This window comes from Aotus nancymaae, unplaced genomic scaffold, assembly GCF_030222135.1.
Source record: "Aotus nancymaae isolate 86718 unplaced genomic scaffold, 86718_ANA_hifiasm-v0.15.2.pri h1tg000010l, whole genome shotgun sequence".
NCBI classification, from domain to species: domain Eukaryota; kingdom Metazoa; phylum Chordata; class Mammalia; order Primates; family Aotidae; genus Aotus; species Aotus nancymaae.
In genome coordinates, this window is record NW_026988421.1 from 3,403,425 (window position 1) to 4,556,857 (window position 1,153,433).

Sequence of the window (1,153,433 nt, forward strand, 5' to 3'; positions counted from 1 at the left end):
TATTTTTTAGTAGAGATGGGGTTTCACCATGTTGGCCAGCCTGGGTTTGAGCTCCTGACCACAGGTAATCAGCGCACCTCAGCCTCCCAAAGTGCTGGGATTACAGGTGTGGGCCACCGCACCTAGCCAGAAGTCAGAGAAAGATTTGATGTGCCATTGCTGGCTTAAATATGGAGGCCACAGGAAGAATGTGGGCAGCCTACAGAAGCTGAGAGTGCTCCCAGCTAAGAGTCAGCGAGGAAACAGGGACTTCAATCCCACAATCACAAGGGAGTGGATTCTGTCAATCACAAGAATAACCTTGGTGGGAGACCCAAGCCCCAGATGATAACACAGTGGATGACACTTTGACTTCAGTCTGAGTGGAGAATCCAGACATATCCTGCTGGACTTCTGACCTACAGAATTGTGAATTAATAAATGAGTATTGCTTTAAGCCATTAATAGTATAGTAATTTGTCATAAAGCAATTGAAAACTAAAAAAAAATTTAAAAAGGGTAATGTACTCTCCAGTCCCGACGCTCCTGTTGTCTCAGAAGAATCCCACTTCTCAGTGTGACTGAGCCTTCCCAGGACACAGCCTTGCCCCTGTAGCCTGACTTCTTATCATCCCCAGTGTGGGATCCCAAGCAAGGTATGTCTGCTGAAATTTACAGCTAATGTGCAGGAATCAACTTGGTTGGAGGAGTCTACTTAGTTTTTTCAAACTTTCAAAATCTAGAGGGAGTTCAAGGGGCTTTTGTCTTAGAAAGGATCATTTGCAACATCCACAGATACCCTCCTTGACTTTTGCAGTTTTTTTTGTTTCAAATTATGTTGCAGGTTCCGAAGTTTTATGTAGACTTCCAGCTTCTCACATTACAAGGGAACAGGTCAGGGGCCCCTGTGGCCAAGACAGCCTAGGGATACAACCAAATCTTGGTTTGAAGCTGGGCTCCAGCAATGAGATCTTAGGTCAACCATTCCATCCCAGAGCCTCATTCTTTTCCCTGCCTGTGAGGTGCTTTGACATATTACGTTTCTCAGTTAGCACAGGCATTCATTGTTTTATTATGCTTCACAGATACTGTGTCTTTTACAAAATGAGTAATTGCAGCAACCCTGACTCAGAAAGTCTATCAGCACCATTATTGCAACAGCATGTGCTCACTTCATGACTTTGTGTCACATTTTGGCAATTACTGAGATATTTCAAATTTTTCACTATTAATCTGTATGGTAATCTGTGTTCAGTGGTCTCTAATGTTACTATTATTATTGTTTTGGGGAGCCATGAACCGTGTCCATATAAGATGACGAACTTAATAAATGTTGTGTGTGTTCTGACTGCTCTACCAACCAGTCATTCCCATCTCTCTCCCTCTCCTTGGGCCTCCCTATTCCCTGAGACAAAATAATATTGAAATTAAGCCAATTAGTAACCATACAACAGCTTCTAAGTTCAAGTGAAAGGAAGAGTTGCAAATCTCTCACTTTAAATCAAAAGCTAGAAATGATTAAGTTTAGTGAGGAAGACATGTTGGCCAAAAGGTAGGCCTATTGTGCCAAATAGTTAACCAACTTGTGAATGCAAAGGAAAAATCCTTGAAGAAAATGCAAAGTGCTACTTCAGTGAACCCATGAATGCTAACATGAAATAACCCTATTGCTGATATGGAGAAAGTTTTAGTGGTCTGGGCAGAAGATCAAACCAGCCCAGAACATTCCCTTAAACCAGAGCAATTCAGAGCAAGGCCCCAACTGTATTCCATTCATGAGGAAGCTGCAGAAGAAAAGTTTAAAACTAGCAGAAGGATCATGAAGTTTAAGGAAAGAACCTTTCTTTATAACGTTAAAGTACAAGGTGAAACAGCAAGTGCTGATGTAGAAGGTGGAGCAGGATATCCAGAAGATCTAGCTAACACCATTGGTGAAGGTGGCTACACTAAACAATAGATTTCCAATGTAGACAAAGAAGATGCCATCTAGGACTTTCATAGCTACAGAGGAGCAGTAGAGGCCTGGCTTCAAAACTTTAAAGGACAGGCTGACTGTCTTGTTAGGGGATAATGCATCTGGGAACTTTAAGTTGAAACCAATGCTCATTTACCATTCTGAAAATCCTAGGGCCCTTAAGAATTATGCTAAATCTCCTCTGCCTGAGCTCTATAAATGGAATAACAAAGCCTAGATCTGGCTTTGTTATGAATAGATCACAGCACATCTATTCACAGCATAGTTTGCTGAATTTTAAGCCCACTGTTGAGATCTACTGTTTAGAAAAGATTTCTTTCAAAATATTACTGCTCATTGACAAAACATCTGGTTACTGGAGAATTCTGATGGAGATGTACAACAAGGTTAATGTTTTTATGTCTGCTAGCACAGTGTTCATTCTGTAATTCATGGATCAAGGAGCATTTTCAAGTGTTATTATTTAAGAAATACATTTCATAAGGCAGTATCTGCCCTAGATCCAGTAGATATGCTTCATTGTTTTTTGATTCTTTTTTTCTTTTGTCCCTTCTGACTGTGTATTTTCAAATACCCTGTCTTCAAGCTCACTAATTTTTTATTCTTTTGATTAATTCTGCTACTAAAGGATGCTGATGCATTCTTCAGTATGCCAATTGTATTTTTCAGCTCCAGAATTTTTGCATGATTCTTTTAAATTATTTCAATCTCCTTGTTAAATTTATCTGATCGGATTATGAATTCCTTCTTTATGTTTTCCTGATTTTCTTCAAGTTTCCTCAACATGGCTATTTTGAATTCTCTGTCTGAAAGATCACATATCTCTATTTCTCCAGGATTAATTCCTAGAGCTTTATTTCCTTCATTTGGTGAGGTCATGTTTTCCTGGATGGCATTGATGCTAGTAGATATTCTTCGGTGTCTGGGCATTGAGGAGTTAGGCATTTATTGCAGTCTTCACTATCTGAGCTTATTTGTAGTCATCTGTCTTGGGAAGGCTTTCCAGATATTTGAAAGGACTTGGATGTTGTGATCTAAGCTGTATCTGCTTTAAGGAACATCCTAAGCTAAGTATTGCTGTAGTTCTTGCAGTCTCGTAGAGGTATCACCTTGATAATCTTGGACCAGACCTGGGAGCTTTCTCTGGATTACTACAGAGACTCTTGTTCTCTTCCCTTAATTTTTCTCAAACATACAGAGTCTCTCTCTCTCTCTGCCTCCCTCCCTCCCTCCGTTCCTCCCTTTCTCTCTCTTCTGAGCCACCAAAGCTGGGAGTGGAGTGACAGAAGAATCTCTGTGGCCACCATTACTATGACTGCACTGGGTCTTGTCCAAAGTCTGCTGTAACCACTCCCTGGCTACTGCCTATGTTCAGTCAAGGCCATGAGTCTCTACAATCAGCAGGTGGCAAAGCTAGCAAGGCCTGTGTCCTTCCCTTCAGGAAGGTAAGGTCCCCCAGGCACTGGGTGAGATCAAAAGTGCCACTGGGGAGTCAGGTGCCATTGTGGAGTCAGGGACTGGAGTCAAAAACTATAGAAGTCTACCTTGTTTCCTACTGTATTGCAGCTGAGCTGACAAACCACAAGACACAGTCCTTCCAACTCTTCCCTCCCGTTTCCAAAAGCAGAGGAGACTCACTCCTTAGCCTCTGCCACCCCAGTCCACAAGGAGTACCGCCAGACTACTGTTCATGTTCCCTGAAGGCCCAAGGTCTCTTAAGTCAGTTTGTCATGAATGGCGCCTGGCCCAGGACTCCCCCTTCAGGGCAGTGGACTCCCGTCTGGTCTGGGGCAGGTCTGGAAATGCCATCCAAGAGTCAAGCCCTGGAATCTGGGACCCCAAGAGCCTGCTTTGTGCTCTACCCACCTGCAGCTGTGCAGTTAACTAAGGTATAAGACAAAGTCTCTTTTACTTTTCCCTTTGCTTTTTCTAAGCAGAAGGAGTTTGCTCCGTAGCCACCACAGCTGGGAATGTGCTGAGTCTCACCTGAAGCCAGCCTCAGAAGCACAAGGCCCTGATGTAGTACCTGAGGATCGCTGCTGGTTAACAGGGCCCAAGGGCTCTTCAGTTAGTAAGTGATGAACGCTGGCAGGGCTGGGTCCTTCCTTTCAAGGCAGCAGGTTCCCTTCTGGCCCAGGGTGTGTCTAGAAATGTCATCTGGGAGCTAGGGCCTGGAATGGGGGCCTCATGACTGACCGGTGTCCTATTTTGCTGTGGCTGAGCTGGTATCCTAGATGTAAGACAAAGTCCTCCCCATTCTTCCCTCTCCTGTCCTGGAAGGAAGGGGTCTCTTTTGGAGCCTCCAGCTGTGCAGGCTGGGGTTAGGAGAGGGGTGATGCCAGCACTCCCTTGGCTGACCCGCTGGTGTCTCAGTGTGCTATGTGCCCCCTCAGTCCACTGTCTCTGGACCTAATTCAACACTACGTCTCACCTAAGAGTTGCAGTTCTCATGGCCTAGACTGGTGCCTGTCAAGTTTATTTGGAGACACAGAGCACTGTAGCCCTCAATGGCAGGGTTTTCAGGCATCAAATTTGGACCTCTGTGGTCAAAGCCACAGTGATTCCCCTCTGGCTAGATCTGGTTTAGATGCTCCCTCCATGGCCTGACATCTGCTGAGTTTGGTCCAGGTTTCCTTTCCACTGAGTTCGGTGCCTCATAATTGCTATGTTGTCTGCCTCCCAGCACCCAGAGGAGCTCTCAGCACCATGCTGCTGCTGCCAGGGAAGGATGGCATCAACAATTCAGGATTGTTTATTCTATCTTTTCAGTGTCTCTTTCAGTAATGTGAAGTTAAATCCATGGACTAAGTGCTCACCTGATTTTTGGTTCTTATGAAAGTGTTTCTTTCTGTGTAAATGGTTAACTTGATGTCCTTGCTGGGCCCAGGCTGGTGAGGGTGGGGTAGGCAGAAACAATCAGTGGAACTTTCTATTCCACATCTTGCCCCACCACTCTCTTAAACTTTTGTTTAAATGTATTAATTTTTCGAAAAAAGCAGCCCACTCAACTCATAGAAGATCCCACAGTCTGGGTTGGGCATGGTGGCTCATGCCTGTAATCCCAGCACTTTGGGAGGCCAAGGTGGATGGATCACTTGGGGTCAGGAGTTTGAGACCAGCCTGATCAACATGGTGAAACTCCTTCTCTACTAAAAATACAAAAACTGGCCAGGTGTGGTGGTGCATGCCTGTAATTTCAGCTACTCAGGAGGCTGAGGCAGGAGGATCACTTGAACCTAGGAGGCAGAGGTTGCAGTGAGCAGAGATTGTGCCACTGCACTCCAGCCTGGGCAACAGAATGAGTGAGACTCTGTCTCAAAAAGAAAAAAAAGTTTCATAATCTGAAATTGTCTGATTGTTTCCTTCCGGGGATGTTTAACTTATTACCCTGTCCTTTGCATTTTCTATACACTGAAAGTTTAGTCTATCAAAAATAAAATCAGATCAAGTAGGACAAGTGTAAAATTTTATTGTCATTTAAAACTATAGATCACAATCCAGGAGACTTCAAACCAAGTGGTAGAAAGTGCACTGTATAATTAGCAGTTTCCACAGAGTTTAAGGAGAAAGCATTTTGATATTTTTTGTGATTGGCTCTTATATTTATTTTTTGGAAGGCAAACAGAGTTGTTTTAGCCAATTTGCTCACAGTTGTTTGATTTAACTTTACTGAGTCATGCTGACAAGGCCATAAAACTTACATTTTGTATTTTATTTATGATTAGAACTAGCATTTTGGGGAAATCAGAATTACTTGAAGTTTTTATTTCACGGTTGTGGGCTTTAGTTTATCTCTAACCTACAGTCTCTATTTTTTCTTTTTCTTTTCTTTTTCTTTTTTGAGATAGAGTCTCACTCTGTAGCCCAGGCTGGAGTGCAGTGGCATGATCTTGGCTCACTGCAACCTCCGCCTTCTGGGTTCAAGCAATTCTCCTGCCTCAGCCTCCCTCCCTGGTAGCTGGGATTACAGGTTCTCAACACCACGCCCAGCTAACTTTTTGTATTTTTAGTAGAGACAGGATTTCATCATGTTGGCCAGGCTGGTCTTGAACTCCTGACCTCAGGTGATCCACTCACCTAGGCCTCCCAAAGTGCTGGGAGTACAGATGTGAGTCACTGCACTCGGCCTCCATTTTTATTTTTCTTTAATAGTTCTAAAGTTATGTTTAGATTCAGGTTAAATTATTCACCTCATCACAATAGGAGGCACATAATGTCAGGTGTGTCTATTATTCCTTACGTGGTGTTTGATCATTGGGTTACAGAGTGACAGCTGATCTCTTCGTTGCAAAGGTCATCAGTCTCTACTCCATGGGGCGATGCCCTGATACAATGTGAAAATCCAGTTCCGCAGGTAAAGATATTTCCAGATAAGAATTGCTATTACTTTTGTTTTCCATTAATGGTCTCTACTTGAATCAGTTGTTCTTTTGGGAGTTGCAAAATTGAAAATTTCTAGTTCTTTTATTTAACATCCACTAACTGGCGTTTTTCTGTAAAAACAAACTTTCTGTCATCTCAACTGAACTTATTTGGTTTCACTGAAATATAATTCCTATTAAAAAGGCAAAATAATTGCATAATTCTTTTCTTTTATTGACCAGTTTTTAGAGTAATGAATTGATGAAACAGTTCTCTTAATTGGTCACAGCTTTTTGTTTTGCTTTGAGGGATTTCTCTTCTTTTGAGTATCAGCATAAACTCAAACATTTTAATATGTTTAATATTTCAATAAATTATAATTATTTTTGTGACACTTATATCATCAAAAATTGGGTCATGTGGAGTCCCTGGGGACTGGCTTTCATGACCTTTCGACATGGCTTTACTTGTCTCTGGATGTTTCCTCCTTTTCTGACACAAGCTGGCCCAGTCTCACTTTGTACATTCCTTGACCCTGACATTAAATAGGTATTTCTCCAGTCGCCCTGGGTTCCCTTTCAGAAAGAGCAGTAATAAGAAACCAGATAATGGGACTGTGGGGCTAACTTTCTTGGGGAAGGGGTAACATTGCTTCAAGACCTTTCAGTGGACAGAACTAGGAAATATATTTTTAAGAATCATAAGATAATATGCTTCTTATTTAAATTAAACACTTGCAGGGCTTTTAAAAGCCTACACCTACCCTCTACTTGTATCTCATTTCTCTTATACTGAAAACCTCGGTTTCTAATAACTTCAAAACAATTATCTCCTGCATTATCTTACAGTATACCTGTACAGTTCCAAATGACCAGATGAGTGTTAGTTTTAACAAACTACTAAATGAGATGTAAGATTCCTTGACAGTTCTTTTTAGTCTGTTTCTTTTTTTCTTTCTTACTTTTTTGAGATGGAGTCACTCTGTCACCCAGGCTGGACTGCAGTGGCACAATCTCACCTCACTGCAACCTCTGCCTCCTGGGTTAAAGGGATTCGCCTGCAGGCAGACATGAGGCACCACATCTGGCTAACTTTTGTATTTTTAGTAGAGATGGGGTTTCACTATGTTGGTCAGCCTGGTCTCGAACTCCTGACCTCAAATGATCTTCCTCCCAAAGTGTTGGGATTATAGGCACGATTCACCGCACCCAGCCTATCTTTAAAATAGATCACAGTAATGACGTACAGTCAAAGGACTATGTTACAGAGTCACTTGAAATAGTTTTCTCAGTGGTTTCTTGTTTTGGCATATAGTTAGGCTCATTCCATTTCATGCCTTTAAGTTTAAAGCCTTAAATTTGCTAAGAAATAAGAAGTTGGAAAACACAGTTGTTAATTTGCCTACACAATATTTCTATTCTTCCCTGTATTTGTTAAATAATTATGTGTGACGGAATTTATATAGGTTGCTTGAATGTTAAAATGTATGGGAAGCGTTGGGATCATCTAAGGACTTTCAGGTTCACGATAACCTTTGTTCTGCTGTATCTCCGCAGACAAGCAGACTCGTTCAGAGACTGAGGGAAGATGCTAACGGTGCTTGACTTTGGCGACAAGGAAGTATTTGGGATGTCAGCCTGCAGAGTCATCAGGCATGAATCCTAGTCCTGCCAGTTACTACCTGTGTAATCCTGGATGACTTAACTTGGACCCTCAGATTTCGTATCTGTAACACAGTAATAGTAATCATCTCACCGGGCTTCCTCCCCCACCCAGGTTAAATGAAACAGTGCATACAAGGCAGTTTGCACGTTTCCCGGCACCATACGTGTAACTAATGTTACTAGGCTGGTAAACAAGAGTGCACTTTTTCTCTTCATTATTCTATTTCTTTTTTTTTTTAAAAGAGTTTTTGTAATTAGTGTGATTTGTCTTCATAACAGCAAACAAACAAACAGCAAACTCCAATAATCTGGGGGTGCGGGTGAGGAGAAGAATGAGTTCACTGTTATAATCACGTGGTAGCTTTGTGTATTGCTCCTTCCTCTGAGTTTTTCTGTCCTTAATTGTGTGACTTTAATGCCATCTAGTGGAAGGTGACAGAGTCTATTTCCTCAAGTAGCCTCACTTGAGGAAAAAAATCCCATGTTTATATGAAGTAATAGATGGCTCAAGTTCCATTCCTTCCCTATTAATGTTCAGAATCCATTGTCATCAATAAAGATGTTTTTGATGAAATTTATTTTAAGGACACAGCCGTCAGTATTTTGCGAGTGAGAAATTTCCTACAGGAAGGGTAGGTTTGTTTTATTCTAAAACTTTTCTCTTGCATTTTTGTATTTGTATCTAAGATTTTACATGCCAATTTTTATGATAAATCTACCGAATTTGTTTTAACATAATGCTAGCAAATACACAGGAGCTCGTAATAGGACTGTTCTTTTTAAGAGAAGGAGACCTGTTGTCGTTAAACATTTTTTATTTTGCCTTGATTTTTAAAAAATAATTAATGTAGAGTGAATATAAAGCCTCACTGATCATGAAGCTAAGCTCATCCACTTTCATGGCTGCAGCAGGGAGCGCCTGGGAGCCAGGGGGCCTGGTTCTGGGCAACAGAGTGAGACTCCATTTAAAAAACAAAAACAAAAACTAAAAAGAACTATCAAGAAATCTTAAATCTCATTTAGTAGTTTGTCAATACTAACACTCACAATACTCATATGGTTATTTGAAACTATGCAGGTATACTGTAAGACAATACATGGCATAATTGTATTGATGTTATTAGAAACCAAGGTTTTTCAGCATAAGAGAAACACGTAGAACATAAATGTAGCTTTTTAAAAGCCCTGTGTTTAATTTAAATAAGAAGCATATTAACTTACGATTACACCATCCGGTGTGACCTCGAGTGGAGCTCCACCCCAGCTTCATGTACACACGATCAGATTGGGTGAGAAGGTCTTTCACCTTTCATCTTGTGGCATCCTTCAATCCTTAGCTTCTGGTTTGTAGAGGAGAGTGAGACCTGCCCTTTACCACTGTAGCTTCCCAGCTATAGAAGAGTCTAAGTCCCAGTCGTACTTTGAAATATTTATGGTAATCGATTCATCCAGTTATGATGCTCTTGGCTGATGGGGCATTTCTACCCCTTCCTTGCTGCTACCCAGACACAACTCCAGCCACATCTTGTATTGACTAGACTTCAGAAAATTGTCTTATTTTTGAATTATTGTCATGGTATTGCTTTAATCAGTGTCTCCTGACTCTGCCACCTTGCTTTGGGTTTGGTGTTGAATTGGGCCAGTGTATGCAGAAGGGCCCAGGGGGTCGGGCTCCCAACTTCCTGCCAGAGATGCAGATGGAGATGACAGGACAAGCATTAAGGAGGGCACCATTTCTCCAGCGTTGGCACTTGCGCTGTTTAGGAGCCACAAAGAGAAAGTACAGCTCTCATGTCTGAAGGTTACTGACTCCAGAAATGAGGAAGGCCTGTGTGGTCTTCTCCATCTTGCTGCTGTACAAATTGCTGATACCCGTTCCCCTGTCCTTGCTCAGAGATGAGCTAACAATGCTTGTGGCAAGGATCAAAAAAAGCATGAGAGCCCAAATGTTGTCCTAAGTGGCAGTGAAATGAGTGTTTAAGTGTGGGCTCCGGAAAGTTGGGTGGTCCTGGCTCTGAATCTATTTCTTTGCTCTGTGCCCTTTCCTTGCAAGTGATAAGCCTCATTAGCCCCGTGCGTAACGCATGTGTAATAACAGCCCCTGCTTCCTCCAGCCACAGGAGGACTAAATGAGCCCATACATGCTCAGCGGTTAGCATATTGCCTGACATCTAGTTAGTGCTCAATACATTGCTATTAAAAGTTAACTGTTATGTGTTATGTATATGAAATGAATGATATATTCATATATTAATAGTGTTCATATTAGTTACATGTTATAGAATATCATTGCGTATAACTTAAAGAGTGTAATTTGATTGTTTATAACTCAAAGTACAAATGCTTGAGGAGTCGGATACCCCATTCTTCTTGACCTGCTTGTTTCACATTGCATGTCTGTATCAAAACCTATTCTGTATTATTTATTATATGCTATATTATTTAGTATGTTCCATTAGATTAAAATTTTAATTATATATTATAGTGTGACAGTAATAGGTTGAGATTTATTTATTGATTGGGTTTGCTGGTGTTCCTGACTGAAGGAAACCATGCTCCCATTTCTACAGAATGATTGCCTACAATTCGGTGTTTTAGCTTTCCCCATTCCCCACGTCGGTTAAATAGGTCTGGTTCTTCTTCCTCTTGTTGCGTTTCCCAGAACTGGAGGATTTTTGGGGGTTACCTCCCTGGAATTTGATAGCCCATAGCATTTTTTAAAACTCTGGATCTCTGCAATTTTGCCGATTTCGTATATAAAAGGTGGATATGCTTTCAGAACAGATCAGTACCCCAGCTGAACCCCTCCCACCTCCATGGATTTCATCTGAAGAGCCCCCATACCCACGTCAGCTCAAGCTGATCACTATTATCTATGATGACACAGAACTTACATAAAATGCACTGTGTCCAAAGAAGTTCCACTCTGAGGCTCTTTTGTATTTTTTATTTGATTTTTGTGGGTACATAGCAGGTGTGTATATTTATGAGGTACACGAGATATTTTGATACAGGCATGCAATGTGAAATAAGCTCGTCATAGAGAATGGGGTATCCATCCCCTCAAGTATTTATCCTTTGAGCTACAGATAATTCAATTACACTCTTTAAGGTATTTTAAAATGTACGATTAAGTTATCATTGACTATAGTCACCCTGTTGTACTATCAAATAGAAGGTCTTATTTTTTCTTTCTGTGTTTTTGATCCCCATTAACCATCTCTTCCTCCCCCACCTCCAGTCCCCACTACCCTTTGCAGCCTGTGGTAACCATCCTTCTACTCTGTATGTCCATGAGTTCAACGAGGCTCTTTCCCACGCCGAGCGCAGCTTTCTTCCCTGCCAATGACTTGACATTTGCTCTGTGTTTCCATCAGACTCTTGCAGGGATGGTGGGAAAGAAGTCGTTTTCTGTAATGTTTTAGACATATTCCTTTCATCTTTAATTACCTTTAGATAGCTACTAACAGAATGGCAGCTCTGGGGCCATAAAGCCAAATGCCCAGCATCTGTCTAGGTTTGTTACACATCTGTAGAGAAATGCATTAAGAAAATAAAACTTTGCCGAGCACAGTGGCTCACGCCTGCAATCCCAGCACTTTTCTGGGAGGCCAAGGCGGATGAATCACCTGAGGTTGGGAGTTTGAGACCAGCCTGGCCAACATGGTGAAAGCCCTTCTCTACTAAAAATACAAAAATTAGCCAGACATGGTGGTGCATGTCTGTAATCCCAGCTACTCAGGAGGCTGAGGCACAAGAATCACTTGAACCTGGGAGTCAGAAGTTTCAGTGAGCCAAGATTGTGCCACTGCACTCCAGCCTGGGTCACAGAGCAAGACTCCCTCTCAAAAAAAAAAAAGAAAGAAAGGAAAAGAAAAAAAGAAAAGAAAGAAAGAGAAAGAAAGGAAGGAAGGAAGGAAGGAAGGAAGGAAGGAAAAGAAAAGCAATCTAATTACAATATGGTAATCATCTGTGTATCTCTGTGGCATTCGAAGTGAGTGGGGCATTGGATACAAGGTTGACCATCACACTGGGCTGGTGGGTCTCACTCGCCCTTCTTAGTCTGTGAGGACCAGGTCTAGTAGCCATGGCCAGAGTCCTTCACACTGTGCAGTTATTCTGTTTCCTGAGAACTTTACCACCCTGGAGGCCCTAGAGAAACAACAGGAAGAGCTCTGACCAGGGAGCAGACAGGCGGCCTTCAGGTTCCTGCTCTACCAGTTACCATCCAGGCGCCCCCGGGCATGATCCTTAAACTCGCTTTAGCCTCCATTTCTCTGAACGGTGAAACATGTCATATCTCAGAAAGGCTTTATGAAGAATAAAAAGAGATGTGTCAAAATAATTTGTGATGTGCTACACAAGGATATTGGGTTTTTTCTTCCACAGGAGACACTGAAGAAATATGTACACCTCTTTAAAGGAAGTGATGTTCAATAAGCCTTTCACAAAAACTGAAAATTTTTTCAAGTTTACTCTTCTTACACTTATTTTTTTGAAATCCTCTTAAAATGAACTGCAGCCTACTTAGTCTCACTTTCTCCTTCGATTTGGATGTGGTTATAAAGATCAGGGCTGCATACATTTTTAAATAACAGGAATTCAAAACTGTGCCAGAGATATTATCTGTAGCACTCATTTCTCCATCTGCTCTTCCAGGCCTTTGTATCTGCTCTTTTGTTCTGCTGGGATAGAAAGCTACAGGAGCAGCTGGGGTTCCATTAGCTTCTGCCAATTTGAGACTCTTGCATTAGGCAGGAGAAGGTGGGAGCCATTCTCTTTCTGGGGGTACCTCTGGTGAAGCAGGACCATGGGTTCCTGCTAGGGGCAGCAGCAGGGGACTGTGGGAAGCTGCAGGTCGGGGCAGGAACACCTGTCACAGTGGCAGGTGCGTGGGGTTCTTCTGGCAAAGGCGGCAGCCAGCAGAAGACAGTTCCTGGAGCCCTCCACAGGCTGGCAATGGGCTCGAACTCAGGTGAGCTCCAGCTTCAGCAGAAAGGTGGCAGCTCTGCAATCCCTGATATCACTGTAAAGTGACCACAAACTTTACTATGTACTATTTTGTGTCTAGATCTTTCATTCAAGTTTTTCTTAAAGTCTTCCATATTGTTACAAGTATTGATATTATATTTTTTGTTTCTTTTGTTGTTGTTGGTTTTTTGCTGTCATCTATTCCATTTTGTGATTGTACCGTAACTCAATCATCCATCTCCCCCGTTGGCGGATATTTCCAGTGTTTTGACTATCAGATATAGCACTGCCAGGCATATCTTGTACAAATCTTTTGAGGAATATATGTATGGCTTTCGAGGACTATAATTACCTAGTCATAGGGTAAGTTTATGTTCAGATTTATTAGATATTGACAGCTTTCCAAAATGGTTGTACTAATTGCCACACACGCCATGTGTAAGATTTCTATTATAATAGTTGCTCTGATTCTTACCAACTCTTGATACTGTCTAACTTTTCATCTTACTGATTCAGGACACTTTGGGTGGGTAGTAAATGTAGGGTTTTATCTTCAGGATTTACAAAGGTCAATGTCCATAGACTGTATCTTGCCCTGAACCCTAGTAGTCAGATTGGCAGTGGGCTTTGTTTTGCAGGATCATATCACTGAATTTTAAATCGCCGACATTTTCTTCACTCAGAGCTCCTGTTTCTGAAAGGAGAGCTTTATATAGCCTAACACAGCAATGTACAGTACTCCAACACAGACCTGAAATCCAGGTTTAGGGGAAGATTTTTTTCAGCGTAAATGAAAGATGTGAACAAGGACCTGAGCGAAAGTGAAATAAAAGACTTGAAAATGTAGCCACAAATGTTCTTCAGAACATTACTCACAGCTGCTTCCATTTTGACACAGAGAACAGAAAGTCCGTGAGCATGTTTTTGCAAACTGCTGCCTGCCGTGGGGGTAACCTGGTAGAGTGGCTAAAAGCATGGGGTTTGTGTTTGGAATGATCTAGTCTGGAATCCTGCTCCACCATGACTTATTACTAATCAAGTTACTTTGCCTTGCTAAGCTTTAACTTCCTTATGTGTTAAATTGGGGATTAGTCAACAGTCACTACCACGCGGCATTGTAAAGACCAAATATGATTGTTGGAAATAGGTGATCGGTGCCACAAAGAAAAATTAGCACTGAGACAAAGGATTTTTCAGCAACACAATTTTTGCTTCCTGGACTGCAGGAAGGGTACTCCCGGTAGCCATGGTGCCACAAGAGTACCCTTCCTTGCCACTCCCATGGCAAGATGGCTAGTGAGAGTATCCTTCCTGCAGCCCAGGAAGTAAAAATTGCATTGCTGAAAGATCCTTTGTCTCAGTGCTAATTTTTCTTTGTGGCACTGAGCATCTATTTCCAACATCTATTTCCAACAATGATAATTCGTGGACAAGCATTTAGCTCAGTAACTGGCACTCAGAAAGCCCTCAATATTTGTTAGCTATCACATTTTTCTTTGGGTGGTTATTAGATATTGTGACATCTTTTAAAATTGCTATAATAAACTTCAATATGTTAATTTTTCATTCTATTTTTTTTGTTTTTCTTTGCTATTAAAGCAATATGTACATGATGCTAAACAGTTTAAAGTGAAACATTGAAATCTCCATCTTCCCTGTAACCAAACATTCCCTAGAGGTAACTCCCTTTAATTCTTTCTGTGATAGAATGTCTGAACTTTCCTCTATAACTGTAAATGATATGCTTATACCATTTTTTGGGGTTTTTTTTTTTTTTTTGGATTAGTTTCTATTTTGATCAAAGCAGTACCAAGAGCTTAGAACATGAACTCCTTGCCTTTCCTGTGCACCTGCCCCGTGCCGTTCCACAGAGGTGACTACTTTCAAACTCTTTTAACTGATTTTAAAAATACTTACTTCCACGTGTTATGACTTGATTCATTGACTTTAGCTTTCTCTATTGGCTGCATTTAAGAGGGATGAGATTCTGAATCATTTATCCTAACTCGCAAGCCATTCTTCTGGTATAGCATCTTTATTTTTATTTAAATCCACCTTCAGGGTTTTAAACTATTTTAATTGTGTAAATATTATTCACTGCTGGCCATGCAGAGCGGTATGATTACATTTTCTTTTCTGTAAACGTTTATTTTTCCAAGTTGCCAAGTGCCTCATGTTTTCAATTTATGTCATTTTTCTTGTCATTTGCCTAAGATATTCTGTATTCCTGTACTATTTGAAGATGTATTGATGACAATTCTTCACATAGTCTACTGTGTCAGGTAAGAAGTTAACTAGCTCTCTTCTATTTTGTGTGTGTGTGTGTGTGTGTGTTTGGGAAACTGTCTTTCTGGTCTTCTTTTAATTGCTTTCTTCAAGCCAGGGTGGCTGCTCTGAAGTTTTCTGGGGATTTCCCTCTGCCATTATCTAGGTAATTTGTTTTCTCCTCTTTCCTTATTGGATCTCCTGCTTTCTGGGTCTCTTATTTGTCTCATTCCTGGATTATTCACTTCTTTTAAAATAGAGCACTTGTTTCCCAAGAAAGGGAGGTATGTGGCTTCGAGAATTTTATAAATTGAAAATTCTACCCTTACTTTGATTAGTAGTATGTTTGGGTTTATAGGTTTGAATTGTTTTTACTCAGAATTTTGAAGGTTTTTTTTTTTTTTTTTCCATTGCACTCCAGTTTCAAAAGAAGCTGAGAAGTCTAATGCTATTTTTAATTCTTGAATCTTGGGTTTAGATATATATATTTTTTTCTCCTTGAATGTTTTTAGGTCTTCCTTGTGTTCTTGGTGTTCTGAAGATTCATGATTATAAAGCCTCTATTTCGTTATTTTGAGTACACAGAAGGCCTTTTCCTTCCAGAGACGCAGATCCTTTAAATATGGAAAGTAATCGTATTGCCGTTTTTAAAAAATCATCTTATGCCATTCTTCCCTGCTTTCTCTTCCTGTAATGCCTTTTGGTCAGATATTGGACATCCTAGATTGATCCACTCTTCCGTTTTCCTTTCTGTCCCATTCTTTTTCTTAATGTTATACTTTCTGGGAGAATTCCTTGACTTTGCGTTCTAGTCCTTCTATTGATTTTATTTTGTTTGCTTGTTTTCCCAGATATTTTTAACACTTAAAAAAATCAGCATAAGACTGGGCAACATGGCAAAACTCCATCACTACAAAAAGCAGAAACAGAAAAAATTAGCCAGTCATGGTGGCATGTGCCTGTAGTACCAGTTGTTGGGGAAGCTGAGGTGGGAGGATCACTTGAGCCCAGGCTGCTGAGGCTACAGTGAGCGGAGATCGTGCCACTGCACTCCAGCCTGGGTGACAGAGTGAGACCCTGTCTCAAACAACAACAACAACAAAAATCAGTGTTCTTTCATATTTTCTGTTTGTTTATTTAAAAAAAAAATTTAGAGACAAGGTCTTACTATGCTGGCAAGGCTAGCCTCAAACTCCTGGGCTCAAGGAATTCTCCTGCCTCAGCCTCCTAAGTACCTAGGAATACAGGCGTGAGTCCCCATGCCTGGCTTCCTGGTTTTTCCTTTTTGTAGCTTCCTGTTCTTGTTTCATGGCTGTAAAATTCTCTCTTACTTTTTTAATGATATTAACTATAATTATTTTGAAAAAATATTTTGCATCCTATGTTGCTTCTGTTTTAAGTTCCTGTTTTACTTTTTTATGTTTTAAGCATTTTGATCTTTATCTTTCATGGTGGAGCCTGTCATTAATGGCGAGCCTTGGCTGATCATTCATATTTAGGAGTTGGTTGGAAGCTGCATCAGTATGTGTGTGTTTATGTGTTTGTGTGTTTATGTATTTATGTGTGTGTACACACATGTGGAAAGCAGGTCACCTATTGAGTTGACCCCCAAATGTCAACTCAGAAAAAAAAATATGAAGGTAGATTTCTTTCTTTCTTTCTTTCTTTTTTTTTTTTTTTTTGATAGAGTCTTGTTCTGTTGCCCAGACTGGAGTGCAGTGGCACAATCTCAGCTCACTGCAACCCTGGTCTCCCAGGTTCAGGTGACTCTCCTGCCTCACCCTCCCAAGTAGCTGGGAATTACAGGAGCCCACCACCATGCCCAGCTAATTTTTGTATTTTTAGTAGAGATGGAGTTTCACTGTGTTGGCCAAGCAGGTATTGAACTCCTGATCTCAAGTGATCTGCCCACCTCTGCCTCCCAAAGTGCTGGGATTATGGGCATGAGTAATTTTCAAAGAAGGATGTCTCATTTTTCTGCCTGGGTGCAGAGACTGCTTGTAATGCTATGGAACTGGAGAAAGAAGAGGACTTGTACCTCACTGTTCATTTTGTAGACTTTCACTCAGTGCTTCTGGCTTGAGTCAGGCATTTGTCCCACCTTTCTCTGTCTCTCACACTCCTGAGTTTGTAACCCTCTGCTAATATTTTCTCTTTTATGGATATGAGATACAGATTTAAAAACATTGGTTGACAATGGAAACATGGGGACCCAACTGCTCTTTTATGTGGATTTTCAAGCCATTCCTTTGACTTTAGACCCCCACCTCATCCCCACTTTTCTTGATAATTGCTGTTTTCAATTCTTAAAGATGTTATTAGTGTCCTTCCAATGACATGCTGAACCTCAAATTTTCTAAAGATCAGCAAATTGTATTAATTCTATAAAATGACAAGTCCTTTAAGCATTTGGGGAGCCTATTCTCAGCATTTCCTGTAACCTCTGCAACCATCTTAATCATCAGCTCCTCTATCCCTGTGCATCTAAGCTTCAAATCCAAGGAGAAGGTACAGTATTTTTAAAGCAATCACCAAAACCAGATCTCCTGACCTAGTCTTGTGAAATGTGGGCCTAAGCATTAGACCCAGACCTCCTTGGGGTAAGACTCAAAGACTATTTTACAAGATAACAGCACAAATCATTTTGTGTGGAAACTAAAAAGTGTATGGAGTTGAGTGCATGTGTGTAAACTTCTGTGAGAGGGCAGGGTAATCCTCAGACACTTGAGTGGCACAGAGGAAGAAATGAGTAGAAAAGAATTCCTCTTGTACTTTGGGGGAAGGATTCTTGACCTGGTTCTTCTGCAGGGCACAGCAGTGGAGTGGGTAGTGGACACGCTGCCTCCAGGATGCAGCTAACGGCACCTCCTGAGCTCTCAATAGCCCAACTGAAAACTTTTGGGGAATCATTACAGCATTTGTCCCTAATGGGGAGGTCCCTCAGCCGAGCTGGGCCATCCACAGGTAAATTAATCATCAAGACACCTTAACTGATGCTCCACAAGCCCTGCAAATGGAAAGCTTGAAGACAGACACAGATGAATTGCTCACACAGAGAAACACACTTTTTAAGTGAACTGCCATGCCACATGGCAGGACTTCTAAGCAATTAGTCTTTTAAACAGTCACTCTTCTAAATAATCACTCATTTTATGCAAAATCAAGTCTCACATCAAGTCAAAGCATGATAAATACAAAAATTATTTCAAAAAGTTACCTGTGGTCCAGAACCTGCCTTGAAGGAGTTATGGTTTTACCTTCCAAGTACATTTCTTTAATACCAGGGGTTATCAAATTACTGATTACAAAGGACATTTGAGCAGGTTAGAATTAACAACGCCAGCTACTTTGAACCACAGCCATATTAGCTTCCAGTGACGTGCGTGATTGTAATGTTGCCCATAGCTACAGCAGTCTGAACCTCCCAAACTCCTGTAGCTACTGTGGTCTGGACCTCCAGCCTCTGAGATAAACATCAGTGATGCTTGAGTCGGTAACAGTGTTCTTCCTAAAAGAGAAGATCAGGAGCTTAACATTTGCTTAAGTAACGTGAATGTACATCGTTTTACTCTATAAAACTGCTGCTTTCTGGAAAAAGTCAATAGCCATATCATGTTTCCTACGTGGCTACTGATTAAATGCTGTCAAAAACCACACTGATCCTTTTGGTTCTGATGCTATCTGAGGCATCATTGAAAACCTGACATACACTGCCAGGTGTAGTGTAGCAGTGCAGAAGTGTGCAGGGCAGTTCAGCTCTGGCTCAGGGCAGTGTCCTGAGACAGCTCCCTGTAGACACTGTCCTGAGCCTATAAGACTGGGCGGGGGACGGACTGATTCTCCTCCCTGCTCCGGCGATCTTGTAGGAAGTATGCCAAAACAAAGTGATTTTTCTTTTCTTTTCTTTCTTTCTTTCTTTTTTTTTTTTTGAGATGGAGTTTTACTCTGTTACCCAGGCTGGAGTGCAATGAGGCGATCTCAGCTCACTGCAGCCTCTGCCTCCTGAGTTCAAGTGATTCTCCTGTCTCAGCCACCCAAGTAGCTAGAATTACAGGTGTGTGCCAGCTCACCTGGCCAATATTTGTATTTTTAGTAGAGACAGCTTTTCACCTTTCACCATGTTGACCTGGCTAGTCTTGAACTCTTGACATAAAGTGATCCACCCGCCTTGGCCTCCCAAAGTGCTGGGATTACAGGCATGAGCCACCATGCCTGACCCGAAACAAAGTGATTTTTAAAGACCCTTTTATTTATTGAAGCAGTATTATTTCCACACACTGTATTTCAAAGAGGGAGCCATAACTATTGTATATTTCCTCTAAATAGCAAATTACTTTTTTTAATACAGGCAAAAAAAGATTTTAAAAAATACATCTCATAGTAATTTTTCTGGTGGATAAATGTATATGAAATTGCTGTAAAGGATAAGGTAATCATAAAGTATTTTAAAGGTTTAAAGACACAGGTTAAAATACATTTTTCATAGGTTATTCATATTGAATAAAAGGACTTTTAAAAACCATCTATAACACTTCTTAGTGTAAGAAATTGTTGATTTTTTCTTTTGGACTGAAGCCATTGGAGGCAATTTAAATCAAGTTGGTAGAAATTTGCTCTTCTCTAAAATTGTGTTTTAAAAAGTGTCCTATCCTCTTTACTAAAGTGGAGTGGCATTTTATCACGGATTTATTTACATGTTGCTAATGTCTCCTTTTGAAATTTCTTTTAAGAAATAAAACGTCCCAATCTGTTGATGCGTTTCAGTCTCCTTTCCCTAAAGGCTCAGAGAAAACAGGAAGTAGCACATCTATATTAATGCGTACAGACAAAATGAACAGTCGGCTCTAATTTTAGGCCTATCAACCTTGACAGCTCCTTTTTAATCACTCAGATTTGAACAGATATGCAAATACAGGAATGAGGAGTAAAGAACTCACAATTTAGAAGTCACATCAGTGCTAAAATTGCTTGAGGAGTGCATAGATTTGTAATTTGTTCATTACGCTCTGATTCCAGAAATCTATGGCTTTATTAAAAACAGAAAGCAGAAACCATCTAGAATGTACCATTTCATATAAGCACTGTTGTTATTTGTAAATGTCACATCTGAGAAGCCACAGATGTGTCCTACACAGAGATGCCTAAACTTGCCTATGAATGGAGTGTCTGCCCACCCCTCGGCACTGAGACAATGGAGGCTGGTGGGTAAACGAAGCCTTCTAGCATCTTCCTCCGTAATTCTTCATTGGACGAGATGGGTCTTTTGGAAGCTCCATAGAGTTTTTAATACATGAACTTCACCAGTTCTTTACTCCCAGATCAGAGTTGGTCAAGCACTGTGTACCAGAAAAGTCATAATATAGTTTGACCTTTACACAAATGGAGGATGGGATGTAAGAGTCCAAAATATATACCTTCTGGAGCCAAAAGAAAGTCAGTATTCTACAGTCACGTGTAGCATTAACACAAAAATGACAGAATGTTTAGTCCGGTGAGCCCTATGTGCTATTTTCTAGATGAAGCAGGACAGTGAGTGGCTGGGCGCAGTCTCGCGGTGTTTCATCAAACACCTCTCTTTGAGCTCCTGATACCGACTTGGGTGCTGCAAGTCATCCATCTTCCAGGCTACTAAACCCGGTATGATCAATGCCTCTGCAAAGGATGGCCATAAAATTTTTCAGCGGTAACTGCAGAATTCTCATTTCATGAAACATCGTGAACTGATGCATTATGATCAATGTTTAATCAAAGACAAGAATAAAAATATACAGCAAAGGCATGTCATGGAGGGAGACACACTGCTGAAATGCGGGTGCTCACCAGACACAAAGCAGGTCCAGCTGGGTGGCTAATGGTCCCTGCCATGTTCATCCTGCAGCTTCTATGCAATGACTTCAGGCTTCGATGGACACATCCTCCGCCTCCCTCCCACCCCACTCCACCCAGCTGGCCCGCTTCCTATGAAAACTCCACATTAGCATGAATTTCTCTCTGCTGGAATTCTCTGACAACCAAGCTTGAACTCACCAGGCAGGGAGACCTGAACCACCCACTGGAGAGCCAGCGCAGCCCAGATGCTAGGTGTCACAGAGACAGTGGCCCATGGAGAATGCTCTGCGTTGGCCCCAAGTTCCAGGCCAGAGTAGTGGCATTATTCCCTCTGCAACCTTGGAAGACAGAAGTTTAGGAGTGGGACGGCAGCCACCCACTCTGGAAGGAGGTCCAGGACAGTTGATGCCTCATTAGTGCTCGGCTTAGTCATAGAAGAACCCTGGAGAGAACTGGAATGTGCCATTATTTACATGGCCCACAGAAGGGATACACGTCACTCGTTTGGTGTGGGTTCTTTTTCATGTTTTACGAATCATGCTGTAATGAGGGGAAAATGAAAACAATAGCAGGCCATGAAGCCCTCTGACTCAGGAGGGAATTCAGGAGGAAGGGAAGTCTCCCTTTAAAGGCTAAAACCTGAAAATATCCAGGCCACTGACAAATGTTGCCTATTTCAGAATTTCTCCCCATCTCTCCTGTGCTATATTTTTCTAAGCCCTGGATTCAGTCACCTGCTGCGCATTCTGTGTGGCTGTGATGGGTGTGCTCCTGCGGTACGAATCGGCTGTCTCCACTCCCATTTCCCAACCTGAGCCAATGGTAGTTACAGGTTCTCAATGGAGTTATTTTGGCAGCCGAGAGGCTGACAAGTCATTTTTTCCACTGTCATCTAACACTGGCTTTCTCTTTTCTTCTTTTCTGCTTTCCCCTTCCCGAGTACTCCTGCACACACACAGGTGTACTCCTGACACGGTCCTCTGGTGTGACATGTTCTTTTCAGCACACAATTCGATGGCTTCATCCAGTTCTTACTCAACAGGTAACTCCCTGCGTCTTCGGCATTGTATTTTATATGGGTGAAAGACTGCCATTGTTCCCCAATACCCTTCCCAGGTGTTGTAGCCTTTTTGTAAAGAACAAACATTTTACAGAGAATTGCCTAAACCAGTATTTATGGAAGACTTGTGGTCTATCATTATAGAAAATGGCTAGAAGTAATCTCTCTATATATTAGTATTTCAAAGTTAAGGAGCCAATCATTTAAATTCCATTCTGGAGGTAAGTGTTCTTTTGTTTGTTTGCTTGCTTGCTTTTAAAGAAAGAAATGTATATTTAAGCATTATCTACCACTATCAAATGTTCTCTGGGCCTTTAAGTTGCATCTCAGGGGCATTGGCATGTTGATAAGTTTACGGTAAAGAGTATTTTTAAATGCCAGGTAGTGTACTTTTGATATTAATGTTTACATTAATATCAAAATTTAAAAAATATATAAAGTACCATTTAAAATGCCATATTTGGTAAAACTTAAAATATATACACATCAGTTTATAAGAACATATGTATATAAACACATACCTATACATAGGCATACATTTGAAAATACAGAAATGTATATGTACACACTAGTCTTTTTTTAATTATGTCTTTTGCTTGGCATTTCCATTTTTTTATTTCATAGGGTCTCAGTCATCTATCCCTTTGCTGGAGTGGATTAGTTTCTTAGTGGGCTCCTAAGGGTTTATTACATTTTATTTGCTGGTGTTGAAGTTCTGACTTATTTTTTCTTGAGGCTAGGTTTGAATGTAAATTAAAAATATTAAATAGCAACAGGAAAAATGGCTCACATCCTCTGCAGATTTCAATGTGTACTTTCATTTATTTTGTTTGATCTCTGATTCTTTTAACTTACATGTTTTAATTCATCCTACCAATAATTAGATTTCATCTAAAAATAAGATTTCTATGAATGTTTATAGCTAATTGAGTCATGTCTTTCCCAGCAGCCAAGTTATACTCTGTAGTGTGAATGCTTTTGCATCTGAGTAAATGTCAGCAAACAAACATCTTGTGTTAAAATGAAATAAAGCCTCCTAAAAGCATACACTACTCAGTATCGTTTTTAGGTCTATAATCTTTCTAAAATGTTTTTTACTCTGTGCATCTAATTTCTAGTATATTTTAGTTTGATTTAGAGGTTTGTGGAAACTTTGTGATATTTATTTACTTAGCAAATTAATGTACTATTATAAACTAAATTGATATTGTATTGATTGTAATGTTTTAAAAATTAATATTGTATTAAATTATTTTCAATTGAGCTTAGATAATGATCGCTTACTATGATAACCAAAATATATTCCATAGGTTTTTTTATTTTATAATATTAAAGCTATTTTTGCTATACTTAAAATATGAACTGGGGAAATGTCATTGAGGTTATGTACAGGGGCAGGCGATTGCCTGGATACTCCAAAACAGTGCTCTTCTATCCAAAAATGGCATCACCTCTTACTGGGCAGGTAGCTCTGAGGAATATCTTTAGGTTGTGATGTGGGAAGCATGGGGACAGCTGGGGCTGACAGATGCACATTGTCAGCACCAAGCTACACGTGCTGCGGTCCAGTCATTTTCATGTCTATGATTAAAATTAAGAAATGGAGAAAAATTCCCACAGAAGTGAACTGTTCAAGTACGATACATTTAAAGCAATTACTCCTTGAGACTAGTGCTAATAGATATTAACATGTAGATGAAGCCCCAATAGTAAAGATAGGCTGGGTGCTGTGGCTCATGCATATAATCCCATCCAGTACTTTGGGAGGCCAAGGTGGGCAGATTGCCTGAGGTCAGAAGTTCGAGACCATCCTGGCCAACATAATGAAACCCCTTCTCTACTAAAAATACAAAAATTAGCCAGGCGTGGTGGTGCACGCCTGTAATCCCAGCTACTTGGGAGGCTGAGGCAGGAGAATCACTTGAACCTGGGAGGCAGAGGTTGCTGTGAGCAGAGATCATACCACTGCACTCTAGCCTGGGCAACAGAGTGATAGTTTGTCTTAAAATAATAATGAAAATCATTGGTTCTGAAAAAGCAATGAACAGCCAGTGGAACAGAACAGCAAGTTACTAAAAAAACAACTGAAAAGGTAATTTATAATATAATACAGAGATAACCTCTTCAAATAAATAAGAGAAAGAAGGATGATTTATGAAAATGCACCACAAAGTTATAGACTGGCCCTTCTTTCTTTCCAAAGGCCAGTCTAAGGGAGCATGAGGTAGGGGTGGGAGGAGAGAGCTGTTTACTTCCTACATCATAAGCAATTCTAGGTCAATTGAGGAGTAAAGCAAAACAAAATAAAAATAAAATGAAATAAAGCCCTAAGAGATCAAAAAGAAAAAAAGTTATACATGAATTTATTTAAAATCTTGCAATATGGAAAGGCTTTTAAGCAAGACACTAAACTCAAAAGCCATAAAAGAAAATTGAAACATTTTATTACTTATAAAATTAACATTTTAGCATGGTAAAAAACATCTTAACTAAGGTCAAATGACAAATGACAAACTGTGAAGCAGTACTTGTGACCTATATGGCAAATAAAATGAATTTTCTTAATCTACAGAAAGCTCATAAAATGAATAAAAGACAGACAAACAGCCCACTAGGAAATCAAGCAGTGACTAAACATGAATTTCATGGCAAAGAAAGTCTACTGACTAATTAACCTAAGAAAATCTTATGCATAGTTAAATAAATGCAAATAAATATAATGACATACCATGTTTTTTTCCATGTAACTGGTTGTTAAGAATTTGACAGCACCCACTGCTAGCCTGAATGTGAAATTTAAAACTACAGCTACTGTTGGTCAGAATACAACTTAGGACAACAATTTTTATAGGGCTATATTCTAATATTTTAAAATAAAAAATTATCAACCAAGAGCTCTGCTTTCAGCAATGAGAAAGGCCCTTGTTTTAGACTTAAGAGTTACAGTTAGGTATAGTCACATAACAGGTACAAGCATAGCAGATACAGTAAACATACATAACCATTATAAAACATTTCTAAAACAACTATTTGAATACACTAGAAAGTGGCCAAAAGAAGGCAGAAAGTGGAAAGGGTTGATCTTTGAGATAAAGGAAATGCATTGGGTGAAATTTGCCTTTACACACTTTTCCTTGAAGTTTTTGTGCTGTAGGGTACCTGGAGATAAAGCAGGAATCCACAGACTTAATTGCTGTGAGTATTCACAGGATGGAATTCAGGCTTGCCCCTGTGGCTGGAAGGTAAGGGTGGGAGGAAAGAGGGTATCTTGAGAAACAGGGAGCTGCAGAGGGAGGAGACCCAAAATCTGAATACGAACTTCACTCAAATTCTTGGTGAATATCTGAAATACCCATGCATAAGAAAGAGACCTGAGGGAAAGCAACAGATGGGAGATGGAAAAAAAATAAATGGAGATTTTTAGCTTCAACCCACCCCAGGGAAGTCAGAGTCTACAGTTTAATTCAGCCAAGTTTATTGAATGCTAGCAAAAATATCAACAATCTTCAAAGCAACAAAACATAATCCAGAGTCTCTACAATTATCATCCACTTATTTTTTCAGCATATAATGAAAAGTTGCTAAACATGGGAAGAAACAGGCAAACATGACCCATAGGGAAGAGGAAAGAAAGGCAATAGAAACTGACTCTCCCAAGTGACACAGATGTTGGATAACTTCTGGATTGACTTCCAAGATGACTTTTCTTGGTTGGAGTTAGCCAACATCTGGGTCACCTTTTTAACTTTTATAAAATTTTAAGCAGTTAATATAAAAATGTTCAAGGATATAAAGAAAAAATATAGTATTATTAATACATTGATAGAAATCTTGGGAGAGAGATGAAAACTTAAAAAAAGACAAAATACCTAGGAATACAACTAACAAGGAATGTAAAGGACCTCTTCAAGGAGAACTACAAACCACTGCTCAACGAAATCAGAGAGGACACAAACAGATGGAGAAACATTCCATGTTCATGGTTAGGAAGAATCAATATCATGAAAATGGCCATACTGCCCAAAGTGATTTACAGATTCAACGCCATCCCCATCAAGCTACCAATGACCTTCTTCACAAAACTGGAAAAAACCACCTTAAACTTCATATGGAACCAAAAGAGAGCCCGCATAGCCAAGTCAATTCTAAGCAAAAAGAACAAAGCGGGAGGCATCACACTACCGGACATCAAACTATACTACAAGGTTACAGTAATCAAAACAGCATGGTACTGGTACCAAAACAGAGATATAGACCAAAGGAACAGCACAGAGGCCTCGGAGGCAACACAACATATCTACAACCATCCAATCTTTGACAAACCTGACAAAAACAGGCAATGGGGAAAGGATTCCCTGTTTAATAAGTGGTGTTGGGAAAACTGGCTAGCTATATGCAGAAAGCAGAAACTGGACCCCTTCCTGACACCTTACACTAAAATTAACTCCAGATGGATTAAAGACTTAAACATAAGACCTAACACCATAAAAACCCTAGAAGAAAATCTAGGCAAAACCATTCAGGACATAGGCATAGGCAAGGACTTCATGACCAAAACACCAAAAGCATTGGCAACAAAAGCCAAAATAGACAAATGGGACCTAATCAAACTCCACAGCTTCTGCACGGTGAAAGAAACAGTCAATAAAGTGAATCGGCAACCAACAGAATGGGAAAAAATTTTTGCAGCCTACCCATCTGACAAAGGGCTGATATCCAGAATTTACAACGAACTAAAACAGATTTACAAGAAAAAAAAAACAAGCCCATTCAAAAATGGGCAAAGGATATGAACAGATACTTTACAAAAGAAGACATATATGAGGTCAACAAACATATGAAAAAATGCTCATCATCACTGGTCATTAGAGAAATGCAAATCAAAACTACATTGAGATACCATCTCAAGCCAGTTAGAATGGCAATCATTAAAAAATCTGGAGACAACAGATGCTGGAGAGGATGTGGAGAAATAGGAACACTTTTACACTGTTGATGGGAGTGTAAATTAGTTCAACCATTGTGGAAGACAGTGTGGCGATTCCTCAAGGACCTAGAAATAGAAATTCCATTTGATCCAGCAATCCCATTACTGGGTATATATCCAAAGGATTATAAATCATTCTACTATAAGGACACATGCACACGAATGTTCACTGCAGCACAGTTTACAATAGCAAAGACCTGGAACCAGCCCAAATGCCCATCGATGATAGACTGGACAGGAAAAATGTGGCACATATACACCATGGAATATTATGCAGCCATCAAAAATGATGAGTTCGCGTCCTTTGTAGGGACATGGATGAACCTGGAAACCATCATTCTCAGCAAACTGACATAAGAACACAAAATCAAACACCGCATGTTCTCAACTCATAGGCGGGTGTTGATCAATGAGAACACATGGACACAAGGAGGGGAGCACTACACACTGGGGTCTGTTGGGGGGAAATAGGGGAGGGACAGCGGGGGGTGGGGAGTTGGGGAGAGATAGCATGGAGAGAAACGCCACATATAGGTGAAGGGGAGGAAGGCAGCAAATCACACTACCGCATATGCACCTATGCAACAATCTTGCATGTTCTTCACATGTACACCCAAAACCTGAAATGCAATAAAAAAAAGACAAACTGATAATTCTAGAACTGAAAACAATATCTGAAATATATAATTCACAGGTTAGCAGATTGGCACCAGCAAGAAACATAAAAAAGAATCACTGAACTTGAAGATAAATACGAAAATTATCCAGCTTAATTTTTAAATTGAGTTATTTGCCTTCTTATTGAGTTGTCAAAGTTCTTTACATATTTTTACATGCTTAATGTCCTCCTAGAGAAATATTAACTAGGTAATAAGGAAAACTAATACTTTATGAATATTTTCCATCTATCTGAAAATATATGTCGCATTGTACACATGTATATCTTTACAAAAGAACAGAAACTTTTTTAAATTTTGAAGCTGGGGGTTACATTGTTTCTAAATGATTAAATGATTGTTTGGGAGTCCGGCAACAGTTAAGCTCTTGTCTTCCAGCCACACCCACTCCGCTTTCTCTGCTTTGTGATGCTGGGGCTGGGACCCAACAAAACCCATGTCTATTTTGCCAGCTGCTCCCTGGGGGAAACTGCCAATAGAGGGTGCTAGAGGGGGGATGCCAGGCAGAGAGATGGCGACAGGACTCTCTTTTCTGTTCCCATCAGCATCAGTTTGTTCCAGGAGAAGCAGTTGATTCGTTTTCAGTTCTTCCACCAACGTCCCTAGAATCATCCTCACTGTGTCACCTCTAGGGTTACCTGCCCTACCAGCCAAGCAGCCCCTCCTGCTTAAAAATCTGGGTCCCAGTCCCATGGAGACCTTCCTCCAAGCTTCTAAGCTTTGATAATTCTGCTTCCTTTTATTCTCCACGCTCTATACCTTCATGTTTACTTTTTGTCTTTTCAGTTCTATAATACCTGGTTAATAATTCTTTATATTAAATTCCCTTGTTCAAATTACTGGAGTGCCGTCTGCAGGTCCAGCTCCTGGCTGGCCCCTGACTGCTAGGCCATCTGGATCACAGGTGGATTCTTCCATTTGCACTTCCACCCTCGGTCTACTTACCATTTTAATAAGCACCAAAGAGCGAGGCATCTTTTGACTTCTCTTGGTTTAGTCTACAATTGGCAAAGGAATAAAGCAATGTGGTGCCGGGGGTGAGGAATCAAATGCTCATCCCCAGGGGATTCTGTGGCTGTCTCTGCCTTCACCAGGGTTTCAAATATGAGAATTCTCTCAATCTGGAACCAGTTTTCAGGGGCTATTCTGAACCTGGTTAGAATTAAATCTCTGACTCACCAGGGCATTATCATGCTATCTCTTCAATAGTTCCAGTAGGCTGGACAGAGGTTGGACTAAATAGCAAAAATAATAACTAATTATTTCTGGTTCTGCCCAGCCCCCTCTGTTACTCCCTCACCCCACCCCACCATTTGTTGTCCCACATCTTTGAATTAGCTTTCATAAAGCACTGGAGAGAGAGACAGAGAGAAAGAGAGATAGAGAGTGTGTGTGTCTGTGTGTGTGTGTGTGTGTGTGTGTGTGTGTGTTTTGAGACAAGTTCTCACTCCCATGCCCAGGCTGGAGTGCAGTGGTGCCATCATGGCTCACTGTAACCTTGACTTCCCAGGTTCAGGTGATCCTCCCACCTCAGCCACCCAAGGAGCTTGGGCTACAAGCGTGTAACACCATTCCTGGCTAATTTTTTGCAGTTTTTTTGTGGGTTTTTTTTTTTTTTTTTGAGAGTTGGGGTTTCGCTGCATTGCCCAGGCTGGCCTCAAACTCCTGGGCTCAAGCAATCCACCCAAATCGGCCTCCCAAAATGCTGGGATTACAAGAGTGGGCCACCATCCCCGCCCACTGGGGATCCTTTCAAACTGCAGTTCTGATCACTTTGTTCTCCTTCAGACTTTTAGGTTGTTTCTATTTAAACTTAAGACAAAACTACAGATCTATGCCATATCCAAAAGGCCCTACCTGGTTGGCTCCTGGGCCTGCTGCCGCCGTGTCACCTGTCAGCCACTCTTGTTCCCTTCCCAAGCCCCAGATATGCTGCTGACCTTCCAGCTCCTTAAACTACACCAGGTCCTCCACCCGTGAAACCCATCAGCCTTGAATGTTCTGCCGCCAGGATTTACGCCCACTCCTACTCATTCTTCAGGTCTCAACTTAAAAGTCAGTCCTCAGAGCAGGCATTCGTGACCCTCACCTTCTGAAACATCCCTCTGTGATCTCCATAGCACCTTGTCTTTCTGCTTGATAACCTGTATTGCAACTCGCAATGATGTATTTATTTGTGTGATAATTATTTGTGGAAGGTATCTGTCTCCTTCAGTTGACTATAAATTCCCCACCAGCACAGGGACCAGGTAAATTCTGTTCTTCACTGTATTCCCAATACTCAGTGTGGACCCTGGTGTGTGTTCAGAGGCCTAGTAAGTATTGAGTGAATGAATGAAAGAATGATTGAAGGCATGCATGAGGCAAATGTAGACCCCTTAGAAAAAATCTACAAGAGGCCCTTCTGCCCAGGACTTCCGGGTTTTAAGAACTGACCACGATTCAATGTCACAACAGGTTGTTCTGAGTGTGGACAGAAGTGGACATCGGGGCCTCGCTCTCCCCATTGACTCTACTCAGCCCTGTTCTCGAGGCTCTGGTCAGTTCCGTGGTTTCTGGAGTTGATTTCCCTGAGCAAGATGACGTCGTGGTTCATGCCACGGCCTTGATGTGCCCTTCCCGATGTTGCTAGCAATCAGTTTGCTTCCTGATTATCTTTATCCACCATGAATAATTATTAATGTTATTATTAGATCTAAAATGTGACGAATAAACATTCTTCTTAAAAGCCCTCTTACATGGTGTATGAAGATCCTCAAGGTGTTGTTGACATTAGGTTGACGAGGCTTGGAGCTCTCCAGGGACTGACTTCCAGGATCGGAAAGGGAGTAGGCTCTTTAAAGGCACCTTCTAAGACCTTGCCTCTGCAAGGTGAACAGTGATAAGTTCTGACATCTAATTTTATATGAGTGCTCATCACATGCTGATCAAGGGGCCGAGCAGTTTCTACATTAATACCTCATTTAATCTTTGTTTTAGCCCAACTGCAGTAAGTGATGCTGTTCTTGCCATTGTACAGGTGAGGAAGCAAGCTGAATGCAGCGACATCACTTGCTCCAGGACTCTCAGAAAATAAATGGCAGAGCTGGCCAGGGCACGCAGAGTCCAGAACCTCCCTCCCTAAAACAATTTTACATGTTGAATTTAAGAAAGAATTTTCTATTCCCTGAAACTATGGAAACTCATTACAACAAAATCCAGGCATGATTAGGAAGCCTCAGTAAGGTCATGGTTATGACTCTGTTAAGCATGTTTCAGAATGGGGCTGTTGGAAGCGTCCAGACCACACCTGTATCTCCAGTAGCAAAGACCTCCTCAGTTTCCCACGGAGAGAATTCCACAAACAGGACCCTTACTGGGCTCAGTAGGTAAAGCAATCATGTTCATCTATTTTACTCCTCAAAAGTGGTTAAATTACATAGCATTAAAAGTATAATTCTTCTTTTAGATTTTATGATCCACCCCTATAGGAGACCAGAAAACCTCAATTAAAATAGGTCATGGCTTAGAAGGGGTGAAATGCGAAAAGCAAGTAATTATAAATTTCTCCTTAAAGGTAAAATTTATTTATTTAAGGGAGCATGAATATCGATGATGGTACAATTAGTGAAATGCCCCAGGAGCTAATTTTAGTATCAGGGAAGGTAGATTAATTATTTTCAAATTGTGAGGATATTAGGGAAAAAAGGAGAGTAAGGAATCTCAGGGCTCAATGTGATGTTCATTTCCCACACACGCACCCAGGCACTCTTTACCACAGAGCTCTGCTGCCAAGAGGTGATTCTAATGTTTGTCAAGTAACAATGGGCTAAAAATGGCAGAACTGGAAAGACTGTCTGGGATTCAATTTTACTTAGCTCATGGCTTGTGTTCAATTCAACTTTCCCTTAAAGGGGAAGGATCCTGGAATAGTTGTTCTTTTATGATGTGACTGAAGTGTCAGGCTAGATTTTTACATTGTTTTTGGAAGCATTTTTCTAGAAGCAACCATGTACTCCTTATCCTGAAAATCCAGCAATTTGTTGAAAGCAGATATATAACAGAGAAGTTGAAGCCAGCAGATCCAAAGAGGCAAAAGAAAAATAAATCATTTTTAGCCCAAATGTTACTGATAACCTTAGTAGGTAAAATTTGTTCTATGAGCCTTTTTTATTTGCAGGAAACCCATGAGTAGTTTATGTATTTTAGTTGAAAAAAAGGTTGATCTAATTTATTACATAAATGGAAGTCAATATTTTAAAAACTATTTTCTGTACTTAAAAGCAATGGTCTCACCTACCATTATTCAGAGTGATTCTTGGGTACAGATAAATAAATTCAGTAGGTTTTTGTTTATTTGTTTGCTTTTACTGTAGATTATAATGATCAGTACTCTGAGTCCAAAACCAAATATATAAAAATTCCAAACTAGATATCTATGCTTCTCATTAGATTTTTTGGTGTGGAAAATAAATATGTTCTCATTTGAATCACATTTCATGTGATGCATTTTTCCCTTCGTTTTCAATTCTTGGTCGGAAATATGTATTACAGAGTCATTTAAAACAGACTTGAGCTGGGCAATGACCAGATAAATTCATTTTGAAGAGAGAAGATGTATTCTGCTGTGCATTTTGGAATTATAACTTTTAGTCATATCTTTCCACATGCTGCATAACCAGTAACAAGCCACAAGATGGATTGTACTCTTGGGCATTTTTGAAGGGAAAAAAGTCAAGGACATTACTTCCTAGAAAATGTTTTTACATGAGGCAGAATCTATTTGTGTTGTTTCATGGAAACTTCTTTCTCACTAGACCCTCTCCCACAAGAGGTACAGAAGCTGTGTCTTCCACCTTCTTCCCACCTTCCCCGGTGCCTGGAATGAGCTCCGGGGCTGTGGTGGTGCTTAATAGCTCCCGGTGGACCAACTCCTTTAGCAAAGAACCGAAGTGCTGGATGCAGGACCTCACACAAGAGGGCTTTCAGGCTCCGTCTCTCCTGGATTAAGCTGCCTCAGACCCGAGTGCAGCAAGTGAATTCCAACGGAGAGAAGGAAGCTTAATTTTCAGGCCCACTGAATCTCTGGCATCTTTATAAGACCCGCCAGTCCTCAGTAGAGCTTTTTGACAGGTTAGGAGAATTTTTTTGTGCATATGGCAGCCTCCTGTCTAGTGGATCGTGATGAGGTTTTGAGAGGGATCCTGGTTGTCTACACGGGCAGTGTTCTGCCACTGACAACTTGGGCTAACTTTAGTAATTAAGATTTCAACAAATGCCAAACGTAGAGGGAAGGAGGAAAATTCCAATTTTCAAGCATATGAATTTTAACAGGGTTGGTGTAGAGGAACAAGGGGAGCAGTGAGGTGGATTAACCCACAGAAGTTTGAAACTAGAAGGGCTTCAGAGGGCATCTACTGCTTTTGCCCCATTTCATGGGCAAGGAAATCCGGTTCCTGTGAGGAAGTAACTTCATGGTTACCTATCATGCGTAGCATATCATTCTTTTTGATTGTATACCTGCCTTGTTCAACACTGAATGTTAAAGCTTGAACTGCCTACAAGTTGTAGAGACTAAATGGGGATCTGGAGGCATGGCAACGGCGATCGCAAACTTCACTGCTGAACAAAATCTGCTGCATTAAGGAGTAAATTGAGCCAGGCATAAGTTCTCTTAATCTCAGTGTGGAAGAGACAATAGGGAGTGGTGAGGATTTGGTAAACTGGAGCACTCGTGTCCTCTCCAAAGGGGACAGCTGCCACTCAGTGCCAGCCATCATTACCCTATAGGAGGGCAGGCCCAGGGTGGCAGTTCTTTCTACTTTTCCGAGGAAGCCAGAAGTCATATATTTGTATGAAATTTCTTGCTTTTAAGATGTCAATAATTATAGTTGACTCTTTATATATATATATATATATATATATACACACACATATATGTATATATATATATATATATATATATATATATACAGAGTCTCACTCTATTGCCCAGACTGGAGTACAGTGGTGTGATCTTGGCTCGCTGCAATCTCTGCCTCCTGGGCTCAAGCAATTCTCCTGCCTCAGCCTCCTGAGTAGCTGGGATTACAGGCATGTGCTACCATGACCAGCTTATTTTTGTATTTTTTAGTAGAGATGGGGTTTCACCATGTTGGCCAGGCTGGTCTTGAACTCCTGACCTCAAGTGATTTGTCCAACTTGGCCTCCCAACGTGCTGGGATTATAGGGGTGAGCCACCATGCCCAGCCTATAGTTGATTCTTAAACAGCGTGGGTCCACTCATATTTGGATTTCCTTCTGCCTCTTGCCACCCTGAGACACCAAGACCAACCTCTCTTCTCCCTCCTCCTCCTCAGTCTATGCAATGTGAAAAACACGGAGATGAAGAGTTTTATGATGATCCACTTCAATGGAATGAATAGTAAATATATTTTCTCTTCCTTATGATTTTCGTAATATTTCTTTTCCCTAGCTTACTTTAAGAATATAGTATATAATACATATAACTTACAAAATATCTGTTAATTGTCTATGTTATTGATAAGGCTTCCAGTCAACAGTAAGCTATTAGTAGTTAAGCTTTTGGGGAGTCAAATGTAATATGCAAAGTTTCAACTGTGTGAGTAGGGGTAGGATGCAGTGTCCTGAATCCCTGTTATTCAAAAATCAATTGTGTTTTGAATTTAAAACATGGTCCCCATTGTGACAGTCAAACAAAACACCTCTGCAGGCCAAGTTAGCTTGTGAACTATAGTTGGAGACCTCTTGTTTACAGGGTGAGCTAGACTTGCATTCCGGAAACCCTGTCTCCTCCAGGCCTGCCAGGCTGTGGACTGACCAGCTCTTTAGGCACAGAGATCTTCATCTTAGCTCACTGGCTACCATGGGTCACATCTTGAGAGATGAGTCATAGCCTCTTGGCACTGAGAAGAAGCTTGCTCTGCGGTTCTTTCTTTAAGTCAAGGCTGTCCAAGCTATGCCACAGGCTCTGAGAAAATGTCCCTGTCATCTTGGCATGGCTTAGCCCAGAGAGGCTTCCATCCATTTGTGCTGTTGGACAAGGCAGAATTGGAGCCCCCGTCCTGGGCACAGAGCAGGGGTGCAAGAGAAGCTATTGCTAGGTGACCACGTGTTTCCTATGTCCCTGGGATCCTTATACTTTTAGATAAAAATATTTCCATATTATGTTGAGAAAAAATGTAGAATGCTACCCCGCCTCCAGGGAGAGAAGGAACATTTTGTACTTTTTAAAATGGCTCTCAAATAATGAAATGCCATAGGGTTTCTTAAATTATAAAATATGTTTGCACATTGTAGAGATTAACAATTATATTTCTACCCTCCAGACAAAAACAAACAAAACGATAAATACTAAAATAGTCACATCCAGTTGTCATCAATGCATGAAACTCAGTTTTTAAAATTCTCAACTCTTCCCTTGTTTTCTTCTTTTCCCTGTGTGTGTTTTTTCCTCTTCAGCTACTTCATATTCTAGCAATTCCACCTTCATAACTTGAACTGATGTTCAACAGACCTTGCAAGAGGACGTTTTCCTTATCCCTAACCTAAGAGCCCTCTTTACTGGATTAAGCCTTTGTTTACTTTTTCAAAGTGACTGAAAATATGTTGAGAGCCCTGGGCTTTAAATCCACATGTGCCATCATCGACCAACTGTGAGACTAGGAGATTCCCTAACCCTTCTGGGATCCATTTTCTCTGTGTGAAATGGATGGGCAGAAATACACTGCAGTGCAAGCTAATATGAGAATGTAGGTGGGGAGTATCACTGTGCAGGCAAAGAATTTGCTGCTATAGCCTCCACGGGAATAGCATCTGGAACATGTATTTGCTGATTATATGACTAAATTGGAAAAACAGTTCAATAGGTGCATATTGAACAGATCATCCGGAAGCACATTTATATAGGAAACGTAGAATATTACATTCAGGATTTTATTAACATAACTTTTAAACTAAATTACAGCCTCATTCCTCTGATTGATTCCCCAGGCCATTTTGTCCTCTTCATGACTTTCTTATGGAGCCTGCTAACAAATTCTTTATATTTTTCAAATTTTTTTCTAAAACAATTTTACTTCATCTTTAAATGAAACTTCAAAAAGACAAGAATTGCACTTACATAGTACAATTTACAAGCAATTACTTTATTTGTTTCTGTTTACAAATATTTATTAATGTCTAAAACAACTTATGTAATCATGATAAGCATTTTGTATTTTTACTTATTGAATCAATATTTAGCAAAAAAATACCTTTAAAGCTTTCTTTTCTCTTTCAGAAATTTTAATGTCAGCAGAATATCTCTCACAAGTTATCTCTTTAAGGTTAATACACCATAATTCCTAAAACACTGTCCTGTTAGTGGATATTTAGATAGTTCCTACATTTTAACCTTTTGGACCTGACTACAAATGCCAAGACGGAAAAATAATCTTACTTACCATGTGTAACTGTTAAGTTTCAGTGCAAACCAAAAGCAGCCTGGCTGTGGTGGCTCACGTGTGTAAACCGAGCACTCTGGGAGGCCGAGGTGGGTTGGTCACTTGAGGTCAACAGTTCGAGATCAGCCTGGTCAACATGGTGAAACCCCCGTCTCTACTAAAAATATAAAAATTAGCCAGGCATGGTGGCAGGTACCTGTAATCCCAGCTGCTCAGGAGGCTGAGGCAGGAGAATAGTTTGAACCAGGGAGGCAGAGGTTGCAGTGAGCCAAGATCATGCCACTGCACTCCAGCCTGGGTGACAGAGCAAGACTCTGTCTCAAAAAAATAAAAATAAAATAATAATAATAATAATTTTAAAAGCAAACCAAAAGCACTCTAGGTATTTTAAACAGAAAGGGGCTTAATTCAGGAATTTGGTGCTCGCAAAGTCGTCATAAAGACTAAAGGCTAAAGACAGAGGAATCAGAAGACTGTCAGGAATGACTATTTCCAAGAAGAGAACACTCCAGGAAGCTGGGTTAGAAAGCTGCTGCTGCTGCCACTGCTAACCCACCTCTCAACACCTGCGACTCTACAGCCTGGTCTAACAATGGAATGGCCCAAAAGCAAAACTAAGAATGGCCTCCACGTGCCTTCTGCTTTGCAGGTTTCATATACGTGCATCTAACTTTTGGGACCTAATTTGTACTAAGATTCCTAGCTGCCGGGGACTTTAAAAAATGTTAGTTCTTATGTTTCCAGCCTCTGTAGTAAAGAAAGGCACACTGGAAAGAGGTAGGCATGGATGCTGAAAGCCTACTCACTACATCCATCAATGACTGCATCTCTGGCACCAAGAACAGTGCTTGGCATATGTAAAATGAGCATTTTAACAGCTAGGTCTCTGCTGGGAAGGTGCATAGAGTCTATCTAGGAGATGGGTGTGAAACTATCTAAATGCAATCAGATCAGTGAAACAGTTTCTTGAGCAGTACAGCAGAAGTGACAATTATTTGACTAGGAAGACAGAAACACATTTTCTTCTAGGCTACTATTAATCATTTATAACACTGAAACATAATTAGAGGTTAATTCAGACAAGTTTTTGACTTATCTGTCTGCCTGCTTATGTGCCGTTAAGGCAGAAAGCTATCAGAAGGCCAACCATTTGTTGATGAATTTTTGTTAGCCCTGTTGCCCCAACCAATGTTTTTCAAAGACAACCTTATGTACCAACTTCCTCTAATAGGACTCAGTCCCAGTTATATGTACAATTTAGATAAAACGTTGTGTTGAATTTAGTGCTGCTGTTACACATACTGAACTCTCAAAGAGCAAGATGAGACCTCTAGATACTCCCCTTTCAGAAAAGCTTTTTTTTCTGTTCCTTTGTTACATGGGTACTGCCAAGGTGAAGGAGAGGAGAGTACTAAACATGGAGGAAATGTTTTAACATCCTAGTTTATGAAAGCTTTGTGAACACTTACCTAGCGTTGGCCTTGGGCAGGACTCTACTGAGCCAAGTGATTGGTAAATTGTGACATTCTTCATGAAATGGTCCTGGGTGTTACCCCAGCTGGTCATCAACACAGGAAGGAATATTTGCCTAAAGACTTGACGTATGGTGGGATTTTAGCAGCTGGGACAAGATGAGCAAATATCAAGGCAAGAAGGTTCATGGTCTATTCACGGATGGTGCTAAGTTCACTGAGGTTTTAAAATAAGGATTTTTTGAGAAGGTGTTATAAATTTATAAATTGAATTGCATTTCCCCCTAAAAGTCTTAACCCTCAGTGTCTCAGAATGCCACCTTATTTGGAGATAGGATCATTACAGATGTGATTAGTTAGAATGACACCATACTTCAGGAGGGAGGGTCCCTAATCCAATATGACTGGCGTCCATGTAAAGTGGGAGGAATTTGGGCACAGACACACACACACGGAGAATGTCATGTCAATGTGAAGCTGGCCCCCTACAAGCCAAGGAGAGAGGCCTGGAACAGATCCTTCCCTCTGAAGGATCAACCCTATTGAGCCTCTGATCTTGGACTCCTAGCATTCAGAACTGTCAGACAATAAATTACTATCATTTAAGCCATCCAGCTTGTGGCAGCCTTGGCAAAAGAATACAGGAAGAGCATAATAGGATGGTGGTTGAGAAAGGCAACTTGGGCCCACATCAAGAAATTTGGATATTTTGTATAGAAATGACATGTAGAGAGGAGAGAAGACAAGACTGGTCATTTAGGGGCAGAAAAGAGAGGGGTATACGACTTGTGTTCCAGGAAGATGGCATGGGCAGGAAGGGAGGCTGGGAGCCCTGTGGGCTTTCCTGTGGTCCAGGCAGGAGATGCAGGGGCTGGGCAGAGGCAGGTCAGTGGGACGGGAGACTTGGTTCCTGATGGACTTGAGTGTGCTGGCGGGGAGGTGGTGAACCAGGCTCAGGAGTTCCAGCCTTGCCAGAGCAAGAAGAGGTTGCTGGGGCTTCATTTGGAATTGAGACTTTTGCGAAAAAAAATCTCTCCATATGGGAAGTTCTCAGACGGTCATTAAGTTTGGAACAGACCCTCAAGGCAATGCTGGAGGTGTCTGTTCCAGAGCTGGCAGCTTTGGGGTGAAGCTGAAGCTGCCATTGTGGACAAAAGCGCCAGCTGGGTAACGCAGTGAGGGAGAAGAGTGCAGAGTCTGCCATAAAATGGGTCCCTCGGGAGAGATGCTCAGAAGTGAGATGAGTGGGCCAAGCCCATGCATATTTTTATGCTCTGACTATGTATTGCCAAAGGGGTTTCCACAGGACTGTACCAATTTATAATGCCACAAACTAGCACTGAACAAGTAGATCTTCTCCTATTGGATTTTAAAACCTGTTGTGTTCAGTACTTCAAGCCATCCTGATTTGCTGGGATAAAACTTATTTCATCAAGATAAATAAGTCTTTGAATGCATGACTTAATTTCCTGTATCAGAATGGGGCTGTGGCTCGTGTGCTTTGACGTTCTGTGCACCGTCAGCATCACCATCACTATCACCATCGACAGCACTGCTGTGTTAGCCAGAGAGCTGGGGTTCATCCAGTGTTCTGTGGCAGGTTGCCAGGGAAGCTGTCAGCCCATGGGAGTGATAAAAGTTTCTGTATCTGTCCCCTATTCTTCCCAGTGTCTGGTTTATTCAGGAACCCTATGTAATGAGGAACCTGGAGCCAGGCTGGTCGTGTGAGAAACTGAAGTGAAGTTGGTTGGGAGCTTCAAGGAAAGGGAGCAGAAGCTGAGGCAACACAGGAAAAGAAGTCCAGGCAGGAAGGACCCTGAGGCAGTGATAGTGCCCAGAGCACGGCTTCCCTGACACCACAGTTCTGTTCCACTGGAGTGTCCCTCGCAGACAAACAAGCATGAGAGGGTAATTCCATGGTTTCACACTCTTAGAATATTACCTGTGATTACCAACCTAAAGCACTATCCATCAGGTCAGTGGTCCTGGACTGTTTTCCTAAGAATGTAGCACACAGCTCAAGCATGATCCAGGGGGCCTGACACGGGTGCACTGGGAGGAAGAGGCTGAGGCTTGAGTGGGAAGTGACAGCACAGCCCAGCCTCACCGAGGGAGGCATTCTGAGAATGATTGGACTGGCATGCTGCTTGTTCTCTTATGCTGTGCCTCCTTCACAGCAGTCATAGGCCTAATTCATTGCCAGACACAGACAAATGCTCCCACTATCATAAACGCTGCCTAATGCACTCACCTCTACCACGATAGCAATTATGTCCACAGAGAACAATTTGTAGGGTGAACTTTTTTACTTGCTGTGAGGCTTCTATTCGTCTTCACCAAGGGCAGTTATTATGATGTAAATGCCATGTTTTAATTAGTTTTTGTGTATCTGCTTACCCAATTAGCACCATTTTTGCAGGAGCATGATTGGTGGAGTTCAGCTAATGACGTGCACATGCGCACATGGAGTGAGGAAGATGATTGATAGTCACACGCATGTGGCCAATAAAACATTTGATAAGCAATATTCTGTTTTTAATAACATGAAACGTTTTAAGGGAAGAGAAACAGGGAGGAAAATAAATCTGTTTTTATAGAGCAGGAGATACAACAAAACACCATACAAGAAGGCCAAGTATGTGCTCAATAAAATCATCATCATAGGTGATTTCGATTATTCCAAACTAATTGACAGTCTCTAAGGAATTCTGCACCACAGCCTTTAAGAAAGAGACACACAGACAGCGTGGCTATCTTCTGATTCAGAAACTCCTCAGAGCAAAATTCCATATTTCTCACTGCCAACCAAGATGGTGCCTGCAAATTAGAATTAGCCAAGACACCAAGGTCAAATAGGGCTGCAGACTTATTACAAAGATGACAGGAGATTTAATTTAAAACCAGTATTCCTCTCTGCTGCTGAGAAAGCGGCTTCCATTGAATAGTGCTTGCTGGCTGACTTTAGATTTGGTGGAAGCCTTCCAATCACTTCCAAAGGTACCCAGGCGCTTCCTGGAGCCTCACTTCCTTAAGTAGGGCTATCTTTTGATTAATACATCATCGGTGTGTCCTGTGCAGATTATTACACTAATATATCATTAGAGCAACAACTTGCCCTGGTGATGGATGGCTAGTAGAGGCTGGGAGGTGCCATTCACTCCGTGATGGACTGCTCCCTTATTCTGATATATACTCACCGTACTGCCCATGGGTCTTTCGCGAAGGGGAAGGAACAGGCTGCCAAGTGGGTTTTGTTTACAGAAGCACAAAGGAAGCTCTTTACAGTGGAGGTTACATGTAGATCATCTCAGATGAAATTATATAAATCCTCTAAAAAGCCAGGATCTTGGGTAAGCACTATTGAATGTTTGAAAGACAGTCCCCTCTGTAGGAGATGGATGCCTTGGCTATTGCAGCAATGATGGATTCTCTGTATTATTTTCGATGAATGTGTTACTCTTGGTATCCCACACAGCCATTTTCAAACTGGAGCTCTAGTATCTCTATTTTCTAATAGATGAGCACCACTCCTGTATAAGCAGGACGTTCTTCAGTCCAACTCCATCTGTCACAAGAAGGGCTTGAATTTCTGCCTTGCTTAGTTGTAGATTACAGGCAGATCCTGGGGTTCAGAAAGAGGGGTGCCATATTCATTTATGGGTGCCTTTTATACCCCATCAAGTCTCTTGCTATCAATAATCGTCCAGCATGTCATTTAGCAAATCAACCAATGTTTCCCTAGATCTTCATGCAATTCTTTTAAAGGGGGCTGGTAGTGCAAGGCCAAACTTGGGGCATCTTTCTCCCCACTTTGGATGTTGCTCTGTAGCTACAGTTTATGAATATTTCAAGGGGTATTTTAAGATGTTGGCTTGCACATTTTGAATACCTCTAAAACGGTTAAGAACAGTAACCTCCTTGGACAGAGTATTTTAAATTCTAAAAGCATAGTCACATCTTAATTCAGTTTGGATGGCTCTCCTCACATCCTCCTATCACGTAGATTGGGCAAGTGCTACAACCCCCATTACAGGGAAGGAACTGACACCATGCCCCTTTAGGCAGAGCCAGGGTTGGACATACTCCTCCGTGGCACCAAGCCCCGCCTCTTCCCGTTGTACCACCTGCCTGCCCCTTTCACCAATGAATCATTTCAGTATCCCTGAAACTTTTAACAATCCTTCAAAGCAAAATCCCTGGGAGAATCAGCCACAGCTTTGTGAAATAGAATCATGTGTAGGCTCATGTTGCCAGAGTCAATGGAGTTATTTTAGCTGAAACTAAAATTTCTACAGTGAAGTAACCAGGGAGCTCAAAGCACCTGAAGGACCTAAAAGCTGCTGAAACCACAATCGGACTGAAACACATGCGGATTTAAAATCCCTGTCATATCCAGCTAAAAATATATTCTTTTTTCACTTAGAAATATTCTTGAAACTCGACAGGCTGACATCATCCTGCTCTGCCCCTTATAAATAAATAATGCCCAAGTCTTGGACACCGCGGGCTCTGCTTCTGTTTAATTAAGGTATATTAAGGGTTGACTGATCCTTTCTCTGGCTGGCTTCCCTGGATGGGATCCTGCCTGGGGCCATTCTCCTCTGCTAGGAATCACCACCCAGGTATAGCTCATGGTACTCCAGGCTTACCATTAAACTGTTATAGGGTGCCTGGGAATTTCTACCTACTGGAAGTGAGGGCTCCTCCACCCTGATACATGACTGTTCAATGTCACTCCAGCTACCATCTGATCCGCAACTAGCTGAAAGAGAGCTGACTCACTGGGCTCAGCATCCATGTCTCTCTCCTCTCTCTCCTGACTCAGGCACAGTGGTTGCTTATGTAGAGTAGGCAAAAATATTTTTTCTTGTTTAGCCTTCATAGTTCTTAGCTGGGACCCCCCTAACAAAACCAGATTAACATAAGGAAAAACAAGGAGACATTTATTAATGTGTACACCTCATGTATGCATGGCAGACACCCAAAGAATAAACAGTAAATCTCAAAGAGGTGACCTAGATCTTTGGCTTATATAGCATCTTCAACTAAAACAAAAAGAGAAGGATGTAAGGGAGGCAAGTTATGGGAAACTAAATGCCACTTAGTAAAGTTTGCTACGTAGAGTCCTTGGGTGCTGCCGCCAGACTGATGAGGGTGTCAGGTTTCTGGTGAGTGATCAGCCTTTGTCCTTCTACAATAAGAGGGGAGGAGGGAAACCTTTAAAATTATGTCCCACCTTTTAGCAAATAGTGGGGAGGACAAAGAGCTTTTCTTGTGTCTGCTTTGCAGGTGCCTACAGCTCAAAATAATCCTGTCAAAGTGGCATATTTTGGGGATGTCGTATTCTGCTGCCATCACTTAGTCTAGGAGGACCCAGTGACCATGTCTTCAGAGGCAAACTTGCCATCCTGGAATGACTGTGAAATCAACATTTTGGTTTCGGCAGTCACGTAAATTTAACCAACAATTCAACTTCAATCCTCGGAACAAAGTTAATTTTACACCTTTTTTTTTTTTGAGACTGGGTCTCACTCTGTTGCCCAGGGGTGAAATCACAGCTCATTTCAGCCTCAAATTCCTGGGCTCAAGCGATCCTCCTGCCTCAGCCTCCTGAGTAACTGGAACTACAGATGTGTGCCACTATGCCTAGCCAATCTTTTAAGCTTTTTTTGTGTACAATGGGGTTTGACTATGTTGCCCAGGCTGGTTTTGAACTCCTGAGCTCAAATGATCCTCCTGCCTAGGCCTCCAAAAGTGCTGGGATTACAGGTGTAAGCCACCGCATCTGGCCTAATTTTACACTTTTTAACAAGTATTACATATACATAGTCCAAAGTTACATGGTAATAATGAACTTTAAAAAATGCAGCAATATCCTCATCTTCTCCCAGAGGCAAGCTCTTACAACGAGTTCTGTTTTAGTTATTTCTAAGGTTAGCTTCATAGCCCTCAATATTATGTACATACCTTCTTTTCTTGGAGTATCAACTTTAAATACCTTCTCCACTGTTAAGTTTTTAGTCAGAAATTCTTTTGTCATTGATAACATTTACAGTAGAGATCAAAATATGCACCATCCACTTATTACAATCCACCCTTAATATGCTTGGCTGTGCCCCCACCCAAACTTCATCTTGAATTGAACTCCCATAATTCCCATGTGCTGTGGGAGGAACCTGGTGGGAGATGATTTAAATCACGGGGGTGGTTCCCCTATACTGTTCTCATGATAGTGAATAAGTCTCACGAGATCTGATGGTTTTAACAGGGGTTTCCGCCTTTGCATCTTCCTCATTTTCTCCTGCCACCTCCATGTAAGAAGTGCCTTTTACCTCCACCATGATTCTGAGGCCTCTCCAGACATGGAAGTGTAAGTTCAATTAAATCTCTTTTTCTTCCCTGCCTTGGGTATGTCCTTATCAGCAGTGTGAACATGGACTACTACAAACTTTATTTGGTATTTTTAACACTTTTTGGATATTGCAGGGACCACACTGCTCCATCTCCCCCTGTCCCATCCCTTGTGTGTTTGTCATTGATTTTTCTTCTCTGTATGCCCTAAATGCCAGGAGACATTGTTTTGAATGTTGCCTTAAACAGGTCATATTAATCCATATTTACTCACATGTTCATCCTTTCCGAAGCTCTCCCTTCCTTCTTGCAGTTCTTTGCTTCCATCCAATGTGACTTTCCTTCAGCCTGGAGAAATTCCTTTGGTATGTTTTTAGTATGGTTCTGTTGGTAATAAAAATCTCTCAGTTTTTATTTGTCTGAAAATATCTTTATTTTGCCCTCATTTTTTTCTTTAATCCATAAGGCATCTCTTTTGATTTTTTTAAAAATTGAGTATTTCTTAGGTATAGTTATGTACATAAATCTTAAGTTCATAGCTTGATACATTTCTAATATGTCACCAAGATCCAGAATAAACATAGAGCATTTGTAGTGCCCCAAGACACTCCCTCAAGGCTCTAGCAGTTGTTAGTTCTTCAAAGGAAACTACCATTCAATTATCACCCTAGGCTAGTTTTGTCTGGTTTTGAACTTCATAGAAAGAAATTCAGAATATGCAGTCTTTTGTGTCTGGCGTCTCTCCCCCAACGTTATGTCTGTGAGATCCACCCATGCTGTGGCCTGAAACCATGTGCCATTATTTTTAATGGCTGTGCAGTATTCCATGGAGTAGCTATACCACAGTTTATGTATCTAGTTTACTCTGGATGGACACGGGTTCCTTCCAGTTTTAACTATTATGAATAATGCAGCTATAAACATACTTATACATGTCATTCGTTGAACATTTGCACTAATTTCTCTAGCAGTGAGATTGCTGGGTTACAGGGTTTACATATCTTTAGCTTTGGTGAATACTGCCAAAGAATTTAAGAACATGATTGTATCTCTTCAGGGACCCACCACCAATGTGAGTGTTCCAATTGATCTATTCTCTCTGAAGCCTGCTGCCTGTAGCCTTCATCTGCATTTTAAGAACTTCGGTCTCTACAACCTTTTATTTTAACCCAGACAACTCCTTTCTATTGATTCCAGGCCTTTAGATAATAAGTTAACTCCTTCAACCAATTGCAAATCAGAAAATCTTTGAGTCCACCTATGACCTGGAAGGTGCCCCTTGATGCCTCCCTCCCCCTCACCACTTCAAGCTGTCCCGTCTTTCCAGATGGAACCTATGTACATCTTACATGTATTGATGGATGTCTTCTGTCTTCCTACAGTGTATAAAACCAAGCTGTAGCCTGGCCACAACACATGTTGTCAGGATCTCTTGGGGCTGTGTCACAGGCCGTGGTCATTCACATTTGGCTCAGATTAAATGGCTTCAAATATTTTATGGAGTTTCACTCCTTTAGTCAGCACCAGTATAGATGGGGTGTAGTGGTAGCTCTTGTGATCTGACTCTTTTTCCCTGATGGCCAAAGATGCTGAGCTATTTTAGACTCCACTGGGGTGTCATCCTTTATGAAGTGCCTATATAAGTCTTCTCAATTTTTTATTAGGATACCCCTTTTTTTTCAATTTGTAGGAGCTCTTTACATAAAAGTTCTTTTAAAAAAGTAATTTTTATCTATCCAAGGTCATAACAATATTCCACTATGTGTTCTTCTAGAAGCTTGTCTTATTCCTCATATCAGGTCTCTGATACATCTTGAACTCATTTTATATATAGTATGAGATATAGCCCTTTTTTTTTCTACACAGCTGCTGTGGTTTGAATGTTTATGTCCTCTCCAAAATTCACATGTTGAAACTTAGTGGTCAATGTGATAATACGGTCATCCCTCAGTATTCATGGGTAATTGGTTCCAGGACCCCCATATTAAAATCCAAGGGCTCAAGTCCTTTATAGAAAATGGTGCAGTATTTGCCCATAAGCTATGCACATGCTCCCATGTATTAGATTATTATCTCGATTACTTACGATATTTGATAGACTGTGAATGATATGCAAATAGTTTTTATTAGGTTGGTGCAAAAGTAATTGTGGTTTTTGCTATCAAAAGTAATGGCAAAAACTGTAATTACTTTTGCATCAGCCAAATATACTGTATTTTTAAACTGGCTCTACTTTTTATTGTTTTTTTCTTTTTTTCACTTATAATATCTAATACAACATGAATGCTATGTAAATATTTTTTATACTGTATTTTTTAACTGGTCATTTCTTATTGTTGTAATGGTTATTTTTATTGGTTTCTCATTTTTTCAAATATTTTCTACTTGAGGTTGGTTGAATCTGTAGATATGAAACTTGTGGATGGGGAGGGCTGACTGTACTGAGGTGAGGCCTTTAGTAGGTAATTAAGTCATGAGGACAAGCCCTAGTGAATGGGAGTAAGGCCTTCATAAAAGAGGCTTCACACAGTGTTTGGCTCTCTTGCCATCCTGCCTTCTGCCACATGAGGAAGGAGCAACAGGACACCATCTTGTAAGCTGAGAACAACCCTCACCAGATACCAATGGCAGCTCCTTGACTGGGACTCCCCAGTCTCCAGAACAGTGATTTGTTAACTTTTTATATTATTTCCACAAATATTAATCTGATTAAGCATTTTTCTTTAATAGGATCAGTTTTGGCAAATTTTCAAGTAAGTTAGGGATTTCGTCTAGGTTTCCAACTCGTTTGTTTAGAAGTCAGTAAAGTACTGTCTTAATTTAAATTTTTTTTGAGTTCCAATGGTTTTCATTAGTTATTTCTTATTTTATAAAGTAATTTCTCCTTTTTTGATTATATTAGCTAGTGGCTTTGCAGTTTTGTTAATAAAAACAATATTTTGACTTACTAATTAGATATATTGTTTTTTCTTTTCTACCTCATCAATTTCTACTTTTATCCCTATTGTTTTTCTTCCCTATTCTTTCTATGGATTGCTTTAGTCTCACTTTTTAGTTTTTTTGGGTTAGAAATTTAATTTATTTATTTGTATCCTTTTATTTAAAAATATAAGTATTTGAGGCCATACATTCCCTTTAATAACTATCTTAAACGTGTTTCACACAAATAGATATGCAGCATTTTCACTAACATTATTTTTCAAAAATTTTGTGATTTCTGTATTTACAGTTTTACTCAGGAATTATTTAAAAGAAGGCTCCTTACTTTGCAGATGGTAAGGTCTTTTTAAATTCTATTATTATTTCTAGTCTTGTTGAATAAAACAGTATTGCTTATAATATTGCTATTTTTTAGAAAATTTACTGAATCTGTCTTTGTAAGTTAACATATGATTAATGTTTGTGAATTGCATTAGTGTGCTCATGCTGCCATAACTAAATACCACAGACTGAAGGGCTTACACACAATTCTGGAGACTGAAAGTCTGAGATCAGTGTGCCAGCATGGTGGGTTTCTGGTAAGGGCTCTCTTCCTGGCTTGTAGATGTGGGCCGTCATCTGCGTCCTCACATGGTCTTTCCTCTGTGTGTGCACACCGAGTTGGTGTTCCTTCCTATAAGGACACTAACTGTATGCTTCAGAGCTCTGCCCTTATATGACCTTATTTCTTGTAACTTTACTTCCATAATAATCCTGTCTTCAAATACAGTCGCACTGGGGGTTAGGGGTTCAACACATGAATTGGAGTGTGGCAGAGGAAGGTACAAACATTCAGTCCATAGCACAAGTATCCCCTTAGCACTTGAGAAGTACCCTACCCCACCCCCTGCATCCTCAGGAGTTACGGTCCAAGACTCCCAGTGGATGCCTGAAACCACAGATGGTAGTGAACCCTGTATCTTCTTTGTGTATAGTATGAGAGGCAATCTGTCCTTCCATGTTTCATGCCCTGGTGCCTCTTTTGCACTTTTAAAAGTGTTATTTCTATTGGGCATCTTCTTCCAGAGGTGATCATTTCAATAGCAGTTGACTTGCTTTAGATGGTATCCGTTCTCCTTGATCAACTTCAACTCTGCTGGAAGCGTGGCACCAGCTTCCTTATCAGCAGATGCAACCTCTCCAGTAATTTTTATATTTTTCAGTCCACACCTGAATCTGTGTAACTATTCCTTACTTGGAGTAAATGGCTTGATGTCACTCTTTTCAAGGGATTCCTTGCTGAAGTCTTCATGTGGGCTCAGTACTTTCTGGCACAACACATTGTCATCATCAGTCTGAATTTTCCTGTCTTCCACCCACAAATGTAATGCCTTTTCCTTCTTAATTAAGTTATCACACACTGTGGCTGGAACTTTTGTGATTTGAGGTGTGACAGAAAAACTGGCATAATCTTCTTTTTTTCTTCTTTACAATTTAAACAATAGAAGATTCATTCTTACTGAAGATCTTAGCAACTTCAGCATAGGATTTTTGTTTTGTTTTGTTTTCTTATTAAGTTGAGAACTTTCACCTTTTCTCCTGAAGGAAGCACATCACGGCTTCTCTTGGGCAAGTCTGAACTGCCAGCATCACTACTTTTGCATGTGAGGGCCATTATTAAGTAAAATGAGTTACTTGAACACAAACACTACCACCCCATCACAGCTGATCTGATAGTCCAGACGGCTATGAAGTGACCAATGGGCAGCTAGCGTAGGCATCAGGGATACTCCAACAAAATGATGATTCACACCCCAGGGGGGATGCAGCCGGACAGCATCTCACTACCCAGAACAGCATTCAATTTAAACATCTATATTATTTCTGGAATTTTCCATTTCATAAGTCAAGACCTCCGTTGGCCTTGGATAACTGAAATTGCAATGAATCCAATGCTGAGAGGGGCCTACTGAATTCTCTCTTTTATTGTATAAAGTTTGATATAGTGAGAGAGAAAAATAGAGAGGAAATAGCTCACCATATTATGTTTAAATATTATACATCCTTGCTAATTTTTTTTGTCCCCTTGATTTAACTTGTACTGAGAGTGATATTTTAAAGACTCCATGTATTGGAGTGTTTGTTTCTCTCTCCTAATACCACCTGTAAAATACGCTTCATAAAAGTGGAAGTGGTTGCTCTACTTTTTCATCCACAAGCATTCGTGGTTTTTGTCTTTATTATTAATTATGGTATTTTTTAACACTCAAAAGTATCCTTTGTCATATTTTATTTTCTTTTTAGCATGAATTCTACTTTTTTCTAAGATCAGGAATACAAGCCCTGATTTCTTATTTTTTCTATTTGACTCGTATTCTTTTGACTGCCCTTCATTTCAGACTTCCTAAATAGCATATGTTTCAAGACGTATCCTTTATATACATTATAAGATTGGGTCTTGCTTTGCCAGAAAAGTCAAGTATCTTTTTCTTTAACAGGTGGGTTAAATCCATTCACATTTACTGATACTACTGATATGTTTGGTCTCACCTTTGTCATACTCTATGTTATAATTGCTAAATGTATTATGTAATGTTTGCTGTGTTTTTGTCTCCACAGGATGTGTTTTAATTGCTTTTTTCTTTTGGTATTTAGGAGAGTCTGTTTTTGCTTGAATGCTTGCTTTAATGTACTTAGCTCCTTGGATTTTTACAATTTAATTGTTTGCTGTCTGGTTATTCTTCTTTAATGGTATCCTTGACTCCCACTTAGTACCTACACAATTAAAAATGAGCTTGTTCTTCTTTCTCTTGCCCTCTTCCTTGTGCCCTTATTTTTAGCTGCATTATTTCTGCCTCCTACTATCATGTAACATCAGGATATTACTTTTCCACCTACTTTTAACGTTACATCTATAATTAAATGCACATAGTCAATTATTTTACTGCTATTTTCTCTAGCATTCCTTGAGTTGTGCATGTTTAAAATTTTTCCTATGGCTTTGATATTCGAAATCATGCAAAACAGCATGACTGGAAATCACAATTTTGGCTCATAATTTATTTCCTTCAGTTACTTGACAATGCTGTTCAATTTTGCTTTTCTTTGCATATTACTATTTAGACTCCTGGTGCTAAATTCTTTTGCCCTTGTAAGTTATTTGATCCATTTGTTTGAAGAGCCTTTGAATATTTTTCTTTATCTTTGAAATCTAACAATTTTACTTAAATAGGTATTAGAATTCATCATTTTGGGTCAATTCTCCCAGGTACCCTGGGAGCTCTTTCCTATACAGGGCAAGGTCTTTTCTTACCAAAAAGTTTAACTGGAGTATAGTTTTCAGTATTAGTTCTCTTTCATTATTTGATTTCCAGATTCAGGGACCCCAATAGTATGTATGTTGGACTTCCTTTCCCTGTCTTCCATTTCAATCACTTTCCCTCTAAACGTTTCTCTTCCTCCTCCTTTTTCTCTTTTTTTAATCTCACTTTTTTTTCCTCTCAGCTTTCTAATATCCTTTTCCTGTATACTCCTCATTAAATTTTCATTCAAATATATTCTCTCTCAGGCACCATGAACTGGAGATAGTATTTTTGATATGATGTTTGTCTTTTAAAATATTTCTTTTCTAAGTTTAGCCAACCCTTGTTTTGCATCTTCTCTTTTTAAATCTTAGAAAATTTATTTTTCATGTTGTTTTTTACATCGCCAAATACTGGTTTAATGATACTTAATTCAGTTTATAACTTTTTCTTACATTTTTCCTCTGTTTTATGGTTATTTGGGGCAGAGAGGAGGAAACTTCCTATCAGGTGGCATACTTTGATTTTTGTTATTGTTTGATTCTTAGAGGAGCTTTAAACATGAAGATTTCTTATGTTTCCATCATACGTGTGCATGGTTGGTGGTTTGGGTTAATTTACAAGACCATTCTCTTTTTATGTGTAGTGCAGTTTTTTCAATGAATGGCTTCTTTTTGGAGAGAGGGTGTGCACACTTTGATTTTATTTTTATTTCATTTAGTCTTCCAGAGCCCTAAATTTCCTTTCTTGTTTATTTTTCCTTCATCATCCAGTCTCCAAATTTTCTTTCTTTTTATTTTTCTTCCTTCAGAAACATTATTTATTTATTTTTTGAACTGCCATAGAAGCCCAATGCCCACTTTTGAGTGTGTTTCCTCTGGTCAGCACTCTTATCTACAAGGATTCTTTTTCAGTATTATCATACTTTCAGTGAACTTTCTATTTCTGAGGGATTTAACTTAATTCACCTTTTTCATTCTTATGCAGGTTTTCCAGAGCCTCTACCAGTTCTTTTAGCTAAGGTTTGTGGTAGAAATTCAAGAAATAGTCTGCTGTTTATTTTTTTAATTTTGATGTTTATTTTTCATGTAATTAGAAGTATTCAGTGTTCTCTCTTTTTTTTTTTAATTTTGCAGAAAGCTTCAGATTTATGTGATTTTATTTGCTCTTTTTGTAATTTGGTCATGTTTCTGGGATATATGTGGAGAGATTCTTATTTAAATAGTCTCTATTACTTCGGCTACCAGGAAGTATCCTCAGTGAAATTTTAATTCACATGTATTCCCTCTTTAGCTTCTGCTTGTTCACACAAGACTGCTTAGAAGGGGAAAAGTTTATATAGATATAGAATAAGTGAAGATATATTTTTTCAAAATTTGATTTGTGTAACATAGTAAAAATATTTGATAGACACAAAATTTGTATAAACAAATGTCATTTAATTAATTTAATTAAGAGACAATATTGTGTATCTTTCTATTGAAAAAACTCATAATCAGATGCTTCATTCATATTTCTGCATTTTGTGACATTTCAAATTCTAGACTACATGTGAATTCTCTCTAAAGTAGTTACACTAGGTCTCAATATAAGATTTGTTAATATAATATTTAACATACTTTCTAGCGATAGGTAACAGCAGTGAAAGCAAAAAGGAATAAACAGGATTAGACTATACAATCTGTAGAATTTAACCTTGCCAAGATTTTTTTTCAGTGTTCCATGCTCGTAAATAATTTCTTAACAGTGACTAGAATTTTGTTTATATAATATAATTACATTGCATAATGAGTCTTCCCATTATGCAGTAATAAAGACAACTGGGAATGTACTTTGGAGAAAGTGCTGAAGTTTAATAAAGATTTAAATTATGGATTCAACAAATACAAAATAATAAGTTTGAACCATATTGTTTATGTACTCAAGTAATTATTCTCCCATTTTCTTCTAATATCCCATTGTTACTAGAAATTTTATGCCTTATTAATCTTCCTTGACATCTTCCCACAATGTAACATTACTATTAAACACACGCGTTTCCATATACACATTGACATTCACACACAAACAGGCGATTCATGAGAATTGTTACAAGCATTGATAGTGAGTAGTAGTTAAATTGATATACAATAAAGATAACAGACATGTTTCTAACCACATAATGGACTGTTTTCTAGCCTTATTCTAAATACATGAATTAGGAAAATTAAATGAGGAGGAAATCCTTGTACACGTAAAATATGTGAATAAAAGCTGAAGTGGTATTTTTTGCATGAATCTTTGAGTTTGGCAGTAATTCAGATTAAAATGATTTTAAACAACACCTGGCAGCCTGACAGTTTCTGTGGTGTTTCTTTCTAGCCACAGAGAAGTCTTGATTAAATGTGTCTTCCTTATGGACAATCATAATTCCTTGTGAGAGGTGTGATTAGTTTAATGTCACCCGTGGAAGGAGGTTAACCTTATTGACTGAAAGGCGCTATCTATATGTGACATTTATTCTCTAACCATGAATAATCAAGTGTTGACTAAAGAATCAATTCACCTGATATTAAATCATAGCTTTTCCTAAAATATTCAGAAAATGTATAGGCAGTGACGGGCAGAAAGGAAATGTTTAGCTGCACATCTTTTCTGTGATGCTTTGGATTTTTTTAAGTGCTTTTATGTACACTTTCAAATACTCTGTCTGGACTTAAGTAAAATGGGTATTATCATCCCCTATTTGATAGATGGAGAATCTGAAATGAAATGACTTGCGAAGATCACTTGGCAGCCTAAGATAACTGGGATTAGGGAAGTGGTCTTTTGTCCCATCAACCAGCATTCTCTCAACTATAACTCTCAGCTTCATTGCTTGAAAATTGATGTAGCACTCTCTATTTAGTATGTGTATAGGAAGCTAGGACTAAATAAAGTATTATAACCACGGCATCTTTATTCACTTAGCTTCTAAACTGTTTATACTTCATAGAGAGGTTGTGAAATAAAGTGTGGAAAACAGAGTGAAGGAATGGAACTAATTATTGATCATCCAACTATGGAAGAGACATTTAATCCTCACATAAACCCAGAATGGCAGGTGGAGTTACCCTCATTTTGTGATGGAGCTGCAATTTGGATGCTCCATCAAAGAAGCAAAAGTCCTTGAAACTCTGGGCTTCTAAAACCATAGCTAACCATTTTTCAGTCAATAGAGGAACAGCAATTTTCAATGAAGGCTTCAATGTCTAAAATCATTGAGTGCGTTTCCTTCCAAACTGCTTTCTGGACCAAATTTCACCTCTGCTCATAAGTCTTGATCAGATCAGTATGAACCCAATGCTCACACTTTCTGACACATTCATCTAAATCATTTTTTTTCCACCATGGAAAATCTATCTTTAAAACAGGGGCAAAGTATATTTTCCCAAGTCAAAACAGTGCACACAGAAAGTCCTATTTTTTTGTCATATGTAATAGACACTTACTATTTTTGCCCAAGGAAGAGTCAGATTTGATTTCTGCAAAAGAAAGGTCAGTAATAAGAAGTTGATGAGTTTCAAATCTGTAGTTAGACTTCTTTAAGCAAGGTCAGTGCATGAAGATCTGGTCCTCGGTCTGAAACCCAGTGCACACGAGCACACACACATGAATGCACACACATATCACATACACACACACTTGCACTCGCACAAGTGAAGGAGAATAAAAAGACTCATGACCAAAAAAAAAAATAGATGCATTGTTACAGCATTTTTACACTGACTTACACCATAATTTAGGCTTTAATATCAGTATTTCATAGAAAATATTCAGAGAGGTAAAGACATTTATTGCTATTTCTTTTACACTATTCCAGGACAAATGCACTGAAAGTTAAGGCCCAATTTCTGGATTCATAGCTTACGCATAGAAATACATTTCAGATAGATATTTGACACAGAGCATAACCCTTGATTTATCAGAATCAAATATATGCATTTTTCAGAGGCAGCAATTTGGCATTTGAAAATTCAAGGCCAAGTAGGTTAGACAAGTTACATTATTGCTGGCTGTGTTATAGTGGCAGCTATAATTAATATTTTTAAGTGGATCTCTCAAGGATGTTTTGGAATAATATTTTGATCTAAGTTTACAAGTATAAACATCCTGTTTTCTCTACTGGTCTAAAAGCAAAGGTAATTCAGGGGCAGAGACACATTTTCCTTTTGGATGCAGCATGCTCATCTCACAAAAGATACATACGCTTCTTGATATGCATTAAGTTTACTTTTCTGGAACAGTAGGGCCTTCAATTTATACATAGGTCATAAAATAGCTTTAACAGCGTTCTATGTAGTTGGGTTAAAACTGGACCACTAAAACTTTGGAATTGTGGCTAGAATTCTTTTAATCAAGAAAATTCTCTGTTAAAAACCTTAATTAAAAAAAAAAAGACAAAAAATTATTTCCTGGAGGTTGGACTTTGAAATTCTCATATATGTAATAAGCTGAAAATGGTAGGAAAAAAGTAAGTGGGTAGAAATATACCCTTGTGTTACAGCAGGTTGGGTAATTTAGACAGTTCATGGTGGGTTTTTCTTCAACAACTTGATGAAAACTGTGTGTGTGTGTGCATTTAATTTTGATAAAATATAATACTCTGTTATTTTAAATCTTTCTTAAATACAGGGTATAAATATATCTTTTTAAAGCCTTTGAATACTATTAGAATTCTGTTGGAATATTTCTAACTTTAAAATTTTATGTTCAATATAACTCAATTTATATCACTGCTCTTTCTAAGTTAGAAACTTTCATTTTTCTGGTATCATTTTTCGTCTGTCCTGAATTGATCCTCCAACTGCATTTAGAGAGCTGGACTCTGGCATAAATATTGTCTTCTCAAGTCTCAAAAACCTGTCTTTGGGTCTGAGTGCATTTTAAATCTCCCACCCTTATTCCCTAGTCTGCCATCCCTAGGGCTTCATTATTATTTTAGCAATCTGACTTCCACAGGCTGTGAACATTTGAGACTCTAAGCCGCTTGTCTCCAACTGATTTGGCTCATTTACCCACTGCCCGCACTGAAGTAGTTTTAATTCAACACCCAAATGCACTCATCATATATATAAAAGATGCAAATAGGTATAACTTCCAGAAGATTGCAAATTTTCCTGTTTTAAAATAAAATAATTTTATTATTCTTTTTAATGAACCTAATAGAATCTGACACCATAGCGATTTGCTATCCACCATGATACATTTAGGACGTATACAAGCTATATTTTAACATCTGGAAATTTTATTCTTTTTATTTTTTCTATCTCAACTTGCATTATCATTCTACTTCTGCTTAGAATTTTCTCTATCTAATTTAGTATGACCAAAAGCCTGTTATTGATCAATCTATAATTCCCTTTTTTACAAAAAAAGTATGTATATTTAAAATTTAAAAAAATTTATTGTGATTATAAGTCTGTGTTAAAATATTCTGGCTAAAGCTACTATTAAAAGTATTAGTAACATAAAATTGATCAACACAACATATATAACTTTTTTATTTTTTTGAGACAGAGTCTCATTTTGTCACCCAGGCTGGAGTGAAGTGACAGAAACATGGCTCCTGAGCTCAAGCATTCCCCTACCTCAGCCTCCCTATGTAGCTGGGACCACAGGTGTGTGCCATCATGCCCAGGTAATTTTTTATTTTTTTGTACCGATGGGGTCTCACCATGTTGCCCAAGCTGGTCTTGAACTTCTGGTCTCAAGCAATCCTCTGCCTCAGCCTCCCACAGTTCTGGGGTTACAGATGTGAGTCACTGCACCTGGCCCATATGTAACTTTTAAGTAATTATTAATTATATATAAAATTTTACTGGAAATATTACTCTTACTAAAATGGATGGGGATTTTCCCAGTTAGTTTATATATGCATGAGCGAATATGGATGAGAATGACATCATTAAAGCGCCGCAGAGTTAATCTTACACTTTAAAGTAGATGTAAGTGCTAAGAGCACCTGTTAACATAAATACATAGATAAAAGGAGTTCCATGATAGCAATTCTTTGAAATCCTTCTGGGTTGTATGCCAAAAAGTATACTAATTTAAAATTTTTTAAAAATGAATGATCTCTCAGCTGACAGCTCTGTTAATTTCTACTTCAGTTCTGTTAAAAGCAAAGTTTTGGGGCCATGTGCGGTGGCTCACACCTGTAATCCCAGCACTTTGGGAGGCCAAGGCGGTTGGATCACTTGAGGTCAGGAGTTCGAGAGCAGCCTGGCCAACACGGTGAAACCCCGTCTCTACTAAAAATACAAAAATTAGCCAGGCGTGGTAGTGTGCACCTGTAATCCCAGCTGCTCGCAAGGCTGAGATGGGAGAATCGCTTGAACCTGGGAGGGAAAGGTTGCATGCCACTGCACTCCAGCCTGGGGGACAAAGCAAGACTTCATCCAAAAAAAAAAAAAAAACTCACAAAGGTTTGGAAAACATCTGAATTGAAAAAGAAATTGGAACCCAATCCTTAAAGTCATTCACTTTCTCAACAGCAATATGGACTTTTCCATTCATCCCTCATGTGGGTCTGGCACATTGCAGAGTGACACACCAAAGCAAAACATGCATTTTTCTTTTTTCTGTTAAATGAAGAAGGGGGAAAGAAAGAAGAACCTACATTCTCAAGGCCAGTTTTAGGAAAGAGTAAATGTGGGACTGACATTTTCTTAAAACTGTAATTGGTTGTGTATCCCTTGAGAACCTCAGGGGTCTAATAACCCAGTCTGAAGATGGCTGTTGTATGGCAAGGTGGGGATGTTCTGAGATTCAAAAGCTTCGGCATGTAAACAAAAGGGCTGGATTTGGGCGGGGCAGAGCTGGTTGGATAAGTCTGTGGCCAAGTCCCCTCTTCCTTTTATCCCCTGTTCCTCATTAATATTCAGATTTGATTCATCTGGGAGGCAGCCCAGGAATCTGCAGTTTAGACAGATTCTGGTGATTTTGTTGCAAAGAAGTTACAGATAAGTCACCCTTTGAGGAACTCTGGACCATGGGAAAAGAGATGGACTTTAGAATTGCCTGGTCCCAGCCCAGGATCATCACTCTCTGTCTAGTAGCTGTGTGGATCTCAGGCCCACAGCTGGACCTTCCTAAGCCTCATCGTCTTCATGATTTATCATTGTGAGAATTTAGTGAAATAATGTAAGTCAGGCTGAAACAGTGTCTGAGCATTTAGCAAATTCTTGGTAAGTATTATTTTACTTCTCCTTTTCTTCCTTAGTTTTCCAATCTCTTTCATTTCCTTACTTGAGGCAGGGAATCTGTGACATATTTACCCTCTAGTTCTTAGCATTCAGTGACTTGAGAGAAATTTCTGAATAAAAGTTGATAAAAACAAAAATGATAAACAAAGTAGAGCTAAATATCAGCTTAGAAACTTCCTTCTATATTGATAGAGATCTTTCCATCACTAATGAGGAAAACAGCATTAAATGCATCCAGTTGTTCAAACAATTTACCTAATAAAACTAGTATCCTCATTATATTTCTCCACTTTGTCCCCAAGGATAGAAGGATATACCACATCTTTCAGGTTCTCAACTTTTCCCATCTTAAGAAAGCAGTAAGTGTCTTTCAACGGGCTCTTATGAACTCTCAGTGAATACCCATCATATTGTACACCATTGTCCAGGCACATGAGCTACCAAGGAGTACCAGGAACCCTTCCTGTCTTGGGAATAATATGGCTTACCCTACTCTAAGTCACTATATTCTGTCCCTTCTGGGCGATTCAAGTAGCAGACTGTAGCATCTCACTCAAGAATAATGTTGAGGTCACCTTTCTTCCACCATCTGAAAATCTGAAATTCACCATACTTGCTCAGAGATGAAGCAGTGGTGTCACAGTGGCGGGGAGCACAGGCTGTAGAGTTGAGCTACCGATGTTCAAATTCAATCGCTCCTCCTTTCCAGTTGAGTTCCTGTCTGAGTCTGAATTCTCCCAAAAGCAGGGCCTGAGATAAAGGCTTGCATCAAGGAGCTTATTTGGGAAGTAATCCCCGGAAGCAGAAGTAAGAGAACAAGGGAGTGAGGAGTATGGCTGCTTTATGGAGTTGGCCACTGGTGGGATAGTCAGTGTTCTCTATCATGCAGGGACTTTCGGAGGCGCCCTACGAACGATGTTTCCCAGTCACCCACCTGTGCTCAAAACTCAGGAGCACTCCCATGAATGCTAATTCCTCACACTTGCGGTGTGTGCAGGTGAGAGCACCAGGTGGGTTACGGACCGCAATCCACACCCTGGGGCTGGAGGAGTCCCACAAGCATCAGGAGGTAATATGAGTGCTCAGAAACCACACCTCCACCAAGATCCTGGTACCTAAATGGTCTCAGTCCAAGATTTCGTGTCTTTTAGAAGACCTCAGTGCTCTCTTTTAAAAAGTCTGTTCCCATCTTGACTTTCAGTTCCTCTGCCAGTCTTCACTCTACCCTTTCCCACCAGCAGATCCTCCCCTTTTGACAATGACAAGAGCAGTATGGGACTTACATGGTCACAACTGCATTGTCAGCACTGAGGGGCTAGTCATTTCGCTTCCTGCTCGCCTCTTCACTTTCTTTGTAACTCTAGAAGCTCTTAACATTGAGTAGGGGCCAGTGTTTCCTTCCATTCTTTATTGTTCCTTTTAGTCTTACCTCAGGAGTCACCTTCCTGTTGAGAACAACTCTGACTGTCATTAAAATTGCAACGCACACCTCTCACCACCCCTTCCTTTCTTCTATTTAAAAAAAAATGGTACTTAGCATCTTCTAACATACGTCAATTTACTTATTATATTTATAATTCATTTTAAGCTCCACAAGGTCAGAAACTTTGACTTTTGGGTTCACTAAGGTATCCCAAACAACTAAATAGATTCTGCCACTTAGTAGATGCTCAATAAATATTTGTTGAGTGAATGAACATATTGTGAATGGTTCAGGCATATCCTTGATAGATAAAAGCAGGGCTTGACTTTCAAGAAGAATGTTGGGATTTTTACAGACTGCAGCTCAATCAATGTAGTGACTCTAGTCGATGAAGAAAGCTTTACTTGAATTAATAGCTTATCTTGAGAATAAAAGCTTGAGGAGAGATTCAGCTAATATTATTTTATGACCATTCACCATTAGAAAAAGATAAGGGAGCTAGTGTGGGTTGCTGGCTCCCTTCCCCATCCAGAATTAAAGATGCTAAGAAAGGAAGACTAATCTCTATGGCTTTGGAGAAGGGGAAAAAAGCCCATGAGGATCCCCCGAAACCAGAAGGAGTTGTGACTTCTTGTGCGGAGAAAACAGCAATGAGGCTGAGGAGGAACAGGTGGTGGGCTGAAAGAGGAGGTAATTAAATGAGGCAAGAGTGTCCCTTTGCTGCACTGCCCTAGCTTGGTCATTGTCTTCCCTATCGCTGGTGTGGGACAGAAAAACAGCAGTAACAGCCCAGCACTAGAGGCTCAAGGGTGAGAGACTAATATTGGAATAGCAGGGGGCTTCCTGCAGCAGGCAGGGGCATTCTGGATGGTCCTTCACCCTTTGCACACTTGGTGATTAAAATGAAGAGGGAATTTCTCTCTAAAGAGAGTGGAAATGGGCTGGAGGCAAAGAGTGGTCATGAGTATTAAGTCCCCTAGAAAGGGACAGCAAATAGGGCATCAAGTTTGGGTTGTGTCTTCATGAGCTCTAGTCCCTGGGTAGACTAGGGACCAGTTTCCTCTCTTCTTTAAGTCACCAGCAGCAGGGCAAGCTATAACCTTGGCCTCATATTCCAGGATAAAAATTACCTCTGGAAAAAGCTGATATTCCCAAGGGGGAAATGATTCCAAAGGCAAAGTTAACCAGATGCCTGAGGATACCATCAAATTAAAAAGAAAAGAAAAACTAAACCACATGTACTGGGTGAACAAGAACAAGTGGGGCAGTGTGATCAAGACTTTAAAATAAATACAACAAGGATCGAAGGGGATATTGGTAACATGAAACAGGAGCAAGAAGAAATAAATGGAAATATTCTTTGCAGAAAATGTAATAGTTGAAATGAATCAGAAAACACAAGAATAAATGAAAGAGTGGGTGCAGTCAAATAATATATCAGTGATCTAGAAATTCAAATTGAGAAAATCCCCCAAGGCATTAGGAAAGAATAAAAAGATGAAAAACTACAATAGAAAAGTTGAGATGCAAAGAATAGTGTAGACATACATGTAAAGATGAGCATATATATATATATAATGTCCCAGAAAAAAGAGAAATATATATATGTGTGTGTGTGTATATATATATATATGTTATTGAAATGAGTAAAAATTTTGCAGAAGTAAAAATGTAAACATCTCAGATTGCAAAGGCTGATCGAATCCAGACTTTGTGAATAAGAACAAATCCCACACACTGCAATTTAAGACCATCAACGACAAATTCAAAAATCTAAGAGCTTCTGTGTAGAAAGAGCTCATGGCCCGCAGGCTAACAAGGTTCAGATTGACTCTAGATTTCCCAACAGCAGTCTTGGAAACAAGAACTTACTTCATAGGCAGCTAAGTTATAAGTTATATGACTGCGAGGGCACAGTAAATATTTCTAAGATATAGAAAGCTGAGAACACATATTTCTCAAAGATTTTCTTTAAAAACACTCTTGGAGGATGTCATACAGTAAGAAGATAAATAGATTCAAGAGCATGTCATGAACCTTGTGGGAAATAAGAGTGAATAAATAGCAAGGTAAAATAAATAACCAGATAAATATTATTGAGATCTAAATGTTAAGAGACAAAAAAAGAAGAAGAAGGAAGGGAGGAACAAAAAGAGAAAAGAAATCATATTCGATACCTTCAGAAATAAAAATCTAGAGGACACTAACCTTCAAAAATACTTTCATTGAATTGACCTTGGATTTAGAAATGATTTTTTTTATTGCATTTTAGGTTTTGGGGTACATGTGAAAAACATGCAAGATTGTTGCATAGGTGCACACGTGGCAGTGTGATTTGCTGCCTTCCTCCCCTTCACCTATATGTGGCATTTCTCCCCATGCTATCTCTCCCCAGCTCCCCACCCCCCACTGTCTCCCCCACTCCCCACCAACAGACCCCAGTGTATAGTGTTCCCCTCCCTGGGTCCATGTGTTCCCATTGTTCAACACCCGTCTATGAGTGAGAACATGCGATGTTTGATTTTGTGTTCTTGTGTCAGTTCGCTGAGAATGATGGTTTCCAGGTTCATCCATGTCCCTACAAAGGACGCGAACTCATCGTTTTTGATGGCTGCATAATATTCCATGGTGTATATGTGCCACATTTTTCCTGTCCAGTCTGTCATCGATGGGCATTTGGGTTGGTTCCAGGTCTTTGCTATTGTAAACTGTGCTGCAATGAACATTAGTGTGCATGTGTCCTTATAGTAGAACGATTTATAATCCTTTGGATATATACCCAGTAATGGGATTGCTGGGTCAAATGGAATTTCTATTTCTAGGTCCTTGAGGAATTGCCACACTGTCTTCCACAATGGTTGCACTAATTTACACTCCCACCAACAGTGTAAAAGTGTTCCTATTTCTCCATATCCTCTCCAGCATCTGTTGTCTCCAGATTTTTTAATGATTGCCGTTCTAACGGGCGTGAGATGGTATCTCAATGTAGTTTTGATTTGCATTTCTCTAATGACCAGTGATGATGAGCATATTTTCATATGCTTATTGGCCTCAAGTATTAAGTTAATTAGATTTTCTGATTTCTTTAACAGTGTATACAAAACACTCTTTCTTAGTGCTCTTGATGGAAGTTTGGCTTTTTAACCAGAACATTCAGGAAGAGCCTCCAGGAAGTTGGCCAAGGGTATTGATACTTGCTGTTACCTTTTAATACGTGAATTCTCTTCACATTTGTCCAGGCTGCAGTGCTGGGGAGAGGAGTGGTGGAGGGAAACAGGTGAGGTGATAAGTCTATCAGACTTCAGAGGCATCTATATAGCAATATGATGAGAAGGCTGGCTCTGCAGGGACTAGACTGATTGTCCATTTTCCCTTGTCTCATTTGATTTCTGGCCACACTGTGTTGACTGGAAAGCTGTGTATGGGTTCAGTCCCAGCACCTCCATGCAGAATGGGGCTCTTGGGAGTGCTTAGCAGGGAGGTGGCTTCTGGGACTAATTAACAGACTCTGTCAGAGTTAATGAAGGCACTCCAGCCACAGAGAATATGACTGGCAGATCAGCCTACCACAAAACGAGAACTTTGACATCATCAGTATGCAGTGCATGGTGCACTAGGCTGTGAGTCAGCCATCCGGGTCTTGATCTTGCCTGGCCTTGTATGAATGTTGGGTAAACTGTTGCAGCCAGCCCAGGTCTTAGTGTACACATTTGCTAAATGAAGGCATTGAACAGATCGAGCTCCACGATCTCTTCTAGCTTTAATGTCCTCAGGCTCCATAAAATTGAAGATGAGATTTGGGTTTAGACTACATTGAATACTAACAAAATGACTACACTAACTTTGGGCTGAGATGAGATTAAGATAATCTCCCATCTTTGATGTGTCCTATGAACTCAAATAATAAAAGCTACCATTCCCTGAGCTCCTACTATGCACTCTGTACTTGACATTCAGCATTCTGTTTAATGTTAGCATCAACTTTACAAAATAAACGGCAAGGCACAGTGGCGCGTGTCTAAAATCCCAGCACTTTGGGTGGCCAAGGTGGGAGGATCACTTGAGACCAGGAGTTCAAGACAAAAATAGATGACAATCTGCTCATTTTTCAAAGAGGAATTGTGAAGTTTGAAACGGGAATGAGTAAGGCAAGTGTCAGAAAAAGGACTTGAACTCTAGGCCCAGTCAATGACAATGGCCCTGATTTTCCCCCTGCAAGTAACTTGCACTTTCCCCTGCCTGATGTGGATTATGTGCTGCTGTGTAAAAAGTCACCTCAAAACACAATGGCTTATGACCTTCTACAAATGGGAAATACAGGAGTGGATCTATGGACTGTTTAGACTTGGGATCTTTCATGTGGTTCAGTTAGAGGTCGGCTGGGACTGCAGTCATCTGATGGCCTGACCGGGGCTGGAGGAGACGCACTCTAATGGCCAGAAAGCTGGTGCCTGCTGTTGGCGGGAGGCCTCCGTCCTTTCCCCATTGTCCTCTCCACAGGGCTACCAAATGCCTTCACAGCATGGCCTCTGTCTTCTCTCAGACCAAGGAATCTAAGACCAAGAAAGCCAGGCAGAAGGTATATTCTCAATGACCTATCCTTGAAAATGACATAGTATCACCTCCACCACATTCTTTTCAGTAAAGGTGAGGCACTAAGTTTGGCCCACATTTAAGGACAGAAAAAGTAGACTCCAGCATTTAAATTAGGGGGAATGTCAAAAGAAAAAATATGTATTTTTAAATTCAATATTTTCCCAGTATTTTTTAAGTTGTGTTAAAAAAACACATTACATAAAACTGGCCATCTTAATTGTTTTTGAGTGTATAATTCAGTAGTGTTAAGCATATTCACATTGTTGTACAACAGATTTCCAGATTTTTTTCATCTTACAAAACTGAAACTCTGCACTATGCGTATGTTTTAAAGTCAGCACAGGTAGACTCGATTAACAAAACCTAAGAATCAGAGGGTGGCACTGTTGTTTTACCCACCTTTAGGACTCTAATGTGACAACAGTGTGTGATCCATACAAGAGCTCAGAAAACATGTGCTAAGTGAAATGTAAGAATCAGACAGATAGGAGATGAGAGGCATTGAGTCCAGAAAGCCAAAACAGTGTCTGTCATCTCATTCACATCACACTCCAGTGTGCAGCAAAGGGGCCTGCATGGTCCTTTGTAAATATTCATAGTGGTGAACTAGATGACGTTAGCCATGACCATTTGAAACCTGTGGTTTTAAAGTCTTTGATATGGTTTGGCTATGTCCCCACCCAAATCTCGTCTTGAACTGTAGCTCCCATAATTCCTATGTGTTGTGGGAGGGACCCCTGTGGGAGATAATTGAATCATGGGGGCAGTTTCCCCGTAGTGTTCTCATGCTAGTGAATAAGTCTCATGAGATCTGATGGTTTTATAAGGGGTTCCCCCTTTCACTTGGCTCTCATTCTCTCTTGCCTGCCTCCATGTAAGACGTCCCTTGCTCTTCTGCCATGATTATGAGGCCTCCCCAGCCATGTGGAACTGTGAGTTCCTTAAACCTCTTTCCTTTATAAATTCCCCAGTTTATAAAAAAACGAAGTATGTGTTTATTAGCAATGTGAAAATGGACTAATACAATTTTTTTTAACTGTATGTAAACAACAACCAAAAAAGGTATGAAAAAAGGGCAGATTTAGTTTTAAGCATAAGATGCCAGAGTTTATGGCTTGGTGTGCAAGCTTAGTACCATTATAATATTATTTTGTCATGTTCTATGTATTTGCCCCTAAACAAAATTGAGATTCAAAGCTGCAGTTTTAAACAATAGCCATATATTCAGGTTATCAAAAGAAGAATCAGAGATCAGTATTTACAACTTGTGTAAAATGGATATTCCCTCATATGTGCATATTTCATGCAAAGGTTTTGTAAGTACTCTGTCTCTGTGATTCAGATTTATTTATTTCCAGGGTTTACATTTGAGAGTAACCTTTCTATCTAATGTAAGGTAGATTTATATCTAGAGAAGTATATTTTTTACACAGTTCATTTATTAGGCTGTAATGTATTATAATGCATACACACACAGAGAAAAAGAGAGACTGATTTTTGGTAAAAGCTTAAAAACAACCAAAAATATCCTTTTAAATTTCTCTCTCTATTTTTCTCAAATATTTTTGAGTTTATAATCTAGCTTTGAAAAATTCAGATAAACAGGAGACAGTTTATGTTACTTTAAACCTGGCAGCTGACCATAAAATAAATGGTATTTAGTAAATTTCAAACCTGCTTATTTTGTATATTTGTAAATGATACATTGTTTCAGTGAAAACAATCATTTTTTAACAAAATGAGCAGAGCAAACATTCTGTATGCACACATTTGATTAGATTGTTAGAACAAACTCCAAGATAGTCATACCTAGTCACGTACTTGGACATTCCCGTCATGAAGATAAAGCACATCCTCCAGGTCCTAAACCCTCAGTGGGCTGTACGTTTGAGAGCACTCCACACAGTAATGCTCAGTGTGCTAGCACCCCAAGGAAGAAAACAACAGGTTCTGAACTTAGGTATAACAGGAGCCTGCTAAGCACTGCTTCTGCTACTAGCATAAGAGCTTCTAAGTGTTATTATAATGATTTTGATGCGTAGACTCTCCAACCTCATATTTCAAACATTTTTTAAAGGCATTCAGTAAGGAAAGGGAATAAATATGGGGATTATTTAAAACTCTTTAAGTGGTACTAAAATATAGTCCCTCAGGCATTTAACACGGCAAGCAATTTAGCATGTAATGTATAGAACAGCCTGAACAAAACAGTGGGACATTTTTTTGACAAGGTGAGCATTCCTGCGTCCCAAAGAAAGGTTACGTAAAACAAAAGCTTCTAAAAATGTGAAGCGCAGACAATCCACTTGGGTCACACTTGTCTCACTTGACACTGTGTCCTATAAATTTCTAAAATATCAGAGGAAACGATAGGTTTGGGTTTGATATAGGTCAGTTTTCTATTCTCTCCATCTCTTTTCCTAAACACACTACATATTTTTAAATTAAAAGTAATATAAGCATATTTAATTAAAAATTGAAACTAGAGAAAACCACCCAAAGTCATACAACCCTAGCAAAAAACCTAACCCCACTTTGGAATATTTCTCTCACTTCTTTCCCTTGTTGCCTAGATTCACACACACACACACACACACATACACACACACCCCCCACACACACACACACCACACACACACACAAACTATAAGTTTTCAGGATTGCGCAAGAGTTTATTCAGGCCAGGTGCCGTGGCTCACACCTGTAATCCTGGCATTTTGGGAGGCTGAGGTGGGCGGATCACTTGAGATCAGGAGTTCGAGACCAGCCTGGCCAACATGGTGAAACCCTGTCTCTACTAAAAATACAAAAATTAGCCAGGTATGGTGGTCCACACCTCTGGTCCCAGCTACTCGGGGGGCTGAGATGGAAGAATCACTTGAACCCTGGAGGTGGATATTACAGTGAACCGAGATCACACCATTGCACTCCAGCCTGGGCAACAGAGTGAGACCCTGTCTCAAAAAAAAGTTTATTCAATTCTTCCCACACTGTTCAGCATATAAATTATCTTTAGTTTTTCTAAATTATTAATAATTCTGTATTGTGTATCTTTGTGGACACAGGTTCTCTTTCTCTCCCCCTCATCCATATTTAGAATTGTTACTTTGGACTAACTTTCAAGTCGAATTATAGAGTCAAGGAGTATGAACAATTAAAATTTTAACACATATCAGAAAATTGCTTTCCAAGGACTTGTACCATTTTACACTGTCACCAGTAATGCCTGAGTCTGTCCATGGCACCTCACCCTCACCAACAGAAGAAAATGTAAGTGTGCCCTTATTTTAATGGTGCTAAACGGAGCCAATTCATTTAGTACACTTGTATGAATTATCTGCTAGCAAACGTGGTTGCTGTCCTTGAGGGACTTACCATCTAATATGCTGGAGACAGGAAGCTTCCAGAAGTGGTGGCCACCTGGTAATTCATGTGTGAGTCTCCCTTCTCCCCTCCAAGGGAACCCTTCCCAAACCCGCTGGGCTGAGCAAGGAGCTCTGGCTTGTTTTCCTTCTCAAGGCTTACCCCTGCTGAAAGGTTGGCTTGTGGATTTTCTCACTATTCCCAGATCTACTGAGGAGGAGAAAGGGGAACAGAGCACCAACTCCTGTGGTTAGAAGAGGACACAGATTCTCCTGGCTGGATTCCTTTGTAATGTTCTAGCAGTCCAGCTGCCTGTGCAGCACTCAAACCCACCCATGAGCAGGTGCATCCCTCTCCAAACCAGTTCCTCACTTTAAGAATAATCCAGTGCAGATGCAGATTGAGAAGGAGCTGGCTTCCTTTCCTTGGCCCCACTGTTCTACAGAGCATTTGCTTCTTTCCTGACTCTCCCACCCCTGCCTGAGCAAAGAAGGTGAGGGGCGGTGCTGCACAGATACAGAAGGAGGATGAAGTTGGACCCACATTTATTGACGTGAGGTTACTGAACAGAGATTCTGCATTTCATGTTGCAGTTCAGGGAAGTAGAGAGGCCCTAACGGTTTGCTTGGTTGGCTGAAGCATGGACCAGAACTGGCCCACAGTGAGTGAGTTTGAAATGCAGGAGCTGTCTTGGGTTAGTGTGAAGGAAGAGATTCAAAGACTTAGACTGGATTATGAGCATGGACTTGTCACTTAAGATCTACTCATGCCCACTGGGAGGGTCCAGAAAACATACCTCTCACCACAACTATAAGAAATAAATTTGTGAGGGGAGCCCTGGCATGTTTGCAGAGCTCTGTAATCGCTCTTCTCTGCAGGCCAGACCTCACAGCAGGAACCGCAGTCACCATGTGGGGAAACTCATACAAGGGAGTAATTGGATCCTGGGTGGCAGGAGCCAGGTGGTGGCACTCAACCCCAAAAGGCAGATGGGCCTAGTGACCGTAGGGGATGGCAGCATTCCAGCAGCAGTCAGAATGCAGCAGTCAGAATGCAGCAGTCTGACTTGAGCAGACCTTTGGCATTGGCAAATTGATCGACCATGGTGATCCTAAATGTGAAATAGACGTGGAAAACCTACTAAATTCCCACCTGAACTGTATAAACAGAAAAGTTCTAGGTAAAGTGAATAAAAGTCTAATTCGAATCATAAAAACAGAGTTATGGCCCCTCAATGAATCCCCAGACTTGAGCCAGTTTACAGACACAAACTCCCTTGAATAAAAAGGAGGCTGAGTTCCCTTGAGGAAGGACCCAGATACACTGCCAAACACTGATACTGTTCAACTTTGTCTGGCCTTTTACCAGGGTAGCTGTGCATTGGAGAAGAAGAAATAAACAGGTTTATCGGGGGCTATCAGACATGGGCTCTGAACTGACATTGATTCCAGGAGACCCGAAAAGCCACTGTGGTCCACCAGTCAGAGTAGGGGCTTATGGAGGGCAGGTGCTTGATGGAGTTTTCACTCAGATTTGCCTCACAGGGGGCTTATTGTGTCCTCAAACCCAACCCATGGTTGTGTCTTCAGTATGAGAATGCATAATTGAGATGGAGACGCTAAACAATTGGCAGGATTCCCACCACGTGGGCTTGGGAATCACTGTGGGCTTTAGGTGACCTTGGGCAATTTCCCTAACTTCTCTGCTTGTCAGCTGTAAGATGAGTACACCAGTCTGGTCCACCTCACCAGTGTGCTGTGAGGAGAAAGTGCATTAAGACGTGGATAGCTTTCAGCTAAGCATTGTTTCAACCACCCACGTCCCCCATGGAGCCTTCTGAAATGAATCCTAGACATACATATCCTTGTATCCATAACAATTCCAGTATGTGTCACTAAAAGCTGAACTATCATTTAAAATATATTACCACAGTACCATTACCATCTTTTAAAAATTAATGATAATTCCTTAATCTTAAATACCCAAAGTTTGAATTTATTCATTGGTTCATAATTATTTTAAAGTATTTTATGTGAATCAAGATTTGTGGAGGATCTATGCTTAGCAGTTCATTGATAAATCTCTTAATTCATAAGTCTCCCTCTCTCTCTCCTCTGTGCAACTTATTTGCTCAAGAAACAGAATCATTTGCCCTCTAGAACTGCCCTCATTCTAGATTTTGATGACTGCATCCCCATTTCATAGTTCAATATTTCCTGTATTCGTTGTATTCCCTGAAAAGTTACAGTTAGGGCTAGACCCCTAGTCAGATTATGGTTCAGTTTTTAAAAATATATAGTCCTTGTTTAACCACCAACTGAATCATTTCTTATGCTCATATTATCCTCAATTTGGCCAATGGGAGTTCCTCGAAGCTGACTCCTGTGCCATTATTTTCTATCAGTTTTATTGAGGTGTAATACATGTATGATAAACCACACCCATTGTAAGTGCACAATGTGATGAGATTTAACAGATGTATATACCTATAAAGCCATTGCCATAATTAATATATAGAATATTTCCATCAGGATCAAATTCTTCCTTGTGTTCCCTTGAAATCCATTTCTACTCCCTCCTCTGCCCCCAGGCAACCACCGATCTAGTTTCTGTAGCATGGATTTGTTTGATTTTTCTTGAACTTTATATAAATTGAGCAATATAGTAATATTCTTTTGTGTCTGATTTCTTTGGCTGAGTGTAATGCTTTTGAGATTCACCATATTGTTCCATGTAGCAACAGTTTATTCCTTTTTATTGCTCTATACTATAGATATGTCACAGTTGGTTCATCCATTTATCTACTGATGGGCACGCGGGTGGTTTCCACTTTTTGCCTATTATGAATAAATCTGTTAGGAACACTTGTGTACAAGTTTTTATGTGGATATATGTTTTCACTTCTCTTGGGTAAATACCAATGTTTAAAATGGTTATGTTATAGAGTTTAACTTTTTAGGAAACTGCCCCACAGTTTTCCAAAGCGGCTATACCAATTTATATTCCCACCAGCAATATATGACATTCCAGTGGCTATACATCCTTTCCAGCACTTGGTTTTCAGCATTTTAAATTATAGCCATGCTACAGGTATGTACTGACATCTCATTTCTCTGATGACTATTGATACCAAGCTTTTTTTCAAACATGTGCTCAAAGCTTTTGCCTATTTTATTTGAGATTTATTTATGTCTTTTTATATTAAATTTCAAGAGTTCTGAATATATTTTAAATACAAGTCCCTTGACAGATATATGTGTATATATGTAATATGTGTAATGCTATATATACTGTATGTTTTATGATGTGTATATACATCTGTCAAAGGACTTGTATTCTCTTTTTCTTTCTTTATTGCTCTGTTTCTCTCTCTCTCTACACACACACACACACACACACATATAGTTTATATATATAGTATTCAGTATGTAATATTTTCTCCCATTATATGATTTGCCTTGTTGTTTTCTTAGAAGTGTCTTTTAGATATTAAAATTTTTTAAATTTGATAATGTCCAATTTGTAACATTTTTCTTTACAGGCTACATTTTGTGTCCCAGCTAAGAAATATTTTCCTAAACCAAGGCCACAAAACTCCCCCTGTTTTCTTCTAGAAGTTTTAGATTTTATATTTAGGTCTTTGACTCATTTAGAGTTCAGTTTCATAAGTGGTGTAAGTAAAGAGTCTTTTACTAACACCTTTATTTATTTATTTGGATACAGAAATCCCATAGTTCTAGCACCATTTGCTGAAAAGACTTCCTTTCCCCCCAGAATTACCTTGGTAACTGTCAGAAATCTGCAGACCACACAGGTGAGGGTTTGCTTCTGGCTTCTGTTGGGTTCCATTGATTTGTGTGTCTATCCCTGTGCCAATGTCAAACTGTTCTCACAACTGTAGCTTTATAGTAAGTACCCTCTTGTGTACTTTAACTTTCCAACTTTGTTATTCTTTTAAAAATTGTTTTCTCAATTCTATCTCATTTCCATATAAATTTTATAAACATCTTATTCTCAAAAAAAAAAAAAAAGGTCTGCTGGAATTTCAATAGGGATGATACTGACTCTACTATGTTCTAGAGAAATAATACCTTAATAATAGTAAATCTACCTACCTGAACTAGGTATATCTCTCTGTTTATTTAGTTCTTCCTTAATTTCTCTCAGCAATGTTTTGTGGTTTTCAGTGAAGAGGTTTTGCCCATCTTTTGCTAAATTTATTTCTAAGTATATTCTGCTTTTGATTCCTTCATAAATAGAATGATGCTTTAAATGCTCTTTTTAGTCGTTTTCTGCATCCTTTTAGCATGCTCCCTTACTGTTAATGTTTGATTGGTAGTTTTTCTGACAGAGTGAGATACAGTTTTCCTGTCCCAGGCCTGGAATAAAGTTATTTTCTGAGAGTAACTCTGGTTACTCTCAGAGTTTTGTCTCTAGAATATGTCCCACGAATGGTGTACAGTCCATGTGCTGAGTTCAAAAGTCTCCTGAAGTCCTATCTGTGTGGTTATTTTACTCTTTTAGTATAATGTTGGGTTTATTTGATTCCATTTATTTCCAATTTTAGGGTTGATCTTCTCTACTGATTTTATTTCAGCTTTTTAATATTAACAGCTCAAAAGCCCAAATTATATGGTCTTCAAGAAGTCTTGCTTCCCCATGACCTCCACTATCTCCCATGCAGGGATTAGTTTTATTAGCCTGTGCATTTTCCTTCTGAAAGTGTTTCTTTATACATTTATGGTTTCCCCTTTCCCTGCCTTTCTTTTACGACTTTAGCACCATACATACACTGCTCTGCATCTGCTTTTATCACTTAAAAATATACCCTGGTGATTATTAGCTATAAGTGTATAGTCATCCCTCAATATCTGTGGAGAATTGGTTCCAGGGCCTCCCATGGACACCGAAGTCTGTAGATACTCAAGTCCCTGATATAAAATGGCTTAGTATTTGCATATAACCTACACACATTCTTCCATGATTACTTACAATACCTGATATAATGTAAGTGCTATGTAAATAGTTGTTATGCTGTATTGTTTAGAGAATAATGTTAAGAAAAGATCTGTGCATGTTCAGTATGGATGCAATTAAATATATATATATATATATATATATATATATATATATATATATATATTCAATCCGCAGTTGGTTGAATCCATGGATACAGATCCAGATCAGAAGGCCAACTGTATAGATGACTTTCTCATTCATTTCCACAGCTCAATAATAGTTCTTTGAGTGGGTATACCAGGAGGTTTTCAACCAGCGTCTTGCTGAGGGACATATAGGTTGTCTTACATCTGTAGCTATTACAGAGAATGCCATGATGAATAGCTTTAGCTATAGGATGTTTTGCATTTGTGGACATACCTCTTCAAGGTAGATTCCTACAAGAAGGATTGTAGAGACACAGGTAAGTGCATGTGTAATTTTGTTCAAGATATTGCCTAATGTGCTTAATAGGCTTACCACAATTTTGTACTTCCATTAGCAATATGTAAAAACGTGTGTTTAGCAGTAGCCTCACAAACAAAAACAATGATTCTTTTAGATATACCTAGAAGATTTTCTGGGACCACCACATTTTTCAATGTACACAGAGTAAACCCTGAAGATATTAGTTGCGATTAAAATAAATTGGCGTGTATTATTCAGTGAGGGAGTGTCGTGTCTAGTCTGTTTGTGCTGCTATAACAAAATGCCTGTGGCTGGGTAATGTGTAAGCAGTAGAAATGTATGTCCCAGAGTTCTGGAGGATGGGAAGTCCAAGATCAAGGTGCTAATAGGATCGGTGTCTGGTGAGGGCTGCTCCCCGCTTCCAAGATGGCACATTGTTGCTGCAGTATTCTGAGAGGAGGAACAATGTGTCCTCATGTGGTGGAAGGAACAGAAGGGCAAGAGGATGTTCCCCTTAACTTCAAGTACTATTAGAAGGGTGCTAATCCTACTCGTGAGGGCATCACCTTCATCACTTAATCACCTCCCAAAGGCCACACTTCTTAATACTGTTGCATTGGGGGTTAAGTTTCAAAATAATTTTTGGAGGGGATACCATCATTTGAGCCATAACTGGTGGTTAAAACTGATCCTATTTAAATCATGTAGTTAAGTACTTGTTATTTTCACATAAATTATCACTATAACTCAAAAAATATTTAAAATTTTCAACCTCTTGGTAACAAAAAATAAAATAAGCCAGCTGCTGGGCAGATTAGGTCTGGGTAATATATCATTTTCACTTTAATTAAATACTTAAAAAAGTTTAATCATGAAGTATATTGAAGTTAGTGGCATTATTGCTTTTTATCTGATATTTATTTAATGATGCCCAAAAGCCAAATACCAGACTTTGACACATGAGCATATAGATGCATTTACCAAAGGATGCAATGCCTTTTTCTCTTCCTGCTGTAACTGACTTATAATTCTAGTTACACATCAGTTAATTATTATGCATAATTACTTATAATTTTAGTTACATATTATTGTATTAATATAAATTAAGTAATGAGATGTGGCATATTGACTTATCTTGTTTTAAAAATTAACACACAGGTTAATCCTTTTAGATGTACGCCACTTTAATCTTAACAGATTTTAGTTATCGGCTTTGTACGATGCATTCTGTAATTTATTTCTTGGTGATTTTGAAAATATCCTTAGCATGTTATTATGGGTTGAGTTTCATCCAACCCTCCCCCACCCTGCCCTGCCAAAAGGAAGAACTGTTGAAATCCTAACCCCCAATACTTCAGAATGTGCCTCTATTTGAAAATAGGGTTATTGCAGAAATAATTAGTTAAGACAAAGTTGTCCTGGAGTAGGATGGGCTCCTAATTAAATATGATGGGTGTCCTTGTAAGAAACAGGCCTGCAAAGACAGAGAGGCCCAGGGAAAATACTATATGGTGATGGTGACAGAGGTTGGAGTTATGCAGCTACAAGCCAAAGAAGTTCAAAGATCTCCAGCAAGCTACCAGTAGCTAGGAAGAAGCAGGTATTCTCGACAGAGTTCACAGGGAGCCTGGCCCCACCAACACCTCGACCTTGGATTTCCGGGCTCCAGAACTGTGACACAATAAATTTCTGTTGCTTCAAGCAACCTAGTTTGTGGTACTTTATCTCAGCAGCTCAAGGAAGCTCACACATATGTGAAATAACACATTTTTCATTAAAAACTGAGACACAAAGTTAGGTATTTGTGATAGAAAGCAAATCTCATTTGGCCACTGTATTTGATAGTGAATACTGACTTTGCTATTTAGGGTGTATAAAGGGCTTTATCCATAAAATTTAATGAGCTCAATCAACAGCTCAAGTTTTTGATTAAGGATATCTAAAGCACGTAGTAAAAAGTATTTTTATCAGAAATGTTATCTTGGCAAAAGCATATTGATATATTTTAATTTTCCCATCCCTTCTAAATGTATCTTGTTAAAGTAAAAGAGTAAGAGTATACTTAATAGTGACTTAATTTTTGTTATACATTTTTGCTGTATTTCCCAAAATTTGAGAAAGTTGTAAATCCTTTGCAGATCAAATGGTAGCAATGACTTTGCTCACAGCAAAACAGACAGAAGATCAAAAGTAGTTTGATAGCCAATTAATCATTAAATTCTGTTTTACAAGAGTTCACTATGATTTATGACACGTATCTAATTCGCATTATTCTCTTGAGTATCTGCTCATTATTAGTATCTACTCTTTTATGTGAAGATTTCTCAGTGCCTATGACTATGAAAATAAGACTCAGGAATAGACTTGGTGTGATTTCTGTCTCATTCTAGCAATAAGTCATGTTCATGAACAGCCATGTGAAGTAATTTGATAAAGCTGCATTTATCTCATTAAGACATACATTTCCAATAAAGTTGTCTTTGTCTTTAATAATTATTTATATTCAATTGAAAGTTAATTAGGAACATATTTACCTGTTTTTATTTTTATTTTTAGAGATAGAGTCTTGTTCTGTTGACCAGGCTGGAGGGCAGTGGTGCAATCACAGCTCACTGTCGACTTCAATCCTTGGGTTCAAGCAATTCTCTCACCTCAGCCTTTTGAGTAGCTGGGACTACAGATGTGCACCACTATGCCCTGACAATCATTTTTAATTTTTTTTTTTTTTTGGTCAAGATGAGGGCCTCACTATGTTGCCAAGGTTGATCTTGAACTTCTGAGTTCAAGCAACCCTCCTACCTAGGTCTCCCAAGTTGTTGGGTTTACAGGCAGGAGACACGGTGCCTGGCCAACGTGGTTTTTAAAATATATATATATATACACACAAACATTTGAAATTATACCTTAAGCTAGCAAAAATTTTAGAGCCCATGATTTTAGAAAATTTAAAAGTTTTAAACAATTCAATTTATATACATCTTTGTTATAAGAACTAATGATGAGGTAAACACTAAAGTCTTTAATTCATAAAAGCATATTTGGATAAAAGTAAAAAGACAATAATCCAAGGAGTAAAAGAAGTTATGAATGTTCTAATTTTAGAGGAGGGCTTACCCATGGGTCTTCTAAGTGAGTGATGGTGGGCAGTTACCGGGGAATTTTGATTCCTTTGGATACATTTAACTGCAGACACTTTTAATGTTAATATTTGCAATATGCTGGAAGTTATTTTCTTTTCAAGTATTTCAATATAATTAAAGATGTTAGAAAGCAGCTTAAAATGTACAAAGAGGGTACATGGTCTTTGAAATCATTTTAGGAGGTATGCCCTATCACTTGAAGCCATTTTTACCGAGCTCTTCAGACAGCCGAAGTGACACCGCAATCCTGTCATCATCTCTTTGGGATTGATTCGTTGATTTTTACCCCTAGCACAAAGTTACCGATTTATGAAATGTACTGATTTCCCCCAAATCTTTCTAAGTTACTAATTAGAGATTTTCCATTTTTTTTGTTGTTGTTGTTTGTTTCACATTCTCTGAATTGTCTCAGTTTCCTCTGGAGTAGATTTTCTGTTTATTTTCAGATTCCTCTTTCATGATGCGGATCTTCCTCCTACTCATGGAGCCCCCTCTTGCTCTTTGCTATTTAGGATGATAGGCTATTTATGATTATGTAATGACCTTCTTTGTCTGTTTTTACTGTTTTTACTTAAAGTCTGCTTTAAAAGATGATGGAGGCATTGCCGAGATGATGTTGGGGCTGCAGTGGGTTTCCTCTTCAGAATTGGCAGATGGCCAGGGTCACAGAGCTTGGGCACCTAACAAGCCATTTGGTGAGCAGTAGGAGAATAACCCTAATAAAAAGAGGGTTAAATGAAGAAACCAGAATGCTTGAAAGAGAATTGTGATTAAAGGTAAGCATTATTGAAGAATAGTTCCTCAGCTTAAAAAAAAAAAGAAAAGAAAGAGGCTGGTTATATGACAATTCAAAATGCCCATGATGTCCCAGATAAAATGAGTGAAAAAATAATCACAGTTTTGAATGAGATAATTAAAGGAAAAATCCTAAAAGCTCCTAGATGGATGTACTACTCTGTTTTCATATTGCTAATAGAGACATACCCAAGACTGGGTAATTATAAAGGGAAGAGATTTAATGGGGTCGCAGTTCCACATGGCTGGGAGGCCTCACAATAATGGCGGAAGGTAAAAGGCGTATCACACATGGCAGCAGGCAAGAGAGAATGAGAGACCAAGTGAAAGTGACTTCCCCTTTTAAAACCATCAGAACTCGTGAGACTTACTCACTACCACAAAAACAGTATGGGGGAAACTGCCCCCATGATTCAGTAATCTCCCACTGGGCCCCTCCCACAACACCTGAGAATTATGGGAGCTACAATTTAAGATGAGGTTTAGGTGGGGACACAGCCAAACTTTATCAATCAATAAGGCCATAAAGACAGAAAGCTCAATTGACCTCAGACTTCTTTGAAAAACTATGATCCAGGAAACAGAAGATCATCATCCTTAGATTCTCAGGGGAAAAGAATTGTAAGGCCAAATTTTATACCCAGCCAAATTCTGATCATGTGTAGAAATAAAACAATGATGTCCTCATCTGCTCATGGTCTAAGAAAAGGTCTTTACAAATCCACCTTGCTGTATGCTCTCCTATTAACAGAGAGATGTTGTTTCACTAAATGTTCCAGATTGGGGAAGAGATTAAAGGACATCCTGTAGGAAATAAGCCAATAGAGAGCTAACTGTGAATACTGTAAGTAACTGGTTTGAGGCAGACTGTAAATATAGATAAGCATTTTGAAAACCAGAAAGCTACATTATAAAATATGCATGATAATAATAATTAATGGTCTCAAACCAAGAATATGCTAAATTCTTCCTTTTACCTGGGACAAGGAGGAACAAGAAGAAACAAATTCATTCTTGACTTTATAATGAGAGAAACGCAGGTTTTAAAAGTTCCACAAATGCTGAGAGGCACACTCCAGTAGTATTAAAAAAATGATGGAAATGATCGAGGAAAACTAACCAAATACAAAGTTAGCCCACTGAAAAGGAAAGAAACTAAACAAGAAAAAAAAATCTGAAATCTTTAGTTAATGATAATTAACAGTGTTCCATGGGTTGCTGGATGTTTTAGAAAACTGGTTTTCACAATGGAAATGCAAGCACTGGGCCCCATGCTGCTAATGCTGAGGTAGGATCTACAAGAATGGAGACACAAATTTTTGATTAAACAGAAGTTCTGTTTTAGAACCTTGACTTATATATTCCTAAGCGTTTGGATGGGATATGAGAAAATCCAGCTGCATGCTGCCTGAAGACACAGACTGAAAATAAAGCTACAATAAAATGTTAAAAATCAAAGGATGAGTAAGAAATTTATTGGGCAAATATAATCGTGAAAGAAAGAAATGGTTGTATTGATCTCAAACAGCAGAATTTAAGACCCAAACTATTAAATATGACAAAGGGTAATTTGGTATCTATAAAAGGTGTTACTCACAAGGAAAAAAAAAGAATTAATAAACCATGTTAATGCAAATGAAAATATATTAAACAAAATATTGAGAAGCTATTATGAGAGTCCTTAATTTTTCTCTTTCTCTTTCTCTTTCTCTCCTTCTTTCCAGCACTTTTAGATCCTAAAACCAGAAAACATTTACAGAAGTTAGAAACACATAATATATAATAAAAATAAATAAATGAACAATTCAATAAATTCTAAAAAGCAAAAATTACAGTTCATACTAGCATGTGTCATTAAAAAATCAATTACTAGAATGTTTTTAGCTAACACCTATTGAAATCCTAAAATGTAGACAAGGATTAGCTTATCTCTGTGTGTGTGTGTGTGTGTGTGTGTGTGTAATTTCATCCATTTATATTATATATAAAATATTTTATTATATATTATATAATATACAATATTAAATCATATATATACACACACACACACACATATATATATATATATATACATATATATATATAATTGCCCTCTATTTACCAGGGAAAAGTATCATATTTAATTAATAGATTAAGAAACTGTGGGAGGGGCTTCACAATGGCTGACTAGAGGCATCTGGTTCTTGCCTCTTCCACAAAGAAGAGTCAAAATAGTGAGTAGACAATCACACTTCAAATAGACCATGAAAGAGAGACACTGGAATTCAGTGAAGTGACAGGAAACAGCTACAGGAAAGAAGGAGAGAAAAGCGAGGTAGCCTGCTTATCTGGGATCTTCTGGGGGCCTAGAGAAGGCTCCCCAGTGCAGGAAAGAGTAAGTGAGAGACCAGAAAAATATATCCCAAGCAAACAGAAAGCAAACACAAGCAGTAGCTTTACTAATATCAGATAAAGCAGACTTTAAGTAAAAGCAGTAAAAAGAGACAAAGCAGGTCATTACATCATCATAAAGTTATCAATTCAACCAGATGATATAATCATTTTAAACATATATGCACCCAATACCAGAGAACATAGATCTATAAGGCAAATATTATTAGATCCAAAGAGAAAGACTCCAATACAGTAATACAATGCAATAATAGCTGGGGACTTCAACATCACACTCTCCTCATTAGATGGATTATCCAGATAGAAAATTAACAAGAAAAAATTGAGTTTAAACTGCACTTTGGACCAAATGAATCTAGTAGATACCTACAGAACATTTTATGCCATAGCTACAGAATATACAGTCTTCTCATCAGTACATGAAACATTCTCCAAAATAGACCATATGGTAGGACACAAAACAAATTACAACAAACTTTTAAGAATCAAAGTCCTATGAAGTATCTTCACAAACCACACTGGAATAAAACTGGTGGTCAATAACAAGAGGAACTTTGGAACTACAATAAAATTACAAATACATAAAAATTAAGCTACTGACATGACCACTGAGCCAAAGAAAAAATTAAGAAGGAAACAAAAAAAATCTTAAAACAAATGAAAATTGAAAAACAGCATACCAAAACCTATGAGATACAGCAAAAGCAGTGCTAAGAGGGAATTTTATAGCAATAAATACCTACATTGAAATAGTAGAAATATTTTAAATAAACAATCTAATGATGTACTTCAGGAAACTAGAAAAGCAAGAACAAACCAAACCTGAAATTAGTAGAAGGAAAGAAAGAATAAAGATCAGAGCAGATCTAAAGAAAATAGAGACTTTAAAAATAATAGAAAGGATCAACAAATCAAAGAGTTGGTATTTTGAAATGATAAAACAAATCAATAAAATTTTAACTAGACTTATCAAAAAAAAAAAGAGAAGACCCTAATAACAAAACCGGAAATACAAAGGAGACATTACAACTGATGCCACAAAAATACAAAAGATCATTAGAGACCATTGTGAACAACTATAAACTAGCAAAATGGAAAACCTAGAGGAAATAGATAAATCTCTGGATACATATAACCTGCCAAGATTGAATCAGGAAGGAATAAAAAACATGAACAGATCAATAATAAAAAATGAGATTGAATTAGTAATAAAATGTCTCCCCACAAATAAAGGCTTCATGGCCAAATTCTATAAAACTTACAAAGAAAAACTAACACCAATTATTCTCAAACTATTCCAAAAAATTGAAGAGGAGGGAATTTCCTCTAACTCATTCTATGAGCCAACACTATCCTGATACCAAAACCAGATGAGGACACAACAACAAAAGAACACATGGGTCAATATTCCGAATGAATATTGCTAAAATGAATATTAATGCTAAAATCCTTAACAAAATACTAGCAAAGTAAATCTTAACAGCACATCAAGAAGATAATATGCCATGATAAAGTGGGATTTATCCCAGGAATGCAAAGATGGCTCAACATACACAAAGCAATAAACACGATACTTCACATCAACAAAATGAAGGACAAAAACCATTTCATCATCTCAATAGATGCAGAAAAAGCACTTGCTAAAATTTAGCATGCCTTCATGATAAAGTCTCTCAACAAACTAGGCATAGAAGAAACATACCTCCACATAATAAAGGCCATATATTAAAAAAACACAGCTAACATTATATTCAACATGGAGAAGTATACAGTTTTTTCTCTAAGAACTGGAACAACACAAGGATGCCCAATTTCATCATCCCTTATTAATATAATACTGAAAGTTTTAGCCAGAACAATCAGGTAAGAGAAAGAAATAAAAGGCATCTAATTAGGAAAAGATAAGGCCAAATTGTCCATATTTGCAGACAACATAATCATACATCTAGAACAACTAAAAGGCTTCACCAAAAAGCTTGTAGATCAGATAAATAAATTGAGTAAAGTTTCAGGATACAAATTCAACATACAAAATTCAATAGGTTCTCTATACACCAAGAATAAACTAGCTGGGAAAGAAATCAAGAAGGAAATTCATTTCCAATAACTACAAAAAATATATAATAAAATACCCAGGAATAAATTTAACCAGGGAGGTAAAAGACCCATACAAAGAAAACTACAAAACACGGATGGAGGAAATTAAAGAGGACACAAACAAACAGAAAGGCATCTCATGCTCATGGATCAGAAGAATTAATATTGTCAAAATGACCATACTGGCCAAAGCAATCTACAGATTCAGTGCAATCCCTATGAAAGTACCAATGTCATTTTTCACAAAAATAGAAAAAAAAATCCTAAAATTCATGTGAAACCAAAAGGAGTCCAAATAGCCAAAGCAATACTTAGTGAAAAGCATAAAGCTGGAGGCATCACACTGTGTGAATTCAAATATATTACAAGGCTATAATACTCAAAACAGCATGGTAGTGGTATAAAAACAGACACATAGACAAATGGAATCCAAAATAAATCTGCATATTTACAGTCAACTGATTTTCTTCAAAGACACCAAGAGCACTCAGCAGGGAAAGTACACACTCTTCAACAAATGATTCTGGGAAAACTGAATCCATATGCAGAAGAATGAAACTGGACTCCTATCGCTCAACACACACAAAAATAAACTCAAAATGAATTAAGGACTTAAACATATGACCCAAACATATATACTGCTAGAAGAAAATAAGAACTTTAGGGCATTGGTCCAGGCAAAGGTTTTATGGCTAAGACCTTTAAAAAATGAAAACAGAGAAATGAGACTGTATTAAACTAAAAAGCTTTTACACAGGGAAAAAAAACAAAAAACAACTGACAGAGTGAAGAGACAACTGGTTGGACGGGAGAAAATATTTGCAAATTATTTATCTGACAACGGACTAATATTCAGAATATACAAGGAACTCACACAACTCAATAGTAACAAAACACAGCAAAGCCAAAAATGAATAATCCCATTAAAAAGTGGGCAAAGAACATGAATAGACATTTCCCCAAATAGGACATACACAATATCAACACATACATGAAAAAATGGTCAACATCACTAATCATCAGGGAAATGCAACTCAAAACCACAATGAGATATCATCTCACTCGAGTTAGACTGGCTATTACAAAAAAGACAAGAAATAATAGATTCTGGTGAGGATGCAGTAAATTATATTGATTATACTGTTGGTGGAAATGTAAATTTGCATACCCACTATCAAAACAGTATAGAGATTTCTCAAAAAACTAAAAATAGAACTAACATATAATCCAGCAATGCCACTTCTAAGTATTTATCCAAAGGAAAATAAATCAATATATTAAAGGGATATCTGCACTCCCATGTTTATTGCAGCACTATTTACAATAACAAAGACATGGGGTCAACCTGTGTTCATCAATGGATAAATGGATAAAGAAAATGTGGTATATATACACAATGAAATACCATTCACCATAAAAAGAATGAAATCATATAATTTACAGCAACATGGATGGAACTGGAGGTCAATGTGTTAAATGAAATAAATCAGGCACAGAAAGACAAATATTGCATGTCCTCACTTATATGTGGGAGCTAAGAAGTTGTGATCTCATGGAGGTAGAAAGTGGAATAACAGATACCAGAGGCTGGGAAGGGTATATGGTGGGGAGGATGATGAGAGATTGGTAAATGGGTATATAAAAGGAGTAAGTTCTAATGTTCGATAACAGAGTGGGGTGACTATGGTAAACAACAATGTATTGTATATTTCAGAATAGTTAGAAGAGAGGACTTGAAATGTTCCCGACACATAGTAATTATAAATGCTTGAGTTGATTGATACCCCAAATACTCTGACTTGATCATTACACATTCTACGCATGTAGCAAAATATCAGATGCATCCCATAAATATACACAGATATTAAGTTTTAATTTTAAAAACAGAAACTTTGAGTCAGAGATGTTACATAATTTGCCCAAGGTCACTAAGAATAAGAGCAAGAACTCAGAGCCAGGTTGGCCTGAGCTTTTTCTCTTATCACTACAACTCATCCATCCATTCATTCTGTACATATTTCTTGAGCACATACAATGTGCCAGTTACAGTTCTAGATTCTGGGGTACTGTGGTAAACAAAAATCACATGGTTTTGCCTTAATGGCTCTTATAAGATAGTGAGAGGGACAAACAAAAAAAAATGTGTATAATTAAAATTTGTAATAGGCAAAAGGAAAAATAACTAGAAGAATGTATCTTTAGATCTGGTGAATGAGAAAGGTTTCCCTGGGATGGTAACTACAAAATGGAAACTTGATAGATGAGAGTTAGCCATACAAACAGCTAGGGCAAGAGCATTCTTACAAGGGGATTTGTATGTGGAAGGACTCTGATGTGAGAGACAGCTTGCTTTAGGAGCTAAAAGATCAGGACAGTAGGACCTAGTAATTAAGAGGAAAAGATATGGCAGCCAAGCTACGAGTGTGGCTAGGATCTCCATCTTGAGACAGCCCAAGGCTATGTTAGATTTTCTTAATTTTATTCCAAGCCATTAGAAGGACTTGGGAGAATCTTAAACAAGGGTATGATGTCAACCAATTTATATCACTGACTGCTGCTTGAAGTACTAATTGGAGGGCAAGTAGAAAGAATAGTTAGAAATCTATTAAGACAACAGCTGGGATGATGTTTAATTGTATAAGATGCTGGGAGTAGCAATGGAGGAAAATCAATACGTCCATGATGTATGTTGGGGAGACTCCACAAGAACAGGTGATGAATAGGTGAGGAAGAATGAAGAATGTGCTGGGATGGCTCTCAGTTTCCTGGCCTGGGCAATTAGATGAATAAAACTGACATTTTTTTAAAGATAAGAAGATATTCTTTGTTGTTTTCCAGACAAATATACATATCTCTGTTCCAGTCTCCAGAAACTAATAAATACCTTTTAAAAACACTACAGAGAAATAAAAAGAAATGAGTTAACAAGCCACAAAAAGACTTGGATAAATATTAAAATGCATTTTGCTTAGTGAAAGAAGTTGGTCTGGAAAGGCTATGTACTGTATGGTGCCAATTACCTGGCATTCTGGAAAAGACAAAACTGCAGCAATAATAGAAAGATCAGTTATTGCCAGGGGCTTAGTGGGCAGGGGGGAGGATTAAATAGGTGAAGTACAAGGGATTTTTTTAGGGCAATGAAACTATTCTTTATGATACCGTGAGGCGTTTGTCATGGCTGTGCCTTTGTCAAAATTCATAGAACTTTGTAGCATAACAAGTGAGAAGTGATGTATAAAATTTTAAAAATATAACTTAGGAGGTCAAGGGATCTAGGATGTTAATGCAAAATGTGACAAGAGAATCTAACTCTTAAAATATATGGCACAACCTCATTGAAGAGATTGGAGAGGAAAGGTGCTGACCTAAGTAACTTTGGACATGAGTGGATTCTATAAGATTAAAGACAAAAACAACTGTACATAATCATTGTACTCCAGTTGATAAAGTTTCTACCCATGGAGGCACAGGTAAACAAGAGGTATGACAATACCACAATACATGTATACTAAAACTGAGCAATTAAATAGATGGATTATGGATGTGGATGTCAAGTTTCTCAACTTATCTTCAAGTTTGCTTACTAATGTTTTCTTCAGTACAAAATTTGCTGACAATCTTGTTCAGTGTACTTTTTATTTTGTATATTGTTTTTTATCTCTTGAGTTTGACCTGAGTCTTTATATGTTTTCCATTTTTTTCATTATATGCATGGTTTCCTCTACCTTGTTGAATGAACAGAGGATGTTTATAACAGGTGTCTTAACATCTATGTTTGGTAATTCTATCATCTCTGTAATTTCAGTGTCTTTTACTATTTATTATTTTTCTGGTTATGAATTGCATTTTCTTGCTTGTTTGTATGCATAGTAACTTTTGCTTGAATGTCAGACATGAATTTTACATTGTAGGGTGCTGTTTTATTGTATTCCTCTTATTTTTGGATTTTGTTTGGGAATGCAGTTAAGTTACATGAAATCAATTTGACCCTTTTTAGGCTTGTTTTACATAGTGATATTTCATTATGTTAAAGGAACTAATTCATTAAGTAGACATAATAATTCTATGTGTGTATAAACCTCATAACAAACATTGAAAATACTAGAAATAAAAGTAGTAGAACCAAAAGAAGAAATAGGAAAATATACATTTATACCTGAGAACACAATGGCTTTCTGTCAATAATTGATAGAACAAGTAGATTAAAAAATTAGTAGAAAATCAAAACTTGAAAAACACTATGAAGCAGCTTGATCTAAGTGACAATTATAGGGCATACCACCCAAAATATCAGAAAAGAGAAAAGACTTAAAAGCAATTATGTAATAGTCCAACTTAAAACACTAGAAAAAAATGAAATTAACTCAAAGTAAGCAGCAGGAAAGAAACAATAATGAGCAGAAACCAATAATATAGGAGAAGAAAAGAGACAAAATAAGCTAGTTAGAAAAGATCAGTAAAATTGATAATCCTCTAGCCAGAGTGAGCATGGGGAAAAAAATCCAGAAGACATAATTACCAATATCAGGAATGGAAGGAGAACATCACAACAGACCTTACAGACATTAAAAACCTAATATGAGAATATTATCAACCACTTTAAATCAATAAACTTAATAACTTCGATGGAACAGAGAAATTCCTTGAGAAACAAAAATCACTAAAGCTCCCATAAGGAAAATTAGATTATCTGAATAGCCCTATATTTATTAAAGAGGTCAAATTTGTAGTTAAAAGAATGCACAAACACACACACACACACACACACACACCCCACTCCAGATCAAGATGACATCACTGGTAAATTTTACAAAGCATTTAAGGAAGAAATAGTATAAGTTCTCCACAAACTCTTCCAGAAAATAGTGTAAGAAAAAAGACTTTCTAACTAACTTTATGAGGCTAGCATCCTTCTTACGTCCAAATGAGACCACGTTGCACAGAAAACAAAACTACAAACCATAGTTCCTCATAAAAATAGATACACACACACACACACAAATGCACACACACACACACACCCTTAGCAAAATATTGTCAAATGGAATCTGCCAACATATTAAAAATATATATATCATGACCAAGTTGAGTTCATCTTAAGATTGCAAAATTGGTCTAACATTTAAATATTATTGAAATTTTCACATTCACAAACTAAAAGGAAAAATAATATGATAATTTCAATAAACACAGAAAAAAATGACAAAATTTAACATCAAGTTATGATTTTATAAAGTTACTATTTTACCAGAAATATAAGGAAACTTTCTCAATCTGATAAAGGACATCTATGAAAATCCCATAGCTAACATCGAACTTCAAACTGTTTTTTCCTGTAAAAGCAGCAATAAAGCAGATGTCTACTCTCATCGTTTCTATTTACTGTTGTGTCAGCCAGTTCAATAAGGCAAAAATAAACAACAAACGAGCAAGCAAACAGTTGTCTTACAGGTTGAAGGGAAAAAATAAAACTGTCTGTTCACAGAAATGTGATTTTCTTTTTAGAACATCCTAAAAAATCTACAAAAAACTATCAGAATTAATGAGATTATCAAATTGCAGGTTAATATACAAACTCAGCTATGTTTGTTTATGTTAGCATCGAACACTTAGAAATTTAAAATTACAATTAAATATCAATTACAACAGCGTAACTGTATAAAATGCTCAGTAATATATATAGCAAAATATGTAAAGAATCCATACATTGAAAACTGTAACACAGGGCTGACAGAAATTAAAGAAGATCTAATAAATGGAGAAATATACCATGTTAAGGACCAAGAGACTCAATATTGCTAAGATGCCAATTGTCCTCAAATTGATCTGGAGATACAATGCAAAACCAATTAAAATTCAAGCAAGGCTTCTTTTTTGAAAGGAATGAACATGTGAATTCTCAGAACATATAAAACAATGTTTATAAAGAAGAACAAAGTTGGAGGGCTTACTATACCTGATATCAAGACTTGTTATAAAGCTACAGTAATTTAGACAGTGTGGTATTCTCAGAAGACAGAGACAGATAGATCAGTAAAACAGAATAGAATTCAGAAAGAGGCACATAACACTTGGCAAGATAATTCAACTGTGGAAAAGATGACCTTTTTCAATATATTGTGCTAAAATACTGGATCTCGATATACAAAAATAAAGTTCTTATACCATATAACAAAAATGAACAAAAAAAAATAGATGTGAATGTACCTTAAATTATAAAACATTTTAAATAATTCTTACTGACTTTTGGTTAGGCAAAAAATTCTTAAATAGAGCACAGAAAGTGTGAATTTTTTAAAAATGAAATTTATCAACATTTAAAATGTTTGCTCTTCAAATAGCACATGTACCCCAGAACTTAAAGTATAATAAATAAATAAAATGGCCCAAAAAAAGAATACATAAAAGTTACATATAAAAGCAGCTGAATTGTTTGGCTGATCATTGTCAGAAAAAATAAATAAATAAATAAAAAGGAAAGACACAGATTAGAACAAAATATTTCCAAAATATATATCAGAATATATAAAGAATTTTTACAATACAATGATAGGAAGATAGACAATCCAAATTTTAAAATAGACAAAAGGTTTGAATACTTCACCACAAAAAATATTTGAATGACAACTTAGTACATAAAAAGATGCCCAACATCATTAGTTATTAGGGAACTTTAACTATTATGAAATATGACTACATACCTACAGAAATAACGAAAATTTTAAAAGCCTGAAATTACAAAATGTGTGTGAGGATGTGGGGTAAATGGAACTCTTACGCTTTGTTGGTAGGAACGCAAAATGGTACAATCACTTTGGAAAAGAGTTGATAGCTTTTTACAAGGAAAACCTACATCTACCATATGATAGAATCATTATTTACCAAGAGAAATGAAATTATATGCCCATGCAGTCTTCTATTTGAATATTCAGACCCAATTTGTCGATAATAGCCAAAAGCTGTGAATAATCCAAATGTCTATTAACTGATCAATAAAACTGAACTAAAAACAAAAAGAAAAGCACCGTGATACAAAATGGTTCAAAAAATAATAAAAACATTAAAGAGGAAATCTCAGAGGGATTTGAAAATCGATCCTAAATACTGAACGATGAGAAATACTTCACCAATTTACACTAGAGTCACTATCTCAGGAAAAATAAAATTTACTTATTTTCAATTAAACTTATTCTATCAGGCAATAAATATGTGCCATAAGTGGCTTTAATAATGAGAAGATATTTTAATTAGTCTATCAATTTTTTATGTAAATGAATGCAAGAAAACACTTTGTTTTCTTGAGTAGCTTAAACATTTCCTCTCTAATCTTATTTGCATTCTTAATTTGCTTTGCAAATTTTTTGTTACCCAGATAAAATTCAAGTGGCTACAAATTAAGAATAGAAATATCTAAATTGATGAGGTATTCCCATATATCATTTTTAGATTATGTTTTTCATGGCTTCTTAGAGAGAAGGATTTGGTTCCAAAGTTCCCCTGGAGCCTGGCAGATTTCATTGGTCTTAGCTCTATCCCATTCCATCCTTCCTGTAATCTTAGATTCTTTTCCAACCTTTCTGTTTCCCCCTCCACTCCTTGCACACAGTACAAGTGCAGTTGTCTCGTTGATCAAAGATACTTGAGCCCCTCAGGCCTGAAGTGCCAACCACTAACCCTGCCCTCCAGCAAGAGTCCCTTAAAATCCCTGGTCCTCCACTCCTAGGAGATTTCATTTCTCTGATCTTCCTTAATTCTGTCTTCCTTCATTTTACAATTTATTCACCTACTAGAGGCTACTTGAAAGCAGAGACTGTACTTAATAAAAGTTTAAATGTTGCCTCAATGAATGAAAGTTTACCCTGTGATTAACATGTTCATTCAACAACTTTTTATGGAGTTAATGGAATAAGCCCTGAAAAACAAAGCCCCGGCTTTCATGGAATGTTGGCTGTAGTTGGAGGCAGCAAATAAAAAATAAACAGCTGGGCATGGTGGCTCGCACTTAAAATCGTAGCACTTTGGGAGGCTGAGGCAGGAGGATCACTTAAGCCTAGGAGTTGGAGGCTGCAGTGAGCTGTGATAGGCTCCAGGGGATGGGCGGGGGCGATGGAGCAAGGCCCTGTCTCAAAGAAATAAAAGAATGAAATGTCTGGGAATTGTGAACAAGGTAGACAAAGCCCCTGATTGCCTAGAGCTCATATCCTAGTAGAGGGCACAAGACACGAAGCAAACCTTTAAACAAGGTGAGTTCAGCAGCAGGCACAGAAGCCCGCTTCAATCTCACAGAAGCTAAAAGAGAATTTCTTGGATCCTGTAACTGGAAAGTTCTAGGCCTAAATCCGTTTTGGGATTCAGGGAATAAAATGCCATGGGGCCTTTACCTTTTCCCTCTTTGACTTGACTATGCCCTGCTTGGCTCATTTCAAATTCTCCCTTCACGCCAGTAGCAAGATGTCTCTGGTCAAGCCTAAGTGTCCCCTTCAGATTCCCTTTCAGAGCAGGAGAAATGGCCCTTCCAAGTGGTCTCAGCAGATATCTTCAAGAAAGCTCACATTGAGCGGATCTAGTCACGGGGAACTGATTCCCAACCAATCACTGTGGTTCAGGGGACATGGGTTTTCCAGCTTGAGTTATACGTCCACTCCTGGGACTAAGGGAGCGAGTCCAGCTTTGACTCAAGCAAAAGCGCTGGATGAATTTACAATGAAATGGGGGGCTGGACTCTCCAGGATGGGGAAGCTGGTCAAGAGAACCCATTTAACACATGGCTTTATTTCCATAGCACTTACCTGCATCTTAATACTGATAATCGACTCTCCCATGTCCTCCCGTCACTCACTAAAAGAGGAAAACAACGAAGAGTGGAAAGAGGAAAATTAAGCAGGCGGGATCTAAATGCTCAATGAGTTTTTAATTACTGCTTTGGGAGTGTAATGTGTCTGTATGCTGAGAGTTCATCCATTGCTAAGTCTTGTAAGTGTCCTATTCAGAGGCTCCAGGGGGTCTCCCCCAGGGCACCTTTTGCCCAGGATCAGAGGATGAATGCCAAGGACATGCTGCAGTACCAAGGTGCTAGTTCTTCAGGTCGCGTATATTATTGACTCAAGGTCCTTCCTTACTAAGCCCTGTTAAAGAAGGAGCAGCAGATCATTTATCTCTTTCAAATACAAAGCCGCGGCTTACCAGCTGTACAGAATGGGGTCATCTCAGAGGGTTTTGCCAGGGAAAGCCAGCAGGCTGGCACAGCCTGACATTAACTTCCCCCACAGTTAGCCACCAAAAAGACTGTGTTCCCATGCACACTGACCTAAAACCCACATGATGCAGCTGCTCATCAAACAGCTGCCACATCACCATGCTGGGAAAAACATCCTTGATGCATCTACTAACAGCCTGTGCCAGGGCTCACAGAGCAGATTAGATGCTGCAAAGAGGGGACTGGATCCAAAGCTATAATTTCAGCCGGGATCTTGTTACTCTTACATGCAGCTGTTGCATTCAGAAATACAATATATTTCTTCCTCTCCTAAATAGGCTCTGTTCATCTCAACTGCTTCATTTACTGCCTTTTTTCTACAACTTTGGCAGTTGGGTATAATAACGTAACTGTTGAACTATCTGCTGTTAACAACCTTCTTTTTGTGGCATTCTTTTCATGTTACAGGCACTTTTGAAGAAAGAAATGTTTCCCCTTCCCGTCGTTTTGTCAATCATGACATTCTTTTTAGTGGCATTTCATTTTTCTTTGCGTAGTTTAAAATTCCCAACAAACAGAATGGAACTACCTGCTATGCTAAAAGGCCTCCATGACTTTATAACATGTCCCACTCTTTTCATTGTGATGGTATTTAAGGGAAATGATAGTACTTTAGTCTTTAAGTGCTATGACCGTCTGATGTACTGATACTATTCCCCGTGCTGTAGATACTTTGCATTTGTAACAGTGAATTAATTCAAATGATTATTTTTTTCTTGTAATGAAAAACATTTTCAGGATCTGAACTCTGGAGTGATTACAATGTGCCATTTATCTTCAGCAGGTAGAGTCGTCCAATTCAATGAGTGTTTATTAAGCACCTACTATGTGCAAGCCTCTATGTCTCATGCTGGGGAGTATTCAACAATGACTTGCTCCACCTCTGACCTTAAGGAAAGTGCTGCCCGATGAGAGAGTCAGATAGGAACAGAGCTACTCCTAAAGCAAAGCAGAACATTCTGAGGGTGATTGAGCGTAAAGACTAAGCGGCTCCCACAGACTTGGACATCTGGGAAGGCTCCACCGAGGAGCAGCAACTAAGCCTTAAAGAATGAGCAGATTCAGGCTGGGCATGGTGGCTTATTCCTGTAATCCCAGCATTTTGGGAGGCCGAGGCTGGTGGATCACCTGAGGTCAGGAGTTTGAGACTGGCCTGGCCAACATGGCGAAAACTCATCTCTGCTAAAAATCCAAAAATCAACCAGGCATGGTGGCGGATGCCCATAATCCCAGCTACCTGAGAGTGTGAGGTGGGAGATTCACCTGAACCCAGGAGGAAGAGGTTGCAGTGAGCCAAGATCACACCACTGCACTCCAGCCTGGGTGACAGAGCAAGACTCTGTCTCAGAAGAACAGAATGGGTGAGCAGAGGCTTCGCAGCAACGAGTTGCCTGTGTTTTTAAGGACTGGTGAGTTGGACGGGTGCAGCAAATAGGGATGGGGACAGGACATCATGACTGGGGCCAACTCTTGGGAGAACCTGAGGTGCCAGGTCAAGAGATTGAATTTTTTCCAAAAGGAGTGGGATTCCCCATGCTCATCTTAGGTTCAATTTCTACTTAAAAAAAAAAAAAAATGGGACCAGAATACCCTTGATTCAACATTCTGATTCTTAGGAGGTTCATGCTGAGGAGTTTAGAAGTAATATCACAGTAAGAATCAAGACATTTAACAAATGTCAAGGTTGGGGGAAGAACGTATGGATGCTCATTGTATTTTTTGAAACTTTTTGAAAGTTGAGAGTTCTCACAGTAAAGATCGTGACTTTAAAAAAATACCCTGTTCTACCATAGAGCATAGACAAGTTGGTAAATCTGCCTAGCATTTTAAGGATTCTGGGTCTAGGGATTTTGCTCAACTAGCAAACAGTCTGTTCTAACTAAGACTCCCAGCTCTGTCATCCCAGAGCTATGGGGCCTCAGACAGGATACTCAAGCCACCAGAGCACTGGTTCCCATATCTGTCCGATGGATGCAGTAATGAGACCTGCCAACCTCATAGGGCTCTTGGGAAGATGAATGACAGAATTCACATCATGCATGGCCTGACACACACTAGGGCTTAGGAAATAGTGCTATCATTAAGCTTTATGCTGAAATATTAATATTTCTGAGTCCCATTCTCTACCTTTCAGCCCAGCATCCATGAGCCATGCCACAGACTGAGGCCAGCATCCCAATGCTCTGCTTCAGTGAGGGCTGAGTCACGAGGCTCAGAAGCAGCCTGCATTGGTAAATGAACTCTGTCTATCCAACCTGATAGATTGCAAGGACTTCTCAGATGACACCGGTGAGCAGATTTTGAATATTTAGATCAGGTGTTGATGTCTTCAGTGGGGTAATCATTTGGTTTAAATTTTTTAAAATGCAGATAGGGTGTGAAAATGACACTATTCTTTCAACTGCATTAGCAGCACCACTATCCTTTTTATAATTTATTGTTTCTAAACAAGTGAAACTTATTTCGATGTGACAATAAATCATCATAAATGTGACATGATTGATTTGAAGATGGCCAGAAAAGCTCAAAAGTCATCTTTTTCCTGGCACATTCTGGTTTTCTCATGGACCCACTGTGCCTATAAAATGGCGTTATACTGAATTGGGAGGCATTCTGCACATAAAACAGAACATTTAAGACCACGTGCTCAAATAACAAAACATAAGCTTACATTTTCTGCATTGAAGCCACATGTCTTCGTTTTATGTATGAGAATGGGAATCCACATACATGTGTACATACAGCTAGAGCACTAAGTGAAGTGAAATGAGTGATTTAGTACATATGCATTTCTTGCTCACAAAATTATCAGTGTAATATTAATATCAAATATTAGCAAGTCTCTGGAAAAATAAGCATTCTAATAATCTTTTGGTTGGGGCGTCAATAAGAGAGTTTTGGTGGGCAATTTAAGAATTTGAATCAAAAAACACAAAAGCCTTTCATGCCGACAACATTGCTTCTAGGGCTAGAAACATTAATAAGCACAAATCTACAGTGACAATCTTCAAATCATTCTTTACAATAAGGAAAAATATGAAACTTTGAGAAAGCCCAAAACATTGAATTACAATACATCGTAAGGTGGAATATTACTTAACCATGAACATGATATTGTAGAAGATTCACGTATACATATATCCTAAGTACAAATGTACTCAAACAGCAAAACCATGAATGTTCAATGCAAATGTGTATGTACACCACAGTATAACCAAATATACTTATATGTATAAATATTGCTTCATTTCGTTGAAATATACCACAGGTGCACACATCACAATGATAACAGTGCACATACTAATAACAGTGCACTTTTATAAATGTGATGCTTCAGAGAAAACACAATTCAAGCAACAAGGGCAAAAACTAGCCAACTAAATCTACTTTGGTGCAGCTAGACATGGTTTCCAGGCCTCCACTAGTTTTGTACATTTCTGTTTTAAAATAGATTTTTAAGAAATAAAAGCTTTGGATTTGCAGAAAATTTGGGAGGATTGGACAGTTTCCACAGAGCTCACATCCACTTTCCCCTATTGTTAACATTTCACATTTTATGGAACGTTTGTTCCAGTTAATAAATCAGTATTGGTATATTTTTATTATCTGGAGTCCATACTTTATTCAGATTGCTTTAGTCATTACCTAATGTCCTTTTTCTGTTCCAGGACCCCATCAAAGACCCCACATCATATTTAGTTCTCCCAGCTCCTCAGGCTCCTCTCGGCAGTGGCAGTTTCTCAGACTTCCCATGTTTTTGATGACCCTGACAGTTTCGAGGCCTTCATGCTTGTTAATGGCCTCATTTGCCAGCCTTCCTATATCTAAGTACTTAATATTGGAGGTTTCCAACACTGTTGAAATGCTTTGAATAGTCTTTGCAAGAGACTTTTATTGTAATGTCAGAGCAATTGTGATTGACTAGTAGTTATACTTTTAAAATGTGTTTGTGTTGAATAATAGATTAGAGCATTTGTATACAAAATTGCTTTCTGGTAATTAGATATTTTGAGATGTGTTGTATGACCCCAATTTTCATTTTACTTAAAATTACAGTTCACTACAATTATAAACATAACCCATTTACATTGGATCAGTCTGGTAGCTATTAGGCATTATGTGCATAATTATAACTACCCCGTGCTCATGCCCTTCTCACTCTGAAAAAAAAATTGCCAGAAAACTAGACTGGAGGGAAATTTTCAGAGGGGAGAGCTGGTGAGATGGCATCACATCCTTCTGTCTCCTTGATTCCAAGTCACAGAATCCCAAACTCCAAAAGCTGGTGTCATGGGTCTTTTTCCCTAAACCAAGCTCTTAGGGTTTTGAGAGTCCATGGACCTGCTTCTTCCATTATTTAAAAATATATCCTGAGCTGGGTGCAGTTATTCACACATACAATCCCAGCACTTTGGGAAGCCAAAGCAGATGGATCACTTGAGGCCGAGTTCAAGACCAGCCTGGCCAACATGGCGAAACCCTATCTCTACTAAAAATACAAAAATTAGCCAGCCTTGGTGGTGCTCGCCTGTAGTCCCAGGTACTCAGGAGTCTGAGGCACGAGAATCACTGAACCCAGGAGGCAGAGCTTGCAGTGAGCCATGATTATGCCATTACACTCCCACCTGGGCAACAGAGTGAGACTCAGTCTCTAAAAAATAAAAATATATCCTGAGCAGCTTCTCTGTACCAAGTACTTGGCATGAACAGACCAAATTTTTGTCCCTGCCCTCATGGATCAATCTAGACATGGAGGCAGACTTAGAGTGAATAACCTGCTAAAGTCTCAGCCAGCACAATAAAAGAGTCCCATAGGTTGGGAGAGTCTCAAGCCTTCCTGTGATCTCACTTTTTGTCCCCACTCCCTAACCTGACTGTCACCTGCGTACCAGTCTATGCACTTGGTGCATCTCGGCATCCTGCATGTGACCCATCTCAGCCTGCCAGACTGACCCAATAAATGGATAATCTCAGCCTGCCCAGCCATGGCTCAGCCCCTCCATATCCTATTGCTGCGAGCTCTGACTTACCTGAGACTCCTCACCTCTGACAGTTTCCCATTTTGTTGACAGGGCCATGCTGTCTGGCTTGTGATGAGAACTGGATGGCATTAATGGCAGGTCAGACATCGCAGAAGAAAAGCAGTTGCAGACAGCTATCAAAACTATCCAAACTAAAGCACTGAGAAAAGACTGAAAAAAAATTAACAGAGGATCAATGAACTGCAGGGAAATATCACATGGCCTAATATATGCATAATAGGAGTCCTGGAGGAAGCACAGAAAGTGGAGGAGACAGAAAAAATACATGAAGAAATAATGGCCCTAATTTTTCTTACCTTCAGACAAAGTAGATTCCAGAGCAAAGAGTATTACCAGAGATAAAGAAGGTCATGTCATAACAAAAAAGAAGTCAATTCATCAAAAATACATAACAACGCTAAGCATTTGGTGCACATATGGAGCAAAACCTGATAGAACTGCATGGAGAAATAGAAAAATCCATGGTTGTTGTCAGAAATTTCAGCACCCCTTTTCAACAATTGCCAGAATATGTAGACAGGAAATTAGAAACTTATTTTTTATATTAATATAGTTAATTCAGCTTTCTTTTGATCAATGTAAATATATCTTTCACCATCCTATTACTTTTAACCTACTTGTATATTTATATTCAAAATGGATTTATTGTAGGCAGCATGTGGTTGAGTCTACTATCAACCAAATTGGCACAATTTACAATTTTAGAACACTCCACCCAACATTAGCAAAATATACGTTCTTTTCAAGTACACACTGACTACTTACCAAAATTAACCAAGTTCTGAGCTATAAAATATGTCCTAATACATTTAAAGAAATTCAATTTATATAAAGTATGTTGCCTGACAGTAATGGAATTAAATTAGAAATCTATTTTTAAAAAGACATCAAGCATATCTTCAAATATTTGGAAACTAAGTAACATACTTTAAAGTAACCCATGGGTTAAAGAAGAAACCCAAAGGGAAATTAGAAAGTATTTTTTAACAGACTAAAACCACACTAATACATTCTGAAAATTTATCGATAAAATTTGTGGGATGCAACTAATGCCATACTTAAAGGGAAATTTATAGTAATAAATTTCTATCCTAGAAAATAAAAAGAATTACACATCTATGACATCACCTTCCACTTTAAGAAAATTTTAAAAGTAGAGCAGCTCAAACTCAAAAGTATGCAGTAGAAAAGAAATAATAAAGATCAGAATGGAAACCAGTGAAATATAAAACAGAAAATCAGCAAACCCAAAAGGTGGTTCTTTGAGAAAAATCAGTAAAATTGATGAACTTTTAGCCAGGCTGATGAGAAAAAAAGAGAGCAGATACAAATAACCAATATCAGAATTAAAATAGATGATACCACAGCAGATTTTAGATTTTATAGATTTAAAAAAACATGAAAACCTTATGCCAGTAAACTCAACAGAGCAGGTGAAATTGACTCATTTCTTGAAAGACACAAAACTACCAAAGCTCATCCCGAAAGATATCAAATTTGTAGTCTCGTTGAGTATATAGACAGATGTCAAGACATATCAAATTGTATACATTAAATATGTGCAGTTTATTGCATCACAATTATGCATCAATAAAGTCCATTAAAAAATAGGTCACCTACATTTATACTCAGTAATCTCTTTCCTGGGAAACTATGCTTTAAAAATTAAACCACTTGTACATAAGAATAATGTAAAGGGATATTACTACAATGTTTATCCTAATGCTAATAAGTGAGTGGTTGAATGTTCTGGTACATACCTACCTTGGGACGTTATGCAGCTTTTTAAGAAGATCAAGCTCATGTCCAGCAACTGATGAGAATGGATCCGCTGGATGTGCTGTGAAGTGAGGAAGCTAAGACGCAGAGCAACGCATGTGTGAATGGAAGCTAAACCAGTGGTCATGGTGAGTGACACCAGGGCAGTCACCCCTCCTTTGTTACCAGAGAGGGAAGCTCCAGAGGAACGCTGTTTGATCCTGTGAGCTAAGATGGTTCCTGTAACCAGAACTGAGACTTGGTGTCCAGAAACAATCTCCCATCAGCCTCCAAAAAAGGGGCATCTAGCAGAGACTCTTGGTTTGCAGTTGGGAACTACTCAATCTGGACTCAGTTGTTTTCAACCAATTGGTTCATTTACACGGACAGACTTGGTTGAGGCTGGGGCAGAAGCTTTTCCTACTTAAACCAGACCCACACTTTGTTCTCTATAGTCCTGTCCGTTTACATGGGAAGCTGTGTCTCCCAATCTTCAGATTCTTTTTCTTTTGCTTTTTTTTTAAGAAAATAAAGTTATCCATTGTATTTCCTCTGCAGAATCCATGGTCTTTTTTAAACACAGGTGTATTCATCCATTTTCACGTGGCTATCAAGATGCTACCTGAGACTAGGTAATTTATAAAGAAAGGAGGTTTAATTGACTCTCAGTTCCATATGGCTGGGGAGGCCTCGGGAAACTTACCATCATGGGAAAGGTCAAAGTGGAAACAGGCACCTTCTCACCATCAGCTCTGGTGAGAACTCCCTCACTATTATGAGAACAGCATAGGGGAACCACTGCCTTGATTCAGTCACCTCCCACCAAGTCCCTCCCTCACACATGGGGATTACAATTCGAGATGAGATTTGGGTGGGCACACAGAGCCAAGCCATATCAACGTGTAGTCTATTTCCAGCTTCGTAAACTGATGACCAAATTTCTGTCACATGAATATACCATCTACACACACACACACACACACACACACACACACACCCTTCACAGATATTAACAATACCATATACGTATATACATATGTATATGTATATACATTTCCTCCTTCCTTCTCTCTTTCCCTGACTTTAAAACAATATTAACAATATCATCCTGGAAACCATCATTCTCAGCAAACTGACACAAGAACACAAAATCAAACACCGCATGTTCTCACTCATAGGCGGGTGTTGAACAATGGGAACACATGGACACAGGGAGGGGAGCATCACACACTGGGGTCTGTTGTGGGGAAATAGGGGAGGGGCAGTGGGGGGTGAGGAGGTGGGGAGAGATAGCATGGGGAGAAATGCCAGATATAGGTGAAGGGGAGGAAGGCAGCAAATCACACTGCCACGTATGCACCTATGCAACAATCTTGCATGTTCTTCACATGTACCCCAAAACCTAAAATGCAATAAAAAAATAAATAAAAATCATATATGTATATACACACATGCTATACAGTTATTAACAATACCTTCCTTCCTTCTCTCTTTCCCATATGGTATTGTTACTATCTGTATAGTATATATATATATATATGTACATATTTTTATATACAATATATGGTATTGTTAATATCTGTATAGTATATATATGTATATGATATTGTTATGTACTATACAGATATTAACAATACCATATATGTACATACATATGTATACATATGTATATATTCTCCTTCCTTCTCTCTTTCCCTGACTTTAAACCAATACAAGCAATACCATATACATATACACATATGTGCTATACAGATAGTAACAATACCATATGGGAAAGAGAGAAGGAAGGAGAATAGCAAAGGTAAGCAAAAATGAAGATTACAGTTTTAAAAAGAGGCTCAACTTAGTTTGGATGCTAATTCAAATAAATTAAAAAATATGTGAAGTAAGAAGGAGAATTTGAATGTTTGGATATTGGGGACTACTGGTGTTTCATAAACTGAAAACGGTATTACAGTTTTATTTTTCAACGTTCTTTATCTTTTAGAGAGGCATACTGAAATACATTTTTATGAGATGATCTAATTCTGGAATGCAGTATTGGGATTTGGAAAAAGTAGGAAGGAGTATAGATGAAGCAAGCTTGAGAATAAGTTGACAATAATTGGGTGTTGAGTTTAGGGGACATCTGTAATTATGTATTTTGAAATTTTTTCTCAGTAAAATTATTGAAAACTGTGGTTTCTGGTCTGGCACAAGGAGATTGGAAGTTGTCACTCCTGGCGTCACAACAAGAAAAAAGATGAACAAACTCTTGTTAAACCCATCAGAGAACTGATTGCCAGGGCAAACTGCTGTCCCCTAAATTGGAGGAACAGACAGGTGGATACAGAAAAGCACAGTTTACTGGAGCAGAAGCCCCCATGCGAACCCATTCTGGGGTAAGAAAACCTACACTGTACCTGGGGAATTGCAGGACAAGCTCAGAAACTCCAGGGAGGCCCAGTTGTAGGGGAACCTCGCACTTGCATAAATTTTACCCCAGGAACCCTACTAGATTCTCATAGTGTAGAGCGGAGAAAAATCACACTTCTGGAAGAGGTAAGAGGAAAATAACTATTTGGAAATATGCCCAGAGTTTTCTGTCCTCCTTAGCAAGACTGCCCCCAAGTAAAACTATTTTGCTAACCACTTTGGATTTTGCCACAGTGTAACCTCCCTGGGGTAGAGAAATACCCAACTCCAGCCCCCTCTACCCTTCCTGACCAAGGAGGAAAACAAAGTGAGAAGCTATGTGAGGCTCACAGCCCAGGGACACAGGCCCACTAGAGGACAGAGACCAAATCAGAGAACCAGAGAATGCTTCCCTTCCCCACACCTGACCACCTCCCCAACAGGCTCCTGTGTCGTAACAGGGGAATGCAATGGAAGGAATGGCACCTCTTTACCTGCTTTAAGGTGAAATCTCTAGGAAGTCCCAAAGACAACAGGGAACCAGGAGCTGGGACACCCACAGAAAGTAGCTCCTGACACCTTCCAGCAACAGCAGACACAGCCCAGCTCCTAGCCAGCTACACATACAACCTTTCATGAAAGGCCTCTGCACCCCTGTTCCTTTTACACATCACATCACATCACATCACATCACATCACATCACATCACATCACATCACATCACATCACATCACATCACATCACATCACATCACATCACATCATCACATCACATCACATCACATCACATCACATCATCACATCACCACATCACATCATCACATCACATCACATCACATCACATCACATCACATCACATCACATCACATCACATCATAGAGCTTCCAATCAAAATGTTGAAAACTAACTAAACAAAAGCAAAAAGGAGTGCATTAAAAAGCCATGCACACAGGTACAATCAGAACCTTCCCTCGGCTTATTGCTTCCACTGCTCCTACTCTGGTCCCAGTCACCCTCATCTCAGCTTGGTCATTTTCCAATTCTAATTTCAGCCCTCCTCAAAGGACATATCTTCTCCTCTTTCCCACCCTGGCCCTGTAGGTTAGGAAATTCAAACATGACTCTCCTTTCAACCTGGTACTCATTGGCTCCAAAGGTTTAGGTCACATTATTCCATCTTCTGGGGATACCCTTTAAATGTACTTTACCAAATCTAACCAACCCATGAGAACTCAGCTGCTTCAGCACAGACCTGCACATCCTCTCCTGATGTCTCCATTTGGAGTCAGAGCTGGGGAAGCCAGGACAGAGGTTACCCCTCCCTCTGTAAGTGGGATTCAGCTTGAAGGCAAGGCCGCGGGTGTCATGGGAAGGGGACAGAGGTGCAGATTCAGGCTCCTGGCTCTTCCACACACTCACCTGACGTGGCTTGGGCAAGCCACTTGTTCCCTTTGAGTCTCACTTACTTCAGAATGAAAGAAATATCTCCCCTGCCTCACAACTTCAGGCTGCTGTGCAAGATCTTCTGTGATGAAGTTATAAACTTGCAGGTAGCTTTATTCACATAGAGTGTGGTTATCAAGAAATCTTGTATTATTTCATTTTCCTTGTATTTGTCTTTTCTATCAACTAATTTGCAAGTTCTTTTTGGGCAGCGTCTCTGTCATAGCCCTCTTTATGTGTGCTGAGTGATTTGTCCAGTAACATGCATGTAGTAAGCACACAGGGAATAATTTTCTGAGCCAATCACTGTTTTTGTGTCTCATAAGGGTATATTTCCACAGGCTGAGACCATTGTATATTATTCCTTCACCATCTTCAGCAGAGATATCTGTTATTCAACATTACAGATGAAAATCCCTGCAAACAAAATACATATCTGTAATTGAGTTAACGTTTCATTATTTTACACTGTTTCATTTTACAAGCAAAGCAATAGTGGCTTTTTAAACTTTGTAAAGCGAAACATGAAATGAATAGTCTCTTCTGGTTAGTAATTGCATCACATTCTCCTTATTTATCATTTGATATCAGGAATATTACTGCTAAAATTGTGGTGATCATATAACGAATTTTGACAGCCTGAGCTCAGCAGATTTCCTAGAGACCATAGCAAGCAACTAATCCTAATTTCAAAAGGTACAGATAGCCATAGGAGTGAGAACCGAATCAGATTTTTCCAAAATGACTATTTGAAGATGGTAGACTGTAGATTTCATATTAACTCATCTCAAAGTATAAGAAACAGCCATGATTTTTTTCCAACCTTTGCCCTTATGACACATGTGTCATTTGGCCTTTCCAACCCAAATTTCAGCTGCAACTCCTCAGCTTACTCACATAAAATTGTCCTTTAAGATTCAAATCTTGAAGAGGACAAATTAATCATAGTATATTTACATAATGAAGTGCTACTCAGCAGTAAAAAGTAATGATCTTTTAATACATGGAATAATGTGGATGAATCTCAAAAATATTAAGTTGCTGAAAAGAAGCAAGGCACAAAACGGTACTTACTGTATGATTCTATTTGTATGAATTTCAAAAATAGGCGAAACTAAGCTATGGTAGGAAAAGCCAGAATTGTGGTTTCCTGAAAGGTGGGGAGAAAGGCAGTGACTTGATAAGAAAGAGCACAGGGACACTTTCTCAGGGATGGATTAGAGATATCTGAGATCTTGGGAGGATGAGCATAATGGGTGCATATGCATAAAACTATAACCAGTGCACACTTAAAATGTAGAAATGTTTCTGTACGTAAATTATACCCCAATAAGTACTATTTTAAAGGAAGTGAGGATTTCTGCTTCTGAGAAGATGAAGTAGACATATTTTCTCCTATTCCTTTCATGATCTACAACTAAATACCCAGAACATTACGCATACATAACAAAAATTTTAAAACTCTAAAATATGAAGCAAAGAGGGCGAAGCAGCTGGGAACCCTGAGACCAAGTGAGGTATGAGATCAGTGGGACTTGTTTTCCAAGCATCAGCCGTGACCTCAGCTGCGACCCTGTTGATGGGAGCAGCATCTGGTGGAAACAGGGTGCAGCAAGAAAGCTGGCAGAAACCAGCCAATGCTTACAAAAGTCACCTCTAGCTGCCCTCACTGCTCATTAACATAAAGACACTCCCACCGGCACCATGACAGTTTACAAATGCCATGGCAATGCCCTGAAAGTTACCTTATATGGTACCAGAAACTCTCTTTTCCAGAAAGATTTAAATAACCCTCCCATTAATTAGCATGTAATTAAAAGTGGACATAAATACAGCTGCCAACAGCCCATACACTGCTACTCTGGGTACAGAGTGCCTATGGGTTAGCCCTGTTTTGCTGTGCACTGTCCCTTCGATAAACTTGCTTTCTTTCACCACTGGTTCACTCCTGAATTATTTCCTGGGCAAAGCCAAGAACCCTCCCAGGCTAAGCCCCAGTTTGTGGGCTCACCTGCCTTGCATCACAAGGAACAACACAGTGGAGGGTTCTTGGGGTTTTCTTTTTGCCTCATATATCCAGACTTGGAGCTAAAGAAGTTGGCAACCTGAATTGCTCACACATTGCTGGTACGAATACAAAATGGTACAGGCACTCTAGAACACAGTTCAGTGGCTTCTTAAAATACAAACATGCAAATCCCACATGACCCAGCAGTGCACTTCTGGGCAATTATCTCAAAGAGGTGAGAATGTATATTCACACAAATACCTGTACACACGTTTCATAGCTGCTCCATTTGCAATAACCGAGTTGGGAAACAACTTAGATGCTCTTCCATGGTGAATGGTTAAACAGACTGGAGTGCATTTGTATTATGGAATACTGCTTGGCAAAATAAGAACTATCCATGCAGCAACTTGGGTTAATCTCCAGAGATTATGCTGAGTGAAAAAAAAAAAAGCCAACCCAAACAATTTACACGCTGTATGAATCCCTTTCTAAAACATTCTTGAAATTACACAATTATAGAAATGGAGAACAGCTTAGTGGCTGCTGGGGGTTAAGGATAAAGCAAGGGCGGGAGGGGGCTGGGTGTGGCTACAAAAGGCAGCAGGAGAGACCCTGGCAGAGACAGGCTTAAAATCATCATACTGTGTTGATGTCAGTATCCTGGCTGTAAGTGTTGTATTAATTAATTGTTAACAGTTTCAAAAGATGTTGCCATTGAAGGGATATAAAAGGCATAGGATTCTTCTGAATTATTTCTTATAATTGTATAGGAAGCTACAATTATCTCAAAACAAAAAGTTTAGATAAGATACCTTTAAAATTATAGCAGAGGAGGATCTGACTGGAAAGGGGCCTGAGGGAGCCTTCTGGGGTAATGGTAACCTTTTATACCTTGATAGGGACTTGGGTTACACAGGTGACTGCAGTTATCAAAAATCAGCAAACTGTCACTTAAGCTTTGTGCACGTTGTCTGTACATTTTACATGAAAAACTTAAGTAAAGGCCAGGTGCAGTGGCTCATGCCTGCAATCCCAGCACTTTGGGATGCCGAGATGGGGGGATCACCTGAGGTCAGGAGTTCGAGACCAGCCCGGTCAACATGGTGAAACCAGTCTCTACTAAAAATACAAAAATTAGCCAGGGTGGTGGCATACATCTGTAATCCCAGCCACTCAGGAGGCTGAGGCAGGAGAATTGCTGGAACCCAGGAAGCAGAGGTTGCAGTGAGTTGAGATCACACCACCGCACTCTAGCCTGGGAGACAGGGAGAGACTCCGTCTCAGAAAAAAAAAGATTAAGTGAAAGTATCCGGACCCCTCACCCCCATTCTAGGTATAATGGAAAAGACATTATTCATCTTGATCCTCTAGGGAGCTTCCGGAGAGGCAGGGGTTGTGCTTCCCCAGTTCTTCTAGTTCTAAAATGAACTTTTGCTGAATTTCTCACATGGTGCACCCTGTGTGGTGCCTTTTCCCCACTGCTCAGCTGGACTCTGTCCTTCCACATGGCTGTGTGTGACTGACATACAACCCATCAACTTAAAACTGGACACTGGATATCCCTGTCCTTAAACATCCCTCAGCCATTGTTGACCCCTGGGATCCTCCACTAGTGGCTTCTACCTGGGCTCTGATCTTTCATCAATTTTCTAGGCCACTTTAATTCCAACTTCCCTGCCCCACCTTTTAACATCCTCCCTGGCTCCCTGACCCTTTATGCCAACACAATTCTTACAACAATCTTTCTCTGTGTCTCTTCCCCAGCCTAGCCTGACTCGTTACCAGAGTTGCAAGACAAGACAGAACCTTGCCAAGAGGCTCCTTTCTGGAGCCTCTTGCTCATAGAAGAGCAAGAGACTCTTCTATGCTCTCAGCACCCCCCTTGCTCATAGAAGTCATCAAGGAAGCACTGCAATGGTCTCTCCTACTCACCCCCAACACCCCCAGCATATCAGGCCAGCCTTGAACTAGGATGTGTGTGTGCTAAGTGTTGCTCTAAGGATCATCTTGACGTTCTTTTCCCAGACTCTCACGCCTGTTGCTTTTGATAGAAGAAGCCTGCAGCAGGCCAGGGTGGAGTGGAAGTTATCTTTAAAAACAACAAAGATCACTCTCTGCAAAATTTCATGTGATGGTAGGTGGAATAATGGCCCATAAAACTATTCATACCCTAAGCACCAGACCCTGAGAATGTGCCATTAACTGGCAAGAAAGACTTAAAGCTGCAGAGGGAATTAAGCTTACAAATTGGTTGGCCCCCATGGCGGAGAGAATACCTTGAATTACCTGAGCAGGGCCAATGTAATCAGAAGGGTCCTTAAAAGTGAAAGAGGGAGCCAGAAAAGGAGAGTAAGGTAGAGAGGTGATATGGAATGAGAGAGGGGCAGAGAGAGACAATGATGCTAGCTTTGAAGGTGGAGGAAGGGGCCATGAGCCAAGCAATGTGGGCAGCCCCAAAAAACAGAAAGGGCAGGTGAAGAAATTATCCTGCAGAGCCTCCAGAATGGAACCCAGCCGTGCTCCCACCTTGATTTTAGCACAGGAGGTCAATGTTGAGCTTCTTTTTTTTTTCAGCTCTATTGAATTATAATTGACAAATAGAATTTATATAATTAAAGTGTAAAATGTGATGATCTGACATACATGTACATTGTGAAATGACTACCACAATCAAGTTCATTAACACAGCCATCACCTCGCATAGTTACCCCCTGAGGGGAGGAGTGAACCCTTGAGGTCTACTCTCTTAGCAAATTTCAAGTACACAATATAGTGTTGGTAACTACAGTCTCTAGACTGTGTGAGAACTCCCGAACTTATACCTGAAAATCTGCACCTTGAACCAACATCTTGCCACTTTTCCCATCCCACAGCCACCCTTCTAGGCTGTGTTTCTATAAATTTAACTCATTTTTTTTTTAGGTTTCACATATACATTATAAAAAGGATCTGTCTTTCTGTGTCTGGCTTATTTCACTTAGCATAACGCCTTCCAGGTCCGTGCATGTTACCACAAATAGCAGGATTTCCCAGTGTTGGAGTTCTATCCTATGGAACTGTAAAATAATAAATTTGTTTGTTTAAGTCACTAAGTTGTGTTAATTCATTACAGCAACAACGGAAAAGGAATACATGTATGAATACAGGTACTGTAATGAGTAAGTGGGAGGACCAAGGAGAATAAAAGATGCTCAAAGGCTTGGCAATAGATTGGTTTACCCTAAGGCTGTTGTAATAAAACTTAATAGCTGTCTCTGATGCAGATAAACCTTGCCAGGGTTTTAATGACTTTTTTTGTGGAAAGTAAGTACATTCCAGTGAAGTCAATTTTACCCTGACCAGGCATTTCTATATTGAAAGAAAAATAAAAAGTATGAAGAGAAGAAAAAAGAAAATCACCATTAGGGTGGTTGTTTTGTAGGTGATTTTGGTTTGGACTATTGACTTCTGAGATTTCTAAGCTGAGAGAGATAGTAGCTGGAAGAGAATTTGCAACTAAAATTCTACAAATTTATGTTTTTTCTTAAATTTTTACAGTGTTTCCCTGTACACTTCTTTTTTGACAGCAAGTTTTTGAATGACTTGTCTTTTCCAACTTGGTTTTCATAAAACCCACAACTAATTCTGCACTTATATTTCAACAGTTTGCAACATGATAATAAAAACTTCAAGGAGAACTGGTATAAACCGATTTGGGAGCAGACAGAACTGATCCTTGATGAGCTGGCAGCTCAGCTGGTGGAGTAGGAATCTCTGGAGCCTGTCGTTTATGGGGAGAAGGATTCAGGAAGCATGGCTGTCTGCATGTTACTATGAACTTATGTTGCCTGCAAGAGCCCCCTCAGGCCATAGGAAGAGTTTACAAATGTGTTCACCCCATGAAACTTGCCTGAGTCAAATATGCTCCAATCAGCTTAGACCACTGTCAATATCTACTGCAGTTTCTCCTTGCTTTGGGTGATGTGGAAAGGCTGACAGCAATTTTGGGGTTGGCTCAAGGAAGCTGAGTTGGGGGATATATTTAGCTTGGGTTTGCTGGGACATGTGATTTGCAATGGCTTTCATGTGTAGTAACGTTATTACAACCATAGTTTTAAGCCAGCAAAACACAGAGTTAGATCTGTACCCAGGTTTGAAGTTCTCACATGCTGAAGATCACACCACTACACTGTAAGGCCTTTCCTATGCTGCTAGTGTGTCAGGAACTGTGAGGAGTCGGAGACTTTACTTGTAAGCTCACAAGTGAGCCTCTCCATTTCATGGATGTTGGTAGAAGACATAAGACTCCTGGGTCAGAGACAAAGGACTTCAGTTTTCATGGCAGAGCAGGCAGCATGAACTCATGTTCCTGTCAGTTCCTTTTGTTCCCCAGGGTTCATAGGGGTGACACAGAGTGGCCCTAGCAGATGCTATGCACAGAGCAGGTCTGCATCACAGCTGAGGTTCACCAACTTTAGGAGATGCACCCCCTATAAGAGACTACTAGCAAACTTTCCCAACTTTTACCTAGAAGGAGACATTATTATGTTGGTCAGGAAACAAATCTACCCTCTGACCTGGAGGGAGACAAGATCTCTGTCTTCCAAGGTCATTTGTTGTGCTAACATTCTTGGAAAGATAGTCCGGGGGAAAAGCTGTCAGTTACTTTGCTGAGAAGGTGTGCAGAAATATTAGAGAGCTGTGGATAAATATCTCGAGTATAGTGCTACATCCACAGGCATTGATTCCTTAACCTAAAGGTGGGAGAACCTCTCCTTAGCCTCTCACTAGCAGTTAACAGCCTTTCTCACCTCCCTATCTGAGTCCACCACACTTTTCTAATCTTATCCTGTCTCCTTCTACCTGTCTACACACCATCCATGTAAATTCACGTGTCCAAGCACATCTACACAGGTTATTTTCAAATTCCCTGCAGATTTGTCATGGAATACTGACATCAAAGGTAAGACAAAATAAAAAACCACTACAATGTAAATACTGACAACAAACTGGTTAATGAAAGTCTTCAATTTAAAAAGAATTTAAGATTCATCCCTGCAGAAGATAACCTGAAGTGCCCTAAAATTTTACAACTCATATGTGAAAGACTTGATAGAAGTTTTTCCAAATATGACAATAATCCTAGACATTTCATGAGATCGATAAGCTAAAAGGAGCTTTCCTAAATTGTTGATAATAAAAAATAAGTTTTGGTCCACCATGGCGGAAGGAAGACTGGATTATGTGGCTAGTCTAAATAGAGTTGTTCAGTCCAATATGGTAGCCACTAGCCACTTGTGGCTACTGAGCATTAGAAATGTGGCCAGTGCACATTGAGAAGTGATATAAGTGTCAAAGGCACACCAGATTTCAAAGACTTCGTAAGAAAAAAAGAATGAAACATTCCACATTAATATATTTTATACTAATTATATGTTCATATTACAATATTTGGCTACATTGGGTTAATAAAGCACATAATTACAATTACTTGTGTATTTCTGTTTTATTTTTTAAAACGTGTTCTCTAGAAATTTTGAAATAATAAATGTGGCTCACATTTGGGGTTGGCATATTTCTCTTGGACAGCATAACTTTACAGAAAATGACAATGCAAAATTGTTTTAGTGTAAAAAATCATCAGCATGTGCCACCAAAGTACATCAGAAAGTATGTTATTTTCTCTAGATTTTGTAATGTTTACGGATTTTTCAACTTTTTAAAGTTTGGAATTTGTTGTGGCTTTTTTTTTTTTTCATTTTAAATAAACATTTACTCCCATACCTTTTTATGTGTTAACAATTCTGAATTCCTTTTCCTAAAGTAGTATCCCATATTATTGAAGCTCCATGCCTCCATGAAACTAGGATCTGTCCTGGGTGTAAGGCTTCAAGTTCTACAGAGGGACTGAGAACATTTGTTAACCCAAGAGAACAGTTCCTGCAAGTTGATTATAAGATCATTTAGTGTATTGTTCCCAGCCTGCTTCTTAGGAGGTTTCAAATGGCTGTAGGATGAGAGGAGAATTGGGTGAAGAGAGGGGCAGGGGACAGAGGGAGTGGGGACAGTAAGAAAAGAGGAGGAAGAGAACTGAGGAGGTCAGACAACTGTTGAGAGAGATGCTTGCTCTTTATTTTATGATCCATTCCACACAGTATAAAGTCCTTTGTCTTCATCAGCACTGATGTTAAAGAAGAGGGAAGAATGAGTTAACAAAATTCAGTCTGTGATTGAGGCAAAAACAGATCACCTCTTGAAAGAAAACAAAATGATATTATAAAAGAGGCTGAGCAAATTTGTGGGCAGGAGTAGTAATGAGGAAAGTCAGATACAGCTCATTTATCAGTTTAAGTTTGTACCGCAGAAAGACACAATTGGAAATTTTCAAGTAATTGAATTAAGGGCAACACAGCAGCAATTAAAAGAGAGGCAGGTGACACTGATTCAGAGATGTCCTCAGATGAGAGATTACACACCCTGGCGCTTGGGCTGTGCTCTGGTCCACAGTAGCAGTAAGAAGGAAGAAAATAGCAAAAATAGAGGCAAAGAGGGAGGTCAGGCATTCCTGCCATGTGAGTTAATCTGGTGCTAGCATGTACTGTGGTCTACGTCTAGCATAGTGTACAGTATGCTTTTAAAAGACTGAATGCAAGGGAGGAATGATGGATAACTCTATGACAGGTAAATAATTTCTCCAATTTGTAGAGGAGAGGGCTCAGATGATCAAAATTGATAATCAACTTTGTTATGCCGTTCAGTCACACAGAACACCTTAGCGGCACATCACTCAATTTCCCGAGGTGCAATCATTATACCTTACCCTGGTAATGATTCCTGAGGCACTGAGTGCTCTGGCTCCAAATGTGGGTTCTCCCCTGACTCCTTCCTCTCCTTCATCCTCCACACAGTCAGCGGTAGATTTCTAACTGTCCTTCCTTCTCAGCGCCCTCTTATTCACTTTCTCTCCACTGCCTTCGTCAGCACCCTGGACAGGGCCTTGTCCCCTGTTCAGTGGCAGACTGCAGTGAGGATTGAAGATGACCTGTCCTGCCCTCAGCCTGTAAGTGTGAAGTGCTGCCCACACGTGTGCACGGCAGCCTGCAGATCTCAGATACAGAGCAAAAGGGCTGCTCTGCCTTGTACAAGAGTTCCCCGCAAGATGATAGCCTGAGCCCTTGCTCAGCCTGCCATGGCCAGGGTAGGGGAGATCTGCTCTTCCTTGCATGCTACCTTCACTTGGAGTATATCATGGCAAGGATGCTCAGGGCTTGATATGGTGCACAGTTTGGTGCAGCCCCTTTCAGTGTTTACCTGTGGTCCCCTTTATTCTTATATCTGAACCCACATCAAGGTGCTGGTGCAGAGTGGAGAACGACCACCACCCTGCTGAGGACCCCCACAACTGTGACTGTCTTTGTAGCTAAGACCTGTTGATCAAATCTTCACCCTTCTTTACCCAGAATGAGATCTCTCAGAAAAGCCTCTTCAGTCCCTTTGCAGAGTCTTCCAGTTGCCCTTGTTTTTCCACCCACACTGAGACAGCCCTAGACCCTGGCAGACAGTGACGTGGACATAACATTGGGATGAGCCATCGTCATCAGTATCGCTTCACTTCCTGGATCAGGAACAACCAGGCATCTTCGCCTCCCACTGTCTGTTTACAGGATAATATCCAAATTCCTGCCCTCCCCACTCCCTATCTTCTCTGCAGCCTTAACTTCAATTATTTTCCCAGCACAAGAATCCTCTTGAGCCAGCACTCCTCCCTGGGCGGAGGATACCACTGGCTCGTCTTTGAGTCCAGATGCTTTGTTTCCTGCTCCTTTCTCCCACCTCCATGAGGATTCTTCTTCTTCCAGTCCATCTGTCCATCAGTTCACCAAAGCTAAGGCTCAGTTCTTCAGGCACCAGCTCCTGTCTTCTTCCTCCAATCAGCCACCACCAGTCCCTGTGCCCTGACTGGCTCCTGCCTCTGGACACTCCTTTACGTAGCTGCTCTTGTTGGAACCATTCATGTCAGAGCCACGTGACCTTCCTTGCTACTTCCCATCAGCGTCTCACTTTCCCAGCCTGTGATGACCTTGGCTTGCCCTTCCTTTGCCTTTCTGGCTGGGTGAGATGCACTCTTGGCTTCCTTTAAAAAACACAAATGAAATAGGTGCTGGTGTGCTTTCTAAATCACAAAAGAGGAATTCTGAAACATATTAAATTACTTAATGTTTCTTAATGTTTGTGTTTTCAGAAGTAGAAATCCCTGAGGGATATTTCATGTCATGTATATAGTCAGTTTTAGTGTTGAAAGGCAGTCCTGGAGGAGCCCTTTCTCCAGCCATCATTCCAATGGCTGCTCTTGGAGGTAAATGAAGGCCTTTGTTAATAATATGTAGAACCAGTGGTGAGACCTGGCAGAACTGAATAATTGAAAGGAGCAGAAATAGGCTGTACATATATGAGTATAACTATTAAAGTGACAATTTATAATGATGAGGAGTTCCAACTCAAATTAGCTTAAGCAAAAAGCAAAATTTATTGGCCAATATAATTGGGAAGGATGGACTGGAGAAGGTCTCAGGCACCACTGATCCAGCAGTCCAAACTGAGCCATCAAGATCCACTTTCTCTGTCCATCTCTCCTCGTCTCCACAGGGCCCCTGTCCCTGCATCGTTCTCACCTCTCATGCTCCTCCAGGTGGAGGGGACACAGAAGCCAGCAGCTGTGATCACATTCTTATAGCCAACCAACTTCTCCCTGCCCATTTCCTACAGCAGACCTCGGAGTGGCCTGCCTTGGCCATGTGCCCAAACCTGGGCAATCACTTTGCTTCCATTTGCAAACTAGGATTTACGAGGCCTGGGTCTAACATCCACTCCATGGCAAGGCAGAGAATCAGGCTGAGTGGGTGAGGGGTAGTTAGCATTGTTACCAGAAGAAGGGACATGCACAACCCACACCAAGCAAATAAAAACAACACGTCACCCCTACATTTAAACATGCAGTTGGCTCAATATCTTTGTGGGTCTGGTCATAAGCAAAGAAATGCCATATGGGGCAACATTAAAAGCTATGCTATTAGGATGTCTCTGCTACATCCTCTTGGATCTTCTCCAGATGCCACCTATTATCATTTAACACGACTTTGGTTTCCCCCATTCTGACCTATAGAAAAATCTTTAATTTCTTTTTTGTATACATCAGGTAGCCAAAAGCCAAGCAGTGAAGTCAGAAACCACAGCTGTGGGAATTGCTCCTTTTCTATGGCAGCAAGATCTTCCACCTGTTTGTCAAAACTACCTTCCCTGGGGCTGTCTCCCTAACACATCCAAAGACCTCAGGTCCTACAACTTTCTTTTCAGCTCAAACACAGAATGGAGAAATAGAGCAAGTGACCCCATCTAAAGAAGGATCCCTCACCCATTTCTTCCAAATGGGACAGTTACTGGATCAGCACCTTCCAAGGTGACAATCCCACCAGAGCTTCCTCCTTACTCAGCATCTGGATGCCCACTTTGCTAAGACCCCTTCCATATTTATCAGCTAAGCTTCTTAAAAGGAAACAATGTGTCTCTCCCCAACTCATCCACCCATCACCACACACTCCTGAATTGCTCGAAATGCACTTTGCATCCAGTAGTGGTTTTGAAGCCATGTTCACATAGTGGATTTTTTTCAACCACACAATTGAATGATTGACAAAACCGAATTTCCCAACTCCCATTCAAACTGAACAACACACTGTTGTAATCAGACTCTATCGCCCTTCTCTTTTGCCTTTTTCTTATATAAAAATGAATCTGACACACAGAATTTTAACCTTTTGTAGAGAGGGAAACTTCTGCCCAGCAGATTAAAAAAAAAGACACGGGCTGGTGTGAATCACTTAAATTTGTACCTAAGTCCATCCAAAGTTTATCCATGGAAAGCACATAACTTAGTATCCTCAAAGCCCACTTCTGGTCTTGGGATAGAAGTGGCTCAGGAATCCTCTTTACAACTTTGCTTCCTGTAACATGGACATGTTTTCATTGCTTGGGCAGTCTTATTAATACAATTGACTAACATCATCATGGCCAGACGCGGTGACTTATGCCTATAATCTCAGCACTCTGGGAAGCCAAGGCAAGAGGATCACTTGAGGCAAGAGGTTCAAGAATTAACTAGCATTATTGAGAACTTGCTGTGGAACTGCCTCTGTGCTAAGCAATTTTGTTTAAACATCATGACAGCCCCTAGGTTAGGTGTTAGCATCTTCATCTAATACACAAAGGCAGTGTGGGGTGCAGTCATGGAGCACTGTGCCCTGGGTGGGCCAGCTGGAGATGGAGCCCCAGTACCAGAACCTATGTGCCCCTGAGTACTACTTCATCCAGGGAATGGTGACTTGGATACAGACAGAGCCTTGTTTAGTGATGTTTTGTTTTTCATTCTCTTCCGTTCATTTAACAGTTACCTTTAGTATTCAAAATGTCTTCATTTTACTTTATTGATGATGCAGGCACTTCATTTAGAGGCAAAAAAAAAATGGTATCTAATACCACCTCATGCCAGTTAGAATCAGGGAACAACAGATGTTGGCGAGGCTGTGGAGAAATAGGAACGCTTTTACACTGTTGATGGGAGCATAAATTAGTTCAACCATTGTGGAAGACAGTGTGGTGATTCCTCAAGGATCTAGAAGTAGAAATACCATTTAACCCAGCAATCCCATTACTGGGTATATACCCAAAGGATTATAAATTATTCTACTATAAAGACACATGCACATGTTTGTTTATTGCAGCACTATTTACAATAGCAAAGACTTGGAACCAACTCAAATGCCCATCAATGATAAACTGGATAAAGACAATGTGGCACATATACACCGTGCATATACTATGCAGCCATAAAAAAATGAGTTCACGTCCTTTGCAGGGACATGGATGAAGCTGGAAACCATCATTCTCAGCAAACTAACACGGGAACAGAAAACCAAACACCACACATTTCACTCATAAGTGGGAGTTAACAATGAAAACACATGGATGGACACAGGGAGGGGAACATCACACACTGGGGCCTGTCAGGAGTGGGGGACTAGGGGAGGGAGAGCATAAGGGCAAACACCTAATGCATGTGGGGCCTAAAACCTAGATGATGAGTTGATAGGTGCAGCAAACCACCATGGCCCACGTATACGTATGTAACAAACCTTCAAATTCCGCGCTTGTATCCCGGAACTTAAAATGAAATGGTATCTAAGAAACACACACATAAGGATCTAACTCTGAAATAAAAATTGAGATGAAAGCTTAATTTTCTAATTCTCTTACTTAGCTTGGTCTTCAGGAATGCAGGTCAGCTTGCCTACTGTTCTAGAAGTTAACACAGATGCAGATTTTCCACAGGGGTGTGATGGATAAAGCACCATGTTATGGAGCCTTGAACCAAATAACCTCAGTGTTTCTAGTCTTGTGGCTAAAAATACACACACTTGCACACACACACACAGACAATAGATTTGTTTTAACTATTTTCTTATAACCGACAGTGTGATCAATTTTCATTTAGAAAATTCACTTTCCGTATGGCAGTGAGACAAAGGAAAATCTTTGGTATTTTAAGAATTGTCAGAGATGTGCAGTAAACAGATGCAGGGATGAAACTATTCCACACATTCAGCATGAACGCAGCTTTATTGACTTTGAGATGAAGAAAAATACATGAATGCCTTTGGAAATCATTCATCACTATTAAGGAGGTCTTACATTTTAAGCAATTATTAAGTTTAGAATATTTCCCCTCCTACAATTTGAAGTGCCACACAATAGTGGCGAATGCTCCTACTGAAGAGCTGTCCTGAAACACTAGCTACCATTTTTTCTCTGATGTGAAAGAGAAAATTTAGTACAAAAGGGGCTTATGACAAAGAACTGAAAGTGGGTTCACTCTGTAAGTAACTGAAGAGACTGATAACCAATATGCATTTTTTTTGGCCCACATTGAATAGCAAATATTTTATTTTTCCAAAAGTTATGTTTTCAAAGTGCATCTACGTTAGGAATGTCCTTGCTTATAATGTTTACAATTAATTAATAAATGATGCGTCTGCTTTTTGATGAACCAACCCCAGCCTCTGCCCTGTGAAGACCACAGTGGATGAGACGAACTGAGACAGGAATGGGGTGCAGTGTGGAGAGAAAGGGGTGATGTGGAATTGAGGCTTGGCCCAGACCAGACACGAGAAAATCCTCTCCTTGCCAGTTCCCTCTGGAATAAGATTTCCTGACAATCTTCACTCATTGAAGTCATTCTCAAAAATACATAGTCATATAAAACCACTGAAGGGTATAATCATTTAATTTTTTTATAAATATGTTACTTAAACATATTTTAAATTCTGAAACATTTTTGGCTTTGATTAGCATAATATTAATTGATAATTAAACTAGCAAATTAATTGTAATATAATCTTGAATGTTATTTATAATCTGTCTGGCTTCGTTTCAATTAGCAAAAGATGCATACATTTTAGTTTACTTTCAATTGATTTTATAAGAAAAAGCATAATGTGTCAAAGATAAATTGTTTATTTCAACGGCTTTAAGAGTTCAAGTGGTTTTGGTTACAGGGATGAATTGTATCATGGTGAAGTCCGGACTTTTAATGTCCTGGTTATGCAAATAGTATACATTCGTACCCAGTCAGTAATTTCTCATCCTTCACCCCCTGCTCACCCTTCCCTTCTGAGTTGCCAATGTTCATTATACCACTCTGTATGTCTCTGCATGCCGTAGCTTGGCTTCCACTTATAAGTGAGATATTTGATACTTGATTTTCCATTCCTGAGTTACTTCACTTAGGACAATGGCCTCCAGTTCCATCTAGGTTGCTGCAAAAGACATTATTGTGCTCGTTTCTATGGCTGAGTAGTATTCCGTGATATATCCACTCATCAATAGATAGGCACTTAGGTTGATTCCATACCTTTGCAACTGTAAACTGTGCTGTGATGAACTTGCACACAGAGCTTTCCCTTTGATACAGTGACTTCTTTTATTTTGGGTAGATGCCCAGTAGAGGATTGATGAATTGAATGATAGATCTACTTTTGGTTCTTGTCAAAGGTCAATTTTAAAATTACATGTGGGAAAATGTTTTGACCGGGGACCAAAAAATGTACATTAAAACACAGGGGATTGTTTCATACATATTATACTGCGCTCCTCTGAGGTGACCAGCTGTTCCGACCTTCCACCTGGAATGGAAAGATTGGAAGCACCCACACACACCTCCTCCTCCTCTCCATAGTCTGCCAGCTGAGGCTCTACCTTCTATCCCAAGCTTTCAACTCCAGTGAAACCTTTGTACCAAGCATTCTCCAGCTTGCATGCTTGGCATGATAGTCTGAATATTTCCCTAATTTGGAAAAGATAAAATTTAATTTCCATAACATATATAAAAACAAAGATGCTAAAATTTAGTTTTAAAAATTCTTTGTTTAAAAGGGATCCAAAAAATATTTTCAAGTCTAACAAATGTATGCTTACTTAACACCCATCTTTTGCAAAGCATTGACCTTGTCCATTTCCTCTCTCCATGTTCTTTTATCAAACAAACAATTTCCAAGGTCGGAGACAGCCTATGAGAAGAATATCTCATTTTGGCTTTAATACTTTGAGTTCTCCCTTGCAAGACCATTTATTTTGTAAAAGGAGGGAAGAAACCGAAGCTGCCTATTTATTTTCACTCGAGTTTCTTTTTATCTACACTAACATTGTAAAAAATTTGATTTTGCAAAGTTTGGGCAGACTTTGCTCCACAAATTTCTACTGAAGTTTCAGAGTTGTAAATCTCAGAAAAGTGCAACATATCTAGGAATTGCTCTCACATCCTTCATTTGTGCCCTGCGAATATCACCACAGGCGGTGAGAAAGGGCATGTGGTTAACGATGCAGGAAGCATTTTCAATCAACCCTTACGTTGAATTTGCCTCACACACAGGACACTAGATGCATCATCTAACTAATAAGGCCAAGAAAGAGTGTCGTTTGCTTCAAGATAACCTCCAAATTCAGTTTGTTTTCCTTTGTAAAATAATAAGAATTAAAACAGCCGTTGCCAGCATTTTTCTGAAAACAAGTTGCAAGTGTGAGAAGTCAAAACAAAACTTTTGGTTTTATCCAGTTATTTAAAAATAAGAAATGCCTTCATAATGAAATCTGCAAAATACAGGAAATACTGGCTCATAGAAACATTCTCAATGCAAAAACACTTTTAAGCTTGAGCTTTTTCAATTATGAAAAGGCTCTGGAAGGGTCCTCTTTTAATTGGTTACTTACCTGGGCCTTTTCTTTTTCCTAAGCATTGGTCCTTCAACACTTCTTTGGAGCCAGTTTTTCCTTGGGCTGTTTAAAACCAATTTTGCAGTGAAAAATTCATTTTGTCTCTCGATGATATCATCTGTCCATCCATCCATCTGCCTACTCATCTCTTTATTTATTAGAAATTAGTTGAGTGGCTTCTTTATGCCTCTGTGATTTCTACACCAGAAGCTATAATAAGTCTAGAGATCCAGGGATGACACAGAACTTTGAGTCTCACTGGGGGAACTCTGCCTGCACACCCTGGGCTTTATAAGACCACCAGGGCCATGTCCCTACTAGGTGAATTAGACACCATCTAATGAAGATGGTTTGTAGAGAACTGGACAATGTAGCATCTTTCCTGGTGCTACATGAGGAAGGGCTGCTGCTTCTTCACAACGATTAGACACCCACCTCCTCTCGACCTGTCAGCAGCAGAAGCAGCAGCAACAGACAGTGATTGCTTCCAGACCTAACCCCAAAACTTATTTGCTTCTGTGCCCGCTTGCCGAGCCCTCTTGACCAACTGTGGGAGGTTCGAGACTGTGCCATTTCTGGATTGTAATGGACAATATTACAATCCCCTCCAACCACAGAGTTTCTCTGATGAACCAATGGCTTATTTAATAGAACTGAATCTGGCAAAGGAAAGACAGGATTCACATTTATTTTTAGAATTTAACTTAGTGTTTTATCTGGCAGCAGGCTCCATCTGACTAACAGAGCAACTAATTGAAAGAAAATCTTCCTTCTTGCAAAGTTAGCTCACAGGAGTTTGGGAAAACCTGAAAATCAAAATTGCTGTGAAGACATTTTATCCCAGGTGATTTAGTAACACAAACTGGCTTCCAGAACATGTCCTAGATCTCTATCAATTAATATTTCCTTAAATAATCTGTGAAATTGCCTAGTTACCACATCCTCACCAGCATTTGATATTCTCTCTCTCTCTCCTCGTGCTTTTAAAATTTGGTCAATCAAATGGAAAGAGAAAGACATTAATGGCATGTCCATTAATGTCTTATAGAGAATTTCCTAATTATGAAGGGCCTTTTTTTCATTGGTTTATTTCATTGGTTATTCATTGGTTTATTATGAAAGGCAATTTTTCATTGGTTTATTTCCTCTTTATCTTTTTTAAATAAATGAGTTGTCTGTTAAATATTTATACCTATTTTTATATTGAGCTATTTGGCTTTCTTTTTTTTAATGTGGAGAATTTTTTGTTATATATTTTCTAAATTAAAAAAATCTAATTTAGTAAATAATTGACTGCATATTTCTCTTTCCTTTCTCTCTCTTTTCTTTTTGTAGTAGACTTTATTTTTTTAGAGCAGTTTTAAGTTCACAACAAAATTGAACAGCAGGAAGAGTTACCACTAATATGGTGAGACTTTGTGTCCCCACCAAAATGTCATCTTGAATTTTAATCCCCATAATCCTCCCAATCCCCACAAGTCAAGGGGGAGACCAGGTGGCAGTAAGTGAATTATGGTGGCCTCATGCTGTTCTCGTGATAGTGAGTTCTCATGAGATCTGATGGTTTTATAAGGGGCTCTTCTCCCTTCACTTGGCACTTCTCCTTCCTGACACCATGTGAAGAAGGTGCCTTGCTTCCCCTTCTCCTTCTGTTATGAGTGTAAGTTTCCTGAGGCCTCCCAAGCCCTGCCAAACTGTGAGTCAATTAAACCTCTTTCCTTCATAAATCACCCAGTCTCAGGCAATTCTTTACAGAGATATGAAAACAAGCTAATGCAACCACATACTCCCATCCCCTAACAAATGCACAGTTCTCCCCTTTGTCAACATCCTCCACCAGGTGTGTATTTGGTACAATGAATCAAGCTACGTCAGCACATCATTATGTGTCCACAGTTTACATTAGGGCTCACTCTTGATGGTGTACATTCATTCTATTGGTTTTGACAGATGTATAATGCCATGGATCCACCATTGTGGAATCATACAGAATGGTTTCACTGCCCTAAAAATTCCCTGGCCTCCATCTATTCATCCCCCACTCCCCCGGACCATGGCAACCACTTCTCATTTTACTGTCTCCATAGTTGTGCCTTTTCTAGAATGCTATATAAGTAGAATAATGTGATATGCAGCTTTTTCAGGTTGCCTTTTGACAAATTTTTCCACAGGCAAAATTCCTGGTCTTCTTCTCTTTCTTACTTGCTTTGCCCATGATCTTCCCCACCTTGAGAATGGCAATTCCATCCTTCCAACTGTTTATTGGAAAACATCCATATTTTATCCACCAATAATATTTCTAGTAGTTTCTGTAAATTTACTCTGAAGAAAACATTTACTTAACATAAATAAAAACCAAAAAACCAACACCAAGCTGTGCTCATGTTGCAAGGTCCCCACCATCTTCTACATCACCAAATTGGATACAGAGAAGTCTTTGCACCTCCTGAGAAAACTCAAGGCAGAAATCAGAATCAAACAAAATACTGCAGTTGGAGATCAGGAGGAAATGGAACGTCCTCCAAGACCACGCAAGACACAAACTTTGTGCCGCTGCTTAATTTCCACAGTTGCACACACCTTGTCAGGAGGACCATTCACGTCTCAATGGATGAACGCCTGTGCCTCATCTGAAGCCAGCCACCCACTGCTGCACTGCAGGCCTCCCTCACCACCTAGAAGGAGGTGCTTCACGCCATGCTTTCTCCCAGTTATCAGATCTCTCCATCCACTGGGTTTTTCCATAAACACACAATCACCAAACACACTCTACTTTCTCTCACTAACAAACAAAACAATGCAAACAAACAAGAAATCCTTCTTTTCTAACACCATCTGATGGCATTCCTTAGGTGACCTGGAGCCCCACTCGACTTCAGGATACTAACTGCCATAAAGGATCAAAGTGAGACCAGCCTCAGACCATCCTCAAACCAACCCCAGTGAGGGAGTTTAAGACACAGGTCATTTCCTTGGGAATTGAGCCAAAGGGAATATGTGCAACATAGTTTTTGTGTTGGTTTCATAGTTTTAACAATAGAAATTTTAAGTCTCTTTCACATACAAAGATGCCACTGGGAAGGTAGAGCTCCTTTTTCCCTCTGGATTTGTCCTGCAGTGCCAAGATTATCTCAGAGTCTGTCTGAAAACTGAGTGGATTGGGAGTTCAGTCTCAAGGGGAAGGGAAACACGTTGCCTGCTTTACACGGAGCTTTCAGTGGGGACCGAGAGCTCACTGAAGACTGTGGAACAGACCAGTGCACCGCAGTGTGATAAATTCAAACACAGGAAAATCAAAGTGGATTCCAACAGTGTAATCATCATCAGTGATAAGTTCCTGGTTAATCATTATTCATGTCATGGGATGTTTTAAGTTCCCCCAAAACAGATGGGCAGAACACAGACTTCTTTTATAGGAATCCTTCAGTTTTCTAAAGTGAGTCAAGTTTTCTGAGCTCTTTGCTGATTGGCATGGCCCAGTAACCCTTGATGCATATAAATTTGGAGAGAGAGCTTCTGGCTGGTTGGCAGTGGTTAAAAAGGTACCCAACAGATGGCTCAATTGGTTCATTAGAAATAGATTGTGTTTAGAGAAGCTCTTGCTGTATTTTAGTGGGTTACTGCTCTGAAATCGAGGGTGGGCGGTGGCTCATAGTTGCTAAATCTACTGTCCCTGCTCGGAGCCCTAGAGGGGCCCACAGAGGGTTGCACAGGATGAAGCCAGTGTAATAAGAATCAGCTTTTCTTATCCCCTGCACTTAGCACGTGCCTGACTCTAGTAGGTGGTCAGTTAGTTTAAAGCCAAGCTCCTTCCCTGCCGGTGATTCTTTTTGTTAGGGTAGGGAGTCTCAGTTTTGTGATTTGGAAGGTGGGGTGCAGCAGGGCTCATGGAGAAAGTGGGATCAACCCCATGCACAGATGGTCCTTCCCTATTCCCCATGCTTTTGAACTTAACCCCTGCCTCCAGCTTCTAATTGAGCTTGGAGCTGACTGCTGTGAAAACCACATTGGCCCTTGTTCTAGCTCCCTGAGTGTGATCTAAAGTAGGAGCCCTCTGGCTTAGATCCTCTAGAGGTTCATCAAAGTCTTTGACTCAGTGAATTGTCCCCATGAGTGTGTGACCTTTTCCTATCGATTTAGTGCGATCTATATTGGAGGGAGGCAAATGCATGGATCAGGGTCCCATGTTGAACCAAAAGTAGGGGTTTAGGAAGCCATGAGATTGTCACTTATGGGCTGCTGCTGAATTCAGAAAACGCCATTGGCTCTTGTCAATCAGTTCACTTTCTAGAAGAAGTTGTGTTCTGTCAGTGATTTGTTTACCAAAAAACATGACTTAGGGAAGGGTCAACCACAAGGAGTCTACTGACAACCTCAAAAAACTAAAAAGTGATGGGTTTTAGGAGTTCCTCATTCTTCATTTGTCATTTTACACTTGGTCTTAGCCAAAAGGCCATTAAGTGATATTATTTGCCATTTTAAGGTATAAATGTTTAAAACTTTATTCCTTTTTATGCATTTTTTAGAAGAAAACTGTCATTGGAAGTTTATTTTGAGAAAGTAAAAATATGGTCTCAGTGCAAAATCTTGAACCAGAAGCCATTTTTAAAGTGAATGTGTCACTTCCTGAGCCACTGTTTGATTATAGAAAATAAAACTGGCCCACACAAGTCAGTTTAGCTTCCTGCCATTGTGCGTTGGCTCAAAATTTTGTTTATCAAAATGCAACTTTGCCTGGTTCTGGCTCCAGTAAATTCTCATGACAAAAAGGACTGTAAATCAGGCTTTTGCTGAGCTAGTACAATTCTTCATTTTCCCAATTAAACCATTATAATTTTTTAAATTATATTTTCAATTGGGAACTTGAAACAGATTCCTTTCAAAAGGGAAGTTAGAAACCTGAGCTTGAAATAAGTAAAAATATACCAGGTAATGAAGACATTTGGAGCTTCTTGGAATTGCTGAGGATGAAGACAGACATGCCTTTGTCCGTGCAGCTCTGACACTGAAGCTGACATTGCAGAAGGCATTTCAAGCACAACCTAAAGCAGCAGCAGCCACAGATCTAGGATGCATAGGTGTTCTTAGAATGTTATTTCAGAGATGAATTTTGTCACTGCTTCAAGGCAAATAGGCTTAAATATTATTGTCACCTGTTCAAGAAAACTGAGAAATAAATTATACAAAACCAAGATCATGATGTAATGTTTGAAAATAAACCTGCTGGCTTTAAAGAAAATCTAAGAATTTTTTTGAGGTCAGAATTTTTAATTCTTGCGGGTACATAGTGGGTATATATATGTATGGGTAAGAATGTTTTTTTGAATCAGGACAAAGTGGTCTTTTGAAGAGAAACAATAAATGAAAAGTACAAGTAAATAAAATCTAAAATAAGAAGTTGCTTGATTCTTCCATCAAGCTCAGTTTCAGAAATGACTTACAGTGAAATTCACATTACGGGAGAGAAGTTGGTGACAACCTACCCTGTCAGTATGATTGATTCTAGTTTGGAGCAAATATAAATAGTCCCACTGGAAAACATATTCTTCTCAAATGGCATGGTAAGAATGCATTTTATTCAGATTAAAAGTTACCTTTTGCTTAAATAGTTAGGATATCAAGTTGAATTCAATGCTTTAAACTTGCAGTTGGTTGATCACAAACATGTTAACGATATGACCATCATATTGATCTGTGTTTACAATGTTTATAATGATGATGTCTATAAACAGTAATTATAATGCAAAGCACTTGATGGTTAGATAATGACACAGAAATTTTAAATAATGTGTGAGTGTTTTTTAGTAATGGCAGGATTGACTAAGGAAGACATTTACATTTGGATGCACTGATGGGCCTAAAATTATGACAGTTTGGGTTCCTGAGAAACATCCCATGAGATGGTGTTTGTGGAATTTGTTGATTAGGAAGTGATCCCAGGAAAAACTGGTAGAGGAACGGGGACGTGGTACCAGGAAGGGAAGGAGGCCAAACAAAGCAATGCCAGGCTGAGGATCAACCAGTGAAACTTTGGTTCAAACCCACATCCCCACCTCCACCCCAGGACACTGTAGAAATATGTAGCTCACATGTCAGAAATATTCCAGTTACTGTAAAGAGAACGGAGGCATTTAGACTGTTAGTTAAGGGTGATCCTGAGGGCATGTAAATTCCCAGACAGTTTTCTTCTCTCCTTTTTATAAACAAGGTGTGCAGTCCTTCAACAAAGAGGCATAGGTGCTTCCTTTCAGGAGTGAAAGCAGGTATGCATGAAAATAGTTAAGATCAGGAGGGGCTGTGAGGGATGCTGATGCAGCTGCTCCAGCCCATTGCACGCTAAGCATATCAAGCACACCTTACCTCCAAGATCTCTGTCCCTTAATTTCTGTGTGTTTATGGCAGAGTCTCTAGTTGCATAACCAACATGTCTTCCACCCATCTTTCTCACTAATAGAATCCTGATTGCACCTTAGGCACAGAGAGCCCAGATAAAATACCCACATTGCCAGGCTCCCTTGCAGCTAGAAATGGTTGATGTGATACGCCTTCAACTCTCTGCCTTCCCTTTTTCTCCCCCTGCTTGGTATGGAGGTCATGTTGTGACGAGATGGCAAGCTTGACAGTGAGGTCTTCCATGAACACAGTGGAAAGCAAAAACAGAAGAAATGAGACAGTCTAGCTCCTGGGGCCTCCGCGTCAGCCCTAGATTGTCAACTCCTTGTGCTGTGGGTTAAATACATCTTGAGTTAAGCTACCGTTAGTCAGTTTCTTTTATTCCTGGCTGAAAGTACTCCTTACCAATGCTACATTAAATGGAGGTGGTAAAAAATAATATTTAATAAAATAGATGGTAGGTTTTATTTATTTTTGGACAATTTTTAATAAAATGGGAAGTGGCCTTGAATGTTTGTCCTGCTCTGTGGATACTAGCTGACTTGGATTGGTCAGTGTTTTCTAATTCATGGTTGGACTGTTTTTTTCTTCAAGGAGGAAAAACAATAGACACGACTTGGATTAGGGAAATGAATTCATTGTTCATCCAAACAATAAAGAATGGCTCACAGATTTAGTTTGTATTAACAGATGTTGAACATTCTTAATCAACAATTGCAAGGCGAAATGGAATATGTTTATTGCAGATGACAAGATTGCTGAAATGAAGATGAGCTTGGGAACTGGATGAAGTCGATTTATCATGGGGATGATTGATCACTGGGGACTCCTGCTCATTTATATGTGATAAGATTTACTGCATTGGCAGCAACATAAAGTACATCATGAATCATCTTTCCTCACCAAGAAATAGCCTTGCTGTCAGTGTAAAGGACTGACCAGGGGTTCTCTCTCATGTCTCCTGAGGTCCCCAGATGCCCCTATTATGTGGTTTGTAGCAGGTGTGGTTGCCAGGCTTCCCCACCCCAGGCCCTGAGCTCCAGGAGAATGGGGTTGGTCTCTCTTATTTCCTGTTTTATCCCCTTCTTAGGCCATATCATGGGCTTGTAAATATTATGGAATGGATAAACACAGAGAGGGTGAGAGACCTCTTCAGTCTGCCATATGCACAAACAATGGGTCTCCACTCAGAAAGTGCAGTCATTCAGATTCCCACCCGTGGAAGATCAGATGCTTTGCACTGTGTAGCATCTTGGGCAGCACTGCAGTTCCCTCTCATGGGTAATCACTCTCACATTGGTGGTAGAGAAGTAAAAAATACTGATGCCAGCCTGGATTTCTGAAATACTGAGCTAAGAAGTCAGGGAAAATAAGGGGCCTAGATAATCTCATAGACAGCTTCTTCCAGTTCAGCCTAGGCTGGGTGCAGTGGCTCACACCTGTAATTCCAACACTTTGGGAGGCCAAGGTGGGCATACTTGAGCCCAGGAGTTCAAGATCAGCCTGGGCAACATGGCAAAATCCTGTCTTTACAAAAATCAATTGAGCCGAGGTTTTTTGAAATTAGTAGACTCGCTGCTACAGCATTTCATCTGCTAAACAATGAAGCATAAAGGAAACCTTTGGTTCCTATTTTTCTTTATGGTATATTTAAAGCATTATTTTTCATGTTAAAGGAAGCCTAAACACTGATTAGAATATAGAATTCACTGCTATTGAGTGGCAATAGGAAATTGGTGGGAGAAAACAAAACCACACAAACCAACCAAAAAACCTGGAAAATAATCAAAAGGAGTTAGAAATGTTTCCATCCAATTATCCCTTGTGGTGGAGGGAACGAACTGGTATTTCCTAGGGTGTCTGGTGAAATGCAAAGAGACCCTGCGAATGTAAAGTTTTCCTTGGAGTCTAACAGTTCTTCTGGAAGATGAGTACTTTCTATATATTAACTTTATTTTAATAAAAAACCAGAAGAGCAGCATAAATATTTTGGAAGGGTCAAGAAATACATAAAGGCTTATTAATTTGTGTTATATAACATTAAATTCTAGGTACTAAAGGACTGGCAATTAAATGCTCTTTTAATCCAAACACTCATCAAGCAAATGGACAGCTAAAAATAATGGATTATCTAGCTTTTTTAGTCTTGCATCTGTAGCCTTCATTAATTAGAATTGCACATTTTCAGTGGTTTCACATGTAAGGTATCATGAAATCAAATAATTTTGAATCTGCATCACTCCTTATACAATCTTTGTTTTTGTATTCTTTTGTTTATAAAGCAGAGTAATTCCATGGAGAAAGAATGCTCTTTTCAAAAAACAGTGCTAGAATAATTGGACGTATATATGTGAAACAATAAACATTGACTCATACCTTACACCACATACAAAAAGTAAGTCAAAATGGCTAGTCTTAAATATAAAAACTAAAATTATAAAACTGCCAGTAGAGAACATAGGAGAATATTTTGGTGATTTGGAATTAGGTGAAGATTTCTTGGATACAACTGAAAGTACAACCAGTAAAGAAAAACTGGGAATCAGAATTGGACCTCATCAAAATGAAAGCCTATTTATCATCACCAAAAACTGGAAACAACTCCAATGTCTGTCAACTGGCAATGGATGGACAAATTTTGTTACAGCATGAAATGCTACTCAGAAATAAAAAGGAACAAACCACTGAAACATGCAACAATATATGTAACTCTCAAAAGCATTATGCAAATTGAAAGAAGTCAAACTCAACAGTTAGACCCATCATCATACTGTACAATTATTTATATGACATTCTGGAAAAAGGAAAACTACAAATCGAAACGAGATCAATGGTTCCCAGGAGTGAGAAGGGGAAAGGGACATTATTGATTATGAAAGGGCTAGAGTGAACTTTTTGGTGTGATGAGAAAATTCTATACCTTGATACTACCACCAAGGTAGTTGAATCACTATGTAAGTTTGTCAAAATTCATGGAATTATACATCTAAAAAGACTGAATTTTATTCAGTGCAAATTCTACCTCAACAAATTAGCGGGAGTGGGCGTAACCAAGTGCAATGTAGGAGCAAAACAATTGGATCCCAAGCCAAACAAGTGCATAAAAAAACAACATTTCAAAACCCAACAGCTCTAAAGGACATTATTGGGACAGGCAGGAAAAAAAACAAAGTGAACTATATGTTGGTTAATATTGTGAACACATGTTAAATTTCTTGAGTGTGGTGAAGGTAGCATGGACATCTAAGAGAATGTCCTTTCTTTGGAGATGCAGATGAAGGTTCAAGAATTTAGGAATAAGTTAAATATTGTAGTATTTGCAAGCTATTTGCCAAAGTTTCAAGTCTTTCAGGGGAGAGAGAGAGAGGGGGGGGGGGGAGAGGAGAGAAACAGAGAGTAGAGGGAGAGAGAGAGAGAAAAGAGAGAGGGAGTGAGAAAATGTTCACATTTGGTGTATCTAAGTGAAATTTTCATTATATTATTTTTTCTACTTTTCTGTAGGTTTGAAACTTTTCAAATAAAAAGTTGGCAGAAAAATGAAGTTGTTTGGAGAAGTTTATCCTAATTAAATAGTCAAGGGTATACACAAAGATGTGGGAAAAATATACTCAACACTATAAAATTTATAAAGCTAACAATTTAGAAAGTACCAAGATGTCCAACAACATATGGCACCTAACCCAATCAATTTTTATTGAACAAATGAGCATTTGTATTAAAGGAAAATGGGTAAATAAATTATAGTATGGTAATAGAATGGAATATTATGCAGACATTAAATATAATGTGGTGATATAATAGAATATTATACAGATATTAAACATGCTTTGTTAAATATTTAATGGCATGGAGCATGCTTATGCTATGTTAAGTGAAAAAATCACTTAATACTTTCTAAAAACATATTTTTTAATACACAGAGAGAAAATCTAGGAGAAAGTTAACTAAAAAGCTAAAAGAGGTTGTCTCTAGTGATGGGATTTATTTTTTGTTTATACTTTGCTCTGTTTCCCAATTTTCTATGTGGAGTATATTCTTTTTATTTTATTTTATTATTTTATTTTTGCAACATCAACATCTGAAAATGCTTTTGAGTTTAGCAATGCAGTGCATTAGAAAGGAAACAGTGTATCTAGAGGAATTTCTTAAAACAAGTCCCTAAAAGTAAGATGACAAAGGAGTGAGACCGTAGGAACATTGTGTGAATTCAACGAATGCTTGATGGATCCACGGATTCACAGTTATTTCCCTTATTATTTCAAAACCTCTGGCGTATATTGAGTTGTTCTCTTTCTCTTCATTAAGAAAACATTTTAAAATATGCTTTAATCAAATGATAGCATTTTCTAATTGGCATTACCCTTAGAATTAAAAAAAATAGTAAAATTAAATCTTAAAAGCAGACAAAATAGAAAAAAATCCAGCTGCCCCATTTTCCAGCGGTTTTTTTTTTTTTTGGCGGCCCCCTTGCCTCCCCAGACAAGCTCTGCTCAGGGCGTGTGTGGCAGGGGACAGGGAGGAGGGCAGGGAGCTCCGGGCGAGCCCTTTTCTCATCTGCTTCCTCCCCACGGTTGTCTCTGTGCCAGGTAGGTGACGTTCAAATCCTAATCAGAACTTCTTTCTTGAAATCAAGTGGCTGGAGAGAGTGAGCACGAAACAGCAGACAGACCATGCAAAGGCCAAGTGGAAACCTTGTGAAAATGTGGAGCTGTTCATCAAAATCTCCCAGGGGGAGGCAGCCCTGGGTGCCTGGTTCTCTGTTTCTGCAGATCAAGGCTGGGTCATTGAGCGGAGCCCGGTAGGTGTCAGATTTCAGAAAAGGTCCTTTTCCATGGCTGAGGTCATTACATCGCCAGGAAGGGAGGACTGTGCAGGGGCCCTGGGCGCAGGACGCAAGGTGAGAGGCTGCTTCGGCCTTTCTCAGGCTTGGAGCCCGGAAGCTGAGGTCATGGGATGATGCAGCGAGGCCAAGAGCATCCAATCTGGGGAAACTGCTCTTCAGGGAAGTGTTTGGGTGTGTTTGCTTTGAGAAATTCCTCTTAATGGAGGATTTGATTACTCGAGCAGAGGAGAAGCTGCAGGAGCCAGGCTGATGCTGAGCAGCGTTAGGGAGGTCAAGGTCACCACCCTTCTACGTCTGGGAGAATCCACCACTACAGCCAGAGACCCGAAGGCCTGTAGGAAACTCTTACCAGTCCACACGTTTGTTTGGCACTTTATTTGAACATTAACTGCTGCAGAATTCCAGGGTTGCCAGGCATTTCCAATACCCTAAAATGGGCACTTGCCCTTAAATAATGTAATTGTGCTGCATAAATACTTTTATGCCTGTGAACTCAACTGAGTTAAATATTAACTGTAAAGAGTCCTACAAAACTGCGTAGTTAATAAATGATGTTACAGCTTAATGTCGGTGCTTAGGAACCTTTGAGAGCTTTTTATCTTCATATTTTGAATTCTTAATAATCCCTCCCCCTTTCTTATTAATGCCATTTTGAGAAATGAATCTTTTTATTCAGGGAATCCTTACCATTTTCCTCATTCGTTGGAAGAAATGGGAGTCTAGTGAATGCACGAATGCCACCTCTCCTTTCTCTCTCCACTCCCCTGCCACCTCTATCTGTGTTCCATTGAAACAACTGGAATTAAATTTTAGTGTGAAAGTTCAGTTGATATTACCATGCAGCTAGACGCTTCCCCGTACTAAGCTCTTACTGTAGTGAGCACTGTGTGTGTGGATGAGTGGGTACCACACAAGCACACACAGTCATGGCTGGGAGAACCTTGGAACGTGAGAACACCTAAGGTCCTCAAGAGATCATTTTAGCCCAAAGCCCTCATTTTCCATGTAAGAATGCTGAGGTCCAGAGAAGACAAGTGAGATGGCCAAGGTCTCCAGCAGGCCTGGGGTCACTACCCAGACTCCATGACCTTCTGTTGTACTGTGTGGTGTGGAAGGAGCAGGAACACATACATTTGAATATCAGCCTGTTTCCCAACCTTGCAGTGGGGCTGGGGTCACCTACCCCCAGGCTGGAGGTGAGCGGGGTAGCCTTCCTTACAAGGCTTTCGATGTGCCTCAGCGGAAGCAGATTCCTAGAACTACAGATTCCTGGCCTTCGGGGTCCATTCTACTGGTGCTGGGGTGAGGCGGAGGGGACCCCATGGGTGGGAGGCAGTAGGCACTGCCAGTCTCTTGGTGCCTGTTCCTCAGTACAAGTACTGACTCATGCTCTGTTAAAAGGAACTTTATAGTGGAGTAAGCGCTGGGGACCACACACCTTGTTCAGCTTTGTGTAATTCGGCAGATCTAGGAATGATGGAGCCCCACCCACCTGCTGAACAGGCATAGTCAGGAACAGCTCAGGAATTGTTATTCCAGCCACGGGTGACTAAAGATGAAACCAGACTTGAAGAAAACAAAGCCAAAACTACTCTGTGGCAAGATTCTCAAATGTGGGTCCCTTGGGTCACCCCTCCCCGTTCCACTGTCCTCGTGGTTGAGATGGGCTGCTGGCCCAGTACAGTTCACGTGCCTTCGACCCCAAGCCTGTAGTGATCCCCACCTGCCCGATCCCCAGATCTATTCTTGGTTCTTCTTTGAACCTGGCTTCACCTGGGCACCACATTCAGTGGGTCCCCCCTGGGGCGTTTCCCATGCCCAGCCCTGGAGACCACACTTGCTGACCTTGAAGGTTCAGGTCAGACCTCTCGAGGCAGGGCCTGGAATGGAGCCTGGCATAAACATCATGCCTGTGTGAGCTCCTCTCACAGCTCTCACCCTACTCGGTGAGGGACATTTTCCAGCAAAGTGACAGCCACAGGGTCTCAGCTCCTGGTGCTACACTTGACCTGGATGGATGCATGACAGCGTATAGACAATGGTTCAGATTTTACAACATCTGATCAGGTAGAAGCCGAGTTCATTTATGTTCATTGGATGTAGCTGTTTTGATTCTTCCCTTTTCTTTCTCTTTTTAACTTTTTTTTCTCTATGCCTTACCACTTCAAGATAGCTAAGGTCACTTAAAGTTCTAAAGTCAACGTAAGTTCTCTGGAGCATAGCCAGTACAAAAGCAGAGAGAGAGCCGGGCTCCTTTTCGATAAGGACCGAAGGATTCACCCACCCCATGTGGGGATATCTTGAGGCGGCTAAAACGTATTGTCTGTGGTCGTCGGCTCTGTAAGCTGGGCTCTTCCTACTTTTATAAAAGTAAGGACCACTGTCCCATTAACTTAATGAACCAGGCTGTGTGATTCACTAGACTAAAATTGTGAAATTCAGCAATTCCCCCTGGAAACCACCAGTGTGCCCTCTAACACGCTGCCCACCGTTGCTTGGGGAATGGAAAGCATATGCCTTTTTCAGGTCATTTTTACTCTGCAAACGACTGAAGAATGACAGGCAATTTTGAGGTGCTATTAATTTTTATGAAAAGAGAAAACAATAGCCTTTAGTAGAAATTGGGATCCCTTTTTAAATGAAGAAAAAATGACTTTGCTTATTCCAGTCAATAAAAAAGTAGACAAAACCATTTATTAACCAGTTGGTGGCAGTGTTTTCATTAAGAAAAGATAAAGTGACATTATTATGCACACTTTACTTTTGATTCATTTTATCAAATGTTTAAGAGGATGGACTTTAGGTACTTCTCACTAACATGCTTAAAATTCCAATGATATTTGAAACTTCCAACAGAATTTGGAATTCCAATGGGAAACAGAGTTTTTAAGAGTTCCTGAGTAAGTATCTCCCTCCAGGAAAATACATAAATTATATGATGCAAAATTGAAACCTTTGTTATATTTTCTATTGCTAGCCCCTTTGCTAAGGTTTATGCAAATGGTAAACAGCACTATTTGGCTGGGAACTCACTTCCACTGATGGGTTTACAAATTGACTTGAGCTATATGGATATGATGCGCTTTTACCAGGTTAACAGCTCCTCTTTCCTGTGTTCTGTCAAAGAGGAGAAAGGAAGTCATACTCAGCTTTCTTCTCTAAAATTATCCAACGAGTGCTTCTCTTACTCATTCCCTGCAGACAAGGAAGTCTGCCTGCAGGGAAGGGAGTTGTACGTCACAGGCAAGCAGAGCACCCCGAGTTTTATTTCTGTAACACAATCACGTGACAACATCCTTGCCAACATTTAAATTTCATTACGCCAAGAGAGATTGCCAATCAGGTGTGGGAATAACGTTGTCCTCCTACTGAAAGGCACCAAAAATATCCACAGCCTTGACCTCTCCATCTGGGAATATGATTTTACTCCTTCTCCAAGGGACTGAACCCTCCCACTCATATGTGCTACTGGCACCATCTGTACCGTCTCCATCTGGGAATTGGATCCTAAGCCCACACAGATGTACTCAAAGCCAATGTCTCTACTCAGCTGATACTCTGACCTCTTGGCTCCAGAGGAGACACGGAGCAGCACAAAGTAATTTGTCAGTCTATATCTTCCCCTCCTCATCCAGAACCTGTGCCTTCTTACTTTCCCTGGGATTCGAATTGGGTTATTGTGTGTTCAGAGTTTTATTTCCAAGGGTATATTATTCTAATTTGCATTGCATTCAGGATGATCTTTACTAATTAGTATGGCAAATCTCCCTCGCCCTTCCCTGCTGCCCCCAAGATGCCCTCCAGGCCCATACAGATGGAGGATTGGGGTCACCCACTGAGCACTGCACAGCAAATTTACAGGAAGATGAAACTGGCAGGTTGGATTTGTAGATTTCAGTTCATGAAAACTATTGTATGTGAGTGAAATGCACATTGTCGATTCAATCAAGTGGGAATGCAATGCCTGCCCTAAGAACAGGAGCAGGCTGGCCAAGGGAAATGGGCCTTGAACACTTTGTTACTAGGTGGTTACTCCAATCTTCACACTGGCCAGCCTCATAGAAGCTTGTAAGGATGACTAACTAAGCCTAATGCTTGTAAGAAAAGCTGTCACAAAGGGCTTTGCGGCAAGGCCTTCTGAGGGATCTAAGCCCCCAGTATCCTGCAGCATCCACACAAGTCTGCGTGAAGTTTCCAATGCCCTCAAATGGGACTTTTGCCAATGACCCAGGACATTCATGTCTTTATGGATGCTGGTGCCTGGAAGACACTTAGCATTTGACCTGCAAATGGGGTAATTGAGTCTTAGCTTCAAACCATTGGGCAGCAGTTCAGGGGGTCATTGCAGGGCAGAGTAGCTGTTTTTTCAAATGTTGGAAGATCATCACATCGAAGAAAGGAGTTAATGTCAATGAGTGGCCAATTCCCACTCAGTGTAAGGAACAATTCAAACTGTTCCTGATGATGCACAAGTGAGAACAATCCTAAATGTGGAATTAGAATGATTCAGGTTCAAATCTTCACTTTCCTACTCCCCAGCTGGATGACCTTGAAAAGGCTATTTAACCCCTCTGGTCATCTCTTTCACCTGCTCGTTCTGTTCCTCAGAATTGTTATGGTGGTCAAGTTCAAATGCGTGTGATGGGTCCCAATTTGAACTGTAAATGTTTTCACCTGAAGTGGTCATCATTTTTAAGAAGAAGAGCCAGTGGCTACCAAGGTCATAGGCAAAATAATTCATAGGTTAAAATAGTTTCATTCATTGTTCATTTAACTGTACTATTCATTTACATGATTTCAGATAACCCTCTCAAGAACCTTTGAAAGAGTGTTAGAATTCTCATCCTGTAGGCAAGGAAAGTGGAGTTTAGAGATGGGAAGTAAATCGCCCAGATGCCTGGCATCACTGAAACTGGAACCCACATCTGCGAGGGCTCTTATCTCATCTGGGTCTCCCTCACGCTCCTCTTAGTCAAGGAAAAAGGTTGTTCCCAGTGATTCCAACAGGGTCCACTGCAATGCAGAATAGAAAGAAAATGGAAGAGAAGTGTGCACATCTTACTACAAGTCTCCACCCACTGAAATCCAGTCACACCAGGAGCTCAGCAGTAGTTTAAAGGTTGTTTGCCACTCACTCTTTGACAGAGCTGCCCTGCTCCTCTCTGTACATAGCAGCTAAACCTGTACGTGTATACGGTTTGAGAAGATCACAGGTTGTCTTCTAAAATATGCTCTTAATAGCTCTGAAATTCCACTTTAATCTGAAGTATAAATTCTATAAACACAGCGGTGATCTCCCAAGTGTACCACGAATGTCTGACCAGTTGGGCAAAAGCTGCACTGGCGTAAATGGACTTGCCTCAGGCATGTCTGTTGCAGCCCAGCATGAACTCAAAAAATTTTCCTGTGATATTCCTTTGGTTTGTTAATAAATGATTACAGGCAGACTGAGAGTGAGCTAAACCCTACAATCAGTGTTGTGAAGACAGGAGGAGGAAACGTGCCCATGTATGCATTGCAGATCAAACTGTTTGCTCTGAAAGTCCTGCTGCCTCTTCAGACTCCTGTACAGGATCAAGACCACGTATCAATCAACCAAAATGTCACCTGCTCAGAAAAAAAGAATCTGTGCAGCCTCTTTTTCATTCTCTTATCTTTCATTCTTTCCCTTTCTCCCACTTCTCCCTTCCTTCCTTTCTTCCTCCCTTAGTCCCCTCGTCCCTTTTTCTCTGCTCATTAGTTACTTTTTAGTTTTATCAAACTTACACATGTATATAAGGCAAAGAGCCAGTTAATCACATGCGTTTCCTCACTCCCCTTTCCCCTTCCCAGAAGCAATCACTCTCAACAACTTCCACTGATTATTTTGTTGTTCACCTCCGTACCTCCAAAAATATGCTTGTATTCCTTCTTTATTTTTTGGTTGCAGACATTATGGAGTTAAGTCATCACTTTCATGAGATCAACAGTTGTTTACACATCGTGACTTTGTAACATCAGACACAGGGACACCATACAGTAAACTAAAAGTACTCATCGTTTCCGACACAACTTTTATTTTAATAAATTTCTCTCTCTAATTTGATGAATTGTCTACGTATTCATCCTTAACCCAAAAACAACAAAAACTTCATTAGTAGTCTAATCTCCTCTTAAGACATTCAGACACGTCTGGATCATTGTCTGTTCAGTCTTCTTGAAGAAGCCTCTCAGAGCCTCCTGACCCACTCCAGTCTGAATTAGTGATCCTGTAAGCTTGGAGCACAGCTGTCCCCTGGAATCACCCTTCAGCATCATTTGCAGGGTTCCTCTATTTATCTTTTGTCTTCATCACATGCTCTTTTATTCCTTTCTTGATCTTTTATTTCTTTCTTGACCTTTCATGTCACTTTCTTGATCTATACTCTATTTTGGAGTGAAGCACATCTATCTACAGACTCCTAAGAAAGGGTGCATGAGAAGTGCATCTTTGAGACAGTGCTTGCCTGAAAATATCTTCATTTCACTCCCACAATTTCCTTCAGAATTACAAAGATCTCATGTGATCAGCTCTCAGCTTTACATGAGTGTAATTGAGAAGACTGAAGCCTTTCTGATTCTGGATCTGTATATGACTTTTTTATTTTTTAACTTACAGATGCTTGTAGGATCTTCTTTCTTTGTCCTGAATGTTCCAAAATTTTATGATATGTGAATAGACTTGGTGAGGTCTATTTTCAACTATTGTGTTACATGTTGGGCAAGATCTTTTAAACTGGAAATGGATGTTCTTCCATTATTGGAAATTTTCTTGCATTATTTCTTTGGTTATTTTTTTCCATGGGTTCTCCCTTTTTGGAACTACTATTTCCATATTATTTAAATGTTGAACCTCCTAGACTTTTCCACTAATTATTTTCTTCTGTTTTACATTTTTAAAATATTTTGTTCTGCTCTCTGGGAGACTCTCTTGACTTATATTGCAAACTTTCTACTGACTTGTTATCTCTATTGTAATGTTTTTTATTCCCAATGATGTTTTGTTGTTGTTACTGTTCTTTGAATATTCCTTTTCTGTAGCATCCAGTTCTTATTTCATAGTTTCATTATATCCTCTTATCACTGTAAGGATATACTCATAGTTATTTGACATTGCTTTGGTCCACTTTGGTTTCGATGTTGTTGTATTCCTCTTCCTGTATAGTTCTATTTCCTCCAAGTTGCTTTTTTAAATTTATAAATGTTGGGTCTCTATCTTCCATGCTAGAGGCTTTCCTTAGATATCACTTAATATTTGGTTGTCTTCTCCTATTAAGTAGAATGCACTGCAGAGTTGGCCATGAGCTCTAAACACATCAGGTGGAGGTTTTCTTCTATGTGTCTCATTGCTAGGTGAGCTGGATGACTGCTCAGTTGGGGAACCTCCAAGGTTAGTATCTTTGTGTCTTTCCATTGGGTGGCCAAATAACCAAGGGTTGAATCTCCAACTCTTCTGACTGGAAGGTGAAGTGCCAGCCTTATAGGAACTGAGTGAGGGTAAAGGATTGAAAGAGATTCTTAGCACCCAGGATATCCATATTCACCTGACACCTAAGTTCTCAGTAGTGTATCTCTGCATTCAATTATGCCTAGTTCCTCTAATCCAGAAATCCTCTTTTTTATTATTGACAAAGAATAAATTTCCAGTCTTGTATCATGCAAGGGGCACAGGGGAGAGGTATAAATCTAGAATGAGAGAGGGAAGCTGGGGTCTGATTTCTTCCTAAACCAACTTCAAAAATACTTCTTATTTTAGTCATCCACTTTAACTCTACTTCCAGAGGTATCCAGTGCCACTAAATATTAAGTCTCTGGAGGTATAAATCATCTTTTTTGGGGGGTGAGGGGGAATGGAGTCTCACATTGTCACCCAGACTGGAGTGCAGTGGTGCAATCTAGGCTCACTACAACCTCTGCCTCCTGGGTTCAAGAAATTTTTGTGACTCAGCCTCCCGAATAACTAGGATTGCAGGCATGTGCCACCACACCCAGCTAATTTTTCTATTTTTAGTAGAGACGGGATTTTACTATGTTGGCCAGGCTGGTCTTGAACTCCTGGCCTCAAGTGATCCACCTGCCTTGGCCTCTCAAAGTACTGGGATTACAGGCATGAGCCACCACACCCGGCCGAATCATTTTAATTCTAAATTTTTTCCGTTGTCAGTTTAGGATTAAGTTTTCTAGGGTCTGATAAGGAATTTACCCCCTTTTTTATCTTCTTTGTCCCTTTCAAAATTTTATTGCTGTGGTTTCCTCCCTCATTCTCCTTATCCTTTGGATTTTTGCCTGTTTTAAACATCCTTTTGTTATGATTTTAGTGGAGCTTCTGGAGGCTATAAACATAGATGTATATGTTCTATCTTTCACCTTTAGCAGAAAGCCAGCCAAGATTTCCTTTTAACAGCTGATGTCATGAGAAATTACTTGTTTATATCTACCTCTAATAACACATATTAATGTTTAAACTCATTTTCTCTTGTCCCATTTTCCATGATGATGAAAGACAGCTAATCAATGTTTTCCTTGTGCACATTTTCAAGTACTCTATTAAGACACCATTAAACATAAATGGAAGTGACTCCTCTTTTTCATTAAGAATCATCTTAACTTTTAATTTCTGCTTAAGCGTAGTTTCTAATTCATTGTGATTCCTTAGATATTTTTTATTTCTGCTTATTCCTAGTCACTTCTTAAAAATAAAGCAAGCTTTAAGTAAGTAAATAATTTATTCATTTAATCAGTAAGTATTTATTATTTTCCAGTCACTGTGTTAAGTACAGAAATAGCAACAGGGAATTAGAGAAATATGTCATGTGCACAGGGACCTTATTTCCTGTTCTAGTGGAGCTTGAATTCTAGTAGTCATTCTCTAAACTGATTATTAAAATTTGGTATGGCTTGTGTTTTTCTGACTGGCTATTTCTTTAGTGCTTGCAGTCACTTTGAATTCTTTTTCGAAGTTCTCTTCTGCAGGGTAATGATCCCATTAACAGGTCAAAAAATTCTCACACAAAAAAGTAATTGTTTTGGATGCCATTATTTGGGGAAAAGATTAGGTTTTGGTTTCCATCAATTTGCTATGAGAACTTCACTTGTCTTCTTGGCACATGAGTTATATTTACATGTAATATGGAAATTCCACTTCACAAAGCTTATTTCCCAGGTTCTAATGGTTATACAATAGAAGAAAGAGGCATCTCCTTATATTATTTTACAATCTTTAATTACAGTTTTCAAACAAACATTTTATGTAATATATTTAAATTGGCTTGCCACTAAAACTATGTTAAGATATTTATGTATTTATAGGAACCATGTTTGGGACATGGTTATTGTAAGGACATATAATAAAAATTGAGAATATGAAAAAAATCCATTGCAAGTTCTATATTTTGCATTTTGCTATATTTTTGCAGGCTGGAAAACTGGCATAAAACTTGCACCTAGCAAGAAATATGTGAACCATATTGAAATTTAGAAACAAATGTATCCTTATGAGGGTTTGGTGGATATATTTAGCTATAAAATTGCCCAAGGAGTTCCTCATAACCCGGTTGAAGTGACTACTCATGCCTAATGTGCCTACTGTTGTGCATGGCCTGGAATCCACAGGCAGCCATATTCCTTGAAGCAAGCAGTGCTGGATGCTGCCTCTTCTCCCTGAAAACATGCTTTTTCTAAGGAAAGATGGAGGACCCAGGGGACATTGTGACACCGCCATCTCCTGTCACTCAGGTCACCTGTCCTATTCCAAAAAGCTGAGGGAAGGTGGTTAGACATCAAGAATGATCCATCCTGAAGACCCAGTCCAGTTCGTATGACATCACAGCAACTGGTGGACTTATGTATCTTTCGACCAATTCTTCTTGGTGTTTAAATGTTTTGTAGACACTCTGGAAGACACAGAGAAAGCCTGTCTTTGAAGAAAAGTCCAGTGGACATTTCACCTTCCGTGGACTTCCATGGGATTGTCTTCCACGAACGGCTCCCTCCTGAGGCTGATCCTCCACAACATGGTTTTGTGGTTGTCATTCATAAATAAGGTTCATATGTAATGAGACTCAACACGCCACGTACCGTGTTCACACAGATGGGTCTTTCTCCCAGCCACAGTTGATTGATCCAGGAAAGAGTGCCTGCCTGGAGCCTGGCCAGTCAGAATCCCTCCAGCAGAGTTTCCCAAACAGCAAGAACTCAAAGCACGAGTTTCCTTCTCAGGGAGTTTCCTTCTCCCTGAGCAGCTGAAGCTGTTAGATGAGCACAGGGTATCGCCAGGTCCAGCTATGCGAAGGAAGCTGTTCTGTCTAGTGGGAAAAGAGAGAAGCCAACAGAGAGAGAGTGGAGGAGAGCTTTCCAGACAGAGTCCAGCTGAAGCTGAGCCTGAGATCAGTGGCTTCTGAGGCCCGACCACACTCCTTCCTCCATGTCTGAGAACACGCTCTGTGTTTCAGAAGCTCCATTGAACTTGGCTCTCGCCACCTGCCATCGAAGGAGTCTTGACGAATAGCCCACCCCAGCCCAACACATGCTCTTTTGTTTTCCTTAGAACTAGATGTTGCTGATTTCCTGTGGTTCTTCCTCCAGCTCATTGAGCCAAAAGCTTCTCAAAAATTTTTCTGTTTCCACAGCTCACGTCAAGCAGTGTTTCAAATTAGAATAAAGAAGGAGAGACAAAAGAAAAAGAGAGCATCTGTTGGGATCAAAGTTGCTTTGAAATACACAGGAAACATCTCTTTGAGCCAGCAACAATGAGAGTCCAACTGGCATGTGTGGTCAAGCCACCCTCAGAAGGGATGCTTCTTCCTCTGCTTATAAGAGAGTCCCTTTTTGGAGCATGGAGCTAAATGAGGGTGATTTGTCACATTTCTTTCTTTGCTGGCTCACTTACTCAGCTCACACACTATTTTAATATGCCTCCTACTCAGAAGCAACTGCTTAGGGACAGGGGATGCATCTTTTCCTCCTCCAACTCCTCCTTCTTCTTTGAATCCTGTGATCTAGAGTAGAGGAGGTGCACCACAGATCCTTGTACGTGAGTAGATCAATTGTCTTCCTTCTCAAGGAACTGGTTACCATGCAACAAGCCAAATGTATCTCCTGATGCTCCCAAATGAAAAAACTTTATGCCTATATCTAAGGAACCAGAATTATTATGTCTTGATGTTTCTCCTGCATCAAATCCCCAAACCTACCATATTACAACCAAAACAATACCAACACACAGCTTGAGAGGGCTGAGGCTACAATTTCACAAGGGTTAGAATTATGGATTTTGTACTCACAAAGAAGGGTTATGAGTGTCAACAAGACTTGGGGTTAATAATAGTGCAATATGCTTAGTTTTTTATATGTAAATATTTTGTGCAACTTGAGCACCATTCTAAAATTAAACGTGGAAAAAGAAACTTATGCACATAACTTAAGCAAAGAAAATTTAGCTGAAAGTAAACAGACATCCCACACAACCACTCTACTATAAGAATTCTAAAACCTTATGATTTTTTAAAATATGTAGTTTAAATCTTACAATTGCTTTTCTTCTTTCCAGCAACTGAATATCTTACTATAGTGGAGAGGAGGGAAGTGGGAATGGCATAGATGTTTCTAATCCATTAACATTTTTTTTAGCATATCTTGCTCCAACATCTGTCTCAGGCCATTTCACCAAGTAGAAAGACTCTTTTCTTTCATTAAGCCAAATTATATTTTGAAAGTTTAAAAGCTTTTAGCAGCACCCATTAGCAGTATTTTCTTTGTGAAAATACACAGGTGGAGGAGGTCTCCTAATGGCAGGCGATTTTCCAAGCCAGGGCTATTTAAAATATATAATAATCACAAGGAGGTATTAATCAACAAGACTTCGACAAATAAAGGCATCAGATTTTCACCTGGGAGTAGCTGCTTCAAGTAAAATATGCCCCTTGACTGTCTGGGGTCCTAATGAGAAGTCATGGATTTTCTCTTGGGCTATGCATTATTAGAGCCCTGTGCGAAGCAGAATCAGAGAAAACAGAAAACACAGAGATGACTACAGTCAGCAAGTAAGGCCACTTTTCATCACTTAGGATTATAACTATAAAATTGTTAATATCCACATAAGCCCCTAATCTGTTAGTGGAGTGTTTATAGAGCTACTGAGTCATTCAACTGGAATTACATAAGACACTATGTTACCATTTAAGAATTATATTTCTTGTCATATTTTATGCTGACTCCCGTGTATGATGCCAGGGGTGTGAAACAGAGCACAAGCCAGGCACGGTGGCTCATGCCTGTAATCCTGGGACTTTGGGAGGCTGATGGGGGTGGATCTCTTGAGGCCAGGAGTTTGAGTACAGTCTGGCCAACATGATGAAACCCTGTATCCACAAAAAAATACAAAAAAAAAAAAAAATAAATAAAGCTTTGTATGGTGGTTCATGCTTGTAATCCCAGCTACTTGGGAGGCTGAGGCATGACAATTGCTGAAATTCAGCAGGCGAAGGTTACAGTGAGCCGAGATCATGCCACTGCACTCCAGCCTGGCTAACAGAGCAGGATCCTGTCTCCAAAGAAAAAATGAACAGAAAAGAAAAGAAAGGAAACACAAAGCACATCTCCTCTATATCAGAAGCAGACAAGCAAGGTCGTAGCCATGGCGTTAAGACACTAAACTATGTTGGATCTCAGGAAGGTCGATAACTAGAGTCCCCAAAGAGAGACATAACATGACTGTGATGGTGATGATGGTGATTCAGGGGATGAGGGGAGTACTATGCTATGAATAATGCTAAAAGTGGCAATTTTTTGAGTACTTACTATCAGGCTGTATACTGAGTACTGTATGTGTATTACCTCATTTAATCTTTGCAAAATCCTGTAAATCCATTATTGTTATTAAGTACGTTTCACAGAGTAAGATCATCATTCCCTGATAAGTAAGTAACTTGCCTAAGGCAGCCAGCTAGTGAATGGTGAGTTGGGAGTACCCCTAGGTCTATAATGCCAGAGTCTGTGACCCTCACAGGGATTGGATGGCATCCAACGCATTCTAGTCCCACCTGGTTTTGCTCATTGATCTGAGGCCAGGAGCCCAGGGAGATCTGTCTACCCACACTTGATTTGCAATGTAGCTGTGTCTGTTTCTTAAGTGCAGTTATATTTTAACTGGGATCTTGCAAATGTCTGTTCTTCCCGCCTGATACAATTTGCTGCTTCTGAAATGGCAAACTTAAGGAGACCTTAGAAATTGAATAATGATTTTACCTTCCAAACGTTCTTATAAAAAAAAATTGAACATAGACTTTAAAATTAATTAGCTTGAAGAGTTACTAGTGAAAGCATAATATCAATGGTAACACTGGTCCTTTGCAAACTTCTTACATAATTTGAAACTTCTGGGATAGTGGACAAGAGAGTTCATATTCTCAGTGGCAGGTTTATGCACAATCTTTTTGAAATATAACAATACATTTTTAAGTCAGAAAACAGAGAAGTGCTTATCCTGAGAACCCACAGAGCACAGATTAATAATTAGAAGTATGTTCCTGGTTTATTTCTGTGGAGCTCAGTTTCATCAAATGTAAAAACTGAAATTACAGCATCTTTTCTCTCCATGTCACGAATTATAAGGATCAATTCAGATATGGATGTGAAAGCTTTTTGAGATATAAAAAGGAAAAAGTCTTATCCAAATGGAAGTGATTTTTTTACAGTTATAGCCACAAGATAAAACAAAAGAATTTTAAAAGCCTCATTCAACGCCTCCTCCTGTCCTCTGTTATATTATCTTTTTTCGTGCTTATTGGCAGGAGTTTATAAGCAAAGATGCCGCTGACTTTATTCTCTCTCCCTGCTCCCAATTTGTGTGAGATAGCTAGTCAGTGCACATTTCAGATGGACAGCAATTCAGAGCCTTCTCATACCCACACAACCCGGAAGCTAAGGAAAGGAAGTCTCCCACCCAACAAGAGGGCATCTTTATGTTAATCGTGCTTGTTGAAAGTTTTATGTAATACTTCCAGGAAAACAATACCCCGAGGCAGGTGCGTTGGGCAACTGAAATGCTATGGTCAAATTATTAGAGAACATCAAAGTTGTTTAGTAAAAACCAAGACATTGGAGAAAGCGCTGACATCTGACTTCAATGAAAACAAAGAACAATAAGGCCCTTGCTCAAGCATCCAAGCAGCCTAGGGGAACAGTGTACTGTAGAAGCACTCCTCTGCAAGCTGCAGAAAACTCCCCTCAAAGCTGTTCAAATGAAAAGAGAATTTATTGGCTCACGTCAAGTGAAGGGCTAGGGTGGATATGGCTGCAGGCATGATGGACTCCAGAGCCCCAGCCCTTGTCTTCAGGAACTGTTGTCTCCCCGTATTCCTGTATCCCTCAACACTATTGAAAGTTTTCCCTTTCTGTGGAAAAATGGCTACCAACAACCCCCAGGCCATGGAAGAAAGTTTTCCTTCTAGGTAGGTTCAGCAACAATCTGGGCTCCACATCGTCACCCCTGCACCCATCCCTGTAGAAGGGCGCTCAGTAAGCTGACCAGTTGCACGTTGGTCACATGGCCACCCCTGCAACTGAGGCCAAGCCCAGAGGAGCCGTAGGGCCAAGCGTACAAGAATGTGCGTCCTCGACGTGAATGTGCATTCTCGACGTGCAGTGTTTTGTTACCAGAAGGGGGAATGGATCCTGGGTGGTGACAAGCAGCCAATCCACTGTGCAAACTTGGGGAAAGCAAAAGGACATCACGACCAACTCACTTCATGACACCGCCTTCTTAATTTCTACAAACGCAGTCCAAATCCTGGACTCTGTGATCAAATATCAGGCATGCTCCTGTCCCTAGTGGAGAACCCACCTCATCAGCTGAGTCCCCACCCATATCCCCAGCATCCTCCAATGTCTTGAAAACCAGAGCAAACTTCTAATTAAAGGAATTTCTGAAACTTTTTAAAAATCCACAGAGATGTACCCTCTCCCATGGGACAGTATTTTATGTTATTTAAAAAGGTGATTTCACTCACTATCCTGGCCTGAGGTGCTTGCCTTTGAATTTGTGTTCACACAATATCTGCAGCAATGCAGAGGATACAGAGTGACCACTTGGCCTACACGTGGTGGTCAAGAGGGCTTTCTCCGGTGATCCTTCCTGGAACCAAGAAAGAGTCACACCAAAGCTTTGTTCCTCTCTTGAGCTCTGAGAAGCAACATTCTAGCAGTTCTTTTCTGTGTCTGGTAATCACCATTGCACTGCATCCTGCTACCCAATCGAGAAGAATGCTGGAGGCAGGGAGGAAAGCCAGGCATTTTCATCTGGCTTTTAAACCTTTCTTTTGGCAGATGAGGAGCTGAGATTGCAGCCCCGTCATTTCAATCCTGGACAAGAAGCAGCCCATATTGAAAGTCTAGTTTGTGTCTCCAAAACAATACAGTGTGGGATAGGAAGAAAATAGGGCCAAGAAGCTCAAAGCTAGAGGAAGATTAATTCAAGTTTGGTGTTTCACAGATGAGGAACTCGAGCATAAGTAGTGCAATGACTTGGTCAAAGTTCTGCAGCTAATCAGATGAATAAACAAGGCTAAAAGGTCTATTTTGGAAGGCATAGTAAGTGCCTGTACATAGAAAGCCCTCAGTCCATGAAAACAGGGTTTGGAGCCAAGCACAGCTGGATTTAAGTCTCCTCTGTTTCAGCTGTGTAGCCTTGGGCAATTTAATGGATTTCCCTATGCTTAATTGAGATAATACTACCTATGTCATACTATTGTCGTAAGGATTCAGAATGCTTACCAAAATACTTGCCATTAGTAAGCACTCAAAAATGCATGATTATTCTGGAATTTTACTTCTAGAAAGGATGGAAAGAAGGAAAGAAGGGAGAAAGGAAGACACAAAGTGGTCACTTTTGAAAATCAACTGAATCAGAGAATTTCTTCACATACTTAGAAAGTAAAAATGAACAAAAGATAAAAACCTAAAGAAGACAATAGAATGGGATTAAAATAGACCTGGCAGGCCTAAGTAAAGATAACGAAGAGAAAAACAGTGCCATTGCAGAAATCCCAAATGTTTTAGAAGCTGCAGTTACCAGAATTGACACTGCAGAAACCAATTCAATAACATTCAGGACGGGACTGAAAAGTCACAGATAACATAGAGACAGAAGACAAAGAAACAAAAGAATGACAGAGAAAATTACTGTTCTGGGCTAGACATTTGAGCCTCCCAGATTGTCTAGGCTGGACACCTCTTTGCTCCCTGGGGAGCCTCAGCAGGGAGGCTGCCATACCCCCCAGTGAAGACAGCCTACATCAGAGGCTACAGCCACACACACAGTACAACGAACACATGCACCTGGCCCCAGGTCGGGGCCTCAGGCATTTCCCCTAATACCATGGGCTTAGGTTTACATCTGCAGGCAACCCCCTTCCCCTCCCATGACCTCCAGGCTCAGATGAAGCATCACCACTGGGACAAGGACTGTGACTCCTGGCAGCTGCCAGAGGGTCCAGGTAGCACAACCAGTATGAAGGAGTAGGTGGTGAACCCTGTGGCAAACCTGGATGGAAAGGAGCAAGCAGACACATGTGACCCAACACTCGGTGACAAATGATTGGTAACTCCACCTTCTGCCTGATGAACTGCTCCAGAACACCATGGTTCCTGAAGCTGCGGAACACCAGCTGTCTGCTGCGGCCTGTGAGACTGGCTCAGGAATGCACAGCCTTGCTGTTGCCGTGCCTCTGCCTTTGTTTCACTCACTGTCATTGTTCTTTCATCCTTGCTGTCCTGGGATTGCATTCCAAACAAAGGGTTGCCATGAAGTTTTGCTCATATTCTGCTTTGGGGGGAATTCAGACTTAGATAATGACCCAAACGTGATAGACAATGGAGATGATATTGGCTTCCATGGATTAGAGAATACAACAAGAGAATAGAGAACAGGCCAATGGAATTAACCATAAAAATGTAAAAGAAGAGGACTTTGTAGAAATGTACCATGACCTAGAATATTATTAGGGAATGATAAATATTGGGGTTTATCCTGGTAAGTTTACTAAACTTCAAAACAACTAAAAGAATCTTACACTATTCAATAAGAAGAAACAGGTGGCTTAGAAGCAAAAATAAAAAATAAAAGATAGGCTAGAATGCCTCCTCAACAACACAGGACTCCAGGATAAAATGGAGCAATCAAATGTCTACAATATTTTTACAGAAAAAAATGCAAGTCTGAAAATTGTATACTCAAGAAACTGTTATTTACGTGAAAAGTCTGCAGAAGGACACTCTAAATATGCAAAAAGAATTAAGACATGAAATGCACCTGACATAATCTCACCCAGTAAGTAATACTGTCCTGGAACAGAGATTTAAATAAAACCTTGAAACCTTTTGTTATCTTGAAATGGAAACATATTTTCTTTCCTATGACCAGAAGCCAGAAACTGTAAAGGAGAAAAAAGAGAGATACTTGCAAGGCAAACACAAACAATGCAAAATGTAATTACAAATATGACAAAAATGCTAACCTCCAATTACATAAGGAAGTTTTAACATCAGTAAGAAAAGATGCCCAATTGAAAAATGGACCAAGTACATAAAAAAACAACTTATACACAGGGAGGGGAGCACTACACACTGGGGCCTGTTGGGGGAAATAGGGGAGGGACACTGCGGGGTCGGGAGGTTGGGAGAGATAGCATGGGGAGAAATGCCAGATATAGGTGAAGGAGAGGAAGGCAGCAAATCACACTGCCATGTGTGTACCTATGCAACAATTTTGCATGTTCTTCACATGTACCCCAAAACCTAAAATACAATAATAAAAAAAACTTATAAGAGAATTCCAAGTGTGCGTGTGTGTAAAAATGTTTGTTCTTACTCATAATAAAAAAAAGTACAGATTCAAACAAGAATGTGACATTGCTTTTTACTTAATACATTGGCAAAATCGAAAAGGATAGACAATGTTCAGTGTTCCTATAGTGTTGTGACTGTTCTAGGGGGCAGGTTACAATAAGCGTTGTGATTGTAAACGTGTATATCTGTTGACCAGCTTTCTCACTTCCAGCATTTTATTATTGTAAAACAAGAGGACGGAGGTGTAGTAGAATACATTGTAGCAGTCTTCCCATTAGCACAGTGCTGTGAATGATCTAAATGTACATTAATAGAAGATAGCTTAACTAAGTATGATATAGCCATTCAATTGAATAGCATACAGATGTTCAACACAGTGGTATATTTCAGCATTCTTCTACCTGGAAAGATATCCATCAATATTGTGGAACTGAAAAAGTGGATTTCAGAATGAGAATTCTATAATCACGTTTATATTAAAAAGTATGTGTGTGTGCACACACACATTCTCCCACCAACGTCACACGGGTATCTGAATGCATGAGGGTGGTTCTGTATGGGGAGAGTGATAGGGGTTACATTTTTACTTCTTTGCCTTTCTTAGTGTAAATTTTCTAAATGTCTGATTTTTAAATTTACAGTAAGAGTCACATTAACACAACCGTCTTTACTTAAGAAAAAACCACTTAATCTTTTTATGCCAAGAGATTATAACTTTCATTGGAGAGTTCCTGTGAAGTTGGTCTTGCTGTTTGCCACTTTTACCATATTAGGATTCCAGAAATAAAGAGCTCCCAAGTTAGGACAAACAAAGGCTATGCATTCAGAACTTCTGTAGCAAGGGTCAGGCATCATCACTTGCATTTGGCAGGGACTTGAACGCAGGCAGGGGAGTGGGAAAATTTCATAGTGAAAGAAAGGATGGCTTCCGGTGTGATATGCTGGCAGCGTGTTGGTGTGGGGAAATTGGAGGTGGAGTAATGTGAAGTAAGACATCCTATTTGATTGATTGGAGAACATAGTTGGCTTTCTCTGCTGTTTCTCAGTTGGAAATGGTGGCAGGGGAATGGGAATTAGGAACGCTGGCAGTCATTGACCATGTCCTGGCTGTTCTGAGCCCGTTACTGCAGTGATTGGCTTCCTGGACTGGCTGCTGCAGCCTTGTAAGTGTGCATTGTTGTACATGGTCTGACCATTGCCCGTTTGTATATTCATCTCTCAATGCATCGCAATTAATTTACATTATTGGCCACATCGTTTCTAAAAAATATAGAATTCTTCCCTTGGGACTCAGCCATACCAGCATCTATATTAGCTTAGCAATATACTCAGAATAACATCTAATCCATATTTCCATTATCAGCAAGTATTATCTGCCTTTATTCTTTACTGATTTAATTTATAAGTATGAGTTATATAGCCAACTTTTGATTCAGCATTAAACTGGAATGTTCATAACACCCCTGCTGTGGCTGGCTACCATTTAGGGAGCACTCACATGAAATTAAGCACTGGGTTGAGTGCATAACATGTATTATTTCCCTTATCTCTCCCTACAGCCCCATTGGGATGTCACTGTGAGTTCCATCTTACAGATGAGGAAACTGAGGCTTGAAGAGGTCCAGGAACATGGCCACAGTCATGGACCTTGCTAAGTGGAATGCCCTTTGAGCTTGGGTATGTCTGACTGTAAAGCTGGTGCTTAGAAATCCCAGGAAATGTGAGACCCTGTAAAATGATTTGACCACATATAAAGCCTGGGATACCAAATCCCAGAGAAGCCTGAGAGAGAACGCAATGCACCAGCTCTGAGCTGCAGATCTTGCTTCTTAAAGACTATAAAGGAATCTTAACCCATAATTCTTTTTATGTACCTGGAGAGTTTCCATCATGGTTGCAGGAAGCAGGATTCTAGCTAGTGTCATCCTTTGGCAGTGACCATAATTCACTTTGATAATTACTAACCTGCTTCCCCAAGAATGCATGGAGTTCCATCGTGGACAGGGGAACAAGAGTTACAAACGCCCTGCAGGCTGTCTTCTCCGGTGAAACTTTTAGTGCATTTACTGTTGTAGATGGCAAGACACCACAGCTCCATTCTTTACAGAAGAGTTACTTTACATGTTATATCAGTGTTTACCAAGTGCATGGGCAGCTTCTTTATAATTTCATAATTTTCCATTTGAACTGGATCCAGTCATGTTCTAATTACTCCTTTGTTCTTTCCCGTGGGAATACATTTCACCGTGGGAAATATATCTTGAAAATTTCAAGACACCTTTGTTTCCCCTCACTGTGTCCTTTTTGCCATTTCCATTTACTTAACTCTCCACACTGTCTCTCTTGTAATCAAATGCAGCCAACTTTTCTTAACCAGCCCACACCATTCAAAAATGCTGGAACACTTAAGTAAGATAAAGACTTCAGACACTGGGCTGGAGACACGTTCATATACTGGAGTCAGACTGCCTGGGTTCCCAACTTGACTTTACTGCTTACAAGATACATGATCTTCAGGAGGGAACTTAACCTCTTTTCGCCTAATGGCGTATCTGTGAAATGGGGCTAATAAGAGTATCTACCTAACAGATATTTTGTTGTATTTTTAGGGTTGTTATGGAAATTGAGTGAAACCATATGTAAACATCCTGCAGATGGAACAATCCTGCAGGACCTGGTCTTGGTCTTTGTTATTCTGGAGAGGGATGTTTGTGCTGCATGGGCTGCATCTGTGGCTCCATCAAGGTTTGTGCTCCAGGAGAGGGATCTTGCCTGTCATCTCCCTTTGTGTGAGGCAAGCATGAGAATGACCTTGCAAGCTAGGAACAAACACTGAGCTGGCGGGTCAGCTGCTCAGAAAAGCTGCACACCTGGCTAGGGGGAAGGTGGCACTGGGGGAAGTTGAAAGTGTGCACAGCCCCCATGAAGAGGAGAAGCACAGGTGAGGGTCCATCCCAGACAGTCCTGCAAGAGCCATCAGGGTCAACCGAAAGACCATATTTACCCCATAAAGGAGAAGTCAAGCCACAATATTCCACCAACACAGAAGCCTGCCTCTGTCTTCATCGTATAAGTGTGTCTGAATACTAACAAAGAGGAATTCGGGAGGGAAAGAGCGGAGAGGAGGCTCCTGGGTGCTCACTGTTATTTTCTGATGGGACAAAAGGAGAAATGAGAATAGTGAGTGTAGGAACAGGCCTTTGATATCAAATTGCCATATTCTCAGCGTTACCACATGTGGGAGATGAAATCCAATTGTTTTCAGATTTCCCTTCCCTAAAATGTTGATCTCTTCCTGCAAGTACTCAAAGATGAATCTGAATGAATTTTTGGAGTAGAAATTTTGTAGCATACATCTTTGTTTTTTAAGGATTGAGCATTAGAAATAAATAGCCAACAGAAAAAAAATGAGAAGAGCACCCTAAAAAGTCAACTGCGAAAGTAGAAATCTTAATTATTTTATTTCTTTGCTTGAGCTTTAACCCACAGACTTTCCTCTCATACTTATGTGTGTAAGTCAGGGTTCTCTAGAGGGACAGAACTAATGTATTTATGGAATTTACTAAGTATTAACTCACAGGATAACAAGGTTCCACAATAGGCTGTCGGCAAGCTAAGGAGCAAAGAGAGCCAGTCCAAGTCCCAAAACTGAAGAACTTGGATTCTGATGTTCAAGGGCAGGAAGCATCCAGCACAGGGGACAGATGTAGGCTGGGAGGCCAGGCCAGTCTCTCCTTCACATTTTTCTGCCTACTTTATATTCTAGCCACTCTGGCATCTGATTAGACAGTGCCCACCCAGATTAGGGGTGGATCTGCCTTTCTCAGGCCACTGACTAAAATGTTAATTTCCTTTGGCAACACCCTCACAGACACACCCAGGATCAATACTTTGTATCCTTCCATCCAATCAACTTGACACTCAGTATTAACCATCACTTCATGCATCTCTCCAAAAAATAATGGGGGATATTTCTGTTATAATCTCAGTAGATATTTGTGAGAACAAAATGTTCCTCATTCACATATGAAAAGGAATTCAGAGCCATGGCATTCTAGCTTCAAGGCGAGTTTCAGAGGATGGGCCAGGAATCTGCTCTACTGTCCCAAATTCCCTCAGCACTTTGGAGAGCAACCGCGTTCCCATCCCAGCGTCCTGGCCCAATCAAGGGCTTCACATCACAGCTTAATTACTTCTCAGGGCAGAATCGCGAAGGAGGCAAGGAAGGAGGAGTCTGTGTTGCTGGATGTCATTCACACAACGAATTACTCCTACTTTTATTGAAACCTGCTATGTGTGTATTTCAGTTTCATTCTTAGGAATTTATGAAAACCAAAAATACACTGGATTTTTTTTTTTTTTTTTTTTTTTTTTGCTTAAAAACCCTCCAGTGGTTTCCTCTGTCACTCAGAGGAAAAACAAAAGTCCTGCAGGAGCCCTCCTACCTGTGTGATACCACCTCTCTCCATCCTCACCCTACTCACTCCAATCCAGGAAAGTGGAATTCTCACAATTCTCAGTGATGCCTTACCTGACCGCTGAATCAGAAATTGCACCCCATCCCTACCCTACAATACTCCAGCTCCCCTTCCTTGCTGTTTCTCCTTATTAACATCTGAAATACTATGTACACACACACACACATATATACACACATATATAGGATTATATATTAAATACATATTCTTGTTTTCTCTAACTCCGTCACCCCATCCAACCCCAGTAATTGTGCTCTATTTTCTTCGCTGCTGCATTCCCAGTACCTAAAACATAGAAGGTGCTAAATAAATGTTTGCCAAGAAAGTAAATTAATAAATGAACAATCTTCTAACATAAATAATACTGGCCCCATTTTATAGATAGATGATGAAGCTTGGGCTCAAAAGGATTCTAGAAGCTTGAGCAACATGGTACAATTCAGTGAAGGAGGACCCCAGGATTCAAGCACAGTTAGTGTGGCCTGGGTGTCTTTAGTATCTGGCCTCCTAAGTTTCCCTTTGCCCTCCTCTTCTCCACACCAGCATTCTCTGTCTCCAGGTACCTGTGGCCCTCATGAATTCTTTTCCTTCCCTTCTGATACAATCGCTCCAAATAGAACATGAAGCTCAATCACATTCAGGTAGAGTTGACAAAAATTGACTAAAAGGTAATTCATCCTTTGGAATGTTTGCATTCCAAGGGCTTACAAAGCTTTGCCTGATGCATCCAACTCTAAAGGTGAAATTCAGGCCTCCAGCAGCAGCATCCCTGGTGTTGGGGGATAGAGGGTCACTGGTGTTGGGGGATAGAGAACCAGGGTCCTCTCATCACTGCCCCCTGTCCCCGCAAGCCACTCTCCTACCTGCCAATGCAGCCTTGAGAGCAGGCCTTGCTCTTAAACATTTTATTCCTAAAACTTTAGCAAGAGGTACAATTTTTCTTCAAAAAGAAATTTTCCTGCCTACCAGCGTTTCATCTGCTATGATTTTTGGAGCGCAAATAGTTTTTCATAGGCCTTTTTCCCCCTGAGGTTAAAATGATATTTTAGATCTAGAAGTGGGAAGTAAATTTTTCCAATTATGTTTTTGGCTTTTTATTATTCCAACCAATCCATATAAATGCAAATAATAGAAAATTAGGAAGATTCTCCTGAAATAACAATATTTTCTCTTTTGTACATAAGATGCCCCATTGACACCACACTTACCATGAGCTTATTAATGCAGTAACTGTTTTCTACTTCGCAGGAGTAAATAACGCCTATCAGGCTATCTAATTAGCTTTCCTGCCAATAACGTTAGGCAGATAAGAAATGCCAATTTCCTTGACAAGCTTCTGTCAGATTTGCACATTTTATTGGAGGCACTTTGCATGTTATCCTTGAAACCTCACAGTGCTGCAGAGCCCCTTTGCCTCATTTGCAGATGCTCTCAGAGGACTTCAGTTTCAGGGCCAAGGGTAAGGAGAGTGGTGCTGCCACTGGCTGATGGCTTAGATTTTTAAAGCTGCCTCATAGGAACAAAGGCAGAGGCCATAGTGACAGAAGACAAAGAGACACAAGGGTTGCCTGAGGACCTCACTTCGTCTGTGTCCACGTACATAGGGAGAAGTGGGAAACGGAATGATTGTTTGGGGTTAAAAAAATTAAAGGTACATTCACTTCGAAGGTGTTTGTTTGTTTCTGATTTCAGATATTTCTTTAAAATCTCAATGACTTCAGCCATCTCTGTGGCCATGAAGCAGGAAGGCAACTGGATGCCATTGGCAGGTCAAGGGAATGGCTCCAGATCCTACGCCAACATCTGGAGCACTGCTGGGCTGATCTCTCATTTCAACACCTGCAGAGCAGTCTCCCACCTGCCCCACTCCACATACCCTGGGAACAGAGACAGGGGCCACGGTGCCACTGAAGGGCTGGTGGTGGGCTAGTATGACCTCTCATGTGACTGCTGGTGGGGGAAGGTGCTAGAAGCACTGCTAATGTGACCAGGACTGAGAAAGGACCAGACCCTGCACAGGCAGACGAGGGAGCAGCAGAGGACCTGGTGGAGGATGCCTGTCCTGAGCTAGTTCTTCCTCCCCCAGTGCCACCCGTACCCTGCATCCCCACCTGCTTGTCCTCGTGGATACCCACAAGCCATGTTTGCATCAAGACTCAAGGCCATGCCTTTGCATCTAGAAAATCGGCCCATAGCTGCCCACTCTGGTGTGTGTTCATGTGCACGTGTGTGTTTTGAGGGAGCACTGATGGGGAGGAGGTGATCCTAGAAAGAAAATATGGATTTGTTTAAGCAAATGTTGAAAAATTATTGAAGGGTACATCTGGCTTTCCTATACATGGAACAGCAGCTGAAAGAAGGACCAGACCAAAAGGCCACATGTGTCCTTCTGGATCCAGGGAACAGTGCTGGTGCAGTGGGTGACACAGCAGAATGAGCAATGTCCTCCTCCTCCTCCTCCTGCTCTCTCATACCCCTGCGTAGGGGTCTGCCCTGCCACAGCCCACATGTCCATCCCATTCGGGAAAAAGTTACTAATGGACCACGTAAATTGTTTTTTCTCTCACAAGTGGAGGTTTGAGACAGGTTTACTTTTTTTAAAAAAACTCAATTTACTCTGTACCAGTTAGGAGAGGAAAGATATTTGAGAATCGGGAGCATGCCAACACTCAGTGATAAGGAGACGATGTAGTCTGTGACTACAGGCACATGACCCTGCCTGCATCTCTGACTTCTGCGGAGAGAACCAGGCGTGGATCCCTGACCCCAAAGGGAAATTAAAGATGCTGACCTGGGGGAGGTGCTGTGCCTGATGCTGTGAGGCCCTGCAGAGCAACACAAAGCCCCAGGTGGATGGAAGTTATGGGAGAGCAGAAACAAAGGTCTTGCAGACCATCCGGTTTGCAGGGAAGAAAACACAGCTAGAAGCGGGCAAGGGACCCTGGAGGGCAGGGCTGCTGTCTGATGGCTTCCACTTCTACCAAGCTTCTCTGTACCTCCCAAAATGTTTCCCTGAGGTTCCCTGATCCTTAAAATAAATGCTCCTTCCTGTAACTCACATTTACATGATCTATGTTACTTCATCCCTTAATACTTAGGATGATTCTATGTAACAAGAGTGAAATAAGCACACACCACAAGCATGAAACCATTTGTTTTTGTAGAAGTCACCAAGAAAGCACAGAAGACCTCTAGGGGCCTCGGTTTCTTTCCGTGGGCACATGGCACATCACCAACAATACAGAATGTGTGAAGACTGCTTTGTGTAGAAATTGATTTGGTTGAGCAGACCTAGCTGGTTACAGTGAGACCAGCTCACCATGAGTACTGTTTTCTGAAGACTCTGTGTCTCTATCCAAAGCTGATGATTAAGGACAGGTCACCACAGGCAGTTTCCGCTGCCCCTAGTCTAGGAGCTGTGTGCGGCTTACAGCAAACACCCTTAGTGTGCTGCAGAATCCAATTTGCATGAACAGATTTATTAACTTTATGCATTTGAAATAACACGTCAACCAATGTCACATTATCCTTTAAAAAAGCGATGTCAGGAGTTTCAATGCAAAGAGTGGGGAGTCTTTCCTGGAAGGAAAGGGGAAAGGGAGGGCATTAATCAGCATGGTGTGTGGAACAGGTTTCCAAATGGCTGCCCCGACAACACAGGGCACTGTCAGTCTCTCTGCTGTTGTTACTGGCAGCATTTCTGTGTTTAAAGATTTTAAAAGGCAACGAATTTTCGAGACAAGACAAAAGAACACCCTGTAGCTAAGCATGTTTGGAATTGGAAAAGGGAGACAAGAATCACATCTAGAGGGCTATGGTGATGTTTGTTCTTGGTATCAACTAATTAATTAATCGATACAGCTGTACCACTCACCTTAACTTTAGTTAATTTCACAAGCCCCTTAGAAACAGAAATAGTACATCCCTAACCCCAAGAATTGGCCCTGTTAAGTCATTTGAGAAAACGATATTAAAAAGAAAAATAAACATCACAATATTTATGTTACGATATTATAGGCAGGAAAAAAAAAATCATACTATTGTGATGACTGTTAACATGCTTATGCATTCTGGCCAAGTTAAGAGGAAATGTGTCCATCCCATTTGGGAAAAAGTTACTAATGGACCACATAAATTGTTTTCTCTCCCACAAGTGGAAGTTTGAGACAGGTTTACTTCCTTTTTAAACTCAATTTATTCTGTACCAGTTAGGAGAGGAAAGATATTTGAGAATCGAGAGCATGCCAACACTCGGTGATAAGGAGACGATGGACTTTGAGCACGTCAGTCACACTCTACAATTTGAGACTAACTCCTGGAGTCCTTTGCACACTTAGTCATGATTTTGCTCTTCGAAAGGAAGTTTTTTTCATCCCTGTGCCAACTCCATTGCGAAAAGACCTTTTCATAAACATCTTCTCTGAAATTGGCTTTAGAAAAGCTAGTTCTTTGCTCCTGTCCAATCTAGCTGGGCAGCTGTTCAGCAGAATGAGAAAGTAATCAGATTTTCCAGACACCTGTCAATTCAGATGGGGGAGGAAAAAGAGAATACAGCCTTAGGGTTAAAAATGTATTTCAATAGTAACAATTTTCAAAATCTTATGGGGATAAATCTAATATATCAATCATCTTAAAGGCAGAAGTTTTGCTAAAACACAATATTTGTCTAGATACAAAGTATTATTCGGAGTGATCTACTCACTTGTCTAATTTTTGCACTGCTGTATACTTACTGCTATTCCATATTTATATCATGCACTATACATAAGTTATCTTGTTGCTGTTATTTTATAAAGAATATTTCAAGCAGCACTAATTAGCCCTGGGAATCGTTTTTGAAATTCACTTAGAAAAACAACCCATGAAGATCAGACTCTAGGTTGCAATCAGAACCACTTTTCTCCTGGGGCCTGTCCTGGGCCATTTGCCAAGTTTTCCCATATGAATGTCTTGCTACTTGAACAATGGCATCTTCAACTTCTGACTTTAGTTCAGGTCCGGATAGTGTAGGCTAGTGGAGGGTGCTTAATGGTGGAAGAAGTAGATCTGTAACCTCAGAGTTCAATCGGGCCTTCAGGAACCTGAAGTTCAACCCCATATTTTGCAGATGAAGAAACTAAGCAGAAGACCAAAGGTGCATGCCCCGTGTTACAGGGCTGGAGATTCCAAGAGGCGGCTCTCACCCAGGGCTTAGGTACGAATCATCAACACTTGTCACGTTTTCCCTCTTACGAGGTTTCAGGAGAATTATAACACACTGATAAGATGCTAATACAAGGTTCACCAATCATGCAAAGCACAGATTTATCCACGGTCTGTGTGCTGCTTGCTTTATGGGCATCATCTTGTCTTATTCCTCAGCAAAGCTCTGTGACGTAGGTGCTATTAGTTTCAAGGTATCTGACTCCAAGTTTAAGTTTCTCAACTATACTAGAACTACAAGAGGAAAAGGAAACTGAGTGCTTTTATTATAAATAAAGAGACATCATACAATGTAAAAACCAGACATTATTTCTATCGTGGTGCAGAAACAAGTTTAGTCTCAGGTTACTGTATCTGGAAGTTGAAATGGAGCCAGAGTGCATAAAGTATTCCCTATAATTCTTCACCCACGATGGGGTGGTTTACTGAAGATTCAGAGCATCCCAGACCAATCCTTCCCACTGTCCTCTGGGGAAAAAAATGGGCTTTTTTTTTTTTCCTTTTTGATCTCAGAGAGTTTGGTCAGAGAGTTTCAGAAGTATTGTTAATGAGAAAACCAATCAAACACTCTTAGTTGGACACCCACTACGTGTTTTTCTGTGTGTTAACAGAGGAAATCTAAACATGATAGATAGAATGCCTTCTATTTAAAATCCTCAGCAGGGAGGGGCCTCTGAGTCATTCCAGGAAGGGAAGAAAGCCAGTTCTTTCCAGAAATACTCATGATGCCACCTTTATACTGCAAAAGAAATATATCAGTTCTGGTTATGAGATTCCTGAAATATCCATAAAAAGATACTGATGTTCTTTGCTGATCGTTGAAGGAAGTCCTTGCCAGGGCAGACTCATTAACATAATAAGATTGTATATGTGCCTGGTTAATGGACTCAGTGAAGTTCACAACAAATATTATAAAAGCCTACGTGTCATCTGCCTGCATAACCATCCACCCTAAGCAATCAAATTGGCATGAATATCATCCACACTCTTACTACAGGACTAGGTAATAACAAGAACAAAACTGTCACATGCAAAAATAGAAACGGGGAAAATGCAGTGAAAGGAGAAACATTTCATTTATGGACAAGGAAGTCTCACGAGTATTTTAGAACAAAGTGCATTCTTAATTTTTTTAAAAAGAAGCTACAGAGAAGTGTCTCTTATTCAACAGAAATGTCATGAGTAAACCTTTGAGGAAAGAACAGAAAGTAATTAGGAAGACACTTGAGAAAATATGCCAATTTATGGACTGTGACTCATCAGCTTGATCAATGTGGTGTCTTATAGAATTGATGACTAAATTAGCATTGAATGCTCATAGGAGTAAAACCAAAAATAAATAAATAAATAAGAAGCTATATTAAGTAAACAAGAAATTTTAAAATGACAGATGCAAAGATTAGTGAGAAGGCCAATAATATAAATAACTAAATCATTATGTGTAGACATATATTTATCATTTGGGATTTATGTGACATCTCTTTATCCTAAAAGTAGTTTCATAAATCACATTGATTTCAGTAATTATAATGTGACAGGTTAAGTTTTAGTGAAAAAAAGTTAAAGTTCAAAATGCTATCAATGACAAAAGATATTTTAAAATTTTAAACAAAATACTGACATAAAAGCAACTGAAATGTTATGTAGAAATAGTATTAAATATTCCAGAGAAAGATGTTTATTTTTTGATTGTCTTGAACAGCTCAATGAACATAGGAGCTCAATCAGCATTCTTGAATAAATATATGAATTAATATTTTATTTAGATCTAACATTCTATCTATATTCTGCAGCTGAAAAAATTAAACTGCTTTTGAAAAATGACCGCTGTATTTTTAATATCATTTCCACGGTTAAGTGTGCACTTTGATTATGAATGAATGCATGTGGAATAAATAAATTACCATTGGCAAAAAATTATTTTACATTAAAATGAATATTTCCCTTTGTAGGAGCCAATCCTAAATGACTCAAAACAAATTTGAATATAGTCCAATATTACTTGTCACTCAAATATTTTCTTTTACTAATTTCATCAATGTGCTGAGTTTTTCCCATTGAGAACTCTAATAATAAAGGAAATAACTTTTCTGCACATATTCCTTGAGAGTATTTGGAATTTACATACCTTGCCATTTTAGTCATCTATTTAGGAATCTAAATTAGAGGCAAATCCTTACCTTGGAAGCTGGAACTGGATAACAGCGAAACACATGCATTGTCGACAGCAGCAGAAGTAGGATGAGATTGCGTTTCAGTGAGCTGTGAGGCAGAAAAAACACAATCAACATTTAGTCTCATCTAGGCAGGAATAAGTAAAACAGCTTATAAAAATTCAGCATTTTTCTTTGCAGAAAAACGTAGCCTTTTACCTAATCATTTTGGACTTCCCAAAATCTGTGCAGATTGGTGGTTTTATTGCCAAATTTCTCACACTTACTGTCAGATCCTCGTTGGGTGGCTCTTTTATACCAGAAAAGTTCAGAAGTAAAAATGTCATCTCATCCCTTCTATATGACTAATTGGTCTGGCTGTGGCCTTTTGTTCTTGTTAGGCAGGAAAAGGACATAACATATAGGTATTGTCATTGAGCTGCCCAAGATTGACTTCATTTAAAGTTTGCCATTAAGAATGTCCTTCCAAATTGTCTTCTAGACTGCGCCATTGTGGCCTGGGTGGCCAGAGGTCTCAAAAGGAAACAAAAGGTTTTTTTAGCTCCTAGTTTAAACCTTTAAGAAGGATGACATTCTTTCCTTGAATGTCCCAGACATCATGTTTCAGAAACTAATACAAAAGAAATACTTACAGAAATAAAGACCATCTACCTGGCTGGGTGCAGTGGCTCACACTTGTAATCCTAGCACTTTGGGAGGCCGAGGCAGGTGGATCACCTGAGGTCAGGAGTTTGAGACGGCATGGCCAACATGGTGAAACTCTGTCTCCACTAAAAGTACAAAAAGTAGCCGGGTGTGGTGGTGCACACCTGTAATCCCAGCTACTTGGGAGGCTGAGGCAGGAGGCAGGAGAATCGCTTGAACCCGGAAGGCAGAGGTGGCAGTGAGCCAAGATCACACCACACTGCACTCTAGCCTGGGTGACAGAGCCAGACTCGGACTCAAAAAGCAAAAAACATTTACCCAAACAACTCATGCAGATTATTTACATTTTCTACATTAGATTTCTTTCCTTTAGGACTTGAGCAGTTAAAACAGGAAAGTAAATGTCACACCTTTTCCGCTTGTCATCCAAATAAAGGAAGGACACTGTGTCTCTCCCCTGTCAATGCCATGTACACTCCCAAAGTCCCAGGCCCACAGAACCTGTTTGTCATGGCTTCCTTTTTCTCCCCAGGGTATGAGATTTCTCTAGGAAGGCTTTGCTGCCCTTGCACTTCAATGGGCATCTGCATTAATAAATGGATTCAGGAGTGCTAAGTGTGAACAGATGTTGCTGAGGCTTACAATGGAGAAAAACACCAAGGGAGGTGCTTTCTGCTTGGATAACTGGTGTTTCTGAGATGATGCCAACAGTTTTTGAATACAAAGCAACCGAGGATAATCCGTGCCTCCTTGAGATCAGCACCTTTTGGAGGACAAAGCTGCCCTGTGTCTGGGACAGTTGCTGCCAATTTGTTGGCACTGCATTTCTTTCTTTGGGGAACTGCCATTTGCATGATCTTCATGTATTTGTCAATCGTATAGTCACAGTTTGCCTATCACAAAGAAAAGCAGGTGACCCAGACTCTCAAGAGAACCAAGCTCACAGGATTAGAGCCAAGTTGAGAGGCTGAGGCAAAGGATCCAAACACCTTTGATCAGTGTTCTTATGGGATATTGTGTGGACATTAGGAAATGAAGGGCCTGAGAGCACCAAGGGACTGAACACACACATTTACTTTTGGCTGTTACAGCTAAAACACACACACATAGAGGAACCCATAAAGAATGTGGAAGGATTTTATTAAGTAATAAACAATTGATCAAGTAGATCTGAGAAAGGTGTTTACTGAACCCTCAACAGATTCAAATTATTTTTTCACGTAGTGAAGATGGCACCAAAATGTAGGGATAAGTGGAAATTTGCTTAAGAATCATCTCAGTCAATACCACATCCCCTCCCCACTTTCCATTGCCAGACACTGCCTACTCTCTAGCATTGGCAGGAGATGAGAGGTTTATTATTTTTATTTTTCATTTTTGAGACAGGGTTTCTCTCTGTTGCCAAGGCTGGAATGCAGTGGCACAATGATGGCCCACTACAGCCTTACCCTCCTGGGTTCAAGTGATTTTCCCACCTCAGCCTCCAAGTAGCTGGGACCACAGACATGCACCAGCATACTCAGCTAATTTTTAAATTTTTTATGGAGACAGAGTCTTTCAGTGTTGTCCAGGCTGGTCTCGAACTCAAACTCCTGGGCTCAAGTGATCTTCCTGCCTTGGCCTCCCAAAGTGTTGGGATTACAGGTGTGAGCCACTGCATCTGGCCAGAGAGGTTTATTCTAAGGAGAAGGTAAACAGAGGGAATCAGGTATAGTGAAATGAGAGGGTACCTTTCTAAAAACAAAGATTGAATAAGGATTACACTCAATGCTGAGACCCATGGATCTCTTCCTTGACACAACTCTCAGCACACTGCCAGACAGGTCTTAAACCTCAAGACAAGTCAATGGAAGATCCTCCTTTGAGGAGCCCAATAGGAATCTCTAGAGATACAGCTGTTAGGATTTCTTAATAAAAACATCTCAGCTAACTGCAGTCCACAGAAGTCCACAACTGACAATTCCCGATAACACACAAAATCCTGCCTTGGACTTTCTAGTGTCCACTATTAAACAGACAACCCAGAGACACACTAAAATGAATGAAGGATATTTATGAAGTCATAATCTAATAAAAACAAAGAAGATGAGAACTCTACAGCAATAGTAATTTATCAGGAAAAACTGAGACCAAAACATACAGAAAAAAATAACTCAAAGGAAACAAGAGAAAACACAGGAGAAGAAAACCTTAAAAAGAAACATCTTAATATTCTTCATGAAAAGGGTATATACTGAGATATTGTATCTACAAAATAAGAAAAGAAAGCTATAAAAGAAAAACATTGAAGACTCAAAAAAAAGCTCATGAAAAATTAAAATGATAAAAAACTTAGAAGAATTAAAAGATAAGGTTAAATAAATCTCCCAGATATCAGAGAAAAAAGACAAATGAGAGACAATTAAGATATTAAAAAAAAATAAGAATAGTTTAACAGGTCCAGCCATGCTTCAAATTAATTTCTTTTCTTTGATTCTCCATTTAATACACCAGTCCCCACATCCTAAACTAGTGATTGTAACTGAAAAAGTTCGACTCACATACCCCAGGCTGAATACAAAATAATAATGGGCCTCCCTTCAAGATAACAACTGTTGGTTTAGACATAAACCTATAACCAATCCAAATAGTCTCACCCCCAGACAGATAGAAGCCAGACAGATGGCAGCTCTTCCCACCTCCGCCATCGCCCTCACAGCACTCACGCATTTACTCATTCATCGGACGAGGCTCATAAAGGGAGCAAAGTGTACAAAGTCTAACCATGAATGAGGCTAATGGGATATTTCTGGCATGTATTTGGTCTGATAGATGAGATTCTTGTTCAGACATATTCACTCCCTCCTGTCTCCTCTCTCCACGACAGAGTATACTTTCCTACCCTTCAACTTTGAGGATGGCCAGTTTTGGTGCATGGATCTCAGTAGACATAATGCAATGAAAGGTGTGAAAGGCACTTGCTCTCTTGCACATCTGTTAGTGCCCTGAGAAGAATATGCCCATGTCAGGCTGCTGATCCCAGGAGGACAAGAAATCTCGTGGAGCAGAGCTGCCCAGATACCCAGCCTAGATCAGCCACCGCAGCTTGGAGACACAGGAGCCATGATAAATGGCTGTTATTAAGTCACTGAGTTTTGGGGAGTATTGGTAGCAGAAGACTGGTACAGGTGTTCAGTAAACAATTACTGAATGTCTTGAATGCAGCTCCTTCTCAAATGTAATCCTATTGCCCTTTGCTCACCAAACACAAACACCTCCTGGCAACATGAACAGGGGTAGGAACTTCCCTCCTAACATTGACTACTGACCACAGAGTGATCACCTCTCATACATGGTAATAAAGATTATGGAGTAAAAAGGATTTAAAATTAAGTCTTTGCTGGGATAACTGCAACTCACATGTAGAAAAATGAAACTAGATTCTTATCTCTCACCTTATATAAAAGTCAGCTCAAGATGGACCAAAGACTTAAATCTAAGACCTGAAACCATAAAAATTCTAGAAGATAACATTGGAAAAACCCTTCTAGACATTGGTTTAGGCAAAGTCTTCATGACCAAGAACCCAAAAGCAAATGCCCCAAACACAAAGATAAATAGATGGGACTCAATTAAACTAAAAAGCTTCTGTGCAGCAAAAGAAATAATCAACAGAGTAAACAGACAACCCACCAAGTGGCAGAAAATCTTTGCAATCTGTACATCTGACAAAGAAATAATATCCAAAATCTGCAAGGAACTCAAACAAATAAGCAAGAAAAAAACAAACAATCCCATCAAAAAGTGGGCTAAGGACCTGAGTAGACAGTTCTCAAAAGATGATACACAAATGGCCAACAAGCATGTAAAAAATTGCTGAACGTCACTAATCAAAACTACAACGCGGTATCACCTTCTCCTGCAAGAATGCCCAAACCAAAAAATGACAGATGTTGGCATGGGATGTGGTGAAAAGGGAACACTTTTATACTGTTGGCGGGAATGTAAAATAGTACAACCACTATGGAAAACAGTGCAGAGATTCCCTAAAGAACAAAAAGTGGAACTACCATTTGATCCAGCAATACCACTCCTGGCTATCTACTTAGAGGAAAGGAAGTCATTATATGAAAAAGATACTTACACGAGTATGTTTATAGCAGCACAATTTGCAATTGCAAGAATGTGGAACCAGCCCAAATGCCTGTCAATCAACAAGTGGATAAAGAAAATGTGAGATATATATAATTCATCTATATATAAAATATATTATGGATTATATTATATTATGGATTTTATATATATATGTGTGTGTGTATATATATAACTCATCCATGAAGAGTAAAGAAATAATGGCATTTACAGCAACCTGGATGGAATTGGAGACCATTATTCTAAGTGAAGTAACTCAGGAAAGGAAAACCAAACATCGTATTTTCTCACTCATGAGTGGGAGCTAAGCTATGAGGATGCAAAGGCATAAGAACGATACAATGGGCTTTCAGGATTCAAGGGAAAGGGTGGGATGGGGGTGAGGGATGCAAGACTACACACTGGGTACACACAGGAAGCAACTGTACACTGCTCAGATGACAGGTGCACCAAAATCTCAGAAATAAACACTAAAGAACCTATTAATGTAACCAAAGACCACCTGTTCCCCGAAAACCTATTGAAATAAAAATAAATAAATAAATAAATAAATAAATAAATAATAGAATTAAGTTTTCAAGGCCTGGGTCTGCCCACAGGAATACCTCCTGCCTTTGAAAGTAACCTCTGGCCAGGCGCGGTGGCTCAAGCCTGTAATCCCAGCACTTTGGGAGGCCAAGGCGGGTGGATCACGAGGTCAAGAGATCAAGACCATCCTGGTCAACATGGTGAAACCCCGTCTCTACTAATACAAAAAATTAGCTGGGCATGGCGGCGCGTGCCTGTAATCCCAGCTACTCAGGAGGCTGAGGCAGGAGAATTACCTGAACCCAGGAGGCGGAGGTTGCGGTGAGCCGAGATCGCGCCATTGCACTCCAGCCTGGGTAACGAGCGAAACTCCGTCTCAAAAAAAAAAAAAAAAGAAAGAAAGTAACCTCTGCCACGTGAATCAATCACAACATTTAGTTCAAGAGGTGTTCAGTCTATCATTTATTCATTGGATCCATATTGTTTGGTCATCACCCCCATACTGGGCTCTGTGCCAGATGCAGGGGACTATGAGTGAACAAGACACTCTTGACCCCCATCTCTTGTCTTCATGGAGCACTCAGTGAATGCTTAATATCAGAATTTGCTTTCTAATTCTGAGCTTATTAAAAGCAGCACCCAGGAAACAGCTGTGCAAACCCTTGGGAAAGAACAGGGCTAGGCCTTAGGTTGTGTAAATGGCCCTGACTTCTGAAGCAGGGCCAAGGCCTCAGCATCTCAGCTTCCTTCCCAAATCATTGATGGAGGCCTGACTTCCTTAATGAGAAGCAGAGCCTTTCACTACTTTAATTAGGGTCTAGGAGCAGAATGTCCCCACCCAGCAGCAGGATCACCCTCCCCTGCAAATGACTAATGTAATATCTTTCTTTCAATCAGGTTTTAATTGTGGGGAGGAGAAAAAGAAACCCGTGCTCCCGATGTTTAAAATCACAGGTGGCTGCCTGTCACACACGATAGAGGGCAGAAATGGGAACCTCAGAAGGATTCTGTCTGCTACAGGATCACGAGGGTTTGCCTGGCACTGGACCATCTCTTGGTGATGCTTCTGAAGTGTGATGTCTAAATGAGTATTTAGGGTGCAATAGAACATGCAAAGACAACTGTCCACACCGAAAGTGAAGGTCAGCACCCAGTCCCGTCCTGGAATTTGTCCGACTTCTCATGGAACATTGACCCTCCTCTTTGCCATGAGGTAACTTAGGGTCGCCCAAGCCCTCTTCACACATTTTCTCCTGACATCAGTGTGAAACCAAGAGAGAGTGAGCATTTTTTTTTTTTTTTACTTTTGCTTCTCATTTATCAATGCAAAGGTGTTTGCGACACTTTCTGAATCACCCCTCAGAAGTTCAATATGTCAAATCAGACATAGTTTGGACTGAAAAGATCAAAAGAGGACTTTTCTCATTCCCAGAGCTTCCTGTACCAAAAACTTCTTACAAGGGCCAGCTTTATGGCTACTGGGTTTAGCAGCTTGCCAAAAGCAGGACTTAGAAAGGTGTTAGGCTGATTTTGAGCTGGAAGAGGTTGGCAGTTCAGTACAATTTAGGATTCTAGTGACTTTGAAACAAAATCTACAATTGATTTCATTGTCCTAATTATAATGCACATTAAGCCTTGCATCTTTCTGCATGTATGGAAAAATCGATTTAATTTTACTGCTTCTTAATTCATACAACCGTTATATCCTCTGAAAGTATAATTAAAATGCAGAATGTGTCTAAGTGCATTTTCTGGTTTTATACTAGAATGGGAGAAATAAAGGCTTGCACAGGGCTTAGGTTAATTTATTGAAATAAATCATGGCGCCAATTCATGGATGCTTCTAAAACGCTTTGCTATAGTTTTCATATATGCATTCTGAATGTGCCCCGTGCTTAAGATCAATTCTCTATGGAAAAAAAAAAGGCAAAGAAAATCCAGAAGATGATGGTACTCACAGTAGCGGGATATAAAAAGTGCAAGCAATTCTCCTTGTTCGTTCTAGAGCACAGTTTCTCAACACTGGTGCTACTGACGTTTTGGGCTGATGGTTCTTGGTTTTGAGAGCTGCCCTGTGCATTGGAGGAGATTTAGCAGCAACCCTGAGCTCTACCCACTAGATACCAGTACCCCAGTTTTGACAAGTGAAAATGTCTCCAGACATTGCCCATAACCCCTGGGGCAAGGGAAAGCAAAAGCCCCCCACCCCGACTTGAGAACCCCTCTTCTAGAGATAAACTCTCAGACTTTCCTGGTGGAAGTGGACAGGCAGGGCGGGCATATGCTTTACAATCCGGGGTCACAGTTATTTGGCAGCATATTTTTATTGATTGATGGTGAATAAAATAAGGAAAGGGGTGCATGCTGATCTGAGGACCTGCAGATGACTCGGTCTCACTGCCGCAAGGTCCATGTGGGAGGACACGATGGGAGATCCCCATTGTGCAGGGCATGGGCGCCAGGCCACAGGGTCTGGGCTTAATTCTGAGGGCCCCAGGGGCCACCAGAGGACCACAAGCAGGAACTGGGCCTAATCAGATCTGTGTTTTGGAAGAATGATCTGGCTGCCAGACGCAGGCAGATAGCAGAGGGAGGGTGAATGAGCAGGGCAGTGCCGTGCATAAAAGAACAGCTCATCTTATGATTGATCGAGTCGTAGATTCAATGAAAGATGGTACTTATTTTTAGGTACTACGGAAGGCAACAGCATTTGGGACAAAAGGCTTATGTATTAGATATTGACTTAAGCAATTAGTAGTAAAATATGTTACTAGATTTTCTTTTCACTAACATATGTTCTTAGTTACAAACTTCTACATACGGTTTTATTTTTCTTGCACTTTGGTGTTTTTTTTTTTTTTTTAATGATACTCTGAATTTGTTTTTAAGAAGGCAGATATTACACTAGGCATGATTTCATCGTATCCTAAATGGCACTCTGTTTGGTAAATTCCATCAACTATTGATGTGATAACTGCGGTTTACTATGTAGGTTCCTGGATCTTTCTGAATAAGTAATGGCCTTTCTAAGGAACCACTGTAAGAAGGGAAAATCCTGTTATAAAGCACCTTGCTCTGCCAGGGACAGCACAGCCTCCTGAAAGCATTTTCAAGGAAGGCTCTTTGCCGGAGCCAACACTGCATTTATGCATTTCTCAAAGAACCAGTGAGGGTCCTCTACATGCCAGGGTTCTGGGGTGCAGTGATAAGCAGGCACCACAGAGGGATAAATGCAGGAGATATGGGAAGGCCAGGGTGAGGCTGGGGTGGGGCAGAGCCCAGGAGGGGGCAGGAGCAGCAAGTGCCACAGTCGGGGCAGGGACAGAGCCCACAGTGAGATCACCTGAGGATCTGAAAGTGGCTCAGTCTCACTGCCTCAAGGGCCCATTTGGGTGGGCACAGCAGGTCCCCATTGTGTGAGGCACATGTGCAAGGCCAGAGCATCTAGACTTGATTCTGAGGGCCAGAGAGGCCACAAAAGGGCTGTAAGCAGGGGCGGGGGCCTGAGCAGACCTGTTTTTTGGCAGAGTGCTCTGCCAGAAGCAGGCAGGCTGGGAGGGTCAGTGACTGAAGCAGAAGACCCACCCTACGGGCTGTGGTAGGAGCCCAGATGAGAATATGGCGCCATTGACCAGGGGGGTGGCAATGAGATGGGCACAGGAACAAAGTGACACTGTCACTAATTGGATGTGTGCATATGATGACGGGGCCTGTATCACCAGCTCACTGCAGCCACTCAAAAACGTGCCCCTCCAAATGTTAACTCCAGTCCCCTTCCACCTGAAATGCCCCGGTCACCCGCCCCTCACACTCTCCCACCTGGCAACCCTTCACTCTCACCACGGATACCTTTATTTCTTCTGTTTGATTATTTTTGGTGTCCTGCCCCATTCCAACCAGAAACAGGTAGTTTACCATCTTGTTCACTGCTTTATTCTGCAGGCAAGAGCAAAAGTGTCTCAATAGTCATTTGTTGAATGAATTAATTAACGAAATAAAGAGAAGACAATGAGTGCATTGTAAGCAGCAAAAGGATAATGGCAAAGTTTGTTTCATGAGGGAGATAATATGTTCAGTTTTACTCTAGAGAAAGCATGTGTTTATTTAACAAGTACTGTTAAGCTTCTCTTGGGGCCATGCCCTGTTCTCAGCAGCCACAGGGTGAACAAAGGGGAAGCCTGAACGATGAGAGCAATGGGGACTGCCTTCTCCCTCCTCCCTCCCCTTCCCTGCCTGATGTGCCACCAGTCATCCACCCCCATACTCTTCTGGCCATAGTGGGGCCAGGCTCAAAACGGGTGAGGAGGTCACACTGCTGGGAAAGTCTGGGGAGACCCATGCCACCTTTGTGGGACACAGCCCATGAGTGTGTTACATATTTTCTCCAGCAAAGGGAGCAGCACTGAAAACAGCAGGGAGACTGGTCCTGCCCCTAGGAATTGGCAATGAGTGTCCAAGAGTCTTCAGGGGTAATCTAGGGTAGCCATGAGGACATGCCCAGGATGGCTGACCAGACGTTCAGGTGAGTGTCATGGCCGAGTAGAGCTGGGGTTAGGGGGTAGGGCTGATTGATTAAGGGTGGCAATGGAGTTGAGGGAGAAGAGGGCACTGCAGTATGCAAGGGGAAGAAATGAGGAGGAAGAACGGGAGACAGGGTCAGAGGAAGAAACTGCAGCCCCTCGCCTGGTAGGCATCGCAACGCTGGAGATGCCAAGTGGATGTAAAGGTCCCACCATGGGGAAGGGGAAGCCAGGATCATGAACAGCATCTCCAGACAGCTGTGGGCCAGGCAGAGAGACAGAGCTGAGCCAGGTGCCACATCCTGCTGGAAGGTACAGAACCTTCCTTTTCCTTCTGTGCCTCTCAGAAATTAGACTAAGATGCCCAGGGAAGAGAACCATGTGTGCTGGGCGCCATGTAGCTGCTTCACACTCACTTCTGCACCGCATCTTCCCCACGCTGTGATAGGGAGCAGGGGCTGTTCTTAACCCTGTTTGGGAATGTGGACTCCCAGGCATCATCTGGGCTCTGGCTTAGACATCCAAGGTCACTCTCACGATGCCCCAGCCGGGGTATGACCCTATACAGCTGTACCCAAGGAAGAACCGGAGCCTGCAGAGCCACCAGCTCCAAGGACCCAGCCCTGCCTCCCCTTCCTGCTCCCCTCCCTTCTGCTCCAGAGGCAGCTTCCAAAATGATCTCCCTGAGCGTGGCAATGCAGAAAGCAGTGATGGGGCAGGGAACGACCTTGGCCTAGACAGGGAGGCCCAGCCAGCCCACATCATCCCTCACCTTCTCACATCCCAGACAGAATTTTGTCTGGGCTCCAGAGATGAAAGACTCAGAAACAACAAAACAGCAGTCTTCAGACCCCTGCTAGATTGAAGGCTCTTCCCTGGAGGCAGTGCTCCAGGCCTCAGTGATGCCGGTAAATTCCATCTCTCAGGACAAACCCACAGGGCATGTTCTGTTTTCTACCTCTGTCCTCGTCTCTCGCTCTCTCCTTTTCGTTTTTGCAAGGTTTTATTCCACTATTGAGTTTTTATGAGTACCATAGTTATCTTCCAACTATGTACCCCTTTAAACTTTACAGTCTTTTATTAGGGTTGTATTCATGGACAAATAAATACCAGACACTTGAAACTTTATCTACTGGGAGCTTCTGCTTTGGCCTACAGAATGATCCTGGTCCTTCAGCTGAAATAATTTGATGTCATTATTGAGCTCCTCTGAAAGACAGAGCTTTCTGAATCTCACTCCTAAGCAAGATAACAACAAATTTAACTCTTCACTCAAATTCCCTTCTGTTTTTTTGTTAATTTTTTAAAACATTTTTGAATTTTATAAATTTAGAATTCTGAAGTTATCTGTGAATATTAAATATATTTAATTTCCCTGCAGAAATGAACATTAAAGACTGATTATAAACATGGCATCGACACCACATGTAGTTTGGGCTTGGAGTGGACTTCCGTTGGTTGTCACCTTGCATTTTTAGACTGATTATGAATACAGTTGCCTGTGAAAATTGCAAGGGCATCCAACTAATATTTTAACCACACAATTAGTAACAGATACCACAACTGACTCCTGCACAAATGAGAGGCTGCTGAGCCCAATAAAGCAGCTCATTTCCTCTAAATATATATGTCCTTTATTCTTATCTTGTCAGATGCTTGAGTGGGAAGAATTTGAAGTACACATCTGACATTGGCCAGAAGGAAAAGTTAAATACCTGAGAAGAGCAGGTGTGACTGGGGGCAAAGATGAGCAAACAGGAAGGCTCGGGTATGGGGTGACTTTGACAGAAAATCTCACCAAGCTGGGAGCAAAGCCAGGACACAGGATCCCTCCACCAGGATAGGAGCAGCGGCTGGCTTTCTGGGAGGGAGAAGGTTTGTGATGACTGGTGTTGGGGCAGCTGTGTTTATTCCCTGCACCTTCCTTCTGCTAGCTGAGGATGTGTCACTGTGATCTACAGATTCTACCTAATCGCCCCCTTCCCTGAAAGAAGGAGGGACAGATCAGCCATGACTGTTGCCTGCTTTCTTCTTTGTGCTGTAAGAAAGGCGGGAAGATAGGTGAAGAATTTGCCTGTGGGGCTCCAACCCCAAAACCACTAACAATAGTGTGTGTCGAGCCTTGCATTTGGATAGCACACTCATTTTTTTTTTTCAAGCACTTTCAGGTATTTGGCCCTTAAAACAACTTTGTAAATTGGTCATACGGTTTAACTGTGTCCCCACCTAAATCTCATCTTGAATTCCCATGTGTTGTGGGAGGGACCCTGTGGGAGGTAATTGAATCATGGGGGCAGGTCATTCCCATGCTGTTCTAGTAATACTGAATAAGTCTCCCCAGATCTGATGGTTTTGAAAGACAAGAGTTTCCCTGCACAAGGTCTCTTTCTTTGCCTGCTGCCATCCGTGTAAGATGTGACTTGCTCTTCTTTGCCATCTGCCATGATTGTGAGGCATCCCCAGCCACATGGAACTGTAAGTCCAGTTGAACCTTTTTCCTTTGTAAATTGCCCAATCTCAGGTATGTCTTTATCAGCAGCATAAAAACAGACTAATACATTTGGGAATTTTTATTGTTATTTTACATGTGCAGTGCCTGAGACACAGAGAGGTGAATGAGAAATAACTATTGCCTCTCTATTTTCTCTATCTGTTTCCTCTTCACACTCACACCAAGATTCTTTGAGGGAGGAGGCATCCGGAATGTTTTAAACTTAGCATTGAAAGGTAATTCAGTTGCTAATAAGGGTCTCCTTGTACTTAAACAGCAGCATTAGGTCAATCATGTGTCAGTGGGTTTTTTTCCTTCCACCTCCTGCTCCTCTCCCAGAGGCACCTGGGTAAGGTAGGAACTGCTCTGCGGTAGCTGCAGGGAAGGGATTCCTGTTTCTGGGCTGCTTCTTCCTGGAGCAGGGCTGTCCCACAGGTGTCTGAGACTGGTGTGTTCTCCTGTCCCCACCCTGTCCTGACAGCTTCACCTGCCCTTAGCTTGGTCACCTGCAGCCTCACCAAGAGGCCCGGTCTTTCTTACTCTAGTTGCCTTCCACCGAGAGCAACAGAAACTCCTCTATTCCTTCCTCTCCACCTGATGGTTCATGGAGACTTGGGGAGTTATCTTTGGTCCTCTTTCTGGCTTAGAAAACCCTAAACTGTGGTTTATAGTCTCCTGTGGTCACCCATTCTGGTTCAGGAGTCAACAATGAAGTCCTTCCAGAGACTGAGAAGAGAGGTCGAACCCCTCTGCTTTTGCACCCTTTCTATTTATCTGAGGCTTGTCTATGGATCCCCTCTGCCACCAAGTTTCCACTGTGGACAGACCTGCAGGGGGAAGGGAAGACAGGAGGACGCTGACCTCTCACCACTGGCCTCCTTCCTTCCCTCTGGGAACCAGGAAGCCTTTGTGTGACTCTCACTTCTGGATTACAAGTAATCCCCTAAATCATAGCTCTTGCCTTTTTAAGGTAGCATTCGTGCTTCCCCTCCCCAGTAGAATCGCAAAAGACAAACATGGTTGATAAGTTACATAAGTTTTCTTACTTAACAGTCTCAGAAAACATACCGATTACACTAGGTCAGCTGACTAGGAAATGTTCTCTAACTGGTGACCTTTTAGAGTTTCCTGTGCCTGTCAAAACAACAGTGACCACTGCAGCGCATTGAAATTAGGTAGAATCGGCAAAGTTCTTCAAAACTTGCTTCCATTTCTGCAATATGTAACTTAGGTGGGGAAAAATATTGGGACTCCTTGTTGATAATCATAGCCTGGATCAAGTTGGCCCAAAAGACTGGAAGACGATGGAAAGACCCCTGAGGGTCAGAGCAGATATGGTTTAGGATTCTGGGGGGTAAACTCACTGGATTGTTACATGGGTATATGTAACAATCTTCTGCCTATGCCATGTTCTGTCCGAAGGTTCCTCACACCCCTTTCTGCAGCCCTGGCTGAGTTCTCTTGATTTCCCAGCGGGAGCCAGTGGGGGTTTTCCTGCAGATCAGTCCTCCAGCCTCCATTTGCTTTTCAACTTCCCTGAGAGGGAGGATGTTGGCTCCTCCTGCAGGAATCTCCCCCCAGGCTTAGTGCTAAACTCTGCACTTACTCAGGAATGCACAGGGGCAGGACCCCTTCCCACTGGACTGGATGCCCAACAGCATGGCCAACCGCCTCATCTCAGCAGCCTGAGCTCTGCCAGCCCACCCAAGTACTGCTGGCCCGAGAAATAGGCAGCAAAAACAGCCATGGTGGACATTGCAAAGGAGAGAGGCAAGATTCCAGCCTGGGGAAGAATCACATTAGGATGGCACTCACTGGCTAACCCATGCCAGGCCCACCCCTGATAACCGACCACACCCTCTCTATGCTGTGGTCATCCCTTACGAGACTTGCCTTGAGTTTTAGGAAGTTTTTACGGCTTCTTGGCACTGCTTCATCCTTCCTTGAGAGTCTGTGACTCCTAAGCAATGGTGTCCAATCTTTTGGCTTTCCTGGGCCACACTGGAAGAAGAATAATTGTCTTGGGCCTCACATAAAATACACAAAATATCATTAGAACACTAATGATAGCTGATGAGAATTTTTTAAATCGCAAAAAATCTCATGCCTTAAAAAGTTTATAATTTTGTGTTGGGCCGCATTCAAAGCCATCCTGGGCCGCATGTGGCCCCCAGGCAGTGGATTGGGCAAGCTTGCCTAAGAGATTTATCAGTCCCAAAGTCTGTCTGGTAGTTGCATATTTTTTCTTCTTCTAAATACAGATTTCTGGCGAATCCTCAGGAATAAACAAGGTGGAGGAAGGGTGTACCATATTTTTGAGATTTCTAACTACAAGATTGAGGCGATTCTAGAGGAAGGGGAGCAGAGAGGCAGGCAGGCCTGGTGCCAGCATGGACAAAGTGAAACCGCCGATATCTGCCCTCCTGTCTTCCCAGGGCTGCTCTGTGCCAAGACCGCCCTAGCTGGTAGCCAAGAGCTGGCAGGGCCTCCAACGGCCAACTTCAACTTCATGTCTGAATAGCACCAATAACCTGGTTTTGAAAGATTTGTGAGGACTTTTGAATTTTACTCCTTTTGGAATTATTTTACTTATTTTCCATGAACACCCATTAAAGACTTGACCAATTCAGTCTGAAGAATCAACACATCTATGTGGCAGATTATTCATTTCCTTTACATTCATATGTGAAGCTCTGGGAGGAAGGCGGTGGGGCTACAGGCAGAAAGTGGGACATTCTTTCTGTTTGGAATACAGCTTAGGAGGCTCAGAATGTGCTTCCTCTACTCGGCAGCAGCTAGAGAACCTGGGAAGCTGTTTAGACCCACCAACTGGGATGACAATTTCATATATATATATATATATATATATATATATATATATATATGATACTTTAATTTCTGGGGTACATGTGCAGATCTTGCAGGATTGTTGAATAGGTATACACTTGTTATGGTGGTTTGCTGCCTCCACCCCCCCATACCCTACATTAGGTATTTCTTCCAAAGCTATCCCTCCCCAATACCCCCACCCCCTGCTATTCCTCCTCTAGCCTCCCACCCCCCAACAGACCCCATGTGTTCTCATCATTTAACACCCACCTATGAGTGAAAACATGTAATGTTTGATTTTCTGTTCTTGCGTCAGTTTGCTGAGAATGATGGTATCCAGATTCATCCATGTCCCTTCAAAGGACACAAACTCATCCTTTTTAGTGGCTGCATAGTATTCCATTGTGTTTATGAGCCACATTTTCTTTATCCAGTTTATCATTGATGGGCATTTGGGTTGGTTCCAGGTCTTTGCTATTGTAAACAGTGCCACAGTGAACATACGGGTGCACGTGTCTTTATAATAGAACGATTTATAATCCTTTGGGTATATACTCAGTAATAGGATTGCTGGGTCAAATGATATTTCTACTTCTAGATCATTGAGGAATCACCACACTGTCTTCCACAATGGTTGAACTAATTTACCTGGAGAGGATGTGGAGAGACAGGAACGCTTTTACATGTAGGAGTGTAAATTAGTTCAACCATTGTGGGATGACGATTCCACAGGCAACTCAGAGAGTTTCTATGGGAAGCTGCTGCTTGAGAAAGATGTCAGCACTGCAGAAAAGACACCTGTCAAAGATGAAGCCTCATCATACTTTAGAATGAAGAGCTCCTTTGGCTTCTTAGCTGAGCATGTGATAAACATGGAATTTCTCTGAGCAGCCACAAGGATAAATTGCCAGTAAAGTTGCAGAAATGTGAAGAGCAGAGTCCTTGACTTTGAGCTCAAATAGCCACAGCCATATTTTTCTGAGCACCTACTGTGTGCTGGATCTGAGCAGGCATTATTCTGTTGCCATGATCCAGCATGGCAGGTATTGTCACCATGCTCCACAGACAAACACCCCAGGCCCTGTCCAGGGTGGAGCTTTCGATTGTATGACACAGAGAGAGATGGGATGGGCTCATTCAACCAGACCAGGGAAGTCTGTGGGAGGCTCACAGGAGGAAAGGAGTTGAGCCACGGGGCCTGGCACTGGCAGATCCAGGCAGACCCAGGGATCTTGGCAGCAGAAACGTGTGGATGCAGCAAGGTGACAGACCACTTAGCAACTCTGCCCCCAAGGAAAATTCTAGAGAGGAAAAACTCAGATTGGCCCATCTGGCTCATGAGACCTTGCTAGGGTGGGCTCAGGGCAAGCGTGAACTACTCCACTAGAGCATCTGGGAAGATGGCTGGGCCTCGCACAGAGGGCTGCTACCCAGGAATCCCAGGAATCCCAGGCAGGCAAAGGCACAGAGACAGATTAGGGAGATCAGATACTTGCCTCAGAAGCAGCAGCGTGTGGGACTGTGAGTATTAGACTCTCGAGCTTGAACTCCCACCTTCTAGCTTTGTGACCTCAGACAAGTGGCTTAACCTCTTTGTGCCTCAGTTTCCTCATCCGTAAAGTAGAGCTAATAATAAGTATCAACAACTACCTGATAGACTTGAAGCGAGATGCATGCAGACAGCGCAAGTACCTTGAATGGTGCCTGGCACAACTCAACGGGGTTGCTATCATTGTCACCATCTTGGCTGAAGGACCTGCTGCATATTTGCAGAGCCACCCGGTGAACAAAGAAAATATGGGGCTCCTTGTTCAAAAATTACTAAGAATTTCCAGGTAAGATCAGCAGAGCATCACACAAGTGAGGGGCCTTTCTGAGCATGGGCCCCACGGGACCTCATGGGTCACACACCCATGGAGCCGGCCGAGGCTGGAATCAAAACGCTGGACCATCTCTGCTCCCCAGCATCACCTCTCTATGGGGTTCCTCTTCCCATTCTAAAGAACTACATACAGGAAATAGCTGAGTTCTCTGAGGAGCTCAGGGACATGCAAACCTGGGAAGAGAAGCCAAGATGAAGCTGCCAGCTTTCTCCAGACGACCACAGAGAGACTGTGGCGCAGCTTAGTTACCAAAATCAGCCAGGACACTCCAGCAGCTCTGAGGCACAGCGTTCCAGGGAGAAAATGTTGCGGGTCCAGAGCTAGGTTTCTAGTGATAGGAAGAAGCCCATGTGGCAGAAAGGCCAGAGGCAGCTTGGCACCTGATCATCTCAAAGTGACAGGCTTTATTAAGAAGTGACTGGCGGGAGAAAGAGCCACACAACTGACAATGTCAGCAGGAGCCCAGGGGTTGATGCCTATTGTCTTCTGCGCAAAGATCCCCTTCAGAGAAAGCAGCTGGCGTCACGCCACATCATCCCAGCCCGAGTGACACCTTGTCTGGGTCTGAGCTCCTGGCCTGGTTTCCACTCAGGAGCAGACACTTGTTTAAGACTATCATACACCTTGGGCCAGGGAATGGTTTCCATTTCAGTCCCCTTTTCACCAAATCCCAGACTTCTACTTCTCAGCCATCTTTCTGGATGGCTGGGTCCCATTTTGTCTGTGTTAGTGATTTGAGACCATCTGTTGAAAGTCGGCCCTGGCAGCCCTCAAGCCCCTGTTTGCTGATTCTGTGCCCCAGATCCTCCCCCAGCCTCCCAGGGCCAGCACCTGCTGCTCTCCTTCAGAAGCTGCTCCCAGGAGATCCTGGAGCAGAGAGCCAAGTGCAGGGAGTTCACACATCTGGACAATTGCTAATCAGAGATGGTCCCTGCATGAGGGCAAAAGCCCAACTTTCTTGTCTCCACTAGGGACAACTCTGAGCTATCGCTTGGATGGTCAGCCTGAAGCAAAACCACATTGTGACTTTCACAGGTCAAAGCCAGTATTGTCCTCATAGTCCCCTTTCTTAAAAAACCCTGTTTTAAAGGAATATTAAAATTTATATATTATGACTGTGGTGGCATAAAGATAAATATAATCAGGCTGGCTTCTAGTCTTCTGATTCCAAAAACAATTAAAACATCTTCATGGGTTCTAAAATGCCATAGGTCCCAGGCAGAGGTCCCACTGTGCCTCCTGGATAAGCTGGTCCTGGGCAGAAGTCGGCTCTGGGGCTGTCACTGGAGCTCCCATCTGTGTAGGTCCCGGCGCTCCTTTCTCATTTGGTGCTGCTATTTCCCGGGCGCTCTTCCTGCCTGCATCCCCTTCACCAGCCTAGATGCCCTGATGTCTGTAGAAGCCACGTTCACCCATGTTTCCCCACACTCTTATCCATGTGTGAGTCTGCCCCCAACAGTCTAAGAGCCCCATAAGACCAAGACATACCTTGTCCAAGTGTGTGTCCCAATGACCCAGCACTGTATTAGACCCATAATAAAGGACACATATAAACACTGAACAAATGGTTGTTAAATTCATTCCTTTATTTGTTCATTCATGAATACTTCTTCTTGATAAAAAGCCTACAGACAACTTTTTAACCAGAAAACAATTATCTGAAAAAAACCTAAACCTTAATTCCAAGTTTGGGAAAATAAGAAACACGATGCCTTTGAATTTTCCTTGTGGCTTTCAACCATTTAGCCTTGGATGGTGCTGACTTTCAGACAGAGGAAAAGTCATTCAGAATCAAGGCTGTAAATTCAGTGGGAGATCAAACCGAGCAATACAGTATTATCAGGGTGAAAAATGAGGCATAGCTGGAAAGCCATGAGAATGATTTTCTGGAGTATCCAGAGTTTCAAATAATGGAGCTCTGAACACCAGATCAAACGACCGCTTCAGGGATCATAGAAGCCCTGGAAAACATGAGTAGACTCGAAAAGTCATGATTCTGAAACGGGATGGCACTTTCAAAAATGCGCCAGTTCAGGGTTATATTAAAAATCACATTCTCATCCCATTGTAATAAAATCTTGTTAAATCTCTGAGTTCCATCATGTGACGACAATCTGACAGTTCTTTGAAAATGTGATGTACTTTTCAAAGTCAACTAAATCCACAAAATTGCAGTTTATCCAAACATTCTGGCAATCCCTAATAAGGACCTAGGACCTCTCTAACTCCCTGTTTCCATAGTAAAGTGGAAATTTGATCACACACACATACACATACTTCACAATAATTCATTGTCAGAAGCATCAGAAACTAGGAGGAGGAAATTTCTCTGCTGCTGTAGGATGCAGGCCACTTTTGGTCCAGCAAGACACAGTCTTTATCCCAATTTGACAAATAAGTACAACCAAGAATTTCCAGTCTTTCCTCTATTGTAGCTATTTGACATTCTCAAGTCCTATTTTCACATCAGAGTGCTAATTCGTGATTTCAGATAACTGCTGTATTATGTTCTTCTTTTAGTAACACTTCACAGCTGACAATCAGGACCACATTTTCAGAGGTTCTTCAGGAGGTTTCGGTGCAGTCTGGTTTCCTGAAGTGTCTCCAGCATGGCAGTCCCGCCCACAGCTGGCTCTTCTCTCGGTAAAGCTTGGCTGGCTGTGAACATCCTGGCCTCACACCACAGCCCCTGACGATCACTTCCTCTCATTTAAACAATGAAAGCTTCAAACAGGAAGCGGCTTTCCCAAATATGACAAACAGATGCAAAGATACCTTCTCATACATTTTATTTGGCTTTCTATTGTGAACACGGATTCTCTTACAACCATTTCATCTGATGCAGGTGAATGAGGAGTAAATCTTAGGTTCATCATCTCAGTGGGACCTTTAGCTAGATTAGGAAGCCACCTGCCCCACTGCCTCTGAGAGCTTCCTTCTATCTTGTGTAAGGAAATAAGGAAAAGACGCTCTCTTCTACCCAGAGGAAACTTTGGCATCGGAAGTTCTGTTGCTCATTTGGTGGGACAGCTTTTCTCACTCCTAGAAGATTCTGGTTTTACGAGTTCAGCTTCGTTCCTCTCCTTGAGGAATTGCCAACCAGCTCTTGTAGGGTTTTGCATTGTGTTGCACAGCTGGAAGGTGGGCCAGGTACATGGAGAAGTCATGGGAGAGGCATGTGGGGAGGGGATGCTGGAGGACCGGAGCCCAGGAGAAAGGCAGACAGAGGAAGAAGAAGGCTTGGGAGAAATGCCACCCTGCATGACACATGCCATTCAACAAGAGTGAAAAAGACAAGGAGGGAATGGGGTTAATTTGTAATAGCTTTCTGGTGGCTAAGCTGTTATTAGGCCTTTGATAGCAGCTTTCATGATGTTCCACTCCAAACCTCAGTCCCCCTTCCCTCTTTCACTCTTAACCCCCCAGCTGTGTCTGTCCTCAAGTTCTGCCGAATCATTCTACCTGTTTTGGCCCCACTGTTTTATCTGACGCCATCCAATGTCCAGTGCCTCCTTCTTCTTCCACTTGAACAGGCATCCCCCTCCCCGGGGTGGCTACTCCACACCTCCGAGGGCATATTTCACAACACCTGGTCTGAACTGACCATTTCTATGTTTGAAGACTCTGCTGGCCCCTCGTTGCCTGTAGTCATAGGAAATGTCCTCTCATGGCCAGTGAGTGCCTCCTCCTTCCCTAGTCATGCCAATCATCCAGCCTCATCCCCACGGCCCACCTTCCCAGCTACCCCTTTCCCCAGCTATGATTGTGTGGATTCTTTCCACTCCTGTAAGAGGAACGAGCCATTTCCGACCAGAATCTGGAGGCTTCTCTTGATTTCTAAGACACCACGTTGTCTAAGCATCCCTCTTTCTATTTCCCAATCTCCTTGGCCGGCTTCTCATTCCTGCATGTCCTCACGTGACATGTGAAGTGAGTGCCCCAAGGCTGAGCCGCGGCCTTTCCTTACTCACCGCACCTTCTCCCTGGGAGACTATGCCCATTCCCATAGCCTGGCCTGCGATCCACACACTGATCATCTCCAAGGTGCATCTCAAGCCCAAGCTTCCCCTTGGAGTTCCCAATTCATATTTCATACTATGTGGCATGCACATGAAGATCTCCAGGAGATCTTAATTTAACATGTTCAAAACTGAACTTTGGCTTTCTCCACACTCCGCTGTCTCTCACTCTCTGTGTAAATAAAGTACCTGGTTGTTCATGCTGAAACTTGAATACGGATCACCCCCCACCTCCACAATGCAATGCTTCAACAAATTCTGGTCACTAAACTCCAAAACGTAGCTCACATTTGTCTCTGCTAGTAGCACTGGAGTCCAAGCCCTCTCATCTCTTGCCTGAATTACTAACACACACCCAACAGGGATACCTGCTTCTCCATGGCTTCTCTCAACCCATGTGCCCCCACACAGCTGCCAGAGTCGTTCTTAAAACTCAAAGATCAGACCTGGTCTTTCCCCATAGCTACCTCCTAACTCATTACCAAGCTTGTGTCCTGCCTGATGGAGTCTCCGCCTACTCTCCATTGCTCCACTCCTGCCTGCCTTCGAGCCTTTGCCCCTGTGGTCTCCTTTGTCAAAAACACTTTTCTCTCTCTCTCCATAGACCTGGCTCCTTCTCATCCTTTAGAGAGGTGTAAATACCACCTGTCCAGGAATGCCTTCCCCGAATACCTCATCTGAAGTACTTTTTAGGCCCCTTCCTCATTCCTACACAGCTCATATAGCACTTTGCAATTCATATTTTATATTTTTTTCATTAGCACCATTTTCATTGGACTATCCCTAGGTAATTCTTTCTTTCTTTCTTTTCTTTTCTTTTTTTCTTTTTTTTTTTTTTTGAGATGGAGTCTCGCTCTGTCACCAGGCTGGAGTGCAGTGGCACGATCCTGGCTCACTGCAACCTCTGCCTCCTGGGTTCAAGCCATTCTCCTGCCTCAGCCTCCTGAGTAGCTGGGATTACACGCACACACCACCGCACCCAGCATATTTTTGTATTTTTAGTAGAGGCAGAGTTTCACCATGTTGGCCAGGATGGTTTCAATCTCCTGACCTCATGATCCAGCTGCCTCGGCCTCTCAAAGTGCTGATATTACAGGCGTGAGCCACTGCACCCAGCTGGACTACTCCTAGGTAATTCTAAGAGCCACGATAGCAGAAATCATATTCTCCTGTGTCCTGGTATCCCCAGAGTCAATCAGAATAACAGCCAACCAATATTTATTGAGCAAATGCATTTAGATACTATTTGTCCTTTTAAAATATAGTGTGCATATCAATCAGCAGGCTAGGCTACAGCAACAAAGAGACCTAAATATGTACCACAAGTCCAACAGGACAGATTTCACATATGCAATCACCCACAAGATGTTTCCGGTCAGTGCGCAGCTCCTATTCATAGGTGCGTCTCCTCCATGTGGCAATTAAGGGGCCAAAGCTCCTTCCTTCTCAGGACTGCAAAATTACCTAGGAAATTGCCATTGTCTGCATTCAGCTGGCAGAAGAGGAAAAGAGCACAGAGGAAAGCCTTGAAAGTTTTGGTCCCCAAATGGCACTCACTGTGCATTAGCTAGAATTTAGTCAAGCGGTGGCAAGGGAGAGTGGGGAGGGAGCCCGCACTTTTTCCCTAGTGATTGAGCACATGGCTGTAACCTGACCTGTGATCTATATACTGGTCGTCTCAAAAGTGCATCTGAAGTGAAAGCTTCCCCTTTGAATTCCAGACTCATTTTAAACTGTTTGACATGTCCACGAGAATATTCCGAGGAGATCTGAATTCACATGTATGAAACTGAACTGTGGCTTTCTTGTTAATTCCCTGTCTCTCTCACCTTCCTGGGGAACAAGAGGAAATGGGTTTTGATGAAGAATGGCATGTTTGCTGCGGTATGAAGTGTGTGGCTCCCTAGGCTAGGAAAAGGATCTGAAGGCAACCTCTGCTCAGTCACTGCCCATCTGGAAGACCCAGAGCACTGTGCCTTGAGGACCTTAGACTATCAGTCATGTGCGAGGGCAGTGAGGCCATGCCTATGTGATAAGAAATCATGGTTGGTGACTGTTGCAATACAGAAACATCCAGATGGGGTTGGGGCACTGCTTCTTTAAGGCAGGCCTTTTAAATATACTGTCATGAGAGCCTTGTATCTGCATGTCCCATTTTTTAAAATCTGTAGTTGAAATTGTTATGAGTAGCATTAATTTTCAAGTTCTTCTTTGCTCCTATTTAAACTCTCACTTGATATCGCCTCCCCTTATTTTGTACCAATGTAACCATTCCCAATTGGAATTTTAAGTAAAGGTAATTGAAACCGTATCTTGTAGCTGGGTAATAAATGGAGAGTTTGTCCATCTGTTGGCAAAGAAGGTAAGTACTGTTTACCTCTTCACTGTACCTGCCTCTTGTAATTTGGGTTGCAGACAGCACCATCTGTTTCCAAAATCCACTTATCTGCAGTCAGGTAAGAGGGTAATAACCTTCCTGGCCTGGATTCAATCTGCCCCTCATTCTGACCATCCGCAAAACTCCCCATCCCGTCCGCCTGAAAGATTGGAAACTGAAGGCTGGAAGGCCAGGTCAGCTCGACCAGGATAGCCCCACCTCCCTCCTAACAAAGAGAATGTGTCCTACGCCCAATAAAACCCACAGGTCTAGGAAACAAAGAGCCAGAGAAAGGACCCTGAACCCGATGAAGACATTTCTGTTGCCTGGGAGATGACTTCCTTTGTATCTCGGGATCAGCACAGACATATTCTATAAATTTCCTCTCAATGATACTCTCATCTTGCTGATGTGCAGCATATTGAGAAAAACCTGACATTTGATAAAACTTGGATGGCAATCCACTAAACCGGATTAACCCTTTTTAGCATGAACTGTCACTTCCTGACATTCAAAGTAGTGCTAAAAGCTTTAAGCATGAGTACAATGCATTTCCAACAGTTAATACAATATCTTGGTTACAGGCCTGTCTCCCCAACTGGTATGGGGGGAAAGATGGGGCTTAAGCCATCTGGTGTATACTTAGCAAGTCAGAAAGAACTCTGCAAGGTAAAACAGCTGGTTCGTAGTCAGGCTAAAGAAAGGTTTTGAGAGAATTAAACTCCATCTATTCATTTAGCTGAGTCATCTGTGAATGACAGTTAAATATGGGAGGACAATTTAGAAGGAGAATGTCTTCATCGACACTGGTATGATAGGTGATTTATTCTTAACCATAACATGGTTAAGAATTTGAGATCATTATTTCTATTATTTCTGCTCAATCCAGCATCACAATTGCTACTTTATCGGCATCCTATTCCACATGCTCAGTTCAAAACTGTGTAATAAAGAACCTTATTCATGTGTACCTGGATTTTCAGTAGTTGTTGCTAACTACCAGGTTGCCACCCAGCTTAGAGACGTTGGCCTAGAGAATTAACCTGTGCACAACTACTTGAATGCCAGAACTAGAGCTCTGCTATTTGTGCATGTCTTAGACTCTAACAGGAAAGGCTTCTAACTCATGGAAGGCAGAATAAAAGGAATATAAGTGGAACTGGGGAAAATCAGCAGGACATTGTCAGCAGTGATCAAAGCTCGCTCATTTGTGCCTGGGCTTCTCTGCAGTGAACAGAGGATAGAAACCAGACAAGGCTGCTCTCCAAGGGGGTTAATAACATACAGTAAGAAACTCTGATTCTAAGATCATATTTTAATACTCAGAGAGTGATGAAACAATCATCTATAAAAACCCTACTGTGTGCCAGTCACTGTGTCATGGGTTGGGGACTCAAAGAAGTCTATGTCCTGGTTTCTGTACTCAGAAGCTTATAACACAGCTGGAGAAAGGCATGCACAAAGAAAATAGGTGATTCACAGCAGCATAAATGTGCCAACAGGGTGGCACGGAAATGGGAAATTCATTTCCCACCCCTCCTGCCCACAGCAGGCATCACTCATCGTGGCATGACTGGTTGAGCATGACTCAGGTCTGTAATCCCAGCACTTTGGGAGGCTGAGGCAGGTGGATCATGAGGTCAAGAGATGGAGACCATACTGGCCAACATGGTGAAACCCTGTCTCTACTAAAAATACAAAAATAAGCTGGGCGTGGTGGCACACACCTGTAGTCCAGCCACTCAGGAGGCTGAGGCATGCAGGAGAATGGCTTGAACCCAGGAGGCGGAGGTTGCAGTGAGCCAAGATCGTGCCGCTGCACTCTAGCCTGGTAACAGAGCAAGACTCTGTTAAAAAAAAAAAAAAAAAAAATTGTAACAAAATGCCTGAGTATGGAAGGATTGTTATGACTGCTGCAGGCAACCTCAGATTCCCTGAGCCTAGGCTATGAGTCCATCCCTGTGAGAGGTGAAGCCACTTGGACCAGCCCATTTACGAGGAGATGGGATGAGAGGGTCTTAGCTAAGTCCTCATAAATAATTCTAAAGATTGGCAGAGAGCGTAGTCTTGCCTGGAAGGGGCATTTTCATTGTCTTGGCAAGCATCCCTGTCCTACCATTTGGCTGAGATAAAGCATGTCGCCTTGGGACAGAAATGGGACCTGCAGGGAGTCATGAGATGGGGGTGTTTTGACTTTGGAAAGCAGATGACATAGTGGGAAGTAAGATACTCACATCTTGAAGAGACTACACGCCAGACACCATGAGAGTGAAAAGGAGATAGGTCCTTGAGATTGGCAGATGGTTATCATCAGAGCAAAAGTTATCTTTGAGAAAGGGAACAATTCACTCATGCCTTTTGTAAATACCTTCTGTTGGCCTACCCAGGTAGACTCAAGAGGAAGCAGAATAGACCTGGATTCTACCCTGTGATGTTGACAGTCCACTAGGGGAAAGCAGCGTTCTTCACCCAACCCCACCATTAGTGACGTGTCACCACGTACAATTTTGACTTATTACTACGCTAGTTTCCTATTGCTGCTGTAACAAATTCCCATAAACTTAGTGGCTTAAAAAACTCAAATTTATTATCTTACAACTCTGGAAGGCAGAAGCCCAAAATGAGTCTTATGAGGCTAACATCAGGGTGTCAGCAAGGCATTCCTTCCAGAAAATCCAGTAAAAAAAATCTGTTTCCTTGCCTTTTCTAGTTTCCAGAGGCTGCCTGAATTCCTGGACTTTGGTTCCTCCCTCCATCTCCAAAGTTCATCCCTTCAACCATTGCTTCTGTTGTCTCATCTCCTTTTTCTGATTCTGACCCTCCTGCCTCTCTCTTATAAGGCCCCATTGATTACATCAAGTCCACCCAGATAACCCAGGATAATCTCCCATCTCAAGCTACTTAATCACATCTGCAAAGTCCCTTTTGCCATATCGAGTAAATTCACTGGTTCCAGGGATTAGAATGTGGTCGTCTTTGGGGGAGCTATTGTTTAGCCTACGATAATTACCGTCTGTTTTTCTTTGAGTTCCTTTTACTTCTTCCCTCCCCTCCACCCCTCAAGCAGTATGAAGGGTTTTTTTAATGAATGCCTCCCTCGCCCTGGAGGAGCTCTAAGAAGATGAGAGGAGGCTGGGGCAAAGGATGGTTTTGAAAGCCACAGCACCGAATGGTGAAAGCCAGTCCCTTGAGAGAGAAAAGGCTGATCTGAATTCCAAAAACCTTGGTTGGGAAAATCAAAAGCTGAAGTCTGAAGGATGAAGGCATAAATTAATCCTGTGTAATAGATTAGAAAGAGAACTTGTTTGTTTCTGTCCAAAAGGAGATAAAGCTTTGCCCAGCTGGTTATGGGAAAGACCAGAGGGGACTGACATGAATTTAGAACTTGTAGGACCTTGAAGAGTCAGCAGCGCTGACCCGCTGCTGAGGTCAAAACTCCAAAAGAAGGATGAGCAATGGGAACCACCAGGTCACCATGAGACTGTGAAGCTGCCCAAGGACAGCCAGATGTGGGTGCCCCTCCAGCCTCTCATCCTGTGGGCTTTGGAGTTCTGTGAACCCCACAGCAGGGTAGAAATACACCTGAGATGCTCTCATTTCCCTCAAGACGGGAACAGAAGGACTGAAAATTAACCAAAGGGCCCAAAGTCTAAGGAAAAGAGACAAGTCAGCCTTCAGGAGCCACCAGTGGCGGACAAGGACAGCAGTTGGATAGATGAGCTACATCCAGAGGAGGCCAGCAGAGTGGACGCAGCTTGACCCAGACCATGCTCCCAGGGCCAGGTGACACAGAGCCCCTCACCACCCCACCCATCCCAGTGTGGTGTCTGGACTCCAACCCAAAGGAGTGGGAGACAAAGAGAGAAGAGGACCCTGAGTTGCTTAAGCTTAAGCCTCGTTTTGACCACATTTAAAGCAGGAAGCCATGGGGTCTCCTTTACAGAGATTGAAGGAAAACGGGAGCAAGTGATTTCTGTTTCAGAAAACACCTAAACTCTGACGGTGATGTAGAATTCTTTTGAAAGGATGTTCAGGGAAGATCCTGGTCTAGACAGGTACAGTGAGGGTCACCTACAGGAGGTGATGTTTGCCCTGAGACCTGCAGTCTTTTCTGTCATTTGGTAATCTCCAGTTCTTTAAGGCCCCTTCATGCTTTTTGAAAGCATCAGCCCAGCATTTCATGTGGATGTAGGGGTGAGTGATAATGAGGATGGCTAGCATCGATGGAAGAGCCACCATGGGACTTCACAAAGCACTTCACATGCATCATCTCAGTGACTCGCCACCTTAGGCCTATGAAATGGAATCTGTCATCGAGTCTGCTTTACAGATGAGGAAACTGAGGCTCCAAGGAGCTGTCACTGCCCCAGGTCACACAGTGAGGAATTCTCCATCTAACCAGTTTGTGTCTGGAGTTATTTTTTTTTTTAAAAGGCTTTGTCTTCACACAGTCCTGGAGGGGGCAGCTGGCCAGGGCTGACCTGGGGAGCTGGCCTTGGGCATGTCAGAGAGATGTTTATCTCCCACTTACAAGTGCGAACACGCAGTATTTGGTTTTCTGTTCCAGAGTTACTTTGCTAGGATAATGGCCTCCAGCTCCATCCATGTTGCTGCAAAGAACACAATCTTGTTTTTCTCATGGCTGCATAGTATGGCGTGGTGTATATATACCACATTTTCTTTATCCAGTCTACCACTGATGGGTATTTAAGTTGATTCTATGTCTTTGCTTTTGTCAATAGTGCTACAAGGAACATACTCGTGTATGTGTCTTTATGGTAGAACGATTTATATTCCTTTGCCCAATAATGGGATTGCTGCATCAAATAGTAGTTCCATTTTAAGTTCTCTGAGGAATCACCACACTGCTTTCCACAATGGCTGAACTAATTTACATTTCCACCAGCAATGTATAAGTGTTCCCTTTTCTCTGCAACCTAGCCAGCATCTCTTATTTTTGACGTTTTATTTATAGTCACTTTGACTGATGTAAGATGGTGTCTCATTGTGGTTTTGATTTGAATTTCTCTAATGATCAGTGATGTTGAGCTTTATATATATATATTATATATATTATTAATATATGTAAAATATATAATATATATATTATTGATATATATAAAATATATAATATATATATTACATATATATAATAAATATATGCTTGTTGATGTGTGTCTTCTTTTGAAAAGTGTTTGTTCATGTCTTTTGCCCACTTTTTAATGGGATTGTTTGTTTTTTGCTTGTAAATTTGTTTAAGTTCCATATAGATTCTGGATATTAGACCTTTGTTAGATGCATAGCTTGCAAATATTTTCTCCCATTCTGTAAGTTGTCTGTTTACTCTGTTGATAGTTTCTTTTGTTGTGCAGGAGCTCTTAAGTTTAATTAGGTCTCATTTGTCAATTTTTGCTTTGGTTGCCTTTGCTTTTGGTGTCTTTCTCATGAAATCGTTGCCCATCCCTATGTCCAGAATGGTATTTCCTAGGTTATCTTCCAGGGTTTTTATAGTTTTAGGTCTTACATTTAAGTCTTTAATTCACCTTGAGTCAATTTTTGCCTATGGTGTAAGGAAGGGGTTCAGTTTCAAACTTTTGCATATGGCTAGCCAGTTAACTCATCTCCATTTATTGAATGGGAGTCCTTTCCCCATTGCTTGGTTTTGTCAGCTTTGTTGAAGATCAGATGTTTGTAGGTGTCTGGGTGTATTTCTGGGCTCTCTATTCTGTTCCATGGGTTTATATGTCTGTTTTGGTACCAGTACCATGCTGTTTTGGTTACTGTACCCTTGTAGTATAGTTTGAAGTCAGGTAATGTGATGCTTCCTGCTTTGTTCTTTTTGCTTAGGATTGCCTTGACTCTTCAGGTTCTTTTTTGGTTCTATATAAATTTTAAAATAGTGTTTCTAATTCTGTGAAGAATGTCACTGGCAGTTTGATAGAAATAGCACTAAATCTGTAAAGTGTTTAGGGCAGTATGGCCATTGTAACAATATTGATTCTTTTGTCTATGACCATAAAATATTTTTCCATTTGTTTGTGTCATCTCTGATTTCTTTGAACAGTATTTCATAATTCTTGTTGAAGACATCTTTCACCTCCCTGGTTAGCTGTATTCCTACGTATTTTATTCTTTTTGTGGCAGTTGTGAATGGAGTTGCATTCCTTATTCAGCTGTCAGCTTGGATGTTGTTGGTGTATAGGAATGCTACTGATTTTTGTACATTGATTTTGTATGCTGAAGTTGTTTATCAGATTGAGGAACTTTTGGGCACAGACTATGTGGTTTTCTAGATATAGAATTATGTTGTCTGCAAATAGGGACAGTTTGACTTCCCCTCTTTTTATTTGGATGCCTTTATTTATTTCTCTTGCCTGATCGCTCTGACGAGGGCTTCCAATACTATGTTGAATAGGAATGGTGAGAGAAGGCATCCTTGTCTTGTCTGGTTTTCAAGGGAAATGCTTCCAGCTTTTGGCCATTCAGTATGATGTTGGCTGTGGATTTGTCATAGATGGCTGTTGTTATTTTAAAGTAGTATATACAGAGTTTAAGCATAGTCAACATACAGAGACATTGAAAGAAGAGGGCTATGTCCACCTGAATACCGACTATCCAAATCAACACTTGCAATAATTGTCTTACCAGCTCAGATAGATGTTGTTATTGCTGCTGAACCATTGAAAAGTAAGTTGCACACATCCTGATGCCTTACTACTACATATTTCAACTGGATCTCTTGAAAATATGAACATTAAAAATATGGATCATCATCACAGCTAAGAGTTGACATAGCTTCTTGTTTAATGTACAGGTCATGTTCATACTTAATCTATGGCAAATGCCTTTTATAGCTTATTTTATTTCTAACCAGAATCCCAGCAAGTTTCATGTACTACATTTCTTTGTTATAGCTCTAAATTGAAATTGTCCCTTTACTTGGTTTTAATGACTTTGATTCTTTGAAAATATAATTCCAGTTGTCTTGAAAAATATTCCATATTCCAGGTTTGTCTGATTATTTCTTTGAGGTTTTGCTTAATTTTTTTCTTTATCCATGGGCTGCCAAACTTTCATAAGTCATATTTTCATATGTAAATATTTTTATAATCTTTGCAATTTATTTACCATTATAATAAGAAGGTTAAAAATTTACTCTGATCCAGGTAATTGTGCAAAGTGTGTTGCATGCATTACCTGATGGAATCTGTACAGAAACTTACAAGGAACACATCCTGACACTTTTATCCATTTTGCAAATGAGGACACTGGTCTTTAAAGTATCCACTCATTTTGTTAACTACAGAGTAAATGGTTGGAGCAGGATTTTAACCTCTTTCTGTCTCTCAAGCCCAAGCACACTATAAGCCTCACGCTTGTGTCACTCTTTGAAGGTGAAGTCATATCTTAATCTCGCTAGCCTCCTAGCACAGGCCCCAGTGCTTCTGCCTCAGTACAGATTCAGAAACAGGAATGCTGAGTGAATATAGCCTTCTGCTAAATTCTACAATGTTCTGGATGCTTTCTTTATTTCCTGTGATGTCTATCTTCTCTCTCCACTAAATTTACTATGAAAGGGCAGTTAAGTCAAAGGGCTTTGTGAGATTCTGGTTAAACATTTTTGGCAAGAATGCTTCAAAGGCGATATCATGTGGGTCATGTTGCATCACATTGGAGATCCAGGATGTCAGCCTGTGTCCCTGTTAGTGATGCTAAGTCTGCCCGCTTGGTTAAAGGGCGGCCCTGGGATCTCTCCCTGTAAAGGCTGGATTCCCCACTGTGAGTAGTCAGCAATCCATAAGGGGATATTTTGACACTATGTAAATATTTTGTTCCCCAACATTTCAGAATAGCTTTAGCATCATGTGAATCTCCTTGTTTATATCAGTTATTTCCTTGAGGACTGCAGAATGGTGATTTGCAACTTTTATCATAATTTCTACATTCATTAGCCAGCATTCTTCTGAAAGAAGAGCTTGCTATTATAAACTGGGGATAAATGTCATTTTTCAAAAAATGCACAGTTCATGCTTTTTCACCTTCAATTACCAATTTTCAGAGTAAAGAGTTAATGTAAAGCCACTGGAAAACTTATCCCCCTCCACCAGCCCCCTCTCAGGATGTACCAGTTGGGAACTCACGTATTTTTATGTAGTCTATGAATTAGCCTTTTTTTTTTTTTTTTTTTTTTTGAAGTTCAGCTTGTCTTCTCCTACCCCATTTAACCAGTAGAGCCCCAATCATTTTAACAAGGCCCTTTTAACCTTTGAGTATTTCCAGGTTTTCTCGTTCAAAATGATGTTCCAGGCTCACCGTTCGTCTTTCTTATCTGAAATCATTATTTTCTGCCCCAAGAATCCTTATTTCCTTTTAGGAGAAAAGGATATTTAGAAACCAAGATCTGGGCATTATATAGGTTTGTTGATACTGAAGAGTCAGTCTCTAGTCTCTCTCAGGAGGCAAAGCTAGAATTTTATTTTTAAAAAGCATGAGTTAATATTGCTATTCCAATTCAAATTAAACATTGCAGGGTTTTGTTTTTAACCTTTTAGACTCTATAATTTTATTTTTTTTCTCATATTATGAATAGCTTAGTATCTGATAACATTAACATATTTACTATTAGCTTTATCCTACAAAATAGATTAAACTGTTTCAAAATTGCAATACCAATATATTTCTACCCATGAAATCACTAAGTAGCATTCAAAATTTCTTTGCTGTTCTTTTTGTTGAGGTGATAACTCTCACAGTGTGCTGACCATCTGGGGAGTATATCCAAATGTCACCAGGGATAGCTCACTGCTGCAGATTTTTTTAAATCAACTTGATACGTAGTTAGTTTTGTTGATTCTATATGAATTTTCTTTTTAGATTTTCTTTTTCTTTTTCTTTTTTTTTTTTTTTTTGCCTTTTAGGATTTAATTTTGCTTTTTGTATATATAAATCATTTTCAGAATTCAAAGCCACGGCTGTATAAAAGATATTTGAGAATTCACATTTCCTTCCCTACCAGCTCCACATCAGTCCACTTTCCTGCCTCTGTGGGCAGCCACTTTCATTCATTTCTAGCAATTCTTGAGGGGTTTCTTTTAATTTTCAAAAGCAGGCAAACACACACATCATTTTTGTTTCCTCTCCAAAGTAGCATTTTAGATACACTGTTCTGTGCCTTGCTTTTTTTCATGGAACAACATAGGCTTGACATCACTTCAAATCAGTACCAAGAGGTCTTCCTTCTATGTATCTTCGTGGCTGCAGAGTCCGTTACCGTTTATTCAATGAGTCTCTTGCTAATGGCATTGGGAATGACTCTGCAATTGCAAAAGATGGCACGATGAATAAACTTGACCCTATGTGCTTTTGTATTTCTGGAAGTTTGTTTTCAAAGTAGCTTTTTAGAATGGAGATAGTCTGGTCAAGGACAGTAGGTTTGCTAGCTAACATTATCTCATAGCGTTGAGATAATTGTGTGTTCCTACCAGAAATATATAAAAGCCTATCTGTCCACAGACTTTCCAACAGAGCGTGTTTTTCCATATCTTCTTTTTTTTAAAATGATAGGTTTAAAAGTGACATTTCAGGGTAGTTTTTATTTATCTTTCTCTTATAGGACTGAGGCAGAGTCTATTTTAATATATCAAGTGGCCATTTCCCTTTCTTTTAATCTAAACTCTGTGTTTGGCATCTATTTTTGAAACCAGGTTTATGACTCTTTTATTCTTGTTATTTTAGGGAACTTTTTATATGTTAAGATATTAACCATTTGCCTTGGGTTTAAGATGTAAGTGCTTTCTCCTAGAAAACACAGAAATAGAATGTAAAAGTCACATGAATTTTGAACATAAAATATGAAATGTAAAGAGCTTTCTTTCTTAGGATCCTTGGAGCCATGGCTCTGTCTCAGAATTGCAAAGAAAGCCCTGTACAAGCTTTCTTTGCAATACTTTTGAGGGCATTGGAGAGGTATGGCAGATTGTGCTTCCTAATTTGGACCTTGTTGTAATAAATGATAAAAATAGCTGCCATTTATTGAACACTTCTTATGAGCCTGGTGCTAGGCTAAGCACTTTATGTCAAATTCTCCCACCAACTCTGTGAAGTAGGCAATATGGGTGCCTTTTTACCCATGAGGGAGCTGAGGCACACAGAGAATTTAGGGCACACATCCAGCTAGCAGAGGATGGCAATGGGATTTGAACCCCAGTTATTTTAACCCCTAAACTGAAGCCCTTAACCTCTGGGCTATTTGCCTCCTACTTTTAAAGGGAAGTCATAGATCAGAATTACCATTTTCCAATAAAAGTACTTGGCAGAGTCCATCTGTGTTCACATAGCAGCAGCTTGTCCAAGCGTCATAGTGGAGAAGACAAAGGGAACCTCCCTCTGGGGAGTCAGAAACGTGGCCCTGGAGTTCAGGGGACAGCAAACCCTCCTGAGAACTGAGACATGGTTCTCAGGCAATCCGGTGCTGAGGAGGGTAAAGAGCTGTGGGGTCCATGGGTCCAGCTGTGGCTGCGATTCCCTGAGCAAGGTCCTCCCACAGAAGCATGTTTAGAGGTGGGGCACTGGAGGATCCAGGGAGAGGATGAGATTTTTGATGCTTTTCTTTTTCCTCTGCACATGGTTTACTGGGCCTCTTAGGGATGAAAAGCCAGGCTGTGGAGTCAACCAGCCTGGTCCGAATCCAGCTTCCTCGCTCTGTAGCTCTGGTCTTGAGCCTCTGACTTAATCCTCGGCATCTCAGTCTCCCCATTCACAACCGGTGGAAAGAATACTGCTGCTTCTGCTTCAATCCATATAAATCGCCTCACACTGCTACTTGAATCATAGCAACTAGTCAATAAAGGCTTCCCATTATGTTTTTTTTAAAATTTTGTTTTAATAAGTAAACTTTAAAATGCTGCTTAGACTAGAGCAGCCACTGAAACACAGTTACCCTTCCCACCTGCCATTAGGCACAATACCCCTCCCCAAGCCCTGGGGGGCAAGAATGATGGCTCTTTCTCTTGACCATTCATGGGGTGTCCACACCCGTTCTCACCCTCAGTTGTCACAGTCACCCAGGGCTGTGGGTGTAGTTATTTTCATTCCTATTTTAAAAGCGATTTTCCCTCATGATGAAGGGTATGACTGGCAGACCCAGTTCTCCTGTTCAAAGCAAAGCTGACTCTAGATGGTTAAGATCCATATTCATATCCCAAGATCATTTCCCAGGGTCTTATTTAGTGCTAGTCAGCGAGGCTCAGGGAAATGTACTTACGTTATCACATTTTATTCCACGTTGACAAAAATATGGAGGCAGGAAGCATTTTTGCCACTACACTGCTAGCTGGACTCCATTTTGATGAGAAAAACGCAGTCTCGGCAAAGCTTATACCCAAGCGAAATAGCTAACAAGGCCAGGAGGTGTGATTTTAATCCTAGGCGGTCTAATCCCAAGTCTAGCGTTCTTTCTTCTTTTTTGCCATTTATTCATTTATTGATCGAATAGTTTAGAGAATAATTTTTTTTTTTTTTTTTTTTTTTTTTAAGACAGAGTTTCACTATGTCGGCCAGGCTGGTCTTGAACTCCTGACCTCAGGTGATCCGCCTGCCTCGGCCTCCCAAAGTGCTGAGATTACAGGCGTGAGCCACCACGCCCAGCCTTTAGTGAATAATTTTAAGGCAAACAACGTTGCAGCCATCACTGCAGTCATGAACGTGGACGGTCACTCCTCCCAACCCTAGATTCTTGCTTGCTCTAAAAGTCATCACTCTCTGATGTTTAAAATAATCATATCCTTGGGATCCTTTATGTTTTTGTCACCTGCATTATCTTCAGATATTACCATTTAATCTTGCCCTTATTTTGACACTAGATTTTTTTTTAACTTTTAAGTAATCCATTTTCTTTTCCTTTTCCTACAATTTATATGGAGAAGAACCCAGGCTGTTTGAATTATAGTTTCCCATAGATTGGGCTTTGCTGGTTGCCTGGTTGCAAGATCCGGCAGTGGTTCAACGTGTTCCTGGGCCTCCATATTTCCTGGAATTCATCAGCTGGATCTCAAAGCTGGATCAGACTCAGGTTGGAACATTTTGGCAAGTCTATAGGTTGTGTTCAGAAAAGAGGGTCTGATTTATGCTCTTTTTAAATGTTAGCAGCCATGATTCTTAATGCCCATATCCATTAATTCCCTGGGTGTTACAGAACAGTGATGTTCTGATTCCATCATTTAATTTCATTCCATCATTTCATTTCACTATAATAATTTTATTTATTTATTTTTTATTTTAATTTTTTTTTTGAGATGGAGTCTTACTCTGTCACCTCTGTCACCCAGGCTGGAGTGCAGCAGCACAATCTCAGCTCACTGCAACCTCTGCCTCCTGGGTTAAAGCGACTCTCCTGCCTCAGCCTCCCAAGTAGTTGAGATTACAGGCACACACCACCATGCCTGGCTAATTTTTCATATTTTTAGTAGAGATGGGATTTCACCGTGTTAGCCGGGATGGTCTCAATCTCCTGACCTTGTGATCCACCCACCTAAACCTCCCAAAGTGCTAGGATTACAGGTGTCAGCCACTACGCCAGGCCTCACTGGAATAATTTTATAAGGAGATGCTTTCTTCTCCCACTGTTTGGTTATCAGTAGCATAGTTCTTAAAGAAAAGGCAAAGTAAATGCTTGATTCTTTTATCTATTTTTTCCCAGCTTCCAAGACAATGAATTGTTTCCTGTCATTCTCCAAAGGTGACAAGTTAGTTGTTTAAAAGTCATTGTAAATTTGTAGATGTAAACATATTTGTTGGAGTTCAATCCATTGCAATTCTTATTCATAATGAAGCTCACTTTTACTTGTTCCACATTTGGCCAGAGGAAGTAGTCTTATAAGCTTCCTTACTGCATTAGTCTGTTTTCACACTGCTGATAAAGACATATTGAAGACTTGGCAATTTACAAAAGAAAGAGGTTTAATTGAACTTACAGTTCCACGTGGCTGGGGAAGTCTCACAGTCATGGTGGAAGGCAAGGAGAAGCAAGTCACATCTTATATGGATGGCAGCAGGCAAAGAGAGATAATTTGTGCAAGGGAACTCCTTTTTTTTAAAACCATCAGATCTCACAATATTCATTCACTATTACGAGAACAGCACAGGAAAGACTTGCCCCCATGATTCAACTACCTAGCACAGGGGCCCTCCCACAATACATGGGAATTCAAGATAAGATTTGGGTGGGGACACAGCCAAACCCTATCACTTACTATCTAGTATTATATGATGTTCCAGATTCATCTTATCCATCTCTTGCTTCAGACCTGGAATCAATTACTTTTCTAAGCTCTTGTTTCTTTTATTGGAAAGTGATACTTCAAGAACACAATCTGGGTTCTTACAATTTTCATTGCTACTGGATGTTCACAGATACAGTGGACAGAATTGTGCTATATCTATAGTTGATAGATAGATAGATAGACAGATAGATAGATAGATTTCTCCCTCCCCCAAATAAAAATAAAACAATGTGTGAGTTCATACTGATATTTTAAAATTACATTCAAAGTTACAAGATTTTGAACTCTGTTACATTGAAATCCCTCCCCCCCACCTTTTTTTTCACACACTGAGTCTTGGTTCTAAAGGACACAGGAGATGGTAAAGTTAGAATACCCTATAGTTACTCATTTGTTTCATCCTATTTACACATACTAGAGTCAGATGGTAATTATTCTGCTGTCAAATGATCTACCCCTCAGCCATACCTCCTTGCTTAGATGGTAAGTATTCTAATACTGTCATCACCAGTTATCATCATTGAAAACATTTTAATTTTTTCATTTTGTTTATATTCTACCTATAGCCATTACACACTATGATATTTCCCTTTCAGCTTTTACTGAGTCTTCATTTTACAAGGAAATGCATATGTAATGCGCACTACCAGTCATTAGGCTGAGACTCTGGTCATTTTGATGGCCTGAAGCATGTTCTTTACCAGTTCCTTAGGAAGATCTCATTTGAACAAGATTCCTTGAATTTTTTACGTTGGTAACCATTTATGTGTGCTCTTTATACTTGAAGACAAACTTTATCAGATATAAAATCCTGACTCATATTTTCATTTCTTAAATATCTTAAATGTGCTATCTCATTTTCTTCTGGCACAAAATGTGCCGGAAAAAAATCATCTGTTAATAATCTATTTTTATTTTCCTTTTAAATTGCATTTTCTTTTTTGGCTGAATATCCAGAGAATTTATTTTTAAATAAGTCTAGTAATTTCACTAAAATATATCATTGGTTGTTCTGTGTTGATTTTCTCAGGCAAAGAGTGTGCTGCTTTGGCAAGTAGTTTTATATATTTTTCTTTATTTCAAGAACGTTTCCTTGCATTAAAGTTTGTATTATTTATTCTATATCTTTCCTTTACTTTTTTTTTTTTTTTTTTTTTGAGACGGAGTTTTGCTCTTGTTACCCAGGCTGGAGTGCAATGGTGCGATCTCGGCTCACCGCAACCTCCGCCTCCTGGGTTCAGGCAATTCTCCTGCCTCAGCCTCTTGAGTAGCTGGGATTACAGGCACGCGTCACCATGCCCAGCTAATTTTTTGTATTTTTAGTAGAGACGGGGTTTCACCATGTTGACCAGGATGGTCTCGATCTCTTGACCTCGTGATCCACTCGCCTCGGCCTCCCAAAGTGCTGGGATTACAGGCGTGAGCCACCGTGCCCGGCTCCTTTACTTTTCTTCTTTAGGGACTACTCTTATATGTTGGATCTTCTTTGTCTATCTTTAATCCCTTTGCATTATCTTCAATATTTAAAAAAAAAAAATTTATTCTTCTTTTTACTAATTCTTTATTTTTTTAAAATAAATGTATATTTTATTGCACTTTAGGTTCTGGGGTACATGTGCAGATCATGCAGGATTGTTGCATAGGTACATACGTGGCAATGTGGTTTGCTGCCTCCATCCCCCCGTCACCTATATCTGGCACTTCTCCCTATGTTATCCCTCCCCAAACTCCCTACCCGCCACTGTCCTACCCCAGTCTCCTCCAACAGACCCCAGTGTGTGATGCTCTTTTCCCTGTGCCCATGTGTTCTCATTGTTCAACACCCACCTGTGAGTGAAAACATGTGGTGCTTGATTTTCTGTTCTCGTATCAGTTTGCTTAGAATGATGGCTTCCAGATTCATCCACGTCCCTACAAAGGACACAAACGCATCATTTTTAATGGCTGCATAGTATTCCATGGTGTATATGTGCCACATTTTCCTAGTCCAGTCTATCATCGATGGATATTTGGATTGGTTCCAGGTCTTTGCTATTGTAAACAGTGCTGCAGTGAACATACATGTGCATGTGTCTTTATAATAGAACAATTTATAATCCTTTGGATATATACCCAGTAATGGGATTGCTGGGTCAAGTGGAATTTCTATTTCTAGGTCCTTGAGGAATCGCCCCACTGTCTTCCACAATGGTTGAACTAATTTACACTCCCACCAACAGTGTAAAAGTGTTCCTATTTCTCCACATCCTCTCCAGCATCTGTTGTCTCCAGATTTTTTAATAATCGCCATTCTAACTGGCATGACATGATATCTCAATGTGGTTTTGATTTGCATTTCTCTAATGACCAGTAATGATGAGCATTTTTTCATATGTTTGTTGGCCTCATATAGGTCTTCTTTTGAAAAGTATCTGTTCATATCCATTGCCCACTTTTGAATGGGTTTGTTTGTTTTTTTCTTGTAAATCTGTTTTAGTTCTTTGTAAATTCTGGATATTAGCCCTATATCAGATGGGTAGATTGCAAAAAGTTTTTCCCATTCTGTTGGTTGCTGGTTCACTCTAATGATTGTGTCTTTTGCAGTGCAGAAGCTGTGGAGTTTAATTAGATCTCATTTGTCTATTTTGGCTTTTGTGGTCATTGCTTTTGGTGTTTTCGTCATGAAGTCCTTGCCTATGCCTATGTTCCGAATGGTTTTGCCTAGGTTTTCTTCTAGGTTTTTTATGGTGTTAGGTCTTATGTTTAAGTCTTTAATCCATCTGGAGTTAATTTTAGTGTAAGGTGTCAGGAAGGGATCCAGTTTCTACTTTCTGCACTTGGCTGGCCAGTTTTCCCAACACCATTAATTAAATAGGGAATCTTATCCACATTGCTTGTTTTTGTCAGGTTTGTCAAAGATCAGATGGTTGTAGATGTGTGGCATTGCATCCGAGGCCTCTGTTCTGTTCCATTGATCTGTATCTCTGTTTTGGTACCAGTACCATGCTGTTTTGATTACTGTAGCCTTGTAGTATAGTTTGAAGTCAGGTAGCGTGATGTCTCCAGCTTTGTTCTTTTTACTTAGGATTATCTTGGCTATGCGGGCTCTCTTTTGGTTCCATGTGAAGTTTAAGGTGGTTTTTTTCCAGTTCTGTGAAGAGGGTCATAGATAGCTTGATGCGGATAATGTTGAATCTATAAATTAATTTGGGCAGTATGGCTATTTTCACAATATTGATTCTTCCAAACAATGAGCATAGAATGTTTTTCCATCTGTTTGTGCCCTCTCTTATTTCCTTGAGCAGTGGTTTGTAGTTCTCCTTGAAAAGGTCCTTTACTTCCTTTGTTAGTTGTATTCTTAGGTATTTTATTCTCTTTGTAGCAATTGTGAATGGCAGTTCGCTCTTGATTTGGCTCTCTTTTAATTTATTATTGGTGTATAGGAATGCTTGTCATTTCTACACATTGATTTTGTATCCTGAAACTTTGCTGAAGTTGCTTATCAGTTTAAGGAGATTTTGGGCTGAGACGATGGGGTCTTCTAAATATACAATCATGTCGTCTGCAAATAGAGACAATTTGACTTCCTCCTTTCCTAATTGAATACCCTTTATTTCTTTTTCTTGCCTGATTGTTCTGGCTAGAACTTCCAATACTATTTTGAATGGGAGTGGTGAAAGAGGGCATCCTTTTTTCATTTTTAAGACTGTATTTTTCACCTACTATTTACTTTTGTTTTTGTTGTTGTTGTTTTTTGAGATAGAGTCTCACTGTCACTCAGGCTGGAGTGCAGTGGCACAATCTTGGCTCACTGCAACTTCTGCCTCCAGAGTTTAAGTGATTCTCCTGCCTCAGGCTTCTGCATAGCTAGGACTACAGGCATGCACCAACATGCCCAGCTAATTTTTTTTGTATTTTTATTAGAGACAATGTTTCACCACATTGATCAGCCTGGTCTCGAACTCCCAACCTCAAATGATCCTCTGCCTCGGCCTCCCAAAGTGCTGGGATTACAGGTATGACCCACCATGCCCAGCCTTCACCTACTATTTTTAATAAGACATTATTTGTTTGCTTATTTACTCTTGCATTCCTTCTAGTTTAATCCTAATTTCTAATTACATTTTAAAATGTGTATTTCTAATTGTTTCTTGAGTTCTGTTACCTCATTCTGAGTTGTTCTAATTCTGATTTATGCTGTTCTTTTGTGTCATGTGTTGTTTTCTTAATGTCTTAGCACATTTTGAAATGGTTTTCTTTTTTCTTAGTATGACTTTTTGGAGTGCTTTCATTGTGGGGATATTATTCTGCTCCATAATCTATTTTTCCTTACTGTACTTTTGCATGGGATTTGATCTTGATAGTATTCTGTTGTTATTCTTTATATGAAGTTAGTTTTTCTGAACTTTTAGCTGGCTTGCTCTGATACAGCTTTTTTTAACTTCTGCTGTTTTCATATGGTGTTTAAATATGGCTGCTTACTCTCTGACCTTTCCTGGCTCTGTTTCTTCCACCTGTACAATTTTATCTCACTTTCTATTTCTATTATCCCTGGGCCCCTTTCCTGCTCAATTGTGATTGTACTCCTAATAGCATATTCTCAATGTGAAGCTCTGTCCTAGAGGTTCCTAAGAGTCAGTTTCAAGATTCACTGGGGCTAGATAGCCTCAGATTCTTCTTAATCCCTGTCCCTTGCCATTGCTCATTATTGGAACAGGCCAAATCTCTCCATGTTTCAACTACTGCTCTCAGATTGTCATGCTGTGCTTACCCATGAATACCTGCTGACCATTTTGGGGTCCTCCTGTTCTCAAGTCTTTCTTCCACTTTCTCCCATATTGACTCCAAAAGTCTGGTGCCTACTGGAGATTTTTCTCCATTTGCTTGCATTTTTGAAATTGCAGGAATACCTTGTTATCTAGTTTTCCTGTAAATTTTGCCCATAGGTTTTGATTTGATATGTAGTTTCTCTGTCTCTTTATGTGGAGATTCTGGAAAATTCAAAAACTATGTCCCCTGCCATCTTCTCTGAATTGTATTCTTCCTTTTGAAACAATAAAAGGAAATTATAAATTATTTAAAATGCATAAAAATAGAGAGAATAGGATCACAAATATTGTACAATCGCCATCCTGCTTAAGAAGTAAGGCATCACAAATGTAGTAGAGACCTGCTGGGGATACCTCTTCAGTCACGTTCCATGCTACACTGTACCAATCCTCACCGCTCCCCAGAGGCAGCCAGTAATTGATAAATAAGCCGTGGTCTAGTCACAGAATGGAATATACAGCCTTGAAAGGAATGACTTAAACCACAGGTATCCACCTAGATAGATCTCAAGAACTCCAGTGCTCTTTCCACAGTAAAATGCACATTTCTATCTTAATTGGGCACTTTGTAGCTGTTTTTATATCTCATTCACTGAAAGTTCTGTCTGTGTGGGAAGCTGATGACCTTATAAGGGACCAGAAATTTCCACCAGGGAGTCTTTCCAGTGCAAGCTAATTCTTCAGCAGGCATTTTTCCCATTTGAAACACAGACTTCTCTTACACTTCACGGCTTGTAATTTTCACAGGTTAATATGCTTTGCACCAAGAAAAAACATAATTACTTTGCACTAAGCTGTAAGGAGCTGTACCAACTCAAGAACATAATTATTGCTGTGTTGTGAGCACAGCAGAGTTGATTCTTATTTGTAATCCTGAGTTATTATGCTGCAAGTCTGCAAAATTATTTAGACAGAAATAATTATACCCAATGCAGTCAGATTCAGAGAATCACAGATTGCAGTAAACTAGGAAGCCTGATCCTAAATATATATATTATGTTATCTTGTTTTCGCTCTCTCTTTCCCTGAGTCATTTATCCCTTTCCTTGCAAATTTTTGATTCACTTAACTGCTTGTCTTTGAAGGTTTTTTTTCTCTTTTCCTAGCATCTTTTAATAAGATGCAAATGATGATCATCACAGGAAGCCAGTCCATCCTCGGCTGCCTGTCTTTTGTGAGCATATGTGATTGTGTGGCTCCTCAACCACGCCCTGGACACCTTCCCCCTACTAGGTCAAGCTTAGAGACTCACGTAAAAAGCAATTGTCAGACAACTTCTAACATGGGCAAGCTCAACTCAGCAGCAAACCTTTGAGTTTGCCGGCCCTTTGGGAGGCCGAGGCGGGTGGATCACGAGGTCAAGAGATCGAGACCATCCTGGTCAACATGGTGAAACCCCATCTCTACTAAAAATACAAAAAATTAGCTGGGCACAGTGGTGCGTGCCTGTAATCCCAGCTACTCAGGAGGCTGAGGCAGGAGAATTGCCTGAACCCAGGAGGCGGAGGTTGCGGTGAGCCGAGATCGCGCCATTGCACTCCAGCCTGGGTAACAAGAGCGAAACTCCGTTTCAAAAAAAAAAAAAAAAAAAATAGTTTGCAGGCCATGTGGTGCAATAGCGAGACCACCGAGCTTGGGCCGTTCCGAAAACCTGCATGCTGGTTCCATCAATTGCAGCTGGGCTAACTTGCACAAGTGCTTTTACTTTTCTGAATACCACCTTCTTTATCTGTAAAATGCAGTTGGTAAAATCAGCCTTACCTAATTCAGAGTGCACACTGTGTACTTTGTAACGTATTGAGCACGATTAAGGAAATTGACAAGCAAGACTTTTTTCTGGGATGACCTCAAAAGTCAGCAAAAGGCAACCAAATTGACATGCATTTGAACAGGGTTTCATTTAACTCTATTTTTCTCAATGCTGGCTGCTCTAGAATGTTCGGAGAAAACTCTAAGACATGAACAATGCCTTGGCTTCACCGCAGGGATTCTGACTTAAGTGGTTTGGAAAGAGGCAAAGTACTGTTTTCAAGAAGCTGCTGCAGGTGGTCCTAACGTGCCCTCAAGACTGAGATGCTTTGACTGCTTGGCTCAGCTCCGAGGTGATCTAACATTTTACCTTGCAGTGATTTAGTCCTCTTTAAAAGTATTTCTGACCCTGCTGCTGGCTTTAAATAATTATAAATTTGTGCTTTCCAAACACAGCTCTGCTCAGAATCATCCCAAAAGGTATTTAAAAGTGGAGATTTCTAGGAAAGCCTAGGTCTGCTGAATCAGAATCTCTAGGAGCAAAGACCAGAAATCTGAGTCTTTTTAATAAGCACCACAGCTATAAATGATTATCTGAATGCCAACAGGGCTCGCTTTGCTATTCACAGAGGGATTGTTTTTCAAGAAAAAAAAGAGCTCGGATCTAGTTTTCTCCTTTGAAAACCAAACAATGTAGATGAAATTGAGTGGGCTATTTGAGTTGATGCTAAGTCATTTTATATCTCATTTTCTTCCAAGAACCTTTGCTTATTCAATGTGGCTTTATTGAACACCTGAGTACCTACACTGTGCAGACACCCTGCAGGTCCTTGCTAGAAAACATCGGTAGATCAGGTATGACCTTTTCCTCACAGGAGCCTGTTGGAGAACTAGTGATCAAAGAACATTAGAAGTATTCTTGCATTTTTTTCTGTTTGCGGGATTTTCAGAAGAAATAAACACATAAAACATTTTTAATGTCTTGAAAATGCATATTGTTTTATGCTTCCATATAGCTCTAGTTCTGAGCAGTGTGGAGTCACTTTTCTAGCCATGACGAGCTTAAAGCAGCCACCTCACTGAATTCCAAAGAACGCCGCTTCCTGTCATCTAATCTGCACATCCAAAGGCGGAAGTGCATGATTACTGCGTGGGTGCCGTTTACCTCTGCTCTCCTGAGAGTTATGGAGGAAATGTTCTCATCAACACTCCCTTTGCAAATGCTCCAGCTGCACGAAGGGTTGACTTACGACCACCCTTTCAAGTCATCTTCTAAAGAGTCAAGATCGCAAGGAACAAGGGAAGGAAAATTTTATGTTAGAGAAAGTGTTTTAGTAAATGGGAATCTGTAACAAGGTTTTAAATATCAAATCTGATCTTCCCTTGCAATATATCATTGGAAAAACTTACGGTATTTGCAAAGGGGTTACAAGATTATGGCAAGGCCATTGCTGTCATGCATGAGATGCCCTAGTCCTTTTCAAGAACAAGCTTATGTGACTAGGTGTTAAAAGCAGTCCCGTTCACTGCTCTCTCCAAAATTTTGGATTTTAATGAATCTCAGCTATCTAAGACTGAGCTAATGGCCCAAAAGATAATCATTCATTCATTCATTCATTCAACATATGTGTGTACTGTATGTCAGTCCTCATTACAGGCTATAGCAGAGTGTTGTATTAACTCAGCATTTCTGCTTCTGAATGTGTACGGATGCGGAAATACTGGGCGCTGTGCTAGGAATCTCCATAAGTTAACTCATGAGTTCACCCTCCAAGGAAGACACAGGTATGAGGCTTATAGTGTGCTTGGGTTTGGCAGAAGAAAAGGATTAAAATCCTGGTATAGCCGTCTACTCTGTAGTCTTAAGAAACTGGCTGAAGGCCAGACACAGTGGCTCACATCTGTAATCCCAGCACTTTGGGAGCCCAAAGCGGGCAGATAACCTGAGGTCAGGATTTCAAGACCAGCCTGGCCAAGATGGTGAAACCCTGTCTCTACTAAAAATACAAAAATTAGCCAGACATGGTGGTGGGCACCTGTAGTCCCAGCTACTTGAGAGGCTGAGGCAGGAGAATTGCTTGAACCCAGGAGGCAGAGTTTGCAGTGAGCTGAGATCGCACCACCGTACTCCAGCCTGGGCAACAGAGAGAGACTTCATCTCAAAAGTAAAAATAAAATGAAAGTGACCGAACACTTTAAAGATCAGTGCCCTTATTTGCAAAATGGATACAATAAAAGTGTCAGGATGTCTTCCTCATAAGGTGTTGTGAGGATTCCATAAGGCCGTGCATGGAATTTGTGTAGCACAGCATCAGGCTCAAGGTGAATGTTTCATAAATTTAGCTTCCTCCTTCTGATCTTTTTATAGAAGGCTGAAAGCCACAGAGTCTCAGGAGAATGGTCAGTATCTCCAGGTGATCACAGTTCGGGTGACAAATAAATTTCATCACTCCTGCCAACTCCAACTGATTGACAGGAGATTCTAGGAGAACTGTTCAATGAAAAAGTAATTTTTGAATATGGTGTTGATACTGACATTTGATCTTTCAGAAAAGGAATTGCTTAAAACCTGAGTTTAGTGGACCAGAAAAGTTGTTTCCTGTGGTTTCTTTGGACTTTCTGGTTTTCCAAGTAGATTTGGGACAGAAGTACACAGCAAGCTCTAGAAACTTCAGCCATCTAGGAAAGCATCCTACTTCTTTTCCTCCCAATTGTCATTCTCCTTTTGTAGGTGCTTGATTTGATGGAGATAATGACAGGGGAATGGAATCAATTACAAGTTTCTCCTGTTGAGATTCCCTGTGAACAATGAGTTCTCATGTTGTTAGTACAGGAACCACAAGGTAGCAATAGACCCTGTCCTCACTGCCATCTTCTCTTGGAGTTTTTCTTGGTACACCTGTGGGGCAGGTGATAGGAGCAAGTAGGGAGGGGAGTTCAGCCTTCCAAGATTTTCCCATGGTTCTCTCTCTGAAGTTGCCCTTTACTGAAACCCATGGAGGAGGGCTCAGGGGATGTACCTCTGAGTATCAAGCAGCCCCTCCCAAGTATCCTCACGCCAAGCTTATGGGAAGACAGACTGACCTGTGACCAACATCTAACTATTTAACTCCTAACTAATCAGTTATGTTAGCTATGGCAGAGCATTACAAAGTCAGAGGATCCAAAGTTATGCATTTTAAATACATATTAAAAAATCTGAACAGTACAAAAGTACTCCATAAAGCATGTCTTCTTCTAGCCCAGACTCCAAGTTCCAGAGGATGCCATTGTTAGCTGTTAGTTTTGTAGATCTCCAATATTGTCTATGCAGATACAATAATTTATTTATACTGCTTGTCTCTTTTTTGAGACAGAATCTCACTCTATTACCCAGGCTGGAGTGCACTGGTGAGATCTTGGCTCACTGCAACCTCCACCTCCCAGGCTCAAGCAATCCTCCCACGTCAGCCTCTCAAGTAGCTGGCACTACAGGTGCACACTACCATGCCTGGCTTTTTTTTGTATTTTTGACAGGGTTTCACCATGTTGCCCAGGCTGGCCTCAAACTTCTGAGTTCAAGCAATCCTCCCGCCTCGGCCTCTCGAAGTGCTGGGATTACAGGCATGAACTACCACCGTGCCCAACCCATGCTCATCTACTTTTTACACAAATAGTAGCATATCACACATCTTGGAACTGTTGACCTTGCTTTAAAAATACTTTATATTGTGAAATACAACACACATATAGAAAAATACATAAAATATAAAATTACAGCCTAAAGAATTATAATAAAGCAAACATCCACATAAACACCACCTATATTAAGAAATAGCATATATTCAGGAGGTTGAGGTGGGAGGATTGCTTGAGCCTAAGAGTTTGAGACTAGCTTGGGCAACATAGCAAGATCCTGTAAAAGAAAGAAAAAGAAAAGAGAGAGAGGGAGGGAATGAAGGAAGGTGTAAGGTTTAAATGAAGCAAGCGAGGTTCGAATGAGGCAACTGAGGCCAGTTATTGAAATAAAGAAATTTAATTGGCTCCTGGGCGAGGTTCTGCAGTCCGACAGGAGGGGCCGGAGAAGTCGCGCCCGACTCCTTTCAGACGTTTTATAGGGAGTGGAGGCGTTTTGATTGGTTGTGGGGAAGTAGGGCGGGAACGGGGCCAGCTGCTATTGGCAGGTAGGCGGGATTTCCGGTGAGCGAGCTGCCCAGGGGGAGTGGGACCTGGATGGGGCAAAATGCTATTGGGCAGGTTTCGGCTGGGCTTCTTTTAAATTTTGGCGGGGTTTTTCAATGGTCAGCTAGGTGCTGAGTACAGAGGCCAGTGCTAAGTACAGATTTGCGTGCTAAGTGCAGAAGTGGGCGTGGAGTGGTGACGTGGTTCCTAGGTGGGGAGGAGGGTGGGCTTGTCTGAGCTCCCGGCGAGGCGACCGGCCTTACGGAAGGAAGGAAGGAAGGAAGGAAGGACGGAAGGAAGGAAGGAGGGAGGGAGGGAGGGAAGGAAGGAAGGCAGGCAGGCATCTCAGAAGCCCTCTTCCTAGGAAAGTTAGCATTATTATGATCATTTTTATGATAGTCACTCACTTGCTTTTCTTATGATTTTATGACGTAAGAATGCATTCCTGACACTAAGGTTTAGTTTTGATAGCTTTTGTACTTCTTATCTGTGGACAAATACAGTATCTAACATTTTGTATGTGGCTTCATTTTTCCACATGACATCTGTGAGGTTCATTCATGTTACTCTCTATAGCTGCAATGCATTCATTCACGTTGCTGTGCATCTCATTGTATGAGCATATAAAAGCCATTTATTCCTTCTATTAGGATAAGCATTTGGTTGACTTCACTTCCTGGAATTGTGAGTGTTGCTGCCACAAAATGCATCCTTGCTGGGCACCTACCCAGCAGTGGAACTGTGGGTTCATTGGCAGCAGATGATGTCAAGACATTTCCAAGTTGCCTGCACCAATTTCCCCTCCCACTGGCCATGCAGGAGAGGCCTCATTGCCCCCACATTCTTGCCAACATTTAATATTGTCAGTCTCCTTAATTGTAGCTACTCTGTTGGTATTAGGAGTTTTAATCTGCATTTCCATGATTAATAACAAAGCTGAGCTTTCTACACTTTACGTCATTGGTCATTCGACTTTCCATTCCTGCCAATGGCTTATTCGTGTTTCTTATCTATTATCTGCTGGGTTGTCTTTTTATTAGTGATTTACAGAGTTTTAAAAAATATTCTGATTATCTCCTCTTTGTCAGTTTTATGGGTTGCAAATATCTTTTCTCACTTTTTCACTTACTGTATTATATTGTAAGTAGGTCTTGTCAGGACACACAGAGCAGTCTTTTTTAAAGGATTCATATGTTGAAGGATTTGTGTTTTCTTCTAGTCATTTACTATTAAAAAATAACTTTATTGGGATATAAATTACATAACACACAATCCATCAACTTTAAGTGTATAATTTGATGTCTTCTAAGATATTCACAGTATTGTACAAACAGCCACAACATAATTTTAGAACACTTTTGTCCCCACAAAATAACTCCATGCTCATTAGTACTCAATTCCCCTGCTCTCTCGACTTCCCCCTTCCCATCCCTAAACAATCACTAACCTACTTTCTGTATTTATAGATGTGCCTATTCTGAAAATTTTATATAAATGGAATCAGACAATATATGGCCTTTTGTGACTGGTTTCTTCCCCTTAGCATGTTTTGAAGGGTCATCCATGTTGTAGCATATACCAGCACATTATTCCTTTTTATGGTTGACTAATTGTTTATTGTATAGGTAATCCACATTTTGTCTATCCATTCATCAAATGATAGACCTTTAGTCTAGCCAATTACTAGTCCAACAAAACTGCAGGGAACATAGCAGTCTGTACACAGGTGCCATTTTATCTTAAAAATCATAATATAGTGTTGGAGTGTCAAATTCAAAGGTAACATGCATTATGACTTTTAATAATGTGGCCAAATTATCATCTACTACTCTCCAGAGGAATGTAATATCATGGCAATAATAGTGAGTGTAACAGGCTGAACTTCGTCCCTCCAAATTCATTTGTTAAAGTCCTAATCCCCCGTAGCTAAGAATGGGATTGGATTTAGAGCCAATGTCTTTAAAGAGGTAATTAAGGTGCAATGAGGTCATATGGATGGGCCCTAATCCAATATGGCGGATGCCTTTATAGGAAGAGGGGATTGAGAGGCAGACAACACAGACTGAGGTATGACCGGGTGAGGACATGGCAAGAAAGCAGCCATCTGTAAATCAATGGGAGGGGCCTCAGAAGAAACCAAACCTGCCAGCACCTTGAACTTGGACTTCCAGCCTCCAGAACTGCAAGGAAACAGATTTCTGCTGTTTAAGCTCCTCAGCCTATGGCACTTTCTTATGGCTGCCCCAGCAAACTAATACAGGGGTGTCTTTATCATAACTTAACTGGAATCTTCTCGTATTTTCCCCAGTTGCTGGAAGCCAGCTTTTGGTTTTACACTGTAGAAATATTTCCATGATTTCTTACTTTTTTAAGAAGTATTTATATTGTAAAGTTTGATGTGAACTTTTTCATTTTGCCACCAATGGAGAAGGTCGTTTGATCATTCCTCTTTGATTAATTAATATCTTTGCATTATATTAGTGGATTTTCTATCTCATATTATCCATAAATTCTTGGGAAAAAAACACATTTGATAGTAGTAGATTTCAGTTTTTGTAATAAGTTGCTGGAATCTATTGCTAATATTTAACTTCAAGTTACTGTATCAATATTTATAAGTGAAATTGCCCTAGTCTTCTGTCATATCTTTGATATGTCATACTATCCAACATCCTTGGAAAAAACACATTTACAGTGGTAGATTTCAGTTTGTGTAATAAGTTACTGGCATCTGTGGCTAATATTTAATTTTAAATTACTGGAACAATATTTTTAAGTGAAATTGCCCTAGTCATCTGTATTGTTTGGTTTTGCTGTGTTCAACAAGTTTTGTTTTCCATGTTACTCTGGATTTAATAAAGAAGTTAGATTATGTGTATTTTGAAGTTTTGACAAAATTTGCCTCTGAGACTTCTTGATAATTGTTTCTTTCCTAGAAATGTATTGACTTTGATGTTCTGAATCTTTGTTTTCTATTGCTGGTGTAACAAATTATCATAATTTCACAGCTTAAAACAGAGCCCATTTATGATCACATAGTTCTGTAGGTCACATTTCCAGGTGGACTTAACTGGGCCGTCTTCTTAGGGTTATGCCAAGCAGAAATCCAGGTGTCAGCCAGCGGGGCACTTATCTGAAGGCTCTAGGAAATAATCCACTTGCAAACTCATTCAGGTTGATGGCAGAACTCAGTCCCTTGTGGCTGCAGGACTGATGGCCCCATGTTCTTGCTGCCTGTCAGGGCTCTCTACTGTCTGCTCCTAGAGGCCACCTCATCCCTTCTTGTTTGGCCCCTTCCATCTCCACACCCACATGGTACATTGAGTTCTTGTACTTCAAATCTTTCTGACTTTCTTCAACTACCAGCTGGAGAATGTGCTCTGTTTTTAAGGGTTAATATGATTAGATGACCCAAAAGTTCCCTATTTTAAGGTCAACTGTGCCATACAAGAGAACATCATGATGGAAATAACATTTCATCATATTTACAAATTCCAGGGATTAGAGTGGAATACCTTTGGTAGGAGTAGGTGAGTGTTTTAGACATGTTACCATAGTCTAAGGCTAATGTTGGTATATAGGCTTTCCAATTGGAAATCCATTCCATCCAGGTATTTAGGATTTATGTATAGTGTTGATGAAGTATATTTTCATAACAATTATTTTAATCACATTGTATTTTCTTTTAATTTTTCACTCCCATTTCTTTTTTTATATTTATGCTTTGTCCTTTTCTTTGTCCATTAACTATGCTAGCTAGGGTTTCTCTCCCCCACTGCAAAGAACCAGCTCTTAAAGTTAATTGATTAGCTTTCTGGTTCTATATTTCCAATATATTAATTCCTACTTTTAACTTTATTGTTTCATCTTGGTTTCATTTGTCTTTATTATCTTGTTTGCTTTTACACTGCATTATTTAAATGATACACTTATTTTCAGCTATTCTTTGTCTCTACATCTCAAACTCTCTAAGTTTCATTCTGTGCTAGTTTTCTTGTTGCTCTTCCCAAGTTCCTATTCAGTCATTCCCTGCTCACAGGAAAGTTTTCTTCTGCTGTATCCTTGAACATGTTTTCACTTTCATGTGGCCTTTTCTCTTCTCCAAGAACACCAGATTTGTGCAGTTGACAGTTCTTCCACCTGTCTTCCAGGTGTAACATTTCTCTGTAATCCTTCAAACTCTGCTCTTTCCCATCTTATGTCCTCGAATTTCTTCTTCAGGTCCCTGACTGCAATTTTAACATCAGTCTCCTTTTCACTGGTCCTAATTTGGCATTCCTGTCTGGAAATGACTTGCTTTTTCTCTTTCATTTTGTTCCCAAGCTTTTAATCACCTTCTGTTGTCTTATCATCTGCTTTTGAGTTTTTATAGCTCACTTATGTGTGCCTGTTTGAATGTGACCGCACTGTCTTTCATTTGTTTGCTCTCACAGAGAAGTGCTGGTCTACCAGTATGTGCTGTTTCAGGGCATAATTCTTTCATTTGTGTGTTTTGGTCCTACATTTGATTTTTATCAAATGTTCTTTTTATACTTTTGTTTTGCAGTTTTACTTCTGAGATCCATACAGATTCCTTTTTGGTATTTCTCATCTTTGAATGAGTGTTTTAAAGCCAGGCATTTGCCCAAGTACAGCACAGAGGGTGGGCCAGGAGACCGAATTTGGATGTGGACTGAATAATATTGATCATCCTATTGCTGAGCAATCTGCTGTAAAGACACATCTCTGCTTTGAGCAAGCAGGAGATTTGCTTGGCTCACAGAGAGGCCCAGTATGTACAGGTCCTTCTGGCACAAACTTAATGTTTCTATCTTTTCTGCTGCCTGAGATCGAGAGTGGCAGATCTGATCATCACCAATTATTTTTCTTTCACTCTGACACTCATACAAGAAGCCTCTTGCAAAGACACCGTGTCTGCCTGGGTCCTCATTCAGCACTGCGTCAGCTGAAACTCTGCAATGTCACCACATGATCAAGGATGTTCCACCAGAACCCATGACTCCAAGCAAGGTATTTCTGGCTTGGCCACTTGGTATCACGGAGCTCGGCTTACTGCTTAATATCTGCAGAGTCCAAGCCCTTTCTTGGCATCCACACTGCATTATGCTGCTGCTGAATTCGCGAGCACACAGGTGTGTAACCTCCCTAAGCAATGTTTGCATCCCGGCAAAGGGAACGGTCTCTCTCTGAAAAGCTATTTGTCTTACAATAAACCAGGACAACATGTCCCCAAATGTTGTTTGGAAGCCCAGAATTAACAGGGGAAGCTCTAAGTGCAGACACATAAAGTGGCATCTGGATGTTTGCCAATATTTGCCATTGATGAAAAATTGAGTAGGAGAATTAGCATTTTATGTTCTTCCTGAGAGTTTCTACCTCTTCTACCTTCTGTGAGACAGGAAAATCAGGCCATATCATTTAATAAAAATTCTGCCATCTGCGTGTCTTCCCATGCAGTTGCTTTGAAACAGGAGAGCCCTGATAGGAAAGCTCAGCTGTGATGAGAATATGTCTGATTTCAATCTTCCCAATGTTAATTGGGGAACCTTCCTGACACAGAGCATAATGAAGGTGGAAATGATGAATATGCTAAATGATTACCTGTCAGGGGCATTTTCGGGAATGCTTAATGTCTACATTTGTTTCCAACTAATGACCAAGATGGTATTAGGAAATTAACGAGAGCTAGACACTGGGGTCAGGCTACTCACTGTGATAAAGCTGATGTGATGTGGAAATCAAAATAGCTATTGGCAAGAATTTAGAAGTGTGACTCCAGTAGGCAGGAAGGATGCAGGCAGAACACACACAAGTCAGGGAGTTCAGATTCTGCCAGCCACTTTCACAGACAGAAACAGAACAGAGAAGCAGTGGTTTCTCCATGAGGCCGTGATTTGTTTACCCAAATAGCAAAACAAACACTGTCGTTTGAAAAATAAGGGCTGGTTATAGAGAAGACTGAGCAAGAAATCAAATAAATCCAAGCAGCAAAAAGCGGCCATGTTCACTACGAAATAGTATTGGGCTTCTGAAGTCAGAGGAAAACCACTTCCGTTTTGGAATGCAATGGAGATAGATTTGACCACTGATTCTGCTTCTTGGCTGTCTGGGATGGGATTCTGTGCCTCTCCACCCCTGTCGGCAGATGGTTCTTCTCCGGTTAGGTTGGCCTTGGCCATGTGACTTGCTTTGCTCAATAGAATGTTAGTGAATAGGACCTGAGGAGAGGCCTTACCGGCACAGCACACTTAGATCAGGCCCTTGTACTCTTGCCTCTTGCTATGAGAAAGCCATGCCCCAGGTAGCAGGGGTCTAAGAAGCAACAGGTGAAGAGGACAGGCGCCGAACCCTCAGCCTGCAGCCACAGTGCCAGCCTCCCACTGACAGAGCTGCCCACCCAAGCCTCAGTTCAAACGAAACTAAATAAACTGAAACTCAAGTATCTGACACCGAGTCTAAGGTGCTTTGCCTTTTTCAATGGTTTTCTTTTCATGAAAATTCAAAATCCCAATTTTACAAAAATTTAAGAATCATGCGTTCCATCTGTATTCTCAGCACTTTTTAAAAATTTTAGATTCAGGGACTGCATGCGCAGGCTTCTTACTGGCATGTATTTCATAACACTGAGGTCTGAGCTTCTAGTGCACCTGCAACACGAATGGTGAGCATGGTACCCAGTAGGTAAATTTTTGTAACCCTCAGGCCCCTCCCATCCTCCCTCCTTTTGGAGTCCCAAGTGTCACTTTTTAAATTGAGGTAAAATACATATAATTTTAAATGTATCATCTTAAACCTTTTTAAGTGTCCAGTTCAGTGGCATTAAGCACATTCACATTGCGGTGACTCCACCACCATCATCCACCCAGAACTCTTTAATCTTGCCAAATGAAAACTCTGGACCCATTCAACAACAATTCCCCTCTCTTCACCTCCCCAGCCCCTGGTGACCACCATTCCACTTTCTAGGTCTGTGGATTTGACTATGCCAGGTTCCTCATAGAAGTGGAATCATGCAGTATCTGCTTTTGGTGACCATTTTATTTCACTTAGCATAATGTCATTAAGGTTGATCCACGGTGTAGCGTATCAGAAATACTTTCCTTTTTGAAGGCTTCCTGCTATTCTCCTGTATGAATATTCCACATTTTGCTTGTCCATTCACTCGCTGACGGACACCTGGGTGACTTCCACACTTTGGCTGTTGGTTGCTTTTCGGCTACTATGAATCATGCTGCTATGAACACGGATGTACAGATGATGTTCAAGTCCCTGTTTAATTCTTTTGGGCATATACCCAAATGAAATCGCTGGATCACATGACAATTCTATTTTTAATTTTTTGAGGAACATCCATACTGTTTTGCATATTTCAAGGGATTTTTTTAAACTCTTCACTTCTGGAGAAAAAAAAAAAACATTCATACAAAACACAGGCCTGGCCCTGCATATTTTTAAATGAGGAAACTCAGGCTTTAGAGAGGATGGGGAACTCACACAAGCTTACACAGCAAAGATCTATGTTATGATAGATAACTTTGTTTATTCCAGTTTTGCTAGAAAGCTTTCAAAATTCAGCTCAGAAGTTGCTCCCTCTAAGAAGCCTCTCTGCATGCTCCAAAAAAGAACTGCCAGCCTCTGGCCTGTGGCCCCATCGACGCTGTGAGCTCATCTATTTTGTTCAGATGTCTGTCTCCCCTCCTAACTGAAAGCCCTTGGGAGGCATAATCCCTCAGTGCTTAATTGACATTAACTGGAGGACCCATGCAACGTGTCACCTCTAAATGGCTGCGCCCCCCTCGGCCCTCAGTCTATTAGTATTTGGACATGTTCCCAGCACATGCTGAAGCAGGTCTCTGCAGCCACCCCTGAGCTGGTTTTCTTGACCTCCCCGAAGCACAGGATGCGGTTGGTCACTCCCTCCGGGGAAGCCTCTGCTAGCTCTTGTCCTGCATCTCTGGTCATTGTTTCTCAGGATGGGCCACCATCCCCTTCACTGGGGCCTTTGAGATTTTGTGTTCTTAGCCATGAAGTTTTCCCGCAAACCTGTGGCCACTGAGGAAATCATGTGCCCGCCCCACAGTTTCCACCATGCGTCATCCCTCTGCTCACTCTCTGTCTGCCTATCCTGCACCTCCCTGGCTCTGAACTCGAGGGTCACTTTTTCCAGTGGCCTAACAGCAGTTCCCACTTAGCCCACCCATGCTTTCCCCTCTCTTGTCTGTGTCCTCACCCCACCGCTCATCCTGTGCTGCTTAGCTTTGGTAATGGCCTTGCCATCTTCCTCGTCACACCCAGAGGTCACTAACAGTGCTCTCTACAATATCTAACAGCTTGCTAGAAATGTCAGCCTGTCCCTCGGGGACTCTCCAGGCTGCCCATTTCTTCCTGTGGATGCCACAGCCACAGTTGTATAGGCCTTTGCCATCCATCTCACCACCTCCCATGTATCCCACACGTTATTACCCAGCCCCGTCCAAACACCCAAGTGGCTTTTTACTCTTACACAGGGCAGGCAGACGCCTGCGCGGCCTGGAGCCTGTCTTCATGACTCTCTTTGCCTTGTTAGCCTTAGCGAAGGAATGTGAAGAATATGAACCCGCATTTCAGCCTTCACTGGGTCGCTGTGGAGAGCATGTCCACATGTCAAACCACCTTCCCATCTTTCCAATGTGGTAATGGTTTCCAGTTTTTAAAAAGAGATCTCAGAAGGTCTCCCTCTCTGTCCAGACTTCTGTCCTCATTCCTTCACCTGCAAAGTTCTGCACCTCCCAAATCTTCCAGAAAGCCCAAATCTTTCCGACAAGTTTTGTGACAAAATTTCACCCCAGGCTTGATAAGATGGCAACTGCCCCCCGCCCACCATCTGGGTTCACCTTTTCATCGCTGCAGATGTTTCCACTTGCCTTCTTGCATTTGCAAACAGCAGCCAGGTTAGAGGTTTTTATTGTGGGCGCCTGTGCCCTTGACCGCTGCACCAGCTACCAAACGCCATGCAGCGGCTGCTCCAGCCCCACACGGTATGACGGCCGGATCAGAGGCCCCAGTTGCCTGTGGGTCATGCGCATTCACAAGCAGACAGATGGTCTCCCCTCTGGAAACCTTCACGATATGCTTGGGCTCAGCAAGCGTGGAGAGGTGAAGTCCTGGAGAGGTGAAGTCCTGGGCTTGGTTGGAACTGGTGTCTACCTGGGCCCAGATGCATGGGGCGCTACTAGCCTGGGCCCGCAGGAGATGCAAGGAGTGCTTGTTAAGCAGTTGTGATTACTGCAGTCTGCACGGTGAAACTGAGCAGCCCTCTGGACCTTTCCAATCTGTGGCTGCTGCTGGGGTCTAGAGGCTAACAAGCCTCTTCAATCAGACAAGATTAATTCTGGAGAGACAAAGACCACTAGGGAGAAAAAAGGGACTGTTAATCTCAAAAGAGCTGATTCCTTATGGAGCACAAATCCTAACAAATGCTGGGACCACTGCCAGGGTCTCAGATCTGGGTTTGGGACTCTTAGGCCCAGAGCCAGAGGCAGGGCGGATTTAAACTCTGACAGTTCAGGATTGGCTGGCTAAGAGGGGAACCACATCCAGGACCTGGCCTGAACGTGCACTTCAAGTATAAATGCAGGCCTAGCCACTTACTTCCCAGCATCATGGAAAAAAAAATAATAATAATAATTATACCCCCTCTGCAGAAAAGTGCAGGTGAGGGTGCCACGATCAGCGTGGGAGCTAAACTAATGTCCTTGAATCCAAGCGGGCTTCAAGCATGGCCAGTGATGGCACATACAGTATCAGCTATTTTGATTCTTCAGAAGAGACACTGATAGACAGCTCCTTGCGGCAGGTTCCCTCACAGGAAAAGAGCCCTGGGGATACAACCAGGAACTTGAGAATGAAGAAAGTGCCAGATCATTACATAAAACAATGTTACTTATCCATGGAGGTGCCGAACTGATGCTCTGCCAGGTCCACTGATGGAAGGACTGGCAAGGTACAAAGTACAAATCAAACTCCATCCAACCGGCTGTAGGACTCCCCGCCTAGAGCAGCTAGAGCAAGTGAGTCTCCCACCCAAGACTGAAGGGGAGCATGGAGACACGAGCGGAGGGCAAAAGGTAATCAAAGTAGTGCTGGAGAAGAAAAGCCAGGCTGTGAGGACTTTGGGAGCAGTACAGCATCGCACGACACGCAAGAGCCAGGAGAGGGACTGGGACGGAAGCACAGACACGAGGTCCTTCCAGGAACAAAGCTCCTGGGATGGACAATCACGAGGAGACCATGACAAAACAAATATGCATGCTTACCGCAGGGCTCCTACAAAGGGCAGCCCACGCAGGGCATTTTAGGGCAGTGATATGATCCTGTGTTGATGCTGTAATGCTGCATATGTGACATTACGCATTTGCCAAAACCTGTAGACCTGTAAGACACAAGCAGTACCCCTGATGTAAACCAACACCTTCAGTTAGTCATTGGTTCGTCAGCTGTAACAAATGCACCAGAACAACGCAAGAGGTTAATACCAGAGGAAACTGGGGAGCAGGAATGCGGGAACTCTATACTTTCTGCTCAACTTTCCTGTAAATTGAGAGCTGCTCTAAGAAACAAAATCTGTTAATTTTTTTAAAGGCAGCCCTATGGGAATGAAGAGGACCCAACTGATACCCTGCATCAAGCTCTTAACCCTGACGAGGCCATGTGAAATATAAGTTGAGGTCAAGAGATGGAGACCATCCTGGCCAACATGGTGAAACCCCGTCTCTACTAAGAATAAAAATTAGCTCTGCGTGGTGGTGCACACCTGTAGTCCCAGCTATTCAGGAAGCTGAGGCAGAAGAATTGCTTGAACCTGGGAGGCCGAGGTTGCAGTGAGCCAAGATTGCACCACTGCACTCCAGCCTGGCGACAGAGCAAGACTCTGTCTCAAAAAAAAAAAAAAAAAAAAGAAAAGAAAAGAAAGATGATACATTCTTATTTCTGAGTCACCACATAGATCAGAATATACCTTATTTCACTCTAATCTTATAGTACAACTATTCCGTATTTGAATACATGTACTTAATTTGGTTTTATCTTTTCCAGATTCCAGAATACTTGCATCAGGATTTGGCATTTGTATTTGTTTCCTTGCTTGATGAAAGACTTCATTTACTTAATGTTTTTGTCTTGAAGTTCGACAGATAATACACAAGCAGGAGAAGATTTTGCAAAATAATGCCATCCTTTTTCATCTGCCAGAAGAGTACAGAACTCGTCCTCAAACTCAGATGGAATTTCTCCTGCCAAATAGCTTGTTAAAACTACACCTTATCATTGAACTTTTCATTTGGAATAATAAGCCAGGCTAAATAGAAATTTAGCAAAATTCCTAAAACTTTCACAATGTCAGTTCTGTATTCAACTCACAAATGCACACACAAAAGACCTAGCGTAGCCCTAAATTGCAGAAAACAATTAAACAAAAATCCTTCCATGACGTGACAGTGTTCTAGTGTGTATCTCACAGTGCTTTTATTTTTGCTAAAGCACAGTTATGTTTAAATTCCCAGTTTTACTTTTCTGTTCCTGAGCTTAGATTTTGCGGAGCAATTTGCCTCTCTCATTCACTTCTGATCCATTGGGGGTCGCAGTGCCTGTGAGAGCACTCTGTAGCACAGGGAGCATCATAGAAGCTTGACAGTAAGATCCCCCTCATACCTCAAAGCTGGCGAAGAGATGAAACCTTTCAGTGAGATGCTAAAAATGAGTCTGCAGATGCCTAGGATCCCTGGGCAGCCTTACTGAAGCAATCCCACTCGACTGCGACATCCGAACACCGACGCACCTTTGCACAGGGTTTTTTATTTAATGAACAAAGCTATAACGAGAGCCTGTCTGCACCAACCTGCCCACTACTAATGGACGGCATTAGTAGTCACACTGTCTTTAAGACCTCCATTGGGCTGCTCCCTGGCTGGGTAAGCTCATGCTCAAGTTTGGGGGACACTATAATAATTTTAACTTCATTGTGTCTGACAAGCACCAAGCCAATCAGAATGTAAACAAATGCTGAGACTGTGAATGAGAAGGTGCTGTGGTCTGAATATTTGTGCCCCATTTCCCTCCAAATACCTATGTTGAAATCCTAACCCTCATTGTGACGGTATAATGAGCTAGGACCTTTGGAAGGTAATCAAGTCATGAGGGTGGAGACCCCATGAATCAGATTAGTGCCCTTGTAAAACAGACCCTTCAGAGCCCTCTCCCCTCTTTCAGCCACATGAGTATACAATAAGAAGAAGGCAGTCTGCAACCTGCAAGAGTCACTCAGCAGAATGCAACCATGCTGGCATCCTGATCTTGGACTTCCAGCATTCAGAACTATGAGAAGAAAGTATCTATTGTTTATAAGCCAACCAGCCTATGGTATTTTAATGTAGCAGCAGATGAAGACAGAAGTAAGTATGGTTATGCGAATAATTATAAAGATGATCTTTTTAATTGAAAAGGGGTGACAACAGAGTATGTTTACATGTTTATATGTGCATGTGGACACAGCCTTTGTATATGCAGATATGTATATGTGGCTTTAGGAACAGTCTTTTGAACCCGACCTGTCAGTATGAATACAGGTGTCTGTGTCTATGAATTCACTTCTGTTGATGTCTTAGGTAATTTTCTGTTGCTTGTAACAGAATACCTGAACCTGGGTACTTTATAAAGAAAAGGAATTTATTTCTTACAGTTACGGAGGCTAAGAAGTCCAAGGTCAAGGGTCAACATCTGGTGAGGGCCTTCATGTTGGTGAAGACTCTCTGCAGAGCCCAAGGTGGCACAGGACATCGCATGGCAAAGGGGCTCATTGTGCCAGCTCAGGTCTCCCTCATTCTTCTTATAAAGCCACCAGTCCCACTCCCGTGATAACTCATTCATTCATTCATCCTTTAGCGGATTAACCCATTCATGAGGACAGAGTCCCCATGACCCAATCACCTCTCAAAGGCCCCACCGCTCAATATGGTTACAATGGGGATTAAATTTCAACATGAGTTTTGGAGGAAGCAGATATTCAAACCATAGCAGTTGACTTTTGGGAACTGCAAAGATTTCGATTGAAATAAGGGAGAACCACGAGCCCCTCCCGAGAGGCTTGTTGAGAACACGGGCTGCTGGAATTAGGGCAAAGCAAAGTGAAGCACAAAGAAGAAACACGTGTGCGGCGAACACTTGGTGCAGGCACAGCAGGGACATGGGCTTGGAGCTTCCCTCTGACAGCCGGGGTGAGTGTGGCCTCGAGCCCCACATAAGAGGGCAGAGCTGAGGGAGCTTTATTCAGTTAACAAATAAGAACAAGTTCTTAAAAAGTACTTAGCAAAAGCTGGGCTCCAGCTTCCTGGGAGGGTTTTTTTTTGTGTAGTTCTTATAAAGTAGGAACCGTGATTCTCATCCCACTTTAAACATTGGACAATGGAGGCACAAAGAGACTAAGTAACTCACTCAAACTGTACTGCAGGTACATACAAGAGCTGCCATCACAACCCAGCCTGGCTGGCCCGAGTCTTGTTTCTCAGCTATACACTGTGAATCCAGCCACTTGCCAAGACTGAGTGCAATGTAATTCCTACCATATTTATTGCGCTAATTTTATTACTTTGTTTTAGCAATTATAAAAATAGTTATAAGAGGTGGTAGGAAGAAGAATGCTTACTTCCCCCAGCCCCACCCCCAAAACATGTCCATGTGCTAATCCCTGGAACCTATGGTATATTAGGTTATAAACAAGGGAAACTAAGGTTGCTGATGGAATTATGGTGGCTAATCAGCTGAATTTAAGATAGAGAAATTATCCTGAATTATTTGTGTAGACCCAATGTAATCACAAGGGTCCTTAAATGTGGAAGAAGGAGGCTGAAGAGGAGATCAGAGATATTCTTTTTGAGAACTTGACCCACTGTTGCTGGCTTTGAAGATGGAGGAAGGGGCCAAACACGGAAAAATATGGGAAGCCCAGAGAAGTTGAGACAGCAAGGAAACGACTTCTCCTCGGCAGCCTCCAGAAGGAAGGCAGCCCTGCCGATGCCCTGATTTTAACCCGGTAAGCCCCAGGTCAGACTTCTGACCTACACCACTACGAGATACCCTTGCATTGTTTCAAGCCACTGTGTTTTAATAATTTGTTGCAGCAGCAATAGAAAACTAATATATAATGAATACATATTAGTTGAGACAGTGAGTACTCAACAAGTACTTTTGAGCACTCGCTGTCAATCAGGCACTCACATGTCTCCTCATTCTATCCTTACGACAATCCTAGAAGAAGAGCACCATTAGTCACCCCTTTGTAGACGTGAAGAAACTGAGCCAGAGAGAGGTTATTGCCAACTGTGGGTTTGTGGAGCGCACCTGCTTCCACTGAGGGTTTGCAGTTAGAGAGGGGGCAGGAGGAGCAGGGACTTATGGACCATCCCAGAGGCTCTGAATCTTCTAGGCTGAGTTAGGAGACTCAGGAAAGAGAAGAAGCTGGGCCCTGCAGAGTGTGGCTGGGTGCCTTAAGCTGTCCTGGCTCCTGGTCCCAAGGGATCTCTCCTGAAATGTTTCTTCCTTTGCCTGATTCTCTCTCAGGCCCATGAGCTCACAGCTGATCCTCCTCCAAACCAGTGCTGACTCTCTACTGCCTGACTCAGCAGCTGTTCCCTGCATTGAGTCCAGCAGTGTGAAAATGTAAAATCAGGATGCTGGGGTTCTAGTCCCCACTCTGCCGCTCGAGCGCAATCTGCACGAACCTTCCTGGGGCTCCATCGTTACTCCAGGTCAAGGGCGTGTCTGTGCAGGCAGCTGAGGTGAACCAAGCCTGATACCTGCAAACCTTCAGACAGCTTTGCTTCGGCCTTTGCAGTGACTCATGGTGATGAAATCATATTCTGTTCTCCTAATGAAAGTACAACAGCGATTAACCTGCTAAAAATTATTTTTTTTAAAAAAAGAGAGTTTGAAATTGTATTACTTTTGCCCCCATTTTTTTCAGTGAAATTTTGAAAAAAGTAAAATCATAAGAGAAAAATAAAAACTTCGGAACCAAAATTCCCATTACGATCTCTCAGAGGCTACTTCTTTGTGAATTTTAGGCTACTCTGGAGAATTACTTATTTCCCAAAACTAGTTTTTTTTAAAAAAAGCAAATTCATCTTCAAGTGAGAGGGAGGGGCCATTATAAATGCAAATAATGCACTTTGCCCTTGGCTTTTTTTAAATAGACACCTCCCGTTGTTGAATAATGAAGAGAAGACATAGTGTGTTTGCAGAATGGGAAGGTGCTCCAGCAGGGAAAGGGGACTGGGGAGCGGGGGGAAGAAGGAAAACATTTTGGCTGCAAAGGTGGGCTGCTCATGGGATGTCTAGGAATAAACTGTGCTGAAAACTAGAAAAAAAAGTCACCTCCAGTGCTCCATCTGATTTAACTGGGGATAGATGGCCTTGAATTTAAATGATGATTGATATAACACATTTCAGCAGACATTAATTGTGAGTGTGCTGTGTGCCAGCCCCTGTACCAGGCAGGGAGGACACAGGGACAGCTACACCCTAATGAACTTGCCTAAGGGGGAGGGAAGATAAACTGTAATACAGGCGGAATCAGAACATCAGGGAAGCCATCGCTGCAATTCATTATGTTAAGAGGTTAAATGAGAAAACCATATGGTCATCTATACGGGTGCCAAGAAAACATTTAGTAGAGTCACAATCCACTTCCAATACGAGTTCTAAGTATTCAGAGAGTAGAAATAAATTTTCTAAAATTAAGAATATGTATTAGAAACATCCCACAAGCATCATACTTAATAACTGATCATTAGACTGTTCTAAGCCACTACGTTTTGGGGTGATTTATTAAATGGACTAGTCTGCTAGGGCTGCAGTATCAAAGTACCAGAAACTGGTGGCTTAAACAACAGTCACTCTGGGGAGCCACAGTTCTGGAAAAGCAGGCGGCCAGCACCAGGTGCTCGTGCTCTAGCCACATGGGCGGGAAGCAGTGGGGGCATCCTGTGCGTCTGCATTTAGTGCAATGCGCGATGATCCCCAGGCTTAGCGGCAGGTGAGAGGCAGTCACTGTCTCCTCCCTAGGTGAGTGCGAGATGAGGACAAGGATGAACGGGGCCAGTAATTCTCAAACCTTTGGATCTCAGACGTGCTTTACCTTCTCAAAAATGTTTGAAGACCCCCAAAGAACTTTTGTTTATGTCAGTTATATCTATTAATGTTTATCGTATTAGAAATTAAAACTGAAAATGTTTCTAAATTCTTAGTACAGTTTAAAATAATATTAATAAGGCCATGATGTATTAACATAAGCTGTTTTATTTTTTCCAAAACAAAATAACTATTTTGTTATTTTGTCAATAACTATTTTTTCCAAAACAAACAAACAAAATGGAATGCAAAGAGAGGCGTTGCCACATATCTCTTTAATGTCTGGCTTAGTCGACGGCACCTGGATCTTCAGAATTCATCTGTTGTGATCTGTGGTTTTGGTATAATAAGAAATTCAGGCCTCATTCAAACATGCATTTGAAAAAGGGAGGAGTATTTTAATAGCTTTTTCCAATAATTGTGGATATTCTTCTTACAGACTACATGAAATCTCAGTAAGTTATAGGTTCTTAAAGTCTTTTGCAACGTAGAATGAGAAACCCCACCGGGGAACATTTTCTACTCTGCTACAGGAAGCTCTTTGGTCCATCTTGTGCTTTGAAGGGCTCTTTTCTCCACGTCAACAGTGCACATTGGTCTCTGGAAAATGGCAGGTCACCGAGTTATGCAGATCTTCCAAATGTTGACGCATTTCATTGTACAAGATTAAAAAATCATCTTTGTTAAAATCACCACCTGTGTCATCAGTGAAGTATTTAAGTCAAGAGAGGCTGTCAAGCTCATGGTGGCTAATAGGAATGTTCCAAAATTCCAATTCTCACTTGAAAGCTTGAATTTTATCACTGGCGAAAAATAATGTCAGTTGCTTTCCTCGAAGTGACAGGCTTGCTTCGTTCATTTTAAAGAAAATGTCTAGCAAATACCCAAGTCTGAATAGCCGTGGTGTGTCTGTCAGTGTTTCTTCGAAGTGAAAATGACGGTCCAAGGAAGACGCAGTTCCCTCAGCTCAGAACAGAAACAATTGCACAAATGCTTTTCCTTGAGACAATGCACACACTGGATACACACACTTCCCACTTTACCACAGAGAACGTTAAGGATATGTACACAAGGGCCAAGGTTTAATAAAATTAATAGTTTATGCTGCTTCATCAAAGACATTCTTAAGTCAAACTGGTACTTTCTTTTTCTTTCTTTTGAGACAGAGTCTCGCTCTGTTGCTCAGGCTAGAGTGCAGTGGGGTGATCTTGGCTTGCCGTAACCTCTGCCTCCCGGGTTCAAGTAATTCTCATGCTTCAGTTCAGTCTCCTGGGTAACTGAGATTACAGGCATGTGCCACCACGCCCAGCTAATTTTTTGCATTTTTAGTAGAGATGGGGTTTCACTATGTTGGCTAGCTGGGTCTCAAACTCCTGGCCTCAAGTGATCTGCCCACTTCGGCCTCCCAAAGTGCTGGGATTACAGGCATGAGTCACTGCATGTGGCTGGTGCTTCTTAAAAAATAATAATGATAATAAATGTGAGTATGTAAAATGACCAGGAGTGTAGTTGGTTACCACTGTTTTGATTCCTGCTAAAGATCACTGTTTAACTCACCACTGCTTTTGTACCCTAAGTACAAATGTCTGCACAGTGAAAGAGAAAGGGCACCTAACATTATTGTGAAAAGAACCATGACCTCACAGACCTCCTGAAAGAGTCTCAGGGACTTTTAGAGTTCGCACTTCCAGAAGGACTCTGTTATGCTATTCCAAGGAAGTCATCAGAAGTCTGTTCAAAGATGTGTAGTCAAGATGTTAATTTCAACAATGTTTAAAATAGTCAAAGGTTGAAAATAACCTGAATGCACCAACGGAGGACACTGTTTAATGCCACGTTGCGTAGCCATGCAATGAAATATTACACGGCAGTTCGGGGATCAGGGGAATCGGATGAGAGGCTGAGCTTTTCTCAGAAGGCTTATTGGGGAGAACACTCAGGAGCAACACCTGGAAGGATGTGGAAGAAGGAGAATTGAACTGGTGCTGTTGCAAAAGAGGCCTCAGCTCATCATACTGAGAGCTGGCGGGCCTTTTAGAGGTACTAGCAGGGCAGGGGGACAAGACCTCTATACCTTTGCATCGGCCAGCCATTGGAGCTTGTGTGCCTGGGCAGAGGCTCAGGTGTGAGCTGTGAGCTGGAAGCTGTCCCAGCAGCAGCTCGAGGAATGAGTGTCTCATTGCTGAAGGGGAAAGTAGACGTCTGGATGCAACAAAACAGAGAGAAGTTTCTGGAAAGAAGCAGCTGTGCAGAGGAGGAAGGAACAGTGTGAGAAGGGCTGGAGAAGCAGCCTTGAGGAAACTGAGATCCTCAAAGACCTGTCCCAGAGGTTGGGACAAGCATCTAGGCAGTGGGGCATTAGAAGTTTTTGAGTGAGCAATTTGATGATTCTGGGATGGAAGTTGCACTCCTGAAAAATTAATCTGGCAGCTCAATTGTTCAAGGAGACATCAGGAAAGCAGAAACATCAGTAGAGAAAATAAATGGGAAATGTAGTGAATGGATTTCAAGGAAAAGAATGGAGCCCTTAGAAAGAATGTTGAAATTGTTGAAGTGATGCTGACATGCTGTGCTTAGCGCTGCTCAATTCTGTGTCCGGTTATGGCTACCGAAGGAAAGGTCACCAGGAGAAAGTATTCATTCGATCATCGACTAATTCACTCACTCAGCCTGCATCTGTTGAGCCCTCCTACGTGCCAAGCAGGTGTTTGATTGTGTACAAAGTTTGTCAAAGCTTCACATTCCAGGGGTAGCTAACCTGCCCATGGAGGCCATTTGGGAAAATTCAAGCCGCATGCTGAGAGACTGAAAAGCAGGGAGAATCTGGAGAAGCTTCCGTGATTGCATTATTTAATGCCAGGAACATAGAGCAGTTACCTCTGCAAAATTATTTTCCCAAGAGTTTCATGCCAGGAGGTTTAGGACCTATGTCTTATGACTCAGCATGAGCAAGAGCAGTGGGTTGATGGGGCCCTGCAGAGGCCACTGACTCAGTAACATGAACGGTGGGCTCAGCACCAAGGTCAGCAGCGCAGCTCCAGCAGGGAGGCTGAGCCAGGCTGGAGCCCAGATGCAGAGGCAGGAGGGCTGGGACAAAGGAGGTGCTGAGCTGCTCCCGGAGAAGCAGAGCACAGAGGAGGCAGGCTGCTGCCACTGGTCCCAGCCACAAGCTCTCTACCCAAGGAAGCACATCCTGTCACTCACTGAAGCCCACGCAAGTCCATAACCATCTGCAAGGCACTGACCTTGGGCTGGGGCAAGTCCCATTCTTGAAGAACTCAGAGATACCCATAGGTCCAAAACCCACACATTTAATGAACTCTAGCCCAAATCAGGTGCTGGCGGGTGTGTGACAGGGGGCAGAAAAGGTATTAAGGGAGACAGGGAATGACAATGAAGTCTCAGGGTGACCGGAGGCTTCACGGAAGCTTTGGCATTTTGGCAGAGCCCTTGACAGATGAGGGTGATTTTAAGTGAAGCCCCTCTCGTTGCAATGAGAGTTTCTGAAATGTGAGATGGTTTTCCATATTTTCAAGCATGAAATCATCTTAACACCACTCCCCTAAGAAAGTGTGATCTTGCATTTAGATCTCCCCTCTGCCTCCCTTTCTCTCCTAAACAATCCATCCTTGAATCCAGGGCTGAATGAATTCTCCTAACAGTGTTTTCTTCATATCGCCCCCAGATCAAAATCCTGCCGTGACTCTGCATGTAGAATTTTTTAAAAAATCAACAGAGCTAAGAAACATCTCAGAAAAAAAATGAGGTGGTGGGGAAAGCCCTGCTTTCAAAGCAGCAGCTCTGCTAAGAAAGGCCTGGAAATTGCCAAGACATTGGTCCTGGTAGAGCCCACAAGTGGCCCCATTTGAGCCCAGCCAGTGACTTCTTAGAGCCTGGGAGCACCTGCATTGCATAGAAGGTTGGACAGAGTTTAGACCACAGCATCCCAGGAGCCTGGAGAGCTCTGTTTCCCTCTGTAGAGAGTGGCATCTTAAAGGGACATCACCAGTCGGGAGCCTACAGAGGAGGAAGAGATGATGAGGACAGTCTGGACACTGTGGGGATGGGGACTGATGGGAGAGACTTAATCCGAGAAGGGCTGGCAGGAGGTGGAACCCCAAAGAAGGAATCTCCACAGCAGGGGAATCATACCTTCTGTCTGCAGCTCCCAAAAGCAGAGGAAGGACCAGGGGTAAGAGCCACATGGAGCAGACTTGGGCTCAGTAAAAGAGAGACTTTGTTAGGGACCTGGTGGCATACTGAGCAGAGAAGTCAGCTTGCTCGGCAGCTGCCAACACCTAGTTCTTCTTAATATTCATCCCACCCCAAATCTGTCCTTGGAGGCACTGGGAGGAAAATGGTATTAAAACACCATTATGTGCCGGTCCCCAGGCTGGGGACGCAGCATCCCTAACCTCCTGAGTCCGGTAGTCTAGTCTAGAGCAGGGCTCAACGACAGCCCCCAGCTCAAATCTGGCCTGCCACCTCAATGACTAAATAATTCCTTGGCACACAGCCAGGCTCATTTATTTATGCATGGTCCCAGGCTGCTTCCAGGGTGCATCGGCAGAGCTGAATAGTTGCAAGAGAAACCATGAGACCCACAAAGCTGAAAATACATTCAGGAAGTTTGCCAATCCATGCTCCAGATGAGAAAATGGGCTGCATCTAGTGTACAGCTGCCACACCAGCTCTTAGAGATGTTGTGATGATAAAAGGGTAACTCCCGCAGAGTGCTTAGTGCAACTCTTGTCACAGAGTGTCTGGGAAGTCACAGCTATTGATGATGAGGAGGAGGATGGAGCACGAGAATAGCAGCTATGGGGGCAGGAGGGAAGGCTTCCTGGAAGAGGTGATGTTATGATAACTATCTGAGGATCAGTGTTAGCCACGTGGACTGCAGTTCCACACAACTGCAATTACATGGAAACAGCTCGTGTAGGAGTCAGAGTGAGGCATGATATGTTGGAAGCCATTTCAGCACAGCTGGAGGGAGCACAGGGGAGATGGTGCTGGCAGGGGCCTCCGGGCCGGAGAAGGCACACAAGGGGTCTCTCCAGTGGGAATTCAATAGAGGTTTACTGGGCGCTGACACAATCAGGCTTGAATTCCAGAAAGATGTCCTGACGGCAGTGTGGAGAGTCATTCGAGGGGCCCAGAGGCAGGGGAGGGAAGGAGAACAGGTAACGTCCTGTTGGAAGATGACAATGTTCTAGACAGGGACCGTGGCCGTGAGCATGAAAAGCCCAAGAACAGGTCGGGAGCTCGAATGGGGTGAATCCAGGTGATGAGGGAGAGAGACGTCAAGGAAGAGTCCCAGTGCCCTGGCTGGGGCAACCGGGTGGTGAGCGGTCAGTCACTGAACTCAGAAACAGGGATAAGCAGGGGTGGACAAGGGGCAAGGTGGGCAAGAGCAGGGAGAGAGGCAGGGGGATCATCACACTGGCCACGGGAGCAGAGGACACCCCAGTCAGGGAACCCAGGGGAGGGCAGTGAAGGCACCAATGGGGCCAGCCTGGGCAGGGATGAAGGGGCAACCAGAGACGATGAAGCTGCTGGAAAATGAGGGTGGGAGGCCAGCACATCCCCCAGGCCTGCAGGTGAAGGGAGCAGCTTTGCAGAAGGGGACAAAAGTCAACCCCCAGCCCCACAGGGAGTGAGGGGGAGAGACCCCCAACTCTGCCTGGACTCTCCAAGTGTCCTGCGGAAGCCCGAGGGTGAGGGGCCCATGGCACAATCCACACTGGTCACGTCCCGGGCATGGAGCAGGGTGGAGACAGGGGGGAGCCAGGCAGAGAGCCGCCAGCACAGACACAGGGACACTGACGGCCCAGGGGACAGCCTCATGGCACCTTACCCAGGTAGTTGAATATATGAGCCTGAAACTCAGAATAAATGTCTGGGCCAGACATGGGGTGAGAGGAGCCATCAGCTGATATGTGAGACAGGCACAGGCCAATTCCTTGCAGGTACTAGGAGAAGCCATTGGTAAGGTGCGAGGGAAAACAGGAGAGTGCGGCTTCCCTGAGACAGGGAAGACGAGGTCCCTCAAAGGGAAGGTGAACCGCATGGAGTGCTGGGGAGAGGTGAAACCAAGGACTAAATATTGCCCATGGATATAATTAAAGATGGATCATCAGTGAGCTCAGCAACAGGGATCTTACTGAACGAGGGAAGGAAAAGCTCATCTGTCCTCAGATGAAGCAAAGTCATCAGGTGTGGTTGGTCGTGAAAGGGAGGACGTGGCAGATCTGATGGACGATGGAAGCTCTCCCTGCACACTGGAGGCTGTGGCCCCAGTGGTGAATGCGGAGTCAAGATCAAGGCTCCTGCCTCCCTGAGGGCTGAGCAGAGCAGAGATGTAGCCCCATAGAAGTTCTTGCTTCCTTGGGCTAATGAGCTCCACAGCTTCTATGGCTTTAGATCTGAGTAAACTCCCAGAACCTTCAGTAAAGGAGAGTTGAACGTCTCATATGTCCAATCCCTTGTTTCCATGCTGTGGGTACTGGGGATAACAAGGAAGGTGCCTTCATGGGGGACAGAGAGTGGAAGGGAAGGAGGATGTAGTGGGCACAGCCTTGCAGAAAGTGGGAGAACACTGTGAACATCCAAGATTTTCCAGGCTACATAGAAAACCCAGTGATGCCTTCCACTTAGGGGTGTTATGACCTTGAGAAAATTCATTAACTGAAGGTCATACCTCCAACTCTATAGTGTGGGGGTGACAATTAGGTGGATGATGATCACCAAGTGCCAGGAAGGAACTGACGCCTAGTAGGGGCACAATAAATACATGTTCATTGCTTCTCCAAACTTCCTGTGTGTTTCTGAAAATACTTGTCTTGCGTCTTCCATCAACAAAGAAGCTTTAAAAGCTGTAACCCACTAGAAATAACTTGGTCACCAAGATAGAGAAACAGTTTGAGAATAGTTCACCCTTCTTCTAAGACAATAACATAACCAAATGTGTCTTTTGAAGGGACAGTGTAATCTATAGTCTTCCTGACAATAGAAATCTTTAATGATGTAGAAGAAAAACAACAAAAAAAGGAAAATGCTTTAACACGTAGCCTTTCAGCTGCTATTTAAAATACAAATGGAATAAACCTTTTTGTCAGGCTATTCAATCCTTGTTTCCACATTTGTTTTAATTAGTTCAAGCTCAAGCTACCTAAATTATCAGAGGAAAAAATTAAAACAAACTTGCTAAAAAAAAAAATACTTAGCTACTAAAAAACAATTGAAGAGGGCATTCTATTTTTTCATTATCTCTTAACTGTTCTGGTCTGACAAGAATTATTTTATTGTCAACAGATTTGTTACAAATTTATGAACCATTTTAACCTCTTTCTGTCGCACTGGGAACATTTTCTGGTGAAGGAGTTTGAAGAAATTGTTCAAAGCAGCCTCTTAGGAGGAAGTTCCTCCATTTTCCCTGGAGAGCTTCTGGGAGAATGATGCACTCCACCAAATTTCATCAGAACCATCGCTCATGTCTGTGGATGGGAGCACCATATTTAGGACGTTTAGAAGTCATCTTCATAATATGATAAATAGGACGGAGCACTGTGAGATTGTTCGTGACTACTGACCTATGAAAGTGAAGGAAATGATACAACCACATTAAAAAAGAGACAGGAAATAAAGTTCCTTTTATGGAAACATTTTTAAAACACTTTACTTACCATCATTGGTCATAACACTCCAAAATTATTATTAGTTCATCTACTTTTCTTAATCAAAACTCACCTCTGACATTCTGTAGAGGGCATAGCTGTGTCCATTATAAACTGCCGGAAGAGAAAATAGGAGTGTCCAGCATGTTGATTACATTGTATTCTTTGGGCAGTAATCTTTGTCAGAGAGGGAGGATTATATGTCTCAGCATCACTTTTATTGCACAAGGAAGTAAACCGAAACATTTTCTTTCACCTATAAATGTCATTATCTCACATGTGAGCCTCGGAGAGGGACATGAGAATATGATCATTCAGCCAAAATGTTAGCCACTTCTCTTTTGCAGAACGAAACCGCTCAGGTCAGGGTTTCAAGCAATAATTAGACACTTTCTGTGTGCATTGCCTCCAATTGTGCCTTTCCATCCATAACAGAGATGACCCAGTGAGCATTCAGGGAAGTGGCAGGATGACAACAGCCTTGTTTTGATCCATGGACTTCTTGTAAATTAAAACAAACACAGAAAGAAACTGCATGTTAAAAACCCTGGAAAATGCCTTGTAGCATAAAGAAGAAAATGTTACAACCTCAGCCCCTGAATATTGATGTATGAAAAGAATTGTCCTCTTACAACATTGAGGAAAATGGTAAATCTTCTTTCTTAGAAAATATCTTGCCTATGGGTACTGGGGGTATATGGAAACTCTCTGTACCTTTTGCCCAATTTTGCTGTGAATCTAAAATTGCTTTAAAAATAAAAGCTATTTTAAAAAATGAAAATAACTTGAACATACCATATGGAACAGCATTAATGCTGCTCGGCAAGCATTGGGTAAATAATTCTGAACATTCTAAGGATTTTAAAGTCACTGTACACAGGACCTTCAAAGTCAGCAGCAATTTGCCTGGTCTGCTACCTGCATAACTGGGTAATTAAGGACAGGCAGGGAATGTCTTTCTAATCTCCAAATATCAGACTAGATTGTCAGGCTGGAATAATGAAGCTTGGCGAGACTAAAGTTGAAGAAGGGTTGATAACAATGAATCTGCTACAAGCTCTGAATTTTAACACAAGGGTAATATTATGCTTTAAATGAAAAGTTAGCTAATCTGCATGTTTTTAATAAAAATAACATTTCACAAAGAAAATATGTGCCCAATAGACACTAGAGTCGTTAACCTGGGAAATACATTATTCAACAAACATTTACCGAGTTCCTACTTGATGCCCAGTGCAGTGTTAATCCCTGAAAATGCAGAACAGAGGAAAACACAGCCTGCCCTCAAGGAGAAAGACAGACAGTGACTAGCATCAGATGGGATCACTCCAATCACAGCAAAATAACTAAGTATTCTGAGGATCCAGAGTTGATTTGAGAAAATGGTCTCCTGTGGCTAAGAATTAGAAAATGCTTTACAGAAGAGATGATGTTTGATTTTGTCTCTGAAGGAAGACTAGGAGTACGCCTGGCAGAGAGGGGATGTTTGAGGCGGAAAAGACAGGGTGACTATATATAACTTCTATAACTTTATATATTTATATTTATTCACATGCTTATGTATCTCTAAACACATGCAAATATATATAAATGTATAAATATATAAAACCTTGCACTATAGATAATATACATTATCTTGAAAGATCCCTGGGCCATGTACAAAAATCTAAATTTTTTTTTTTTTTTTTTTTTTGAGACAGAGTTTCACTCTTGTTACCCAGGCTGGAGTGCAATGGCGCGATCTCGGCTCACTGCAACCTCCGCCTCCTGGGTTCAGGCAATTCTCCTGCCTCCGCCTCCTGAGTAGCTGGGATTACAGGCACGCGCCACCATGCCCAGCTAATTTTTTGTATTTTTAGTAGAGACGGGGTTTCACCATGTTGACCAGGATGGTCTCGATCTCTTGACCTCGTGATCCACCGCCTCGGCCTCCCAAAGTGCTGGGATTACAGGCGTGAGTCACCGCGCCCGGCCCCTAAAATATTTTTAAAAGTTAAGAGTGTTTAGATCACTGTCTCAGACCACATAAAAATGGATGACGAAAATTCAGTCATTACGAAGTAAAATATTTCAATCTCGTAGACAACACTTGACACAAGAAAAAATCAAAATTGCAGTTACAAAAACACACAGTGGAGAAAGGACAGTCTTTTCAAGGAATGCTGTTGGGGCAAGTGAATATCCACCTGCAGAAAAATGAAATTATCTCACACCATATACAAAAATCAACTGAAAATGGATTAAAGAATTAAACATAAGACCTGAAACTGCAAAACAGCTAGAAAACACAGTGGAGAAGATCCGTGACATTAATCCGTGCAATGATTTTTTGGATGTGACCCCAAAAGCACAGACAACAAAAAATAGAGTCATCGTCCCATCCGTGGTTTTGCTTTCTGCAGTTTCAGTTACCGTTTCGGTGCAGTGTAAGAAGATATTTTGAGAGAGATAGAGAGAGAGGGAGAGAGAGAGTAACTACATTCACATAACTTTTATTATAGCATATTGTTATGATTGTTCTATTTTATTATTAGTTACTGTTGCTAATCTCTTACTGTGCACAATTCATAAATTAAACTTTACCACAGGTATGTAGGTATAGGAAAAAATGTAGCATTTATGAGTTCTGGTACTCTCTGAGGTTTCAGGCATCTACCTGGGATCTTAAGACGTATCCTCACGGATAAGCACGGACTATTGTAGACAAATGGGATTACATGAAACTAGAAAGTTTGTACACAGGCAAGGAAGCAATCACCAGAGTGAAGAGACAATCTATGGAATGGAAGATAATATTTGCAAATCCTGTGTCTGATGAGGGGCTAATACCAAAATACATAAGGAACTCAAACAACTCAACAGCAAGAAAACACACAACCTAATTTCAAAAAATGGCATACGGCCTGATAAACATTTCTCAAAAGAAGACATACAAATGGCCAACCAGTATATGAAAAAATGCCCAATATCACTCATCGTTAGAGAAATGCAAATTAAAAGCACAATGAAATAGCATCTCACATCTGTTGGAATGGCTATTATCAAACAGATGAAAGATATCAGGTGCTGGTGAGAATGTGGAGGAGAGGGAACTCATGCATTGTTCGTGGGAAAGTAAATTAGTACAATCGTGCAAAAATCAGTGTGCAGATTCCTCAAAAATTAAAAATAGGACACTATGTGATCCAGCAATCTTACTACTGGTTATATATCTAAAGAAAATTAAATCGGTATGTTGAAAAGAAATCTGCACTCCCACGTGACTTCCAGCCTGATTCACAATAGCCAAGAGATGGAATTAAACTAAGTGCCCATCAACAAATGAATAGATTGTGTGGTGATTCCTCAAGGATCTAGAACCAGAAATACCATTTGAACCAGCAATCCCATTACTGGGTATATATCCAAAGAATTATAAATCATTCTACTATAAAGACACATGCACATGTATGTTTATTGTAGCACTATTTACAATAGCAAAGACATGGAACCAACCCAAATGCCCATCAATGATAGACTGGATAAAGAAAATGTGGCATATATCATGGAATACTATGCAGTCATAAAAAGGAGGAGTTCATGTCCCTTGCAGGGACATGGATGACGTTGGAAACCACCATCCCTAGCAAACTAACACAGGAACAGAAAACCAAACACTGCATGTTCTCACTCACAAGTGAGAGTTAAATAATAACACATGGATGCAGGGAGGGAAACCACACACCAAGGCCTGTTGGGGGGGTGGGAGGGAAAGCGGAGGGATAGCATTAGGACAAATACCTAATACATGTAGGGCTTAAAACCTAGATGACAGGTTGATAGATGCAGCAAATCACCATGGCACATGCATACCTATGTAACAGACCTGCACGTTCAGCACATGTATCCCAGAACTTAAAGTAAAATTTAAAAAAGATGGTAAATTTCATGTTCTATGTATTTTAACACAATAAAAAGGTTGGAAGAAAAAAATCAAATGAATAGATAAAAGAAATGTCATTGCTATTGATACTTACTCAAAAAGGGAAATTGGAAGGCATGGGGGATTTGCCATACTAATTTTAAAATCCAGCCAGGCAAGCTGTAGATTTTTTTTTTTTTAATTAGGACTCAGTCCCATTCCTGCCTTGGATCTTGGCTCTATCCTCTGAACTCTTGATTCTGCCTCCTGAATCACACTTGCATTTTCGTAAACGGTAACCATGTTTGCAGCTGCAAAAATTTCTCAACCTGCTTCCCGTCAGAATTTGTGGGCTCAGTTTTCATTTTCTATTTTGTCTCTCCCTTGCAGTCCAAGCTGGTGGTATTCATGCTAATATACTTTTTCTTAAAAGTTTAGGGGTCTCCTGCAAATCTAATTGAACATTTATTCCATTAGACAAAAGCCACAGCCACAGACATCTTCAGGATAAATCCTTTTCTGCCTTGAGCTTCTGCTAAGGAACAATTCCCCTGACCTTCTTGGAAGCTCTACTACTGGATTGAACAGTTCTCTGAGGCATCACATTATATCTTTCTGGGGTCTAAACAGAAGACTTTACAGTAATACTCCTGAATTCATCTGTGGCAATACTCATCCCTGAGTGCCCCAAATGTGATTTTTGCAAGAGGCCATTTCTTTATTTTTGCATCGTTTGCCTTCAGGAGAAGCTAAGTTCCAAATACATGAATCCTAGCTCCTTTAATGTTTAATGGCCCTTCCTTTAGATTCTCTCTCTCCTCTCACATTTTACCGTAAACAGCAGTAAGAATCCATCTTTATCACTGGCTGCATCTTCATCACTTCACCGGGAAGTATCCTTAGCTACATTGTCTAGCCCGTTATTCTACCTCCCACATTATCACAGGTGACGGTGTTGCTAAACTTTCTGCCAACACATAACCAAAGATGGTCTTTCCTCCAGTTTTCAATAAGATTTTCCCACTTTTGGAGAACTCCAATTTATTTTCTGCATTTTTTTTGTTAATGTGACTTCGTGAAAGTGCATTATCATGACATTGACTTTGTGTGTAAGCGTTGTGTGTGTGTGTAAACATGTTGAAGCTGCCTCAATAAATGAAGAGACGTCCTTTTTGAAAAAAAAAATTTTCCTCACTTTCCTTTAACACCTATGTCAAAAGTCATCATGCTTCTAAAATTGGCTTCCTCAAGGCCTTTCAAGCTTTCTTCACTAACTCTCCTCAGAGTCCTTTTAGCTTCTGCCTACTGCCCAGTTCCAAAGCCGCTTCCACATTTTAAGCTTTAGTTATGACAGCACCCTTCTCTTGGTATCAAATGTTGTATCCATTACGGCTCAATTAGAGAAGCAGATTAGAGCCACTGGAACCCGTCTAAAGGGATCTGACCTTATCAGTTGGTTGTGAGAGCTGGCTGAGCTGTGTCTATATTACGGCTGTGTCTGGTGGTGGAGCTTCACGTCCACAGGGCAGGCAAGTTGGGAGGAGAACACGGATATCGAGTGGAGTAAAGCAAGCGTCAGCTGGAGTTCCTGGGCACAAGCCGGATCAAACCCACGAGGCCAGACGAGAGCCTGTGTCAGTCCCACTGCCTTTTCTCCTGGCAAAATGCATCGAGAGACTGAACACACAACTGGCGCTGGAGTGAGCGGACTCAAGGAAGGTTTGAGGGAGGGCGGAGCAGCTGCTGGTCCAGCTGCTGCCCTGTGCCAATGAGGTGAATCAACAGACAAGTGACAGCATGTGAGCGCCAAAAGCGCCTGCCCTGACCATCTGCATGTACAGACAAAAATGGCTGCGGCCTCATTATATCTCAACAAAAATGTCTGTGGCTCGGGCTAGCGCAAAACTACAGAATAGGGAATTTGAGGAATTGGTTCAGCCTGACCTTAGTTCAGCCACGTCAAATTGACATATTATAAAGTCACACAATGGTCCTAAAATTTTCACCAAAATGTGAAACCGACAGCCCACATTTCACCCAGAATAAAACTACAGACAAATCTCCTTCACAAAGATGAAATTAAAAATTCTAGTGATAATATTAGCAAGTGGAATCTGTAACTTTATTAAATGAATGTGAACACTACTTCATAATCAATGAAGGCATTTATAGGAATAAAATTACAGTTTGATGTTAGGAAATCAGTGAATGCCTTTTCCTTTCCAATAAATTGACAAAATTATCCTAAAATTCACTTGGAAAAATAAATTGGTGAAAATATACTTGGGAGGCTAAGTTGGTAATATTAGCCAAGAAAAGAGTCAAAAAAAAGAGTCGTGATTGATAGAACTGCAGTCTCTAGAAGCTCCCTCTGTATTCCAGAGATCTCTACAAAGAAGTATTTGATTGTTTTACTCTGAACATTCAGCAGCCATCAGGCGTGTCTTGAACAACCGTGAGGCTGCACTGGGAGCCATTATTCTCGAGCCAACATGGAGGGAGCAGCACATTTGGTGTTTTTTGGAACCTAAAGGAGTCCCTGAAGCCAACAAGCAGTAATACTATAAAGTAACCTCTCCATCACGTTTAATTTCATTACCATCTAACCACAGATGGCCCCCGCTTACCTGGTCTCACCTGCCCCTACATACCTGAAGAGGATGTCATCAGCGTGCCTCCACCTTGCCCTCCCTGCTCTCTCCCCACACGTCGTGTCCCCATCTCTCCTTTGTTCACCCTCCTTTCCCCATCCTCCCTCATCGTCTGCCATAACCAGCTCCCTCCTGTGGTCTCCAGCTCCTCAAACTCGTGCAAATGAGTGGCGCTGGAATATGTGCATCTTCTTTCTTATTTTGTAGAAATTTGTCTACATTTCCTCTTTTCTAGATTCTAATTCTTGGTTTACTCTGCAATGAATGATTCATTGTATTGAAACGAGCTAGGAAAATATACTCAGGCTCGTCTGTGAGTGTGAGAGATGGCCCCGTAACACTCCATTTGTCACTATTTCTCATGACACGATTTGGTTTGATTCACCCAGATTTGCTTTACATGTGGATTTCCAGAAATATATTTGCAGCCAAAAGATGATTTTATTTAAATCCAATTGTTCGTGAGGACTCACTATCCCCAAATCAAACTTTCTGTGCTCTGATAATCTCTTCCCTTCAGGTGGTTGAACAGGTGAGACTGGAAATGAACAGCTTTGCCGTGCACCTGGGAATGGAGTCCTGGGGTAAGTAGCTTCCTGGGACATTTGCCTGTGGAGGAAAGTTTTGAGTCCTGCTTGGATTAACTCCTAGCACAGAGAAGAGTAGCAGGAAGTGCTTTCAAAGCGGCGTGCCATGTAGTCCTTTGAATCAAGCCTGCATTTCTATTCTGTTCATTATTTCTATTTCCCAGGGTAGATTTCCTCCCATTCCAACATAGCCCACTTTGGAAGATGCTGTTCAGAGCCACTTATCATCCATCCATCCATCCATCTGCCCATCATTTTGACCAAGCACCCCTATGAACAAAGATCCAGGTGCTGAGGGCTGTAGGATAGACCAGCCCCTGGCCTGCCCTGATAGGAAGACCCTTCCCTCCTGAGGCTAAAATCAGGCAACCTCACACACTCCATCCTTGAAGTACTCAAGTGATACACACTCTGGAGTAACCAAACAGTTTTCTCACTGACAAATACGATCCCCATCTCAGCACCATGTATAGCTTCCCTGGAAATTAGGTCTATTAAGACCATCTGAGGACACAGCCTGCCATCTTCCTAAGAGATGCTTTCATGCTGGGCAGAGAGTGCACTTAATGATCAGGCAGGTCTCAGGAGGCTGCGAGGGAAGGAACAGTGCTTGAGATCAGAGACCAGGGAATGCGAGGGAACCCCGTCTACCTGTGGTGCGGCTCAGCTGAGAAATCGGTGCCAGCACATCTCAACTGCGGGATGAATTCTTTGTGCTGAGCCTATGTGGGGGTAGCTTTCCCTGTAGGATTCTGAACCACCCAAAAGAGCCTCCTGAAGGCCTTCCATGTGACCAGAGAGAGATGGGCCACCGAGGTCCCTGCAGAAGACCCTCGAAAGAAATGAGGAGTCAGAGGATGATGGCGGTGTGCATGGACCCTGGCTAGCCCTGACCGGAACAGCTGCTCTCTCCATGGCCAGGGATGGACCCAGTCATGGCTCTATCCAGCCTGTTCTTGGGTATCAAGCTGTCACCTTCTCAGGTCTTGAAGAAAGACCCCCTCACACAAGCAAACTCCAGGGTGGGCAGAGGAATAGGCTCCGAACCATGAATTTCAAAGTGTTTCCCTGGACACATGGATTTGTGTAAGATGTGAAATAAAAGACGTTGTCTAATATATATCCCTTGGTAAGGCTCACTTTATCTGTCAAGCAGGGCAGGGCTCAATACAGACGTATTTTAGATTCTGAAATTCATTACCGAGGAGACTAAAATTTTATTACAAGGAGTTGTTTCCAAAGTTGATATGCTCAGCAGAGAGCCGTATATTAAAGACGATATGTTTTAGAGGGCCTCTTTCTTACTGTTGTTGCCGATGACATTGGCTTCTGCTGACTTTTTTTCCCTTCATAATTTAGTGTGAAGGGTGGGTCATGCAGCAATTATGTGTTGAGTGCTTAACGTGTAAAAAGCCAGGGTGAGGAGCTAAGGAGAGCCCCCTCAAAGTTGAATTGAAATCCAGGCCTGAGGAACATTGAACAAATCTACATAGGAGTGGAATTGGGTTGAGTCGTCTGCCAAGGAGGCAGGTTGTGCCAGGGACCAGGCCTGGGTTTGAACTGAGTTTGGAAGGACATGCTAGGCATGCTGGGTCAGAGAGGCACAGCACAAACCCAGGTGTGGAAGCAGGGCTGGGGTCTCTGTAGACGTGAAGACCACCTCTGCAAGTATGGGGGGACCATGGCCGAGATCCTGATCCCTGAGCCAGGATTCCTTCCTCCCAACCTGAATATGGCAGCCGTGGTTTTCAGGGCCCTCTGCTACTCAGTGTGACCTGCAGGGAAGCCATATTGGTCAGGTTGTGTAGCTCCTTACTAGTTTCCAAAGGCAGGCTGGTTCCAGCCTTAAAAATTAAAGCCTCACTGCTAGCTGCTCCTCCTGTGGGCAGAGGAGCTCTGAAGTGTCAGATGAGCCAAGGTCACAGCTGATGAGCTGCCCTGTCACTTCCCAGGAGGGTCGCGGGTCTCTGAGTCCTCAGCTGTTGCTCAGAGCACCTGCCTCTCCCCTGTGGTCTTCACTTACAAAAGAAGAAGAGGAGAACCACTCTCCTCATTCTGGGCAGGGGTATGAACCCCCCTTGCCGTTCCCCAGGGTGACTGGAAGAGGGGCGGGGCAAGGGGCATTCTGGAGCTCAGAAACATTAACTCCTGCCCAAGTACTTCTGATCTTTCTGAGGCATCATGGGAGCATGCACGTCCTGAATAAAACATGACGCAGCACATGGGTGTGTTGATGAGACCTTGGCTCGATGAGACAGCCTGGGCCACGTTCTAAGTGAAAAAGATAATTGAGCACTAGGAAAGCCCCCAGTGGGTCCCCATTATTTTTTTAGTGTGCAAACACCAATAATATGGAGGTTACTTATCAGGATAATTTGGGAAATTCAGCAGCGTACTCAGAACTTTGAGGATGAATGGGGCTGGGCTCCATCAGACCCCAGAGGAGGCCTTTGTTTACCAGCCTGGGTTAAGCACAGGTGGCAGTGGCCCTATAAGGGTCTTGTCCTATCTCAGGCAATCTCCCAGCATCCACAAAGGGAAGAGTTCCCTGTATCCACGTGTCTTCCTCTATCAAGAAGCACCACCCCTACATGATTCCATGGTGAGTCACGTCTGATGATGCTGTCCTATCATTAATGCTCTTTGTCAGGAAGAAATAAGAGCAGTGGCGGCAAGGCAGTTCTAAGAGGAAAATTCTTTCTTTAGTGTAACTGTGACCTGAAGAACAAGCAACCGTTCCCAGAAAAGACACATAGTGATGGGTTAGCAAGCGCTGTCGGGAACTCCACAGCAGTGGGCATTGCCCATTAGCGATGCCGCCCTCCCGTCAGCCTCCCATCAGCTCCTATCTGCAGGGGAAGCTGTCATCCCACCCAGGGACACGCTTCCCCAGACAAAGGCAAGGGAGGTGGAGGACATAGTGCTATGCCAAGCTGTGGGCCTGCATAGTCTAGCTTAGGGAATCTATCCAGGTTTAAATCGCAGCTTTTCCCCCAGAGAGCTCTGGGAGCTTGGGGAACAGTCTTCTCAGACACAGTGAAATGGGCTTAATGGCAGTCCCTGCCCCTATAGGTTGTGGATGATGAGTTGGATGACAGTCATGACAGCTGCCATTCACTGTGCCCTGCACAGAGCTGAGTGCTCCATGTGTGTGGCATCACTTAGGGCTCTTGACTCCATCACAAGGTAAGTGACCAGTTAGGGTGCTCACAGCTGTAAACAACAAATGGCTCAAAGAAGCACAAACTGAAGCCAAAGTGAGCAGATGGAAGGAAAGCATGAAGATGAGGTCAGAAATGAATGAAATAGGAGAAAATCAACGAAACTGAGTTGGGTCTTCAAAGAGATCAATAAAATTGACAAACCTTTCGCCGGACAGACCAAGAACAAAAGAGAGAGGATTCAAAATACTAAAGTCAGGCAGGAAAGAGGGGACATGGCTACGCTGACCTTACAGAGAGAAACACCCAGCTCAAAGAAGAAGCAAAGTCACCGTTTCCCATACAGCTTAGCAGCGCCATCAGGGACATGGGCTCTCTCTACTTCACGACTCCATGCCCACCCAATTTCTATACAGTCTGCGTTCCCAGCACTTGCTAGCATTACACTACTTCTGGGAGGCTGCTTTACGAGTGAGGGTATGTTCACAGTGTGTTCTTTTCCCCTTTCTGGGATGATTGTGGAAGCTCCTTGTTGGAGGAAGCTTCTGTCTGCCTGGGCCACTGAGAGCCTGCAGTGAGTAGCTCCCCTTTCTTCTCCAGGAGGGCTGAATACAGTGGATCAGGTAGCAAGAGTGAGTGATGTGTGTTGTTTTAAGCCACTTAGATTTCAGGGTTGTTTATAACTGCATGTGACTGATAGACTATCCACAGGGCCAGTCTGGTGCTAAGGCGGCTCTCCTGATTACAAGAGAGCTATGCAATAGGGTCCATGCCTAGTCATCACTGGGAACAAAAGCTGTCATTTTCACCACCAAGAGCAAGAGAATCTCTTCCCCAAGGATTAAAAATAAATTTTCTCCCTTCAGTCTGATTGGGTCTATGTAGGTTTCAAGTCCATCTCTGGACCAATAAAAATTGCCAGGGGATATTCATGCTGATTTGCTGGGATAATGACCAGCTTGATGCATCAATCCCATTCTTCAGTACATAGATTCATATTTATTATTCATATGACTTATATCATGAGTTGATAATCATGATGAGACTTAGGTTGATTAACCTGCTCAAGGTGAGTAATTTGCACACATGGTAAGTGGCAGAGCTAGGATTTACACTGGGCCATCCGGTTCCAGAGATGGGCATGTTCCCATTGCCTTATGCTGGCACCTAGAAAAATGGACTTATGTGGAATAAATGAATATGTCAGGCTGCAGTCACCTGATGGTGTGTTGAGAAGATTAAGTGAGACATTACCTGTTCTAAGTCTCATGGGAGGCCTGGCTGGAAAATCTGGGGGCTTTGTTTTACCATAGCCACAGGGACTCAAACTTCTCAAGCTTTAGTACCTCCTCTGACAAATGGGAAGGAAATTTGTTACTTCTCTTATTTATTTACAAGATATTTATGAAAATTCAATGAGATAATACAGGTGAAGATATTTTAAAAAGTAGAACGATTACTGCTACAACAATAATACATATTATTGTATTTTATGTACAGTAATAATTCACCAACATTACAATTTTCTTGGGCTGTTTATATTTGCATGTGACTGAGGGGCTGTAGGAAGCTGATGACAGCGATTAAAGTTTTGTTAAGGTTTTTCTGTTTTTCACTTCCTCAGACTCAAGATGGCATTTCCTGTCCCCACCAAAGAAATCTATCAGGAAAGAAACAAGTGACAGGGAAGGGTGAGAATTAGCCTTGTCAGAAAGAGGCAAGCCTGGGCATTTGGTGGGCCCTGACTGGGATTTTCTTTCTTTGGCTGTGTGTTCTCTGAGTCAGTGAAATTGATGACAGGTCCCCAGAGTGTGTGAATTAGGTAGAGCTGCAGTTCCACAGCTGGGCCAGGTGTTTTTTTTTTTTTGTCCTTCCTCCTCTCCTCTTCTGTCTTCTCTCCTCCCTCCTTCTTTTCCTCTCTCCTCTTCCCTCCTTTCCCCTCTACCTCCCTTCTTCCTTCTTTCTTTTCTTAAATTGTTGTCAATCCCACTCTCCCTTGTGGACTGGTCTGTGGTAACAGGAGTTCTCAAAGGCACACATCGCCCTGCTGTTGCTGCTCTGGACTTGGAAGCCCAGTGCTCTCTGGGCCTGCACCTGCACCTGCACCTGCCCTCACCTTCTGGAAGCCCCTCCCCACCGCCTCTACGCCTCCCTTAACCTGAACCTGGATTGCTTTGCCGCCTGACTCCTGCAGACTCTGATTCCCTGCAACTGTCTTTAACAAACTCCATTTCCTCTCTTATCCCCTAAACCTCAGGGCTGGGGTGGTGGTGGTGAACAGGTACTTGTCCTCTTTGCTCCTGGGAGCCATCTCCCGACCACTCCTCCCCCATCCTCCTCCTGCTCCCATGGAGGAATGATGTCCACCACCACATACCTGGTCCTGAGCTATGTCTGGGACCAGATGCCTCATCCCACCAGGTTCCCCCATCTGCAAGCCCTTACATTTTTGTCTTCTGCTGACCTTTTGATCTTCTCTCTCAGTTGCTAGCAACTCCAGACCCTGGGGTCTGCTCTTTCTCGCCACCTCGATGCCTGTTCTTCTTCTCGGGGCTTCACAATCCCTGTCAACCTTCCCCTTCTTCACCTTGCATGTTCACAGCTGATGACTTTGTCTCCTGTGTCATTGCCAAGTACAGCAGGTACCCTCAGGATGCCTTGCCATGCTCTCTGGCTCAGCTATGACCTCAGCGCAGCTGAAAAAGTCACAGGACCCACCCTGACTGCCCCTTTGCTCTCAGCTTTGTGCCTCCAGGGCTTCTCTAAGCCTGGAGGGTTGAGGTACTTAACAGCCCCACAGGCAACTCCAAACCAATGGGAACTGGAGCCCGTATGCCCTGCAAACTTGCTCTCTAGCTGAGGGTGTTGCTAGGGCTGCAGGATAAGAATAAGGCCAACTGCTGCTCACAGGAGGAGAGGAGCACTGGTGGCTGCTGGTCTTACCCAGGGCAGGACAAGGACAAGGAGGGTTTCCTGGTCATCCATTGGGTGACCCTCTTCACTGGCTCAAGCTCCAGTGTATATGGGTGGAGGCTCCCTGCATCCCATCTTCCCCTTCCCCTGGGGAAGGACCAGATGGCTTCTGAGGATATGGTACTAGGGAAAAAGGCACACAATGAAATGGGGCTGGGTGGCCACTTGGCTTTCCCAGTTTCCAGTCGGAATGTGAGGATTTGCGGAGGGTCCTGTGGGTGCCGCTCCAGTGGAGGAGACGGATGCCCAGGGAGAGACGGGGGGCAGTTAGCTGAAGGGAGGGCACAGGGAGAGTAGGAACCCCTGATGCAGGAAGGAAGCGAAGGACACGGAGTCCTTCCTCCAACAGCATTGTCTCTTCTTCCCTGCTGCCGCACAGGGCATGATCTGTGTGGCAGGAAGCACGGTAATGGAGGCACAGCCCTCTGGGCTCTCCACACTCATCTGAGAAGGGGCTCTGGTCGCCTGATCCCTCTGCGGACTTCAGGCAGGTGGAGAGGACCTTGGGAACAAAGAGTTGAGCTCTTGAAGGAGGAGGAGAACTACCTTCAAAAGCGGGGAGAATGGCAAGTAGAAACACAAATGAAACGTCTAGAATAGGAAGGATGAGCGTTCCCAGAACATTTTGGCAGGAATTGGGAATGGAGCAGAGTCTGAGGGGCCCAGCTGCCATGTGCATTGATGAAGAGTGACCACAAAGGAGAAAGACTGTTTTTGTGGGTTTTTTTGGTTGGCTTTTTTTTTTTTTTTTTTTTTTTGAGATGGAGTCTCACTCTGTCGCCAGGCTGGAGTGCAGTGGCACAATCTTGGCTCACTGCAACCTCCGCCTCCCAGGTTCAAGTGATTCTCCTGCCTCTCAGCCTCCCAAATAGCTGGGACTACAGGCACACACCACCATGCCTAGCTAATTTTTGTATTTTTAGTAGAGATGGGGTTTCACCATGTTGGCAGGATGTGCTCGAACTCTTGACCTCATTATCTGCCCTCCTCAACCTCCCAAAGTGCTGGGATTACAAGGGTGAGCCACTGTGCCCAGCCAAAGGCTGTTTTTAAGCTGATTAGTAGGGCTTTTAAGAACTGTACCTGCCGCTCCTCCCCAGCCCTTAAGTTCAGTGGATTTCTGCAAGACTGTTGGTTTTAATTCTATTTTTTGTATTCAAATGTTGTTTATTTGAGCCCATTTTTCTCAAAGACTGGCTCCCCTTGGGCCCTGGGTTACATTTAGATTACTCCGAAGCAACCCGTTTGGGTTAAGAACTCTATTTGTCTTCCCCTGGACCCTGGACAAGCGGGTGTGCCCCTTTCACTCACAAAGGTGAGGAAGGAAAGAACTGGCTCTCTCTCTCTTTCAACACGGTTATCCCTGGAGGGCGATGTGAAAGGATGGCTCCTCCAATCACTGGCAGGATGATAGCTTTGAGTGATTAATATGTACACAATTTGGTGAGGCACTGCAGTGTGAACGATCATCTTTGGTAACTGTGGCTTTGGCTCATAATTCCACCATTGTTAGAAAAGTCACTGCAGCCCGGCCAGCTACGTTGTTACACTTGTAGAGAGAAGAACAAGGTGGCAGCCTCGTAGTTCAATCGGCTGCTGATTTTCAGCAGCGAGTTGTGCTTCACACCGGTGAAGCAGGCTTGGAGCCTTAAGAAAAATAAAAGACCCACTTTTCACCTGTCCATTTCTAATCCAAAGTGAGCTCTAAAAATGTCATTAAATAGCAAACCAGTTATATGACTTGGCGCATTGCATGACCATTCTGTACCTTGTCCCTCCCAGGCTCACGTGGAGTGTTATGATGAAAAAAGACGCTGAACATTGAGGGCGTTGAGCACTGTGAGGTCTCAGGGTCCTTCCTGAGACAAATCCTGGAATTCATTTTTGGCTTTTCTAAAACACGAGCCTGTTCCTGCTGTGGATCCCTCCTTTCCTTCTACTTCCGATGGCAAATTCAGCTGGAAGGACTAAGGTGGCGAATACATTTGAGTCTTTGCCCCATGACAGATTTTGAAAATTCCACGTTGCTTGGCAGAGAAGCAGGGCTCTGGAGGTCACGTCTGGTCTCTGCTGGGTCATCCCTTCCTAGGATGATTGCACACTCTCCACCACTCCATGCAAATCTCTTTTCTCAGCCAGGAGGACCAAGGTACTTGGAAGTGCACCGTTTTAGCTGTCAGCTTTTGCATCTAATCCCCGCAGTCCTCCTTTGGGGAGGGGGACCATTTATCTAAGGAACATTAAAAAAAAAAAAAAAGCTGTGATCCACAGGCCCCTTCTGTCCATTTCACCTCCAGGCTGCCAACTGAGGCTCCTCGGGAGGCTTCGGACAAGCAGCAGTGCCTCCTCACTCCAACACTGAAGTAATACGGTCTTCCTGTCAAAGAACACCCATTTCACTGACATTTCTGAAAAACGAAACATTTCTGAGGAATGATTCTGATGTTGCTTTTCCATGATAATTGCTTTGCCTTCCAAAGTTTGCTTTTCATGTGAAAAAGCTTTAGCAAGGCAGTGAAAGCCCACGATGTCATCTGTGTTCCGTGCAGAAAAACCAAAAAAATATGCAGGAGCTTAAAAATAACCCTCCATTTTGCAGGTAGCTCCTTGTTTGATATTAAGTGCCCTCCTCTCCAATGCAAGTGTACATAATGCTAAGTTAACTGTTAACAGGTATTTTAAAATAGTCTAATTTATGCTAATTCAAAAAGATTCCCATTCCCAAACTGATTGTTTTCACCTCACAAATTGCTGCACTTTTGCACTGAAGGCTGACGACTCTGGGTGCTGTGATCAAGCAAGTGCATGGCTTCTGGGTTCCTGGTCACTTCCATGGGTGGTGTCCACGGGAGGTGTCCAGGGGAGATGTCCACAGGAGGTGTCCATAGGAAGTGTCCATGGGTACACACGCACAGCTTGCCTCAGAACCCCGTGGACAACAGACTTGTGTGTTTAATGCTATGGATATGCTCTATCATGACTGTTGGAAGGATGGGGGACATTGCCAGCACCATGGGCCTCCTTGTCTCTCAGGCAGGGAAGCCATGGGAGAAACCATTGGTTCCCACTGAGAGTGCTCCTCTCTCCCCTCTCACCCACAGCAAGAACCTCAGGAACTCTCATGGTAGGGACAAAAATTCCAATGCCACCTGCTGCTTTGGGAACTTTTCCCTTCCACTGAGGTGTGGACCTCTGCTTTGCCCAGTGGTAGGTGAGGAGACCCTGTGGCCATACCTTCTACTTCCTCTAGCCCTCTGCAGGGGAGTGCTCCCTCCCACCTGGCCCTCACCTGGGGAAGGCTGGCCATCTCTTCCTCCTGTCTTTGCCATGAAACCCAAGCATTTCTAGCGGATGAGGCCATGGTCTGCCCTGGCTGAGCTCCCTGCCCGCAGCATCATCCATCGGCTCCTCCCCCTACCCTCCTTCACCTCCACTTCTGTTTTGCAGATACTCCCAGGTCAGTCCTAGCCCAAGCAAGGCCTGTGTGCCTGCTGACTCTTTCTCCACACTGTACCCTGGAGTCTCTGCTGAAGTCTCCCAGCCTCAGGGAGGACCCCTGGCAGGGGAGATGAGCCCCACCCTTCAGATGACTACCCTGTCTCACCCCTTCCAGTTCTAATGGCCATGTGGAATGGCCTTGTTTGGTTACTTGAATATTGCCTGTCCTGTCCTGGAGGAACTTTGGAGACTTTGTTTGTCCTGCCCACCTCAGTACCGAGTCTAAACGGGGCTGGGCCTGGCAGGGGCTCTGTAAATAGTTAGTATAGACAAGAAAACACTGCCCTTACTGGGCCTGCCCAGTGCTCCTCAGATAGGGACTCACTTTTCCCTCCTTTGGGTTCCATGTGGAGCCTTGATTGTTCCAGAAGCACAGAGGTGGCTGCCGGCTAGAGTCTTCATCTCCTGTTAGGGAGGCGTTGCACCTGTAAACTGTTTTTGCAAAATCCAGCATGTAGGCATGACCAAAAGACTTTCAGAGAAGTAGGTGAAAATGGTATGATTATTCCCGGGGAGTGTTTCTAGCCTGGAAATGGAAGGGCAATCTGCACAAGTCCAATATGGGTCATTCCCACTCTCTCCCCAAAGTAAGTTGTAAGTAAGTTACCCGCCTGGTACCGCACTATTCCCAATGGGTCAGAATTCCTTCTCTTTAAATGATGACATCTTCCTACATAGCCATAGTACAACCACCAAAGTAAAGAAACGAACACTGATATATCGCCGTTGTCCAATCCTCAGACTCCATTCAAGGTTTGCCAATTGTCCCAATACATCCAATGTGGAGAAAAACATCCAGTTCCAAATTACAAGTTGTGTTACTTGTCTCTTTCATCCCTGTAGTGAGGACTAGGTCATTCATGGCCTTGACCCTTTCCAAGATTATAGGCCATTAAAAAAAAAAAACAGCTTTATTAAGATATAATTAATTCAATAATCATAAACCTCACTTTAAGTGTACAATTCAAGGGTATTTAGTTTTGTCATATAGTTGGGCAACTATCACCATAATCTAATTTTAGACCATTCTGATCATCCTAAGAAGAAAACCTGTACCCATTAGCAGTCATTCCTCCCAGAACCTGACCACCACTAATCTACCTCCTGTCCCTGTGGGTTCGCCTCTTCTGGACATTTCATGTAAATGGAATCATGTGCGAAAGTTCAGTTGTTTCACAGAATGCCTCCCAACTGAAGTCTGGCTGATGTTTCCTTGTGACTCGATTCTGATTACGCATCTTCAGTAGGAATATTGCAGAGCCGATGTGTTCTTGGAGCATCAGTACTGTGGGGTGGGGGGGAGCACATAGTTTTAATTTGTCCCAATACTGATGACATTCTTTTTTATTTCTTGATTAAGGTGGTGTCTGGCAGCCTTTTCCACTATGAAATTATTGTTTTTCCCTTTGTAATTAATAAGCGTTTCGTGGGAAGACACTTTGAAACTATGTAGATATCCTGTTCTTCATTAAATTTTCAATTCATTCATTTATTGATGTATTTCAGCATGGACTTACAGAAAAGTCCCACTTCATTCAACGGCTTTAATATTTGTTATGATCATCATTTATTTTGATGTTCAAATTGTCCCAGATGTGGCCCATCCCATAGAAGCCAGTTCATGCGGTCTCGCATGTCTTTTTGATGTGTGGCTGTTATTTCTTGAACACTTCCTTGTATTCTGGTACAAAATGTTCTAGGCCATCTTGTATTCCCAGCCCAGAGTCAGCCATTTCTTTAAGAAGCCTTGGTTTGTTTGGTTGGAGAATGGTCTTTAGAAGCCAAAGAAGGGATGGGATTAAGCACTTCCCCAAAGTGAAAAGAAACATTAATTAGTAGCAGGCCGGGCGCGGTGGCTCAAGCCTGTAATCCCAGCACTTTGGGAGGCCGAGGCGGGTGGATCACAAGGTCAAGAGATCGAGACCATCCTGGTCAACATGGTGAAACCCCGTCTCTACTAACACAAAAAATTAGCTGGGCATGGTGGCACGTGCCTCTAATCCCAGCTACTCAGGAGGCTGAGGCAGGAGAATTGCCTGAACCCAGGAGGCGGAGGTTGCGGTGAGCCGAGATCGCGCCATTGCACTCCAGCCTGGGTAACGAGCGAAACTCCGTTGCCAAAAAAAAAAAAAATTAGTAGCAACAGCTAAAAGCCGGGTGCCAACAGCTGAACAAAGTGACAGGACAGGAAGGAGAAGAGGAAATAGTGCTCTGGGGCTAGACAAAGGCATGGTGCCCTTCCTAGTGGTGGGAGGGCAGCATGGTCACCGGAGTTTGCATGGCAAATTGGAGTCTCACATTGCAGACCAAACACGTCAAAAAAGGAAAGGCCGGCAGAGCTGCGTGGGCGGCCTGGTGAGGCTGGCTCAGGACCAGCTCCCAAGCTACCTGCCAAGGGTCGGGGAAATGAGGATAGGCTCACCCAAGAGCTCAGCATGAGAGGCTGCAGCATGGGGAAGCCGCAGAGCGTGACCAAGGCGGACTGAGATGAAGGGTAGGTCACAGTGACAACCTCACAATGGTTTAGCAGGAAAAGAAATTCTATTTGGAATTTAAACAGGGAAAGCCTGACCACGCCAAGTAGCTTCCTATAGATGAAACAACTCTGGAAAATGAAGGACAACCCAAGGCAGGTGGAAGGAGGAGGGGGAAAGAAGGGGGGTGGAGAGAGAGAGAGAAAGAGATCGAGAGAGGGAGGGAATGAGAGAGAGAATGCCCAGCCAGCTGCAGTGAAGCAGTGTGCCAGGCACATGCAGGAAGCCATCTTGGACGTTCCAGCCTCAAGACACCACGACAAGGTGGCAGCAGATATTATCTTGTGATCCATAGAGACACTCATGACTAGAAAGGCTAAGTGGCTTGCTTGGGGTCCCTAGATTCTTGGATTCTACTCCAAGTATCCCTAAAGTCACCTGTTTCTGCCACATACCACCTTATAAGAGGAGGTTTGCTATGGTCTACCCCTTGTCAGTGTGTGTGTGCCTGTGTGTGTGTTTGTATACAGAGAAAGAAAGAGATTTAAGGAATTGGCTCAGCCATTGTAGGGGCTGGCAAGTCCAAAATTTGCAGGACAGGCCAGCAAGCAAGAAAGTCAGGCAGGAGTCGATGCTGCGGTCTTGAGGCAGAATTCCTTCCTCTCCAGGAAACTGTGGTTTTTGCTCTTAAGGCCTTCTTCGACTTATTGGATGAGGCTAACCCACATTATCAAGGGTCACCTCCTTTATGTAAGGTCAGCTGATTGTAGATGTTAACTACATCACAGCAACACTTAAGAGTCACTTTGATTAACTGGCTCCCTCCGCCAGCCAGGAGGACACTTAAGACCACATCAGAACCCTTTTGTCCAGGGCTGAAACTAGCCCAGGGGTTTTGCCATTCATCAGACATCCAGGACGTCCTCCTGACTCTCCTCTCCAGCTAGTGACACTGCACTCAGACCACAGTGCAACAGGGAGGAGCCGTAGTTTCCTCGTGGGTGGGAGACAAATACAGCAGGACAATTCTAGCTTATTTGGGTACAAAGGCTTACTGGCCTAGAGGTTCCCTATTTTTCTGAGTTATCATCAATGAAACAGTAGATGTTTAAATAATTCTGAAAGGCAGATTGCCAAAAAGAGCGGTGGTAGAAGTTCCCAAACAGACTTTAAAAAGTAAGTAAAATATTAAAAAGTAATTAGAGATAGAACTGAAAAGCAAAAGCGAAAATCCATTAAACCAACAAAGAGTTCCGTGGACGGGAAACAAAGTCCAATATCATAAAAGAATCCAGAGCAGAAGATAATGAAATCTGTAAGGAATTTAAATGATCAAATCTTTGCATGAAAGAATAATCTTAAAATTGATTAAAAAATAATTTCTTTAAATACTAGGAAGCAATCTTCAAGCACCAAGGGTGGTTTTCAAGTAAGAAAAAGACTTTTCCATTTATAAAATACAGTTTATACGCCAACTACTTTGAATAAAGATTTGGGGAAAGCACGTATGAAACTAGGTAAGGTAAAGGTGGACTTTTAATGGTCCAGAAAGCTTTTGGAAGGCAGGAGAATAAAACCAAAACCTAACTGAATGTGTAAGAGTAAAATTTGGCTTCGAGCATCCTGGCAACAGAAGCACAAGTGGAACATGAGCAGCTCACCACTCCTGCTTTAGAGCACGCTTTTGCAAAAAGGCAGCATCACCTCCTGGAAACTAGTTATTGGGAAACAAACAAGAAATTTTACTTTTTAGTGTAAAAAGGCATAGGTATACAGAAAGTACATAATAGGTGTGTGATAGTCTAAGTGATACACAGTATGGCTGTACTATTACAATTTCATCATGAGGCTGGGTGCGGTGGCTCATGCCTGTAATCTCAGCACTTTGGGAGGCCGAGGTGGGCAGATCACAAGGTCAGGAGATCGAGACCATCCTGGCCATGGTGAAACACCATCTCTACTGAAATACAAAAAATTAGCCGGGCAGGATGGCACAGGCCTATAGTCCCAGCTGCTCAGGAGGCTGATGTGAAAAAAAAAAAAAGATTAAGAAATACTGTTTCTGCGCAGAAGGGACACGTCCCTGCATGTACAGAGGCAAACCGTCCCCTGGAACCTCATTCCAGAAGGAATGCATGCGGCAGGCACTGCTGCGCGGAGGCCAGTTTGTGTCTTATTATGGTGTTGCCACCCATCCATTGACTGACAAGGTGAGGAAACGCTGCATCTGCATGAAGTGTTTGGAAGTTTACTCACTGGTGAATACGTGAGCATATTTATAATTCACAATAATAATAGGAAATTTCTGCAACATTTTGACTGTCTTCACTTTTCTTTCTCTAACTCTGTTCTGTGTTCTCTGCAAACCTCCTAGCTCTAGAGGTCCCTGAGGGATATACGGGCCTCAGGGGGCTGTAGGGTGGGGATTCCAGCCAGAGCTGTGCAGTGCAAGGATTAACCCAGTAAATGCGGGAAGAGCAGGAGCCCACACACCATTCCACAAGAAAACCATCATTTCTCTTAGGGCCTGGCACTATTCTTTCCATTTTTTATAAATACAATTATATTTTATATACTTTTATAAATTTTATAATTTTGGCTGGGTGTGGTGGCTCACGCCTGTAATCCCAGCACTTTGGGAAGCTGAGGTGGGTGGATCATGAGATCAGGAGTTCAAGACCAGTCTGGCCAAGATGGTAAAATCCCATCTCTACTTAAAAAAAATACAAAAATTAGCTGGGTGTGGTGGCAAGCACCTGTAATCCCAGCTACTCGGTAGGTTGAGGCAGGGAATTGCTTGAACCCAGGAGGTGGAGGTTGCAGTAAGCCAAGATCACACCACTGCACTCCAGCCTGGGCGACAGAGCGAGACTCCGTCTCAAAAAAAAACATTAAATTTTTTAATTTTAATTTTTTAAATAAATTAAATTATGTATTTTATTTATAAAAATATTTTATTTTTATAGATGGAGACATAGATGGAGAGAGAGTTTTGCTCTTGTTGCCCAGGCTGGAGTGCAGTGGCGCAATCTCAGCTCACTGCAACCTCTGCCTCCTGGGTTCAAGCAATTCTCCTGCCTCAGCCTCCCAAGTAACTGGGATTGCAGGTGCCTGCCACCATGCCTAATTTTTGTATTTTTAGTAGAGACAGGGTTTCGCCATGTTGGCCAGGCTCGTCTCAAGCTCCCAACCTCAGGTGATCCGCCCGCCTCGGCCTCCCAAAGTGCTGGGATTACAGGTGTGAGCCACAGAGCCCAGGCTATTCTTTCCATTTCTGGTGGCCACTTACACAATGTGGAGCACGGACTGCCCAAAGACAATCCGTGCCCAGGCTGGGCTCTCCATGCTCTCCTACACGGGTGTGCCCAATGGATGATTTCTAGGGTTGTGGGTAATACTCAGTTTTTCGCACACTCCACAGAAGATGAACATTAATGTTGGTGAAACAGTAAGATTCATGAAGAAAATGTCCCACATTCACTCAGGCCCACAGTTTCTCGGGGGTGAACTGGATATTTACAAGCATGAATACGTGGGGGGGCAGCACCTGAGTGTCAGGAAGAGCCTCCCAGCTTCCTGGGCTCCACAGCAGCCTCCTCTGAGGCCAGGTTATGGGCCAGGCAGAGGGGTACATCCTTATGGCTTCCACACGCCTGGCAGGAGCAGAGGCGAGAGCCCTGTCCATTGAGAAGAGGACCCCCTGCCTTCCTTGTTTATTGCCACCCCAGATCCAGCCAAGTAGGCCCTGGAGAAAGCTCTCAATGTCCAGGCCTCTACAGTGAAATCACATACCCACTAACCAAAGCCCTCTCTCAAATTAGCAGCTGAAGAGAGGCCCAGGGCAGGTGCAGCCCCAGAGCCCTCAGGGTCTGGTGATGGGGAAGCGCTCAGCAGGGCTCTGCTCAGCTCCCGTCTATAAGGACATGCAGCCATGCACAGGGACGTGGGCACTTCCTATCTGGGCTCAAGATCAGACAGTTAACAGAGAGGATTTAAAACAATGTTTGAGGAAAAGGTGCATCTATAAATGTTTGTCACCAAGCTCTTTAACAAAGCAGAATACAAAAAGCAGGATTTGTATTTTACAATCAATGATAAAAACATAATATATCAGACACTGTGAGTCTTTTAAAATAACATTTTATTTTCATTGTCAATGATTAACTTCTGAGTCTATTAGAAGAGTATCATGATCATAGTGAATAAAAAAATATAGATGATAGAATACAAATATTAGGTTATACAAAGTTAGTTTTTTAAAAAATCATTGTCCACCAACATTTTCAGGACTTCAGGGTTCTGAAAAAAAATTTAATTTGTGTGTTTTTTAAAACACTTCCAGCTGTTAAACATTAGGAACACATAGGGAGACTCCTCTGTGGATGTCTATTATAATAAACAGAAGGACCACAAAAATGAAAACAAGTTCTAAGAACCATCATATATACAAACTTCTGTACAGAATGAGGACAAAAACCACTCACCCAATTAAAACCAGCTCTTGTGGTACACATACTGTTTCAAAAAAGAACAAAAATTCATCTTCCTATATTTACTTGTTTTTCCATTTGATTCAGTATTCTGAATGCTGTTTCTACACCATAAATTAGTAACTGTTCAGTAGCTGAGAAAGATCCTATTTTAAATGATGCCCGGGAAATCAGGAACTTCCCTGGAGGGGTTGAACTTCATTGTCTGATGTGAATTGGAGACACACCTCAACCAACGAAGTCACGCCACTGGCTGGAACAAGGTTTGTCCTACAGAGGGACAAGGAGGATTCTTCTCCATCACCACTACACAGCTTCCCAAGAGTGATGGTCTATCCTCTCTTACTTGGCTGAGCTCAGAGCAATTGAGCTCTTTGCAAATGCAAGTCATTTGGCACAAAAAGAAAGAATGTTTGGGCAAGACTCAGGCTCTCTCAGAGCCAGACACACTCAGAGGCCCCCAACTCTGCAACCCTGATGGCACATCCCAGACATACCCACCTCCCCGACCCACCTTGCTCCATGATGCTAAAGGCCACTCGCTCCATGGCAGGAACTGAACTCCTTTGAAGGAAAAGCAATTGCACGAAATGTTAACATCACAGGCCCATTGAGGTAAACAGCAGACTCAGGGTACACAGAGGGAGAGGACATGGAGACGGGGTGGGGCAGCGCACTCTTTCCGGGCAGGCTTGTGACTTCACTGCACAATCCCGGAGTCCACCGATGTCTGCTTGCGAGTTGTCTTTGGAGGGGGAGGAGGCGGAGTTTTGCTGGGCAGCGGAGGTGGCAGATGCTGGAAAACACAAGGATGGGGAAGACATCATATTACAGATGTTCCCGACAGAAAAGAAGCCGTCTCCAGGCAGGGTCTGACCTGGCACAGCCACTCAGCTGGAACCAGCCTCTCCACGTGAGTTGGGCTCCATCCTGTCTGACTCGGGGCTGGCAGGTCTGCTAGGCTCAAGAGCCTGCTATGGCCCTGGGCCTTTCTGACGCCTCTGAGCATTCTCCCACCATCTGCACAGCCCCCGAGAGGTACCATTGCTCTTTGCGCCACTTTTTAAAATCCAGATGCTATCGACCTAGTTATCTATCTATTGTCCAAGGGATAAAGAAGTCTTTAGAGACACTCCCCAGGGGTGAGACGAGAGACATTCCTTTGCTTTCTGAGCTTTGGGCAAAGGTTAGCAAGCTTTTCCTGGACAGGGCTACATAGTAAATATTTCCAGCTTTTCAGCAGGCCACATGGTCTCTGTTGCAGCCAGTCCATGCCGCTACTGCAGCCAAAAAGTGGGCATTGACAGTGTGTACAGAAAGGGGTGTGGCTGTGCTCCAAAAAAACTATTTATAACAACAGGTGGCTGGCTCCAGCCCATGGGCCATAGATTACCTTAGAGTCACAAAAAAGAATGCAAATTTCCAATGTAGAGATAATGGAAAACCTCCTACTGAATGGACCTGGCAGGAGTGTTATGACTGAGGACAGCTGTACCCTATGGCTTCTGGGACCCTCATGCCCATCACACACACCTGATGTGCAGGAGACGCTCCGTACATATGGGTTGATCAAATAGGAAAATGGATGAATGAGTGAATAAATTAATGAGTGAATAAATAAGTGAATGAATGAGTGGGTAAATGAAGAATTGAACAGGTGAGTAAACAAAGAAATGAAGGAAGAAATGAACAGACCAGGGTAAGTAGGAGCATGCTATAGCAGAGGAACTAGAATGAAATCACAGAACACTTTCATCTAACTTAAGGGTAAGAGTGGATTGTTAGCAGCCTCTCAGTGTGGGTTTGCATTTAGCTGAATGTGAGAAAAGAGGTTTTCAAGGATAGACACTCATTGCCCAGATTTCCTCCTGATTCATAGATGAGTAAATACAAAAAATGACCTAGTGCTTAACACAGACAGGAGAAGAAATGTGGGCAAGTAAAACTGACATAAAGATATTCTATGCGTAGATGACCTTATATAAAGGAAGGGAAAACAATAAGTAAGTCTTTTTAAGGTTGGTTAGAACTGTTAAAAGAGACACCTGTTTTGAGGTCTGGTGAAAGGTTTGCTTACATGTGAAAGCCACACTGATTGGCCAATGAGGAGCTGGTAAGGACCAGACTAACACGGCCTGATACCAACACAGCGCTTCAGATGACCTCTGTGCCAGATATGAGCATGTCCAAAATTTATCACCCTTAAGCAAAATGATAGCTCAGATTACTGACAGGAAGAGCCATTTGGAAAGAAATGACAGCTTAGTGGCAACAGCTAGAGACAGAGTTGCCTACAAGCCTGAGGCTGATCAATGAGAGTGACAGGAGGATATTGATCATACCCCCACCATGGCAGATGGATGATCATTATCCTAGAGCAGCTTTCAGGACCTGTGCAAAGGGAGGCACCCCAGGAAATGCAACCGCTTCCGCCTAATGATGACATACTAACCACCAGCATGTCACCTGAGCCTGCGCTCAGGCTGCAAGTAAATTAAACAAGAAACAAAGACTGAAGACACTTGGGTCATTAATCTAATTGAATTCACACCCCCTTTATAAATTGAGACAGAGCTAATCCATGTTATCCCTTACTTAATCAACCATATGTGCCATCAGTAAGCCACACTGGTGTATCCAAGACATGGAGACAATAAAATGTTACCTGGGAGTTGATTTGTAACAAGAAGTGGAATTGGTTGTAATTCTAAATTTAGAATTTTCAGATCACTAGTGTAGGGAGACTAGGGGGACACTCCTGCTTTTCCAATAAAATAAAGAGATGAAAATGTGACCAATGAACAAAGCTGTTAGGGAAACGATACTCCGAGCAACCCAATATTTTGCTAGACCCCTCAAATGTCCTTTTGCTCTAACAAGAAGTTAGAAATGCCCAGGGAAGGTCAGGCTTCCATTTCTGTGGTGCAACAAACCCTTCCAGCCTGCCAGAAAGTTATCTTCACAGGGGAACCTGGTTCCTCCTCCAGGACCTCATCGAGGCATCACTAGGGAGCGTCTCTAGGGAGCATCTCTAGGCAGCATCTCTAGGCATCTCTGGGGACCCTCCAGTTCCCCATCAAGGTGTCTCTAGGGAGAAGAAGCCTGTTTAAATGGCACTTGGGCCTCGGAAGAGCAATCCGCCTCTCTGATATTAAAGATGAAGTCCCCCGCTTGTTTAGTTTTCTGATACAAAGGCAATGATGAAATGCACATGCTGTAAACAAACACCCTCTCTCTTCCACTCCTCTCACAAGAGATGTAATAACCTTGCGGAACACTCCGTGAACAAGTCTCCATAAAAAAAAGAAAAAGAAATGGCATGTGGAATTTATATTGTTTATTAAAGCAAAAAACAAAACCATGTGTCTCACCATTACAAGAAAAACAGAGCCAGCTAGCAATCTCATGTTTTCAATGTTCTATAGGAGTCTTGTGGCCATATAATTACTTTACGGAGGATGGATAGCAAAAAAGTATGCCCAGCTGTCCAGATACGGAGAGGGTTATTTTACTTTTTAGACTGCACTGATTTAATTTTCAAATTTTATTCACAATCACATGGCGTGGGGAAGGCTGAGCCTGGAAGCAGAAGTTCCCTCGGTGGCTGAGTCAGTCACTCGCACGCCTCCACCCCACTCAAGCTACCCTCCGCACAGGCCTGGGCCTGACACAAGAGGATGGATGGGCTGGGACTCACAGGACTCACGACAGCATCCTTGAGAATGAGGAGAGGAACGGGATGGATCTGTAAAGAACGTTTCTAGAACTGTCAACTGGTAACTGAGGTGCTTATTTAAATGGCTTTTTATGACTTTGACTAATATTTGGATGGGTAGGCAGGCCCAGGAGCTGTTCAGCAAAAGGGACGTCAGGTGGGATGAGTGACTAAAACAGCTGCTGGGGGTACCAGCTTCAGGGACTCACACTGAAGAGGGGTTCCAGCGGGTTGCTTAGGTTTACAAAGGCTGGTACTGGTGGAGGAAGCCGGGCCAGCACCCCTGAACCAGCACTGGGGAGGGTGCTCTGTGGGTGGGCGCCAAACCTGGCTCTCCTCTGCAGTTTCTGAAGGCAAGTGCCTGTCACCACCCAGGAGCTCCCAGAGCCACAGTGAGGCTGCCTGGAGGAATGGCTGGAGATGAGCTTCTCTGGGGCCGCGCAGGGTGATACTGGCCAATCTCTTTAAAAAGTCAGACAGACCTCCTGATAGAAAAGCTACTTTTCAAAAATCAAAATTTCATAAGACTTGCATCTCCAGTGGAATGCTCTCCATGGTGCAAGCAATGACAAGCTTGGAATGTCCATCCTCTTCCTCGTTCTGAGGCACGATAGCAAAATGTGCCTTTTGATGCAGTTATTGATAATGACGCAGAGCCACAGATCTTACCTACCAGAGTTCTTACTGCTTTGATAGCTTTTTGCAAAAAATCAAACCTGAGCCCATCATATGTGGTTTTTCTCATGTGCTCACTAGCCCGAAGTAAACCCGTTAATATCTGGAATGAGGGACTCATCCTATTTTGCGGAGGGGAAATAATGAAAACCCATGTTTCGATTCCCAACTTACCCTCTGGTGCGGAGGAGGAGGTGGAGGTGTTGGCGAGCCCAGCAAGTCCTGGTTTTCCATCACATTCCCGTAATCTGCCACGCTGCCTTTGAGAGGCAGAGGGGGTGGGACATCGGCCACGTCCACCCCCGTCATGCCGTTCAGCTCCAAGCCTGGAAAACCGGGATCTATTAAAAATCAGCCCAACGTCCCCATGGAGCCTGACCACTCAGGAGATGGCTTCATGTTTCCTCCCAGAGAGGCAGGCACTGCAGAAACACTTTATCTGGCAGACACGTTTGTCAACAGAGCAGACGAGGGCAGGGAGGGAGCGAGCACAAAGGGCAGGACTCTCCTAATGGCACTGTTCTAGAAAGAGAATAGCAAGTATCACATGGCAACTAAAACCGGAGGGTAAAGCAAGGCATTGTGCCACTGTAGGAGGTGGCGTTCACCCTGGCTTCTCTGATCCCTCCTCGGACCCCCTGCCTTGGTGGAAGTGAAACAGCTGGGTGCCACAGGACCGTCTCTGCTGCTGCTACTGCCGCTTTCAAAGCCCAGCTGGGCCTCCGCAGTCACCCCTGCAGTTATCACCTGGAAAGATTCGCTAAGCAAAGTCTAACACTGCGACCAGTCACCCAACTTCAAATCTCTTTCCACGGGAAAATCCATCATTGTATGAAATGATTTTATTAGCCGTAGCAGTCACTGTGGCTGTTGCTTTAAATAAGCCAAGGGGATGTACAATTGATTTTTAAAGTAAACTGGAAAAAATAGCGGTTTTCAAACGGAGGGATAATCACTAAGGCAGGATATTTTCTCAACCCTTGTTGAGACTCTTAAAAATAATTTGTTTTCTTTTATATTAAAGAGAGAAAAATTGGCATTATTACTGATGAGTCTCTTTTGGAGTTTTCCCCAAGGATCCATCTGATGAAAAATCCTTTATTAGGAAAATGTGTCCTAGGAAGAACACTGTGTCGGTTTCTGAGGAAGCTCTGCCATGGGACCGAGGGGAGTAAGAAGAAGGCTTCAGTGAGTGACTGTCTTCATGATTGGTGCCAATTTGTTTGTTATTATTGTGGTAAGATAAACATGACATAAAATTTGCCACTTTAGCCATTTTTTAGGGGACAATTTGGTGGCCTTAATCACATCAACACAGTGGACAACCATCACCATGATGTATTTCTGAAACATTTCCATCGTCCCAAACAGGAAGTCTATACCCATTAAACAGTAACTCTCCGCTCCTCCCTCCCTCCAGACCCTGGTACCCACCCCCCTCTTTCTCTCTCTCTCTTCCTCCCTCCCTTCCTTCTTTCCACATGGAGGTTTGCTCTACTGTACTTTCTTTTTTTTTTTTTTTTGAGATGGAGTCTTGCTCTGTCGCCCAGGCTGGAGTGCAGTGGTGTGATCTCAGCTCACTGCAACCTCCGCCTCCCAGGTTCAAGTGATTCTCCTATCTCAGCCTCCTGAATAGCTGGGATTACAGGCGCATGCCACCATGCCCAGCTAATTTTTGTATTTTTAGTAGAGACGGGGTTTTACCATGTTGACTGGCTGGTCTGGAACTCCTGACCTCAGGTGATCTGCCCGCCTTGGCCTCCCAAAGTGCTGGGATTACAGGTGTGAGCTACAGCATCTGGCCTCCACTCTACTCTCTGTCTCTGTGAACTTGCCTTAGGTATTTCATTGAGGTGGAGTCACATAAGATTTGCCCCTCTGTGAATGATCTGTGTCACTCGGGATCATGGTTCTGAGGTTCGTCCATGCTGCAGCACGTGTCAGAACTTCACTCCTTTCTCCGGCTGAGTAATATTCTACTGCATGGACATTTCTCTGGATGTACGTTTTGTTAATCTGGCCGTTAGTCGATGGACATTTGGGTTGTGTTCGCTTATTGGCTCTTGTGAAAAATACTGCTATGAATACGAAGTATCTGTTTGAGTCCCTGTCTTTAATTCTCTGCAGTGCAGGTCTAGGAGCAGGACTGCCGGTTCATATTACCATATGGTTATTCTATGTGGAACTTTGGAGGAACCACCAAATTGTTTTCTGCAGCAGCAGTGATGGTGCCTTATGGTTTTAAATATTAAAATAGACTTTAAACACATTTTTAGAAAAATCATGTAGTAATAGTGCAAGGACGTGAGGATGCACCCTCCAGAGACAGACCCAGTGCCCAGAAAGCTCTCTGCCTACTCGATTAAACTCATGCATCCATGCTTGGAGCCAGACTCCCTACCACCTGACAGTCTCCAGAATCATGACTGATCCCCTTTAAGCAAGAGGAAAATCAGGTGCAGAGGACAATCACTCACTGCCTTGCACAACCCTTGTCACAGGGCACGGAGCTCTCCCGCCTTCGACCCCTTTCTGTGCCACAGGAAGGAGAGCAGGCTCCCTGGCTTTGCTGTCACCGTCACCCCCAGCACCTACTCCCTGCCAAGATTTCTCCTCTCTGCTGGCTCTGAATTTAGTGGTGAAAACCTAGTTACCACTTAGAGTAGGTTGAGCAGAGTCTCCAAAATGTGGACCTCTTAGGGCCACCCAGAACCTCAGAATGTAACCTTACTTGGACTTAGGGTCTTTGCAGATGTAATTAGCTAAGGATCTCAAGGTGAGATCATCCTGGATTTGCAGTGGACCCTATATCCAATGACTGCTGTCCTTATAAGAGGAGAGGACACAGAGAAGAAGGCCACGTAAAGACGGGCAGAGAGGGGAGTGATGTGGCCACAGCCAAGGAAGGCTAGGGACTGCTAGGAGCCACCAGAAGCTGGAGAGAGGCCTGGGACAGGCTCTCCCTTGGAGCCAACAGAGGTAACCAACTTGCTACCTCCTTGATATCAGAGTTCTGGCCTCCAAAACCTTCAGAAAACAAATTTCTGCTGTTTTGAGCCACCAGTTTTGTGGCAACTTCTTGGGTAATTTAAAAATTGGTCAAAACTAGAAAATTAAGCTGTGCTCCTTGACTGTTGCAAACCACCTGGAGTGCTTCTCCAGTGCACCATCCTAGACGCAGGCAGGCCCACGGCCTCCTGCAGCTGTGTCCTGGAATAGGAGGTGGACTGGTCCCACGTGTCCCAGTTTCCCTCCCCACAGATCCTGGGACAGACCCTGCACTTTCTGCCCCTCCAGCGCTGGAGACTGGGCTCTGGGCTTTGGCCTGATGTGCAGAAGTCCAGACTCTACAGTCTGTCCCAAGAGATATTCCCAGGGAGCCAGGAGCTTATCCAAACTCCCTCCCTCTGCTGCAAGGGGAGGGAGGAAATGTTTCTAACCTGAGAGCCTTCAGTCAAGGGACGTCATGAAGGAACAGCACGATACATATGTGGGGAGTGTTCCACTTACTCGACTGCATGCTGAAGCTGAGCTTGGCCCTTGGTGTAACCGGAGGGGGTGTTTGCTGAGAGGACGGTGATGAGGGGGACACCGAGAAGCGCCTTTCGCTTCCAATGACGTTGATCACCTGGCTCTTCGGTCTCTGGGGCCGCAGGGGACTTATCTACATTGAAAGGACAGAAAGAGCACAGTTAGGGTCGCTTATGGGCTGAGTGCGTTTCCACCTACATTCCTATATTGAAGTCCTGACCCCCATTACCTTAGAATATGACCTTATCTGGAAATAGGGTCTTTGCAAATGATCAAGCTAAGGTGTGGCCCTTAGGCTGGGCCCGTTAGAGTGGGCAGATAGAAAGGCATAAACAGGAAAGGGGGCCCAGGGGGAGCAAACTTTGGAAAATCTCATGCCCCAGAGACCTCCCCGAAACACACATGCTAGGTGTGAGCAGAGAGGAGGAGAATACCCAGGCAGGAGGCAGCACCCTGAAATGCCCCATAGACACCGGGTAAGTGCTTCCTCTGCAGCTAACCTGTTAGAATGTAGCTAGCTACATGCTGATCCGGAGGGAAACAGGGCAAGGGGTTAATTCCGAAGAGGGACGCACGCACAGTAAGTACAGATTTGACCACCACGCGACCTTCTCGGGGTGGCCGTGATGCACAACGCCGCCACAGGTAGGATCCCTCCTGATACCCGGGCCCTGTGCATGCACATCAACTGGCAGCAAGCGAACTAGGCAGGGAAAGCTTCTGCACAAACCTGGGCGGGAACTAGGCAGGGAAAGCTTCCCCACAAACCTGGGTGGGAACTAGGCAGGGACGAGGCGGACACTTTAGACACAGTGGGGAAAACAGAGAAAGACAAAGGGAGAGGCTTATGACAGAGATGGGAACTTCAAACAGGCCAATATAAAAGGGCAACACAGAACTTCCGGGGGCTGCTCTCCGGACCAGCCTGCTCCTCCTCTGGGCTCTGCTCTAATTTTACTTCCTTAATAAGCCTACTTTACCTATTTTACCAATTTGTCTATTTTACTAATTGGTCTCTTGGCTAAATTCTTTCTTCCAAGAATCAAGGACCCGCACACTTCCCAGTAACAGGTCCTAATCCAATAGGACAGGTGACCTTATAAAAAAGGAAAATTTGGACATGGACCTGTGTCCAAATTTGGGAGGGCATGACGTGAAGATGAAAGCAGAGGTCAGGGTGATGCTTCTATCAGCCAAGAAACGCCAGAGATGGCCAGCAAAGCCCCAGACAGGAGGAGAGAGGCACGTGGCAGTTTCTGAAGGAATCGGCCCTCCTGGGCCTCTAGAACTGGGAGACAATGAATTTCTGGGTTGGAGTTGCCCAGCTTGTGGTTACAGCAGACCTCCCACACACGAGGGGCTCACACTGCTGTCCTCACACAGCCTGGGCTGGCCAGCATCTGGATGCAGAGTGGTTGAGTATTGGTCCAAGCCACGCAGATGCCCAGCGAGAACACAGGGCAACCTCCATGCGGTCAAGAACAGAATAAATGGCCCGTTCAATGGCGGAATTCCCCAGGTGTGCTCATCACGCTTTGGTCTTCCTCAGCATGTACGTGAAAGTCTAGGAATTGGCTGAAGGGTTTTTGCTATTCCATTCCTTTGCTTGTTCTCACATCCTAGGTCATTACTGGCAGGGATTCTTCTCTCCTTTTCAATGCATTTTTTCCTGCCCATCTCTGGCTTTTGGAGGCACTTGACTTTCTCCACCTAAGCCCTTTCCCTGTCTGTTCCATCAGTAAGTTGTATTTATATATTTCTTACAGGTTGGTCTCAGATCATTAGGCTTTGGGGAACTGGAGCAGCTACAAAACACTCTGAGGCAGGAGTAATTAGAAAACGTATTAACCCAGCTGAAAAGGAGGGGTCGAGATTCTCCCCACAGGAAGGGCAGGCAGGTGAGTGGGCAGCTCCAGGCTTGGTGCTGCGGCTGGGTCTGGGGGCCTGGCGGATGGGCTGTGCTGGTTCGGGTGAGCAACAGAGCAGGTAGGCTGCAATGTCTGCCCCGGGAGGAATCAGCCGAGCCAGGGCCAGTCTAGAGGTTACTGAGGCTGGAAGGAGGAAATGGGAACCAGGCTTGGGAGGAAGGTTCAGGCCCTCTGCTAAATGAGTGACAGAGCCAGCCCAACAGGTCTATTTCCAGAACTATCCTGTGCTGACGGGGGAGCCCAGCACCCAGGAGCTGCACCTCCTCTGCAGAAATGGCCTTGTTCCAGGCAGCAGAACTGCCAGGGGAAGTCAGGAAAGGCTGGGTGATGTGCTGGGCCCGCTGAGGGTGAAAGCGCTGGCAGGAGAAATTTCAGGTCTGCTAAGGTGCTTCTCTGGCTTCTCTGCATCCCAGGGCAGGCACATTCTGATTCAGAGGGCGTCAAGATGCAAATTGCAGCCTGGAGGCTCTGGCTGGAGAGGCTCAGCTAAAGGTCAGAAAATTGTTGATGATGCAAATCAAGTAGGAAACTGAACTCAGCCCCAGAGGTGACGAGGGAAAACCTTTGCAGAAGCTGGGGTGCAGGGGAGGCCAGCATGGGGTAGGGGCGTGGTTGATGTCCCCAGGTAATGGGTTGCTGCTTCTGCTCCAGTGAACCTCCTCCCCACCTCCCCTGCTGTGCATGGCTGGTCACAGGCGTGTAGCCGCCTGCTAGGAAATTTTAGGTGTCTGACTGTCCTCAGAGACTTTGCCAACACCTGTCCCCTGGAGGAGGTGGCCTCTGTGTAGACAGACAGTTGCTGGGCTGGACCAAGAATAGTAAGTGTGTCCCTAGCGGGAGGTCCAGATTCCTCATCTCCTGGTGCTGGAAGGCTTCTGCTGACGCTGGGCCGGATGCTGAGAAGCACAGCCAGGGTTCTGTGCTCCGACCTTGGTGATTTGCTGAGTGTACTAGGGCCAACCATGGGGAGGTGGCCCTCGTGGTGCTCCCGCTAGCCCCACTGTTTGCAAGGATCCTAGAAGGATGCTTGGGCCCCTAGGGGCAGGGACTGTTGGCTCTGTGCCTGTCACGTGTGCACATGTGTCCTTGGACTTCTTTTTACACAAGTCAGCTGTGATCAATTCTGCCACTTGGCACAACATCTCCAAGCCCCTCCAATTTAGCATCTTAAAACGGAGCTTAAATTAAAATGCTTGAAAGGCTTGCACAGTGTCTGGCACTAAGTCATATTCAAAAATGCTTCTGTTAATTCCCCTACCCAGTTGTGACGTTTTGAGACTTGAGAAGTCTACCTGGGGCTTGAGAGAAGGAGACTTCAGCCAGCCCCTGGGGTGCTGGGCACCCCAACTTCCTAAAATAGCAGACAGAGCATGCTGTGTGGTCAGGAACCCCTCGATCTGCTGGAGGCTGAGTGTCTGGGTGCTTCAGGCCAGCCTCCAGCCAGTGCCTCCCTGGGCCTGACATGCTCAGTCACCCTCACAGGAATCCTCCAGCCCAGCTGCAGCCACAGCACATACCCAGAGGCCGCAGAGGAGCACTGGCCTGCTAGACATCAAGTCATGACTGGGGCGTCTGCCTTCCACCTCCGGATAGCCAAGTAGCATGTGACTGCTTTCTGAGTGGCACGCAGTCTAGATAAAACGTACCTTCTGTGTTTTAAGCTATAAACAAGCAGTGCAGTAAGTCGAACCCTCTAATCACAGCCCGCCGACTGCCCAGGGCTGAGACAAGCAAACACCCACCCATTTCCAGAGACGGCAGCTCCAATCCTGACTTAGCCTTTGACGCTGACAGCCCATGAGAACCCTTTATGTTTCCAGCTACAGATAGCACTTTCTGAATCAAGTTCTTCCTGGAAGTGGGCTGTGCCTCATCTTTGCACTCAGACTCTGATACAGCTCAGATTATCTGTCCCCTCCAAATCTCAAGTTGAAATGCTGGGGGTGTGGCCAGCGGGAGGTGTCTGGGTCATGGGAACAGGTCTCTCACCAAGGGCTTAGTGATGTCCTTGCAGTAATGGGGGTGATGGGTGGGTTCTCATTCTATCAGTTCATGTGAGATGGAGTTATTTAAAAGAGCCTGAAACCCCCCATCCTCCAGCGCACACTGCTTCACAGTAACATAAAGCAGACTAACACAGACTCCCAGTGCGGGGCACTTCTGGGAGGATCAGCCCTCAGGCCCAGCCCCAGGAAGAGAACCACCTCCTCGGGTTTCACGGCCCTCACACGTCCACAACTGAGGAATGAACTAGACTCACTGGGACCCGTGTTTAAGGTCAGCTCAGCAGCACATGCCCCGTGAAGACCCTGTTAGTGCTTCTGAAAGATGGCCAGGAGACTGAAACATGGAGCAGATGAGACAGAGCAGGATACCCCAAGACCAGGTTCAGCTGCTGGGGCCCAGAGCGAAGAGGTCTTTGGATTCTAGCTGAGCTGATTTTAATACTTGGGCCATGACTAGCTTGAGTTCCAGTCAGCGAAGGGCAAGGGGAAGCCATTAGCTGGCACGGAGGACTGTTTCCTGACAGCAAAAGCCCTCCTGCTCATCTTCCGGGATATCAGGACATGGGTGGGAAACAAGTCCAACAGAGCAGCGGAGCCTAGACACGCGTGGGCCCTGCTGGCCCCGCCCCAGGCCCAGGCCCAGGCCCAGGAAGGCGGATGAATGCTAAGCCCAGCCTCCTCCGGGCCTCTCTGTGGCTCCTGCCGTCCTACTGCCTGGGGTCATCTGAGGCTAGGGGAGGAGGATGCCAGGTTTTTGAGTTGCAATTTTACAACAAGTTCAATAAAAGCCCGCTGGCAGCCATGTTGGCTACAGGTGGGGCAAAGGTAGGTCCCTGAGGCTGCCGCAGAGCAAGGGAAGATACTCTGTCAGGTTACCGTTTCTGAAAGGATCACGGCCTCAGACTGCTGCAGGGAAATGTCGGTGGGTTTAAATTCTTTCTCAAAGATCTCTTGATGTTTGCTGTTCCTTTTTTCCTTCTTCTTGTCCTTCTTCTCCTTCTCCAGGTCGTCCTTGTCCAGCTTGTCCTGGGACCTGGAGTGCATTTTCTTTGGCAGCAGAGGCTCCAGAGCAAATCTAAAGGAAAGGTCAACGACGTCTTAATAGGACAGCGAGTGCTTTCCACCCGCAGACGCCCGTCAAGTCACTCACGACCCATCCAAGACAGTTACAGGGAAAGCAATGATTTAAAAGGGAGGCTGAGGGCGACTTCAGATACATAGTCACCAGATGCACGGACAAACTGGAAAAAGAGAACTCTTAGCATGATAGGGCAAATGTGAAGTCTGGCCAGATATCTGATGACGATATTAAGGAACTGTTCATTTACGATGGAAGGATGGTATTTAGGGTGTATTTCAAAAGGGGAACCCACATCTTTTAGAGATTTATATACAAATATGCTGTCTATTTTTTAATGGGGAAAGATAGATGCCAATGCAAAGAAATGTCTGCTAGCTTAATTCTGACCAAGTCTCTGTGATTACAGAGACTTGTTTCCAGGTGGAAGCACTTTGTATGGCTCGGTCAGAAGCAAGCCAGGCCCGGCTCACAGGTGCTGGGACTCAAAGGTGCTGGGACTCACAGGTGTTGGGACTCAATGCCTTGAGGTTTCCAGCCAGCAACTGAGTTGGAGTCAGAAGACCTGCATGCTAGCTCTGCCACCTGCAAGTGACTCCTCATGTCCTTGTAACCTCTGCCTCATTTATAAAAGGATATAAAGACACCACCACCCTTCTGCCTACCCCACAGTTGCTGTAAAAACACATTCGTGGCTACACCATGGAGTAAATGAATCTTGGGCTAGTTTCTAAGGCATGTACCAAAAGGTTAGTGTGTGCACGCATCCACACACGATTGCGATTTGTCACTCCAACACAAGATTGGCATGTCCATCCTGTTTCTGGTCCAAGGAAGTCCTATCACGAGGCAGAAGAAATGACTGGAGTCTCATCCCTAGCAGCTCCTGCTGTGAGGAGGAGTCAGGAGAGACAGCTGAATGAATGAAGGCATGCGCACACCTGAAAAATCTTACAGCGTAACTCACAAAGTTATGTGAGAAGGCAGTGCTGTTACTTTCTTACATTTGCAAAACACAGCCTGCTCTTTGGAGCTCTGAGCCCTCACGGCACCTTCTAAACCTGACTTCCTGAACTGCCTGGAGAAGAAATTGCCTTCTTTAAGGGGAGCATGGTTTCAAGAGAAGAAAATGTCGCCAGCCAGCCATATTTTCATCCTACCTCTGGTTTCTCTTACATGTATTTCTGAATGGGACACTTGGAAGAAAACCACTGTTCTCATGAAGAAGACCATTGCGGGGCTGGGCGCAGTGGCTCAGGCCTGTAATACCAGCACTTGGGGAGGCCTAGGCGGGTGGATCACTTGAGGTCAGGAGTTCGAGACCAGCCTGGCCAATGTAGCAAGGCCCTGTCTCTACAAAACACACAAAAATTAGCTGGGCATGGTGGTGCACACCTGTAGTCCCAGCTGCTCAGGAGGCTGAGGTGGCATGATGGCTTGAGCCTGGGAAGCGGAGATTGCAGTGAGCCGAGACTGTGCCACTGCACTCCAGCCTGGGTGATGGAGTCAGATCCTGTCTCAAAAAAAAAAAAAGAAAAAGAAAAGACGGCCATTGCAGCGATCTCGCTCCCCACTGATTTGCTCAGTGCTGACTTCCACGCTGCATGTCCCACAGTGGGGAGTAAGATAAACCAGGAAGGGAAGGATCATTCACAAAACTGCGCTTACACCCGCTGAAGATGCAGACTGACCAGAGCAAGAACCACCACCTACTTTTTGCTTCTCCCATCTAATGTGGCTATGCTGTAGGATCTGCTGCGAAGGTACGTGTACTACGTCAACAGCAATGGTGCTGAATCTAAGCACTGATTATCAATAGCTGTTAACATCTCCATAGGAGAGAGAACAGGATATGGTGTACCTCTGAGTGGAAGAACACACAAGTATCTATGAAGTCATCTTATCCCTCGACCAAATCTGAATCGATCAAATCACTAGATTCAACTGCCAGTACGTAGGGAATACGGAGAATCGAGACATGAATGAAACAGTGCGATGGGGCACGCTGTCAGCAAAGTCCTGATGGTGGGGCCATGGCAGGATACACAACCTAGGATTGTCCACAATTAAATTACAAGGGAAGAAAGGGGATTAAAAGAGACTTAGAGAATATCAACCAAGTGCAAGGTGCAAGGTGGGAACCTTATTTGGATTTTGCCTCAAACAAACTAAAGAAAGACATTCGTGATAATGGGAAATTAACACTAATATATTATTATAATACGGAATTCCTGTCAGTATTTTTGGTGTGAAATAAACTGTATTACTATAAAGTTTATATAATACAACCTAGTTCTGGTTTTAACAAAGAGTTCACACCTTTTAGAAATTTGTATTGAAATATCTATAGATAAAATGGTATGATATTTAAGATTTGCTGGAAAATGTGATTGATATAGATTGAAAAAAAAGGCTAGTTAAAAGGTGATAATTGTCAAGACTGGCTGATGGGGCTGAAATTTTTCTTTTTTTCTGAGACAGAGTCTCACTCTGTTGCCCAGGCTGGAGTGCAGTGGTGCCATCACGGCTCACTACAGCCTCAACCTCCCCAGGCTCAGGTGATCCTCCCACCTCAGCTTTCCAAGTAGAGACTACAGGCATGCAGCACCACACCCAGCTATTTTTTATATTTTTTTGTAGAGATGGGGTTTTGTTACGTTGTCCAGGCTTGTCTTGAACTCAAGAGCTCAAGCAATCCACCTGCCTCAGCCTCCCAATGTGCTGAGATTTTAGGCATGAGCCACTGTACTCAGCTTTGAAATTTTTCTATAATAAAATGCTTAAAAATTAAAAATGATTGATAAAATATACCAGTATTGACTTAGATCATTAAGGCATTTTGGGACATCTGGACTTTTCCCACTGGATAGACAATATATCCATACCCATTCGGTGTTAAATGTTTAATCTATTATAAGCAACAACCAAACATTTCATGATTTTATTCTAGTTTAGCAGAACTTGAGATAATTAATATAGGCAAGAAAAGGATCAGTAGATGCTCTTTAGCTCAGGAAGAAGAGCTAGGCTGTGAAATCCTGATGGGTATTCAAAGAACCCAGAGAAAGGCAGGTGGAGTTTTAAATTTCTACATCATGAGAAGCAACCGCCTACAGGATGAACTTTATTCTACACGTAATCTGTGCCATTTGAGACCAAAGCCTCATTTTCTCCACATTGGTTAGATAGCAAAGGGTGGTAACCCCAAGAATGAACACAACTCTGGACCGTAATAAAGATGCCTTCCAGTTAAAGGTTAAACAAATGCCTTCTGGGAAAGAGCCAGCAGCCCAAGCTCACATGTGCAATTCACCACTCTTCTATCTAAAACCTCTCCATCAATTTCCACCCTAACCCCTATGTTCCTAGAAATATAAAAACCTTTCCATAACCAGCCTGGGGGTTTTTCTCGGGGAGAAGTTGAATTAAATATCTTTAGCAATCTTGCTGTAAGTGACAAGCACACATGATTTAAATACCTTTAAATTGAGAATTTCCATATGGACTTGGCCTTATAAATATCAGACGCTGATAAAAATTACTGTTAAGAAAAAACGTGGGGATAGTTTGCAATTATCCACCGGGCACATCAGTCATTGGCAACAAAGGGCAGTCAGAGTTGAGCCATCCCTTGGGACCCTCTGGAAGTTTGTGTCTGTGTGTTGAAGGGGCCAGATCTCTGTGAGTGTCTTAGGGTGATGGATTGTAAACCAGATGGGATTGGACATACAAACAACTGCTCAAATCGGCAGTAAAACAATCAGAGGTTCTTCTATGTTGTTTAAATTGCAGCAACAGTTTTTTCGTTTTGTATAAGAACAAACTTCACATGCTTGCCACTCAAAAATACACACACACACACAAAAATACCAATACTGCGGTTCTCTTTGCAATACTTTGAGCTAATGCAAGAGCCACAGTGTGTGCTCAGTGAATGTTAAGTACTGGGTACTAGAGAGCAAAAATGCATCTCCAAAGAGGCCTTGTAAAAAGAAAGTGGCCCATGGGTACTTCAAATAGTCAAAATCACAGTGGTGGAAAGTGGACACTGGCTGGGCGCGGTGGCTCATGCCTGTAATCCCAGCACTTTGGGAGGCCAAGGTGGGCAGATCACAAGGTCAGGAGACTGAGACCATCCTGGCTGACATGGTGAAACCCCGTCTCTGCTAAAAATACAAAAAGTTAGCAGCGTGTGGTGGCATGCACCTGTAGTCCCAGCTACTCGGGAGGCTGAGGCAGAAGAATCGCTTGAACTTGGGAGGTGGAGGTTGCAGTGAGCCGAGATCATGCCACTGCACTCCAGTCCAGGTAACAGAGTGAGACTCTGTCTCAAAAAAAAAAAAAGTGGACATTGTGAGGGGCAGGGGGAGAGGAGAATGGGAAGTGAGTGTTTAATTAGTAAGGGGAGGTAGAGTGGGGAATTCTTGTTAAATGAGTATAGAGTTTCAGTTTGGCAAGTTTAAAGAGTTCCGGAGGTGGATGGTGGGATGACTGCACAGCAATGTGAACGTACTCAATGCCACCGAACTGTTCACTTAAAAATCATTACGATCACTTAAGCCTGGGAAGTGGAGGCTGCAGTGAGCTGTGATTGCACCACTGCACTCCAGCCTGGATGGCAGAGTGTCTGCCTCAAAAACAACAATGTTTTAAAAAAGGATAATATGCCTTATAGTTTCCCGAGTTGCCCTAAAAAGTAGGGACAGATAGTCATTCTCAGAAGCATTCACTTAAACACCATTTCCCTTTAAAAGGCAATAAACCTCACCAGAAACAAAAATAAACACCAAATTTGCTCTCCAAAAAAATGAGGAAGGGAGGAAAAGAAAAAAGAAGGTGGCCCAGTCGTCCATCATGAAAGCCTGACTCGGTGACAGCTGGCTTGGCAGAATGGTGTCACGGGTGGTCAGTGGAGGTTGTGTCATGCCCAGACCCACCAGCTCCTGCCCAGGCACGACACCCTGGAGGTGAACAGGAGGCGAAAAGTACAAAGCGCTTGGCCAGCAGAGAAGGCACCCTGCTTCTTCCCGAGGGTGTCCAATCTTTTGGCTTCCCTGAGCCACATTAGAAGAAGAAGTAGTAAGTCGGGCACGGTGGCTCATGCTTGCAATCCTAGCACTTTGGGAGGCCGAGGTGGGTGGATCACATGGTCAGGAGTTGGAGACCAGCCTGGCCAACACAGCGAAACCCCGTCTCTATGAAAAATACAAATATTAGCCAGGCACGGTGGTGCGTGCCTGTAATCCCAGCTACTCAGGAGGTTGAGGCAGGAGAATCGCTTCAACCCGGGAGGCAGAGGTTGCAGTGAGCCAAGATCATGCCACTGCACTCCAGCCTGGGTGACAAGAGCAAGATTCCATCTCAAAAAAAAGAACAAGAAGAAGAATTGTCTTGGCCACACATAAAGTACATTAACACTAACAATAGCTGATGAGCTATGTAAAAAAGAAATCACAAAAATAATCTCGGAATGTTTGATGGGAGTTTATGGCTTGGTGTTGGGCCACATTCAAAGCCATCCTGGGCTGCATGTGGCCTACAGGCCACAGGTTGGACAAGCTTGTTCTAAGCCATGATGAAGAGGACTGAACACTCACTGGAGGTTCTAAAATCGGACGAAAACCTTCCCCAAAGTGGTACCCAAAGAGAGGAGGTTTTTCTCAAAAACTAACACGACCTCAAAGTAATATTGGGCACTATGGTTAGAAAGTCTCTGAGGGTCTCAGTTTCAAAGATAATTCTGATGAACACAAAATCCTCAGTTGTAAGAAAATAAACCCAGGGCTCTGAGTGGCTTCTTCCAGAGCCCCGAAGACCTCGCTGCTCAGCCCCGCCCTGCTGTGTGCTTGACTCACCCATCGGAGCCTGGCCTGGAAGGGGTGCTGTCAGATGAGAGGGAAGAGACAGAGGCCACGGACAGAGGCCGGGATGAGGAAGGCATCGTGAAGGACCGCACCATGGACCGGGGGCGGCTGCCTCTTCTATCATCCAGACTTGAGGGCTGAGAGTGAGAAAGAGAGAGAGAGAAGGAGACTTGTTTGATGCCTGTGCCTGCCATGGGCAGTCTCCTGAGACAAAGCGGTCTTAGCAGCATGGAATCTGGACCACCATCCTCCAGACTTCTATAAACAGTGCATGTTCTTGTTCTGAGTGGAAGACAAAAACAATGATTATTTTGGAGTCTTTTAAAACCTTACCCAATATTGTGAAAGTATCAGAAAGAACCTTCTTCGCCTTTAAATACTTAATGCAGTTTCTTTACAAAGACCACAACGCATCAACACATTCCAAAGTCACAGCAGAAATGTGCAGACCAGAAAATGTGGAGTAACACCTGGAAAGTGATTGAAGAGTCTTTAGATATTTATATGAATTTTGTATGTCTCTGCATGTTGGCAGCCTATACAGATCCTCAAAATGCATGACTCTATACTGACTGACCTCCTCTAGATAAAAGTAAGATGCACCTGCTGCTTAATTAAAGGTACGTTTCTGCAAGTGACTGATGCAATGGAGTAGATGAAATCACAGCCGAAGTTGCTAAAGCTTCTCCCACTTGCTAGGTAGTGAAGCAGTGATGCCTTGTGCCCCAACACCAAAAATGAAGATCTCTAGATGGACTTTTCCATCTTCTTGACATATTACCGAAACAAGTGTCCTTGAAATACAGCATGTGTCAACATCTAGTTAGCTAGAACTCTAGTGTACCTGCACCCCGAGCCAGATGTTGGCACATCTGGGACTGCAGCTGCCACACCAGCACTTTCCTTTAGCCTGAGGATGTGGAAACTAAATTCCCGTAGGGCACTTCCTCCCTGTGTGGCACTGACCTCCCCACCGTGCAACCCCCCTGCCCATTCAGCCAATCAACTACAGACAACCCCTGTGGACCGTGGTTCTAGCCCTCCGGGGCAAGAAGCGGTAGATTACGGGTAATGTTACTGTAACGCCACTTCCTCATCTGAAAAGTAGGCCTTTTTCTTAAATATGTGATCCCAAATAAAACAACGTTTGATGTGCAAATGATCTCTTTAATAATACAAAGTTCAAAATTGTAAAAGGGCAGGAGTTGGTACACATTTTCTGTAAGGCAGTGGTCTGCAACCTTTTTGGCACCAGGGTTTCATGGAAGACAGTTTTTCCACAGACCGGCAGGGGATGGTTTCCGGATGAAACTGTTCCACCCCAGATCATCGGGCACTAGCTTCTCACAAGGAGCATGCCACCTAGATCCCTCACACGCACAGTTCACAATAGTGTTCGTGCTTTCATTAGAATCTAATGCCACTGCTGATCTGACAGGAGGTGGAGCTCCGATAGTAATGTTCTCACCTCCTGCTGCGGGGTCCAGTTCCTAACAGGCCACAGGCTGGTACCACTCCACTGCCTGGGGGCTGGGTCCCCCTGCTGCGAAGGACCAGGTAAGTATTTTAGGCTTGCAGGCCATATGGTCTCTGTGGAAACTATCGCGCTCTGCCATGATAGCACAAAAGCAGTCACAGACAATACAGAAATGAGTGAGCACAGTCGCCTGCCAATAAAACTTTATTTACACAACCAGGCTGGGGGCCACAGTTTGCTGAACACTGGCTCTGAGCAACATGCAGCTGGGATTTGCCAACAGAGAAGAGCTGGTCAGTCTTGGACTTGCACCAACGATGGTGCCAGGGGATAGCTCCATGGAGACGTCCATTATAATTACTCTGCCTTTAGATGAAACTAGAAGGAAAATGTGTGGGAAATAGAAAAGTTCCTAAGGTTTCCTTTCTTGTTAAAGAATAAATGTGCTAATAACTTTGTTAAGCCCTCCCTATCCTATATAGCTGTTAGACACGCCATGCTTACAGGCACGTAGTACATTCTATGTCCTTGTACTTTAACCAAGATATCTGTGCTGGACGTGCTCACAGGCATGTCTCGGCTCTCCATTGCTTTTACCTGTTTAGAAAAGTTTAAGTTATTAGCCAGTCAGGTTTTAGTTTAGATTGTGAGGTCTGGCTCCAGCCAACGGAGATCAGACACAGCAGTAAGGATGACCCCAGATGCGTAAGGAATATATTTATCTGTCTTCCTTTATTCATTGTACTCTTGTGGCAAGATGGCTAGCGAGAGTACCTTTCCTGCAGTCCAAGAAATAAAAATTGTGTTGCTGAAAGATCCTTTGTCTCAGTGCTTACTCTTCTTTGTGGCGCTGAGCATCTATTTCCATCTATTTCCAACAAAATGGTTGCTTATGGATTATCCCCAATTGTGAAAACCTTACCCTATACATAATCTAGAGACTCAAATCTACATAATATCCTCGTCTCAGCCTTCCTGAAACACAGCCAGAGGGCAAGCCAAGGCCTCACTCTCTGGAGTGCTTCTTCCGTACAGCCTCTCAGCTGGGTCCTGGGGCCCTGTTTTGTGTCCTCACTATTCCTGAAGATCCTGAGGAAGAATCCTGTTCGCTACTCTAGGTCCACCCTGGCTGCCTCACCTCCCACCCCCAGCACCATCCACCCACCTCGGCCACTGCATCTTCTCTCTGGCATCTAGGAGGGACTTGAAACCTCCTTACATTTTGAATCGGACGTGCTGGTGCTCTCTGTCTTTCAAAATCCACACCATCACTTGCCATTTCTTCCACAGCAGCAGCTTCTTGCAGACAAGCTCAGAGGTGGGGAAGCCAAGGCCATCATCGTGTTTCTGAACCCACCACTCAGGCCGTCCCACCCACTTATCCCACTGTGGCTCCCTTCCTGCCCCTCCCCTGGAACTGCCTCTGACTTGACTTCAACACGATCCTTTCTAGCTACAGGTGGAAGGAAGAAGGGAAGACAGCCAGCGTGCTCATACTCAGGGGATTTCCATGGCTTGGAGGATGCAGCCTGTGAGTACATTTCACAGTCTACCGGGCAGGTGGAGAAGCCGCACACATACGGTGGAAAAAACTTGACGTGTGACATTTGGGTGGGCCCCGAGCACTGGGAGCCCCATTTCAAGATGTCCAGTGTGTTGGCTTCCATGTCTCTGTGATAAAAGTCATGAGGACATGGGCACTGAGTGAGTGGTGCCCAGGAGGGAGCCTGTCAGGGACCAGGAGGTAGAGACCCAGTGAGGACAACCTTATGGCAGCTCCTGGAAGGCCCAGAAAGCAGTCCCTGGTCCCTGACTTCCCACCACCAAGGGCTGGGGATGTCCCTTGGAAGGTGACCTCGAGTCTTGGCCATCTTGGTTGAGATGTGTGAGTATGATTGAGATGAACAAAGGAAGGGGGGTGGCAGGAGGGTGGTTCCCACCACGAAGGGACAGAGGCCACTCTTGGGGGTCCCACATTTGCAGGGTGCTCCATGGGTGTGACTGTCCCTGGGTACGACCGTGGCTTCTACTGGGCAGCCTGCCTTATAATTCCTTCTTGATCGAGCAAAGTCGTTAGAGACCAAGACATCAGGGCTTTCCTTTTTTTTTTTTTCATTTGATTCAATTAGAGTCTCACCCAGTTCTGAGAGGTGTGACTCCAGGGCCAGACACTGTGAGTTAAAGCAGGACTGGTGGGTAGGAGTTGGGGATACTGGAACTAGGCTAGAATTGAGGCCCTGGCCCCAACGGTGTGACCCTCCATAAAACCCGGAGCCACTCGGAGCCTCAGCTTCCTCCTGAGCACAAAAGGAGTAGTCCTCCCTGCCCAGAGGGCCAGCGTTAGGATGAAATTAAATGATGCTGGGGACACCCACAGGGCTCATGACCCTGATGGCTGCTGCTGTCCTCACTGCTTGAGCAAACACTCATTCTAGTTCCCTTACCAAGAGCGACCCTCTGGCCCTGCCCAATGACCCTGAGTTTTACGTTGCTGTCTCCCAGCTAAGCTGTAACATCCCACCTTGAGCCAGCCACAGGCGCTTACTGCCCACGGTCTTGGATAGGAATGGGCTGGGATGGGGGGATTGGTTGAACTTAATCACAGGGACTGGTGCTGTACCAGGACAGGAGTGGAGAGAGTGAGAAGCAGGCACACTTCATCATGATCTGGAATGTCCCTTTCCAAATGCTACGCGAATGCCAACTACAGCCTGGAAACTCACAGAGAGTGACATATTGTCCCTTGCAGAGGGTAGGGAGGGGAGAAGGGGCTGGGTGGGGACAGGAGATGGGCAGGCCCAGCAGGGAGGGCGCGAGTGTGGCCTGGTAACCTTGGACACCCCTCAGAGGCCACAAGATTGAAGGACACAGCTGCACGATCAGCTCTGCATCCGAAACAGAGCCCTGGCCCCTGGCTGTTCCTGTAGGCCATGTCACACTGCTTCTCCTCCCCATGGAGTCCAGCACATGGAACAGGTGACGTTAAATGCTCCTGCTGAGGAGGGGCTATCAGCTCCACCTCCCCATCAACACCCCTCCCAGCAGCCTCTGAGGAACTCCAGGGTCCCATGGATCCCAGTTAAGAGAACCACTGGGATGGGTCCCCTTGGCAACTGTGGAGGCAGGGTGGGAGAGGAGAAATCCTGGAAGCTGGGGGAGCAGGTCAGGGGCTAATTGTGATGGCAAAGATGGTGGGGTGAATCCCAGCACCACCAGGGGGTACCATGGCTAGAACTAGCTTGAGGAGGAAGGGTGACTCCTGGGTCTCTCCCGGGTCTGGGTGGCCATCGGGTGATTATGACAGTAGCTGGGGAAGGGAGAGGGGGATGATGGCATGTTGGGCTTATGGCCCTCCATGGTGGCTGGAGTGATGAGGAGGACAGGAGTGGAGAGAATGCAGAACCAGGAACGGTTTCCCTGCTCCTCACTGGACTTGAAGAGGTAGATGAACGTTTGGTGAGAAACTTAAAGCTCTTTTTCACAAGCCTGAAGGCCAACACACACGCCTCCCGCACACTGTGGCCAGTGAAGGCACAGGGGCCAATGCTGACTGCGGCAGGTGCTCACGGGCTCATCCGCAGGGCCCTGGAGAAGCTGAGCTGCTAAGCTGTCATCCAGGGAATGGCAGCTCCTCGGAGCCCCGGGACTGGAAAGATGAAAGCCAAGGCGGAGTGGCAGAGGAGGCTGGGTATTCAGAAGTCAGAGGGCATCCACATCTTCTCTTTCTATGGCTTAAACTGGCTCAGAAAAATTGACAAAATGGTTTATGTCCTTTCTATGCGTTTTAAAAAAAATTTTTAAATCCATCTTTTTGCAAACCAGGTGACACTAGATTGCTTTTCAAAGTATTGTGAGATGCTTGTAAGTTTCCAAAGTAGATAAGACAGGAAAGGCACGTTCTAGATTGCTTTTTATTGCCACATTTCTCAGGGAAGGACAGGAGGACCTGCCAGTCCCCTTGCCTGCTCACACGATGCTTGCGGAGCCTGCTGCTGGGGTCAAAGGATGGAGCAGGACTCTGCAAGGCAGGTCCGGGGAACAAAGTATCCCAGGGTGGAAAATGCAACCTTCATTCTGTTTCTGGATCCCCCTCACACCCTAAGTCTCCCAGTGGGATGCCCGAGCTGCCACTACAGAGAAGGGTGGGGAGTTTGGTGGAGATGGTGCTGCCTCAGGATGTGCTGGAAATAAGCTCCAGCCAAAGACACACAGCATCCCAGTGCACACAGCACCCTACTTGCCTGCCCTTGCTGTCTCCACCCGTGCCCAAAGCAAGCACACCCAGAAATCATGAAACATGGCAGAGAAGGGATGTGCAGGATGTCTGGTGAGCTAGACAGCTTTCTGTGATTTTGAAATATACATTAAATGATTGAGAGCACAGAAAGCTTTTCACTTAGGAGAAAATGACAAGATTTCACAAGTGTTTGCTTCTTAGAATTAACACTGGCATCAACTTTGAAAGAGATGCCCTGTGACGTACTCTGAAATGCTTCTTGCCACTCAGCTCTGAATGTAATGAGTTGCGGGCTCTGAAGCGATCAAGCACTACTCCAGCATTCTGACTTGCACAAAGGGTCCTCCAGCACAGCTTGGAAGGACAGCACCCTGATTTCCAAGCCTGTTCACCTGCAGCAGCTCCCGCTAGGCTGTCAGCTCCAGACTCCCACCTGCTGAGTTTCCAACCTCAGAGCAGCAGCTGTGTTACGCTGGCTTTGTTGGGTTCAAGCCCTGCTGGGCCTGGGACCCCCTCATATGATGGACACCAGGCCGTGGGCTTGGAGGCACTGAGGTTCGGCCAGGCAGACTGGGAGAGCATGCAGTGTGATCAAAACCAAATTACCTTCTCTCAGCAGGTCTCATATGCATTTCCTACCATGTGGGCAAGAGGCAGAGAAGCTCTGTGGTGCCAAATGTGAGCTCCCGGAGTAGGGGCGGAAAGCACAGACTCTGGAGGTACAGGGATGGGGCCTGAACCATGGGTCTGCCACTTGCTAGGGTGTGACCTAGTTACCTTCCCGTGTCTGTTTCCTTCACTATAAAATGGGGTGACTGCAGTGCCTGCTTCACAGAGCGTGAGGTGGATTAAGCAACTGAGTATCTCTACAGCACTTAGAAAGGTCCCTTGCACATGGGAAGCACTAAATTAGTGTTTGCTTATTGAGATCAATGTGTGAAAGAAAAGAGGGTTCAACAGAGAGTAGCTGAGAACTTCAGGGACTGGTGGTCGGGCGGCCCTGGGACAAGAGAAAACTAGAATGGCACACCCTACTCGACAGCTGGTCTTCAAGGAGCAGAGAAAAGTGCCGTGTGTCATCGGGGAGAAGCAGCGTGACTTCCCACAGCTCGCTTCCTTTTGCAGGGCAGCTGAAGCCCTGTGCATAGCCCCTCAATGCCAGCAGGCACGGCATTCCAGTAGCCAGAAGAGGGCTCCCTGCTTCTCTTTGCCACATTGCCCTTCATCCCCGAACGGGGAGTGGGAACCCTTTGCTGGGCCTAATGTCTTCAGAGTCCACGAGCAGGCAGGGTAGGCCCAGCAAAGCTCCCAGAGACTGAGTAAGGATGGGAGCACCACTCAGAAATGCACAGCAGGGTGGCACTCTGACTCATGGTGCCTGGCTGTGCCCCCACATCTGCTAAGGCATGGCTCCTGGGGACGGTCCCAAGTGGGCTATAAGACTTGAACTGCAAGGCTTTTGCATCATTAGAACTCACAAGTTACTCTCCACCCTGCTCCTGATGCCAGTCGCTGTTCAGAAACCGTCCATAAACTCATTGCAAAAGCTCTGTTCTGCCCTTCGTCCCGAGTAGAGCCTCCTGCCCCAGCCAGGCAACCCTCGTTCTTGGAGGTTGGGTGCCTTTCCATCTCCACTCTGTGTTTTCTCTTCTGCCCAAAGCATCACTGGCCCCTGGCCTGTCATTCAAACTCCTGCGTCTCAGCCTTTGTTGAGGGAGTCCTTTCCCCAGGCAGTGTTTTCCTGATCTCCTCCCCTGACCATATCTGGCTTATCCTCCTTGGTTTAGATCAATTACCCCTTCCTACAATAGGTGAATCTTTGCTAATAAGTTCACACTCCAGATGTTCATCACTTCTCCCCTGACGGCCAAGAGCCTCCGATTTCAACCTTGGGTGGGGCCATCATGGGGGCTGTTGCCCTGTGGATGACCGAACCCTTTGTGTGTGTTATACGGCTGTAGGTGTGCACTGTCAACCAGCCAAGTCACCTGGGCCACTGTGAGATCTCTCCATTGCTCTGTAACAATAAGGCTGGACTGTGTTCACAGCAGGTAAGGGGGCATTTGGCAATCAATGAAATTCTTGAATGTTTATTCACCCTGGCATTTCCAATCTCCTTATTGAAAGGAAGTTGCTGGGTTGCTGGTAGACAGTCAGCCCAAGGGGGCTGAGCCCCCTCACATCCCACTTCCTAAGCAGGCGCCGTGTGCACACGTGAGTTCCTGGGCTCTGGGAGCCTGTCCCAGTTCGACAGTGGGATGCCCAGATACCCGCTCTTCGGCAACACGATCCCCTTACCATGATTCGGACGCCGTACTGTTTCTCCACTTTCTCCTTCAGCTGTTTGAAACAGGCCTCCATCCTCTCATGGAACGGCCTCAGTGCCTCCGTGACTTTGTCTCCATGAATTCTGATCCCTTCGGCCAAAAATGGAATCTGAAAAACATAGAGGTTGACATTCCTTATTTCTTGGATGATGGTCTAGGAAGAGCAACGGCACACTTGGGGAAAGTGGAACTGTGCAAAATGAGCCGCTTTTGTTTCCAAATCAAAGCAGCTGATTCAATTCACCAGCAGGCATATTACCCCAAAGACCAAAATGGTTACATGGAAACCATTTGTGTTCTGAACTGACTACGTCCAGTTCGGTGCACCCTAAACCATGGCTACGCAATTAATTCTCCAGAATAGACTTATCTGTGCTTTTCACTTGAGTTTGGGAAGAGCTGTACCTTGAATTTGTTTAGATCTAACTTCTTCTATTAGCAAAGGGTCATGGCAGAGTGCAAACATTTTTTAGCTAAGAATATTGCCTTTATAAGAACCCTATTCCAAAACCTAATTATATGTGATCTATAGTCCTGAAAAATATTCCTTTTTTGGAAGGGAAAACCAAATTCATTCTTCTTTAAAACTAAAAATAATCACTTCTCTGCCGACACTGCTGTCACAAAATATCCATGCCAACACTTCACTTCCGAGAGTGGAGATGCAGCTGACCTTTAAAAACGTTATAAGAGAGACATTTTCATTCTCCCAGCTGCAGAGACCCACCAGAGTTGCTGCTGCTGGGGGTGGGAAAAGGAAAAGTCTCCCCTTCTGTCCCTGGTCTCTGCTTCCCCCCAGGGGCTTGGACTCAGTTAGACATTCTTCCATGTAATCAAGCTAAGAGGCTTCCTCTCAATAATTTATAATTAAATCAAAATACTGATTAAAAACAGATTTTCCTAATAGGACAGAACACCAATCTAAATGAGCAGATTTATTGGTATGAACGATAATAAGTACACAATTGAATTTCATGTGAGCAAATTCAAGAAATCTTATCAAGATGAATCAACGCATCAAATGTATTTGGTTGCCATTTATAGCACGCAGCTGTTGCCTCTCTTGGTGCTCCAGGAAAGGAGGGAGTAGTGGTGCTCTCCCGCGTTCTCAGCCCTCCTAGCCTGCTTGGAGACTGCACCGACAAAAAAGTTTGTTTCGCTGACAGTTGGGCCCAAACCCAAGGCACGCGTCAGTTTACCCCTTTCTGGTCAGTCATCGCCGAAAGGACAGCATGCAGGTGAGATTTCAAAATACATGGGATATTTTAATATTCCCTGTGAATTACTTGTGCAGATGGCAGCTTCCCCAGGGCTAGCCACAGTTTACTCAGGGCTAGCGGTAGAAAATGCTCACTTGTCAGCCTTCTGCTTCCTGAGTTCCGCCTTGGGGAATGACGCACGCTGACTGGGACGAGTTTTGGCGGGATGTCGAAAGTGTTGTGTCTCTCTCTGGCTGCAAAGGGCAAGGATGTGTAGAGTCCCTGTCACAAGGTGAAAGCACAGCCGCCCTAGATACCAAAAGCATTTCTGATGTAGGATGGGCCTTTCTCAAACTACAAAATGTAATCTAGTTTCTGAGTTTTGTTGTTGGTGATGTTGATGGTGGTGTGATAAAACTCCTAATTGGTCAGATTCTTTCTATCAAAGAAGCTACTTGCCAGGTGAGAGTTAAGACCGTTTGGCTTAGGTCAATGGTGCTGCTTGAACTGCAATTTGAGATGTGAAATTTACAAGGTGTGAGAATTCATCACTCTCAACAGTTCCTGACATTGACTGGAAATAACCTTGTTATAGGATGGGATCTGGTCTCTTGTTATACGTCTATTTGGGGCTGAACTGCAGGTGTGACTCTAAATGAACGAAGATAAGAAGATGCCCTGAGTAAACACATTCCAACGTACAAGGCATTTAATACGCAAATAGACCGAGGCTCTGAATTGGTCTCTGGAGACCCTTTAGTTCAGTGGGTTCCACTCTAGTTAAGCATCAGAGTCTCTCAGGCAAATTCCTGAATCCCAACTCCAGAGCCCTGATTTGCTGCGGGCAGATCTCAGGAATCTGCATTCCTAGAGTTTCTCAGAGCCCAGAGACCGGAGAGGAGTATCCTTAAGTCACATCTCTAGTTGATCAAAGCAAGCCTGCAGCCTGCTCCATAAAGGTGCCCTCCTGATGGGTTGTATTTGAAGTTTGCTCCTGTCTGTCTCCTGCACAGATTCATGCCCTGAAAGCAGCACAGAACATTTGGAAGCCCTGCTCAGGGCTCCAGGAGCACCGCCTCTGGACACAACTGTCATGCTTGTCATCAGCTGGGGATGATGGTTGAGTTCAGCCTTTCATCTTCGTACATTTCAAAAGAGAAATATGTACACATCACAGTAGTTTAATATGAGACTGTATGGATTTATCTCTGGATACTCGGCAGGGATGCTCCACAATGACAGCTGTGTATGGGGAAAGATGCAGTGGTGCCTTTGAGAAAGTGACTCATGACCTGGTGCCAGCTGCAAACCTAGAAGAGGTGCCCTGACTGCAACCTCCCACCCAGTAAGGAGCAGATCAGCCCATCCTCTGCTTCCAAGTCAGCAAGCAGGGCTGAGGAGGAGCTGCCTGGGACTTATTAACCAACCTTCAGAAACCATTTTAGGCCTCGGAGATGTGCTTTTTGTACACTGGTGATGTAAACTCTGCACACGTGTCCTGGACTCCCAGGAGAAAAACCTCACTCTGCCCTGATAGAGTTTCAGGAAAAAACCAAACCAAATGAACTAATAAACAAAAAAAGAACAAAGCATTCTGATAAACTCAAACTTCTTATTTTTAATGAACATGTGACTTAGTTGCCAATACCGAGACACAGGTTTTCCAAACATTTGCAAATGAAAGCAAAATCACAGGTAATGTTTTGAATATGCATTTTCATCCTTTGATTTAAAAAAGTTACTAGAAAACTGATTCTTTCTTTTAACTTTCCTGTGACCTGCTTTAAAATTCATACTTTAATATAGTTATTAGAAATGATGACATAGTGCTGACATAAAGCTGCTCTCTGGGGAACAAATTATTTTCCTCTGTAGGACTTGAAACTCTTAAAATCCAATTTGCTGTAAAAGCTTACAGGAAAAAAAAAATCAATAGAACTTTTGCAGACCAAACTAGTTTTTGTATAGCAATGGTTTTATAGCCTGCAGAGGAATTTTGAATTTTGTACCCCTTAGTACAAAATCTACAACATCTACAATGGAATCATTCAAACTTTCAAACTCTCACCTTTTTAGTTACAGAAGGAGACTGTCTACATGAGGCCTACATTCCGTGCAAAGAAACCACAGTTGGCCAACAATGTCCCTTTCAGCCACACTCTGAGGACTTTTAAAAATCAAAATGCAGACAGATTTGTGACAAAGTCTGATTTCTTCCCTTTTAATATAGTTTTTGTTTATATATGCATATCAATAAAACTTATCACTCACTACAATTATTATTTAAAAGACAAAATAACAAGTCTTGTTGAGGGGGCAAAGAAGGTGGAATCATGCATTACTGCTGGTGGGAATGTAAAATGGTGCTGCGATCATACAAGAGTCTGGCAGTTTTGCAAAAATTAAACAGCTTACCACACGAGCCAGCAATTCTAAATTTGGGTATATACCCCAAACTATGGAAGTATTGAAAGCAGGGACTTGAGCAGGTATTTGTATACCCACGATCATAGCAGTATTACTCACACTAGCCAAAAGGTAGAAACGACCCACATGATCCTCCACAGATACATGGAGAAACAAATTGTGGTCTCTCCCTATGTTGGAATATGATTCAGCCTTAAAAAGGAATGAAGTTCTGACACATGCTACAACATGGATGAACCTGGAAGACATTGTGCTAAGAGAAACAAGCCAGACACAGAAGGACAAATAGTACATGATTCCACTCACATAAGGTATCTAGAGTCGGCAAATTCATAGAGACACAACGTAGAATTGTGGTTCCCAGGGGCTGAGTGGAGGGAGGAAGGGGGAAGCTGGTGGAGCGCTGCAAGATGACAAGGCTCTGGAGACGGGCGGTGGGTGGAGGTTGTACGACAGTGTGAATGTACTTAATGCCTCTGAAATGGGCACTTAAAAATGGCTGAGATGGGAAATTTTATATGCATTTTATCACAATTATTTATAATATATACATAGTATATATTATGTTTATATCGCAATATAAGTACTTAGAATTATAAAAATCCAACCTGTCCTATACATCTGAAAACAAATTTAAGAGGACTCATACCTTGGCTCACAACCAAAGCACAGCCTTGCTCCACTCTGAGATGTCTCATGGGCCAATGTGCTGATGACAGAGTGGCCACTAAGAAGAGGCCCCGCTGGGATGCCAGAATAAAAACGCTCACAGTGGCCTGCTGCAGTGGCTCATGTCTGTAATCCCAACAGTGTGGGAGGCCAAGGTAGGTGGATCACCTGAGGTCAGGAGTTCAAGACCAGCCTGGCCAATGTAGCAAAACCCCATCTGTAGTACAAATACAAAAACAATTAGCCGGGCGTGGTGGCAAACTGTAGTCCCAGCTACTGGAAAGGCTAAGGCAGGAGAATCACTTGAACCCCAGAGGAGGAGCGAGGCTTTATCTCAAAAACAAACAAAGTGCTCACAGTGATGTCTTGTAAGAGGAACAGCCTTGCCCTGTCTTTTTTTCTTTTGAGACGGAGTTTCGCTCTTGTTGGCCAGGCTGGAGTGTAATGGCACGACCTCAGCTCACTGCAACCTCCACCTCCTGGGTTCAAGCGATTCTTTTGCCTCAGCCTCCCAAGTAGCTGGGATTACAGGTGTGCGCCACCACGCCTGGCTAATTTTGTATCGTGCCCTGTTCTGGACTGGGGGCAGATCAACTGTACAGCATCTCCGGGCCTCGACTGGGAGCCCGGGACCCCAGCTTAGCAAAGTGGCCTGGGCTACGACACCTGGCTCAAGCCCAAGCAGGCCTTTGCCCTCACCTCCCTCAACTCTCTTTACACAGTGTGGTGAGAAGATCTTGGGACAGCACCCTCCTCACCTCCCACATGAGAAAAGGAGGCCTAAGAAGCAGTGGCATAAAGCAGCAGAGCAGGCAGGTGCCGGTCAAACTCTTGTGAGGACTGGCTCTTGACAACCCCAAACTTTCAGGCTCAGGAAGGCTCTGAGAGGCACAGACGCATCTGCTAGGTCCTGACACTGAATGCAAGGCACCCTCCAGAGTCTGGCTTTCAGGATGATGGCCCTTCAGGAAAAGCTCCAGAGGCCTCAGGAGCATGCGTGCCACAGTGAAATGGCATGCACAATTCCAGCTGGGAAAACATAAAGGAGGACGCGCACCGCCAGAGGTGCATGGAGAACTGGGAGAGGATGCACTGCAGCTTCTGACCTACAGGCATTTCACAGGGGCTGCACTGGCCCCAGCGCCTTTCCTGGCACAGGCTAGAGCTCAAAGCTTCATGGCTCTGAGCTCTCTTCGATGTTCTATCAATACAGACAGAGAGTCTTCCAGCAGCCTGTAGAATTGAACAAGGGGAGGAAAGAGACCTTGTTCATTTGCAAGAGACAATTTTCTGGGTGTTCAAATTCATGACTGTAGCCCAGGAGCTGAGTTGATCATGACAGCAGTGGGCGGGTTCACCCAGGGACAATCACAGTCACGTGCGCCCTGACTGCAGCCCAGAGGCCTCCATGCTGGCTGGTGTGTGTGTGCTCAGCCTAGACCCTCCTGGCTTTTCTTCCCTCCAGCCACACAGGGCTCTTGCTGGACACCTTACCTGCCAGGCAATCAGGTCCTTGAGCTTCTCGATCTTTTCACGGGCTTCAGGGTGCTCCTGCAGGTACCGGTCTGTAAAGAAGGCCTGATGGGGACAGGGAGAGTTGCTCAGTGCACCTGCTCAGCAACAGGGTTTTACACACTTCTGTGTCCCAGGCCCTGAGAATACAGCTGTGCATAAAACAGACCCACAGGGAACTCACTCCAGACCCGGGGTCACACGCTCCATAGCACCCAGGACAAAATGTCCCATAAGGTCAAACACGGTAAGTGGAGCTAACAGGCTATCCACAGCAGCAACCCTGGTTCTGGGGGTCCAGGAAGGCCACGGCTGAGCTGGTGGCTCAGTCCTGCTGGGTGGCAGCGAACACAGCCCTCCCAGTTACCCACATGCCCATGCCCCCCATCGCCCCTGGCCCCTGCACCTGCTAGGCCTGACCTACACCTGAAGGTAAAGGACTTCTTCTTTGTGCAAGCGCAGGTAACCACCCCGCTGCAGCCTTCTCTCAGGCAGGGTACGCCCTTTCTGTCTGTTTTCACTCTGTCTAGATCAGGGGTCAACAAGCTTTTTGTGTGAAAGGCCAGATGGTAAACATTTTAGGTTTTGCAGATCATACAGGTCTCTGTCACAACTACTCAGCGCTGCCACTACTCAAGGCCCCAGTTACAGTATCAGGAAAATAGCCTCAGGCGATAAGTGCACAGGCGTGGCCTTGTTCCAAAAGAACTGCATTTACAAACAGGCAGGGGCAGGCCCGTGGTCTAGACTACATCCAGGTCCTTCAACTTCTTCCCATTCCCACAGAGCTAGGATCCAGGGAGACTAGCTGGCCAGGGCCCCTCCACCATCAAAGTGTCAAAGCTCCCTAGTCCTGATACTCTGATGTTTTTGCCTAACTTTATCTTTTGGCCTTTACGATCCCAGACCTTGTAAAAGGCACTGGAGGCTTGGGTGCAGATAAGCCCAACCTGGATAGGTCAGTGGGGGTTTCCTGGCTGTCTGGGGATGCCCGGGAAGGCTGGCTGGGGCTCAGGACTTGACTTTGCTGCAGGCTTCAGGGGCTGCCACTGGCTGCTGCTGCCTGGCCTTGGCTGGGCCACTGCTGAGACTGCTCAGTTCCTGAGACCAGGGGCATTTCTGGGCTTTGGGGACTGTTTGGAATTTCCAGCCTGTCCCAGGGCAGGGCAAGCTGGTGGGTCCCGTGCCTTTTCGTAGTTTGTGAAGCCCCCCATGACAGCTGGGTCCACGATGCCGTTCAGGAGCATGGAGAGCGGGTTGATGGGCAGGCTGGGGTCGTCCAGGTGCTGCTGCACCATGCTGTTGATCTTGTCGTTTGTCAGCTGCATGGTCTCGATGGCGTTCTCCAGGGGGCTAATTTCCACCTGCAAGGAGAGAGGAGAGCCTGACATGAGCCCCGCGGCTGCCTCTGCTCCTGGGGTCTCACCAGTGCCACGTGTGCTCTGGGGCAGGCTTCCTGCTCCTCCATGCACCTTTCTTCCAAACAGAATGTTTGGGCAGCTGGGCATTTTATTGTTTGTTCCCATAGATGAAAATTCCAAAGGAACAAAGAAAGCGGCTGCGTGGCTCTGGGGACTGTGTGTGTGCACGTGGCTAGGCACTTATGGAGTCATCCCAGGAAGACACACGGCCTTGAGTGGCGCTTCAACATAACCTGCTTCAGATCAGACACTTCCTATCGTGCTTTTGTTCTCTGCTTGTTGTGCAGAGAGAGATGTCTGGGAATTTTGAGGACTCCAGGCCCGGGCAGCCTGCCCTACCTGTCTGGTTAGGGAGGTTGAGGGAGGTCAAGGGAGGGCCCTGCCATGGCACCACACACCAACGTGTGAAGGAAGAGTGATGACCAGGTGCGGTGGCTCATGCCTACAATCCTAGCACTTTGGGAGGCTGAGGTGGGCAGATCACCTGAGGTCAGGAGTTCAAGACCAGCCTGGCCAACATCTCTACTAAAAATACAAAAATTAGCCAGGCATGGTGGTGCATCCCTGTTATCCCACCTACTTGGGAGGCTGAGGCAGGAGAATTACGTGAACCCAGGAGGTAGAGGCTGCAGTGAGCCGAGATTGTGCCACTGCACTCCAGCCTGGGCAACAGAGTGGAGAAAAAAAAGGGGTGCTCACAGCCCCCTGAGGTTGGGAGGAAAAGGCTGCTTGGAGCACTCCAAGCTGTCCTCAAAGGCTCGTTTGCATTAGTGCAGGAGGTGGGGGACTGACCATCTGTCCTCCTGGCTTCCCCTGCACGCCTCTAAGGGACCTCCACCCTCTTTCTCAGAGGACCCCATAGGGCCTGGTCTAGCCGAATCCCAGCCCAGTGCTCTCCAGCTCAGCCTGAAGGTGCCAGGGCAACATGGCTGGGTCTCAGGCAGGGACCACAGCTGCCCTCAGGTCTTACGTGAACAGTCCAAACCTCCTCCCCATGCTGGGCCATGCGGACCATATCCCAGGGTGATCTTAGCAATAAATTTGCTCTTCCAAAGAAGGCATGATGGGCCCCACCCATGCCCAAGAGCCCCTGGTAACTTCATGTCCAGCTTTCTTCCTGCTGCAGCCTCCAGGGGACTGCCTGGGAGCTGGGGGTGGGGCAGAGCAGAGATGAACAGAGAATAGGTGACTCTGTCCATCAGCAACCCTAGACTGGCACTCCTAGGTGGCTGTGGAGATAACAGAGCCTCTCTGCTCGCCAATGTGACCGTCCTTACACCCACGGAGGGACAACCTCAGGGAGACTGTGATGCACTGGGCGTGGCCAGCCACTGCACCCTGCTGAGAGGGCCCCTTGTCCCTTGTGCTGGACTGCAGGCCTAGCCACACTGTCCCGACCCCACATCTTGCTTTGCCAGGCCCTACAACATTTCATCCCAGGCGCACAGCTTTGCAAATGCACACTCAAGGGCAGTGTTCCACCTGGACTGTTAACTCCCTGTTACTAATCTCATTTGCATTAAGGAAGAATCGTTTCCTATTTTTATCAACCAAAGTTAGCCGCTGTCCCCACAGATATCCCACAGGGGTTGGTCCCAGGTGGCGCAAGGAGGGCCGCAGGGTTTGGTAGCAGGACATAAGTCCTGCCATTCTGGGATTACCTGCCTTCCTGCCCTCTTAGTCAGGTCAAAATGGCCAGCACAGCTGGAGAAGGAGCTGCATCCTCACGAAAGGTCAGGGCTCCCCTCTCCACCTCCGTAAGCTTCTGCATCCGGCAACCCGCTGGCTCACAGGCCCCATGACAAAGGGCTCACGGGCAAAGGGTGGTTAAGAGGATCACTGCCTGTGTTATGTGGAAGGCCTGCTCTTCTGTGGTCTTTCACATGTACAATGCCTCACCAGCTACAAAGGACCCAGCAAAGGGGGTGCTTTTTTACCACCTGACACATAACGCCTACAGCCTTCTATCTGTCAGGGACTGCCTGGCTGTTAGGAGCACAGAAAGGGAACTCCAGAGCAGAAAGTGCCCCCAGGAGGGATAGGCCAAGAGCCCTGGGTGCCTGAGCATGAGGAGATGGCTCTGACTGTGGGCAACCTCTCAAAGAGAGCTGCTCATGCTCATACTGCTGCGGGCAAAGGAGAAGGCTGGGTGCTCGACACACAGCTGGGTAGAGTGGTGCTGGCCAAATCCTAGAGGCAAATAATCACGTGTTTCCGGGGGACTCATTGCAAATTAAACAGCAAGTGCCACCCCCCTCAGTGAGTTCTTGCCAGGTGCAAACAAAAGGCACTGAGACACATGAACAAAAACGTACATATTTCAATCAGATGTTTTTATATTGCCAGTTGCCTTGGCCCTGACATTTCAATATTGTCAATAAATCTGCTGCCCAACTCTGGTCCATGTAAATGAAATTGTCCAATAGCTCACTGCAAATGTGAGTTTCATGTAAATGAAACTGTCCCATCACAAAGCAAGGTTTAGCTTTGCTGAGAGCTGGGAAACATTATCTCTTTAAAAAAGGATCAGATAGGGGTATATTCTCAGGCTATTTTTACTTGAAATGAGCAAGGACTATTAATTAAGTTGTTTGTCATGTAAATGGCAATAAAACCATCAGGAAAAAAATATCTTTTACAAAATTTATGTAAATTGGAATTTGTCTTAAACTTTTCATTTGGTTAACAGAAAGCTCAGCTATGACTGAATTTAAATATGTTGTAGGAAGAAATGAAATCTTCATTGTGGTTTTTTGAGAAGCTAGAGTTGATCATGATTACACAGCATTTCCACTAAAACATGGGTGGGTGAGGAGATACCGATGCTCTTAAGAATAGGTAGGGTGGTGACATGAACTGTAGGGCCTACGGTGTGCACGCTGCCACAGGGACCATGGGGCAGAAGCAGGTGACGAAGCTGGGGCAGACTGTATCGAGGAAGGGAACGGACAATTCTTTCGGGGTGAAAGCATCCTTACCATGAAAACAGACTTGACCTCAAACCACCTTAAAATTCCAGGTAGTTTATATGCTGTTGTGTATATGGTTCTCTCGATCCACATGTTCTGCAAAGGAAACACACACAACACGGGTTAGGAGAAGGACGTCAGCAGGTGGACGGCTCTGCCCCGAGGGGGATTTACAGAAATAACTCCACAGAAGTCATGTCCTTCAGCAGGACAGGATTTGTATCTGTGATGCTCAGCGCAGGGCACATGTGCCTTTAGGCAGCACCTCACAAGCCATGCGCTGCCTAACAGTCACTCAGGATACATCAAAGTAGCCCCCGTCCCCTAGCCAACACTGCCCACCTCTCTGGTATTTGGCAGTGAAAGTATACTAGGTGAGTGAGAAAGATGTGTGTACTCCAGAATGAGGTATGGGGAGCCCCTCTGGAGCAAACAGAATTTTGAGAAAGGCTCCAAAGAAGTCTTAGGTTAGCCACAGGGTTCAAAAGAAACTCAAAGAGACATCTTTGGCAGACAGGATTTAATCAAAATGACCTCTGATGTTCTGATAAAATCAGCTGGTATTTTAAGCTTAAAATGTGTTGACGTAACTAATACATGTTTACATGAGAACATAAAGATATGGAAACAGCAGGAGGAAACACCACCCTCTCTCCTAAGCTGATAACCTACGTGCTTTAATATCTATTGTTCAAGACTTCTTACTAAGTATTAAAAAGTGTGTACATGCATATTTTAAATAAAAACATCATTTAACTATCTGTGTTCTTTGTAAAACAGTATATTACATATTACAGGAAACTGTTCTAAGCCAATGAATATAATTCTCCTACTCTTTAAGGATTGCACAAAAGGGGTCAACTGGAAATCCTGCCCTACCCCGTCTTTGTACCGTGTGGCTTATGACAATCTTCTGCCATTCTAATCTCACTGCACTGCAGGATCACTGAGCAGTCTGAGTCTATCAGTAGGAATCCAGACATAAGTAGATGGGATAATGGAATGCCAGTAATTCCAGAAAATTGGTCCAAGTGCGGGGGCTCAAGACTGTAATTCCAGCACTTTGGGAGGCTGAGGCAGGTGGACTGCCTGAGCTCAGGACTTTGAGACCAGCCTGGCTAATATGGCAAAACCCCATCTTTACTAAAAACACAAAAAATAGCTGGACATGGTGGCACATGCCTGTAGTCTCAGCTACTCAGGAGGGTATGGCACGAGAATCGCTTGAACCCGGGAGGTGGAGGTTGCAGTGAGCTGACATTACACCATTGTGCTCCAGCCTGGGCAACAGAGTGAGACTCTGTCTCAAAAAAGTAAAAAATGCAGAAAATTGGCTTGGATCTTGGAAAGCATTTATCCCAAACTTCTTAGGTTCCATAGGAGGAAAGGGAAGGACCTGGCTGCAGCTTTCGGAACACAGGCAAGGTCTCTGTCTCCTGCGCAGCGCTCCCTTTGTCCATGGGGACGGCTCCCTCGGGCTCTCGTCCTAGCAATGGAAGCAGGTCTGCCCTTCTCATATCCTCCTCTAGACCAGATCTCCAGTGCTTTCTCTCATGCCAGCATGCCCTGAGAGGGACCTCTGGGTTCCACCCTGGGCTTTATGGCCAACTCCCGCTGACGCAGGCCCTGCCTCGTCTCCCTCCTTGTCAGTGCCCTCACTCTGCAGCACGTCAGTCACCCATTGCCAGGTCTGCAGGTGCTGAGCCATGCCGCTCTACTCTCAGCCTGGTGGGCAGCTTCCCCAGCCCCTGCACTTGGAGCCGGGCTCCCTGCTGTAGGGACCGGAGCCTGGCTTCCCAGTACAGCAAAAGACTTTGCACTTATCTGGAAGCTTGAGGCTTTGTGAAGCATGTGAAGGCCCAAATCCTGCGGCTTCTGAACACTTTGTCCAAGTGCCCCGACCTAAATGGGGCTATTAGGGGATTTCAGGGCCATTTAGAAGCAGCATAGTCTCTGAGGCTCAGCACAGCTCAAAATGTCAAGAGCCTCCGTTATTCTTAGCTCTGCACCCAACTGGCTGCGCACCCTTCAGCGGTTCACTTGACCTCCTTGTGTCTATTTCTTTAGAGCCTAAGAATATATCTACTTGCCAGATGGGAGAGGTGTGAGGAAAATTCAAGAACTCCCTGTAAATCCCACAGTCAAGGGACTCCATATAAATACTAGCATTAGTGCTCGTGATGACAGACTGCTCAGAAAGCCACGGTCCTTAGTGAGGATGTGCAGGTTGGACGTGCCTGGGTGTCTGCCCTCAGTGTTCCAGACAACAGACACTGCAATGACAGTCCTGCAGGAGGCCCAGAGCACTGGCATTCACCAATAAATAGGGTTTTAACCTTGAAACAACCGGCCTGCTGGGGCTGTGCAATCCTGCAGATTTCACCCACTCCAAGATCCCTTGTGCTCCTCGGTGACACACAAGGAATCTGGCCTCAGGGCTGGAAGGACCTTCCCCATGGCTCTTAAGAGCTGAGAGAGGAGACTCACAGTCACTGCCCTGAGGATCCAATGACTGGGGGACACCTGAGGGACTGGCAGGGAGATTGGGTGGACGCCACTCTTTACTTGAGGCAACGCTGCTGGAAGCGTTCCAAGCTTCTCTCTGGTCAGGAGTAGGGTGGTAATTCACCTTTGACCTTTGAAGCCTTGATGCCTTCAGATGGCACACAAGAGAAGCCATTCTCAACAGAGGCGGTCCTCTTTGGCAGTCCCCAGGGCTCATGTCTCCTTGCAATATGGGCCTACATGGGGATTTCGGGAGGTTTCTCAGGCAAGATGGATAAACATTAACATTTTTTAAAACTATGGCTTATTTGATGCCTTTTCAACATGGATTCATTCACTAGAGCCCAGGAGTTCAAGACCAGCCTGGGCAACATAGTGACCCCACATCTATACAAAAAAAAAATAAAAATACAAATGAATCCATGAAAGCAGTTTGTATGTAGAATTTTTAAAAGGCTCTAAAGATGTTTGTTGTTATTTCTACAACTCTAATGCTGTGGTTTGCAACAGGGGGAAGATATTTTATTTTGTAATGTCTGGAAACCGTTTTGGTTTTTTTAGTTGGGGTTTCACTCTTGTTGCCCAAGCTGGAGCACAATGTTGCAATTTCAGCTCACTGCAACTTCTATCTCCTGGTTCAAGTGATTCTCCCGCCTCAGCCACCCGATAGCTGGGATTACAGGCATACACCACCACAAAAATACGCAGCTAATTTTGTATTTTTAGCAGAGATGGGGTTTTACCATGTTGGTCGGGCTGGTCTTGAACTCCTGACCTCATGTGATCCACCTGCCTCAGCCTCTCAAAGTGCTGAGATTACAGGTGCGAGCCACCATGCCTGTCCTGGAAATCTTTTATGATCGCTTGTTCCAATGGGGGTGGTGGCACTGGCACCTAGTGGGCAGAGTTCAGGGATGCTGCCAAACATCCTTCGACACACAGGATGGTCCCTACCACAGGGAATAGCCCGGTCCGTATCGCCAGTGGTGCTGGGGTCAAGCCTGCAGTTGTGTGTTGTGCTCTAGTGAAGCTGAGGTGCTGGCTACCGGATGAGGAGTGAGCACCTGGTCCAGACCCAGTTCATCCGCTGACTGCTGTGTCACCTGCAGAAGGCCACATCGGCACCCAGCACCTCAGCTCTCGGTGGGTCCATTTGTAACTAGAGATAATGGTCACCTGCTCTTGAACCTGGGGAAGACCACCTCAGATTCACGGAGGAGGAAAGGCAGTGCGCTGTTCATATGGGAGCAGCGGCATTCGGACAGCATAGTCACCTTATTAAAAACTCAGTGACCTTAGTCATATTGTTTGTGAAATGGCAATTCATTTTCCTGACTTTGGAGGGGGTAAAAGATTAGGATTTCTGCACATAATATACAAAGACATTTAATACTGTCCTGTAGCTGCCTTTGAGGCCATACTTCTCTCCTAGCAGTTCTATTGGTGGCAGAATGAGATTTTTTGTTTGTTTGTTTGTTTGTTTGTTTGTTTGTTTTTTTACCGCAAATTCATTGTCTGGGTTTTTCTCTCCTTTCCGGATCGGCCGAGAATATTCAAATCGCTGCACCTCGTTCACCCTGTAAAAACTGTACAAAGACAGATCATTAGACATTTAACCCGGCAAACAGCCAATTTGCTTTTGGACACGGGGTCTGGACTCAGAATATGTCACTGCATCCTACAAAATGCCCCTAACCTTGACCTGAAGTCATCACGGTGGCCTCCTCTCCCAGCCAGGGAGATGTTGGCAGATGGAAAAATTAACCTGAGTTTTTACCTCTTCCCTGTCCCCGCCAACCCTCGAGGGAGAAGAGAAGCTGAGTAAGAGTGAAATGAGCAAACAGAGGAAAGGTGAGGCGAAGGAGACAGCAAAAAGGCTTTTGTGTTCAATGTATGTGTTATTTTTTAAAAGTATTATAGACTTTAGTTTCAGATCTACAAAGTACAGATTTTGCAACCACCCCAAGAGTGACACGCATGAAATGTAAATAACCTGCCTCCCTGATGTGGGTAGGAGGCAGGCTTTCCACGTGCAGCTTGCACAGGGGCAGGTGTGGGGAGTCAGATTTCTCCCCTTCACTGAAATGCATGTAGGCTTCCACAGCAAGAGAAACTATTGCCTCTGAGAATGCTCTAGGCTTCACTATTTGCTTAATGCCTGTGGGAAAAAAAAATGTTGCAACCCTTAAAATGCATGCCTTGTGAAAGCAATCGTTTGTAAATAAACAGGGTCCCAGTTTATTTCCCATTATTGCTGATGAAAGGTCAAAGAAACGATGAAAGGTTAAAGCAACCACCAAAGTCCAGGAAGCAGAATGAAGCAGACCCTAAGGAATATGAGGTCATCAAAGAGATTAATATTTTCACCAGAACATGAATCACATAGAATGGAGAAGTCTTAATATGAGACACATCTGCTAAAGCAGGTCTTCCTATGCCATTGCCAAGTCAGGTGCAGTTCAATGGAGAGGCAGAAAATCTCACTCAAATCCGGACAGTTGACTCAGGAGGTTTAAAAGCCCCCTAAAAAACCTACATTATGTAATTGCTGTGAAGGCTTCTCCTGTGCGTCACCAGGAGTAAATGTGCAAATCCCATTTCCCGCCTTCTAAAATGCAAACATTCAGGCCAAACCCACAGGTATGGACTCGGCTTTGCTGGGAACGGGCAGGACTCGGGCACTGCTGTAAAGCTCCCTAGGGGATTGTACCCCGCAGGGCACGTCTGTAAAGGAGACCAGAGGGCCGCCACTGCCAGCTTAGGCTTTTCCCATCAGCTGACTTTGGGAAAGGAACAGGCTTTGCACGCTCCCAGCACATGGATTAACATCTCCTTTCACTTTTTTTGGTTGCTGAAAATAATTAGCTTCCCTTGCTCTTCAAAGAGGACAGAAAGAGCATTTGGGAAGTAAATCAAAGACTAAAATCCACCCTTTAAAAGGTGGAATTATTAGCAAGAGATCTGTACACAGCCTCTTACAACCCTCATTAGGGTAAGAAAAATGGGATGATTACCTCACAATCTGCTCTGACACAGGCCTGTGAAACTTAGGAGGCAGATCGAGTTTGGGCTTTACTGTGAAGCACTGAATATCTGCGGTGAGGGGTTAAGGATCACTGACAGCAGCCATGAGAAACCTCCCACACCACACCCAACCACCCCAATGAATGGCGTCACCATGGTTTCACAGTCCATACGGTTTCTTAAAGGATACACTGGCCAGGAGAGTTTTTAATATCGTCGCCTGGTGGAGATGTTGTCTTCATTTTCTCAGCATTTGGAAACTGAGTTAACAGCCGAGCCTCAAAATCTTCCCGGCGCTCATACTCTTTCCCTCGGTAAATGAAAACTTTTCCCTGAAAAGGGCGACATTCATTTAATAACAGCACAGAGAAAGGGCCAGGAAGAGTTCACATGCAATGCACCAGTCTTAAAATATGCTTGACGGGTTCTTACAAAATGTCATTGAATTTAAGAACAACTTGTAATTTTTTTTTTTAACTCGTATTGGCTTTGTTAATGAAGAACACATGGTCACAAGGCATGTGAGTTAATACTGTTTTTAACAGGCACTGAACACTGCATTACTAAAATCTGTGATACGTTTTAGTCTTGACAGTGACAACTGATTTAAAAACTAGATGAAAAACCAAATGAGCACTCAGAGCCCCGCGGTGGAGTGGGCATGAAATGGTTAGAAGGGGTTCAGGCAGCCAGGGCAAGAGGATAATGATGTCCGTGGTTTTCCTTGTTTCTGTTTTCTTTTCAGATAGGCCCTAATTAAGTTGTTTTCATTCTGCCATAAAACATTTAAGAGAGCATGAGCTAAGGTATGCCCTCAGTGCCTGAGCACGGCCACCCCGTGCTGACTCCTGTGAGGCACAGCCAAGAGGCGAGCAGAACCCGGGGGGCAGGGATGCAGACCAGAGCATCCCTGCTAAGTACTTAGAGTACAAGTCCCTGGCCTCCCCCGGGTGAGTGATGAGATGGACGGAGAGCAGGACTTTCCTTCCTGCGTTCAGTGTGGTTGTGCAGATCATTATTCATCAACACATGTCAAGGTAAAATATGCAGAGCTCTTCTTCGAAGGGCTGGGTTTGGTCCATCTCAAATGGCACTTTTGTCACCTCCATAAATTCCAAGTTGGAGAGTCAGTCCACTGGGGTTGTAATAGATGGCTAGGCTAGGCAGCTTGGGGCGGGGCGGGGAGTTAAGCAGGTAAGCATTCTTCCTTCCACAAGGCTGTCTTGTTGGGGTCATTTCTGCCTGAGTGTGGCACAGTCCTCTGTAAATATACCTGTAAGGAACGTTCTTCTTGCAAGACAGAACAGGTCTGCAGTTTGTCCCGAATTCAACACAGGTGTTCTGAATGTCAATGGAGTCGCACAAATGGGCCAATGAATGCCTAGTGTAATGCTGCTGCTGGTTCTGGAAGCCTCTGCCTTCCCCCACCCACCCTGTCCCATCTAGGGACTGAAATGAAACTGCCGCAAGAAGACCTCGAGCAGAAGCCACAGGGGCACAAGACACAGAAGTCTGGGGCCTAATGCTTTCCAGGATGGGACATGTTTGCAGCGGTGCCTCTGTTCTTCCATCAGGGGACACTGGGGAAGAACCTCCAGGCTGAGTGCTCCCAAGTCAGCTGCAGCCTTGCCCCATCTGCCGTCATTCCTGGACAGGTGCCAGAGAGGGAGTCCAGCAGAGACAGAGGCAGAGAGAGAGGACAGCATTTTGCTGCTTATTTTCACACTTACCTCCTACAGACTAAGATTGAAGTCAAATTACAATTTGTCTTACTCATGGAGTTTCAAAAGGTTTAAGAGAGATTCTGTGACACCCAATCAATTGATCCCTGCTATGGTCTGAATGTTTGTAACCCCCAAAATGCAGACGTTGAAACCTAATCACCAAGGTGATAGTATTAGAAGGCAGGGCCTTTGGAAGGAGATTAGGTTTTGTGGGCTCCACCCTTGTTAAAGTGATCAGTGCCTTAGAAAAAAGGCCCCAGAGAGCCGCCTGCCCTTTCCATCCTGTGAGAAGACATGGAAGGCGCCATCTATGAGGACTGGGCCTCCCCAGACTCCAAATCTGCTGGCACCTTGATCTTGGACTTCCCAGCCTCTGGAACTGTGAACAATATATTTCTGTTGTTTAGAAAATACACGTCTAAGGTATTTTGTTACAGCAGCCGCAGTGGACTAAGACAATCCCCTTCCCTCATCCCAGCTTATTCTGAGTTCTCATAAATTGCTAAAAAACAACCAGTTTAAGAATTGGATTCTTTTCCACTTTGTGCTTAGCTATGTCTTAATGCACCATTATGGAAGAAAAATGTTTTATTTCTCTCTAAAAAAAGTCAAGCAGAAACCAAATAATATGTAGTCTTAATTATAAATACACAGTTTGAGCATCTTCTAATGCTATATAAAGCCACACACTTCCAAAATTCAGTAAGATTTAACGTATAACAGACTACTATGAAACTAGCAAGCATTTTTTAATGCTTTACATGAGAAGAAAGACATAGTAATAGAAACGTATATAAAAACCTTAATAGAAAAACACTAGTAAGTTATAGATAAAAACACGAATAACATTTTCTGGAAATGTCAGTTACTTTGCATTCTGAAGTGATCCCTTCAAACACGAAAACAAGGGGAAAATGTACATATAGTCAAAGATATTTATTCCTTGTAAGGCCTATAAATATTAATATGAATGCAAAAAACAGTGAGATCAATTTTTAGAGAAACAGCGGAAGGGACAGCTAGTCAGTTCCTGGAGGCTCCTCTCCCGTGCGGGATCAGGCAACCACATGTTCCACCCACGTTTTGGCGACTGCCAATGTCATTGCCAGATTGACCCTTGCCAGGTGATCTGTGAAGCATGATAAATATATTGCTGCAGCCCCGCAGAATTATCCAGGTGTGGCGGGAAAGTCAGTTCAATATTAATCAAGCCTGTTAACCTCCATTCAGACTTTTCGTTCTGTCCTTTTGGCAGTGGAGATGACCCAGGACCGTCCCTGGAGCCTGCAGCGTGCGAGCTCCCAGAACAACCTGGCGTCCCTTGGCTCAGGGCTACAACGTGTCCTCCACACCCGCCACTGCCCTCATATAATATTCAACACAAGCTGCTGCCTTGATCTGGATTCTGGGACAACCACCCTGCATGGATCCATAGTTGGTGCCTACATACCCACAGGCAGACCTCCATCCACAGGGGCCACATGCACCATCTAACGCCAAGCACTGAGCAAGGCTGCCAGGGCTTAGGGTCCGTCTCTCTCCCCTTCTTAAAGATGTATGTTCCGGGGCACATACGCAGATATACATTCTAATTAAAGCCTTTAGTAACAGTAAGTGGCTTCAACTCCAAGCTGATTCCACCCTTCAGCTTTTTTATTGAGAATGAAGTTAATTGCAAATTTGTCTCTAATTTGGAGCTTACAACTAAGCCTCCTTTATTCATTCTTTGGAAGGGAAGATTTTCTTCAGCATCTGTGCTTCTGATCAACCACTGTCTTTGGTGCACAATGAAGGCAAGAAAAGGAGCTGACCAGCAGTGACCAGGCAGGACACTGAGGAGTGGGCAGCCAGCCTCACCTCCGGGAGCAGCCAGAATGGTGGGCTCTCCTGTCAACAGTGACAGGTCCTCCCCGAGGGGCAGGTTTGTGTCCTCTGGGTGCCGTGATGAAGATATGTCTCACACTATCAGTGACTCCCATGGAATTGGAAACACAGGACCCCAAATAAGCAACATTTGGAACCAGGAGAATCTCCCAACTGGTTTCAACTACTCCAGACAGCTGTGCTCAAGACACAGAGCTTCTGCTTCCTAAAGCCAGAGTAATGACACATGGTCTACCAGGATAAGAGAAAACCACGTCATAAATAAAGAAAGAAAGTTATAAGAAATATCAGGAAATCATGACCCCATTGGTCAATGGGATCCAAGAATATGTTTGGAGAAAATTTATAAATAATCCTATGGTAGGCCAGGCGGACCATTAATATTTATACAACTTCTCCTCTGGCTTCATGTGAATACTGGGAAATGGGCACCCAGCAGGTGCTCACAGTGACTACTTCAATCGCATGTCGAAAGCACATGGCTGTCGCAGGGACCAAGCCTGATTTGGATTTTCCAGTACCGTGGCCATACAGATCCATTTCCAATTTCTCACAGAAGTGAAAACACACATCTTCATAGCAGCACACTGGGTGGGAACAACCCAAATGCTCACCAACGGATCAATGAATAAACAAAATGTGACCTCCCCGTGCAGTGAGATACCCATCGGCCTTAAAAAGGATGAAGTTCTGACATATGCTACAACCTGGATAAACCTGGAAGACATTCTGCCGAGTGAAACAAGCCAAACACAGAAGGTCCCTAGAACAGTCAGATTCACAGAGACACAAAGCAGAATGGTGGCTGCTGGGGGCTAGCGGGAGGGAGAATGAGGAGCCAGTGTTTAATGGATGCAAAATTTCAGTTTTCCAAGAAGAGCAAGTTCTGAAGGTAGATGGTGATGACGGCTGCACAGCAATGTGAATGTATTAATGCCACTCAACGATACCCCAGAAAATGGTTAAGATGGCAAATAATGTGTTACATATATCACCCCTCAATTAAAACAATACGTGTCAATCTCTGAAGGAGGGTTTTTTTTTTTTTTTGAGATGGAGTCTTGCTCTGTTTCCCAGGCGGGAGTGCAGTGGTATGATCTTGGCTCACTGCAACCTCTGCCTCCCAGGTTCAAGTGATCCTCCTGCCTCAGCCCCCCAGTGGGATTACAGGCATGTACCACCATGCCCGGCTAATTTCTGTATTTTTAGTAGAGCCGGGGTTTCGCCATGTTGGCCAGGCTGGTCTCGAACTCCTGACCTCAAGTGATCCACCCGCCTCAGCCTCCCAAAGTGCTGGGATTACAGGCTTGAGCCACCGCGCCCGGCCAGGATGGTCCTTTTTTTTTTTTTTTTTGAGACGGAGTTTCGCTCTTGTTACCCAGGCTGGAGTGCAATGGCGCGATCTCGGCTCACCGCAACCTCCGCCAACTGGGTTCAAGCAATTCTCCTGCCTCAGCCTCCTGAGTAGCTGGGATTACAGGCACACGCCACCATGCCCAGCTAATTTCTTGTATTTTTAGTAGAGATGGGGTTTCACCATGTTGACCAGAATGGTCTTGATCTCTTGACCTCGTGATCCACCCACCTCGGCCTCCCAAAGTGCTGGGATTACAGGCGTGAAACACCGCGCCCGGCCAGGATGGTCTTTTTAAGGAAAAATCAGATAGAAAGGTTATATGCAAATAAAGAAAATCTTGTCAGCTCCTCTCTGCCCGCCCATGCTAACCAGCGAGCGCTATAGCAGTGTGGAGAATTGGACATTGCCACATGGATGGAAAGTCCCCATCCTTCCTCAGAACGGGAAGGGGCCTCTCTGCTGGGGGAATAATCATGGCAAAGGTTAAGCAGAATCAAACTTTACCCGTAGGAATGTGGGGAATCCTTGTCCATAGTAGCCAACAGCAAAATAGTCAGGCTTGGGTCTTATCACTTTGACGATATTTTCATAAAACTGAGCCTGTTTTTTCTGGAAGGAAAAAGTAAATGCATTTCAGGTTTGAGCATTCAAGCATGTGTGGCTCTGGATTCTTCTTGCGGGCTCCTTAAGCTCTAGAAACTTGTGTAGGGTGGGGGAGGGAGACTATGGGAGGACATGGTGGGAGAGGGTGCTGGGGCTTGCACCTGAATTTCATCTCACTCCATTATCTCGACGTTATTTTTCACTCATTCTCCATCATTCCACAAGGGAATCTGAACAAACAAGCCAAATTCATCAACCAGTTGTGACTTGTGGGTGTTTTCAATAACCAAAGAGGTACCATAGAAATGTGTTTTTTCTGATTAAATGGCTGGCCCTTCATATTTTTTAAATGGTATGAGTCAGACAGTGGGATACATTCAAGGAGAATTTCAAAGAGCAGAATTGTTCTATTCTAAATTCATGACAAACATTCCAACATCATTAAGGCGATCTGCTCAATACAAAAATGACGTGGCAGAGGAGGCAGCGATTAGAACCGTACAGCACTTCCATGGCAAAAGGAAGATCTGCTCACTATCCGTCCATCCCCCTCTTGTAAAAGGGGCCAGTTTTAAACTAGTACAAACCCTCAGAGACTCCTGCGCTGTCAAGAGCGCTACATACAGGGCCAGCAGTTGTTTATGCCCAGTTTGTTCCTAGAAGCCTTAAGAGTTTGGTTATAAGAGCTGACATGGGACTAAAAAGTGAATATTTATGAGCGAAGCATCAACCAGCAAATAAACTAAAACCATCTTCCTGGGAAAAATGGAGGGACATGGCCAAGGTCCCAGAGTGCTGAACCCCATCGTTGATATGGAAAGAGAAATTCCTGAAAAACCAGCTGAGATTGCCTGTGTTCATTTACATGAAAAGAAATAAAGACTCACCAGCAATTCGCTGAGTTGCTCGTAATCAAACATTTCGTTCTCATACTGCTCGGCTAGCTCCTTGCCCAAGGCAATGGCCTCCTCCCACATCTGCGAGTTAAAATAAAGAAAGAGAAACGGAGACCTGAATCATGCAAAGAGTAAAACACCAATGCGGTCATCTAAAATAAAACAATGTAGAAGTGTATTTGAAGAAATGAAACACCGTGAAAATAATACTGATAAAATACAAGTATTTTCTTGAAGCCTCTGTCTTCCAGCTTATGACCCGCGGCATCAGTTGGCCAAAGAGGTCAGTCACTGGCAGGTCAGTCATGCAGGCCTCCGGCCACGGCAACAGCAGCTGGTCAGTCCTCACTGTTCCTGTCCTTGCTCTCCTGCTGCCAGCTGTGGCCTGAAACCCAGCTGGCAGAGCAGCCTTGGAGCCAGGGAAAAGGAACTGGAAGGTGAAGAGAGGCTGTGGGGTGCAGTTATATAGAAATTGGGGGCCTGACTTGGCTCCTTTCCCAAACCGTCCACTTAATAGATGCTATGTTGAAAATCATCAATGGTCAGAAATATCAAGGCAGACTTCCACTCTAAACTAAAGCTTGCAGAAAGTCTGATGTATGTGTGTGACTATGCTATGGATATAAAGCCTGCCATCATTTTCAAAAAGGGTAACTTTGGGGCCGGATACAGAGGCTCATGCCTATAATCCCAGCACTGTGGAAGGCCAAGGCGGGTAGATCACCTGAGGTTGGGAGTTTGATAGCCTTGCCAACATGGAGAAACCCCGTCTCTACTAAAAATACAAAATTAGCCGGATGTCGTGGTGCATGCCTGTAATCCCAACTACTAGGGAGGCTGAGGCAGAAGAATCACTTGACCGAGGGAGGCAGAGGCTGCAGTGAGCCAAGATGGCACCATTGCACTGCAGCCTGGGGAAAAAAAAAAAAAAAGAAGAGAGAGAGATCCAAGATGGCCGATTACTAACAGCTCAGGATTGTAGCTCCCAGTGAAAGCGTAGAGAACGAGAGGACGCCACACTTTCAGATGCATATTTGCTGTTCACAGACCAGGGGATTCCCAGCAGAGGAGCCCCATGGGTCGCCAACGCGACTCTTGTGGCCAGCGCGGCAGTTCCCGGTGCAGAGTAAACGGGACTGGGTCCCCTTTTGGTTGACGTTTGGAGCTCCGGGAAGGCAGAGTCACCTATTCAGCTAATTGAAAAAGGGACTCAAGAAGGAAGCCAGACCGGAGATTCCTGGGCAGAAAAGCACCATGAATCTTAATGCCGCTGTTTTAGCCGGTGCAGTGGGTCGCTCAGATTCCGGCACTGGAAATCAACAAGTTGGACGTCCACTCAGAGACCTAATTTGAAAGTTGGTCATTACAAAGACGACAGGTGGATAAATTTACAATGATGGGAAGAAACCAGCGTAAAAAGGCTGAGAATACCCAAAATCAGAATGTCTCTCCCTCGACAGGGGATCACAGTTCCTCATCAACAAGGGAACAAGCCCTGATGGAGAACGAGTGCATTTCATTAACAGAATTAGGCTTCAGAAGGTGGATAATAAGAAACTTCAGTGAGTTAAAAGAACACGTTCTAGCCCAATGTAAAGAAACTAAGAACCTTGAAAAAAGGTTTGACGAAATCCTAATGAGAATAGACAATTTAGAGAAGAATATAAGTGAATTAATGGAACTGAAGAATACAATATGAGAACTCCGTGAAGTATGCACAGGTTTTAACAGTCGAATTGATCAAGCAGAAAAAAGGATATCAGAGGTCAAAGACCAACTTAATGAAATGAGAAGACAAGATTAGAGAAGAAAGAGTAAAAAGGAATGAGCAAAGTCTCCAAGAAATAAGGGATTATGTGAAAAGACCTAATTTACGTTTGATAGGTATACCTGAATGTCATGAAGAGAATGAACCCAAGCTGGAAAATATTCTTCAGGATATTATTCAGGAAAACTTTCTTAACCTAGTAAGGCAGGATAATACTCAACTCCAGGTAATACAGAGAACACCACAAAGATATTCCTCAAGTAGAGCAACCCTAAGACACATAATCGTTAGATTCATCAGAGTTGAAATACAGGAGAAAATTCTAAGGGCAGCTAGAGAGAAAGGTCAGGTTACCCATAAAGGGAAGCCTATCAGACTCACAGCAGATCTCTCAGCAGAAACTTTACAAACTAGAAGAGAGTGGGGGTCAATATTCAATATCCTCAAATAGAAGAATTTTCAACCCAGAATCTCATATCCAGCCAAACTAAGCTTCATAAATGAAGGAAAAATAAAATTTTTCATGAACAAGCAAGCACTCAGAGATTTCATCACCACCAGGCCTGCTTTATAAGAGCTTCTGAAAGAAGCATTACACACAGAAAGGAAAAACCAGTATCAGTCATCCCAAAAACTTACCAAAAGGTAAAGAGTATCTCCATAATGAAGAATCTATATCAACTAATGGGAAAAATAGCCAGCTAGCATTAAACGACAATATTAAACTCACAAATATCAATATTAATCCTAAATTTAAATGGATTAAATGCCCCAATCAAAGACACAGACAAGCAAATTGAATAAAAAGTCAAAACCCATCAGTACGCTGTATCCAGATCCATCTCATAAGCAAGGACATACTAAGACTTAAAACAAAGAGTTGGTAGAAGACTTACCAATCAAATGGAGAGAAAAAACAAACAAACAAACAAAAAAAACAGGATTTGTAACTTTCGTCTCTGACAAAATAAACTTTAATAGTAACAAAGACTAAAAGAAACAAAGAAGGACATTACATAATGGTAAAAGGATCAATGCAACCACAGGAGTCAATGATCACAAATATATATGCACCCAACATAGGAACACCCAGATACAATAGACAAGTTCTTAATGACTTATAAAGAGACTTGGACTCCCGCACAATAATAGCGGGAGACTTTGACACCACGTTGTTAATATTCAACGGATCAATGAGATAGAAAATTAACAGGAACATCTACGATTTGAACTCAGACCTGGAACAAGTAAACTCAGTGAATATTTATAGAATTCTTCACCCCAGGTCCACAGAACATATATTTTTCTCAGTATCACATTACACCTATTTTGAAAGCGACCACATAATTGGAAGTAAATCACTCTTCAGCATTTGCATAGCATTTCACAGACTTAAATGAAATATTGGTTGGCTGTTTGTTATTTTCTTCCCTTATTCCTTCCTGTCTTTGCTGTTAAGCACAATTATCGGCATAAAAGAGGTTTTTAATAGCTATTTTTAGATTGCATTCCAGCCTGGGCAATAGAGCAAGACTCCTGTTCTCTCTCCCCCTTTCTCTTTCTCTTTCTTTCTTCTCTTTTTCTCTTCCTCCCTCACTCCCTCTTTCCCTCCCTCTCTCCCTCTTTCCTTCCTTGATAATATGTACCTATTATATATAATATATATATAAATGAAAAGGGGGAACTTTGTAAGGTAAGTAACTTTCTAAATAATCAATTTATTAAAATGTTGATAAGCTTTTGACACATGTGGAATAATTTGTTGATAGATAATTGGCCTGAATTTCCCTTATTTTTCTTGAGAAAACAAAGTGTATTACTAGAGAAAAACCATGGAAAAGTCAGAAAAACCACCTCTTCCAGGAAGCCTTCCTAGCTGCTGCCTACTCTCTTCCTTCATGCTCCCGCCAAGACCCAGGATCCTGCTGCCTCAAAGCTTTTGGTAATATATTGAAACTAGCATGCCCCTTTGTCATTCCTCCTCTGAGAATATAAGCCCTTGAGGACAGGGGCTCAGCTTTATCAACCTGTAGAACCTCTGGACCTTAACCCAGGGCCTCCTTAACAAGGTTTAGTGAATGGAACTGCAGGATGTTGATTTACAATCAGGAAAGCTTCCTACCATCCCACATGCTGCATTCCCAGTCACGAATCACCACTTCTCAACCGCCGTCATTCCCACAAGAGGTCAGCACCAGTCCTCAGGGGAGCCACGCATTCCCCCAGTAACTTTCACTCCATTACTTGCTGGGATGCTGACTACAACTGGGTGCACTGCCATCCCCAGGTGGGCAGCAATGGCCACAACAGCAACAGAGGTGACAGCTTTGTAACCACCCAACAGGCCAGGCTTTCCAGCCCCCAAACCTGGACCACCCTTGGCACTGAGCCCCTACCTGCCTGCCACACAAAAAAAGACCACGGCATTGCAGTAAAGAAAGAGTTTGACAGAAGACCAGCCATGCTGTTATAGTAGGTAGCTAGTCAGGCATGAGCAGGGCGGAAGAGGGCTCTCCTGACATCCTATCAGGAAAGTCAGGTGACCATCAGGTGACAGTCAGGCAGTTGTTACACCGTCTCTCTAAAATAATAATTTGTCACAGACAGTGCCAGGGAAAGGCAGTCTCCCAGTAGCTAGAAACACCTTAAGTTGGTGATCAGTAACTTCTTAAGATCTCAGGAGTTGAATGAGTGGGCTCAAGCATGTGAATAGAGAGGCAAAATGGCAGAGTTTAACTGGTAACTTTCCAGGGGCATTCCACTGGAAAAGGGATACAAGACACTGGAAGTAGACCAGGATATAAACCCCAAGTCCAAGGTCAAATGGGGTACTCGACCTCCAAGATGTCTGCTTAGCCCTCTTCCAAGTGTACTGTCTTTTCATTACTGCTCTAAGACTTTTTAATAAACTTTTACTTCTGCTCTGAAACTTGCCTCAGTCTCTTCTTCTGCTTTATGCCCTCAATCAAATTCCTTCTTCTGAGGAGGTGAAAATTGAGGTTGCTGAAGCCCCGTATAGATTTGCCGCCAGTAATGGTCCGCCACGTGGGAGATGGAGTCATTATTCAAATCAATCTCCCCAAAGGCTCCTAGGTGAGGGTTTTTCAAAGGCAGATTGGGAGAAGGGGTGGTGGCGGCCAGGTAATGGGTGCTTGCTGCTGATGGGTTGGGTCAGAGGTGAAATCACAGGGTGTCAGAGCTGTCCTCTTGAACTGAGTTGCTTCTAGGTGGGCCATAGGAGTGGGGTCGGTGGTCTGGGTGGAGCCAGGTGTCAGACATGCAAAAACCCTGAAAAGATCTCAAAAGGCTAATCTATAATAGTGAAGTTGCATATCTTTTGACCAGTCTATACCTTAGCAGAATTTAGGTTCCTCTCCTCTTCTTAGCCTGATGGCCTTTCATTAGCTTTATAAAGGCGGCTGAGTTTTGGGAAAGGTCTATTATCATTTACACTATAAACCAGAGGTCTCCCAAAGTTGGCTTAGCCAAAGCCCAGGAATGGTTACAGGAGAGGTATGAGTGGGGTGGCAGGGGACGGCAGGATTTAGATCAGATCTCTTTTACTGCCATCATTTCCTCACTGTTGATTTTTTGCAAAGGTGCTTTTGGCTTTTCCCAGCTTACTCTATGTCCAGCCACCTGTGCGCTCTCATTTAAGGGCTCCAATCACCTTGTCAGGTGGGCATCTGCATTATACCCATTTTGCAGATAAGAAATCTAGAGATCAGACAGGTAACTATCTTTGCCAAGGATACACAGCAGTTAAGCGGTGGACTTGACCCACTGTGGGCTTCTTGAAAGTCCTTGTTCCTGACAGCCACATAGCAGCACTTCCAGCTGCTTCCCTACCTCCTGCCAGGATGGATTTGAAAAGAGTCCAGGGTGGTCTTGAACGCCAGGTTCCCACAAGGGAGACGGACTGCCAAGCCCCAAACTTGGCTCACTCTTGGCACCTTTGGCACCGAGCCCCCACCTGCCCGCTGGCCTTTGCCTTTTCTTTTTAGGATGACCCCACCGAAGGCCTCACTAACTTCAGAGCCACCCGATAAACTTAAGAACACTGTTTTACTTAAATGCTCCCAAAATACTCTTGTCATAGCTACGATGTAAAGAAACCATCTGCTATTTTTGATGAGAGTAAAAGTTATTCTAGAATCAGAGCTGCATTTTAATACTTTGAATAACAAAATAAAAATAAACCCAAAGAAGACAAAGATTTCAGAGCTGGGACCAGTGTCCAGGGAGGGTAGGAGGTGGCCGGAGACATCCTGCCTCCGGTCCCCACTCGGCCACCTGGGTCCCTTCCAGAGTCCCCGTCTGTCTCCCCCATCCTGCAGAAGGTTTCCAGTTGCCTCCTGTTCCTGGAATATCTCACTCTGCTGCTCTAAGTCTTTCTTCTGTCCTCAGCCAGAGCCCTAGCTCATGTTTTCTGGGAAGGGAGAACTTCTCTACTTTTAATGTTTTTTTAAGGCTCCAGTGACCACTTCCTCTCTAAGCATATTTCCATTTCAAAGAAAACATTACCTTTCCTTGTTGGTCTCTTTCATCGGATTTCTTTTTCGGTTTTCTGAAAGCGAATACAAACTCTCTAGCTGCCTAGAATTCCAGGGCTTCTGATTCATTCTTGAGTAAAAGCCTAATCTGTCTTTATCCTAAATGACAGAGGAGGCACTTTAGATACATAACAAAAGTAATTGTTTTAAAAAGAAATACAAGTCTTGAGTAAATATCTTCTCAGACTCACCCACAGGTTACATGGTTGTATTTTCTATCAGATTTCCTGTAAATATATATCTCTCATCCCTCCCCACTACCCCCGGCGTGTTTTAAAGGCCTCTGAATCAAGGAGATTTTCATCTACTTTTAATTGGATGGGGCTTTAAGGAGAGTGTGGGTAATTCATACTTCCAACGTGAATACCTTGGAAAACGTTTCTGTGCCAGACAGGAGGCAGATTCAATATGATCTAGATTCAGATTAACTCAGGGGAAGAATCACTTCAACCTCTGCGATTGAATGCCCTGGGTTGGCTCCATTCTCAGAAGTGCTGCAGGCTTATGAGGTTTGCCACAGCCCCAAATGAAAAAGCCCCATATCAGCAGACAACTTCATTTTCTGACGGGCAATCCTTAATCCAATTTATGGCATTCTCAAAACTGCCAGTTGACTTGCAGCACGGAGCACCAACTCCCCACCCCTGCTTTCCACCAGATGATACGAGGCGTGTTCTTTTGAGATGATAATCTTCTCCCTATCTTTCTGAACCTCCTGGTTTCAGGAAGTTCCATTCCTTCAAGTTCCATGAATAGAAACTTGAATACAAACTTTCTTTTATAATAAAATGCCTTCCTTCATTCCCAGACAGAAGCAGCTGTAGAGAACGTAGCAGGAATTGATTTCTTACCCATGAGGTGATGCTGACAATTCTGATAGGATGACAGCACTGATGTCACAGGACAAGGGAACAGCAGCAGATGAAAGGGAAGATGCCAGCCGGGACAGCCGTCCCTTTCTAATAATTCAGGCTGGCGATGACTCACCAGGATACTGGTGGGCGACTCTGGTTTCATTTGCTGACTAGCTGTAAGGAACTCACCAGTGGAGATACTTCATGGGATGCTTGAATTTCAGACATTTTTCTAAAATTCATCTGTTCTGTTTTCCATGGCAGTTATTGGGAAAAGAGTCATACTCAATTACCCTCTGAATTTCCAGAGTCCCATACAGGTCTCTGATATTGAAACGGATTAAAATCACTGGTGTGGAAGGATCCGGAGCTCTAGGGGAGGACCCTCAGCAGCAGCACAGGGGCCAGGGAGGCCCCGGCCAGCAGGAGGCTATGTTCAGTCAGTTCTCTGCTCACTGTGTACTGAGTGACGGCGTCCCTTCAGGTGCGGGGGCCGGAGGCCCTGGTGAGGTGGGCCCGGATGCTTCCAAGGGCCCAGCTAGTCTTGGTGTTGCCTGCAACTGCGCTGCCTGGAATGGAGACCCTTTGCAAGCATCTCCACTCTCTCCAGGCCGCTCACATTTTGCTTGAGCCAAGCCTCGTCCTTGGTACTCCTGGAGTTCTCAATTGGCACTGACTGATCTAGGTGCAGAACTGACTTTTTGCAAAGACCTTTGTGAGACAGACTCCGGCCTGACTCTCCTTGCCCCAGCAAAGATGGTCTGCAGGTCACAGCTGGCTGATCTTGCAATAACAATGCCAAAGTCACCCCAAGTGTGCACAAGATGTCACTGCCCATGTCATACAGCAGTCACTGCCCCGGTCATACAGGAGCCACTGCCCCGGTCATACAGCAGTCACTGCCCAGGTCATACAAGAGTCACTACCCATGTCATACAGCAGTCACTGCCCCGGTCATGCAGGAGACACTGCCCCGGTCATACGGGAGACAATGCCCAGGTCATACAAGAGTCACTACCCATGTCATACAGCAGTCACTGCCCCGGTCATGCAGGAGACACTGCCCCGGTCATACAGCAGTCACTGCCCAGGTCATACAAGAGTCACTACCCATGTCATACAGCAGTCACTGCCCCGGTCATGCAGGAGACACTGCCCCGGTCATACGGCAGTCACTGCCCGGGTCATACAGGAGACACTGCCCGGGTCATGTAGGAGACACTGCCCATGTCATACAGGAGACACTGCCCCGGTCATACAGGAGACACTGCCCCGGTCATACAGGAGTCACTGCCTGTGTCATACAGCAGTCACTGCCCGTGTCATACAGGAGCCACTGCCCTGGTCATAGAGCAGTCACTGCCCAGGTCATGCAGGAGACACTGCCCAGGTAATGCAGGAGACACTGCCCATGTCATACAGGAGACACTGCCCCGGTCATACAGGAGACACTGCCCGTGTCATACAGGAGTCACTGCCCGTGTCATACAGGAGCCACTGCCCCGGTTATACAGCAGTCACTGCCCCGGTCATACAGGAGTCACTGCCCGTGTCATACAGCAGTCACTGCCCGTGTCATATAGGAGCCACTGCCCCGGTCATACAGCAGTCACTGCCCAGGTCATACAGGAGCCACTGCCCCGGTCATACAGGAGACACTGCCCGTGTCATACAGGAGTCACTGCCCGTGTCATACAGGAGCCACTGCCCCGGTTATACAGCAGTCACTGCCCCGGTCATACAGGAGTCACTGCCCGTGTCATACAGCAGTCACTGCCCGTGTCATATAGGAGCCACTGCCCCGGTCATACAGCAGTCACTGCCCAGGTCATACAGGAGCCACTGCCCTGGTCATACAGCAGTCACTGCCCCGGTCATACAGGAGTCACTGCCCGTGTCATACAGCAGTCACTGCCCGTGTCATATAGGGGCCACTGCCCCGGTCATACAGCAGTCACTGCCCAGGTCATACAGGAGCCACTGCCCCGGTCATGCAGGAGACACTGCCCAGGTCATGCAGGAGACACTGCCCATGTCATACAGGAGACACTGCCCCGGTCATACAGGAGACACTGCCCGTGTCATACAGGAGCCACTGCCCGTGTCATACAGGAGCCACTGCCCCGGTCATACAGGAGCCACTGCCCTGGTCATACAGGAGACATGCCCCGGTCACACAGGAGACACTGCCCCGGTCATACAGGAGACATGCCCCGGTCACACAGGAGACACTCCCCCGGTCACATAGGAGTCACTGCCCATGTGATACAGGAGCCACTGCCCCAGTCATGCAGGAGACACTGCCCGTGTCATACAGCAGTCACTGCCCAGGCCATACAGGAGACATTGCCCCAGTCATACAGGAGACCCTTCCCATGTCATACAGGAGACACTGCCCAGGTCATGCAGGAGTCACTGCCCAGGTCATGCAGGAGACACTGCCCATGTCCTACAGGAGTCACTGCCCATGTCCTACAGGAGACATTGCCCATGTCATTCAGGAGACACTGCCCTGTTCATACAGGAGACATTGTCCCGGTCATACAGGAGACACTGCCCAGGTCATGCAGGAGCTACCACCTGGGTCATACAAGAGTCACTGTCCAGATCACATATGAGCCACTGTCCATCTAACTTACGCTCTTCAACATGGCTTCTTTATTCCACAGTAATTCCTTATTAGTTAAAACAGAAAACTATTCACTCAGCTTGTAATGCCCTGGATAAAAAATGAAGAAGGCTTTTTTTTGTTTCGTTTTGTTTTGTTTGTAACAGAGATGTGGTATATTTTCTTTAGGCCAAGACATCTGTAGTTCTGCAAAGAAAGACCTTGAAAAGCCTACACCGGGCAGCAAGAGATCTGGCTGCTTCTTGCTCGGTGCTTTAACTGGAGGGAAGGGGACCCTGTGCTGCTCACTCCTGCCTTCCACAGGCAATTCCTGGCCACTGGTGAGGGCGTGGGCTCCAGGGACAAGCGGAGGAGAGAAACAGCAAGTGCAGACCACCCTTTGTGAAGTGTTATAGAAAGAGGAGAAAAGGGCAGTGGCTGGACAGGCGAGTTGGAACAAGAAAGAATTCTTCTTAAAGATGAGAACAATAATGGCATGGTTACCAGGGGGAGGGGAAAAGCTGACAGAGAACAACACGTGGAGGCTGCATGGGGAGAGCGCAGATGTGCTGCTGAGATGTCCTGGGACGGGGGTGATGCAGGGCACAGGCTGAGGAGCCGCCAAGCATCACTGCAGCTGTGGCCTGGCCCAGGCCGCTATGCACCAGCATCACTGCAGCTGAGACCTAGCCCAGGGCTCTCTACACGTGTACCCAGCATCACTGCAGCTGAGACCTAGCCCAGGACTCTCTACACACCCAGCATGACTACAGCTGAGACCTGGCCCAGGACTCTCTATACACCCAGCATGACTGCAGCTGAGACCTGGCCCAGGACTCTCTACACACCCAGCATCACTGCAGCTGTGACCTAGCCCAGGACTCTCTACACACCCAGCATGACTATAGCTGAGACCTGGCCCAGGACTCTCTATACACCCAGCATGACTGCAGCTGAGACCTGGCCCAGGACTCTCTACACACCCAGCATCACTGCAGCTGTGACCTGGCCCAGGGCTCTCTACACACCCAGCATCACTGCAGCTGTGACCTGGCCCAGGGCTCTCTACACGTGTACCCAGCATCACTGCAGCTGAGACCTACCCCAGGACTCTCTACACACCCAGCATGACTACAGCTGAGACCTGGCCCAGGACTCTATACACCCAGCATGACTGCAGCTGAGACCTGGCCCAGGACTCTCTACACACCCAGCATCACTGCAGCTGTGACCTGGCCCAGGGCTCTCTACACACCCAGCATCACTGCAGCTGAGACCTAGCCCAGGACTCTCTACACACCCAGCATCACTGCAGCTGTGACCTGGCCCAGGGCTCTCTATACACCCAGCATGACTGCAGCTGTGACCTGGCCCAGGACTCTCTACACACCCAGCATCACTGCAGCTGTGACCAGGCCCAGGGCTCCCTACACACCCAGCATGATTGCAGCTGAGACCTGGCCCAGGACTCTCTACACACCCAGCATCACTGCAGCTGTGACCTGGCCCAGGACTCTCTACACACCCAGCATCACTGCAGCTGAGACCTGGCCCAGGACTCTATGCACCAGTATCACTGCAGCTATGACCTAGCCCAGGGCTCTCTACACACCCAGCATCACTGCAGCTGAGACCTGGCCCAGGACTCTCTACACACCCAGCATCACTGCAGCTGTGACCAGGCCCAGGGCTCCCAACACACCCAGCATGACTGCAGCTGAGACCTGGCCCAGGACTCTCTACACACCCAGCATCACTGCAGCTGTGACCTGGCCCAGGACTCTCTACATACCCAGCATCACTGCAGCTGTGACCAGGCCCAGGGCTTGCTACACACCCAGCATGACTGCAGCTGAGACCTGGCCCAGGACTCTCTACACACCCAGCATCACTGCAGCTATGACCTGGCCCAGGGCTCTCTACACACCCAGCATCACTGCAGCTGAGACCTAGCCCAGGACTCTCTATACACCCAGCATCACTGCAGCTGAGACCTGGCCCAGGGCTCCCTACACACCCAGCATGACTGCAGCTGAGACCTGGCCCAGGGCTCTCTACACACCCAGCAACACTGCAGCTGTGACCTGGCCCAGGACTCTCTACACACCCAGCATCACTGCAGCTGAGACCTGGCCCAGGACTCTCTACACACCCAGCATCACTGCAGCTGTGACCAGGCCCAGGGCTCCCTACACACCCAGCATGACTGCAGCTGAGACCTGGCCCAGGGCTCTCTACACACCCAGCAACACTGCAGCTGTGACCTAGCCCAGGGCTCTCTATGCACTCAGCATCACTGCAGCTGAGACCTAGCCCAGGACTCTCTACACACCCAGCATCACTGCAGCTGTGACCTGGCCCAGGGCTCTCTACACACCCAGCATCACTGCCGCTGTGACCTGGCCCAGGGCTCTCTACACACCCAGCATCACTGCCACTGTGACCTGGCCTTGGGCTCTCTATGCACCAGCATCACTGCAGCTGTGACCTGGCCCAGGGCTCTCTACACACCCAGCATCACTGCCGCTGTGACCTGGCCCAGGGCTCTCTACACACCCAGCATCACTGCCGCTGTGACCTGGCCCAGGGCTCTCTATGCACCAGCATCACTGCAGCTGTGACCTGGCCCAGGGCTCTCTACACACCCAGCATCACTGCCACTGTGACCTGGCCCAGGGCTCTCTATGCACCAGCATCACTGCAGCTGTGACCTGGCCCAGGGCTCTCTACGCACCCAGCATCACTGCAGCTGTGACCTGGCCCAGGGCTCTCTACGCACCCAGCATCACTGCAGCTGTGACCTGGCCCAGGGCTCTCTACGCACCCAGCATCACTGCAGCTGTGACCTGGCCCAGGGCTCTCTATGCACCCAGCATCACTGCAGCTGTGACCTGGCCCAGGGCTCTCTACGCACCCAGCATCACTGCCGCTGTGACCTGGCCCAGGGCTCTCTACACATCCAGCATCACTGCCGCTGTGACCTGGCCCAGGGCTCTCTACACACCCAGCATCACTGCCGCTGTGACCTGGCCCAGGGCTCTCTACACACCCAGCATCACTGCCGCTGTGACCTGGCCCAGGGCTCTCTACACACCCAGCATCACTGCCGCTGTGACCTGGCCCAGGGCTCTCTACACACCGAGCATCACTGCCGCTGTGACCTGGCTCAGGACTCTCTACACACCCAGCATCACTGCCGCTGTGACCTGGCCCAGGGCTCTCTACACACCGAGCATCACTGCCGCTGTGACCTGGCCTTGGGCTCTCTACTCACCCAGCATCACTGCCGCTGTGACCTGGCCCAGGGCTCTCTACACACCCAGCATCACTGCCTCTGTGACCTGGCCCAGGACTCTCTACCAGCCAGCCTCAATGCAGCTGTGACCTGGCCTTTGGCTCTCTACACACCCAGCATCACTGCCTCTGTGACCTGGCCCAGGACTCTCTACCAGCCAGCCTCAACGCAGCTGTGATCCTGCTCATTTCTCCCTTTCCTTGACCCCCTCCTTTAAATGCCCTGGCCAGGACTGCTCGGCACGCACCCTTGCTGCCTTGCTTAGTGCTGAAAGGATGAAAGGACCCCTGTCTGCTCTCTGCATCAAGTGAGTGTTCCCTCCCTAGATCTTTCTGCCAGCAAAAACTCTTGGCGTCCAGGCCAGTGGGTGCCCCAGCCATTCCTGGCACTTGCTTTTCTGACTTTGATCCTGTTCAAGGGTCTTTGACACTGTGGAATCAGCTAACTTGAAGTCTCATGATGTCACTTCCATCTGCCACTGCTTTGCGGGGCTCAAGCCTGGCCCACTTCCCTACCCCTCATCTGGTCTCTGGCCCCCACCCTCCCTCCTCTAAGTTTGCTGCCACCATGTTGCCAGAATTAACCCCTAAAAAGAGGAAAATGAAATCATTATTTTCTACTTTCATGAAATTGCCATTGGGTCCTTGTAAGCCAGATCTTCAGGGGACAATACAGGGCCACTGACAAACCAGCTCCAACGTCCCTGCTATGCTCCAAATATGTCTCCCCGAAATTCACAAGCTGAAGTCCTCACCTTCAAGATGTTGGTATTAGGAGAGGAGGCCTTTGAGGGTGATTAGGTCATGACTGTGGAGTCCTCATGAATGGGGTGAGTGGCCTCAAAACAGCGGCCCGGGAGAGAGCCCTCACACCTGCCAGCACATGAGGACACAGAGAAGGCACCATCTATGTGCAGCAGGCAAAGGGCCCTCTCCAGATACCAAATCTGCAGGTGACTTGATGTAGGAACCCAGGTCAGGAACTGTAAGAAATCAACTTGTGGTTTATAAACTACCTAGTCTGTGGCATTTTGCTACAGGAGAAAAAGAAGACAGTCCCCTCCATCGCTATCTGCCAAGATGGCTCCACTTCCCCAGAAAAGTGAGATGTCGTCTGGAGCTCTTCCCCTTCCGGCGCTATTCTCACACTCTGGAATTCCCGTTCCTCCCAGCCCTCATCTGGCAAACATAATTTCCTTCTTCAAGAAGCATTAAATGTGACCACCTCTGTGACGTCTTCTCTAGCTCTCCGAAAGAAGGCTTCACTCCTGCACCTGTGAGGTAGGGAGACCACCTGCGTGACAAGCGGAAGGGAAGTTGTGTGATTTATCTGCTCATATGAGAGCCCTTTTGCTAGAATTGCATGCCTCGAGGTAGGCCTGGCTTCATCTCGGGTTTTCATGGCACAGGACGGCACTGGGCACGCTGTGGGCTTTAGGGAAAAAGCTCGTTAGTGCTCCCACTTAAGGCAAGGGAGCAGTGCTGTTACTGACTCGAAAACGGACTTTCTCATGCTTGGATCATAAATTATAGGAGCAAATCATCATGAACATATGATCTCTTTGAATATTCAGGCCAAATTCTGGCTAAATAAGGTTCTGGCTAATATCACATTTTCAAAAATCCTAGAATGCCAACAAGAAACCCATATGAGGGCTTCATTATGTTGACCTGCAATCCCTCTAAATAACGACTGCGTTTCCAAAGGGAAACTTACAGGATATGAAAATTTCACCCCAAACACTTGGAAAAGAATTGCAACCATTTGACCAAAAATGGAAGCTTGCTCCAAACTCCTATTTTTAGTTTACACAATGATGCAAGATGCATTTTTTTTTTTTTTACTTTGGTGCAAGGCAAAGTGTGAACTTTGTAAAGAGAAGCTTATTTTAAGGGAAAATAAAACAGAGCTCCAGCTGAAAATCGTCACAGGGCTTCATATATCACTTGGCCTATAAATTATATATTGCATTTGTCAGCCTGCCAGGCTGTTTCTTGATTTCAGAGGTGGTTTGGTGTTGGCTAATACTGACTGCCTCACTCTGACTGCATCTTCCTTATAGGAGGACTTCTATTTTCGACTCTCATCCTCCACAGAGAAGCCTGGTAATTTTCAGTGAAGTACTTGGATTAAGGGCTTTATTGAAAATTACTAGGCCTCAACCAAACACAATAAGGCAGACAATTCAGAGCATCTTCAGAAAAGAACACTGGTCTGCCATGATAAAAACGAACAGAAGGCTTTTGGGGGATGCTCAGGCAGGCGGTAAGAATGGAACGGAAAAGGAGCAAGGAGTCATTATTAGCCCGGGAAGGAAGAAACGTAAAAGAATGAAAATGGAAACAGATGGAAATGACATTTTGCAGAGAGAAAGAAAAAGATTAAGAAACCAAGAGCTAGGCTGAAAGACATTCAAAACTTTAAAAATGGTGGGAAAGCAAGAATAGAAGAATGATTCCGTGGGGAAGAAATACAGAAAGATAACAGAACATCATTCAAAAGCCAGAGAGTCCAATATAAAACGGCAGCACATCCATTCTGCTTTGCTAGTTTCCAAGCACGAAGGCAGGGAAACTTTAGTGTCACACAAGTCCTGTCTCTCCTTGGCCCCCGGTGCGTACAGAGAGATACCATCACAGGGGGCCTGGATGGGACTCCTGCTCCTTTACCAGCCTGTTCAGCCTTGTCTGGAGACAAACTTGTCCTGGATTCTGTAAGTCCCTATTTCCCCTAGGGTGCCGTGGACATTTAAAACAGTGAATTAGCTCTAGGATGTCTATCCTTGCCACAGCATAAGTACGTAATGAAGATTTCCTTAATTGCATATGGAAATGGGTCACGGGGAGACAGGCTGGGTCAGTGGAGCTGTAGCTGAGTCATGGTTTTGCCAGACTGACGTCCCACTCGGCTTCCATCTTCTAATCTCACGAGCCCCAGTAATCACTGGTCTCCAAGCTTAACTGAGGTCTTCAGTCTGTTTACCCTAATATATTCTTAAAATTGGAATTACATTTCTTTCCCTGAAGTGAAATAAATGTAAGATCAAACCAAGGAAGTTCTTGTGATGTAAACACTCCACAGGCTGCAGGCACACGCTCAGGACGTGAGCCTGATGGACAAGGCGCCATCAGTCAGGTGGGTAAGTTCTGTGGATGCCGATGCCCCTGAATGCTTGTCTGTCTGTTCGCTCACTTAATAAACTGCTGTAATCATTCGGACGGAAGATTGTTATTTTCATTATGTTAACATACAGGATTCTAGACAGGAAAATTCAGCCCTGCTCTTGCAACAATTTGTCTCTGTCTGATCCATAACCTTTGCAGTGAACATGGTGCTAAAGTCAAGTTAGTGTCACCCTTGGGAAAGGAGCAGGCTGATAAAACCCAACTGCCACGCGGCACGTGGCAGAGCGGGGTGGGATCTGCCTCAGGCCCGGTGCTGGGGGCTGGGGAGGCGGGAGGTATGTCCTTTCACTCTTCCAGGGGTTCAGTCTGGGTCAGGAGGCAAGATCTGTAACAAACAAAATGTGCCCCAAACAAGGAACTTTGTGGAAAGTCTGGGTGACGGCCACCTTCTTGATTGCGTGATGCTTGCTCAAGCACTGGCCAGAATGTGCTCAGCTCACTAACAAATGACCACCTTGAACGCCCTGCGCCTGTGTAGGTGTGTGGGCAGGGCGTGATGGGAACTCGCTGTACTCCCTGTTCAATTTTGTGTGCGCCTAAAACCACTCTTCAAAAAGCTATTTAAAATAATGGAGTGGAGCCCAGGCCACAGCACAGCTCTCAGAGAGAGAGCCAGAGATGGCAGCCACAGACCCCGCCTGTGCTCTCAGGAGCTTTAGACAGCCCTGGGGGCTCATCACGTGGGAGCTTCTCAGAAATGCAGAGCCTCAGGCCCCACCCCAGACCAGCTGAATCAGAATCTGGATTTTAACAAGTTCCTCCAGTGAACTTGGGAAGCCAAGAAAGTTTGAGAGCAGCGAAATATGCACAGAAGGTGGGAAGGCAGCGGCCACACGAGCAGCAGCAAGAAGCGGCCAGTCCATGCCGGGGTGGGCCATGGGAAGCTGCAAGGGCTTGGGGATCAGAGGGCATGTTCAGAAGAAGGCCACATGCTATGGGTGATGAGCGGGTACATATGGAGGTTCGATCCCTAATCTAAGGGGCCTCGTGTCAGGTGAGAGGCCTGGATCGCCTGCAGAGGAGATGGTGGAATCCCTGAGCTTTGGGCATCTTTGAAGCAATTCACACTGTGATCCAGAGGCCACTTTATTAGAAACAAGACCAGTCTCTATCTGCAGGAGCGGAAGGGTGGGGACAGGCATGGGGCCTTGGGGAGGAGAGGGGGTAGGCATCTCAGACAGACCCAGGTGAGAGTGACTGAGAACTTACAAGGAGACACAAAGTGAACTGGTTTTAGCAGCAGGGCTACTGCCCAGAGGCCCAAATTATTCAGTAGTGCTCCAGGTAGAATCCGGCCAAGAAGGTGGCGATCTTAGAGCCAGTCTGTCAGCAAGGAAGGCTTGCATTCCCTAAGGCATGCGGATAGACAGATCCCAAGGAGCAAACGTGACTTACCCTTGCTAAGCCCAGGAAATGAAAAGGGAGATTATAATGGGATCTATCCAAAGCACAAACGAAAACAGTATCACCGAGGGGCATAATTCTAAATTTTAAATAATAAAATTGGCGTTGGAAAACCCTGTCTGACTCCAGCAAGAGGATGCTGCTTCTTGGTGATTTCTTACACTGTATCTTCGCGGCGGCCTCTTTCTACCTCTCCTATCTGCCTCATCTGTATTTCCTTCAGGGCCCTGTGAGTGTTCCCAAGTCACCCTTCCCTCCAGGTTCCCACCGGTAACTGCCACACTCCTGACCACTACAGAAATGACATTGAGTCACAGGAAGAAAAAACAGTGTATCTTGGTGTTTGTGATAATGCTTGATCATGCTTTTTTCCTTGCCATTTCGACATGGATTTTATTCTTTCTAGACTGGGTCCCCGTCTTCTAACCCTTAGAAATAGTTTAGTTTTTCAAGTATTCATGTAGTAAAAGGAGAAGATACCGACAGGCACGCAGGCCCTTCTGGCTGCCTGTGAGGCCCCACAGAACGGTGGGCAGCTTCCGCTTCCCAGACGCACATGGGCAGCAGTGCTGGTCAGATGAGGTTCGTGGCACTGGACAAGGGCAAAAAGTCTGACTCAGAGCAGCATCGCCCAACAGGAACCCAATAGAAGCCACATCTGTGAATGCTGCCATTTTCTAGCTGCTACCTTCTAAAGAGTCAAATTAATTTTAGTAATATTGAATATATCGAAACGATTACCATTTCAATGCCAAGTCTACACAAACAAATGAATGAGACTCCTGGTACTGGTATTCCTTTGCCAGCGCTGCCATAACGAAGCATCGACTGGGTGCTGGGGGTCTCAAGTCACATTCATTCACTTCCTCACTCTTCTGGAGGCCAGAGGTCTGCGGTCAAGGTGTCTGCAGGGCTGGTTTCAGCTGAGTCCTCTCTCCTGGGCTTGTAGACGGCTGCCATCTTGTTACAGCCTCAACATGGTCTTCCCTCCGTGTGTCTGTGTCCTAATCTCCCTTCTCATAAGGACAGTGGTCAGATTGGATTAGGGCTGACCCTAATGACCTCATTTTACCTTAATTTTCTCTTTAAAGACCCTAGCCCCAAATACAGTCACATTTTGAAATACTGAGGGTTAGGACTTCAACACAGGAATTCTGGGGGGATGCAATTTAGCCCATAAGAACATTTTTTTTTTGGTACTTCGTCTTAGAAACATGGTTCACACCGGCCACACTGCAAATGCCCAGTGGTTGCATGTAGCTCCAGACTCAGTACTAGACAGCAAGGGTTAGAGCTCTACCCATTGATTGAGAGCTGGTTTCTCTGGTATCCAACTGCTCAGAGGGCTCAAAGAAATATCTGAGATTGAGTAACCTTTATAAAGAAAAGACTGGCTCACAGTTCCATAGGTTGTACAGGAAGCATGGCAGCATCTGCTTCCAGGAAGACCTCAAGGAGCTTATACTCGTGGCAGAAGGCAAAGCTGGGGCAGGCATCTCACATGCAGGAGCAGGATTGAGAGTGGAAGCTAGGGAGGTCCCACACACTTCTTTGTTTTTTTGTTTTTGAGACGGAGTCTCAACTCTGTCACCAGGCTGGAGTGAATGGCTTGATCCCTGCTCACTGCAACCTCCGCCTCCTGGGTTCAAGTGATTCTCCTGCCTCAGTCTCCCAAGTAGCTGGGATTACAGGTGCACTCCACCGCACCTGGCTTATTTTTGTATTTTTAGAAGTGGGGTTTTGCCATATTGGCCAGGCTGGTCTCAAACTCCTGACCTCAGGCGATCTGTCCACCTCAGCCTCTCAAAGTGCTGGGATTACAGGCATCAGCCGCCAGGCCCAGCCGGTCCCACATACTTTTGAACAACAAGAACTCACCAGAACTCACTCACTCCCACAACACAGCACCAAGGAGAAAATCCACCCTTATGACCCAGTCGTCTCCCGCCAGGCCCCACCTCCAACACTGGAGATGACAACTTGACATGAGATTTGGGCACAGACCCAGATCTAAGCCGTATCAGTGCCCCACAGGGATCAAGGCCCTCCTTCAAGTTTCCATGGGCTGCGTCACCTGCTTACTAAGGCCTGTGATGACCTGTGGACCATTTACAAAATATTTTTCCCTCAAGAGAATTGCGATCTGGGAATGGAGTGTGAAAGGCGTGCCTTGGACCCTCACCACTTCAAGCTTCTCAATCTTCAGCCGTGGCCTTTGTCTTATTCCACTGCGTTTAGGAAAGGTGGGAGGATGTTATTTCTCAAATGGTGGCACATCCCCAAACCAGGCAGGGATACTCATGCCTTGGCCTTATTTCTTAAACAAAAGTGACTCTAAGTCTGGTGCAAAATGTCACAATTTGAGCTTCTTCTGTGACCCCCCTCCCTCCCGCACTGCCCACCTGGTGGGATTTTCCACATCGTAGTCACGGGGGTCAGGAAGCCATTCTCTCAGGCTGCTTCTCCTGCAGGGTCCAGCCTATCTAAGCCCCCTCTCTAATCGAAGAAAGAAACGCCACCATGGAGAAACTGGCATTGAGGCCCAACAAGTTTTTCATGCTGTTCTCACATCTCTAGATGTGGGAAAGCCCAGTTGTTTGGAAGACCAGTGTGGACGTTGTCTTTCTCAGAATACATGCATACTTTAGGGATTTCTAGATTAGTTTTTGTTAATCCAGACTGGATTGAGCTCTTGATTGGAACCCAGCTCACCTGTCTAATGAGCTGCGTGGTGCAGGTGGGTGCCGCTTACACTCCCCTGCCCCTAAGGGCACTGCTCTACCCCTTGTGATCTGCTTCAGCCAACGACAGGAACACTGTCATTTTGGGTCAGAAGCCTGAAGGGCTGGGGACTCCTTGCTGTCCTCTCCAGTTGTGTTCCTCTGTGGCGGAACCTTTGCTCACCTGGGTTTCGAGCGAGGAGGAGGACAGGGAGCATGCGTGACGAACACACCTGTGCTGTTTAGAGCCATGGAGATTTGGAGAGGTTCAAACTCTAGCATATTCCCGGCCATCCGGACTGTTACGGAAGATGACTTATTCCTACTGCGCTTTTTCCCAGAAAACTTAAAGCTTGTTGATGTTAAAATGAATTTCTTGCCTTGCAGCTAATCACTCAGATACTTCAAATTTCATTTAATCAAATCTTTTCCAGCATCTGTTCTTCGTCTCACTTTAGTTTTAGAGGGATAAGGAGGCTTTGTTCTTTTTTAACATTCTCATGGAAATGTTACGTATATTGAGAAGCGGCTTTTCCATCGGTTTTATCGATACAGCTACTATGAAGAAAATCCTCCTAAAACTCATCTGATTCAAGGCCAGCCAATGATCACTTTGCCATAGCCCTCGTTCTGTCTCCATCAAAACACAGGGCCATCTGAGGACATTCATTGAGTCAGTTTTCCTTTAGCTGCGCATACCGTTTTGTCACTTAATTCATTTTTCTAAGCCAGGCTTTCTCAGCCTGGACACGATGGGCATCCTGGGCTGTATATTTCTCTCTGGCATGGGGGCCGTGCGTGCACTGTTGGAGGTTAAGCAGCACCTTCTCTTCCCTCCCACCCAGGAAAACCTGCAATGCCTCCTGCAGATCTCAGTTGGGAGCCACTGTTCCGAACTGAACACATTCTTTCTGCCCTTCCATGTGATTTTTGGATGAACTTCACAACATAGAAAAAGATATTTGGCTACCATTGCTAAAAAAAAAAAAAAAAGTCTTTGTTTTTTGATTTATCACTTATTGAAGGTCACCTGTCCTGCCACACACGAGCATTTCTCATCTGTCAGGAAGCACCGTTAAATGCTGAGTTTTCATTGATCTGTTGATTCTTTCCACACATGTCCAGCGAGCACGTGCTGTGTGCCAGACACTGTTCCAAGCATTAGATGAGTGGCGGGGAATGGACACGTGAGGCTCTATCTTCACAGAGCTCAGAGCCTACTGGGGAACTCATTAAAAAAACACACAAGCAAATCTATCATGGCAAATGATCATAGGTGCCATAAAGGAGAAAAAAGGATGTTTCCGTGGCTGGAGAAGAGGTGACATTCAAGCTGAGATGGGAAGGAATGAGCCTGGGGCACAGCAGGAGGAGATTCCTTGAGTGCACCATGAATGCATAGGCCCCTACCAGACAGAAATTAGCCCAGAATGCCAATCGTGTTCATCTTGAGAAAGTCTAGCTTAGAAAAAGCTAATTCCAGTGACAAAATGGTATTGGCAGCAAAAGGAATACTGACTCAAGGAATGTCCACAGGGCAGAGCAGCAGAAACCCCTGGGCAGTGGCAGGGAGGTCTACTGCATTTCAGGATGCAGAAGGGCCAGTGTGGCTGGAATGCAGAGGGCAAGGGAGGGCATGAGGGTAGAGAGGTCACGGGAGTCAACGCTGGTCAGAAGATGTGCTGCCACAGAGAGCTGGCAACAGCCATCAACAAAGGCACATATTCCTTCAGGCCCATGACCTCTGACCCTCGGGCCTCCTGGCCTCCCTGGGGTCCCTGCCTCCTGCCTGCCCACTCTGTAGCACCACTCACCCTTCTCTAGAACGCCATGGAGCCACGAAGCCACTGTGGGAAGGGATGGCTGCTTTCGCTCCATTTCTTTACCAGTTTGCTGAGAAACAGGATTCTCCTGGCTAAGCTAATACAGTCTCAGTAATTGGCCCTAATCCTCAAAGCTTCTCATTCTGGAGGAAAAAATTTATGCTGTTCCACTACAGCAGCAGTCTCGCACCAGGGACTGGCTTCATGGAGGAAAATGTTTCCATGGACTGGGGTAGGGGATGGTTTCAGGGTGATTCAAGGGCATTACATTTATTGTGCAGTTTATTTCTATCATTATTACACTGTGATATATAACAAAATAATCCTACAACTCACCATCATGTGGAATCAGTGGAAGCCCTCAGCTTGTTTTTCTGCAACTAGATGGTCCCATCAGGGGAAGATGGGAGGCGGTGACAGGTCATCAGGCATTAGATTCTCATAAGGAGCACGTCGCCTAGATCCCTCGCATGCACAGTTCACAATAAGGATTGGGCCCTGGTGAGAATCGAATACTGCTGCTGATCTGGCAGGAGGCGGAGCTCAGGCAGGAGCATGAGCCATGGGGAGCAGCTGTAAACACAGATGAAACTCTGCTTGCTCACCCAACGCTCACCTGCTGCTGTGCTGCCCATTTCCTAACAGGCCACAAACTTGTACCGGGGCTGAGGACCTGGGGTGGGGACCCCTGAACTGCAGGACTGGGTGTAATTCACAGAACATTTCTGATCCTTATTTCTGAGTGGCCTTTGGGAGCTCATATACCTTTGTGAAAACTTCAGACTTTCTCCCTGTGTCAAGAATGGTAGGGACAAATAAAAGATGCAGCAACACTCACTCCAAGTGTGAGAAGAATCTCAAGCTTGTGACCACGGGCACTCTATTAAGTCATTGTATTCAATGGGGTTTGGCTTAGGTCAACAGCCACAAAAAGGGGCAGCCATCATCCCTTCTGGGCATTGGTGCAATTGTGGGTAGAACTGTGCTCCCCAGAAGTATCTGAAGTCCTAACCGCTGGTATTTCTGAATCTGACCTGGAAGCAGGGTATCTGGATGTAATCAAGGGAAGATGAGGTCCTGCTGCAGGAGAGTGGGCATCATCTAACTGATGGTGCCTCCTAAGGAGAGGGAGATTGAGACAGAGATTCGCATGGGGAGAAGGCCTGTATGACAGAAGCAGAGCTTAGAGCGATGTAGTTACAGCTGACCAGTGCCAGGGACCACCAGCAATACACGCAAAGGAAAAGGCACGGGGCAGATTCTTCTCTGCAGCTTCAGGGGGTGGCCACACCAACACCGTGACTTCAGGCTTGCAGCTCCCAGTACTAAGCTATGAGAATACATTCTCATTGTTGAAAGCCACCCAGTTTGTGCTACTTCATTTTTTTTAAAGGAAAAAAAAAAAACTTCTGAAATAACTGAGGAAGCTTGAGGAAGCCAAAGAAAGAGTTCTGATGTCACTTCAGTGGCAGGTTTTAAAAACTTCTGAAACTGAAGCAGCTTTTTTTTTTTAATAGTTACTGTATATCTGAATCACAAGAACTCCAGTGATCACATATAATACTGGCTGATTAAAATGACAGCAGGTTTCCTTTTAGTGGAAGTCAAGTGGAATCTATAATTTTGTTTAAGCCAATTAAACTAGAAGCCACCAAGATGGAGCAACATCCATCCTACCATGGGATTAATTTTTCCATGACAACAGAAAAATGCAAGATGTCAAAGGAACACATTAGCTCTGTGGGCCCAGAAACACCTCCAAATCAGTGTTCCAGACTTAGTTCTCTCGGGTAAGGGTTATAAAAATACCTGGTGTTTTTTTTAGAGCATCTATAAAAGGGCTATTGATTTATTTTTTTTAAAGATTTCTATTTTTAAGTGCAAGCTGAAGGAACATGCATAAAACATTTCAATATACAACTTGTAACAAATTTCTGGTTCTGCAAACATCACATGTTAAAAAAACGTGTTTATAACGCTGCAGGTAGGTGCACGGAAAGAGGAAAACAAGAAAAGCTGCTTTTTGAGTTTTACCTTGCCTTTGTCGAAGAAGCAGATGATTTCTTGGTAGAGCTGCTCCTTCAGCTGCCCCTGCGTGGTGGCCTGGTACCCATCCCGCTGGGTGAGGTGGGCCGCACACACATCCTCTGACCACTAAGGGAGAAACAGAGCATGAGCGGAGCCGAGGCAGACACATCTAGGGATGTCAGAATGGTGTAAGCTCCGCATCGGACACACGTGCGGGCCGTGGTTCTGGAGACATGCGTGGCTGCTGTCATCAGGCTGGGGACTGCCAGGGCAGAGCCTCTGGACATCCCGACGGGCATAAAAGATATGGGGGAGGGAGGCAGAGCTGTGGTGGGGTTCAGACAAAAGAAAAACCCAGCAGGTTCTGGAAATGACAGAACCGGCAGCGTGCTAATGACGCTTCATAACATCCTGGGACAAATCAGGAGCCAGGTGATCCCAGTCATCCCAAGGGTGGCTCCCCAGGGCTCTGGTCTCAGTGCTGCGTGGGTTGGCATTTTAATCAACAGCAAAGATGGTACATGGAATACATGAGTCACCCCGAAAAGGACTAGAAAGGCTGTTAAGCTCCTTAAAGATGGAGACATGTCTTTGTACCATCAGCCCTAGGCACAGTGCTGGGCACAGAGTCAGGGCTTGGCCAATGTTCCTGGAAGCATTGGCACAGTAGGTGTGTGAGCTGAAGACACAAGAGGAGACACGCCAGAGGGAAGGCAAGGCCACTTGACAGACAACTTGTCACCTCCTGAACTTGGACTCAACACATCACTTGATGCCACATCAGTGGTATTAAGTATAGGGTTCAATAAAATTCAGCAGATATTTGGTGAGGACCTGCTGTGTGCCACGAACTAGGTCAAAGAGGAGGTGGAAGATGCCCGACCCCTAGGATGGTGCGATTCTTTATCACAGAACAACACTGTGTGAGCTAGGACTGGGCCACTGCACTCCATCCTGGACAACAGAGCAAGACCCTTCTCCAAGAAGAAACAAGAAGAATAAGAAAGGGGGGGAGGAGGGGGAGGAGGAGGAGGAGGGGGAGGAGGAGGGAGGGGAGGGGGAGGAGAAGGAGGAGGGGGAGGGAGAGGAGGGGGAGGAGCGGGAGGAGGGAAGAGGGAGAGGAGGAGGAGGAGGAGGAGGAGGAGGAGGAGGAGGAGGAGGAGCAGCACCTAAAGGCAGGAGGCATGCGCTCCCACTGGGTGGCCTGGAGGCTCGAGGGAGGACACGATGAGCATGGCCTTGCTTATTTCATTTGCAAAAGTGATTTAAAAATGCAAGGAAGTCATTTGGATTCTGAACTTGCTTATTCTTAATTTATTTGATTGTAGTTACATTTCAGAATCATCCTGTTTTACTTTTTATTCTCCATCCTCCAGTAAAAGTAGACCAGAGAGTGAGCTTGACCCTGTTTTTAGCCAGGCCAAGGAGGATGCTACAAAGAAAGCAGAAAGTGGGAAGCCAGCGTCTGGGGCAACGGGGCAAGGTTCTGTCAGCTGCTTACTGTCTTTAGCACATGCCCCTCCCCGCTTTCCTGAAATCACAGGTCCGGGAGCACCTCCTGCTGGACATCAGGGCTCCCAGGCACAGGACACTGGGCACGGGCCTGAATGGCTCCCCCTTTCCAGGAAGGTCAGGCAGGAGTGAGAAGCTTTTAAGTGGTCTGCAAGATTTTTCACCTTAAAATTATACTTGCATAACCCCATCACAATTGGAAATGATAAATTCTTTAACTTTGAAGTTTGTACAACATAATTGGTCTACTTTTATTGGAGGGTGGAGAAAAAAGTAAAACTAGATGATTCTGAAATGTAACTACAATCAAATAAATTAAGAACAAGCAAGTTGAGAATCCAAATGACTTCCTTGCATTTTAAAATCACTTTTGCAAATGAAAACATTGACTAGGGAAGCAAAAATCCTCTCTACCTTCCACTTCAACATGGAGATATAATAATTTGATGGCTAGGCAAAAAACTAAAGGTTTTTTTGTTTGTTTATTTTTGTTTTTTATACGGAGTTTTGCTCTTGTTGCCCAAGCTAGAATGCAAGGGCGGGTTTTTGGCTCACTGCAACCTCTGACTCCCGGGTTCAAGCAATTCTCCTGTCTTAGCCTCCCAAGTAGCTGGGATTACAGGTGTGCACCACCATGCCTGCTAATTTTTTTGTATTTTAGTAGAAACGAGGTTTCACCATGTTAGCCAGGCTGGTCTAAAACTCCTGACCTCAGGTGATCCACACGCCTTGGCCTCCCAAAGTGCTGGGATTACAGGCACGAGCCGCTGAGCTCCGCCAAAACTAACGTTTTTATTGCTCTTGGTTTTGATGAAAGATATGCCCAACCAAAAAAGAAGATTCTATTTGAGGATTTTCAGTTAGCAAACAATAATATATCTGTCAGACTGAAGAATTATTATAAGAAAACAAATCATATCCTTTGGTGAGTTGATTAACTACTGTGAATTCACATTTACAGTAATATCAAAACATATTTAGAAAAAATTGCAAAATGTAATGAGGCAAAAGATATGGAGAGAGATTATGTAGCATTCATCATTAAACTGGAAAATTCAGAAGCCCAGGGGAAACAATAATGCAATTGGGCCTATTGATTTGAGTTGCGAAACAAACCACGCAGTTTGTGACAAACCCATCTGTCCTCAGTAAACCCAATGATTAAACAAATGATGTTTTTATGCACATATATATGTTTTACATTCACACATGCATCTAAAAGTTTACATTCCATGAGAGACAGAGTAAGGGTTAAGTGAGCAGTTTGTCAATCCCATTTTAATTTCCCTGGGGCAAAAGAAGTATCTTCACATTTGCAAAACCACCTTGTTACTGAAATGTGAGTTTCTAATAAATGAAGGACATCAGAATTCATAGTGTGATGGCTGGTGTCAGATGTACCAACTGAAATCTCCATCTTCATAAATTATGCTCCCTGGGAGAGCCTTACGTGGCATGGGGCCAAATGGGTTCTCAGGCAGCCAGCCTCGGGAAGACCACTGATGAGGCCTCCAGACTGAGCTGAGCTCTGTGTGTTTCATTTGTGACAGATGCTGCTGTTTCCAGGCAGAGGCAAATTTCCACGTCCAAATGCCTCTAGAGCAGCCTGTGTATATTTGTGTCACAGAAGCTATCAGAAGTTTCAGGACTGGGCCAAAGGTAGAAACAGTCTTACCAGAGTTTTACTCCAAAACACAGTGTTTTCCTTAACTCCTATTACCCAACTGACACTGCTTAATGCCTTTATAATGTAATTTTCTCTGTTTTTTTTTTTTTTTCTTTCCATTTTTGGTTTTTTGGGAGGCTCGCCTAGATTTAGGAACATGACTCCTTGAATGAGCAGTCTTTGTGGAATGCTACCAAACTAAATTCTAATTCTTGTAACTGTTTGTATTTATCCGGTCCATAATTTCTCAAATGTTTATAAGGATACCATGAGAAAAATAATCTAATAACTTGCTGAAATTGTAAAATATAAAACTATAGAGGCTGTATAGCAATGTACCCATCCATCCATCCATCCATCCTGTAAACAAAGAAAATCAAGTCTAAAGCTACCTGAGTAATAAAAGAACCGCTAAGAGTTGACAGTGGTCATGCCGGACCCGTGCTAGGAGCAACAATCTTTAGAAGAATCAGGCAGAGTGCATGAATGCAAGGTCTCAATGTGAACTAATAAAATGAAAGTCATGATCTAGTCCCCAACTCTTTACTAAGACAATTAGGGGTATGTCTCATCCTATCTCCTAGCTGTTCTACCAGGAAAATTCCCTCTTGATACTGTTCTCCACTGTCCCGAAGTCCTATTGTCCTGAATAAGAAACTGTAGAACCTCTAACTTGCTGTCAGCTCACAGCCAAGTGATGGGAGTTTACAATGCTTAGTGATCACCTGCTATGACATCTTACTAAATCTGCATTCAGTAGGGACAAATCTGTAATCAAAGTACTTCCTAAATATTTTTGTTCATGTCCTTGCATTTGTTTAGTCAATTTCATAAAAGCTTATGTTACAGGTTTACTAAAAGTTGCCATGGAAAAATAAAATTCTGAATACTCTTAGAATTTATAACAACAGAATGATCAAAGTGACCAGTAACTGACATTACCTTCAGAAGCTTTGCATGGAGAAGCAAGGTGTAAGCCGCTTCGGTGTAGTTATCACACTCCTTGTGCAGGTCGCAGAGCTTGTACAAATACCTGAGACGATAAAACAGAGGTATGTCCTTAAAATACCACTAATTAATTTGTGTTGAGGATTGCAAGAGCTAACTTCTACGTTCAATAGTAGATCACGGCTATACTTTCGTTTTACAATGTTCATAATTCCTAATGCCTTGAAAACTTTTGGTACAGAAAGCACTAAGACAAACTCAGGAAAAAAATAAAGATGATCCGCAAGGTTAGAATTTTCCTTCAAATTTCTCTTTCCTTTTTATTTTCCCTTAAACATTTTTAATGAGATACACAATGCTTGATTGTGATTTCCCAGATTTCTACTGAATCCAAATGCACAAAAAAATCCATAAAAATACAAATCCATAAAAATACAGAGCTCCGATGATCACAGTCAATGTGATCCAAAGAATTTCTTTGCCATTAAGAAATAGAGGTAACTGATTTATTAAATTCATATAGTATGTTTTTAAAAGTGAGAAGTAAAAAAAATCTTAGAAATAGAAAATGAGACAATCACACTCAATGTAATGCACACATCACTAAACATTCATGCTGCATGGGTTACGTCCTTCTCCTACTCTCCAGAGTGGTAATCTTGCTAATTATTTGACACTAAACTTTAGAAGCAAGCAAGAGAGAGAGGGGCTCAATCGCAGTCCCCCACTCTAGGGAGCAAGGCAAGCAGGGGAGCAAAATCCAGCAGGCAATGTAAAACATTTCTGTTCTTCATGGAAGAAAGACATAAAAAAACATGGGACTATGGCATCAGTTAACTAAGAACAGTCTGAAACATTATAACTCACCTATGTCTGGTAAAGTTAAAAATGGATTTCTCATTGGATTATACGACTTACTGTGAAACACTAAAATTTATGTGCTTATCTTTTTGCAGAAGGGCCACATGAGTTGTGAAATAATCATTTGCAGTTCTGCTTCTGAGTTGGCTAAATGTGATCACCAAGACTTTGCACCAGTCTGGACAAACTACACGAGGGCCGAGAATGTATCTGGGAGCTCCAACAAACTCCACCTTATACCTTTCACAATTTCTACAAAATAAACCTTTGTGGCTCTAACATTTCTCAGTATAGGTAAACATGCGGTATATACTATTATTTATAACAAACGCAGTGCAGACGGCGTGTATAGGTAAACATGCGGTATATACTATTATTTATAATAAACGCAGTGCAGACGGCGTGTATAGGTAAACATGCGGTATATACTATTATTTGTAACAAACGCAGTGCAGACGAGCGTGATGCATACATACCTTATATACATTTCTTCTCTTTCAATTTCTTTGTAGAAATTCTGAAAAGTGAAACCATAACACTGTTTTAAGAAATCTGTTCCACAAAAGGTGTCACATGCACATTAAAAATTCAAGCTACTTCACCTTGTGTCAAACACAGCCAAACGGATCCAGTTCTTTGGATCAGAACCATGTTCACATAAATTACAAAACCATCTTACACTGTTCTTCACATTTTTTTTTGCTAGTCAAACACAAGTACATTTCCTACACTGACCACTGTGAGGACTAAAGTCAACTTCTGTCATTTGAAAGTCACTTATCTTTAGTTAAAACAAGGTATTGCCTCAAAAGACATGAAGACATGATATCTTAGCCACGGTAATCTCATTAGAATAAATGAATATATAGATGAATATCCCAAATTTGGGAATAAGCAAATAAGCATCATCAATATGATTTAAAGCTTTCTGGGCCCAGTGTCAGCAAGAGCCGCAAAAAGATAATATAATAATATAGACCTGAGGTATCCAATACACTAGCCACTAGTCACACGTTTTAAAAGGTAAAGTAAATTTAATTAACATTGAATAAATAATTCACTTCCCCAGCTGCAACTGCCATGCTCGGAGTGCTCAACAGCCACATGGGGTAATGTGACTCTATCAAACAGTGTAGACACAAGACATTTCCATTATCCCAGAACTTTCTGGTAGATAGCACTGTTCCAGGCAGAGAGACCTTCCAAACCACAGTACAAAAATGGGCTGCCTCTGAAAAAGCCCCCTGCGTATAAACACTGATGGAGAAAGGTTAGTCAGTAGGTTCAAACCAATTGATTATTTCTACATATTTACTGGAAAATCTCAACTGGTGGAGCATTAACATTTCTATCAAAATTATATTTTTTAATGTGAACATCTCCATAAACACTTTAAAATCTTTATCACACAGGAGGCACCAGAAAGGCACAGAAGTCACCTAACAAGGCCTAAGATAAGGAAACATCATAGTCACTTTCAAGGTGAAATTTAGCACCTAAAAATGCTGTTAGTCCTCTAGAATTAGAGCCAGAAGTAACTAGGGAATATCACCATTATAGACACATACAATTGTCCAAGGAAATGGCATAGGCTTTTTAATTTCAGGAGCAAAAACCAGCATTGCTTCTACAATTGATATATCTGAAAAGAAATGATAACTAAGCCTAGAAAATAAGCGGGGGCACATTTAGAAAAACGCACCAAGATTTTCAAGTTTTGTTGCCTCTGACATTTTAATGTCCTCCAGTTCATACGACACAGCTCAGTAATGAGGATATTTTCAGCTGACAACTCAGCGTCGCAACAAAGAAAATCTGCATCAAAGGCAGAGGATAAGCCCTTCATTTCCAACTCAATCTAGCCAGTATTTACAAGCTACGGTTTCACACCATCCCCTTTTGTACTCATATTTTTAATCCTTTCTAAGGTTTTGATCATTTTTCTTTGCAATTTCACAACGGGAATATCATCCGACCTTCATTCCTCTCTTGGAGATACGAAAATGTCTTCTATTTTCTGCCTGTGCTGAGTCCTGTTCCCTTCCTAGGACTTCAAAACCTCTCCACAACCAAAGTACACTCATCTCCAATCCCAATTTATATATAAAACCTTTGTGTTTCTTACGTAAAGGTTCACGCAGTGCTCCCACTCCTGGGCTCCGCGGGCAGCCTGGCCTAAGTCCCCCCACACCAGCGCTGACTGACATCTGTGCCAAGCTCACAGCTCAGCTCCCAGAGGAACCCCATTGGGAGCGGCCCCCCAACTCCAATCCACTGCTAGCCACTGATCTTTCAGAATTCAGGCATCTGCATTGTATTTCAATTTTGGTCTAAAATAGATATCAAGATTTTAAAAATACTGCACCCTACTCTGCATTTAATTAGCCTTGTAAAGGGGCCATGAAGAGAGTAACTGGCATCTTCTAAGTCATGACGAGTCTACCAGTTTCAGAGATGGGATGTGTGGATGACTGTACAGGAGAACTAAGTGACACTCAGCAAAATTAGCAAACAATAATTAAAGACTGCTCAATTATGAGGTGTCAGTGAAATTCTAGTTAAAGAAGTAAAAATATACAGCCAAGATCCAATAGACATGCAGACGTCCTTGCGGGAGACGTCCCCGGGACTTATGTGGCCGAGCAGAGTGACTGCTCATGTCTCTTGTTTTTTCATTTTCATTATTATTATTATTATTTGGAAACAGAGTCTCACTCTGTCACCCAGGCTGGAGTGCAGTGGCCTGATCCAGGCTCACTGCAACCTCCACCTCCTGGGTTCAAGTGATTCTCTTGCCTCAGCCCCTGAGTAGCTAAGATTACACTGTTCACCCACCATCACGCCCAGTTAATTTTTGTATTTTTAATAAAGACGAGGTTTAACCATGTTGACCAGGTTGGTCTCGAACTCCTGACCTCAAGTGATCCTCCGTCCTCGGCCTCTCAAAGTACTGGGATTATAGGTGTGAGCCACCATGCCCGGTCCCGTTTTTGTTTTTTTAAGGGCAAGAAAGTAGGACATGAAGGAGCCCACACAACTTACAATGTTCTACTAACTGTGTTTTGTAAGAAACCATGAGGCAACTTGGCAACAGACTTAACTGATAAATTCTATGTTCTTTATTTTACTTATTTAACCGTAGGCTTCATTTCTGCTTAGTGACTAAGAGTAGATTTTGTACATCTCTAATATCTACACATCCATATTCATTTAGAGATGGTTATTCATCTCTATGAAACTGTTTTTGTAATAAAAGTAACAGGAGAAAAGGTTAAAAATTGACCAGGAAATTGAGCTGAGCAGTGAGTATTTATGGTTAGGATAATAAACCATATCTACCCATCTTTACAACTCTGGTTTCTTGTTTCTCTTTATTCCACAGATTTATTTTCTAAATGAAAAGATTGTTAAAGTTGGGATTCATTTTATCACCCCCAGGAAATGGGTAAGAATAGAATACTTGACTTTTCATGAAATGATTCATGACTTTCCTACTTGAAGAAAGTTAATAATGTCAGATAATCTTGAGAACCCTGGGTGTGTTTCTTAGTTAAAACTGAGTGAGTGCCAATCACAGTAACAGCACGTGGGCACTGAGTCAGGCTCTGAATGAAAGAGGAACATATGTTAATATTAGAAACTATAATTGTAGGTTCTATTACAAGAGTTTGTTTCCTGACCCTGGATTCAGGTGATAAGAGCCCATATTCAGAGCACACCATCATTTCTCCATCATTTCATGTCCTGATGAGCATAAGAGATCTTGCTTAAAACAAATGGAAGTCTCAATCATCAAAGTTGGAAAACTAATAAACTTATTGATAATTCCTCCCTCTGGGCACTTATCAGCCTCTTAGATTCCCTTAAGGATTAAAATGAACACTATAAAGTGATGTCCATAGTAGGGAAGGATTTTATAAAGGCCTCCACTTCTTTCCCATAGAAAAATACTGGTTCCTATTTTATGTCAACCACACTGGCACCATGACAGTAAATTACTTTGAACATTGGCTGGAATGCAAGAAGACAGTGAAGCCAGCGCCAGGTTCTTTCCTGTCTGTGCAGGTCAGATCAGCTGACCTGGGGCAGAGCTTGCTGCTGTACCACTTGGTTAGTCTCCAGGTGAATATAAACACAAACACAGCCATGGGCCAGACCTCAGGGGCAGACATCAGAAGCCAGTAATTTCTACAGTAGCATAAGACACTACGATAAGTCTGCAAACATTAACATTTTTAAAGCTCATGGATTCTTTCTGTGTCCAGCTCATTGATGAGACCATCAGCGGGATTCTTGACACTGTTACAGTGTTTCTGATTTGCAGAATTTCTTTTTGATGATTTCTTAGTGTTTCTGCATATTTTACCCATCTTCTTTTATGTTTTATCTGCTTTTCCCATGAGAGCCCTTAGGATATTAATCATAGTTGTTTTAAATTGCAGGTCTGATAATTTCAAACCTCTGCCATATCAGAGTCTGGTTCTAAGGCCTGCTCTGTCTCTTCACTGTGTTTTTGGCTTTAGTGTGCTTTATAATAATATGTTTAAAGTGAATATGATAGACTGGGCAAAAGGAATCTAGTACTGACTCCAGTGGTGGTTTCTGTTCCTGGGCTTCCACTCTATGGTTCTCTGTATCTCCTGTTTCTCTGAATTTGGGATCAGAAGTTTGTCTACGGATCTAAGAAGATAGAACTGAGAATTGTTGATTGTTTGCAATCTGTTCAGTTTTTTTCTTGTTGTGAGGACAGGAGTGACAATTTGCAAGCTCTTTACATCCTGGACCAAAAACTAGTCCCTCATATTTAGATTTTTAAGGAAAAGAAAACTTGTTAAAAAGTTGTTTATCATTAGCTTAAACCAGTTGTCCAGGCATGGGATGAAGAAGCTAAGACTGCTCATGAGCTTTTAGCTGCAAAGTTCCTCACGGCAAAGCACAGATCCGCACTGATACCACGATGGATGAAAATCGAAAATATTCCTTTATGTTTATCTTTTAATCCACACAACTCTGACTTTTTAAAGAAAGAATGATGTGTCATGTTTATCCTGGCAAGAAAGTCCATTTCCATGAGCAAAAAGCACCTACAAGTCCACACAAAGGGTGGATGTGGCAGTGAGGGCTACGTATCCACATGTTGTTGGTAACTCTGAAATCCAGAGGCTGGTGGCTGGGAAGAGAAGGGAGGCAAGCAGAGCAAAGTAGGAGTAGTGTTTTCTTGCATTCCTGCCATGGGACAGGCAAGGAAACTTCATGGCCAGGAGTTAGCCCTTCTGTCTCTTTATAAGAGAAGCAGTGAAGGGAGTAGCAGAGAGCTCTGGAGCCAGGTTGTGGGAGTCAAGAGAATGCTGAGAGCCAAGAGGCTGGCCAGGAACTCAGCTTGTTGTAAAGCTGCCCAAAGCTCATCAGTGCTAATGCATTTCCTGGATTAGGGACCACAAAGACATCAGGAAAGGGGTGTCCACAGAACCCAGCCATATCAGGGCAACAATGGGAATGCAAAAGGCAGACAGATGGCAGCGGCCAAAGTCACCCAGGCATCTGCTCTCCATGGTGCCCAGATACAGTTTCCTGTGGCTGCTGTAACAAATTACCATCAACCTAAAACAACAGGTATGTTTCTTCTCACAGTTCTGGAGGCTAGAATCTGAAATCAAGGTGTAATATTATATTCCCCTTGAATGTTCTAGGGGAGGATTCTTCCTGGCCTCCTCAGGCTTCTGGTGGCTCCAGGCATTCCCTGGCTTGAGGCTGCATCCCTCCAGTCTTCTGTCTCCATCTTCACAAGGTCTAGCCTCTGTTTCTGTGTCTTCTCCTCTTTTGTCTCTTATGAGGACACCAGTCATTAGAGTTAACACATCTTCCCTCCCTGTGCAGGTAATCCAGGATAATCCCGTTTGAGATACTTAATTTCACTATATTTGCAGAGCCTCATGTTTCCAAAGAAGGTCTCATTCACAGGTTCTAAGGACTGGGAGGTGGATCTACCTTTGAGGCCACCATTCAGCCTGCCTGCTATATAGGTCATGTTTATAGTCTCCTAATCACAAAGTCTAAGACTGTAATTAATGAGGCACTAAGCTGGCTGCAAAATACGACGACTCATCATTCTCAATGACAAGGAGAGCTATGTTCAAACGTCCAGAGATGGGACAATTCTACAGGCTTATTCAGAGTGGATGACTTCATGATTCTTTCTCTGCAACAGATGCGGAAACAAGCAAAGGAGATGATTGTTCTGCTGTGGAAAGCTCCATGGCTGACTGTCACAGATGAGGGCTTTGGCAGTCCGGCTTCAGTTTCTGGTGTGCTGTAAAAACTTAAAAAACCGTAATTAACCTTTACTCACCAGCACATTGACGGTGCAGCTCATGCGATTTTCCTTGTTCTCATCGTGCATGATGGTTCTGTAATCCAAAAGTCTTTCCATCAAGCGCACAACGAGTTTTACAAAAGTTTCCCCTGTTTTGGCAAGGTATTTATGCTTCCTGCAGTGCTCCAGAAGGCTGAAAAATAATTATACACACCTTGTTAATCACACTCAGAAAAAGAAACTCAATGGAGGTGCAATTTTAAATATTTTCCATTATTAACACATTTTAATTATTTCTGGGCTACAAAGTTCATTGTAGTCTAATTATGGTCTCCCTGTCTCTATATCTTTCCGACATAAATCCCACCGCTAATCAACACTTACATTTTATCAAATAACACTTTGTACTGTTCGTCTCCTCTGCCTCCTTCCACTTCATGATCCAGCTTGGTGATGATCTCATTTTCAAACTATAATTAAACAGACGAAGTGTACATAATCAGCATGGCAGGTATTTCATTTTAAGACTTGAGTGTCAATAGAACATAAATCGGCAAGAGAGATCATCATAGACGGCGACCCTCTGCCTTTGAAGCCTCATTTCATTTAAGAGTTACCAACCCAGAACCCCTGGAGGTTTCTCTTGATCCCCTGCCACAGGGGGACCTTTCATTTCCTTTTCTGGTTAACGGAGCCTGAACATGCATGTCCTGATAGCAGGAGCAAGAACAAGGGGAAGAAAGACAAGAAAACTGTTGGGGGGGCGGGAAATCAAACAGCAGCATGAAAAAGTCTCAAACTTCATCTCTACACACACGTAACATCTAAAATAGCTCGTTGGTTCCTGAAACTGAACAGATGGTGTTTCCCCTGCCAGCGAAGAGCTCTCGGCAATCTGAAAACATCCTAGGGGCCACTTAGCTGCTATTCCTTGATAGATCCTAGTGAAATACCTCACTCTGGCTGAAAAACATGTTCTAAAGAGCGAGAGGAGCAATGTCCCTAAAGATAAACCAGCAGGCACCATAAGAAGGTCCATCTCCAGCCTATCCTCCATCCCCAAAGCTTCTGATTACATTTCCTGGGAATCAGGGTGCAGAAGGGTCGCCAGTACCAGCTAATTGTTTCTCAGATCATACTTTTAGAAAAACTCTCAATTCTGGGGAGGTGCAAATCTCTAACATGTCTTCAAGTATCTGATCATTAACAATGGACATGTTTTCCCCATCCTCACTGTCCAGTTCCCCATCCCTGGCAGAGTTCACAGCCACCTCAGTACTGGGACTCCAGTCAGGTGACCAGTCATGTTGCAGGGGTCCCTGAGCTTACTCATCAATTTGTGCCAGTAGCAAGGAGGGGCTGAGAGAATGCGTGTTCTCCTAAAGACGAGACATCCAAACTCTGAACTGAAGGAAGATGGACAAGGGAAGAATTGAAGAAAGCTGAATTCAGGGTCCAGAAAGCAAGTATGCCATGGGCACGTATGCAAGGGTCCCCAGGATCTCTTTAAGGCCATGTTCAATCACCTCCTTTCTTAGGCAACATTCCTCAAGCTGCCCACTGTTATTAGGATCCCAATGGAAGCTAGGCTGAGTGAGAGGAAGAATTTTTCCTTGGTCATTGCTCTAGCCAGCCCTGAGACCTCGAACGGTGCCTCTGATGCTCTAATGGAATGAATATGCTGTGTGCACATTAACTATTGAACACAGTTGGTCTTAGACTGGATAACGGTGGAGAGGGCTTAATATGTCAGCAAAGGAGTGGTCCAGAGGGTTGAATGAATCACAACCTTCATTCTTAGCCAAGCCCAGCCCAGTGGTGAACACAGCTCATCCGGAGGGCCTGTGACAGACACTGTGGACACTGGGGACTTGGGGATCCCCAGCAGCTGACTGTGGATCCTGAGAAGCAATAAGCAAGGAGTGGTAAAACCCAAGGAGGAGCCTCAAAGTGGACACAGACGCCCTGCCTGTCCTCAATCACTAAACACTGCCCCGAGCCACAGCTGTATCACACTGTACAGATGAAACACAGGCTTTCAGGCCCGGAGAGAAGTATTGATTCTTGCCGGACATCAAGGACTCAGCAACATCCCCAGAACCTGGACCTTAGCAAATCTCTCAAATTTTCTTCTTGATCTTCTCCATGGACTCCTCCCCGAAATAGACACTTGTTTTTGATTCTGTCTGGCCTAAGAAGTTCAGGGATTTTAGCAACATATACAGATGGTTCCACTGAAGAAGGAAGAAGGAAGAATGACTTGCTTTTTTTTCACATGAAATCTCACATTAACGATTTTTTACTGTAAAATAACAACCTTTTGATACTAACCACTACTATCCTGGTCTTTACAGAAAAGAAGTCTGCAAAAGGCAGTTCTTTTTGGAATCAGATACAAGGGAGATCACTTGGTAGTGGCCCAAAAGTTGGCATTTCGAGGCAGTACCATCTCCCAGATGGTGTCATGATGCAGACAGTCTCCAAAGACTAAATGTTTGATGAGGGCTGATGCTTCAGGACAAATAATGAAGATAGAAAATAAAATTCAATTTAATCAAAACATGATTCAATTTCATGTATGTGTAATGAGTACAGACAATACGAAAGGTACAGAGAATGCGGAGAACCGTGCCTTCTCCTGACATGGGCAAACACAGGCATTTAAAATCACTCATCACTGGTCAGTTAGAAGGGATCTGGACGTGGAGTCTAGGTTACGAAAACTGCATGTTTTCTCTGCTTCCATGTAAATCTAGCTGTCACAAACACAGGCAATGAGGAGGTTACAGCTACTTAGGTATGCTGCTGATCGAATTTTGACTGATGAACTTAATGCTTTCCAAAAAGGGTGGATGAATGCTAAGTGAACCACACATAGCTGATTCTAATTTTACTAACCCTAGTCCAAACTAGGTAACTTACACAAACACCTGGCCCCCCTATTCTGTTTATTAGAAAGGATTCAATAAACGAGAATTCCAGGATTCTCATTAATTTTTACAGAATGCACTTGAATTGATTCACTAGTGTGCTGTGAACTGTTACCATAATCAGAATTAAATGATTCTGTCCCACTAAATTGGAGATAGTACATTTGCTGATAGAGCAGAGCTGGTTTTATAAAAATCATGCTTATTATCTTCCTTGTGAATGCACACTGGTGATTTGCAACAAGGTTCTCTATGGCTGGGATAAAATTAGCAAGGGTTTACTGTGTTGCTCAAAAGGTGGCAGAGGCTAACTCACGTGATAAGCAGAACCATTCCATTTTCTTCTCTTTTCTGAATCCCTAATATTGCTACAAAAATATCCACAGGGTGTCTAACTTAAAATACTGAACAGAGAGTCTCTAAGCATCTGATACCAGCAGCCCTCTGAGAACATGAAACGAGAACACTTAGGAATAGAAGGTCTTTTGGAAAGTTCTGTTAAATTGAACGTGACGGAGTCAGGGGGCTGTGCTCGAAGCGATATCGATGTCTCGTTAATTCAGTTAACTTAGAAAGGAACCACTGCTTTTGCCACTTCCTGCCACAGTTAACCATAGGCTATTGGCACCTATTCAAAAGATCGTGGAGAGAAGGATCCCAGTAGTGGCTAATCGAAAGGCCAGTTATATTTGGTTTGGAATGCCTAATTTTTGTTTTGGGTGAGATTTACTATTCTTACTCTAATGCATCTATAGTTTTACACGTCTATAATATATATAATCAGCCTGCACTTTTCAGACATCCAGGACCATGCTTTATATAATAGAAGAGATCTAGGGTTCTGTGGGAGCACAGCAGGAAGTTGGACCAGGGTGGAAACGTTTGCAAAAATCACTCATCACCTTGACGGAGGGCTCCGAGGTTATCAAGAGCTGGGTAACATCTGAAATCTATGGGCATGGCCTGCTAAGTACATTAGCAGAAGGGCTTATTTGACCCTTTACAAATAAACCTTAGTAGACTTAGTAACTCTTTGCCCAAAGTGCTCTAGTTTCTCCTGTATTTAAAGGAAAAAGGCTCCGAAGATACTGCAGGCAGGCGCATGGTGTTTGACCACTTCCTGGTTTCACAGGGCACCAAGGAATCAGACTCTCCCTGCCTTCTCTTCCTTTAGACGGAACTGGGCCAATCTGATGAAACTGCCCAGCCACACCTTTCCTCCTGAGCATTTGCAGGAGGAGGTAGGTGGGAGAAAGTTGCTGGGCTGTATCTCGGTGGAAAACATGCTAAGATGATGTAACTGGCAAGCTTCAGCAGAGAGAAGCGTGGCACCTCACAACACTTGGTGCTCCAGGCACCCATGCTGACATCCTAGAAGTGACTGCTCTCTCCCAGTCTGTCACTCAGCCTTGAGTCCCTGTGCTCAGACGCACTCATATTTTTCTATAGAGCATTCCTCTTGCCTAACCACTCTGTAAACTTAATTACACACTTAATTAATCGCTGGCACTTCATCCCACATTCAAAAGCCTCCATATTCTCCTACGTCTATCAAGCAGGGGGCTTGCTGACCTTGGAGCTCTTTGGAATACTCAAGAGCCTGGAGGACCCAGAGACAGTCACTTTGAACTGCCTGGCTGGGGAGATGCCCATCACCAGGCCATGACACCTTGCAGACAGACACCTGAGACGGGTGCAGCGGCTCCTTATGTCCCCATGACACAGATTACGGAGTGGCTTTTGGGCTGCATGCAATTCCAGTGGACTCCGGGAACATGGCCTCAAAGTGAGTCCTGTTTAATTTGGTTAAAGGGGGTTATGGAATTTTGAGAATCTCTTTGCTGGAGGGCTTTTAAGAATGGAAGTCAATATAAGCACAGCTCCTGGAGTCAAGGATATTGGTTTCTGTGGCCTGTCAGACCACCTTTGGGTCTAGATTCAATGAAACAGAAGCTTCTTGTGCCATATTTTCTCTTAAGAAAAGAATTATTTTGAAATTGAAAGCCAAAATAAACAAACCAACAAATAAAATCCCAATGAATTAAAGAATAAACAAGATAGAACTGCCACCAAACTTACTCACACTGCTGTTACAGTGGAAAATACACTGGCCTTTCTACCGAGTGGCAGAAGCCGCCGACATTCACCCGGGCTATTCAATTACTGGCTTCCGGTTACCTGGCCTGGGCGCATGAAGAGATTATTCAAACAGGAGCTCGGCAACACTGATGACACAAAGATTACTCATGTTCGAATACTGTTACAACTAAATGGGAATTTCCAGAAGTTGTGGAGCGTTTTACTGAGCCTCACAAAGATGACAGAAAATAGCTCCGTGATTGAAAATATTATTTTTGCTGGGCAGCCTTTTCCATTCCATTTTTATTAATGGTCTATGGCCCATATGGTCATTTGCTGCAATTCTCAGCTGTTAGTTCTGTATTTTCCAAAGCCATAACAAATGAAATTCTTTAAAAAGATGCCAGGAGGGAATTTAAAAGTATGCTTTTTATTATGAAGCAAAATCCGGTATGAGGGTGAGACTCGGAGCGCTGTCGTTGGAGGGCAGGGTTCTTGGTGAGGCAGGGAGAGTCACTTTAAGGCCAGGGGAGGGGTCATCTCCTGTGACCAAGGGCAGGCTGGTCCAGGTGGATAGGATAACGGGCATGAAGACCCCAATGCCTCCCCACAGCACCCATGCCAGTTCATCAGTCCTGAAATCTCCCCAAGTAGGATCTCTCCTTTCAAACGAATGGAGATTCCTAGAGTCCTGAGTTTAGGGGTAAACCTGCTACTGTGGATTGGGGTGGCGACAAGGCGAGGGAGTGGCCTGAACACAGTTGTGGTGGTGTCTTGAGGAGTTGGCCAGCTGTAAGGAAAGGGGGCAGAGAATGTGTCCTCAGGCACCAGCACAGGAAGCAGCAGCAGGGGGGTGATTTAGGAGAATGGGTGGGGCATTTGGATCATAAAAGATTCATAGAAAGCGCTGGGAGAGCCAGGATGACCACAGGCAGCTGGAGCACTCAAGAGATGAAAGAGGCAGAAGAGATAAGAAATGGGTTTTTGTTGAGGAGCTGCAGTGAGTGCCTTAGGTAAGCTTGACAGAGCTGCTCTGGGGAGGTGGCGACGAAGCTCTGCAATGGCCTCCAGATGGAAGGTCTCCGATGGAAATGGAAGTCCCCTGTGAAGGGCCACGCTCTGGCAGGAGCTTGGCCAGACAGACACCTAGGAGACAGGAGGCCCCCGGATGTCCACAGTGGCCTTGAGTATGGACAGGGCAGGGAAGTGGCACAAGAGTGCCCAGCAATGTAGGGGGGTGGCGGATGACAGTGGCCAAAGGGCTGGGGCCACCCTATAGGCATGGCTACAGTGGGCATCCACTGGAGCTTCCCACATGTGTCCCTGCCTCCCGGGACTTGGAGTATCTACACTGCAAACACTAGGAGGAAAAGAAACCCATCCGCAGGCAGCAGCATCCTGGCTGTACACAAACAGGGAAGAGATGGTTGGGAGGCAATGGATTGCAAGAGCGTCATGCAGCGTCCAGTCACCGGAACGCCTTCCTGTCAGTGCACCAGAGCTCTGCTATGGCTGTGGAAGCAGCCTCCTCGGAGGCCAGGGGAGCAGCCCACAGTGAAGCATATGACTTTGAAGGTAGGAGGGATTTCTAAAAAGAATTCAAGACCACTGTGCACATCCGGGGCCTCCTACCTCACAGGCTTCTGTCTGGCCCAGCTCCTCCAGGGCACAGCCCGTCACAGGGGACCTACACTGGCATCCGGGACCTTCAGCCTGGAGCCTTCTGCAGAGCTTCCTCACCACCTCCCCACAGTGAGTGCTGTCAAGCTGACCTAAGACACTCACTGCAGCCCTGGACAGAGCGTCACAGGCCACAAGGAGGACATGGCCCATAAAAGGATGACTCCACGCCACCCCATCCCACCACCAGGAGAGCCCATTCAACACATGGGCCCTGGAGAAGCAGGATGAGGGCAAGGCTGAGCCTACTCTGAGGAAAATTTGTGTTCTTTCTTGGACAAGTGGAGACAGGAAAGCAGTAGCCTCTTGGGGAGGTGTATGGGCAAGAATGTGCTAATGAAACGCCCTCTGCTGCGGCTGAAGAACACGAGAGCAGAAACTCTGCGCAACATTAGAAAAGCCAATTTGTAACACATGCTTTTAAAATTCCAGTAATGGTTTGGTGCAGTTTAATCTTGAGTAAAATAGCAGGTTTTTCTTCTGATTCCAGCAGGTCTCCTCTCGACTCCAATTGTAAGAGTAAAATACAACCTGGACATATATATTATTTCATATTTCACATAGAGTAGAGTATTAACAGCTCCACTCAGAAAGGCATAGCAACCTTTACAAAATAAGCCATATCACGGGTTCAAAATACTAACGTGTTGTAAAAATGAAACCCCCTAATGCCTTCCCCTCACTCCATTAGGTTTGCACATCTGCTGTAAAAGCGGTGGCAACTGAAGCCCTCGCTGATGTGACTACTAAGGTGAGATAACCAGGCTGGCGGCGGATGAGTTCAGCAGCAGCCAACCATCCCCAGCCCAGGAGCTCAAGGACGGAGAAGCAGATGGGGCCAGCCCTGCACCAACGTGCCCCCCACATGCCCACGTCCCCAACAAGAAATAGGGACCATTCCTCGTGCTTCAGGAAGATCAGCTGTGAGGGACGAGCGGAACTGGGGGCAGCAAGGACTTAGGAAACGTACATAGAGTGAGTCAAGAGACAAATACCGTGGCCCGGGAATAATCCTGGACTAGTGCAATGGTGATTGTGCAAAGAGGACTGATGCTTCAGGCAAGACAGAGGGAGCACTGATGAAGCTTCACAACCCACTGCAACGGAGGCCGGGGGAGCAGGCAAAGGCCAGGCCCATGTGACCTGCAGCCAGAAAACCCAGCGACAAGGAGACCGGAAGAAAAGGGGACGATGCTGCCGGCTTGGAGCATTCCAGCTCGGAAGCTGAGGTGGGCACATCAAACAGAAGAAAATGGATCTTTTCCCAATCACAGAAGCAGATTAACATACAAGAGAGATTTTTTTCTCAACAAATGTTAGCTTTTCTGCCTTTATTTTAAAGATCTTTAAGGTAGGCTATCCTTTGTCTGCAGAGGTTCAATCAGATGACACCACAGATAAACACGCGACTCTGAACCAACAGTCCAGGAGGCTGACCACGCTCAGCCTGACGGGGGGTCCTTCTTGCGGGTGAATCTGTGTCTTCGTGCTTATGCCTGTATTTACGTGGATCCAAGCAAGGCATGGTTCATGCTAGTGAAATAGTTTGTTGCTTATGAGATGGATCTCAATGTGCCAACTACTTCATGGTATTACTCAAAAACAGTCTGGTTTTCTGGAAAGATGTCTCCTGACACTGGGTCGATTTTGAAGCCCCAGTGGGGAGATAGTGTTTAAAATGGCTGCACAGCTTCTGCGGCTCTCATTAACTTCAGATCATTCCTAGCAAACCTGGGGCCCCTGCAAATTGGAGAAAATCAAGCGCTTCCTCAGAAGATTTTTGTAAGATTTTTTAAACCTACCACAAGGCAGCCATGAGACAAAAAGAGTGTGAGGAAGAAGGGGAACAGTTCAGAAACCGAACTCCTATTCATCTTTATTCTAACTGCCCTTGACCTTATTTTGACCCTAAGACTGCTTAAAAAATGACAAATGAAATAATGTTTTAAACACTTTCGATCTTAGTTTTCTGTGCTAGTGACATTTATCTATAAAAATACACTTTCCCCCTTAGCCTCATTCTTTAATAGCAATTTTTCACAAAGTCCTTCTTTGGGCTTGATTTATATAAAATTCAAAAAATCAGATGAATTTTCTGCCTAGGAAAAAGCATTTAAATCACAATTCGTAGTTCCAAGGAGTTGGCAGTGAAACTGGGGCTGTGATATGGTGCCAGTAGCAACGGAGATGGGTCAAACCTCATGGTATTAATGTCAAACAATTTGGCAATAATGTCAAAAGTTACAAAAATATTTGAAATCAGTAACTACATTTTTGAGAATGTATACTGGGAAAACTTTCAAAATAAATTCAAGCTATATGCATGAATGTGTTCACCGAACAGTTATTCATAGCAGTGAAAATCTGCAAACAACCTACATGTCTAGTTACAGGGGATGGATAAGAAAATGACAGTTAATTTTAAGGCATCACTAATATCATGGTTATTATGTTGTAATATTAAGGGAAAGTTCTTTGATATATTGTCAAGCAGAAAGAACCTTAATAAAAATATCTAGGTATAATATTTACAATGTTGTATTAGTGCAGTCTTTGTACAGAGATTTTGCACATACAAAGAGTGATAGTGAGCCAGAGGAAAAAAAACAGCTGTTCTTTTGAAAATGAATTGTCTTTACAAAAAGTAAACATAGGGAGATCTTCTGCTACCATGGAAAAAAAGAGAGAGGAAGGAAAGAAGGAAGGGAGGAAAGAAAGAAGAAAGGGAGGGAGGAAGGAAGAAGGGAGGGAGGTGCCAACACCGCTCATCTCAGCCCAACTGACATCACACTGGGAAGTTAAACTAAAGCCCTCTCTACCGTCCATGGTTGGGATAATATAAAAATAACAGTCACCAGTCACCTTATAAAAAACTGCCTAGTGGAGCAAAGTGCAAAAAACAAATAATGATCTCCTAGCCAGGTGTTAGGCTCCTCTGCATGGGGTTTCGAAGCACAATTGTGGGCACGTGGAGGGTAAAGGAAATGACTCCAGCAGTCGGACTCTTCATCTCCTGTGCGCAACTCCCGGCCTCGGGAGTAACCCTGATGAAACGGCCATGCGAAGGTTTGTACACAGCGCTGGGCCCCATGGTCCTGCAGACACTGGGGACTCATCCTGCAGGCTGCCCCCTGCACTCCACAAACACCCAGAACAAGGTGAGGTTCCAGCTTTGCGGGAAGAGCAGCATCCACAGCCGCCTTTTATGGTGCTGGGCATCATGCTAGGGGGTGTACAGGTCTGATTTTCTTTCATTCTCACAACACGCCTTTCTGGTAGATTCCATCTCATGCCAATGTTACAAGCTTGAATTGGAGACTTAAAAGATGGTGAAAAAAGATGGTGAGTGATTTGCTCAAGACCCAGATAACAGCTGGCTAAGCCCGTGACTCTCAGTCTCCCTGACCCCTGTATCTAAACTCAGCTTCTACTCCCGGTGTGGAGACGGTTTGGGTTTCGTATCCCTCTTTTCTGTTCTAGGAAACAGCAAAATCATTCTTCGTGGATACTGCCTTCATGTGATATGACGAAGACAACCAAGGAAAATCCATAAATTACTCAAAGCTCCCTTAAATGATAACCTTCAGAGATGGGTAAGGATGACATACCCTTTAAAATTAGATCTCACTAACGTCAAACTGTCTTGATTGATGAAGTTTTGATCTCCTCTCAATGTATGAATTTTTCTCAAATTTCCATGGAAAATGTTTACTAAATTGACTTATGTGAATTGCTATCATAATTTTCAATTTTTTTTTTTTTTTTGAGATGAAGTCTCGCTTTGTTACCCAGGCTAGAGTGCAGTGACAGGATCTCAGGTCGCTACAACCTCTGCCTCCCAGGTTCAAGTGATTCTCTGCCTCAGCCTCCCCAGTAGCTGGGATTATAGGCGCCCACAACCACACCCAGCTAATTTTTGTATTTTTAGTAGAGACCGGGTTTCACCATGTTGGTCAGGCTGGTCTTGAACTCCTAACCTCGTGATCTACCCGCCTCAGCCTCCCAAAGTGCTGGGATTACAGGTGTGAGCCTCCATGCCTGGCCTTTTAATTTTAATTAATTTATTTATTTAGAGACAGGGTCTGGCTCTGTGCCCCAGGCTGCAGGGCAGTGGCATGATCACAGCTCACTGCAGCCTTGACTTCCCTGACCACAGGCGTGCACCACCATGCCTGGCTAATTTTTGTATTTTTTGCAGAGACGGAGTTTCACCATGTTTCCCAGGCTGGTCTTGAACTCCTGAGCTCAAGTGATCTGCCTGCCTTGGCCTCTCAAAGTGCTGGGATTAAAGGCATGAGCTACCAAATCTGGTCCACTATAATAATTTTTAAAGGTATCTTTCAATTCAGAGGACTCCCTACCACTTGGGCTTCTCCCAGGTCTCTTGCAAAGCATCATGGCCAAACCATGAATACACTAAGGTGAAAGTCAGAGCATGTGGACATGTGTGTGTGTGTGTGTGTGCATATGTGTATATGTGTGGATGTACATATGTATGTGTGTGGGGGGGGACGTGCATGTGCATGTGTGGGTGTGGGTACCAACCAAGAATACACAAACAGTGTCCTTATTTTCTTGGGATTCAGAAGGGGAATTTGTTACTTCCCGAGCATAAGTTATTCAGCAGAGTTTGTCCTTCATAATGTTACAGTATGTTCTGAGCACTTTATACACATTTTCTTAGAGGAATTTTCTTCAGTTCCATTGCACAGGCAACAGACCAAGACACACACTTAAGAGAATAAAAGCAAAGACTTTAGCTTTCAAAATAACATAATTCTGCAATAAGTAGGCAATCAGAGAGAATATAATACACAGTATTTGATCAAACACTCTACAAGAGCATATCCCAAGAAGGGGGAGAAAGAGACTTTTATCCAGGGTTTAATGTGTAAGTAAACCCAGATTAAAAGAAGTAAGAACTAAAAACTGAGAATAATCCTCCCGAAAGTTGACTGCAAGGTATGATAAGCTTCTTCAATAAGGAAAATCATAGGCTTTTTCTCTCTCAAGATGCAGGAAAATGTGTGTTCCACTCTAGAACTGTCTACAAATTTCTCTCAAGGTTTTCAGGTTCGTCTCCTTCACGTCCCCAGGCCACTCACTACACATCTATGTCCTTACCATTTGGAAGCTTCGGGTTGAATGGAATTCACACTGCATCATATCAAAGAAGATGGGGATGGTGGCTTTGCGTAGTTCCGTCTCGGGAATTAATGTCATTTCTAATATTGGGCCCACCATTTCTGGAATAAACTTTATCTTGTGTTGACCTTGGAATAAAGAGATACAGTATTCAGAAAAAAATAAAAATAGAATTCTAAAATGCGGTTAAACGGATAAAACAACACAACACAGATCACGGTGACTTTGAGCAACAAGATCCTGAAAATGTGCATCTATTTCTTGTCTGCAGATGACGTGTTGAACTTTCCTAGCCATTAGTATAAGACATGGCCTGTATTCCACATGTTACAGGTGAAGGTATTCAAAGATTCATGCAATATAAGCCTCCAATCATGACTTTTCCGTCAGAGAAGATGAACACTGTTTTATAAGTAGCCAATTCTATCAGACGGATGAAGGACACAGGCAGCTAATTCCCAGTTCAGAATAGAACAGGGGCTGGGAGTGGGGAGTCTCAGCCTCTAACTCTGTGCCCAGTGACAGGAACAGGAGCTGACAAATGAGAGAGAGCAGATGGTCCCTTGGGTCCTTTTTATCTCCCGCATCTTCCGAAGAGGAGTTTACCATTTGACACCTCTGTAAATAATGCAGAGTGATTTCCGTAACATTCCAAATGACTCCAATCAAAGTAAATCAAGGCACTGGCATCTGAGTCTGAAACCCTGAAAACAGCAGTGATTCTACCTTTGCCAGCTGTTGTTGGATAGGAAAATGCTTATTTAAAGAACTACTTTATTAATCTCATTTCACCTATCTTGTTCCAGATATGATTTTTAAAGCATTCACAAAAATGTTTCTCAAAAGTTTTTCAGCCGGGCGTGGTGGCTCAAGCCTGTAATCCCAGCACTTTGGGAGGCCGAGGCGGTTGGATCACGAGGTCAAGAGATCGAGACCATTCCGGTCAACATGGTGAAACCCCGTCTCTACTAAAATAAAAAAAATTAGCTGGGCATGGTGGCGCGTGCCTGTAATCCCAGCTACTCAGGAGGCCAAGGCAGGAGAATTGCCTGAACCCAGGAGGCGGAGGTTGCGGTGAGCCGAGATCGCGCCATTGCACTCCAGCCTGGGTAACAAGAGCGAAACTCCGTCTCAAAAAAAAAAAAAAAGTTTTTCAAATGTGACTAATAATGAATATGATCATATTAGCTAGCATTTACAATCTGCATGACAAGCCCAGGAGAAAGCATCATGTCACTGAATTTTCACGGTAACCTTGTGAGATGGGTACCTTCTTAACCTGTTAGACAAGGAAAGTGAGCTGTTCTGGGAGCTGTTCAGAGAAATAGAGGAGCAGGACTTGAACCTGGGTCTGAGATTATGAAGGCTTAGCTATGACCCTCATTTAACAAATTCCCTCTCTGTTTGCTTATCTCAGGATCTTTGCATGGCACTCGGACCCCATCCATCTCTCTGAAAGAGAAATTGTTTGAGCTGTCCACTCCCATATTTATCCTCTTTAATCGCAAAATGAACAGAGAGGTCAGTGATCTGCCATTTTAATGACCACTGCTGAGACATTATAACTCTAAAATAAGCCCCCAGAAAGTAGAGACTGGCTTCTTGCAAGCACTCAGTTTATGTTTTTAATTTCAAGGGTTTTTGTTGGTATTTTCTTGGTATTGTACCTTTCTGGGCCTTTGTCTCTGACTCAGAAATATGCTAACTCAGGATCACCATCGAGAAATCTGGTGACCGGGTAGAGCAGCCGGCAGTTGGGTCTGACATGGTGGTCAGCCCCTCCCTCCTGCTGGTTGCAGGTTGGCTGCCATTGTGCCCACTCCAGCCGGGGACCCCAAACTCTGTTGGTGCATGGTTGCTGTACTCCTGAGGACCATGGTGAGCTCAACAAGAGCTTGAAGTGGACCAGGGAAGTCAGAGACACGGCAGAGGGGGGAAACCACAGCAACCGGCAAGCTTCCTTCACTGCCTGGACACTGCACCTTGGGAACGAAGCTCCTGGAAGACTCGCTTCTAAAAACTGGGCTGCAAACCTTAGTTACGGTGACATGATGAAACTCAGAGGCAGGTCCCAGCAAAAAGGTGGTCTTTTAAAAGCCTACCCTCTTGTCTTTCAGAAATCTTGATTTTGTTTTCATTTCATCCCACTGTAACTAAAACCGTTTCATTTCCAACACATATCGGAAGAATGCCCGAGAAATTAAATGTTTGAATAAAATATTTGCAACATCTTGTTGTTAACACCAGCAGTGTATCCCGAGTTAATCTTACTAATATTTCTACACAATCAGGAAACTAAATTCTTTAGTTTTCTTTGCAACTCAGCAAATAAAGATTTCTGTAAAAAGAATCATTAAACAAATGCAGCTACTATAACTATACCTAAGAGAATACATAATGCTCATAATTAGACTGAATTACTTTTTACTGGGTGGACATAGACACAAATTTAACCTTCAATAAGGGATCTAAATGTAATTAACACCTTATTTTTCACTTTTATTAAATAATTAATATTTTGACTAAGGCTATCAGTGTGTGATTCTCATCACTTTCCCAAATGCTTGATGTTTCTGAAAGGTCTGTAACTGTTGCAAAGCATTCTCTTGAAAATGCTATTATATTCCATCTCTCAGGTGACACTTTCCTTGTATTATGCTTAAAAAATGTCAGAGCCAATGTTTCAGAAAACAGATGATGGTGACAGCAAGTTGTTCATCAACCACAATTTCAGTGTCATAAAGTTCTGTCTGTCACCAACAGGTTTTATTGCTCCAAGCTGGGAAAAACATATAAACAGTAGCAAGTGGTTGTCGACGCAGGGACTGGGAAAAGCAGCTACCAAAACGACAGTGTCTTCACCTTTGACTATCACAGCAGGGTACTATTACTACAGAAGACACACTGGCCTGGAGCTGCTACCGGGTTCTGAGGAGAGTGACATCCCTGGGGACTGACTCTCCACAAACCAATGGTCCCCAAGGTGAGCAGGAGTGGGTGGGGATGTTCTCTGATAGACACCTTTTTTTTTGACATTTGCATTATGGATTTCCCTTGGAGCATATCTTGTTCAAATTTAACAACGAACTCAGATTTGGAATCAATGAGGACCAAGGTGACATCTGCAGTGTAGACTTAAAGAAAAAGAGGACGTGGCCGGGCGCGGTTGCTCACGCCTGTAATCCCCGCACTTCGCGAGGCCGAGGTGGGCAGATCACGAGGTCAAGAGATTGCGGTCAACTGACCAACATAATGAAATCCCGTCCCTACTAAAAATACAAAAATTAGCTGGGTGTCGTGGCACGTGCTTGTAGTCCCAGCTACTTGGGAGGCTGAGGCAGGAGAACTGCTTGAACCCGGGAGGCGGAGGTTGCAGTGAGCCGAGATCATGCCACTGCATTCCAGCCTGGGGGACAGAGTAAGACTCCGTCTCAAAAAAAAAAAAAAAGAAAGAAAAGAAAAAGAGGACACAGTCTTTGAGACAAAGGAAGGTGATGAGAACATTTGAGCTCCAGTCCTTGCTGGTCTCCTTGCCCACCTAGAATCTGCTCTAGGTACAGAGCACGGAGCTGTTTCCCCTGGGAGCAGCATCTTCTTTTCTCACCAAGCCAGGGCCTCCCAGTCAGTAGCCTCCCTGTGGGTGTTTAAATTACCTCTTCGCAATCACTGGTGTTCGAAAATCCGGGACATTAAACATAGACTTATCCCAGGAAAATCTCTGTATACATGAGGGCAGGCAGAGCAAAAAGTTCCACCACCCAGCCAAACCCATTAGGCCACTTGGTGTATGGGTTTTCATGAAAAGCACACAGTTTGCCCAGTCACCATAAAACACCCATGAAGGGAATCCCTGCATGAAAAATATCCCAAACCCGACAGAGTGGATAAAGATCTTGCTCCAAGCACATTGGTTCTGCCTGGCTCGGGTCTAGTGCTCGCTCCAGCGTGCTGGATGTAATGAACAAAATGTAAATTGAGGCGGCACAGGCGAGGAGATCAGGTGCTCCGGCGGGCTGCCGCACAGAGTGCGCTTTGATAAATAACTCAGGAGCTGGGTAAATAAGCACATTTTCTCCCCTTTTTTCTTTTGAGAGAGACTCTGCTTTTGATTTCCCCTTTCAGACTCAAAATATGACAGGTTCGGGAGGGGAAGAACCACATCCCTCTGTCCCACGGGGCAGTACTGTGTTTGCCCTTGCATTAAATTGAGCAAAACAGACCCCAGATCCTTGCTCGGAGGCTGGGCATGGAAGACGCAAGAGCTGAGATGCTCCTCTAAACGGGCCTCGTGTACTATTGGAAAGACTCAAGGAGGAGACTCGTGGAGCATTCAGCTGGAGGTCTGCTCAAGTGACAGTTTATTAATTGTAAGCTGATAAATAGATCTGATTTCTATTTCTATTTTCTTGGCAGAGTCGGTGCTATCATCCTGCCAATGTGTTCTGAAACCTGCACCCATTTAAAAAAAAAAAAACGATGTAGAAAGTAGGTTGTGTACATCCTGGGAAACTGAGATGTGCTGTCATAAATCTGGAGCGTGACAGTGACAGTCTCAGCAAAGACACTCAGGTCCCTGGGACCGTGGCAGGAAGGAGCTGTGCTCCTGAGACGACCCTGTGGGGCTACCCTTAACCACCCTGAGGGGCTGCTTGGGGAGGATCCCGTGGGCTGCAGGTGCTTTACGATCATCTCCCTCACTTTGAAAAATAACTTACTCAATTTACCAGTAAGGAACCCAACTCTGGTGGCTGTTATTTCTTGTTGTTTCCAAGTCCCTGACCCTAAATGGCCAAGGTCATGGCTTACTTTCCGCCTCTTGGTTGCTTCCCAGGCCAGAGTCAATGTTCTGGTCTAAAAAGCTGCAAAACACACATCTCATGCATTAAACACTATATTCAAATCAGCCACTGACAGGAAGAAAGGGGAAATTTGCTCTCTTCACAGCAACCTTTTCCAAATCAAAAGTCTCCTGTCGCTTGACTTGGCCTATCTGGAGCCAAGACGTTATCTTGATAACGTCAAATGAACCAAGTGTTTTGCATCAGACCAAAGTGTATCCTCGGAAGGCCGGGCCTGCCCAAGGACTTGGAGGGGGCACCCAGAGAAACTTGCCCTTTTCGAGGCCGCCTTTCCTTCCTGCGTTGTTATAATGGCACATGGCACAAATTGAAATGGAGCCACTGTCAATGGTGATCAATCTCCGGGCCTATGGAGGTGACATTAAATATATTAAAAAACAAAACCAAAAACAACCCCAAATCAGAACACTAGAAAGGCAGGCAGGAGCACCCATCAGTCAGGGTGACCTCTGGCCAGCTGTGGCTCGAGCTGAGTTTTGGAGGCTCCCTTGGTACCAGGTGATGATCTGGCATATGGAGAGCTGGGGAGGATCCTGGGGGTGCTCAGGGGCCAGGGAGAGTTGAGTGGTGGCCGCAGCTGTGTATGGGGAGAAGGAAGCATTTCAGTATGTAATGACTCATCCGAGCCTCCGCTAGGGTGGTGTCTCTAGTTATCATAAGTGATGTGAAATGTTATCCAGCCATTACAGAATGGGAACCTTCATTTGAAAGCATATGTGCAAGTGTCCTCTTGGGGAAAATAGCAACTTATCATCTATACTTTAGAGTTAAAGTGGAATGACACAGAAGAGGGTGGACTCATTCTTTTTGGAGGGGCTGGGGTAAAAAGATGGCCTCAGAGAGAGCCTGTGTCCAGAGGAGAGGTCTGGGGTCTTCCCTGAGAGCCTGACTGTGGCAGGTGGAGCTCATATCACCTCCTTTATGAACACTGCCTATAAAAGCCCTGGACAGGGCCGGGCGCAGTGGCTCATGCCTGTAATCCCAGCACTTTGGGAGGCCAAGGTGGGCAGATCACCTGAGGTGGGGAGTTCGAGACCAGCCTGAAGGACATGGAGAAACCTCCTCTACTAAAAAAAATCAGCTAGGTGTAATGATGTATGCCTGTAATCCCAGCTGCTCGGGAGGCTGAAGCAGGAGAATCGCTTGAATCTGGGATGCGGAGGTTGTGGAGAGCCAGGATAGTGCCACTGCACTCCAGCCTGGGCAATAACAGCAAAACTCCATCTTCAAAAATGAAATAATAAAAATAATAAAAATTTAAAAAGGCCCTGGACACCCTGAGTTCCAACAGAGAACAGCCTCCCTCCAAGCCACTGCTGTGAATGCCCTCCGCCCTCTCCTGCCCCTCTCATGGGACTACACTGGGTCCCTGCCTGGCGTGGGTCCTGCCGTCTGGCCTGCCAGAGCAAATGACACATGCGTCTGTCAGAGCATGATTTTAACAAAGAACACAGAGAGATCAGTTAGAATGAATCATGGATGGTCCTCCCCCCTGTTCTAAAAGGCTTAGCACTTTATTACTGAGATCATCGTATATATATATGTCATAGCATTATTAAGTTTTGGGATTGGAAGGCTCTTGAAAAATTCAGTCCAACCACTTTATCTAACAGCCCAGAAAGACCGGGCCATGTGACTTAGGCCACACGGGGAGGCAGGAGTCGGAGAGGATGAAAACTTCAAGGTGGGTCTTATCATCTCTCCTGACTCTGAGCCCAGAGCCCCTACCTTCCTCCTTGGGATGGCAGGAAGGCCAAGGAGAGGACGGTGCCCTGTAGGTACCATGTTGCAGAGGTCAGCAGGCCCTTTGACAGCTGAGAACCGGTACTCAGATTCTAGACATGTGAGCTACTGCAGCAAAGTCACAGGCAAAGAATTAGCAGAAGAGTTTCCTCAAGGGGCCCTCCACTGACTCCAGGACTGACACCCAGAAAGGATGCAATGGTACAGGTGCTCTGTGTACTGGGTGGGCACAGGCAGACAGGGCCACTCTCACCCGCTCTTCGTCCTCAGCCAGGAGCATCTCCATTCCTGAGAACCTAACTGGGCCTCCTGTTAAAGTAAAGAATGGCAAGAAAGATGCAAAAGCAAACAGGGAGCTAGAAATGAAGCATGGACCGCTGGGTTCTGCGTGTTTCTTGCCATGCCCTCCAGCCACTGCAGGGAGTCCCAGCTGCTCAGAAAGTAAGGAGGTCGGGGTGCAGCTAAGCTGACCCAACGCTGGAGCAACAAGTGAAACCCTAATGCAACGAGGCTAACAGAGTGATGCGGACAGACCCCTGCCTCCTTCTAGCAGAGGAAAGATTCTCTGGGGCAGAGAGGAAAGTGGAGGGTCTCTCACAACAAGCCAATGCAGGCTTCTTGTGTCCATCTGAAGGAAGGAAGCAGAGGCCTGGAGATCCTGAGGCAGAAAAGCAACTGAAGCCTTGCTCAGGACTGAGACAAGGCCACCAGCACCCCACGGCCTAGGATACCTCGGCACAAAGCAAGCCCGAGGGCTGAGGGCAGGAGCCACAGAGAGCTTCATCTCAACGAGGAGTGAGGCTGGATTCCTAGAGAGCACTCTAAAGATGCTGGGAGGATACCAAATTATTGTCAGTCACTGATTTCTTGAAGGGGCTTATCCAACAGAATGACATGTCACATTGGCTAAAATTTTAACAGAGAATTTCTTGTTATTGTTCATGATAAAAGTAGTCGGAAAAAAAATCACTTAATTTACAAATAAAGTTACTTGAATTTCATATACACACACTGACCCTTCACTGCTTTGACTGCAAGAGCTGTTAGGCTGCCCTCACCTGGTGGCAACATACCTAAAGACAGGATCTGGTTTTGAGGAGGTGAATTAACCCTTTAGAAGGCAGAGTCTGTAAAACTGAATATGGTAAGTGATGGCAAATGTCACAGCAGGATGAGCTTCCTGTTTGACCAGAAGGAACTGAGGCAACTGAGGGAGGGAGGCAATGCCAGGGAACGGGGAGCTCCAAGCCACGTGTTCACCCAACACAAGAGGGTGCTCTGCGGATTTTTCTTTTTGCCCCACCCATCAGATTTTCTTTCCATGCCTTTGGTCTTCTATCTCTTAATTCCTGAAAACAGTTACTACAAAGAATAGCAACTGCTCTCCAAGGAATAGAAGCCACTAAGATCTTAAGACATCCCCACACTGATGAACAGGGCCAGTGTCATGACCCAGCAGGGATACAGGTATATTCCCTGTGCCCCCACAGCCAGCCTACTCACCGAGGTTGTACCACATGTCTCTGATTTCAAAGCCAATCTGTCTCCTCATATCTCCGTACCTGGAAATCAGGGAAAGGAAAAACGCCGAATCACTCCAGAGAGCATTTGAAAATCACACTGGAATTATTTTTAAGTGCAATTAAAGCCTTCTAGCGCTGAGACAAATAAAGAGAGTGTCAAAGCTTCAACTTCTCTTGCCACCAAAAGGAATCAAAGGAGGAGGAACTAGCTGGGGGAAATCTCACTTTCTCATCACCGAGGATTATACAACATCTTCCCCCTGTGGGAACCGGGGGGAAGTTGTGGAGAGTCATGAAAGCCTTTCCGTTTTTTCAATCTCTTGGCTCCTGGGCCCCAGGGGGAGTTTGGGTCCATGCGTGCTGTTAGCGTCCAGGCACCACAGATACCAAGTAACACCCTACTGCACACCACGGGTTGCTTTCCGAAGTTAAAATAAAATCCGGAGTCAGGTCAGATGTCTTCCAAAGTTCTTGCATTCCTCTATGTCACTTTAAAATGTAAGGAAGGGCTTAACTCCAAAAGATGCCAACAAATCTTCCACTGTTTTTGTTTATCAGGGAAAATAAATGCTAATTTTCCTCCCAATGGGTGCATAGAGGAGGTGTGTGTTTCATGAGTAAACAGAATTTGATGCTCCAGAAGATAAACCTTTATTAGTTTGTGAGCAATTTAACCTTTTCTTTTATTGCCGAAGGAAAAAGCTGATTATATTAAAAATAATAATTGCAAAATTATCATACAGGATTACAGCTGAGCAGCTGTGTCATCGAGCCTGCTCTGCTCATCCTCGCGTCAGGAGATGTGAGAGGGAAAGCACTGATTACAGATGACCATGCTGTGGCTCTCGAGGCGAAGATCCTGGCCGGTAAGTCAACAACTGTGGCCTGCTGCCACCTTTTTAGAGAAGTCTCTGGTGCCCTAAGCACCTGTCTGTCACTCACAGCACGAGCGGGCTACAGCCAGAGTTATCGTCTCAGCCACAGAAGATCAATCTCACCTGGCACTTCTGCTGTGGCATGTGGGAGGCCATGCACCTTGGTCCACAGTGCAGGTGGAGAAAATGAACTGGAGCCTAGGCCACTCCCCACCAGGACACGCTAGCTCTAAGGACAGCCCTAACCAGGTGAGCACTGACGCAGGCAGACTCAATTAAGGAGAGGGTATCTCAGCTGGGGAGAGGGCCCAGCATTAAGCCACAATATGAGGCCTGTCCATGGTTGGGGAAAGCATGCAGGCAGCAAAGCTACTGGACCTGGGTGGGTGGGAGAGAGGAGAGTGCCCCGAAGTGTGTAACTCATGGCCCCAATTGCCCAGGACACACACGACCTGAACACTGCTTGGAGGCTTGGAGTGCTGGCTCCTACACTAATGACAAAGGGGTCATAGCATTTTGCTCCTGCACTAATGACAAAGGGGTCATAGCAGCTGCTGTGGCCAGGGCTGGGAAAGGATGCAGTTGGCTGCGGGTGACCTGGCAGGCTGGCGTCCTTGCAGCATTTCCCAGGGGTGGGGCACACAGAAAGCAAGGCTGTGCCCAAGCCCAGTTCTAATCTTCCTTGTGAGGTGGGTGAGGTTCTCGCTGTGTAGGTGGGTGAGTCACCTGCCAGCCAAGCAGATGTTGTGCAAACCCAGGAACGTGGCATCAGAAGGAGGTGGCCCCCAGAACACAAACACCGCCTGCCCCATGTCCCCCAGAGGAGGCAAAATGCTCACAGTGGGGCCGGCCTAGCATGTATTGACTCACTCAAGCTTTGCACAGGCTTCTCACATCCCAGCTACACAGAGTTCTCCTCATTCTGGGATGATTCCCGCAAAATGAAAAGGCCCAGGCTGGGCGCGGTGGCTCACACCTGTAATCGAAGAGCTTTGGGAGGCTGAGGCAAGTGGATCATCTGAGGCCAGGAGTTCAGGACCAGCCTGCCCAACATGGTGAAACCCTGTCTCTACTAAAAATACAAAAATTAGATGGGTGTGGTGGCACATGCCTGGATTACATTACAGGATTACATGCCTATAATCCCAGCCACTTGGGAGGCTGAGGCAGAATTGCTTGAACCTGGGAGGTGGAGGTTGTAGCGAGCCGAGATGGTGACACTGCATTCCAGCCTTGGCGACAGAGCGAGACTTTGTCTCAAAAAAAAAAAAAGGAAGGCCCAATGCTAGGCTGATCTTCATCAGTGTCTGTGCCTCGCTGGCCCCTGACTCACTCATTTCTCTCAGGTCCCAGGATGAGTAGAATGATAATGATCCAAGGGAAATCCGTAAGTTCAGAAATCCTAAAGTACAGGAGACTTAGTCGCAGCGGATTTACCACTTGTGGTTTGGGTAATTCAGGAGTGACCTGCCGTATTTCCAGAGCTGGCACCACAACCTGGATCTGGGAGGCCAGGGGCATCCTGCTCCTCCCCGATCCGCCTCCTCCCTTCCCAAGCCCTCCCCGATGCTCCCCACCCCTCCCTGCCTCTCTGCACAGCCTGCCTCTCCCTCAGGTGCTGAAGGAGGCTGAGGGGTGAGGGATTTCCATCCTCAGGCAGACTTTACTGCCCTGTAGGTGGAAGATGACATTCCCTGGCAGTATTTGAGAACTGGGGGATTAGCAAGGACACGAGAGCACACCCCTCAGGAGAGTCGGGCCTGCGGCATCGAGGTGCTAAAGACACATTTTTAATCGTCAAACAGGACAAGGGCGCTCTAGCCTGGAGCAGAAGCAGTGAGGAAGAGTGGGGAGCTGTGAGGGGAAGGGCCGACTGCATGTCCCTGGCAGTGAGAGGGATCTTTTCCTTGCTTTTAATAAGAAGCCAGCTTTGATGAATCTACACATGCCTCAGAGTAATCCCCAAATAAAGTCATAGCTGTCACCAGACCTCAAGAGGGCTTCCCGAGCCATTCCTTCGTTCTTCCCACGGAGAAAAAAAGGATAATTGAGAGTGTAGGGCTAATAAAGCTCACTGCCTGGAAGCTGAACCCCGGGCTGGTGGCAGCCCTGGAGACCATAACCACGCTCCTCTCTAGCAATAAACAGCCGAGGGACTGCACTAATTGTAGAGGGGAGAAGCAAAAGGACGTGGCCATCATCACCGGGAAGGAGAGTAGAGAATCCAAGTCCTCAGACTCCCAAACCCATGGCATGTACCTCTAGGACCACGGACCTCCCATGACTTCAGAGCAAGACAGAGCGTCCTATCTTTCAAAGTGCCTTCCTTTCACCTGATTTTGGAGGAAGGCTATGAGGTGAGCAAGCTGACATTTCTGTGCGCATTTTCTCAATAAGGGAGCTGAGATTCACAAGGGGGAACGCACATGCCTGACTCCACTCCACATCCTGAGCCAGGATGGCCTAGAGCTGGGGTCACCATGCTCTGCTTGGAGCTTCTGACCTGGGCCAACCCATGGCATGAGTGAGCAGGAGAACTTATGCTTAGGAGACACGCTTCCTACTGCCCAGGGGGATCTGGGATCCCACATCCAGGCTGGAACTCTGACATAAAATCGTGTGAATCTGGTCCCAGTGGTCTAACCTTAGCACCTGGTCTCCTGCATCTTCACTCCAAGAAGCAGGAAACTCACACTTCCCCCACCCCCAGCAATAGCCCAGGCTTGGGGGTAAGGCCAACCTGAGCCTGAATTTAAGCACACCGGAGAATTTACTTGACCACTCTGACCCTCAGTCTCCTTATCTGTAGTACTGGGAGAATGATGATGCTGCCCATCTCCTAGGCTTTTGCAAAGGACAAGAGAGGGATGACGTCCCTGTCCATCTGGTAAGCACTGGAGCCAGGCTAGGTCCTGCCTTTAAAAATCTCAGGCTGGGGATAATATTCCCCTCATGGTTACAACGGTCATTTAGATCGATTCATTTAGTGAACATTTACGGAGCACATGGGCCAGACATAAAGCTAATGTGGAAATATGAATATTCATATTAGAATATTCATATCACCATAATACGGAGGACAAGACCCACAAACCACAGTGGGCCATGAGCATGGTAGGAGAGATGAACATTAACAAAATCATCACACAAGTTAAACACGCACAGGTATACAGATGGAGGAACTGTGTTGGTGAAGGCCATGTTCATGGCTTTGCAGTAAAAACCTGGGAATTGTGAGAAAATGTAACAGTGGCTCAGCTTGGCTCTGGCAGGAGTTCTTTAGGACCGTAATATTTGCTCTGAGATTTGAAGGAGAGGTGAAATCCAGACGAAGATGGTAGAGAAGAGCCTTCCAGGCAGGAGGACCAGCAGGTGCCAAGGCCCCTTGGCAGGGAAGGAGTAGTTGAGTGCCTGGTGGGTGGGGCTGCAGAACACCAAGCTGGCTCCTTCTCTTTAAGAGACCAGGGGGTAAGGGGAATGCAGTGTGAGCAGAAGCTGCAGGAGGCAGGTTTTGTTTTGTTTTTGGTTTTATTTTTGAGACGGAGTCTCAGTCTGTCCAGGCTGGAGCGCGGTGGCGCGATCTCGACTCACTGCAACCTCTGATTCCCTGGTTCAAGCGATTCTCCTGCCTCAGCTTCTGGAGTAGCTGGGATTACAGGCATGCGAGGAGGCAGGTTTTTTTTTTAAAGCCCTGCCCCCTTTTTTAAGTTTCAAAAACTTCTGACATAAGAAATATATGTATTAGCTGGCACATATATTAATATTCATGTGTAAAATTTTATGAAATTAACCTTACTGCCTGCAATGAACTCTGATATTTTTTCCTAGATTCTATTTCACTGAAGAAGAAAAAAAAGTCTATTGGTCATGACTGGTGTGGGTTGGAGTGTGTCCTCTTTAAAGCTATGTTGAAGTCCTAAGTCCTGGTATCCAGGACTGTGACCTTATTTGGAAATAGTCTTTGCAGATGGACTCAAGGTAAGACGAAGTCATACTGGAGAAAGGTAACCTCCAAATCCAGTGACCTGTGTCCTTATAAGGAGAGGGAGATTGAGAGACACAGACACATAGGAAGACACAAGGAAGAAGGCCACGGGAAGATGGGGCAGGGACTAGAGTGACACAGCCATAAGCCACGGAACGCCAAAGACCAGGGCAGCCACCAGAAGCCAGGACAGAGGCAGGGAATAGCTTCTCCCTCGGAACCTCCAGAAGGAACCGACCCCACCCACACCTTGATTTTGGACTTCCGGCCTCCATAACTGTGAGGTAGTAAATTCAAGCCACCCAGTTTGTGTTCACTGTTAATGGCAGATTAGTCTAGGAAACTGGTATCATGGCTCTTTAAGTGAATATTCTGACCCAATACAAGGTTGAGACCTGAAGTTTGAAAAATGTTTTCCTAAACAAAGAGAACAGAATGCGAAGGCCAAAGACCAAGGTGTCAGGCGCCCCCACCACTTGAAGCTGGGGTGCAGGAGAAGGAATCTGACAACAGAGAGCAGACACCAAAAAGCGTGGAGAACAACTCAGAGGAGAGAGCAGAGAGCGAAGAAAAGCGTGTTCTGAGATGAAGGGAAAGCAGAAGCATGCTGAGGGATGTGGGGAGAGCATCTGGGGGCTGAACACCCTCCACCTGCTTGGGGGCAGCCCGGACCTGGCTGAGGTTCTGGGGAAATGCAGTGCCCAGAGCCAGCATCGGAGTGGGTAGGAGGTAGGGAACGGGGACAAGGAGAGGGCTGAGATGGACCTAAGGAAGCTGATGGCTGGGGTGAGGCATTTTTAACTTCATGGGAAAGACTGGTGGGTTCCTAAAGAGGTGAGGGGGTGGGACCTCAAATGGGACCATGAATGCGAGTAAACCTTCCAGACACAGATCTGATGCAACAGCGCCTACCTGCGTGAGGCAGGGCACACCACCACCCACCGGTGCACGTGGGATACTATAAGCTTTTCTGACTTGAAGTCAGCACAGGTCCCCACTTGTTAAGTCTAACTCCCTGAGTCTCCTTCTAATTTGTGAATTTATTTGGAATAATTTCAGTATCTTGAAAAAAATTAGCACAGACACAAATTAAATTGATCCTATCACCTGTTATAATCAGGAATCTACAATCGCAGTTTCTGATTAGGTCATGCTGCAAAATGGGGCTGGGATGGCATGTTTATTGCATTTTGGTTTCCTTAAAGGCAGGATCCAGCGTTTGACTTCATCTTCTGGAGGGGCAGAACCAATGTGCGGTCAGATGGAGGCATTTTGGTCCCATTGTGAAACTTGTCCTCTTAGAACACTGCAGACTTCTATAGTTACAAAAATAAAAAACAAAAACAAAATCCCCCAAAACCAAAAACAGCCTAGGGACCAGGTGGGGAGAAGGTCTTTGTGGATGGTCTCTCTGCACTAGACTTTCGATGACCCCTGGCAAACCTCTCAGCTGCCTTCACCGCCCAGCCTGGAAGCCCACGCTGCCAGGAGGCCTTCTGACTGCCAAGGCTGAGCCCCACAGGCCATCTCCGGGCTGCCGAGGCCCTCCGTCACCACTCCGCGTGTGCCCCACTCCACTCATTATTTTTGCTTCTCCATCTGCCCCACTAGACCATGGCTTTCTTCATCATGAGATCTGTGTCTCTGTCCTCAGCACCAGGACCATGGCCCGACTGAGCACAGAGTGGGCACTTAGTGCCTTTTAACCAGACAATTTTAAACAAATCATAACATTTCTAGGCACTGCATGTGCCTGAGAAAACCTCTTATGCTGAAATTTTAAGTGAGCATTTTATGTTTAGCTATGCGGGAGGCCCAGTTCATCAGCCCTTTTCCTCGTCTGGCCCGGAGCATAGATGCTCCTTTGCAGTCATTCAGCACTCTGTCCCGCCCCAGGATGCACGTGTCTTGCATACCAAAATTGTCAAGCTGGCTGCTAATCAAAAGTCAATCCTTTTACATTTTAGTCATAGCCCCAATAATGTAAAAAACTAGGGGGCTGGGACGACGGGAGGAAGAGCTGCCGGTCAGGCTTAGAATTCTGTTGACATCTCTGTCCTTCCTTGGGAGTCACTAGCACCAGGGATGTCTGAAGGTCAAGCCAGTTAAATTTTCATATTATGGGCTTGGATTCCTAGGGGTTATTTGTTGGTACACTGGCGAACCTCGTACTCAATTTGAATCTGACATAATCAGTTCTCTGTGTGGTATGGCCCATTCTTTCATTTACTCCCATGCACTTTGGGGAATGTCTTTAGAATGAAAATCTGAATTATCTCCCCAAGCTCATTCATTAGGAGGATGCAGCAGGTAGGTGTTCTCATGCTGGAATTTTTATTGTTTTGAGCCACAAAGCTGTGGACCAGGTAGAGGTGAGGAGCTGCAGGGCTTAGCAAGGAGGAAGGCAGGGCAGGCTGAGCGGCTGGGGACGCTCCCTCAGATGCTTTAGGTTGGATTCTCAAGCCCTAGAGTGAGAGACAGACCCCAAATGGAGGCAGTGCTGAGCTCCTAGGTGGGTGTGTCATGGCTCCACCCTCAGACCACACGCCTTTCCCCCTAGAAACAGACAGATGCATGCATCATGCTCCACAGGGCCCCACGTTGGTGCCTGCCATTTGCTCAGAGCGTGGAGTTGACTCCCACACCACGAGTCCCCATGCCCTGCCGCAAGCTCCAAGCCACCCAGGCCCTGTTGCTCCCTTACACTTCAACAACCCACATCATGCCTCTGCTTGTATGTGGATGGGGCCATGCTCTTTGGCACTCGATGTCCCCTGGCAAACCTCTCAGCTGCCTTTACTACCCAGCCCTGAAGCCCACACTGCCAGGAGGCCTTCTGTCTGCCAAGGCTGAGCCCCACTCTCTGGGCTGCCGAGGCCCTCTCACCACTCCGTGTGTGCCCCACTCCACTCATTAATTTTGCTTCTCCATTTGCCCCACTAGACCACGACCTTCATCATGAGATCTGTCTTTTTCCCTAGCACCAGGACCATCGCCCGACTGGGCACAGAGTGGGCACTCAATCCCTTTTAACCACACAATTTTAAACAAATCACATTTCTAGGCACTGTAGGTGCCTGAGAAAACTTAAGCATCATGATAGGACATCTTAACATATTTCTTATGCAGGTTTTGCTATTCAGAAATAAAATTTGCAAATGGACTCTCAAGGGGGCGGAAGGCTTATCAAGTGGCATGAAGACTACAACACACAGGGCTGAGCCTCCCACGTGTGTGCTGCGCGGCCTCAAGGTCAAGGCAGCCTGTCTCAGGCTCCCGGGGGCTTTGTCCTGGATCTCCTGTCATTTCCCAAGCGGAGCAGAACTCATGCCCCTGAGAGGCCCCTCAGACCGCACAGAGCCCTGAGGCTCTCCTGCCGGGGTCCTGCAATGACAACTTCTGAAATGCTTGGGGGTTTTTCCTGGGGAAATCCAGAGTCTCTTGCTGCTACTGTTGTGACAAAGAGAAGCCCTAGGTAGAGGTCCCGGCTGGCTCCTGAGGGGAGACACCAGCTGGCTGTGTTTAATTTTCCTTGGCTTTGAAGTTTCTGAATCCACACCACCATGTGGGAAGCAAACGTTTTCTTTAGCAGCCAAGGCCCTTTGAGATTAATGCTTTTTTTTTTTTTTTTTTTGGAGACAGAGGGTCTCACTCTGTCAGCCAGGAGTGCAGTGGTGTGATCGTGGCTCACTGCAGCCGCGACCTCCCCTGCTCCAGATCCTCTCACTTCAGCCTCTGGAGTAGCTGGCACCACAGGTGCACGCCACCACGCCTGGCTAATTTCTGTATTTTTGGTGGAGAAGGGGGTGTCATCATGTTGCCCAGGCTGTTCTCAAACTCCTGGACTCAAGCTACCCTCCCAATCCTGGCTTTCCAAAGTGCTGGGATTACAGGTATGAGCCACTGCGCCAGTGGTAACGCATGTCTTGACGTTGCCTTAGGCCGGCAGCACTCATACCAATGAGAGGAAGGGCTGGGCACAGAGCTCAGAGTTGCCCTCCTGGGGCCTGGTGGCGGCTCAGCCCTAAATTGTTCTATTCTAGAAACCACAAAGGAGGTGCCAGCTCTTTCGAGGCGGATTTCCAGTTTACATTCACCTCTCTTCTGCAGGCATCTCCCATGCTAGGAGCTGTGGTGTGCTCGGGAAAGAGTGGGCTTGGAAGACGGCTGGGGCCGGATTTGGGTCTCAGCTTCACCCCACAGCGGGCCCTGCGCACGCAGGCAGGCGGCTCCACCTGCTGTGGCCGAGCTGTCCTTTTGCTGGACGGGACAACAAGGGGCATGTGCTGCAAGGAAGTGTGTCCACACCAAGGGCACTGCTGCGTTGCACTTAGTGTGTGCTGCTCATTACCGTCTCCACTACGATTCCAGCACAAAGGCAAATCAACAAGGACAGCAACAGCCACAAGGCGCCGTCCCTCCCTTCACTTGGGCCCCGAGGGAGCGTGCATTCCACGAAGCAGGAGCCCACGTCCCTGCTGAGCCAGAAGATGCAGCCTGGAGAAGTCTGCTCTGGATGCTGGAAGCCAGGGCAAGCGACAGACATCTGTGCGGCCCTGAGGTGGTGGGCTGCAGCTGCTGCAGGCTGCTTAGGCCGTCACAGGCGAGCACCCACTCTGCCTTCACCATTCTCAGTGCTGGGCTCAGCAAGTGCATTCTTGTTTCTGAATGATGATCTCTGATTGCATGGATGGCTGTCAGACAGGAATCACTCAGCTGAGGAAGCCCAAAGGAAAGAAGGCCAGGTGAAAGGTGATCTTTAGTTAGTCAGTCCAAAGGCCTGAAGGTTCTAAAAGCAACCCAGGTGAAAATCGTGGGCTCCGAAGCAGAATCTAAACTCTGCTTAGATTAGAATGCTGCTTTGCCACGTTCTAGGTGTGGGATTGGCCAAGTGGCTCGGTCACTGTGTGTGACCTTCCTCATCTGCAAACTAGGGCAGATATGAGGGCCTAAGGAGTAGTTTTGCTTTTTAATGATTATAGATAAAAAATGCACATGAAATACTTAGAAAGTCACTGCCATAAAGTACATGCTGCGCAAATGATTTGCTGAAATACATTCATGCTTTGCTTAATGGCAGGGTATGTTCTGAGAAACATGTCACTGGGTGATTCTGTCATTGTGTGAATATTGTAGAGTGAACGTACACAAACCTAGATAGGACAGCCTACTACACAGCTAGGCCAGACAGTGTAGCCTATTGTTACTAGGCTACAAATCCATACAACATGTGACTACAATAAATACCACAGGCAAATGTCACACAATGGCGAGCATTTGTGTAACTAAACAAAGGAAAGCTATGGTAAAAATATGGTGTGTAGTCTGTGGTTATGCAGTGCACGACTGTAATTCTTTTATTTTGAAAGTGGATCTTGCCATGTTGCCAGGCTGGAGTGCATGGCAATAAACAGGTATGATCACAGTGCACTACAGCCCCGACCTCCTGGGCTCAAGCGATCCTCCTGCCTCCATCTCCCAAGTAGCTGGCATTACCACTACGGACTGAGCACCAGAGCCCAGCCCATGACTACAACTCTTACTCTCCAGAGATAATGTGGTTTAGATTTGCCCTGAAAGTGAGATACAGACTCACAGAGTATGAGAAAGAGCAGCTGCCACCTTCTGAAACTCTTTCTGGAATCCCTAACCTCAGCTAGAAGCATGGAGTTGGTCAAGCCTTAGAATAGTCAAGATATTGCAGAGGTATTATAAAATGACAAACAGGAATTGATGACTCGGCAACACCAAAGCAATCTCAGAACTCTTCTCAAAAGGAGTAATGAAAGGAACACCGAGAGCAGTGAGAAATTAGTGAAACTGATGCAGAAAGAGATGAAGCAAGACCTCCGGGTGCCCGAACATGGGCAGAAAACCCACGCCACAATTGCACTTCTTGATACTGAATCATGAGCAGTGCATGATGCAAAGTGGGGTTACAGAGCTGAAGGAGCCGGGGAGGAGCTTCTGGGAGGTTTATTTACAATGATAGAAGGCGCCACTTGAGTCCATTCAAAGCTCCTGCCTGGAAGAAGGCAGGGGTGATCTGTGGCCAAGAAGGAGCCGCCGATAGCTCTAACTCTCCAAGGAGTTGTTCAACAATCCCAGCAGAGCCAAGAGCTTTCATCAGAAGCTCCTTTTGAATTGAAGAATTAAGCAATAAACCATATGTGAAATGACATCAGAACAGTGCACAGCAAAAGGAATTATCTCCAGAAACTGAAATTCTGCGTTGCACTAATAGTCTTGAATTACACTGACTTGGAACCTTCCAGGATGAGTCCTGCAATTTTAGCTCTTGATTCATGAGTTAGAAAAGGCAATGCCCGATTCATGATTTAAAACCACCCTTTCATTACACCATGATTACATCTCAATTTGTACCAAGTTGGCTTAGAAACGACATGAAAATCATGCCATTAGAGTTGGAGGCTCCTGCCCGCGGTTTCAGAGCTGGACAAGAACTTACTTGTTAAGGATTTTGGCTCTCTTAGCACTTGAAAAATTCTCCAGTTGCAGGGACTCTTGAGTAAGGAAAGCAACAGCCAGGTGAAAGTAGTTGTTCCACAGCTGAAAACCAAAAATCAGGAGACGCTAAGTTGTTGAAGAGCTTGACATAGGAGCTCAGCAAAGCTCCCAGACATTTATCATTTGCTCAGCACACACTTCTGAAATGTTAAAAACAACAACAACAACAAAAACCCACACTCACTTTATATGTGTTGCTAACCAGCCACCCACGGTGTAGTTTAGGCCTGAGCGTGTGGGCTGAGGTCACAGTGCACATATTGAAATCCCAGATCTGCCATTTACTCAGATAACAAACCTCTCTCTGCCTCAATTTCCTCACCATAAAATGGGAATTTCAAGAGTATCTACTTTGTACGATTGCTGAGAAGATCAAAGTAAATATATGCAGACTTTAAGGTGGTGCAGAGCATCTATAAGCACTTCATCAATGTTAGCTCTTTTTTTTTTTTTTTTTAAAGAGATGGAGTCTGTCTCTGTTGTCCAGGCTGGAGTGCAGTGGCATGATTTTGGCTCACTGCAACCTCTGCCTCCTGGGTTCAAGCAATTCTCCTGCCTCAGCCTCCTGAGTAGCTGGGACTATAGGTGTGTACCACCAAGCCTGGATAATTCCTGTATTTTTAGTAGAGATGGGGTTTCACTATGTTGGTCAGGCTGGTCTTGAACTCCTGACCTCAAGTGATCAACCTGCCTCAGCCTGCCAAAGTGCTGGGATTAGAGGTGTGAGCCACTGTGCCCAGCCAATGTTAGCTCTTATTAATGTAATTATGGACCTCCTCACTTAAGAATAGTATAGATTTCCACAATTTAGGACCCCTTCCCGTAAACCCCAAATCATATATACATTAGACAAGGAAAACACATGTAAAAACATCAAACATTTCATTTTTCAATAAACCCATATTTCAAGGGTTTATGGACTACATATATGTGGTTTAAAAGACATGTGGCCAGGCATGGTAGCTCACACTTGTAATCCCAGCACTTTGGGAGGCAGAGGCGGGTGGATCGCGAAGTCAGGAGATCGAGACTATCCTGGCTAACACGATGAAACCCCATCTCTACTAAAAACGTAAAAGACAATGGTCTTTAGAAGAAAGCTGTGGTTACGGTTTTCTCATTTACAAGCCAGGGATAATATTTATTATACCAAAGGAGATAGCTACAAAGAGTTCTATAAAATCAAAATGTGAACATTATAGTGGCTGTATTTTTAATTACCTGAGAAGTAAGTGGAAATCGAAGAGCATTTGCAGGATATGAGAAAAGTCTGTTGCGCTTTCATTTATCCAACACTTCCCACGAACGATACACTTTCTATAGTAATACGCCAGCACATTTGATTTCCACAGAATAACCAAGCAGGTGCTGTTAACCCCATTGCAGAGCTGAGATTTAGAGACCAGCCCAAAGCTACAGGCAACACATGAAGCAAAATGGGGGTCTGAGCCCAGCACCCCCAACCTCAGAGCCCACAATGGGGCCTTTTTTGAGACCCCTCCATAAAGAAAGAGGAGCTCCAGTCAATAAAATACAAATTGTTCCTTTTGTTTTGGGGACTGACACCTCCTATTTCAGCCTTGCCCCAGCACTGACAGGAGTCACTGGCTACAGTCACCTGTATTCTGAGAGTCCTGGTCAGGGGCTCAGGCAGAACAGGACCATTGCCTGCAAGGACCCAGAACAGATCTTAGTTTCTACCTGCTGGCTTTAACAACGACAACAGCAACAAAACACAAATGTTTCTTTTCTTTTTCTTTTTTTTTGAGACGGAGTCTCACTGTGTTGCCAAGGCTGGAGTGCAGTGGGGCGATCTTGGCTCATTGCATCCTCCGCCTCCCAGGTTCAAGTGATTCCCCTGCTGCAATCTCCCAAGCAGCTGGGGTTACAGGCATGCACCACCTCATCTGGCTAATTTTTATATTTTCAGTAGAGACAAGTTTCACCATGTTGGTCAGGCTGGTCTCAAACTCCTGATCTCATGATCCACCCACACTGGCCTCCCAAAGTGCTGGGATTACAGGCGTGAGCCACCACGCCCAGCCTACCAATGCTTCTTTTTAAATGACACCTTCACCAACTCCTAATTCTTTCTTTTCCTGTACAGGATCAGGACTGCCTTTGAGCCAGAGCACTCATGGTAGCAGTGATGGTGTTTAAATTAAGATCTGTTCTGGGTACGTGCAGACATGGGTTCTGTTCTAGGTGGGCCGCTCACTGTGACTCTCAGAATGCAGCCGACAGCAAGCAGGCAGCGATTCCTGCTAAACCCTCCTCAAACAACGATAAATGCGTGTGCCACACCTGCCAAGAGGCAAAGCTCTATGTGGGCCCTGAAGCACATGGCTTTTAAGGTGTTTGGGCTCATCCTCATAAAACAGGGAGAAAGCTGAGGAGAACCAACATGTTGAGAAACAGCCTCTCCCACCAGAGGAGGAAGACACAGGAATCTACCCAGCAAGTCATGCATGAGACTGACCCAGAAAACACTAGAAACTTAATGAATGGCACAACAAAGACCTAAATAGTCCAGTATGAGATGGGAAAAAAAATACTGCAAAGTATTCCCTCAATAACATAAACTTACCCTAAATTTATTTATCAATTCAATGGAATTCCAGCTAAAATCCTATGTTTTTAAAAGAGAAACTCAGCTATCTGACTTTAAACTGGAGTTTCCATTTGGAAATGGAAGAGGAAATGCACAAAAATAGCTAAGATAATTCTGCAGTAGAAAACGAATGGAAAAGCAATGACTCTGCTAGCTGGGTACAAAGGCATAAGGATGAAGCCACTATGATAATAACACAGAAAATGGAATTTATACACCCACACATTTGAGATGATGTTAATTGTAGCATTTCAAATCATTGAGGAAAGAGTCATCTATTCATGAAATGATGTGGGAAAAAGTGAAGTTAGATCCTTACCCCTATACTAACTACAGAAATCCCAAAGGGATTAAACACCTGAAAGGTAAAACAAAAACAAAACCACAAAACCACAAAGGTATTAGCAGGTTCTAACTCATACAAAACAGTAAAATTTAGAAATATATAATATTAAGGCAAGGAGAGATTTGCCAAGTAAAACATAAAACCAGATAGCTATAAAAGAAATAACAGATTTCACTGCAGAAAAATGAAATATTTCTATATGATAAGCCTAAACCCATGCCTAGCCTAGATCAAGAATTCCAACTCATAAAAAAGGAAGACAAACAGCCAAATACAAACATGAGCAGAAGACACGATCAGGGTTCACAGCAGAAACCCACACGCTGCTAAGTATTCGTAGCCTAAATAATCATCAGAAAAATGCCAATAAAAACAAAAATCAATCATTTTAAGGAAATCAGTGTTGAAGATTCTAGATAGAAAGGAGCTGCTCTCAAACAAGGTTGGTGGGACAGCAAATTCCTAAAATCATTTCATGAAGGAAACTTATCATTTTCCATAAAACTTAAAACGTCGTATCATTCGGCCTAGAGATCAACCTATTCCATAGCGATGTGTGCACTAAGAGGCATGCATGTCACATTCTTCACGGTAGCACAGCTTGGGACTATAAACAACTAGAAACAGCCTCTACGTTATCGGGACTGAAATGGCTGAACACATGTTGGCACATTCACATCGTGGAATATGACAGAGCTGAAAAACACAGAGTATGTCCAGTTCACATTAAAGGCCAAAAGAAAACATGCAGAAGCCCATATAAATGCTGAAAGTGTGACAGAGTTCAGAACAATCAGTTAAAAGTTATCCCTGCAGATAGGCAGTAAGAGGCAGCAAAGGGGTAGGAGGGAACATTTCCTGTTTTACCTGCTAAACTGATTTTCAGTGCATATATATTTTATAAGGAGAAAGTATGTTATGACATATGAAAACAGGCATTCGGTAGAGAAAAATGATAAATGATTACCTAATTATATCCTATAATGCCAATACAATAGAAATTTAAAGTTAAGAGATTATAAAAATAAAGGCAATGCAAATGGAAAGGCAGATGGCTAATTTTTGTTAACTGGTGACTTATTTTTTGGTTGGATCACCCAACGGGTGAACAAAAATTCTTTGGGTTCCTTCTGAGTGAACCATCTTGCCCAGGAAATAAACATGTCATTTGTATCTGCATGCTTTTCAAAAATTTGCATACTTTACTAAAATAAACTAAGTAATAATGATGACAGATAAAATCATTATTAGCAGAAACACATCCAGAGTACAGTGGAACCGAGAGCCACACATCTCGGATGCACAGTAAGAAATCAGGCCAGGCAAAATCAATCCTTACAGCAGGCATGCACACACACAACACGCACACTCTCTCTCTCATTGCATTCACCAAAGGAGTATTCCTGATGGACCATGGGGTCTGGGGGGCAGGGTCTCTGGCCTGGTAAAAGTCACTGCTAGTAGCACAAGGCCAGGAGAGGATATGGGGGGAACACGGAGTTCTAACAGCTAGCTGAGCTCGTGGTGCAGACCGGCTTCTCCTCCTCTGCTGATCCTCCTTCCACATTCAGATGGTCTGAGACAATCTTGGCAGCTACACACACTGGGACTTGGTGGCTTCCCTGCTTGGAGAGTCCCTCCTTGTCACTCTAATTCAGTAGCTTCTCTCTGAAACAACTCTATCTCCTTCCTTGCTAAACTAAGCAAATACTCCAAAGGTGTAATTTTCACTCCTCAGGTTCCAACGGTACATACTGTAAATTCCACTTCCGCATCTCGGATGGGAGAGCAATTAAGTTCAAGGATTAGAAATACTATAAGATATTGGCTCAGACCAGCAATTTGCTTTAACATGATTTCTCCACAAAGGTCGTGTCTTCTTTCCTTACCTGTAGCTCAAAGTTGGCTTGATCCAGAAATTTTTTGTTCAGCATATCTGCATACTGATTAATTGCTCGCAGGAAGACTCTGAAAGATCAAGAGAAAATTACATAATTACACACTTATGCTCTGGCACATTGGTAGGTTTGGCATTTCAATTAGATACAATCCCAGACTGTCTGGAATGTGAACTCTCTAAGTCTTGTGCAAAGCTGTGAGGTTTTGCCAATGAAAAGGCCAATGGAATTATATGCAGATGTTCTCCAAATTAATTAAGGAAATCAGCACACGCAGAATGAAGGAAACAGACCAAAATAACAGTTTCTGAAAGCAACATTTAAAAAGATCTAAAAAAAAGAAAAAAAGGTGCAAATTAAATCTTTTTCTCAAGTTGCAATGTCTTAACATTATATGATTCCATTGATCTTTGCTTAGCTGGCTTTTCCAAGTCACCCAGTTGAAAGCATTCTTCACTCGGAGCTGTCGGGCTCGGAATAGCTTGCTGCAACATCTCCAGTCTCGGAAGCATGGCTTACGACTTCAGTATCACTGGCCTACTTTCCACATGCTAATTTTGATCACTATTTTACTAGAGAAAAATTTAAAAGCTTTAGTAGACATGAAAGTGATCTGACAAGAGTTTTAGGAATTTTAATTTCTTGATTCAGTGATAATGTATAATTGTAACATTCTATAATACCTCAACTTTATATACTTTTTGTAATGAAATATACAATTTGGGCAATCACACATGACTCTAGAATACTGTCTCTCACATGCTTGTTTCTTCAACAGATTTGTGTTATAACCCTCGAAAGTGTTTACAATACTAAAGCTTCGTCCACTACTTTTTAAATTGCCCTGCTCCCTTTGCACAAAGGCAGGATGTAAGAGGAATTAGCATTAGGTCACAGATAATAAACTTAATTCCACTTTCTCTATTTAGACAGCAGGGAGCAGCCAGAGTGGAAGGGAAATGTAGGTTACTTACTAGTAACTGCTGTCCTCTGACAGCGTTATCTCTTTAGCTAAGCGCACCCGGAGAAGCTCCCCATGCCCTGCCCATGTCACAGCCGCTAAAAGGCAGTGAGCCAGGGAGGAGGGAAGAAGAAATTCGCCACCCGGGGTTTTAAGGAGGTCTCTGTCACCACCTGCCACCACCACCTCCCCCCGCCACGGGCTGTCACTGCAGATTCTCTCACGATCACACCACGTGCCTGCCGCTCTGAGAAAGGGATTTACAGACATTATTTCATCAAGAAACCTATCAGCTGGATCTGGGACCAAAACAGCTGTGACAAAGAGCCTGTGACAGAGTTTGCGCTTTTGGTCACTAAAGAAAACAGCAGGTGGAGTTATCTGACTTCTTCCCTGGGGACATTAATATATAGTCAGAAAGGAGGAATTGGTGTTTTTAAGTGACTATTAACGGAGGGACGTGGGGATCGCTGCCTTGTCCATTAACCTAGCGCACAGGCTGGGCATCAGCATTCATCAGCCGCAGGGTGGCCAGACTTTGCAAATATAGGACGCCCAGTTAAATCTGAATAATAGCTCTTATTGCTGGATTCTGTAATTGATTGAAAAACAAAAAGCTGAATACAGGACATTTAGGGCATCCTGACAAATTAATACAGGATCCAGGACAAAAGTTGCAAAATTCAGGACGTGCTTTGTATCTACTGAATGTCTGGCAATTCTAATCAGGTCCCAGTCTTGGGCTAGGGTCGGTCATGTCACCTTCAGCCCCTGGAAGTACAGGGTATGAGCTAGAGAGATGATCTAAGTAATCCACCTGACCTTTGGCAACTGTGTTTAGAAAGCTTCTGGGGATGTGCACTGCAGCAACCCCAGGGGTCACAGAAGAGCCCCCAAGTGTCAGCAGAATACAACACCTTCCTGTCACTAGAGGGGTGGGCTGTGCCGCGATGCATACAGACACAGGGCTTCTGATCATTAACACAAATCTTTTTCTTTAATTTTTTTCTTCAGCTTTAGAACTCTGCTATTCACAGAGTACCCTAGGATCCTTGTGAGCTTTAAGAAGACATTCTTTCCAGCCCTCTCTGACAATAATGACAAGTTTACTAAAACACACATTATTATTACAGGGTAATTATTTTGCCTCAAGATAGCACCCAAACAGTTGTGATATGCTGCTTCTAATTAAGCTCTGGGACAATTGCAGCTAGCTAGTTAAATAAAGACAGTTCTCAAAATGACTTAAAAAATATGTCACGTAGGCTGGGCATGGTGGCTCATGCCTGTAATCCCAGCACTTTGGGAGTCCGAGGTGGGCAGATCACGAGGTCAAGAGATCGAGACCAACCTGGCCAACATGGTGAAACCCCATCTCTACTAAAATTACAAAAATTAGCTGGGCATGGTGATGTGTGCCTGTAGTTCCAGCTACTCAGGAGGTTGAGAAAGGAGAATCACTTGAACTGGGAGGCAGAAGTTGCAGTGAGCTGAGATTGAGCCACTGCACTCCAGCCTGGTGACAGAGTAAGACTCTGTCTCAAAAAAAAAAAAAAAAAAAAAAAAGTCATGCTAAAATAATGTGAAGGCTGAACAAAACTTTTTAAGAAACTGACAACTGAGAAAGTGCAGGGCTGAGAGGCAGATTCTGTAATTTAGATTACCTATAAATTTTTTAAAATGCCAGGACAAAAAACAACGTGGAAATTCAAGTAGCATGAGGAAAATGAAGGAAAGATCAAATAAAATCATAATCAGTGCAGTAAACAAAGATCAGATGATGCCTGGGCTCAATGCATCAAGGCCTGCGCCACTTGCACAGAAACGTCCAGGCCATGCATAAACGATATCCTCCAGCCCACACCTGATGGGACTGAAAACAGAGCTACGCTCCGGGTCTATCGCCTAACTAGGCAAGAAGAAATGTAACCAGAGACTAACTTTTAGGTAAGAAAATCTATTAGTTGGCCGGGCACAGTGGCTCACGCCTATAAATCCTAGCACTTTGGTGGGCGGATCACCTGAGGTCAGGAGTTCAAGACTAGCCTAGCCAACATGGTAAAACCCTGTTTCTACTAAAAAAAAAAAAAAAAAAAAAAATTACAAAAATTAGCCAGGTGTGGTGGCGTGTGCCTGTAGTACCAGCTATCTTCAGGAGGCTGGGGCAGGAGATTCACTGGAACCTGGGAGGCAGAGGCTACAGTGAGCCGAGATTGCAACACTGCATATTAGAAGCTTTTCCATAACAATCTGCTTTCTGTTACAGAGGAATATGAGAAGGATCACAAGCTAAGCCAAGTGTTTGGATGGCAGGATGCCTTCCCAGACTAAATGAAGGGCTCCACATAGCTCAGGATGATAGTCCTTTCTCCAACAGGCAATCCTAGGTGTGTGGGGTATGAATGTGCCTGACTCTGCATTCCTGATGACTCTATCTGTGCTGGAGACTGCTGGAGTTGGGTTTAGGGTAAGAGAAGGCCCCCAGATTGTGAGCAGAGCATAGGTATCTTGAAGGCAGTGGCCACATCTGCTTGTTCACCCAAGTGCCCTCAGTGCCAAGTCAGCATTTGGTACAGAGTATATGCTCTCTAGGTAACTGACATAAGAAAGAATGAATAAATGGATGGAAGAATAAGTGAATGAATGAGTGGATGAAGGAGCTGGCTCAGAAGGTCAGGCTCTGGTCCAAACTGGAGGCCAAAGGGAGGCTAGAGTATTTGGTTGCCTCTGGCTCTCCTGGAGTCCTTGCATTCTGTGCAGGTTTTCTGGGGTGGGATTCAGCTCTTTTCAGGTTCTTCTTTTCTTTCTTTCTTTCTTTTTTTTTTTTTAATTTGAGACAGAGTCTTGCTGTGTCACCCAGGCTGGAGTGCAGTGGTGTGATCTCAGTTAACTGCAACCTCTGCCTCCTGGGTTCAAGCAATTCTCCTGCCTCAGCCTCCCCAGTAGCTGGGATTACAGGCGTACACCACTATGCCTGGCTAATTTTTTGTATTTTTTAGTAGAGACAGGGTTTTATAATGTTGGCCAGGCTGGTCTTGAACTCCTGACTCCATGATCTGCCCACCTTGGCCTCCCAAAGTGCTGGGATTACAGGCGTGAGCCACCTCAGGTTCTTCTTATGCAAACTTGTCATCTATGGCCGGGCATTATTCATGATTCCTTCACTCTCCTCTCCGCCCCCAGAGCTCCTTCTCTCATTCTCCTCTTCCCCTCTGGAGCTGGTTACCTGATGGCAGGAATCTTGTCTTTCAGCTATCAGGATCCTGGCAGCAGGAAGAATGGACCTCTTGCCACTGCACATTTCCTAAACTGCTCTCATCTTAGGAACCATTAGTTTATTACCTAACAGAGCTCTCTGAGCCAAGATGTGTCCAGAGCCTCTCACCAGTCAAAAAAAGGCCTCTGTCCAGCAGGCAATCCTAGGGCCTGTGGAGTATGAACGTGCCTGACTCTGCATCCCTGTGCTGGACACCTGGAGTTCCGTTTAGGGTAAGAGAAGCCCTCCAAACAAAACACAAACAAACAAAAACACCCTTAGCTTGCCCCTGTGAAGAGTTAGAATCCACCCTGGGGCAATTAAAGTTCCTTGTATTCTCCATATTCAGCATTCATCAAGACTCAATGAATGGAAGTCAGGCATAACGTAGGGAGCATAAGAAAGATCCTTGCAAGGGATGAGCAGCTGGTAAGGTGGGAACAGGACAGACAGGCACTGCTTCTCTTCTACCAGAAAAGCCAGGGACTGGGGGAAGGAAGGGATCAACCACCCTGGGAACCAAACAAGTCATGTCTTATTCTGAGCCAGGAGAATAATTTCTAAAAAAATGTAACAAATGTGGTGAGAATTAAATGCTTTCAGGAATGCTGTCCTAAAAGTGGTCAAAATTTATAGAAGGATTATTTATAATCTAAAATTCAGGAGATAAAACCAAACATACAAATAAATAATCCAGAAATAATCACATGCAAATTATGTCAACCTAAAAAGATTCAAAAAGCCACAAGGTCTAGAAGCTTGTGAATTTTATTTTTAATGGCTTGATGGAGAGAAATACCTCTTCTTGGTAACCGATTCCTGTCTCCAGGAAGTCAGAAGCATCATCTCTATCAAACTTGTCATGACATTATCCACTTAAAAAAATGTGAGGCCAATAGGAAATAGAGGTGGGTTCACTCCCAATACAATTCAAACAACAAACCAGGAAGCCTTTCTGACTTCTTTCTCTGCTATCCTGGACATTTAACCCCATTAGAAACAAAAACTGTTCATTCCTGACAGTGTCAAATATGAGTTTAATTGTAGCCTACACATACACACATTTGTACAATTAAAGTTGAATTCAAGTATATCCATCTATTGATGGCTTCATGTCCATTTAAACATGGAGCTACCTGACCTTCAGAAAGTTACTCAACACCACGAGGAAATGAGACGTATGTGAGGGAACAGGCATGTTAATTCATTTGATTTAATCATTCCACAGTGTATGCATGTATCATAATGTCCCACTCCATGCCATAAACGTGCACAATTATTATCTGTCAATTTAAAGTAGAATTTAAGAAATGTTAAAACAAAAAATGTTGCTCAACTTTTCGAGATCCTCATATTTTCCACCGACAAATGAAAACTCTCAACCACATTCAACCACAGTGCCTCTAAGCCCCCTGGAACTTAGAATCTATGGGTTTTGTTTTTTACTTTTGAGATTAAAGGTAAGGAAGAGGCATCACCACATGATACAAAGTTATTTGAACACTGATATGATCTTCACTGACACCTTATAAAATGTTAAGTTGTATTTGGTAAAAGAGAAAGACAAACCCGAGGGCCAAGCCTCTCGGCAGCATGAAGGTTCTGGAGGAGGTCCCACCAGTCTGGCTTTTCTGTTCTTGGATGAAAAGGGCGGATGGATGCAGCGCCTGGGCTCCCACGGGAGACTATCCCCCAAGCTGCCTATTTGGAAAGCCAAGTGCCAGCAATAAAAGTAGCACAGTCCTAAATAATTACGTGTTAATTGAGTAGAGGGAAACTTAGCAAGTGAAAAGTAATCAGGAACCAATTTAACTATTCCAGGCTCCTGGCACAATTACAGGCCCTTGATGACAGAGTCTCAGGCCCTCCCAGCACCCCTGTTGCCCAGTGTTTGCTGCCAATAAAGCAGGAAGATGAGGAGCCTCATCACTACAGAGGGAGGATGTGGAGAAAGGCAGGGAACTTCCAGTGGCTTTCAAAGCCCCATTTCTCACATTGGGAAGCTGCAGGGGTTTTTGAATTCCTTCCCTCAACTTGCTTTAAGTTACATAATTAGCTTGTACACTTCAATATGAGGGCATTTAAATATCTCCAGCATGAAAACAGGCTGCTTTAGGGGAGAGGATGTATCTTTTAACACAATGTTTTACCCAAAATGGGTGGGAAAAAAGGAAACAAATTAAAAGTGACACATTCCATCCCTGCAGAAAAATGAGTCTAGCAATAGTAGCTGGGAATTTGCCGTCAAATGATTTCTGCATGATTCAGGGATGCTGGGAAGAGGCAAATTATGGTGAAGTGATAAGAGAGACGCAGAGAATTGACTCAGTCCGATGGGAAGGAGAGAGAATGAACGCTTCATCTCAGCCATCTGTCTCCTGGCACATCCCCTTGGCAGGGGGGCTCTTTTGTTCAGGTGGTGACTCAACATGGTCATCGACTTCCTACCTTGGGATCTTGATGGGGAAATTAAAACCACATGTGCACAAAGAAGTGACTTCTAAGAAAGACCCCCAGGATAACAAGGGCAAAGTCACTCAAAGCTGGGGACCTGGGTGGGACCTGCCTCGTGTCTTCTGGATTTGGGAAATGGTGGGAAGACCAATGCCACTAGAAAGTTTTGGGAATGAGGGAAGAGGGATCAACTGGGCCAGACTACGAGAGACGGGGATGCCAGGCTCTGGGGTCTGCATATTTGCTAGTGGGCAGCAGGGGTGGAGGTGGGGGGGCTGAAGATTTTAATGCAAGGAAGGGACCTCTGGGGTCTTACTTGTGTGCCTCTACCTCCTCCCAATCCTGCCTGGTCCACCTATTTCAAATTCACAAAATAAGTGTTGACTTGTCGGATTTAGCAGCAGCTTGGGTAACGGAAAAAACGTCTCCAAGACAAACACATCAGAAATGCCCCCCAGCAAACACTAGGAAGTGAGAGGTCTCTACAGCTGGGGGAGCAGCGAAGGAGGCAGAGCCTGACTCTAAGACTCCATCCTGGAGAATAAAGGAGGGTCCTGGCTCACCCCAGAGTCCCCGCCCCAGCACCCCAGTGTCCACTCACCTCAGAGACTCCACCCCAGCACCCCAATGTCTGCTCACCCCAGAGTCTCCGCCCCAGCACCCCAATGTCTGCTAACCCCAGAGACCCCCACCCTGAGACTCCCACCTCAACACCCCAGGGTCCACTCACCTCAGAGACTCCACCCCAGCACCCCAATGTCTGCTCGCCCCAGAGTCTCCACCCCAGCACCCCAATGTCTGCTAACCCCAGAGACCCCCACCCTGAGACTCCCACCTCAACACCCCAGGGTCCGCTCACCTCAGAGATCCCCCACCCCAGCACCCCAGTGTCTGCCCACCCCAGAGACCCTCAACCCAGCACCCCAGTGTCTGCTCACCCCAGAGACCCCACCCCAGCGCCCCAGTGTCTGCTCACCCCAGAGACCCCACCCCAGCACCCCAATGTCCATCCCTCAGGCCTCCTCCCTCCTCTCCCAGGCTCCTCCTGCTGTTCTGTGATCACCAATTGTAGGAGTGAAGCACAGCCATGAATGGGCAGAGGAAGCAGGGGAGGTTGGGGTGACCGTGCCCCATCCCTCAGGCACAGGACAGCTGCCCTGGACGCTCTGCTTGCCTGGGTGTAGGCGTGTGCATCATCAGCTGCCACCAGTCTTTTCCTAGTTCCTTATACATGGGGGATGGGAACAGGGAGTTGAGAGTTCCTGCTTGGGGTGAACAAACATTGTGGAAATCAACAGTAGTGATAACTGAACAACACTGTGGGTGTAATTATACCACTGACTGATACACTTACAAACGGTTATATGGCGAATTTTATAATACGTATAGTTTTTCTTCTTTATTGGTTCTATGTATATATTCTAAAACCACAATAAAAAAGAAAAAACATGAGAAGGAAAGAGGGCATTTTTCAGAAACTGCAGGCGTGGGAGTCATAATTTTTCTGTCTTTATCTGTACCATTGGTGTGACTCAGTTCCGTGATTAAAAAACAGAACAACCCGGGAATAAGACTCTCTAACCTTCTCTCCCCAGAGAACCAGCTCCCTCTGGGAGTAAGTAGGTGGAGCATTAATAAACAAGCATCAACAAAGACACACCCGGAAGCCCAATCATGACAACCAGAGACCTGGAGTCCTTGCCGCTCTGGCATGGCTCTGCTCACTGAACGCCACCTGGGACAGCAGGCGGTCACCTGCAGGGCACGGCCCCTGGTCTATGGCAATTCACCAAGGTCCATCTGTGCGGAATCTTTACTCCCCATAGCATCCAGAAACACATCCTTACAAAAGTAAGGTAAATTAATCCTAGTGAGCCCAGAAAAAAAGGAAGCAGTCAGAGGCCTTGAGCAAGCTGTATGGATCAAGGCAGAAAGGCTTAAGAGAAAATAGAATCCTTACAAAAGAGAATGCTGCTTGCAAGGTATTTCGTGCTCAGCATACACCAGCGATGGTTAAAATTTATCCGGGTTCATTTTCAAGACCTGTTGTGGACACTGTAATCATTTAGCATACTTATGTCATTTGCTCAAGACTCATTTGCCATAGGCTAAAAACCGAGACAATCTTTTTTTTCTTTTTTGGTCCATTTATCGGAGCCTAAGTGCTGGCTACCTGGTAGGGGGTGATGCTGTCCACATTTCTCCCTTCTCACGGGTGCTGGGCCACTTCTACTCACTACTCACTCAGTTTCACTCTTGCCAGGCCTGCTGGGTCTTTCTAAGTGGGGAGTTTTGTATTTTTAGTAGAGACAAGGTTTCACCATGTTGCTCAGCCTGGTCTCGAGCTCCTGAGTTCAGGTGATCTGCCCTCCTCGGCTTCCCAAATTGTTGCGATGACAGACATGAGCCACTGCATCCAGCCTGATGTCACTCTTGCAACTGTTCTGGGGTGCTAGGAACTGCAGCCATCTATGACAGAGAGCTTAATGGATAAATGTTGTGTGTGTTCTGACTGCTTCACCGACTGCCCTTGTCCCTGCTTTCTTCCTCTCCTCAGGCCTCCCTATCCCCTGAGACATAACAATATTGAAATCAGGTTAATTAATAATCCTACAATGGCCCTTGAGTGTTCAGTGAAAGGAAGAGCCACAGGATCCTCACCTGAAATCGAAAGCTAGAAATGACTAGGCTGAGTGATGAAGGTGTGTAGAAAGTAGAGACAGGATGAACGCTAGTCCTCCTGTGCCAGTTGGCCATGCCGTGAATGCAAAGGAGAAGTACCTGAAGGAAATTAAAAGTGCTACTCCACTGAACACACAAATAAGAAAGTGAAACAGCCTTACTGCTGATCTGGAGAAAGTTGTAGTGGTGTGAATAGAAGATTCAACCAGCCACAACATTTCCTCAAGCAAAAGCCTAATCCAGAGCAAGACCCTAACCTCTCTTCAATTCTGCAAAGGCTGAGAGAGGTAAGGAAGCTGCAGCAGAAAGATTTCAAGCTACCAGAGGTTGATTCTTTTTTTTTTTTCTTATTGTACTTTAGGTTCTGGGTTACATGTGCAGATCATGCAGGACTGTTGCATAGTTACCTACATGGCAAGGTGGTTTGCTGCCTCCATCCCCACCGTCACCTACATCTGGCATTGCTCCTCATGTCATTCCTCCCCAACCTCCCCACCCCCTGCTGTCCCTCCTCTAATCCCCTCCCCAACAGACCCCAGTGTGTGATGCTCCCTTCTCTGTGTCCATGTGTTCTCATTGTTCAACACCCGCCTATGAGTGAGAACATGCGGTGTCAGGGGTTGGTTCTTAAGGAAAGAAGCCATCTCCATAACATAAAAGTGCAAGATAAACAGCAAGTACTGATGGAGAAGCTGCAGCCAGTTCTCCGGAAGACCTAGCTAAGAGCACTGATGAGGGTGGCTACACTAAGAAGCAGATTTTCAATGTCAATGAAACACCTTATATTGGAAGATGTCATCTAGGACTTCCATATTTTAGGTTGGAGAAATCAATTCCTGGCTTCAACACTTCAAAGGACAGGCTGACTCTAATAAGGCAGTTGTTGACTTGAAGGTAAAACCAATGCTCATTTGTTATTCTGAAAATCCTAGGGCCCTTAAGAATTATGCCAAATCTACTCTGCCTGTGCTCTAGAAATGCAACAACAGAGCCTGGATGACAGCACATCTGTTTGGAGCATGGTTTACTGAATGTTTTAAGCCCACTGTTAAGACCTAATACTAAGAAACAAGATGCCTTTCAAAATATTACTTCTCATTGACAATGCACCTGGTCACCCAAGAGCTCTGATGGAAATGCACAAGGAGACAAATGTTGTTTTCATGTCTGCTAATACAACATCCATTCCGTGGTCCATGAATCATGAAGCAATTTTCACTGTCAAGTCTTATTATCTAAGAAATATATTTCATAAGAGTATGGCTGCCATAGATTGTGATTCCTCTAATAGATCTGACCAAAGTAAATTGAAAACTTTCTGGAAAAAAAATTCAGGATCTTAAAAGCCATTAAGAATATTCATGATTCATGGGAGGAGGTCAAAATATCAACATTAACTGGAGTTTGGAAGAAGTTGATTCTAATCTTCATGGATGACTTTTTCTGGTTCAAGACTTCAGAGGAAGAAGTAAATTCAGATGTAGTGGAAATAGCGGAGAACTAGAATTACAAGTGGACTCTGAAGATGTGATTGAATTGCTGCAATCTCATGATACAACTTGAATGGAAAAAGAGTTCCTACTCATGCTTATGAGTAAAGAAAGTGGTTTCTTGAGATGAATCTCCTCCTGGTGAAGATTCTGATGACATTGTTGAAATGACAACAAAGGATTTAGATTATTACATAAAGGTAGTTGCCAAAGCAGTGTCAGAGTTTGAGAAGATTGACTCCAATGTGAAAAGAAGTTTTAGTGTGTGTAAAATGCTATCAAACAGCATCACAGAGAAATCTGGGTGGCTACAGAGAAATCTTGTGTGAAAAGAAGCATCAAATGATGTGGCAAACTTCATTGTTGCCTTACTTTAAGAAATAGTCATAGCCACCTCAGCCCTCAGCAACCACCACCCTGATCAGTCAGAAGCCATCAACATTGAGGCAAGACTCTCTATCAGCAGAAAGATTAAGATTTGGTGAAGCCTCAGATAACTGTTAGCATTTTTTAGCAATAAAGTATTTCTATTAAGGTATATACATTGTTTTTTTTAAGATCTACTTTTCACACTTAAGAAAATATATTATAAACCAAAAAATCTGTGTGACTTGCTTTATTGTAAAATTCACTTTATCATGGTGGTCTGGAAGGGAACCCACAATATCTTGAATGTAGAGCTTTGACTGTATCTTCAAAGAGATAAGATAGAATCACCTACCCTAAGCCTAAGAACAGTTTTCACTACTTTGTGCTTGTAAACAAATTACTCCTTTTCCATTTTGTAGTTAAAGTCTGCTACCTTTTCATATCAAGACCATCTGGTCTTTATTCTTTCCTGGACATACAGGAGGAGTTCAGCTATCAAATAACCCTGAGCATCCTCCCTAGGAAAAGCCCAGACTTGAGATCTGGAAGACTAGATTCAAGTTTTGGTTGGTGTTGAGAAGCAGGTTAACACGGTGGTGAGAGCAGGGACTCCAGGAATAAACACCCAGAGATGAAATCCAGGCTCCACCACTTACCAGTTGGCTGTGTAAACCTTGGGCAGATTTCCTCAGCTTCTGCATCCATGAAATGGGACTGTCAAGAGCACATCAACCGCCTACGTGGTAACCATTAAATAAGCTCAAATTGCATAGAGTGCCTAGAACAGTTCCTGACGCACAGAGAGCAAAATGAAAGACTTAGGAAGTCTGCAAATTACTCTCAAGTACTCAAACAGTGAGTGCCAGCTTAAAGGATGTGCTACAAGTTGTCAGTTGCCAACCTTTAAGCAGAAAACCCCATTCCATGAGAGGGACCTGGGTGGGTGCTTCGGCTATCCTTATCTTGATCACAAGCAGAAACCAAAAACAATAATAGTTAGAAATTATTTTCTTTTGTGAGCGTGTTTTCTTAATGAGTGTAATGATTAAAAGAAATGGTTCTCCTTGGTGAAATCCACACCATGCAAGGTATGTGGATGAGCTACGATGTTTCAGGGACTCTCCCGGGCTGTGTGTGGATTCAATGTGTGTGTGTAAGAAGCCCAGTATGGAAGGACAGTGCCCAACGCTGGACCCTATGTTCTGGAGCAAGCTATGGGTCTGGAGGATGCTGGTTCCCTAAGATGACGATCTGTGCAGATGAATCTCGCCTCCAGAATACTTTCTCATTTGCTTCTAATGAATAATTTATCAAGACTCAGACAGAGCACCTCAAATGATAGGGAAGAGGGTTTTATGAAGCCTAAGAACAGACTGTATGCACTGACTGTGCAGAAGTGTTTTTCATAAATGTCTCTGTGTGTGGCTGACTTTGATCTAAGACTTTCTTTGATTATAACCTGGTAGCAAAGTGGTGAGACAACAGTTAACTTACATCCATGTCTAGTGATAACTAACTCACAGTATCTTTGAAAAACACAACCAAAATATTGCCTTTGCTCAGCTCCCAATGGTAGGGCTCTCCCCCGAGAGAGGTGTGACTGGATGCTGGATAAGACTTTAGCTGCCACATCTGCAAAGTGGGTTTAGAAAGAAAGCTGGCCTGAGATGACATGTATGTGGGTCCCCAGTCGTGTCCAGAAGTCTCAGTGCGAGCCAAACAGAGGCTGTCTTCTCCACGTGCCCTGCAGGAAATCCGCTTTCCAGGAATTTCTGATTTCTATTATTGACAGAATTCTTTAATAAATGCCTGATTAATGGCAAAATATGAGATGACAGGCAGATGACAGTTAAGGCCACTTCATGTTTCCCAGGAGATGTGCCTGGTGCTTGCTTGTCAACTGAATTTGAGATGGGTGATGTTTGCTCAGCCCATCTCTTGCTGTTTGACACTTGAGGTCCGCGGTCGAAGGCATCAGAATCGGATTTCTCCCCCACCACCGGGGACTTCTGTGCCAGCATCTACATCACACTTCTTCTCCATGGCCTTGAGAGTATCTTTGTTTTCCTGCTGTTCCTTGATCCTGTGACCACTCACAGCTAAGCTGAGGGACAGCCACTGCTCTCTCTCCTCAAGAACCAAGAACCAGCTCTGCATGCAGCATCTTACTCTGCTGCCCGTTCTCCCTGGAGGATGGAGCAGCACAGGGGCTTATTCCACAGGAGGTGTTGGCACCACACAGCAGCGACGGAAGTGCTGAACAACAGCTCGGATGCCAAATGCACCGCAGGGGAGGAGCAGGCTTCCTCTTCTTCCCACGAAGGAGAAGGGAGCTCGCATTGATCAAGCAGTTCTAATATGCTACCTGCTGGGCCAGGAGCTCACAAATACCCTCTCAATGATTCTCCCCAATTTACTGCTGGCAATGAAGGATCAACGAGGTTCACCACTCGCCCAGGTTACCCAGTTCGTAGGTGGCAAAACTCAAAGCAGCAGCCACGTGACTGCCCTTCCTTCTGTGCACCCCATGGATCAGTGGCCATGTGGTCTGGAGAATGGAGACGCTAAAACCCAGACTGATCACCCACAGAGGATGATCTCACAGATCTACCTGAGTGCCTGGGGTTACACAAAAACACCCTTTGTGGATACTGATGTTTGGCTTTTAGAAGATACATCAGAGAAACTGCAATTTAAGTGGCTTGCCTTTGCTTCAGGACAATTGGCTGAAAGGAACCACAAGCACTTTGCTCAGCCACCAGAAATATCCACAGTAGAGACATCCCCACCAGAGGGGACATCTCGGAGAGGACAGACAAAGGAAAGGAGGGAGGGAGGGAGGAGAGGAGAGGGAAGGGAGAGAAAGAAAGCAAGAGGTAGAAAAAGAATGACAATGCCAGAGGGAAACAGGGCAGATGCAGGGCCATGGAAGCTACTGGACAAGAGCACTTAAAAGCCAGGGCGCCATCAACAGTGTCTGAGACTGGAGAGGGAGGTAATGTGGGCTTATTGATGAGGGCACCATTGGTAACTGCAGTAGAACAGATTTTGTTAGCCTCATGGGGAGATAAAGGAGTGAAGGCTGCGGACCTAGGGACCACGCTGTGTGATCTGGCTGTGAAGGACAAAACAGGGGTGTCCACAGTGGGGGTGAGGGTGAGGTCAAGGAGTTTCCATGCAGTAGAAGAATCTACTTCATGGAAAGAAAAGGTAAAGGGACAATCGACAGGGAAGACTCCAGAAGACACGGATGGACGACTCAGAGCCCAGATCCTGTGTTTCCCAGAGGCAGATCCATTCCACACCTGCCAGACCTAGTGCTTAATAAATATTTCTAGAACAAGCAAATGCCTAAATGAACGGCATCGTGGCCAGATTTTAAACTGAGGATCCACCACCTTACCAACATTGTTATTCTTGTCCCTGTCTCTTCTCTCTTCATGTCCAGTTTTGGGATCCCCACTGTCCCTGGGACACCTCTGTTTAACCCATTTTCCTGAGCGCATTCCTCACCCTGCTGTTGCGTTTATAGCCCCCGCCTCCCTACCCCGGCTCTGACCTCTTTCCGGGCTCTCCATCCCGGTACACGGTGTCTGATTTGATGCTATAAAACCTGACAGGTTCCCAGCCACGTGGCCGCGCTTGCGGGAGCCCTGGGCATCTCGTTACTACTTACGCAAGGACTTACGCAACTGCTCCTTGGCTGCACCGGCCCCTGTGTGTTGGCAGCCCCTGCCTACCCAGCCAGCCGCTGGAAAGACTCGAAATAGATTTTCAAACCAGCTCCACATCTGCCTCTGCTTTTCCTGCCAGATTCCTTTTTCTTTTCTTTCTTTTTTTAATGACCCCTTTATTTCCTCCATGATCTTGTCTTAATTATAAAGAGGTGAGTCAAAGGCCAGTGTCTGCAAGGCAAGGCCCCAGAAGCTTCTGCTCCTAGATGGCTACTGGGACTGGGAGGAAGAAAGAGGAAAGACCGAATGAGTTATTGTGAGCACCAACGAGTGCACAAGGGCTCTGGGTTCTACCCACAACAGCCCACGAGGCAGATTCCATGCCTATGCATATGATGATCATGGCTCCTCCATCTTATGGGTTGATTGAAGATGAAATGAGATCCCAGACAAGTGGACCACTGGAAGAGGCCAGCTAGCATCTTGCCCTCACCCTCTACCCATCACTAGCAAGCAACTCCTACGTCATGCCAGAAGCACGCACAGAGCAAAGACCAAAGTCTGTCTGCAGCAGAGCTCGGGTTAAACACGGTTAGTAAGGCAGAGCTGATCAGACACATGGCCACATTATGCTCTGCTTCCAGGCAGGGCACAGGTGGCCCCAAAGCCACTTTTATACCTGACCACGAATATGAGCATTCCACGGACCATGGGGGATGGAATTCAGGATTTCCTCTAGTAAATTGTAGTCACTAATACAACTGTTCCATTTTCCATATAACTTCATGTTTATATGAAGTTATATGGAAGTTATATGCACCCCAGTGATGGGGTGCATTGACTTTGTTATTAAAAAGTACGCATCGAGCAAAGACCAAAGTCTGTCTATAACAGAGCTTGGGTTAAACACGGTTAGTAAGGCAGAGCTGATCAGACACATGGCCACATTATGCTCTGCTTCCAGGCAGGGACAGGTGGCCCAAAAGCCACTTTCATACCTGACCATGAATATGGGCATTCCATGGGTCATAGGGAATGGAATTCAGGATTTCCTTATTCCCTTGAGTAAATTGTATTCACTAATATAACAGTTGCACTTTCCACATGACTCCGCATTTTACCACTTGAATATGGCCACAGCGACGGGGTGCATTGACTTTGCTGTTAACGGGAGGCAACTGGGTGATCATGCGCTAACGATCGCCTCCCTTCTTAATGGCAAGTGACTTATTACCCGTAAATGCACGCGGGACGTGCTCTGGGAAGCTCCCGCCCGCCGAACACATGCAAGTTAAGCTTCTTAATTGAAAATATAATCTGTATTGCAGAGATTAAAATATATTGGATTCATTTTGGCTCAATTCTTCCCCATTGTCCCACATACATTTTCTTTATGCTACACAATCAAATTAGTTCCCCTGCCACGGAAATCATTTCAACACAATAAATCAATTTTATAGAGAAGCTATGACTGAATGTTCTATTGAAAGGAAAAGCAAATCAGGGATGGAAACAATCTTCTTACTGATGTGATCGGTATTTGCACCACACGCCTTTGGTGATCTCTGTTGGTTTCATCCTTTCTGATTTATTCGTTTTCTTTTCTTCCCCTTTGTTGTCCTTGGGGAAGGCATCCGCTTTGTGTGGTAGAGAGGAGGAAGCGAGGCAGACCCCTGCCGTCAGAGTGCCAGAGCAAGTCACAGAGGGGACTCTTTGGCAAGGCTGGCTTTACCTTTTCAGTCTCTGGTCAAGGGACAGCCCCAGCACCCACACTCCAAAGCCTTTCCCAGACCTCCCTGCCCACAGCAATGCAGCCTTCCAGGCCCCTCTGACCCCTTGCTACACTGTATCTATTTCTATTCATAACATTCAATAGTCTCTGACATCGCACTGCCCAGTTCTAGGTTTGTTACATTCTTATCTGAGCCCCTGGCCATGTAGAAGGCAAACTCCGCAAAGGCAGAGGCTTGGTCAGGCTCATTCAGCATTACATCCCCACCAATTAAAATAGGTCCTGGCGCAAAAGTCCATACATAATAAAAACACCTTATACAATGAGATCACACTGCCACGCCAAGCCCAAATCATTCCCGAGCTTCACTCTCACTGAAGGAGGCTCAGGGAGGGAAAGCAGTCATCAGAGGTGGCCTTGAGGCCCTGATACATGAGCTTGCAGGATGAACCCAGTGCTGGGGCCCCAACCTGCCTCTGTCCTTCCCCCGCACTGGGTCCTTGCACTTACCGCTGCCTCCTGCACACATGGTTACCTCCTTCCGACGTCACAGCTCCCGGCCGTCCCAGATCTACCAGTCTCCTCACAAGCTCTCAGAGAACCATGTGACTCTCCTTCCGTGTGCCTGGATCACATCTATCATCTCATTTGGTTGCTCAAGCAATGTCCAGTTCAGTGTGCCTCCTCACCAACCCAGCCTCTCGCTCCCTGAGAACAGGCTCCACACCAGTGTGGGCTCACACAGTTCCCATCATCTAGCACTCTGCCCAGCCCTTAGCAGGCACTCGATGCACACCGAATAGGGAAAGAATGAACACATTTTGCAATGAAAATGATCCAGAATTGCATGTATCATTTTCACTTTGAATGTCACTGAACTTAGCAAATCGGCTTCTAGTTGTGTCCTTATGCACATTTCTACTTAAAGGCGGGGAAAAAAAGAAGGAAAACAATTCCTGAGCAAGGACCATGCTCCCGACAGGCTGCCAGCTGTACCTTCAGTAGAATGGCTTGATCCCTCCCCTAAGGCTACTGCCTTCCTTACCCTTCAACAGAGCGAAGTCAGAGACTCTAGGTACAAATTGTATTGTTGTCAACAAATGCAAACCACACACCTTGGGGAGTTAAAGCAAGAGCTCAGGTGTCTTCCAAGAACACTAAGAACAGGCAGGGCACAGCTAGCAGCATGGGAGTGACACAGAACGTGCAGGCTCATTCGTAGGTTTCAAAGACTTCCTGTTGTAAGATTGTCAAAGCTGGCCAAATTCATTATCTCAACTAACCCAACTCTATGAGGCGGCTTCAGGACATGTGCCGAGTTGCTCGTCCAGAGCCTGCAGCACAACGTGGCTTTCATCAATTGCCTGCTCAGTGTTATCGATGAGTGAATGTGCACTTGAATCCAGAGCTCCTGACTCCAGACAGGAGTCTTCTCCCCACCTCGTTGTGAGTTCTGTAATATAAACTGTGCTAGGTGAACAGAGGAATGAACAGCGCTCGTAGGAAGAGCAAGATAGCTGGATTCAAGGCTGCACATTTGCAAATCACCTGCATGAACATGACAAGCAAACGAACGTATAAAAATCTGTATGATTTCAGCAAATCAAAGAATTCTGGGTTATACCAGATTTTAGAAAAAAACATTGCTTCAATTTTTTTTGGTAAAAGATTGTAGTGGACTAAGCCTTTCTCTCCTGGTCCAAACTGAGATGTATGGACATTACTCTAAAAGGTCAGGGTTGTTTTTAACTTGAGATTTTTAAATAAGAATATAACATGTGTCCTTGCACCGATACCCACAAGCTCATACAAAAATACGCATTTAATGAGGTCACAGAGTTATTATTGAAATGTCTGAAATACATCATGTGGGTCCAGAAAAACTGTCAGCAAAGTCTCAAAATAGCTTTCCTAAGGTCTGTCAAGTTTTGGGAAAGAATCCAGGAAAATGATACGAAGTGTATACAGAAAAGTTAGCTCTCTTTTGCCAATGATGGCACAGCAGTCAGTTTGGGTTGATGTATTTGATTATTTGAGGGGAATGTCTATGTTTCATGCTTATATTTTTCTTGGTGTTGGGGAGGGGTCTTTGTTCTTGGTGAAGGAGAGGCAAGGTTCAAGCTCACCCACACACATGGCCACAAGTGCACCTGGGAGCCAGTGGGGCAGAGCAGGTGTTGGCAGCAAGGGGAGGCTGATAGGTTGCAGTTTCAGGCCCCACTCTGTGGTCCGCCCTATCTGTACAGTTCTGCGTTCCTGTAGATTGATGCTGCTCATAAACCCACCCTCAGCCTGTAAACCCCATCCTTTTGAGTTAAGGGTCATACATCTTTGCCAAAACCACCCGCAGTCCCAGAAAAGAAAGTAAAGGCATCACAAAAACGACAACCCAAACAGTGCTTTCAAATATAAACAAGAAAGAAGACATGAAGCAAGGCCTTTTGTTTTTAGTAGTCGATTCTGAATGAATCCAATACAAAGCCAAACAGAACGCAGATGGCTTTTTCCAACTTTGTCTAATACGATTTCTGATTCCCAGACATAAAAAAATAATGCTACCCTCCTCCCTTCTAACTAACATTATGGAGTTTTATCATCAGATAGATAGAGTGCATCAGTCTCTGTTTCCCCCAGATTCTAAATAAAGGTGGATTGAGTGGGGAAAACGGGGAGATAGGAGTCAAAGGTTAGAAAGCTGCCCTTCTCTCCCTGAACAAGTCTAGAGCTCTTAGGCTCAGGACGGAACCAGAGTTAATAATATTGTAGCTTATACTGGAAATTTGCTACAGGAGTAGATTTTAGGTACCCTGACCACAAAAAATAAAAACTGAAAGGTAACTACATGAGATGATGGATATGTTAATTTACTTGAAGGTAGTCATCGCTTCACTACGTGTATCAACACATTGCAATGTAGGCCTTAAATATACACCTTTCTGGCCGGGCGCAGTGGCTCACTCCTGTAATCTTGGCACTTTGGGAGGCCAAGGCGGGCGGATCACTGTCAGGAGATGGAGACCATCCTGGCCAACATGGTGAAACCCTGTCTCTACTAAAAATAAAAAAATTAGCCGGGCATGGTGGCACATACCTGTAATCCCAGCTACTCAGGAGGCTGAGGCTAAAAGAATCGCTTGAACTTGGGAGGTGGAGGTTGCAGTGAGTCAAGATTGTGCCACTGCACTCCAGCCTGGGCGACAGAGTAAGGCTCCGTCTCAAAAAATAAAAAATAAAAAAATCACCTTTTTTTGTTTTTGTTTTTTTAAACAGTCAGCATTCAAAAGCCTGTCCCCAGCTGGGCATGGCAGCTCATGCCTATAATCCCAGTACTTTGGGAGGCCGAGGTGGGCAGATCACTTGAGGTCAGGAGTTTGAGACCAACCTGGACAACATGGTGAAACCCTATCTCCACTAAAAATACAGAAATTAGCCAGGCATAGTGGCGGGCGCCTGTAATCCCAGCTACTCGGGAGGCTGAGGCAGGAGAATCGCTTGAACCCAGGAGGTAGAGGTTGTAATGAGCCAACATTGTGCCACTGCATTCCAGCTGGGCAACAGAAAGAGACCCCATCCCAGCTATCTGAAGAGGACATTTGGAATCCTGAAATTCAATTGATGTGACTTTAGGGGCAGCAATCATAACAAAGATTGGTAACAGGAGTCTGTATTAGTTCGGTGGGGCTGCCCTAATAAAAGGCCACGGCGGGTGGGGCTTAAACAACAGAAACTTCTTTTCCCACAATTCTTGAGGCTGAAGTCCAAGATCAAGGTGTGAGATGTGTTGGTTTCATTTGGAGGGCTCTCTGCTTGGCTGGTAGAGGGTTATCTTCCCACTTTGTCCTCAAATGGCCTTTCCTCTGTGTATGTGTGTGTGTCTGTGTTCACATCCTAAGGTGCTGAGAGGTAGGACCGCAACATTGTGGGAAGTAGAAAAATTCCTTTTTAAAGTTTCCTTTCTCGTTAAATCATAAGTGTGCTAATAACTTTGTTAAGCCCTATCCGATGTAGCTGTTAGACATGCCGTGCTTACAGGCACGTAGTACACTCTGTGTCCTTGTACTTTAACTAAGATCTCTGCGCTGGACGTGCTCACAGGTATGCCCCAGCTCTCCATTGCTTTTACCTGTTTAGAAAAGTTTTAAGTTGTTAGCCAGTCGAGTTTTGGTTTAGACTGTGAGGTCTGGCTCCAGTCAATGGAGATCAGACACAGCAGTAAGGACGACCCCAAATGCGTAAGGAATAAATTTGTCTGTTCTCCTTTGTTCATCGTACTCTCGTGGCAAGATGGCTAGTGAGGGTACCCTTCCTGCAGTCCAGGAAGTAAAAACTGCATTGCAGAAAGATCCTTTGTCTCAGTGCTAATTTTTATCTTTGGCACCGAGCATCTATTTCCAACAAACATGAATCATGGATTTTTAATAGTCCACAGAACAGGTTCCCGTGGATGGAGCTCTGTGTACATTTGGTGTTGTTTTTCCTTGTTAACACCCCCACCCCCATCTTCTAATCCACTCGCACGGAGGAGGGGCATGCCAAGGGCATAACCCCACTGACATTAGAAAGAAAGAGCTGTGCCAAGGGCATAACCATGCCAACGGCATGACCCCACTGACATTAGAAAGAAAGAGCTGGCTTAACCCACTCTAAGACCAGGAGCCTCCCAGGGCTCAGGCTCTGGGCCAGGAGGAGGAGATTTGCTTTTCCTGAGGGCTGCTCCTTCCCCTGTGGGCACTCCCCTGCTCCGTGGTGACCAGATGCTGTTATTACCCTCATGTTATTTCTAGATGTCTGTCTGACCATGTGAGTGGCAGGCACCTTGATCTTGGAGTCTGAGTGCTTTCTGAACACACCCCTGTTACTGTGTGTTACTCACAGTGCTGATGGCTGGCCTCAGATGGTGGGTCTTAGCCCCCTGCCTGCCCTAGGAGGGTGCCAGGTCAGCACACACATGGCAATGAGCTTCCAGACCCTGACAGACAGGGTTCTTTCCAACAGCCACTTTCTGGAGAAATCTGGGAAGACTTTGAAAACTGGCCACCCATGAATGTGCTTCTGGACCTGGGTTGCTCTTCTTACTTTAAGAACACAGGGATTTTGTCACATTGTGACTTGTAATTTTCAACAAAAACCTGGCACAGGAGACAGGCTCTGTGAGGCTTTGCCTCTATGTACATGCATACATTACCATCTGCAATTCCCCAGAGGGCCAGGAGGACATTCAAAATAACTCACAATGAACGAAGCCCATTCACATTGGAAGTTGCTCAATCTGTCTTGGCTTCTCCCCAGCATGGACTGGAGGCTCCTCTGGAGGCCGCAGGCACTGCACAGACATAGCACGCCCAGAACCCACTGCTGGAGCCATCGCTGGTCTCCGGGTAGTCCCTTATGATTCCTTTCCCCCTTCTTTAGTGGGTAGTTGAGAAAAACAGTCTATCAAATCATACTTACACAAACACCCCTCCACCCCCCCCACACATACACACACACACACACACTCCACCCAGTGCTAAACTCGATGCTAAGTACTCCCACAAAGCAAACATTTCCATGGCCTGCCCTTTCCTGTTTTCAGGATGCGCTAAAAATAGGCATTATTCCAATCCCCAGGTCTTTGGAGGAAAGTCACGCCATAAGCAGGCTCATCAGCCCAAGTGTGAAAACAGGTGCATGCAGATGCTTCTGAGTTAAGAGAAATATTTCCAGTCTCTATATTCATAGGCAAGAAAGGTCATTTTCCCTAAAGGGTACAAAACTCCAAAAACCACCACATAAAATATGTTCCACACAAAGCATCTGAACAGAACAAATCAATGTGTACATCGAAGGGAGATCCTATAAAAATGTAACACACACAGGCCTGGATCAAACAAATATGAGCAAGCTCAGAGCCAGATGGGAGCCAGAGAGCCAAGAGTCCCTGGAGTCCACTTGAGGGGCTGTAGTTCTAGATGAAATCCCTCTGCCTTTAGGCGAACCTGTCTAACAGGAATCAGCATTTGGCAGCATCCCCTGAAAGTACCTCCAAAGGGAAACCAGGGAGGCTGGGAAAAGAGGAACCCTGGAGGTGTCTGCTTCAGAGCGAGAAGTGGAGGATGGGTGTGGCCTCTCTCAGGACTCCATCCTTCTGAAAATGTCAACCTGCAGTAAGTCCCCTGAAGGTACAGTTAGGTCTAAAGCAAGCCCACAACAAAATCAGAAAATAAGAAATCAGCTTATTAACTGACCTAAGAAGGAAACGTTTCATTGTGGATTTCAGAAATCCTATTAGCCATTTTCTCGCTATGGCTTAAATGCTGTTCCCTGAAAGTCCCGTGCTTGTAATGGAAGGTACCAAGCAGTGAGATCTATCATCCATTCACCCAGTCTTCCATTCCGTCATTGCATGCCTACTCATGAGTTTGTCCTGGGATGTAAAGATGCTCAGGACATTGCCCCTGCTTGTGTGCGTCACGGCTATTGAGAGTGATTGCTTCACATACAGGTGATGCTCTGAGGGGAGGAGAGGGGTGGAAATGGAGGAAGACGAGGGTCTAGGGCTTTCATCCGGGTCGGAAGACTTCATAAAGTAGCTGGCATTTACAGTGAGTCACACAGCTGAGGTCTGGCTGAGTCATGATGTCTAGCAGAGAGGATGGCATGGGCAATGGCTGAGGGTCAAGGGAGCCCAGAGCTTCAGTTTGTTTGCAGCCCAGAGCTGGAGGAGGGGAGGGGGCCAAGGCCTCAATGGCCAGGCTAGGGGAGTGAACTTAGGTCTCTCCCAAACAGTAATCCTTGAAAGGTTTCGAGCAGGAGAGAGAAGTGGTCTTTGTGTGGGAAATGGTGGGTGGCAGGAGGTCCACAGACCAGGAGGGGAGTTGGTCTGTAGAAGGGAGGGAGGGAGGGATGGCTGTGAGGGGGAAGGTCATCTGGCTGCCAGGAGGACGGGGGTGGAGGCACAGGGACAATGGGAAACCCTAGATAGTGAAGAGAGAAAACAAACATTGCTTTTGGTAAATAGAGGAGGGACAGGCATTGTAGACCCAGCAGCCCACTAAGCAAGCCCACTGGGATGAGCCCTCAAGAAATTTGGCAGGGGCCAGTCCTCAAGCTCCAGGGGTAAGGACAGAGACAGAGTGGACCTTGCTCAATGCATACCAGTCACCAACCTAAAATGCTGCATGAGTAAAGGAACTGCGAAGCCCTCATTGGAGACCATCCCAATTCATTGGACTTTCCTACCCACGGGGACTTAAGGATGCAAGAAGCAGCCTGTGCCCTGCAGAAGTGCATAGGGCCTGGGAGCCCAGATCTCTTGTGTTTGCAGCCCCCAGAGAGCAGTGACAGCCCCCACTACCAGCCAGTGCACACGGGAGTGCATGGCTCTGCTGCCCCGTCCTAGGAATCCATATTGGAGAGCTTGGTGATCACCACTGCTGTGTCAATGGACACTGGCTCTCAAGAGTGCCGGCTGGGATACCTGTAAACCTACAAGTTTAACAGCCCAAATTCTCTTCTTCTTAGGCAGCAATGGTCCCATCAGAAGCACTGGGTAGGAGAGACTGCCATGAAAACCAAAGTTATCATTTGAGCCACAAGAATATATGTTGACAGCCTGGTCAACATGGTGAAACCCCGTCTCTACAAAAAATACAAAAATTAGCTGGGTGTGGTGGCATGGGCCTGTAATCTCAGCTACTCAGGAGGCTGAGGCAGGAGCATTATTTGAACCTGGGAAGTGGAGGTTGCAGTGAGCTGAGATGGCATCACTGCAGTCCAACATGGGTGACAGAGTGAGCCTCTGCCTCAAAAAAAAAAAAAAAAAAAAATATATATATATATACACACACACACACACACACACACACACACACACATACATATATGTTGAGCATGTAGGAGTCAATTTAAACAGCCCAGAGCAAGCTTCTCTAGCCTCATTGAGGATGACGCAAGAGGGGAAGGGGTTAGAGGGTGTGGGGAGTTCAAATCCCATCACTCAGGATCAGTTGCACACAGACAGGGACGACAGTTGTGTAAAGGATGAAAGGATGACTGTGAAATAAAGAACAACAGGCTGAGTATCCCTGATCTGAAATGCGTAAAACCAGAAGTGTTTCAGATTTCATTCTTTTTGGGGGATTTTGGAAGGCATATAGGCTGAGTATCCTAACCCAAACATCCCAAATTCCAAAATACTCCAAAATCGAAGCTTTTTGAGCACTGACATGGCATTCACAGGAAATGCTCACTGGAGCATTTTGGATTTCAGATGCTGGGATCAGGGATGCCCTAAGTGTGTTTCATAAAGGAAGGCAATGACTGCTTTTGGTTCTGCCTGGCAGCTGCAGGATGAATGAGAACTTCACTCCTCAAAGCGTGGCCCCAGGAACAGCTGCCTTGGAAGCACAGAGGAGCCTGGTAGAAATGCAGAGTTCCAGGCCCATTCCCAGACCTTCTGGATTGGAATCTACATTTAAAAAGAGCCCCAGGGGATTCGTGTGCTCAGTCAAGCCTGGGAAGCACTGGTGCAGACAGCCTTTTGGCCAATTCTTATGCCCAATCTGTCATCTTCAAATATCTCTGTACTAACAAATAAAATCCGCTGAAAATGCGTTGCATTCAAGCCTGGGTTCTCAAACTTAAGAACGATACAAGCCTGCCTGCATCACACTCACTTCAGGGTAATGTTCTGCCATCAGCTTTGGTGGTCCCTTTTTTCTTTTCTTCTTCTGAATGTCATTTAATAAGACATAACAGGAGATAAATCAGACTCCTAGTTTGGGGCATTAAGAGATTGTAGTAATGTGTTCTAGCAGCCCACTGGAGTTTATTTTCTTCTGTTTCACAACAACTGGGGCATTAAATGGTCTTAAATCATCGGGCTGTCCGTTGCCTGCTCTGTGGCCACTCCTGTGGCTTTGAAAATCCAATATGAGAAATCATTCTTTATGGCAACCTCCGCAGCTGCGAGCAAAGCAATTTAGAGAACACTTTTACGAGAACAGTTTCTACATATTCTGCTTCTGTTACAAATTACTCCCTCGCTTTGACAACACTTACAAAATGCACAGATTAAGTAATACAAATGGCTTACCACATTTCCATAATGTAAACAGTCAAAAAAGTTGTTTCCTATCAAATCCATAATAAGGCAGCGACAAGGCCTGGCCATGCCCTTGGCAACCTGTGATTAACACTAATTTAGCACTCAGCCACTAGGGGAGAGCCTTCATCCCATTTCGTTCATTTTCAGAGGTGATCTGCTTAATGATGGCTCAGCAGCTTCATTTCTTCCTTATGTTAGGAAGGCTGTAGGGGTGAGGGTATGACATACAACAGGTGCTCGTTCATAGAAAAATCCCACGTCCTAATTCCCAGCTCCAATTCTCACCAGGATCTATATAAAAAGTGTAGAACAGGCCAGGCACAGTGGCTCACGCCTATAATCCCAGCATGTTGGAAGGCTGAGGCAGGAGGATCACTTGAGGCTGGAAGTTCGAGACCAACCTGACTAACATGGTGAGACCCTGTCTCTACTAAAAGTACAAAAATTAGCTGGGTGTGGTGACATATGCCTTTAGTCCCAGCTACTTGGGAGGCTGAGGCACAAGAATTGCTTGAACCCACGAGGTGAAGGCTGCAGTGAGCAGACATTATGCCACTGCATTCCAGCCTGGGTGAAAGAATGAGACTCAGTCTCAAAAAAAAAAGAAACCCACCACCAACAACAAAAAAAACGGTAATCCCATATTCCCTTAACCTAACACATAAGATCTATGGGAAATTGTTTAGTGTTGCGATTCATTTCATTGATTAAAAACATTGACGTTGAAAATTAAGGAAGTTCTCCACATGGCTGGTCCCAATCAGTGGGGAAAGGATTCCCTATTTAATAAATGGTGTTAGGAAAACTGGCTAGTCATATGCAGACAACTGAAATTGGATCCCTTCCTTACAACTTATACAAAAATTAACTCAAAATGGATTTAAGACTTATATGTAAAACCCAAAATGATGAAACCCCTAGAAGAAAACCCAGGCAATACCTTTCAGGACATAGGCATGGGCAAAGTCTTCATGATGAAAATGCCAAAAGCAATTGCAACAAAAGCAAACATTGATAATTGGGATCTAATTAAACTAAAGAGCTTCTGCACATCAAAAGAAACTATCATCAGAGTGAACAGGCATCGTAGCAGAATAGGAGATAATTTTTGCAATTTACCCATCTGACAAAGGTCTGATATTCAGAATCTATAAGGAGGTTAGACAAATTTACAAGAAAAAAAAAACAAGTAACCCCATCAAAAAGCGGGCAAAGGACATGAACAGACACTTCTCAAAAGAAGACATTTATGCAGCCAACAAACATGAAAAAAGCTCAACATCACTGATCATTAGAGAAATGCAAATCAAAACCACAATGCGATACCATCTCAAGCCAGTCAGAAAGGTGATTATTAAAAAGTCAAGAAACAACAGATGCTATTGAGGCTGTGAAAAAATAGGAATGCCTTCACACTGTTGATGGGAATATAAATTAGTTCATCCACCATAGAAGACAGTGTGGTGACTCCTCAAGGATGGATCTAGAACCAGAAATACCATTCAACTCGGCAATCCCATTACTGGGTATATACCCAAAGGAATATAAATGATTCTACTATAAAGATACATGCACAATATGTTTATTGCAGCACTATTTACAATAGCAAAGACATGGAACCAACCCAAATGCCCATCAATGATTGAATAAAGAAAATGTGGTACATATACACCATGGAATATTATGCAACCATAAAAAGGAATGAGATCATGTCCTTTACAGGGACGTGGATGAAGCTGGAAGCCATCATCCTCAGCAAACTAACACAGGAACATAAGACCAAACAGTGCATGTTCTCACTCATTAGTGGGAGTTGAACAATGAGAACACATGGACACAGAGAGGGGAGCAACACACACCAGGGCCTTTCAGGGGCTGGGGGCAAGGGGAGGGACAGCATTAGGACAAATACCTAACGCATTTAATTAGAGGCTTAAAACCTAGATGACAGGTTGACAGATGCAGCAATCCTCCATGGCACATGTATACCTATGTAACAAACCTACATGTTCTGCACTGGTATCCTGGAACTTAAAATGTAAAAAAAAAAGAGAGAGAAAAAAAAGAAAGATCAGAGGAATAAAGAAGTTTGGTCCCAGCTGTTTAACTGGGGGAAAGATGTAGACAGTCCTACAGTGAGTCCAAACAGAGAGTGGGTCCAGCATCCCAGGTCACCTCCGCCAAGGAGGTGGAAAGGAGGAGGCCGGGCCCCATCCTGGAGGGGCTGGTTAGCCACCTGACACATGGCATGATGCCACCACTGGCATGAAGATACTCCAGAGGATTGACAGGAGGATGGAAGCCCACAGTGCTGTCATGCCAAGAGAGAAAGGCACAGGCACGTGGTTTCTGAATTTCCTCAAACTGAGATGTCAGCATAACAGAAAGAAGAAAGACAATCTGAGATGCACCCAATGGTGCTGCCAGAAACAGCAACATCATCTACCAGAAAGAAGCCTGACAGCTCCAGTCCCTTCCCAGGAGTCCCCATGCTTCAAAGCAGTCTCAAATGGAGCTAGATCACCAGCTGATGGGCCACCAGCCCATGGGGCTACTGGCTGGGACAGCCAGAAGGCCACATGCCCCACCCTCTCCACAGAGCTCACTCTCTGCATTGTGAGTGAAATTTCAATTCCAGGAAAACTCATCGGCAGGAGAGATGGGGAGCCTCCTGAGGGGTGGGGCTCCCATGAGAAAGGATGTAGGTAGCAAGAGACCAAGGAGACAGAGAGAAGCCTTGCAGCAGGACGTCCCAGAGATGGTGGCATTCACATCGGGATATGTGCCAAACTCAGAGAGGGTTTGGGGCAGGGACCCAGCTGTGGCAGGGAGTCAAAGAGTACCCAGGGTCTCAAGGGGTGAAGCCAGGCCCACCCAGGGAAGGACTCGAGACCTAGGGGCTGCAGAGGTGTTTGGGGTCCCGTTCTGCCCCAGGGAGGCCTGGGAAGAATCACAGCCATGAGACACCTCCTTGGATCCGGGAGGGAAGAGGCAGCCTGCAGCCAGCAGAGCACATCTGTTTCTTGAAATGGGCACTGTTTGCCACGACAGTGCACTGAACAGCAGAACTCCATTGAGGATTTTTGTGTCCAGTGTTAGAGACTGGGTTAAGATCTGAAACACCCCAGGGAGAGGAGGGCAGGCAGAGAGGAGGGCAGGCAGGGAGGAGGGGATGGTCCCACAGAGAAAGTGCAGAACCTGAAAAGGTAAAATGACAAAACATGGCAGCATGATATTTTACTTGATGATGCCGGCCCAGGACAGGGACAACACTGCCCAAATGGGGGCCAAAGCAGGAGGGAGGTGCACTGTCTCTCATAAAACGACAGGCTGTCAACACAGAAGACTTGAACACACACACAAAGTGATGAAAGGCCAGGAAAATAAGAGGGACCATAAATCTGATTAGCATAGTTCCAACAGACTCTGGAAAACTCTTTTTACCTGTTCTCGAAGTAATATAATGAAGTTATCAAATTAACATTACTAAAATGAAAACATTTTCTTACAAATGGATCTCACTTTTAATCCTAAAACAATTCCCAATCTATTGACAGTGCATCGCATCTTTTCAATTACGGTGAATTTAACGGGTCCACTTTGCACATAATACATGTAAGTATTTTTCTTAATTCTTATCCAGAGAGAGATTATAGTAAAATTCCTTTTAAGAAATCAAGACTTTCAGATTCTCAGACTTCCTTTCTAATGGCCCCCACTGCCTTCGTTTGGTTTAGTTTCATAATAGCTGAAAAACTAGCACGGAGAGATAAATTTAAAAGTCCCCAGTTATCCAAGCTTCCCATAATGTAGTCAGTATAAACAGACCATATTTCCCTGATAAATTCCTAACACCATGCCAAAGTCACAGGAAGTTGACGTAACGCTGAATAGAGGACAGACTCCTGTGTGGAAGAAGAAAGCTCCCATAATCCTCAATCCCCTAGGTGACCCGGAGAGCTCCTGTACTAAATGTTGTGCTTCTAACGTGTGAAGCTGAGCCAGGTCTGCAGATGGACACTGCATTCACTGCTCCTGAATGCAAGAGCCCAGGTCACAGCCACAGCACCAAGCATCTAGTCCATCCAGATGAAATCGGTGAACACGGAAACATATCCCTAAAAAGCAATGTTCTGACAGACAGCCCACTTTGGAGGTTTTCGAGTTGATTCACCAACTGAAAATCAAATACGCATAAAATGGGCCGGAAGTGGTGGCTCACGCCTGTAATTCCAGCGCTTTGGGAGGCCGAGGCAGGTGGATCACCTGAGGTCAAGAGTTCGAGACCAGCCTGACAAACATGGCGAAACCCCATCTCTACTAAAAATACAAATATTCGCTGGGCATGGTGGTGGGCCACCTGTAATCCCAGCTACTCAGCAGGCTGAGGCAAGAGAATCGCTTGAACCCAGAAGGCGGAGGTTGCAGTGAGCCAAGATCATGCTACTGCACTCCAGCCTGGGAGACAGAGCGAGACTCCATCTCAAAATAAAGAAGGAAGGACGAAGGAAGGAAGGAAGGAAGAAAGGGAGGGAGGGAGGGAAGGAGGGAAAGAAAAGAAAGAAAAGAAAGAAAGAAAGAAAAAGGAAGGAAGGAAGAAAAAAAGCAAGCAAGCACGCACGCACGCACAAAACAGGCTTGAGCTAACCACATAAAATCTTTAGCCTCTAATCATATTTAAATACATAGATGCCACAGTGCTTGGTGCCAGCCATCTGGTTAACGCAACAGAGTAAGGGCATGGGGGAGCAGGGGCTGCTGGTCTAGGACATGAACAGAAACTGAAAAAAACAAAACAAAAAACTACTTCCGAAATCAGAGGATACAAATCAATAAACTTCTATCTGTGCACAGAGATGCCACAGCAAAGTGCTGTCTTCATTCTCTTAGCTGCGTTTCCTCTGGATTCTTTGCTGGCCACACACAGACTGCCAATGAACCCAACACGATGTTCCTGAGGATCTGTCCTGAGGGCTGATCATGGTCACTGCTACTCCCTGCTGGTCTCCAGCAGCTCCTCGTCTGGTCTCCCTGAGGGCACATCTCATGTCTCCACTGTTCCCAGAATGGCCTCCTGTCTCCTACACTGTGTTCCCTTACGGCTGGACCAGGTCACGTCTATCCAAATGTCCTCTAAAGGCCCAGCAATGTGTCTTGGGCACTCGAGGAATGCAGAAATCCTCGGACATGATTTCCAGGGAAGCAAGTCCTTGAGGTAAGTGAGGCTTTGCAATGCCTCGGGACAGTGCGCTGACCAGTGTCCATGGCACACTGACCACCCATGGCCACGGCTCCTCTAGAACACCAGGGTTCTTCTGTCCCACTCACCACAGTGCACAATCCCAAAGTCATTGGGTTTCACCCAAAACTTGCTTAATACCCATTCTCCTTGCTACTATAATTATGTAATTCCATTAAATGTGACATGAGAAAATAAATTGTTAGTGCCATGAAGAAGAACTAGTTTTGGAAAACTAAATGGAATGTTTTAGAAAGGCTATGATAAAGGTAAGCAGCTAAAAAAATTATGCAAAATTAGGCATGGGTGAGACAACCGGAAAAACTGAAAAATGTGACTAACTCCACTTCAAAAAATTGTAGGTAGAACTGTTGACGAGGCATTCTAGAAGCTCATCAGTGGAACCATGTTCAAAAAGAAGCGTTGGAGTTACACAAAAGGTAAGCAAAACAAACAAACAAAAAACAAAAAAAAGCCTAAGGTGCACTTATGTGAGTTTTTTGCCGTTGTTGTGGAGACAAGGCTCACTCTGTCACCCGGGTTGGAGAGTTGGAGGCAGTGGTATGATCATGGCTCCCTACAACCTTGAACTCTTGGGTTCAAATGATCCTCCCATTTCAGCCTCCTGCGTAGCTTGGACCACAGGCATGTGCCACCACACCAAGCTAATTTTATTTTTAGTAGAGATGAGGTCTCCCTGTGTTGCCCAGTCTGGTCTCAAATTCCTGGGCTCAAGCAATCTTCTCACCTCGGCCTCCCAAAGTGCTAGGATTATAGGCATGAGCCAACACACCTGACTTCACTCATGTGTTTCAAGTAAAAATAAAACAAGGTATGTAGTAATCATAAAAATAGCTTCCACTTTTTCAATTAATCAGCTAACTTCTGGTCTCTGTGGGGGATTCCTTCTATTCTGGAGGTTTTAAAATTTAATTGAAAGTCACAAGTGGATATAAGAAACTTCAGAAAAAGGGCTGATGTTTTTCTCTTTGGTAAGGTTAGTGAAAATGCAAATACATATTAGAATTCTGCTCACCATAAAAAAAGGAATTTATTTTCTAAAGTGCATGGAAGACCCCTCAGATCATCCCAAGTAACAGAGGGCTTCAGAACAAGTGCCTAGGGTAACACCTAGAACAGTGCTGTTTTGGCTCATTTGTCAATGCTGGAAGAGGTTTTCCTCACTGCTCCGGAAGAGGTTCCCCTGATTGCTCTGGAAGAGGTTCCCCTCACTGCTCCGGAAGAGGTTTTCCTCACTGCTCTGGAAGAGGTTCCCCTGACTGCTCCGGAAGAGGTTCCCCTCACTGCTCGGGAAGAGGGTCTCCTCACTGCTCCAGAAGAGGTTCCCCTCACTTCTCGGGAAGAGGTTCCCTTCACTGCTCTGCAGTCTCAGCTCCTGCCCCCACTCCCACCCATTGTGCCATGTAGGCCTGGGTGGAGCTCTGTCCCCTGAGCAGCCACAGAATCCAGCTCTTGTGTTCCCCATTGCTTTGCATGTGCTGTTCCCTCAGCACAGTGCCCTTTCCACTCTCAAATACTCTCATCCCAGCACACTGCTAAAAATCTCAGAACAAGCCCCAAGGTAGCTTCTTCGTTGAATTTTCCCTGGGCCTGCACTGGGTTTTGTGCACAATTCCATTCTTGCATTTTTACACGTCATGATTGCATGATACTCACTCTCTCACCCACCACTATTTTTTTTTCTTTTTTTTTTCTGAGACAGGGTCTCACTCTGTTGCCCAGGCTGGAGTTCAGTGGTGGTGAGGTCACAGCTCACTGCAGCCTCAATCTCCCAAGCTCAAGCTATCCTCCCACCTCAACCTCCCAGGTAGCTGGGACTATGGGCACACACCATGATCTGGCTCATTTTAAAATTTTTTTGCAGAGACAGGGTCTCACTGTGCTGCCCAAGCTGGTCCTGCACTTCAGAGCTCAAACGATGCTCTGACCTTGGCCTCCCAAAGTGTTGAGATTACAGGTGTGAGCCACCTGTGCCTGGCCAACCTTTATTTTTAAGTGCTTAACCCAGTGCCTAGCTCAGAAGATAGCAGTAACTGTTGAGTAATAAAACTAAATCGAGCACTGACAGAGACACTTTTTGACTAATGTTAGCCAGGCTCCTCTGAGCTCTCTTCTCGACTAGTCATTGACTTTGGCTCTATCCTGCTGAGACTTGAGAGTGAATCCCCACCCTTGACATCCGATCAAATCACTCATCCTCCACCTTTGCTGTCTAAGTCCTTGGCCTGTTTTCAGCAAGAATCCTATTAGGTTCATTTAGCAAGAAACCTCCTATCCTTGAGGCTTGAGGTGTCCTCTTAGTAATTTCCCATCCACTGACCGTCGCCTGCCCCATGCAGGTTGTTGGCTATAAATCCCAAGTTCTGTACTATATTCAGAGTTGAGACTCATATCTCCTCTTCTGTGGAATCTTGACACCTATTGTAATATTCTCGAGTAAAGTCTTTACCCTTTTCACTGTCGTCCGAATAACTCTTTCCTTAACAGTGCATGATGTTTTTGTTTCTGATTACAAACTTAAACGCCAGACGTAATAATGATACATTTCAGTAAGAAATTCAATGTCACACTGGTGTTTCAAAGAGCCAGAAATTCAAAGAATAAAGCAGCTTTTCTAGTGACCACACACCTGCATTTTAATTGCACACAGAGCTGTCTGCTGTCCATATTTCATGCTCTTCTCTGTTCTTATCTATTTTGAAATGTTTCTCTTCCATTGGTTTTTGACAATACACACACACACACACACACATGCATGCACACACACACACACACTCCCTCTCTTTCACAGTTAGCAAAAGCTGCCCCTATGCATAGAATGGTGAGTGTGCCTACAAACTACCAACATTACCTCCTACAAAGACTTCAACTGAAGCAATACATTGAAGAAACAAAATTGTTTGAATTGTTCCTCTCAGCACTCCATTTCCTAAGCCATAATTTCTATGCTATGGTTTGAACTGCGGACCCATCACCAGACAATGATGGATTCCGTGGGGGAAAATATGTTTTCTGTCCTCAAATTGCCTTTACCTATCTACGGAGAGCAACCGTAGCTTCCACTGGGAGACAGGTAGCTGTGACACAGAATCACAAACCAGCCTCAGAATTCCCTCAGGAATTCTGAGCAGCTCCTGGCCCCCAGAACGGCCCCTCAGGGTCCTCCTGTAGTTCCACACTCACCTGGTCTGCACATACCTCTGCTCTCCTCAGTACCTCCCTCCCAGCCCTTCTTATCTCCCCCACAGGTCGCTAGAGTTAGGGACAGACACCCTTGGGACTCAGGGGCATGGCAGGCTCAGGTTGGCCAAGCCAGGCCAAGCCTGACTCGAATTTCTCTAGAGCCGACCAGAAACAAAAACAAGCTATGGAAAAGCTCTGGGCCACAGAGAAACTGGATCAGCATTCAAAGCTTGTGCTGCACGCAGAGAGGACCCTGGATTCTGGGGCTGGCCAGAGCCATGCACACCCACAGGGCCACTGCAAGAAAAAGGGAAGACACACATGAAGCAGACAGGCAGGCTTTGTCAAAAACTTGCATTTTTTTTTTTTTTTTTTTTTTTTTTGAGATGGAGTCTTGTTTTATTACCCAGGCTGGAGTGCAGTGGTACAATCTCAGCTTACTGCAACCTCCACCTCCTGGGTTCAAGTGATTCTCCTGCCTCAGCCTCCTGAGTAGCTGGGATTATAGGTTCCTGCCACCATGCCTGGCTAATTTTTGTATTTTTAGTAGAGATGGGGTTTCACGCTGTTGGTCAGGCTGGTCTTGAACTCCTGACCTCAAGTGATCTGCCCTTGTTGGTCTCCTAAAGTGCTGGGATTACAGGCATGTGCCACAGCGCCCAGTCAGAAGCTTGCATTTTATGTCCAAGGATCTTTAAATGGCTGGTTCATTATAAACCCTTGACCACAATACATTTGATTTTCAAATAAATGCTGAAACCTAGATGCACATATTCACCAGTGACCACAAAGCCTTGTGAAATTCCTGTCCTACTCATGGCAATAGCAAAGTGAAGCAGTTTTGCAAACACTCTTCTCTCCTCCCCCCACCAAAAGAAGTGGCTAGCACAGTATTCACTGAAGTGTGTTCCACACATTCATTTATTATATTCACCAAACACTGGGGTTATTTAGCTATGCTCCATACACAGGGTTAGCAGTTCAAACAAAGGAAGCAGCACTGACCTGTACAAGCACCTACTGCACAGCACTGGTGTGAAAAGCAGCCCTTGAGAAACCTAGTCATCAGCCCTCCGATCCAGGCCTAGCCTACGCTTGCGCCTGGCATTCAAGTGGCGCTGAAACCCTGCATTCAAGTGGCATTGAAACTGAGACCCAATGCCTGCCCGGTTCTCACCATAACTGGAAAAAGCTGGAAAAATCCTCCCCTTGGTGGATCCTGGCTTCTTTTATAGAGCTCTGATTGCGCTGATGCGTGTTGTCTCTGCTAAGATGGAAACATTGACTCCTTTTCCTCAGAGAGTTATGATTTTGACATCTCTCAAGTAGTTCCAGTGTTAGAACAGGCCAGGGGGTTAGGAAAAGCTGGTATCTGTTCTAGAGATTGTAGTGAGGGGATGTGCCCAGTCCTCCTGGCCTCCAGCCTTGTGGTGGGGTCGCAAGTGCTGACAGGGTTCTTCAGCCCCACCATCGCCTTCAAAATGGCAAGGAAGGATGGATGCGACATGCTCAGCCACAGATGCAAAGCAAAGAAAGTCAGGTGGGCCCTCGGGAGGACAAGCAGGCCAGGCTCCAGAATTAGGGAGAGAAAAAGGCTGGGGACACCATTCCAAGGCCATTTCCCTAAGGGGAAAAAAGGCACCCCCAAAATTAGCTACCTGAAAGTATTCAAAGATGGATCTATTAGGCATCTCACACCCGAAAGGGAAGAAGAAAGCAAACTGGAATATAATTCTTGGTACCAGCATGACTGGTAAAGTTTGTGCTATAAAGGGGAGGGTGATACCTCTTTTCTATTTTTGAGGCCTGACACCATCTTCCTGAAGGGTGATCCCCAATGGACCTGTCTTTGTCCTTTGATAGGTCCTGGAAGGGGCAGCTGTCTCCTCTGCCGTCCCTCATGCTAAAACAGAATCTTTCCCACTGTGGCCATCAGTGTCTAAGCCCACTCTTTTGGTGGCTCACTTCCTGTTTGGCTTTCTGCAGAAAGCTTTAAAAGAGACACAGAAGTATCCAGAAGGCACAAGAGAGGAGACAGATGATGGAGAGAAGCCACAAAGGAGAGGCAGTGTGAACGAAGCCTTCCAATCTGTCTTCAATGTCCTGCTTTGCATGGCAGTCTCTATACAGCAATTCCCAAGAGTTCAGGTGAGGACTCCAGGAAATGTTATCGGGGAAGATGCTAGCTGGCCTGCAGAACTTTCCAGAAAGGAAAAGCCAGGTCAGTGTTTTTCTGAGCAGGTAGAGTCAACCGGTCTCCTTCCCTTTGCTAGGTCTGCCTAGCTTCCACTCCCAGATCACATCTCAGGACAGAACTCACACAGGAAGGTTGAATTGAGAGAAACAGAGTCAGCTCTCAATGGCTGGATGCCCTGAGAAATGCCATGGAGGAGAGAGATCCAAGATGGCTGATCACTAGCAGCTCGGGCTCGTAGTTTCCAGTGAAAGCACAGAGAACGAGAGGACGCCACACTTTCAGACGAATATTTGTTGCTCACGGACCAGGAGATTCCCAGCAGAGCCCCACGTGTCGCCAGGGCGACTCTTGTGGCCGGTGCGGCGGTTTTGCTGGTGCCTTAGCGCGCCAGTTTTTGGTGCAGAGTCCGGAGATTCCCGGGCAGAAAAGCACCATCAATCTTAACACCGCTATTTTGGCCGGCGCGGTGGATTGCTCAGATTTCGGCGCTGGGAATCAACAAGTTGGACGTCTGCTCAGAGACCTAGTTAGAAAGTCGGTAATTACAAAGACAACAGACAGATAAATATATAATGAAGGGAAGAAATCAGTGTAAAAAGGCAGAGAATACTCAAAATCAGAATGCCTCTCCCTCTACAGGGGATCGCAATTCCTCATCAGTAACGGAACAAGGCTTAATAGATTACGAGTGTGTTCCAATAACAGAAGCAGGTTTCAAAACGTGTGTGATAAGAAACTTCTGTGAATTAAAAGAACTTGTTCTAACCCAATGCAAAGAAACTAAGAACCTTGAAAAAAGGTTTGACGAAATGTTAACAAGAATGGACAATTTAGAGGGGAATATAAGTGAATTGATGGAGCTGAAAAACACAACACGAGAACTTCGCGAAGCATGCACAAGTTTAAACAGTCGAATTAATCAAGTAGAAGAAAGGATATCAGAAGTTGAGAACCAGCTCAGTGAAATGAAACGAGAAGACAAGATTGGAGAAAAAAGGATGAAAAGGAATGAGCAAAGATTCCGGGAAATATGGGACTATGTGAAAAGACCTAATTTACGTTTGATAGGTGTACCTGAATGTGATGAAGAGAATGAATCCAAGTTGGAAAATACTCTTCAGGATATCATTCAGGAAAACTTTCCCAACCTGGCAAGGCAGGGTAATATTCAACTCCAGGTAATACAGAGAACACCACAAAGATATTCTTCAAGAAGACCAACCCCAAGGTATATAATCGCCGGATTTATTAGGGTTGAAATGAAGGAGAAAATACTAAGGGCAGCCAGAGAGAAAGGTCAGGTTACCCATAAAGGGAAACCTATCAGACTTACAGTAGATCTCTCAGCAGAAACCCTACAAGCCAGAAAAGAGTGGGGACCAATATTTAACATCCTTAAAGAAAAGAACTTTCAACCCAGAATTTCCTATCCAGCCAAACTAAGCTTTATAATCGAAGGAAAAATTAAATCCTTTGCGGACAAACAAGTACTTAGAGACTTCACCACCACCAGGCCTGCTTTACAAGAGCTTCTGAAAGAAGCACTATACATATAAAGGAACAACCAATATCAGCCTTTCCAAAAATATATCAAAAAGAAAAGAACATTAAGACAACGAAAAATTTACACTAACTAATGGGCAAAACAGCCAGCTAGCATCAAATGCTAGTATTAAAGTTATATATATTCTAATCGGATAAAAAGCCAAAACCCATTGGTATGCTGCATCGAGACCCATCTCACATGCAACGATACACAAAGACTCAAAACAAAGAGAAGGAGGAAGATTTATCAACCAATCAGAGAGTAAAAATAAACAAATAAATAAAAAGCAGGAGATGCAATTCTCGCCTCTGATAAAATAGACTTTAAAGCAACAAAGGCAAAAGAGGCAAAGAAGGACATTACATAATGGCAAAAGGATCAATGCAACAGGAAGAGCTAACGATTTTATAGATCAATGAGACAGAAAATTAACAAGGACATCCAGGACTTGAACTCAGACCCAGAACAAGTAAACTTAATAAACATTTATAGAACTCTCCACTTCAAATACATAAAACATACATTACCACCTCACACCTACTCCAAAAGTGACTACATAATTGGAAGTAAATCACTCCTCAGTAATCGCATAGCACTTCATAGGTTTAAATGAAATATTGGTTGGCTGCTCGTTTGTTATTTTCTTCCCTTATTCCTTCCTGTTTACATCAAGTATAATTATTGGTATAAAAGAGGTTTTCAATACCCATTACTAAACTGCATTCTAGCCAGGGCAAGAAAGCAATACTCCCATTCTCTCTCTCTCTTTCTCTTCTTTTTTCCTCCTCTTCTTTATTCTTTTTCTTTCTTTCAAAAAAAAAAATAGAGAAATGCCATGGAGTCTGAGATAAGTAACTTTAAGGGAATACTTTCCTTTTTAAAAAATCCACATCTTCAGAAAGGCAGGAGAAAAGGATGCAAGGTTTGATTTTACTGGGTTGAGGCAAGTGTGGGCTCCAACAGCTTGGTCGAACTAACCAAGTCCTATGCCTTTTGCTGATCATACCTTGGCTACCTCCAAAGTAGCCAGGGATGAGTCTAGGAGGTCATATCAGGACTTAACCAGTCACACGGAGAGATGACATGTCAGTTTCCTAGGGTTGGCATGATAAGTGACCATAAGCTGGGAGGCTTAAATCAATATAAAGTTAATCTCGAAGCTCAAGAAGCCCAAAGTGCCAAATCCAGATGCCGGCAGGTCCATGCTCCCTCTGAAGCCCACTGGGAAGAGTCTGTCCCATGCCTCCCTCTTAGTTTCTAGTGTTGCGGGCAATCTCCTTGACTTCCAGATGTTTCACTACAGTCCACCTCCATGTCACACAGCATTCTTCCTGTGTGTCTGTGTTTTCTCTTCTTATAAGGACACCAGCCATTGGATTAGGAGCCCACCCTTCTGAGCCAAATGTGGTGGTTCATACCTGTAATCCCAGCACTTTGGGAGGCTGAAGCGGGTGGATCACCCGAGGACAGGAGTTTAAAACCAGCCTGGCCACATGGTGAAACTCTGTATCTACTAAAATACACACAAAAAAATTAGCCAGGTATGGCAGCATGCACTTGTAATCCCAGCTACTCGGGAGGCTGAGGCATGAGAATTGCTTGAACCTGGGAGGCGGAAGTTGCAGTGAGCTGAGATCATGCCACTGTACTCCAGCCTGAGTGACAGAACAAGACACCATCTGAAACAAAAAATAAAGAGCCTACCCTTCTCCAACGTGCCCCCACCTTAACCTGATTACATCTTCAGAGATCCTATTTCCCAATAAGGTTACAATCACAGGTGATGGGAGTCAGGACTTCAGCCTATCTCTGAGGCGTACACAATCTGTCCTACAATAGACATCTTGGTTGACTCTATCCCATCTCCCCGGAGCACCTCGAGGCCATCTGAATTACTTTATGAATAAAACAATCCCCAGGACACCCTGGTGAGTTCTCGCCTCTCGCTCACAACCACGGCTCTCAGGTACCTTCCCACATCAAAATACAGAAAAGTTCTGACAAAGGTACCCGGATGATTTTCAAAAAAGATGTTCTGCTAACTGCAGGCCCAGGGCTTTGTGATACAAACCTCGACAAGTTTGCTAGGTGTTTCCTTCGAAATCAACTGCTGACAATTTTTATGTGTCTTCCTAAGATTTAATAAGGCCCAGCTCTGGGCAGATCATTGCTTCCAGCTTGCCCAGGAGCAGACAGCAACCTCAGTCACGAGACGATTTATGGCCCAGTTGGGAAAGAGAGAAATGCGGTGGGAAAATGCTTTCTGGTTGACAATGGTCAAAGCGATTGCTTCTCACTCAAGGAGAACTGAAGGATACTCCAGCACATTTAAAAAAGAAGGGAAAACTCCCAATTAACTGAACCAGGAGCAGTAATTTTACAAAAAGACTTCATTTAGTCAATGGATGATTTACTGAAAATGTGAATAAATTCAACACTATGCTACAATTATCACTAGCATTTCAAAATAGGGGACTCACTTTCTAATTAATCACAGATTCAAGCTAACCCCCAACATAGGAGCTCATCTGTGAAACACCTGATTGGCCGACCTGTGATTTTTGACACTAATTAGCATACAGATATTATTTGTTTGGCTTTTAAGGATTTAAGGTTACAGAACATGGTATAACACAGTATGCATGAGCAAATACTAAAATTATGGTGCTCATAATGAGGAACCAATCTGATCTTAATAATAGTTTTAAAATTCACATAGATTCACACTTAATGGATTATTTTCCCTACAGATGGCTTATTACATGTGGTGGGAATAATTGCTTTTCCAATAATATGTTTGGTGGGATTAATTAGGTAGGGTTTGTTTCCCCTCAAGATAATATAAACAAAACCTTGAAATGAGTAATATTCAGATTGGCAAGCAGAGAAGAAGGCATCCCAATAGGTAATGGGTGGTGAAATCAGGCACACTCGCTCCGGCATGTCTGAATAATGCATAGCTCTGGGATGCTGCAAGCTGTCATCACTTTCTGCTAAAAATGCTTCCCTCATTTCCCCTCTCATTGAGCTGATTTTCATCACAAGGGCTTCCCAAGCTAGTGCCATGAGGGTTTGGTTTATGCTTTCAATATTCCAAGGTGCTAAAACATAACTAAAGAGTGAAAAAAAAAAAGGATTACTGTAAAGTTGGAAAGGGGATATAGCATGATTGAGAGGTGCTTTTTATTTCTGAGGAATATTATTCTGTTGGCTAATTATAAAAGCGTGATGAGAACACATCACAGCGAACCTTCCTTGGTGTCACTGGCATAGCTCCTGCCTGGTTCTCCTCTCCTCGTCCTCTGCTCACTGCCCATCTCTCCTCTCTTTTCTCCCTTCCCCATGAAGATGGTACCCATGGCGATGGGTCCCCACTTTCTTATCTCACATCCTACTCTCTACAATTTGGGCTCATTCTTCTTATGACTCATTGACCCCCTATGATCCAACAGTATAATCCATTCCTCAAGATGTCACTTGCTTCTCAGCTACGGACTGGTCCCTCCACATTCCCACAGGTTAGCTTATCCTGCTGCCCTGGAGGCACCTCATACTAAGCATGTCCAAGACCAAGTTGATGATCACGTTCCTCCGTTCCAATGCCCCCTTCCATCTCCAGTAATGGTGTCCATCCACATCTCCTCTTGGCCTGTGCTGTCTTCCACAACTAGCTAGCGGGCAAATCAACAGGTTCTCCCTCTCAACTGTCCCTCACTTCGACCCCTCCTCTGCACACCGACGCTGATGCTGATGAACTGGGAATGGCTGCCCCACCCTCTGTGCTGGCCTCCCTGACTCCACAGCCGTGCTCACATGAGGCCACAGCAACTTGTCCAGAACACTGGACCCAGGCTCTATCTCAGGGAGAAACTCGAATGAATGGTCCCACCTCCAGCCACTGATGGGCCACAGCTCACAGCTGCCGCAGCTGAGCAGCAATTTAGGAGGCGTTTCTAGGCTGCTCTCCTCCTTCAGCTGCACCCTGAGATTCAGGCTAAGCCCCCCACACTGTGGAGAGCGCTCCCTACCCCTTTCCCATGCATGCCACATAGAGGTCACCTCTGCCAGCCTCTCTTTTCCCCTTCCCTTATCCAGGGAAGGAATCGGCTGTGCAACCCACCAGACCAGGGGTGTTGAGAAGCTCAGCACTGAGGTGGACAGAGAAGCAAACACACTCTGCAGAAACTACTTTCACCTGAGTTAGAGAGCAGGAATGTGGAAGACTCTTTGCCTGGTGTGGACAGAGTCTCGATGGCATCTTGCAAGGTTTTCCGACCTTCACTCCAATGGCCGGTTTCTTGTTGGCTTGCTTTGGCAGCCATGTAAAAAGAGAAAAGCAAACCCCACTGCTGGGTAATCTTCTCTTATGCGAAACAGACCATAGCTAGGCTTGCAAAGAACAGGCCTGCATGCTGGGGCACTGAAAGGGGCTCGAAGGACTTTCTGGGAGATGGGCAGGCCTAGCTTGCCAAGTGAGGATGGGTCTGGCTTCCCACAACACATTCCCCCTCCTCCCCTGCATTCCCTTATGAGTCACTGTGATGCTTCGTTGCATTGTAAGAATCTATGTGAAACACAACGGGCTGACCTTATTCGATAACAAAATCGAATGCCATATGGCACACAGTCAGGTATAGAGAGGTAATGCTCCATCTTCTAAATACCGTCAGGATTTCTGAGTAACAAGAGGCCTCAGAAATTATACAGCAAGTACAGCAACTGCTCATTTTAGAGAAGAGGAAAGGAAATCCAAGAGAGGTGAAGAAACTTGACCCAAACCGTGCCGCATGCTGTATGAAAGCCAGAGCCTGTCTTCCCCAAATAGGCCCCTGCGGTATTTATTTTTACTTAAGAGCGTAATTATCCATACCCAACAGAGGATATTTAAATATTTATCTCAAACCTGTTTTTAGGTTTTTCATGTTGTCAACACCTTAGTTACACCTATAACCTTTTCTTAAGAGGAAAAGGAATTTCATGTATCATTGCTACTTTATTGGGTAGCTGGGGCTGAGGCAGGAACCCCAAACCTCAGTTGGCACAGAGCTGTGGGCTGTGCTCGTTCAAGCAACCTTGGCCCCAGACCCTCCCAATCACAGTACTTTGTTTGTTTTTTTTTTGGCGGGGAGTGGCGGGGTGGTGGTGACAGGGTCTCACTGGACTGCAGTGGTGCAATCAGCCCTCCTCGGTCTCCCAAAGTGTTGGGATTACAGGCGTGAGCCACTGCACCTGGCCAAGTTGTCCTATTCTTAAATAAGGATAGCACATATAGAATTATTATGGGGATCTGTGTATAACCCCAGAGCTTTGGGAAGCCAAGGAGGGAGGATTGCTTCATGCCAGGTGCTGAAGTTTTCAGCCGGGGCACAGGGGCACACAGCCACACCCAGATATTTCTAAATTTTTTTTGTAAGGGATGATATGGTTTGGATGTTTTGTCCCCTCCAAATCTCATGCTGAGTGTTGAAATGTGACCCCCAGTGCTGGAGACGGCCACTGTGGGAGGTGTCTGGGTCATGGGAGTGGATCCCTTATGAATAACTTGGTGCCCTCCCCATGGTAATGAGTGAGGTCTGGTTCCTTATTTCACACCAGAGCTGGTTGTTCAAAGGAGCCTGGCCCCTCCTTCTCCCCTTTCTCTCTTGCTCCCACTCTTGCCATGTGACATGCCTGCTCCCCCTCTGCCTTCTGCCAGGAGTGAAAGTTTCCTAAGGCCTCTCTGAGCCAAGCAGATGCTGGTGGCATGCTTGTACAGCCTGCAGAACAATGAACCAAATAAGCCTCTTATTTATAAATTATCCAGCCTCAAGTGTTCCTTTAGAGCAACATAGAGTGGACTCACATAAAAGCTGTCACTTTGTGTCCCCGGCTGAACGATCCTCCCTCCTTGGCCTCCCAAAGCCCTGTGGTTACACCCCAATCCCCATAATAATTCTATATGTGCTATCCTTATTTAAGAATAGGACAACCTGGCCGGGTGCAGTGGCTCACACCTGTAATCCCAACACTTTGGGAGACAGAGGCGGGAGGATCACCTGAGGTCAAGAGTTCAAAACCAGCCTGGCCAATGTGGCGAAACCCTGTCTCTAGTAAATAATACAAAAATCAGCCAGGCATGGTGGCGTGCGCCTGTGGTCCTAACTACTTGGGAGGCTGAGGCAGGAGAATCACTTGAACCAGGGAGGCAGAGGTTGCAGTGAGCTGAGATCATGCCATTGCACTCTAGCCTGGGTGACAGAGCGAGATTCTGTCTTAAAAATACTACATTTAGTGCAAATAATGGTCTCCGGAGGAAAAGGAAGTTCAACTTGTAAATAAAATTTGTTCTACTGCACTACAAGTATATCTGAGACGGGCCTTAAACTGGACACCCCAAGGACCGTGAGGATGGAAGACAGAGGGTCAGTAGCGCAAATTGAGCTGAGGGGCCAGGTGGGCTGAGAGAGGTGGCCACCCACACCTACCCTGGAGAGTAATGTGGCTGAGCACACAGTGGCTTTCACAAGCTGCATACCCGTGGTGTGCTCCTGGGGGCTTCACCCGGGAATGAAGGAGCTGAGTGTGCCTGCATGATGGAGGCAAACCAGGTGATGAGGTGGGTCTTGGGGCATCCTGGAGGCAGAGAGGTGGTTTCGGCAGAAGCCACGTCCTGTCTGTTCTCATCAGGCTTTGAACACTGAAGAGTCTTTTCTTTTGTGCTGGTTTCTTTTTTATTTCTTCAAGCATCCCACAAACACATAGTGGAGACCACCAACATGCTGGGCCCTAAGGATGATCTGGCCGCAGAATCTGCTGCCTGACTTCAAAGGGACTGATCTTCTGGTTCACAGGGCAGGCAAGTTTCCCTTATCCCATGTCCCCAGACTCATCCCTTTCACAGCAGGTGGAAGAGAATGAGCTGCCAAAGTGGGGGTGGAATGGGGTGGGAGAGAAGCATGCTTAGGTCAGGGAGACCCATCCACGCCAATGGCAAAGCCATCACAGTACTCCTGGAGAAGGGACCAGGAAACCAGTCTGGGCTGCGCGCACCAAGGGAGAATCCAAGTGACACACAAAACCCGGTGCTGGCCCCACGGTTTCCAGACAATGACAGCAGCGCCCCTTCACGGTGCCAGCCACAAGTGAGGAGAGGCAGCTGCTCTCAGTCCACTTGGGTTCTTTCCACGGGCAGGCAATTTTTTCCTTTTCCACTTGTGCTAAGGTCTCCTTTGGGATAACAGATTTGACATCAGTTGCGGTATCCCATGCCTCTAGGAAAAGGCCATTCTTGCCACTTCTGTGCTTCTTCAGATGACACAAGGCCACAGGAGCACGCACAGGAGCTCCAGCATCCCTGACGCTTTGCGGCTCTGGGCTAGCAGCAGCCCTCTTCACAGGACTATGTATGAGTCCTCCAGGGACCCTCTAAGAGTCCTCTCCTCTCCACTCATGCTACTAGCAGATAGATCCCCTCTCTCTTTGCCTTGCTGAGTGTGGGGCCAGCAGGCCTGGCAGGAAGCTGCCTGGGTCCTTGCTTTGTTTCTCAGCACCTTTCACATTACAAATTGAACCTGTCAAGTGGGGACTCCTCATCCCTGTTTTTAATATCCCTAACAACTCGGAGGCAGCAAACTGGTGACCAGGAGACAGGACATGAAATGTGTCTGCCAGCATCAGCTCTCAGCAGGTTGAATGTCACTTCACATCATCGGCAGGTTTTCCTCGGGAAGCGCAAAACACAAAGCCCATCACTGCAGGTGGAGCTGCGGGAGTGACTTGACTTCCTCTTAACTAATGTGATCAACAGCATACCTGACAAGCCGGCATGTTGCACCTTGAATCAATCAGCAGGAGTGCAAAAGCATACAAAGATGTAAGCAACAATGCATCTGAGAAACAATCACAGAGAATAATTATCCCACCTGTAATTTGTCAGTTACCAATTGTCTTTTCTTCATCTTTCCAGAATGCCTCCATAGCCCCAAAGCCCCTGTTTGCTCTTCTCCTAGGCATGCTACCCTGAAGTTCTGGTGACAAACACTGGTGGCCCATCTCCCTTGTAAACACCCAGAAAGGCCCCCTTGTACTGTTTTACACTACCACTTCTTATGAAGCAAGTGAAGAGAGCTTTGCAGCCAGGTGTGGAGGCTCATGCCTGTAATCCCAGTACTTTGGGAGGCCGAGGAGGGTGGATCACCTGAGGTTGAGAGTTTGAGACGAACCTGGCCAACATGGAGAAGCCTTGTCTCTACTAAAAATACAAAAATTGGCCGGGTGTGGTGGTGCATGCCTGTAATCCCAGCTACTCGGGAGGCTGAGTCAGGAGAATTGCTTGAACCTGGGAGGTGGAGGCTGCGGTGAGCTGAGATTGCGCCACTGCACTCCAGCCTGGGCGACAAGAATGAGACTCCATCTCAAAAAAAGAAAAAAAAGAAGAAAAGAAAAGAGCTTTGCAGCAGAGGTGGCCAGTGGATATCCAACCAGTAGCAGGGCTGCCTGAGTCACTAAGGTCCTAGGGCCCAGGGCAGAACCCTGAGCTTCCTTTCCTGGCATTGGCACAGAACTCACAGTGTCTGGATGGGTATTTCCAGATAGACATGGAGCCCCCTAGCAAACATTAAAACAGAGGATTTAAAAAGAAAAACTAATGCAGAGACCTGGAGTGGTCATATTGGAAATGCAAATGGTGAAAACTGTCAACAACAGAGTGGCCTATTGGAAATGTTGTCAGAGGCGAACAGTGACTCAGCTCAGGTAGGTCCATGAGATATATCCAGAGGCACTTTGGACATACAGACTTTCCAAGGATCGGCTGCTCCGTACATCACTGTCAAGCCACAGATATCTGCTCTGGAGTGGTGTCTGACACAGAGCCTGGCTTGCGACTCTGGGTCAGGAGGCACTCTGTGAAGGAGGGAGGGAGCCCAGAGACGGGCTATTTCCTCACACAAGCCTTCCGACCGCAAACCCACCCTTGTTTAAAAGTCAATTTGTGGCTGCATTTCACTGGATGTGCCCTGTCACCGGAAATGCTGTCTGTCCCTCTCTGTTCTCTCTATCTAGGCTATAATAAACAGTGCACATCTGGTCCAACAGTAGAGGGAGAGGCTGAGCTCTGTCTCCCCACGAGGAAGAGAAATCAGCAAAATCAAAGGAAGGAAGCAAACGCCTGGGGATGCAGGCTCAGCTGCTGAGCTCCTGTCTGGCCTTGGGCAATTCTCCCTCCCTCTCAGGTTCTCACACAGAACTGACCTGACAGGGCACTGCCACCTGTGACAATTGCCCCAACTTTGGCACTCCCAACACATGGGGCTGTGCTGTAAGACCCTGGCACTGGCCACCATGGACAGAACTAGACGTATGACTCACAGGGACATCCAGAGTTCTGCCTTAGGACATCTGGAACTCAAATTAAGGGGCTATGGGGCCTGAGTCTGAGAATGCCAAGTGGCCATATTCTCTGCCTGCTTTGAGGATAAAGGGGACAGGGCATACTGGAAGGAAGTTGGCACCTGCTACAAGGTAAAACCCGATACCGCTAGCCTTACATGTGCGCAAATCGTCCTTCCAGTAAATCCACGTGATGCTCAAGCACTGTGAGGCTGTGTGCTGACCTTTGTAAGCGAAAGTGTTGACTGAACTGAGAGGGCTGGATGTAGGAACAAATGATGTTTTTCCAATCTCAGTCTAAGTCAGAGCACACAGACTCTAGATGGGATCATCAAACAAGATTGACTTCTTCCCCCAAAACTGAACAGAATCAGATCCACAGAAGCAGAACCATCAAGAGTATTTAAGGGACCAAAAGACTGCATAGGGAATTTTAGTTTCTAATTACCAAAAATAACCAAATGAAAATTCCATAACAGAAACTGAGAACAAAAAATGCATGCATTTACCAGCAGATTATAAAACAGAAGAAATACAAAAGTAAAAAAGTATCAGAAACACATAGCTAGAATAAAATACAGAGAGAAAATGAATAAAAAATAAACTTAAAAAAAAGCATAAGACATGTATGCGATGTGATGAAAAGGTCTAAAAAACCTGTAATTGAGTTCCAGAAGAAGAGAAAGAGAATGAGGTAGAAGTAATGAAAACAGAGATCGTGGCTGAGAATTTTCCAAAATATCATAAACTCTAAGCAGTATACAAACAAAACAAAAACACACACTGAGACTTATAAAACTGCTCTCAGATACAGTTTCTTACCTGATAAATTTTCAAAATATAAAACTTTGGCAACATGATATGTTGGAAAGGTTGTGGAGAAATAAGCATGCTCATTTATTTCTGGTGAGACGTTACAATTCAATAACCCTATGGCATTCAATTCAGTATTATTGACCAAAATTGTCATATGCATTTGCCTTCCAATTACTTCAACCCACTGCAAAGAATCTATCATGAAGACACATTGGCAAAGCCATGTAAAGATGTGTGTATGAGGCTACAGATGAAGCACCACGTGTAGCAGCAAAAGATGAAAAACAATCAAATGTCCATTATTAGAGGACTGGTGCAAGAAAATATGAATATGCATGCAACAAAATATGCACAGTGGTAAAAAGTGATGAGAAATATCTCTATATACTACAACACACCAATCTCCAGAATACAAAGTTAGATGAAAAAAGCAGTATCTATAATGTGTTACCATTTAATAAGAAAGGGATGGGAATACAAGCGTGTGTGTGTGTGTACTTGTGTGAGCGTTTATGTGTGGTGTGTACTTATTGATATTAAAAATTAAGTTACAATGTATATATAAATAACAAATGAATAAAAATGGTTTCCTGTAGGGAAAGGTAGGGGCAGAAGTGAAAATACTATGAAAACACTTGCTTAGTACATTTGAGACACATTATTCTAAATAAAAAAAGCGCAATCACTAAAAATCAAAAACAAAATAAAATTATCCTAAATATCAAATTGATGAGTTTAGCTACATGCAAGGATTCAACTCAAGTACCTGAGAAACATAATGATTTGATCATATGTATATCTCTGCAAGATATATCCTGAGAAAACAAACTTTTTAAGTAACAATTTATATTGTTATTCTGAAACTATTTTATATGTATGTGTTGTGTGTGTGTGAAATATAAATTGGATATTATATGCCATGTATTCTATATTATGCTGTATATTTCAAATTATTATATATTTTATATATACAGACAAAGCAACAAGACATCATGTTGGTGTCATTAGGGACTCAAATTTTCAATGTAAGAAACAAATTACACATATAAAATCAAAGAAGATAACTAAAATCTCTGTATCCTAAATTGGAAATATAAATATCAGTATGAATTCATGTTGATTTTTTTTTCCTACTAAAAATGTATTTCCTTACTTTACATGCTGGTGTGGGGAAAAGAGAATAAAAAAAGAAGAGAGAGAAAATGTATTTCCTACCTCTGCCCACTAAGAAGCTTGGAAAGAATGACTAAATTGCAAAGAGCACCCTTTCTGTCCAGATTATGATCTCTACATACCATTTCCCACTAGAAACAACTACATTTTCTTGGCATATTCCAGTTTGGGATGGAAAATGTAAAAGATCAGCCTGAGATATTTTGTCACATCAAAAAGCAAAGCCATTATCAGAGACTGCTTGAGCAGGGTGGTAAGGACCCAGGAATACACCTGAAAAGACTAAAGACTCTCAGCGGACCAAGATGGAATAATTTACTCAACAAAAAGAATCATAACCACGATGGACTGAGATACATGATAATTCATGAAGATATTAAAAAATATTTACTGGTCATCCTTGGAAGACACCAGGGAACCAATTCACTATTTAGCAAATAGGTAATTAAAATGAAAGAGGCAAGCTCTCAGGGTACCATCTATATTATGAAAAAAGTTTCTATGAATTCTTTTGATAGAATTCTGGCTAATGAAAGAAGACAGAATAACATAAGTAGAGTAATAATTTTTTTAACTCCAAAGGAAATAATGGGTCTAGTCAATGATCATCATTGGCTACCATAACAATTAGGCAAAAAACTACTGTATATTGAAGGAATCTGGATAAATGCTGGCAGCACCTGATGCCACTAATTTTCATATAAGATAGATAGAAAAACATGATGTGCTTGGTGGTGTGATGTAAAGGGAAGAATAGCACACCACCTATCAGGTATTCTTGCTAAAAAACAACAAACAAACAAACAAACAAACAAAAGCTGAATCTCACTGAGTCTGCAGATCTAACTATCAGTTTACATACACATAGCAGACAGAGGAACATGTTAAATAACACCATGTGAATCCAATCTGCAAAATCCAGAATGTGGAAATTCCTACAGAACTTGAAGAAACATTGAGATATAAATTATAAGGCAGAAAAATGGGGAGCCTGGTGCCGTGGCTCATGCCTGTAATCCTAGTACCTTGGGAGGCCAAGGTGGGAGGCTCACTTGAAGCCAGGAGTTCGAGAGCAGCCTGGCCAACATGGTGAGACTGCATCTATACAAAAAATCTAAAAATTAGCTGGTTATGCTGGTGCGCAACTATAGTCCTAGCTACTCAAGAGGCTGAGGCAGGAGGAGGATTGCTTGAGCCCAAGAGTTTGAGCCTGCAGTGAGTTATGATCACATCACTGCACTCTAGCCTAAACAACAGAGTGAGACCTTGTGCTTTTTTAAAAAAGAAAAAGAAAATTAAAGAAAAAAGTAGGAGTGTCAACCTAAAGATTATCAGAAACTTACTAGATATAACAACCTAAGGTAATGTTGTTACCTTGTTTAGATACTAAATTGGGCAAACTATAGGAACTATATATAAAAGGATATTTTCAAAGGGATAATAATATAGAGGTGTTAAAAAAATTCTTATTTTTAAGAGATACAACTGAAATATTTATGAATGACATGATATAATGCCTAAGATTCGCTTCAAAATAATGGTGAGAAAGACAAAGCTGGGTTAATAAATCTAAGAACTTATCAACTATGGTTGATGGTAGTAAAGGCAAACGATGGTTATGACAGGGTTGCAGTATATACTATACACTACAATAGTAATAGTATAACTACTATTCTACTTCTGTATATGTATAAAAGCTTTGATAATAAAAAGTTTAAAAACAAAAATGAAAAGGCACTGATATGAACTCTCCACTGGAGAAAAAGATATGTTATCTTCAACAGTGAAAGCCAAAAGATGGTGGAATAATTATCTTTGAGTGCTGAAAGAAATTAACTGTTAGCCTTGAATTCTACATCTGAAATATTCTTCAATATTGAAGTTTTGAAATAAACGAATTTCTTTTTCAGACAAACAAAAAAAGAATTCAAAACCAGCAGACCCAGGTGTTTCTGAAGCAGAACAAAAATGACCACAGATGGAAAGTAAGATATGCATCATTTACTTTTCCTGGAAATGAATAGGATTCAGGCCTACACATGGAGTTATCCAAGGGCAACACAGGAAAGGGGGATTGCAGCAGGTATGCCAGGCTGAGCCCAGTGGGAAGCCAGCTGGAAAAGGGGCACGCTAGGACACCATCACCAACCAGAGGAAAACACTTGCCCTGCCTTCTGAGGATGATTTGAAAGTGGGGAGCCAGCCCCAGGCTCATGAGAGACCAGTGATATCAGATCAGTTCACTGAAAGACTGAACTGCTTAGGTAGCTTCACAGAGCCCAGAGAGAGGTCTTTCAGATTCCTGTGACAAAGCCACCATCTCATAGGTAACAGGTCATCAAGCATGAGAGTGGGCTGTGGAAGAACATTCTGAAGAGCATCCTCAAATCCCCCAAGTCTTTCTGCTGGCCAGCAGCAGCTCCACAGGGAGCACCAGTGCCCAGAGGATGCATGACCTTGGTGGTGTGACTGCACCTTCCATGTGACCACTCCCTGCATGCCTCACTGTCTGGACCTGGCTCCCTACAAATGGGACTGATGTGCATCTGGGGTCCTCAGCATGGAGTCCCGCTCCCACCGCCACAGTGAAGGTGCAGTGGGGCTGGAAAAACCTGTGAAGTATGAGCCCCACTGCCAAAGCCTGGAAATAGAAGATATGGGCACAGACTAGACGTTCTACATGAAACTGTCAGCAACGATCATTTGTGAAGGATGAGCCATTCACTTCTCATCTTTCACTGTTTTCCATGATAAACATAATTTTCTTTGCATAAAAGGAACAAACTATAGTGAGTATAAAATCTGGCACCTAAAGGTGTACCTGTTTTAACACCGAGCTCTAATGCAAATCTAATCAAAATTATAAAAAATCTATTTTTGCTGGATTTCATGAAATAATTTTAAATTACGTTTGGCAGAACAATAGGCTAAACTACAGAAGAAAAATCAGAAAATGAACAGTAAGGGAGACATGGGCTGCCAGATAGTCATTTATTATTTATTTTGAGACAGGGTCTCACTCTGTTGCCCAGGCTGGAGTGCAATGGCACGATCACAACTCACTGCAGCCTCAACCTCCTGGGCTCAAGCAATCCTCCTGCCTCACCCTCTAGAGTAGCTGGTATTACAGGGGCATACCACCACACCCAGCTAATTTTTATTTTTTTTATTGTAGAGACAAGGTTTCACTATATTGTCCAGGCTGGTCTTGAACTCTTGGGCTCAAGCAATCCGCAAAGTGCTGGCATTATAAGCATGAGCCACCACACCTGGCCGATGCCAAATATCTAAAACACATCATAAAGAAATAGTCATTAAAACAATATGGTACTAACCCAAGAATAAAAAGGTGAGGAGGATGATTGATGATGATGATGATGATTGCTATTTAGAGGCAGGGTGTCACTTGGTCACCCCAGCTTGAGTACAGTGACATGATAATAGCTCATAGTAACTTTGAAATCCTGCCCTCAAGGGATCCTCCCACTTTTGGATTCCCAAAGTGTTGAGATTACAGGCATGAGCCTCGGTGTTTGGCCAAACATGTTATTATTGAAGCAACAAATTGCCCAGAAATTATCCCAGCATTATATTAAAACCTTAATTGAAAGAATCACTTTTAAACCATAAATAATTATTTAATAAGTGGTGCTATAATAACCAGTTACAATTTTAAAAAATCAACTTACAGATATTTAATACAAAGCATCAAATTCCAGATAAACCAAAAGTTTAATATAAAATAATAAAATAAAATAATAAAATCTAAAATTGGGTATCAAATTTCTAGAGGGAGGATGCTATTATGGAGAAGTCATTTAAAAAGACGGAAAGATATAAAGTAAATATTTGTATGTAAAGTAATAAAAATAGATTTTAAAAAAACTTAACTAAATGAAAGGGGCAAACACTACCACAGAAAAAATATCTGTGGAAATATGAAACAGGTTAATATGAACACAGTATAACAATGTTAATAAAATTCTTAAGAAAAAACACTAAAACCAAATAGATTAATGAGCAAAGGATAAGAATAGTTTACAAAACAGAAACTACAGTGGAAAAGAAAATGGATGGGGACTGTTTTGTCTTGCAAATAACTGAAGAAATGAAAATTTAGTAAAAATAAAACAACATTTTGCTATTACATTAACAATTTTTTTTAAAGATAACATTGAATTCTGGCGAGAGTGCAATAAAATCAGTAAAATCCTTTTGGAAAGCAATTTGACGATGTGTATCGAGCCCCAGTAATCCGACTTCTGGGAATGTGTCCTAGGAAATAATCCAAAACACCGAAACCATATGCATGAAGACACTCACTACAATGTTATCTATAACACATACAACTTGAGAGCAACCTAAATGTAAAAACACGATAGAATGTGCTGACAGGTTAGGGTATACCCACTGGATAAACTCTTATGCAGCCAGTAAGAAAGTTGGCAATGAAAATTCTGGAGTAACATGGGAAAATGTTTGTGATAGAATGGCAAGTTTAAAAATGCAGTACACAGATGATATTACGCTCTGATTGCGAACGAGTAAAAGATGCATGTAAATAGATATGCAGAAAACCAAACTTGGAAGAGTTGCAACCGTAATAGGATTACATGTGCTTTTCACTCCTTCATTTTTCAGAGGAGGTACAGGATGGTTTTATTCCTTCTATAACTAATGAATGTAATGCATCGAAAAGAAACTACTCAGTGTTCCTCTGGCCTGTGCGTTGGATCAGGCAGTGTGCCTTCTGGAGGCTTCGGTAACCTCCATGGTGGGAAATCAGGTCAAGACTGCAAAGGTGGGCCCAGCCCTGTTCAAGGCTTTGCTCCAACCTCACTGGCTTCCTGGCTATGCAGTCCAGGCCTCCTCTCCCAATTCTGATCTGCTACTTCCAACAATTGCCACCTGTACCAGACAAGGAACCCAGCAGTCCCATCCAAGAGTGAGGGTGTGGAAGCACAGCTGGGAGACAGAATTAATGGCTCATCATTCCAGGCAGCCAAGCAGAACTTCCAACTGGTGTTCAAGGCCTCCTTCCAGAGCAAAGCAGGAGGTGCAGCAGCTGGACACAGTCCATGTAATGCTCCCCGTCGAAGCCAAAAAGGCACCAAAGAATGCCCCACTCTCCCAGCACATTCTAAACTCTCAGGATAGACAGTCCTGGCCAGGAGACCTTTCCCTGTGAGTTCTACGTTTATTTGTTCTTCTGTGGTGGGAGAAAAGAGGATGGAAACATAGCTGAAGAATCCACGTGTGACCCTGCTGCCCCTCCGACAGCTCCCCACTATCACTGTGCAGAGATTGCCTTTCCTCCTTCATTTCTTAAAAAATAAAGGCTGCCACTAAGAAATGACAACTGGATGTCACCAAAGCAGAGCTTGCTCTCAGGTTTCAGGGAGATGATGGAAGAAACTGAGGGAGGAGAACATGCAGTCAACTGAATGCTTGTTACCAAACAGAGGCAAAGCAGGTAAGAGCATGCAGAGCGCCTGGACAAGTGTGCACTAAACGGAGAGACAGGTGTGTGCCGTGGCTCTGCCCTGGTGACCCCCTTGTGGGTGTTCATTGGCCTTTTAAAATTAATCTTTTCGACAGAATTCTAACCACTATTCAGTCCTGCAGATCACCCTGATGGGCGGAAGTGTCAATGTATCTGAGAACAATTCTGCTCCAAGCAGGCTGCCAGACTTCTAAAGCAATAGGAAATCCTGCCTATGTCTCTCAGGTGAGCCGCAGGCTGCCTGCCCACGTCATAGGACCTCAGAGATGCAAGTCAATGAGTCTGTGCCTTTGTCCTCCTTTCCACTCAGCACAGGTTTCTCCCCCAGGCCAATGGTTTAGCCTTTGAGACTTCCCCAACAAGACTTCTTTCAGAGTGAGAGATCAGAGAGAGAGAGAGACAGAGAGAGAGAATGAACACAAGAGCATACCCTTACCCAAGCAACCACCCAAGCTGAAAGCTGCAACTTCCTCTGTCTTCTAATCTAAGCTTGTCCAACCCGCAACCAACAGGCCACATGGGACCCAAAACAGCTTTGAATGCAGCCCAACACAAATTCGTAAACTTTCTTAAAACATGAGATTTATGCACAGATCTGTTTATTAGCTTATCAGTTATTGTTATTATTAGTGTATTTATTTATCATGTGGCCCAAAACAGTTCTTCCAACATGAAGCCAAAAGATTGGACACCCCAGAACAATCCCAGTAGTGATGCAACATCACTGACCTACAGGGAGGCCAGCATTCATTCTCCTAATCCCTGCACTCCCGTACCATGGGTGGTGCCAGGGAGCTGTACAGAGCTAAGTCAGCATCTACTCATCTGAACAGATATTTGCCCTGCTCCCTCCATTTCTCAAACCATCCTGGTAAAAAGGCACCTGGCTCTTGATGTGAGATCAGAGTCCATGAGCACGGATCAACCCTGCGTGTATTCTGCTGACCTCTGACTTGCTCAAGCCCCTGGGGTCCCCTGCAGCGATGCCAGTGAGGCACAGGGTCCTGGGACAAGGAAGAACCCTGTCTCTAATGTGTGGTGGGGGATTCTTCAGAGACACCAAGTGTCTGTGCAGCACCTGTGACCCACTCCCAGGATCAACACTGATTCCTAGAACACAGGGAAAGACTTCCCTCCTGAAGCCTCCTGGAACGAAACGTCTGTCTGAGTTCTTCCAGAAAGGTCAAGAATGGTCCCATTCCAAATTCTCCCAGCAAAGGCTATCTTGGTGGGGCTCTCCCGTGTCACTGCCATGTCCTTATGCTTCCTAAACTCTATATCATTTTCTCAACAAGCCACAAAAGGACTTGAGCCTATTACGATTTGCTATGCCACGGCTCAATGAGCTAATCCTTCTTTCTTGCTAACTTTCTACCAATTATGACTTTGGCAATGCATTTCAGGAAAGCCACAGCTTTATGAGTTTGCTTCTTGGAGGATGTTAAACAAATCCACTTTTCAATTTAAAAATAAAACTGTATGGGTGAGGCAAAGCCCTGGAGCCTCCACTTCCAGCCCTGTTAGAAACACAGAAGCAGTCTCCCTCACAAACCAAACAAGGAAGCCAAGGCTGTGATTTAAAACAAATACTTGCTAAATGGAAATATATTAAATATGGCTTTACTGTAAATTCCAAAGGAGTAACTCGCTAAACTAAATAGTGTTGTTGATTTGCTAACTCAAGGAATAAAATATGGACCATAGGCTGAATTCGTACTATTTTACCAATGGTAATGTTGAAAATATTCTGATGTTCCTCAGCTTGGAGTAAAAAATGAAAAGGAAAAAAAAAGAAAGAGATCTGCAATTCTAAACCAGCATAGCTGTTGACAGCAGCATGAAACCTTTCAGAACACGGTGAAGAATGATAGAACTTTGCATTTCTATTGTAAGCCCTTAACTTACCTGCACATAACTTGCCTCTCTGCAGCCACTGATTTCTGATCTATGCCCAGAATTCTCTGATGTTGAAGTGCTTGGTGAGAGGCTAAGTGCTTGCAAGAACAATGAACAAATTGCCAACTTTGTCCCCAGCAGCTGTCAAGAATGAGTGAAATCCCTTCATTCTGGCCTTCAATTTTCCAAGCGCCTGAGAGCTCTCTAAATGCAAGGTGATGTGAATGGCTAAGCATGATGGTGTGTGAAATGTGTGGTATTTTTGTCTAAGTTAAAAAAAAAAAAAATCTTAAAAAGTGTTCACTACCAGGGCATTTTACTCAAAGAACAAAGGGTTCCCCTTTTTACAACATAAAAATATATGAAATAAAATTTTAAAACCACAAAAATGTCTTTAAAAAATGAATGCATTCTCAAAGCAGGACACGGTACAATTTTAAGGTCACTTGTCTCCAACTCTATTATGTGAAGATATTAGGAAAAAGCCACTGCTTTGAATGAATGAGAGATGATGGAATAAAACAAATATTGCCTTTGTATGTGATAATCCTTTATAAATTCCCAGGCTGTCCCATTCTTGCCGAGGGCACAAGCCTAAGGAACAGAACTGCCATCTTTTCCCAACAGAGCTGCTGCCCAGGAAAAGCACTGAGGTCTGAATACACCAGGCTGGGAGGGGCCTTTGTTCCGCGCTGGTTTTCCAAAGTGCACTGTGAAAAGGTGAGGACAGGCCCTGCAGAGAACAGTAACATGTTTCTTTATTTGAATTTCAGCTCTATATTTATCCCCAAATATTTACTCAACTGGCAGAGGGTTGTAATTGGTATAGAAGTTCTACATCAAAACAACTGGGGGAAAATGTTTGTCCAGGTAATTACCTTGCTGGATGATCTCATGCCTTTGTCTTTTCTCCTAATCGCCCAAAAAAGGTCAAAGAAAATACAATGGAGGTAAAAAATATTAATAACTGGAGATTTAACATACAGAACACGGGACTCTGGAGTCAAGCAAAGCTGGCTCTACTCTGACTTGCTAACCATGCGACCTGGCGTAGACTACTAAATTAGTATTGCCTTCAGCTTTCTCACCTGAAAAATAAGGATCATATGACCTGCCCTTTTATGGCTATTGAGAGGATTTCTTAAAATGATACTTGTAAAGTATGGCCTGCACTAAAGATATGATAATACAGGAAGTGCTTTGATTTTTATTTTCATTATCTTTAACAATACTTTGTGAGAAATCCACCTACAAGTCTAATAATTTGGGGCATTTAAAGCTCTTTTAAAGCACCATGAATGCTATTTTATTGTGAAAAAGCCATGTGTGTGGATTCATACCCCATTATAGGAAATGCCACATTGGAAAATTATTAATTAACTATAAAGCAGGAACAACAGAATTTGCCAATTCACCAAATCAAACATTTCCTGAAAACCCAGACTGTTCGTGGCACTGCGTGTCTCTCATGGGATGTGTCAGGCACATTAGGGGCTGGACATCACGCTGGCATTTCTGGGGGTGAAGACTTCAGGAGTCAGCTGTGCAGGTACTAATTTTTGCCCCCATCATCTTGTAAGCAACAGATCTAAACACTGTCACTCTGATCACCCTGCTTGTCATACAGAAGGAAGCTTTCTATTTGATAAACATTACTGAGAGCATCTCATGGGTTTGCTAACAATGGTGATTACATTTTGCCAAGAAAGAACACATCTTTTTGAAGAAAAACAGTTAAGTTCCTGCCTCCTCCTCTCTTCGCCTCCCTGTGCCTGGCCAGCCTCACAGCCTGAGTGGTGCTTCCCCGGGTGATCAGGTGCTCTGGCTCAATAGCCTGGGCTTTGGGAAGAATATATGTCTTTCGAGTTAAATCAACCTTCTTTGGTAACTTCCTGAATTCAGCTACCTGCAACTCCCTAATGCTTAATTCTCCCTCAGATTGGATGAGAGAGGTTAGCTGGAGAAGGGAGAACAAACCTTTCTGGCATAGTGAATTCTAGTTCTGCTTGCTTTATTCTTTTTCCCTCAAGATGACCTTAATAAAACTTAGTCTCATTTTCTGAGGACCTGGGAGCTCGCCAACCTGCTCTCTTTGCCAGGTAAATAATCAGTTAATGAGTTGAAGCCGTACTGTAGCTCAGGCTAATGTCTCTTTCCTGGGGAAGTTTCAGTCTCTCTTTTCTTTTCTTGCTTTCCTTTCTTTCTTTTTCTTTCCCTGCCTTCCTTCCTTTCTTCTCTCCCTCCTCCCTTCCTTCCTTCCTTCCTTCCTCCCTTCTCCCTTCCTTCCTTCCTTCCTCCCTTCCTTCCCTCTCTCCCTCCCTTCCTTCCCTCCTTCCTGAGATGGAATCTCGCTGTCACCAGGCTGCAGTACAGTGGCGCAATCTCAGCTCACTGAAACCTCCACCTCCTGGGTTCAAGCGATTCTCCTGCCTCAGCCTCTCGAGTAGTTGGGACTACAGGTGTCCGCCACCACACCTGGGTAATTTTTTGTATTTTTGGTAGAAACGGGGTTTCACTGTGTTGGCCAGGATGGTCTCAATCTCTTGACCTCGTGATCCATCCACCTTGGCCTCCCAAAGTTCTGGGATTACAGGTGTGCACCACCATGCCCGGTACTTTCTTTTTAAAAGGTAACTTCAGGGACTCAAGGGACGCCCATGTGCAAAACCGCTTGCACTGGACACTGGCCAATGAGACTCTACTTTTTTACTTTAACAGAGTTTAAAAAAAATCTGCCTAAGAAGGACACCACGGGGTTCCACTGAACAGCTCCCCCAGTGATGTGGTCATGTAGTTTCTGCAGCTAAGAGGAGAGCATGTTCACATGGATGAGTACGTGCACACAGCTGTGTGCGTGTCCCATACCTCCTTTATACCAAGTCAATCTGTTAGTACGACTGCATTATTTAATGAAATATTATATAAAATGCTAAAACAAGACTATGAAATGAAAGTTGACTTTTACATGAAATCGAATCCTAAAGATTTGAAAACACTAAAAAGATGACTCACTTGAAAAAGTGCTGTCAGGTCATATGGGCAAGAGACAACTTAAAGAATCATTAAATCCAAAAAGCGTTCAAATTGTTTTATCTATTGTCTTCAGTACTTATTCAACTTTTTATTTACTTATTTTGAGACAGAGTCTCGCTCTGTAACCCAGGTTGGAGTACAGTGGCGCAATCTTGGCTCACTGCAATTTCCGCCTCCCAGGTTCAAGAGATTCTCCTGCTTCAGACTCCTGAGTAGCTGGGATTACAGATGTCCACCACCAAGCCCAGCTAATTTTTTTGTATTTTTTAGTAGAGACGGGGTTTCGCCATATTGGTCAGGCTGGTCTTGAACTCCTGACCTTGGCCTCCCAAAGTGTTGGGATTACAGGCGTGTGCCACCCTTTGTTTCTGGCTCACAGAAAACAAAGGGAAACACTCATCCATAGACCCATGTTAAGTCAAATAAAAAAACAAACAGGAAAAAGCAACTTGACAAATACCCATGCTTTGTGAAATGGACGTACATTTATCTACTAGAAGTCAAAATGAATTGTGCAAGGTATATATGTATTTTTTTAATGATCTACTACCTTATCAAAAATTTTTTATTAGCAACCGATAATGTTTATAATTGTATAGGATGAAATGCTTCTACATGTTTTAATGGAGAATTTTTTTAGAGTCAAAAGGCCATTTGAATCACTGGTTTTCTTAATAGTAACACTCTTTTCTGAAAGGGAAACTGAGCATGTACTAATCAAGCCCAGTTCTCCATATAGAGGCAGCTGAGATAGGAATCCCTTAGTCATGGCCACACCAGCCAGCAACAACATTTCCAGCTGGACCAGAGAGTTGAGGCTCTTCCACGTGAACATGATCGGTAAGATGCATCTAGTCCATTAGCTTTTCCAGCTCTGTGCACACTGACCGGCTGCTCACTGGCACCAGGGACATTCATCTCACATCTCTGAGGATCTAGCAAGGTAAAGTCAGCAATAGGAAATGGCCCATGACATTTGCCATGCGATTTCTAAATTCCCTTCATGATTCTGCAATAGAGGAATTAATTAGAAAAACAATGGCCTCATGGAGACCAAAGAATAACTGGGATAATATAGGAAAAATTTGATTTTCAAAATTTTTGCTGCATCCATGATTTCTAGTGCTTGAAAAAGGAGCTCGGAGCAGAGGTGTATAATCTATACCTCTAAACAAAACGGAAAAAGGATCAGGCTGCCTGAAGCGTCCCACAACTGGAACCTGAAATGTCCATGACACCAGTGTCCTGAGTCCCTGCTTTGTGGTCTTAAAGAACCAGAGGGTGAGAAAGACAAAAAGCATGGGAGGCGAGAGAAGGAACAGGAACCCTGGTCTTCCAGGAATTTCCACAATGAAACAGCAGATGGTTCTGGAAGATGCCTGAGCATCACAGAACTGTACCCTCCCATCCACCCTGCCCCTCCCAAATATCCCTAAGCCAAGTCAAACAGAGAAGATGCATACAGCCACTGACAAGCCACGCTTCGGGAAGCTTTAGAGTGGTGCTGGGACACAAGTCACCTCTCCAGGGGCTCCGGTCCCTAGGTGCACAGCCAGCATCCCCGCCCAGCCTCTCCAGTGGCCACCCAGCCATGACGTTTGATGAGGGCTATTTTGAGAGACCGGAGGATTTTGATGGCTAATAGGGTTTGTTGAAGCTTAAAAGACAAGATCCATCGAGAAATGTTCACAGGAGGATGATTTAGCATGAGTTATTTAAAGCAATCTATCGTTTTCGACTCTTCTACTTGTGAGGCCTCTCCAGGGCATTACGTAATAAGGCAGCATGAGCCGCAGGGATCTCCAACTCGGCCTGTACGCCACGCATGGGCATTAGTGGGGAAATTGGTAAGAGGTGAAATATTAATACGGCCATCCTAGAGATATAGAGAGATCATAATATTTGACTATTCCCTGCACCCCTTCTCACCAATTACCTGACTTCATACTGCAGTAAGAAGGCAGAAACCACATGGGGTTTTTTCCATCATCCAGCCTCCACCTACATCCACACACAGGTTGACACCTGTACCTCCCTCTGTCCTTTCCTCCTACAACAAATCACCTGACCTTGCTCCTCTCCAGGCCAGCTCTTCCTCTGCCATCCCTTTCCCTTAGAACTCACTGCCCCCATGAACCTCCTCCACCCTAGTGTTCCCACCTTCACCCATCATCCGCTCCTCTCCAGAGTATTCCCAATGTGCCCTAAATCAACAGCAAATACCTATAAACTCTCCAGGTATCACAGCTCCTGACACACCATCTGTCTGACCCTGAGCGCCATGAAAACCCAATGAGTGCCCCCCAGCCAGGGTGCCTACCTCCTTCCAGACCTTCCTCTGTGCCCCACAGCAGGCTGAGCTCCTCCACTGAGGCAGCTCTGGTCCACGTGAGCAGTGACCTCTATTTGGCCAAATCCTCTGGTTACTTCTCTGTTAACCAGAGGAATCTCTCTCAGGAATCCAACACTGTCTTCTCTCTCCTGTATTTTTTTCCCTCTATTACTGACTCCTGCTCTTGGTCTCCTTTGCTGACTTATCTTCTACTGCTAACCCCTGGATATCAAAGTGCCCTGGGGCATTAGACTGGGTTGGCTTCTCTTCCCTAGCGACGCTCCTCCCCAGGTGGCCTGAATATCATCATCTAAATGCTAATGGCATCCCAAATTCTACCTTCCATCCTTACCGTTCTTCTGAACATCAGTATTGAATTTCCAGTTGCTAGCTAAGCTTCTCTATCCGGCCACCTCCTGGGCACCTCAGAATGAACCAGGCCACACATTCACAATGGGGGAAACATCTCCACTAAGCGTGTGAAATTTATTCTTGGGAGGGGGACAGATAACATTTTAGATCTTACTCTGTTTGTGGTTCTCCAAAGCACACCCTACCCCACAAATTCTTATTTCTTAGCATTTACTTTCCCTTGTTAATTAAATTTAAATTTAATTTACTCCTCTCCTTAGGAGGGTCATAATGGGAAAAAAATAAAAAAATAAAAAAGGTTGAGAAACACGGCACTAGGCCAAAACAGAGATCAGGAACACTCCCACCTCGTAAGCCTGCTTTTTTATCATTAAACATTCCACAAATCACTTTTGGCTCAAACTAAAAATATTAAGACTTTTTCTTGATTGTTCATTTTTCTTCACTTCTTTTTTTTTTTTTTGAGATAGAATCTTGCTCTCTAACCAGGCTGGAGTGCAGTGGAACGACCTTAGTATACTGCAACCTCTGTGTCCCGGGTTCAAGTGATTCTCCTGCCTCAGCCTCCAGAGTAGCTGGGACTACAGGCGTGTGCCACCACGCATAGCTAGCTTTTGTATTTTAGTAGAAATGGGGTTTCACCATGTTGGCCAGGATGGTCTTGATCTCTTGACCTCGCAATCCACCCACTTTGGCCTCCCAAAGTGCTGGGATTATAGGCGTGAGCCATGGTGCCCGGCCTTTCTTCATTTCTTACATCTAGTTTGCATAGCTTCACGTGGCCTCCAAAACGCACCCACATCTCTCATTGTTTTCCTCTTCCCAGTGACTACCTTAGCCGAAGACATGGCCGTCACTTGTCTAGTTTATCCCCAGGGTTCCTCACTGGGCCTCCAGTTTGCACACAAATCTCCTACTCCCTGAGCTCTGCACAGTGGCCCAAACAGCCTCTGAGAAACATCAGGCAGTGACAGCACTGCTCTGTTTTAAAGTTTCCAGCAACTTTCGATCGCTAAATGAATGCAGGCTATTACAGCAAGCCCAGCCTTTTTTCTGTTCCATGGGTTCCCTCCAGTCCCTCTTCACCCAAAAGTTCCTCTCTCACTGGAGGTATATATGACAGCTTTAAGCTAAAACACCACTCCAAATCCAAGCTCCAAGCAGAGTATGAATGGTAACCAGGACCAGGACATGCCCTTTCTCTATTGTTTCTGTCAGTATTCGAAACTCACTTTATCAAGCACTGTATGTGGGAGCTCACAATTCACAGCAGACATGCAATTATTTGAATACTGCTCTGAAATGCCAGGCCCTGTGAATTACATGTAAAGTATGTTTACCCTCAACCATATTTCATAAGAAAGAAACACTTTATTCTAAATCCAGCTTCTTAGGCTGAGTATCATAAATAAATACATCTATCGATTAATCAGCTTGCTTTTTAGGTACCATTTCCAAATCATCTGCAGGCTAATAGCTTTTTTTTTTTCTTTTTGAGATGGTCTTGCTCTGTCACCCAGGCTGGAGTGCAGTGGCATGATCTCAGCTCACTGCAACCTCCCAGACCCAGGTTTAAGCAGTTCTCCTGCCTCAGCCTCCCAAGTAGCTGGGACTACAGGTACGTGCTATCACATCCGTCTGATTTTTTGTATGTTTAGTAGAGATGGGGTTGCATCATGTTGCCCAGGGTTGACTCGAACTTCTGAGCTCAGGCAATCTGCCCACCTCAGCCTCCCGAAGTGCTGGGATTACAGGTGTGAGCCACACACCCAGGTGCTAATAGCTAATTAAAAATACCTTCTGCACAATATGGTGCGGCAACAGATGGCAATGAGATGCGCACTTACCTTCGTGCGGCAGTAACATTCAGTTTGAAGAATCCAATAAGGTTCCTCATCCCATATTCTGAGGGACACTGGGGACAGCTGCAAGGAGCCAGCTTCGGGTTAGCAGGGAGTAGGGGACTGCCAGGGTCAGAGCTGAAGCTGCCACCTATCAAATCCCACACAGCTGCCTAGACTTCCTCAGCTAACGCAAAGGAAGGCACACAGCAAAAGGGTGAAGGGTGAATGCTGGGAAACTCCTCAAAGCAATACCAAAGTGGGAGGTATTTATGGTTCAGCCTCAGTCCAAGGAGCCCAGCCCTACAACTCACCCACCTTTCTAAGACATGCATCCCACCCATTGCCTCTCAGTTGCAGAATTCAATTGTTAACTTCTGATCTTTCAGCTCTTGGAGGAAACTTCATTTTAGTGTTTTACCCTGATACAAAGAATAAGAAGAGAAGGTGAGGTCATCCAGCATGATCACAGAACGGAAGAGGAAAAGGGGCTGATATGGTGTGGCTGTGTCCCCATCCAAATCTCATCTTGAATTCCCATGTGTTGTGGGAGGGATCTGGTAGGAAGTAACTGAATCATGGGGGCAGGTCTTTCCTCTGCTGTTCTGTTCTCATGATAGTGAATAAGTCTCACAAGATTTAATGGTTTTAAAAAGAAGAGTTTTCCTGCACAAGCTCTCTTCTCTTGTCTGCCGCCATATGAGACATGCCTTTCACTTTCTGCCATGATGCTGATGCCTCCCCAGCCACATGGAACCACTGTAAGTCCAATAAACTCTTTCTTTTGTAATTTCCCAGTTGTGAGCATGTCTTTATCAGCATTGTGAAAACAGACTAACGCAGGGGTGGTCCTCCAACCTTTTCTGCCAAGCAACATCACTGAAGCAACAGCAGCAAACCAGAAAAACTAAAAAAAGAAATCTTTTCTGTCTCTAAAAAATAGATTGCATAATGAGAAAAGTGGCAAGTGCTAAAAGCTACCCATCCGGTCAGACAGCAAAAGAACTCCTTCCCTTTCTTGGGATGGTTAATATTTATATTTACAAATATTAGCCTTTAGCACAATCTATGTCTTCCTAGGACTCTGTGTGTCCATGACATGGAGCCAGTGGCCGCCGAGATTTGAGTCTAAAGAACAGCTCACAGTGGAGTCTCTGCCAGAGCATGGAGGAAAGAGGCTTCAGTGTGGGGCTTTTGTTTTGAATCATTAGAATCCACTGAACTGAAAAGATCAAGCTGTCAGAGTTCATTTTCTTCCTAAATCAACCAAACTGCAGAAGAACACAAAATATTTCACTTTACAACATAATTTGTATCTTCAATTTACTTGCAGCTCTGGGAATCTGACAGGTACAGTATTAAGTAAAAACCCTTTTCTGAAGTCTTATTGGAAAAGTTGACCACAAAACAGCAAGTCTTCCTGCACAGCAGCCTCCCTGCCGCTGGAAGACCTGCAGCTGTGATGTTGGCTGGAACGTACAAACATAGATTGCCATCATGCATTTTGGTGGTAAATTTAGAACAACATTCAATTAAGGAATTAGCCCTGGCTAATAGATCTTCAAGAGAATAAGAGGTATTTGTTCACCACATATTTATAGCTGCAATTATTTCTTTGTGGACACAAAAATATAGAAAAGGGTAACTGCATTTTATTCTCCAAAAGGAACTGCTATGAAAGTACTTTATGTATTTTATTGATTCACTTTGTGATAAAGAACATTTCCTAGGGACACGCCTTCTTTCAGCCTGGCAGTTACATGGTCACTGCCTGTTGAGCACCTACTGTGTGCTGGGTAATGGGACAGCCCACGGTGCAGCCACTGAGATGTTCAGAAGAGATTCTCCCCCACCATGTGTCAAAGACCCATGCACAGAGGCACAAAATCAGAAGGGTCTTGCATGCAAAATGTCACAGTGCTGTTAACACTTCGATTCCATGGAGAAAATATAATTAAACATTATCATTTCTTTATAGACCTGAAGATGTATTACACATGTGAATATTTAAAAATTTAAGTATATCACGGACAGGCTTTCTTGAAGATGGAGACAGTGTATTCAACTTTATTTCCTATTTTGTGTAGAAAAATAGCAGGAGCTTGATAAAGAATGGTGGAACTGCATGTTTGATTTTCAAGATAATTTCATTTTTTAAACGGCATTTCATGAAGCTTCCACACAGCAAAGATGCTGAGCCTTGCTACCCAGATAGTCGCCAGCAGGTGGGTCCATTCAGTTTCTTTCTACAAGCATCTTCAAAAGAAATTTTAAATGTCATCCAACAAAAAACACTATTAACAGACAAAAAGAAAACCCGCAGTCATGGGGCAGAGAAAGATATCTACAGCACACATACCTGACCCAAGGATCTTATCCAGAACACACACACACACACACACACACACACACACACACAGACATATAAATATATATATTATATATATACTAAATATATTATTATATATAATATATATATTATATATCTCTCCATATATTATATATATATATTATATATCTTTGTATGTATGTATATATATGTGTATACACACACACACGCACACACACGTAACTCTTGTAAGCATGAAAAAAAGGGACAAGAGGTTTGAATATAAGAGAAAATAATAATGATGATAATTTCTCATAAAAAAATGTGCTCAACCCAATCAGATATCAAGGAAAGGTGAGTTTAACATAATCTCACTACATGCCATCAGACTGGATAAGGAAAAATCAGTCTGATGGTATAAAGTATGACTGAGACTGCACAGCAACGTGAACACTGCTTGGGGGGCGGGGATGTGTAAAAAGGCAGAATGAACAACTCCGGACAACAGTGAAGCCTTCTCTGAAGTCGTGTTGGAAAGGAAGCTGGCAGCTCCTACAGAAGGTGAAGACACGCAGCTCCCCTGCCTACACACCACTGTACACCCACGAGAATGGCTAAAATGAAAAATAATCACCACGGCACACGCAGGCAAGGACACTGGGAAAGTGGAATGGAGGAAGGGAGGAAGGAAGGAATGGAGGGAGGAAGGGAGAGAGGTCAGCCATGCAGCATTATGTGCTCTGGGTGGCACAGGCTGGCATCAGCTGTGATTCATTCAGTGGAGCATGAAATCAATAGAATGGGTAGAATGCAAAATCGTATTTATTTATTTATTAAGTGAAAAGGAATAGAATGGATGAGATGGAACAGAACAGAACAGAATAAAACCATGGAAGGGCTCTACATAGTAAGGAATTCACTCAGTTACACCTTGATGGGAGTGGGAAGTGCACCGAGTAGTGATCGGAAATGTTTTTCTTCCTTGGAGTTTTGTTCAAAAACGTTTGGAAGTCCCTGCTTAGCTTTTCTTGCAAGAACAACTGAGCCTGTGGAGGTGTGGTCAGGGTTGAGAGGCACACTGATTTGAGAGGAAGACGCCCCTGCCACAGGAGCGAAGGACAGCAGCTCACAGGGAGCTCCGGAGAGCTGGCTTCAGAATTCCATCCTATCCAGTGGGTCCTGCAGATGATTGGCAGGAGGGTGGGAGAAGGAGAGGAGGCAGGTGGAGTCCCCAGTTCCTGTGAGGCTCTGTAGACAGTGCCACTTACTGTTACCAAAACCGAGCATGGTCAGGAGCCGGCCTTCATTCATTGAGGACCCCCTTGTCAATCTCACTACTCTCGTTGTGCCAATGGGGCTTCCCAAGGAGCTGCATGGGTGGTGGGGGTCACTGTCCACATTTTACGTGCCTGGCCTTGGATGGGGCTTAAGAGCAACCAGTTCTGCAGTGTGCCCCGCTACTCACACAGGGGGCCTGGAGCCCCTCATTCAACTCCCTGACCTCAGAACTTCATCTGCACATGAGGGATGTAGGATCCTCTCTGGGGACTGCCTGGGGAAGGCAGACAGGAGCACCATTTTGGTGACCAGCTTATGAACAGAGACAACTGCACAAGACCTATGCTTGACAGTGTGTCAGCCATGTCACGTAAAGCAATTCACAAATGCCGCTTCCAGGAAAACAGCAAGCCAAATGGTTGACTTAATCACCTATAAATCAAGGAAAACCGTAATTTGAATATATACAAATATCCTCACAAGAGGAGAGTGAATCTATGAAAGTAAAGAATTGTATTTCTTTATAATATAATTTCTCAATACATGTACCAAGTGCTCTGAATCTCCAAGGCAATGTCTATGCTTCAAACCCTTACCTGTGGCCTCAATTCTCAGATTCAGAGGGACAATGACATACTATCATATTACCGTTATCTTCATGAAAATGGAGGCGGCTACAAACACCACTTGTTGCAAGGTCACTGCAGGTCAGGCTCTGAACAAGGCACCCCACGTGCACTTTCTCATTTATTCCCCAAAACACTCCAGCAAGCCTTGACTTTTGTCTCTAATTTATGGGCGAAGAAACTATGGCACAGGCTAAATCTGCCAAACACTAAATTTACAAAGCTAACAAGTGGTGGCGCGTGGATCTGACCCGACAAGCTGACTCCAGAGCCTAGCTCCCAACCCTTGTACTGAAGGTGGCCTCTGGCTGGGAGAGGCAGAGAGGAAAGGCCTGTGGCCACTCCTTCACTCCGGGCTCGGCAGAATGGGGTGTAGAGGCTGGCAGCCCAAGCGCCCCGAGAACAGGCACTTGCTAATATTTTCAATGCATGCCCCACATGCCAGGCAGGACTGGAGGCAGCCCTGGTGTATAAATTCATGTTACTGTGATTCCAATGGCATCTTACTCTCGACCACTCCAAACCAAAGCCCACAGAATCTCCTGCAAAGACACTGGAGCACCTGGCAGGGCGACCTGGGGGAAACTATCTCCAATTCTCAGACACCCCTGTAATAAGTGAAGACCAGTCCTCCTATCTTCAGCAAGTGGCTATTATTTGTTCTAGAGGGCACTGGTTTCGCTGAGGTCTTATGGCAGAAAAGGGTGGCTGGGAAATGGGGAAACAGGGAGAAGAGAGTCACTACAATAAATCACACGTATTTCTTTCTTTCTTTTTTTTTTCTGAGATGACGTCTTGCTCTGTTGCCCAGGCTGGGGTGCATGGCGCAATCTCGGTGCACTGCAACCTCCACCTCCTGGGTTCAAGCAATTCTCCTGTCTCAGCCTCCCGTGTAGCTGGGACTACAGGCACACGCCACCATACCTGGCTAATTTTTTTTGTATTTTTAGCACAGACAGGGTTTTGCCATATTGGTCAGGCCAGTCTTGAATTCCTGACCTCAAGTGATCCACCAGCCTCGGACACTCAAAGTGCTGGGATTATAGGCATGAGCCACCGCACCCAGCCATAAATCATATATATTTCCAACAGTTACTTAGCATCACTGAGGCTCTGCTTTTTTTCATCTATAACATGGAGACACTAGTGACATTTTGGATGAAATGATTCTTTGTGGCAGTGGGCTGTCTCCTGCATGAAAAGATGTTTACTAGCATCCCTGGTTTATACCCACTAAATGCCAGCAGCCCTCTCCCCCACAGTTGGGACAACAACGTGTCTTGTCGATTGTCCACGACAATGGACATTGTCGATTTTCCTCTAGAGGAAACAACAGTCCTTGATTGACAGCTACCAAAAAGACATAGAAGACACTGACTGGCAAGCCAGCAAGGACTCAGTCGACTTGGTCCTCCTCTTCCGTTCTAGACTTAAAAGCATCACACCGGAGGGTCTTATACTGCACAGACTTTCTTCCAAGACCCAGTAGCACAGGAGGTTAAAACTTAGCATGAGAGGACCTGGAGGAGGACATTAAGAAAGTGTGTTTCCTCCATTCTGCTTCGTGCAGAGAGATGTTTCATGCATAAAATAGAGAGGGCACTTGGCTTCGGTCCTCATAACGTGAAGTGCCTCCTCCGGCATTAAGTGCCAGCGGGATGTGGCATCAGTACCAGCCAGGCACTCCTGACGACGTGTGCATGGTCTCTGAGAATTCTTAAACAGATTTTGCCCTTTTCAAACTTTCCTCTAAAGCCAGCTTCCCTAAATAAGAGTCCTGCTGAGAGCTCTTCATCACTGCCACTCCTTTGAGAGCAGGTTGATTTTTCATCTCTGAATTAAAAATTTAAAAGAGGCAATCTGAATAAAACCACACAGTTTAAGATATTTAGACTACGTGCAATACGTTGGTTATAAACAACCAGGTAAAACTCAGGAAATTATTCGTTTTAGTTATTAAGCAAAGAGCAAAAGCACACATGCCACAGAATAAATGTTACAGGAAGTATCTGACGTAATTTACGAACACGCCTTAAGAACGAACAGAAGTCCAACAGGTCGCATTTGGGTGTAGGTCAGTTTCCAGCCCAAGGTGTGGCAGACTCTCACACACCATCTGCAACCGTATCTAGGCCCAAAAGTTGCCGAGAGAGAACTGCCAATGTCCCTATCCACTCTAAAAGCAACCTCTGGAGATAAAACTAAAAGGAGTGACATAGCAACGTAGCCCCAGTGGGGTCCTTTTCCTGCTGCTGGGTCCAGAGCATTATTACTGGATCCAAGTCAGTATCTGTCTTGAAATCCTGATGCATCACAACGGCCAACACAGCCCCAAAGAAACGTCTCATGTGTTTCTCTGGGTACCTTCCCAGAAACGCACTCAGGTACAGCCCAGGTTAGCCCACCTAGGAAGCAGACCTATAGCCCTGGTGCCTGCCAACCGGGGACTCTGGGCTGTGAAATGTCTCAGGTTAGGCCAGTTTTCTTGGAGAGGAAGAAGGCTCAAAGAGCAATTTAAGTGTATGAGCTGGAGTAAAATGCAGGTATGAAGAATTCTAGGGAAGTTTTCATTCCAGAATGTTTTCACTATCCTGACTTCGAATTCCTATTTTTTTACCCCAAACCTACAGGTATATATAATTCTCAGAGACCATGCACATCTTATCGTGAGCACCTGGCTGGTGTTAATGTCGCATCCCACTGGCACTTAATGCCAGAGGAGGCATTTCATGTTATGAGGATCGAAGCCAAGTGCCCTCTCTATTTTATTCATGAAACATCTCTCTGCGCAAAGCAAAATGTAGAGTCAGTACATACACACACACACACACACACACACACACACACACAGAGAAGTTTTGGTCCTTAGCTAGTTGTGCTGTGACTGTGTTTCTGTCAACAACTGCTGTATACTGTTTCAAAGGAAAAAAAAAATCCTAAAGTGTGCCTAAAATCATCAAGCCACTGGACGTGCAAAGCCTCAATAGTAAGCCAATCAATTTTAAAAATAAATTAAATGAGAAGTCACAACATCAACTAAAATCCAGGCTTCAAAGAAAGGGAAAAAAGATGCTAAGAAGCAATAATCCAAGAGTTTCTCAAGCCCCAAATGCTTTATAACCATGATTTCAACCTGCACAAAGAATTTTTAACTATGCACCCTTAATTGGGAAGCAGAGATGCTTCTCTGGATGGAGGTAGAACAGGAAGGAAAACAAGCAGTCCTCCTGACTAAGCCATCCCCAGGCTGCCACTGGTGCCATGGTCCTGGGGGCAGGTCCCCTGCATGTGGCCATGAACTCTTGCCTCTCTCCCATCCTAAGGCAAGTGGTGCATTTTCTCTGATCCAAGCCCTCAGCTCAGTGCAGTCAAGGACTAAAATTCCATCACGACAATGAAATCAAATGGCAAAGATCCTGCAAACAGCCTGCCCTGCAAATCTGCCTTCTGAGCACGAACACGGCTTATCCTTAAGGAACTGGCATCTTCAAGGCGGAATCCCTTTCTAGAGCTCAAGGCCTTTTCCTGTCCTGACTAGAAGCCAAATTAATTTTGGCAGAAATATCGGGGAGCTTGCCATCCTGGACTCTGATACATCTCGTAGATACTAATCATAAGTGAGGAAATGTATTATATTTAAAAGGGGAGAAATTGTTAAGTTACACAAATAAGCATGGAAGATTTTCCTCATGAAAGGAGCTGCATGTGATATGAGTGTGTCCATATACATCACGTGCGTCAGGCTGGTGAAAATGTAACGTGCTGCGCCAATGGATTGAGGAAAACACCTCCTGGTTGAAAGAAGGATGAATCATGGGGAGAAGAGCAGAGGCCACAGAGAAATGAGCCAAGGTGATCGTCAAAATGTGGTCAAGACATTAAAATCCTCCACCCTTTGCAGACTGCAAGCATCATCCTGATCTGTTCTGGGACAGTCTCCATATGCCATGCTTTTTCTTTCTTTTTTTTTTTTTTTAAATGAGTAACACATAGACACTGGAAATAAATAGCAACATGACATCACAAACCCCAAATAGGGGTGAAACTTCGAAGTTTGAAAGGACAAGTATAAGATTAACTGATTGCAGATAGAATAAAACCAAACAATAGTTTTTGACTGACAATCTCTAATGTTCAAACGTTCGATGACTAGACATGACTAAAGGGGGCAGCTCAGTGAAATCCCCTTCATTTGATGAGCTAGGCTTTCAAACAGGTCCGACGACAACCAGCCAGTATTACAATCAACAGGCTGACTGGTAACATCTTATGCACTTCCTAACTGAAATAATAATCTCTTCTGTTTTCTTTTTTTTTTTTTTTGAGACAGAGTTTCGCTGTTGTTACCCAGGCTGGAGTGCAATGGCGCGATCTCGGCTCACCGCAACCTCCGCCTCCTGGGTTCTGGCAATTCTCCTGCCTCAGCCTCCTGAGTAGCTGGGATTACAGGCACGCACCACCGTGCCCAGCTAATTTTTTGTATTTTTAGTAGAGACGGGGTTTCACCATGTTGACCGGGATGGTCTCGATCTCTTGACCTCGTGATCCACCCGCCTCGGCCTCCCAAAGTGCTGGGATTACAGGCGTGAGCCACCGCATCTCTTCTGTTTTCTATGGGTAGAATTTTGACTTCTCAAGTGATGCCTTCCCTATGATCTTCTCTTGATCAATATCTTCTATATAAAGATCTACATCATGGTCAGGTGTGGTGGCTCATGCCTGTAATCCCAGCACTTTGGGAGGACAAGGTGGGTGGATTGCTTGAGCCCAGCAGTTTGAGACCAGCCTGGGCAATATGGCAAAACCCCATCTCTCAAAAAAAAAAAAACCCACAAAAAATTAGCTGGGTGCGGTGGTATGTGGCTGTAGTCCCAGTTACCCAGAAAGCTCAGCTGGGAGGATTGCTTGAATCCAGTAGATAAAGGCAGCAGTGAGCCATGATCGTTCCACTGTACTCCAGCCTGGACAACAGAGTGAAACCTTGTCTCAAGAAAAAAAAAAAGGAAAAAACTACATTGTAAATTGCCAGTTTCCCCTGATAAATGGCAAGGATCATTTTCCCCATCCAGTGAGAACCCGGCAACCATCTTATTTGCCTTTATGTTTTGTCTTGCGGTCAGCTCTGAGTGTTTTGACTTCTAGAAAGCATCATTTTCTCTACAATTTTACATATTCTGTATTTATGTTCTAAGAACGTTTACTTGCAAGACATACCAAGTCCTCTACGAAAGTGTGTGGGCTACAAATCTCTAATCATTATTTCCAGTAGGTCCCAGCCTACCTTGGAGGAGAACAGGAAGTGTAAAATGCAAAACCTACGCCCACAGACGAACACCTGAAAGCAACGGATATCACAGTTGCAAACTACACTCGCTCTGAGGAAATGCAAGTGCTGGTTTCACTGCTTTCTTATCCTGAGAGCAGAGGGGACAGTAGGCAGGGAGGACTAGGGAAGAGATGAACCGAGTAGCTGAATTCCTAAAAATTCTGTTCGAAGTCTGAGTAGTTGACAACTGTGGATAAGGTTTTGTTACATGCTATGTAGTCAATATAAACAAGAAAGTCCAATTCCCAAAACAGGAAAACTTACAGTCAGTACCGTCCTCTCTCCCACCCACTGCATGTTGTAGAAATGTCTTTCTCAGTCAAAAGGAAAGCAGTTAATAAGAAATGGTTTCTTCGGCCAGGCGTAGTGGCTCACGCCTGTAATCCCAGCACTTTAGGAGGCTGAGGCGGGTGGATCACGAGGTCAGGAGTTTGAGACCACCCTGACCAACATGGTGAAACGCTGTCTCTACTAAAAATACAAAAATTAGCCGGGTGTGGTGATGCGTGCCTGTAGTCCCAGTTACTCTGGAGGCTGAGGCAGGAGAATCGCTCGAACCCGGGAGGCAGAGGTTGCAGTGAGCTGAGATCGCGCCATTGCATTCCAGCCTGGGCGACAGAGTGAGACTCCATCTCAAAAGAAAAAAAAAATGGTTTCTTCGAGGTGAAAAAGGGATTCGGTTTACCTGACAGATTCACTTCCTACCAGGTCACTCCTATCACTTAAAATTCTAGTAGGGGTTATTAGTATAGAAACTTAAGCACCCCACTGGAACCCTACATCAAACCCTAGGACTAGAAGAGATACCAATATTCAAGCAATCGGTCACATTCTCATTACCAACCAAGGAGAACTCTATGCTAGCCACGCTATGACTGCTGGCCATCAGACTATGCTGCACACACAGAGCGTGAATCTCAGAAAGTCAGCTAACAAGAGTTCCAGGATGGATACCAGCACGTAGGTGCCAACAAGGAAAGGTCTATGCTTCCAGCAGAACCCGAGAGCTTCAAAGAAAACTTAGCAGCTGCTCCCCTCTGGGAAGATTATAAAGCACTTCTGGGTGCTAGCACACGAACGCACTTCTACTCTTTCTGTACTGTGCTTATCTTAAATGTCATCTTGCCATCTGGCACTCTCATATCCTAGAGCAGAGCTATAATGTCAGGCCATTGCCAATCAGTTCCTATCTTGAACATAACAACCAAGTGAACACCATCCTTTGGGATATTCATTAAATCCTCTAACTTTGATTCCTGATTTACAAGTTGTATCACAAAAACTAATAGACATTGCCTTGAATTACATTTTACGAGCCCCATGTATCGAGGAAAGGTATGTTCACAGAGACAAAGATAAACAAGCACACAAATATATAAGAGACCACAGAGGCTGATTTTGTCAATTTCTAAGCTGTAGGTGGTAAAACCGCACGTCCAACTGTGCCATTAAAACCGAAATACAGACTCCAGAAGCTTCAGGAACCACTGCTCACCCAGCCGAGGCAAGGAAGTCTCTGGTACTCATTAAGAGGTGGAGGGAGCAGGAAGTCTGGCAACATATAAAATATTAATCTATGAAGTAAGAGGCAGTATATATACATATACATAGCAAGTAGATAAAGACACAGAATATGGTATCTGTAATTTCCATAAGGAGATTACTTTATGACAATACTAGGGGGACATTATTTTTCTAGACTGCACAGCAAGATTTGCTCATATGAAGCACATTAATAAATGGTGCATACACTTCTAAAGGTGAAGAAAGATAAGTAGCAATGTAATGACTTCCATGCTCAAAATACACTCACGTAAGCAGTAAGCCTTGTGGAAAAGCTGTGTCATGTTTTAAGGACACTCAAATAAAAACAAAACAAAAACTCATAACATTCTCTTGGGAAACAGAAGACCTACTTAAGACCACGAAGCAGGGTAGCTGGGCGGCTCAGGCATGGCTCTGGGGTGGATGCTCTGGATTTAAATTTTGGCACTAACCCTGCCCAGCTTTGTGTCTTTTGGCAAGTGACTCAACTTCCATGTCTCAATTTTCCCATGTGTAAAGTGGGCATAAACACAGCGGCTGTCCCAGAGGGGCTGCTGAGGCTATTAAGGATGTGATGGCATGTGATGTCCCTGCAGCAGTGCCTGGCGCTGTGAGGCATGCCCAGTGTTAGCTCATCCTCAGCTCCAGGATGTGAACGTGCAACGCCTCACAAAGAATGGGTGCCTACAGGGAAAGTGATGCGAACCTTCATTTTGAAGCTGGCACTGAAGCAAAGGTGTCACAGAATACCTAAGGCCCTGGGTGAGCACTGCTCCAACTGCTCTTATTCACGGTGCTCCTGCTCCAAGAGTCTCCCGCTTAGGAAGGCAGCATCAAAATCTACTTATTTTATGATTTTTTTTTTAAATAATTGAGAGTCTGTTTTCAGCTGGAACATCAGGCCGCATCATTCTGTCTTCCTGCGTCACTGTCTTCCTCCTACAGCCAACCCTGCACTACGTGACGGGGGTCGCCACGCTGGCTGCGATGCAAAGCCACACCGTCATTAAGTGCATGGTGTGGAGCTCAACCCTGGGAGTGCAATGGTTCTGGTTTGCTTCTCTAGAGACCCTGTCCAGCTGTCTCCAGACAGTTTCAAGTATCTGACCACATGGAGGCAACAACCTTCTTCAAACGCCCACCTGATCCAGCTTCCAAACGTTCATGTTGTTTATTTCACATAAGAGACAGATGGGGGCAGAAGGATGCGGGAATAAAAGTTACAGTTATCAGTGACCGACTCTGATCAGGACCTAAAAAGCCTCCACCATGGCTGATTCTTGTGCTGTGTGGGCTAGGGAATCAACTTGGATAGGAATATTGATTTATTTGAGCTTCTAAGAGTCAGAATCTCTGTAAATGAAAGTGCGTTTACTTGAAACCAACACCTCAATGCACAGGTACACACACCCACACCCACATGCACACACACACAGATGAGCACGGGTACACACACATGCACACACACATGCACACGCAGGCAAGCACACACACAGATGAGCATGGGTACACACGCGCACACACATGCACACACATGCAAGCACACACAGATAAGCATGGGTACACACACATGCACATGCATGCACACACATGCAAGCACACACACAGATGAGCACAGGCACACATCATTTCTCAGCAGGAAGCTCCCATGGAGGAAACACTGTTTACTGAGCGACTTGGCCTCAGAGTGCTAGAATTCTTGATTAGACAGTTTGGGATAACATATTATATAAAACAGAAAATAAAGTGTAGGGTTTTACATTCAGGCTGCTTCCCTTATCAAGACGTCTTTCCAGCTGCAGCCTGTGTACACGATGGACAGGAGAACAAGGTGGACTTTACTACCACCAAGGTGAACTTCATCCTCAGAATTCTCATCGAATCAACTGCTGAGGATGCTGAGCGCTGGTGGCTTCTCCCCACAGTTTCCCTGTCCTCAAAACAATAGACTCTCTTCCCTGTTTCTAAGATGCAAAGGCTTTGGTCCAAAATGCCACTGCACCAACCTGCTGCTGCAGGGCGGGTTCCTCTGTCAGGCGCCGTGCCCTGCAGAGGGGCACCAGTGAGTAAGGACACTGGCCGGGGCAGGTTGCCCTTGGTTTGCAGCGAATTATTCATGATTCCAAGGAGCGTGGATCAAGCCACCTGCTCACCCCAGAAACAACAGAATATCCCAGGAGAAGCTGGACAGGGTCTCTGGAGAAGCAAACCAGAAGCACTGCACTCCCAGGGTTGAGCTCCACACCACTGACTTAATGATGGTGTGGCTTTGCATCATGGCCAGCGTGGCGGCCACCCTCATGTAGTGCAGGGTTGGCGATAAGAGGAAGACAGTGAAGCAGGAAGAGAGAATGATGTGGCCATGATATTTCGACTGAAAACAGGCTCTCAATTATTTTTTTTTTAAAATCATAAAATAAGTAGATTTTGATGATGCCTTCCTAAGCAGGAGACCCTCAGAGTAGAAGCACCATGAATGCAGCTTCGGGGAGTGCATCACACCTGACCTTTGTTGGAGCAGTGCTCACCCAGGGCCATGGAATCCACAGCCTGAGAGCAAGGACGTGGCGCTGTGCTGGGAGACCCAGAGAAGGTCGGGTCCACATGTGGAGGAGTCAGGAGGCAGAGAACCGGCATCCACACAGGCCCTGACCCGCCTGCCTCGGCCTCCCAAAGTGCTGGGATTACAGGCATGCACCACTGTGCCCGGCCCAAGTCCATCATTTTCTAGATGAGGACTCAGAACCGGAGAGATGGCCACAGGAATAATTTAAAGACACCCAGTAGGTGGAAAGGTGAGGAGGAGCAGAGGCCAGGACCCCCACTCTGCTCCCTGGGCCAGGCCTAAGGGTACAGCCACGCCAGGCTCCCCAGGGCTTCCTCGCCTTCTATTCTCCAATGCTGTCTTTGATGTGTGGAAAGAGACCTTTACCTCAGTAACATCTGATGCGGGTGGACAACGCTCCCTCCCTCGTGCTCACCCCTCAGGGAGGTCTGCAGGAATCCTGCAGCTGCGGCACACAAGGCCAAGCTGTCCCTGCTGCCCTAGAAAGCAGCAAAACCCAGGGAGGTCAAAGGAGAGGTTGTGCTGCTGTGGATTTGTCCAAGGGAAGGACCACAGGCATTAAAAAGAGGCAAAGCCATCAAAGAAAATGCAAATTCACATCCTAGGGAGTTACACTATGCACCTACGAGCACGGCTAAAATAAAAACAGTGTCAACAGCAAATGCTGGATGCAGACACACCGAATCACTCACACTGCTGGTGGGAATGTAAAATGGTACAGACACAGATTGGCAGGTTCTTATGAAACGAAATGTGCAATTACCCGACAACCCAGCATTTGTCCAGCAAGGCATTTATGCCACTGAAATGAAGACCTATGTTCACCCAGAAACTGATGCATGAAGGCTGGTGGCAGCTTCACTCATAAGAGCCACAGACTGGGGATAGCCCAGACGTCCTGCCACAGGAAAACGGTTCATCATGCTTGGTCCGGGCATACCACGGAATACTACCCAGCAATAAAAAGGAATAAGCTATTGATAAAAGCAAGAACCTAAATGGATCTCCAGTGAATTAAGCAAAGTGCAAACAGCCAGTGCTGAAAGGTTACATACTGTATGATTGCATTTATATAACATTTTTGAAATGAAGCAATTATACAAATGAAGAACGAATGAGTGGTTGTGAGAGCTTAGGGACGGTGGGGTGGTGGAGGGGAGAGGTATATGTGACTATAATCGGACAACCAGAGGAACATTTGTGCTGATGGAAATGCTCAGTAGCTTCACTGCGGTGGAGTCCACAGCATATGCATGTGATGAAATGGTATACGACTCCATACAAACACTAACGAATACAAATTAAACTGAGGGACTCTAAGTAAGATCAGTGAATGGCATCATCGACTCCCTTACAGACAAGATCTCTATGACTTCCTACAACTGCAAATGAACCCACAATGATCTCCATACAAACTGTGATGAGAAAGAAAGACAGAGATGAACAGAAAGTTCTTTTTAAAAATCCCATGTGATTGAGAATTCTACAGTTATTGTTAGTGCTTACAGAAATGATAAAACCCAATGTGCTAGAAAATTAACAAACAGCTCTCACTGCAGATGATAAACAAGGCACAAGCTCACCATTTAATAAGTATGAAGAAAATGCTCAAGAGTAAAAAACACTGAAATATGTGAAATGTAAACACCTTCTGAAAGCCTCGCCTGGAGCCAACAGTGGGTATGGCCGATAAAAACATGGTTAACACGGGCAGGCAAAGCCATGCCAAGCAGAACCCCTCTGCCCATGACGACAGCTACAGGAGATTCAGGTTCAGGTTGTTTTTCTCCAGGGGATGGAGCCCAAATTCTCAGAGCCAGAGCCTCGTGTTGTCCTAAGGAAGTCACCACAAACTCAGTCCATTTCTCCCTAGAACTGTGAGCATCACAGAATTAGGAACATGTTTGCAGAACATGTTATGGAAGGCAGCTTGGTCTCCAGGCAACACCACTGTTCCCAGCAGACACGAACTGGGTGCCACAGAAAAGCTGAGGGCCGCTCGCCCCGCACTTACTTATTTTGCACCATATTCATGATCACCCAGTCGAAAGGGTAGACGTTCTTCCCAATGAGGTTCTTAAACATGATGAATGTTTCCATTAGGAAATCCTGAAATAAAAAACAAAACAAAACACTGAAATGGCCCACCAAGAAAAAGGTAAAAATGACACCCCCCATCAATAATTAAATTCTAAAAGACCCCACTTTTAAAGGCCAAATGAGAACATCCTAAAAAGTAATGAACATATATTTCACAGGAGCTGTGGATTAGTCCTGTCTTTCTGTTTACCGGCACACCTCCTGTCTGAGAAGGCTTTTTCAAGAATATATTCTGAAATAGTCCCTGGGCATGTCTCTTTAATAGTTAGAGAGTAAATCCCCAAAGGTTAGGAATAGGCATTTAAACCCTTTCTGCTTCAAGGAAAACATGATTTTTACAAACAAGGCTTGCAGGTTACAGCTTTTTTTTATGTTTGCTCTAAATCCATTTTTCATGATGAACAGGACACATCAGGTTGAATATGGGATACTATTGTCTGTTCCTTTCTCTTATGGAATTTCAAAATGAAAGGCTCCCTCACTTGCACAGATTCGGCATGCAGTGAACCATCTGAGCGTGCGACCGTGTTGCCAAAGTCTCCTAGACGGTGGCTACATCCCCAAAAGCTACCGAGTGATGCTTCTGGTGTCTCAGATGATGCTCTGTACTTCACAGGCAACTGAAAAGCAGCAGGGGTCGGGACACACCCAGCTGCTCTACCCTGCTTTTCCATGCCACTAAGAATGTGTCTGACATCAGGAAGGAGGAGCCTATTCCTAGGGGTTCCACTGTGTGTCTATCAGAATTAGGACATTTCCTACTTTCAAGAGTTTGACACGTGCTCTGAGCTAATCTGAACAAAACAAGTGGTCATCCCTAAAAGCACACCTCCCTGGTAGCCCCAAGCTCACTCAACACCCACGGTGGGAAGGGAAAAGGCAACAGAGAACTGACTTAGAAAAATGAGGCCATGGTCAGGGACTGCCAAATGAGTGGATATTTCTCATTTATTTAATCTCCTGGATCATAATTAGGTGCAATGGCTGTGAAGGCCAAGGTGGTGAACAGAATTGAATCAGCCAAGAAAGCAATTCCCAGTACGAAGTTCTAAATAAGCAGCTCCTGCAGGAGGCACAAGTTAAATGTGATGACAATAACAAGCTGATGTTCAATGTTAAGATACTTTCTCTCCAGCTTTAATGGCAATGGCAGGTTCTGGCAGGTGAAGTCCATGGTGTGAGGAGTTTGGTGTGCCCCACCATAAATAAAATGAGTGATCCTGATCACTCTATTAGCAGATGCCTCCAGTCTAGGAGATATTCATGACCTGGATAAAATTAAGTTGGAAAAGTCTGTCCAGATGTTCTTCAAACTCTGCACGTGGGCACTGCCTCCATCTGATCTCAGCAGCAGGAGCATCCCAGTCCTCTCGCCCGACACAGCAAATGGCTTCTTTTCCCAGTTTAATTATTGAAACTCATATTTCACTACAGAGTTTCCCCACTTTGTCAAGAGTTTCCCATTTTAATGACCAGGCTGCATATTTTGTAGGCTGGGTACTGTAATTCAGTCCCATCTCTATTTGCATGAAATTGCTGGCTTTCTTGATGATCACTTCTCAAAGCCTAATAATTGAGATACAGGCTCTCATTTTTATTATTCTGGAAGAGAAGCATATTTTCCCAATTCTCTTTCTTTTCTGAGACACAGTCCCATACTTCATTAGTATGGCTCAGCTGTTAAATTTTGGTACTTTGCTGATCAAACAAAATGCTGCATCTAGTGGGGGATGAGGTTTTGCAAGGCTTCCTTGTCTTCTGCATAATTCACTAGCCATGGCAGTGGCCCCTAACAACTGTGTTTGCCTTGAGCAGCGGATGAGGCTTTCCAGACTGTTCCACTAGGGTCTCCAAATCAACAGGGGATATTTTGTGAACATTTCATCATTCAATGCTAATTTATTCCTGTTGCATCTTTTAGTTTTAGTTTCTATTTACTTATTTACTTACTTCCCTCTCTCGCCCAGGCTGGAGTACAGTGATGCGATCTTAGTTCACTACGGCTTCAACCTCCTGGACCCAAGTGACCCTCCCACTTCAGTATTCTGAGTAGCCTGGGACCACAGGCGTGCACCACCATGCCTGGCTAGTTTTTTATTTTTAGTAGAGATGGCATCTTGTATATTACCCAGGCTGGTCTTGAACTCCTGGGCTCATGGAATCGTCCTGCCTCGGCCTCCCAAAGTGTTCAGATTACAGATGTGAGCCACGGTGCCCAACAGCGTGTTTTCATTCGACTATTCACAGGACGTCTTATACAATAAGCAGGCTGCTCTAACAATGGCCAGCCATCTATTTCAGAGGCAAAATTGTGTCATAACTCCATGCACACCATTCCATCCCTGTCTCCACCCACTTGAATAAACAGCCATCCTCTCACACCTCGACTGCCACAGGGGACTCCAAACCCATCTACCGAGGTCTGTCCTTGTCCTCTGTTGTCCCCATGCTTCACCCAGAGTGACCTTTTCAAATGATAAATCTGGTCAAGGAACCAGCACTTTCCAAACATCACAATGAACCCATTTCCCCAATGGCTTCCCAATACTCTTAGGCTAAAGACAGAGCAAATTGACTCTTAGACTTAGGAAATTTCCATTCTGCTCAGCCAAAGAAGTAACCATCATGGACAAAGAGCAACCGTAGATTTTCAACCCACCTGATGAAAGACCGATAGGGAAACAGGACATGTCCAAATTTTTGTGGATTCAAAGTTTTATCCAGAGATTATTTGATAATTGCAAAGGCAGGAAGAAGTACATATTTTCACATGGAGAGATCTGGAAATTACCAGCTTTTAAACCAGCGGTCAAATCTAGCAACACCAGTAGTGGGTCAGCATGACACGCCCAGCCTCCTAAAGTAACACAACAGAAAGCTTTCAATACCAACACTGAAACACTCTTGCCAAAGAGTTGAGCTTGACTCTCAGAACAAGCTCTGGTTTGCAGAACATACGGGGGGATAGAGAAAGCAGTCGAAAGGTATATTACAAGGCAGCACTAAAAAACCCAGAATGGGAGATAGTCTATAAAAGCTAGTGGATTGGTATCTTCAAAAAAATCAAAAAGCAATGCTATGAAAAGAAAACAATGTGATAATGATGGATTTATTTTAGAAAAAGAAAGATTAAAGAGACACAATCACCAAATGTAATGGGTGAAAAGGACATAAAGGTTTGGGAAGAATGGAGGAAATCTGAATATAAAAGGCACGAGGGGTGGTTGCTACATTCTCATGGAGCAAGAAGATCACTAGCGGATGTCTTTACTCCCCGGAGTATGTTTGCAGAACAACATAGGGCAGGAGCATCCCCCTGTCTCTCACTGACTGAAAGGGGTTGGCTGGATAGATAGAGGCACATGGAGATGCGTGACGGGAGCAAATACGCCAACGTGCTTGCAACTGATGAATTCAGGTGGTAGTAATCATGGTTTCCATTGCACTTTTTTTTTTTTTTTTTTAGATAGGGTCTCACACTATCACCCAGGCTGTAGTGCAGTGGCATACTCTTAGCTCACTACAGCCTCAAACTCCTAGGCTCCAGTGATCCTCCTGCCTCAGCCTCCCAAGTATCTGAGACTATCGGCATGAGCTATCATGCCTGGCTAATTTTTTTATTTTTGGTAGAAATGGGGTCTCACTATGTGGCCCAGGCTGGTCTTGAATTTCTGGGCTCAACAGACCCTTTCGCCTCGGCCTCCCAAAGTGCTGGGATTACAGGTGTGAACCACTGAGCCTGGCTCCATTGTATTATTCTTTCAGTTTTTCTGGATTTGTAAAATTATTTTTTGTGATCCACAGGGGAAAGAGAGTAAGTAAAACACTGGTGACATCTGAGTAAGGTCAGATAAGCTCTTTTCCTTGCAGGATCTGAAGCTAACCCCAGGTAGATAGTGTCAGAAATGAATTGAATTGTAGGACATCCAGCTGGTGTTGGGAAATGGATTGCAGTGGGAGAGACCCACACACTTCTGGTCACAGAAATGTGACAGTGTAGGAAAATGTAGTGTGTGTTTTTTAAAGCCACACAGCGGGAATTTGTGACAAGTGGCAAGACAACACTCTCCTCTAGAAGTCCCCCAGCCCTCCTCGTTCCCTTCTAGCTGACTTCAGAGACTCTGGGCACATTCTCTGCTTCTGTTACTGAAATGTGGACACGTGGCAGCCAGCAGCCATTTGGGCAGATCAGTATCTCCAATGTGGAAGATTCTACAGATTCTCTGTGGTTCAAATCCTGAAGGGTTGGGATGGCCTCCATCCTGAGAGAGATCAGAGCTGAACGTGTCTATCGTTATTCTCCTCCGGATCAGGCTTTCCACTTGTGCTCTATATGCTCACTGTCAGTGGTCTTGATAGTAAGTGTGATTTTGTATGAAAATGACTCACCCAACCAAAAAGGGCTAAATTTGAGAACCTCAATTAGTATTTGTTAGACGGAAATAGTCTCAAGAAAATGATTTTGGCTACTTTCATACTGAATTACTAAATAACTTCCAATGATTTCATACAAAATGATCTTTTATGTAATAGTTGTCAGAATAGAAAAATAGTCATATACTCCTAGGCATAGTTAATAGATAGAAACACATTTTACAAAAGTTCTGACAGATTAACAATGGTTATCTCTCTAGTCTAAACTTGTGGTATCCAAACCATAAACGTCATTTCTTTTCTTTTTCTTTCTTTTTTTTTTTTTTTGAGATGGAGTCTCACTCTGTCACCCAAGCTGGAGTACGGTGGCGCAATCTCAGCTCACTGAAACCTCCACCTCCCGGGTTCAAGCAATTCTCCTGCCTCAGCTCTCTAGTAGCTGGGATTGCAGGCGCCCACCACCACACCCAGCTAAATTTTTACATTTTTAGTAGATAAAGGATTTTGCCATGTTGGCCAGGCTGGTCTCAAACTCCTGACCTCATGTGATTTACCCGCCTTGGCCTCCCAAAGTTCTGGGATTTTAGGTGTGATCCACCATGCCCAGTCAACATCATGTCTTATTGGAAATCAAACTCTCTGCAAATAATAGATTTTCTGAACTGTTATGTCTATGGAAAAACATCCCCTGGAAAACTGGGACCACAACATCTGATCCTAGGATCTGAGCAAAGACAGGGGGCACACACTTGGAATTCAGCAAGCCACAGTAATTGCTTTATTTTATTTTGTTTTATTTATTTGAGATGGAATCTGGAGTATTGCTCTGTCACCCAGGCTGGAGTACAGTGGCGCAATCTCAGCTCACTGCAACCTCCACCTTCAGGGTTCAAGCAATTCTCCTGCCTCAGAGTCCCAAGTAGCTGGGATCACAGGCGTGCACCACCATGCCTAGGTAATTTTTGTATTTTAAGAAAGACCGAGTTTCACCATGTTGGCCAGGCTGGTTTCGAACTCCTGACCTCAGGTGATCCATCGCCTCTGTCTCCCAAAGTGCTGGGTTTATAGGCATAAGCCATTGCGCTCAGCCCACCACAGTAATTTTTAAATGCCATTCGGCATCATCACTTTTCACTTACCTTGAAGATTCCTTACCAATCACAGCACTTAATAGTTCAGATTAAATGATTTCAAACAGTTTGCATGTGTGCATTTTTATGAAGTGATTGTCCTAAAAAAGGGCAAAGTACTAATTGGAGTCCTAACTTCTCCAGATGGGTAATTCTTCTATTTCTGAAGACTTTAGTATTCAGCCTGGAACGTTATCTAAGAAACTGTTCCTCTAGCTCTAAGCTATGACTGTTTTTTACACTGACCAAAGGAGGGTGTAGGGTGTAGTTTAGATTCAGTTATGAGATAAAATGTTACACATGTAAAATTTGATTTTGCTATGCCATGATTTCCAAAGAATCATGGCATATAAACAGGATAGAGGTTACATATTTGAGTATACGCCTACTGTAAACTACTCATTAATATTCAGAGAAAACCCAACACAGACATACAAATGTATACATATTCTTGTTCTCTTACTTTTGCTTAAAGGAAGCTGCTAGGATGTTAAGGCCTAGATCCATTCTTGTTCTCCTTAGAAACGTTGAAGTGCAGTCACATGCTGCATAATAACATTTTGGTCAATGACAGACTGCATATATGTCCGTGGTCCAAAAATTATAATGGATCATGGACATAATTCTTACCACCTAGTGACATCACAGCCTTTGTATTCTAACTGCCTATAGTATTCAGTGTGGTCACATGCTGTACAGGTGTGTAGCGTAGGAGCAGTAGGCTAGACCATCTAGCCTCAGCGTATAGCAGGCTCCAGCATCTAGGTTTAAGTAAAAGTACACACCATGAGGATCGCACAGTGATGAAATCAGCTGACGATGCATTTGGCAGAATTAAGCGACATATGACTGTGTGTGTGTGTGTGTGTGTGTGTGTGTGTGTGTATAAATATAAAAATATCCATTATTTCTAATACATAATTTTCTTATTATTGCCACTACAGATATATAAGAAAATTATGTATTTTATACATAGTGGCAACAGTAAGAAAATCACGTGTTAGAAATAATCCTTTGAAAGCAATCATAAAGATCATTCTCTTCTTCTCAGTTCTTAACAAGACACATGTCAAGTGCAACAACCCATGTTCTGGAAACACGAGTGCACGGCTGTATTCTGCAGGTATCTCTGGGTACTCTATTACAGCGGTCCCCAACCTTTCTGGCACCAGGAACCAGTTGCATGGAAGACAATTTTGCCATGGACCATGGGGTGTTGGGCAGGTTTCAGGACGAAACTGTTCCATCTCAGATCATCAGGCATTAGATTCTCATAAGGAGCAGGCAACCTAGATCCCTCTCATGCACAGTTCACAAAATGGTTCGTGCTTTCATTAGAATCTAATGCTGCAGCTGATCTGACAGGAGGCGGAGCTCAGGCAGTGATGCTCGCTTGCCCACTACTCAGCTCCTGCTGTGTGGCCCAGGGGTTGGGGACTGTGTTCTACAGAAACTTACAGATCCTCAGAAATGGAATCTAACAGTTCAAGTCAACACGCAATCATAAAGTCTGCCAACAAGTTTGGTTGCAGCTTTGCAGAGGATATCTGCCATATGGCAATGTAATTTCAGGTCATTAGGGAGGTAGCTCATAAGCAATAAATTCCCCTCTATTATACTTATTCTAATTAAGTTGTATCATAGTTTTACTGAAGATGACTAGAGAATTATTTGGAGAAACGCTGATGAGCTTCCATGATTAGAGCTAATTAATAACGGAGTACAACTTCAAGCTGAAAAGTCACTCTGGCTTCTGCTATTCAAAAGTCAACCAATAAATGAATAGGAGTTAATAGGAGACTATCCATGGACAACATCTCCAAATTTTCAATTATCCCAAAGCACAGGAGAGGAGACTGTCACCAAGAAAGACAAGGGAGTTCCTTAGTCGTGGCCCCTGCATCATTCTCCATTCTGTCCTAGAAGCAAGTCTGCACGTGTGGACCCTTGTCTTGTTAGAAACAAGGCTTCACTCAGACCTTCCCAGGAGGCTTTTGAAATCAATCAGAGACAAGTTCTCATGCAAAATCCTATTTTAAATGAACATATTGACATCAGGCTTTTGTCTAAAGTGCTGGTCCTAAAACATGGTTATGTGAACAGGGTGAAAGGGACACTTACTACTACATCAGTCCTCATTTTCCCAAAAGTCTTGATTAAGTGGGCATAATGGTAATCTTCCATCTGTCGTAAAATAGCTGTCATGCAAGCCACGAAGTTTCCCTGTAAACGAATCAAAAGATAGAATTAGATGAGACAGAACAACACTCACAGGAAAGGCCGATATCATCCAAGATTCTGGGACTTAAAACTGTCAGGGAGAAGCAACGGGACATGGGCAGGGAGCTCCGAGTTCTGCTGCCCCTTGCTCAGGGCTGATCAGCATAAGGTATGGGTCACTTCCAACCTCAGGAATATTTTTTGTGGTAGGGGGTCCTTAGAATATCAAGTTGCAAGTAGAAAGAAAAGCAAAACCCTTGAAAGGGTATGACAATGCTGAGGACATGAGCAAAAAGTCACATGAATGAGAAACACCAGTGCACTGAAACTCAGGGCTGTATTTTGTTCTCTCTAACTATTAATACCTCAAATGTTTCCTGATACAGGGTTGTCCGACTGTAAAAACAAGCTTTAAATATTTCTGCATTACATACAAGAAAATTAAAGACAGGATGGAAGTCATAGGCACTTCTGTTTTGTGCTCTCTTGGAAACATGTTGCCCTTATTATTAGGCAAAATGTGTGTGCAGCCTCTCCTCTTGGGCGACGTCAAAGAAAGGCCTCTAATTTCTCAAAATCAGCCTGTATCCCCCCGTGCCCGATGCGGAGGCGATCACCACAACTCCACAATGAGTTATGGCCCAATTCTCCCTGAGAAGAAGGAGAGGAGGAATGCGGGCTCATCAGAATGTCAAGTGGGAGAGACGGGAGTTTCTCAGACCAGACGGAGCTGGGTGGAAAGGAAAGGAGGAAAAAAGAAAGCAACCCAGAAAATCAAGAAAGGGAAAGGTGAAAGGCCAAAGCTGGAAAGTCTCTCTGGCTTCTGCACATGGAGGCAGCCGTGGATGTGGGTGTGCACACATCTGCTGGCGTGTCCTGAAGGGCGTCTGATTTGGCGGTGGGTTGTGAGCGAGGTAGTCCTGTTGCCATTCACTGCAATTGTTCACTGGTAGGGTTTGTAGCTAACAACACTGTAAAGCCTTCTTTGATTTTAAATATTTCCCCCTACGTTAACGACATTTTAAGGAACATCGGATATATATGTTTTTCCACTAAACCAGTACAAGTTTGGTAAAATTATAGCATGAAACATACTTTGAGACATGTCCCTATTTTTCCCCTATTTAATGAGCTATCAAATTGCATTCTTTTACTAACTCTCCTTTTACCAGCAATATATCGGAATGCCTAAATATCTCTTGTATTAATTTGGAATACAGGCTTTACAGTGAAATGTTAGAGTTCAATATTTTCTCCAATCCACTTTCTACCTATAGTATACATATATGCTTCCAAATGCGTCCTCCAAGGATACATTACACAAATTGAACAAATACAATAATGATGATAAAATATCTTCCATTTGCCCAGAAATAAAAATTATTTGTGAATGATGATAATTGCTGAGATTTAGATTCCAAGTTGGTGTTCAGGGAAACAGCTAAATAATGTTTGTTTTCCATCGAGGCAACGATTAGTAAAATGGCAAAATGGTCTATTTATGAACTTTTGAAACACATAAATATTTGGCATACCATTCAGCCCAAGAGAGGCTGCCTTTGTATCTTGCCTGCTCCTCATGACAGAGATGCATCCCGTGGATAATCATCGTAATAATATTACACACTGATCAAGCGCTGTGCTAAGGCTGTTAGAACTATAGCTCTTTCAACACTCTCACTTTAACAGAATACGGCCTCTTTCAATCACACAAAACATTCTCTTCCTGTCCCACTTTTCCGGCAGTGAAACTGAGGCTTAGAGGTTTCACCCTCTGAAGGAGTGAATGGCAAAGCGGGGTGCGTAGGCTGCACTACACGGCAGGTACTTACTGGCTAACCTTATTTCTTTACCCCTCGTCCAGATGCACATGAATTCTTTCTCTAAGGAATCTGAAGCCGCTACTGATGACCAACACAAGGCAGAGATTCACTTTCCCCTACTCTTGTAGTTGTCAGAGAAAGTTGGAAGAGGGTGAGGAAGAAGAGCCTTCGAAGTACTCTGCCCACAATGGATCCTGATGCAGTCGCTGTGACCCAGACTCTTCTCTTCCCCATGAGATGAGGAGCTTTTCTTGCTCAAGAAGAGGCCTGTATCAGCCTCGGTGAACCTAGTAGGTGCTGAAATCAATTTTCTGCAGTCAAACCAGTTGCACAATGGAGACTTACACGTGAGAATAAGTAAAATCACCCGGTCAGCTATTTATCACCAGAAGCAATGTATCAATGTGCTTAACTTAAACTATCAGGCTGAAAGTAGAAGGAAAAGCATCACCCTTGAGGGGGTCTCAAACTGCTGAGGGCATAAGCAGAGAGTAACACTAATGAGAAACGCCAGTGCAGCCAGACTCCGGCCAGATGCGGGAACAGGTGACGTGGACATTCTGAACTCAGGGAGCAGACTGCCACATAATGCCGAAAAATTCATGCAAGGCAACGCATGCCAGAGCCGTTGTGACACAGAAAATGGAAAACCGAAGAGAACACAGCAATTTCCATAAAGCAAGTCCTGGGAGGATGTAAATGCCCTGTTGGGAAGTCTCCGCTGACAAGAATGTCACAGAAAAGACAACCAAATGGCCCCTAGTTAAACCACGAAGGGGATTAATTACAGGAGGCCCAGAAAGGCCAGAAGGACGGGCTATCGCCACAAGTTAGTGGCAGTGCTGCCGGGCATCACGTGTTCCCTTTTTACTAAACCGAAGGAAATGTTCCAGAAGTCATTTACACTGTTCAGTCTTTCCTTTCTTAACAAACGTTAAGTCTTGCTATTTCAGTTATTTTCTAAGTTGAAGCATGAGCTCCACTAGGAAAGAGATGACCTGCATATTAAAATTCACTGAAATGCCCCTCCCTGTCCTCCCTGCCCTTTGGGAATGGAGTCCCATCCTTGCGGTATCAGCATTTTCACTGGGCAAGTGCTGTAGGTACCATGAAGCCTTATGGTTTCCATGAACACAGCAGAACCCTGCAGCATATCTGTGGGCTTAGAAGGGTGGATGAAATGGGTATTCACGGAAGCCCTTTGAAACCATTTATAAGGAACAAAAATAAGGGAGCTCTGTGAAAACAAAACTATAATTCTGTGGGCTCAGAAGAAAATGACTATTCTGTGCTTTAATTGATTTATTTCGAATGCATTTGGGAGACAACTGCTAAATGAAGCTTTTAGTTTTTAAACAATGGGTAGCCTAGCAGGTAGGCTGGAGCAAGCCACTGTGCAGAACTCATCCCAGGGCCTGACCACAGGGACTCGGCTCCAGCACCAGCAGCTGAGCAAGAATCAGTCAGTAGGTAAAAATAAGCCATATTCCTTTTAACCTCAAAGCAATGCAAAATAGGGCCACAGAAGTCAGGATATACTCACAGAAAATGTAAAAACCAGGACACTAAATGCCTGATAAATAACAACAACAAAATGTGAACCTCATTAGTAATCAAAGATGAAAATGATACATCATTATTTGCCTGCCAAAATAGCAAAGAAGTATTTAAATAATGATAATGTGAGCAAGGATACCGGGGATGAGGACTCTTACATGCTGTTGGTGGGAACATAAATTGCTATAACCTTTTTAAAAAGTGATTTGGAGACAGGTTTGAAAAGTCTTGAAAATAAATACCATCTCCTCAGTAATTCTCCTTTTAATAATCCACCAAAGGAAGCAATTCAAAATAGAAAATTTCATACCCAAAGATGTCCATAGCATTCCGGAAAATTCTAAACATCCAGCACAAGAAACTGTAAATGATATGATATTTTGTAGGATTGCAAGATAAAATATAGGATGCCTAGCTCTATTTGAATCTCAGATAAACAAAGAAAAATAAATATGTCCCTCATGTTGCAATGAAATATTATATGAGACACACATATACTAAAAAATAATACCGTTGTTTACCTAAAGTTGAAGTGGAACTGGGTGTCCTATATTTTTATTTGGAAAATCAAGCAATCATAACTTGTGTTAAGATGAAATACTGTGCAACCATTAAATCATTAAACGTTAGCTATGAAAATAAGGAGCATTTTAATAGCATAGGAAAATAACTGAAGAGGAAAACTGGAGGAATTATGTAGACACATTTGAGCAATATAAAGAACATATAGTAAAAGAAAAACAAACAAAAAATGACTAGAAAAAACAGATGCCAGACAGTCATGAGGGGAAGGAGACTAAGCCCAGATTGTTTTCATAAAGTGAAAATACATTAATATTTTTAAAGGTGGTCCAGAAAGAAAAGGATCTCATCTGGCAGGAAGGACAAACTCTCCCTGCCTGCCCCTGATCTAATTCCATGTCTTAGTCCCTGGTCTTCAAAACTCTCTCTTGCAGGGCTCCCCCTGTCGGTGTGGCCCTGGCTACTGCCTGGCACTGCTCCCGGAGACAGCCCTGGACAGAACCCGCCCCAGCACACCCCCAGCCCTCCTGCAAGTATCTTAATGCCCCAGTTTTAAATCTGTTTGGGCCCCCATTTCAATAGGTAGGTTGACAGGCAAAATGGAGAACAGGTGGAACTGACCACAGGGAGAAGGAAAGACAGAACTGAGTACAGGTAGAATGGACCATAGATGGAACCGAGGCTGGGGAGACGGAAAGGCGGGTAGAATTGGGCACGGGTAGAACTGGGCACGGGTAGAACTGGATACGGGTAGAATTGGGCACGGGTAGAATTGGGCACAGGTAGAATTAGGCAAGGGTAGAACTGGGCACAGGTAGAATTGGGAACGGGTAGAATTGGGCACAGGTAGAACTCAGGCTAGGTAGAAGAAAAGACAGAATGAATCACAGATAGGATGGACAATGGGTAGAATTGAGGCTGGGTAGAAGAAGGGCAGGTAGAATTGGGCACAGGTAGAATTGGGCAAGGGTAGAACTGGGCACGGGTAGAACTCAGGCTAGGTATAAGGAAAGACAGAATGAATCACAGATAGGATGGACAATAGGTAGAATTGAGGCTGGGTAGAAGGAAAGGCAGGTAGAATTGGGCACGGGTAGAAGTGAGTCTGGGTAGAAGGAAAACAGCAAAGGTAGAATGGGGCACTGGTGGTGGAGCAAGGGGGCATTTGGTGACAGGCAAGTCAAATGTATGATGTCATTGAAGGATATAAAAACAAAAAGCTAATAAACACAGACTGGAGAATGGAAACTCAGGATGAAAAATACCTTTAAAACAGTGCCTCTGTCCACTGTTTACAATAGCAAAGACCTGGAACCAACTCAAATGTCCATCAACGACAGACTGGACAAGGAAAATGTGGCACATATATACCATGGAATACTATGTAGCCATAAAAAATTATGAGTTTGTATCCTTCGTAGGGACATGGCTGAATCTGGAAACTATCATTCTCAGCAAACTGACACAAGAACAGAAAATCAAACACCGCATGTTCTCACTCATAGGCAGGTGTTGAACAATGAGAACACATGGACACAGGGAGGGGAGTATCACACACTGGGGTCTGTCGGGGGGAACGGGGGGGCAGCGGGGGGTAGGGAGGTTGGGGAGGGATAACACGGGGAGAAATGCCAGATATAGGTGACGGGGGGATGGAGGCAGCAAACCACATTGCCATGTATGTACCTATGCAACAATCCTGCATGATCTGCACATGTACCCCAGAACCTAAAGTACAATAAAAAAGATAAAAACAGTGCCTTTGTCAACTGTGCCTAGTAAAAGGTCTAAGTATGAGTGTATGAATTGGAAGAAAAAATCCAAAAGGTTTTAATTCATATTCTTGAGAAGTTGTGAAGGTGCAATAAAAATGGCCTTAGCCATGTGACTTGGATAGCAGGGTATAAAATTGCTCTTGGTAATTTCATCAACCAGACAAAAGCTGTCTCAATCGACCCTGAGGGAGGGGCTCTCCAACTCACTCCTGGGCAGAGGACCACATGTTTATTCTCTGGACAAGGGACGTGCCTGAGAAGCATAAGACAATGACAAGAACCACCTGGAAGAAACACCTGTTTGGTTTGATGTCAGACCAAACAGTAAGCTCTCCTCTCTCTTTTCTGCTCAGCTCCCAGCATATTAGCAAAAAGGCTTAAACTCACTCCCGCCAACGTTAGTCCCACACCAAACCTAGAAAGAAGACCGGAAGAATCCTCTTTGGTGAAAACGACCAGCCAAAGGGAACATAAGCACTAACACTGAGCATGGAGGTTCCAAAAGTATCAGAGCTCAGCCCATCCAGGCTCGCCACGCAGGAAAGCCCATGCACCTCCAGGCCGTGTGCACACGCTTGGAGACAGAGGGTCTGAGCAAGAGCACTGGGCCTTGTGAAAAAAGTTCATCCAGCATTAATAAAGAAGAACAAAACAAACACAAACAGAACCCAAATGAAAGGAAGAAAATTTAGAAAATGTAAGAGAAGTAAAAAAAAAACTATAATAATAATAACATTATCATTATTTTTGAGATGGAGTGTTGCTCTGTCTCCCAGGCTGGAGTCAGTGGTAACAATCTCAGCTCACTGCAATCTCTGCTTCTCCAGCTCAAGCGATTCTCCTGCCTCAGCCTCCAGAGTGGCTACGACTTCAGGTGTGCCATACCTGGCTAATTTTCTGTATTTTTAGTACAGACCTGGTTTCGCCATGTTGGTCAGGCTGGTCTCGAACTCCTGACCTCAGGTGATCCACCCACCTTGGCCTTCAAAGTGTTGGGATTACAGGTGTGAGTCACCGCGCCCAGCCAAAGAACGATATTATTATTCTCAAGTAGATAGGCGATTATATCCATGATTATCATATCTTTCTTATATTCCTGCCCCCACTTAGTAATTTTCAGACAAGTCAAATGATTTGCCCTTGTAACTATGATATTTCTCAGATTTAAAATAATAACATACTTGGAAAAATCTTTCAAGATTCTATAATCCTTTTGAAGTTATGTTTTCACTTAATATTTGTTGAAATAAAAATGAGACAGCTTCTCCTCTTTGCTTTGATTTTCTCACATATGTGTTTTCATATTATTTAGAATTTCTTTAAAGCTACCTCAAAATCCTTTTAGGATTATGGGGTTAGGGGAGTATAAGAAAGAAATGATAATTAAAAATATAGAAAGAACAATGTAAAATGAGGACAGAGGATAGTGTGTGGTGCTACATACACTGAACATCAGGAGTCATCGCGCTGCCCTCAAAAAGTATGTCATGTTTTCTTAATTAAATACTTGATTAAGTATAAGATAAAAAGGCTGATTCAGGTATTATTGTTAAAACTAAAGTTCTCGGAAAAATGGGTGTCCACTCTCATCATTGAACTTATAAAAACCTTTCTCATATAAACGACCCACAGTGAAATTGTCCCTTTTTTCATTTAAAGAAAAATTTATTCCCATGATGTCTTTATTCAACATATAATTAATTTTTACACATTTAGTTTCCCAAATATTATAATTTCCTTATTTTATAAAGAAGCTTAGAGTGAGGAATGTTTGTAAAAATAAATAAATAAATAAAAGCCAAAACTACACAAAACAGAAAATGACTTACAGTGACGTCATCTGTTAGCTATTTAGAACTACTAACAACAAAATTAAACCTGTATCTCCAATTTAAATTGAGTGCTTAGTTGAATTCATAGAGTACTAGTATCTCATGTCATTCCAGGCATTAAAAGGAAATAAATATAATTTAAAAACAAAATCAATTTCATTTTTATTGTGGCAGTAATTGCAGGAAGATGTTTATTGGACAAATATACCAAAAGGGAATATTTGGATCTTAAATTACCCAGAACAATTATTTGCTACTTATATAGTATAATAATTTAAACACATATTCACATTTGCTATGAAGAATAAAAATAAATTATAATCAAATATTACATATAAAATTATAGTTTATGGTGTCATAAGGAATATATACTTTGTTTGCAACTTTGTAATATAATTCATTTGATACTAAAGCAAGACAGCAAAGCAGAAAATTTTATATTTTATTTTTATAAATTCAATTCATCAGGTAATATTAGAGCCTTCGAGAGTTTAGAATTTTGAAGTCTTATCGCCTGATACAGAGAATCTGGAAACACACTGTAATAGAAACAAAAGTAATTCAGTCTTAAAAAAACTCTCATTATTGAAGAGAAGATCAATATGTTCATACACATTTTTACATTGACTTTCATAAAGGACATTACTACTAACATTGTTATAAATGAAAGTTGAAACTCTTAGGTAAATGGGATGCGTTATATAAATCATAAAAGGATACTGTCCTCAACATTATTAACATTGGCTGGATGATGTAATAAGGAGGAATGATGTCACATACATCATTAAATATTAAGTATGAAATATTTATAATAATACTTAGGTATTAATATAACACCCAAGTATTCAGTATCATGAATATTATGTATTAAAACATTAAATAAATGAATTATAAAGAGAATAAGAGACTTTGAAATATGAGATTATAGTATAATGAAAACATAGATAACCTTTTATGTTATTTCTTATAAATATATATGTGTATATAATATAAACACACATTTGTATGTGGTTGTATGATCAAACACTGTACATTGCAAGTGATCACCCAATAGCTTATCTACTTACAACTACATAAGCTACCAAAGTGATTGTAGCCCTAAATGCCTAATGTTTATTTTCAAAATTGTATACTGTGGTGGACTGAGCCTCAATTTGTGGGAAGTCACAAGGAATTCTGCAGTAGCCCTGTACCCATCTAGCAGGGGTGTGCGGGAAAGCTTAAATGCAGGAAGCACATCCCAGAGAGAGTCTGCTTCCACCCCTGCTTCACTTTCCCCACATCCCACAGGAAACTGAAGCTTCCCCAAATGGGTACTCCTAGAATGTGCCATGAGAAATGGAGGTGACAAGCCTAAAGTGACAAGAAGATTCAAAACCATAAAGAGCACTGCCAAGTGCAACACTCAACATCCAACGAGTGTGCACTGTGTTGACAGCATTGAGTTCCCAGGGGCAGGCCAGCAGGAGATAAACACAGCCCCTGACCAGGATGACCTCAGTGGGAGGTTAGGTCATGACTATCTTCTAGACTAGTGGGGCCAAATCAAAAGGACACAGGAGGTGGCATGGCGAGGCTCCCCTGGCCACGTGTGGGATGCTTGAGACAATCTAAGTATCAAAATGAACAATGACAACAACCAAATGTAACACACTGAATGAGGAAAAAACCATGTGTCTATATAGACATACACGCGAGGTGGGAGGGTTGAGAGGTTAAAGTAAAGCTGTGCCCTGCAGAAGACTACAAGCAAAAAACATGGAATGAAGAAGAGAATTTGATTATCCTTCAGTTTACCCTACCATTCCTATCCAACAATTCCTAACTCCTAAGGGAATGGATGGTCCAGGGGAGGCTCCTCAATGGGCACTGAAACCACGAGGTAAAAGTTCTTTGGGGACCAAGACACTCAATCTGAAAGCAAGACTCCATAGATTCTTCCTAATTACAGTCTGGGCCTTTGGGTAGAATACTAAAGCACACATGATCACTTAGGTAGTATTTTCTGCCAAAAATGTTGCATCATGAGGAAATGAATAGATGGATTTGGAATATACAGCATTTGACAAAACAAAGGGCAGGGACCTTAAAGTCAATAGGAAAACTTCACGGGGAATAGATATTACATATACTCGGGAATCACTGTTCATTTTCATAGGCATTATGATATTCCAGTCACTGCAGAGCAGAGTTATTCATAGGAGTTGCATAAAACAAGGAATGATATGCCCTCGTGTCGGTGACCAACTTTTTGGTCTGTCAAAAAAGAAAGTTTAAACATGTAGGAATAATGCAGACAGGGCAAAATTTTAATATGCAGTGAATTTAGGTGGGTATGCTGTTTAACACTAATATTGATTCAACATTTCTGTACATATGAAACATCTCAAAATAAAATGCTAAAGAAAAACAACTTCTACCCACAGTCTAGTGAAGACCTACATGACAACAATTAATTAAGACACATTGTTACAAATATTAGAAAAGGGAGTTCTTGCAGACTGCCAGGGAATTCTAAAAAGGAGGTATTTCTTTTTCAATCAAAGAAACTATTACTCAATGTAATAACAGAACTACAAGCAATGATTTAGGTATTCGAACTTGGGCAAAGGGAAGTGGTACAGAGAGTTAAGCATTAGGAATAATCACTTGGAAAAATGTCTGAGGACCTAAAATATAATTAGAGGACTTTGCTGCTTTTGCACATAAAGCTCCACCATATGCATTCTCCTTCTTAGGCACAGGAATGGTTTATTTATTTGGATTATTCACTCTAGAGGTGTATTCTGGTTTTAACAAAATACAGTGGAAGTGGTAAGAAAGAGTACAAACGTCTTGCTTCCCTACCAAATATGGATCCCAACATCACTCTTGTGCCTTTCATTATTTAATACTTTTTGTCTTATGGCAAAAGTTACATAGATAAATGATACAAAATTAGTTTAGGAATCAAGAGTAAAGGTTTCAAAGGCAGACAATTTGGAATAATCACTTGACCCAGGGTGCAATTGCTGTATAATTATAACAGGCTATTTAACCTTTCTGAGTCTCACTTTCCTCATCTGTAAAACTGGGATCATGATTCTAAAATCTGAAATTCTTGAAAAGTTTAATTAGATATGTATTTAAGGGTATTTGCAGAGTGGCTGGCTACATAAATGAATAGTGGCTATGATGATGGTGGTGGTGATGACGGTGATGAAGAATAAAACACAAAATCACACACAGAAGAATATTTTAACATAACAAAACATACAAAACAATGTATATTGAAACATACAAAATACAAGAGAATCAAATAAGACCTAAAAAGTCGAGGAATATACCATAGTCATGGAATGGAAGACTCAATATGATCAAGACTTATTATAAAACTACAGATATCAAGACGCTGTGGTACTGGAAAGGACAGAGAGACAAACAAGACAAACTGCCTACACACACAGGGTTAAGTGATTTCTTTTTTTAAGTACCACGAAAGATCAATATGCAAACAGTCATTTTTCCACAAATGGTGCTGAAACAGTTGGATACCCAAATGTGAAAGGAAGGAAGGAAGGAAGGAAGGAAGGGAGGGAGGGAGGGAGGGGAGTGGAGGGGGGAGGGGGGAGGGGGGAAGTGGAGGGGGATGGGGAAGGGGAGGGAAAGGGAGGGAAAAGGAGGGGAAGGAGGGAGGGAGAGGAAAAGAAACGACCCATACCTTACACCATATAGAAAAATTAACTCAAAATGTATCATTGATTTAAATGCAAAACTTAAAACTTCTTAAAGAAAACAAAGGAAATTTTTGTGCCCTAGGCATAGGAATATATTTCTTGGAATACAAAAAGCATGAAACATAAAATTTTAACATTGATAAATTGAACTTTATCAAAATTAAAAATTTTTGATCTTTGAAAGACACTATACAGAAAGTAAAAAGACAGACTGCAGAATTAGAAAAAGTATTTTTAAAAACACCTATCTGACAAAGGGATACATCCAGAATATATAAAGAACTCTCAAAAATCAATAAGAAGAAAACAACCCACCAAAAATTTGCAAAAAGGATTGTGAGCAGATATTTCACCAAAAAAAGGTACACAAATAGCTGAGATGCACATGAAAACATACATGTTTTATCTCACTAGTCACTAGGAACATACAAATTAAAACCACAATGAAATATAACTATATACCTATTAGAATGGCTAAAATTTAAAACAACAAAGATGCAGAGCAATGGAAACTCACCTGCTGGTCTGAAGGCAAAAGTATAAAGCCATTTTTGGAAATAGTTTGTTAGCTTCATATACAGTTGATGATACACTTGCCACATGATCCAACCATGCTGCTTCTAAGTATTTACTGAAGAGAAATGGAAAGATATGCCCACAACACAGAGACTTCTATACAAATATGTATAGAGTTCTCTTCATAATTGCCACCCATAGGAGACACTCAGAACACCTACTACCTACTAAATAGACAAATTATGGCACATCTATGTGATGAAATAGTACTCAGCAATAAAGAGGAACAAACTACTGATAAATAAACATGAGTGAATCTCCAACATATCATGCTAAGCAAAAGAAGCCAGACACAAAAGGCTACATACTGTATGAATCCATTCTCACGTCATTCTAGAAAAGGCAGTACTAGAGGGACAAAGAGAGAACTGACTACAGAGGGGCATGAGGGATATTTTTATGGAAATGGAAATATTCTAAATCTTGTATTTGGTAGTGGCTACACAACTGTATTGTCTGTCAAAATTTAGAATGAGAAAGAATGAATTTTACTATATAAAATATATATAAAGTATATACTTTATAAGTATAAATATATATACAAATCATACTTTATGAAGTATATAAAGTATACTTTATATATTTATATAGGTTTATATGCTTTATACAGTATATATACTTATATATAATTATATATGTATAAAATACACATATGTTATACTTTTATGTATAAAATTCATGTTTTATATGTATAAAATACAACTATATATTTTATATATTTTAAAATATATAAAGATGAAAATAAGAAAATCACCATGTCCTATAAGCCATATGTAATTTATATTATATTTCAAAGGATTCCTTCTTGCTCTTACCCTTATATAGAAACAGAGCAGGTTCAATTTAATTAATACTTTATTGTAGCTTTCAAATGGTTTTGCTATTCAGTATTGTAAAGCCTACTTCATTACCCTTGTTTTTCACATTTTTCTTGAGTATTCCTGCCAATTTATTCTTTGCATGTACTTTAGAATCACATTATTGAGTTTGAAACAAGTCCTATTGGGATTCAAATTGGAATTCCATTGAATTTTTAAATTAATTGAAGAGGCTTACAATATTAGCCTTCCCATTTAGACATGCAAACTGTTTCTCCATTTGTTCAAGTCTATTTTTATGCCATTTCAGGAGTTTTGTGGTTTTCATCATATGGATCTTAAACAGCTCTTTTTATTTTTGTTTCTATTGAAGAGAGTAGTTTTTTCAATAACCCTTTGAATATTTTGTGTATTTTTATTCGTATACTAGGTAAACTATTGAATTTGATGTGTATATTCTGCAATTGAACCTACAGAATTCTCCTATTACTTCCAAACAATTTTTCCCCCACTCTGGAGAGGGTTTCTGAATATCAAACCAACATCTGTCAATATGTTTGTGTTGTCTTTTCTAATCACTGTAAGTCTTAAGTCTGCTTCTGGACTGATTAAGAATGCATTATCAGGGTAATGTCAAATTATAATGACAGCAAGTGCCTGTTTTCTTAAGTGATTTTAATGGGCATGCTTTTAGTGTCTAATTTGTAACTATTATTTTCAATGTTGGTTTAAGATACTGTATGTATCATGTCAAGGAAGAATTCCTAACCTCAGTACAGCTATAACAAAATGCCTCAAGTTATGGTTAGGGACATTATTAACAAATATGGTTATGGAAATTATTATAAAACAAGAGTTCTATTATTGAAGAACAAGTAGATTAACAACAAAATGAACCATCTGAAAACACATCGTATGGATGCTTAAATTCTTACTAATAGGGGAAGAATGGTACCCTCCAAAACATAATTTATATGTAAGGTCAAACTATAATAAAAAGAAACTTAGATGATCAACATTTTTTATAATCCTTATTTCCTATCAAGGGAATGTACCAACATTATTTATCAATTTGCTTAAACTTTTGTGAAGGCACACTGTGTTTCAGACACTGTTCTCGAAGCCCGCATGAAGCTCACATTCTATTGAGAGTGCTCTGACAGAGAACTTACTGGCAGCTGAATTTCAACATTAGCTTCACTTGTCAGAGTTGACATTAATTAGTATCTTAATAAGACCATCTGGTACCTGGAGTAAGTTAATAGTTATGCACTTGGCAAGCATACATTGTAGATGTTTCGCATCACATTTTCTGGGAGGAAAACGTCTCTTGAATGTCTGCTCATTGAGAAAAATAATCAAGGGGATATCAATGTAAACATAGAGTTTTGTTTGTAGTTATATATTTGTTTGTAGCATGTCCACTGTTATGTAGACAAAATTCATATTTCCAACTTCCAAGTTATTTTTTTACAGACATAATGAAAATATAAGAAGAGGCCATTTCACTCATCTTATCAAAATTTAGAGCCTGCACTTAGTAATTACCAAATAAACACTTAGCATTGATCATACTGGTGACTATCATAATTCTAATTAGGGAATACAAAACATTGGTTTACAGAGATTAATCTCCTTGAATAAAATTCATATATATTAATGATACTTTGTCACTTATGACAATCATGGACATTTCAGTTATTTGTCTCATACATAAAATTAGAAAGGGACCATCCCAAATAAAACCAAATTCCCTTAACCTAAACCAAAAACTCTAATCACGTCACATAGTGAAGATGCAAATTGAAAGTCACTTTGCAACAGATGTTCAGTCAAGATTTTTTATTTTTTATTAATCTTGCTTAGAGGCGATCTTAACAGCATGCAGTGCAAGGTAAATCCACAAAGTAGTACTATAATGACTAATTTTAATTACTTTCCAGAATCACTACTTGTTTGTAAAACTGAGTATGTTTTTCACAAGCTAATTATCTGGTTACACAGTTAAAATTTGTGAAATGCAGTGCTCCTATTTCCTGTCTAAACAAGAAGCACAAGAGATCATCAAATGAAGCCCACTTGTTTTGAATTTCAACCTGCTGTATTGGTGTCCCGAAGGGGCAAAAAGCAGAAATCTAGGTTGACTGGTTAAATAGAAACAGGGTCAATAGGAGGCATTTATTTGAAAGGATCAGAAACTTCAGACACTGCTGCATTGTAAATACGGTAGGAATATCACCATTATTTAGTATAAAATCATTATCATAAATAAAAACAATAACAGCAGTATGAATGCGGACCAAGGCACAGACCTACAAGGCCATGATGAGTGCCCCAGCCTCACATCACCTCCCGGACTCTGCCTCTGCTGCTCGCATTGTTCCAGCCACAGTATCCAGAAAAAGATCCTGGAATTTGCTGTTTGCACCCTTCTGGATTATAGTCTACCTGTGCCCTCTACAGAATGCTTCTCTGCCGGCTGACCACCTGGTTCACTTCTTTCCCTCCTTTTTTGCCTTCTCCATGCACCAGTCAGGTTGATACAAATTGCATACCTTGTTTATGGTCTCTCCTCACTAGAATATGCACTCCATGTGCACAGGGACCTTGGTTTTGTTTGCTGAAGGACCCCTAGCAGACAGCCTTTACCTAGAGGACCCACAAACCGTCTCTCCATTTGTTCCAGTCTATCTGAACAAATGGAGAAGTTTATTTGAACAAATGAAGCTGCCTGAGCAAATGCACTCAGTCTTCCATTTGTTTTAAAGAACATCTAACGGCAAAGAAAAGAAGGAGCTTAACACAAACAAGAAGAAAGGAAAAACATTTATTCCAACAAAAATAAAAGCCTTGAGTCTAAACAAGGGGGAAATGATTCTATCAATTAATGAGGTAATGTACTTCTGACAAAGTTATAGATTTCATTTCTAGTATTCTTAAAGATCCCCAAGCCTCTAGCTAAATGGCACTATTCTAAAGAAACGTGTTTAGCCAGGCATGGTGGCATGTGCCTGTAGTCCCAGCTGCTCAGGAGACTGAGGAAGGAGAACTGTATGAGCCTGGGAAGTGGAGGCTGCAGTGATCCCCGACTGTGCCACTGCATTCCAAGCTGGGCAACAGAGAGAGACCTCATCTCAAATAAATAAATAAATAAAATAAAATGTACATTCTAAGACACTAAATAGACCAAAATTTTCTTGTATTGAATAGCACTGAATTCATATTTTCAAAATAACTTTGTGGTGGGGGCTTGTGGAGAGAGCATTTAAATTGTTAAATAAACAAACAAACAAACAAACAAACCCTTGGATTCAGTCTAACATTCTCTAAAGAGAGTTTGCTCTCCATGTGATCATTTTCAAAGCAAACTTTAACCCTGCTCTGATAGAAAAGAATTATCTGGTGAGTCTCAAAACAAAAATTTCTGGTTGTTTAATAAAAGTTGTATTAATACAAGTAAGCAAATGTATGATAAAATATGCTTCAAAAATAAAAGACTTAGGAATAATTAAAGCAAGAAAGAGAAATATCTGTATATTGAAAACTATAAAACATTGATGAAATGGAAGATGACACAAATTAATGGAAAGATATCTTATGTTCATGGATTAGAAGAATTAACATTGCTAAAATACCCATACTACTCAAAGTTATCTACAGATTGAATATAAGTCCTATTCAAAATTCCAGTGGCATTTTTCACTAAAATTAAAAGAATAATCCTAAGATGTGTTTGGAACCCCACCCCCCCACACACACACAGAGAGAGAGAGAGAGAGAAAGAGAGAAAGAGAGAAAGAGAGAGAGAGAAAAAAAAGAAAAAAAAACAGAATGGCTAAAGCAATTTTGGGCAAAAATAACAAAGCTGGAGGCATCAGACAACCAGATTTTAAGATCTAATACAAAGCTACAGTAATCAAAACAATATAGTGCTGGCCATAAAAACAGGCGCATTGACCAATGAAACAGTATGGAGGGCCTGGAAATAAATCCATGCACTTACAGCCAATTGATTTTCAACAAAGATGCCAGGAACACACAACGAGGAAAGGACAGTCTTCAATAAAGATGCTGGAAGAACTGGATATCCACATGCAAAAGAATGAAATTATAACCTTATCTCATACCATAGACAATAATTAACTCAAAATGTATTAAAAACCTAAGGCCCAAAACTGTAAAACTACTAGAAGAAAACATAAAGAAAATAAAACCTCTTGAAATTGGTCTGGGCAATGACTTTTTGAATACAACCTTAAAAAGCACAATGAAAAATAAAGCTAAAATTAGATGAATGATGTTAAATCAAACTAGAAAGTTGCTGTACAGCAAAGGGCACAATCAGCAGAGCGAAGAGACCACCTACAAAATGGGAGGAAATATTTGCAATTCATACATCTGACAGGGGATTAATATCCAAAATATATAAGAAACTCAAATCACTTAGCAGCAAGAAAATAAATGACTTGATTTAGAAATGGGCAGAGGAAATAAAAAGACATATTTAGTACATGCGCTGCTGAAGTGATCACTGGATAGATATGAAAAAATAAAGTGGCCAAGAGATATATGAAAAAATGCTCAACATCACTAATCCCCAGTGAAATGCAAGTTAAAACCAGAATAAAACATCACCTCACACCTGTTAGAATGGCTACTATCAACAAAAGGAATGAGAACAAGTGTTAGGATGTGGAGAACAGGGAGTCCCTGTGTGTTGTGGGTGGGAATGTAAATTTGTTAACAGCCATTATGGAAAGCACAATAGAGGGTCCTCGAAAAATTAAAAATAAAATTAACAAATGATCCTGCAATCCCACTTCTGAGAATATACTCAAAGGCAATGAAATCAATATGCTGAAGACATATTTGCACTCCCATGTACACTGTAGCGTTATTCACAGCGGCCAAAGTAGAGAATCAACCTAAGTGTTCATCAATGGACGAACAGATACAGAAAATGTGATGCAAAAACAAAGTGGAGTACTGTTCAGCCTTAAGAAAGGAGAATACAGCATCATTTGGAACCACATGGACGGACCTGGAGGCCATTATTTTAAGTGAAATTAGCAAGGCACAGAAAGACAAACACAGCATGACCTTACTTCTAAGTGGACTCTACAAGTTGAACTCATAGAAGCAGAGAGTGGAGTTGTGGTTACTTAGGACTCAGGAGTCGGGGGCCTGGGGAGACACTGGTCAAAGAACAAAAAATTTTGTTTAGGCAGGTGGAGTAAGTTCAAGAAGTCTATATCATGGTGACTTTCATTAATAGCAATATACTGTACACTTGAAAACTGCAAAGACAGTTAAGTGTTCTCACCACACGCAATAAATAAGTATGTGAGATAATGCACATTAGTTAGCTCGAATTAGCTGGTCTACAATGTGCATACATCAAAACGTCATGTTGTACATCATAAATACACATAATTAATCAATTTAAAAAATAAAATGTATAAACTTTGACATAATGAAAATCTAACATGCTAGAGAATTTGTGTGATTTTCCACACGGAACAAGAACACGTGGCTTTGTGTTTGACAAAAGGGGATCTGTGAGTCTATTCAATCAGCAGTAACAAGGTTCTGCTCCAGCCTGCAAGCACAGCCTCGTGGCTGTTCACCACCTGCAGAGCTTCACCATGTGTCCCAGGCATGCCACATCATCAAAAGACATGGTAAAGGCTATCACCAAGACACAGACTGTGCCTGGTACCCACCCAGCAAGCGTAATTCCAGACGTGGAATTCAGCCCCTGGAAGCAGAAATCCTCATTTTGTGAACAGGCTTTTTATAGCATTTGAAGGAACAGTCCGCTCAGTGCTCTCTGCTGGTCACCACACAGCAGATGAGAAACAAAGTGAGTCTTCCAGCCACCTAGGGGCCGGGCAGCGCTGGGGTGACGTAAATACACACTCTGGAGAATTTAGCAGGAGCACATTCATCTAAATTCCATGAGGAAGGAGGGAAGTTGTGTCCCCAGTGATTCAACCCTTCTCACTCTACCACATCACAGCATAATTCCCTCATAAGAAAAACAGGCAGGAGGCAAATAAGGCTTGTTTTTGAAATATTAAAGACAGATATTCACTGTCCGCAAATTGCTGGTATTTTTATCTTTTTACCAGGATGGAAAATCTTTTTGATTTTTAACAAATAGCAATTATAAGGCAGCCAGTAAAATTCAAGCTAGGGTTTAGAGGTAATGGGGAAGAAAGAGTCAAAGCTGAGAAAACTCCAACATATCAGGTTTCTGGAAGGTTCAAAGGTCCTACCTTAGTATACTGGGAGGAAGATGAATGGGATCACTGGGAATCCATTCTCAGCCTAGCCCTAAAGCCATGCTAAGATTTAGCTTCTAGATTTGACTGTCAGAGCCAGTGTCAAACCCCAATGTCAATGTCCCAGCAGAAGAGTCAAAAGTTAAAGAATATTTTATTTTGATTTCAGCCAGCATGGAAAGACGCACCAAGTTATTACTGCCTGGAACCTCAAGGCCGTGGGGAAAAGCTGCATATCCCTGTGGCTTCCCCACTAACTATGCACAAGCTTTCCTGTGTAACAGAACTTGAAGCAAACCTTTTCGAATCAGAGGGAAACCTTTCAGATTCAGTGGGGTAGGGTTGTTTTTGTGTGGACCAGCATCTGTGTAGAATGCCCAGTCCATTTAGTGTGGCTAGATGTTTCAGTGAAAGTGCTACTGGAAGGTGGCTTGGAATGCAGGTGGCAGGAGGCTAGAGGTCCCCCCATATGCCTTTCATGCCTACTTCTTGCCAGGTCAGATGGTTGCTCAGGACACACTGAGGATACAGCAAAGAGGCACTGGGAATACCTCGTGCCAAAGTGCCAAGGCAGGCCCATGCTGCCAGGGTCTTACCAGCCTATCCACCATCTCCCTACTCCCCACAGGCATCCTTCATGGTGGCAGGTGTCCTCAAGGCCTAGCCTACCAAGTAGATTTGTATTGCAGAAGGGGCCAGGATGAAAAGTTTTGGAGCAACAAGGCCAAAGGCCACAGGCAGACATCAGGTGAGGAACAGGGCTGGCCAGGGTGTCCATCCCAGGTGAGCTGGGGGAGTCAACAATGGCCACGTGGAGAACTTGTCTTCAATGAGATTCTTGGAAGCATGTACTCATTCCTTAATAAAAACAAGCACTGTCACTTGCTATAGGCCAAGTCCCGTGCTGGGGCTTGGGGCATGGAAGAAAATATGCAACATGACCTCTGCTCCTGTGTCTAATGAGAAATGACCCTTTAAAGAAGCAATGGATATGCAGCGTGACAGGACCACGACGGGGTGACTTGGGTGCTGTGGGGACTGCAACACGTATGCCTTACCCGGTGAAGGTGGGGATGGGAGAGGGAGAAAGGCAGTCCAGGTACAAGTGTTGTGTAATTGCAACGGTGAAAGCATCAGGAACCCCAGCCACCCATTTTTTGTTTTCTTTTTGAGACCAAGTCTCCGCCTGTCACCCAGGCTAGAGTGTAATGGCAAGATCTTGGCTCACTGCAGCCTCTGCCTCCTGGGTTCAAGCGATTCTCCTGCCTCAGTCTCTCAAGTACTTGAGATTACAGACATACACCACCATGCCTGGCTAATTTTTCTATTTTTTAGTAAAGAGGGGGTTTCACCATTTTGGCCACGCTGGTCTCAAACTTCTGACTTCAAGTGATCAGCCTGCGTTGGCCTCCCAAAGTGCTGGGATGACAGGTGTGAACCACTGTACCCAGCCTCCCACGTACTCTTTATGGGGGCTGAGCAGAGTGGCAGAAAGAAGCAGAGACAGGAGGCCATGAGCGCCTGGCATGGGACGCAGTGGGCCAGGCTGACAGCATTAGCCAACCCTGTTCTCGTTTGATCCGTCATTGACTGCCAAGAAATACCTGTGGACAGGGTAGGGGGGAGGGAAGGAGTATAACTCAATTTTATCTGCCTTCAAGTTTTTCCTGAGTCTCATGCATAATCATTCAACTTGCAAATTCAACCCTGCTCCAGGAAGCTCAAAATGACAGAGAAAAAATTTGACGATTAGGGAAAACTCCAACAAGTTGGGTGGTCACTTAAAGACGAGTGTATTCTATTAACTACTCCTTATGGGTACACCAGGTTTTATTTTGTTTTCTACTTTTACACTTTTGTACATAATTTGTATTCCTGCCCATTTCAGAGTGAAAAGGTAAAAAGGGGACTTGTAACTTTCTAAGCTAGGGATCCAACAGTTAAAAGACTAACTTCTCGCAATTATTCCAAAGCAACCCCAAACTCCTTGGCTAGAAGTCCTTTAGTCTGGTGTGCAGTTAATTAGCTGTAACTAATGAAGCCCTTCATTTGGTTGCCGGCATATGAGATGGCTGAGAGTACAAACAAGGAAAAGGAGGGTTCCCTGACTACCTATGTTGTGTCATTTGCCTAGGATCTCAAAGGAATAAATGACACCCAAACATCAAGACTCACAAACCAGAGGGCATGTCATGGGTTACCTGCTCTCCTCTCTGCTTTGCTCAGGGAAGTTACCGCAGACCTCCTACTGTGCCCTTGGCATTGATGGGGTAAGTCGGGAACATATTTGACTAAGATGTATTTGTTTTCCATCTTTACAAATAAAAACATACAAATATATCAAAAACACCTGTCAGTCTGGTACTTAGAAAATTACATGGGCCTTAGTAACATATCACAATTCTTGTCCTTCTCATAAATTACTTTCTGTATTTCTGGCACGTAACAACATAAGACCTCCAAACCTCTCCAATTCAGCTTTCCTGGTAGAAAGAGAATAATTTAATGGTGGAAAATATGAATTCAGGATATATTTTGAAAAATAATGTATGCATATTTGGGTAGCAACTTACCCAACAGTAGATTCTTCTATGGTTTGCAGTTTAACAACTAAGTATGACTTTTTCATTCTATTCCGACAGCCCAGGTAACATTCACATTCATTACAATGTACTCAATGGCTCCATCATCTGAGTCTAAAGGAATGTTTATTGCATGCACTCCTTGCCCTCCCCCTAAAACTCCTACTTCAAATTTCTACTGAAATAATTTAAATTATAATTTTAAAAAATATATAGATAATATACAGATACATATGAATGTTAGTTTTCTTTCTTTCTCTCTTTCTTTTTTTTTTTTTTTTGAGACAGGGTCTTGCTGTCTCACCCAGGCTGAAGTACAGGGGTGTGATCATAGCTCACTACAGCTCTGACCTTCTGGGCACAAGTGATCCTCCCAAGCAGCTGCGACCACAGGCATGCACTACCACACCCAGCTAAGGTTTTGTTTTACGCTTTTTTTTCCTGAGACAGAGTCTCATTCTGTTACCCAGGCTGGAGTACAGTGGTATGATCTCACTGCAACCTCTTCCTCCTGGATTCAAGCGATTCTCCTCCCTCAGCCTCCCAAGTAGCTGGGATTACAGGCATGTGCCAGCATGCCTGGCTATCTTCTGTATTTTTGGTAGAGAGAGATGGGGTTTGACCATGTTGGACAAGCTGGTCTTGAACTCCTGATGTCAAGTGATCTGTCTGCCTCAGCCCCCCAAAACGCTGGGATTACAGGTGTGAGCCATTGCACCTAGAGAAACATCAGTATTTCTAAATAGTCATTCTCCATCTTAAATAACATGATCCAAAGCTGTCTCTGGATATAATGAAATCAGAATTTTTTCTTATTAAATAATTAATGACTCATAAAAAAACTGGTTTTTCATGGATGAAAAGTGAATAAATAAATTTTAAGAAGGAGCATGTCTGTGTAAGTTCAAAATGTATTATAAACACAAACCAAAATATCAGTATCTGCTTTTTGCTGTGAGTAACTAACTTTGATAGCCTAAATAGCACAAAACAAACACCAGAGTTATCATGGCAGAAAGAGCTTAATTAACTCATTTCTCACCCAAAAGCACAGCTCAGCATCCTTCCCCTTGATCTGTCCCTTGATGCTGAGACAGGTAACTAAGCTCCACCTTGATCCTCACTGTCACCTCAGATTGCCTGGGTCCCCTCTAGAGACAAGGAGACAGTGATCAGCTTAAAAAGGTGCCAGGAGAAAGAACCAAAGTTACTAAAAAGGCCACTTCTTAAAAAGACCCACTTCTTTATACAGACAAACAGCACTCCCAAAAAAGACAGGTGCTCATCTGTAGCTTTTATTTGATGCTTGATATCTTCTCTGATGGTTTCTTGGTGAATAAGAATAAAAGTGGAGTATCCCTTATTCAAAATGCTTGTGACAAGAAATGTTTCAGATTTTGCAGATTATTTCAGATTTTGGAATACTTGCATTACACTTACCGGTTCAGTATCCCTCATCTGAAATCCAGAGTGCTCCAATAAGCACTTCCTTTGAGCATCATGCTAGCACTCAAAAATTTTTGGGTTTTGGAGCATTTCCGATTTTGAATTTTCCAATCAGGGATGCTCAATTTGTAATATTAACATTCTACTAAGTAAGCAGAAATTGAAGGTACATTAGCAAGATAGAATTACTAACTCAAGAAAATCCTGAGCTAACCTAATATGATGTTATTAACTTAAAAGGCATTACGAGATAATTTTGATAGGAAAAAGTGATTTTTAACTTTCTAAATGATAAATACACACACTTTGAGTTACTTTGTTTTTGTATACATTTCTAAGCTACTTTCTTTCAGAAAAAAACTTGAAGATGCTGATTTATGCTGTTCCAAATTTTTACAGATTAATCAAACTAAATAATCAGACATTGTTATGAATTGGAAGAGATTTTCAGTATTGATTTATTAGTTGTGGCCACTGGGACATGGTAACACAATGTCAATAATGATGGCAGAGGCTGAATGAAGGATACATGGGAACAGTTCTACAATTTTTTAAAACTATTTTGCAAATCTAAAGTTAATCTTTCAAAACCTAGAAGAAATTGGCTGGGCACGGTGGCTCATGCCTATAATCTCAGAACTTGGGGACGCTAAGGTGGAAGGATCGCTTGAGCCCTGGAGTTTGAGGCCAGCCTGCGCAACATATTGAGATCTAATCTCCACAAAAAATTTTTAAAATAGATTAGCCAGGCGTGGTGGCAAGTGCTTGTAGTCCTAGCTACTTAGGAGGCTAAGGTGAGAGATTCACTTCAGCCCGGGAGGTCAAGGCTGTAGTGAGCCATGATCACACCACTTCACTCCAGCCCAGGTGACAGAGCAAGACCCTGTCTGAAAACAAAACAAAACAAAACATAGGAGAAATGAAATGTCAACCCCACCCCCCACAAATAAAGTGGTATCTATGTATGGAAACCATAAAATTTATCTCCCAAGGAAACTTGTTTATGATGTTAATGTGACAATCTGACATACTCTGGTTCAAGCATTTTTTAAAAACTTGGCTACAATTTCAAAAACTAATGTTCGAAAAGAGATCTTTAACCCAGTATTTGTGGGTATGCTGAAACTTTTGTAGTTCTACAACAGTGAGAGAGCGAGTAAACCACAGTGATGTGGGGGCTGTTTTTCAGAGCTGTGGAGAGACTGAGGAAGAAACGGTGAGTTAGTGAGCGAATTACACAATTCCTTTTTGACAGGCCATTGGTAAGCACAGATCCTGATGAAAAATAAATGCTGGAATGACTGAAATTTAACATCTGAACTCCTGCACTGCTCCTGGCAGCTCAGATGCAGCCACTTTCCTCCCCACGTGCAAGCCTTTAAAGACGACAAGGACAAAAAGCAATGAACTATGCTATTAAAACTGAATCTCCCTGATAGAATTTCATTAAGTTAAAGAGTCTCTGTCAAACACCCTGCCATAATATTACTTTGTTATGCAGCAAGCAAGTTTACACATTGAACATAATTTTACTCTCATTTGAGTGAGGCTAATGCCTCTATTGCTTTGGAGAGCAGAAAATCTTGAGCATCAAAGGATGCAGAATGTCCTCCCAAACATTTAGCATCAATATTTTTTAATTGAAATAGCACTAAGGCTCTCCATTAAATTAAGGAAATAAACGGAGAAAACCCACTTAAAGGAAAGATAAGCCATAATTTGCAGGTTTCACACAAGAGCTCATTTCAAGCCACATTCTGACTTGGTTCTCACCAGGACACCACTTCCCCTGAGATGTACCGGAGAGCTCTGCCCAGAGTGACACCTCAAAGCAAAGGACACGTGACCATGAGCGTTGACACATTTTTTGGACATCTACGTTTCCAAGCATTTATATCATGTATTCAGAGCCCCGGAGCAGAGGATCAAGGATAAAGTAGCCGACACTGAAGGGATGTCACAAGGACGATGCATGAGCACATGGAGGCCCAGGACTCCCCGAGCACTGGAGCCAAGCATGAGTGGAGGCACAGCCACCCTCTCACCTGGAGAGGCCGTCCGCACGAGACATGCATGCCTTTTATATTAACATACATAAGGACCAGTATCTTGAGATAAGAGCTTGATATTAGCTTGTTAGGGTTGCCATAACAACATACCATGCACTGTACTCTTCTTTACCCCATCAATCACACCCATAATGCACTTTCTGCAATTCCCAGTTTTGGTTCCTTTAAAGAACTTGAAGACAAAGGAAAAACAACATGAATATAAAATTCTCCTCCATTTTTACGATTTCTTCCAACCTTTGATAACGGTTCCACCCACACTCAATTCAACAGAAATTGCATAGCAACTTGATTTTCTTAGACTTTCCATAGCTAATTGAAAAATAAAATAACACAGCTTTCAGTTAACACTTTTTTGTTTATGTATATTAAACAAAGCTAAACATGGACCAGTGGTACCAACAGGTTTGCAAACAAATACCATGACTCTCAGCAACCACGCATCTAAACTGGTGAGTGCACAGTTATCCCCATAAAACCTACTGCCTTCCAGCTGCTATTCTGAGGATGCTGAAAACATCGGCACAGAGAGAGGAGAGCTCTGCTTCTCCATGGTGCCTGTTAAAAAGAGGCCATTTAACAGCACTTGTTTGGGAAATAAATCTATAAACACAGTATTCAAAAGAGAACAACTTAAAAACAGAGGGAAAAATCATTGAAGAGGAGAAAAAGGGCAAATTCTTTAAAGGTGGAAGATGGAATTCTATGGCCCCCATCCTCGTTTGTAATTTCTTGTAATCTGCCCCATCCCCACTCCGTATTACTGAACTGGACTGAGGACCCCAATTGTTCTGCCATCCATGCCTTTGTCCAACTCACAAAGCGCCTTCTTCCCTTTACAGCTAGGGTTGCCAGACAAAATGCAGGCCATTCAGTAAAACTGGAATTTCAGATAAGCAATACTTTTTCTAGTGTAAGTATATCCTAAATATTGCATGGGATAAACTTATATCAAAAGTTACATATTTTTTAAACCTGAAATTAAAATTTGACTGCACATTCTATATTTTTCATGGTTAAATGTGGCAGTCCCACAGGCATCTCATTCTTGCCCATTCACACTCAAAGCTGCCGCAAAACACACGTCCCTGGGCCTCCTGATTCTCTTCCTTCTCCTGTATCCTCAGTCTAGGGGTTCACCTTCCTTCTTCCCCCTGCCCCCTGCATTCTCCTCCTTCTCCTGTATCCTCAGTCTAGGGTCTCACCAAGGTCCCTCACTTAGCTTCTCTGCACTCTTTCTCCTCAAACTCCAAACTCTGGTATATTTAAATATCAAATCAACTGAGACAGACAACTGCCCATTTATCCAGGAAGTACGACACAGGTCAATCTAGGATGCAAAAGTGGAAGGAATAAATGTTTAACTATATGAAATCTTTGAACATTTTTTTTTTCTGTAATTTTCTAATGCTCCCAGCATTGATTTTGAACTCATGCTCTATGTGGAAGACTCTGTGAAGGGTAGAGAATGCAGAAATGTAAAGATTAGATTCTCAATTCGTAAGACGATCCTGTGAACAGTGCACAGGACTGCCAGGGTGTAAGTCAACACTTAGAGACATTCTGCACTGGCTGAAGGTGTGGGCTGGGGCCGTGGTGGTGGGTGTCACCGAGAGGGGTGGGCTGAAGACGGGGATGGGATAGAACATAGGGTAGAGCTCCATGGATGGGGTCATGGTTGGCACTGGACACAAGTATGCTGGGAAGAGGATTCCACCTCAAGAAAGGCTGTCAAAATTGGCCCAAGAACCTAGAGTAACCAAACTCGTAGAGACAGGAAGCAGAATGGTGGCTCTACAGGGGCTGAGAGGAGGAGGAAATGGGCTCTTGTCATTTTTTTTTTTTTTTTGAGACAGAGTCTCGCTCTGTCGTCAGGCTGGGGTGCAGTGGCGCGATCCCTTCTCACTGCAACTTCCGTTTTCCAGTTTCAATCAATTCTCCTGCCTCAGCCTCCCGAGTAGCTGGGACAACAGGCACGCATCACCATGCCCGGCTAATTTTTTGTACTTTTTAGTAGAGATGGGGTTTTGCCATGTTGGCCAGGATGGTCTCGATCTCTTGACCTCGTGATTTGCCCACCTCAGCCTCTCAAAGTGCTGGGATTACAGGCGTGAGCCACCACCGCTCCCGGCCAGCTCTTATTATTTAACAGGTAGAGAGTTTTAGTCTTAAAACAAAAAAAGAGTTTTGGAAGTCAGTCATGCACAAATGTGAATATTCTTAACAATATTGAACTGTACACTTAAAAATGGCAAAGATGATGAATTTTATGTGATATTTTACCACAATAAAAAAACAATCAGACCTAACATGACCTAGCATGCCCACATAGGCAAACTGGCCAAGGGCTATTGGCCTAAGCAAGTCAGTCAACGGGTGATGAGGAAGTTAATATACAGCTAAGTAACTCAGAAATAACCGTATGTTCAACCAAAGGCTTTCCTTCTATAACATAATGCTGCTTCGATAGGATGGCAAAATGGCACGTTCACTATTGTTGGGATGTGTAGAATATTTTCTGAAAATAATCTCTGAAAAGAAACTCCACTTTCACCCAAGATGAATTTATGGTTTCTTCTTTACCCTTTTTTTCTACTTTCTCCTGAAAGGAAAACTTCAGAACTAGTCTGCAGACCCTACTATTTAATTTGGTGAATTAAATAAACAATATGCTACAAGTTATCCCTTGCTACAATTTGAATGTGGCCCCTTCAAAATTGCCGGTGTGATAGTATTAAGAAGTGTATCCTTTAAGAGCTGGGATTAAGGCGCTTATAAAAGAGGTTTCACTTAGCCTTAGGTTGGCTTGCCTTTCCCTCCCACCAGGAGGGGACACAGCTTTCTCCCATCCAGAGGATGCAGCAACAAGGTGCCATCTTGGCAGCCGAGAGCAGCCCTCACCAGACAACCAAACTTGCTGGTGCCTTGATTTTGGACTTCCCAGCCACCAGAACCACAAGAAATAAATTTCTGTTCTTTACAAATCACCAGTCTCAGGTAATTTTGTTATAACATCTCAAAGTGAGCTAAGACAGAACCTAACACTGGTTTACTTTGATTGGGAAATAATAACAGAAAGTGGAGGGAAAAAAAAGGTATGAGACATTGAATTTCAAAATGGTACCAACTGTTCAGAGTCTATATGGTCATGTGTGAGCTTTGAAAAAACACTGCTTCATTTTAGCACAAACTATAGGGAGTCATTCCAAGGGAATATTTTTGGTTGGTAGAGTGAAAAAAGTTTAATAATCATAGGTATGATGGGGAAAACACTGAACAGATTGGGAGTCAGAAAACTTCTGTTCTAGTCTTGACTTTGGCCAAGAAGTAATGCAAGTCATTAACTTTTGTCATTGAAGAAGATTTCCCTTTCACCACCTCCAACTAAGAAACGAGAAAGATTCCTTGCAGTTCAAAAGGTTTATGATTTGATGATTTCATTGTGAACCAAAGTGTCTCTGGCTCTACTATTACTGGTATAAAAAGGAAATCTGCAGATTCTGTTTAGACAAAACAATATTTTCAGTTGTAAAGTCTCACATATACTACTGCATATTAAGTCAAATTATAGTTGTACTTACATACAGATGTAAACATCTGTATGTTAACAAGGATTCTCTTAGATTAATGAGACTAATTATTTTCCACAATTTTTAAATTTCATAAAGATACTTTTTTAAAAAATGTCAATTTTTATTTTATCAGACACATAGACCAATGGAATAGAATAAAAAACTCAGAAATAAAGTCACATTCCTACAACCATCTGATCCTCAATAAGGCCAAGAAAAAGAAAAAACTAATGAGAAAAGGACTCCTTTTCAATAAATGGGGCTGGGATAACTGGCTAGCCATATAAATAAAAATAAAACTGGCAGTTTGACTTCCACAATATGCAAAAATTAACTCAAGTTGGATTAAAGATTTAAATGTTAACACCTCAAACTATTAAAATCCTAAAAGAAAACCTAGTTAATATCCTCTTGACATCAGCTTTGGCAAAGAATTTATGGCTAAGTCCCCAAAAAGGTATTTCCATGTGGCATGTTTTTCAGATAAATGGTACTAGCATACAAGACAACCTTATTCTTCGAGATGCAAAAGCATATTTGAGTACGCTCAGATTGTCAGTATGTTGGCATCATATATCTGAAACAAGACTTTGTCATTACTTCCACGTGGTTCTGAAAACAGATAAGAAACTAAGTGAACTCCAAATTTAATAACTGCAAATAAAGATATATTTTTGCTATTTTTTAAGAGAAGGATGAAAAGAATCTTAGGAGCTCAGGGTCTCCTGGCCAAGGCCAGCAAGCTGAACCGACTGCCAATACACATGACAGGCTTCCTGTCACTTTGGTTTCTAGTAAATCAGCATATTACCAGTTTATGAGAATTATAATCCATACACAGTATCACTAATGCAATAAAACCCAGTGTGAAACTACTTAAACTGCTTACGTTCTGCAGTTTCACGGAGGTAATGTGCAGAATTCAATTAAAAAAACAATTTTCATCTGTTAAAACTGGAAATTAAGGACAAACTCCAGGTAAAGTGAAAGAAGAGGGTGTTGTTAGCAAGTGTCCCATTAGCACAGACGCTGGTTCTAATGTCCTGAGACATGGCTTTGGAGTATCCTTAATCTTTTCCTGTTTGTTCCCCTTCTCTTCTTTTCTCTTTCTTTGTCTTCCTTTCCTTCCGTCTTCCTCTCTTCCTCTCTGTCATAATATAGCCTCCATGAAGCTAAAACGCAAGAGTTCTGCCCTGATCTCAAGGTGGGATGCAGAGGCTGGGATTTCAACCAAATGGAGATGATGCCAGTTCTGACAGGCTCCATGCACTGCCCGGGACACGGACTCACCACAAAAAGAAAAAGTCACTCCCATTGTGAAGCTACTTTCTACTTGGTCTGACTCTTTTATTAAGTCAGCACTTCGGCGTTTTTTGTTGTTGCTCTTGTTGCTTTGATACTTCAGAACTTCACCAAGCTTGAAAAGTGATGACACAAGGCACTGATTTTGAGAATTAAGGCGAAGGGTACTTTGATAGATGCCTATGTTTCTTGAACAGCAAAGCCCTGGGGCAGCTGGGATGGGTGTGTTACTATTATTATTGAGATGGGGAAATCATGACTTTACCAAAAGGAAACTTTTGCCCACATATGAGTGGGCTTTATCCTCTTCATCTCCAGTCCATGAAGAGGCGAGGTTGCCCAGCCCAACGGCTGCAAGGCACGATCATCAAGAACACTCTTGGGTGCGCCATTGCACTCTAGCCTGGGTGACAGAGTGAGACTCCATCTCAAAAAACAAAACAAAACAAAACAAAACAAGAATACTCTTGGGGCAGAGCCTTCCAGGACAAGCTAGCCCTCCAAGCAGGAGTGGTCTTCCCAGCAACAGCTGGCAATGCTTCTAAAGAGAGGCAACAGTCTCTCTCTGCCCATAAGTATCTGTATCCTGCACTTTCAGGTTGGTTTTGAGGGCTTGCTTCTTTTTTTACTAAATTATGACTTCGGCATGAAGACTGGTAGAAAAGCTCACAGATAGCTACTTCCTAACTTGGGTACTTAAATATACATATAATGAAAGAAACATTCACAAACAGGCCTCCAGTAGCTCACAAGTCATGCCAAAGGGCAGTTTTTGTTTTTTGCTCTCCCTAAAGCAGCTCAAGGACATGGCAGACTACATCCTCTTTAGAAAACACTTTCCTTCATGCATTTCATTGTCAGCCCCTTCCCTAACTCCTGGGGATCAGGGATTCTATTACACTCAAGGAAGACCCTGTCTGGTCAAAGCTAAGATAATTTACTGGGGAGCAACATCTCTGTGGGCTTCGTTTCAGATGGAAAGCAGCAGTTAGACAATTCAGCAAAACAAACACAAACGAATACTCAGAGCCAGATTTAAACAGAAGTGGTGCAGTTCCTTTTGGCTGAAGGTACTGAGTAATAAAGGGGAAATCTTGTTTCACTGCAGGGATTATTTTGATGTTTTTGCTTTTGTTGTTTTCTGGGTGGGGGTTGTTTGCTTGTTTCTGCTATGGTAAAATTGGGTTTTGACTATTTTGAAAATGTCCATGCATCATCTCATGTGTAGGTAGGACTTTTTTTCCTACTTATTTTTCGTTAGGTCAATTTAATACATCTTGAAATCAACCTTGGGAGGCATATTTTAAGCCTTTGAATGGGATTTAGTTACAAAAAGTGCCCATCAGTCAAAAAGCATTATCAAAGCCAACCTATTTCAGGGTCTGAAAAAACAAGGCAGAGCTATTTGTTCACAATCCATCATTATTCGTACCTGCTAGCAGGAACTCAAGATAAACAGGTACAGAATTCAGCTACAGCTTCTGCTCTAAATTATCTTGGTTAGATGCATTGGCTGCCTGTGGGAGATGGACCTGGAAGGCTCAGGGCTATGTAACAGACACCCTCCTCCCAGCAGCAGCATCGGGCAGACCACGGAGGGTCACCTGGAGCTGTGTAGGAATCCCGCAGGGAATTCAGGGGAAGGAAGACAAGGCAGGGCAGGAAGACAAGGAAACCTTCCTGAGATTTACAAACAGCCCCTCCCAAATCCCAGGACTCCTGGGGATGTGGGTGAACAGCATTACAGGAGCTGTCCTTTGGGTGTGGAATGTGGCTGGGGGTGTATTCTAAAGAAGGTTGACAGTGAGGCAGGAAGGGAGGGAAGAGTCCTTCAAGAGACAAAGAACGAAATTAGAAACACAGGGAGACCCTGGGTTAAACAGATGCAGGGCTCAGGGTGCCCGGAGGGAAACTATACATGATGATCAGATGAAGGCAACTCATCCCCTCGTGAGGCGGAAAGGAGCGAGTGACCAGGCTGGATACTGACATTCTCCCTACTGTGTCCCCATCACGCATAGAAATTACACGCATATGTTTAAAATGACAACATCATAAATATAATTCTGGATTAGGAAAAGAGGAGGTGCGGTCTGAGAAGGAATCATGGTGGCTGAGCCTTTGTGTCACTATTGCTGTGTAGACAGACCACACTTCTGAAGCCTAAGAAAAACTGGGGGCCTCTGCTTCCCTAAGGGAAGCATCTGACGTCAGGACCTGCTGGCCTGGCAGTCCCACCCGGGGTATGTTTCCTGGTGGAGCTCCCCTCAGGTGTGCCTGGAGATGGTTAAATGGATGATCTAACACGCTGGTGTCCTAACAGCAAACACCAGCACCATCCATGAAGAGGGGTTAGGCCTGCTGCCATTTACTCCTACAACAGGAGTATTATTCAGCTAAGAAAATGAACGGCCCACAGCTACACCGACAACCTAGAGAGACTGCAAAACCACAGTGCTGAAAGCTAAAAGCATGTCATGGCAAAACAGATACTGTTTGACTGTGCTTCTATAAAGGGCAAATGCAGGCAAGGCTTAAAAACATATTGTTTAGGGGGACGTGAATATGCGACAAAACTAAAAAGAAAAGAGAGGGAAAGAATCCCCGATCCATGTAGAGACACATCACAAAGAGGAAGAGGTGCACAGCTGAGCCGGGAGCTCCTCAGGGACCGGAGCAGGAAGCAGTACAGAGGCCCATTTCATGATTTCTCACCTCTGCATATGTATTTCTTCTCTTATATGAATGATCTGTTTTGATTTAAAAATGAAAAAGAAAATGAAATGATGCTGATGAACATGACTGATCAGTTGGAAGAAGGCAGAAGCTTCTACTGGGGAAGCTCACAGTCCCATGTGCACTACAAGCCAAAGGGGCATCACTTCCCAAAGTGTGTTCCCCGGGATGCTGGCCACGGCAGCCTGACAAAAGACAAATAAGGAGCCCCTGGGTAAGGAAAGTCAGGAAAACACTGTAATGCTGAGGTCTAATCCCTCTTCTACAAATTCTCGGTGTACATTAATGTATTCACGTTTCTGAAAGCATTGCCACAGGGAAACGTTTTTCATTCTGTTCATCTTGGTGTTATTACCCAATCTCACATGATCAATCTCTTTAAGGAGAACTTATCACTACTCCAAGAAAACATCTGAAAAACACCCCCAAAAATGATTCCAAATCTATAAATTCTACCCTAGCTCGGAAGGACACAAAAGTACTTTATGAAGAATAAATCAGATCTTTCTTGGGAACGTTCTAGGCGTAGAACCTTTCCAAAGCATTAGAACATGTCATGGATTGCTTTGAATAAAAACTACTCATCTTGTTCTTCCTGTTTCCTGCTTGTTACTTACATTGATGCCCAAAACACTTAACTTCCAAGTGGTGTCTTAAAAATCAAAGAAAACACCTCTTTCTTTCTCTTCCCCTCCCATCAATATTCTGAGCTTCTTGAAATGCAGTTGTAAAAGAAATATCTATGCATATAAAAGCTTGAATGGGTACACACAAACAAGAAGAAAGGCGTGTAAAGACATACAGCATGCTGCCAATATTGCCCAGTAATCTAAAGGGAATAGATAGGGGGTGGGGGAGAGGATTGATAAGCTTTGACTTTATACAACCATATTGTATTATTTTCACTCATTACAAATAGCAGGTATTACTGTTAATTTTTTTAAAATAGGGAGGTTTTTATTTAAATGAAACCATTTTTCCAAACGTGAATTTAAGAAGCAAGAAATCATCACAGAAGTGAGATGCAGGATAAGCAACGCCGAAGCAAGAATGAAATTCTCCATTCTTTTTTTTTGGCAAGGGGTGGAAAGAGTGGGAATGAAAAAATGTTGACAAAATAAGTCAAATAATTAGCAAGGTACTTCCCAAGCCCTTAACAGAGAAGCTGCCATCATGGGCAGGTGTAATTATGGATTTAGAAAATTCATCCTTCACTGAGGAAAAAAAAACACTCCTAAAAGAAATGAGAGCTTCACCTTGCTGGGCATCGCAAAATCACCCCAGGGAGAGGCTTAACTCACGTAGCCCCCCTGAAAGCACAGAGGGAGGTGAAGAAAAATGAATCGAGGTGCCTGCAAGGAAGAAGCATGGTCCTCCACCGTTCACACCTGCCCGCTAAATCAAAGGCTTTGAATATCAGAGGCTCTTTACCTTCTAATGGAAACACCTTCTCAACTTGTGTATGGATTAGATCTCAGGCTTCCACATTCCTTCAAGCATACATGCGTATAAAACAATGTGTAAAAATAAAGTCTCACTTTTCTTGACACGCAGTGTTGTCACATGGTGGCCTGGTAGAAGTTTGCTTCTAAAAACACTTTTACATGAGAGCAAAGACCACAGTGATTCTTGAAATAATTTAATACCTTACTCAGGCAGACACATCACTGAAGGCCACCTTGTAAACAAATCCGAGAAATCAGTGAATTAGGGTTAAATGACGCTACTTCCATGAGGATATCATCCTCGGAGTCATTGAAAGAACTCACACAGCCACAATGACACAACCACTTGTGATGGGTGATGAATATGCTTATTCTCCAAAGCATCGAGTCCTTCAAGGAGGAAAGCACACTGTATTCTCAAATGCAAATTCAATTTTACTTGCAGGTTTCAATCTTTTCAAAGGGCACTACTTTAAAACTCTGGAATATTGGCACACTGTGCAGAGCTTTCAGAACATGCAGCAGGCTGACCGACGCTGACAGGAACCGAATTGCAAGAGTCCAAAGATGGGGAAAGGCAGGTGTGTGCAGGGACCTCCTTGCATCTCGGCACACATCCGATCAGGATTCAGGGCTCCCATCCCAGGGGTGGCCTACACAGCAGGGCTGGACCCTCTGCCATGACCTCATCCCTTTTCACCAGGTATATGCATTACTTTAAGTATGTGTAGAAAAACAATGGTGTCTGAATTTTTCTTATTTGGCCAATTATCTGATCTATAATTTTTGCTATGAAGAAAAAAATCAATTCAAAATTCAATAAATGAAAGCTGTGAAATGTCAGCAGCAAATATGACAACAATAAAAAGCGCACAGACAGCTACATTTCCTCTACGCAACAGCAGGCCCTCATCAGATCACAACTCAAGACCCCAAATTCACTAACAGGGGCTGGCAATGTCTATAAAGACAGCAAATCGGAGACACAGATGGCAGCTTGGTGAAGGCCAGCAGATGAATTAGGAGCATGCTTACTAGGGGTATCAGGAGCATGGCTAAGAGGAGGGTCTCTCCTTTTACGACATCTGACAGCATCAGCCCAGAGTCTAGGAGTCTGCTGAATACACTGAGACAATGCCCTGCCCGATAGATGAGACGTGAAAATCCCGTTTGTCAGGCAAGTTGCCCTTGGCTTTCCTTAGCTGCCCTTCCTACAGTTAGAGTGAGGGACTCAGCAGCCCAGCTGAGGCTTTAAAAAGGATCCTAGACACGGCTGTAGAGTTTCACTTCTGCAAGATGAGTAAGTTCCAGAGATCTGCCACACAATGTTGTAGCCATAGTCAACAGTACCGTAATGTACACATAAAACTCTGCAAATGGGGTGCGTGTAAAGTGTCCTCATAAAACAAAGACAATAAAACAATAAACTAAAACAAAATACTAAACAAAATACAATAAAATATCATGGATCCTATACCACGAGCTGCTGGCTCTAATACATTTAAGTCATTAAGCCACTTGTCACATTCAGAAATCAGCCACAGGAATATTCTGAGTTTTTATTTTTCTCTTTGAAGAAATTCAGTAACACCTAGAACAATGCTACAGAGGGATAGGATTTGCATTAGGCTTTAGACTTCGTGAGGCTGAGGAATCCTCAAAGTAGGAAAACAAAAAGAGGAGGGGCAGGGGGAGGGGGGAGCAGAGACCATCCTGCACCAGCCTCCACCTGCCAGAGAGGCAGAGCCAAGAGCTACGTGCCTGGCACCCATGTAGTCCATGGCTGGAGCCACCCAGGGAACAGGCAGTGGCTCAGAGGCAGGACTCAGGGACAGAGTGAAGAACTAAGGTTCAACAAGACAGAGCAAGAGGGAAAAAGAAACAGCCCTGCCTTGGGTCCTGGGAGATGCGCATTTCCTGGTTTACGGGCTCAGCCTGAGAGTTATTCCACAGTAATCACAGATAGCCCTCCTCTGATTGCATTATCATCCAAATGCACAGGGTCTTACATTCTTCAGAAGAAATTCTCAGTCATCGGTCCCTTTACAGCCTCTCTAATGCCACCTGTCAGCTCCTTGGCTCTCTACAGCTTCCATGGGAGTACTTTGCCGAGACAAGCAGGAGACATTCTTCCCAGGATGAGCACTGGGGTCACCTGATGTGGCTCTGTGGAAGCCCACAGCTCCTGTTGATGGCAGCACAGTGGGGTCTTTACAGTGGTTTCCATAGGTAATGGGCCAATAACCACCAAATGTAAGGCTTCATAAAAAATCCCATTCTCACTGTGAGGGAACCAAGAAACGGAGAGAAATCTTTTCTTATTTCTTGATTGGGGTTGGGGGGAAGTGTGGCATTGCATTGTAATGTATCTGAGTGGCGATAAAGAGAGAAAGATGATTTGTACCAGCAGCATGGCAGTCAAGCTTGGAATTTCCTCAACCCAAGTCTCCAGGTCCTTGGAAAATTGGACATACAGGACTTACCAAACCCTGCAGACTTACTAAATTGAATCAAATTAAAATGAGATTTATTAAGTAGGCTCTTGATGGAATTTCTCTGCTGAGAGATTCTGCGTATTTAGGTGTGTGTGCTAACAGGAAGAGGTGAGCACATGCATTTATAACCACCTTTGCAATCCCTGGGACACTCTGAAATTCTTTCCATAAATTCTATGCGTAATATTTAATTGCCCCAGTTGTGGGACGTGTTTATTTTTACACCATCTGCTGGAGCACCTACTGATGTGAATCATCTTCCTGCACTTTCACTACTTGTCCGTTTTTCAAATCCATCATTTTAAAATGAAAGGCGGCTCCACTCAAGGAAAGAAAAATGGGTTTGATGATGCCCTTTAAGCACCCAGCTCTAGTGGTATAATGTGAAATACACCCCAGGTCTGTACTGTTACTTCTGACAGTGAGGATGAGATGGGCCCTCACTCCTGCGTCTATGATGTCCTGAAAGTCACCAGGTCCTCAAAGGACACACAGGCACCACCCAATCCTTAGCTCTGCTCTTCCGGCGGCTGCTTCTGGCCCTTGCTCCTATTTCTGATCTCCAACTCAAATGAGGTTTTCCCACACAGGATGACCTCAGATTTTGCTTTATTTTATGAAAATCCAACTCGGGCCCTAAAACGTGCATATACACTTACATTTTCATTCTTAAACCTCAAAAGCAAGCTCAATTTTCTCCTAACTTCTGGGATTTAAACAGTCAGACTCATCCAGTGGAATCTCAGTGTAAAGAACATTACTATTCCCAGTTGTTTGTATGGAACTGTTTCTTACTCAAATACTAACAGATGAATGGCCCCTTCACCATATCTCTTGCCAGAAGTAACCCTTGATAGGATATACTTCTCAAAGCTGCCACTTGTAGGTGGAAATAAAGTTAAAAAGCAAGGAACTGATTCTGGATCACCAGAGAAATTTCAGTGTTTCTAGTTATGCAGTGAGAGGATAAATTCAAAGATGTTTCCTTTGGTTAAACACACATTAAAAAAAATGCAATGTAGGTTAAGCTTCTCATTGCTAGGTAAACAAGAGAGACTGTATTAACTACCACTTGGTAAGTGGTAGCATTATACACAGTGAACTAAATTTAATTAATAAAGAAGCTTCACAGTCTTAATCATAGACAACACGAAAATACTGCAATAGGAAATTAAATTACAAGTTTACCCTATGTCTTTAGAGAATATTTCAAAGTACTCATAGATGATATCGTGCTGACAAATTTGAAAGTGGGGTGCTAATCCACAATGAAGCTCGGTGATCTCAATGTTCACTACGTCACATTCTGTCATGGTTTTAAAAAAATGAAACGGGGTCATGAAATCTTGGTTTCCTGATAATATTCAAATCTGAGGCATTAAATATAATATTCAAAAGGATAACTGATTACTGATTCTTATTTTAGTGAAACAACTCATGTTAAGCTAATACATAATCTTTTTCATATGGTTACAGAGAATAATTATGGAAACTATTTCAATATAGAAACCATCAATATAGAAACCATCAATATAGAAAACTAAATTACATCAGTCATCATAATAGCTGCAGTATTAAAAACCTACAGCAAAGATACTCCATTGGGTTGCATGAAGTACTTAAATCAGCTGGATATGAAAATCCAATCCTGACTGTCCAGGATCGTCTCGTCAAGTCTTTTCTCAGGGGAACGTGGGAGGACAAGGGTGCCAAATGTATATGACCGTCCATTTAATGCAATGACTACATTTTGGTACCCACAACTGGAGTATTCCCATAACTAAGAAAGCAAAATTCTTCCACTTCACAATGACAAAGGTGTTACTATTCCCAGTTGTTTGTACGGAACTGTTTCTTACTCAGATACTAACAGATGGATGGCCCCTTCACCAAATCCCTCGCCAGAAGTAACCCTTGATAGAACATACTGCTCTAACTCTGCCCAAATCACAGATGAGGTCGGGTGAGCCTACAATCTAGTGTATGTAAGAAGCAAAGGGGAAAAACACTGAATTCTCTTGTGATCAATCAAATGCATCAATTCATTCTTAAAATTTGGGTCTAAATACAGTACCAAAATTCTGCCCAACAACTTAGGCTGTAAGTCAGGTTCAGAACGCTGGCCTGTGGACCAAATCAGGCCCAGCTCCTGGTTTTGTAAATAAAGTTCAGTAGCTGCCCTTTGTTATTACCGACAGCTGCTTTCCTGCTTCACCAGCAGAGTTGGGTGCTCATGACCTTTGAAATGTCATGATGTTATGGCCTTCAAAGTCTAAAATATCTATAATGTAACTCTTTAAGAAAAACTTTTAACACCTGCTATAAACTACTCTTTCAATCAACATAATAAAGTCAGTTGCCTATTAAGGCAATCCCTAAATGTCCATGTTCGCAGCATGTACAAGAATGAATACTCCTATTTTCCTGGGAAAAGAGGAAGAGAATGTCCCAGTCTTCCAGAAGTGTTATTGGTGCATTCAGGTACAAGTTAAACAAGGCCAAAATAGGCCTATCTTTTGCTTCACTGAAAGTTCAACTCTTCATCTGGCATTTCCGGAGACAATTCCTAATCACCCTCAACTTCCGGGTAAAGCATCATTCTACCTTAGATTCCTCACTTCCTCACATTTAGGGACCGCCCTGTGCTTGTAGCCTTATTTCACAATGGTGCTGATAACAGTGCTCAGTTTCACAGGGATTTTAGGAGGACTAAGGTGAGATCAGGATTTAATTCTCATAAAGCTCTAGAACTATGACCAGCAAGAACTGGTTGGCATAAATTGAGTTAGCTCAATTAAGACTAGAGAACGAGGGAAGGCTGGTCCTAGTCTCGGTGAAGTGAAGGCAGGTTTTGGGAGAGATTTCACCCAAAACCTGCCTTCACTTCACAGGGAATAGGACCTCCACTGCCAAGAAGAAAGTGAAAGGCAAGAGAAGTAAAATACTTAGTAGACCACTAAGTGTGTTTATATTACGGGGAGTGGGGTGTTAGATATGGTAAAAACAGAAATAAAAAGATTCAAATTGGAAAAGACCTGCAGATGTACTGAACAGCAACACATTGTTAAGTTTCAACATAGCAAAACTTTGAAAACTGGAGCAGGGAAGGACTCTTGCACTCTTCTGTATGACCAGCTCTTGAGTTTTCATACCCTATCAACATTTCATAGCTCATAACGTGGTCAAAAATGAAAATAGGAGAGGAATGTATAAAGCAGCGAACATGGTATCTGGCTATGTGGGAAGTATATGAGGTTGTTTATTTATTGAGCTCTGGATTCCACTGAATAAATGCCAGCCAGGGGGTGAAGGGGGACTTGAGAGAACTTAGAGCGCCTATGTTCTGCTCTCATAGCGCTAATCACATCAAGACTATCTTATCCAAAGAACATGGGTAAGAAATCCACAACAAACAATTTGGTACATTGACAGCATATAAGTAAATAGCGCATTCTTATCTACATGTATGTATAAGAATATATGGTAGGCTGGGCACGGAGGCTCACACCTGTAATCCCAGCACTTTGGAAGGCCGAGGTGGGCAGATTACTTGAGGTCAGGAGTTTGAGACCAGCCTAGCCAACATGGTGAAACCCCATCTCTACTAAAAATACAAAAATTAGCTGGGCGTGGTGGCAGGCACCTGTAATCCCAGCTACTCGGAAGGCTGAGGCATGAGAATTGCTTGAGCTTGGGAGGCGGAGGTTGCAGTGAGCTGAGATTGCACCATTGCACTCAAGCCTGGGCAAAAGGGTGAGACTCTAACTCAAAAAAAAAAAAAAAAAAAAAAAAGACTATACAGTAGATGACAATGTAATAGATGGTGTTCTAAAAAGTCATGTTTTAAATTATTCTGGCAAATTGAATCCCTCTAAGTGCATGATAAACAGTGGATATTTGAAGGCAGCCTTAATCAATATGAGCATTTATTCGGTCAGGTTTACTTGCAGGTAAGTCATACCTGCATGTAAAGAATTTGCTTAAAGTGCATTATACCCGTAGACTATGACTCCTTTAAAATAACTGATTCTACTCTGCATTCAAACAGAGAGATTACACATGCTTGTCAAGAAATAAAGAATAGGGGAAGTCTATGGGAGACTGCTGCATTTTACATGGTATATAGACATTTCTGCTTTAATGGAGCTTACTTAAATTTCATGGCAAACATCACCCTGTTTCAACACTTGTCATAGGAATCACAATTTAAGCTGATTTCACTTCAGCAATGTTTAAAAATGTCCTTTAAGTACTAACAAAATATGTATTGCCATCAAAGAAGCAAAAGTCCAACGAGGAAGTTTACACATGCCTAATGTATGAAAGGGAAACATTTCTTCAGAAAGCCACATGCCGTTTGCTGTGGGGACCTGCCTCCATCCACTTACGCCACCAGGAGTGGGTGGTTGCCAAACACGTGTCTTAGTTCAGCTTTAATCCGCTTACCCTATTTTCTCAGTAGAGGTTAGTCAAATATCAAATCGAATGCATCATGCAACTCACCCACCACAACAGAGATGGAACGTGGAAATCCCAGGGCTGAGAGACCCAGAGGATGAACCAGGCAGCCAGAAGCTACACTCCTTCATCCACGCTGGAGTCGGAAGCAGAGAAAGCTCCAGAAGTGAAAATGTTCATTAGCACCCAGGGACCAAAAAGGAAAGAGCCAATAACATATGAATCTGAAGGTGAAGATGCTGGTTCTCTAACATTTTCATGGTGTGAATGAATCACAAGTCTTATTTTAAGGGACTCAGAAGTATCATCAGCAATTCCATGTGACAATATTTACTCTGCTGGGAAGGAAAAAATCAGTACCATAAAATGAATTTCCTCATTGTCATATTTGGGTTCAGATAAGAAAAAAAAATTCAATAAATGTTATCTTCTATTAGAACTTAGGACCATCCAGTTCAGATACCCCAAGGACTGGTAATGAAAGGGTAACCTTAGGTTTGCTCATGGTCATCAAACAGAGCCAGGCCACCCACAGTCAAACGGGGAGGGGGACTGATCTGGGGGCGGGTCATAGGACAGCAAGTCATGTGCAAGGACGGCTTGTCCAGCTGGCCAGGAGCTGCTATTGAGGGTATCGGCTATCACGGCCTCTCAAACCTGCATTTACTTCTTACCTACTCAACCCTAGGTGATCTCTTTCAATATTTAACAAATTCTGAAACAGATGTCTGGGATGAACACTGAAAACACATATAAAATGAATTTAGGTTTCCTTTCAACTTAATACTGAGTAACAGACCTCTTGACAAATCTACTTCATCTTTTGGGTGACTCAATTTTCAAACACCCATCTCAACTTATTTTTTTAAAAAGATGGCCAGGCACAGTGGCTCATGCCTATGATCTCAGCACTTTGGTTGGCCAAGGCGGGTGGGTTGCTTGACATCAGGAGTTCAAGACCAGCCTGGCCAACATGGTGAAATCCTGTCTCCACTAAAAATACAAAGATTAGCTGGGTGTGGTGGCACGTGCCTATAATCCCAGCTATTCAGGAGGCTGAGGCAGGAGAATTGCTTGAACCTGGGAGGCGGAGGTTGCAGTGAGCTGAGATCACATCACTGCACTCCAGTCTGGGCGACAGAGTGAGACTCTATCTCAAAACAAAACAAAATAAAACAAAACAAAACAAATTTTCAAGTTTTTTTCTTGAATCCATGGGAGCAGCCAATAAATGAACACAAATGGGAAAAAGTTCTGTAGGATTTCCTCCCTTGCTTAAATGAAAAGAATGTTCTGGAATCTTAAGTCCCTCTCTTTCCCCTCTCAACCTAGGAAGGCCTAGAAGACCACTAAGAGGCCTCCATCCAGGCAAGAAGGAGAACGTTCCAGGAGTGGTGATTGCGGAGATACAGGGATTTGGATGAAGCCATGAGCATTTGTATAACATTCTAGCCACACTGACTTTAAGCTATGGACACCGGATTTTCTAAAAAAAGAAAAAAACAAGCAACATTTACAAACAAAATGCCCTGCCTTTCTTTGAATCTAAAAGAAAAAAAGAAAGAAAATGAAAATTGTATTAAAAATGTATTAAAGTAAGTTTTTGACTTTTACTTTAACTTTGGATAATGGACTAACATATAGGAAGCCAGAAGTGAGGGTTGCACACATTTAGAGTATGGCACAGCTACAGAATGTGCCAAAACACAAATTAGGTGAATTGGACATGGGGAGAGCTGCGGCGCTACAATGCAGTGCAACTAAAGTGAGGACTGTTGAATTCTCCAAAGACTCAATGATACGAAAAAGAAACTTTATGGAAAACATGGAACTGACAGTCTGTGTGCCCTCAGAGGTCATGAAACATAACTAGAGATTTTTTAAAAAATTCTGTACTTTTCTCATTTGGAACTTGGTGTTTAAAAGCAAAATGCTTGCTTTCCAGTGTTCAGTAGCTTGCTATCATGTCACCCATGAGCCACGCTACTAAGTAAATACATCTGAAGTCAGGTCGTCAATTCTTAGACCAAATTAGCAAAAATAATTTATTGTGTGGACAGCATAAAATGTCAAGGGTAGGTGATTAGAATTATACGCACAGGGTGTTAGTCATCTTAAAAAAAAAAATCAAAGTACATATCCTGTCCACTATGACTGAATCTCACCAAATGACAGTGTCAAAGGAGTGTTCAGGATAATTAAAAGGCCTTGGCAATACGATGCCATTATAGCTGGAACCGGAAGGGTGTGACGTTGCCTTTTGTGGTATAGATGGGATACGTACAGTGTGATGAATCATTTTAATAGCTGTTATCCAAAGAAGAAAACGTGGTAATATCACTGAAATTATATTGGAGAAGCTTAGAGTGCTATCTAAATGCAAAATGATTTGGGTATATTCCTGTTCCAGTGCCTGTTTTTATTTCAAAGTGTAACTAATACAGTGAGATGATGAGGTACAGCTAATGGCAACAAAAGCAAGCCCAGTCAAAGCCACTCTCTAGCCTGGCTGGACGTATCATCCACTTCCTGGGAGCCTGGTATGAGCAGTTAACGTTGTTGGTCAGAATCTGTCCTCTGGTTGCATCGATCAGGAGTGGATTTGAATCCAGGCTCCAGCCCTTCCTAGCTGTGTGACCTTGGAGAGATCACTTACATTCTCTGATCTACATCTGTGAAGAGAGTTTATCAGTAACGGGCTCACGGTTACCTGGTAAGAACCAAAGTACATAACCCACAATGGATCAAGTACCTGGCACCCTGGAGGCACACAACCGAAGTGGAGCATCATTCTCATCAAAATCTCATATTCAGCCAGGGGTTGGGGAAAGAAAAAGGTGGAACAAGGAGGCTTCCATTTTCCTCACCTTTCCCTTTACCCCATCCCTCTTCCATGCCTGTGGAAACTAAGGTAGGGATGGAGGCCAAACAAGGAAGTTCCTACACCACCCAGCTGGGAGAAGACTCCAGGCCTCCCTGCAGCAGCCGCTTGTAGAAGTCTTCTGTGGGCTGGAGGCGGTGGCTCACGCCTGTAATCCCAGCACTTTGGGAGGCCGAGGCGGGTGGATCACGAGGTCGAGATCGAGACCATCCTGGTCAACATGGTGAAACCCCGTCTCTACTAATACAAAAAATTAGCTGGGCATGGTGGCGCGTGCCTGTAATCCCAGCTACTCAGGAGGCTGAGGCAGAAGAATTGCCTGAACCCAGGAGGCGGAGGTTGCGGTGAGCCGAGATCGCACCATTGCACTCCAGCCTGGGTAAAGAGCGAAAATCCGTCTCAAAAAAAAAAAAAAGAGTTCAAGACCAGCCTGACCAACATGGTGAAACCCTGTCTCTACTACAAATACAAAAATTAGCTGGTGTAGTGGTACACACCTGTAATTCCAGCTACTCAGGAGACTAAGGCAGGAGAATTGCTTGAACCCGGGAGGCGGAGGTTGCAGTGAGCCAAGATTGCACCACTGCATTCCAGCCTGGGTGACAGAGCGAGACTCCGTCTCTACAAAAAAAAAAAAAAAAAAAAAAAGAAAGAAGGAAAAGTAAAGAAAAAAGAAAAGGAAAGAAAACAAAAAAGAAAAGAAAAAAAAAAAAAGAAAAGGAAGGTAAAGAAAAGAAATGGGAAAAATAAGCCTTGGGCATCAGGGCAGAAGGCCTGGGAGGGGCAGTCATAAGTCCCAGTACCAGCGCAGAGCGCTGACCGGCAGGAAGCCCAATTGTGAAACCCATTCTAACCCTTTCCTGTCCTAGTTCTGTTTTGGTTTTGTTTTTGAGTTGGAGTCTCACTCTGTCGCCCAGCCTGGAGTGCAGTGGTGTGATCTTGGTTCAATGCAAACTTCACCTCCCTGGTTCAAGTGATTCTCCTGCCTCAGCCTCCTGAGTAGGTAGGATTACAGGCGTGCACCACCATGCCTGGCTAATAGCAGAGATGAGGTTTCACCATGTTGGCCAGGCTGGTGTCGAACTCCTGAGCTCAAGTAATCTGCCTGCCTTAGCTTCCCAAAGTGCTGGGATTACAAGCACAAGCCACCATGCCCGGCCACCTCCTGCCCTAGTTCTGATCAGAAGTGTTACTCTCTGCCGTGGGCATGTTAGCCACTTTATAAGAAGCTGGCTTCAGCAGGCTCAATGAGACTGCTGGCCTCACGAGCAAGGATTAAGACAAGCCCATGAGCCGTAAACCTGTGCTGAAGAGGCTGGCTCCCCAGTAATGAGAACAGGATAGTAAGAAACCCTACAGAAACTAGCACCCAAGACTGACCAAATAAAGGTCCACAAAATAAAGGGTTTCTGTTTAATTCCTCAGGAGTCCAACTGAAGGAAAGGAGAGGCTGCAGTTGGGAGGAGAAAGCCTTGGTGTTTGCTGAGAGCTCTGAAAATGAGACTGTGAGAGGAGAGTCAGAGTGCACAACTGCTCCTTCGCATTCCCATACGTCTCTGCCTCCGTTGTAGGAAGCATTAAAAAAGAAAACCTAGAGCCACTTCATTCTCTTTCAAAAGGAAAACCTTCCATTCCTGTGGATGAATTAGATTCACAATAATGCATCACAGAAAGCCAGGGATCTCAACTAGTCCTCATGACGCTCAGGTTTTCCAAAACAAATTTGTATTTCAGAACAATAAACCATTTCTAGTTTCTTATCATGAAAGGAAAAGAAGTCCAGAGGAGTGGCGTGTCCCTGGGGCATGGACAAGCACCTCAGAAACAGCTCTGGTTCCCACCAGAAGGAAACACGGCTCAGCTGCCAGGAAAGCGGAATAGCCACGGGCAACAGGCTTTACACGAGGCTTAGCCGGAAACAAGCCCAGAAAGAGGAGAGTAAAGGCTCGAGTGGAATATAACAAGGGGAATGATGCAGAAAGCCTTCCTGCAGGGCTTCTCGGCACAAAAGGAGGCCACACTGGGGCAACCTTGAGCACTGTGTCAGTCTTGTTCTTGAAAGACAAGGCTAAAGTGTCCCCAAGCGACTGATCTCAACCCTAAGGTCTAAGGCAATGTGAGCTACTTTTCCCTCGCAGGCATTGAGCACTGGCTGATCTGCTACCACAGTTTCTGAACTGTCGGGTGCAACCTGCCCATCACAGACTTAGGCTCGGCTCATCTAAGACTGCCTTTGGAATTTGAAGATGCCAAAGACCTTAGGACCACAGCAACTCCATTTTGAGTGAGGGCTTGGAAAATGAGGATGGGATTTGCTGGGCCGCATTCTCAGAAAGTCAGGCATTCCTCACTCTAGATGTTTAAGGTTAAGGAAACAAATTGATGATGTTTACTAAACAGACTCAGGCTTGGGAGTGCCCTAATATCCCAATGTCTTGAGAACAAAGGCATTTCTAATTTTGCCTTAAAGATAGTAATACTGGGCCAGGCATAGTGGCTCACACCTATAATCCTAGCACTTGGGGAGGCCGAGATGGGTGGATTGCCTGAGCTCAGGAGTTCAAGACCAGCCTGGGCAACATGGTGAAACCCCATATCTACTAAAATACAAAAAATCAGCCGAGCATGGTTGCGGGCACCTGTAATTCCAGCTACTCAGGAAGCTGAGGCACGAGAATTGCTTGCATGCAAGAGGCGGAAGTTGCAGTGAGCTGACATCGTGCCGCTGCACTCCAGCCTGGGCAACAAAGCGAAACCCTGTCTCTAAAAATAAATAAATAAATAATATCGATTCTTGCAAAATATAATAATGAAGAAAATTAATCCTTTATCACAAACCCTCGTAGCAGAGCTCCCCGTACACATGAGTATTGTACCTCGGGAAGATGGGTTCCTCCTCTTACTTTTGGGAATGTCCCACTCTGTCTATGAGTCATTGTTCTTTCACTACTTTACTCTCTTAATAAACTTGCTTTTACTTTGTACTGTGGATTTGCCCTGAATTCTTTTTTGCGTGAGATCCAAGAACCCTCTCTTGGGATCTGGATCAGGACCCCTTTCCTGTAACGAAGACACGGGACAGGAAAAATCATGTCTGTGTGAGCTCTGTCACAGCTGCATCGGAGAGCTGGGAAGGCAGGTGTATCATCGGCAGCCTCCCAAAGGAAGTTCTGCTGTGCAGCTAACCTGGACGGCTCCTTTTCAGCAGTTGCTAGTTTGGAGACACTTCTCTCTTCTCCTGCCTTGCATATTGGATAGGATAGGATACAGGTTAATCACACTGACAGATATGCTGGTTCACTGAGGGATGAGGATTATTGGGAGCATGTGTCTGGACACTGCAATGACACAGTGATGACGCGCAGACAAATGGGGTCACACTGAGACAGAAAACCTCTCCATGAACTTCTATATATGTAGAAAACTGCATAAGCAACTAGTGCAAGAGACAGAACAATCCAGCACCAATGAAGGTGCTGTGGGCCTGGGCAATGAGGGCCTCAAAGGTAACTCCCATTCTGATATTTTCCACCATTGATAACTTTGTCGCATTCTTGGACTTCATCTAAATGGAATCACGTGATAAACATGTAGTGCCTGGCTTTCTCTGTTCTGTACCTTTGTATACGTCCTCCATGCTAATGCCTGCATCAGCAGTTAGTGCTTTTTCACTGCTGTCTAGTATTCTATTATATGAAGAACCGAGAAATCTTTATCTACTGTTGAATGGCATTTGGATTATTTCTCGTTTGGAACAAATATAGATAAACCTGTTATGCACATTCTCGAACATCTCTGACTTGCATATTCTTGACTTTTTAATGTGGAAATTGGGACCTCCACTATACCATAGGGTTGGAATTCCAGCAATTCTTTGTATAACCCCTGCACAATTCCAAGAAGCAGGCAATAGAAGAGTCACTTGGATATTTTGCTTAGTTAGTTGTCCTGAACTTTCCTTTATTTTTATTCCTCTGCTTTTAGGAAATCCCACTTGAAAAGTAGCTATTTTCTCCTTTTGCAAGTCTATCTTTTTCAATGCAAATCTTAAGCAAAATATGAAAAGCCAATACCAATTGATTCCTAAAATGAATCTATCAAGTTTCACTTCTTTTTTTCCCTGAGGAAGCTGAGCATATTGACTCATTTTAGACCCTAAAAATATGTATCCATTCCACCTATTAAAAAAAAAATGCAACAGGGATCCGTGGGCAGGAAGATGGCTAAAACTCCCTTCTCCCAGCCAGCCCCAGCATGGTGCTTGCTTTAAAGACTGGAGCATGATGACACACATCTCACCCATGTGGAATATCTCTCCAGAGCCAAAGGCACGGCGAGGCAAGCTTCATCAATATTTTGATTTGTAAGACTGAAGACATGGACTTATAACGATAACATAAATAGTTTCTTACTTCAAAAAAAAAGACAGGATGCCAATGATTTCAATAGACTCAGCAAAAAAACTTAAGTCTGCTAGACAATTGAACAACTCTAAGCAGTCTTGATGACGCTACAAAGTTCTGTTAAACTCTACCCTTCATATAAGCGGATTTTCTAACCTGCCAACTACGGCTTTCCATTTTCTTCCTGGAGTTACACATCATGCGAATCTCAGCTAGCACTGTCCTTGGAGCTGTTTTCTTGCCAGCTCACAGTGCCACCTGTGGCTGAGCTCTGCCTTGCTGTGATGCATTTATGTTGACCCGTTTTCACTCTTGGCCCCGGAAAACTTCAGCCTTCTGATACTACCAGCCCAATGTCCATGTTTCCTGGCAGCTTTATTTACAGTCACATGTTTAAAAGACAGAAGGCAGATTTCAATTTTATGGGTTGCTAATAGAGTAAGATTTACAGAAGTTGCCCAGACCACTGGGAAAATTACTAGAGCTCACAGCTGCAACAGTACATCCCCAAGGGAGCACGCTGGAGGGTGGCACCTTCTCCTAGCTGGTTCTAAACGTCCCCAACTCCTATTCCCTTCCCAGGCCCCTTCCAGGCAGAAGAGGAGACTGCAGGTTCCAGGCTGCTCACACATAACTAAGCATCTCTTTCCAGCCAGCTCCCAACAGCCTCCTTGGTCAGCTAGAAAATCAGGCTTGGGGGATCTGAGTTAAGAGGGACAATAACAAGGGTGAGGTGGACAAAGTTTGGATCCACGGGCTCAGGACTCCCGGTCTGGGAATATCTGGATCCCCAAGGCTGGCAAAATTGTATCCCAAAGGATGCTACGGGGTAAGAGGGAAACAGATGACATTTTAGGTTTTTTTCTTTTGGAACGTCTGGACACACTGCCCAAAGCATCCACATACAAATAAGGTATTTCGTATAAAGCCATTTACAAAAAAACAGACACTCTGTAAGGCAGTGCTAGGCTCAGTTCAGCTCAGTGAACAAGCAATGGCTTGGCCACGGGCACAGGGCTGGCGCTGGGTGCAGGGACTCAGGGATGTACAGCGAGAGAGGTCTCGCTGTCCACCGATGTGTCTGGAGAGGTGGGTGGGTGAAAGGACTTTCCATTTGTCTTCCCAATGCACTCTCCAAAGCCTGTCTCTTCCCTGGGATCCACCACTTCTCTGTCCTTTCCTGGGAAACAGACTAATAAATGTGCCTCCTTACATTTTATATTACGGCCTAGGAACAAATCCAGGGGGCCAAGAGCCCTGCACTCGGCTGGCTACTTAGTCGCTGGCTCAGGCCCCAGAGGGGACCCTGGTTCTGCAGCTCTGAGCTCAGAACATCCAATACTCTTTGCTGGGTGGGAAGTTAAGGGCGGGAATAATTACCTGTGCAACCTAGGTCTTTTCCTCCCGAAGAGAATTCTACTCTGCCCCAAACGAACTCAGCTGTGCGCCCTGTGGCTTATGCTGGTGGGTGGTCTGTGCTCTGGAGGAGGGTAGGGTTCCTGACTAAGAGTGGCAGTGGCGCAGGCTCTGGAGTGTCCCTAATGTCAACATGCAACATTACTAGGCAGGCCCACCCACTTCAGTCCTCAGGCCACTCACAGGACTTCCTGGCCCCATGTAGAGGGGCTGACACCAGGTTGGAGCCGGCACTGAAAGGATCCCCAACCCCTGCTTCTACAAGGCAGCATCCGCAGGTGAGGGGCCAGGCGCCTGGACGACCCCCACCTGTCGCTCCTGGCTTCCCAAAGCCCCGCCAGAGCAGGCAGCCATGCAGCAGGGTCCCCAGCGACCCCCGCATCCCTGAGAGAACACACCGGAGTCCCCCGCCCGCCAGCTGCTCCGGAGGCGGCTCCAGGGCAGACTCAACAAGTTCCCGGGGCCGCGCAGCGCCGCCTGCAGCCCAGAAACCCGGAGGACGCGCCGCGGTGAAGCCCCGCGCGCAGGCAGCAGCCGGCGGCAGCTCTTTCCATCACCACCACCACCTCCACCACCTCCTCCTCCTCCTCCTCCTCCTCCTCCTCCTCCTCCCGCTCCAGCGGAGGCGGCGGGAGGGGGCTCCTCCACTCCGTCCGGATCCCCCACCCCACGCACCACGCGGCCCGGCCCCGCGCCGCCCCCGCCCCACCCCCGCCCCGCGGGGCCCGGGGCTCCGCCCGCCTCGGTGCCAGCCGGGCGCACAGGCAGCAGGCACGCGGCTCGGGGCGCCCTCGCCTCTGGCGGCCGGGCTCCGCGGAGTCGCTGGGACCTGGAGCGGCGGCAAGGACTTCCCTCCTGCCCCCTCCCCCGCTCCGCCCCCGCCTCCTGGCCCTGGCTCTGAGATCTCGCCGAAGACAATTGCAGTAAATGAGGACATCGGAGGAGCGCGAAGCCGGGTGGCTGTGGCTGGCTCCGCCGCGCCGCGAGCGAGCGAGCGCGCGGGCGTCCCCGGAGCCGGCCGAACCGCTGCCTCCCCGCGCGCGTCGCTGAGCGGGGCCAGAGGGACGCGAGCTGCGGCGCGGGGGGCGGCCGGGCCAGGAGGGCCGGGCCGGCGGCGGTGGAGGGGGCGGGCAGCGGGCGCGCAGCGGGCCAAGTCCCCGGAGCCGAGCCTTCCTCCGCGCGAGCCCGGCGAGTCCGGCCGCGGATGCCCTGCCCAGAGTGCTCCGTGCCGCGCCAGGCTTGCCAGGGTCCTCGGCGAGACATGCCCGAGCCAGGCGCTGCCCCGACCTCGACTTATCTGTAAGCAGCGGAAGGTAAGCGAAGCCCCGCGCGCCCTCCTCCCGCGCCCCGGAGCCCGCCGCACTTGGCCGCGGGCGGAGCACCGCTCGGACAGGCGCCGACCCCGGCTTGGGCGCACTCACTCGCCCCCAAACCCGCTTGGTGGGGACACTTGGCGGCTCCTGGGGCCGGGACACCCCGGTGCAGCCGGGAGCGGACCCGGCGCGGGCGTGGGCGTGGGCGGGGGGCGAGGTTACGCAACTGCATCTGGCTCGGCCGGGTCGCCGAGGGGCGTCTGGCAACTTTGGCGACGTCAGGGAGGAGCGGGGCTGCGCCTCTGCGATGTCGGTTCCAGACAAACGCCACAGCTTCGTGAGCGCCCAACAGCCCCAGGCAGGCAGAACTGGGGGATCCGGGGGCGGCCGTCTCCCCGGAACGTTTCGAGGCTTTAAGTATTTTCCAAACTAAAGCGCCCTGGAAAGTACGGCTGATTAACTTCGGGGGTGGGGATGAGTTGGAGCAGAGGGGCCCTGACGCCGGCCGCTCAGGAGAGGCGCGAGCAGCAGCGAAGGCAGATGCCCACGTGAAATACCAGCCTCCTCCACTCACTGGGGTTGGCACCTTTCCGGGGCTGCGGGCTGGGGTCGGCGCCCGCGGGACTTCCGGGTGCCTGGCATCCCGTGTCAGGCCGGGACAGGCGTGGGAAACCAACCAACGCTGCAGACCTAAGGAGAGGGCGAGCTGGCGGACGAGGGCAGGAGGGAGAAGGGAGCCCGCGGGCAGCCCGGGGCCAGGGCAGAGCCTGGAGCCCAAAGTCAAGAGCGAGAGCCTGCCTCTTGCTGGTTCACGCTCTGGGCTCCAGACTGACGTCCCCACTGCTTGGATAAAGAGCCGCTCCCTGTGACCTCAGCATTCTACTACCCAAAAATAAGCCACAGGGAGAGGGAGCCAGTGATAAGCAGATGCCAGGAGTGGGGGAGGAGAGGTGCCTCTAGAGTAAATAGGAGAGAAAATGGGTGCGTTTTGCTTATCTACAACCCAGGGGTCCCGCTGGGACCCCTCTCCTGCTGTTGGTCTGTGCTTGAGGGGCTGGACGCCCTCTGGGCCCCTGCGCCAGAAGCAGCAGTGAATCGGTTTACTTTGACCTTGTCTGCTTAGGCGCTGAAATTCTGCGGAAGCATCCCGAGGTGAAACTGCAAGAGTGGGAAGGAACTTTGGGGGAGCCCTGCCTTGGCTGGGAAGCCAAGCGATCATTTCGGAAGACTACGGCTCAGGCTAGCACAGGGTAGGGGTCTGTGCGCTTGAAGGCTTTTCCCTGAACGAGGACTTGCTAGAGGGTTACCTTTACGTACCCAAGTGCCGGGACTGTCAGGGTGACTGAGCTGGCTGTAGACTTGATTAAAAAATACCACCCGCAAGACCCAGGCCATTTCCCAAAGTAGTACTATACGTGAAAATGATAGCCCTTATTAAGCTTGCGCTACAGCAAGTTATACCGGCATTTCACTATGCAGAGGCTGGAAGTGCTGGTTTTTACTATTCACATTGTGCTATTTCATACACTCATATCCTGTTGAATGTTACTTTCGAAAGTTCATATTTATCTCTGCAATTTTTTTGCAAGAATGATTAGCAAGCATGCACAAGGACCTCAAAGGAAAAATGGAAGTCCTGCCATCTGCATGCCTCACCAGATATTAATAATTTACTATCCATGTTTACTACTTACATTAGATGGCACTGCTCCTCACGATGGTTTTATTAGAGGCGCATTTGGTGAAGAAAAAAAGAAGTCTAGCACGGTTATCACTAATTGCATGATTTTGCATAAATTACCTTAGCCATGGAGAGTTTTGTTTTCTTCACTGAATTCATTTTGTTTAAAAGATTGAAGAATTCAATTTCTTTAGCTAAATGAAAGACTTTTTCTTAAAGTCAAGATGCCCTTGAAAAGCTCAATATGCCTTTAAACTTACTGCATTTGCCATGACTTTCTATTTTATCATTGTGATGAAGACTTTGAGCTTTTACGTAAATCAGGCCCTTTATCCAATTAAGAAACAGAACTACTGGTTAAGAAATAGGCTAAGAAGGCAAAAGCTGGGAAGCTCCAGGGCTGCACAAGGAGCTTTCTGCAAGCTCTCTGGGAAGCTGGGTACTCGATTACTCAGTTGACTTTGGGGGCTTCTCTGTTTTGCCAAGGTTGTTTTCCCCTGTGGCAGGAAAGGGAATTTTTGTCTTTTGTTCCTCCCTCTGTAGGGAATACTTTAAAATAAATCAATAAATAAGAGAAAGACTTGTACGTGAAAGGCATTCATCTACAAGGAAGACTCCTACACGTTGAAATAAGCAGTCCAAAAATCAAAATGATTTTTAGAAATAACAATGAATCACAGCTGAGCAGCAGGACAGACCCGCTCATGTAGACATTTGTATTCTCTTGTTCGCACTCACCTATGGCTATCTCATTTAGAGACACAACTACTGAACTCCGGAATATGAGAAGCAGGTAACTTACGCTTCTCAGAGGCTCATGATACAGAAATGATCACAGCTACATCCCAAAACAGCAGTTCTGTGGTCATTCACATAGGAAGGCACTGACAGATTCACCAGGGATTTTTATGCACGTCAAGGATGCTGTTTAACCCTTTCATAGCACCCAAGAAGCACAGTCAGGAAGGCAGGCAAATTCTACATACTTGAGGCAAACCCCCATCATTCTGGGAATGTGAGGTCATAAAAACTCCCCAGAGAAAACCCAGTGTCACTGTCATTTTAAATAGTCCTTCATAAATGTGAAGAACTACCTCCCCTCCCCACCATAATTCCACTGAGAGATACATTCCCCAACAGAAATTAGCTGGCATGATTTATGAAGCAGATCCTTTTCTGTCTCCTCACATATTTGATTTTAATATTTCATAACATTATGGAGTGACTTCAATATTTTAAAGCAAAATTTAATATGATTGATATTACATAACGACACTTTCATTACCATGAAATTCTCAGACAAACATTTAGAGAAGTCTTTATCCAATATTGGAGCTAACCTATGATACGTATGTAGTGAAACTTCATGACTTTTCATCAGTTTATTTAAAATATACATTGTTCTTATACATGAAGGACAGAATACAGACTTGCAGGAAGTAAACTACAGAGCCCCTGACGGGACTGCTGGAAAGTTGTTTGGTCAGTGTCTTATTTAACACTAAGACATAAAGGTATAGGTTTGAACCTTTGGACCATGTGTGATAACGTGTCTGTTTTAGATCCTGAAGGCGATAACTAAGGTATCTCCAGGCCACCAAGGATCTGGCCTTTCACATTAGAAAAACTAACTTCAGAGACATTTCCTGATTCCAAATTCAAGTCCTTTCAGACACCCCTCTACTGTAAGTCACAGGATTTTCAGGGTGCATTTGAGTCATATGTACTTTAGACATTATTCAAACCATAATGAATGAGTTGAGGGACTTTGAGGTATACACAGATGTTATCAGAGGACAAACTGCTATCTGAATTTTGTTAGAATGTTTTGTTTTTATAAAACATTCTAACCTGATAACTTCATGTCTTTCTGCTTGAGTATATATTCCCAGCTCTAATTGGGACTGAAAGAAAATTAGCTTGAATGTAGAATAGCAGTTATTAGGGACGAGCAGGAATTATGTTTCTAAATTACTCTATAAACCTTTTGGCTAACAACATATTTCAAAGGGATTTGGAAATAACTCTATCCAAAGTCACTATTTGTGAATATTGATTTTATAGAGCATGGAACTGTTTATTCAAAGCATTGCACATCCATAGACATGTGCTCTTTACCAAACCATCCTGCTGTTAGAAGTTTGAGCAAGAAAAGAAAGAGATGCTTGCACAGCATATATTCATATGAATTATGCTATTCTAACCAATAGAATGGTGATGAAACAAAAAATCATAACAGCAGATCAAAATGCTTATTGAAGTTTATATTCCCACTTAATATGGAAAATTACAATTCAGTCCATAATAATCTAGCCTTGGGCATTAAATGAAATGCAGTAAACCACAACATAGGAGACACATGGGAAGGAGGCTACAGAATGCTGAAAATATTACAGGCAGCCTTGCAAATAAAAGTTGCTCTCACTCCATCTCAGTAGAGATGATCACAGCTATATCCCAAAGCAGCAGTTCTATGGACAGGCACATCCCAGACAGAAAGAGGAAAAAGGGCAGACTGGTGGGATGAGGGCCTTTATACAGCTGTTCAGTTGAGGAAGCAACATGGGGGGTATGGCATACTCACTGCCAACCTTAAGGAAGTTGAGCAATCTTTGTGTTTCTAGGTCATCCCACTGGTCATGTAGGTTCTCTCACCCTTGTTCTCGTCTAGGAAGGATACTGTATTTCTCAATTGCCCTTCTTCATGTTTTTAAAAAATCTTTTAAAAGATTTTATGTGTATTTAGTTAGATTCTAGATACCTCTTATTACCTGTATTTTGTACAATGAAATCTGCTTATTTTTGTAGTAAGTGATTTTAGCATCCTTAAAAACACAGCGAAGATATGAAACCTGGGATTTTTAAATAAGGCAAACATAAAGAAGGTAGATGGATATGCAGATGGCTTTCTTCGGAAAGGACTTCTGATTTGTGGATATGTACTGAGCTGTTGCAGCAGTGGCCAAGGCAATGTGTAAGGTATTACAAGACCAAGTGAGAGGTCTCCAAGAAGGTCAAGTCCAGGAGGAAGGGAGGAAGTGGCAAGGAAGTAGCAGGAGCCTAAAGACTCCCCCAGGAAGAATCAGGATAGGAGGTTATAGGGAGAGAGGGATGCCCTGGGTGACTTCATGGGTGATGCTTGAAGTTGGACTCCTGAGCCCAGCAGACAGAAGTCCTAGAGCTGAAGCCAAGTGATAGGATGCTCAGGGCTACGGACTGGTATGGGAAGAGTGAGAAGTGACATTTGGCAAAGGTTGAGGTGCTGGGATCAGACAGTGGAGGCACAGTTTGAAGTCAGTTTGAGGTCCTCTGTTGATGTTTTAAACAAGAACATATATTCTCAGGAGTTTAAGGAGGTAGAACTAGAGGCGAACCAGAGGAGTTGGAAGCCAGCTGAGAAGGTGTCATAGGTGAGAATGAGCTGGTCCCAGTGGCACTGGGATGTAAATTAGGGGGCAGCTATGAGAAAAACCTTCTGGCAGGCAAGTCTTTGTAATGTGGCATGATAGAAAGTAGGGCCAGCAAGGCGGTGCGGGGTTTTAATGGAAACAGAAGTCTGGGGGCCAGCAGGAACAGGGGAAAAGATAGGATTTCTATTAAATATTTGAGTATGAATTTTCAACTGGAAGTATTATTTTAAAAAACAAGTTTTTCCTTATTTCCTACCTCCTAGAATGTCTATGAGGAATTCATTCAAATAGGAGAAAAATGGACGAAGAAAGCCACAAATCAAATCCTTACATGACTAAGCACAGTACTGTCTATAACGGGTGCTTAATATGTATCTAATGAGGCTACTGACACAAACCTAGTCAGCGATTTTGCTACAGACTCAGGGAATCCTGACTGGGAAACAACTGTCTTCTTCCATTTCCAGTTGTACTTCTTTGTGTAGTGGGAATTAAAGGAAACACCGTGAGAGGCAGTAAAGAGGAAGACGGCTTCCAGGGACGAAGAGTCCTGATGTCTAGCCGTGCAGTGTTTAGAAAAGAAAGAAGCACCAAATGGCTGGGTTCTTTCCCACCAAACTCGGCCGCAGCAATTCCTTTGGTAAAAATTCAGTTGGGTAGAAGTTGAATTTTCAGAGAAAGAATGTCTTTGAAATTAGTGACCTAGTATTGGGGTAAAAGAAGCAAACGAGGAGAATTGAGAAAATATATCTCACTGCAGTCAGATAGATTAATGTTCTTGTAACCTAAATGCTGACATTTTGGGTTAAAAGGAGTTTTCACCAGATCTTCACCAAAAAAAAAAAAAAAAAAAAACCACGAAAAACCTGGAGAGTTCATTGGGAAAGCATGAGAGAACTAGACGTCTGTCTCTTAGCCTTAACCTCACATCTCAATTTGACATCGTGACATCAGCTTCATTGATCTCTGTGCCAGACCCATCAATTTATCATTTTAAAAATCAATGACAGAACTGCATAAAGACTTTTTTCTTTTTTCCTTGCGTAAATCACATTGCACAAATAATGTCCACTTAATTGTGCACTTGAGACTCCCATAGCTTAATGTGTCATGTGCAAATGTGGTGTGTGAAATTAAAATGCTGAAAATATGTTTTTCACTTTCAAACCATATTTTTCATTTGACTTCTTGCCCAGTGATAACTACATTTCTCAATTATTTATTCTTTTTGTTTTGATGGTAGTTGTTAGTTCAGTGGCTTCACTGAAGTCATTCACATCCTCATTTAATTTGTTTTGAGCTTGCAATTTGTATTTGTCTTGCTATATAATATTTATTCTGAGTATACCTCTACTTTATTGTGTCTATCAGATTTGCCCGTGTGGTAAAGACACCCAGGGCGAGGCTGAATGACAGAGGTTAGCAGGTGGCTGGACACTGGACCCGTGGACAAAGAGCCCAGTCTCATTGGCAGGGTTGGCCCCACACTGCACGGGGCAGGATCCACTACTGAGTGAGTGGCAGAGACTGGACCCCAGCTCATTCCTAGTTATCATGTAAATTACACATGGAAGCATCAGTTTTAACTCTGCATCTGAAGAGTCAGTGACAGTGACCACTGGCAAATGTAGCTTTAAAGTATAAGTCTAAGACAACCACACAGTTTTTAATCAGCCATTCACGGTTGGAACATTCTGGTGGTGATTCTTATCTTGCGTCTCTTAGGTTGTGCATCTATCCAGTGTCATCCACATGAACAACACATCCCTAAGGGTGTCGTCCTTGTCCACGTCCACTTCATCACCAGGGCCATGTACCGAGAGTCTCCTAGGAGCCGACCTCCTGAGCCCTAACCCAGCTCTCAGGAGTGCAGCCTAATGGTGAGAGAACAGGCTCCAGGCCAGGCTGTCCTCTTTCGCCCTCCTAGCTCTGCCAGTAACTATCTGTGTGACCGTGGGCATGCGACTCCACTATCTGTGCCTCAGTTTCCCCACCTTTACTAAAAAATGGTAATTTCTCCTTCAGAAGGTGTGTGGAGAATGAAAAGTTCAGACATACACAAAGCACAGAATAGTACCTAGCCTGTGGTGAATGTTATACAAGTGCTGCCTCTTCTAATCTTTGCTCTCCCAGGTTCAATCACTTGCCCAGAATTCTGGGATATTGAGTGGAAAGGAAGGGTCAGAACTCAAAACCAAGCGGTTGGTCTCAAAGACCCAGTTCTTAGGGACTACAGCCAGAAATTAACCATGTTAGCAAACCATGGCAGAATGTGAAGACGTTGAGCACCGCCCCCTCCGCCGCCGCCAATGTATAAAATTCAAAGTTAGTGACTGTGCAAAGACTGTCAATGTACTAATGACTGGTCTCAAACTCCAGATCCGTGGTTGAAAAGAGCTGCCCCAAGCCATGGAACTCCTAGTAGGGGACAGCATTCTAAATGTTTTGTACCTCCAACTGGAAATATATATATTTTAAAAAGTGTTACTATGCCCTGTTCCTATGTGGGGTCTGCTCAGTGACAATTTACTTGGCGTTTGCCATCCCACAATTAATGGATGTTGTGTAAGACCTATATTTTAGACCATGACAATGACTGGTCACTAGCTGTCTCCTCTGTGGATCATGAGTCCACCCCATCTACTGGGGCACAGCAGCCCAGGCAGGCCAGGGCACAGACATTGTGTGGGCCTGTGTGGGATCTGCTGGTGATCATCCCCAAACCTGGCTGATGTCCAGGTTCATTCTAGAAAACAATGGAAGGGGCCTGTCCTCCTTGCTCCCCCATGACATTCATTCATTCATTCATTCATTCATTCCTTCATTCGATAAATATTTCTGGGTACTTTTTATATGCCACGGGCTTCTCTAAGCTTTGGGGATACAGCAGGAAGTAGAAGACAACAAGGGGTGAAAAAAATAAAGTAAGAAGGCCAGTAGTTCTTTATCGTGGATGCATTATTAAAATTATCTTAGGTGTTTAAAACAAAATGTGTTTTAAACAGTCTCCATCCCCCAGAAGTTCTGACTGACCTGGACTGGGGTGGAGACCAATATGGTTTTTCTTTCTTTCTTCTCCTTGTTTTTTAATGGATTGACTTCCTGGTCTCCAAGTGTGGCATTCGAGGGAACCAGGTTGAGGGACAGAGCCCTTAAGGAAAAATAAATGTTTTCCTCCTTTCTGTGGGAGGACAGCCACCCCCTGGATTTTCTTCTACGTGGCAGGAAATGCTCTCTTTAAAAACCCACACAAAAAAACAAAAACAACTTGTAAAAGGTTCCATTTCATCCACACCTATGCTCTCCTCCAAAGCTTCAAGAAGGCCAGTGCATACAGGGGTCATGTGAGGTTTCGGAAAGATTTATGTTTTCCTTTTAAAGATCTTTTTAGCATGCTGAAGTCCGCAGAGAATCATTTCATAGATCATCAGTACTGCTTACTCACTACGATGCTAACTTCTATTCATGAACTACACAGGCTTTTGCTACTGTTCCCTTTCTCTTTTCCATAATCCTTATGAAGTAGCAGGGCATCTGTTCCAAGGAGGTGCTGGAGAGATAAAAAAAATAGAGGCAAATGCAGGAATATACGCTGAAATTGGGACTCTTCATTGAGTTTAACAGGTATGTGTTATGTGTTGGGAACTGGAAATTGTATGATGTCCTCCTTCAGGTGCCTGCCTGAGCCTGGACTCTTGTTCTGCCCCAGGGTGAATTGTCATGTTCCCTGCTGCAACTGGCCCTTTAAGAGCAGCCAAAATGCTGGGAGTAGTGGCTGAAGGCCATCAAAATTCTATGTGCCTGATTCAAGGGAACAGCCCACAGATGTCCCACAGCTGACCTGGATTGATGCTCCAGCACATAGCCCCTTCGCCTCCTGTGTCTGTCGTCTGTCTGTGCATCTCTCCACTCACCATTCCCCTAACATCTCTCCCTTTTCCCTTTTCCCTTTTCCTTCCTGTCCACATTCATCTCAATGGATAACAGCAGTGTGGCATGAGATTTCTAAGTACTGCTTTTCCTTATTTAGTCTAATTTTATATTCACTGTTCTCAATTCAAAGAACAGAAAAATGAAAGCTATTTCATTCATATGCTTGTGCCCCTCTGATACGGTTTGGCTGTCTGTCCGCACTCAGATCTCACCTGGAATTGTATCTCCATAATCCCCATGTGTCAAGGGCAGAACTGGGTGGAGGTATTTGGATCAGGGGGCAGTTTCTCCCATGCTGTTCTCGTGATAGTGAGCAGAATCTCAGGAGATCTGATGGTTTTATAAGTGTCTGGCATTTCCCCTGCTTGCACTCATTCAGTCCGGCCACCTTGTGAAGAAGGTGCCTGCTTCTCCTTTGCCTTCCACCACCATTTTAAGTTTCTTGAGGCCTCCCCAGCAATGCAGATCTGTAAGTCAATTAAACGCCTGTTCTTTATAAAGTACCCTGTCTCAGGTATTTCTTCATAGCAGTGTGAGAATGGACTAATAAACCCCTGGAAGTGACTAGACCCATGGGCATGCCCCAGACCCTCTGTCGTGTTTTCCCCTCTGAAAGCCAGTGATTCATCCTCCAGAGCAGATTAGACAACTGAATTTAGGAAAGGTGCCATGCTCTAAAACGTTGTTATTCCAAGCTATTGAGATTTTTGAATTAAACTCTTAATTTATTTTGCCATATCTTGGGAGCACCCAAGAAGAAAGTTGAGTAATATAAGAACAAACCTACTGATAATTCCTAGCAAGTCACATTTTCTACAACAGTATGGGGCCCCAATGTACTGCATGATTAAATATAGAACATGTACCATTTCTGTGCCATCTACTCATTTTTGTGAGTGTGCTGCCATCTCCCTCTCTCCCATCAGCACAGGAAACGTTTGTACAACAGCCACTCAAATAGTTATGCCAAAGTTCAGAAGATAAAAATCTCTGGATATGGTTTTACCTCAACTAATGAGACTATCCCTTCTTCTTTCCACTTCTCTAATTCCTCTTCATGTTTCAGACACAGCCATGTTCTACCTTATCTGAGGATCCACATGACGCAGAAAGACTCCTTGGAAACCACTAATAGTGTACACTCATCCGAAGTCTTCTTGCCATATCTCAGCCAAGACCCCAGCTCTAAGGATACTATGATGTGTAGGGTTAGATTCTTAAACCACTAAGTAAAGAAGGGTGACTGAGCACAGGAGAGAGAGAGGGTGCTTAGAGGGACCTAGTCCACAGAACACTTATATTTGTGTTAAGGAGAGAAAACTGACAGACAGCAAAGTAAAGTGAGCATCCTTCAGGCCTGCTCTTGCACGTCTCCCAGGTGGAGCCTCCCCTGACTCCCCACGGAGCACCCTCAGCACTTCCTTTCTCTTACCGCCACCATGGTCCTGGGCCAATGGACTGGTGTCAGCCATCGACAAGTCTCTGCCCTGCTGGACCAGACACTGCCAAGAAGTATGCCTTGTTTTTTCCTGTGTGCCCAGCATCAGTATGGTGCCTGGGTCACCCTGAGCATGCGGGCACTGTTCAGTGAGTAAATGAAGGTGACAGATAAGAACTGGAGAGGGCATAGATGGTAAGACCAGATCTAGACCACCAACCACAGACTATCCATGAGGGAGGAGGACCAGGGCACGGTCCTGGAAAGTGAACCAGCCGAAGTGAAGACACAAAGTAGAGACTGACCATGGTGTGTTCAGGAGACACTGCAGGAAATGGCTTAGTGGAATCAGCAAATGGAGCATTTTTGAGCAGCCATGAGAAATCTACAAAGATAAGCAGGGTAGGAAAAAGTTCGGATGATCTTATAATAAAAGACTCTTTGGAAGTGCTACCAACTGGGATGTACGCATGCAGGTATATGCAGAGAGAAGAGATGTGTGCGCTTGAAGCCAAGACTAGCAGGACCTGCAGGAGGGAGATGGCGGTGGGGCATGGAGAGCTGAGGGCAGGAGGGTTAAGAAGGCCAACATCAGGGTGGGAACAGTGTGAACTAAAGGGAAGAAATCAATAGGAAAAGCAACAGGAAGGAAAAAAAAATAACAATGAATAGGGCATGGTGACGACTAGATATGGGGGGATTAGATTAGGGAATGAATTAAGCAAGCCACTGGCAGCACCTGCTGGAGGCCCTCAGCACAAAAACACTGAAAGACTCTACACTTTACTAAGTTGGATATGGGTCTCGTGACCCCAGTGCCTACCAAGTCCAGGCCTGCCTTTAACATGGGGTGTCTTTTGCTCCAGGCTCAGCTGGGCTAAGCACAGTAGCTGTGTTGCTGGGTTGAGTTCTGGCCACCTTTGGGTCTCAGGCCATTACGCCTCCCAAAAAAGACCACTGAGTCCTCCTCCTCCAGGCTACCAGAGACACTGCTAAGCTTTCCATGCACGAAGGGATAAACCTTTGAAGACATTAGATGAAACTTTGTGAGACTGGACCCCAGCTCATTCCTAGTAATCATGTAAATTCCACATGGAAGCATCAGTTCTAACTCTGTATCTGAAGAATCAGTGAGAGTGACCACTGGCAAATGTAGCTTTAAAGTATAAGTCCAAGACAACTTTACTGAGGTATATGTTTTTAAAAAATAGCTATTTATTATACACAGAGAGGACAGAGGTTCATAACAGCTGCTAGTCAAGGAAAAAATTAAACCACTAACTAACCTGGCAGAATAACACTAGGATTGATGAGAGGTAGATTTTATTTTAAGGAATAAAATATAGAGTGTAAAGTACAGAACATACAGGCCTTTTGTTTATTTTCTCTTCACCACCTCCCACAACAAAAATGACATTTTGTATTATGATTGCTAAAACTTTGCTCTGTGCACACTTGCAGTGAATAGCTCATTCAAACCATCAGTCAAACCAAGACTATGCCATGGACTGCAAACTGTATGAGGGCTGAGGAGATTACAAGCACTAACTCTTTCTGCAGGCTTTGGTTAGGATTGTGTACAGGGATCCCAAGGGCACGTTATTTTCTCTACGTTGGGCTGTCAGCTTAGGAATAGAAGCTAATTACAAGGAATGCTCAAGTCTCCTTTTCCTCCTGGCATAGCTACCTCTGCAGTGAACCCAAGACCATGCAAAGTTTAGAATCTGGCCAAACCAAGGAAACACCGTGGTATTTTCATACTATGATGAAAATACAAGGGGGACCCTGATGGCTGAGTTGTGGGCATTCCCATGGCCTTGCCAGAAAGGCAGATAGCATCTTCAACTCTCAATGACTTCAGTTGTAGTGAATGGTTACCTCCAAGCAGATATCCTGCCCATATGGTATCCTGAAATAAGACTGGGAAAAGGCAGGGAAAACAGACTCCTTGGATATAAGTCATTTTGAGCGGGGAGGGGGGAACCAATGTCCTAGTTTTAGTTTCAGATACATTATGAGTCAAAACATGCCATTTAGTAAAAAAAAATATGGATTCAGCATGGTTAATCAGGAAGGCCAAGTACATTCTAGTACTCGGGGTCTTGTATCTTTGTGTTCATGGAAGTGAGATTCCCATTAAGTATAAAAAATGGAGCCCACCTCTTCTGTGTCCTACCAACTCCCACCTCTGATGAGCCCCAAACTACCAGGTGATTGTTGCTGAATCACCAGGAAGCCTCCAGGGTCAGTGGGACACTGGCTATTGTAACTAAATGTGCTCGTGAGCTGTATGCAAAGCACAGCCCTCCTGTCTCACACTCTGTCACTGTCATGATGATGGGATGGGGGAGGCAAGGGAATTAGTTCCTTTTACTAATCTCACAGGTGATTTTGGTGAGTTGTCACCAACTGCACTGAACTCCTTGTGGTCATTATTAGCTAGCACAGCTAATTGCTGCAAATAAAATTATTTTCTTACATTGATACAATATCTCATTTTGAGGAGGAATATTTTTCCTGTTGATTTTTACCAACATCATAAAATTTGGGTAATTCATTTCTACTAATTTAGATTTCATTTAGACAGGATGAGCAAAGGTTAACATCAGTATAAGCTGAAAATCAAAGAACTGGGTAGTGAAACATAAATGAAAAGTTTGGACTATTTAAGAGGGCCATTCTCTGGTTCCTCTAGAACATGAACACTAAACCCCAAGCATCCATGCTTCACCTCCTTTGTTCTCACTCTCGAAGCAGCCCAGCGTGAGTCTGTGTGGTTTACATTATGTACCTGAAGCAACTGACCATAGGTTTTTTGTTGGTTAAGTGCATTTTCTAAAATCACAGATATGCGTGAGTGGGGGCTACACTTAAGATATGTTTTCTTCTGTCTTAATGCCTACATTTAAGCTCCATGAGTGCCCCTCTTCCCTGCTTCAGTCTGGGTGGTCATCATTAAGAAATGACAGAGGTTTCACCACAGTATTCTACACATTGAGGGAATGACGTCTGTGTGTTTCCTCCAAGGAGCCATAGTTCTAGAGGAAAACAGTTCCTCACTCAATGCTCAATGACACAAGGGTGTCTGAATTCCTCTAGTCCCCTCTTCGTGGTCCTCCTAATCAGTGGCTTCTGAAGAAGACAGCAAATGTAGGGAAAAAAAGTAACATTTCACTACGTAAAGAAAATTAAAACAGATAATGAATCTAAGACTTCCATTTTTGAAGACCCAATTGGCACCTATGAAATGGGTCTCTAAGTTAGCTATTTCACAGCACAAGTGACTTCATTTAGGAGTGAGGTTCTGTTTTACCTCCCTTTCCCGCTGGGAAGCCAGTGGTGAAGAATGGGATGTTCATTTTCACCACTCTCTCATTCTGAGTAGCCTCATGCTCAGGCGCCCCCCTCGGCATATGGAAGAAAATGCTGACCCAGTTCATCTTGAATTCCAGCCAGCATCTTTGACTCCTAGGTGTCTGAACAGTGGGAAAGCCACTAGAAAAACCAATAATTTCATACAATCCCTTGCCGCACTCATCAGACTGCTTGCCTAGCTATTTTGCTATGTGCGGGGACTGCTGAGCCCTGGGAGGTGTCTTGGTCAGACTGGCAGCTGACTGCATCCTGCCCCCACAAATCCCATCACAGCACCAAACCGCAAACCTCCAAATAAGCACATTCATTAGAATCCAGTGCAGAGTTTCTCTTGTCAGCTGATGGAACCCCACAAAGTTGCTTTCTGACTATTGAATCCATTTTATTTCTAATTAAAACAGATGCTAATTTCTTTCCTCATAGTACATTTGCTCAAATATTGACATATCTTCTGCTAAACACTTAACTATACATATCTAAATACATAGCAGGCACGTATATACCTATGCGTATGTACATACATACACACACCTGGCAAAATTCATTTTTGTTCTTTATGAGAGCTCCCCAAAAACAATAAAAGATGACCTTTGGCAAACTGCTTCTACCCACATCTCATCCTTGCTGGGTTTTTCTTATGCTGATACAAGTGGTTATGCCTTCCTGAGGCCTGCTTCACGTGTGGACTGGATTTTACCTTGTGTTATTTTCGTTGGCAAAACAAGAACAACACTATACCTCCCTCCACTCTCCCCAAATTGGAAAACAGAAGGAAAAATAAATCTCTCCGAATGCACTACCTTAATGCCACAGTGATGACCGTTTTTGTTCACGTCTTCCGGTATAATTTGTAGACTGCTTTGTATCACTTAACATTATTTCGTAAGTGTTTTCTATGATACTAAATAATCTCTATAATTATCCTTTTAATGGCCACCCAGAGTGAATGTAAACCATAATTTACTTAACTGTTTACCTATTGTTAGGCATTTACTTGCTTCCATTTTTCACTCCTTTAAGTTGGAATGCACATTTTCATATCAGCCATTAATTTAAAGCAGCATGCCGAGATTGGATCTCCATCAGTAATCTAAAACTACAGGGTTTATATATTTACAACTCACATTTGACTATGAAATTTAATTTGAGGGTAATTAAGACATTTATATTCCAAACAGCTCCTTGACATCTAGCTCTCTCCAGCCAAACAGGCACAACCATGACTAGCCATTTTCACTTCAAGACAGCACAGTCCAGTGAATTCTAAAACACAATTTTCTTATGAAAAATAAACTTTATGAACATACTCCTGCTGCTTTAGAGCCAAGAGTTTAACTCCACGAACCAGAGTCCATGGTTCTCTTAGGTGACCCCGTCAAGGCAAGCCATTGTGGAGAATGCCATTGTGGCTTCGTGCTCAGTCCAGAACTCAAGGCAACTCTCACTCAGTGCTCCAACACCAACCGTGTTATTAGAACTACCTGGAGGTCTGTGCCTGCCCAACACCCAGATATGCTGTGGGAGCAAGACAAGGACATTGCTCAGCTGAGTTTCAGTTGTTTAATGCTTTTAAAGTTTATCATGAATCATTTCAAGTTACAGAGTTCCTTGAGCAGGGGTAGTGGTTTAGGGCATGTGATTCATATGGATTGAGCTGTTTCAATAGGTGTGGCCCACTAGCCATGTGACTCTGAGCAAGTTGCCAAAACCATGTGCCTCAGTTTCTCAATCTGCAATATGAGGATATCAATAGTGGCTGCCCTATAAGGATATGCTGAGGATCAAATCTGGCCATGAAAATGCAATTGCTGTGCATAGGGGAATGCTGACATTTGATTGGCACGTAGGAGTCCTTAACTACATGCTTACTGAATGTTAATATTACATGGTCCTATGTACTTTCACTTGCCAAATAAATGCAGGAAGGAAGGATGAATGAAGTAGTGTGGAAGAAGGTTACACTTGTCTCAAGGACAGCCCTCTGTAGAATGCCCCGTTTCCTTTCATAAGGAAATCATTTTCTTAATGGTCATCACTATAACCCTTACCGTCCACCCCTAAAAAAGAGCAAATGAACACCCCAAAAAGATGCGTCCACCTTAGTAATTCTTAATGTCCAGAAATTCAATTTTAAAGCTTGAGAAAATGTCATCCAGCCATCAGAAAGAACTCATAACCTCACGTGAAGCCAAAATCAACCAACCGCAAAAATTCCTCCGTGTTTTCCCTATCAGGCAGTAAGAACAACTCAATTACTGTTACTGTTGTTTTTTCAGTCAGCAACGACAAACTAAACAGATTAAACATCCTAAGTATTACCATCATTTTTTACTAATAAGGAAATGATTTTCACGTACTAGCAACTCTCTATGAAACACAGAAGGGCTAGGAATTTTTTATTATTATTTGGCCACTGGCAATTAATTCTGATTTGTTGTATTAGTTTGATGGTTGGGTCCAAGACCTAGAATATTTCTTACCCCAGCCAACTGATGTAAGAAAATTATTTCAGTGCAGTCCCTAGCAAACGGTGATGATGAATAGCATGGCGGGACAAACTTATTCAGACACACATTTTTCAGAGGTAGCAGGGAAAAGGCTGAAAAATTACTAGTAAATTGCTTTTTGTAAAAATGCTCTTTCAAATTTCCTCTACTATGAAGGTCTTCTGCAGAACGATGGCACAATACTTTCTGACATACCTGGACAACAAAGGCAGTTTAAGGATGAATAGGAGATCAGAGTGAAGGTTAAGATTTAATTTTCTTATTCCACCCCACTGCCACCCATACTGCCCCCCATACCAAGCTGTCCTGGGTGCATCTGTTTAACCTGCTGGGATAAGAATCTCTAAAAGCCACCGAAGTTTTCTCATGAGCAGGCACACCTTGTCCCCCCTTCCACCTAAAATCTAGCCAACTCAAATGGAGCAAAGATACTGGTGCATTTCCAGTCTATTTCTTTCCTTTTCTCTCCTTTCTAAAACTGCCCAGTTTTTCAAGTTTCAAATTGTAGCAATCTCCAAATTTCCCCAGCACCTCGTAAAGCACCAAGGACTTCCTTTGCTGTCCACGCAAGCCTCGCCTTTCAGGACACACTATAGGATAATGGAACAGGAGCCTGAGGCATCCAGAGGCTCAAGAGCTAATGCAGTGGTTCTCTGCCAGGCAAAACTCTGCTCCCAGGCTCATTTGGTAATGGCTGGATATATTTCTAGTTGTCATACTGGGAGGGAGCCATGCTACTTCTATTCAGAGGAGAGAAGCCAGAAGCCAGCGATGCCGGTGACCACCCTGCAGTGCACAGGACAGCCCATCCAACAGCAAATGATCCGTCCTGAAATACCAGTCGTGCCATGATTGCAAAACTGGTTCCATCTAAATCAAATGCTGCAGAGATTATTTTGTTGTTGTTCTTACACATGGTTACCTGTTAGTTGTTCATGGCATGATGTATGAAGAATTTGATTCCTTCATTCTTTCATTCAGTGAACAGCAGTGGAAGCCGGCAAGGTGGCAGGACCAGGCTGGCCTGAGATGTAGAGGTCAGTTTAACAAAGGGCCAGTCATGTAACTTGCTTTTGGATGGGGGCTGTGAAGTTGTCTCTTCTTCCCCTTCACAGAACCACCGTGCACCTCGGCCTATCTAACTCAGTAAGGGCTAAGGATGTGGGGAGGGGTCATGTCTCTGCCTGTTGGACACCTGGGTCTATGAGAAACAGCCTGGATTCAGAGGTCCACTAAAGCAGGGCCCTGCTCCTGCCTGTGCTTATTTGCTGTGTGACACAGAAAAGTGACCCAACATCTCTGAACCCTATATCCTCCTTGAAATGGAAAGTGTAGCCTTGACCTTCAGGAACATTTCTAAGTCAGGTATTCTGCATGTGGACCAGCAGAGCATCTGGCACTCAAACCACGCCACTCCAGATGCAGTAGCCATGCCGCGAGTGTCACCGTTCTCATGGCATTTTCCAATGAGTGCTGCCACAGGCCTCGGGGGGCTGGTTTTTCAGACTCCGCCAGGACAGGGCACAAGGTGTGTCTGCAGCCGGGCGGGGGTCAAGGTGGACCAAGCCTGTGTGCCTGCAGCTGTCACGGGCCCATGTCCTCCATGACCTTGCCTCTCTGGGCACTTGGCTCCTGTCCACCTCGGTACCTCCCATTTGACTGTTTTCTTCTCAAACATAAGGTGAAAAAAGGCAAAGTCTCACAAACAACATACTTAACTCTATTTTCTTGCTTTAAGTGCAACTATCAAATACGTTCTTCCATGTGCAATAAACAGCTGTGAATCTGCCTAATAAAGTGAAGGCATTTTACCCCACTGGTATTCCCCGAGAGGAGTCACTGGCCACCTGCATCTTTTTAGCTGCATTTAATAATTCAGCCCAGGATGAATTTGCATGATTAACATAAAGCCTCATGGTTTTATTTTCTTTCAGAATGTAAGTACTGAAACCACCACCACCATTGTTTTCATTTTTGGACGTTGTGATCAAAACACAAAACTTGATTCTAGAATGAACAATTTCCTTTATTTTTTTTTTAAGAATTATTTCCAGTGCCACTCTCCATGGAATCAAAAGAGTTGCTAACACAGCCTTGGTAGATGCAGGGAAACCCATGTTCCTTTTAGGGCTGGTGTTAACGTGTTAACCCATGAGAAGCAAACCGCCCCTCGACGACTTCTCCTTATGGTTCCCATCCAGGAGCACGGCCAACTCTCCCACGGAATCCATAACGGCTCACGCAAATAGATTTCTTTCAGTTCCTCCTCGGAGGGCTCTCCACATTTATCTGCTCAAGACGTAGCATCTCCAGTAAGTCTTTAAAACGGCAGCTCTCCCAGATTCCAGCAATAGATTAATGACGTCATCCTCAAAAAATAGTCAAAACGCAAACCAAATTAAGTAGCACTTGGTAAACCATCTGCCTGAGAAGGGGAGTCACGCGTGTGAAAAATAATTTGCGAAGCAAAAGAGGCAGCATCATTGGGTTTCTTGATGAATGTAGTAAAACAGGTTTGTCTAATGGGGAAACATGCGTTACCATCAAAAGAAAACGCAAGTGTATCCCACCTGGAAAAGCAAGCAGGCTTTCATATCGGAGAAGCATTTCAAGCCGTGCTGCCAGCAACTCTCAGCCCATGTGATTTTCCTTAACACAAAGGCCGACCTCACCTGCTTAAATAAAATTAGGAAGCAGTCGGTCGTCGTAGTGGCTAAAACTTTGTGCGGCCGGAGCTTGCATGTGTATTTCTGTTCCACTGACACCTCTGTTGCTGTTTCTGAATGCAGGAACCATGGTCAGTAAGGACACCGGCAAATGCATACTCACAACGTCGGAGAGTGAAGTGGAACCTGCCGCCTGTCTGGCCCTGGAGATGAAATACGCCCTGGACCCCAACCGGCAGATTAAAAAACGCAACAAAGCACTGCAGGTGCGGTTTAAGGATATCTGTGAGGCACAGAATGAGCAGAGGGACACACAGCTGTCCTCGGGCCAGCTGGGGGAGAAGCGGGAGGCCAAGCCCGTGTCCTGCAGAACAGCCTACCGCAAATACATGACAGTGCCCGCACGCAGGTCCATCCCCAATGTCACCAAGAGTACAGGTGTGCAGACCTCGCCGGACCTTAAGAAGTGTTACCAGACCTTCCCTCTGGACCGCAAAAAGGGGAACCTTAAAAGCCTCCCTGCTGCAGATCCCTTTAAAAGCCAAAACAATGGGTTTCTAACAGATGCTAAAGAGAAGAACGAGGCTGGACCCATGGAGGAGGCCCGGCCATGTGGCGCAGGGCGGGTGCACAAGACCACAGCCTTGGTTTTCCATTCTAACGAACACATGAACGCAGTGGACCGGCCTCTGGGGGTCAACTGCACAGAGCCCTGTAAAAGCCCGGAGCTGCTCAGCTATGGAGAAGCTGAGCTCCAGAACTCCACTCGGCCCCCCTCCAAAGAGCCCAATTACCAGCTGCTCGGGAGGGCCAAGCACGACCGGGGGAGGCCGAGCTCCGAGGAGCCTGCTCCACCTGCCCTTGGGAGGGTGTTTAAAACAGAGGTTGCCACCATTTACGCACCCACCCTCAGTGCCAGGGCCCCTGAGCCTGGTTTGTCAAACTCTGCAGCTGCCAGCCAGTGGTCACTCTGCCCAGCAGATGAGGAGCGGAGGAGAGCCCCACATCTCAATGGGCTCCAGCCACCCTCGGGCACTGCCCTGGCCTGCTCACCCCCCGTGCAGTGCCTGTCCCCCGAATGTAGTGAGCAGCCCTTGCAGACTCAAACCCCGCCGGGGCTGGGGAACCAGCCTAGTCCCACAGCGGTTGCTGCAGGTGAAGAATGCCAACAAATCGTGCCTCATACGGAAGTGGTCGACCTCAAAGCACAACTTCAGATGATGGAGAACTTGATCAGTTCAAGCCAAGAAACCATCAAAGTGCTCTTGGGGGTCATTCAGGAGTTGGAAAAAGGAGAGGCCCATCGGGAAGGGTATGTATGTTCACCCATGTCTTAGGAAACTATGCAGGCTCATCACCAGAGGGTCCATGTGTAGCCCCAAACCCAAGTCCAGAATGAGATTATTTTATGATACCAGACCTCACTGCATCTGCACGATACACTTTCTGGTTAATGTTCCTCTTTCTGGCCTTGAATTCAAACCATACCTATGCTTAGAATGAATGGATAGACATTTCCTTTTATTCTGCTAGGGTAAAGGTTTATGATATTGATCATATGTAATAATTTATGCCAGTCCAAAATATCTATTCTAAATAGGAAGCTATTTGCCTCTTAGGAATCAGGTTAGGAAGAGAAAGGAAATTTCATGTGACATTTGGAAAAGTAGATGCTGACTTGCTTATAATACTACATAATGGAAATAATATTGGTATTCAGGACGGTACAAGGCTTTACATAATAGACAGCGTGTTTTTCATTCTGTACCTGGAACTCAAGCAATGCCCATCGTGAGACAGGTCCCGGCTGTGTATGGTTAGGAGACAGATGCCCTTCCACAGGCTTCACTGTGTGTCCAGTGGGCTGCAGAATGCTACCAACTTCACGGCCAATACTTTGTTGGGTTGATAAGACTTTGTTGCACTTCACGTTTTGAAGTTGAAACTGTGCAGCAGTTTCAACTTTAAAACAAATGACCTAAAGGCGGGGCTTTAGTTCTTGAGCTCCCCTGCAGGCTGGCATGTGCTCAGCTGATACAAAGCAGCCTGTGCTACTCTGGGTCCGTGGGTTATCAGACTTCAGCTGGATTGCCAAGACCTCTCTTGCCCATTGCCCCTCGAAAGTGTCTGTGTTCCTGCCAGCCTATGTTCTGGAGGTTATATCTGAGGCAGTACCCTGTTGCCTCATGTGATGTGCACCCTTCACTCTGTGAGCCCCGAGCCTCAGGTTTAACAAGCTAGAAGCCAGCCAGAAATAAGCCAAGTAATGTGTTTTCAGGGCAGAAAACCACCTGGGCACAAAGTTTCCTTAAGAGGACTGCTGTGGCTGAGTTAGACAGTTGTTTGCCAACTGCAAAGAACTGGGAGGAAACACCTCCTGCCCTAAGGTGGCGGCCGAGGCGGAAGGACTGGCTCCAGCAGCAGAGACGCTGGGGCAGGTCCTGCCCTTGGCTCTGTTGCTCCAGCTTGGTGCAGGAGGCCTGTCTACAAGGAGGTGGTTCTCAACACCACCTTCCACCTTCTATTTACGTGGCAGTATTTGCACTTGACGCTCTTAAGCAGAAAGAGTTGCCAGTCAAATGTACAAAAATCTTAACAGTAGATTCATAGGTAATCTAACAGCATAGAGTACTTCCAAAAGGCCTTGTTCAGTCTTGGGTTTATAGCTCCATTTTCATCCCATTTTGATCAGTACAGATCTGAAAGCAACACTCATCGGGGGGGATGGGGGAGATCAGTGATTTATTGATCAGTAGTCCACATTCCCGCAAAAAAATTAAAAGCCCATACAGTGACCCAGTCACTGACGTTGATGTAGTTGGTAGTTTATTAAACCAGACAGCACGAGAGAGAGATGCCAACATCACCATTTGGGAAATAACGGTCACCAAATGGTGTAAAATGAAATGTGTACACTAATGTGCATACTCACAGGGGTTATGTGCCCAGATAAGAACCTGAGAAGGCTGAACACCCACGAACACCACTGGAAGGGAAAACCTTATGATATACCTAAGGTCCTTCTTACACTACTCTTAGAACAAGTATGGAAGATGGCCTTAAATAAGATCCTCAGGGTTCTCTGAGATGGCATCCGTCTAGCAGTGTGGTTCTGAGTTTACTAAGACATGTCTGGGTAGGAATTCTGGCACTGAGGGCTTGGGCAAGGGCTGTACGTCTCTGTGCCCTCCTTCTTCACCTGTAAGTTGAGATTATTGCCGTCCTGCAGATAGGGGGTGGAATGACACGTGTTCAGCCTAGTGGCAGGTGTGTCTGAATGGGTAAATGTCTGCTAGTGGCAGGAGTCTTGGTCTTGCTGGTCAGCAATGCTGGAGCAGGGGTCTGGGGAGGACTCAGTGGTCTTGTGGGCGTCCACTGTGGTGAATGCATCCCCTACATGCCTGGCACACAGGCTGCCACACAAGGCTGTCCCTGAAACCCTGGGGCTGCTCTGTCCAATACAGTGGCCACTAGCTGCATGTGGCTACTGAAATTCAAACTCAAATCAATTACCATTGAAAATTCCACTCCACAGTCATAGCAGTCACATTTCAAAGGCTCAGTAGCCACATACATGAGAGAGTGCAGATATGGAACATTTCCATCATCACGAAATGTCCTTCACTCTGGCATCCCAGAACGTGGCACAGTGCCTGGTTCTTAAGCATTTGAGGACTTGGGCACCTTAAATCAAGACAAAGGATGGTTTTACTTTCAAATCAATCCCTAGTTCAGTTGTTGCCCGCACAGGACAAGCTCAGGGTGGAAGGTAGAAAGGCAGGTCTCTGTAGTGTTCCTGGGAACATGCACTTCCTCCTCCCTCTTGGAGCCCTCTGGACTCAGATAACAGAATCAAGTGGTTCCAAAATCCAAGGCACCTTATGGGGCCTCCTCTTGCTCAATGCTCAGGGTCATTAATTTGGCTGAAATACAGATTTCCCACCCATCTTCTCCATGTCGGAACATAGGAGAGGATTACAACCTCAGAGATGAGCAGATTAGATACAATCTCATTCCCCATCCCTGTCCCAGACCCTGGGTACAGCACAGAGTCCCAGGAGTGACAGCCATGAGCAGTGGCAGCCAGCACTGAGCTGAGACATGTGGAACAACAGGCTCTGGAGGGAAGGGAAGTAGCATCTGCTGATTTCCATGGTGTAAATACTGCTACTGTAGCCGATTTCAATCTGCTCACAAAATCCTAAAAGTGTGACGCTCTGCTCCCCTGAGCCACCCAACCAATCCCTTGAAGGGCAAGCTCTAGGACTTTAAAATGAGGGGTCCACAGGGCTTACTTTGTGTACCAGATCTGAGCTGGGAAGTAGATATTTTGGTTGCATCTCGTAAAAAAAAAAAAAAAAAGAACTGAAAAATGCACTCTGCTTCGTGTACATTGATATATAGTTATTATATGATAGGACAAATAACTGAATGACCAAGTTAAATTATCAATGGAGGCTGGGCATGGTGGATCACGCCTATAATCCCAGCACTGTGGGAGGCCGAGACGGGTGGATCACTTGAGGTCAGCAGTTTGAGACCAGTCTGGCCAACATGGTGAAACCCCATCTCTACTAAAGAATACAAACATTAGCCGGGCGTTGTGGTGGGCACCTGTAATTCCAGCTACTCAGGAGGCCGAGGCAAGAGAACTGCTTGAGCCCAGGAGGCGGAGGTTGCAGTGGGCCAAGATCATACCACTGCACTCCAGCCTGGGCAACAGAGTGAGACTCCATCTCAAAAAAATAAAAATCAATGGAGTTTTTCTTGGAAAATATTCTAAAGCCTACAAATAAGGAACTGGAGAACACTCTGAAGCTGGGGAAAAGTCAGTTCCTCTCCCCACTTGCCACCCCAATAAAGCATACAGGGGTTTCGAATAGAATTTCATCTGCATTCAGAAGAGTCCTGGTGAGGGCAAGCAACTTGGAGCCCATGACTTTGAATGCAAGTGATAAATCTTGCCCCCACATTTCCACACTGTCCTCCAGGTTTGATCTGCCCCAAGGGGCCATGGGCCTGCTCGTGAAGCCAGCACTCTTTGAATCTCGCTGATGGCCCTGGGCAATGTATGTTTCTTAGAACATGTTTAATGTGCAATCTCTTTAATAGGACTTCTTTTCACTATCGAGTTTGTCAGGCAGGTGCTTCCCTGTAGTTCTTAACCTGTGCAGGAACTTCTGTGTCACCGGCTACAACCACTTTCAGTAGCTTCCAAATTATTTTTCATAAGAGACTCTCCTTTATTATTTTCATTTGCTTATGTAGATTTCCAAAAGGCTTCAGCAGAGAACATTTGTGGCTGAGACAGGCTAACCTCTGTGAGCTTCCATTTTGTCTGAAATCAACGAGGGGTGGTGGACGCTCCCACCTATAACCAGCGCACAGTTGGCGCTGAATCAAGGACACATCCTTTTAGGTGCATTTCAGCAGGATGAATTCTGCAAGTAGGTTAGATGTGCAAAAAGTTTGCAAAATCATGCCTTTTAGTCCCTTGTAAAACACTGGGACAATTCACTAAAATCACTCTGCTTTATGCAGTGTGGGCTGGCATGAATGCCAAGAATTATCCTGCTTATTTCAGAGCTCTCAGTATTATGCTTGTGTCTTCTGGGGAAGTTCAGGGTCACACAGACTACCTAAGTAAGTCACTAATGGGAGTTGCTGAAGGCTGAGAACAAGGCAAATGGGGCAGTGAATTAAAAAAAAAAAAAAAATCATTTCTTAGAACAGTGGTAATTCCCTGTAGGAGCTATGGGATTCCTGGGCAGGAGAGCCTCAGACCAATGGGGTGTAGGTCTTGGCGGCTTGCTGTGCAAACTTATCAGCAACTACGGCGTGGCAACCCCAACAGCACTTTCCCGGTAAGATTTCCTACCCCAAACATTTAGTGTCTTGATGTGTCAAGGCTGGCACTGGTGACAGCCTAATGATACTCTGCTGTTTGGAGAAGACCAGAAATGAACGTGAGAAGCTTATTTGAGGCTAACAAGCACATGATCAGGATCTGTCACTGCCCAGAGTGAAGCAGATTCTTCTACTGGCCAGGCCTCCCTCAGCATTTGCTGGGTGTTACCTGCAGGCTTGGGGTAGAGGGGAGACAGCAGGAGGACCCAGGCCCTTAAACATGACCAGCAGGTTGTGATGAGACCCTGAAGCGTCAGGGCTTTGTGGCTTTACTAATTCAGAGCAAAGGCGAGGGTATGACTAAAAAAAGAAAATCCTAAGTAACACACCAACACACAGAGTCTAGTACCTTGCAGGAAGGGTGGTAAACCCAGTAATTTAGCACCTCCCATTATCCCTGCTGCCCCGTCACGGGGGTAGCTCCCTGTCAGTAGGGGTCCTGTTCATCCTTATCCTGAAAGGGTGGTTTCTTAGTGGTGTGAGGCCCAGTTCTCCCGAGTCTAGGGCAACAGTGTTAAAAAAAAAAAGAAGCTAAAGGAATCCCCGTGAGTTCAGGGGCTCTGTGAGGGTGGCATTCACAGTGGTGTTTAAGACAAGGGAGAGAGGAAGAAAGATCCGAGGGATGGAACAAGTTAATACAGACCAAGTGTGGTATCCTCTATCAAGGTTCGTGCAACTTTACCAATAAATAAATAGCCAAAAAATAATGTAAGGTCATGTGCACATACACATACTTAAGAGGTAAGGACTTGTTCTCGTGGACATCTGTGTTTATTGCAGGGTCTCAGGGTCAGTTCCTATATGACAGAAGTCAGCAAATTTTTCTGCAAAGGGCCAAATAGTAAATACGTATTGAGAGTGACTCTATTTCACAGTGATAAAACTCTGCCATTGTTTCCTGAAAGCACCCACAGACAATCTGTATGAATGGGCGTACTTGTGTTGCAATAAAACTTTATTTACAAACAGGTGGTAACCAGATTTGGGCCACAGGCCCTAGTTGGTGGACTCCTATTACATGGTTTGTAAATACAGTGACCACATTCATACAGCTAAAAATGTTCAGGCTGGAATATGTGTGCAGGCAATCCACGGTGTGTGACTGCCAAGCACACATGCCTATCATTCACTGACACATGTAGAAGGTTTCTGCCAAGCATCAGCAAAGGGATGGACACTGCCAGGCAATGAGGGGATGTGGGAGTCAAAGGAATTTGGGCCCAGCCTTTGAAGGGTTCACAGTTCATTGGCATTCAGGCTGTTCAAATATATACTTAATTGTCATCAGCCCATACAACCTTGGGGTCCTGCTTTGGAACTTTGTGTGTGTATGATACACATATACTTAATTTGTATGTATAATGTATAGACAGTATCTCTTGGAAACATGAAAAAGGTCTCATTCTCCCAGCAGCAGGAATAAAAAGTCATCACAGAACATGTTTGTGTGATGGGACTTGTGTTAACCTAGATATTGATGCTAGATGGGCAGAAATGATATACCTGCTATATCTTATGTCCTCATATTGACAAATTACTGAGAATCAGGCATTCTTCAGAGAGACCTGTCAGGGGATAAGAAATCTCTGAATTTGCTCTAATTACCAGTGCCCAAATAGAATAAATACTGCATCACAATTATAGAGGAAGCAAAAGGAGACTACTTAATTTGTTTAAGTCACAGAGCAGAAAGAACCCACCTGGAAAACTGTACCACTGCAGCAGCTGTGCATGAATGCTGAAGAATCAGGAAGGTGTGGGCCTAGATTCTGATCTCCTAACTTCCCAGGTTCCCTGTCTAAGAGCTGCGGGGCGGGGGAAGCTGGGCAGAGTTAGGCAATCCCATCCCAATTTGGCTGCGCACTCTCTAGAAGGATGATTAGGTTGTTCTTGCCAAAACCTACCCACTTAATAGAGATCAAAGTCTTCCACCTGGTTAGCTGGGAATGGTCCAATTTTGAGGAGAGGAGGTGAGTGGCATCAGACAGTCTCTCAACAGCCTCTGCAGTCCTGAAAACAGTCTTGTGGCTCTTCTCTGGAATGTTGAGTGCTGTCTTGCCTGGCTCTGGCCAGATGCATCACAGAAAAGCAGGGCATTGTGAGCAGCAGAGAGAAAGCAGCACTGAGCCGAGATCAGAAGCAAAAAGGTTGTTGCTGCCAAATGCTCTCCCGTGCCTTAGCACTCCCTATTTGAAAGGCATGGAGCTGTCAGCACTTCATCTTCTAATGATTTTGATAAATCAGTTTCGATGTCTCCCTCCACATTTATCATAACCCAGAACATTTTAAACCATTCCACCCAGCCGGCTGAGGTCAGCCTCCCATGCACTTGGTTATTCCTTTTCCCAGAGTGAGATTCAGGAGAGGAGTAGAGTGGGGTTACCAGGCTCTCCAGTCTGCAGGTCCAGAGAGGGGAGTTAGATGCTGACTTTCCCTCTCCTGACCTGTATGCATAGGCTTATTAGACCCTCTGGACCTCAGCTTTTCTCTGTAACAGACAGCTGAGAAAACCTGCCCCCTGGGCTTCTCTTGGAGATGAAATGAGCTATGGAGAAAGAGGATCTCAATCCTCAGACTGTTTGCACTCAGTAGGTTACTCCCTTCAAGTTTATTTTGCTACTGAGATGCAACCTTCCAAGTGCTAAGATTCAGGGAGGTGAAGCCAGGGCATAAGCTTGAGCACGGAGAGAGATTTTCTTGCTTTCTTTTACAGTGGGTTTTATTTTGGGGAAGGGTGGTGGTGGTAAGGATCACTGAATGGAGACATCAAGCTTCATCTTGGTGGTTTCCAGGGCCAAGTTCATTTGGTGTCACGGGGAGGGGAGCTGATGTAGTCAGGAGACCTGGATTTTGTTCTAGTTCATCCTGGCCTAGCCTCTGAGCTACATTTTTTTATATGAAAGGAAGATGGTCCAAATGAGAGGAGAGGCCCCAGAGACTCCTTTCTGCTCCAAGAACGTATTCTATAGAGATGTCAGAAATCACCATTTGGCCACTGCATTATAATACTCGTAAAAGTTAAGATGGGGGAAAAACAAAAACCTCTCTGCAGATCTCTGTCAATAAAGGTGTGAATGATCCCACTGTTCTGTTTTCTTTTCTCCTCTTGACACTTCATCAATTCCTTCTCTCTCCCAGGACTACCAATGCTACATACAGTTGGTCTCTGTCCTTCAAGGTTGCATTTGGATTGTCTTCAGGGATGCCATTTTCTTTTCTTTTTCTGTTGCAACTAATGGCTTTTATTTATTTGCAATAGAATATTCAGGTCCAAAACTCCAAGTATAAGTTTTCGGGTTTTTTTGTGATTTTGAAATGGGAAGCACATTTCCTATACTATCATTTTCTTCATTTAATTCACAGGGTCACAGCGAGCCTTTTTTATAGCTTATATTTATATAACTTTGTAAACACTACTTTTAAGTTCTTAAAAAATAATAAGGCTTTCCATCTCTAATATGAAAAATAAAGCAAAATAATTTGTAAGAATATAAAACACATTTCGAATTCTTGCTTTGGGCTTCATGTAGGTATCACACATACTTGAAAATGTAATTTAAATAATCTTCCTGTGCAGAATGCCAAAACAGATTTCAAATACCTCCTCAGCCTTTTAAGTTGGGAGGTGAATGTAAGCCTCGCCTCCGAGGCAACAGGCAATCCAGACGCCCATTTGCAGATAAAATGAGCAATTCAAGGCATGGCATGAACGTTTATGGAATTTATGGATTTGTGTTTCAGAATCAGGATTTTCGAAAAGTGAAATGCAAGTTCTAATTTTCAAATAATTTTGAAAACTCCATGCAATTCCTGCTAAGCTATGCAAAAATGGTTTGAGCTCTATTTCCCACTGGAGCTGAGGGAGCGTTCGAGTGAAATGAGAATCCCCATACAGAGTACCTACAAAGCTCACCTATTCTGAGCCCCTACAATGTGCCAGCCACTCAGTATTATCTTCTTTAATCCTTAAAATAACAATTCAAGGTGGGAATGCCCTCCATGAGGAAACTAGAGCTTGGATATGCTCCGTACCTTCTCCTAGGTCAAAAAGCTGGTGAGAAACGTTAATGCCAGAATTCACATCTGGGATGTCAGACCGGCCCACTCATCTTCTCTCTCCCCTGAAAATGAGGAACCTAACATGTCCCATATAGTGAAAATACAGGCATTATTTTTTATTTTTTTTGCAAATGCAAGTCTGGATTTTCCCTTTTACTTGAAAAGGCTACAGAAGCTCCTATCCCCCAGGCCTGGTAGGGTTCATGTTAATTCATCTTCTGGAGAAAGCATCTTTCTGGTGCTGGAGGACAGCAGAGATCCCTGCCCCCCCACCATTGAGAGGGTCCCATGAACAAAGTGTATTGGGAAGGATCTGTAATCATTAACAGGAATCCCCTCTGTGAGATAATTTCAGACAAATCAAGGCCATATTGATCTTTAAGTCCAGGTACCTGGGTGCCAGGATGCAACGTCTCTCCTTGAGGAACCTGCCTGGGAACCCAGTTCATCAGGGCAATTGTAATATGAGAGGCCCTTCAGAGGACCACCACGTGCCTGTCTGGCTCTTACTTCCTCATACTGATATCCACATCCATGTGAACAACATACATTTTATATTGCATTGTTTTCAATGTAATATACAAATAAACCTTAAAGACAGTATGGAGGAAAGAACATTCACGAAAATTGAGATCCTGGGGGAAAAATCATCTAAAAACGGGTATCTTTTAACCAAAAAGGTAATAAAGTTTTCTCTATCAGTACCACATTAGTTACAGCACTAGGCTATCCCCCAAGAAAAGTCTCATAACTGGACATCAAGAATTTTATAAATGATCACAGCAAAATTTAAAGATTTTAGTCTTCAGCAACAAGAGCTCTGAAACACCTGTTTAAAAAGCAAATGCAAGGTCAGGCTTTTGAAACAAAGCAATAAAGCTCCAAGACGTATAAGTTCTCATTAAAAATTGTTAACTAAGCTTGATCTAAAAACACACATCAAAAGAAATTAAAGATAAAAGGCTCTGTGGATATTTACCATCAGAACCACTGGCAAGCAGACAACATGAATACTTTCAAATTCGAACCTTGTTGACAGTACAAGAGATGGAGAAATATGGGAGTCCAGAAGGAAAGTCTGGTTTAATACGGTACACTGACATTCTTATTTTCATTCCAGTTTGGTAGCCAGTGCCACCAAAATTCATTTTCATTAATTTTCAATAAATTATAGCTTAAGCTTTATCTCTCCTCCAGGAAAACAAGTTAATCAACTCGGCCTCAGCTGGAAAAAGCTGTTTTCCTTATTAATAGCTGTTCCTGGTGCCTTCTGGGCCAAGTGACTTGTTTGTATCATTGTCATCATTTTGCAACTTAGTATCTCCCTGACTGACTGACTGACTGAATGAATGAATGAATAGAAGAAAATGTAAGCTTTGCCCTGTGTATAATATAGCCAGGCAGTCCACACGTGAAATAATAATTACTAGCTTTCCTGGTTTTTATGTTACGATTATATATTATGAAAATATGATTAAAAGGCACTAAAACTAAAAAAAGTCCTGCCTTAATAATAGTGTTCATCTCTGTATTTGTCCCTGTCCAAATCTGCATGTATTTCTGACAATAATAATGTCTATAAAGAACAATGCATTCCATTTTCTTCATCACGCATGATGTCTCTGTGAGAAAGGAAGCATATAAGTTGCTAAGACAGGGCCACAGAGAGGAGCAACAGAAAGAAGGAGGCAAGGCCAGGTGCGGTGGCCCATGCCCGTCATCCCGACACTCTGGGAGGCTGAGGAGGTGGATCACTTGAGGTCAGCAGTACAAGACCAGCCTGGCCAACAGGGTGAAACCCCGTGTCTACTAAAAATACAAAAATTAGTGGGGGTGCAATGGTGCGCACCTGCAGTCCCAGCTACTGGGGAGGCTGAGGGAGGAGAATCAGTTGAACCTGGGAGGTTCAGTTTGCAGTGAGCCCAGATGGTGCCACTGCACTCCAGCCTGGGTGACAGAGCAGGACTTTGTCTCCAAAAACAAACAAAAATCAAGGAGGCAAATGACAGGGGAGCCAAAGGGCTGAGGGAAAAAGAGAGGAGAGGGACCACTGGCCCCTGCTTCCTCTAGGATGCAATGCCACGCAGGTTGGAATCTCCCTGCTAACTGTGATGCTTTGCCACTACCCACCAGTATCATTACCCTTTAATTCTTACAAGCATGAAAAGCTTCCCTAACAGCCAGAGCCTCCCCAGAATTACAGTGTCACCACATCTGGGGAGCTGCGAGGCCAATAAAAGTTAATTTGTCCACACAGTCAAAAGAAGCCACTGAGTTCATTAAGAGTGTTTCTTCCTGGAACACATCCACCAGGATTGCTTCAGGGCAAAAAGAAAATGAAATAACCTTTATCCGGACACAGAAGTGGGCCTGGGTCAGGTGCAAGACCAAGCTATTTCTCTTCAAAACTGAGTGTCAGAAGCAGAAGATGACTGACCTTTTTTCTACTTGTTTGAGGAAATGTAAAATGGGATAATATGAATACTATTTAGACAGATGCATCACAAAATTGTGAGAGTCCTGTTTTCTTTTTCAGAAGCAAATGAGTATGTTATCAGTTCACCAGAAAGAAACTCACACAGATTCTTCATTCGTTCACTCATTCATTCACTCAAGCATTATTCAAAAAATATTTCTTGGTCATCTACCATACTTCTGGCCCCGAGGGGGGCGCTGAAAGTTCACCAGGGAACAGACAAAACCTCTACCCACATCGTGCTGACCTTCTGATGGAGGTAGACAGAGAAAGCGAAATAGCCACAGTTCGTGGTGTGCTCTGTGGCAAGAAGGGTGGTGGAGAAGCCTCAAGCAGGGAAGCAGGTAGGGGAGGGAAGGAAACTGACTTTCACTGGGCATGAAATGACCAGGCATTGCTGATGCACCTCAAGCCCCAATCTGCAGAAGTCACCAAGCTATCAGGATTGTGACGAGGAACAAAGACACGTTCCCAGCCAGCAAAACGCCCAGTCCCACAAGACAGAGAAAACACATCCGATCATCAGAATCCGTGGTGGCCAGTCTGCAAGAGAGCCACAAACAAGGTGCTGGGAGTGTGCCAGAGGATGTGCTGCACTGCCAGGGAGGGAAGAGAGAAGCCAGGCCAGGACCAAGGATGTGGGTTTGCATGACACTCAGAACAGTCCCACGGAAGGATGCTACTGTTCAGAGTGATATAGATTCTGCTTCCTGAAGCCATCAACAATTCCTTCATTTTGGAAACAAAGATCTTCTGGATTTTAAGTGTCTGGGGGCAAGACTGTGTTTTATTCTTCCAAGCGACTGGTCCCCAGCACAGGCCATACGCAGAGCTGACGCACGGCAAGCACCTGATGAGCTGTCACTGGCAGGCCTGGGGAGGCCAGTTCGTCATGTCGGCTCATCTGTAGCAAAGTCTGTTAAGGTCTATGATTAGAATGCTAAGTAGAAATAACTAGGCTTGTTGGAAATTATCCTGACATGTTAAATGAGACCTCATGGAGTTTACATGTACAGCAGATCCTTCAAGGGTTTAACATCTTGATTTCTGGCTTTAGGGGAATGGGACGTGTGTGATTCTGACAACTTTCCCCTACCATGGAAAAAAAGTAAGGTAAAGAGAAATGGGATGAAGACAGACCCACCTCAACTTCTGAATGAGCTATGCTGCAAACATCTTTTCTAAGTAATTTATGTTGAGGTTGCCAGGGTAGCCCTCAAAATCCTTTAATCTATATGGAGATTCAGCATTAGCATGCTGTAAGATCTAACCTTCATGTTCTTAGAGATATATTACTTCCAAGTTCTCACATGGGAGGACAAAAGTAGACCTCCCTTAATCAACCGGGACACAACTCTGCTTTACACAAGGAACACTATGGAACACGCATTTCATATTCAAGGAGATTACATGGGTGTCTCAAAAAGAAGTATTTGCCCTTCCCTAGAAAGACATTCTAGAGAAATGGAGAATATTGAGAGTTAATGAGATCAGCTTTACCAACTGACATCCGTCTACAAGCAAAAGGGCTGGAGAAAACAGAAAGCAGTCATACAATATCAGATCATATTAACGTTCTCGAAACCCAAGAGTGGTGGTTATATTAAAGTAACTATACCACAGACACTGCTGTCCCATCATCAAGGTCCTGAGCAGAAAACATGGGAGAGGGTTTTCTTGAGTTTTATTTAACTGGCAGGAAAAAGCTGCTAGGTTTCTCTGGAACAGGGATCAATCCAACCCCACAGATCTGAGACAAAGACAACTTCTCAATTACATTTTTCATTTACTCCTTCATTCATCATTCCAAGTATCCAGAAACCTTTATTGCCATCTCCTCTGTGACTGGTATGGCAGGTCTTCATTTGCTGGGCGAACAAAGAAAGATAAGCCTGCCACAACAACATTGCAAGACAGGTGTTCTGGCAGAGGAAATCGAGCAGAGGCAAGGAGAGTGGAGGAGAGCCAGCCAAAAGGCTCCCTGAAGAGCAGCTGACAGAGCTGCTCCTCCAGAGCACTCAAAAGGTGGCAGCTGGATGGCTGGATAGGCATCAACATTCACCCCTCATTCGCCCTCCCCTCCCAAAGGCTGGGGAGAACAGGAGTAGCACTCCAGACAGCCTGGCCAGTATGGAGGGTCACTGTGACTTTGTGCTCTTCAAAGTGCAATTTCAGTTTTTACCACTAACAACTTACTTTGTCTGCTTGGAGATCCAGTGCCTGCAAGGATCTCAGAACTGCTCAGCCTAACTTTAGCAAGTCAGGAGCTGGCTGACAGACAGCTCCTATAAGCTACTGGGAAAAAGGGAACAGACAAACCATCACTAATGAAAGCCAGTACCGCCTTTGACTGATGAAGGGGTGATCTGGGAACTGGTCACGAAAATCGATTTGACATTTTTTAAGCAACCATATATTGGCTGTTCCTCCAAATTCTAGCATTTAACAGCTAGTTGAGTTTCCACGAGTATAGGGTGAGGTCTAAATTCACTTTAGCTATAAACAGCTGATATCTGAAATAAGTACACGTCCAGGGCATAATCTGGCAAACTCCTGGTGAGAACTTAGATCCAGAAACAAGCCAAATCTACTGCTCAGAGGGGCTCTAAAACATAGGATAGGGAATCACTGGAAATGGCGGCTTCGACTATTTTGAAACTTAATTTTTCCCAGCAATAGTAGTGGCATCATTTTATACCTCTAATTAATGTCACTTTGAGACTATTAAGTGAAAAAGCCCTTTAAGATGCTGACGTAAATGATAGTTATCAAGAAGAGAGAGCTAGTGCACAAACCTGGGTAAGAATGCAGAAGAAAAAAAATGGTCGTTGCACGCAGTAAGAAAACTGAAGGAATGAGATCAAACTGAAGAGAAGAAATAAATGGCAAAAAAAAAATTATTGAGAGCAGAGACGGTGCCTTTTTTATTTCTGACACAACGACCATCTCTAGCTAAGGTCCATACAGATAAACCTAGAATACAGCTTTTGAGTTAATTCAGTATGACAACTGCAGTACCCCACATAATGAACGCTTTGAAGATCACACTTAGAAGGTCATGCCTTGATTGTAGCATTATCCAACATGGTGTTCCCTGATGTGCTAGAAGCTCTGAACTTGCTGAAAATTAACAAGCCATTTAAAAGAGCAGCAAATCAGCAACTGGGTCACTTGCCCTCCCTTGCACCCTGTACGGAACAGTTCTTCCAGGGAGGGGCCCACAGCACACTGCATACCCATGCTCTTGGAACGTTGAGCAGAAAATGCTTTTCTGAACTCTGCAACCAGACCGGGCACACACTAATGCCCCATCCAGTCACCCAGGAATGTGAGAACAGAACTTTCCATGGAGAATTTAAGATTTCATGAAGGAAATAGTGCTGTGGGACTATGGCAGTAAAAAACAGCACATTTAAATCAATCCAATAACCCAACACTAGTACTGTAATTACTATTAAGTACTGTAAAATTAGTTTCTACTTGCTAGCCATTCTTCTTGTCACTTTCTCGGGCTTTGCTTCTGATGATGGCACAGGGAGAGACACTTTTTTTCTTTTTTTCCTTTCCTGACCTTTGAACAAAACAATTAATGCTTTGTTATGATTGCCTCAGAATTGTTAGTCCTGGCTCTCGGGCCCCATCTTCAAGGTCTCGCAAACCCTGATCAGCTTGGATATGTGGCTGGGAAGAAAGCTTGCAGTGACCTTTCTCTGACATTTCTCAGCACCCTATCCTAACACCCAGGGCCCTGCTGACTTACATCTCCCAGTGGTGCCGGCATGAAAGAGTAGGTGTCGTCCATCCCTCCCGTGCCCTGCTCCTCAGGGTCCCTGCCGCCCCAAACGTGGCCATGGTGTGGCTCTCAGGCCGAAGCCGGCAGCCACCACTCCTCCTTTATCATTCCTGTGGCTGTGTCAGCAAAACTGCAGCACCAGCTCTGCCATGGGCCTGCCCTCCTTTGTTTCTTTTCAGATGTCCACACGTGATCCCCTCTTTTGCTGATGGTCTGTAAAAGGAGTAACTGAAAACATACATACCCCAAATTGTCACCAGTTTTTAAAATAAATATGCAAAAGTGTGTATATTCCCTAAAATAAATACATAAAGGTGTGTATAGTCCCTAAAATATATATACAAAGGTGTGTATATTCCCTCTTATGTAAAGGGTTCAAAAAGGAATAACTGAAGACTTGAATACCCCAAATTGTCACTTTTTAAAATAAATATACAAAGATATTTCTGTGTGTATGTATAAATACACACACAAAAATATAGGCATGTTATGTACTTTTAAGTATACAAGTGTGTGTGTGTGTGTGTGTGTGTGTATGTATACATATATATGTACATTTAGGATTTGCTGATAATGACAAGTGAAGAATTAAAGCTGATTACCGTAAAGGTATAAGGTAGCTAGAGAAACTGGGGAACTGCATGCTGAGCTAAACTTGAGAGATCCAGGCCACTACAGAGAGGGAGCCCTGACTACAGCTCCACACTGTGTTTTGTAAGCCAAGCTTATTTTACTTTATTTAAAGCGAGCAACGTCTTGTGAAGAAATCTGATTCACTACAAAATAGAAGTGTAAACACTGGGCTCCACCAAAACTACCTTGTAAAATTGGCTTGTCCAGATCCCTTCTGGTTTTAACAGAGCATCATCTTCTCTTTCATGCACGGTTGCAGAGTCCATGTTCTTCGCTTCCCTATTAGTAATTCAAGTCCAAGCTCCTCTAACAGGCAAGCCCACCCTAATCAAAGAGTGTTCAAAAGGCATCAAGCAAGGAGAGGTCCAGGGTCCCTAAATTGGTACTGGAATAAAACCGATTTCTATAAGGATGGCAGGCTGGAGGGTCAACAGAACAGAAAACAAAAGCACCAAAGAGCACCTTGGACTTGTGGCACTGTCCTTGGTGCTGAATGAGATGTTTTTCAAGCTATATGCATTAAGAGAGTATTTACAACTAACTACAATGGGACAATAAATAGTGAATGCCACAAAAGCCATATTTACAATGAACATGCTTATCATTAGCACCCAAAGGACTTCATATTCGGAGAAAAATGAAGACCAGAACTTTTTATAATTTATACTTCTCAGGGGTTTTTCCCCCACATTCAGTTGGAATTCTTTAAATAGATAAATGTGTTATTCTGAATTTCAATATGAAAATACAAAGATGGACTCTATGACTTGACTACATTAACCTTAACTGAACACTCAGAAGGTACCAGGTATTGTATCAGGCACAGAGTTACAAGCCTATGCATAGCACAGGCTCCTCAGAGCGAAGAGGAAGAGTGCTTTACAAAGGTAGCAATTAATCTGCAAGACAGAAAATTTATGATCCAAATGTTCTTCCTCTGCAGCTTTTACATCAATAACCTAAGCTTTCTCTTCTCTAAACTTCTAATTCACAAAAGATCTCCAGCCCTACTGTCACTGGAGAAGTATCTGCTCTAGCAGTTTGAAATTTTTAGATTGTTCTTCTTTATGGTAATGACAATATAGAAAGAGAATCATTCAAAGCATTGGTTTTATGATGTGTTTCCAAGATGAGAAGGAAAAAAACAGGGAAATTCCATAACAGCACTTTGTGTTCCCTGTCCTGTAGAAATAACTTATCTGTTTCATCTCTATTTGGAGAACATATTCATTCAGATGCTGCAACCCAATTATTAATGTGACCATAAAATTATCAGTGAAGCCAAACCCTACAGCTTGGAAGCTTCAAGGACAATTAGATGGATTATCAAAGCAATAAGCACAATGGATTACATAGTTTTAAGCCCTCTATTGAGAACACTCTTGTGCTTAATAAAATTTTAGCAGGCATACCCTGATTGACATCAGCTGCTGGCAGCCGCCTGTGAATTAACCACATGACAAGGTCAACACTTTAAATTTTATTCACAAATTAATCTCCTGCTGACATTCATGGACTCCAAACAGTTGATTCCTTTAAACAAAATGAAAATCCTAAACAAAACCTCACCTTATGGTAATGAAATCCTGAAAATAATTCTCACACGTGGGAGAAACATACATACATTTAAAAATCGACAGACCACCCATTATGTTTTCAACTAGCTGAAAAAAGAATGACCACAGATACGTCTCATTACAAAGAAAACATGACTCCTTTCCTTCTTAACCAACAGACATCAGCCAAACCATGCCATTTTCTCTGGAATTGGTGAACTGGGTTGGGTTGTAAATAAAAGAAGCAAGAGAAAGGAAATTGAGTGAACGTGATGTTATAGAAGGAGAAGATTAAGAGTAAAAGTCAAGAAATGTTTCCATGTCATTCAACCAGCTGTAGGAAAAACTCTACAGTGGCTTCCCCTTCAATTTAAAATAATGCCCAAAGGGCCTTTCATTTTACACACTTCTTCATCTCTCCCCCTCTCACCTGCTGCTTCTATTCCAGGAGCACTGGCCTTTTTTTCTGACTTGCACACAGAGGAGCAACATTCCCACTGCAGAATGTTAACACATGATGGTCTTTGTGCTTGCAGTGCCCAACCCTGCATCAACAGATGACTGACTGCTGTTTTATTACCATCAAGGTGTCAATAAAAATGTCACCTCCGGCCGGGCGCGGTGGCTCACGCCTGTAATCCCAGCACTTAGGGAGGTCGAGGCGGGTGGATCACGAGGTCAAGAGATCGAGACCATCCTGGTCAACGTGGTGAAACCCCGTCTCTACTAAAAATACAAAAAATTAGCTGAGCATGGTGGTGCGTGCCTGTAATCCCAGCTACTCAGGAGGCTGAGGCAGGAGAATTGCCTGAATCCAGGAGGCGGAGGTTGCGGTGAGCCGAGATCGCGCCATTGCACTCCAGCCTGGGTAACAAGAGCGTAACTCCGTCTCAAAAAAAAAAAAAAAGTCACCTCCTCAGAGTTAATTCTAAGCCAAACTGCTGTTTCACAACACTTCCTTGACACTCAGCTGTATCAAAAATTATCTAACCGTTCACTTATTTATGCATTTATGTTGCCCTTCTGCTGCTCCCTCTCCACTGTGAGCTTCATGAGGACAAGGTCTCTATCTTATTCGCAGATGTCTCTTGTAGAGCCTGAAAAATGTTTGACACTTAGTAGGTGCTTAATAACTATTTGCTTACTGACTGTAACGAGGAAATATGTGCTTTCTACAAAGTGATTGGAGTAAAATATTTTCAGGAAGGGCTTTAGAAAAGCAATTTCTTACTGAAGAACTCCAAGGTCCTAGAAGATTCCTCTTGTGCATTTCAGGTACCTGAAGCCTTTGTCCTGTCATTGCCAGGTTCACTGCCTATCCCAGGCTGCCAATTACGTGTGGTGCAGAACACAGGCCCCAGAGTACAAGCAAGGTGATGGGGAGCATCAAAAGCCTGGGGTCTAAGAATAATGAGATCCTGGACCTGAAGAGTGACTGTATTATCTCTGTAAAGTGAGGCTAGCATAATTAGAAGGCTCAGGGCTCTAATGCAAGTGAGGCACTGAGAAACTTGGACACTGGGCAAGGAAGGAGTATTGATGTTGATGAAGCTTGATACATATTTGCCCTCAGGTTTAGGGCAGGAAGGTTCCATGAGCTTGGAATTCACACTTTCCTGTGAGCACAAAAAGAATGCTTTTAGAAAACTGTTGGGAAATATCCCTGGTTTTGCCCACTATAAGAACGTAAAATTTGGATATGACTAGCACATATAAACAAGTATTAGGTACTCTTTCTCCTGACTGCTGGCTTACACCCACTAGCACAACACAGTAGTGGAGCAGTGCCTCATCTACAACCCCAGCCAACGGTTTAACAACACATTCAGCATGGACCATGCCACTGCTCGCACCTGAGCTCAAGGATGGCACTTATTTCACTGTGCAAAATGACCTTGGTCAGTGCTGAGCTTAGAGCCAAGCTCCAGTAGAATCAGCTGATGGAGAAAGGCTGTAAGTCTATATAGGGCAAGAGAGAAGGGAGAAGGGTGATGTCACGATGTGGAAGAGCCTTGGCATGGGGTGCACAAATCTGGAACCAGGTGGGAAGGTGCAGGAAGAATGCATTCTTGGGGCTTGTCATCAGGAAGAAAGGGGTAAGGACTGAAAAATCACCGTGTCTGATGAGAAACAAGGGGTGGGAATAAGGCGCAGGCTATTCATCCCCCTCTCCTGACAAAGCCAACAGGAGAATGGAAAGGCCAGATGTGAGGATCTGAAGATGCCCAATGTGGGAGGTGATAATGGAAAGACGACAGAGGCAGCCATAGTGCAATTCCAACTCTAGTTCAAATATAATGAATCACAGGCAGTGCGTGGGAGCACTTTGGAGCAGAATATGGTCACCTGATCAACAAACTGCACAGAACTGAGAGGTCATGTCTGGGTTTCGCAAGCCCACTGAGACAACCACAGTATATCATCACAGACAATCCTTTTGTCAAATGTTTATGTAACACAAAACATAATCAGGAAAACAAAACTTATTTTCAATTTAAAACCCATGATGCAGAGAAGTTTACATAGCGAAGGGGATAAAAAAATACTGACTAGCGATGTTGACAGAAGACCTTCTGTGCATACTGTTACTCTGGTGAGTGACTCTATACATGCAAATTTGCCCCCAAAGTGTTTAAAAGCCAATTCAGATGGAAGCTCTTCTCCTGCCACAAATTTAACATTCTGGTTCTCATGCCTATGCCCGAACACAAAATAATATTCAGAAAATACACATCTGCATGTTAAAAATGTCAGGGGAAAGGCCAGCTGAAACAGGAGGAACTGTGAAAGCATAAAACACCTCCTTCCTGTTCCTGGGACCCTCCTGACCAAGAGACGGTCAAACCAACTCCAGACTGGTCCAGAAAATTCTCATCATCAAACCTTTCGGTTACAACCTTCAACAATATACTACAGAAAGACTCCAAGGTTATTTTTTTTTTGACTGGGGGAGAATTAGCAACCTCTCCAACAAAGGCCAAAATCTGCCTGGCCTCGGGAGGCTGACAGAACTCACCAGAGAATAAAGCCGGGGAAAGTAACTCAGAAGTTATGACAATGGCAGTCAGACAGTCCAACATAAGGCTTGGCAATTTTTTTTCTCTAAAGAGCCAGAGAGTAAATGTTCTGGGATTTGCAGACCAAGAGGCAGAATTGAGGATATTAGAAATAGGTATTTTCATTAAAAAGTTTCACCATTTTTATCATCAAAAGTAAAAGCTTTATTAATGGACACTGAAATTTGAATTTCAGATAATTTTCATGTGTCACAAATATTATATGTTTTCAATTTTTTTTTTCAAGCGCTTCAAAACAAAAAATCCATTCTTAGTTTGCTGGACAAAAACAGGCAGTGGCAGGATCCGACCTTCAGGCCGCACTTTGCCAGCCCCCGTTCTAGCAGGACAAGCGGAGGGAGAGCAAACACAAGCCTTGGAGTCAGCATATGCGTCTGTGGTTGTTTTTTCCTCAAAGTTTTTTTAAAACACCATAAAGCTGCACTGAAACATCCCAAATTCCCTGTGCTTATAACAAAATCATATTATTTACTTCATCCAGGAGCTGATGTTCACTTCTAATTTAATTTAAATATCATCTTGGCTGTAGGTGTTGCACTGGTTTTGTACAATGAAAGCAGAGACAGGAGCAAACTGGGAAACACGCATTAATCAATTTCCATGACCATGATGAGCTTGGCATTGGGAAGGCATCTGATTTGAGGCATCTGCTCTATGAAGCCAGTGACCCCCAGCCACCACTTGTAATGCTCTCCTGTTCTTATCTTGTAGGCTTTCATATCGGACGGGGCAAGACACAGCTAATTGTGACACATGCAGGAACAGTGCATGTATTATCTATAGGTATGTTAACATTCTCCTCTTCCCACTTTCTTATTATGAGTGACAAATGATGTTTACCCACAAATGCAAGAACAATCTGGGGCCATGCTGGGATGATTCTATCAGACAAGAAGTGAAGGACCTTACTTAATTGTAATTCTAAGCTACCTCTAAATACTTCACCCCAACTACAGAATCATGGGATATGGGAGCGCTTGAACCCATTTATCTTGCAAATGTATCTTAGTGGTTTCAAGAATTGGTTTGGTTTGATGGCTTGCTCCCTTGGAATCAATAGCCATGAGCTCTGGGCTGTGTGTTCTGGAAAGGCTGTAAAATATATGCCCTTCAGAGGGTATAGATCAAAGGCTAGAAACCACACCGTATGCGCTAGGAATACCCTGGAAAGACCTGGGCTGCTCACACCAAATGTGCAATTTTATTTCCTGGGAACTCTCAAAGATTGTGCCACTGGCCTGACTCGGGGCAGAATCCCCTCTCCAGAGCTCCTAAAGTTGTTCCTTGCATTTTTTAAATTTGCTCATATAACTGACATCAACAAGAATACAGCATAAACTACCAACAGGAAGCAGCTTTGTTTGTTCATATAACTGAGCTCCTAAAGTTGTTCCTTGCGTTTTTTAAATTTGTTCATATAACTGACATCAACAAGAATACAGCATAAACTGCCAACAGGAAGCAGCTTTGTTAGGCTTTCATCATCAGTAATTTTGGATTTTAAGATATAGTCAAAACCTTAAGAAGGATTATGATCTTTTTTTTTCTTTTTGGAAATGTAATTTTTTCACAAACAAAATATAAAAGCAGTGAGAAATGTTATGAGTAAGTTCATTTTTTAAAGTTTAGACTAATTTTAGTGATCGGCCAGCCAAAGTATACAATGATCAAACCACAACACCCTCTAAAAAGTTATTCAGTTACTGTCCTCTGCATTAAGAACACAGACATGGGGAGAGCAAAAAGGCTTGAGGCTACACAGTCTTGGACCCATCAGGGTTCCTTCCCAAGGGAGATCCTATATTTGACCGTCCACACCTCCGATCCAGACAGAGCATCCCAGACAGGGCCCAGGTTCCTTAAAAGGAAGGCTGGGTCACCTGGAGACTTGATCTGGGAGCAGGTAGAAGAAACCACAAGGTGGAGATGTACCAAAGGCCACATGAGCACATTCCTTACCCCAGAGGTTCTCAACCAATGGCCCATTTGCAAAGTCTGGAGAAAGACGTTTTCAGTTGCCACAACTGAGTAGCTGCCACTGGTATCTAGCAGGGAGAGGCCAGGAATGTTGCTGACATCCTGTGCCGCCTGCACAAGGCAGCCCCCACAAGAGCTATCTATTCCCACATGTCAACAGTGCTGAAGTTGAAAAAGCCTACCTTACTGAAACCACCCCAGCCTTAAAGTCTTGTAAGAGGCACACACAGACTGGTCAGGCCTCCTGGCAGCAGGCAGGGAAGAGGGGCCCCTGCAGCAGCCTAGCATGGTGCACCAAGCTGCTGACTGTTCTTGGCAATAGCCAGTGAGGAGGTTAAAATGAGGCATCCATGTAGGTCTTTTTTCAACAATTCCTCCAAATTAGAAACTCAGAGATGGCAACAGATCTGAGAAGTTTGCTTCATGGGAAACTTTTCACTCCATTCATATCGCAAAGGGGAATTTTGAATCAACAGTGAAGGATTAGAAGGCTGACATAAAATTACTCTTCACTAACATCAGTATGTTAGGAAGTGTGGAATGTAGATAGCCCGGCATATACTCAGAGTTCAGCTTCTGTTACTTTGGAAGCTAAAGCTCATACAGTCTTTAACACAACCAAGCAACAGTGAGTCAGGACATCCAGGGTAGGTTCAGAGAATGAGCTGTTCAGCCTAAACCTACATAACATTCTGTGGGTGATCAAAAACAAAAACAAAAACAAAAAACAAAACTATTAGAGCACTGTCTAGCATCACTGAAATAATTTAAATGAATTTAGCTGTAAATGCAGAACTCCTATAAAAAGTGACATTAAAAGTGACTGAACAAGTCTATGAAGGACACAAATCTGTCTTTTCAGGAATTACTCGAGTGGTCACTGTTTTGAATTGGCTCAACCATTACTCTAAATGAATCCCAACACATCAGCCACTGGTCCACGTGCTAAAAGAACTGAGCGACCAAGCACCACAGGAATTTGCCAAGATTTAGGAGGACTCACTAGGTAGCAGGGGAGGCACTGTGATCACTCTGGTTATCTCATACGAACAGGGACAATGCATGATGACTCACAGAGAACTTTTACTGCAGATGCAGTGATTTTACAGACGGGTGATTTTGGTGGCATCTTCAGAAACTGAATAGAGATGTGGCCCTCTGTAGCCTGCAGACCTGACTGTCACCCCTGTATAAATGGGAGATGCATCCTGGAAGAGGTGGTATTTGAGGAAAAGTGGAGTTTTAGATCTCTTTTTCCTGATTTGTAAAGTCACTCCCTTTGAGAAAGTGGTCACAATGGCAAAACATCCCTACAACAGCCAAACTTTTGCTGCAAACAGAAGTTACCCAGGAAGGCTTAGCAAGGAGGTCCCAGGGCAGTCTGCAGAGTAGCATTTCGGCTGGACTCCCAATGCCTCCCAAAGCCTTTATTTCATTGAGTCCTGTCAATGAAATAAACTAGTGTGAAACTCAAGAAATGAACTATTCAAATAAAGATTGCAGTATGACTACCAAGTTGAACATACAGAGCTCATCAAATACTGTTTCCTAAATTCCCTATCACGTTATAATGGAAATAATTAAAGCTTAACATTACTCTTATGGTGGTTATTATGTTGGATAAGAGCTTTGTGAGGTTGTAGGAAGAGATGATAAAGGGAGTGAAAGCTCACTTCTGGTCCATTAATTGAAAAAAATCAATGGGGAAATCATAAAAAGTGACAGGTACCTAACTCAAACATGTTATTTTTAATTTGAATCACATGAATTGAAATCTTACATTTATATGATTTCAAGTTATGGCAGCCTTCTGAGGGGAGGCCCAGATGTTCTCTTTGAATGTGGCCACCCCTGCTATGATTCCGAGTTATCTTCCATGAGCCATACCAATTTTCCTGTCTTTAGAGTGGAGCAAAGTCCTGTGGCAGACTCTGAGATCAGAATCCTCTGGATCCATACTTGGCCTGTCCCTACCTTTTTCACTCAAGATTTTGCGGCACCCCACTCTTTCCAAAGCATTGAACTCACAGTAATGACTATCCTCTCATGCCTCATTGGTTTGCACACCATTCAATAAGTACATCATTTCAATCATGAGTACTAACTGTATAAACAGGTCCAGGAACAAATCTAGCATCCTCTTGGTAAGCATGAAGCTTGAGAAGTAAGAACAGAGGGTCACAGGCCAACGACAGAGAAGTCAGTTAGTTAAGGGTCCCAGCGTCATGATTGTACCACTTATATCATGGAAGGACATGGCCATGTGGTTAATCTGTCGTTCATCTGTTAGGTAAGAGGGTTTCTGTAATCCTATCTGACTACCAAAGATTGGATTACTAGGAGGAGCATATACTTGGACTGGCTCTGAGAAGCCTCGGGTCTGTCTGATCCTGCCCTGGTGGCTGAGAGTTGCTGATACACAGGGACAGGTAACTCCCCTCAGGGTCCCACTGAGCAAAGAGAAAGGAGAGCATGAGCAATGGGGATTGAGCTGGATGACTTCTCAGCTTGCAGTCAGCCCTGTGAGTCAACCCCCAAATGCCAAAACCTTCTTTAAGAATAGAAGTTTCTTTGGTAGAAAAGTGTTCAGAACCCAGTGAGTCCTTGGTAGGAAAAATCACTTATTCAGGTGACCCTGTAGCAGTGTACATGGGTGGCCACAGCACCTCAGCAGTCTAGACTCAAAGGGAGCCAGAGGGTGTCTCCAACACTTAAAGGCTTTACGAATCTAAGTCCATGTCTTGTCCTTGCCATGAAAACTTGCAGGCAAGTCCTCCTTGAATTCCTGCATACGAATCTGTAGAGAGATAGTCCCAGCAGCAGGGGAAAGTGTAGCTCAGGTCAGAGTCCTTGCGGTCTGATCAAAGCCTGGCTCTTAGGTGCAAGGGCCTGAATCCAGGAGTTCAGGAACTTTCCTGTGAGTCCCTACACCACCATTACCCACCACCTTCTCCATACACACCATGGAATGCCTGGAACATCCTGGGATTGGGTAGCTTAAAGGAATTTCAAAATAAAGAAATCTTAGAATGCCACATGACTGTGGTTGTCCCAGAGGCTTGAGAACACGTGGGGCCATCATTGCTGCCAGCGTCCACACGTTGCAATTTGTCATACCCTGCTTTCTGGAAGGCCAAATGCCCTGGAGGGCAATGAATTTGACCCTGCCTGTCTTGCATTTAAACACTGCTTTTCACTCGAAACCCAATTACCCTCTCCTAGCAGCATAGCTATGCACCGTGTTCCAGTAATGCCTGGCGCAGGGAGATGAAAACAGTCCTGTGTTCAAGGCCCGGCTGCCTGAGGCTTTAACACGGCCCTGTAATAAATGTGTGCCTTGGCCACGGGAGGTGGGACATATTTCTCTATGAAAAATAATTCTGTCATGGAAATACAGAGGACTAGAAAAAAGCATCCAAAGGACAAAAGGTCTCGATGCAATTTCAGGGGGAAGAAACCACCAGTACGAGAAGCGACAGGTTAGAAAATGAGCCCGTGAGAGCCTGCCGCGTGCCTGCAATGCTGGGGCTGAGCTTCTGCCCTCTCTCTTGGGCAGGCGTCTGTTCAGTCTCCAGGTCCTCTGGCGTTGCACTAAGGGATCATCAAGGTCCCTTCCAGATCTAAAATCGCAGGAACTGCTTTTTACAATTATGCAAGGGATGGAACGATGGGCTTCAAGAGAGAGTGCGAAGAAGGGTAAAAGTGTGGAGAGTCACAAGGCATTTCTCAACTGAAAACACCCTCTCCTTTACTGGCAAATCTATTTAGTCAGAGCTGAGCAACACTTCTTCAGCAGAGGATCGGTGGGCCTTCTCCTAGACCACTGAAACCCCAAGTGCCAAAACTGATATTTTTGAAGGATTTTGAGATGGTTGACACATTTTTTCCTACGATGACAGACATCACTTCAGTTGTGATCTAGACCAATTGTGATACTCTAATTAAAACCATCTCAGCATGAAAGAAGATTAAAAGAGCTTCAAGTTTCAGTTTTCTTGAGTAAAACTTTTCAGGCTTATCTTCCATATTTCTTGTCAAAATGTGCTGTAATTATTTCAGAAAATGTTTTATGGATAAATTACTAATATAATCTTTGCTCATAAGCAGTTGAGATTTTTTTCTATCCAGCCCTATTTTGGTAATTCTTTTGTCAGACTAATCTGATGAGTCACACCACTGATGAGTCACCTTTTGTTCAGATGTGGTTTCAGAAAGGAACACATCCGGCAAACCAGCCATTCTCTCCTTTACTGAAATGGTTAATTTGTAAAATAATACCGCAACAAAATGGCCTGCATTCCAATTTGTACATTTTCATGAAAATAACATGTGCCAACTGCAATCCAAAGGCTTTTGGAGATGCAAGCAAGATTTAAAAGATAACAGGAATTCTGACTCAGATTAATTAAATAGCATCTTTCCCAGAATTTAGAATCTTCTTGTAAAGTGGTAGAATTCTTACCATTAATTCCAAGCCCTGAGTGACCACAGCCTCCCGGAGCATGCTGTGCCTGCTTCATTTCTGGACCATCACAGCCACCACACAAAGTGGCCTCAAGTGACACTCTTTCTGCAGTGGATCAATGAGTGGGCTCAGAACCTGACTGGACGGGGATGCCACAGGGCTCCGTGCCACTTGTCTGCCACCACAGAGAGGGGGAGCTTGTGAAATGCCTTGCTGCGTATGCCATGCTTTCACCGTTTGATATGATCCGTGACAGTCAAGGACAGCTGGAGTTTTAAACAACCACTTTGATAGAAATGCCAGAGCCCCTTCCATTTAGGGAGCTGATGGGCATTGATTGAACAGGTATTTTTCAAGGGAACTCCTAAGAGACAAGCTCTGCACCAGGCACTGGGAGACTGGGAGGAGTGCGAAGCTGGTGAAGACAACTCCATGCATGTCCCTCACCCTGAGACCCTGGGATGAGAGTCAGGACAGAGCTGCAGCGAGAGGGAGCCTTCTGTACTGAAGGTGGGAGCCACAGGTGCAGGGACGTAAAAGACAGGTGAGGAAGAGGTGAAGGAAGCCAGGGTGCCCGACCCAGCAAAGCAGACGCCAAAGAAAACAAGACAATTGTGGAGGGGGGCCACGTTAGGGAGGATTTCGATGGGCTCTCTAGGGCCCTCCAGGCTAGAGAGTTAGGAACAACTGGAAGAAACTGGGGGGGAAACAGCCAAAGCATCCCCAAGGATAGAAGGGAAACCTCGAGACCTGTGAGCACTCCCCCTTAGAGCAGCTGGAGAACTTCCCAGTCAAGCAGAATCTTAGACTGCTTCTCAAGTAGGAAGCTCCAAAAGAGTGCAAGGTCTTTCTCCAAATGACTGGAGGATTTCAGGAAAGATGAGGAAAATAGCTAATATTATGAGACTGAATGAAGAACTCACAAAAGCAATGGGATGCATTTTCTCAAACCATCCTTGGTAATATATTGCATCACCAATGAGACCACAAAACAGAGGGTGCAAAGAGTTCTAGGTAAAGTCACGCATGCTGGCACTTCACTGATTCTGTGTGTACTGAAAAAAGAAAGATGGTCAGGGTAGTCCGCAACCAAGACAGCCGGCAGAACCCGGCGCCTCCTGACTGACGGAGTCCTATTGAGAAGAGTGGTAACTGCATTTGTATGCAGAATCTGTGCCAATTCCAGCCTGTCCAGAGCCCACTTGGAGTGGAGTCTCTGTAGCCTTTGTCGTTCAGCGGTTATCTCTTCATGGAAATAGCCTTTCCAGTCCTGCTTCAGTGACCACCACTTGTGCATATTAAGTTCTTTAGCAGCCTGAACTGAGGTGGGGGAAATTCACCTTTTGCCTAACTGTTTAGTGCCCTGTTCCTAGTATTTCTGATGAGTGGCAGGGTGGGAAGATGACAGAAAGGAATCCCTGGATAACATCTTACACAGCGTTATTCTGGGTTAAGGAAATATTTTTGTTTAATGCAGTCAGGAAAAAAAGAATGATTTTGACAGACCTCAAAATTCTTCTTGAAAACTCCCAAAGCTAATAATCCAAGTTTATTCTTTTCTATTTGAAATCTAAAACTATATTATTTATGTTCCCTGAATATAGTATGTACGGATGTAGGTTTTAGTCATTTTTACTAATGTTTAGTAACACCTTAATTCTCCTATTTAGATGCTATAAAACTGATTACAGCCATAAAACTGAAAACTGATTACCCATCTCTACATATTGTTTGTAAAACATCAGTTAAAATTTATTCAGCAGAGAAAGGCTAATCATACCAATATTCCCAGCCATGGGTTATAACCCAAGGTTAAAGTTAAGGAGGCATTTACCAATGTCCAAAACAGCATGAGGGGGCTGTGCTGTCAGTTTCATGGGAAGATAAATATAATTCATTTTAGATGAATATGGAGACTTTTCTAGGGCTAAATACGGAATGCAGTCCTTGCCATGTTGTCCAGAGCTGGGTCGTATGAAATTCCATGGGGAATAGCACGACTAGGGAATTCAGTGGTGCAGGGTCCCTGGGGCAGGCTCTTCCTCACAGAAAGGCATCTTGAAAGAACCTGTTAAGAGAAGTGACCTCCTGCAGGAATGTGCAGACTGGCGTTTAGACCAGTCACTGGTGACACCAGACCACACACACAAGGAGCTAATGGTTTTCGTGTGTGACAAGAACTATCGTTGCTGCATTTAGTGGAGATGACGCTCTCAGTGGGTATCAGGATGGAGCGGGAGCCTCTGACCACATATAGAAACCAGAGCTCCAGGCTGGTGGCCCCGGGGGGCAGGGCAGCTTTGTAGCCTTCACTCCAACACTGGGAGCCCAAGATGTCACCTGGCTCTCTAGACATAAGGACTTCCATCTTCAAAAGGAGAAGGGCAGACAAGAAGATGGCCCCAGTCATGGGAGCCCACTCAGGGTTGGGTTGGCCACGAGGGACTCACAGCAACCAGCTTAGAACAGGACAGCCCTCATCGTCTCCTTTTCAATGCAGTTATGACACAGTTTCTGCCAAAAGTTGGAAAACTGGCTGCTCTTCGCTGAGGTCAGGAACAGCAGTGTACTGCAGGCTATCTCTCAGAAAGGACTGACCCCTCCGTGATCATGTCCCTTCTTCCTGGCTTCCTAGGGGGATGGCATAACGTATGTTTAATAGACATGTGGCACCCCTGTTACTCACGTGATGTCTTTCGTCATGGAGGACTTAGGATGGGCAGAGGTTATCCAAGTGACGTGGGTCTGCCTCTGCTCCTCAGTGGCACCATTTTATGGGAGGCCAGGTTCTCTGATCCCTGTGCATCTGCCCTGCCCTCAGACCCAGGCACCTAGATGAGGCTTAGGCCCCAGAGCAGCGTGTGCACTCCAGAGAGTGTTCAGATAAGACGTGCACCCAGGATGCAGCTTCAGTCAGGCAAGGGCTCCAGTATGGCCAGGGAAGACATCCAAGACGCATTCAGAAAGCTCAGCTCATCGTCTGACTACAACTTAGGATCCTTTGTCATAAAATATGCAGCTAGGATATCTGGCGAATACTTTTTAAAAATACCATAATCATAATTTCCTTGTCATAGTATACCAGGAAAAGGGGACAGATCTCATAGTTTGAGTATTAACATGACTGATTAGCCATTTATTCTGATATTTTATGCCTGACAGTGATACCATAAACATTGATTAATGTACCTACTATGTAAAATAGTGGTAAAGGAAAGATACAAAGTTATGGTAAATCATTTCTATGTTTAAAGTGTTGAAAAGCTAGTAACTACAAATTACTGATATTTTAAACTATTAGGCTGAAATCCATATATAATATAGGCAATATAGGTCTACAATATAGGAATAGTATATAACAAATTATATAGACAGAATTGTACAAATGTATAAATTTAAAATGAAAACAGAAAATAGGGTGGCAGCGTTTTGTTGAAATTAGAAGTGAGAGGATTTGGTTCAGTTCATGAGTTTATTGCAATTCAACAAATAGAGCACGTTCGGAGCCGGCGCTGTGCTAAATGCACCGCAGACAAAGATGAATCAAATACAGTCCGTCCCTCAATTAGTTCACAGACCTGGGGAAAACAGCTACGATCCCACAGTAGAGAGGCTCTCGTAGAAACCTAGAGAGAATGCTGCCAGAGCAGCAACTCATCCCAGAGGTGTGCGGATGAGGCAGGAGGGAGGGTGGACTTCGTTATTCTAGAAAATCCACAGAAAGAAGGGCTGACGTGTGACCTAGGTTTTGAAGGACATGCAGGAATCTGAGAAGGAGTTTGCCAGTTTTCCTAAGGTGACTCTGGTAACTGGTGTGGGAGAGAATGCAGAGTGAGGGAGACTTCGCTGTTTCAATGGCCAAGCAGAAAACTGCTGGAGTTCTGGCCTACAGCAGTGGAAGGTGGGCAGAGAGGAAGGACACTGGGTGTTGTTAAGGGTAAATCCACTCAACCCAGCGATGCAGAGGCAGGAGCAGCAAGTCGAGCTTGACTCCAGGGTCTGCAGTCATCCAGGGGATGAACGGGGGCTGCAGGCTGAGTGTGGAAGGACAGAGGTGCAGGCTCAGGGAAAGATCTGGTTTGGGACATGCTGGATTTCCAGTACCCCTTGGATACGCACACGGAGATGTGTTCAGAAGAGAACAACAAATATTTGGGATCCTGGTTTTTCTACTGCCTGGAGAGGTGGCCAGGGTCAAATACATAAACCAGGGCCCAGAAAGGACATCCCTTAATTCACCTCCCATGCCAGAGGGAGAATCAGACCTGGGATCTGGACCCTACCTTTCAGCTTCCTCTGGACAATGTTGGGGTCACCCATGGCGCTCACATAAAGCCGGACAAGTTGGCACCAACTTCGGTTGACATAAATTGTGCTTTGGTGACATGACTGGTCCTATCCAAAGTTACACAATAAAAGCCAGCCCACATCCTGGTGTGCCTGCCTTCCTGGGCTTAGGCCTTGTTCCAAGAGACCCCCTTGTGAAGCGGGAGCGCATCTCAGCTGTCATTTCACAGCCAGGGAAGCTCAGGTCCCCAAGGTGAGGTGATTTATCCACGGTGGCAAAGCGTGAGTCAGCGCAGAGCCACGGTTAGCACTGGGGAGACTATGAGATCTAATTCAAAGAGGATTCAAGGCAGAGGCCTCTGACCTGCTGGCCACCAAGCCACGTGGCCCTGTCAAGGCTGGAGACCCCAAAGACTAAGGATTTTCTTCCCTTCCAGAATGCAAGCAAGCTCCAGGGCACCAGACTGTCCTGCTTTTAACTCTTAACTGATACACACGGGTGACTGAAGAAGGCGACTTTTAAAAATGTGTTCCTCTTAAATTATCTTGAGGATTCGGTGACAGCTTGCTAAAGAAACTGTGGCAGGGCCTGAGTATTTATAGGAGCATGAGACAAACAGAGAATAAGCTGGAGAAGCAAGAACGACGGTGCTCTGCAAATCACATGCGGCGGCGGGGAGAAGTGTTACTACAAAGCCCCGCACAGTCTCTGGGAAGAAAATAAAGCTTGGGTGCAGGCGGGGGAGAGCAGCCTGGGATGTAGGGCAGATTCTTCTTTCTTTGGAAATGTACAGAATAATCATGTTGTAAGAAAGTCCCCACACTTAAAACTTTCATTTTAAAAAGGAAAAGACCAACCACTAAATTAAATCTACTCTCAGTTGCTTTAATCATGCATCACAGGGAGTTACCAAGAGCACAGCAAGGGCGCCCCAGCCCCAGGGCACAGTGTTAGGGTGGATGGTTCCCTTATCAGGAGGGAGAATGGGGATGCAGGCAGGGAGAGGGCTACAAAGGTAAATCCCCACAGTTCCAGGGATTCGCGTCTTGTTAACATCCCCAGCCATCCAGGGATCTTCCCTTCTCACCCAGCAAAATCTGCAGCCTGTATTTGACTCAGGTGTTTACAGGACAGAACACCTGGCACAGGTAAGGCTGGCCTGGCTCCAGCCGCTTCAGACTCACACTTTGAATCTTAAGAATTAGGACTTTTTCCAGGCTGCTGCTCCTCCCAAGGAGTAAGAATTCCTCAGGACATGGACACTCCCCTGCCCATGCATTACAAATACCAGATCCCTCCAGCAGGAGGCAGCAGCACTACCCACGGCCTCCTGCCCGCTGAGCTGCTGGACAGTGAGCACAGGGTCACAGGGTGGCTGTGCAAAGCCCCAGTCGAGTCCTGAGAAACCACAAGGTTTGGAGCCCTGACTTCCCGTCTGCCTGTGTGGCTGTAGGATGAGCCCCTGCGCTGGCGCCGTTCTGGGAAAGCAGGGCCACACAGCACGTCTCGAGGCCTGGTACCTTGACGGTGCTGAGAATAAACATCACCCAGAAAACATCAGGCTAGACATCCACCTTCTGTCCACAGGAAAGTGAAGAGGGCATAAAGTAACACTCACGCTCTCCCTTAGCACAGCGACAGTGGCAGCTGGCCACTCACAGGCAGACCCTGCTGGCCCCACCCACCCTATCCAAGATCTTACTGCAGAATCCTAGAAGACAGGAAGGAAGGGACCGAGGCATGGGAGCCAGGCTCCAAAAAGATCCTGGGGTGTGTTTTGCAGAAAATGCTTCAGGATCTTTGATCAGTTCAGATAGAATGGAACCAGGCGACAGTTCCATTCAACAGTACCCGAGTAGCTGGGATTACAAAAGTGCACCATCACGCCTGGCTAAATTTTGTATTTTTAGTAGAGATGGGGTTTCACCATATTGGCCAGGCTGGTCTCAAACTCCTGATCTCAAGTCATCCGCTCGTCTTGGCCTCCCAAAGTGCCAAGATTACAGGTGTGAGCCACCACAACTGGCCAGAATTTGCCTTTTAAGTCTCTGCTCTCTTTCATTAATTCTAACAATATTACTTAGGCGACTGCCATGACCCAGGCCCTGCTGTAGTTGCTGGGAACAGAAAGAGGATGACGGTATGCCATCCCCGGTTATGGTGCCTGCCTTCGGGAAGAGGCATTTGGGAAGATGCTGGCAAATAATATGGAAACCAGTAATTATTTGTGGTTAGTCTGAAACCAAAATAAATAAGAAACGATGGACTGGGCAACCTTGTGGGAGGTGGTCAGACAACAGGGAGGTTATGTGGACCTGAGAAGCAGTGGGCCAAGGAGTGCCAGCCATGCCATGAGCCCAGAAAAGTGCTTTGGGTGGGGAGAATGTGGCATCCATGAAGCAGGAAGCAGCAGACAAAGATGTGGCCCCAGGCAGGGCAAGCACCTCTCCTACCACAGGTCTGCCAGGCAGCAGGAAGGGGAAGCTGAAGCTAGAGCCATCCTCCACCAGGCAGGCCCCCAGGCACTATCTGGACAAACCACTGTCTCCCACACAGAGGGAGGTCGCCGTGCCCTGGAACACCCCCTGGCAGCTTTTCTCCAAGTCCAATACTCTAACCAGAAGAGCAGGTGTTACTGTCTTCTGACCATTAACTGTTAAGACCAAAGGGACCTTTGTTCAGTGTCAGCCAGAGTTGGCCAGACTGTTAACTTTCTGATGCTGCCCGCTCTGGTCACGTTTCTGCTTCAGACTCAACATAGAGACTTGGTGTGTCAGACTCAACACAGAGACCTGGTGTATCAGACTCAACCTAGAGGCTTGGTGTGCTCCTTCAGCAGGAAGCAGTATCCAGCACGGTGCACATTATTCCTCCACATCTCTGCACACTCTGCCTGGCTGGTGCACAAGCATCATCCCACAGGCGTGACAGACAGATAGGGAGATGGGCTGGGGGATGGACCTCGAGGTCACCTTGCCAGCCACCACTGCAGGCGTTTCCAAGTGGGCACTCACAGACTCACAAGTGCCTTCCACCAAGGAACCTCCCTCTGGTTGCAGATTCCCAGGGCAGCGTAATGGGGAGTGCAAACAGGAATCAACTCGACAGATAAAGTCAAGTCATTTTGTTAACAAGAACCCAGATTAGATTACTCTGTGATTACATGGTTCCTTGGTGTGATAAATTGGCTAATAACAGGATTCCCAATGTAGTTGCTTAATGGGAATTCAATAATTATAGGTAGCCAGAATTGTACTGTTAGCCTAGGAGATGCTAGCACCTTCTGTTCTAATCTGGGGCTGTCGAAATGGTTACAATCTGGAGAACACACCTCCAATAGTACCGAAGTACCTTGGTAAAATTACGCTTCTGTAGCTGACATACCATATATTCACATACTTGACTGACAGCCTCTTGTTTTCCTTGTTAACTGTCCAAGTTGAAGAGATCCCTAATAGGTATCTTTATTGCTTAGCTCTTGTTTCCATATAAAAATTAGTGATCAACAGATAATAATGACACAATAATATTTAAATTGCATCTGAGAGTTTAGGAGGCTCTTTCATGGGCATTTTTTGGTGGGGAGAGATCTTTACCACAATTCAGTAAGAGCCAAGGAAGGAACTATTATCTCGCCTTGAAGTGAAAGAATTAAAGTTTAACGAGCCCGACTCCCAAACCAGCATCAGGCAGAAGAGGCGGGGCGGAAATCCCATATTCCTTCCAGTGCACCACATCACAGAACTGAGCGCCGAATTTCACTAATGCAGCATAGCCTTAGACTGCGCTTTTCACAATTGTCCTTAGGAGGAACTACGCCTCCACTACCACACAGTCTGAATTAGTAAGACTTAAATTCATGAGATTTTATTCTACCTCCTATAAATTAGAGTATAACTCAAAGAGGCCCTTTGAAAGAAGGGAAAAGGATAACTTGTTTTGGGAGCAGGAGGTCACTAGTCATAAACTTCCCTGACAATTTTTTTAAATTTTTTTTAGTAATATTAGAGTCTTTGACAATGAGAAAAATGGAACAGTGGATTTAAAACATGAAATGGCCCATTAGATAGGTCTTGAACTTGTTTTAAAACTCCACATAATACAGCTTGGCTGTTTTGTCTTTCCAAAATGTCAAAATTTGTCTAGGATTAATGGTTCTCTAAATCAATAGGATTTCATGTTTATAAATGGTTTACGGTTCCACTGGTTATAAAATGTTATGAGCTCATGCATTATCATCAACGCTGAGCCTTTACTGAAATCTACTGACATTTAGTCTGGCATCCAGACCAGACATGGAAGGAGGACAGAGTGGAATCCTCCCAAGGCCTGGCCCAGACCACCGACGTTCCTAGGACGGGCAGCAGGGATCACCACAGAAAAATGATGCGTGGACCGGGGGTCCTATCCCAATTGCCAAGGGTACCTCTTGGGACTAAAAGTTAGAAAATTAAATATGGTCCTTTTCAAAGACACAGAGAAAAGAGAGGGCTCTAGACAAGCAGTTTTCAGAGAAATGTTATAAGAAATAACATCCTTCAAAAATCCTCTTTAACACCATCTTCTAACTGCTGGCAGATGTGCTTCCACACTGGCTGTGTGCTTGCACCATGGCTTGAGTGATGTGATTCTGCTTCTGCGCTGTCTTTACTGAACACTCCTCACGCTTCCCCCAAAGAAACTGTGGTTAGTAATGACTGAGGACCGTTCAATGGCGTTGACTCATGAACACACTGTTGTTTTCCCCAGTGTTGGGCACTGTGGCCCTTATCAGATTTTCAGACAGATAAGCCTTTGCAAGAAGAATGTCAGCCAAGGTCATTTCCTTTCACAAGTGTTTTAGGTGGGAGGATCAGAGAAATCTCTTTCTCTGCTCTTGTGACACACTGCACAGGAACAGATCTCTATGCACTTGGAATGCACATACAAAGGTGACCCCTGCCCGCTCATACTTCTAGTTTTCTGTTTTATCCCACGAAGCCCATGTGAACAGACTGTGGACAATGAGGCTATTAATATTTCACATTTTTCACTCCACAAATACATACACCAACTGTGCACATTAACACAATGTTAAAGATTCACCTACAGAAGCAAGTAAGTTATTTTCCGAAGAAAGTGAGCCTGTTTGAAATATTTCATGGTGACGTAGAGCTGAAACACAGTATATCCAATTGCTATTGTTAGACCATAAAATTACATTATAAACAAACACTGATCATGAACATGGCAGGATATCGCTGGCTTTTGCTGTCATTAAGTATGCAAAAGATGAAATGCTAAATTCTTCACTCTCTCCCTTTTCTAGTGTGGAGCTGGATTTTAAGCAGCAAGAAGACAAACTCCAGCCAGTTCTGAGAAAACTCCACCCTATTGAGGAAACTCAGGTCATACCTTCGCCTTACTCTCAGGAGACTTACTCCTCAACTCCCAAGCAAAAATCCAAAACTGAATCTAAAAAGCACGGAAGATGGAAACTCTGGTTCCTTTAACACTCACGGTGTCTGGAGTCTCAAGGCCGTCTTTAGAACCAACTGGAGTTTAAGTCAATACTTTTCCAAAACGAATAGGATCAAGGGAACTATGGTGCCAACTCAGGCATCTCCCACTTCTCGCCCTGCGTACCAAAAAGGCCTTTGTACCAACAGATAAGTAACAGAAGCAAGGTATTCTGTGTCACTCCTTGCCAGCTGTTCTTTGCAGTTCACTGATGTGGGATGTAAAATCTGAAATGAAACTTACATAGTCAAAGATGATAAGTAAAAATTTCCCCCCACCCCCGATCTGCAAGTAATACATTATGAACCTGCAAGATGGCAGGCTGTCACCCTGTACACAGCTATAACTCATAATTATTTTCAAGCCTTGATTTTTTTCTTAATAATGAGAAGAAAAAGCAAGCCTTATGTTTGCAAAGGACTTCATTTTTATGTTTCATTTTGCAAATAAGCAGGGGGCGAGTGCAATTTTCAGCACATCAAATTCCGGAGAAAGCACAATTTTTTCAAGTGGTCGGAGACCATGAATAATCTCTAAAATGTGACTATATGTATATTTGCCTTCATGTGCTATAGCGCTAAGCCAAGTGACCACATCTCAGTGTCACACTGACACCTCAAATTTAGCATCCTCTTCATCTCCAGACTTAACGACATGTTTACTGCTCATTTTCCAAATGGCCAGCAGCCAGGAGTCCCCCAAAGTCAGGATATGCCTTTAATCACTGCAAGTAGACAGGGTCAGAGCTACTGGACACTAAGCTTTCTTAGATCTCGTTTTTAATCTTTTGGTACCCAAAGGCCAAATGATATATTCTGGCAAGAATCTGAGAACACACGTAGAGATACATGATGGATAACACAACCACCAATAAATCACGGGCGTTCTGTGCCATGGCAGACAGTGTTTTTGTGGATCAATCCTCTGAGACACTGTTCGCCATGGTAAGCGCAGCCAGACATTGTATACAATTCGTTATGCTTTGTAACAACGGTGGAAGACCTGACCGTCTCAAAGAGAAACAGCGTGTTTAGCTTAGCTGCTACCAAGGGACAATGTCGCCCACGTTTAACCTATTAGTAAGTTGTACTAAACAACATACTTAGGGGAAAGCTGTGAATCAAATGTTTTTAGGTATTTTTTAAATCAACCGTAACACTTAGAGTTCTCTCTTGATTACACATTGCAATGTAAATCTTAGTTCCTTTATTTTTTCACTCATTTCTTTGCACCTTTGCAAGTATCTTTTTATAGAAATCAAATCCCCTAGTCTATTAATGACTTTTGTCTATCAATTTTTTGATTTTCACAGTAGGAAATAGGGGTCTTACTTTGCCTTTTTTTGGTACAACTTCAATTTTGAATAGTTTGTGAAGATACAGGAAAACCTAGTCTTGAAGTTTCTGTCCAGCAGTTTCACATCTAGCAGAGTGCTGACATGCACACCTCATTGATCGGATGCCAAACACACAGTGGCTAACCTTGGTAAAAGGATCTCACCTGCTTTTATCAGATTGGAGCTACTTCTTACCATGCATTTTCCTCCTGACTCAACAGCAAATCTGTTTTAGTTCTAAGTGTTTCGATTCTACAAGGACCTAGTGATCAGTTATTAGATCGGACCTTGAAAAAAAATGAAGAATGTATTGTGTGAACATTCTTTGGGGGCTACTCAATGCCGCAGTTGTATGCTTTAATTTAAAACACACACATGCACACACGTTTTGCAGAAACACTATATGAGGTTCAAATCCCTGGATATCAGTAAACGGAACTGAGAAATATTTTTGTTCAAGAACAGTGAGGAAGTTGATCCTGTAACATGAAGGAAGTGCAATTGTTTCATGTAGACCAAACATTTAAAAATGGGTTTCACATTTTTTATACTGTTTTTAACTGAAGTTATAAAAATGTTTCCAACAAGTTATCTTTCCTTATGTTTTAAGAATCCCAGCTATCTCAGTAAATTGAAACAAGGGTGTTAGCAGTTTTCTAATTACTATTACAAATCTGTCTAAACAAGAGATGGCATCCTAGTACACAAAGTAATGTCACTGTTTCAAACCAGTCTAGACCAAAACAAAAAAAAAAAACAGATTAAAATTGTCAGAGCCAAAAAGGAAATTCTGAAGATAAACTAATTCCTCCTCAAAACTTAAAGTGTGTTCAAAACAGAAAAAATATTGTCAAAATCATGTCATAATTTAATTGCAACACATCACTAACAGATGGAGATTCTTCTCTTGGAAAGATTCAAGGAAAACCTTTGATACAAACCCAAGGTAAAACGTACGGTGTTCCCTCATGTAGACATACACATGGCGTTACATATAGAGATTAAATTATTATACTTGTCATTAAGTTCTTTATTAGTTTTTAAATAAAAAAATCAAAGATGATGTTTTATGTGGCTATTAAACTTATTTCATGGCCTCAAAAATTGGGGAAAATAAAAGGAATCTAAGAAAATAAGAATCAAGGAAGAATGTTGGAGCTGACAGGCATTTCATCAGGTCTGCAGAAAACACGAGCATCATAAGGCTCGGGCCTGACCCACCAGCCGGAGCTGGCCTGGCTTGGGGAGGAGAGGGGTTGACGTTCACCCACCCAGGCACCCTAGCAAGAACTCTGGCCACCAGAAGGTATAGTGGCATTTTAGGATACACACAGGCTCGCATCAGGAGGTGTCTGAGGTTTAATTTTTAAATAACCTCAGAAGAGATGACTAAATACATTGAGTGCTGCCAGAGCAAACTATGGCATGCAAATCTTGCCTCCATGGCCCAGGGGAGGTAGCTTCTTTCCAGATCTTCCAAGCACATCTCCAGCTTCAAGGGATCGGCCGCCTCCTTCCTTTCTTCTTCCCCTCCCCAGTGGGAGATGGGCTGAGCGCCTGCCTCTCCAGCTGACTCTAGCCTAATACTAACCCGTCCCCACAGGTGGGCTGGCGCTTGCCTCACCTGGACGGCCTAGGAGAGGAGAGGCCACTACCTTTTTTCCCAGTATCTGCAACCACAGAGTCCATGTGCAAGCAAGAGGGCACCGTGGACTAGACTTGAGGCTCCTGCTACTGTCACATGTTCTTCAGCGAGAAGAGGGGGATTCCGTTTCTGACACATGCAGAAAGGGAAGGGAGGCCCACTGCACAGCCCAGAGCAGGCAGAGGGAGGGTTCTGTCTCATCGTATAATCATGTATGAGCCGACTACTGGTGCTGCCTCAAAGTTCCTGCTCTACAATGAAGGGCATCCCACCACTTGGGTGCCTGCCAGTCACTCGACAAGTGTGCGACTCACTTCCAAGAAGCAGAAGTCCTGTAGTCCTGCATCTGCTCCTTGAATCTCAGACCCCGCAGCAGAAGACACATGGGGAGGGACTCAAAGCATGGGAAAACCTTGCTACCTTGGAAACAACTTAGGCAGTTGGTAGATGCTTCCCACACACCCTGAGAGAGGCAGTTAGTTATCTCCTGCTGCGGAGGTCTGAGATGTGGCTCAGTAATTGGTGTGAATGGGGTCACGGTCATGGCCCAGCATCAGGCAGACCAACTCCAACCTATAAACAGTCACAAGCAGGATGCACTGCAACGCTGTTTTCCTTGGCAGACCACATGGGCCTATAAGAACCAAGATACACAACTGTTAATTAAAACTGTGAAGACAGACCATCAAATCATGGCCTTTCCTAGAAGACAGCAAGAACAGGAAACAAGAAAGAGGCATGGACTCTTCTGTGTCATGATGTTAGTAACACCATAGCCTGTTAAAAAAACCTATCACTGGTGGACCCATTCTTTGGAAACATTTTTATCAGCAAGTGAAAGTCGATTTAATTACGAATCAGGGCAGTTCTGCTGGAGCAGGGTCACCTAAAGATCAGAGCAGCTGCTTCACACACCACCACATCTTCTTTGATCTATAGAAACTCTATCACTAGCATATGTGCATGGGCTGTGTGCAGCCAATTTACTTACTGAAAGTAAACAACTCTGTGGTGCAAAGATCAGAAAGAACATGCATTTCATGAACTGGCATAAAGTCATCACGCTGCAATGGGTCCTATATATTTTGGTCAATGACAAGGTCCTTTTAAGTTGCTCAATAGTTAACTTAAGGCAGTCTGGCTTTGCAAATCCCTTTGCAGTTTGGTATGAACATGCAAGGATTGCAGAGCATAATTTTCCCATTCAATAATGTGGTTTTTACTTCTTCTGCAGTAAACCCATAGCTAGTAACCAACCTTAAAAAAATACCAGGGTCACAAGAATATAAAAAGAAACCAAACATTGCTGTAGCAGCCCCAAAGAAAAATGAACTTATAAAACCATTGCTGCACACACACACATGCATGTTAGGAAGACTTTCTGAAAGCAGGTAGGTTTATTAGCAAACAGTACAATTATAGACATTTTTTATGATGCTTATGTACAAAAGCCAGACACGGTCCATTTGAAACACAACATACTTTTTTTTGGCAAATGATTTTAAAATCATTTTTTAAACACATTCATACTTAAACTCTATTACAATGAACATCTCAAAATGAATGCTCATGCATGGGGATATAACATCTTTGTGAAAATACTTGGTTATGAGTCTTGGGGAAAAAGGCACTATTCCCTGGGAAACTGATTCTATTACACCATTTTCCAAATGAAGGAGCATGTCAGGCCCTTGTCAATCACCCAAGCTCAAAGAAAGCACTGGGTTTTCACCAACAGCAAAGATGCTTTTGTCACAATGAAACACACCCTGCACCACCGCAGTGTCCCCCTGAGATCGTGTTTAGAGGGGAAACAAAGTCACTTCCATCACTTGTGTCTAGTGAGTCAGGATGCTCCAGTGGTCACAAGACTTAGTGGAGAATCCAGACTAGATCTTCCCCTTCCCTAAGCCCACTCTGCGAATGTTCAAATGAAGTGTTTCCTTACAAGAAGCCCCCATTTTCATTTTAGTAAATTAGTAATTTCCAATCCCCTGGTGAGTATCCAGGCCACAGAAAAATCTTTAGAAGTCCTTCTCACTCAGTTACATTTTTAAAGGACCCATTAACAGAATGTAAATCTGATCATTTGAAAGAAGCAACAGCAGTTCATATCACAGGAGATGGAAATGTTACCCATTTCACCAGCTCTCATCTCGGCCTGGAGTGCTTACTCTAAGAAAAACACACCAAATGGCTGGCCAGCCCACCTACACACAACACAAGAGGACCTACCCCAGCCATGGTCACCTGCTCACATCCATGTGTGACAAGGAAAAATGCTGCTTAATGCTGAGGGCTTAGAAAGATTTTCAAAAAGGAAGGCAAAAATAAATCCTGCAGTCTGGCGTAATATAAAAATAAGTATTTTACTCCATGTTTCTACAGCAGCCGACTACATCAGAGTAGAGATAAAATGACCTTTTCATTCTGTGGCAAGGTTATTGCAACGCTTCTGTTTCCAGGCATGTGTTAGGTGTTCACAGGGTCTACAATACTACAATTCCCAAATGGAGTTGTTTTGGTTTTTTCTTAAGGATGTAATACTTAGGATCATGGCACATTATTATCCTAGGCATGAGATGCATTCCAATCACCCATTTCAAATATAATCAACTAAAGCGAACAATATTCAACTAACCGCAAAGTGGAGTTTTGTAAAATACCAGATACAGAGAAAAGAAAAGCCTGATATTATGTATCCCAACCTATCTAAATAAGGGTGAAGTTCCCCGGTTTTCTATTTTGTACATAAATAGGAGGAAGCTGTCAGGGCAGAATCACATTCCTAATTAATACCTTATTCCGATGGAAAGACGTCACATTTCTAGTATTATTGCTGAAAACCTCATGGAATGAATCATTAAGTAAACTATATCAATTCCAGAGTTCTTTTAATCACTTTAATTTTTAAAACTCATTTTCAGTGATTACTTATAATCTTTAAGCTGATTCATAGTTATATAATTTCCACTATATTTATGCAAAAAATGAATAACACATAAAGACTGAAATCTCTAAGGTATAATGGAATGGTACAGCCTACCCAAAAGAGATCTATAAACTATTTTCTGTTCTTTTTCCACTCTGGAAGGTCCACTGATTAAGTTTTTTGTCCACCTAGTCAGGGATACTTTTTGCCTCAATCCTCCTCTAATCTAAATTCACAGAGCAACAACAATGACTTTAAAAAGTTAATGCATAAATCTACCTTTGATGCAAATTGGAAGAGCAAGTGTAGGCATCCTAAACAGGGTAGCATTTCACTCTCACTGCTCCCTTGACTCCAGAGACGGGGCTCGTGGCTGGTTGGAGATAACAAGGTCCCGCTAAACAACTCGAATTTTCAATGGTGACGGGACTTTTTGAAAACATCTTGATGTTGTCATCACTCATTAAATGATTATAGCTTATTCAGAATCTTTTTGAGAGTCCTTCCAAGACAGCTGCATTTTACAAAAGAAATTCAAAGGCATTTTTTTTTACTTCTTTACAGATCTAAGAGATGCTGGAATTGGGAGGAGTCCGTTTAAGACCTCTATCCCCTTCCCACTCTGAGGCTTCTGTGTGAGAAGGTCAGGGCTGTGGAGGATGGTTGTGTGTGAGAAGGTCAGGGCTGTGGAGGATGGTTCTGTGTAAGAAGGTTAGGGCTGTGGAGGATGGTTGTCTGTGAGGTCAGAGCTGTGGAGGATGGTTGTGTGTGAGGTCTGGGCTGTGGAGGATGGTTGTGTATGAGAAGGTTAGGGCTGTGGAGGATGGTTGTGTGTGAGAAGGTCAGGGCTGTGGAGGATGGTTGTGTGTGAGAAGGTTAGGGCTGTGGAGGATGGTTGTGTGTGAGAAGGTCAGGGCTGTGGAGGATGGTTGTGTGTGAGGTCTGGGCTGTGGAGGATGGTTGTGTGTGAGAAGGTTAGGGCTGTGGAGGATGGTTGTGTGTGAGAAGGTCAGGGCTGTGGAGGATGGTTGTGTGTGAGGTCAGGGCTGTGGAGGATGGTTCTGTGTGAGAAGGTTAGGGCTGTGGAGGATGGTTCTGTGTGAGAAGGTCAGGGCTGTGGAGGATGGTTCTGTGTGAGAAGGTCAGGGCTGTGGAGGATGGTCGTGTATGAGAAGATCAGGGCTGTGGAGGATGGTTGTGTGTAAGAAGGTCAGGGCTGTGGAGGATGGTTGTGTGTGAGAAGGTCAGGGCTGTGGAGGATGGTTGTGTGTGAGAAGGTCAGGGCTGTGGAGGATGGTTGTGTGTGAGGTCAGGGCTGTGGAGGATGGTTCTGTGTGAGAAGGTTAGGGCTGTGGAGGATGGTTCTGTGTGAGAAGGTCAGGGCTGTGGAGGATGGTTCTGTGTGAGAAGGTCAGGGCTGTGGAGGATGGTCGTGTATGAGAAGATCAGGGCTGTGGAGGATGGTTGTGTGTAAGAAGGTCAGGGCTGTGGAGGATGGTTGTGTGTGAGAAGGTCAGGGCTGTGGAGGATGGTTGTGTGTGAGAAGGTTAGGGCTGTGGAGGATGGTTGTGTGTGAGAAGGTCAGGGCTGTGGAGGATGGTTGTGTGTGAGAAGGTCAGGGCTGTGGAGGATGGTTGTGTGTAAGAAGGTTAGGGCTGTGGAGGATGGTTGTCTGTGAGGTCAGGGCTGTGGAGGATGGTTCTGTGTGAGAAGGTCAGGGCTGTGGAGGATGGTTGTCTGTGAGGTCAGGGCTGTGGAGGATGGTTCTGTGTGAGAAGGTCAGGGCTGTGGAGGATGGTTGTGTGTGAGAAGGTCAGGGCTGTGGAGGATGGTTGCGTGCGAGGTCAGGGCTGTGGGGGATGGTTCTGTGTGAGGTCAGGGCTGTGGAGGATGGTTGTGTGTGAGGTCAGAGCTGTGGAGGATGGTCATGTATGAGAAGGTCAGGGCTGTGGAGGATGGTTGTGTGTAAGAAGGTCAGGGCTGTGGAGGATGGTTGTGTGTGAGAAGGTCAGGGCTGTGGAGGATGGTTGTGTGTAAGAAGGTTAGGGCTGTGGAGGATGGTTGTCTGTGAGGTCAGGGCTATGGAGGATGGTTGTGTGTGAGAAGGTCAGGGCTGTGGAGGATGGTTGTGTGTAAGAAGGTCAGGGCTGTGGAGGATGGTTGCGTGCGAGGTCAGGGCTGTGGGGGATGGTTCTGTGTGAGGTCAGGGCTGTGGAGGATGGTTGTGTGTGAGGTCAGAGCTGTGGAGGATGGTCATGTATGAGAAGGTCAGGGCTGTGGAGGATGGTTCTGGGTGAGAACGTCAGGGCTGTGGAGGATGGTTCTGGGTGAGAAGGTCAGGGCTGTGGAGGATGGTTCTGGGTGAGAACGTCAGGGCTGTGGAGGATGGTTCTGGGTGAGAACGTCAGAGCTGTGGAGGATGGTTGTGTGCGAGAAGGTCAGGGCTGTGGAGGATGGTTCTGGGTGAGAAGGTCAGGGCTGTGGAGGATGGTTTTGGATGAGAAGGTCAGGGCTGTGGAGGATGGTTCTGGGTGAGAAGGTCAGGGCTGTGGAGGATGGTTTTGGATGAGAACGTCAGGGCTGTGGAGGATGGTTCTGGGTGAGAAGGTCAGGGCTGTAGAGGATGGTTTTGGATGAGAAGGTCAGGGCTGTGGAGGATGGTTCTGGGTGAGAAGGTCAGGGCTGTGGAGGATGGTTTTGGATGAGAAGGTCAGGGCTGTGGAGGATGGTTCTGAGTGAGAACGTCAGGGCTGTGGAGGATGGTTCTGGGTGAGAAGGTCAGAGCTGTGGAGGATGGTTCTGAAGACGGCCAGTCTGTTCTACCCCTTTCATTCCCGGACAGTGCTTACACTCCCCCGGGCCAAATGCTTGATATCAATGTGACTCTGGAGAAGACCAAGCACAGGTCCTCGCTGCCATGCCCCCTCGTAGAACATGCAAGCCTTCTTCCTAAGGAACTCCTTAGGGTTCCTTAGAACACACGGGTTCTTCCAAGCTGGAGCATCCCAAGCCCTTCCGGAAATGGGCACCTAGCTTGTGGTCTGGCTCTTCCACCAAGGAGATCCTAGAGTGTGACGGTGGATACGACACGGTAGAAAATAGAAAGGTGTGTGTTTCCCTGAACAGACGTCTCCCTAAGCAGGACAGGGATCTAGGAGGAGCTCAGTCCTCTCCATGACTTCTGACATGGACCACGGCCATCAGCATCGCGTGCCTCTGTCCCACAGCAGAGACTGACAGCACACACGGGCCCCAAATCCAGGCTCAAAACAAGTGTTGCCATGCTAGCTGTGGGATCTAGAACCATTTCTTATCTGTCTGCAGCGCACTGTGAGAATTAAATGAGAATCTTCCCATTCATTATATGGTGCCTAGCACGTAAATGCATGCTCAATGAAGAATTGCTATTATTATTACCACTCTTATCCTTATGCCTGAGATAAGGGAAATTTCCCAAGGACTTCCTGGACCACATGGTCCGAGATGCCACGCCCTGCAGAGTCTATTCTATCCCTTGATTAAGCTGCAAGCACATCTTATAATCTCTCCACATTCCCAGGTTACCACCCAAACTTTATGACCTTTCTCTGTGCCCTCTTCCTTCCAGTTTAACTGTTGGCCAGTGAGCTACAAAGCAAGTGAACACATACCTCGCATAAAGAACCTAAAGAAGGCTGGGCATGGTGGCTCACACCTGTAATCCCAGCACTTTAAGAGGCTGAGGCAAATGGATAACTTGAGGTCAGGCATTCAAGACCAGCCTTGCCAATATGGTGGAACCCCGTCTCTACTAAAAAATACAGAAATTATCTAAGTGTGGTGGTGCACGCCTGTAATCCCAGCTACTCGGGAGTCTGAGGCATGAGAACTGCTTGAACCTAGGAGGGAGAGGTTGCAGTGAGCCAAGATTGTACCACTGCACTCCAGCCTGGGCGACAGAACGAGACTCTATCTCAGGAAAAAAAAAAAAAAAAAAAAGACCCTAACTAGAGGCAGGATTGTGCCCCAACTAGAGACAGGCAGGACAACACCCCCTAACCAGAGACTGGACTGTGCCCCCCTGACCAGAGACAGGACCATGCCTCCTAATCAGAGAGAGGATCATGACCCTCTAACCAGAGATAGGACCATGTTTCCCTAAGCACAGGCAGAACCGTGCTCCCTAAACAGAGACAAAACAGTCTCATGAGATCACTGGCCTCCACACCCACCCTCTCCATCATCTGCCACTGCCCCTGTGTGCCATCATGTCATCCCCAGCCTCTATAAGCCCACCCATCCCAAGAGGGGTCTCGGCAGAACCACACTTGGTTCAATTTCAAGCCACACGCTGTTTGCCCTACATAAGGCCCTTTCCAGTTCCACTCCTGAGACTGTGCAGAGTGCACCTGTGGCACGACCCCAAAAAGACAGGAACACCAGACCTCAGGGGTCAACACCAAACCTCAGGGGTCAATGCCAGACCTCAGGGGTCAACGCCAGACCTCAGGCGTGCTCCTGGAGTCACTGGAAATCCTTCTTCATGGCTCAGCACCCATCCCATATTAATGTGTTCTCAATGCGTTTCAAGACTATGAATAAGAATAGTTACGGTGGAGAATAAGAAAAGGCAGGTAAATTTATGTTTATGTAATAATGGAAAAGTCCACTGTAAATAAAGCCAATTTACATGGAAACATTTTATTTCCTAATTCACACATGTGGTAATCCAAACTTAAAAGAGATACACTTTAAAAAGGAAAACCTGAGCCTCGCATGTGCTGAAGCTCTAAGACATGAACTATTTCACTGGATGGAAACACAGTAAGGCAGCATTTGTCTGTCTCTGCGACATGTCTGTGACACACACAAAACAGAGTCCTCTTGGTGACACCAGACACAGAAATGCACAGGAGCTGAGTGCTCCATTCTGACTGTGCTGTCCAAGAGCACACACTTCGCCTCCCTGTTCACACCCTAGATGTGCAGAAAGAACCCTGGTCACGTACCAGGAAAGACCAGTGTGCCTCCTCTGATTTCAAGCGAAAACTCCAAAGGGATGTTATCACCTTTCATTTCGAGTTATTTTTTGTACAGGTCATCCACCAAGGTGAGTTAAATGGTAACGTGCACTAAATTTTTTAAAAAGTATCCAGTCTATCATTGATGGGCATTCGGGTTGTTCCAAGTCTTTGCTATTGTAAATAGTGCTGCAATAAACATACATGTGGATGTGTCTGAATAAAGAAACTGTGGCACGTACACATCATGGAATACTGTGCAGTCATAAAAAAGAATAAGTTCATGTCCTTTCCAGGGACATGGATGAAGCTGGAAGCCATCTTTCTCAGCAAACTGACACAGGCCCAGAAAACCAACCACCACATGTTTTCACTCATAAGTGGAAGCTGAACAATGAGAACACGAGCACACAGGGAGGGGAACATCACACACCAGGGCCTGTTGGGGACTGGGAGGCAAGGGAGGGAGAACATTAGGACAAATACCTAACGCATGCGGGACTTAAAACTTAGATGACGGGTTGACAGGTGCAGCAAACCACCATGACACATGCATACCTATGTAACAAACCTGCACGTTCTGCACGTGTATCCCCGAACTTAAAGTTAAAAAAGAAAAAAGAAAAGAAATTATAACCTCTTGAACCTCAAAAAAAAAAAATTAAACAAGACCTACTCTTGCATCTTTTGCTGAAGGAAACAAACTTCAGGGGGGTGGCGGGGAGAGCAGTAAACCCTGGGAAAAGGGACCATGATCCAAAACTTGACGGACTGTCTAAATTATTAAAATATCCTTGAAAAAAATGAACAGGTTCTTGCCTAATTACTCTGTTTCAGAGGAACACCTACACTACATTAGAGTAGACAGTAAAATAACTAAGGCAGAGTATCTCAATTACTTTTTAGGATCCTTCATGAAATTTTATCAATGGCACCTTAAACTGTAAACACTACGGAGAAACTGCCAGAAGAATGAGGACTTAGCAGAAAATACTTGTCTTTTGCTACAAGTAAGTAATGAGAAAACAAGAGCCAAATGTTTCTGTCTTTAAAGTTGGTTTGCTTACCCTCCAACTTTGACATTCATTTGGAAAATGAGGACATTTGATATACCAGGCTGCATCTTGACGGCTCACTACATTGCAGTATAATAAGCTTATGTTCCAACAGCAGCTGGAGAAGGATGCTGTCACCCCAGTTAAACATCCAAGCATATGTCACCAAGCACTTACAATGAGCTCGGAATCTCGTCCCATGGAAATGACGGTTCGGTTCACGGTCCGGAGAAGCTTCTCCATGATAATCTGGACGTGCCTCTGAGTTGGCCCCTGAGGAAGGACCCACCAGTGAAAATCAACACCAAAGAGAAACATTAACATGCAAGCCCCAGTGGTTGTCATTGATTCCATTTACCCTGTAAAGAGTAAATCAATTATAACCCTTAATGAGATGAAAAATGGCCCTTGTCAAAGGCAAAAGCTCTCACAAAGAAAACTCAGGGGATTTATTAATTATAGTCCATTAATGATAATTTATTATATATATAATCATAGTAATTTAATTTAAGCAAACCTTAAAAATAAAAGAAAAATCTGTTTAAACAATATAATGTTTATGATCCCTGATTAGCCCGCCAATTAGTTTTCTAAAGATATTTGGCCACCTGAAAATGGAAGGTAGGCAGATAACAGTCCTAGACGGTTCTGCATATCAAATGCAAATAACTTAAACAGTCATATAGGACAGAATGTTTAAACAGCATCTAGCAAACTAACATTCATGCTGCTGTGGCATTTTCTATCAGTAAAAATTGACTATTTTATTAGTGTGGGATGCGATTGTTGATTCTTCTTTGTGAACTTTGAATCTGATTAAACACGTGGCTCTAGGCCTTTTCCAGCATCACCACCTCCTCTGTGTGGTCTGGCCAAACAAGCTCTTATCCCAAGCTTTTCTCCAATAAGAATAGGGAAGAGCCAGAAATGGGACCACTGGAGGTTGACCTTTGGGTGAAGGCTTCCAAAACCTCTCCAAAAGTAACACCCTTGAAAGAGCTGAAGTTTCCAGCATCACCAAGAACAGATTTAATCCAATCTTTTCCTTCAAGATCATTAATCAGGCTCTGAGAGAATAAGCCAGTGCTGCAGGGCAGTGGGTGACCTGGTATGTGGGCATGGTGACTAGGAGGGACTTCCAAAGTTTTGCAGGAAAGAGCCAGGGACAAGGCTCATCTACTTAAAAACCCTGGCCACTCTGTCAAGGGCTGGGGCAAAGACGGACAAAGCCCTGCTTTCACCTTTCCAGGCACAACATGAGTGCTCAAACAGGTATGGTACATTGGGAGTGAAAGGCACAGGGTCAGACTTTTCCATTCGTGCTGGCACCAACTTCCTCTTTGTTTTTTTTTTATTTTCTAGAGATGGGGGTCTCACTATGTTACCCAGGCTAATCTCAAACTTTTAGGCTCAAGTGATCCGCCCACCTTGGCCTCACAAGTGCTGGGATTACAGGCATGAGCAACGGCGCTGGGAAGGCACTAACTTCTGATTTTTAAAAATGTCCCTGAAACAAGCATACAATTTAGAAAAGCACAGACCTAGTGGAAGAGAGCCTGGGGGAAGAACAGAGCTGCTCTTCTCCTTATAAGTCTCACAGCACACCTGGCTTTTTTTTTTTTAAACTTTGTGCATGTATTACAGTAATAAAAATAAGAAGAAAGAATGCAGGTAGTTAGCCAACTTTAAGCATCAAAGCCTTTTTGTCTGACTTTAGGATGAAAATCTAAGTCCTGAGAGGCATTTAACTGAGAAAACACAGGAAATAAAAAACGATTTTCAATGCAGAAGGCTAAACGTTGTAATGTAATAATCACCAAAAGTACATAAATAAAAATAATTTAAGGGTGCAACTCTACCAAGACAAAAAGAGAGGCTAGACCTTAAAATTAAGGCCATTGTTTTTTTTACATGAATAAAGTTGCACTGTGAGGCAAACGGCAGGTTCAAGCAAATGCCAGGACGTCATGCACAGAGCCATCACTCACCACGTCCTTCCTGTACAGCACCTCCAGGATGTGGCTGAGCAGCTGACAGCAGGCCTCCAGGTCCTCCTGTCTCTCCAGATGGTACTTGAGCTGATCGGTCATCATGGGAAGCAGGATCTCTCTGCAGTCTACACAGGACACAGGGTTGCCCATCAGTGGGAGACCCATCAAGATGCAACTCGCGTTTGCTATAAGCTTGTCTGCTCTTTCAAGCATTTTGCATTTCCCTTGTACAACACATGAAACTGACATCTGGAGGGGTCAATGACTTGACTGTGAGAACATCACATCTACTGTTAATGTGAATGATTCACACATAAACACACTTTCGTGCATCTGTGTCTGTATCCCAGTAAATAGATGATAATTTGCAAACATACATAATAGACATAAACACACACACACTTATATCCTATTGTGTACACATAAGTGCAGGCACAAACACACTTGGGTTTTTTAATGAATTTTCTCTAACTATGAATTCACTAATTTGCAACATTAAAATATTTCCTACAACAAAAATTATTTGAATTGCAGCTTCTTTCATCTATGCCAAGGTGAGCCAAAGTATGGTGTCCTTCTCCAAGGTAGAAGATGCCAACCTTGGAATGTGGCAGTTTAAGGCACATAGAGTCCTTCTCAAGGCAGCTTCCTGGAGTGGGCTGAGGAGGAACCAGAAATGAAAACCAGGAGCAGAGGCCCCAGTCTGGGAAGCAAGGCTATACGATGAAGGAACGCCACGGTGAAAGGATCAGAGTCAAAGCAGGTGTGGATTTCCACTTGTTCTTATGATAGGAGCACAGGAAGAATGTTCAGAAAATAAAAGAGCAACAGGGAAACAGATACAAGTAAGATGAAAGGTGAAATGCCAGACTTCATTGTCTCTTCCAGTTGGGAAATCCAGTTTATCTGGGGCAACATCCACTCTCCAACACGGGCTACCTATGTCTAATACCAGTTCTGTGTTTTGACACTAGCCCAGCAATTCTTGTTTCCATTAAATGCAGAGCACGAGAGGAGACAGCGCTGCTCTAAACCCTTAAATAGACTTAGCCAGTTTTCAGGATTTTATACTTTAAGACTTACAACATTAATGATACACAAAAAAACATGCTTTGCATTAATGTTTCTTTTACATAAGAAAACTATAAGCATGCAATATTGGAATGGGTTCCTTTAAGTACGCAGAGCACATTTGGAACTTTCCCAAGAACTACACTATAATGAAGGACTGGGGTGCAGGCAGAGAGAAACAAAGATTGAGAAGAAACACAAACCCTTCTACTCCACTGTCTCCAGCGGGTCACGTGTGGGCAGCTCATGTCAAGGCCTTTCCTAATTCCATTTTTTATTGATTTCTCAGGAAAGGACTGATAGCACCTCCATTTTTCCAAAAAGTTTTGTCCAGTTAATACGGGTAAATATGAAATTACCTGTTGATTTCTCAATGCCAGTAGTCGATACTTAGGCAGAAGTAACGCATGACGTGCTAAGTGCTGTACATCTTCTGGAAAGAGGCCAGGTCAGCCTCAAAGGCTGTGGTGTCTGGAATTTCACAGGAGGTCAGTGAGGGAGAGCACGGTGCCAAGATGGGCTGCCCCTGTAGGAGCCTCTGCCCTGGCGTTAGAGCCACCCAAGAACAAAGCAAAATGAACAAGAAAATGACTTCATGGGAGGTCTCATTCTTGTTCATTTCTCACCAAGAGAAATGACCTCATGGGATCGAATCCAGCCTGGAAGCGCTAACACACGGGACACACGATTTCCACAAATATCCCTAAATCTCGATTCCTTCCCTGTAGCATCTCGATGTTTATGAACTACATCCAACCTTAATAACTCGAGCTGCTGACTTGAACCACAATGCAGCACCCAACGTAGGGTTTAACTCCAGATGCTCTAGCCCAGCTGGCTGGAACGCTTCCTCAGCAAACCCTTATCCAAGCCCAGCCCTGCCAGGACTCGTGGTGCCCCACCATGTTATCTCCCAAATGAGTCCTCCCTCCCTTAGGCAGGAAACACATCACACACTGTGCGCACCTCAACATGGGGAGAGCCCTGAGCCAACCCTGTCACCTGGTCATCCCTATCCCTGCCACCATTCTGGAGAACAAGCTGAATTTCCAAGAAACCTCAGAGGTAATAGTCAGAACCACTAAGATCTGAGCAGGTGATGATAGCCCCTGAAAATGTGACTAAGGTGAAAAAAAGACTATATAAGCTTAGTAAGGCCATCTTCCGAAGCAAGCTTAGGATGGACCCGAGAGAGGGAGAAGGTCTAATGCACCAGCAAGTACAGGCTGGGAGAAGGGTGTGCCCATAAGTGATTCCAGAAAATCAGAGGAACATAGCTCTGGGCTCAGAGACATCAGAGCTGACCCTGTAGGCGCTGGTACCCAGATTTCCTAGCCTAAATCCATCCGTTCCATCCCTCACCGCACCATTTATCCATCATGGTAGGCAGGCAGTTGTGGTCTGTGCTGCTCTCAGAGCTAACTGAGTGTGCTGGTCTCATTTGTTAGAATTACTCTGGGGAGAAGGAAGGGATGTCTGCCTGTTCATCTCTGGCTGGGAGATGCTCTCGACCATCTTTGTCTACCTGGTAGGAACATCCAGCATCCACCCCACCTGGAGGGCTGCGCTACCTTCACCTGTTTGCTATCCAGCCTTTCTTGACGAGAAACAACAAAACTTTTGGAAATGTCCCTGTCATTTTGTACCACATAAAGATAATTCATTCACTAAGCCCCTGAGAAAATTTTTTAAAAAATTGTTATAATCACCCTGATAGATCAGAATCCAACTGCACCTCAGCCTTCATGACCCAGCCACCCATAGCTGGGGAGGTGGGGCTATGTCTACTTTAACTGGGACAAAATGAGATGATGCCTGAGGTAGGACTTTGCAAAAAGCCGCCCAACATGCCTCAGTGAGAAGTCTTCCCCAGCACCATCAGCATCAGGAAACTCCACACCTGACCCCAAAACAGAACCAGGTCACTGAGGAGGAATGGCTGGCAACCAGGCTTTCCCTAAAGGCCAAAGGTCACTCTGCCCATGCCAGGCATTTCGACCAGGCAGAGGTCACACAGGCTGTGGCACTTTACAGTACCGTTCATCACCTGGTCCACCGCAACCCATTCCAGGTCCCCAGAGAAAGACTGGTAACTCCCCAGAGTCACTCGGAGAGGATGGGAGGACCAAAGCTGAAGGGAGCAAAGCCAAGGAGTGGACCTCACTGATGACCTGTGATCTGCAGGCCTCACCACAGCCCGAGGTGGACCCAGGTACAGCTCCATTCTCAAAACACCTGAAATGCTGATTGCATTAATTATCTGTTCCTCTTTATTGGGATGCAATCTCCATAAGAGCAGAAGCCTTCTTATTTTCCTTAAATGGCATATCCAAGCACATAAAGCAAGGCCTGATGATAGTGCTGGTATGAGTGTGTGTATGCTGGATTAACTTGCAATTACATGCATGTGGTAGCAAATTAAAGTCTGCAGTTAAAAGCAGGTCTGCCAGTCCCAGCCCTCAATAAATGGTAGCTGTTGATAACAATAATACAAATATCATTATACAAAGTCAGCCTTTTCAACTAAAAGTATACAAAGAAAACTAAAGCCTTGCAGCTGCGCTATCCAGCACAGTAGCCACTCAGCTGCCCTCCCCAAAAGCGAAAACCTAAGTTTCTTAAGACCTCACTTTTTAAGGGGTTTCTCTTATTCTGTATTTTTGTCTAAAGATAGTAGGTTTTTTCAAGAAGTGGTGGGAGTACACGTTTTAAGTAACAGTAAGTCTTGAATTTTATCTTAAGATAGCGTATCAAGAGCTCTGAGAAATGTACACTACTAAGACAGACAGATGAACAGATAGATGAATAGACAGACAGATGGACATCCACACACACCCTATCATGACCTATTTTAAAGCATGAACAGCTGTCTCTGGCAGCCAAGAAGAGGAACCTCCTGTCTTCCTCAGAACATCGCACCTAAATGTCCTGAATACTTTTCCCATGGACAAAATGTCATTTCTAAGGGTTTGGCATTGATAGTCCCATTAGTTTCAAAACAGATGGCCTGGGAACCAAACAAATAATCCACCAGGAGGATTAAAAAAGGGAGGGGGCCTTATATTTTAAAGAAAAACACATCATCTTTTGAAAACTCTGGAACAAATACTTACCAGAAGTCCAGAAACCTGGATCACTTTATAGGATATGGGAAAAGCCTTTTAATCAGTTTACCCACACATATGAAGAAATAATGCAATCCCCCTGCTGGCTCTTTGCTTTGTAACTTGGGCAAGTTATTAAAATTACTTAAACTCTCTAGGTCTTACTTTTTCTTATGTCAAAATGGGGATGCTGTAGGTCGTCTCTCAGGTTGACTGTGAGAACTAAATGATAGGGAGTGTGTATTTGGCAAATATGAGCCTACAACAAATGCTGCTAACAGAAGGAACAGTATTATACAAAGCCAGCCTGTTCAACTAAAAGGACACAAAAGAAAACTAACACCTCAGAGCTGTGCTATCCAACATGGTAACCTCTGAGCATGTGAAATCTAATTAGTGCCAGAGAGGAATGGAATTTTTAACTTAATTTCATTTTAATTAATATAAACCTACATGTAAAAAGTGCTACTTGATTTACTTACTAGAAACCAATGTTTGGAACAATTGGGCTATGTGAATCTCATTTTTCAAAGGTAAATTACATTCAATGATGAAAATAAAGATCAAGTGTCTGGTGAAAATTTCACATCCGAACTGAGATGTGCTGTAAGTGTGAAACACTGGATTTCTGAGACTTCACATAAAAAAGAGAATAAAAAATATATATCATTAGCAATGTTTAGAGTAAATTCATGTTGCAGTGATGTTTTAGATAAAATACACTGCTAAAATTAATTTCACCAATTGCCTCCTTTTTTTTTTTTCTTTTTTTTGAGACAAAGTCTTACTCTGTTGCCCAGGCTGAAGTGCAATGATGCAATCTCGGATCACTGCAACTTCCACCTCCCAGATTCAAGTGATTCTCCTGACTCAACCTCCCAAGTAGCTGGGATTACAGGCATCTGCCAACACACTCAGCTAATTTTTGTATTTTTATTAGAGATGGGGTTTCACCATGTTGTCCAGGCTGGCCTCAAACTCCTGATCTAAGGTGATCCACCCGCTTGGCCTCCCAAAGTGCTGGCATTACAGGTTTGAGGCACTGTACCCAACTGCCTCATTTTTTAAAATGTGGAAACTAGAATATTTTTAATTACATACTTGGCTCACATTCTATTTCTGCTGGGCAGCACAGTCTCAGAGTACACTAGAAAGCAGATGTTAGAGACTTTGTGTGTAACTTCTCATTTTCATGAACTCCCATTTACTGTAAGCAGAGTCAAGGCCACAACTCTCTCCTATCAGACAGACCATCACATGTACGTGACTCCAGGACCACCAGTGCCTGTCAGTGCTGACTCAGGCTACGGTGACCTATGAGGAAGTTAGAATCAGCTAGGACAGCTGTCCTGGTTTCCTCTGCCAGGCACAAAACAATAAAAGTGACCAGGCGGGCCCAGGCTCCATGAAAATCGGCTGTGAGGATCACACCAGTCACCCTTTCACGGCCCCTTCCCTATTGTGATCCACAATGGTTACAGACGGCAATAATTCAACATCTGTTCATCCTCAGCTGCAAGGGCCGAAGCCAGGATGATTAATGCTCTGGTAATGGGGACAGAGTAAAAAATATTAATCTTTATAAAAGGTATTCAACAAGCATTATCAGCTTATAAATGTCCAAGCAGAATATCCAACCATAACCCCATTACAGCTCTACATTAAAGCTAGATGCAAACACAAGAATGAATTTGTCCATTCAAAACATTCATTTTTATGAACACTGAGTAATGTACTTCTTAATTTTTAGCTTGGTCATGTTAAACAAATGATCCATAAAGTACATTTAATAACCCTGTGAGTGTTACATAGAACTGAGATCCAGAATAACACTTTTCATGAGAATTAAACATTAAGAACGATATACATTGGGGGTGTTTGCTATTCATCTTGTAGAGTCAATCATCTTATTTTCCAAACATCTAAGAATCCTGGACCCACATGTTTCAACACATTTAAGTGCTTTTCTCCCTCCATTCAAGTCTTCAAACAACAGAAAATACAGAAGACGGTGTCCACACTGGAAGGAATCACAGAGTCATCTACTTAGCTCCGCACTTCACAGTCGTGGGAACTGGGAGCTGAGTCAAGGGACCCTCAGGATTGCACCCTTACGTAGCATCGGAGCCAGAATTATTAGATGTCTGATTCCTCAGCTGGAGCTCTGCAGGGTAAATGATCCATGCAGGTGCACATGTGTGTAAACCTGTATGATTCAGGCGTATTTACATATCAGATGCAAAGCAAATTATTCAAGAATTATTTTAACCTAACAAGTAATGAAAGTTAGCAGTACCAGAGAATAAATCAACATCAAGTCACCCTTGGTATGTCACTTATCCTTTCTGCATGTTAGTTTCCTAGTCTGTAGTGTTCAGATTGGAACAGGGCTACTCGGCAGAGGGCTGAAATTGTCAGAAATGTGGGAATCTGCAATTTACCCTTGAGGTATTCAATATCATGGAATTTGAAAAGGTGACAGAGCAAGCAAAAGGGTATTGGAAATTGGAAGGAGGGGGTACAGTAGCGCGTGGACTATTGTACAACAGGAAAAAGAAGTTTGTCAAAGATCTGTTTTCTGGACACCAGCATAAGACTTTGTAAAAAAAAAACTGAGCCATCCTTTAAAGGAAGGCAGAGGAGGAGCAGATATTTTGTATCTTTTGCTTTGGAAAACTAAGGATTAAACTTTCATGACTCTGTAACAATTTGTCAGAAGAAAGAAATGAAAGAAGAACCAATGGAGAAAAATCACAGTTGAGTCCCTTTTATTAGTGGATGAAAAAATATGCAAGATGCAAGTAAAATACCAGAAAACATTGTGTGGGAAGAACTGGTCAGGCAGGAAGTCTATTCTTTAGGTGGAAGGAGGTACGTCAAGGATATGGCTTGTGTTAAGCTCAGAAAGAATTTGCAGGGCTGTCAGTCTGCAGGCAGAGTCTCACCATGTGGAGGATGAGAAAACCAAGCGAGAGAATCCACAGGGCTGTGGAATGGTGGGTATTTTTTCAACTAGGAGAATCAAGGTATCAAAAAACAGAGGTCTTGGTCAATGTGGTCCTGCACACACTCCCCTCCAGGTTGCTCTGATAATAGAATACGTATGTTAAAACTCTGTGTTGTGTTGCAGTTTATCTTAGGGAAAGGACTGTGCCCCCAGGGAGGAGTTTATGTCCAGGAAAAGACAGAGGTCCTGAAGCAGAACCTAGGAGCTGATCTGGGGCTCTTCCCACTGTCCCAGGCAAGTTACTGTATGCAACATATCATGCAGTCACAGAGCTCAGCTCCCAGGAGCTAGAGGAAATCATGGATTAGGGACAGTCAGAGACTTGCTTTCCTAGTGCCCAATGTGCAAATGACTAAATACAGGACAACCGACACAGCCTCTTCTCAGATTATTCTTCTTGCATTCACCCAGCAACAGCAACAGAAGCCCAGAAGTGACAGCAGAACTCAACGTATGATGATAAAGTTTACACCAACTACACCATAAAGAACTGTTGGCACCACCAATTTGATCACAGATAAGAGTCCCCACATAAAAAGAAGAGGGAAACTATTAAAACTCCATGAACATATGTGCACAATACTGTATACTTTATATATTTATTTGTACGTTTATTTATTCACTTATTTGTATTTTGTTTTGTTCCATATGGCATTGGAAGCCGTTTTCAGAATGCGTTACTCATGTGGTGGGTGTGAAACAGTTTAAGAAAAAAGTGGGCTGATGGATTTGTAAGAAACCACCTCCTCAATCAGCACCACGGCGGTGGACAGCTCCCTGCCAGGCATTCAGCTTGCAGACTAGGGCTTCTTGCTGAACTCTGGTGTCTTTCTCTGAGCATTGAGATTATCACTCTTTTCCAATTCTACATTTTAAAGTAGATGACTCTAAAGACTCTCAGAGGAAGCAAACTCTCTAACCAATGTTCCTGAGCACACGGTAGATACTCAATGAATTATGATGGAATTGAAATGGATACAATTAAAAGCCTGAAATTGAGTTCACCCTCCTACATTCAATAAATCATTTCTAAAATCCTGCAATGTTTTAACAAATGGTCTTTTCAAAAACATATATAATGAAAGACAGAGAATGACATACCGAATGAGGGATGAAAAAGGTGCAATATTACAAATAAAAAGTTTTCTCGAGGCATGAAAAAAATAGAAGAGAAAATGATGTTTACATTCCACCATTATTTAAAAGAATCAGTCTTCAGGGTTCACAGCTGGTACCGTTCATTAGAAGTCATCAGCATAACTATCTAATTAAAGTACTCCAGAATACTACATGAGTGGTACATTAAGTGACTGTGGCAAAATTGGCCCCAACCCCAATTTTTCCTTGTGTACAACATCTATCAAGTTAGCAAAACTACTGCAGAGTAGCTCTGGGTTTAAAATCTCTTTCAACACAGCAAAATATCTTTCTATTTTCCATAATAGCAAAGCTCAAGAGATTTTATTTTGGTTTATGAATTAAAACATTAAGAAGGTATATTATGGGTTTGTTTTAAACATGCAGGTTTTCTATAATTTCAGGCATAATAAGTTGATTAATAGGGTAATTTGGGGGATACAAATTTCCTATCATGGATCAAATCACAATGATAATAGTGTAGAAATCTGGCTTAAATATTTCCTAATAGCTAGTCCCAATAGGTGTCTGGGACTTTGCCCTCAGATTTCAAAGGGCTGCTGTAACTAATGTTTCCACCATTAAAAAGGAGAGTTTTACTCTGCTTGCTAACTAGAAGAATCATTCACCTTGAAAAAAATAAGAATAAGGAAAATAATTTAAACTCTGCAGGCCTACATTTTCAAGAAGCTCTGTATTGCTCAAAAATGGAAGCAAATGAAGTTTGAAAAGACTCATGAACACTGTCTACAAGGAGCCTGTTTGCTGTAGTGAAGGGAGGAGCCCCAGGAGGGCCAGGGTATGAGGGAATGGCCTCTTTCCCATTCCTACTCACTGCCAGAGCCCAACCACCAACAAACAGACAAACAGAAAACTACACAGCGTGCCAAAGAATAGCAGGCTTACAGAAAAGCAATCTAGTGAGTATTAAACTATTTGCAAGATCAAAAAGGGATAGTCTTGCCACTAAACTTTACTCTCAAAATCCCATACTCCCCTCCAAAACAACCTAAGTGAGGACAAAATGATAAATACACAGTAAACTCCAAAGAAAATCTGTCCACTGCTTTGGCCACTATCGAAATGGGAATATGGAAAAATTACATCTTGAAAGGCAAAGAAGTGACCCACTGTTCATTGAAATGAGCTTCCCAAAGGTGTCAGATTCAGAAGGGGCCAGTGGGTGAGAGATCATATTCCAAGAGGACTCACTTCCACTCAAAGGCCTCTTACAAGTATGGCCAATGTTCTTTACTAACTTAAAAGTCAGTACTAGCTCGGGTTGATTCATTTTATTCCAATTTCTTTAACGTTAATGTTACACATTTTTGTGAGCACAAATCCTAAACGTCAGTGTTCTAGTGTTTTACACTAAAACTTCTCATTTCTATAAGATTTAAGCTTTAATTTTCACAGCTTTTGTCAGTTAAGTGGGCAACAATACAATCACACAGAAACAAAGCTGCAAAGGCACAATGATGAAGCTTTGACCTTTCCATCTCTTTGTATCTATCTGGCTTTGAAAATCTCCTCACTCCACATTACAGATCATATGCAAGAGTCATCTTTTGGTGAAGCACATAATCTATTAACCAGCTTTCAAGTAGTCAAGTCACACCGCAAGACAAAGCTTAAAGCCATCACAGCTCATTGACTCATGCACACAGCTCATTCACTAACCCTCATGCACAGCATGCTAACGCGTTATAAGCCCTCCATCTTGGCAAAGGGGCAAGGGTGGGAACATCCAAGGTAGATGTCTCACCATCATGGGGACCAGCTCCTCTGGATATCCTCTTCTTAGAAACACTGCTGTCCCCTCTGTATCACCACCATACATTTAAAACAACACAAATGGAATGCTGTGATGGCAGAGATTTACTTCAAAATATCTGGAGGAGGGGCATGTAGATAAAATAGATGGATAATAAGTTGATAATTTGTGGAGCCGAGTGATGAGTACACTGGCGTACATTACGCTCTTCTCTCTGCTCTTCTGTAAGTTTGACATTTTCCATAGTTTTAGCAAAAAGATATCTTGAATGAATCGATCTGAATTGCACCCCCCTCCTCATCATATTTCCAGAAAACAGAGGGATCATTAGACCAGATGCAAATAGAAGATCATCTTGATTTTATAAAACTGCTCAGAGAAGACTCTCCACACCTCAAGTCTCTCACTCATCTCCCTCTCCCTTTTCTCCTGATGTTACTCCTCCAGTAAGACCTCTCCTTTCTCCCCTTATGATCAATTCATTCAAGGCCAAGACCAGGAAAGACTGCCAGTTTCCCCAAGTGAACCCAAACCTTCACCTTCCTTCAATCAAGTCAACCACTTGTGTGTAGCTGGTCATGCTTCTTCCTCTGTACTGCCTCCTGGTTAGGAATACCCATATGCATTTCATTCATTCAGTAAATATGCACTACAGGCATGCTGAGGCCACGCATGCGCTATGTAGAACAGCAAAATCTAGATGAACAAGGCCCGGCTTGGAAAGCTCTCATCCTATGGAAGGCCCACAAGTAAGCAAGTAAGAAATATAATGATTCCACATGGGGAGTGTGCCATGAGGAGCCATGAGGTGGCATGTAGTGGGTATTTTAGGCAGGGTAATCAGAGTTCTCTTGGAGGAAATACTCTGTGATGGTTAATTTTAAATGTCAAATGACTGCACCATGGATAACTAGAGAGCTGGCTGAACATTATTTCTGAGTGTGTCTGCAAGGATGTTTCCAGCACAGATGCGTGTTGGAATTGGTAGACCAAGTGAAGCACGTCCACCCTGCAGAGTGTGGGTGGCCATCAACTGATCCTTAAGGGCCTGGATAGAACAGAAGGGCGGAGGAAGGTTGAAATGCTCTGTGAGCAAATGGCAGCAGTGACACAGCCCTGGTGTCCTCATTCAGGCCAGTCCCACACGGACTAGACCGCCCACAGCTGTCTTGCTTTGACAAGCCCAAAGACATGCCTCCTATGAAGCCCAACAAAATCAGCTGGATGCATCTAGAGTGTGTGTTCTCAAAGACAGAGAAATGGGGAAAACAAGGCCAGAAACAACCAAGGCACTGTAAGGCCTGGCTTACTGGGACCCAGACCTGGCAGTGAAAGGCTTTTCTGCAGAGGAATAATACCACTTTCAGAATTCACTGCCAGCCTCTTACAAACAGATCCACTTGTCATTGTATCAGGGGGAGATAAAAAGAAATGTTTTAATGCAAAGCAACCAGTGGGTCTCTTTTAGTGAGTAAGGCAACACACACATAAGAAGCGAAGACTTGGGAATCCTACTTCACCCAGGGAGCCCCCACGAAGGAACCTGGAAGACACATACAGCGATGCATTCTTCCACATCCCCCAGAGGATGTTCACTGAGGGCGAGTGCATTCAACAGCACATGCAGCTAAATCCAGCTATACCAATTTCTAGAAATAGAGAGTTCATTTGACTGATTCCACTGGGATCAGGAAACAGGACAAAAACAACCACATTTGTACAAATTAACGAGAAATAGAAACGGCATGAAAATCAGATTCAACATGTCTCATCAGAAAATGGTTTGGCTTTAATTCTTATACCAAAGGTGGCACAGAATATTTTGCAAAACTAATGACATCTTTTGTAAGAATGGACCAAATGGAAGATTTGTGGTGATAAATCTTTCCTGACTAGGAGGTAAGACGTCTGTTGGCTGCTTTGAACAAGCAGAGTTTGCAGATGAGAAAAACTGAGGTTGTTTTAAGAAAGATGCTTGAAACTCAAAGCCAATAAATGGGACCATTTTCACATTGGCCAAAGCATTCTGAAATGCTTTTAGGCAACCACTAAGCATTTAGAAGTACATTTGAGCTGCAAATTATGGCTTGGACAACTTCTACTGATGGGGCAATTCTGGAGCTGCTTGTAAGACATGAAGCTTCAGGCTAATTCTGGTTCATTGAGCCCACAATAATTTGAGATTCACATATTTCATACAATCTCATTTACTATGTTGGGTACCACTTGCTTATACTAAGATCAAAATCCTAACTCCATACTTGAAAAGATGATAGTAGTTTAATTATTTCAAAATATTATATTACCTGGTAATTCCATATTAAACAAAGCTAAGTATTTATTCACATGCTGCATACTTCTAAAACAGGACTTCCGGCTGTCTAATATAAAAGGCTTAGAGAATAAGAATAAAAACAGAAATGGGGCATAGGAAAGAGGGAGAGAAACACAATTACAAACACCTAAGCTAACATAATCATTGAATATAAACAGTAAGTTTCCTTTGAGCTTTCTACAAGCTAGAAAAATGAGTAAGTTTTAATAGAAAAAAATCTGTTTTAAATATGTTTAATTGAATCGTTTGTGGCTTATGTCCTTATTCAAAGAAACTAAGTGAGACATACAGAACAAAGTTTAGCAACAGAAATTTTGAAATATATGTAAATGTATCCTGGAGAAGGCCTTCATTAAATCAACACTCAAGAAAAATCAAGCACAATTCACTGACAATTTACTGACAATTGTTATTCATAAACAGCTGACACTTATTGACAGTTGTTAATTTGATGACAGTAATGCTGGCGATGGAGTATTTGTGTGTCTTGGCATTGAATGGTTAGGAGATGGGCCATCAGTAATCCACCTAATAAGACCCAGATATAAAACTTTCGGAGGATTTTACCTTCCGTGGTATAAAGCTTAGTCAATGTAGGAAGAAACCCTGAAGCAGGGTCCCTAGCCATCACCTCTATCATCAGCCTTTCCTTAAGACCCCTAGAGTCCCCAAATTTGGGAAGACACCTAGTGAGTGGGCAATTCAGTCTCCAGTGAGAAACTGAAATATGGACAGTCAGGAATAACGGCTCAATGGAGAGTCATGTGCTTTAAGTCCCAGACAATGGTACGAGCTGACTTTTTTTTATGAAAGTAAGAAATGGCTTCTGACTCAGAGAGAGGTCTACATGGAAGGGCTGCAGAAAGTCACCCACTTCTTGGTTTGATTTGTTTTTTTTCTAGAGAAGAACACTCCCACATAAATGAAATCAACATTTTCTTTCAATATCAGCCTTAGCAATAAGTGTACACTCTGGTGCATTTTATAAGGTTAACTCAAGAAAGATTAAAATTTGCATCCCAGAAGGCACAAAGGACCAAGCCAAGCACCGAGTGCATTCTGAATCCAGCCGGTAACTGAACGGGGACATCCCAAGTCTGGGATGGCCCATCGATTAAAGCACAGGGGAACTGCAAACAACACCAAGAATGAGGACAGCAGAAAATGAATGCAGCAGCCAAACATCCAGGCACAAGTGGAATCAAATAAATCCATGCCTCTCAGTCAGAATGTCAATCAACAGACTTCACATTTGCCTCCAATAAATGAGGAAGTTTGTGGAATTATGCAGAGGTTTTAAGCTTTCAATAAAACTGCTTGACAAGTGTAAAATATTAATTCAATCTGTCCTAATAGAAAGGAAATGATTAATAAAAAGGGCAGGGAGATAACATGGGGAAATATAAGGTGTTCTGCAGGATAAATGAGTTGAAGAATCATTAAAATTCTTATTACTTTGAGTAAGATTCGAAGAAATGCTGTAAAAGAATGCAAAGTTCAGAATAAGACAGAACCATTACTTCCAGATTTAAAGAAAACTTGAATTCTTTTCCTTGCAATCATCACAATGGAGGCAAGTGATTGCCTCCCCAGGACAGACAATCACAAATCTTAAAGGCTACAATGTATGCTGATTACCCTAGGACTTTGGTGTACACCTAAATTACAAACTCTGAGCTTCCGCCTTCATTTCTCAATGATCTATTACCTGCACTACATGTCAATTACCCTTCTCTTGTAAGGGCTAAATCTTCCTGTCTTGTAATACAGCAGTTTTAATTGGTTGTAACCTTCACTCCTTTTGTCAAGAGGAGGCAATTCAGAAAATAAATAACGAGACAAGTGAATAATTCTTAGGTTTCCACTCACCATGCTGTGTGAAGAGGTCACTGTGGACAATTTCGATCAAGCAGTAGAGTTTCTGGATGGTCAGCAAGCCCACAGGAACATTGAGGATGAACTCAGTAAACATTTTGCTATGAGGAAAAACACAAGGGATATAATTTAAAGACACACAGCAAAAGGATCCAATGTCGTTACAGTACTGAGATGCCAGGTCATCACATGGTCATTAGTGTCACCATTATGTTCAACACGGTCCCTCAGGCACTATGGGTCAATAACTCATTCCGAGAAATGATGTTATAAAAGTGTTCGTTTTCACTTCACAACCACTAACATGCCTATCATCCAAAAGACAGACAATAACAAGTGTTGGCGAGGATATAATGAAATGAGAACAGTCATACCAAGCTGATAGGAAGGTGACATAGGGCAGCCACTTTGGAAAACAGTTTGGCATTTCCTCAAAATGCTAAACATAGTCACCATATGTCTCAGCAATTCCACTTCCAGGTATATACCGCCCCCCACCACAAAAAAATGAAAACATATATCTACACAATTTGCCCATGAATACAAGTCGTATTCTTTATCATACCCAAAAAGTAAAAACAATCCAGAAGTCCATCAACTGATGAATGGATGAACAGAATGCAGTATATCCATACAATTCTTCTCCAAAAAGGAAGAAGTACTGATGCTAACCGTGGAGAAACCTTGAAAACGTTATGCTAAGTAAAAGAAGCCAGTACAGAGGCCACACGTTGTATGATTCCAGTCCTATAAAATGCCCAGAAAAGACAAATGTGTAGAGAAAATAGATTAGTGTTACCCAGGACTGGCTAGGAAGGAAAAGTGACTGGGAATGGACACTGGGATATTGCCGGGTTATAAAAAGGTTCTAAAACTGGACTCTGGTGATTGTTGCACAGCTTCTAAAAACTGCTGAATTGAACCATCTAAAACAGGTGACTTTATCGTTTGTAAATAATATCTCAATAAAGCAATTAAACAAATACTTTCACAAAAGGATAACAGACCTATAAAGAAATAGTAGAAGAGGAGTTTTTGTTAGTAACTATATAAACATAAATTAAAATGGTGAGATATGGTTCCACCAGTCACACTGACAAGGTTCTATAAAATGGTAATTCCCAGTATTGGCAATTTTTGGGAAAACAGACACCAACACATACTGGTAGAATGTTGGTTTTACCTTCTGGAGGGAGGCAACTAGATAAAATCTACTGAAAATCCTTTGAGAAAATGCAATACCAAGTAATACCATCTCTCTTTTTATCCTAATGATAAAAAATAAGAGTAGATACTACAATTAAGCTACAGGAAATTTTATCCTAGCATTTTATAATATTAAAAAAAACAACCCGAATACAACTCAACAACCGTCAGGTAGCATAGTAGCTAGGGGCCTGTTCTTTGTAATCAAAAACCCCAGGTTGGCCTTGAACCACTGCCATTCACCAGCTGAGTTATCATGGACAAGTTATTGAGGGTAAAATTAGGTGAACAATAGAACCTATGTCATACCATTGTTATAAAGATGAATGGGCTAATACAAGTGCTTTGTGTAAAGCCTATTTTACATGGTGAAGGCACATAACAGATGCCGGGTCTACTGTTGCTGCTTAAAGATAGGCCAGCATGGGACGGAATTGGCATGAAAGTTATTAACAATCATGATGCAGAAGACGCCCTTATGGCATGGGAAAGAAAGATGTCTTAAGTGCAAGAGCTGATACCAAAGAATAGTGACTTTTTAAATTTTGAGATGGAGTCTTGCCCTGTTGCCTAGGCTGGAATGCAATGGCGTGATCTTAGCAGTGCAATGGCACAATCTCAGTTCACTGTGACCTCCACCTCCTGGGTTCAAGCAATTCTCCTGCCTCAGCCTACCAAGTAGCTGGGATTACAGGCATGCGCTACCACAGCCAGTTAATTTTTTGCATCTTTAGTAGAGACAGGATCTCATCATGGTGGCCAGGCTGACCTCGAACTCCTGATCTCATGATCCACCAACCTTGGCCTCCTAAAGTGCTGGGATTACAGGTGTGAGCCACCTTGCCCAGCCAAGAATGGTGACTTTTTCGTGTGTGTGTGTGTGTGTGTGTGTGTGTGTGTGTGTGTGTGTGTGTATGTATGTATATATGTATGGGATCCAGCGCTTTCTGATCTTTTGGGTAATGGACTTAAGTTTGAGTGATCCTCTTCTGTCATCTCTTCTGTTTATTGAAAGATTAACCAATGTTCTAAATAGGGAAAAATAAGTTGTGATTTTCAATGTCATTTTCTAAATCAGTGTAACAGGCATTGAGGAGGAACACAGGGATGCACAAATCGCAGAGTGGCCAGCAGCAGCCTGCACCGGCCCTGGCCAAGAAGGTCTCCCTGGGATCTCCAAGCACATGGCTCAACCACAAACTGTGAGCGTCGATGATACCCCTCCATCGGTGAGGGGCTAATTTGTGTGTACAATGAGGACAGGCCCGGCTCACGCACAAACTGTGCGCACTGACGATACCCCTCCATGGGTGAGGAGCCGATCTGTGTGTACCATGAGACAAGCCTAGAGTATGGCCACAGCCCACACCAGCCTCAGCTTTCTCCACTTCCTCTCAGTTTTTCAAGACCTGAGCCGCTCACATATGAGTGCCGTGGAAGAAACTGGGGTGAGGGGTTTGTAAAAAACAAATGACTAGGCCCCACCGTGAAGTTTCTAATTCAGAAGGTCTGGGGAGGAAACCAAAGTTTGGCTTTCTCTAACAAGTTCTCCAGGGCTACCGAAGCTGCCACATCGGGGCCCACTCGGAGAAGCATGTGCGAAGGAGAGGACTCTGCAGCACGCCAGGTGGGCAGACACCACCCTTGAGCCTGTGTGTTTCTCCTTTTCTCATTTAGGGCCTGCAAAGCTTAGGACCAGCACTGTTAGTGCCCCAGGAGCAGAAGATAAATGTTTCCCTGCAGGACACTAAATCCTAGGGAACATCAGATTCACGATGATTCGTGGGGGACAGCGCCTCCCAGAGAGCCTCTCGCCCTTCAATTCCAGGGCACGAGTGACCTATGGTAGACATAAAGTACAGGAAGGATGATCATCTTTTATTCAGTTTCACTGCTCAGCAGACAGATGGCCCTTTACTAATATTTAGGAGGGCTTCATTGGCCAGTAAAAAATGGTGTCTTCACTCACAGGTAGATTATTGTGTCAAATCAAAACCAAAACAAAAAGTAGTCAAGGACTCTGCTATTAAAAGTCTGGGGTTGAAAAGACAGTGCATCCCTTGGATGGGAGCAGTGGTGCACGTCTGTAACCCTAGTGCTTTGAAGGCAGAGGTGAGAGGGGCACTTGAGGCCAGGAGTTTGAAGCTGCAGTGAGCTATGATCACGCCACTGCACTACAGCCTGGGCAACAGAGACCCCTATCTCTTACAAAATAAATTAAAAAGGTTGTGTATCCCATTTGCTCACAATGGCACTTTTCAGAATGCAGTGATACCAACAGATAGGGAACACACAGTGCACCTGGCCACTGAGAGGCAGCCAGGGAGGGAGGGAAAAGGAAGGGTTAGGTCTCCAACCTCACTCCTTGGTCTGAAAGCCAAATGACCAGCTTCCTCAAAGTTTGTGGGGTTTTCTAAAAATTATTTTCTTAGCAACTTCTGAGTCTTCTGCTTGAGGCTCATGGTCCCTCCCAAAGAGAAGTTGCCTCTATTATAGAAGCAGGAGCTGGCACATGCATATTAAAGCTACTATAAGGATTTTTAGGTGCTGAAAACAAGAGCAAAACCAACAACTACACATAGAAATTCGAACCTCAAAGTATGCAAAATGCCAAATGGGCATTATATACCAATTAGATTGTAAACAATCTTCTTAAAAAATATTGTGATGTGGTGAAACCCTGTCTCTACTAAAAATGCAAAAAATTAGCTGGGTGTGGTGGCGCAGGCCTGTAGTCCAGCTACTCAGGAGGCTGAGGCAGGAGAATCGCTAAACCTGGGAGGCAGAGGTTGCAGTGAGCCGAGATTGCACCACTGCACTCCAGCCTGGGCAACAGAGTGAGACTCTGTCTCAAAAATAATAATAATAATGATAATATTGTGATGGCTGACTGGTGATGCTTTTTCCATATGTCATAATTATCAAAGAATCACAGACACCAACAGCAGCACATGTTCCAGAATGATCCAGGGCACTGACATATGGAGACATGAGGCAGAACCTGAGCATCCCATAAACTGAGTGAGAGGATGTCATGCACAGCAGGTGACAAGCATTCGCCTGGGCTATATACTTACCTGAGCTCTTTGGGATCAAACACCAATTTCACATCATTGACGATTGTTGGTAAGTATTTCAGTGCTGCCCCCTGCAAACCAAAAAACAAGCAAGCTAAGCAGAATGTAGGTTAGGGAATGTGCGGACCAATTTATAATCCTTACGAGAAGAATCGCAGAAATACCGAGAAGAGAAAGATCACTTCCAGATGAGGGGCTGATGGCTAACACAATGAAAACAGAGCAAAGAAAAAAAGTCATCAGGCACACTGGCTCACGCCTGTAATCTCAACACTTTAGGAGGCTGAGGCAGGCAGATCGCTTCAACTCAGGAGTTCGAGACCAGCCTAGGCAACATGGTAAAACCCCACCTATTTGAAAAAATACAAAAAAAAAAAATAGTTGGGTATTGGTGGCTTGCACCTGTAGTCCCAGCTACTCAGGAGGCTGAGGCAGGAGGATCACTTGAGCCCAGGAAGCAGAGGTTGCAGGGAGCCATGATCACACCACTGCACTCCAGCCTGGGCAACAGAGCAAGACCCTGTCTCAAAAAAGAAAACGAATCTCTGATCTACAAAGAATGCTCAAAGAATACTAACTTCTGACAGGTTGTCTTGACACATAATAAAATGATTTTTAACAGATGACAACACTTACCCCTGCAGACTAAGTGCCTATACTGTATGCTAAGCATGCACGTGATTTTCTCCTTTAATCCTTGCAGCGCTCTGGGAGGTTAAAGCAAAATGAAGACCTGTTCCCCTCCGAATAATCCTCTCCCATCAAACTCACTTCAACTCTTCTACATTCAATGATTAAAGTCAACTGTGTTTGTTCTATTCCAAAAATGTTTTCCTGTATACCTGCATATACTTTAATTATGAATCATTCTGTTCCTTAGTTATGTATCTTCTAGAAATCAAACACCCACAAAAAACAGTAATGATATGAATGATAGATCCTATGTCATGCTAAACACTGTGCTAGGACCTTCGTATATTTGATCTTTAATTCTAACAGAACTCCTGTATTAGTCCATTTTCATCCTACAATGAAGAAATACCCGAGACTGGGTAATTTATAAAGAAAGAAGTTTAATGGACTCAGAATTCCACACGGCTGGGAAGGCCTCACAATCATAGTGGAAGGTGAAGGAGGAGCAAAATCATGTCTTACATGGAGGAAGGCAAGAGAGTGTGTGCAGGGGAACTGCACCTTACAAAACCATCAGATCTCATGAGGCTTATTCGCCATCATGAACACAGCATAGGAAAAACCCACCCTTGTGATTCAATTACCTCCCACGGGGCCCCTCCCACAACACAAGGGGATTATGGGAGCCGCAATTCAAGATGAGATGTGGGTGGGGACACAGCTAAACCATACCTCCTCCTATTAGAAGGGAGCTGAGTAGGAAAACCAACAATGGAGACGTTAATTACTTTGTCCCTGTTTACGAAGCTACTACTGAACTAAGCCACAATTAAATTCAGTTGGGAGAAGCCAGAGACTGAGTCCCTTTGCTCTCTCCTGTTGGGAAAAGTTCCTAGATTTTAAGTGATCTGACTCTGGCTCTGCCACCTTCTACCTGTGTTTTTTTGTTTTTTTTTTTTTTTTTTTGAGACGGAGTCTCGCTCTTGTTACCCAGGCTGGAGTGCAATGGCGCGATCTCGGCTCACCGCAACCTCCGCCTCCTGGGTTCAGGCAATTCTCCTGCCTCAGCCTCCTGAGTAGCTGGGATTACAGGCACGCGCCACCGTGCCCAGCTGATTTTTTGTATTTTTAGTAGAGACGGGGTTTCACCATGTTGACCAGGATGGTCTCGATCTCCTGACCTCGTGATCCACCCGCCTCGGCCTCCCAAAGTACCTGTGTTTTTAAGTAACAGGGAAAAATGACATTCATGCCAGATAACTTCAATGGATTGCATTAAAGCTCAAAATCAAATTGGAAAATGAATAGGGTAACACTTTGAACACTGGAAAATACTACACAATTACAGAAACAATTTTTACAATTGTTCTCCAAAAGCAAGTAGGCAGAAATCCACTTTAAAAGCATTCCCCTGAACATATACAGACGGTTGATGGATTTGTAACAAAGGTACACAGTACCGCCCGCAAATACATAAACTTCATGCCCTACCCTCTCACACCGTACAAAATTCAACTTTAAATGGATCACAGATCTTAAATATAGAACTTCAAAAACTATAAAACTTTCAGAAGAAAATACGTGTGAGTTTGGGCTAAGTAAAGATTTCTTAGATACGATACCAACAGCACAATATGTAAAAGAAAAAATTGATAAATTGGACTTCATCAAAATAAAGAAATTTCTGCTCTTTGAAAGGTACTACTGAGACAACAAAAGGGGAACTACGTGGGGATAAAATGACTGGAAATCATATGTCTGCTACAGATTAGTACCAGGAATACACAAAGAACGCTTAAAACACAATAATGAGAAAGCAAACAATCTTCCCCTCCCCTCAAAATGGGCAAAAGATATGAAGAGACAGTTCTCCAAGGAAGATATATGGATGGCAAGTTAAGTACTTGAAAAGCCGCTCAGCACCATTACTCATCAGGGAAATGCAAATTAAAATGGCAATAAGATACAAGTAACATCTATTAGAATCACAAAAACAAAACGAAACAAAATCCCTAACAAGTGCTGTTTGTATACCCTGCCAGTCGGAATGCAAAAATACTTCAGCAACTTTAGAAGCAAGTTCAGCAGTTTCTCGTAGGTAAACATTCATAATCCGTAGCACCCAGCCATTGTACTCCTGGCTACATCCTTAAACGAAGTGAAAACCTACATTCACAAAAACGGAAGGCATCCTCATAAGGCTAACAAGGATTCTGGACAGCAATGCGGTGATAATTAAGCACCCAACAGGCTGCGCTTCCGCCCACTTCCTCATAATCCAAAGTCACGCAGCACTAGATACTCATCATCTGCATCCCCAACGTTCTTGCAGATAGGACTTCTGACATTAGAATCGTAAGTCTTCTCTTTAAGAACTGCATAAGGTGTTCCTCAGATCCTGAATTCCAGGGAAAGTGCTGATGCCAGCTGGTTTGAAGACCCCCCCAAAGAGAAAAGGAATCAGCACTGGAATGAAGTTTCTTCATCTCCCTGTCCCTTCACCCTACGCTCTTCACTTAGGGCTGCTCCAAAACCCTTAATAATACCTAGCCCCAAACTCCTCCTGCAGACAATCTGAGTTTCCTGCTTCTCCTCTTTTGGTTGTCCTACGATTAAAATTCATTCTCTGCTGCAACCCTGAGTCACAGCACATTGACTTGGCATACACATGGGTCAGCAAACCTATTACGGTTACAAAACCCTTATGTGGATGTCACTAGCAGCTTTATTTGTAATCCCCGAACAGGAGAAACAACCCTAACGTCCCCTCAAGAGGAGAATCCATACAATGGAACACAATGCATAACAGAGAAGCACCAACCACTGCTACCTACAACACAGATGCACCTGAACAACACGATGATAAATAAAACAAGGCAAATGCAAGAGACGGCATCCCATATGACTCAATTTTCATAACATTCTGGAAACGGCAAAACTACAGAAATGGAGAACATGTCAGTGGCTGGCGGGGAACGGTGCAGGGGAATGCTAGGGGCTCAGGGACCCTCCCATGGAATGACTACATTATGGCTTTGTCTAAGCTGGCAAAGTGGTCCAGTAAAAAAGAGTGAATTTTATTGTATGTAAATTATACCTTTTTTTTTTTTTTGAGAATGAGTTTTGCTCTTTTGCCCAGGCTGGAGTGCAGTGGTGTGATCTTGGCTCACTGCAACCTCCACCCGCCAGGTTCAACTGATTCTTCTGCCTCAGCCTCCCAAGTAGCTGGGAGTACAGGTGCCCATCACCACATCCAGCTAATTTTTTTATTTTTACTTTTAGTAGAGACAGGTTTTCGCCATGTTAGCCAGCCTGGTCTCGAACTCCTGCCCTCAGGTGATCCATTGGTCTGGCCTCCCAAAATGCTGGGATTACAGACATGAGTCACTGTGCCCTGCAGATACCTTAATTTTTTAAGTGACTAAGAATATATTACCTGGATATATTTCCACAGCTATCTAGGATGGAAAATACCCAAAAGAATGCTGGGCTGGTGTCTCAACTCCAGTATGCAGGAGGTAAGTACCCAGGGTCAAGTCATTTCAAGTGAGTTCAAGTTGCCTCATGTGTAACATGAACATTCTGCACCTGCCAGATGAGTTTCTAGGTCCCGGACTCTACATCCCTGTGACAACCTGATGAAGAAGGCCTACCATTATCCCCTTTCACGGAGGAGACAGGAGAGACACACAAAAGTGAAGTCTTTGGCCCAGTCTGGGACTGCTGGGATTGGGGTTGGTCTGTGCAGCCCCAAAGCTGATTTTGCAAAACCACCTCACTTCAACTTCACCAGAAATACAGTCGAGAGCATAAAGCAACTTTTGCTTTAATAAATCTCCACTCTAGAACGATGGAAGCTGTTGTTCGCCTCAGCGTTCACCCTGTCCTTCGATGCCAACCAGATTCCAACCGTCTGCTTTGGGATGCAACTTTTCAAGACAGCATTAAATAGTCATAGTTTCAAATGCTCTGCTTCCACTACCTCAGAGTTGCTTTGAAAAAAACAGAAAACATTTATTGTGACATTTAATAGCCAGCGCCTCCACAGGCTGATTGCTCAGTCTCCCGGTCTCTCCTTTCACTTGCAAACGCCCAGAGGGTGAGGCAGGAGTTGGCTTCATGCATTTTATACTGTGCCTAGCAAAGCATCAACTGCCTGTAGCAACTCTGTAAATACCATTTCACCAGGGTGAATCAGCCACAAACAAGACAGGCCTTTATGGCCCACCTGCCACTGGCTCCCCTCAGGCTGCCGGACTGTGTGAATCAGGACCCGCAGAGCGCCAAGTGGGGCGAGAGCTCCCAAAGCCTTCCCTGCTGGAGTCTTCCTGAGCTCCTAGCATCAAGGATGTCATGGTGACACCCCCAGAGAAGTGATCGTGCCCACTGAGGCGGGGACCGGGAATGCTAGTGAGCCCAAAATGCTGGTTTAACCCAGAATTCTGCTTAACCGACCAAGATGACTTTGAGTCTTATGGTAAATGAGGTTTAGCGAGAACCAGGAGGAATCCACATCTGCTATCAGTCCTGGGTGACCGAGCAAAAGACAGGACAGAGAGAACGAAATATAGAAGAAACACGGGGAGAGACGCGTCTTACACTGTGGGTCCACCTGCTCTCCCAAAGGGCTGGCTTCCTCTTCTTCTCCACTCCCTCCCGTGGCTGACTCAGTCTTTCTTTGCTCTCCTCAACCCTGGGCCCCACCCCTCTTGTCTCATGTCACCACCTCCTTCAGAGAAAAGCAAAAGTCACCACGAGAAAGGAACTCACTAAGCTTCTAGCCACCCAAACCAAACACAAGACTTCAGCTCCCAGCCTCTGCCTCTGCCTCTGCCTTGGGTTTTAGGGACACCCACCTGCCCCGTGGGGCTCCAATCTCTTCCCCCGCTGTCTGCTGAAGCCCCTCCTACCCTTTGTCCTTCTGTCCCTCTGCCCAGAAGCTTCCGTTCTCACCCATCTGGCTTCTGCTTTCTATAATGAAGCCCACACCAGCCTCTCACCTGGAAAAGCAGCCCCGGGACCCATGTGCCTCCCCTCCATCAGACAATCCCCCATCCTGTGGGCCGGGCCCAGCGCCCACTTCCATCCACTTCCCGCACTATCCCTCCTCACGCCCGCTGCAGCCTGACTCTGTCCCACTCCACATCTCTGTTCCTGCCAAGACCACGATGACCTCAGGCTGTTCTCAAGTGGCCTTTCTGATGACACTGTTGCCAACTCACCTCTGGGGCACTCGGCTCTCGCTCCCATGGTGGCCGCCTTCCTGTCCACCCTCCTTCCAGCTCCCTGCATGGGGCCCTGCTCCCCAGACCCTGCCTGTGGGTTCCTCAGGTCCCTCCACATATACCACCAGGGACCTCACCTCCTGCCATGCCACTGACTCCCAATCCTGATCCATCTCCAGGGCTCCCCTTCCTCCTGAGCTTGACGCCCACACCCTACACCCACCAGGCTCCATCCTGGCTGACTCCAGACATCACACACTCACCCTGCCTTGGTGGAAGCCACTGTGGCCTTGCCTTCCCTAGGGGTTCCGGGCCTGGGCATCACACTGGGTGTTCTCTCTTCCTCACAGCCCTTTCCAGACAACCACAGAGCTCGTCAGTTCAGGCTGACTGTTAACTCCCCCAGGGACAAACAGTACCTGGGCCGTGCTGCTGCTGCCTAGCACTGGTTTTGCTGCCACAGCCTCCCACCTGCCTTCCCCCCCTCCACACTGACCCCTCATGGGCACTCCTCACTGGGCAGCCAGGGCAGCCTGCTGAAAACGCCAATGGAATTTAGATACTGTGGCAACGCCCCCTACTCACGGGACACAGGAACCTACCCCACACCCGTGGAAGGCCTTGGCTCTGGCCCCACCACCCCAGTACCAACCCTTGGTACCCGCAGGACTCTCTCCCACCAAGCCGAGCCCCTTCCAACTTCCCAGGTGGGCAAGGCCCCTCTGCCAGCTCAGAGGCCTGAGCACACACTATTTCCTCTTCTGGAGTCACTGCTCTGCCACCCCACCTGAGTCCACTGCAAACACACAAGTAGACTTGGGTACCCCTCAGTCCTTAGCTTAGACACACAGATGCCAGGTTAGGAACACGATAGGGTTTGGATGTGTGTCCTTTACAACTCTCATGTTGAAATGTGATCCCCAGTGTTGGAGGTGGGGCCAGTGGGAGGTATTTGGGTCACGGGGGAGGATTTCTGATGAATGGCTTGGCACCTTCCCCACAGTAACGAGTGACTTCCCGCTCTATTAGCTCCCATGAGAGCTGTTTAAGACAGTGGCACCTCCCCATTCTCTCGTTTCCTCTCTTGCCGTGTGACATGCCTGCTCCCCCTTCACCTTTTGTCATGAATGGAAGCTTCTGGAAGCCCTCACCAGGAGCAGATGCTGGCACCATGCTCCTTGTGTACTTGCAGAACCAGGGGCCAAAATAAACCTCTTTTCTCCTTAAGTTACCTAGGTTTGGGTATTCTTTACAGCAATGCAAACCAGAAGAATACAGCATCTGGAGACATTCCTATTTGGGCTGCAATGGAAGGTCAACTTGTCTGCATGCCCCATAGACAGTGAGCTCCTCACAGGTAAGGACAGGGCCTATTTCATTCTGCCTGTCTCCTTCTGTCCTCAGTCGACCCTCCATGACTCCTAGACTGATTGCAAGCTTCATATATAGTCATGATCTCTTTATTTTCAAGAAGCATTCTTCTCCCTGCATTCAGCCACAGAAGTCGCCATCCTCAACTAAGAAAAAAAATTGTCTTCCCCATCCAGTTTGATAGCCAACCAAGGACAAGATGCAAACGGGGCTTGGAATCCATCCTACCACAGGCTCTAGCTTTCCTCGGCAGGAGGGTTCCATTACCCACTATCAGTAAGAGCCACACCTAGCTTAATTCACTTCTAATATTGGTTATTTGTCAAGAGTTTCAAGTGTGTGGGATTCTGCTTGTACTTGCAGGAAAAACCTCCAGTTTCCTCTGTGGAGTTTGGCTGCCTCACCAAATTCAGGTCTCTTTCGAGTAGAAAGAGCTGCTGCTTCAATAGCTTGCCAAGACACAGAGCACCCGACAGACGAAGCAGGGGACACCTGCCCTGTGGAGGGATGGTGCTGGGTGGAATCTTATCTACAGAAAGACACCTCCCAAAGTAAAAATCTATGAACGCATGTGGGAGACCTAACCAGCACCATCAAAGGAAGGCAGCGCCATGGTGGACGAGGGCAGGGCTCTGGGGCACTGTCCCGGCTCCTCCACCCCTCGCTGTGCAAATTTGGGAAGATAGCGTTTCCTATCACAGCTTCTCATAGGCAAAACAGTGGTGATCAACAGGGCCTGCCCCAAAGGGCTGTGGGAGAAGGGAACAATGTGTTGTGCATGTGATAGCTCGACTCATTGCTCCTGCTCAACAGACCTTGGCCGTGGCAACCACCGGCAGTGGCAGGAGGACAGCGTGTGGGCCCATGAACGTGCTGACACAGAAAACCTCCTTAGCGGGCACATCTCTCAGACCTGAATCTTCATTCGGTGCAGACTTCCATTTGTAAAGTGCCATCTACACTGTGGCAAATACTGAGTAAAATCAGTTCCCAAATAACAGAAAAGATCAGGATAGAAATTGAGGACATTGAAGATTTTTTCTGTTTTCGTTTGCCTGTTGTTATTTTTGTAAATCAGGGAAGATCTTTACTTACTTAAATAAAACTGTGCTCGGAATGTGCAAGGCTGTTTTGAATTGTGGGTGAGCGGCTGGGATGCCAGTCCCTCAGAAGGTATCCACTCCACGGTGCCTCCCAGGCACTGGCAAGGTTCCCAGCAGCAGAGTGGGATCCTCACTCATCAATTCATTGGGGGTGAGGGACAAAAGTGGGAAGGAGGACAAAGTCTGTGGGATGTCCTCAGAAGACAGAGCTGAGTTTGGAGTGAGGGCCACTCACACTCCCCACCCCAGAGGTATGAACCATGGACCATAGAACTGAATGAATGCACCTTACGGCCTGGCCTAGCCAAGAACAGAGAAGAGTCCTCTGCAGCATTTAGATGAAATCACTGATTTTAGCTTTCTTTATTCTTCACATGTTCATTAACTTATAAGTGAACTTACCAAATTAATGTTTGCTATTTAAGCAAGTGATTTCTTCAGATTTGATTTTAAAGTTAGGTAAATGGCAGTTTAAGTCCTGGCTTATGTTATTCTATGAACTTGGTAAAGCTTTCATGTGTCCACCTGAGGGGAACAGGTCTGATTCTACCTGCATTTAGGTCTCAGATCAATCAACACATGTGCACGACCCACTGACATAACAAGAACACATACCTGGGTCCCACACACACAGGAACGAGAGAGGCTTAGGGAGAAACTGAAATTACCACCAAATGCATTGGGGCTCTTCACCACTGAGCACTGATGGAAAGCCAGCAAGCCACAAAAAGACAACACAAACAAAATTACAGAGTATCACGGCCAGTGGTAAAGCTATTTCTATTTATATTAAGACAGACAGGCTGCTTAGTGCCCCTCTTAAGATTCGGTTCACCTCTTAATATGCAGGCAATCAGGAACTCATCATATTCAGCAATCACAACTCTTGGGAGGGAAAGTGAGGTCAAAACTGAACCAAACAGACAAGAACACACTGAAACCAAAGCTTTAGAGGAAAAAGAAGAAACAGGAAAGAGCCGAAGATGCTAAAAGTTTTCTAATTGCTGAAATAGTTCAGGTTAAAGAAATTATATATCTATACACATCTATATATAGATAGATAGATATTTTTTTTTTTCCTGAGACAGAGTCTGTCGCCCAGGATGGAGGATGGATGGAGTGCAATGGCGCGACCTCAGCTCACTGCAAGCTCCGCCTTCCAGATTCAAGCAATTCTCCTACCTCAATCTCCTGAGTAGCTAGGATTACAGGCGTGCACCCCCAAGCCCGGCTAATTTTTGTATTTTTAGTAAAGACAGGGTTTCACCATGTTGGTGAGGCTGGTCTCGAACTCCTGACCTCATGATCCACCCACTTCAGCCTCCCAAAGTGCTGGTATTACAGGTGTGAGCCACTGTGTCCAGTCCAGAAATAAAATAAATTTTGTAATCATCTCTAAGCAAATGTAATTGTCACAGATCTCATGAGAATGCCAACTTAATCCAAACTGAAAAACAAAATAAAAAGTGTACTTTCCATCTAGAATCAGCTTAAGGTTGTAAGTGTCTCTCTAGCTAAAAATATTACTGATGATGATGATTAATAGATACTATTTTAGAGTAAAGTTCAGGTTACATTATTCAGTATAATTATTTTAATTAAATCCATTAGCATATCTTTATATAAGATTAGAAGAGCTATGGGTGATACAAAATAAGTTTTTCTTGAATAATGTATGAAGCAATTATTAATTTACATATTTCTCAAGAAAACGCATATTAAAATGATTCCACTTGGAGGTTTTCAGCTAAAATATATAGGATCCACAAATCCTCCTTTTACACTTAAGTGTTCTGTCTTTGGAAGATTTGGGGAAGAGCCAAACAGCCTCTGGAAGACCAGATAAACTTGATAGGGGAAAATGCACCAAGACCAGCTCTGCCAGCTGGTGCCCCTGGACCCACTCTGATGGAGGCCTGATGGAACAGGATGGACGGCTGGACGTGATGGATTGAGGGAGCTGAAGAAAGGAAATACACAGCACTTTGAAGACATTCAAGGATGCAGCACACTATGGTGTAGTGACAGCAGTCCAGAACAAAAAGAAAGGCAATGGCAACAACCGATTCAATTCCTTACATCTTAGTAAATACGGACTGCCTACATCTTATGTATTTTCAATCTAAAACTACTCTTTGTAATTAATTGTCTTTGTAATCAACTTCCTTGAAGCTGATTCTGCTTTTTCAAATAGCATTCCCCGTCTCCACCACAAATGCTTTAGTTCACTCAATCCCAAATGCTAATTTAGCTCCTGGGGGACGGTGTTCCTACAAGTATCTGCCTGTTTCTCTACCACAAAGCCCAAACTGAAAAAAGTACAAACTTACTGAGATTCTTCAATGAATCCAGTTCAAGTTCCTACACAAATCGATGTGTTATGCCTTCCTTGAAACCTATCGACAATGAGTAAAGGGTCTCCGGGGTTTCTCAGGGAGAAGAATACTGTCTTCACTGTGCAGGACTGCTCTCAGCAACCTCAGATCCTGTTCATTAATTCGTCCTACACACACGCGCGCGCAGACACACACACACACACACACACACACACACACCCCAGATCCTGTCCATTAATTGCGTGCACGCACACACACACACACACACATAAAATTGCTTAACTGCTTCCTGGCCCATGTGGTTGTGTCATAAATGGGTGCCTGGCACACAGAATTCCTCAGCCCTTGGGTCAGCCTGGCAAGACCTGGGCCATGGCTCCTCTCTGGCCACAGGGAGCTGTGCCATGCAACAATGACCGTCTTCTCTGCCTTCAGCCCTGGCTAAGTAAAGCCCCTGCACTACTGTCCCCTACTCCTTCTCTAACAGTAGTCAGAATCACTGTTCAAATGAGCAACTGAAGCCTGCACCTGACTCATCCTTATTTCCCCGAAGCTAGGCACACCGGAGACCAGAAAAAATATGGTCAAGGACGGAATGACCTATAAAAGAACAGGAAGGGTCACCACAGAAGCCGCCAGAACTCAGGGCGTCAGGATAGGGCTGCAATGATGCCTTAGAGATGACCGGCTAAGCAGCAAAAGCCATGTAACAAAAAGCACAATGCAAGAGGAGAAAGACTAAGTCAACCATAGCACAGACAGGAAGAACACCCTCTTTGGCCATCTGCTCTAAAGTCAGGGTGCTCTCCTTAACCTCCCACAATCCATTTGCCAGGAATTAAGTCATACTAAATAGGAGCATTATTGTAATCTAGGCAAGAACAGATCTGAATTAAATTACTGAACTATTCTTTTTTTTTTTCACTTGATACAAGCACAGTCACATAGCTAAAGAGGCTCATGGAGAGGGCAGCGACTCTTGGAAGAGGCCTCCGTAGCCTCCAAATTGGTGAAAATTGTATACCTGTCTAGACAGCTTCCAGGAGGCAAAGCGTGACTTCCAAATGATGGAGACTTTCTGAAAAGCACTTAAAATTCAGAAGTCGACAAACAGGAAAATGGTCCAGTTCCACAGCATCTTAAGGGTCTGAACTGCAGCAAAAGAGTTTTGCAAACAAAGAATGAAGAATGTAACACATCACACTTGTGTTTTATTCATAGTCTGAATAATCTGACAAAATGGAGCCTTTTGGGAACAGAAGTGGGTGGAAGACGAGTTGTGTGCAGGACAAGAGAGGAAGAAAGATGCAGGAACGAGGCAAAATCATGCAGGCTATTCTGTCTGTCTGGTGTGCGCCCTTCCACCCTCGGCCACCCTCCAGGACCTCACTGTCCCCAGGTTCTAGCCCATCCTACCAAAACACAGACTCACTGCCATAGAGGATGGCCGGTGCAGAGACAATCACAGGCAGAAGTAGCTCACAGGGGAAGGGAAGGCTTTAGGGTAGAGCAGACAGTAAATGCAGAGTGGAGCTCAACCCCCTGTCCCTCCACCCCCAGGCAAATCCCTTCCACTCCCATATGTTGTGCATGGAACTGTGCCACCGCCAAAAAAAGGTCAAAACCTAACCCCTGTGCTATCATTTAAATGTCTGTCCCCTCCAAAACTCAAGCTGAAATTTAATTAACATTGACATTGCAACAGTATTAAGACGTGGGATTTATTAATTTATTTAGGAGACAGGTTCTCACTCTGTCGCCCAGGCTGGAGCGAAGCGGAATGATCACAGCTTACTACAGCCTCTACCTCCTGGGCTCAAATGATCCTCCCACTTCAGCCTCCCATGTAGCTGGGACTACAGGGAAGCAAAGAGGTGGGAACTTTAGGAGTAACGTGATTAGGCCATGAGGGCTCAGCCACAAAGGTAGGATTGGGTCATTGTAAAAGGGAGAGCTTGGCATCCTCTCAACCTCTCACTTTCTGCCATGGGATGTCCAGGCAAGAAGGCCCTTAATGCCAGCACCTTGACCTTGGACTTGCCACAATCCAAAACTGTAAGCCGGTAAATTGCTGTTCATTATAAATTACTCAGGTATTTTACCGAGTCTCCGGTATTTGGTTACAGCAGCACAAAATGGACTAGGACATCCTGCTGCCTGTGAATCCAAATGAATATAGAAACAGAATCTTTGCAGATAAATTCTAATTAGATTTACAGTAGGCTCATCTAGAGTTAATTTTTGTATAAGGTGTAGGGAAGAGATCCAGTTTCAGCTTTCTACATACAGCTAACCAGCTTTCCCAACACCATTTATTGAAAAGGGAATCCTTTCTCCATTGCTTGTTCTTGTCAGGTCTGTCAAGTATCAGATGGTTGTAATTGTTTGGTGTTCCTTCTGAGGCCTCTGTTCTGTTCCACTGGTCTATATCTCTGTTTTGGTACCAGTACCATGATGTTTTGATTATAGTAGCCTTGTAATATAGTTTGAAGTCAGGTGATGCCTCCATGCTTCAAAGCGTGATGCCTCCAGCTTTTTTTTTTTTTTTTTTTGCTTAGGATTGTCTGGGCTATGTGGGCTCTTTTTTGGTTCCATATGAAGTTCAAGGTGGTTTTTTTCCAATTCTGTGAAGAACGTCATTGGTAGTTTGATGGGGATAGCATTCAATCTATAAATTACTTTGCACAGTATGGCCAATTTCATGATATTGATTCTTCCTAACCATGAGCATGGAATGTTTTTCCATCTGTTTGTGTCCTCTCTTATTTTCTTGAGCAGTGATTTGTAGTCCTCCTTGAAGAGGTCCTTCACATCCCTTGTTAGTTGTATTCCTAGGTATTTTATTCCTTTATAGCAACTGTGAATGGGAGTTTACTCATGATTTGGCTCTCTGCTTGTCTATTATTGGTGTATAGGAATGCTTGCAATTTTTGCACATTGATTTTGTATCCTGAGACTCTGCTGAAGTTGCTTATCAGCTTAAGAAGATTTTGGGCTGAGATGATGAGGTTTTCTAAATATACAATCATGTCACCTGCAAACAGGGACAATTTGATGTCCTCTCTTCCTATTCAAACACGCTTTCTTTCTTTCTCTTGCCTGATTGCCCTAGTCAGAACTTCCAATACTATGTTGAATAGGAGTGGTGAGAGAGGGCATCCATGTCTTGTGCCAGTTTTCAAAGAGAATGCTTCCAGCTTTTGCCCATTCAGTATGATATTGGCTGTGGGTTTGTCATAAATAGCTTTTATTATTTTGAGATATGATCCATCGATACCTAGTTTATTGAGAATTTGTTGAATGATTTAAACATGAGGCCTAACACCATAAAAACTCTAGGAAAAAACCTAGGCAATACCATCCAGCACATAGGCATGGACAAGGACTTCCTGACTAAAACACCAAAAGCAATGGCAGCAAAAGCCAAAATAGACAAGTGGGATCTAATTAAACTTAAGAGCCTCTGCACGGCAAAAGAAACTATCAATAGGGTGAACGGCAATCAACCAAATAGGAAAAACAATTCGCAATCTACCCATCAGGCAAAGGGTTAATATCCAAAATCTATGGAGAACTTAAACAAACTTAGAAGAAAAAAACAAACAACCTCATCAAAGGATGGGAGCAGACACTTTTCAAAAGAAGATATTTATGCAGCCAACAAACATGAAAAAAAGCTCATCATCACTGGTCATTAGAGAAATGCACATCAAAACCACATTGCAGTGAGCAAAGATCACGCCACTGTACTCTAGCCTGGATGACAGAGTGAGACCCTGTCTCAAAAAGAAAAAGATGAGGGAGATTTGGATGCAGAGCCACACACACCACAGGAAGGCAGAGGCAGACATTAGTGGGATGCAGCCACAAACCACAGCACACCGAGGACCACCAGCAGCCCCTGAAGCTGGAATGGACCAGGACGAACTCTGCCCTACAGCCTTCTGGCGCCTTCGGAGAGAGCACGGCCCTAGTGATGCCTTGCGCTTGGACTTCTGGCCTCCAGAACGGTGAGAGAACACGCTGATGTTGTTTTAGGCCCGTCGTTTGTATTATTTGTGACAGCGGCCCTGAGAGACGAATAAATCCCCACACCCCAAGAGACACTTAAAGCAAGGATTTTCCCATGACCTGGGGAAAGACTAGGATTTGCTTCCATTTTCATTCTGTTACTGACCAATACCTTTGTAAATTGTAATAAAAATGAATGTCTGCCAGGCACAGGGCTCACACCTATAATCCCGGCACTTGGGAGACTGAGGGAGCTGGACCACTTGAAGTCAGGAGTTTGAGACTAGCCAGGCCAACATGGTGAAACCCTGTCTCTATTAAAAATATAAAAAAAATTAGCCAGGCATGGTGGAGGGCGCCTGTGGTCCCAGCTACTTGGGAGGCTAAGACAGGGGAACTGCTCGAGCCTCAGCCTTAAAAAAAAAAAAAAAGGCTAGAAAACCAAAAGGCCACTTGGATGACAGAGCAGCATCTATTTTCAGTCAAGGTTCCTCAACAGCTCCTCCCACGTCTGTCCTCTTCTCACCACGGAGAAGCAATCAGGACCCATGCACGGCACAGCCCTCACTCTCCTGCCTTGAGTGACACAGAGGGCAGCCGGTACCAGGCCCGTAGTGGGCACACAGGGAGGCTGGGGCCCTGGGGCAGGAGAACCATCTTGCTGTGGGATGACAGAGCTTGGACTACAACAAATCCTGACCTCTCCTCCGCCATCCAGCACATCCTCCTCCAGGCACTGGGCACCTTCTCAGCTCCCAGCGCTACTGCTGTGGCCACTCCTGTGTCTACAGTCCAGCCAGCCCTGACCAGCAGAACTCTCCGCAATGATGGAACTACTCTACAGCAGTTCTGGCCAGTACAGTCGCCACTGGGCACAGGTGTCCATCGGGCACCTGAAATACAGGTAGGGTAACAGAGGAATGTAACATTTAGCTGTATTTTATTTGAATTTAAATAGGGCAGTGCAAATCTAGATGATGTACCATGGCACTATCCCTCAGTCTGCTTTTTTTATCCTGAAATTCGTCCCGGCCCTCAGGTTCCCTGGTACCGCCTTGTCATACTTCTTCCCAGAGGATGTACCTTAGAAGCATTAATGGAACCCCACAGGGAAGGGGTCTGGCACTCAGTCAGTGCTCAGGAGCCTCCCAGAGAGCAGGGTTCGTGTGTTTTTGGTCACTCTGAGACTCTTTCCCATCCTAGGTCTTACGACTGAGACAGCTGATTTGCTTTCCTCAATTAAAAATGCTGCATTTTGACATGTTGTTCTTGGGCAAGAGGCACAGATCTATGGTAATTTCTGAAATCTCAAGACTGATTTGCTGTCCTGTGATTCCGACCTCAAGTATTCCCCTTCCCCCTCCCTCTAAACAATGCTCTCTTCAGCTCAGGAGCAAACATGGCATGAGCTTTGACTCCTTGGACCTTGACCCCCAGTGAAGACCTTAGGGATCTGAAACCATGAAAGACAGCCCGTGTTCAACCTACAGATAAAGGTACGATTCAAAAAGAAAGAGGGAAAGCGACCCAGACCAACCTTAACAACTCACTGAAGTAATGCAGGAGGGGTCCATACAGATAGAGCAATAAAAAGAACATCCCTTCTTCAATCAATTCAACAGAAACAGACCCAGCGGTTTCACTCCTCGATGTATACCCAAAAGAATTAAAAATAGAGGTCCAAGCAGAAGCCCATATAGGAATGCTCAGAGCAGCTCTATCCGCTATAGCCAAAGGTGAAGTAAGCCAGGTGTGCATCAGAAGATAAATGGATAAACGCCTGTGGTCTGTCCATACAACAGGATACTACTGAGCCATGAACGGGAACAGGGTGCCAATGCACGGATGAACCCAGAGAATATGCTAAGTAAAAGAAGCCATATGCCAAAAAAAGCCACACATTGTATAACATCATTTATATGAATCTTGCAGAAGCTAATCGCAGAGACAGAAAACAGATTCGTGGTTGCCAGGGTGTGTGAAAGGGGAAACAGAGAGTGACTGTAAGGGCTGTGGCATTTCCTTTTGGGGTGATGTACTATAAATGTACCCAAAGCCACTGAATTGTTCACGCTAAGATGGTTAAAAGGATTAACTTTATGTTACATGTGTTAAGAAATAAGTTATTAACAAAAAAAAGTCCCATTCTCCAGTGCAAATGGCACTTCTCGGGATAGTCACCAGGGAGCCTTTGCGTACTGACAGCGAGTCACACCGTCTGTCGCTCACGCTGAGCAGACCATGTGACTGATCTACACAATGGTATCCAGCAGCGACCAGCAAAGCAGCTGGGAAACATGAGGTGCCTCGGTCCATGTTAACATGGCCCCGAAATGAGTCACCTTCTTAATGAGTTCCAGTGTCACTGCCTGGTGCCCAGGTACAGCCGTGTCTTGCCTAATGCAAGCCACTGTCAATGCCAGTGTCTTCATTAGGCAAGGTTTCATTGAATCTGCCCAGGAAAAAAGCCCAGGAAGCCAGAAAGGAGAACCACCCCAATGTCCTGAGCGCCAGTCACCGCCCAGAACTGCCACCCACACCTCCCACCCCCGAAACACGCTCCCGCTTCTCTACGGTGGTTTTCAACAATCCTCCAGCTGTGTCTCAACAAACATTTTACATGATGGGATTTAAACGTGAACATCTAAACTAACAAATGTTTTAAAAATGTAGTCAGATAGGCAGGACAGGGAATTTTTATAAATGCCACCGAACAAGGAGAAAGCAAAGCGTACGGTTAGGAAATTAAAAGTACAGTGACAGGTCAGACAATCTTTTCTCCTCCAAAGGAAAAGCTGGGTGGGGAGACCAAATGGCAGGGTCTCCACACACCTCCACTGGGAGCGTCTCTGCTGGAGACAGGAGCGTCGACCACTGGGAACTCCAGGGCTCACTCCACCTCCACTCCCTGCCCAGGACCTCATTCATAGATCACCCATGGCCTAGAAAGGCAGAGCCAGCCTGAAGCCTGGACTTGGGCAGGGGCAGTGGGCAGGGGCAGCCCCCTCTCCAGGGGGAGGGAGGTTCTTTCCTATTATCTTACATGTGGGGGTCAGAATCCTCAGTTTTCCTGAGGTCCCCAGGAGAAGCAAGCACTGAGTCACTGGGAGTGGAGATTGGGGCTGCAGTGAACAGCGGAACAGAAGGAAACAAAGTGGGTTCACAGGAGAAGCCAAGGATAAAAAGGAGGAAGGGGCCAGCTGGAAGAGGCACAAGAGCCCCGAGGGGTAGGGGCCTGACTCCAGGACGTGGGGGCTTCTCGGGAGCAGCCATGGGAAAGGGCATCAAGAAACACACAGAGAACAAGAGCAAGAAGCAAAGAGAGACCGAAAGAGGCTGACCAGAGACGAGAAAGCCAACAGGAGCAGAGCTGAATCACGGGAGGATCCCAGGGCCAAGGGACTCCATCAGGGGCAGTGCTGGCCACCGTGTCCAGGGCTCCGTGTGTGAGGTCAGGGGACAGGATGGCAGAGCTGAAGTGAGACAGGGGAGCCACCTGGATTCCTCGGGAGTCTAGAGGTAAATGCTGGTGGCTGCAGCATGGCTAGGGGTGACGTCTGTGGGGGGCGACCTAGCTAGGGATGGTCTTGTGTGTTAGGGAGAGAGGGTTCCAGACCCCTGATCGCTAAGTAGGGAAGCTGGGAGCATTTCTCTGCCATGGTGGGGCCGTATCACCAGGAAGCCCTTAGATTCTGAGGGGTGTTGAACTCCTCTGGATATAACCTTTCAAATATCCAAATACAGGCCTTTCCCTTTCTCTTTTTAGTATCAGCTTTGACCACTGAGGGAGGTACAGTCATAGGCCAATGGGCAGCCATGGGATTCTAAGTCCCTTTCAAGCTGGGTGACTCTGAAAGTGCAACACAATTAAATGTGAGAATCAGGAAAAGGTCAGCATAAATGCATTTACATGGACTCCTCCCAATATCCGGCTTCCAGTTCAATTTTTTGCGTAACATTAAAATAAATACAACATATCGTTCACATTATCTTTCCCACATACAGTTTAAACAAATTGTGAGTTATTTAAAAAGCACCATAATCACTGTTATTTTAAGAGACAATAATGGAAACAAGAGATTAATTTCAATAAAAACAGAGTTCAAAGACATATATCCAGGACGAATGAAGCAAATACAACTGTACGGTGCACATAACGGCTAATCAGCTGAATAGCTTTTAATAATTTCTAATGGGTATTTTTAACAAAAGCACAGGAATGACATCTCTGTTTACAATCAAGAAGAAAAATGGTGTTTTGCTGCAGAAGAAGAATGTCCTTGCTTCCAAAATTGACTGAAGGCAAGAGAAAATGTCATAGAAGACGATGGTAAACAGCACAATAATAAGTGAGAAGGACAAAACCATGCACATCCACTTTATAAAAGGTTTGGTATTTGATGATTTCACAGTGTGCGCAAACATGATAAACAAAAGTATGAGGCCCGTGGTGGCAGCTAACTGGTTATCAAGTTAAGTAAGATTACATTTATAATGTAATCTCTTCCACCATCAGAAGAGAAAATCTGCTGCCTTTCACTTTGCATTTGTAAAAGATGATTCAGAGCAAATCAGAGAAAACTTCCCAATTAAATACGAAAGCGATGGCAAGAAAATAATTACATTTATTGGAAAATTAATTGAGATGATCATCAGAGAAAATTAAATAATTCAGCAGTGGAGCTTGGAAGGTCTAGAATTTGATCAACACAATTGTGTATAAAAATACAGCTACGTAGAAGGAAGCTCGAGGTGAGAGTCCCCATGTATTTCCAAGATGTGTATTTGTAGCCAAAGCTTCATTATCTATTTAATGACTGATTAATACCAAAATTATTTTGGTTCTCCTTTAGGTAAATAGGCCTAAACGATGCCAATTTCTAGTTCTGCAATGCTACTTAAACATTTCATTAGAGTAACCTCACCAAGGCTTGGCTACCACCCCAAGCCCCAAGGGACACCTGAGCAAAAGTGGGGGATGTTTCTTGGGAATGGGGTCTGTGGTCTAACTTTAAGGAGTCCCCCTTGCCTACCCCAGGTTAGCCACTGATTGTTTTCTGGAAAGGCTCACAGGACCACAATCTACCCTAAAGGTTCCAGGGACCAACACTCTATTCAATATTCTCCCCAAAATAGCATGGCTCCACTCCACTCCCCTGCCCATTAGCATCACGGTCTGAGCCCAGCATAAATTTCTGTGATTTGGTCAACACTAGGCTCAATGTCATAAAACAATCATCTATCTAACTGGATACTCTAAGCATCACAGAACTTCTCAGCACCCACTTGAGAAGCTGATGTTTCCTCAGCTACTTGAAAAATGTTAAGCCCATCTCCTGAAAACTCACATTATTTTGCCAAGTATAGTTTAAACCTAGCGCACACATATCATGAAGAAAGTCACTCGTTTAGGAAAATGTCCATTTAGATATTTAATGAACATGGTGCTCTAAGCACAAGCTGCAGAGGGCTTTTCCTTCCACCAGCCTGACCACACCCCCTGGCCTTCCAGAGGCTTCTGTAGCCCATGAATCCCTCTTCTACCAACTCAGCTCTATAGAAATGCTTTTCGTCCCTATAAGTGAGGTGACTCTGGATGAAATAAGAATTTTGCATCACTATGAGAAAATGTCAAGTTTTGGCCATCTGAAGTATTTATACTTCTACAGATACAGATAAAAGCCAGGTGCCTACTTACAACCCGTTATTAATTTAACAATGCATTCCTATCTAGTATTCATGTATAGGAATATTAAAAGTAGCTTTGCCCACTCTCCATTTCACTATATAAACTTTTTACATGCCCCTTGGACATGAGTGTCTTCATCATCACCAAAACCCATTTTTGTCATCATTTCTTGTCAATCTGAAGTGCTTAAGATATGGCATTTTTTATGAACCACAAGAAAATTTTTCCCAAGCCACAAGCACCCATTTAAATAATGCTAGCAATTGTTTTTTAAATTATATATTATGTACATACTCATGATCTTTCATGATCTCTGCAATGTAGCCAATTATTCTATTTTTAAAGTGACCTTTAAAAGGTTCATTTATAATGACATCCAACAATTGTGTTCATGCCAACAAGAAAATGCCAAGTACATGTTAAATTTCTTTGTTTCTGTTGTATTCATTCTGCCAGGTAACTTCTAAAATCATTCAAAGCTAGCATGGAAGTTTCAAGGAAATGTGTTTTTGCATTTCGGATAAAAATGTTACAAGGACTCAAAGAGAAGGTTACTCAACTCCTGAGGACTAATTTGGGGGGAAATGTGGGGAGTCTACATAAGTGGGTGGTTACATTATGAAGATCAAGTTCCCTTCCTGCACCAGGGGCTGGGGGATGGGAGGTGGGGTTTCCAGGGCTGGCTCATAAGACCTGCAGAGCAGTTTCATCCAACTGCAGCACAGCCCAGGACTGCAAGGGGTGGGGGGGCTGTGTCTCCCTCACTGAGTCCCTCTTGCATCCCTGCACCAAGTCATGAACTCCTGAAGAGCTGGGGCTCTAATACTTTTCCAGCACCTCCCATAGCATCTGGCCTTCAGTTGGTGCAGGAAAACACTGGTTGAATGGAAGCAAGTATGAATAAAATCACCAAACGCTTTAAAAAGGCATAGTCTCCAAAAAGAAGTCATGTATCCCAAATGCCTGTGTGCAGCCTGCAACGATCCACAATGTCCCACAACTGGACTGTGATAAAACAAGAAAAATGGAGAAACAACAATTTTATAACAGACCAAATAATGGCTTCTATAATTTAGATCTGTTCTCTGTGAAGAGCTCAGGTCCCTCCTGCCCTAAGAAGGCAAAGAGTTCCTTTCTTAAATAAGATGATAGGGATAATAAACAGCAGTGGGTATTTGTTATTTTATCACGAACTGATGGATAATACAATTCTCTACTGTCTCTTTGCCCTGGTGAGAACATGAGGTCAGCTGTATGTTACCGCCACCTGCACCCCCTGCCCACTGATAGAGCTCCACGACTAGAATAGTGCCTAGCACATACCAGTGGGCTCAAAAGTATCTGGTGGATACAATTTGTTTAGTTGGCATCGATGTGGTTTTTAATATCTACTAGTTCACAAAAGTCTGCTTACCCTTGTAAGAAAAGATCGTGGAAGTCACATAATAAAGAAAGCAAAAGAATAAGGATTCTTAACCTCCCTTTCTTCCCCTCCAAATTCCAGGCCCAAGGCTTCTGCATTATTACAGAGGCCAGGGGTTGAGAGGAAGAGGTGAGAATCTAGCTTTGGGAAGACAATGGGCTAAAATGCAGAGATTCAATCAAGGACAACAAAGACAGGAATGAAAAGGCAAGACTTCCCATCTTCCATCCCAACCCTGGCTAAGGTGGTCTTGATTTCACAGCAGCTGCCCCAGGCTCCAGAAACGTCTCCCTCCCACCACCAAATCTTCAGGAGGTATGATGCCTCCGATCAACCCCCTTTCACAGAGGCAGCTCAGCCCATCAACCAATCTCCACCCTCTTCCTCGCATTTGCTGGGGTTTCTGTGCCCTTGTGGGTGGTGGACAGGTGGAGTGGGGGCACCGGGAGCATCCCTAGGGGAGGGCCTACTCTGCAAAGAACATCCTGTGAAGTTTGAGCTCCATCCCCCGAACACAGTTCCTCATGGAAACCTGTTAGAAAAGTAGAGCAAACTACATTTTGTGCAGACATTAACTTGTGTTGTGTTCCCGTTGACAAGTTACACAAGAAACTATCAATGGCATCTCGGCCTATTCCCAGGAAGGCAGTCGTGCTTTGTTGGACAGAATACTGCACCTAAATGGAGCATTACCAGCATTGGTATTTTTCTCTGCAGGCTACCAAAGAAGCACTTGGACACCCTGAGGACAGCCTCAATCCCGGTATTGCTGCCAGACCCATTCTAGGGAAACAGCCTTTTCAACATGATTAGCTTGAATGAGAGCGGCTTGCTGGTGAGAGAGGGTCTTTGAACCAGATGTCTTTGCTTAACAAAAATAAGGTCAGAGATTATTATAATGCGGTAACTGCAGACCTCTTGAACCCAAGCCCGGTAAAGAACATACACATATTTAACTAGAAATGGCTTTATGTATGATCTTCCTAATTGCAATGTGTAAGAATCACTTACCAACAAAGAATTGACTAATTATGAGTCATTAGACACCCACAATTATAAACAGGAGATTACAGGCGAAGGATTTAAAGATAAAGGAAGTAAAAAATAACAATTCTTTAATCATCAAATTGCAGAACAATATTAAATAATGGGATTGAGAAGGATTTAGACCCATTAAAAAATATTATTTTTTTAGGGATAATATAACAAGAGATGAAAAATAATAAATATTCTTACACCCAGAATCTCATCACTATTTTTATGACAAGTATCAGCAGCACAATAAAGTGATCAGATGATATCAAGCAATCCTAACCCCTAGGCTAAAGCGAGCTGGAGGGCTTGTCTGTGATTTGTTTCTTCTCCTGTGCCATAAAATACCAAGGGGACAGAAAGATTACTCAGTTCTGAAGCTTTAAATGGCTTCTTAAAGATTTTAAGCAAATTTTAATGGGTTTTTGTTTTTCTTCCCTGTATTGTAGGAATTTGTTGGGAAGATTAAAAAATCACCTTAGGAAAAACAAGAAAATAGAACTCACTAATCATCTTCCATTTAGCCTTTTATATGAGTAAATGGGGAAATCATTTATAATCACATCCATTATAAAGAATTCAAATTATTCCACTCAGTTTTATTATCTATCAACAGGAAGCATACTTCCTCACTATGAAGTTCAGTTAGTGAGTTTCTTAGATGATTAACTCATATTTTAATAGCCGAAGGGTTTCTCAAATCAAAGCAGTAGGCCAGGAGCAAAAACTAACAAAGCAAGGGGTGGGGAGAATGCTAGCACCCAAGCACACCCTCAAGGCTCACCAGATAAGGCCCCGGCAAGGAGCCAGGACTGCTCGTCCAGCTCAGAGGGGTTCCGGAAAGTGCGGGCACCAGGTATTTTACATCTCCTCAAATGCCACAGCAGGTGCATTTTCAAAACTACTTTCTGATCTCCTGTTGATTTATTCGTGTGTCCAGAAAGCGTTGGTGCCTGTGGCATGCCAGGCAAAGTACTCAATGTCCAAGAGCTTTGCCCTGCTAGGGAAACAGATCTACAAACGACATTTGCCAGCACGCCTCCTCTATGTGTCTGATGAAAACATGGTGTCCTTTGCAGAGGACTCTGGGAGTTCAATGGCACAGAGGACAGGCCACCAGGGCAAACCTGCAGAAACCTGCCTCTGCACGGGGTACGGAAGGCTGACTGCTGACAGGCAGGTGTCCTGGGAGAGGAAGAGAACAGGCCTTCCAGGAAGATCCGTCCTCGCAAAGACACAGAAACAGCGAAGCAGAGCACAGCCAGGAAAATGAGCAGTTGTTTCATGCTTGGGGTTGTGTACAGATACTAGAAGGGAGCCAAGGGAGTGCAAGGAGGGAATCCGGCTGCCCAGGGCTAGGAGTTGGGCACAGCGAAAGGAGATGAAGTCCCTGGGGCAGATTCTGTCTCCTTCCCCTCCAGCCAGAGAGTTGCTGTCACTCTTGATTCTCCCACATAAGCCTCTGCAAACTTGATATGGTTTGGCTGTTTCCCCATCCAAATCTCATCTTGAAATGTAGGTCTCATAATCCCCACATATACTGGGAGGGACTTGGTGGGAGGTAACTGAATCATGGGAGTGGGTTTTTCCCATGCTGCTCTCGCAACATCATGATAGTGAGTAAGTCTCATGAGATCTGATGGTTTTATAAAGGGCAGTTCCCCTGTACACGCTCTCTTGCCTGACGCCACGTAACACATGCCTTTGCTCCTCCTTCGCCTTCCACCATGATTGTGAGGCCTCCCCAGCCATGTGGAACTGTGAGTCCATTAAACTAAACCTCTTTTTCTTTATACATGACCCAGTCTCAGATATGTCTTTATTAGCAGCATGAGAACAGACTATCAAACCCAGACCTGAGCAGACACCAATTCTCAGGACCTAAACAGACTAAGTATGGCTTAATATTTCTACTTACAGAAGCAGGAGATGATTACGAGAAAGGAAAGCATTTGTTTGTTTCCTGAGTAAGGAAATGGCTCCTGCTGGCAAAACCTCCTCTTTGTTACTACAAGTAACCTTCCCCAGCCTGCAGTGTCAGCAGTCACTCATGGTAATAGAGAACTAAAAAGAACAAAATCCTGTAGTTTAGGGATGGATTGCAGAGGACTCCAAAGAGGAAAGGAAAGCAGGGCTCATCTTTACCCTCTTTGAGGTCAGCTGCTTTCCCGTGAAGAACCAGCACTTGTATAAGCGTCACCGGGGACCAGCAAAGGGAGGTCACTGGGGTGACGAAACGTTCCAGCTTCTGATTATGGTGGTGATGAGAGGACACTTGGGACATTTTCAAAATGATCCAAAATCAGATACTTCAAATGGTTCTATTTTTTTCATGTAAATTATACTTCAATAAAGGTAATTGTTTTAGAAAGAACTCATAAGGGGCCATGACTCTGTCCATGGCAAGATAGAAGAAATAAAGAGACTGCCTGTTCGGAACCAGGACACAGGCATTTTCCCCTAGCCCCGAAATCAGGCCAGGAAATCCACAGCAATTGAAGCCACTGTCACTGGGGAGGAAACAAACAAGGTTATTTGCTTATGACAGTGCAGAGACTCACCAGCAAAGAGATGAAAGCAGACAGAAGAGCGAAGACAGAAACACACAAGAAACATGCTGACCCTTTGGATTGGATTTCATGTAAGGAGGGGCTCAGGGGACACATCACATTCTCAAACCTGAGAACAACAGAAGCATTAAACCTATGAAAGGTCATTGTCTACTCCTAAAGGCAGGAAGTCTCAAACAGGCAAAAAAGCCCCGCGCACGGGGTCAGAAATTAATAAGCAAGAATTACTACATGTCCTTTGCAGAGGGCTCTGGAGTTCAATGGCACAGAGGAGAGGCCACGAGGACAAACCCACAGAAACAAGTAGCCTCTATACTGGGTATGGAATGTTCCAAATCATAGACTTCAGATGATTGCATTTGAAGCAAAACTGCCAGCAGCCCTTCCTCCAAGAAGGGGAACATGAGCTGATAACTGCTCACCTAATACAATCATTCTATCTCCCAATAAAAGGAAATATAAAGGGATGGGTCTTACAGTCTCTGAAATAGTATTTATTTTGCCAAAATACAGCACCATGGGTTCAGGAACATTTCAAATAGATATGACATATTTAATTCACAGAGAAAGCAAAACCTCATTTAACTACCTTGCAAGGTCAAGAAGGGTTGAGAGCAAGATCACACCAGGCTCTGAGGAGGTTAAGAAAACAATTATGAGCTAATGACTACACACTTGGGGGTGGAGAGCACAGAGGCAAATTGCAGGCTGGCTAACTCGACCCTCGCTTATGACAAATAAAAGACCAAGGGTGTCATTTTAAAATATTAAATTATTGAACAGGAAAGTCCAAATTCAAACACAAAATAAATAAAGCTGATTTATAATAGCCTGGCATTCAAGACAGGCTGAGAGGCAGACTCCGTGTCCACAGTGATAATTTTAAGTACACAGGCAGGGTTTCCTTCCTTCTCCTAGAGCCTGTTCAGCTTTGCAGGATGTCATGAGCCAGGTGTGCCATAAAATACCCAAAGGACCACAACCACACTCCCCAAACAGCTCCAGGCAATGTGACATTTTCTGCTTGCAATATGATGTGGCCGCAGTGAAGCAAACCTCAGGAGAGCTGGATATTAAATAGTAATTACAATACAAAAGCAAATATCAATCAAACCCTGGAGTAAAGGAGGGGGTCACCTACAGGGCGGAGGAGATTAGTGAAAACTCTGAAGAATGATAAATTTCCAAAAGACGAAATGCTATTCATTTTCAAAGGAAATTATCAACCCAGCTTAGCATGATACTGGCAAGAACTCAGAATGTCTCATCCAGAGGGAGACTTGGAGTTCACCGGTTCTAAACTCCCTGGAGGAAATCTGGCGGAAATAAGAGTTAAGAAGGACATACATACTGTGGTACCTGAAAAGACTTAATTCTCCTAGGAAGTATGAGCATGCCATCAATGACTTAATCCTGTTTATAATATGTATTTTTCTGGCAAAACCTCATTTTCCTAGCTTTAAGAGGTAAATGGCAGCCCAACCACTATATTAATTACCCGGAATTATGAATAAGGAGGGTGTAAATGAGGCCTTGCTACACTGAACTTAACATAGTCAAAAAAAAAAAGGAGCTAGGGAAAATATTTTTGAATATCACATAACTGGCATGCTAATTCTGAGAACTACGATTAAAATACAAAGAAAGGTACATCACTTCTAAAGGCTGACTGCCACATTACACACTCAACAGATTTTTTATAAGTCTGTCTCTACGCACACTTAAATTACTTCCCAATGGGAGCAAATGACAGCACTTTGTCCTTTTCAGCCTATGCACGGTTTTCTTTGATGTTCGCTGTCTATTTTAAAGAGGTGACCATTTTGTTTGGAAAGAGAGGAGGATTACAGAGAGTAAATGCAGACAGAACTGCAGAACATAGTTTAAATCCTTTCCTTTGTTGACAGAAACAAGAAAATACAGTGGGATAAAAAGTTTCAGTCTGAAGGAACCAGAGTTGCCGAGGCAAATGGGATTGAGAGGTTCAGTTCCAGATGGGAGTATGGAAGAAACACACGCAACGCCACTGGTAAAGGCACTCAATGTCCAGAGACTGGTGATGGAGATTTTCTTTATTCTGGGGTAAGTATGCCAGTGTGTGGGTTACATGAGTGTCAGCATTTGTCAAAACTGATGAAGCTGCAAACTTCAGATGTGTGCCTTTCAACATCTATACGTTTACACAACAATTTGAAATTCAGCTGTTTTATAAAGAGCTTATTAAACAAACAAAAAGCAAGGGACTAAATACTCCAAATAAAAGACATAGGTAACCAGATTGGAGAATACAAAAACAACAGCAATACGCCGCTCCCAACGTGCTGTCTTTAAGTATGGGAGCAAGGAAAGGCAGATAGAAAAAATGGTGAAGAAGGGAGTCCATGTTTGGTTTTCCATTCCTGAGTTACTTCACTTTGATTAACGGTCTCCGACTCCAGCCAGGCTGGTGTAAATGCCATTAATTCATTCCTTTATATGGCTGAGTAGCACCCCATCATGTTCTTTACTTACTGACTGATGAGGACTTAGGCTGGTTCCACAATTTTTGTCATTGTGAATTGTGCTGCTATAAAGAAGCATGTACAAGTATCTTTTTCATATATGACTCCTTTTCTTCTGGGTAGATGCCCAGTAATGGGAATGCTGAATGGAAAGATCAGTATTTTCTACAAATACACTGCACATACACAGAATGTGATGTTCTCACACTGTCTCCTCTTCAGCTGATGGAGACAGCCTGAGTGAAGAGGAGGTGCCAGGCCCAGAATCTCCCAGGCAGGTTCCTGGGATGCAATGTTGGCAGTCTTGGCGGATGGGAACCTGTTGGTCCTGTACCCCTAAAGGGGTTACCAGTGAGAGCCACAAAAATCTGAAAGCAGACATACAAGTTTCCAGGAAAGCTTCTAAAGTTTTCCCGTGACAAAAATAAAATAATCAATTAAAAATTCCATAAGATAAAACTCTCAAGAACTCAGGTTATTTACGTAATAAGAGACCCCTGGAAAAATAATGCCCATTTCTCCGCCTGTGTCTTCTCTGGAAGATCTTAACCTTAATTTAAAACAACAATAACAAGAACAAAATCCATATGTCAATTTCCAGTGTGTCAGCTGAGGGGTCTTGTCTTCTGATTAGCAGAGCAAGTCCTCGTCCACATTCCTCTTCTTGGCACTGAATGCCAGGGGTGGAATGAGGCTGCCTCGCTCCCTCCCCTCCAGCCCCTGGGCTCCCAAGAGAACAACGCTTTCCTACCACCTCCTTCCACTCTCCATCTCCCTCCATCCACGCCCTCCTACCCCTCCCTGGAATGCTCCCCCATCTCAACTCACATTCACCCCTCAAAGCTCAGGGCAGTCCAATCTGCTCCAAGGAGGCCTTATCTGGTGGTTTCATTGTACTTTCCACTTTCTTTAGGTCTCTGTCTTGCCTGTAATCTCTTGTCTGGACACCCAATGATGCAGTGATGCACCAGGCAATCTGTCATCTATCTGGGGGGTCGAATACCTGGTTTCCTCTCCTGCAGAATCTGACATCTTCCACTGTACATTCCTCATGGCCTTTGCCCATTACGAGTCCATAACTGGCACCAAATAAGCACTCAATATACTATAAAGTCGAGTAATCCCACCCATGTGATCCTTGAATCCATGTGAAAAATAATGAAGAGGCCCATGTCTGGAGAAGCAGACTGACATGAAGCAGCACTGGAGAAGTACTTAGATTGGAGAAGTACTTAATATTGCTTTCTTGATTTAAAAAAAACCTTTTTTTTTTTTTTTTTAATTTTTATTTTGAGACAGAGTCTCGTTCTGTCGCCCAGGTTGGAGAGCAGTGGCGCAATCTTGGCTCACTGTAACCTCTGCCTCCTGGTTTCAAGGGATTCTCCCACCTCAGTCTTCTGAGTAGCTGGGATTACAGGAGCCCACCACCAAACCCAGCTAGTTTTTGTATATTTAGTAGATATAGAGTGTCACCATGTTGGCCAGGATGGTCTCAAACTCCTGACCTCAAATGATCTGCCCACCTCGCCCTCCCAAAGTGCTGGGATTACAGGTGTGAGCCACCACGCTCCACCCCCGCGTGGTAAGAATTTAATTAACAACAAGCAAGCTGATCTCAGAGAAGTTTAAGTTACCGCAACATTTTCTTTCAAGAATCATCCTCCTTGCCATTCGCACAGAACATCCAACCCCTAATCACTACGCTCTCAAGGGCTTCCGGCAGCTCCTTGCCTCTGTTCTCAAAGGCCTGCAGACAGCAGTGAAACTCCAGGCAAGAAGGCAGAAGCAAAGTGCCAGAGGTGCTGCAGAATTCCTGTACCCCACCATGGAAATGCCACCAGGAGGAAGAGGAGGCACAGGCCCTGGGGTACATGAGGGAGCCGCCCTGTCAGCAGCAGGCAGAGATGGAGCTGAGGCCAGGCCTGGAATGGAGTCTCAGGTTGTGATGGAGCAGCTCCTCCAATTAGATGGAAAGGCAAGGATCCTGGAGGAGCTGAGAGTAGTGAGGAGAAACCAGGATGCCGAAGCAGGGGATCCAACTGCACACCCTGCAGGGACCCTCACCGCTCCCTGGAAACGCTCTGCCTTTGACCTTGAATTCCAAGGTCCTCACCGAGGTTTGCACCATGACCCCCGTTTTCTGGTTCTTGATATTTTCTTAATGGATCTTTGCTGATCATTTTAGTTGAGGTTTTGGGGTCACTTGCTGTCAGGAAGTTCTCAATTCATCAGCATCTCCTTGAACACTGATTTGACTAAACCTTTGCATCCCTCTGTGTCAAGAAGGGTGTGTTACCTGTGCACATGGCAAGATGTCCACACACTGGGTGGAGAAACACAGCAGAGAACAGTGCTGGCCAGGAGCGTATCATCAGCTCACCCAAAACACACACAGCACCCACGCAGGAACAGAAAGATTGTGAAGCATTGCAAGCCTCTCAAACACTGGTGAGTAGTTAAAGTATAAAGTGCCCGAAAATAACACACAAGAATCCAGCACTCAGCCTGGGCAACACGGCGTGGCATGGTTTGGCTCTGCATCTCCACCCAAATCTCAGCTTAAATTGTAATCCCCATGCGACGGGTGAAGGGCCTGGTGGGAAGTGACTGAAGCACGGGAGCGGACTTCCCCCTGTTCTCATGACAGTGAGTTCTCAAGAGATCTGATGGTTTAAAAGTGTGTGGCACTTCCCCCTTTGCTCTCTCCTGCCACCATGTGAAGAAGGTCCTTGCTTCCCCTTCACCTTCCTCTATGATTGTAAGTTTCCTGAGGTCTTCCAGTCATCCTTTCTGTTAAACCTGTGGAACTGTGAATCGAGTAAATCTCTTTTCTTCATAAATTACCCAGTCTCAGTAGTCCTTCATAGCAGTATGAAAACAGACTAATATATGACAAAACCACATCTCTACAAAAATTAACCAGTTGTAGTGATGTTGGCCTATAATCCCAGCTACTTGAAAGGCTGGGGTGGAAGGATCACTTCAGCCTGGGAGGTCGCAGTCACAGTGAGCCAAGATTGTGCCATTGCACTCCAGCCTGTGTGACAATAGACTCTGTCTCAGTAAATCAATCAATAAAAGAAAATGAAAAAACTTCATGGCCACCTAATTTCTCAGACATAACACCTCTGCTTTTAATCTTCAGTGGTGACCATATAAAAATGTTTAATGTCAGAATGCGTATTTCTTGGAATTACATGAAAATGTCCTTTTCAAAAATCAACTAGACTTTTGCTATATTTAACATAATCAGATGAGGACTACCGTTCTTTCTTAATCATTTCACTAGATAGAAGATAATTTATGCTTTAAAAAACGGTGACTCTATGAATCACTATCTAAAGGTGACACAGGCAAGAAGAAAACCTACTTTGTTTTAATAAGATACGCTTTTTATAGCCCCTTTTTTCTTCCACCTCTTCTCTAATTCAATGTACCATATTGAATGTATAGGATTTCCCAAGGGAAATATAATTCTACTTGAATTATAAAAGTGTCACATTCACAGTTCACGGAGAATAATACTGCTCAGCTTCTAATCAAAACTATCCGCCTGGCACAGGATTCTAAATAAAGCCAGTGTAATATACAAATTTAAAATCTTATTTGAGTGATGTCATGCAAAAAGCAATGGGCTGAAGAACAAGGAACTGGGGTCTGGTCATCCCACCTAGAACCCTCTGTTCCTGGGAGAAATTCCTAAAAAACTAAAAATGTGACTTTCTAACCTTCTAATTCCGTAATTCTTGATGTGACTATTTGGGTATTTGAGAAATCCAACCTCATATAACTCCATGATTTCATCAATACGTACACAAAAATAATGTATTCTATCATAAAATTCTGTAAAAACAGCTTTAATGAAATGTTGTAAGCATTCAATATAACAGAGCTGATGATTTTTTAAGCTCACATATGAAATATATCTCTTTCCCTCTTGCTAATGCTATAGTGCTACTTGACATGTTTCTCAATAAAATGCTTCCTGGGACCTATTTAGGGTCTGGTCTCCTCCCAAGCCTTGGTTCTGGCTACTTGGCATGCCAGCAGAACACCAATCCTAAATGAAGCTTTTAACTACCCTTTCCATCAGGTCAATAGACAGCTCCAAAGAATAGCTACAAAACCTATTTCACAAAGTCACCAATTTGCACTGGCTTCAGCTGCATTTACAAATGTCCCTTCAGCCTCCCTGAGAGTCCTCTCATCCCTCTTTCTCCACTTTCTGCATTAGGAAGCTTTACTTCTATTTCCACTTCACAGTCTTTTCCTTTCAGGGATAGCTTCCTGCTTAAAAGAAGGTTAGCAAGGGTTCTGTCTGAAGATTAACATTGCCTGAAAGAGAGAGACAGTCACTCTGTGTCCTCGAAGACTATTAAACAAAAAAGAAAACTGCAAGCCTCTGGCTACTGGCTGCCCCTTTTCCCTCAAATAGAGAGAAATAAATACTAAGCCAAGAGGAGGATAGCTTCTAAATCCAAAACACACTCATGCCTAACACTTGGACTCCCGAGCTACATGAATCAATTAATTTCCTTCTTTCTGATGTGAACTGGAGTGGGTTTGTGTAATTAGATTACTGTAGCCTTCCAGCAAGACTTGAAGTCAGGTAGTGCCAGTCCTCTGACTTTGTTCTCAATAAATACTGTGTTGACTATTCTAGGTCTTTTGCCTTTCCACATGAATTTCTAAATCAGTTGCTCAACAGCCACAAAGTAACTTGCTGGGATTTTGATTGGGACTGCAGCGAATCTGTAGATCAAGTTGGGAAGAACTGACATCTTAAACTGGAGTCACCTACAAGCATGGAATATCTTTCCTCTGATTTAGATCTGATTGAGGTTTATGCAATTTGCAATCAAAATAGGCCTCAATGCTGCAAACTTAAAACATAAGAAGAATCTACAAATACCTACAGTAAATGCATTTACAAATGCCACGTCGTAAGTAAGGTGTAGGTGCACCTTTGTAGACCTAGTATCTTCAGTTCACTTGAGATGACCTTGTTTAGACTGATCTGTTCTAAACGCTGGCATCTCTGGGAAGGGCTCCTAGGGACAGATGCATTTGAAGATGCCAGACAAGAGCCAGTGGATGTGGGATATAAATGTTTCCATCAATGAGTCAGCTATTAAGACGCACAGACTTTGCATGATTATGTTCTCTGCCCGTCCTTTTAGAAAGCTTTTTCATTATTTTTAACAAACATCACTGCAGTACTGGGAGGATCCTAAGAGAGAACATGCATCAAAGGCTTTGGTGCCTGACAGTCCTGCACAAATGGAAGGGATTAGGATTACTTCATGCTCCACAACCCATCTGGACAAAAGAGGCAGAACAGTTCTCTCCAAACCATACAGGAGTCTGGGTTTGGCATTTTCTTCTGCTGTATTCTGTACTCAAGCAGGTAATGGTGACTACCTCTGTATCGGCACAAATTCCAACGGCCGGCCAGCCAACAGCCCCTGACTACTAAGTGAATAACAGACAAGGGGCGGAAGCAGGACACTGTCCACAAACTAAAGGAAAATGAAAACCCCGTCCTAAAAACCAGGAATGTTGTTGGAAATGGCTAGTAGATACACAGAAAGAGGAGAGCCAAAATGTGCGGCAAGAGGTAAGTACCTATCAGCACGATGCAGCTGGCTGACACAGGTTTCCCATAACGCAGTGAGGCAGGATTTCATGGGCCTAGCCATTCCCAAAAGGAGATGATTTTCAAAAAGGATCTGGGGTGCAGAAGCCCACCCCTGATCTCTACACATTCTATAGGCTTCACGGCTGTTTTTTAACAGTGTCCCACAGCTGCCTGAGGCAAAGATCTGGGAGAAAACCACAATGCCTCCCTAACTCTTCCTCACCTTCCATAACAGACCCACCACCACCAAGCTGCAAACGTGTCCACCCCTTCACTAAAGTCTACCAATAGTGCAGCCCAGTGTTCTCAACTTGGAGCAACCTCCCCGCACCTGCTCTATCCCCTGCCTCGGGGGACATTTGGCAGTGCCTGGAGACGTTTTTAGTTATCATGGCCAGGGAGTGCTACTGGGATCGGCCAGCAATGCTGCTAAACATCCTCTGATGATGCATAAGATATAGAGAATCCAGCTCCAAACATCAAGAGGGCTGCAGTGGAGAACATGCTCTACCCCCAGGTCCTAGTCTGGGTGACATCACAGCTTTTCACTTCCATTCCTCTCTCAACCCCTCTAATCAAAATGTCTGAAATGACCCTTGGAAAAGCCAACTCTGACCTGACCAGCCTTCTCCAGTGGCCTTCTCAGATCCGGCACAGCTCTGCCTCTGCCTGGCTCTGCCCTTCCATCCTCTCAGGATCCCTGCCTTCTCAGGGCTTACTCTGTCCAGCCACAGATGCTGATCTCGGAATTTCTTCAATGCAGCAAACACCTTCCTGTCCACTGCCTCTGCCTGGAGTTCCCCCACAACCCACACTACTTCTTTCTCTACCTCACTCCCTTCTGAAACCTTCGTTGAACCCCTAAACTATTTCCAATGCCCAGATATACCTTCTCACCCTGACCTTTATTTTTTCTTAAAATGACTGATTACAATCCACAATGATAATTTTATATCCGTGATTTGCTTAAAATCACATACTGCAATTGTGCAGGGATGTACATGGGGGATGGTTATTGAGTTCATGCCTGCCCTGCTCACTCCAATGGAACCACCATGAGAATACAAGGCACATCTGTGCGGTCGGTGTTGTAACCTCTCACTGCCTAGCACAGTGCTTGGCACACAGGAGAATGAACATATGATTGAAGGAATTTTTAAAATAGAGGAACACATAACTCAATGATGAGGTACTAGGCATAAATTACTTTGAGACCTGCTCACATTCAGAGAAACGCTGAATAAATCCTGAATCATGATGGAGGAAGGAGAACGGGGCTGGCTGGCACTTTGCATGTTGGCAGAAGGCAGAATCCAAGACTGAGGGCACAGATGTGGGAGGAAAACTTGTCAAGAGAGATCTCTGAACAAGGTCAGGAATGGGAGAAGAAAATAATTTCAGGTTTCTGAGCACTGAAGCCACCATGCCAACGGAGAGATTTTCCACCAGTGAGCCTCATTACAGGGGGCAAGGCAGGATGGATGGCAAGGAAGTGCCTAGAATTCTGCAATCTCCAATTAAAGCCTTGTCCTCTAACAGGGAGCAATGTGAAGGAGTTAACATGGAAAAATGGATCATAAAAAGATAAATGCACAATACTTATCAATGAAATAATTTGTTGCAGGCTTAAAATGCTAAAAGTAAAATCACAGTATTCAACAATAGAAACATTAATTTAATGAAATATCATTTAATTAAGCAAATGAATACACATCAATTCAGTTACATGTTCTGAACTGGCATGCAGCTACTACAATTATGACTACACATTAATAATGGAAAGGTGTTACGATGATAAAAAATCAGTAAACTAAAAACTACCCAGGTTGTAAGTGTCAACATTTTCATGTGCATGCACTAGAACTGGTAGAAACCAATAGAAATGCTTGGCTTGCTGAAGAAGAGTGGTGGAAGAGAGACGATTTTCATTTCAGCTACTGCTGCATCTCTGCTACTGTTGCAATGTCCTGTGCACAGGATAAACCTGGGGTGGAAAGGTGGTGAAGGAAACAAGTATATTTATCCAGACCTCTCCTAATTAATTCTTGCCTATGTGAGTGGTATTGCTCCCTCCAGAGAGGGCAGGAAGAATCCTAGGAAGCAACAAAGAAGACTGGAATGCCGTAGCACCTGGTGAATTCACATCTCAGCCAGGCTACCCAACCCTCTGCAGGGCCACAGACCAGCAAGAAGTGTAATGAAATTGAGAGCATTTGGGTCCACAGGTTCTCTAAGCACAAGCCATAAAATATTTTCTTCATTTTCCTTGCTCCTTCTTCTGCTGAGTCTTTCTTGACATGAGTCATGCCACACTTGCAAGTGTAGGGCAAACTTATCAAATCAAAATGGTCCAGAATGTCAGACAGTTGAGGGCAGGCAGCCCGAATGAAGCCAGCCATGGAGGCTGCAAGAACTGAGAGTGGGTGCCCTATCCATCCGCTACTGCTCACCCAGCAGCTCTTCCTGCAAGGCTAGGATCGGCCACTTCCAATCCAATATATGGCCAGGGACCCAGAACCTTAGCATCACCCCGGAGCTGCTTAAAATGAAACATCTTGAGGCCCTGTCCCTACAGAGTCCCAGTCACATTTTAACAAGACCTCCAGGTGACTCATGTGGACACTTGAGTCTAAGAAGTTTCCAGTCCTGCAGCCCCCATGTCAAGCTGTCTATGGGTGCCTGGCTAAGGGCCTACTTCCTCTCCAGTCCTTTGTTCACCACTGACCTGACAGCCAGTGGCCTCTGCGCTGACGTCCACAGTGACTTCTATGTGGGTGAAGTTGTGTCCCTCAAAAGGCTACGTTCAAGTCCTAAACCCTGGGACCTGTGAATGTTTTGGAAACAGTCTTTTTTCAGATATTATCAAGTTGACCTGAGGCCACACCACAGTAGAGTGGGCCCTGAATTTAACATAACCGATGTCCTTATAAGAAGAGACGAGACACAAAGACAGACACACAGGGAGAACGCCACGTGAAGACAGAGGCAGAGACTGGAGCAAGGCGTCTACAAGTCAGGAAATGCCAAGGACCGCCAGAAACCCAGAGAAAAGCATAGAACAGATCATCTCTTAGAGTAGCCAAAAGGAACCTGGCCTGCTGGTACCTTGATTTCAAGCTTCTAATCTTCAGGGCTATGAGAGAAAAAAATAAAACCCGCTGTTTTAAGCTACCAAGTATGCACTATTTTGTTACAGCAACTTCCGAGCTTTGCCCACTCACCTCCTTGAATCTGGGACCTCCCTTTCTTCTCTATGTTGCAGGAGAACTCTCCAGAAGGCCTGGCCTGTTGCTGACTCTCAGCAAAAGTCATCATTCCTGTCATGGTTGGCTTTGTCTGAGTTGCCAGCCTCAGCTGCCCAATATTTTAATTCAACAAGTCTGTCTCCATATGGACTATGTGACCTGGATGGTCCTCATCCAAACCACCGCATCTGTGTCCCCATGGAAGATGACAGACTTTCAAATACACTCCCGACTCATGCCTATGACATCTTTAGACCAATTAGCACCACCAACGCACCCCCACTTCAACCTCAAAATCAAGAAGGTGAAAACATTTTATTACTTTTTCTTAGTAAACCCTTCTGGCTCAAAACGCTCCCCAATTTCTTTAAGTTGCTTGCTGGATTACATCGGTTCCGACATCTCGTTGGCCAGTTTGCTCCAGGCCCTGATTGGTCAGGGTAGAGGAAGCGGAACTCACCGGAGTTCTCCTTACCTAACTTACCTAACTTGGCCCACAATCCTGTGCCGAGAAACACAAAGGTCACAGAAGCAGGTGGCATCTAAGAGATGGAAGTGGCTCCCAACTCATCCACCATGGCAGCTGCATGGCTCAATCCCAGGAAGCACAGAAGGCAGTGGAAAAGACAGACAGACGGGAGCTCTAATGGAAACCATGTCAGGGCAGACACACTGCACACACGCAGCCGGGATGAAAGAGGCACAGTGTCGTCACCCAGGAAGCGAGTCCTAACAGCCTTGATCATGACTTTCATAGGACTTCAGAGCATTTGAAAATCTGGATGCCTCAGAGCAAACCAGATGGAGCATGGCCTTTGCCATAGACAGAGAGGTGAGCCAAGCACTGTTCATGAAAATTGAAAAGTGGAAACCAGCTAAGTGCCCTCAAATAGAAAATTGGTTAAGTAAGTTATCATACAACCATGAGGCAACGTGTAACCTTTGAAAAATGTGTGCTTGAAAAATACTGAAGGACATAGGCAGTAGATGTAGAAAAATGAAACATTGTAAAAGAGTGTGTGTGTGTATGTGTATGTGTATATACATGGGAATTTATACTATACATATGCAACATTTATATGTGTATATATAGGTATGGATGTATATATATATGTGTGTGTATATACAGGATAATGCTAAACGAGCAAAAAAAAGCTCGCCATTATAAAAACAGAAATGCTAACAGTGTAACGGAAAGTAAAGTGATAAATGATTCTTATTTTTCATAATTAACTTTTTGGCATTTTCTAGCCAGATCACATATTACTTTTAAACTGAGGGCAAGGACACAATAAACGGCTGCTTTGTTTAATGCAACTAACAGGACTTGACATCTTTATGGAAATCTGGAACACGCATATGAAGAGGAAGGGTCGACGTCAGAAGCTGCTGTAAGAGAGGTGCCAGACAGGCCCAGAGTTACTCAGTGAAACCTGACTTGACTTCTCACCTGCAAGCAAAACCTCTTCCATCTGATCTTGAATTATCATCTCTAAAACATGCAGATCATTTGTTCTGAGGACATTAAAGTTCTATGTGTACAAATCTGTGAGTAGCAGTGTGGATCCCAGATGCTAGCCTGGAAATAAATAGACAAAAAGCAGCAAAAACTTCCCATAAGGAAGAATTCTGGGTAAGATATAAGTCAAGAATGTACAGTTCATTTCAAGTCAGGAAATTATTTTTAAGGGAATCAAAACACGTGCCTCTTGGAAGGCAGAACTCACCCATCAGCTGTATTTACTGAGATTACAGAATAGCTTATTTCAACACAGCTCCTCTCTAAGAAGGCCAGATGGAAATGGCACTATATGATGGTTAGAATGGAAAGAGACAGGGAAGCCTCTCCCTGGGGATAGTGCCCCAGAAGGAAGACAAACCCTCATGCATCTGTGTGCCAACCTCCGTTTAGGGGGCCTCAAATTCAATTAATCTTCACCCTAGTCCAATCCGCACGCCAGTCGGGAAAGTTGCCTGAGCGCCAGAGGCCTGGCGCTGTACACCACAATGGAAGAAAAGCAGAACGCTAACAATAATATTTCCATAATAAACTAAGCAGGAGACACAGGGACAGAGTCCTGAGACATATAAAGAGTGGTGTTTTTCCAGTGCAGGTTGAGACCCATTAGAGCTCATGAAATAAATTTAGTGCCTGTCAACCAGCAATTTTTTGTTTAACTGAAATACATTAGTCTAGAATAGACTAAAGGAGACTAGAATAGAAAATGCCAGAATACATCATAGGGAATCAGTGTAGAACTTCTTCATGAGCATTTTCCAGCTTCATACGCACAACACACACACACACACACATACATACAATGCACACACACACATACAATGCACACACACACACACACACACACATACATACAATGCACACACACACATACAATGCACACACACACACACACACACACACACGAACCAAGTAAGCATCAATTTCCTACTGTGGATCATGGTCAAAGTTGGCTTCTATAGAAAATTCTGGATTTCTCAGCCCCAGATGGAACAGACTATGCCAAGGTCCTGCATGGAGTTGTCTTTTCCCAGGACATGCCAAGGAAGGTAGTAATATTTGTGGACTTGAAAAGATGTCAATACCTGTGAGAACCGACTGCAAAGCCCCAAATGCCCCAATCCAGCACTGCGATCCATGAGCGGCCAAGAAACAGCCACCTGCTGCTGACACAGTGGGGCCATCGCCAAGGTCTCCTCCCACAAGCCTTTGTGACCATCCCCTTCTAACTCTCCCTCCTCCCTTCCCCTTCAGACTCACCCAACTCTTGCAGCATTTCACCAAATTTTCTAAGTTGCTTTATGCAAGCCCACGTAGATGGAAAGCTCCACCAGGGATGCTGTCTGTATCTTTCCAGCCCAAAGCCTCCAGGCTGTTCTCCATTGATGTGGATGGCAGGCATGGGCCCTGCTTCCAAACACCATGGATAGCCAGGACTTAGCAACACTGTCTCTGGGAGTCAAATGGGAAAGAGAGTGGTTCTGGAACTGGCCAACCAGGGTTTAAACCAGTGCACTACTCTCTCCTAGCTCCGTGGCCTTGGGTAGATTAATGACGGTCTCTAGGCCTCAGTGTCTTCATCAGAAAGTAATCAAAGTATCTATTTAATACGGCTATTGTAAAGCCCAAATCAGTTGAGAATCAGGTGATCAATCAGTATCAACTCCAGTTATTCCGGCACTAGGCACTCATGCTATTTCTATCAACCACTGACTGGGAGAGCTGACCTTCAGGAGGTTCCCAACAGGCAGATGTTTGGTGTTTCCTGGGGAAGACACCAGCTCTACTTGGGTCTCCAAGAGTGAAAGAGGCTTGTAGAGCCAGGTGGGTGGCCTGTGAAGCTGTCTGGATGTCACACACTGGAATCTGACCCATTTCTCCTGGCAGCTGAAGAACAGCACACTTTCTGAGAAACGGCAAGTCATCACCAGATGGGAGTTTTAGGAAAACACCAAAAGAGATGCCGAGTACAAAAAGGGCAGGTCCAGCACCAGGGTGCAGGAAATGGTTCTGAGACTTCTGCCCTAATTTCAGGAAGTAGAACTGGGGACTTAGCAAGCCCAGTGGTTCATGAAATCGCCGCCGCGGGAGCACAGGGAAGAAAAGACAGGAGAAGGGAATTCCGAGGCTGTCTGGAGACACCACAGCTGGCAGCTGCGGGCTGCTGGGGCAACCAGGAGGAGCAGCAGCCACAATTGCTAGGGGCACAACAGAGAACAGGACCCGGGGCAGCAGCAACGGGGGCCAAGGATCCTCTTGTCAGGTGGGAGAGACGCTGAGGGCAAAGAAGGATCTGGAAGGCACGTGTTGAATTTCCAGAACATCTGGTCCTGGTGAAAGGGCAGTCCAAGGTGGAGACAGAAGGTCTGAGATGGCGAGGAAACAGCAAGGTGGAGCGGGACTCAAGGAGGGGGAAGGTCGGCACTGTGCAGCACAGTGGGCTTCTCCTCTTCAGAGGGAAATAGACAGGGAGAGGTGATGCCGGAAGACCCCAAGTCTTTTCAGTGCGGCAGATGGAGCAGCATCACTCACTCAGGGTAGGCAGGTGGGGTGCAGCAGGGGATATGCTTGGGGCTTGAGGAGCTAAGGAAAGAGCTGCTAAGGGAAAGTCAACATGGAATTTCAAATGGGATTTCAGTAGAATGGTGGGGTGCTGGGGAAAAAGGGGTTATCCTTTGAAAAATCCAAGCACAACTGCCACAGGATACAGCAATTCTGCTTCTGGAGCACTGACAATAGGGTCTTCAAGAGGCATCTGTACAATCAAGTTCACAGCAGCCAAGAGCCACAACTACCACGAGGTAGGGGCAACCTGAGCCTCCATCCACGGATGAGATGGGAGGCAAAACATGCAACAGACACACAGGAAAAGGACAGCCTTACAAAGGAAGATTATGACACATGCTATGACCTGGTGGAACCCTGCAGACATGATGCCATGTAAAAGAAGTCAGACATGGCCCGGTGCGGTGGCTCACACCTGTAATCCCAGCACTTTGGGAGGCCCAAGGCAGGAAGATCAAGCGGTCAGGAAATAGAGACCATCTTGGCCAACATGGTGAAAACCCATCTCTACTAAAATACAAAATTTATCCAGGCATGGTGGCATGCGCCTGTAGTCCCAGCTACTTGGGAGGCTGAGGCAGGGGAATCGCTTAAACCTAGGAGGTGGATGTTGCAGTGAGCTGAGATCACGTCACTGCACTCCAGCCTGGTGACAGAGAAAGACCCGTCTCAAAAAAAAAATAAAGAAGCCAGACACAAAAGGACAAATGCTGTACATGTTCACTTCCATGAGGTTCCAAGAGCTGTTAAATTTTTAGACACAGAAAGTAGAACATGGCTGCCAGGGGCTGCAGGAATTTGGTGTTTGATGGGGCTGGGGTTTCATCAAGTTTGGAAAGACGAACAACATTCTAAAGAGGGGTGCTGATGGTGGTTGCACAACAGTGCAATTGTACTTACTGCTGCCGAATGGTACACTTAGAAATGGGAAATCTCATGTTATTTTACAACAATAGAATGTTTTCAAAAAGCATTTGGCTGCAGCCCCGAGGCTGAGGGTCATTAACTGAGGGATGGTGAAGTGGCATTGAAACAGCTGGACACCGTGGGCACCTGGGGGGTGGGGTGATGGGAGGCGGCCACCAGGCAGGGCAGTGAAGACAGGCAGTGTCCACACACTCACTGGAGTTACCTGGACCTTTGACTTAACACAAAAACTGGCCCAAGCGTCCTCCATGTGTGTCTTCTCATTTAAATGACCTAGGAAAAATCTTGTCACTAAATCAATGAAAACAGACTATTGAAAATTCTAGTTGGAGACCATACTTATCCTGCAATAAATGATTTCAGAAGCTCCTCTTGCTCTCCCCTTTCATTGAAGTGAAAACCCCGTGGTTGACTCTAATCTGCAAAGTGGATGCACGTGGCGGGTTTGGTACCAAGAGGTGACAACGGGGTGGGGGCTCTTGACAGAGAACTTCTCAGCCATCGCGTCACCAAGAATCATGCCACAAAGATGCAACGGCACACAGACAATCCCAAAATCAAAACTGCCACTGCCAGCGAGGGCCACGCTTTAGGAAACAATGTTTAACCTTTAAATGTCACAGTCTGAAAACATACTTCGTCTACGCAAGATGGTTCACAATGGTATTTCCATTTCGACACAGCAAAATTGAAAGGGTTAAAACAACACAAAAACCAGGCTCCCATGAGGGGAAGCTTTAAATTTCCAACGTCAAGGAAGTACCTATTATGAAATAATATTATTCCAAATTAGCAGAAGGGAGGGGCATGTCCAATAAAACGCCGTGCGTCTGTCTTGCAGATGTAAGGTTTGCATCAATGCACAAACGTCACCGAATTCGCTTGTGTCTTATAATAAAACACCCACTAAAGCAAGGCCTTCCCAGCCCCTCGTCACTAAGTAATCTGACTTCAGGGGAGGTAGAAAGACGCAAATCAAGCCCAATCAAATTTAATAATCTAAGAATATATTTAGCAATCTAAAATTACTTCTGGGCTCAAAACTTCCTGTAATTTTTATCTATTCTTACACTACACACGTCTGTTTTTCTAAAATGCCACTGCATTCAGTAGTAAATGTACCAAACACATTGCTGATTTTACCCTGGAGACAATAAGGCAGCTTTTGGCAATGTCAAGTTGCCAAAATAACCTGAAATTTTAATCTATGCAGCACATATATTTCTTTCTGTATAAACCACCTATTTTTATAGTAAACTCATGTAAAAAATTAAGAAATTACAGTAAAGAGTCCAAACGGCTGCACCACCTCTGAGCTGACAGGTGGGCTCTGACTTGGTTCATGTCTAGTTATGCCGGTTACCATGATCTCAGCAACCAGGAGCCACATCTCAGCACACATTCATCTTTGTTCCAGGGCATATGGCAAAGCTTTAAGGCTGGGAACAACTTGACCAACGTATTTTTAAGACACCAGCTGTAAGAATGCTTTCTGAAATTATACATTAAGGGAACGTTAAAAGAGTAAGAACAGAGGGATCTGCCATGATCAATCGAGTGAAAGACATAAGTTAATCATTTGGAAGATTCTTGCTCTTTGAAGGGATTAGTGCAGGCAGCAAATTGCAAGTTGTACAGCTCTTTCTGCAATAAATCAGCCCAGTGAAAACCACCATAACTGGGACAGCCAAGAGTGTAGGGATCCTCCTGCCGCTCCTTGGCTCGCAGGCACTTCCACACCAGTGAGCATCCTAAAGAACAGTCAGGCCTTCGGTGAGTGGAAGGCATCTTTCTTCCCAAGGACAAGAGATTGAGACCAGGTCATCAAAAGGGGGAAGAACAGAAGGACAGGAGCACTGGACGGCTCGCTCTTGTTCACAGGCAAAGATCCGCTGAAGCATGAAGATTCAGCACCATTTCCGGGGCATGGACAGCTGGAGAAATTAGGTGTAAAACATGATTGTCATCAACTCCCCCAAATTTAAATAAAGTGAATTAAGAATCTCTCCTTGCCAAAGAGCAAAGAGAAGCAATGAACATATTTCTGAGCACCTAGGGAGCAGGAAGAAAAGGATTTCACTGCACACAGAGCATGATTATGTTCACTACAAAAGAGGCTCCAGGGCCTTTCCCTCAAGTTCAGGCTTTGCAGGACCCACAGCCCCCTGCTCAGCCACCGCAGAAGCCCTTCATCTTCAAGTCCACTTTGATACAAAACTACAGCTAGATAAGAAGAATAAAGTCCACTGTTCTGTAGCAATGTAGAGTGAAGACAGTCAACAATAATTTGGTGTATATGTTCAAAAAGCTAGCAGAAAGGATTCTGAATATTCATGGCACAAAGAAATGAAAAATGTTCAAGGCGATACTATACTAATTACCCTGATTTGATCACACCGTGTACCTGTATTGAAATACCAGCACGTATCCCATAAATATGTATAATTACTGTGTGTCAACTAAAAAGAAAAGAAAAAAAAAAGGCTGGGTGCAGTGGCTGAAACCTGTAATCCCAGCAGTTTGAGAGGCTGAGGCAGGTGGATCACCCGAGGTCAGGAGTGGGAGATCAGCCCGACCAATATGGTGAAACTCCGTCTCCACTAAGATACAAAAAAATTAGCCAGGTGTGGTGGCATGCACTTGTAGTTCCAGCAACTCAGGAGGCTGAGACAGGAGAGTTACTTGATCCCAGGAGGCAGAGGTTGCAGTGAGCTGAGATCGCACCACTGCACTCCAGCCTGGGCCACAGACTAAGACTCAAAAAAAAAGCACAGCTCTTGAAATCAAATTGAGATCTCTGACATTAACAACTATAGTACCTGAGGCAAGTTAGTTAACTGTAATCCAAACACCTACCTCCAGAAAAGGTAATGAAGAAAAGAAAGTCCTCCTTAGCAGAAGGCAGCACTCACCTTCACCCGGACGGTCTGGTCTGACATGCTGCTCACCATGTCGTTGATGGACCTGAAGAGCTGCAGCAAAGATTCCACGAAGTCAGCCTCGCCTTTGTTTTCATAAAGTCTGCAAAGAAACACACAGAACTGTGGGGGCCTGGCAGAAACGCCTCAACATCTTTTGAATCTATGTCTATAGCCCATAAAAGGAGTCACTTGGATGACAAGTTAGAATGAGAGACCACATCCTCAATATCCATGAAGCAAAGAAGGTAACCTCACAGTGAGATTGATGCAGACCGCTCAGCCAAGGCGGCCTGCCTCCACATACAGAGGCTGACTCTTAATGCTACCACTCACTGCGTTTCTCATTGTAACATAATACATCTTATAAATCTAAAAAACACAGACAATATACAGAAAGGGAGGGAGGAAGGAGCAGAGGAAGAGAAGGAGGGAAAGAGGATGGGGAAATTCAGATTTATTTCTACCCCCAAAACATTACACTATTAAGATTCTGTTGTATGTTCTACCAGTGTTTTGATTTTTATTATTTTTTATTTATTTATTTTTGTGACAGAGTCTCACTTGTCACCCAGGCTGGAGTGCAGTGGCATGATCTTGGCTCACTGCAACCTCTGCCTACTGGGTTCAAGCAATTCTCCTGCCTCAACCTCCCAAGCAGCTGAGATTACAGGTGCCCACCATCATGCCTGGCTAATTTTTGTATTTTAGTAGAGACAAAGTTTGACCATATTAGCCAGGCTGGTCTCGAACTCCTGACGACCTCAGGCGATCCGCCTGCCTCGGCCTCCCAAATTGCTGGGATTACAGGTGTGAGCCGCCAGGCTACTGCTATCGGTGTTTGTAAACCCGTTATGTCACAAATTGAAAATCATCAAGACACTCAATTGCCTAAATTTACCATGATCTTCTAATCCCTTAAAATGATATTATAAGAGTAATTTTACTTTTTATTTCAAAGTAATGGTGCTATACAAATGCCTTCATTTCAGCATCAGCAGTAACTGAAAAGTACTCAAGAGGTGGGGCATACTCAATAAATAGGTAATAAGGAATATGTTACTAACTGAAAATAAGTCTCGTCTATAAATTATTTATTAGCAGTTCCTTCAGGTCGCTGTTAGTAAAAAGCAACACATTTGCATTTTTAAATCTTGTGACTCAGATGTTTTATTAATACAGAGTTTATTAATATTAGTTTGCTGCCTAACTAAAAATATACTATACCTGAAAACTTGTGTACAATGGAAAATTTTGTAAGCTAAGCGATAATTAATTACCCTAGAGGCAGTCTGATATTTAAATGAGTTCCACTGTAAAGCAACAAATTCTGTGTAAAATGGGAAATTGCAACCTAGTGGACTTGTTTTGTAAATAAGGGTTTTCAAATGGGGTTTGCTTAAATGATGTACCAAATAATTAAAATTATGGAGTTACAAACTTCTGCTTGCAGGTGACTTGAAGAACATTTGGTAGACTGGTGCAACCCTTGGGGAGGCGTCAAGCATGCAATCATTTTTCCCCTCAGGACATTTGTAATTCCTAGAGCTGTATGGGGTAGAAGACTAAAAACCAAAATGAAAACCTCTAGAAAGCAAAGTGGAATTTGTATCAGTCATTAAAGAAAATGACTGGAGTTTAGAAAACGCCAGGGAGAGAGTCCCCAAGTAACAGAGTCAACTCTTGGATAAAAGTCCTAGAAAGCCAGAGGCACATTAAATGTAGACTGAGGCATACTAAGGGTACAATGTAGCCTTGACTGAGCACAGTCTCTGATTAAAATAAGGTGGTCAGCCCCACTTTATCTGTCTAGGAGAAGGCAGGATGAATTATCTCTGGAAGAAGATCAAATCATCTGAAGCTTCTACAGTTTTACATACAAACAGTCTTGACTTCAAACAAAAATTACTAAACTCAGCAGAAAACCAGACCACAGTCCAAGTGAAAGAGGAAGAAGAGAGTAGAAACAGCCCCACAGATAATCTAGATATTACAGTTTCCTAGAACATCAAAACAACTATAATCATCATATTTAAGAACAGAGAAAATAAGATAAAAATATGAAAAATAAGAGAAAAATTTCAGTGGTGAAATGAATCTATGAAAAAACGAAATTGAAACTTTACAAAATATACTCTCTAAAATTAAAAATTTATTATATGGATTAACAAAATAGAGAGTAGACACAGCTTGAGACAGAATTAGTAAAATGGAAGACAATCCACAGAAAAATAACTAAACAGAAGTACCAAGGAAGAGAATAGAGAAAAGAGGGCCAGGGATGTGCAGGCATATTGAGGAGATCTAATATACATGCAATTGAAGTGCCAGGAGAAAGGAGGAAGATAATGGGCCATTAGAACAGACAATGGCCACAAATCTTCCAAAACTGATCAAAGAGATCAATCCAAAAATTCAATACAGGATAAATAAAAAGCAGAAACAATCCTATGCAACCCATAGTAAGACTGTCAATAACCACAGAAAAGGAGACACACTAAGAGCAGCAAGAGAGACAAAGATACCATTTACATTCAAAGATGTAACAGTAAGTCTGAAAGCTAATGCCTTACTATAAATGAAGAAAACCAAAAGAGAATGGAGGAAGAAAATAACTGCCAATCTAGAATGCTATAGTGAGTGAAAATATCTGTCAAACACAAAAATGAAATAAATCATTTTCATACAAACAGAGCCCCATAACTGGCCAAGACTGAAAAAAATAATACAGGGAGTTCTCTGGACAGAAAGAAAATGATCTCAAAGGAAAAGTGAAATTGAAAGATGAAAACCAGTCACAAATATAAAACCCATCAAATGAATACTAACTGTATAAAATAACAGCAATGTCTTAGGGAGTATAAAACATGTAGAATTGAAATACAGACAATAATAACATAAAATAGGGGAGGAGAAAATGGCAGTTTCAATGTGCTATCTTTTTAACCATGTCTAGCATTATCAGTGGATTGGTGAGAGTAACCATTTGAAATACTCTATAAATAAAGTGCAACTTGCATATTACCATCTCGAGGATAATTGTTAAAAATAACAGTAAAAGAATATTCAACGAATATGTTAAGAAATCAGAAAATGGGATTATTTTTAAAAGTGTAACTGGTATAAAAGAAGGCAAGAGGCCGAGGCAGGTGGATCACGAGGTCAAGAGATCAAGACCATCCTGGTCAACATGGTGAAACCCCGTCTCTACTAATACAAAAAATTAGCTGGGCATGGCGGCGCGTGCCTGTAATCCCAGCTACCCAGGAGGCTGAGGCAGGCGAATTGCCTGAGCCCAGGAGGCGGAGGTTGCAGTGAGCCGAGATTGCGCCATTGCACTCCAGCCTGGGTAACGAGAGCGAAACTCCGTCTCAAAAAAAAAAAAAAGAAGGCAAAAGAGGAGGAAAGTGGGGAATGTAATACAGATGGGGAAGGGAAAATTAATGCAAAAATAGTAGATATAAATCTAACATATTACTTAACTACATTATATATACATGGATAAAATGCTCAATTAGGAAGACTGTCAGACTGGATGAAAGAAAAATACAACTCTATGTTGCTAATAAGAGGCAGCACATCTTAAGTATAAAGACACAGAAAGTATGAAAATGAAAGAATGGAAATAGGTATTCCATGCAAACACTAGCTAAAAGATTAAGAGAAACTTTTCATATTGATTAAGGAATAAATCCACAAGAAAGACATCATGATTATAAAGCTATATGCCCCCAATAACACAGCTTCAAAATCTATAAATCATAATTAGTGAATCTTTAACATTTTTTAAACTCTACCGGAACCTCTCATGAATAAAAATGTAAAACATTACTCTTGTGCCAACCGACATGTTTATAACATATAAATGGTTGTTAGCATTTTGCAGTGATCCTTTTGAAGCATCTTTCTGTAGCAAAAGATCACTGTGGAAGTCTCTAGAATCTTCCCTTTTTGTTTTCTCATACAAACCAAGAAGAGTCACTTTTTCGATGCACCCTGAGGTGGATTAAAATAACTGAGAAAGAAACAACTCACAAACATACCGATAAATAAACAGATGAATAAGACCTGCTCGTTCCTTGCTTTGCTTAAATAAGCATTCATTAATTAACAAGGAATGACAGGATCTTTGTCTATTAACTACATTCTATTTTGTGACCCAGGGAATGATAGCAAGAAGGTCTCTACAACTTATTCATGATCAATAACTAATTATTTACAAAGCTAACACCAGATGACAGGCAAAACTCTACAAAGCACAGGAAACCCAGAAAAAGAGGCAGGCAATAACCAGATTTAGTAATTTGATTCTGAAGGTCTGATGCAGGATATCTGTTTTCTGGCTTTCTAGTTAATGTGATCCGCCCACACAGAAAACAGACAAACAAAAACCAGTGGAGAAGTGCTCCTGGCTGTCAGGAATCTTTCAGCGGGTTCCCCAGGAACCAAACGTCTTGGGCCACAGCTTTTAAACTGCTGTTCTCATTTCAAAACAAAATGAGCTTTCTAAACAAAACAAAAAATATGAGATTGCATAGCAAGCAAGATAGTAAGTTAACAATATAAGCTTCAATATCTTCATCTCCAAAGTTTCACCTCCTTGCTCTTTGGAAGAATAATTACTGTCAATTATCCTGGAATTTAACAAAGCTATTGCATTATAGGAAAACACAGCAGACCATTTTGAAAGCAAAAAAAAAAATAAGATCTCAAAAGTTTATCCCAACTGCAAAAAGGAAAGCACGCTTATGAATTCCAGTTGTAAGCACAACTGTTTTTCTCTCAAGGTAACAAAGTGCTGCAGGTAAGAAGATGAGAGTCCCAGTCTGTTTGATTCCCCACCTCTGACAGCACCACACAGGAGACACGCCTGGAGCTTGTCACGAATCAAACGTCCTAGACATCTGCGTGGGACGTGGGGCTCTTTTTCCTTTAAGTAGACTATATAAACTAGGAAAATGATTTCATCTACAATTCAGACGTGTGGTAGCACAGATGAGGTAGCGACTGACACGTTGTGGTGGGATGATGGGGAGCTGGGGTGAGGAGGACAGAAGGGGAGGGGTTACTAGAAGACGTCTGCCGAGACTGTCCAAGATTCTAAGGGCATGGGTTTTTTCCTCTCACAGAATCTATGAAATAGCTTCCCAGTCATTTCAGAATACAGATTTGAATTGACAAAGTATTTGTTGTCTCTGCACAATGTGGCTAGGTGTTCCACATCGTGAAGAATGTTATGTCCTTCTATCCCCTCAGGAATCAGGGTAGGCAGCCAGGATCCACATTCAGGAAACATTCAGAGAAAAAAATAAAGTCAAACTATGAAAATCTGGGGATACACGTGGGGCTCAAATGCTCATTAAGTATTTATGGAAGGAAGGAAGGGACAAAGGATAGAAAAAAGGAGGGAAGGAGAGAGGAAAGAAGGAAGCAAGGAGAAAAGGAAGAAGCTAGGGAAGAAGGGAGGAAAAGAGGGAGGGAGAGAAGGAACATGAGTATCAACATCCCAAGAATCAGTGGGGTACAGGGGCTCACGCCTGGAATCCCAGAACTTTGGGAGACCACAGCAGAAGGATCGCTTCAGGCCATGAGTTTGAGACCACCCCGGGCAACACAGCGAGACCATGTCTCTACAATTAGTCAGGCATGCTGGCGCCTGCTCATAGTCCTAGCTACTTGGGAGACTAAGGCAGGAGGCTGGCTTGAGCCCAGGGGTTTGAGGCTGCAGTGACCTATGCTGCATCACAGCACTCTAGCCTGAGTGACAGAGGGAGGTCCTGTCTCAAATAATCATCATCATCATTATTATCAGGAACAGCAGCAGCAGCAGCGTCAGTATCTCCAGAATCACTGCAGTGCTTGGTTAGCTAAAGTCAGGAATGCTCAGACAATGGCCTTAGAGGCTTAGGGAGCCTCACTGAGTTGTAGCAATGGCTACGACTTGTCTTGTGACCACATTGTGTCCTCGACAGTCTCAACTCTTCTGACAAACAAGTTATCCCAGCAAAGAAACTCAGTTTGTGACCATGCCTGGCTCCTGCTGGTCCACACCAGGATAAAGGCAGCAGAGGGATCATGGTCTGTGCCATGTTGCTGAGCACCAGAATGCAAGCATTCAGAGGACTTTAGCACAGACACTTCCTGTCTCAAACACGAGGGTCAGCTGAGTATTTCAGTCCATTTCTAGGTAAGCCGGTAGGACTAACCCATGTCAGTGGATCACTTAGGGCCTAAAGAGATACTTAAAGCCAAAGAGATACTGGTGACAGAAGACTCAGAGATTGACTCCCAAACTAATGGGGAAGAAAGGCTCTGCAAAGCCTAGTTAAGTAGGATCTAGTATCTCAGAATGAGTTAGGAAAGCTCTCAGGGAACAGGCCTTTTGGGTTGAAGGTACGAGGAGGAGAATGTTAATTGCCCATCCATTATCTATTTCTCACTAACTCCTTTATTAAAATCACTCTGGTTTTGTAAAAAGCATCAATAAGCCCATCTAAAAATCCTTTCTAGCCTCCTTGCAGGTAGGGTGGTGGTGTGACATGGTTCTGGCAAAGACGACGACAGCATACAACACTTTCTAGGGAAGGGGGAAAGCTGTTCCCCTTTGTCTTCCCCTGTCCTCCACCTGGAAAGCAGAGCTGATGCTGGGAGGGGCAGGAGCCATCTTAGGATTAGGAGGTAAAGAGACCCCACTAAGGATGGTGCTGTGGAGAGATAAAAGGAGCCAAGGACATCAAGACACTGAGTCCTCATGCAACGCATGAACTTGGAACTCTTCCTCCGGTCCCCACACTATGTAATTTAAAAACAAAGTGACCTTCACATGGTTAAGTCACGTAAATGGGGTTTTTCTATGACATACAGCCAATCATATTCCCAGCACTATTAGATTGATCAAACTAAAAAAAAAAAATATGGACCATAGATCTAAGATTTTGTGCCATTTGTATTTTGAAATTGAAAGAGATTAAAGAAAGAGGCAGAGAAATAATTTTCTACTGGTCTACCTGGGTAACTCAACCTTTTCTAAAGCGGCATTATTGTGTAAAAGACTACAGCATCACATTGGGAGGCCGAAGCGGGTGGATCACGAGGTCAAGAGATCGAGACCATCCTGGTCAACACGGTGAAACCCCGTCTCTACTAATACAAAAAAACATTAGCTGGGCACGGTGGCGCGTGTCTGTAATCCCAGCTACTCAGGAGGCTGAGGCAGGAGAATTGCCTGAACCCAGGAGGCAGAGGTTGCGGTGAGCCGAGATCGCGCCATTGCACTCCAGCCTGGGTAACAAGAGCGAAACTCCGTCTCAAAAAAAAAAAAAGACTACAGCATTTACTATGGTAGTAGAAACACCGTGACTATCAATGCACGATCCTTTTAATTACAAACCTCTGAATGAAGGGGAAAGTCAGCAGTGTATCTGGAGAGAACATGCAGATCATCAAACACCTGAGTCAATGTCATATTGATCACAAACCGCACAAGATTAACATTTTTCAAATAAAACACGACAAACTCTGTAACACCTTTCAAGTTCATCCTCCCACCCTAGTACTTTAGTTTAGTGTAATCAGAGATTTAAAAATCAGTGGGGGAAAACAGAAAAGCAAGGCAGAGGGTGCCAGGAAGTTCATTTTCATACTAAAATAGAATTAAAATACAAGAACACATAACCTAGCTTACCATGCTGTGTTTCACTCTAACGACGAGAAAATAACTGACAACTTAGACCCTTGAGAGAAAACTTCAATCCACACCAAAGGTCATGCATATCCATAATAAGCAAGATAAAAGGGTGTGCCTTTAATATCTAAGCCAAGGATAAAACCATGATGCCCTGAAACATGCTGTCTTTGTATGAAAATGGCAGCACAAGGACTGTGATTGTAATCATGGGCACCCAGAGTGAACACAAGCACACTCCTGTCTCTGACCAGTAACACATCACTGGTGGCTACCATCCTGCTTATGACTTTAATAGGTCAACACACAGTCAATAGCGTGTTGCTTTGTCCTTATTTCTATTATGGTACACATGTGGTTAGATTCTGAATTCTTCCCCCTTCTGCTGGGTCCTTCTGGACAGGACTGCTTCAGACAAATGGAAATACAGTGAAGAAGAAACAGGAAGGCACTGATGTGGGCCCACATTTACAATTCCTGATTGTCGCTAACAGTTTACAAGAGCACCATGCTTTTCAAAGGCAAATGTATTCTCTACTTCAGAGGGACACAGGTTCATAAATCCCATCTGTGTGTGGAACTGACTACAAGAACAATGACAACGTAGAACCAGCAACATCGGTCAGCATCACTCATGGCAGGTCACCCACAAAGTAGCCACTCCCCAAAAAAGCAGGCAGAGTGAGTGAAATTCCACACCCCACCCTCAATACGCTTGCTTTTCACATCCTTTGAGTCATACGGTGAAGAGACGTGGGCCAACTTAGAAAGCCCTTTCATTTTAGCACAGCTCTCAACCTGCATGTGTCTATACAATATTAAAGCTCTGTATAAATTAAGCCATAAATATCCCAATTTACCTTTTATTTTATTGAGGTAAAATATACATATGTAATTCACCATCTTTGCCATTTTTAAATATACAGTTCAATGGTAATAAATACATTTATATTCTTTTTGTTCCCCTTTAGCCCCTCGATTTACTGTAAAGCTAAAAAACAATTCATAAACTTATCCACATAGTATGTGAAAAATGTCACTAGGCTAAATCACCTGAGTATCCTTTCTCACGGAAATATCCTACATAGTAAGACTTCTCCGGAAATGAAGCATCACTCTACCAAGGAAAAGAGGAGGAGTAAATCCCAGAGTCTTCCCAGGTGAGGCAATTTCACTTGGTTTTGCCTTTTCATTGTTGTTTACTTTTATTTGTTCTTTTGGGGCTTTTTGCCAAATACAGATATCCTGTATATAAAGATATAAAGACACCCAGGAATGCACCCGAGCCATCACGAATGCTTCCAGAAGCCAAGGCTTGACGCACAGGCACACATCTTAGACCAGCAACGGGGCTCCCGCTCAGCACCTGCGTGGACCTGTGCAGGTAAGGAAAGAGTGGGCAGCCCAACCCAGCATCGCTATCAACTAGTGCTCTCTCAGCCTAGAAAGCAAGGGGGAAAAGTGGAAAGAAGAAAGGAAGGAATAAGGGGACGAGAGAAGGGGAAGGGAAGAAGTGAAGGATTTCCTGCCAGTCCTCTGAGAGCCAGCACAGCGGGTAGGTACGTACTGATTGAACAGGATCCTGGAGCGCACGATGAACTTGAAGATGGACTCCAGTGCTTTCATGGCTTTGTACAGCTGCTCGTTGACTCCCGGCTTCTCAGCATTGTCCACGTAGTTCTTCAACACTTTCGTCAGCTTCCTATTCACAATGCAAGTACGCACAAGTAAGGTCAGGGAATTACAATATCTCAAATCGTAACTGCTAAGGAAATACAGAGGTAAGTTACTTTTATTTGATTTCCATCTATCAGTATATAAATATCTGTAAAACGTTTTTTTCTTTTTGAGATGGAGTCTCACTCTGTCACCCATGTTGGAGTACAATGGCTCAATCTTGGCTCACTGAAACCTCCGCCTTTCAGGTTTAAGCGATTCTCCTGTCTCGGCCTCCCAAGTAGGTGGGATTATAGGTGCACACTGCCTCGTCTGGCTAATTTCTTGTATTTTAGTAGAGACAGGGTTTCACTGTCTGCCCAGGCTGGTCTTGAACTCCTGAACTCAGGCAATCCACCCCATTCAGCCTCCCAAAGGATTACAGGTGTGAGCCACCTCGCCAGGCCTGTAAAACATTTACGAATCAGTAAATGTGCTGACAAAATATCCCTCTGAGAGTCAAGGCGGAGCACTTTAAGAAGCACTTTCAAAGTGCAGACGTTGTTCTAAGCAGGTGAAATGCATTATCTAATATAGCCTTCACGGCAACACTATGAGGCAGTATTATCCTATTTAATGGAGGAGGAAACCAGGACTTAGACGAAACACTAGCTTCCCCAACGTTAAACAATAAAATTGAAGAGATTTTCATTACAGCACAACAGAGACACAAAAAAGATTTTCAAAAAGGCATGACACCAAAAACATCCTCTGATGGATAGTGGCGATGATTTTCTCAGCACTGCACTTTAAACACTGCACTTAGGTAGGGCCAGGTGTGGTTGCTCACACCTGGAATCCCAGCACTTTGGGAGGCCAAGGTGGGAGGATCACTTCAGCTCAGGAGTTTGAGACCGGCCTGGACAACAAGGTAAAATCCCGCCTCTACAAAAAAATACAAAAATTAGCCAGGTAGGATGGCATATGCCTGTAGTCCTAACTACTCGGGAGGCTGAGGCAGGAGAATCACTCGAGTGCAGGAAGCAAGGTTGCAGTGAACCGAGATCGTGTTACTGCACTCGAGCCTGGGCGACAAGAGTGAAATCTTGTCTCAAAGAATAAAATAAGATGATTAGGTAAATATTATGTTATGTGTATTTTACAACAATTTTTGTAAAAGGCGTGAAACAGTATTTGTTACTGAAAAGCATCTCAGACACTTTTATTCATTTCAGTTGATTTTCTAAAACTAGAGTTCTTACACTGAAAATCAAAATTTTACAAATAGTTTTTCAAATAGGAAGCAGTCTTAAATTTTCAATAAATATTGTAAAAATCCTTATAGAAAAAGAGTATAAACAATATATAAGAATAGTATCAATGGACACATGATTTTAAAATATTTTTTAACATTTCCTAATAAGATTCCCCCAAAACATTTAGTTTTAAAAGCATAATGACTACTACACTTAGTTTATTTATTTATAAATTGGGATCTAAAACAAAGTAACATCCTAATATAAAAACATTTAAAAGCTTTTCCATGATAAAAAAAGTTTACACAATTTAGAATGCACAGAAATTGATTAAAATTATTTTTAAATTTTTCATCCGACTACAGAAATAATTATAGACAGTTGGTATAAATAAACAATATATTGGAAGCTTAATTTTAATTCATGGCTTCATAAATAGTTTCAGTGTTTAATTCATAGATAGGTTTTATTAATTCCTTGGTAAAGATGAAGGGAAAAGCATTAAACTATTTTTACTTTACTGTAATTCAAATAGCCAGAAAGTTCAAATGATAATAGACCTACTCAAAGTTTTAGAGAATGTGAAAAGGTTAGAAGGTTAATTTTTAGAAATCTAGAAACATGAAATGAATTGACTTCATTAATAATACATGAAAATTAACATAAATAAAATTTCTTACTAGTACATACAAACTTTAGGGTATCCTAACACTGCTGTTGGATAAATGGACCGAAAACTTTTTTTTCTTTTTAAATGGAGTCTTGCTCTGTTGCCCAAGCTGGAGTGCAGTGGTGCAATCTCAGCTCACTGCAACCTCCGCCTCTCAGGTTCAAACGATTCTCCTGCCTAAGCCTTCTGAGCAGCTGGGACTAGCCACCACACCCAGCTGATTTTTGTATTTTTAGTAGAGATGAGGTTTCACTCATTGGCCAGGCTGGTCTTGAACTCCTGACCTCATGGTCCACCCACCTCACCCTCCCAAAGTGCTGGGATTACAGGCGTGAGTCACCGCACCCTGTTGAGCATAAAACTTTTTTAGAGGGTAAAGTGGCAATACGTATTACAATATCTATTGGGCATATCTATTACAATTAAGGATATTCAAATCCTCTGACACCAGGAATTCCAACTCTAGTAATCTGTCCTACAGAAACAATTACAAATGAATCAAATGATGTTCACTGCCGCATGATCTGCCTAGAAAAATACATAACAATGCAAATGTCCAACCTTTGAGAGCTGGCTCAATAAATGGTGATATGCCTCTACAATGAAATACTGCACAGCAGTTCAGTACAAAAGGTGGACACCAGAGAGGGAGACTCCCTATTCATTGTAAAAAAAAAAAAGGCCAGTTTTGTCATTACACTGTTAAAAGAAAACAGCAGTTATAAAACAGAAGGTTTATTGTGAATCTGTTCTGTATTTCATATTCTCTGCCTCTGATCTTTTTGTCTGTCCTTATGCCAATACCATCCTATCTTGGTTACTGATGTTTAATAATAAGTCTTGAAATCTTGATCGTCTAAAATATTATTTTGGTATTTTAGACATTTTCAAAGTATAAATTTTCAAATCAGCTAGTCAATTTTTTTTTCACAAAAGCATATAGGATTTTTATTGAAACTGTGTTCAAACTATAATTTGAAATAAACATTCAAGCAATATTTTATTTTTCAATACATGAACATGGTATATATATCAAATTATTTACTTCTTTTTACATTTCTCTTAGCAAATGTTGCAATTTTCAATCATCTATCAGCAAATTTATTCCTCATTATTTGATTTATTATAATTTTTTGAGACAGAGTCTCGCTCTGTCACTCAGGCTGGTGTACAGTGGCATGATCTCAGCTCACTGCAACCTCTGCCTCCCAGGTTCAAGCGATTCTCTTGCCTCCGCCTCCCAAGTGGCTGAGATTACAGGTGCCTGCTGCCACACCTGGGTAATTTTTGTATTTTTAGTAGAGACGGAGTTTCACCATGTTGGTCAGGCTGATCTCCAACTCCTGACCTCAAGTGATCCACCTGCTTCAGCCTCCCAAAGTGCTGAGATTACAGGCATAAGCCACTGTCTTCAACCTATCTATGACTTTTTCATAATACAGTAAAGTGTACTGTACTGTACCATACTATAATTCTACTATACTTTTAATTCCCTCTCTCAATTATGTGTATATATACAATTGAAGTTTCCTTTTATGTTTCATTTTATTTTGAAATAAATTATAAAATAGATTCAGGAGGGTTTTTAATATACAAAATCACACTGTGTGAAAATACAGTTTTTCTTTCCAACTGTTATACCCTCAATTATTTCTTCTTGCTTTACTACTTCCGGCGGAATAATAGATATGGTGAGAAGAGACATCCACATCTGTCTGAACTTACAGGAAAAGCTTCCCGTGTTTCAGCATTATGTATAAGGTTAGCTATGACTTTTCTTAGATGAGCTTTATCAGATCAAGGGACTTCCCATCTATTCCTAGTTTGCCAAGAGGTTTTATCATAAACAGATGTTGAATTCTGTCAAAAGCATAAAGCTTCAGAAACAGTGGTGCCCAACAGAATTTTCTGCAGTGATGGAAACCAATGTCTGAGCTGTCCAACATGGCTCAGCACATGTGGTAACTGGGCACTTGAAACACACCTAGCGCAACTGTAGCAGTCAATGTTTAGTTTAATTTCATTTAAATAGCCACACGAGACATGTGCTGTGACATCAGACAGTGCAGGCATTGTTAAGACCTTTGACTAGGCAAAGATTATTTAGCCACAAAATTAAAATCTCTGTTTTTTTTAAATGACAGTTTAGGCTTCAAGAAAACTAAAACTTTCTGCTCATCAAAAGACTTCATTAAAAAAAAGGGATAAACAGAAGCAGGAAGAAAATGTTCAAAAATCATGTTTGACAAAAAATAAACACACATGTATGTGTATAAACACACATACAGAGACATACCATACATATCAATAACAAAGAGACAACAAAATATAAGTAAAAAAGATATCCGAACAGACATTTCACAAATGGCTAATAAAAAAATAAACAGGTGCTCAGTATCATCGGTCATCTAGTAACTGCAAATTAAAATCACCAAGAGATACAATTTTGCCCCCAATACTATAGCTAAAAAGTCAGACAATATTAAATGTTGATGGGGATACAGAGCAAAAGGAACATTCACAGATTGCTGATGGGAATGCGAAATGGTACAGTCCTTTTGGAGAACTGTCTGGCAATTTCTCACAAAGAAAACTCTACATGTATCCTTTAGCCCGGCAATTCTACCCCTCGGTGTTTATCCAAGGGAAACGAAAACAAACTTCACCAAAGACTTGGACAAGAATACTCACAGCCTTGCTCAGAACAGCCAAAAACTAGAAACACGTCATGTATCCATCAACAAGAGAATGGCTAAACAAATCATGAAATATTCCTACAATAAAATACGGCATGATACACAAAGCAACATGGGTGAATCTCAAAAGAATTACGTGGAAGGGAAGAAGCCGGACACAAAAGAGTGCATGATCCCACTGGGGTAAAGTTTAAGAACAGGCAAAACATATTCATCACAGAAAGCACAGAGTGGCTGCTTGTCTGGGGGTGGGACGGGCTCAGACAGGGCGAGGAGGATGTTTCTGGGGAATGGCAATGTTTTGTATCTTGTTTTGGGCAGTGGTTCCAGGGTGTACAAAACAGTCCGAATAAAATGAAATTGTTGTATGCAAATTTTAACAATTTTAAAAGGTTTTTAAATTTTAAGTAAGCAAAAATAACAATGCCATTTTGTAAAATACGCAGATATACTAGTCATCATCTTAATAATAATGTTAACATAAACAGAGAAAATAAATGCTGGCACAGTAGTTATCTCCAATACATAGCATTACATACAGGGAACTTTTATCTTCTGCACTATAACATTTTGGTGGTGTGAAATTAATTATTTTTCCACTGAGCATGTGCTATTTTTAAATGATAGAGGCAGTAGTGAGGATATGTCGTTTTTAATTCCATCCACACTTCTACACTTTCAACCACTACTGATTCATAAACTAAGAGTCCTTGCTGGTAAGGATGACCCTCAAGCAACAGCTTACACATAATGAAAGAACAACTACATGAACAACAACACGCTTTCATGTTTTAATGTATTGAGCTACACTACAGCTCTCCAAAAACTGGCACCATGCGTGCAGTCAGCAAGACAACCAGGAAGGATACCCACCAACCAAACTTCTCCAGTCACCAACATCTTATGCACGCGAGAAGATTCACTGTGGCTTTTTAAAAGCCACACGAAAGACTTTTATATTCATAAAAGCAATCTGCTGGGGTACTGACAGCATGTCTGGTTAAGTTGTGAGCCAGTAAAGGCCAGACTGTTCGCTGAGGTTATGGAATAGGGCACTCAGAAGAGCAACCTTTGCTGCAACTACAGATGAGCTAAAAGTAACTATTTTACCAATACATCACAATAAAAAGCTTTTCTTTTTTTTTTTGAGATGGAGTCTCATTCTGCCCAGGCTGGAATGTAGTGGCACGATCTCAGCTCACTGCAACCTCTGACTCCCAGGTTCAAGCGATTCTCCTGCCTCAGCCTCCCAAGTAGCTAGGATTACAGGTGCACGCCACCATACCCAGTTAATTTTTGTAATTTTAGTAGAGACCAGGTTTTGCCATGTTGACCAGGCTGGTCTCGAACTCCTGGCCTCAAGGGATCCACCTGCCTCAGCCTCCCACGCCCAGCTGAAAGGATGCTATTCTTATCTCAGTCCCATCACAGCATGAAAATAAAAACGGTACTTTTTGTTTGTTTCACTAGGAAACTCTTAAAATCTCCCATTTTTCCTTCTCCACCTATGACAATGGCTGCATCACCCTTTCCCCAACAGCACAGCATGAAATGGCTGGCGCCAATGAAGAGATGTGGCTGTGGTGTGGTAAGCTGATTCACGGTCTCCTCTTCTGAAATTAAAGCAAAAAGCCTAATCTGAGAAGAGCTGTTTGATCACATTTCAATCAAGAGGCAGAATTATGAAAATGCACACACACGGAGGCCACGCTACGTTTGCTGCCGTCCGCAGGCCCCTTTCCCACACACTCATGTTTTGGTCACGAGAGCCAGGAAGTGCCCTGCAATGCACCCTCCCCATGGTCTGTAAGGAGCTAGTTGACACGCCCACATACCGGGCACCTCCACTCAGCGCACGACATGTTTTAAACAAACGTTTATTAGCAAGCATAGCAAGCAAGTGCAAAGAACTTGTCACAGCTTGCTCCGCTGGCTAGGGGACCTCACAGCTCTTAGCCTTCCTGGAGCTCCACCCACCGCCTCACAGTAAACACGCACTCGAGGCAGACATGAAAGAATCCAGGCGCAGGAAGGGTGTATTAACAGCTGGCTTCAGGAGGCCAGAGTCCTCCGACCTGAGTTCCTCAGGGAGGAAAAGCAGTCTGTTGAAGACACAGAAGGGCATTTTCACTAAATTGCCTCACACTAAAGAGAATCCTTTCTAATGATTCTAAGTGGGATGTTCTTAAAGAAATTATGTAAATCTTTATGTTTTACTGTAACTTACACAATAAAAAGTTTGAATAAATGTCAATAAATCCTACCATGAAAGAGCTGGTAACTCACCACAATAAATCTAATAATAATGAAACCCAATAATTGCTCAGTGTTTTCTAAGTGCCAGGGATTAGTCCAAGTACTCTACATGCAATAACTTATTAAAATTCTCACACAAGCCTACAGTCATGCTCTAATTAGAGACAAGATGGCTGAAGCTCAGAGAGGTTAAGCAACTAGCCCAAGATCACAGAGCCTTGAGGGACAGAGCTGCACAGCAAGCCCAGGCACCCTGACTCCAGACTCCAGGGCTCTGCTCTGCATTTACCAGGCATGCTGTTCAGCTGGCCCAGGCACCATGCACAGCCTCTGGAGTCTTCCTAGACCTCTGGGGCACAGACAGGCAGGGGGGTGGGCAGAAGGAATCCAAGACAGAGGCAGCTGCAGCTTGTAAAAGACAAGGGAAGGTGTTCTTTAAAGAGCAAGGAGATACACCACAAAGTACAAAACTGCATCTAATTCACACTAAACAACCAATCTCCTCAACACAGGAACACATGCATGTATCCATTCATCAAGGCTCGTGGGGAAGCCACGGTGTCAGACACTCCGCATCTATATTTCAGTTTCATCAAACATAAACTGAAGATCTCAAAGATAAATGGAAGGTGTGCGGGAGAACAAGAATTTATTCCAGAATATTATGATGATTTATCACGTATCTCTTTCAACAAGGTTTTTAGGTATGTTAAGAGGAAAACAATACTAAAAATTATCCCAGGAAACTCAGAGTTTTGAGTAGGGGTAAATACACAGTCATAGATAAAAGTACATGAAAAAGACTCTAAATAATACAAATACAAAAAAAAAGAAGTATTGGTTTTAAAACAAAGTAGAAACTTACGTGTAGGCTAATGTTGCGCTGAAGTGTTTCTTAATGTATGTTTCCAAAACAGGATTAAAATGCTGAAATTTTCTATCAGCAATCAGTCCAATGATAAATACCTGTCAAATTAATCAGTAACATTTTCATTAGCAACATAATGCAAGCCATTTTATAATCTTCATCAGAACCATTTGCACCCCCGTGTTAGGAAATGAACCACAACATTTTCAGATAGAAGTTGGTGGCCAGTTTACCTCTTCTCGTCCTAGAAATGACATTTGCCTAACTACAGTTTTACATTTAAAAACTAAAAAAACTGCCACCCCAATTGATTGGATTTACAACCGAAAATGTGTTCAAGGTCACTGTGACGAAACCTCTCCCCCAGTGTCAAAGGCTGCAGCATGAAAAGAACACTGTGTCATCCAAACACATGAGAAGTAAAGCTCTCTTACCAGAGCATCGAAGACTAACGTATCAAAAGTCTCACTCTCCGAGTTCTCCATCATGATGTTGAAGAGGGCATCCAACGTGTCCTGAAGGAACTGCATAGACACAGAAGGTCGGGTGACAATGTGAGCCCTCCAGATTCCTCACACACGCTGGAATAACTGTCATCTCTGCAGTGCTCCACACACCTGCCTTGCCCCAACACTACCTATAAAGCCATTCTGGGATCTTTTTCAGCCACTAGATGCACAAGACAGAAATTCTGGATGAGTGAATTGAGAATGAAGAAATGCCACCAGCGTTAAATGGAGAGGGTCGAAGCAAGGAGATGGCCTACTGCTCCCCCCAGGGGGCCTTTCCAACCTTCTGCCTGGCTTTCATCAGGTGGGTGACAAAGGGCTGAATGGCAACTCTGGGAAGATGCATCTGACTCATTCTGCACACTGGGTACAGGACTTCACCTAGTGAATGGGCAGAAGCCACACAGGACAGGACCCAGCTGAGTGGAAGAAAGGACCTTATACCAAATGGGATGCCCAGGCATGGAAGAGGATGGTGATTCTGAAACTGGAGGACACAGCAGCACCCCAGTTTTGAGACCAGAAGGTACTTACTTTATTCAATAGCAATACCAACATTACAGTTATAGTTGACTAAAACATACCAAATAAATACTATTGCAAAGAAGGACAAAGCATCATACATGTGATTACGAAAAAAGTTAAGAGACTTCAAAGGCATGTCACACAAAAAAGTTGGCTTCAGGTCCCACCCCATCCTCCCCTGAAAGAAACGTAGGATGGACTGACGATGGCTGTGTTGGAAGCGATGATCCATATTAGTAGAGAAGGTCAAGAAGAGGTAGAATGCCACACAACAGAACACTGGCCATAGGATGATGAAGTACTGATCTAGCATCATTACTCATTAGGGAGATGCAAAGGGAAACCACCATGAGACAGCCCTTCACACCCACCGTGAGGGCTACATTTAAAAGATGAATAACAATAACTGTGAGCAAGAACGCAGGGAAACTGTAGCCCTTGTACATTGCTGGTAGAAATGCACAATTGTGCAATGGCTCTGGAAAACAGCTTGATGATTCCTCAAAAAGTTAAACACAGATTTACCATATGACTCAATAGTTTCATTCCTAGCCATATCTCCAAACGAAAGGAAACATATGTTCACAAAATAACTTTTATACAAATATTATTCATCATCTCCAGAAAAGTAGAACCAATACAAATGTGAGTGAAGTAATGACCGGAAAGACAAGCTGTGGTCTCTCCATGCGATGGAATGTTATTCGGCCGTAAAAAGGCGAGAAGCGCTGACACTCGCTACAACGTGGATAAACCTCGAAGACACGCTGAGAGAAGCCAGATACAGAAGGCCACATAGCGTATGATCCAATGTACGTAAAATATCCAGAACAGGTAAATCCATAGAGACAGGAAGCAGATTAGTGGTTATAGGGGGAGTAAGAAGTGACTATTAACAGCTATGGGATTTCTTTTGGGGTGATCAAAGTGTTCTGAAATTCAGACAGTGGTAATAGTTGTGTAACTCTGTGAAGACACTACAGTCTTTGGAGTAAAAGGATGAATTTTATGGTATGTGAATCATATCTCAATGAAACCGTAATTTAAAGAAAAAAAAGGAAATGGGTGAGGTGACTGCACAGCAAGAAAGGCTGAGTCTGGTGTTTTGTTCAGATTGCTCCTGGACTGTGCAGCCTATTCCCCACACCCAAGGGGCCTTCCAGACCGCATGGCGGATATCAAACGACTATAGACCCAAGACGAAGGAACCAAACCACAGACCCCTGCTCGCAAAGGAGTGCCATGGAACCGCAGCAGCAGCAAGAGCCTGACCCGTCTCCTTCGGGAGAGAGGATGTCCTCCCATGCCCAGCATGAGATCTGAAACCCTTTAGGGAGTAAAATCCTCTCTGTACATGGCTGTGCCAGCCAATCCCTACTTTATACCAGAAAATGTCACATGCAAACAGTGGCAAACAAAACTAGCCTGACCAAAACGAATGCTGGATATCAAGGGCTTAATCAAGTCCTATTTGGATCTGTACCACTTTGTTACTTTCGTATCATTTTCCATCATTTTCAGGTTGTAGATTCTGTGCAAAGGTCAAAACTTGATGCCATCTGCTAACAGCCTAATGTTCCCCTGCCAACAGGCTCCCAAGTGCCAGGACCTGGCTTGTCACGGTTCAGGTAAAGTCCCTGAAGTAGACCACCTGGTCCCACCCAGACACAGGACATGGTCAGTGGCACAGAAACAGAACCACAGGGAGACGGAGCTGCAAGTATTGGGCTGCGGAGCGTCAGTGAAGCAGGGGCGGGCACCTGAAGGAGGGCCCTCACAGAGAGTCGTGAAAGGGCTTCACTTGGCACCCCACCCTTTCTCTAAGACCACGTTCAAGGGGACCAAAGTCACCATTTCCAATTTCCATCCAATTGGACAGCATATCTTTTGCTAAATACACAAATACCTTCCTCAATCTATCAAGCAATGCCATCTCTCTACTATCAGTCATCAATATGCAGAAGGGAGGTCTTGATTAAATGGAACTAAACCCATAATCTATCAGCATCCCTAAACAGCACAAAAGGACAGCCGGGCGCGGTGGTGCACGCCTGTAATCTCAACATATTGGGAGGTGGAGGCGGGCAGATCACCTGTGGTCAGGAGTTCAAGATCAGCCTGGCCAACATGGTGAAACCCCGTCTCTACTAAAAATACAAAAATTAGCCAGGTGTGGTGGTGGACACCTGTAATCCCAGCTACTCGGAAGGCTGAGACAGGAGAATTGCTTCAACCTAGGAGGCAGAGGTTGCAGTCTGCCAAGTCCAGCCTGGGCAACAAAGAGCAAAACTCCTTCTCAAAAAAAAACAAAAACAAAAACAAAAAAAACAGTGCAAAAGGAGCCCCATGCAGCCAGGAATTCCTGAAGTCCTGGCTGGCCATTAACAGCCCCGTGGCCTCAAACAAGTCAATTCAGCTCTCTAGGTTCACGGTGCATGTCAGACACACCGGCAGAGAAAAAGCACAAAATTACACGAGGTAGATAAGGGCTAGACAGTAGACAGGTCACCCAGGCTTGGGTGGTTCCAGCACATGCAGGAAGAAGGGAGAGGTGTAAAGGCCATGTCCAGGGTTGAATAATCAAATGTGAGAATATATGAGATGAGGGGAATGACGGGACAAGATAATTCTACATAACCGTGGCAACTGGTGAACAGAAATACAACTAATTCCTAATATGATACAGGGACTTGAAAATGAAAGACGACAAAATTTCATTAACTGTGTTCTTCTCAACTACGTTCACTTATTCACCTAGTTTCCATCTGAATTAGGGAATTTATAGAACGCAGGGAAGTTTAAAATGCAATTAACATTGTCCAAGCCATTGGGAGAAACCAGGACTGAGAAGATGATTAAAATTTTAAGATTAGCGAGGATATGTCTGAATGGTTATACGACGCATTCAGGAAAGTGGTGCAACTAAATTAATTTATACTGAAGTGAAGCACACTGCTGGTTAATTAAGGCCATTTTAAGCAATTAATTTTTACAGAGATAAGATCATTTCTTTCGGCAATCACCTCTCCTGGAGGGTGAGGAACTGAGGCAGCAACACACAGACCTGGCTGGAGAGTCCAGCCTATAGAACACCACATACCGGTGACCCTCTTAGCGTCCCAAGGCCAAAAACAGAACCGACTAAAAATGTAAATTCGCTTCCTCTCATACAAGGAAAAGTTGTGCCAGCTAATTATGTCGTATCTGAGAGCAGAGAAGAGTCCAATACTACAGAAAATATCAGAACCACAATCACAGAATAAAGAATTCCAGAAGCTGAATGCTCCCAGGGACCTCAGGCCATGGAATCTGACCGCCCTGCCTCATAGATAAAGATGCTGAGGCCAGGAGGGCCTGAATAAATAATTATACCCGACACTGCTGCAGAGCAGAAAACAGCCCAGACAAGCCTCTCAGTGTCGTGACCTTTCTACCACACCACAGACTTCTCCTGGTCACTTAAAGAGGATCTCAGGGAGTCCTAAGCCAGGGCCAGTAAGAATGCTGATGGCAGTAAAAAGGATCATGAGGACAGTAAAAAGACCTGAGGCTCCGCGACGGCCCTGCAGAAGGCACTGCTGTTATCCCCTGCTCAGGGAAGAGGAAGGAGGCCTAGAGTCCCCTGAACTGTAGTGAGTCCTGCAGTGAGGGCCTGTGGGAAGAGGACACAGAACCCACGATGAGGTTGATTGCAAAGCCAGTCCCCTTCAGGGTTAACCCAGACAGTCCCCCAAACCAGAAGCCAAGAAGCACTCTGTGCGCTTAGAGGTGTACGTCACTATTTTTAAAAGGGAGTATAACTAGGATCCTACACTGCCTACTTCTGTTAATATACATTAAAACAAGAAAAAAAGACCCAAAAAGTCCCTTTGGGCTCCACATTACCTTCACGACTTCACCGCCATCGACTTTCATCAGCTGCCTCAAGTTCTGCTGCAGCAGGCTGGTGTTGGAGCGCCACTTCAGCAGCCCCAGAAGGTCCACTGGAAACAGAAAACGCAAATCAGCTCTTCAGAGCAACAACTCTGCTCTGTCTCTCCTAATCATACATTACGTGAGGTTCTCTAGAAAATCTTGTGAACAGGCAAATCAACCCTATTTTAACAGATTCACCTGCTAAATATTCCATTCCTTTGTAGCAACATACTTACCACCTAGTACGGCTGAATTCATTACTCCCAACTACATTTACCATGAAATGATTTCCATGTAGCAGCTTTAAAAACGCATTTGGGAAACTAAAAAAGAACCTGTCTTGCCATTCTACAAGAAAGCGGTTTCAGAGCACGAGGCCCGAAGAGGCCTGCGCACCCCGAAATCACACCAGGCACTGGATACCAAGTGATTTGTTTTTCCTGCTCAAGAACAAGCCTCTATGTTTTTATAGATAAAATAAATGAAATAACTAACACAAATTAAAGTACTGAGTCTGCAAGGTTCGAGTTCCTGCAGCCACCGTGGCCCCGCACAGCTGAGACGTTTCACGCCTGCACTGAGTTTCCAGCCCTGACCAGACCTGGGCTTCCACAGAAGCTTGTGGTTCTTATGATTGTGTTTTGTTGCATTTTTTATAGAAAAAAAAACAAGGAATGAATATACTGGCTTTTAAAGACTCGATGTGGAAGAAGATAGTGTCCAGAAATGTTTATGTTTAAGGCATCAAGATATATATATATATATACACACACACATATATACATATAATTTTTTCTTTTTTGAGATGGAGTTTCACTCTTGCTGCCTAGGCTGGAGTGCAACAGCATGATCTCAGCTCACTGCAACCTCCCCATCCCAGGTTCAAGCAATAATCCTGTGTGAGCTTCCTGAGTAGCTAAGATTACAGTCACCTGCCACCATGCCCAGCTAATTTTTGTTTGTATTTAGTAGAGACGAAGTTTCACCATGTTGGCCAGGCTGGTCTTCAACTCCTGACCTCGGGTGATCCACCTGCCTTGGCCTCCCAAAGTGTGGGGATTACAGGCATGAGCCACCGCACCTGACCCAAGATATTCTTTAAGGTAAGAAGACAGAATCCCAAACTCCTCTAGGAAAGTATATATGCCTACCTAATTTTCACTTGAAGTTATATTAACATCCTATTACTTGAAAAAATACTATTAACGAAGTACATCTAGTTTACCATTTATGCTCATCGAGAACCAACTTCAGCTATAGAAACTGTCGTCATAAAAGAGAAAATCAAAAAACAAAACCCTAGTTAAAACATACCGAAAAAAAAAAAAAAAACTCTTATTATGACTAGAGGTAGAAATTCAGGAAATACAGATATTATAATTTCAGCATCAAACTGTATAAAAGGCATGCACACAATTAGCTCCAAAACATACATTTTTATTTATTTGACCTTCTATCCCCAAGTACAGCTGACAGTGGGAATAGTTAAAAACAGAGACAGAAAAGGAGCAGCACCTAGAGGGTGCTATGGGCGATGCCAGGGGTGGGCTTCAACACCAGCTGGGTCACTCAGCAACCACTTGGCTTTGAGCGAGTAACTTCACCTCAGTGTTCTCATCCGAAGCATGGGTACAATGTTGGCTGGTTCACAAGGTGTCTATAAGAATTAACTGACATGACATGTAGAAAGCACTTAGCAGAATGCCTAGTCCAAAGCACGCATGGAAGCGGTCATCCCAGGAGATGATGGGGAACTGAGCAATTTACTCTTTTTTTCTCTGAGACAGTCTCTCACACTGTCACCCAGGCTGGAGTGCAGGAGCACAATCATGGCTCAATGTGGCCTCTATATTCCATGCTCAAGCAATCTTCCCACCACAGCCTTCCATGTTGCTGGGACTACAGGTGCATGCCACCATTTACAGCTTATGTTTAATTTTTTGTAGAGATGGGGACTTGCCATGTTGCCCAGGCTGGTCTTAAACTCCTGGGCTCATGTGATCCTCACGCGTTGGCCTCCCAAAGTGCTGGGATTAAGGTGTGAGCCACTGCACCTGGCCAAGATGTTTTCATTTCTAATCAAAAGTCAAGTAATGGAAAAGGCTCCATCCTGCCCAGACACCTCCTGGTCCTAGGGTTAAGGGAGATTTCCATCTCACAAGAAATACCAGCATTTCCTTAACAGACACTAATAATCTGGATCTCATTCACTCAAAGTTGGTGGCACATTGTATTTTAAGTTTGAGACAAAGTCCGATTGGGCTAATGAGTAGTAAAACACTTAAGAGCAAAGGGAGTGTTGGAGGAAAACAGAGCTTGTCCAGCCCCCATGAGGCTGCCCAAGGCAGATGAGTCCCACCCCAGGCCCTCATTACTGGGACTCATGGCCCACATTCATGATTCCTTTCTCTCTAACTATACAGTCAGTTAATTGAGAAGAGGAATCACATCTTATACTTTTTCATAGCCCCCACAGCATCTAGCATAATGCTGAGGACAGAGAAGTTTAATACAAACCTCAATGAATAATTCAGCCACTGCATTTCTCTAAGTAATGGAACTTCGAGGGAACAAATCATGGTTTCAGAAAAATGATTCTCTCAAATGAGAATGTGGGAGTCGATGCTTAGATGCCATTTGGGGCAGCTCCATCTTGTACACACCTGACATGTCAGTCCCGCGAAGGGGAACAGTGGCTGGTGTGAAATGAAAGACAGATTTCCCGTCAGTCCTGGTGAGCAGCATCACACTGGAATTTCCTTGTTGCCCAGCAACAGCTGCTGCTGAGAGCAGGGTGCCCTCTCCCTCGGTCAGGGGAGGGGATTACTCTGCAGCTGGTGAGACCCAAGGAGCTTGAAGGTGAATGGAGGGATTGCCACTGCCCTCCACCTCCGGGAGATGTCCTGGTCCACAGTCCCCTTCTCCGGGGGCATGTGAGTTAAGAAGGATTCTGTGGATGGGCCTCATTACCTAACTGCAGCTCAGAGCACTGCTTTGAATGAGGAAAGATGAGCATTTCCAATAATGACTTCCAAGCATGCTTTTGGAACGTGACCCACGTATGAGATGATGGCTTCCTGCACCGTGAGCGCTGCAACACATGGCACCTACTGAAATGCTGAAGTGTGGCCCACTTGGAGATGTCACTTTTGGGTTAAATGAGGCTCTGGATGCTGTCATCTGTCAGGCAAGTGGAGCTATCAGGGCCACAGCCAGAGACTAACATGTCACAGCAGGGCATCCTTTCCACAACCAAGTCCCAAGTTGGGGCCCACACTGCTGACCACGCGATATGGTTTGGCTGTGTCCCCACTCAAGTTTTATCTTAAATTTATACATGTTGTAGGAGGGACCTGGTGGGAGGTAATTGAATGGGGGGGGGCAAGTCTTCCCCGTGCTGTTCTCATGATAGTGAATAAGTCTCATGAGATCTGATGGTTTTAGAAAGAGGCGTTCCCCTGCACGAGCTCGCTCGCTCTGTTTGCCTGCTGCCATCCATGTAAGACGTGACTTGATCCTCCTTGCCTTCCGCCACAACTGTGAGGTTTCTCCAGCCACGTGGATCTTAAATCCATTAAACCTCTTTCTTTAAATTGCCCAGTCTCAGGTATGTCTTTATCAGCAGCGTCAACATAGACTAATAAGTCACACGTTCCCCAGGCACGCCACTAGCAGGCTCCTTCTGCATTCTCTCCCTTCCCCACCACATGGCTGCATAGATCCCACCCCCAGGTAAGGCTTTTCATTTGCTCACAGAGACCACTACACAACCACAAGCTAGGACACTTCATAAATGGTTCAAGAAATGTATGCAAATGGAATACAAAAGTATCCCAATAGGCTTAAGGCACCTTTGAGAGACGTATTGCTCCCACATCAAGCAGTTTACTCATCAGACCAGCACGGGGAAAGTGTAGCCCAGAACAACAGAGTGCAAAGTGCAGAAACGGAAAGATCTAAACGCATCTGACCCAGGGCCGGCATGCTCAAACACGCAGGACACTCGGTGCACACTCCACTACAACGTCCTGCCTTCCAAAGGATGGCTTTACTTTTGTCCTCTGTTTATCCTGGTAAAGTCCAAACGATGATTGTGCCTTGGGCAAATCCAAAACTATGCCATGATTTAGGGACAACCCCCCCAGAGACACAAATCATGACAGCAACAGACATTAATAATCAAAATCCATATCGGACAGTTTAGAGGAAAAAATTGGATTTTCAAGCTCCGTTTCAAGAGAGCATAAAGTCACTCTGCACAGCTGTGATACGGCTGCATTTGGAGGATGCAATTTTTAAATGTAGGATTTCTGCTTCTTCCAGACAGAGTGAAAGCAACAACATCAGTGTGCTCTGAATAAGAAGTACCCCTGGCTGGACGGCAGTGTCGCTGGAGAAGCTGCAAGTGGTGGTGGTGCAGGCGCTCAAAGCAGACAGCTGACCGCCGCACGAGGGCATGACACCAGCTGCGGGATGAGTGATCTGCCACATTACGGCTGAGTGCTGGGGTGTGGGAGTCAGGAGGGTGTGCCTTATCCCATGCCACGAGCAGGGCTAGAAAGTGTCATTCGAACCAACTTTTAGAAATAAAGATAACTGGTAATTATCTCAGAGAGTAGCTGAGAATGGGGAAGACATAAAGAGGGAGGTGAGCTCCCATCCCTCTGCTCATGTAACCCTCACTAAGCCCTTTGAGGCAGGCACTATTCCCGTATCAACAGACAAGGAAGATAAGACTCAGAAACATGCAGAAGATCCTTGTTCAAGGGCATTCCCAGGGTTGCCACAGGGCTATGGTCATATTCCAGGTCTTCGGTCTGACTCCAAATCTCATGCATTTTTCCTTGTGCCACGCTACTTTCCTTTGGCCAAAAATCATTTTAAGAAGTAAATCCATTGCTTTATCTCCCTTTCAGAATAACACAGCTGGGCACAGTGGCTCATGCCTATAATCCCAGCACTTTGGAAGACTGAGGCAGGAGGACTGCTTGAGCCCAGGAGTTTGGGGCCAGTCTGGGCAATGAAGTGAGACCTCATCTCTACAAAAATAAAAATAGGCCAGGAGCAGTGGCTCACACCTGTAAGCCCAGCACTCTGGGAGAGCAAGGTGGGGGCACTGCTTGAACACAGGAGACTGGGACCAGCCTGGGCAATAAAGTGAGACCTCATCTCTATAAAAAATAAAAATAAAATTAGCCAAGCATGATGGTGCACACCTGTGATCCCAGCTACATGGGAAGCTGAGGTGGGAGGATTGCCTGAGCCCAGGAGATCAAGGCTACAGTGAGCTGAGATCACACCACTGCACTCCAGCCTGGGCAACAGAGCAAAATGAGACCTTTTCGGGGGGAAAAAAAAAAAAAAAGAATAACCCTTAGACCAGGTAGAAGTGTGAATTTTAGATTACGGCGAATGCCACCTTCTATGCCTTGATAGATCATCACAGCCCGATGCAATGAATGCCTCACAGGTAACATTCCTGCACCTACAGAGGATGGAGCATGGAAAAGATGGGACTGAGGCAGAACTCCCGGCAGAACTCTTTGAATGAAGTGAGAGAATGAGCCCCGCATGCTCACTCTCTCACTTCATTCAAGGTGTTTCTCGTCTCGAACGCACCGTTCTGGGTGAGTTTGGTGGAGCACACGAGCGTGGAGATCTGGAAGGAGTCCTTGCTGATGGTGCAGCTCCCGAGGCTCTGCATGCTCTTGCCCGTGGCCGAGTGGCCCTTTTCTTCCAACTCCGCCTTCGTGGAGGGCAGACTTAAGTAGGTGGCTGCGTCTTCCAGCTTCTTCGCTTCGGCCTGTGGGTTTAGTCATGCCAGAGGTCAGAGGCAAGTCACAAACAGCAGCACGCCATTCCTGCTATCCTTTGTTATCCCTAGTCCCCGTAACCACCATGATAATTGCTTTTTATATCGTGTCAAATACACATTTTAATAGTTTCCCTTATTCCTGCAGCGTAATTCATGTTCATGGCCTTTTTATATGGCAACTATTGTTACCGTGTATGTCATCTTTTCCCGTTAGGAACAACCAAAGGGCTGGTCATCGGAAATGTTCATTTACATAATTAAATGTAGCTAGATAGCAGCTTTCCCACAATGATGGGAAATGTCAGTTCCGGTCAGGAAGTCCAGAAAGGACTGGAACTGTCTATATCAGCAATACTGCACCAGTGCAACCAGTTACCTTGTAGACGATGAGGTCATGCTCTCCATCTCGCAGGGTGGTGCCATCGTATCTCATCAGCTTGACAAACGCTAGTGCAAATATTTTCTCAGATTTATCCTTCGCTGTAAAACAAAACAAAACAAAATTGATGATTGCCTTCAACTGTCGTGATAAAATAACATTATAAGATGCTATAAAGGCTACCTTTATGAAAACAATTACAAAATTGTACAAACAGGTATTAAAGTCAATCTAATAAATATATGGAGAAATGGACCACATTTACAAGTGAAAAGATTCCTATCATAAAGGGAACAGCTGTTCTCAACAAATCTGTAAATTCAAAGCCATTGTCATCAAAATCTCATAGAAGAGATTTTTCCTGGAACTTGAAATCTGATTCCAGGATAAAGGGCCAAGAAGAGCAGTATGGTCTGGAGGAATGCAGAGGAAAGCCCGACACGAGAAAGCCAGAGTAACTGCAGTGACAGTAAGAAAGGCCGTGTGCTTTTAGCCTGGGATGCCCAGACCAGCGGAAATGAACGGGGCCTGGAAACAAGGGGCCACGGCAAATGACAGAGGCCAGGAAGCGGCCATTCCACTAAGGAAACTGCGTGTCAAAACAGAAAACTAACATCGATGTCTGCCTGGCAATCTCTTCCACGTGAATCACCATTACCCACGGACTAAAGACTTCAACGTGAAATTGTGTTGCCTTTGGTGAGGAAGTTCAGCCCCCAGATAACTGTATGCGGGGCTCACTCACTTCATTCAAGTTTCTGCCAAAATGTCACCTCCTCCAAAGTGACCATGTCTTGTCCAAAAGAGCCCATTAGTCACTCAATTACCCTCTTTCCTCTCACCTGATTTAGTTTTCTTCATAATCCTTATCACTACCAGACGTGTGTGATTGTGTGTATGTATGTGTGTGTGAGAGAGAGAGAGAGACAGAGAAAGAGAGAGACAAAGACAGAGACAGAGAATCTTGTTGCTGTTTACTGTTGCTTTCATCCACTGGACCACGGAATATAAGTGACCTTTTGCTTTATTGCCATACCCCAGGACATGAGATAGTGCCTGATGCCAAACAGGTACTCAATCCATATTTGTGCCACTTCGGGAGACAGTCGACAAACAAATGAGCTCTCAGATGATATAAAAAACAAAACGCAGTGGTTTCTTAAGGGGTCTCAGTGACAATGCAGACAATCCAATTTGTCAGAAGACATCTCTCTGAGAAGCTGGACAGCACATGAGCCAAGATGTCACTGCTGCAGGAAGAAAGGGACCTGGCGCAGAGACCCTCATGTGGAAAGGTGTGGCACATACGGGGACAGAAGACCAGTGTGGCCGGCGAGCAGTAGACGGCAAGAGTCAAAGGTGGAAAAGGACTCATGAGCCGGACACATAAGGAACACGGACTGAAGAAATGGATCTGCCAGGAATTCCTCAAGTTGCAATCTGAGTGGAGCACAGAAACAGAGGCCCAGAGCTGGAGACTACCTCTACAATTACAGATTCAGGGCTTTCTTTTTACTGATGAAAGGACAGAGGTCAAAGAGGAAGAATCACACATTTACCCACACAGAGTCAGCACCTCAAAATATTTACCCTCAGATCCCACTACCCAAGATAACCTGGCTTATCATCTTTGCCTTCCTGGTGTCCAGCAGTATTTTGCACACAGCAGGTGCTCAATAAATGCTGGAAAATTAGATGGTTCCATATATGATCAACCAGCCAAAAAACACAGTAAGAAATACAAGTAAAATATATGTACCCTAGGATTCTAAAAAAAATAACTCCATAAAAGGGCACCAAAGCACATACAATATTTCAATGTTCAAATGGCAAAGAACAGAACAGTTCCTCCTAAGCTTGAGTGGACTTGGAAACAACAAAAAAGGCATGCTTCCATAAAAGTAGCCAGGGTTCAGAAGGACAGGTGACAATCACAGTCAGCAGATGGCTTCTATGGATCCCACCAGTAAGTAGCATAAATAGGGGCACCTTTTATTAACATTCTACACCTTCACATCTGAGGAATGGACGGCTTTTTATTGCATGCTCATTAGCAGCGATAATGAGGTGAATGGTTTATATGACAAGTTTACAGAACCTTAGGAACCAGAGCAGGGGTCATGTGTTCTGGAGCATGGATAGAGCTGCTCATTCTCCAGGCCATGCCACCCAACAAGCCCACTACAATCAAGGGAAACTTAACTTCTGGCCAGCCATACTTGAGAGCTGAAAGTCTGCTGGGACCTGTGGACCACGTGGTCTGGTGCACCTGGAGTTGCTAACAGGTTGCTGGAAAGGTATTACGTCAACCCACCGATATCAAACTTTCCAATCCCAAGGACAGATCCCAGGTGAGAAATCGCATCACTTGTTCCCTTTGCTAGCCTCTGTAGGGTAGCAGGTGGGGACCAGTGTGCCCTCAGCCTTTCTATCTGTTTATGCCCAAGGTATCTGCATGCAGGGCTGGCTGGGGAGGCCCCAAAGGCCACGGTCAGCGGCCGACATCCAGGCCTTCATCAGCATCCCACTTGGGATGCTCAATGTGTTTCCAAAATCCCACAAGCTGTGGCCACGGAGACTTCATTTATTATGCAAATGTGTCCTGGTATGTCGGGTGATACCATCTTGTCTATAATGAGTACTTAAAACTGACAAGAAAAACAAGGATTTTGAAATTAAAATGCTACAGGAGCTATCACTCTGCCCTAGTATAATTTATTAATTAGAGAGAACGAGCTTGTTAAAAGACGGGAGCTTGATTTTGAGACGAGTCCTCTGTGGACTCCAGAACCCTGTCCTCGCCCTGCTTCCTCTGGGGGTCTCAGGGTGATAGATGCACGGAGCCCTAGAGGGTCTGAGGCACACTGTAGCCCAACAGGCTGGCCCGCCATGCCCTCCATGTCTTGGCTGAGGACACACCTGCATACCTGTGCGTACAGCCACCCCCATTCCACCAGCACCCTCCACCTAATTCACGTGATACTCACAGGCTGCCACATTCTAGTTGGTTCTTACAAACTCATCTCAAACCTCACCTCAAACCTAAGCTCTGCAAGAGGAGAAACTCCAGCAGCTTATTGTGTATACAGTAGGAACTCAATAAAAAACAAAGGACAGAAGTGGCCTCACCATTCCCCCAAGGCATTGGAGCATAAGGCTCAGGCACAAGGACCTGGGATTGAACCAAAGCTCATCCACTGACTACTTGGGTGCCTTTCAGCCCCTGACCTGAGGGTCCCAAGCCCCAGTTTCCTCATCTGTAATGTGGGAACTGATAATATGGATACCACATGGGAATTTTGCAAGGACGAATCTAAACAGCACAGTAAACTTCTTGTGTCAGGCACATGGTAAGAGCACAGTGAACGATGGCCCACATCTGTTGACGGTTTTCGATAGTTAACATCCTGCAGCTTTGGCCACCAAGGATGTCGTGTACCATTAGCAGACCCGACATGGTCTGGGGCCTGGTGGCCTGGATCTCGCCCTGGGGCAAGGATGAGATGGCAGGGAACTGCCTTCCAAGCTGGCGGCCTTCCTGCCCCTGCTTCTCCCATTAGACATGAACCCGATGCCCTTGTAACTGAACCCCTGACCTGCGTGCACTGTTGGGACACAACAGGCGTACAGTGATGCTTTCAGCAGCTGTCAGTCCCTCTCGCCCCCTAGCCCAACAAACTACCCACCACTAGGCACCCCATGCTGCTTGAGACCCCTCTGGTCAGCCACGTCCCAGGCCATGCCCCACTGCACACACATCTGCCGTTGACAGTCATGGGCCCACAACCCAGCTCTGCAGACCTCACACACCAGGCCTCCGCAACTCCCCTGAACAGCAGCAGGCCTAAGCTTCTCGATGGTCCCACAAGGCAGTCTACACACTGTAACATCATGACCTCGCTTGTGCATTTGCTCTCCTGCAGACCCCCTATCCAGGTACACCCATCTCACATTGAAGACCCAGGACAGGCCAGACCCCAGAAACAGTCCGATGAATCAATACACCCCAGCAGCAGCAGATACAATGGAGCCCCTATCCACAGCAGGCACCATGCCAGGAGGTGGTCAGACTCCAACATGCCTGACCTTCAAGAATACCCGAGGAAGAAGGTTTTGCTTTTGTTTTTTTGAGATAGGGTCTCACTCTATTGCCCAGGCTTGAGTGCAGTGGTGCAATCATGGCTCGCTGCAACCTCTGCCTCCCGGGTTCAAGTGATTCTCCTTTCTCAGCCTCCTGAGTAGCTGAGACTACAGTACACACCACCACACCAGGATAATTGTTTTGATTTTCAGGAAAGATGGAGTCTCACTGTGTTGTTCAGGCTGGTCTCAAACTTCAGGGCTCAAGCAATCCTCCACCTTGGCCTCCTAATGTGAGCCAGTGGACCGGCCAGGAAGGTATTCTTATCCTCAAATGAAGATACAGAAGAGGCTCGTGCTTAAGCTCCTTCCAGAGCACACAGAGCCTGAAACTGCCCCTACAGTATGTTGAGACCCCCACAGGATCATCAGTCACAAAGGGTGGTCTGCCCTCCGCACCACTCTTTTCCTTTAACTGCCTGCAGCACACGAGCCTCCAGCCAACTCTCTTCGTCACTTATTGTCCCAAATATTAATATGTCTCAGTCCCCAAAGCCAAAGAAACACACACCTCAAAAGACAGAAATCATGTTTTCTTTCTGTGATACCTTAATGTCTAGCACAGGGCTCCACCTTTAGTTGACAATTAATTTAACAAAATGTGATGGAACAAACTTTGGTCATCGATAATAAATTCTTTTTGAAGGAGAGTGATTCAAATAGCAGTTTCTTTCCTCCTAAAGTCTTGGCATCATGGTCAGTATCACAGAAACGTCGATGAGAAAAGCCATCCCTGAGCTCCAGACACCAAGGGCCACCAAGAAAGACAAAAAGCATTCAAGATTTCCAATTTCAAGACAGGGGCCTTCAGAGCCCATTTGTGGGATGTATTTGTTACAGCTCGGTCACTTTTCTGATGGATGGCATGGATGGAGGACAAGTCAACATGGAAGACAGGCAAGCGAAAGAAAGAAGGGGAGCAGGAATACTGGGTAGGAGGAACTAGAGAAGGAAATTCAGATCTCCTGACATCTGCTCAAGGAGAAACAGACAAGAACGTTTCCAGGGAATAGGTTCCGGTGGGAAATGAGCCTTATTGGGTTATGATAGTAAGTTCCAGAACAACTGAGAGTGGCCTCTTGTGCTTTCCCCCAGTTCTCCCTTAAAAATCCTTGGGGTGAGAAAGTGCTTGACTACTCACAGTCCTGCGATGACCGGTGGCGGAAGGTGAACCGAAGGTGACTGCGGTTAACGTCCTCGATGGGAATGGCCACCTTCAAGAATTGAAAAAGAAGTTTCAGCACCGTTATCAGTATCGTCCAGCATTAACAGCTTTATTCAACTGGAGATATCGGGTACAACTTAAACATTTCTACACTGCAGTGGTGAAAATCCTGTACATCTAGTCCCCTATATGATTTCTCCAAACGCAAAATGCCTTTGCAAAATTTAAATAAGATCATATTGTAACAGCTGCCAAGCCAACTCTGTCACACAGCTGGATTTTTTTTCTGAATGCTCCGATCATTACTGTTAAGAGTCTGTTTTTTTTTGTTGTTGTTTGTTTGAGATGGAGTTCACTCTTGTTGCCCAGGCTGGAGTGCAATAGCGCAATCTCAGCTCATTGCAAACTCTGCCTCCTGGGTTCAAGCGATTCTCCTGCCTCAGCCTCTCTGGTAGCTGGGATTACTAACATGTGCAACCAAGCCTGGCTAATTTTGTATTTTTAGTAGAGATGGGGTTTTTCTATGTTGGTCAGGCTGGTCTCGAACTTCCAACCTCAGGTGATCTGCCCACCTCGGCCTCCCACAGTGCTGGGATTGCAGGTGTGAGGCACCACACCAAGCAAACATTCTATTTTTAAAGGTTGTTGTTTTTCTGCTGGGCATGGTGGCTCACGCCTGTAATCCCAGCACTTTGGAAGGCCGAGGAGGGCAGATCCCCTGAGGTCGGGAGTTCGAGACCAGCCTGGCCAACATGGTGAAACCCCATCTCTACTAAAAATACAAAAAAAAAAAAAAAAAATTAGCCAGGCATCATGGTGCATGCCTATATAATCCCAGCTACTTGGGAGACTGAGGCAAGAGAATTGTTTGAACCCAGGAAGCGGAGGTTGCAGTGAGCCAAGATCGCACCACTGGGCTCCAGCCTGGGTGACACAGTGAGACTCCATCTCGAAAAAAAAAAAAAGTTGCCATTTATCTTCTTAGCCCCAACCTGTAAGGGTCTCCACTCCTTCCACAGCTGTGGTGACCTGCCCACAGCTGCAGCAAGAAAGCTTTCCTGTTGTCACATTACACTCAAAGAAAACAGACCTAATACATGGTGCCTCTAAGCAAAAATTGTCACTAATTCTCACATCGAACATCTGTATTCCAGAGCCAGCCCCTAGCCTGGTTTTCAAATATTCAAGCTCTTGGCGGTGGGACGGTGTTTACTCCGTCATGGAGACGTGAGCACGCTGCATTATGAAAATGCACCAGGTCTGTGCTATAAAACAGGGTCTGACTCCCCAGCAATGACCTCCACAGGCTGGCAGCTCCATTTTTTTGTTTGGTGTAAAGACAGCATGCCACACATAAAACAGTGCTGGGAAAAGAAAGACAATAGCTATCTTGAAAAGACTCTGTCATTTATCTCCATGAAAGTCCGATTTTTATGTCCAAAAGGAGATGAGAGTAAATGTATTCTAAGAAATGCCAGTGTGGTTCCTTAGCAACCTTGAATGACTTTGTTGGGAGACACTGAGCCGGCCTAGAGCAGCTCCTGGGCTGAGGGGGATGCTAGGATGTTTCCGTGGGTTACAAATGAGCATTTCATAATCAGCGCCGTGTGATAAAATGACCATGTAAATAATACCTTAACAGTCTCAAACCAGCGCGGCTGCTTCACTTGGTAGTAAATCACAGATTTGTATTCTGAAATCGCTTCATCACCAGCACCAGGGAAAATCACATGCTTTAAAAGAAGGCATAGAGAGCTCACGTAAGACCTCACAGAGCTTGACACCATATACATTCCCCACTATATATGCGAGAGGACAGCTCCAGGAACACCAACACACCCCACCACAAAAGGAACACATTCCCAGCAAGGGAAGCACAGGTCCACCTGAAGCCAGCAGCCAGCTCTAACCCCTGTTCTCACACATTTAAGATCTTGATGGTTATGACACGTGGGGATAATGCTGACCTCCATCTCCCCAGACCCTCCGCCCCAATAACTTTAACATTAGGAAGCTAGCTGATCCATCCCATAGGTCTAGGGTAAAGGGCTATAGACTAAAAGGTGGGAACCCTGTCCTCCCGTTCTTCCAGCCATGAATACTGTTTGCTTCACTCCAACTGGAAAACCCAGCAGCAAGGGCAGCACCTATGCTTCCAGGGAGATGGGGCAGGCAGCGATGCTGGACGGGGTTCATCCAGAAAGAAAAATGTCATGCTTCTCTCAGCAACGCTGAGCCTTAGGCACAATCCCATGGGCCCAGAAAAGGCCAGTCCTCCAGCCCTGGTGTAAAGAGGCACCTCACAGGGATAGTAGCCCTGATTTGACCTCGGGTCATCGGAGGAGACAACAGCTTCTAAGTACCTCCCAGGTGGACCCTGCCAGCTGCAGTGGCCACGGAAGCAGATCTTCATGACCACCGGCAGAGTTCAGAGCTCTGGCTGTCATGGGCAGGTGCCCAGTCCCACCTCTCAGGAGCTATCTGACCCTGAGCAGTTTAATTGGTTTCTTAGGGCCTTGATTCCTTTATCTCTCAAATGGTAACAAGGGTATCTGTACTTCTAGTGTGACTGCTAGACCTTTGGGCCTTGGGTTTATGGCAGCAAATGAGACTCCATGATAAGGTTGGGCAAAGGTGGTCAAGACCACAGGGACCTGGCCGGGCGCAGTAGCTCACACCTGTAATCCCAGCACCTTGGGAGGCCAAGGCAGGCAGATCACTTGAGGTCAACATGGTGAAGCCCCATGTCTAGTAAAAAATATAAAAATTAGCCGGGCATGGTGGCACACACCTGTAGTGCTCCAACCTGGCCAAAAGAGCAAGACTCCATCCCCCCAAAAAAAAAAAAAAAAAAAGACCACAGGGACCTCCTAAGCCAGCTGCCAAGACCAGAGGACGCTAGCCCCCTGCACGCAAGCTGGAGGAAGGGAAGCAAGCCAATGCCAGCCCCAAGAAACGAAATTCCAAAGCCCCACCTGTGATGATTTCTATGCTGTGGCAGAGCCAAGGTGAGCACTTGGCAAGTGAAACCGAAACCTACAGACGAGCCCTCGCCACAGTAAATACCTCTAACCGCTTCCCATCTTCATCGTACACAGACACCGTGACCTCCACGTTCTTCGCTGTTGTTTTGCTTCCTTTATCAAAATCTCCTTGAACTAATGTTACATAGATATCATTTCGAACATCACCTGAGAAGGGAGAAATCATACATTTAAAACCAATCCATTATTCATAGCATAATTGTGAATTTTGCAAGACTGTCTAATAAGCTGCCTGTCCTCATAGACTATTACAAATATGTATTAAGTGATTATGAAGTATTTTCTACAAAACAGTCTTATCATTTAAATACATGACAAGAGCAAGTTTCATCATCATAAAACTTGCTGGAAAGAAGAAACATCTCTAAGCTTCTAATGGTCTGCTTGGTTCTCATCTGGGCAGAGAAGACTCTACTCCTTTGGGGGCAGCCAACAACCAGAGGGGCTCCAATGGTGTGGATGGCATCTGCTGCCCACGGCAGCCCACGGCAGCCCACGTCGTTGTCCCTTGTTAGACAGCTGGCTACAGCTGTGTGAGTCCTCAGTAGCCAAGGAATATCGTAGTATCCACTGGCTCTCCCAGACAACTGGCAAGGTTTACCTCCTGTGCATTCTTCTTAAAAACATGACTCGAAAAACTGAACTAAAAGCTGATTAAGAATGAGGATCGGCCGGGTGTGGCTCACACCTGCGATTCCAGCAATTTGGGAGGCTGAGGTGGGTGGATCACGTGAGGTTAGGAGTTTGAAACCTGCCTGGCCGACATGGTTAGCCCTCATCTCTGCTAAAAATACAAAAATTGGCTACCAGGCGTGGTGGCGCATGCCCGTAATCCCAGCTACTTGGGAGGCTAAGGCAGGAAAATCGCCTGAACCTAGGAGGTGGAGGTGCATTCCAGCCTGGGCAACAAAGTAAGACTCTGTCTCAGAAAAAAAAAAAAAAAAAAAAAAGAGAATGAGGACCACCAGCCTAAGATCAGGGAGGAAAACTGTGTCTAGGGAGAAACTTCCTGCATGGCTCTTCTCTTCTGGCAGGTAGCTGTCAGGATCCCGAATGGGGACCACAGAGAAAAGAACAAAATAGACCTGTCTATTTTAAAGTGAGATGGGCTTTTAATTGTAGGAGGGAAAAAACACAAGAAATGAGCTCAAGACTCTTCTTCCTACTGAGAACACAGGAAGCCCTTGGTAATGGCCCGACTGGGAGAACTTCACAAGCTTCATTAGCAACATGATTTAGAGGAAGCCTCGTTCCCAGCGACTGCTCCTCTGCTGCCTGCCTGGCCACCTCCCACGCCCTGGCCACCTGCTCTCCCAAGGAGCCAAGGAACGGCTCCGTCAAGAGCAGCAAATGCCCACTCTGGCTGAAGACCAAGGCTCCCTGAAGGAAAGTAACTCCTTTGGCCACTTGCTTTCTTGTTTTTGCTTTTGCTTTTTTTCCTTCCTTTTAAACTGCTCTGTTTTGGCTTTTAATGTATCCAACTATCAAATTAAGCTTTCATTTAAAAGTCATTATCATAATAATCCCAGTGGGTTGCTACCACAGCCACAGTAGACGTGCGGAAGGAGGTGCAGCTGCCGCCCACTGATACTGACCACAAGAGAAGTTAAGAAGCAGGGAGCACAGGGCAAGGGGCCGGAGCAAGGCCACCCAGCCAAGACTTGTTGCTCATTAGCTGTGGGGCCCTTAGCTAAGTGACAAGTCACTTAGCCTCCAAAGCCAGCACCACTAACCAGCCTCATTGTTAAGGAAGGCATAAACCATATGATCTCTCAGCCTAAAAATTCTATCAAGGCACAAACACCATCATCGAAAAAGAACTTCAAGGCCTGGTGCAGTGGCTCACACCTGTAATCCCAGCAGTTTGGGAGGCTGAGGTGGGTGGATTGCCTGAGGTCAGGAGTTCGAGACCAGCCTGGGCAACACAGTAAAGTCCTATCTCTACTAAACACAAAAAATTAGCCAGGCGTGGTAGTGCACACCTGCAATCCCAGCTACTCTGGAGGCTGAGGCAGGAGAATTGCTTGAAAGCAGGAGGCAGAGGTTGCAGTGAGCCGAGATTGCGCTGCTGCTCTCCAGCGTAGGTGACAGAGCAAAATCCCCACAGCCTTGGTCCCAAGTACACCTTGACTGCACTACTCCAGGACCAGCTCAGAAGACAGCCCTCATTTACAGCTGGCAAACCCCACAGATGGCATTCACCATAGACATCAGCAAATGCCTCCGCAGGTTACAGAACATTCTGGGGAAGAAGGAACTAGAAGTAGACATAGTGGATTCCTGACACATTCCCAGGTCGAAGGAAAAGTTGGCATCTCCTGCCTGGGTCCTTTAGAAGGACTCCAGGAGTCCAGTGAGCCACCAGAAAGTAGCAGAGCAGGTCGCTGGGTGACAGGACAGGCTCTTCACTATCCAAAGATGCTCATCTCTGCAAACAGCAGCAAAACCGGGCGATACACAGGTTCTGCACGCTAAAGGCAGGGAGAAGACTGATAACCGCCCACACTCTCTCACTGGTGCCCATAGCCTGGTCAGTGATTACTTGGCCAACAGAGAACAAAGATGACCCACCCAAGCTAGAATCCCTTCCTATGAGATGCATACCCAGGACTTAGCACATGGAACCTGCCAGAACAATGGTCAGCTGTATCATTTCCCTATAACTGTATCATGAGATGATCTTCTGGAGTTTAGACTCACTTTTCTTTATTTTTGAGACAGGGTCTGTCACTTAGGCTGCAGTGCAATGGTTGTGATCATGGCTCACTGTGGCTTTGACCTCCCATGCTCCAGGGATCCTCCTACCTCAGCCTCCCTGGTACCAGGTACTACAGGCATTCACCACCACGCCAGGCCTAGACTTAGTTTTTAAGTCTATCCATCATAAGGGAGACACTGCTGGCATGAACTGGAAGGTTCTGGGTTTCCCTTTAAACATGAGGACAGCCTAAGGACGCCAAGATAAATGCATATTGCCAATTACCTCATCCTGATTTATAAATCTGCATCCCAAATGCAAATACAAATAAGAACACAAATTAGTCCACTCCCATTAATAAACCTAAATTAATTTGCTGCATATAGACTTGACACACACAAACAATAGCTTCAGAACTGACTAAACGTCATGCTTTTCTTCCTGTACAGGTAAGCCTAGCTATTATTTAGCCTAACCAATTTAGATGTCTTTCATATGGATTTACCAGACAGAGCATTCAATGGCCCACAACAGCCCTGGAAGACGGAAGGAGTAGAAAGAACATGTCTTGAAGTTGCACTAAGGTAAGCAAAGCACCCACTGGGACGGCGTGCACACTGAGTAGCCACCACTCTCCTGGTGAGACAACAGAGGCCTATAAAAGAAAGCCACGTTGAACGGGGGTAGTTTGTCCCCATTTCCACGGCTCATTAGCTGAGCGAATTTTGGCTATAGTTTAATTTTGATGGGAATTAATTCAACACTAATTTGTAAGCTTCCAAGAGCTTGACATGGCTCAAGTTAGTTTTTTGTTTGTTTTGGGTTTTGTTTTGTTTTTGTTGTTTTTTTGAGACAGGGTCTCACTCTGTCACCCAGGCTGGAGTGCAGTAGCACGATCTATGCTCACTGCAACCTTTCTGCCACCCAGGTTCAAGTGATTCTCTCACCTCAGCCCCGCAAGTATCTGGGATGACAGGAGCATACCAGATAATTTTTAAAATTTTTTGTAGAGATGGGTTTCACCATGTTGCCCAGGCTGGCCTTGAGCTCCTGAGCTCAAGTGATTCCCCAACTCGGCCTCCCAAAGTTCTAGAATTACAGGCATGAACCACCACGCTCAGCCAAGCCACATAAGCATTACTTGCAAACCAAAAAGTTTCACATGGATATAAAGGATACATATGAACATGCTTCCCAAGATCTCTTGAAGATCAAATCAGATTATTATGAACGGTATTTGGATACTGAAAAGTATTATGTAAATACGAGATTAATGTTAACACGGAAATCCTGTTACTGGTTTGGTCACTTTGGAATTCATGACTAGAATTCATGGAGCAATACCACCATGATAACTCGCACTAGCTGAGCGGGCACAGGTCCAGGCATTTCCATGAAGCGACTATCAACCCTGCCATTCCCCCTAAGGTGGGCTTCCCTGGGCAGCTCCCTTTCTGATCTCGTTCCCTCTTTCTACCTGATGCCTACCCAGACATTTGCTGGGTGCCCATGCCCCCCTCACACAACCCTTGCAACTGGGGAGAGCTGATCCGTCCAGGGGTACAGTGGGTCGGGGGTACATTCCACCACTCCGGTCACAGCCTCATGATCCATAATCATGCTGGTGCTGACACCTACCAGGAGCTGAGCCCCTTCCTTGCCAGAGCTCATACATGACGCTGCCCACACGTCCTTCTCTATGGCCCGCTACCCCCACGGCATGCTCAGAAGCCCTAAATGAGCCAGTTCTTACCTGGCATGATGATCTCTGGAAACCCTGTTTTGCGAGCCACAGCTGTGGTCCTGTCCACTAAATGCGGAAACTCTTTTCGGATCTGATGGATATCTCCAGGAAGTAATTTCAATGTTACCCACAAACCTGGAAAAACAACGGATGCCATTCAGTCACATTTTATCCTCTGCGTTTTTAAAAATTTTCACAAAACTGACTTCAATGAATAAGAGACTTTCAATTCACAATTCAAATATCTCAAGAGAAAGGTGAGTACATGAGAAAGAGAGGGGCAAGGCAAAAGGTGCCTGTCGGGACTGCGTGCATCCGCCGAGCTGGGATGCCGGCCCTGCCCTAGGGTGACTCGCAGGCAGCTGAACGCACATCTGCAGCCGCTGTGCACTTGCTGCTCCGCTGAGGGCTGCAAAGGGCCAATGTCTCTTTTCAGTGGGTAGACATTTAAGATAAACCAGCCAGGCCACCTTTTTCTGGGAGGGGGCTGAGAAGTCTGTCATTTTCTAGTCTCCCAGGAAAAACAAAGGCAGGGGAGGATTCTGGAGTTGAATTCACAGCTTTGAGAACCCACCAAAGTCTCAAGTGGCCAACCCAGGGGAGCAGCAGAGCACCAGGTTGCAGGGTCACCAGCAGGACAGCCCTCCCAGCCATGCAGGTGCAGTCGTGAGCCCAGGCCCTCTGTGCCGCAGCACCACAGCTAAAGAGAACAAATACTCTGGCTGCTCTCAGCTCTTTTGGCCAAGGGAGAAATGAAGACTTTCAAAGCCTCTAAGCCTAGATACCAGGGGTGTCCTGGCAAGAGCGCGGTGAACCTGGTGGGGTCTATGTGTAAGAGCATGTGCCTGGGCTCTTCCTCCCTGCAAGGCTGACGGAGAACTGTGGTTTGTATAAATACTGAGTAGCAATCATATGGGAGGCAACAGTACATGGGAGCAAAGAAGACACTTCCAACAAGTCAAAGGTGGGGATAGGCAGGGGCTCGGCCTGAGCTGTCTTCTGTGATGGTATCTGTCTCCCCTGATGGAAAGGGGCTGGCACTATCAGTCAGCACATGGGAGTGCTCTGTCCCTGAGGCCTCAGGAGGCTGCCTGCTGGCTTCCCCCCACTCAGCTCAGTGGGGCTTCATCTGCCCCTCAGAACATCAAAGCCTCTGCCCTCACTTCTGCTACTAGCATGGGTATGCACACGTGCCTGTGGCTGTGCATGTGTCTGTGTGTGTGTCTGTGTCCATGTGGGTCTCTGTGTGTCTATGTGTCTCTGTGTTTTTGTGCATGTGTCTATGTGTGTGTGTGTCTGTGTGTCCATGTGTCTGCACCCATGTGTGTCTCTGTATGTGTGTGTGTCTGTGTGTGTCATGTCTATGTGCATCTGTATGTGTGTGGCTCTGCGTCTGTGTTTCTGTATCTGCATATATTGTCTGTGTCTGTATCTGTGTCTACGTGTGTATCTGTATCTGTGTGTGAGTGAATGATGTCTGTGTGCGTGTCTGTATCTATATCCATATCTGTATCTGTGTGTGTGTGTCTATAGGTATCTCTGTGTGTGTGTGTGTGTGTGTCTGTGTTTGTAGTGTCCGTATCTGTGTGTGTGTGTCTGTATGTGTGTTTGTGGTGTCTGTATCTGTGTGTGTGTCTGATGTGTTTGTGGTGTCTGTATCTGTGTGTGTGTGCATGTGTCTGTGTTTGTGGTGTCTGTATCTCTGCGTATGTCTGTGTGTCTGTTTGTGGTGTCTGTATCTCTGTGTGTGTCTGTGTGTCTGTGTTTGTGGTGTCTGTATCTCTGTGTGTCTGTGTGTCTGTTTGTGGTGTCTGCATCTCTGTGTGTCTGTGTGTCTGTTTGTGGTGTCTGTATCTCTGTGTGTGTCTGTGTGTCTGTTTGTGGTGTCTGTATCTCTGTGTGTCTGTGTGTGTCTGTGGTGTCTGCATCTCTGTGTGTGTCTGTGTGTCTGTGTTTGTGGTGTCTGTATCTCTGTGTATCTGTGTTTGTGGTGTCTGTATCTGTGTGTGTGTGTGTATGTGTGTGCAGCTATCCCCTCTCCAGATGCCTCCAGAGCAGGACCCACCCTCCATCACCCTCAGCTCAGAGCCCTGCCCTGGGTGGAAGGAGCTGAGACAGTCACAGGCCTGTCCTCCAGCAGCCTGCCTTCTGAGCAGCACTGGAAGATCACTGGCGGCCAGTCAGCGGTGCCGGCACCTTAGGCTGCTCCTGACGGGAGCCGCTCTGCTTGACTCAAACCCACACCTCACGCCCCGTCCTCCGGCTGCCCACTCCTGTATCCACTATCCTAGAAAGGCATTCTCCTTTGCACAGATTTGCATGAGTTGGAGCTGAGAAGTCAAAAGTCACTGATGATGCTTTGTTCTTTGCCAGCTGGTGAAACTCCCTTTCCTTTTGCTATCTGGTGAATTCCTCTAATTTATTCAAAAGTAGCAACTGAGCACCTACTATGTGCCAGGCAAATACTGGGCACTGCATCTACTGCAGTCACAGGGCAGGGCAGACCCTCAAGACCTCCCCTGCCAGGGGTTTAGCTTCCATTGCCAATAGTCAAACACTAACTCCACAGTCTCTTAGAGAAATACACAAATGCAAAGTTCTCATAGGAAAAGTCCTGAGCACACTGTAAGGCATCCCTGAGACGACAATCTCAAGGGTCATGGAGGAAGGGACATTGGGATTGAGACCTGCAGGAAGCAAGGGAATTGCAGGCCTGTATCTGTGCATGTGTTTGTGTGTGTGTATGTGTCTGTGCATGTCTGTGTGTCTGTATGGGTCTGTGTGTGTGTCTCTGTGTGTGTGTGCACGTGTCTACATGTCTGTGTGTGTGTGTCTATACATGTGTCTGTGTGGGTCTCTGTGTGTCTGTGTGGGTCTGTGTGTGTATGTGCACGTGTCTATGTGTCTGTGTGTGTCTGTGCATGTGTCAGTGTCCATGTGGGTCTCTGTGTGTCTGTGTGTGTGTCTCTGTGTGTGTGTGCATGTGTCTGTGTCTGTGTGTGTGTGTCTGTGCATATGTCTGTGTCCGTGTGGGTCTTTGTGTCTGTGTGTGTGTCTCTGCGTGTGTGTGGGGGGTGTCTCTGTGTCTCTGTGTGTGTGTGTGGGGGGGTGTCTCTGTGTCTCTGTGTGTGTGTGCACGTGTCTGTGTGTGTCTGTGCATGGGTCTGTCCATGTGGGTCCCTGTGTGTCTGTGTGTGGGTCCATGTATCTGTGTGTGTGTGTGTGTCTGTGTCTGTGTCCATGTGGGTCTCTGTGTGTCTGTGTCTATGTGTATCTGTATCCCTGGGGGGTTGGAGCCCCCAGATACTGTGGGAAGACAGTCAGGAGGCTGGGGTGGCAGGTACTGTAGTCTATCTGAAGGACGGGGGGCAGCCAGAGGGGGGATCAGGAACAAGTGTCAGGCTCTGAGCTGATACTGTGGCTCCAGGGAACAGGTAGGCAGGAGTACAGAGCATAGTGGGGATGGAATCGCAGCAGGGAGGCCACCGCATGAACCCAGCTGGCTGGCGGAACATAAACTCCACTGTGGAGGGTAGGGAAAGGGGACCAGCGTGGAGGTCACATCAGCAGAACCACGGGGAGTTGGGGTAGGAGGAGGCGCGGCTTGCAGAGACGGAGCCCCTTGCAGTCACAATCACTAGCAAGTGCCAGGGGTGCCATTCCCTGGAACAGGAGACCCCGCTGCAGGCGCTCAGAGTGGGGAGGGAAAGAAGAGTCCCAAAGAGGGCAAGGAAGGCCCCACTTTGAGAACTCACACGGGGACAGAGACGTCCGAGATAACAGGGGAAACGGGAAACTGGGAAGGGATGGTGCCCGTGCCACCACAGGGCTCCTGGTGAGAGACAGGGAAGTGGGGAGGCAGGAAAGGGAAAGGGCCGATGCTGGGAGGGAGAAGGGCAAAGACGAATGGGAGACGAAGACCAGAGAGAGCCCACAGATACAGATAGATGTATTACTCCAGGTAGGACTGCTTCTTGGTGTTTCTTTTCTTCCCTTTTTTAAAATTTTTTTTTCTTTTTCCTTTAAGATATGAAATTCCAGATGATGGGAGGGAGAGTTTGAGGGAGGGAAGAACCACCAATGGAAGGCAGCCCCCACAGAGGTATCAGGGATGGCACCCAGACAGGAGCACATGCACCGCTGCCCAGAATGTGCATTTCCCCAACAAAAGGCAAGTGGAAGCTGAACCCTGCCGACACTTGCTCACCCGGCCACAGGCCCTGGCACTGCCTGTAGCTCCCTACTCACCCAGCTGACCAGGCCCCTTTCTCTAATTCACACAAAAGCACCCTGAGCTAACAGCAGCTCCAGACCTACAGAACAGGTAGGGAGACAGGGCTGAAAAGCACCAGGCACCTCCTCACCCTAACGCCTGGCTCTGGCCTCCCACAGAGCAAACCAAGCCAAGACCCTGACGGAAGTGCCTGAGGAACCAGCGCCACGGATGACATGGAGCTGGCCTTCACTGGCACACCAGGACGCAGCTCAGAGGACCCTCACATCTTAGGAGTCTGAGTCCAAAACCCTCCCTGGAGAATAAAGGTCCACAGGCTAAATCTAAGAGAAAGACGCTCTTTGAAGGATTGCAGGATGTGGTGAGGTCATTATTTACAGAGGTCGAAGGTGAAGAGATAAAGATAGAACACTGAATAACACTTAATATTAGAGATGCTGCGCTTCAAACACCTTTCTCAGAAACACCAGCCTGCTCAAATATCTTCATACATAAACTAATATATTAGTGACACAATTACATTTATTACCACGTACTTTACAAATGGAAATTAAATGTTCCTGATTACTCTGTGTTTTGAATGCTTTTCTCACAGGAGAAAATGAGGCCAATTTTCACCAAAGAAAAAAGTGCATTTCGGGTTGACATTTGCTTAACCAGAATAACTAAAAACAAAGAGAATTAGCATACATTCTATCTCAAACAATAGAACCAGATGTCTAGTGTGCTCATGAATTCACTGTCCACAGAAAATGGCCCACACCTCTGGGTTCAGGGATCAGAATAATTTGGATTAAATATTCAGGATTTTGTCTATTGTGATGAGGAAACACGTTGGCACAAACCAAAACCAGGCCAAGGCCAAAGGCCGAGCTCAAGAGACAGGAGGCACCTGCAGAAAGACAGGGCAAACAGACCCAGCAGTGCTCTCTGGAGATGCGTATCTCCTCCATGTCCCTCCCACTCCTGGGACCGCTAGCAGTCACCTGACAGACAAGCAAGCATCAGGTGAAGCCTGGGCTGCTGGTGATAAAGTGAGCTCTCGGGGGCAGCGCCCTGCAGTCCTGATCTGCGTGACTGCACTTGCTGGCAGCACCGCTCACCTCTGACCTGAATTCCACCCCACAGTGGGCCCTGGAGAAACATTCAGTTTGAATGTAAACGTGCAGTCCTCATGTTGCCTAAGGGCATTCTGATTCAGGAAGTCATCAGTGATCCTTGACAAAACTATCCCTGTTCTCCTCCCTCGGATCTCACTGTGACTTGAAAAGGCCCACTTTTCCCAGCAGTTCAAGGAACCGGGCCCCTGATCAGCCCCAGGAGCTTCAAAGATCTTGGCCACACACCAGTGAGCCTTGCAAGGCAGGCTTCGGGTCCTCTTTCCCAATGATTTCCTGCTGGCCTGACACCAAACTCCACTTTCCCTGAATGACTCTAATGAAAGTTTGTCAAAACTCTGATGACTGCAAAAGAAACTGGAGATCCGAGGGCAGCCCCAGCTCGAAGCGCTGCAGGATCAGCCGGCAACCTTCGCACTGGTGCTCACAGCCTGAGTGTGACTCCAATCTAAAGAGCCCTAATTGGACCTCCCTGTGATTTTCAATTAAAGTGTAAATTGGGAGAGCTGTTAATTTATGAAAAGATGGGTCCTGGGTCAGCTGAAATTGCTCTGTCTGCAGAGGCCACGTCTCAATTATGTTCTGGGTTGGGGTTTTTGTTCCCCTACTGTTTGCCAGAGACAGGGGCAGTTCACACCAGAAGAAAGCTGGAGGTCCCTGCAGAGCCCTAGGAAGGCTCAATCTCTCTACCATTCTTCAGGCTCAATTCACATTCACCTTTAGAACAGGAGGAAATGAATCAAGATGATTGTTTTTTAAAAGCCTAGTGACATAAGGTAGCTAAACAATGAAGCGGGCCCAGTCACCTAAGCTCTACCGTGTGTACAGGCAGTCTGCATGGATCAGGGACAGAGACGGTCAAGTTCTGAAGGTGACTTCCCCTTGGGCTGGAGGCGGAGCGTCAGTCACAGTTGTTCCTGGCAGCCCTCCTGGCCAGCCAAGTGCCAACTGTCACCAGCCTGAGGTGATTGATTCATTCCTTCTGCCAGCAGCAGGTCAGCTGCTCAGAAACGTGTCAGTGTGGGATTAAAAACGTGAGTGTGAGGCGGGGTGTTGGGGAGGAGACATCACTTATATGACAGAACCCGGGGGAGCAAGTCTGCACAAAGGAAGTCACCTTCTTAGGGGGATCATCAGGGGAGCCCCAGAACAGGCAGTGATTAGCACACAGCATGGGCAGAGGGGAGTTACGCCTACTGCCTCCACGTTTCTCTAAACATCGAATCCCACCTCACTCTCCACCCAGGAGGTGTCTCTCAGCAACGTTCACAAAGGTGATCGATCGGCAAGAAAGCCATCATGCACTGTACACGGGAGCAACGATCACACACATTCTCCAACACGGTCACTGTCATCGCCGTCATCATCACCAACATCATGATCAAGTTCAAACCAAAACGCAACCCAGACAGCACCGTCCCAAATGCATGCAAACGGACACGGACAGAAACGAAACGGGAAAATACGTACCCTGCCCCTTGTGGTTGACTTCTTTGGCAGCGATGACTTTGTTTATAACAGTCTGAAGGAAGTCATTCTCCCCTGCCACCCTGGGTGAAAAACGGGATGACATGTTCAGCGGCTTGTGTCGAATGGCGTCGTCCAACGCGAGCCTGGAGGGCACGGGACGACCAAGACCACAGGAGACAAAGGGGCACAGAGACCCGTGGGTCACGGTAACAAGGGAACATAAGAGATCATCGTCACCGAGTGCGAGAGAGAGGCATCATGAGTCAACGCACGACAAAGGATGGGAGAGGTGACAAGAGAAACAGGGAAAAGCATTGATCAGGAAAATGCTGAACCACGAGAGGGAAGTCGAGCAAATGAGGGCAACCCTCTCCCCAGGAAATAAACGTGCATCGGGCCTCCACTGCGTCTCCATCAGACAACTGTCTTTTAAAAAAGAAGCTTGTCTGAAAGCCACATGGTTGAAAGGCATTTACTCCCAAAGAATGTTTATGGCCATTCGTCCAGTTTCAATAATTCTGAACACAGCATAGGTCAAGGGGCAGGTGGTCTAAAGGGAAAAACAAAATCGAGATTAAAAAAAAAAAATTCCTAAAACCTAATTGCTTGCAGAAGCTTGCTACTCTGCTCTCTTGGACTATGTATACAATCGACCCTAAAATGACTAAATGTGAGAAGAATGGCAGTCTTTGGAGAACACCACTGCCGATTCCCATGTGTGGCACCGTTATGAGTGCAGACCAACCAGAAGCCCGTGAACCAGAAGGCTGTCACAGATGCTGTGCTGTATGAGAGACTGGCTGCAAACAGGTAGCATACCCAAACAGAAATACCAAGTAGCATAGCGAAGGGCACTATGAAATGAACGAGAAAATATACAGCATGGCCATCATGTTTAAAATCAATCCTGGGAACAAGGACAGTGCTATCCATCACTTGAGCCACATGACTCGAGGGGACTGAAGACTGTTGTCATTTACCTCACCACGTTAAAAAGCCAGAGAGGGAGGGAGACGTGCAGTGTGCCTCCTTCCCTGAAACCAACCCTGTGAGACAATAAATCAGTTTTAATGGAGCAAAAAACAGTTTCATTAGCATGACATTTCCCAAAGAACTGGTTTCATTGCTTCTTTTGCTATTAAAAATCATGCTGTTCTTTTGTTTCTAACACTGCAAATATTCATCTGTCTAGCAGTCTTCCTTTAATGGAGCACGGGGTCACAAACTACGTAAGAGTTACACACGGAATAATATACTTTTCAAGTGGACATTCCACTACAAGATAGAAAAAGATGGCAGCAAAGCACAACTCATACACAATTCATAACATATTCTGTGAAAATCCATGAATCTAAGACTAACAACCTCCCTAACTTTTCAAACAATCCCTCAAGTTGTTTTGTTTTGTTTTGACTTTTCACAGAGGACACCAGCAGGCAATTTCAACTTAGTGGTACATCTGGGCATCAAGAAGCTCTGAGGTCTAATATATAATATAGCATTCAAAACAGCAGGGGCTGCATTATTTCTCATGAGAGAATGAGGCAATTTAATATTACAATTTTACAAAGGTGTATTTTATTTATTACCTCAATATCTGCCCATGTTCCACAATAATATTACCTTTGTTTTCTAAGGAAACTTCCAGATTCTGCAGTACTGTGTTCGCTTTATAAGCTCTCCTCACTGGTGGGACTGCAAAACAACTTTCTCCAGCAGAGCTTTCTGGAAATGTATAGTGTATGTGCTGCCCGGGACGGTAGCCACGGGCCTCGCCTGCTGCCACACTTGAAATAGGACTAATGTGACTGAAGACTAAGTGTTTAATGCTACTTCATTTTAATTTTTATTAATTTTTTGAGACGGAACCTCCCTCTATTGCCCAGGCTGGAGTGCAGTGGAGTGATTTCGGCTCACTGCAACCTCTTCCTCCCGGCTTCAAGCAATTCTCCTGCCTCGACCTCCTGAGTAGTTGGGATTACAGGCGCCTGCCACTACACCTGGCTAATTTTTCTATTTTTAGTAGAGACAGGGTTTTGCCACGTTGGCCAGGCTGGTCTCGAACTCCTGACCTCAGGTGATCCGCCCACCTTGGCCTCCCAAAGTGCTGGGATTACAGGCGTGAGCCACTGCACCTGGCTCATTTTAAGTATTTTAAATAGTCACATGGAGCTAATGGTTAACATACTGGACAGGAGAGTAAACCTAAAGCAGTTAAGCCACAGGTGACCTTTGCCTTTTGTTGTGCATGGTGAGATACATATAACTTAACCCTGACTCCAAGCTCAATAATGCAGAGTTTGCTGTTATTTCTATGTCAAGAAGATAGCAAAATCTCCCACTGAGCTGTACAAAAAGCCTTAGGATGCTATCTGACCAGATTGTCTGCCTGCTAAGAAAGCCATACTCTTCCTGTCTTAGCCAGTGGCACTCAAGTCCCAGATGAGTCCAGTGGGGCTGAGTGTGTTGCTTCATCACCAAGGAAGCGTGGGGCAGAGGGAAGCCAACCTCACATCTCCTGGCCCGCAAGGACAGGCTCCTTCAGCCACCCAATTACTACCTGCCTCCTAAACCCTTCAGCCAACAGCTGAAAACAGGAAAATTTCTAAAATCTGAAAATGGGTTTCAAGTCTGAAATCAATTAAGAATAAAAATGAGGGAAAAGTAAAAATGCAGAACACTATGGCAGGCGGATTCCACTTCCCTTACCGTGGATTCTTCCCTAACACCACCCCCAACCCCACACCCAGGAGGAAGCTGTCTCTTACAATTAACCTCAACATTTAGATTCCTTTCTCTCTCCCCCTCTGTCTGAGGAGCAGGAGTGCCAGGAAGCGGCCAGTGACCATCGTCTAGGCACACCTTGCTTCCATCACCAGGGAAATAAAGGCCAATTCTTTCAACCAGTGTCACGGGCTCTACCCACAAATCAGATAATCGATTTAATGACACTCCTCCAAGAGCTTTTTCTCAGCTTTTGTGCCTGTTTAACGACTTCAGGTCAGAACTCAAGAAAGACTAAAAACCAGCACAGATATGTCTATAAGCAAAAACCAAGACAGAAAAATCAGGAGCGAGATTATATGCTTTAAAGCATTATTTCTCGCTTTACCAAAGAATTCATCATAATTTTGTTTGGTTTTCTATTTTAAAAACAGCAGCCTCCTATGATGAATCTGAAAGTACTGTGTTTTAAAAATACAAATAGCTACTAGAATAAATCAATTACGTAAAGAAACGTTCAGGCTCAAAGCAGAGTTGTAATTCTGTGCCTTCTATATGATAAGGCAATTCAGTGATCACAAGTAAAATCTTCTACTTCTAGGACTATAAACAAAATTTGACCCAAGCTTCCTATGGCTACAAAAAATTCCATGTGCTACAGCAGTGACTAGAGGTTTTTTATAATTATAAAATAATCAATCCTTACTTATGTTTATCGACTGAATTATAAAGATAATTATTACAAGCCTCTGTTTCCCGCATTGTATCTGGCTAAGTACGTGAATTGCTCCATACTTACGGCTGAAAGGGAATGAAATGCTGCTTATCTTCATCGTCTACTTTTCCATTTATTATATCTGTTACATCCATCACTAGGGACAAAAAGAGAACAGAGATTGTTTTGGCTTAAATGCCATAATCACAGAACACAAACAAACAAACAAAGGAACATCAGAATATCTTCTGGCAAACAACAGCAAAAGCTGTTTCCTCATAGTTAAGTCTAAATTATTTCCATGCCTGAAAGACAAATTAAGTTATCAGAAAATGCTGGCCCAAATGGGGTTGGGACGCAAATGGCAGAGTTTCATTTAATAATTTCCTTTGCCTATTATCCAACTGTCACCCTAGAGCTGCCTTGTCCAATAGAACTTTCTGTAACGATGGAAAATGTTCCATGACAATAAGCCAAGAAAATGTGAAAGCATAGGCCGGGCGCAGTGGCTCATGCCTAATCCCAGAACTTCGGGAAACCAAGGTGGGCGGATTGTTTGAGCCCAGGAGTTCGAGACCAGCCTGGGCAACATGACAAAACCCCATCTCTATAAAAACTACAAAAATTATCCAGGTATGGTGGCGCGGATGTGGTGGCGCACGCCTGTAGTCCCAGCGACTCAGGAAGCTGAGATGGGAGGCTTGCTTGGGCCCAGGAAGCGGAGGCTACAATAAGCCCAGATCATGCCACTGCCCTCCAGCCTGGGTGACAGAGTGAGACCCTGCCACACAAAAAAGAAAATGTAGAAAGCGTGATGGAGGAACAAAAATTGTACTTTTATTTCATTCATTTCATTTAAATTTAACCAGTCACATGTGATGAGTAGTTACCATGCTGGCCAGCCCTGTTCTGAGGCCTCATGTTTTTTGCATTACCCCAAACAATTAAGCGAACAGGTAGGTACCATTTCCCAATCACCCACCATGTGCTGGTATCTGTCAATGCTCTTTCAAGAGGACATTTCAAGGCAAATCCTCAGAGCCACCTACCATCCTGCTGAGAAACTGAGGCTCGAAGACAGGCATGAACAAACATGCTGAAAGTCGACGGCTAGAAAGTCTCCAAGACCCAAGCTCTTTCAATCTTATTAAACCGCCTTCACAAACACATCCCCCGGGAGGTCTGGGCTGGCTAGCATCACAACAAAGGCTAATATCCTTTGCAATGTTCCTGTGTTAAAAGACCTCTCCTGATTGCATTCAAGGGTTAACCCAGAGACACTGTCTACCTTTCAAACAAAATTCCTTTTGTGCTCAGTCATGACAGAGCAAGAAAATCCGAGAATAACCCCAGACAGCCCCGGACACTTTCCCTGCCTCTGCTGTTGCTCAATCACCACACTGGACTTAAGAGAGGAACATGCCTTGTTTATTTTCTTCACACAAGACTCGTCCCCAGGAGGGTCTCTTGGTGGCCCGGGGTCTCTATGTTCACGTAAGAGGATCAGTCTAAATATACTTTGTCCAATATCCAAGTAATCCTATATTGAAAATTTTCCTTTCTACCACTACCACCACCACTACCACCCTCCATAAAGGGGAGGGGTGTGTAGAACCAGAAAAGCAGCATTCTCATCCCTTGCTTGGTCTGGTGGAACCCAAGGAGCTCAGCAGTGCGTTCTAAGGGACGACATCCACACTTACTCCACTGAACCAAGGGGACTCAAGGAGCCAACAGCCTGAGGCTGTGTTTGCAGATACACGTCAAAGAATCCCAAATAACTTGGAACATCAAATGATGGCTGCTCGAAAGATGCATGGCCCAGAAACGGGCCCTCACTTGACCTGGGGGAAGCCTTTTCCAGGTTCCTACACTCTTGGGGATGACTGAACTGCACATGACTGACTGCAGCATGCACCTTTTTACCTTTTTCCAAGATGCCTGAGACCACCAGTTCAGCATCCTTCAATAAATGCATCTGGGCAGCCGCCCACTATGGGCCAGAACCAAGGTCGCCTGACCTGAGCAGGCCAGCCCTCACATGCCAGTGGGTGCTGGGTGGCCTTCCTGGGTGCCTGCAGAGCTCCTCTCTGCCATGGGACTCATCTCACCAGTTGACCTTGGGACTCCCTTGCCACATCCCCAGTGCCTAGCCCTGGAACACAGCAGGACCATGTGCAGGAAGGCAGTAAACAAGCAGGAAACGCAAGCAGAGTCTGAGCACCCGTACATGGAAAACAGCCTGAGTCCTGCACCCATCCTGAGCTTCAAGGAGAAGGCCTTGACGTCACCGGTCATCCCATGCTTCCCAGGGACGTTCCTGACTGCTATTCTGCACACGGCCCCAGAACGAGGAAGTTCTCCCTGCAGTTTGGACAAGACGTCCCTGACACCAAAGGAGGAAATAAAGGACTTTGGGGGAATACTCCCCCAAACAGCCACCCCAGAGTCTCTATATTCAGGTAAGAGGATGGTGAAGAGATGGCATCCAGCTGAAACCAGCGCAGCTGTGTGAGGGAGAGGCCAGGTAGACAGACAGCACTGTGTGATGCTGGAATACCAGGGCAGGAGAAGGAGGGAGGCAGTGGCGTCAGGACAAGATGGAGGCCCAGGACCAGCACAGGCAGGAGAGCAGAAGACAGGAGGTGACAAACGTCTCGCGGGGAGACGGGCTGACAGCTCTGTCCTGCTAGTGAGGCTGCATCAGGACGACTTGCTCACAGCAACTGGACCCACACACCCTGTGAGTCAGCAACTCCACCACAGGGGCTGTCGGCAAACAGGCACAGGTGGGAGGCTTCAAGCCCCAGGATGCTCCTGTGCAGCTACTACACCGCAAGGCTGAGACGCCCTCAGAGCCCAAAGCAAAGGACTGCTAGAATCACCGGGCTCCAGACCGCAGCCCGTGAGAAGCCTAATTTTTGAATAATACTTAATACAATAACATGTTCATAATGCTAGGTTTGTTAGAAAGATAAAAGTATACGCAATGCAAACATACTTACTACTGACCTGCATACCTAAAAATGGTTAACATGGCAAAAAAGGGACTGAAACAACTCTGAAAAATCAATCAGTAAATAAACAAATACATTGTAGAATGTGATACTGTATTTAAAAACTATACGCCACACACAGAAAAAAAAATTTAGAAACAAACGTATTAGAATAAACATGAGCTACTACCCCGGCTATGTAAAACTATGGAGGATTTATCTAATTACAGTTTTCTTTTCCATAAAACTTCCATTATTTTTACAATTTTCTATATTTTCTAGCTTTTAGAAAAAGAATCGACCCACTTTTTCTAGAAAAAGATAGAAAAGGTTACATTATAAAAAGGTTAAAAAACAGAAATGTGACACATTATTTTCAACCAAAGACTAAGAACTGTAGACATGAAGACATGAAGGTCCATGAACATTTTTCCCATTTTAAGGAACTGAACTCTGTTGACACAGACATGCAGAAGTCATTCTGAAGAAAGCCTCAAAATTAAATTTGCATGTGGAAACCGAAGCTGCGTACGAATAGGCAGAATACGATGACCGAAATGTTGATCAATCTTCTCAGATGCGGGAAGTTTCCCTTCTATCCCTTCTTTCTATTTTTTTTTTTTTTTTTTGGAGACAGTGTCTCACTCTGTCACTCAGGCTGGAGTGCAGTGGTACGATCATGGTTCACAGCAAACTCAACCTCCCAAGCTCAGGCGATCCTCCTACCTTGGCTACCCCAAGCATGCACCACACCATCACGCCCAGTTAATTTCTTTTTTTTTGGCGGGGGGAGGAAACAAAAAGAGTTCTTTATTTGAATTCCTTTTTTTTTTTAAATATATTTTTTATTGTGTTTTAGGTTTTGGGGTACATGTGAGTTACATACAAGATTGTTGCATAGGTACATGCATGGCAATGTGGTTTGCTGCCTTCCTCCCCATCACCTATATCTGGCATTTCTCCCCATGCTATACTTCCCCAACTCCCCACCCCCTGCTCTCCCTCCTCTAGTTTCCCCCAACAGACCCCAGTGTGTGATGCTCCCCTCCCTGTGTCCATGTGTTCTCATTGTTCAACACTCGCCTATGAGTGAGAACATGAGGTGTTTGATTTTCTGTTCTTGTGTCAGTTTGCTGAGAATGATGGTTTCCAGGTTCATCCATGTCCCTAGAAAGGACACGAACTCATCATTTTTGATGGCTGCATAATATTCCATGGTGTATATGTGCCACATTTTCCCTGTCCAGTCTATCATCAATGGGTACTTAGGTTGGTTCCAAGTCTTTGCTATTGTAAACTGTGCTGCAATGAACATTTGTGTGCATGTGTCCTTATAAAAGAATGATTTATAATCCTTTGGATATATACCCAGTAATGGGATTGCTGGGTCTAATGGAATTTCTATTTCTAGATCCTTGAGGAATTGCCACACTGTCTTCCACAATGGTTGAACTAATTTACACTCCCACCAACAGTGTAAAACTGTTCCTATTTCTCGACATCCTTTCCAGCATCTGTTGTCTCCAGATTTTTTAATGATAATTTTTATTATTATTATTTTTTAGCAGATGTGGTTTCACCATACTGCCAGGCTGGTCTTGTGGGTGGATTGCTGCTGGACTCAAGCAATCCACCCACTTTGGCTTCACAAAGTGCTGGGATTACAGGTGTGAGCCACTGCACCCGGCCAACTGTCCTTTCTTAGTAACAAAGAAATCATCTGGTTGGACGACACACTGAGTAAGTCAGAAGCGAGTCCTACTAAACAAAATTTCGCCACATGTGCTGAATGCCACCATGTGATGGGAGGGGAGGTGGTCTGGTGGCAGCAAACTGCCAGTCACTGAGAGGCCCATAGGGACAAGTAAGTGGTTCAGGTTAAAGCAGAGATTCTGGTTTAACTGGACAGGAGTGGGGCCTGTACAATAATTTTCGGGGGGTGGGGCTCAGAATCTGATTCTGTAGCCCAGGCTGGAGTACAATGGCGAAATCATGGCTCATTTGCAGCCTCGACCTCCTTGGGCTTAGATGATCCTCCCACCTCAGCCTCTTGAGTAGCTGGGACCACAGGTGCATGCCACCAAGCACCCAGCTAACTTTTGCATTTTTTAGTAGAGATGAGGTTTCACCATGTTGCCAGGCTGTTCTCGAACTCCTGGGCTCAAGCTATCTGCCTGCCTCAGCCTCCCAAAGTGCTGGTATTAGAGGCATGAGCCACAGCACCTGACCAAGAATTTTATTGATAGCTTGCAAATTTTTTCTCATATTCAGTTAGGGGTGAGAACCACCATATTAAGATACTTACTTTTTGTGCCAAAAATTTACATAGCCAGATCAGATAATGAAATGTCTCAGAGAAGAGTTTCTAAGAGGAAATTGGAAACTCCACAAGCAGAATGACCAGGTCTTTCTTTCTTTCTTTTTTTTTTTCGAGACAGTCTTGCCCTGTTGCCCAGGCTGGAGTGCAATGGTGTGATCTCGGCTCACTGCAACCTCTGCCTCCCAGGTTCAAGCGATTCTCCTGCCTCAGCCTCCCGAGTAGCTGGGATTACAGGGGTGCGCCACTACACCCAGCTAATTTTTTGTATATTTGACAGAGACTGAGTTTCACCATGTTGGCCAGCCTGGTCTTAAACTCCTAACCTCATGTGATCTGCCTACCTCGACCTCCCACAGTGCTGGGATTATAGGCGTGAGCCACTGTGCCCAGCCAGGTTCTTTCTTATTATGCATAGACGCACACCAGCTGAGCAGGTCTAGGAAGGCTGGCCCCTCTGGGGTAAACACAGAGGCCGCAAAGGCTCAGTGCTCAGTGCTTGGGACTGAGGGATGAACAGGACATCCCCACCCAGGGTGTGCAGTGGAGCCAGGCAAAACAACAACTGTTGGGCAACTGTGACACCAGAAGGGACAGAGAACTCAGAGGACCTGCAAACCCAACATTAACAGCTGCAGGCCTGAAATCTTCCCACAAAAGAAAACAAATGCCTGTGGGTGTCTCTGAAGCACTTCACACATTATCTTTGCAACCCCAAAGAGAGCGGGGGATGCTCCATGTGCCAGTCAGAGCAGAGCAGCAGGGAGAGGCCACACTCTGGAGAATTCACGGGCAGAAGGCAAGATGGCAAGGCTAGAACTTGGCCCCAGGTTGGTTTTCAGAAGCCCCAATATCAATGGGTACCAGGGACATGAGACAAGAAAGGAAGGAACCAGACACCAGTCCAGACAGGAGGAACCAGGGACCACCGGGAGTGTCCATGTGGTCAGCAGATATCAGGGGACAAGGCAGAAGTCCCCGGTGGCCGCACAGCCAGGGATCCAAATTCCAGGGACGACAGTCAGATGTCTCCGCCAACACTACCCAGATAGGGGCTCCAGAAACAAGGAACTGTGTCAAGGCTGCTCGCCCTGCCCCAATGAATAACCTGGGCTTCTGCTGGGAGGCCCAACCTAACTCTAGACCCCACCAAGCAAGGGTATGTGCGATGTAAGAAACAGTAAAAGGCCACAGGGGTGTCAGGTGTGCCCGTGCCCATCACCCTCTCCATCCATCAGTACCTACACCTTCGTGGAACATCAACCCAATGAAAGCTGAAAAATGTTCCACATTTTTTAAATTCCAAAAATTTTAATCAAAAGAAGGTAAAAACTGTCAGCCTGTGGTCTATATTTCATCTTTGTTTTAAGAAATATAAGTACACATTCGTAGGAACTTATGACATAATCCATCTTGTAATCGAATAACCAGAGCATCTGTAGCTCTGGTGTTGTAAAGAAGAGTGACTTCCATGTGTTGTCCAAGATTCCTCTGATTGCTCAAGTGAAGCCAATTATGCCTGAGACAAAGACTAAATATTTTCTTGAAACTACCATAAAGGTGGAAAAGAAAAAAAATTCCTGGAAAATTATAGGTTCTTTAAATATAACACTGGATTACACGTAAAACATGCTGCAGGCTCTGACAAATAGAGGGGCAATTTTCAAGTATGGATTCAAGTCATAGGAGATGAAAATGGGGGCATGATGGTACGCGCCTGTGATCCCAGTTACTCCAGAGGCTGAAACAGGAGGATCACTTGAGTCCAGGAGCTTAGGGCAGCAGTGAGCTGTGATCACACAGCCTGGATGACAGAGTTAAACACTGTCTCTTAAAAACAAAAAGCCAGAGATAAAAATGCAAAAGGATTTCCTCAGCCCAAGGCCATGGGGACTTCAGAAAGGAAACCCTACCCTTACCATTTCACTCACAAATGGTATAATCACTGGAACACCCCGTTAGTTAGCTCTACTGGTATACTGAATTCAAGTAAATTGAATTAATATGCTGTTCTCATTATGTCTATATCACTGGTATTGCTTACTCCTTATGAAGTAGTAAATCATTTATTTAAATAATTTGAAATATTTTTCAAAAAATTCCAGGCAGAGCACAGAGGACTTTTAGGATGGTGAAGCTACCCAGTGAGAGACTGCAATGGTGGATATACAGTATTATTCAGTTGTCGAAACTCTCAGAAGGCACAACACCAACAATGAACACTAATGTACACTATGGACTTCACAGGATGGTGACGTGTCAGTGTGGTTCACCAGTCTATAGGGGATATTGATAATAGGGAGGCAGGGGAAAGGAAGGAGGAATATATAGGAACTGTCTGTATTTTCTGTTCAATTTTACTTGAACCTAAAACTTTTCTAAAAGTAATGTTTATTTAAAAGGCAGGGGAAAATGGACTAAGTTCAGAGGTTCCTGGTAGCCAAGGCAAAGAATGTCTTCCACAGCTGTTCAAAAAAAAAAAATTCAGCTGTGTGTCAAGAATCAGGAACTTTTCACCGGGCGCTGTGGCTCACGCCTGTAATCCCAGCTCTTAGGGAGGCAGAGGTGGGAGGATAGCTTGAGCCCAGGAGTTCGAGACCTGCCTGGGCAATATAGTGAGACCCCATTCTCTATTTCAAAAAAAAAAAAAAAAAAGAATCAGGAACTTTTCCCACATAAATATTCATATGAATCCCAAAAATCATAAAAACAAAATAAAATAAATATCAGAGTGCTAGGTAATGAACTTGCACTGCAACCATAAAAGAGAGAAAACCATTTCCCAAAACTATGCAAAATCAGAGTGACACTGAAATAGATCAACCAATTAAAACTTCCTGGGTACACCTTTATCTTTCATCAACAGAAATAACTAGTCTTTCACAATTCCTCGTGCTGCCACCAAAAATCACAGAGCACAAGCCCAGTGGATGAAGAGCAGCAGCATGAAGCTAACTGCGTCTGATACACGGCTTGCTCTGCTTCCTCCTCTTCATCGCTCTGACCATCCTGCACAAATCTATTCTTATGTCCATCACCAAAACGTGAAAATGTCCAGCGACTGGCTTCCCTACAGATGAGAATATGGGTCAGGGTCTCTCCCAGAAAAAGATGGGATCCACTTTAAAACCAAATACATGATTTACATCCGAAACGTGTGGACTAGAACATCCTGAGCCTGGCAGGTCAACTTGAAGCCACAACGAAAATAACTAATAAATATATCTTTTCTCTCCAGCAGAAAAGATTATAAATCAAAGCTGCCCACTGTCCAATCAACATTCAACAGTGGTTCTTTTGAAAGTAACTGTGATGATCTGACCCTCTCAAGGAGACACAGAGAAATGGATTACCAGCCACTCCAAAAGGTCGCCGCAACCCCGAGGTCAGCTTCCTGGTGTTGTTGTCCCTCAGCTCCATGCGACCCACTCGAACAATCTGACAGACAAAACTGATTTTCTCCCTTTTCAGGTCTTTGCTTCCGAGGTCCTAGAAATATAAGTTTCCATAAATTATTTTGGAGAACCATTATTCAATGCAAGTTCCACTGAAAAGGACAGTTAAAAAAAAAATAGATTGAGACTCTTTTCTCAGACCAGTTTTTATCACTTGAATCAGTTATTCCTATGACAAAAAGGAATTTAGTAACAACAGTCAATTACTGACTGTCAAGCAAACTTAAGATACAGGTTTAAGAGGAACATTCCATGGTAATGGGGTAAATCTTTGTCCCAGTGATTCTAAGGGTGGCTAGAGACTCTGAAGATTTCTGGAAAGGCACCCTACTTAGTAATATTAAATTAACCTGTATTGCAGGCATCCCAGGGACCCATGTTCTAGTGCAGAAGGAAGGCAGAGAGAAATCACTAAAAGTAGTCATTAGAATGGTGGCCAATTCAACTGAACATCTTTGGGTGCACTTACAGTAAACACGGCTCGCAAATTATGTAATCTGTCTATGTCTTTAGGTAATCCTGAACTGGACCAGCGAACCAGGTAGTTTTCACTTGAAAAAGGGAGAAATAAAAGCAAGTTAATTTTCCAAATAACAGGGTACCAAATGTACATCCACATTGCTTCGTAATTAATGCCATGTAGGTGCACTATACAGACAACTATGAGTTTATAACTGTCAAAAATATCACATACAGCTGCTCATCAATTAACATCCACAGCATAAAAACCTTGGCAAGTTTTAATGAGGGATGTGTTGGGTTGTCACTGTAATGGAACTACTTCCAAATGGCATTTCTAAGTTTTTTTTTTTTAAGAACCTATTTGTTCATTTAGAATGACAATACTATAAAATCCAGCACAATGCATGTTTATTTCAAAGCCTATGGCAGACCAAATACATTGTAAAATAAAAACTGCATCCTATGTCAAGAGGAAACAAAGTCTTCATCAGAAGTGAGAATAAAATCCACTCATATTTTTCTGTATCATGCATACACTAACTTTTCAAATTTTGAATACTACAAGTGAAGATACTACAGTTTTAACATATACCCAGACACACACACACAATTCACACGTAGTTGAATCACAATTTTTCCATCTGGGCAAAGAAAAAGTTACACTGAAGGCTAAGCAGGAATAATAGATTTACAGTATTTTTATTCAACCAGTATTAACTGACTGTATGTGGCAGGCACCATTCTAAATAATGAATTCTAGCCAACCATCTTGCAGAAAAAATAACAGGACCAAATTCATAGAAATGGCATTCATAGACACCAAATTCTGAAAAAGGAAATAGTGATATTTGAGGGACCAGGATATGTAAAATCTTATGAAGACAACTTAGGAAACAAAGTATTACTTCAATCTTCAGCTACACTCTTAAGATACGACATGAGTGTACCTGCAATTGCTATAACTCTACAAGCAAATAGCAATCTACACGTGAGAAGGTTCACCCTAACCCAGAGTCCACACTGGCTGCCATCATGCTGTCCAAGCCAGTTTTTGGCTCAGCTGCTTGCTGGTGTCCAGCAGCCATGCAACCAAGGCCTCTTGGCATGAGTGGAAAGCTTCGGTGATTCTGATGCAATTTTCCTAATACTAACCAAAGAGGAAAGACAGCAGCCAAGAAACGTCACCTACCTGATGAATTTGGACTCCACAGGGTCATATAGAGACATGAGGACTTCAGCATCTTCTCCTATTTTACAAACCACGTTTTTGAGGTTCACAAACAAGGCCAGAGAAGGGGTTGCAGCAAACTTGGCTTGTCTATTAATATCTATGTTCTGCTTTTGAGACTGTGAATGGAAGGAAATAGAAAGTCAATCCCAGCAACACTCATCACTAATGCTTGCTTTCTTTATTCCCTACAGAATGGAAAAGCTACAAAACTAATTGGCGTAACTCAGCAAAGCCATGGGCGCAGTCACTTTCTTCTCTCCCCTGCACATTCCTAAATCATGCATTTATACAACAGACAAAAAAACTCATGTCCTGTGCAACTGTTGTGCTGAGAACTTTCAGAGATACAAAACTTTCCAGTGTCCAACCAACAAATCAAAATAATGATTATATGTGTAGTTACTTATTTAATTTTTGCTTCCCTCATTAGACTAAGCCCTCCAAGGACATCTGTCTCATTTATCATTATGTCTTCAATATTTGCTACATAATAGATGCTCAGTAAATACTTGTTGAATTAACAGATAATTCAATTAGTCAATCAATTTCTGAGTATCTCTAGATACATGAACATGGCTCCCCACCCAAATCTTATGTTCTATTGTAAATAATCCTCAATGTTGGAGGTGGGTGGATCGTTCATGAACGGTTTAGCACCCTTCCCTCAGTGCTGTTCTCATGGCGGTGAGTGCGTTCTCATAAGATCTGGTTGTTTAAAAGTGTAGTGTGTAGCACTCCCGAACACCCCCTCTCTTCTTCCTGCTCCAGCTGTGTGAACTGTTGGCTCCCGCTTCACCTTCCGCCATGATTGTAAGTTTCCTGAGGTTTCCCCAGAAGCAGAAGCCACTATGCTTCCTGTACAGCCTGTAGAACCATGAGACAATTAAACCCCTTTTCTTTATAAATTACCAGTCTCAGGTATTTCCTAATAGCAATGCGAGAATAGACTAATGCATACATGATACCATTAAAGATCACAGAAGATGAAAACACCAATAAGACATGTGCTCTCTGTCCTCTATCAGCTTGGAATACATCACCTGCCTACCATTGTCAGAGAGGAAATGCAGAATCAAGTCTTGTTTCCCATTTGACAGAAGAGAACACAAATGTCTTGTTTCCCATTTGACAGAAGAGAACACAAATGTCGTTTCCCATTTAACAGATGAGAACACAAATGTCTTGTTTTCCATTTGACAGATGATCCACGTCATCAGGATCCTGTCTCCTAAGATGAAACACAATGCTGTCCAACCCCCGTTCATGTCACGGGTGACATGCTGTGCCACCAGGCTCCCTTCCACTCGTGACTGTAGGACACACACTCCATAGCTGCTCCTTTTCAGGTTCTTTTTTAATAAATATTCTGGGCTTCACTGATATTTTACTAAGGTTGAAAACTATTGCTGAGAAAACGTGTTCCAAATGTGAATGGCATATTACAGAGAGTCAAACTTACTTTTTCCTCTTGTAACCTTTCCTCCACTTGTTTAGAAGCTATTTCATGAGCTCTGAAGAGACTAATCGTACTAGTTAATTCTGGATCCAAAATATTCCCGTCTTCATCTCTAACCACCAGGTCCAAATCTAGAATTCTAGAACAACGAGAATTTAGAAGTTCATGGACACAAGACAAGAGGGTTGAATTTTCTAGCACAACTTCCACCACAGCAACTGAGCATGTGAAAACATCCTAGAGGGCTGGACACGGTGGCTCACGCCTATAATCCTAGCACTTTGGGAGGCCAAGGCAGGTGGATCACGAGGTCAGGAGTTTGAGACTAGCCTGGCCAACATGGTGAAACCCCATCTCTACTAAAAATACAAAAATTAGCCAGGCATGTTGGCGGTTGCCTGTAATCCCAGCTACTCAGGAGGTTGGGGCAGGAGAATTGCTTGAACCCCCGAGGTGGAGGTTGTGGTGAGCCGAGATCGTGCCATTGCACTCCAACCTGGGCAACAAGAGCAAGGATCTGTCAAAAAAAAAAAATCCTAGAAAGTTGGGTTTGCCCACAAATATTAGGAACTTACAATTTTTGGAGGTTGCTTTAACTCAAAATGTGTCATATTGGCAGAAGTAAAAAAACAAATTCCTCAATTTTTACTTACATTGCAATCAATAGTGACTTTGGCTTCTAATGAGAAGTTTTACAGATCTACAAGGCCCAGGTAAAATATGTATTACTAATTATTATATAAAATAAGAAAAGTTTTAAGGCACACTATTTGTATGTGTGTGAGACAGAGTCTCATTCTTGTTGCCCAGGCTAGAGGGCAGTGGCACGATCTCTGCTCACCGCAACTTTCGTCTCCCAGGTTCAAGCGATTCTGCTGCCTCAGCCTCCTGAGTAGCTGGAATTACAGGCGTGTGCCACCACACCCAGCTAATTTTTGTATTTTTAGTAGACATGAGGTTTTGCCATGTTAGCCAGGCTGGTCTCAACTCCTGACCTCAGGTGATCCACCCACCTCAGCCTCCCAAAGTGCTGGGATTACAGGCGTGAGCCGCCGCACCGGGACTAAGGCACACTACATATGCGCACACACACACACACACACACACACTCACCTATATATGCAATTTCATATACATCCATCAACCCAAACACAAAGTTGGCAGTTGTGACATCATCACTAAGTTGAGGGAGAGGGAAGAAAACTCTACCCACCACCTTATTTACTCCCCACTGACCCTGGCAGGGTCCCCTGCACATCTCCCCTCCTACTTCGAGTCCGTTCTAGTCTTTACATTAGGCCACAGGAAGATTTTCAATACAGAAGTTCTATTGTGTGTGGATACCAAACATATGAATATTATCTACAATAAGGTTAAGCAACTTCCTGGCCAGATAGCTAAATGTAGTCACCAACTAAAAACACAAGCAACATCCAGCTAACAAATCTGTCCAGTCTATACCGGTGCATACTTTAGGGAACATGCTCTCTGATTCCTCATATCCAACAAAGTTGTCGGGTGTTTTTTACCATAAAAAATAGTTTTTATTTAAGGAACACAGACAACTGTGTAACCAAAGAGATCAAGAGCTGTGATCTGGCAGTATGTTCTGGCTTTCCTGTTAATAAAACATGCAGGTCTTAGGGCAGAAAATGAACTACAGATGCCTCTTACCCGACCGTTGGGATTATATTCCTGTAATTAACAAGCCAATGGAAGCAGGCTTTTTTAACAATATGAAAAAGAGAGTCATTTGAAACAATGATAAATTTCAATTAGAGAACATCTTTATAGTTACAAATTAAAGAGGAAAGTTGAATTGCCCATAAATGCTTCATCTAGAAAAACTACCCGGAGACTTCGAGTCTCCAGGTCACACACCCTAAAGCTAGATATGCGCCTGCAAGCAGCTCAAACATAGTCTTTGGAGTTTTGCTCAACCACTGTACCACTGGGAAGGTAAATACAGAAACCTCACTTTTTCCTTTTAATATCTATTGAGCAAATTCCACTGATGGTGAAGCAGGAGGACCAACTGAGCCTGTCAACAGCATCAGGGTAAACAGACTTTAAACAAATAGAGGCTTTTTGCACTGCATGAAAACAGCTTCAGTGGCTGCAATGTAAGCGGGGTGCCTCAAGACCAACAGAAAGACATCTGGAGAAAATTTAAAAAGCATTTTAAGGTCTCATTACTTATCTTTGCAACAGGTCTCACTAACAAGGCAAGCTCCTCCCTCCCAGATATTACTCCTTATCCTACCCCTGAACCAGCCCCTAGGAGTGTGCTGGTATGGGTGGGGTCAGTGAGAGTGTGGGCGGAGTCAATACTGGTATGGGCGGGGTCAGTGAAGGTATCTGCCTGGTTTGTGCTGGTGTGGGCAAGGTCAATACTGGTATGGACAGGGGTCAGTAATGCATGGATACAGTCAGTACTACTATGGGTAGAGCCAATGTTTATGGGGGTGTGGCCACTTCTGGTATAGGTATGATCAGTTCTGGTGTGGGCAGGTAAATGCTGGTGCCAGGGTAGCTACAAAGCACCAGCTTAGGAGGTCCAGCCAGTAGGTCCTGCAGGCCACGCTGAATTGGGCTCCGTCAGGGAATACACAAGGGGACAGCCCTGTGCCAGCCTGCTGTTCACTTCCTGCCACGTCATAACCTCACACCTGCCAGGGCAGACAGTCAGACCCATTGCACAGAGGAGGAAACCTAAGCTGAGAGAAGTTATATATTCCAAACAAACATTCAGAAGAGCCCAGAGCCTGGGTGCTGTGTCAGAACTCTCCCGTGGCAGGGTCATGTTGCTTCCAGAATGCCACACGCAAACCATCATACGAAGTGGCCTGTCCAGCCAACCCTTCTACGCGTTGTTCTCAGCAACCAGTGTGCAGCTGGTTCTGAATCGAAGTGAGTTTCCATTACAAAGGTGCGAGTTACCACAGCAAGGCAATGGAGAGAGGAAGTCCATGGAGGCCTAATGCACCTATGAGCACAAGCTGGGAACCCCCACAACAACCTGAAATCATGTGCAGAACTGTGTGTGTGTGTCTGTCTGTCTGTCTGTGTTGGGGGGTCTGTGTGCCTGCATGTGTGTATTGTGTATAAGCATTTTTCTAGAGATATGGTCCAAGACCTTCATAACATTCTCAAATAGTTCCCCAAACCCTCCACCCAGGTTCAAAATAAGTAAATTAAAAAGGCAAGAATGCCTAAGTGATGAATGAAAAAGAAGACACAAAAGACCTTTTCCTTATTAAATCCACCTACCTTAAAATCAAACATTCAACAGTGTGATATCATTTAGGTTTTCTGAAGGAAGGACTAGGAAGATATATGCAGAGTGCTGGGCTTTGGAGAAATTATGAAGGAGCCTGGAGATCCTTGGGTAAAAAAGCCATCTTATTAAGGACTGTATTTCCTATCAAAGTAGTAAATTGCATTTGTAAACACTTCCTTCCTTAACTAGATTGTTCCATGTTACAATGTACTTTGCTAGCTTCCTGTGGCCAAATGAAGCAGGTGGTCTCTGAACATAAGTTTCAACTATGATACTCCAATAGAAAATCAAATCAAAGCTCCAAAAGTTTGCTTTTTTAAGCAGGTGGTCTTGAAATGGGTTTTACTGCAACAATAGTGAATATCTCAGGCTTTCTGGAAAAAAAAAAAAACCTCTCCTACAGCATTTCGAATTCAAACCCTACATCTTGCTCATAACGTTGCTTTAAGAAATTTTTCACACTTCAAAATATAAATTATCAGATAATTAGGTGATAATTCTGATTTTACAGAAAGGTTCTTTGATTTACCCGGACTCCTTTCTGTGGAATGGCTGAAGCAAACCCCTTCCCTTTTCTGACTTCCACATTCCAATGTGTAAAATAAGGGGGTTGAATTAAACCACAAGTTTTCCAAATTTGCTGTCCAGCACAACCCAACTCTATTTTAAGACCTGAGGTTTCCAGCCGGGCACGGTGGCTCACGCCTGTAATCCCAGCACTTTGGGAGGCCGAGGCAGGCAAATCACCTGAGGTCAGGAGTTCAAGACAGCATTTATCAACATGGAGAAACCCTGTCTCTACTAAAAATACAAAATTAGCCAGGCATGGTGGTGCATGCCTGTAATCCCAGCTACTCAGGAAGCTGAGGCAGGAGAATCGCTTGAACCCAGGAGGCAGAGGTTACAGTGAGCCGAGATCGCACCATTGCACTCCAGTCGGGGCAACAAGAGTGAAACTCTGTCTCAGAAAAAAAAACCAACCTGAGATTTCCAGTCAGCATCCCAGATATCACAAATCAGAGCCTTAAGGGGTAAGTCTCGGGATTCTGTATTTCAACAGCTATCCAAGTGATTCTGATACAGAAGAGCATTTGGGAACCATGTGACCAGATACTTTTTAAGGCTTCTTGCAGCTCTGCTAGTCTATGAAAAACCAAATATGATCAGGTGGAAAAGGGCATGGCCTCATTCTGGTTACAGAACCCAGGAGAATTAGGATCAGAGCAGCTTGTTTCCTTTCAGCATCAAAAAACACATGCTAACAGTAGAAAGTACAGCTGTAGGCAGGGGTGAGCACTAAAGGCATTCATGCAGAGCTGGGGGATGCCTGCTCTGGATGGGAACTTTGGTAAGAGACATAATTGCACAAAGCAACTATTTGTTGTTTATCTGCAGTGAAATTTAACTGGGTTGTATTTCCGTATTTCTGTTTGTGAAATCTGGCAAACCTACACAGGTGACAAACTTTCCATGGTCTAATGTCCACTCCAACTCTCAGAACTTGGGATTCTGTGGAAAGAAACCTGTTGCTTGTCACTATACAAGGCACCCCCAGATCTGGACTCAAAGTCAAAAACTGTGATCAGAAAGTAAAAGTTCCTTGCTAGGGGAGTAATGATGGGGTCCCCTCCAGAACAGTGAAAACGACAGGCTCCCTGGCTTCTTGACTCTGTCACTTGAAGAATGACAAGGTTTCAAGAATGGCTCACAAGATTCCCCAGTTCAGAATTCAATGGAAAATACCTCATCCTTTTCAAAATGAAAAACATGCCATTACTTTGACGGTAGAAATTTTGTTTTACGATCAAATGTGATCTTGGTCTCCTGAAGGCTTATAGTGATGTTATTACATTGGATAATTTAAGCGTGAAATCATCTTTCAAATAAACAAACCTGTTTCCATAATCAATTTTGGCTGTGACCTTCTTCTTCAGTTCTTTGAGCTCATCCTGCGGCAGAGTTCCAGAGAGAATTTGCGATCGCCATTCAATAAGGTCATAGATCATGTGCCGCACACTTCGAAACATCTCCCTGTTATCTTGCTATATGGGGGAGAAAACCCAATCATAAAGATTTTGTTATAAAACAGCATTGTGGAGATGGTAGAGAATGGATATCTCTTCAAATACACATGAGGTGTAAGCACCATATCGTGAGATTTAGTTCATGTTGAATTAAAAGTGCTATCAGCATAAACTGGAACATATTATATGGAATTTAGTTTCCATGAGATATTAAAAAAGAATAAAAAGTAATGCCTAATCCCCAAGATTTCACCCAACATTCTATGTCCCACTGAAGCAAAAAGGTGATCGATCCGACCAGAGGCTAGACCTTGAGGTTCCACACCTGCTTATGAGCTTTCTGCATCTGGATCAGAGACAGGGAGCTCTTAAAGCTCCTCCAGAATTCGTCTGAGCCTAAAGATCTGAATCCTACAACCTGCATACAGTCTTCAGAACACCCTGCACCTGGACCCTTCTCAGCACACTGAGGACCTGAACTCATCAGCCTTGCTCCCAGCTGAGCTACAGGGAAGAAGAGGGATCCCACACACTGTGGTGTGTCCAACCCACAAGAGACACTTCCGCAAGAGGCCAAATCTCCATCTACAAACTCTTGGTGCTTTTGTGACAAGAGGAAAATGCAAATAAGATGCAAAACTCACACTTCTTACCACTTACTAAGAATTTTGATGGGATTGATGGTTCAAAGAAAAGCAACAGTTTACAGCTAGCAATTAAAAGCGTACAGCAATCAAGGAGATTAGTGATTATCTGAAGGAAAATAACACGGTGGTTCTTTCCATGAAAAGAAATCTAGGTGGAACCTAATGTGATAAAATTGTAAGCATTGCTGGGCTCGGTAGCTCAGAACTGTAATCCCAGCACTTTGGGAGGCAGAGGCAGGAGGATTGCTTTGAGCCCAGGAGTTGGAGACCAGCCTGAGCAACATAAGGAGACCTCATCTCTTCAAAAATTAAAAAATTGGCTGAGCGTGGTAGCTCGCAGGTGTAGTCCCAGCTACTCAGGAGGCTGAGGTGGGAGCATTGCTTGAGCCCGGGAGGTCAAGGCTGCAGAGAGCTGTGATTGTGCCACTGCACTCCAGCCTGGGCAACAGAGCAGTCCATGTCTCAAAAAATGAATAAATAAAAAGATACCTAAATGACATTGTCCCTTTAAAACATTAAATGTCTTCACTGCTACATTTTTAGAAAACTCTCCTCCTACGTATCTGAACCACATACCTCACTCTGGCATTCAACCTTCTTTCTAGGAGTTTCTGATATCCACACCGCCTTCTCTTATCCATTGCTCTAAGGCCGTATCAACTATATAAAATCCTTAATATTTTGCTAATATCTACAATGACAGAGCAAAGCAAAAAATGTACATATATATATATATATTTTTTTTTTTTTTTTTTGAGAAGGGGGTCTCTGTTACACAGGCTGGAGTACAGTGGCGCAATCTAAGCTCATTTCATTGCAACCTCTGCCTTCACAAGAGATTCTCCTGCCTCAGCTTCCCGAGTAGCTGGGACTACAGGGGTGCACCACCACACCTAGCTAATTTTTCTATTTTTAGTAGAGATGGGGTTTCGCCATGTTGGCCAGGCTGGTCTCAAACTCCTGACCTCAGGTGATCCATCCCCTTCAGCCTCCCAAAGTGCTGGGATTATAGGCATGAGTCACCACACACAGCCCATGTAAAAATATTATAACCATTTTTTTGGCTTGGATTTCTTTGCACAAATCCAACAATGTAAGTCCATCAAAGGCAAATTCAAGTTTTGTAAAAGGAAACCAAGGTGGTCATCATTACGAATACCTACTCTAGGGTAATAGACCCAAGTAGGTCCACTGACTATTAGCATCAACTCCTGTTTGTTTTGTTGCCATATTTTTGTTTAAAAATTGCTAAGTTGAAGATGAAACACTGACTACAAAATTGCTCAGATTTACACAAAACATTCATGGCTAACTTTATGCTTTTAGGTTTTTGAGTACATTTGATGACAATTACTGCAACTGCTTATTACTGTGCATTACAGGAAACCACTGTATAATCAAAAACAGCAAGCCTGCCCAACGAGCAGCTGTGGGACTTTAGGAAGTTTTCTATGTTCTCGAGAAATTAACGTACCGACTTCCTTCCAGAGCCCTTGCTTGGTGATAATAACATTAGCATATGAGAAATCAACACTCTGAATAGAAATACAAGTTTAACAAAAGGTAATCTTCTGCAAATATGAATTTATGTGCAATGAAATACCCTGAGGGAATATGAAATGGAAGATGTCAGAGCTTCAACGTCTCTGCATTAATGACTTCTGTGATCAGGAGAACTGGACAATTGCACACAAAGCTGGAATGTAAAATATTTCCCTATCCCTGTCACAAACACCGGTAAATCCAGAAGACTCTGTCGTTGTTCTTAAATGATAAGAGGCATTACCTACTGTCAGACAACAGCAAAAAAAAAAAAAAGTAGTAATTACCCTCTACTGGATCCTTAAATAAACACCTATTACTGTTTTAAAGGTGACATCAACACACACTGCCTGATCCCATGCTCCAGGGGCCTGAAAACAACCATATTTCCCCTTTCAGTGCAAAGAAAGACACATCCTACGGTCCCCTCCCTTACAGCTCACTGTAATACACTCAAATACACTGCAGGTCCAAGGGCACAGGGCCCCCAACAGTGGCTAAACTCTCAGCCATGTCCTTGGCCCTTTCTGAGTAAAACCCTGTCTCAGAAGCTCTGCTTTTAAGGTTCCCTGAGAAAGAAAAACATCCCATTGGTATATCAGGGTCAAAAAGCCCACTCTCTATTTCTAAGCTTTGAATGAATATCTCATTTTCTCACCACGTAGAGCTGCCTCCAGATGGTGGACCACTCTCGGAGAGTCGTGGTGACTTCCTGGATGAGGGGGAGGTCACCCGGGATGACCGTTTCATGTTGCCTGGGAGGAAAGAAGGAAAGAGCAGCTGAGTCCACGGTTTCACTGCCTGCTGTGAGTTGTGCCTGGTAAATTTCACATCTAGGCCATAGAGTTCAGTATTTAAGCAAATGGGAAGAAAATCTACAAATAAGACGGCGTTCACACATATACATACATACGTCTCTTGGGATGACAAGTTATATTTGTACAGAGCTTGGGAAGGTTCACACATTACCCTGTACGTAAGCCATCCACCTCATATGTCAAGGTAAGATGAAGGAGGCAAATAATATTCCATTAAGTCTACATACAGAACGTCAAGGTCTGGCAAAAGTAAGGTATATTCATAATATGTGTACCCATCTATCTTAAAGATGCCATAAATTAGAGCAAGTCCATGTGGCATTAAATTGCAGTTTGGGTTAAGATGATTTTTACATTTTCCATCACGTATAAAACTCATTACATGATAATACATGAAGTGGTTATCCTTGGCGAAATATGAGAGAGGTTACAGCTTCCAAATGTCCGTGGTTACTCTATCTGATCCCAACTCTCATTAAACTTTTTTTTTTTTTTTTTTGAGATGGTGTCTTGCTTTGTCACTCAGGCTGGAGTGCAGTGGCACAATCACGGCTCACTGAAATCTCCGCCTCCCAGGTTCAAGCGATTCTTCTGCCTCAGCCTCCCTAGTAGCTGGGATTACAGGTGCATACCACCACATGCAGCTAATTTTTGTATTCTTAGTAGAGATGGGGTTTTACCATGTTGGCCAGGCTGATCTTGAATTCCTGACTTCAGGTGATCCGCCCGCCTCAGCCTCCCAAAGTGCTGCGATTACAGGCATGAGCCACCATGCCCAGCCCCTTGACTTATTCTTACTCACTACCTATCTATGTGCTGGTGTTCATCATATCAACCATTGCTTTCTGGGCATGTGCTCTGGGCCAGGGACTATGCTGAGTAAGACTCAGCCTACTGAGGGCTGGGGAAGAGAATGAATTTGTGGCTAGTGCAGTTAGGCTAGCTGGCCCTAGAGGTTCTCTGTGTGTCCTCAATAGGCAAGAATGTGGTTGGCATGGAATGCCGAGGGATGCTACAATAGGTCCCACCTACATCCCCTGATGTGCACAGAGCCCAGGACTGTGGAAGGATCCCTGACTGTGGCTCACAGTTGGGGATCAGGCCTGCAATTACTTATTGATAGCGGAGGGGAGGATCCCAAAGCAAGAGACAATGGCGATCCTGAAAGGACGGTGATCTCATGGATAGGTCCAGAACCAGACGTCAGAGGAAAGGGTGCAGGAGACCATCCCCTAGAAAACTGTTATTAAGAATGCCCCTGGCTGGGTGTGGTGGCTCAAGCCTATAATCCCAGCTCTCTGAGAGACCAAGGCGGGTGGATCACAAGGTCAGGAATTTGATACCAGCCTGGCCAATATGGAGAAACCTCGTCTCTACTAAAACTACAAAAATTAGCCAGGCTTGATGGTGGACACCTGTATTCCCAGCTACTCGGGAGGCTGAGGCAGGAGAATCACTCGAACCCAGGAGGCGGAGGTGGCAGTGAGCCAAGATGGTGCCATTGTACTCCAGCCTGGACAACAAGAGCAAGACTCCGTCTCAAAATAAATAAATAAATAAAATTTAAAAAAGAATGATCCTTTGGGCTGAGCACAATGGCTCATGCCTATAATCCCAGTGCTTTGGGAGGCCAAGGCAGGTAGATCACCTGAGGTCAGGAGTTCAAGACCATCCTGGTCAACATGGTAAAACCCCATCTCTACTAAAAAAAAAAAAAAAAAAAAATACAAAAAATTATCTGGGCATGGTGGTGCAGGCCTGTAATTCCAGATACTCAGAAGGCTGAGGCAGGAGAATCACTTGAACCCAGGAGGCAGAAGTTGCAGTGAACTGAGATTATACCATTGTACTCCAGCCTGGGCAACAGAGCAAGACCCCATCTCTACTGTAATCCCAGCACTTTGGGAGGCCAAGGCAGGTAGACCACCTGAGGTCACGAGTTCGTGACTGGCCAATATGGCAAAACCCCATCTCTACTAACAATACAAAAATTAGCCAGGTATGTTGGCATACGCCTGTAATCCCAGCTACTTGGAAAGCTGAGATAGGAGAATCATTTGAACCCAGGAGGAGGAGGTTGCAGTGAGCAGAGATCATGCCACTGCACTCCAGACTGGGTGACAGAGCGAGACTCCATCTCAAAAAAAAGAAAGAATGAATGGATGAATGGGATATAGGGGAGTGGGGAGACGCTGAGTCAAAGGGATACCAAGTTTCTGTCAGATAGGAAAACTAAGTTCAACAGATCTATCTTACACCAAGGTGACTACAGTCAACAGCAATGCACTGTATATTCGAAATTGCTGAGAGTAGAATTTAAGTGTTCTCACTACAAATAAATGATAAGTATGTAAGGTAATGCACACGTAATTAGTTTTAGCCATTCCACAAGGAATACATACTTCAAAACATCATGTTGTACACCATAAATACATACAATTTTTATTTGTCAAATCTAAAATAATAATTTTTTGGTGATCCCATAACTTTGGGAGGCCAAGGCAGGCAGATCACTTAAGGTCAGGAATTCAAGACCAGCCTAGCCAACATGGTGAAACCCCAACTCTACTGAAAAAAAAAAAAAAAATTAACTGGACATGGTGGTGCAAGCCGATAGTCCCAACTACTAGGGAGGCTAAGGAAGGAGAATCGCTTGAACCTGGGAGGCCGAGGTTACAGTGAGCCAAGATCTCACCACTGCACTCCAACCTGGATGACAGAGTGAGACTTCGTCTAAAAAAGAAAATACGAAATTCAAAATAATCATTTTTTTTGAAAAGCGAATGAATGGCACATAGCAGATGCTCACCCAACAGTGGGAATGATTCTCATTAGTTACTTGGCTGCCCAATTGAATGAGAGGTCAAGAGACAAGTCATGGCTGGAGGTCCCGATGTGAGCATCACCCATAGAGACAGACCAGCTGAAGAGGCGAATGCAACACAGGCCATGTCAATCAGGGAGGGGCAACAAGGAAGCAGGAGAAGGCCAGAACAGCACCCTCAGAGGTGGACAGGGGACAGAGAAGATGGTGACATGCCTGAGCAGCAGGTCAGCAGAACAAGAAAAAGAGGGCATCGGAGTTAAGGGGAGCTTTCAGTGAAGCAGGGACCAACAGTGTACAACGCTGCAGTAGAGCTCCGGGGGCGGAAGATGAGAAGACACTGTGAAGTCTGGACACGAGGAGGCACTGCTAACCATGGCAGTACCGGGGAAAGGGTGCGGGACAAAATGGAAATTGCTTTGGTTATGGGAGAATAGGTACAGAATCAATGGTAAATGGCATATAGTAGTCATTTGGGATGTCTGACAGTGAATGAAGGCTAGCGTCCAGAGAGAAGAGAGACGAAGCAAGAGAGACATTGGGGGAGAGACCACATGAGAGAGAGCCTTGCAAGAGAGGGTCTTCAAGAGAAAGACAGAGCCTGCAAGAGACAGGTCACGCAAGAGAGAGACCATGCAAAAAAGAGAGCCGTACAAGGGAGCCTGCGAGACAGAGACCATATGAGAACAAAATGTAAGAGACCAGCAAGAGACAGATCCTGAAAGAGAGAAAGAGAGACACTCTCCAAGAGAGACAGGACAACAAATGTGGAGAGCAGGAAGGCGAGCAGAGGCGAGAGGACAGCGTGGCCCACCCTGGCACTGGAAAGAGAAAGGACCAGGAGAAGAAGGAAAGGGAGAAGTCCACAACAACCTAGAGGAAAACAAGAGGGATGAGATTACCTGCCAAGCCTGAAGGCCGGCTTTCTTCAGGGAGGGAGCTGTTGGGAAGACAGGCTTGAGTGGCCGCAGCAAGGGAGACAGACAGAGCCAGGTAATGAGTGTGGGGAACAATCCCAGGCAACCCAAAGCAGTGGCAAGGAAATTGTTTCTAAACTGCTCATTTCACCGTAGCTCTATGCATTTGCCCACAGAGGGGCACCTTGGAACAGAAGGCCCAGGAAGAGGAGCCGAATGTGTCTCTGTCTGCCTGCCTGGTTAGTGTGACTCTAATTATGGACACTCAGAATAACCTGTTCTTCATTCTATCATGTTGCATAATTACATTTTACCTATATTCTTTTGTATACATCAAAGTGCTTTTTAAATAATCATATACAGTCTGTGCTGGTAAGGATTCTAACACAGATATAAAGCACAGTTTATTCAGTTACTTCCACAGAGGGAAAGTTTCAACTTTTTCTTCCCTTTAAGACTTTGCATACAAAACACTTTATCTGTCTGAAAAGTACCATACTGCAGGTCATCACCATTCATGCCTCTAAATTATGTTCTTCGTTTTAATTATGCATCATGGAACTATGGAACCCAAATGGTCCTTTTCATACGTTAAAAGTACAGTGCTTGGAAAGGCAATTTTTTAATCAGCCAAAGAGATGTCATTATGCAGTAATCATATGATTAGTAATTTTATAATTTACATATTTAACTGAGTGTGAAGATGTAGCAGAGACAAAAAAAGAAAACATTTTAATGTTCCTTCTTCCAAGTTCACACCTGGTTATTCATTTGCCATTCCTGCCTAATGGGTTCCTGTTCTCGAAATGTCCTTTTAATGATCTTATACATCAGTTTTATAACCTCTAGGAAACATACATCACAATTAGACAAAATGTAAATTCAGCCATGTCCCAATTTAACAACTGTTGCTTTACCCTAAACTCCATTTGAATCACAGCCTGCAATGTCTTTCCAAAAAAATGGGACTCAGAGCTGGGGGGCTTTGAAGTCTCTGTCAAACGGAGTCTGTAGCTCGTGGAGGAAGGACAGAGCACCAGGGCAAGTGCTTCCCAATAGTGACCCCAGGTTTAAGGACAGTGACTGCAAGTATGGTGTTGACTTCAGACTCTATAAAGGATCAAAGCTGTTAAACACAACTCTGGGCCTGGCGTGGTGGCTCACGCCTATAATCCCAGCACTTTGGGAGGCTGAGGCGGGTAGATCACAAGGTCAAGAGATCGAGACAATCCTGGTCAACAAAGTGAAACCCTGTCTCTACTAAAAATACAAAAATTAGCTGGGCGTGGTGGCACGCGCCTATAGTCCCAGCTACTCGAGAGGCTGAGGCAGGAGAATTGCTTGAACCCAGGAGGCGGAGGTTGCGGTGAGCCGAGATCGCGCCATTGCACTCCAGCCTGGGTAACAAGAGCGAAACTCTGTCTCAAAAAAAAGAAAGAAAAAAAAGAAAACTAAACACAACTCTGAATCACAAGACCCCTTTGTCTCCCCAAAATTCCTGTCCCACTGGAGTCAATCACACCAATTGTCTTGACCCTCTCCTATTACCCCAGCATACAAAAGAGCAGAAAGGCCAAATATAGTAATTGCAATTCTTCATTTAAACATCAGGACCAGACTCACCCTTTTCCTTCAACAATCGCTTCTTTAAGATGAATATATGAAGCAGGAAATATGCCCTTTGGGAGAAACAAAAAACAGTGGCTTTTATTATCAATAGGATTGCTGATTACAAATCAAACAATAGTCCCCAAAAAGGTGGGGTGGGGGTGGCTAGATCGCTATTAATTTTTTAAGCCTTATGCTAAGCCCCATATATAACATATCAAAGAAAACACAAAGTAGAAAAGACAGCAACTCAATCAACTTACACTGCAGAGTCTGCAGATGTCTTAGAAGAAAACAGACAACAGACTTGCAAAGGAAAAAGTTCACAAAGATGCAGGCAATTCGCAGGCTGCTCCATAGATCACACCCTTTTAGCCTCAACACAGGCAGATCAAAGGCCAACTGATGCTTCACAACAATTTGGGATGATGGTCTCCTCGTTCAAAATGATGAAAGTTGGTATATACCACCAATTGTCCCTTGTGCACTGACCATGTACCCAGACCCACAGGGACTTTCTCAGAGACCTCCCAAACATGTAAAATACAGGAAGGCAGGCTGAATTTCGCCCAATCTGCGCAATACCTGGGGACACACCCTAGCTTCCACTGATAAGGTGGCCTGCATCTCTCAAGTGCCATGCACATGCGAACCCAAGAGAAGGAAGCCTGGGGCGGAGTTTCTCAACAGGACACTCAGCATCAGGCACAGTCTGTGAAGTGCCAGGAGGAGCTTTATCAAGAGTTTGGGTCCTAGGCCAGGCGCAGTGGCTCACGCCTATAATCTCAGCACTTTGGGAGGCCGAGGTGTGTGGATCACTTGAGGTCAGGAGTTCAAGACCAGATGAAACTCCATCTCTACTAAATATATAAAAATCAGCCGGGTGTGGTGATGCACGCCTGTAATCCCAGCTACTCGGAAGGCTGAGGCAGGAGAATCGCTTGAACCCAGGAGGTAGAGGTTGCAGCGAGCAGAGATCCTGCCACTGCATTCCAACCTGGGTGACAGAGCAAGACTCTGTCTTGGAATTAAAAAAAAAAAAAAAGTTAGGGTCCTGCTTCCTGAGCAAGCAAAATAACTCCCTTACTGGAGTAAAGCAGAGGCTAGGAAAGGAAGGCAAGAAATGGGGCAAGAGGGCTTGGGTCTTGGGCAGTGCAACACAAGCCGACTACCACTTCCTGCATGAGATTTAGTGCGTGCGGCAGAAATCAACTCAGTGGCACCCCTGTGGCCTTAAGGCACCTGTTGTGGGAAGGGGAGCATCTGCCTGGGTTTCCCTGGCATCCAGCCCTGAAGAATGCAGAAACCAAACTACTAATCAAGCTTGGAAAGGGCAGGGGGCATGCAGGGGGCTGAACGGTCCAGCAGGCACAATGATTCATGTTGCTTCTGCCAACCAGGAAAGTGGCCAAATTCCATATAAAGAAGAATTACCACAGAGAGGGAAGGCGTCAGGCAGAGAGTCAGAGGCTGAGCAACAAAGAAGGCTGGGCCGTGTGGAGAGGCTCACACCTGCAACCAGCACTTCAGGAGGATCGCTTGAGCCTAGGAGCCTAGGAGCTCACCATCAGTCAGGGCAAGATGGTGAGACCCTGTCTTTGCAAAGATTTTTTACAAATTAGCTAGGCATGGTGGTGCGCACCTGTAGTCCCAGCTCTTTGGGAGGTTGAGGGAGGAGAATCCACTGACTCCAGGAAGTTGAGGTGGCAGTGACCTATGATCACACCACTGCACTCCAGTCTGAGCCACAAAGCAAGACCTCAACTCCAAAAAAATAAAACATTAATTAAAAAAAAATAAAAACGAAGTCTGAAGGGACGCAATGCTGCGTTGCTGCGTTCAGGTCCTGATTATCTGGGACACCTCCAAATCCCAGGGACACCCTGGGTGTCTTTCCATGATGGCCACAGGTATCTACCAAGATGGGGGGAGAAAACAAAAAACCAATCCCAGCCCTGTCCATGTCCACAGGCGGAGACAACCCTCAATCTCAGCAAACTCACCGGAGACTCAAGAAGCCACAGGAAGGACAATGACTGTGTGAGGCTGGACACACTTGCAGGTTTGAAATGAGCCGCTTCCGCTGGGCCTGTTTGGCAACCCTCTGATCAACTGCACACTTAGAACTACCGGAAAGTTGTTTACAGGCACGTGGTGTCAGGATTCCTCGGGCCCACATTCCTTTTCTGCTACTGCCTGGGAGGCCCCTTACAAATTTACATCTCTGTAAGGCTTGGATTTCCTCATCTACCAATGGACATCTTAGATGGAAAAATAGCTACGCACTACCCAGCTCTACTGTGTCAATGAGTTACGAATGAGTTATGATGTCATGGCGTGCAGGTGTAGTGCAAAAGTACTATGATTCAGGGAGGCGCTGGGGGAATGGAAGAGATCTCAAATTGGAGAAGGTGATAACAAATACCAAGTAAGATTCAAAGAAAAAGGAACAGCTTGCCTGGGGCACGTCCAACTCAGGACACGTCCAACCCAGGATGCATCTAGCCCAGGACGCAACAGCCACGTTCTATGTAGGAGTGGGATGGGGGAGGGGCATATTAGTCCGTGATCCTAATCTCTTATTACTAAAGTTTTCAACTGCAGCTTTCCCAAATTCAGAGTTTCATCTGCAGGAATACACTATTTTTTTAAGAGACAGATCTCACTCATTATGTCTAGCTGAGGCTGGTCTCAATCTCCTGAGCTCAAGCAATCCTCCCACTTCAGTCTTTCAAGTAGCTGGGACTACAGGTACACACCATTGTGCCTGGCTGGAACTCACTCTTGACTGTAGAAGGGAAAATCAGTGTGAAAATAGAACTTTCCTTGGAGAAATCTATTCCACCATCCACTTGGTTGAAATCAATGTTGTCCAGACTTCAAGGCTGTAGGTCACTGGATGTGTAGAGACCTGTAGCCCAGTCTGAGGTTGGCAAGGTGGAGGTGAGGGGTCCTGGTCCCAATTTGCAGATCTGGCTCACTGATTTCCTAATGGTGTCTCTCACGTTAGACATGACTATGCCATAGGAGAGCTGCCACGGGGACCACCCTGTACCCTTCCCAAGTGCTGGTTCTGTGAGAGGATGACCCACTCTGACCTGCTCAGCAAAGCCTGGGTTAGGGGCTCTGGGGAGGGCAGAGTGGGAAGGCCCTGGCACTTGGCCCACTTGACTTTGGAGGCCTTATTACAGGCTCACATCACAATCGAGAGTCCAGCCCAATGAGGAGATAATGAGAGGCAAATTTAGGACACAAAATGAAAATGAACCATCAGTCAAGCATAATTAGATATTAAAACCTATCTGTTAACATGGACAGCCCAACCACAGCTTAGAATAGAGGTTACTTCAAAATCATAATGTCATAGAATAAAACAGAAGAGCCATAATTAGGTTCTGCGAAGCTAAGAATGTTAAAGCCACAACAGAATTGTGTATGGGAGTGCCCACCACAATGACCCAAGGGGTAATTACATGTCTGAGTTTCAGAAATTCAAACAACCACTTATGCAAACTGCTCTAGGAGAGCACAACTCCTATCTTCACAGCTCGACTTAGGCAGTGTAAAATAGTTATATGCGAGAGGGAAAGAGCATGCGTGAGCTTTGCAAATTTGCTAATCTATTATTAAGGACAACATAAGATTGACAACTATCAGCAATAATTTTTTTCTTGATGTCACTTTACTCAGATCATTCTCTGACACACACAGGCCTAAAAAGGACACAAAATTCTATCAGGAACAGAAGACAACAGGCCAACACTATATCACAACCCAGCAATTCACTCACAGAGATGAAGCTACAATTTTTTTTTTTTTTGAGTCAGAGTCTCGCTCTGTCACCCAGGCTGGAGTGCAATGGTGTGATCTCAGGTCCCTGCAACCTCCACCTCCCAGGTTCAAGCAATTCTCCTGCCTCAGCCTCCCGAGTAGCTGGGACTACAGGCGCCCACCACTACACCCAGCTAATTTTTGTATTTTTAGTAGAGACGAGGTTTCACCATATTAGCCAGGTTAGTCTCTTGACCAAGCTGGTCTCAAACTCCTGACCTCTCATGATCTGCCCGCCTCAGCCTTCCAAAGTGCTGGGATTACAGGTATGAGCCACCATGCCCAGCGAAGCTAGAATTCTATGTACACATATTGTTCAGAAGAAAACAATCCAAGGTCATTCACACCCCTACCCATATATTTTTTTAAATTCAGAGAAAGAGATATAGAAGTAAAACTCTCAGACACAAATGAGATGGAATTGATTTCCTCTCAAGGTTTGATTTACGAAGAGACATGCACTGTGTTTAAGAAGAACGACTTACCTTCTTAGACTTTTTTCTTAAGGTGTAACCTCGGTACCACCCTAAACAAACACAAAGTGGAAACAGTTAGAACAAAGAGACGTATTAGGGTCCTCACAACACATTCATGATGTGTACAACGCACTGTCTGGCAGAACCAGTGAGGTCAGTTTGTCACCAGCATTTTCAATGAGCCTAAGGCTTTGGAGATACACTACATAGTTTTCCAGAGAGCATTTCAACAGCGCACCCGCAGCCCGGCTGGCAATCTTAATATGCGGGCCTGCACGCCTTCCCCTCCGTTGTCTCACATGGCTCAGAAGCAGCATTTGAAGTTCAGATACACAGTTCCAAGGGGAAGACTCGTCCTTTCAACCACTGGCCCTGAGTAGGCTCCTTGTGTATACATTTTCTTAGCTCTCCCTCTGCCTGATTTAGACCAAGATCTCTCCAAGGGCACATACCAGCATCTCACTGGCCCGAAAGAGAAAACCCGTTGAGAGATGACTTCCTCCTGCTTCAAGACAGGGCACTTTCTCCTGGAGCAGCCACAACCTCACAAAGTACTTCTGTAGCAACGACACAGCCTTCAACCCACAGGAAGCTCCAGGGCCAAGCACAGGGCCTTCTTTGGGTTTGGCCCAGGCTCCACCTCTCCCTCCTTCCAAGTGGTGAGAGAAAGAGAAGAATAAGAGCAGAAAGAAAGACTTACTCCAACCATCCGCATGCCATGGATGCCAAAGAGAAGAGTCCCTTCAACAAGGGACCAGACCCAGCCACACGCCTGGCACCCCTCACGCTGAGGACAGAAACTGCCCTGCAAAGACCCCGGGGTCTACAGTCAGTATCCAGTCTCCAAGCACCCCACTATTTGTGAGGTCAGATGGATGGTTTTTTAATCCCAAACATTCTGAATTCGCTCCAGGCCATCTAGCTTCTGGAAAGCAAAAGCTCAAAGAGGCCAGGTGCAGTGGCTCACGCCTGTTATCCTAGCACTTTGGAAGGCCAAGGTAGGTGGATCACTTGAGGTCAGGAGTTTGAGACCAGCCTGGCCGACATGGTGAAACTCCATCTGTACTAAAAAAATATAAAAATTAGCTGAGCATGGTGGCGAACGCCTGTAGTCCCAGCTACTCAGGAGGCTGAGGCAAGAGAATTGCTTGACCCCGAGAGGCAGAGGTTGCAGTGAGCTGAGGTCATGCCACTGCACTGCAGCCTGGGTGACAGAGCAAGACTCTATCTGTAAATAAATAAATAAATAAAATAAAATAAAAGCTTAAAGACAAATCCCAACTCTGTCCCACAGGAACAAAAAGCCCCTGTCACAGAGTGACAGGGTGCACTTGGAAAATGTAAGCTGGGTAAATTCCCAGAGAATAACCAAATATTGGGTTTCTTTACACTATCAATAAGCCAAACCTCAGAAACCAAAGATGTATGAGTTACACAGCAAGTTCAGACAGATGAAAGCAGGCCACCGTTGCAGCCACTGGCCTCCACCACTCTGAAAAGGTGAAAATTTTAACAACCAGGGATGAAGAGGATGATTATGAATCATAATCAATATCATAAGATGGTGATGGTGTTAAGATGAGCAGAATCCCCAAGGGATCACTAAACAGCTGTCTTCTGCGTAACCAGAAAAGAGAACAGAAACTGCGGGGACTCTTGCAAAGGTTCTGCTAAGACTCAGTTATGACGAATTGAACTCATTTCACTGCCTTGACATGGAGAGTCAACAGAGATTAGAGTGAACCTCAGATTCAAAAATGCCTAGATTTCAGCTATGCATTTGAAGGATTATCTCCCGATAGCCATATTGTCGAGTTCAGTGGTTTCGATAGGCAGGCCCAGTATCAGCGCCCATCTAAGACACAGTGTTCACATAGCAGAAAGGAAAAGGAAAGGTCAGTGGAATGCGTTATTCAAAGCTGTGTACTCAATTTCAACAACTGTCCTTTATCCTGTTATAGTCGTCCTGCATTTTCAACATTAACATGTCCTTTCTTTTCTGAAACTAAGATTAATGTCTTAGAATATACAAGGAAATAATGCAGAAACAAAAAAAAAGATAGTAACTAAGTATAGTAAGAAAATGAGGCCGGGAGCGGTGGCTCACTCCTGTAATGCTGGCATTCTGGGCGGCCGAGGCAGGCAGATCACCTGAGGTCCAGAGTTCCAAGACCAGCCTGGCCGACACAGCAAAACCCCGTCTCTACTAAAAATACAAAAATTGGCCAGCCGTAGTGGCGGGCACCTGTAATCCCAGCTACTTGGGAGGCTGAGGCAGGAGAATCACTTGAACCAGGGAGGCAGAGGTTGCACTGAGCCAAGATCACGCCATGCAGTCCAGCCTGGGTGACAGAGCGACACTCTGTTTCCAAAAAAAAAAAAAAATGAGAAAAGTTTACAAACTATGTACACAAGAAACCCATAAGACCTCCACACGTATGAAGAGATCCTTCAGTTTCATAATAATCCGAGAAATGGAAAGTGCACAGTTAAGAGTGGCAGAAGCAGAACACCGCAGGATCCAAGACGCCCCTGGTCACTGTGGGCAGCACTGCGGACTGCAGCAGCCAGCCTGGGAGCAGCAGGCCCTGCTTATCCAAAGTCTACATCTCCACACCTGAGACCCAGCAACCCCCTCCTGGGAACGCAGCCCAAAGACATCTGTGCCCTGCAGAGTGAGACAGACATGGGATGCTCAGGGCAGCTTGATCTCGGGTGGTGGGAAGTGGGGACATCCTGAGTACTCATTACTGGTGGGGTAGGCAGTTACTAAAACGAGATGCGTACACCATGCAGTTAGAGCCACGGACTAAAGGGACACAGAGAGCACAGTGCATCTTAAATGGGGCACCGGGGAAAATAAGAAACAGAACAAGACTATAACCACACACTTACATCCATTAAACATAGATGCATACCAAACAGCATACCAACACAGGCAAACAAGAGTCCACTTCAAACATGGTAGAAAGGTTCTCTATGCGAGTGGGGAGAAGAAGGGCCAAGCAGTAGGCATAAAAGGCAAGGAGTTTTGTGTTTTTACTTAAATGTTCATAGATGGTCGATTCCTCTTCCAATGGCCTTACTAAGCAAAATGAAAACCTATGGTTTTTCTCTCCAGGATTTTTGGCATGCACTATTTCTTCAACTAAGTGAGCACACACATCATGTGCCAGAGACCACACTGGGCAGCACAAATATAGAAACAGATTAGATCCAATCTCTGCCCTCCATGAGCTCAGAAACTGGAAGGGCCCTAAGATGAGCAGGGGTCACCCCACAAACTGCTGCATGACAGAGTTCAGCCTGAAGGAGAGAGGATGTCCTGGCAGAGGTTTTGTACAGGAGAGTGAGAGAACAGAACAAAATGATTACCTGGCTGCTCTGGGGAACAGCAAAGAGGGGATGAGGTTGGGAGTAGAAAGACTCACAGCTATCATAGCAGAATTAACTTCTCCCTGGCAGGGCTTGCAAGTGGCCTCCAGGTAGTGAACCAACCTGCTCAAAAAAAGAGACATCCACCCAGGGAACAGGCAAATACAGGCAAATACAGGCAAGACACAAGTCCCAAACTCGGGGAAAGCACAGTTCGGCACAGGAAAATGGCGGTCTAGTTATTTTAGAAGAAAATGTATCATTATTCCTTTTAAAGATTTGAACAAGGCCGGGAGCGGTGGTTCAAGCCTGTAATCCCAGCACTTTGGGAGGCTAAGGCAGGCGGATCACCTGAGGTCAGGAGTTAGAGACCAGCCTGGTCAATATGGGGAAACCCTGTCTCTATTAAAAATACAAAAATTAGCTGGGTGTGGTGGAGGGCGCCTGTAATCCCAGCTTCTCGAGAGGCTGACACAGGGAGAACTGCTTGAACTCAGGAGGTGGAAGTTGCAGTGAGCCAAGATTGTGCCACTACACTCCAGCCTGGACACCAGAGCGAGACTCCATCTCAAAAATAAATAAATTTAAAAAAAGAATTGAATAAATTAAATTTGAATGTGGCTGAATCAAAAGGACAATTTGCTAATCTTTGGTCAATGCCTACAGCTTCCCTCTGGTACAGCATCTCGCCCTGGGGACGCTATGGAAAGGAGCCGACAGCAGGATTGGCACACCCTTGACCACACAAGAGTCACTCAATCAACATTGGGGACCTGGCCTCACCTCTCTGGTTGATCCAGGACACTGTTTAAAAGGAGGCCTGCACGAATGACCTCTCAAAGCTCTTCCCACTTCCACCATGAGCTAGAAAGTTCATTTTCTTTGTTCTATGCTGTGAGCCTTCATGTGCCCAAGAAAGAGAAATTAACCATAACCTGAAGGTAAATTTAGTCTTTGAACCTTAAAATAAAGAGTGATCATACAGAAATTATATCCTCTGGAGCAAGCTCTGTAATATCCTGGAAAGGATCATAGAGAAAAAGAAGATCAAACTTGCTAAACAGAAAAATTGTCTTAGATGAAAAGGAGAGCCAAGGAAAGAAAAAGAAAATCCCAGACTCTAACACAAGTCATGAAATTTAGAGAAAACAAGAGGAAGAAATCAGAAAACAAATAAAAGTACAATATTCCCTTTCTATTTAATGACAAAAAGTCACCACACTTCTCAAAGTCAAAACTATTAATAGTTCTCCAAATGCGTTTCTCTGATTAGATTCAGATTAAAACCAAAAAGTTAGTTGTCAAGGAATGGAAATTCATTTTATGCTCAAGAGTCTTTACAAAGACTGAAATATTTTAATCAGAATCTAGAAAGATTGACTAGCTCAGAAAATTAACGTTCACTGTGGATCCTTTATCATCATGTCAAAAAGTCAAATGCTGGCAATCAGATATTTTTGAAGTTACATGTATTACAAGGACCATGACATGCCTGAGGATTCCACTGTTTAAAAAACACATTCCTTAGCCGGGTGTGGTGGCAGGTGCCTGCGGTCCCAGCCACTCGGGAGACTGAGGCAGGAGAATCCCTTGAACCTGGGAGGCAGAGGTTGCAGTGAGCTGAGATCGCGCCACAGTACTCCAGCCTGGGCGACAGAGGAAGACTCGGGTTCAAAAAAAGAAAAAACAACAAAAAACAAAGGACCATGACATGCCTGAGGATCTCACTGTTTAAAAAACACATTCCTCAGCCGGGCGTGGTGGCAGGCACCTGTAGTCCCAGCTACCTGGGAGGCTGAGGCAGGAGAATTCCTTGAACTCGGGAGGTGGAAGTTGCAGTGAGCTGAGATCACGCCACCGCACTCCAGCCTGGACGACATAGCAAGACTCAGTCTCAAAAAAAAAAAACAACCAAAAACAAAACACCACACACACATTCCGATTATGAAGGAAAAAACAAGAATTGCAGTCCCCACATGCCCAGGGGCTACAGGAAATCATTAACTATTCAGGAATGACATCACTGCCCAGTGTTTATTAACCAAGATTTCAACTTCAACTGAGCGGCAGCAAAAGTTAAAAAAGATACAAAAGCCATTCCCTTCAGATCCAAAAAGTGGCTGAGATGAGCTGTTCGATCCCTAACCTCTACTTAATTTCTGTCTGTCTCCTCTCAGGCACTAGCAATGCATACTGAGGAGCTAAGGGAACACATCTGTCAGCTGTAAACACAGAAAACAAGCAGAAGACCCATCACAACTTTTCATCCACTGAAGGACTCGGGCTGGTTTTGCAGAGCTGCACTGGCTTCCAGGCAGAGGCCACTAAAGTCGATTTTCTTTTCAGATAGGACTTTTTTAGCGAAGGTACGGCGTGCATCAGATGGGGGGACAAGGGCCATGAACACGGGTATGTTAATAGGTCTGTGTTTCTCAGAGGAGTCTACCAGGAGCTGGCCACAGTTTACCTCCAGCAGGAAAGCTCAGCACTACTTCATTCCTTGCAAAGTGGATTTCAAGGGTCAAGTCAGAAGTGCAATTGGTTGATTACTACGGGATGTCTTAGATTTCCCCTCTCACCCCCACCACCCATGTGGAAGGGTTTTCTTAAACCTGGTGAAAAGGCAATTTTGCTACTGAAATTGTCCTTTTTATTCATACACTATATGGGAACCACCCTTTCAAGCAGGAAATTAAGCCAACAAAATAAGAAAACACAGTCTTACAAAACACAATCTTACAAAACCTCCAGATCAGAACAGTCTTTAAAAAAATCAAGCCCATCATTTCTTCCCTTCTATGCAACAATAACTGCAGCATAGAATGAATTATGGCCTGCTCAAATTATTTGCAAGACATGAAATGTGAAAACAAATTTTCTGAAAAGCCAAGGACACTGGAAAACCACTGTTACCAACAGTTTATTTATTGAATAATTATGACAATTGCTTCAGGTTGGGTGAGGTGGCTCACGCCTGTAATCCCAGCACTTTGGGAGGCTGAGGCAGGCAGATCACCTGAGATTGGGAGTTCAAGATCAGCCTGACCAACACTGAGAAACCCCATCTCTACTAAAAATACAGAATTAGCTGGGCGTGATGGTATATGCCTATAATTCCAGCTACTCGGGAGGCTAAAACAGGAGAATTACTTGAACCCAGGAGGAGGAGGTTGTGAGCTGAGATCACACCATTGCACTCCAGCCTGGGCAACAAGAATTAAACTCTGTCTCAAAAAAAAAAAAAAATTGCTTCATTGGACAGCATCCCATGTAACTGTCATAAATCTCTGTTCATCCCAAGAAAATGGGGATTACAGGTTTAAAAAAAAAAAGGAAAGGAAATAAGAGATGAAAATTGTAGTTTCTCTGAGACATGCTGCTAACAAATCTAAGTGAAAGCATTAAAAGAAGAAATCTCAGTTCCCATCAAACACATCAAAACAATGAAGCAGGCTGGGCACCGTGGCTTACACCTGTAATTCCAGCACTCTGAGAGGCTGAGGCAGGCAAATCACTTGAGCTCAGGAGGTCAGGACCAGCCTGGGCAACATGGTGAAACCCTGTCTCTACAAAAAATATAAAAATTAGCTGAGGGTGGTAGCAGGCACCTGTAGCCCCAGCTACTTGGGAGGCTGAAGCAGGAGGACTGCTTGAGTCTAAGAGGTGGAGGCTGCCTGCAGTGAGCTGTGATTGTGCCACTGCACTTCAACCTACATGACAGAGCAAGACTCTGTCTCAAAAACAAAACAAAACAATGAAGTAAACTAAAATATCTTAAACACACTTTTTATCAAGTGGTCAATTGTTAACAAACAAGATTTACACACTTAGCCGGGCAGAGTGGACCATGCCTGTAACCCCAGCACTTTGGGAGGCTGAGGCGGACAGATCAGTTGAGGTCAGGAGTTCGAGACCAGCTTGACCAACATGGTGAAAAGCCGTCTCTACTAAAAATACAAAAAAATTAACCAGGCACGGTGTGAGGCACCTGTAATCCCATCTACTCAGGAGGCTAAGGCACGAGAATCACTTGTACCCGGGAGGTGGAGGTTGCAGTGAGCTGAGATACGGCCACCACATTCCACCCTGGGTGACAGAGTGAGACTTGTCTCAAACAAACAAAAAGCTTTATAAGGAGCCAACAAGTTTAAAAATGGGAATTTTAGGACGGCACAGTGGCTCATGCCTGTAATCCCAGCAATTTGACAGGCCGAGGCAGGCAGATCATGAGGTCAGGAGTTTGAGACTAGCCTGGCCAATAGTCTCTTTAGTAGAGACTAGCCCGTCTCTACTAAAAATACAAAAATTAGCTGGACGTGGTGATGCACACATATAGTTCCAGCTACTCGGCAGGCTGAGGCAAAAGAATTGCTTGAATCCAGGAGGTAGAGGTTACAGTGAGCCAAGACTGCACCACTGCACTCCAGCCTGGTCGACAGAGCGAGTCTCTGTCTCAAAAAAAAAAAAAGGAGGGGAAGGAATTTTAGTTTTAAGTTCACTTTAATAAAGCATTATTTAAACAACAGACAGCCTCACTAGTACCCTTACCTGAAACAGTATCCATCTGCAAGAAAGTGGGCCTGAGAAGGGTGCATGACTGTCTATGCATCTGTAACAGAGGAGTGCTTTGCCCAGCAGGCACTGGGAAGATGGGCCATCTGCCCGAACATATAAAAGATACCAAGATGCATACACACCTTCATATGTCTCTAAGATGTGCACAGTGTCTCCAATCTGTAAAGACAGTTCATCTGCACCTCTGGCATCATAGTTATAAAAAGCTGTAATGAAGAAAAAGGGAAACATATTAGTAATAGTCAAGACAGAAGTGACTGTGCTGAGTCGTGTCGGCTTGTTTTAATGCTGTTGTTTTTAACATTGAAATACATTCAGTCACTGCTTGGATCATCCTCTCTGATACCCACAGAAGTCGCCTTTTCTTTCAGACAAATATAAAGGGTCACTAGTTTAAGGAGGAGAAATTCACAACTACCCACGACACCAGATGATCTTAAGTGACATAAGAAGAAATCATTAACAGCATTTTGATTGCCACTTCAATATTATCTTTTATTTACACTAGTAGATTCTTTTTATCTTCCTATGAATCAATTGTACATGGACCGCATATTCTTTGGAAATTAACAAAAAAATTATCATGCAGAAATGTTGATATTAAGCCAATAGAAGATATCACAATCCCAGTAGACAAAAAATATGTCCTATGTTAGAAGAAATCCTTAAAACTGACAATGATCAGCAAGAAACTTTTGAAATCCCATGTTTATCCTGACATAAAGCTGTTACTATTTTGCAAAAGGATCAAACTGCTCCTACATAAGCCCCTAAAAAGCCATACCATTAAATTCAAACCACACTTTTGGTCATGCATTATGGAATAAAGGCAACAGTCACTGGTGTGAAAAGGATGTTACAAAGTGTTTGAGGCTCAAAAAGTATTCAACTAGCCCACTCTTAGTTTAAATATACATATATTAATGTTCCTCCTCCCCACTGGCCTCTACATGTAAGGATATAGCATTCAATATAAAACTTATCTTCAAAATCCCCGATCAAAGCTCTCACCCATCCATCCTGCACAGCCCAGCCAGGCGAGACTATACACAAAGGGCACCTTCCTTGTGGCACACCTCTGAAATTCTCTAAAATGAAACCATGTCATGTGCAAACTCCTCTGGAAAGCGTGGGCCACTGCACCCTCCCACCACACACTCCCTTCCCTGGGCCCTTGCTTCCACCGAAGGAAAGAAGCCAATCCATCCACACTTTTGAGTACCAACTTCTCATCCTCCACCAGCTGGGTCTTCCCACCGGGGCACCTCATCACAAAAGCCAGACCCAAGTCCGTGTTTGATCACTTAATTCCAATACTCCAAACATCCCTGACACCAGGCAAAGCTTCCCCTGTCTCTTGTTCTGCATGAGCCCATCTTCTTTCAGATGTGAGTGTTAAGAAGTCCCCTAAAGGGGGACATGTTTTCCTAAAGGAAAAGCCACCGGTGAGCAGAGCCATCCCCTTCCAACGTCTCCTGCTCACACCTCCGAGAACAGGATGGTATTTAGCTGTGCAAGGAACGGGCTCCATAAACCTGAGTTGCCTCAGCTGCACCTCAGGCTGTAAAGTCCAGAATTTCGGGCACATGTAACCCCTGTGGTGTTCATGTTCACGGTCTCTACAGACAGTTGAAGTGGGAAGGGCAGCACCTCTCCCCGAGCACCTGGGTGCCTGTCCTCCGGCAAACAACCTGCTCTATCTTCAGGTTTTCAATGGCCAAAATAAGGATAGTATTGTGTGTGTTTTGCGTCTTATCTATGGGATTATTTAATCACGAATCTTCAAATGAACAAATGGCTAGGGGCTGGACAGCCGGGTGGTGGTCTTGACTGGGCTGCTTGATTTGGAGCCAGGGGTATAACCCCTGAGGCTCTTTTTCTCCTTACCTACAAAACCATGGGTTGTAGATGCCCATGAGAAAATGATGCCCCTGTTGAATCTGGCCTAATAGGGTCCATGGTGAACACTCAGGCAACGGTGAAGGCCTTTATTTTGGTCATATTTTCTCACTGCTATCAAAACATCTACTGCTACCTGAATTGTTTTTAGAAAGCCAAAGCAAGCACATTGTGATATGTGCACAAAAATTCTACAATATCAAAAGCCATACGTATGATATTGAAAATTCTATTCCTCAGGTATTTTCCTGTATTTTCCCCAAAATTCATAAAATTTAAGTGTCCTTAACTGACAAAAATGATTATTAGTAGTTATTAAGTTTATTTAGCATTTTACAGCGACTCTTTAACAAGAAATAACTGTGTCAGGTGACGGAAGCCCAGGGCACATGCTGGAGTTCCTCAGCTCAGCATGACAGTATTCTTAAACCTTCAGGAACCATAAATGCATTTATTGCAGTTTTTTTTTTTTTTTTTTTTTTTTTTTTTTTTTTCAGAGGGAGGGTTTCACAGTGTTAGCCAGGATGGTCTTGATCTCTTGACCTCGTGATCTGCCCACCTCGGCCTCCCAAAGTGCTGGGATTACAGGTGTGAGCCACCGTGCTCCGGCCCATTTATCACAGTTCTTAACAGCATCCCTGCCCCGCAGGCATGCCTATTCTGTTCCAGATGTGGGAAAAAATAAACACGTCAAAAATCATAAAAATGAAATAAAATGAGCACATCAAGAGTAAATACATTCAGGCACATGTGAATTTGTAAAGCACATACACATAATTCCTTCCTTCCTGTTTCACCTCTAAATACCCTATTCCCCAATCCCTAAAGCAGACGGTGGAAAGCAGTGATCAAAATCTCATACATCAATATGGAAACTTCAAATTTACCTAAGAAACGAGCCAGACAACCCATGGTTTTGTAGGTAAGGAGAAAAAGAGCCTCAGGGGTTATACATCTGGCTCCAAATCAAGCAGCCCAGTCAAGACCACCACCCGGCTGTCCAGCCCCTAGCCATTTGTTCATTTGAAGATTCATGATTAAATAATCCCATAGATAAGACAAATTAAAAGACAGCTTGGTAAGGGTGCTTGACAAGGGAGGAGGAGAGAAGAGCAGAAGGATGCAGAGTAACAGCCCTCCAAAGATGACTACAAAAGGCCCCCAAGGCCTATCCGTCACCTTCCACAGCCACAGGGGCACTGCAAGGGTGATTACACTCAGGATCTTGGCCAGGAGAGGTGGCTCATGCCTGTAATCCCAGAACTTTGTGGGGATTACTTTTTGGGAGGCCGACATGGGCAGATCACTTGAGGCCAGAAGTTCGAGACTAGTCTGGCCATCCTGGAGAAACTCAGTCTCTATTAAAAATACAAAAAAGATAGCCAGGCCTGGTGGTGCACACCTGTAATCCCTGCTACTTGAGAGGGTTAGGCAGGAGAATCGCCTGAACCTGGGAGGCGGAGGTTGCAGTGAGCCGTGATCACGCCACTGCTCTCCAGCCTGGGCAACAGAGCGAGACCCTGTCTCAAAAAAAAAAAAAGTTTAGAATCTTGAGATGAGGGTTAATCCTGGATCATCCAGGTGGGCCCAATGTAATCATTAGGAAGACAGGAGGGTGAGAGTCAGAGAGGAGGAGAAGAGGTCGAAGAGATACAAGAAAGAGGCAAAACGAGCGGAGGAACACAGTGGCCTCTGGAAGCTGGAAGGGGTGAGGAAGCGCAGTCTCCCCCACAGCCCCGTGGAGCACAGCCCGGCTGACACCTGCATTTTAGGACTCTGAATCTCATTTTTTAGCCCCCAAGTTTGTGGTAATTTATCAAGAGCAGGAATAGGAAATCAGTACAAGGAGATGTGTGAAAAGCAACCTGAAGGTGGTATTTTGTGGTTCATTGATTCAGTCTTTAAGGCAGCTGGAACAGGCGCTTCTGCTGCAGGCATCTAAACATGGACAAGTCCCAAGTTCTCAATTCTTGAGTGATATGAGAAAAATAAGAACCATGCAGGTAATCTTTTCAATTGAATCCAAAAGTATGCAATGTGAGAGGCTATTCTTTATTCTGATTGTTTGACCTTTCACAGTTGCCCCTTCGTAGGGGGTGAGGGCAAGGACTTTCTGTCTCCTTTAAGAAGGACAAAGATGACAAATGGCAGCTGGATTTAAGACGTCTTCGCCTGACATACTACAAAGATGGCAGCCTTTCTGCTGATCACTCAGTTTTGCTTCTTCATTTTACTGATCTGTCAGGGTCTGGGAACAACTCCATAGAGAACAGGGTCATGGCGTCCCATTCATATGCTGGCAAGGGTGGCACCAGCCTCCCTCTGGGTGGTGAGCTGAATGCCTACTACCTTTCCCCTGGTGGAGTCCATCTTCCTTTCACAATGGCCTGGCTGCAGACGGGCATCTTCAGGTCCACGTGAATTTCTCAAACCTGGACAGCAGACTCTAGTGTAGAAGCTGGACGCGCTGTGTGAGATGTGAAGTGGGCAACGAGGCAGAGACAAACCATGAGCCAAGTTCTTTCCTTGGATGGTGTTTTAGTTTTTTTCTTTTTTTTTTTTTCTAGGAGAGTCAGTAGCAGCCCAGAGGGAGTGGACCTTTTCCCTAAAATAAAAAACTAACACCCTATACTGTGCCTCATGAAGCTGTGCCTTATCAGAGACCTAAAAAGGTAAAGCCATAGCCTCTGTTCAATTTCCTGATCGTCTATAAAAAAGCTGCCCAGGAAAATGCAAACCAAACCACAATGAGGTATTACCTTACCCCAGTTAGGATAGTTAGCATCAAGAGATAAAAAAATAACGAATGCTGGTGAAGTGCAGAGATAAGGGAATTCTTAGACACTTGGTGGGAATGCTATTATAGACAACAATATGGAGGTTCCTAAAATAAACACAAATAAAACCACCGCTTTTTTATTTGTGAAATCCAGCAATCCCACCACTGGGCATTTATCCAAAGAAAAGGATATCAGTACATCAGAGACATCTGCGACCCCAAGTTTCTTGCAGCACTATTTATAAGGCCCAAGATATGCAGTCATCCAACACAGATGAATAAAGAAAATCAACATAGATGCCCAACAGCAAATAAATGGATGCAAAGAAATGTGGTATACATACATAATGGAATACAATTCAGCCATGAAAAATTGTACCTTGTCATTCCCAACAACATAGACGGAATCAGAGGACATTAAGTGAAATACAACAGGAACAGAGTTAAAGACATGTTCTCCCTCATAGGCAAAAGCTAAAAAAAATTGAGCTTATAGAAGTAAAAAGTAGAACAGAGGATACTAGAGCCTAAGAAGGGTAGGGGGGAAGTGGGTCTAGGGAGAAATTTGCTGAAAGATAGAAAATTAGAGCTAGACAGAAGAATTAAGTTCTAGTGTCCCATAGCACCTTAGGATGACTACAGTTAACCATAATATATCATATAGTTTTAAATAGCTGGAAGGAAGATACTGAAATGAGAAATGTTTGAGATGAGAGATATGATAATTACACTAATCTGATCACCATACTTCATATGTACCACATCATCAACATGTACCCCATAAATACATACAATTATTATGTGCCAAAATTAAAAATTAAAAAAAAAAACAGCTGCACAGTCATGTAAGGAAAGAAGCATGGCTCATAAGTCCATGAGGATGAGAGGAGGGCTTCCATCTGCACCAATATGATTAATAATACTGACAAATGCCACTGTGGTTGATGCTGATGCTGATGATAGATTATTGGGATACCACAGATGCAGGTGCTGCTGCTAATGGTGGCGATGATGATGATGGTGACGGTGATGGTGGCAGTGATAACAATGATGATGGTAGTAGTAATGATGATGGTGATGATGGTGATGGTGATGATGATGGAGAATGATAATGGTGGTGATGATGATGAATGATCATGGTGATGATGATATGATCATGGTGGTGATGATGATGGTGATGGTGATGGTGGCAGTGATAACAATGATGATGGTAGTAGTAATGATGATGGTGATGATGGTGATGGTGATGATGATGGAAAATTATAATGGTGGTGATGATGGTGAATGATCATGGTGATGATGATAATGATCATGGTGGTGATGATGATGATGGTGACGGTGATGGTGGCAGTGATAACAATGATGATGGTAGTAGTAATGATGATGCTGATGATGGTGATGGTGATGATGATGGAGAATGATGATAAGGGTGGTGATGATGGCGAATGATCATGGTGATGATGATGATCATGGTGGTGATGATGATGATGGTGACGGTGATGGTGGCAGTGATAACAATGATGATGGTAGTAGTAATGATGATGCTGATGATGGTGATGATGATGGAGAATGATGATAATGGTGGTGATGATGGTGAATGATCATGGTGATGATGATAATGATCATGGTGGTGATGATGATGATGATGGTGACAGTGATGGTGGCGGTGATAACGATGATGGTAGTAGTAATGATGATGGTGATGGTGATGATGATGGAGAATGATGATAATGGTGGTGATGATGGTGAATGAGTGGTGAATGATGATGGTTGTAGTAATAATGATGCTTATGATGATGATGGTGATGACAATGACGATGGGAATGATAATGACGGTGGTGATGATAATGACGATGGGAATGATAATGACGGTGGTGATGATAATGATCATGGTGGCGGTGATGATGATGGTGATCATGGTGATGATGATGATGATGATAATGATCATGGTGGTAATGATGATGATGATGATGGTGATAATGATGGGAATGGTAATGGTGGTGATGATGGTGAATGATGATAATGGTGGTGATGATGATGAATGAGTGGTGAATGATGATGGTTGTGGTAATAATGATGCTGATGATGATGACGGTGATGACAATGATGATGGGAATGATAATGACGATGGTGATGGTGGTGATGATGATGATGGTGGTGATGATGATGATGATGATCACGGTGGTGATGATGATGATCATGGTGGTGATGATGATAATGATGATGATGGTGATGATGATAATGGTGGTGATGATAGTGAATGATGATGATGTTGCTGTATTGGCTGACATGTACTGAATATATTCCATAGGCCTGGATGTGGGCTAAGGGCTTCGCATGTTCAGACTAACCCTCACCACAGTCCTATGGGGTGGATATATTACAGAATTATTCCCATTTCCCTCAATCAGGGTTTATAGAAGCTCAGAGCCTTCTTAGATACAGGCAGCTGGTGAAGGAGCATCCAGGGCCAGCCTGGATGAGAGGTCAGAGTGCTAAAGCCATCAGTGCTACAGACCATCCCTGCCTCAACCCTTGGCCACAGACAGACATAGCCTTCCCAGGGCCTCAGACTGTGCTCCTGATGGCTTCTGTGAAAACCACAACACCAACTTAGTTCTCTGACAAACAAATATGCCTGTGCATTCACTTTCCATTCCAAGGGCCATCTTGTTAATGAATTTCTCATTCTCTACACAGAAGAACCGAAGTTGGGGTAATTTCAAAAACAAAAGGTTTGCTTAGCATTCGAAAAGCAATCCATGTAATTCACCACATAAACAGAGTAAAAGATTTTAAAAAATCAAATGATCTCAACTGATGCAGAAAAAGCATTTAAGGAAATGTAATACCCATTCAGGGAAAAACAAAAAACCCAACTTGAATACTCTCAATTGAGAAAAAACACATTACAGTCCATCAACCCACTTCACAGATGAAAACGCAGAGGCCTACACGGTAGTTGTGACTGGCTCAAGGGGCACAGTGAGCTGATAGCAGCCCTGGGATGCTGGGGCTTCCCTCCCAGGCTATCTCACCACCCCACACTGCCTGGTCCAAAACTTCATCACCCCTCAATGAGATGTACTGACTCTCTGCTCTTCTCTACACCACCAGTTACCTTCCTGAACTCTGACTCCAAAGCAGTGGACCATTTCACCTGGGATTCTGAATGATGGCTCATTTCTCCAGCACACAACCCACCTTTCCATCTCATCTCAGCCCCCTCACCCTCCTCGGTTCCACCTGCCCTGCCAGGCTTGCCACAGGCTGATCTGCAGATGAAAATCCTTCCTCCCTCCGCCTCTGACTGCCCCACTTGTCTACAAGGCCTGCCTTTAATTCCACAGCCTTTTCCAGGTCCTAACAGAATTATTTCTCCCCTTACCAAGAAGTTACCCGCAGACCTAAATGAACGGCTTGCTTCTGAACTCCCTGTATGCTCCGTGCCACCGCACGACCTCGTAGAGTTGCTTATCTATATGTCTGTCTCTCTCATCAGACCACAAACTCCTTGAGAAAGGTAAATATTTATTAATCATTGGATTTCCCACAGTAGCTAACACCATGCCTTGCAGGCACTCAATAAAAATTCACTGAATTTAACCAGATCCCAAAGTACTCTTCCTCATGCAGTCTGCAGGAGTGAAAGCAAAAGCTGTAGCATTTGGTCCTCTTCAAAATGTTCCTGCCCTCTGCAAAAAGATCCAAAGGCTGAGGCTTAATCAATAAGAAAGAGAAACACAATATTAGCTTTGCCAGCTCTGCTTTGAGTCTTTTTGATCTAAGGAAATAACCCACCCACCATCAGTGCTCAGGTCCAAAGCCTCCCCACAGCATCAAAGGCCAGGGGTGGCCATACATTACTTCTTGAAATCAACTCAGCTCAGTCTCTCTCTGTCTCACACACCACTGAAACATGATTTCAAGACTTCTGGTAGCAACTTAAAAGTTAATTAATTCTTTTAAAAAGTCAATTTGTGAAAATTAATTGCTCTATCTGTGATCTCATTTCCTTTCTCTTGCCTTCAATTGGAAAAGCTTTTCAATGGTATACATCTTCTCAGGGCTGGGGAAAATGCAAGTCATGTCCTCAAATGGCCCCAGGCCAGGGCTCTCCCTGTCCATGCTGTACAGGACTTCACCCTAGGGCCATCCGCCAGGTCTCAAACTTCACACGCCCTACACCGTTGCCTGGTCCATGCAGGAACCTTGCATCTCCTAAGCTACTCCACCGTCCCCTGCACTGGTCCACACTGAGCTGGGCTTGGAGAGAGGAGATAAACCAGATGTGACCCTAGAAGGAAATCAACCTAACCCAGGTCTCCAAGGAACAATCTTTCACTGAGCCATTCAGGAAACACCAGTAGAGAGAATCAGAACATTATATACACCCTTTGAACTGGACCCTGGGGCAGAGAGCAGCCACTGATAGCAACTTGGTGAAGCTGGAGAACAAGTCAACTATGTTGTTGCAAACGGCTCAGCACCCAACATTACCAACAATATTACTAGTGAGAATGTGATCCCAGTAGCCACAAATAAATGCATAAATTCATCAGGCAGCTTTAGATGGCACCCATTTGGAGCTGGAGGCTAGGTTTCCTAAACTCTATCTTCAAAATCAAACTGGCAGCCATGCCATCATCACCAAGCTTCTATGACCTGTAGCAAAATCCTTCCACTGCTTTCATTTGGGGGCAAATGCCTTAGGCAGGATTAGAGCCTCCCAGAGGGATGCTGAATCCAAGCACTTACTGTATCACATTGCCTCCATTTAATCACCTGTGTCTCTTCCACTTGACTGTGAGCTTCTCAAGGACAAAATCTGCATCTTATTTTTAGCAATCACCTAAAAACACCAGGCACATAGTAGGCCTTGTAATAATAGAAGGGAGGAAGGGAGGAAGGGAGGAAGGGAGGAAGGGAGGAAGGGAGGGAGGAAGGGAGGGAGGGAGGGGAAGGGAGAAGGAAAGGGGGGAAGGAAAGGGAGGAAGGAGGGGAGAAAAAGGAGGAAAAGGAGGGAAGAAGGAGGGGAGGGAAAGGAGGGAAACAAGTTTCTTAGAGCCTGCTATAATGGTGCTATTAAAAGTATTGTCTCTAATATTTTTTACAGATGAATCTAATAAAAGTAATAAAATACTTGCAAATAAACTTAAGGAGGTACAGACTTGTACACTAAAAACTAACGAAATGTTGCTGAGATAAATAAAAGACAAGAACAAATGAGACAATATTTGTGTTTTTGGAGTGGAAGACTTAATACTCTTAAGATGTCAATGCTGATCCAAAACCATCTATAGATTCAATGCAATTCCCATCAAAATCCCAATGACATTTTCCACAGAAATAGAAAAACCCATCTCAAAAGTCCCAAAGTCCCAGATTAGCCAAAACAATCTTGAAAAACAAAAACAAAATTGGAGGCCTGATTTCAATACCTACTACAAAGCTACAGTAATCAAAACAGCATGGTACTGTGATAAAGACAAAGATATAGGCAAATGGGATAGAATACAGAACCTGAAAGTAAACCCTCACATATAAATCAAATGATTTCAACAAGGATGCCAAGACCATTCAACGGGGAGAGGACAGTCTTTCCAACAAATGGTCCTGGGAAAACTGGATATCCACTTACAAAAATAAATAAAGTTCAATTATTATATCAGTCACAAAAATTAAAATGGATGAAAGACCTAAACATAAGAGCTAAAACTATAAAATTATTAGAAGAAAACACAAAGGAACAACTTCACGACACCATATTTGGCAAGGATTTACTAGATGTTATACAAAAGTGCAGGCAACAAAAGAAAAGAGTTGGACATCATCAACATTAAAAACTCTTGTGCATGAAAGGATATCATTAACAGAGTGAAAAGGCAACCCACAGAAGGGGAGAAATTATTTACAAATCCCACATCTGATAAGGGAATGGAATCCAGAACAGATAAAGGATTCCTGGGGGCTGGGCGCGGTGGCTCCTGCCCGTAATCCCAGCACTTTGGGAGGCTGAGGCGGGTGGATCATTTGAGATCAGGAGTTGGAGACCAGTCTGGCCAACATGGTGAAATGCCAACTCTACTAAAAAATACAAAAATTGGCCAGGTGCAGTGGCTCACACCTGTAATTTGAGCACTTTGGGAGGTCGAGGTGGGTGGATCACCTGAGGTCAGGAGTTCGAGACCAACCTGACCAACATGGAGAAACCTCGTCTCTACTAAAAATACAAAATTAGCTGGGCATGGCAGCACGTGCCTGAAGTCCTGGCTACTCGGGAGGCTGAGGCAGGAGAATCGCCCGACCCAGGAGGTGGAGGTTGCAATTAGCTGACATTACACCACTACACTCCAGCCTGGGAAACAAGAACAGAAGAACTCTGTCTAAAAAAAATAATAATAATAATACAGAAATTAGTCAGGCATGGTGGCCCACACCTGTAGTCCCAGCTACTTGGGAGACAGGCAGGGGAATTGATTGAACCCGGAGGCAGAGGTTGCAGTGAGCCGAGATCATATCACTGCACTCCAGCCTGGGTGACAGAGTAAGAGACCCTGTCTCGAAAAAAAAAAAAAAAAAAGCAAAAACCGAAATAGAAAATAACAAGCCTTTGAAGAAGACGTGAAGAAATTGGAACTCTGCAAGTTACTGGTGGGCATCTAAAACGGTGCAGCTGCTGTGGAAAGCAGCAACTTACCATGAGATCCAGCAATTCCACTTCTGTATACCCACCCAAGAGAACCAAAAAGCAAGGTCTGGAATAGATATCTGTACATCCATGTTCACAGCAGCGTTATTCACAACAGCCAAACAGTGGAAATAACCCAAGAATCCATCAACGGGTAGATTACTAAGCAAAATGTTACATATACATACAGCGGAGTATCATTCAGCCTTAAAAGAAAGGACATGTCGACACATTACAATGCGGGTGAACCTTGAAGACACTGAACACATTAAGCTGCATGAAATAAGCCAGTCACAAACAAATACTGTCTGATTCCACTTACATGAGGTTCCTCGAGTAGTCAAACTCCGACACAGAAAGTAAGAAACGAAGTAAGAGAGGTGGTTGCCAGGGGCTGCGGGGACGCAGGAGGAGTGAGTGAGTTAGTGGGTGCTGAGTTTCACTGGGGTAGATAAAGGGTTCTGGAGATGGATGGTGATGATGGAGTCCCCACAATGTACATGCGCTTAGTATGACAGAACCACACACTTTCAGATGGTTAAAATGGTAAGCTTCATGTTATGTATATTTTATCATAATGAAAACAACAAAACAAGATACAACGATCAAAAGGAAAAAATGAGGAAAGCTCCTAATGGATTTAGCACCTCTTGTTACTGTGAACTGGGAAACACTCAGTGGCTCCTTGCACAACTGCCAGTGGGTCTGGCAGCCTCCCTTACAGGGTTTAACACATCAGGTTCAGACAAGACACAACAAGAAAGTAGTAGAGGTGACCTCAAGGCCAAAGAACACCTCCAAATGCATTTCCGTGTGTGCGTGCATGCGTGCATCTGCAATTTTTTTTTTTTTTTTTTGAGATGAAGTCTCACTCTCTTGCCCAGGCTGGAATGCAGTGGCATGATCCCAGCTCACTGCAACCTCTGCCTCCCAGGTTCAAGTGATTCTCCTGCCTCAGCCTTCTGAGTAGCTAGGATTACAGATGTGTACCACCACGCCCAGCTAATTTTTGCATTTTTAGGAGAGAAGGGGTTTCTCTATGTTGGCCAGGCTTGTCTAGAACTCCTGATCTCAAGTGATCAGCCTGTTTCTACCTCTCAAAGTGCTGGGATTACAGGTGTGAGCCACCACGCCTGGCCCCACCCATTTCTAAAAAGGACACCACATTCAAAGTCACCAAGTTATTCCTTTTGGGTTCATATCTTTCTCAGGAACAGAAAGACTGTTGTCTCTGACAATAAAGTCCCCTGAGGCAGTATTTCATGCAATATTTGGATAATAGAATCAAGGAGTCATCTACATACTTAAAGAAACAGAGCTAGCTGGGCCTGGTCAGACAGAAGAACCATCATTTGTTATTCAATATTTCTTTTTGGCATTTGGTTGAAAACAGGTGGGAGGGATGGTGAAGATAAGAATGTGAAAAGAAATATACAAAAGAGCCTTTTCTCACATTCTAATTGAACTGACAGACACAATTCAAAGACATTTTAATATCTGTCTTCAAAATAAAATATCACAGTCTGCGTTATCCAAAACTAGCAGCAACCATTTTTTTTTTTTTTTTTGAGACAAAAGAGTCTCTCTCGTCACCCAGGCTGGAGTGCAGTGGTGCAATCTCGGCTCATTGCAACCTCTGCCTCCCAGGTTTAAGCAATTCTCCTGTCTCAGCCTCCTGAGTAGCTGGGATTACAGGCACCCACCACCACACCCAGCTGTACTTTTAGTAGAGACAGGGTTTCGCCACGTTGGTCAGGTTGGTCTCGAACTCCTGACCTCAGGTGATCCACCCACCTTGGCCTCCCAAAGTGCTGGGATTACAAGTGAGAGCCTCAGCACCTGGCCCAACTATCTTATTTCTATCTAGTCTGAAACGTCATGGTGCCGAAACACGCAGGCTTCTTGGGAAGTAGAATTCTGGGCTGTGAGTAAGTGCTGGCTTTATTGCTTTTCCAAGACAGAACAGGAAGATTCTACTTTTCTCCATTTTCATCTCCCATAAAGTCAGTTCTTATATAGAAAACCACTGGCCTCCTGCTTGCAAATCTACCCACAAATAAGAAAAGACTCAGCTGACCTGAAAATTAGCTATTTTTGCACTGAATTTTGCTTGGCAACAAAGAGGCAAGATAGGGAACAAGATTTAATCTCTTAAATCACTCTTCTTGAAGTTTATTGCAACTTGGAAAAGTATCTGCTAATGAAATAGTCCAGTACTGACCCCTTGGGAGATGGGGACCTGAGAGTGACCTCACCGGGCAAAGCCCATCACTGGCCAGCCTAATGGGGCTAACTGCAGAGTGGCACCAAGACCATGTGGAATGGGACCCCAGCAGACTCCAGGATCAGGGGCTGGTCCCAGTCAGCTTCCCGACAGGGACCAGCAGGCAGCCAAGGCCTCACCAATGGCTGAGCTGAGTGAGGAACATCTTACTTTCTCTGCTCTCAACCTGGCCTGGACTTGCCAAACAGGTTCTACCTAAAGGATTCTGTGAAAACAGGCACAGCCTGGGGACCTCACGGGGCAAACGAGAGGAGACGGGTCTCCACTTAGGAGGATCCAACAGAGAAAAGGAGAGGATTGAAAACTTGGGCTTAGAGCCATCCATTTGTGATACTAATTGATAACGTTATTTTGTCACAGCCCCCAACTCCTTCCTCTTCCTGGGGCTTCAGAGAAGTCTCCAATCACTTGTTCTGCAAAATATGAAGCCACCCCTTCCCTTCTCCATCCTCATCTGTGTGTCGAATCTTTAAATCTAATATCAACAGTGGCCAACAGGGAAAGGGAAGGACAAAGGGAACGTTTCAGAATGCTAATTTATTTTTTAATGGCAAAGACTCTACCTGTAGTACATATATATATTTGAGGGTAGGTCTGTTTATAATTCACAAATAAAGCCAGCAATCACCCATCATCCTGGAGGAGGCTTTATCATTATGCAAATATAGACACAGGAGTTCCTGCCAAACATGCATCCTCCCACTTCAGGCCTCCGTCCACAGCCCTACCTCTGCCTGGCGTGGCTCTCCAGGTCCCATCACCTCAGGATGAAATCCTTCCCCGCCACTCACTCCTCCACGACAGTCAGTACCCTCATGTGTGCGTTCAACAACACCCTTGCACACCCCGACAATATACTGCCAGGTGACTGCTCACTGCTGCTGCGCCTGTCACGTAGCAGGTGCCCAATAAAGGTTTCTCAAATGCAGCCACCACTGAGGACCCCTCCTCTAGCCTCCGGTTCCCTGCCTCCACTACAACATCACAGGGCTGGTGACCCGCTGACCTCTCTGCACCTCACACCTGCATCTTCTCCATCTCAGCATCCACGCCTCACAGTGCCTGGCACCTGGAGTGCCACCAATGCTCACTGGGTCAATCACTTAATAAATAAATACAGGAAGTCAAGGTGGTAACATTATTACCTGAATGTTAAGCCACTGGAAACCACTGTGGCTTTGCATGCATTTATTCACATTAGAAACTAAAGAGCAGCCAGATACAGTGGCTCACATCTGTAATACCAACACTTTGAGAGGCCGAGGCAGGCAGATCACCTGAGGTCAGCAGTTGGAGACCTGTCTGACCAACATGGTGAAACTCCATCTCTAATAAAAATACAAAATTAGCCAAGCATGCTGGTGCATCCCTATAATCCCAGCTACTTGGGAGGCTGAGGCAGGAGAATCGCCTGAACCCCAGAGGCGGAGGTTGCGGTGAGCCGAAATTGGGCCACTGCATTCCAGCCTGGGCAACAAGAGCAAAACTCTGTCTCAAAAAAAAAAAGAAAAGAAAAAAAAACTAAAGAACAGAGACAACTTCCAACAGTCTAACCAGGCATGTCCTGGAGATCCAACCCTATGTTCAGAAACAAAGCACACTATATTTCACTTGAACAAATGGTGCTAACGATCCTCCCCAGGGCACCTGGACACACCCTCAGGGAGCTCTGAGCAGCAGCAAAGACTGAGGAAGTCACAAGGGGTCTGATCCAGGCCCACCTGGGGAAGATGCAGCCTGGCAGTGCCAGAGGGTCTCCCTTCCCACATGTGGACTAAACTCTGACTTTTTTTGTCTTATACAAATTCCAATCTAAGGGGTTTGGGGAGTCATGCCCTACAAATCATAAATTCTCATCAGATATGTTTTATTTAATCCTATATATCGTGATTTACTTTCCAGTCTGACTCTGGCATAACATTATGAGACAAATAAGAAAATCAAAATATTTTACCCAAAAATGTGTTTCTTTGCCATATTTTGAAATGGCCCTGCAAAGCTGTTCTCTGTGGGGGAAAATCTGTGTCTGTAAAGAATCTCTATTAACATAGCTAGATCTTTTTCTTCCAGACCCTCCCAATCCTAAAGAGATTACCTAAGATCTGAATAGGAAACATTTCTCACCCATTGTCTCTAAGGGCAGCCACTATAAGACTTCAAAAGAACTCGGGTCTGTACATTCTTTGTCTTACCTTGAACCTTCCCTTTCTATGGGTCCCAGTTCTTTAGACAAACTCAACCGTCAACCAGAAAATGCTGAAATTCACCTACAGCCTGGAAGCCTTTCTGGACCAAACCAATGATATTTCTCACATGTATTTGACTGATGCCTCCTGCCTCTCTAAAATGTATAAAACCAAGCTGCACCCTGACCACCCTGGGCACATGTTCTCAAGACCTCAGGCGGGCTGCGTCATGGGCCACGGTCACTCATATTTGGCTCAGAATAAATCTCTTCAAATATTTTACAGAGTTCGACGGCTTTTGTTGACATGTGAATACTCAGCAGTGCCCCTCCCCAGAAATCATGAACTTTTCTGTGAATGTGTTTTCAGCCCATGGGAACTTCAGCTTTAATGGGAGGCATCTGCGCTTTTGGAGAAGTCACACATGGCAAAGGCATCTCCAGGTGAGCCTGCAGCCCAGTGCCGTCCCCAAGCCTGAAGAGTGACACCTCCGTCCACACTGCAACGAGGAGGGAGAAGGCAGGGAACTGCAGACATGCCGGGGACTCGCCAAAGAACATTTGGTTTCTTTGTAGTTCCTTGAAATTCCTCCTCTGTACTTGTTATATTATTTAGCTTTGATAAAAAAAAATTGAAGATTAAAAACCAATCAAGCCCTCTGTGAGAAAAATAATAAAGCCTAGCGCCTGTCGGGTGTTAATGACGGAGCCAGGCACAGGCTGCTGGAAGGGACCCCCGGCAGAGACCCCTTCCCTGCGGCCCCCTGTCAGGTGCAGCGTGTGCCCAGCGAGAGCCCGCCTTCCCTCCAGTGTAGGGACTTCCCAGGTGACAAAGCGCTTTGCCTCCTGTGGCACCCTGGGGAGAACGCCCAGTCTGGGCGCTTGCCCACTGTGCAGAGACAGAAAAGCAAGACAGGTGCCCCGAGGGTCATGCCTGATAAGAAGGGGCCCCTCAACACCTCCTGACCCCTCCCCGAGGAAGCCTCACTTCCACTGTCTCACCACAGAGTCCCATTGGGAAGGCTGGTGCCACCCCACTGCGCAGGGCACAATCCTTGGACCTCTGCAAATCAGCCTGGCCACTCTGAGACAAGCACTCAGCCTCTGGAATAGAGACACCGACTCAGCCCCAAACCCCTGCTCTGTGTACCCTGGGCAGGCAACACGAGCTGTGTGAAGTTCAGTTTCTCCCTCCATGAAACAGGAGGGCACGGGGAATGACAGCAAAGGGAGTCCCTGGTGGGGTGTGTCTCAGCTCATGCATATGAAGGCTCACCCAGACAGGGGCTACCCTAGCATATGCACAATAAACATTAGCTTACATTTTAGGAGGGCCAGAGGGCAAGCGGAGGAGCTGTTTTTCTCTCCCAGAAAGGCACGTGGGTAGGGAGCAAGGACCTGTGGGTCTTGCCATCTTCCTACCGGCCCCGCCCAGTTCCTGTTCCTGCCCTCCCCTCCTAAGCCCCTCTCCTCCCACTCACTCAGCTGCACCAGGACCTGGTACAGTCACTTCTAGCTTGGCAGAGGGTAGATACTTGTAGCCCTTAGCACAAGAAGGTTTGAAGCCACTCTCAGATCCTAGGGGTCAGGACACGCAGGACCTTCTGCTGGGGAAATCCCGGGCTTCCAGAAGTCCCGATGGGACAGTGCTCTTGAGGGAGAAGTCTGTTGAGATGTGTTTGCACGCCTCGGATGCTGACTGCTGATGAGCTCTTCCAAGACACAGGCGGCCCAGACACAGCCCTCTTGTTCCCGGGCAGGAGATCTACAACTGCGCAGTGGCAGCTTGGGCCTGTCCCGATGCACTGGCTGCAGAGAGGCGGCCATTTCCATATGGGGAGACGGAACTGAGCCTGGCAGAGAGTCCATCCCAGCACAGCCTTGGAGGAGCGAGCCAAGGCTTCCGACCTGACCAGACCTGGGCTGCCTGCCTTTGTCCTCTGTTTCGTTTTTTTCTTGAGATGGAGTCTCGCTGTCGCCCAGGCTGGAGTCAGTGGCAGAATCGCAGCTCACTGCAACCCCTGCCTCTCGGGTTCAAGCAGTTATCTGCCTCAGCCCCCGCAGTAGCTGGGATCATAGGCATCCACCACCATGCCTGGCTAATTTTTGTATTTTTAGTAGAGATGGGGTTTCACCATCTTGGCCAGGCTGGTCTTGAACTCCTGACCTCATGATCCACGCGCCTTGGCCTCCTAAAGTGCTGGGATCACAGGCATGAGCCACCACGCCTGGCCTGTCATCTGTTTCAACAGGCATATGGACAGGTCTCACCTAAGGCTACCCTCAACACCACTATTCGAGCCAGCTAGTGTGCAGTGTAAGTTCCTGGAGGACACAAATCTCTTCTTAGTTAACTTCTTGATAAATTTTCCTTCCCTAGATAGCACCCAAAATGTGTGTGGGCGAGCTGCCCTTCACAGAGTGGACCACTGATCTGCTCACAACCCCTATGCAACCTGACCACTCAACAGGAATTCAGATTCTAGGTAAAGCACTAAATAACTCTGAAAGCTAAGAAAGCCATGCCCCCCTGCCTGCCAGCTCACTGCTCAAAGAGCTCCTCTGCCCCAGATTTGGGCCTTCTGGGGACCGCCTTTAACCCTAGACAGCACCAGCCTCTGTCTTCCCTAGCAGCTTAGTAAACTGACACCTGGCCAAACCCTTGTACCCTTGAACATGGGTGGGGCCCCACAGAGCACCCAGGAGCAAGGCTGCATCAGTTCCCAGCAGGACTGGCTACAAAATGTTCAGGGTCCAATGCAAAATGAAAATGAAAAGGCCTTTGTTGAAATATTATGATAAATCTGGGCCAGGCAGGGTGGCTCATGCCTGTAATCCCAGAACTTTGGAGGCCAAGGTGAGCAGATCACTTGAGGCCAGGAGTTCAAGACCAGCCTGGACAACGTGGTGAAACCCCGTCTCTACAAAAAGGACAAAAATTAGCCAAGCATGATGGTGCATGCCTGTAATCCCAGCTACTCGGAAGGCTGAGGCATGAGAATCACCTAAACCCAGGAGACAGAGGCTTTAGTGAGCCAAGATCATGCCACTGACTCCAGCCTGGGAGACAGAGCAAGACTCCATCTCAAAAAAAAAAAAAAAAAAAACACACACACACACAAAAAGAGCCGGGCGCGGTGGCTCACGCCTGCAATCCCAGCACTTTGGGAGGCTGAGGTGGGCAGATCATCTGAGGTCAAGAGTTCGAGACCAGCCCAACCAATATGGTGAAACCCCATCTTTTTAAAAAAAAAAGAAACGAAAAACAAAAATTATGATAAATTTGGAGATGATTAGGATGGCTATTTAAATAAATAACAAATGTTGGTAAGGATTTGAAGAAATGGAAACCCTTGTGCACCAGGAAAGCAGTTTGCCAGTTCCTCAGAAGTTAAATATACAATTACTACATGATCAGGCAATACCAAACTAACTGAAAGCAAGGACTTGAACAGATGCTTGTACCAGTGTTCACAGCAGCATTATCCACCATAGCCAAACTGCAGAAACAACCCAAACATCTATTAACAGATGAATGGATAAAATGTGGTGTGTACATACAATGAAATATTACTCATACCTAAGAAAGGAAATTCTGACACATGCTACAACATGGATAAACCTTGAGGACATGATACGAAGTGAAATAAGCCACTGTGTGATTCTACTTACACGAAGTTCTTAGTGTGCTCAAACGCACAGAGACAGAAAATAGCACAGTGACTGCCGGGGCAGTGGGGAGGAGGGAATGGGGAGTCGGTGTTTAAGAGGAACAGAGTCTGTCTTCAGGAAGAAGAAAAGAGTTCTGGCAATGGACGGCGGTGATGGCTGCCCAACAACGGGAATGTGTTTAGTGCCACTGAACTGTACACCTAAAAATGGTTAAAAGGAGAAATTTTAGGTTACATATAGCTCACTACAATAAAGAAAATAGAAAAAACAGTACAAGATTGCTGGGCATGGTGGCTCATGCCTGTAATCCCAGCAATTTGGGAGGCCAAGGCAGGCAGATCACGAGGTCAAAAGTTCGAGACCTGCCTGACCAACATGGTGAAACCCCATCTCTACTAAAAATACAAAAATTAGTCAGGTGTGGTGGCGCACACCTGTAATCCCAGTTACTCAGGAATTTCACTTGATCCCAGAAGGCAGAGGTTGCAGTGAGCCAAGATCACACACTGCACTCCAGCCTGGGTGACAGAACAAGACTCCATCTCAATAAAAAAAAAAAGTACAAGATGCAACAACAGAGCCCAGGGTCCTTCTGAAGGGGCAACGGGGGGTCCTACGTAGCAGCCCAGACCTCAGGCCCCTGGCATCGGCTGTGAGTCCCAAGAAGGCCTCTCTTCCAGGACTCAGCTGCCTCATCTGCAAGGGCAGGCCTCTCCAGCAGTGCTGCTCTGGGCCTGATGAGCAATGTTGTATTTTAATAGTCACTTCAATTGACTATAAAAATACAGCAACACATAATAAGATTGCTTTTGCACCATAGTAGAAATACTTAGCAAGAGATGAGAAATACTCAGCAAGAGGCTATAAAAGCCTGTTTGCTTGCTTATGGCGGTACTGCTGAGCAGGACAAAAGCAGACGAGGATAAAGGGCAGGCAGGAGAGACTTTGCCCAGAAAGCACCCACAACAGTGTGTCTACCATGACGCTCAACACACGAGATTACTCGGAAGTTTCAAAAATATACTGTACAGGCCGGGCGCGGTGGCTCAAGCCTGTAATCCCAGCACTTTGGGAGGCCGAGGCGGGTGGATCACGAGGTCAAGAGATCGAGACCATCCTGGTCGACATGGTGAAACCCCGTCTCTACTAATACAAAAAAATTAGCTGGGCACGGTGGCGCGTGCCTGTAATCCCAGCTACTCAGGAGGCTGAGGCAGGAGAATTGCCTGAACCCAGGAGGCGGAGGTTGCGGTGAGCCGAGATCGCGCCATTGCACTCCAGCCTGGGCATCAAGAGCGAAACTCCGTCTCAAAAAAAAAAAAAAAAAAAAAAAAAAAAAAATATATATATATACTGTACAAAGTACTAAACATCTTTCCACATTTTCCGTTCCTTTCATTTTTAGCTTTTAAAGCACCATCAGATCTGACATCAGAAAACACTCATTTCCCTGCAGTTCCCCGTTGCTCCACCTGACTCACCTGTCACATATTTCAGGTAACATCAAAGTTGACCACTGAGCAGCCACAACACCCTCCAACCCCAACACACATGGAGCAAGGCTTCCTCCACCAACACAGCTCCTGGGAAAAATCTCAACCACAAATGAGGGATACTCCACTCATACTCATTCCCAGGAGGCCTACGCCACAGACATTCAGCTGAAAAATGGGAGCTCCGCTGATGACAGTGCACTGACATCACCATCACAAATACTACCACCAATAGTACCAAAAATATTTCCAATGCTACCACCGCCACCATCACCAACAATACTGCCACCACCAATACTACCAAAACTACTATCAATACTACTACCACCACCACTGCCAACAATACTACCACCACTACCACCTCCACTGCCGTCACCACCAATAACACTACCACCACCACCACCATTACCAACAATACTACCACCACCAATACTTCCAAAAATACTATGAACAATACTACCACCACTACCACCTCCACTGCCATCACCACCAATAACACTACCATCACCACCATCACCAACACTACCACCAACACTACCAAAACTACTACCAATACTACCACCACCACTGCCAACAATACTACCACTACTACCACCTCCACTGCCGTCACCACCAATAACACTACCACCACCACCATCACCAACAATACTACCACCACCATTACCAACAATACTACCACCACCAACACTACCAAAACTACCAATACCACCACCACCACTGCCAACAATACTACCACTACTAACACTTCCACTGCCATCACCACCAATAACACTACCACCACCACCATCACCAACACTACCACCAACAACACTACCAAAACTACTACCAATACTACTACCACCACCACTGCCAACAATACTACCACTACTACCACCTCCACTGCCGTCACCACCAATAACACTACCACCACCACCATTACCAACAATACTACCACCACCACCACTACCAAAACTACCAATACCACCACCACTGCCAACAATACTACCTCTCCTACCACCTCCACTGCCATCACCACCAATAACACTACCACCACCACCATTACCAACAATACTACCACCAACACTACCAAAACTACTACCAATACTACCACCACTGCCACCTCCACTGCCATCACCACCTCCACTGCCATCACCACCAATAACACTACCACCACCAGCAATACCAATACTACCACAAACACTACCAAAAATACTACCGACAACACTACCACCACTACCACCTCCACTGCCATCACCACTGATAACACCACCACCACTATCACCAATACTACCACCAATACTACCAAAACTACTATACTACCATCACTACCACCTCCACTGCCATCACCTCCAATACTACTACCACTACCACCATCACCAATACTACTACCACCAACACTACCAAAACTACTACCAACAATACTATCACCACTACCACCCCCACTGCCATCACTACCAATAACAATACTACCACCACCACCATCACTAACAATACTCCCACCAACACTACCAAAAATACTACCAATACTACCACCACCACCATCACCAATACTCCCAGCAAAACTATCAAAAATACTACCAATACTATCACTACCACCATCACCAACAATACTCCCACCAACACTACCAAAAGTATTACCAATACTACCACCACCACCATCACCAACAATACTCCCAGCAAAACTATCAAAAAGACTACCAATACTATCACTACCACCATCACCAACAGTACTCCCACCAACACTACCAAAAATACTACCAATACTACCACCACCACCATCACCAACAATACTCCCAGCAAAACTACCAAAAATACTAGCAATACTATCACCACCACCATCACCCACAATACTCCCACCAACACTACCAAAAAATACTACCAATACTACCACCACCAATACCAATAATACTACCAACAATACAGCCAACAAGAACAATACTACCACCACCATTACCAACAATACTACCAACAATAACAATACCACCACCATCACCAATACCACCACCAAACACTACCAAAAATACTACCAACAATACTGACACCACCACCATCACCAACAATACTTCATCACCAACATCACCAAAATACAACCACCACCACTACCAAAAATACTACCACCACCACCATCACCAGTACCAACAATATCACCAACAAAAATACTACCACCACCATCACCAACATTACCAGCAACAAAAACAATACTATCACTACCATCACCAACAATAACAATTATACCACCAACACAGCAACAATACTACCAACCATCACCATCACCAATGATACTTTACCACCACCATCATGAACAATACTACCACCAAAATAATACTACCAACAATAACAACACTACCACCATCACCAATACCACCATTACTAGCAACACTACCAACAATACTACCACCATCATCACATCACCAACAATACTATCAATAAAAACAATGCTACCACCACCAATAATACCACCAACAATAACAATACTACCACCACCACCATCATCACCACCACCAACACTAACAATACTACCACCACCATCAATACTACCAACAATACTATCACCACCACCATCACCAATATTACCAACAGTACCAACATCACCATCACCAACAATACCACCACCACCACCAGCACTACCAAAAACATTACCAACAACAATACTACTACCATCACCATCACCATCACCAACAATACTGTTACCAATGGAAGATGTCCAGGTTCTTGGCAGTTTGAATGAAGAATTGAACAAAATGCACAAACAAAGCAAGGAAAGAATGAAGCAAGAAAAGCAGAGATTTGCTGAAAATGAAAGCACACTCCACAGTGTGAGAGCAGGCCCAAGCAAGCAGCTCAAGTGCCCCGGTTACGGAATTTTCTGGTGTTTCAATATCATCTAGAGGTTTTCCACTGGTTACTTGGTATACATCCTATATAAATGAAGAGGCTGAAGTAAAGTTACAAGTCATTTATTCAGTGTACACTCTATGTAAATGAAGAGGATATTTCCTGTCATAGCGTAAGTGTTTCCATTTGATTTAGTAGTAGTAGCAGTAGTAGTATTTCTACCAACAACAATACTACCACCACCATCACTAAACACTTGTTTCTTTTGATTTAGTTCTAGGAAGTCCTTAGGTTCCCTGCCTCCAGGCCCTATTCTCCTGCCTCAATACCATTAATACTAACAACAATACTATCACTACTATCATTGTCACCAATACTACAAACAACAATACTACCACCATCACCATCACCAACAATACTACCACCAGCAATACTATCAACAAAAATGCTACCACCATCACCACTATCACCAACAATACTACCAACAATACTACCACTACTACCAACACTACCAATACTACCAATACTACCACCACCATCACTACCAATACTACCAACAATACTACCACTATCACCAACACTACCAACACAATATTACCACCATCAACAATACTACCATCACTACCAATGCTACAAACAATACTAGCACCATCACCACTATCACCAATACTACCACCAATAGTATCACCACCACTATCACCAACAATACTAACACTACCAACAATACTACCAACAATACTACCACTATCACCACCAATACTAAAAACACTACCAACAGTACTACCACCACCACCACCAATACTAAAAACACTACCAACAATACTACCACCACTACCAATACTACTACCAATACTAACACCTTCACCACCCCTACCAACATCAATACTACCAACACAATCACCACCAGCAATATTACCGCCACCACCATCACTGCCAACAGCAATACTGCCAACCACCATCATCAACAAAAACATCACCAGCATCACCTGCACCACTGCTATCACCAGCACCATCATCATCGTAGTAGAGTTAAACTTCATTCTGTCCTCCAGTGAACACTTTATGCACTTTCTCACATCACCCCTTATCAACCCTGTGAAGTGGAGCTAACAGCAACCCCATTTCTGCACACAAACACTCTGAGGCAAAAAGCAGGAAGAAGAGGGCACGCCACCGCCCAGCCTCCAGGCATCATGTGGTCTTGCTCTGAGAACAGCACTGCCAGCACATCCCAAACAAAGGGTAACTGTCCTGCTGCACCCACAACAAAAGCTGCAGAGTCCCTCTCTCTGCAACCAATTCCCCTTTGCTTCAAAGGGACAATGACAATTCTGGGCAGTGTCAATGGCCCCACTGCCCTTTTTCCAGAAAGCCCTTGAGACAGGATGAAATAACAATTCCATTAATCCCATGAATGGAACCCCAGTCTAGAGGAGAGAGCCTTTCCATGTCACGGCTAGGCTAAGCTAGGTGAGCACAGACCAGACCTCCAATCATCCAGTCAATCCAGACCCACAAGCAAATATTTACCACCCAAGATCCCAGGTAACCACTGCCACCTAAAGAGGAGGCAAGACTGATACAGATAAGCTGTGGCAAACTCGAATTAGGAACCAGCTCTCCAAATAATAACACAACTTTTTTTTTTTTTTTGGAGACAGAGTCTTGCTCTGTCACCCAGGCTGGGGTGCAGTGGTGCGATCTCGGCTTACTGCAACCTCAGCCTTCCAGCTTGAAGCGATTCTCCTGCCTCAGCCTCCCGAGAAGCTAGCACTATGGGTGTGCGCCCCTACAGGCATGCGCCACCACACCAAGCTAATTTTTTTTATTTTTGGTAGAGACGGGGTTTCACCATGTTGACCAGAATGGTCTCGATCTCTTGACCTTGTGATCCACCCGTCTCGGCCTCCCAAAGTGCTAGGATTACAGGCGTGAGCCACCGCGCCTGGCCAATAATAACACAACTAAGAAAAGCTGTAATGAGAGCTATTAGCCCCTTACCATGGAACAGCCACTGACTGCTTCTCATAGACTATGTAATTTAGCTAATTTCATTATCACAAAACCTTTACAAGAGAGGGATTACTATTCATTCCCATTTCACAAAAGAAAAAAAAATGAGGCTTAGCGAAGACGTTCGATGGTTGCTTAAAGCCACAGATCTGGAAGGTGGGAGAAACCAGCTTTGGGAGGCTGATTTTTCTGACCCAGCTTCTGTCCCTAGCCACAAAACTGCATGCTGCATAACAGCCAGCTCCACACTTTAAAAAAGCACAACCCTCCCACCGACAGCCAGACTCGGCTTTGCCTCTCTGGCCACTCTCTTTGGTGCTCCCTGAATAGCCCTTATAAAACCAGCCAGAGACATGTCAAAACAAAAGTCACACAAAATATCACCCAATATCATACAAGGACTGTCACAAGCAAACCTTGTCGCAAAGTCCTTTTTAGGTGAAATATCCTTGAGTAATGCTTTTCCCCTCCAGATCCTTCCTGCATCAGTCAAACGCCTACATTTTGCTGTCTAACATGAATTTATAGTTATAGCACAGAAAGGACATTCAACACCCGATGCTCTCATCACAGAGAGATCCATCCGTGTCCGAGCTCTGCCCTTGCTGCTCTGAAATTAAACAGGGGATGTATTGATGCCCTGGGCAAAGGGGTTTCACAAGAATGGGTCTCATCATAGGACCAACCCTCATGCACCTACCCACTTAGGACTGCCATGTACAGCTGGTAGGTTTGTTCACTGCCAAAGGCTCAGGGCTGAAGGGACATGTGGAAGCCGAAATCCTGCCCGGGTTGCACTTGCCAAGGGGTATGTCCACCCAAGGGGTGCCTTCTTAGAATCCCCAAAGGCACTAGACAGCGTAGGGAACATCCGGCTGCTCCCCACTCCCCACCGAGACAGGGCTGCAGGAGAGCAGGACCTGGTGTGTTAACCCCATGTCCTCAGGGCCGAGGTCACCTTCAGTAAACACCTTCGGAGATCAATGGAGATGGATCAGCAAAGTGCAGAGGGGAACCTAAGGTGCCAGGCAGGGAGCAAGGGCAGGGTGCACCTCCCCCCAGCAGGACCTGCACCACTCCCACAAAGGGGAGGCCAGGGGTCTGGAAGGGTGGTCAGGGACCCGGAGCAAAGGCAAAAGCTCAGTTATAAAGGGAACAGGGCCAGGGGTGGACCCAGGTGGACAACCAGCTCCAGACCTGCCTTCCCACGCAACCCCAGCACTGACCTGGGCCAGGCCCAGCACACTGCCCTCCAACCTCAGGACAGGCAGAGGGGTCAAGGTTCCCTTTGAGGGAGGAGATGGAAAATCGAGCCCAAAGGGCCAGAGCAGCTCAGAATGATTCCAGGGAGGGAAAGCCTGGGATCCAGGCGTGACGGCCGCTGCACAGCTGGGTACCCGCATCACAGGCTCCGAGAGGTAAGAATTCTTGGGAAGCTGTGCCTCTAGTTCAGCATACCTCACCCTGCAACTCCACATGGGGAACCATCCCTCTCCATCTGTGGCCTGAGGCATTCTGAGGGCCCTGCTCCAGTGCAACGACCCCGACCCCACCCCAAGTAAGAAAGAGGTTCAGCCAGATGCCCTCAAAAGGCCTGGCTGGACAGTACTACCACCTTCACCACTCTCGCCAGCAACATCGATGCTACCAACACAATCATCACCAGCAATTTTACCACCACCACCATCATCACCAGCAGTAATACCACCAACCACCACCATCGTCAACCACAACATCACCAGCGCCACCATCATCATGGTAGAGTGAAATTCATTCTGCCCCGGGAAAGACCAGAAACACCATGAACCTGTTATTTCCTCACATCGTCCCGTATCAACCCTGTGAAGTGGGGCTAACGACAACCCCATTTCTGCACACATAGACTGAGGCAAAGAACAGCAGGAAGGAGGGCACAGGGCACGCTGCCGCCCAGCCTCCAGGTACCAGTCCTTTGTCTCAGCTCTGGCCAAGCCAAGAAGGCTGCATCTGTCCCCAGTCATGGGCCAGGGATGAGGGACAGGATCGGACCTACATTCTTGCCACATTGATCTGCTTCACAATGAGCATCTGACCCAAGAAGTGAGCTGTGACCACGAGGTGAGTGCTAATGCACTTCCTCCAGCAAAGAGAGGACACGTTATTCACAATGGTCAAACGCTGGGAAGAAACCAAGTCCCAAGTGTCCATCGAGAGATGAAGAGATTAAACAAAATGTAGGATATGCATACAGTGGAACAGTCTTCAGAGCAAGGAAGTGCTGACATGTGCTGAAGACACTATGCTCTGTGAAATAAGCCAGGCACTCAAGGACAAACACCGTGCAATTCCGTTCGTACGTGGCTGCTAGGGTGTCAAATTCAGAGATAAAAATTCTAATAGATTAGAAATTAATGGAGGCTGAGGGGACAAGAAATGGAAAGTTAGCTTTTTTTTTAGATGGAGTCTCGCTCTGTCGCCCAGACTGGAGTGCAGTGGTGCAATCCCAGCTCACTGAAACCTCTGCCTTCTGGGTTCAAGCGATTCTCCTGCCTCATCCTCCAGAGTAGCTGGGATTACAGGTGCCTGCCACCACACCCAGCTAATTTTTGTATTTTTAGTGGAGATGGGGTTTCACCATATTGGCCAGGCTGGTCTCGAACTCCTGACCTCAAGTGATCTACCCGCCTCGGTCTCCCAAAGTGCTAGGATGACAGGCATGAGCCACTACGCCCAGCAGAGAGTTAGCTTTTAATGGGTACAACGTTTCTGTCTGGGATGGTGAAAGTCTTGGAAACAGAGAATGAGTAGCACAACACTGAAGATGTACTTAATACCAATGAAAGGTGCATTTTAAGAGCGTTAAAAGGAAAAATTCTACGTTTTATATATATATATATATATATATATATATATATATATATATATATTTTACCCATAAATTTACAAAATTAATGTAATACGTCAAAAACCATTGAATTATACACTGTAAATGGGATACATTGCATGGTGTGTAATTGCTCAATAAAGCTATTTAAAATAAGAGTCCACGGTGTCTCTGCCTATCAGATCAACATTCACCAGCAAGCGAACGCCACAAGCCACACCTGAGCACTCCAACTTGTTATGCTCAATAAAGCACTGCGGTGATCATGAGATTCATGGAAGAGATGTGCCCAAGCCCCTACTCTTGCCCACTCCAACACTGAGCTGTCTGCGTCAGCAAAGCGCCAGAAACTTGGGAGAAACTGCTCTCAGCCAACAAAAAACAAACCGCCAGCCATAGAGTCCGTGCATCTGCATTCAAGTGGATTTGTGAACACGTGTTTCCCAGGACTGGAAAAGAGGCAGCAGACCCAGATGCACAGCAAGCATGTCCAGATTAAAGTAAAGAGTGTTTGACTCACTCTGTTCATTTCCTAAAGAAAATCCATTAAAAGATCCCATTGAGTAGGGGCTGGACCTAGTGACTCACTTCTAGCCAATAAAATACCGCCAGTGACGGGATGTCATTTCCATGATCAGGTCACAAAAGGACTCTGACTTCTGCCTTATATATACTCTCGCTTCTCTCTCTCTCTCTCTCTCTCTCTCTCCTCTCTCTCTCTCTCTCTCTCTCTCTCTCTCCACACCTCACCCCTGCCTCTCACTCACCTACTGTGACAAAACCAGCCCTAAGTGAGCTGCCCCCTATGGAGAGGCCTATGTGGCAAGGAAATGCAGGTGCCCTCTGCCAACAGCCACCAAGAAACTGAATCCTGCCAACACCACCCTGTGAGCTTAGAAGCCGATTCTCCTCCAGTGAGACCCTGAAATGACTCTGTCCTCGGCGGACACCTTAAATGCAGCACTTCAGAGGGCCTGAGCTGCGGGCCCAGCTAAGCCACACAAGAACTAGGATAAAAAATGTTTTCAGCTCCTAGGTGTGAGTGTGACTTGTGACATAGCTGTTGATCACTAACACCCTCTCCAGCTTCTTACTGAGAGCTCTCTCGTCTTTTTACAGCCAAGTCTCTGGGCCGACACTGCCCACACAAGCCCCAATCCACCTCACCACTGACACGTGCCCCACAGAGCCGAGGGCATCCTGGCACTGACACTCTTCCTTCTTTTCCTTCCCAGCCACCCCCTCCTCGGGCTCAGTGTCCTCCCTGGACCTCCGCTCCCCAGGTCTCCTCCGTTTCAGTCCTTGGTGCAGCTGTTCCTCAGGGCTCCAGCTCCTCAGCTTCTCTTCACTTTCTAAATCCTCCCACCCAGGTCATCTCTGGAGGCTTCTTCTTCCCTCCCAATGAGGGAGTACCCATCATTGAGCATGAGTACCCATCTTCATGCTCACTCCCAACAGCATAAACTGTGTTCCAGCCACCTGACAGCTGTCTTGGCAGGTCCACTTGCAAGGTTCAGAGACCACCCATGGCCCTGCCTGTTGAGGGCTTCCTGCAGCAAGCATTTCCTACCAACTACCACAGGCACGGTGCTGCACCCTGTCCCCAGTGCTGGGGAACAACTGTACCCCGAGTTCATCCTTCTCCAAGACCACTGGAGACCAGCAGCCCCTGCATCCAGCCCTGGACACCTCCCTCCCCTCCCCTATAACCAATCAGTCAGGACATGACCCTCCTTATCCTCCCAATATTCTCAAACCCACCAGCTCCTCCCCACCACCACCCTCACCACCACCAACCCCATTCAGGCCCCAACACCTCCCCTGCATGGCTGCCATGCCTCCCCATCATCTGCCTCCTCTCCTTCCTCCTTCCCATTCTTCAAACCAGTGCCCACGAACTCTTCCTGCAACAAAATCTGATGTAGCTCTGAACCCTTCAATAACCATCCACTCTGAAACTTCCAATCACTACCAACTGCTCTGAGCATTATGTCCAAATTCCTCCAGACAGCTTGGGATGACCCAGCTCAGCTCCCAGCCTCACCTCCACTCATCCAGACTGAACTTCAGTGGCTGTGCACTCTTGCACCTCAGGGCCCTCAGATAGACTGATGCTACTCTCCTGCCTACCCCCTCTTCATCTCATTAACTCATACCTATTCTCTTCAAAGCACCTATTTTAAAAAGCTGCTTCTTCCAGGAAGCCTCCCTTGGTAGTCCTTTCTCCCTTCTACCATTCCCAGCTCTGTCTTGTGGGTGCCTACTTATTCGCCATTCCTCCATATCTACTTCGTACCATATTGTACCCACAGCCAAGCACATGGCAAGTATTTTGCAGGCACATGGTAAATATTTACTGAATGCATGATTTAGCCAAAATCCACTGAATGACTGCAAACTTAAATAGCATTCAGTAGTACTTGCATAAACTTAGTCATTTAACCTCAGTCTTATGCCACAACCACAATTATTACCCCCACTTAACCAAGAAAGGCACCACACAGAGGAGGCCTTGCCTCAGGTCAGCCAGTGCCAGAGCTAGGATCTGATCCCAAGCAGTCTGCTTCCAGCACCATTCTTTTGACCTCAGAAAAATTAGCTCTCCAAAGAAAGGAAGGCAGTCAGGTTCAAAGAAGGTCTTAAACCTTTCATTTGTTTTTTGTTTGTTTGTTTTTGAGATGGAGTCTCACTCTACTGCCCAGGCTGGAGTGCAGTGGCATGATTTTGGCTCACTGCCACCTCCATCTCCCAGATTCAAGTGATTCTCCTGCCTCAGCCTCCCAAGTAGCTGGGATTACAGGCACACGCCACCATACCTGGCTTTTTTTTTCTTTTTCTTGTGAGAGATGAAGTTTCACCATGTTGGCAAGGCTGGTCTCAAACTGACATCAAGTAATCCACCCACCTGGGTCTCTCAAAGCGCTGGGATTATAGGCGTGAGCCACCATGCCCAGACTGTTTGTTTTTAACGATCATTTCTAGATGAACAAGAAAAGGAAATCAGTATATTTTAAGATAGTAATTAAAATCACAAAGGTCAGGAAAACTAGAAGAATTTATATTGAGTCCATGAACTATGTAATCTAGTTAAGTATTTTCTGGAAAGCAACATCTTGCAAACAAACGCCCATCCAGAGGAATCATCAGCTATCCCCTACTTTCCATTAGAAGCTTCCCAACAGGACAGATCATGCTTATCTTTTAATGAATTTGTGTAATGTTGAGTGTATTTATAGCAAAAATAAACAGGATAATGGAACTCTGCTGCATCGCAGATCCCAGGGCCCCAGATGACTGCTCCCTCAGTGGCGCTGGCTCATTCCAGTAAAGAAACTTCCTGCAAATCAGAAGGTAGGAGTGGCTCCATCCATTACTCTCCCATTCTAATGCTTGTAGGTCTTCAAGATTTATTTCTACTGTTCTACCTGCCAACCTGCTCCCAAATGAATCCAGTGCACAGCTTCCAACTGAAACTAAAAGTGAGCTTCACCTCACTTGAAAACAAAGCTAGAAGAAGGAGTGAACCCATCTCCTCCCTGAGCTCATTCCTCAGGACTCACAAAATACTTGGAAAATGAGCAAATATCAACGTGACAACACACATCCAACACTCTCTTGGTTCTCCCCTCCTCATGATACGACTTCAGAATCCTTTATGCAAAGCAGCTTAAAAGGGAATAATTGGCAAAATTATCTTCCCATGGGACTTTTGAGTCTGAGCACCTCACCTGCAAAGGCAGGCTGAGAAAGGAAAGGTTTTCTACAACAGGTGATCATACACTCCTCAGACAGGTACAACCCACAAATGCTGATTAACCGTGGCTTTGAAGATATTTTTGTTGTTGGATTGGTTTAAAAGGTTAGAGTCAAAACTAGCACCATGAAATGAAATATTGCATCAGAATTTAGGTAATGCAATCTATCCACAATACAATCTTTTTAAACTGGTTTTCAGGGGCTTCTTTATACAGTATAAAATCTCCCTCAGAACCACAGAACACATTCCATCAAACTTTCTCTTGTCCCCTCTGTCCACAGATACCAATAAAAACAAGGAAGCTACCAATTTATTCTGGGAGTTTAAACAGCTAAAATGCCCTCTGGTAAGAGTGCAGGGCAGATAAACCAATCAGGCACACTTTATGAAGAATGTCATCCTCCCAGACAATGAATGACCAAACAGATGACTCTGGACCAGCAGGTCCCTGAAATATTGTTATGGAAAAATGAAAATGTACAGCTGATAATTACTTTTGTTGTTTATCCATCTGTTTGCTTTCTCATATATATGGATTCATGATTACATTTAATCACTCTCCAAAGAATCATCTTGGTGAGGTTACAGGGCAATATAATAGAGTCACTGTAATTCAGTAGACACTTTTTAATTTCCCTGATAAGATAGAGTTAGCAATTACTTTTTGCTATCCCAACTCCAGTGCTTGTCAATACAAGTCAAATTTTACCTGATAAACTAATTACACAAACCCTGGCCAACTATAAAAAGAGGCACTCTGACTTATTTGGACTGAGAGTTTGTTTACTAAAATGGGTACTTTAGGCCAGGCGCAGTGGCTCGCGCCTGTAATCCCAGCACTTTGGGAGGCTGAGGTGGGTGGATCACTTGAGGTCAGGAGTTCAAGACTCTCCTGGCCAACATGGTGAAACCTCATCTCTACTAAAAATACAAAAACTAGCCAGGCATGGTGGCAGGCGACTGTAATCCTAGGTACTTGGGAGGCTGAGGCAGGAGAATCACTTGAACCCAGAAGGTGGAGGTAGCAATCAGCAAAAATCACACCACTGTACTCCAGCCTGGGTAACAGAGACCCTGTCTTTAAAAACTAAATAAATAAAATAAAATAGGTACTCTGAATATTGAGTATGAAGTGCTCTAGACTCCTGTTATCTAATCTGGAAAACCAACTAGTTTGAAAGAATAAGCAGAATGGTTTGCATGGATGTCTTCCTTCTAGAACAGTTTTATTCCAAATTATTCTCAATCAACTCCCAAATGCAAATTAAACCAAAATTATAAAGCAAGGCAAATCACTGAATCCCCAGGTACCCTGAGTCTGCTGTCATCCTTGTAAAGCATGCTTAACTCACAAGGCAAATTTCTTATCCATTACTGAGACCACAGAAAAATGACAAGATCACAGGCAAAAACATCATTTGTGAAAAACACCTCTCAAAGTTTAGAAAGGCTTTAGGGAGGAAGCATCAGCTGCACGCTTCTCCTTCTTGCCTCTCCTCCAAATCTGTCTTACCCTAGACTCACTCCCAAGGCCAGCCCCAACTCAGGGCTAAATCTAGCCACCAACTCATGGAGGCTCCTGCTCAGGCAACGAGGTAGGCGTGGCCTTCAAAGGACAAAGGAGGCAGTCTCCTCCACTGGGGACATGCGTCACACTTACAGCTGCCAAGAGAGGGACCCAAATACGGAAAGGCTTAATAATCTGACTTCTGGGATTAACAAACACCACACCAAAGCATCCAGAGGAATGAAAGCAGCAACACTATTCCACTTCCATGAACTAAAGCCCATCACACAACGCTGGTTTCATTATGCAAACCCTGGCCGACTACAAAAAGAGGCACTCTGACTTATCTGGACTGAGGAGTTTGTTTTCTCAAATAGGTACTTTGGTCAGGCGCCGTAGCTCAAGTCTGAAATACCAGCACTTTGGGAGGCCGAGGCCTGAGGATCACCTGAGGTGAGCAATTACTAAATCAAGCTATTACAAATTAGAGAAAAATTAAAAGATAAATGTAAATTGACAGAAAAACATTGATGTCCTTTAACCTAGAAGCCTAAGAAATATGGCAAAAATAAACAGGTACGTGCAGAAATAAAAAAATTCATCCTAAAATTTATATGAAATCTCAAAGGACCCTGAATAGCCAAAACAATCTTGAAAAAGAACAAAGCTAGAGGACTTGCACTTCCTGATTTCAAAATTTAGTACAAAGCTACCACTATGGTCCAAATGTCTCCCAAAATTCATGTATTGAAACTCAATAGCCAATGTCATTGTTTTAAATGGTGTGACCTTGGAGAGATGATTAAACCAAGAGGGTGAAACCTTCATGGACGAGATCAGGCCCCTTATAAAAGAGCTTAAGGAAGGGGGTTCATTCCCTCGCATCCCTTCTGCCATGTGAGGACACCGTGTTCATTCCCTCTGGAGAATGTAGCAAAAAGGTGCCATTTTGGAAGCAGGGAGCAGCCATCATTAGACACAGTAGTTGCCAGTGCCTTGATCTTGGACTTCCCAGCCTCCAGAACTATGAGAATAAATTGCTATTATTTATCAAATATTCTGTCTCAGGTATGTTGTCCTAGCAGCACAAATGGACTAAGACAGAAATTGGTGTCAATCAAAACAGCTGCCATAAAGATACATCTATAGAGACCAACAGAATAGAATAGAAAGCCCAGAAATAAATCCTCAGATATACGGTCAAATGGTTCCAACAGGGTGCCAAGACCTCGCAATGGGAAAGACAATAAATGGTTTCAACAAATGGGTGAAGACTGGATATTCACACGCAGAAAAATGAAGCTGGACTCTTCTATTATTCACGAAAGTTAACTCAAAATGGACAGAAGGCCGAAGCATAAGAGCTAAAACTGTGAAACTCTTAGCAGGAAATGGGGGAAAAACTTCAAGGCACTGGATTTGGCAATCTGTTCTTGGATAAGACCTCAAATGCACAGACAACAACAATAACAAGTTAGAGAAGTTGAACTTCATCGAAATTAAAAACTTTTGTGTATCAAAGGTGACGATCAACAGAGCAGAAAGGCCAACACCACAGAATGGGAGAAAATATTTGCAAATCCTATATCCAGTAAGGGCTTAATATCCAGAATAAAGAATTCCTACAACTCAATACAAACAAAGAAACAGATTGAATAAACATTTCCCCAAGGAAGAGATACAGATGGTCAATAAGCTCATGAAAAAATGCTCAATATCACTAATCCTTAAGAAAATCCAAGTCAAAAAGACAATGAGATATCACTTTACACCCATAAGGATGGCCGTTACTAAAAAGAAGATCCCCCTCCAACAACAACAGCAACAACAAAAAAAAAACAGAAAATAACAAGTGTTGGAGAAAAGCAAGCGTGGAGAAACTCATACTGTCAGTGGGAATGTAAGACAGAGCCACTATGGAAAACAGTAGAGCAGTCCCTCAAAAAATTAAAAATTAAAAATGGAATTACCATATAACCTGCCAATTCCACTTCTGGGTACACACTCAAAATAAGTGAAATCAGGGTCTTAAATAGGTATTGTACACCCACGTTCACAGCGGCATTATTCACAAAAGCTAAAACATGGAAACAATCCAAGTATCCACGGGCAATGAATGGGTAAGAATAATTGGCACATACAAACAACGGAATATTATTCAGCCTTACAATGGAAGGAAATGATGACATATGCTAAAATGAAATGAACCTTTAGGGCTTTAAACTAAATGAAATAAGCTACTCACAAAATCACAAATGCTACATGATTATGAGGTTCCTAGAGTCATCCAATTTGTAGATAAAAAGCAGAATGGTGCCTGCCAGGGGCTGGGAAGAGGGGAAGGGAGAATTCGTGTCTAATGGGTATAAGAATTTCACTGGGGAAGATGAAAAGAGCCCCGGTGATGAATGGGGCTGCTGATTGCACAACAACACTAATGTCCTTGATACCACTAAACTGTACCCTTAAAAATGGGTAAGACAGTAAATTTCACGTTATGTCTATTTTGCCACAATTCTATAAAATAAAAGAAAAAGAAGTAAACAAACGTGTTCACCAGGGAACAGTTTAGGAATCTACTTCTCCCAATAAGTTTGATCATTTTTCTCTGATTTTTACACTCATGTTTTGTGTCCTTTATAAATGGGAGTCTTTGTCAATACCAGAGGTGGGCAAACTATAGGTTAGAAGCCAAATCTCACGGTCACCAGTTTTTGTACTCCTGTGAGCTAAGAACAGTTTTTATATTTGTAAATACTTTGGAAAAATATCAAAATAAGAATATTTCATGGAAAAACTATAGAGTATACACAAATTTCACTGTCTATAAATAAAGTTTTATTGGAACACAGCCATGCTTACAAGCCTGTGCACTGTCTGTGGCTGCTTTTGTGTTACAATGGCAGAGCTGAGTAGCTGCAGCAGAGACCATACTAGCCCACAAAGTCTAAAATATTTACTTTCTGGCCTTTAACAGAAAAAGTTTACAGCCAAGCACAGTGGCTCACGCTTGTAATCCCAACACTTTTGGAGGCTGAGACACAAGGATCACCTGAGCTGAGGCCAGGAATTTGAGACCAGCCTGGGCAACATAGAAAACTCCATCTCTACAAAATATTTAAAAAGTAGCCAAGTATGGTGTTATGTACCTATAGTCCCAGTTACCGGGGAGGCTGAGGTGGGAAGGTCACTTGAGCCTAGGAGTTTAAGGCTGCAGTGAGCTATGACTGTGCCACTGCACTCCAGCCTGGATCAGAGTAAGACCTTGTCTATGAAAAAAGTTTCCAACTGGTTTCCAGATGAGCCCCAATTTCAAACATTTTGCAACAGTGCTCACACAAATCTTTAAAAAGTTTCTGCAATTTACACATTTCAGCCTCATTCATTCAACAAATATTTACTAAGCACCAGCCCCGTGTCAAGGATGGCAGTAGATGCCAGCAGGGCAGATGCTGCCCTTGTCCTCATGGAGTTAGATGGTGGAGATGGACCAATAACCAGGCGATCCCAAAGCAGTATTCAAAGCTGCCCCCTACCCACAGGATACTGGGTCAGCTCAGAGGAGGGGCACCTTAACCATAAGAAGGCAAGGATCCAAGGGATAGAGAGAAGTTAGGCAAAGAGCAGGAATACACAGGAAGGAAAAGAGAGAGGAGGAAGGAAGGAAGAGGTGCTGAGTGGGGAAGGTGCACTCCAGGTTGAGAGAAGAGGATATTTTCACCTCTCTGACAGCTCAAGGATGTGGCTCAGCCTGGCTGGACTTCCCAGCAGCAGCACAGAGGGCAGGGCAGCCCAGGCACCCACAGGCCCTTTAAAGAACAGCCCTCCAATCTGCATCTCCCAGGCCCTCTTACATGGAGGCAAACCAGAACTCCTCCAGAACTCCTCAGGGGCTACCAGCTTAGACGATAGAGCAATTATAATCTCCACCTTCCTGCCCTACTGCAGGGAGCTGTGCAAACCCAGCACCCATGAACACATTGTAGATTAAAGCCACACAATCACTAAGCAAAGTATGTTAATATTTACAGCTGCTCTCCAAACTTAATGGAATTCTTCATAGACAATTTCTAGATGAAAATCAGCAACATCCCAATTGAGGCTGTTTATGTGCTTGTAATAGTCTACATTCCAAAAAAAAGTTTTATGTTTTCCATAATCCTTATTGTTACCCTATGTGCACAAGGCTTTATCAAGAAGACCAAAAAATAAAAATAAAAAAAAACTCACAAATTCCAAGTAGGCTGTGACTAGCTGTGCTAGTGAGTCATGCACAGCGTTAGACTCACAGCAGGTAGGAAAGTAGGTGAAATTGACACCCATCTTTTAAATAGGAAATTAAAAAAAAAAACAAAAACCAAAAACCTGCAATGTGGATTTAAAGACATCGCTCAGTCTTGCTCCAAATGTGTGGCTCCATGTCAGGTATCAGTGATTTTTAAAGATAATGTTAAAATTTCTCTTTGGGTATTTGCAGAATTTATCAGCTTTGGATTCTAAACGACCAAGTGTTAGGATTATGAATAAGTGAGTCAGATGATGCGTGGCTTCTCTCAGAAGGTGGGAGCCTTCAACAGAGCCCCGGCGGTGTCAAGGTGAGTCCCACAGCATGTGAGTCACACTCAAGGCTACCACTGAGCGTAGCATTTGTCGCACAGGTGCTGACTCAACGTCAACAGTGCCCCTTACTCAGAAGCACAAATGACAAGGCAGGTACCAGGCTGTTATGTTTTGGTAATAAAAATCTAGATCCTGTTTAGACTAAAACACAATGGAAATACTATAGATAAAAATCTGAGTTTTCAGCCTGGGCAACAAGAGTGAAATTCTGTCTCAAAAAAAAAAAAAAAAATTTTGAGTTTTAAGGGTAAGTAAAGTAGTTCGGGTGCAGTCGCTCACGCCTGTAATCCCAGCACTTGTGGGAGTCCGAAGCAGACGGATCACGAGATCAGGAGTTCAGGACTAGCCTGGCCAACATGGCAAAACGCCGTCTCTACTGAAAAATTACAAAAATTAGCCAGGCATGGTGGCGGGCACCTGTGATCCCAGCTACTTGGGAGGCTGAGGCAGGAGAATCACTTGAACACAGGAGGAGGAGGTTGCAGTGAGCCAAGATCGTGCCATTGCACTCCAGCCTGGGTGACAAGAGGGAAACTGTCTCAAAAAAAAAAAAAAGTTCAAGTAAAATACCTTCAAATTCACTATTATAAGATCGCTGGAGAATTCATGTTGGAGAGGTTCAAACTGCCTCTCAGTAAATGTCTCTCACCTCCCACAAAACACTGATGCCTCAAAGAGAAGCAGAAGGAATATGCACCTCTTCATTTCCAGGGGGATGAACCTCCCATTCACCCTGCATGTATGTCCTCCTGCTCACCGGGGCTGACCCCAAGAGCAAAATCCTGCTTCCTCCATCTTTTTACCCCCTCCCTAAGCCAGCAGGCAGGACAGGGAGCCCTCAGCAAATGCCACGTGCAAAACCCAGGAAGTACCAGGGGCTCTACAGAATCCTTGTGCATTCTTACGTTGTTTAACTTTTACAGGCAGGACTTATTTTTTTTAACTTTTACCCGGCTCTAGAGGACACCGAAGGGCCCAGGATGGCTTCTTCCTTATCCCTCTGACAGTGGCAAAAGTTAAATCCTTAAGGACAGACAGTATTATTTCTGCATCTCGGCACTTAAAGGAACAGCTTCACCCAACAGAAGGGTGTCCGCTGGGAGAGGCTGCAGCTGTAGGCATCTACTACACAGCACAAACTCCTGGAAAGTCGGCCACCCCATTCAACAGATGAGGCCCCTGCTTCCACCCCAGTGGGGGCATCTCCCTTTGGCTTCTGTGCATGCCTCTCCAAGTCTCAGCCCATGAGAGGCTTCCACTGAACACACACTGTTGTCTTCACTGTGCTTGGCTCAGCTTGGGCTCCTGAGCCTGCACCACTGGGCCTCACTTCCCCCAGCGCCACCAGACCAGGACCCACCCACTGCTCTAGGACAGACTTCCACACAGAGAAGGATCAGCCATGCATCCTGGTATCTTCGCGCCTCCAAACCTCACAGCTGCACAGTGTGCAAATGTTCCTCCAGGACAGCCTGAAATGGTGTTCATTTTAATTTTCTAGAAAGTGAAAGTATCCCATGTGGGCTTCTCCCTCTGGCTTCTATCCATGTCTCTCCAAGGCTGAGCTCATGACAGGCTGCCGGTGAAAACGCGCTGTTGTCTTTCTCCACCCCCCCACCAGCCTCTAGGATTATACTGCCCAGATCTTACGCCTGAGATGCTCCAATCCCTCCTGGGTCAGTGACCTGGCTCAGTGGGCATGCGGCAACCAGCCCAAGAGAACTCCCGACTCCAAAATAAACCGGCTTGTTGTGGTGCCTGTCCTCGATGCAGGGACTCTGACACTGGCACTGCCCATCGGCAGGGGAGACGGCGCCATGCAGGATCCGGTGATGAGACAGGGAGCCAGTCCCTGTCAGCTCCCCTGTCATGTCCTCAGGTCAAGCATCTCAAAAACTGTCAGAAACCACCTGATGTCCAAATAGCCAAGAACAGGTTACAGAGAACTAGGTAGGGGGTACTCAGCTAGAGAAAAGCAGGGTCTGGGCCCTGGGTCCTCGTCCTGATGCCCACACTTCTCTGTCATGGCTAATGCAATTGGGGCAGCCCAGGCAGCTTTGTCTCCACATCTTAGATGCCAACCTTGGCAAAACCCTGCCTTGGCCTGGACTCCTGTACACGAAGCCAGTGACCGTGGGCCAGGCCTTGCCCATGCAAGGCCTTTAACCACAGAATCAGAATCTCCAGTCTCCCAAGGCTAGAGAGGGCCAGCCCTGGAAATGCAGGGAGGTGCTGCACCTGCCCTAGGGAGGTAGAACAGAGAAGGGGCCAAGAGGACCATGGGTGCTCATGCCACCCACCCAGGGAAGGGCACCTGTTCCCCACCTCGATGGCCACAGGGAAGGCTCCGGGAGGCAAGGGGTGAAGCACGTGCTGCGGGCCTGGGCCAGAGGAAGCTCAGCAAGCCTTTGCTGCTGTGTCCAAGAATCGTGCAACTCAGTGAAACACAGACGCGCCACCTGACCCCGCAATTCCACTCCCAGGCCCATACCCAAGAGAACTGAGCACCTGCTCACACACACACGGACATGAATGTTCCCAGCAGCACCAGTCACAAGAGATTATAGGGTGAGCCATCTGCACCCATCCATATGGTGATTATGTGAGTATGTATAAGTGTATGAATTAATGACTGTAGCCTCCCACCAAAAGGTGGAAAGAGCCCACGAGGCCATCATCAGGGGAATGGACAAACAAATCGTGGTGTACTCATACAGCAGAATGCCATTCCACCACGGAAAGGAACGGGGCACCAATCCGCGTTATAGTGCGGCTGAACGTGCGAAACGGACGAAGGCAGACAAGGGCCACGCGCTGTAGGAGCTGCATTTTTATGAACTGTCCAGGACAGATAAATCCAGAGACACAGAACACGGTTTGGTGGCAGCCAGGAACTGGAGGAAGAGAAAAAAGAAGAACCTGCTAAACGGGTACGTGGCTTTACTTTGGAGTGACAGAAATGTTTTGAACTACACAGTGGCGGTGGCTGCACAACACTGTGACTTTCTAAACGCTACTGAATTGTTCACTTGATCATGGTTAGCTACATGCTATGTGACTCTCACCTCAATTATTCTGTTTTTAAATCACGCAACTGATTCACGAACTTACAACAGTGCCATGCAGTGTCCTCCCGCTGGCTTCCCTGCCCCTCCTCGCAAGGGTCCCTCCATCCTGAGGTTCTCAGGACAAAGGTCCTACCTGTTAACTCCCCGCCCTGGCCCAACCTCTCTCCCATGCAGCTGAGGCTGGAGCCCAGGCAGCGCCTCCCTCAGGCTCCTTCCAATCTGCCACTCTCCCTCCACATCCTCCACGTCCTCCAAGGCTCACCAAGGCCCTTCTTGGTGAAGCTTCCCAAAGACTCCACCACGCATACTGAGCCCCAGGCCCCTTCACTGGTCAATGGCAAACACTTTGCAGCTCTGTCACCCTGTGGTCCATTTCTCTACTAGATTAGGGAGAAAGTCCAACAAATGATAACATCTCCTGGGTGTCAACATTGAATCCTCATGAGAACACCAAGGGGTAGCAATTGCTATTCTCCCCAGTTTACAGGTGAGTACACCAAAGCATAGAGGGTGAGGTAAATTCCAAAAATTACCGCTAGCGAAGTGTTCATCCCCACATCAGTCCAGTTGCAAACCATCTATTCACCCTCTGGAATTCCAGGTCAGTGGAATGTAACCCATAAGAGGACCGGATACGGGATTGCAGAATCAATTACAATGCAAATAAACTTCCATGGAATTTCCTCTGTACCTGATGGATCTAAATATGTCTGGAAGCTCTGGCTCCACCCTACAGTCTTTCTGGACAGAGAAGCCCTCCTCAAATGAGACGTGAAAATGCTCAAGAGATTAAAGGCCTCCACCAAGCCTCTGAACGTGACCTGATTAAATACTTAACTGTAATACCAGTCTAACTCAACAGATCAACCCTCCTGGCTCAGGCCAGCAGTGGCTACAGGGCGACTGTGCAAAATAATGCTTAGAAATAGAGGAAAGGAGGAAAGGAAGTCCATTTCTCTTTAGTTTCTGGTAAATTGGGAGCTGGAGACAACTTAAGAATACTTGGAGAAAAAAAATAATTTAAAAAAGAAAAAAGGAGAAAGAAAAAGAAAAAATAATAAAAAAGAATACTGGGCGAATTTACAAGTCAGGCAGCAGGCTCCACGGAGGCCCCTGGGGGCAGGGCCCGGGACACACGGACTCCTGCCGGGGACTCAGCTCTCAGCAGTTCATCAGGCTGAGGTAGAAGGCTCACTTGAGCCTGGGAGATTGAGGCTACAGTCATTAATTCATACACTTATACATACTCACATAATCACCATATGGATGGGTGCAGATGGTTCACCCTATAATCTCAACACTGTGGGAGGCTGCGGCAGAAGAATCACTTGTGACCAGGAGTTCAAGACCAGCTCTGGCAACATAGTGAAACTCTATCTCCACAAAACAACATTAAAATTAAAAAATTAGCCAGGCATGGTGGCCCGTGCCTGTAGTCCTAGCTACTCACGAGGCTGAGGCAGGAGGATCGCCTAAGCCTGGGAGTTGGAGGCTGCAGTAAGCTATGACCACTCCGGCCTGGGCGACAGAGAGACTCTGTCTCAAAAAAAAAAAAAAAGATAAAATAAAAATAATAAAATCATCACAGTATTTTATTCCAAGTCACAGAGCTCCCTGCGGACGCCATCAGAAGGCCTCCCTCTGACGTAGTCAACACTAGGGAAAGGTCAGCCACTTGTCCCACAGTCAGCTTCATATTCATTAGCTTCTCATTCACTTTCTCCAGCCAAGATCATGTTCATTTCACTCACCAAAAGTGACAGTTGAGAAAATTTTATTTCATAGTTAAGAATTACCTCTAGATAACATCCTAGGTTCTCCCTCTACCTCTCATCCTTCAAAACAGGAGAAAATCAGGCAGGGCACAGGGTCTCATGCCTGTAATCCCAGCACTTTGAGAGGCTGAGGCAGGCCAAGCACTTGAGGTCAGGGATTTAGACCAGCCTGGTCAAGATGGTGAAACCCTGTCTCAACTAAAAATATGAAAATTAGCCGGGCGTGATAGCGCATGTCTGTAATCCCAGGTACTCGAGAGGCTGAGGCAGGGAAATCACTTGAACACGGGAGGCAGAGGGTATAGTGAGCTGAGATCGCGCCACTGCACTCCAGCCTGGCAACAGAGCAAGACTCCATCTCAAATTAAAAAAAAAAAAAAAAAACCCAGAAATGGAAGAAATCCGACATTGCCAAGCTTTAGAAGTCCGACATTGCCAAGCTTTAGAAGTGTCTCAAGAAGGCTGAATGTGAGTTCATTTGGGCCTCTGCAATATGTGTATGCATGTGTGTGTGTTTAGAAGTATACCATGAGTACCCTGAGTGGTAAGAGGAGGCATCAAGAGATCTGAGGGATAAAATGAAGAAACAGGCCTGGCTACTGCCAGGATTTCACCCAGCTCTGACTACGTGTGTACGTGTGTGTGCGCATAAATAAAACTATTTTACAATAGAAGCCTATGGTATGTTAGGCCTATTGCCCAGAAAGGTGAGCTGTATGAAACAGAGAATATTAATAAAAACTGAAAACAAGACTCAACACCACCGTTCAGTTTCTCCAGGCTAGTGATGCTTTCTCAACCATAAGATGAATCATGACCAGGTCAGTGATAGAGGCGGGAAGCCCAGTGAGAATTTTATAAACCAGTTTTTAAAAACGTGGGCTGACAGATTTAAAGAGAATCCGCAAAGCTGGTGCACATACGTGCAGGTAAGCAGTAGACTTTGGCAGGTAAGTAAAATACTGACTTTTTTTTTACAATGGAAGTATTAATGCTACAGTATGTATGCCACGATTATTAAAACTTTGTCCTTAAGAAACACTTTCATGCAATCCTTCATTTCCAGGGACTTAGATCCTTCACTCTGAAGGGTCTTTCCACGTTAATCCCTCCTTTAAGTGCCTGTCTATAAATCACAGAGATCAAAAAGGGAAACTGCATAGACAATGTTTTAGAGCCCTTGACCACATGTGGCCCTCCGTGGTAACTGCTGGTCAGAAGAAAACTGCAAAATGGAGATTTTATTTTCTGTTCATCTGGTGGCAACACAGTGGAAGCAAGAATCCTGAAGAATTGGATTTCTGTTAAATTGCTTTTTAACCTTTTGTTCAACTCTCCCCACTGTGCCGTTTCAAGAGTCGTCTGCCATTTTTAAGACTCCGGACAGGGCTCCCCAGAGGCGGTCCCAGCTCAGCTCCAGCACCCACAGCCTCCATTTCTTCAACTAGAAATCAAGGAGTACGGGGTATCCTTCAACTCTAAAGTCCATGGTTCTCCTGTTTTTCCACCTACTTCACTCTACACATGGTATCTTCCTCTGTTTGGGGCCGCCAAATCAAAATATTATAAACCAGGTAGCTTACAAACAATGGAAATTCATTTTCCACCATTCTGAAGGCTGGGAAAGTCCAAGACTGAGGGATGGGTGGATTTGGTGTCTAGCAAGGGCCTGTTTCCTGACTTACAGAAGGCACCTTCTCACTGTGTCCTCACAGGGTGAAAGGAACAAGGAGCTCTCTGGGGCCTCTTTTAGAAGGACACTCATATCTCATGACCTAATCACCTCCCAAAGGCTCCACATCCTAATCCCATTTCCTTGGTAATTCTGTGTATGAATCGGGGAGGGGGAGGTATGGACCATCACACGCGGAGAGAGATGCTGAGAATGGCAGTCCTTTCTCAATGGTAGATTACCTAGAGAATGCCTAGGTTTGTTTTTTTGTTTTTTTTGAGCCAGAGTCTCACTCTGTCACCCAGCCTGGAATGCAGTGTCGCCATCTCGGCTCACTGCAACCTCCACCTATTAGATTCAAGCGATTCTCCTGCCTCAGCCTCCCGAGTAGCTGAGACTACAGGCGCCCACCACCAAGCCTGTCTAATTTTTGTCTTTTTAGTAGAGACAGGTTTTCACCATGTTGGCCAGGCTGGTCTCCAACTCTTGACCTCAGGTGATCCGGCCCCCCTTGGCCTCCTAAAATGCTGGGACTACAGGCGTGAGCCACCGTGCCCAGCCATGCCTAGGTTTTTTACATCCTTTTAACTTTCATACTGTTTGCAATCTTCTGATCCTCAAAGCAACAATCCCCAAGAATAATCTGAAGAAATCTGACCACTTGATCATGATGTCTGGAGGAACAAGACCATTCCTGCCTTTGAAAAATGGGCAGGAAAACACACATATAATGTTAGGAGGACTTGAAAATAAATCTTGTGAACCTAATAGAAGCACAGCAATTTGAAAGACAAATAATCACATTTCCCTCCTGCTAAATTGGTATTTGCCCCTGGTAAAGTCAATTATGTCAAAGAAAGTAAGTTATTATTTTCAAAAAATAAAAGAGGTTGATAAGTGCCTCTATTAGAGCAAACACAATTCCATGCAGCAAATGCTTGAGTTCCTGCATTTAGGAAGGTCTCTAAGCAGTCTGCAGGGGGCTTCTTAGAGGAAAGGCTGGGATGACTCACACAATTCCCCTGTTAATCTGCATATCGCTCCTGGGATCTGACCTCAGGTGAAACTGATGTTTGTCTCTCAAAGAGGAAAAGAAAGACAGCCAGCTCCTAATGATCTTTAGACAGCCCAGCAGCTTGGCCTAAGGGCCCCCAAGCTCCATCTTGGCTTTCTCTTCCTCCTCTGAATCTTCTGTGCCCACCTGCACACCCTGCCAGGACCGAGTCATTGGGGTTTCTAGCTTTTCCCCCCCAAATATACAAAAGTGACTTTGCTGGCTTTGCTGCTAATAGCACAGTAACATTAATAACAGTAAGCAGCTGTTAAGTGTTTACTGTGAGTTAGGCCATCCTGCCCCACTTACCCCCCGGGACAGTTGGCAATGTCTGAGACAACCTGGCTTATCACAGCTGGAGGGGGTCCTGCTACCGGGATCTACTGGGCAGACCCTGCTAACTGTCCAGCGAGGTACAGGACAGCTCCCTGGGAACGAAAAATCATCCTGCCCAGAATGTCAACAGTGCAGGGGCTGAGCAACTGTGCTGACATGAACCAGCTCATTCAACTCTCCAACAACTCTGTGCAATAGAAAGTACTGTCATCATCTCGGACAAGCACACCAGCTGGGCACAGGGGGCCACGGCCATGCGCTAGTAAGCAGCAGCAGCAGGATGCAGTGCTGGGCATCAGCGGAGCCCCTGCTGCACACTGGCAATCCCGGGCATCAGCGGAGCTCCAGCTGCACACTGGCAATCCTGGGCATCAGCAGAGCCCGCGCTGCACACTGGTAATCCTGGGCATCAGCAGAGCTCCAGCTGCACACTGGTAATCCTGGGCATCAGCAGAGCTCCAGCTGCACACTGGTAATCCTGGGCATCAGTGGAGCCCCCACTGCACACTGGCAATCCCGGGCATCAGCGGAGCCCCAGATGCACATTGGCAATCCCGGGCATCAGGGGGGGTCCTCGCTGCACAGTGACTATCCCGGGCATCAGCGGAGCCCCCACTCCACACTGGCCATTCCGGGCATCAGTGAGGCCCTCGCTGCACAGTGGCGATCCTGGGCATCAGTGAGGCCCTCACTGCACATTGGCGATCCCAGGCATCAGTGGGGCCCCAGCTGCACACTGGTGATCCCGGATATCAGTGGGGCCCCCACTGTACAGTGACCATCCCGGGCATCAGTGGGACCCCCACTCCACACTGCCGATCCCGGGCATCAGTGGGGCCCCCGCTGCACACTTGCCATCCCAGGCATCAGTGGGGCCCCCACTGCACACTGGCAACCCTGGAAGCCCCTTCTTTGTGTTGATGCCATTGAATACTCAAAGGGACCAGGCACTGAGCCTCAGGTAGGTCACTTTGCAGGCAGCACAAGCTCTCACTGAGCAAAGCTGAGTCTCTCTCGTGCAGATGAGGGGCTACCTGCTGCAGGCCCAAGCTCCTAACAACTATGCATGGCTAACGAGAGCTCACACCCACAGAGTTCCATCACCCCAGAATCTGCTTTAGGGAGTACTGAAGAAGGAAAACTCACAGCTCTACACGCTCTAGGGGAGACAGGCCTCTAATGTCCTCAACCCTTACTTCTTAAACCTGGCCCTGGGTGCACTTTGTCCTCACTTCTCCTGTCCACTCTCCTCCTCCTCCTTCCCACTTCCCCCTAGGGCTCCCAGGCCATAACGACTCAGGACCATTCTCGCTGGGCTCTCAGCTCTCGCACAAGCCTGTCCCCACAGCCCAGGGTGGAACAAAGGGATAAGTCTCTTCCAGAAGGAGTCCGGAGGAATGGTGATGAGACCAGCAATGCCCGTGGCCTGAGCCAGATCAGGCACAGACCCTGTCAGGCTGAGGGAGGGGAGCAGGAAATTGCAGACTGTGACCTGGGACCAGCCAGGCACCCGTCTGGACTGGAGCGGATCTGGAAATGAGGCCAGGATGGCCACGAAGGGCATTTTACAGGGCTTCCAGGCGGGCTGCAGGCACCCACAGTCTGAGGACATCTGATCAGAGAACCGGAGAGCCCAGAATGAGTGACAGGCCCTGAGAAGACAAAACCTGAATGTGCTGGCTTAGCTGTGGAAAAAAATACAACATCTACAATTCATTACCCACAAGCCTGAAATACCTACAAAGTTCCCAAACCCAAAGAGATTTTTCTAATTCATTTAACAGCCAAAGTCTAGCCTGAGTGGAGAGGAGCTAATTACAGATGCTTCCCTCACACTGTGAATGTTCACACACTCCTGGCAGCGGAATCCATGTGCTCGACTGCAGGGTTTGGCCCAGAGCCGCTCAGGGGTGTCAGCACAGGGCCACATGCACAGCTCTCATCTGTCTCTCTGCACTGTGACAAACTGGGATTCTGAAAGACCACTGGCCTCAAGAGTTTTAGATATGGAAGAGTTGGCTGCACCAGACTATAAACCCCATGAGGGCAGCTCTGGATACCAATGTCTAAGCACAGGGACAGCAAGCAAACAGGAAGGAAAGAAAGAAGGGAAGGAAGGAAAGGAGGGAGAAAATAAAGGATGAAACGAAGGAGGAAAGAAGGAAGGAGGGAAGGAAGAAAGGACAGAAGGAATGAGGGAAGACAGGAAAAGGGAGGGAAGAAATGAGTTATTTTGAGGCAGAGTCTTCTTTAACTTATCTGTGGCTTAAGACAGAAGGTTTCCTAACCAAACATACGGGCTTCCTCACCATTCATCTCCATACATAGGTTACACCACAGCCCAGGCTGGCTGCTCATGCAAGATGCTCATTTACTCACAACACAATCAATTACTAGACAACTTGTCTACTAATAAGTAAAATAAAAATCACAAAACTTTGAGGAAAGTGAAACTCACAATGCCATACTGTCCTTTTCCAATTTAAAACAATCACCAGAAATCGCGTATTTTCTCTGTAAGTCAATACTGACTGTGTAATAGTTTAACATGAACAACCTGACGCTAAGTAGCACTTTCTCTTCTCAAAGCTCTTCCACACACACTGTCCTGCTCGCTCCCCTGGGTGGAGCTGAGACTCACAGATGTGCTAGGATATGCCCTAACCCCAGGTAAGGGGCACCAGGCTCAGGGAGGGCAGACAAGGGAGCAGTAACTGCTGTACGCAGGAATACCAGACTCCATTATTCAGGCTCCCAATCCAGCGCTCTTAACTCCATGCCACAGCGCCCCAATGCCTAACTTCTAAGTCACTGTTGCTCTCATTGATTTAAATTTCCTTTTTCATTGCATACATACTCGTCGACAAATGTTATTTCAGAATATAAAGATTCCATTCTGACCGGGCACGGTGACTCATGTCTGTAATCCCAACACTTCGGGAGACCAAGGCAGGAAGATCATGAGGTCAAAAGATCAAGACCGTCCTCACGAACATGGTGAAACCCCACCTAAACTAAAAATACAAAAATTAGCTGGGCATGGTGGTGCGTGCCTGTAGTCCCAGCTACTTGGGAAGCTGAGGCAGGAGAATTGCTTGAACCCTGGAAGCGGAGGTTACAGTGAGCCGAGATAGTGCCACTGCACTCCAGCCTGACGACAGAGTGAGACTCCATCTCAAAAAAAAAAAAAAAAAAAAAGATTCCATTCTATAAAGACAACAAACACTTAAAAACAGAGACACAGATCTCATTAGCAAGCTTTAGTACGCAGTCTCCTGAGGTCAAAAGAATTAAACAGCACAGGAAAGGGGCCTGGAGTACACATGTGTTTTTGGACTAGGATGTGCCAGACAGATATGAAAAAGATACACTAAGGCCAGGAGTGGTGGTTCACACCTGTAATCCCAGCACTTTGGGGTGCCTAGGGAGGCAGATCACCTGAGGTCAGGAGTTTGAGACCAGCATGGCCCACATGGTGAAACCCTGTCTCTGGGAAAAATACAAAAATTAGCTAGGTGTGGAGGTACGCACCTGTAGTCCCAGCTACTTAGGAGGCTGAGAAAAGAGAATCACTTGAACCCGGGAAGTGGAGGCTGCAGTGAGCTGAGATCGTGCCACTGCATCCAGCCTGGGCGACAAGAGTGAAACTCTATCTCAAAAAAAAAAAGACACATTGAGAAAGCAGCATTGCTCTTGGGTTTCGCACACCCTGAAGAATATCCTGAAATCTATAGGACATAAGTAGCAAAATACACCCCAAGGAAAAAGGCAGTGTCTGTCCTTGGCATCACTTCCCGAGCCTTTATAGGGACATGAACATCTGTTCTGCCAAGTGACTTCCAGGGTGAAAGTCCTGAGGATGTACAACCTCTGAGCTCAACACCAGTAAAGCTGAAACGTCCAGACTAACACTCTTCCTGGTAATGGAAGATAAGCATGAATAGGAACATGTGGAGGAGACCACTAAATCCACATTCTCTTCTTCCTGCAAGGCACATAGTCAGTCTGCATTTCCCACCCCACTTGCTGTAGGTCTTACCAGAGAGACTCAGGTCAGGACAAGAAGATGTGAGAAGGGATGCGCACCACCTCCAGCTGGGTCAGGAAGAACATCTATGCGACATCTTCATCTCTCTCTTTCCCCATCCACAGGTTGAATGGCAGGGAGCCCAGAAGGCTCATGGAGGGCAGAGTGGCAGGGTAGAAGGAGCCAGAGTCCCTGAATGGCTGGGCGGAGCAGAGTCCCTGCTCACCCTCCACACCGCCCATGTGGACACAAATGAAAGACAAACTTGTACTGTATGAAGCCAGTAAAATGTTGGGGCTGTTTGTTACAGCGGCTAGCTAACACTAGTCAGAAAGGAAATCATGACTGTTACATTTATATAACATAAGTTTACCTAGTGTAACCAATTAAATCATTCCCCTGGGTGTGGTATCTCACGCCTCTAATCCCTGCACTTTGGTCAAGAGTTTGAGACCAGGGCAACATAGTAAGACCCTCCCAAATCTCTAAAAACAATTTTTTTTAATTAGCTAGGTCTGTAGTCCCAGCTACTCAGAAGGCCAGGGTGGGAGGAACACTGGAGCCTGGGAGTTCAAGGTTGCAGTGAGCTATGATCACATCACTGCACTCCAGTCTGGCCAGTAGAGCAAAATCCTGTCTATAAAAATAAATAAATTAAATAAAATAGCAGGGCACGGTGGTTCATGCCAAGAATCCCAGCACTTTGGGAGGCCGAGGCGGGTGGATCACCTGAGGTCAGGCATTCGAGACCAGCCTGGCCAACATGGTGAAACCTCATGTTCACTAAAAATACAAAAATTAGCCAGGCGTGGTGGCGCACGCCTGTAGGTCCCCGCTACTCAGCAGGAATCATTTGAACTGAGGAGGCAGAGATTTCAGTGAGCCAAGATCACACCATTGCACTCCAGCCTGGGCAAGAAGAGCAAAATTCCATCTCAAAATAAATAAATAAAATAAAATTTAAAAATAAAACAAATCACTCAGGATAGCATATAAGTTTTGAGTCACACTCCTCTGGAGATGCAGCAGCAAATCCTAACTCTATACAGCAACTGTAACTAGATAAAGAGTCAAGGTTACATTTTTCTGATGAGAAATTTAGATATCTGCCTTCATCCTGTCCCTTCAGGAACCCCCCAGCAATCAATAAGAACTACAGTCCCTGGTCTAACCTCAGACTTAACATTAAAATTCCAAATGGTACCTTGCAACAGGCAGGGGCTCCAGAAGCAATGGGGCCCATGTGGCAGGGCTGGGAAGAGCCTGCATTAGGCTAGAGATTCAGTCCCAGGCAACACAGACTTCTACTTACAAAGCAATCAATAAAGGATGAAAGAAACTAACATTATCAAGCACAGACCAGGGGCCTGGTTTGTGCTAGGTTATCTCTCTCTCCTCAGAACTGCCCAAAGAGGTTGGTGTTATCACCAGTTTTACAAAGAAGAGACTCTGACTTAAGGTAAATAACCCCCAAGGTCACACGCCTAATAACACACAAGGCTGATACTCAGAGACAGATCTCTATGACCCCTAACCTGAGCTGTTTTGATAGCACACACTATATGCCAAGAGAAAGCACCTGTTTCTCCTCAAGGCACCCAAATGAAAATTTAACAAGCTGACAGACATCTGTCTGGGGTGAAACCATCTGCCTTTTGAAGACAGGGAGTACCTGTGTGGATTCTCATTTTTCCACGTGCTAACTGCAGAGTGCCAGGCCAAAACTGAGTCTGTCAGTGATCATGAAGAAGCCCAGTGTCATTTACTTGTCACAAGCCAAGCCCCCTCCCCTTGCCCCATTAGCTCCTGATATTAAAACGCTTTTCTGACTGCCCAGGGCCACTGAGGGCTGTGCATGGTATGACTGGGGGAGGGAAGCCAGCCTGGTGGGCTGCAGAGAAGAACAGTGCCCCTGGAGTTGTGTGGGGCAGTCCTGGGACAGAGCCAGTGTGAGGCAGGCCACCCTACTCACCCGACAAAAACATAAATGGTAAGAAACTGGAAATAAACCCAAGCAGGATGTGTGAATATCCTAATGCTAAATGCAGCTGATGCCCAGGCAGTTTGAGCTCGAAGATTCTGAGCCGTGCTCACAGGAGAATGATCATACTTAAAGGGCTTCTCTGAAGTTCCTGTTTGGGTCCCAAACTACCTGACTGCATTGTTCTGTCACTAATTTGATTGCAAGGAATTTCCAGATCTGTATACAGAAACAAATCAGAGTCCATCAGAAAGCTCTGACCCTCACCTCCCTGGAGTTCAGTAGCACCAGGGACCCACAGCCTTGCAGAGAAAAAAAAAAAATTCAAAGGCCAATAAAGATAGAGGGAAACTGTAGATGAAAAGTCTTATGTTATCAAAATCACACCGTTATGGGCCACATTGTGTCCCTCTAAATCCGTATGTCAGCGTTCTAACCTCAGAAAGTTAGCATCCTGGAAATGTGACTGTATCTGGAGCCAGGGTATTTAAAGAGGTGACCAAGTTAAAGTGCGGTCTTCAGGATGGGCCCTAATCCAATATGACTAGTGTCCTTTCTTTTTTTTTTTTTCCTTTTGAGCTCGAGTTTCACTCTTGTTGCTCAGGCTTGAGTGTAATGGCGCAATCTCGGCTCACAGCAACCTCTGCCTTCCGGGTTCAAGTGATTCTCCTGCCTCAGCCTCCCAAGTAGCTGGGATTACAGGCATGCGCCACCATGCCCAACTAATTTTTTGTATTTTTAGTAGAGACAGGTTTCACCATATTAGCCAGGGTAGTCTTGAACTCCTGACCTCAGGTTTTCCACCCACCTTGGCTTCCCAAAGTGCTGGAGTTACAGGCATGAGCCACTGCGTCCCCGGCCCTAGTGTCCTTACAAAAGGAAATGAGAACACTGACACACAGAGAAGGAAGACTGTAAGAAGACAGGGTGAAGATAGCTGTCTGTAACCCAAGGAGAGAGGGCTCAGAAAACCAACCGCCAAAACACCTTGATTCCAGCATTGCAGAATTGTGAAAACACAGGTCCTGTTGTTTAAGCCACCGCCCTTGCGGTCCTATGTTAGGGTAGCTCCAGCCAACTAATACACAAATTCCACGCTGTGATTTCACTGTCAGCCCCAAAGCACTTCCATCATACCAATGAAAGCAAATTTAAGAACAGTGGCTGATGGCAAATGCACCACTTGCAGAACAATGTTTCCAAACTGCCTTAAGGTACATTAGTTCTGGTGAACTTCCATCAGCCCAAACTCAGTGAGATAAAGTCCATGAACATTGCTGCTTAAAAATGGGAAACCAGGCTGCAAGAGGTCCAAACACTCACCCTGGGTCACATGCATGAAAAGTGGCTTTGTCGGCCGGGCGTGGTGGCTCACGCCTGTAATCCAAGCACTTTGGAGGCCAAGGTGGGTGGATCACCTGAGGTCAGGAGTTCATGACCAGCCTGACCAATATGGTGAAACCCCCTCTTTAAAAAAAAAGAAGAAAGAAAGAAAAAGAAAAGTGGCCTTGTCAGGGCTAAAACTCAAACTCTGACCCCTCCTTGGGTTGCCTGCTCATTTCCTCCCTGAAGGCCTTCTGGATACACTGAGGGTTTGAAAACTGACCATCTTGACAAGTGACCGCCTGGGCTGTGGTCTCCACCCTGCTGGATGTGGCCGGTCAGGTCAGCCTTCCACTCCATGTCTCTTCAAACTGGATCAAAGTCCTTGCCTGAACACACTCAACAATTTCACAGCTCAGTGGACCCCCTCAGACCATGCCCCCACCAGCACTCCCTGGCTCAGCTGCCTTCTCCTGTACTGTGGCAGCACAGAATCTGCATGCTGGCTCCCAAATGAAACCAAGGCTAATGCAAACTCCAATCACCATGAGAGACAACTACACACCTACACAAGCAACATAGACAGCGACAAATGATGGCAAGGATCCCGAGAAATCTACAATCACATATACGCTGCTGGTGGGAATGTGAACCAGCACAGCTACTCCAGAAAAGTTTGGCAGTTTCTTAAGAAGCTAAACATCCAACAATCAGACAACTCATCCTCTGCACTCCTGGGCATTTAGCTGGGAAAATGAAGACTTAGGTTCACACTAAAACCTGTACATGAATGTTGACAGCGGCTATATTCATCACAGCCAAACCCAGATGTCCTTCAACAGGTGAACAGTTAATCTGGGCATATCCAGACCATGAAAGGATACTCACAATGAAAAGGAAGAACCCAGAAAGAAGCAACAGCCTGGTAAATATCCAGAGAGAGATACTAAGCAAAAGAAGCCAATCCCGAAAGCTTACCTCCTGTGCAATTTCATTAATGGAACACTCTTTAAATGACAACATTAGAGAAACATGGGACAGGTGAATGGTGGCCAGAATCTGAGGGGAGAAAGGCGTGGAGGAAGGGAGGCATGGCTACACAAGAACAACTGAGGGGTGCTTGTGGTACCGGAAATGTTCTGTGCCTTCACTGACGATGTCAATATCCCAGCTGTGATGCTGCGCTGCCCCTTTACAAGACGTAACATTAGGGGAAACTAGTAATGGCTATTCATGATCTCCCTGAATTATATTTTACAACTGCATGTAGCTAGAATTTCTGAAACTACAAAGTTTAATGCAATCATCTGAAAATACAAAGTACAGATTGAAAAGAAAGAAAGAAAAAAGGGAAAAGGAGGGAGGGAAGAGAGGGGACAGTGTACAAGTATGCACTCGCCACAGTGCAGGCCCTCGGGCATCAGTGCCGCACCCAGCAAAGGACACCACGTGGCCTATTTCTTGCTCCCCATTCCACTAGCTGCATCCACAGAGGTGATAAAAGAACGAGACAGAACTACTGACATACACTAAGACAATCGTGATTAGATGTCTGGTATCCCAGGCAAACAATGGCACAGAAACATATTGACATTTTTTATGTTTCCAAAGTAAAATCAGGTTTGTAGAAATATAATATGCCCTGATTTGGTTTTGCCGCAACTCCAATGAATGAAAATGTCTGCATTTCTATTTACTTAAGATCAAATCTAATTTTTCTTCCCCAAAGTAGCAGCTTGCTTGCTACTCTGGATAACGAAAAAGATCTCTCTTCAACTCCCACAATCCCAAATTTATTTGGCGATTACACAATTCCTAGCAATTATCATTGCTCAGAGCTAATGTGAGCGCATACAAGCCAGGCTCCCCACACTGAGCAAATGTGACTTCTACCACTATTAGAAACTAAAACATCATCAAGAAATCAACTTTTGAAGAAAAGCATTTTTCTGGCAACCTGTTAAATGCACACAGGAAGTCACTTATCACTACGTTTCTAAACCTTGTGCTTTATTAAATAAAAAAGTTAATAAAAGCAATGCTTCATTGAGTGCTTGGCATATCTTGAACACAGTGCTAAATTTTCTGCCAACATCGTCTCGGCGAGTCCTCACAACTCGGCGGCAAGCAGGCTTAGTTCCACTTCATAGATATAAAAACCAAGGCTGAGAAAGTCCGAGTAATTTGCTCAAGGGTCCCATTACGAATAAGAGCCAGGTTACACTTGTCTGTAGCACCAATGCCCCATCCCATTTGAGAGCTGCACCTTGAAGTAGCCAAAGTGAGGAGCCACTTGGGTTCACTACCTTCAATGATCTTAGTAACCAATCTCAAGAGTGCAGAGAGCCTCACCTGCAAGCTTCTCTCCCATCATCTGTACTGGGTTTCCACTGCTGCCGTAACAAATTACCACAACCTAAGCAGCTTAAAACCACACAAATTTATTATCTTGGTTCCACAGGCCAGATGCCCAGCAGCTCAGGACCTCAAAATCAAGGTGTTGGCTGGCTGAGCTCTTAGCAGGAGGCCCTAGGAGGAAATCTGTTTCCAAGCTCACTCATGGTGTTGGCAGAATCCAATTCTTTGTGATTGCAGGACTGAGGTTCCCCTGCTGGTCATCAGCTAGGGGACTCCCATAGCTCCCTGAGGCCTCTCTCTGGTCCTTGCAAGTGAGCCCCTGCATCACAGGGCCAGCAACTGTGCCTCCAAAAACAGGCTTGGAATCTCTCTTATGAATGCCTGTTTCATAACCAGCCAAAGTTCCCTGTGCCCATGTGGATGGCCCAGAATAATCATCTCCTGTCTCCCAACTCCAGGTAACCTTAATCACATCTGCAAAGTCCCTTTTGCCATGTAACGTATCAAATTCACAGAGTCTGAGGATTAGGGCATGGACCTTTGTTGGGACCATTATTCTGCTTTCAACACCATCGTTGAGATGTGAGTGAGCACTTGATCCTCATGTGTGATTCTAGAACATGCTGCATCTTTCACCTAATCTTAGGAACAGGATCCATAGGAACATAATTTTATTGACACTGGGACATAAGACTGCCCACTAGGCTGTGTGGGAAAAGATCATCTGGACAGTGTCACAGCTAAGTCAAGGTTTATGTCAGTGTTAATAAGCCAGGCCCTTAAACATGACCTACCAACTCAAGGCCAAGAGGGAAACATGGGCTGGTAAATTTCACAGGCAGCCCCCCAGTGGAATGAGTCAGGAGGAAACAGCATTTCCTGCCTTTGCAGAAGGGGCCTCAGATCAGCTGTTTACTTCTTTCCCAATTTTACAAAATAAATATACAACTGAAGTGTCTCGTTTACAAACAATGCTTCAAACAGATTCCAAGTACTTGCAAACAATGAGCTGTGATTCATGTTTCCAAATGAGATGGAGTTTTATCATTTTCTTTCCCCTCGTGATTCATTCATGGGCCAAGTGGCCGAAGTGGAAGTGTGGTCCACCCACAGAGCCACGAGAGCGCCTCTGGGGAAACACGGCCCTGTTGTTAGGCTCTGGAAAAAATGCTGGGGTTGGTATGGGGGTGGGGTTCTCCAGTAATTTTCCCTTAGATGAAAACAGCCAATCACCTACTGGAAATAAATCCCTACATCCCAGCACCTACATCCTTCCCACTCAGCACCCTCCGTGAGAACCACTAAAATCTCACTGCACACTTCCAGACAAGTGGGAAGCCTGGGAATGCACTCATGCTCAGCTCCCCTCCCGCCCTCCCTGATGGGGGACTCTGGTTGAAGTGCCTCTGGATGCTGCCGGAGTGATGCTGTCCTCACTAAGGTCTACCCAGCGAGCTGTCATCTCCACCCAGCGAGGGGAAGCAGAGCAGTCTCTCTCCCCTCTATCTTCAACCCTTCACATCTGTCCTAGAATTTCCTGGCAAAACCATCCCAGATACTTTTTGTCTTTCAAAATTTCCCAACACGAAGTTTTCTTTTTTTAAGTTTTTAAAATTTACTTTTTCTTAATCAAACATAGAGTTTTCTTAAAACCAAAGTATTAGCAAAAGATGTGATGTCAGAAGTCACTACCATGAGTGCTGGTGAAGCTTCTGGAAGGTATGAGACTCAAGAGCTCACAGCCCCCTCCTCAAGGAGACCCTGCTCTCCCGTTCTTTTTGGTCTTCTCCAGACCATCCGGCTACACTATAGGATCCTCACTGACACCATCCAGGTCACCCTGGGAGCAGACGAAGGGGAAAAAGGTCTCCTTTAAAATGTGGTGTCCCAAAGAGAAGCCATCCCCATCTGCAGGCAAGGATAGGACACCGTGGCAGCTGAACCCAGGGTGGCCACGCTTCACATTCAGGAGGCACCACTTACTAGTGATGTGAGCTCAGGCAAGCAATCCACCTCTTCCTTGCCTTTGTAGAATGGGAGCAGTGATGGTCCCCACTGCACCCCTGATGGCCCCCACTGCACCCTCATAGCCCCCACTGCACCCCAATGGCCCTCACTGTACCCTCATAGACCCCACTGCACCCCGATGGCCCCCACTGCACCCTCATAGCCCCTACTGCACCCCGATGTCCCCCACTGCACCCTGATGGCCCCCACTGCACCCCAATGGCCCTCACAGACCCCACTGCACCCTAATGGCCCCCACTGCACCCTCATAGCCCCTACTGCACCCCGATGGCCCCACTGCACCCCGATGCCTTCACTGCATGCCAATGGCCACCACTGCACCCTGGCCATGGGCACTTCAGTTGCTTCCCCAGCAGGCCAGGGCCATAGGATGCCTGCTCCTCCACCAGCCTCCTGCCTCTCCCACCTGTCTAGCTCCTCCTCCCTGTCTGAGTGCTGGTGCTAGGTTCCCTGGGAGTCAGTCCTCAGCTCTCCCCTCTACACACTCCCCCAGGAGGCTCTCCACCGCAGGGACCCCCACTGTTGCCACATCCCAAGTATTCTCAGCTGGAATCTCCATCCCAAACCTCCCTCCTCTGATGCAGACTGAAGGCACGTGCCAAGTGCCCCAGAATGAATCCATTCAGTGGTGCACAGGGTGCCGGTTACACCCTGAGTCTGCAGTCAGACAGACGAGCTCTCCTGCACGTCTGTGAATGTGTCTGAGCCTCCATTATCTCATCTGCAAAATGGGGCGATGGGGAGGAAGCTCAGCCATAATGGTCCTGAAGCAAGGAGGCCCCCTATGCCTCCCTGCACGTGGAACAAGACAAGCGCAGGCCCGGTGGGACCCAGGGCTGTCCCAGGACTGTCCCCATGGCCACTGTCCAGCCGGCTCCTCGGTCAGGGCCCATTTTAAGTCACTGACAGCCGTGAGAAGTGACTGTTCACAGAAAGGAGAGCTCCCCGGGGACAAGAGCTACCAGGACGCTTCCCAAAAGTCAAGAGGGCCAGGATTCGAACCACATCAACAGAGGGGCGGGCAAGTCACTGTCACTGCCAGTGCAGGCCCAGCAGGGGCCAGGCACAGAATGGGCGCATGGTGCTGCTGAGACGGTGTCCTCGGAGGACTCAGCCTGGGCTGTGGGAGGTAAGACCACCAAAGATTTTCCCAGTCTGGCCGAGTGGCCTGGAGGAGGCAGGAGATCAAGGACGCTTGTGGATTGTGGGACGGGGAAAGCAAGCCTGAACCAGCTGGAAAGATCAGGGACCCCGGAGAGCAGGACAGCAGCCACCGCCGGGCCAGAGACCAGGCACGCAGGTCCGGAGGAGGTGGGCGTCCACAGGCCTCGGCGGCGGGTCCCCGGGGGGCGGGATGCGGGTCCCCGGAGGAAGGGTCCGTCTGTTCCACCACAAGGGAAAATCTCCCTCTCTGGAATGCACAGTTGGGTCCGAAATGTAAACTTGCAACCCGACTCCCTCCATCCCTCTCGGAAGCGACAAAGAGCCACGGAGCGAAAAACAAGGCCCCCACTCTCCTGGACGGGTCTCCGGCTCGGCCGCTCGCCTTCTCTGCGAGGTCCCACACGGTCCCCGCAAGACCGCCGAGGGGCTCGGGGCGCCGGCCGCCCGGGTCGCGCGCGCTCCTCCCCGCCGGGAAAGGGCGGAATTCTCCGCTTGGACCGCGCCGACCTGAGCCCGCCCACCCAGTGCCCGGACGCGGGACGCAAGTTCATCCAAGAAGCAGAAGCCACCGCGGGACAGTGACCCCCGGGCTTCCCTGCCGGGCCCAGACGCGCCGCTAACAGCGGCCGGAGTCGGGGAGTCGGGGCCGCCTGGGGGGCTCCGCCGCGGGGGTCCTAAGGAGACGGCGTCGGAGGGGATGCCCTGGGGAGGGACGCGCTCGCCCCAATTCCCACCCCACCCCCGCGTGTCCCGGGCCCGGATCCCCAGGCCTGGAGCGGGCGCGGCCGGGGGCTCGAATCGGGGCGGCCGGGGGCGCCGGGCACTGCGCGCGGGGCGGCGGCAGCGCGGGCGCGGGCGCGGGCGGAAGAGCCTCTCCCCGGCCCGGCCGCCGCTCGGGGCGGCGGCAACAGGCGCCCGGCGCTCCCGCCCCCCCTTCCGGAGCCCGGGCTTGGGGCGAGAGGCGCGGCGGCGGCGCTGCTCACCCACGCCGTACTTCTCCTCGCGCTTGGTGGGCACCCAGCGCGTCATGGCGCCACCGGAGCCGCCGCGGGTCGGGCAGGAAACTCCGCGTCTAGGCCGCCATTTTCCATTCCTTTCGAGCCGCGACAGGATGGGGAGGAAAAAGTTTGCGGCGGAGGCGGCGTCATGTGGGACGGGGCGGGCGGAGCGTCGCGGGCCGGATGGGAAAGGCCGGGAGCGCTGGCGGGAGGCGGGACGGCCGCGGACTCTGCTCCCGCCCTCGACTTGGACCCTCCGCCCGGACCCCGCGGCCGCCGGGGCGCCTCTTCCTCGGCCCCCGCGCGCCCAGCCCCGCGCCCCGGCACACCCGCGGGGTTCTCCTGGGTCCCCGGAGCTCCCGGGACTGGCGGTCACGCCGTGAGAGAGGTGCGCCCTGGGGAGCGGGACGGGCCGGGGCTTCTACGCGGTGTAGGAAACGGGCAGCTTGCCCGGCGCGGGTTTAGGCCGGAGCCTGGTGGTGCGAGGTCCCCACCTCGGATTTCTCCCTGGTAGAGAGTCCCGGAGCAGAACCAACCGGCCGAGGCCCTGGGAAGGGCCCTCCTGAGCACGTGGCTCATTCATTCATTCGACAAACATTACCTGAGCACCTGCTCACCCATTGCCCGAGTGTGCTGGGCGTGCCGCATCGGCCGGCTGGCAGGTGGGAAAAGGGACGAGTCTGGTTAACAGCACAGGTAAGTGCCAGACACGCAAGTGGGGTGGAAAAGAGGTGGCACAGCGCTGCCAGGGAGTGCGTTCTGGACAGGTGACCTCTTGCTCGGGTGCTGAATAAGTGGAGTTTTCCAGAGACGCCAGGAGGAAGGAGCCGCCGAAACCTCAGCCCAGCTGGGCTTGCAGAAGCTAGTACTAGAGTAGTTGTGGGACTCAGATCAGCTGAAGCACGGGGGAGAGGGAAGCAGGGAAGGAAAGCCCAGGCCACGCGTGGGGCTCAGGAACGGCATCCTCGCCCCAGGTGGGAGTTCTTCTCAGGCTCTGGTGTTTCCCATGCCAGTAAAAGGTAGGGGCTTCAGATTTCTCCAAGGAAAAAGTTAAAGCAACACACACCTATTTATTTTTACAGCAATTTCCGAAAAGCAGAGAGGCTAAAACCAAGAAATGGGCAAAGCCTCCGAATGAAGGCGGCCCTTTAAATGGAATAAATTTGGTTTCGTGGCACATTAAGGGGATATATTCTCTCATGGTACATTAATGGGGTATGTTCTCTCCCAAGACACAGAGACAACTGCAGTAGGTCTCGGGCCTCCTTCGATTGGAGGAACGAAGGTAAGAAAAAGAAGGCGGCTCTGTGGGGTAGGGACAGTGCTGAATAGCAGGACTGGGACACCGCAGGGTGTGTGGGAAGGGCCAGGACTGGGACACCGCAGGCTCTGTGGGAAGGGCCAGGTGGGCCACCATCTTTCGGTAGAGAATGCCTGTCACCTGCCCTAGGGAACACCCAGAATGCAGATGAAATAAGCATTTGGGATGGCAGAGGAGCTTTTCAATTTTTGTGAGTTAGGGGGAACCTGCCGCGTTGTTGAGACCTGAGCATTCTGATAAGTTAACCCCACTTTCATGGAAAGCCACGGGCACTGTTTTACTGATAAGGAACTGAAATCCCACAGGGGAAGTGGCCAGGCTCACACACACAGCATGCACTTGAAGCTTTCTGTGGAAACCAGAAACCTCAGGGCCTCAGGCGCTATAGTGGCAGCCTGGTGACTCTGACCCCTTGAAGGAGAAGCGTCTGTGAAGGTGCTGTCCAGGAGAAGTAGGATGCTGTATGATAAAAGACATGGTGGCCTGACCTGCTCCAGAGCAGGGAGGATTCCCTTGAGGAAATAAGATAAACCCAGATGGCCGAGTGTGGTGGCTCGCGCCTATAATCCCATCACTTTGGGAGGCCGAGGCAGGCGAATCACGAGGTCAAGAGGTCTGAGATCATCTGGCCAACATGGTGAAACCCCATCTCTACTAAAATACAAAAATTAGCCAGGTGTGGTGGCACGTGCCTGTAATCCCAGCTACTCAGGAGGCTGAGGCAGGAGAATCACTTGAATCTGGGAGAGGGGGTTGTGGTGAGCCAACATGTCGCACCACTGCACTCCAGCCTGGTGACAGAGCTAGACTGTGTCTCAAAAAAAAGAAAAAAGATAAACCCAGACTTTAAGGATATGCAGAAACCAGCTAGGTGAAGTGGAATAGGAACAGCATGTGCAGAGGCCCTGGGGTAGGACGGAACACCACTCCTTCAAAGCACTGAGAGGCCAGATGGCTGAAGCATAGGGAACAACAGCAAAGTGACATAAATTGAGGCTGCTGAGGTAGAAGAAGGGCCTTAGTGATCTTGCTAGGAATTTGGAATTCTGCAAAGAAGCCTGGGAAACAGCTTTTGGTGACACTCGCCTTCTCTTTAATGTCCAGTTTCAATTCTGTTTGTGTGATTCTGCATTGGAGATGGTGTGCTGTAATGAATGGCCAGGAGCTTAACAGTCATGTAGACGTGGGAGGCCGGCCTTGCCGTGGCCGGCTGCGTGGCCATCCTCCTGCTTCTGGCCGTTCTGTTTCTAAACCTTGGGGTTCTGATATTCCTACATATAAACTAAGGGTTGTAATATGAACCTCACAGGTCAGTATTGGGATTATAGGAGGAGATGTGACTGCATGTGTAAAACATCGTAACGATGGTCAGATGTGCTTCCTCATCTGACCCTATCTCCAGGTTCTTTGATAACCTCATGGTTCACATTTGCTAGAACAGTTACCACTTTCACTCAGATAAAGGTGACTCACTGAATGCATAAATAAGTGTAGTGCAGGATTTGCATACTTTTGGAAGACTATTATATAATAAATTTATAAATCAGGATTTTAAAACTCCAGGTGGGGCTAGGCACGGTGTCTCACGCCTGTAATCCTAGCGTTTTGGGAGGCTGAGGCAGGCGGATTGCTTGAGGTCAGGAGCTCGAGGCCAGCCTGTCCAAACAGAGTTTTAATAGAAACGCTGTCTCCACTAAAAATACAAAAATTAGCTGGGTGTGATGGCACACGCCTTTAATCTTAGCTTCTCAGAAGGCTGAGGCAGGAGAATTGCTTGAAACCAGGAGGCAAAGGTTGCAGTGAACCGAGATTGCGCCGCTGCACTCCAGCCTGGGCAACAGAGTGAGACTCCATCTCAAAGAACAAACAAACAAAACTAACTCCAGGTGGACCACGGGCCGGGTTTTTGTCATTGTGGCTTCAGTCTCTTGATTGCAACATGTGCACAACTTTGGCTGAGGTGTACCTGTGGCCATAGTCCTTGAAGCTCTGAGAAGATTCATCAGCATCCCCAGGCTGCTCGGGTGGTGGTCTCATCTTGTGGCTCTAAATCAAGCCCATGGCCCTGGCTCACTGTTCCCTGGTTGCATAAGCTCAGGGCTGGCTTCGTCTTCGATTCCAGGAGCCCTGGAGGCTGTGGCCCTTTGGTGTTTTTACCTCCTAAGTCAGTGTGGCTGGGCCACAGGTCTCAGTTGCCCTCCCAGACATCACGCAGGACTTGGGTCTGTGTCATGCGTATGGGTGTGGCCAGCCCAGGAATGCTGAGGCTCTCAATGGCCCAGTGCTGCCCATCACTGGGATTTCAGAGCAGTGACCCCTCTCCTCCAAGATACCACAGAATCTTGCTTTGGAGCCATGAAGAATATCATCAGTATTATTACAGTTTTAAAGTTTTAAATCTTGAAAATTACAGTCTTAATTTTTTTAATTCAAAAAAATTTCACACATTTGCACTGCAAATTCAGGAGGTAAACTCACCAAAATCTTGCCTGGTGGAGATACCAGGAAGCACAGTGAGTCAGTAGGGCATGTTTCTCGGTTGAGAGGGACAGATGAGAACGGAGCAGGGATGTGGAGATTTTATGCAGGAAAAGGGGCCTGACCACAGATTGCTTGCCCTTTGAAAGGGGAGGAACATCATCTTGCAGCAAGGCCTAGGCCCACTGCGTCTCGGTTCCAGTGGCAGATCTGGGCATGATATTGGATGACCAGGCATGTGGTCACAATGCACAGTGCCACACAGCCCAAAAGTGTGTATTCAAGACTTTAGACCCAACTTCCAGTTTATAGGAAATAGAAGAGATTGAGGAACAAGTTACAGGAAATAGAAGAGGTTGAGGAACATCATTAAGAAATACAGTGAAACAGGCCAGGCACGGTGGCTCATGCCTGTAATCCCAGCACTTTGCGAGGCCGAGACAGGCAGATCACCTGAAGTCAGAAGTTCGAGACTAGTCTTGCCAACATGGTGAAACCCCCCTCTCTACTGAAAATACAAAAGTTATCTGGGCATGGTGGCAGGCAACTGTAATCCCAGCAACTCAGGAGGCTGAGGCAGGAGACATGCTTGAACCTGGGAGGCAGAGGTTACAGAGAGCATGCCATTGCGTTCCAGCCTGGGCAGCAAGAGTGAAACTCCATCTCAAAAAAAAAGAAAGAGTGAAACAAAGTCAGAAGGTGGGATATTCTTTCAGGTAGTAGTCTGGTCTCTTCAATAATCAATATTATAGAGCAAGAAGGGGCCAGTGGAGAGGAACTGTTCTAGATTTTAAAAGATGTAAGAAATATAACATTTAAATGTGTTGTGTTATCCTTGATTGGAAACTGCTTTTAATTATCCAACACTAAAAAAATGTCAAGGGTAAGAGGTGGTTTCAACTGTGGCCTGGTATTAGATGATATTTTTAAAGATTTTTTATTTTGTTAAGTGTAATCATAGTTCTTATCATGGTTAGGTGGGGAAAGATCCGTAAATTTTAGAGATGCGTGCTGGAGTATTTAGAAGTGAACCATCATTGTGTTTGTTATTTACTTTAAAATACTATAGGAATAAATAAGATGAAGAAAAATTGCTCTTTCTAGGTATGGGTCATGAGTGTTTCATCTTTCTACATTTTTCTCCATGTTTGACATGTTTTGTAAAATAAAGTTAAAGTGGGGGAAGGAGGAGCTTGTGATAGAAAAATCAGTTGAGAAGCAGTCACCTTGACTGGCTTCACTCTAATCACCTGGACGCTGCCTCCACACTCCAGGTGCACTGCTCACCATTCTCCAAGAAGATCATTAAGGTGGACCTTAGGTGTTAAATTTCAATCAGTTTCATCGAGCAAATATGCTATTAAATAGAGAATGCTGTGTGCTGCATCAGTGTGCCTTATGAGCAAATGTGGTGGTGACGCTAAATGCAGACCAAGCAGTCCTTCCCATACTGTGAACACGAAGAAATGAGCTTTGGGACTGGGGGCCAGGACGTCTGCAAGAGAATTCCGAAGTGGGAGGAGGCCTGGATATTGGTTGCCAGGCCTTGTCCCTGGAGCCTGGATGCTCTCAGACCTCCCACCTCTGGGCCTCAGGGTCCAGGACAGTGCCAGGGAGAGTTCATACAAACAGATGTGATCAAGACCTTGGCAGCTGTCTGACTCTGAGACAGTTACCTAGCCACTCTACATTTTTTTTTCTCTTTATTTTTGTTTTTATCTTACTTTAAGTTCCAGTATACAGGTGCTGCATGTGCAGGTTTGTTACATTAGTATGCATGTGCCATGGTGGTTTGCTGCATCTGTCAACTCGTCATCTAGATTTTAAGCTCCACGTGCATTAGGTATTTGTTTTAATGCTCTCCCTCCCCTTGGCCCACACCCCCTAACAGTCCCTGGTGTGTTTTCTTTCCCTCCGGCCCCCCATGTCCATGTGTTCCCACTTATGAGTGAGAATGTGGTGTTTGGTTTTCTCTTCTTGTGTTAGTTTGTTGAGGATGATGGCTTCCAGTTTCACTCATGTCCCTGCAAAGGACATGATCTCATTCTTTTTTATGGCTGCATAGTATTCCATGGCGTATATGCACCACATTTTCTTTATCCAGTCTTTCATTGATAAGCATTTGGGTTGGTTCCATGTCTTTGCTATTGTAAATAGTGCTGCAATAAACATATGTGTACATTTGTCTTTATAGTAAAATGATTTATATTCTTTTGAGTATATACCCAGTAAGGGATTACTGGGTCAAATCGTATTTTTTGGTTCTAGATCCTTGAGGAATCACCACACTGTCTTCCACAATGGGTGAACTAATTTACACTCCCACCAACAGTGTAAAAGTTCCTATTTCTCCACAGCTACACCAGCATCTGTTGTTTCTTGACTTTTTAATAATTTCCATTCTGACTGGCGAAGCTTCTTCATTTTTAAGATAGTCTGACTTCTAGGGTGTTGTGAAGACTTAATGAAATTATGGTAGCAGAGCTTAACCCAGGTAAGGACTATGGATGAAACAATGGTTTTCTGATGCTGGACATCAGGCAGTGCAGGACTGTGATCTCTGAAAGGAAGGAAACAAATGAGGAGCACCCTGCAGTTGCCTAGCTTCCTTCCTGGAGGCAGGTTTTGGCTGTGCATACAGGAAGGCAAACTCAACTGAACTCAGAAGTGGGAGCAGATAATGGAGTTCAGAGAACCCAAGTCACTAAGATTTGCCAGTCAGAGTACCCAGGATGAGGGAGCTGCCCATCCAAAAGAGAACAGCAGAGTTCTGCAGAAGGGCCACCCTGAGTCTCTGTCTGAATGCTGATCTCTGCATCTGTGGAGGCTGTAAAGCTCCATGAGGCTGGCAGCAGAAAGAACACCAGAGTACACCAGGCCTGGAATAATTCAGAAAGCTTACGGAGTACTTAATATTCCCTCCAGCCCATGTGGAAACATCTCACAATATATCAGGCAAAGTCCTCCAAAAGATCACAGCTTTAAACCAAAGGCTATTCTGATAAGTAATAAAACTTAAAAGCCAGCTCAAGAAAATGAAACTGAGCTCAAGTTACTTGCTGCATTCTGGAACAAAGTCCAGCACTGTTTAAAAGAATGCATTGGAATCCAGCACTCAACAATGTAAAATCACAATGTCTAGCATCCAGTCAAAAATTACTAGCCATGCAAAGATGCCAGAAGATATGGCCCCCATCCAGGGGAAGAAGTCAGTAGAAACAAATACAGAAATGACAAGGATGATGGAATTAGCAGACAGACACCTGAAAACTGTTACAAATACACTCTATGTGACCAGAGACATAAAGGAAATCAGGAACATAATGAGGAAAAATACAGAGGCCAGAGACCATGAAAACCAGAGCCAGTGCTTTCATGGGAGCTGTGATTGTCATGTGGGATTGGCGTAGATGATCTCTAAGGTCTCTTATTCTAGCCAGCAAATTGTGGTATTCTCGGTTCCTTTTAAACTTAGGCAGAAGTGCTCCTTCCTATCTCTGGTTGGGAGCACTCACCGTTGCTACTGTTCTGAGCTCTGTGAATTACAGTGACTGTCTGCTGGGACTGTGTGTCCCCACTCACTCCTCTTTTGGGTGACATCATCCTGATTGTTCTTTGGGGATCCACTGTTATGAGCTCAACGATGTCCCCGCAAAATTCATATGTTAAAGTCCTAATGCCCAGTACCTGAGAGTGTGACTGTATGTTGGAGATAGGGCCTTGAAAGAGGTCATTAAGGAAAAATGAAGTCATTTTATGAGGCCTAATCCAGTCTGACTGATGTCCTTACAAAGCAGAGGAAATTTAGGGCCGGGCGTGGTGGCTCACAATTGTAATCCAAGCACTTCGGGAGGCCAAGGTGGGAGGATCACTTGAAGCCAGGTGAGACCCTGTCTCTACAAATGAAAAGGAAGAGGAAATTTGTAATCTCATAGAGACACCAGGCCTGCATGCACATACAGACCATGTGAGGAGAAGATGGCCATCTACAAGCCAAGGGGAGAGGCCTCAGAGGAAACCAGACCTGCCCACAACTTGATCTCAGACCTCCAGCCTCCAGAACTGTGAGAAAATAATTTATGTTGTTTAAGCCTCCTAGTCTGTGGTATTCTATTCTAGAAGCTCCAAGAAGCTAATACATCCACCCTCCCCTACTCCCAGTACATGAAGTTCAGGAAGGACAGACCCTCCCCACTGCTCATTGGGGCTTGTCTCATGACCCAGATCCCGGCAATCAGTGAACGCCATTGTTCCTGGCCCAGCGCTTAATTCAGGGACCCATCCATTGACTCAAGTTTAGAGTTTCTGATGAACCTGAAGGAATGAGATACTCTCTTCTCTGGATTTTTCAGTTATACTAGCCATGCATGACCTTTTTAAAAAAAAAAAATTTTGAACCGAGTTTATGCACTAACAGTAGAAAAAAGCCACGACTATGTAAGACTGCAGGGCTTGGGTCAAACAGATGTCAGCAGGCTCCAGGTTCAGCCACCTCCTAATCATAACACCTTAAATGAGTGGGTTAACCTATCTCAGCCTGAATTTCCAATTCTGAACTAATCCTTGCCTTGTAGGATGGTTGGAAAGATTCAACAAAAAAGAATGCATTGGTGCATCATAAGTGCTCCGTAAACATGGCTGGCATTTCTCCTTGCTGACTTTTTGCAGTCTCCTGCACAGGAGCTGCGAGGCGTCTGTCATACATCCTCACCCAGAGCCATCCCAAAGGCTAAGGACAAGATGGGGGCTGCAGAGCTGGAAACTGGCCATACTCCGGGGTCTGGCTGTCACTATCTGAAGGTTCAAACCACGGTTGCGGCAGCTTCCTCTTTGGAGCCTGATTCCTTTACCCAGGAGGGTCCTTGTGAACATGCCAAGCGTCCCAGTTGCCACCAAAGAGTCTGGATGAGTGCCTACTGTGAGCCAGACCTTCCATGCATCCCAAGGCTCTGCTGATGCCTCAGAAGGCACACTGGGGACCGGCTCTGGAGATGTCATTCAAGGGGCTTCAACACACAAACCCACACCTTTCCCCCTCAGACGTAACTGCAGGCTTAAGGCTGTCCAGAAGAAAGAGAAACTCCTCCCAGCTGGAGGAAGTGGGGAAAGTGGACCAAGAGGTGACCTCTGGGGCAAGAGTGGATGTGATGGAAACACATCATTCCAGGCAGAAGGAACAGTCCATGATGGCATAGTGCTCAGTGCCTGGGACTGGAGAATGGGGTGGGTGGATGGTGAGTGGCAGGATATGGGGCCAGAGGGTTGGGGGCTGAGGTTGCCAAGCCCAAGGAGTAGCACAATCTGAAATGATGCCTTAGGAAGCTCAGCTGGTGGCAGTGGGAAAGACAGACTGGAGGAAAGAAACTGGAATCTAGGAAATGAGTTAATATGTTTGTTGAATGAATGATTCCTTTACCCTAAAGAAAGGAAGGAAGGAGTGAATTAATTGGAGTCTTGAGCAACTCAGCCTCCCTTCTGGGTGCTGCAGGAGCTGTGTATGGCACAGAGAGATACAAGCCCAAGTCCCCTGCCCTGGGGACTGGCTGATCTGGCCCATGTAAGGGAGCTGCTGAATGACAGTGGAGAATACATAGCAATCCCAATTAACCTTTTTTTGAACCTGGACAAGCCACCTGAAAGTAAGCATCACAGGGCACCCTCTCCCAGACCGTTTCCCAGAAGAGAACATGCCAGGGACTTTCAGGTACATTCATAAGCCTGTGAGTGGGCTCTGTCTTCCAGGTTCCATGACTGGGCCCTGAATCAGGAACCGCAGAGCCACCCAGGAGAGCCAAGGACAGCGGTGGAGTCCTGAGAATGTGAGGCAGGACCACAGCCAGATGCAGGCAGGTAAACACACTGTTCCCTGGTTGGCTGTCATCCAGGGGCCAGGACCAGACCACAGGCAATGAGGAAGTCACTTTTAGGCCAGGCCAGATGCACACCCCAGCCCAGCAGGAGGCTGAGGAGCACACCAGGCCCAGCTCAGGCAGGAACTGAGTGTACAGTGCACTGAATGCTGGGCATCGCAGGCCTTGGGGACAGAGTGATGGCCAAGAGATGTTTCTGCTACCCGGGAGCCCCTGGTCCAGAGGAAAAGCTACGTGGAAAGGTTTACATGCAAGATGGAGTAGATACCACTGGGGCCGTGTGTCTGAAAACCAGCCTCTCTTTCACCACCTGAAGGACTTTAGGCACATCCAATATCACTTGCACTATTTTTCTTAAAATGAAAAAAATAAGTTGTTTTTAGAAAGAAGAACCAGTATAACTTGCCACAAATTGAAGATAACAAAAACTAAATGCCTGACTACCCGAAGAAAGAAGTGCTCATTCATGCGCACCCTTCAGATCCTCTCCTGTCCCATACTGCGGACACTATGCTGTCTGCAGGGCTCTTGCCCCAAAGATAGGCAGGGCTGCAGAGCAGAGAAGGTGTTGGGGTTCAAGGGACCCCTCAGCTCCCCTGAGAGGATGTTTCTCCAGGTTCTTGGTCTATCACTGTCTCAAGAATGGGAGAGGAGACCACAGCACAGTGTGCTTGTAAAGTAAAAGTTTGGAGCAAGTGATTTATTTAGGTAGAGAGAGAAAAAGGAGAAGGAGAGAGAGACAGCTAGCTCTCACACTGATTAAGAGAAAGAAAAGCCGCTTTCACACTGAGTGAGAAGGGTTCCCAGAGAGGGAAAACCAGGGGGGGAAAGAGAGCTCCCACTATGTGGGAGAGGATTCCAGAGAGCTGGAAATCCGGTGTGGGTGAAGGAGCAGGGGAATTTATCCTGGGAGAAATTCCCACCTCCCCAAGTTCCTCTGGCCAATGAAAGGAGTTCCTAAGAACTTCCGCTGGAGTGATTGACTTTTGATTCTTCCCGCGCCCACGAAAATTAAAACAGAGACCATTAAATCTCCCAGATGGAGAAAGATGGGAAGGGGCCATGGTGCTGGGAAGTTCTTGCCCTTGGAACTACGCCCCCTCGTGGACCCAGAAAGAGAACACATTCCCTCAAGGGGACATGGGAGGAGTCTGCAGGGGAGGGGTCTATAGAGGCCCAGCCCTGCAGCAGTAATGGGGTTGCAGAAATAATGAATGAATGAAAGAGCAGAGAAGAAAAAGCACCTGTAGGGAGGAGGAAACACAGCAAGGAACAGCACAGGCACAGACTGGCAGTAGGAAGCTGTGCGTGTGTGCATTCATAAGCGTGTGTACACGTGCGTGCATACACGTGTATGTTCACAACATGTACCTGCAGTCTCTAGAGAGGACCATTCACAGGGTCAGCGTGGCAGCATCCACCCTGAAGGGTCTGGCAGCCAGGCTAACATATCTGGATTCTGTCTTAGGAGCAGGCAGAGCCAGGAGAGAGTTTTTTTTTGTTTTTTTTTGTTTTTTTCCTCTTTTTTTTTTTTTTTTCTCTGTGGACTCTTGCTGCTTCTCAGTGGAAAGGTCTGGAAAGACTGGTCAGGAGAGAGTTTTAAGCAGAAAGTGGCACACTTGACAAAGCCATGTGCTAGAAAGTGTGTTCTGCTGGATTGGAGGGGCAAGACCATGAAGAGAGGGGTTCCAATCAGATAAGGAGCACCTGGCCAAGGCAGCAGGGCTGGGGGCTGCCTGCATCTAGGGGTTTGGCCATGGCAGGGACCAAGAGAGGGCCAGGCACATGCTGGACCCCAGTGCAGTCTCAGAGCTCTGGATACAGGGAGATAAACCTTGAACAAAACAGTGCCTGGGCCCTCCTGGCTGCCTCTCTGACATGGCTGCAGGTAAGAGGTCAGGCCCTCTCATTGGGTTAGACTCCCTCTGGGGCAGGCTTTGGAAGGAATTCTTGCATCATCTGCCACACTCCACTTGAACTCTCCATGTTATGAGGACCCCCGCCCCACCCCTAGGTGGACCCATGAATGTCTTCCGTGGTTGACCTGTGACACATACCAGATTGTGATAATGTTATAAAAATTAGAATTTCAAACTATTTAAGTTATCTAATAATTGCATGATGTGTAGAATTCCTATTCAGGATGAATCCAGATTTAAAAAGGGTTCTTCATTTCATTTTTTTTTAATCAGTGGAATAAAACAGGTTTATGAAACAGGTGCTCTTGGTGTATTTTAGGCATGCTTGATTTTCTTTCCAGAAGTAAAAATAGTAATGAAGAAATGCTGTGAGAACAGCACCACTTGAATGGAACTTCCTAAGGCTATAAAATCTATAGCTCCAGGCTCTCCTGCTGCTTGTAAAAGAGTCTGTTGCAGAGCAGAGGCACTGCAGGGAAAAGGGGTCCATCCTGTTCTCTGGACTGAGCACCCCATGGGTAGCTGAACGAACAAGGCTGCCAAGCCCGCAGGGTTGGCTTTGGGGTGGGAGAGCAGGTGGGGAGCCCAGGCCTCTTCATTCCCTGCTGTAGCGTGCACGCCTGTAGCTAGGAACTAATACTTATTGAACACTGGCTTCTAATGCGTGAAATTTGAGATACTGATTTGGGCGGCAGATTTCTCTGGGACTTCACTGGGGCAGGGCTGCCCCCTCAGTATTTCCTCCCCGCTAGGGGCTTTCTCAGCAGGAAGCAGAGGATGCTTGATGTCCACAGGCCTTTGGGCATTTGTATGAACCTGAAAACGTACAGGTGGAAGCCCGTGTAGCCTGCCCAGGTAACTCCCTACCAGGGCAGCATCCCCAGCCACAGTGAGCATTGGCTGTCCCCTTGGCAGATCTTGCCCTGGCTGGATGGGAGCTTGGCTCCACCCACCCCAGGCTGAGGCCATTGACTGATGGGCACAGAGGCACTAAATGCCAACTTCTTTTTTTTTTTTTTTTTTGAGACGGAGTTTCGCTCTTGATACCCAGGGTGGAGCGCAATGGCGCGATCTCGGCTCACCGCAATCTCCGCTTCCTGGGTTCAGGCAATTCTCCTGCCTCAGCCTCCTGAGTAGCTGGGATTACAGGCACGCGCCACTGTGCCCAGCTAATTTTTTGTATTAGTAGAGACGGGGTTTCACCATGTTGACCAGGATGGTCTCGATCTCTTGACCTAGTGATCCACCCGCCTCGGCCTCCCAAATGCCAACTTCTTGCCTGGAGGTGGGACAGCTCGGTGGGGCTTTTCCTGCTCCAGGGGTCTCCAGGATCAGGGGAGGCTGCTCTGTCTCCAGGGACACCACTTCTTGCCCTGGCGTCCTGGCCTCCTGCTTCCTCCCTGCCCTTTTCTCCAGCACATGCTCTCAAAGCACCTGTCAACAAGGTTTCCCATCTCATGTGGAGACACTAAGCTATGACGTTGGGAAAGACAGAGGCCAGTGTCCGGTAGGAGGTACAAAGAGAGGGTGTTTGCTGAATCAGGGAGGGGAAGAGAGGTCCCCCAGACTGATGAGAACTGGGCAAAAGGAATCCCATCCCTGAGTTTTGCTGCTCAGCACAAGCCCCCGGTTCTGGGGTTTGTAAAGGGAGGTGGTGAGGACTTGAGGATGGGAGTGGGATGGTGACCGCGAAGGTCAGGGGCCACCCTGCAACTTCTGGTTCCCTAAACGCCTCTTGGAATCTGGTGGTATTCCAGAGGTTCAGGATATGGCAGTGGAGGGATGCCTGCTCTGAGGATGCTTGTCCTCCAATGGGGGACAGGAAATAAACCAGTGAACAAATAGATCAGCCAGATCTTGGCAGCTGGTAAATGCCAGGGAGAAAATGAAACTGCATTATAGGGAAAATCTCGTGTGTGTGTGTGTGTGTGTATGTGTGTGTTAGGTGTGTGTGTGCATGGTGTGTATATGTGTGGGGTGTGTGTGTGTTATGCTGTCTTGTGAGCTGAGTAGTATGTTGTGGGGTGTGTGTGGTGCATGTTATAGTGTGTGTCTGTGGTGTGCATGTGGGTGAGTGGTATGTGGTGTATGATGTATGTGTGTTGTGTATGTGTATGTTTATGTGGTATGTGTGTGTGTTGCGTGTGATGTGTGGTATGTATGTATGTGTGTATGGCATGTGTGATGTGTTTGTTGTGTGGTGTGTGTGTTATGGTGAGTGATATGGGGTGTGCATGATTATGTGTGTATGGTGTGTGTGTAAGGATGTGTACGTGTGTGATGTGTGTGTTATGGCATATGGGAGTGTGGTGTGCGTATGTTTTTTGTGTGATGTGGTGAGTGGTATGTGGTTGTGTGGTATGTATATGTGTGATGTGTTATGTGTGTGGTGGAATATGGTGTGTGTTGTGGTGCATGATGAGTATGTAGTCTGGCAAAAGGTATGTGGTGTGTGTGTGGTATGTATGTGTGTGTATGGTGTGTAGTGTGTGTGTATGTTTTTGTGGTATGAGTGGTATCTAGTGTGTGTGTGGCATGTATTTTTGGTGTGTGTTGTGTATGGTGTGTGGTATGTGTTGTAGCGTCTAGGGTATGTGTAAATGTGCGGTGTGGTATGTTCATGTATATGTGGTGTGTGTGGTATGGTATATGTTGTGTGGTATGTGATTGTGTGCATGTGTGTGCTGTGTGTGAATGTGCATGGTGTATGGCATGTGTGGTGTGTGTGTGCATGTGTGTGTGAATGTTGTATGTGGTGTGTGGTGTATGGTGCATGTGGTATATATGTGGTGTGTGGTACGTATGTGTGTGGTGGGTGTGTGCACCTGTGTATGTGTGAATGTTGTGTGCTGTGGTATATGGTGTGTGTGGTATATGTGTGTGGTATATGTGTGTGCATGTATGTGTGTGTGAGTGTTGTATGTGTTATGGTGTATGATGTATGTGGTGTGGTGTGATGTGTGTGTGTGGTGTATGTGAATGTTGTAGTGTGTGGTGTATGGTGCGTGTGGTGTATGTGGCATGGTGTGCGTGTGTGAATGTTGTGTGGTGTGGTGCATATGTGTGGTACGGTATGTGTGTGCATGTGTGTGTTTGTGCATGTATGTGTGTGTGAGTGTTGTAGTATATGGTATGGTGTATGTGTGTGGTGTGGTATGTATGTGTGTGGTGTGTGTGTGTGCATGTGTGTATAGTGCATGAATGTATGTTGTATGTGGTGTACGGTGTGTGTGGTGTGTTTGTGAATGTTGTAGTGTGTGATGTGGTGTATGGTATGTGTGGTGTATGTGTGTATGGTGTGTGTGGTGTATGTGTGTGTGGTGTATGTGTACGTGTGTGTGTGTGTGTGTGTGCACACGTGCATGCTTTAGCTGGGTGCTTTCAGGAAAGCCTCTGGGAGGTGATGACATTTGAGCTGAGCCCTGAATCATGACAAGGAGGAGGATTGCAAAACTTGGGTGGTGTGTGTAATGTGTGTGGTGTGTGTAGTGTGTTACCAGAGCATTTAGAACTGAGGGAACAGCAAATGCAAAGGAGGGAATGAGCCTGGCAGATCCTAGGATCAGAAGGGCTGTGGGAGCGCTGAGAGTGGCAGGGCTGGCAGGAGGTGCTTGGAACAGAGGGCAAGGGGTGGGTGAGGTAGCTCAGTGTTCAGTTGCTTCTTCGTTACTGCCTGTGTGGGAGGCTTATCAGCCCAACTAGACACCCCCACCCTCCAGGGCAGAGCCCACACCTTAACATTACAGATTATCGTTGATATATGTACATAAATATCCATTTATAATATGTGCCATAGAGTATCTATTATGCATTATCATGTATTGAAAGCCTCTGCTGTGTAGGCTGGTGCTGCAGGCTGGGGCTCTGGGAAGGCAGGAGGCCTGGGTTCCACCCACAGCACACTGACCTTTCTCAGGTATGTCTAAAAGGTGTAGTGCCATTTTCCAGTGACCAGATTAGAGATTCCTGTTGTTTTTTAAGTTCACTGTGAGACTCACTGCAGCTGGGGAAGGGCTGCACTGGCAGGGAAATTTACATAGGTAGACACCACCAGTACTACCCGTTTGGGTGAGGTTAGATTAGCACAAATGCAGAAAGTGCTGTTGACTTCAAAAAAGCAAACCTTCATCTTGTATTTCTGTTGATTTCCTTGTCCATGAGATGCAAGGTGGGTCTGGGGAGTCAGAGTTCAAGCCTAACATCTTTGGAGGGCCGTGGTGTCTGTTTGCTAAATGACTGGCACTGGGAGCTCTTCAACAAGGTGCAAATGGAAGTATCCAGCCCAAGGGCATGGCAGGAGGGCTCACACAGAGCCAAGACGTCTTAGAGGGCAAAGTTATGCTCAAACCTGCATAGACTCATTCATCAACTTGAGCCAGGGAGCCCTTGGCTAGCTCGAGTCCAACCCAGCGTAGATGACCTTAGGTTACCAAGCTGAGCTATACTTTTCTAAGGAAACTGAAGAATCTCAGTCTGTCTCTCTGTCAGTCTCAAGCAGAAAATGGAGAAGTGCGTTTTTGTTCTATGGAAGAAATGTGACTGAATCCTGTTCTAAGAGAAAGAGGTATGTGGGTGAATTTCTCTATTCTGCAGACTAGAATGGCCACACAGAGCCCTGTGAAACTCAGCAAGTAGATAATTGTGTGTTCATTCTGATGTGAGATACAAGTTTCTAGAGGTTTTGTTTTCTTCTTTGTTTTATGGAAATAGTTATGTTAAACACTCTAGAAAAGAACATACGACAAATTAGGTTTCAGCTTTCAAAAACAAAGTTGTTCTCATGGAGTAAATCTTTGCTTTCATTTTTCTTTTAAATCTTTTTATTGTAAAAATAAATCACAAATACAGCAAACTTCACAAATCAAATGTATGGCTTAGTGAATTATTATAGGACAAATACCTTCAAGCCAAGAAGTAAGAAATAGAACTATACTAGCCAGCCCAGAAGCCCCTTCATCCATGAACCTGTCCTCCTCACAGCCCTGTCTCCAGCCCCATATCCTGACTTTTTTTTTTTTTTTTTTTTTTTTTTGAGACAGAGTCTCACTCTGTCACCAGGCTGAAGTACAATGGCATGATCTTGGCTCACTGCAACCTCTGCCTCCCAGGTTAAAGCAATTCTCCTGCCTCAGCCTCCCAAGGAGTTAAAACTATAGGCATGTGCCACCACGCCCAGCTAATTTTTGTATTTTTAGTCTAGACGGGGTTTCACCGTGTTGGCCAGGATGGTCTTGAACTCCTGACCTCAGGTGATCACCTGCCTCTGCCTCCCAAAGTGCTGGGATTACAGGCTATCCTGACTTTTATAGAAATAACATTCTTGTGCTTTTTAAAATATTTTAATTACCCAAATAGACTCTACATACATTTTTAATCACCCAGAAAGACTCTGTACATACTATAGTCTTAAATTGAAAACATTTTTATTTGTCTTTTAAGTCTCTTTTAATCTCTAAGTTCTTCCTTCATCTCTTTAATTCCCTTAGATAGCCCTCACTTTGTCATAATTCTATAGGTAATTATAGATGTAACACACACCACCAGTCTTTGTGCTGGTGACTCTGACCATTTTGGGGTAGGAGGCCCAATCTCTACTAGACTCCTCAGGAAGAGCTTGTGGGAACACTTTCTTTTCTTGTCTTAATTTTTTTTTTTTTTTTTTTTTTTGAGACAAGAGTGTCGCTCCGTTGCCCAGGTTGGAGTGCAGTGACAAGCTCATAGCTCACTGCAGGCTGGGACTCCTAGGCTCAGGCAATCCTCCTGCCTTAGCTTCCTAAGTAGCTGGGACTACAGGCATGCACCACCATGCTTGGCTAATTAAAAAATATTTTTTAGGCTGGGTACGGTGGCTTATGCCTGTAATCCCAGCACCTTTGGGAGGCTGAGATGCATGGATCACTTGAGGTCAGAAGATCTAGACCAGCCTGGCCAACATGGTGAAATCCCATCTCTACTAAAAATAGAAAAAAATTAGCCGGGCGTGATGACACGCACCTGTAGTCCCAGCTACTCAGGAGGCTGAGGCAGGAGAATCAACTGAACCTGGAAGGAGGAGGCTGCAGTGAGACAAGATCGCCCCACTGCACTCCAGCCTGGGGAAGAGTAGGAGACTCCGTCTCAATAAAAAAGAAAATTATTTTAAACAGAGTCTCGCTGTGTGCCCAGGCTGGTCTTAAACTCCTGGCCTCAAGTGATCCTTTTGCCTTGGTCTCCCAAAGTGTTGGGATTATAGGCATGAGCCACTGCGCCCAGCAAGAACACTTTCTTGAGTTCTCGCATGTTCATAATAATTTGTGTTCATATTTGAGAGCTATCGTTGCTAGATATAAGATCCTTGCCTTACTATTCCTTCCCTTCAATTTCTTAAATATGTCCTCCATTTTCTTCTGCCATGAAATACTTCAATTAAAAAGTGTGAAGATTATCTAATTTGTTGTTATTATTGTTGTTTTTGAGACAGAGTCTCGCTCTATCAGACAGGCTGGAGTGCAGTGGCATGATCTCGGCTCACTACAACCTCCACCTCACAGGTTCAAGGGATTCTCCTGCCTCAACCTCACCTGGCTGATTTTTGTATTTTTAGTAGAGACAAAGTTTCACCATGTTGGCCAGGCTGGTCTCAAACCCCTGACCTCAGGTGATCTGCCCTCCTTGGCCTCCCAAAGCGCTGGGATTATAGGCGTGAGCCACTGTGCCTGGCTTCAATTTTCTTTCCCTTACATATCCCATGTTCTTTTTTTTCTAGACGCACAAAACCTTTTTTTTTTTTAACTCAATCATTTTACTAGATGTTGCCTTAGCGTTGGTCATTTTGAGTCGGCAGTCTCAGATGTGCAGTATACTTTTTCAGTATGTAGTTTCACATCTTCTTTAATTTCAGGAATTTTTCTTGAATTATGTTTTTAATATGTTTTCTTTTTTGCTTTGGTTATTATCTTAAGGGACTCCTATCTACATGTTTAATCCTCTTTGCCTATCTTTAATACTTGTTTCTTTTTCTCAAATCTTTTTATATTTTTTCATTCCTTTTGCATTTAAAATTATTATCTTTTTTTAATCTACTTTTTCAGGCATTATCTTTTGTTCATCCACTCTTATGTTCCTTCTAATTTAGTCTTCAATTTTGCTGTAAACTTCTCTTTGACTTCGAATTCTTTCAGGAGTTCTGTTCTCTCATTTTCAACTTTTCCTAAATGTTGTTTAACTCCTATGTTGTGTCATTGTAACTCATTTTGAATTAGGAGGTTAACTTTGTCCTGTTTTGTGGTCTCATCTTTCTGGCATGCTTTGATGGTCTGCAGGAGTGTTTATTCTGGCCCTCATTCTCCTTTTCTTATAGCCATTTCGTATGGGATTTGATCTCAATATTCATCTGTGGTTATTTTTAAGTGAAATTAGTTCTCCTGAACGTCCCATTTAGGAAAACTGTTTTAACTCCACAGAACTTCTTCCTCTTGTTTTCATGCATTTTTTGTTTGTTTGTTTCAGATTTGGCGGTACATGAGCAGGTTTGTTATATAGGTAAGCTCACGTCACGGGTTTGTTGCACAGGTTATTTCGTCACATGGTTTTTGTTCATTAAACAGCTTGCTTCCAGAGCTTTCCTGGATCCCTTTCCCTGTGGGCTGGATCTTCTCTTTGTCTCGATTATCTCTGCCTTTGCCAATTTTTATTCCATCCCTGAAGTGTCTCCTAGGTGCTAAAAGAGAGCTCGGAAGGACAGTTTGGGGGTTCTCAGGGCTTAGGTTGCTCCGGCCCCTTCTGACCCTCCTTCCACAGGCCCCCTGCAGTCACCAGTTGTTGGAGGAGACTAAGGCACTCCTGATTTCAACGGCTGCTCTCACAATTCCCCTTGACTTGTACTTTTTGAAGGCTTTTACTTATGGTGCAGTCCTTCCGTAATTGCACTCCAGGTAGAGGTAGCAGATGTCTGAAATTTTGTCACCATCATTTGCTGTTACAGTGGGTAGAGGGGCAAATAATATATTCTCGTAGCTGGGCATGGTGGTGTGCACCTGTAGTCCCAGCTACTCATGAGTCTGAGACAGGAGAATTGCTTGAACCTGGGAGGCAGGGGTTGCAGTGAGCTGAGAGTGTGTCACTGTGCTCCAGCCTGGGCAACAGAGTAAGACCCCATCTAAAAAGGAAAAAAAAAACTAGATGCTTAAGCATAATCCAAGAGTGTTTGGCAACTAAGCTTTCCCTAAAAAGTAATGATTTATGGTATGGTTGAATGACTACTTTACATAAATAGCAGTTTCACTGTCTCCATAATTATCAGCTAAAAAGAGTGATAAGTGTTTGTTTTAGTATCACATCTTGACTTGGGAAATTTTGGCTTGATTGTAATTTAGGGCTAATTAATAATTTTTTAGTTTTCATTAATAATAAATATTTAATGCTAAGATATTGAATAAAAAGATAAAATATTAAATCTTTGATATAACTGTTAATGTCTATATTAAAATAGAAATGAATTCAAAGATTATTTTAAATCTCATTCTACTTTTTTAGGGAGTGATTTAAGTTTAAAATTTAATCTTTAAAATGAACTGAAAATGTACATTTTGTGACAGGTGGGGAAAATCAAGTTATGAATCATTTATATGCCACAGTGAATGCAAAAATTATGGAAAGAGAACACTCTTTTCATAGAATATTATTTTAATTCTCAGGGTTGAATTCTTGGGTGGAATGCCAGGGGATCACGAAGTTGGGGCCGGAGCAGAGGCCATTAGCAGATGACTCCCCGTGGGAATAGAAAAGAACCAAGTATCAGACGCTTCTCCATTTTTAGAGCAATTTCACTGATTGTGAATGTGTGGCCCAAGTGATCTGAGAATTCCCAGCTGTGGTATGTGCTGTAGGCCCACGTGAACTCATCCGCCTCTGCAGACACCCCGCTGGTGCCCTGATGGTTGGAAGCGGCTGGAGTTCTGGTTTCTCTCTTTCCGTCTGCTTGACCAGGCTGTTCTTGAAATCCTGTTCTCAGGTGATCCACCTGCCTCAACCGCTCAAAGTGCTGGGATTACAGGCATGAGCCACCATGCCCGGACTCTTATTTTATTTCTTGATGTAAATGAACACATATGTTGTTTTGACCTATTCATCTACCTCTTGGAAATTTAGTTAACGTTAATTTATTCCTTATGTCAACCCTAGATTCAGTTTCTGTATCTGCAAAGTTGATGTCTAGTACCTGACACGTAAGAAGCTCAGCTAGGAAATATCTGGGTTGTACCCCTGTGAGGGCCTGTTGACATACATAGTGGCCCCTGGTAGGTAAGTCTCATCTTTTTCTTATAGCGTCAGGAACTTGAAGATGCCCATTGTCTTTTGAGCCTCGTACAGCCCTAAAGCTAACGAGGTGAATGGAGAGTCCTCTTGTTACCCCCCGGAGCAAAGCTCACGGCACCAGTAGGTGCCTGCTCAGATGCAACCGCCCTGCAGTGTCTATGGATGGCTCCTCATCAGTTTCACGCTATTCACGTATCTCGGCACCTCTCCTTTAATTCAGTTATTATTGTTGTTGTTGTTATTATTATTATTTTTGAGACGGAGTCTCACTCTGTCACCAGGCTGAAGTGCAATGGCGTGATCTCAGCTCACTGCAACCTCTGTCTCCCAGGTTCAAGTGATTCTCTTAAGTCAGCCTCCCGAGTAGCTGGGATTACAGGTGCATGCCACCACACCCAGCTAATTTCTGTATTTTTATTAGAGATGGGGTTTCACTATGTTGGTCAGAATGGTCTCGATCTCTTGACCTTGTGATCCGCCCACCTGGGCCTCCCAAAGTGCTGGGATTACAAACGTGAGCCAATGTGCCTGGCCTAATTCAGTTATTATTTTTAAATGTTAGAGTTCTTTAGCCTTTTGCTTTCAAATTCCTTTACAAACCCTTTCCTTCTTTTGTCTGTAATTGTGGCACCTTTGAGCAAATGTAGGTGTGTCAGGAAATTTGTTTTCCTCACTGAAACTCAAGTGAGAGCCTTGCATGTTTGACGTCTGTTTTAGCCCATTCTCATGCTGCTAATGAAGACATCCTGAGACTGGGGAAAGAGGTTTAATGGACTCACAGTTCCATGTGGGTGGCAAGGCCTCACAATCAGGGCGGAAGGCAAAATGCACGTCTTACATGGCAGCAGGCAAGAGAGAATGAGAGCCAAGTGAGAGGGGAAACCCCTTATAAAATCATCAGAACTCATAAGACTTATTTGCTATCACAGTATGGGGCAAACCACCCCCATAATTCAATTGTCTCTTATTGGGTCCCTCCGACAGTACGTGGGAGTTATGGGAGCTACAATTCAAGAAGAGATTTGAGTGGGGACACAGCCAAACCGTATCAGCATCATAAGGGCAGTTTCTCCTTTTGATTCCTGTGCCCACCTCCACGATGGCCTCTGAGAGCTGATCTACCTCCCTTCTAACGCTGCGCCCAGGCTTGGACACTGACTTCTTACCTATGGTTCCTGTGGCCCACATCATGGGCATTTTGTTAAAAAAAAAAAAAAAAAAGCTTCTGGCAATAACTGTAAAACAGGCCCTGTCTTATTCATTCCTTCAGGATTCATTCAACTGGCATTTGTCGAATGACTGCTGTGTGCCAGAAACCACCCTGCCCCTGCCCTCCAGGATGTCACAGTCAGCTGGGGAAGGTGGATTAGTCAATAGTCTATTGGGAACACAGAGCATGTACTGGGTGTGATGGCTGCAGAGAAGGGGGCTGGAGCAAAGTCCTGGGTTGTGGAAGATTTGCCAGAGGTGGTGAAGCCACGCTTTGTGGGATAAGTGGAAGGGCACTGACTGACTGGGAAGGTGAGACGGAAAAAGAAACACTCTTCAAGAAGAGAGAACATGATGTGAGGAAAGTTAAGAAGACAAAAATCAGTCTGTGGTCTAGTACAGCTTCAGTGTGGGGTGGGAAGGAAGAGTAGGGTGGGTGGGATGGGTCTGGAAAGGTGGGAAGGGTGCAGGCCAGCCTCACTTGGCAAGAAGCGAGGAGGACCTCACAGGGGCAGCCAAGAAGGATGGGAGATGCCGGATCAGACGGTAGATAAGATAAAGCACAACACAAAAGAGTTAAGAGCCTTTTTTTTTTTTTTTGAGACAGAGTCCCACTCCATCATCAAAGCTGAAGTGCAGTGTCATGATCTCAGCTCACTGCAACCTCCACCTCCCAGTTGAGCAATTCTCACGCCTCAGCCTCTTGAGTAGTGCGCGCCAACATGCCTGGCTAATTTTTATATTTTTGGTAGAGATGGGGTTTTGCCAAGTTGGCCAGGCTGATCCCAAACTCCTGACATTAAGTGATCCGCCTGCCTTAGGCTCCCAAAGTACTGGGATTATAGGTGTGAGCCACTGCACCCAGCCTAAGAACCTTCTAAATAGGACTCTTGTTGTTGGCACAGTAAATTACCTGAACTTTCAGCTATTCAGGGTGGCCCTACCCTCAGGAGAGATTTCACTCAGAAAGCAATGGACTGCTGGCTGCATTGAAATGCACATCCTTAAGTCACAGAATCCTCATGTAAAGTACAATGATGGGGAGAAGCTGGTTATTCGTATTTAGCATAACATAGATCATGCTATCTTCATCAGGCTTTAAGCCAACACATATTACAAAATGCATTTTAAAGTCAGAATTTTAGGGAGAAGGTCCATGGGCTACAGCTGTAGGTTACATGGGGTCTGAGGGCGTCAGCTGACACCGAAGGGCAAAATCTATCTCTAGCAGGGAAAGCGCTGTGTATTTCCCTTTCATTAGGCCAGTCCTTCCTTCCTTATTAGACTGTGCTCTTTACACACACGCAGAGTTTGCTCATTTGAACAGCACCAAGTTTTGTCTTGGCACAGCTCCGGGCCACTTTGACTTCTGGATTATTATCTGATAGAGGTTCACAAACCCTTATGGCATTGGTACATTTTTTAAGACTGTCTGCGTTAGGACCTATACTTTTGACTTCAAATTGGTTTTCTTATGAAAATATAATCCTATGCCAGGTGTGGTGGTTTATGCCTGTAATCCCACCATTCTGGGAGGCTGAGGCTGTCAGATCATGAGGTCAGAAGTTCGAGACCACCCTGACCAACGTGGTGAAACCATGTATCTACTAAAAATACAAAATTAGCTGGGCATGGTGGTGCTCACTTGTAGTCCCAGCTACTTAGGAGGCTGAGGCAGGAGAACTGCTTCAACCTGGGAGGTGGAGGTTGCAGTGATCAGCAATTACACCATTGCACTCCAGCCTGGGCAACAGAGCAAGACTCCGTCTCAAAAAAAAAAAAAAGAAAAGAAAAGAAAATATAATTCTGACACATAATTATAGCAAAGTGACTGATCAAAATTCAAATTCCAGGTGAAGGAAGACGTAGGCAGCTGACCAGTGGCACGACTGCAAAGCTATGGCTCATTGCATGGCATTTAGTGGCCAGTGACGAGAGTCAAGAGTCAAGGTGTAAATAAACATCTCTTTGAAGTTTGAGTCTGAGGATTGTAAATTGGGACCATTTTTCTTTGTCATTGCTGTTGTCACTGGTGTAAGATGTTCTCATGGAAATGCTGAGACTGATGTAGAGGGGGATCTAGAAGGATTAGAAGTAGCAAGAACTGCCCTTCACTGGACTTCTGGGCATGACTTTCATTTTATCATTTGTCTTTGAGGATAGAAGAATCATCCTCTCATTGTTCTTGTGGGTGGTTTACTTCTCAGAAGACTCTTGGGGATACCCATGTCTGAAAGATACTTCAGGGCCCTTTGTTTGGGTCAATTCAAACATTCATTTATTCTTAATTCACTCAAATGCTTTTCAGTGGCTACTGCAGTCACTGCTCCAAGCAAAGATAATAAACAAGCAATGAGCAGGAAAGCAAAGGAAATAGCATTAAGGGCTCTGCAGAGAATTCAAATAAGGGGAGATAAGAGAGAGTGTAGGTTGGGAAGATGACATTTAAAATAAGATGGTGGGAGTAAATTGTGAGCAGAGGTCCTGGGGGGGCCAAGAGCCGCAGAGAGGAATAAACTCGGTGTAGTTAAGGGATTAAAAACAGCAGATGGCTGGAGAGACATGAACAAGGGCAGAGTGGGGCAGATCAGAGCTGAGAGGTAGACAGACATAGAGGATCTAGAGGGTTCGGTTTTATTCTACATGTAGTGGCAAGCCTTGGGTTTTAGGCTAAAAGTAACATTTGATTTTTTTTTAAGTTCTTCCAATTTCTCTATTGAGAGTACACTGAAGAGGACCAGGAGTCGAGGTAGGAACCTGTTAGACTGGAGATCTCTGGAGAGTAGGATGGTTTGGCCCACAGTGGTAGCCGGGGACATGACAGGACTCAGTAACGAGCTGCAAGCAGGGAGGGAGGCAAAGAGGGGATTCCCTGAGGCCTCTGAGATGCTTGCTTTAAGAAGCTGGTGGTTGGTAATGAAGGTCACCAAGATAGAGGAAGGCGCGGGCTGTGGGTAAGGGAGGGAAAGAAAAAGTTATTTTTGACCCTGTTCAGTCTGAGATCATTCTTAGGCCATGTCAGTGGGCAGTTGAATCTAGGACTCTGAAATTCCAGGAGGAGATGGAGGCAGGAGAGAGGGATGACAGAGTCCAATCAATAGCATTTGGAGCCTGGAGATAGGATGAGATTATCTGGGAGAAATTCATGGAGAGGAAAGGAAGGGGACCCGAAGCAGAGCCCACATGTGCCATCAATTAGAGTCAGAAAAAGGGGCCGTGAGAGCCAGCACAGGGAGCTGAGCACGCACACTCAAAGGACCAGGAGGGAGCCCCAGAAAAGGGTGGGGTCCTAGAAGCCAGGGGAGAAGTGTTTCAGCAGGGAGGAGTGGTCCACCATGGGGAAGGGGGCTGAGAAGGTAAGGCAAGCACCCAGCAGGGACCACTGACTTGACCACATGGAGCTCAAGTGTGGCCTTGATAAGAATGACTTAGCTGGGGTCCTGAGTTTCAGAGCTTGTTTGGAGGAGGTCAGAGATAGAGACAGAGCGTAGGAATGGATTGCAGGTGCAGGGCCTGTGTGCTGATGGAGAAGACCCTGATGAAGTAGGAAAGAGAAGGGGAGCCCAGACATTGCGATAAGCAGGGGGCTGGGGTGCAGAGTCTCAGAGGCCCTCACTGAATTGGGAGGAAACCCCAGAGTGGGGGCCCCAGAAGCCAAGAGCAGGGGTCTTCCCCAGGGGAGCAGGAGGGGGAGTTGTTTTGGGCTCAGACAAGCCTCTGTCCTTGGCAACAGTGTTCCTGTGTGGCCGAGAGCTCTGGGCACCTGCCCTGTGGCCTTCCAGATCCTCCATCAGAATTGGACTAGATTCTGCTTAAAGTTCTTGCCAGAGAGACATTAATGTGGAATTGTGGCCAGGTCCCCAGGATCACCCTGCACACCTCTGACCAGGACCTCCACTTCTAGCGATGGCCTCAGGGAGGTTTTTTTACGGGGAACCAGAGTCAAAGACATCCCTATATTCACGGGCCCCTGAGTTCCTTGCCATGCTGTGGGGTTCCGTTTTCTAAGCCTCCCTCATTCTCTCTGTATCCCTTTTCCTTCCAATGGCTTCGGCCTTTTTGTTGTCTTCTAAAGAGCTCTGCTTTGTTCTCGGGCCCACTTACCCGTCTCTGATTCTTGCTTGTTTCTTTCCCTCTCCGGCATGACTCATGCCACCCCCTGGCTGGGTTTGGTTTCTTCTTGGTTACATGAGCAGCTCCTTTAAGCCATGAAGCGCAGTGACTCAGCTGCATCCCTGAGGATTGAAATAGTTAAGATGGGTTTTCTTTTGGAGCACTGTGCCATCTTTAAGCATTTATGAAGCGCTTTCCCCAGGCTGTGGTTTCAAAGAGGCTGAGGACTATGAGTCCGGCTTTGGGCAGACAGATGAGGGTTCCACTCTGCCCTTCTTAGTAGTGGGATGTTTGGTAAGTGGCATAACCTTTCTCACATGGGGCCCCTGTGGATGGTTGCACAGGCTGCGCACTGCACAACCCTAGGAGGCTCTATTCAGGTAGAAGTCCGCGTGAATAGAACGCCCTGTGGATGTGCTGCGCATGACACCAACATCTCACATGCTGCTGCATATGATCCTCTGAGTCTGTTTCCTTCTCTGTAAAACTGATTTGATCACTCACCATCAAAATTGATGGGGAAATTATTATCCATGTAAACTTCCCAATCTCGGCTTAGGGTATCGGTCAAGTGTGCGGCAATGTTGTGCGACTGGATGCTGACAGGTGTAGGAGCGGCCTTTGTCCTTAGTCAGGTTTATTGTCTTGTTTGAGAGGCAAGACAAACCCCCTAAAAATAAACCCTGGGAGGTGTGTGGACCTTGACCAGACCCCATGAGCGAGCGCCCCATGTACCCACCACCTTTAGCCCTCCAGTACTCGCCAGCCAGCCTCCCAGGGCCTGCATGGGCTTTTTTTTGGCCTGAGGGATTTTGCTTGCCACCCGTGCAGCAGGTCAGAAGTGCCAGGGAATTAAAGGCCTTTGGGAGCAGGTTCAGCTGGCACATAAACACCTCTGCTCCCTGGTCCTTCAATGGGATAACTCAGAGGTGGGTATTCTACACTGGCTCCTGGAGTTCCCAGCAGGACAACGCTCTATCATCTCATGGGGAGCTGGCTGATGACATTCCTTTCCCTGTCTCAGTTCTCCACCCTCCTGCAGCGTACTTGGAGCCTCCTGGGTAGCTTCTTGCATTTCAATTCCAGTCTTTTTTTTTTTTTTTGAAACAGAGTCTCGCTCTGTCACCCAGGCTAGAATGCAGTGGTGCAATCTCAGCTCACTGCAACCTCCACCTCCCGGGTTCAAGTGATTCTTGTGCCTCAGCCTCCTGAGTAGCTGAGATTACAGGCATGTGCCACCACTCCTGGCTAATTTTTGTATTTTTGGTAGAGAAGAGGTTTCACCACATTGGCCAGGTTGGTCTCGAACTCCTGATCTTAGGTGATCTGTCTGCCTTGGCCTCCCAATGTACTGGAATTACGGATGTAAACCATTGTGTCCGGCCTAATTTCAGTCTTAAGATTGGCTTCTTAAGAAGCCAGACAGCGACACGGGGCTGTGCTCCTTCAGAGCTCCAGGTGCATTCCCACCATGCAACCTGCAGTCTTGTTGCAGACTGAATGACCTGTTTGCTTCCTTCCTGAACCTGAGTGCCAAGCCCATATCTTCTCTGACATGAAAGCCCCAGTGCCCAGCACAGTGCCTGACCTGAAGTGGGACCCACAGAAAATCTGCTGAGTGCTCCTGCAGTGTGGGTTTCACCCACATAGCATATCTCCAGGGTTAAAATAATTGAAGTGAGTATATTTTCCCCAGTATCTACTTTCCAATGCACTTGATCTTTTTCATTCCAAGTTTAATGAGTGATCATTAAAAATTAAGCCTATAAATTTCAGGTGGATTTCATCACAGACCCTGGAGAAGAGGCAGGTGGAGGATTCTTGCCAAGGCACTGCCTTCTTCCTCTCTGAAAGGACACGGATGCCTGAGCTACCAGATTAGGACGCTGTCTCTGCATGGCCCACATTTCTCTGGCGTGTGTTGGAATGGACCTGGGGTAGGAGTCAACCTTCCCTGGTGGCAGCAGCTGCTCAGTGTCCCTTGGGCATCCTGCGTGCAGTTTGCGCGGCCTCACTGCCAGAAGCTGTCATCTTGGGGAAGGGACCAGAGCAATATGCCAGGGAGAATCTCAGAACCAAGGTTACACAAAAGGTCTGGCAGGATTCATTGCCCACCTTGCTCCCACTTCCTCTCCCACGCCCTTTACCAAGGTATCATGAGTGCTTGATACCTAGGTGATATTTTAGTTCTGGCTTCTGATCATCTGCCTCCTGGTGATGGCTACAATCACTGGCCAGTGTCTGGTGACCACTCCCATGTTTTCACAGTGACCTGGCACAGGATTGAGGCTCTTCATCTTGATTTATGATGGCTGCCATGTAGCCTTTCCACATTTGTCCTTATCTTGACATCACGCAGGTCCTTGAGCAGCTTACCTGGCCTCTCCATGCATTAATGTCCCTAATGGGAAAGCAGAGATTCTGGAATATACTGTGTAGAGTCATTGGAGGATTAAATGAGATAGTGCATTTAAAAGTGCTTGGTACAGTCCTTGACATGGAATAAGTGTTCAGTCAACGTAAGTTACTATTGTTACTCACCTTGTTACCCAGGCTGGGGTAGAGTGGCGCCAGTATGCCAATACGGCTCACTGCAACCTCAACCTCATGGGCTCAAATAATCCTCCTGCCTCAGCCTCCTGAGTAGTTGGGAATACAGGTGTGTACCACCATGCCAAACTAAGTTTTTCATTTTTTGTAGAGATGAGATCTTGCTGCGTTGCCCAGGCTGGTCTCAAACTCCTGGCCTCAAGTGATCCTGCTGTCTTCACCTCCCAAAGTGCTGGGATTACAGGTGTGAGCCACTGCACCCAGGCCTAGACCTTTTTAAAGTTTCATTCCCCCCAGAGGTTCCCTATGAATCCTACCAGACCTTTGTGTAACCTTGGTTCTGAGATTCTCATTTACATTGAACTCCAAACCCTTTGCCCACGTTCCACTGATTAGCCCCCTGCTCGCACATTTCCGTGTTACTACTCACCCTTCTTTGGAGCACTTGCCCCCTTAATATCCCAAGCCAAGGCTAGAGAGTCAACCACGGAGGTGGGAGGGATGTGGCATAGGGTTAGGGAACTATGAACATGTACAAGGGCTTGGGTTGAGAGTCAATGACATCCTCGATACTAGGCCCAAAGCTTAAGCACTGAGAACAGCAAACAGCTTCCAGACGCTCCAGAGGAGGAGGAAGGCCCAGGGACGAGGCTGGCCTCAGCAGCTCTTCAGTCTCTTCCTTCCTCCTGCCCTCCAAGGCTGCCTCTGCTCCTGCATCCTAAACCTCAGCCCTGTAATTACCACTTGCCATCCTGTCTCCAGTCCATCCTTCACCGTGACACATCCTGAAGCCTCTTAGACACTTTTATCACCACAAGTGACATCTCTGACACCCCTGGTCATATGCCACCGCAATATTTATGGGCTCGTGGGTTGCAGATCCCGATAAGGGGAGAAAGGCTATGGAGGGAATTAGATGCCGACAATGCAAAGTTGAGCTGGGCAGGGCGCAACTCTCGTTAATGTCCCTGTAAATCATGCGGTTGCTTCAGGATGCTCAATGTTTTCGTATTTGTCTCCATTTTTCAAGGGGAAAGTATTTAATCTATCAAGCCAATTCTTTATAAATGACCTGTCAGTTGTAGAGGCATCAGGTGGTGTCTTCATGGATCTGTGATTATATCAAAGAGCCGGGGAAGGCTGGATGTCTCATGGTAACATCCTACTTAGAGTCCTCATTGGTAAGCAAAGATGTGCGGCGCCATAAACCAGGAGCCATGCCAGGGTGTGTGGCTAGAGAGACTAGTCAGAGTCGGCCCATGCTCCCTCGAGTGGCCCGCCCTTTGCAGAAGGAAGCGCCTCAGTCAGTAGTTACCTGGTATCCACGGTCAGTGTGCCCAGTGGGCTGTAGTCAGACACCAAAGCGTAGTATAGCTCACTCCTCGTAGGGACTCAAGAAAGCCTTTGTAAAGGATAGGGTTTTTAAAAATAGTTTTTTTAAAATGGTGGTAAAATACACTTAACAAAATATGCCTTCTTTTTCTTTTTCTTTTTTAGCTCCGGAGCGGGCGGTGTCCGTGGGAAACTCAGCTGCCCCTGACCCTCCAAAATGTACCATTTTAAGTTCACATTCCATTACCATTAAGTATATTCACATTGTGATGCAGTCAATCTCCAGAACTTTTTCATCTTGCAAAACCGCAACTCTATACCCATTAAACAACATTACCCCTCCCTGCAGCCCCTGGCAACCATCATTCTGCTTTCTGCCTTTATGAATCTGACTCCTCTAGGGACTTCCTGTCAGTGGAATCACACAGGACTTGTCCTGTTGGCACTGGCTTATTTCATTTAGCATCATGTCTTCAGGGTTCATTTGTGCTGTAGCAACCATCAGCATTTCCTTCCTTTCTACAGCTGAATAATATTCCATCGCATGCATAGACCACGTTGTACGTATCATTTATCTGTTGATGGACACTTGAGTTCTTTCCACCTCTTGTGCTGCTATGAACATGGGTGTAGAAGATGGGTTTTCAAATGATGAATCTAGAAGAAGTAGGATTTCATTGGCAGGGCAGGGGAAAGCAGGGACCAGGGAACATAGCACAGCATGTGCAAAGGCCCTGGGTCATGCTGACTTGGTGGGCTTGGGCATGGCATGGGGTTCTATGTCACTGGGTCTCGGGCGTGTGGTTCAGAGTGAAGGGAGATGAGGCTGGACAGCAGACTCAGCTGGGATCACAACAGGCCTGTGTGACACAGAGAGGGCCCCCAGCCACAAGACATCATTATGTGAAGATGGTAATTAGATGTCATATTTCCCAGGAATGGACCACATTAAAATTTTCCTGAGTCTCAATGGAGCACACAAAAGGAAATGGTTTGCTCACCAATCAGAGGGACCCAGTCAAGCATATGGCCTGTTGGGCTGTTTATAAAGCCGGTCTGAACCCAAAGCAGGATTCAGCACCAAATCCTACTATGTCACTGGCAAAACTTTGCCATAGCTGCTTAGGGTAACACGCCCTTTGGCGTGCTAAGAATTCCTGAGAATTGGGACTGAGTCTAATTCGAATCGTTTTATGGTCTTAAATGAGTTACTTACACCTCCTGAATCTCAGTGTTTTTGTCACATGAACAAATGAATAACTTTTAAGAATCCTTAAAGCTTCTCCAAAGTCCATGCATTTATAAATTCTGTCAATGCTGGTGTTAAATATGCTGCTATTCTCCCCCTGTTACTCTGTGGGAATATAATTCTACAAATCGTTGGCCTTAGACAAATTGTTTGACCTCTCTCCATGCCTTCGTCTGAATCATTATCTGTAAAATAGAGTTGTTAGAAATAATACCTTCCCATTTTTTTTTCCTGCAGGTCACTGTATGTATCCGTGTGGAACTTGGGAAAGAAAGCATTCCGAGCAAGGTGTTACTGTTCCTTTAACACTTCATTGCATCAGGCCATTTTCTCCACCTCTCCAATATCGACACTCAATGCTTATCTTCCTGAGCTCTTTTCTTCAAAGTTCTTGATCTTCCTCAGGGCCCAGCATCTCTCTTGACTCTTTTGCAGAATAATGTCTTCTTGGTCACCCATGTGTTGGGCTGGTCAGATCAGAAACAGGTGAGTGAGACCCCCTTTACCTCTGCAGCCTGACTTCAGGTACCCTGGCCCAGTCACAGCAGGTGGGATGTACATACCCTTCCTGCCTTGGCTCATCCCTTCTCTTCTAGGGAGCGCCTTCCCACCTGTGGCCACCAGAGTCCTTCCATCCTTCAAGGTTCCTGTCAAATGTCCCACCCCCATGACAGCTGACTGAAATCGCCTCTTCTCACCCGGGTAGAACATTTCTCCCCACTTTGATTGACATCTGCTTACAATTTGGCATCATATTCCCCCAACAAATATTAGTGGACAGATTATACATGTATGTGTCTGTTTTGTATGTGGGGCATCTGTGGTTTTCATCAGATTCCCAAAGTATCTGCAACAAGAAGTGAATATCAGCCAGTACTTTGGGAGGCCGAGGTGGGCAGAGCATGAGGTCAGGAGTTTGAGATCAGTCTGCCCAACATAGTGAAACTATGCCTCTAGTAAAAACTATGCCTCTACTCAAAATACAAAAAATTAGCCAGGTGTGGTGGTGTACACCTGTAATACCAGCTACTTGGGAGGCTGAGGCAGGAGAATAGCATGAACCTCGGAGGCAGAAGTTGCAGTGAGCCGAGATTGCACCACTGCACTGCAACCCGGGCAACAGTACAAGACTCTGTCTCAAAAAAAAAAAAAAGACGTAAAAACTGAAATCAGAAAAAACTAAGAAAACACAACATTTATCTAAGCTCTGTGGTGAGAGCTCTAAGCATAATAGGAAAGGATAAGAACATAGTAAATAAAAGAGGGTTGGCTTTCTAAAAAACAATATTGTATATTAAAAAAATAGCCACGTTAACCTAAAAATTGATAGAATAAGGTAAATTTTCTTCTTGATATTGTGATAGTTTTCCTCTACTGTCATTACAAACTACTACAAAATTAGTGGCTTAAAACAACACAAGTGTATTGTCTGACAGTTTTGTAAGACAGAAGTCCAAAATGGGTCTCAGTAGGCCGAAATCAAGGTGTTGGCAAGATTGCATTTCTTCTGGATGTTCCAGGGAGAGTCTGTCTTCTTCCCTTTTCCAGATTTCTGTTTCTAGAAGCTCCTTGCATTGCTTGACTCCTGGGCCCTCCCTCCTCCCATTTCCAAAGCTAAAGCGCTCAGCTGGGTCTTTGTCGCATCCCATCATCCTGCCCATGACTCTTCTGCCGCCCTCTTCCACACGTAGTACCTTTTCAGTTTCTGAGGGCAGCCACACTAATAAAGCAACACAAACTTGCCGGGCGTGGTGGCTCATGCCTGTAATCCCAGCACTTTGGGAGGTTGAGGCTGGTGGATCACTGGAGGTCAGGAGTTTGAGACCAGCCTGGCCAACATGGCAAAACCCCATCTCTACTAAAATTACAAAAATAAGCCGGGCATGGTGGCGCGTGCCTGTAATCCCAGCTATTCGGGAGGCTGAGGCAGGAGAATCATATGAACCCAGGAGGCAGAGGTTGCAGTGAGCCAAGATCACACCACTGCACTGCAGCCTGGGTGACAAGAGCAAGACTCTGTCTCAGGAAAAAAAAAAAAGTACCACAAACTGAGTGGCTTACAAGCTTATTCTCTCATAGCTCGGGAGGCTGGAATCCTGAAATCTAAGTGTCAGCAGGGGTGGTCCTACCAGAGGCTTGGGTGGCCTTCTCTAGCTTCTGGTGGCTTTCAGCAATCCTTGGCTTGTAGCAGCAAAATGCAATCTCTGCCTCTGTTGCTGCCTGACGTTCTCTCTATATGTCTATATGTGTCTGTGTCTCTTGTTTTCTCTTCTGATAAGGACAGCAGTCATTGGATTAGGGCCCACCCTAATGCACATTACCTCATCTTATTTTAACTAATTAGGTTTCCAAAGATCTTATTTCCGCATAGGGTCACATTCTGAAGCTCCAGTGGGCATGCATTCTGGGGGGACACTATTTAACCCAGTGCACTTGTGACTACATCGGGCCCCCCTGGATAATCCACGAAAATCTCCTTATTTTTTAAATCAGCTGATTAGCAACTGTGTTATTCCATTTTGTGTTGCTATAAATACACTCCTGAGGCTGGGTCTGTTATAAAGAGGAGAGGTTCATCTGGCTCACAGTTCTGTAGCCTGTGTAAGGGGCATGGTGCCTACATCTGCTTCTGATGAGGACCTCAGAAAGCTTCCAGTCATGGTGGAAGGTGAAGGAGCAGGCGTATCACATGGTGAGAAAAGGAGCAAGAGTGGGAGGGAGGGTGCCATGATGCTCTTTTAAACAACTAGCTCTTGCGTGAACTAATGGAGCAAGAGCTCACTCATTACTGCAAGGACAGCACCAGGCCATTTATGAGGGATCTGTCTCCGTGACCCAAACACCTCCCACTGGGCCCATCTTCAACACTGGGGATCATATTTTAATGCGATTTGAAAGGGATAAACATCTAAACTATCTGAGCCACCTTCATGTAATTTACAACTGCAATGTCCCCTTGCCACATAACATATTCGCCATATGTGAGGTTTAGATGTGGACACCATTGGGTGGGGAGGGGACATTGTTCTGTCTAACACAGACATAAAAAAGTCTCCAGAGCTCAGATGATTCAGTTTAGATCACCCCACTGCTGGGCTGCTGGACTGCCCACAGAAGAATTTGAGGGAGACCCTAGGAGGCCCATGTTACCCTGGTAAGACCATACTCTCAGCTGCCACCACAACCTGTCCACCTTATCTCTACAAAATGCCCAGGAGGTCAGTTCAAGAAGGAGTCCGTAATTAGAACTGGATTTCTCATTCACACAAATGACTTCTGACACCAGGGCCCCTCAGCTGCTTCATCTTTCCACATCCATCTCCATCTTTTCCTTCTACTCCCCTCATCCACGTCCTCTCGGTTTTCGTTATACGATCACGTGAAGAGTTGTTTTTGGCTTCGCTTGTTGAGGCAGGGTCTCACTGTGTTGCCCATGCTGGAGTGCAGTGGCTGTTCACAGGCATGGTCGTAGCACACAACAGCCTTGAACTCCTGGGCTCAAGCTATCTTCCTGCCGCAGCCTCGTGAGCAGCTGGGATTACAGGTGTGCACCATCTGTACTGATACCCAGAAATAGATTCTGGCTTAAAGAATCTGGGGAGGTCCCAGGTCATCAGTATTGTCAGAACCATCATGGGCTATTTCTAATGCGCAGCCAGGGCTCTGAGTCACTGCCTGGCCCATTGCTGGGAGCCTCCTAAGTCTTTATCTATTTTAGTCTTGAGCTGGCACCACCTAGTTTCCAGCTTCCTTCCTGCAGCACTCCCAGTGCCCCGCCAGGACTAACACTGCACTGAATCCTCTATACATTTATTGTTCATCCATAAAGTCCTTTAATCCCTGCCTGAAACCCACGAGTCACTGTCCCTACTTCGCACTTGCTCCCGTTGGGGGGTTTTGAGCACAGGCATGACATGATATGATTTTAAAAGTTAAAGATTATTCTGGCTTCTGTATGGGAAAAAGACTGTGGAGCAGGACTGGAAGCAGGGAGACTGGTAATCCAGCTAACCTGGAGGTGCCTCCAGTAGCCCAGGAAAGAGGGGACAGTGGGAGGAGAACCTCAACGGTGGAAGACGTCAGGCTAGGGATGTACCTTCAAGACCTGCTAATGGAGCTGGCTTAGTTTAGAGACAAAGAGCAGAGTCAAGATGAATTCATGCTTTTTGCCTGAGCATCTGGGTGTGCTGCACCCTTAACAGAGGTGTGAATAGCACGCTGAGCAGGTGGAGGTAGAGGAACCTTAGATTCAGCATTGGATCTATCAAATCAGAGAGGCCTAGTAGAATCCAAGGGCAGATGTCAAATGGGCAATTGTGCCAATGAGTCTGGAAGCTCAGAGGAGAGGTTGAGACTGGGAATGTGGATTTGGGTGTCCTCAGTAAATATGTGCTGTCTTAGAACCAGATGAGGTCATCCAGGGAGTCATGCAGATGAAGAAGTATGTCCTGGGATATTTAATGGTCAAGAGGCAGGGGAGGGTTGAGTAAGAGGGACTGAGAAGGAACAGCCATGAGTAAAGGGGAAACCAGAGAATTCTGGCATCCACAATGCTAAAGAGTTTCATGAAGAAGATAATGACCAGCTGATCCAGTGTAGCAGATGTTGGGTCACAGCAGTTCCAAGGCTTGCCTGTTGAGTGTGGCACCATGGAGATCACTGGTGACCTCAGCAAGTGCAGGACTCTGGTGGTATAAAAGTCCACCACCAGCGTTGGCACAGAGAGAAAGGAAGCGGGATTGATCGGCAGGATACTGGCCCCCCAAAAATGTTCACATCCAAATCCCCAGGGCCTGTCTGTTAGCTTACATGGCAAAAAAGGTCATTGCCCATGGGATGAAGTTCAGGATCTTGTGATGGGGATGTGTCCTGGATAATCCAGGTGAGCCCAATGTAATTTCAAGAACCTTAACAAGAGAGGCAGAAAAGTCAGTTGGAGAGAGACTAGAAGGTGATCCACTGTGGCTTTGAGATGTGGTCATGAGCCAGAGACTGTGTAGAGGTGATGGCAATGCAGGCAGCCTGTGGAGGTGCAAGTGACTGGGAGACGGCTTCTTCCTGGAGCCTCCAGGAGGCATGCAGCCCTGCCCTGCCTTGATTCTACCCCAGTAAAACCCATTTTGGACCTCTGACCTCCAGGACTGGAAAGTAATGAATGTTGTTTATGCTGTTTGAAGCCACTAGGTGTGTGATGATTTGCTGTGGCAGCACTAGGGAAGGAATCTGGGAGATAAATGGCACATTTGCATGGTGCTGGGGACCATCCAGATCCAGCAGAGCAAAAAACACTGAACATGCAGGGGAGGAAGGGGAGAACTGGAGGAGACGCCTCCTGGAGGAGGCAAGAGGTGGGGACGTGGGACCCAGATGGAAGGGTTGCCCTGGTGCAAGGCAGGAGGCCGAACAATGTGTGGGGTCCAAAGGAAGGTAGGTTGTGGGGTTAGTCAGTCAAAAGGGATAAGAAAATCCCCTTCTGACGGCTTTGGTGCCTTCTGTGAAATAAATGGGGAAGGTTTTCAGTGGAGATGAAGAGGAGGAGGGAAGGAGAGAAAGCCAAGTTACAAAAGGCTCAGTTCAAAAAAACTGAGTTAAGGCCGGACATGGTGGCTCATGCCTGTATTCCCAGCACGTAAGGAGGCCGAGACAGGAGGATCGCAAAGTCAGGAGTTCGAGACCAGCCTGGCTAACATGGTGAAACCCCATCTCTACTAAAAATACAAAAATCAGCTGTGTTTGGTGGTGGGTACCTGTAGTCCCAGCTGCTCAAGGGAGGCTGAGGCAGGAGAATCACTTGAACCTGGGAGGCGGAGGTTGCAGTGAGCTGAGATTGCGCCATTGCACTCCAGCCTGGGTGACAGAGTGAGACTCTGTCTCAAAAAATCAAAACAAACAAACAAAACAAAAAATGGAGTTGAATAATTCTACTCCCTGTCACTTTTCCGAAAGGAATAATCAGGGAGATGCACAAGGTTGTATCTATGAGAATATGTCTTACCACATTGTTTAAAATCTTGAAAAATTGGGAACAAGCAAAACGGCAGATGAGAGGGTTCTCATTGAAGAAATTGTGTTATTTGCATGATGAATCACACTGCAGCCAATATAAACCATGCTTTAGAAGACCATTTAATTAAATATGAAAACGTACGATCTTGTTAAGGGAATATGGCTACAAAACAAATATGTACAGAATGAAAGCAATTTTGCAGAAATAGTGTGTGTAAATATGTGCGTTTAAAAAGACTAAGGAAACATGCCTAAATTTAAATAATATCTTTGGGTGTGGGAATTACAGATATTTTAATTTATTCTTCTTACTTGTCTGCATTTTTATATTAAATAGAAATTATTTTTATATTATGAGTCCCCTTTGTGTGTGGAAAGAGTAAAAAGTCAGAAAGGGATGGATTCAGAAAGTAACATTGGTCAATTTGCTACTCAGATCTCCGTATGTAGATTATTTAATGAGCAAAACAACCCAGAGAAGGAGGCATGACATTTACACATGACCAATGAGGACATTAAGACTCAAAAACCTAAGTTACTCCTTTGATATAGCCTGTAATGAGAATCAAATCCAGTTTCTCTTCCTCCAGTGTGTCACATGTTTCCACATGCTCGGTGTTCTGCCAACAAACTCAAGGGCCACAGACGTGACAGACACCACACCCTTGTCCCTCCTGAAAGGTACAAGACTCAGTGAAGGTGGACACTGGCCACATCCCAGTCCTGTTGCTATGATAGGACACTCACATTGGTAAAAACGCTGCAAAGGAGCTGGGCGCTGTGACTCATGCCTGTAATCCCGGAGCTTTGGGAGGCTGAGGCGGGTAGATCACCTGAGGTCAGGAGTTTGAGACCAGCCTGACCAACATGAAGAAACCCCGTCTACTAAAGATACAAAATTAGCTGAGCATGGTAATGCACGCCTGTAATCCCTGCTACTCAGTGGCTGAGGCAGGAAAAGCGCTTGAACCTGGAAGGCAGAGGTTGTAGAGAGCCAAGATGGCGCCATTACACTCCAGCCTGGGCAACAAGAGTGAAACTCCGTCTCAAAAAAACAACAAAAAAACAAAACATTAAACAACAACAACAAAATACTGCAAAGGAAAACACACACACACACATGCACACATACACATACACACACACACATACACAAATGAGATTAAAGGTTGTCAGAGATGAAGCCACACCTGGTCTTGTTTGCTCCAACCTAGGGGAAAGGATTCTGCCCCAATGATGTTTGGAGTCTCTTGGGGATTGAATTGTGGCCCCCAAAGAGATATGTTCAAGTTACAATCCCAGTGCCAGTCGATATGACCTTATTTTAGAAATAGGGCCTTTGCAGATCTCATTACGATGCGGTCACACTGGGGTAGGATGAGCCTTAACTCACTGGTCTCCAGCTTTTCGGCACCAGGGACCAGTGTCTTGGAAGATAATCTTTCCATGAAATAGGGACAAGGGGGACAGTTTTGGGATGATTCAGGTGCATTGCATTTATTGTGCAGTTTATTTCTGTTATTATCACATTGTAATACATAATGAAATAATTATACAACCCACCGTAATGTAGAATCAGTGGGAGCCCTGAGCTTGTGTTCCTGCAACTAGACGGTCCCATCAGGGGTGATGGGAGATGGTGACAGATCATCGGGCATTAGATTCTTAGGAGGAGCGTGCTACCTAGATCCCTCACATGCACAGTTTGCAGTAGGGTTCGAGCGCCTATGAGAATCTAATGCTGCTGTTGATCTGACACAAGGCAGAGCTCAGGTAGTAACGTGAGCGATAGAGTGGCTATAAATACAGATGAAGTTTTGCTTTCTTGCCTGCCACTCACCTCCTGCTGTGTGGCCCTGTTTCTAACAGGCCACAGACCGATACTGGCCCATGGAGCCCAGGGGTTGGGGACCCCTCCCCTAACCCAATGACCCAATGACTGGTGTCCTAATAAGAAGAGGAAAACTTGGAGACAAAGACTCAGAGACACAGAGAGGAGAAGGCCACGTGAAGACAAAGGCAGAGGTAGAAGGGATGTGACCACAAGCCAAAGAATGCCAAGGACTGCCAGCAAACAACCAGAAGCTAGAAGGATGGTATAGAACAGATTCTCCCTCTGAGTCCCCAAGAAGGAGCCAACCTGCTGGCCTCTTGCTTTCAGACTTCTGGCCTCCAGAACCACGAGAGAACCAATTTTTGTTGTTTGAAGCCACCCAGTTTGCAGAACTTTAAGGAAGCCCTAGGAAACTAATAAAGGGTCATAAGGAAAAGGCTTGGACTTGTGTTTGAAAGGGTTAACATGAGCCTCTGAGGCTGGGTTGCTTCTGAGTGGGGATCCCCCTTGCACACTCAGGCCTCCTTGCCTGTCCAGCTACCTGGAGGAGTCTCTGGACAGTGCAAAGGCAGCAGCTTGGTCCCAAGATTGGAATTTGGAACTTAGAATGCTGGCATTAGACTTCTCATGAGATTGCTGTGCCTGACTTTGCAGTAGCCAAGGAGCGCTGGACTTAGTAGGGATGCAGGGAATGGATAGATAGTCAACATCCTCCACTTAGTTTGTTGCACTTATTAGTGAGTTAGGAATGCATTTGATTACGGTGATGGTCTGGGGAACAGTTTCTAACCTAATGAATCTGATAGTCAGGAAAGTCCAGTTAAATCACTGCTGGTGCATAGACATGTAAGTCTTTTAAAGTGATGGTCTTCAGCTGCACATCCAATACAGAAGCCACTAACCACATGTAGCCAACTAAATCTTTTAAAATGTATCTTTCATCCAGGCATGGTGACACATGCATGTAATCCTAGCTACTTGGGAGGCTGAGGTGGGAGTATTGCTTGAGCTCAGAAATTCAAGACCAGCCTGGCCAGCATAGTGAGACCCTGTCTGAAAAAAATTTTAAATATTCAATTTTCAGATTAGAATATTCACTCTTCTTGGTGTACACTTCCACTGACTCTGACACATGCATGGAGTCAGGTCCCCAGCACCGTAACAGAGATGCAGAAAAGTTCCATCCCACCAAAATATTCCCCCATTCCTTTGTCGTCAGCCTTCTGTCAACTCCCAGCCCCTGGCAACCACTCATCTACTCTTAATCCTTATAGTTTTACCTTTTATAATGTAAATTAATTAAAATGAATAAAATAAAAAATTTGGTTCATCAGTTGCACTGGTCACCTTTCATAAGCTCAATAGCCACATTTAGCTAACGGCTACCATTTTAAACAATGAAGATATAAAGTATTTTCATCATTCCAGAAAGTTCTATCGCACAGTGCTAGCGAAAGAACATGTATTTCGTGGTAGTTAAATATTCGGGGGGTCATATTCCCCCTATGCATCCTCTTCCTAGAAAAAAAGCGCATAGAAAAGACATACAAAAATGTCTGATGCAAAGTTTTAGGGTGTCCATTGATCCATTTAAACTCATCTGTAGAGGTTAAGGCTCCCAAGTTTCATGTCAACTTGAAAGTCTAAAAGCATTTTTTCTTGAGCCTAGTTTTCTGCTTTCTGTGTTCAGATTAAACAACAAGCCCAAGCATCATCTGGTAAGCTTGCTGTTTCTCTTTAAGAAGCCATGCAGACAGGCAATTATTCATGGAGATTGCTCCGTGCACAGCGTCTTGCCTGCTGTGCCGCCTGCTCTTGATTGCAGAAATTAGCTTTTGGAAATCATCATTATTAGTAAATATGGATCGGGAGTGTTTGGAAGACTTAATGGAAGTTTAGCTTCTCCCACATTGAATCTCTTTTGTTAAAATGTAATGGTAAAGGAGTTTCAGAATAAACTTGAAGGTAGCTTCTTCCTTAAAATGGTGCTCTGAGTAATTCTAGTCCAGATCAATTCCCTTCTGGAAGCTACTTCCTTCCATCCCACAACTTACGTGCAATAATTGTGTCTGCTTTACTGACGCTGTCCTGTTCACCATCCCTGTTGGATCCCTGACTCCTGATCAGCTCCCGGAGAGACTTGGGGAAAGCCTTTCCTGGTGGCTGCACATCCACTGGTTATAAAACACCCATGCAAAATGAGAAAGGCCTGACTTAAGCACTGTTAATGGATTCTCATATCTAGATCCTGGATCACTCTGCAGCAGTATTTCATCAAGGAAAGCGTGTTGTCTGCTTGCCTACACAGACCCTTCTGAGAGTAGACGCAACCCTAACACCCGAAGAGGTGATCTGGTCCACATTTGAATGTCTCGTCTGGTCATGAGACTTACTCCTTTGTAATTCAGATGTCTTCTGAGAGCTCCAGGTCTCACGGCATCTACTGTACAGTGACTCAGGTACCCATTCCAGGCCCCGTGGAAATCAAAACTCTCCCTTTGAGTCTGACTTCCTCACGAGTAGGTAAGCCATGCCATTTGCAGGACTCGAAGGAAGGGGTTTTGATTTCTGTGGTGCCTGGAGTGGGTCCTGCCTCAAAGTTCTACACGCTGTGCCTCTTGTGATTGTTCTGTATCTCTGCCGTACAGAGAGGACAGCTGTGACCCCGGGCCCTTTTCCTTGATTCATCATCTACCTTCCAACTACTGTGATTACAAGCTGGTTCTGTGGAGCAGAGCTCTTCTGAAAGATGACAGGTCATGGGGAATAGTCACATGCACGGTGTGCAGCGAGCATTCTAAAATCATGCATTCTGTGCTGTTGATCTTTAGAGCCCTCGTGGCCTCTCTGCTGGTTCATGCAGGGCAGTACCCTGCCTTCTGCCATCTTCCAAGCTCCTCTTCTCCCTCCTCTTCCTGCCCGTTTTCTCTCTTCTCTTGCCCTGAGGCACAAGTAGATATTGCCATCATTTTCTAATGCAGAACAGCTTAGCTCTGTATTCCTGTACCTTGGTTCTTGCTAGCACCTGCATCCTTAGGACCTCATTCCTATCCCATATTAATCAGGACCTTTGGTTGCAAATGACAGAAACCCAACTCATATTAGCTTAAGGGAAAAAAAAGAATACAGTATTCTACCTACTCATAAAACTGAAGGATATGCAGGGTTGGCAAGGGAGGGCTGGCTGGAGGGCTGACTTGAAGGCCGGAGAGTTCTTTTTGTGCATTTATCCTTCCAGCCTCTCACAGGTTCTTGGGTTTTTAGGCTCACAATTGTCTCCAGGTAATGGGGCCATGGCTTCAGGCAGCCATGGACTCCCATCCTGGCTGACTTGCCTCCAGAAAGAGAGCAGACACTTTCAGGTGCAGCACTCTGGAGAAAGAGCTCTTCTTGGCACCTTGAGTCACATGCCCACTTCTGGACCAATCATGGTAGACAGGAACAGGATGTCATGACTTGTCCAACCTGAGCCATGCGCTCTTCCCTGTAGTTAGGGAAGCAGCTTTCATATCCCGGTAAAAGGGAAAAAAAGGCTGGAGGAATAAAAATCACCGCCAGTGCCTGTGGTGAGTTCTGGATCGGAACCTGTTGCAGGTCCCGTTATTCACCTTCAACAGAGGCAAGGCCAGAACCAGATCTTTGCTTGGGAAGTTTACACCTTTATGTCTTCCCCTTTCTGGCCGTAAGGAGAGTGCATGGAAGATAGACAGTAAGAATGTTTGAAAGTCTGTAAATCATGTAAACTCCTGCAAGAGGCACTTTTAGCACAACAAATAGAGCTGGAAGGCACAAAGAGATAATTTCACTTATCCTACTTCCCGCTCAGACTGATCCTAAAACAGCCTGGATGGACGAGTGGTTGTCGTCCCTTGAATTATTTCCAAAAAGGTGAAGCTATAACCTCTCTCTACAATCAGCATTTAATAACCTTAATCATCTGGAAATTCTTCCTTATTTTCCAACCTATATCCTTCTCGATGCAGTTGAAAATCATTTCCTCTCTCTGCTCAGAAAAGGGAGACCAGATGGTCAGTATCCTATGTAAAATAACTTTTAATAAACTTGCCAGAATTAGTGAACCATCACACAGACTTTTTCTTCTCCAGGTGAAATAGTCTTAATTCCATCATATTTTTCTCTTAGGTCTTGTTTTCTAATGTCTAAATTATCTGAGCTTCTTTTCTCCTAAAAAGACTTGAATTCTTGCAATTATACGCAGTGTGTGATGGTATTAAATACTAGTTAGGCAGGAAAGAATCAGCGAAGAAATCCCCAATGCTAACTTAACCCAGCTCCAGACTGGGGGACTTTCAAAGAGATACTCTTTGTTCTATGAAGGTTGGGAGCCCCAGAGCCTAGCCCTATCTAATTGGACATTTTTTAAAGCAAAAGATGTCAATTCATTGCTTATTCATTTCTATTTTATTTTCAATTTTTTTTTTTTTTTTATCAGTTCTAAGTCATTTGTTGGAAGTAAATTGTCTTTGCTGGGCCTAAAACAAGAGCACATTTTATTGAATTGTTCTAGGTTATTAGCACGGGCAGCTCTCAGGAAACCATTTAATGTTCTGCTGGTTGGAGTTAGGAACCCTTCACTTAGGATAGGGAGGAGGTGGAGGAGCCTTTCCTCAAATGTAAATCCAAGCTTGGCCAGAAACGTAACTCTCCTGGTTGCTGATCAGGAGGCAGCCAGGGTTCCAACCCACAAACCTTGGAGTCAAAGAGAGATGTGCCCAGGAGCAAGGAAGCACAAGAAACACTTTCTGGCTTGCTGGTGACCTCCCAGATCCCGGAGTGGCAGCAGACGGAGGAGCCGTGTTTGCTCATTGGTTGCAGGAATCTCCTGGCAGCCCCTGTGAGAGTTCCGTGGGGAAAATTCACAACTTGTGAGTTACATAAGTGACAGAAAGAAAGAATGAACTGAAGGTGGTTCTGATGGGTAGGAAATTCTTTCTAAGATTTGAAATTTGTTTTCATTCTTGGCTGTGTTCTTCCAGGGTGCACAGGTAGCCTCTGCTTCTCCCTCAGGGTGATGGCTCACTCCTGACAGTTGTGTGGGTTGTTCACTACGCAGCTCCAGCAGGTGCCTCCCCCATCATTCTCAGTGAAAAAGGGGCCCCCTTTAGTTGTTCAGTGCACAACCTGCATTGCAGTACATGGCGACCCCATCAGTCTCAAACCCCATAGACCTTCCTGTCAACCAATTTTATCCATCTGCAAATGGGCTCAGAACCACCCAGCACATGAAAAGCAGACGTATACAGTAGAGCTACTTTCCGAGCATAATATACAAAATACAAATTTTGACACAGTTCTTTTAAATTGCTGTTGATATTTGTAGACATCTACTGCGTCATAAACTTTGTTTTCAATTATGTACACTCACAAGTGATTCCATTTTTGATATATTTAGGGAAAGTTCAGTCACATTTTCAGAATTGTAATGACTCCCCATAAAACATCTGATTCTGAAATTTTGTATTTATACAGTACAAATAACACAATGGCAGGCAAATCATGCTACATATTACCATCCTTTACAACTGCAGTTAAAGTTATTACAGTTCTCCAAACAGTGTGCTTTTCAGTATCATAAATAAAGAGCCTTGGGTACAGACTATTTGTAAAAACAGATTTAACTTGGAGACGCAGTACCTACTTGTCTTTCTAACACACATTGTATTTCTTCTCAGTCCAGTTTCTTCAACGATATTTGCCTGGAGATGGAATTTCTAAAAATGCTCTTTCACCCAAGGGGTCCAATTTACCTGGAGTAAGTACCTTGAGCAGAAAAAACACTGCCTCAGTATTGGGTGTGGGATAGACTGGTATTCAAAAGAGCAGAAAAAACACTATGTTGGTATTGGATGTGGGATAGACTGGTGTTTGAAGGAGAAGAAAAACCACTGCCTCTAAATTGGGTGTGGGATAGACTGGTGTTCAAAGGCTTAGCGGGAAAAGAATCCACTCAGTGGGCCTCCGTGGACTTTGGCTGAGTCTAGGCAGAAACTGCTCCTGTTTTTCTAAGGGAGTACGGTCCTGGGATGAGTGATCCAGGGAGGTTTGACCTGACTGGGGTGCCACCCTTTGGCAGCAATATTTTCACATAAGCTGCTCTTAAGGAAAGAGGTGGGTAGGATGATCAGGGTGTTAAGGGATGCAGTAAGAATACAGGCCACCAGGGTGGGTGGGACAGACTCACTTGGTACCCATTGACAAGTGGGCACATTCTGTTATTCATTTATTTATTTAGAGACAGAGTCTCACTCTGTCACCCAGGCCGGAGTGCAATGGTATGGTCTTGGCTCACTGCAACCTGCGCTTCCCAGGTTCAAGTGGATTCTCCTGCCTTAGCCCCCTGAGCAGCTGGAATTACAGGCACCTGCCACCATGCCTGGCTAATTTTTTGTACTTTTAGTAGAGACAGAGTTTCACCATGTTGGTCAGACTGGTGTCGAACTCCTGACCTTAAGTGATCCACCTACCTCGGCCTCCCAAAGTGCTGGGATTACAGGTGTGAGCCACTACACCCGGCTGGCACATTCTGTTTTAAAAGGGGTCCCCCAGTCCTAGCAGTCTAGGAATCTCTTCCTTCTTGGGCCTACAATTCTCCCTCTCTCTCACCCAGAGGTTCCAGAGCATGTCCAGCTGTGGCCTCCATGGGCTGCCGAAGAGGCAGAGACTTCTGGGACAGTAAGTGCTGGCATTCCCGCCAAGACTTCATTTGTTCCTTCATTTGTTCATTTGTTCATGCATTCATCTAATTTATTGACCACCAACAGTGTACCCTGAATCCTTTATGAAATAAGGTAGAGAGACAGGCAACACCAGTGGCCCCAACTGCTGCCCCAGGCGCTTGTAGGGGGAAGTATCTTCAGCATAAGCCCTGCCTGCAAGGAGCTGGCAGGCCAGCAGAATGGTGAGGCCCATTAGGACAGAGAAGCCTTGCCACAAGAGAGAAAGAAGTCTCCATAAACAGAAAAAGTGGAAGAAACAAGGAGGATCTATAAAATAAGGTAACTCGATTTCCAGCTGGAGGGAAATGGTGGTTTCTTCTAGCTCTAGTCTTTATTTCAAGATCTTCTGAGACTAAAGCTCTAATCACCTCACTGTTCTGATGGGAAACCATCAATGGCTCCCTGTTACCTGCAGAATGAAGTAGAGATGCCTTGATGTTGATTTAAACACCCTCAAAATTGACCCTATGATGCCTTTCTAGGAAGACCTCACAGCATCTCCCTCCTTCAGTTTTGACTTCAACTTGATGGTCTCATCATCTCTTTTCTGAACATTGTTTTTTCCCTTCCTGTCCTCTTCCCAGAAACTAGCAGTGGGATGGCCCCTGAGGATGAGACCCCTTGCCCCACTGTGTCATGTTAGCAGAAGGGGTGATGCGGTGGTGGGTCCACATAGCCCCCCTCAGGAGAATCAGAGGGTTAAAGATGAAGATGGAGAACAAAGAAGTTCAGAGAACAAAGCCCCTGGTTCCATTTGGAGCATGGGAGGAGGTGACAGTGGAGCTGGGTTTACAGGCCAGGTGGGACCTGGGGAGAGAGATGCGGGGACCAGGTTAAGATCATTGTTTACCTGGCCCCTTGTCAAGGCAAGTTAGTTGCTGGTTTCAGAAATATCAACAAATCAAAGGAAATGCACTGGGAGTTTTGGGGTAGATGCATCGGTGCTTTTCTAACTTGATGGTATTTTAATAACATTTGTATCTTATCTTTGTGAACTCAAATGACTGATGTTTCAATAAGCAATTTAAAGAGAGATCTTGTACCCACGACGACAATGTTTTACATGCTGTTAAATAAAATCTATTAAAACCTTAAAGATTTTTCTTTAAAAATGAAACATTGCAGGAAGGCTATGAATATATGCTGGTTTCCCTGGGCATCTAATCCAGCAGGTGCGTGTGGGGAGGCATGTGAACAGTAACAACCACGTAGCATTGGGTGTTTGTGGCTATCAGAGGACCTCCAGGAGGATGTTGGAACATCCTTTTTAGACACACACCCGCACACACAGTTATTACTGGTGACTTTAATTCCTGAAATGAATTCACACTGAGGCACACTGAAAAATTCCCAAGTGAGAGCCACCATGCTGGGCTCAGAATGGTCCCTTGGCTGTGACCACAGGGGCTTTGCTATTGGGCCAAGCATGTAGGACTTTCTGCCCAATTGCCTTTCATTTCCCACCTGTGAGTGGAGCCTGGAGACCCTCTTCATCCTCTCCCGTTGGACACTCCATTCCACAGGTGAGAGAGGCCAGCCAGAGTTGAATCCCAGTGGCAGGCATGGCTTCAGTTCAAGTTGCATTTTAATGAGATGGAAAATAGCACCTATTTCTAAGAGAACCCTATATAAATTAGTTACTGATTTCCAAACATCATAGAAGTGAAATGTGGGCTGCAGTGCCACACTAGGGCCTGAATAACTAACAGGCAAAACGTAGGTACGAGCTGTTGCCAGTGCCTCCCCTATCCCAGGTGATGGGAAAACTCAGTCCGCACACTCAAGCACATGTGCATATTGGAAAAGGGATTAGCTGGGAGTGATGGCTCACACCTGTCATCTCAGCACTTTGGGAGGCTGAGGTGGGTGGATTGCTTGAGCTCAGGATTTCGAGACCAGCCTGGGTAACATGGTGAAACCTTATCTCTTGGCTGGGCATGGTGGTGCATACCTGTGGTCCCAGCTACTCGGGAGGCTGAGGTGGGAGGATCAATTAAGCCTGGGAGGTTGAGGCTGCAGTGAGCCATGATCATGCCGCTGCATTCCAGCCTGAGCAACACAGCGAGACCTGCCTCAAAAGAAAAGAAAGGGAGTGGCTGTGGTGGGGTGTGGGGCCTCCAGACAGTCTGTGTGAGTTGGCTGGACTCCTCTGTGGTGCAAATCCACCCCCAGGAATGGGAAGGCCTCCAGGACACAGATGTCACCAGGAGACCATCCTTGAAAAAACAAAAAATAGCAATTCTAAGCTGGCTGTGGGAGTAGAGGCAACTATAGATCCTCTTCTCTTTGGGAAGAAAAAGCATTATGATTTGTTTTTACATATTATAAAAGTAATAAATGCTCACTGTAGAACATCTGGTAAATACAGAGAAGCAGAAAGAAGAAACAAGCATCCTAAGCTCATCACCCAGAAACAATCAGCCTTCTTGCTATTTTCTTCTTGCATTATATTAGAATTCTGTGAGTTTTAAAAAAATATGTTTATCATGATAGTCTTCATATAATGTTGTACAGCATAGACTATTTGGTTTCTTGTTAATATTATATCATAAGCAATTTCTCATGTTATTATAAGCTCTGTGTAAACATAATTTTAAATAGCAGCTTAGCACATTGCAATTCTACTATCTCCTCAACCATTTCTCGATTGTTGGACATTTAAGCTACAGACCGTTTGATTTTGGCAATAATATGAAGCAGCAAATGAATGAAACCCTCAGATGGTGTGCTTAGAAATTAACATGGACTCCTACAGCCAGAGAAATCCCCACTTCTCAGTCTCCAGGGGGCGCATTCACCAGGTCCACGGTGGTTTCCATGTGGCTTGGCTTCTGAGATCAAATATGGGCCCAGTAATGTCACAGGGGAGAGCTCACAAGGATTCACTAATTTGCCATTTTTTGTTCATTCATTCATTCATTCGTTCACTCAGTAAGCAATTATTGAACACAGTTATGCTCCAGCAACACACAAGCATTAAGGTTACATGATGAATTTGAGAGATAACGAAGAAAAGACCTCTGCCTTCATGGAGTAGACCACCTAGTTGTCATTGAATGTGAGATTAGGAGAGAGGCGAGGCTGTGGAAGTGAGTGATGAGGAGTGGGGGGTCAGGACGGGGATAGGGTGGACTAGAGGGGTCTGAACTAGTCCATGGGATTAGCGGAAGCCTGCGGGGGAGCAGCAGTGGGATCTGCCCAGGCAGAGCAGAGGCAGGTGCAAGGTCTGACTTGGGAGCAATGCCTGTGCCTCCTTAGGTCACCAGAAAGCCAGGGAGGCTGAGCACATGGGCGGGAGGGGGAGTGGTCACACAAGGCGACAGGGACTTCGAGTCAGCAATGGGGCAGGGATGGCCCTCCAGCAACAGGGCAGTCTGTGCATGTGGAGGCTTGGCGGGGGGCAGGTGGGCAGGACACTCCCTCCCGTCTCTGTTCCAGGATCAGGTGGATGGATGAGAACTGCGGTAAATGGGCCTGAGTGAGTGGCTGACGCATGATGCTGTCACTTCGAGGTATAAAGAGATGTATGCTAATTTTTAACTTGGTTAAGGGATATTAGCTCAGACAAATGAACCTCTCCTTTCCCAATAATTAGATATCCAAACAAACACACACTTTTCTCCCCAATTAAATAAGTGGAAAATTTAAACCACAGAGCCCAACTCCAATATGCCCTATTTGTTACAGGTTTCCACTTCACTGCTTTCTTCAACTTCACAAAAGCAAACTACCCTATAAAGGAGCATCATAAAATCATAACAGTAAAAATATCGTTTTGATTTTTGGAGGGCATAAAATGCTCATTTACAGTTGGGAAAAAAGACACTTGTGTTCAGCTAAAATGTCATGTTGTTTCCAAGAGAAGATAGTTTCAAGGACTTAGGGGATGGTGGCATCCAGGTGGCATGCTTCAAAATTGTATTTAATTTAAAGCAGTAATGCCTATTCCTTAGGTATATAAAGGATGGATCATATCAAGGAAAGTTTTTTTTTTTTTTTTTTTTTTGAGACGGAGTTTCGCTCTTGTTACCCAGGCTGGAGTGCAATGGCATGATCTCGGCTCACCGCAACCTCCACCTCCTGGGTTCAGGCAATTCTCTTGCCTCAGCCTCCTGAGTAGCTGGGATTACAGGCACGCGCCACCATGCCCAGCTAATTTTTTGTATTAGTAGAGACGGGGTTTCACCATGTTGACCAGGATGGTCTCGATCTCTTGACCTCGTGATCCACCCGCCTCGGCCTCCAGAAAGTTCATTTTTTTTTAAATTAAATTGCAAAATTAGTAAAAGAAGGGAGTACAACTGATGAATTATGCAATCCTTAGTGTGGGCCATTGATTCCCAGTGTGGGACGTGTACTATGAGCAACAATTTGAGGCGATGTGAAGGCAAGTATCTTTTATTTTAATGTTAGCAGCTGCAACACGTGTGTGCAGTAGCTGGTTGGCCCTGGCCGGGTAAACAGACTATGAACAAGGTGGGAAACGCCCAGGCACCCCACACATTCCTGCAGCCCTACCCCTGTGTTCCCTCTCCTCAGAGTTTTGGGACTTCATAGAAATTCCCAACACTAGAGTCACTGTGCTTGGCACCTGCCATCCCTCTGCTGTCTAGAACATGGTACAAGGTGGGTAGGAGCACTAGGTGTCATAAAATACAGGACCAGTGGATGTACTTATGTTAAAAAAAAGTGAGAAATTTAGGCTGGACACAGTGGCACACGTCTGTAATCTCAGTACTTTGGGAAGCCAAGTCGGGCAGATCATTTGAGGTCAGGAGTTCAAGACCAGCCTGGCCAACATAGTGAAACCCTGTCTCTACTAAAAATACAAAAATTAGCTAGGCATGGGGGTGGGTGCCTGTAATCACAATTACTCGGGAGGCTGAAGCAGAAGAATTGCTTGAGCCCAGGAAGCAGAGGTTGCGGTGAGCCGATATTGTACCACTGCACTACAGCCTGGGTGACAGAGCAAGACTCCATCTCCAAATAAATAAATAAATAAAATTAAAAGTGACAAATGTAGATATTAGATATGTTTGCCATCAGTGCATGTGACATTGTTGCTGAGAACCATGAGGATGATGGCATCTGTGTGTGTAGGGGGTGTCTTCCTGGAGTGGCATGTGGGACTCCTGCTCAAAGTTGACACCATGGTAATGGGCAGAGCCCTACCCATAAGCACAGAAAAGACCAAATCCTGTTACCCTCATTCTTTGCTCTCAAACTCCAGTGTTGGCTACTGTTTGAATTAAGATGCCAGAGGCGCTGCCCAGGTGAATGTCCCATGTCTTCTTGTAGGCATGTTCTAGCCAATGCAGGGTTCCACACAGTCATGTGTGTGCTCCAGCAGGTCATGGGGAATTGGAATAACTGGGCAGGTGCAGGTCAGTGGAGCAGCAGAGAGCAGGGGCCCACCCTGGAGTCCAGGTGGAGTGAGACGGAGAGTTCAGCAGAAGTGGGAATTCAGTGCCCTGAATATCAGGGAAGGCTGTTCAGTCCTTCAAGTGGCTCCAGTTCTCTGAGATCCCAGCAGCCTCTGCTCCATGGTGGGGTCACCTGAAAGGTCAGTGGTTAGTTCATCCAGGGGAAGGGCAGGTCACTCGATGTGATGGCTCAGAGTCAGACCACATGAGGAAGTCCCAACAGTGGAAGAGAGTTAGGGCTTCTTTCCCTGATGCCCCAGTCCGTGGGGAACTGCACATGTTATCACCACTAGCCACGGTGACCAAACCCAACGTAAGCACAGAGCATCTTTGATGTAGGATTTTCTTTTCCTTTTAGTTTTTTATTTTTTCTAGAGATGGGGGTCTCACTCTGCCAGCCAGGCTGGAGTGCAATGGCAGGATCATGGCTCATTGCAGCCTCCAGCCTCTAGGTGCAAGTTATCCTCCTCCCTCAGCCTCCCAAGTAGCTGGGACTATAGGCGCGTGCCACCACTCCTAGCTCCTGATGTAGACTTTCATATTCTCTTTCATATAATCTTTCACAAAAATAACCTTTCAACATAGGAGTTGCTATTATTCCCATTTCATAGATGAGGAAACTGAGGCTCAGAGAGGTTAAATGATATGTCAGAGGTCACCCAGAAGATAAAAGTGGAACAGGGGGCTTCGCCCTCACAAAGTCAGACTCCAGGCATGTTCTCTGCTCCCCAGAAGGACGTGTCCAGTTAACAGAATGATGGGAAGGGCCTGGAGACCTTGGCGGGTGAGCCGTCAGGCAGCAGCTGTTGCCCTTTCTCTACTTTCAGGAACACTTGCTGGTGACCAGACACTTTCTCTCTTCTCTAGATAGGGCTGGATTGAGATAACCACAACACAACATTGACAACAGCAACAACCACTCCTCCTATCAAATCGCACTTTGCAGGAGGCTGAGTAGCAAGGTGGACTTGGGCCTCCGACACCTGGCTAGGATTCCTGCATCTGCTTTTTACAAGGCTTGTTATGGCTCCTTATCCAAGCGTCTACTCCTGGCTTTCTTTGAGGATACACAAGAGTAACATTCTCCACCCCATAGTGCTGTGAGGGTCAAAGTTCTGATGTGCAAATACCTGGCACATAGGAGCTGCTCAGTTAAATGCTTCCTTATTTGCTCTTTTTTTTTTTTTTTTTTTTTTTTTGAGTTGGAGTCTTGCTCTGTCACCCAGGCCGGAGTGCAGTGGCGCAATCTCGGCTTACTGCAACCTCTGCCTCCTGGGTTCAAGTGATTCTCCTGCCTCAGCCTCCCGAGTAGCTGTGACTACAGGCACGTGCCACCATGCCCAGCTAAATTTTGTATTTTTACTGGAGGCGGGGTTTCACCGTGTTTGTCAGAATGGTCTTGATTTTCTGACCTTGTGATCCACCCTCCTCGGCCTCTCAAAGTGCTTTGATTACAGGCACAAGCCAACTTGCCCAGCCCCCTCCCCCGCCTTTTTTTTATGGATATGAGGATCTTTTGAGAAATGTCTGTTCATATCCTTTACCCACTTTTTGATGGGGTTGTTTGTTTTCTTCTTGTAAATTTGTTTAAGTTCTTTGTAGATTCTGGATATTAGCCATTTGTCAGATGGATAGACTGTAAAATTTTTCTCCCATTCTGTAGATTGCCTATTCACTCTGATGATAGTTTCTTTTGCTGTGCAGAAGCTATTTAGTTTAATTAGATCCCATTTGTCAATTTTGTCTTTTGTTGCCATTGCTTTTGGTGTTTCTGTTCACAATAGCAAAGATGTGGAACCAACCCAGATGCCCATCAATGATAGACTGGATGAAGAAAATGTGGCACATATACACCATGGAATACTATGCACCCATAAAAAGGATGAGTTCATGTCCTTTGCAGGGACATGGATGAAGCTGGAAATCATCATTCTCCGCAAACCAAGAACAGAAAACCAGACACCACATGTTCTCACTCATAGGTGGGAGTTGAACCCTGAGAACACATGGACACAGGGAGGGGAACATCACACACCAGGGCCTGTTGAGGGTTGTGGGGTGGGAGGAAGGATAGCATTAGGAGAAATACCTAATGTAGATGATGGGTTGATGGGAGCAGAAGACCACCATGGCACATGTATACCTGTGTAACACACCTGCACATTCTGCACATGTACCCCAGAACTTAAAGTATAATAACAATAATAATAATAAAGACATGGGGATCTTGCTATTTTTCCCAGGCTAGCCTTGAACTCCTGAGCTAGGAGTGATCCTCCTATCTCAGGCCTCTGGAGTAGCTGGGACTACAGACATGTGTGATGGCACCTGGCTACTTATTTGATCCTGAGGTCTGCATAGCCTCATCTATCTCCCTTAAAAGATTCCTTGAGGACCGGGTTGGGCTTTGCTGCCCTCTGTTTAACTGGCTGTAGGCAGGAGTGACCCTGTCCTTCGAGATTAAATGGACCTGAGCCCCCTACTTCCTGTCCAGGCTGTTTTTGCCACTCCCAAGGGGCTTCCGTGGTCTGAATGCTGCCCCTGTGGGAGCCACTGCATGGCCAACCTCTCCCTTCAGCCCCCAGCCCTCCCTGCCTCAGGGGTTGTACTTGGCCCCCTCTCTGGCTCTCTCTCCAGACCACTCACACAAGGCCAATCTACCCTAAGTCTGGCTGGGGATGTAGGGGTTGACGTCACAGGAAACAGGAGGCATTTTTGTCCTTCAGAACCTGCAGCCGTGGCGCCCTGGACACGTCCCATTAGCCTCCGTGGCTCTCCGCCTCTCCCTCCCCTGCCACTCGCCCTCGGGCTGTTCTCCCTTCCGCTCTTCCCCTGCAGCAGGAGTTCAGCCTTTTCTTTATTTTGCTGTCTGTTTCTGATCGGAGATCACAAACTGCTGGGCTCCGGGAAAGAGGCGTGCGGCTCACAGGTGTGCTTTCTTCGGCCTGCAGCATTTGAACATTTTTGAAATGGAGGCCAATATTTAACATTTGGTTCACTGCACATGAAAATCTGGAATTCCGGTTTCTTTTAAGAACTTAGACAATCTGGCAACATGGACCCCTTCCTGCAGGAATCATTCTGCCCCTTTGCAGGGCCCACTCTGTCTGTCCACTTGTGACCCCTCTTACACACTTGTGACCTCCTTATATGGTTTGACTCTGTAGTCCAGTTGGCCAGAGTGGGCCCCTTCAAAGTGGCAGAATGATTCCTGCAGGAAGGGGTTGCCTCACAGCAGCCAGCTGGAGATCCCCTCTTCTGGCTGGCCCCGTGGCATTTGGGCCTCACCTTGCCCAATTCAAGAGGCTAATAAAAGTATTCTAAGCAAAGTTGCTGATGACAGCTGCTAGTGGATCGATCAGTGGATCAATCAATTGATTGATCTATCTACCCAACTACTCTGTCTTTCTAGCTCATCTGTCTTTTTAAAAGATACATTTGTGTTTGCAGTGCTTGACACATTACCTGGCACAGAGTAGGTATTCCGTTAAGTACTTGTTAGACCAACTAACAAATATTATAGATGACGGAACCGAGGCCCCATTCCCAGCTTGTCATAAGGCTTCTAAGTAGGAGAGTCAGGCCCACGTCCCAAACTCCTAAGGACTCTGTGGCTCCTTCTCACTTTTTCCACATCAAGGTTGGGAGTGGGGCTTGCCCTGCCCACAGTAGTGCCTTCTGTACGTCCTCATGCTCTCCAACACATCGTAGTACTGGCTTTGCCCATGTAACCGTTGGGTGCTTCGTTGGCAGCTTCCTGGTGCCCACTGGGCAGGCACCTCACTGTCCTCAAAGCCCCTGAAGGTGGGGCGCTTTGGAGAAACCTCACTCTCCTCCGAAGGGTCCACATTCCCCTTGGTGTTTATCAAAAGGGTTCTGTTTCCTGACCGGCACACTCTGGTCTTTTCCTGATCCTTAGTCTTTTCCTGATCCTTGTTTCCATTGACTTATTCTAGAGTTTGGCCACAACAACAACTACCACCACCATTTATGGGACATTCGCTACAGGCCACAGACTTCATAAGCACCCTCCCACTTGACCTTGACAGCAGGCCTCTGAGGCGGGCGCTAGGGAGAGGCGAGTCAGAGACAGAGCCAGGGCATGACCTTAACCTTGCCCTTAGCCTCTAGACGAAGGTAAAGTACAGCCCAGGTGCTAAATTGGGTCTGTTTTTTGTGCAGCCACAAAGATAAGAATGGCTTTTACCTTTTTATATAGTGGGGAAAAGGGCAGAAGGAGAATATTTCACAATGCGTGACAATTATGTGACATTCACATTTCCCTGTTCATGAAGAAAGTTTTCTTCGGATACAGACATGCCTATTTGTTTATATACTGTCTTTGGATGCTTTTGAGCAAAACTGGCTGCGTGGAGTAGGTGCACGACTGAGACTGTATGGCCCACCAAGACTGAACCATGAACCATTTAGCATTTTGTAGAAAAAGCTTGCCCACCCCTGCTCTAGACAGGCTGTGATCCCAGCGTCTAGGCTGTGGGGCTCACGGAACCAAAGGCTCTCCAGAGACTTTCTGGAGAGGAGCTGTTGGCCTGAAATCCAGGAGCAGGCTGAGCCTGGGGAGGCTGGGCTGGGATCTGCATGGTCCCTGGGGAAGAGGGGCATTGGGTGTGGAGATGAGAATGTGCGGGTCTGGAGGGCATGGGACGTATTATAGCACAAGCAGGTGCTGTGTGTTTCACCACGTGTCCTTGAATGGCAGCCTCTCAGTGGACCCCAAACACCTATTGAGCACCGACTGTGTACAAGGTCTTGACCTAGACCGTGCTGCGGCAAGAAGATCAACGAGTCAAGACAGTTGCTACCTTGCTCTGAGGCGCAGGGTCAGGGCATATCTCAGATGGGCAGGTTGTTATGAGGGCACGGCCAGATCAGCACTAATATGCATGCTTTGCACTTGCACGGTATGCAAGCCCTTATTTTAGTACATTATTAGCGGGAGAGGGAGTGAGAAAGGATAAGTAAATCAGAGGTTAAAGGGAGACCACATTTTCTATTTTCTTCACCTGCAAACACATGTACATACAAACACACACATCAGGAGTCATGTGGACATGGAATTATAGTCATGCGTTGCTGAACAATGGGGATATATCCTGAGAAACGCCTCATTGGCCAAAATGTTGACATTGTGTGAACATCATCAAGTGTGCTTATACAGACGGGTGTAGCCTGCTCCACACCTAGGCTACGTCAACCTCGAAAATTTGAGAAAGGTCTCAATTTAGAAAGTTTATTTTGCCAAGGTTGAGGGCACTCCCATGACACAGCCTCAGGACATCCTGACGACGTGTGCCCAAGGTGGCCAGGGCACAGCTTGGTTTTATACATTTGGGGAGGCATGAGACATCAATCAATACGTGTGAGAAGGGCATTGGTTTGCTCTGGAAAGGTGGGACAACTTGAGGCAAAGGCAAGAAGACTGGAACTGGGGAGGGAGCTTCCGGGTCACAGACAGGTGAGACACACACGGTTGCGTTCTTTTGAGTTTCTGATTAGCCTTTCCAAAAGAGGCAAATCAGATATACGTCTATCTCAGTGAGCAGAGGACTGACTTGGAATAGAATGGGAGGCAGGTTTCCCCTAAGTAGTTCCCGGCTTGAGCTTTCCTGAGTGATTTTGGGGGCCCAAGACATTTTCCTTTCACAGCTACAAACCAGTACAGCAAGTCAATGTACTGAATGCTGTAGGCAACTGTAACACAATAGTGAGTATTTGTGCAATCGGAATTTTTCAGCTCCGTGAAAATCTCATAGGAGCACCGTCATGTATGAGGGCTGTCGTTGATGGAAACGTCATTATGCAGTGTGATGCTGTTTGGGGAGGCATGAGACATCAATCAATACATGTAAGAAGTACGTTGGTTGAATCCAGGAGTGGGAAGGACGTTAAATGACGTAGTCTGACCCTTAACAAAGGTTAATGTGTGCATGAACCACCTGGAGAATCTTGTGAAGCTGTGGCTTCTGAGTGTTGGGTTTGGGGTGGGCCTGAGATTGTGCATTTCCAACAAGCCTCCAGGCGATGCTGACACCGCTGGTCCAAGGATGGCCACTGGAGTAAGCAGGCCCGAGCGCTGTGCTTCCCTAAGTGTGGTTTTGGGGCCAGCAGCAGCTGCAGCTCGTGGGGACTTATTAGAAATGCAAATACTCAGGCCCCCTTGCAATCCCGTGGACCAGACTCCGGGGGTATAGCCCTGCAGTTTGGTTTCAGCAAACCCTGCAGGTGATTCAGCGACATCTGGAGTTTCAGAACAGCTGCCCTAGTCTCTTCTACGTCCTTCCCTTGCCCGCGTCTCTTACCCTCTGTTCAGACGCCAGCTGGGCTTTCTGCCATTACTTGAGAGAATCATTAACCATTCTTTGATACCTAAATCCTTGTGGCCTCTCACCTGGAGCAGGTGAGAGGGGGTTGCCCTCGGGAGAAGCAGCTCTATTATAAGCCGATGCCTGCAATCTGGAGCTTCTGCCAGGGTAATTTTCCACTCAGGGGCTCATTTTTAAAGTACTGTTTGCTTTCTCTGTCCACAGTGTCTTAGTATGCAGGCTCTGTCGCTCCCTTGGGAGGGAGTCACGTGGGCCATGCTGGTGCACTGGTCTCAGTGGCACTGGCAGGCCTTCCCGGCCAGGGAGCAGCACCCACCAGGGGCCTCCAGAGGCATCTCATAAGCCAGAATTTTATATTTAAGTCACGCCATTCCAAACCTGCCCTTCCCAATTTTGTGATTCTCTATTTAAATATTTTTCTGTGATGCAACAATAAGAGAAATAATTTTATCTTTAATGAAAGCACAAATTACATATTTTGGATAGTAGAAAATTATTGCAGAGATAAAGCGATAGTTTCCTGGGAACGTAGCTAAAGCCTCTTACCACAGAGCGAGCAAGTGAACCTAAAACCTACTGAAGAGTATATGTTTGTACTGCTGATTCCTGTTATGAGAATATTACATTATTTTCATGAAAGGTTTTAATTTGTAAATTTGACCTTGCATTAGCAAGTGGAGCTTTGGAATTACTGAAGCCCGTATTTTGACTTCTGCCTCTTAAATAAATGAAGCTTTAAAATGTCGAGAGTAATACTAAAATAGAATGTAGTTAGATTTCAGTGACTCTAATTGTGATTACGATTAGATGACTGTAACGATACGAAAGACACATTATCTTTATAATTTATGATCCTCCTGGACCAAACTCAACATCTTCAAAATGCAACATTTCAGTACCATCTGGGAGATTTGCCCAACAAAATTATGGATAAACAAAGTTCTTTATTGACTCTCTGAGATCCAAGTGGAATCAATTATACATTATTGTTGTCTTTGTCGGCAATGCAAAGTGTAATACAGCTAAAGACCCACACTCCATAAATCATCTAAGTGTAATTTCCCAAGGGACTAAGTTTTGTGTGGAAACAAAGCATTGTTTGTATTTTTTGCTTAGATTTTTTTGATCATATTCATAGTGGGAGTCGATCCATCTTCCCTGTGCTCCCCAGTGAGCTTTGCCAGGCTCGCTGAACTTGGTGTAAAGTGTTGCCCTGGAGGTTTCAGACCAGCGGGTGTCTGGAGGAGGGAGGTGGATTTGGCCGATTACAGTTAAAGCTGCAGCTTTTCAATACCATTATTTTCACTTTAGTACACCCTCAACATCAAAATGCTGAGAAGTGGGGATTTTGCAACCTATGCTGCACAGTCATTTGGGGTTATGACCTAAACCCAGCAGTGACAGATGCACTGAGCTGTATGTCCCTAAAGGGAAAATGACTCTATTTCAGAAATAGGGGGGAAATACCCCGGGTAAAACCCAGACCGTGGGAGCCTAGAATATGCATCGTATCATCCTGTGGATGTCTATCAGCGCTCACAAGGAAGGTACTTAGCATCTACAGTGCGCCTGCATTTAAAACACAATCACAGGCCTAGTGCGGTGGTTCATGCCTGTAATCCCAGCACTTTGGGAGGCTGAGGCAGGCAGATCACCTGAGGTCAGGAGTTCGAGACCAGCCTGGCCAACATGGTGAAACCTCATGTCTACTAAAAATACAAAAATTAGCCGGGTGTGGTGGACACCTGTAATCCCAGCTACTCAGGTGGCTGAGACAGGAGAATTGCCTGAACCTGGGAAGCAGAGGTTGCAGTGAGCCAAGATCGTGCCACTGTACTCCAGCCTGGGTGATGAGAGTAAAAAACCATCTCTAAATAAATAAATATAAATAAAAAATAAAAAAACACACACAATCACAGCACTTATCTCAAAGAAAGAGTCAGTACCAAGGGGGAAGACAGATGTTCCTGTTGACTGCAATCAGAGAAAACGGGATTGCGACCAGGTACGAGAATTCTGGAGAGTTCCTTCTCATCGTGCACTTTCTCAGAAGCTGTGGTTCATTTGGCCTCAGGAAGAGGCGAGGAGCTGGCTGATCTGGGATAGCCACTTAATCGCCCTTGAAGCCACTCTTGTGTTGGTCTAGATTTGGTTGGGAGTTAGCTTCTTGGTGCTCTTCTGCCTCCTATCTTTAATATGTTCATTCCACCAACTTCCTGAGCCTTCATTGAGAGCCCATGTTGGGCTCACCACAGGGATGTCGTTGTCAACAGCTGGCCAGGTGTCAGAAACAATGGGCGAGTTCATGGTAAGAGACCCCATGAGGACGCGGAGATTCTCTGCTGATGTGACCCAGAGGCTTGAGGGATGAGAAGACAGGAGTAATACAAGTGGGGGAAGGAGTGGATGAGGCTTATGCCAGGCCTAGAATTGAGAGTTCAGAAGGAAACTGTGGAAGCTTGAGGGTCTGAGGGTGAAAAGAAGGATTCTGGAACCAAAGCCTGGGATGTTGGCAGGGAGAGATCAGGTACGGCCTTAGAAATTCTTATGGGAGTCCACCTTCATCCTGAGAGGCTGGGGAACCTCTATGGGTTTATTTCAAGTGTGGCAGCAAGGAAGTCAGGTTTGCAATCTAGAATTCTCCCTCTAGCTGCCTTGCAGAGAATGGGTGGGGTTGTGAAGCAATTAGGAAGCAGCTATCACCATCACTTCCAAGAGAGAGGCTGATGGGCTTAACAGGCAGTTCCAATAGAAAAGAAGATTGCAGACACGTGGGTGCCTGTTTGTGCTATTTGACTTAAATGAGATTCTTAAGTGTAGACTTGCTCTTTGAAGGGATGTGGGGCCAGTACTGGAATCTGCGTTTTCCCAACATGGGCAGTGCTTCACCTTTCCTTCCTGAATGTGTCCTTTTTTCCTGCAGGGATTTTGGATGGTGCTGACTGGCCATGCTAGCCTTGGGCCTACAAGACACATCCCCAACTCCTCAGGGTTACCATCTCAGCAATGAGCACCTCTTTGCTCCCTTTGCAGGAGGAGACACCAGGACCCCTGCCCTCTGCAGCCTGGTGGAAGCAAGAGGAAAGGTTTCTGCATCCCCAGGGTATGGCTCCAACAGGTCTTTCCCTTCAGGACCTCAGACACTTCTGTGTGCCCTGGACCTGTATGGTCAGGTAGGTGAGTAACGCTGTCTCCATGGGCACCCCAGAGCCTGCCAGTGGCCCAGATCAGCACCTCATCCCTTGGGAAGCTGCCTCCGGTCTGGTTCTTCATGTCTGAAGTCACTGTGCTTGGACAAGGGAAAAGCTTTTTCTTTTTCTTTTTTTTCTTGAGACAGCGTCTCACTCTGTCACAAGGTTGGAGTTCAGTGGCTCCATCTCGGTTCACTGTAACCTCCCTCTCCCAGGTTCAAGCGATTCTCCTGCTTCAGCCTCTCAAGTAGCTGGGATTACAGGTGCCCGCCATCATGCCTGGCTAATTTTTGTATTTTTAGTAGAGACGGGTTTTCAACATATTGGCCAGGTGGTCTCAAACTCCTGACCTCATGATCTGCCTGCTGCGGCCTCCCAAAGTGCTGGGATTACCGGCATGAGCCACTGCGCCCAGCCCGGGAAGAGCTTTTTCTCTGGGGGAAGGACACTGCCATCCTCTTGGTGTTACCTCATCACATCAGATAAAACAGCAAGGAGGAAGGACTCACTGCCCACGATCCAGGAGAAAGCCACTGTTGGCAGTGAGTGCCTGGAGAAGAGGCTGTTCCTGAGTCCAGAGTGGATTCCACAACTCAGAGGTGTGTGTGTGTGTGTGTGTGTGTGTGTGTGCATGTGTTGTCAATATTTTTTGTGTGTGTTATGTCAATATTTTGTTTTAAGACCAAGAATATCCAGAATTGTTTTTTGGCTCATAGAAAGCATCCAGTAAGTGTTTGCTATTATTTTTATTGTATGCTTCTTATGAAAAATAATATTGTTAGGCCCATAATAGATGCCCAACAAATATTTGCTAAATATTTGAGCATAAGGCAAAGGAGAGTTGTGCTTTTTGATATAAATTTGTGACTTTATAGTTTACTTTGGAGCAAGAAAGCATTTTAGTCAGGGATTTTTCTCTTGGTCAAGTGTTATATTCTAGTAAAGATTTTAATCTTCTTCCACCTTTTCAAATAAGATAGTTACAGGAAATCATGGATACTTGATTCTCTGCCCTGTGACAGGTGAGGCTGACACCTGACGAGGAATGAGCTCGCCCTCTTTTTTAATCTCCTCGACCCTCTTCTACCTGTGGAGGAGCTACAGATAATGAATCCATTCTCTGATACTGAGAAATTCTCAAGCCCAAGAAAGGGCTTTGCAAGGAACAAAAAGTCTGGCTGCCAAGGAATCCCTTTACTGAATGGCAATCCAATGTTGTACCCTCAGCTTTTACTCGGTATCCCTGTGAAAAACGTTCCCAGGAAGAAAGTCTTTGTTCCTTCCAAAATGACCCCAAGTATATCATTCATTAGAAAATTCCCAGTCTCCTGTGTGTATCCACAGGGGAAATCTCTCTGTGCATAGAACGTTAAAGTTTCTTTTTCAAAGAACTGTTAAGCTTCCTCTCCCTAAACGTCTCCCTGTTTAAACTATGACTTTCTCTATCTACTACGTATTGAGGAAGCTCAGAACTACGTTTGGTGACCTGCAATGGTGCAGCACTGATAATTATCATTAGCATCATTTTTCTGACATATTAGCAAGTGATTTTGCATATGGTTTCTAATTGAATTCTTACAACATTGCTGCGAGAACAATGCTATTATTATCTCCATTTTACAGATGGGAAATTAAGGCTTAGAAAACGTATTCACGTGTGTAAGAGTCCACAGCTGGAGAGAGTTAACATTGACCAAGAATCTGGGAATCATGCTCCCTTCCTTTCTCTACTTGGCTTCTCTATGCTGGTAGCTCCAGGGACACTGGGGCAGGGTGGGATGTCCTTAATAACTAAGAACAGAATATTAAAAATTAAATCCAATCTATTTTGAGCAGTCATAGGAACTTTGCATGGGAATGTTGTTTAAAATATATACTGCTACAGAACCATGGGGTGGAGAAGAAAGAAAAAAGTAAAAATAAAATAAAATGTACACTGAAATCCTTAAATTCAATACATGTTTACGTAAATGTAGCTTCCTGCTAAAGATTTATAGATTCCACGTGAAGACTATTTCTGAAAGTTAGCAACTCTGAATTATTCCTACCTCATTTATTCAATCTGGATCTCTATATTCTGAGATCCAGATTGAATAAGTGAGGGGATCTGAGTGTTTTACTCCATGTTCTGGGGGAGATGTGCATTTAGTTCAATTTGATAGGTAGTAATAGAGGCCCTGCTACATATGGAGCTAAGCAGAAAACAGGATGACTGATCTATGGTCTATCTGTGTATCTTACAGAATTTAACACAGGTAGCAACAGAACCATCCAACTCACTACTAGGTGAGGCAGATGATGAGAAGTGCTCTTGGTGGGGAAGGAGAAGGAAGCGAGGGCCACATAGGTTGTCATTAGAACTCATGGGAACCCTTCCAGGTGGGCCTGATGCCTCTACTTTATAGACAGGAAATCTAAGGAATGTACCCATGCTCACATAGTGAAAAAAATCACAACTAAGATTCAGACTCTTTTGGGAATGTCCCATGAGCCTCCAAATACTTTTATGGTTTTGTCAAGAAGCTACTAGGTGTTAACACATGTAGAAAAGCAGGTATGAACACAGGGAGAATGGGGGATTGCAAAAATGTCTCTCTGAAGGGAGTAATGTGGTCTCCTCATTTTGAAGGAAGATGAGCTTTCAACAGATTCAGTGGTGGGTGGCATTTTTGCAGAGAGAACAACAGAAGCAAGAAGATAGTGACAGGAAAGCCTGGGATGCCGCTAGGAAGTGATACCTAACAACAGGAAATGAAGGCAGAACAGGTAGTTCTATGCTCTGGGGTGGACCCATAAGGGCACCCGTGATGGGATCAGACCAGCATGAGTCTGCATCCCGGCTCTGACGTTAGTCTGCACTGTGACTGAGTGGTAAGAACCATGTCAGGAAAGCATTTATTATAGTGCTACCTAGCACATAGTGAGTGCTCAGTAAACAGTAGCCACGTGGTACTAGACACTTGTAAAGGGGAGAATTTCAGGGTGCTGGGAGCAGGAAAGGACTTGATGTACGCTACTAGGCTTCTAGGTTTCAGAAACCTATGTGTTCTGACCCTTGAGAGAGCTAAATCTTCTTTTTAAAAAACACTATTTGTCTTGGTTTATTTAGTGCTGCTATAATAGAATCCCACAGATGAGTAATTTATTATGAATAGAAATTCATTGCCTTACGGTTCTGAAGGCTGGAAAGTCCAAGTCCAAGGGGCTAGCATCTGGTGAGTTTCTTCTAGCTGCCTCACAGCATGGCGGAAGGGCAAAGAGGGGGCAAAGACAAATAAGGGGCCAAACTCATCCTTTTACAAGGAATCTACTGCTCCAACTACAACATTAATCCATTCACAAGGGCAGTGCCCCCATAACCCAAACATTAGGACCTAGCTCCCCACACATTGGGGATCCAGTTTCCAACACATGAACCTTGGGGGAGCACATTCAAACTACAGCACTATTAGTCTATTTGTTTCTTATAAAGCTTCATTCTTGTTCACAGTCTTGAGAGATGGCCATAGCATACTGGAAAAATGGTAAATGATGTTTAATTTTCTGGGATTGTCACCTATCTTCAAATTGGTGTTTTGTCAGCATTTCAAAATAAAACAGACAAAAATTGCTGAGTTAAAAAAATTGTTTTGAATGTTAGCTTATCTGAAGAGGGCTTCCATGTTAGAATCGTGATGGTTGTAGACTCCCGTTAGCTTCCTTTGGGGAGTGGCAGTTCTGTGATTGTAACTAAGAATGCTCACATTCTCCAGAATGTCCTACATCTCTCTCTACTTAGCATGATAACTAATAATTATAACAACTGTTTCTGTCCTCTCAAGTGTTTATTTGATTTTGTAAAACTGAGAAAGGGGGAGGAAAGGGCCATAATTCATAATTCTTTCAAAAATTTATCTTTTTAATGGACAAATAATAATTACACATATTCATGGGGTACATAGTGATATTTTGATACATCTAATGTATAGTGATCAGATCAGGGTAATTAGCATATCTATCGTGTCAAACATTTATTGTTTCTTTGTGTTAGGAATGTTCAATATCCTTCTAACCAGTTGAAACTATATGATATATTGTTGCCATCTATAAAATATATTATAGTCTTACTGCAGTAGTAGAGAACACTAGAACTTATTCCTCCTATCTAGCTGCAATTTTATATCCTTTAAGTTTCCCTCTAGACCCCTTCCTTCCTACCCTTTTCAGCCTCTAGTGTCTTCTGTTCTACTTTTTACTTCTATAAGATCAACTTCTTAAAGGTTCCACGTATGAGTGAGAGCATGCAGTGTTTAACTTTCTGTTCCTGGCTTATTTCACTTAACGTAACGCCCTCTGATTCTATCACATGTTGCTGCAAATGACAGGATTTCATTTTTTTAATGACTGAATAGTAATTCATTGTGTGTATATTCCACAATTACTTTATCCATTCATCTGCTGTTAGACACCTACGTTGATCTCATATCTTGGCTATTGTGAACAGTGCTGTAATAAATATGAAAGTGGAGATGTGTCACTGATATAATGATTGCCTTTCTTTTGGATAAATTCCCAGTGGTGAAATTGCTGGATTACGTGGCAGTTCTATTTGTAGTTTTTTGAGGAAACTCCATATTGTTCTCCATAGTTGCCATACTAGTTCACAGTTGCACTAACAATGTATGAGAGTTCCTTTTTCTCCACATCTTCATGAGTATTTGTAATTTTTTTTTCATAATTGCCATCCTAACCGGCATGAGATTATACCTGATTGTGGTTTTGTTTTATATTTCCCTGATGATTAGTGGCATTGAACATATTTTCATATATTTGTTAGCCATTTGTATGTCTCCTTTTGAGAAATGTCTGTTCATATTATTTGCCCTTTTTAAAATTAGATTGATTTTATGCTGTTGAGATGTTGGAGTTCCTTGTATTTTCTGAATCTTAACCCCCTGTTGGATGAATAGTTTTCAAATCGTTTCTCTGTCCTGTAGGTTGTCTTTTCACTCTGTTGATTGCTTCCTTTGCTGCCCAGAAGCTTTTCAGTTTGATATATTTCCATTCATTTATGTTTGCTTTTGTTGCCTGTGCGTTTAAGGTCTTATTTATAATATCTTTTCTTGGACCAATGTCTTGAAACATTTCTCCTATGTTTATTCTAGTAGTTTTATCATTCTGGGTCTTACATCTAGGTTTTTGATAAACTTTGAGTTGATTTTTGTACAGGGTAAGAGGTGGGGTCTAGTTTAATTCTTCTGTGTATGGATATCTAGTTTTCACAGTACAATTTGTTAAAGAGGCTTTCCTTTCTCCAATGAGCGTTCTTGGAAATTTTGCCAAAAATATGTTGGCTATAAGTATGTGGATTAATTTCTGGGTTCTTTATTCTTTTCCATTTGTCTAGATGCATGTTTTTATTCCAGTACTATTGCTGTGCTTGCTATTACTACAGTTTTGTAGTGTATTTAGAGGTCTGGGAGTTGATACCTCTAGCTTTGTTCTTTTTGTTCAGGGTTGCTTTGGCTACTTGGGGTCTTTTGTGTTTTCATACAAATTTTAGGATTAGCATTGGTATTTTGATAGGATTTGCATTTAATGTGTAGATTGCTTTGGGTAGTATTGTCATTTTAACACTATTCATTCTTCCAATCCATGAGTATTGAATGTCTTTCCATTTGTTTGTGTCCTCTTCAGTTTTTTATATCAGTGTTTTCTCATCTTTCTTGTAGAGGTTATTCGCCTCCTTGGTTAAATTTATTCCTAGGTATTTTATTTTATTTTTTGTAGCTATTATAAATGGGATTGCTTTCTTGCTTTCTTTTTTCAGCTAGTCTGTTGTTCGTCTGTAGAAATGCTATTGATTTTGTTTGCTAATTTTGCATCCTGTAACTTTATTGAATTTGTTTATCAGTTCTAAGAGTAGAACGTGATAGAGTTTTTAGTTTTATGTATAAGATTGTAATTTATTGTTAGCGAACAGGAGAATTCTATTTTCTCCTTGCCATTTTATATGCTTTTTATTTCTCTCTCTGGCCTAATTGCTCTGGCTAGAACATCCAGTACTATGTTAAATAATGGTGATGAGAGTGGGCATCCTTGTCTTATTCCGGTTCTTATAAAAGCTTTTCTCCATCAGTAAGATGTTAGTTGTGGGTTTGTCATACTTCAATTTTATGATGTTGAGTCATTTTTCTTCTGAACCTAATTTATAAAAGTTTTTCATTTTTTTAACATGAAAGGATTTTGAATTTTAACAAGATATTTTCTGTATCTATTGAGATGATCATATGGTTTTGTTTTTTATTCCATTAATGTGATGTATATATTCCATTAATGATTTGCATATGTTGAGCCATTCTTATATTCCTGAAATAAATACCACTTTATCCTGGTGTGTTATGTTTTTGATGTGTTGTTAGATTTGGTTTTCTAGTATTTTGTTTTGGATTTTTGCATTTATGTTCATTAGTGATACTGGCCTATAGTTTTCTTTATTTGTTATGCCCTTGTCTGATTTTGGCATTATACTGACCTCATAGAATGAGTTAGGAAGAATTCCTTCTGCCTCAATATTTTGGAATAGTTTGAGAAGAATTGATATTAATTCTTCTTTAAGGATTTAATAGAAGTCAGTGATGAATCCACTGAGACTTTTTATTACTGATTCAATTTCATTGTTATTGGTCTTTTTGGGTTTTCTGTTTCTTCTTGGCCCAATCTTGGTAGGTTATATGTGTCTGATAATTTATTTCCTCTAGGTTTTCAAATTTATTGGCATATGGTTGTTCAGAGTAGTCTCTAATGATCCTTTGTATTTCTGTGTGGTATCCATTGTGATCCTTTTGTTAATTTTGAATTTGGTTTGTTCTTGCTATTCTAGTGTTTGTTAATTTTGAGTTTGGATGGTTCTTTTCTAGTTCCTTGAGGGGCATCATTAGATTGTTTATTTAAAATCTTTCTAGTTTTTGAGGTAGGTTGCTGTAAACTTGCCTCTTAATACTGTTTTTTCTGTGTCCTATAGGCTTTTGTATGTTGTGTTTCCATTTTGTCTCAAGGAATTTTAAAATTTTATTCTTAATTTCTTTCTTCACCCATTAGTCAGTCAGGTGCATGTTGTTTAATTTTCATGAATTTGTATAGTTTTAAAACTTCTCTTGTTATTGATGTCTAGTTTATTCCAATGGGGTCAGATAAGATACCTGATGTAATTTTAAAAAATATTTTGAGACTTGTTTTGTATTCTAACATATGGTCAGTTCTGGCAAATGTTCCATGTACTGATGAAAAAAAATGTTTATTCTACAGCTGTTGGGTGAAATGTTCATAAATGTCTTTTAAGTCCCTTTGGTCTATGGTGAAATTTAAATTCAATGTTTTCTGTTGATTTTCTGTCTAGGCGATCTGTCCAATGCTGAGAGTGAGGTGTTAAAGTCCGTAAATCTTATTGTATTGGAGTCTGTCTCTTCCTTTAGATCTAATTATGTTTGCTTTATCTACATGGGTGCTTCATTGTTAGATGCATATATATTTATAATTGTTATACTCTCTTGCTAAATACACCTTTTAATGATTATAGAGTGTCCTTCTTGGTCTCTTTTTAATGGCTTTCACTGGAAGTCTGTTTTGTCCAGTGTAAGTAGAGTTACTTCTGCTTACTTTTGGTTTTTGTTTGCATGGAACATCTTTTTTCATTCTCTCCTTTCAGTCTACATGTGTCTTTACAGGTGATGTGAATTTCTTGCAGGCAGCATATACTTGGGTCTTTTAAAAATCCAATTTGACTATAATGTGTCTTAGACCCTGTTTGTGTTGAATCTATTTGGAATTCTTTGGGCTTCCTAGACCTGGATATCCATATACCTCCCAAGAATTGGGAAGCTTTCTACTATTATTTCATTAAATATGTTTTTTCTTACCTTTTCCTTTTTCTTCTCCTGCAATGCCCATAATATGAATATTTGTTTGCTTAATGATGTCCCATAAATTCTGTCAGCTTTCTTTATAATTTTTTTTCTTTTCTTTTTGTCTGCATGTGCTGTTTCACAAGACCTATCTTCAAGTTCAGAAATTCTTTTGCTTGGTCTCTTCTGTTGTTGAAGCACTTTTTTTTTTTTTTTTTTTTTTGCATTTTAGGTTTTGGGGTACATGTGAAAAACATGCAAGATTGTTGCATAGGTGCATACGTGGCAGTGTGATTTGCTGCCTTCCTCCCCTTCACCTATATGTGGCATTTCTCCCCATGCTATCTCTCCCCAATGCCCCACGCCCCGCTGTCCCCCCCACTCCCCCAATAGACCCCAGTGTGTAGTGCTCCCCTCCCTGTGTCCATGTGTTCTCATTGTTCAACACCCATCTATGAGTGAGAATATGCGATGTTTGATTTTGTGTTCTTGTGTCAGTTTGCTGAGAATGATGGTTTCCAGGTTCATCCATGTCCCTACAAAGGACGCGAACTCATCATTTTTGATGGCTGCATAATATTCCATGGTGTATATGTGCCACATTTTTCCTGTCCAGTCTATCATTGATGGGCATTTGGGTTGGTTCCAGGTCTTTGCTACTGTAAACTATGCTGCAATGAACATTTGTGTGCATGTGTCCTTATAGTAGAACGATTTATAATCCTTTGGATATATACCCAGTAATGGGATTGCTGGGTCAAATGGAATTTCTATTTCAAGGTCCTTGAGGAATCACCACACTGTCTTCCACAATAGTTGAACTAATTTACACTCCCAGCAACAGTGTAAAAGTGTTCCTATTTCTCCACATCCTCTCCAGCATCTGTTGTCTCCAGATTTTTTAATGATCGCCGTTCTAACTGGCGTGAGATGGTATCTCAATGTAATTTTGATTTGCATTTCTCTAATGACCAGTGATGATGAGCATTTTTTCATATGCTTGTTGGCCTCATGTATGTCTTCTTTTGTAAAGTATCTGTTCATATCCTTCACCCATTTTTGAATGTGCTTGTTTGTTTTTTTCTTGTAAATCTGTTTTAGTTTGTTGTAAATTCTGGATATCAGCCCTTTGTCAGATGGGTAGGCTGCAAATATTTTTTCCCATTCTGTTGGTTGCTGATTCACTCTATTGACTGTTTCTTTCACCGTGCAGAAGCTGTGGGTTTAATTAGGTCCCATTTGTCTATTTTGGCTTTTGTTGCCAATGCTTTTGGTGTTTTGGTCATGAAGTGCTTGCATACGCCTATGTCCTGAATGGTTTTGCCTAGATTTTCTTCTAGGGTTTTTATGGTGTTAGAGCGTATGTTTAAGTCTTTAATCCATCTGTAGTTAATTTTAGTGTAAGGTGTCAGGAAGGAGTCCAGTTTCTGCTTTCTGCATGTGGCTAGCCAGTTTTCCCAACACCACTTATTAAACAGGGAATCCTTTCCCCATTGCTTGTTTTTATCAGGTTTGTCAAAGATTGGATGGTTGTAGATATGTTGTGTTGCCTCCGACGCCTCTGTTCTGTTCCATTGGTCTATATCTCTGTTTTGGTACCAGTACCATGCTGTTTTGATTACTGTAAGCTTGTAGTATAGCTGGTAGTGTGATGCCCCCTGCTTTGTTCTTTTTGCTTAGAATTGACTTGGCTATGCGGGCTCTCTTTTGGTTCCATATGAAGTTTAAGGTGGTTTTTTCCAGTTCTGTGAAGAAGGTCATTGGTAGCTTGATGGGGATAGCGTTGAATCTGTAAATTACTTTGGGCAGTATGGCCATTTTCACGATATTGATTCTTCCTAACCATGAGCATGGAATATTTCTCCATCTGTTTGTGTCCTCTCTTATTTCGTTGAGCAGTGGTTTGTAGTTCTCCTTGAAGAGGTCCTTTACATTCCTTGTTAGTTGTATTCCTAGGTATTTTATTCTCTTTGTAGCAATTGTGAATGGCAGTTCATTCTTGATTTGGCTCTCTTTAAGTCTGTTATTGGTGTATAGGAATGCTTGTGATTTTTGCACATTGAGTTTGTATCCTGAGACTTTGCTGAAGTTGCTTATCAGTTTCAGGAGATTTTGGGCTGAGACGATGGGGTCTTCTAAATATACAATCATGTCGTCTGCAAATAGAGACAATTTGACTTCCTCCTTTCCTAATTGAATACCCTTTATTTCTTTTTCTTGCTGGATTGCTCTGGCTAGAACTTCCAGTACTATATTGAATAGGAGTGGTGAGAGAGGGCATCCTTGTCTAGTGCCAGATTTCAAAGGGAATGCTTCCAGTTTTTGCCTATTCAGTATGATATTGGCTGTTGGTTTGTCGTAAATAGCTTTTATTATTTTGAGATACGTTCCATCCATACCTAGTTTGTTGAGGGTTTTTAGTGTAAAGGGCTGTTGAATTTTATCGAAGGCCTTCTCTGTATCAATTGAGATAATCATGTGGTTTTTGTCTTTGGTTCTGTTTATGTGGTGAATTACATTTATAGACTTGCATATATTGAACCAGCCTTGCATCCCTGGAATGAATCCTACTTCATCATGGTGGATAAGCTTTTTGATGTGCTGTTGTAATCGGCTTGCCAGTATTTTATTGAAGATTTTTGCATCTATGTTCATCATGGATATTGGCCTGTAGTTTTCTTTTCTTGTTGAGTCTCTGCCGGGTTTTGGTATCAGGATGATGTTGGTCTCATAAAATGATTTGGGAAGGATTCCCTCTTTTTGGATTATTTGGAATAGTTTGTTGAAGCTCTTGGTTGTGTTTTTAGTTTTACTTATTGAATTCTTCAGCTCTAGGATTTTGGCTTTTATGCCTATCACTTTGTTGAATTTTTCATTCAAATCATTAATTGTTTTTCTGATTTTATTGCATTGTGTATGTTCCCTTTATCTTATTGAGTTTCCCTAAGATTATTATTTTTAATTCTCTTTCTGGCATTTCATGTATTTCTTTGTGATGAGGGTCCATTGCTGGAGAATTATTGTTTTCCTTTGAAGGTGACATTTTTGTTGTTGCTTTTTCATGGTTAATGCATCCCTGTGTTGACTTCTATGCTTCTAGTGGAAGAGTCACCTCTTCCAATTTTATAAGTGGGTTTTATAGGGAAAGATTTGTCTGAATGGGTCTTGGGGTATTAGTTTGCAGGGGTGCATTCACCTTGGTTCTAGGTGAACACAATTGTGTAGTCTCTGCACAGTTTCTTCACTTGTAACACACATTAATGGTGTTTGCAAGTTTCTCAGTTGCTTAGGCTGGTAGAGACTGTGGTGATGGTGGTGTGGCTTTGCCAGAGATGGGCTCACTAGGATGTTTCTCAGGTCAACAGGTCAAGAGTACATGTGTGCACATGATGGGTTGGCCAACTTAGGATCTGGCTCACTTGGATTGGGGACACAGGCCTGTTACTGTGGCGGGAAGCACAGGTAGAGTTGTTTGGATGTCCTGGGTGTGTGTGTGTGCCAGGAGTGGCCCATGGGCTGTTTCTCAGCTCTTAGATGCAAGCACATACCTGCTTAGCCAGCCTAAGGGCGTTTCTGCTGGAGGTGGCCCAAGGGGATATTTCGCTGGTTTGGGACATGGACACATGGCTGTTTGACTGGCATGGGGGCATATCTGCTCATGGCAGGCACAGAGGGATTTCTCAGGCCAATGACAGGCACAGAGCAATTTCTTAGGTTTATTATGCAGGTGCAGGGCTGCTTGGCCAATCTGCAGCATATCCACCAGGGGTGGGCCATCGGGCTCTCAGAGCCTTATTGAGGGGAATAGGGCTGTTGGGCAGGCCAGGTCTTATCTATGGTCATGGAGCAGTTTGGGGTTGTTTTGCAAATCCTGAGCATGGGAATATAACCATCTCCCTGGCTGTGGGCATATCCGCTGCTCAGAGGCTCAGGGGCCTCTCCTGCTTGGGAGAGAGCATGCAGTGGCTTGGCTGGCTCGAGTGTGTTCTCTCTAGGTAGGACTGGCAGACTGTTTGGCTAGCTGGTAGTGTGGTGGTGGAGGCTGGTTCCTCTGCTTTGCAAAACCAGAGTCACAGTCAATCCAGGGCCCAAGCTTTGTGCGGCTAGGATTGTGGCATTCAGCTACTTGTGTGGGGTTGGTGGAATGAAGACAGATCCCTAGTGCTGGAAAGGTGCACTGGCCTTCAGAGCAGGGTGCACCCTAAAAGTGGCTCTGGTCTTAAGATGGTGCTGTGCTACAGTAGCTTGGTTCACAGGAGTGGGCTGGAGTGGGGAATGCATACCTTGTGCTCCTAATCTAGGGCAGTGTGGCTGTGTGAATTCCCAGCAGCTCTCCAAACTGGGTTTAAGGATTGTGAGGACCATGGAGATTCTCATAAGCACTAAGGTATTTGTGGTGGGAAGAAGGGTTGGTGGGGATTTTCTACTTACCTTTTCTCCACAATGGGAAGTCCCTCCTGACCCCAGGCAGATCTGATCCAGGCAGAGGATATGGGGCTTGAGAGGCTGAGTGCCTCCATGTTGCCCTCCTGGACATCAATCACCACAGGTGCATCTCTACTCCCCTGCTGTAGGTCAGCTCTCTCCCTTAGCTGTTTATTAATTGCCTTGGTTCTTGTTTGAGGTGGTGAATGCCAGCTGTCTCTAATTAGCCATCTTTCTTCCACAATTCATAATCTGAAGCATTTTGTTCATTTGTTTTGGGCTTTTTGTACATTTGCAAGTTTATTTTGGTAGAGGTGTAAATCCCTGCCTAGAGTAGAGCCAGGTTGATGAACACAGTCAGCATGTCACTATGATTTATTGCATATTTCCCAATTGCTGGGCATTGTGCTGAGGGCTTTATTTTCTCTATAGAAAGTGTAACAAAATTCAGAGCTAGAGAGCTGAAGTTAGGCACCATGAGTTCAAATCCCTGCTCTCTCTTCCACTAACTCTTTTCTGTAAAGATAAACTAATATAACAGATAACTTTTACTGAGTAATCCACTCTGCCAGCTGTAGGCTAAATGCTTCCATACATCCCTTATTTGTGAAACACCTTATCAAGTATGTGGCATTTTCATTTCTATTTTATAGAATAGCAGGGACTTAGAGCAATAAATAGCTTGTCCAGGGTTACACAGCTAAGTGCATTGTTAGCATTTGTCTTCCATGAATTTTGAATCAATCTCTTGTAAACAGAGAATGGACATTTGAATTAATAAATAAATAAAGGTCATTTCAGAAAAATGTGTTTTTCTGATTCTTAAAAGTAAAGCCATAAAGACACATTCAAAAGTCATTAGATATGTTGGATTTCAGAAAGCTCCAAAATGTCTTTCTACTCTTTGAACTTATCACAGAAATAGATATTTAGAAGAGTGTTAAAATTCGTGGAAAAAATTTCCTAGTTGATTTGTATTTAATGGGAAAGACATGTATTTGAGAGGAAATAAGAATTTTAACAAGTCCCCTGTGGAGAGCAGATCCATCCATTATGTAACACAACTTGTCATTACTTCATGCCATGGTTTAAATGTCCCCTCCAAAATTCATGTTAAAATTTAATTGCCATTTTAACAGTATTAAGAGGTGGGACCCATCATGTAGAATCAGGGTAGATGTCCATCTTCTTGCCTGTTCTCATTGTGGCTTTTTGACAGCTGCAGCTGCAGTCTTGAGCCCCTCATGGTCCAGCTTCCCAATGTGGCCTGCTGGTCTTCTTAGGACTCTTCCCATCCCTTCTCTCAGGCTCCCCTTCCTTCCATCTCCCAGGGCAGAAAGGGGTAGAGATAGAACTGCTTATTTAAGTCTCAGGGCCTTGGTCTGAACCAGTCGCCCTTTTCATTCTTGGTAGAATCCCCTTTTCTAGTGCCTTCTCTCAGGCCTATGGAAAATTACAGAACCAAGATTTTAATTTTAACAGTCTGCTGAAATATAATTTACATACCACACAATTCACTCATTTAACATGGACAATTCATTACCTTTAAGTACATTCACAATCTGTGCAACCGTCACCGCAATTAATCTTAGAAGATCATCATTACTAATATTTTGATATGTGTTAAAGGTTCATCCACATTGTGCCATGTATCAGTACTTCTTTTTTATTGCCAGATATGCTAAATATTTGGGTCATTTTTACTTTTTGGCTGTTATTAATAATGCTGCTTTGAACCTTCCTGTAGAAGTTCTTGTGTGGTCCTAGGCTTTCATTACTCTTTAGTATATGCCCAGAGGTGGAATTGCTGGGACACAGAGGAGCTCTATGTTTAACTTGTCAAACTGTTTTCCGTTTTCCATTCCCACCCAAATTATTTTAAAAAAGAGATTCCTGTGGGTATTGTATACACTGCATGAGTGTTGACCTTAACAGAAGTATGCTGGCAGATTATACTGATATTTAAAGGTTGAAATGTGGTATAGTGGAGCAAGATCTGTGTTCTTTGTCCCATGGAATGGATTACAGAAGTCCCTGAGTTCCAATGGCCTTATTCTTTTATGTTAAATCAGTGGGAGTGTAGTAGAATTTTTCTGTAAGTTCCCCCAGCTAAACTCTTTGCAAGAAAAATTATTCAATTTTTAAAAAATTATTAAAATAGCAAATAAATTGAGTAAAAAATAAGTTAAATAAGATTAAATGAAGATGATGAAAAATACATCTTCATTTAATCCCTGATCCCATCCTCAAGCTCCAGAAATCACCATTTTGTTATATGTTTGCTTTTCTATCCTTCCGGAATATTTTTATGTTATTAATATATATGTACACACACATTCCATAACATACTAAAAATAATAGATTTTGTAGATTCCAAAATACATATTTTAATCTTATACATGTATATTTAAAATTTTTGTTTCAGGATGACCATATTCTAAAACTGACCTCCACTTTGCTTTTCTTCAATTAATAATATTTTTGGGGCTCTTTTTATTTCAGGCACTTATTCTTTTTGATGAGTATATAGTACTGCATTATATATCTGTTTCACAATTTATTTAACCTTTCTTTTATTGACAGGAATGAAAGTTTGTAGTTTTGTCATAATTACTTCAGTGTTTCAGTGACTATCCTACAAGCATCTTTGCAGTTATTGGTGTATCTGTAGAATAACGTTAGGGGTTGATAAGTTTGATTGTGCTTGTTGACTAGTCTGTCTTCATGGCCATCTCCATGGCGCTTGGCAGAGCTCAACATACCCCCATGGTAGTACTTTTGGACACTGCTTATTGCTTGGCAGGGCTCCGTAAAAGCTATACAGTGAGAAGAGGTAATGGTTAGGGATGGACGGTGGGTGGGAGTCCATATCAAAAAATTCTCCCCACTCACTTATGTGTCTTTTCTTCCTCTACCTACTTCAGACTGGCTAACTAAAATTCCTCTCTGTCCTTTCCCCAGCCCTTGCAACCAAAGACATCCTGTCATTGATGGCATATGTACAGTGTCCATTGCTGTGCTCAGGCCCAACAGACTGAGTCATAATTTATAATCAAAAAGTTAATGAGACTCCCTTCTTCAAGTTAGACTGGAATTAGATTATTTCCTGGAGGAGGCTAGTAGGAGACAGCAATAAATGGTGAATTCAAACACCCTCGAGAGCTTAATATGCTCCATATGGTGCATTAAACTCTGTGATAAATAAAAAGAGAAATAAGTTTGGAGGTGGGGAAGACAGGTCCTTGTTTTCAAGAATCTTTACTCCTGTACTAGTAGTGGAGATAAGAAAACTGTGTGAGAAATTACATAATGATGACCACACATGGTGTTAGCCAATAAATATGTTGGCAAATTAGCAAGTGAACTGAATTGAGTAGCATTATAAGGATTGTTAGAAGATGGCACAGGGTTACTGCCCAATAAGCACTCCAGCAAGGAAGAGGAAATAATGCATGTAAGGTCCTTAGCACAAAGAATGCTTTTCATACTATTCCCTGTTGCTGCTTATAGGATGTAAGCTGTTAAAGTGATGGTCTGGGAAAACGTAATGTAGGAGTGGATTTCTCTTTTCTCTATTTATATCTTTCAATTTTTGCTTCATATGTTTTAAAGTTTTGTTTATAACTGCATGCATTTTTAAGGATTGTTATTTCTTCTTGATGAATTGTCTCCTTTATCATTTTAAAATGTCCCTCTTTCAGGAGGCTAGATTGAGCCCAGAATTTTGAGATTAAAGTAAACTATGACCCTACCACTGCACCCTAGCCTGGGTGACACATGTGAGACCGCAACTGAAGAAACAACAGTCCCCCTTTGTCTCTGATTATCCTTGATTTGAAGTCTATTTTGTCTGATATTAGTATAGCTACACCATCTTTCTTATGTGTAAAATAGGCATGAAAATTTCCCTGCCATATTTTTACTTTCAATCTATATATGTCTTTATATTTAAAGTTGGTTTCTTGTAAATGGTTTATGGTTGAATCTTTCTTTCTAATCCAGTCTGACAAACCCTGCCTTTTAATTAGGGTGTTTAGTTCATATATGTTTAATGTACTCATTGATACTGTTGACTTTAAAATTCACAACCTCCATTTATTTGATATTTGTTGACTCTTTTTTGTACTTTGGTTCTTTTTCATCTTTTTTTATGGCATTAATTTAGTATTTTTAAGTATTTCATTCTGTCTTCTTTATTGGCTTGTTAGTGATACTTCTATCCAGAAATGTGATTTTCATGGTTGTTCTAGGAAATAACATATGCAATCTTAATTTATCACTCAGCTTCAAATATAAACTGAATATAAAATGTTTTATGTTTTTATATAAACTGCTGTTATATAAAAACATAAAACTGCATAATTCAATTTATCTTCTCTTATCCTTTGTAATAGCGTGGTAATATATTTTATTTCTATTGTTATAACTCTCATACTACAGTATTTTAATTTTTGTTATAAGCAGTAAATTAACTTTTAAATAATTTAAGAAAAATAAGTATTTTACGCCAACACACATAATTAACACTTCCTAGTAGTAGTCTGCATTTCTGTCTATAGATATGAATTCTTATCTAGTTTCATTTTTCTTCAGTCTGAAAAACTTTTAAGAATTTTTTGTATTGTAGGTATGCTATTGACAAAAATGACATTCTCATCTTTCATTCATCTGAAAAAGTCTTTGTTTCACTTTCATTTTAGAAAGGTATTTCTATTGGATACAGAATTCCAGTTTGAGAGACTTTTTTCCTCTCAGCTCTTTAAAGATGTCATTTCAATGACATCTTTATTCTGGCCTCCATTATTTCTGATAAAAACTCAGCTGTCATTCTTATCACTATTTCATTGTGTGTAATATGTCTCTTTTTTTCTTCTTTCAATATTTAAAAAAATTGCTTATGATATTCAGCAGTTTGATGCTAAGTTTGTCTAAGTGTAGTTTTTTCTGTATTCATCCTGTTTGGACATTACAGAACTTCTTGGATTAGCAAATTGATATTTTTATAAGTTAAAAGCTGGAAAATATTGTTAATATTTTTCTAGAACATTTTTTTCAGCTCCTTTCTCTGCTTCTCTTCTTTAGAAATGTCAGTTACAGATATGTTAAACAGCATGGTACAGACCCAAAAGTCACTAAGCTTTCATCATGTTTTGCAATTTTGTTCCCTCTGTGCTTTAGATTAGATTATTTTATTGACCTGCTTTATGTTACTGATAATTTTTTGTCTTCAGGCAGATCTACTTATTCCATCTAATAATTTTTCAATAGATATTATTGAAAAATTTTAGATGGAATAAGTTTAGATGGAATAATTATAATAATTTTTCAATAGATATTATTGAATATCAAAAAAATTTAGATAGATATTAGAAAAAAATCTATTGAAAAATTTTAGATATTGTATTTTTAATTCCAGAATTTCTTTTTTTCTTTTTTACACCTTCCATGTCATTCCTAAAATTCCCTACCTCTTCATCTGTTATGTAATTCTTTTCATATATACCAGAGTGGTACTCATCCAGGGGCAATTTCCTCCCCAAAGGAACATTTAGAAATGTCTGCAGACATTTTTTGGTTATGATATAGAGAGAAACTAGGAGTGTATTAGTCTGTCTTCACGTGGCTATGAAGAAATACTTGAGACTGGGTTTATAAACCTATAAAAGAAAAAGGTTTAATTGACTCAGTTTTACATGGCTGGGGAGGCCTCAGGAAACTTACAATCATGGAGAAAGGCAATTCTTCACAGGGCAGCAAGAGAGAGAATGAGTACCAGCAGGGGACATGCCAGACGCTCATAAAACCATCAGATCTGTGAGAACTTACTATCATGAGAACAGCATCAGGGGAACCATCCCATGATTCAGTGACTTTCGCCTGGTCCTGTCCTTGACATGTGGGGATTGTTACAATTCAAGGTGAGATCTGGGCAGGGACACACAGCCAAAGCATGTCAAGGGGGTAGAGACCAGGAATGATGCTAAACATCCACCAGGCACAGGACCTCCCCTTACATGTTAAAGAATTATTAAGTCCAAAACGTCAACAATGCCAAGGGTGAGAAACTCTTTTATAGATTCTTTAACATATTTATCATAGGTATTTTGAAGTCATTTTCAGCTTATCTAGCAGCTGAGATTTTGTAGGTCTGTTTCTATTTACTGATTTTTTCTTTTGACTATGAATTATATTTTTTATTTTTATTACTGTTGGCTATTGGGATTTTAATTAATATTTTTATTAATATGTTTTAGAGAATCTGTATTCTGCTTTCTTTTTCTAAAGAGTTCTGGCTTTTATTACAGTAAGTAGTTAGATTACTGACAAATCATTTGAATTTCATAGACTTGACTTAGGCTTTGTATAGGCTTGATTTTAGATACTGTTAGAGTGATTCATTTCAGTTTTGCGCTTAGTCTTAGGACAAATCTTTTAGTCCTGGGACATGAACTTTACTTTCAGGGTTTTGTCTTTCTGGTCTTTAATAGAAACCCTGAAGTGATTACCAAGTCTTTTTAACTGGTGAGACTCAATTTCAAACTGCATTTCCTTTGGGAGAGGTGGCTGCTAAAATCTCTGCTTACGTTCCTTTTGCCTTCGTGTTGTTGTTTCCTTTCTGCTACTGATAGTCTCACTTCTTGCCAATGCAATTCAAGGCCTGCCAATGATTTGGAGTGGAGTTTGTTCCTAGATACAGGGGTTCCCTTTTCTGTGCCTCCTTTCTTTAATTTTTAGTGACCCTAGCAACCCCTAATTTTTCCTCTACCTCCTCCTACGACTATCATTATGGAAAGGGGGAAATGCTCTTGCAGGGAAGGGAATATAAACATGGGTTACACCAGTGCAATTCCTTTCTTTCAAGGGTTGAATTACCTAAAGTTTCTACCTAATTTTGTTTGTTCTCCAATGCCTTCAAACGTGCAAAAATATTTTGTCCAATGTTTATAATTACTATATAAACATAAAGGTCAGTTTGACATAAGCTATGCTGTATTACTAGAAGGCAGCAATCACATCAGTTGATAGCTTTATGTTTTGCATTTCATTTTGTCCCTGCTATGTTTCTGAATACTAATTTGGGTTGTTTCCAATATGATTTTGAATTCATAAATGTTTTTATTTTTCTCATCCATATTTTTCTTAGCTCTTCCAACTTGCTTATCTTCTTCTGATTTCTTGTAATATTATTTTGTATCTTTGTATCTCTTTGATCTCCTTTATCAGAGAATCTGGTTGCCTGTGATATCTTTGAGATGAAGAAGTAATCTCTTAATTTTTAGCAATCAAAATGTTAATGGAGCTTTTATAAAGTTGTTAGTCGTAGCTTCTCTGTTTTGTAATCTGATAATGAGTGGATCTTTTTCCTCTTTTTCCTCTTTTTCCCTGGAAATATACTTCAATTCAGATGCTTTGTCCTTGATAATGAAAGTTGTGTCTCACCATGGTTTCTCCTTGACGTTGACCTCTTTTAACTATTGATCAGTTTGCTTTTCTCATGCCCTACCCTATTCAGAAGATGCAGTCAAAGTTAATGAATGGAGGAGCCTCTCAGGACTGCAACACCAACTTTCGTGGACGTTTGTGAGTAGCTTAAAGTTGAAGACATGCATTGTTTCTTGTCCATCTTCCCCTTTTTAGACAGATTTTATGGTATTTTTCAGTTATTCATCATTTTTTACTTTGGTGTTGTGGCTCTTTTCTTGTTCCTTTTAAGATATTTTCCCGCTATTTTTTTATTCTTAATGTTGTTTGAGGTGTCTTTGAAAGGGATGAGAGAAGTAGCTTCACATAACTGTCTTTAATCAAATAGTCCTTTTGCTTCTCATTCCAGGCAGTCATAAATTACTAAGTAAGGGCACAGGCAGTCCTTGCTTTTATATGGTTCTGATATGCACAAGTTTCAGTTACACAGCACTATGCTATCTTTGCCTGTTTTGTGCTGCTATAACAGAATAGCACAGACTGGGCAATTCATAATGAAAGGAAATTCTCAAAATTCTGGAGCCCAAGAAGTCCAAGACCAAGGTGGTAGCATTGGTATCTGTTGGGGCTATGTTCTCACATGGTAGAAGGTGGAAGAGCAAGCAGAGACCAATGTTGTATCCTCATGTGGCAGAAGAGTGGAAAAGACAAAAGCCACTCCTGCATTCCTTTTGTAAAGCAGCATTAATCCACTCATCAGGGTATAGCCCTCACGACCAAAATGGCTCCCACTTGGCGCCATTGGGGATTAAGTTCCAACACATGAATTTGGGGAGACACATTTAGACCATGACAAGCAAAATGAGGACTGCCTATATACATAATGGTCCAGGAAGTTTTAAAAATGAAAATAGGAATGTATTTCATATTTTCCCTGAAACTCTATATATTTTTTGAGACTTGATGGAAGTACGATAAAAGCATTTCTTTCTCTTGGTACTTTTTGTTTTTTGTTTCTGAAAGCTGAGTGTAGGCTGAGGACGATGCCGGAGCTGGGGGTGCTCTCCAAGCATGTTTAGAAAGGTTCGATGCGTGCGTCAGCTTTAGAAGTGGGAGTGATTAATATTTTATGTTCCAATGTGGAATACTTTATATTATCAGAAAATAACTGGAGATTTTATAAGCTGTTTTAGCCAAAGCTTATATACCACGGAAAAGAAACCCTGAGGAGGAGAAGAATTCAGAGGTTCATCTTGATTAACTCTCACCATCTAGGTTCCGTTTTTTCTGCTCTTCTCTCCCCCACAACCTGTGCTGTGAGGGCGGACACAGACACAGCTCTTCCACTCCTTGCTGATGTGTGTGAATTTTTACTATAGCGTCAGGGTGAACCAAGGGGAAGACAGGAGATTCTGGGTACTTGTTAAAACCTCCTATGCTACGATCTTTCCTCTCCAGCACAGATTAAAGGCAGGTTTGGGCTCATGGGGAGAGTTCACCAATGTGTTTGTCAAAAACAAAATTTTCTACCCAGAATATGAAGATTCTGACAATTTTTTTGATTTTTTTAAGTTTTAATTGACACATAGTAATTGTGCATGCTTATGGGGCACAGAATGATATTTTAATACATACAATGCATAATGATCAAATCAGGGTGATTGGCCTACCCATTGTCTCACATATTTATCATTTTTGTGTGTTCAGAATAATCTCTTCCAGCTATTTAAAAAGACACAATAAATTCTTGTGAATTATAATCACCCTATAGTGCTATAGAATGCTAGAACTTATTCCTCCTGTCTAGCTGTAATTTTGTATCCTTTAATCAACATCTCCCTGTCCCCGCTACCCCCTACTCTTCTCAGCCTCTAAGAACCTCTGTTCTAATCTTTAGTTTCGTGAGATCAACTTTTTTAGTTTCTGCATATGAGTGAGAATATGCAGTATTTATCTTTCTGTGCCTGGCTTAATTTACTTAACATAATGTCTTCCTAGTTCATCTGTGTTGCTATGAATGACAAGATTTCATTCTTTTTATGGCCTACTATAATAGAATACTATTATATATAATAATATATATTATATTTTAAATATTAAATATATATAAATATTAAAATAATATATATATCCTTTTTTTTTTTTGAGACAGAGTCTCGCTCTGTTGCCAGGCGCCAGGATGGAGTGCAGTGGTGCGATCTCGGCTCAGTGCAATCTCCACCTCCCAGGTTCAAACAATTCTCCTGCCTGAGCCTCCTGAATAGCTGGGACTACAGACACACACCACCACACCCAGCTAATTTTTGCATTTTATCCCATTTTTTTAATTGATTCATCTGTTGTTGGGCACCTAGGTTGATTCCATATCTTGGATATTATGAATAGTGCTGCAGTAAGCATAGGGGTACAGATGGCTCTTTCCATGACATTCACCTGATAATTAACACATGTTTTCTCATAAAGTTAACTACATTAAACCAAAAAACTTCTGTCCAGCAAAGGAAACAATCTGTTGACAAAGTGAAGAGACAACCTGGGAGAAAATATCTGCAAATGATTCATCCAACAAGGATTCATATCCAGAGTGTACAAGAGACTCGAACAACTCAAGAATAATAATATTAATAATCCAATTTAAAAATGGGCAAATAATTTAATTGACATTTTTCAAAAGATGACATACAAATGGCCAATAGGAAAAACTGTTCAACATCACAGTCATCATGGAAATGCTAATCAAAACCACAAGGTATCATCTCACCTCAGTTAGAATGATGAGTTTTGTTTTCCTGTGGCTAAATGCCCAGTAGTGGGATTGCTGGATTGCAGGGCAGTTCTACCTGTGGTAGTTTTATGAGGTGCCTCCATACTGTTCTCCATAATGGCCGTCCTAATATTCATTCCTGCTAACAGTGTATAAGAGTTTCCTTTTCTCTGAATCCTTGCCAAGTGTTTATTTTTTATATTTTTGATAGTAACCATTATATATATGTGTGTGTGTGTGTATGTGTATATATGTGTATATATATATGTGTGTGTGTATATATATATTTTTTTTGTTTGTTTGTTTTTAACTAGCGATGGGGTTTTACCATGTTGGTCAAGCTAGTTGCAAACTCGTGACCTCAGGTGATCTGCCCACCTTGGCCTACCAAAGTGCTAGGATTACAGGCGTGAGCCACTGTGCCCGGCCCCATTTGCCCATTTTTAAATTGTGTGTTTTATTATTTTTACTCTTGAGTTGTTCGAGTCTCTTGTACACTCTGGATATTAATCCTTGTTAGATGAATAGTTTGCAAATATTTTCTCCCAGGTTGTCTCTTTATTGATTATTTCCTTTGCTGGACAGAAGGATTTTAGTTTAATATAGTCTCATTTGTCTATTTTGCCTTTGTTGCCTGTGCTTTTGAGGTCTTCTTTAGAGCACACATTGGGAAAAAGATAGTGTCTCAATAACGATGCTGGGAAATCTGAATATCCATGTGCAGAAGAATGAAGCTAGACCTCCATCTCTCACCGTAAATAAAATCAACTCAAATTTAGACTTAAATGTAAGACTTGAAGCTATGAAATTACTGGAAGAAAACATGGGGAAATACTTAAGGATATTGGTCTGAGATTCTGACAATTTTTAAAGTTAGTGTTGGTTTTTTAAACTGTTAAACTTAATGAAAGAAAGTTTACTAGACAACATGTGCTAAATATCAGGTGAGTATCATGGAAACTTACGTGCAACATCTTCTCCTGGCAGAGGAGGGTGAGTGGTTAGAGAAGTTCTCAGGAAGAAGTGGGATTGAATTAACTTTGGCAGGATTCAACCGTGTGAAGGAGGAGGAGAGGAAACTGTGGGAGATGGACAGTTCTGTGGTTGTTGACAAGTGTCGGGTGTGCCTAGAGAGTTGGAAGATCTCTAAGGAGACGTAGCGAACAAATAAGGGAGCAAGTGAGTACCACCGTTTACTGGAAATTCATTCTCTGCTTCTACCATCAGGGCCAGGCGTGCCTTTTTTTGTGTGTGTAAAGTTTAAAAATCATCCATTAATGACCATACGTTCTGACATAAACCTATATTTTAGCTTTTATCATGCCAGATTTCAAACATATACTGTGATGATAAGAATGGTCGTGTTCCCCTGAAATTCATGTGTTGAAATCCTAACACTAGCCCGGCATGGTGCCTCATGTCTGTAATCCTGGCACTTTGGGAGGCTGAGGTGGGTGGGTCACTTGAGTCCAGGAGTTTAAGACCAGCCTGGGCAACATGGTGAGACTCAGTTTGTACAAAAAATAAGCTGAGCATGGTGATGTGTGCCTGTAGTCTCAGCTACCCAGGAGGCTGAGGCAGGAGAATCGATTGAGCCTGGGAGGTTAAGGTTACAGTGAGCCATGATCCCGCCACTGCTATCCAGACTGAGTAACACAATGAGACCCTGTCTTGTAAATAATAATCATAATAAAATAGAATTTCTAACCTCCATGATGGTATGAGAAGGTGGGCCCTTTCGGAAATGATTAGGTGCTGAGAGTTGTGCCTTTACCAGACACTGTATCTCCTGTCACCTTGATCTTGGACTTCCCAAGCCTCCAGAACTGTGAAAAATAAATATTTGTTGTTTAAAAGCCACTCAGTTTATGGTGGTTTTGTTATAGCTGCCAGAATGGGCAAAGACATAGATAGAATAAATACAATATTACAGCGAACCTTCTTTACTCATCACCCAGTGTCAACAATTAGGAACATTCAGCCATAGACATCTTTTTACTCACTCTCCACATACTCAATTACTTTTTACTGTTTTTTGAGGTAATATTTACAAACATTGGAACATACAAATCTAGCTGTAATTTTGACAAAGGGATAAACCAGTAATATATCCCTATCATGACGTAGAGTATGTCCATTTCCCCCAGAGGAATCCCTTAGGTCCCTTCACAGTGAATTACACCCCTACCTCAATCCCAACAAGTGATTGATTTTCTGATTTATTTTTCACCTTAGATTACTTTTGCCTGTTGTAGAACATAATTAAAATGAACTCATGTATGTACTCTTCTGTACCTGTCTTCTTTCTCTCAGCATACTGTTTGTTAGTTAGATTCATCCACATTGTTGGATATCAGTAGTTTGTTCTGTTTTTTTTTTTAATTGTACTTTAGGTTCTGGGGTACATGTGCAGATCATGCAGGATCATTGCATAGGTACACACAGGGCAGTGTGGTTTGCTGCCTCCATCCCCCTGTCAACCACATCTGGCATTTCTCTCCATGTTATCCCTCCCAGACCTCCCCGGGCCCCCCCACCATCCCTCCCTTGGCCCCCCTGCAACAGACCCCAGTGTGTGATGCTCCCCTTCCTGAGTCCATGTGTTCTCAGTGTTCAGCACCCGCCTATGAGTGAGAACATGCGGTGTTTGATTTTGTTCTTGTGTCAGTTTGCTGAGAATGATGTTTCCAGGTTCATCCATGTCCCTACAAAGGACACAAACTCATTGTTTCTTATGGCTGCATAGTATTCCATGGTGTATATGTACCACATTTTCCTTGTCCAGTCTATCATCAATGGGCATTTGGGTTGGTTCCAGGTCTTTGCTATTGTAAACAGTGCTGATATGAACATATGTATGCATGTGTCCTTATAATAGAATGATTTATAATCCTTTGGGTATATACCCGGTAATGGGATTGCTCGGTCAAATGGAATTTCTATTTCTAGGTCCTTGAGGAAGTGCCACACTGTTTTCCACAATAGTTGAACTAGTTTACACTCCCACTAACAGTGTAAAAGTGTTCCTATTTCTCTACATCCTCTCCAGCATCTGTTGTCTCCAGAGTTTTTAACGATCGCCATTCTAACTGGCGTGAGGTGGTATCTCAATGTAGTTTTGATTTGCATTTCTCTAATAATCAGTGAGGATGAGCATTTTTTCATATATTTGTTGGCCTCATATATGTGTTCTTTTGAAAAGTGTCTGTTTATATCCTTTTCCCAATTTTGGATGAGTTTGTTTGCTTTTTTCTTGTAAATCTGTTTTAGTTCTTTGTAGATTCTGGATATTAGCCCTTTGTCAGATGGGTAGATTGCAAAAAATTTTTTCCATTCTATTGGTTGCTGGTTCACTCTATTGATTGTTTCTTTTGCTGTACAGAAGCTCTGGAGTTTAATTAGGTCCCATTTGTCTATTTTGGCTTTTGTTGCCAACATTTTTGGTGTTTTAGTCATGAAGTCCTTGCCTATGCCTATGTCCTGAATGGTTTTGCCTAGGTTTTCTTCTAGGGTTTTTATGGTGTTAGGTCCTATGTTTAAATCTTTAATCCATCTGTAGTTAATTTTAGTGTAAGGTGTCAGGAAGGGGTACAGTTTCTGCTTTATGCACACTGCTAACCAGTTTTCCCAATACCATTTATTAAACAGGGAATCCTTTCCCCATTGCTTATTTTTATCAGCTTTGTTAAAGATCAGATGGTTGTAGATGTGTGGTGTTGCCTCTGAGGCCTCTGTTCTGTTCCATTGGTCTATATCTCTGTTTTGGTACTAGTACCATGCTGTTTTGATTACTGTAGCTTTGTGGTATAGTTTTAAATCAGGTAGTGTGATGTCTTCGACTTTGTTCTTTTTGCTTAGGATTGTCTTGGCTATGCGGGCTCTCTTTTGGTTCCATATGAAGTGTAAGGTAGTTTTTTCCAGTTCTGTGAAGAAGGTCATTGGTAGCTTAATGGGGATAGCATTGAATCTATGAATTACTTTGGGCAGTATGGCCATTTTCACAATATTGGTTCTTCCTAACTATGAGCATGGAATGTTTCTCCATTTGTTTGTGTCCTCTCTTATTTCCTTGAGCAGTGGTTTGTAGTTCTCCTTGAAGAGGTCCTTTACGTCCTTTGTTAGTTGTATTCCTAGGTATTTTATTCTCTTTGTAGCAATTGTGAATGGGAGTTCACTCATGATTTGGCTCTCTGTTAATCTGTTATTGGTGTATAGGAATGCTTGTGATTTCTGCACATTGATTTTGTATCCTGAGACTTTTCTGAAGTTGCTTATCAGTTAAAAGAGATTTTGGACTGAGATGATAGGGTCTTCTAAATATACAATCCTGTCATCTGCAAATAGAGACAATTTGACGTCCTCTTTTCCTAATTGAATACCCTTTATATTTTTTTATTGCCTAATTACTCTGGCTAGAACTTCCAATATTATATTGAATAGGAGTCGTGACAGGTGGCATCCTTGTCTAGTGCTGGATTTCAAAGGGAATGCTTCCAGTTTTTGCCTATTCAGTGTGATACTGGCTGTAGGTTTCTTGTAAATAGCTTTTATTATTTTGAGATATGTTTGTTTGATACCTAGTTTATTGAGAGTTTTTAGCATAAAGAGCTGTTGAATTTTGCCAAAGGCCTTCTCTACATCTATTGAAATAATGATGTGGTTTTTGTCTTTGGTTTTGTGTATGTGGTGGATTACATTTATAGACTTGCGTATGTTGAACCAGCCTTGCATTCCCGGAATGAAGCCTACTTTACCATGATGGATAGGCTTTTTGATGTGCTGTTGCAGTTGGTTTGCCAGTATTTTATTGAAGATTTTTGCATCTGTGTTCATCACGTCTGTTGGCCTGAAGTTTTCTTTTTTCGTTGAGTCTCTGCTGGCTTTTGGTATCAGGATGATGTTGGTCTCATAAAATGACTTTGGAAGGATTCCCTCTTTTTGGATGGTTTGGAATACTTTCAGAAGGAATGGTACCAGCTCCTCTTTGTATGTCTGGTAGAATTCAGCTCTGAACTCATCTGGCCCTGGGCTTTTTTTGGTTGGTAGGCTATTAATTGCTGCCTCAACTTCAGCCCTTGTTATTGGTCTGTTCAAGGTTTCAATTTCTTCCTGGTTTAGGCTTGGGAGGATGCAAGTGTCCAGGAATGTATCCATTTCTTCTAGGTTTACTGGTTTGTGTGTATAGAATTGTTTGTAGTAGTCTCTGATTGTAATTTGTATTTCTGTGGAGTCAATGGTGATATCCCCTTTATTTTTTTTTATTGCATCGATTTGATTTTTCTTTTTCTTTTTTATTAGTCTGGCTAGTGGGCTGTCTATTTTGTTGATCTCTTCAAAAAACCAGCTCCTGGATTTATTCATTTTTTGAAGGATTTTTCTGTGTCTCTATCTCCTTCAGTTCTGCTCTGATCTTAGTTATTTCTTGTCTTCTGCTAACTTTTGAGTTTTTTTGATCTTGTTCCTCTAGTTCTTTCAAATTTGATGATAGGGTGTCAATTTTAGATCTTTCCTCACTTCTCTGATGGGCATTTATTGATATAAATTTCCCTCTAGACAGTGCTTTAAATGTTTCCCAGAGATTCTGGTACATTGTGTCTTCATTCTCATTGGTTTCAAAGAAGATCTTTATTTCTGCCTTCCTTTCATTGTTTATCCAGTCGACATTCAGGAGCCAGTTGTTCAATTTCCATGAAGTTGTGTGGTTCTGAGTTAGTTTCTGAATTCTGAGTTCTAATTTGCTTGCACTGTGGTCTGAGAGACTGTTTGTTATGATTTCCATTCTTTTGCATTTGCTGAGGAGTGATTTACTTCCAATTATGTGGTCAATTTTAGAGTAGGTGTGATGCAGTGCTGAGAAGAATGTATATTCTGTGGATTGGGGGTGGAGATATCTGTAGATGCCTGTTAGGTCCACTTGGTCTAGATCTGAGTTCAAGTCCTGGATATTCTTGTTAATTTTCTGTCTTGTTGATATGTCCAATATTGACAGTGGAGTGCTAAAGTCTCCCACTATCATTGTGTGAGAGTCTAAGTCTCTTTGTAGGTCATTGAGAACTTGCTTTATGAACCTGGGTGCTCCTGTATTGGGTGTGTATATATTTAGAATCATTAGCTCTTCTTGATGCATTGATCCTTTTGCCATTATGTAATGCCCTTCTTTGTCTCTTTTGATCTTTGTTGGTTTAAAGTCTATTTTATCAGAGACTAGGATTGCAACTCTTGCTTTTTTTTTTTTCTCTCCATTTGCTTGATAAATCTTCCTCCATCCCTTTATTTGTAGCCTATGTGTGTCCTTGCATATGAGATGGGTTTCCTGAATACAGCACACCTATGGGGTTTGACTTTTTATCCAATTTGTCAGTCTGTGTCTTTTGATTGGGAGTTTAGTCCATTTACATTTAAGATTAGTATTGTTATGTGTGAATTTGATCCTGCCATTTTGATGCTAGCTGGTTGTTTTGCCTGTTACTTAACACATATTCTTCATTGTGTTGATCATCTTTACCATTTGGTATGTTATAGGAGTGGCTGGTACTGGTTGTTCCTTTCCTTGTTTAGTGCTTCTTTCAGGAGCTCTTGTAAGGCAGGCCTGGTGGTGATGAAATCTCTCAGCAATTGCTTGTCCATAAAGGATTTTCTTTTTCCATCACTTATGAAGCTTAGTTGGCTGGATATGAAATTCTAGGTTGAAAGTTCTTTTCTTTAAGGATGTTGAATATTGGCCCCCCACTCTCTTCTGGCTTGTAGCGTTTCTGCCGAGAGATCACTGTGAGTCTGATGGGCTTCCCTTTGTGGGTAACCCGAGCTTTCTCTCTTGCTGCCCTTAGCATTTTTTCCTTCATTTCAACCCTGGTGAATCTGATGATTATGTACCTTGGGGTTGCTCTTCTTGAGGAATATCTTTTTGGGGTTCTCTGTATTTCCCGGACTTGAATGTTGGCCTGCCTTACTAGATTGGGGAAGTTCTCCTGGATAATATCCTGAAGAGTGTTTTCCAGCTTGGATTCATTCTCTCCGTCACATTCAGGTACATCTATCAAACGTAGATTAGGTCTTTTCACATAATCCCATATGTCTTAGAGGCTTTGTTCATTTATTTTCACTCTTTTTTCTCTATTCTTGCTTCTCATTTTATTTCATTGAGTTGATCTTCAATCTCTGATATCCTTTCTTCTGCTTGGTTGATTCAGCTATTGAAACTTTTGTATGCTTCGTGAAGTTCTTGTGCTGTGTTTTTCAGCTCCATCAAGTCGTTTATATTCTCTAAGCTGTTTATCATAGTTAGCATCTCATCTAACTTTTTTTTATAGGTTCTTGGTTTCTTTGCATTGGGTTAGAACATGTTCATTTAGCTCTGAGAAGTTTGTTATTATCCACCTTCTGAAGCCTGTTTCTGTTCAATTTATCCAATTCATTCTCCATCCATCTTTGATCCCTAGCTGGTGAGGAGCTGTGATCTCTTGGAGGAGGAGAGGCATTCCTGGTTTTTGGTATTTTCCTCCTTTTTGCACTGGTTTCTTCCCATATTAGTGGTTTTATCTACCTGTGGTCTTTGTGGTTGGTGACTTTTGAATGGGGTCTCTGAGTGGATGTCCTTTTTGTTGATGTTGAAGCTATTTCTTTCTGCTTCTTAGTTTTCCTTCTAATATTCAGGCTCTTCTGCTGCAGGACCGCTGGAGGTCCACTCCAGACCCTGTTTGCCTGGGGATTGCCTGTGGGGGCTGCAGAACAGCAAGGGTTGCTGCAGGTTTCTTCCTTTGCTATCCTCATCCCAGAAGGGTGCCCACCAGATGTTGGCCTGAGCTCCCCTTTATGAGGTGTCTCTTTGGGTATACAGGGGTCGGGGAGCTGCTTGAGGAGACAGTCTGTCCCTTATGGGAGCTCAAATGTTGTGCTGGGAGCTCCACTGTTCCATACAGAGCTACTGGGCAGGTACCTTTAAGACTGCTGCAGCTGAACTCATAACTGCCTCTTTTCCCAGGTGCTCTGTTCTAGGAAGATCAGCTTTATTTATAAGTCCCTGTTGTGCTGCTGCCTTTTTTTAATAGATGCCCTGCCCCACAAGGAGTAGTCTAGTCACAATCTGCCAGCAGAGGCGCTGCTGAGCTGCTGCAGGCCCTGCCATGTGCTGTGTGAACTGTCTCGGTATTGGGGGACGCCCTTCCCCTCACTGAGTTGGACGGTCCTGGGTCCAGCTGCACTTGTGAAACTCTCAATCCAGAGCGTCTCAGATTGCTTGTTTTGTGGGGGTGGTACCTGCCGAGCCAGATCCCCTGGTTCCCTGTCTTAGCCTCCTCCCTTTCAGTTGAATGGGCAGCTCTGTCTCCCAGGCGTTCTGGGCGCCAGCCAAAAAGGCAGCCCAGACTTGTGTGAGTTTCTGTGCACCGATGTGGCACCAGATGAAACCATAGTGCTGAAAATTTGTGACGCTTTTCAGCCCAGCAATCTCCTGGTCTGTGGACAGTGAAAACTTGTTTGGAAATGTGGCGAGCACTCACCCTCTGCGCTGTTTTAGCTGAGAACTGCACTCCAGAGCTGTTCCTATTTGGCCATCTTGGATTCTCTCCCAGTTTGTTCTTTTTTATTGCCAAATAATATTCTATTATATATAATATTTTATTGCATAAATATATAATGTAATATATATAATATATGTGACTATAATATATATACTTATATCATTATAACATGTAACAATTATATAGTTAAATAATATATGCTATACTAACATATAAGCATATGTAATATATTAATATAACTATACTATATATAATTATATATGCTACATATACATATTTTATATATCTAACATCTAATATACAATTATGTTACCTATTATATATAGCAATATATAATGATATATATGCTTTGCTAATATTTTAGAAATACATCTATGTTTGTAAGGGATATTAGTCTATAAGATTTTTTCTCATATGTTAGATTTTTTAATCTTATGCTTATCTTATTCCATGAACTGAAAAGTTGTCCTTATTTGTCTATTTTCAGTGAGTCTGCATAAGAGCTGCATTATTTTGGCCTTAATATTTTATAGAATTCACCAGTGAAAAGATCTGGGCTGGCATTTACTTTTTTTTTTTAATGACAAATTTAATTTTATATTCCATCTCATTCTAATTTTAATAAGTTGCATTTTTCAAATAATCTGTTCATTTTTTCCAAGTTGTTCCATTTATTGACATAATTTGTTTATAATTTTTTATTGTTCTTTTGATATTTGTGGGAATTACAGTGATATCACCTCCTTTGCTCCTGTTTCTAGAGATTGGTTTCTATTTTTTTTCTTTCAATGGTCTTACTAGTGCTTAGCCACCTTTTTTTATGTTACAAAGAACCAATTTTTGACTTCATTTTCTTCATTGTCTGTATTTTCTTCTATTTTTCAGTTATTTGTTAATTTTTTTTACTTTAGATTTACTCTTCTTTTTCTAGATAAAAACTTAATTGATTTATGTCTTGTGGTTTATTCTTTGAATGATAGGTTATTTAGAAGTTTGCTATTTAGTTTCCAATACTTGAGACTCGCAAATTTCAAATTTACTTTTATTTGGGCCATAGTACATACTCTCTAAGATTTCTACTTTTTGACATTAATTGAGACTTGCTTTATAGCCCAACATATGGTCTATTTTCATGAATATTCCCTGGATATTTGTAAAGAATATGTTTTCCATAGGTATTAGCAGTAGTGTTTTATAAATGTCAGTTAGGCCAGTGGATTTTATGGTGTCATTCAGATCTTCTGTATTGTTGTTAAGTTTTTCTAATTGTTCTTTCAATTACTTAAAGATGAATACTAAAGTGTCTAAAACTCTGTTTGTGGCCTTTCTCTATTTCTCTCTTCTTCGATCAGTTTTTGCTTTATGTATTTTGAAACTCTGTCATTAGGCACAAAATTAAAAACATGTTATTCCTCCCTGATATGTTGACTTTTTGTCATTATAAAATGCTCACTTTTATCTTTGGTAATGCTTCTTACCTTAAAATCTATTTCACTGGATATTAATATAACCAGTCCATCTTTGTTCTAATTAGTGTTTGTATGGTATACCTCATTTTTATCTTTTCATGCTCAACATATTTATATCTTTGTATTAAAGTGTGTCCTGTGTAGATAGCCTGTACTTGGGTCTTAGATTTTTAACCAGTCTGAAAAACCTCTGTTTTATAAATTAAAATTTTTAGTCCATTTACATTTAATATAATTATTGATAAGGTTGGATTTAGGTATGCAATTCTGCTGTTTGTCTTCTATTTGTCTCATTTGCTTTTTGTTTCTCTGTTTCTTCATTTCTACCTTCTCTTGGGTCAATACAATATTATTTTTGGTTCCTTTTAAGCCTTTTTGCTATGACTATTTTAATTTTTTGTAGTGGTTCCTCTAGGAAATATGTTTTGCATTTCATGTCTTTAAGTTATCACTATTGACTTAGACAATTTTTTGTTACTTCTATATTATATGGAACATTACAAAAGTAGCTTGATTCCACCAATCTACTCTACTATTTGTGGAAGTTGAAAGTCACCCTTCTCTTTTTCAACTTAATTTAAAAATATTATCATACAGTAAAGCTTACTATTTTTCTTTGGTTGTATGGTTCTCTGAGTTTAAACACATGTATATCTTCATTTAAATAGTACAATTAGGATACACAACAGATTCCTTACCCTCCAAAATGCCCTCATCCTATCCTTCTGTAGTGACAACTTCCCCTCACTCATCATTCCTGGCTGCCACTGACCTATTTTCCATAACTCTGATTTTGTCTTTTTGAGGATTTCAAATAAATGGTCACATAAAATATGTGACCTTTTGAGGCTTGCTTCTCTCACTCAGTGAGAGCATCTTCATGCTGCTGATAAAGATATACCTGAGAGTAGGAGGAAAAGGAGGTTTAATTTGACTTATAGTTCCATATGGCTGAGGAGGTCTCACAATCATGGCAGAGGAAAAAAGGTGCTTCTTACAGGGCAGCAGCAAGAGAGAATGAGGAAGAAGCAAAAGTAGAAACCCCTGATAAACCCATCAGATCTCCTGAGACTATCACAAGAATAGCAGGGGAAAGACCAACCCCCATGATTCAACTACCTCCCCCTGGATCCCTTCCACAACAGGTGGGAATTCTGGGAGCTGCAATTCAAGTTGAGATTTGGGTAGGGACACAGCCAAACCATATCACTCAGCATAATGTCTTTGCAATTCATCAGTGTTGTTCCATTTATCAATTATTTGCTTTTAAAAAAAATCTGCTGAATGATAGGTCATTGTATGGATGTATCACACTTTTTTATCCATTTGCCTACTGCAAAACACTTGGGTTGCTTTTAGCTTTTGGATGTCACACATAAAGCCACTATAAATGTTTTTCTACAGATTTTTTTTTTTTTGATACAGGCTCTCATTCTGTCACTCAGGCTGGAGTGCAGCGGTGTGATCATAGCTCACTGCAACCTTGAATTCTAGGCTCAAGTGATCTTCCCTCATCAGCTTTTGACATAGCTAGGATTATAGGCATGTGCCACCATGCCTAGCTAAGTTTTTAAATATTTTTTTTTAATAGATATGAGGAATGTTGCCCAGGTTGGTCTTGAACTCTTGCCCTCAAGTGATCCTCCCACTTTGGCCTTCCAAAGTGCTGGAATTACAGGTGTGAACCACCAAGTCTTTGTACAGGTTTTTGTGTAACTGTAAGTTTTCTTTTTTTCCTTTTTTTTTTTTCTAGGGCAAACACCTGGAAATGGGATTGCTGGGTCCTATGGTAAGTCAATGTTTACCATCATAAGAAACTGCCAAATTGTTTTCCAGAGTGGCTGTACCATTTTGTATTCCTATCATCCATGTATGAGAGTTCCAGTTGTTCCGCATCCTTTCCAGGATTTGAAATTCTCAGTATTTTTTTAAAAATTAGTTATTCTGAGAGGTTTCTAACAGCATTTTATCATGATTTTATTTGAATTTCTTTAAGTTACCATCCTTATTTAGTCTTTGGTGAAGTGCCTATTCAAGTCCTTTTACCATATTTGAAAAAAATGAGGGCCATGTATGATGGCTCATGCCTTTAATCCCAGTACTTTGGAAAGCTGAGGTGGAAGGATCATTTGAGGCCAGGAGTTCAAGACAAGCCTGGGCAACATAGTAAGACCTGTCTCTAAAAATATATATATTTTAATTGAGTTGTTTGATTTCTTCTTTTCTTCTGATTATTTTTTTCTTCCTGCCCAGACAAGAGTTGTTTGATTTCTTATTGTTGAAGTTTGAAAGTTCTTAATATATTCTAGCTATTAGTACTTCATTGAATATGTGATTTTTAAAGGTTTTCTTCCAGTCTATCGCTTGTCTCTATTTTCTTGGCAATACCTTTGGGTGAGTACAGTCTTTAATAAAGTCCAATGTATTGATTATTTTTTAATGAATCAAGAACGTCTTTACCTAATCTCAGGTCGTGATGGTTTTCCTCCTAGATTTTAAATCTAAAGGTTTTATAGTTTTGTATTTTTACATTTAAACCTCTGATTCATTTTGGGTAAACATTTACATAGGTCGAGATTAATTTATTTTCACATGTAAATGACAGCTCTTCTAGCATCATTTGTAGAATCATCCTTTATTTTAAAAAATGTAACTCATGCCCTTGCTCTCTGAATAGAATACTATAGCTCAGTAAAAATACGTGAAGTATATAGTTAACAAGTAAGTCTCCCTTTTACCACAGTGCTCTAGGTCCCTGGTTACGTACCCCCATAGATAACCACTGTTAGTAATTTCTAATGTATTCTTACATTGAAATTCTATGCATACATAAGCATGGGCATATATATTTCCTTTTTAAATGCATGTATATACAGACACACACTCATACACACACACACATACATACACACACAGACAATGGCTTATCATACCCACCATTTATAGCCTATTTGCACTTAGTGTATGCTGTTTTGCTGAACATTCCATATCAGTTCATGAACTACCTTACTCTTTTAAATAGCTTGGTAATGTCTCATTGTACGACTGCCATAATTGATTTAACCAGTTGAGGTGATGCATCCTTAGCATGTTTGAATTCATTTCCTATTCAGTTGTATTCTTCTAATAATTATCTTATTCACAGGAAGTTCAGGTCCCTGTGAAACTCCAAAGTAATTAGTGACATCCCTTCTGTTTAGTAAGAGTGGCAGAGTACAGCAGGGCTGCTTTTCCTTCAAGGAAGAAGAAAGAGATTTTTTACAGGAACAGAAGAATCATCTTCAAATAAAATTCAGACCAACATACATCAAGAATGTTTCTCTTAATGAAATTTTCCTACCTGAGAAGAAGGCAGTGACCCTTACAGTGTAGCTTAACAATGGGATTAAATGGTCTTATTTCTTTTCAAGAAATGTCCTGTTAAAGAAGTTACTTCTTACAAGGACTTCTCTTTCTATCTTTCAACAGCAAGTGCTGCTCACATGCCAAGCAGAATTGTAAACTTGGACACAAAGACCTTCCTAAAGTCACATATTTAGCTGTTGTGTCAGAGCTGATGTAAAAAAGAAACAGAGGATGTTGCCATCTCTTAGATCTCACTGATCCCATGGCTGTTGTCAAGGCTGTTGGTTAGACATTTGCCAAAATGTGGGAAATACAAAAATAAGGAAGAAATGTGACAAATTTAGAAATCTTGTCATTTTACCAGGGTCCAGAAGAGCCTGAGACTAATATTTAAAATGTGAGGAAAGACGCTGATGTCGAGGGCAGAAGGTGAAATCCTTCTTCATCGTCTGTGAAATATGGTTACAGAGCAGGAAAGATGAACCATGCCTCGTAAGTATTATCACCCCATGATGTAACTCTGATGAAACGCTTGTTTTCCTGAATTCTAAGTACTTGGCTCAGAGTGTTTTAAATCTTCAGAGCTAAGAGCTTCATAAAGGTGAATGAATATTGCCTTGTGTTTGGGCGGTGCCATAATTTTAAGTTAAGATCATACAGTTCACATGACAGAAGCTTCTGGAAAGAAAATTCCTTGCTTTGATTAAACTGGCTGGATCATTAGGTCTCTGTTATGCTCATAGCAGTTTGCCATGGTAGAATGAAAAACCATTGTGTTTATGACCTGAGAACTCTTTCAGCTAAATGGAAATGATGATATTAGTGTAGTGACACAATTATGCTATTTGGTTCTGGGAGCAAATATGGAATTGGTCCCTAATGTGTTTTAATTGCTTATGCAACTTTATGGAATTTTAAAGTCTGTAGTAGTTATATACATTTCTTCCTGCACAGATGGGCCTTTTTACCCCTTCCCTGGTTGTTCGACTACTGTCTGAGGCACAGTTTCATTAGTCTATTCTGAATTCTTTGTCCTTTTGATAATTTAAAGTTTTCTTTTCTGAAGGATAGTGATAAAAGTTCCAGATGCCAAGAGAACAAATAGCAGGTATCATGTGGTATACATGTACTATATGCCAGGCTTTATTCTAGGCCCAACAAGAAATTAATAATTATATTTGCTGGCATCTATTGAACACTTGCGCTGTGCTAAACACTGTTCTAAGTGCTTTACATAATAACATCATCCACTTAATCCTTCATGAAAGCCCTCTGAGGTAGGAACTACTATTATGCCCATTTACAGACCAAGAGGACAGTGAAATGTGGTAAATGCCTAAAAATAACTCAGCTAGTTAGTGATGGAAAAAAGGAATGAATCCAGGCAGTCTGTTCTAGAGATTGTGTTCTTAGCCACAATGACCTACTTCTCAGATAAGTGAAAGCTCCCACACAAAGCATTCTCTTGGCCCCATCCCTGGGCAAGTGCCTGAGCTGGCATGTCATTGAGTATGAAACCAGGTGTGCGCTACAGTGCCTGACAGCATGGAGTGTGCATTCATTCATTCCACAAATCATTGTTTAGCCTTATACCTCTCTGGGGAAATTAAATATACACTCAGCTGCTGGAAAAAACTAATTAAAGAGCACTACAAACTGTGTGTTATGGGAGACAGAAGGAGATAAGATGGCTTCTCGTGGTTTTGGGGGGTACAAGAAAGACCACGTGTGGCAGATGGGAGTCGAGAAGAGCTTGTAGAATGTATTAGACCAGAATACTCTGAGGAGGGGAGGGAGGCAATTTCTACATAAAGGGAACAATAATCATAAGCCAGCCACTTGGATACTCTAGGTCTTGGTTTATTTTTATGAAAATCACAGGCAAATGGGAAAATTAAATGTGATGACCTCTAAGATCAGCTGCATCTTTGAAATTCTGTGATTCTCTTGACCTAAGCCATATCGGTATTAACAACTGTGACAGTATACTCAAGAATTCAGTAAGCAATTTATTTCATTGTATCCTAGCTATATTAACCCTGGAAAGTCATCTGCCAGTGCTTATTTGCTGGAAGGAGTGGGCTCTCAGACTTCTCCTTTGCATGAATCCCTTCCCTGAGTCTAACTCATTTACTTTCCCTCACATCCACAAGACATTTTCCAAATTATGGAATCCTCTTGCCTGGGCAAATAATTTAGTGTCTTCAAATGTCTATTAAATGTTCCACAAATTAGATCATCAAGTGATTAATTAATAAATGGACACTTAAAAACGTTTAGTCTTCTTAACAACCCTTGCCTATCTGTTAGTGATCAAAAACTATGTTAATAACAGGGAGTATAGCTGTGAACAAATTAATCTCATGTCCTCGTGTCTTGGCTTTTACGTCTAGGGTTTTAACATTACTGTAGACTCAGAATGCAGCTGTCCATCTGGGTTTCCTACTTACAGGCTGTGTGACCTGGGCAAGTCACTCAATTTCTCTGTGACTGAGTTTCCTCATGAAATGGAGGACATTTAGAGTACTAACCTTATAGAATTGCTCAGAGGAGTAATAAGTAGTTTGGAAAGTTATTTATAAAGAGCTTGGGGAAATGCCTAACACCAGCGGTTTTAGGAAGGCTTTGCTAAGTAAATAGATTATTTAGGTCCATTGACTGTCACATGTTTTCTCTGCATATTGACACACGGTAAGTTAACTGTTATTTTAAATATCACTAGAGTTTGCTCTTTAACTCAATCTATAATTTTTGCAGTGGTAGGACTGCTTGTTGAATCAACTAATGAATTGCTTTTCCAGAAAAAGAGTAAAGTCATAACGGGTGTAGATACGGAGCTCTGCCGTGTCCAACATTTTCCTCTTTCATCTATCCCCCACTTCCACCTTCTAGACAAGAACCATCATTTCTTAGATGGTTTACTTCCATCACCAGCGCTGTTTTGCTTTCTGGTATTATTTTCCTCAAGTAAACAATATTTTTAAAAAATCACCTCATGAGAGCTGCTGCCTGAGAAATGGCCTGTAGGGAAGAAGAGAGTTTTATGGGCATAAGAATTCCAGGCTTAGGAATAAGAATCCAAGCCTCAGCATGTCAAAGCCTGAGTTGGGATTGGCCAGGTTTCCAGGCAAAGGAAATAGTCTGTGCAAAGTCTTGGGAATAAGAGACAGCATGAACATACTACTGCTCATGGTGGGAAGAAGGGGGCATGTGTGGGCTGAGGGAAGGAGGCACATGACCAAAGAGATGGCCAGATCATAAAGAAGTCTGCAAAGATTTGCCTTTGATGTGAAGGCAGTGGAGGACCAGTGAGGGATTTTAAAGGGATTATGTAGCAAAGAATTTAATGTTGCCTCAACATAGGCCTAGCCTCAGCTTCCAGGAGGTCATCTCTAAGTCCTTGGAATTCCATGCCTGCTGGAATTGTCTTTGCTTGCCTGGGAGCCTCAGGGTGAGCCAGGGAGTACAGTGTAATGTAGGCTGGGAGCTTGGAGTCACATGTTATCAGTCGACCTCCAAGGAGCTAGAGACTGAGATCAGCTACATGGACAACCACTCCTGCTTACATGAGGGAGCCCCAGTAAAAGCTCTGGACACCGAGACACGGGTGAGTGTCCCTAACTGGCAATACTGTTTACATAATATCACACACTGTGCATGTCCACAAGTCCACAGGGCAAGGACAACAGAAATTCCACACTTGAAGGGACTTTTCCTTCACTCTGCTCGAGATCCTCTTTCCTTGGCTGATTTTACTTTGTATCCTTTATCTCATGTAATAAATGATAACCATGAATGTAAGTTTTCAGTGATTTCTATGAGTTCTACTAGAGAATTGTCAAATCTGAAGGTGGTTTTGGGAATCTCCTCAAACTTGTACTTGGTGTGAGAAGTGAGGGAAATCTTGTGGACTGTGCTCTCTCTAGCTTTCAGTTGGCAACCTCTGTAGGGGTGGTTAAAATGTGCAGTGTATGACACTCATAAGGATAAAATTTAAATATTATAAATGTAATTATAGCCACTATTAACATTTTAAAAATTAAAAAGACAAAAAAGTAAAAATCATCCATGGCCCCAATTCTCTCTCTCTCTCCCTCATACACATGTGTGTGTGTGTATATATACATGTATGTAATATTTATTAGATCTTTTTTGTTTTAGCCCCGACACCCAGCTTATTTGCTAAAGCTTTACTGGGCAGTGCAATCCCAGGTCAGCAAGAGTGAGGGGAAAGGTAAGGAGGCAGGAAAAAACAAAAACTAAATATGATATGGTACCTTACTGAGCTTTCAAGAACTTTGCAAGAACACTCAGCTGGCTGCTATCTTTTGACAGTTGGTTAGGGACTTGGAGGGAGGGATTCTTACCTGAGAATAAGAATTTTTCTGATCTCTTGCCTCTTATTGGTCAAATTTTGCCCCATGGGATATCAGCTTCCTGGCATTTCTGTGCTTTGTTGCCAGCCTCTACAGGGAGCCATTGGTAAAACCAGCTCCCACCCTGCGGCCCAGGGCTTCATCTGGGCCTGGGAGTGGTGGGCAGTGCCATGGTCTATATGGGTTTATTGATGAAGCAATGGGGCCTGAGCCTGAGCCCAGCCTTTGTCTGGGGAGGCTGAGGCAGCAGGAAACTAGGTCATGGTGGCAGCATCTGGGACTCCTGTTGAGCAAGCAGCCAAGGCCCCTGAGGTGGGGGAATTAGGAATCTAAGCAAACTAGATCTGTTACAATTTTTTTTCCCACTTAAATATGTGCTATTAATATGTTCTTAGACGTGTATCTGATTATAGCATAGATATGATTTTTAATGGCAACATAGTTTCTGATTGGCTATAAATTATGTACTTAGTGCCGCATTGCTAGACATTTAAATTGTTTCCATTTTTGGGGTATTCAGTTCATTCTGATGAACATCATTATACATTTTTTTGGACCATATTTCCTTAAGCCATGTTTCTAGAAGTAGAAAGGCTATGTCAGAAAGAAAAATCATGCTTTTAAAGTTAAATGAATATTTACATCTTGGACTTTTGAGTAAGTTTCTTGACCACCTGATAGGTTTTGTTGGCCTGCAATGCAGACTTGGTGCAGAGCTCTTCTGAGTAACAGGTGAAGATGTCCCCAGCCGGCCAGGGACATCATGTCTCATAGCAAAGCCGCTGGTTGAGGAGGCAGGAGACCTGGTTTCAAGTCATAAGATAAAATGTCCACAGGATACCTGCAGGCACCAACCATGGGTATCTGGTGGAGGTGAGTCAGTGGATGTTGGGCCTGTGGAACAGTAGAGAACATACATTTGAATGATTAGCCCACCAGAATTGAGATTACGCAAATTCAGATTTATAAGAAAACACAAACAGCCAAAGCAATGCCATGCAAAAAGGACAAAACTGGAGACATCACGTTACCTGACTTAAATTATATTACAAGGCTATAGTAACCCAAACAGCATGGTACTGGCATTAAAATAGACACATGGGCCAATGGAACAGAATAGAGAACAGAAGAAATAAATAGAGATAAAGCTATGTATCTTCAGCCAACTGATCTTTGACAAAGGTGACAAAAAAGCACTATGGAAAGGATACCCTTTTCAATAAATGGTGCCAGGAAAATTGGATAGCCATATTCAGAAGAATAAAACTGGACCCCTGCCTCTCAAAGTATACAAAAATCAATGCAAGATTGATTAAAGACTTAAATGTAAGACCCAAAACTATAAAAATACTAGAAAGAAACCTAGGGAGAACTCTGCTGGGCATTGGTCTAGGTCATGATTAAGACCTCAAAAACACAAGCAACAAAACCAAAAACAGACAAAACATACTTAATTAAACTAAAAAGCTTCTGTACAGCAAAATAAATAATCAACAAAGTGAACAGGCAAGCTACAGAATGGGAGACAATATTTGCAAACTATGAAACTGACAGGGGACTAATATCCAGAATTTATAATGAACTCAAGCAACTCAACAAGCACAACAAAGCGACCCAATTAAAAAGTGTGCAAAAGACATGAATAGACATTTTTCAAAAGGAGACATACAAATGACCAATAACTATATATATAAAAGTCCTTCATATCACTGATCATCAGAGAAATGCAAATTAAAGCCACAATGAGATACCATCTTACACTTGTCAGAGTGGTTATTCTTCAGAAGTAAAATATTACAGATGTTGGGGAAGATGCAGAGATGATGATGGGAATGTAAATTAGCACAACCTCTATGGAAAATAGTATGGAGGTTTCTCAAAGAACTAAAAATAGAGCTACCATTTGATGGAACAATCTCACTAGTGGGTATCTACCCAAAGGGAAAGAAATTGCTGTATTAAAAAGATACCTATATTTATGTGTTTATTGCAGCGCTATTCAAAATAGTAAAGATAGGAAATCAACCTAAGTGTCCATCAGCAGATAAAGTATGGTACATAATGGAATACTATTCAGTCATAAAAAGAATAAAATCATGTATTTTGCAGCAACATGGATGGAACCGGAGGCTATTATCTTAAGTGAAACAGTTTCGAAACTGAAAATTAAATGTCACATATTCTCACTTATGAGTGGGAGCTGAGTAATATGTTCCCATGGACACAGACTGTGGAGTAATAGGCACTGGAGACTCAGAAGGGTCGGGGGCGGATGAGAGATGACGAATTACTTAATGGGCGTGAAGTAGACCATTTGGGTGATGGTTACACTAAAAGCTCAGACATTGCTATTACCCCCTTAAATGGATACAAATAAAATTGGAAAGTTCTATTTTTATAAGAAAACAGGCAAAAGCAGGACATGTGCTAGTTGAGTAAAACTTACCTTAGAGGCATATCTGTGACCCTGGTTATTGTAATGGGAACTTGGCAAGCCCCTCAACTTCTCTGGGGTTCAGCATGAGAGGTCACCTTTGTCCATCTTGGGACATCTTCCGGAACTTTCCCTCCCCACAGATCTCATGCTGGGAAAGACTGTATGTATACATAGTGCATTTATGGAACAGCAGTTAATAGTGCTACCACGATGAGTTATGGTACCAACCAACAATAGTTTTTAAAATGGATTTTTATTTTATTTTTTGAGGTAGAGTCTCACTCTGTTGCCCAGGCTGGAGTGCAGTGGTGCCATCTCAGCTCACTGTAACCTCTGCCTACTGGGTTTAAGCAATTCTCATGCCTCAGTGTCCCAAGTAGCTGGGATTACAGGTGCCCACCACCACGCCCAGCTAATTTTTGTATTTTTAATAGAAATGAGATTTCACCATGTTGGTCAATCTAGTCTCAAACTCTTGACCTTAGGTGATCTGCCCGCCTCGGCCTCCCAAAGTGCTGGGATTACAGGCATGAGCCACTGTGCCTAGCCTAAAATGGATATTATTTAATGAGCTTATGCAGCCTTAACTCAGGCAAGTGCATAAGAAATCTATAAAATAGACTCATTATTGTCTTTTCAGGCTCCAGTCATGTGGGAACCACTAGACAGGAGGTCCTGGGAAGCCCCAAGGTGTCTGCTGGCTTTGTGTTTCATGGCCATTTACTTCTTCTGGTAGGAAAGCATCTTTAACAGCATTTTGTAAAGGAGAAAGCTCAGCTGTGAGGGGTGAAAAGACCTGCTTGAGGTTGTGTGCCTTTACAAAAATGCAATAGTTGGTACCACAGTTGGTCAGACTCCCAGACTGGGTATTAACCATCCGCTTTCCACTGGGCTGAGTTGGGGAGGAGGGTTAGTCAGGGAAGGCTCTAAGGAGGAGGTGATCTGAGTCATGGAAGGTAAATCAGATCTTTCCAGGTCATCAAGGACAATGGAGGCTGAGGGAGAGGGCATGTGGAAGATAGGAATTGGCATGGTAGGTAGAAATGAATCTGGATTTAGATAGGAAGAGACCCGAATGTAATGAGACTTTCCTTAGGATTATTGGACTAAGAAGAAGGGACTGCTATGCTCTGAACATTTCTGTCTCCTGCCAAATTCCTATGTTGAACTCCTCACCTCCAAGGTGATGGTATCAGGAGGTAGGGTCTTTGGGAAGTGATTCAGTCATAGGGGCAAAGCCCTTGTGAATGGAATTAGCATCCTTATGAAATAGGCCAAAGAGAGCTCCCTCATCTCTTCTTCCAAACGAGGACACAGTGAGAAGGCACTAGTACCTCCTAACCAGGAAATGGGCCCTCACCCGCAAGCAAATTTGCTGGTACCTTGATATAGGACTTTCCAGCCTCTGGAACTGTGAGAAATGCATTTCTGTTATTTATAAGCCACCCAGCTTATTGTCTTTTGTTACAGCAGCCTGAATGGACTAAGAAAAGGACTATTGCAAGAGAGGCAGGGGGGCTATCACAACAGGGGGAGGGGGCTACTGCAATGGGGGGTGCGGGTTGTTGTAATGGGGGAGGATGCTATTGTAATAAAGAGAATAGTGCAGCCATGAGCTCTGCAAGCTAAGGTCAAGCAGAAAAATGGTTTTCTTTTATAGGGAGGACTAGACAAGACTAGAAAGAACTGGATGTGTGAGAGCAGGACAAATGGATGACAGCGGATCCAGAGAACGGATGACTGACAGTGGGTCAAGGATTATTTTTCCATGAGGTCAGCTGATTCTCAGGAGGGGCCGTTAAGAAGGGGTTGTTTCCCCTCCCTGTGTCCATGTGTTCTCCTTGTTCAACACCCGCCTATGAGTGAGAACATGTGGTGTTTGATTTTGTGTTCTTGTGTCAGTTTGCTGAGAATGATGGTTTCCAGGTTCACTATACATGGGGGTCTGTTGTGGGGGAGTGGGGGGGACAGCGGGGGGGTGGGGAATTGGGGAGGGATAGCATGGGGAGAAATGCCAGATATAGGTGAAGGGGAGGAAGGCAGCAAATCACACTGCCACGTATGCACCTAAGCAACAACCTTGCATGTTTTTCACATGTACCCCAAAACCTAAAATGCAATAAAAAAAAAAAAAAAAAAAAAAAAAAGAAGGGGTTGTTTATTGCTCCAATGCTCAAGGGTAAACCAAAGTGTAGGGGCCTGGGGAGAGAAGCCTGAGGAATGTTTGGTCAAGTCAAGTCCGTGGGCATTTTTGTCCAGATTGGAAGAATTTAGCTGATAATTTATGAGACAGAGAATCGGCATTCTTTGTGTCTGCGAGGGTCTGTGTCTGGCTTCGTCACAGATAAATGGGGTTGCCTATGAGTCTTATTTAAATCTTATGGGAAGGGTGGTTCTCTGCAGCGAGCCACCTCCCCTAATACAAAAGCATCAATGGGGGCAGGATTTCTCTTCTGGGACACAGGGCTCAGGTGAAGTTCACCACTGCCGGTGGGAGGAGGTGCGAGCATTTGGGAAAATGCAGCAGAGGATGATCTATGGGGGAGGCTGGATTGTGAGTCCCACCTGAGCTGCAGAATTTAGCAAACAAGGAAAAAGACGAGGGATGGAGCATGGGTGCTGTGGCCTTGTGCTTGTCCTTGTCACGCTCACCTGCACACATGACTTCTTTTGGCTGGGCCTCAATTCTCAGGAGCCCTTCTCCTGGAACTGTCGGTCCCAGGCCTGGCATTCTCTCCAAAACAAAGCAGGAAGGCGTAGCTGAAGAATCCTGCGACCACCAGCGGGAGCTCACCTTCACAAACAAACTCCTTGCTGGGGCTTTAGGTTGGCGATTTGCCCAGACAAAAAGCTTAAGACTTTGAAGCTGCATTGCTTTGAGGCACCCAACGCTTGAAAGTTAGGACGCAGAGTAAGTCATGCAAGTGTGTTTGAATGAGATCACCTTTTGGGCTTGCTCAAGGTCCTTCAGCTATTTAGTTCCCATATTTGATGGTGAAAATGGACTCAGCAGCTATTGCCATTGGCAAAATGTACTTGGTCTGTTTGGTAAGTTGCATATTTCAATTAGAAGCTTGTGCTTAACTATAATTTTCCATCACACCAGTTGGTCTTTGCCTTGAAAGAGCCATTTAATTATCTTTGTTTAAAACCTACAGGGTGTAAATGGAAGCGTCTATAAAGGAAGGCTTCTTAAAAAAGATGACAAGTTTTGGGCAAAACACCAATATTTTTTTTCTTTTTGGTTGATAAAGAAAGGTTTCAGGGGCTCCTTTTGATGCAAGCTGGCTGAGAAAGGGATTGCAGGGCTCCTAGAATGCCTTAGGAATCCATTTGGAGAGGAATCCCGAAAGGTAACAGCTGGTGGGATGGGAGTGCGCCCTGTGGGGTCACAGGTGTAAGGTTCTCCAGCAGTGAAGCAAAGCCCAGTGGGATCCAACCACCAGCTCCCCCGTTTGTTGGGTCCTAGTTACAGAGATTAAGTGCCAGCCTTGCGGGTATTTTTCTTTCACCATCAAACAATCTTTGTGTCGAGTATATGACTGACTTTAACTTTATGAAAATTCTATAAAGGAGGCACTAGTGGTATCTGCAATTTACAGGTATCACTAAAATGTAAGCTCTGGGAGGGCAGGAATTTTTGTCTGCTTTATCCCCTGTTATATTCCAGCACTCCTAAAATACCCGGCACCAGGTGGGTGACGTGCCAGAGAGCAGGGCTAGGGCAGAGACTGGGCATTTCCTTATCTTTCTGTTTGTCACATTGCATGCCTTTGTCATTAACATTTCCACCTTCTGCAAGAATATGTGACCAATCTGATGACTTTGAAGCCCCCTCCCCCAAATGGACTCCATGAGTCTGTGAAAAGTCACCTCTGAAGTGAGGATCTCACCTGGCATTATTTTGTTCTGACCTTTAGGTAGGAGCTTTTGCAGTGTTGGCCTCTGTGGCTGGGAGAGGGTTTTCTTTGCTTTCCTTGGAGTGACCTGAAAGTTTGGGCCCATCCTGGCTCCCCATGCAGTACTGAGAGGCTGCTCAGGGGCCGAGACGACCTGAGCACCTGGTGAGCGTCCTCAGTCTATCTGCAGTGGATGCCAGTGCAGACTTGAGTCCCGGCCCTGGCCTCTCCCAGCTCTCCTGAGGCTCCTCTGAGCTGAATGGTGCTCTCCATGACACTCAAGCCTGCACTGATCTGTCCTCTTCCCACCCTCCCTCATGCCCACAGGCAGTGCTAATTCAGGCCCTGCTCCTCATGTTGCCCACATGGAATACCGTCTGTGCTTTTTGTCCGTGATTACTGACACCCCAGGTGCCGTCACAGCTCAAGAGAAGCCTCTCAGTCACATTCCAGCTCACATGATCACTTATTTCTCCTTTTCCTTCCTTTTTCTCTTAGTATCTGGACCCAATTACTTCCACCCTATACCATTGCTTCCTGTTTTTCATTGTCTTTCATCAAGCTTTAGCTGTGGATTCTACATCCATGTGTGCATGGATCTGAGGTGTTCTTGGCTTGATGGAGCCACCCTGCTCCCCTTGCAGAGCGCGAGGCTTTCTGCTCTTGGAAGCACCTCTGTTGTACGGTGTGTTGACATGATGGCCTCCTCCACTGGATGGTTTTCTTAAAGTAGGTGCCATAGATTATTTTCTTGATAGCACCAGTGTCAGACTAGTGCCTGGCACATAAATATACTTAATTAATGTTCCTGGAGTGATATAAAAAGTTCCCATCTAACGTGAATGCTCTCCTAGCAAGAGGGCTGTTCCCAAGCCCCCTTGAGCAAAAAATGGTGTCCAAGAAAGATGAGTTACACTGGCCTCTAGTTGGCACCATATGGTGGCAGAGCCCTGCCCTGTGCTGGAATGTTCTCTGAGTGGTGGAGCACCTAGGCGTTGGCACTACCTTTCTCTCTGGAGCGGAGGGCGGCTATCAGGGAGGCAGGTCCTGTGGTGTAACTCTGTGGGGAGTGACAATAGTGCAGTGTCAAGTGTTAGGGGTGAGGGGGCTAATTAGTGCCTGGCTCAGTTTATAATCTCCTTAGGTCCATTTTTGTTACCTATCTTTCTTCCCTGGTGTTCCTCAACTGTTCAATTTAGTTATAAGAATGCCACAAATTAGCAGCAAAATGTTTGGGATTCTATTTTCCCATCACTGTTTGGATTTGGCCAGCATACATATCTGGGCTTTCCTGTTCTGATTTGGCATTTTAAAAAACAAGCTCCTCATTCTATTAAGATATTATCCCCACTCCACCCGATTCTTAAATAGCTTGGTATGTATCAGCACCTTGCCTATAATTTGATATAATTAAGCCCATCTAGCTCAGAAGCAAGTTCAGCATAAGCATTATGGTGGGCATGACGCTAAAACTCTTTGTACTTTCAATTAACTTGATGGACTTTTTATTATTTATTTTTTGCAAATGAGTTGGCTGGATTTCAGAGTTCTGTGAGTTCTTTGAACTTTGACCTTGGGTTTTCCTGTCCCTTTAATTCTTTTTAAAACTAAATTATTTAAAGAATGGCTCAGATTTATAGAATTATTGCAAAGATGGTACAGGGCCTTAGTTCACCTTGTTGTTAAGATTATAAGATTCTCATATCAAGTGTACATACCATCGACATGACTTGTGACTGTTGATACTGATCTTGATCACCTGGCTGAAGTCGTGTTTGTCAGGTTTTTCCACTTGTCTCCCTTTCCCTACTGTGATTTTTGGCAGAAAGTGACCATATGCAGCCCACACTTAAGGAGTGAGGAGTTACTCCTCTCCCTTAAGGGCAGAGCATCCACATAAGTTATTTAGAATTCTTTTGAATGGAAGCTTTGTCTATTCTTTCCTATTTATATATTCAGTCATTTCTTCATTCAATTCATGCATTGGTATGAACTACATATTCATTTTATACTTCTGGTTATAATTCAATGCTACTTTATTTTGCTGACATTTTTACAGTGCTGGGCACTGGGTGCTCTTTCAGTTGGCTCCTGTGTCTCTTTGACACACCTGCATTCTTCTTTTTTTTTTTTTTTAATTACTTCTCTGCTCTACAGGTTCCTCCAGGCTCATCTTGCATATTTCTTGACCCAGTCCTAAAATCAACCGTTTCTTAAGGAGCCCTGTTTTATTTCACTGGAGAATGGTATTAGAAACCAAAGTTTGAATGCTAGTTGTGCTTATTGCTACTGGCATGTCATCTCTTACACCCTCTCAGCTGACAGAGCAGCAGATGGGTATATATATAGAGATTGTTACATATAGAAACATTTATAGACATTATAAATGTATGTACAAATTTATAAGTGTACATATATACATTTATATGTGTATATAAATATGTACACATGCATGCACACATTTATAAATGTGTATGTACACGTTTATAAATGTTGCTATATGTAACCATCTGTGTCTGTATTAAGCTGTTCCTGGTTTTAGGGGGAAAGTGTTCAATTTCTCACTATTAGGTATATTAGCTATAGGTTTTTGTAGATGTACTTTATCAAATTGAAGAAGTTCTCTGCTATTCTTAGTTTGCTGAGAGTTTTTTCTTTTTAAATTTCAATAGTTTTTGGAGAACAGGTGGTTTTTGGTTACATGGATGAGTTCTTTAGTGGTGATTTCTGAGGTTTTAGTGCACCTGTCTTCTGAGCAGTGTACACTATACGCAATATGTAGTCTTTTATCCCTTATCCCACTCCCAACCTTCCTCGCCCACCCCGAGTCCCCAAAGTCTATTATATTATTCTTAGGTCTTTGCATCCTCATAGCTTGGCTCCCACTTATGAGAGAGGACATTTGGTTTTCCATTCCTGAGTTACTTCACTTAGAATGATGGCCTCCAGCTCTATCCAAGTTGCTGCAAAAGACATTATTTCATTCCTTTTTATGGCTAAGTAGTATTTCATGGTGTATATATTACATATTCTTTATCCACTTGTTGGCTGATGGGCACTTAGGTTGGTTCCATATCTTTGCAACTATAAATTGTGCTGCTCTAAATAGGCATGCTCATGTGTCTTTTTCTTATATTGACTTCTTTTCCTTTGGGTAGATACCAGTAGTGAGATTGCTGGATCAAATGGCAGTCCTACTTTTAGTTCTTTAAGGAATCTCCATACTGTTTCCCATAATGGTTGTACTAATTTACATGTCCACTAGATGTGTAAAAGTATTCCCTTTTTACCACATCCATGCCAACATCTATGGTTTTTTGACTTTTAAATTATGGCCATTCTTGCAGGAGTAAGGTGGTATCTCATTATGGTTTTAATTTGCATTTACCTGGTGATTAATAATGTTGAACATTTTTTCATATGTTTTTTGGCTGTTTATATATCTTCTTTTGAGAACTGTCTATGTCCTTTGCCCACTTTTTGATGGGATTGTTTTTTTCTCACTTGTAGATTCTGGATAATAGTCCTTTGTTGGATGCATAGTTTGTGAATATTTTCTCCCACTCTGTGGGTTTTTTGTTTACTCTGATGATTATTTCCTTTGCTGTGAAGAAGCTTTTTAGTTTAATTTGGTCATATTATTTATTTTTTCTTTTGTTGTGTTTGTTTTCAGGTCTTAGTCATGAATTCTTTGCCTAAGCCAATGTCCAGATTTTTTCTGATATCATCTTCTAGAATTTTTATGGTTTCAGGTTTTAGTTTTAAGTATGTGATCCATCTTGAGTTGATTTTTGTATAAGGTGAGAGATGGAATCCAGTTTCAATTTTCTACATGTGGCTTGTCAGTTTTCCCAGCAGCATTTATTGAATAGGTTATCCTTTCCTCAATTTTTGTGTGTGTATGCTTTGTTGATGATCAGTTGGCTGTAAGTATTTGGCTTTATTTCTGGGTTCTCTATTCTGTTCCATGGGTCTATGTGCTTATTTCTATTCAGTACCATGTTGTTTTCCCTTGTAGTATAATTTGAAGTCAGGTAATGTGATGCCCCTAGATTTGGTTTTTTTGCTTAGTGGTGCTTTCTCTTTTTGGGTTCCATATAAATTTTGGGATTTTTTTTTCTAGTTCTGTGAAACACGATGATGGTATTTTGGTGGGAATTTCATAGAATCTGTAGATTGCTTTGGGTAGTATGGTCACTTTCACAATACTGATTCTTCCCATCCTTGAGCATGGGATGTGTTTCCATTTGTTTGTGTTATCTGTGATTTCTTTCAGCAGTGTTTTGTAGTTTTACTTGTAGAAATCTTTCACCTCCTTGATTAAGTATATTCTTAAGTATTTTTTTTTTTGCAGCTGTTAAAAAAGGGATTGGGTTCTAGATTTGATTTGCTGAGGGTTTTTTTTTTTGTTTGTTTGTTTTTATGAATATGTGTCAAATTTTGTCAAATGCTTTTTCTGTGTTGATCAATATGACTGTATAATTTTTCTTCTTTAGTCTGTTGATGAGGTGGAGTACATTGATATTTAAATATTGAACCAGCCTTGCATGCCTGGTCCAGGCATAATTTATGGTTGCAGCCATAAACTCCACTTGGTTATGAAACAGAATTCTTTTATATGTTGTTGATTTGATTTGATAATAGTTTTTGAGAATTTTCAAGTCTACGTTCATGAGAAATATTGGTCTTTAATTTTCCTTTCTTGTAATGTTTTTAGTATATGATTTTATTATTAGGTAATATTGGCTCATAGAATGATTAGGAGTGATCTTGATGCTTTTATTTTCTGGATGATATTGTGGAGAATTGGCATTATTTCTTTCTTAAATATTTGGTAAAATTCACCTCTGAAGCTATCTGAATTGGTGCTTTTTTTGTGGAAGCTGATTCATTATTGATTAAATTTGTTTGAAAGATGTAGGTCTATTTGGGCTACTTATATCTCTTTGTGTGAATTTTTGTAGTCTTTATCTTTCATGGAATGAGTCTATTTCATCTAAATTATCAAGTTTATGGGCATAGAAAGAGTTGTTTGTAGTCTTCCTTTGTTACCTTTTTTAATATCCATGGGACTAGTAGTGATTAAATTTTTTAAATTTATGATATTGATAATTTGTGCCTTCTTTCTTTTTTTTCTTGGTTAGCTGAGCTAGAGGTTTACCAATTTTATTGCTCTTTCCAAAGAGCTAGCCTTTGATTTTATAGATTTTTTGTCTACTATTTTTCCTATTTTTGACTTTATTGATTTCTGCTCCAATTGTTATTCATTTTTCTTTTCTGTGGATTTAAATTGTATTTCCTTCTCTAGTTTGCTAAGATGGAAGGTTAGATTATTGATATTGTAGCTTTCTTATTTTCTAATACATTCATTTAATGCCATATATTTTCCTCTAAGCACTGCTTTTATTGCATTTCACAAATTTTGATAAGTTGTAGTCTCATTTTCATTTAGTTCAAAATATTTTTAAATTTCTCTTGACACTTCCTCTTGTACATATGCATTATTTAGAAGTATGTTGCTTAATTTCCAAATATGTAAGGATTTCCAGCTATCTTTCTATTACTAATTTCTAGGTTAATACTTTTGTGGTCTGAGAATACACTTTGTATGATTTCTGGTCTTTGAAATTTGTTAAAGTGTGTTTTGTGGCCCATAATGTATCTATCTTGGTGAATATTCCATGTGAGTTTGAGAAGAATGTGTATTCTGCTGTTGTGTGATGGAGTATTCTATAAATGGCAATTAGATCAAATTAACTGATAATTCAAGTTAATTGGTAGTGTTGTTTAGGTTTACTATATCCTTATTAATTTTCTGCTGTTTGATATATCAATTACTGAGAGGAAGGTATTGAACTCTCCAACTATAGTAATGGATTTATTTCTGTATTCATTTATATACATTTTTGCCTTATATATTTTGATGCTTGGTTGTCAAAGCATATACGTTCAGGATTGTTATGTCTTCTTAGATAACTGACCCCTTTATCATTATGTAGTATCACTAAAAGTTTTCCTTGTTTTAAAATCTTCTTTGTTAGAAATTTATATAGCTACTCTAGCTTTCTTTTTTATTTTTAAAAATTTTCATTAATTTTTTTTATTATTTAGTGGCCTGCAGGGAATGTAAACTTCAGCATTCTCTAGAATAGTGTTAGTGTGGTCTATATTTCTATATACTTTTACATTAAACTTTACCTTTAAAGTCAGTTTCATATAGATAATATATACTTGTGCTTACCTGTCCTCTGACAGTCTTTTAATTCTAATGTTTAAACAATTCATCATTATGATTATTAATATATTTGGGTTAATATTAATATCAATCATGTTTATAACTATTTTCTGTTCATTGCCAGTGGCTTATTTTCTGCCTTTTCTGATTTTACTTGAAGATTTTATATGGTTCCATTTCATCTAATCTCTTAGGACATCATTATACATCATTATACGTCTTTTTAAAAAATTGGTGTTTGCTCTAAGAGTTTAAAATATCATCCAGGTCTACCTTCAAATAAAATTATTCTGCTTTATGTGAGGTAAGGGTATCTTATAAAAGTGAATTCCTAATTTCTCCCTACCATACTGCAACAATGCTTTCATCCATTTCACTTATTCATTTACTGTAATAATCCAATACATTGTTATTATTACTTCAAATAAATAGTTATCACTTAGATCAATTAGAAATAAGAAAAATATTATTTTACTTGCATTTATTTCTATTCCAGTGCTTTTCCCTTTTTTGTGTAGATTCAGATTTTTGACCTATATCATTTTTCTTCTGCCTGAAAAAAAATCTGTTAATATTTCTTGCAGGACAGTTCTGCTGGTGATGAATTTTCTGTTTATATTTGTAGGAAAATCCTAATATTGTTTTCACTTTTGAAGGATAATTTCTCTGAATATTGAAGTCTAGATTGGCATATTTATTTTCCCCATTCAACACAAAATTTTTCATTCTTTATTGCTTTATGGTCTCTGAAAAATATCTTCTGTAATTCTTATCCTTGTTCCTCTGTAGGTAAAGTGTTGTGTTTTTTTTCCTTCCGCAGGCTTCTTTCTAGATTTTCTCTTTGTCTTTGGTTTTTTTATAGTTTGAATATGATATGCCTATGCATCATTTTTTGTTATTTATGCTGCTTGATGATCTCTGAGATTTTGAATCTGTGATTGGATGTCTGACTGATTTTGGAAATTTCTTGGCCATTTTTACTTCACATATTTCTTCCATTCTATTTTCTCGTTCTTCCATTTATTCCAATTGTGTCTTTGCTACATGTTTTGAGATTGTCCCATCATTCTTGGATGTTCTGTTTTGTTTTGTTCATTCTCTGCATTTCAGTTTGGAAATCTCTATTGACCTATTTTCAAGTGCACTGATTGTTTCCTTGACCATGTCCAGTCTTCTGATGGGTCTATCAAAAACATTCTTCAGTCAGGTGTGGTGGCTCATGCCTATAATCCTAGCACTTTGGGAGGCTAAGGTGGGTGGATCACTTGAGACCAGGAGTTTGAGACCAGGAGTTTGAGACCAGCCTGATCAACATGGTGAAACCTCATCTCTACTAAAAATACAAAAATTAGTTGGGTGTGGTGGCACATGCCTGTAATCCCAGCTACTTGGGAGCCTGAGGCATGAGAATCGCTTGAACCCAGGAGATGGAGGCTGCAACAAGCTGAGATATCATCACTGTACTTCACCCTGGGTAACAGAGCAAGATTTTGTCTCAAATAAAGAAAATGAGACTGTCTCAAAAAAACCCACAAATTTTTATTTCTCTAACAGCATTTAAAACATTTCTTGCATTTCCTTTTGATTTCCTTTATTAGAATGTCTATCCTCTGCTTACATTTACCATCACTTCTTGCATGTTGTCTACTTTTTCCATTAGAGTCCTTAAGAAAATATTTATGGCTATTTTACATTGTTTGCCTGATCATTCAAACATCTGGGTTTGATTCTTAATTTTTCTCCTTAGACTGTGGAGTTGTTTTTTCTTTTGGCTTGCCATATATTTCCACCCCCCAGTTTTCACCATTTTTAACTGTACAATTCAATGGCATCAAGTGCATTCACAATGTTGCACAGCCATCACTGGGCATGAGCAGGGTGAGCTCTTACGGCATCTCCAGGTCTAGCACAGCCTGACATATGGTGGTTGCCAACCAAATCTTTTCAATTTTTTTTTTTTTTTTGAGACAAAGTCTCCTCTGTTCCCCAGGCTGAAGGACAGTGGTGCTATCTAGCTCACTGCAACCTCCACCTCCTGGGTTCAAGTAATTCTTGTGCCTCAGTCTCCTGAGTAGATGGGATTACAGATGCCTGCCACCATACCCAGCTAGTTTTTGTATTTTTAGTAGAGATAGGGTTTCAACATGTTGGTCAGACTGGTCTTGAACTCCTGACCTCAGGTGATCTGCCTGCTTCAGCCTCCCAAAGTGCTAGGATTGTAAACAAGAGCCACTTTGCCTGGCCCTAACCAAGTCTTGAATGAATACATTGAAATAAAGAATATTTGTTTTACTTTTTTTTTCCAGGAAGCTGATTAGGCTTGGGGTTACTGTTTTTATGGAAGAGAAGCCATGAACCTGTTAGTCCAGTGCTTCAGTGCTTCTTAAACTTTAGCGAGCATCAGAGTCACTTGGAGAGTTGCTATAATGGACTCTTCAGGTCTGGCTTGGACCCTGAGATCTTGCATTTCTAACACCCTCTCAGGTGATCTTGAAGCTGTGAGTATCTGGGTCAAACTTGGAGTAGCTCTGACTTAGCTCATTCTCTGACTTTGTATCAGATGCCCTAAAAAGCTAGGTAGTTTCCTGGGAAAAGTAGCAGCTCCATGTCCTGCTCACTGGGTTTTCCTAGTGCATGGTAGCAGCCATGGCAGCAGGGAAAGGTATTTATTTCCCTTTAGACTATAGTAGTTTTCTCAGAGTCCCTGGGAAGTTGCTAAAAACACCAATGTAACTGGCTTTCATACCCAAAATCAAGACCCATGAGTCAGCATATGACCAGGTAAACCCAGAGTCAGAAGTCTCCTAAGATTAGGATGGTGTAAAGCCAGGAGTGGCTGCAACTCTCTCTATTCCCCCAAAAGAAACTGCAAAGAGAAGATTACTTCATGAACTTTGGAGGCTACATTGCTACAAGAAGAGGCTTGGAGCCAATAAGTCATATTTCTCTACTTCCTCTTCCAAAAATCTCCCTCAACAGAAATCTTCCAAACAGTCACTGGTATGCCTTGGCTCTATGCCCCAACCCAAATCTCACTTTGAATTGTAACGCCGTGTGTTGGAGGAAGGGCCTGGTGGGAGGTGATTGGACCATGGGGGCACAGGCACACTCACTCCTTGCTGTTCTTGTGATAGTGAATGAGTTCTCAGGATCTCGTTGTTAAAAAGTGTGTGGCACCTCCACCTTCTCTCTCTCTCCTGACACCATGTAAGACCTGCCTGCTTCCCCTTTGTCTTCTGCCATGATTGTAAGTTTCCTGAGGCCTCCCCAGCCATGCTTCCTTTACAGCCCGTGGAACTGTGAATCAATTAAATCTATTTTCTTCGTTAGGAAAAAAAAAAAAGAAAGAAAAAGAAATCTGTGTATTCTAAATTATTAGGCTCAGAGATTTGATACCAGCCTCTTTTCCTGGGACAGAAGGGGACCTGGAGATGGCATCTCATGGTGAAGAGACTTCTGGGTGAGAAGCTTCTATTTTCCATGTCATTATTTAAATATAATGCAGCTGTTACCACTAGGCGGATGACACCTTTAGATCTTAGGGAGCAGGATGTTAGCCAGCAGCAGTAATGCTAATTATCTGTGCCCCCTGCCCCCACACAATTGGTGCTTTGAAGACCTAAATATCCAGAATGTCATTGGCAGTTCAGTTAGTGTCACGTTTTTTGGTAAGAAACATGGAAATGAATCCAAAATGTCACATACATTGGCAAGAGGCCCTCAGACCAGGAGCACAAGTCATGGCATCTAAGGACATCTGAGAAGTTAGACCAGCCTCTCTTCTATAGAACATGGAGATTCCCTCAAATAAGTACCCTGGGAGTTCTGTTTCTGTTGTCATTGTATGAATGCTCTAGTAGCTACAACTCTAAGTCTGCTCAAGTGATCTTGTACATGGTGAAAACCCTCACACTCCAGGATTTTGTTTCCAAAGAAATTGTCTCCAAAGAAACAATTGCAACTCTGAAGGCATATTTTATTAACCTCAAAAATGGAGTATATGAGCTGTAGACTTAGGAGCATTTGTTTGACACTTCAGTGAATTTGTATATATAGGTACTCCCACCTGGGAGCAAAACTAAGTGCTTGCTTTAACCGGGCACCAGCCTCCTCTCTGGTGGGTGGTACCTGGTTAACAGAGGCTGTGGTAAAAATTCCAGGTGTGAGTCTGACTGGAACAACTGGTTTTCTGTGATGAAGGAGTTCCACTGAGCTCCAGAATATCTTATATGTCATCCTCTCTTCTTCCCAGCTATGGCCTCAAGTTTCCCAAGTGCCTGAGAGGCACTTGGGAATGAGTCTGACTGTCTCATTCCTGGGAGGACAGTGCAGGCTCATACTCATGAGCCATCTGAGCCTCAGAAGCCATTTTTTCTTCCCCAGTGGTCCCATGATACTCTTCTTCCCAGATGCCATCATCCAGGAAGGTCAAGAGTTCCTCCTGAGTCCCTCTTCTCTAAGGCTTATGGTGCCTGGGACCCCAAACTTCAATTTGTTTCAGAAACTTTAAAATGCCACATCTCATCATTTTCACAGGATTGAGAGCCATTTTATGTTTAAGGCATGTTAGAAATTGTCCTTTTTTATGAAAATGACTTTTCTCATCCTCAGCCTTAGGCTGCTGAATTTATTGCCTCTCTCTTCCTCTAGGTGTAAATGAATAAATTAACATAGTGTTTTCTCCTAATTGCTTGATTGCAATTAATTGCCTTTGTGCATCTGAGCACTCATTTTTCACTGTGAAGGGATGACGATAGAAACAAATGGGGTAACTGTTCTGGATTTTAAAATGTTCCCTGATTTTTTAGAATTCAGTAATCTAGTAGCATGCATCAGCATCAGACGGTCCCAGACCTGCTTGGGCTTCTATGTTTAGAAAATGTCCTGTGTTGGTTGGGTGTTTGGTGTAATCTAGGGCTGCCCTATCCAATATGGAGCCCACCAGCTGCATGTGGCTATGGAGCACTGGGAATATGTTGGAAGTATGAAATACAACCTGGATCTCAATCACGAAGAGGGAAAAAGAAAATGTAAAAGTGTCTCATTAATATTTATATTGATCACATGTTATAAGAATAATACTCTGGATATGTTGAGCAAAATAGAATACATCATTAAAATGATCTTCACCTGTTTCCTTTTTTAAGAAAATGGGGCCACTAGAAAATTCAAGTTACATGTGTGGCTAACATTACTTCTATTGGACACGGTTGGTCTAGATAGTTCATGATATTGTGCAATTCAAGGAAGAGATCAAACCTCTTCAAAAATGCTGTCAAATCGTCACCATAGGCTTGTTCACACTTCTGGTTACCCACTACATAGGAAGCTTCCATGCTATATCGATTTACTTGAAACTCTTTTCAATACCAAGGCTATAATGCTCTTTGAAGAATCATAGCATTTTATAAAAGATATCTTGGAATTTTCTGACGCATATGGAATCTTGCTGGTTATTCATATTGTCTTGATCTTCCTGACGACCAAGAGGAATTCCACAGTAAATGGTTCCATCATAAGTTTGTAGGAGCCACACATCTGTTTATTAAAGGCAACAGGTGGTGCCTTTATTTTGCTCTATGAAAATAAAAAATAACTGGATATGTTGGTTGGAATCACATTTTTGAAATACGTATTTAGTATCTGGGTAAAACTGGGCAAATTTCAAAATGCAGAAAAGCCTGTGTTACAGGAGACAATACTGTGTTACAGAAGACAATACAATAAGTTCAGACAATACAATAAGTTCAGAAAAATATTACTGTGGAAATAAGAAAGTGTTCAGGAAACAATGTAATTTATAAAATTGATGTATCCTGTATAATATAAATTGCACAAGCAAAACCCTCTAATGGACTCATTGTAGGACATTAGCTCCCTCAAAGTACCTTCTTTTTCAGATGCTTCCAGGCTATTTCTGCGAGTTCCTCAAGGGTTTCCAGATTTAGCAAGTAAAAATACAGAATGCCTGATTAAATTCAAATATCAGGTAAATAACGACAAATTTTTAGTATAAGTATGCCCCATGCAATATTTGGGTCCTCTTATACTGAACAATTATTCACTGTTAAGCTGAAACAATTATTTTACATGGGACTCAGCAGATGTGGTTAAGAATTTTGCCTTGGGGAGACTTTCTTGGATTATCCAGGTACGCCCAACACATTCGTAAGGCGAGAAGGTCAGAGTCAGAGAAGGAAATGTGACTGTGGGTGCAGAGGTTGGTGTCAGGCAGCCATGAGCCAAGGAATGCAGGATCCCCCTAGCAGGTGGTGGAAAGTACAAAGAAACAAATTCTCCCCTAAGGCCTCCAGGAGGCACACAGGCCTTGATTTCAGCCCCATGAGACACCGTTTGGTGACTTCGGACTTACAAAAGTATAGGAGTAGATTTGTATTCTTTGAAGTCACTAAGTGCTGGCCATTTGTTTCAACAGCAATAGGAATCTTGTACAAGGGCTGAGCTGGATTTTCCCATGGGTTCCTCTAGGCTCTACAGCACAACAAAGACCAGGTTCCAACTTCCAGAAGAATATTGACTGAGCCATGATCATAGGCAACCACTATGATTGACCCCTGTGATTGACCCTTATGATTGCTCATAGGCAATTCAAATCACTTACAACCCCCGCACAGGGCCTCTCTCAGCCCTGCCCGACCTTGGCTCCCAGCATGCTTCTGTCTCACAGCTGTACATTTACAAGTCAAACTGGTCCTGGATCCCAAGACTAGGAGGACATTTCCCCTCTTACCTGAGTAAGATGTCCACCCAGGTTTGATCTCTTTAGGGCCACTGTTTTGCCCCACCACCGGCCACAGGACATGCATACATTTCTCTAAGCTGGGCTACCTGGTCTTAAATCCTGCCTGTGTTCCAGGCTGGGCTGGGCAAGGTGAGCCTGGAGTCCTGGTGAGTCCTCCATCTTGGGGTGAGGTGAGACACGACCCTGTGTATCTTCCCTATAGACCTCGATATCTCATCCTCATGGTCCAACAGTTGCTCTGAGAACATGCTCACAGCTCTGTAAGGCACAAAAGAATGTATGGGCAAAGGGCAGCTTCAGCCATCACTTAGGAGGGAAACACGTTTCTGTCACCAACACCCTGCAGAGTTGGCAACTCTGCCCACAAAAATAACAGCATCTGAGATGACTATGCAGAGGTCCTTGGCACTCCGAAGCCACATTTTCTCAAACCTCTCCTTTCCAATAGTCTCTTTGCTCCATGAATTTTGAACGGACCTTTGGCATGTTTCCCCAGAACTAAGAACAGATTACATCAAAATGCAAATTCAAATACATCCCACTCAGGAAGAAAACTGTTCACACATGAAAACAAGTTTCCCAGTTTCTCTTCATCTGGCTTCAAACAACCCTTAGCCACCCATCTCACCTCAGGCTACCTCATTATGTAGTTTTGGAGTGAAATGGACTTGGTCGTCATCTCCCAGACCCTAGAGGGAGGAACCATCCAGAAACATAGAGGAGGTGATTTTAGAGTATACCACTGGGTGGTGACTCACGGGTTTGTAGAGCAAGTGACCTTAGCCTCAGACTATTTATAAGTTACAGCAATACATTACTGGCAAGTTATTTAGTGTCGCTACTCTAGTGGGTAAGTTTTCCAATATTTTCCTCTTCTTTCAGCCATTTCATAATTTATTCCTAAAAAAGAAAAAAAAATGCTATGAAGCAAGAGTGCCATAGGTCTGTACCTTACTCAGAGTTGGCACTCAAAAAACATTTTAAATATGGGGTGGTTGAGAGGAAGCTGAGGAAGAGGACCCACTTGTCGAGTGTGTATAAGATTTCCAGGAAGTGGCTGGGGAAGAAGGGAAAAAGAAAGATTGAGCCAAAAACACATTTTAAATACAGGGTGGTTGAGAGGAAGCTGAGGAAGAGGACCCACTTGGTGAGTGTGTTTAAGATTTCCAGGGAGCAGCTGGGGAAGAACAGAGAGGGAAAGACTGAACCATTAAGGACATTAACCATGAGTGAACAAGATGCTGGTGGTTGCTCTCATTCCAGTTTCTTGCAGAGTTTTTCCATAGGGCTTAGGAGAATAGAAAATCTGACCAACTTGAAGTTCCTATGGAGAAAGTGAGAAGAGAAGGCACCCATTGCAGAGGCAGGGGCCATTTCCTGTCTAATCTTTTGTGGGCTTGTTCAAGATAAAGTCTTCCCTTGGCAGAGAGGTAGAGGAGGAGTTGGAAGCTCATTGACAGTCATAGTAGTTCCCTCTAATCATTAAAAATAGGCCTGGTGTGGTGGCTTATGCCTGTAATCCCAACACTTTGGGCGGTCAAGGCAGGTGGATCACCTGAGGTCAGGAGTTTGAGACCAGTCTGGCCAACATGGCAAAACCCCGCCTATACTAAAAATACACAAATCAGCCAGGCATGGTGGTGCATGCCTGTAATCTCAACTATTTGGGAGGCTGAGGCAGGATAATTGCTTGAACCCAGGAGGCAGAGGTTGCAGTGAGCCAAGATCATGCTGCTGCACTCCAGAGTGGGTGACAGAGACAGACTCTGTCTCAAAAAAAAAAAAAAAAAAAATTCACTGGGGAGAATTTCCCAGGGAAATATACTTTCTTTTTGAAAATTAGAGGTAATATTGAAGGAGAGGTTATATGAAACTCAGGGCAGCCCCAGGGTCTGGGCACGTTCCCAGAGGTTTCAGCAAATCCCAGTTTCTGCTTTGGCAGGTCCCAAGAGTCTGTCTGCTCACAGCCACCCTGAGTGCATAACTCTGCCCCTCCCTTGATTTCCACACTCGAGGCATTTGTAGGGGCGGTGGGCTTGAAGGAAAGTTGGGGAGACAGAACTGATTTGCAACTCATAATTGAATATTATAATAGCTATTCTCTGTTTTGAAATCCCTGGGCTGCCTTCCTTCAATCTTTCTCTCCTGGCTTCTCTCCTCTCCTTGACTCCCTCATACGGAGCAGCTCACCTCTGTCATTCGTTAACTTGTTCTAAGTCAACCTGAGGATCTTTCCTTCAACCCCACAAGCAGCTTATCAAGGTATTTTCCTAAATAATGAGAGCAAGCTCCCACCACCTCAAAAGATAATGTTAGTGCTTTCATTCAGATAACTTTTAAAATCCCACTACACAAATAAATATGGTATAGCCACACTTTAAAATTACATATTATGAAGCACCGTTTTTTTGGTAACATATATGAAAATTCAGTCTTGAGTTAGCTTAATAACAACTTCATTTTTTTCTATCATTATTATAATGGATTAAAAAGATTCAATGAGAAAGTGCAGTAGTGCACAAGATTATCTTATTATCTTCATTAAATATTGCCTAAGAAAGTGATAATTATTGTAGTCAAACTGTCAAAGCCAAAATGAGTCACAAGACAAATATTGTAGTTAAACCCTCTAGTTCCTCCAGTGCAGGCATTTGCCTAGAAAATACAGGTTTCTTAACTCTTCTAATTAATAGAGGAACCCTTTCTCAGGTGTGATAGACATACATGATCCCTTACCAAGATATTCCTCTTAAGGAAACTTGCAGGTTGTGGATGTAAACTATTTATGGTCATATAATGCCATTTTCTAAAAGGAAATTTTGAGAAATATTCCAAAAGACTAGAGGCTGCATAATTTGCAGTCAAGACGTGCCACCCTGGAGTATTTGTAAACACATTTATAAGCATACATGCCAGAGACATTTGCATATTATAATTTTTAATTGGTCTCATGATTCCACATGGAAACCTTTAGTTGAAGGGAAATTCTACTCCTTCCTCTAGAAAAGAAAGTTTCTTATAATGCCTTTATAGGCTGGCTTACAAAAGAACTTTTTCCCGTAGAGCATCAAGTGACATTCAGTATGTGGCAGCTCACTGATGTCACCTTCTCAGCACTTCTTCATCCTTTGTCTTCTGACATCCAAGGCCCAGATCAGGACAGGCTGTGTAATCTGTGGGGCCCAGTGCAAAATGAAAATGTGGGACTCTTTGTTAAAACATTAGAAATTTCAACATGGCAGCAGTCAAGCATTAAGCCAGTGCTCTGTTCTGGGCACTGGGCCATGTGCGCCTGCCCATGTTGCATGCTCTTGAAGCTGGCCCTGTTCAGAGTCTGTTTGGCTCTCTCCACCCTATCAATGTGCAGACTTGTCCACTCCACTTTACTTTAGTAAATCTTCTATTTCTACACTGGAAATGAAATTATCTCTTTCCCTGGCCATAGAAACAGGAGACCCCAAGTGTTCAGGGAACTGAAACATCAGGAGGAGCAGCTCTCCTGTGGCTCCTTCAGTTTATTACTGTGTTAGTCCGTTCTCTTGCTGTAAATAAAGACACACCTGAGACTAGTAACTTATAAAGGAAAGAGGTTCAATTGACTCACAGTTCTACATGGCTTGGGAGGCCTCAGGAAACTTACAATCATGGAGGAAGGGGAAACAAACACGTCCTTGTTCACATGGTGGCAGAAAGGAGAAGTGCTGAGCAAAAGCGGGGAAGGTCCCTTATAAAACCGTTAGATCTTGTGAGAACTGACTCAGTATCATGAGAACAGCAGGGCAGTAACCGCCCCCTACCCCATGATTAAATTACCTCCCACCAGTGCCTCCCATAGCAGGTGGGGATTATGGCAACTACAATTTAAGATGAGATTTGGGTGGGGATACAGCCAAACCATGTTGCTTGTATCACTGCTAATTAAATATTCAAGCAGCATTTCTCCTCTGGGCATTTTATAGTTCACAAACATCCCCCTATCTAACATTGTGCTATTGTTCCATGTGAATTGGATTATTATTCTTTCCTGAAGTTTCAAGATGGGCGTTGTGGTCACCAGACACCTGGGAAGTCTACCTAGATGATTCAAAAAATTTTAAGAGAATGAAAACATTAGAAGAAAGGCATCATGGTTAATTTCAGAGGAGGTTTTGAATTGACTCCAGGAGAATTTATTTCAGCATATGAATTTATCATAACAAATAATTATTGCTGGGTACCATGGGATGGGTAGCATTCATTCATTAGTGAGTGAGGTATGGCCTGCTCTCTACAGGAATTTATAGTTTAGTGAAGAGAAGGGGTATGTATGCCCATGGTTTTAATGAGCATGACAGAAAAGCAGGAATCAGGGAAAGAGCTGGGCTTCAAAGGATTTTGACAAATAGAGATGGAAAGTGAGCAAGGGTACTCAGAGAAGAACTTGCATGAGCAAAGGCCCAGAGGTAGGGAAGTCCAGGGCATGCTTGGGTAGTGGCAAATACTATGTTTATGAGGGAAAATGCAGTCCATGTGAAGGGGAGTAGGATAGCAAATAAAGCTGCAAAGTTGACTAGGACAAGACCCACAAGGGGCTCAGATGCCAAGAGAAGGAGACTGAACTCTATAGAAAGCAACGTGAGATGTGGCTGTAGGGGCTGACAGCTTTTGAATTTGGAAATTGCATGTTGTAATTTAAGAAGATGGACCAGGCAGTTGTGTTAGAAAAAATAGACACTTGGGAAGCTGTGATGAATTGCTTTAATTTCTGACACCTCGTATGAAAGCTGCACTTGAGGTCTTGCAAGGCTGAGGCTTGGGGGAGAGAAAAATGTAAGAAAAAAAGAGAGATACTTGGGGTGGGAGGCAAGGCAGTTGGAAGGTTAGCATTTGGGAGAACTGCAATAATGGCTTGAGCATGATTAGCAGCAAAAAGAATGAAATGGTTCCCAGGGCTGGCAGAGAATGCAAGGGGGAATGCAGATGACTCCAAGGTTTTCAGCTTGGGTGGCTGAAAGGATGTTGGCCCACCTGATAGAAATACAGAGTTCGAATTAGAAGGTGGTGTGAGGGGCATAAGCATCTCAGTGGGCCAATGGTGAGCAGGGGTGTCTGGGGGCGTGCACAGGTTAGGACACACGGGAGATGCTACACACAGCTGGCAGTGAGCCAGGAGAGTTCACGCTCTGGAGTCCTCTTCAGAGAGTACTAGCCAGGGCCTAGGAGGGCTGAGAAGGTCAGAGAAAGTGGACAGAGAGAGTGGGAAAGAGTTGGGCCAAGGGACAGGTCTTGACTGAGGAGGCCGTGGAGGAAGGTGGAGAAGTCCAGGTGAGAAAGCTGGGAGGAGCTTCTAGAGAGGGGAGTGCAGGGTGCTTCATGGGAAGGGGAAGCACCAGAAAGGGGGCGGCTGGTCTGCAACTCAAGGACGGTGATGGGGAAAGACACCCTGATGAGGAGGTGAGGAGCTGAGTGGGGGCCTCTAGGAAGCAGTTCTGGTGTGAGGCCATCAAGAGACTGAAGAGGCAGAATGTTTAGACCGTGGAACACCTGCCTAAGGGATGGGGAGAGGAAGGGGCATTTCTTCAGCTTGCAAAGGTGGCATTGCAGAGGTTTGACTTTCTGTGCAGGGGTTGTCTAAGTGTGTCTGTGGCTTGAAGAGAGGGAAGTAGTAGAAGAGAAAATATGCAAGAGAGGGAGAACCACGACGGAGCAGAATGGAAAAGCTGGTAAGGAAAGATGTCAAGGGCCACGTCTTCCTAGACGGGGAGAGAAATGAAGATGCCACACAGCATTTCTGTAGATGCTGTCTCTCTGCTGTCCCAAACATCACCAAGTGCCACAGATGTTACCTGTTGGAGATACAGGTTAAATTAATGTATGCTAAAATAAGACTTTATGCTATACAGCTTTGTCCAATAACCAGACACCTTCTCGGTGATGCTGCCAACCACAGGCATGGGAGAGGGCCAGGCTCATCTCGGCAGAGGGCCGCCATTCCAGTTTATCTGGAGATCAGCCCAAAGTCCCTTAATCCATTCTATCTGCTCTTTGCTGTAATGTCTCATGCCTCTATAACGACTGCTCTAGCATCTACATATTGATGGAATTTTTGGGTGTTGGAAGCTGCTTTACTTTCTTGGCATTTTCACGTACGTTTGATCCTTACTATGATTCTGTGAAGAACTTAGGGCTGCTAATGCCGTATCCATTTCCCAGATCAGCAGCCTGAAACCTGGGGATGTCGAATGATTAATCAAAGTCATACAAGCACTGTTATGGGACCAGAAACGGGCTCTGATGTGATTCTGTTTCTGCAACATGAGACGTAGGGTGAGAATTCCCCACCAGGCCCTTTGACAGCCCCTTTTTGAGGGAGTAGTCAAAGTCAAGGCTTTCTAAGTGGAATTAGAATTTGATGTCAGCCCTGCAGCACCCAGGCTGAGTATGATCTCCTGCTGGTTACCCAAAGAGTGAAAATTTTCTGTTTTCTGAGGTGCGATAGCCGTGATGGTGTTGGCGGGTTTTATGCCTATGTATGTCATTGCACTCATACACAGAGTCAGGCAGAGGGGCCATCTGATGCAAGAAGCACCAACAAATGAGAGAAGACAAAGCAGAGGGAGGCCCAGGAGAACAAGATGAGTTGCTGCAAATGTGTACTTAGCATCACAATAGGGGCAGTGCACGAGCCAAGCAAATCCAATTTATTTTTCTGATAAATAACTGCTGCTCTTGTCATTGCGCAACGATATCAGGTTCCCTTCGTGCATCCATTTCTTTCACCAAGAATCCATTAGTCTTGCATGAGTCTTCAATTAGCCCGTTACATAGTGAGGAAGCAGTTATTTCAGTTGATAGAAAATCTCCTTTTTACTCTCCTATTTGAATGGAGGGATTAGACCCTAGAACACTAATAATCATTTCTTACATCATAAAATAGAAAAACGATTTATGAATTTCCAAATGCAATCAATGCATTGATGCCTGTGTGTAGAATCCATTTCTGTTCACCCATTCATTCAAAAACACCTGTAGAGTACCTACTGTGTGCAAGGAATGCAGATAAATCCTGAATATGTTGCCCATTTGACAAGGGCCCATCTACCTTGTCTAAGAGAATGGACACGTTTTGGGCTATTTCAAATCCACTCCAACAGGAAGAGTGTTATTATATTAACAATATGGTTGTGAAATTCTATTGATAATAAGCCTGTCAAAGAGTTTAACTTTTTGAATCCTTATGAAAAATTCAGAACAGTTACAGAGTTACAGGAAAGGTGTAAGTGTGACACACAGAACATGGGTTTCTTAGACCATTTTGGAGTCAGATGCTGAGCTGATGCCTCATCTTCCCTGAATACTTTACTAAATTCCTTATAGAAAAGGCATCATTTGACCTAAACTCTGGAAAAGTGAAGAGAATTTTAGATACATGAGGATGGGCAAAAGACCATCCCAGATAGAAGGATTAAGTTGAACAAAGTTAGAAAAGTGGAAAATTATGGAGACACAAGAAGATAGTGTAGAGAGAAACATAATTTTTTTCCCTTTCCCTTTATAGGTTCTTAGCTGACATGCTTTCCTGAAAGCAAAAGTCAGATGAACAAAAGAAAATGTTTTGTTAATGCATGTTCTACCCATCATGGGGGAGAGGCCTCAGTTCAAAAGTATTTCTTTCTCAAGGCAGTGGCTTAGGGATCTTGCTTAAGTAGTATTTTAACCAAGAGCCATAAATCTTATATAGTGACAAGACAAAGAAGAGAGTATTTTCAGGCTTCTAAAAGGCAAGACAATGTGGGAAAGAAAATTTATAGTGAAGTCAGCTCCTAGATCCTCTGACACCGCTATCTCTGAGCTTTGTTTCTGAGCTGATAAAAACAGAGAGGAGGGGCCGAGTGTGTGCCTGTGTTTTAACCTTTTAACTTTAGCTAAAATCCCCAGTGTCTTAGACGGGCGTATTTCAGTGTTCTTCAATAGTAAAATTACAGAAAACAAGAGCAAATTGTATGCCACTTAATACATTTGGTTGTAAACAACAAAACCCAACACCCACCAGCTGAAGATAGAAGGAATCTATTGTTTCACATGAGTAAGAGCCAGGTGTACCTTTAGGTATCCATCTGGACATTCATCAAAACATGTCCAGACCCTATGTTTCCACAACTTACTGTTTGACTTCAGTTATGAGCTTCATCCCAGACAGTCTTTTCTCTCGTGTCACGGAAGGGCTGCAACAACTCCAGACCTTGTATTCTCTCTGTTTCTCTGTCTGTTTTTTTCTTCCTGAGATGGAGTCCTGCTCTGTCACTAAGGGGGGAGTGCAGTGGCACCATCTCTTCTCACTGTAACCTCCGCCTCCTGGGTTCAAGTGATTCTCCTGGTTCAGCCTCCTGAGTAGCTGGGATCACAAGCATACACCACCACACCTGGCTAATTTTTGTATTTTTAGTAGAGACAGGGTTTCACCGTGTTGGCCAGGCTGGTCTCCAACTCCTGACCTCAAGTGATCTACCTGCCTTGGCCTCAAAGTGCTGGGATTACAGGCATGAACCACTGTACCCGGACTTTTTTTTTTTTTAATTTTAATTCAATATCTTTTTGGGTACAAGTGGTTTTTTGTTACATGGATGAATTATAGAGTGGAATTCTGAGATTTTAGTGCATCTGTCATTTGAATAGTGTGCATGTGCCTAATGTGTAGTTTTAAAATTCCTGGTCCCCCTCCTACTCTCCCACTTCTGAGTCTCTAAGTCCACTCCGTATATCTTTGCTTACTCACAGCTCAGCTCCCACCTATGAGTGAGAACATATGGTTTTTGGTTTTCCACTCCTGTGTTATTTCACTTAGAATAATAGCCTCCAGCTCCATCCAAGTTGTTGAGAAAGACATTACTTTGTTCCTTTTAATGTCTGAGTAGTATTCCATGGTGTATATGCACCACATTTTATTTATCCACTCAGTCAATGGGCATTTAGTCAATGGTACCACATCTTTGCCATTGTTAATTGTGCTGCTATAAACATACACGTGTGAGTCAGACCTTGCATTCTCTCAGTAGAAAATAGTGTATCTTTCCCTGGATGGCTAAAAGACGTCACATTACATCTTGCTGCTTCTGATTGGTCATGTGCTCATCCTTCAATCAATCACTGTGCCCAGAACAATGTGATCTTCACTGATTGGTTGAGATTTAGCTCATGTGCTTCACTCGGAGCTGGGATGAGGCCATGTCTCTTCCAATAACAAGGAAGGAGAGTTTGGTGGAGGTGGTTTTCCTGCAAGAAATAAGGATGTTGTTACAAAAAACATAGAATAGGCTACAGGAGATAATCGAAAAGAAATCTGGATGTCCACAGCAGGCACAGAGTCTGGGAGTCAGATTGGAAAGGTCGCAAATGCCGATATTGGTCACTCAGGACACTCAGTGTCTTGGGGTCAGCCTTTATGTCTGTTCAGAGTAACAATAATAGCAATGATTTACTCTGTGCCAGACATTGTTCCATATCCTTTATTTCCATTAACTAATTTTCATATGTGACTAGCACTGTGCTGGGCAGACATTGATCTCTCAGTAAACATCCACTGACTTGGAGCCACTGTTTGAAGATGCCCAAAGACACATGCCCAAAGATGCTGAGGGAGCATGGCCATCAAGGTGTGGGAAATCAGCCATTCGTGGAGTATATTATGCTCCTACTGTTTAAAATTTTTAGAGCTTAGTAAGAGGTAACCCTTGACCATAAGTGCCTCTTGGTACAATTTAGGATGCAGAGGATTTAGAGGAGTTCCCCAGGAAAGGACTCCAATAAAATAGTAGGTCACTGAAGTATAGAAATTAAAATTATTAACCCTGATGGCCTCACAGAGGTGGGTTGGACTACAGACCCTCAGTATCAGGGACCAGCACTTGTTCTGTCCCCTTCCAAGACCTTGGGAGGGGCCCCTGCAATGTGTCCATATGGTCATGTTTTATAAAATTTGCAAGAAAGGTTTTCTGAAATCACTTGAAACTGAAAATTGAAAGGGCAAACAGTGTGTCTACATTGACACAGAATGGCTATATTCGAGAAAAAACCTTAAGGACTTTTAATAAAAATATGTAAAGTGACAGGTAAAAGAAAATAATCTTTGGACATTCATATGAAAAAGTCAAGTCATTTTGAGGGAAGGACACTCAAATTGTAATCAGACTTTTCAACAGCAACAGTTCATACCAGAAGGCAACAGAATTACATATTTAAGATACTTAAGGAAAGAAAATGTGAACCAATAATTTTATATCCAGCCAAACTCTCTTTCAAAGATAAAGGCCACAGTCAAATTCTCATGAATATGCAAGAACTTAGGGCTCTTGTTTCCTTAAGCTTTGTTCTAACAGAGAAACACTTGTGGGCAACTAAAATGACTGAAGGACATTGGCAAAAGGACTGCTGGTGAGCTTAAATATATAACTGTTGGTTATAAGGAGAATACAGCACGAGGCTCTCACCATGTTGATGCTGTACAACTATCAAAAATGGGAAGCATGTGTGAAGAAAAGGATAAGCTCCTTGATTGACTTATTAGTATTAACTGGGAGCAAAATGGTATTTCATATTAGAAGCTAAGGAGAAGAATGAGAGCACAAAGAAGAGACTACTAGCTAATTTTAATATTTTCAAAATACTAGGTGATCAATAAATAAAAGTCACAAGAGGAGAGACGAAAGTGGCACTAGCATAAAAGTAACTACTTGCACAAAAATACAAACCTTCCTAAATCCCAAAAGATAAAAAATGAAGAGCAGAAAGATAAAAAATAAAAAAGGCTATATACGGAGGTCTGGGTATAGTGACTCACACCTATAATCCCAGCAGTTTGGGAGGCCAAGGCAGGAGGATCATTTGAGCTCAGGAGTTTGAGACCAGACTGGGCAACATGGCAAGACCCTGTTTCTAAAAAGATTATATACTGGAAAACTGTTTATATATATATATATATATATTTAATATATATGTATATACACACACGCATATACATATACACCTTTTTTTCTGAGGTGGAGTCTTGCTCTGATGCCCAGGCTGGAGTGCAATGGTGTGATCTTGGCTCACTGCAACCTCCACCTCCTGGGTTCAAGCAATTCTTCTGCCTCAACCTCCTGAGTAGCTGGGATTACAGGCATGCACCCTTGTGTCCAGCAAGTTTTTGTATTTTTAATAGAGATGAGGTTTCACCATGTTGGCCAGGCTGGTCTCTAACTCCTGACCTCAAGTGATCCACCCACCTTGGCCTCTCAAAGTGCTGGGATTACAGGCATGAGCCACCACACCTGACCCATATATACATATTTATAGATAGTCCCCAATTTATAATGGTTCAACTTACAATTTTTTTACTTTTCTCTGGATATTCTTTGGTATTAAATGCATTTTCAACTTACAATATTTTTTATTTATTATAGGTTAATCTTGACATAACCCCATCATAAGTTAAGGAGTATCTGTAGGTATACTCACAAGCATATAACAGAACTGAGACGAAATATACTGATAATAATAGCAAATGTACCAGTTGGCTCATGCCTGTAATCCCAGCACTTTGATAGTCTGAGGCAGGAGGATCACTTGAGGCTAGGAGTTAAAGACCAACCTGGGCCACATAGTGAGACCCCATCAAGAAAGAAGAAAAAAGAGAGAGAGATAGAGAAAGAGAAAACAAGAAGAAAGAGAAGGAGAAAGGCTTACCCTATTAAAAGAAAAAGATTTACAGTTTTGGCTACCAAACAAAAAGTCAGCACAATGCTCTACATAGAAGACACTCCTAAAATGAAGAGATTCAGAGACATTAACAATTAAGGAATAGACAAACTTATGCTGTGTAAAATAATACATAAGTAAAGTAAAAATAAAAAGAAGGATAAAAATTCAAGGAAGAAAGACTGGTATTTGGTGAGGTAGAATTCAGATCAGAAAGCATTTTAAGAGGCAAACATAGTTTATAATCTTCACAATGAAGATACCACAGTTATTAATATTTGGGCATCCAGTAATAAACCTCTGCTTTACTGATAAAGCAGAATCAATGAGAAATTCAAGGAGAAGTTGTTAAATACATTAATATTACACTTCATACACCTCTCTCAATTGCAGGAATACCATATGGACAAAATGTTAGTAAATATATGGAAGATCTAATTAGCATGTGTAAAGTAAGTCACACATGTATATGAGCATGTGTAAGGCAAATCCTATATATATGTACACACAATGTAAGACACTTTATTTTAAAATACATAGGACATTTAAAAAGTGAATCAAATAATACCATAAAAAAGATTTCAATAAATTTAAAGAAACAGAAATAATACAACTAGCATTCTCTGACCACAATAAGCCAGAGAAATTAGCATTATTTATTTTCAGAAATAATAATAGCATTATTATTTCTGTTTTAACTGGAGTTTGACAAGTACCTGTTTAGAAGAACAAATGCAGAAGATTCACTAGGAGAACCTGGAAGAAGATGAGCAGCAGGGGTGGGGAGCAGAGGCTAAATGTACAATAAAGCCTCTAAAAGTAAAATATTACAACATATCATAAAGCCTCTACAACTAAAATGGTGTGGAATTGGTACATGCATAGATAGACTGACCAGTGCAACAGAGTAGAAAAACCTGGAAACAGACCTGTTACATATGGAAATGCAGTACTTGTTGAAGACTGGATCTGAAACCAGAGTGGAAACGGCAAGGACGCCCCTAGCCTTTGGTCAGAGGAAGTTGCAGTCATGGGTGCACTGGACTGGATAGTGTCTTAGTCCATTTTTTGCTGCAATCACAAAATAACTACAGACCTAGTAATTTATACATACAGTTATTTATTTCTTACAATGCTGGAGGTTGGGAAGTCCAAGATCCAGGGGCCGGCATCTGGTGAGGGCCTTTGTGCTGCGTCAGTCCATAGCAGAAGACGAGAGGGCAAGAGAACATGTGAGGGAGCCAAAAGCTAGAGCAGGTGAACTCACTTTCATACCCAACCCATTCTCATGATAACTAACCTGCTTTAGTGATAATGACTTTAATCCTATTTGTGAGGGCCAAGCCCTCATGACCTAATCACATCTTATTAGGCCTCATCTCCCAACACTGTTGCACTGGGGAGTAAGTTTCCAACACATGCACTTTGGAGGACACATTTGAACCATAGCAGATAGTGACCCCCCAAAGGTTCATGCTCTTCTCAGAACCTCAGAATGCAAACTTATTTGGAAGTAAGATCCTTGCAGATGTAATTAATTCAGATGAGGTCATGCTGGAGTGGGATGGGCCCTTAATCCACTATGACTGATGTCCTTATAAGAAGAGAAGACACAGAGATATGTAGGGAGAAAGCCGTGGGATGACAGAAGCAGAGACTGGAGTGATGCATCTATAAGCCAAGAACACCAAGGACTGGCAACGCCAGAAGCTAAGAGAGAGGCATGAAACAGATTCTCCCCAAGAAACTTTAGAGAGAGGATGGCGCTCATAAAAAGGGATGAGTTCATGTCCTTTGCAGGGACATGGATGAAACTGGAAACCATCATTCTCAGCAAACAGACACAAGAACAGAAAACCAAACAGCGAATGTTCTCACTCATAAGTGGGTGTTGAACAATGAGAACACATGGACACAGGGAGGGGAACATCACACACCGGGCCTGGTTGGTAGGGGGCTAAGGGAGGAATAGCATTAAGAGAAATACCTAATGTAGATGACAGGGAGATGGAGGCAGCAAACCATCACCATGCACCTGTATACCTATGTAACCTGCATGGTCTGTACACGTACCCCAGAACTTAAAGTATAATAAATAACTTTAAAAAAAAAAATAGAGGATGGCTCTGCCAACAACTAGATTTCAGACTTCTAGCATCCACAGCTGTGTAAATTTCTGTTGTTTTAAGCCATCTAGTACTTTGTTATGGCAGCCCTAGGACAGATACACTGGATATAGAGACTGAGAGGCTGTTGGACAAGAGCTAGGATAAAGTGGCCCATGATAACCCTGTGAAAAGGACGGGGAGGGGGAGAAAAGGATGGGTTTAAGAAATATCTAGGAGACAGAATTCATGGGACTTAGACTGGGGAAGAGGAAGCAGCCAGGTCTGTAAGTAGGTGACTTGTAGATGCTGTCTCCTGAGACTGGAATATCTATACAGAGTCAGTTTGATGTGGGGAGAGGGAAGATGGTTTTTATTGGGGGAAATGATGGGTTTGTTTGCGGAACATGGCTGAATGTATGGGACCAGGGCTTAGGAAAATTCACAGACTAGAGATTTTGATTTAGCAATTAGCAGCATATGCTGCAAATCATTGCATCTTAAACATTTTTGACATTCGTTATTTGGGACACAAACACTGTGACTCCCAACTGCCCTGTTCCAACTTCTCGGTTGAAGAAACATTTCTAACATCTAGAAAATTTCACTGTCCGAAGACATTCCAAGGGGAGTATTTATATAACAACAAAATAATAGAAATGACATACTTATCATTATATAATTATCTATAATAACATCTCACAAATCTTAGCAATAGGAGTCTGAAGGGTTCAAATTTGGACCATTACACATTGTCCTAAATCTCAGCACTGAAAAATTATGAGCCAAAAATTCTATGGATGCTAATAGGCATCTCATTACATAACAAACCAAATAGCTCACAAGAAATTAAAGTGATAATGATGGAGTCAAACTAATAAAGATTTCTAATTAAAATGGAATAATAGCAAGCCCAAACCACAACAACCCAAGACAACACTGACAATGCATTAATGACAAAGCATTGTCCCTGAAAATTTCGAGTGCTTATGTGCACAGGAAATAGCAGAGAAGCAACACTGTCAAGCACAATACTAAAGCAGAGCCCTCAGTAAAAGCTGATATGGTGCTGATTTTCATTTAAGAACTCCAGATTTAGAAATACCTTTCATGGGTGACCATTTTATACAAATACAAGACTTTGGAGCTACATGCCAGTCGTCTGTTAGAAAAGAAAGCGATTTGTCCAAAAAGACTTGCATATTAGAATTCTCAGCCTACCTCATTCTCCTTCCAAGGGGGAGTCTGATACTTTTGTGTTGGGGGTTTGTGTTGTGTTGATCTCTTCTATTGATCTGTATTGATCTATGTCATGAGTGAAGAAGAGAAGGGAAGAAAGCTAGACTGAGCTCTGTAGGAAAATGGGAGAGATACTTACAGAGAAAAGATAGAGCCCTAAAGCCAAGAGGAGCTGGTGGGTTTTTTTTTTATGAGGGAGGAAGGAGAAGAGATGTGCAGGAAAAACCTGAGAAAAAAGGCAAGAGATTTTGGAGTGTGTGGCTGCCTCGAGAAGTGGGGTTTGAAAGCGTTTGCTCATCTTACGGAGTGCCAGGCGATGCCATTCCCTTTTTGGCATAGGCTGGGGAGACTTCATTAACAACCAAAATGGATTTTCAGGTTTTGGATATTGATCTTGTTTTTATTTTGTTTATTTATTTTTATTTATTTATTTATTTTGTTGAGACAGAATCTGACTTTGTCTCCCAGGCTGGAGTACAGTGGTACGATTTTGATTCACTGAAACCTCTGCCTCCTGAGTTCAAGTGATTCCCCTTCCCTCAGCCTCCCAAGTAGCTGGGATTACAGGCACGCACCACCACATCCAGCTAATTTTTGTGTTTTTGGTAAAGACGAGGTTTCATCATGTTGGCCAGGCTGGTCTCGAACACCTAACCTCAAGTGATCTGCCCACCTCGGCCTCCCAAAGTGCTGGAGTTACAGGCGTGAACCACCATGACTGGAATGGTCTTACATTTCTGTTGCATTTTTACGGGGTAACAGAAAGAGATTTGCCAGCCTGGCACTGGCAGTACAATGTCGAGAAATCCACAGTGTAAACTGTGATGGAAGCTGGAAGTTTGTAGGGTGATGAGATAGCTTAGGGTGAGAACATGGCATGGAAATCCCCCTTTCATTGGCCCACAAGGACTGCTCTCAATGGCTTTTCAGAGACTGTTTACCTGTGAAGACCAAGGTTCTCTCCTTGGTGTGTTTAAAGTACTTTGGTACACAGCTTCTAGTGTTCTGTGCTGATTTAGATAAGCAAAGCCCATTTGGTGTGGAACCCTCAAGGCTGAGAATTTTTCTCCAGTGCCTCCAGTTCTGCAAGCACTTAGCTTCTCTCTGCCATCCTTTCTCTGTTGGGAGGTGAGAGCTAAACCTTCCCCTTGCAGCCAATGGAAAACTTAGTGTGTGTATGGGGTGATGATGGTATTGACTTAGAAGGATATGGCATGGCCAGCAGATCTAAAATACTTATAAAAATTACTGAGAACTCAAATAATCTTTCTTAAGGTGGTTACATCTATTAAGATGTACCACATTAAAACTTACAACTGAGATGCTAAAAATATTTATTTAATAAATTTAAAAATAACAATAACAAAGCCATTGCATGTTCACAGAAATGACATCTTCATCAAAGATAACCATATTTCCCAAGAAAAAGAAAGTGAGAAGGGCGGCATTGTTTTACATTTTTGAAAATCTCTCTCTCTCTCTCTCCCTATTTTTATTTAGAGATGGAGAGATGGGGTTTCGCTTTGTTGTCCAGTCTGGTTGTGAACTCCTGGGCTCAAGTGGTCCTCCCACCTCAGCCTCCCAAATTTCTGGGATTATAGTCATAAGCCACCAAGCTCAGCTTGCAAATCTCTTTAATGTCTCGCTTAATAGAAGACAGCTACATTTTCATATCTTCTTCAGGTAGTGTATTGTGATGTATTTGGTTGAACTATATGAGAAAAAAAAAGTCTCATACAGGTGTGTAGTTGGAAAAAGGACTACTATTCTAATAGCCTCTTCAGATAAGTATAAATATTCTCCTTTTATACTATGTTAAAACTTGACAGGAGATTCCCGGGCAAAATGGCCAAATAGGAACTACTCCGGTCTGCAACTCCCAGTGAGACCAATGCACAAGGCGGGTGATCTCTGCATTTCCAACTGAGGTATCCGGGTCATCTCACTGGGACTGCTTAGACAGTGGGTGCAGCCCACAGAGGGCAAGCGGAAGCAGGGTGGTGTGTCACCTCCCCTGGAAAGTGCAGGGAGTCTGGGAACTCCCTCCCTTAACCAAGGAGAGCTATGAGGGATAGTGCCATGAGGCACAGTGCTATCTGGCCCAGATACCACACTTTTCACACAGTCTTCACAACTCGCAGACCAGGAGATTCCCTTGGGTACCTACACCACCAGGGCCCTGGGTTTTAAACACAAAACTGGGTGGCCGTTTGAGCAGACACCAAGCTAGTTGCAGGAGTTTTTTCTTCATACCCCAGTGGCGCCTGGAACACCAGCAAGACAGAACCATTCACTCCCCTGGAAAGGGGGCTGAAGCCAGGGAACCAAGTGGCCTTGCTCAGCAGATCCTACCCCCACAGAGCCCAACAAGCTAAGATCCTCTGACTTGAAATTCTTGCTGCCAGCACAGCAGTCTGAAGTCGACCTGGGATGCTCAAGCTTGGTGGGGGAGAGGGGCATCTGCCATTACTGAGGTTTGAGTAGGTGGTTTTCCCTTCACATTGTAAACAAAGCCACCAAGAAGTTTGGACTCGGCAGGGCCCACCACAGCTCTGCAAAGCCGCTGTAGCCAGACTGCCTCTGTACATTCCTCCTCTCTGGACAGGGCATCTCTGAAAGAAAGGGAGCATCCAAGTTAGAGGCTTATAGATAAAACTCTCATCTCCCTGGGACAGAGCACATGGGGGAAGGGGCAGCTGTGGGCACAGTTTCAGCAGATTTAAACATTCCCACCTGCTGGCTTAGAAGAGAATAGCAGATCTTCCAGTGCAGTGCTTGAGCTCTGCTAAGGGACAGACTGCCTCCTCAAGTGGGTCCCTGACCCCCATGCTTCCTGACAGAGAGACACCTACCAGCAGGGGTTAACAGACACCTCATACAGGAGAGCTCTGACTGGCATCTGGCAGGTGCCTCTCTGGGACAAAGGTTCCAGAGGAAGGAGCAGTCAGCAATCTTTGCTGTTCTACAGTCTCTGCTGGTAATACCTAGGCAAACAGGGTCTTGAGCGGACCTCCAGCAAACTCCAGTAGACCTTTAGAAGAGGTGCCTGTTAGAAGAAAAACTAACAAACAGAAAACAAGAGCATCAACATCAACAAAAAGGACAACCACGCAAAAATCCCATCCAAAGGTCACCAACATCAAAGACCAAAGGTAGGTAAATCCATGAAGATGAGGAAAAACCAGCGCAAAAAGGCAGAAAATTCCAAAAACCAGAACGCCTCTTCTCCTCCAAAGGATTACAGCTTTTTGCCAGCAAGGGAACAAAACTGGATGAAGAATAAGTTTGACAAACTGACAGAAGTAAGGTTCAGAATGTGGGTAATCACAAACTCCTCTGAGCTAAAGGAGCATGTTCTAACCCAATGCAAGGAGCTCAGAAACTTGATAAAAGGTTACAGGAACTTCTAACTAGAATAACCAGTTTAGAAAAGAACATAAATGACCTGATGGAGCTGCAAAACACAGCACAAGAACTTCGTGAAGCATACACAAGTATCTATCAATAGCCAAATCAATCAAGTGGAAGAAAGGATATCAGAAATTGAAGATCAACTTAATGAAATAAAGTGTGCAGAAAATATTAGAGAAAAAAGAATGAAAAAGAACAAACAAAGCTTCTGAGAAATATGGCACTATGTGAAAAGACCAAATCTACATTTGATTGGTGTACCTGAAAGTGACGGGAAAATGGAACCAAGTTGGAAAACACACTTCAGGATATTATCCAGGAGAACTTCTCCAACATAGCAAGACAAGCCAACATTCAAATTCAGGAAATACAGAGCGCACCACAAAGATAGTCCTTAAGAAGAGCAACCCCAAGACACATAATTGTCAGATTCATCAAGGTTGAAATGAAGGAAAAAATGTTAAGGGCAGCCAGAGAGAAAGGTCAGGTTACCCACAAAGGGAAACCCATCAGAATAGCAGCAGATCTCTCTGCAGAAACCCTACAAGTCAGAAGAGAGTGAGGGCCAATATTCAACATTCTTTAAGGAAAGAATTTTCAATCCAGAATTTCATATCCAGCCAAACCAAGCTTCATAAGTGAAGGAAAAATAAAATCCTTTACAGACAAGAAAAGGCTGAGGGATTTTGTCACCATGAGGCCTGCCTTACAAGAGCTCCTGAAAGTAAGCACTAAATATGGAAAGGAAGAGCGGGTACCAGCCACTGCAGAAACATACCAAAATTTACAGACCATTAACACTACGAAGAAACTGCATCAACTAATGGGCAAAATAACCAGCTAGCATCATAATAACAGGATCAAATTCACACATAACAATATTAACCTTAAATGTAAATGGCTAAATGCCCCAATTAAAAGACACAGACTGGCAAATTGGAATAAGACTCAAGACTCTTTGGTGTGCTGTATTCAGGAGACCCATCTCATGTGCAGAGACACACATAGGCTCAAAATAAAGAGATGGAGGAAAATTTACCAAGAAAATGAAAATTAAAAAAAAAAAAGCAGGGGTTGCAATCCTAGTCTCTGATGAAACAGACTTTAAACCAACAATGTTCAAAAAAGACAAAGAAATACATTACATAATGGTAAAGGGATCAATGCAACAAGAAGAGCTAACTATCCTAAAAATATTTGTACCCAATACAGGAGCACCCAGATTCCAAGCAAGTTCTTAGAGACCTAAAAAGAGACTTAGACTTCCACACAATAATAGTGGAAAACTTTAACACCCCACTGTCAATATTAGACAGATCAACCAGAGAGAAAATTAACAAGGATATTCAGGACTTGAACTCAGCTCTAGACCAAGTGGACCTAACAGAAATCTACAGAACTCTCTACCCCAAATCTACAGAATATACATTCTTCTCAGCACCACATAGCACTTGTTCCAAAATTGACCACATAATTAGAAGTAAATCACTCCTCAGCAAATGCAAACTATGGAAATCTTAGCAAACAGCCTCTCAGACCACAGTGCAATCAAATTAGAACTCAGGAATAAGAAACTCACTCAAAGCCACACAACTACATGGAAACTGAACAACCTGCTCCTGAATAACTACTGGGTAAATAATGAAATTAAGGCAGAAATAAATAAGTTATTTGAAAGCAATGAGAACAAAGACACAATGTGCCAGAATCTCTGGGACACAGCTAAAGCAGTGTTTACAGGGAAATTTATAGCACTAAATGCCCACATAAGAAAGTGGAAAAAATCTAAAATCAACACTCTAATGTCACAATTAAAAGAACTAGAGAAGTAAGAGCAAACAAATTTAAAAGCTAACAGAAGACAAGAAATAACTAAGATCAGAGTGGAACTGAAGGAGATAGAGCCACAAAAACCCTTCCAAAAAAATGAATAAATTCAAGACCTGTTTTTTTTTTTAAAGATTAACAAAATAGACCACTAGCCAGACTAATAAAGAAGAAAATAGAGAAGAATCAAATAGACTCAATAAAATATGATAAAGGGGATATCACCACTGATCCCATAGAAATAGAAACTACCATCAGAGAACACTATAAACACTTCTATGCAAATAAACTAGAAAATCTAGAAGAAATGGATAAATTCTAGGGCACATAGACCCTCCCAAGACTAAATCAGGAAGAAGTTGAATCCCTGAATAGACCAATAACAAGTTCTGAAATTGAGGCAGTAATTGACAGCCTACCAACCAAAAAAAGCCCAGGACCAGACGGATTCACAGCTGAATCCTACCAGAGGTACAAAGAGGAGTGGTACCATTCTTTCTAAAACTATTCCAAACAATAGAAAAAGAGAGACTCTCCTCTAACTCAGTTTATTTGGCCAGCACCAAATACCAAAACCTGGCAGAGACAGAGCAAAAAAAGAAAATTTCAGGCCAATATACCTGATGAACAGTGATGCAAAAATCCTCAATAAAATACTGGCAAACCAAATCCAGTAGCACATTAAAAAGCTTATCCACCACGATCAAGTTGACTTATTCCCTGGGATACAAGGCTCGTTCAACATATGCAAATCAATAAATATAATCCACCACATAAACAGAACCAATGACAAAAACCACACGATTATCTCAATAGATGCAGAAAAGGCCTTCAATAAAATTCAACACCCCTTCATGCTAAAAACACTCAATAAACTAGGTCTTGATGGAATGTATCTCCAAATAATAAGAGCTATTTGTGACAAACCCACAGCCAATATCATACTGAATGGGCAAAAGCTAGAATCATTCCCTTTGAAAACTGGCGCAAGACAAGGATGCCCTCTCTCACCACTCCTATTCAACATAGTATTGGAAGTTCTGGCCAGGGCAATCAGGCAAGAGAAAGAAATAAAGGGTATTCAAATAGGAAGAAAGGAAGTCAAATTATCTCTTTATAGATGACATGATTGTATATTTAGAAAACCCCATCGTCTCAAGAAAATGTGGCACACATACACCATGAACTACTATGCAGCCATAAAAAATGATGAGTTTGTGTCCTTCGAAGGGACTTGGATGAATCTAGAAACCATCATTCTCAGCAAACCGACACAAGAACAGAAAACCAAACACGGCACGTTCTCACTCATAGGCAAGTGTTGAACAATGAGAACATATGGACTCAGGGAGAGGAGCATCACACACTGGGGGCAGTTGGGGGGGTGCTAGAGGAGGGACATTGGGGGGGTGGGGAGGGATAACATGGGGAGAAATGCTGGATATAGTATGCACCTATGCAACAACCCTGCATGACCTGCACATGTAACCCAGAACCTAAAGTAAAATAAAATTTAAAAAAAATTAAAAAAAAATGAAAACCCCATTTTCTCAGCCCAAAAACTCCTTAAGCTGATAAGCAACTTCAGCAAAGTCTCAGGATACAAAATCAATGTGCAAAAATCACAAGCATTCTTATACACCAATAATAGACAGAGAACCAAATCATGAGTGAACTCCCATTCACAATTGCTACAAAGAGAATAAAATACCTAGGAATACAACTTATAAGGGATGTGAAGGACCTCTTCAAGGAGAACTACAAACCACTGCTCAAGGAAATAAGAGAGGACACAAACAAATAGAAAAACATTCCATGCTCATTGTTATGAAGAATCAATATTGTGAAAATGGCCATACTGTCCAAAGTAACTTATAGATTCAATGCTATTCCCATCAAGTTACCATTGAGTTTCTTCACAGAATTAGAAAAATACACTTTAAATTTCATATGGAACCAAAAAAGAGCTCATAGAGCCATGACAATCCTAAGCAAAAAGAACAAAGCTGGAGGCATCACACTACCTGACTTCAAACTATACTACAAGGCTACAGTAACCAAAACAGATAGATAGAGCAATGGAACAGAACAGAGGCCTCAGAAATAACACCACACATCTACAACTATCTGATCTTTGACAAATCTGACAAAAACAAGAACGAGGAAAGGATTCCCTATTTAATAAATGGTGTTGGGAAAACTGGCTAGCCCCATATACAGAAAACTGAAACTTGACCCCTTCCTTACACCTTATACAAAAATTAACTCAAGTTGGATTAAAGATTTAAATGTAAGACCTAAAACCACAAAAACCCCAGAAGAAAACCTAGGCAATACTATTCAGGACATCGGCATGGGCAAAGACTTCATGACTAAAACACCAAAAACAATGGCAACAAAAGCCAAAATTGACAAATGGGATCCAATTAAACTAAAGAGCTTCTGCACAGCAAAAGAAAATATCATCAGAGTGAACAGACAACCTACAGAATGAGAGAAAATTTTTGCAATCTACCCATCTGACAAAGTGCTAATATCCAGAATTTACAAAGAACTTAACAAATTTACAAGGAAAAAAAACATCAAAACGTACATGAAGGATATGAATAGACACTTCTCAAAAGAAGACCTTTATGTGGTCAATGAACATACAAAAAAAAGGCTCATCATCACTGGTCATTAGGAAAATGCAAATCAAAATCACAGTGAGATACAATCTCACACCAATTAGAATGGTGATCATTAAAAAGTCAGGAAACAACAGATGCTGGAGAAGATGTGGAGAAATAGGAACGCTTTTACACTATTGGTGGGAGTGTAAATAAGTTCAACCATTGTGGAAGACAGTGTGGTGATTCTTCAAGGATCTAGAACTAGAAATTCCATTTGACCCAGCAATCCAATTACTGGGTATATACCCAAAGGATTATATACACCATGGAATATTATGTAGCCATAAAAAAGAATGAGTTCATGTCCTTTGCAGGGACATGGATGAAGCTGGAAACCATCATTCTCAGCAAACTAACACAGGAACAGAAAACCAAACACCGCATGTTCTCACTCATAAGTGGGAGTCGAATAATGAGCACATATGGGCACAGGGAGGGGAACATCACAAACTGGGGCCTGTTGGGGAGGTGGGGGACAAGGGGAGGGATAGCATTAGGAGAAATACCTAATGTAGATGATGGGATGATGGGTGCAGCAAACCACCATGGCACATGCATACCTATGTAACGAACCTGCACATCTATGAGTAGCTGGGATTACAGGCACACGCCACCATGCCCAGCCTATGTACATTCTGCACATCTATCTCAGAACTTAAAGTATAATCAAAATATTTACAAAAAAACTTGACAGGAATAGTTTCCCAAAAGTTAGATGCAATGTGGAATATAGAATGATATTGATGAACTTATTGTTCTTAGCTATATTAAAAACTATTTTTCTCTTATATTTTGAATAGGTCTTTTACCGAAGCATGGTTTTGTAACATTATGCACGAATGCACTAACCACTTGGAAGATACTAGTTTCCTAAGTTAGGCAGCTCTTCCACATGTTGACGTATTTCATTAGACACAATCAACAATGACATTTGTTAACCTCAGCCCTGATTACATCAGGAAGCATTTAAATATTAGAAGGCTGTACAGCTCATGGTAGCATATACAAACTTTCCAAAATGTAATTTTCACTTGATAGCTTGAATTTTGTCATTGGCAACACATAATACGAGTTATTTTCCTTGATGTGACAGGCTTACCTCATTCACTCTGGAGAAAGTACCCATCATTTACCAAAGTCTAAGTAACCACAGTTTGTCAGAGATTCTTTCAAATAGAAACAGTGTTTTATGTAAAGATGGCTAGTTCAGTGTGCAACTCAAATAATTGCACAAAATATTTTATTCAAGACAACTATGGTATTATGGCAGACACCAGAAATATTTTACATGTAGTTCTCAATTTTGTCACAAAGGATATTAAAAGATGTGATGTCAGCCAGATGCGGTGGCTCACACTTGTAATCCCAGCACTTTGGGAGGCTGAGGTGGGTGGATCAAGAGGTCAGGAGTTCAAAACCAACCTGATCAACATGGTGAAACCCCGTGTCTACCAAAAACACAAAAATTAGCTGGGCGTGGTGGCATGTGCCTGTAATCCCAGCTACTCAGGAGGCTGAGGCAGGAGAATTGCTTGAACCTGGGAGGCAGAGGTTGCAGTGAGCTGAGATTGCACCACTGCACTCTAGCCTGGGTAACAGAGAGAGACTCCATCTCAAATAAATGAATGAATGAATGAATGAATGATATGATTTCGTTGGTTGAGAGAAAATAAAATTAATAATTTTTACTTCATCAAGAACCTTCTTGAGTGAAACTGGCTTTTTCCCTTTTGGTGAGTGCAGGGTAGTGAAGAATAGGATAATGACTAGCACAGTTGGATGTGATACATGACCTTCCATGGATGCTAAGGTACTGACAGTTTTACCCACCACCGTTTTGCACCATCAGTGCAAATGTTAGCGTGAAGAAAGTAAAATTGCATCTTAGTAGTATCATGAAATAGTATGAGTCTTGCAGACTCTCTGAAAGAGTCTCAGCATGCCCACGGTCTACAAAGACCCACTTGCTGAACTTCTGGCACAGTTGAACTTCATTACTCACAGATTTAATATTTGCAAATTCACTAAAATCAATACTCATGTGCTTTTGTGGCCATTTGCAGACAAATGCATGCAGAGTTGCTTAAATCTGAGACAATTGTTTACATCTGTAAACAAGTGACCTTTCCAGTTTATCTAGTGCCATGTTGTTCACATCTTTGTACTTTGTTGGTGATTTTCCTGTTTAAAATGGCCCCTGAGCAGAGCGCTGACAGTGCTATTGAGTGTTCCTAAGTGCAAGAAGGCTGTGCTATGCCTTACAGAGAGAACATGTTTCTTAGATAAGCTTTTACAGGCTTGAGTTGTACTGCTGTTGGCTGAGTTTAATGTTACTGAATCAACAATATGTAACAAATAATGTGTCTTTAAATCAAAATGCACTTAAAACAACTGGCTCCTGAATGTGGACTGGATAAACAATGAAAGGAAGGCAGAAATAAAGATCTTCTTTGAAGCCAACAAGAACGGAGATACAATGTACCAGAATCTCTGGGACACATTTAAAGCAGTGTCTAGAGGGAAATTTATAGCAATAACTGCCCACATCAGAAGCGAGAAAGATCTAAAATCGACACCCTATCATCAAAATTCAGAGAGCTAGAGGAGCAAGATAAAAAAAAAAAAAAAAAAAAAAAACTCAAAAGCTAGCAGAAGACAAGAAATAACTAAGATCAGAGCAGAACTGAAGGGGAGAGATACAAAAAAATCCTTCAAAAAATCAATAAATCCAGGAGCTCTGTTTTTGAAAAGATCAACAAAATAGACCACTAGCTGGATTAATAAAAAAGAAAAGGGAGAAGAATCAAATAGATGGAATAAAAACTGATAAAGGGGATATCACCACTGATTACACACAAATACAAACTACAATCAGAGATTATTACAAACAACTCTATGCGCATAAACCAGTAAACCTAGAAGAAATGGATACATTCCTGGACACTTGCACCCTCCCAAGCCTAAACCAGGAAGAAGTTGAAACCTTTACTAGACCAATAACAAGGGCTGAAGTTGAGGCAGCAATTAATAGCCTACCAACCAAAAAAAGTCCAGGTCCAGACGGGTTCACAGCTGAATTCTACCAGACATACAAAGAGGAGCTGGTACCACTCCTTCTGAAAGTATTCCAAACAATCCAAAAAGAGGGAAACCTTCCCAAATCATTTTATGAGACAAACATCATCCTGATACCAAAACCCAGCAAAGACGTAACAAAAATAGAAAACTTCAGATCAATATCCATGATGAACATAGATGCAAAAATCTTCAATAAAATACGGGCAAACTGATGGCAACAGCACATCAAAAAGCTTATCCATCATGATCAAATACGCTTCATTTCAGGGATGCAAGGCTGGTTCAACGTACACAAGTCTATAAATGTAATCAACCACATAAACAGAACCAAAGACAAAAGCCACATGATTATCTCAATAGATGGAGAGAAGGCCTTCGACAAAATTCAATGTCCCTTTATGCTAAAAACTCTCAATAAACTGGGTATCGAAGGAACATATCTCAAAACAATAAAATCTATTCATGACAAACCTACAGCCAACATCATACTGAATGGGCAAAAACTGGAAGCATTCCCTTTGAAATCTGGCCCTAGACAAGGATGCCCTCTCTCACCACTCCTATTCAATGTAATATTGGAAGTTCTAGCCAGAGCAATCAGGCAAGAAAAAAAAAAGGGTATTCAATTAGGAAAAGAGGAAGTCAAATTGTCTCTATTTGCAGAGGATATGATTGTATATTTAAAAGACTCTATCATCTCAGCTGAAAATCTCCTGAAACTGATACGCAACTTCAGCAAAGTCTCAGGATACAAACTCAATGTGCAGAAATCACAAGCATTTCTATACACCAATAACAGACTGAGAGCCAAATCATGAGTGAACTCCCATTCACAATTGCTACAAAGAGAATAAAATACCTAGGAATACAACTAACAAAGGATGTAAAGGACCTCTTCAAGGAGAACACAAACAGATGGAGAAATATTCCATGCTCATGGTTAGGAAGAATCAATATCGTGAAAATGGTCATATTGCCCAAAGTAATTTATAGATTCAACACTATCCCCATTAAGCTACCAATGACCTTCTTCACAGAAGTGGAAAAAACCACCTTAAACTTCATGGAACCAAAAGAGAGTCTGCATAGCCAAGATAATCCTAAGCAAAAAGAACAAAGCCAAAAGCAGCATGCTACCTGATTTCAAATTATACTATAAAGCTACAGTAATCAAAACAGCATGGTACTGGTACCAAAACAGAGGCCCTGAAGGCAAAGCCACACATCTACAACCATCTAGTCTTTGACAAACCTGACAAAAACAAGCAATGCGGAAAGGATTCCCTGTTTAATAAATGGTGTTGGGAAAACTGGCTAACAGTGTGCAGAAAGCAGAAACTGGACCCCTTCCTGACACCTTACATTAAAATTAACTCCAGATGGATTAAAGACTTAAATGTAAGACCTAACACCATAAAAACCCTAGAAGAAAACCTAGGCAAAACCATTCAGGACATAGGCATAGGCAAGGACTTCATGACCAAAACACCAAAAGCATTGGCAACAAAAGCCAAAATAGACAAATGGGACCCAATTAAACTCCAGAGTTTCTGTACAGCAAAAGAAACAATCATTAGAGTGAATCGGCAACCAACAGAATAGGAAAAAATTTTTGCAATCTACCCATCTGACAAAGGGCTAATATCCAGAATTTACAATGAACTAAAACAGATTTACAAGAAAAAAACAAACAAGCGCATTCAAAAATGGGTGAAGAATATGAACAGATACTTTACAAAAGAAGACATACATGAGGCCAACAAGCATATGAAAAAATGCTCATCATCACTGGTCATTAGAGAAATGCAAATCAAAATTACATTGAGATACCATCTCACGCCAGTTAGAACGGCGATCATTAAAAAATCTGGAGACAACAGATGCTGGAGAGGATGTGGAGAAATAGGAACAGTTTTACACTGTTGGTGGGAGTGTAAATTAGTTCAACCATTGTGGAAGACAGTATGGCAATTCCTCAAGGACCTAGAAATAGAAATTCCATTTGACCCAGCAATCCCATTACTGGGTATATACCCAAAGGATTATAAGTCATTCTGTTATAAAGACATATGCACACATATGTTCATGGCAGCACTGTTTACAATAGCAAAGACCTGGAACCAACCCAAATGCCCATTGACAATAGACTGGACAAGGAAAATGTGGCACATATACACCATGGAATACTATGCAGCCATAAAGATAGGTTTGTGTCCTTTGTAAGGACATGGATGAATCTGGAAACCACCATTCTCAGCAAACTGACACAAGAACAGAAAATCAAACACCACATGCTCTCACTTATAGGTGGGTGTTGAACAATGAGAACACATGGACACAGGGAGGGGAGCATCACACACTGGGGTCTGTTGTTGGGGGGTGGGCAAGCGAGGGACAGTGGGGGTGTGGGGAGGTCAGGGAGGGATAACCTGGGAAGAAATGCCAGATGTAGATGATGGGGGGGGTGGAGACAGCAAACCACATTGCCATGTGTGTACCTATGCAACAATCCTGCATGATCTGCACAGGTACTCCAGAACCTAAAGTATAATATAAAAAAACCCCTCAAATACAGTATTACAACTGGGGAGTTAATATTGGTATAATTCAGATCGTACCAATATTAACAATTATTGGTACTATTATTAGAATATTACAATAATTCAGGTTTCACCAGTTTTATACACACTTATTTGTGTATGTGTGTGTGTTTCTGTGTTTTTGTTTTGTTTTTTGAGACAGGGTCTTGCTCTGTTGCCCAGGCTGGAGTGCAATGTTAGGATCTCGGCTTATTGCAACCTCTGCCTCCTGGGCTCAAGCAATCCTCCCACCTCAGCCTCCCAAGTAGCTGGGACCATGGACACACACCACCATGCCAGCACAGTTCCTGTATTTTAGGTAGAGACAGGGTTTTACCAAGTTGCCCAGGCTGGTCTTGAATTCCTGAACTCAAGTGACCCACCTGTCTCAGCCTCCTAAAGTGCTGGGATTACAGGTGTGAGCCACTGTACCCATCCTCTGTACAATTTATTAATGTATAGACTAGTATAGTTACCACCCCAATTAAGATACAAACCATTGTATGTTTTCGTGGGACTAACAATAAATTTTATACACATGAGTTTAGTATTCAAATAGATGACTTCCATAGAACAGTTGCTATTTGCAACTTAAAATTGGTGGGCACATAGTTGATGATCTTGATTCTTTAAAATGCTCTGGATTAACTTGAGCAAGTAGGGGTGTCTAAAATAGGAATTCTGCTCCAGAAAGTAATTTGTGAGAGATTTCTAAAAAGAGCTATTGAGGTTTGTTTATTTTTGAATGAGATATGGAAAGTGGTGGGGAAACTGGGAAAGGAAAAATAAAGAACATGCATGATGGTTCATATCACATTCTTCAGACTTTTAGACCTCAACTTTAGAGGCATGGCTTTATTATACATGCCTATGATTTTAAAGTGCCCATTATCTTCTATAGTCTCGTCAAGCTGCTTAAAGAATAGAAAACAGGGATCATTGGCCGGGTGCTGTGGCCCATGCCTGTAATCCCAGCACTTTGAAGACTGAAGTGTGTAGATCACAAGGTCAGAAGTTTGAGACCAGCCTGGCCAACATGGCAAATCCCTGTCTCTACTAAAAGTATATAAATTAGTCTGGCATGGTGGCATGTGTTTATAATCCCAGCTACTCGGAAGGCTGAGGCAGAAGAATCACTTGAACCCAGGAGGCGGAGGTTACAGTGGGCCAAGATCATGCCATTGCCTTCCAGCCTGGGTGATAGAGTGAGATTCCATCTCAAAAAGAAAAAGAAAACAGGATCATCATGGTGGACGGGAGGCAGGACTAGATTGCAGCTCTGGACAGAGGAGTGTGTGGAGGCTCGCATTGTGAATTTTAGCTCCAGATCCACTGCAAGAAAAAAACAGCAATCCTGAGAGGACCCACAGACCCTCTGAAGGAAGTGGACTGCTCCTGTAGGACCTGGGAGACACCCCAAATACTGTGAGTGCCCCAACTGCAGAAGTGGGAAAGGGAGACCCTCCTTTCCTGAACACACACACCCACTGGAGAAACTGAAGTTCTTTTTGTGGGAGAAGTTTCCAACTTTACCTGGAGCTAAGTCAGTTTAGAGAGCTGAGTGAAATACAGGGGAAGAGGAAGCAGCAGAGGGCCCTGGGAGCTTGCTGGGTCCCCAAGAGGTCATTCCTGCTGGTACCACAGGGATCCAGCAGGAGGGTGGCCAGAGGAACAGAGAGCAAAACTCCACTGGGAAAAAGAATTCTCTAGCTGAACTTTGTAACAGTTTGAACAGGGTGAGAAGTCTCCTGGCCAAAACTTGGGGGAGGGTGCAAATCCAGTGTGCAGACTCCACAAGCGGTGGAAGAACCAAACCCTTTTCTTTTGCAGCTGGAAGGCAGGTAGCCTGGGGCAAATTTTCAAGCCCCTTTCACCCACTGCCTGGAAACAGACTTGGAGTTGTTGGTAGGGGAACAGTGGGAAACTCCCTTCAGTTTGTGTGGGAGCTGGGTGAGGCCAGTGACTGCCAGCTTTCCCTCACTTCCCTGACAGCCTGCATGACTCAGCAGAGGCAGCCATAATCCTCCTAGGTACACAACTCCAGTGACCTGGGAATTTCACCCTCATCACCCACAGCAGCCACAGCAAGACCTGCCCAAGGAGAGTCTGAGCTCAGACACACTTAGCTCCACCCCTACCTGATGGTCCTTCACCACTCACCCTGGTAGCTGAAGACAAAGGACATATAATCTTGGAAGTTCTAGAGCCCCATCTACCACTGGTCCCTCTCCACACTACTACAGCTGATGCTTTCTGGAAAGTGCTACCTTCTGGCAGGAGGCCAACCAGCACAAAAACAGAGTATTAAACCACCAAAGCTAAGGACCCTCATGGAGTCCATTGCACACCCCCACCACTTCCACCAGAACAAGTGCTGGTATCCATGGCTGAGAGACCCATGGATGGTTCACATCACAGGACTCTGTGCAGACAACCCCCAGTACCAGCCCAGAGCTGGGTAGACCTGCTGGGTGGCTATACCCAGAAGAGAGATAACAATCACTGCAGCTCAGCTCACAGGAATCCACATCCATAGGAAAAGTGGAGAGAGTACTACATCAAGGGAACACTCGTGGGACAAAAGAATCTGAACAACAGCCTTCAGCCCTAGACCTCCCTCTGACAGAGCCTACCCAAATAAGAAGGAAGCAGAAAACCAATCCTGGTAATATGACAAAGTAAGGCTCTTTGACACCCCTCAAAAATCACACTAGTTCACCAGCAATGGATCCAAGCCAAGAAGAAATCCCTGATTTACCTGAAAAGGAATTCAGGAGGTTAATTATTAAGCTAATCAGGGAGGCATCAGAGAAAGATGAAGCCCAATGCAAGGAAATCCAAAAAACGATACAAGAAGTGAAGGGAGAAATATTCAAGAAAATAGATAGCTTAAAGAAAACAATCAAAAATTCAGGAAACTTTGGACACACTTTTAGAAATGTAAAATGCTCTGGAAAGTCTCAGCAATAGAATTGAACAAGTAGAAGAAAGAAATTCAGAACTTGAATTAACCCAATCCAGCTAATCCAAAAAATTAAAAAAAATTAAAAGAAATTATGAGCGAAGCCTCCAAGAAGTCTGGGTTTATGTTAAATGACCAAACCTAGTAATGTTCCTGAGGAAGAAGAGAATTCTAAAAGTTTGGAACACATGTTTGGGGGATAATCAAGGAAAACTTCCCCAGCCTTGCTAGAGACCTAGATATCCAAATACAAGAAGCACAAAGAACACCTGGGAAATTTATCACAAAAAGATATTTGCCTAGGCACACTGGTTGTCTCAACAGGTTGTCCAAAGTTAAGACAAAGGAAAGAATCTGAAGAGCTGTGAGACGGAAGCACCAGGTAATCTATAAAGAAAACCCTATCAGATTAACAGCGGATTTCTCAGCAAAAATCCTACAAGCTAAAAGGGATTGGGGCTCTTTCAGCCTCCTCAAACAAAACAATTATCAGCCAAGAATTGTGTATCCAGCAAAACTAAGCATCATATATGAAAAAGAGATACAGTCTTTTTCAAACAAACAAATAATTTGCAACTACCAAGCCACCACTACAAGAACTGCTAAAAAGAGCTCTAAATCTTGAAACAAATCCTGGAAATGCAACAAAACAGAACCTCTTTAAAGCATAAATTTCAGGACCTATAAAACAAAAATACAAGTTAAAAAGCAAAAACAAAAAACAAAAACACCAAAGCACACAGGCAACAAAGAGCACAATGAATGCAATGGTACCTCCCATTTCAATACTAACATTGAACATAAATGGTCTAAATGCTCCATTAAAAGATGCAGAATCACAGAATGGGTAAGAACTCAGCAACTAACCATTTGCCGCCTTCAGGAGACTCAGCTAACACATAAGGATTCACATAAACTTAAAGTAAAGGGGTACAAGAAGGCATTTCATGTAAATGCAAACCATAAGCAAGCAGGAGTAGCTATTCTTATATCAGACAAAACAAACTAAAGCAACCGCAGTTGAAAGAGACAAAGAGGGACATTATATAATGGTAAAAGGCCTTGTCCAACAGGAAAATATCAGAATCCTAAATATGTATGCACCTAACACTGGAGTGTTATAAATTTATAAAATAATTACTAATAGACCTAAGATATGAGATAGACAGCAACACAATAATACTGGGGGGACTTCAGTACTCCACTGACAGCACTAGACAAGTCATCAACATAGAAAGTCAACAAAGAAACAATTCATTTACACTATACCTTGGAACAAATAGACTTAACAGATATATACAGAACATTTCATCCAACAACTGCAGAATACACATTCTATTCAACAGCACATGGAGCTTTCTCCAACATAGACCATATTATAGGCCATAAAATGAGCCTTAATAAATGTAAGAAAATTGAAATTATATTAAGCACTCTCTCAGACCACAGTTGAATGAAACTGGAAATCAACTCCAAAAGAAAACTACAAAACCATGCAAATACATGGAAATTAAATAACCTGCTCCTGAATGAGCATTGAGTCAAAAACAAAATCAAGATGGAAATTTAAAAATTCTTCAAACTAGACCAAGCACGGTGGCTCATGCCTGTAATTCCAGCACTTTGGGAGGCTGAGACAAGCAGATCACGAGGTCAGGAGTTTGAGACCAGCCTGACCAACATGGTGAAACCCCATTTCTACTAAAAATAAAAAATTATAGGCACGTACTTGTAATCCCAACTATTTGGAAAGCTGAGGCAGGAGAATTGCTTGAACCTGGGAGGCGGAGGTTGCAGTGAGCTGAGATCACACCACTGCACTCCAGCTGGGTGACAGAGTGAGACTCCATCTCAAAAAAAAAAAAAAAAAAAAATCTTCAAAATATTGACAATAATGACACAACCTACCAAAACCTTTGGGATACAGCAAAGGCAATGCTAAGAGGAAAGTTCATAGCCCTAAATGTCTATATTGAAAAGACTGAAAGAGCACAAACTGACATTCTGAGGTCACACCTCAAGGAACTAGAAAAACAAGAACAAAGCAAACCCAAATCCAGCAGAAGAAAGGAAATTACCAAGATCAGAGCAAACTAAATGAAATTTTAAAAAATACAAAATCCCAGCACTTTGGGAGGCCAAGGCGGGTGGATCACGAGGTCAAGAGATCGAGACCGTCCTGGTCAACATGGTGAAACCCCGTCTCTACTAAAAATACAAAAAGTTAGCTGGGCATGGTGGTGCGTGCCTGTAATCCCAGCTACTCAGGAGTCTGAGGCAGGAGAATTGCCTGAACCCAGGAGGTGGAGGTTGCGGTGAGCCGAGATTGTGCCATTGCACTCCAGCCTGGGTAATAAGAGCGAAACTCCGTCTCAAAAAAAAAAAAAAAAAAAAAAAATACAAAAGACAAATTAAACACAAGCAAGTTCTTTGAAAAGATAAATCATGGCCAGGCACGGTGGCTCACACCTGTAATCCCAGCACTTTGGGAGGCCAAGGCGGGTGGATCATGAGGTCACAAGATTGAGACCATCCCCGTCAACATGATGAAACCCTGTCTCTACTAAAAAAATACAAAAAATTAGCTGGGTACGGTGGCACGTGCCTGTAATCCCAGCTACTCAGGAGGCTGAGGCAGGAGAATTGCCTGAACCCAGGAGGCGGAGGTTGCAGTGAGCCGAGATTGCGCCATTGCACTCCAGCCTGGGTAACAAGAGCGAAACTCCATCTCAAAAAAAAAAAAAAGATAAATCATAGCCCATTAGCAAGGTTAACCAAGAAAAGAAGAGAGAAAATCCAAATAACCTCAATAAAAAAAAACAAAACTAGGAGATATTACAACTGACGGCACTGAAATACAAAAGATTATTCAAGGACACTATGAACACTTTTATGTACATAAACTAGAAAACCTAGAAGGGATGTATAAATTTCTGAAAAAATACAACCCTCCCAGCTTAAATCAGGAAGAATTAGATAACCTGAATAGACTGATAACAAGCAGCAGGATTGAAATGGTAATTTAAACATTACTAATAAAAAGAAGTCCAGGACTAGATGAATTCACAGCAGAATTCTACCAGACATTCAAAGAAGAATTGGTACCAAGCCTTTTGATGCTATTCCACAACATAGAGAAAGAAGGAACCCTCCCTAATTCATTCCATGAAGCCAACATCACCTTAATACCAAAACCAGGAAAGGACATAACCAAAAAAGAAAACTACAGACCTATAGCCTTGGTGAACATACATGCTACAGTCCTTAACAAAATACTAGCTACTGAATCCAACAAGATATCAAAAAGATAATCCACCATGATCAAGTGGGTTTCAAACCAGGGATGCAGGGATGGTTTAACATATGCAAGTCAATAAATGTGGTACACCACATAAACACAATTAAAAACAAAAATTATATGATCATCTCAACAGATGCAGAAAAAGCATTCAACAAAATCCAGCATCTCTTTAGGATTAAAAGTCACCAGAAGTGGCATACAAGGGACATACCTCAATGTAATAAAAGCCATCTATGACAAACCCACAGCCAACATAATACTGAATGGGGAAAAGTTGTAAACATTTTCTCTGAAAATTGGAACAAGCAAGGATGCCTACTTTTACCACTCCTCTTCAACATAGTACTGGAAGTCCTAGCCAAAGCAATCAGACTAGAGAAAGAAATAAAGGACATTCAATCAGTAAAGAGGAAGTCAAACTGTCACTGTTTGCTGATGATATGATCGTTTACCTTGAAAACCCTAAAGACTCCTCCAGCAAGTTCCTAGAACTGATAAAATAATTCAGCAAAATTTCTGGATATAGATTAAGGTACAAAAATCAGTAGCTCTTCTATACAGCAACAGCGACCAAGCAGAGAATCAAATCAAGAACGCAACCCCTTTTACAATAGCTGCAAAAACAAAAACAAACAAACAAACAAACAAAAAACCTTAGTAATATCTAACCAAGGAGTCAAAAGACCTCTACAAGGAAAACTGCAAAACACTGCTGAAAGAAATCATAAATGACACAAACAAATGGAAACACATCCCATGCTCATGGATGGGTAGAATCGATATTGTCAAAACTGTACTGCCAAAAGCAATCTACAAATTCAATTCAATCCGCACCAAAATACCACCATCATTCTTTGCAGAATTAGAAAAAACAATTGTAAAATTCATATGAAACCCAAAAAGAGCCTGCATAGCCAAAGCAAGACTAAGCAAAAAGAATACATCTGGAGGCATCACACTACCTGATTTCAAACTATACTATAAGGCCATTGTCACCAAAACAGCATGGTACTGGTATAAAAATAGGCACATAGACCAATGGAACGGAATAGAGAACCCCAAAATAAGCTCAAATACTTATAGCCAAGTGATCTTCGACAAAGCAAACAAAAATATAAAGTGGGAAAGGACACCCTTTTCAACAAATGGTGCTGGGATAATTGGCTAGTCACATGTAGGAGAATGAAACTGGATCCTCATCTCTCACTTTATACAAAAATCAACTCAAAATGGATTAAGGACTTAAACCTATGACCTGAAACTATAAAAATTCAAGAAGATAACATTGGAAAAAACTTTCTAGACATTGGCTTAAGCACGGATTTAATGGCCAAGAACCCAAAAGCAAATTCAATAAAAACAAGGATAAATAGCTGGGACCTAATTAAACTAAAGAACTTTAGCACAGCAAAAAGAACAGTAAGCAGAGTAAACAGACAACCACAGAGTGGGAGAAGATCTTCACAATCTATACATCTGACAAGGACTAATACCCAGAATGTACAATGAACTCAAATCAGTAAGAAAAACACAATCCCACAATCCCAATTAAGGACATGAATAGACAAGTCTCAAAAAAAGATATACAAATGGCCAACAAACATGAAAAAATGCTCAACATCACTAATGGTCAGGGAAATGCAAGTCAAAACCATCATGCAACACCACCTTACTTGTGCAAGAATGGCCATAATCAAAAAATAAAAAACCAGTAGATGTTGGTGTGGATGCAGTGATTAGGGAACACTTCTACACTGCTGATGGGAATGTAAACTAGTACAGCCACGATGGAAAACAGTGTGGAGATTCCTTAAAGAACTAAAAGTAGAACTACCATTTGATCTGGGAATCCCACTTCTGGGTATCTACCCAGAGGAAAAGAAGTCATTATATGAAAAAGATATTGGCACACACATGTTTATAGCGGCACAATTCACAATTCCAAAATCGTGGAACCAATGCAGATGCCCAACAATCAATGAGTGGATAAAGAAACTGTGGTATATATATATACGATGAAATACTACTCAGCCATAAAAAGGGATAAATTAGTAGCATTTTCAGTGACCTGGATGAGGTTGGAGATTATTATTCTAAGTGAAGTAACTCAGGAATGGAGAATCAAACATCATATGTTCTCACTGATATGTAGGAGCTAAGCTATGAGGAAACAAAGGCATACGAATGATACAATGGACTTTGGGGACTTGGGGAGAAGAGTGGGAGGGGATGAAAGATTCTACAGTCTTTTATCTGTAAGGGATAAAAGACTACAAATAGGGTGCAGTGCGTACTGCTTGGGTGATAGGTGCACCAAAATCTCACAAATCACCACTGAAGAACTTAAGTAACCAAGTACCACCTGCACCCCAATAACTTATGGAAAAATAAAATAATAAATTCTATTAAAAAATAGAATACAAGAGCGAAACTCCGTCTCAAAAAAAAAAAAAATAGACTACAGGGCATAGAATTGCATCCCACTTTCAGCCACAGTTGCCCACTTGACACCCTGCCATGAGCCATTATGCAGATTGTCTTATGTGTTTGGATAATGACCTCACGAGGTGGGATTTCTTTCCTCCCATTTCACAGATGAAAAAATGGATTTGCAGACTGTAGAATCTAAATTACTTGCCTTCTGTCACTCAACCAGCAGGTGGCTGAGCTGGGCCCCACACCCAGCTTCTTTGACTACCAAGTCTGTGTTCTTCCACCAGGTAATGCTGTTTTTCTTCTTGGCTGGGCATTTCTCTATGTTGTTTCAGCAGATCTGGAGAGGAGGTCATCAGAACTCTACAGAGCCTCTTGCCTGGTTTTTTGGTTGCCATTTTTCAGTACAACCTGCAGGAGCCAGGCCTGCACCTACTGGCCTCTCCCGCCATACTGTTTAATATTGACGGCTTCACTGTCAATTGCAGACTCTCTTTATCAGGCCCTGTGAGGTTTACCGAGCACATACAGTCTTGTGGTCCTCCCCACTCCCCAGGGCACTCAGCCATGAGGTGCTCTGAACAGAGCCGCCTTGTTCTTCCATGGGGCAGGTAGGAGGAGCGTGCAATTACGCAGCGCAGGAAAAAGCAGCTACCACCAGAGGGCACTGTGCCCCTTACATGGTTGGTACCTAGAGGACAAATGGCCCCATCCACTTTCCCAGCAGAGGAAGGTGATTCTCTGAGATTTACATTCTCTTTTGGCCCAGACACTGCCCTATGAGGATGAATCACAGTGACTGCTGCATGTTATAGAATCCTTATGTGCTCTGCTGGCATATTGCAGTTGATAGAAAACGAGCCACTTTAAGGCATTTCCCCTTCCATCTAACAGTGATGGATGAGGATCGCTGGGGCTGCCTTTTCCCAAAGCACAAATAAATTTAGTTGCTCTCTTTAGAACCCACCGTTCAATTGATTCCAACACTAAAATATAATAAGTAGTGTCAGGGAAAGGTCAGCAGATTGCTTGGAATTGCAGACAAAATCCTATGCCTCCTGGCCCTTGTTGATTTTAGCTAAATACAGTGTTCATGTGCCAGTCAGCAGCTCAATCAACTAGAAGGGGAGCTGTGGCTCAGTATGGGGAATGCCAAGGATTTCATTATGTAATGGAAACTGCTTTTATCCCTAGTATCAAGTGGCCCAGATGTAACTGGCTTTAAATTCTTCTGACCTAGTAGACACTCTGATGGTGAAAAATATAAAGTGATGTCAACATTCCAGAAGGGAAAATGCGAGATGGATATCAGGCTAGTTCTTTTACAGTTTGGTCCATTGGTTTTCATATGCTGTGCATGGGCAGCTGCCTTAAGAAAGTGAATGCTGTGGTAGAGGCAGCAGGACCCAGCGTGACTGCAGCTGGGTGAAGATGCGTCACTGTCCATCCATGACAGAAGGCCAGGCCGCCAGGCAGCACTCCACAAATCCTGCTCTTTGACCCATGCTGTGCTCTGGTCTGCCCTTGGGGAATGGCTCTGGTCAGGGCCCCCTTGCCATGTGGATTTGTTCCCTCCTTTCCTGTGAAAATCCGTCTTCCTTCCAGGCCTCAGTTTCCCCATCTATAAAAGGCTGGGCCTAAGCTGGATGGACTCTGTGGCTGAGCCCCTCCATTGTAGGCTGCTCCCAAGCTCCTGGGACTGGTTCTCACACATTTGCCTAATAAATACCCACTTCCATGACTCACCTGGGTTCCAGCCAAGCTGCTGCCTGGCAGCATGGAATGACCCTTCCTCATAGAAATCTCCATTTTAATAGGGGATTGGGATTTTTTAAAATTACAAAATCAGCACATTCTAATAACAAAATGAAAGTGTACTCCTTTACCACCCATCTTGCTATTAATTAGATTCTCTGGGGATAATCTCTATCTTTCTAGAAGTTTTTCTATGCATAGAAACTTACATACATATATATTGGTACATACTCTTTTATTTTTTAAACAAAGTTGTCTATTTACTAACAATAATGATCTTCTCCTGATGATACCATAGGGGTCCCCTTCCAAGTAAGAACAGACAGTTGCCTCATTCATTTTGACTGTGGTACAGAGTTCCCTAGCATGGCTGTATCTTAGTTAATTGTAAATAAAATCAACCAGTTTTGACTTGGTTGACTTTCAGGAGGTCTCCAGTGTTTTGCATTTACAGTCAAGGTTGTATGAACAACCTCTCCAAATATCCTGGAGCGCATGGAGTTGCTGGATGGAAAGGCATGTGCATTTAACTGTTGTGAAGTTACCAAACAGTTTCAGTCTCAGTTTATTTCCTTTTTTTTTTTTTCTTTAAAGACAGAGTCTTACTCTGTCACCCAGGCTGGCGTGCAGTGACGTGATCTCGGCTCACTGCAACCTCCACCTCTCAAGTTCAAGTGATTCTCCTGCCTCAGCCTCCTGAGTGGCTGGGATTACAGGTGCCCACCACCACACCCAGCTAATTTTTGTATTTTTAGTAGATACTGGGTTTCACCATATTGGTCAGCTGGTGTCGAACTCCTGACCTCATGATCCGCCTGCCTTAGCCTCCCAAAGTGCTGGGATTATAGGCATGAGCCACCATGCCCAGACTACTCTCTTTCTTAGTGGAGAATTTCCTCCTCAAAGTTCTGGTCATCCCTGGCTGTTTATTCATATGCAAGAGGAAGGTCCTAAAAGGCTGAATGGTGGGCTTCACCCCAGGTGATCAAGCCAGAGCCCTTTCCATTTCTTTAGGGAAGAATGTTCCAGTGTCCTATCTGGGAGACACAGTCCAGCTGCAACTTTTCGAAGGCAGAGTGAGGGGTGGGAGCTGGAGGTCCCAGGCTCGAGATGCAAACTTCCATTGAACCTCCTATATTTAATCCTGTACCTCAACTCTGCCTTCTGAAGTCCAATGCTCTCCATTTTAATACCTTTAGAGAACGCACTTCCTAGCTCTATAGGGGCCAGCTGCACCAGTATCAGCTTCCCACCCATCCCACTTACCGCTGCTCTGCCTCCTGCCCCTCACATCCTAGGACCTCCTGGTGCTGTACCTCTCAGGACTTTCTGCGGGGCTCTTTGGATGTGTCTCCTGAGCGCTGCTCTCCATAGGCATGTGCCTTTGGAGGCTGCATCTGCCTTTGCTCTGCGTCAGTGTCCACTCCTCCATCCACTTTTTATGTCCAGAAAAAAAAAAATCCTGATTTTTAAAGGTTGCCAACTAATTCAAATGTTATTATGTTCTTTGGCACAAACGTAGAACAAAATATGTGTCAGCAGGTCACAAGCAGCCCCCTGGCCAGTTGTTAGCCCAGGACAAGGCACTGATTCTTGAAGTTTGGGACACTTCCACCCACCATAAGAATGACTAAAGATGTCAATAAAGATACAGATTTCCACCTAAACCAGAAGACCTGTGAGTAGGGCCCAGGAATCTGCATGTTTAACAAGTTGTCCTGGGTGGTTTTGATGTGAGTGGCCTGTAATCCCAGCTACTCAGGAGGCTGAGGCAGGAGAATCACTTGAAACCGGGAGGTAGAGGTTGCAGTGAGCCGAGACCCCGCCACTGCACTCCAGCCTGGGTGACAGCAACACTCGGTCTCAAAAAAAAAAAAAAAAAAAAAAAAAAAAGAAAAGAAAAGAAAAAGAGCAAAACAAATAAATAAATAAATAGAAGAAGGGAACCTCGAGGAGATGTGACTGTAGAAATCAGAAGACAATGCTGACAAAAGCCAACTTGCTGTTCTCAGAGACAGAACATAGTGCATCCAGAAACCAAGAGCAGCATGTGAATGGAGAAGAAATGACTGGAAATAGAATGAGCTGTTGGAGATGGAAAGTACAGTAGCCATCAATGAAATCAATGGAAATCAAGTAGGAAATAAAGGGCCTGGAAATAGGAAGTAGAAAAATAATAATAATAAAAAAGAAAACTATGAAAGCATGAGAGTAAGAGAGGAAGAATCCAGGAGGAAAGAATTACAAGGAACAAGAAGAGACAACATAGAGGGAGGCAGCTATCCAAGATAGCTCGAGAAGAGCACAAACCAGTGTGATAGAAGGCCCAGCTGGCACAAAGAATGAGGTGACAGTATCACTGGTCACAAAATCAAATGCTCATTTATTGCTGACTACATGCCAAGCCCTGTTCTAAGGGCTTTGATGTATTATCCCATTAATCTGCACAACCGCTTTACACAGAAGGCACTTATCTTCATTTACGGAGGCGTGGTGAGGTTAAGTTATATGTCCAAGGTCACACAGCCAGAAGTGGCATTGTCAGGTTTTAGACCCCAGTAGTCTGATACCTCTCTTTGTCATCATATAATGTCAGAACACCATGCACAGAGACGATCCTAAGGTCTGCGGAGAGTAAAACAGGACACACGTAAAGGAATATGAATCAGATGGTATCACATTTCTCTACAGCAATCCTGGAAACTGAAAGACAATGAAGAGATGACTTCAAAATTCTATAGAAACATCACTTTCAATGCAGAAATATACCAGCCAAATTCCTGATCAAGCGTGGGAGTAGAATAAAGACATTTCAAACGTGCGAGGCCTTGAAAATTTTACCTCCCAACTAGCTGTTTTAGGAAGTCACCAGAAATATGTTCCAGTAAAATGACATCAGAGAAAAACATGGAATCCAGAACACAGGGTCCCAGCTCAGCAGAAAGGTGTAGGGAAGCCCCAGGGTGACAGCTGGAGGTGGCAGAGGTGGAGAGCCTTGGGCGATGTCTCACCCAGAAGAGGGCATGGCTGTGTTGGGAAGGTTGGGTGCAATAAGAGCTAAAGAAAATTCCACCTCTGTGAATGCAGAGAGTAAAAAGGTAATGTTTAGAATAACTAATTTAGGAGCAGCATAAGCATAATCTTTATAGTGAAGAAAATACTAGAAAAAATAAGTGTTGAAAGTGGTAGTTACTGAGAATGGCAATGGTGTTTGAGAGGGATGGGTCAAGGACCGCTGTTATTATAAGCCTCTGATTTTTAAGCTATATTCATGCATTGCATTAAGTTGATTAAGAAAAATATAGTGGCTTTCTCCTAAAACACCCATTTCTGGATTTTTGGAAAAACTATAAAGTCTGGCAGCTCAGAGCTGCCATCTTGCACAGTAGCATTGAAAGCAGCTCCATAGCTTCTCATCCTTTTGGATGGGACCTGCCTTACCAAGTTTGCCACTGCCCCAAACAGACCAACTTCCCTCATTTCCTTTAACTTTCTTTGTAATAGGCATTTGAGTGTGTGAGCTGCAATATAATGAATCACCTCTGCATCCTTCTCACTTGCTAACCTACCTAAGAGTGGGTGTGTGTAGAAAGTCCATTTGCTACAGGAACAAGCTCTTAGGTGCCAAAGTTGATGTTGACATCAACAGTTCTCTCTTACTGGGGTCTGGTTTAATACCTCAGAGCAGCCTGTTGCTAAATCACACAGTCTTTAGGAAGCTCCAAGTACTGGATTATGTAAATGGGATTAACACTGATTTAGTGAAATCCCACTTTGAGAGGCTCAACTTGCAGGCAAATGCACTTAAGCCTGATACTCTTGGTGGGGGTTGTCTCCATTGAGCAGATGGTGTATGGTGCCTCCGTTCTGCTTCCAGGAGCTCTCCCTAGAACAAATCCACCAGGGTGGGGAGGACAAACTCATCTAATCAGAGCATTGTCAGTAGGAATTATGAAAAGTGCATTTCATACCCCCAGGAGCCGACACTCTGATTTGAGTAAAGTGCTACACAGACCTTTGATCTCTTGGCATGTTGTTTAAAGGATGATTGTCATTCTCATAAGAGGAACAAGAGCTCGTGAAGCCTTAGATCAAGGTGGTTCTGGCATTCAGAAAGAGCATTAGGGATTCCTTCTTGTTGAGAGAGAGCAAGAGAGAGAGAGGGAGAATGCACACGTGCATAAAACTGGAGCTGTAGAGAAGCCAGCTGGTTGTCTGTGAGTCTCTGTCTTGAGATGGGAGCAGGTTAGGAGCCAGTACATTTATTTTTCTTCCTTTCAGATCTTTTATCAAGAACACACCAGAAAAATCTCAGACAAGAGGTGACTTTGATTGGCTTTTAGAAAGTGTGTGCCCTTCCTTTAATAATCATATTGCAACCAACCACCTCAGCCGGACATACTTTTCATCTTAGGAAGTACCAAGTGCAGGGGCCACTGTGGAAAGATCCCTAAACGCTGGTGATTGGAATCCATAGCCTCGGGCATCCCAATAGTGAGTTAGTGATGGGAAAGGATTTGAGTGCATGTCCCTCTGGGTCCCTATAGTGAATGCATTTTGTTCATATCATGCATTTGTGGCACATTTCCTGGCACAGTTGGAGCTCCAGAAATCCTAACACATGATAAAGCACAGACAAAGGGTTTGCTCAATTCAATATACTGCAAATGAATTTTTATGCAATTATAAATTGTGCCACTGGTCCAGTGTTTAAGTTAATGGCTAATCATATCCATTTGGGAAATTTTTCTAGTCCCTAAGCAAGAGGGTTTGCCACTTTTGAGCCACATCCCTCCAGGGTTGTAGGTATTGTTCTTCCCAAAGTTCAGCTTCCCCTGTGATGTGTTTTGGAGCTGCCGACTGCTGTCCTTCATCAGACCTCAAATATCCCAAGTCTTCTGAAAGAAGCCAGGCTGGGAGGCAAGACTGAGGGGTGATATTTTGATTTACTAAAATTAGTTCAGTTCTTCTGTTCTGAAGCACTGACAGTGAATCTGTGTGTGGATGAAATAAATACATGGGTAAGATATTCATCTAATATGTCAAGTCCTGCGTAAAGAAGTTTGCAGCAAGGAAGGCGATATGATGCTTAAAACCTGAGAAGGGTTCATACCATGAAGCTCGTTTTCCTGCTGGGTTTGTTTTCTTTACAAATTGATCCTGAGTGTGGAATGTTTCTAAGGCACTGATGACATCAGAGGCTGCGGGATGGGGGAAGTGCATCCGCACCTGAAAACTGCCATCCTATCATTCAGGGTTTTCTGCTGCATTCCTCATGGGCCACCTGCATCAGTGTTACATGCAGGACTTGTTCTGCATCGCAATTCTGGTGTGCCCTGCCTATCCCCAGACCTAATGAAGGAGGCTTGCTGTATTAAGAGCAAACTCCCCAGATGATTCTCAAACACATGACAGTTTGGGACTCTGTGGATATTCCCTAAGGTGTCACATCCTGTGATCCTGTATATTGTGGATACAAGAAGTGACAGCAAGTCTGAGCCGTTCAGGAGCTTCTAGTCTGGTCAACAGAGCAACAGGGTCAACGTGTCACCAAATGCTAAATTATCTGAATCCTCAAGCCTAAGCACATGCATTTGCTTCTAGTGAGTGCCTCATGTTCCAGCTTCACCTCGAGTGACATCAAATGAGTTATTTAATCTACTTCAAACCTAGTTTTGTTTTTCTCATTAAAGAAAGCGCTGGTGAAAGAGTCGAATTTTAATCCTTACCTGGATTTAGTATGAAGGCCGAGGACAAGAGGGTCGCTTTTAAAGAGGAACATTTTGCTGAAGTGTAGGTCATTTAAACTCCTTAATACGCAAATGCACTGTAACCTTTTCAGAAGAGAAACTCAAGTACAAGCTAAGACCTAATTGGGAGAATAGACGAGATCTGAAGTTAACAGAAATGAAAAAATAAAAATGTCAGAAGGGTGAGAACAACTCAGGATTCTGCAGCTTCTCTTCTCTGCAGCCCACGCGCATGTCTCCCTTTTATCAGCCTCTAATTCTTCTCTGAACCACTGGGATTTTGAGGCTAAAAATTTTGGAAGCAAAAAATAGGAAAGATGAAAAGAGACAAGGTGAAAGTTTTAGTAGGGAGGAAAAGGGGTGGGTGCTTGTGTGGGGCACAGTTCTTATTCCTTCAAAAAAGTGCATGGGGTTACATCGCTAAAAGGATGGAAGGCTCATTGTCCTCATGCCGTCCCCGCCCCCAACATCTCTGGAGCACTGATGATGTAATTCGTCCCAATTTGTCTTCAGTTTTTTACTTGTCTCGTAAACATAGGGCTACTTTGCTTTAGATCAAAATTGTATGAATGGAAATCTTTTGCTAAGGGTGAGAGAAAATCCCCTTTCGTGGAATCCAAGCTCCTAAGCCATCTTTCATGCATTCAATTACCCACCAAAGAACCCATCGAGGCTGTGGGTTCCTAAGCAGACTTCTGTGTTTTTGCCTGATAGGCTCTTGCCTTTCCATTTTATTGACATATTCTTTGCCCTAAAGAATATCAAATGCCTGAAAATTGGCCATGAATGCAGTAAATACCAGGATCACGTAAGAGATGTTTGTATGATGGATGGAGGGATTTACGAAACATCAGGAGAAGAAAAGATGAAGGTTGGCTAGGGTCACTCAGGAAAGTAAATATGATTTGCCTGTTGGCTTTTTTTTAAAAAAGGTTATTTGGCAGAAGTTGTAGAATATATGCATAATTGGTAGTTACAGAAAGCTTAAGACGCAGTGATTTTTAATGATACGTCTATACAACTAAAACTATTTTCTGTACCAAATGAACACAAGTCATAATTTCTCTTGCTGAAATTTGTCATAACAATTTTATAAAGTACATCATTAACCTTCGCAACAGCCTGGGAGGTGATGATTATTCTAACCATTTTTACAGGTGGGAAAATGAGTTGTTGAGAAGTCATATGACTTGCTTTAAGTTACCCACCTAGTTGGTTGTAGAATCAAGCTTGTTATGCCTATCTTAAGACTTTTCCTGTCATATCCATCACCTTTGTAGAAAGAAAATCACTAAAAACAGGAGAGACGCTCTCTATTTTTATCAAGTTATTATGGTTTAAACAATTGGCTTGGGAAAGCTGTAAGGTGCAGTAATGCATAATTCTTTTTCTTCACCATGTTTCATTGATTTCCATCTTGATATCTATTGACTAATTTTGAGAAAACCCAATGAAAACCCAAGTCAGAAGAAAGACCTATACGTTTTAAAATATTAATTCACTGAGATCTCCACTTAATTCAGGGAAAACACATAATGAAGTATGCCCAATCTTTTTTGTTCCCATAATAAGTTATTATGATTTCTTAAAATAGGAGATAAATGTCTCCTAAATTGACTGTGTAGATAATGGTGTGTGTAATATGGTGCCATCAGGGACCCAGGACAAGAATAAACAGTTTGATTTCCCAAGAAGAAAAGGATTATTGTCTACGTCTAATTCGGTTGGTTAAGAGAGGCATTTCCAAGTTAACAGTCTTGAATCCTAAATTAAGATTCAATATGGTAGCCACTTTGTCCACGCTAAGGATGAGCAGTGAGTCCTGGCAAGGATGAGCCCCGTGGTTCGGGGACACCGAGGCCAAACACACAGGCTCCCTCTCCAAGTACTGGCTGCTTCCTGCACGTGTGGCTCAAGTCTGCTATCTGTAAGTACAATGCTTTCCAAAGGAGGAAGCCCCTTGTTTTTTCTCCCAAGCTCACTCGTTTTTTTTTTATGCTTTGCCCATGGCCACAGAAACTTGTGGGGCCTGGTTGCACCAGGCCTTCTTCATCCTCATGTCTCCAGATACCAGCATGGTGCTCAGCACGAGGTTGGTGCTAAGCACGAGGCTGATACTCAGCATGAGGCTGATACTCAAGTGATGTCCAACACCTGCTCATCAGTGAGCACATGCCTGCTACCTTCTTTCTCTCATCCTTCCAGTCCTGTGTGTCCCTCACGGACTTGTGGAGCTGCCGGTTCTCCCTGACTTTAAATCCTATGCCACTTGTCCCCTCCCTTCCTTCTGACTTCAGGCTGTGTCCCCTCTCACTTGAAGTCATCCATTCCATAGCACCTTTGAGCACCTATTGTTTACCAGGAAGTTTCTAGACACTAAAGATGTTCAAACAAATATGACTCATGGAGCTCACAGTCTGGTGGATTTCTTTTTCTTTTTTCTTTTATAGGTGTGAAATTCATGAAAAAAGTGATGCATGTTCATTGTTTTAGAAATACCTTTCTAAAAGTATATGAAATTAAAATGTGATAGACTTCTATATTCTTCTAGATATTTTTCTAAGTATATGTATATATGTAAACACTATATGCTATTTTGATATTTAACAACTTTCTCTTTAAATCTTAGATGTCTGTTTGTGTCGATATGTATAGATTCATCTATTTTACTCTTTTACTGTGCAATATTTCAGTGCACTAGTTACTTAAAAATTAATACGTGCATGGAATAATTCATTAACATGCATTATTTATATTTATTGAATACCTTCACCATGCCAGGCATGGTTCTTGGTGCTGGAGATAAAATAGTGAACGAGACAAAGTCCTTGTCTTTGTGGCGCTGACATTCTAGAAGAGACAATCATCAAACCGCTAAGTACATAGTTTGTCAGGTGGAGAATGATTAATGTACGGGAAATGGAAAGGGGAGCCTGTAGTAGTTACTATTTTTATAGTGTGGTCAGAGAGGACCCCTCTAGAGTTGTCACATTTGAGCAGAGACATAAAGGAAGTGAAGAGGTAAGCGGACTAATCAGGGAAGGTTTGTCTAGGCAGAGAAGTGATGTGCGGGCAAATGACTAACAACCAGCTCTCTGGATAAATAAGCCTTATTTGCAACATTTGTTGATTTCCATGATATAAACATTCCCACCAAGGCTGACTTCTAGCCTCCAACATGAGGTCACTGAATGTGCAGTAGGAAAGAGATGCTTATAACCTCTGAGTCAGATGGAGCAGGTGCAAGCTGGCTCCGGTACACACTGAGGCAGAGGGTATACTGGGTGTGGTGCAGGGACAACCAGAAGGACCTATATGGCCAGAGTGACTGAGCAAGGGGGAGAGAAGAAGAGGAATTACAAAAGGCAGCCCCAGGCTAAGTGAAAGAAGCCAGTCACAGAAGAACAAATACTGTATGATTCCACTTATATGAGGTACCTACAGAAGTTAGATTTGTAAAGACCAAAAGTAAAATGGTGGTTGTCAGGGGGTGGGGGAGGGTGAGGAAAAGAGTTATTTAATGGGTCCAGAGTTTCAGATTTGCAAGATGAAAAAATTCTGGAGATCTTTTTCACAACAGTGTGAACATACTTAACACTACTGAACTGTGCACTTAATAATGGTTAAGATGGTAAATTTTATGTTATTTGTTTTTTAATCACAATTTTTAAAAAGGTTAGCCTGGGGCCAGGTCACAGAGGGCTCTGTAGGCCAGCGTAAAAACTTTCTTTTTCTTTTTTTTTTTTTTCCCTTTCTGTAAAATGGAAAGACTTGGTAAGGTTTTGGGCAAAGAATTACTTGATCTGACTTATACATTTTTGAAGTGTTGCAAAGAGACTGCAGGGGTCAAAGACAGATGCCAGGGAACCAGTAGGAAGCTCTTGCAATGACCCAGTGGCCTGGTGTGGGCGGCATGGCTCAGGTGTTACTGTGGAAAGTTCCAGCAGTGATGGATTGTGGATTGATTTTGGAGGAAGATCTGGGTGATCTGCTGGTGGGTTGGACGTGGGGTGGGAGAGAACAAGAAGAGACAGAATGACTCCAAGGCTTTTGATCCCGGCAGCGGGAAGGATGGCACTGCCCTTTAATGGGGCTGTGAATGTTGCAGGAGGAACAAATTTATGGGAAGAAAGCAGGTGTTTGGTTTTGGACGTTTTGAGTTCAAGATGCCCATTTTACATGCAAATGGAGAGGATGAATGGCAACTGGAAATGCAAGACTGAAGTTCTGGGATGTCTGGGCTAGAGTTATAAACGTGGGAGTCACTGGCACACAATGGACATTCTCACCTGGGGAGTGAATACAGGTAGAGGAGAGATGTCTGAAGACTGAATGCTCCAAAGCTTAGAGGTTGAGAAAGAAAGAGGAACCAGCGGAGGAACCTAGGAAGGAACAGCAGAGAGAAGGAGGAGGATGGAGGGGAGCCAGTGCAGCAGCAGGCAAGAGGAGAAAGCGGTTCCTGGAGGAGGAAGGATCAGCAGACACAAATGCTGCTGAGGACTCAAGTAGGGTGAGGGTCGAGACGAGATCATGGAGCTTGGCAGCTGAAAGGTCACTGGTGACCTTGAGAAAAGTCTGAAATGTGAAAGTCCAGTGGGAATGAATGCCAGAGGCAACGGGAGGTGGGGAATTGGGCAAACAATTCAGATATCTCTGGCCATAAATCTTGTTGTAAAGCAACAACAGAGGATCAATGGCTGCAGGAGATGACAGGCTGAGGAGCTTGATGACTTACATTCTCTTATTATAATTGCACTATATATATGCAAACATGGACCGGGGTAGAAAATTCTCATGTTGATAGCTCAAATACAACTCTAAAACCGAATCAAATGATTAATTACGTACAAAGGAAATGACAGTACCAGTAAAGCTCACATCACAACAGTATCAGGACAGATGATGTTTTCCTGACACTGAATCATTGATGTTGGGTTTCCCAGTAGAAAGGCGCGTTTTCATGTTTTTCATTTGCTTGTTGTCTAATTGATCTTTTAATATTTTTTCCTCTGAGGCCAATGGGCCTTCCTTTCCCCCTTGCATATTGGAAATTACAGCATGTCTGAAGGCTGCTGGGAACGGTCCTACAGACAGAGGAGCAATGGATCATTATTTATTTAACCAGCCCCATTCTAATCATGCGTCAGCGAGCATCCCTGTGAGACTCCACCTGGTCTCCTGCTTCGAAATTTTTCCTTCCTCAGCTGCTCCCCCTATTACCCTACCAGATTTCCCTTCCAAGAGCCCAGCTCTGATTATGTCGCTGCTTTTTTTCTCTTAAAGGTAATCAGCAGCCTCCCTTCTGACCAAATCAAGTTTCATGTCTCGGTTGGCATTCACAGTACTGCCCTCTCTGGTCCAAATCTATCCTTCCATGGAATGGGGCAGCATTTGTGAATATGTCCCCAACTGTCTTTTCATGTTTCACAAACATGTATTTCTTTCCCCAGATCCCTGCCCTCCTTACACTCAAGGGCTCTCAGCTCCCCCGAATGTATGAAGGAAGTGTACCAAGGGTACCTGACTGGGAAGTGAAGAGTGTTTTATGGAGATCATCACTCCTCCTGGGAAACAACATAAAAGACATGCTTTCCAACAGGAGAAGCAGCTCCCTGGCACATTTTGTTGTCATGATAACCCTGTCTCGGGGTAAGGGCTCTGCTAAAATGGGATGAAGAGGTGACAGGGTTGGGTTCTAAGATGCTAATAGCTCATTTTACAAATACGCATCTTTGCACACTTGCATAAATCACCAAGTGTTTGCTCCAACCCAGACATTTCATAGAATAGGAAGCTATTCAGAAGTTATTTTTTGTCTCTTGGATTGAGCATCTTCATTCTGAAAGAGTCAATAGCCTAAAAAAGAATTTTTTAAAAATACTTCTTTTAAAAAGTCAGTGTTATTTGGGGCAAGGAGGAGCTTCCTGAATCTTACCTGGAGATAAATAAATACAATCTATAGCTCTTTTTTTGTTTCATCTTTTCAGACTGCAAGTTATCAAACACTTAAGTATTTAAAGCCTCAAATTAACTTCAAGATAATACTAAAATGCACCAATGTCCCTTACCCTGATAAGAAGTGCAATGAGTGATTTTAAATTAATGCCAAGTATACATGCTCTGAATATATTAAGGGAACCCTGCAATTTATATGCCTGGCTGAGCCTGCGCTTGCTCTTTCTGCAATTGGGGAGGATTGGTGCTCCTTAAACAATGCTAGTGACAACATAGTGCTGTGATTTCCGAATGCCCAAACTATGGGCAGGCGGCTGTGCTCTGGCTACCCAGCCCATCTGTGAAGCTGCCAGCTGCCTTTGAAGTCTCTTGTTGAGTAATCCTTAACATTTGTACTTCGCGTTGTACATTTCGCAGTACAGCCACATATTTGGTCCAACTTGGTTCTCACAACCATCCTGGGATCTAGGCGGGGGATGGATTACAAGTCAGGGAACTGAGGCACAGAAAGGTTAAGCAGCTTACCAGAGCTGTGTGCTATTTTGCCAAGTGGTTACTTCAGTGCTTTGGAACTTTCTGGAGGTCAATTCGACATTATCTTTGAAAGTTAAAATAGGTGCAAATTTTGACCATGCAATTGTGATTCTTAGTATCTATCCTATGTATAATGACCTGGGAAGGTCTTCTGGCATATTGTCAAGATGAAAAAAAGGTGTGTTACAAATAAATAGATACAGTATTTACATAATAAAGAATCCTAAGTATTTGTATGTGTAGAGATCTATGTTTGTAAATGTTTAATAAAAAGGTACACAGCAATAGTTAGCAGTGATTACATCTGGGGAGGAAAATAGGAGCAGGGTGTTTCAGGGGAATGGCCCTCTCTACTCTAGTTGTTTCTCCCAGCAGTAGATGGATTAGCAGTGGCAGTAGCAGCACTGTGGGAATTTTCGGTTCTTTCATAGAGTGGATGTTGCAACATGAGATACACAGAGTGTAGAATAGCTACACTTTTTGCTACTCTAACATTCACTCATGTTTCAAAAATGACCTTAAAGAAAGTCCATACCTGGGTTTAGACATCCCCAAAGCATTTTGTAAAGCTTTTGAAAACAAGCCCAGCAGAATGTCACACAGTATTGAGGGAGCCCTGACTTCTGTCTCAAGCACTTTCAGAGAGAAACATTCTATTTGGACCTCATCACACTCTCGGCTCTGTTGCCACATGTGCATGACACGTTTCTGCTGCTGAGACTTGTGGATTAAGGGGTGGCTGGGTGACGTCATTCTCAACTGCCCTGATTTCTTGTCAAAAGCACGTAGAAGATTTTCATAAAGAGCATGTTATTGTGCCAAGAAACCAGCATTCCTTATCCCTTTCTTCAACCCTGGAGAAGGTTTTGACTGCATTACTCAAAGAAAAGAGATCCTCCACTTCCAAAGTGAGAAATAAGTGTGTAAATGTTTCCCAGATGTGAGCTGGCTCACCAGGTGCAGGAGCTGCTAAGAATTTGAAACCTCAGGGTGAGTTCATTGGGCCATATTCTCTTACCTGTTGAGCTCATCTAGATTACAGGTTACTTCTTAATATTTCCTCGGAAAAAAGAACCAGACTCCAGCAGAGTTGGCTTGACAACTGTGGAAATCAGAATCCCTTGCCAGAGGGTCAGATGAGTAGCTGGGGCAGGGTTCTTTCTTTCATCCAGCAAGCCTGGCGTGTGCTTGGAGCTGGTGTTATAGGATATGAAGGGCAGGGCTTCTACTAGCTGGAGCCACAGTCTTTAAAGAGTTTTAACCTGAGACCCGTAGGCCAGGTGATAGGGACTTCAAAGGTCTGTGAAACTACCAAAGCTTCTAACAGTAGTTTTTATGTGTCTATGAGGCTGTGCAAAATTGCTTCAATCCCACTCACTAACCTAATCACTAGTACTTACTGAGCACCTGTTATATGTCAAGAATTCTAGTCTGGCTGGGCGTGGTGGCTCATGCTTATAAACCCAGCACTTTGGGAGGCCAAGGTGGGCAGATTGCTTGAGGCCAGGAGTTTGAGACCAGCCTGACCAACATGGCGAAACCCTGTCTCTACTAAACATATAAGAATTAACTGGGCGTGGTGGCAGGTGCCTCTAATTATAGCTACTCTGGAGGCAGAGACACGAGAATCACTTGAACCCAGGAGGTGGAGATTGCAGTGAGCTGAGATCACAGCGCTGCACTCCAGCCTATGCCTCAAAAAAAGAAAAATAAATAATTCTAGTCTGTAAATCACTGATAATAATTTGATGACTTCCCTTTTTTTTATGCTTCTTTTGGCATCTTTGTAATTTGGCTGAATCTGCTGAAATACTTACATAACATTGCAAGTTTCTAGCTTTTGTCCCCATCACTCAAGCTGCTGTTGTAGTTTACACACCTATTTCTCATTTGTGAAGTTGAGGACCTCTGTTTGGTAATGCAGTCAAGGCTTTCTCCAGGGCTATAGAAAAAGAAAGGAAAGCTGGTTTCTTGGCACCAAAACATGCTCTTTATAAAAATTCTTCTATGTGCTTCTGACAATTGCTGAGTTAAATGAGCATCTGTACTCAAGACCCTCATGAAAAGCATTTCCCTGGCACGAATTCTGCTTCCCTTTTAGAGTATGTTGAGAACCACAGATCTTAAAAACAAAGCCACGATAATGTATCTGATTGTTCATTAGGATCACCTGGAAAAGCCTTTCAACTACAACATGGATGTCTAGTTCCATCCCTCAGAGACTCGGATTTAAGTCATCCCAGAAGTGGCTAGGCATCAATGTGTTCTAAAAGTAAACCTGGAAGAAATGGATAAATTCCTGGACACTTCCATCCTCCCAAGCCTAAACCAGGAATAAGTTGAAACCCTGAATAGACCAATAACAAGATCTGAAGTCGAGGCAGGAATTAAGAGCCTACCACCCAAAAAAAGCCCAGGTCCAGATGGGTTCACAGCCAAATTCTAACAGACATACAAAGAGGAGCTGGTACCATTTCTTCTGAAACTATTCCAAACAATCCTAAAAGAGGGAATCCTTCCCAAATCATTTTATGAGACCAACATCATCCTGATACCAAAACCCGGCAGAGCCTCAGCAAGAAAAGAAAACTTCAGGCCAATATCCATGATGAACATAGATGCAAAAATCTTCAATAAAATACTGACAAACCGATTGCAACAGCATATCAAAAAGCTTATCCACCATAATCAAGTAGGCTTCATGCCAGGGATGCAAGGCTGGTTCAACATACGCAAGTCTATAAATGTAATTCACCACATAAACAGAACCAAAGACAAAAACCACATGATTATCTCAATTGATGCAGAGAAGACCTTTGACAAAATTCAACAGGCCTTTATGCTAAAAACCCTCAATAAATTAAGTATTGATAGAATGTATCTCAAAATAATAAAAGCTATTTATGACAAACCAACAGCCAATATCATACTGAATGGGCAAAAACTGGAAGCATTCCCTTTGAAATCTGGCACTAGACAAGGATGCCCTCTTTCACCACTCCTATTCAATATAGTATTGGAAGTTCTGGCCAGAGCAATCAGGCAAGAAAAAGAAATAAAGGGTATTCACATAGGAAAGGAGGAAGTCAAATTGTCTCTATTTGCAGATGACATGATTGTATATTTAGAAGACCCCATAGTCTCAGCCCAAAATCTCCTGAAACTGATAAGCAACTTTAGCAAAGTCTCAGGATACAAAATCAATGTGAAAAAATCACAAGCATTCCTATACACCAATAACAGACTTAAAGAGAGCCAAATCATGAACGAACTGCCATTTACAATTGCTACAAAGAGAATAAAATACCTAGGAATATAACTAACAAGGAACATAAAGGACCTCTTCAAGGAGAACTACAAACCACTGCTCAAGGAAATAAGAGAGGACACAAACAGATGGAGAAACAGTCCATGCTCATGGTTAGGAAGAATCAATATCATGAAAATGGCCATATTGCCCAAAGTAATTTACAGATTCAACACTATCCCCATCAAGCTACCAATGATCTTCACAGAACTGGAAAAAACCACCTTAAACTTCATATGGAACCAAAAGAGAGCCCGCATAGCCAAGTCAATTCTAAGCAAAAAGAACAAAGCTGGAGGCATCATACTACCGGACTTCAAACTATACTACAAGGCTACAGTAATCAAAACAGCATGGTACTGGTACCAAAACAGAGATATAGACCAATGGAACAGAACAGAGGCCTCAGAGGCAACACCACACATTTACAACCATCTGATCTTTGACAAACCTGACAAAAACAAGCAATGGGGGAAGGATTCCCTGTTTAATAAATGGTGTTGGGAAAACTAGCTAGCAGTGTGCAGAAAGCAGAAACTGGACCCCTTCCTGACACCTTACACTAAAATTAACTACAGATGGATTAAAGACTTAAACATAAGACCTAACACCATAAAAACCCTAGAAGAAAATCTAGGCAAAACCATTCAGGACATAGGCATAGGCAAGGACTTCATGACTAAAACACCAAAAGCATTGGAAACAAAAGCCCAAATAGGCAAATGGGACCTAATTAAACTCCACGGCTTCTGCACAGCAAAAGAAACAGTCATTAGAGTGAATCAGCAACCAACAGAATGGGAAAAAATTTTTGCAATCTACCCATCTGACAAAGGGCTAATATCCAGAATCTACAAAGAACTAAAACAGATTCACAAGAAAAAAACAAACCCATTCAAAAGTGGGCAAAGGATATGAACAGACACTTTACAAAAGAAGACATACATGAGGCCAAAAACATATGAAAAAATGCTCATCATCACTGGTCATTAGAGAAATACAAATCAAAACTACATTAAGATACCATCTCATGCCAGTTAGAATGGCGATCATTATAAAATCTGGAGACAACAGATGCTGGAGAAGATGTGGAGAAATAGGAACACCTTTACACTGTTGGTGGGAGTGTAAATTAGTTCAACCATTGTGGAAGACAGTGTGGCGATTCCTCAAGGACCTAGAAATAGAAATTCCATTTGACCCAGCAATCCCATTACTGGGATTTTTTGCTGTATATATCCAAAGGATTATAAATTTGGATTTATATACTGGGTATATATCCAAAGGATTATAAATCATTCTACTATAAGGACACATGTACATGAATGTTCATTGCAGCACTGTTTACAATAGCAAAGACTGGAACCAACCCAAATGCCCATCAATGATAGACTGGACAGGGAAAATGTGGCACATATACACCACGGAATACTATGCAGCCATAAAAAACAATGAGTTCGTGTCCTTTGAAGGTACGTGGATGAACCTGGAAAACATCACTCTCAACAAACTGACACAAGAACAGAAAATCAAACACCACATGTTCTCACTCATAGATGGGTGTTGAACAATGAGAACACATGGACACAGGGAGGGGAGCATCACACACCGGGGTCTGTCGGGGGGAAATAGGGGAGGGACAGTGGGGGATGGGGAGTTGGGGAGAGATAGCATGGGGAGAAATGCCAGATATAGGTGATGGGGAGGAAGGCAGCAAATCACACTGCCATGTGTGTGTCTATGCAACAATCTTGCATGTTCTTCACATGTACCCCAAAACCTAACATGCAATAAAAAAAAGATAACTGGACCCCCTGGTGCCCAAAACATAAAAAAAAAAAGTTCCCCATGTGATTCTAAAGTGGAGCTGGGAGGAAGAACTGTGAGCTAAGAAAGACCCCGGCACCTCATGCAGGCACACTTGGTCTGCTGAGCCATTCTAAGGTGGGAACAGCATCAGACTCACCTACCCTATGAAATGCAAATGGGGAGGGTCTCAGAGAGGACCTGGGAGCAGATCCCTGTAGGAGGTTGAACCCTGGGGGCCAGAGAAAGGGTTGAACTTCAAATTGTGAGGGAAGGAAGTCTGTCTAGATCCTGAAGAGCAGCCACAGATCCCACGGGTAACAATAGGTGTTGCCTCCAGGTGTGGCCAAAGAGCCTGTCTTCCTGCCTCCTGGAGGTCCAAGTGAGACAGCTGCCTTGCTGCAGTGGGGAACTGGGTTTGCCTTGCAGCTAGGAAGTGAGGTCTGTGGCATGGATAGGTCAGTGCAGGTTTGGAAATTGTGGGTGATGGCTGGAGATTGGAGACTTCCAGCAGCTCTGCCAACCCAAGAGCCTGTCATTAGTCTCCAGCTTGGTCGTAATAAAAATAAATAACAATTATGATGAACAACTATCATAGCACATTAAGTACTTGTATGCCAGCCCCTGTGTGAAGTGATTTTCATGCATTATTTTATTTAACTATCAGTAAATGGTGTAGCTCTTCTTGACTTGACTTCTAGATCCTCACCCAGTCTGTCAGTATCTCCCATCAGCTCTGCATTTAGAATGCATTGCCCTTTGGACTACGTTGCCTTCCCTCTGTCACTGTTACTTTTGTCTTTTGCTGAGACCTCTGCAGTGACCTCCTTGCTGCTTTCCTTACTTCTACTCTTCCCCTTCCTCATGTTCCCATCCATTCATTGCACAGTAGCCAAAGCCCTTTTTCCAAATATATAATCTCATTGCATCATTCCTTGTTTAACTCCCGCACCCCTAAAGCTGCACAACACACTCAGATTTACATGCAAACTTCTTACTTTGGGTAGGAAGACCTACAGGATGCTGCCTTGCCCACCTCTGAGAATTCTCCTGCATGTTGCTTATGTGGCCTAGCCATGTTTGCCTTCCTTCTGCTCCTGCCACAGGGCCTTTGCATTTGTTACTTCTGTTGCCTGAAATGCAGATCCCCATTCTTCCCTTTACCTACAGTCTCTCTTCATTTCAGTACCTTTCTAATGTAAATATAAATATGTTTCACAGAGACCTTCCTGAACATGCAGTCAACTGCCTTCTTCACTCCATGACTCACTGTCTCTTTACCATGCCTTTTCATTTATCACTGCCTGGCATTAAGGCATATATTTGCTCACTATCTGTCTTCCTCACTAGAATGTAAGCTCTAGGAAGACAGAGACTTTGTTATAACCCCCACACACTGTGCTTCCAGTCCCCAGTAAGTACCTGTTACAAAATATGGAAGAATCTGTACAATAACCCCAAGTGGGATAAACCATTGTCCCCATTTTATGGCTGGTTAGAGTAGCAGTTGTCTTGTGATTTGCAGTTGGCCAAATGTCATCATGTAATTTATCCCTTGCAGCATCTCTGTGATGGAAGCAGGGCAGCTTTTATGATTATTCTCTCAGCTTTACTGATAACAATACTAAGTCCAAGGGCATTTCTCAGACTACACATATTTGTTGCATATGATGGAACCAGGACCAGAAGTACCATACTCTTTTTCACACCATGTTGCTGACCCAGTTACTGGTTTGTTTTGGTTTGCTGAGTTTCTTAGTAAAAGAGGTCTTTGGAAAATTCATACTTCTAAGATATTTACAAAGAGGATTTTGCTGACCCTTAGTGAGGAGCAGTTGGAATGGCCCCTGAGGGCTGTCACTGGCCTGGTGTCAACCAAGCCCATCTTCTAATTGGAAAAGCAGTTGAAAGAGATAATGGGAGGCAACGGGTAAATGTTTGGGGGCAGATGAGTGTTGTGGAGGTAGACAGTAGTGACCCTGGGTTCCTCATAACAACCCCCCTATTACTGATGTTACAGGCAGCAACTGTGGCCAGAGATGTGTCTGTGATATCAGTGTGCCTTTTCACCAATTAACTGAGGGGTGGATAGGAGAGTATCAAGTTAAACATACAATCAATAAAACCAACCAAGCAGTCATCCAAATTAGTTCTTTGAAGGGAGAAATAATACCACTATCCCATTGTCTGCTTAAATCCTCAGCTCCTAGAATAAAGACCAACGTCCTTTCTATAGTCTAGAAGACACAGCATGTTCAGCCTTTCTGTTATGGCCCTGTCATCATCTCCAGCATCTAGGGAGACCAATTGCCCCTGTTTGCTGGAAACTGAGAGGTTTCCTGGGACATGGGACTTTCTCTGCTAAAACTGGGACAATCCTGGACAAACTGGGATGGTTGGTCACTCCGGTGTTCACCTTTCTGCCCTATCTATTCATGTGGACCTTTCCTGATGTCTTGAATAGAATGAGATCTGTTCTACCTCAGGGCTCTTGTACAAGGTGCTCTTGTACAGGGCTCCATGTGGAATGTTCCATTCTCCCCTTCACCTAACAAACTCATGTTTAACCTTAATGATTTATTGTAAATTTCACTTCCTTCTTGCCCTGTTTCTACTGTCTATGTTTTGAAATACTTCTTCGTAGGACTTTGAACATCTGTGTGCCAGGATACTAAGTGAATGAATGAATGAATGAATGGATAAATAAATAAATAAACAGATTGATAGTTTTTGGATTTTTTTTAATTGAAGTTTAACATACAGAAAAGTGCATCAGTGGATACAGTGTACAGAACTGTGTATTTTCATAAGATGAACACATGACTAAGAAGTAGAAAACCACTCTAAACCTGAACCCTGTAAACCCCATTAGGCCCTGTTTTAGTTATCTATTGCTGCATAACAAACCACCTTAAAACTCTGTGACTTAAAAAAAACAGTTTATTTATACTTATTCTTCTGTGGGTCAAGAATGTGGTCAGGTCTCAGTTGATCACTTCTGCTGCTGTATCTAGCATTGTTTGGGTAAATCAACCAGCTGCATTCAGTTAGCAGCTAATCTCCACTGCTATATACACCTGAGAAGGCTTTGTGCAGATGTCTGGTGCCTCAGTACTTCTCCATGTGGCCTCCCTTTCTACTTGCCTGTCATTATTCAATGTACTAGCTTCATAACAGTATGACAGCTATCTTTTCCATAGATTAAAAAAGTGGAAGCTTCTAGGCCTCTGGAAGGCTCAGGATTGGCACAGTATCCTTTCTGATGCATTCTCCAGTCAGAGCAAGTCACAAAGCCAGCCCAGGGAAGGGGGCACTGTATGTGTGTACAGGAAATGGGAGAGTGATGATGGCCGTCTTTGGAGCTGGTTTTTCACATGTCCCCATCCCATCACTGCATATTCACAATTATAACCATTGTCCTGACTTCATGTACCATTGATTTGTTTTGCCTGTTTTGGAAATTTATAGATGCAATAATGTAGTATGTATCATATTAATTATCTGTTGCTGTGTGACAAATTACTCCCCCAAACCTAGTAGTTTAATATGACATTAATTATCTCACAGTTTTTGAGGGTCAGGAATTCAGGAGCAGCTTAGCTGGACAGTTCTGGCTTGGGGTCCATACGGTCAATATGTCCACCAGAACTGGAGTCGTCTGAAGGCTTACCTGCAGCTAGAAGAAATACTCTGAAAAGCTTAGCTCATATGGCTGTTGGCTGGAGGCCTCAGTTTCTTGTTATGTGCACATCTCCATAAGACAGCTGATACCATGGCAGCTGGCTGATCTCAGCATGAACAATTCAAGAGAGTGAGAAGAGGGATTTTCAGTGTCTTTTATGATCCAGTCTCCAATGAGTTGAACTGTCACTTGCACTTTCCTTCTATTTGTTAGTCCAGCTCACACTTTAAGCAGAGGACTTAGGTCTTACTTTTTGAAGCGTATGCCAAAGAATTATATGGACCTGAAACCACCACAGTATTTGTCTTGGTCCATTTTGTGCTACTATTTCAGAATACCTGAGACTGGGTAATTTATACAGAACACAAATGTATTCTCTCATGGTTCTACAGTATGGGAAGTCCAAGATCAGTGTGCCAGCAGATTCAGTCTCTGGTTCCAAGATGGAACCTCATTGCTTCATCCTCCAGGGAAGCTGTTTTCATATGGCAGAAGAGCAGAAGATAGAGAGTGTAGCCCACTTCCACAAGCCCTTTTTATGGCAGCATTAATCCATTCACAAGGGTAGAGCCTCCATGACCTAAACAACTCCCATTAGGTCCAACCTCTCAGTACTCTTGCTTTGGGGATTTACTTTCTAATGTGAATTTTGGGGAACAAACTCAGACCACAGCAATATTCTTGTTTTTTCCTTTACCCAACATTACTTTTGCAAGATTCATGCTTGTTGTTTTATTTAGCTGTAGATTATTTACTTTTAATGTGGCAACAGATTACATTGTATGTATGTATCAATTTATCTGTTATATTGTAGGTAGACATTTGGATTGTTAAACTTTTGGGGTCATTATGAAAAGTGCTGCCATGAATAATCTAGTATCTATCTTTAGTAAAAAATATGTAGGCATCTCTTTTGAATATTTAATTTGGAATAAAATTGGCAATCATACAATATAACAATTGTCTATGTTCAGGTTTAAAAGATAGAGCCAAACACTTTTCCAAGTTGATGGTAACAGTTTATTTCCCATGAGCAGTGTATGAGTGTTCCAGTTGATCTACATTTATCATGTTGTCTTTTTTATTTTAGCTGTTTCATTGGATGTGTATTGGTATACTATTGTGGTGTTAATTTGCCTTTCTCAATTGACTGGTGAAATTGAGCACATTTCATATGCTTCTTAGCCATTTAGATATCTTTTTTGTGATGTGCCTGTTCAAGGTGTTTGCCCATTTTTCAATTGGGTTTTTTTTTTCTTATTGATTTGCAGATATTCTTTGTATAATCTGGAAATAAGTCCTTGCACAGATATGTGGATTGTATACATCCTCGCCCACTCTGTAGCTTACTTTTTCATTCTTTTAATAGTGTCTATTGATTTAGCAGAAATTTTAAATTTTAGTGCAGCCCAAATGAATCAGTCTTCTCATTGATTTTTAGTACTTTGCATATAATTTTAAAATATATTTTTTCTACCTCCAAATCATGAAAATATTGTATGTTTTCTTCTGGAAGCTTTATCTTTAAAATCAATATCATCTTTTTTGGCATATACATATCCAATTGACCCCACACCATTTACTGAAAAGCTCTTTCTTTTCTCATTGCATAATAGTGTCACAAATTAGGCCTCTTAATATATGTGGATCTGGTTCTGAATTATGTTCTTTTCCATTGATCTATTTGTCTATATTTGTGACAATACAACACTGTCTTAATTAATATAATTTTATAATATGATTTAGTATCAGGGAACATAAGTTTCTGAACATAGTTCTTCTCCTTTAGAATTTACTTTGGTTATTCTTGGCCCTTTGCATTTCCATATATATTTTAGATTAAGCTTATCAGTGTTCACAAAAAATCTATTGAAATTTTGATTGAGACTATTTTAAATATATGTCATTTTGAAACAATTGACATCTTTAAAACATTGAGATTTCTACCTTATAAAGTTGATATGTCTCTCCATATTTTTAGTTCTTATTTAATGTATCTAAGTATGATTTTAGAATTTTAGTGTAGATTTTTTCATAGTTTTAAAATATTCTTAGCATTCAAATCTTGTGATGTCCTCATAAATGGTAGTATTAAAAATCCAATTTTCTATCACTTTTTTTCTCATACATGGAAATGCAATTGGTTTTTGTATGTGTGCTTCATATCTAACTATATTGTGAAGTCCATTCATTCTAATAGCTTGTGCTGATTCATTTGTATATTCCTGATATATGTATTTTTTCATTTCTAATTCTCATGTAGTCTTTTTTCCTGACTTATTTTACTGGCCAGAAATTCTGGTACAAAGTTAATAAAATAACAATAGTGGACACCTGTATCTTGTTTCTAATCTCAAGGAAGAAATTTTAATAATTCATCATTAAATATGATGTTTTTGTTGTGGTTTTTGTAGGGAATCTTTATAAGACTAAGAGCATACCTCATGTTACTAGTTTGCTAATAATATTTTTCATAAATGAGTGTTGAATTTTCAAAAACTCTTAAACACAGCTTGAGATATGATTCACATACCAGACAATTTATCTATTAAAATTTTCAAAAATTAAAATATTATCATCAGTATAATTGACTTTTTCTTTTGGTATACAGAATTATGGACTTCAACATTTATAGATTAATATAAAAACTGCTCTTGCAATAAACATACAAAACAGTATCAACACCTCAAATAATCCTTCATGTTATCTTTTTATAGTCATAGTCATCCCAACTCCTAAACTCTGGAAACTGCTGGTCTGTTCTCCAAAAACCTAGTTTTTGTATTTTAGAGAATGTCATGTAAATGGAATAATGTGGTGTGTGTGTGTGTGTGTGTGTGTGTGTGTGTACCAAATTTTATACTTTTCTCTGCCTCTTTTGGGGTATCATGTGATTTTTCTCCTTTATTCTGTAGTGATTAACTACATTGTTATTTAATGTTAATTCAACCTAGCATCCTTGAATAAACTTTACGTAGTCCTATGAAATATTGGCATTTTTATATGTTTGAGATACTCTTAGCTAATATTTTGAATCCAAGTGTATGAAAGAGATTGGTGCTGAAATTTTCATTTCCTGTAATATCTTTGTCAGGTTTTGGCACAAAGGTAATGCTGGCCTCAATGAACAATTTGGAAAGTTTTACCTCTTTTTCTATTTTTTGGAAGATTTTGTGAAAGATTTGTATTTCTTACTTCCTGAATATTTGAAAACATTCAGCAGTGAAGCCATCTGGGCCTGGGGTTTCTTTTTTGGGGAAAATGTTAATGGATTGAATTTCTTTATTACACAAGTATTCAGATTTATTATTTCTTCTTGTGACATATTAGGTAAGTTGTGTATTTCAGAGTTTTCCAACTTTAAATAATAAAATTTATTTGTATAGCATGTTCATGATATTTTATCTTTTATAACATTTTAATCTCACATATAATTTTAGTTTTCTCTCCTTGTTGATATGTTATTTCAAGGAAACAATTGTTGGCTATATTAACTTTTTAAAACATTTGTTTTCAAGTACCTTGAATTTTGCTCTTGTGCATTGTTTTTTTCTTTGTGGTTTGACTTGCTGGGTTTATTTTTCTAGATTTTTTAGTTGACGTCTCATTTATTTTTATTAATTTGTCTTTCTCATATATAAAGTTGTCTATAGATTTCCCTCTAACTATTGTTTTAGCTTCATCCCACAAGACTTTATCTGTTGTATCTGTATCATCATTTAGTTTAAAATATTTCATTTTATTTGCAATTTCTCTTGTGACTCATGGGTTCTTTATTCTGAATGATTTCAATATTTTGAGTTGTGATAAGATTTGCTTTATAACCTAAAATATGGTCCATTTTGGTAAATATTTCTTCTATGTTTGAATTTTTAAAAGCCCTGTATCTGAAATTGTTGAGGGTGGTATTCCATATATTTCAATTAGGCCAAATTGGTTAACTTTGTTAGTCACATCTTATATATTTATAGTGCATTTTTTGGTCTTTTTTTTCTTCTGCAAACTATGTGTTAAAATCTCCCACTATAATTTTGTATTTACCTCCTTCTCTTTAGTTTTGTAAATTTTTTGCTTTATAAGCTTTATATGTTTGAAGGTATGTTACATATATTTAGAACTGTGATAGTTATATCATTACGAAATGTCCCTCTTTATCTGCAGACTTCATGCCTTAAAGTCTACTTTGATATTAGTATAAGTACATCACCTGTCTTAGTTCATTTGGGCTGCTATGCATAATACCTTAAACTGGATAATCAACAGAAATTAATTGCTCACACTTCAGGATTCTGGGAAATCCAAGACCAAGGCCCTAGCATATTTGGTGTCTGGTGAAGGCTTCCCCTCTGTTTCAAAGATAGCATCTTTTTTTGTGTGTCCTCACATGGCAGAGGGGGCAGTCTCCGCAAACATTCAGATCATAGCACTAACTTTCTTCTGGTTATTGTTTGCCTGACTTATCTTTTCTCAACCTTTTTCTTTCAATCTCCTGTGTGCTTAGATTTTGTGTGTGACTCATGTAAGCAGCATAAAGTTATTTTTAAAAATTCAATTGGGCAATTCTGGTCTTTTGATTGAAACACTTCATTTATTTACATTGAATTTAATTATGGATATATTTGGGTTTCTATCATCTTATGTTTAAAAAAACATAAACATAACCCACCTATTCTATATTTCTTTTTCTCACAATTTTGGCTTCTTTTAGAGTGATAAAATACTTTTTATCATTTTATTTTTCTTCTCGTAATTTGTTAATTGAACATTCTTTTATTATTCTTTTAGTAGATACCCTAGAGATTACAACATGAATATTGTCTTATTCCAGCCTAAAATGAATGATTACTTTCATCATTTCTCTAATAGTACTAGAACCTTAGACCACTTTAATTCCACTTACTTCCTGCATCTTTTGCATTAGGGTGGTCATGCAAAACTACAAATATATTTATTGTATACATATTTAAAAAACCACATGACATTACTATGATTGTTTTGTACAAATCCATTTTCTCTCTCTCTCTTTTTTTTTTTTCCCCCCCGAGATGGAGTTTCGCTCTTGTTACCCAGGCTGGAGTGCAATGGCGCGATCTCGGCTCACCGCAACCTCCGCCTCCTGGGTTCAGGCGATTCTCCTGCCTCAGCCTCCTGAGTAGCTGGGATTACAGGCACGCACCACCATGCCCAGCTAATTTTTTGTATTTTTAGTAGAGACGGGGTTTCACCATGTTGACCAGGATGGTCTCGATCTCTTGACCTCGTGATCCACCCGCCTCGGCCTCCCAAAGTGCTGGGATTACAGGTGTGAACCACCGCGCCCGGCCCATTTTCTCTCTTTTTTAAGATAGAGTGTCACTCACTTCATCACCCAGGCTGGATTGCAGTGGTGCAGTCTCAGCTTATGTCAAACTCTGCCTCCCAGATTTAAGCAGTTCTTGTGCCTCAGCCTCCTGAATAGCTGGAATTACAGGCATGCACTACCACGCCTGTCTAATTTTTGTATTTTTAGTAGAGATGGGGTTTCCCAATGTTGGCCAGCTTGGTCTTGAACTCCTAGCCTCAAGTGATCCACCAGCCTTGGGCTTCCAAAGCTCTGGGATTATAGGGACAATTGATTTTTAATTAAAGTTCTTTTATACTTACTTGTATATTGACATTTTCCATTGGACCTTATTTTTCATTACAATTCCATGTTTCTCTCTGGGATAGTTTTCCTTTGGTCTGAAGAAATCTTTTAAATATTTAAGTGAAGTTTTGCAACTAATTTTCCCTGGTTTTATTTGCATGAAAAAGTCTTTATTTCACCTTTATCTCTGAAGAATGTTTTCCCCTTGAGTTTAAAATTCTAGGTTAGCAGTAATTTCCCAAAGAACATTAAAGATTTTTTTTTTCTATTGGCTCTAGTATTCATGTTTTCTCTTGACAAGACAATTGTTAATTTTTCTGTTGATCTTTTGAAGGAAAGTTGGTTTTCCTCCTCAACTGATTGTAGGATTTTCTCTGTATCTTTAACTTTCATTAATGTTACTGTGATACCTTGTTATGGTTTTCTTTCTATTTCTGTAGAACATCTCGAGTATGTCTGCTGACATCTTTCATCAGTTTTAGAAAATTCTCTACCATTATGTCTTGAAATATTCCTTCTGTCCATTCTTTTTTCCCCTCTCCTTTCAGACCACCAATTTCCATTCTTTCTTCCTTTCCATGCTTCAGTTTGGATATTTTCCATTAATCTGTCTTCCAGTTCAGGTCAACAGTCCTGTATTCTGCCATGTTAAATCTGTGGTTAAATCCAACTAATGAGTTCCTAATTTTAAACATTATCTTAATTAGTTAAAGAACATCCATTTATTATTATTTTTTAGACTGTGGTTCTATGTTAAAATTGTCTCATATATATTCACTTTTATTCTCATAAAAATAAATTAATGTTATTAATTAACTATGATGTTAATCATAATTATCTGATGCCATTTGCCAGCTAATTTTTATATCTGGATCCTGTGGGTATGTTTCCATTGTTGAGGGGTTTTTCTCTCGGTTTTTAGTAATTTGGTTATTTCTTTTGGTGTACCTAGTAATTTCTGAATTTAGATACCCCAAATGGTTTTATCCTCCTCTACATAGGATTTAACTCTTTTCTCTGATGGGAATATAGAGCCATATCTGATTACTTCAATGCAATCAGTGTCTGTATTGAGTTTATGGTGGGTTGTAGTCCTAGTAGGCTGTGGTAAGGCTCAGTCTACTTTGGTTAATCTCTGATCTGTCAAGTTTTTTAAAATTTCCTTTAAGATCCAAGTATATTCTACAAGTCCCCTTTTCTTGGAAGGCCTGGAATGCAAAATTTTGTGTCATGAGACTGTGTTTTTCAAGTTCCCACCTATACTTTTTAGCTTACATTCTGTGTAGCTCCAGAATTCAGCCACTGTTGAGAGGAAACAGGCCCATTTTCTTGAGTACTCCCAAATGTCCACCAGAACTCTGGGCTGGATTTTATGTACTCCTGTAGCGGCCCTTTATCTAGTTTTTCACTTAACTTTACATAAGATTATTAGCCTCCTTTCTATACCCAGAATTGGAAAAGCCCCCAGAGTAACAGCAGCCAGTGTCAGCCAGCTTATCTCTCTAAAGTTCTTTCTTTCCTGGAATCTTAGCCTTCTAATTCTCATTGCCTTAGAAGTTCTCTACTGCTTCCAAATAGGTGATATGATGGGCATGAGAGCGAACCTCACAAACATCCAATTATTGGGAGCATAATTGATCAAGATCCCCAGTTGCTGAGCTCTGAAATCTATCACTGCCTTTGTGCTGAGGCCACACCTTCAATGGGTTTCTCTTAGCCAGTGACTGAGGGTCCCAAGTCTATAAGGCCAACCCGGTCCTGGGAGACACGGGACTTCCACCAGCTGACTTAGATTCGGGGCCTCCCTGAAGGTTTTGCCTGGACTTCCTTAGGCTGCACCACAGCCTAGGACATCTCCTTTCCCATTCTCCTTCACTTGCCATTAGACTCTTGCATCATGCTCCAATGACTCTTCCTTTTACAGCTGCCTTTTTCAAGCTCCCTCTGTTTTCTTTCACAAGGCATTTTCCCCAGTAAAGTCACTGAAGTTCTGTCATCTCTTGATGTCTGCTTCTTGGAGGATTTGGTTTAATATAGGCTACTTATGTGTTTTGTCAACCTGTTGACATAGTTTCTATGCTGTTCTGCATAGAAACCACCAGTTACCTCCGCCCATTTGGATGCAGATATCTCAATAAACTTTTGAATTATTAATCTATTTTTTCCTCAATATTTTTCTACTCCCCTGTTAGTTTAGCCAAAAATGCAAAGAAAATGAAGAGTTAATTTTCATCTTTAAAAAGTTGAGGTGAATATATAAGATAAATAGGACTCAGAAGAGGATCAAAAGGGCCCATTTTCTTGCTCTAGACAAGAAAAAAAATTTTCACTGGGCACTAGCTGGGGAAAATCTGAGGGAGAAACACAGAGTTTGATACTAGCGTGGAACTGTGAAGTGAGTGTGTTCCTTGTCTTCCCTCCCAACCCTGAGCAGCTGGTAAATACCACTGAAGGTGGGGGTGGGGTGGGGGATGATGCAGCCACCAGAGAAGTCTGAGTCCCACTGCTTTTCTGGGCCTAGGGAAGCAGCAAAGCCCTAGTACCCCCTCCATGAATGGTGCATTGGTCGCAGGGTAGATGTGGTGCAGTGTGAGTACAGGCAGAGCAGATCTGAGAATGCCCCACAGGGATTCATTTGTGAAGTCCCAGAGCACTGGAAAAGAATCCCCCAAACCTCTGGAGTTCCTGAAAGATTAAGTTGCCAGATAAAACACAGGGTGTCCTGTATTCTTATCTGCTAAATCTAGCAACCTCACGGAAAGAGGGATGGAGATGGAGATGGAGATGGAGATGGCTACTGACTGAAGAGTCCTAGAGGCTGGGATGAGAAGGCATCACATTGACTTTGTTGAACTTTGCTGGCAGACCAGATGCCCCTGAGGATGTCTCATCAATGCCAGCAGAAATCAATGCCAATGATTGGTGACTAGAGGGAATGAGGGTGCCATAGAAGTTGTCAGCTGGACAGATGACACCAAGAATCCCTCCTCTCCCTCCTTCTTTGCTTGACCCAATATAAACCCTCCTCTCTCAATTTAGATGCTACTCTGAGGAGAAAGGGCGAGGAGGGGTCCCTGAATTGACTGGGCTTAACCTGAACTCTCTAAAGTTACATTCATGCCACTGGTGGATGGAGCTTAAGATAGAAATTAAGTTCAAGTAAGAAAAAATAAAAGTTATGTTTTCAAATGCCTTCGCTTGTGGTTTGAGAAGTTGGCATCTGGAGTCCTGGGGATTATTTAATTTTTCATAAGAAGGATTATGGATTCCTCAGTGGATGATAATCTCTGTTGGGGTAAGGTCATCGCTATTACCTCTCTGCCTCCAGTTTGTGGCCCAGTGTCTGCACACATAGGTGCTTTCTCTGCCCAAAAAATCTCCTGTATTTATTTTGCTGCCTGTCTGTACCTGCTCCCTACTGAATGTGAGCTCTCTGAGGGCAGGAACCTGCTCCTCTTCCTGCTTAGCTAGACCTGTAGAACTGTGCCAATCTTTCTTTGCCTACCATGTCTGATCATTCCACACAGAGCATTAGAGCCAAAGCTTTGAATGGGAGTCACACATTTGGGCTCCGTGTTTGGCTCTATAGCCATCTCCCTATGAGCTGGAAAATCTTGGCCCCTCTTTAGAAGCCCTGGCTTTGTTCACCTCAGCAATTGTGGGTGGGGTGTTTCCTGTGTGCTGGGCAGTGCCTGGGCATGGGGAAAACAAAGAGGAGTCTATCTTTATCTCAAAAGGGCTTCCTCTCACCAAGAGCCCAACAGGTAAGTGCCAACAAGACAGCACAGTAAACGCTGTAACAGGATGTGCTTATGCTACAGGAGGGAGCCACATGTTGAGCCAGAGAAAGCGAGGCAGGCTTCCTGGAGGAAAGCCATGTGAGCTGGGCCTTGGTATTTGAGTAGACTTTCACCAGCTGCACTGGGGGGTGGCAGGTAGAGGAGATGGAGAACCAGAGAAGGGTTCACAGCCTGTGCCAGGCACAGAGGCAAGCTTGTTTTGGGAGCAGCGAGCAATTCAGAGCAACTGGAGCCTCTGTCTCAAGGATGGAGATCTAAGTTACCTAGTATTCAGGGTGAATTTCTCACTTGTGTTTTGAAGTCTCAGATAAAGGTTCTTATCTTTCATTTCTTTCCCTAATTAAATAATTACAGCATTATTGCTGCTTGCTTTATTTTAACTCAATTGAAGCCTCTGTAGATTTATAATAATCTCAAATTTTCTAAAGATAACTCATCCTCCCTGTGCAAAGAGCATCTCTGTTGGGAAGCACTGGAGGTCAGGACCTGCCCTGGAAGGAAAGGAGGAAGTTCCTGTGACCTTAGGAAGCTCTGTTAATGCTTTGAGGCCATGTGGATCCAAACGCCCTGGAACAGCTGCTCATAATGCGTCTCAGAGCTCCTGAGAGCAGCAAAGGCTGCTGAGGGCAGCAGGAAGTCTCCTGCACCCTGGGAAATTCCTGTCTTACCTCAGAAGCAAGGCCCTTCATTCTGTCTCTCCAGAGCCCCTGTGTGTAGAGACAGGCCTGCCAGGACACACAAGGGGCTGGGCCTGACAGAGAGCTCAGAGAAGGGAAGCCCCGGAGGGGAAACGGCGGCCTCTAAGGCCAGGTCCTGCAAGACAGATGCACAATGACCTTTCAGGGGAGCCTGAAGTGTTGGAGGAGAGGCAAAGCCTTCATGGGCGCCAGGGTTGCCTTCCGGAGGGCTGGGGTCAAGGGAAAGTGCCCACTTTGTCCTCCTTTTCTCTTGCCCTCCCCCCTGCCAGCTGGCCTGTGTACTGGGCACACAGGGCTGAGCTCAGGCTGTCTGGGGTTGAGTCCCTGATCCACCACTCATGACCCACATAACTCTGAGGAAATCTTTTAACAGCCCCAAGCCTCAGTTTCCCTACCTGTAGAGATTATATCTGAATGAGTCAGTGGCACTCCATCAAGATTTGAGTCCCTGTGTCATTTGTTCCTCTGAGAGGTCTCCCCTCTTCCTATTTCTACCCTCTGTGCCCTAAGACAAGGGTGTGGGTGGAAAAACTAGAGCAGAGGTCCTGGGAAGATGAGAATGTCCTCCTGGCTTCTGCACACCCATCTCAGACAGTTCTCCTCTGTTCCAAGGCCAGCTGAGACCGGACAGCCAGTGAGAATGGACAGACCTCTTGTCCAGAAGGTGTTTGCACCCAGAGCTGTGCTCTGCTTGATCCCAGCACACCAGGGACCTTGTTCCTTGTCAGGCCCCGTCCCATGCTCTGTAGCCTCCAAATCTCCTGGAAGATGCTGAGGCTCTCGGGCCCCTGGGCCTCTATACCTGCCAAAGTCTCCCCACCTCATCCCTCCACAGCCTTTTCCACACCTCCTACCTGCACTTCCATGTCCCAGTCTGGTTAACTCCAACATTTCCTTTCCATTTTTGATACCACTGCCTCCAAGAAGTCTTGGATGACACCTTCCCATATTCAAGCTATGAATCCCTTTTCTGTTGGCATGGGGTATCTGGTCTTCCCTGCTGATGCCTTTAACACAGAGATCATCTTGGTTGGCTCCTTTTTTGTTTTTCTCTTTAAATTGTAAGCTTCTTGCCAGGAGAATTTCTTTTTTCTTCTTTTCTGTATTTTGTTTGTTTGTTTTGAGACAGAGTCTCGCTCTTTTACCCAGGCTGGAGTGCAGTGGCACGATCTCCACTCACATCAATTTCCACCTCCTGGCTTCAAGAAATTCTCATGTCTCAGCTTCCTGGGTAGCTGGGATTACAGGCAGGCACCACCACGTCCAGCTAAGTTTTGTATCTTTAGCAGAGACAGGGATTCACCATGTTAACCAGGCTGGTCTTGAACTCCTGGCCTCAAGTGATCCACCCACCTTGACCTCCCAAAGTGCTGGGATTACAGTGAAAGCCACCACGCCCAGCAATTTTTTCTTATTGTGGTAAAATACACATAACATAAATGTTACCACTTTAGCCATTTAAAAGTGTGCAGCTCAGAGGCACTTAGCACATTCACACTGTTATTAACCATCACCTCTGTCTAGTTGCAGAACATTCTCAGCACCCAAAGCAAAACCCTGTGCTTCTTAGCCGTCACCCTCCCCAACTCCCATTGTCTTCTCCCCAGCCCCTGGCAATACCAACTTACTTCCTGTCTCTATGGATTTGCCTATTCTGAATATTACATATAAACGGAATCAGACAAGATGAGATCTCTGGTATCTGGCTTCTTCCACTTAGCTTGTTATGAAGCTTCATCTGTGGTGCAGCCTGGGTCAGAACTTTATGCTTTTCTATGGCCAAAGAGTATCCCATGATATGGCTGTGCCACATTTTATTTATCTATTCTTCTGTTGATGGGCATCCAGGCTGACTATTGTGAATAATACTACTATCAAAATCATGTACACGTGTTTATCTGCATACCTGTTTTCAATTCTTTTGAGTGTATACCTAGAAATTGAGCTGCTGGGTCCCACAGTAATTCTTTCTATGTTTAACTTGTCAAGGAACCACTAAAATGTTTTCCATGGCAGCGGCACCATTTTACATTCCTACCAGCAATGTGTGAGGGTTCCAGTTTCTTCATGTCCTTGCCAACACTTGTTATTTTCTTTTCTAACAAAAACTAAATGATAACCATCCTAATTGGCAGATGGGTCTCATTTTTTGTCTTCCCAGCTGTATCCCCAGGTTCCAGCACAGCATCTGGTGGAAAGTAGGCATTCAGGAAGGATCTGTCTGTGGAATGAATTCCCCCCACTTGGTCCAAGAGAGCCCACCTCCTGCCCCATCAGACTTTCTGAGTTTCTGTGGGTGACACTGAGAAGGCTGGACTCCTCCTCTCCATATCCTCATAGAGTTCCCAAAGCCCACCCTTGTTCCCATGGGCAGGGACTGTTCCTACTGGGGTCTACCTCCTGGGCATCTTCTTCCTGTGTCACCTCCTGCCGTCACCAAGTGGCACCGACCTGCTCAGCATGGAATCTGAACCCGGGAAAGGTTCTTGGGTTTCCAACATTCCTGCAGCCTTGATAAGCTCTGGCTTACAAGAATTACAATCTGCTTTTTATTTTTTTTTCCACAATTCTCTTATTTTTGCCACCCGTTGTCACTCTGGCTCTCTGGGTGCTTTTTATCCTCTTAAAATGCTGCTCACAAGAGGGAAGTCATTGCCTTCAAGGGCTGCTCTTTCATGTTAAATCATCCAAAAGCAGCTTGAATATTGATAGCTGTTATTGTAGCAGCCTAGAACAGGACACAGTTGCTTTTTTTAATGCCTGTTTTGGAGGCAGCCCTCCCTGGGAAGCCCTTACTTGGCAAACACGTGTCAGGCTCCTGCCCATGGTGCCTCCTCTTGGGACCAGGTCACAGGACCTGCATTGCACTGGTTCAGGTGTTTGCAAGCAACAGAAACTGATAATCAGCTGGCATAAAATAAAGGAATTTGCTGGGAGGGGGTTGGGCAGCACATAGACGGAAGGAAAGCTGAAAACCCTGGACTCAGAAGGGGTGCCCTGCCCAGCTGGGAGCAGGAGGAAATGGTGGCCTCTGCAGGGCACCAGCCTGGAAGGAAGCAATGCCAGCTGGCTTGGCAGAAAGGCCGGGGCCTTTGGCTGGTGATCCCACCACCACTACACCCTGTGTTGGAGGGCTCAGTGCCAAAGGCCAAGTGTAGCCACTGTTTCAGAAGAAGCGTAGCAGAGGCAGGCAGGAGGTGCCCTGCTGTCTTCTATGAATTTCAGGAGGGGCTCAGGATTCCTTGGCAATTAGGGTTCCTGGAATGAATTCCATTAAGATAGCCATCAAGAAAGGATTTAAGGATCACGGGTCAGTGTTTCTCTAAATGTGCTCCATGGATGCACGTTGCACCGGAATCTCATGGGAAGCTTGTTGAAAATGCTGATTCCTGGGCCTTGCCCCACTCCTTGGAATCAGAATCTCTGGGGTGTTGGTGAAGGAGCTCAGAATCTGTATTTTAGCATTTCCTTGGTGATTTGTCTGTGAGCTTAGTCGTGATCCCAGTTTGCCCTTCAACCTTCTTAATTTCGAAGCAATGTGTTGGCTGCTTTCTGCCTCCATGAACTTAGAATTCCAGGACTCTCCAAGTGTGTAGCAAACTGCATCCAATGACGAGATGTTGAAGGCTGGAAGATGTGTTGGGAGGGGAGAAGATCTAAAAAGGATAGAGGAGCTTCTGCAAGCGGTAGGGCAGGTGGGTCTCCATGGTAGCAAAAGCATTTCTCTCCATTGGTGGCAAAAGCTGAAAGGTGTCATTTTTGGACTTTGGTAAAAATGGACTTTTTTTAGTAGGTAATAAATAATAATGCATAGAATTCGTTGAGTGCTTAATCCTGGCATTTTATTCTGGAAGCTCTGAAACATAGATGCTTCCTTCCTACCACCCCTGGGTTTATAAGACAGGTGACAAAGGCACAGAGACATTCAGGAACTTGCCCACAGCTGACGGTGGCAGAGCCGGAGGGAGCCCAGGTGACCTGGTGGCAGGGCCAGCCTCCTGATCCCATGCTGCCTCCAATTTGTTGAAACAATTTTTACAGATGGTGAAAGATCTACCAATGTGGGTACTGTAGGTGTGTTCTTGCTCAATTCCATTCTGTACTATTAGGGCAGCATTCATAAGGAATCTAGAAAGAGCCAGGCACTGGGAAAACAAAGGGGATCAAGACACTGTCCTTGCCTTCAAAGCGTTGGTTCTGGGGAGGGCTACAGAAAAACCCATAATGCTGATAGAACAATATAACACTTGGCTTCTCTCAGCAAGGGGCTGTTTCTGCATAGCCTGGAGCAGTGGGTGAAACAGGAAAAAATTCAGAGAGGGCTCCAAGGTGGAGGTGACCATCGAACTGGGCCTTGACTGATGAATAGGTGATTAGCAGGTAGACAGATTAGAATAAGAGTGGAGAGGAAAAGCCACGCATGGCAAGCCGAATGGTCCAGTGGGCATTGAATGGGACAGGATGGAGAACAGTGGGGTAGCATGGGGATTAGAGATGGGGGAATGGCTGGAGGTAAGATGGGAAAGTTAGTCAGGTTACAGTAAGCCCTGGGTGCATTCCTACTCTTTGTTCATTGTCTCGTGTATTAGTTTTCTATGACTGCTGTAACCAATTACCACAGTTTAGTGGCTTAAGCAACACAGTTGTATGATCTACCGTTCTGGATGTCAGAAGTCTGAGATGGGTTTCCTGAAGTGAAGATCAAGGTGTTGGCAGGGCTGTGTTCCTTCTGGAGACTGGAGGGGAGAATCTCTTTTCTTGCCCTATGCAGCTTCCAGAGGCTGCTGACTTCCTCGGCGGGGGGCCCCCTTCTTCTTCTTCTTCAATGCCAGCAACTTTGGGTTGAGTCCTTTTCACATTGCCTCTCTCTGATTCCCTCTTCTGCTTCTAAGGACCCTTAAGAGTACAGTGGGCCACCAAAATAATGCAGGATAGTTTTCCTATTTTAAGTTCGGCTGATTAGTAACATTAATTCGTCTGTAACTTGAATTCCCCTTTGCCAGGTCACATAGGATATTCATAAGTTCTGGGGATGAGGAAATGAGCATCTTTGGGGGCCATGATTCTGCCGCTGCATCCTCTAATCACTGAAGGCTTTTAAAATGTGGAGCAAGAGAGTCAGATCAGAGTTTGAGAAAGATTATTTTGGCAGCAGGTTTACCAGCAGGACCACGTAATTCCTTTTTCTGCCCCTTATAGTAGACAAGACATCATTCATTTTTCTATATTCTTATTTTAATGTCACTTTATGACATTTATAGATGTGGAATGGCAAATTTAGAGGTTCACATTTTAATGTTTATCAACTGTGTTTTCTCTACATTTTATTTATATCTTGCCTCAGCCCACAGAAAGTTTGATGTAACTTCCAAAAATGCAAGAAATGCAAGATGCAGGAATCAGTAGTTGAGGAAAACAAGAAAAGGGAGATTTTAAGTAGGAAAAAATATTGAAGTTATAGAGGGCTAGTTCACTGCTAATGGAAGCAAGATTCATTCATGTGGTTTCAAATTTCCTAGCTCACAAAGCAGAGAGAGAAAAAGAGTTAGTTACAGAATATACACTAGCAGTAAGAGAAATACAGGTGAGTTGTTTAGGAGATGCCTAGCCTCTTCTATTGCTGATACCTGAGAAGAATTTCTGCTTCTGGTGCTCACAAAGCAAGTGTTGGCTGTCACAAACTTTGTAATTGGAAGCAGCTCTACTGGAGACAGTAATGACCTTGTATAAAAACCAGTGTCCTTCAGTGCTAGCAGATGACCCAGTCTCACAGTGTCCTGTTACAAAGAAACATGGTTACAAACAAAAGGGAAGATGGATCCTCCGTGTTGAACATACCTGACCCTCAGGTAGCCCTTTTCTATTGGCACAGCTGCCAGCAATCACCTATGCAAACTTCCAGCTTGCTTGTCTATGTCTGCAGCTTGATTTTTCAGGCTGGTCTTTGTTAGAAAAGAAATGATTTTTGGGGGACTGCTTTTCATTAAAAGGGAAATTCCACCAAAAACTCTGTTGCCCTTACTATTTGCCTAAGTAATTTCTTTCTAGCTCCTGTATCAATGGGAAATTGACTCCACCTCTTGACAGGAGAAATAGCAAAGAATAGGTGGCTGTCATTAATCCATCCCAGGGGGCAGGACAGTGGCTGAGTGTGCAGCTCCCTGACAAGCTGGCATGATCCAGGGGTAAAACTGGGAAAAGCTTGAGAACTGGATGGGCAGCCTCGGCATGTCTTTTCAGCAATCCCCATAAGCATCGGCCACTGAACATGGTCCTCTTGATAGAGATCAGTGAGTAGAGAGGGCAAGGTTCATTTCCCATCCAGGATATGGTGGATATAATTTTATATTGCAAATTAAGGGAAGAATTGGATATTTCAAGAACCAAGCTGAAAAAGAGTTTCCTTCTATTCTGTATTTTTGTATTCTTCAGTAACAAATTTAGTTTAGTGGGGCATGGGATGTTCCCAGTCTGAGCTGGCTGTGGTTAATCATGGACTTTCCAAGTGAAATCTGTGATGGTTCTGCGTGGGGTTAACTTGGCTAAACTAAAGTTATGTTTTCAGACTCTTCCTTCCTGTGCGGCCCTGAGTGAAAGTTGGTGAAGAGATATTTATGTGAGATCTGAAGGTTGTAATGAGAAGTCTGTCTCCATGTTTTGATGTTTGACTGCTGACAGCTCTAAGCCTCACTCCTCCCTCTTCTTGTTCCCCATATCTGGACAAGCTGATGGAAAAGCTCACTTCTCTTTTCCTTTAGTGCTGGTGGGAGATTCAAACCACACAAGCCTTTGCCTGTGCTGAGAAGCCCTCTGCTGGCCCCACCCCTTAACCACATAAAACCCCTGCCCCTGGCCAGGCATGGTGGCTCATGCCTGTAATCCCAGCACTTTAGGAGGCTGAGGCATGTGGATCATGAAGTCAGGAGTTCAAGACCAGCCTGGCCAAGATCGTGAAACCCCGTCTCTAATAAAAATACAAAAATTAGCCAGGTGTGGTGGCAGGCACCTGTGATCCCAGCTACTGGGGAAGCCAAGGCAGGGAATTGCCTCAACCGGGAGGTGGACATTGCAGTGAGCCGAGATTGCACCACTGCACTCCAGCCTGGGTGACAGAGCGAGACTCCGTCTCAAAAAAAACCCACCCCTGGGCAAGTCCCCTTTTCTGATCCCTCATGCCATGTCAGACCTGTTGGGGAGGGCTGCCTGCTCCTCACAGAGAGCTCAGTTATGTGAGTAACAAACCTTTTCATACCAGTTTGTGGGGTGTGCATCATCAGTCTCCACATTGGAACCAAGCTTTGTTTGGGGGTCTGTCTGTCTTGGCAGGCAGCTGTGACAGAGGTGGAAATGAAGCTTCCAGTTTGACTCTCTAAACACTGTCCTGGTTAGAGGCTGTGAGTTTCTAGCAGAGTTCAACTGACTTCTGCCCTCCTCTGCGCCACATCAAGCTCTTTTCCCTACTGATGTAGGGAAAGCCAGTGCAAAGGCTGAAGCTTTCCATGACCTTCTCTACGCACTCTGGAGTTTTTCTTAGAAGCTGGGGAATGACTCTTCTCTGATCTACCAACTTCCCCTCGAAACTTGACTTCTTCAGCTTTTCTCTGAATTGTGTAAAGCCGCATCCTATAAATCCCTTAATCCAAAATACTCAAAGTGTTTCTGCCCCTTTGATTAAACCTTGACTGATAAAATAACTCTTCAGGCACTACTTTTTTTTTTTTTTTGAGACAGAGTCTCGCTCTGTCACCCAGGCTGGAGTGCAGTGGCATGATCTTGGCTCCCTACAGCCGCCTCCTCCTCCCAGGTGCAAGTAATTCTCCTGTCTCAGCTTCCCGAGTAGCTGGGACTACAGGCATTGGCTGCCATGCCTGGCTAATATTTGTATTTTTAGTTGAGATGGGGTTTTACCACATTGGCCAGGCTGGTCTTGAATTCCTGACCCCAAATAATTCACTTGTCTTGGCCTCCCAAAGTGCTAGGACTATAGCTATGAGCCACCATGCCTAGCCTCAGACACTATTTTCAAGATTGGCTACAGACGACACCAGTGTGTGCTTGATGGAACTGAATTGAGTCCAGAGAGATGAAGTAAGAACTCCCAGACCATATGGAGAACATTGGCCAGTAAACTGCAGGTCTCCTGACTCAGAAGGCTTTCTCCCACACCACCCTGGGTGTCTCGTGGATGCCTCGTGTGTGCTGGGTGCTGTGGGAGGATTTATGTAGGATTCCAAAGGGAAGACACATTCTCTGATTTCAAAAAGCTCACCCCTATGTTGCATTATTGCATATGTTTAGTAGATTAAAATGACAACTATTCCTGTGCATGTTCATGCACATACACATTTATTGTGTACTTTATTTCTATCATCATTACATTGTAATATATAATGAAATAATTCTACAACTCATCATAATATAGAATCAGTGGAAACTCTGAGCTTGTTTTCCTGCAACTAGCGGGTCCCATCTGGAGGTGATGGGAGACAGTGACAGATCATCAGGTGTTAGATTCTCATAAGCAGCACGCAGCCTACATCCCTTGCATGTGGAGTTCACAATAAGGTTTGTGCTCCTATGAGAATGTAATGCCACTACTGATTTGACAGGAGGCGGAGCTCAGGTGGTAATGTGAGCTCTGGGGAGTGACTTAAATACAAATAAAGCTTTGTGCGCTTGCCCATCACTCACCACCTGCTGTGCAGCCTGGTTCCTAACGGGCCACGGACTGGTACTGGTCCATGGTCAAGGGGTTAGGGACCCCTGGCTTAGAGGATGAGACTGGCAGGCTGAATCATGTTTTTGAGGGATGCTCTTGTTCCTTCCAGTGATGACAAGTTCTCCTGTAACTCATTAGTTTGAATAATTTCAGACTTTAAAGTAGCAGAAAACTATACAAAAATTATCCAATATCTTCTTACCCAGATTCACTAATTGTTTACGTTTTATTCTCATTTGATTTGTCATGACCTCTCTATTGACAATATTTTTCTGAGCCATATGAGAGTAAGCTGAAGTCACGACTCCCTTTTATCCCTAAATTCTTCAGTGTGCATCTTGTAAGAGCAAGACATTCTCTTACAGCATCACAATACTATGAACAAATTCAGGACATTTGCCATTGATATAATACTATTATCTAAACCCTAGTCCATATTTAGATTTTAATCATTCCTGCAATGTCCTTTATGGTTTTTTTTTTTTTTTCCAAGGCCTGGATCCAATTCTGAACCACTCCTGCATTTAGTTTTCATGTCTCTTTAGTCTCCTTTAATCTGAGCAGTTTCTTGGCCTTTTTGTCATTTCCTTGACCTTAGACATTTTTGAGGTTATTTTGTGGACTGTCTCTCAGTTGGGGTTTGTTTGATATTTCCCCACGTTCAGATTCAGATTCAGCAGTTTTAGCAGAACAGTACTGTGTCTTTCACAGCACATAGTATCAGAAGGCACGTGATACTCGTTTGTCTCAATATGTGTGACATTAAGTTTGATCACTTGGCAAAGACAGAATCTGCCAACTTTCTCTCTGTAAACACCATTTTCCTTTGTGACTAATAGGCAATGTAAAGGGAGATGCCTTGAGACTATGTAAACATCCTGTACCGCCTCCAACTTTCGTCCACTAGTTTTAGTGCTCAATGATGATTTTCTAAGGCCTTTATATTTATTAGCTGGCATTCAGCAGAAGGGAAGAGCTTTTCTTTTTTCCTTGTTTATGTATTCATCTACTTGTTTATGGACTCATGTATCCTTATTTGATGAGTTACTAACCATTACTAATATTATTGATTTAATGCTCAGATTGTCACAGACTTAGTCACTGAAAGCTTTGTCTGTGTGGCTCCTATGTCCTCTTGATATGTCCCATTCATTCATTCATTCATTCATTCATTCATTTGAGATAGAGTCTTGCTCTTTTGCCAGGCTGGAGTGCAGTGGCACAATCTCAGCTCACTGCAACCTCTGCCTCCTGGGTTCAAGCAATTCTCTTGCCCCAGCCTCCCAAGTAGCTGGGATTACAAGTGCATGCCACCACGCACAACTACATTATTTACTTTTAGTAGAGATGGGGTTTCACCATGTTGGCCAGGATGGCTTTGAACTCCTGACCTCATGATCTGCCTACCTCAACCTCCCAAAGTGCTGGGATTACAGGCATGAACCTCTGTGCCCAGCCAGTCCCCATCATTCTTTGAGCGATTTATTGCTTTCTGGTATAATATGATGCCACAGTTTTATTTTGTATTTTACTTGTCCCATCCCTGAGACCATCCTAGGATTTTTTTGTTCTTTTTAGTGGAGAATGGTATGTAGAAGCCAAAATCTAAACAGCAGATATGCTCATTGCTACTAGAAGGTCACTGATTCTAGATCTTCTTGGTGGACGGAGCTAAGAAATGCATGCATGCATATACATAAACACAAATATACATATACTTCAAGCACATAATTATGCCAATATATTTATTTTTATAGCTATTCTGTGTATTTGTATATATGTGTATTTGTGCATAGACACAGACACACAAATACATGCATATGTGCATGAGTGCATAATGACCACTCCAATTACAATTTAGCATAATGAGGTACATTCTGATTTTGCCCCTTTCCCTGTCTGTAACCTTTTTTCCAATAGTTAGATGCTCAGCACTGTGTAACCTCTGGCATCTCATTCATCTTCTAGCTCTTTGCTAAATTTCACAGTCTTATTCTGTCTATGCTGAGTCCAGCTGTTGCTAAAGGACCAGAGGAGAGTTCCCATGTATCACGTCCTCTTTCCTTGCATATTCCTCACAACTTTTAATTGTCTTGGCACCCCCAAACTTCTCAGCCCAGCAGGATCATCATTCTGGGTTTGGACTTCACTTCCCATATTGAATTCTGGAAATTGCTCCTAGAAAATGTGCGGCTTACCTGGTGTGTTTCTCATCTCTCATGGACTACTCTTCTGCACTGCCTCTTGCCCTCTTGTCTCAAAACAGTCGCCACATACATTTTGCTCAGTTTTATAGTTAGCTCTTATCTTAGTCTGTAACAAAACTGCTATAACAAAATACTGTAAACTGCACAGCTTAAACAATACAAATTTATTTTTTGCAGCTCTGGAAGCTAGAAAGTCTAAGATCAAGATATCAGCAAGATAGGTTTTTTTCATCCTCTTTTCTTGACTTCTTTGTGTATGTGTGTGGAAGGGAGTAAGCCCTGTGGTATCTGTTATTTTAAGGGCTCTTATCCTATCAGTCAGGGCCCCACCCTCATGAACTCATCTAATGCTAATCATGTCCCAGAGGCCTTGTGTCTAGATACCATCACATTGGTGATTAGGGCTTCAACCCATGAGGTTTGAGGTTGGGGCACAAATATTTAGTACATATCAGCTATTTACAGCAAGAAGGTACATCTGACACCAGTTACTCTGTCATGGCCAGACATGGTAGTCTCTGTTTAGTTTTTATTTCACTCCAAAACACTATTTAAATTGTAGCGTTGTGTGCTTTGAGTTTTGGTCACATTTACAGCCTGGCAAAAGTGCTGGTGGGAACGATATAACACAGTGTAATTTAAGACTTCAAGGCAAGAGAAAAACCAATTCTGTACTCTAGGAAATAGAATAAACTCATTTCTTTTAGCATCTTATTGAACCTTCAGGCATTGATATTTGCACATTTTATCAATTTGTGATATTGCTTGGAGAAGAACTTCATTAGCAATCCCAAATCATCTGTGGCCTTCTCATATTATTTGTTTCTGTTTATCTTGGACACTGATACTCCTGTATTTGTATGTGTGTTTGCTGTAGTAATATTTTTCTGATTTAGAAAAGTACTACATATCACTTTTTGCAAAATTATATGAAAGAATAAAGAAGAAACTTAAATCATCAGTAATATCATTTTAAAATAACTACTGATGTCTCTTTGAATTTCCCAATGTGTTTAAAACGAGCATAGCTTGCTTTCAAAAAAGTTGATTATTTTAACATCTCAATATACACATGTGTTGTTGAACATGAGAGTGGAAAGGATCTTGAAAGAGATCTCAGCCTACAATTTTGTAGCTGGGTAAACTGAGGTTCAGCAAGTGCACCTGGTCAGGAATGCATAGATCTTTGCATTATATCTGTATTTCACAAACTGTGCTATTTCTGTAACATCTCTTTAATAAGATCAGAGTCATAGATCAGTAGTCCTTTTTCCTAATAAACGAGTATCTTACCACTAAAATTCAAACATTTGCTCTTGTGCTGCCCCCAGTGCTATTGCTATCAGTTACCTCACCTTATGCATGATGTTACTTTGTAACAATAACATGTACCTTGCCCAATACACAGAGCAAGGCAATACATAAAGACACTGGGTTGCAGCAGAGAAAGAGGTTTAATCTGTGAACCCAAATATCTAAGACAGGTCTCAGTTAATTTGGAAAGTTTATTTTGCCAAGGTCGAGGACACATGCCTGTGACACAACCTCAGGAGGTCCTGATGATGTGTGTCCAAGGTGGTCAGAGCACAGTTTTGTTTTATTCATTTTAGGGTGACATGATAAATCAATCAGCATAAGTAAGATGAACATTGGTTTGATCTGGAATGGTGGGATGACTGGAAGCAGGGAGGGGGTTTCCAGGTCATAGGTGTTAAAAAGGATGCTCTGAATGAAGAGACCCCCTAAATAGGCTTTATATGAGCAACATGGGTGCTTATTCATCTGGGTGTGGGTGGGCTGAGTCCGAAAAGAGAGTTAGCGGAGCATGGTGGGATATGAGTTGGTTTTGTAGGTTTGGGGTAGGCAGTGGAAAGTTACAGAAGTTACAGTTCAGGGAGGTTTTTGCTAGTTGGGAGGGGGTCGTAGGGTCTGGAGTCATGAGGTTGACCTGTCAGTTGAGCAAAGTTGGTTACAAAGTCCAGTTGCCTTATCAATTGTGGTGGGAATAGGGAAAAATAGAAGAATGTCTAAAGTTAATTAGGAGCCTCAGTGGTTGATCATTTCTTCTCCTGTTGTGGTTTTCCAGTTACTTCAGACTTTCTAATTCCAGGAGGCCATCCAGAGGTGTATGTGCAGGTCATGGGGCTTGCCATGGCTTGATTTAGGGTATGGACTATGGTGCAGCCAGTTAGCCTAAAAGACCTTACATTAGGTAGATAAGAGACAAATGGTTGCATTCTTTTGAGTTTCTGACTAGCCTCTCCAAAGGCCAAAATCAGATATGTGTTTATTTCAGTGACAGAGAGGTGACTTTGAATAGAATGGGAGGCAGGTTTGCCTTCAGCAGTTCTCAGCTTGAGTTTTCCCTTTAGCTTAGTTATTTTGGGGCCCCACAATTTTTTTTCCACAAATCACAGGACCACCAAACAAGGAGACAGGAGGAAACCGCAAATCCATCTCCCTGAGGAGGCATGTAAACCAGAGCAACTCCATCTTAAATAGGAGCTGGGTAAAATGAAGCTGAGACCTACTGGGCTGCATTCCCAGATGGTTAAGGCATTCTAAGTCACGGGATGAGATAGGAGGTCAGCACAAGATACAGATCATGAAGACCTTGCTGATAAAACCCACCAAAACCAAGATAGTGATGAGAGTGACCTCTATTCGTCCTCTGCCACCCTCCCACCAGCACCATGTCAGTTTACAAATGCCATGGCAACATCAGGAAGTTACCCCATATCATCTAAAAGGGGAGGCATGAATTATCCACCCCTTGTTTAACATATCATCAAGAAATAATCATAAAAATGGACACCCTGCAGCCCTCAGGGCTGCTCTGTCTATGGAGTTGCCATTGTTTTATCCCTTTACTTTCCTAATAAACTTGCTTTCACTTTACTCTATGGACTTGCCCTGAATTCTTTCTTGCGCAAGATCCAAGAACCCTCTCTTGGGGTCTGGATCAGGACCCCATTCCTGTAACACCTGGATCTCTCCCTGAGAGCAGTAGGTCTCAAAGTGAGGTTCCCAGACCAGCAGCACAAGAGGCACCAGAGAACTTTTTTTTTTTTTTGAGATGGAGTCTTGCTTTATTACCCAGGCTGGTATGCAATGGCACAATCTCAACTCACTGCAACCTCCACCTCCTGGGTTCAAGTGATTCTCCTGCCTCAGCCTCCCAAGTAGCTGGGATTACAGGCGCGCACCACCACGTCTGACTAATTGTTTTATTTTTAGTAGAGACAGGGTTTCACCATATTGGCCAGGCTGGTCTTGAACTCCTGACCTTGTGATCCACCTGCCTCAGCCTCCCAAAGTGCTGGGATTACAGGTGTGAGTCACCGTGCCCGGCCAGCACCAGAGAACTCTTAGAAATGCAACTTACTAGGCTCCAACCTCACCTACAGAGTGGAAACCCTGGGGCAGGCCAGCAAGCTGAGCTGTGACAAGCCAGCCAGGGGTTCTCATACAAGCTATTAAGCACCCAGTCTTTGTGTTAGCGGTTCTGATATAATTGTTCAGGGGTGTGCCCTGAGCTTTGGCAGGTTCTTCTAAAGCTTTTCAGGTGAGTCTGTTGTGTAGCCCAACCTGAGAATTATTGCTCTTGAGCTACCTGCAGCTTATAGGGCTTGCATCTCCAGCAAACTGGCCTCCTGCAGGCTGCTCTTCATCTGAATAATGGCTTTTTCTATTGTTTATGGCAGATTTCTCTTCATCTTTCTAATCTGTATCATAAAAGAGTAGAAATGTAATATCCCCGGTTAGCTTGTATTTTACATGAAAAATGGCTAGTTTGAATCAGACAAAAGGGAAGATATCTTTCAAAGGGTAATGACCCCTGTTTAGTCAAGTGGTAGCTTTCTTTTTTCATTGCAAGGTGAGGGAACAATTCATTTCTCCTAAATGGTTTTCTTCAGGGTATCTCCCCCAAGAAAGGAGCACGTGTATGGAAACAGATGGGTGAAACAGAAGCAGTCATCCAGGTCTGGAGACCCTCCAGATCACCTTTTTCATGGTGTGATTGAGAACTGGGGCATTTGCACAGCTTTATGGGATATCTGGAATTCAAGGAAGAAATTCTAAGAAGGCAGAGACTTCCAGCAAGGTACCAGCCATGTGTGAGGTGCAGCACCATTTTGCATTTGAAACATTTCATGACCTACTGGTTGGTCTGAGGTAAGCTCCTTCAGTCTCAGCACTATTGATGTGTGGGGCTGGACAGTCTTGTGGTGGGGGCCATCCTGCGCATTGTAAGATGTTAGCTGCATCCTGGCCTGTAGCCACCAGAGGCCACTTGTGCCTCCCAGCTGTGACAACCATACATGCCTCCAGACATTGTTAAATATCCCTGGGGGGTGGGAAAAAGGGGTGGCAAAATTGTCTCCAGTTGTAAACCACTGGCTTCAGGTGATACAGGTCGTGGCTGCACCAGCTTCCTCTCACTGCCCCTGGATCACTGGGCATCCGGACTGGCTGTGGGCCTCTGTGCTCCTCCCTCAGAGCAGTCCCTGTGTCAGCTGCTCCCACCCCACATGGAGAGGTAGCTGGCAGATCCTCCCCTGTGTGGCCCCTTGCAGGTCCTGGGTGTGGAGTCAGGTGTCTTTAAGATCAGAGGCAGTGTGGGGTAAGGGTGGGGTGGAGCATGCCTTCTGGAAAGATCCTGCCATAACCTAAATACCACCCCAGCAGGTACAGTGGCCTGGCTGGCAAGCTTCTCAGTTTCCCTGGACTCCTGCCTGCTGGCTCTGCTGGCTCTGCCCTCACAGCGGTCCCTAGGTTCTGGTTTCCAAACCAGATCTTGCTCATACTCTGCATCTCTGCCTGTTCGACCTCATATCTGGTCACAGCAGCTCCCTACTTCTGGCATCAGGGCTGACAGCTCCCAGGGGCTCTGTCTGCTCAACCACTGGAACCAGGTGACCTCTGACTGTGAAGGACAGCCAGACCATCTCAACACACTGAGCGGACATGAATCCTCAGGCTCCAGACACTGCCTCTTGAGACAGCACTCTGGCTTTGCTAGTTGGAACTTGGGGTGCGCTGGCAGCCCAGGATTGGTGCTTGATCCATGGATTTGTTCTTGTTTTTGTAGTACTAAAGTCACTGAAACTAGCTGAATGTAATGCAGTGATTTTTTAATGTCTCCTTATCACATTTTTACATGTGTTTATTGCTTAGTTCCTGAGGGATGTATTTTTCCCCTTTCATATAAATACTTGTGTTCCTTCTTTTTGAAGGGAATTTCCTTTTATTAGACTCAGCAGTTTAATGGAATCAACTCTTCAGTGCTCAAAACTATTTCAAAAAGCATAAGCCTCTTTTGCCCCCATCTTTACCTTCCAGGCGATTCTGATTCTATTAGACCAACAGCCGCCAGCCTCCATCTGTAAGTTCAGTGCAGAGAGTACCCTTTTGATGGATTGCATAGGTTATTTCATGAATGTCCATTAGAAGTGGATCACATAGTCTCTTTTGGATATTTTACATCTAGAAGAAAAGGCATTTCCCAGTAGGAATTCACACCCATCATATGGTCCCGGGCTTCCCCACATCCTTCATCCCTACTGAAATGAGGTGGCATCAGGTACTGCCGAAGCACCGCTTTGAAAACCCCTGGTGGATTTACCCTGGAGGATAAACAAGAGCCCCCACTGTTCACATCCAAAACTTTTGGGGGAACCATAGCTCTATAGGATCAGATGTCTGTGAAGGTGGAATTCTGGCAAAGGTTTCCCAAAAGGTGACCACACTGACCTGTTGGAGAAGCTGGCTGGCACCTCCTTCCTCACCCTCTGGAGAGAGCAGCTCCTCACGTCCTGCAGGAATAAAGTGAGCAAGGGGAAAGCGGGAGTAGGTGCCCCGTCAAAATCCGTCTGTATGCTCTCTTCTCAGAGAGATTATGACGTTTGGATTAGAGCATTCCCAAGCTCTATTTGCTTTTGGTAAGAGGATTTGGCTTCTTTTTTTATTTGAATGCAGGTAAGAACCTAAGGCAAAGGCAGGCAAATGAATAGTGTTGAGACCATTTCCTGTGCCCCAAGGGGGAAAAAAGCAAAGTAAGTAAGAGGCTTTCCCTGGCTCCTTGTCTAGACTCAGGATGGCAACAGATTGAGTTATTTCCCAGCCGGTTCTGACTCACTGGCTGCATCTGCCTGTGAAAGTGATTGAGGATTCTGATGCTGCGTCCAGAGCCAGTAGAACCTAAGTCCTGATTGGCTCAGAAAGGCTCGATGGGTCCTCAAAGGGAAGTGGTAGAGGACTGCTGGTGAGGCAAACACAGAAGTAACCCCAGGGCAAGACAAACAAAATGTGCTAGGAACAAGACTGGCAGCGTATCAGATACTTGGGTGAGAAAGTTTTCTTAGGGTTTGGGGAACAGGGAAGAGCTTCACCGAGGACAAAACTTTATCTTCTACCTCCTATTTTTGTGTGGGTGGTCTGTGTTACGGTGTTAATGCATCCGCAATCTCTAGTAAGTTTGAATTTCCCAAAGATACAGTAACAGGCAGTTCTGTTTCTAGCAGGCATCCATGCTTGAGAAGTCTAAAGGGAGAGGTCACACAGTGAGGAAGACACGTGGCTTATTGGGCAGATCTGCATCTGATGTGCCAGTTGGAAGAATGGCCAAGGACTCAGTTGCTTCACACCTGTGTGGTCTACAGGGTGTTGTATTGGGCTGGTGACCCCACCGGCACACTTGCAAAGCCTAGTGCCTGACCCTGACCAAAGACTGCCGTTGCTCAGATTTAGTTTGCTTCTCTAGTATCTGGGTTCTGGACCTTTTAAGTTTGTCTGCTGCTGTATTTCCGGGCACATTTCAAAGCTTCCTGGATGAATAAAAGTGCATTAAATGCAGCATTGCAGCACTGCATCTGGTCCAATATTCAAGACCACTTATTTTGAAAAGGGAGTAAAAGGTATAGGGAGGGGAGGAAACACGGTCACGAGCAGAATTGAGATTAGGAACCCAGCTCCCAATGTCCTCATTCTTCTCTATCCACCTGAATCAGTATCCTGTGGTCTAACCACAGATCCGACTCAATACCACCGAGCAACAGCTGCAGTCAGTCCTTCTAGAACGTGAGGTCAGGAACGAGGAGTCTGAACATCAGCAAGAAGGTTGGCTCCCATGCTTGCACTCAGCACAGCATTACGCACGTATACCCCATAGCCTAAAATGCACTTACTGATGAACAAAACTAAAATCTACAGTGTGCTAACTTGATTACAGGGGAGGATGGGAGGTAAAGCAAGGAAGAATGCACCTCTGGGTTCAGCTTCCATGTGAAGCTGAATCTCTTCCCTGCGCTCTGGTTACAGACGCTCAAGGTACTGTCTTCAATTCAACAAGAGAATCAATCTTTGTTGCTGGCTTGCAACAGTCTAACAGGCTTCATTTCTTATTGTCTGGACCTCTTGGGCACTCTCCTGGGTCTTCCATGGAAGATGTGTAAACCTCACACCTGCCATCATCACAATCATCACAATCATTGTCATATCACCTTGTGACTGTGTGTGCCATATGTACCCCAACAGAATGTGTGCCCCTTGAAAGGAAACATTGACAAAGTTCTGTCTTTGGATCCCTGATGATCAGCCCCTGGGGCAGTGCTGTATGAACAGCTGTTAAACGTGCTATTGCATTTCCTGGATGAAAGCCCTGGTCCTGGATGGGAAGAGCACAGTTGGAATCCCACCTCTCCTGGTGATGAGGGTTGTGGCCACCGTGTAGAAAAAGGAGGGCTGCGTGGGTGCTGTGCCCCTACAAGCTGTGTGAGTATGGACTAGGAACCTGACTTCTTTCAGACATAGCTTCTGTACCTGCCCCAGGACTCTTACGAGAATTGAATGAGTGATTTTTGCAATAGTTTTTTTTGAGACCGAGTTTCACTCTTTCGCCCAGGCTGGAGTGTAATGGTGCAATCTTGGCTCTCTGCCACCTCCGCCTTCCAGTTTCAAGTGATTCTCCTCTTCAGCCTCCCAAGTAGCTGGGATTACAGGCACCCACCACCACGTCCAGCTAATTTTTGTATTTTTTAAGAGAAGGGGTTTCACCATGTTGGCTAGGCTGGTCTCGAACTCCAGACCTTGTGATCCAGCCACCTCCACCTCCCAAAGTGCTGGGATTACAGGTGTGAGTCACCACGCCCAGTCAATTTTTCCAGTTGTTTTAATGGAACATCTCATGTGAACTGATGGCTCTGATGGTGAGAATTGCTCCACTAGAGGTTTAGAGGGTGTGTTCTCTGGGGTCTGATGGACTTGAGTACATGTCCTGGCTGTACCTCTGCTCAGGTGGGTGACCTTGAGCACATCACTCCCTTTTCTGTGCCTCACTTTATCCTTTTATAACATAGGGAGGAGTCATAGCATCAGCCTGTGGGGTTGTTGTGAAGATGAAATGTGCTGCTTCTCTACGTTAAGCCCTCTACACTGTGCCTGGCCACTGGAACACCCAGTAAGTGTTAGTTATACTGCGGTGCCATTGAATTTATGCTCTGGGTACTTTTCTTGAAACTTCAGTCCGATTTTCCATGTCCCTCTCTTAGCAATCACAGAAGTCATTTTAAAACATTTTCCTAAAATCTTTTTTGTTTTCTTTGGTTTAGGTTTTGGTGTTTTAGCAATCTGAAATAGCAAACATTTATTATCTTATAATTTCTTTGGGTCAAGAATCTGGGCACAGCTTAGTTTTTCTTTTTTGAGACAGAGTCTCACTCTGTCGCCCAGGCTGGAATGCAGTAACAATCTTGGCTCACTGCAACCTCCACCTCCCTGGTTCAAGCAATTCTCCTGTCTCTGCCTCCCGAGTAGCTGGAATTACAGGCACATGCCCCCATGCCCAGCTAATTTTTGTATTTTTAGTAGAGATGAAGTTTCACGATATTGGCCAAGCTGGTCTCGAACTCCTGACCTCCGGTGATCCACCCACCTCAGCCTCCCAAAGTGCTGAGATTACAGGCATGAGCCACTGCGTCTGGTCCTTAGTTGGGTTTTCTCTGGCTCAAATTATCTCTTGAAGTTTTAGTCAAGCTATCAGCAAAGATTGGGGTTTTCATCCAAAGGCTTGGATGGGTGAGTGTCCTTTTCCAAACTCATTCATGTAGCTGTTACCTGGGTCCAGTTGCTTGCTGGCTGTTAATCGCAGGACTCTCTCAGTTCCTTGCCACATGGACCTCTCCAAAAGGTAGCTCACAAAGTGGTATCTGGCTTCCCTGAAAGCCAGAAAGCAAGAAAAACTTCAAGATGGAAGTTGTTTTATAACCTACTATTAGAAGGGACATCCCATTACTTTTACTGTATTCTTTTTATTTTTGACTAGCTCCCTTATAATTTTATTGTTTTATTTTTTTGACTCCCTCCCTTGTAGCTTTTTTATTTTTTAATTTTTAATTTTTTCCATAAATTATTGAGGTACAGATGGTAATTGGTTACATGACTAAGTTATGTTTTTCCTTTTATTGAGACAGAGTTTCACTCTTGTCACTCAGGCTGGAGTTCAATGGCACAATCTTGGCTCACTGCAACCCCTGCCACCCAGGTTCAAGAGAGTCTCCTGCCTCAGCCTCCCAAGCAGCTGGGGTTACAGGCACCCACAACCATGCGCAGCTGATTTTTCTTATTTTTATAAAATTGCGGTTTTACCATGTTGGCCAGGCTGGTCTTGAACTCCTGACCTCAGGTGATCCACCTGCCTTGGCCTCCCAAAGTGCTGAGATTACAAGCTTGAGGCACTGTGCCCAGCCAACTAAGTTCTTTATTGGTAATTTGTGAGATTTTGCTGCACCCATCACCCCAACAGTATACCCTGCACCCTATTTGTAGTCTTTTATCCCTTGCCCTCTCCCACTTTTCCCCACAACCCCCAAAGTCCATGGTATTATTCTTATGTCTTTGAGTCCTCATAGCTTAGCTTCCACATATCAGTGAGAACATGTGGTGTTGGGTTTTCCATTCTTCAGTTATTTCACTTAGATTAGTAGTCTCCAGTCTCATCAGGTTGCTGCAAGTGCCATTAATTCATTCCTTTTTATGGTTGAGTAGTATTCCATCGTGTGTGTGTGTGTCTCTGTGTGTGTGTGTGTGTGTGTGTGTGTGTGTGTGTGTATATATATATACACACACTGCAGTTTCCTTATCCACTTGTTAGCTGATGGGCATTTGGGTTGGTTCCATGATTTTGCAGTTGCAAACTGTGCTGCTATAAACATGCACGTGCAAGTTCCTTTTTCGTATAACAACTTCTTTTCCTCTGGGTAGACACCCAGTAGTGGGATTGCTGGATCAAATGATACCTCTACTTTTAGTTCTTTAAGGAATCTCCACACTGTTTTCCATAATGGCTGTACTAGTTTACATTCCCACCAGCAGTGTAAAAGTGTTCCTTGATTACCGCATCCATGCTAATATCTACTGTTTTTTGATTTTTTGATTATGGGCATTCTTGCAGGAGAAAGGTCGTATTGCATTATGGTTTTGATTTGCATTTCTCTGATCATTAGTGACATTGAGCATTTTTCACATTTTTTTTGGTGATCTGTATATCTTCTTTTGAGAATTGTCTACTCCTAAAATCATTTTTTAATAAGAGTAATACATATTCATTACAGAAAAGAAGTGAAGAACAAGTTGCCTGTAGTGCTGCCCAACAAACAGACCATTGTTAATATTTTAGCATATTCCATTTAAATGGCTTTCTCTGTGTGTATAAATTTATATTACATAATATGCTGTTTTCACATAGACTTTGCAGTTGTTTTTAAAATATTCTAATTAGCACCTTTGGCAGTTTTTAAAAAAGGTATTTTTCATCATTTCACATTATTTCCTTCAGATCTCTCTTCATCTGGTTACTGGTGAATCCTTAGTCAGGGTTGGTGAAGGCAGTTTTGTTCTGGGCCCTTTTGTATCCATGTTCATCTTCATGAGTTTTTCTACTCCTAATGTACTAATCAGCATCAGTCCATGCTGCCTGATTTCAGAACGCTTGCTTATTTTTCATACGCTAATTCCAGAAAGTTCTCAGTCTCCTCAAGTGATTCCAAATTCATTCTTGAATCTATAAAAATTTTCTAAGTCAGATCCATAGGCATAATAAATGTATTCCTATTTTTCTAGCTCTATGTATTCCATTTTAATATTTTGCCTATTGTGTAACTGTTGGAAATTTAGGAAGTGTGGTTTCATTTTTGATAACACTTTCTTCAAGATAATTTCCTGCAAAGTTCCTGGGAGGGGGAAGAGTTGAATATACCTGTTTGGTTTTGTGAAGAAAGAATGTCTCTGTCAGACTGGAAGATGCCTAGAAGATTCTCCCTAATTATTTAAGGGTCTCTTTATCTCCGTTTCTCCCCTTTTCTTCAGTTTTCCATTTTCCATTTCATCCTACCTAAAGCATGTGTGGTAACAAATTCTTTGTTCTTGGGATTTGCTGCATTTGGGTGCTTAGTGTTTTAGAAGTACTGTGGAACATCTATAAGAGAAAATTGGGACATTTATTGAGCTCCTACCTTGCATGATTCTCAGCACTTCACCAAGGTGTTTAAAATGTAATCTTTACCCCAAAATTCTAAGGTAAACATTATCCTCCCATTTTATTGATAAATAAACTAAACCTCACTGGTGTATGCAGAGGAAGAATCCGGATGGAGAATCAGGTTGGTTCTGATACCTTGATGAGTTCTTGCATTTTTGTCAGATTGATTCTTTAAACTATCCTTGGATTCCTTGAGCCAATGGGTTCCTCTCTTTGTCCAGTCTGGTTTAGGTGGGTTTCTGTCATTTGTAACCCCAAGAATCCTGACTAACGTGTACCTGTTTAACCTTCCACTAGACTGTAAGCATCTTGAGATTAGCTACTGGGTCCACACTTATTCTTTGATCCCTAGAAGATGGAAGGGGAACTTTCTTTATTTAGACAGGGTCTTGCTCTGTCACACTGGCTGGAGTGCAATGGTGCAATCATGGCTCACTGCAGCCTCAACCTCCCAGGCCAAAGTGATACTCTTTGTATTCATCTCTTTTCATGCTACTGATAAAGATATACCCAAGACTGAGAAATTTACAGAAGAAAGAGTTTTAATTGGACTCACAGTTCCACTTGGCTGGAGAAGCCTCACAATCATGGAGGAAGGCAAGGAGGAACAAGTCACATCTTACTTGGATGGCAGCAGGCAGAGAGAGAACTTGTGCAGGGAAACTCCTCTTTTTAAAACCATCAGATCTCGTGAAACTTATTTATTATCACGAAATCAGCATGGCAAAGACTTGCCCTCATGATTCACTTACCTCCCACTGGGTGTCTCCCATAACACATGGGAATTCAAGATGAGATTTGGGTGGGGACACAGCCAAACCATATCACTCTTGCCTCAGCCTCCCGAGTAGCTGGGTCCACAGGTGTGCACCACCACACCTCAAAATTATTTTTATTTTTTGTACAGATGGGGTCTTGCCATGTTGCTCAGGCTGGTTCTGAACTCCTGGGCTCAAACAATCCTCCTGCCTTGGCCTCCCAAAGTGCTAGGATTATAGGTGTGAACCATCATGCATAGCCTGAAGGAAAACATTTTCTGAAACAAAATGAGAATAGATTAATTACAAATTCAACAGAATATTTGATGTCAGGATTACCTTGTAAATTGGGGCCATATGGTCCTTTCATATAAAGTTCCCTTGAACTTTATAATTCTGTTAATTAGAACTAAGGCATGAGTGCACTAAGATTTGGAAATTCCCATCATGAGGACTTGGGCTTCTTCATAGAAGATAATTGGCAGTGTGTCACTGGAGGCTTCTCCAGAGGCCATTTATGAACAGCTGGTAAATTAGAACGAAAGGAAAAAAGAAGGCAGAGTGAGTGAAGCTGGCTGCCTGGGAGAGGTTTCTAGTGTCGAGAAAGATGAGTGGGTAAGAGGCCACAGGGTGCTTGTGCTTCATTGTCTAAAGCATCACCCAATGCATCATTGAATGCATACCAGCCAGGGCGCCTGCACAAGTAATGCAGGATTTATGGTTAGAATAAAAGTGTGTTTTTTGGATTCTAAATATAGTAAGTGCAGGTGAGCTTGGGTAAGGTGCTCTGGCATCTTCCTCGCCCCTTACATTGTTGCTGCCAAACTGCTTTTTTCTCCTCTCTCACATAACACCCATGCACATGGTTCTGTCTTGGTTGGCCCAAAATGGCAGGCTTCAATCTATATTTCCGTCCTGATTGGTCTATCAGGGCTAATTGACTGAGTCTCCCTGTCTTTGAGAGATGAAGTTATTTCGATTACCAAGCCACTTGGAGAGAATTCTATTGACTAAGCTTGAATTGAACTTTCACCCATTATCCAGTTATCTTGTAAGAAGGATCATGTGATTTAAGGGCCACTCCTGTGGAGAGCCAAGCTGTCAGTTAGCTAGAACCTGCTTAAGAAAATATTGCCACAATTTAAACTTGGAGCTACCTCTGCAAGTAATTAATATTTCTATAAGCATTTTTAATTGTAGAAAATAACTTACTACCAGTTTGTTGAGAAAAAAAATTATCCTTTTGCACATTTCAGGCATGACCCAAACTATAGTATTTTTGACTTACAGTGAGTTTTCCAGGAGACGTCTGCTGTGTATGACAAAGCAGCCTCGAACTTCATGTTTAAGTCTTGTCTTGTCCATAATGGCTTACAAGGCTGTCAGGTGGCAGTGTTTTATGCAAGTGATAACTCCCTGTTACAAGGTTGTATATATTTTTAATTTAACACTTGTGAATGTTCACATAATTCTTGAAATAAATGAGGTGAAAGAGCAACAGCAAGACAAATGTCATCAGGATATATGAGCTAGAGAAGAATAAGCTGCAGTTAGTTCACTTACTTTCTATATAGTAACCCAATTGACAGAACAAAAGCAAGACAAGATAAGAGAAAATAAAAATAGGGCTTAAGCCTATTAATTAGATTAAAGATCACAGTGTTGGAAGCATCTTGTGAACACAATTGGCTGAAATATAAGTAAGTATTAAAATGTTCCTTGTATCTATCAATAGGGAGACTGGTGATATATGAAGAAAATAAGACAACTGTGGGAAATGGAGTGAGAGTAATAGAGATGCTTGAAATCATAGTGCTTGGTTCTTTGCTTTGCCCCAAGCAAATACACTGTGTCTTATCACTCCCTCCCATTATTTGTCTCTTGTGATTGGGCTTGGGTTCATGTAGACAGAAGAGGTGTTGAAATCAGAAGGATGAACAGACTAGAGCAGAAAGGTGGTTTATGTAAGCCTCATGGAAACCACAAAGCAAAAGCCTATAATAGATTAAAAAAAAAGATAAATGGTAAGGAATCAAAGGATCCCACTATAGAAAATTATTTAATCACAAAGGAAGACAGAAAGAGAGGAAGACAGAAACAAAGGATCTACAAAAAAACAGAAAAATATAAATTAAAAGGCAATAGTAAGTTTTTATCTACCAATAATCATCTCAAATATAAGTGAATTAAATTTTCCAATCAAAAGATATAGAGTGGCTGGATGGATAGTTTTAAAAGAAAGAGCTGACTATATGTTGCCTACAAGAGACTCACTCATAGATTGGAAGTGAAGGGATAGAAAAGAAACCTCACTCAAACAGAAACCAAGAAAAATCAGGGGTAGCTATATTTATATTAGATAAAATAAGCTTTAAGCAAAACACCATAAAAATCAACAAAGAAGGTCACTATATACTAATAATATCAATTAATCAAAAAGATATAACAATTGTGTGTGTTTGTGTATATGCACCTTATATATATATAAGAGCACCTAAAGATATAAAGCATATATTAATAGATCTGAAAGGAGAGATGGACTACAATATAATAATAGTAGAGGACTTCAATACTCTGTTTCCAAGAATGGACAGATCATTCAGATAGAAAAATCAATAAGGAAACATTGGGCTTTAATTACATTTTAAGCCAAATGGACCTAACAGACATATGTAACATTCCATCCAGCATCATCAGAATACACATTCTTCTCAAGTACATACAGAACATTCTTCAGGATAGATTGTATGTTAGCCCATGAAACAAATCTTAACAAATTTAAGAAGATTGAAATCATATCTTTTCTGACAACAATAGTATGAAACTAGAAATCAATAATGGGAGGAATTTTAGAAAATTTACAAATATATGGAAATTAAACAACATACTCCTGAACAACCAATGGATTAAAATGGAAATTAAAAATAAAATTTACATATATCTTGAGACAAACAAATGGAAACACAGCATACCAAAACTTATGAGATGCAGCAAAAGCAATTCTAACAAGGAAGGTTGTAGCAATAAAAACATACATCAAAAAAGAAAGATCTCAAATAAACCAACCTAATGTTATACCTCAAGGAAGTAGGAAAAAAATTAAGCCCAAATTTAGTAGAAGAAAGAAAATAATAAAGACTAGAGCAGAAATAAATAAAAGAGACTAGACAAACAATAGAAAAGATCAATAAAACTAAAAGTTAATATTTTGAAAAGATAAACACAACAGAAACATTTTTTAGCTAGGCTAAGAAAAAAAGAGAGAAGACTCAAATAAATAAAACCAGAAGTGAAGGAAGAGACATTACAACTGATACCACAGAAACAAAGAATATTAAGATACTACTGTAAACAGTTACATGCCAATACATTGAATAACCTGAAAGAAATGGATAAATTTCAAGAAACATACAACCTACCAAGACCAAATCATGAAGAAATTAAAAACCTGAGCAGAACAAGAACAATAAAAGAGATTGAATCAGTAATAAAAAGTTTCCCATCAAAGAATATCCCAGGACCCAATGGCTTTACTGCTGAACTCTACTGAACATTTAAGGCAAAACTAATACCAGTCTTTCTGAAACTCTTCCAAAAAACTGAAGAAGAGAGAGTACTTCCGAACTCATTTTGTGAGGCTAGTATTACCTTGATGTCAAAGGCAGACAAGGACACTACAAGAAAAAAAAAATACAGGCAAATATCCCTGATGTACATAGATACAAAAATGCTAAACAAAATATTAACAAACTGAATTCGATAGCACATTATAAAGATCATTCACCATGGTCAAGTGGGATTTATCCCTGAGATGTAAGTGAATCACCTTTGCAAACATTATAACTGAGGAAATTATGACAGTGAAAGAGATCAGACCTAATAGACTCTATCCTGCTTCTAACCTTTAAGCTGTCCTTGTTCATTCCTGGGCATAGGCTGAACTAACTGGAAAGGAATTCAGTTCATTGTTTGACTCTGAAACAAAATTGATAATAGCCCTTTCCCAAAAAGACTCTTTTCTTGCCTGGGGACCAGTCTACCTTTGCAGGAGTAACAAATTAGCTACAAGATTAGAAATCACAGTTTAGGAATCATGCAGCCTCTGGCTCCAAGAGTCTGAAGCTCCCCAAATTGCTTCTGGGGATAACATCACTGTTGTAAAGCCAAATATCAGTGCTTGAGATATTTTGCAGACTCTGCACTGGATGGATCAGTGGACACCACCCAGACCAGTAATTTGACTCAACCAGTTCTGCCATCACCCCCAGGAAGAGAAAACAGCAAGAAAAGTTCACTTCAACCCACTGTGATTCCATCTCTAACCTGACCAATCAGCACTCCTTACTTCCCAAGCCCCTACCCACCAAATTATCTTCAAAAACTCTGATCCCCAAATGCTCAGGGAGACTGATTTGAGTAATAATAAAACTCCAGTCTCCCGAACAGCTGGCTCTGTGTTAATTACTCTTTCTTCATTGCAATTCCCCTATCTTGATAAATCGGCTCTGTCTAGGCAGCAGGCAAAGTGAACCCATTGGGCAGTTACATAAATATGGTTTAACATAGGGAAATCAATAAATGTGATACACCACGTTAACAAAATAAAGGACAAAACCTGACAGTCATCTGAATAGATGCCTGACAAACACTTGACAAAATACTACATCCTTTTATAATGTTAAACTCTCAATAAATTAGGTATAGAAAGAATGTACCTCCACAAGATAAACATGATATATGATAAGCCCACAGCTAATGATATGGACAGGAGGCAGGGAAATACTAGCCAGAGAAGGGTCCCTGGTGAAGCCCCACCCTCAAGCCTGGACCACAGACCAACATGAAAAATGCATTCCTGTTTTCCTGCCCAAATGTTGCCTTTTCCAAAACCATCCTGTACCCATAAAAACCCCAGATTCCACTGTCTGTGGAACAGCAGAGAAGGAGAGAAGAGAAGCAGCCAGACATCAGAAAGAAGGAGCTTGACTTCAGAGGGACAGCTTGATAGTGGGACTTCAGAGAAGAGTTCAGCCGGGGACGGCTGAACTCCAGGAGAAGACTACCTTCCCACTCCATCCCCTTTGCAGGTCCCATTCCACTGAGAGCCACTTCCACACCCAATAAAATCCTCCATATTCACCACCCTTCAATTCGTCCATGTGACCTGATTTTTTCCAGATGTTGGACAAGACAAGAACTTGGATACTAAGAGGGCAGGTGCAAAAGGCTGTCATCATGACCCTCCACTGAGCAGTTAAACACGTAAGTCATGTAGTGTGCCAAGCTAAAAAAGCACACTGCAACATACACCTTCTGGGGCTTCGAAGGTTGCAGGTATCCCCCAGATGCTGCTGCAGGGCCACAAAGAGTTCTACTCCTGCAGGCACCCAGAAGCACTCATCCTGGCCCCTGCAGCTGCTCACCTGGATGCTTCCCTTCCCATGAGGGGTTGAGAGTTGTGGGCTGAGTAAATGAGGCAACCCCTCTGCAAATCCCATGAAGGGGTCAAGGGAACTATCTTGTCTCACTAACATCATCCTAAATGGTGAAAAATTTTTTCACCATTGGAGAAAAGCTTTTTCTATAAGATCAGGAACAAGACAAGGATGCCCATTTTCACCATGTCTGTTCGACATAGTACTGAAGTCCTCACCAGAGCACTCAGGCATGAGAAAGAAACAAAAGGCATCCAAATAAGAAAGAAAGAAGTTAAATTGTTTCTGTGTGCAGATGACATGATCTTAAATATAGAAAATCCTAAAGACTCTACCAAAACTGTTAGATTAATACATTCTGTAAACTTGCAGGACACAAAAGTCAACATACAAAAATCAACTGACCAAAAAACAAATCAATAAAACAATCTCATTCACAATAATTAACAAAAGTACCCCCAAATCTATAAGCTAAAGGGAAAAGTCAAGCTGGGTACTGCTTAGGGCAAACCTTCCTCTCATTTTATTCAAAGTCATTCCTCTGAGGCTCACCTGAGACAAATGCATATCTGATTGCTCCCTCTCCCCTATTGTTTATGTAAAAATGCAGATTCACTGAGCCAGACTAAATTCAGTGAGAGGTTGGTCAAGGACTCAGAAGAATGCAACCTTTTGTCTCTTCTTCTAACCTAGAAGCCCCCACTTCAAGTTGTCCTGCCTCACTGGACCTAACCAGTGTACATCTCACACATGCTGATTGATGTCTCATGTCTCCCTAAAATGTATAGAAGCGAACTGTACCCCTGACCACCTTGGGCTTCCTGAGGCTGTCACAGACATATCCTCAATCTTGGCAAAATAAACTTTCTAAATTGACTGAGACCGTTCTCAGACATTTTGTTTTCACAGAACTCACTGGCTTCTGAGAGAAAATGGAGAACACACGCCAACACATCACTCCATGCTCTGCTGAAAATGATTCCAATCTGAGCAAAGTCCGTGGAGAGTTCCCTGGTCTATCAAAGTCAGCAAGAAAAATAATAGGAGCCAGATCAAATAGCCAGTGTATAATTACGATGCTTTTGGTGCAAATAATAAATTCAAACTCAATTTTAAAAGAGTTTGGGATTCATTTGCATGTGGAACTGGAATCCAGTAGTAAGGCAGACCTCAGGGATGCTTTGATTTGGCTGCTCCAAGAATCAAGAACCTGATTGCCTTCTGTGTGTTCACTCTGGCTTCCCTTCTGTCAGCTGTGTTCTCGGGAGAGAATGGCTATAGAAGTTCTGGACTTCACAGCTACTGAGCAAAGTATCTCCCAGATCAAGGAAGAGCATCTTCTTTGGAAGCCTCAGCAAATTCCCCTCCCTCCCAGGTGGGGCTGATCCTCATCCAAGATGGAGGCTTGTCAGTGGCTGGTGTGGGACCCTGCTGAGGACCAGTGGAAAGGCTGGTTGACAGCTACACTCGGCACTGTGCTGGAAAACCGTGACCCAAGTTCCTCCTCAGTAGGGGCTGTAGGAAGACCCACCACTGTGGGGTGTCTATGACAGACTCTAATCCTGGTAGGGGAGAGCCCATGCAGGCAAGGCTGGCTGGGTGGTGGTGTTAGCCACAGTGGCTGTGCCAGGCTCAGCTGCCTGCAGTTCTGCAGGGTGACAAGCAGTCCCAGGAACAGTGAGAAAAGGCTCCTAAAATAAGCCATGATCTTCTTTGAAGGAAGGGAAGAGGAGCTAGGAGCCAGTGCTGGTGTGAGGTCCTGTGGTGGGCTGTTTCTGGACCCCTGCTTGACCTTCCCAGTGCATGGTTGGTAGCCTGGTCCGTGGGCCCCATCCTCACTCCCCACTTGTGGTCATTAGCACAGCTTGGATGAAGACACTCCCCAACCCTGCCACCACCCTCTCCACGCTAAGGAGGAGCTGATTCCAATTCTGGGAGTGTCTCTCGGCCCTCCACAAAGGCCGATCCTCCAGGATGGGGCACTCCACTTTCCTTTCGATCACTCATCTCCACCAGAAAGGAACTTTTAGGGCACTTGTGATGACAGCCCATTTATTCATCTATAAAGTATGACCACAAGCCATGTACTCATAAGTTCTATACAGATATTGTAAAAGGTGAGATAAAAGTAAGTATAAATAAAAATTGTACTGTTTTCTTTCATCACTCCTGTGGACAACAGTGGTTGTGCAAGTGCCCAGATGAGCCTTGGTAACAATTGCCCAGAGCCACAAGACTTGGAGAGCCTTGAGATCAGGGACTGTGTTTTTCACTTACATATTCATTTTAAATTATTTTTAATTGTGACAAAATGCATATAACATACAATTTACTATTTTAACCATTTTTTGTGTACAGTTAGTGGCATCAAGTACATTCACGTTGTGGTGCAAACATTGCCTCTGTCCACCTCCAGAATTTTCCATCTTCCCAAATTGAGACTGTGTACCCATTAAACAATAACTCTCCATTTCTTCCCAACCCCAGCTCTGGCAACCCGCATTCAACTTTCTGTCTCTATGCATTTGACTGCTCTAGATACCTCATGTAAGTGGAATCATACAGTATTTGTCCTCTCGTGTCTGGCTTATTTCACTAATGTCTTCAAGGCTGATCCATGTTGCAGTGTGGGTCAGAATGTCCGTTCTTGTGAAGGCTGAATCCTGTCTCATTGTGTGTGTATGCCATATGCACATATATAATGTTCATCCATCAATAGACATTTAGGTTGCTTTCATCTTTTGGCTACTGTGAACAATATTGCTGTGAACATGGTGTACAAATGTCTGTTCAAGTTCTTGCTTTCAGTTTTGGGATATGTATATCAGAAGTGGAATTGCTGGATTATTAGGTAATTTCTATGTTCATGTGACTGGGGAACTGCCATGCTGTTTTCCACAGTGGCTGCAGCATTTTACATTCCCAGCAGCAGCGCACAATCGGGTCCTGTTGAAGTTAACCTTGCATCTCTGGTGCCCAGAGCTGTGGCTGGCATCTGGAGGGTGCTCAGAAAATGCCAGTGGAGTGAATACATGAGTGAGGAGTACTCAGGAGCTTCAGAAGCCTCTCTGAAGTTCTGGTGGGGTCAGGGAGTATACCGTGCTGGCCTCTGCAGGGATAATGCAGGGGGTGGGCCTGAGAGTTTGGACATGGATCAGCAGGAAGCTCCACTGAGGGCTTCCCTGGAGGCAGGGTGGGGGGTGTTGGGCACGAGACCTGGAATAATTCGTTTTCCAGCTAAAGTGCTAAAAGGGCCGCCCCCTTCTTCAGAGGACCCCAGCTGTAACTTTTATAAAACTACTTTAGTCCTTGCAAGTGGCGGACAGTATAGATTCTTCTTTACTTCTTAAAAAAAAATCTCAGACTTTCTATTTTCATCCTTTTAAAAAGGGCACTTGACTGGTCGGGCCCTGTATTCTTCATCTCATTTCAGTTCTCCTGCAGAAGGCTGTTTTCTTTGCTTAAAAATAGGGCTGTCATCCTATTTGAATTCTCACTGCAGGGTGAGGAACACACAGAAGCCCTCAGCCAAAGCAGATGGAGGACCTGGGAAAGAGAAGCTGGGACGAGAAAATGCCCTGGAAACCCAAGCCGGGTGTGCTTTGTGATTAGCCGGGTGGGGAGGAGAAATCGAATCTGAGGCCCAGTTCCCCTGCATGATGGGCTGGCTGGGAACACAGGCCGGGCAGTTCTGCTGAGAATGAAGAGCTAGATCGCCGGCGAGGGGGGCGGGGGGGGGGGGGGGCGCGGAACACATGAGAAGGGAGGGAGCAGAGTCACACAGTAAGGTGGCCTCGCCCCAAGCCCAGGGTGCCCAGGCGCAGGAAGTGGGGAAATGGGATAGTGTGCACTCCACACAGACACAGGACAGGCTTGTCCCTCAGGCCTCTCACTCCTGGCTGTTTGCAATGCTGCTGCAGTCTGTTTGTCCGCCTCTGTAGGTGGAGGCCTCCGAGACAGCTGTCAGAGGGGCTGGGGAGGCCGGTCTGCCAGGCAATCAAAAGCCGATCACTCACTCAGGCATCCTTCCTGGTTTCCAAGCAGGGCGCAAGATGAGCTCAAATCCAGCTCAGAAACAGAATCCTGCTCTGGAGAGACGTGCACTTTGCTAAATTATATCCAAACGGTAAAATAGAAGCCTATTGAACCAATGCAGGGAGAATCCAGTAATGGTGGAGCAGTGATCATTTCAACTAACGTTTCCTGCACCCCGCCTTGTGGCAGGATAGGGCTTGGGCAAAGGCTTAACATCCCCATGCTTGTGAGCTATAGAGAAGGGGCAGGAGAGAGGAGCTCATTGTTAAGGAGTCAGCAGCTTTTGCTCCTGCCCGCCCGCTAGAGCAAACGTAGCTTTGCCCTGTGTTTGGCTGCCCACTGTCCCTGCGTTTGAACACAATAGGAGATAGTCTCATACTCTTTTGGCACGTGTTTAAAAACCCCTCAGTGTTATTTCAGGCCTATATCCCCTTTGATGACAGCTTGGAATCAGAGGGGAGCCTATGGCATTGCATTCTCTGTGACCTGCCTCCATGCCTGAGTGCCTGAGTGTTGACCCTCCTGGGGAAGGAACTGACCCTCAGGACAAAAAGCAGATGGACCATGCCGAGTTCCTGGGCCACTGAGTCACACCAGGTCCTTTAAATGGTACTTAACTCAGTGTTCCATGATAAGGCTGATTCATGGACTCCAGCAGGATCCTTACACACAGGAACTGTTCCTTATTCAGAAATGTGGATAGATTCATGATTGTGAAATCACATTTAACAAATATTTATTGAGATTCTGTCATGAGCAAGACACGGAGCCAGCCACTTAGGAGGACCTGTGAAGATTCTGTTAGTCATTCCAAGAAAAGAGGAGGGTACCACCAAAGCCCCTGGGGAACTAGAATTCAAGGTCAGGAGTGGGACGGATCATTTGATGGGGGTGAGGTGGTAGGAGACATCATGGGGAAGCTGAAATTGGGCTCAGCCTGACTTCCCCTGACAGCAGAGCCTGAGAACACCCCTGCTGCTGCAGTTGACTGGGAAGTGTATCTAGGAGGAGGAATGAGTGAGGAACAGGAGCACCAAGCTGGGAAACTGGAAAGACCAAAGTGAGGAGTGCTGAACCCCTGGTGTAACCAGTCCTCCCTCCAAGGGCTCCTCAGATGAGCCGTAGGAAGAGTCTCTCAGGCGTACCCTCTGGGAATCTATCACACCCCATCCCCCAGTGGCCAAGGTGGCCCTGCTGGCAGCCCTTCACAAAGCTGACCAAAGCCCGCACAGAGTGAGCCAGAGATGGAGAGGAGGAGATTGGATGGGGCCATAAGAGACGTCCGTTCTGCATTGAAGGGCTAACCCAAACCCACTCATTTCCAGATATTGCTAAGGATGTTTAATCCCTGCAAGTCCTTCTTTTAGGGCCATAACCCCCTGCTCCAGTACCCATATTCTTAATACTCTGGTAGAAACCTGTTGTTCATTCATGTTTTAGGGGCTGAAATGTGGGGTGGAAAGGAGAGATGGAGAGAGAGAGCAAGAAAGGGAGGGAGGCAAGAGCAAATATGGAACACCACCACCATCTTGCATGAGACCATGTCCTGCTCTCTGAAGGTTTTCATCCTGGATTAAGGGAGAGAGCAGAGAAAACCAGAATCAATCCATATGTCAGGGTAAGAAGTAACATGAAACCAGATCAAGCAGCGTAGGGGAATCACAGGGGAAGCTTGGCCAGGAAAGGTCTTTGGGAAGATGACATCTGAGTTAGGAGCTGAGTGAAGGAGAGAGCCAAGCAGAGGTTCAGGGAAGGGAGACCAGGTAGGTGTGTGACTGGCAAGACCCAAGGGCAAGTTCAACACTCAATATTCCTGGAATTATCCAGGAAAGGCCCTGCCCTCCAACTCTTCTGGAATGTTCCATGAGGGCAGCATCATGCTGTCTCCTTCCTGGTCATAGTGCTGTCTTATCCTGGTGCCTAGAACATGGTAGTGCTTACTGAATGGGTGAATATGTGAATTCGCTCGTCTTTGTGCTGGGCACAGTTCCTTGAACAGGTGTCCTGCTCTCCTGGGCATACCAAATCCAAAATGTGTGCATTTTCTGGTTACATGCTAATGTTTGAGCCTTACTTTCCACTTTATTTGGGACTTTATAGGGTTGTAGCTCTTCAAGGTCATGGGGAGGGGTCAGGGCTGATGAAGAGGTTCTGCCCTTCAGTCTGAGCCCTTGGTTCTAGATTGACCAGCAGACACATCACAGGAACCTTACCTCCTCATCTGCAAAATGAGAATAATAATTGTATCTTTACACTAAACAAGGAAATGCACAGGGAAGATCTCAGAAAAGGGTGCAAAGTGAAGGAGAGGTGAGATGTGGCTATCAGAACTCCTGGGAGCCAACTAGCACTTCTTAAACCCGCCTGTTCCACCCACTCATCTGGAGATTCTGCTTCAGAGCCAGCGGGCCCTGGAAATGCAGCTTTTCAGAAGCACCAGGTGATTCTGTTGCATAAACCCTGGTAAACCAGGTTTGACCGCTCTGCTTTGGTCAAAGCTGATGGTCACTGTAGAGCCAACTCACCACCTCACCAGTTGGCCTCATTTCAGGGAGTGGCTAACTCTTTCTCTCAAGGGCTAAATAGTAAATATTTCAGGCTTGGGAGGCCATATGGTCTGTGTTGCGACTGTTCAACCCTGCCATCCTGTGAAAGTGAAGGCACCATTGACATGTACACAAAAGGGTGTGGTCATGTGCCAATAAAACTTTATGGACAAAAATGGGCCACATTTGGCCTACAGGCCATCATTTGCTGGCCCCTGGTCTCATTCATTGCTAGACAGCTGGGGTTGGTAGAAAATTTTTACTTATATTTATATGAAATATTCCAAAAGGTAAATTATACTGGGCCTATTTCATTTTCAGAAAACATATGGATTATTAGATATCTTTATGTACAGACGTGTTTGTATGTATGTGTCTGTGTATCTGTGTGTGTATATATATACACATGCATATATATATTTATGTGTATGTATATGTGTGTGTGGTGTGTATATATATTTTAACATATATTTTAGTTTTATTTCCCTTTATCTCCCTTCTCACCTCTCTAACAGGTTGTTAAGGACAGAATCGCCTGTGAGGAAGTGGTTTTATAATAATGCTTGGGAAATCAGGGTTCTGCTCACACTTGTTGTTGGTCTTGGTGTGTAGGAATGATCCAATTAGCCATGTGTGTCCCCCTCCCCACCATAATGCTGAAGATAGTCTCAGGGTTATCACCTTGGTATTAAGTAAGTGGGTCCTCTGGGACTCAAGACAAGCCCTGCCCTGATCAACACAGAATTGCCTGGCATGGGCCATGCAGGGTCAGGTGGACAGGTGGAGCTATGCAGCGTGTTTTCGTTCATTCCGCACCAGGAGAGGAGCCAGAGTGGCCTGGCATCTGGGCTTCCTCATGCAGGTGCCCACCTCACCACACTGTGGGTGAGGGTCTCGTTGCTACTTAAGGAGTTTGTCCCCACCTACTGTCCCCGTGGGAGGAACCAGGATTGGGGGAATCCAGGAGGCCGGTGGTGGCTGCATTGTCTGCTGCTGTTGGGGCTGCTGTTTCCCTTGGGGTTTGGGTATTTTGCAGACAAATATTGTATTTCAGAAATTTGCTCAGCACAACTCATTGAAAAATTAATTCATCCAAGCCAAAAATACCTGGCTGAGAGTGACAGTGAATATTTTCGTGCCAAGTAAAGTGGAAAAAGTGGCATGTCCACCCTCAGGCCACAGCAATAGGCGCCTGTTCTTTGCTCCCACAGCCTGGCCTGCAGAAAGGAACTGCCCTTTGTACGTTGACGGGAGAACACATGGCTGTCTTTCAAGGAAGGCAAGGACAGGTGCCAGGCACCCCAGGTTTTCCTTTTGGGTAAAATTGCCGCAGGACAAAAATAGCAAATTGCATGTAATGTTTTATTAAAACTTCAGCCATATCTTTGCCCCCACCTCCTGCTTGCAAATGTATATGCTTTAAAATCAAACATCATTTCTAACTAAGTCATTGGTTTTCTTTATTCAAAATCTATTGAGACACTGGAAGGAAAATATGACAATACCATTTGTTATTTTCAAATAGCTCACTCCTCCCAATGAGTTTAAAAGAGGGATATGTGATTTATCCCTAAGTGTGGTTGCTTTGGTTTTCAGTGGTGTTAGAAATGGCTTTGAATATTTAATTGAAGTAGTTGGCACAGAGCTGAACACCCTGTGGATGCTAAATAAATGATTATTGATTGCTTGCAGAAGCGGGAAGAAAATGAATATTGTGGATAAATGTGACAATATTGGTTGTGCTTCTGTTCCAGTTTTCTCCTGTGTTTTGCCACTTCCCCTTGGAAAGTTGGGAGGGAATATCAAATTATCACACGGCCCAAACATTGTTTAAAGAAGAAGAAAAAAGTTTTCCATTTACAGGAAAGAAAAACAAATGCGTATTGGATAATTGACACCTTTTCTTTTCACTCGCCCATTGAACAACTATTTAAGGAGCACCTGTAACTGATCACTGAAAGGATTACTCCTCTTCCATCATGTCAAAGTATAGCTGAAAAATTGAACAAGGGAGTGGAATTCATCAAGCAAACTTGCATCCTCTTCCTAATTTGATCAAAAGGTCCAGGATCCCTTGGTTGGCCATGTTATTCTCAGTCCCTTTGTTTTATTCTAGCACCCTGACGGGTGGTGACTAACAAGAGGAAAAATATATTGCATCAGTCCTATGTTAGACAGCCCTGTAAATTTCACACATCTGTTTTAAAAGGATGATTGTTTAGATGCGCTTGCAGCAAGCATTTTGCCTTGGAGAAAGGAGAAAAACTTCAGCACCCACCTGATGAGTGAAGGGCCCATAAATAAAAATGTCATTTCTCCCGTAGGGAAACTAAATTATGAATTCAGAAATTCGTAGTCATCTGTTTTTATTGTTGCCTAATGCTTTTTAGATCTGCACAGGCCCTGCAGAAAATCAGCTCTGAAATTCTGCATAATTAGGATATCTTTCATAGTCCTAAATGCTAATCCCATTGGAGAACAGATTAAGAATTCACAGGCATGATTTTTGGCATCAGGTACCTGCAGTTTCTTTTCTTTTTGAATAATTCATTATTTAAATACTTCAATGCATATTACATACAGCCCTGCATATTGTATCAGGGGCAAGGGAGAGGTAAGAGATTAATTTCTCATATAGTTCAACACTAAACACATTCAAGGCTCATTTATGTTGATTTGGTATCATTGGATTGCAATTGCTAGCAACGTTACAGTTTTAGTCAGTCACCCCAGGGACCAACTTAGGGAAATTAAATGGGATCTTCTGCAGGCCATTAATAAGGTCAGAGATCTAACTTTTATAGTAGTCGACTGAGTTATTTGCTTTAAGAAAAAAAAAACAGCAAAAGATTCAGGAAGTCATTTTCCATAAACAGTGATGATTATTTGCAGTAAATATGGCTTCAGTTAGTGCTTTCCCTTCTCAGCTGTGAATGCTTTATGACAAATCGGATAAATAGGAAGTAGAAAGTGATGTCCTACAGCTGACTTTTTTCCATGCAGTGCTAACCATGGGGGTTCAGCAGTGAAGCAGCCATCATTGAAGACTTGATGCCATACCCCTTCTCCCATGAAGGTTTCTTAGTGTCCCCACCACGTTGGTGCAGATGCTCTCATAGGAAGCATTCACTGTGCTTTGAGTAACTGCCTGTCAAGGCATCTGTCCCATTGCTGAACAGTGAACTCCCTTTCATCTCCGTATCACTGGTGCCTTGCACAGGGCCTAGCTCAGAAGTACTTCACCTCTGCTTGTTTAATAAATGAATGAATTTTCAAAGATTAACACACACTCTGTTGGTTGCAAGTAACAGGAACCTAAATCAAACAGCTTAAGCCTAAAAGGGAGAGTATTGTAAAGATACTATAGTCTTGTTGAATCCACACGCAGAATGTGGGCCGGGTAGAACTCAGGGTTCCAGAACTATCCAGATGCTCCCATTTCTGGCCTCTGCCTCTCTCTGTGACGGCTGCTTGCCAGAAGTGCTTGCAGTGTTCCAGCCCACAGCCTCAGCCACCCACTCTTGCTCAGTTCCAGGATCAAGGTTCTACAGAATAGACTGTTTCTGATTGGCCTCATGTGGGCCAAGTGCTTCTCCAAGAGTCTTAGCTCAGGCTGCCACGACCAAACACCATAGAATGGGAGGCTTAAACAGTGAACATGTATTATCTCACAGTTTTGCAAGCTAGAAATCTGAGATCAGGGTGTCAGCAGGGCTAGGTCCCCATGAGACCTCTCCTTCTGGCTTGCAATCAGCCACCTTCTCACTGTGTCCCTACGTGGCCTCCCCTCTGTGCTCATGAGGATGGGGTGGGGAAGAGAAAGACATCACTGTTCCTCTTCTCATAAGGCCACTAGTGTTATCATGAGGGCCTACCCTTATGACCTAATTTAACCCTAATCATTTTCCAAAGGCCCCATCATCAAGCACCATCACATTAGGAGTTAGGGCTTCTTCATATGAACTTGAGGATACTCAAAATTTAGATCATAACAAATGGCTCTGACTGGCTCTATTTGGGCCAGGTGCCCACCCCTGGGCCAGTCAGTGAGGTCAGAGGCATGGTGTTCTTGTAGGAAAGGCCAGCTTCCATGGGCACCATATGGGCAGTTTTGGGGTAGAGACAGGAGAAGAGTTCCCAGAAGAGCGGAGCTCTTGGCAAACCAAAAAGCATTGAGTGTCCTTGGCAACATGCATGAATGTGGTGGCATGGTGGTGCCTGATGCCACCATTATTTTGTGACCATAAATGTGACTGATATTCTCTCCTTTGGGAGAGGACTAGCTCAGTGTGTGCTTGTGTCTGGCACTTGTTTTTGCTGGCATCTAACATTAAAAATCTATATTTGTATAGTTTTAAAAACATATCATTTATAAAACAGTTTCACATACGCCAACAACCTAAAGCAATGCTCACAGCCATCTTCTTCGGGGATGCTAGCTCCATTTCCCATTTGAGAAGACCAAGGCTGGCCACCTGCCCCAGTTCTGGGCAGCATTACATGGTAGAGGGAGTCTTGGAGATAGGGTCTCAGGATGGCCAGTGCAGTTCCAGCTTCTCCTTAACAATCTTCCTTCTTTAATAAAATGATGTGTCTGGCAGTTTAGAGTCTTTGCCCTTTGGGAGTGATGACAGCTGGTGTCTGTCGAGCAGGTGCCCGATGCCAGGCTCTGTCCCAAGCTCTCTACTAGTGCCAGCTGCTTCAGTCTCCACAGCAGCCCATCAAAGAAGGTGCTATTGTTCTTTTTAAATGGATGAAGAAACTGAGGCCAGGGTAGTGTACAGTTAGCCCAAGCTTGCAAGGTAAGCACTGTGAACATCAGCAGGAATGGCGTCTTCTTACTTGGAGGCTGTGCTTCAGGAGGGCACAGTGGCTGGACTGTGGAGGTTGTGGCCCTGCTGGACATGAGGAGCAACAGATCCAAGGGCAAATGGAAGGACATGAGCTCATTCTTCTGCATGCAGTCATCCCTCAGTGACCCAGACAGGAAGGCCTGTCCCTGGGAGGGTGGAGCTGCTCTCTGCTGACCTATGTCTGCACATGGTCAGGATTGACACACTCTAGAACCCAGAGGTGACAAAGAAGCTAGTGGTTAAAGGGAACTTAAGCCAGAAGGGAGAAGGCTTGTTCACAATCACCTGCCAGTTTGTCTTAGGGCATAGGTGCAAACCCATCTGCAGTTGTCCATCCTGTGCCCTTTCCAGCCCTCTGACCTCTCAGCCAAGGTTCTCTGCCTCTGGGCCTCCATTTTCTCCTCCATAGCATGAGGAATTGGATTTGACAATCCCAAGGCTTCTCTCCAGCCTTATTGGCCACGAATTCTGGAGACCTGCCTAAGTCCACATTACTGCTTCCTCTTGTTGGCTATACTGGCCAGCTAAAATCCAGCCACCAGCTGTGGCCAAGGGAGAGAGAAAAATCACCCATAGCCCTAATGACCTGCCACTGCCGGTGACAAGTGCCCTCACTAGCAGTCAGCCAACCCTTAGCAAACCTCTCCATGCTGGTCTCAGAGCAGCTGATGGCCAGTCCTGCTGGCCTTAACATTGTCCAAGGCCCTTTAGTGTTTGTAGTGGTGGAAGAAAAGACATTATTATTTGTTACCTGCCTTGCAGCATCTGCTGGACAGGAGCAGATAGGCACCAGTGGGAGCTGGTTTAAATGGCATCTTTGGGGGCACAGGAATGACCTTCATAGCCCCCAAATATGCAAGCAGATCGCCTCTTCCCTTGATATCCCTGTTCAATTTTAATGTTTTTATTGCTCATATTTCTTCCTTGGCTTGCTTTATCACAGTACTTCCAAATCCAAGATGGCGCTCCATGGTGTAGCTCCCTGGGTGGTTTCCAGCCTGACTCTCAGGTTTGAGTCAGCCATGGATGCCATCAGTTGGGTCTTGACATTCTCATTGACATCCTTGGGAGATCCCCAGGCAGACCTGGGCTGTGTTCTGTTTAAGGAACCATGAACTCTACTTCGCTGTGTGATCTTAAGCCAGCATTTAGTCTCTGTAGGTCTTCTACTTTAACATTCAAACGAGAATGTTGGCCTAAATGATCTCTAAAATCTTTTCTATCTCCTCCTTCGTTTTAATTCCCATCTTTAATACTTCCATTGCCTCCGAAGGTGGAAGTTGAGTGTTTTAGCCCCCAAGTCCTAGCCCTGCTGAGTGTGACATGCAAACCTTTGACCTGCAGCAGGAAGGCTCCTGGTTCTGGGCTGGGACTGCAGCTCTGTTTTCAGAAAAGTTATCTGGAGGCCCTCCTTCCTTTAGCTCCTCCCATGGCTTTCAGCATGGGGCAGGTGAGTTAATTATTTCAGTGGGTGTCTCTGCCAAGAGAAAGTCACCTGTAGAGAGGAGTTCTGTGTCTGGACTTGGAACACAGCCATGATGCTGTCATCCGCTTTCTCCTGGCACACACCCTTGATCCAAGGCTTGCCATTTTCACTTCCAAATTACTAGGTTAATAGAAATGGCATCAAAACATGAAGTAAAGTGAGGCATATACCATGGATCTGCATTTCTAAATGATTTGAAATTCAGAATCTGATCATTGTCTTAATCTCCATTACCGTATATGTAGAGGACACTGCAAAATCATTTGGGCCGAGAACACGCAACTGTACTTTCCAAATGGTGCTTAATGTGAGTCTATCGCTTGCTGTTGTCTTCTCACTGTTTTACTCACCGGATCCTTACAACAACCCTGTGAGTGGCAGATGGGATATTTTCACCCCAGTTTTCCTCCTGGTAAACTGAGGCTCAGGGTGGTGGAGGAACTTCCTGAGGACCAGAGCCCCCGTATAGGCAAGTGGACTCCACCTCCCAGCCCCCACGTGACACGCTGTTTTTCTGATGCCCTCTTGCAGCCATTGCTGCTTCTGCGCTGGGAGTTCTCTTTTTCACTTGAATGTGTCTCTTCTCCAGGGCTGAGGACGCTCTTTGTGTCGGTAGGCAGCCTGCACTTATTCCTTTCAGTCCTGGCCAGTAAAAGCAGGAATTCTAAAAAGCAATGATTATTTCTCCTGGTTCCTTTGTATAGAGCCCTGTAAATAGTTTATTTGGATTTGAGGGGATAGAGACTGACAAACATATTGAATCTCTCAGTAACTTGGCGAATTCTGTGTTCAAAACTTCAATGCAATGGAAAGAGAAATGCTTCTTTGAAATCAGAGAAGACTTTGAGTGATCCGAGAGCTCAGGCGTGAGGCTGGAAACAGACCACAACAAGAAGGTTTTTTGTTTGTTTTTTTATGGCATGTAAAGGTTACCCTGGAGGTTCCCACATCCACATCCTTTACAAATGTAGCTGGGATATTGAGACAACTAGTTCTGGAGCTGGAAAACACTGGGACAGGTCCGAGCTGGGGCACTTCCCAAGTCCCTCCTGTCGCACTCAATACCTGTGTTAAACAAAGAAAATTGTGTTTGCCAGTCTCACTAGCTAAAGTCACAAGATTCCGAGTATCATGCAGCACTCTGGAATTCCTACAAAAACTCATCAGCAGGGGTACGCTGCCCGCTATGCAGAAACGGCTGTGCATCGGACCTTCCAGATAAAAACATTTAGTACAGAGCTGAAAAACCATGTGATGGTCATGGATTTTGTGAAGAGTAACTGGTTTCCCTCCCAGAGAAGAGCCAAAGTTTCTATCATCCATATGTGTCAAGGCTTGAAGACGGCTGAGCAGACAGCCAGCAGATATGAGGTACAGCTGAGCCTGGGTGGGTGCGTGGGTGCATACTTGACTCAGAGAGAGATGGAGCTGTTGCTCATCAGACAGTTGAGGTGTTTCATCTGGTCTAATAAATTAATCATATGTGTCTATAGACTTTCTTAAGGGATTTGGAAAAGTCTTCTTCATTTCTGAATTTGTTTTAGTGTTTAAAATATGGGGGAGGGGGAAAGCATATTGGTTGAAGGTAATTTTCAATGACACATGTCTGCATTTAAAAACATTTAATGGTGCTCCAAAGACTGCTGCGTTGGGCAATTTGTATCCATGTTTAGAAACTACAGCATGTTTCTGTGAGTTAAATATTCTTAGCTCTGTATGTTTGCAATCACCTGTCTTTAAAAGCAAATTCCTGTTTGTTTCCTGATGTGTTTTGCAGGAGAATATGTATGACATGCCTTCGTGGAATTAAAATAGAATGATTCAACTTAGGCCAGTAAGAATGGTCTCTTATTTTTGAGAGCAAGCTCTAATTTTCAAGCAGAGACAACTTTGTAAAAAAAAAAAGGAAAACTTTGGAGATTTAAAATGTCAACGTGAGATAAACACATTACTCTGGAACATAATTGTATTCTGCAACTCGTATCAGCCGCAAGCAGTTATCTTTTCATAAAGTAAACACACATGAAATCTGATCGGCTCTTTATTGTACATGGAATAAATTATGAACGACATTGTAATTGACTCCCATTTAGCTCCTTTACCCAGCTCTTTTGAGAGATGTAATATGCAAATCGCTAATGCCTTATGAAAAGGTAACCTTTCTGAATATCGATGCTGTGATTAGGAATGTCTTCCCATGAATGCTGGCAAATATGCCAGGTCTTTTGTTCCCTAGGCTGGGCAGAAGGAAGCCAGCACAATGTGAAAGGAACAGGTTTTGCAAGGTTCAAGCCTGGCTTCTTCCAGTTCCAGCCCTGGGAGTGTGAATTTCCATGTTCACAACAGAGACATAAAAGGCCACAGAAATAATGGTGCTAATTAAATTCAGTAATAGTTGTTCATTGCTTCATTGCCCAATCAACCAGAGCAAAAGGTGTGCAATTAGAATATAATTGAAAAAAATCAGAGATGTCATTATTCACAAGTAATTAATCAGATGGGGACAGAATTTTCTTATCGTATAATTTTCACTGAGGTTGTTTCCTGGTCCTCCAGAGAGAGAAAAACTTGTTGAATTACATTATCAGGCGTTTCACAAAAGTGTTCGTGGCTTCATTTTAAACCCTGTGTAGCAAACAGCAGATCTTGCATTCTCATTTTCTTCATGTATAAAACTTCATTCATTCCTATAGCCATGCTGAATAAAACAATGCGGAAAAAGTACATCTTTTTAGGAGGTTATAAAACCCTTCAACTGTGTGGCAGTCACAGCTACATTTTTTTCAGGTCCCAATCCCCTGCTACTATTGACAGCCAGCAGCTGAGCCACCAGTGTCGAAATGAATGCTAGATCTGAGCTCCCACACACAATCAATCTGATGGGCTGGATGGGCCTCACTGTGCCCATCAGTTCACAAGTTGTCCAGGAAGGGCGTGCCTCCTTGGCTCAAGGGCAGGCCAAGTTTCAAAACCATCAGATGTGATTTGCACCCCCTGTCCCTTTTAATTTCAAGCTCTGCTCTTGACTTTTGGTAGCAAACATTTCAAATTTTAAAATATTCCACCTCCATTCAACTATTCTTCATGTGATTCCTATAGGACATCTCAGCATTATTTAGATTACGAAATTTAGGAAGAAGGAAACATCCTTGCTCAATTTCCCAAGCTGAACTGATGAGAGACCCCAATTAGCAGCCTCTGGGTTCTGCCTTTGGACTTGGCCCAGTGACTGCTTCTCTTCTATCAGCTCCACAGCCATCAGTTAACCTGCCCTGGGCTTTGACCATAAAGTTCTCAATGCGCTGACAAATGAGTGAGGTCTCTGGGATGAACTCTCAATGAACAAAGGTGCTAGATTAAAGAAACTGGCTGGTTATCTGGCAAAAGTGAGTTTTGGAGATTTCGTTTCTGTAAAAACCTTACGGATTCCAAGTTCTTCTCATGAGGTCCTGCAAATCTTCTTGATTTTAATGTAAAACCTACCGACTCAAATTTTTCCAAAACCGTGGGCTTAGTCCTGAGCTTCCTTAATGATTGGAGAAGCCACCTCTCACCTGCTGTAACTCCAGCCGAAGGATGATCCAGCCTTGCGCAAACCCTTCCTTAGACTTCCTTTTGATAGGAACGAGGAGCAGAGCCTGCTGTGCTGAAAGTCACCAGGATTGGAAGCAGGCGGTGGTGAGGTGTGCTGAAGGTCCTGGGTTCATATTTTCAAAACCTTGATTTTTGTGCACTCTAAACATGCCCCAGACTCTGAGAAATACTGTGTGTTAAGGGCATGTCTCCCCCTGCGTATGTTTTTGATAAATTTCAGACATCAATGTAGCCATAACCGGGGGATAGGATGAGCCCATTATTGGAGCTCTGTCTTCTGTCCACGTGGCAAGCATGGACACTTTCTGAGACTCCCTATGCAGCAAAGCGTGAATGGTTTTGCCAACTTGGGAAGGGAGACCTCATAGAATTCAGTGATGTGCTCATATCCTATGGTGTGAATGTAAGTGAGCATCTCCTAATTGACTGTGGAGACCTTTCTGATGGTAGGTGCAGGCTGAGATGCATCAGCCAAGTCTCACCCATCTGTCCTCTGATAGATGACAGTCTCTAGTGCATTTAATCATTAGATGAGCCAGAGAAAGACTATTGGGAAATCACTATTTGGCCAGGCTTCCCAATATTTTTCAAAACCTCCATCATCATTTCCATCTCCCTTTTCTATTTATTCTTTTTAAAAATTGGGTTTAGCCAGTAGTGCTGAGTTCTGGCTGGGTAGAATCATAGTGAATTTTTTAAAGAACTGCATATGCCTGTGGTGTAGCCATGGCCATTGTGACTCAGTGGGCCCAGAGCAGCATGAAGGCATTGGCAATGCCAGGGAAGAACACTTACCTGGTGACTCCTATCACCCCCCATTTCCCTCCTCCTCATGTTTGTGCTTTCCTCCACCTTCTTGGGCTGTTTTGAGGTCCTTGTCTGCTCATTTTATCAACATCTGTTATTTCTGCATTATTTCTAGTGATCGATTTTCCTACTGATTATGGGTCATGCTTCTTTGCACACCAGGTAATTTTAAAATTGAATTTTAGATATCGTGAATTTTATATTGTTTGGTGTTTGATTCCACTGAGGTTATTTGAAAACAGCTTGACCCTTTTGAGGCTTACTTTTTAGATTTGTGTGGGCTTGTCTAAATATCCCTGGGGATATTTGGCAATGTCTGGAGAGGTGGTTGTGACAACCTTGGGGAAAATGCTACTGGTGTCTAATGGGTAGAGGCCAGAGATTCTGCTAATATTCTACAATGCACAGGACAGTGCCACCTTCTACCCCACAGCAAAGAAGTATCTAGCTGAAAAGTTCCATGGTGTTGAGACCAAGAAACCCTGATCTGGGCTAATTTAGTCCCAGTGTTACAACATGATCCTTCTTTGACCTTACCCGAGGTCTCATTTGTGACAAGGTGTTTGTACCTGGGCTGGCGGGAACCTTAATTGCTTCCAAGTAGGTCCTGAATGGTGTGACCTACCATTTTCTGAAAGCTCTTTTCTTGGTTTCAGGCATTTTGTTCTCGAGCAGGTGCAGATCCGTATTCAGGCAAAGACCTGGGAGGTCCCCTGCAGGCTGCTGGAATTCTCCTTGCAGTTCACATTGGCCTCTCGGATTTCTGTCTCTACCTCCTCCACTCAGCAGAGCTCCCAGGCTTGGTTGAGTTTTCTCTCCCAAGCTGCGACCTGGACACTGCCTCCAGGTGGGGACAATTGTAGGACTCGCCTCTCTTGTTTTCCTCCTCTCAGGGGTCATAGCACTGCACTGCTTGTTGCTTCATGTCTGGAAATCATTGTTTCCTAGCTGTTGTCTGGTTACTCTATCGTGGCTGAAGGAAGTCTCTCAGAGTGGTTTCAATGTCCCACCACAGTGTGGAAACTTAGCTCTGGGCTTTGATGAATGTTTTCAAGTGGTTGGAGTACACCATTAGGTCTTGTAAAATAAAAGCACTCAAGTTTTAAGTACTTGGGCTTCAAGAGAACTTGATTCAGGAAATAAAGAGGTCACCGAGACCAAACAGGAGGTAAAATGAACATTTCCTTTCTTCTCACAGTTATCAAAAGCTGCAAAACAATTTTCCCTATTTCCAAACCAAGTCGAAGAGCTTAGCCAGATCAAAGCCTTTGGATTCTCACCTTTCCTCCTGAGGTCCTGGCTCCAAGCAGTTTTTTGCTGGGATATGCTTGCAGCTCTGGCTGCAGTGAGAGACCACACCTCCAGCATGAGGAGGGCTGAGAAAAGGCTGCTTTACAAAGGACAATAAAGATTTCGATGAGCCCTGCCATGCCGAGAACAGGCTGGGAGCCCCTGCCTCATTCCTGTGCCTTATCTGCTGTCTGGTGGGTGCTTGGGTCTCCTCCTAGAAGCCTCAGCTCAGCCTCCACTGGCAATGACTGGTGGCCTCCATTCAAATGCAGGCATGAGAAGCCCAAGAACTGAGAGGGAAACGAAACGGCTGTACTTGGGTCTGATTGCTGTCCTCTCGCCGTATTCTTCCAGCCCTCCCTGCACCTTCCAGCTGGAGCTGCCTGTCAGAGGGCAAAGTCCTAGAGAGGTGAGGATTCAGAGGTCTGGAGTCAGTTTTGTTGCATCAGGAGACATATCTGGTGAGTGAGGTCTCTAGTCTCGCTACGGTGTACAGTATTTAATTAAAGGTCAAATGTGAGTTGACCCAGGGCATTTGCAGCTTAGGCTCATAAGATCTGTCTAACATCATTTTGGCCAATTTCCACCAGGGAATTGGGAATGTTTGGGGAAACCATATCCACATTTCAGCCAAACTGAGGGAGATAAGACATGACAGATGAAAGGTGGTAGTGTGGTTAAGAGAAAGAGCACTGGATTGAGCTGTCTGGGCTCTTGCTGGCTGAGCGACTTTGGCAAATTTCTTGTTCTCTTTGAGCCTAGTTTTCTCATCTGTGTTCATATGAACAATGATCATATCTGCCTTATAGCGTTGCTGGAGGGGAGTAAAAGAGAGAACCTATTTAAAGGATTAAGCCTTGGGGCTGGCATGGAGGCTGTACCCTATGAAAGTGAGTTGTTGTTGTTCAAGTTTCAACATAGATTTTCCCGCCATCTCCAACCCTGTCACAGTCATGGCACCAAGATGTGGCCCTTGGGGGCAGGCGAATTGGAACCAGTGCTGCTGCTTTGTAAGCGGTCTTGTTTAAATTGGGGTGAAACACTTCCCTTCCCTCCTTCCCCACATTCAGAGTGTCAGGTCACAGGGACTTGTGACCTTCTATATTCTTGGCTCAGGGTAATCCCCACCCCCCAAGCAATTCAGAAATTAGTCATCAAATTGGCCAGGAGCTGAATGTACAGTTTTCATTCAGAGCTCGCCCGCTCCTGGGCCAGCTACAAATTCTATCATGGACAAGAGACTCTTTAAATTGTGGGTTGATCCATGCCTGATTCCCTCACAATAAACCTAGGGGCTAAGGCAGAAAGCATTAATGAGGCATTTTTGATATAAAATGGATCTTCCTAGGGACAAGGATCTAAATGGGGTTTACCAACTCATGGACAATTACGTGACCCTCACACCTTAGTGTACTTTAGAATCTTTAGAACTATCTAAGAATGCAGACCCCTGGGTTCTGGGAGCAGTGGCGTTCAGAAATCTGTATTTTTAACTAGAATACTTGGTGGTTATGTTGCAGTTCTGAAACCATGATCTCGAAGTTCTAGACCAATATTTTCCAACTGCATGAACCCCAAAGAAAATAACAAAAAAAGCCAGTTGAATTGTCCTTGTTGAGAAAGCTGGTGTGTGGAAGGGCAGGGTGTGGGGGTAGATATGAGTCAGAGAGGGGAGTGTGGAAGCCAGGACCACTGTGTGCAAGGAGAGCTGAGAGATGGAGAGGGAACAATAGAGGCCGGTGTCAGCTGATTCCTGAATTGCCTCATTGAAGCTCACCACAGCTGTGTGAGACACATGAGCCCTATTTTTCCAAAGAGAAAATTCTGTGAGGCCAGAGAGATGTGCAGAGACTGCACAGTGACACAGTTAGGAGTGGCAGAAGGAGGATTCCATCTATGTTATGTCTTATCCTGCAGTTCGTATTTCTCTCGTCGTGCTGGGGGAGGCAGCAGATCTCTTGACGACAACAGCTGGAACCCAGGGAGATTCAGAGCTAACTACAGAGAAAGTCAACTACGCCAGAATCCAGTGGTTAGGGGCAGTTGTCATGCCCCTCTAAACTGAGTGCCCTTTCTCTCTCCTTCTGATTGAGACATTTGTCCATCCACAGCTATCTCACTGAGAACCTCCTTACAGTTCCGAGAACCACGTGTGTTCTTACCACCTTCCATATTTGCCGTCCTAGGTCCTCTTCCTCCTCTAGTGGAGTAGATGGATTAAAGAGAAAACACTTGGGCCTGCTCTTGTAACAAATGTGTATTAAGGATCTACTATGTGCCAGGAAGTAGGTGCTGGGGACACAGAGGTCAAAAAGGCTTATCATCTGATTGAGGAGGCACCCATCCCAGTGATGCTAGGTCAGGGTGTCTACACAGAGTTGTAGATACAGAGAACTCAGCAAGACTGCACAGAGGAGACCTTTGGGCACAGTCTTTATGGAAGAATGGGAGGTTTCCAGGTATGGGGGATGCAGAGAGAGTATAGGCAAATAGGGAAGGGGAGGACATTTCAGGCAGAAGGAATGGCAATTTCTGGATGGTGGCAAAGGAAAGGGAAACCTGAACAGAACCCAGTAGTCTCTCTGAGCTGAGGAGACAGGGTGTGACTGTAATTTGCAAAGCACACTTCTTGAGAGGAGGGAGGTAGAAAAAAAAAAAAAAAGAGCTTCAGAAGTTTGTTTCAGGTCCTCTTGAGTCTGCCTGAAAATTAGTCTGTGCTGTGTAGGGAGAAAGTCTCTATGACCAGAGATAGGAAACTGGCAAGGAAAGAACATCTCACTGGGGAGCTGTGAGATGAGCACTTCTCAGAACGACCTCAGAGCCACTAGTCATTCAGGTCCCTCACCACCTGGAATGTAGAGACCTCATCGAGCCCCAAGAAGGGTCATGTCTTATTAGTGTGGCTAAAGTAGCCTCAGTCAAGGCTGTTCTAGATCCATCCATAACAATTTTAAAACCAGTTGTTGAAATATCAAGCCATTCCTCAAATGGTTTAACGGGCTGGCAGACAAAGTTCAACTTTTTTTTTAACAAGACTACAACAAAATCCAGCAAGTAATAATAAAAAATCCACAATGTCTGGCATTCAATCAAAATTACTAGACATTCAAAGAATCTAGAACATATGACTCATAACCAAGATAATACTGGTTAATAAAAATAGATTCATTAATGATGCAAATGAGAGAATTAGCAAGCAATGATCTATTAAAAAGCTATTACAAATATTATATTGTTTTTCCTTTAAATTCACGGATTTAAGAAAAGACATCACCCATAATGGGGCAAGAAATGGATGATTTTTAAAAAAGAACTTTTCGATAAGAAAAATATGATACTATCTGAAATGGAAGTTTTACTGGATGGGATTAACAGCAGATTGGATACTGCAGAAGAAAAGATCAATGAACTTTCCAAAATGAAGACAAGAGAGAAAAAATTAAAGAGAGAGAGAGAGCAAGAGAGAAGGAGCATTGTAAGATCTATCTGACATCATTTTGGCCAATTTCCACCAGGGAATTGTGAACTTGTCGGGAGACCATAACCACATTTCAGCTAAACCAAGGGAGATAAGAGATGGCCAATGAAAGGTGGTGGTGTGGTTAAGAGAAAGAGCACTGGATTGAGCTGTCTGGGCTCTTGCTAGCTGAGTAACCTTGGCAAATTTCTTGTTCTCTCTGAGCCTAGTTTTCTCATCTGTGTTCATATGAACAATGATAATATCTACCTTATACGGTTGCTGGGGGCATTAAAAGAGAGAACCTATATAAAGCGTTGAACCTTGCCTTCCTCATGGGGTTGGCATGGAGGCTGTACCCCATGAAAATGAGTTGTTGTTGTCTAAGTTTCAACATACATTTTCCCACCATCTCCAACCCTGTCACAGAGCCATGGCACACAGATGTGGCCCCTGGGTGCAGGCAAATTGTAACCAGCACTTTATGGATGCTGCTCCTGTGACCTGGAGGATGATATCAAGAAGCCCAACACACATATGATTAGATACACAGAAAGAAATGAGGGGAGGAGTGAAGAGAAGAAAATTTGAAGAAATAATGGCTCAAAGTTTTCCAAGTTAATGACATTTGTGTCAAGCATATAATAGCAGAAGCCAGATTCTCAAGGTTGTCCCATGTCACATTAAGTGTTTCCAAAATGATGGTCTACAGAGCTATCAGTAGGGGTTCTCCAGTCCAAGGTAAATGTTTGTTTTCTTGTGATCACCATGCACAAATTAACTGAAGCAGCTAGCGGCTGTTCTTATGACTGAGATGATATCAGTTTAGCATAGGATCACTTATTGTGTCTATTCTGATTGGTGATTAGAAAAAGGAAAACATCTAGCAGACACAATCTGTGTTTATTTTTTATTTGCTGCCTAACAAACTATTACATATACAGCAGCTTAAAACGACACCATTGATTATTTGTAGATCAGAAGTTCTGGGTGTGGGTTAGGTGGCTTCTCTGATTAGGATCTCTTCAGGTTGAATCAAGATGTCACCTGAGACTGTGATCTCTGAGGCTTGGGAGTCCTCTTCCAATATCATTGGTTCTTGGCAGAATTCAGTTCTTTGTGGCTACAGGACTGAAGTCCCCATTTTCTTACTGGCTGTTAGCCAGAGATCATTCTCAGCTTTTAGAAGCCTGCCTCAGGTCACTGTCTGACGCTGTAACCATGGGCAGCTCATAGCATGTTTGCTTCTTCAAGGCCAGAAAGAGTATATCTGCTACTTTGAATCTCTCTGACTTCTATAAAAGGCTCACCTGATCAGGTCAGGTCCATCTGATATCATGTCCCTTTTGACTGACTCAATATCAACTGATTAGTAACCTTAATTACATATTCCCTTTTGATTGACTCAATGTCAACTGATTAGTAACCTTAATTACATCTGTAAAACCCAACCCTTTTGCCATATCACGTAACTTAATCATGGATGTGATAGCCCATTGTATTCTTAAGATCTTTTCACCATCAAAGAGAGGGGAACATATAGGGCATGTACACCAATGGGAATGAATTTTAAAAACTATCTGAGGCTGAGTGCAGTGGCTCATGCCTGTAATCCTAGCACTTTGGGAGGCTGAGGCTGGTGGATCACAAGATCATGAGATCGAGACCATCTTGGCTAACCTGGTGAAACTCCGTCTGTACTAAAATACAAAAAAATTAACAGGTGTGGTGGTGAGTGCCTGTTGTCCCAGCTACTCGGGAGGCTGAGGCAGGGCAATCGCTTGAACCCAGGAGGTGGAGATTGCAGTGAGCTTAGATTGCGCCACTGCAATCCAGCCTGGTGACAGAGCAAGACTCCATCTCAAAAAACAAAAAACAATCAAACAAACAAACAAAAATCTGAGTATTTGGCCTGCCACATTATATTTTAAATTTTTGCGTCTGTGGAGTAAAGGAAATAGAAGGAGCCCTTGGGATTGAGAGCACATAGGTTGGAGTCTCTGTCTGAGAGCTCCATGAGGCAAGGTGAACATAATCTGCTCTAGCTCACCATGTGCCCCTGACACCAGGTCAGCTTTCAGCAGACATTTGTGGGATGCATTATGAATGAAGAAATGAATAAACAGAAGTGCATGCAGTGTGTTTTAGATGAGCACCTGAGGCCAGGGTAAATGATGGTTGATTACTTAGTGCATGTAAGAGATCTTCCTTGATTCAACACTTACATTAGTCCCTATTACAGATTCACTCATTTTTCAGTGATCACAGGTAGACAGACAGATGGGCAAACAGGTAACAGCTCTGTTCTGTCCAAATGAAGCTAAAAATGAAGGTCACTTGCTTGATCAATCTTTTCATTAATCCAATTCCAAAAAGTGAAATTGTTTAATTTCCTCTCTGTGAGTCTAATTTATATCTCTTCTCCATCTAGAAAGGGCTTTCAGACAGCTCGAAAAATGGGTATCTTGGAAAATATCCCAAATTTAGGAAGAATAACGTATTAGAGAAACCAATAGGGCTGAAGATAAATGGGAGAAATATTTTCTCAAAGTAAACAGCACATTGCTTGCCATTTATGTTGACTGCAAGAAACCACTTCTCAGCAAAGAGGCCGGCAGCCAGAGGTGAGTGCGTTGGCAACCAAGGGCCTGTGTCAGAGCTCAGATGCCTCTGATTTAGCCCTCAATTTACAGAAAGTTCACAGATCCCTTTATTTTAGCTGCAAATGCGCTCGACTCCTCACTGATGCTTTCTGGACACTGCCAGCTTCTCAGTGCATGGCTCTAGGTCGGCTGCCTCATATTGCTCTAGTTTTTAAGGCAGCCTGTTTGGTGTGAAGTCCTGGGTCAGCTGTGTGACAGGGCTTGGCTATTGGATTCGCAGAGAGGCTCAAAAGTGAATGGGAGATGCCGTGTGCTTACAGCTTCACTGCTGATTGGAAATAGGGAAGATCTGTAGTTCCCAATGCATGCAGCCACTGTGCTAGCTGTCAGATATACAGGAAAGAAACCATGAAGACTCTCTGTGGAACAGATCCACAATAATGGCCATTTATTCAGGTTCAGCCTCTGCAATTTGGAGGAAGCTTGCAAAATGAAAATCTGATCCCCTTGTTTTAAAACTATGGAAATGGGTAGGAGCAATGGCTCACACTTACAATCCCACCATTTTGGGAGACTGAGGTGGGAGGGTCATTTGAGCCCATTCAAGACTAGCCTGGGCAACATAGCGAGACCCCATCTCAGTCAATCGATCAATCCATGAAAACCAAGGAAAACTGTCAGTAATGGTACGAAAATATGAATCATTCTCATTCTATTCTGTAGTCTTTCTCTTGACTTTTTCACAGTGTTTTTAATTTGCTATTTAATGTTGCTCTAAGTAAAAATTAAAATGTTAAATTATTATCACAGATTTTACTTTTCAGCTTTACATTGTGCAATGACCTTTTTAACACAAATGCAAAACCAATTAACTCACAAGTAGACTCACCAAAATGATACAATTCATGTTTTTTGTAGCGCATAGATGCATCTATGTATTTCATTCAAACCAGAGTAATGGAAGTGCTGCAAACATCAACTCAACTGTTTCTAATTTCATTGCTTGGTATAATTTTGCCAATACTCTCTGCCCTTTGACCTGCTGATGAGCGAGGAAAGACTGCAAGGAAAGGAGCTAGGGTTGCCCTGTCTTCCTCTTCCTTCTGCGTCAGCATTTCAGCATAAGTGACTGGCTATACAGGGAAGTAGCGTGAGTAAGAGAGATTTCGATAGGGCTGCTGGCCGCTCATGTTTTTCAGAACATCATTGCCTTCTTTCTGCCTTTGACATCAGTCTGGTTCCAATGGGAAGTGGGACATCATGGCTGTTGGCATTTCAACTTCCTTGATCTGGGACAGAATGTACCCACCTTGTATTCACTGTGCATCTTCCTGAACTCCCACACCCAGACTTTGTAGGTTCACCCAAAGTCTGTGAATGAGGGACACCTTATGTCAATGGGGTGGTAAGGAAGTCAGGGCACATGCCTCCTCTGTCCCCAGCATGCTCCATGGTCCTGTTGGATATCACCTACAAAACACAAGTTTAAAGACAAAAGTATTAACATTTTCAAGATGGTGATATCAAAAGCACAGGCCCACAAAAGAAAAAAAAATGATCGGTTGGACTTCATCCAAATTGAAAATTGGGTGCGTTAAAGGACACTCTCAACAGAGTGGAAAGGCAGCCATCTCCAGCACGGATGAACTGTGAGGATGTGATGCCAAATGAAACAAACCAACACAAAGGGACAGACATTGTTGGACTCTGCTTATGTGAAGAACCGGAACTGCCAAATTCACAGAAACAGAACGTGAAATAGAGGCTCTCAGGGGCTGGGAGGAGGAGGAATGGGGAATTATCATTTAATAGGTACAGAGATTCTGTTCAGGATGATAAAACAGTTCTGGAGATGGTTAGTGGCGATGGTTGTACGACATTGTGAATGTGTTTAATTGTGAACTTGAAAATGAGTTAAATGGTGAATTTTTTGTTGTGTATATTTTACTAAAATTTTTTAAAAAGCATCAAAAATAGTGACATTAAACTGAGCATGTGGCACTTCTGAGTACCAGCCCCCATGCAGATTCACAGGTCTCACACTCAATGAAGCTGGCTCTGCACTTACCTGTGTTTGTAGAACACGGAGTATGAATGCCTAGGACAGTTGTCAGTTGCAGGTTCTTTCCTTAGACAGATCCCTGAGATCAGGGTGCATGGGTTATTTCCCATACTAGTTACATGTTTGTTGAATTGAAATTCTAAGTTAAACTGAAGCTTATTCTCAATATATTTGTTAAAAATCAGCCTTATTAAGATACGCTTTACATACATGAGTACTCATATGTTTTGAAGTGTGTTGTGACAAATGAGTACTGTTGAACTTCAGTACCAAATTGTGACACAGGCCATTTCCACAAGCCAAAAAGTCTCTGGTGCCCTTCCCAGCCCAGTCCCTGGCAGCCACCTGTCTGCTTTCTACTGCTAGAGTGTTGCCTGTTCTGAAATGTCTTATAGCTGAAATCCTGAAGTATGTAGTACTGTTAGGTGGTGATAAATTTTGGTTACAACATCCAGCATCTTAATTAAAGGAGTGATGTTCTGTGGAGGCAGCAGAGGAGCCAGGGCTTGGCCTCAATCAGGTGAACTTGGATATTAATCCTGACTCTGCCATTCATTAACTCTCAGATTTTTCATGGACTCAGGTGCTCCAGCATCAGTTGCCCCATGTGTAAAATGGAGTTACTAAGAGTACCTTCCTCTTGTGCTGCTTTGAGGGTTGAGTAAGTTGTGTATGAGAAGCACTTAGGGAAGCCCTTGGCTCATAGTAAGAGCCCAGTAAGTTATTGATCACATTACTATTGATGTTATTATTAATAAGAATAACATTTCTTTGCCTTTAGAATGGGATTACAGTCATACTTTCCTTTGGGAGTTGCCATGGAGATTATGCAATGCCTGTGAAGCATTTAGAATGGTGCCTGGCTCTTGGTAAGCACTCCATGGTGTGGCTGCTATGATTTTTCTGTTATGAAGCCATTAAGGACCAAATTTTGCTAGTCTTCAATACGTAGAAGTTATCACTTCTCCTAATTCTGAGAAGGTATGAAAGTCAGTCACGAAAAGGACTCCTTTTACATTGCTTTCTGTTAGTCTGGGTAAAAAAAAAAAAAAATCACAGAAAGCAACCACCAGTGTAAAATATACAAAATCTGAAGGCCTTTCTTCCCCCAGGCCCGGGGGAGGCGTGTCATACAAACAGGTGAGCCAGGGATCTGGAAATGCCTTTGTTCTTGTTTTTCTTTCTTTCTTTCTTTTTTCTTTCTTTCTTTCTTTTTCTTTTTTTTTTTTTTTTTGTCTCTGTTGCTTTGAAAGAGAAAAACAACAATTAAGAGTTAAAGGGTCAAGCAGGCTATTGAATTCTCAGAACTTTCTGAGGTGTTCCAAAGTCAGAGTAACTTCAGTGTATTTGATTTCAAAGCATTTCAAACTGTTCAGGACTCTAATTGGGGGAAAGTAGGAAGTGGTGGTAAACAATTCCTGGGGAAGGACGTTTCCACATGGTATGAGAAATGGACTCAGTTCTGGAATCATCAGCTCACGTTGTAAAGCACAGCTCATTCTATTGAGCTCCACTTTATTGTACTTTGCAGATATCAAGTTGAAGGTTTGTGGCAATCCTGTTGGGCAAGTCTATCTGTGCTGTTTTTCCAATAGGATGTGCTCCCTGGGTGTCTCTGTGTCACATTTTAGGAATTCTTGCAATGTTTCAAACCTTTTCATTGTTATTATCTGTTATGGTCATCTGTGATCAACGATCTTTCATATTACTAATGTAATTGTCTTGAGGTGCCACAAATTGCACCCAGAAAAGATGCCAAACTTAATCAAGAAACTGTTTCAACAGCCAGTTGCTCTCTCATCTCTCCCTCTCTTAAGCCCTCCCTATTTCCTGAGATACAAAAGTATGAAAATTAGGCTAAGTAATAAGCCTACAGTGGCCTCTGAGTGTTCAAGTGAAAGAAAGAGTGTCACGTCTCTCTCTTTAAATCAAAAGCTAGAAATGATTATGCCTAGAAATGATTAGTTTGGAAATGATTAAGCTTAGCTTAGTGAGGAAGACATGTCAAAAGCCCAGTCAGGCTGAAAGCTGGGCATCTTGCACCGAACAGTTAGCCAAGTTGTGAATGCAAAGGAAAAATTCTTGAAGGAAATTAAAAGTGCTACTCCAGTGAACACACGAATGATAAGAAAGCAAAACAGCCTTATTGCTGATATGGAGAAAGTTTGAGTGGTCAAGATAGAAGATCAAACCAGCCACAACTTTTCCTTAAGCCAAAGCCTAATCCAGTCGTAATTCTATGAAGGCTGAGAGAGGCGAGGAAGCTGCAGAAAAAAAAGTTTGAAGCTAGCAGAGGCTGGTTCATGAGGTTTAAAGAAATAAGCCGTCTCTATAATATCGAAGTGCAAGGGGAAGCAGAAAGCGCTGATGTAGAAGCTGCTGCAGGTTATCCAGAAAATAACCGATGAAGGTGGCTAAACTAAACAACGGATTTTCAGTGGAGACGAAATAGCCTTCTATTAGAAGACGATGCCATCCAGGACTGTCATAGTTAGGAGGTAAGGTCAGCACCTGGCTTCACAGGACAGGCTGGCTCTCTTGTGAGGGATAATGAAGCTGGTGACTTAAGCGGAAGCCAGTGCTCACTTCCCATTCTGAAAATGCTGGGACCCCTAAGAATAAAGCTAAATCTACTCTGTGCTCTGTAAATGGAACAACAAAGCCTGGATCACAGCATATGTATTTGCAGGATGGTTTATTGACTATTTTAAGCCCACTGTTAAGACCTGCTACTTAGAAAAAAAAAGGATTTCTTTCAAAATATAACTGCTTATTGAAAATGAACCTGGTCACCCAAGAGCTCTGATGGAAATGTACAAGATTAATGTTGTTTTCATGCCTAACACAACATCCATTTTGCAGCCCGTAGATCAAGAAGTAATTTCAACAGTCGAGCCTTATTATTTCAGAAATATATTTCCTAAGGCTATAGCTGCCACAGAGAGAGATTCTGCTGATGAATCTGAGCAAAGCAAGTTGATAACCTTCCAGAAAGGATTCACCATTCTAGATGTCATTAGGAACATTCATGATCCATGAAAGGAGGTCAAAATAACACATTAACAGGAGTTTGGAAGAAGTTGATTCCAACCCTCATGGATGACTTCAAGGGGTTCGAGATGTCAGTGGATGAAGTAACTGAAAATGTTATAGAAATCGCAAGAAAGCTTGAATTAGAAGTGGAGCCTGAAGACGTGACTGAATTGCTATCATCTCGTGATAAAACTTGAATGGACGAGAAGTCACTTCTAATGAATGGGAACAAATTGTTTCTTGAGATGGAGCTACTCCTGGTGAAGATGCTGTGAACATTGTGGAAATGACAACAAAGGAATTAGAATGTTCTATAAACCTGTGGATAAAGCAGTGGCGAGGTTTGAGGGGATTGCCTCCAAAGTTGAAAGAAGTCGTACTGCGGAGAAATGCTACCAAACAGCGTCACGCGCTCCAGAGAACTGTTTTGTGAAAGGAAGAGTTAACTGATGCAGCAAACTTCATTGTTGTCTTATTTTAAGGAATCTCTACAGCCACTCCCACCTTCAGCAACCACCACCCTGATCAGCTGGCAGCTGTCAACACCAAGTAAGACCCTCCACCAGCCAAAAGATTGCAACTTGCTGAAGGCTCAGATGATCATTAGCATTTTTTAGCAATAAGGATTTTAAAATTAAGGTATGTATATTGTCTTTTTGACATAAAACACACTTAATAGAATACAATATAAATATATTGTTTACAATATAAATGTAAACAGCATTTCTATGTCCCAGGAAGCCAAAAGTTCCTGTGGTTTGCTTTATTGTGATATTGGCTTTATTGTGATATTGGCTTTATTGTGATATTGGCTTTATTGTGATATTTGCTTTATTGTGATATTGGTTTTATTGTGATATTGGCTTTATTGTGATATTTGTTTTATTGTGATATTTGCTTTATTGTGATATTGGCTTTATTGTGATATTTGCTTTATTGTGATATTGGTTTTATTGTGATATTGGCTTTATTGTGATATTTGCTTTATTGTGATATTGGTTTTATTGTGGTATTTGCTTTATTGTGATATTGGCTTTATTGTGATATTGGCTTTATTGTGGTATTTGCTTTATTGTGGTGGTCTGCACCAGAACCCCAATATCTCTGAGGTATACCTGTAAGGAGAAAATGTTACAAATAATAAGAAACATAATAGAATATGCTGAAAGAAATACTTAAGGAATCGAGGGAAATCTACCTCTTTCATATACAAAATAGCTCAGCTAAATTTGACTTTGTAACTGGATAATTAACATGCCTGTATTTTGGAGTCATTCTCCCCTTATGGCTGATGTTTGCATGGAAATCTCCAGCCAAGTGCTATGTCCTTGCTGCTCTCACTTATACCTGCAAACAGCCAGGGAGCTGAAGTCACCTGGTGGGAAAATGAAGAGTGAATGCTCTGCAGACCACATCTCATTAGACAGCCAGGGAGGCTGTCTTCCTCCATGTGCCTCCAAGAGCAGAAATGGTAGGAATAATGTATCCTCTTTACAACCTGATTCATCTCATTTTCAAATCAGAACCCCACCAGCTACCACCCTTGAAAACAAAAGTGAAGGAGAAACAAGGAGAGACAGATAGATTGAACTGCGACATCCTCATTCAGATCCTATCAAGGAAACAATCCTACCATTTGCAATCAGATAAGGGATATTATCTCAGTAACAAAAGGCAATTGAGAATCTAAATGAAAAATCTAATGCTTTTCATGCTGATTTATTTTAGATTAGAAAAAGTTAAACCAGATGTAAACATGAAGAGATGAAGCATGAAGAGGGAATTATGGAAGAGCGATAAATCTCAGTTTTGAGTTATTATAGGTGCAGGGTTGCATTAACCAGAAAATACACTGTTGATCCATAAACTGATCTGACATTAATTATTGTTGCAGAAGAGTTCAGAAGACTGAATAAAAACATGCAACACTGGCAGAGATCAATCTTGCATCTAGATTAGCAGCAGAGAGCGCATATCTATCATACCAACCCCAGGAGAGTCTGTGCTTGCCAACCGATCAGCAGTCCAACCTGGAACGATCCATCGCACATGCCGTCTGCCGTCTAGTGGAACCTCCTACATCCCTTGGAGGAGACATTCAGATGCTGAAAAGAGATAGTCCTCTTTCCTTTGGACTCTAATAATGTCTATCTTTATCTCAAAGAGAAGATGCGGTCAAAAATCCACCTTTGGTCTTTGTCTCCTTGGGATCCAGGTAGACTTGGGATGTCTCCTCTGTTTTCTCTGCAAACTATGCACGTGTCCAGAGAGGCAAAGTTAGTGAGTGGGGGAAGGTGCTGGCAGCAGGGTTCTGTGTAGACCCTGGGAAATTCTCAGCTGTTTTCTTTCCTCTCCTCTTTCCTGCTGTGTATAAAGTTTCTGTCCCTGTTTTGCTTGCTCAATGCTTTACAAAGCTAGGGAGCCATCTCTACCTACCCCAACCACCCCTACACACAGACACAGGCACACACAAACACATACATTGCATTCTAGTTGGAGAAGGAATGACCTAAGCACTTGGTGTAGGAGTTAAAAATGAGGCTGAATCATGGCTCTGGCGTTTAGTAGCTCAGTGACCTAGAGCAAATTACCTAATCTCTCCATACCTCAGTGTCCCTATTTATTAAATGCAGGAGAATGTCTGCTGTATGGGGGTTGAAATAAATTAGGACTGGATGAGGGGGTATATGGAAAACCCTAACTGAAGCTGATGATGAGGATTCATCAAATGTCCACAGTCCTGATTGACAGTCCTCCATCCCAAACTCTTGGGACCACATGTGATTCAGCAATAATTTTTTGGATTTTAAAAAGATAATATTGTACAACAACTCCATCAGGATCTGAGATAGAACTCTGTAATTAAGATCTAATTAATAAAATGTATGAATATTCATACTCAGTGGAATAAATTAATATCATAAATAGCCTTAGGTAGCACAGGTAAGGTTTTGCTATCAGAATAGTTTGCTACAAACCCCGGGAGAAAGACTCTTGGACTACAGAGCTTTATGCATGTTAGCATTACAGATTAGGGTCTATGGGTCCATGGTGAGTACTCAGATATCTTAAAGGGAGAGTCAGGAAACAACAAATACCGTACAATATTTGCTCATTTGAGCTCAGCTATGATGGCAGGATTTGGGAGAACAAGTGGGAGCATGCAGGAGTTGCTTTGCAAAGCATTTAGTCTTACATACACGGAAGGTTCTACTATTATTACACCTATAATGTTTAGTCAAACCTCATGGGAGCACTGCCACTGGCTGCAGATGGAATTCATGGATCAATGTGATGTTGATGTTACTACTGTCTTAGCAGATACCAGGCTTGACCACAGAATTTCTGCAGGGTGGGCCTGGCGGGATTGTGCCTGTGAAGTGGCAGGTGGTGTGGTGGGGTGGAAGGAAGGCTGGACCAGGGTCAGGAGGGCTGGTGTAGGTGACAGAGCCACCATTTTCTTGTTCTTGGCGCTCAGATTTCTCATCCTTTCTGGGCCTTAGTTTTGTTATATATATATTTTAAAAATCTGTGTGTCCTAGCCACCACCTTTTGGGGACTTTGGAGAATCAAAATGAAGTCATGTGAATATCAGAGCTTTGCAAACTGGGGCATTCCACTCTATCGAAGATCGTCCTCATTTTCTTATGGTACTTGAGCCTAATCATAGTTTTCTATTCCTTGGGACTGATTCTAATGGCATGGGTTCCAATTTGGGGTCCTTCATTCACTTACTAGGGTTGTGTGACTTGGGGCAAGTTACTTACCCTCTCTGCCTCACTTTCCAGGTCTGTAAAGTGGAAATAATAATAATCATGCCTCTGTCACAGAGTTGTTAGAAGATCCTGTGAGGATTAATTGTCCTCACAGAGTGATAGCTCCTCACGTGACCCCAAGCTTAAATCAGGCCCATGAGTCACTGGGAACGTAGGTGGAAGATGGTTCTGAAATCTGTTTCCCGTTGTGTGGTTTTGGTCAATCACTGTTTCCGTTCACTAAATAACACCCTAATGGCTTCAGAGATTTAAGGGCGACTTTAAAGGACTGAGTTAGGAGTCACTTAATGATCACTCACAAAATAGCGAAGGCTGATCAGGCTCTCCCTCAGAGAAGTCAATAGTAAAAATTGAAGTCAACCTTCTGTTTATTGGGGAAAATATATCCATGTGTAGAAAGAATGCCACATGAATCCCAGGCATTGCAGGCCAGAGGCCGGTGTCTCCTGTTACCTCCTAACCTTGATCAGGAACTCTGCCCTTTCCCTCCCTCTCTTCTCTCCTCCTCCTCCCCTGTGCCCCCACTCCCTCGGAGCTCCCTCTCTACGTTTTCCCTTACTGCTTCCTTCCTTGCATCTTTTCTCCTCTCCTTTATTCTGCAAACATCCACTGTGTTTCTCATTAACACCCACCCACCATGGTGCTGGACACCAGAGATGTTCAGGTCCTGCTCCCAGCAACCTCTGGGACTCAGGGGGAGGCAGACCTCATTGCGTGAGGAGGAATCCATTAGCAAGCGAGGTCAACAACTCTCTTCTCATAGAGGTTATGGTTGAGGGAAGATGCAGACATCAGTTGAAGATTCACATGCATTAGTGTGTATTTACAAACCGAGGCAAGTGCTCTGAAGGAAAAGGAATGCTTCTGCAGGAGCTTATAAATCAGAAACCTGACCTTGGTTTGAAGGTGATGTCAGGACAGACACTCATGTGGGCAGGTCATGTGAGCAGAGCTCCAGAAGGACGAGAGAGATGTGTTTTGCAAATAGGATGATACGTGCAAGGGTCCTGTGCTGGGTGTGCATGTACCTGATTGAGGGGATGAGGAGAGCTCACAGTGTGTGTGGCAGGAGAGAGGTGCCCAGTGAGTGATGCCACAGAGACAAGCGGGGGCACCACCAGGGCCCTCTTCATACTTTACCCTAATGGCAATGGGAAGTGTTGCTCTTCTGCGTGAAAGGATTACAGTGAGAAACCAGCAGAAAATAGAGTCCACACCAAGTCTTTCCAGGATGTTGTGATTGAACTAAGACCTGGAGTCCAGTTAATGAAAGAAGTTCCTGAATCACCCTGTCGTTGAAAATTCTTGAATCGATAGTGCCCTTATCCTGTGGAACATGGTTCTAGGTTTTGGAGAAGCCAGGTATTTGCAGAAGGCTGTGGATCTTAGTCAGTTTGTGATTTACTGTGAATTGCTGGGTCCTGAGAGAGAGAGAGAGAGAGAGAGAGATCATCTGTGATCCAAAACAAAGCACTTCAGTGTTTGCGTGGTGCATCAGGAGCTTGCCAAGTGAAAATTAATTCTGTGTTGTCATATCCCAGGTTAATTAACTTGCTAGACTTGATAGAGTTACATTAAAAAATATGCATAACAGTCTTTCTTAAAAGAACCACACAAGAAAACAACCCAGGAAAGAAAAAGCTTAAAATTTCCACTGTGCCAGTTTCTCCTTGCATCCCTCCACTTCCAAGACATCTTCCAGAACTACCTGATTGGTGTGAAGCAGTGGAGAGATAACTTGCTGCTTCTGACAGACTTAAGATTTAAATTATTTTCCAGCCCCACATACAATGTTGCAGCAGTTTTATTTCCTTCCCTGAAAATGTTTATGCATTATCCAGTATTTCCCATGATGCATCTATGCTAAGTCTGAGAAAAGGATATATAGAAGTATAATGGCTATATAAATATTGCCAGATATGGTCAAATAGCCAAATAATGATGGTTAGTGTCTTAGTCTTCTTTATGCTGCTCTAACAGACCATCTGAAACTGTAATTTATAAATTATAAAATTGTGAGAAATTTACTTCTCACAATTCTAGAGGCTGGGCAGTCCAAGATGAAGGTACTGGCATCTGGTAAGAGCCTTCTTGCTGTGTCCTTACATGGCAGAGGAGCAGAAGAGAGCAAGCCCACCCCTATAAGCCCTTTTAAAAACAGCAGCATTAATTCATTCATGAGCCAGAGCCTGGATGACTTAAACACCTCCCACTAGGTTTCATCCTCAACACTGTTGCTTTGGGGATGGAATTTCCAACACCTGAATTTTGGGGGACACATTTAGACCATAGCACTCAGTAACAACAACAACATTTGGAACACATTGGCTAAAAGCTAGCGTGTTGGGTCTAACTGGCCCGATCTGATTCCTGGCTCCATCACATCCAGCTGGGTGACCTTGGCCTGTTACTAAGGCCTCAGCTTTCTGAGCTTCCACAGTGGGGCTAAAAGAAGCATACCTTTCTGAGAGTTGGGAGAATCAATGAGAGGAGGTGTGTAAAGCACTGAGCATATATAACCAGTATATGTGAAGTCTCAATAATTTTCAGCACTTATTAGAATTAATAATCACACAGCTAATTGGTGGTGGCTGAGTTAGGCCAGGTTGGGAAGCTCAGGAAGAGGCAGCGATGGTGGCAAATAACTCCTATAAGCCATTTTAAAAACAGCAGCAGAAAACTTATCCCAGAAGCTGCCTGTAGTGAGAACGTACGTCCATGTCCCACCCCATGCTTTCTCTTCCACTATGGGGTTGCAGGGAGGCCAGACTTCTCCTGGGGACGAACAATTGCTTGACTACAGATTCCCCTCTGCAACCCCAGAACTGGTTGCCCAAATGCTGAGATGAGAAGGGGCCAATAATGGGAACTGAACACCAAAAAGTTTAACTCAGCTTCGGGACTGGGACATGAACTGAGGTTCACAATCAGAGCCCAGCTCGTGCCCCGTGAATGTGTTGCCCCTTCAGGTATGCCAAGATGATGACAGGACCATCAGGACTGTTGCTCTCCAGCATTGGGGTGAGGTCACAGGATTTTCCAAGGGATTTTGGGGATAGGGCAAACCCAGTATGGAGTGAGATGCTCTGGAGTCTCACTACAGCTAGAAATCAGAGCCCAAAGTCTCACCCACAGCAAACTGCTTTGAGAATAAAATTACAAAAAAAACCTTTACCTTTTGGCAGAAAAAGTCAGCAATATAATCATACCTACAGACAACAGAATAGTTTCCTATACATTCCACTTATTTTCATTGGGTCCTAATGGCAAATTCTTGAAATGGGATGACTCATAGTTAATCAATTTACCAATACTTACTGAATGTCCAGCTTCAGCCCAGCCAGCACCCACTCAGCACTGTGATAGGCTAGATGAGAAATATTAGATGTGGTTTCTTTATCTGCTAACAAAATCCACAGCAAAATCAACGTTGGCTGAATTTTTGTATTTTCCCTTCCTCCCTCCCTCCCTTTCTGTGCATTTTGAAATCCTCAAAAACCTACCTTTCATTCATTGGTAGAGGTAACCCAGAAGAAAATGGAAGCAAGTCCTCATTACAATCTGTAGCTGTTTCTTGGGAGAATGGAGAAATTCTGGGATGTTCCTGATTAAAAAAATAATCATAATGTACATTATTAAAGATTATATATCTGGCAAATCTAAATATGAAATTGGGAAATGTTTCTGTTTATTTTCTAGATCCACAATCGACTCTTCTCATCCCGCAAAGACCATTCTGCCTGGGAAAGAAACGAAAGTCTTTCGAATGCAGGTAAAGGACTGGGCTCTGCCCAGGCAGTTCCCTTTCAAGCCTTTATTTACTCTCTCTCTCCTCTCCTTTATTTTTATTAATAGTGGAATGTAGTTTTGAGCCTAGTTTTCCCCCAAACGTGAGATGATAGCTCACTCGCTCCGACCAGATTTGAAGCTAATTTGAATTTCTGAACAGCCAGGCCGTGAGGCTAAAGGATGCCACAGGCGCAGCGGTTGCTTCAGGGGCACCTTTGGAACCTGAGCTTCCTGCAGAGCGTGGAGCATGTGGGTCAGGCCAGCATGCGGAGGGCGCCGTCAGGGATGAGTAATGGGACAAACACGAATGTTCTCAGAACAAAGTGGATGCAATTTAAATATAGGCAGGATATGTGCGTTCATAAATCATTTTTATAAAGCTTCAATTCTTAGCCACTAAACTGTAAAAACACTAGGTGAGATGGTTATAGTTCGTAACTTTTATTAAGTTTGTTAACATAAATGATGTGAAAACCAGCTCCCCTCCCCCAGCCTTTGTGAGAGAAATCCTACGGATTTAGTCCAATGTTCTGATGGAACTGTAATAAGACTACTGGGTTAATAGACTATCTCAATTTAGAGACTAGCAACATTCAATTCTAAAAGAATGCTTTAATGTCACAATTTTATTTTTAATCCTCATTTTAATTTTAATTTATAAATGTGACAGATGAGCCGCTGTAGATGAAAAGTGCATGTGTATATGTGTGTGTTTGTATGTGTGTGTATGTGGATATATATGCATGTACGTATATGTGTACACACACATACCTACCACCTGCCTATATCAAAGATATCAGGGACCCGAATTCCTTTCCATAACTGACACAGTTAACCCAAGACAAAAACATTGCTTGAAACAAGCTTTCATATTTAATCCTTTCTGGAAGTCCCCAAACGTGGTTTATAGCTTGTTCTCCTTTTTGTTTTTTTAGACAGAGTTTCACTCTGTCACCCAGGCTGGAGTACAGTGGTTCTATCATGACTCACTGCAGCTTCGACCTCCTGGGCTTAAGCAGTCCTCCCACTTCAGCCTCTCAAGTAACTAGAACTACAGGCATGCACCACCATGCCCAGCTATTTTTTTTTTTTTTAGAAACGCGATCTTGCCATGTTTCCCAGGCTGGTGTCGAATTCCTGGGCTCAAGCAATCTGCTTTCCTCAGCCTCCCAATGTGCGGGGATTGCTGGCATGAGCCACCCCACCTGGCGTCCAGCTTTTTAGTAGTGGCAGACGTTTAGTTTGAACTCTTTGAAAACTTAGCCCAGAAGTTGCCTGTAGTGAGAATGTGAATCCATTTGCAGACACTTCTCATGGTCTGAACAGCAAAGGCAAACTCAGAAAACACGTCTGGCCACTTATATCCCACAGGGAGTTTGGGGACATTGAGAAGAGTGCCGTGTTTTCCTCAGAACACTCAGAGGTGGCCATGAGAACAATGAGAGCTGTTGACTAAAATGTGGACGACGTGGTCCTCTTTATCTTAGGACCGGGCATTTCCACAGTGGATGCCTACTGGGGAGGGGCTGAGAGCTTTACTGACTTAGGAACCAAGCCCATGCTGGCCCGAGGCTGGAGGTTAATGGTGCAGGCTGCAGGGAAATTGCTCAAGCAACCCTGGGTTGGGAGAGAGACAGAGCTCTCGGCGTTTTTTTGTTTGTTTGTTTGTTTTTAGTCTGCCAATATTGTCAAAGTGCTGATTATGGAAGAACACTTAAAGGGAGTGTTCAGACCTAAATGGGTTTCATGCTTCCCGGCAGGGCTGATTCTCCAAGGCACCCTCTCATGTTCTCTGGGTCTTCCTACAAGGTGATTTCCATCTGTTTAAGAGAAATTGCACTGGGCACTTGCTTAAAATGGCAAGACAGATTTTACTGGATTTCTGCAGCGAAGGAGAGAGCTTTCAGCGCAGGACTAAGCTAAGCTCTGAATACAGCAAGGGCAGCTGGAGGTTTACGGCCAATAGGCAGAGTGAGGAACTCAGCTGATGGAAAATTACAAAGAGGAAGGAACTTAGTGTCTAAGGTGGGGGAAGATGAACGTGATTAGTGATCAAGGGTCGGGGGTATTCTCCCTAAACCGGCGTAGCAGGATTCTCACTAATCCTGGACTCAGAAGGATTCTCACTAATCCTAAACCTGGGCTTAACAGGCCAAGGGTGAGGCCTAGTCAAGAAGAGGGCCCAGAGGAGCGTGGCTAAGGTTTGGTCAAGCAGGGAGTCGAGTTGCACCTTTTCTACAGAAGAAGGGCTAAGCAGCCACCCGTGCCCTCTGGGCTCTCCATGTCCAGCCTTTCTCCCTCAGGAAAGCACAGGGAGTTTAGCTCAGGTCTGGAGGCCTTGTTTCCAGGCTCATCAGAAGGGCCTGGGACAAGGATGAAGTCCTTCTTAGCCCTCTCAGTGGCTTTGGGAAACCCAGAGAACAGAGTTTTAGGTCAAACTCCAGGTTGCAAGGACCAGAAACCCACTATTGTAGACAAAGGGAAACTGTTGTAAGGAAGCCACTGAACCTCATGAGGGTGACGCACTGGGCTGCAGAAAGAAACGAACCAGGGGAGCTGTGTGGGCCTTGGCAGCAAGAGCGTGTGAACCCTCCCCTAGAACCGCTGGGTCAGGCACCACCCTGATCTGATCATCAGTCAGGAGGCAAGGTCAGGTGGCAGATGCACGACTTCCAGAGACCTAATCCTGTGGGTGATGGGCTGGTGGGCCGATGTTGAAGGACTCCATGGGCCAGGCGTATAAAAGGCGTAAGTAGACCCATAGAATCTCCAGCTTGGAAGGGGCCACAGAGGTCCTTCTGTCCAGCTTCTTTGAGATGTTCAGTGTTTTAAACCCCTCTTCATCATCCCCATGCAGGAATGGGGAAGCTGCTGCTGAGTGGGCTGGCCACATAGTAAACTCCAGGGACAGGGGACTCACTCTGTGTGAAGGTAGTCTGTGACATGCTCACACAGCAGGAATTGCTAGAAAGTCTTTAGATGGCATTAAGCCAAAATAAATAAGCCTTCTGACTTATTTTTAATCTGTATTTATTAAGTAGGCAAAGAGGAACAATGGAAGATTTTTAAGTTGCTGGAATACACTCTGATCCAAGTGCTAGGAGACAACCCTGGTGTGATATTCCAGGTGGCAGGTAATGTGTGTTTAGCTGGGGCAAGGGCTACAGTTGCTACAACTTTTGGAGCACTAGAAATTAGTCAAATTATTCACATGCTGTTGGGATAAGGGAAAAGTTAAAGCTGTTTCTGGACAGATAGTGCTGTCATTCATAAGGAAGGGAACTCAGAATCCAGGAGGCTTATGCGGTTAGGGGGTTGCTGATGGGAGAATCCTGAGTTTGTAGTGTTTGGAAACTGCGTGTGAGAGGTCAGTGTGACCTCATCTGCTCCAGATGCCCAGGAAGCAGCTGGCAGTGTGGCATAGAGATCAGGAGACAGGTCAGGGTTATAGATCTTTATATCATCATGGTGTACACGTGGGTGCTAAGAGAATCCATGAGAATGGCTGAGATTACAGTGGTAGAGAAGGTATGTACCACCACATATTTGGAAGAGGATGGGGCTGCAAGACCAGGAGGAACCACATGTGTGGGGTGGGAAGAGGAGCACTGGCCTGAAAACCGCAGAGTGGACATCAGGGTTTTGTCTTTTAAATTGAAGTACGCAGTGCCGATGTTGACTTTGCCATCAGTTAGCATTTCATCTTTGGAACAGTGCCTCCACTTCCTCATTTCTTACTTTGCTCTTGGACAAGGGGGCTTTTGGGTTCTGTGATCTTTATGAAGCTGCCCTAAACTTCAGCGGTGTGGGTGGTAGCCTCCAGCAGCAGCTCCATCAGTGGGGTATTTGTTCCAAACAGGGTGCATGGAGCCCAAGCAGGAAATCGGAATTGAATGTCGTCTCTGAATTTTCATTTTTGCATCCTTCATTTTCACAATGAAGCGATTCACCGCCTCAGTCACTGGAAATTCCAGGACTGGGAAGTGGGGGAGTTGATTTCTTATAGTTAAATTGTCCTCCTGGCAAGGCCTTTGAAATCTGTTGGCCTGTGTAAAAGGTTAGTTTACTATGATTAATAGGATCTGAACACGAAAGGAGAAAAATAATTGTAGGAAGGGTGACTATTCTGTCCAAACTCATATCTGCTTTTACAATCAGAGAGAGGTAGAAAGTCCCTTCAAATCCCCATTCTGCATGTTACAAAAAGAATTTGTAACATTTCCCCATCACTGTGCTACCTGTCTGCAGATGAGACTGCTTGGTCTATGGATTGAGGATGACTGGAAGTCAGGTGTCTGGTTCAGCCATTTCTGGGAAATGTAAGTAGGGAGGGAACTGATGAAGGTCACTTGGAACTTTTAATTACTAACTCAGTTGGTTTAGGGAAAAAGGTGTGTAGGGGAGTGCGAATGGAATTTTCTCTCTCCTGATCAATTTAACCTGGCCTTTACAACTGGCAGTTTTAAACTTTGATGAGTGGGGTAAAGTAATTACATTTCACTTAAAGCTTGAGGATGATTGTTCTTTTATTCCAGATTTTACAAAAGCAATGATTTGCTTCCTTCATAACAATAGTTTCTATTTCATTAGCACTGAATTAAACCATTAGTTGCCCCAATAAACCCCATACCCTTCGTCATGATTCAAGGAAGGGTTGTTCTAGGATCACTTAAAAATATCCCAGAACCTGGTGTGAATTATATTTATTTTCTCTTCCAGAAGAAGCCATTCGTAAATGCGGTTTCTCTGTGAATGAGGTACAGAAGGGACACCACTTTTATCTGTTTGCTCTTCCTGAAAAACCTGGTTCTTAGGAAGGTTCTAATTGTTGGAGTTTCAGTGTGTGGATTATTTTTTGATACAGAAACTGTTTGATTGTACCTCACTCCGCCTGCCTCCTTCTCACAGACTCCTCCCTGCCTGTGGGAGAATCCATGTATTCAGCAATTTATGAGTGTCTCCGATCAATGCAACTTCTCTCGTCAAAAATCACATCAGTCCCCAGAGGACAAAACATAAGCTCCTTGGCAGAGCATTCAGTGCCTTTCCCCCTCAGAGTCTGGTTTATCCTTCTGGGTTTTTCTCCAGGTCCATGGCCTTGCAAGGAGCTTGCACCCAGCTCTTGCCTATCTCTCTCCTTGCGCAGAGACGACTCTGTCTGAAAACCCTTCTATATGTTTCTGTTGCTAAAGCCCTTCCTTTTGACTGAAGCTTGATTCAACCTGCCCCATTCCACCCCATCTCTACAGGGCATTTTGTCAATTGCACGACCACAATCCTTTCACGTGACCTTGCTGACTCATCCTTTTTCCCTCCAGGCTGGCTCTGAGTGTAGGGACCTTATTTTCCTCATCTCTATGTTTCCAAGTTCAAGATCAGCAGGGAGAAGTGGTTCAATAGACTGTATGGCTTCATTTGCATGAAGGAGCTATTGGAGCCATTTCTCCTTTACGAGGGGCTCTCACTTTACGCTCCCAGGCAAGCTGGTGGAGCAGGCAGGGAATCAGCAAGTGACAGTGGCTGAGAACCCCATGGGGAAAACATCTGCCTTTCTGCTCTTCGAGATTTTTTCGAGTGCTTTGAGCAACAGGTTCCTGACCTGCTCCTCAGCTTCCCGTGTCGAGAGGGACAGAGGCTCCCCGAGAAGTGGCTCCGATGGGGTCTGCTTGGTGTTTACTCTGTCTAGCATCCACCCTGCCGTGCACAGCGGCGGTGGGAAAAGGCAGCATCACTTTTCTGATCACTGGAGAATAAAACGCATTTACTTCTGCTTCCTGTGGAGGACATCAGGAGACGCACTTGAGTCTATTGTGCCTGCTTGGGTGGGATGCTATTAGAAAGAAAATAGACCGACCGGTCCTTGCCACTGGGGCTGTGTGACACCTGTGTGCCCTCTCACAAAGACCCACGGTGCTCCTGTGCCAGCCTTGACTGTGCTTCATGGCCCCCTGGGCGCTGACCCCCAGTTTTGCTGCAATCACCCAAAAATAATGCCATAAGCAACTCTTTCCTCCCGTATGAATTTCTGCCTCTAATTTTCCCTTTGCCTATCACCTGATAACATCATCATGTTTAAAAATAATTAGTGAAATACTATACTATGAAAAGAGCTCAACTGCAGATTTCCCAGTCTATATAGCTTTGTGTCAGACAGAAACGCATCAGCCAGATTTTACAGCTTCCTCTCAAAGGCATGAATGCTCAGTTACTGCCTCTTGTGCACCAAGGCAGTTGGCAGCAGGACTTCATCCAGATGTGAGGAAATCAGACATTGGGGTGGACATGTGGGGGATGGTCCAGGAGGCCCCATGTCTCATTCTCAGAAGAGTGGAATGAGGAGACCTACCCATGATTTCAATGAGTTCGCCTCTGAAGTGTCTGAGCCCTTCCACCTCGCCATGGGTATCAGGGTGAACACTTTTGGGCATTGGTGTCCTGATCTGAATAAAAGGGCCAGGTCTGAGAGACAGGCGTCTGGCACTGGGTTTTGTTTTGGCTAGGAAGGAGCACCTCCTGGAGGAATACCATTAAAAGGCATGAGCATGATGGCTGAGCAGCAACCCCACACCATGCGCCGTGGAGACAGGATTTTCCTGAAACCACAGAGCAGGAAAAATGGCTTTGCGTTGGCAGCAGTTCTCAACTGAAGGGTTGCATCTGAATCGTGAATCAAGCCTAGAACAGAACTAGGTCTCCAGGTCTCACCAGGCCTGTAGCCTCAGAGCCGACAGGTGTGGAGCCCAAGAAGTTGTCATGAGCAGCCCTTGAAAACCACCACTCAGGGTCTTTCGGAGTTTGCTGGGGTTTTGAGAAATAAAAGTGTGATATTTGCTCATCCAAGTACTGTCATGCCTGCATGTCTAAGAGGCACTCAGCATAAAGTGACTTCATTAAAGGTTGTTTCAATGGCCTCCTCTTCACCCTGGTGGCGAGGGAGGGATTCCTGCTCTGGCGTGATGGGGATGCCCGCACATGGTACCCAGCACTGGACCATTGAGGTTGACGGCTGTTTATTAGTCACATATACTCATAGCTCAAGAGAGGAGGTCTCTGTCTGTCCTGCAGGGCTACATGAGGATGACGCTCAGGAACTGTGTGAACATGTTGGGTCTGTGGGAGGCAGGCTTTGTAGTAAAAAGAGAGCGGGTGACCCCGGGTCCCTGTGGTCCCACGATCACGAGGGCTGTTTGGCTGCGGGAGCTTATCTGAGGGAGCAACATGGGAGGGGGGCCGTGGTGGGCCATTCAAGGCCCTCATCATTTTCCCCAGATGTCAAGGTACACGTCATACTGGACTTCAATGTTAGGCCTTTCACCAGAAGGACCTGGCAGGGGGAAAGAGAAGATGTAAAGGAGTGGGCAGAATGAGACAGCTGGGACCTGGGGACCAGCACACCTGCTGGGGCAGGAAGACAGGAAGTTGAGACTTGGCGGGTAGGGGCGTGGTGAGAGGCACGTGTGGACACCAGCCAGGCAAGAGGCAGTGTCAGGGGTGCAGCAAGAGGACACAGAGTCCTCAGAGGAGGCACATTTGGGTGCCTGAGAACATAGGGTGGGGACACAGTGGAAAGAGGTGGTGGCCAGATCCCATACACGTCCTTGGCTCATGACCAGCCCCATCCGGAGCTCCTGAGGTTCCAGTATCAGGCAGAGGAATTAGATCCAAGTAATGAACTCACTTCCCAGAGCAACACAGAAATCTGAGTTCTAGACTGGGCCCAGGGAGGCAGGGGGGCCCAGTGAACCCCACCCTAAAGCCTGGAATCACTCTGAACTCAGGAGGCTGTTCAGTGTCAGCAGTGTCGGAAACCTGGAGTCTTCCTGCCCCACACTCCGGTGTCTAACCGTGACCAAGTCCCTCTGATTTCGCCTCCTCGTTTCTGGGGCCCAGCCTCTTCTCTCCAGCCGGCTGCTGTGCTGGCCTGGACTCCTGCAATAGCCCACCTGTGGCTTCCTCATTCTCCTCTCCACCCACAGCCAGAATGATGTGCTCAGGTCACACCACCGCTGCTTAAAACCCTTCCATGCCTTCCAGTTGTTCTTGGAATAAGGACCATTTTTATTGTTGTCCAAAAGGCCCCGAGGCCCTGGGCCTTGCACCCTGCACTCCAGCTCCTTCCCTCTGTCTCCCACCCTCCGCCACCATGTGCCTCCTGCTTCGGGATCCCTGCCCATGCCGGTGGATTCCATCCTGCTAAGTAGCCATGACCCTCACCCACTGACCTCTAGCCCCTTACCTGTATGTCCCCTGGAAGCCATCCCAATGTCATGACCAAGCGATGGTGTCTACCTTTCTGTCCCCTGCTGTACCCATTGCAGTCATGCTTTCAGGTTGATTTGGATACGATGAATACTTGCTCCTGCATCCAAACTATAAACTCCACAAGAGCAGGGGCTTGTCTGATTTTGCTTGCCAGTCTCAGGGCCATGCCCAAGCACTCAATAACCCCCAGGTGGGAGAATGGGCTGGCTGGTGGGAGGTAGGAGCTAAGACTAGGGTGACATCTGGGTGGGCATGGAGCTAGGGAATCAGGCCCATCTCTAAGGCAGACATCAACAGGACTTTGAGATGACACCGAGTGCGTGTGCCCTCGTGTCTGCTTTCTACTCTCCCACTCCGAATTGATCTGCCCTCCTCCTGCCGTCAGTCCCCTCATCTTCCTCTGACTCCATCAGCCTCTCTCATCCTGGTGTTGCTTGGCCCCAGTGCATAAGTCCAAGTTGGGCTTATGTATTATTTTTGGTGTGATTTTAGGCTCCTTTAAAGAAGGAGGTTTATTTGTTTCGACTTCCTTATTAATTGTTAGTTGTATATCAAGAGCGCCCCCAGCAAGAGAAAAATAACACTTACAAATAATCCCAGGAAGTCACACGCTCCTTCCGAGGGCTGTATGTTATCGGGAAAATGCTGCACGGAGAAGGCACGTTCCCTAACTCTTGCGGTCCCCGCTGCGCAGAATGCTGCTTGTGTTGGTGAAATATTGTTAATAAGGCGTACAGAGAATACACTTGGTTATGAGCTTAAGCGTTATTTTTTTTTTTAGTGGCTTTTGCTCAGTTGCTATCTGAGGAAAGAATTTCTAAAAGGGAAAAAGCATATAAACAAATGCAACAAACAAATTGAAAGCGACGCAAGGAATTAAATGTGTTTTTGAAGCTTATTGTGTTATTTAATATCACGGTCATGTTAATATCCAGCTTCCCAACAGAAAAGGATTATTTATCTGGCAGCTGGAATGTGGCAGAGCCAGAGGAGACCAGGACAGGCAGAGTGGAACAACTGCCAAAGAAAACACAATTATCTGTCCTCTCATTACACACCTACGACTTTTCATGGTTTATTTTATCTCTTGGTAAAAATGTCAGAGTGTTGGCCATGAGACCATTATCATAAGGCATTTTTTTTTTTTTTAACAAATTAATTCCTCCTAACCTGCTTGCTTCTCTCTTCTTTTTCAACGGTGGGTCTCTCTCTTTCTCTCTGTGTGTGGCTGCATGCTGATAACTTACCCTTAACTCCCCTTGGTGAAATGCGGTAGGCAGGAAGGCCCACGCCTGGCTGAGACACAGCTTTAATAAGTGTGAGAGGTCACTGTTATCAAAAACAGAAAATTAGGGCTAGTGACCCCTTTCCAGCTTCCAAGGGGGTACAAGGATGTCACGTCTTGCTGCAAATTGTAGCCCTGTGTTTGAGCAGAAGACAGGTAAGGTCTGGCTTCCTGTTCAAAGGTGCCATTGTTCTTGAAAGAGCCCAGGCTTCATGTCACATGCCTACCTTGGGCACCTGAGGAGACCTTATGATTATAAAACCTCCCGCAACATTCTCCCTTTAGGCTGGTACTTGACAATGCTGCCGTTTGACCTCTGCGCTGAGGGGAGAGCTCCTGAATAACACTGCAAGAGATTCAGCTGTGAAGGGTCTGTGTCTCTCAAACTACCTTGACCGTTTGGAGTGAGTACAGATCACAGAGGGCTAAGTTTCCCTAAAGCAGTTGATATTTTTAAATGGAAATCTTTCTGAAAAGAAAATCTTATGGGAGGCCAGTTTATAAAACAGATTAAAGCTCTGGCTGAAGGAGGGCGGAGAGCACCCCTGCCAGGTGGACCCGCTCCCCTGAGCAGTTAGAGACATCCATCCCCTAGTGTGCCAAGCGTGATTTGAAAAGCACTGTCTGCAGGCCTGGGAGGGGAGTGCAGACCATTTGAGTGACACTGATTGCTTTCCCATTGCATATTGAGATTTCACCTTGTTAATCGGGAGCCCTGTGGAAGGAGCAGGTTATCCCTGTGGTGGTCCATTTTAACCCAGAGACGGGCCCAGCTTCTGTATCGATCTGCCCTCCAGTTCCTAAGTCCTGAGCCCGGTCTATTTTACGGCCCTCATGAATGTGATTATCTTGGTGCCGTTAAGCCACAGCCGATATTTTGGGCTCTTTGAGGGTGGAGGGCTGGTTCCTGGCTTCTCTTCTCCCCGCCGCCCCGCTGCCATGCCTTGAATGGAGAAGAGGTGGTAGACTTGGATTTTAACTGGAAGAAGGGAAGAAGCAATAGTCTGTAAAAGCGCTGTGCTTTAGAATTTTCTTCCTTTTCTGGTATTAAATAGCTTTACTTCAATGACCCTCAGCTTATAGTTTCTTTTAGATCCTTCATACCAGCACTAGCAGGAGTCCAGCTACCAACTCACCTCTGAATGTGGTGTTCACTAACGCCTTGTGTGTGCTTAAGTCTGATTTGTTCTTTTTATGAGACTTAGGAAACAATCTATGAAGTGATTAAACATTGAGAACGGCAGCCTGCGGGGGGCGGGGTTGGCCAAGCCCTGTTCTTGGACAGCTTTGAAAACGGGCAACAGGGGTCAAGAACTTCCCTTCCAGAAAGCCGCACTCTGTGATGAAGTTTGGGAAACTGGATTCTTAGCATGGGGTGCCCAGAACTTGGAGTAAAATTTGTGTTCTTGGCTTAGAAGATAATGTTCTTGGCTTAGGACACAAGCTTGAGAGTCAGTGTCTGGGTGAAAACAGGAGGCTTTTGAAAATCCCAGCTCTTCCACGGTTCATGCTGTGACAGTGGACAACTTAATTTCTGAGACTTAGTTTTACAATTTGTAAGTGAAAATGATAGTATCTACCTTGCATTGTTCTTATGAGGAGTAGTTGTAATACACATAGGACACTCATTGTAATCTCTATTTTTTTTTTTTGAGATGGAGTCTCACTCTGTTGTCCAGGCTGGAGTGCAGTGGTGCAATCTCGTCTCACTGCAACCTCCGCTTCCCGGGTTCAAGTGATTATCCTGCCTCAGCCTCCCGAGCAGCTGAGACTACAGGCACACACCACCATGCCAAGCTAATTTTTATATTTTTAGTAGAAACAGGATTTTACCATGTTGGCCAAGATGGTCTTGAGCTCTTGACCTCATGATCCACCCACCTCAGCCTCTCAAAGTGCTGGGATTACAGGCGTGAGCCACCGTGCCCGGCCTGCAATCTCTTTTTTATTATTGTAGTAAGAATACTTAACATGAGATCTACCCTCTTAGTAGATTTTTTTAAGTATACAATACATTATTGTTAACTCTTGGTGCAATGTTGTACAGCAGATCTCTAGAGCTGATTCATCTTGCTGGACTGAAACTTTGTGCTCATTGATTAGGAAGTCCTCATGTTTCCCTGCCTCCCAGCTCTGGTAACCACCATTTTTTGATTGTATGAATTCTGCTACTTTAGATAGTTCATATCAGTGGAGTAATATAGTATTGGTCCTCTTGCGTCCGGCTTTTTTCACTTAGCATAATGTCCTCAAGGTTCATTCATGTTGTATTAAGATTTGCCTCTTTTTAGAAACTGAGTAGTATTGCATTGTGTCTATACACATCATTTTCTTTCTCCATCCCCCAATCGATGGACGCTCAGGTTAACTCCATATCTTGGATATTGTGAACAGTGCCACAGTCAATATGGGCGTGCAGATATTTGTTTGAGAATCTGATTTTAATCCTTTTGGATATATACCTAGAAGTGGGATTGCTGGATCATATGGTGGTTTTATTTTTAATTTTTTAAGGAAATTCCACATTGTCTTCCACAGTGGCTGCAACATTCTACGTTCCCACCAACATTGTGCAAAGGTTCCACTTTTTCTGCTTCTTCGCCAAAACTTATCTTTTGTTCTTTTTCGATAACAGCCTTCCTGACAGGTGCGAAGTGATATCTCATTGTAGTTCTGATTAGAATTTCCCTGATGACTAATCACTAATTCTAATCATTGATTTTTAAATTAGCGGTGCATGGTATCAACCTCCCCACCTGCCAGAAGATACAGATGCTTACAAATGTGTCCGTGTAATTATTTTCTTTTCTGAAGCATTATGTTTCCTGTATGTTGGGGGAAGCAGAGAGGTTGGGGAGAGGGAAACAGAGTGAGCACTGGGGTGGGTCCCACAGAGGGGAAGGACAACCTGTCAGGTGGCCTGGGAGCTCACTCTGAGTCTGCCGTCCCAGGAAGTCGGGCAGCTCCCTACCTGCTAGCGATGCACAGTCTGTCTCCATGCTCAGCCCATCCCCGTGCCTGCCTTCTTCTTCATTCCTGCAGCCTCCTCTCATAGGAGGGGCCACTCTTCTCCCAGCTTGCCGCAGAGCCTCTGCCCCAAATCTTTCTGGGCCAGAAGCCCTGCAATGGCCAACTTTGTCCTTGACTTTGGCCATGTTCTTCAGCCCACCCGCTAGGGCGTATCAGGCCTGTGTCCTGGCCTGTGCTTCACAGCGCTTCAGCAGGGGCTGGTGACCTCACTGCTCTTGTGTGCTGCTCCACCTCAGGCAGACACTGCCAGACGTCCTCCACGACACTGTGTGGTCCTGGAACGTCCTGTGCTTCCCCTTCCACATCATTTCTTGCCCATCAGAAAAATTCCTGCCTCATGGGTCTTTGGGCAGTTGATGGAGGGAGGATGGAAAATGCCTGCAGAACCCAGACATCACCCACTTCCAGGCAGTTTTATCACATGGTTGGCAGGGTTAGGGGGCATGTCTGGATGATGGCAGCAGGTGCCATGTAGATCCAGAAGTGCCATTTTCTCAGAGGAACTGGCATGGGCTTGGGTGTGAACAGCCATGGGATTCAGGTATCTGTTGCCACAATGCCAATAAACAAAGCATCTTCAAGACTCAGTGTCTTAGGGAACAATAAGCATCTCTTTCTCTCTCAGGTATGCAGGTCAGCAGTTTTGGTAGTGTTCTGCTCTCACTGGACCCACTCGTGTGTGTGGGGTTAGTGAGCTGTCAGCTGGGGCGATGGCTCTGCTCACTCAGGCTCATCTAAAAATGTTCACAAGGTGAAGGCTGGGGACGAGAGCAGAAAAGGAAATGTGTAAGTTCATGTTCAAAGCAAAACAAATATAGTGGCACAACTCTGACTCTAGAGGTGGAAAAACAGACCTTACTTCTTGATGGAAAGATCTAAAAGTTAATTGAAAAGAACAGGGTCCCTGGGGAGGGGGACGTAGAGAATTAGAGCCCCTATTGCCATGCTTCTACCACAAAATAGCAGCATATATTGTCTGGGACCAACTCCACACCCAGCAATTCACTGGGCATTGAAAAGGATTTGTGCTGTTTTCACAACCACTACATGAGAACGGTATATATAAATATTCCCATTTAATAGATGAGAATACTGAGATCTAGACAAGTACACTAACTTGTGGGGCCTCTGAATTGCTCATGCCTAAGATGGAGGTCCTATTTCTACCCCAAGGACTGCAGTGGGGGTAGATGCTCTGGGGTGTGCTAAGTACCCGGACAGTCAGTGCTGGATGCCTGCTGGTTTGGGAACCCGAGGCCCAGCAACCGCCTGTGCCACACTGCTCGCTGCAGCCCCAGCACCCAGCACAGCATTAGAACCCAATATACAACCGTGGACTGGATGCATGGTGACATTATAGCGGGGTGGAAAGGCCTCAAAGACAGGCAGACCTGGGCTGAAACTGACCATCATTTATGAACCGTGAGACTTCTGGTTTCTGGGCAACATGGTGTCTCTTTGAGGTCATTCTTGGAAATTTCCAGTCTCATCTCTTCCGTTATGAATTTTGCCAGTTTCTTTGTGTTGGGATTCTGGGGCTGCTCCCCAAGGCCACATGTCCCAGCTCTACTGGGACGTCTGTGGCTACACACGTGAGGACAGTGTCTGGTCCCCACTGACACCTGCCCCATCTGCTCTTGCCACTCCTACCGTGACCCAGTCCTTGGGCTGCAAAGGGTGTTCCACGTTGTAGCTCTTTCGTTCCATGCTGCTGCCTATGCATCCGCTTGCTGGGTCTTGGTGTTTATGCTGCCTGTCCTCAATTCCATCTGTTGACTGTTCAAGTCCCTGCCCCGGGGGTTGGCGTTGGTGGTGTTCTGGAATCTCAGAGGCCAGGGCGGTAGGGGGAGGGTAAATCAGAAGGGTGGTTCCCCTCTTACTGAATACTTCCTATGCGCCAGGAACTGTGCTGGGCACTGAACGTGCAATGCTGAGCAAGATGTCAAGGGAACTTGCTCTCCTGAAATCTGTTCTGGTGGTTCAGGTAAGACAAACATCAAGGGGGCAAACAAGCAAAATTATTGCAACAAAGAGATAAGAGAGCAAAAACCAAGGGGAATTCTGCATCAGGTATAGAGGATTGAATAGGAGTTTGCCATGCAAGCGGTGAGGCAAGGAGCAGCTGTCTCCAGGAGAGGAAGCAGGATCTGCAAAGGTTTTGAGGAAGGAATGGGCCTGGTGTATTCGAGCAGCCAAGAGAAAACTCACTGTGGCTTGACCGTACCAAGAAATAGGGTAAGTAGTAGGAAAACAAATTGGAGAGCTGGAAAGGAGGAGGACTGAGGAAACAGGTGAGTTTTCTGTTTGGTGCAGGAGAAGCTGCTAACGGGTTTGAAAGGAAGGAGTTACAGGATTTGTTTTGCTTTGTGAGAAGACTGCTGTGCATGCTGGAACAGGTCCTGGTGTTATAAGGCCTAACGCCTAGATAATCTGGTCAACCCTGTTTAAGAAATCGAAGACAAAATGACGTACACAACTGCGGTGCCCCCTTCTAGAGGCTTGGAAGGGCATCTGTGCGAGGGAGTGTCCGCTCCACACAGAGTCTCCCTTGACAGTATGAATGAAGAAGGGCAGGAGTGAATTCCGGAGACACCTCAGAGGCCTGCAGCAGCTGTTCTAACAGAAGAGGGTGATTCCTAGGGTGATGGCCACTCAGATGTTGGAAATAGAGCCCCAGGATTGGCTGGAGAATTGGATGTGGATGGCAAGGGAGTGCAGGGTAGAAGATGACGTCACGTTTCATCTCATCCTCTCCATAGGTCCAGGAGGTGCTGATTACTATTTTTGGTTTAGTTAGTAAAGAAACTGACACCCGGAGAGGTTAATAAATAACCTCTCGAAACCTGGAAAGGTTTAGTAACCTGCAGGGTTCTCGGGACTACTTACTGTCGGGCATAAATTTGAACCCTGGTCTGCCACTGGAGTACCAGTGCCATTGTCACCATGGTGCTTGTGGGGACTTCAGAGCCACAGACTGTACTGGGGGATCACTTATGGTCATTGCTGACTTTAGACCACACACACAGAGTGTCCATTAGATGGACTTGGCTTGAGTGAAGGTTCTGTCATTTCAAACTTCCTCGTCGCTGCCCCCACTCTGCACTCTTCCCACTCCCAGCCCCACCATCGCCAAGCCCAGGGTCCCTCTAAGCTTCTCAGAGCCCTGCCTGGGCCATCACACATTAGCTTGGTCACCTCTCCCTCCTCCTTCGCCTCTCCCAACCCCTAAGAACTCATCCACAGAGTGTCTACACTGGGGCCATGCCGGGCCCTCTTCATTCAGCATCTGCAGGACTCAGCACAGAGTAGGGGTCCAGGCAGGATTTGCTGAATGAAGGCCTCCAACATAAAGGCAGAGCAGCATGTTGGTGAAGTACGAGGACATCAGGGATTTAAGCTCTCCAGCCTCCATTGTCTTGTTATTAAAGTGGGACAGTTATAGTCTCCGCACCACAGGGACATCAGGAAGATGAAATACAGTCCTGTCGGCACCATGCCTTGCATGCAGTGCACACACAGGCAGCCGCTATTTTTATTATCTATATTTTAAGAGGAAAGAAATATGAACAGTGTCATATAGTTAATGCAGGATAAAACTCAGAGATATTTGCAAGCTAAAAGAGAAGTTGGTGAATGCAAAAGGGAGGCTTGTCTAGCGGTGAGGTTTACAGACGATCGCTGGGGTCTAGAGACCCCTCCCTCCCACCACGCTCACCTTTCCTTGCAGCTGGCATTCATCAAACCCTGCTCTGCCTGGCCCGTCCCTGGACAGTGCTTTAGCAGGGCTGGTGGCTCCTGCTTTCACTGAATACCAAGTATGTGGATTTACTAATGGAAAGGGATGTCGTATCTACCCGGAATACAAAACATTCATAGCCATATTATTTATAAGCCTATTTTCTACAAATGGCTACTCATCCCTTGTGAGCTTCAGTTTTCCTGGTTAGTTTAACTAAAATTTTAAATATATGGAATTTAAAACTACTTTGAAGACTTTCCCCCTTTCAAGTCATTGCATAAAGAATAGATCCCTTCAGATGTCTGCATCTGTTGGGCAGCTGGTAGCTCCATCTCCCGCTCTTGCTTTTAACACCTGCCTTTTGTCTCCGCACAGACATTTCTTGATAATTGAGATGTGTTGTGCATCAGGCAGGAGGCTTATCTGAGGGTGCTGAAGAGATGGTCTCTGGCCAGATGTTACCCCTTCATTAGAATGTGTCCATCAGACATTGCTCATGAGAACTCTTTGTTAGAGAGTGTCTGCCTCTTTCATCCTATTAGCTAGGATAAGCTGCGCTTCGAGTTCTCTCGCCAAAACGATGGAATTAGCATTTAAGAAGCTGTCATCATAAAAGTTTTTACCCTTCACAATTAATGCAGGAAGAGGTCAATGATGGTAAATGAATGCCGGAGAAATCAGCCTTCATCGTTCATGAGCAGTTAGGGCCCTAAATGCCACATTTGAAGGCTGCTTCTGTCTTCCAGTCCTGATGAGGATGTAATTGTATGGAACACTGGCTTGTGTTTGGAATCCTAATATGTGCATTGGCAGTGTCACAAAGAGTTCTATTGAGAGCCCCGATTCTTACAGAAGCACCATGCAGAGGTCTCTTTAAAGACCAGGGTGTGCCACGGGATAGAGTAAATGTCTCCGTGCACAGCGATGGGCACCCACGAGGGCCGCGTGTTTGGAAGGTGCAGAGCTGTCCCAGCCCAGCCCCTGCCCCTCTGTAATGAGCTGGGATCATCAGCTGCAGTCCTGCCGGTGAGGCACATAGAGAGTGAGTGGTGGGCAGGCTAGCCTGGCTTCTGCAGAAGCTGCAGGGACTGCATACAGGACAGGCAGGTGAGTGAGTGGCTGGGGAGACAGACACCCAGGTCACGAGTGCTTACTGCCAAGTGTTCAGAACTGTCCACTCTGCAAAACCATGCCCAAATTACTTATTGAACTGTTGTTACTGCTGAGAGGCAGGGCCAATAGAACTCGCCTTGCATCAGGGAGCCTGACCTCCAGCAAGATCAGCACGTCTCCCCCTGCGCTCCACTCAGTGTTCCCAGTGACCACCAGACCTCAAGCAGAGGGGCCATGTTGAGTCCTGGAATTCTCCACAAATAAAGAAGCTGTGAAACAGTGACAAACACAGCATCCAATCACCCAACTCCATCCTATTTTTTTCATCGGTCCATCCATCCATCCATCCATCCATCCATCCATCCATCCATGCATCCATTTAACCTTCCACCAGTGAATGGACTCCAACTTTGAGAAAGGCCTTGACAATATATAAATAAGACATAGGCCTTGGCATTTTAAATTCACTATAGAAAATGGAATTTGGAGATCCCAAGAATGTCAAAGCCGGAAATCCTTAGAGACTTCCTTGTCTCATTTGACCAATAAGAAAACTGAGCCACAGAACAGAGGAGTGACCCAGCCTGGTAGGGCTGGAATCCAGGCCTCTTCCCTGCAGGTTGAAGCTGTTTTCATGTGCTACATGGTCATGATAAAGACAAATCTATACTTTATAGATTGGGTATAATTTCATGCATTTTCTTCAATATGAGAAAACTGGCCCAGCATTTTGAGAAATCAACCAGCACTATTCATCTTAACATGAGAACAAGTTCTGCTTTATAGCCAGGCACAGAGGTGCGCGCCGATAGTCCCAGCTACACAGGAGGTTGAGGTGGGAGGATCGCTTGAACCCAGGATTTCAAGACCAACATGGATAACGTAGCTAGACTCTGCCTAAAAGATACAAGGGAGGAGGATTCTGCTGAGAACCTGAGAGCTGGGTTTTCTCTTTGCTGAGGGCGCAAGGGAAAAGAAATTATAGTGCATAGCTTTAAACTATTTGCTTCTTTTTTACCTTTAACTGCCGAAAGGTAGAAGCGAATTAGAAGTGAATATTCCAACAGTGAATCTTTCTTTAGCTCATGCTTCACCTCTTTTTTTTTTCCTTTTAACCTTGGAGCCACCAAACTTCTGGACTTTCAGCCATGATGTCCAGGCTAGAGGAAGGACCACATAGAGACAAGCAAGAAGTGTGCCCCCTTTCAGGGTTTCCCTGCAGGCCTTGCTCCTGGCAAATTTGATTCCATTACAGCTACATGGACTCAGTGAAGTTTTCCTAATCATTCATGAGACAGGAACCATTTCTTAAAAATGGAAATAACCAGTTATACTCATTATTTAAGAAAAAAAAAGGCTGGGTGCAGTGGCTCCTGCCTGTAATCCCAGAACTTTGGGAGGCCAAGGCAGGTAGATCACTTGAGGTCAGAAGCCTAGACCAGTCAGGCCAACATGGAGAAACCCCATCTCTACTAAAAATACAAAAAATTAGCCAGGTGTGTTGGCACGCACCTGTAATCCCAGCTAGTGGGGAGGCTGAGGAGAAGCACTCCAACCCAGGAGGTGGAGGTTGCAGTGAGCCAAGACTGCACCATTGCACTCCAGCCTGGGTGACAGAGCGAGACTATGTCTCAAAAGAAAGAAAAAATGAAATTACCACTTCTATGTGGTCAACCTGGTTTCACTGAGCCTTCTTTGAATTTAGCAACATGGCCTTTGTCATGGCAGCCAAGGCAGCTGCTGGATGGAAAAAAGTCCTCACAGACAGAGAAGAGTTGAGAAGTTTTGACAGCCGCAAGGACAGTTACACTTTCACTTAAAAATCAAGGTGACTGCTCCTGGTGAAGCAGTTTTAGAGTCAACTCTGTTTTTTTCATTGCCAGCACCGGCCTATCAGGAAACCTGCAGCCATTGCACCGATAGAGCTCAGTATATTGATCCCTGTGATTCAGTTTCTGCTCAAGGCACATTTTAGCACTTTTAACAGATCAGCACAATAGTTCAAAGATCAATCATTATTTCTCCTTACTGATCCATTTTAATTGTGATATCAAAGACGCAGTAATCCTTCCTTAAGTTGGAAGAACATATCTCAAGCCAGGGTAAGGTTTTATTATCATAGTAATAAGCCCTTCACATATGAGACAAGGCAGGGGGCTCTTTGGTTCTGGCACTGACCCCAAGCATCTGGCACCCCTGAGTTAATAGATATTGCTATACTCAGCATTCACCAGCCAGGTGACCTCTTTCTCTCACTCCTCATCAGGACAACTGTGAGTTCTGGGAGAGAAATGGTCCCCATAGGACAATACAGATGCAAGTCACAATGAAAGAAGGACCCCTCCCCCTCTGTTCCAGGATGCTCTTGTCCTGAGGGGGTGGACAGGGCAGTGGAAGCAACGGCCAGCCTTCCCTGGGGCCTTCTGTGATGCCCACCTTATGTTCAGAAAAGAGGCACTTATTTACAAGGAAATGGACCGTGCCTGGAGCCTTCCCACATTTTTTTTTTTTTTTTTTTTTTTTGAGATGGAGTCTTGCTCTGTTGCCCAGGGTTGAGTGCAGTGATGTGATCTAAGGTCACTGCAATCTCCACCTCCCAGGTTCAAGCAATTCTCCTGCCTCACCTCCCAAGTAGCTAGGATTACAGGCACCTGACACCATACCCAGCTAATTTTTTTGTATTTTTAGTAAAGATAGGGTTTCACTGTGTTGGCCAGGCTGGTTTCAAACTCCTGACCTAAAGTGATCTGCCTGCCTCATCCTCCCAAAGTGCTAGGATTACATGCGTGAGCCACTGTGCCCAGCACACCTTCCCACATTTGTGAAGGAATTCTGCATTCCATGGAAGGTCTCCAGTCTCAAAAACATCCACTCTAGAAATCGAAGATTACAATAAAAATTCCAATGAATGATGTAAAGGAATAAAGTTGAATTTCAATCCTCAAGCTAATTTCCACATTCTCACCTATTCATTTCATTTTGAGGCCTTGATACCTTTAGAAAAATGAAGGAGTCACCCAAACACAATTAGCAGACTCAGACAGAGCCTGCACTGCCTCCCCCATGCCCTGCACTCAGAGTTTCTCCCTTCAGGATGCACTGGAGCCAACCAGACAGGAGAAGGGTGGTAGAAGTGCACCCTGAAAGAACCCTCGACTCTGGATGGAGTGTCCCAAAGGGTGTCCCACAGGATACAGTTAAGCAGGATGCTAAACACCTGCTATAGTTTATAAATGCCCTGTGGTCCCATCAGTTTGGAAAGTAACACTGCGGTGAGCTGTGTTCTTTATTGAGGGGCCTCCTGGGGCCTCACTATGCTGATAGATGTATTTCTGCAGGTTCTGCAATCCTGCTTGGCCTCTGTGTGATGAGTGTCTTGCAGGATGTGTCAAGTGGGTAACATGTGAGGAAGTGCTGCTGAGGCTCAGGGGCTCCCAAGACACTTGTTGAAGATGGTCCAGCATGGGCCCTGAGGCTGGCGGGGGAAATGGCACATGAGTGTCTGCTTAGGTAAAATCGCTTGACTTCCAAGAAGGAAGACTGTTGGGGAGATGCGGGGGTCCCATCAGGCACTCTCTTCAGCACCCGCAGCTCCCTGCATCAGCATGGCTGGGAGACCCAGAACTGATGCCTCCTACAATTGGGATTTAGTAGGAGGTGATTTAACAATAGAGTTTAACATTTTAGTAGACCGCCCGCTCTCTGAGAGCAAGAGCTGAGTGGGTATTTGTCCATCTTTGGTTGCTGGGTGCATTTCCATTTTCTACCAGCTTGCCAGGTTCTTTGTAGGTCTTAATCTACTGCAGGCAACCTTACAGGGAATAAATATGTATGCCTGTCCCCCACTGTCGGGGCTGATGGGTCCTTAGGCAGATTTTCTGCCAGACCTTTCCTTTCCCTGCCCTGTACACTCAGCACAAATCCAAAAGATGACCCTTTGGGTGCTCTTTTCTGGGACTTCGACCCTGGGATAAGTGACATAAGGAGGAAATAAAACAATCTGAAGTTATTTGACTCAATGTTCTTATCCTGACAGTCTGTTCAGCTATGGAACCATTCCTAACTCTCTACTATTTCGTTCCCAGGAGCCCACTTAGTTCCTGCTAAGTTGCAAGTCTGGTTCTTAGCCTTTTTAGCAATTTTGTGAGCTCCCCAAATCCCACTGGCTTAGGTTAGCCACAGGCAGTTTCTGCTGAGAACTTCAAATGGAAAGCAACACACAAAAAGGCCATGTTGTACTAGTTCATCATCCTCTAATGCCAGCATTCGCAAAGACCCAGTGGGATCCCTTTTTCTTGAGACAAAGTCTCACTCTGTCACCCAGACTGGAGTACAGTGGCATGATCTTGGCTCACTGCAATCTCCACCTCCTGGGTTCAAGCAATTCTTCTGCCTCAGCCTCCCAAGCAATTGGTACTACAGGTGCCAACCACCATGCTCGGCTAATCTTTGCATTTTTAGTAGAGACAGGGTTTCATCATATTGGCCAGGCTGGTCTCAAACTCCTGACCTCTGATCCACCCAACTCAGCCTCCCAAAGTGCTGGGATTATAGGTGTGAGCCACTGCACCCAACCCCCAGTAGGATTCTAATACCTATTTGCTGAGTTGACCAGCCAAGTTCCTCGTGTCTTTGCATTAGCAGGGTGAACCCCAAAATGAGATGGTGGAGTCATTCATTCCACAAATATTTATTAAATATTCACTCTGTTCTAGAAGTTAAGGGCTTCTAGGGGCTGAGACTGTAGCCTTGAGCAAAGACTCTGTCACATGAAGCTCTCATTCTTTTTTTTTTTTTTTTGAGATGGAGTCTCTCTCTGTCACCCAGGCTGGAGTGCAGTGGCATGATCTCTGCTCACTGCAACCTCCACCTACTGGGTTCAAGCAATTCTCCTGCTTCAGCCTCCAGAGTAGCTGGAATTACAGGCACACACCACCACGCCCAGCAAAATTTTGTATTTTTAGTAGAGACAGGATTTCACCATGTTGGCCAGGCTGGTCTCAAATTCCTAACCTTAAATGATCCACCCATCTTGGCCTCCCAAAGTGCTGGGATTACAGGCATAAGCCAACATGCCCAGCCTCATGAAGCTCTCATTGCCCTTGGGGAGATGGGCATATGGAGATAGAAATCATCAGGTGTTGGTGAGTTCTACAAAGGAGAGTAAAACGAAGTGAGTGGGTAGAGACGAACGGGCTGTACTACCTTATATAGGTGGTTGAAGAAGGGCTTCCGATAAAGTAATGTTGAGAGACCAAAGGGATGGAAGGAAGTGAGATATGCCGAAATTTGGAGAAGACAAAACCCTAAGGCCTGGATGTGCATGGAGTGTTTGAGAACAGCTCTGAGCCCAGTCTGGAGCCAATGAACCAAAGAGTTAGTGGGGATGACGTCATGAGGGAGTCCCGTAGCCTTTTAGCTTATATTCAAGGTGAAGTCAGAAGCCCAGGAAAGGTTTTGAGCAGGGAAAGCCTTGCTCTGACTTGGTTTTGTAAAACACTCCTCTAAAGACTGCGGTGACATGCAGCTGTGAGCTCATCTGACAGTTCTTAGAGCCGCCGGCCAGGCAGGGTAGGGGCCTGAGGTTTTGGCTGTGCCGTTGTCTCCAACTTCTACATCTCCTGTGGGGGATGATTGCATCGAGCCTTTTGAAATTAGATGTTATTCTTTTTTTTTTATTGCATTTTAGGTTTTGGGGTACATGTGAAGAACATGCAAGATTGTTGCATAGGTACACACGTGGCAGTGTGATTTGATGCCTTCCTCCCCTTCACCTATATCTGGCATTTCTCCCCATGCTATCTCTCCCCAACTCCCCACCCACCGCTGTCCCTCCCCTATTTCCCCCCAACAGACCCCAGTGTGTAGTGCTCCCCTCCCTGTGTCCATGTGTTCTCATTGTTCAACACCCGCCTATGAGTGAGAACATGTGGTGTTTGATTTTGTGTTCTTGTGTCAGTTTGCTGAGAATGATGGTTTCCAGGTTCATTCATGTCCCTACAAAGGACACGAACTCATCGTTTTTGATGGCTGCATAATATTCCATGGTGTATATGTGCCACATTTTCCCTGTCCAGTCTATCATCGATGGGCATTTGGGTTGGTTCCAGGTCTTTGCTATTGTAAACTGTGCTGCAGTGAACATTCGTGTGCATGTGTCCTTATAGTAGAACGATTTATAATCCTTTGGATATATACCCAGTAATGGGATTGCTGGGTCAAATGGAATTCTATTTCTAGGTCCTTGAGGAATCGTCACACTGTCTTCCACAATGGTTGAACCAATTTATACTCCCACCAACAGTGTAAAAATGTTCCTATTTCTCCACATCCTCTCCAGCATCTGTTGTCTCCAGATTTTTTAATGATCGCCATTCTAACTGGCATGAGATGGTATCTCAATGTAGTTTTGATTTGCATTTCTCTAATGACCAGTGATGATGAGCATTTTTTCATATGTTTCTTGGCCTCATGTATGTCTTCTTTTGTAAAGTGTCTGTTTATATCCTTCGCCCACTTTTGAATGGGCTTGTTTGTTTTTTTTTCTTGTAAATCTGTTTTAGTTCTTTGTAAATTCTGGATATCAGCCCTTTGTCAGATGGGTAAACTGCAAAAATTTTTTCCCATTCTGTTGGTTGCTGAATCACTCTAATGACTGTTTCTTTTGCCGTGCAGAAGCTGTGGAGTTTGATTAGGTCCCATTTGTCTATTTTGGCTTTTGTTGCCAATGCTTTTGGTGTTTTGGTCATGAAGTCCTTGCCTATGCCTATGTCCTGAATGGTTTTGCCTAGATTTTCTTCTAGGGTTTTTATGCTGTTAGGTCTTATGTTTAAGTCTTTAATCCATCTGGAGTTAATTTTAGTGTAAGGTGTCAGGAAGGGGTCCAGTTTCTGCTTTCTGCACATGACTAGCCAGTTTTCCCAACACCATTTATTAAACAGGGAATCCTTTGTGAGGCTTTCCAGTATTGCTACTTAATCTGTAGCAATGAGGAGTCTGTATGAAAATGCATGCTTGCACATGTAAATTAAATAATTCTATGTCAAGTAGGAATCTGAAGGGTTGTTGAGGTTTCTTTGCATAATAGGAGTGTGGGTGCCTCTCTGACTACAGTATCATTGGCGCTGTCAGAGCCAGGGATCACGGCTGCATCACGCTGTCAGAGCCAGGGATCACGGCTCCATCAAAAACGATGAGTTCGTGTCCTTTTCACCTGGCTATGCCTGGTGAAAATCTCCATTATTCAGGTTTCAGGGAAAGGGAGACTGCTAAGTAGTGGGCAGAGGGGGCAAGAGGCTAGAGTCATGGGGAAGGGTTTCATGGAGGAGGGGTCCTCAGCCACAGCACTATTGACATTTGAGGCCGGAAACTTCATGGTGGCAGGGATCCTGAGCACTGTAGGATGTTAGCTGCACCCTCACCTCTCCCCATCAGATAGCAATAGCACCTCCTCCCTCCAGGGATAAAACCCAGAAATGCCTCTAGACATTGGCAATAAAACCCTGGAGGCTGTACATCACCTCTAGTTGAGAACCTGTGTCATGGAGTACCTAGGCTTGAAACCTGAGGTTTTTTCCTGGGTCACAGGAGAGAGAGATCAGAGTTCATCAGTGGGCAGGGGTGATGAAGACTGGAAAGCTGGGTCTGAGTCTCCTTCCTAAGCCTGACAATATTATTCATCAGCTGAGCTAGAGAAGGTTGGTGGATATGGAGTTTACTTCACTCATTTTAATTCACTCCACAATAAATCTTTGATTGCTACTATGTCCCAGGGACTGTGATAGATTCAGGAGTGAAGGGTGGGAGTCAGCATAAGCATGAACCAGACACGATCCCTGCAGACAATTCTCACACTGTATGTAAGCTGCTATGAAAAGGAACATATTCTGGGTGCTGGGAGAAAATACGGGAGGGGGACCCAACCAGCCCACGGGAGGGATAGGCCAGGACAAGGCTTGCTAACCTGGGAATCTGAAGGTACTGGGGGTAAGCAAGTTAGAGGGTGGGGATGGGGCAGGGATGGTAGAAGTGGTGGGGAGTAGCACGTTCAAAGACCATGAGACGAGAGTGCAGTGCATTCAGTATTGCTGAAATGCAAAATAATCGTCAAGCATGAATAGCTGTGTATTGATGAGTTAAAGCAAAGCCAGGGGAATTCTCTTTAAAGTTTCCATATTTATACTACATTAATCATACAGAGGAATTTTTATTAATATCAAGAATTAGTGGAATGGCCCCAGAAAAACAATCTATAAGATTGTCAGATTGAAATAACCAAATTGGAGATTCTTATTCATGTCAGATGCCACTAAAAATAAATATACCATATGTCATCATTATCATAATAAACAATCAACATTTATTAATTCTTTCCATGAACAAAGCACAGATGGTGGGAATATATGGGGAAAAATACTTGAAACAAACACAACTCCATCCACTCAGCAAAAACAGATTGAGCACACACTGTGTGCTAATCACGTGTCAGCCACCAATGATATGAATATAAATTCCACATTGTTCCTGACATGAAGGGTCACAAGGTCTAATAAAAAGCAAATAACTGTTTTTGTCATTAAATAAGTGTCATACAAATTGATAAAAAAAATGTTAAGACCCTGTTGTATCAATGTACAAAGTACAAAAAAGGAGATGTAACTAGAAAACACATTGGGAAATATCCAAACTCATTAAAATGTAAAGTAATTCACACTTTGTATGTAAAATCTAAGTTTATATGTTGAAACTGAATATTTCCAGTGGTTATGTAAACTAGTAAAGCCCACTGGGAAGACAGAGTTCAACAGAGACAAAACAACTATATACTTGAAGATGTTCATAGCAGTATTAACTATTCTAAGAAAAATCAAAAGTAACCTAAAAGTTTAATAGTAGGGAAGAGATGATATAAATTTTGCTAAAATGCTTAATAAAATATTATATTCACTTAAAATGGAAGTTATAAAGAGGTTGCAATAATGTAAAACATGCTATAATTCTTATGTCAAATTTAAAAGCAGTGGCCAAGTATACGTGTGAAATAAAGACTAGGAAGAAATACATAAAAATTCATAATTGTTGAGCTAGTTGGAACTGTAGATCATCCTCCCTTTCATCTAATGAAATTTATGAAGTGTTTTTTTTATGGCTTCCATAAATTTAAAACCAAACAAAACAAAAACAAATGAATAGCAGCACATCTTTCTAACCTTTTTTTCTAGCCCCCACTAACCAGTAAAAATGATTCTGGATTTGCTGACATTTCCTCCTCTCTCCCACCCTCCAAGGACTGTCTTCTATTTTTTTCTGGCTTCTAAGATGGAAAATAAGAGAGTGGAGTAAAGGGGAAGGTGCCAAGAAATAATGTTCAAAAAATGCAAATAAAATTGTCCCATTATTTTGAAATTCCTTTAGCTTTGATGAATGATATTCTTTTAAACAAGACTATGTCCTAAGGATTAATCACATGAGTGATAATTGATCATGTGAATTTTAATATTTTTAAAAATTAATGAAGGCCAAAAAAGCCAGAGTAATTGAGACAGTGTGGAATTAGTGTAAAGAGAGACTGGAGAGCCCAGACACAGACATGCACATGTGGTCACCTGGTGCGTGGCACAGGGACCACAGCAGTGACACAGGGGGAAATGGTCCTGACTCAGTTGGAAATTTATATAAAAGTTGGCTTCCAGATGGATTACTTAAATGTAAAAGCTAAAACAATAAGGTTTTAGAAGATGGTATGGAAAAATATTTTCATGATTGCGGAATGAGAGAAACATAAGACACCATAAGGGAAAAGGTTGATGAGTTGAATTGTTGTAAAATGTAAATAAAATTGAGGACTCTTGCTCACAAAACACAGCATGTAAAAGAATAAAAATACAATCCAGAGAGTGTTAGAAGATAATTTATATCTATGATATATATTAGATAATAGATCACTGACTTATCTAAAACAAAGGATTTGTATCCAGCATCCAGAATATATCAGGAATTTCTAAAAGTCAAGAAGAAAAAATGACCAGGTGCCGTGGTTCACACCTGTAATCTCAGCACTTTGGGATGCTGAGCCAGGCAGATCCCAGGAGCTCGAGCCCAGCCTGGGCAACATGGCAAAACTCCATCTCTACAGAAAAATATAAAGGTTAGCCAGGCATGGTGGTGTGCACCTGTCGTTCCAGCTACTTAGAATGCTAAGTTGGGAGGGTTGCTTGAGCCCGGGAGGTTGAGGCTGTAGTGAGCCATGATCACACCTCTGTGCTCCAACCTAAGTGACAGAACAAGACTCTATCTCAAAAATAAAACAAAAATGAAAAAGAAAAAAAAAATCCAGTTTTTAAAAGGGCCAAACACTTGAACAGATTCTTAATTAAGGAGGATATCTGATGACCAACAAATTTATGACAAGGTTCCCAAGATCATTAATTACCAAGGAGATAAAAATTAAAACTATGATGAGTTATCACCCACCAGAAGGTAAAATGAAGTAGACATTGTCAAGAGTTGATAAAGATTTGAAGCCGTTGACAATGCTTATGCATTGCTTGAAGGAATAAGAACTGGCATAACTACTTTGGAAAACTGTTGAGCAGTCAGTGCTAAAGCTGAGCTGACGCTCTGTGCCAAATGATTCAACCCCTGTGTGTATTCCCAACAGGAATGCATGACTGTGTGCCCTGCAGGGCATGCCTAAGATGATCCATGACAGTTATGCTAAATAAGCATTAATGAGAAACAACCCAAATGTCCATAAAAAGTGAAATGGATAGATGTATTGTTACAATGAAAAGAAACAAAATACCACCACTGCAAGATAGTGTGCATGATATTATGTAAAGGAAACCAGTGCAAAAAAGTATAAGGATAATGGCCATTGTGCTTGCTCAGGATAATGCCTTTCATCTCCATCCATGTCCCTACAAAGGACATGATCCGATTCTTTGTTATGGCTGCATAGTATTTCATCCTGTGTATATACCACATTTTATTTATCCAGTCTACATTGATGGGCTTTTAGGTTGATTCTGTGTCTTTGCTATGGTGAATAGTGGCTGTATGCTGTATGCTTTTGAAACTGTATGCTTTCCTTTATACACAGTTTGAAACAGGCAAAATGCAGATCTGGTTTTGATTGAAGTCAGAATGATTAATTTGAGGATGGGAATGAGGAGTGGAAGTCCCAAGAGAGTCTCATGCTTCTTAAAAATTGTGGTGATCCCCCAATGTGCTAACTTTGTAAAAGTTCCAAGCTATCCCTTTGTGATTCGTTCTTTTTCTATATATGAATCATACTTCAACAAAAGGAACTGAAGTTGTTTGATTTATGGGAGAAGAGTCTGGGGTGCTTACTTACTGTCTTTAAGCAAATACAGGATTTTATTTAAAATAAGGAGGGAAAAGTTTAGCCTATTGCCAGTTAAGTGGGAGATCAAACAAGTGTAAATTAAAGTAATAGAGAATTTGGCCAGGCAGGAAAAGGGGTATTCTTGAGAATAAGGATGCCTCAAATATAATGGTATGTGGGGAGGGGAGAGGCCCCTGTCTTAGAAGCTTCAGTAAGGACACAGTGTCCCAGCATTAATGGTTGAGTTTCCATGTCAATGTCAGGGGCAAAGCCAGATAAAAATAGCGTAGTTTGTTGATTCTAAGATGCACATTTTGTCACATTTTAACATCTCTGAAATCGAGATGCATCATGTGAGTCATAGCACTTGATAATTGATAGCAGTGTCTCTCTTTCTTAGATCCAAAATATAATGGTGCCTCAATATAAGATTGTAAGATCAAAGGCACCTTCAATTTGATGAAATATGGTAATACAATTCCTTCCAGCTTGAAGATTCTCTTCCGAGCCTCATGGTGAGGGAGGCTTATTCCCTTAGGAAAGCATTTTCTATCTCTCCTGAGGGTTTGTTCCACAAGAGGGTCAGAAGGGGCCTCGTCCATTATGGGCACTCAATAAATATTAAGCATCAGCCATGGCCCACAGCCAGCTCCGGATAAAAATTGGCATACGTTAACATTTATTGCTCATGGATCTTGTGACTGATGATCTCTCCTCCTCTCTCTCTCTGACTGTATAATCCATTCTCATAATGGCAAACACAAGGTAGGACAGAGGGAGAGCCCATGGGAGAGGCTTTTTACTGTAGAGATAAACAGTGGGATGAGGTAGCAGATCGGCCTGGCAAATGTGATCTGAGAGAGGAGACCAGGACACAGACAAGGACGCAGCTTTGGTGTCAGAGCTCCTTGCCCTGGCAAAGACCTTAGAAGTCATTCCAGCAAATGAGACACAGAGGTAGAGAATGTTTCTCTTGCAGAGAATGAATTAAGGGACATCTTGTGTCTGTGTGTGTCCACAGCCAAAGACTGAACATTCACCTGTGATATGTACCCCTGCTGAGAGGATTTGCTGTGTCAGAGAAGCTGAGGATCCCAAGCCATAATGGCTCAACCCAGTGGTTTGGAAGAATCCCAGCCAGTCATTATGAGTGGGAAGGCACAGTATCTCTGTACAGGTATTTAGGTCAGTGGTGTCATCTTGCTGTGGAACACGTGACACGCTGTGGTGTTTATTCTTGCCAAGCTGCAAGCAGAACATTCTTTTCATTGGCCCCTGGGGAAGAAACTGGAGATCAAGCGCTGGTCTTATCATACTCTGGTTCAGACCAAATTGGACCAAACTCCTGAAATGTTCTCTATTGTGGTGGGATGTGGATAGGTAGAGTCGTTTGGGAAAGCTAAAGGAAAAAAAAAAAAGCACCCAGCTACACAGAGAAATGTGTATATTTAATTATCCCCAATGTGTTTTTTGCTCTACTTCTCTTTGGGTTGTAAGAAACAGGAGGAATTTTGTCTAGGTAGGAATTAAGTCAGTTTCATTTTCTGACTGCAAATGATGTCCAAGAGATTTAGCAGAAACACAGTCTAGGAATTTTAGTCTCCCGTTTTCTTTCAACCTAGATGACATAGCCCTGGTTAGGAGGGGTGCTGTAGGAAGCAGGAAGGCAGGTCACATATCAGTGTTGTGGCCCTGCTTTGCCGGGGCACTGAAGGTCATAGGATCCAGGAGGGAAGACTTACTGTTATTTTTCTTTCTGCCTGAGATTCAGTTAGGAGGAGACAAGCAAAGAGCAAAGATTAAAAGGCTGTGCTCTTCAACTGGCATGAATTGCCACAAGCTTGGCTTTAATGGTGAACAGCCATTAATTAAGGAGATGGATTGTATAGACCAGAAAGATGAGACTCAAATATCCAAAACCCTGCCTCTGACCTCCAGAGTTGTTAGTGGACAAAGAGCCACCATGTTCCTGACCAACCTGCTCATGTCACATGGCTTTCCTCTGTGCTCATGTCCACATCTATTAGGTGTTTCTGCCTCTCGAAGTCTTCCCCCGGCCCGGCTCACATCCCCCTGCCTACTGAAACAAGCAAGTGTCAGCTGGAGCTATTTGGTAGCAAGGCTCTCTAGTAGATTCAATGGAGTATGTAGAATCGTATTTTAGATGATTAACTGCTGTACTTCTCTCTTACCTTCTACCTTTATGCTCATCAAATCCTCCGGTGAGTCCTGAAAATCTTTCTCCTAAAACAGCTAGACAGGCTCACCCACTGCTTGTTGAAAGAGGACCACTGCAAAGAGGAAAGCATGGATGGTGGAACAGGCTTGATTATTAAGTTCAATCAGTAAAAGGCAGATGGATGTGGAGGCACATTTGCAGAACCAGTTTATTCTGCACCTACAACAGATGAAAAACTCACATGCTCGGAAGGAAGAGCACCCACGCCGACAAGCAGTGTTGGGGTCTTGGGTGGTGGGGGGCTGTGTATCTCTGGTCAATTGTCCAGCAGAAATGATGCTCATTTGTACCTCAAGACAGTGCTCAGCTCCACATCCAGCCATTGCAGGGGATACCCACCTGGTCAATAGCACAAGCCACTCGGAAGCCTCCTAGACCTTGGACACCAGTGAAGGTGGTGTTGGCCTGATGGGAAGGGCCCAGTAAGTGGCCAAATTGGAAATAGATGGAAACTGCTTGGGGAGTCCTTGAAGCTACAGCAGTGAGGAATCATAGGATATATTCGGAGCCTGCTCTTGAGTCAGTTTGGACTTTTCTGTGTCTCTCTACTCCCGTAATTCCTTTTCCCCTCTCTTATGATAAGTATCACCATAATCTGAGCATAGACTTTACCTCTCCTAGCTAGGTAGAGATGGCATCTCTTACTGATTCTTGGTTCCTACAATGCCTTACACATTGTAGATCCTGAAAAAATGATTTTTGCTGAATAGCTGAAAGAATTAAGGGGGTAAAACAACCACTTTACTAGAGAATAAAATATAAGAAAATTAAAAGTATGAGCTGAATGCGATCATTGTGTTAGGATTTTGTATTTTTATAGCCTTGTTTCAAAGGCATCTTTTTCATAGACAATGGCTACTGAAGTCATATTATGAAATATTACTAATAAGTAAAATAACTAGGCTTAAGGTGCCTTTTCAGTGTTCGCTACATCCCATTCAACAGAGGAGATGTCCTTTGCTGGTTTAGGGTACCCAGGACCTGACATATGGGATAACTTGGGGTATTCCTTTGTAGATATAGCCTCCAGTGAATTGCACCTCCCTCTAGCCACACGTTTGGGTAGTTCCTCCCAGCTGACCCTGAACTGGGTCATGTGACTTGCTTTAGGCCAAAGGATCTTAACAAATATGATGCAGGCAGAGGCTTGGCAAGTCTGGTGAAGTAGAGCACATCCTCTCTCATTTCTGGAAACCTTTGAGCCTCCATCTGAATAACCTCGGACTAGCCTCTTTGGAGGATGAGAAAACACTGAGAGAGCTCCAGCATCCCAGCTGAGGACCCAGACATGGCAGCAAGGCCACCTGGTTCCATCTAGCCTCGGTCAAGCCAGCTAGAGCAGAAGCAGCAGCCAGCTAATGCACAAAATCATGAGAAATAATAAATATATGTCATTTCAGGACACACATTCTTGAAGAACTTTGTTATGCTGTAAGTTCTAATTGATATACAACTGAGCCCAATAGCTGGTGTAGGGAAAAGGGTATTTCCACTGCTATATTTCACAGATAATCTCAGATACTATCCAAATATGTTATTGAACAGATATTAATACCACATCTCTGTCTGGTTCTCTGTCATGCCTTCTAAAGGGATGCTGTCCAATGAAGTCATCTTAGTTTCTTTCTAACCCCAATGACCTTGAGTGAGTCATTTGATTTCTGTGGTTTTCTCTGTAAAGTGAAGATAAGACTTTACTTCCTTGGGAAAGTGGGCAGGGGGAGTCCCAGGGGCTCAGTGCAATGACCTCTATGGTTTCACTCAGCTCTCTCTGTTCCTGAAAGACCTCAGATTGTTCCCACCCTTGAACCTGCTTGGCAATTACATTAACTTTTTCTGATAACCTGTTGCTGTTTTGGGGACCCACAACACAAGGAGATGAGATGTGTGATGAGGACATGTAACCCACCCATATTATCCATGAGGAATGTAACAGGCCGTTAAGGAAGGAGAGTGTCATTAGCTTAATGGAGCCTCAGTTTCCTGGCTTCCTTTGGAAGGGGGCTAGGTGGCCTATCCCCATTTCCTAAGCATGGGGTGATTGTCAGGCCATCACAACCAGCCACTTCTTCCAGATTATGGTTCACTTCTTCCAGATTGAACCATTTTTGGTTCAGATATGAAACACTGAGAGCCTTGGCTCATGCATAAGCTAGAGGCTCGAATCCAGAGAGAAGGGTTTCTCTCGCCCTTCAGTCTTGACTTGAAGGTCACATGCTTGTGAATTTGGTTTATCCTAATTGAGAAGTTACTGGTTGCGTCTTTAAAACAAGAACTGGCAAGTGCTTGTTTGTCTGCAGTGATTGAAGGGGCATAAAGTCTCTGAGGAGGACTTGACTTTTCAGTTGCTTCATATAGTTTTTCAGATTTGAATTGGTAATTTCGCAGTTTTGCATCAATGGATTAAAATGGTCATCTGAGGCTGGGCGTGGTGATTCATTCCGGTAATCCCACCACTTTGGAAGGCCCAGGTGGGAGGATTTCTTGAGGCCAGGAGTTTGAGACAAGCCTTGGCAATATAGTAAAATCCTGTCTCTACAGAAAAAAATAAAAAAAGAAAACTGGGTAAGGTGGCACTTGTCTGTAGTCCCAACTAGTCAGGAGACTAAGGTGGGAGGATTGCTTAACTCCAGAAAGTCAAGCCTTCAGTGAGCCAAGATCTTACCATTGCACTCCAACCTAGGTGGAGAGAGGAGACAGAGGAGATCCTGTCTCAAAAAACCAAAAACAGAATAAAAATAAAAGAAAATGGTCATCTGTAGCTTTGGTCTTTGGTTACCATTTAACTTGTGGCAAAATACGGTATTATAATTTTAGAGATAAGCCTAGAGCCCTTTAATATCACATACAAATAGTAAGAGGTATTTGCCTCCCTTTCAAGGTATAAATGAATATACTGCTTGAATATTAATAATAATTATATTCAAAGGTGTGTAAAATCCAACATTAGTTATGTCTCACAAGATACCAGCCCCCAGAATTCAAGGCCAATTCTGCTTTAGTATGTAACGCACTATTGGAGCCATGAGGGCAAGCATTTTTCCTATAAATGACTTGCATAACATTTCTGACATGCTGGAAGCTGAAAAGTATTAATTGACTGCTAATTATTAATAGCACATATGCAGCAACTTCTTTTTTTAGAAACACGTAAATGTTGGCAATCCTTCACAGAAGAGTTTTCAGAAATGACCATTTTAGATATTTAATATTTCTCATCTGAGACATCAAGGTTTGGGTAGTTGGACCCTGAGGAGTGAAAATAATGGCTTAAATGTTCTTGAACTGATTGGAAAACACGATAGTCCACCTGAGAGAGCTTGAGGTCTAACTTTGTGCTTTTCTACGTAAAAAAGGTACCCTTTTATCTGGCATCCTTAAGAATTCTGAATCTCTTCGGATGGCTGGCAAAATGGGCCATGGGTGACGGGTACCTCAGCGGAGGGGGTCTGGAGACAAAGCCACTCCGATTAGCACCTCTCACAGGGTGGCGACGTGCAGGGCCTTTTATCTTTCCCCCTTTCATGCCATCCAATAGAACTTTCTACAATGATGGAAATGTGTTATGTCTGCACTGACCAATATGGTAGCCACTAGCTGCATGTGACTCTTGAGCACTTGATCATTATTATTTGCTTTTAAAGACACAGTCTCACTCTGTCACCCAGGCTGGAGTGTGGTGGCGCAATCTCGGCTCTCTGCAACCTCTGCCTCCCAGGTTCAAGAAATTCTCCTGCCTCAGCCACCCAAGTAGCTGGGATTACAGGTGCGTGCCACCATGCCTGGCTACTTTTTGTATTTTTAGTAGAGGTGGGGTTTCACTATGTTGGCCAGGCTGGTCTTGAACCCCTTCAAGTGATCTGCCTGCCACAGCCTCTCAAAGTGCTGGGATTGTAGGTGTTTGCCACCGCTCCCGGCCGACTCTTGGGCACTTGAACTGTGACTAATGTGACTGAGCCACTGAATGCTGAATTTCGTTTTAATTAATTGAAAATGTTATAGCCACATATGGTTAGTGGTTACCGTATTGGACAGGATAGGTCTAGAGCAAGTAGGATTTGTGCTGTTGTGAATTCGTTCATACTCCCTATGCATCACTTGGGGCCTCAACTGCTGTGTGCCCTTGGAACCCAGGGAGAACCCCAGAAATGGTGAGAGGCTGAGGAAGCAGTTCTAGAGCCCCTTAAATAGTGGCCACTGCAGTAAAGAGTTTAGATAGCTGACTGAAGCCACCTGCAACAAAATCCCCTCTTCTGGGAAATTTAAGAATGAGTGTGGAACCAAAATAAAAACAAGAATATTTGCTGACAAGAGTGTGAAGAAACTGAAATCCTCGTGCACCGCTGGTGGGAATGTGAAATAGTGCAGCTGCTTTGGAAAATAATCTGGCAGCTCCTGAAAAGGTTAAATCTAGAGTTACCATGTGACCAGGCAATCCCATCCAAGAGAAATGAAAACATATGTTCACATAAAGCTTGAACACAAATGTTCATAGCAGCATTATTCACAATAGCCAAAAAGTGGAAGCAACTCAAATGTCTGTCAACTGATAAAGGGATCAATAAAATGTGGTCCATCTATACAACAGAATATTATCGGGCAATAAAAAGGAATGAAATACTGACACATATTACTACATGGATGAATCTTGAATACATTATGCTAAGGGAAAGAAGCCAGATGCTAGAGACTATCCAGTTTGTAACCCATTTATATGAAGTGTCCAGAATAGGGAAAGCCCTGGAGCCAGGAAGTAGATGAGTGGCGGCTTAGGGTAGGGTGGTTGAGGGGGATAGGGAGGCAGTGACTGCCAGTAGGGACAGGATTTCTTTTTGGGGTGATAAAAATGTTCTACAACTAGGTATTAGTGATGATGGTTGAACAATTCCATGAATGTACTAAAAACCATTCATTTATACACTTCAAATGGGTGAATTGTATTGCATGACAAGTACATCTCAATCAAGCTGTCATGTTAAAAAACATAAATAAAATTAAAAGACAAAAAAAAAAGAAAGAAAAATAGAATACAGGGACTCCTGCCCCACCTCCAGTTACAAGAATTTGTGTCTGGGGAGTGTGGTATGTAGGTGAGATTTTCAGATGGGGCTTCATTTGAGCTCTGCTCTCTGCTAACTTGTTATGTGTCTGTTTTTCAATTATTAACTCTGAGTGGGTGGAGGTTTGATGATAGCTATAGATAAAAATAATGACTAAGGGAGGCAATTAATTCCCATTCTAAAGTGTTTTGAAGCATTTGATTTAATATGTAGAGAGAATGATAATGAATATACATTTATCATTCATTCATCCAATGAATATTTAATAAATGCCTACTGTGTGCCCAGAATCCTTCCCAATCCTGGATGATGGCAGAGCGCAGGAGAGAGGTGGTCCCAGATACCACCTTCCCAGATGACCTTCCCAGAGGGTCATCTACATCTGAGGCATTGGATCTGTGGGAGTCCATTAGTTGGAGGCCTGGAAGGAGACAGAGAACACACTCCAATTGGGTAATTTTAGGAGTATTTGCAAATGGAATGAGATGTGGACAGGGAATAGTGCAGAGCCCTAGGGCTCCTGTCTGAGCCCTTTGCAGTTCTGCTGGAGGTGGAGAGGGGAGGCCAGGTTACAGAGGGTAGAGGGTGAGGAGTTGCCTGTAGGCATTGGACTCAGCCAGTCCATAAAGGGCCCACCAGGTGGAGCCAGGGGACTAAATACCCCAACTGCCCTTTGTCCTATATCCTACTGTGGCCCCCTAGGGTGAACCCACCCAGAAGTCAGAGGCCAGGGGGCCCTGTAGACATGGTCCATGCAAGTCAGCCTGTGAAGGGTGAAGTGGATCTGGAGAGGTGAGAGGAGACAGAGAACAGGGGTCCAAGGGAGAGGGATGCATGGCTAACCCAGACACTCATGCTCCTGAGGGCCCCTGGAGAAGCAGAGAGAGGGGTGATGTATTCTGCCTGGAGGCTTCTGGGAAAGCTCCAGGTACAGGTCCGATGTGAGCAGGCTGCTCAGGCAAGAAGAGCAATTCTGGGGAGGTGTACATTCTCCTGATCTCATTACACTGGGAGTCAGATCACATCACACCCTTGCTCAGCATCTCCCATGCCTCTCGGCTCTCTCAGAACAAATGCACAGTCCCCCTGCCCAGGCAGAGCCACAGGGGCCATTGCTGGCATCCTGTGCAGCATCTGGCTGGCTCCCTTCTTCACCTCTCATGTCACTCACAGGCTCCTTCTTCCTGCTCTAAGCCACTGTTCCTAAGGCCTTCGTGTCCCGCTCCTCCCACAGTGCTCAGCCCCACCATGCACACTTGCCAGCTTACTCCTTCCTGTGGTTCACTGTCTGCTGCCCTTGGCAGAACCTGAGCACTGTGACTTGTCTGTTTTGCTTTATTTCCCAAGTACCTATTAATAGATCAGCACTGGCAATTGGATGCTCAGCAAACAGGGACTGAGAAAGCAGTGATAGCCAACATCATTGAGGGTTTACTAGGGGCCAGGCGCTGCATGAAATGATTCACATCTTTTATTTTTTTTTGAGATGGAGTTTCACTCTTGTCACCCAGGCTGGAGTACCATGGTGCGATCTCGGCTTACTGCAACCTCCACTTCCCAGGTTCAAGTGATTCTCCTGCCTCAGCCTCCTGAGTAGCTGGGATTACAGATGCCCACCACCATGCCCGGCTAATTTTGGTATTTTTAATAGAGATGGGGTTTCACCATGTTGACCAGGCTGGTCTTGAACTCCTGATCACAGGTGATCCACCTGCCATGGCCTCCCAAAGTGTTGGGATTACAGGCCACCACACCCAGCCTGATTCACATACCTTATTTCATATTACCTCCTTTTACAACTGGGGAAACTGAGGCAGGAAAGGATGAACTCTCTTGCCCAAGGCTATGTAGCTTGTAAGTGGCAGGGACAGAATTTTTAACCCAGCGGTTTTCTAAGTTTTTGATCAGAACTCCTATATGCTCTTTAAAATTATTGGGGGCCCCAAAGAGTTTTGTTTATATAGGCTATATCTACCTATATTTTCTGAACTACAAATTAAAACTGGGAAAAAAATCAAAGTATTACTTTGCTGACTCATTTAAAATAACAGTAATAAATCCATTAAATGTTAACATAAATAAGATTATTTTTATTTAAAAATAACTATGATTTTCAAACAAAAAGTATGAGAAACCTGGTATTGTTTTAGGTTTCTATACATCTCTTTGATGTCTGAATTAGTAAAAACAGCTGGATTTCATACTGCTTATGCATATAATCCATTGTGATATGTTGTCTGGATTGACACATATGAAGAAAATCAGACATCACTCAGGTATGTAGCTGGAAAAGGAGAAATAGTTTAATAGCTTTTTCAGATAATTGTGGATATTGTTCCTTAATACTACACCAAAACTTGATAAGTAGAATTTTCTTTTTTCAATTTAATTTTGTGGTTAAGTGCATATAACATAAAATATAACATGTTAACCATTTTTACGTGAACAGTTCAGTGATATTAAATACATTCAGGCTAGGCATGTTGGCTCATGCCTGTAATCTCAGCGCTTTGGGAGGCCAAGAGGGGAAGATCTCTTGAGTTCAGGAATTCGAGACCAGCCTGGGCTATATAATGAGACCTCTTCTCTACAAAAAATAAACAGACTTACCCAGGCATGGTAGTGTGTGCCGGTAGTCCTAGCTGTTTGGGAGGCTGAGGCTGGAGGTCGAGGCTGCAGTGAACCCTGACAGCACCACTGCATTCCAGGCTGGGCAACAGAGCAAGACCCTGTGTCAAAATAAAAATAAGTAAATACATAAATAAGTTGATAATGCTGTGCAACCTTGACCACCATCCATCCGCAGAACTGAACTTGTTTTGTCTTGGAAAAACTATAACTCTACATCCATTAAACAACAATTCCCCATTCCCTCTTTCCCCTGACCTCTGGCAACCACCATTCCACTTTCTATCTCTATAATTCTGACTATTCTAAATACTTCATGTAAGTGGAATCATACGGTATTTGTCCTTCTGTGACTGACTTGTTTCATGTCACATAATAGACATGTCATATTTTCTTAAAAGTTATAAGGTAAATATGAAACCGTATCAGCAAACTCCTACTTTATTACCTTAAAATTCATTGATTGATCTGACGTTTTGGATGGATCTTTTATCCATGTATGATTTTGTAACACCCTGCACTGGTTATTTGGAAAATATTGATTCTTCAAGTTATACAGATCTTATATATTTTGGCACATTTTATTTTACAATATGGAAAGAGTTCATTGATATTACCACTAAACTCATCAGAAAAGTCTCTAATTATAGAGAATCTGTCAGGACAAAGGAGGCATGCAGAAGTTTTCAAAATTTAATTTGACTTGAAAGTTCCAATTTGATCACTGACAACTCATATTATCAGTTGTTTTCCTTAAAGTGACAGGCTCACTGTGTTCATCATGAAAACCGTGTGCCAAATGCTCATGTTCGAGAAACCATAGTTTGTCTGTTAGTATTTCTTTCAAGTTGAAACGGTGTTTCATGAAAGCAGTGGCTAGTTACGTTTGCAACGACAATGAGTGACAATTGCACAGATGATTTCAACACAGCCAACACATCACAGCTAATGTGAACCTCCCATTTTGTCATGCAGGGTATTAAAATGATGAGTACTCAATGGTAGCTATATAATAAAATACTTTCCCTGGCTTCATCTGGAACATTGGTGTTTTAGTGTGCAAGTAATGTGGTGGTGAAGAGTGTGATGACTGATAGCAGAGTTGGCGCCCCTGCCTTCCTTCATGTTACGGAGCCAGCTGCTTCCCCCATCACGACTTCCGCACCCATCTGTGAAAATGGTAACTCCGTGGAGAACGCAAATCACATCTTGTTAATATTACAGAAATAATTTTTGTTCTTAAGGATTACAGAAATCCCCATCTTTTGGGAATGACAATTTTAAGAGATTCCTTCTTTTAACAGTTTTCTTTTTAAGCCTTATGGGTCATTGCCATGACTCTTCTGATGGCTACTGTCTGATGTCATGGGGATCATCAGTTAGATCTAATGACGGGTTCCTGGTTATGTTTCTCGTCTTCTATAATTGAATGTGGGCTTTCGATAAAATCCAGGAGCTACAGTGCTTCCCTCATATCCAGCAATGCAGGAATAATCCACAGTGTTTGTGTGAATAGTCCAACATACCCCAACACAAGCAGCTATGTTATGGAAATGATTGAACTTCATTCAATCAAGAGCCAAACAAGTTGTAGTTTTACTTTCATCCAGGGTCCTACTCTCCAATTCTAAAAGGATTGAATGCTGCAAATCCTAATCCGAGCAGCAAATCATCAGTGCTGCTCAAAGTTCCTCGGAGGTAAGACTCTAGCAGGTGAAATGCCCGGACCTTTTCTGTTCGTCCGCAGTGAGCTCACTATTTGATTTTCCATGAAAGTCAGTGTTGGAGAGCCCACACCAGAATAACTTTGAAAAATGGCATAGACAACAGACGACTTGTATCTTCATTCGTATTCAAAGGGAATGATAATTCAGATGTTCATGGGCCACATAGCCAACATGCAGGAGCCCAACAGCCCCTGATAAGAACTGGAACTGACCAAAGGCCGATGGTGTCAGGGCAATGAGCCATAATTGTTTTTTCTGCCACATGTTTTGAAACTCAAAGCATTTATCACACTGATTATAGCCTACAAGGGTGACATTATTCATATTTTTAATATTATTTCACATCTTCAAGGACATAATCATTCTTTTAATTAACGCATCGCTACAATTCCTGAGGGCATTCTGTCTTGGAAGTTGCTTCATGTACTGTGGGCAGAGCTCTTGAGAATGCCTGGGTTCCCAGGGTGCGGTGGGACAGTCTTCGCATGCTGTAACACAAAACTGCATTGCCGCTCTGTGGTTGAGCTATTTCTTTTATTTAATTTCAAGGCTACTAATTTGAATCTCAAAAGCAGTCTCCTTCAATTCACAGATGCAATTGTTAAATTTAAGGACCACATTCCAGTTAGACAGTCTTTTGTTTTTTTAGTGCTGCAATAGAATGTCTATTTCTTTCTTTCTTTCTTAGGTTTTCCATTGTATCTTCCAGCAGTTCCGTGTCGTGACACGCCTTTTCCGGGTCTCTGGTTGTTTCTCCACTCTTGGGCTCTTGGGTTCCCTAATCCCAAGCTCTAGTCGTTGCTGGAGTCCAGGTGGGTTCTGGAGGCAGCAACGCCACACCTAGCAGGCAGCCCAGCAGGTTCCAGCTCTAAGTGCAGTTATCTTCACAGCACCAGCAGACTTTGGAGCCTCCCTTTCTCCTTGGCTGCAAAGGCTGGATCCACATTCTCTCCAGAGCTAGGAGCTGGGAGCTGGGGGGCATTCAGCCCATCTTTCCCCCTCTCCTGGATGACTTGCCAAGACCACTTTCATAGGCTGTTCCCATGCAGGGGCCCAGGGGTCTCCAAGGAGCCAGTATCCTGCAGGAGTAGTGGGACCTCTCCAGCTCCTCCACAACAAGCCCCAGAGGGAAACAGAGGCAGGGCTTTGGGCTCTGCCTGCTTCCCACAGGCCTGCGGCTGTGCATCTCAGAAGAGGGTCCTGTGCTTGCATTGGGGTCGGGAGAGGAGAGCACTGGAGTGAAAGAAATCTCTTCCTGCTTCCATCTTTCTTTTGGCGTGGCGCACCAAAGCACATGCTCCTCTGAGGTCATTTATGGTCATTCATATTCATGACTCACTGGCCCAAATTCTGGCTCTACTTAGAATAAATATGAAGCCATTTTTCAGAATAAAGTTTTTATTTCTTAGTGGTAAAGATAAAATGGCCATTAAGTGATTAGCGTGACTGAAGACATGAAGAAACATTCATTTGAAAATCGAGTTCTTTTAATGCGTGCGATCCATTTCATTATGTATCTTCTGCAGCTAGTTTTAGCTTTTTTTCCTGAGCTTTCCTGGGGTGGCAGCAGATCAAAAGAGCACAGTGGAGTGAAGTGTCTACATTTTATGCAGGGACTACGTGACCAAATCCCAAGATCCATTAATGGAAAAATATGCATACCTCTTGTGCCGTATTATGAAAATGGGCCTTATCTTACCTGATTAAACTGTCAGCTCTTATTAAAATGGATCCATGTAACTAAAGAAATTCAAGCTTGGTGGAACTTGCAGAGAAGTGTAGCTAAATTGTTACCTTGGTGGAATCTGTGTCTCTTATTAGAATCTCAGCCTTTCTGACCCTGTGGATGTGGAGAGATGTGGTAAAAACCAATTGTCTCACGCTATGGCTCCTGAGGGGAAAAGGATCCCCAAATTAACTTTACTGGGGGTCTGGGGAAGAGACTACGTACATTTGCATTTCTGCGTTTTAGAGATGGTCTTTCCTGTCTTGAATAGCAGAGCTGAGCTTCTCCCTGAAGGCCAAGGACTTTTTGCTCAAGCAATTTCTCTCTACCTTTTAAAAAAGCACATACATATGAGTTTATATATTTTTTCTTTCAACTAAGGATCAAGTCTGAGAAAGGAAATGAGGACTCGAGATAGCCAAACAATTCAGGCAAAATAAATTACCTGCAGGCCTCTTTTGGTGGTGGTGGTTGCTTTGTGAGGGCTCCTGGGTGATGCCCAGGTGACACTGGTGTCCCCCGCGCTTGGCTTCATTTAGGGACTGAGAATGAGTCAGGCAGAAGGCCAGGCTAGGCTGCCACCAGAGCAAGGCTGAGAGGTCAGATGGCTCCTCTGAATCTGTGATTCTGGACGGAGCCCAGCCTTGCTGCAGGAGCCATGCTGTCAAGGTGGGTGGAAGGGAAGGCTCCGGGAAGGAACTGCATGCAGGAAAAGCCACGCTTTGGGTTTTGTGAATGCAAGCGTCCCTTCCGCTCAAGCTTGTCCCACCTAATTTCAGCTCCTGGCTTCGAGCTCAGCCACTTTTGACAAGCTTGAGTACCTCTTTGCCATCTTTGAATCGAAGGAGAGGGCCTCCAGATTTGAGGTGAAGAAATCTCCAATGTCAAGCTAGCCTCGATGGGGTCCTCCCTCTATATGTGGCTCCTCTTGTCACACAGCAAAGGCTTCCCCCATTCTAACGTTTGTATCGATTCAGCCACACCACTGTGAGGCCTTTTCAGCCTAGGAGGTGTATAAGCCCTTTCATAGACAGAGGTTCCATACCACCTAAGAACTGAAGGCCAGGAGCTGTTTTCACCACCTTCTGTTAACTATCACACTTCACCTTCACATCAACCTGGGAGGCAGGCACAACTCTTAGGCCCCTTTTACAGATTAGGAAACGGAGGCATAGAGGGCTTCAGCAGCTCACCTAAGGTCACACAGCTAGCAATTGGGGTAGCCGGGGTGAAACCCAGGTATATTGTTTTATCCATGACATCGGGTGACATGAATGATGATATGGTTTGGGTGTGTCCCCACCAAATCTCATCTCAAATTATAGCTCCCATAATCCTCATGTGTTGTGGGAGGGACCTGGTGGTAGGTAATTGAATCATGGGGGCAGTTATCCCCATGCTGCTGTTCTCGTGATAGTGAGTGAGTTCTCACGAGATCTGATGGTTTTATAAGGGACTTTTCCCACTTTGTCTGGCACTTCTCCTTGATGCCGCCATATGAAGAAGGACATGTTTGCTTCCCCTTCCACCATGATAGTAAGTTTCCTGAGGCCTCCCCAGCCCCTTGGAACTGTGAGTCAATTAAACCTCTTAGTATAAAGTACCTAGTCTCAGGTATGTCTTTATTAGCAGCATGAGAATGAACTAATACAGATGACTTCCAGCACCACCTCCAGACTGGAACTCTCCCTGACGTCCAAATGTGACTGATGCAAGGCATCATCCCTCTCCCACCCCACCTGTCCGCTCCCTCTCTCCTCCCTCCTTCCCTTTGCTTCTCTCTGTCTCTCTCTCTCTCTTTCTCTCTCCCTTCTCCCCTAGTCTGTCCCTCTGTCCCAGTTGCCGATCTGTGGGTGCCGCGTTACCCATATTCTGATTTTTGAAAAGTGCCCTTTTGGAATGTATTTCAAGAAGAGGATGACTAGACATGGCCACATTTCATCAAATCCGAGACCCACTGATTGTGAGAGTCTCCATTATTTTATGTAGAGCACAGAAAGATCAAAAAAGAAAACCAAACCCTGCCAATGACACTATGACACACCGTCCCTGGTAAGACCCACCTTGCTTTTTGAGGGGTTAAATTGCCTCTACTAACAGGGCAAATGAGCTTCCAAATCATATTGCAAGCACTCATGTGCATATGGGCTCTGTCCAAACCAGGAAAATGGCCCTGCTCTGAGTGTAAACACGTGCTGCTCCCACCTGTTTATGCTCCTGGGCCCCTGCTGGGCTGTGTGCTTCTGGGCCCCTGCTGTGTGTCCAGCAGGGAATATCTAGGGGCAGGGGTTCCACAGTGGGACCACTCTGTTGAGATTAAGGCCAAGCCCCTTCACACCTAGGTGACCTTGGGGGGTTTCTTACCCTTGTTATGTCTCAGCAAGTCCCTACCTCCCTGCCGGGGCATGAGATATGATATTCCAAGCAAGGCAGAAGGCCAGGTCAGAGCAACTGCTGGCTAAACAGCAGCTTTCATTACTATTATCATGATTTTACTTATAGCTTCTTGTTTGTCAGAGTGGGTGTTCAGTGCATCCAGCAACCCCACTGTAGCTCAAAGCCTAGGAAGAGGTAAGTAGGATTATAGCATAATACTTCTGCTTAGAGATGTGATTCATCAGAAGGGCTTGTCCTGAAATACCAGCAATTGAGGGGACAGTTTTCCCGGAGCTGGATCTGTGGGCCTCATTGGGAGGAACACACTACGCTCTCGGGTCAGAGGGGCCAGCTTTGAAACAAATATTTACATAGCAGCGTGAAAGATGGCTGCTGGACTATCCCTGCATTCCTAACATAGGGTACTTGCATGCTGTTTATTCATCTTTAGGATAGTCGCAGCATTTAGAGCTGAGACTAGCTATACATGAGAGCGAGGTTAGGGTATAAGAACGTCTTAGGGGGTTTTCCTGCTCCCTGATCGCGAGTGGGGAAGCACAGATAGGCCACACACCTGGGCAGTGACTGGCAAGCCTCCCCCTCCCTCCACTGGCATCCAGGCCCCGGTGGCCCTGGCGGTATCGCCGCCATTCCTTAGGAGGGCCACTTGCTGGTTATTTGGGGTCCAGGAAAGAGAGTCTGTGTGGTAGGAACCTTGGAACACGGAACTTTATTCCGTCTCTGAATTCTAGAGTATAACTAGAAAAATCACCTTATACTATTTAAATATTTGAAAAGCTGTATCAATCAAATGAGGTAATTGGCATACATAAATGCACCAAAATGGCAAAAAACTACAAATATTCGTTGTTTGAGGTCAAGTTCATATAAGATGCTTTGGGGAAAGTGAAGGTAAGTAAAATATAGTCCCTGTGTCTTCTTTTTATTTTATTTTTCCAAGACAGAGTTTAGCTTTGTCACCCAGCCTGACTACAGTGGCTCGATCTTGGCTCACTGCAACCTCCACCTCCCGGGTTCAGCCGATTCTCCTGCCTCAGCCTCCCAAGTAGCTGAGATTACAGGTGCCTGCCACCACACCCAGCTAATTTTTGTATTTTTCGTAGAGACTGGGTTTCACCATGTTGGTCAGGCTGGTCTCGAACTCCTGACCTCGTGATCCACCCACCTCAATCTCTCAAAGTGCTGGGATTACAAGCGTGAGCCACCGCACCAGGCCAAACATAGACCCTGTGTCACCTTTTTAAAAACGTAATTTTTTGTGTGTATATTTGAGGTTTATAACATGATGTCATGGAAGACATACAGATACTACGATGGCTACTATAGTTAAGTAAATTAGCATATTTACCATGTCACATAGTTACTTTTTGGGGAAAACAGCCATTACAACCCACTTATTTAATAACAATTTCAAATACATTTGATTACCTGGAGTCCTCATGTTGTGTGTTTCATCTCCGGCCTTGTTCATCCCACACGTCTGCTGGTTTGTATCCTTTCACCTACATCTCCCCACCCCCAGTCCCTGCCCCTGGTGACGGGGACTTTCTGCTCTGTCTCTGTACATTTGACCTCTAAAAAAATTCCACATCTAAGTGAGATCAAGCAGTATTTTTCTTTCTGTGTGGGTTTTATTTTACTTAGCATGATGTCCCCCAAGTCTGTCTGTGTCGTAGCAAATGGCACAATCTCCTTCTTTTTAAAGGCTGGATAATATTCTATTGTATACACAGTACAGATGCCATAGTTTCTTTATCCATTCAATGTACACTTAGGCTGTTTCCATATCTTGGCTATTGTAAATAGTGCTGCCATGGACGTGAGAGTGTGGATATCTTTACAAGGTGGTGATTTCATCCCCTTTGGGTAGAACCCAGAAGAGAGATTCCTGGGTCCTCAATCGCCCTCAGTGAAAGTAAGATACTGCATTTAAACAGATGCATGAAGAAACACACACACATACACACACACACACACACACACATACCCAAGAAACACACACATTCAGTCTTTTATGTGTAGCCGGGCCTGTAATACAGTGTATGAATTTTCTGGTTTGAGCACAGAGGAGGACTGAGATATCTTCTGTTTACTTTTAAATTCAGAGCATTAATGAGATGGATTTTCCTGAGATGGGGTGAGGGGGTTTCTCCTCTCTGCTCCGTGTCTCCTGACTCTCCACAGGCAGTTGGTTTTGTTCATTTGCATCTGATCGGCTTCGGTTGCCATGTGTGCGCCCATGAGGTCCTCAGCACATCTGGGTTTTGTTTCCCATATCTCCTCCCTGCACATGGCAGGCACAGGTTCCTGCACACAACAGGGCTCAGTGACTGTTTTCATCCGGTGGCCACAAGAGAAGATGATAATACTGCCCTGGAGATTTTCTGTAGCGTCTTCCAGGGCCAGCCCAACCTGCACAGCTTGGACAGTCTGCACTCGGCATGCCAACGCCGGTGAGCTGGCGTCCTGATGGCTCTCTGGACTGTAAGGAAAGTCACCTGCCTGGACACATGTGCGCACACACGCATGCTTGTACACACACACTGTGGAAACCTGCTTCTCATTAACTGAGCCCTCCCTGCTTTAATCTAAATAATTGGACTACAGTGGCCAATAAGAAAACTGTTGGGGGAAAAGATAGACATTTACATCTTAACATTTAAATGCTGTTTGACTGATTAATTGGTGAAAAGCAAAAGATATTCTCTTCTTCCTTTTTGTGTTTCACATGTATCACAGTTTATGCTCTAGGAGTGAAAACACACACAGTGTTTTCCTGGATGGGAAAAGTAATCCAGACATTATCCTACCAAACTATGTTCTCTCTTTCCTCTTTTTAATGAAGTAGTTAGTGTTTGTTGCATAATGAGAGAAAAAAGCACTTTAATTAATATCAACAATTGGAAGGGGATTAATGCCCAAATCCCCTATTACCAGTTTTCTAATCCACCTTTAATTGTGTAAGCAGCTATCAGTAAACAGCTAAAACTCTACAGAGCTTAGGGGCAGCCAGAGGGTGGCGGTCCTCCTTCACGTCTCTGAGGATGCATGGGACCCCATCCAGCCTCTGTCTTTGATCCTTTCCAATGGTCCGCCTTTCCATCAATTGAATGGCTCCACAAGCTGATTCCAGCCTGTCTTTAAGAATGGGACCCAATGAGGCCTGGCATTCTTTTCTCTGTAGTGCAGAGAGGTCCACTTCGTGTGCAGGGGAGGCCCTTGCCTGAAAAAGCCAATCAGGGAAGTGTCAGACAGGCTTATGCTGAGGCCTGGTGTCTCCAACAGAAGCGTCTTCAAGTTTCTCCGTTATTGTCAGCAAAATAGCTGTGAGAAGTTTGCAACATGTCCATGTGAAGATTTGATTTGAATATAGAGCAAAGGTGAATTATAGATAATCAAGGAGCTGCTAAGCCTTCATTATTTAACTGGAAGGTAGGGAAGAAGGATGAAAAAAGGAAAGATAAAAGCACAGTAGTTTTCATCCATTCCCTTCCCCTCCTTGCCCCAGTTTCAGAGATGGGAATAATCCCTAGCAAACTCATTAATTTCCTTCCGTTTTGACAGCCTGCTTACATCAGCTTAGAAATGCCACCACTGAATAAGCTTACCCGTGAGTTGATGATTGTTTCCTTCCTAAAGAGCAGCTCACGCACCAACTGCAAGTGAAACAGTGCACTCAAAGGGTAGCTTAATTACAGGTCTGGTAGAAGAAGTCACCGAAAATGCGTAAGCGCTGAGGGGACCGCAGGCAAGAGGCATGAAGCCATATTGGTGTGATGGATGCTTACGTCATAACCTGAGAGATGGCATAGCTGGAAGGCAAGGCAGATTTTGTTCCAGACATCTACCTCCTGTGGATATGGTGTTCAAGACATTCATTCTCATATGGGCATCATATAGGATGTTCAAAAAAAAAAAAAAGGATGTCAAGAGGGTATTTGCTGTTTCTCTCTGCCACAAAAGCCTGCCAGACATAATTATTCACCTGAGTTCGTGACACATTGCATAGAAGGCAGAAGGATAGCTCTGCTAGACCTGTTACCCAGCCCTACAGCTGCTGGAGAAGGGGCAGGAGTGGATGGTACGCAGCATCCTGTGTGTGGGACAAGCTCTGCCACTGGTGGGCGGCAATGAGCAAGGACCACAAGGGAGGCTTTGGGGATCTCTAGGACGGTTCACAGAAGGGTGGGTCATATTAGCCTTCTTCCTTTTCTGATGTGCTTACCAGAGCAGCAGTTCAGAGGAGTGCCATGGAAATACGGTATCTGGATGTCCACAGGCATTTGGCCAGGTCTTCTGATCTCCTTGTGGGGAGGGTGGAAAAATATGGGCTGGGTGTATTCAGAGCTGATAGAGTGAAAAGCATTGCTCCAAGTCAACCTGGAAGCAGGTAGGGAAGCCTCTTGTCCCCCAATGCACATTACCTTGTTTCAACATTTGTAGCAATGGCTCGGATGACACACATAGATGCTGATCATATTTGTAAGGAATTGCTTATGGCCTGAGTGACAGAATCCAAAATGAAGGGTAAAAACTAAGAAGATGAAATTTTTTTTTTTTTTTTTATTGCATTTTAGGTTTTGGGGTACATGTGAAAAACATGCAAGGTTGTTGCATAGGTGCATACGTGGCAGTGTGATTTGCTGCCTTCCTCCCCTTCACCTATATCTGGCATTTCTCCCCATGCTATCCCTCCCCAACTCCCCACCCTCCCTCTGTCCCCCCTCTCCCCCCCAACAGACCCCAGTGTATAGTGCTCCCCTCCCTGTGTCCATGTGTTCTCATTGTTCAACACCCACCTATGAGTGAGAACATGTGGTGTTTGATTTTCTGTTCTTGTGTCAGTTTGCTGAGAATGATGGTTTCCAGGTTCATCCACGTCCCTACAAAGGACGCAAACTCATCGTTTTTGATGGCTGCATAATATTCCATGGTGTATATGTGCCACATTTTTCCTGTCCAGTCTATCATCAATGGGCATTTGGGTTGGTTCCAGGTCTTTGCTATTGTAAACTGTGCTGCAATGAACATTCGTGTGCATGTGTCCTTATAGTAGAACGATTTATAATCCTTCGGATATATACCCAGTAATGGGATTGCTGGGTCAAATGGAATTTCTATTTCTAGGTCCTTGAGGAATCGCCACACTGTTTTCCACAATGGTTGAACTAATTTACACTCCCACCAACAGTGTAAAAGTGTTCCTATTTCTCCACATCCTCTCCAGCATCTGTTGTCTCCAGATTTTTTAATGATCGCCATTCTAACTGGCGTGAGATGGTATCTCAACGTAGTTTTGATTTGCATTTCCCTAATGACCAGTGATGATGAGCATTTTTTCATATGTTTGTTGGCCTCATGTATGTCAAGAAGATGAAATTTAAAAGGGATGACTAGAATAACTTCTCCAAATGTAGTCATTCGTGAAGGTCTGTGGATGTAACCTCTTAAAGCTCTGCCCGACATCACCGTCCCGGCCTCAGCTATGACCATCCCTTCTTGGTCTCCCAGTTGGTCTCTAAGCGTCTACTCTTGTCCTTTTCCAGTTTATTCTATTGCCAGCATCCAATTGTCTTTTTAAAATGCAAAGCTGATCAAGTTTATCTGCTGCATCAGTTTTTCTTGCCCTTGGAACAAAGCCAGGCTCATTAGCATGATTCACAGGGCTGTGTGGCATCTGGTGCCAGCCTCCTCTCCACTTGCCCTGCCCCAACCACACAGCTTCTCAAGCACACCATGTGCTAGCTCACCTCCAGCCTGATGAACACATGTCCCCTCTGCCTGGAATGTCCATTCATTCCTTTCTATTGCTGAATACTATTCTCTGTTAAATAAATGTACCACCATTGTGATTCATGAAGTTATGAACATTCTCATACGAGTCTTTGTGTGGACATAGGCTTTCATCTTTGGCGGGGTAGAAATCTATAGGAGTGGGATTGTTGGGTTGTGTGTAAACATATGTTTGACCTTATAAGAAATTACCAGGCCGGGGGAGGCAGTTCATTCCTGTAATCCCAGCACTTTGGGAGGCTGAGACAGGCAGATCACAAGGTCAGGCGTTTGAGAGCAGTCTGACCAACATGGTGAAACTCTGTCTCTACAAAAAAAAAAAAAACAAAAATTAGCCAGGTGTGGTGGCATGCACCCGTAATCCCAGCTACTCAGGAGGCTGAGGCAGGAGAACTGCTTGAACCTAAGAGGTGGAGGTTGCAGTGAGTCTAGATTGCACCACTGCACTCCAGCCTGGGCAACAGAGTGAGACTCTGTCTCAAAAATAAATGCATAAATAAATTTTTAAAATGCCAAATTGTATTCCAAAGTGAACTGTATTACTTCATATTCCCAACAGCAACGTACAAAAGTTGAGATTTCTCCATATTCTCAGCAACACTTGATATTGTCAGCATTTTTAGTATGAGCCATTATAATAGGCGACTAATGATACCTCGTTGTGGTTGTAATTTGCATTTCCTTGATGGCTGAAGATGTTGAACATCTTTTTGTGAGCCTATTTGTCATTTGTATGTCTTTCTTTCTGAAGTGTCTATTTAAATCTTTACCTCATTTCTCAAAATTGAGTTGTTTGTTATATTGAGTTATGATTTATTTATATACAGACAGTCCCCAACTTATGATGGTTCAACCTGTGATTTTTTTCAACTTTACAATGGTGTCAAAGTGACGCACATTCAATAAAACTATACCTTGAGTAGCCATGCAACCTTCTGTTGTTCACTTTTACTACAGCAGTCAATGAATTACCTGCGATATTCACCACTTTACTATAAAACAATCTTTGTGTCCAATGATTCTGCACAACTATAGACTAATTTAAGTGCTCTGAGTACATTGAAAGTGGGCCAGGCTAAGCTTTGATGTTTGCTTGGTTGAGTGCATTAAATGCATTTTTGATTTAGAATATTTTCAACTTACAATAGGTTTATCAGGATGTAACCCCACTGTAAGTAAAGAAGTGTATGTAACAGCTACAAGTCTTTTGCTAGACATATTTAATGCAAATATTTGCTTCTGGTCTGTGGCTTTTCTTTTCATTTTTTAATGGTGTCCTTCAAAGAGCAGAAGATTTTAATTTTGGCAAAGTCCAATTATTTGTTCTTCTACTTTTTTTGGAGACAAGGATTTGCTTTGTCACCCAGGCTGGAGTGCAGTGGCGCAATCACAGCTCACTGTAGCCTTGACCTTCAGGGCTCAAGAGCTCCTCTGACCTCAGCCTCCTGAGTAGCTGAGGCTATAGGTGTCTACCACTATGCCTGGCTTTTTTTTTTTTTTTCCCCCCCGGAGATAAGATCTCAATATGTAGCCCAGGCTGATTTTCTTTTTTCTTTCATGGTTAGTATTTTTGGCATTCTGACAAAGAAATCAGTGCCCACCCTGAGGTACAAAGAGTTTCTCTTGTGTTTTATTCTGTAAGTTTTAGAGTTGTAACTTTAACATTCAAGTCTGTGACCCATTTCAAGTTAATTTTTGTGTGTGGTGTGAGGTACAGGCTGAGGTTTATTTTCTTCTAAATGGCGTAGTCCCCTGAACTTGAGGACTCACAGGCACCCAAGATGAGGCACTCAGCTGGGGTATGTGTGGGGATGTAGGGTACTGAGCTAGAGATGTGGACCCCAGCTCCTCCCCAACCCCAGTCAGGGCTCCTCCACTGCTGTATTTGCCTTTATTGGTCTTTAGATAAAGTTTCATTTGAATACAGGGTTTCACATCTAACAATGTTGGAATCTTGTCTAATCCCTGAGTTATAAGAAGGGGGAACTGGGCCCAGGGAAGGTTATGGTTTTGCAGGTGAGAACTGGACCCGCAGGCCAGGTCTCCTCTTATAGTACCACACCTTCCTCTGCTCCACCTCCACACGGCCTCCGGTTCCACAAAATCCCTTATTTGCAATTTGCCTTTTCAGCATTTTAAACATCGAAAATGAGTAACCCTTAAAGCTAAATAATTTAGATCCTCTTTTTCTGATGCTGTCACTTGCAGCGGAGATAAAAGATGAGTTTGTAAGGAGGGGTGGCAGTCATCCAAAGGCTCTGCAAGCACATTCTGCATCTCAGTGGAAGAGCCCAACCTATCAATCAGTGTGGAGCAGAGGTCAGCTTCATGAGTATCAATTAGAATTTCTTTCCCCCACTTTCTGAAATGTGGCCTGACATCCTAATGATCTGCTTGGGTTTCCAAAGACTCTGGATTCTTGCAAACTAGCTAATAACTGTTAAGTTCAAGAAGATGCACTGTAAGAGTTGGAATCCAGAGTTTGAGAACGAGGCCAAAGAGTTCTGGGAATCCTTAGAATGGGCTCTGAGATGGGAGAGGACTTTGGTGCCACTGTTTCCTGCACGACATTTTGCTCCTTTGGAAAACTTAAATTCTGTTTAAAAACCTTTTAAAGTACACAAATAGAACATGAATACATTCTCTTCTCAGTCCACTCTGATCCAGGTTCATCTCCCTCTCACCAGAAACCATGTTGGTCAAGGTCATCAGTGGTGGCCAGGTGGTCTTATCTGTATCTTACCAGGAACCATCATCTGAGACAGGGGATCATTTTCTTCTTCTGGAACCATTTTCCGTTCCAGCCTTGAAGATCACCCAGTTACCCACTGTATTTTTTCCACCTTTGTTTTTCTTGGTGACCTCTCCTTCCCCAGGTTCTAAACGTTGGTGTGGCCCAAGTTCCATCCTCTTACCTGCTTGCTTATTGCTTTAGGTGACACCATCTTGCCCCCAGTGTTAAGCTCCACCTTCTCCACCTTCCTCACAGTTTCAGTCTGAACATTCTTCAATGTTCCACACCTGTCTATATGACTGCCCACTGGTATCTCCTCTTAAACGGTAACTCAGACTGATACCACTGTCAATTTTCCCTCCAAATCTTGCCCAAACTCTCTACCCCTCCTCAGTCGAACCAGTTTCAATAATAAAACTATCTTCCAGCAAGTTTCTTAGGATGTCACCCAAGAGTTATAATGGATTCTTCTCTTTTGCCACATCCCACATTGAATTTCATCTGTACATCCTGCCAAATCTTCCTTCAAAAGCTGATCCTGAGAATGACCACTTGATAACATTTCTATGACTACTTCCCTTGTCTAACCGCATCACCCCTGCCTGGGCTCCTGGAATCCTCCTCACAGGTCTCCCTGCCTCTGCAGCAGTCAGAGTGGCATTTCTTGACGTGAACTTGATCATGTCTCTCTTCCACCTTAAAACCCTCCAGGGCCTTCCCATTTCACTGAGGACACAGTCCAGACCCACGAGCATGCCAATAAGTCTCCCACCTGCCTCTTGATGGCCTTCTCTTCTCACCTCCTCTCCCTTCACTACTTGCTGGGCATATCCCTTGTCTTTCTGTCTCTGGAACACAGCAAGCCCTTCCTGTCTCAGGACCTCTGCCCTGGCTGATCCTTTGCCTGGAATGCTTACTCTGAATCTGCTGTAGTTTCGTCCTCACCATCATCAGCTACTCAGAGAGGACTTCACCAGCTCCACGAGCCATTCCCGATCATGTTACTCTCTAATTCTCTCCATAGCATTGATCCATACCTGAATTACGTATTTATATGTTTATTTGTTCCATCCTCCCATCTGAATAGAGTCACCAGGAGGGTGCTGCCTCACGGGCTGGTTCGCCCTGGACGTAGCATCTAGAATAGAATTTGGTGCAGGTGAGTGTTCAGAAATATTTGCTGACTGCTACAAGTGAGTCACATACCTCAGGAGAATGTTCCCTGTCCACCCTCATCTTCCCAATCCAAACTCCCTCCTCAGAGATGATCATTGTTAACATTTTCATGTCGTAATTTTCTTCTAGTCCTATCTCTGAGTTTTTACATATATATCACACAATCATATATGGACACACACACACACACACACACACACACACTTTGTCTCCATTTTTCCTCTTTTTTTGTTTTTTTTTGGCAAATGAGATCTTATCACTTAGGAATGTGCCTAGAGGGAATTTTTCACTTCACTTTAGCACATAGAGATTGGCTGCATTTTAGTTTAGCTTTTTTTTTTTAAAGTGTAGTCTTCTACAATTAGGTAATATGTCATTATCAGGGACACATGGGCCATTTTCACTCCTGTAGCTGTAGAACTTCACCAGTGGTTCCCCCTGGGCTGATCCTGCTAGGTGTTCATTTTCTCTTTCCCTTGTGGAGGCTCCTTCACAGTGTGGCCATCTGCAGTCTTTCCTGCCTCTCCATGCAGGATTATGGCAGATGATATCCTGCCCGGAAGACCTGGGATACTGTTTCTGGAGCATGAATATGATACACCTTCACCAAATGTGATATTTGGAAACAACAATAATGACAACAAAACTTTTTAAAGCTGCAAGGTAACAGAGAACACAATATATGGTGGGAAATAATTTTTTTCTCATTTTTTTCCTTCAACTTTAAGTTCTGAGGCACATGTACAGGTAAAGTTACATAGGTAAACGTGTGCCATGGTGGTTTGCTGCACAGATCAACCCATCACCTAGGTATTAAGCCTGGCATCCATTAGCTATCCTTCCTGATGTTCTCCCTCCCCCATGCCTCTTTGAAAGGCCCCAATGTATGTTGTTCCCCTCTCCACATGTCCATGTGGTCTCATCATACCCCACCTAATAAGTGAGAACATGGGCTATTTGGTTTTCTGTCCCTGTGTTAGTTTGCTCAGGATAATGGCTTCCAGCTCCATCCATGTCCCTGCAAAGTACATGATCTTGTTTCTTTTTATGGCTGCATACTATTCCATGGTGTATATGCACCACATTTTCTTTATGAAGTCTATCACTGATGGGTATTTGGGTTGATTGCATGTCTTTGCTATTGCAGATAGTGCTGCAGTGAACATACGCACGCATGTATCTTTATAATAGAATGATTTATATTTCTTTGGGTATATACTCAGGAATGAGATTGCTGGGTCAAATGGTATTTCTACTTCTAGATCTTTGAGAAATTACCACATTGTCTTCTACAACGGTTGAATTGATTTACATTGTCACCAAGAGTGTAAAGGTTTCCATTTTCTCTGCAACCTTGCTAGCATCTGTTGTTTCCTGACTTCATCATCGCCATTCTGACTGGCATGACATGGTATCTCATTGTGGTTTTGATGTGCATTTCTCTAATGATCAGTGAAGTTGAGATTTTTTTTAATGTGTTTGTTGGCTGCATGAATGTCTTCTTTTGAGAAATGTCTATTCACATCCTTTGCTCACTTTTAATGGGGTTGTTTTTTTTTCTTGTAAATACAAGTTCCTTGTAGACTCTGGATATTCGACCTTTGTCAGATGGATAGATTGCAAAATTTTCTCCCATTGTGCACATTGTCTGTTCACTCTGATGATAGTTTCTTTAGCTGTGTAGAAGCTCTTTAGTTTAATCAGATCTCGCTTGTCAATTTTTCCTTTGGTCCAATAGCTTTTGGCATTTTCATCATGAAATCTTTACTCTTGACTATGTCCTGAATGGTATTGCTTAGGTTTTCTTCTAGGGTTTTTATAGTTTAGGATTTTACATTTAAGCCTTGAATGCATCTTGAGTTAATTTTTATGTAAGGCATAAGGAAGGAATTCAGTTTCGATTTTCTGCATATGGCTAGGCAGTTCTCCCAGGACCATTTGTTAAATAGGGAATCCTTTCCCCATCACTCGTTTTTGCCAGGATTTTCAAAAATCAGATGGTTGTAGGTGTGTGATCTTATTCCTGAGTTCTTCTATTCTGTTTCATTGGCCTATATCTCTGATTTTTAAAATAGTTTTTTTCTAATTCTGGGAAGAACGTCAATGGTAGTTTAATGAGAATAGCACTGAATTTATAGATTACTTTGGGCAGTATGGCTATTTTCATGATACTGATTCTTCCTATTCATGAGTATGGAATGTTTTTCCATTTGTTTATGTCCTCTCTAATTTCCTTGAGCAAGAGTTTGTAGTTCTCCTAGAGGAGGTCCTTCACTTTCCTTCTTAGTTGTATTCCTAGGTATTTTGTTCTCTTTTGGCAATTGTGATTTTTGCACATTGATATTGTATCCTGAGACTTTGCTGAAGTTGCTTATCAACTTAAGCTTTTGGGCTGTTATGACTTAGTAAGGAGTTCCTTCTTTTCAATTGGTTGGAATAGTTTTAGTAGAAATGGGACTAGCTCTTCTTTATACCACTGGTAGAATTCAGTGGTAAATTCATCTGGTCCTGGGCTGTATTTTTGGTTGATAGGCTATTGATTACTGCTTCAACTTCAGAAATAATTATTGGTCTATTTAGGTATTCAATCTCTTCCTGGTTCAGTCTTGGGAGGGTGTATGTGCCCAGGAATGCATCCATTTCTTCTAAGTTTTCTAGTTGATGTGCATATAGATGTTTATGGTATTCTCTGATGGTTGTATTTCTGTGGGGTCAGTGGTGATGTTCTGATTGTGTCTATTTGATTCTTCTCTCTTTTCTTATTAGTCTAGCTAGTGGTCTATTTTAATTTTTTTAAAAACCAGCTCCTGGATTTGTTGATTTTTTGAAGGTGTTTTTGTATGTGTGCATCTTTATCTCCTTCAGTTCCACTCTGATCTTGGCTGTTTCTTGTCTTCTGCCAGCTATGGGGTTTGTTTGCTTTTGGTTCTCTAATTCTTTTAGTTGTAATGTTAGATTGTTGATTTGAAATCTTTGTAGCTTTTTGATGTGAGCACTTAGTGCTATAAATTTCTGTCTTAACACTGCTTTGCTGTGTCCAGCATTCTGGTATATTGTCTCTTTGTTCTCATTAGTTTCTAAGAATTTCTTTGATTTCTGCCTTAATTTTAGTATTTACCCAGGAGTCATTCAGGAGCACATTGTTCTATTTTTATGTAGTTGTGTGGTTTTGAGTGAGATTCTTAATATTAAGTTCCAATTTTGTTGTTCTGTGGTGTGAGAAACTGTTATGATTTCAGTTCTTTTGCATTTGCTGAAAAGTGTTTTACTTCCAATTAAGTGATCAGTTTTACAGTAAGTGCCATGCGATGATGAGAAGAATGTCTATTCTGTTGTTTTGGGGTGGAGAATTCTGTAGATATCTATCAGATCTGCTTGATCCAGAGCTGAGTTCAGGTCCTGAATATTTTTGCTAAGTTTCTTTCTCCATGATCTGTCTAATATTGTCAGTGGGGTGTTAAAGTCTCCCACCATTATTGGGTCTTTTTTGATCTTTGTTGGTTTGAAGTCTGTTTTGTCAGAAACTAAGATTGCAACCCTGCTTTTTTCTGTTTTCCATTTGCTTGGTAAATTTTCCTTCATCTTTTTATTTTGAGCTTATGTGTGCTTTTGCACATGAGGTGAGTCTCTTGAAGACAGCAGATGGATTATGACTCTTTATCAATCTTGCCATTCTGTGTCTTTTAATTGGAGCATTTTGCCCATTTACATTTAAGGTTAATATTGTTATATGTGAATTTGATACTTTCGGCATGAGGCTAGCTGGTTATTTTGCAGACTTGTTTATGTGGTTGCTTTATGTCCTTTATGTCACCGGTCTGTGTTCTTCAGTGTGTTTTTGTAGTGGCTGGTAATGGTTTTTCCTTTCCATATTTAGTGCTTCCTTCAGGAGCTCTTGCAAGGTAGGCCTGGTAATGATGAATTTCCTCAGCATTTGCTTGTCTGAAAAGTATCTTACTTCTCCTTTGCTTATGAATCTTCATTTGGCTGGATATGACATTCTGGGTTGGAAATTCTTTTAAGAGTGTTGAATATTGACCCCCAATCTCTTCTGGCTTGTAGGGTTTTTGCTGAGAGGTCTGCTATTAGTCTGATAGGCTTCTCTTTGTAGGTGACCTGGCCTTTCTGTCTGGCTGCCTTTAACATTATTTCTTTCATTTTGACCTTGGAGAATCTGATGATTATGTGGTTTGGGGCTGATCTTCTCATGGAGCATCTTACTGGGGTTCTCTGGATTTCCTGAATTTGAATGTGGGCCTGTCTTGCTGGGTTGGGGACGTTCTCCTGGATGATATCCTGAAGTATATTTTCTAACTTGATTCTCTTCTCCCCATCTCTTTCAGGTACCCTAATCAGTCTTAATCCCATATTTCTCAGAGGGATTGTTCATTCCTTTTCATTCTTTTCTTTGCTATTCTTGTGTGCCTGTCTTATTTCCCAAAGATAGTCTTCAAGCTCTGAGATTCTTTCCTCCACTTGGTCTATTCTGCTATTGATACTTGTGATTACATTGTGAATTTCTTATGTTGTGTTTTTCAGCTCCATCAGGTCAGTTATGCTCCTCTCTAAACTGGCTATTCTGGTTATCAGCTCCTGTATTGTTTTATCATGATTCTTAGCTTCTTTGTATTTGGGTTGAACCATGCTCCTTTAGTTCAGTGAAATTCATTATTATCCACCTTCTGAAGCCTAATTCTGTCAATTCAGCCATCTCAGCTTCAGCCCAGTTCTGTGCCCTTGCTAGAGAGATGCTGCAGTCATTTGAAGGAGAAGAAGCACTCTGGCATTTTGAATTTTCAGTGTTTTTGCAGTGATTCTTTCTCATCTTTGTGGGCTTATCTACCTTCCATCTTTGAGGTTGCTGACCTTTGAATGGGGCTTTTGTGGTGTCTTTGTTGTTGATGTGTTGTTGCTTTCTGGTTTTTTTTTTTTTTTTTTTTTTTTTTTTCCCTAATAGGCCACTCTTTTGTAAGGCTGCTGTGGTTTGTTGGGAGTCCACTTCAGACCCTACTTGCCTCTGTCCCTCCCACACCTGGAGGTATCACCAGGGAAGGCAGAGAAACATCAAAAATGGCAGCCTGCTCTTTCCTCTGGGAGCTCCTTCCTGGGGGGCGCTGATCTGATGCTGGTGGGAACACTCCTGTAGGAGGTTTCCGGAGAACCCTGTTGGGAGGTCTCACCCAGTCAGGGGGAATGGGATCAGGGAACTGCTTAAAGAAGCAGTCTGGCTGCCCTTCGGCAGAGTGGGTGCCGCCCTTCGGCAGAGTGGGTGCCGCCCTTCGGCAGAGTGGAGGCACCATGCTGGGAGAACCCCCTCATCCAGACTGCCAGCAGGGTAGAAAGACTAAGTCATCTTAACCACAGATACTGCAGCCACCCTGCCCCTTGGGGCTCTGTCCCAGGGAGAGATTAGAGTTCTGGTTCTGACTGCCTGGACTCCTCAGAGCCAGCAGGCTAGGACAGCCAACTGGAACACAGATATGGCAGCCACCCCTCTCCCCGGGAACTTGGTCCATCTCGGGCAGTCTCTAGCCTGCTGCTGCTGGCCCATTGGAATTCCAAGACAGTGGGTTTTAACCTGTGAGGTACCATAGGATTGGGACCCACAGAACAGGGCCACTTGGCTCCCTGGATTCAGCCCCCTTCCTAGGGGAATGCATGGATGGATCTCCTGCCTTGCCAGAATTCTTGGGGCTGCAGTACACAAAATTCCTTGATTTCTACATGTGCCTGTTTCCCAGAGGCTCTGTACAGCTCTGTGCTTTGGACCTAAGGCCCTGGCAGCATGGGCTCATGAGGGGATCTCCTGATCCAACCTGGTTGCAAAGATCTCTGGAAAGCTGATGCAGCCACACAATCACTCACCACTTCCCTTGGCTGGGATTGGGGACTCCCAGATGGACCATTGCCCCACCCTGCTTGTCCTCACTCTTCATGGGTCAAGCCATTCACCTAATCAGTCACAGTGCAAGAACCTGGACACCTCAGTTGAAGGTACAGAATTCACTTGCCATTTTCATTTCTCTCCATGAGAGCCATGGACCACGGCTGCGTCTAATTGGCCATCTTGGCCCGCCCTCCCCAAAATAATTTTTTTTTTTTTGAGACAGAATCTTACTCTGTCACCCAGGCTGAAATGCAGTGGTGAGATCTCGGCTCACTACAACCTCTGCCTCCTGGGTTTGAGCAGTCCTCCTGCCTCAACCTCCCAAGTAGCTGGGAGCATAGGTGTGAGTCACCACACTCAGCTAATATTTTGTATTTTTAGTAGAGACAGCGTTTTGCCATGTTGGCCAGGCTGGTCTCGAACTCCTGACCTCAGGTGATCCACCTGCCTCGGCCTCTCAAAGTGCTGGGATTAAAGGCATGAGCCACTGTGCCCAACCCAAAGTAATTTTCAAATGACATACATCTTAGAAGAAAACCACAGTCCTGACAATTTTAAGGTATCCTTATTCTGTGATTCCTCCCTCATGCTTCCAGTGCCTGTGGATGATAAGCACACATCTCTTTCTCTCGTCATCTCTTGCTCCCCTGGAACCCTCAGCAGTGTCCTCTTGGCTTCTCATTTCACTATGTAGACTAGGGAGTGGGGTGTATAGTGCATGCCTCACAGTTGCAATTCAATGAGGGCCTTGTTATATTGGGTTCTGTAGGCACAGTGGCTGCCTGCTTTTCAAAGATCTACAAAAATGGTCAAGTACTTAAAAAATCACTTTGCTGCCTCCATAATGTGGAAATAAAAAGTGCAAGTTATTATTACTAAATGTTTAATAAGTGTCTACACAATATTACATTATGTCAACTAATCAACCACATCTCACTTCTGTTGAGATTTACTCAGGGTGGTTGGCAAAATATTAAGGGAAATATTAGGAAAAGTTGTAAAATTATAGTCTCAAATTTTTTTGGAAGGCTAAAAGGTTTTATTGAGGCAGGCTGAAGGCAGCCGGTCCTTATCTTAAAGCATTAGGTCATAGGGTGAAGATCAGGAATAATAGAAGCTTCCCTAGTTAAGTCTGTTTACCCCACATTCCTGTCTCTACTCTGTTTGTTCCTCATGTAGACTTTGCGCCGATGGCCCTCTCGGTGGGAGGTGGAAGGAGGATTACCCATTAACGGTGTTTGTTCTGGGCCCCAGAACCAAAAGCTTTTATCATTTATAGAACTGCTCTTTTAACCATGTTAATTATCCACAAGCGTGTTGACTTAGAACCTCTGTTATTAAATCCGTACTGAATAAATGCGACGGAGAACAGTGAGTCGGGGTCAGGTAGCTGCAGTCGCCCTCTGAGAGCAGCTGACAACCTCCCTAGCCCACACAGTTCACTGTACTTTGTGTGTGAGTGTATTTTATTCATCCGTCGTGGAGTCAGGGTCTGCAGGACTGACCTCCACAGGTGGTGATTAATGTCTCAGGTGGTGGTGACCCCAGTGCGATCAATGCTACACACCTCTAAGGCTCTAGCAGAGCATTGCTATGGGCTGAATTGTGCCACCTCAAACACATATATGGAAGGCGTAACCCTCAATATGATGACATTGGGAGATGAGGTCTTTGGGAGGTAATTAGGTTCAGATGAGGTCACGAGGGTGAGGCCCTCAGGATGAGATTAGTGTCCTTATGAAAACAGACACCAGACAGCCTGCTGGCCTTGCCTCTGACATATGAGGATCCAGTGAGAAGACAGCCATTGGCAAGTCAGGAAGAGGGCCCTCACCAGAAACCAAGCACGTGGGCACCCTGACCTCAGACTGCCAGTCTCCAGAACTGTGAGAAATACATTTCTGTTGTTAAAGGCAGCCAGTTTGTGGTATTTTGTTATGGCAGCCCAAGCTGACTGATAGAGGAATTTTAATACATTTCATAGGATGTGGCAAGGTCGAAGATCTTTAAATGTCCCAGATCCCATGCATGCTTTAAAACATAAGTTATCTAGTTAAATGTAAGAATGACTGGGAACAGTGAGGCTTCTGGATGTCCCTTGTTGTGATATCATGGGACTATGCCTTCACCGATGGTCACAGATTGGTGGATTCCAGCATACACAAATATGAAACCTCAGAGCTAGCCCCTCTTCAGCTATTACAATGATGTGACTAAAAATGGAGGATCACATCACTTGTAGATGGATTTGTTCTGACGCTATTCTATATGGGTCACCTCCTTTCCTGATGGAGAGAAGACCGTTGAGGGCCCTTTGCATTCCTTGCCTCTGAGAACCTCATTATCTTGGGCTATTTTCATCCACTGAGTCAGATCCCCAAGGCTGGGGGGTTGTAGAGAGCAGCAGAGAGTCATAGAGGAGTAGCGCCTATGGCAGATAGGATAAAGCACATATTTTGAGATCGAAGAGCCTCCTCGTTAAACCAAAGCTTTGTCTCCCTCTGGCTGGTCCCCACACCTGCTTTCATACAGCAACATAGGAAGTCTCCAGAGCCCCTTGCCCTCCAAGTCTGACACTTCTTTCTCTTAACTTTTGGGGATTAAGGGACCCAATTAAGAAAATGTTCTGTAGGCATATTCTGAGCAGCTGTATGAAAGTTAAGACCTTCCAGAAAGAAAAAGATGTAAATGGCCATTTCGAAGGTGCCGGACCAGCAATTACTGACCTGGTTTCCAGTCTGTTATTTTGAGAACAGCCACACAAACCTTGAATTCACTCATGAAGGGGCGCTCTGTTTACTCAGAATATGTGCCGATTTTTCTTTGCCTGACCTCTGTGTCAGTGGCTTGGGGCCACCTCCGTCTTGATGTAGCAAAGGCTCTTTTGCTTAATTAAAGCCATGGATTTCCAGGCCACAGCCACTGGGGAGCTCAAGCATGAGGCCGGCTCAAGGCTCCGGTTTCAAGACAGCATCCTCACGTCTCTTTCTCCTTGAACAGATTTCCTGTGGTTCTTACTGGTTCCACCTGATATTGGTCCGTGACGATCGCTTCTACACTGTAAATATGGTAGCATAACTGTTCCTGAATAATTAAGCCTATCAGAAAATACACTAAAGCCAAACTCGTGGAATTAGGACATGAAACAACTTAAATTCTATATTTACCATTTATCTTTTGAGAGACTGGAAAGAAAATGGGTTGCCTTGGTTTTTATAGTAGGGTTAAATCGCTTCTCTGTTCAGTAATCTTCAATGATTCCCTGTTGTTTACAGTAGCAGGTCTTAAACTTTAGCAAGTATCTGAATTCCCTGGAATGCTTCTTATTCTATAGGGTGGGGGCCAGGGTCACTTGAGAATCTGCATTTCTATGTAGTTCCTGGGTAATGATGCTGAAGTTGATGCTGTGGTCTGGGAACCCCACTTGGAGAACCAGTGGTTTATAGCATAAGGCCCAAGCACCTTAACCCAGGACTGAAAGTGCTGTTATCTGGCCCTAACAGGCTTTCCAATTTGGTCTTCAATTCATAAATCCTTTGCTTTTGTCCAGTGGATTGCTCTCTGTTCTTTACTCTTGCCTCATACACGTTGAATCAGACCTACCCTTCCTCACTCCCCACTCCCTTTCTCCCATCCCGCCTTCTTTCCTTTATTTTTCTTTCCTTCATTTTTTCCTTCCTTCCTCTTTTTCTCCTGCTTTCCCACCCTTTCTGCCTCTTTTTCTCTCCTTCTCCTCTTCCTGCTCTTTTTTCTTTTCTACCTTTTCTCCTTTCTTCTTCCCTCCTTTCCTTCCTTCCTCCTTCATTTCCTTCTTTCCTTTTTCCTCCCTCCCTTCCTTCCTTCTTTCCTTTCTTTTCTTCCTTCCCCACTCTCTCCCTGTCTCCCTCTCTCTCCTTCTTCCTCCCCTTCCCCCCTCTGCTTCCTTCTTTTCCTCCCGTCCTCCCTCTGTTTCTCCCTTTTTTCCTAACTTCCTTCTATTTTTTCATGCTTTCCTTCTAACTTTCTTCCAATGCCCAAATCCTACCTTTAAGGATTCAGACATTACCTTTATTCATAGTTTCATTATCTTTGCCATGAACAGTTGGAATTCCCAGCAGGAATACCTGTCTCCAGCAGGGACCCCTCCGTCCAATCTCCATACTGCTGGGGAGGTATCTCCCAGATGGAAATCTGATATCATGGAGGCTCTTCTGCTTAGACTCCTGCAGGGGCTGTGCATTGGCCACAGCTAACATTTGCCAGCCTGGTGGGGGTAGTGCATGTGTGTGTGCGCATGTGTACTTTTAGGGATGAGAGGGGGATGGGAGGGCTTGTCAACCACACCTAGAGAGCTCTACCAACACACATACAAACGTCAGATAGTGTCACTCGGGGATCAAAGTAGACAGGCATCAGAATTGTGAGAAATTCTTAAAAACTAATATTCTAAAATTTTAAAGAGAAATAATATCTCAGCCCCCAACTTCAAGTTCCAGACATCAGCCTCTCTTCAATCAGTGGGATTCTGAGAGGGGATTGGGCCCCCTGGTCTCTTGTGCTGTTAGCACAGGGACAGGGGCAAAACATGGGCACACACAAGCGAAGTCCGTCTCCCCGAAATGGGAAGGCCAGGCTGGCTTTTTTTGGTATTTCCCACATGCCAGGGCCACATGTGCTCTGTTCATGCTCCCAGTCCCCACAGTGCAAATGGAGATGCTCACTGGGCTTGGACAGCTCTATAGCTGGACAGATGGACAGGTGAACAGGTGGATAGGCAGGCAGGTAGACGGATGGACAAGCAGACAGGCAGACAGATGGGCAGGTAGACAGGCAGATAGGCAGACAGATGGACAGGCAGGCAGGTAGACGGATGGACAAGCAGACAGGCAGACAGATGGGCAGGTAGACAGGCAGATAGGCAGACAGATGGACAGGCAGGCAGGTAGACGGATGGACAAGCAGACAGGCAGACGGATAGGCAGGTAGACAGGCAGATAGGCAGACAGATGGACAGGCAGGCAGGTAGGTGGATGGACAAGCAGACAGGCAGATGGATGGGCAAGTAGACAGGCAGATGGATGGACAGGTAGACAGGCAGATAGGCAGACAGATGGCCAGGCAGGCAGGTGGACAGGTGAACAGGTAGACAGATGGACAGGTGGACAGATGGACAGGCAGACAGGCCAATGCATCAGCTGTTGTTGCTGCTGCTGAGGGTTGCCCCTTCAAAGCACTCATATTTTTTCTGAGATAGGGTCTCACTCTGCCACCCAGGCTGGAGAGCAGTGGCACCATCACAGCTCACTGCAGTCCTGGTTTCCTTGGCTCAGATGGTTTTTCCACCTCAGTCTTCCTGGTAGCTGGGACTACAGGTGTGTGTCACCATGCCCTGCTAACTTTTTTATATTTTTTAAAGTAGAGATGAGGTCTCTCTACATTGCCAAGGCTGGTCTCAGACTCCTGGGCTCAAGCAATCCTCCTGGCACAGCCTCCCAAAGTATTGAGATTACAGGCATGAGCCACTGTGCTCAGCAAGAGCACTGAATTTTTATCCAGCTGTGCCTATCATTTCAGCTAGGCTGTTTGGCACTGGGAATGGCAGCTGCTGGACGGCCTTCCTGGGAAAGCATTACTAGAGGCCCCTGGACCTTGGAAGAGCTGGAGAGCTAAGCAGAGAAACTCGGGACAGCTGTGGCAAGGTGGGGGGCAGAGCCAGCTTTGGCTGGAAGGTCCCATGATCCCAGGCTCCTTCCAAATGGTAAGAGAAACTATTCACCATGCCAGGCTGAAGTCTGAACAGAAAAATGCCTTAAAAGAATGGATAGTGTTCACCCTCATAAATATGAAATTTAAGAATATAAATTCAGAGCTTTTATTTATTTATTTTGAGACAGAGTTTTGCTCTTGTTACCCAGACTGGAGTGCAATTGCACAATCTTGGCTCACCGCAACCTCTGCCTCCTGGGTTCAGGCAATTCTCCTGCCTCAGCCTCCTGAATAGCTGGGATTACAGGCACGCGCCACTGTGCCCAGCTAATTTTTTGTATTTTTAGTAAAGACGGGGTTTCACCATGTTGACCAGGATGGTCTTGATCTCTTGACCTCGTGATGCACCTGTCTCGGCCTCCCAAAGTGCTAGCATTACAGGCGTGAGCCACCGCACCTGGCTTCAGAGCTTTTAAACTGAAATATAACGTTGAATAAGGAATCTGTCAGACAACCTAGGATCTGTGTTCAATGTAAAATCCCAAATACAGGAAGATGACTTTTGAGAATGAGAGATTTTGAGCTCTTCATATGAGACTTTGTGACCATTTTTTTCCTCCAATTTTCTCGATAAAAAATTATTAAATTGAGATTTAATGAACAACTTTTGACCAAAGCGTTTCCTGCAGTTTGTTTTGGCAAAGTGGTCTATTGTTTCTATCATTAAAGCAGCGTTTCTTGGACACTTTTCACAAGATGTCATCGCAAGCGAAGAAGGAGGCTGCTGCCCCTCCTAAAGCGAAGCCAAAGCGAAGGCTTTGAAGGCCAAGAAGGCAGGGTTGAAAGGTGTCCACGGCCACAAAAAAAAGAGGATCCGCACGTTCCCCACCTCCTGGTGGCCCAAGACACTGCAACTCCAGAGGCAGCCCAGTTATTCCTGGAAGAGCGCCCCCAGGAGGAACAAGCTTGACCACTGTGCCGTCATCAAGTTTCCGCTGACCACTGAGTCTCCCATGAGAAGACAGAAGACAGCAACACTCTTGTGTTCACTGTGGATGTTAAAGCCAACAAGCACCAGCTCAAACAGGCTGTGAGGAAGCTCTATGACACTGATGTGGCCAAGGTCAGCACCCTGATTCGGCTGGATGGACAGAAGAAGGCGTATGTTCGACTGGCTCCTGATTACGATGCTTTGGAAGTGCCACCGAAACTGGGATCACCTAAACTGAGTCCAGCTGACTAATTCTAAATATATGTATATCTTTTCATCATTAAAAAAACTAGTGTCTATTGACTGTGGTTTTGTCCCCCAGGCACATGTGACAATAATACCTGGAGCCATCTTGGGTTGTCATTACTATGGAGTGAGGTTGATTGGTGTGTAGACAGTAGAAGTTAGGGATGCTGCAAAGCATCCTAAAATGCACATCACAGCCACCCCGCCTCCAACTAAGAATGATCCGGAACCAAATAGCAATAGTGCCAACCAAGTTTGAGAAGCCCTCCTGCAGAATGGCTTTGAACAATTTGCAGGAACAGTGTCTTGGTGTGTCATTTTGTGGCACCACCCACTTCTTCCTAAGACTGGTGAAAGGTATATATTTTCAAGTTGTGATTCAACACACTTTAATTTCAAGGCTTTTATCTGAGTCCTTGATACTATTGGAGGTAATGTGGGCTATGGCTTGCATGTCTGGATTGCATCACTTTTGTGATGTTTAGAAAACTGGAAAGATGTATAATCAGGAGAGAAAAATAAAGAGGCCCAAATGGAAAGATGCAATCTCTTCATCCGTTTTCATATTTGCATTGCTATATATTTGCCCCCATCTCTCTCATATAAATTGAGGATCTTTGCCTCCCTTTTAAACACGGAAATTACAATGGAATGTGGAAACGCCAGCTCCTTCTAGCTGTTCCCCAAGATCACAGCGGACATTTCACATGGAAGCTGGTATCTCAGCAGGTTGCCTATGGGCACGTCCACTCCCCTTCATTTACGCACATTCATGCAGGCTTCATAAGTGTCCTTAGGTTTCAGTTGTGGAAGAGGATAAAGGAAACCACATAGATCCACCAGGGAAGCGGAGTAAGAAGGCAACTGCACACTTCGGATTCGAAGTGGAGAAGATGTGGAGAAGGAGGTGAGAGCCGGGGAGATGCGTGCAATCCTGTGCTTTAAAGGTGCCCTGAGCACGCTCTCAGCAGAGGTGTCGTACTACCCAGTGCTCTTTGTTACAGACCATAAAGTCCCCCGCTGCTAGTTTGGGCGACTTACTAAGGACAACATTGGAGGGGCCATGGCAGCAGATTACAGGCTTACTCCGGGAGCAAGTCCCAAAGCAGCTGCAGGATGACCTGGGAGAGGAGATGCTGCTGATGCCAGGAATATGCTGTTCCCGTCATGGTCAGGAAACGGCTCTGTCCCCTTGCTCTTTCCCAGGTGGGAGCCCACTGTCCCTGCTAGCATCAGAAATTGTCACCACAGCTGCCAACCACCGAATCACATTACCTTTCTGCAACAGAGATGCCGCCACCATGGGGCAGTAAGGTGTCCCCAGGTCTCTCCTCATAGCTCCTGTCTGAATTGGTCCACAGGCGCCTGTCTGACTGGTGGCATCTGAGTCACATGTCTGCATTCTGGCAGCAAAGTCTGCTGGGAAATATAGTTGTTGTTTTTTTTCTGTTCTTAGAGTGTAGGAGTCACCATGTGGGGAATTGTCTAAATATAGAGGTGTTCAGCATATTTTACAGGGATATGTAAAATATTTCCCCGTGTTAAACATAGACACAGCACTCACATAGGATACCTGGGTGCTGTGTCTAAGTTTAACACTGGCAAATGTGACCTACCGTTCAGCTTGGCTCCAGACATCAGTTTCATGCCTGTGAGGAAGATGACCAACCTGCAAAAAGGTGAAAGGCAAGGGTCTGTGCCCTAAGAAAGGAGAAGAGAAGAAACATGACTGACCTGAGAATGGAGCACTTGTGGAGTGCCTGGGACTGTCTTTAGGGTGCAGACTGCAGCATCCCTGAAGAAGGCATGATGACAGGACCAGCCAGCATGCAGTCTATGTCACTGAGCAGTTCCTGAACCGGTCTCTTCTGACTATTCCAGATCAGTTATGTGTTCCTAGGAAAATGGCCAGAGAGTCAGACTGTCCGCTCTCCCCTGGTGCAACACTACTGGTCAAATAAATTCTGGGGCTTGAATTCCCACTGTAATGTGACTTTTTTCTTCCAATTCGTTTGAGATTTTCAGAACAAAATACCCTGCTTGAATATCTCTGTTTCTCCCATTTTGCAGAGAGGCTACATGAAACAGAGGAATGAGAAAGCGGATCTAGCTAAGGTCCAAGCTAAGCAAGGAGGAGACACAGTGTGTGTTCCTGGGATTTCCTCTCTGCAAGGCGCACAGTCTAAGTGAGTTGTTGCTCAGACAAGCTGGGAATGCCTTCTCTGCTTGGACACTTGTAGTTCTGCCCGATAAATGTAAATCTATGCCTCCTGCAACAACTGTAAATGTCAGCCATGACTTATGGAAAAACAGGGCCAAGAACACAGGAGAGAACTGACAATGTGTCTAGCTACTTCTGGGTGGAGGGAGAGAGGATGGTAGTTTGTCCAGAAAACACACAAGCACAGACACACACTCATACACATGAACATACACACACATATATACACTCACGTACACACACACCAACACACAATCTACTCACACACATGTTCACACACCATACGTGCATGCATGCACACACACAAACACAATACACACATGCACACTTCTTGCTTGTGCTGTGGAGAAGTAGAGGATAAGCATCTTAGTGTCTTTTTAAATTTTTTTGGGTGAGAGAAACCAACTCAAAGTACCTGTTGGGAAAATGGATTTGTTAGAAAAGATCCAGATCTCCTAAGACCCAAGACGAGTTGACTATCTAGGTCTCAGAAGAGAGAGAGCCAGGGCGTGGCAGGAGCACAGCGATGACCATCCATGTGCTCCCCTCCCTCAGGTACTTTCCCTTACCACACCACATGCCCCGCTCACTTGGTAGTGTTTAGATAAGTTCAGGACGCTGACCAGAGAGTGGTGCAATTCCCACTGATAAGGTGTCTACCCTTAGGAAATGTACCATGGCCCAGGAGAGGTGAGTTCACCTGACACCAAGACCCATAGCTCACTTTGTGGGTGAAAATCATTCCCAGGTAGAATTCTGAGCACAGGAACCAGGTAGCCTGGGTTGTGTCCCATCAACTTCATACAAAAGATCGGTGATTTTGAACAAATGCTAACCCACTCAGCATCCTCATCTCTGAAATGGGAATAATAATAATCCTTGCCACATGGGGTTGTCCTAAGTATGAATACTGCTTAATACATGAAAAGCACCTTCATCAAAGCCTGGCATTTAGTGCTCGGTAAGAATCAGCTCTTTTTTTTTTCATTACTCTACAAACATATGTGAGATATTTTGCAATACAATTCAAGAAAGTGATGGTAGATTTCAGTAAGAGATCACTTCTGAAAAGCTTCTGTTGTTTTTTGTCTTTTCTCTAGCCATGAATAATATACATGCTAAACTTTTTACAAGTTTCAAATGGTCTGTGAACAGAGTTCAACAAAATTTGTTCAGTGTAAGCTTCATCAAGAAATATAGATTTGGTTGGGCGTAGTGGCTCATGTCTGTAAGCCCAGCATTCTGGGAGGCCGGGGTGGTGGATCACTGGAGGTCAGGAGTTCAAGACCAGTCTGGCCAACATGATGAAACCACATCTCTACTAAAAATACAAAAATTAGCCGAGCGTGGTGGTGGGTGCCTATAAGCCCAGCTACTCGGGAGGTTGAGGCATGAGAATCGCTTGAACCCGAGAGGCAGAGGTTGCAGTGAGCTGAAATCACACCACTGCACTCCAGCCTGGGTGACAGAGTGAGTCTTTGTCTCAAAAAAAGAAAGGAAGAAAGAAGGAAGGAAGGAAGGAAGGAAGGAAAGAAGGAGGGAGGGAGGGAGGGAAAAGAAAGACAGAAAGAAAGAAAGAAAAGAAAGAAAGAAGAAAGAAAGAAGGAAAGAAAGAAAAGAGAAAGAAAGAGAGAGAGAAGAGAAGAGGAGAAGAGAAGAAACAGATTGATTTGTGAAATGCTTGCAGAAGAAAATCTTGCTGAAATACCTGCATGTGAGTGATTGATAAGGCTGACCTGGTGGCCTCTGCTTCTGTAGAGAAAAGGATATGGCGTGTGCCATTGCTACCTTGGCAAGTGGCACTAAACGCCTACCTGTAAGAGCAGAGCTGATGGGTTTTCTTTATACTTTTGATTAAAGTGTCTATCTATATAGAAAATGCACATTTTATAAGTGTACAGTCTCATGAATTTTCCCAAAATGACCTCACCTATGTAACTGGGAGCCAGACCAAAAAACAGAACATGAAGTTCTCCCATGTCTTTTTTTAGGCACTCTCTTCTGAAATTGGCGTACTGGCCAGATTGTTGGCCTATGTTTGTATTTTGTGTCAATGAAATCATGCAATATGTGTTTCTTTGTGTTTGACCTTCTTCACACATCATTATATTTGTGCAATTGTTCTGTGGTTGTGTTCATCTATTCTCATTGTTAAGTGAAATTTCTCTGTGCAAACATACAATTTAGTTACCCATTCTGGGCATTTGAATAATTTCTAGTTTTGGGCTATAATGAACAGAGCTGTGATGTACATTCTTATATGTGTCTTTGGGTAAACATACATAAGCATTTTTGTGTTATATATACCCAAGAGTGATCTGCTGGGTCGTAGGACATGCCAAATAATTTTACAGAGTGATGTCACTAATATTCACCACAGCAGCACTACTCGAGAATTCTAGTTGCTCCATATCCTTGCTAACACTTGGCATTTTCTAACTGTTTCATTGTAGCCATTCTGATGGGTGTGTGGTGGTTTCTCATGGTGGTTTCAGTTAGCTTTGCCCTGATGATTAACGTGGTTGAGCACACTTTCCTTTGCTTATCAGCTATTAGAATATTTCCTTTTGTGAAAAGTCTAAGTTCTTTGCTCATTTAAAATTGGGTTTGTCCTTTGATGACTGATTTGCAAGAGTTCTTTATGTATTCTGGATACAAACTGTTTATTAGATATATGTAATATAAATATTTTCCCCTTTGTATGAATTATATTTTCACTCTCTTAATGGTGTCTTTTCATGAAGAGTTCTTAATTTAATAAGGCCCAATTTATTAATGTTTTATGCATTATGAATAAAGCAATTATTTTCTGTTCATGACATTTTGGCCTACTACAAAGATGTGATGATGTTACTGTTTAATTTTTCTTCTGAAAGCTTTATTTACTGATTGTTACATTTTACATGGAGATATTATTAATCTGGAATTGTTTCATGTGTATGATGAAAACAGGGCCTCAGATACATTTTTTCTCTTATATAAATATCTATTTCACTCAATCCCTTTTTTTGAAAGACCATCCTTTCCTCACTACATTACAGTATTGCATTTGTCATAAATCAGGAGAGGATCTGTTTCTGTACTCTCTATTCATTTCTACTGGTTAGTTTGCCCATTCTTTCATTAGTATTACACTGTCTTAATTTTTGAACTTTAGTATGAGTTAATATCTGGTAACATAAATCCTCCAGCTTTGTTCTTCAAGATTACCTGAAATTTCCACGTGAATTTTAAAACCAGTTCATCAATTTTGACAAAAAATCCTGTTTGAATTTTGCTGGAATATTGTTAAATTTAATCAATCAATTCAGGAAAGAATGAACATCTTTACAAACTCAGGTCTTCTAATCCATGAACATGGTATATTCCTCCATTTATTTGTGTTTTGTCTATTTCAATAATATTTTAAAAAATCAGCCCAGAGGTCTTACACAACTTTGTAAGGTTTATTCCTAGGATTTTGATTCCTAAATGTTATTATTATAATATATATATTTTTGTTTTCTATTCATTTCTTGCCAGTAAATAGAAATACAATTAAATTTTGTGTTCTGGTCTTTTACATCCAGAAATCTTGCTAGTTTCACTCATTAATTTTAAATTTTTTCTTGTTAATATTCTCTTTTAATTGACAAGTAATACTTGTACATATTCATGGGGTACATAGTAATGTTTCAATATACACAATGTGTAGGAATCAGAGCAAGGTAATTAGCATATCCATTATCTCAAACATTTACCATTTCTTTGTATTGGGAACATTCAGTATCCTCCTTCTAGCTGTTTGAAGTGATATAACATATTACTGTTAACTATAGTCATCTTATAGTGCTATAGAACACTAGGACTTATTCTTCCTACCTAGCTGTAATTTTGTATCCTTTGGCAAATATCTCCCTCTCTTCCCCCTACACTTCTTGGCCTCTAGTATCCTCTGTTCTACTTTTTACTACTTTTTTTTTTTTTTTTTTTTTAGCTTCCACACATGAGTAAGAACATGTGGTATTTAACTTTCTGTTCCTGGCTTATTTCACTTAACATAATGTCCTTCAGTTCCATCTATGTTGCTACAAATGACAAGATTTTATTCTTTTTATGGCTGAATAGTATTCCATTGACTATATATATATATATGTGTGTGTGTGTGTGTGTGTGTGTGTGTAGTGTGTGTGTGTATATATATAGTCAATGGAATATATATATATATACACACATATATATATCCAATTTTCTTTATCCATTCATTCATTGTTGGATGCCAGGTTGATTCCATACCTAAGCTATAGTAAATAATACTGCAACAAACACGTGGGTGTAGATGTCTTTTCAATATGCTGTTTCCCTTCCCTTTGGCCAAATGCCCAGTAGTGGGATTTCTAAATCATAGAGTAGTTCTATTTGTAGTTTTCTGAGAAACCTCCATACTGCTCTCCAGAGTGGTTGTATTTGTTTACATTCCCACCAACAGTGTATAAAGAGTTTCTTTTTCTCTACATCCTCATCAGCATTTTTTTTGTTGTTGTTGATAGTAGCCATTTTAACTAGAGTGAGGTGATATCTCTTTCTGGTTTTGATTTGCATTTCCCTGAGGATTATTGATGTTGAAGATTTTTTAATACATTTCTTGGCCATTTTTTATGTCTCCTTTTGAGAGATGTTGGTTCAGATCATTTGCCCATTTTTAAATCTTTTTTTTTTTTTGCTGTTGAATTGTTCAAGTTTCTTTGTATTTTGGATATTAATCTCTTGGATGAATAGCTTGCAAATATTTTCTCCCATTCTATAGGTTGTCTTTTCACTCTGTTGGTTGTTTCCTTTGCTGTGCAAAAGCTTTTCAGTTTGCTATATAATTCCATTTATTTATTGTTGCTTTTGTTGCCTGTACCTTTGAGGTCTTATTTATTAAATCTTTTCCCATACCAATCTCCTGAAGCATTTCCTCTATGTTTTCTTCTAGTAGTTTTATTGTTTGAGGTCTTACATTTAGGTATTTCATCTATTTTTAATTAAATTTTATACAGGCTGAGAGGTTGGAACATAGTTTCATTCTTCTGCATATAGAGATTCAGTTTTTCCAGCACTATATATCAAAGAGATCATCCTTTCTCCAATGAGTGTTCTTGGTACCTTTGTCAAAAATCAGTTGGCTGAAGATATGTGGATTAATTTCTGGGTTCTCTATTCTGTTTCATGGGCCTGTGCATCTGTTTTTATGCCAGTGCTATGCTGTTTGGGTTACTATAGTTTTGTAGTATATTTTAAAGTATGATAGTCTGATACCTCCAGCTTAGTTCTTTTTGATCAGGATTGCTTTGTCTATTCAGAATCTTTTGTGGTTCTATACAAATTTTAGAATTTTTTTTAAAATGTCTGTAAAAAATGTTATTGGTATTTTGATAGGAATTTTATTGAATCTGTGAATGACTGTGGGTAATGTTATCATTTTAACGATGTTAATTCTTCTGATCCATGAGCATGGGGTGTCTTTCCATTTGTTGTAGCCTCTTCAGTTTCTTTCATTAGAGTTTTATAGTTTTCCTTGCAGAGGTCATTCACTTCCTTGATTAAATTTATTCCTAGGTATTTTATTTTATTTTTGGTAGCTATTGTAAGTGGGATTACCTTCTAGATTTCTTTTTCATCTCAATTCTAAGTTTTTAGGTAGAGTATTTAGGTTTTTCTGTGTAAGACAATACTGCGTTCAAACAGGGAAAATTTAACTTCCCCTTTTCCAATCTAAATGTCCTTTATTTATTTTTCTTGCTAAGTGCTCTGGCTAGGACTTTCTTCACCTGTTCTAATAGTTTTTAGGTTCCCTTGGGTTTTCTACATGCATAATCATGTTATCTATAAATAACAAATATTTCATTTTTTCCTTTCTAATGCTTCTGTTCTTTATTTCTTTTTCTTGTATTACTAGGCCAGGCCTTGAGTAGCATGTTGAATAAAAGTGGCTGTGCTGGGCATGGTGGTGAGTGCCTATAGTCCAAGCTACTTGAGAGGCTGAGGTGGGAGGATCGCTTGAGCCCAGGAGTTCTGGGCTGTAGTGGGCTATACTGATCAGGTGTCTGTACTAAGTTTGGCATTAATACAGTGACCTTCCAGGAGTAGGGGACCGCTAGGTCGCCTAAGGAGGGGTGAACCATCCCAGGTCGGAAATGGAGTAGGTCGAAACTCTTGTGCTGATCAGTAGTGGTATCATGCCCATGAATAGCCACTGCACTCTGGCCTGGACAACGTAGCAAGACCCTGTCTCTTAAAAAAAAGTAGTTGTAAAAGCATTTTATATTGTCCCTGAAGCTCAGAGGGAAAGCTGTCAATATTTTACCATGAGAATTGAAATTTGCTGTTGATTATTTTTCCTCTCCCAAATACTAACCAGGCCTATTCCCGCCTAGTTTCTGAGATTAGGCACATTCAGAGTGGTATGGCCATAGATTGCTGCGGATTTCCTCATACCCCGTCTCACATTAAGGAAATTCCCTCCTATTTTTAGTTTAATAAGACTTTGTTTGTAAAAAGTTATAAATGGGTACTGGATATTGTTAATTTACATTATTAGTTTTACACCTTTCAAGACATTTGTGTTATTTTCCTCTTTTCTCTCATTACTGTTGTATGTTGTATTGATTGATCTATTGTTAAGCCATCCTTGCATCCCTGCAATAAACCCCCCTTGATTTTAATATATATTATTATTTTTACATATTACTTGATTTGATTTGCTGATATTTTGTTTAAAACTTTTACATTATGTTAGGAGACTGATCTCTAATTTTTCTGTCCTGTAATATTATTTTTGGGTTGCAATGCTTTGTATTTTCTTCTTTATAGTTAGATTAAACATACTTTCATGTTTAAGAAAATTCTAAATTTTTTTCTTCTGTGAACTATCCATTTGCATTCTTTGCCCATTTTTCCTTTGTTCTTCCTTCTTGTCTATTTTAGAAAGTTTTACACATTAAGAAAATTTATCTTTTGTCTCACATATGCATGCTCAATATATTTCTGCCAATTTTAAATTTATCTTTTGATTTTGTTTACGGTATATTTTTGTGACTATGCACAACATTCAAATTTTTTATGTACTCCAGGATTTCAGTTTTTCACGACTTCTGTGTTTGAAGTCTTGCCTTGAATAATCATAAAATTATTTTTATGCTTCTATGGCTTTATTTCTTAATGTTTAAATATTTGACTACCAGCATTTGTTTTAGAGCAAAGAACACAATACATTTTTGTTAGGCCAAAGTGAACTACCATAAACTTCTATTTGTCAAACTAAAAACTAAGTCCCCAAGAGCAGGACTGGGCCTGTTTTCAGGCTCTCATCCTCACCCAATCTGCATGAGGTAGAATTTGAACAAATAGTAGCCCCTGTTTGTGCAGGGTTAAAAAAGCAAAGTTAGAGCTCTTTCTCCACTTTTGAAATACTTTCTGAGTTCCCTCATGTCAGACCTTGTGTTGGGTGCTGAGGAGCAGGCAGGGAAACAGCAGAGCTCACTGGGCTGAGCCTTGGGTTCTGTGAAGGTTGGGGACACTCTGCATGAAGACATCCCAGAGGTGAGGGAGTGTGTGCGGCATTCAAGGCAGGGGCAAAGCACAGAAGTGTGGGGGCTGTGGAAAGTCCCGGGGCTTTCAGGGCACCCCTGTGTGAATGTGTTACAGGACAGGGGTCCTGATCCAGATCCCAAGAAAGGGTTCTTGGGTCTTGTGGAAGAACGAATTCAAGGCGAGTCTGTAAAGTGAAAGCAAGTTTATTAGGAAAGTAAAGGCATAGACAGAGTTGACCATTTTTATGGTCGTTTCTTGATGATGTGCTAAACAAGGAGTGGACTATCCATGCCTTCCCTTTTTAGACCATATAGGGTAACTTCCTGACATTGCCATGGCATTTGTGAACTGTCATGGCACTGGTGGGAGTGTCAGAGGCATGTGAACCAGAGCAACTCCATCTTGCATAGGAGCTGGGTAAAATGAGGCTGAAACCTACTGAGCTGCATTCCCTGACAGTTAAGGCTATTCTGCTGTGGTTCAAACACCTCTGACAGGCCAGGCACGGTGGCTCACACCTGTGATCCCAGCACTCTGGGAGGCAGAGGTGGGTGGATCACGAGGTCAGGAGATCAAGACCATCCTGGCTAACACAGCAAAACCCCGTCTTTACTAAAAATACGAAAAAATTAGCCGGGCGTGGTGGTGTGCACCTGTAGTTCCAGCCACTCAGGAGGCTGAGGCAGGAGAATTGCTTGAACCCGGGAGGCGGAGGTTGCAGTGAGCCGAGATGGGTCCACTGCACTCTAGCCTGGGTGACAGAGTGAGACTGTTTAAAAAAAACAACAAAAAAGGCTCTGACAAATGTTCTAAGCATAGATGCCAAATGAGGGCATCAGAAGGCCTTTTGAGGTTTTCCTTTGTCACCACCTCTAACAGGAACTTCCTCGAGAGGACAGGGATTCCAGGTGCTGGCTGTCCTGCCGGGGAGTATATACGGCCTGACTGCCTGCACTGTTAGGTGTGATTGGTGCCCCCTGGGGTTTGGTAGCCAGTGGCCTGAGGTCTTGGGTTTATTGATGCCTGGAGTCCCAGGTTCCATTCCCTGACAATGTTATTTCTAGTCCTGGTGGTGAACTGTCACCTTGCTGAAGGGTGGGTGGAAGGTCAACCCCAGTGGGTGGTCTGCCCTCCCCCACAACCCACCCAGTGTTCCAGATTCCGCTTGCTTATTCCCAGAGACACTTATCCTTTCATGCCAGGAGGAGAAATGAATGCCTCATTTGCGTGCTTTGAATAGAATGCTAATGATGGGAGGTGAGGGTGTATTCATTATTCATGTGCCATCTCCTCCCTCCACCTCCTCCCAGGGCACAGGGACGCCTGGAGGCTTCTCAGTGGTGGAACAACAGGTAGTCAGCCTGTCCCTGGCTGTCCTGGCTGCTAGGAGCCTCCACTGCAGGAGCAGCCCTGATGCCCCAGGTTCCCGACGGCACTGGTCCTGGGTGGCTTAGGTCACCGGGCTCAGGGCCAGTCCTGCTGAGACAAATCATCATTGCCTTGGTGAGTCTCACCTGCCCCTTGGCCTGGATGAGGTGGTGGGAGCCTCCTGTCGGGTCAAGAATGAATGATTCTTGTCTTTGAAAAGTGATTGCATTACCCTCACTTCTAAAAGAAGTCTCTGTGTCCCCAGGAGGACGTTGCGGGTCAGGAGCTGGGTACATTGCGCTCACTGGCTGAATCTTCTCATTGCCTTTACGTTTCCAGTTGCAGCTTCTTTAAAAGGAACTGGTGCCAAACCTAACATTTATTTGCACGGCAATCTCCTGCCGGCAAGCACACCTACTTAATGGAAGTAGATGAAGCTGGGGGCTGAGCGCGGGTTTGTGAAGGGATGGGATGGAGATGGCCTTGGAGACTGCTGTCTGTGGAGATGCTGCGGCAGGGAGCACCGAGAAAACGTGTTTCTGGGATCTTGATAAGGATTCTATTATGACTCAAATAGTTTCACTTTTCTTTTAAATGAGATCATATTATTTTGAAAGACTGCATTGGAAGGATGAGAAAGCGCATGGCTATGGCCTAGTTTCATGAAACATAAGAGGTACTTAGCGACCTCCCCAAAGAATACAGAAGCGGGACAGTAATATGGGATTTGCTTCTCATAGAAGTGGTGGCATTCTTGTTTGGTCTCATTTATTTTCAGCAAAATGCCTTGAGTGAGGCTAAGAAATAGTTCTCTTGAGAATGATTTTACAATGGCTCAGAAAACCCTTTGTGAGATTCCCATGTGACAAATCTCAGGAATTTCAGTGCATTGTTCCAAAGTTTTAAAAAACTCATTATGAACCCTGTATAGTCTAAATTTTCCTAATTAAGTTTTAAAGTCACTCCTTTTATTGCTTAAAAATCATTGAGCATTACATTATAGTACTGTGAAATAAAACTGTGCTCACTGGGTAATAATATATTAACTTCTTGGGGTTCATGTAAATGCATTTGACTCCTGAAACAGAACACACTGGCATGGTGGGAAGTTAAGGGAAGAAGGTAAGGCAGTGCATAAAGTCCATTTGTGCCAGTGCTGTTGAAAATGCACATAACTCTTTATTGATTGACACGAACCTTAATGAAGTCCCTGCCCCAGGGAGTTTCTGAGTCGCAGGCATAAAGCATACTGTGCAATGGAATCAAAGGGAGAGGGATAGATAGTACAGCATAAACCGGGGGCCGCAGCAACGTGGGAGGACAGGGTTAGTGCAGAGCTCAGCATGCAGCGTAACGCCAGCACCCACGGAGAATTTTTGCTTTATTTAATTTTTAAGGAGACATTTTTTTTAAATGCATGCCGCTGCCTCTGGTTCATAAGGATTGCAATGAATCATTTAGTATAGCCACCACGGAATGCACTAGGTCACCAGCTAAAAAGATGCATCGTTTTTCTTTTCATGTTTTTGAAGCATGAAAGCGACACATAACTTGCTTTCTCCACGGTTCAGAAACACTTTAGGAGTTTTGGGGTCCCTTGTAAACTTGGTTACCCTGTGCCTTGGGTTGATTTTACTAGGGACAATCAGAAGAGCTGTTTTCCCTGTTTTGGTTGGCTATGCTTTTATAACACTCAGAGCCATTAGCATAGATTGGCCACAGACACCCAACAGGTTGTGCTGAGAGATAAGACTCCACACCTCCAGTAAATCCCCTGTCTTGTTCTTCTCCCAAGACACACCCTCTCTCTGCTCATCTTGGCCTCTGCTTCTAATTTGTTAATCTCCTGTCTCTTTATAAAAATGTATTGCCAAGATACTTACTTGGTTTACACCCCAACTGTGGCCTGCCTGGGTTTGATGTATGTGATGATTATTTATGGGTTCACATCAGACTGTAGAACTCTCAAAGGCGGGTCCAGTCTCTCTTGGTCCCTCTCTGCTTAGCACAAAGTGTTGGGGTGAGTTGAGCCTTACAGGTTATAAGGAAGAGAGACTCAGTCAAGCTCCTTCCCATAAAGACAGTTTATTGTAAAAATGTGTGCTGCAGTAAAGGAGGTAGGAATCTCATGGGCCCCCAGAAAGAGCTGCATTTTTGGTATTAAATGTGGCACTAAGGAGAGGTTCTCTTGGGACTCCAGAGCCTTGGGGAATGATACACGAGTTCCTTCTCAAAGTGGTTACCCTGTGGCTACCCTCGCTTGGCAGCAACACTTGGAATTAGAGGAGGTGTCCCTGGTTCCCTGAGACCCCCCACTGCTGCTCCCAGACTCTCTTTCCCTCCCTTCTTGAAGAGCTCGACTTGCATGCCCTCCTGCCAACTGACGTCACCTCGTACCCTGCCCCCGGGTTGCTACCCTGGCTTTTGCCCCAGCCCTGCCCTCTAACCCAGCAGGGCTCTGGTACCCATCTTCCTCTCCAGCCCTCCTCTTGCCGGCCTGGCCTCTCCCCCTAGCTGAGGAGGTGCCCTAACCTCTTTGTCTTCATTCCCCAGCCCTCCTGGAGATCCTCATGGCCTAACCTCTTTGTCTTCATTCCCCAGCCCTCCTGGAGATCCTCATGGCCTAACCTCCTTGTCTTCATTCCCCAGCCCTCCTGGAGATCCTCATGGCCTAACCTCTTTGTCTTCATTCCTCAGCCCTCCTGGAGATCCTCATGGCCTAACCTCCTTGTCTTCATTCCCCAGCCCTCCTGGAGATCCTCATGGCCTAACCTCTTTGTCTTCATTCCCCAGCCCTCCTGGAGATCCTCATGGCCTAACCTCCTTGTCTTCATTCCCCAGCCCTCCTGGAGATCCTCATGGCCTAAGCTCCTTGTCTTCATTCCTCAGCCCTCCTGGAGATCCTCATGGCCTAACCTCTTTGTCTTCATTACCCAGCCCTCCTGGAGATCCTCATGGCCTAACCTCCTTGTCTTCATTCCCCAGCCCTCCTGGAGATCCTCATGGCCTAACCTCTTTGTCTTCATTCCTCAGCCCTCCTGGAGATCCTCATGGCCGAACCTCTTTGTCTTCCCTCTTCAGCCCTCCCGGAGATCCTCCTGCCTTCTCCGCAGGTGAACTCCTCTCCAGCTGCACTGGGAAACAGCACCGTGAGCTGTGAGCCCCTTGGCTTCCCCACTCTGAGCCTCCTAAAGCACTTCTGCCTGGCAGTCTTTCTCCTCTGTCTGGCATAGGCAGAATGCTCAGATTGCGATCCCCGGGTACAAGCCCTACACAATTCCCATGCCTTAAGTGTGGGTAGAACCCATGAATAAGTGATGGAATATCACTCCCATGATTAGGTTGCTTGTCATTTGAGGTTGAGTTAATTGAAAGAGATTATCAGGGTGTGTCAGACTTAACCAGTGAGCCCACGAAGAGGTCTTGCCCTTCCTGAAGTCAGGGATGTTCAGGGTGAGGGATTCTGTGCTGGCTTTGAAGACGAAGGCACCATATGGTAAGGACCTGAGGGAGACCCCTAGGAGCAACAGCATTCTCTGGCCAGCAATGGAGTAAGGAAATGAGCATGTTGGACCTAGAACCACAAGGAATTGAGTTCTGCCAGCAGAAAGAGCTGGGAGGAGGAACCCACGTTTCAGATGAGAGCCAGCCTTGTGAGCCCCTGGACACAGAGCCTGGGTGGGCCAGTCTGACTTGTGAGCTAGGGATCAATAAGATCATAAATGTCTGCTGCTCTGAGGGGCTCCGTTGGTGGTTTTTTTGTTAGGCAGCAGCAGACAACTACTGCCTCCTCCCTCTGGCTGTGGAGATTCGCACACCTCCTGGTCTGTGGCCTGAGCGTCCGCGCTGCTTCTATTCCATTCCTTCTCCTTGTCAAGAGGTTTTCTCCTTCTCTTTTCCCGTTTCTTCTCCTGGATTATTTCCATCAGCGGACAAACCTGCCCCATCTTAAAAAGATCTTTCCCTGGCCACTCGTCCCTCTCAAGGTGCCACTCCAGGCCTCTGCTTCCCCCTTGGGCACACTTCTGAGGCGTGAGTGCCGTCCCTTGTCCCCCGTTCTCCACAAGCTCTAGTCTGGTGCTCTCTCTAACAAGGTCCACGGTGACAACACCTGGCTGTCCTCACCTCGCTTGGCTTCCTAGCAGCACAGACTGCAGTCGAGCCTCGGTCTTCTTCTGGCTCAAGGACACCCCTTACTGTGGTTTCCCCCAGGTCACCTGCCAGGGCTTCTGACTCTGCTGGTTACCCTCCTTCGGCCAACCCAGCAGCTGTGGGTTTGCTCCTCTCCAAGCACATCTCCCGGGGGTGTGAAAAGAGGGTCTCATGCCTCCTGATACGCTTTGGATCTGTGTCACTGCCCAAACCTCACGTTAAATTGTCGTCTCCAGTGTTGGAGGAGGGGCCTGGTGGTGAAGCAGGAGCCACCGCAAGAAAGAGACCACTCAGACACCGAACTAGGAAGGAAGAGGTAGTCCATCTCGGCCGGGAGCCAGGCGACATGTTCGTCTAACAGCCAAGCTCATCTAACAAAGGGAAGCTCTGCCTTTATATAGGCTCACAACTCGATATCACACTTGAAAGGGTCTTGGGTTTACAGTCTTAGAAATTACATGTGAAAGGGTCTTGGTCGATGGAGAGGAGTGGGGTGGGGGTTTGATCTTGTTTAAGTAAAAACAATGCCTTCCGGAGAGATTCCCCCCACACTATGCCTGCTATCTGTAGGAAGGTGATTTAGGAGGCTCCAGTTGGCCAGCCTTTTCTTCTATTAAAATGCAGTGTGGAAGTCAAGGGGGACGTGATCTTAGATGCTTGGGTCTTCTCCCTCAGTGGGAGGTGATTGGATCACGGAGGTGGATATCTCCCTTGCTGTTCTCATGACACTGAGTGAGTTCCCACGAGATCTGGTTGTATAAAAGCGTGTAGCACCCTCCCCTTCATCCTCTTCCTCCTGCTGCGGCCAAGTGAAGACATGCCTGCTTTTCCTTCGCCTTTCACTGCGATGGAAAGTTTCCTGAGGCTTCCCCAGCCATGCTACCCATCCAGCCTGTAGAACCGTGAGCCAGTTAAACCTCTTTTCTTTAGAATTTACCCAGTCTCAGGTATTTCTTAATAGAACAGACTAATACAATCCCCATGGCTGTAACTACTTCTTTATGACCAGGGCACCCAGGTGTGGCTCCCCACAGGGTCCCCTCTGAGCTACATGTTCGCAGCCAGTGTCCCACCCAGTGCCACCCTGGGTGGGTAATACATATCTCAGTCTGTGTGTGTCCAAAGGGAAATTTCCACTTCCTCCCGTCCTGCCCTCAAATCTTCTCCCTGGGCTTCCTGCCTCAGTAGGAAATCTACAGGTCATTTTAAAGTACCTTCTCCGCCTGCCATCCCCACGTGTGCTCCATCATCAAGTCCTGTGCCTCCTGCTTTCCAGGTGAATCCTCTTAACTGGTCTCTCTGCCTCTGCTCTTGCCCCTCCCTGGCCCATCCTCCACTCAACAGCAAAAGTGCTCTTCCTAAAAGGTTGGCACCTGTGGTCCTCCATGCCACTGCCCCACAGGCACCAGCTCCAGTCTCACTGTTCTCTTTCCGGTCCTCAACCTCACCAACGTCCTTCCTGCTTCAAGGAGCCTGCCCAGGCAATTGCTCCGGCTTGGAACACCCTTTGCGTTCTCTTGGCCGGTGGCTTCCTTCCTTCTTGCCTTTCAGGTGGCTCTTCAGGGAGCCTGGTCTCGTTGCACTCCAGCAGAGCTGCCCCGCTATCCCTCATGGCAGCCCTTGGGTTTCCACTGTGGAACTCACAAATTAGAAGGTAATTCTTTATGCTTTTCTTTCTTGTTCCTTGAAGGCCTGTACTCTTCTTCTGGGTAAAGATTCAGTCCACTTTCTTCACTGTTTATCTCCAGGACTTAGCACAGCGCCTGACACGTAGGGGGCCCTTGATGAATATTAGCTTACTTTGAAAAACAATGAACAACATTAGGTGTTGGCTTGCTGCTTTCAAGCACGGCTACTTCCATTTGATCCATTCCATAACCCTATCTGGAAGACTCGTGATCATGAATGTTTAGCAGGTGAGGAGATCAAATTGGAATCAGGTGAAATAATTTATCCAACGTTATCCCTGCATAAATGCCAGGCTTTCTGGCTGCAGAGCCTGCCTGTCGGTCCTACACGGGGCTGGGCAACGAGCCCACTCACAGGACTATTGAAATTTGTAACTAATGCAATAGGGTAGCGGGAAAATACGCAGAGCTGCACACGGGGAAATGGTCTTCTTTGTGAATATGGAAATGCTAAGGAGACACAGAGGAGCGATATTTGGGTTGACAATCATGTCTTCAGTGGCCGGTAACATGGTGTTAGGTGTAGTTGCTTGCATGAGCAGCAGAGCGCCTGAGAGGTTGTTTGCTCAGTCTCAAAACAGCGGGTGGAGGATGCTGTGACCGGTATCTGGAGTTTTGAGAGAGGAATGTGGCCACTGGGCCACATCAAGGGCTGATGAGACTCCGTTCCCCTGCTGGATGGAGAGTGCTTGCACGGGGATGGCCTCTTTTCCATCCCTTTGTTTTTTGTTTCCAATTTGTTCAAACAACAAGGAGCTTTGAAGTTCCTTAAGCTGCCACAAGTGCAGAGCCTGGACCGCTGAGTGCGAAGTTTCTCGTTTCACTGGAAACATGCCAATTTTCCAGATGCTAATAATGAAGGGCATTTTTAAAAAGCAGAGCTCGGTGTTCCTACAAATGCCTTGTTTTTAGGGACAGTGACAGCAAATTGACTGATGTACAAGTTTATATATAAATAAATAAACATATACAGGGAGAGAGACAGAGAGAGCACACGTGTGTCGTATTCCTAAACTTGTAATCGAGTCATGCAAAGAGGTTTTCATTTCAGTGTTTAATTGGATGCCTTGAGGAGGGTGGGGGTGAGTGAAAGACACTCAGTAGGCCACACACATGTAGGAGGCAGAGAGAAGGAAGCCCAAAGTCGGTGGTGTGCCTGAGTGGCTGTGGAGCAAGGCTGGCCACTTCCATGGGAGATGGAGGAGGTTGCTATGGTTTCAATCAGGGAACTTCTCCAGGCTGCAAAAGGCGGGCCCTTTCTTTGCTGTTAAAGGCAAGGTTCACACTGGGTGGGCGCCAGGACAAAAACGCACTGGGACTCGGGCTACGCGCTGCTCGGATGAGACCGTGGCCACCTCCTTTGAGAGCCAAGCTGTTTGTTCCTTGAAGGTTTGCAGGCTTGGCTGTTGGTTTGTGTTTGCAGTGGAAGGAGGATGGCACCCATGGCGGGACTTTGCTGCCACTGCCTCTGGAACCAGGTCGGAGTCACCACTTCTAGAGCCTCTTCTGTGCTCACCACAACCTGGTGGGCTGGGTCTCCATTCTTGCTGTTGATCTGGTTGGTTACAAAGCCCACGGAGACAAAATCTTCAGCACAGAGAGGAGATTTGCTGCTGACACTTTGGTGTATGCTTTTCCAGATTTCTTCTGAGTCTGCAGATCTACAGGACCTGTGGTCTAGAGCCTGTTTCTGGCCCATGTCTCCTCAAGCAGACAGATAGCAAGTGGGATCCATTGGCAATGTCTGGAGACATTTGTGGTTTCCATGACTAGGGTGGGATGGGGACTACTGGAATCCAGGGGGTGGAGGCCAGGGATGCTGCTAACATCCCACAAGGCACAGGATAGCCCCCATGCAGAGGCTGCTCTGGCCCCAGGGGTCAGCAGTGCTGAGGTTGAGAACACTTGTTCTCAGCTTCTCTGCTCATGGCCATTACTCATCTGGCCCTGCATGGGACTGTGAGCCACTTGAAGCAGGGCTGCTGCTGGCTGATCCTCGGTGGGTGTCAGTCAATAAGTGCAGGATGCCCGTCAGCTGCTGCAGCCGATTCCTCTGGCCTCAGGACCAAATAGTTTCATGGGGGACAAATAAGCAAACTCAGGATGCTGTGGGTTGTGTTCCTTTGTTTAGGGCTCACAGATTCCTCTGCTGAGCAGGCAGATGGGATATTTGCTTATCACAGATACCTCTATCACAGTCATCAATGTGGTCCACACAGTTTCACACAAATAATCCCATTGAATCCTCACACCAATTCTCTAAGGATTCAACTGTGATGGTCCTTCTGTTATAGATAGAAAAATAGGCTTCAGAGGTCAAAGCCCTTCTTTCCCATGCTGCACACCCAGTGAGCACAGGAGCTTGCACGTGGCCATTTACGGCTCCAGTTAAACCCTGATAAAGCTAAGGCAGGGCTCCACCAGGGCCGCCGGGATCTATTTCACTGCACCTTGGGGGCAAAAGCTAGGGTCTCAAGGCCCATTCTGCCACATGGCAGATGCAGTGCGAGGGTGGGGGTAGCAGGCGTGCAGTGGACAAGTGGCCCCTCTGTGGCTTCACGCTGCTGCGTTGCCAAGGAGCTCCCCTCTCAGAGCCCACGGCAGTGAGTGGATGAGCCTAGCGTGTGCTGGTCAATTTTGACAACAACCAGCTGGGATGAGGGTGGGGAATTTTGCTCTGAGTTGTAGTATTTGCCACTTTCTGTGGTGTAGACACTCCCACCGTGGCTGGTTTCACGTCGTCAATGTGACACCATTGTGCACAGCCATGGAAAGCAATGTACACAGGTGTCTCCACCCAGCCCACGAGAGCATGCGGCAGCACACCACTGCCTGTGGCCGGGAGCAGTGAGCTCAGCCAGACGCCCTTCCCCTGGGAATCTCAGTCTCTGCAGTATGTGAAAGTGCAGCCTCGGGTTGGCAGATGGGGTTATGTGCATTTGGTAAATTGTGAAAGAAGGGCCCCTCCTGATGGTTTTAACTGTCCTGGTTGGGAGCTCTGGCAGGCTTTGTTCCCTGGATATTGCTGACTGTCAGGTGGGTTATAGGCCTCTTAGCAGCAGGCTGTAGGAGAAGTGTCTGTAACCACACAATTGGTGCCCATTAAAACTGATTGTGCCTTCAGAATCCAAACTAGTCCTGTCCCAGGGAAGGGAGAGGAACAGCTCACTGAGCCTCTGCAGATTGCTTTGTGCTCCTTCGACAGGTGGGACGATCTGCATATCAGCAAGGTAACTTGGGCCACCCAGGGTGCCACAGGTAGCAGTGAACAGAGTGTGGATTTCCACCTGGCTTGTCCGGGACAGAGACGAGGGATTCTGTTAAGAAGAATGTCTCATTGCCTGTGTGGTGAGTGGGCCCCATTCCTTAGGTCTTGGTGAGGGAAGAACGCAGAGTGTTGGTTGTAGATGTCCATTCTAGGCAGAGGCCCAGCCTATGGACTCGGCTTCCATATAGTCTAGGGGAGGGCAGGCGGTGGCCAGGCAAATCCGACTGGATGTGGGGAGTTGGCAGATGCTAGCATGGGCGTGCAGCAGGGAGATGAGGGCAGCCTTCTCCCTCCATCGGGACCCCTCTGGGCCGTGCTCTTAGAGGTTTTAGATAAACTAATGCTGACAGGAAGCTGCTGGGGCCTGCAGTGTCCTGTGGGCAGCCTGTCCCCGCTCGGGCAGAGGGGAGAGAAGGCAGTGAGCGCTTCAGCAGGAGGGTGGCCCCCAAGCCTCTCCAGCTGCGGTGCTGAAGCCGGGAATGAAGCCTTCGTGGCAGGCCCGAGCTGTTTCCTCAGTTTTCTAATTAGGAGGACCTTCCTGGTCACAGCTTTTACTTCTCTCTAATTCATCTCTCAGTGGGGGGTTCTTTCTCACTTAACTTCTAAATTTACACCTTTTGTCTCTCCCTGCACACCTATCTGGAGGTGTTGACGGGTGCTCGGCAGGCCGCCCAGGCCCAGGGAGAGGGGCCTGCTCCCTCCGTGCAAGGCGTGCATCTGCTCACTGTTTGCCTGGCCTCTCTGTTCCCCGATTCTCTCTGCTTGGAACACAGTCATTGTTTCTGTGAGAGTCCCCTTGTTTAATTTGCAGCTGCAGTTCCAGGAGCTGACATTTCTCAGTCACATCCAAGCCTCATTGCACTGAGGACGTTCTGCGGCTCCCTGCAGCACGGAGAGTGAAAATCTGCTTTCATTTCTGTCTTCGGGACCGCCGAAATTCCACAGTCCTCCAACCCGATTCTGGGAGCAAATTTTAATGAATTCAGCAGAAACTTGTGTAGCAGTGATAAAATGTAATTGCCTACAATTTCACACCCACACTCTCCTCTGTGAGCTGCAGAATTTCAGCCAGCTTGCTGCTTTGCAATTTCATCTCCATGGAATCACTCTCTTCTAATGTATTCAAGCCTCACGTGTGCTTGAATAAAATGTGTGGTGAATTTTCATCATGATACCAAGAGCAGAAGCAGTCAGCAGTGCCATTAAGATTAATTAGAGGTTGAGGGATCACACTTTGGAAATAGCAGCAGGCTATGAATTATATTCTCGGTATACTTTTTAAAGATTCTTTCTTCCACAACGTCTCCTGATTTTTTTCCAGCTGTTACAGTATCTTTGACGGCACATGGTGACTCAATTGTTTGTCCACTCTGACTACTTCTTTGAGAGCCGATGGTAAAAAGCAGTGACGGGAAGTGGAGGGTTGCATCGTGCTTCTGTCTTAAATTACCTGCGAGAGTTTAGTTTCATCTAAACAGCTAGAGGGATGCACTCCCACGTAGGCTTTGTAGGGCTGATAGATACTCTCCTAGAAGATCAGGTTGCCTGTTTCTGTAAGATCTCTGAGCTAAGAATGTTTTCTACATTTTATTTTATTTCAATTTATTAATGTTTTGAGACAGAGTTTTGCTCTTGTTGCCCAGGCTAGAGTGTAGTGGCACAATCTTGGCTCACCACAACCTCTGCCTCCCGGGTTCAAGCGATTCTCCTGCCTCAGCCTCCCGAGTGGCTGGGATTATAGGCATGCGCTACCACGCTCAGCTAATTTTGTATTTTTAGTAGAGACGGGGTTTCTCCATGTTGGTCAGGCTGGTCTCGAACTCCCGACATCAGGTGATCTGCCTGCCTTGGCCTCCCAAGGTGCTGGGATTACAGGCATGAGCCACCGCACCAGGCTGTTTTCTGTATTTTAAAATGGATTAAAAGAAACAATCTTTTATGACATGCAAAAATGATACACAATCCACATTTCAATGTCCAGAGATAAAATTCTGTTGGAACACATCCACGCCCATTGATTGACATATCGTCCAGGGAAGGTCTCACGCCACTGTGCAGAGTTGGGTAGCAGCAACAGAGACGCCATGACCTGCAAAGCCTATGATACTGACTCTCTGGCCCTTTCAGAAGATGTTTGCTGACCTCAAAGAGCAGGCGTATCCACGGGGATGGCTTTGGGTCTTCTACTGGTGTCTTTTAGTAGAGTTACACTTTTGATGATACTCATGGGGTCGCTCTGGTTTGAGACCTATGCCCTCCAGTGGTCTTTGAAGTCCATTGTGAGTCAGGACAGGACATGGTGACAAGGCTTCCTGGCGGCGGGACAGGACTGCCTATTAAGATGAAGTCTCGGGGCCTCCAACCGTGCACCGTGTGTGCTGGCAGCTTATTATTCACCATTTATCACCGTGCCTTGAACGTTCAGCAAAGTGAAAAATAGTTTGCCAATGAAGTAAAGTGGAAAATTAATTTGGTTTTCCTCCTATTGGGAGTGAATGCTGAAATTAAAAACGAAGGCTCCGGTCACTGGTGTGTTTTCATCTTAGTCTGAGTTTTACCCACTTAGAAATCGTCGAGGTTGTGAGGATTATTTCCTTCTGAAAGTAATTCTTGCTGGCCAATGGGAACTGTCTAGTGAGATTTGTTGGGGGGAACAATGGAGCGGTTGTATAGGAAGATGATATTTATTGTTAAGAGCAGATATTAGAAACTGAAAATGTCCAACCTTCAGGCAGCCTAACTTCACATCAACTGGCTGTTGGGAGAGGAAATGAAAAAGGCCTAGAACTTGAAAGCGCCAAATATGCAGCCCTCTGAGGTATCTAATTTCACATTATGTATCATTTATAATGTAATGCTGCATTTTCTCTGAAACTCTTGAGGGTCTAATTTCAGTAGAATTTCCAGCAAGTATTCTGAGCACGACTAGGAGCTGTTAGTAAACGCTAGGAAAAAATATTCCTGACTTGCTTGCTGAAGGAAACCCTCTGAATGAAGCTGTTATATAAACTATCCTGACATGGCCAGTTCTTATCATATGAGGACAGGTGAGGTTTCTTAGTTGGTTTCTTGCTTGTTTTTTTAAACCACTGGGCTTCTGCTTAGATATGGCAGAGATGACCCAACTTCTCTGGTACCTATCTTCAGATCAATTCCACCAGCACTGACCTGCAGCAACCAGGCAGAGGCAGAGGTGGAAGGAGAGCGGGGAGGGTCAGGGGTTGGTGGGGATGGATGGATGCATAGCTGCGCTGAGGGGGTGGCTTTTCCTGGCTGCCTTGAGTCCTGCTCTCAGTGACAATTCTGAATATCACTGCAAGAGATACTCACTGCTGCAAACACAGGACTTGCCCTTGTCAACTGAGAAATGACAGATGAGAGCAAATGTTATTGACAGAAGGGATATCAGGTGTCCGTATAAAAGCTGAGCCATATGGGGCCCGTTGATGTAAGGATAAACCCTTGTCTGGATTTTACTGTGTAAGAATGGGTTCTCATTATAGCAGCGCATGCATGGAAACATGGAAATGCTGGAAACATCTTGACTGTTTACTTTAAACATTCAAGGCAGCAAACAATAAGGAGTGACACTGAAAATACTTAACAACTCCAGGGCATAGGCATTGGCCTGTGAAGATAAATGTGGCCGTAAACAATACATCCAGGTATATCAGAGAATATTGGCCAAATAGCAGCTGGCATAGAATGGTTTTAGAAAATTTTCTCTACGAATTACTAACTACAAGTATTTCTGGCACAAAGAGATGGACTTCAGTGATGTGGGAAAGCCACATTCACGGTACTGGTTTCTCGATAATTCCAGTGATGAGATCATTCCCCATTAGCATTTCTAATGGCATGTGACCCCCACACTCCCCAGGCAGCCTGATTCAGTCCATCCAGCATTTACCCAATGCTGCCAGGAATGGGCACTCAGCTGGGCCCTGGGGATACAAAGCATAAGGCACAGCCCTTGCTCTCTGGGAGCCCACTTTTGGGTAGGGAAGAAGACAGATGCGTTTCTAGTAGGTTAGATCATGACCCTCGTTTCTTCATCCATAGCAGTAACGTAGAACTGTTCCGGTGTGAGTTCAGCATGGGAGCTGCAAATGCGAGGGGCGCTGAGCCACAGAGCTGGGGTCCCACTCAGATGGGTGGAGGCTCAGGAAAGTCCTCCCGAGGCTGCTCAGCTCAGCTGTGTCTTGAAGGACTTTGGTGTGAGTTCAACATGGGGGCCACAAACACGAGGGGTGCTGAGCCACAGAGCTGGGGCCCCACTCAGATGGGTGGAGGCTCAGGGAAGTCCTCCCGAGGCTGCTCAGCTCAGCTGTGTCTTGAAGGACTTTGGTGTGAGTTCAACATGGGGGCCACAAACACGAGGGGTGCTGAGCCACAGAGCTGGGGCCCCACTCAGGTGGGTGGAGGCTCAGGAAAGTCCTCCTGAGGCTGCTCAGCTCAGTTGTGTCTTGAAGGACCAGCATTGTCCAGGCAAGGAAGGCAGAGCGAGCACATGCAGAGAAAACCATGTGCAAGCCGAGGGGGTGCACAGCCAGTCTGAAGAATTTCAGCAGCTCGTTAGTGCTACAGTCTTAGGAGATGAGGCTGGCCAGATGGGCAGGGATCAGATCACAAGGAGTCTTGTATGTCATGCTTTGGGGTTTGGATTTCATCCTGAAGACAATGAGAACTCACTGATGGATTTTTAAAGTGGAGGGGAGGGGATTTGATCAGGTACAAGTTTCTTTTTTAGGAAAATCTTCTGGCAACGAGGCTGGAGGCTGGTCTGGTTTTACCAGCAATGAGGCTGGCAAAGAAATACAAGCATGAGATGATGGTAGCCTGGCCTGGGATATTAGCAGTTGGGATGAATGAAGGAGAACTTGGACTGGAGCAAGACAAAGAGAAGGCAGGGCAAGCACAGCTCCGCAATACAGGCAAGAAAGATGGGCTCCTGCTGTGAGGCTGGGGAGCAGAGACGATGCTGGAGAGTCTGAGGGGCATTAGGAGGGGCTGCCAGCAGGACTGCATCATTGGCCCGGAGAGGAGCGGGGACCAGCAGTTGCTTCCAGGTTCCTAACTCAACACAATCACTCCCTGAGAGAGAATTTAGGAGGAGTGGGGAGGAGGCATGCGGAGGATGTTTCTTCCTTACCCAACTCATCTGATGGTCAAAGTAAAACCAGCCTCATGGAGGTCATTGGAAATTGAAAAACAAAAAGGAGGAGGAGAAAGAATAATAATGTGGCCTACTCACATTGTACAGGAGTACAGAGGAACCGACTGGAGCTGACTGGGTGAATCTCATTTAAAATATTGAGCAGAAGGACAGAGTTCCAGCAGGGTGTGGAAAGTACAGTATTATTTCTAGACGTTTCCCAGCATGCAAAACGGTGCCACAGATTGCTAAAGAAATTGTATGTGTGCATCAAAGGACACCGAGGAAAGGGCAAACATCAAATTCTGGGCAGTGTTTACCTGAGGAGGGATGTTATGGGGAAGAGGTATAGGGGACTTTGGTAACATTTATTTCTTAATCTGAATGGTGAGTATGGACAATCTGCTATTCATTATACATCCATATGTCTTCACTATTTCATGACTTTACAAAAGTCATCAGAGACTCATCACCTGAGACCATCATTCTCACATACTTCCTATCAGGTTGGTGCAAAAGTAATCACGGTTTTTGCCATTTAAAAAAAATTGGTTAATTGCAAAAACCACGATTACTTTTGCACCAACCTAATAGAAACAGCTTTCTTCTCTCCTCTTATCCAGAGCCTTCAGGGAGAAACCCCAGAGCCCACAGGACTGCCTGCCCCTCGGGCTCCGGGTTTCTGGCTTCCCCACAGGTCACAGCTTGGAGTACACACCTGTGGTCATGGTGTTTGACCTTCATGACATCTACAGGAACCCTCTCCTGCCCCTTCTTGTCAGAGACCACAAAACAGATAAAAGGAATAGGGTGTCTGGGTGGCTGCTATGGATTAAGAATCCAAGGTCATGATTTGACCCACTAGAAATGAACTTGAACATCGCCTTACCCCTAAAGGGTGATTTGTTCTCCCGTGGGGACCTGGTCCCACAGCCAACAATACGCTGCTGGCGTATTGCACTCTGCTGGAGTTCCATGGGCTGGTTCATCAATTGAATCTCATTTTCAGAACCAGGTGGAAATGAAGAAATAATCAGAAATACTGATTCACATACTATACATTTATTGAAATTATATCAAAATAAGCAGTGAAGGAAAATTTCTCTGGTAATATAATTTCAAGGATCATTTCATGAGTTTGTAGCTAGAACAGCATTTGAAAATATCTGGGTTTGGTAAGCACAGGGAGAAACTGCCCAGGTTCTATTTTGAGCACGAAGGGAGAAGAGAGCAGCGTCCTTTGCAGAGTCCCCACTCGGTGGCTCTCCTCCTGTCCTTGCTTCTTGCATCCTTGTCCCTCTGTAGTACTCGCTGTTGACATTTTGCAATCGTGCATATCCTGATTTAGATACCATTTCTTTATCTTGATAGAGGGCCTGAAATTATAGGACGCAGCACTCAATCCTGGCCATTTTGGTTCCCACATTGGCGTAACTTGACCACATGCCAGACAACCAGCTGGTTTTGATACTATCAGAAAGTGGAGACTCATTTATGATCTGATGCAGGCTAGGCCAGACATTTTTCACCAATTTTGGTTAATGTGAGGTTGACTCACTTCACAAATTCACAGGTGTTCACCAAAATTATATCATTTTATTTTAGGAAATTTATGGCAGGTTAAAATGTGAAATTCACTGTGGCATCAACAGAGTGATGTCTTTGTGGAATATAATCATTTCTATTTCTATAGAAATAGAAACTTCTGAAGTGAACTAACCATTCGTATAGAGAGAGGGACTTCCCTCTACCAATTCTATCAGCATTTCTATCTGATGCTGATTCCACTTGCATTGACCCAAGTGTGAATTTGGAGGATTTGATTAGCTATTTTATTTTTTAAATTTTTATTTATTTATTTACTTATTTATTGAGATGGAGTCTCCGTCTGTTGCCCAGGCTAGAACGCAGTGGTGCGATCTCAGCTCACTGCAACCTCTGCCTCCCAGGTTCAAGTGATTCTCCTGCCTCGACCTCCTGAGTAGCTGGGATTACAAACACATGCCACCATGCCTGACTAATTTTTGTATTTTTTTTAGTAGACACGGGGTTTCACCATGTTGGCCAGGCTAGTCTCAAACTCCTGACCTCAAGTGATCCTGCCCACCTCAGCCTCCCAAAGTTCTGGGATTACAGACGTGAGTCACCGAACCTGGCCTGATTAGCTTATTTTAAATAATGTATAATGAGACATATAAATTAATGTATCAACCTCTTCCAGTTTCTTTTGTATCCAGAAGCTAGCACTTGGATATTGCTGTATTTTGTTTCATTTCCTGCTCCTCACCCCTCTGCCACCACAGCCCAATCCATTTATCCTGTACACATTCAAGGTTAACCCAAAGTCAAGTTGTGAATTATTAAGGAATGAAATGCTGATGAGTCAGGTGGGACCAGCTACATAACCACCCCACCTTCCTTATTGAACTTGCTGATTGTAAGGTGGAGTCCTACTGATAATGTGCAGATGCCACATCTCTGGAGAAGTGACTCCTTTTGTGTGAACTGCAATCAGATTGTCTTCCCTGAATAAAAGGGAAATTTAGGAGACATTTTCCAGTTTTTGAAAAGACTCCTGAGGAAGGCAAGTGCCATGAGATTAAAGCCAGCAGCAAGTACTTCTGCAATGCCCAGGTTGCTCCACGCGTCTGATAATCAGCTCTCCTCTCTGCATTTCTTTCTCTCTTTTTTGATGCTGGCTTGATTGTGCTGTACATTTGCTATCTTGCCCAGGTGTAATCAGCAGGAGTAGTCATTTGAAATAAAAGTGTCTTTGACTTTCATACACATTTTCTGAGACAAAAGAAAAAACCAGAAGTCATTTTTAGCTTTAGAAATATTGTACTGCCTCTACAGTGTTTCCAGAGAAAGCTGGTAGCAGGGAATGGAGTTGAAGAGGAATCTATCACTGTGAGAGTAAAATTAACAAAAATGGTAGAGTGCTAACTTTCTGAGTGATTGCTATGTACCTTGCATTGTGCTTAATGGATTTCGTTATGTTTAATGAGATAGCACGTAAGTGCAGCAAAATACACAAATGTGGCTTATAGCTTGATGCATTTTACAAATGTATGTACTTCTGTAACTACCACCCAAATCAAAATAGAATGTGTCCAGTAATTCAGAAGGCTCCTACCTTTTGAATTCAGAAGGCTTTCCCCATTCATAACTACTACCTCCAGATGCCTCACCAAGGTAACTACTATTCCGACTTCTATGCAATCTATTATTTTTGCCCCTTGAACTTGATGGAAATGGTCATGTAATATATGCTCTGGGGTCTGGCTTCTTTTGCTTGACATTACATTTCAGATTTATCCATGTTCCAGTGTTTTTCTATGCCAAGTATTCTTTTTCATAGCTGCATAATATTCCCTTGCATTAATATGTCACTATCTGTTCCACTGGTGGGGATATTTGAGTTGTTTCCATGTGTGGCTGTTATGAACAAAGCTGCCACAAATACTCTTGTGTGTGTGTGTCTTTTGCAGGCACATTAATCCATTTCTCTAGAATGGCCACATCAGAGGGTAGGTATAGGGTTTTTTAGTTTTGGGAGTAAGATTCAGCAGTTTTCCAAAGTGGCTGTGCCACTTTAGCTTCACACTAGCAATGTATGGGCATTGTGGTTTTTCTACATCTTCTCTAAAACTTGATACTGTCAAACATTTTAATTTAAGCTTCTCCTCTGTATTACAGTCATATATCACCTAACAATGGAGATACATTCTGAGAAACGTGCCATAGGTGATTTCATCATTGTGGAACTATCATAGAGTATATGTACAGAAACCTAGATAATGTAGCCTACTACGCACCTTGGCTGGATGATGCAGCCTATTGCTCCTAGGTTACAAACCTGTACGGCATGACTGTATTGAATACTATAGGCCATTGTAATACACGGGTAAGATATTTGTGTATGTAAACGTGTCTATACATAGAAAAGGTAATGCATTGTGCTATGATGTCCATAACATCGCTAGGCAATAGGAATTTTTCAGCATCATTATGATCTTATGAGACCACCATTATCTATGTGGTCTGTCATTAACTGAAGTGTTATTATGTGGTAATGTATTTTGAGGATTAATGGTGTTGAGCACCTATTCATATCCTTATTTGACACTAGATATCCTCACTTATGAAATGCCTTTTTAAGTCCTGTGCCTAGTTTTTAAATTGTGTTTTCCATATTTTTCTTATTGACTTGTAGGAGTTCTTAACAGAACATAAGATATATGTATTGTAGATGTCCTTTCTTCATCTATGGTTTGATTTTCATTCTCTTAATGGTATCTTTTGATGAATATAAGTTCTTGATTTTTCTTATCTGATTTATCCTTTTTTTTCTTTTAAAATCAGAGCTTTTCTGTATGCTTTTAAAAAAATCTTTGCCCCAAGATCATGAAGATATTCTCCTGTGTTTTCTTTTAGAACATTTTGGTTTGACCTTTCTGAGTTAGGTCTATTATTTATGTGAAAATGATTTGTGTTTATGGTGGGAAACAGGAGTTGAGCTTCATTTTTTTCCCCCGACAGATGTCTACTAGACCCTGAACCGTTTGTTGAAAATGTTTTCTTCCTCCAAGCGCATTGCAGTGGCATTCTGGGTGTTTTCCATTCATTAATTCTCACAGCCCTAAGATATAGGTATTGGTTTGATCCCTAATATACATGTGAGAAAACTGAGGCTCAGAGAGGTTATGTAACGTATCCTGCCACGCGGCAAGAGCTCAAGGTCTTGCTACTTCATCCTCTGCCTTTGCACGGCTGCTGCTGCTGCTGCGTTTTCTTTCTCCTGGGTAAATTATATGGCAAAGCAGAAAGGAAATGCCCACTGAGCCACACGATCGAACTGGAGGTGGTGGGGATGGCATAGCATCTTGGGTGAGATAAAACAGCGTCTTATCCTTGATAAGACAGCGTCTCCTGGCAGGGCTCAGTCTGACCTTTGCAGCGAGAACGCCCGGATGGCGGACATCCTGTCCAGTTCTTCTCTGTTTGGCAGGAGGACCCTCTTGCATGCCCACGCCCGTTTCCATTGCAGCTGTGTTTCCTCCGGTGTTGTGGAGGGAGGTTCTGGACCAGTGTGGGGACTTCCGTTCTGGGACTGGATTTAACTAAGACAAACGCAAATTTGTGCTGCGGTTTAGTGCTACATTTAGTGCTACAGTCGGTACCCTGAAGCACTTGAAGATAACAAAGGCAAACTGTTCTGTCGATTCCTTCAACAAATATTTATTGAGTGTATACTATGTGGTTCCAGGCACTGGAAAAATGCCAGTGAGCTAAACGGAGGAGGACCCCTGCCCTCAAGGAACTAACATTCAAAGAAGGATCTTTTATAAAGGCTCTTTCACACTGATGACCCTGAAGCTCTGTCGATTAAAGATGAACTGAACTTGACCAATCTCTTCTCCTTTCCCCAAGCTTCTCCACCCCCACTGGCATTTTGACAACCTAGTTCTTCTAGGTATGAACGCTAGACAATATCCCAATTTCTTAACCATTTTACAGTAATTCTTGCTTTATCTCCAAAAACTGGAAAATGGGAAGAGTAACTTGAAAGCCCTGGAAAGGCAATGAGTCCTATCTGGCTCTAGCAAATGAATTCATTTGTAGGCTATGCTTCCCGTGGTTTTACCAACAAACTGATGCATAGCTGCCACTTCGTTATTCTGCAGGTCTTTTCAAGATTATGTTCAGCAAGTGTGCAAGGCCCTTATCAATAAGGAAACTGATTTTTTATTTAATCCTGCAAACCACTGGTTTCTCTTCTATGCCTTTGAGGCATTATATTAAATGTCCTCAGATGCAGCCTGTGGTCTCACACGTAAATATGGAGTAATCGTGCCAGGCATAGGAATCTTATGCTTCTTGGATCTGCTGCGATTCAGCAGGTTGCATTTGAGAGAGTTGTTTTCATTTCTTTATTAATCTTCAGTTTTTCTGCCTCAATTTTCTTTTGCTCATACCCTACCCCCACCCATATAATGTTTAACCATTCAGGAGTTCAATCCGACATCTACTGCATGAAAGAGCATAATGTGTACTTGGGGAAAAGCAAATGAATAGGACCCAGTACATTGCTCAAGGACTTTCCAGTCTAGTGGGGGAGGAACTCATATTCCATCTATTATTGCACCAGGCAAAATGGACCAAGTCCACACAGAGGTGTTGGTAGTGGTAGAAACAGTTACCAGTTACTAAGCATTTATTATTTGCCAGTGCATTATTGCAAATGTTCTCTCTCATCTGAAGACAATCCTTCAAAGTAGATTGAATTATCCCTTGCTTAGAGAACTGAGGCTTGGAGGGGATGGATGTCCTCTTCAAGGTTTTACAGCTTGTATGTGAAAGCCAAGGACTTAAATCCAGGATCACCAGCTCTAAGGCTGGCTCTGCCTTGGAGTATTTGTGTGTTTAGAACATTTACATTTAATGTAATGATTGATATGTTAGGGCATAAGTCAACCATTTTATTTATTGTTTTCTCCTCTCTCTCTCTTCTGTCACCACTCTGTCATCCTAAGAGGGAGAAAACACAGAGGAGAGGCAGATTCATCTTGGTTTAGAGAAAGGCAGTGGCACCGTAATTGTTTTTAATTAAACTTGTTAAATATGGTGACAATTATAAGTTCATTTGCAGTTTTAAGAAATAATACAGAAAGAGGTCAGGCACAGTGTCTCATGCCTGTAATCCCAGTACTTTTTGAGGCCGGAGCAGGCAAATAAGCTGAGGTCAGGAGTTCAAGACCAGCCTGGCCAACATTGTGAAACCCCAAAAATTAGCTGGGTATAGTGGTGCACGCCTGTAATCCCAGCTACTAGGGAGGCTGAGAAGGGAAGATTGCTTGAACCCAGGAGGTGGAGGTTGCAGTGAGCCGAGATTGCATCACTGCACTCCAGCCTGGGCAACAGAGTGAGAGCCTGCCTCAAAAAAAAAAAAAAAAAAAAAAGAATACAGAATATTTCATATACCCTTTGTTCTATTTCCTCCTATTGGCAACATCTTACAAAACTACAGCACAATATCACAAAGGATACTGCCATTGGTAGAGTCAAGACAGAACGTTTCCGCGATTACACGGTTCCCTCCTGTTGACCTTCAATAGCCACACCCACTTCCCTTTTGGACCTCCCTCTTTCTAACCTCCGGCAACCACTTCTCTGTGCTCCTTTTTTGTAATTTTGTCATGACAAGAATGCCGTATAGGGGTCGGACGTGGTGGCTCACGCCTGTAATCCCAGCACTTTCAGAGGCTGAGGCGGGCAGATCACCTGAGGTCAGGAGTTTCATAAATATGGTATAATCATGCCTGGCATAGGAATCTTATGCTCCTTGGATCTGCTGCATTCAGCAGGTTGCATTTGACAGAGTTGTTTTCATTCCTTTATTAATCTTCAGTTTTTCTGCCTGGCCAACATGGTGAAACCCTGTCTCTACTAAAAAATACAAAAAATTAGCCAGACGTGGTGGCGGGTGCCTGTAATCCCAAATACTTGGGAGGCTGAGGCAGGAGAATCGCTTAAACCTGAGAGGTGAAGGTTGTAGCGAGCTGAGATCGCGCCACTGCACTTTAGCTTGGGCAATAGAGAGAGACTCTGTCTCAAAAAAAAAAAAAAAAAAAAAACCACTAGGCATTATTCTAGGTTCATTCAGGTTGTTGCGTTTGTAAATAGTCTATTCCTTTTTGTTGTTGAGTGTCCATGATATGCATGCACCAGTTTGTTTAGCCATTTGTCCACTGAAGGACATCTGGGTTGTTCCTAGTTTTTTTTTGTTGTGTTGTTGTTTTGTTTTGTTTTGCTATTATGAATAAAGATGTTATAAACATTCAGATGCAGGTTTTTGTCTGAACACACTCTTCATTTCTCTGGGAGACGTGTCCATGAGTGAAATTGTTGAATCATAGAGTAGTTACATACTTAGTTTTTTAAGAAATTGCCAAATTATTTTCCAGAGCAGCTGTACCATTTTAAATTCTCACCAGCAGTGTAGGAGTAATCCTGTTTTTCTGTGTCCTTGACAGACTTCGGTGTTGTCACTATTTTTTAATCCTAGCCATTCTGAAAGGTATGTGGTGGTATCTCATTGTGGTATTAATTTGCATTTCCCTAATGGCTAATGAGGCTGGACATCTTTTCATATGCTTATTTCCCATCTGTGTTTCCTCTTCAGTGAAATGTATCTTTATGTCTTTTGCCCATTTTCTAATTGGGCTGTTTGTTTTTCTCACTATTGAGTTTTGAGAACTCTTTAAATATTCTAGATATTAGTCCTTCTTTGTCAGCTATGTGGCTTGCAAATATTTTCTCTCACTCTGTGACTTGTCTTTTCGTCTTCTGAACAAGGTCTTTCACAGAGCAAAAGTTTTACACTTTGATTAAGTACAATTTGTCAATTTTTTGTGGATTATTCTTTTTGTGTCACGTCCAAGAACTCTTTGCCTAGCCTTAGATTCTGAAGATTTCCTTTAATCTTTTTTCTCTAAAATATTTATAGTT

General features: G+C 43.6%; 5 protein-coding genes and 1 non-coding gene across 10 annotated transcripts in view; 3 read left to right on the plus strand and 3 right to left on the minus strand.

Annotated features, from left to right (window-relative positions):
• Window positions 1-153,939: 153,939 nt before the first annotated feature.
• NPS (neuropeptide S) lies at window positions 153,940-158,116 on the minus strand. Its single transcript, XM_012464191.2, has 3 exons — window positions 158,049-158,116; window positions 157,857-157,938; window positions 153,940-154,991 (listed from the first exon to the last, which is right to left on the minus strand). The coding sequence occupies exons 1-3, from the start codon at window positions 158,054-158,056 to the stop codon at window positions 154,812-154,814; spliced, it is 270 nt and encodes an 89-aa protein (XP_012319614.1). The 5' UTR covers window positions 158,057-158,116; the 3' UTR covers window positions 153,940-154,811.
• Window positions 158,117-252,476: 94,360 nt separating this feature from the next.
• On the minus strand, window positions 252,477-795,941 carry DOCK1 (dedicator of cytokinesis 1). Of its 3 annotated transcripts, none has more exons than XM_021671705.2 (52): window positions 795,806-795,941; window positions 735,582-735,665; window positions 727,519-727,559; window positions 723,218-723,273; window positions 717,694-717,790; window positions 714,716-714,864; window positions 709,546-709,681; window positions 708,045-708,202; window positions 706,863-706,944; window positions 706,292-706,427; window positions 697,710-697,782; window positions 694,187-694,266; window positions 687,374-687,499; window positions 682,945-683,069; window positions 681,513-681,611; window positions 679,855-679,927; window positions 674,571-674,674; window positions 673,999-674,182; window positions 668,350-668,447; window positions 663,865-663,954; window positions 663,428-663,528; window positions 655,596-655,730; window positions 646,339-646,447; window positions 601,639-601,709; window positions 597,350-597,456; window positions 583,050-583,177; window positions 581,239-581,334; window positions 461,234-461,335; window positions 453,523-453,617; window positions 373,603-373,681; window positions 368,698-368,798; window positions 357,349-357,407; window positions 349,223-349,371; window positions 337,794-337,879; window positions 337,446-337,602; window positions 331,573-331,613; window positions 330,230-330,320; window positions 326,116-326,235; window positions 301,863-301,952; window positions 300,877-300,981; window positions 295,598-295,739; window positions 295,398-295,476; window positions 293,885-293,969; window positions 289,888-289,974; window positions 286,676-286,852; window positions 285,471-285,554; window positions 279,653-279,790; window positions 271,632-271,777; window positions 265,575-265,773; window positions 260,744-260,897; window positions 257,408-257,559; window positions 252,477-253,639 (listed from the first exon to the last, which is right to left on the minus strand). In XM_021671705.2, the coding sequence occupies exons 1-52, from the start codon at window positions 795,849-795,851 to the stop codon at window positions 253,544-253,546; spliced, it is 5,598 nt and encodes a 1,865-aa protein (XP_021527380.2). In that variant the 5' UTR covers window positions 795,852-795,941; the 3' UTR covers window positions 252,477-253,543. The 3 variants fall into 3 exon arrangements, with proteins under 3 accessions (XP_021527380.2, XP_021527379.2, XP_064229809.1); XM_021671704.2 differs by having other exon boundaries at window positions 694,187-694,329; XM_064373739.1 differs by lacking the exons at window positions 252,477-253,639; window positions 257,408-257,559; window positions 260,744-260,897; ... (14 more) ...; window positions 337,446-337,602; window positions 337,794-337,879 and adding an exon at window positions 345,439-347,416 and having other exon boundaries at window positions 694,187-694,329; window positions 795,806-795,912.
• Window positions 512,293-571,492, plus strand: INSYN2A (inhibitory synaptic factor 2A). 2 transcript variants are annotated; one of them, XM_012464198.2, is made up of 4 exons: window positions 512,293-512,353; window positions 531,487-532,675; window positions 553,576-553,647; window positions 568,903-571,492. In XM_012464198.2, exons 2-4 carry the CDS (start codon window positions 531,492-531,494, stop codon window positions 569,084-569,086), a joined length of 1,440 nt encoding a protein of 479 aa, XP_012319621.2. In that variant the 5' UTR covers window positions 512,293-512,353; window positions 531,487-531,491; the 3' UTR covers window positions 569,087-571,492. The 2 variants fall into 2 exon arrangements, with proteins under 2 accessions (XP_012319621.2, XP_012319622.2); XM_012464199.2 differs by lacking the exon at window positions 553,576-553,647.
• Window positions 754,499-760,998, minus strand: LOC135273978 (uncharacterized). Its single transcript, XM_064373738.1, has 2 exons — window positions 756,451-760,998; window positions 754,499-755,169 (listed from the first exon to the last, which is right to left on the minus strand). Exon 1 carries the CDS (start codon window positions 758,429-758,431, stop codon window positions 756,473-756,475), a length of 1,959 nt encoding a protein of 652 aa, XP_064229808.1. The 5' UTR covers window positions 758,432-760,998; the 3' UTR covers window positions 754,499-755,169; window positions 756,451-756,472.
• A 125,009-nt stretch (window positions 795,942-920,950) lies between the features above and the next one.
• On the plus strand, window positions 920,951-921,024 carry LOC135274076 (small nucleolar RNA SNORD60). Its single transcript, XR_010341887.1, has one exon. It is a non-coding gene; the product is annotated as a small nucleolar RNA SNORD60 (small nucleolar RNA).
• Window positions 921,025-1,028,626: 107,602 nt separating this feature from the next.
• The window catches only part of CUNH10orf90 (chromosome unknown C10orf90 homolog), a 241,488-nt gene continuing 116,681 nt past the window's right edge, over window positions 1,028,627-1,153,433 (plus strand). Inside the window, exons 1-2 of one of the 2 annotated variants that reach the window (XM_021671703.2) lie at window positions 1,028,627-1,029,411; window positions 1,052,362-1,052,434. In XM_021671703.2, the coding sequence (XP_021527378.2) occupies window positions 1,029,172-1,029,411; window positions 1,052,362-1,052,434 (313 nt within the window). In that variant the 5' untranslated portion in view covers window positions 1,028,627-1,029,171. Of the gene's footprint in view, window positions 1,029,412-1,047,038; window positions 1,047,102-1,052,361; window positions 1,052,435-1,153,433 lie in introns of those variants that run through there. The other variant, XM_064373650.1, reaches the window with a different exon arrangement.

What these genes read in the sequence shown, in the direction of transcription:
- DOCK1 (XM_021671704.2), bottom strand. Translation starts at nt 795,851, where the DNA reads ATGACGCGCTGGGTGCCCACCAAGCGCGAGGAGAAGTACGGCGTGG. An exon ending in GTGGAGTCCAAATTCATCAG is followed by an intron (nt 706,945 to 708,044) that starts GTAGGTGACGTT and finishes CCCTTTTTCAAG; the next exon opens with TGAAAACTACCTGGTTCGCT. An exon ending in GACGAGATTCCGAGCTCATT is followed by an intron (nt 461,336 to 581,238) that starts GTAAGTGCTTGG and finishes ATTCGTTTACAG; the next exon opens with GGAAACTTCGTGGCTTGCAT.
- INSYN2A (XM_012464198.2), top strand. Translation starts at nt 531,492, where the DNA reads ATGGTCAGTAAGGACACCGGCAAATGCATACTCACAACGTCGGAGAGT. An exon ending in GGAGAGGCCCATCGGGAAGG is followed by an intron (nt 532,676 to 553,575) that starts GTATGTATGTTC and finishes CTTATCTTGTAG; the next exon opens with GCTTTCATATCGGACGGGGC. An exon ending in AGTGCATGTATTATCTATAG is followed by an intron (nt 553,648 to 568,902) that starts GTATGTTAACAT and finishes TCCCTTTTCTAG; the next exon opens with TGTGGAGCTGGATTTTAAGC.
- NPS (XM_012464191.2), bottom strand. An exon ending in ATCCAGTTCCAGCTTCCAAG is followed by an intron (nt 154,992 to 157,856) that starts GTAAGGATTTGC and finishes CTGAATTGACAG; the next exon opens with GTGTCTGGAAAATCTGATTA.
- LOC135273978 (XM_064373738.1), bottom strand. Translation starts at nt 758,431, where the DNA reads ATGGTGGTGGTATTGTTATTGTTGGTAGTATTGTTGGTAATGGTGGTG.